Consider the following 1,153,433-nt stretch of genomic DNA (forward strand, 5'->3'; position numbering starts at 1 on the left):
CTTTGCCGGATCAGAGCTAGAGTGCTTATTGCCTTGCAGGACAGAGACCAATGCTAGCCCTGAAGAGAGTAATCTCTGTCCTGTTCTCAAACCACTATATAGCATCTCTATATAACAGCTAGACTTTTCATCACATTCTCCTGTTCATATCCACATTCTCTTCTGTCCCAATCTCTCAAACAGAACCCTGTTCACTTCAGTGGTGCTCCATGTAGATGTAGGGCTTTGTTCACATCAAGCAAGACACTCCACATCCTTCTCCCTCTAGAGAGAAGATAAGGGAACAAACAAGATGTGACAGATGTGCAGTCGCATTTCACTACTGGAAGATATTCAGAGACTATGGTGATAAGCATAGTAAGCCCCCGCACCCCCCCCCCAAATAGAATAGAATAGAAGCAGGTTGCAGGAGTGAAGACTTAGTCTTTAACCTTTAAGTTTTTTAAAGAATAACTTGCATTTTGAGAACAAAAATGACCCATTCTCGTGAGAAAAAACAATCCAGAAACCTTGGAGAGAGAAGCAACAGGGCACCTTTCTGGCTAGGTTCTGGGCTCAGTCCTTGCTCAGTCCCTACAGCCAGCCACGAGTTCCTTCTTAGCTCCCCCAGTCTTTGGCAACCCTCCCTGGGCTCAGTCTTGCTAATAAATAAGAAGAAGAAGAAGAAGAAGAAGAAGAATGCTGCTGCTGCTGCTGCTGCTGCTGCTCTTCCAGGCAGTCAGGAACCTGATCTTCCCTTTTTCAGCTCCAGGAAGCAACTGACTGCTTTGTCCCTGTTGCTACTTTTTATATGGCCGTGCTGGCCCCTGATTGGCCGCCCCAGCAGCCTCTCTGACTGGCTGCCTCCCTTGCAGCCCCTCTAGGCTGCCTGGAGGAATTTTCCTATACTTTTTTCTGGGGTGGGTATGGCAGGGCCGCAAGGCCTCCAGCAGGGGGCATCCAGAACTAGTCCACCCTTTCACAGTAATATTCTGACTCCACTGAAATCAATGGCAAAACTCCCATTGATTCATCCACTGTCTGGTGCTCTGCATAACTATGCCCATCACTGGTCAAAATCTGAATAAATTATTTGACAAATTCATTGAGTAGCTTCACTGCATAACTCATTTCACTAATAGTATTCAACCAGCTACAGTAATATATGAATAACTCAAAAATATTTACTGAGGGCCAGATTCTGACATTTTTACTTACACTCCCCCAATAACCCTGTTGACTTCAGCAGGTCATCTTATGGCATAAGGTGCTACTCAACACAAGTAAACATGGAATAAATAAAGAGATGTGGGTAACATATGGCTTAAGAACATCCTGACTATTTTGAAACATTAAAAAAACCAAAACCTAAATGTTGCAACTTCAGCCGGGTGAATAACAGAGTTTTTAACTCTCTGGCAATTCTAAAAAATTGGAAGAAAAAAAATTCTGATCAAATGAACTATTTTGTTTCAACTTTTACCACTTTTAAATGTTTTTGATTAATAAAATCAAAGGCAGTTTTGTAATGCAAAGTCATTTCAAATGGAAAAATTGAAACAGTCTGAAACTGTCAAAACAAAACTTTTTATTTGTTTGGTTTTAGGGTTTTTCTAACCAAAACAATTTAATGAAATCAGCACAAATTTGCTAAATGTTTTTGTGTTGCCAAATCTGCCCCCTTCCCCAAAATTTCATGTGAAAATTTTCTCCCAACTCTAGTTGCAACCATTTTATCCTGACTGCAAGATGACCCGTATCCCTGACTCTCCACTTGGTTACCTGTAACATGATCTCTAGAGGAGATTTTAAAAAAAACTGGCTCACCTAGACCAACTATTTCAGATTTCAGAATGGAAATAATTTGAACCTACTATCATATTCCAGGGTGCAATCCAGACCAGTGAGGGGTTGTGTCACCCCTTGTCCTGCAAACTTGGGTGCCTCACAATGCTCAGCTCTTGTAGCTCCCAACTTGGGTCACTCACAATCAGTCTCTCAGCATGTGAGTCACACCCCGAGGGTCTGTGGATATCCATAGCCTTGGGCCAGCAATTCTGACCCCAGCAGCCTGTCAACTGCTGTCCAGTTATACCCTGGCTTCCAGCAGCCTTGCTTACTACCTGCAGGGTGACACCAACACACTCTCAGTCCTAAATTTTCCCCAAAAACACTTGCTTTATATACACACACACACACACACACATACACACACACAGGTGTTCTTAAAGAAATACAGCTATACTGGCACATAATTTAACTGCACAAAACCACCAGTTATTTCTGTACCAACTATTCAACCACTCTTTGTTTTAAATCTGTAACACAAATGCGTCCTAGTTGTGTATCAGCTGGTGCGTAACAATTCTGTTCTTTCAAATCTGTAACTATCTGTGAATGCTACTCACTTCTGTTTGTCTTAACATATTTATCTAATTTATCTAAAAGAGCTGTTTATATACCTACCCGTAAATAACCCTTTCAAATACAAATAAACACTTAGTCTTTGTAGAGTAAAATTGTATATAAAATGGAATCATGACATTACTTGTGTGTAATAATATACCACTGTTTGACAAATATCTGATTGCCCAATGTTCATAAGAGAACCAACAAAGAACCATTCCTCTTTCCAGGTGACAACACTGCAACCTAAATAAAAAAATCTTTATGCAGTATATTGATCTGTATCTATCACTACCTGATCAAAGTTTCCTGCCTTCTGTTAAGGTAATACTGATTTCCTAAGCCAAATCAAACAAGGCTACTTCAACTGTCTGAACAAGTTAGATGAAGTCACTTTAATTGCTGTCTTTGATACATCCTTTCCTGCATACCAATTTCATCTCAGTAAGATGGTGAGCAAGTATTAATAGAAGCACTAAATTATGAAGAAAAAAGCTAACAGACCCAGCTATGGATCATCTTTCAAAACCTGAGGTTCTTATTCCTCTTTCAATAAGAAAAGCTTACGCTGCAGGTAGTGGCTGGCTGGAAAACAAGGCTTCTGTGTCATGAAAAGTTTTTACATTTGGTACAATTACAATGTGTAAAGAAACTAAGATAATTCAAAAAAATGTTGTGAAAAAATGAGATTCTATAGCCCAGTGTTGGGAGACCCAGGTTTAAGTCACTAGCCTGAATCAGAGGGGAAGGATGGTCCAGTGTTAGGTCACCAGTTTAGGATTGGAGACCTAGGATCAATGGGAGCTCTGTCATGGACTTCCGGTGTGACCTGGGGCAAGTCACTTAGCCTCTTTATGCCCCAGTCCCCTTCTGTAAAACGGGATAATAATGCTTTCCTACCTCACAATGTTTTTTTGAGAATAATAACAAGATTGTGAAGCACTTTGAGATCTACTGATGAAAAATGCTGCATAAGAAATAGGCATTATTCATTATTAACAATGCAGAGAAAGGACTTGAACCTGGGTGCCCTAACCAGTGGGCTGTTGGGCTCCCTGGTTGTGCTGGAGGAGCCTGGTGTGTAACATCCTTTTATGGGATACAGTACATCTATATCCTGCTTGTCAAGACCTCTTTGTTTGGTGGAATCATAGCCCCAGACGAAAAGCAGGCTGTGTCTTGTTTATGAGGAGGGAAAGAGGTAATCGTTATTCCCCTGCGCAACCATGTTGAACAAGGGGACAATCTAGTTCTTGAACTACACATCCTATCTGACTAGCTGTTCTATTTATTGCTTCCTATAAGCACCCATCACAAGCTGCACAAAGTGTTAATGCACTCATTGAAACAGAACCGAGCCTAATGACTCAGCAAGGAAACACAACCAATATCTTCAAGTAAATCGGCACAAAGTATTGCCAAGTGGGATGGGGTATGCAGACCCCAAACCTGGCAGGGAATTGTTCACCCCCTTTGTCAGGAAGGGTCACAGCTTTCTACCCCTTTTGCAGAGACAGCTATGGAGAAGGGAAGGCTGTCTCATCCTTCCCTTCTACACAAAAGTTTGGGGAGGAGGAGGGACATGTGTGAATGGTAAGAACAGATATAAGCAAATCCTCAGGCTGAAACTAGGAAGCAGCGTAGAGATATGAACCTTCTGTCTTCAGAGTTGGGAGAACCCAGGGACCAAACTGGATTGAAAGAAGCCATTCACACATTTGAACATGCCCAGAGACTGACACCAGCATCAGCCTGAAGTTTTGAATGGTGTCTACTTCTTTTTTCTCCCCTGGGAAACTGGCTGAGGTTAGCCACATTGTGGCCCTGAGTGTTCGCCAGCACTGGAATAAAAGGCCCCCACCATGGATGCAGCTGGCCCGGGTCAGCTGACTTGGGCTCTCTGGGCTCGGGCTGCAGGGCTAAAACTTGTTGTGTAGCCATTTGGACTTGGGCTGGAGCCTTCCCCCCTTGCAGGTCTCCAGCCCCAGCCTGAACATCTACACAGGAATTTGACAGCTCCACAGCCCAAGCCTGCTGACCCAGGCCTGCCAGGAGTGTATAACTACTGTTATACAGAGGGCTGGGCTGACTTTAGACCATGGATAAAAATGTTCAAAAGCACCTAAGTCACTTTTGAAAATGGTGCTTTTAAAATTTCAGCCTTTGTCTATTGTGATGAATCAGCAAGGAAACAGACCCTGGAAGGATGTGGATCACTGAGCCAGTGTATGTATACCTTCCATATGGGCAGTCAGAGCACACCACGGGAAACAGCAGATGGCATGCTGCCTCATGCTCTCCTCATGAGTCCTAATAGTTGCATTACAATCAAAAGAGCTACTCATACGAGTGGGATTTAGTCCCCTCTATAATCTCTTTACTGTGCTAATGTGTCACTGATATTTTGGGCAGACAGATATTTAGACATATCTTATTGAGAGCCACATGTTAATATTAGTATTATTCAGACTGATCTTTACGCCATTACCAAGTCATAACTCTAAATATGTTGTGTTATATCCATGATGGTTTAGTGCTACCAGCATGAGACTACCTGATGGTATTTGACAACTCGCTTGACAAAAGATTTGGATAGGACTGGATAGAAATATTATACTTGAAAGTAAGTTCAGAGCCAGTTGGACTGAAAGAATGCTCACTCCAGTTTTCCTTGTAGTGAGCACAGTTTGCGTTGACTGTGCAATGGGAGTGAATCCAGCCCATTCATTGCCTCTAAGCCTCTATTGGTATAGCTAATAAATAAAAATAGTCTATACAGTAATGAGAGCTGTATCAAGGCATCCAATCAACAATTCTCTACATATCTATAACTAAGCCCTAGTATTACCTGTGATCAGCAAGCAGCACAACTGTAGAATCTACGTATGCACTTCATCTGACACCAGCCTGCATCAAACAACTCGGAGGTAAAACACAGAGATCCACACTGCATTTTCACAGCTATCACAAGTCATCAGCTTCGACAGAGTCAACTTACTCACAGATCTAAAGTGGAATTCTGAGAAAGCACATATAAAACCAAAAGATCTGCATAAAAGAGATGAATTTGGAATATATAAGCCTAATGCATCAGCTCCCAATGGCTCTGGAACACAATCTGTTGAAGATTTTGCAGTTGTCTGGAATTCTCATCAGAAACTTTTCTGACATTGCTCCATCTTTGCCTCTTTAAAATTCCACATAGAGAGGGTCATGTTTTCTATGTCTGTATTTGCTATGTGATGAAAGAAAATAATTAAAGAGAATGGTACTCTTACAGTGGTACAATCACATCACTATTGTAAAAGTTGTGTCGAGGGCTTATAACTTGGCTATAGAAGAACTTCTTCTTAGTGGAAATCTGGAATACAAGTGTTTGGCCCTGAAGGGACTCTTTTAGAATATCAAATTAAGAAATGTCAATTGGGTTCTTAGATGATACAAAGGCAAAGTTAATAAAATTGATCTGCAACTTCCAGTGCCTTTTTTTTGCAATCAGATAACTTGTGTTAAAAACTGAAAATTGGCAAGTGTTTAGTTTTCACTACGATTAATCACTCTCTCTCTCCCTTTCTTCTGGTATCTTATAAAAGAGATTACATTATAATGTATCTGAATGGAAAATTACTTTATAAGGGCACCTTTATGGATTCTATCCCTAAACAGTTGTTTGTTTGTAGAATACACTGTAAGAACTCTGGGAACAAAATTTTCCAATCCCCATAATTTGCACATCAAAAATTGCACGCCTGGGGGAGGTCCAACTTTTGGGGTGCCTAGCATTGTGTAGGCCTGATTCTATGGAAGGTGTCATATTGCTTGTTATCTTCAACTCCCATGAAAGTCATTGGGAGTAAAAGGTTCTCTGTACGGTGGAGTTGTATGTGCAGATTGGGTAGTTGGACACCTAAGTAGTCATTTTGCTCTCTCAAATATAGTTTGTGCACCTACATCCCAGTTATTGCACATGTGAAAAAAATACATTTTTTAGAACTCCCTCAATTTTTCAGAGATGCTGAGCAACTGCAACTCCAATGGAAGTCAATGGGAATTGCAGCTGATCAGCAGCGTAAACAGTCAGAATAATTTTAAGCAAGCCTGGTGACCAGAATACGGCTTCTGAAAACGTGGCCCCAAATGACTATTATATGGTGTCCTCAAATAAACATGTACATACAGTAGTCACATGGCCCAAATTCTGGCTCATTAATAGACTTAACACCTTTTTCAAATCCTCACCACATTGTCCAGATTCAGGATATTTTGTTGCTGGACTATACAGTCTAAAAATACATGCAATTCTTCTCCCTCATTTCACAATGCAAATGACTATGTTTGGAGCAGTAGGTCCCCATCAACCAAGAAGGGGAGCTTTCCAATGATGCACTGGGACTGATGTTTCAATGAAAAATGGTAAAGTATGAAAAACATTAATACATTAAATTATAGCACTAAGTTTTGGTCATTCCACTGTACAATATTTTCAGGGGGAAACGTCACTGAAGTTCCCTGTGTGTTTTAACAGTTATTGCTAATGTTTGACTGTAACACAGCACTTGTTGCTTTCTTCAGTCTGAAATATGCACATTCCAGTGTGGGTATCATTCTGCCTCCCTAAAACCTTCTGTAGCTTTAATTGGATGCATTCTTCTTCCCTTTCTTACCTTAAACGATCATGTAACATTGCTGGCGTTGCATAAAAGCGGCAATGTTCCACCCTGGCAATGGCTACTTCAGCAGTGGGTGAATTTAAGTGAGGTCTCATTACCATATGAAGCTACTTTCTGGCCAGCATGTATAAAGTGGCTTAACCAACCCTAGAAAACGCATGCAAATACACTTCACAAGCAAGATGTATATGCTCGTGTATTCTGGCTCTAAGCAGTCCGTGCAGAGCCATTTCTCTTGCTCTCAGAGTATTCCTACTCCAAGCAGAAATAAGCTGCAATGGTGATTGATGCACAGGCCATTGCCAGGGAAGGTGGCTTTATACAGGTAAATGTCATATGCTCAAGTCCCAGCTCCAGCTTTGGCTCCTGATACGGAGAGTCTAAGAAGCAGCCTGTTTATGGGATGTTTGAGAGAAGGTAGAAAGGCGAATGACAACTTCTGCCCTGCTACCTGTGGTGGGTTTTCTGGGAGGTGACTATGGCTAGCATCTTCCAGAATTTGGCTTCAAGTTTGTAATTCAGTAAACGGAGACTTGCAAATGGTTTCCAGTATGAACGGTTCATAAGCAAGCTCTGATGTGCCCCAGTCTTGCATTCTGATCCCCACAGGCAGATCCTTGTGAGGCTCTGTGTGTGTCTGTGGATACACCTGTGTGGATCAGATTGCAGGATTGGGGGGGGGGGAAATGTATCAAGTTTCCTAGGCTCCTGTCTCTGTAAAAAGCTGGGTTTTCTATAGTCATATTCTACTTCCACACTGAAAACTTCACCTTGGCTGAGTCCTCCCCATTTGTACCTCTCTAGCCATTTTTTGCTATGACTTGCATGTAAAGTTCCTAATATAAACCTCTTTCTACACTATCCCTTAGCAATTAAAGGAACATATCCCTTCCTCAAGTGGGCAGCACAGACAAGACTCCTTTCCAAGAGAACAGTACAAAACACCTTTCACACATAGACTGAATTATTTCACTAAATGATGGGCTCATAAGTCTGTCCAAAGGCAACGAATAGCAACCATTTTTTAATTTTAAAATGATTTGCATTCATATCAAATAATCCAATAGTTTTGAACCTTCATAATCATCTTGAAGATGTCTGCATCTCTCCCCGCTCTTTTTGTGTATACCATAGCCACAATAGTGGCAATATAAAAGATAAACTGTTTTTGATTTGTTTCCCTTTATGCCATAACACTATTCATTTAGCTTTAACAACAAAAGTATTTACAATATCAGGTTTTGGATGAATGCATTAATTGGTCTTTGAATTCATGAGATCAACCACTCTTGAGGTTGAGAAATATTTCTACTGTAAATACCAGATCAGGGATTATATGTTTAGCTTTTGCTTTTCTCCACAGTGATTTTTGCATGCAGCAAAGGTGTTCACAGTCCCCATAGCAAGTGGATATAGTACAGCCTCAACAAAACATTTCAGCTGGAAATAAACTGCAATTTAATTTACCTGTTACTTGTGTCTATAATTCAGCTGTGTATTGAAACAAAAGAGCCAGTGCTCTGTTCATGAGGGGCCATTTCAGTTTCTAAGATCTGCTACTCACAAAGTAAGTTATGCCCCTGCATTGAATTACATTGAAACAGGCTGATCATGAAACATCTGATGCTGAAACATGCTGATAAACTTCTCTAATTGAGGCTGGGAAATAGCATTGCTTCAGTTTCAAAGCCGTGAACTCTTATGTGTGTCTGGAAATGTTTATTTGGGAATGGAACTAGCAACTCCTAGTGAAACTTTGAAAAAAGATCTAGTAAATTTTGCCTGGTTCAGATTTTTTTTTTTTTTTTTTTTTTGTAAAAAAGAGCTTGATTATTGGTTAGGTTAGTTATCTCAATTATATGGTGCTCCATTTAGCCACATGTGTGGCTAGCTCTTAAATCCACATATGTATGTACATTATATTCTCTCTTTCATACATGCTGTATGTATTAAAGCCTTGTATATGGGCAGATGACAAATAAATGGTATAGTTGTTCTCAAAGTCTATTTTCCATTCAGGGAAATAGTTAACTGGTCAGGCTCAGTAGTAAAATTGGAAATGGGAGAAAGTTAAATCAGACACAGAGAAAAGAAAGACTTGGGTCTTTGCATTTTTTAATGAACTTTTAATGCCAGATTATCACTGGGCCTTTTCCTTTACACCCAGAGCATTGGTGCAAGATACAGCTGGTACCTGATCACACTAAACGAGTGGGCTTTATTCTCCTTCCACTTACACAAGTGTAAATCAGAGGTAGCTCTTGAAATCAATGGAGTCACACTAGTGCAAAACAAATTAAGTGAAAGGAGAATCCAGCCCAGTGTGTGCAAATATTGTGCATGTCACTATGCAGTTGTGCATGCAGTTACCAGTTCTATGCACACTAATTGATGTAGCCACAATATTGCTTTGTGTGGTTGAAAGTCACTGACACTGGCCCTAACTTCTCAATTTACTAGTTTAGTGGATGAACTTAATACACTTGATGTTGGGGTAAACTCTTTGAATAAGTGATTGTTGGCTAAAAAAAAAACACAGTATTATTGGAGACTCCACAGTTCATTCTCCTCTAGTGTTAAACTATTAAATTATGCAGGTATAACACGTAAAAAAAGGCTTGCTTTCCCTTTAGATTCAGCTTTAGGTCTTTCTGTATCGCAGTAGGATTTTTACTATTAAAGAGTCTCCCTAGGTACAACACTCTGTCATAAGTCTTAACTCAAAATCATTTATTTATCATCTGTTCCACAATCATTTCTTAAAGATTTACTTCCTTTAAATACAACTGGGACACTTGATCCTCCCTTGTTTTCAATCTGCAATATCCTTAAAAATAATAGTAAAAGATATTATGAATACAAAACCAAAGCTGACACCAATAAATTTCAGTGACTCATTTCTTTTGCGCTATTCCTGTTTGGCTGGTTTCTGGGAGGAGATGAACTATAGAGACACTCAGAGGCAATTTCGTGGTATTACAGAAAGTCCTATTTGGTGTGGATTGAAGAGATCCACTCAACATTTGTTTTGGTATTAGGGACTGAAAAAGTTTTAAGAGACACCTTCCTAAATGAGAAACCCAAAATCGCTGTTTCTGCAGTTAATGTATTCTGTAGCTAAGTACATTAGCCTGTGCTTTGGGAACAACAAAGCACATACATAGTTATGACCTTACTGAGTCATCATTTATTTAAAGTATTCTGATTAGAGCAGTGCTTTTCTCTCTCTATTGAAGTGGGGCAGGTGGTCTTTATGAAATCCATCATGGTACTTGCCTCAGACAACTAAGAATTAATTATCAGCAACAGTGAATGTTTATTGGGTTTTTAATTTTCAAATGAGCTCAGGATTTAGATCACATGTGCACTGTACTTGCTCAACTAAGTTGTATCAAGTTTTGATGCTACAGCAGAGTGTTTCCAACTTTTGTAATTTTATCACAAATCGTGCAATATTTGTTTTTCTTATAGCCCCCAGTTTCTGGAGCCAAGTGATTGTGTGAGAATCCCGGCCTTCCTTTAAAAAACATTCTTAAACCAGATGTCAGATCACTAGCTGAGGATTGGACCCACTAGTCCACACAGCTGTGGAGAAAAGCTAGCAAATGTGACCTCAGTGCACCCCAAAGGCTCAAAAAGCAGCAGGCAAATAAAAAGAACACACAATTTATTATTCTTTTAAAAAACCTCATAATTATTTTAACCAGTCTCATGACTTTTGGGGCTTCATTCGTGATTTTTTGAATGTATGGAGTTGGCAGTGTGTTAGCCTGAAGACTTTATTCTGCATTTGCTGGCTTCTAATTAGATTTTATTATCAACAGCTTGGAAAGTTCATGTTATATTGCTAAATTTGGCAATTTATACATACTAAAATATATTTTGTGAGGGAAAGGGTTTGATGAATGGTGTAGAATTAAAATCGGGCTTATGTGGGGTGAATTATCGCTAATAACCTATATGAAAAAGGTCTTACTAGAGAGAGTCTTCATGGAATGACATTGATCACATATTCTTGTGTGGGACAGATTTGCCCTGGTGTGTGTTTGAGGTCTGCTCCCAAGGGCTGAAGGGTATGTTTCAGTTAGCTGCATGTTCATAGTGGTGACTGGCGAATTTCATTGTGTCTAGTGGGGGTGGGGATGGGGATCGATTGGCATGGTAAGAAGTCACAAGTCCCAATAATCTATGTTAAACATCAAGCAGCAGAGAAAAAAAAAAAGAAATCTCTAGAAACCAAAGTCATAACTAATGTTTTAAAATAAGGAATATTTTCCCCAATTACCTTATATCAGGAAATGATTCTTTAAGCTGCACCCAAATATTTATCATTTAAAAGAGGTGATAACATTTTTATGTGTCCCTTTTTTAGAGGCAATGCTCATGAAAAGTCCTGTTTTATCTTTTAAAAAAGTGTAAGAGCTAGGAATCTGAGAACTTCTTACAATCTTATTTATACAATGAGACATCTGAAAGTTAAACTAAAGTATATCTTTAAAAATGGATACAAATATTTTGCAACACACACTCCAAGCCTGAGTCTACTTTTAGACCAATGGAAATCAGGAGTAACCCGCTGAAGTCAGTGGAGAGAAACTGACATAAAACTAGGGTGAGTGAATGGAGAATCAGACTCTAAATATGTTTTATTCCAAGGAAGGCACAACTGAGTAAGATATAGGGCCTGATTCTCCTCTGTATCACACTGATGTTATATTGGTAAAACTCCAGTGAAGTTAATGGAATTAAAATGAAGAACTGGACTCATTGATTCCAGAAGAACCTCACTGGAATTGCAGACATCACTGAATTATTATTTCATTAATGATGATTAGTGTGGTGCCCGGCTTCTGAGTGTATTTTACATGGCAACACTTAGCACAGCAAGGTAGTTTAGAATAGAGCAGCTTTGCTACCGCATCCCAAAAGGTTGCTTTTCTAACACAAACTGCAATGACATCCATAAAATACTACACTAGCCAACTATACACATGAACTGGTGACTTGCATGCTCCTCATCTATCCAAACTGCCACCACAACTTTCTAAATACACCCTTAAAAATGACCCATGGCTAAGATTTGTAGTTTTGAACAAGATGGGCAGATTCAGCACTCCTATATCTTCCCTTCTGTACCGTATAAATTTCAGGAACAACTCTGTGAGCGTACTGTTTCACACAGGAATGTTTAGAAAAGTACTCAGGCCCGCAATGGGACTTAGGCATTGCGATGCTGAGTGTCGCAACCCCTATCTTTTAGGCACCTAGAAAATAATCCACAAAGCCTGAATTAGGCACCTAGGCTCCTTATACAACGCACGGGGAGGGGTAGGCACCCAAGAGTGGAATCAACAAAAGCCAGCACTGCTAGGTGGGAAGCCATGGAAAAGAGCCTATGAGAGATGCTGGCGAGAGAAATGAGTCATAAACCCCACTCCTCTCATGGAGTTAGGCACCTCCGCCCAAGTTGCAGGGAGGCTTCAGTCTCTGCTTGTGGTCCACAGCCTGGAACCCCTCTCTTGGAGTCAGCTGGCTTAGCTGCCTATGCTGTTTCTTGCATTTCTAACTCCATTCAAAACAGCTAGGTGTGATGGGAGGAGGGGTCTCCCACATCCCAGGTGAGTGCCCCAACCTAGTATGAGGATCATTCTGGGACTTAGGCATGAGCTAAGCCTTCGGGCGCCAGTCTAAGGCAGCAGTGGGCATGCTCAGAGGAAGGAATTTAGGCACCTAGGGAACCCTTATTTTAGGCACCAAGAGCATTTAAGCACCTATAGGCTTAGTTAAAAGAAAAGGAGTACTTGTGGCACCTTAGAGACTAACAAATTTATTAGAGCATAAGCTTTCGTGAGCTACAGCTCACTTCATCGGATGCATTTGGTGGAAAAAAAAAATAGGCTTAGTTGGCACACTTGTGGATCTGGGCCTCTGGGAGCCACAAACTAGCAATGGCCTGATACTGTAATGTTTGTTCACAGCTATAGTGCCATTGAAATGAGTAGGGATTATTTGTGTGAATCGAGTTTACAGGATCCTGTAATTGTACTTGGAATGAACTGTTAATTACTCTTGTTAAAGTGTCTACAAGTTACCTTAAAAATAAGTTACTGCAAGCTAACAGGGCCAGCCAGCACCTTTGAGACTCTACTCCTCATGAACACCTGGGGGCAGAGTGGTGCTAGCACTGAGCCTGATATAGGGACACAATGCACACTTCCAAGGCCAGGGTTTGCAGGGTCCCTTGGGCCCCCAGCACAGGCAATGGCAGCCACGACCCTACCCTAATTTATTCTCCAGCAGTTGGAGCATAGGACTGTCACTACTTACCCTGGAAATGTCATGCCTATGTTGAGGGCAGAGGAAGAGTGTAGAGATGCTTAAACTGGGAGAAATTTCCACTGGGGCAAACCATAAGGCAATGAAGGATTTTGCCCTTGGGGTTGTTTTTAAGTATTAGCGTAACTTGCCCTTCTTTCCTCACCAGTTGTGGATTCTGTACTATGTGACTAGCACCTGATGCAGAAAACCCCCTCCAGTGTACCTCAGCAACAACGTAATGGTGCGCATGCATGAAAAATTCCTTCCTGACCCATGCAGTGTCCTCTGAAGCATGAAATTTGATTCCCATAAATCTAATCTAGCAAAGTCACAACACGATTTTTCAGATCCCTCCTTAAAACTCTCCTTTTCTGTGATGCCCATAAAAAAACCGTAACAGTTAGTCTGCTGTTGGGCTGATTCCATAGCCTCTCATGGTGACCAGTACTGTCCCATTATTTTCTTGTTCTCCCTCATCTCTCCATGTGTTGTTCCTTGCCCTTATACTTTGATTTTAAGCTCTTTGTAGCTGGAACCTTCTTTTTGTTCTGTGTTTGTCATCCAGCCCCTGCTTCTGGAAGTCAGAGGTTTAGGGACACCCAGAGCATGGGATTATGTCCCTTGGGCTCCTACATGCAACAATAATACAAATAAATAATAATAACTTGTGGTGCCCTTTGCCATAATTACTACAGGTAGTTGCAATTTTTGTGGACAGCAAAGCTAACCAATATTATTTTAGCATATTCCTTTGCTACTTATACATATCCTGGCAGATCCAGGTTTAGAATATTATTCTTCAAAACAATGTATATGCCTACATATGTAAACACACCCACTATTCACACTGCAGTTCTGACTTAGTCCAATCAGGTTCTTTTACTGGTAATTCACCGTATTTTAAATATCAGTAAAAGCTGTCAGTGACGTCCCTATTGTAGCGAATTGGGATTGCTAGTATTTATATTTACACTGACCACTCTCAGCAAGCAATCCTCTCTCACTTATAGCTTCCACGGGGTCTACTTCACAAGACTCCTGACATGGTGGCCACTGTCTTTCCATGTGCACAGATTTCTCATGTGCACAGATTCAGGGCATATAATGCCAAGGCCTGTAATAGATAGATACAGATAATACTAAGCATTTACATTTCTGTAACATCTCCCAGGAACTCCCATACTTCAGGGATGAGAGCCACCTTAGCAGAGATAGAGCTGAGGAATGCAAAACATTTTACAAACACTAATGTATTAACCCTCACAATGCCATTTTGCAGATGGGGAAACAAAGGCACAGAGAGATAAAGAAAAATACCTAGGGCCACACAGGCAGGGACACGCCTAAAAAGAGAACCTAGACTGTCCAGACTACCATTACTGGACAGCCTCAGGCTTTCTATTACAACTAAAACTGCTCAGGAAATGTGGTGAATATTTTTGAAAACTGACACTTCCATTGATTTTTTTTTTAAATGAAAAAGCCATTTTCAGTCAAAACTTTCAATGGAATGTTTTTGACATGCTTTAGTTATGCTGCCATAGCAAAGCAAATCATACTTTTGGTGAATATTTTCTTTTTAAAACAATAGTTTAAAAAATTAAAAAACTAGCAACAAAGTTTGGCCTTCAATAGTCAGGAAAGCGCTCAATCTGCCAACACTGAAATACAAAGTAAAACTGACCGTGGAGAGGTCATGCCTGAGTCTAGGACAATCCAATTTAGCCATTCTAAATCATCTAAAGAGATTGTTTTGGTGGGTTTTGTTTGTTTGTTGGCTTGTTTTTGGCTTTTTTCCCTTACGGGGAGGGGTGTCTGGATTTTCAGAAGAGCTATCTTACACTGATATCTTGGAGCTATCACAATTTAAACAGGATAAAATGTATGTATGCTTAGTATGAAAACTCAGTAGAACTAGATTCACACATATAAGCCTGTATTCATGGGAACACACACAAAAAAGACTAGTGTTACCTAGGGGGGTTTTCCAATGGGGAAATTTAATATGAAAAAAAGGACCTTACTCATCTTAGTTATTGAAAAAATCTTCAATGTTGGATCTGCTCCAGATTTCCCACTTATCCACTTTGCTCCTGTATCAGGTAGTTATAGGTGCTTCATTCTTTGATGAGAAAGCCAGAAAATTAAAATCAATAACTTCATTACATTTACAGTGTTCTTCTTTTCATCTGAGTTTTCCAATCTTAATGTTTTACTGTAACTTAAATACAAATCAGTGTTCGATTTTATTAAATTGTTCCAATTTGATTCCTTTCATACAAATATTCAGAATAGGGACTCTATAGTTGTATTCTTTTCAAAGATATACGCTGAAGGGGTAAAAGCAAAGATCTCAGTCTTAATTCTTGACCTGTCCTATTGAGCGCAGCATCAACAAAAATACTTTGACAGTACCTCCAAGTGGAACAGAACAATTTAATCAAAGTCTTTTTAAAAAACAATTATCAGGTATCTCCTAAATTTGTAGTTTCATTTTCTGACAACAAGATTTCCTCCTAAATACTCGCAAAAAGAAAAGGAGTACTTGTGGCACCTCAGAGACTAACAAATTTATTAGAGCATAAGCTTTCGTGAGCTACAGCTCACTTCATCGGATGCATTTCCACCAAATGCATCCAATGAAGTGAGCTGTAGCTCACGATAGCTTATGCTCTAATAAATTTGTTAGTCTCTAAGGTGCCACAAGTACTCCTTTTCTTTTTGCGAATACAGACTAACACGGCTGCTACTCTGAAACCTCTCCTAAATACTGTTCTTGTAGCTTTTTTTGTATATTCAAATTAATAAATAATTGCCACATTTTGTACTATATGAACTTAATGTATGTATTCTTAATTTGATGGAACTGAACAAATGATGGAGCACCTTCTTTATCTTTTGGTTGTTTTCACAGATATGTCACCAACATTGATATTGCATTGTCTAATGTGTCCTAGAGACTGCAACATTTCAGCAAAATAGCTGTTGAAATATATAGCCCCACTCACCATATCTTCTAATACCTTGCCTTTCATTAAAATCATTGACTGCAATTCTGGAATTGAGTCTGAAAAGACTAAAAAGGCTAGCAACAAATGAACCAAACCGAGGGTTAATATACCAGTGCAGTCTCTTGAAATCCTTTTCTTAAAGTCCTAACAAGGTAATTGGAATAGGGCAGAAAACATAGCCAGATCTTATGTCTTCATGGTGGCACAGCATTTCCTCTGCAAGAATTTTTGGGATTGCCATTCAGTCAAAATGCTATCTGCCACTTCTAGCTCATCTGAAATGCTGGCATCTCGTAATGATATATTTCCCCAGTGATATACACACGTGTAACCCCCATTTAAATTAATGGGTTTATGGCTGTTTTCTATCTAGGAAAAATACCCCACCCCCCTCCTTTTTTTTTTAAGTGTGCTTGCTCACTATTCAGCTGGCAACTGAGATGTATTCAGATTTTCCCTAAGCAGGAATTAAGTCCCTACTGTACAGCATGTCATATTTGCCTGAAAGCAAAAAAGCTACCTACTAAGCAAAAGATACCCTCATTAAAGTGGCCTAGAACAATACTGAGCTATTAGTGTAAACTAAAGGCCAAAAAGAATAATGGAAGTAATATTACGGTACCACTAAACAGAACCTGAAATCAAACACACTGATTACTTTGCTTTTGGCAATTTTTTCAATGTATACGTTTTCAGCCAGTTTCTGTCTCTTATGGTAGCTTTCCAAAGCCAAATCTAAACAGAGAAATGCAGGTCAGTTTTAAATCACTGCCAAAACAAAAACAACAAATAAAAACAGCAATAACATAATTGTCAATCAGATGCTGTGGCATGAACATTTCATAATAATGAGGTATGATAAGTATTCAACAACATATAATCCATATAGGCACATAGGAGCATATTTTATGCCTGTGTATAACATATTATACTGGACAGTTACAGCTAATCACTGAATAATAGCAGGGGCTCACAAAGGTTTACTGCACATTACAATTCGTTCACCTCCTAGACAAGCTGGAAAATCTGAACAGGTAAATATTGTGTGTTTTTGTGTGCACACTGTTTTAAAATCAGTCTTTTCTTTTGAAAGTTGTTCTTCAATGAGGGCAGACAAAGCTAAAAAAGTATTAGAAGTATTCAACTCAGAAACCATTTTTTTATGAAACATCTTGTCTAAAGAATAATCAATTACCTTAAATCTGAAATTTTATATAGCTCTATTACTTGAATTGAATGTTTCGGTAGCTTTATATTCACTTAATGTAACAATAAAGGATACATTTATAAAACATATGCTCAAGCTCTTTAGAAATGTATACCTGTTAAAATTAGTATTTGGTAAAAAAAAGATAACTTTGAGTGTGACAAATATTAAACTAAAATTGAAAATTCCACAGTAAAGGTAAATATCTATTAAATAAACACTTTCAGAACATTGTAAAAACCAGAACATGTTTCAAATGAACACCTAATAAAGGAACAGACCTATAAAGAATCTATAAAGGGCATGACAATAAACAGTACGCTAAATTCTTTCTCCCATTTGAGACTGTATTGTACAGTTTTGAGAGCTTTTTCTACTGGCTTGCAGAAAGTAGCTGTGGGTTGCTGCAGAGTGTGTGTAGTCGCAGCCACATGCACACAAATTGTGCTTTAAATTGCATCAGACTTACACCCCATGTAATTGATAGCACAGGTAAGGCTATTTCTCCAAAATGAATACATGGGGCCAAATTCTGCCCATGTGGAGATACATCATGGTCTATCTTGACACCGGAACAAGTGAATACAGAGGTTTCATAGATTCATAGATTCCGAGGCCACAAGGGACCATTGTGATCATCTAGTCTGACCTCCTGTATAACACAAGCCATAGAACCTCCCCAAAATAATTGCTTGGAGTATAAGGCATCCCCTTACTCCCTTAAGTCATACCATCTCTTCCTGTGCAGCAGGGGATGGGGGCAGGGGAAAGATGGGAATGTGTGTGACATGGCAGACTCCAGAGAGCCACTATGTCCAACCTCATCTTGGATTTTGCTGTGAAGGGGCAAAGCCTCTCCAACACAAGCAGCAGGAGCTGCGCCAGGGCATTGGACAGCATAAACTATGTCAGGTACAGACCTATCACACCATACTTCCTCACTAGGAGACCAGGAAGGAACTGGTGACTCTAGCAGCCTGTCCCGCTCCTGGGGCAGCACAAGAATATGCTGTCCTTTGCTATGAGGTAGGTTGTAATGTTACAGTCTAGCCCTTGATTATAAGAACTATAAGAACTATAAGATGAGCAGGAATTGCCATATAATTTAGTCTTGGAGTATGTCTATTAATGTTATGAGAGAGCCAAGGTGGGTGAGGTAATATCTTTTCTTACCAACAGAAGTTGTTCCAATAGAGACAAGCTTTTGAGCTAAACAGAGTTCTTCTTAGGTTATAGTGATCCATTCAAACATATGTAAATTGTGTAGAGAATCATATGTATGGGTTATTAAATGAAATACTCCATTACTATGAATAGTAATGTAGTAGTAATTTTCGTCTCATTGAATAGATCAGCATTTGGTAATTTGGCTGGCACTTTTATAATGAATTCTCTTTAACTAATTTTCTGTTTCAAAAGTATGTGTGTATTCTCCATCTCTTCTGTGGGCTTTTGGCTCTAATAAGATGTATAAAATATGACCCTGAGAGTGTGTAAACTGTTCAGTTTGATCTCTAAGCATATTTTCCTTGTAAAACCCTCTTCAGCTGTGATTTAGTTTCTTTTGATTTGTAAGTTGCAATAAAAATCTGAATATCTTTAGGTACTTGGATATCAACTAAGTATCATATCATATCGATACCAAACATATTTCAATACAAAAGGCCTATCCAATCAGTTCTGATGAAGTACTTCATTTGCTGTTAAGCGTTACTCAAATAAAAAAGCCCTTCTTTTTTCATAAAAAATGAGTAAAGAAAATATCCAGTTTTGTAAAACAAATTAAAATGAGTCAGTTCAATACGCTGAAAACTAGTTGATTGTTTAGGACAGGATTAAAAGCTATGATATCTACTTTTGAGGAGGGCAGACTCTCCCTTCAATCCAGGGCCCAGATGTCAAATATTTTTCTCCCAGGCCAAGAATCTTGAGAATTTTTGTAGCTACAAAATAGTCACAAGCATGTATTTTAATCAACAAACTGTAATATTTCAGGTGGGTGGCTGCTTTATGAAGGGCCAGGGCTGCTCTCATTCAAATCAGTGGCAAAACTCCCATTGGTTTCAGTGGTGTAGGAGCAAGCCTTGTCTATGAGAAAAATAAAAGTAGCTCTGTAGATGAAGAGTTACACAGTTCAGATCCTAGTAACTTGAGAGCTCTCTCCTTAGGCATGTCTGCCACTGTCACAATTAGTAGTGGTGCTCAGGATTCTCTGGGGTTAAGAAGGAGTGGCCAGGCATCTATCAGTGGGGCCTGAACTTGAATGAATTCCTTTGAACTTTGAGGAATATGGATGACTTGATGGGGGCTGCTGGCATTTTATGTTGAGTCCATAGAATGAGTGACTGATCTCTTGCTGTAGTCAAGGACAGGTCTTGGAAAAGATGGCTTAGTCCTCTTGTAACGGACCATGAGCCTTAGTTTTCCATACTCTTAGTCTTGTATATACAAAGACATAGAACTATGGACAGGAGCTGTTAAAATATATTTCAACCCGTTAATAAACAATAAACAATAATACTCCTCGGATTGTTCTCAAAATAGTCATATAAAAATCAAATATGACTAATGATGATGTGTTGAGCAAGCTATGTTGGAAGGGCATTTATTTGGTTAAACTCTGCCCTGACTTGTACCCATTGCATCTTCAGCAGGTTCAGTGGAGCTGCACAGATGAAAATCAGGGCAGAAACTGGTCAGTTGTCTGGAGTTCTAGTGACGATATCAGACACATCGTTCACTGCAAACACCTGTACAGATGAGAAGAGAGATATTTGTATCCCTGATTTCAGAGTAGCAGCCGTGTTAGTCTGTATTCGCAAAAAGAAAAGGAGTACTTGTGGCACCTTAGAGAGTAACAAATTTATTAGAGCATAAGGATGAAGTGAGCTGTAGCTCACGAAAGCTTATGCTCTAATAAATCTGTTAGTCTCTAAGGTGCCACAAGTACTCCTTTTCTTTTTGTATCCCTGAGACTCTGCTCCCCACAAACCCGCATTAGTTTTTACAGGGTTTTGGCAGACCTAGCCTGGCCTGCTTCTGGAGACTCTTCAGTCTGATCATCCCTATGTGTCATCAAGGCAGCCGTGGGCCATAGTCCAGTAATTGCCAAGGCTTTCCAGTGCCAGGATAAAAACAAACTCCCATCAAATCTGAGTGGCTCTGCCAAGTTCAAAAGGTGAAATAAATGAATCTTTACACATTATAAGAACAAAATCAACATTCTTCTGTGGCATAAAGTGCCTGAAAAACTAGCAAGTAAAAGCAGGTGTGATGTGCTCCCTGTCAGCTAACGACACTGATAAGCTTGCTATGCCTGGTTCTGCTTCATTTCAAACAGACTGCTGGAAAAAAGAGGGGAAAAGCCAGAGCAGAAATAATTGCTGGAGCTTCGAGTTAGCTGAGAGAGCCTGCAGGCTAAGATCAACGCGACTGATTTCATCCTCTTCCTTTTATTTCTATAACCTTAAACGTTCTGCTATTATAAAAGTCATCATGTCAGCTTTCCCTCAAGCCTTAGCAGCGGCCTTTTTTAAAATTGTATCAATTGGTAAAGCTCTTGGCTGGAGTATTTTCATCTTGATTTATGGTTTTTGAGCTTTAAAGATGAAGCAAAACTCCGCTGATCTGATTCAAGCATATATCCACATTGTCCCGGGCATATGTTTATAATCAGATCCTACAGAAACAACATATGTTTAGGAAAGGCTTTAAAAATTATATAGAATGAAGCAAAATTGCAAGTGAATGTTATTTATCACAAATTTGTCTCCAGCAAACAAAATCACCCCCTCTTTGATTAGAATATCTTCCTTTGCTGCTTAATACCAGAGATTTAAGACTTCCTGAGGCCATTGATAAGCTAAGTTTTTTTTAGAAGTAAGAAACTCATAAATAAGAGGATCAAAATGTGGACATACAATACTGTGGCCTTGTCCTTGCTTCTAGATAAACTGATAAACAAAATCTGGAGGAATGAGGAATAATTGGCGGAGAAGGGTTTTGTTTGTTTTTAAAAAAAAAACAGAAGCTGATCAAAAGCAAAACCATAACTTAGACCATTTCAGCAAAGCACCAGTCACCCAGTGCTAAAGCACATTGCTTCCCTTTAAACCCTTGCAGCACGGACTCTAGAGAGTACATTATTAAAATGTTCAAGAGGATTGTATTAGGACTTCAGAATAAATACCAACTTCCCACAATAATCTTCACACATTTGTCCATAGGGAACTATGGAATAATGACCCTTTGAATTTGGAATACAAAGGAAAGGGTTTTTTTCCTCCCTCTCCCCTTGCCAGCAGTGGGGTGGCACTACACACTAAAGAGATTGCACAGTTAGTGGAAAGGTTAAACTGTTAGAGGAGGGAGGTGGAGGAAAGATGCTTACGCTAATGACTGAAACCAAAACTGGAACTTACAGACAAAATCTATCAGCATAATGGAGGAGATGCATATTATGTATAAGAGATGTCTATAATGATTCCAAGTTACAGAGAAGATGACTGCCCTGTGCATTGTTTCAGTCTTTAAAGTGAATTGTCTGAACATATCTTCCTTTGTCTTGGAAACGGTCACATTTGTGGAGCTTAGCTTTCTGCCAACCCATACTCTGCATAATACACACAAGTAAGCAGTGATTGGATTGTACTTCTCAGCAAAGGCTTGAGAGCAGAGGTTGTAGTGAGATCTCACATCCAGAAGATTTCATTCTTTTAACACAACCAGGACAGTATGAAATATGATCTTAAGTTACTACAACTAAACTACAGTGGACAAAGGCTGTGATTCAGCACCACTGACATCCGTGGAAGTTTTGCAGAACTGGGCCGCAACAAGAGCCAGATCCAATTCCCAGTAAAGCAAATGGAAAGACTCCCTTTAGTTTCAATACAAGATGGACCAAGCCCTAAGTGAACATCCCTACTGTAATGTTTTTTTTCCTGTTATGTCGGTTTATGTACCCACTAACGTACAGAATTCATTAGTGCTCCTTTTGAGGAAGGAAGAAGGCCCCATGACTCCAGATTTTAAATAACCCATTTTCTTTTTCTCTCTAGTCTCCTTCCTCTTTTCAAGAATATCTTGATAAAGCCACCTTATATATGTAGGTATCTAACAAATAATCTGGGTGGGGGGCGCGGGGGAATCTCATCTATCTCCCTTCCAGATACAAGATTGCTCCCTGTGGTATATTTGCTAGCTATCTTTAAATATATTCAAACATGCAAATAATAGAGAGGGCTATTAAATGATGCAGAAGCTTGGGAAGCATTAAAAGTCACAATTTACTGTAACTAGGACTCTCTAAAAAAATCCTTGAGCTGGGAGGAAGGGGGGCTTGTGCATGCAGTCAAAGCCATAAAGGAAGGCCTTATTCTGAAAGAAGGTAATTGTGCTGAGATTGTTGACAGATTTGACAGAAAGTGTCTTCATTGAGAAACTGCATTTTGAAGTTCCTCCATTCCTTCAGAAATAAATGGACTAAAGCAACCGGGCTGGCTCTGACAGGAAGCGGGGATTCGGGACTTCAAATACAAACATTATGAAAAACAAGCAACATCTGCAAACAGTAAGTACTTATTTATATTTTATGGAGTGTGCTTGAGATTTTGACAGGTTTTTAAACAGAGTCTATATTAGGCCATACAAAGGCGAGAATGTCCCTTTTAAAAATGCATTATGCTGCTGAAAAGAAGTCTAAATCTGCAGTCCAAGCCTCAGGTGAGCTCTGACCCCCTCCTAACCAGGTCTAACAAAACACACATGCAGTGTTTGCAATAGAACAGTTTACAGCTACTTTCTCAAGGTCAGGACAAGACAGACACTTGAGGGTTAGCATTCAGCCTGCTTTTCCCTTGGCTGCCAGAGTGGCTTTGAACTTTTCCTCTTTGAACAAATAGGAAACGAAACTGTGAGGAAACAAGTGCTTGAAATCATAGAGAGGAACACATACCAAAAAGAGAGGGGAAAAATAAACCCTAAACAGACCCATTCCAACCACATGAAAAAGCAGCCTCATGTCTCATGTAAGTGTTTAAAATTATTCAGTGCTTAGTTTTGTAATTTTTAAAAATAACCCTTTTCATGAGCTAGCCCACTACTTTTTTTTTTTAATAACAAATAATAACCAGTTGGCAGGTATGGCGCACAGTGCACTATAAAATATTTAGTAAGGCAATAATGACTCCCTGGGCAGCATAAGAAAACCACACTTATATTCAGAGAGAAAGCCATGAACAAACAGGAGGGGGAAAAATACAAAGGAAGATAAAGGAAAGCCTTTCATCAGGTCTTCCTGTCCAATAATACACTGAGGCTTGATCCATATGTTTTGAGAAAAATCAAAGTGTCACGACTATCAAAAATGTCAATAGCTCCAGTAAGGAATATTGTCTAACATTTTCTATTACACCGTTGAAGAATTTGCCTCCCAGCGCAATTTGGAAGAAAAAAAGTCTTTTATTTCTAAAACACTAAAAAAAAAAATGAACAAGGCACGCTTCTGTGCAATGTGTAATACAATAATGCTGTGGGCTCCCAAACTATCCTGGAAACTGATACTTTGATGAAAGTGAGTCCTTCTCCACACCTCTCATATTTTCTGTCCTTTCCACAGAGACAGAGCTGCAAGGCACATCCTGGTCAGTTTGATCTAATAGAGCAATCACCATTCAACTTGAAATTGAAGACGGCAAACTTTCATCAGCCCTACATTTTTATAATCTTGCATAATAATACCTAGGATTGGTTAGCAAAAAAACAGAACAAAACAACTAATTTTACTTAGCTCTGGGTGTACGTTTGTCTGTTCATTGTTTGCATCTGTGTGCATAGCCTGCACCCCCACTGCTTTCTGTCATCTGTAAACAAGCAATTTATTGCTGTCTTTGGCAAAATGTAAACAAAATTTAGCACCTTGCCCTGGGGAGAGCTGCAGCTAACATACGGTTTGCCTATACCTTGATGCTCAATTTCTATTGTATTTGTCTTCTCCAGCACCCTTCAAGTTCCAGAGGGGAAAGTACATCAGTGCTGCTGTGTCTTTATCGGGTGGAATCTAAACTAGAATTGAACATGTTGCAATCAATATTATCCTGCAAATTAGCCTGACTGTAGCACTGGTTGCTCAGAGGAAATTTTTTTTTAAAAAGCTGGAATGACCACAGTGCTATTTACAATGGGCCTGATTCTGCAGACCTTTTTCACAGAGAATAGCACTTACTCGACCAGTCCCACGGTAGTCAGTGTGCTACTCAATGTGCATGAGGGTTGCAGAATTGTTTTTTAGGCTCATATACTTGGGACTAATCCTCTCCTCCAAGCCGGGGTAGCTGGACCCTGTGCAGAGAGGGAGTGTGGACCGGGGAGAGAGGAATCCTCCATCACAGGCTGCTGGGATGCCGTGGATCTGCTCTGATGCCTGGAGACTGCAGCGCTGTGGAGGGTTCAATGTCTGGTGGATCAGTGAAAAAGCAGATCCAGCTGTCCTTATCCTCCTCACTCTTCCTCTGTCCCACCAATGCCCCCTCAGCTGCCCAGGACAGGGAATCCCTAGAGAGTTGGGCCTTGCGATAAGCAGGATATCTGCTGGTTTGGTGGTTGTGAAATTCGACGCAGGATCTAGGGTGTGATCCAGCTCCTGTTAAAGTAAGTAGGACTCTTTCCATTGATTCCAATGGGTTTTGGATGGGGCCATTAATCCTTAAAGCAATATTATGAGTTCCGTATTCACTGAGCATTGACTCACAGGAGCAATCTCTGATTTCAGTGAGACTATTTGTGCAGAAGGTACTATTCTTCACTGAAACAAGAGTCTGTGAATCTGGCCCTTTAAATTGTTTTACATTTATCTGCCCTGATAAATCTATATTATGGTATTTAAAGATCCCACATAAAACACACATGCCCACATACTGTTGCTATGCAAAAAAGCACACAACTTTGCTCCATAGCACACAGTCCAGCGTAGTCCATCTTCTGCCTGTACACTTTTAAATGGAATGGCTAACCTCAGGATGGACATTAGTAAACCAAAGCACAGACACTCAATGCATTACTAAAGAGACAGCAGGAAGATAAGCCAAATAGAACTTGCTTTCCTAAACAAAGCATACAGTAGGGGAAGAAATGTTATAGGAATCATTTTGTAAAGGACAAACCATGTAAAATCATCAGAGCTGGCTGATCTATTTCAAGTGAACAATTTATTCAACTAATGTAACCCCTTTTACTGTTTGCAAATTAGCTGCCGACATTGATCTTATGAATCTATTTGCTATTTAGAATTACTCAACAAATGGCTTATGTCAGCATATTGCAGTTTGTGGGTTCCTGGCAAATTATTTGCCATAATTATTACTTTGAGTATCCACTGTGTGTGTGGTTAGCTATTTGTGCTGTATAATTGGTCATCTAAGTCACATGGTATTCTCACGCTCTATCTCTAGTCTCTGCCTGGCTGACTCCCAAACCAACAAAAACTGTTAAGATGACCATATATTTTTGGCACACATACATATGGAAAATACACAATCACAAGAGGACTCACAACAAGTTTTCTTGTGCACAGAAAGTTACTCATACTATGGTTTGCAGAAAGTGAATAAAGACATTGTAAATACTATCAAAGTAACCTTGTGACCTTTCCTTTCAACTAATATTCATGGATAATTTTTTCATCTCTAAAAATAACCTATCACTTTCTGCTACAATAGCATGCTATATGCTAAATAATAAAGTTTAAAAGGATAATAAAATCCATGAAACCTTCCTTCCTTTATGCAATGGATTTAAGGTTTTTTTTAGCTATCATACAACCCAGACGTTGCTTCTGAGACTAGCATACCCAGAAAAATAGCCAGAAAGGATAAGATTGGATTGACTGTCACAGCTCAATATTCATTTCTGCCCCCAAATATACAACAGAATGATATTTTGTTCATTCTAAGGCGAGCTGCATTACTCTGGACACGCTAAGGCATGAGACTAATATGTCAACAGCATTTTTATTTGCTGCTATCCACCATATACATTTACTTTCTCATACTTCCATTAGCTGTGTTTGCAATGTACGTCATTCTAGCCTGAATTTATAGATAGAGCAAGATGGCAAGCATTTCAAACTTTTCCCTTCGTAAGTCACTTTTAAGACAGAAATCCAGGAGGAGATTGTTTGGCTAAGATTTCAAGCATAGTATTTAGCAGAGAAATGACACAATTTTCCTTTAGAGAAAAGAATGGTCCCCAGATGACTGAAATTTCCTTCTAGTCTCTAGCAGTAAACAGCAACAGACATCAAAAGTCACAAGGGTACAATTGTCATTAGTATGTAAATTTTAAAAGCTCAGTCAAAAATATCAATACTTTCCACTTAATTTATTACTGTATAAAGATGGATGATAGTAAAGTAAAACATTGATTTTCAATGCCCTTTAAAACATGGTGATGAAGAAAATACTCAAGGACAACTACCTCAAACTGCACAGTCTCAAAATTAATTAGTGGGGGGGGGGTTGTTTGTTTTTTTCTTACAACTGCTTGTTCAGTTCAATCCTATTTGATTGCTTTTTTTAATGAAGAAAAGGAATAGACCATTTATGTAAAGAGCCCTGCAAAATTGATTAGATGTAAAGACAGGTTAGCATTTTTACAGTATTGACAGAAAACCATTAACCAAGCAGCCTATAGACACGATCACTGAAAGTTAATCGAAGTGAATAGTAATTCAGTAGTGCTTTGCGTGACAATCATACAAGCCTACTGCTGCTATTCACAGATTTTGGTTGTAACTGATCTCTGAGATGCATTGAACTGTCTCTTTTGACTGCACTGTATAATTACTTTTTGATTATAATCATTGAGTTTTAACATTTTTAGATAGTGTTTACTATTGTCACATTCTTTGTTTCTAAAATTAACTACAGCACTTGAACACTATATAAAGATTTGAGTTTAATAGCACTGTAAATAGTCTTGGTTAATGATTTCTCCTTGACTATTTACCTTTAAGATTATTTCAGTCTACACTGTAAGGTAAGGCTCCAACTAAGAAATTATTTTAAAGGAAACAATAGTTGTGGGCATTTTAGGTTGATGATTTTGCAACTTGCCCTGTACCTCTTGAGGAATACCACCTGCTGGCAGCAAATATGTTCTTAATAGTGATAAGCTACAACTAGCCAGAGATTTTCAAGAGGTCCCAGCCGATGAAAATGTCAGTAAAGCCAATATATAAAATGGTGAACAGATACTAGACAGAAGTGTCTGGTCTGAAGAGACACTCAATTTAAGCATATTTATTCCTTCCGCATTTATAATTACACCAGGGTTTATTAAATTTTAAAAATCCATTTTTTTCCACTATTTACCTTTGAAACTGATTTCATTGCATACTTATGTTTATAGTACATTTTACTTTTAAGTTCTCAGTGCTGCAATATTTGGAGCATTTTATGGAATGTATGGAAACATTCCTAGCTGTTCTAGGTTCCATACAAGCTTATTTTTTACAAAACTTAAATATTAGGCCAGTTTTAAGATGGCAGTGTCACTGTAAAGTCCCTTGCTTCTGAGAGTAATAATTTGCTAAAGATGTTAGTATTTGGAAAATGTGTTAATTAATTTTTTTAATTCTGTAAGAAAATTAAACTAAAAGTATTACATTTTATTCAACTCCTACAGATTTGACTTTTTTCCTGGAAATGATTAGTTTTAGATCATCAAACTGCAGATAAAGATTATTTACCAGCATCTGGAGTACCATCAACTTAATATTTAAATAGATGGAATTTCAGGATTGCATTGTGTATAGTGTTGCAGTCCTCTTGCTTGTGTGTTCCTCTGGCAGGCTGGGTTGGGGTACCAAGTCTGGGTACAACTTGGCTGTTTCACTGTCCTATGTCAATATGATAACAAATAAAAGGATGAAAATTTTTTAAAGCCACTTCAAGGTCAAGTCCTGCCACTCAGTCCACAGGCACAGAAGGCCATAAACCCATTGGGACTCCAACAGTCTACTGCGCTTGAGGTGAGAAAGGGAACAGACTGCAGAGAGGCCACACAGGAGACTCCTTGCTGCAAAACTTTGCTCCAAGTCAGATTTCGCTGAACCCCGGCAAAGGAGGAGGGTCTCAGAGCCCGGAAACATCTCCACCGCTATTTTTAGCCCTGTGAGCCTGAGTCATTGACCAGGCCTCTGAGACTTTCCACCGCACGGGTTTGTTTTTGTTTTGCAGCGTAGTGGTATGGAGGCAGTTTTAGAAAGTGGCAGGGGCAAAGCCAGTGGGGTCCTCCCCTACATTGGTCTACTAATTCAACACTTCTCCCCGGCCCCTGATAGAGGGGATTATGCAAAGCACATATGCTCTTCGGAGCTGCTGCACATATGCTCTTCGGCCCAGGGCAGAGGTCCCCTACACAAAGCTCTCTTACCCATGGTTTCTGCTGTGGACCAAGATTTGGCCCTTGGGTATTGCAGATACTTGGCAGGAGCATGGCAACATGTACTTTAAAAAAAATCAGATTAACAAATATAGAAGAGCCAATAACAGCAAATATTTAACAACAGACCGAACCACCTACAGTTAGCACAATTGAAACAAAACCGTATCCAGGAGCATTTGGGGCATATAGCTGCATCTGTACACATGGGCCATTAATAGGGAATCTCTCTCATGAAACACGATTAGCTCCATCATGCAAACATTATGAAAAGCAACTGTTATCTGGGTTGATATGCAGTACTCCACTTGCCAAGCTTGACTAAAATCTACCATTGTTTATTATGAGAGAAAATGCTCTGGCTTTTCGATGCAATTCCAGCTGTGAGTACATTTAAATCAAATGAAGAAACTGAGAACCCCAAAGAACATCTCCCTTGTCAAAGTGAGAAGCAGTTATATTTGGAGTTTGAATATGCGGTGCCTGCTAAAAGCCTGGTGTAAAAAGAGTTTAATCATTTTCTTGTTTCGCTTCATAGGAAAACAGGAGCAAAATGCAAAGATGCTAAAAGCGGTAGACATGCAAACTCAGAAACACTCATCAAAGGTCGTCCCGACCTGCAGCTGTTGCACAATATAAATTTAAGGCCTTCCCCTAAGAAAATATCCTCCTTGCCTGCCTTTTATTAGCAAATTCTACGAACCCTGACCCAGCTCCGAAAATTTAATATTTTTCCCCAAATACTTTAAAAAAATGTATTCTAGGACCCTGGTGGAGTCAGGAAGTCTGGCAAGATGTAATTTGACATCTGAATTATTTCAGGGCTAATATGAAAAGCTATTCAAAGGCTTATTTGGGATATGTCAATCAGGAGATCACTTGTACCACAGAGATGATGTCAAGAACCTAGATAGCTTTCAGGAAAGTGTGAGATAGTAAAAGGGAACTGGTGAATGTCATGTCTCAATATAAGATGACTATGATTAAGAAAATTATCTTGGTAATATGCCTATTTCCACACCTGTAAAGGCATTTTAAAGTTTATTAAAAATGATAACCGTAAACAATGAACATGGTGTAAAAGCTCCCCTCTGCTAATTTGGTTGCACTAATTAAGATTTTAAGTGATGCTTTTAAATTAGAATGTCAGGCCCGGACTCCATGATGAGGCATCAAAGTTCTATGCTCATGTTGGCTTGGTTAAACAAGTGACCTTTCAGGATTCTGTTGCACTGAGGGCCAGGCAATAATAAACATTCTTTTATTCATTTTATAGAAGATGTGGATGAATTAATTATCCTTGATTGTCCATGAAATGGGGCTTAAAATAAAATAGCCAAGCTTTTGCTTTTCCTCTCTTAAGGTATTTCCCTGCAGATAAAAGAACAATGCTAATTATCCTTTGTTCTAATCTGAAAAGATGTCAGCATTGTAATTATGGAAATCGGGAGCCATTTGTTAGGATATGCACAAATTGTTTCTAAAAATTAATCAGCAGAAGGAAAACTAAATTAATGCTCGAATCTGCAAATTGTTAGTGGTAACATGTAGTTAACAGCTACTTGTCAGGGGAAAAGGAGCATTCTATTCATCTCCTGGTTTGCTGTTCATGTTTTCCTTTGTAAGTGACACTGGCCAGTTTTTCAGCATTTATATTGATTCAATATGTGACTCACTGGACAAAGCCAGAGGGACGGGGATGCAGACTTGGCTTCACTTCCCAGGTTAGTGGGAGTGACCATAAACAGCTGGATCTGTGCACCACAAATTATTGCTAGGTTGAGGGAAGTGTTAGGCACCCCTACAAGTTGATCTGCTGCCGAAAGCTGCTACTGTGGCTTTTTTTGTATGGGAAGGCAATAGTGAACCAATGGGTAGCTGTGGAAGTGGTTTGGTTTAAGTCAAGCGATCGAAGTGGACTGATTTATAGTGCGGTCCATAGTTTGTGACTGGTGCCCACAGTCATATTATGTATTGTCTCTCATATTCCAGAGGTATAAGAGATGACATCATCTGCTATGCACAAAGCTCATTTACTTAAATACCAGACTGACGGGTACTATAGACACATCTTAAATGACAGCATTAGTCCAGCCTTTAGGTATCTCTTTGGCCCTTATTACCATAATATGTGAATGCTCACATAAGATAGAATTTGATTTTAGGGCCCCAATCACACAGTCTATCCTACAATCAATTAATAGTGTTTGAATAAGGAATCTAGGAGTGGATCTTAAGTCTATTTATAGTTAAAACATTTCATCGTATAAACCAAATGTTTCACTTTATCTGTTTTTCAGAATTCATACATAGACACCCCAATGCTCTTTTAAGGCTAATTACTATTTTGGCTCTAGAAAGCATTCCTCAGATGCCTTTTCCCTTTGCAAATATCTTTACTATTTTTTAGCAGAATTTCCTATTTTCCTGGCCCACTCTGTATATGTACATTCCATATACAGAGCTGTAAATAATAGCTGAAATGTCCATTCAGAATAATACAAAGTTACAGTCCACAGACTCAATTCACTCAAGCTGACACAAGGACCAAGGTAAATGACCTCTTCCTGCACAAATCTGGACTTCTGCATCTTAGCGGGGGAACCATCCCAAGCAAGATCAGCGGATGCCAACACAGCGCTGCCTTCCCCCACAGTTTCCACAAGCAAAGGGCAGTTAGATGCTCCCCAGGAATCTCATCAGGGGAGGCCGTTGAGGAGGATCTGATGAATCACCATGGCCCTGATCACGCTCCATCCTCAGCCAGTGCTGCCGCATTTTGAACTCCTACTTTCCAGTTGTGCACCCTTCCCTCCCACTCCATTGGACTTTTCCAGTCTGCTTCTCTGGATCATGGAATGGTGACCATCATAAACAGGGAAGACACGACTTGATACTGCTAAGGTGGTAAACAAGCAGAAAAACTTTTAAAACACCCCCCAGACCCTTCAGGCTTTCTTTATACAGCTTAAAGGAGGCAAAGAAAAAGGGCACAGCCCCCATTTTCCCTGTCAGGTAACCCTTCAATGTTGAACTGCCAAGCCCAGCAGATGTGTATTGGTGCAGTCTCTGGTTCAGATGAATGGACCGCTATTAACCTAGGAGTACTTGTGGCACCTTAGAGACTAACAAATTTATTTGAGCATAAGCTTTCGTGAGCTACAGCTCACTTCATCAGATGCATAAGTGAGTCTCTAAGGTGCCACAAGTACTCCTTTTCTTTTTGCGAATACATACTAACACGGCTGCTACTCTGAAACCTATTAACCTAGGGATATCTCTGCTGTCTGGACTCAGCCTCATTCTCATGCATCACAAAGATCTTATCCACTAGTGAATCTCTTGAGAAAGGCTTGTTAATGCATTGCTGGCTGGAGAGATCGCTAATGTCTTGTTGCCAGGTGATTTCCATTTTAATTGCATTTTAAGCCTTCTCTAATTGGTCACCTAAAAATTTCCCATAATGTAAATTGAATAAAGTTATATTGTGTGGCTGTCTTATTAGCTACCACCCTTTTGTGAAGCATGCTCTGCAGAAGATTTTGTCTTTGTGTTCTGGTCCTTTGCTTCATTATTTTAAAGAATAAGATTAACCAGCAATTTGGATATTACTGTTTAAATGCTGGCTCTGGAATTACAAACCTCTTCCTTCCGTTAGAATTTTTAAAAAATCTGAAGTATGAAATATGGTGGATTAGACCGTCCTAATTCTTGGTAATCGTTTTTGACCTTTAACTACAGACATGTAGTTTCCTGGGCTTTCAAGGATGAACCCCAGCATCATGCCTGTTTGCAAGCTCTGTTTCATCTCCTGTGTGCTTCTAAGCATAAATCTCCATACACTCTCTTTGGTATTCACAAATCCCTCGTATATTAGGGGCATGGTCCATTGACTTCATTTTTAATATTAAGGAGGCAGTATATGATGCCCTCAGTATTGACTCTAGTAAGTCCATTAATGACCCTTTTGTGGCATCACTTTAATTTACGTTTTGAAGGAAAACTGCTGTATTATGAGTCAGGGGCCAGAGAGAATATTGCTTATATTAAAGATCTGTATAAAAAGAACATCAGCTCTGACCTACAAAGGCAAAGTTGAGCATTCAGAATGATATTTCCTGCTATCAAGCACGTACAAAATTTTAATATGAAAGGCCTGGGCTTTCATCTGATGAGGAAGATTTACAAATTACATAGTTTACATAAGTAAGGAAAACAGGTTGCTAATATTTGTTAAAAGCCAAGATGCAAAAGAGCAGAGTGGTCCAAAATCAGAACACACACACCCACACACACACACACTACTCTCAATCCATAAAATTATAATAGCCCTATAACATCCCTTCAATTTGCCCAATTGTGCTATACTTCTGCAGCACAAAGATCATTAAAACCACCACTGTCTGAGGCCTCTTCAAAATCTAAACATTACAGGGCACACTAAGGGTGGAACTTCAGAACTTCCCAAGTCTTAAATCAGACCCTTAATAACTCTGTATAGCTTGGTGTATGTATCAAACATGGTACCAGAACTAAGCGCCTTGTAATGAGATAGGACCAGATCTGTATTACAGTGAAGGATAATGTGGGCTAATGGCTTTTGCTGCAGTGCAATGTGTGAGATTTAAATTGGTTAAAGTGAAATGTAAGAGCGATATTTGCTAGAATGCGGTCATCTGAGGCATGTTCTCTTGGATAGCCCTGGGGAAGAAACACTGCTGAAAGGATGTTCTGGAAACCGTCAAGGAGACGGTGTGAGAACTGCAGTCTGTTCTAAAAAAACAGCTTCTGTGGGTACAGTGGAAGGAACAAACTTGCTGTGTGCCAGAATTCTGGTAGTCCTAGTTTATATTGCTAATTTACAGAAAAGCACTGAAAGGAAAATGTCTGGAGAATTCTACAATGGGCCTTCTCTATTACCAATGGGTTGGCATATTGAGCCACTGAATTAAAAAGAAAATGTAAAATAAACACAGAATACAGCTGCCTAGAGATATGTTAAAGGAATTTGAAGCAATTCAGCAACTGTGATCGCAACAAACAAATTTGGATTAATAACACATTCACAAATGTTATATGTGTATATATATATATATAGGTTTCAGAGTAGCAGCCGTGTTAGTCTGTATTCTCAAAAAGAAAAGGAGTACTTGTGGCACCTTAGAGACTAACAAATTTATTAGAGCATAAGCTTTCGTGAGCTACAGCTCACTTCATCGGATGCATTTGCAAGTGAGCTGTAGCTCACGAAAGCTTATGCTCTAATAAATTTGTTAGTCTCTAAGGTGCCACAAGTACTCCTTTTCTTTTTTATATATATATACACACACACACACATACACTCACCTCCTTCCTACACATGAACACAAGTGCATACATACTTGGATAGATATAGCATAAATATTTCTAGTGCAGATCTTGTGATAATCTACAGGCCTGTATCTTGGGAGGTCAGAAGAGTATTACAAAAAGCTAGAGATCACTTTAGAAAGAGTTTCATTAAAAATGCATTTGATCTCCTTAATATTCCAGCTACAAATGTAATAAATTCTAACATCTCCTGGTCCAGCTGAACCTGAACTCATTTGGAAAGTTGGTTGGTTGAAGCTTTCCTTGTGGGTCTGAAGAATCTTCGTATCATCCTTACCAGCAACCAACACCACACTTCACCTGTTTGCTACATTTTTGAACTGGAAAAAGGCCAGAAAATTCATCTGAAAATATACATCTCAGTGGAAGAGCAATATTTCTCCATTAAGATCAAGGGTAGAACATGGGCCTAATTTTTTTTCCCCTTAAATTGTCCCTGATGCACCATTTCCTTTCCTTTCTGGTCAAGTCAAGTAATTATATTTTGATGGAAATGTGAAACATATGCCTCATCATTTTAGAGTTATAAAATCTCAAGACTACCAAAAAACCAGTCACCCTTTAATTTCAATTTATTGAGTTTTACTTCTCAGAAAACCAAAATGAAGGCACCCCCCCCTTTTTTTTTTTTAAGGTCAGAAAAATCTGAAATCTCTCAGTCAACCAGTGAGAACCAAGAAGTCTGTTAAAATTATACCAATCCTCTTCTAGCCAGCAGCTTCCTTAGCCAAAAAAAAAGCCTGGCAAAAAGCAGCCGGGCAAATGTTCACGAAAAGCACCAATTTTTTTCATGTTTGTAAATGTCCTGTAAAATCATTAGTTAAAAACCAGATGTTGAAGAAACATCTCCTGGAGGAACAAGCCTACATGTAATTATAAAAGGAACCCAAGTTGTTAAGGTCTTCTCCTTGACTCAGACATCAGCTATACCAATTTTACTTGGTTCAGTGGAGAAATAGATTGAGATCAGTCTGACTATAGAACAACTTACTTTCAATTTGGTTTCAGAGTTAATACTGTGAACCACCACAATGAATCACAGTGGGCAAGCACTGTTCTCTATATATACTTTAACAGAGGGGGTAATTCTGCAAATACTTTACAGATTAAAGTATTAACCAAAGTCCTGCTTAGTCCGTAGACACCTTACAAAGAAGTGGAACTAAAACATTGGGAAGGAGCAAAGTAGCTGTAAGCAGAAACTATACTTAGGGCTTCATATCTTCCAAGTGCATTGGCCACCCTTATTCACACTGAGTGCTTCCACAAGTAGTCCCATAGCTCTTTCTACTTCCTTTGCAGAAGGGAAATTGACAGTTTTCTTTGTAGCAGGGCTCCTTTCTACATACCCTGCAGTGGATTCTCACCTCTGTGCAGAACCCGAACATCACCCACCCTGCAGAGATTCCCAGGGAAAGGTAATATAGCCTGGAACTGGATTCCCTTTACTGCAGTCCCATGAGGGGTCTGGGGCTGCTATTGCTGGAGGTGCCATATTGCCCATGGACTGCTGAGAATCATCACTACTGCAGAGGCGAAGAGCTATGCAGACGTCTCTGGTGTCCTGTGGCCCACTGAATTTCAGGGGCATGTTCAACAACCTGTTCTGCTAGAGGGTTAAACCCACCCCAGTGGAACAATACAAGAGGATCTCCATGAGGGGGCTTCATATCAACTTCCCATCCCCTTCCCATGGGTTTTACCATGGGAGTGGATGATCTGGGCCAACGCAAGTAAAGATGCCAGAATCGAGGCTGTAACATTTTGCAACGTTCTTTGCAGATGATCAGTGCTATGTATACTGTGAGTGCAAAGCATTTGATGCCTGATACTTTCCTAAGAACTGTTTACACAAACTAAAGACAAAGTCACAATTGAGCCATAGGAAAGAATGGGCATTGTCTAGAGGTAAGATTTTGCATGTATTTTCGTGGTTATGGGGAAAAATGTAGTTGCAAACAGTAGATTACGTTAAAGGAAATGAAAGGATAGTGATTAACTTTTAGAATGATAGAAACTCATTTTCTGGTTTATTAGTTTGTCCAGTTTTTTCAATACCGATTTCCGAGTGAGGCGAGGTGGGGAGCAATTAACTCAATGTGAGGTGTGGCAGGGAGTGATAGAGAAAATGTTTCAAAAGCATCTAAGGGTATATCTACACTGCAATTAGACACCTGTGGCTGGTCCATGCCAGCTGACTCAGGCTAATGGGCTATTTAACTGGGGGCTTGGACGGCGAGGCGGGAGGGGCCCAGAATCCCACATCACTGACGTGCTTTTGAAAATGTTACCCATAGGCTATAGGAGGGCAGCATGCAGAATGAATGGCTCCTTACCCACTTTGGGTCAGATTTTTAAAGGTATTTGAGTGCCAGAAGATGCAGACAGGCATCTGGGACTAGATTCATAAGGGAGGCATAGGCTCCTAACTGCAACTTCAGGTGCCTAAGGCCCTCAGTCACCACTGGCAATTACAAAATCACCACTCAGCTACTGCCTAAAGCCTTGTGACATCTACGTTTCCACTGGTAAATTCCCCTGGAACCAGGGCCAGCTCCAGGCACCAGTGAACCAAGCAGGGGCCTAGGGCGGCAAATGTAAAGGGGTGGCAGGATGTCGGGCTCTGGGGCGGCAATCCGCCTCCGGCAACTGCGGGAATTCAGCAGCCACTCTGTCACAATGCATTTCGTGCTCGCTGGCAATTCGGTGGTGGGGACGTGACTCTTCTTCGGTCGCTGGCAGCAATTTGGCAGCTGCACCATCACTCCGCATCCATGTTCAGCGGGCAGGATTCGCCTCCCCATTCAGCGGCAAGTTGTTGGTTTTTTTGCCACTTGGGGCGCCAAAAACGCTGGAGCTGGCCCTGCCTGGAACCTACATTATTTCTGCTGGGGGAACACATCCACAGCCACCTAAGTCCTGACACCACCAAGCAGCTCAGCACCTAACTCAGGCCTAAACCCCAGTGGGATTCACAAACTAGGCATTCCTCTGCTGTAGGGCCTGATCCAGTAGGCATGCTCAGAGGCCAACTAAGAGCCTGCAGAAGTGGAGAAGGTGAGGCCACCACAACACCCCTTGCTCGTGCCCCCTAATCCAGTAGTTTGCGCACTCTTCAGGGAACTGGGAGATCAGGGTTCAAAATCCTGAGGTACATCAGGCCAAGTGAGAATTTGAACCCAGTCTCCCAAGTGCTGGGTGAGTGCTCAAGCTATTGCGTATTAAGGGGGTGGAGGGAGGGTAGTGGCGCCACTGCTGCCGCCACCTCCTCCTTCAGCTGTGTTTTTGTCAGGGGGCCCTGATCGGATAGACACCCTCTTAAGTAGCCTCTGAGCATACCTCCCAGATGGTCAGAACACCATGGGCAGGTTCATATCCCCACTCTGCCCCATATGGAGCAAGGATTTGAATGCAGGTTTCCCTTCTTGCAAGTCAATCCCTGAACCACTGGGGTACAGGGTATTGGTGGTGATGCTCTATCAATATCTCCTATTAAATCTGTTCCACTTATTATAAAATACCTAATAGTCACTGGGCCAAAGAGATGATGAGACTGACTCCAGAATGAACACGGCACGAACGTCAGAGGAAAACATCTTCCTCTGGCTATGCTCTTTTGAATATTAACCTCTAATTATTGCTGAGAGCTGAGGGGATCATCTCCTAATGCAATCCCTTGACACATTCACTGCCTCCAAAGGAAAAATTTTATGATGTCTTCTAGCTGTGGCATCCTGCACACTGGCATGTGTGGGGGACATTTTCCATTTTTGAAAAGAGAAGGAAAAGGGCTTATAGGGGCTTTAATTGCTTGATTTCTCAGGCCAGTGAACCTTTGTAACCAGAAATCACAAAAAGTATTTATGTATTTAATAGCACTCTGCGGAAACTGTGGTCATTGAGTAAGCAAACTCATAGTCTTCAGCGGGAGTTTTGCTCAACAAAGGATTGCAGATTTTAGTCCATTATTTTACAGATTTCTTCTCTTCATATAGGACAGTAATTAGCTTAACTCCTTCAGAATTAAGGATGCTTTGAAACCCTGTGCTGCAGAAATGTCTTGGATTTTTAGGGCATAGCTAATTTAAACTTCACTAGCAGTATGCTCCCTTAGGATACCCTAGGCAATATTGATTTTTCTTTGCAAACCCTCTCCTGTTAACTCTTGCCAAGTTTTGGGGTTATTTCATAATGTATTCACAATGTATATTTATGGAAAATATAACTAAAATCTGCACTGATTAAAATTTAATTATTTAGTGCAGAATAAACCTGTGAATTATAGCCTATATAGTGACAGAGATGCTTTTATATACATAAGGGTTGCTAGAACTCCCTTCTACAGGCCTAGTTTCCAGAGTAGCTGGTATGGAAGGTTAATATGTTGTATTTGTAGAGAGTCCCTTAAATCCTAACTAAGGTACATCACAAAAGAAAACTGAATCAGTAACTTCAGTCTAATCCCCAGTGGCCACATGTATGCATCCCAGAACTATTACACAATTAGCTATGATATTCAAAGTCTCAGTGTTGCATGACTGGGATGTTAAGTCAGTATTAAGGTGCATTGGCAGTTATGTGGGAAGGGCAGCAGTCCTGGTATAATTCTAGTACAACTGATCAGCATTGTGCAGACCTGGTGGGGTTCTCATTCAGCTTGTGGAGTATAATCCTGTACTTAGCCCGTCTCATGCGAATATAGCATTTTCCCTCAAATCCCATGAAGGATTTGGCTTGAGAAATGCTTCAGACAGCACAACAACACATATATGTTCAGGGAACATAAAGAAATGCAGCTTGAGCAGCTGATCAACTTGTGGATGGTACCTACCCAGAACTCGAATAGTCAGTACAAAAAGGTGTTCATTTAATAAAGAGGAAAATGAGATTAACATGAGTATGGCCTATAGACCCCAATATCCAATATTCTATGTGTGAATATTTACTCTGATAGCCCATGCCACAGCCCTCTGAAAATGCATTGATATCTAGGGTCTTCAGCACTTGCATGTCATTAGTGATCCCACAGATTCTAATTCTGTATCTTATTCAAGTTTATCTGGAAAAAATTGTGAAGAGAAAGAAGACTATATTGAACTGAGGCAAAATAAGTCTTGTAGCAGCAGATGCTGGGACCCAACTCAGCCCTCAAACAGCTGTTAAATGGAACATGCAGCATTTAATTGAGGGCAGAATTGGGCCCTAAGTAAACATGTTAACAGGATGTTATGGGACAAGGTCATCCAAGTGAGAGAAGTCTTGATTCTATGCCTCTTTTATTATCCTTTGACCCAGTTAATAGCAGTTGGCTCCGATTCAGCCTCTGGCTAGTCCTGCAATATCACCACCTTCCCCATCACTAGCTGTTTCTCCACTAATCTTGTATACTGCAGAAATCTCCTGGCAGAAAACAGCCTTCTGGGTCAGAGACTAATGCCACTTTTACTCACTGACACATTAGTTCTTTGATTATTTAAATTGAGTTAACCTGCTACATCTAGTCTAAAACTGTGGCTGAAATGTTCAAACCAGGATGCCTAAATTTAGCCATCTACATACATTTGCAGAGATCTGCAGCACCTCTGAAAATCAAGTCACTCTTATTTAGGTGTCTGAATATAGATTTAGATACACAACTTTAGACACTCATGTTTGGTAGGAAAAAAATTGGCCTTTGACCATTGTTTTTAACTAACTTGGATTAGGTCACTTGTCATCAGGGTTCTTGTGCTGTCACCTATGCCAGTCTCATTTGTCTAGCATCCTTAATGCCCTTAAATAGGCATTTACCCCATCTCTTCTCCGGTCATTTTCTTAGGAGCCTCTAACTCCCATGTGATGGAGTGTCTAGATGCATGAAGTCATTAGATGTATATATTTTTTCTTATATACCGTGTGTGTGTGTGTGTGTGTGACCAAACCACCATTCCTGCTTTTCTGATTTTATCTATTACAGAAAAAAGCCCACATGTCTTTTCCCTCCCTGTTTTTCTTTCAACCTCTCAGTATCTATACTTATTCTCTGTCTTGGATACTGTACCTCATTACAGCAATGTACAGGGTTGAATGGCTTTTTATTTTCTAGACCTTCTGTTTTTCCTCCGCTGTATACAACATATCACCATTATTAGAATTATGCTATGGCCCACCACGATTAAGCTCTGGGTACTTCTCATTATGGGAGGTCAAACTAAATGAAAGTAGGAGCCCAACTAGTTCACACAGCTGAATTCCAGCATTGGATATGACATGGCCAAGGGGAAAATATTGGATTTATTTTTATGAGTTAGTCATAACCCTAAAGCCCTTAAGAGATACTGTGAGACGTGAATCCATTCATGAGGCCAACAAGGTCACTTTTAACTTGTAAAAATAAATCCAATATTTTTCACAACATCTTATTAGATTTATACAATGCAGACAATCATGGGTGGTTTGTTTTTTAAAATGTCACTTTGCACAGCTGCCTAGATAACTTCCTAGCATGATCCTCATCACCTTCATTGCATCTCAGCTCCTCAGTTGTTTGTGAGGTGCTATCTGATCTTCTCTTACCTATCTTTGGTTAATGCTTTGAGATCCTCAGATGAAAGATGGTGCATTATTTACAGTTTTATCTTCATCCCTCACTCCAAGTCATCTCTCCCATCATTCTCTCTCTTTTCTTAATCTCTCCTAGTGTATGGTCTTCAATTGTTACACAGGATTACCTTCTTAGAGCTCATCTCAGTGCCCACTGATAGTTAAACAATAATTAAGGGCCAAATTCCAAGCCTAGCACATAACCTAAATAACTAGCCTACACACTGGTAAGCTCTGCACAGTTCAGGGGCTAAATGATAACTCTTCCTGAAGGCTGCAGGAGAGAGAAAGAACTGATCAATGGATTGGAATAGTTGCAGATCAATTGGCCCCACTCCTGCTAGTCTACCGGCCCCATCTATGTGGCATCCTATCATCTCAGGTAGTGGAACTTCATTGGGCTCAGGTATCTACTAGGATCTGGGGGCAGTAACTGCCCCAGAGATAACTAAGGGCCATTATAAGGCTATTTTTAATTTTGCAGTTTATCACAATTTAAAAATAAGCTAGGCTAATGCTCTGGGAGAAGAAGGAGGAAAGGAAAGACACTATTTAGGAGAAAGGTGAGAACATGTCCATGGCAAGTTGTAAAACAAAGGAGGGCAGTTTTAATATGGATTATGATTTAAATGCGGGGGGGGGGGCGGAGGGTGATAGCAGCCTGTGGATGATGTGGTTCCACTTTGGTGTTTATGCAAGAAGGTGGGTAGCAGCATTCTGTATACTTTACAGTTTGAACTGCTGGGATTTGGGAGCTTTGTAAATTTGGGAGCCATAAAGGTTTACAGTGGTGTTGTGAGGATAAATCTTGCAATAGATGAAGCAAGAGGAGAGGAGACAGTGGCAACAATGGCAGATAATGGAGATAGGCTAAAGTATTTAGATGTAGTGGGACAACTTCCTAGCAGTTTCATTCAAACCTGTTGGCCAAATCCTGCTCTCAAGTGCATAAGGAGTTCCCATTTTCTCCAAAATGCACTTTTGAAGGCCAGAATTTGACTCTCAACAAAAATTTTAAAAAGGCACCTTCATTTATCATGGATTATTAGCCCTTTTCATACACCATTGTAGTATGCAGAATAAATTCCCATCCCACGAATAAGAAACCTACCAAATCAACTGAAAAAGAGGGGCTTATGCCAATTACATTCTATTGCTTCCATCACCATAAAAAAAACCCTGAAAAGGAATGTTGATAAACCTGCTAACAATTCCCTCTAGTACATGTTAGCTTCTTCAGTCAAGCAGTGTTTAAAGTTTCTGAAAGCCATGAAAGAAACTTCTTGTTTCTCTTCATATTAACATTCCACAAAAGGTAGCTTGAGAAAATCAAGCTCTGTTGTAGTTAATCTTTAATATATGGCCTGATTCTCTTCTAATTTATCCTAGTTGTCACCCATGTAGCACCATTATCTTTAGTGTAATGACCCCTGATTTACACCAGTGAACATGAGAACAGAATTTGGCCCTCAGCGTTCCATGATTCAAAACCCTGCAAGTCTATTGTTTGTTCTCCCTATGTCCAAATTTTACAGTGCCTTTCTTTCTAGTAATGACTTTCACTCACTCTGCACTAGTGTAATTGACTACACAAGATGCAGGACAATGAAGAATCTGCGCCCATGTATTTTTAATTGAAAACAGGATGGGCAATTCCAAACTATCACTGATGCACATTGATACATATTCCTTTTGAAAATGGCGTAGCCACAGCTTTACATTTTCAAAGCTTCAGCTCACCCGTTTGAGTAGCAGCTTCTGACCATACAGTGCAATTTAAAATCTTGGCATTTGGCTTTCAATAATTCCCTGTTAGATTACTGTCTGTGGAAGAGTATATAACACAACTGCTACAAATGCTGGGAGCAAAATCTTCAATAACAACTTAGCACTTATGATAACTTTCCCAATTTCCTGCATCTACACCACCTATCTCTTTACTCAGGTCTGTAGCAGCTTGTTTCTTTATTGAACATCTGCCTTGGGATCCACTGTCACAAAAAGTAATAAACACATCAATCCAAAAGAAAGAGTATTGCATGGTCCAAAACTACTTACCAATCAAATTGGCAGCTGGCAGCGTGAAACTGAAGAGATAAAACTCAGAGGTGCATTTTATATGGAGTATTTCTAATGATATTACACACCTGCTGCCATTTTGCACACCTAACTGCCTGAGCGCTCCTAATAAGTTAATTATACTTTCTAGCACCAATTAAATATTTTCACCTTTGTTGAAATATCAAGCAATGGGATTAATTTGTAAATCTGCTATCTTGCTGATATTTGACAGCTATTGCTTTGATTTTTCATGCTACAAAATATGGATGGACTGTCTTGGGAGAAAGCGCTCTTTAACTAAATAAAAAAAAACCACAATAAAAAATGCCTTGTAGCTTATTACCCATAGACCCCACAACATGTTACTGTGACTGTAATTATAGTTGTTCTAGTTTCCTCTGCAGGTTTTCACCAAACAAAGAAACAAAAGATACTTGAAAGGAAAAACAGAAGCAATTTGTGCTCTCCAGTTATCATAATATAAATATCCACAGATTACTTGCATAGAGAGTTGATCAAATCTAATCTTTCAACAATATTCCTTGTATATTATAAATTACACTTACTTCAGATAGGTGTAGTTTGTCAGTTCATATCCAGCTATAAATTAGAGCAGTTTTGCCTTTTGGAGGAAAAATCCACTTTTGAAATGTGTCTCATTGACTTTGTGTAAATTAGCAGCAGCAGATCCATGAAGCACATTTCAAGATAGAACTGTCTATTGGCACCTTACACATATATAGATATGGATATAAATAGTACATTGATATTCATTGATAGTCAGCTGATTTTTAAAATAAAATGAAGTAGCAATTTAACTACTAAATCTTTGTACAAATACCAGGAATATTAATTTGCATAATACTATAATTGACAAGCCATTAGTTCTTCTTGGTACAAGATTATACACCTAAGCTAACTTTCTTTAATCATCATATTGTGTGTGTTTAAAAAGACAAATTATTATTTAAACCAATATTTTCCTTTAGAGTGTATTGTGTCAATTTTTTTTTTTTGCTAGCCCTAACCCTTCCTCAGAAGATTAGCCTCTGAAGGGCTCAATGCTGTAAGGAGCAGAACACTCTGGCCCCAGTTCTGCACAGCACTTAAATACATGCATTGAAGTCAATTGGATGGCTCATCCACTTAAAGTGTGTGCCCAGGCGTTTTTCTGGGTCAGATCAAAGTACTCAGCAACTGGCACAATGATGCACAAAATGTTGGACTGACCATTGTAAGCAAAATTACCTTAATATTGTGCGTCTATTGAGGGTAAGTCTCAGAAACTGTAATACTTACATAGGCGTTGTATAACTTGTCATCCATAGATCTCAAAGCACTTTACAGTATCATTACCTCCCTTTTACAGGTGGGGAAAAAGGAACCCCAGGGAAGCAAAGTGACTTTCCTAAGGTAACTCAGCAGGCCAATAGCAGAACCCAGGTCTCCTGACTCCCATTGCAGTGTTCTATCCAGTAGGCAACATGGTCTCCCTTGTTCCTGTAGCAGGTGTCTCTCCTTCCGTCCTCCCCCCATCCAAAAAGGTTTCATTCTTTAACAAAGACTGTGGATCTCCAGGAGCACATATTGCAGTAAATAAGTGTGAGCCAACAAATTCAGCTCCAGCCACAGTAGATGGAGGACACTGTGGCTAACCTTCCCAGCTACGGCAGAGGAGACTCGTGAATGAACAAGAATAATTCACCAGCTTGTCTCCAGCTTCTGTCATGCTTCAGAATTTCCAGTCATGCTGCCTGCATTTGACTCTCTCGTGAACCACTGATTGAGACAGACAGCTAAGTGTTGATTATTTGTATCACACCAAATGTATGTCTGCACCCCACAAAAACAGTTAGAAGGACATGGCCCTGCCTCAAAGAGTTGATCGGTTGGACTTGACACAATAAACAAACAAGGGAAGGAGCAGTTTGTGGCAGTTATCCTGTTTTCAGATGTGTTCAGCACAACAGAGTCCTGATCTTAATTGGAGCCTCTGGGTTCCACTGCAATATAGATATTCAAGTAATAGTAGTAATGGACAAGGGGAGAAAATGGCTAACATAAATCAGGTCACACAGGGAGCTTAAGCACATATTGTTGGATAGGAATGGTTGTTTTTACAGGGCTGATCAGTTCACTTCTTGTAGACACCATGGCAGAAGTGGGTTTGTTTAGGATGGAGACAAGGGCAGGGGTTGACAGATTGGTTCTGGGAAGGCATTGCAGGAGAGGAGAAGGCCTAGAGATGTTTGTGAGGCACTTCTCATTAAGGAAGAAAACAGCACCTTAGTCACAGCATAGTTTAACCATACTTTAAATGGTTCTTGGGCACAGGTGTCTAAGAAGCGACATCATTACATCTTCCGAAAACTTTTACCCCAAAATGTATTACAAATCCAACCACTTGCAATAGCCACTAGTTTAATAAACAACGTATAAGGATATTTACCAGGTACATGTACACTGAAATAATTATTGCTAATTAATGGTGAAAATAATTAGGCCCACACCACTCACAAGTTGGCATAAATTCTTCTGTTATGAGGGGCAGTGAATTTTGGCCCCTGCCGTTCTCTATAATGTTTGAGGGATTCTTCTCCTCTGTTGCTGATCACATTCTTTCTAAAACTGGATGCAGGGCCACTTGTGTGAGCAAAGTGGGACTGCAGTGCAGTACTTAATTTCAGAGAACATTACTCACTGGTAGGCAGGCAAAATGACTTCACTGGGTGGTTATCTGCCCTCCTAATGCAGAAAAGGTCTAAAACCCTTTCCCCGTATGACTTTCCCATGCTTAAGTACATGAGTTTCCTGAGCTATTGAGTTGGGTTGCTTTTTAGCACTGTGCATGGCACAAAGATTTATGTTGCTCCATGTGACCATACCAATCATCCATCACTATTAGTTACAATAAAATCTCTCTCCTTTTTTTAAAAGCCCTTTGCGTTAGATTCCATTATGAAGTTCACACATCACAGATGGTCATGTGCTTATTCAATGCAGGAGTGATTTTCTAATCTTGGAATTGGAATAGACAGAGGGCAACTTTTTCTGAAGCACCTTTGTAATTTAGGCTCCTAAATCTCATTGACAGTCATCAATGAAAGTTAATGGGATTTAAGTTCCTAAGTCACTGAGAAACTTGAATATTTTCCCAAGGTTGGACCCTTGACCCACTAAGAGGCTCCTAAAATGATGACAACCTTGCATGCTGAAGGAAAATGGGGGCAGATATAGGCAGGAGGGAGATACAGATTAGTGAGCAAAAGAACATATCTGAGCACAACTGTTAAAAATCAAATGTATCAGATTCATCCAGTGTAGTTAATGGAGTTGCACTAAGGCTGAACATGATTGAAATAATTATGTCTTCAGGATGTAACTAGTGTGGGTTCTCTCTTTTCTTTCATCCTTAAAATTTACTTTCAATTCATTTCAAATAGATAAAGAGATTATTTAACTTCTATTTACAAGAATACAGAACTATATTTGAACCATGCAAAATACTCCCATGAAGGATTCTGTTGCACTTATGCTATATCTCAACCTCAGCTCCATCCCACCACACATTAATTTGAACTATATTACTTCTGTTTAAAACTAAATATAAAGCCATAGGTATATCCAGGTTCACAAATAAGCCAGGCCTGCAAAAATCATGAGGTTTTTTTATGTGATCTTTTTATTTCCTGCTAGCATTTGAACTTTTTAGATGCACTTTGGTGGCATTTCCAAGCTTTTTATTGCAATCTTGAGCCCTAGATACTTCCTGTCCCTGAAAGCTGAAAGAATCTTCTCACATAATCACTTGTCTCCAGGAGCTGTGGCTTTAAGTGAGACCTGGAACTGAGAGTAGACAACATAAATGATGTGACAAATACCTCCCTATTACTTTATATTAAAACCCTGATTTTGGGCCACATACTAATCCAGAATGAGAGGGAGTTCTCCCCAAGTCAGAATGTTCAGTCAGATCTTCCCCTTCAAGGATCAAAAATTTGGGCCAGTGTGGTGGGAAAAAAGAACAAGGCCAGGAAACTAATACATCCCGTGGAACTACCAGGAAATCTACATAGACCTATTTGGATCTTGGCCCATCCTAGTGCTGCAGGCCCACAGTTTGTACAGCACCTAGGACAATGGTGCCCTCATCTATGATTGGATCTCCTAGGCACTACCGCAGTACAAATAATAACAATAGATCTCTACCCCTCACCTCTAACAGCCTGGCTGCGTCTCTTTGGAATAGTGCTACTTGTCTGTAGCCATGTGAGGGTGGTGGTAGGGCACCTGTACTGAAGCAGAACAGAGGGATGGAGTTGGGCCTGGGAAAGGCTGTTCACATGTGCAGCCGGGCTGGAAGTGGCTTTGCACAAGGAGCTCAGCAGCAAAGGATAAGGAATCCAGCAAAGTCCCTGCCTGTTTGGAATGAGAGGACAATCTGTGCTGGAAGACTGACAGTGGTGGAGAGCCGGAGGATGGCAACGGAATAGGGTTTGTACATACATGGCGGGGGGGCAGAGAGGCAGAAACTGCCACCATACTGTTAAGGAGAGACATAAAGCATATAATACCTGATCAGCAAACAACGAGGAAATTCGGGGACTTCTTAGCGAAAAGGGGAACCTAACCAAAGCAAAGGCGTTTAAAGACATTTCTTCTTTAAAAGAATTTTTTAAAAACTTCAGGAGGATTGTTACTGATGGTGTTTGCTATGAGCTCAGCAATAGCTGATGTCTTTCAGAGCAACATATTCAGGGATATGCTTGCATATAATGTCCTTACAGGATCAGACTATTAATCTAGTTATCATCGATTATTTTATAATTTATAGTGATCTCTTTAATCTAGTATCTTCCAGCTCCTGAAGACGACGCTCCCCTCCACCACCACCAAAACTGCACTTCTGTGGGAAAATCCCTTCTCGACTCCCACAGCTGTGTGCCTTGAAGCATAAGATTTGATTACCCGTATATCATTAGTTTTCATAGCTATACATGTTGTTTATGGTAAGGAAATAAGCCCCAAAACGCACACCTTTTAAAAACAAAATCCAGACATTTTTTGTTTTACTGTATTGCGATCCATTCTTAGAGATCCCTCTATCTTAAGCCCAACTATGTTAATCAATGGGTATTTCAGCAGAGCTGCATTTGAGCTGGGTATTTAGAGTCCTCTGGCTCACTCGAACCACAGTTTGCTTTTTAAGAAATCAAAACCTTAATCTTTTTCTTGCACAGCACTAGAAAAATCACATATTTTAGAACAGTACAGGTCAAATCCTGGGGTTGCACCAATGTTCCTCAGAGGAGTATTTGGCCCTGTTTAAAGGTTCAAACATATATTAGGGAATGCTGTGTTTTATATGATAAAATGATAAATGGCCTGACTTAAATGACCAAGGGGTATCTACTTTCCTTCTATTTAAAAGGTTTCTGTGAACATTTTACAAGCCTTATTGTGTGGATTGTGACTGTCTAAGAGCAAAAGGAAACAATAGCCTCTGATGTCCACAAAGGCAGGGCTCACCACACAGGTGCCGTGTTTTACAACACCACTCTATCTTGTCATTCAGAACTGCTCCCTGAACAAATTGCCTGTCATATTTAAAGATAAAATCTGACAGTGTCACATCTGACAAGTAGTCCTCAACCCTGAGACATACATGGAGCTGAATTTTGCTAGATTCACTGTAGATGGATTTGTCTTTAGAGATTCACAGCGAAGCCAACTGCTGGCAGAGCGGCAAAAATTATCTTACAACATTGCTACTAAGTGTCAGACGTTAGGAAGCGGTTGCTACAAAATAAAAATGTTCCAAGTGTTGGGGTTTTGTGGTTGTTTGTTGACCCCACAGAAACTGTTGTTTTACATATTGTACTTCTCTGTAAAATAATGATGTGCTTCTAAATTTAAAAAAAAGGCAGCATTGCATTTCAGGAGATATATTTTCATTACTTCTTAATACTGAACCATATTTATTTTATAGGCTGCTGGATTTTTTTAATCCCTTGAGGTTTTGAAAGAATGGTCCCTTCTGACCTTAGTATCTATGAATCTATGAAAGGTATATTCAGTAAATAAGAACTAAATAGTAATTACATAGCAGTTTTAGTAATTATAAATATATGGCTCTAGTGCCTGCCTTTAAAAGCTTCTGGATTTTGCTTTAGATAAACAGATAAGGTTACCTCAGGACCTGCAGTATCCCATTTAACTATTGAACGTGACTGGAAAGTTCTTAAGGGGGAGGGGGCCATTGCAAAATAATGTGAAAACCACAATGCATGACTGGCTTTTAAATAAACACCTTGCTTTTTGCAAAAGGGCCATATTTATCCAGTCTCTCACAATACATCTGCAAGATTTGCTAGTGCATCTCTTTGTAGCCACTTACATCTTTAGGCATAAATTAGATCACTGTACTTTCAACTATCCCCTTGTTCATGGACAAAGTTTTAGCTGTACAAATGGAGGCCTCAGGAACTCTGTTCTCCTCTTTATGTTCTTTAGTCATGACTGCTGAGCTGTATGCTTGCTTTGAGGGGGAAATAAGGCCCAAAATATTAAGCGCAGCTCAATACATCATATTTCATCAAATCACCCTGCACAGACTCACTTGACGTTGAAATGTCTTTTCATACATATTCCAGGTCTAGTGATGGATCAGTGTAAATGGAACAGTACCACCACAAGGCAAAAGTGACCATGCATAGATCTGCACTCTTACTGACAGCCCTGTTCCCAATTCTGGAACGTGTTGTGTTGTACATTGTTGGATCCCCAAGTATATTTTGAATGCCTTACTTTTGAGGAAATCTTCGGCGATGGTGGGAAATAGATGAGAACACTTTCATAAAAATCAAGAATTTTTCCAGAGAATATGTTTTGGGACCAGCCAAAATAGAGGATAGGGGCTGGTGCATCAGTGTAGCCCAGCAGCCTTGTGAAACAACTGTCTTTGTAAACACTAAACACTCAGAGTCAAATCATGTCTTTGCTCCTTCAAGGAACAGGGACAGGGGATGCAGCATTATAGTGCCCAAGGAGTGATGCTCAGACACCCATGGCCAAAGCATCATGAAGGAGGCTGTACATGTGTGTGGGGGGGAGGGAGTTGTAAATGGGGCTGAAAGCAGGGCTCTTTAGACCTGCTGCAGAAATAGGTAGCCTGCACTCTCCCAACTCTCTACTCTGGGTGGTAGCAGGCATGTAGGAAGGATGGGATCTTAACCACGTCCTCTGAGGGCCATGTGGTGCCTCTTGGCAAGTTGACCAGCCTCCTTCTTGTGTTCAGGAAGTGCTAGTGGTAGGTGTCTGGCCCATTCATATGTCGGTCTCCTGGGATGATGAGCACCTCCCCTTGCCTGTCTTCTGAACTTGGATATGCAAGATGGATGATGTATTTTAATTAAGCCAATACTGGCAGTTGGACAGGAGTGAAACCTACTGTGGGTAAGTCTTCGAGGGAAACAGGGAACCAATAGAACTGTGGAAATACAAAGTTGAGAATAAAGGATCAGAGGCAGCCACATTCTCACCCATTCACTGGGAGTCATTTGTGCAGGCTCCAACTCATTGAAAGAGAAGTTGGGCTGTGACTTTAAGACTAAATAGACCAAATTCTGGGCTGGCCTAACCTTCATGCAACTCCTATAATTTCAGAGAGAAGGGGAACTCAGGCCAGAATTTGATCTAATGTGTATAAGCTTTAGAATATCTATAATTATCTCTGTAACAAAGCTTTCCAATAGCATGAACAAATCTCCTTGACATTTCCGTGCTAACAAGTTCTCTGAATACAGTATTAGCCTATGTTTCCTATGGAATATGACTGTCGTAGGAATAGTGTTGGTAAAGGGTATAATTGCTGTTCTCTTCCATAGCAACAAACGTTATTTAAGGGTAGATCCTCTCACAATGTCTCTTAGAGGCACTTTTCCCAAGAGAAAACCAATCTATTATGGAGGAAACTGTTTTGACCCCATTAGCTGGGCAGATGCGTATTTGAACTACAGACCTCTAAGCAAAGGCAAACCATTCTCAATTCAAGACAAGCCAGGGCAACCATACGGAAGGGGTGCAATGTCTGACGTTCCCAAGATCTGCATTGTGCGCCATGTGGGCAATTGCTGAATGCTCACTATGTAAGACAACTGGGAGAGTAATATGTGACAAAGGAGTCTGAAAGAAGAGTGAATATTAGGGTACACAGAGGAATAAAAATTTCTGAAAAAATGTCACTTTGGAAATGTACCTCGTTAAAGAAATCAGTATTGGGAAGAGGCTCTGCATGGTTTATGCCCTACACATCACCATGCACTCTAAGATTAGTGTGTAAATATATAGACATACACGATAGTATATGTTTTAGTATATAAACAGCTCTATTCCTATCTTTGTTCATGCATATTTGATTTCATCCCTCTGAGTGTACTGGAAGCTGCATAAGTAACCTTTAAGAGTGGAAATGTCACAACTTTAGTTAGACAGACAAGAGAGAGAGTTCAATCTTTTATTGGACCATCTTCACCCATCTTGTCTCGCTAGTATCCTGGGATTGACATAGCTACAGCTACACTGCATATAACTCTAGTTAGTTAGTTAATTGTGGTCTTCATTCTAACAATAGGGCTATTGCACAACAAACTTTCACAACATTGATTTTTTTTTCTCCTACCAGCTGGGAGCTCTGCTGAAAGAACAATAGATTTAATAATATTAGCAAAGCAAAGAAACCAAGAAAGAATGAGCTCTTGAAAATAAGAAGGTCAAGCCACAATCAATTTCCAGATTTAAAATTATGTTTTTAAAATGTATGTTTAATACCAGTTCCTGTTTATGTTTAGCAAGTCAAAGCATGTAAGGTTTAAAGTTTTTGAATGACTGCTTTATCTGATAGTCCAGAGTTAAGCCCCGGAGGTTAAGCAATAAAAGAGAAACAAAAATAACTTAACAGTTTTTGCAGCTAGTTGAACCCAGCAACAGCTCCTTAAACAGCTTTAACCTTGCTAGGGTTTAAAATGCTTATAAAGCTACAAGATGCATTTAAAAGCTATGAATTTGCTAAGTAGGATTTCATTTCCCCTTCTTATTAGAGGTCATTAAATTTATTAGATGTTACTAAAATCCTTGTAAACAGAAAATATGAAGGCTTATAAAATGTGCTCTCTATTTTCAGCCTAATAATTAAGATGCAGCTAGGAACAGGCTAATAACAGAGCCCTAATTTATGAGATGCCATTAGATCCAAAATCTCAGGAGTATGTATTATACAGTGAATTGAATACAATGCCTACTGAACCACAGTGATTAACCATAGCACTATATAGAAATATAAATACATTATACAAAGGATGTGATAGAGTTCAGAGTGAAGCACTGCATAGATATTACCTCTCACAGGATATATTTTCTATTGGATACAAACTCTTAAATCAAATTCACCACTCGCTGAAAAGGCAACTATTCTGACTGCTATAGTAAGTCCAAATTTTCATATGCTTTTCCTGTTTCTTTGCATCTGTATGACAAGCCCATGTATTTCTTTGGCTTTGTGCTGCTGTTTCTTTAATCCAAATGATCTTTACAGAAAAGCAGCAATCTAATAAAAATAGTTAATAAAAATGTGCTGTCATGCACCTGTGACAGCAAAATGCAGACATTGTGGTGGATAGACATAACCAGTGATGAGCTGCCAAAATCTTAACAATGGGGTCATTGCCCACCCCCGCCCCCTGGGACTCTTGCCCCATCCAACCCCCCCCCCCATGTTCCTTGACGCCCCCACCCAGGACCCCTGCCCCATCCACCCCTCTGCCCTGTCCCCTGACTGCCCCCAGGACCGGGCAGGAGGGTCTCGTGGGCCACCGTAGTGGGTGCCCACCCCGCCCCTAAGAGCCAGAGGCACCTGCCAGGGGGTGAGGTGGGGAGTCCCGGCAGTGCTTACCTGGGGCAGCTCCCAGGAAACATCCGGCAGGTCCCTCTGGCTCCTAGGGGCAGGGGAGCGAAGCTAAGGGGGGAGCAGGGGGAGCGGCTGCTCCCCCACTGATCACATCAAAAGTGGCACCTTAGGCACTGACTCCCTGGGTGCTCCGGGGCTGGAGCCCTCACGGGGAAAATTGGTGGATGCAGAGTCCCCACCGGCAGCTCCCCACCCCGCCCCCGGCCCCAGCTCACCTCACCTCCGCTCCACCTCCGCCCCTGAACACACCATCCCGCTCTGCTTCTCCGGCCCTCCCCTTGGCCTAAAAGATGCCACTTTTGGCCGGTTAAATTTAGAAGCCTTTTAGAACCAGTTGTCCCTTGTGGAACAACCGGTTCTAAAAGGGCTTCTAAATTTAATAATCTGTTCTAGCGAACTGGTGCGAACTAGCTCCAACTCACCACTGGACATAACACACCTACTCAGCAACAGGAATATAGCTTTAGATCCTCTGCTTCAGGAACACAAACCTCGTCACATTAGGTAAAGGAGAACTTCTACTAGCTGTCGTGGAGCTTGTAGCCTTTGTGGGCCTGCTGCCCCAGGGTAACAATTGCTCAGTTGAGCTATAGTGATGGGTGATAATGCTCCTCCTTATTATGAAAGGAGGAGCATTAGTCTCTCCTTCTTGGATGATTTTGGTTATCGCAGGGCAAACTTTCTCTACAGAGGATAGAGACAAATTGAAATCTAAATGCAACAGGAGATACTTAACCAGTCACTAATAACACATACAGTGCACAGTGGCATTCATAGCAGGAGTCTGCAATCTCAGTAAAGAATGAGTGACATGTCTTCTCTGTTTTTCCCATTTTGTTGAATGAACAGAAGCTGGGGAAGTCCTTTACCGGGTGTCACGAGATTCTGGGATTAACACTGCACATCTAAGACCTAGAGAAGTGACTTCTTGGCTGTAAATACCTGGGGCCAAATTATGCCTTTTGGGACTGGTCTGCATGGGGGCTGTGTGGAGCTACTACATGCCAGGAGGTAGCTCAGAGAGCATGCCTCAAAGAAAGCACAATCCTTTCCTGGGCAGATCAGAACACTGTCAAAGAAGGAGATCCACAGGTTGTTCTATCCAGTATACTAGGCCTCCTCCGTAGACTGAGGCAGAAGGGCCCTAGACTTTTCCCAGCCCCACTCAGGGCAATGTACTCCCCTTGAGGCACACAGGGGGAGCAGTCCCTGCATTCTTCTGGGTGCATGGACTGTTTTTGTCCTTGGCACTTGAGCTGGGGGCTGGCAAGGAACAAGCTCCTTGTATCCCAATCCTTTCCCCTTGTTCACAGTTCACATGACCTCCTGTATGAAGAAGTCAGTAATGTGATGTGTTTCACCATTGGTAGGTCAGACCACAGGGCAGAAAAGGTTTGGGGTTCTTGGTTTTGAGAAAGAAAACTTGGAACAGACTGAGGGTATCTAGACCCCAAGCAAATTTGTCTTCATATTCCTGGGGAGATAGTGGTATAAAGTGTGTTACAGTTAGAGGAAAGAAATACATTTCAGGGCAATCCTTATTTCTTAATGGACCTTCATCAAGTTGCTTGTGCACTAAATTTTTTTTTTTTAAAAATGAGGAAGTTGGTTAATCCTCTTCTAAAACCTAGAACTGGAAGAAAATGTTACATGCCAAGCAGTCAGAGTTGTTTGGAGTTTCCCCGAACAACTGCCTAATTCTTTTGTTTCCTAGATTTCAATTTATTTATTTATATTCTATAATAACTCTTTTGGGCAGAAAGTCAGCAATCTCCATGCGCTTCTGAAAAAAGAGGTAAAGATGACCCAAAAAACCATTCAGGATTTCAAACAGCAAGAAAAACACCAGTGCACATACAACCCTTGAAAGACTTCACTCTTTCAAGATGATCCCTAAGCCAGTCTCTGTAAAATTGGTGGACAGGAATTGACCCAATATACAGAGGGTCCAGAAAAACTGTATATGGAGCAACCATTTTTGGAGGCCTAAAAATAGTGCCACAGTACAGAAACAAAAAGAAAAGGAGTACTTGTGGCATCTTAGAGACTAACAAATTTATTTGAGCATAAGCTTTCGTGAGCTCAATCCGATGAAGTGAGCTGTAGCTCACGAAAGCTTATGCTCAAATAAATTTGTTAGTCTCTAAGGTGCCACAAGTACTCTTTTTCTTTTTGCGAATACAGACTAACACAGTTGCTACTCTGAAACATTACCGAAACAGTGTACCTGCTCTTACAATCTAGGGAGGAACTCTGAGATTGTGTGTCCAGGAAAGATAATTATCTCTTTCAAACCTAGAAATGAGAGGTAAGGCCATAACCTTCTCCTGAAGGAAGCACAGTTACCCAGGGAAAGCTAGTGAGAACCATTAACGGTAAGACTACTATAACACTAGAGCAACTTAAGAATTTACCTTGCTATGTTATGTGCAATGTAATGAAAATTCAGTATCTGCAGCAAAGCAAACCTTTAAAATACCTTTAGTGTTAGGTTACCTGCTTTAACTCCTTCCTAACACCATTTGTCAGCACAAACAAACTCACCATATCCACGTTCCAGCGATAAAAGTTAGTACTTTCTAGAGTACAAACAATAGACACACAGTGTTTCTTTGTCAATGTCATTAATATGAACAAAGACACAGTATGTACATTGATATACCACAATACATCTCATGGTGATTTATAAACAGTCCTTAAAAAGAACACTAAAATCTAAAAAGCAAAAGTCTCATTGAACTGGCTAGAAAACAAATGTTATTAGACCAGGCTAAAAAACCCCAAACAATATCTAAATACTGGACCAAAACAAAAAATGGAGATCCATAACGGAGTTGTTCCACAACTGAAGATTTAACATATAAAGGTTTTTCACTTATGCCTGTGGGGGCAGGGGGGGATGACACAGCAAATACAGGGGTTGCCATTAAAATGGGTCATTTTACCTTAGTGATGTCTTAGATAACTACAATGAATTCCTGTCATAAGTACACAAAAACGTTGCAGCATCCAGTATCTAATACAATGCAGTAAATATTGGCAAGTACTGACTTTTTTAAAGACAACCACTGTATGATCTTTTCATTAAGATAATGCTTTTTGATACAAAATTTTAGGTTTTTCATGTTTTGAAATCTTGATTTATGGAGTAATGTTACTAGACTTAATAATGAAACAAGTGTGCAGGAAGGGGCACAGGTGGGGAGGAAAGAACTTTGATAAATGTGTAAGTAATAAGTTATTAAGAAGTAAAAAAGTAGTGCCCTCAATACAAGTGCTGCAGTACAGACTATAAAATAGGAGCCAGACCAAAAGTGCTAACAGGTTCGTAGCAAGCATTCCAACATGGTTCAGGCCAATACGTGTATATTTTGACAAACGACACCCATACTGACCATACCTGGATCTTTTCTGACAAGTTACTGGCAATTGTATCCATATCGTACAGTTGTACAGTAAAATGGAGAAGGGTCAACACAGATAAGAAAGAGAGAGAGAGAGAGCTGGACTAAATTCCTCCTTGTATATTATCTGTGGAACAGCTTACTGGTTCCAATGAGTTGTACAGGCACAACCCACTGAAGGCATTGGGACTGCATGCATGTCACAGAGGGCTTTATCTGAAGACAAAGGTTTAACTCAGGGTTAAAGTGACCTGCAGAATCTCTATCACAGGTGAGGATGCATCAGAAGGAAAGCACCCAGCTTCACTTTCAGATCCCAGTGTGATTTTTGTAGGGATGGCAGTCCAATCAAACATCTTTTAAACTCATTTAACATGGAAATAGTAGAGACAACAGCCACAGAACTATAGACATGCCATTTCTCAGAGTTACATTTGAAATCAAAATGGCACTTTTAACTTGTGTGTCTGAGTTTCTCCATTTAAAGCATTCTGAGTTCTGAAGATGAAAAAAATGCTTAATGTGCTAGTATTATTAGTTATTCACATTTTCACTGAAACTCTTGAGCAGAGGTCCTTGACAAAACTATTTCTTCCCATTCCACATAAGCTTAATGGGTACAATGAAATAAGATAAATTTGAGGAAAAACCTTTGGGAATGTACAAGGGTCTGCATCTCATTAAAAAAATTTACATAGACATTTATTCTCAAAGTGAAACCAAGTTTCTTAGGGCACACTGGAGATAGCAAATGGAGCCTTAGTCATACACATTTAGTTTCAAAGTTATGTTACTACTCACAGAGAGAAATCAATGTATAGTATATTAAAAACAATCATTGCAGCCCTTTAAATGATCAGATAGTTTAGCTTTGAATCCATTCGAGCTAATGGAGGCTTTAATGGCTTCTGACAGATTGTTCCATTGATCAAGGGATGTATGAAAAGCATTGCCTACCGAACTCTGGTTTGATTTTAAGAAAACTGAATGTTAACGATAAACAAACGTAAATTGTTCACATTTTCATTGGAATAACTCTATCTGACTGGTTCACAGAACCAGTGAAATAAAGGATAATTGGAATACTATACACCTGACTTTATTCTTTCAGTCTGTAATTAAGAGGACTAATCAGACCAAGATTGTTGGCATGGAGGCAAGTATTTGGCGATATGAGAAAAAGAGCTAATCTGATGGCAAAATTCTGATTTGTGCTGTGTACAATCATAATGAAATCAATGGGGTCTCAAGAGCCATAAGTCAGGACAAAATTTGGTCTTTTATGTGACATGAAAGATGAGTGGTGTCTCCATGCCAATGAGAGAGAAATCTTAGATGATGCAATTGATATTTGGTAGGTCTTCAGGTCACATGTGAACTGGTCTTCTCCATATCAAACAGCTGGCACTTTAATGTAACAAGCTAATCAGGTATTTCTGTAGCCTTAACAAATGCAGCCTCTGCAAATTTATGCATTATTTTCTCTTATTTAATGAATGGCCTGAAATATGCTGGCTTATTCTGAGAAGAAGAATGAAATTAAATTTTCATCTCAGTTTCAGTGGCACAGTTTCCATTGCATTGCACCAGGTCAATGACATGACACCAGCATATCTGAGAGGAGAATTATACCCATTATTAGTCTCATAGCCTCATCCATTTGCATTGTTTGTGATGGATTTTTTTATTCTTTTCTTGCCTTTTTTTTTTTTATTATGGCTCTTGAAACCCCAAATCTGTCCCACAGCATTACAGAGATCATGCATGATTTGAAAGGACATCTTGCTAAGTAAATCCATTTAATTACCAATTAAAATATCCACTATTTCATTATGATAATAAAGAGAAATGATCTGGATATTTATAATGTGGCATGCTACACATCCTTGAGATTTTCCAGTTGGTAATTATTCATAGCATTCTTATTTACATTTTAGACATTCTCACTCTCTTGTAAAGCTCAGAGCATAAGAATGGTGACCTTAAAATCTACTCTGTTGGTGTTAATGTTTTGCATTTACTTAACCTTTTAACAAGGGGAAGAACCTGCAGGATGAAATAGTTTCATATGCAGTGATGTGAATAAAGCATTATGAAATAATTTCTGATCTACATGGCCAGAAAACTGTAGTTTTCTACTGACCACCTTAAAGTTGGCCGTCACCTTTCATCCCCTAACTAGTGATGCAATGTTGATTAAAATGCATAGCCAATTAATTTTCACTACACTTGTTCCTTATGCAAAATGTTGAAGAGATCAAGTAACCATGCTCATTCAAGTTATGGACTATAGACCAAACATCATGGTGCAGAGAAGAAAGAGTTAGTACATTGCCAATCCTTCTGGGAAGCAGGTTCCACAGCATATTCAGATCACCTGACACTGAAGATGTGCTCCCCAAAATACACCCCCCAAACCACCTGGACTCACAGAATGATTGCTTTCAAGGTAGAAAGCACTTTATACATCACATGAGCTCCAACCCACCAGTTTGTTACCTTGTTGTTCTGTACCTTCCCTAATCTCTGTTTTCGATGTTACGTTCTAAACTACTTGCCCATGAAGGTACCTATACTAAGACACAGAATAAATCTATCTGGCCTTTGACAGCCTGATGCCAAAGCTGACTTCAGCTTTGCAAAGTGTTGTGGGACAATTGACCTGAGTGAACAAAACTGTGGGCAGAGAATAATACATTCAGTTAATATAACTTCGCAACACTTTTATGTCATGTGCACAATGCCTGTTACAGTGGTGTATACTATGCCTAACATGTATGTATTGGCTCTCTATCTTCTGCCAAAATTTTCCTTCTATCAGTATAAAACTAACTGCGTATCAATTTTTTAAAATAAAAAGCCCATGCCTTGAGCATTTCATTTGTATTGGTTCCATGTTTAGTCCGTAGCTTTTGTAAAATTGATGAATATTGTCTAAAGGCAAGTGCAGACAGGCAAACGGATCTGTATCTTCCGTAATCCATTTAGCCTGACATACACACATGCAAGGGAACTATTTTACCTCAATTCTTTCAGGGCTGATGAAAAGTAAATGTAAGCAAAGTCATGAACTTCACCATTTGCAAAGATTCAATGAATCCAATATTAGAAGCTAATTTATGTTTTTCCCCTGAAACAGACTGACCTCGGTCCTCATGTATGTAGAGTATCTAGAGTCAATAAACAATTCTGGTACATAGAACATCCATTAGAGGCCTATGTTAAGAATGTTTCATAGTGCATCCAAAATGGTAATGAGTTACCTAATGCTGCAATGTTAATGGATGAGCTAGAGGATCATTTCAAGAGGACCTCAGTCATAATTATTCAAATGAAATAAAGCAATTTTCTAAACCATTTTCTTATTAATGTCTGTTTCTAGTAGTATCTTGAACAAGGCAACAAGTATACTGAGTGCTCCTTTTTCTTGTATGATTATTTACCTGTAACTGTGTTCTTCTGAGTATCAGAGCGGTAGCCGTATAAGTCTGGATCTGTGAAAGCGGCAAAGAGTCCTGTGGCACCTTATAGACTAACAGACATATTGGAGCATAAGCTTTCGTGGGTGAATACCCACTTCTTCAGATGCATGTATTGGATGAAAGCTTATGCTCCAATACGTCCGTTAGTCTATAAGGTGCCACAGGACTCTTTGCTGTGTTCTTCTGAGTGCTACCATCTGCTCTGGACAGTTCCAATCAGCTTTGCTAATTCATGGCTGCCTATCATGAACACTGGGAAAATGGAGGGCTGTATTCGTATTTTACAATGGTGTAACTCCAATGAGTTCAATGGAATTACTCGAATTTACTGTGGTATAAGTGAAATTGGAAGCAGAAACAGCATTTAATCCTATCTGAGCCACCATTAGGTGTCTGAGTCTTGATATCTTGCTAGTGAACCTTAGGCCTTGTCTATACTGGGTATGTCCCCGAATTACAGGCACCAGTGTAGCTGTACCAGTGCAGACTCCTAGATTTTCACGGATTTATATCTCCACCATTGCAAACTGTGGCACAGAGCAGTAGAGGCTTGGACTGGTGCAGCTAGTACTTTGGCTTCAATCCCCAGCATAAGCAAGGCCTAAGACTTACATATTTTTAAAAATTCTATTAAAAGCTACCACCACTCTTCTAAAAAAGAAAAGACATTAGTGGCCTTTGAATACCACAATAAATTATTGTTTGCCAATATTTTTTAATAGTTATGCTTTCACTTGAGCAGCTGTCTACAACATTGAAGTTTCTTCTCTAATTATGGCAGTCAAATTCATTTCACCACTTCAATTCCCATGGTTTCTACCAGTGGTTAATTAAACAAAAATTAATCAAAGTAGCAACAGCAAAAACAAACAACTCCCCTCCCCCTCCCAAATAAAACTTGTGTTAAATGTATTTTGTTAACTCCTTTCCAAAGGAATATCTGTCTGCATGAGAAACTACCTTTTCTGAAGCAGAATCCCCACAACTTCAACTAGTTCATTTTTAAGTGATTTCCAAAGTAAACAGCATTTAGTGTGGCACTAATCCAAATGTATGCAGTTTGCCCAATGGTACAGCCAAGCCTTAACTAGAGCAGAAAAAAAGCTGTGCTCATGAAATAGCATTCTTTTCAAGTCCTAAGAAAACTGACACAGAGGATATCACTTAAATGGTGTGTACCGGGATCAAGATCCTAAGCCAATTAAATCTAATTTAAGTACAAAAGCTACTTCTTTAAAGGTGTCTTACCTTTTTTTAAAGGTGGCTGATGGCCAGAGCAACAGCCCCAGCAATGCAGTGATACCATATACTCAGGCCAGGTCTACACTACAAACTTTTGCCAGCATAGCTATACTGGTCAGGAATGTGAAGAGGTGTGATCCCTGACTGACATACCTGTGCTGGCAAAAGTTCCTAATGTAGATGCAGTTATACTGCAAAGCTGCACTTCTGTTGGTATAATTATTTTGACTTGGAATAAGCTATACAGGCAAGGACACAACTGCTATGAGCTGTGTCTAAGTAGGAGTGCTTTCCCAATACAGTATAACTGCTATAGCTATCCTGGCAAAGTGCACCTTTGGCTTCAATATGATTTTAAATAGAATAATCCCCATCTTATTAGCAATGTCAAGCAATGAATGTTACACTTTTTAATCGTGGTACGGATGTACTGGATGTCTATATAATTTTGTTTTAGTTTGGTTATATGACTTCAGGAAGTAAACCAGTTTAATTTAGAATACAACTTAAATTAAAGAAAATTAACACTCTTTTATTCAGGATAGTCCTGTATGGTCCAGCATGGAATTGCTGGCTTTTCTGGAATATTATTTCAAAACAGATCACAAACAACCTTACTTTTAAGATCTCATACTGTATTTTTATGCTTAGTCCTCTTTTTTTGCAGCAATCACTAAAACAGTAGCCAAGAACCATAATCCAGTTACAAAGGGCATAAAAAGGGTAAAAAAGCATACATTTGCATTCAGAGAAGACATAAAATAACTCATATGATGTAAGGATAAGAGAATTTAAGAGATTTATTCCATTTTGACTACATTTCTTTCAAAAGGATGAAAAGTAGAGCACTGGTAATTTTAAACTAGAGCACATCTTCTACTGCTCCATCTACTCAAGCAGAGTTTGCAGGTTAGCAATTACTTCTTCAAGATCATATGGCAGAGGCATACTGGGATCATCATCCTTCCAGAGGGGATGGCACTTTGGCTTTTGCTCTTCTGGCAAACTCATTGCAAGTTGGCATTGGCATCTGAAAAAAAAAAGATGAACAAAGAATTACTTTTAAGAGAAGGAATGTCAAGAAACCAAACTCTAAGGAAGGTATATTTGTCCATTAAGATAAACAAATAGTGAGAGAGATAACAAATCTGTGGACAAAATAGGTTGTTCACTTATAGAGAAGCAGCCATGTTTTCTGTTGTAAGCCTTGTGTTATCTAGAGGGATTTCTTAGAAAGCCAATCAGAAAGAAAATTCAGTTTGCATACCTTTTTATGGTGAATTATTTTTTCATTATCTCAGCTGTTATTTAAAGTACATGGTTAAACTATTATCAGATTTAAATGGTTGTGGGTTTTCAGTGTATTACTACTGAGAAAGATTAAACTGAATTTACTGCATTAAGGTCGGGGAATAGATTAAATAATATTACAGAAGCAGGATTGGCTTTGTAGATTCTAGAGATTTACAAGTGTATAAGCTTCCTTTGCTCTGAAAAAGGCAACATAAAAAGGAAAAAGTGTATAAAGATATATGCAAATGAAAGCTAAAAACAATTTCCACTGATGAATAGGTAGGCAAAACTTCAATAAAATTAAATTAAGATGTTAGTGTATGTTAGTCCCCAGAGAAAACTTTTAAATTACAGTGTTTTTTATTAAATGGATTATTCATCAATACTAGTGAAGTCTAATTATAATATGCACCTAAATTGCAGCCCAGCACAGGAAAGTTTTATGAGTAGCAACAGTCACATCTCTTAAGATTAGTTTGTAATACAGGCTGTCACTTATTTGCACTGCATTAGAAAATTTGTAACAATTCAGTGACTTTTTTTATTTACCATTTGCTGATTAATTAGCTAATGTCTGTAAGGCACTATGATAATGAAAAGTGCCAAATACTATTACAATTACTTCATATGTACAGTAGATGAATTCATTTAATTACAAGAAAAATCAGATCACATAGATAGAAATTAACTGTTTTATCCCAGGTAAGAAATAGGCAAAACTATATTTTGTATGCAAAAATAAATAGAAGTCTTTCATTATTTAAAAAATATAAAATGAAATTTATTTTTCAAGTGGCTTTATACTACTCAGGTGTCTTTCAGCTCTGTAAAATGAACTAGATCAACACAAATAACTTCCTGGTCCCCTCTCAAGGCCTTCTGGAAGAGAATGCTCCCAAATGAAAGATGTCTTCTTCTCTTGGGAATTATTAATGGCAGTGTAATACCCATGAGAAAACATACTTCAACTTTAGAACCACGTTGGTGTGTGGTTAATTGTGGCACCAGCATCCTGTGCACTCAATCCATCGTACATTAAACTACAAGGACAGTATTAACACATAACATTCCAATATATCTTCAGCTCTCCACATCAGCCCCTGATAATAGCATCTGTTAACATGCACTAAGTACTATTATGTAGCACATCACTTCATAAATAATAAGATTAGTCGACCTCAGGGCCCCGAGAAGAGTAATGTGTTTAAATGTTCTCATTATTTATTTAAAACAAGAATTAAAGGAACAGAAGCTTCTTGTGACAATCCTCTTAGCATAAATATTAAACTGTTTGCATTGATAAGCTGCACTGTACAGAATAACAAAGGATTTGTTTTGCAGGCTGCTTTATAACAGTTGTTAGAGAAAATGCAGTTTAGTGTTTGAGTTCTGAGAGGTACTTAACTGATTGTGCCATCATGTTTTAAAGACATTTTCGAAATTATATAAAGGAACAGGAGAAAATTAATATGCAAGAGAAGCTGAAACTAATTACAGCATAACTCTGTAAGGTTTTTAAAATCTTGCTTTATTTTTGGTCTCAGCACAAAATAACATGCTCAATTTGCTGGGTAGTATAAAATATTCCAGTGTTAGCATTTCAATCTAAAAAAGTGGATAAATTAAACCGTGTAGAGATTATTACAGTTAACACATCAAGAGGCTCTGTTAGTAAAGACTGCCAGGCATACTATGTGCTTTAGCAAAAGTCAATTTGTTATAAACAATCACTTTAAATTCTTTGGGAGGGAACATGCATCACCTTTCAATGCCAGTTGTAGTGTATATTCCTAACCTTCAGCACCTCCCTATATAATTTATTTCCTACCAACTTTTTCCTCACATTTTAATTTTGGGCATCAGTGTCACTTTAAAAATTAAAAGCCCTCTTTTACCTAGACAAGGCAGATTTACTGAATCTTGGATTCTTTCATATCCTGCTCACAGGAGGCTGACTGACCAACAGCTGCAGTATATTTCCAGCATATCAGCTTAGCGCCAAAGTGGCCCTCCAGCCCCATGGTAATATAAACCCACCAAACAGGAAGAGGGACATATTAAAATATAAATGACTAGTACCTATAAATGCGTGGATGGTGTCCACCTTTCCAAAGCCTCACCTTTCGAGCCCCTCACCAACACAACCAAAACCATCCCAGTTTCAATTACAATGTCCATTTGGAAGTAGCAGTTGATTACAATTCACTGTGCACTGATCTACATTCTCATTATCTCTTTCCCACCATATTCAACTGGTTTTTATCCTGGCTATGGGCATACAATAGGAAATCTCTTTTGCGTATTAATATTACCAACTAATTTTCCTTTCATAACAATTCAATTAAACAATAATATACAATTTTTATAAGAGTTGTTTTTTTCACCGAGATGGTGGCTATTTCACTATAGGCAAATATTAATTCACTAAAACAGATATTTCCCTGGTTATCATCTCTAGGGTTGTACTTACATTTTGATGATCAGGGTGTCAGCTACATTAGAGGACACTGATCATGATGCTAAAATTAACCACTTTAGCTAAAGTGTGTGTTAATTATGGGTATGCAAGCAGTCAATAAAAGGTTAATGCAAAAGTCAAAGGATAAATTTATTTCAGTATTGCATCATTCCACAGACTAAATGACTAACATTATACTTTGTGTTTTTAATCAATAGATTTTACAGTAATGTTCTAGCCATTGATTTTAAAAACAGTATTCTTTCTTTCCCCTAAGTTTTGCAACTAATAAGGAATAAGTATCAATATTCTTACATACTCTTATTTCAGACAAATACTTTTCTGTTCAAGTATGAAGACTAGGACCCCATGCTACACAGGCAGAAAAATGTGGGTGGTGTGGAAGTATGTGATTAATGCAACTGTGAAGTGTTGTCTAGTAATCAGAGTAAGAAATTGTGAGATATGACTCCTGGCTTCTAGTAACATGTTTATCTACCCTACAGAAGATAGGCACTTAGAGTGGTTCACCCTGCACAGGGTAACTAGAATGGGGAGAGGGCACAGGGAGTCCATTCCCTGCCTCCCAGCCCATAGAAGGTAGTTCTAATTTGGTTAGCTTTGCTCAGGAGTGAAAACAGTGGTGGGGACCAGATAGGGGTTGTGAGGCAAAACGGAGGGCATGGTGAACGTACTACATCTTTTTATAGGTGCTGACTCCAGGATCCCTGGAGGCATTATGCTTTATAAAGGAGCTAAAAGCCCCCATCCATCATTGCTGGAGCAGTAGGTATTCACTTAAACACTCCAGAGAAATGTAGAGCTACACCTTGATCCTTAATGTTGAAAAATGCTTTAAGATTCACAGATTGAAAGCCCTATTATTAGTTGTTATCTCTATTGCTCTCTCTAGAAACACTAAAGCCACCCCTTTACCACACATAGAAATGGAAAATATTGGGCACCACAGTGTGCTCTGTCAGTGATGCACTGGGCTAAAGATATTGTCTAATATGTGCTTATAAAACAGCGACAAAGGTAAAAGGTCAATAAGACAGTTTCCAAGCAAAAGGATACCAAACAGCAAGGGTCTGTTTTTGAATTGAATAGGAGCTCCAGGTGCTCAGCACCTTTGAACGTCAGACTCTATGAGCAGGAGTCACTTGCTTAAGTGCTATACTAGTTGAATAAAGCCAGCTGATGTAATCTCTATAGGGCTGATTTTTCAGCTCATGGTATTCACTTGTGCACATGCCAAACTGCATAGACAAGTACATTTGGCCGTAGTCTGCAGGTATCCACAGCTGCAGATGCACTTTCACAAGAGCAGGTTTTAGAATTTTTAAAGTAATTGAATTTGAACACTCAAAGTCCAAGTATTCTATTGAGTTTTCAGGATGCAAATTTTAACACTGTAACACAAAGGTGTTAGAATTTGTAAAGCAGAAGTGAATGTACATCCTTAGGAAATTTTTCACATGCACAAGTGGAGGCTGGGTAGATGCCCAGATAAAAATATGGGCAAACTAGCATTCATATGCAATACTTGTATGTCAGTAGAATCATTAGAGATTTTCAAAGAAATGGGTTGTTATATTGAATAATCCCCCAATAAGACATGTGCATGCATCAACCTTGATTAAAATGATTTAACATTTGTAACATGTACATTGTTCTGAATAATAATGTTCTCTTTAGACAGCACGAAGATTCACAGAGATCTTACCAAGTTGGGTCCTGCCCATGCAAAGAGGTCTGCATGGTTGAACCATTGATCCAGCACAGAGTCCATCTGAGTTCAACAGGGCTCTGCACAAGCATAGGCATCTATATACACAGTTCCCCTTGCAGGATTGTGGCCTAGGTCCTGAGCCTTCAAATCTTTCTTCTCCTGAGTGATTATGACAGATGAATAGTTCCACAGACTTTTACGATTATTCCAGTTCATTCTGAACCCACATTATTAGCTGTCTTAGCATGTCTCTTACCAGAGAATGCATTTCTCTCTTGAGTTATATATATTTATGTGCTCAAACCTATAGAAAAATATGAGACTATTTACGTGAGTACAGATTACACAGGTGAGTAAATCTCAGTAATTACACACACACAAAATGCCTCTCTTGCCAGTATAATGCAGCTACTTCTGGGGTAGTAGGCATCAGGGTTAAAATCCTGGCCCTACTGAAGTCAATGGCAAAACTTCCATTGACTTCAACAGGCTCATGATTTCACCCTAAATGTTTACCAGCAAACAGCAATCCTGACAATGGCCCCACGTAACAATAAAAAATATCATATCCAACAGAAACTGCAGAGAGACTATTATAAACTAGATGCAATTACCCAAGCTGAAATTTGGCCAGGACACTGAAATTTACATGCCTTTTAAAAAAAATCCAGACTTTCTTAATGTCTGACAGCAATCAGTTCTTTGGCCTTGCATCTCATCTGAGTAAATCAGCTGATGTAACTTGCAATCACAACATACAATCTTTTATCATTTTTATTTTAAAATGTCTAGAAAGAAAACTAAATCTGATTTGCTAAACAGACCGATTTGCTTGGTAAAGAACATGAAAAGCACTGCTTTTAAGTAAAGACTTAGTTTGATGGTGGACAATGTCCTTCATCTTTGGTCATGGATGGGGAGTGGGATAAATTCCTTAGAAAGTATCAAAACTGTAACATCTGCCATTAAAATAAATGATCTTGTACTATATTTTCATGGTAAATCGAAAGGTGTGAGGATAAAAGTGCCTGACATGATACAGTGGGGTTAGGGGAAGCTTTGTAAAGAGAAAGCATTTATCCACTTAACCAGGTGGGTGTCCATTATGACATTAACAATTTAACAAATTATGATAGGCCTAATTTTATCCTTCCCTTCGCTCCAGGCACTTGTCTGGTCACAGTAGCTGTTAACATGTGAAAATTTACTGCCACCAATTAAGGTTTAAGGCCATCAGGTAGAATGCTGAGAACAATTTTATACCCAGGTCTATTTGTTAGCATGTCAGTTACATAACAATGGTGATGAATGGGCTACCCTGACAGCTGAACAGTTAGGAGTTGCTGACCTCTGATCTCAGTCACATGATAGGGTCACCTGAAACTTGCATTGCTCCTACCTGACTGCATATAACAATATAGGGGTCAAATGGCTTGGAGATTATATGTATAATGTCTGAGGCAGCCCAATTATAGCTTTAGGGAACGCAGTGTTGAATTCCATAGCTCTGCAGCATAGAGCTGTAGAACTCTGCAGAAATCTGTGAGACAAAAGGTATACCATTTCAGAGGTCTAAAGTAACTTTCCTTGCTGTTCAGTAGAATGGACTTACTGTCCTCTGGGAACAACAATGAAAATAAACACTTTTGAAGAAGCTGTGACTCTACCATCGGAAGAAAAATGTGCTCTAGCCATTGCATTAACTATGCATTTTCTCTCAGAGAGTTTCCATCTGGGACCCCTGTATCAGAGTGCAATTACTATTATGCTCGGTCAGAAAGACCTTTTAGCTGGAGACTAGCCTTAGCAGCAAAGCTTACATTTGGAACTGGAGCTGAACTTCCCTACGGTTCAGGGTTAAGGTTCAGTTCTAGGTGTCTTGTTCAGCATGTTTTAGAGAAAGGAGCAGGCACAATGTCTAGATATAAATCAGAACTTCAGCAAAGTTCAGGGTGCTTGGAATTCGGGTATGAGTTCATCTCCCTTGATGCTGCGTGTGCTTTCAAGGAGGACAGAATTACTTTCTGATCACTATAGTTATCTCTGTAAAATACTGGCAGGCCAACCCTCTACACATTGGTTACAAGATTCTGAGTAAGAGACTCACACTGAGTGCCCTATCAAACTGCTGCTTGCTGAAAAACAGAGAGATAATGGAAATATGTTGAGTTAGAAGGAGTTTACAGAAATGTAATCAGGAAAAAAATCATAACAGTTTACTTCATATGGCTGGATGCTATTTTTCCTTCAGAAATAACAATAGGATGTCCTGGGATGATACAATCAAATTCCATTTTTTTTTAAGAACTGGAATTTTGAGGTTCATTCTGAATCCACATTACCAATTTTCTTAGCATTTTACTAGTGCAGAAATTCTCTCCTCTGTTTTTTCCACCAAATGCATCCGATGAAGTGAGCTGTAGCTCACGAAAGCTTATGCTCTAATAAATTTGTTAGTCTCTAAGGTGCCACAAGTACTCCTTTTCTTTTTGCGAATACAGACTAACACGGCTGCTACTCTGAATCTCACACCATGCTTTCTAGAGAAGAGAAAGGTGAACAATCCGTGGTGGAGACATTTTCTTTTTAATTCTTCCAGGTTGGCTCTTACCTGACAGTGCAAACTAAAACTTTCAAAAAAACAAAAACAAAAAAAACAACAACCCCCAAACAAAATGCAAAATTTAGTCTGATTGACTTTAAGGGTCAGATTTTCAAAAGCACTCAGCTCCCAGTTAGGTCCTAAACTGAAGTGGCCAGATGGAAACTGAAGGGTTCTTACCTCTTCTGAAAATCTGGTCCTAATGTGTTCCATGGTCTAGCCCACTTACATTCAGCCTCTGTGGATGCTCTTTTATATGCTGTAGCTACAGTGTGCCCAACAGTCAATAATAGTTAAGAGCAGGAGCAATTGCTCTTCATTTATAGAGGGAAGAGATAACTGAGGAAATGAATTTGCTCCCAGATGAGGAATTGGGAGAAGGAATGCCAGATTCAGGGTTGGACTGAGGGAGTACCAGTTTAGAGTTTATAATTCAAGAAAAAATGAAAGGCTATATATGATCCTTCCACAAATAAAATCCACCCCAAACTCTGACTCCAAAAAGCTGTAACCAAATGTGTCAGTGGTGAATTTGACTCTTAATACGTTACAGAAGCTTGTTGTCCTGCTCACAGAAAAGCCTGAGGTTCCTGCAGGCATTCTTTCTATTGGTAATGAGGGCTCCGATGCAGCATCCTGGGGAATCACTTGTGACACAAGCATGATGACCTGAAATCAACCAGTATTACCGCTGTATGTGGTTTTGCAAAGTAAATCTGTATCAGAATCTAGCTTTTAACATTGTCCTGCAGAGAATATTGTGCTGTTCTACATAGATGCAGGGGTGAGACAAATGAATTTGACAATAAAGAGGTTTAAGTGACAGCTGCATGAGCTTTAAAATGCCAGTGTTTCTATTATTACCCAAATTGCAAGCTTAATATTCCCCCCCCCGCCCCACCCTCCATCTGCTCACCTGAGAACTGGATGGTAAGCTTGAGTACAACTACTGGGTTTTACAGAATGTCACACTGATGGAAATAGCAAGGCGCACACAAGTCAATACAGTGTACAAAAGCAGTACCTGTCTTTCCTCTTCACATAATGAAAGTCCAAGGCCCTAAAACAATATCCACTTGGTGGAACTAAGTAGAATCAATATTTTCATGTATATATATATATCAATGTATGTTAAAGGGAATTCATATATGTATACACACAGGCACTCACATAGGACGGACATTAATCAAATAAAAGAAATTCAGAGGCTATGGGATATAGGAGCAATAATAGTAATTTTTAATACTGTTAAGATTAGAATTTTTAGATTAGTTTTTATGTAACCTTTTGGAGAAAGCTTATATGGGCTTTAATGTCCGTAAATCTGCTATTGTCATCACCACTCATATTTAATAACCTTACTGTGGAGCAGTACTGTACTAATCAAGGGCCAGGTAATGTAACACATCTTTCAAGGTTTCTTACATTTTAATATAGAAAATTAAATTCAAAATTCATTTCTCCCCCTCTTTGTTCTGAAATATCATGCAGAGAAAAATTAGACAAATAAGAAGTTAATCTCCTCCAAATATATAACAACCAAAGAGATTAAATTATACATTCAAAATCTTATATTGATGAATTCACACAACAAAGATATAGAGTTTAACCATGGGCATCAAGAATTAGGCTCAAACATTTACAAAAAATTATGGAAAATTGTAATTTTTTAAAAATATCACATTTGTAATTATTGCAGTGAAAACAGAACTAACATCCAAGGTTTTTCAATAGCAATGTTAAATAAACCTGTGCAAACATACTTCACTGCTTTTCTCACTTGCTAACATATTTAGCTGGCTGTAACTTCAGAAAAGAGTGAAGAGTGGACTGCAAGCTAACCTCTGAAGTGGAGGGTGTACAATGAGACTGAAAAGCCCCTTTTCCCCATCCCAAATCCTTCTCTCAACCCCAGCCAAGTTGAAAGTCCCTTTCTGGTGTATGGGCTTTGCAGCTTTAGGTGGATGGGCTGGCGGAAGAAAGAAGACAAAGAAACAGTATGGTTGGCTCCACTACATGAACTTCCAAGCAGAAATCCATCAAAGAGGTACTACCTCTGATCAAATTAGATCACGTCTGCAAAGCCCATAGTCCCAAATGGGGGGAGGGTGGAGGTTCCTGGTATAATAACACTGGAGACTTCATGGAGCCATGCTACCCATAGGAGACCAGATAACCAATGGAGCAGTGCTGAGACACTTGGCTTCCACAGAGGCAGTCCAGCCTCCTCTCTCTGTCCTGAGATCTGAATGGATCTTACGAAGTCTGTGTGGTTAGTGGACAAGTCTCCTGCCAGTTCAGTTTGGGAACAAATTAGTCCCCCTGAGAGGACTAGGAACAAGCACTGTGAAACTCCCCATGGTCCCTGTTTCCCATATAGGAATGCCTTCATAGGGGTAGTGTGTTTGTCCAGTTATTTCATCAACAAATATGACCACTATACTACAGGGGATTACAAATCCCCCAGAGCAACACTTAATAAACAGCACAGCATTTGCAGAAACACGAAGTTTAATCCAATCTAACCTACAGTTTTCATATTGTATATGTGCAACAACTACCTGTTTCCCAAAGACTTCTGTTCCCCATTTTTTAAAACAACATGTGCAGATGCACTGTACCCTGAATGCATGAGAATAATGGGTATGCATATTTATGCACACACCCCTCCATATGGACACTTACAAATAATCCCACCACTCTGAAGGGTTCATCATTTAGAGGAGAATTTTCAACACCAACAGCGTGGATTTAGGCTTACTGTTCTCATTACAAATGACGGCTGTGCAGCAATTCTTGACTGCGAATACTGATTTGACTCCAGACAACATAAAAATATCTCAACCTCATTATAATTTATATTCCCTCAACAGGAACCTAAAATGCTCCATTTCTGTCTCATACAATGTACAATCTGCTGTTTTACCTCACACACAATCCGTGCTCTCCTATGATTTCTCAAAGAAACAAAATGTCTGCTATGCACAGAGAGTATAAACACAGCTGACTTGTTTTCCCCAAATTATTGATTTTATGCAGTTTTAAAATAACTATTTTCATCCTGTTTGCATTATCAACTGAGACATTGTTCCTCCATGTTCACCAAAATGCAGACGTAATTGTTGATTTAGAGTCTTTGGAGAGATTGTACTGTATTATCCAGAATCTACGCTTCTATTAACATAAAGTTTCTAGCTCTTCTGGTTGAGAAGATAGCCTGGACAATGTAAACTGATGCATGGTTATCCTGTTGAGTCCATAGACAGACTGACGCAATAGCATCCAGGGAGCTGTGAACTTCCCCCATTTATTTAACTAGGGTGTTTGCTTGGGGCCATATGCTCTCCTCTGTTGTGCAGTGTGGCAATAAATAAAAGAGAGGAAAGAGGAGTGGTAATATAACCAACAGAAAAGGAAATATCAGTAGCATGCTTCCCAGGAGACTACAGATACTCTCCTCTATGAACAGTAGGCTGGTGGGAGATTTGGGGGCTGATCTACGCACTACATGGCATGTTCTTCTCTTCTGGCTGAAACCCACACAAGAGTTAATGATGAAAGTAGCATTTAATCTCCCCATCCATGCCTTTTAGCTATCTTGGTAGGTGGAGAACATATAAGGCTTAAAAAGCAGACAAAATGAACTGGTAGCATAGTTTCTGGGGAAGTATTGCAGCAGGGTGGGCTTTCCATAGGATGCCCCAGGATTTACAAGGAGGGAGCCCGATTTTCCCAAGAATCCTTAGTGTTTGAAGACTGTGCCCTTTGTCTCTTCCAGGAAGCTGCACACATGTTGCACAGATTTTTGATGATGTGTTTTTCCATGGGAAAGGAGCATTTAGCACTTGCAGCTTCGTTATTAGGGGCTACAACCCTACACATTTGCGGGAATGGCAAATAGAAACCCATTGTTGAATGGACAATCCTGATTTGGTGTACATGGGAGTGAGATCAAGGGAAGATTTTTTAGACTGTGAAAGTTTCCCCCAAGGGAACTGATAGAAACCCCACTGTTTCACACATTTAACCTAGACTGCTCAAAACAGTAGAAAAATGTGCTCTGACTCTTCAACCGCCAAGATTCTTTCAGACCCAAACACTCCACTGCTGCCCTCCCAGGTTCCTGAAACAATCCCTGACCTGCCCCACCACCTGTTAGTAGGACCTCCAAATGTCCCATTTCGCTAGCATCAATTCTCGCCTGCAACCCACCTCTCAATCCCTCCCCACCCAAAAGCCAACACTCAAATCACTTTCCCCGCACTACCACCACCATTAACTCCTACCACTGTGCTGCCCCCGCCAACTTTGGTCCATCCAACTTTGGTCCAGCCAACTTTTGGTGAGTGAACTTTATTGACTGATAATTGTCTGATTGGCTGCTAGCCTGCAGGGGGCGGGCATTAGGGTGTCTGTGTGTTTGCGTCAGGGAAGCCTGGCTGTTTAAAAATAGCCGGAGCCTCGCGAACCAGCTGAGCGGCAGCGAACCAGCGGAGCAGCGGGGACAGCAGAGCAGCTCACAGCAGGAGTTTGCCTGGGAGTTCGCCTGGAGTGAGCCCAGTGAGGCTTACATCTTGCCAACGTCTCTGAGGAAGCTCCGTAGTAGGTAGGTGATATGGAAGGGGGGAATTCAGCTGTTGTGACCTGCACTGGATGTGCCATGTTTGTCTTTCTTCCACAGGACAGAAGCGACTTTGTCTGTACAAAGTGCAAGCTGGTCTCCATATTGGAAGAGAAGATTGAAGGTCTGGAGCAACAGGTAACGACCCTGCGTTGTATACGAGAGACTGAGGATTTTCTGGACCAAACTCAGGATAGCCTTCTAGGGGCACAAAGCTCTAAAGATGTAGAGCAGGTTGCACAGAGGAGCCAAGAGGCCAGTGAAGAAGCTTGGCAACATGTGACCTCCAGAAGAGGTAAGCGGAATGTCCGGGTTCCAGTAACACAGACACAGGTAACTAACCGCTTTCATGTTCTCTCCACAGGTACCAATGCGGAGAGTGGACCAGATGATATGTCTGGGGGGAGAAAGCGGAAGGAGACTCCGCTGGTTGGGAGGCATGAGATGCGATGTCCTGAGGTTGGAGGTTCCACGACCACCACTCCCAAGAGGAGAAGGCGGGTGGTGGTGGTCGGGGACTCTCTCCTCCGGGGGACTGAGTCATCTATCTGCCGCCCTGACCGGGAAAACCGAGAAGTCTGCTGCTTGCCAGGGGCTAAGATTCGTGATGTGACGGAGAGACTGCCGAGACTCATCAAGCCCTCGGATCGCTACCCCTTCCTGCTTCTCCACGTGGGCACCAATGATACTGCCAAGAATGACCTTGAGCGGATCACTGCGGACTACGTGGCTCTGGGAAGAAGGATAAAGGAGTTGGAGGCGCAAGTGGTGTTCTCGTCCATCCTCCCCGTGGAAGGAAAAGGCCTGGGTAGGGACCGTCGAATCGTGGAGGTCAACGAATGGCTACGCAGGTGGTGTCGGAGAGAAGGCTTTGGATTCTTTGACCATGGGATGGTGTTCCATGAAGGAGGAGTGCTGGGCAGAGACGGGCTCCATCTTACGAAGAGAGGGAAGAACATCTTTGCCAGCAGGCTGGCTAACCTAGTGAGGAGGGCTTTAAACTAGGTTCACCGGGGGAAGGAGACCAAAGCCCTGAGGTAAGTGGGAAAGCGGGATACCGGGAGGAAGCACAGGCAGGAAGGTCTGTGAGGAGAGGGCTCCTGCCTCATACTGGGAATGAGGGGCGATCAACAGGTTATCTCAAGTGCTTATATACAAATGCACAAAGCCTTGGAAACAAGCAGGGAGAACTGGAGGTCCTGGTGATGTCAAGGAATTATGACGTGATTGGAATAACAGAGACTTGGTGGGATAACTCACATGACTGGAGTACAGTCATGGATGGTTATAAACTGTTCAGGAAGGACAGGCAGGGCAGAAAAGGTGGGGGAATAGCACTGTATGTAAGGGAGCAGTATGACTGCTCAGAGCTCCGGTACGAAACTGTGGAAAAACCTGAGTGTCTCTGGATTAAGTTTAGAAGTGTGTGCAACAAGAGTGATGTCATGGTGGGAGTCTGCTATAGACCACCGGACCAGGGGGATGAGGTGGATGAGGCTTTCTTCCGGCAACTCACGGAAGCTACTAGATCGCATGCCCTGATTCTCATGGGTGACTTTAATTTTCCTGATATCTGCTGGGAGAGCAATACAGCGGTGCATAGACAATCCAGGAAGTTTTTGGAAAGCGTAGGGGACAATTTCCTGGTGCAAGTGCTAGGGGAGCCAACTAGGGGGAGCGCTTTTCTTGACCTGCTGCTCACAAACCGGGTAGAATTAGTGGGGGAAGCAAAAGTGGATGGGAATCTGGGAGGCAGTGACCATGAGTTGGTTGAGTTCAGGATCCTGACGCAGGGAAGAAAGGTAAGCAGCAGGATACGGACCCTGGACTTCAGGAAAGCAGACTTTGACTCCCTCAGGGAACAGATGGCCAGGATCCCCTGGGGGACTAACATGAAAGGGAAGGGAGTCCAGGAGAGCTGGCTGTATTTCAAGGAATCCCTGTTGAGGTTACAGGGACAAACCATCCCGATGAGTCGAAAGAATAGTAAATATGGCAGGCGACCAGCTTGGCTTAATGGTGAAATCCTAGCGGATCTTAAACATAAAAAAGAAGCTTACAAGAAGTGGAAGCTTGGACATATGACCAGGGAAGAGTATAAAAATATTGCTCGGGCATGTAGGAAAGATATCAGGAGGGCCAAATCGCACCTGGAGCTGCAGCTAGCAAGAGATGTCAAGAGTAACAAGAAGGGTTTCTTCAGGTATGTTGGCAACAAGAAGAAAGCCAAGGAAAGTGTGGGCCCCTTACTGAATGAGGGAGGCAAGCTAGTGACAGAGGATGTGGAAAAAGCTAATGTACTCAATGCTTTTTTTGCCTCTGTTTTCACTAACAAGGTCAGCTCCCAGACTGCTGTGCTGGGCAACACAAAATGGGGAAGAGATGGCCAGCCCTCTGTAGAGATAGAGGTGGTTAGGGACTATTTAGAAAAGCTGGACGTGCACAAGTCCATGGGGCCGGACGAATTGCATCCGAGAGTGCTGAAGGAATTGGCGGCTGTGATTGCAGAGCCCTTAGCCATTATCTTTGAAAACTCGTGGCGAACGGGGGAAGTCCCGGATGACTGGAAAAAGGCTAATGTAGTGCCCATCTTTAAAAAAGGGAAGAAGGAGGATCCTGGGAACTACAGGCCGGTCAGCCTCACCTCAGTCCCTGGAAAAATCATGGAGCAGGTCCTCAAAGAATCAATCCTGAAGCACTTAGAGGAGAGGAAAGTGATCAGGAACAGTCAGCATGGATTCACCAAGGGAAGGTCATGCCTGACTAATCTAATCGCCTTTTATGATGAGATTACTGGTTCTGTGGATGAAGGGAAAGCAGTGGATGTATTGTTTCTTGACTTTAGCAAAGCTTTTGACACGGTCTCCCACAGCATTCTTGTCAGCAAGTTAAGGAAGTATGGGCTGGATGAATGCACTATAAGGTGGGTAGAAAGCTGGCTAGATTGTCGGGCTCAACGGGTAGTGATCAATGGCTCCATGTCTAGTTGGCAGCCGGTGTCAAGTGGAGTGCCCCAGGGGTCGGTCCTGGGGCCCGTTTTGTTCAATATCTTCATAAATGATCTGGAGGATGGTGTGGATTGCACTCTCAGCAAATTTGCGGATGATACTAAACTGGGAGGAGTGGTAGATACGCTGGAGGGGAGGGATAGGATACAGAAGGACCTAGACAAATTGGAGGATTGGGCCAAAAGAAATCTAATGAGGTTCAATAAGGATAAATGCAGGGTCCTGCACTTAGGATGGAAGAATCCAATGCACCGCTACAGACTAGGGACCGAATGGCTCGGCAGCAGTTCTGCGGAAAAGGACCTAGGGGTGACAGTGGACGAGAAGCTGGATATGAGTCAGCAGTGTGCCCTTGTTGCCAAGAAGGCCAATGGCATTTTGGGTTGTATAAGTAGGGGCATAGCGAGCAGATCGAGGGACGTGATCGTTCCCCTCTATTCGACACTGGTGAGGCCTCATCTGGAGTACTGTGTCCAGTTTTGGGCCCCACACTACAGGAAGGATGTGGATAAATTGGAAAGAGTACAACGAAGGGCAACGAAAATGATTAGGGGTCTAGAGCACATGACTTATGAGGAGAGGCTGAGGGAGCTGGGATTGTTTAGTCTGCAGAAGAGAAGAATGAGGGGGGATTTGATAGCTGCTTTCAACTACCTGAAAGGGGGTTTCAAAGAGGATGGCTCTAGACTGTTCTCAATGGTAGCAGATGACAGAACGAGGAGTAATGGTCTCAAGTTGCAATGGGGGAGGTTTAGATTGGATATTAGGAAAAACTTTTTCACTAAGAGGGTGGTGAAACACTGGAATGCGTTACCTAGGGAGGTGGTAGAATCTCCTTCCTTAGAGGTTTTTAAGGTCAGGCTTGACAAAGCCCTAGCTGGGATGATTTAACTGGGACTTGGTCCTGCTTTGAGCAGGGGGTTGGACTAGATGACCTTCTGGGGTCCCTTCCAACCCTGATATTCTATGATTCTATGATTCTATGACTGAAACAAAACTAGGTTAGTCAAAGAGTGAGCTCAGTGCAGAAAAGAAATGGTGGCAGGCCGACTAAAGCCCTGTCTGCCGTGTGAAAATCTAATGTATTGAGGCACAACCTATTGCCTGAAATTTGAAAAAATGGTTTAATCTTGCAGTGTAGAAGGAACTAAGTCACATTTTCCAAAATATTTCTGAAGCATGCTTGAGCCTTGGAATCCATACCTTGGGGAGCACAATTAAAACATGGTTCGGTCCTAGCTACACTACAAGACTATGCTGTTTTAAACAATGAATCCCACAGTAAGGGGAAAAATTTATAACAGAGATTGGGCCTGTGTCCCACAAGTGAAACACAATGCTAAGATCGGAAAGCAGTGTTTTTAAAAAATAATCTTTTCCCATTGGTCATAGCAAGGTGAGAGTGAAGCAGGAAGGGGCAGACTCTGGGGAAAGTGGGAAACAAAAGGACAAAGAGCCACAAAAGGAGAGAGAGAGAAGGTTTTTTTTTAGTCAAATACACTCCTACAATATCCAAACAGGTATTTTAATAATCCCTGAACCTTTACATGTCTATTTCTCTATCCATCCATATTTTATGGATAAAGCACTTAGAAATGTACTGTAAGGAACACTCGTGCACTGGCAGGAGGGGGATGGGCTAGACTACCTACGAGGTCTTTTCCTCTAACATCTCAGATTAAATGTTCATGCTGGTACAAATAAAAATTGCATAACACCAATGAAATGCTGGAAAACAATCTACTAGGGATTCTAAATCCTGGAAATATAACTTTACCATTGCAATCACTATCAACAAGTGTTCCTGATTATCAGTGGTCATGCAGGAGATGAAAAGCAATTGCTCATTTGTCATAAAATAATCAATGAGAGAAATGGGAAGCAGAAGAACATCTTTCAATTGCCATCTCCCAGTCACACCCACAACGATGACTTGCTGAGCAGTTCTATTTGTATTGAGAGAAATGTCAAAATGTTCAGCTCTCAGACAAAGGAGGGGGTTATATGTATCTTTTCCTATTCCTAGCTGCAATATATCCTAAGACATTCAAGGAGTGTGTGTGTGAGCATATACATATTCCTGTTTTTGCTGAAGAACTTTATGTCAATATAGCAGAAACAGCTAAGATGATTTGTCCAGGTGAGGTTCCAATGAACTAGTGTTATGAATTGTATATATAATGAATATAGGTTTGGTTTAGTGTTTTATAAATGGTGCAGCCATAACTTAGAATTTCTGCTCCTTACTGTGTTCACCAATTCTAACAATAGGGTTTTCCTCCCCATCAGTAACTGTGGTAGGTATCAAATTGTCTACCCCTGGGTTTTCGGTAATTATCTTTTTGCATTCCAGTATGAAATCTTCCAAAGCAATATCTAATAACCACTTCTACTCCAGTGTAATAAAAGACTATCCCAATCCATATACAGAGTCAAAGGATCACATTCTGAACTCTGTTACACTGGTACAGACCAGGAGTAACTCCAGTGTAAAAGTAGTTTGGGAACAGAATCAGATCCCAAAAGATTACAGTTTAAAACATTCTTAAATATTTTATTTTAATCCCATTAAAACTCCAGCGTGGACTAGAGAATGAATAAGAGATTTTCAGATAAGAACAAATGTTCTTGTCTAGATCCTGATCACATTCATCTTATTGAAAGAATAAAACTGATAAGATGAATTACATGCATCTATCTAATCATGCACTCCTTGCACAGACAGAACTCCTATTGAAGCCAATAAGGAATGCAGAATCCAGCTCTAGAATGCACAAGTCAAAGTCATTAATTTTGTCCACCATCCACGACTTAGCCACCATGGACTGCAGAACTCACCTGCCAAATGCTTCCAAAAGATAAAACGTATAGCGCCTAGTATAGTAAACTTTCCATATTTATTTTCTATAGAGCAAAGGATCTTTCTAACCACAATGTCAGTACTTCTCCCACAGAATGTGACTTTAGATTTTTGGTGTTGCCAAACCATTTGCTTTATACAATATGATATACAGTACTGGCTTTGAACTATCTCACTACTGATGCCTTTGATGCTTTGTTCTCTTTTACTTTAAGATAGAAAAGAACAAATAATTCTGAGATCTTTCCTTACTCTTGAGTCCTTCTGATGTCTATCTTCAGAGCTCTTCGAACATCCAATTTATGTCAGTCTTTCTCTTTCTTATGCTGTGGATTCGAAAAGAATGAAGGTAATATAATATCCTGAGATCTATGGAAGATTGCAATTGCCTTCGGAGTAAACTTCAGTGTTTTTCTTAAAACTACCTTGCCTGAATGGAAACTACTAAATTGCTTTTCAATAGATAATGCGCCTAGTCTCGAAATTCCTTCTGGATAAAGTTATTGCCACAGAGGAATATTTTAATGATAATAAAGGAGGTAGTTACGCTACCTTAAGAAGTAGTTCAAATGGGTATTTTGTGGGCATTTTTCAACGCACAATTCAAATTAACCAGCAAACACTTGTGAATTTTCTGTGGATTAATCATTCACTATGGCTCACTTAAGAAACCAAATTTTTCAATGCTGAAAACACAGGCATTTGCTGAGCATACTCACTTGCAATGCCATTGTGACATTAGTATGTCATATCCTTTTAGACCATCATGTAGGAATTTTAACATCCTACTTCCATTAGCTAATTTAGGATCTGATTCAGTAGTCCATCAGAATTCAGCAAAGCTCTTAGCCACGTGCTTAAGTTCCACTAACTTCAACAATACATCAGAATGTGATTAAAGTTAAGAACGTGCACATGTACTTTGCTGAGTAGGATGGACTTACATAAGTGCTTAAACAATTTGCTGAATTGGGGCTTTATGGCTGATCTAATTATACCAGAGTTTGAACCCTAGCCATACATGTATACCTGGGTTAGCTGAGACTTTTCTTATGATAGCAGTATTTTCAATTCTATTCGATATATAAATTCTTATACTGTGCACATCATTATAGGATCTGAACACCTGCCCGTAGTGCATTAAGTGATGTGACGAACATTTGTCACATGTTGCTCAAAATAATGCCTGGGTGGACTTTTCTAGAATCTACCAATGACACTTTGAGAAGCCGTGCATAGTGACTTTCCCAGTAATCATTGTGTCAGGTATAAACTGTATGGATCTCTGTGTAACATTAGACGCTTAAAAAAAAGCCTTTCCTGTCAGACAGACGAAGCCAGATGAGTATGGCTAACTAAAAGGTATAAATACCAAGACCTGTTTGATCAATAAGTGAGTCCATCCTTCCAGAGGTTCTGTGGATTAATGGGACTAGAGGGAACAGATACAATAAAGTATTTTTGCCATCTCTTTGACAATGGGTCTTCTGATGTGACTCCCTTGCTTCTGTGCCTGCAAAAGAACAGTTGTTGGAGCCCGATGAAAACAGGGTAGTCTTGGCCTTCCAAATATTTTGTTTTGTTTATTTGAATGTTATTTGTCAAACTCCAATTTTCCTGGTTTCTTGTTTGCCACCTGAGCCACATTAGTGACCTCTTTGCATGAATTGCTGATGCATATTTTCTTTTTCCCATTCCACAAGAATCATTATTTCTTTGTGAAGGCCAACAGATCTAATTCTTCCCATTTCTCTTTCTAATGGACATTTCTATAATATTGTCCTGAACAATGACAGTTCATCTCAGTCTTTGTTTAAACAAAATTAATGCTAATCCAGCTGTTCTTAATTCCAGGAAATTCATACAAATTTTGCTTTCTGATAGTGGCTACATACAATAGGTATCAAAATGTGTTTTAATACAGCCAAATACAGAGTTATACATGTATGAGCAAGAAATGCAAGTCAGACCTACAAAATGGGGCACTGTATCCTGGAGCACTGAAAGAATTCTGAAATAATCTTGGGGTCATAGTGGACTGGTAACTGAATATGAGCCACTAGTGTACTATCGTGGCAAAAAGAACTAATGTGATTCTTGGATGTATAAACAGAGGAGAAAGGAAGGAATTTTACCTCTGTACATGGCATTGGCAAGACCAGTACTGGAATTCTGCACACAGTTCTGTTGTCCCCATTTTTAAAAGGATATTGAAAAATTGGAGTGGGTGCAGAAAAGAATTCATTCAAAAATGATTCAAGAGCTGAAGAAGATGCCCTACAATGTGAGACATAAAGAGCTCAATATGGTTAGCTTATCAAAAAGAAGACTGAGAGATGATTTAACTACCATGCATAAATACTAGGGCTGTCGATTAATGGCAGTTAATTCAAGCAATTAACTCAAAAAAAGTATCACTATTAAAAACATTTATAGCAATTAATTGCACTGTAAACAATAGAATACCAATTGAAATTTATTAAATATTTTTGGATGTTTTTCTTCATTTTTAAATATATTGATTTCTATTACAACACAGGATACAAAGTGTACAGTGATCACTTTATATTATTATTTTTGATTAAAAATATTTGCACTGTAAAAATGATAAAAGAAACAGTATTTTTCAATTCACTTCATACAAAAGTACTGTAGTGCAATCTCTTTATTATGAAAGTGTAACTTAGAAATATAGATTTTTTTGGTACATAACTCAAAAACAAAACTATAAAACTTTAGAGCCTACCAGTCCACTCCTACTTCTTGTTCAGCCAATCGCTAAGACAAACAAGTTTGGTTACATTTACGGGAGAGATTGCTGCCTGCTTCTGATTTACAATATCACCTGAAATTGAGAACAGGCGTTCGCATGGCACTTTTGTAGCTGGAGTTGCAAGGTATTTATGTGCCAGATATACTAAACATTCATATGCCCCTTCATGCTTTGGCCACCATTCCAGAGGACATGCTTCCATGCTGATGATGCTCATTAAAAAAAACAACGCATTAATTAAATTTGTGACTGAACTCCTTGGGGGAGAATTGTATGTCTCCTGTTCTGTTTTATCTGTAAAACTTTCTGATAGTGGCTACATACAGGCAAGATTCTTCTTTCTCTTATACATCTTACATACTGGCGTAATTCAACTGACTTCACAGGTCAGGGGAATCAGGCCAGAAGAGTTTAGCTGATAATCAAGCAATAATAAAGTTAAAGAAAAAATATAAAATATATAAAAATTACCCTTGATTTTCTATGTAAGTTTACAAAGATGCTTTCCAGGGGAAAGCTTAGGTATGGAATGTACTTATCTTCTCATTTACACTGTTCATGCCTCCAGCTTTGATCCAGACCACATCACACGATCCATTGTCTACAGCCAAGCTCTAAGATACAACCGCATTTGCTCCAATCCCTCAGACAGAAACAAACATCTAAAAGATCTCTATCAAGAGATCTTAAAACTACAGTACCCACCTGCTGAAGTGAAGAAACAGACTGACAGAGCCAGAAGAGTACACAGAAGTCACCAACTACCAGGACAGGCCCAACAAAGAAAGTAACAAAATGCCACTAGCCATCACCTTCAGCCCCCAACTAAAACCTCTCCAGCGCATCATCAAGGATCTACAACCTATCCTGAGGGACGATCCCTCACTCTCACAGATCTTGGGAGACAGGCCAGTCCTCTCTTACAGACGGCCCCCCAACCTGAAGCAAATACTCACCGGAAACCACGCACCACACACCAAAAACACTAACCCAGGAACCTATCCTTGCAACAAAGCCCAGGGCCAACTCTGTCCACATATCTATTCAGGGGACACCATCATAGGACCTAATCACATCAGCCACAACATCAGGGGCTCGTTCCCCCTCACATCTACCAATGTGATATATGCCATCATGTGCCAGCAATGCCCCTCTTTCATGTACACTGGCCAAACCAGACAGTCTCTACACAAAAGAATAAATGGACACAAATCAGATGTTAAGAATTATAACATTCAAAACCAGTCAGAGAACACTTCAACCTCCCTGGACACTCAATTACAGACCTAAAAATCGCAATTCTTCAACAAAAAAACTTCAAAAACAGATTCCAATGGAGAAACTGCTGAATTGGAATTAATTTGCAAACTGTCCACTATTAAATTAGACTTGAATAAAGACTGGGAGTGGATGGGTCATTACACAAACTAAAAACTATTTCCCCATCCTAATTCTTCACCTACTGTTACTCACACCTTCTTGTCAATTGTTTGAAATGGGCCATCCTGATTATCCCTGCTAAAGTTTTTTTTCTCCTGCTGCTAATAGCCTACCTTAGTTGATTACACTCATTAGATTTGGTATGGCAACCCCCATTTTTTCATGTTCTCTGTATATATATGTATCTTCCTACTGTATTTTCCAGCACATGCATCTGATGAAGCAGGTTTTAGCCCACAAAAGCTTATGACCAAATAAATTTGTTAGTGTCTAAGGTGCCACAAGTACTCCTCGTTCTTTTCACTAAAACAAAGAAGGTCATATTGAATCAAAGGCCATCATCTGCCTGTTCAAAAAGTCAATATGGAGGAGTCAGGAAAAAGGAGCTGTATTACAAGTCACCTTTTCAGCTTTCAGAAACAAAACTATTAATGGAGAGAGTCAGCTCCTTGCAGTGCATTAAAGGACCAAGGTCAACTGGGAACCACTTGGCCTCACTGCTTACCCAACTTGATTAGCTGCAATAACTTCCGTCCTTGCAAAGAGACTGATGGAAAGCCAGGTTTCTGAGCAGATTGCTAAGGTGGCGTTCACACTTTTTAGATGAACAGTTCTGTAGGCAAAAGTGCCTGGGAATTAACTGAAATATTTAAGGTCTATTAATGCTTCTCTGCAATGCTCATTATTAGGTTATCGATAGGATGACCAGACTCATAATTTGTATACTAAAACATGCCTCTCTAAAAAAAATGAATATTTCTATAAATCCAAAGTTCTATAAAGACCCACAACAATTAATGGAGAATGAAACTTTGGAACTGTAAACTTTTGATCATATTGCTCCATTTATTTATACAATCAAGGGACAGGAATATGACATTAGTAGGTAAAGTACAGTTTGGAAATAACTTATAATCATAATGTCAGACATATTTAACCTTTCTCTTTGGAATATACACAAACTAAAAAACAGGCTTTCAGTACATAAAGAGATCATGGTCCCTTAGTGTACTCTGAATTGAATCAATCAATCATGTTATCCACCCTAATGTGCCTCTTGTTTGACCTTCTATAATGTACACGGAACCCACCCCCATACATGCAGATATTTTACTTTTTTAAATCAAACATGGGGAAAGATCTGTGACATTATCTTATACCTTTGTGAATTTTAAATGATCAGTTCCATAAAATTAGACAACCATTTATGCTCTAGTCACACATAATATTGTACTAACCTGCTATTTGGGGAGATTTCATAATAAAATAAATAAATATATAATATAGAGAGATATTATGTAGGGAAGGAAAATTCTCCCCACAAAGTAGCCACACTTTTTTTTAGCATAGAAATATTTGCTATCACATTATATTTGTTATATCTAAATTATTCTGAATATTTGTTGAATATTGGGTTTGTTTTTTTGCATCTGTCATAGTCCCTCTACAGAGATTTTGTCAGTCCTTAAAGAAGCTATGACAATAACCATTTCCTTTTAATAATTATATCCTATGTTGATGATGTTATCAAAATACTACAGTCTTTTCAGTAGAATGGTATAAAGATGTACACATTAAGTACAATGGTGCATTATACTGAGCAATTTATAATTTTAAAACTGGCAGTATAAAAGAAGTGCAGCATTGTGCAGTGGTCCGAGTACAATGGCCAATTCAGGAGTTTTGGTTTCTACTCCTGGCTCCACCACTGACCTGCTGTGTGACCATGAACAGACCCACTGAACCTTCTCATTTCCCCCACCTATAAAGTGGAAACCACAATCCTACATTAGAGAGATGTTGAGAGGGAAAATTAATTAGGCTTAACTTTTCAAAAGTGTCTGCTAATTTTAGTTGCCTCCATTTTTTGTACACCCAACGGGCTACAGGCACGCAGCACCTCTGAGAGATCTCTCATTTGGGTACCCACACCTCAAAACACCCAAAATTAGTGCAGATCTTTGAAGTTTGTAAAACACTTTGAAAGAAGCTATGGTAGTGTACAATATTACAAATAATTTATTATAAAATCATTTTATTAATAATTCTAGAAAAAATATATCAAGAAAATATTGAGGGAAAAATAAAAAAGGCTTTTTTAATTTTAGTAGAATTATAACAATAGTTATCAATCTTATAAGAATACAAAGATCTCTAGTCATCTTGTGGGCAAATACAGCAAATAATGTAAGAAAAGAATTAGTATAATTAAAGTTAAAATTTAACCTAAGAATATTGGGTTTACTTCTCCTTTCTGAGTCTAGTGTAAACCAGGAATAAACTGATTAAATTAAGAGAAGAATTAGGTCCTATTCATTAGTTATAAATATTGCATTTTATGGTATAATCGGGGCAGCCTGTCCATATGGGCGTCCTCGGCGGTTGCCTGGGGTGCCAAATTAAATGGGGTGCCAAGTTAAAAGCCAAATTTGAGGGAAAATCAATTTTAAAATAAATAAAATGAAAAAAAATGAAAAAGATGAAAAAAATACAAATAAAATAATGAAGATGTCATTATTTCAATTCCCATGCACGTACAGAGGGAATATGAATTATAATTCATTTCTCTACATTTCTGTGAATTTATTAATATGTCAAATCTTTTATTTACTGCAAAAATAAATAATATTTTAGCGATTTTTTTTTAATTTGAGACATGGGGTCAAGATGACCCACTCAGCAATTTTGATAAGCAATAACCTAGCCACAATTAAACACATCCGCAAGCAGCAAGAGCTGCAATGCTTGTGACATCTAACTCAAATATACATCAAGGTCGCATAGCTGGAAATTCATGTAGAGCGGAGATATCGCGAGTTGATACATGTCAAATGGTCATTTTAACACACGTCGCAGGTAGATGGTTAAGAATCTAGTGAATACTGTGGAAAATTGTGTTTCTTGGTGCCAAAGAATAAAGAACAACGTCTTTCAGCATTATAAATCCAAAATGTGAGTATCTTTAAGCATTATTAAACCTTAGCATTATTATCGGGCTGTATAATTATGAACTTTTCTTTGTTATAACTGGTTCCCATGTAATAAATAAGTTCCATAAAAGAAAAGAAACAGCGTTAATGCTTAATAGACTATGAAAGTGATGACATCACACTCCAAGCGGGTAACCATGAGGAAGGGGATTACTTTCCAAAGAACGGGTGTCAGGTTATAAAGTCAAAAAAGGTCGTTAAAGCAGGATAGCATAATGGATGATTCTGGATTTGTAATAATAAAAATTATAATTAACATTTTTAATGTTTTTTTATTTGAAATTGGACTGAAATATAATCTAGCTGTTGTGTACAAATCTATTCTGAAAATTTCTTGTGTCTATTTTATCTGACCTCAGAAACGTTAATTGGACAGATGGAGGGACAAACCGAATAATTAAACCTCTGTTTAAAAAAAAAATCCTTAAAACCATTAAAAGGAAAAAAGGGGTAAAATGTTTCCCAGTTTACCAAAAACCTCAGCCTAGATCTGCCCTTGGGGTTTGGGGGTGGGGGCGCCGATTGCATAGTTCGCCTAGGGCGCAAGTTGCTGGAAGCTAGTCTAGGGCCGCCCCTGGGTATAATATAGTTCTAATTACATAGGCTTTTAAGTCAGCATTATCCAAAGTTAGGTAAGGATTTGGATAATGATACATAGTTAGATCCATTTTTCCTTTTGCATATCCAAATTAGTAATTAGACTTTGATCCTTCAAAGACTTATATATATGCTTAACTTCATGCACTATGAGTTGTCCTATTGAATATCTTGAAGTACACATCTATTACTAATCTCGATAGGAAAAAGTGCCTTACTTATTTTCTGGCTATGATGATTCAGTGTTTTGATCTTTATTCTAAATATGTACAATATGGAAGTAAGGTAACATAACCAATTGTCTTTAATGAGAACACCCATGATTACTTTAATAATTTTTTACTATGTTTCTAAGACAACGTGATCGTGCATTTTTTCTATCACCTGTCACTTATTTTCAAATGAGAATGTTTAAAGATTCCTTCAGATGCATCAAACCCAGATTCAAGATTTTAGATGTCAAAAAGATATCTTCCAATGAAACATTGGATGGTGCAGTACAGATTGATTTTTCTGGATTTACATGATTTATATGCAAGTCGATCTGCTTCTAGTGCAACAGTGTTATTTATCTAGGTATTTTAAATGGCCCTCGTCACTGTAGTATCTGAACACTTTACAATAATTAACGGATTTTATCCTCACAACACCCATGTAAGTCAGAGCAGCATCATTCCCCTGATAAATTACATAACTAGCCCAGAGCCACATATGATGATAGTGGCTAAGCCAAGAACTGAACTAGGTCTTCTGACTCCTAGCAGAGTACCATCTTCTGGACCATTCTTCCTCCCCTTTCCACTAACCTTCCTTTCTGTGCTATTGGGGAAATAACAGACCACCTACTGACAAATCATCATCGAACACCACTAGTAATGGCTGCAAGGGAAATGGGAGCAAGAGGAGGCAGTAAAGGCAAACACATAAGAAAAAAGTCCCATTCCAGTGCTTTATCTCCTAGAACAGAGGTGTCCAATAGAAATTCGATGCTAGCCACACTGCTAGCCACACTTGTGATTTTGAATTTTTCTTATTAGCCACATTATAAAAAAGCCACATTAAGCCACATTATAAAAAAGCCACATGCATTAGCCACAATTAAATAGCCTATGTGGCTAGTGGTGAACGTATTGGACACCCCGCCCTAGAACATCTGACCTACTGTCACGGGGATTGAAGTATGAACTTTGAAATGCCAAAGTTTCATTTTAATCTCTACAGATCCCTTGGGTGTAAAAAATCAGCTGTGAGCTTTTATTAATTGACTGATTGGTTATCATTTGGGAGATATTGTTAGGAACAAGATGACGCATATAGTACCTCCCAAAAGCTCAGTGAATGCAATATAGTAGAGATGCTAAACTAACTAGAAGTAATTCATTTAAAATTCCTAACATAGGTTGCACTGTCACTTATACATTTTCAAACATGCAAATTACTTAGAAGTGTGAGAACTCAGTCTACAACTCCCAGGTTGCCGAATCAATGTGCAGGAAATTGGCATACCTGCCCAGGATGGACAGTCAATTTTGCCCACCCTAAATCGCATGATATAAGAGGGAGCAATAGGTTGCGAGGGTCACTAGTTTTCAGATGTTATTTTTAGTGAAAGCATCACACTGCTTGGGAACTTGATGGAATCCTCAGTTCTTTAGAGACCAGATTCTGCAAGGTGCTGAGTACTTCATTCTCATGGATATAAACAGGAGCTGAGGTCTCTCAGCATCTCATTGGATTAAATGAATGAATGACAGCCACAGTTGATATTTTTAAGTGAGGTTCTAACAACTCAGCCCGGAACTACACTTCACATCCTGAGCACCATAGCTATGCCAGCCTATCTCCCCTTAGTGTAGATGCAACAAGGTTGACAGAAGAATGCATCCATTGACCTAGCTCCACTGCTCAGAGTGGTGGATTACCTAGAGCAATGGAAAACCTGCTTCCGTTGCTGTAGGAAGCATCTTTGCTACAGCACTACAGTTACAGTGCTGCTGCGCCACGATAGCACCCATACTATAGACAAGCCCTCAGTCTACAAAGTATTTTACAGGGAAATAGTTTTCATGTTAAAATACTTCTTAAAACTATTAAATGCTGTTTAATATTTGGCGTTATACTTACATTTTTTATGGGAAATGTATCAAATTTCCTTATTTAAAATATATTTTTAAAGCATTGTCAAAGCCATGAGATATATTGGAGAGTGTGGTTACACTTGATAGCCACACTTCTTGAATAGTTAAAGACATAAAGCTTGATTATCCATTCTCTCACATCAGCTTTACACTGGAATAACTTAACTGGCTTCACTGTAGTTACTCCTGATTTACACCCATCTAAAGCAAATGGAGAATCAGGCCCACAGCCTTTCATTTCATTCCTCATATTCACAGAAGATATGCAGGAATCCAGTAAAACTGTACACCTTGCTCTGTTATTGTTTATATATAAACAATTTTATACTAGTGACAAGAATTCATAGCACTTAAATCTAGAGTTCATTTTTTTCCCCTGGAAGGAGGGACCTCTGGTCTGTATAGTGCTGCCACATCAGTATATAGCATGATCTGTACTGGTAAGGAATTTTAATTAGTTATTCTTTGCTTTCAGGTACCTTAGCTGCTAAAGCACTTTAACTTTAATTCCATCTGACTTCAACTGTGTTCAAATTGCAGTAAAAGGGAAGAAGACAACAAGATGTAAATATGAAAAGAGACAGAAAATCATTGAGAATCCCGCCTTTATGAATATTTGATGAAGAAAGGTTAGATCTACTGCTGGTAAATTACAAGAAATTATGTCCATCATGTGACTCTGTCAGCAAAGGTTAATACAAATGGGTTTGGATTTAGTTGAGATGACAACGAGGATTAAAAAAGACTTATCCTGTCCTCACTGCAATTAGTTTTTCTTCTATTATTAGTGTAACAGAGTTTATCATTAGGATTATGGCAACAGAACTACTACTCAATGAAATCATTTTGTTTTCCATAATACTGCAGCAGTTTTGCAATAAATTTTTCATCTCTACTAATCTAGCTCTTAATTGGGCATTTGCTGAGGGATGGATACAGCCATTAACCCACGTGTTGCTGTAATGTCTTTAATATCATTGAATTGATATTTGGACCCTTACAAGCTGTGACTACAGGCCCCATGATTTGCCAGTACTGCAGTTCCATCAGTTATAACAATTGGGAAACTGTTGTCTTGACAGGAAACATATAACTTGAAGGGTTAGACAATACAGCGGTGACATCTGGTCTACAGTACAGTTTCTATCATTACTACTGCTGGTGAAGAAACACCAATGAAATTTGCAAGTTCAGATGCAGCCACAGAGTAAGGTCTACAGGATCAGGCCTTTCATTTCAGCAGTCTCAGAGTGTAAGATGCTTTCCCCTCTCACCAAACAGAAAGGTTCAGTCAAGTGTGAAATGTACGTAACCGTGTCATAAGGGCTGAATTTGCTCTTCAGGCAATTTATGTTACAAATCTTTTTTTTTTAATCTGAAGTGATCTTAAAACTTGGTGCATATGTTGTCAGCCTGGCTAGATATGTTTTTTCAAAAAGGGCTTAACTGGGCCCTATCTTGCAGACCTTATACAAATGCATACACATAAGCCGTACTTATTATGCGAGTTGTCTTGGTGATTCCAGGGTTTCCTCTCTATGCATGAAAAAAACATTTCATTTGAGCCTCTATTTCTACACACTGACCTGTTAGGGATTTATATTTATACATGTATACAGGTTATAACTGACTTAAGTGGGACAAGTCATGTGAGTAGTGCTTCCAGGCATATGCTACTATTTGTGCTAGAGTGCAAAATAAAATGGATTTAAAATTCAATAATACTTTCTGCAGTATGAGTTACGTTATATTACAACCACTGATGAGACACCCTATGCAAAGAAGCAGGGAACTGACACAGAGCCCAGTTCTCTCCCAGGCAATAGTAGCCTGCCTAAAGGATAAGAAACCTCACCAGTTTTAACTCACAGCACTTCCTAGGAATTCATCCATGGGGGAAAGGAGAATGGGGACGGGAACAGGGCAAAGGTCCCATGAAGGGATTTCCTCAGGGTGGGGGTGAATCAAATGCTGAATCAAAATTCCCTACTTCTGTGGATCCAGACTTCTTTATCTATGTAGACATGCAGGTGAACATGGGGACAATTTTGCCATTGCCCTCAAACTCAGTGTAGTTATTATGAGAGCCTTTGAAAAGTAGGCATGGCAACATGTGTTGCAATATGTAGGCGCATATGTGGCATTCTCTGCTGGTTAACAATACTTTCACAGAGGTTATCGTTTTATATAACAATAATAAAGTTTTAGAAGTTTATTATATATTAGCAATATTTGTACAACAAATATGACATTTATATTTTCTGGTTTTTTTTTAAATCTAGAGGAAGTACTTATTTAAAAAAATTTACTATTGCCAGGACTCTGCATTTTGTAACATGCTTTTGAAAATAACTATAAGCTGAACTTAATGTTTTCAGGGATACCATGGATACACAGTGGATGTGGTGAAATTTTATTCCATATACAATTCATTTTAAAAAATACACATGCATGACCCATTCCAAGAAATGCATAAGTGTAAAATCCTAAAAACCTATAGTGGACTGAAAAGGTTTATATGAAATGCAGATGCTGATGAATTACTGGAAAGGGTTAAAAGTGACTGGCAAATAACTAATTGGCATTGGCATGCCTGGCACAATTTGATCACAGGCAGTCATACTTTTGTGGTGTCCATTGAGAGTTGCTTCTGCAGTCACACACACTTCTTCCACACTTATAGCCATGTGAAAGAAGGAAATTTAACACATTAAGGAGTCTGCTGGGTTATCAGATCAACTAATTAATACCATTGACAATACTTCTGTCTAAAAGCACTGGAACTAGCCATAAGTAAGATACAAAACCAGACACTGAGGACCTTTACCAATATATTACCTTTGACCCATTGCTTCTACTGCCACCTGGTTTTCCTTCCTGAGCTCTTCCATCTAACTGATTTCCAACTTCCTTGTTGAATAAAATGCACCCTTTGTAGTAAACTGTAACTCAGGGGGAAAAAAAATTTAAAGCCATGGTCATGGTCTTTGAGGCATAAGAAACTATGATTCAGATCAGACCATTGCTACCCTGCTGCAGCCATCTCATCAGCTGCATAGATCAGCCTTGTGTAAATCTCAGCAGCGCGCTCAATGTTAAGGGACTCAGAGGGATACAAATGGCTTCTTCATGTACTAGGCTTGCTCACAGAGATTTGAGTTACCTGTGGAGAACTTTCCCACGAGCTGACATACACCTTGTAGTCCTCAAAGACATCCTGACAAATTTCAACTCGCCGGATTTAACGCTCTAAAAAGCACCCAGATTTTATTGCTCAAGTTGAAGTTAACTCTAAAAGACAGAAAGACAGGGCTGCATATGTCTCAAAATACCTCAGATAGCATTAGGGAGATGAAGTGCAATGGAAAAAAACCCATTAAATTCATAGTATATGCAACATATCAAATTTGACCATTGTTCCTATGTAGTGGTAATGGGCATCTATCATCAGAAAAATGACTAGATCAATCTATTCTCCAAAGAAACATTCCTCAGCACAACTCTAGTTACTACACCAGAGTCATGGATCAGCAAGTAAACTTTTAAACATGGAGCGTCTCTAAAGAATCACAACGTAACACAACAAGGACAGTCATAACAAATGTAGAAGCTGTTCCCTAAAATAGGCACGCATCCCATACAAAAAAGAATCCAGGCTGAGGCAGAGCAGGTGAAATGTTTTTGTCAAACTTATCAGTGACTTGATTGTGTGTTTAGCAACGAGGCTAGGCAGCCTGCGAGAATAATTCTTCCATGTAGCATTGTGAAGTAATCAATGGGAGACAGGTTATTTTAAGGACATGTTCCACAGTCCATAGCTGAATCAGCCACTGAATTTACTCTCTTCTAAAAAAAGTGTGAGTATTATTTTATAATTGCCCAAACTATCACTCTTTCAAAGACTATCAAATTAACCCCCTGGAGACATAGCTCTTCAAGTTAAAGAATTTGCTTTTTATTTTGCCATTGAAGTAGAATAGAAAAGCTGAAGTGTTCAGCTTTAAGAACAACATAATGAGATCAGAGACTCTACTTGCAAAGAAATTAACTTATAGTTAATTAATGAAAGTAACTTTAAACAGTGGGCATGTTGGCAACAAACAGGACACTGTAATAAATGGGTAGGAAATAATAAGCCACTTTCAAAGAGCTAGAATACAGCAGCCTAAAAGAGAAATATGAGCAGGATACTGCTTATAGATTTGATGTCAAATTCTTACAACCAATAAGTCTTTTCTGCAACAGTCTTTTATGGTCTTTAACCCACTGTAATTTTCTGTTCAATTTAGATAGTAGATTTAATTAACTGTTGATGAAACAACAGTTATTAAATAACACTTATAATAAAAATCTAGTCCATAGCTATAGAAATTACCATGTCACTACAAATTTAAAAGACAAACATTTTGGAATGCTAATATTTGTTAAAAACCCGGTATCCCTCCTCAAAAATGCAGTAAGTATATGACAAAACACAAAACATTTTGATGGACAACTCAACAGATATAATGTTTAAAGTTAAAGTGAGATTAGAAAAGTTAAACTTTATAATACTTGAATATGTTTGTGTCAGCTGCACAATTTACAAGCCATATAGGCTCAATACTGCAAAGTGTTGAGTCCTCTGACCGAGTTCCAGCAAAACACATAAGCAATTTCAAGCGTGTTCTCTTCAGCGGGATTACTCATGCTCTCAAAATTAAACCATGTTCATGTGATTTGCGTGATCGGGCCTAGACTCTCAGTGCTTTGCGGGATTCTGGCCTATAACTGCATATCAAGGATCAAGACTTCGTCTCTATCTGGAAAAGCCTAGTAAATTACCAGAAATACTACGAATCAACAAAAACAGTTCATCATAAGGAAAATGGGAAAGAATATGCATAAGTTATTTCATATCTAATTTTCCTGAAGTAAAATGAAATCATAGTAATATGACCTAGTAATATTCAATTGAAGATAGTCGGTTATCTGCCACTCTGTGTGGATGGATGGCATGTTACAGTGTTATTCTACAAATCAGCTGGATATATTACTGACTATAAGAAGAAATCCACCCGTTCCGTTCCTTTAACCACCACCTCCTTTTTAAGTCCTTCACCAGGCCATTTATCTGGCCACTAGCTGCCTTCCCTATGGAGTATCAGCACTGGACATCTGCCCCACATTTACATAATGAGTTGCAACATATAACCTAATCCCTTGTTTTCCTCACCATAATAAGCCCTCCCTGAAAACCCGAAGGGGGAAAGGCAAAAAAAACAACAACACACAAACCAAGCAAAATAGCAACAACAACAACACAACTCAGTCCACCTAAGCCAATATGAAGAAAAAAATTCCTTCACAGCCCTACTATAAAGGAGCAACTAGCACAATACCCACAGCAAGTCCTAATATTCACCACCTTGAGGTGAGGGAGGGTGGGTGCTGCCTTGCCTGCTGAATAGAGAAAGGACTTCTAATGCCAGGGCTTGACCCTTTTAAAGCCTCCGCACTGACTTTACCATGCTGACCCCCACCCACCTTTTTGCAGCAGCTTCTGACTGCCTTCCTCCGTCTGCCAATAAAACACTGCTACCCCTCCTCCGGCAAGCCAGGACAACGTCCACCCTCTCCTCCCCGCCCCTGCTTCAGATGCGGTGCAGTCATTGACATCAGTGGAATTTCACCCATATAAAAGTGGAGTCACACAGTGAAGAATCAGGCCCGCTGCAATTGTGTGACATACTGTTTGTAAGAAGTGGGAGTTTGCACAGTGCCTATCTTTCTAATAGAGGCCCATAGAATCAAACACTGCAGGAAAAAAAAGATTGTCCTAGAAGTGAATCCTGTTTAGGGTTGGGTCAAATGAAGGCATTGCCTCTGTTGTGCTACATACTGGGGATACCCATAGTGTTCCCTCAGCCACCACTGAGCACCCTTTCTATACCCTTTGTGCAAAGTAAGTCAGACATTTGATGTAATTTCTACACTAAGCTCTTACAGAATATTGTAAAAAGAGAAACAGGCAGGAAAGTTTTTGATTAATGACAATACACCTCAATTTATGTAAAAATAGCATGGTTATGGATATTTTGAAAGCAGCTTGTTAACCTCCAACCACGCTGGGAGCTACTCACAATATAGTACTTACATAATAATGGACAATAGGAACATTCTTATATTGAAAATAAAAATGTTGACTTGCATCCAACTTCCCAAAGCAGGACTGGGGTGGACGAGGAAGAGGAGAAACCAAAACTTTATTGATATAAACCAGGACATAGTGGCTTAACGTTTCCCAACTATTAACACTATAATTAGGAATCATGCGTTTTTGCTTCAGTTATGGGTCTCTTACAACATCCTGCCTTAACGGAATCTCTTGGAACTTGTGACTACTTTAAGCACAAGTTGTTCTTCCAAAGGATGTTGACTTTTGTGGACTATTAAGCAAGCAATACACAAGTCAAAGAATATTCTTCCAGGACCAAAGTGATGATGCAAGTGCTGTGAGCCAAACTGCACATAAATCAGTTCCTTTTCCGCAAAAGCTCTATTAAAGCATATTCACCATAAGACAACATTGACCATAAACTTCATTGTTTAAACAATTACTGACCAGGGAACAATGGCGATTCAGACATCGTTACGTTGCCAGGTAAGATGCCAGCTGCTTTTCTCTAGTGAGATGGAATAACTGCAGGGGAAAAAACACAGCTAGTAGTTTTCTTTGGTTTAAGCCAAGTCCCAAGAGTAAATGTTAACGTACATTCCCATGCTGCTTGCAGCTTTTTTTGGCCCAGTGAGATTCTGTTGTACCATAACATCTCACAGTGAAATTCAGGGGCTAGATTAGAGAAACCAACAGGACAAAGGATGGGGATAGAGGAGTAAGGAAATAATTCACTGTGCTTCAGCAATAGTACAGTGAGTATTCCCTTGTGAAAGGGAGATGAAAATCAGTGGCCTCACTCTTACCCTGGGCCCCAGAAAGGATACACTGTGGCTCCAGGGATCTGTAGTTGGGCAGGGCAGGAGAATTGAGTTCTCCAAAGAAAGTTGTTAAGTACAGAGGCTGTATTAATGTTCCACTGGGCCCTCCAGGGTGCAGATCCTTCTTTAAAGACAGCTGGGATAGTCCTGGCCATAAGGCTCTAAAGAACTCATGCTGCAGGGGTGGGTGATACCAGGGGCACAGAACCTCTGCAGCAGCAGATGGTCTTAACTGATGGTCTTGGCCTCCTACAGCATATAGGGATCCTGCAAGATTTGAAAGTATGCTCTGCTGTGGGGCAACCTCCCTCGACAGAACAAATAAGAAAAAATCTTTATGAGCCAAGCTCCACAGAGAGTCCCTCACCCCACTTTGTAGCCCTTATAAGTAAGTTTGTAGCCCTTATAAGTTATAGATAAATGCTTGAAAATGTGATCATATTGCACCCTAAAGGTGCAGAAACAAGGTGGCGAATAAAAAGAACTTTACATTTATTATTTTTTTAATCTCATGATTTTAAAGTCCATCTGATTATGATATTTTTTGAGGCCCAACTCATACTTTTTTTAACACTTGGGGTTGCTAATGCTGATTAATGATCTTGATTTCCACACTCTACCAATTACCATAATATCTGAACTCCCACTATTGTGCATCATCTTGTGAGCTAAAATACCAAGGAGACTTAAAGGATGGCATATCAGCTTTGCCTCTGAATTACAGCACTTGGAAAACATTAACTGGCTCTAATTTAGAAGCATTAGTGAAGTCTACTCTAACATTATGAACTTGGTTCATTAAGATATTATTACTACAATGCCAAATTTGCAGTGGGATTCATGTAATCACTCAATCAGATGAGTAGAGGCTATTGCACTGAATTTCATAGGACATCTCTAAATACATAAATACACTGCACAGTTAAAAACATCAAGATAGCAAATCGTCTATTAAATACTCAAAATGCTCTATTAAAAATACAAATACTGTCTACCATCAAATGTTCAACAGTGCAATTAATGTTCCTATACATTCTGGCCCAATGCTTTCCTTTGAGCACAAAAAACTGTTTTGGCAACTTACTGTTGATTCAATTTCCATTTCAGAGAAACCATTCTTAATGTTGCTATGAATTTTTATTCTAGTTTATCTGTTTTTATTGGATTTTTAATGGAAATTCTTCAATTAGTTTCATGGGTTTTTTTTTGTTTTCAAATTTAAATTATGGGTCAAATTTAAGTTGTCAGTGTCCCATTTTTACATGCCCTGTTCTAGATAGTCTTCTTAAATATATTATAGCACACTATTCTGCAGTATTTACTCACACAGTTCTCCCATTTACTTTGCTCAAAATTATTCAAGGGTGAGATAATTTATAGGAAGCATTATCAGGGTCAATTATCCCCAAAAGTTCAGAGGTCAGATTTTAGAGAAAACTATTATTAATATGTAAATCAGTATTCCTTTATACTTTCTTCAAATTCTGAATTTTTTTTAATCAGTTCTAGAAATAACAAGGTGAATTATTTCCTTTCTATTCAGATTTCTAAATATTTCAGACACTTTTGTTGAGTTTCAACAATAAATGCATTATTTAATTCCTTCTAAAAATCTATTTGTAACTGAGCCCACATATTTATTATATGAATGCAGTAACTTTACTTGCATAAAAGGAAAAGCTTGTCATCATAATCTTAGTAGGGTGTCATGCATTGTTAAACTGGTAAAATATTTCTGTATATTCCAATTAATGAAACCATTTACTGGCAGAGATGTTACAAAGAGAAATTTCAACTTTAAAAATAAACCCTTCCCATTGGGAACTCATCCTTTGTTTGACAATTCAGGGAATTTTATTTAGAGATTTTAATTGCTCAGTTGATCTGTGGCTGAATCTCAATAATCAAAACAATAACACTGAGTTGGGTTCTTTTTTTGACAATTGTAATAAAATGCTGGTAGTGGTTGGGGAAAGTTAACTCTTTAGGACTGACACTGGCAGGATTTTTTTCATACTTTGTTTTTAATTTTAGACAATTAACAGTTCTTAGTGCTGTGAAACAAGAATAGCAATACTTAGAATGTGCACAGCATTCTTCTACGTTCAAAGCACTTTACCTACACTGTATCAAATGCTATTTGTTTTATGCTTAGAAGCATTCCTTTTGACTATTCACGTCAATAGGGAAAGGAGGATTTGGTCTATTATAAATAATATTCTTCACTAAAGCAGGTTGGGAATTTTTCAACAAAAACTTCTTTTTGTTGGATAATGCTGATTCATCAAAACTGAAACTATTTGTAGGAAAGGGTACATTGTGTAAATTTCTCCCGTTGAAAAAAACCTGAGAATTTTTTTCTTGAAATTTTGAAAGGTCCCATTTTGACATTTTCAAAACAAAAACAAAAAAAGTTTTTTCTATCTGAAACAACTTTTTGTTTAAAAATTTAAGTTAATTGTATTACAACAATAAAATGTAAAAAGGTCAAAATCAAACCAAATTTTCTAAATTATTGAAACAAAATGTTTTGATGGACCTGAACTGAAATTTTGTTTGGATTGTTAGTTTGTGAAAATTTTTGAGATTTTAACTTTTTGGCCTGACTTCGGATGGAATTTTTTTTCAAAATCTCAATTTTTTTCCCAGGACAGGAAAACCATTTCCTGCCCAGCTCTAATCTTCACTCAGTCTTATTTTTATTTCATCATCATGATCATTATCCACATTTTACAGGTGTGGAAACTGATTCCCAGGGAGATTAAATGACTCATTCAAGGCCACAGAGGAAGTCCACATCCAAACCAGGACCTGGAGTTGGGAATTCTTGATTTCCAGCGCCATTCTTTAAATATATCTCTCTTCCCAACTTATATAAGCACTTATTACTCAGTGCAGCCATACCCTATGTGAATGAACAAGTGAGGAGGAGCACAAGGAGCTCTCCTCCCACCATTCCAGCCACTGTTCAGGTGCTGTCCAAAATCTTTTTACAGTGCAGTACCCGCTCTATCTGCTAATCCTGAGAGAAGGATCAGGGTGAGGGTAGACAACCAAGCTAGTCAGATACAGAATGAGGAGCAAAGAAACTCAACTAACAGGAGGAGGCTTGTGAGCGCCGGAGGCAGAACTTTTACAGGAACTGGACCTAGACTATGAGACTGACTTCCTCAAGAGATAAGAATGACTGTGGAACTACTCACTGAAATAACTAACTGCAAAATCCAGCTCTTTGATATAGTGGTCCATCAGCTTTCTTCACTGACACACAACACACCCACTAGCATAAACAAAACACATTCCAACCAATCAAGCTATTTCTCCTGGGAAGGAGAGATTATTTCTATTTCTATACACATGGGAGATGCTCAAATATTATAGACAGTTCGACTCCTATTAGACAGAAAGAATTCACCAGATGGGGATTCCAGCAGCAAAGCAGTCTCTCCACACTCCCTCTTACACAATTCCACAACGTAGCTCAAAATCTTACCTTGTATTGTATGTGCACGTATTAGTAAAATTACACATTTATCAACAAATGATCAAAGCACTTCCTATATTGTAAAAGAAAAATATTAAGTATAGCAGCATAATTTTATCTTGCAGAAAATAAAATTATTCTGTAACATTCTCCAGCAGCTGGATTTAGGAACATATTCTAAGAAGCTCTATACAGGTGTTTTTCTCTTTATGACATAACTTGGGCATTTGTGAAGTTACAAATAACCTGAGGAACTCAAAATTACCATGTTAAAACACCATACAGACTGAATCAGTACTTAAAGCTGTCATCAAAAGCCTGAGAAGTATTCTGAAAGCAGTCATTTATCCTTTGGATATTGTTTTGGTACTAACTCATTTAACAGGATGTAGGGAACCCAACAAAATCAGTTTCTCTGCCAAGGTGAAGATGAGTGTTTGGCTGAAATTAACAATGCATGCCAGCAGAAATACAAACTTAACTAAACACTGAAGTCTAGATTGAGCTATAACTCTACAACAGTTCAACTGGTGAAGTTTTCATTTTAAATACAACTGGGAAGAAGAAAATTGCACTTTTGTCGCATCGGGAGTTTCTAAGGCCTCCCCTTCACAATGGCAACAAAGTACCCACTGGCACTTACTAAGAGACCACCCACAATATGTACAGTGTACTGGAAATCTCAGTGAAGCTCTGCATGTGAAAGTAATGAATATATGCCTTATTTCCTATGAAATACTCCAATAAGGAATGCATATATTGGACTAATCTGGATTGTCACTCAAATATCAGAGCAGAAGGAGAAATTGCAGGGTTATGCTTCTTGCCTACATTTTACCAAACTCTCCTCTTTCTTCCTCCACCCACAACTTTATTGCCTGTCCTCCTGCTTCTTTTTTGTGCCTGCCCCAAAGAATCTGAGAGAATGCATGAGCAGCTTGCTCTAAGACCAGTACTCAAATTCATTATGGGTGGGCCAGCAAATGGGTACAATGTGATTGTGTAGTCTCAATCCTTCTGCAAGGCAGACAGCCTCCATTGGTTCTAGGAGTAAGATTCCTGATTCCACCATTGAACCTAAACAGCAAAGCAAGGCATTGTCAAGCATCATCATGTTGTGAAAAAGGGCTTTCGTCCTATGAAAAACAAAAGCTGACAAGCAGAAGTGAAGTCCATTCAGCCTTGCAAATGTGAACTGGAGAGCCCATCTTCACAGTGGTCCAAATGCTGCTGACTGGATTCATTTCCTGCCAGCTTAAAAGAACTAAATAATGTACAGCTTTTGTCAGGTATACGTCTATATTAATTCTAGTTTATGCAGCAGTCTCATAAAGGTGAGAATGCAAGATACAAACATGCAAAATCAAGTTACAAATATTATGCTCTGCATAATTCTTCACTATGGAAAAATAAAACACAGTAGTATGGAAATTACATATGCAGGTCATCTGCAATAATTTGCTGATCTGACTTGAAACCTCTAGATTTTAACATACAAATGCAAAGCACAACTTTCTAACGTTCCCTAGTAAGCAGCTGCTTTATGAATAACTGGAAGAAAACCTTTATGCTTGGTCACACCACCAGCAGGAGACAACTGGCTTTTCTCATGTAATACAGGGAACTGCAGCCAGTACTTCATTAAAACACGAGACACTTTGGCAGACATGGATGATGAACATTGCTTACTGTTCACATCTGTGGATAATGACAGCTGGCTGAAACTGTTGCCTTCCACTAAAGAGCAAGTACATGATCCAGTGCAGTTAATCAATAAGATAATGGAATGAATCAATAGCAAAGATTTTTAGGAGGTCTTAATTAAACAAACACTTGCAGATACAAATGATGTCTTCAGTCTATTGATGGTACCAAGGTGAGGGGTTAAACACGAACAAAACTATCAACTTTATTTTGCCGGCATGTATTTCACTAAACAGCCAAATAGCTTCTTGGCCTCTGAGTTGGTCCATTAATTGAGTCCCTGTTCAATTTCACCACCACGCTGCACAGGGAAATTAGTCTATAATCAAAAATTTTAATTACTGAACAAGAGGTCAAGATGTGATGATGAAAAATAGATGAAAGTGTCTTCACCCAGTGTTACCTCCTCTCTGAAGAAAGTGACGAATACCTGGATACAAGGAACGGATGAGCTGACAAAACCTGTTTCCAGCTGTGAAGTGAAGAATTAGAATAATTAAAGAACACCTAAATTGATGGATCCCATTAATGCAGAGGAATTCTCCAGTGGACCCTCTGCACAAACATGTTAAGTCAATATTTTTTTATTTCCCCAATGGTTCTGCACTAGACACTGTTTTAAAGAGACATCAATCTGTGATGTCAGCATTTATCTAACAGTCCTTCAAAAATCAATGTCCAAGGCGGTCCGCTTCCCATATGCACCCAATTTGTCCATTCTCCGCTGGATCCTAGATAAAACTAAAACATCATAATAGCAGTAAACACTGACTGTGACCATTTTCCTGACTTTGAGGACGATAACTAAAGAGAAAGAAGGAATGACAGTGATTCCAGATTGTGTGTGTAAATGAGAGAGGCGGATAATGGGGTGGGAGTGAATGGCTTCCAAGGGAACAGAGACAATTCAAGGAGAATGAGGTGGCTCAGTTTAAAGCATTTTTAAAGTGCCTTCTTAAGGCATGCTACACCAAAACAACATAAGTAGATTACTGTTTATTTAAATTGATATAATGAGAAATGGAAGATTAATATCGTTAGGGTATCAAGATGCCCTTATTTAATGTATATTTCTCCTGTCGCCATTGCTAGTCAGTGTTTGTTTTCTGACAGTGCTTCACTCTACACCCACCAGCCAGTTTTTTTTCTATTCCTTTCATAGTGATTCAGCAGAAATAGCCATGTAGTTTCACTGAACTGGTGGATGCTTTCAGTTCTTTTCTTGTTAGCATTTATCCTCAGCTCATCTTCACTCTTCCATCCATGAGATTCCTTGAAGCTAATATTTTGACACAATGTCAGATGGAAAGTGAAGGTCTAAGTTTGCTTCTTTCCTTTCTCATGTTTGTAATAAACTGGCCTGTATGGTTGCTATGTGGTAGGGCTGCCTCTAGTTTATAACTAGAGGTGACAGGTACACTGTTCACAGCTTTAGCAGATGGGCTGTCTTGTAATCTTTTTCTTTATTCACAGCAACTCCATCTCTTCCTTCTCTTTGGAGTATTTACTCTTGTTGGTAGCATGTAGTAGTTAGGCATGCCTTAGACAGTTAAAAGATGTGTTATGCGGTTGAATTAGTTGTTGCAGGATGCTTGTCTGCTTCCACTTGTATGCTACTTTCAAGCATTCCAATTGCTAGACTTCTGTCCAATTAAATTATGAATAAAGGGCCTGATCCTGTGCTCTTTACTCACACAAAATTTCCACTGAAGTCAATGGGAGTTTTGACTGAGCTGGGTGTGCAGAATCAGGTCTGAATATATCTAATTTCACCTTTCTAGAATGTCAGATTTCAGATATTCAGTTGTCTGCAAAATGTACACTTATAAAGCTACTTCTGTTCATTGCCTAAAATCTGTAATTTAACTTTTTTTATGAACGTCTTGTCTCTCAGATCCACAGATGATTGGATGGAGTGAAGATTTTTTATACATAGAAAATATTTATAAATATATATTTGGTATTCCACAGAAACAGGGTGGCATATCTGAATTGATTTTCAGGGCATCCATTTTTTGTACTTCATACATTTTTTTATGTATATATAAATTTAAAAGTGTGACGAGCTTTTAGGATCCTTTGGGATGAAAGGCACTATATAAATGTAGCATCTTTTATCAGTTAGACACGTTTTTCTTACTCATTGGCAGCAGCAATATATATATAGTTAGAGAGAGAGTGTGTGACTGTGTTTATTTACAAATCAGTATAGTTTTTGAGGAACACTAAGATCTCATAACATACATAAGGTCTAATATTCTGTAAGGATTATTTTTGTGTGTGTTCCACTGCGTTAGTGTGAAAGTTACTACTGTTCTGTTTTTTATCCACAGGTAGCACTGTGGGGCTAAGTCCAGTCCCCTGGGTCCAACTTCACTGAACCCAGAACAGTCACACCAGGGCTAAATTTGTCTCATGACATTTAGGCAAATCTAGCTGTTCTCTTTATTTAACTATCCTAATTCTTGACCCATAGAACTAAATGGTCTCTACAGCTGAGTGTACGATCTTTGCATGTTTACAAAACTTTCTGAAGTTTTCCAGTTTTCTTAATATAAGGTGGGATTTTCAAAAGAACCTAAGTGACTTAGGAGAATAAAGTCCCATTGGCTTTCACTGGCACTATGTATTTGGCTTACATATTGTTTTCCCCTTAAGATGACTTTAAACATTGACTTAGACTTTGCATAAAAAGCACAGAGAACAATAAAGAAGAGTTTCTTCATCGTAAGTTTGATAGCTATTATCTGATTCTTCAGAGAGCAGCTTCTGGTGTATCTTCCATGGATATCTAATTCCATAACTGGCCATGGTAATATAGCATTTGCTAGACAAGATTACACCAGTGGTCTGTTAATTCTAGCAGTGGTTAATACAAAGGAAGAAATAAAACCTTAGCAGCCATGCAATATTTTCAAGTCTTTCTTATCCCCTGCAGCAATCAGTTTACACTTGGCAGCCTGAGACTTGATTACTTTTAATTTAGCATATTAAAATTATCCACCCTTTCAAAAACTCTAGCCACAGCGTTTGACTCAGTGACGCTTTATGGTGAGGTGTATTTAATTTGCTTCCTCTTGAATCATTGTATATAGATGGTTGACGAATGGTCTCATTAGTTGCGGGAAATTCTTTTTTCCTAAGCTTAATATGTAAGCTGAGTTCAACGCATAAGCGCTGCTGCCAGTGGGTAAGAAAAATGTGTCTAACTGATAAAAGGTGCTATATTTATATAGTGCCTTTCATCCCAAAGGATCCTAAAATCACTTCGCAAACTTAAATTGATAAACACTCTAGCCAGATCCTAGGCTGCTGTAAATTGGCATAACTAAATTGACATCAGCAGAGCTAGGTTGATTTACACCAGCTGAGGATCTAACCATCTATGAGAACAATCCTGCCTTGTTGGCTCAGTCCTCCTCATACAGGCAAGGTGCTAATTTTTAATTATAGTTTTGACTGTGCTAAGGATGTAAGGTCAGGACCTACACACATATAATATAAAAACACACACATGCACGCGCACACACGCACACACACACAGAAATATAAACCGCTATTTTAAAAACTACTGCTTATCTTAACAGTGCTCAACAGTAGTACACAATAGATTAAAATAAGTGCAGAATAATATATTCAGTTGAAAGTGAACGGGGAGGTTCTCGAATTTGTTCACTATTTGAAATTATTCACCAACTAGAGTCTGTGAATAATTCTTGGTCTGCAGATTGTACACAGAAGATCATTAAGAGTTTTCAATATGTAACATAAGAGCTCTGCTGGTTAATTCTGAAGGATGTTATGGTATGTTTCTGTTCCCTGATTGGATAGTTTCTGGTGCAAATACTTGCATTTATACATTCAAAATGTGCATGCCATGAATATTCACAATGTTCATTTAAAGTAAGCTGCTTCCATGAACACGAGTGCCAATAATCTTGTTCATAGGAATATTTGTGGTAAGAAAACACAAAAGGGGTTTGAAGATAGGCAAAGTGAAATCTTTGAAACATTCAAATAAATAGTTGTAGAAAATGTTTTTCAGTATTTACCCAGCTCTAGCAATCACTTAAGTTGGAATTTACCCAGCATACCTTATTTTTCAAACAGTGTGATGGGACCTTTAATGACCATAATGGCTAATCCCTCAGTTTCACATCTCATACAAAAAAAAGGGGGAGGGGCAGGTGCATCTCTGACAATATAGCGTGTTCTAGAACCATGCCGGCATATTCATTAATTAATGACTCCAAGGGATGAATGCCACCTACAAATATCCAACTCCTTCAGCTGCTTTTAGGAAAGCTCTATGTTATTCCTTGAATGTCCCCCATCCAAGAACTGAATTGGCCCCATCTTTCTTAACTTGAGAGGGCTGGTTGCAAGCAATACTGAAGCAAAACTAGTCCTTGTAAATACTAAAAAGTCCTGATTTTAATATGCATGATTCTTACTACTAGGATCGAAATGACACTGTAGCCAAACGCTGCATATATGCTAAGGTCTTTAGAAGTACGTATGTTACGAAAACAATCTAAAATCAATAGCAAGAAACAATTGCTGCATCTGAATACCATATGCGTGAAATAGGCTGATGGTGGAGATGGTGAACCAGAGATGTACGTCAATAGCTGCAATAAAGTATTCTACAGCTTTTGCACAACAAGATATTGAGTAAATATCAATAAAGCAATTCCTATTATTACCAGTAAAAATGATAGAATCAATATTATAAAATAAAAAATTAGCTCCATGGTTGAACTCTCTGTGAACTAATAGTACTGTGGTTTGAACTGGAAGCTGTTATTCCCAGGCTTTTAAGTCTATGGGCCCTGAGTGCAGAGAGGCTAACACAGAATGGCTGAATTTGCGCAGTGCACTGATTAAAGGAGAATACAGTATGGGACAAATAGCATGAAAATATTGCACCACAGAAATTCATTCCAAAAAAGTATTTATGATCTACAGCAGAAAAGGACCACATTTCTAGTGCACCTGCTAGCCCAGTACATTGTAAAGAAACCTTCTAATAGCCCACACTGGGCAGTATGCTGCCAACACTCCTGGGTTAATGGGTAGACACTGGGTAGACACTGAAGGACTTCATATTTGTCTGTGAAAAAGATAAATTAAGACTATTCCACTCCTGCCAAAAATTCATATGAAAACAGCAAGTCCCAGTAATTTGTTTAAAATGCAAAGTGGGTAAAATTGTGAATGACAGCCCATCTTCAAGATTCTGTTTGTAGCTCTGACCTGCATTTACACACAGGGCTGCTTAGCCTTTTGAACACCTAAAGTTAGCTTCCTTGTTTGCATTTCATAGAAACTACTATTGAAAGTAAACAAGAACCTTTGGTGAATTATTTAGCATACAAATAAACCAGCAAAGAAGGCTAAGTAGGCCAATATGAACTAACTGGATTGAAATATTCATCTGTAAATAACTCTTCAATCTGCTGCTTTCACGTACAAATACTACATGGAACATTAGACACAACTAGCTTCTAGGGATATTTAGGCTCACTGGAGAGCAATTTTTATGTCTACTGGCATCTGTGGGTAGTGATATGGACTGACTGTTAATATAACCAACATAAAATTTATGTGAACACTCACTGCAATAGCAACACACTGTCAGACAGCTGGTGGTTGATGCGTAGCACATGCGGAATTTATATGCGCTGCGTAAACTAACCTTTGCAATAAAGATTTAGCAGGTTTATTAGTTTAGGAAATCGCTATAATTAAGGATAATTCATAATGGCCGCTTATCCACTCTACAGCAATAGCTGGCTTAATTTAGGCTCCATTTCTTTGAGCCATAAATAAGTGTCGCTGCTATCTTCTGCACAGATGTGGCATTCAACCTGTTCACGTTGGGTGGTTTTTGCTTGTGTTTTAATCAAAAGAATTAGTAGATAAGCCTATAAAATGCAGTGTGCTTGAAATAAATTAGCGAGAAATGCACGCTGGAAGTTTTGAAACTCTACTAAAAAGCTGCCTTTTTTTCAGGTAGAACACTAAGAAATAGTCCAGTTATACTGAAGATATTATGCTTTCACAGATTTGGCATGAGATATAATGATGGAGCTACATAATTAATTAAGTGGAAAAGAAATATGACTGTGACCTTTGTGTGATTGAAGGTTTGACCTTTATGAGTATTTCTAGCTATACTATAACTTTGTAACTTTCTTCAACCTCCCCAATTTTCTACGTACTATATGTTGTCACTTTAATGCCTATTAATAGTTCATATAAAAGGATCCTTCCTTTCTAGATTTTCAGCCACTGTGGGTTCTAACTGGACAGAAACTCTCTGGGCCTTCCTAACTATATAGCCACAAAGGCCTTTTACTTTTCTTTTCCTTCCCCTTTGAAAGGGACTGTATAATCTTGGTTTAGGCATTACATGGCTACTTATGATTGTCCCTCCCCAGGAGCAGAGTGGAATTTTGCCGTATCCAGTTGCTAAACAAGCCAACTGTATCTTAGAGAGGATGTCAAGGGGACACAGAACATGGCACCAATTGCCTAATGTGTAAGAGTGAGTTCTTAACTTGGCTGACATTCATCTAAAACAGTGGTTTTCAACCTTTTTTCACATATGGGCCCCTAAAATTTTTTGAATGGAAATCTTAGGCAAAGTCTGTGGACCCCCAGGGGTCCGGACCACAGATTGAAAACCACTGATCTAAAACAGTGTTTCTCAACAACCAGCCCTTGAGATCTCCCCGACACTGTTTAGGAAGGTAGCAAGCTGGTCCCTGGTATTAAAAAGGTTGAGAAACACTGATCTAAAAGGGCCACACAAACCAAAGTTACTCCTTGCTACAACTCAGCTGCGATGAAGAGAGGGACCCTGCCATAGTAGAGGGTCGCTGTTCTTGTTAGGGAGATGAAAGCGTGGACCCTCCATGCCCCTGACAGCAATATCCCCATTTAAAAAAATCAAAGCAATGCCTTCAAGTTGAGTGGCAGGCCTTGCTTCAGTTGGCCAATAAAGCTGTACATGCAATTCATCATGAGAAAAAAAGTTTCCATATGTTTTCATCTGACAAGGTGCTCCATGTCAAGTAATGACCCTAATACATGGTACATCTGCCTGCATATGTGAAAGGAGAAGAGGCATCCAGCAAAAGAGTTATTTGTTCAGTAGCAACTGGTAGAGGTTTGGAAATGGGAACTGGGGGGCAGGGAGAGGAAGACAGGGCTTTGTGCAGTTAAACACTAACCACCAATAAATTGCCACTTACAAGCACTCAAGTTGCTATTCTGTTGCTATTTAGATGCAGAAATGCTGGGATCTAATAACACAGTGCCCATGAAGGGGTGGAAAGACCACTATTTTACAACTACACTTTCTCACCCACCTGGGACATTCTTCTAAGCTAGAGAGCTAAACATTGCTTCAAAGAGTCACCTCATCACCATGTGGTTCTATCAGAAAGGCTTATCATGGCTGACATGTCAAATGAGCTGGTCCTCTAAAATCACCCTCCACATTTACCACTCGTAACCACCACCAGCTATGGACTATCCACTTGTCACATGAAAGACGCATACGCAACTGAGGGAGGATGATGTGAGGTGTCCACACGCATTGTCTAAGGCACGGGGATGAGCTGCCATGGACACAAAACAGCACCCTTCAGAGCCAGAACTGCTTGAAATTTTTCATGAGGCCACACAAGTCTGTGGCAGAGCTGGGAATAAAACCCAGATCTCTTGAGTCCCAGTCTTGCGCATCACCCAAACCATCTTCCTTCACTCCAACCATAATGATGGTGGTACTTCCCCTGTTCTTCCTGGAAGAGCCATATATGGAAATGTTCAGTAAAAAACTGGGAAATCTAGCCCCACAGCAAGTGGCCAAGGGACACAGACCACATAGCAAAAGTGTAGGATAGAGTTCCTCCTTCCCAATGTCTAGAACAACCTGTAATCTATAGACAAACATCTGGAAAGTACTGGAGGAACTGGGTAGCGGGTCTGCTACTGCAGAGTTCTTGATATTTACATTTTTGCTCTTTGGGGGGCCACTACATCTGCTCCACTTCAATTTTTGTAGGAACAATGGGTCACACAGTCAGCTTGTGTGAACTGGCCAGGTGCCATTGAAGTCAATGGAAATACATCAGTTTACACCAGCTAAGGATCTGTTCCAGTGAATGGAGCAGTGGCTCTGGGGGATGGACAATGCCCAGTTTTTCCATCTGCCCTATCTACTTTATGACTGGGGAATTTGCACCAGCCAATGCACTGGAGCTACAGAATTTTATCCAGGGCCCTATTTTAAATGCAGATTTCATGTTATTTGATTTTTTTTTAAAAAAGCATAACAAAACTGGAAGTACTGTGGTTATGATCACCTTTAGGAGATGCACAAGCATCTTATTTAATAAAAACAGCTATCATATTTTTCATATGTACATTGAACTTAGACTATCTAAAGCTGTCACCTATAACTCAGTGATGGCAAATGGTTATACCATGCCACTCATTTGCTGTCCTATCTGATCAGGTGTTTACCTTGAGATTTAAATCTCATTAATAAAAATCTTGGTGAAAAAAAATACTAAAGCTGTAGGCTATAAAACAGAGCTGGACCTCAGAATTTAGGAACAAGTTAGGTCAGACTGTGACCTTAGCTTTGCCTCATCAAACATTAAGGCTGAAAGTATTAGTTTTGAATGAAGACCATATTTATCAGCAAAACATTTTTAAAAATAGTTTCCTTTCAGAGTCAAAGTTCACTGTAACATTTACCATTTGGGTGCACAAACTGACATCTGTACCAAAGCTTCTGAAATTTCAGATTTTAAATCACTGCTAAACAGTAGGGTCAGCTTATGTCAATTCAAGAACACCATTCCCTGAGCATTTAAAGATTTCCATTATACTGCTGTGCCAAAAAAATCCCCCAAAACACCTTCAGAAAAAATAGTCTGAGCAATATTAACAGCTAACGATACTTATATCATGCATGGTACATCAAGGCAGGGAGATAGAAAGGGCTGGACATGGCTTTATAATCTTTCAGCGGAACAGATAATGGATGTTTAAATAGAGAACATTTCCTAGGCAAAGGTTTTCCTAGGCAAAACCATAGCATCTGAAGAAATGTGAACATTGGAAATACAGATATCGCATTATCAGTGCTCTAAACTAAATCCTATAAAATGTTACTTGTCAGATACTGTGTATTTCTTTAGCTAATATAGGAATAGATCATGCTCTGCTGTTTCATGGGCGTATGGAGCTGTGAGGAGGGAAATGTAAGGAGCTCCTCACCCCTTTTGCAACCCTGTGCAGCAGCACGGTCAGTTGCAGCCCTTGCACTCCCCAGAGCACAAGGACTGCTCCTGTCAAGCATCTCCTGGGGGCAAGACCCCTGGAAGGTAGCATGGAGAGCCTCCTGGGTATGCAGGAGAGACCATGTTGCATACCCTGACAGTATGTCGCAGCAAGTGTGCTCCCCTACTTGCTAGGAACTAACAGAGGAATTCCACAAGGAGCTCCCCATCATACAGTGCATCTCTACACTGCCCTTCGGATGTAATTTTTGGGGGAAGAAGAAACAGACATATTCTCCCCAACTTTCACAGGTGCGGAGGGAACAGGAGCGTTTTTGATCTCCAAAACGTTCAATCTCCTTTGGAAGGGATGGGGAAGAGGTGAGCTCTCTAGCCAGGAGTCAGTACAGCAGCTCTATGCACCTTCTTTCCTCCGACTGAGATTTGCCTAACAGCTGTTGAGTGAGATAATAGCTCAGCCCAGCAGCACCCGGCTCAACCAACAAGAGGAGCAGAAGGCAGAGGAGAAATGCTTTCTTTCTGGCATGCTGGGGGGAAATCAGAATTTGTATCCTGTGGACAATTCTGATATTTCAACACCTGCTCATGAAATATCATAATTTTTCATGGAATGAAACATGAGATCTTCCTGAATTGAAATGTTTCAATTTGGTTTGTTGAACTGACCCAAAACACTTCATTTCCAGTCAGTTTAACATTAAACTGCATTTCCTTAGGGTGCCACATTGCCTCATGAGAGTTATTATTTGTGAGCCTGATGCCCTTAATCTCCCCATAGCCCACTTTCTTGGTGTGCTACATCTCCCATGAAGCACCACACAACTTGGCAAAAGGGACGTCCATATTGCATCACAGGAGATGTAGTCCAGTCAAGGACCTCAACCACAGGGAGAGAACGGGGACCCAAACTACAACTCCCATGAGGCAATGAACCTCACTAGAGAAATGCCAATTAACCCAGAAAGTTTTGGGTCGGTCCAACAAACCAAAATATTCCAATTCAAGTGAAACTGACCCTAAACAAAATATTTTGTTTCAATAAAACTGATTTTTTTTGTCAAAACTGAAAATATTCCCATAGAAAATTTCACTTTTGCAAGAATTACAGTTTCCACAGAAAAATTATTTAGACTTGGAATTCTCTAACTCTAATGCTGCCATCCCCACAAGCCTACATAATGATGTGGGAGGAGGAGAAGAATGTTGCCAACTCTTGTGATTTTTATTACAAGTTTCATGGTTTTGGGGGGCCTGACTCATACTTTTGGAACACTTTGGGCTGATAACAGTGCATTCAGAATTCAGGAAAAAGTACTTCTGTAAGTGGGGGAGACAAACCCCCTCCACTGGGGTGACCAGGAGGATGTGTAAAATGAGTACTTGGCTTGGGAGGGAACTATGAGAACAACAAAGAGCCCCAGGTTGGGGAGACCAAGACAGAAACGAAGAAGTCCTTGATGTGAGGGATGCAGGGAATAAGAATGGCAGCCAGTTCTTTGCTGCTCTCTAAATTTTGGGTTAAAATGACTCCACTGACTACCCCAGTAACGTACAGTGCCTTAAAGGCATAATTCAGCTGGAAGTAGCCAGGCTAAGATGAAAGGGGCAAATTATAATCAATAAAGCAATCAATTTATTTATAAATAAATAAATAATTCTCCTGTTCTCACCTAAAACTCACTTCCTCCCTAACAGATAAGCTACCGAATGTTCATATTCACAAATAGAAATAATGAAAAAGACAGACTGAGTAATTAGATTTCACAATGATCTTCAGGGTAAGATTTAGTTTCAGGAATATTTTTTAACAACTGTTCTTGAAAAAAAAAGTGTTTTTTTTAAAGTCAGCAACACAACATTTCATCTTATGATGAGAAATGCACCATTAATGAATTCATCCCCCTAACAGATATGATAAATAGGAAAGGGACAGTTTCATTTTAGTTCCTGTGGTTGACAGCAGCAGCTAAAGTCGTTAGAGAGAGAGAGAGAGAGAGAAAGCAAAAGGAATATTTTTTTTGCTAATAATCATAAGTTGTTTTGATTTGATTTGCAGATGGGGACCTCTATTGGTATAAAAAATTATCAGAAAGAAGACTTACAAGGAAATAGCCTCACTGTCTCCCACTAAAATAACACTGGGCCAAATTCTGATCTTAATTATACCAACGTTAATCCAGAGTGACTCCATTTCAAGTCCAGTGTGTTAAAGGCAGATAGGATTCTTCTTTTTAAACCATAAAGAAATAAAAATAAAGATCACTACAAAGAACAAAATAGTATACTTTGATGTTAACCTTCTCATACTTATGCCTGGGGCTCTTGCATGTGTGTGTATTTTTACCACAGCCTTTGTGTAACCATGCAGTATTCTAGCTTTGGACTGACATATCTCTGTGTTGGGCAGGATTTTCAATCCTTCATGACTATCTATTTGTCACTGCAGGTGAGTGGTAGCACTCAGGCTGATCCCTAGCCACTTTCACAGTTACTTATCTGTCTTTATAGATTCATCCTGTGTGTCAAGTTGGTGCATAACAGCATTACTGTCAGGGTGACAAAATTGTCCCCAGAGTGTCACAAATGATTCCCTATCCTTATGGCTGCAAGCAGGTAGTAACACATCGGCACTGCCTTTCTAAGCACATCTTTCTCCAGTCATATGGCTGGGCCATTATTCCTTTTCACAGGTACAAATATATAGTTAACAGTAAAAAATGAAAACAGTTCTACTTTCAGTCTCTTAAAATTAATATGAGAAATGAGCAGAGCTTGTTTTATGGCTGAGATTTTTTTTAGAAAGTCTGAAGGCCCATTCGCTTTGTCTTATTTTTGAAGTATACAGTGTTTTGATGGGAAATGGGGGAAAACCTAACAGAACTACTGTGTCTGAATATAGAAAACTTGTTATGAAATGTAAAATTGTACCTAACATGTCTGAAAAGCTGTGGCTAGTGAATTCTGCTAAATTGAACTTGCCACTCAAGCTCTTATACTGTTGATGTGGTTTTATTATGTTAAGCTGGCATTTCCCTTCATTCTCATTGCATTTTAAATGTAGTTGTGTTTTGCACTCAGCTACATTTCCCTTAAATAACATGTTTTCTTCAATGTATTGGTGGGGTAGAAATTTGCTGTGATTGAAGATCTTATGAGCTAAGGGAGGGTCTACATATTTTTTGTCTTTTTCACAATGCTACATCATTCAAAGAAAAAAATTAATGTGTCAAATTAAACACCTAATTTATAATGCCACATCCAGTAGACTACAAATCTTGATTTAAAATATGTGCTTGCCAACCAACCTTTATTGGAGGTCTGAAAATGATTACATGATGATGTAGTAAAATCCAAGACTTTCACTGATCCCTGTATCAGCCATGTTTGATGGGGCACAACTTACTGTACTTTTATCTATACTGTACTTCAGTACTTCAAAACTCCTCCAAAATGATGTTTAATTAACTCTTCTAGACAGTGTATTAGAGAAACAAAGTGGGTGACATAGTATCGTTTATTGGACAAACTTCTGTTTCGTGAGAGAGACAAACTTTCAAGCTTACATAGAGCTCTTCTTCAGGCTTGTCTCTCTCACCAACAGAAGTTGGTCCAATAAAAAATATTACCTTACCCAGCTTGTCTCTCTAATATCCTGGGAACAATACGGCTACAACTACACTGCATACAGACAGTGTAGTCTAACTGATAGGACATTGAGTAAGTTGTCAGGAGACTTTGGTTCTCTTCCTGTCTCTGCCAGTGACCATGCGCAAAACACCACTGTGTGCCTCAGTTTCCCCTATCTGTAAAATGGCTAACATAATACATAACCTCCTCAATAAAGCAATCTGAAATGTTCAACAGATGCAAAGTATAAGATGTAAATATTATATTATTACTACTGGAGTCTATAAGCATATATTAAGGTAGCACTCAGAAGATAGGAGGCTTTTTTTCTGTTTGGAAGGCGAGCCATTTAAAGTACAGCCACAGCAACAACAAAAAATAAGGCCAACTTCTACTCCTATTTATATGAGTGAAAAACTTAAGTTGCATAGCTTCAGGGTACCTGATCTGTACTAATACTCATGTAATGGAGAAGAGAACTATATGTATACATGCATCTCTGTTCGTTTCCTGATGAATACTCATTGTCTGGGTTTTTAACTAGGTTCAATAAGATTTCTGACACTAGAAAAACAAACCTAAAACCAATTTGGAAAACACCTGACCATGAAGTAAAAAAGCAAAATATCTAATCTCTGACCTCAGAGGTTGACATGGTTTGATAGGAAATTTAATGTAATATTCTGAGAAAGTCAAAAGGCCTATTGTCAGCAATGAAGTCTCAAGTTAGCAGAATTAATAAAACTGTACAATGGAAGTGCCCTCGAAGGACAAGGCTGCAGAACAAGGGCATAGGGAAAAATGACTTTTGAAGTCATTTTACTATGACATTCTGTCATCACTGCTAAACGGAAATAAAAAATCATCTGACTCACATATGCTTCCCTGTGTGTCCTTTCCTTATCTAATATAAAGTAATAACACTGACGTTCCATGCCCCACCTAAGCTGTAAAGGGGGTCTCCAGGGACCTGGGGAGCTCCATTTTGAATCGCTAAATGCAATAAGAATAAATGCAAGTGGGAGTCTGTTTAGCAGAGAGTGATGTCTGGTCTGTAGCCCATCAAAGCCCAATAAATCTCAATGCTTCAACAAGAGATGAAAATGGTTATCTCATCATTTCAGTGCCAGGGTGAAATTTTCTCTGAGCCAGAGTATTTCTACAGATGATTTATGTCTGGGAAGGGTAGTTGTTTAGCAAAATGGTTGATAATGATAAATAGGTAGTAAATAGAAACAGCAGCAAGGGAGTGGTTCTTAGTTGCAGCAACAAAATAAACAATATACTTACATAGAGTATGTCATATGTAAGTGCCATTATTCTAACCCTAGCAGTTGCATATAACTGGGACTACTATAAAAATGATCTAGTAATGTGATTTGTAGGATAATTGTTTTAAGGAGCTATACATGAGCTCAAGGCAAATAAGGGTCAAATTCTGCTTTCAGTTATACCTGTGTTAATACTACACAGTGAAGTTATAAATAAGAAGAATTTGTCACTATATTAATTCTATTTTAATACATAAGTAGCATATTCATAGGGGAGGAATCTATAAGATGGTATACATTTTTTCATCCTGCATATTTTTCTCCCCTTTTATGCATAGCTCTTATTCTCCATATATTTTAAAAGTCATCCATAATAATAAACTGCTTTTATGGAAGAGGAGAAGATGCACACACATATGTGACCGCTAATTTTTTTTTAAAAATCATCCTACACTATAAAATTTTTAACGTCTAAATTTGGAGAGGGTGAGGTAACTGAAAGAAATTACTGTGGAGTAAGCAATGAGAGGAAAGTCTAGTTAAAAATAAACAGAACTGACTTTTTGAGCCTTTGAATAAAAGATAAGATGATTGCAAATAGAATGTCAAAATGGAGTTGGAAGATTGGGGGCGGGGGTCTGTAGCTGTACATGAAGAAAAAAAATCTAATTATAGTTTTAAATGCCCAAAATGCCATGTCCACCAAAAGCTCGATGCTCATTAGTACTAGTAATTAACTTTACAACTGTCAGCACAAACATCACACAGTCTGACAGATAGATAGCAGCTCTGAGGATGCTAATAAATCCAGAAATAACAACTTGACACGCAGATGCACAAAAGGATGCAGGTGATAAAGAAATGTTGACATCAAATCTAATTATCTTTGAAACGGCCAACCACTGCACAATCCACAGTAATGCACTGTTATTGCTAGTGATGAGCCCCACCGGAATGGCTCTTAACCACAGCATATAACTGAGCTTTTACAGCCCCTTGTCATATCTAGTGAGGACAATATCAAAAAGGAAATTATGAGTGTCATGACCCCTCCAAGTCAAAAATCCTGTGATGAATATAGGCTCAGCAAGGCATAGCAGATTACCCCCTTACGAGTTTTAAAGCCAGGATGATATATGACATTTTTATCAGGCACTTTCTCAGGAATGTCACCAAGAGGGAAAATAAAGGCCCTGAAAAGAGAAGACTAGGTGAATTATGCAACTGTAATTGCCGATCATAACCTGATATGAGCTGAAATTGCTCTGTTTTCATATTGAGATAGCAAAAATTGTCAGGAAATGCAATGGGTCTTAATGTGGCCTAGATGAGTCTAATATTCTGATCATTTTTCACTCAGCTGCTAGGTAAATAGTGCTTCTTTAACACAACCATCATGGCCCAGGGCAATCTGGGGGCCCAATTTTACACTTGAATTGAGAAAATATGTGTAAACTACAATTTTTCATATTTTCTGCATGCATAAGAAGATGAAACATCTTTATCATGTGTATTGTCTGGCTGAGTTTATAGAAAATATTAGTTTCTCTTTCCTACTTTGGTTTATTCCATAAGCAAAACACATAGATCTAAAGCACAGGCAATAATCTATATACAAAATAGGCCCATCTTTTATGCAGTCTCATTTCAAGATATCTTCCAGTATTTTGTTTTAAAAAAGCAAACAAACAAATGAAGATATTTTTGCAAAAATAAACGAATAATTTTTTTTAAAACAATTGCATACATTTTATGGGAAATCAATGTGAAAATTAAATGCACAAATATCCATCTGCATGATCTGAGTTTTTATTTTAAACAATGACCTCTAGCAGGAAAAAGAAAGAGTGCTTTATTATCACATTCTAAGAGAAACAGTTTTTTCCTACCATTTCTGATGCACTAATTGGTTTATAAAATATATTTGCTTAAAACCTGTGATGTAAAAAAAAAAATAATGAAATAGAAAGCTTGATTCTAACTATTCTTAGACAATGTTCAGCAATAATACCTGGGACAAAAAGGTCATAACCAAACTTCCAGGACAGGAATAATTCACTGTACAATTGTATGTTTAAGAATTAGTTTCATAGAGTCATTATCTAGACTGTCTATCAACCTGACTTTCAAAAAGACTACCATTTAAATAAAAAAAAAACCTTTGCTCTCATGAGAAACGCAGTCTTATTTATAATTATTTATGTGTTTTGACAAAGCTCATGATGCAGGTGGCACAAATTGCAAGGAAGTCAAAATAGGAATGTAAAAAACTATATAATTGGGTTGCTCTTTCAAATTTCTAATTGCTTTCTTCCCCTGAAAGAACCCTGGCTGAAATGCAGTGCTCTCTTTCTCTCTCTCTCTTTTTTAAATTCAGATCAAAAGTAAACAAGTGGAAAAAGTCAAAAGGATTAAATCTCTTTGTTAGCATTCACCTTATCTGTTTTTAATTCCTATGCATCCCCACCTCATCCAGGTGCTTCAACACTAATTGCAAAGTAGCAGGGACTAGCAGTAATGAGCCTTTGTACTTTGGAAAAAGCCAGCATGTTGCTGGTTACTGAAGATAAGAGTCCCTTAACAAAGTTGAATATATCTGGTCCGAATCAACTTACTTTCTACTCCATTTTACATGTCCTGCTTTCCAGAGGCTGAGATTTTGCACTAAATCATGTAGTACAGTGTGATACCTTGCTCCAAAGAGAGGATTCTAACCAAGCTGACTCCAAAGGTTTCAGGATTTGGGATATATGGCATTGAAAATAATGCTTTGATGTCTTATTAATCCCATCAACCTTTGTAAATCATTTCACCAAATAAAATGGAATAAGGTTAAGCCATAGTATCTGGAAATTAATATTTTGTGATCCCAGACATAGAGTTGTTCAGATCTGAATGAATTTAAAATTAGAGACACATCCATAATTATTACATAATCACTAACCCTATTATGAACAGTCTTTATGTGAGTAACTCCCCAGCAGGGAATTTAAGAGATACCTGCATTCATTTTCACTACTCATTCTCCACGAATTAGGTACTCTACTGCACTGATAAATAGAAGAAACACTGTTATGAGCTTGCTGCTTCTTTTTTTTTTTTTTTTTTTTTTTTTTTTGCAACTATTAGTTTCAACAGTGGAAAATATCTGATAATTTAACACAGGCTCATGGTTGACAAGAAAATATATTTATCCTTACATTTGCATTCCATTCTTATCATAATTTAGGAAGCCAAGTGCCCAAGTTCCTACTTTGCTCTATCAAAGTATCTGTTTATAGAAGGCTTTTCCTATCGTCATTGGCACTTACAGAAAAATAACTTAAAACTTTAATCATTCACTAACAAAGTCAATCTCACTGAAACTGTATTTATTTTATCTTCCTGTCTCTGTATCCCCCTTCCGGAGACTTAGTGCAGAGGCTGCAGCTCCTGTTGCTAAGCAACTATGCCATAGCAGTACATCACCAATTACTAACTGTTCCCATCATTTTCAGCCTTGCAAATGCGGAAGCTACTGTGACAATAGGAAGTGGCCAGGACACCAAAAGTGATCCAGACATTAAAAAGTTAGTGGAGGGATGGTAAAATAAAACAAAGAAAGACAATCAAATAATAATAATAATAATGAGTAGTCATGACAGTCAGTAAGATTGTTTTAGTATGGTGTCTACAAAATACTTTACCTATAGACTCATCATCTTCGCACTCGCCCCATAAATACTATCCCTTCAGTAGATGTTTTGTGGGGATGGGGAAGCAAATATACAGAGACACAGACTTTTGTCTCACTCTCCTCTCTCTATCTCTGGAAGTAAAAAAGTACCAAAATATTTCTGCTGCTGCAAATTAATGCATGATCTATTAGTAATCAAATTTCAGCCTGGATTTTATGGTTAGTCTAACCGAGTTAATTTCTGTAATGTTAGCAATTCATAGAAGAGGTCTCTTGTGGCGGCACAAACCTGGGATTCACAGCAGCTGTCAGAAGAGACTCTGAGGAATTCCTTATTAGCTGGAATGCAACCAGGCAGAAAACTCATTACACAGTGCTAAATATACTTAATCACATCTATTAGACAAAAATGAACTTGATAATTACAACAAATAACTAAACTGCAAAAAGTGTTCATGGAAAAACCCATACCAGGATGTATAAGATAGGGGGATGTATACTGGTACTCTATGGGCAAGCAAGCCATGTATTTGGCAATTATTTAGTTAGCAATGGTAAAGGACACACCACAAGGTAAGCGATGATTTACGTTCCCTCTGAAAGTGAAACAGTTACATTTTACAGTGTACTGTGCCTATGATACACGTTAAAAGAATTAATAGCAAAACTCTATTGAAAGTCAAGACAACTACTTCATCTCAACATGCTTCTTGAGAAAGAACATACACTATAGACATTTGATACAATAAATAGAGGTTACTTATTTATTCAACAGCCCATATTGTTGTTATAAAACGTAATGAAGGGACCGAAGTCTGCTCTGATTCACACCCTGTGCAGCCCTGATTTTGCTTCATATGGGATTTCATAAGTGTAATTTGGTCCAGGATCTGGCCCACCAAGTTAGTCATATTTATTTCTAGAACAAAATTGCTGACACTTAATAGATCAAAGACTGAGGCTGTAAGAAAATTGCAGGGCACAAATTTGGCGTGGAAGCTGCAACTTTTAACTCATGACAACTTTTTATAGTTGCTGTAAATTTGAATGGTGCTGTGACCCTGTGCACCAGGTTGTAACCCCACTCACTCAAATTTAGCCCAGCCATCCCTACATCATTTGAGTACATGGTGTTGTGACCTGGCACATGCAGTCCTTCTCCAAATTTAGCTTGGGCACCCTTCTGTCATAACCCAGTGGAGACGATAGCAGAAGAAGATGGGGGCAGGGACCCATGTGGGCTAAAGCCAGGCTCCTCAGGGTGCTCACTCTGCTCGCTGTCCTGGTTTTCTGCATAATACGTATGTTGATTTTCCAACAGAAATTTGTTTCAATAACCGTGCAATATACATGCAAGAGACTTTAGGGGTGCCAATGAAACACACCAATACAGCAGGCAGGATTAGCATGACACAGTAGCATTTAGTGCTGTAGGACTGGAAGAAGAATGTCAACTCTGCTATGAAATACGTGGTTGGCACTTATCAAATAATAAATAACAACAGTAATACATCAGGAACTGGGCATATCTCTATGGCATTCTCCACAAGAAAGTAGTAAATCTCAGACTTCCTGTAATATTCATAAATCAAAACCCCCAACCTTGATCATTTTAGCAGATGGTTCCACTCTTCTGTGATAGCAATTAAACAGATAGTTCCTAAGTGGAAAGCAAATTATCCAGGTTACACACCCCAGTTAAAAAATGTGCAATTTTCAGTATCTAGTGTCAATGGGACAGAATCCAAGAATCTCCAACCACAGTCTATGTGGAATTGCTATTATATTCTACGTCAGTCAAACTTCAGAGAGTCCAAGGCCCTTGGCATATGTTCTTAGTTAAGAAAATAGAAACTCAAGCTTTCTAAAAACCCCTTGCCACCCTCAAAACAAAAGAAAAAATTCTATCTACATTGATGAGGAGTGAGTGTTATCTTCACATGCCAGCCAAGAGCTACATAGAGTATTTTGCTGAAGGGATGAGTTTAAAAGGAATTACCTAGGATAATCTCATACATCTGGTATTTAAAATGCTCGAAAAAATTTCAAAATGGGTAAAATTTTCAAAAGTTCCTAACTCACTTGGGAACCTAAGGTCAATTGACTTTCAAGAGGATATAAGAACTTTTGAAAATGTTACCTATTCATAGAACTAAGCTTGCATTTCTCTGATATACTGAAAGTACTATGGACAAAAATGAGTGGGATACGCAAAGGGAGAGAAGACGGTGGGATGCTGCACTGAAAACAGAGGAAGTGCTGTATAAATGTGGTGATATTGTGGGATCTGGAGGACTGGACAGGTGTAAGTGAAATACACTCTTCAATCTCCCATTATTCTATGGTTAATGTCTCAACAACACTGCCAGTCCCTGCTGGTGCTGGGCTACAACGGAACGGTACAGTAAATTTGGGGTACACCAAATTTGGGTTTCCTGTTCATTGGCAGTAGCTTTGCTATATTATGGCTCCAGTGGAAACACCCAAGTGAAGTGGCATTTCAAATTAAAGGTAAATTGGTTGCTATGAAGAGGTGCAGAACAATACCAATGTTTAATAGTAGACAATGAAAAAAGGGAAGACACAGAAGTTCGATTATACAACCAGTGAGCGCATATTAAGCCATCTAAAGTCCAGATGACATGTGTAGGTAAAAAAAAAAGAGGCACATATTTCAGAATTTGTACCATAGTAATAAAAATGTTGATGCAGATGTTTATATATATATATATATATATATATATATATATATATATATATATATAACACACACACACACATATAGAGTGAGAGAGAGAGAGCGGGTAGAGAGATCAGAGAACACTGGAATGTTAGCCAAAACAAGTTATCCAGCTGCATTGTGTTTCATCACATATCAATTTTTACTGAAAAGAAAACCATACAAATTTAATCAGTTCTTCATATGGTAATATTTAACATTTTTTCCCAAGTTGTTTGATATTATTGTTTTAAAAATTCCTTTTTTCTCCCCCCAATCGTGATGTGTGATAGTGGCGAACACAGGAAAAATATCCATCCCTGGCAAGACAGAGAGTCTCATTTACAGTAGACTCAGTAATAAGTGCACTGGCGTCTGTGTCAATTGACTGTCTCAATGAAGAACAGGTTACCATAGGGAACAGTATAAGTAAAGTCCACACTTGAACTCCCACATCCTCATCTGATGCATGTTTGCTGCATCCGTAGAAATTAAGTTGCCCTAATAAATCTTCTGGGGAAGAGGGATTATCTGGCATCACCAACCCATATAGCTTTCCCCCTTTTTTGTAAGGCCACTGTATGACATTACTTTAGCACTTTTAATTATTTGAAAATATATAATAAAGTGGAGACATAGAAACCACTTATATCAATGCCTATTAAAAGGCTACATTTTCTCTCAGCAATCATAAAATATAAAACTCCTCTTAAAAGAATATAATTTCTTTGTTTCTAAGCCAAGCACATATAATAAGACAGCTTGCTCCTTTTAAGTAAATAAAATGATTTGTATTAAATAAAACAAAATATTGTATGTTCTCTGTAATTTAACAATAACACACATACCTCAAATGTGTTGTTAGCCAAAGGCTTTAAATGGTCCAAAAAATGTGTTGTAACGGAGTAGCTAAAACCACAGTGTGTCATAAACTATCGGTCAGAAGAGATGTCAAATCAAGGTCCTGACCATTTGTGGTCATTAAAATTCCATGGCACTTGCTGCACAAGTTAGGGTGTTAACTCTAGTGTGCTGACCATTCCAGATTGGATAATTAATATCCTGCGTATCTAAATTTTCCATGACTTTTCAGTTAGAAAAGGTATTCTTCACTTCCTATCCAATATTATATAGTGTTGTTGTGCTCTGTTGCAATCTTGCCATGTTTCACCTCAGAGGTGGCTGCATTTTAAGTGATGGTGGAAGTGAGTCCTTTGCATATTTCTATATATGTATACACATATCTCTAAATATCAGCAGCTGCAATCCCACTGAAGTGAGCAAAACTAACAGGATTTCTTGGTTGCATTTGGTGGTGGAATTTGGACCATAGTTTGTAACACAATTTGAGATCCTTCAAATGTACTGTAAATGTAATAATAAGATTATACTATGAATAATCTTAAATAAAACAATGAAAAATTGCTTAGTAATGGAAAATATAACTGGATATTTGTAGAAGAAAAAATGCACTGAAATAAAATATACTTGGCAACATTTAGGAAAGTGTATAGAAAAAAACATTGCTAGCTCAGGTAATTTTAGATCATGACATACAGTTTATAAAGTATTTGTGTCATTTTTATATGGATTAGGATTGTCACATGGCATCCCTTCAACACACACCTTCAGATTGATAAACTGCTTCTTAGCCTCCACCACTCTAGGTTAAAAATGTTTAAATGTGACTACCTATACTAAATCAGAAGGCTTATTGTTCTGCTGAGTCAGTGTTTTTCCTAAAAAGTAAACGATTTCTATCTGGGAGTGTTAACAAGGACAGTGTGGTTTTAAGCTCTGGTTGTGCCAACACTTTAATGGGGGGGGGGGAAATTCACTGTAGTTAGTAGTAATAGCAAAATCTTCCTTTCAAGCAGAATACCATGGAGGGAGGAAATGCATTGCAAACCACGAGATTTAGATGCGGAAGGGGGATGGAGAGTGAGTGAGTAGTGGCATAAAGTAAACTCTGAACTGGAAAGCTATGGATTATAGAATAGTTTATAGATACTGGCATTATTCCATAAAAAGCAGCTTTTGTTCCAAGGCATGACAGAATAACCAATCCTATTCTGCATCCTAATTTGTCACTACAACATAATCAGCAAAGATACAAACTGTTATTTAAATACTATATTGTTATTTCTATAACTAAATATTTAACACTCAGTGTTCCTAATCACAAGAAGATTGATGGTTATGAAATTTGCATTGCAGTTGGTATACAGGTATGGTGACAGAGAGAGCAGAGAAAAGCCACATTTATGTAATAGGTTTGTCAAAGATACAGAAAACTTGCTCTTTGCTTGTCAAAACAGGTTTCAGAGTAGCAGCCGTGTTAGTCTGTATCTGCAAAAAGAAAAGGTGCCACACGTACTCCTTTTCTTGTCAAAACAGTTACACATTCCACCAGAAAAAGGCCCCACTGACAATAACAACAATCATAATATGGTTATAATGTTTGTAAACCTCATTTTCAAACATTAAAGAATTATTACTGATAACCAATTAAACATAATGGAGGTTTTCAAAACTACAATTTTCTAAATTTTTTACTCCATTGTTCAGTCTAAATATGCAATCTTAGACTAGTAACAAAACTATACACACTAGTATACTGCTCTACTTCATCTTTATACAGAACAGCAGCAAAGAAATTAATAGATTTGGAGTTTTCAGGTACATATATCCATATTAGATATGTCATTGAGAATATATTTTAATACAATACTGTCCATGAAAAATTATTTTATATAGACGTAAATTTTTATTTTGTATTTTAAATAACTTTATTTATAATGAATATCTTTTGCCCGATCCTGCAATTGAATCTTCATGGGCAGATCCCTGTGGCCATGAAGAACCCCAGTGAAGTAGGAGGGAAATACTTGTGTACAGTCAGTTGCATGACTGGGACTTTACAGTATAAGAATTAAATATATAGCATAAATGTACATACAATGAAAGACACATACAGACTTATCACATATATAAATAAAGACATATATATGAGGAGCGTGAGTCTGTATGTGTCTTTTGTGGTATGTATTATTGTAATATATTTAAATATTACAATTTATATTATAAATACACATATATACACACACAAATATGGTGGATTTCAATGTTAATCAAGAAATATTTAACAAAGATATTTATGAATCTATTAGCAGCATTATTACAGTAAATGTTACAACAACATTCTTATTGCTTTTAATTGCATTCCTGCTTAAAAATAAACATTAATTTGTTTTTGATCAGTTCCAGGTGTTATATCAGCCTGACACCGTTTCTAGCATGATGCCAAACCTCTTCTGAAGTGACCACACACCCATACAGAATCACAAGCGTATGCACATAGAACTAACAGTGACCAAATCCTCACTTATTTATTGGATCTTCAAATACTGCTGTACCATTCACAATGACTAGCATCATTCAACTTTTAATAAAGGATTTGCTGCAGTGAGTGATACTTTTGGAACTAAATTGCTGAGAGATTTGTTAGGTTATGTGAGTAATTACATATGTAGAGCTACAGATGTTGAACAATAGTGGCTTCATCAAGATGTATACTGTAATATCAAAAAATAACCTGGCATCTGGTTTCTTTATCTAAGTACCTTTCTTAGGGTTTGGATCTTAATTTTTTACAGTTGACAGCAGTGTTATTTGAGCCAGTCAGTGGCATCTGGTTGCTGGGGGGGAGGGGGGAACAACTCTGTGCACTTTAATTAATTGTGGAGAGATTACATGGTCTTCCAACCGTGTAGTTTGTCATCAGAGCACATTACAGATTTATATTAGATGTTTCTTCATAGTGTCAAGAATAATTAAAAGGGGGTAGGAAATGATGCCAGCTAGCAATGCCTTCACCACCTTTACATCAGTGGTGAAAGTTCTAAATTTATGAAAGCCATATAATTTTAAAAGAAGATGTCAATTCTGTAGTTTGACTGTGCAAGGAATAAATATTAGGTAGGTAAAGCAGCCAGTATATTTAGTCTGCTTGAATAACGAGAGGTTCATGTTCAATCTATCAGACCTACCAGAATTGGTGTGGCGTGTCAGAGTCATTAATGAAGCAGCGCCCCTTTTTCTCATAAAACCATCCATGGAATACAATAACATATGCTTTTTTCTTTTTCCTAAAAGGATCTCTGTCCAACTGTTCCTTCTGATTCATATAAGAACAGAAGTGTCAACTGTATGCAAATTGATTTTTGCTCAATAAATTTGCAATACACTTGGTCTTGGGCTTCATTAATGGTATTGTTTTGGTGTGTATAGGCATAGAAATTATTCCTGCATTTAATTAACTAATGAGTCAGGACCATATACTGCCCCCATCTGTGAATGGACGTCCTTCCACATGTCAGTGATGGCGCTGACCTGGGGAACAATGTCCACCCGAAAGCTACAGGCCTAATTTCTGTTCTCACATAGTCTCAACCAAAACCCATTGAAATTGATGGGAACCTACATCTCCAAGACAGTTTCAGCATATACATTTAATTGAATTCTCAAACACTCCATTGCAAAGGAATGGTATAAACCTTCATTGTCTTAAATTCAAATAGAGATTTTTTGATAGTCTGTCAATGTTAGAAAAGAATTACTAACTGCAGGTGTAAACTTTCCCCTTTGTGTTCTGTCACGTTTCCAGAATTTTCTGAAGAAAGTAGTTTTAGGAGAATTACTGCACGTATTGGTGATCAAAGTAATTTGGGCATTCATTTTTATTCTTTATGACCATAAAGCCAGTAATGACCAATCCCATATATGCAATGGGTGTTTTGTCTAATTTGTGTTTTTTAATAATTTCTATTCTGTAATAGGAAAGATGCACATAGTGTTATCCATGCATTTGCATCAACACCTAAGCCTTGCAGTTTGTCTTCAGAATTCAGACAGCAGCACTTCTGGAAAATACTTCTTTTGCCTATGCTAGGGAGGCAGTGTGATCTAGCGAACAGATCACTGAACTGGGAGTCAGGAGTCCTGAATTCTATTCCTGGCTCTCCAATGACTTGCTGTGTGACCGTGGGCAAATCACATCACCTCTCTTTGCCTCTTGACTACCTTTCAATCATTGTTTGTTTTGTGAGTTCTTCATAATAGGAACTTTTGACACTATGCCACCGTACGGTCCTGGTACAATGGAACCCCAACTTCGGTTGGGACTATAACATGCAACATGCATGTTAATAAAAAACATCTTTAAAAGCTAGACTTGTGAAATTCCCCATCTTGGAATGTTCATACTTTACTGGATATAAATAATAATAAAATACACTACACTTCTGGCGGTGGTGGGGGTGGTAATAAAGTAGTATTACTGAATGTTCCAGGTGGCTGAAGCTACTTTACCTTTGACCTGCTCTACAACAGTAAGTGGATTGCAATAATCCCCCACTACCCCACCCCAAATAAATCTCCTGGGTTTTTGCTTGGTTTTGTTTTCTGCTGAATGATTACCTCATTTACCAAAAAACCATGACAGTAGCTCTGTAATGTTTCATAACTACGCTAAATCTATTTGGAAACTATAGGTCGTGCACCATCTGCTTGTTAAGTGGCGTTTCTTTCTGTGCTCATATTAAATCTGTGCTCTGCAATCTACACTGGCTGCCTGTTGGTTCCTGGGTAGATTTTAAGATGTAGGTTTTGACCTATAAAGCCCTATCTGTCCCAGAACTTACCTGTCTAAGGGATGTCTGCACTGTAATTGGGAGGCATGATTGCAGTACATGCAAGCATACCCGAGCTAGCTTTGAATGAACTATTGAGCTAAAAATAGCAGTGAAGCCGCAGCAGCAACATGGGTGGCGACATAGGCTAGCTGCTCAAATACAAACCCATCCAAGACCCCGGGTACATACGTGGCGGGTACATACCCTGGGTACATACGTGGCACCCATGCTGTTCCCTGTGCTGCTGTAGCTTTACTGCTATTTTTAGTGAGCTAGTTGGATCAAAGCCAGCTAAGGTATGCCTGTGACAGGGTCCATGGGGTGCAGCCTGGCACTGTGGGACCGCTGTGCCCCCTTAACTCTCTCCAGCTTGGGCTGTCTCTCACGGTGCCATGCTAGTGACCAGCAGCAAAGCCCTCCAGGTGCTGTGATCCCTCAGCACAGCAGCATGGGGAGCTCTGGTTAGATTGCATGAATGCTCCCAGAGCCACTCATGAATCACACAGAGGAAGGCACCAGAGCCAAATCCCCCCAGCTCCCAGCACTGTACCTCAGGAATATGCCGTCTTGCACTGCTTAAGATGAGCAATGCAGATTTATTAATTGGTTCACCACTTCATCAATGGAAAGAGAACATACACCAGTCTTTGCAATCCTTTGCCGCACACTTCAGGAAAACTCACTGGTAAAGATAAACAGTAAAAGAAGTTTATTGACTACAAAAGGTAGATTGTAAGTGATAGGCAAAATGTCAGAGTTAGTTACCAAAAGAAATAAAATATAAGCATACAGTCTAAACTCTCAACCCTATTAGAATTCTCAACCCTATTAGACTGGGCAACATCTAGCTTAAGCAGTTTTTCTCACCCCATTGGATATTGCAGTTCACAGTACACAGATTTCACCCTTGAAATCTGGGCCAGTGCCCTCAGTTAGAGTCTTCAGAGTGTCCTTGTTGCTTGCAGTGTAGGTGGGTGAAGGAAAAAGGCCCAGCATGTGGCCACTGTGTTCTGTTTTATAACCTCAGTCTCATGTGCTTGGGGAGCACAAGTCCAGGCATGTCTGGGGGCACTGCTGAGTCTCCAGGTAAGGTTGAGCAATTCCCCTAGTGTGGCCTCATGCAGGTGAGTGACTGCATTGTAGCTCCCTTGCTGGACAATGGCCATTGATGGGTTGTTTGACACCTTACCCGGGCATTGGTTACTTTCCTTGCTGTTGCCTCTGGGGAGCTAATATCTAGCTGATTCCCCAATTTACAGCATGTTTTAGTGACCACCATACAACATAATTCTTATAACTTCATATGCATTAAATGATACACATATATGGATAGAGAAATGACTTTCAGCAGATCATAACCCTGTCCTTGATACCTTACAAGACATGCTTTATATGCAAGATCACAATTATATATAAATGAGGAATATAGGGATTACAGGGTGCTCCCCCAAGGTACAGAATGTCACAATGCCTACATACCTGCTGATTGCAGTATAGATATACCCCACCACCAATATTATGACAAGCTGTAGTCAGCAGAGGTGCCGGAGCTGAAATTCCATTGGTATAAGAGAATGGGTAGAGGGCAAGGCATTCTCCACTGCGGTCCTGACATTTGGAATGTACTTCATCCCTAAATTTGTAACAGCCTAAGTTTGTTAACTTTATACAAAAAGGAAATCATTCATATGCACATATTTGATTTTATTTCTTCATTTGGATTTTGCAAATTCCAGTAAAAAAGTACATTTCTCTCTCATGTGTATGTATGCACATGAGGCAATTCAAAGGCCTTTTAGACTTTAGAGTATTACTAGCTGGATTCAAGTGAACTGGAGACACACATTTTTTGTTTTTTTTTTTAAAAAAAGCAACATAACTTCTTTTACTTTGGAATTAAAACTAGGTAAGGCAACTAGGTTCAAGTATATTTCTCGCCTACAAAAGATTATTTGGTGCACTTCCCTTCACTGCTAAACTGAAGAGGAAGATCAGCTGTTTATGTTGACTGAGAATTAGACTGAAAAGCTGTTAGCTGTGAACTGATGCACCACTAACAGCAATGCACCAAACACTGTGCCAAGTTGTACCTCGAGGAGAAAGGAGACGAAACCCACTGTGTTTCTCCTACAATACAAAATTTTAGCTCAATAGAATTCATACATCTAAAATTACATCTAAATACTTTAACATATGGTGTCAGGTATGATCCAAAGACTCCAGTATCATGAATGTGTCTGGGAAAATGGCCCCCCCATCTTGTTATTTTGTCCCTTGAACTGCTCTTTTTTTCTACAGTGCAATGACAGGTAGACAGTGAAAGCCATTAGTAGAGATAGGGCTGGTACAGTAGCTACCTTATACTTCGATGATCTGCTTTGATCATGATGCATCATATTCATTAGAGAACTCCTTACCCTTTCCATTCTCTGGAGGGTAGTTATCTCCTTTACAGATTCTCTTCTCTGATTACTATATCAGGCCAGGGGAATTCATAGCTTGCAATGTAGCTTTCGGTCGTGACACACCCAGAAGTGACAATGTTAAAATTTAAAGCTTTGGTTGCATCAATATATGACTGTTTACACTGAACCAATTCACTGATTAACAGTATGTTATCATTGACTTGAAATGTAGCTCACCTACATGCGGAGTACAAGCAAATAAGTTGTTAATATTCATTCAGCTATCTCCAATCCCAATCAAGGGGTAGCTGTCTCAGCTCATTCATTAACTATTATTTATATAATGAAAAAGTAAAGCATTATCTAATTACCTTGTGTTTCAAATGATTTAACAAGCTAAACATTTCATAAAATCCAAGTTTTGGCATTATTAAAAAAAATATACTAAAGCCATTAGTTTGCATGAAATGCCAGGGAGGGATCAGAAAGGTGTCATTAGTGTTACTGGTATTTCTAGGATTACTTCCCACAGTGCTGGATGAGATATTTTTCCCTCCAGCAAATACCAAACAATAACAGTACAGTAATTAAAGATAATATCAAGTTGTTCCTAAAGTTAGTCTTCTGCTGCTTTGGTAAGAGCTAGGATTTAGAAGAAAGAAAATAATTACCATTTTTGCTATTCTGGTACTTTGAGTTCTTAACAATAATTGTATTTATAAAATGTTCTACCTTCACTCCACCCTCCTAAGGCATTCAAGGTTCTGCACAGAAAATTATAACACAGTAATAACCCACAATTACATATCTTTTCATGGGGGTGGGGGGTTTTGCGGGGAGGAGGGAAGAGAGAAAGGTGTTGGGTGGAGCGACTGAAAAATACTCCCAAGCCAAAAGATCTCATGAGAACATAAACAAGATTTTCCAGGCTTAACGTATTTGGATACTCTGTGACTAATTATATTAAATGAAGGGGGATATTAGTGAGATTACCACTGGGAGAAATTAGGGTTATTTTGTTTTTTTATCTTTCAATATGCCTTGATGAGTACCTACCAACAGAAGAGTCCATAAAGAAATAAAAAGAGGGTCTGTGAATTTATTCAAACTTTCATGTGTGACATTTTTAACTAAATAAAAATGAATTAATCAAAGCATCTTAATTATTGCAACTTTATTCATTCATACAGCTGCCTGGAAAAAATTTGATATTTTAAACTAAGGGATTGTACTGGGAATCAAATGGCTCTCAGAGCAGAATCTTTCCCCATTGCTGCAGTTGTGCTTAGATGCCAATTATTGCTTTGCAATCCAGGTCCTCTAAAGTGACTGTTATACAGTGATCTTTCCAAGAGAGTATCTGGTGGGTCACCAGTGGTGATTCACCTCCTTCACCTCAGTGGCTTTATGTCCTGTTCCTGATAAACATTTATCACCACATTCTTCCAGAATTCTTCATACAATGGCCTCAAAATTCTAATGAAATCAAGGCTTGAAGACATCAAAGATTCTGACTCCAAGAGTGAATGATTACACTTTGAAAACCCTTGTTTAAAGATCGTTTTCATAATTTATGACAATCATTGGAGAATTATGGCCAGACAAATGGACTAGTTCATCTGGGTCACATTCTTGGATCAAGGGGACCTGCAATTGCATGGCTGTCCCAAATTTCCAGGCTTCAGGCTCACAGTTTGAAATGCCCAGCATTGTAGTTGGCTCTAGGCCATATTTACTCCTAATCCATTCCTGATGAATGGCTTTCTATAAATGTGGAGATAGTAACAGGAAACGCTGTTTGGAAATTAGAAACTGTGTATTATCAGATTGTTTAAATCATTCAATGACACTAAAAATAAGATTGAGATAAATAGGGTGAAGTCTAAATATTGAGAGGCAAGAAATGGAACATACCTTAAACTGGGACAGTCGTTTGAGAACATCAGTTTTTGGGCGAAATTCTGGCCCCACTGACCTCAATAAGAAAACTCACAGTGACTTCAGTAGAGTCAAGATTTCACTCTTTGATCTTATGCCTTAGTTCATTAGTCTACCAGATATATTATACCATGCACTACAGATACTTCCTTCACTCCTCAGCAGAAGAAGTTACATATTCAAATTAAGAGGCTGTGGGCTACGGAAGTGATAACTGTGTTACTCAAAGAGACAAAGAATTGAAAACAAAATACAAGGAGATTAAAAAGGTTTAAATTTAATAAATAATTAAAGGTCTCCCCCCCGTCCTCCCATAGATTACTATTTTGAAAAATAAAATAAAAAGGAGTTATTCATTAAGAGAACACTGTGTATGAATAGTAGCTACTTTTCATCAAAATCTCCATGTATTCCTAGAAGATGGCGTTAGCGCGTTTTTTCTAATAAATGGTGTATGGCAGCTATATTATCATGATAGAACTTAATGGCTCTGAAGGAACTGTTGTACTCCATTGTGTCAATAATGTGCAAATTAAAGTGTTCTCAGGTAGGCTTAGATACAGTAAATCATAATAGCTCCAAAGACACCATTAAGAATCTATTTTGCCAATAAACCCCCAAAGTATAAAACTTTAGAGTTAAGAATGACAATTTTCTAGCCCTAACCCCCTACATCTGAGTACTACATGGGGCTCAGAACTGTGGGTTATTGTACATATAGTAATAGTGCTTTCTAATTGTATAGAACTAGGATATCAAGGTAGTTTGCAAACATTAATTAATTAAAATGACCAACATCTCCGCGAGGAAGGTATTTACACCTATGTTACAAGAATGTAAAGAAGTCAAGTCAACTGCCCAGGGTGGCACAACCTGACTCAGTCTCCTACACTAAGCACAGAAAACACTTCCAGTATAAAACCAGTGTAAGTGGTTTTATGCCACACTCATCTTCCAATGTATGCTGGGATGAGAAGGCCCTATGGGTCCAGTACTGCCAGGGCAAGTCAGAGCACCCCTAACTTGGTGCAGGGACTGTACTGGCCCCTGGCAGCCTCAAGTACTGGGAGAGTGCAAAGGGTACTACACAGCTCCCACCCCAAGTCTTACAGTGAGTGCAGGTCAGCCAGATCCAAGAATATATGACTATATCAAAATGTACATAAAAACATTAATGGACAGATTTTCAAAAGATCGGAAGTCCAAGGCTTCATAGAAATATTTGTAGTAATTATGCATGCCAGTTTTCACAACCACATTCACAAAGCAGCCACTGTCACAGTGTTCCTGAATACCAGATTCGGACTCAGTATTGCAGTAGTTTCACATACGTTCTAGACATGGTCTTGAGCACCTGTGCCTTTTTGAAAATAGCAACAGAAGGAAGACAATGTTGTTGAACCGCTCCTTGCTGCTGCCAAGGTGCCCCGTGTATGGCTTCATAAGCCACGGCATTAAGGGGTAGGCAGGGTCTCCCAGGATCACAATGGGCATTTTGACTTCCCCTATGGTGATCTTGTGCTCCGGGAAGAAAGTCCCTGCTTGCAGCTTCCTGAACAAGGCAGTGTTCCAAAAGATGCATGCGGCATGCACCTTTCTGGACCACCCTGCATTAATGTCCGTGAAACACCCCTGGTGATCCACAAGCACCTGGAGAACCATTGAGAAATACCCCTTGTGATTAATGTACTTGGTGGCTGGGCAGTCTGGTGCCAGAATTGGAAAATGCGTGCCATCTATCGCCCCTCCACAGTTAGGGAAGCCCATTTGTGCAAAACCATCCACAATGTCACGCATGTTGCCTAGAGTCACGGTCTTTTGGAGCAGGATGCACTTAATGGCCCTGCACACTTCCATCAACACGAGTTCAACAGTTGACTTTCCCACTCCGAACTAGTTAGCAACTGATCAGTAGCAGTCTGGAGTAGCCAGCTTCCACAGCGCAATCGCCACACACTTCTCCAATGGCAGGGTGGTTCTCATTCTTGTGTCCTTGTGCCCCAGGGCTGGGTCAAGCTCATCATACAGTCCCATGAATGTGGCTTTCCTCATTCAAAAGTTCTGCAGTCACTGCTCATCATCCCAGACATGCATGACGATGTGATCTCACCACTCAGTGCTTGTTTCCCGAGCCCAGAAGCAGTGTTCCACTGTGGTCAGCACCTCCATGAATGCCACAAGCAATCTCGTGTTGTAGCCATTTCGCATGGGGAGATCAATGTCGAACTACTATTGCCTTTTAGTTTAAGGAACAACTCCACTGCCACTCGTGGCATGTTAGTGAGAGAGAGCAGCATTTTGGTCAACAGTGCGGGATCCATTCCTGCAGACCGAAGAGACAGAGCAGAGTGCGCAGTACGCAAACTGTTGAAAGATGGCACCAAATGTGGACAGAAGTACAGGGATTGCTGGGATGCGAAGCAATACATCACGGGGCATTGGGACAGGAACCAGGATGCCCCGCGACCTCCTCTGCCTTCCCACAACTCTTAGCAGCCAAAGAGAAAGAGGTGCTCTGTGGGATAGCTGCCCAGAGTGCACCACTCTGAATACTGCTGCAAATACCGCACGTGTGAACACACTATTGCGCAGGCAGCTGACAGTATGAACGCACAACAGCGGTTTCCCTTCAGCGCTCTCTGAGCGATGCTGGAAGTGCCGGCGCTGTAACTCTGCCAGTGTAGACATACCATGAAGCTTCTGTAATACCCTCAGCATAAAAAGGCAAATGAAAAGTTTCTATGGTCATTCATTAATTCATTCCCCCTCCCACTAAAAGTCTTGGATTATCTCTTGTGCATATAATTACAAATAATGTATATATTATACATCACAAACTATTACATAAAAGCAACATTAAGAGTCTACACCAGTGGTGGGCAACCTGTGGCGTGTCAGTGTAATCCACTGGCAAGCCATAAGACAGTTTGTTTACATTGACCATCTGCAGGAACGGCCGCCTACAGCTCCCGGGCCGCAAGTTTCACCCACTGATCTATGCTAAACCCACAAAGGCACAGAAATTCTGAGTTAAGGCTGGAACTCTGTCCTCAGTCTTTAAAAAACTCAGTTCTTGTTTCTTCGTTGTTGTTTTACTGTAGTTTTTGTTGGGTGAAGTCTTTATTTTTTAAAGCAATCAATGGGGTTTTTTTTGCAGTCTGAAGATGAAAATGCAACTGGGGACAGTGGAAACTATATAATCCAAACTACAGCCAGGGCAACTGATTGTAAAAAATATTCACACACAAAATTACATCTACCATCTAAATTCAACAATTGTCATGCAGGCAGAGACTGAAAGCTTGAAAATATCATGACATTTTTGACTGTAGTTTGCCTACTGAGTAATTCTTTTTTAATCAAGATCATCTTTATTTCAGTTAAAAAAAAATCAATCACTATCCACTGAAGTTACTCTTTCAGCCTCTTAAATCCAGACAAATTATTTACCTTTCAAGGCTAGTGGCATGCTGTTTCATTTTGAAACTCTGATGGGCAAATCTGGTCAAAATTACCAATGAAAATAAATTTGTTGTTCCTCATTTGTGCACATCACAGAACGAACATCATGACTGAATAAAGCAAGCAACTGGTTAAATAACTTTGGCCAAAGACATCTCCCCTCATTTCTGATGTCTTTCATATGTACTCTTAACTAGAGCTGAGCACTTAACTGATTTTTTGGTACAGTCACCAAGCCGAAAAAAATCTAAAATATAATTAATGCCGTGGTGACCGAAAACAGACATTTTTTGTTTTTTCTTGCTGAAATGAAAAACTGAAAAAAATTCATTTTAGGTCAAACAAAACATTTCATTTAACCAACGTGAATTTTTTTTTAATTTAATTTTCTGGTGTATTTTATTCTACGTTGTGCTTTAAAATAATGCAAACTAAATTCTGAAATAAAACTTCATTTAAAAACAAAAAGTCAAAATGTTTTGTTTTGGAAGTGTCAAAATGAAACATTTAGACTAACTTCTTTTTTTTTTCTTTATTTTTTTCAGCTGAAGCTATTCTCCAAATTTGACCTGAATTTATACTTAATTTTGTTGACCTGAAACTGTATGTTTTGGCATATAAACCATTTGTCCCAAAAATTTCACCCTGCTCTGCTCTTAACAGTTACTCAGGGCTCAAATCCACTCCTCATTGAAATCAATGGCAAAACTCCCATTCACTTCAATGAAAACGAGATTGGGTCTTTAAAATATACTAATCAGAGTATCAGGCCCTAGTCCTAGCCACATTTCAGCTACTTAACTAACTACACCCGCCTTGCATTTGCAACTGGAATTAGTATTCTCTATTTACTGTCCTAACTAGTTATGGAGTTGAGCCATGTGTTGTTGGAGGGGAACTGAAATGCTTGTAAAAATTGATCTAAAAGCTCTTTTAGAATCTGAAATCATTATCTGAATACATGTAGCTGTAAAATTACAAATAATTACATTTGAAAAGCAAACAAAGTCCCCTTGCTTTTTTTAAAAACCTACCAAGACCCAAGGTCAGGTTTCTCTGTGCCTCCAACAACAACTGAAGCACTTCAAATACCTTAAACAAGGCTGGGAGCTGCAGTCCTTACTGTGTTACGCATGAGGCATGCCTTCAGCTCATGTAGCTGAAAACATACAACCGCAAAGTAAGATCCTAGTAAATACCACAAATGAGGAAAGATGTTTCCATTTTTTTAAAAAATGTACTTACCTATGGTTTTTAAATCAAACTCTATAATCTGTTAACTTAAGATCTAGAGGCCTCCCATTAAAATCAATGGAAATACTTTAGTGGTAGCTGGTTTGGACCTTTAACTTTTTCTTTTGATATTTATTTTAAAAGCATTTTACTTATCTTTTAAAAAGCTGCTGTGTTGTACACCAAAGGTGTCAGTATTTTAGTGGTATGGGAGGTGATCCATACCTATCTAGAGATTTTTCTAAAGTCTTTTGGGATCCTTTGGGATAAAAAGTGATATATAAATGTAAAATGATATTTTTGTAAAAAATACCCAAACCATGACTCCTTTATGGCATGAGTACACCTACACATGTGGGGTGAGAGGCTACACAGGGAGATGCATTTTTGTTGTACAACTTATCGCTTTGCCTCCATGTGGCAAGGGAATTTTTACGTCAGATTCATAAACCTTCTAAACCAAGTATTTAAAATGGAAAAAGTCTGACAGACCACTATTGAGTGCTACCATACTTCCTGGGCATAGGAAGTTATGTATCGAGAAAGGTAAATGTTTATTATAAAATCTGTTTAAAAATTAAAGTGTGTGTTGGATTTTAAATGTATGATATAAAATGTTTAATGTCATTAGGAAATAAATAGCTTTACATTTTATTCTTTTGTTTCTAGCCTTGATGTGCTTTTATGCCAGCAGTCTTTGCAGTACACCTTTTAACTTTTCAGCACTCAAAAGCTAAAATGTGGAAAAGGTAATGAAATATAGAACACATAATAAATTAAAGACTTGGAAAACTCTGGTAATAAGTGCTTTGAGGTAAGTCTCCTCAAAAGTAGTAGCATTGTTTAGTGTACTTGAGAAATAGTTTAAGACTAACGTATACTGTGGAACTTTACCTATTGATTACATATAGGAAAACTCTTTCCAAGAAAAAGTTTTAAAACGTGATGCTATGCTAGAATGAGTAAGTGAAAGCCAGAATTTTCACACAGGCCTAGTCTACACCTAAAATTAGATCAACCTACTTATGTCGCGCACAGCTGTGAAACATTTCAGGCCCTGAGAGTCATGGTTAGTTCGATCTAACCACCAGTATCGACTCAGCTAGGTTGATGGAAGAATTTTTGCCATCTCTCAGAGAGGTGTCTTATTTACATCGACGGAAAAACCCCTGCTGTCGAAGTAGGAAATGTCTACACCGCAGTTGTGCTGCTGTAGTGGCTGTAGCATAGACATATCCTTAACTACATGCACCTTGAGGTAAATGGGAGTTGTACGTATGTAACCAATTGCAGAATATGACCTTATTTTATGTGTCATGTTCATTGATAGGAATATATTCATATTAGCTTCTGACCTTATAAATTGCTGTCTAACTTCCTAATTAGGTGCTGGGTGTTGGTCAGGATGCAGAATATGCTATGGCCCCTCTGTTGGGATCCATTAGTGCAAAAGGATCATAAGCCTAGCAGATCCATCCATCTGAAAATTTCCTCTTCAGAGACCACCATGCAGCAGAACAAGTACAAAGATAGGGGAGCTGTAAATGGCTCCTTTTCATGCCCCCTTTCTCAGCTGCAATGAACACATGATTCACAGCAGAAAATCTGGCCCAAAGTCTGCAATTTTGCTTATAAAAAGAAAAGGAGTACATGTGGCACCTTAGAGACTAACAAATTTATTTGAGCATAAGCATCCGATGAAGTGAACTGTAGCTCACGAAAGCTTATGCTCAAATAAATTTGTTAGTCTCTAAGTGCCACAAGTACTCCTTTTCTTTTTGCGAATACAGACTAACATGGCTGCTACTCTGAAACTTTGCTTATAGTGACCCTGATCCTAATTTAGGTCTTCAGGAGTCTTTTGTTATCCTCACAAAATTACAAACGTGTCCTGATAATCCCATACAAAATATGACCAACTTTCTGGTGCCAGGAGATCTTATTAAAAAGTTTTACACAATGACATTGTTATGGAGGACCAGCTAAGGGGACAGCTACTTTGAAGTAAAGTGACATAAAGAACTTTATGCTGAAATAGGCAGCTGAACACTAATGTCAATAATGTCAATAATAATGAGGGGATAATATCAATAAGAAACTGATCATTTCTTATCAATAAGAAACCAGGGTAGGAAAAACATGAAAGTCATAGAATCATTTGGGTTCAAAAGGCACTGTAGATGATTGTCTAGTCAACCCCCCTTCATGGGGGCAGGACTGATAAAATTATCAATGTACATGGTTTCTGAAACTAGATGTGAAAACATGCTCTAGGTGTCATTTGACAAATGATAGCAAACATAGATCAAAATGAAGCAAGCAAATTGGCAGGCAAAAAGTGAGTGACTGAATTGCCCCAGGGATTGCACAGGTGTTATAGGCATGACCATGTGAACAGAAATGTGCACAAGTTATCACATAGAACACCTTTGTACCAAGAAGTTTTTTTTATCTCCTTACCATTATAAAACTGTCAAATCAAATACATTTTTAGCAGCATGAAGGAAAATGAATTGACTAATTTCTATTTAATAGTTTGATATGTTAACTAGCAAGAGTGATAAAAAACCAAACACAATGAGTTAAGTATGCCAAGGCTGCCTGTTCTTAAAGTCTCAGTAAATCCTTGATCTATGGTAATCTCATGTTATTGTAGTGAGTGTGCAGAACTATCATTCATCTCACATATGAGCAAGGTACTGTTGCATGTCATTCTAGATCTTATCAAGAAGAAAATGACAGAGGTGGCTGTCAAGACAGCAGGATGCAGAATGAGTAGAGAACCTCAAAATAGGATATTTTTTTTAACTTGAGAAATTTGATGGAGGAGGCCAGGAAATTTAATCAGCCACTTTACATACACTGTACTTCCTTGAGATCAGAAAGCTTTCCTCATGTAAATATGTGCACAGGCATTTCATATGGATTTCCCAGTTTACTTCATCAGGATAGTGGAGAACTTGCAAAGAAATCAACAGCACAGCAGTTCAACGAAACAGAGTGGGTGGATATTGAAAAGGATATCCTTTTATTGTTCCTTTAAATGTTCGTGGAGAGATGGGATTGAGAACAGCAGCAGATGTCTAGGACATGGGATTATTGACAGGATATTATTGTGGTGGCAAACTCAATGTAATTCTCATCACCACCAAAGAAATAGGCCTGAGGTATTCTATTGGTAGTGCAAGCATAAATAATATTCACTTTGGCTTTTAACAAAGCAGTGGCGGGAAAAACACAAAAATTCCTAAAAAAGCAGAAGTCAGAATGACGTCAGCTCTTTTAGTGCTGTTTGGAGACCTAGAACGCAGCTAAGAAAGCAGCACCCATAAGGATGCATATTGTTCTCAGCACTTGATAGGCGGACTGTCACTTTACCTGATGCTGCTACATTATTGGGTGAGATGCAGAGGTTCCCCTGACTGGTGCTTGTTACTGGAGGCATTCTGCTGGTGGTGCAGAGAGGCAGGAAATGGCTCTTGGGCCGGGGTGGGGGTATGATGTGGAGAGAGGGGCTATAGCATGCACTGTTCTCAGCATCAGCTGGTGTAGAAAGGAGTGGGACCATCACCATGCTTCTGCCCAGCCCAACTACAGCCACATTGGGGTCGTTACTACTGGTGTTGGAGTTATCACTCCCCAGTACCTCTCAATCAGGAAGCGTTTGCCCCAGGATTTTGGAGGCCCTTTGCGCAGGTAAACCAGGGGGTTGGCAGCCTCCTGAGTCCTCACCCCAACTTGCACACCTGCACAAAAGCAACCAGAGCCTGTCCATAAGGGCTCACCATTATAGCCTCTTCTTTCCCCCCAAATGAACAACAAACATCATTCATCGTAGTCAACTGGTCTTAAACTTAAACAAATAAAGATCAACTCTACTTAAAATTATGGCCACCATCCCATCCTGCTGATGCCCAATTTTTCATGTACAGCTGCTGTCCTTTCAACAATATCTCTAATTGATTTAGGAAAACTCTTCTATCAAACTGGTACTTTATTAAGTTTCTTATGTATCCAATTAATTTCAGGCTTTCAGGATGGCCAGGAGAGAATCCAAAGTGTACAGCTTCTGCATCCTGCTCCTACAGTTTATAGCGGTTCTCAAACTGTGGGTCATGAACCCAAAGTGAGTCATGACCTCATTTTAATGGGGCTACCAGGGTGGGCATTAGACTTGCTGGGACCCGGGGCTGAAGCTGAAGCCCCCCCAGCCTGGGGCTGAAGCCGAGGCTCGGACTTCAGCCCCCCCTGCCTGGGGCTGAAGGCAGGGCTCAGGGTTCCCCCTTCCGGGGTCATGTAGTAATTTTTGTTGTCAGAAGGGGGTCGCGGTGCAATGAAGTTTGAGAACCACTCTAGCATAAAGCCTGTGTTGAGGGACTTAAGTGGTGAATATTCCTTGGGCCGGCCCACAGCACAAGGGTGAATTTCACCCATATCTCAAAGGTTCTCTGAAGAAGGGGGCATTCCAGTGTGGGACTTTTCATCTGGGTGTGATTAACACATGGATGCTACATGACCTGAATATCCAACCTAAGCATTAAACACATTATTTGTCCAATCCATGGCAAAAGGAATATATATTGGGGCAGTATTTGAATATGGGCGCACATATGCATTTCTTCCGCAGCACTGATATATGCTCAAAAGGAAAAGGGCCTGAATTGGGCCATAATGCTTCAAGGTTGTTTTTTTTTCCTTCTACACTGAGACAAGACTCCGCCTACAACACATCAATTCTCCCCTTCATTTTCCCATTCTAATGTATTATTGACTACAATGTACCAAACTTGCATTTGCAGTCTAACCCACTATTACAGCATCTTGTATCAGCACTTTAAACATTGCTTAACAAGAAAAATATGTCAATATACAATGAAAGCTTTCATTTATGCTTTCAAATTGAACAAACTGCTGCAAGCTATGCTGTAAATTACCCCCAAGAATGTATAACTGGGCAAAATAGAGAACAAATTTTAGCGGCATCAGACGTGACTGGATTCATAATTAGTAACACTTAACAATATATTAAGTTTATCTCCTTTCTATCCCAGTGACCCTTTCAGCTCTGAGCAGTGCTTGCATATGTTGCCATAAATCATGTCTCTGATTTGTCAACAAGCCCTGCGTACCTCTGTTATTTGAGAAAATTACAGAGTGAACTCCTTGTTCCAAAATTTGTTGATAATGCACTACAAGATGGGCGGGAATAGTTTGATCTCAGCTACAGTACACTCATTCTGTCCTGAAACTGGAAAAGAACTTTAATTAACATATGTGCAAAGGTCCTTTGCTGTAATATCTGATGCTACTGACTGGTGAGCCCATGCCAAACTGATCAAAAAAAGGTACTAATGCCAAGTTAGCACTCTGCCTAAAGCAACTGTCAACTAATGATAGATTAGACAAATCTGATTTCTCTATCAAAACATTCATCTCAAATCTTGATTAGTAAACCTATTGAATTATGATTAATTCACAAGAGTGCTGCTGACAGATAAGGTACTTTATCTGACAATGTGTAGTAGTTGCTTTGCCTGGAGCAAAAAAGCTCTGAAGTTGGTAAAATAAACAGTATCAACTACAACACACTGAGAAGGATAATGAAGCTACATGCACCTTTTAATTTAATAAAGGGCTGATCTGTGAGAACCTGGCCTCAGACACAAAAACTACAGGAAATGGAGAAGCAGGGCAAGGAAAGCATCAACGTGTGTGCAAGGAGGGAGAGAAATCACTGTATCAACACTAAGGGTAAAACTGAAAGGCTGAGAGTATAGATCTCATTACTGAATAGGAATCCGCTTGTGTGGACTTGAATGGAATTCACTATTGGTATGCCACATGGGCAGGACTGGGAAGAAAGTTAGGATTTTAAAAGTAGATGAAACAAAACTCCAAAAATGAACATCCACAAATATGGAAGAAGTTCAGATCCAAACTGAACTTGGCACCTGGCCTTTATCTCAATGAGAGAACCAAGCACCCTTTGGGGGGGGGGTGGCTAGACCTTATCTCTATTTAAAATGAAGCATCTTGGTTTTATTGTTTATTTTAGTTTTATTATTCAGGAGTAGAACAGCACAGATTGTGACATTTTCTTCATATTAGATGATTTTGTCTAATTTGCACAGTCTCATTAAGATGTGGGGAAACTTTTTAGAGAATTTTCATTCATATGCTGCTACTAGAAGGCAAGTCTCAGTGATTCTGGGTGTTATATATAATTTATAATTATTATAATATATAAATGATAAACTACTATAATTGAAAACAGAGATATTTTTTATTATTTTAGTTTTATATGGTATCTTCATATAGTAGCAAGGGGAACTGGATCTTTTCAATCAGAAAACAACTTGGATTAAGAAAATACATAGACATGAGATTATCATGAACATTTTTAATGCATTTTGTCCAATCCAAAATTCAATACAAGGTACTTCCTTTTAAGGATAAGGCTAAAATGTATTTCTTTCTATTCAGTTTTACCTAACTTCCTTAGCTGATTTCTGGATACTTGTAAAGATACAGATCATTGGACAGCACAAAATTATTTCCACTCACAGCAGTGTCAATAAGAAATAGGTACTGTAATATTTAGCTATGATTTAGTGTAGAACCCACCATCTCAAAGTCATTTGTAAGGCTATAAGAAGACATTTATTAGCTTATCATGACCTAACAACTTTACAAAAGCCTAATACAGTATAATCATGTTTTTGGCCAGCCTGTATTAACCTCTTTCTTTCTTTCTTTCTTTCTTTCTTTCTTTCTTTCTTTCTTTCTCTCTTTTTTATTTATATATTTATTTATTTACCCAGCCTCTGTTAATCAATTGTGAACTGCAGATGGGGGTCAAGGAAACCTACTTTCTTCTTGGATAGCCTCCAATGCTTCCACTCCTGGGGATAAAAATGCTTTAAATGGAGTTATATTCTAGGAAAATCAATATATGATTACTGCAAAGATTTGTATCGATTGTCCTGTTGCATTGCAAAGACACTAAAGAAAAATTGCACAGCACATTTCCCTTCATTTTCTACTTCAAAGAACTTACAGCAAATATTTTGGGCAAGCAAAAAGTGTTGGAACTTTATTTAATAACCCCAACTTTTCTTCCTTCAATCCAGTCACTTAAATGTTTACTCTGAAATGGTTTTATTCCTAAAGGCATCTTTTTTATATGCCTGACATCAGACTGAGGTCTTGAGAAACAACTGTACTGCTGTAACGATATAGTTTCTAATAAATAACAGCATTAGAGTTTTACGTGTATCCAAAAATAAATATTGCACTCTGTGTTTTCAGCCCTTTAACTGAGAGTGTTCATACTCCTTCCTAGAATATAAGCCATTGTTCATTTAAACTCCAATCCTACTGTCACAGCATTCAATGGCAAAAGTTCCACTGGCTCCAGTGATGCAGAAGCAGGGCCTCTGTGCCTGCTCCTATTCCCACGGAAATCAGTGGAAGGTCTCCTATTGACTTCAGCAGCAGCTGGATTAGACCCTTTTTCCCCTGTTGTATACAGGCAGCCTAACTGACGCAGGAAGAAATCTTCAACAGAAATGGAAAAAAACTGTAAAAATAAAAAATAAAACTTTGCACGCAGCTCTTACTTATGCTGGCTCTCAATTTCTTCCAGGGGCTGATCTAGCAGTCACAAATAAGCCAGCCACTTCCCCATACTGGAGTCTGGAAGGTGGGTGGTATTGGAGCTGTACAGTCACTCTGTGATATCTAAGGATGCCCCTTAGCAAGGGCAATGCTCAAATGGATGGATCTGTCGACATTAAAGCAGCTTTGACTGGAGCAGCACAAAGCAGACTAGAATTCATGAGAATCAGGGCCAGAATTTGTTAGTAAATCATTTGTAACTTGTTCCTGGTTTTCTTTGAATGCATTCATGATTTGTAAGAAAGGGCCAAATACTTTGAAGGAAAATATACCTCTTTGCTTCAGTTATTTGGTATTCATTATTCATGTTGTGTGATTGGTCATCTACATATTATGGCATTGCTCCTTGAATGGATTGCTCCTGGAACTTTTTAAGTAGAAGACTAGCTCTGCCACTGGCCTGCTCAGTAATCTTGGACAAGTCACTTTAACCTCTATGTGACTTAGTTTTCCCTTCTGTAAAATGGGATTAATTCTTATCTCCTTTATAAAGTGCATTGAGGTCTACATGTCTCTTGCCCTGACAAGAGGTTTTTCCAGGCTGCACATTTCCCTGCCTATACTGTAATATCCCCAGCAGGTCAGATCACCTAAACAGGTCAGCTATAAACAACATAACTGCCAGCAGTTTTAAGTTTTAAGCATTACAAATCTTTATGAGCAAGCACATTTATTCTTATGGTGAAAGCATTACAGAGATAACATATGAAAACAATAAAAGAATTTACATGCATGATAATAAGTTTATCAGAGATCACCCCCCAACACCAACAAGGGCTCTGGTAGGAGTCAGTCCTTCAAACCCCACCAAGGGTTTTTCCCGTGGTTACAATTAATAGCAGCCTGAGCTCAGGACCAGAACAACCAAGAGTACTTTAGTCTTTCTATTATAGAGTTTGGGCCTTGGATCGTGGCCTCATGTAGTAGGTGATCAGGAAACAAAGACCCACTCCTCAGGGAGTAGCTTCAAAAGGCTGGGATTTTGCATAACCAGCTGTGGGGAATTTGCATTCATCTCCCCCTAAATAGTTCCCAGAAAATCCACTTCATACATATTGTTCCAAAAAAAATCCTTGTCTCACATGTTGTTCAGTATAGTCCTTTGATCATTCCTGCACATAATAATTAAGGCTACAATTTAGTTATAGTTATTTTTAGTAAAAGTCTTGGACAGGTCACTGGCAATAAACAAAAATTCACGGCCCGTGACCTGTCCATGAATTATATCATAAAGACCCCTGACTAAATCTTAGCATGAGGGCACTGCTAAGGGCAGGGGGGCCCACTGTTTGGGGACGTGCCCCAAGGGGCCTGCTGCTCATGGTGGTACCCCAGGGGACCGCTGCTGTGGAGGGGTTGGCAGGCCCCTGGGGGGGGCCTGAGACAAGTGACACCAGCTGCTGAGGGTCATCACCCCACTGCTGCTCCGCCCACCTTGGAACTGCTGCCAGGGGCTGCCAAGCAGTGGCTGCCCTGGTGGCCCCTGGGACCACTGCTCAGGCAGTCCCTGGGGCCAACCACCTCGGCAGCTGTGGCTGGCCCTGGGGTGGCTCCAGCACAGGCTGGTGCGGCTGGCTGTGGGGCCACCTGAGCAGCTGTCCCTGCAGCCAGTTGCTTGAGCGGCCCTGGGGTTAGCCACACTAGCCACTAGATAAGTCATGGAGGTCATGGAAAGTCATGGAATCTGTGACTTCTGCGACCCCCAATGACAGACACAAAGCCCTAACATTAATACATAACTTGTGCGTTTAATACAAAGGACTCCAAAGGTACTTAAACTTAATTTAAGAAGACTGTCCAAGCATATTGCAGGAAATTGCCATATGTCACACCCTTAATTCTTTCTACTGTATGTCTCAGAATGCGGTACAGTGCTGAAAACACCAAGTACACCTCTATCCCGATATAATGCGACCCGATATAACACGAATGTGGATATAATGCGGTAAAGCAGCTCTCCAGGGGCGGGGCTGCGCGCTCTGGTGGATCAAAGCAAGTTCGATATAACGCGGTTTCACCTATAACCCGGTAAGATTTTTTGGCTCCCGAGGACAGCATTATATCGGGGTAGAGGTATATCTGACACAGTGATATTATTTATGAAAATACCTGGGTTCTTACTAACATCATCATTGGTTAGTGTCACATATATGCAAAAATTTGGAAATACAGGGAGGTATCAACCAGAACTTGGATTAGGTTTTTGAGACCACATCTGGGAGTTGCCAAGTGCGGAACCCTTTATACTATCTGGCCACTTCATTTAAGTGATCTGGTGGGAGACGATAAAGAGTGGAAATGAGCTTTTTGCTGCTGGGTTAGGATTTATATTAATTATTGGGTGAAAGAGGGTTTCTGGAGTAGTCTGTTTGTATAACCGCATTTTTAACATATGTCAAGGAGTGCTTAGAGCAAAGCATGGGTGTGTCTGTTTTATGGAATGTGTGTGTAAATTGAAAGTAGATAAATATATAAATAGCTCTTCTGAAAACCTGTCCCCTTATTTTGATGCTTAAATGGCAGGTTCTGGCTACTGAGTTCTTTTGAAACTCTGGAACCTTTATGTCTACATCTGCCCATCTTGCAGTTACACACACCTCCTGCAGGGCTAGATTGGGACACTGCTTTCCAGCCTTAAGCAAGGAGTAGTTCACTGCTGCGCTGTCTCTGGGGCACTTGGAAGGGAGACTGAGAGTCACAGTCTCCCTCCATGTCTCCCCATTGCTCCATGGACACAGTAAACTGCAACAGGTCAATACTTAGTGCAGAGTATAGTGTCTGATGCACCAGCATAGTCACTGAATTGGTTCTGGTGAGGAGGGTGGGGGACAGATTCAAGGCTCCATTCCCTCTCTGCCCCTCACCATTCACCTGTGAGACTGAAAGTAACAGTACAGTGGGCAGTGAGGCCTTATGCCCCCTTTCTCCCTTGCAATGGCACAATCTGGTCAGTTATTAGTATTACATAGTACAAACAGCAAAAGTGTTTTCATAAAGAAATTCAAGCAGCACATTTTAGCTAATTTGTGCCTTCAAATATGAGTGCGAAACTCTACAATGAGAGCTGTATATCTGACAGCAGAACTTGGCCTCTTTCTGAAAATGCATAGTGTACACTCCACCCAATAAAGTTCATAGGAATCGCATGGAAATGAGCCAGATAATTATTTATGCATTGTGTTTAAAATGGAGCTTTACAGGAGATAAAGGAAACTCAATTTAGTGAATATCACTGATCACTGATATTCATATATTCAGAAAAGTTTGTCCTGAATAAAACTAACTTGGATTTATATTTTTTTAAAAATCCCACTTTAATCTATTAAAAAGTGAACACAACAAATATAGTGCTAAATGTCTATTCTACATCCAGAATGACTGGCTGTCAAAGACATTACTGAGATTTATAGAAAGCTTTCGCTAAAACAAATGGAAAAGTATTGCTAAGGTTTCTGCACTGAGATTCTCAAGTTGCGTCTTTTGCCAAGTTATGTCACATAGTATATTGCTATAAAGAAGAAAATTCATCAACAGGAAGGGAAATATTTTTCTCCACTACATCTCTCTCTAAAAATGACATTACAAATATTTTCCTTCAAATTTAAAAGCCTGCCAATAATTACTGCACTTTTACCTCCATATTGTAACACAACATTCACTTTTAATAATATAATTTAAAATTGCACATTTTTTTTAATAAGGATGTTATGAATTTCTGAAGGCCAGCCCACTAGGTTGCCAGCAGTATGTGGTAGTGCTAGATAAGAAATTCGGGGTTTGGAGCAACCATGGAATTCCTGCACCACAGGCAGGTAAAGACCAATGCCATATATTAAAAGAAACCATTTGGTTATGAACTGCACTGCTGTCTTAGCATCTTTTCCTCCCACACTCTCCCATGAAGAGCTATTATTTAAAAAGCAGAATGTCAGGCCCTGTTCTTCTTTTCTGGCAAACCCACAACTCCCATCAAATTCAATCAGCAATTCATATAAACTGCCATACCTCCACTGAGTACATATAGGTAGAGCTATGACAGTTTACACAATCTGAGAATCTGCCTATCGAGCCCTAATATTTCTCCCTGAGTCGAAGATGAGAAACATATGGGAAAACAAATTATGGCATTAAGAGGAAGGGGTACTCTTCTATCCGTAATAGGCCTTGAAATGCGGTCTGTACCAGTGGGACAAAAACCAACCAAACGTAAAAGAACAGGGAGCTCCTCTCAGAAGAGTCACACTGCTCACTTTTAATCCTATCTGTTCAAAGATGTTATTTATTTATTAGGTGATTCCAATCATATTTGGATTCAGAAACTCTTACACTGATACAGAGCAGTATCCAAAATGGCAGGCACATACACTATAGTACGTCAAACTGTATTTTGACAATCACGTACAAGTCGGAAATCAACCAGATGGTCAAACAATAAGATGATTGATCTTGACTGCGTAATCCAGGGAATTCTCTGTCATTTGTGATAAACACCACTGATTGACCAGAATACTGCAAGAAAGGGACAACTTGTTAAAATAAATGTGCTCTAGCCCACAAAACAGAAATTCTGCTGAGTGGTATATGGAATCTTTTATAAACATGAGAACTACCACACAAGGTAAGATTATTGCATCTAGTAGAAAGTGATGCCAAACTTTATTATAAAATGTATGAATGAGAAGAATAAAATGTTACTTTGACTACCCAGTTTAGAGATTTCACTCAAAACCTTCAGTGGTTATCAGACAACCCTGGCATTGGTAAATAATTTCAGAATAGAACCCTAGATTTGAAGAATTCCAATAAAAAAAATCTCCACTTAGCACTGTATCCCATAAAAGACTAGCGTTCTTAAATTAAAATGCAATAAAGAAACAACATGTAGAAGTCCAGATCCCATTTATACCGTTTGCATAACTGCTGTTCCTGTCTGATCTGTGAATAAAAATAGGATATCATTCCATTTTAATTCAGGAACACTAAATTCATCGATGTGCAAACTGTAATATTTTATTAAATAAACACAAAATAGGATATAATGGCATACATTTGTTTTCATTACAAGTAGTAATGCAATCTTTCTCTAAGGCTTACTACATTAGCATTTCATTCCATGTTCTAAATGCCTTTGAACTTTCTGAAAAGCTACATCTGTTAGCTCCATTGTATACACCAGAAAGTTACCAAGTGAATTAAGTTTTAATATAAATTGCTTTGTTCACTAGTAAGATTGATGTTGGACATACTATACTGTAAGTTGCAAACTGCAATTACAATTCACTGCAATTATCTCTGGTTGTTAATAGCACAAGATAGCATGTCACTTTTTACCAAGTGTATAATTTATCTTTTTTTTCCCCATGAACACTTGTGGTATTTCAAATGTATAATCTTGTTGTATTATTTCCCAGTGGTCCAACAAAATGCACAGCAAGTGCTGACTAGAACAAACTAAAAAGCAGTGCTATTGACAAGCCGTCACTTGTGCAGTAATGAACACTCTGCCTCTACTTTCACCTCACCCAAACTAACAGCTTTAATTTATGATAAAGCAAACGAGAGACAACCTCCAGTTTTATTGTACCCTCAGTGCTGTTTCAAATAAAGTAATTAGAAGGTCAAGAGACAGGTCTAGAAGCCAAATATAAATGCAACCCTTCTGCACCGACATTTAAAAAAAATCTTCAGTGTTCAAAGAGCATTTTATCCATCCTTCTTCTGCAGAGCAGCATGAGCCAGCTCTTTACCACCGTAACCAATCTGAAACAGTGGAGGTTCAATTCCTTTGCTCAGTAATTAAGCCCATATGTAATATGAGTGGGGTACCTACCAGACATCATCCTCAGGAGACTTCTCAAAATAGGGTTCTGCCCTCACCAGTGATTTATAATAAAGGTACAGGTGATTTTGAAAACATTTTTTACAACAAACAGAAACTTCATAGACGGGTAATTGATGAAATAGCTGTTTCGGCTGTGAGGACAAGAAACATCAATGGATACCATAAGCTAATGTTAATAACATCTGAAAGATGAGTTGATGGCTAACAAAGAAGAAAAATGTGCACGTCTGAAAGGTTTGCTCAAATCCTCCAATATCCTTATTTACAATATGAGAAGAACTGTGCATAGAATAGTTGAAGAACCAGGTCTTATTGACTGTACTCACTGGAATGAGTAGGCAGAGCTATTTAAACTTATTATGTCTTTGCAGCATTATTATACATACAGATTTATAATCACGATAATGCAGCATGTCTCTACTTTCATTTTACAATAACATCCTAACTGTAAACTTCAACTTTAATCCAAAAGGATCTCATAGCATCTAAGAAGCTAAATAAACTGATATTTAAATTATATGAGGTGAAACCTATACAACAAACCATTCTTATAAGAAAATCTCATGTCCTGAAACTGCCCCAAAGAATGCTCCAATGTATTGATACAATTCTGATACACCTCAATTATAAAATTAAGTAGACAGAATGGAGATAACTACATTGACATTTTAAGGGCCCTGAGGTTAGCTAGCATACTTATAAAACATATCCTGGAACTTCTCATGACCACTAGACGTTGGGACTTTGTTTAAATATATCACCTGCAATACGACAGTTCCAGCAGTGTCCTAGCACAACTGGGCATGTATTGATCAGTGACAGACAGAAGAGCAACACCTACAGAACAATCAACCTTACTTCCTGCAGAACCAAGATGTTCCATTGCAGTTGTCTACCCAATTACTGACTCAGGTTGTCCATGCTTAGATGGTGAGACATCAAGGGAGGATCAATACACAAACAGCTATGGCGGCATTTGAAACTTCCAAAGTCTTTCCTACATAGCGAAGACACCATACACACAAAAACTACACTAAAGACATTGACAATGAAAGAATAAACTTTATGGTTAAACACAACAGCACACAGACAATTAGCATTAAGGTAGTGCTGCTGTGCATATAGCTTCTGCATAAAAGAGTTTTTTCCTTTGAGTATGAATTACCTTATTTCAGTAGGTGTGTCTCCTATACTTAATGGTTTTTTAATTATGGTTTTGTTGTGTAATTTTCTCAAAGTAATTTTTGCACTATCATGGCATGTTCACATAATAAGTGTAATTGCACTTAATGACATAAGTGGTATAAAATATATGTAATCATATAATTAGAATATCTAATCGTGTTGTAAAGGCCATTGTGAAACTGTTAAAAAACCCAAAGATACTGCATGTATACAGTAGCCAATTATCAGAGTTCATCTACTTTTAACTTTGTTTTTCCAAACAATTCAAAGGGATTCACCAACATGACTTTGTGGTAGGAACCATTCAAAGATATGATCCTTTTTTGTGATTCATTATAACTGGCCTGCATTTCCCCCCTTTCATAGTTTCAAATGTATATTTTTTTTTTTTTACCAAGAGGATTATCTGTGAACTGCTAGACCTAGAGCTCTAGCTAGGTTATGTGTGTATTCTGGTGCATTACAAGTTTTTTTTTTTTTACAGGAGTATCTTAATTGTTAGAGCCTCAAAACTAATGAAGTTCAAAGGCTGATCTTAAAGATCTGCTCTGCCAGCCACCAAATCTTATTCTTCCCTATATTTTTTACCAAGTCCTAGTGAATTCATTTTTAAAAAACATCCCTAAAACATTAAAAAAAAACACTTGAAGTAATGATGAAAAAACCTCAATTATGTTGCATCGATTCATATAAGCATCTTAAAGTTTGAATACTTATTCAGACTTTTGTCAGCCCTCCTGCTAATCACTGCAACCCTCACCACCATCCCTCTCACCAACAATTCTGCTTTCTCCTAATTATTCTTCTTGTGGGAAAGAAGGCAGAAGAGATGGCCTACTATCTCCACCAGGGGCAATTGGGGGTAGCTAAGTATCTTTAGTTAAGCTGTGTATTCCCTCTGGTGTCTTCAACAAGGTATACAGCCAATCTGCGTCTTCCCCAGCATCCGTCTGGTACATCAGCTACCTTTCTGTCTCCACCACCTCCAAATATCTCTTCTTTGTCTTCCCCTTATACAGTCTTCTCTTCCCCTAAGCAGACCCTAAGCAGGGTCTCTACCTTTTTTTCACCTCTCTCTCTATTCCCCCCAGGACTGAGAGTTTCCCCCCTCTGGTGCATCCTCTTCCCCAAGAGAGGGCCAAAATTAGTAGCTGTCTCATTGTCCTTGCTCCTCTCCCTCTTTTCTCCACTCGTCCAAACAGGTTTTGCACGTAAACATTCTCTCACCTGTGTGGCCAGCTTTCGGTGCACAGAACTGCACCTTCCCAAGCAAAGATTGGGGTGAGTACATCAGGCCTGTAAATCCTAATCATGCTTGACACAAAAATAAAATAAATGGTAAATTACAAAACTCTGAATTCTCTATATAAGTCCAGTGATATCACAAGCCACTTAGGTTTTCCTCTACTGCACAATATATCTGTAGGCTCAAATCTGGTATCTATTGTAGGTTTAAGAGATTTCTGTTTTGTAGTATCAGCTATTGAAATACTATGCAAATTCATAAGAATTAATTTCTCCCCTTCCTCATGTGCCACTGAAGAATTCAGAGGAAAAAAGTCAGTTCAATAATAGATAATATTCAGTGTCCAGCATCCTCCTTAGATATCATTAGTTGAGTTCTCAGAGTTGATATAATTTGAGAGGTGGGATGAGTCAAAATGAGGCTTCTGGGGAGTATTTCATTGAGGCCTCCATTTTTCTCTCTATGGCTTAGAAATGGGACTTGCAGAGCTTAACAGCACTTCTCTTCAAACTGCTGTTATTCAAAGGGTATAAGCCCCAGAGGAAGTATAAAGGATATAAGGAAATCTTTGAATCAGTGAAAGATGTTGGTATGCAAGATTGAAGATATACCAGCTGGTCTACTGCTTCAGCTGGTTACCAGAGGGCCAGGAAGAAATTAGTCTCACAGCTCAGTTGAAAGAACACCTGGACATTAACCTGAGGCACTGATTCACTTGCGAACAAGGTCATCTTTGTTTCCTCACCACACACACCTAGGAATTAAATAATGACCTGTTAAAAAGACTAACTCCCAATGTACTAAATCACTCAACTTCATTACACCCCCACCCCTTGCTTTCTAAAAAGTTTAGCAGAAAATACAACAAAACACCAAGCTAAATCACCTCCTTATTCACAGATAAGACAGTGGCGGAAAAGTGCAGTAGTAACCTCAGCCTTTCAAAACTGGAAGCACCCAAGCTTGCCAAACTGAGGGCTTCCCTGGCAACCTCCCAGGTCCTGAACAATGCACCCAATTAGCATACCAAAAAAAAAAAAAAAAGACTGCAGCTCTCTTTATTTTTTCAGTTGGAGGCTTGGCAAGTTGGAAAAGATGTAGTATCACTCCAAGAACTAGAACAATGCTGAAGAGGACCCTGAAAGATGCCATCCGCTGCCACTACATGGAAAACCTGAAACGGAAGCTGGACCAGGGCAAGGCCTTCGAGGTGACGTGCAAGTGGGATGCCAGCAACTACTTTCTCCCTGGGGGCAGCTTCACCTAATTTGCCAACTGGAAATTCATCCACAGGGCTAGGCTCAACTGTGTGGAGCGGTCCACCACAGGAATTGGGACAAGCAATTCAGGAAGTGCAGCTATGCCAATGAGACGCTACCCTGCATTTTGTGTAGCTGCAAGCCCCATTCTAGAGCTTCGCAACTGCACCACAATGCCATCCAAGATCGCCTGATCAGAGCCATCCCCCCACTCATGTGGAAGGTTGCCATGAACTCCGTCATCCCTGGAACGGACAGCCAACTGCGACTGAACATCGTAACCATCAATGAGGTTAGGAAGAAGATCATCATGGTGGATGTCAGAGTTCCCTTTGAAAACAGGACCCAGGCCTTCCGCAATGCCCAATCTTGAAAGCTGGAGGAATACGCCCCTCTAGCTGACACCTGGAGAGCTATGGGCTACAAGGTTCAAACTCAGGCACTGATCGTTGGAGCACTGGGCACATGGGACCCCAGTAACGAGCGAGTGTTGAAAGAACGTAGAATCGGTCAACACTACGCTTAGCTGACGTAGCAACTCATGGCGTCAGATGCCATCAGGTGGTCGAGGGACATCTACTTAGAACATGACTGGACGTGGGCAATACCAGGAGGGATGTGCTGGAGTGACGACGAGAAGCACGGTCAGGAAAGTAACTCAAATACGGACAACCTACCCTAAATTCTCAATTATTGAGGGACAATCTTCCCTCATTGATATATTTGCTTTCGACAACCAACTCTCTGTATAACTTTTCATGAGTGATGTACCCAAATATTTGGATGTTAATATCTAAACTGTATTGTTAAATTTATTCATCTACATTTGGGTTATTGCTGATTATGTATTATATGTATCTCATGTCTTTTAAAACAAACTTCGTATTTTTGGGTAACCTAACCATTATACCCAGAATGTACAGACACACTTTTCCTAACCTGTGTATTATATAATTTTTTAACATTAGCTTTAATAAAAAAATTTATATCTGATGTTGGGGCCCATGGCCTTGACAGACAGCACTGATATATTAAGGATGGGTGGCCTCACTACAGAACTAGTGCCACAATTTTCCTTACTCTGCATTATTGCCTTAGGATAACATCATTCTAAAAATGAGCTTTGCACAATTTTTGTGGACAAAATCCGACACAGTTAACTACAAACTATTAGTTGTGGGTAAATAGATTGATATATTTGGCTTCATTGTGATTGAGATTGCCAAATTCAAATATCCGCCAGTTTCAAATACATGACTGAACCTCTCTCTTCTGTTCCTAGCTGACCTCTCTTCTCCACCACTTTTCTGAAGGCAGACCTTTTCCTCCTCTCTCTCCAACACAGAACTGATAAAAAAAAAATCATTTAATTTTTGTTTCTACCATCAATGTATTTTTTGTAGGAAGCAAACATCTTAATGAAAAAAATAATAATTCCCCTCAAAAATGTTCAATTTTTTGAGGAAACAAATGCAAATAAAATTTTTGTTTTGTTTTCAAATAGAAAATTTTAATTTAATTTCAATTGTTTTCTTTCTTTCTTCGTTTTTTCTGGAAAAAGAATGGAAAAGGGTGAACACGTCCTTGTAAAAAAAATCTAATTGACAAGGATATTTTCTATTTAGACTGAAATGAAAGGAAAAGTTTTGATTAGAAATAAAACAAAATGAAAAATTTTGTTTTAATTCCTGACATTGAAAAATTCTGTGAAAGTTTTCAAACAAAACTAAAATTTTCATTTAATTCAATTTTTATATTGAAAATACCTGCCATTTTAGACCAGCCCTACTCCAATACCTGCAGGAGATAAATGACTCTCCAGGTCCCCCCATCCTTCTTCAGGCAGCTAGGAACATAGAGCCATACCCTCTGGGAGCAGTCAGTTTGTCTGTTCAGTTACCATCAAGCAGCTGTAGTAGTTAGATTGTGCTTCTCCTGGTAGCCTTCTATGGAGCTGAGAGGTGCCCTGTTACTACTGAGGCAGGAGGTATCGTAAATAGACATTCAGCAGGACCCACTGGGGAAGGTAGATGATGTTCCCTTTTATAGGCTAAAGAAGCCAGAGAAAAATTTACTCTCTCAAACATATAATCTGTCAGAAATTACTTCCAGAGGCATTAACCAAGTGCTGTTCACTCACTGACGCAAGGTGGGGCTGCTTCCCATGGGCTAGTGGGTTATCCATATGAAAAATGGGTCATTTGATGGTGTGGAGATGTAAAGAGGTTTAGAATAGCACTTCTCAGAGGAGATTCAAAGGCTAGAAGCTGCTTGTATGTAATCACTTACTTTTTTAAATGACAAAGGGTTTTTACATTGCTGATTTTTGCAATAAGAAGTACAGTATGTTTTACTTTCCTACAGTGAGACATTATTTTCTCCCAATTAGTGTCAGCACTGCAGCCAGTCCTAGTCTATCAGTTCTAAAATATACATACAATGTACAGCTATTCCTAAAGGATGACTGGGGGTTGGCAGCTATATTTAGGTGATTATGGAATTTATTAATACCACATAGAAGTAGAGGCCAATTATGGAAGTATATATTATCTGAAGTTTCCCAAGTTAGCAATTGTTTCTTTTCAGTATGCACTTATTGAAGCTTCTGGCTCGGGGCATTTTTCTTTTACATTCTGAATTAGTTCTAACTATCCATATTCAGATGTCATGGAACAGAACAAAAACACTCTTCTATCCCACTATGCTAACCACAATAGGTTTATCTAGTCTGGTAGTACAAGAGTAATAGCTACCCCAGCCAGATATGAGAGATTCAATTTTCCATTTTTGGGTCAACCCTCATTTGCATGTTATACACATGCTGAAATATTTTCTCTCTCAATCAGTTCATATCGGCACATGAAAGACACTTCCTATAAATTCTCTACTACAGCTTTGGATTCAGAAAGTATTTTATGGAAGACATATTTTAGGTTGTCCATCCTTTGATTTCCCACAGAAACTAATAAATAATCAACAAAAATATGATTAAAGACACTGCTTGAAATCTCATTCAAAAAGGAATACCATCTAGTGGAAACATCTTTCTGATCCAAATCTGTTTATCTTAGAAACAGAATTCTAACTTAGGTTTTGAAAAACCTGATAAAGGCTTCAGCTAAGTTTTGACATAAGATTTTCATATTCAGAATATCTATGGAAATAAGGGGAAAGGGATATGGATCTTGAAATTGCAGAAGGATGAAATGGAGCTTAGTAAGCTACAAAGGGAAATTACTTATCTGTAATTGGAATTTTCTTTTTAAAAAATCCCTTTGAAATCATATTCAACCAATTTTGAGTCGTATGTACTTGTGAGCATTGCTTTAACCCTTTGAAAGTCTACTGCCAGCAACAGATTGTGGATAAGGAAATCCTAACTTATATCTGACTTCTAGTGTCAAGAGGTGAAGAAAAGCTAAATGTCTTCAATTCTGTATAGTATATTTCCAATGTAAACAACAATACCCTTTGAACCTACTTATTAATCTGCTACAAACCATCACTCCAAACTTCCTGGATAGGTGCAGCAAGTGAGAAAGTGCATCTAAATATCTAGATATTACATTTAGTTAGAGAACATAGACATGTTTTTCTATGTTTTTCTTCCCTAAATTAAAATGTTGATCTTTAGGCCTAGACACAATACAAAACTTAAGAGATGATGTAGCAGACATCATAAATCATGGTGCTTGGGTTACTGTGCTTGTCTTTTACCCAACTTCAAATTCTGGCAAACTGAGCTCATAGAGGAAAATGAATTTAATGGTTTCAGCTGAGCCTCAATTCCACATGACCAAACTATGGCACAACTAATAAAATAAATAACGATAATTCCAACTTGCACTTATACAGTCTGGAACTTTTCAAACAGCCCTGCCTCCATTTGCACACACATGGTATGTGGGCACAGAACTACAGATATAATTTAGAGGCTATTTACTGGTTGATACCTGCACATATAATTAGATTGCAATTTGACAGAGGCAAAAATGAGGGCCAGGTTTGGCTATGAGTGGGCCTGAAATCTGGTCTAAGATGATTAAGCGTGAGAGAGTAGATAAAAAAAAGGAGAGAGTTCTAGGTGTTTCCATGGCCCTATTACTGTAGTATATGAATACCTAAGAGCTGAGAAATTAACCTTCTATTATACCATAGAAGAGAAGTCTTGGAACAGAGGAGTCATCAGAAGGACAGTGAGAGTCATCACATAAGTAGGAGTAGAATAATGAAAAGAAGAAACCAGAGACAGTTTGTAAGGAGCTGGGTAGCAGTGATTATAGTGTTATAGCACACCGAGATAATATGAATGTTATAGGTCATGATTAAATTCATTGTCAGAGCTATAGAAAATGGCGGCATGACATCAACATCTGACCACACTAAACCTAGTTCATACTACTTTTTTGTCATAATGGGTTGAGACAAAATGAAAGAAACCTAAATTGAACTTTTAATTAAAAGTGTTCATCTCCGATCTGAATTAACCCTTTGGGGTTGCTAGAGAAAGGTGAAAACTACAGACTAAGTCTGAATATAAACTATAATGTATGGAATATGTTTGAACAAAGGGTATTCAGAACATGTAGTCCTAATAAAACTCAACAGAGGGTGGAATCACAGATACAGCAATAGGTCCAGAACAGTAGGATGTACAGTTTGCACCCTTTTATTTGCAAGTTTAATCCTCAGTCAACTGATTTAGAAGATTATTCCACTTTGCAATTTCTCTTCTGTAAGAATTTTTTCCCAAGTGCCTAGCTGAAACTATTTTTTGGTAGCTTCTGACTATTGCCTTTTCTCCCTGACTGGCTATTTCTACTTGCCACCATCAGTGGGTGTTGCTATTATAAATGTGACAGATGGACCTGTACCAAAGTTCTTCATCCCCAAATTTTGGGGAAGATCAGATCCAAACATCGTCACTCAGACTCATCTTCAATAAATATAAAATTATTAGCCAAAACAGAACTCATAACTTTCTCTGTCACCAATTCACACAGATGCAACATGCATATAAACAAATTCATGCATAAGCCTATACAAACCATAAGAAGTTACTTATTGCTCCAGTAAGAAGAACTGCTAGGTCCATGATAACATGGTATTCTAGCAGCCTAGCAATTTCTGTGATTAGGAGCAGATGCACAGAACCAGCCTAATTTGATTTGGAAGAAAGATGCCTCTTTAATACATGACCTAACAAAGGGACTTTGGCTGTTTAAACACTAGCTAACAAAACCTTATTAGAAGTCATTCCTTTATAGTAGCAAACCAGAAACCCTGGCAATTTAGAAAAGTACCCTGTGATACAATATTTACACACATCTTCAGATGGTAACAGCTGAGTGATAAAGCTTGTACATAATCAGGAGGAACTGATCATCTTTCAACTCTTGTTTATTCCAACAGAAAATCAGAACACTGAAAGTTTACACACTAGAATAATGTAGTGCTACCAGGTACTATATATCAGCAACGTAATTTAATTCTTAATTTCCTTTGCTTGAAGCAAATAGGCTCTGTCCTCAGAAAAGAGAAACAGTCTTCAAAACAAGTACAGGCACATAGTGTTCTACGAAAATACATAGATAAATTTACCTCTGGGCAGAAGGCTTTCAAAACAGTCCTCAAGTGAGACTGTAGTATGCATAGGCTTTCTGCTGGTCTTTCTACTGGGCTGAATTTCTCCTATGGAAAGTCATAAACACTTCCCATATATTGTACAGTTGAAATATGCTGCTTTTTCATTCATGAGACCAAGCCAGGTTGTCAGCCACTGTGAAAACGTTATACCTTTTTCACTCTGTAATGGTGATCCTTAAGTGGATTTTCTGAACTTTATGGATGTTCCCTAAACCCTAAACACAAGAAGCAGCCATGTCTGAGCTATGGATTCTGTGCCTTTGAAATAACATTTGATAAAAGAATCATGAGTTCTGAAAAACAACATCCAATTTGTGTGTTAAAATGGACTGGTTTTTAGCTGTTACACATATTTCCCCTGTGCTCATTAGAAAAGGTAGAGAAAGAATTCTACCCACTGAAAGAAGATCTCACATTGTCAAAATCCTTGGAGTCAGGAGTATATGAAGTTCAGGTATATACAGCAGTTTCTTATGCAGAAGGACTATTCAAGAGAGAACAATCTTAAGTCCAACTCATTGTGGTAACACATATTGGACTAAGAGTCTGTACATTATTGTTTGTTTATAACATTCTTTTCAACTACAGTGTAGTTCTTGGCCTACTCTGAACATAATACATGATATGTTGCCCAAATTTAGCCCTTTGCTATGGTTCCGTTGGATTGGTAACTCAAATAACTACTACCAAACATAAATCCCAGCCTAAGCTTTCTTCCCATACTTGGGTCTTCCTGTGGTTTCCCCTGAAGGAATTCTCGGTTCCAGACCTTAGCTCCCTGTGCCCAGAGAGATAACCCAACTCCTCTTATATCCTGCTGGATCTAACAAGGTTCTCTCTGTTCGTATGATTTAGCAGTAATTATATTCAAGCACCTGATATGTTGATGACTCCACAGAGAAGCCCCGCAGCCCTGTGCAAGATTCTAAAGTATTCTTTCCTAATACCAGGAGAATGTTGTCAATTAAGCCACACTGTCATACAAAATAACTTCTAAAATATTAATTAGCAGTTCCATGACCTTATCTTACCACATCCTAATCACTAATACATAGCATGCAATTGTGTTTTGTTACAGAATCTTTGCAGGGTCTGTAAAACAGCAACACCAAATACTGGTTCATGGGTTCAGAATCTGTAATCTTCTAGTTTCCTTTTTAAGATATTGGTCCAAGTTCTGCCTGAAGGTAGCCATTGGCCCATTATGTACTCACTACTTCTACTTCTGCCTCCAGCTGCAATAGATTTACCAGACACTTTTCTTTCAAATATCCATAGACTGAATAAATCTGACATTAAATATGCCATATGCATATATATTAGAGACAAAAGATTGACTAAATAATCCTGTCTATTCTTCTGCCACTGCAGGACGGCTCCTTACAGTATACGTGCTAATAAACTGCCTAGTCACATCTGCCCAAGGAGACAGGGAATCTGATAGAGCCAGGAATTGAACCACATCCCCCAGTTCAGTGCTTTCACCACAAGACCAACTTTCTTCTTTACTATGCAACCAGCTTCCATTCTCTTTTCAAAGGTAAGTCAAAAAGCAACAATTAAAATGTAAATTACAGTTTGCACAAATCTCTGCGGTGAATGATCTCACTGAACACTCTGTTGCGGGCAGTCAGCACAAAAAAATAGTTTAAACTAACCTTTTAAAAACATTCCCCCCCCCACTTTAATTTCTCTGCATACTACTTGGTTCACTGAAGAAATTTCAGCATGAGACATCCTAACTACTAGAAGGCTCAATACTACCTATGAATATGTGAGGTCATAGAATGATGGGTACTAGGGTAACTTCAGTGAACCAGGAAGCAGCAAAAAGATTCCAGAGGGGAAAAAAATCAAGGTCAGTTAAACTACATTTTTTTTTCTTGTGCTGATTGCCCCCCATCTAGTTAGTAGGATTTTAAGCAAATTTAGGTACATTTTCAGTTTTCTGTACCTGTTCATAGGTCACCCTTAAACTACTTTAAGATAAAAAGAACTTTAATGTTTAATAGTTACACAAAATGTTTCATATTTACATAGCTTTAAAATGGGATGTTTCACCATCTCCTATCCAGACTGCTGGTGTAATGTTGGGCAGTTAACAGCTGCAGTGCAGTGGTCTGACAATAAAGCTGCCACAGGTGTGCAGTTTAACAATGTGTTAATTGTGTAGCTGTTGGACATAAATAGGGAGCCCAAAGGGTGTGTAATGGGGGTTATTGTGCATGAAGGACTAGTGTGAATGCAGAATATTGCAAACCAAAATAAAGTCAAACTGAGCTTGGCTTATCCAAGCTCCAGCATCCTGCAGTCTCACAATTTTTTAAAAAGATCATTTTTACTGAGAAACGCTCAGTAGCACAGACGACTTCTTTCATTCTAAACAGAGACAATGGTTTCTTCCCATATGACCTTTATGTTGTTATTTATGCAAAGTAAAATGGGTAAAAGGTTGGTTTTTTTAGGGCAATATAAACCCACCACTGCATTTGTCATTGCTAAGTCAATAATATCTGAAGCTGCCAAAAACAGTACCACCATTTGTTGTCAATTTGTAAGCAACCACCTTGTGAATCATGATATAAATACTTGTCATAGTCTAGCGCTGGCTAGTGATGTGAATGATTACAAAAACAACGAATACCAGAATAGCACCAACATCTATGTGATATTTGTGTCTGTCCACTCTCAAGTGATGGGTCTTTGGCCTTTAGCTCACTTTCTATAAGGTTGTTAATTCACTTCCTCCAAATTCTGACTCAGGCTATGTCTTCACTAGAAATTCTGCAGCAGCAGCACTGTAGTGCTTCAGTATCGGCAATGGGAGGACTTCTCCCGTCACCGTCGTTAATGAACCTCTCCAAGAGGTGGTAGCTAGATTGATGGAAGAATTCTTCTGTCAACCTAGTGCTGTCTACACTGGCAGGGAGGGAGCCTGAACTATGTTGCTCAGTGGGTGTGAATTTTTCATGCTCCTGAGTGACACAACTCGGTTGACCTAACTTTTTAATGTAGATATGGCCTTACATTTCTGACAATCCCATGGTGAGGCATTGCCTCTAGCAGCATGTGCAGCTCTGTATCCATGATGGACCCAATCTCTGTGCATATCTTGGATGAAATCCTGGCCCCACTGAAGTCAATGGCAAAACTCCTATTGATATTAATGAGGCCAGGATTTCACCCCTTATGTGTAATCCAGTCTGCAGTTCTCCACACAGAGAAAATCAAAAGTATGTGGAATTTTAAATAGAAAGGTGCTGGCTCCCAGTGCAGACTAAAATATAGCACCACTGCCAAATCCACACCTGTTGTTTGGAATATGTAAGGAAGGCAACCATATGCTGGGATTCGTAGGAGAGGTCATAAAGAAGGAGTGGGGCAATATGGAAAGTCTTCACACCTAATATAAAGCCCTAAATGTGTGACTTTTGTATACCTTAAACTCTGCATCATTGGCTTCAAATTAATACTTTTAATAAGCTACCTGAAAGCTTCCATCTCCTTTAATCAACACAACCTCTCTTTCCAATGCACAGTATCCTTCAAGAAAGTCTGAATGTGCTTTGCAATCTTAAAAATTAACTAAGTAGTAAACATGTATTTGTTAAACTGATTTAATAACTACAGTAGAGAAAGATCCATAACTAAAGTGAGTTTTCACTATGGAATGATAACCATTTTTTCTTTCCAATATCCCCATCATCATGGCCATTCACTTCTCTGAAATATGAAAAAAATTCTCTCACAGAATTTTTACTTCTTTTTACTTTTTACCTTTTTACTTCTATGAACATATTTACCATTTAAGTTTTTCCACAAGTTGCTTAAACTTGAAATGTCAAAAATGTGTGATAAGTAAATCTCATGCAACATAATCTCCTAACCATACAGAAAGTTTTCACAAAAAAATAGAAATACCATGTTGTGATAAAGAACCCATTGGTAGTTTACTACTCTTTGTCAGCAACTCTTGTCAAGTGTGACTACTCACTACATCTAACAACTGTATCACAATATTTATGTAAAATGTGATGTAATATATCATTTGAAAACTAATAAATTACTGATCAGTAATATTCTTGTGTGATGTATGTTCAGGGTGTGTACAAAGAATTATGAATATGTGCTAGAATTATGTTCTTGAAATGTGTTTGGCAAGCAATGTATAAGCCCAGTCTGCCCTAGACAATGGATTGTGTATTTGCTTGGCTGACCAGCCTGGTCACCAGGCAGAGACAATAAAGATGCAGGTATATAAAAGGTAAACAAAGCCATCAAGTTCCATCAAGGGGAGGAGGTAATGAGTCAACTATTATCAGTGAGAGAGGAACTAGCATGAAGTCTCCACCAGGTCATATGGAGTCTCTTCCCAGGAAGAGAAAAGGAATTTTATCTGAGAGTACATTTCAATGGTTTACGGGACTACAAAAGGGGGCCTGAACCACAAATGATAAATAATTGAACCAACTGACTGTATGTAATATTGTATTTTAAAAGTGGATCAAGAAAGGTCTTTTCTGAAAGCTAATGATACACTCGTGACTAAGATCATTGTGAAATGTATATATTAGTATTATATGAGGCAATATCGATTCAGACTAATATTATGCTTTCAAGCCTGTCACCAGACACAAGGAGAAATAGGTTTTCTCCCAGTCAGGAGGGAAGGTAGCATTGTGGAATCGAAACAATGGAAACCTGATGTATGTACAAATAAGCAGGAGGATGAGAAGTCACAGAAAAGGAAGAACAGCATGTGATCATCCTGAGACAGAGGACAAAACAGTGAGCTTGGGAAGCTATAAGGAGACAGAAGAAGTCCATCACTGGGAAGACACAGGGAGCCAAGCTAAGAAGGATGGATCCCTCAACTAAGGAGGCTGAAGTTTCTGGGAACTGAATATAGGTGAAAAATCTGCTTAGGCAATGATCTTTCACCCAGGAAGACAAGGGAACCCAGCATCTTGTATTTCTGTGGAAGGTCCTGATTTAGGAAAAGTCAGCCAAGTCTTGAAAGAAAAATATTGGTAAGAAATCTACCTTGAGCCAAGGCTGTACCTTAATGAGTTAAGTCTTAGCCACTACACCACTTACTTTCCTCTTATTTGCTTGTCACCATTGTGTCTTTATCCCTTACACTTGAATTTACATAACACCTTTCTCTTTTTGTTAATACACTTGTTTTACTTTTAATCTAAACCAACCCAGTTCTGAGTTTGAACTGAAGTGATTTTAATCCCGGTTAAAGTAAAAAGCAGTGCTTTTGTCTCTTTTAAGGAGCAACAAACCTTATTAATTCTCTAAGTGTTCCAGGAGGGGTGGACACTTCAGGAGAAATTTGGGAGTGGGGTTGTTTTGGGGTCACCCTGCAAATAGTAAGTAGGGATGGTGGAGACCAACATGGGGCTGTTGTGTTTTCAGCAGGTTGCTGGGGTTAGAGTGCTGAACCAGGGCTGCACAGCACACAGACACTGAGGGAACTGAATGCTTGTCTGCTGGCTGTTGGTGTCTGGGCTGTGAGCCACAGCAGCAGAGTATTTAAAGCACCTGCAGCTACAGGGCAAGCAGTGACACAACCTCTCACTGGTCTGAATGGCATGCCAAATGATAACATATTAAAAAAAACCCAAACAATATGAAGATTCTTGAGAACTGGCCAGAGCTGTCTCAGAGGGAGGAGCTGAGCAAAACTGTCTGTCATTGTACAAAATAATTCCCATTCACTATTCTAGAAAAGCAGATTTGTTTGGGTATTTTTAAAGTAACTCTTAAAATGAAAACAGAAAATTGTATCATATGGTCATTATGCCACCTATATGAGCGTCTTCCTCAAAGCATAAAGCAGCAGCTAAAATACCCAACACATAATTTTGGAGATTGCATAGGGCCATCCCTGGGGCAGTGGGGGAAGGGCCCGGGACATAGGCACTGAGTTTTTAATCTGCCAGGGGGTGCTCCCCCAGTCTCCGCCCAGTCTCTGCCCAGGCCCCACCCCCACTCTACCCCTTCCACAAAGGCCCCACCCCCACCCTCTCTTCCTCGCCCAGCACCTCTGGACACTGCGAAACATTTGATCTACAGTAGGAGCTGAAAGGGAGCGGGAGGTGCTGATTGGTGGGGCCTGCCGGTGGGAGGAGGCACTGGAGGGAGAGAGAGGTTCTGGTAGGGGGGCTTCTCCTTGCCTACACCCCCCCTCCACCCGCCTGCCAGTTGCCTGCCTGTTTGCCTTCTCACCCCTCTCGCCTGCCGGCCTCCCCCTCACCTCCCGCAGTTGCCCTGATTCTCTGTACCCAAGGGACGGCTCTGCATAGCACAGTAAATTAATGCTCCCATATAATGCTGCCAGAATGAATATTTGTTTCTTCAGTTTTATATGGTTGTGCTCACTTTGTATGGATTACATGAATTAAATGCATCAAGATTCAGTATGCTGTGGATGGCACTAGCATGGTTCCTTTGGAGGCTTTGTTTCATGTAGTTATTCAAATGTGACACCACTTGCAGGACTCTATGTACATACACCCCCATTTATTATTAAAAATCATCCTTTCCTCCACCACTATTCTGGAGACTGGACAGATGCCTCTGACAGTCTATTGAGTGGTCAGAGGCTGTCAGCCAGCCACTCTGCCCCTCAGGGGTCTCTTCAGGAGGCTGATCTGGTGTAGACTTACTGGTCTAGGAACATTTTGAAAATGGATCTCTTCTATCATTAAACTACATCTATTTCAGCCTTCTGGACACTTGTTATTTCAGGGGTACAATTCAAAGCTGTGCCAGATGAGTTATGAACACAAACACCATTATTTATGAAGTGGATTTATGCACCAGAGTTCTACACATTATTTTACACTTAAAATCTTTTATTGTTTTTTTTTGCTACATTTCTGAAGTGGGCTAAGCTAAAAGAAATAAAATCCCAGAACTCCTTTTCTCTAAAATATGAATCACTGTATAAATCCACATAATGATTTCTGAGTGACATGGGTAGTGATCGTAATATGCTTCTGATTTTAAGTGAAGGCTAGATTCTTATGCCAATAGCTACTGTACAAGTTTCCAGAGAAAGATTTATTTCATAGCTACATAACTTATCTTGAAATGTTACCAGTGCCTTACAAAATGCCAGAGGCAAAATTTACTATACGGTAGGTGTAGATCTTAATGCAGGGCTCTTGGGGAGGGCATGTCCACTGGCAGTGTGCAAGGTGACTGCAACCTTGCGCTTCACATTGTGACTAAGCGCATTCCAAACATGGGGTGTGACACTGGCTAGAGATGGCTATGGTTACACAAATCGAGGATATTGCTGACTCAGTGTTTATCTGCTGCACCAGGGTTATAATTTGTTTCTGTTTACATATATATATATATAGGGTCAGATTTTCAAGAGGACTCAGTCATTTGGGAGCCAGCCAATCTGAGCCCAGAATTCATTGCTGGAACAAAACTGCAGGTACAAAATTAGAGCATGGGCACGATGACCTTTACAAATATGCCTGCAAATCAGGTATTTTGTTGTCAGACATTCTATCATTTGCACCTACATTTGATTGTACGTGCAAAACTAGGCTTTTTAAAAAACCATGGCCCTTAAGGCTGTAGGTGATACTCACCTAGTGGAAATTCCATTTTAAAATGGATGTTACTGGTTTGAGTTTGCAACTAGATTTTGGAACTAGATATTGGAGCACTTTCCCCTGGCTTACTGGTGCTCTACAAGAGAGAAATGCAGACAACCATACAGACCATTTGAAAGATTCTAATGGAATCACTGGAATTTCTGCAAGTCTTTTAGCCCTTTCTAACTTCCTATTTTTGCTTAACAGATTTGCTTTTAATCTGAAATATATTACTTGCTAGTCAACACCATTTGGAAATAAAATGGAGAATTTGGACCAAATTATGGCTGCTCCTGCAAAACTGTGCAGGAGCAGAAACGGAAACAAGACACCTATTTCTACCCCATGCACATGCAAGAGGCAGCCATAATAAGGTTGGTTTTTGCTGTCTGAATGTAAGGATGAGTGCTGCTAGCATTGTCACTATTATTGCATCCTTCAAAAGTGCTAGGATTCCTGCCCTGCGCTACACCATCTAACATCTGGTGAGCTTTACTGCAGGGGAGCACGTCCTTTTGTACAATGTATGGTCCTCCCCAGAGCTCTGGAGTTATTATGTACCAAGAAGGATTGTTAGCATTGTCAGCAGCATCAGCCAGAGTGTGGATGGGCAGGGTAATGCCCCATATCTATTCTAGAAATGTTGGCACCTAGGCCTATCAATGAGGTAATATACACTGCACCCTTCCAACGGGCATATGCAGCTGCTGCTCTCTTGGCTTCCACACTAGGAAAAAGGTTGAGTTAAGTCAGGATTAGGTAACACAAATCAGCTAAACCCACCTTGCGCACTTTTTGTAGTATAGTTACAGGACAACCATTTAAGGTCAATTTTAGCACTTTGAGTTATAGCCTTTCCTAGTCTTGACAAGACCAGCGTTTGCTACCCGTGGGCTCAAGGAGACATTCTGTCTGCCTCTGTCCTGCACACACTGAATGCCTCCAGCCACTAGTGCTGGTTCACTGCTGTGGCCCTCCATGCTCCCTCCTTGTGTCAGTGGTTTCTAAAGCTACAATACAGTCCTTAGTCTAGTGATACCCTTAAAGACAAAGTATATTACATGGTGTCCAGTGATCACTCAGTACTTAATGTGCTTGCAAGAAATATTTATTCTGTGTCCAGTTCCAACTGGGTGTGCGTAACAAGAGCTTCATGGCATCCTGCCCTGTCTGTCTGTAAAGCTCAGGGCTTAAAGACACAGTCCCCAATCCCACATATTACATCATCTTTTCTCAAACATGTCCTCATGTTTACTCGCACACTATAGATCACAGTTTATTTGAGAAATGTAAATATATTAGCTCAAAGCTTAGCTAAAACATTTCTAAATTTGTATAGCCAAGCTTTTGCTGCCCCAAGCTTTTGAGGGTCCCAGCAGTCACATTTTGAGGTACAAATGGCCTGTTTAAGATATCGCCTCTAACTAACTGATTTGTCTCTGTAGAAATTTAGAAGGCAGTTTCAGGCCTCTTAGAAAATTTGAGTCTTGATAAGCAAAGCGAACTCCACACATTACAGTCATGGCAACCTTCACACTCTCAAGCGTGAAAGATGATTTTGGTCATTTACTCCTTTCCCCCATATTAAATGATAACCTCAAGTGTGCGTTTTCCATTTGCAGGTTACAGGAGTATGAGGTAACATGTTCATGCTATGCTTTGTTTAAATCATAATAAAAAGTTAATTTTAAAAGAAGTCTTCCTTAATGCTTCAAACATAAAAATAACTACAGCCTGTCCAAGTTTAACATAGCAGATTCTGTTTCCAGCTTTAATAAATACAAAGCTCAAGCACTCCTCCTAAGTTATTACAAGCTTAATCTAATAATCACAAAGAAGCTATTATTATACTATTAGAGAAACATCTGTCAACTGTGTTTATAGTTTTTAAGGAACTATGAGATAATGAGATGCTATGCTTTGTGCTCAGACAATTGCCCTGTAGATTATGTCTATGTCCTACAAATCCTGCTGTTATTGAAGCACAAAGCACAGCTTTACTTTTTATCACTCTTATAAAACATCAACCAGATTTTCATTCAGAAATAATGCTTTTTGGGAAGAAACACTTTCTTATGTGACATCATAACATTCCACACATAAAACAGAGATGGAAGTTTATGGTAACATGATGCACATTTTAAAAGTAGGAGTTGACTATTTCAGGGGCCTTGAAAGATTTTTTTTTTTTTTGGTACGACAGTGAGGCAGAGTGAGAGACAGAAATGAAAAATGTAAAATAACCTATTTTGTTATAAATTGTTGTGCTGCTTTCCCTAAATCCTTTAATAAAAATAGCAATTGTATTTCATATTAGCAGTTATCTACAAAAAATCACTCTTAATTGCTTTTATGGCTTTGTGTTTTAGTTTAGCCTGGTTCAACATTTTATTACAGAAGACTAATGGGGCATAGGCTCCCAGCAGAGGTTATTTTAAACCTTGGTCCAGCCAGCAATAAAAAGAGTATAAAAATAGTTACAGTGGCAAAATAAAAATTAAAAACTATAGCTATGGTTTCAGATTTACAGGTATAATAAAATGAATCATAAACTTTTGCTTTCATTCCAAAGCTTTTGTGTTAAAAACATACTGAATCTCATGCTATTTTAACGGTATATGTTCACATATAAAACCCTTTTGTTTTCTTTATTTTATTTATAGTCTTGATTAGCTATCTGTAATTTCTTTTACATTTATTACTATTTCATTAAATATCTTAGCTGATCAGAGCGCAGAGGTGATAAGACAAAGAACACATTATACAGTAATAATAACTTAATGGAGTTTCTTGTTAATGAGGTAATAACATGCAGCCTTCAGCCTCCCGCCTCCAAGTTTATTTGGCCAGAGCTACTGTTATTATTACCTTATTTACAGGAAGAACCCTCAAGTTGTCATTAACTATGGAAATCTGAAGATCTACTGGGTTCGTTTATCAAGCTAGTCAAGGACTCCAATCATAAATCAGGACTAAGATCTTGTCCAATATCACAAGCTTAGCCGACTCAAACCCAGTTAGTATATGGACAGATGACATTTGGCTTTGGTTTCTGGAAGAAGTGACTGGTGTTTGGTGACTCAATGAGAGGCATTGATGAAGGGCTTGTCTTCACAACGGGGGTAAGTCGACCTAAGTTACGCTACTCCAGCAATGTGAATAATGTAGCTGGAGTTGACGTAGCCTAGCTTGACTTACTAGGGTGTCTTCACTGCACTGTGTCAATGGGAGACGCTTTCCATCGACTTACCTTAATCTTCTCAGGGAACTGAATACCAGGGTTGACAGGAAAGTGCTCTGCCGTCGATTTAGCGGGTATTCACTATACTCACTAAATCTATCCTTGCTGCATCGATTGCAGCAGTGTCGATCTCCCAGTATTGAAGATCAGCCTTAGTGTGATGGGGGGTTGTTCTGCTGGAGGTAACATATATTGGATGAGATGTAAGACTGACATCCTGATAATTTGTAGCATTTAATAACTTGAAGCACTTTTTGCATTAGTAGGGGTATTGGCCCTGGGATCCTTGCAAAGTTCCAGCTTTTCTATTGCATTCTGCCTATAAACGTCCCCTCTGCAGTTCAAGTTGAACACTATTTTTTTTCACTGCCCGCCTTAACTGTTGTGCAGCGTTAATGCATCAGAGAAGCCAATTTTATTGCAAGTCTCTGATATTTGGTTTTTTTTCTGAAGTCCCCAGCTCCTGAAGTCATGTTATGATATGAAAATCTCAGTCTACATTTTTTTAAAAGTAAAACCACACAGCTGCCGAGAAAAGCTTGGGAAAGTGACCTAAGTGTAAGACTCAAAAACCAGAAGTCAAATAAAAAGAACCACTATTTTTTTTTTAATAAATCTCATGATTTTAAGGGTAAACTCACTCATGATTTTTGAACATCTGGGGCTGACAATACTGTTTGTATGCTGTAAACTTCTGTCAGATTTCCATTCACATTAGCAGTTGGGCCTTATCTCCAACCAGCCAGCACAAGTCTGTAGGTCCAAAAAGTTGCAGAAATGACACATTACTGCTGTAATGCTAGAAGAGTGAGGGAACAGAACTCAGCAATTGCATTTCGTGCCCTCAGATCAGATACACATGGATGCTTACAGAATGGATCTACCAAAGGCCATTAAGTGCCTGATCAGTCAAATGATTCCCATTTACTTCAGTGGGCTTTGGATCAGGCCAGCAACAACAGCTGTGGCCAGTAGAACCAAAACCCTTTGTATGTGGACTATGTCTGCTAGTTCCTCTGTGCCACACTTTAGTGTCCACAGTTCATAGACAGCTTATCCAGATACATCATGCCGAGACTAAAAAATGTTATTCTCCAGTTCTGCGACATCCGCTTGCATTTTCCTACAACCAGAGCCTGCATCCTTGGGCTTTGCACTATTTTTCAGGATGTGGACTCATAGAGCTTTGAGATCCTTCAGGATGAAAGCAGCCACAAAAAATGTGCATCATCTGAATTAGTTTTGTGCGATTATTGTGAGTTATCTAACTAGACTGCTCTATTTGCTATTGCATCAGAATTAAGATGAACCAATATTCTTCACGTCAGAAACATTCTCATCTGGTGGGTGAATGTACAGTGAATGCTATATAAAGGAAGACATTTCATTATGTGTGACAATGGGCAATTTGCCTAACTTTCAAAATGGTGTGCATGCATATATATATTAGAAATCCATACAAATATCAGATATAACAGTATTCTTAGGAGACAAACAGCCAGCATGTCACTTTATTTTTAATTCCCCATCACCCTCTGGTGCTGCAAACTGTTTTAAATAGAAACATCTTGAGCTGGTTTACATTAGTCCCCAGCAGGCACATTTGTAAAGATAAAAAGAACAAGGATGTTTTCCCTTCCTCCATATTGTGGTAGTTATTTGGGGAGGGGAGAAGGGGGAGAGGAAGAGGTTGGAGAGGGGATGGAATGTTTAGCTCAGCATTAAAGCCTGATTTTGTAGAAAAGAGAACAAGAACAGTCAGGCAAAGTAACTATGTTCCTACACTTAGGCTTAAATTTTCATGCCAAGTTGTCTTTTAAACTTCTGCTTCTCAAAGTTTTCCTTTTCCTAATCCTACTTGCTAAAAAAATGGTTTTGTTTTTTCATCCTACAGCTTCTGGCAGCAAGTGGTATGTAAACATTCAGTAGCTCATCTGAACCCTATTTTATAAACTGAAATTGTTTTGTTCTAAGTGTTTGACTTACTTTAACTAAATCTGAGGAGTTACCTACTGAAGCTCGAGCAGTTCCCTTTCAACTCTGAATGAAGGAAGAATTATGAGACTGGAGTTATTCAATGAGAGCTATCTGTCTGGCACTTAATCAAAGGGATTAGAATTTGGAAAGAAAAGCCTACAGGTGATCCTCCAGGAAGCATACCAAGCAGTTATCAAAAACATACAAGTTCAAAGCAGCTCAATTTTCATATGTTACAAGTATTTGGATGAAGCCCCAGGCTTGTTTCTAGGTAAAGAACTGTGTTAAAGCTGTTTGTACTTGCATACTTAATAGACAAGGGAATGAAATAGCATGTGGTGAAGCAGTACTAGGTCCATCTAACCCTGATGTAACACAATAAATCAATCTTGTTCTGTCGGTGAAACATGATCTGATACTGTGTCCAGGTTTCACAGCTCTTTCCTGACTTTGGCAGCTATAACAGATACTCATACTCATTTACCTCATCAACAAAGAGAATTGTCATAACACAAATGCAAAGATGTTACATGCTACATAACCATTTTAATAACTGTGATTAATCGTGTAGCTGGGTTCTGTCCCCCCTTGCCCTACCACACCATCCGAAAACATGTCTAACAGCTTTATTTATACCACAAAAGTTAAAAAAAAGGGGGGGGATGGCAAAAATCTGTTAAAAGGGCAAAAAATGTGTTAAAATGTTAAGGGTGTGGCTTAACTGATCAAAAGCCACAAAAATCCAAGTTAAGACTGAAACCTTAACCCACCTCAATGCACCAGAGTAACTTTATTTACCACAAGTGTTGTAATACCTACACACAAAAAAGGACAAGTTATGGACAATGTGCACTAAGTTCCATTCTGTTGTCAGGAGCAGAGGGGAGCAATTGAGCAGTAACTGGAAAAATTATGTTGAAATGGGAAACAGTTTGGAAGGCAAAGTAGGTAACAATTGTGCTTGCCATCACCATGTAGCTAACAGTAGCTTTATTTACCAACTCTGTGCAAGCCCCTATATACAGCATGGTCCTACCTAAAGCCACTGTAAATCATATGGCCAGTTGCAATGTAACAATACAGAGTTATCCTTAATATAATTTGTCAACCTATTCTGTGACTACCATCAGAGAGGTCACAGAGAACTAACACATACTGATAAGCAGTGGTAGCACAGAAAGTGAGTCATACTCCCAGTGCCAAGCATGTGGCTTTGTGCCACACACAGACAGTTAAGACCCAAATATTTTAAAAATACATAGCCACCAATCTTAGTCTAATACCAGACCTAGAGGCCAATGTGTCTGCCTCTGCCTGTATGAGGGGAGCATGCCATGGATCTCCACAAACGGAAAAGCACTGGATCATGCAAGTGTGTGTGGGTTTTTCCCCTGTCACGCATTTCTACGCAGGAAGGTCAGGCTACAACCCAGTGTCTCAGCTTTCAATCCCTTCCTTACATTATTTTAATAAACTTTTCTGTATTTCATTCTCTGTGCATTATAATGTTGATTATTTAAAAAAAAGATAAAAGAAAAATGTCTCATTGGATTACATGGGAATTGCCTCAATAGGTCTTAACGGCTCTCAAGGAGACACCATATTATAAACTCCTGAAATACAAACTTTGCATAGCAGAGCTACCAGGAACCACTGTAATGAGAAACAATCCCATAAAACTGACCTTTTGTGGCCTCCTCTTGCCCATGCATTAAGTGGAGAGTTTAAACAATCTTCAGGGGCAAACCTTGTAGTCCTCACTCAGGCAAATCTCCCACTGAAGGGCAGCAAGAGTTGGCCCTAAACTATTTAATAATGAAATAATGAGGGGAAACCTAAATTTAGATTCTGTCCCCGCAGCTCCATGAGATGGACACAACCACGTGCCTGTATGCAGCCTCACTTACACATGCAGCTGCATGACTGGCGCCTTACATATACAAAAGAAAGAAATACAAGAAAAAGCTTCCTTTAAAATTATTCTCTGAATAGGCAGAGAGTTGAATACTGACATGTACAGAAACAATAGCAAGTTATTAAAGTATTCACTTGTTCCAAGTAGGAGAAATTATGTGAGTATACATTCAAAATAGATTAAATAAACAAATAAATCAGAGTTGCCTTATCTCACTAATGCAGGTTTCAGAATATTATTTACCAGTATGAAGTGCAGTGTAATATATTATTGAATAAACATTGTAACTGTTAGCATTTTTAGGCCATTGTTAGTTTGTTCCAAACAGATAAACTGGATATTCCAGAGACAGATAAAGGGACCTGTCCTACAAGATACCGAGTGCCTTCAGCGAGCTGCCGAGTGACCATAGCCCCATTGTGCTAGGCATTGTATTCACACATAGTAAGACACAGTCCTAAAGAGCTTAGAATCTAAATAGAAAAGTCAGATGAAGGATGGAAGAAAGGAAGTATTATTATCCTGGTTGTACAGATGGAAGAACTGATTCACACAGAGATTTAGTGATTCCTCAAGGTCACAGAGGAAGTCTGTGGCAGAGTGGGGAACTGAACACAAAGCTTCTGTGTCCTTGTCCATGACATAAAACACAAGAACATCCTTCCTCATCTCCTTTAAAGCTCGTTGAGGGTGGTCTGTAACTTGTAAGATCAGGACAATAGACAGAAAATTTACCATTTTTAGTAATTCATCTCACTAACAGCCAAATATTATTGTCATTTACATTTGTATAAATCCAGAGGGACTCTATAGACTTCAGTGGAATTCCAGAGAATAGTATTTAGCTCATAAAGAGAAGGGTTATTAAGGATGATGAGTTTTGTAATTAATCATAACTAACTTCAATGGAGTGCCTCTGGATTTACACTAGTGTCACTGAATGATATACCAATCCTCTTATTTTAGCTTTTCACTTTGTCTCCCCCCATAAATATAGAATGTTGTTACCATCACAACATACATTTTGTGTATACTAATTTTGTGTTAAAAAAAAAGATGTATCATATGATTGGTACAATTTTGTTTTCATGACTTTTTGCCAGAAAGAAAATATGGCTTTAATAGAAGTATACATCTGCGTGGTATTACATGTATGTAAAACAGATGTAAGCTAATTACATTTTCATTTAAATTGCTAAATAGCTACTTAAGTAAAAAGCTAAAATAACATACAAACAACAGTTACTATAATAACAAGTGTACTTAGAATTAAATGAAAAGGATCAAAGCGACAGCATACAAAATTTGAGATGGTCTTTGAAAAAGATACAGTGACATTACAACGCTGTATAGATTTACTCAGTAATTTAATGTCTCTACTGCTCAGCCAGAAGACACATCTCAGTTTAGCAAAGACACATGGAGGGAAATCCATAAAGTTTATATGAAGACTTTGGGTTTCATGAAGATTATATACACTGTAATAGAGATTATGTAGCAAAATCCCAAATTGGAAATTAGAATAGCAATGCAATACAATCAGCTTGAATATAGTTTTAGGTAGGCCTCTCTGAGCTAGACTCAGGCCTCAAGTCCTAAGAGTGAAATCAGAGCACAGGCGTTTTTTATTTTTTATCAGAGGAGTCTAGTCTTTAAAAGAGTACCATATTAATTTCCATCTTTCACTATGAAAATGCTGTATGTCCAGTAAAACTAAATTTTATGGGCCTAATACAAAACCCACTGAGCTCAATTGAAAGACTCCCTATTGACTTCTTTTGGCTTTGTCCCATTCTCTTAGTTTGGAAGAATAAAACAAAAACAAACAAACAAAAAAACTCTAACAAACATTGAGATTAAATTTAAACACACAGGGCTAAGATATCAAAGGCTGGACATGGTCACAAACACACGCACACATCCATGACATGGCCAAAACCGTGCATTTGGATGCACCGACTGCATAACTACACATGCAGTTGGGAACCTGAGAGCACAATGACAAGTTGGCCCACGCAGATTCAAGGTTTTGCAATCACAAAAATATATGATTCTTTTCCAAGGGAAATGAAGACATTTAGTAAAATTTTGCATTAATTATTTTATATTTCACAAATGTCACTTTAACATTGGTTACAATTAGGGCTGTCGATTAATAGCAGTTAACTCACGCAATTAACTAAAAAAAATTCGCTGTTAAAAAAATTAATCACTGTTTATCACAGTTTTAATTGCACTGTTAAACAACAACATACCAATTGAAATTTATTAAATATTTTGGATGTTTTTTCTACATTTTCATATATATTCTATTCTGTGTTGTAACTGAAATCAAAGTGTGTACTATTTTTGATTTATTTTTGAATGCAGTTTTTTGTATACCTATTTCTACATTTGTAAGTTCAATTTTCATGATAAAGAGATTGCACTATAGTAGTTGTATAAAGTGAATTGAAAAATACTATTTCTTTTGTGGGGGGTTTCTGTGCAAATACGTGTAATCAAAAATAAATATAAAGTGAGCACTATTCACTTTGTATTCTGTGTTGCAACCAAAATCAATATATTTGAAAATGTAGAAAACATCCAAAATATTTAAATAAATGGTATTCTTATTATTGTTTAACAGTTCAATTAATTGTGTGATTAATCGCAATTTTTTTTAATTGCATGATTAATCTTTTTAATCACTTGACAGCCCTAGTTACAATAGTGCTTTAAGAAAAGAGTAACAGATAACTTCAATCTGCTGTGAATCCTCCTGCTTACTATGCCCAAACACTTTTCTAGAAAGAAAAGGAGTACTTGTGTGTGTTTGCTCACTCTTCTCTGGTATTTGTTTGCTTTCCTTTTTAAGTCACCACACACACACACACACACACACACACACACACACACACACACACACACACACACACAGAGCAAAAAGTTATTATATATTTACAAATATTTTTTTAAAGCAGTCCCACCCCAACTTTGTAAAAATCTCACTTTTCAAAGGAATCACTTTGCTGACACTACAGCAATGCAGCAGAATGACAGCTACAAGTCTCCAGGTTTCAGTTTGGGAGAATCCTCCCTGATAAGTTACACCCCTTGTTCTTTTCTTATGTTTCTTGGAATTTTAATCTTGAACAACACCACTGCAAATTCTAAGAAATGGCAGAGTTGAACCTGTATCTATCACCAGTACTGATTGCAACAGGAGGAGCTGAATGAAGAATTGAAGCTACAGAAATTGTTCTAACCTCCTGTTGCCATGCACACATATAATCTTTAAACTGGAAACCTTGTGGCTGCTAATTGATACGGATCAATCCTCTGAGATTCTAAGCAATCTAAGCTCCCACTTAAGTCAACAGCAATGGAGGATGCTCAATACCTCATTGCAATCAGAATAAGGCCCACAATGAACAGCATATTATTTGCAAACAAATGGAGAAAAAATTCCTTTTAGGGACTCCATTGTCTATATTCTTTTTTTGTACATTATTGCAGTTTAGCTCTTTGTTGCTTTTACCTCACATCAGTCTAGAAACCACTCAAAGAGCAAATGTAGCTTGACAATTTTTACTTGGAGGCACGAAGTACAATTAGATTCTTGCCTAAAAAACCCAAATGTGTATCAAAATTAATGGCTGGGCAACCAAAACCAGATTTAACCGTTAGGGCACAGGCCTGCTTTGGGGGCCGTAAGGAATTCCAGGATGCATTATAACACAGTTAGGCACAATGACTCTCTGAGTTTGTGGTGCACAAAGAGAAGCAGCCCATTACACTACTCATTACAAAGGAGCATAATACAACACCTCCACTATCTAATGTGTGTGCGTATATGTGCTAGAGAGCTGCAAGGTAATGGCTCTGAATCTTTCCAGCTCCCTTTTTAGCCTGCCTAGAGCACACAGCGGTTCTAGCTGATGGTAGTCAGAAGAGTGCAGGGTCTGCAAATGTCCCTGGCTCTTGTGAACAGCACTTTGTACCTCTATCCCTTTGCACATCCCTGCTAAGGCCAGACACAATATGGTCCCCCAAGTGTTTTGTTAAATATATTTTGGTGGTAAAGAGACAATGACCAACTGAAGAAAAGGTGCATTTGCCTTAATAAAAGCATTGCTATGGCTTTGCTCATCTTGAGGAAATTATCTTCATTAACAGTAACATGACTTAACTTGTCAGTCAGATGCTATTCTGGTGGTCTCCTCTGTGCGGTCCGGATAGAATAAATCAACTTTTTAAAAACTTCCATCTTCCCCAATATAGCAAAGCCTCATTACACTATTTATAGAAATCTTGTGATCTTTAGAAACAAAAAGGAGCTCTGTATGTTTCTTTTCAACTGGCAAAAGTAACACAGTAGTTATTTTATCATGAAAGGCTCAGTGTTTGTAGTGATATACATTAAAAAACACCAACACTTCTAAAAAATGAACACGTCTCTGACCCTGTTTTGAAGGACCAACATACTCTGGTGTTTGCATTTTAGAATATTTATTTCCTTCATAAAATATCTATGTGTAGATCTCAGTCCCTCTGGAGTAAATATTCTTATTTTCATGTTAGTAGAAACCCTAAAGTAACATGATGCTGCAATGCAAAAGTACATTTTACACTTTCCATACTTGAAACTGTCCTGTCTTCTTACCAGTTTCTAACTTCAGAATCAGATGCATAAAACAGAGTGTACATGTGTATGTGTAAAAAAATGTACTGCCTTTTCTTATATTAATCTCTAGTCATTCCATTCTAATTTTTCTCAACCTGGAATATTACTACAGGAAAAAGACACTTATTTAGTGAAGAAGTCATTTCATTTTTCATCCATATTTGCTCCCTTTTCAGATGAGGGTATCCTTCCTTCACAAAATGGATGCTATCACCACTGAAGGCAGAGGCTCAGGATGTAAGCCTGCTTGTCAAAGATTTGTGCCATCATAGTGAGGTTGCTATTTTTCCTAGATTATCTGCCACATAGCTAGGATCAATCCAACCAGCAGGGCAAATCACTAGCTACCAAGAAAAACACCCCAGCTCCTGACACAAGACATTTATCTTGGTTGTTATCTTCCATAAGACAGATCCTACCTCCAACTTCAAGGACAAGGCTAGTCTTCCTCAAAAAACCTGTTAGTGGTAACTGTTCAGCAGATTCCAGTATCATGCTCTCCCAGCGCTCCTGGTAATCCACCTCCACGAGGGGATTAACTCCCAGCACTCGAAGGCTGTCTACACTAGCGCTTTAAAGCGCTCAGACTTGCTGTACTCAGGGGGTGATTTTTCACACCCCTGAGCTAACAAGTTAGAGTGCTATAAAATATAAGTGTAGACAAGCCCTGCGTTTCCTTCAGACTGGAGAATGTGGAAATGTGTTTTGCTTCTAACAGAAAAGGCAAGGACCTTACTTTCCCGTAACCTGAAGATGCCCTGAGAACAGCAAGGACATCCCCTGGATCTTGGGGCAGCAGACACTGGTGTAGTGTCCAAACACTGTCCTCTAGGACAGGGGTTCTCAACCTTTTTCTTTCTGAGGATCCCCCAACATGCTATAAAAACTCCTTGGGCCACCTGTGTCACAACCACTGTTTTTCTGCATATGAAAGCCAGGACTGGCATTAGGGGGTAACAAGCAGGGCAATTGCCTGGGGCCTCACACCACAGGGATCCCCTGTGAAGCTACAATGCTCAGGCTTCGGCTTCAGCCCCAGGTGACAGGGCTCAGCGCCCTGGGCTTCAGCGCCATGCAGTGGGACTTTCTGCCCTGAGCCTCAGCGAGTCTAATGCTGGCCTTGCTTGGCGGCCCCCCTGAAACCTGCTCATGGCCCCCCAGGAGACCCTGGACCCTTGGTTAAAAACCACTGCTCTAGGATCCCCCACCACAAGCTGATGAAAGACAATGCCACAAAGAGCTGTCATATCCCTGTCTCTATCCATCCCCATCCTGCCACAACCCATTCCAAGGAGCTGTTACTTACCACCCTTTGCAAACTCCCACCTCATTTGCACCCAGTTTATTTCTCCTCCCACTGTGCACATGAAGGAGTCGATAGAGATACCAAACTCAGGATGTATCTGCTGTGGGCTTCTGCAGACTCTGGGAATGGAGCAACGTATCTTGGAATTGTTGCTTTCCCTACTTTGCATGTTTCTATCATATATGCACCCACTTGAGTTCTCCTCCACTTGTGCCAGTGGAGGGGGATGATCAAACACAATGTTTTTTAAAAAGAAAAGGAGTACTTGTGGCACCTTAGAGACTCTGAAACCTGTCATTATGCAATGTTTTTTAAAGCCACTTTACCAATTATGCATGACATATGCACATTTTAAAATTTTATTTGGGTCTTTCATGTAAATCCGTAGAAGCCAACCTTTCCGTGTTACAGGCTAAAAGCAATTTGATTTTAGTAACTGGCAGTTAGAAAGAGCCCAGCACTTTCAAAGAAATAATATGGAGAGAACAGAAGACATAAAATGGAAAGAATGGCATAGAGAACTCCTTCTGGGACCTTTAAAGTTTGATGAGAATAGCCCCAGCAAAAGATCTCTGAACATGTAAATGTCAATTAATTGAATCTACCTGTATAAATTTGTTATGATTAACAATTAAAATCTTTTTAAATGTTAATGATCTAAATTTTAAAGTGTGCCCCTCATTAACTGCAAAGAAACCTTCTACAGTTTAATCAACATTAACAGGGGGGAAACACCAAGGTAACAAGGCCAGTGTTAAACATACAATATGAAAAGCGACTGGAGAGTAGCAATTCTTAGGGAAGTTTTCTATAAACACTTACACATGACTCCACACATACTGTGTATTTTAAGAAGAAAGGAACTGACATTTCTGCATGCAACTTGGGAAGATTATTTCATCACAAAGGATTGGTGAAGTATATTCAGTATTAACCAACAACTGTATATTAGAAGTCTAACTTGCAACTCTAAGAAGCTGTAGAATGACATTTAAAATAATCCACTTATCACTATCTCTTGTACACAAAATGTCAGTGACAACCTCGTAGCATTCAGAATTGCTAGGTAGTGATTGTCTTTGAAAATGAACCTGTAGTGTAATATCAGTTGAGTGTTGCTATATCCTTCAGCTGTGTTTTATATGTGAGTTAATCATATTTTTGCATAATTTTTAATATGGTCATTTAAAACAACAAGCCTCATCTGTCAACATACACCTTTTTATTTGCTGAAAGATGAATTCTCTGCATGTTCACTTGTGTTCTAACCAAGAAATGAATTTGCTGGTTACTCACTCTCATAATTAGGCAAATGGTTGTTACACTGTCTTTTAACTTACATTCTTTGTCTAACTACAGTTTTTATTTTTTATGAGCTGTTTTAACAGCAGGGACCATATCCTGGCTCATGTCCCTCCTGAGCTTGGTGCAGCTTGAAAGAGAAGGGAAATAGTAGCTATGAACCCATCTTTATGTTACTCCGGAACATTAGGCAGACCTCAGAGATGTTCTACTTTTGTGCCCAAGTGGCTCTTACAGCAGCTGGGAGTCACCAAGGGCATAAAGACAGAGTGAGAGGAAGAGTGGCACAGGTGGCATTGTGTCACCTTTGCATCACCAGATCACTCCACCATGCAGAGGAAATCCTCAGTTGGCCAGATTCCTGGATTTATGGCTACTCTGCCCTACCAGAGAATCCCGTAGGATCTGGCCCAGTCTTTAACTTTGACTGAACCAGAGCTACAACAACCCATTTTCTATAATACCCCTGGAGTAATTTCTCAATCTACTTTAATATGTGAAATTTCAGAGAACACTGTTCACTTACTGCAATTAGTTCAGACAGAACAAACAAAAAACACCTAAGAATGTAATAGATTTGCAGATTTTTTCACTTTAAAAAAAGCAAACTAAATCACTCAAAGGAATCTCCATTAATTAAAAAAGATATTTAAAAAGGGATAACCTGCTTACCTGAGGCTGTGGGAGCCGTGAATTGATCTTCTGCACAGGAGACATAGCTTTGTGAACTATCATGAGTCTATCACCTCCAAGGGATTGAAATAAAATGCCTGTCACTATGCTTATATGACTCTTGTATCCTGAATACTGTGAGAGAATTCTGCATACTCTTTCCATGGACCATAAACATGATATTCAGAAGGGATTTGCCAGCCTCCTGCATACTGGAATTAAGATCCCAGTTTATTGTTTCCAAGTGTTTTCCACACCTGACACCATTCTCCAAACATCTGTGGAGTTCCTCTGACGTCAGAATCCGGCCTAGCAATCAGAATATACATGTTAGTTTTCCTTCATGGCACATGGATGAACTCTGATATGGTTCACCTTCCATACTTTGTTTTCATATCACACAAGATTCTGAGAGGAAAGAAGATGTATGAAGATGACAAACATCTAATAACAGATTAAAATAATAATAAATTATTAAATTGTTTATGATGAGACCCACAACTTTCTAGGAACTTTCTGGAGGCACACAGAGAATGCCCACTGCCCGAGTGAACAGCTTATAAGCTACAAGTCAGCCAGGCAAGAGAAGGATGCAATATAAAAAATGAAAATCCTGAGACATCCTGACAGAAAACAGCATAAAAACCAGTGGTATTTAAAGGTGTTTGAGTTACTAAGTGTGACCATGGGCCAGAAGTACCACTACAACCACAAAGGCACACTCCCTCTTCTTCTTAACGCCCCTCTGCTAATGAGAAATCCTCATTTACAAGATTCTACTAAAACCCCTACGGACACATGAACAAGAACAGTAATACAATTTTTTATTGCCTGGCTCGTGTAAATATGCTATTATAGAACATGTGTAGTTTGTGTTTGGAATGGGATCTCTCAAATAAGTATAATCTTGAGATGCTCACTAAATGGAAGGAGTGTTGGGGGTATAATGGACATGAAAGATATAGGGTTAGATGAAAAGGTGCAGCATTGCTCAAGAACAAGTGCATGCTGGGAGGAGGTAGTCAGGAAGGTGGAGCTAGAGAAAATTGTATTACAAAGGGTTGAAACCTGAAGTCCTTTCTTAGGCAACACTCCCAAATGGGGATTTGCCTCAAATAAATTAACTACTGTACATCAAAAACCTATATCCTCTGCTCTACCATCAGTGTCTGAAATGACCACCACCTAGTCTAGACTAATATATATGAATGCTTAGGTTACTAAACCATCCACTAAACCCCCCACGTGTACCAACGATCTTGAATGAATAAGAAATCACATTTAGGTTAGGCAATATTTAAGGGCATGCCCAGAACCCAGAAATTATTAAGGCTGGAGAGAATCTTTATTCTACATAAAGGACAAATGCTGTCCTTTAATTAACAACATTTATCTCTGGGACAAGAACATCAGGTATATAATATAGGAGATTCTTTTAATATTAACGACAGATGGCAACTTCACCCCTGGGACTGACTTAGACTGACCCAGAAAAAAAACCCCACCATAATTTTAAAAAGCTTTGAGAATCCCCCAAGGATTGCTAGTCTGGTTACAAGGAAGTCTGACTACCCCATTTGCAAAGCAAATGATACAGCATTTCAATAATGTTTAGAAGCTCTTCAAGACTAAAATGTACAAAATTAGTTTAAACAATGTGCTCCCTTATCTCCATTGTAAGAATCATGCAAGACTGATTGTCCTTTCCTACACAACATTATTTTATTAACATAATTTCTGACGGTGTAACATTTAAGTGCAACATGGCAGGTACAATAGCATGGTAAGGATATAGTTTACTTGTTATGTTTTGTTTTTAAATGTGGTGCAATAGTTTTACAACTACCAAAGCTCAAGTGAAATTTATAACCTTTAAATGAACATTTCTACCTATTCGAAGGCATATGTACATGTCTCTGTGTTGGATTCCATGTGCATGTTTTATACTTGTCTAACTGGGTGTTAATATCATAAACAGTGGATCAACACTTCTTGTGTGAGTGTTAATATCTGTTAATGTCCCGCTGAGTAAAACAATGATAAAGCCAGGAGCAAATAGTATTCTAGACTCTTTATGTCTATAGTTAGGCCTCCTAGCTTTGTGCCACAATTTAGTAAAAGAAGTTCATTAACAGAATTATCAGGAAAGGCTCATTAGTTCATAGATGTTATTCATTTTAATGTTAATTTTCTTATGAAAAGAGACTTGAAATGTAATGTGAATCCAAAGGATTTTGATACTGCTTTAAAAAAACTGGGACAGTTTCTGTTTTCAGTTTCCTCATAAACCTGGGATAATGCTAAAGTCAATGAATTTAGTCAATAAAGTCTGGATTTATACTTGTGTAAAGATGATCAGAATCTGGTCCACTGACCTATGTGCATCTCTGAAACTAGTGCTTTAGGCCACAAATGACACTTTTTATCTCTTTGAGTTTTCTTTACATTATACTGATGTAACATAAAAGTTGGAAAATAATGTTTTATAATGCTTTCTTAAGCTTGCTTCTGTAGAAAATGAAATATTTTAAGCAGGATTTTTTTTCCTCCTGCAATTCAGTCTAAAGTTTCAGAACAGCAGTATTTTGTATTGCATTAAGTGAACTTTAAATAATTAAGCCACTCAACTCCAACCCTACATAAAAAAATATATAGAACAAGCATAACTATCAATACAGGATTTGCCCCTCTCTAAATTATTCCAATTATTCAAATGTCAGTTAACTGTCAGAGTGGCTCCTTGGGCTTGACCAAATTGTTAAAAATTAAAACTGTTTTACTTCGTTTAGTCTATCTGCCTCTTTAATGTAAAATCCATGGTCTTGACAAAAAGTTGTGGGATTTGACCCCCAATGCAACACAACCCCATTTCTGTCATACATGCATAATTCACTTTGGAAATTTGCACTTGCTTTAAAATATTACTAAAATATACATGTAACATATGCTAATTTAGCCGCATTGGCTTGTACGCTCCAGTCACTAGGTTATATGTAAACTTTGCCAAGTGCATACACTGTACATAAAGGGATTATAAATGAAAGGAAAGATCACTGTCCCTAGGTTTCACTCTCCAGCCTTGGCCAAACTGACAGCCCCAAATCCCAGCAACATCTAACATGCCCTTCCTGTGGAGAAGACAGCCTGTTCTCAGAGTCTTAATTACATCCCAGCTGACTGCCCAGTGTTGCCAAAATCAGGCAACAAACGATGCACCTTCACTCGCAATATGGTCTGCTAAACAGACTCCCAGTCACACAGAAAGAAACTTTCTTATAAGAAATAAAGGGACAAGCAGGAGAGCGAGGGAGAGGGCAAGCAGCAATCACGAAGATGAAAAAATCTCTTGCCAGACTCCTTGGGGAATAGCAAGCAGCAGAATGTAACAAACAAGGCTATCCCTTGCTCACAACGAATTCACAGCCCAAGGTGCCTCACGCCAAGGACTGCTGTTCTCCAAGATGGGCCACAGTAGCTAAGACTCAATAGATTAATGATTGTTAAGGAAGGCTAACCAACCCCACACTGCTCAGGCCATTATAATTACAGAAGAACAGCATGCTGCATTCTGCAATTGCAAATGGTATCATATGTTTTCCTGGCTGGTTTGCAGGAGGAGCTTTAATTGCACAGATATGAGCTACAAGAGCTTTAGATTTAAAATAAAACAAAACAGAACTTAGAATATGAAAACTAGTACCAACCCAGGTGTTTTGTGGATAACAATCACATGACAGGTACATTTAGCTATGATTCAGCCTTGTAGGTCTCGTAAGATCAAAGCCTGCCTTAAAGAGATTCCTCTCCTCTCCTTGCTATTTGATGAAGATGGTTATACTTATTAATATATTTAAAATGTAGAACAAATTATGCTTCTCCAGTTATAACAAACCATATTAATAGAAGTGATATGAAGGACATTAATTTAAGATAATGGGACTTTTTTTTTTAGGATCTGTGAAATAAAATGTCGCTCTTAATAAGATATTGTCCTTGAGTGCTAAAGGGATGCAGAAATTAATTATTACTAATTCAGAGAACGGGCGTTACTGTTGAAATTACGTTCAATCAGCAAACTCTATAAGAGCCAAAAGAATTATGTAAAAAGAAGGACTTGTAATTCTTTTATTGTTATAAACTCATCCTATACATAAATATACTAAAATCCTTCTCAACCATTCTTGTTAGAAATCACATGTAAATAATTGCTTAGGCCACAATGATTCTTATAATAGGGTAACTAATAAACATTTTAGAAAATTACCGAAGTACATATTTACTCAACAGAAATGCATATCATTTTAAACTAGTGCCCATTCTAAAATATGTATTCGCCAGATGGAATATGATGTCAGCTACATGCTATCTGTACATACATGTATATATATATATATATATATATATATATATATATATTCCCACAATTTAAAGAATACTCTTTTAAAAAAAGCATGTTATTCTTTCCACTTAATCTTTAAAAATTTACATAATGGACCAATTCTACTCCCTTGGGAATCAACAATGTTTTAATGGGAGCAGGACCAAACAGTCTCTTCTAAATAGTTCTCTCAACATATAGTGCCACAAAACTCTCCGGTGATTCATTTATTTAGCTTCCTTCTATCTTTTGGTTAAACCTTTGCTTTAAGAGCACTTCTTTGCAAACATTCTTTTATTTGCACCAGGAAATATTGAGGTTGAATTCATTTTCTGATGCTTTTGATAATTATGCTGTTAAACATTCTGAGACAGACTGTGGCTGCCTCTACAAAGCTGGACAAGAGAGGAGCGGGGCACAAGAAGCTTCCCAACTTTGTGTATACCTTTCATTTTCAGGGACTGACCATAATTTCAGTCCCTGAAACCTCTTCAGTGCACTAGACACCCTGAAAAAAAAAACAAGGAGGAAGCAAGATCATAGTTCTTCCTCCTTTCCCCCCAGCCCCACACTGACCAGAAAAGTTGGCTAGCCACACAGGGAGACTGCATGCCATTTCCCTTTAAGGGATCTAGCAGCAGCCATACTCCCCTGAGTGTCTGAGAGCTTCATTGAGCAATGCTTCCTGTTGCCCCCACTGATGTCTACACTGGGACTTCGGTTGGCATAATTATGATGGTTAAGGATACGAGTTTTTCACATGCTGGCAAAGCTTTTGAGTGTCGACCGGACGTAAAGGCACAAAGGGCAAAATACAATGCACAAATCAGCACTTAGTCAGTATAATGTGAATTTAAGGAACTAAAGGCTGATTTGTGAATCCAAATGCAAAGCTGGATGCCCTAACCTTACATATCCAATTTTGAAAATTTAGCCCTATATTTTTTTCAAAATTGTGGAAATTTAAGATACAGGATATAATACTCCCTATGTTCTTTTGCTGAAAGTATTTTGCTTTTTTAAATCAGTATATCTAATATTCTGAAAAGTGTTAAATCTTCTCACTACCTCAGATTGGTTTCAAATTTTCCATGGCAAATAGCAAAGACACCTTCAACTGTTTTAGGACTGGACATGATTTTAGCAGGTCAGAAAAGTCTCCCCGGGAACAAGTTGTTATTGAAGCATGGAACTGTGCATCATCCATCAGTTCACTAATCACATTGTTAACTCCTGCCCATGTCAGGCTTATGGAGCAGTGTGGGGTTCATTTCTTCAGGTGTCATGCAATGTTGGGTTTTCTGCAAGGTCTCATAATGGCAGCTAGAGATGCAGTCAAGGAGTGCATTTTTGACTGGGTTTCTCAGCTTGTAAAACCAGTCTGGGATTGGCATCCAAAATAGGTAGAAATGGTTTGCTCAGACACATGGAATAAGGATCTTGTTCCTGGATCTAAGGGGAAAGATTCAGTCTAATAACTCTTGGGGAGAAACAGTGTGGTAAGAACTTTATAACAACATAGGCACCTATGTGAGGAAATAAATATTCGTTTATGACTGGCAAACAGTTCCTTTTACTTTTCCGTACTGAGACAGTATTAGTGTTTCTTTGTTTCAGTATATTACTTACCTTTGAAAGTCTGATTCATTAGTTTTTGTGACTATTGATATTTAGATGACAATTTTCTTAGACTTGTAAATGAATATATCTCTTTATTCTTCCCATATCTGGTGACTGCTGACGTTAATCTCCAAAGGCTCAAGCCTGCAACCACTTACTCAAGTGAGTAATTTTACTCAAGTAAAGTAGTCCAGTTGAAGCTCTGGCCGCTTTGTCTTCCTTTTGTGGAGTAAAATTCTTAGGGGGGAAATGCTGATTTTGCAAAAAGAAAAGGAGTACTAGTTTCTAAGATGCCACAAGTACTTCTTTTCTTTTTGCGAATACAGACTAACACGGCTGCTACTCTGAATACTGACTTTGTATCAGTTAGATGGAAAAAAGGCAGGTATCACTTTTCTGCATAAATTACACAAGTATGAGGCTACATCCCATAAAATTTACTACACTGTTGATGCCTCATGTATCTAGCATGGTAGCAAAACACATCTCTGATGCAGCCCTATGTACCAGGTACATCACCAACATTCCACTGGAATCTTATTGCTTCAGCAAACACAGCACTACTCCTGTGGGAATTCTGTGCCCCTGTGGAGGTGCAGAATTTATATCTTCTGCAGATTTCTTGGCTCCCCCCGCAGAAAAATGGGGGAGCAAAAAATCTGTGGGGAACAAATGCTGGGAGCAGCCAATAGCAGGGGGCAGATCACCATGGTGGGGAGGAGGAAAGCTAGATGTGCATGCGTTGAGAGATTTTAAGGGAGTGGGGCTGGGCCCGTGCTTGCACGCGAACGAGTCAGAGAAACTCACTCTGTCCCTCTCGCTTGCTTGCTGTTGCTGCATCCCGGACTTGGAGGTGTAGGGATGTGTGAAGCAGGCTCTGTCCCCGAGACAGAGCAGAAATAACAACTAAGTAATTAGTTAGTAACAACTTAGTAACAACTAAGCAGGCAGGCTGCTAATGTTCCCACTGTTAGTCAATTAAGGATCCTTTATCTTGCCAGAGTGGTGTAGAGCAGTGCTTCTCAAGCTATCTAATGTGGGGGACCGGCAATTTTTTTTCCCAATGTGCGCGCAGTCCGGCAGCCCATGGCTCGCAGACCGGCACCGGTCCGCAGACCACCACTTTGAGTAGCACTGGTGTAGAGGAGCCTTATTGTAAATGACAGTAACAGAATCCTCGGCTAGGAAAGTCTATGTGCTTTCTTGCTTTTTTTCCTGTGCCAGAGAGGCACAATCATAGAATCATAGAATATCAGGGTTGGAAGGGACCTCAGGAGATCATCTAGTCCAACCTCCTTCTCAAAGCAGGACCAATCCCCAACTCCCCAGATCCCTAAATGGCCCCCTCAAGGATTGAATTTACAATCCTGGGTTTAGCAGGCCAATGCTCAAACCACTGAGCTATCCCTCTCTGAACAATGGGTTAGATTACAGCTCAGGATCTATTTTATTTAGCCATCTTAAAAAAATGCAGCACAATGATTAGCAAGGCTGTATGACTTTCATGAGTGAAGTCTGAGCAATTTAAAGCGACATTCTACTTTACAGAACACCAAACACCAAAATAAAAGTAATGTAATTTAAATGAAAATCCAGGATTATAACTGGAATGCAGGGTATTGGTTACCAACTATTTGTAGCTTAACTTTCACATATTTAGGAAATGCTGAACAGTTATTTGCAAAAAGAAAAGAAGTACTTGTGGCACCTTAGAGACTAACATATTTATTTGAGCATAAACTTTCGTGAGCATCCTGTGAAGTGAGCTGTAGCTCACGAAAGCTTATGCTCAAATAAATTTATTAGTCTCTAAGCCCTGGTCTACACTAGGCATTGAGGTCAAATTTAGCAGCGTTAAATCGATGTAACCTGCACCCGTCCACATGACGAAGCCCTTTTTTTCGACTTAAAGGGCTCTTAAAATTGATTTCCTTACTCCACCCCTGACAAGGGGATTAGCGCTGAAATCGGTTTTGCTGGGTCGAATTTGGGATACTGTGGACGCAATTAGATGGTATTGGCCTCCGGGAGCTATCGCAGAGTGCTCCATTGTGACCGCTCTGGACAGCACTCTTAACTCAGATGCACTGACCAGGTAGACAGGAAAAGGCCCGCAAACTTCTGAATGTCAATTTCCTGTTTGGCCAGTGTTGCAAGCTGCAGGTGACCATGCAGAGCTCATCAGCAGAGGTGACCATGCAGAGCTCATCAGCAGAGGTGACCATGATGGAGTCCAAGAATTGCAAAAGAGCTCCCCACGGACTGAACGGGAGGTATGGGATCTGATCACTGTATGGGGAGAGGAATCCGTGCTATCAGAAATACGTTCCAGTTTTCGAAATGCCAAAACATTTGTGAAAATCTCCCAGGGCATGAAGGACAGAGGCCATAACAGGGACCCAAAGCAGTGCCGCGTGAAACTTAAGGAGCTGAGGCAAGCCTACCAGAAAACCAGAGAGGCCAACGGCCGCTCCAGGTCAGAGCCCCAAACATGCCACTTCTATGATGAGCTGCATGCCATTTTAGGGGGTTCAGCCACCACTACTCCAGCCGTGTTGTTTGACTCCTTCAATGGAGATGGAGGCAACACGGAAGCAGGTTCTGGGGACGAAGAAGACAATGATGAGGAGGCTGTAGATAGCTCACAGCAAACAAACGGAGAAACCGGTTTGCCCAACAGCCAGGAACTGTTTCTCACCCTGGACCTGAAGCCAGTCCCCCCCGAACCCACCCAAGGCTGCCTCCTGGACCCACCAGGCAGAGAAGGGACCTCTGGTGAGTGTACCTTTTAAAATACTATACAAGGTTTAAAAGCCAGCATGTTTAATGATTAATTTGCCCTTGCATTCGTGGCTCTCCTGGATATACTCCCAAAGCCTTTGCAAAAGGTTTCTGGGGAGGGAAGCCTTATTCCATCCACCATGGTAGGACACTTTACCACTCCAGGCCAGTAGCACGTACTCAGGAATCACTGTAGAATAAGGCATTGCAGTGTATGTTTGCTGGCATTCAAACAACATCCGTTCTTTCTCTCTCTGTATTATCCTCAGGAGAGTGATATCACCTGGTTGAAATAGGGTGCTTTTCTTAAGGGGACATTCAGAGGTGCCCGTTCCTGCTGGGCTGTTTGCCTGTGGCTGAACAGAAATGTTCCCTGCTGTTAGCCACGTGGTGGGGGGAGGCAAAATGCGACCTTGTAACGAAAGCACATGTGCTATGTATGTAATGTTAACAGCAAGGTTTACTGCGAAAGAGTGTACCCATTGTTCTATAAAATGTGTCTTTTCAAATACCACTGTCCCTTTTTTTTCTCCACCAGCTGCATGTGTTTCAAGGATCACAGGATCTTCTCCTTCCCAGAGGCTAGCGAAGATTAGAAGGTGAAAAAAACGCACTTGCGATGAAATGTTCTCTGAGCTCATGCTGTCCTCCCACACTGACAGAGCACAGATGAATGCATGGAGGCAGACAATGTCAGAGTGCAGGAAAGCACAAAATAACCGGGAGGAGAGGTGGCGGGCTGAAGAGAGTAAGTGGCAGGCTGAAGAGAGGGCTGAAGCTGAAAGGTGGCGGCAGCGTGATGAGAGGAGGCAGGATGCAATGCTGAGGCTGCTGGAGGATTAAACTAGTATGCTCCAGCGTATGCTTGAGCTGCAGGAAAGGCAGCAGGAGCACAGACCGCCCCTACAGCCCCTGTGTAACCAACCGCCCTCCTCCCCAGGTTCCATAGCCTCCTCACCCAGATGCCCAAGAACGCGGTGGGGGGGGGGGCCCTGGCCACCCAGCCACTCCACCCCAGAGGATAGGCTGGCATTCAATAATTTTTAAACTTTTAAAGTGGTGTGTGGCTTTGTCCTTCCCTCCTCCACCACCCCTCCTGGGCTACCTTGGTAATTATCCCCCTATTTGTGTGATGAATTAATAAAGAATGCATGAATGTGAAGCAACAATGACTTTACTGCCTCTGCAAGTGGTGATCGAAGGGAGGTGGGGAGCGTGGTTAGCTTACAAGGAAGTAAAGTGAACCAACGGGCGGGGGATTTCATCAAGGAGAAACAAACAGAACTTTCACACCATAGCCTGGCCAGTTATGAAACTGGTTTTCAAAGCTTCTCTGATGCACCCCACACCCTCCTGTGCTCTTCTAACCGCCCTGGTGTTTGGCTGTGCGTAACCAGCAGCCAGGCGATTTGCCTCAATCTCCCACCCCGCCATACATGTCTCCCACTTACTCTCACAGATATTGTGGAGCGCACAGCAAGCAGTAATAACAGTGGGAATATTGGTTTCGCTGAGGTCTAACCAAGTCAGTAAACTGCGCCAGCGCACTTTTAGACGTCCAAATGCACATTCTACCACCATTCTGCACTTGCTCAGTCTGTAGTTGAACAGCTCCTGACTACTCTCCAGGCTGCCTCTGTATGGCTTCATGAGCCATGGCATTAAGGGGTAGGCTGGGTCCCCAAAGATAACTATAGGCATTTCAACATCCCCAACAGTTATTTTCTGGTCTGGGAAGAAAGTCCAATCCTGCAGCTCTTGAAACAGACGAGAATTCCTGAAGATGCGAGCGTCACGTACCTTTCTCGGCCATCCCACGTTGATGTTGGTGAAACGTCCCTTGTGATCCACCAGACCTTGCAGCACTATTGAAAAGCACCCCTTGCGGTTTGTGTGCTCCGGTGCCAAGATAGGGATATGGGTTCCATCTATGGCCCCACCACAGTTAGGGAATCCCACTGCAGCAAAGCCATCCACTATGACCTGCACATTTCCCAGGGTCACTACCCTTGATATCAGCAGATCTTTGATTGCGTTGGCTACTTGCATCACAGCAGCCCCCACAGTAGACTTGCCCATTCCAAATTGATTCCCAACTGACTGGTAGCTGTCTGGCGTTGCAAGCTTCCACAGGGCTATTGCCACTCGCTTCTCAACTGTGAGGGCTGCTCTCATCTTGGTATTCTTGCATCTCAGGGCAGGGGAAAGCAAGTCACAAAGTTCCATGAAAGTGCCCTTACGCATGCGAAAGTTTTGCAGCCACTGGGAATCGTCCCAGACCTGCAACACTATGCGGTCCCACCAGTCTGTGCTTGTTTCCCAAGCCCAGAATCAGCGTTCCACTGCATAAACCTGCCCCATTAACACCATGATGCCCACTTTGGCAGGGCCCGTGCTTTGAGAGAAGTCTGTGTCCATGTACTCATCACTCTCGTCACCGCGCTGATGTCGCCTGCTTGCCCAGTTTCTCTTTGCCAGGTTCTGGTGCTGCATATCCTGCTGGATAATGTGTGTGGTGTTTAATGTGCTCCTCATTGCCAAAGTGATCTGAGCAGGCTCCATGCTTGCGTGGTATGGCGTCTGCACAGAAAAAAGGCGCGGAACGATTGTCTGCTGTTGCCCTGACGGAGGGAGGGGCGACTGATGACATGGCTTACAGGGTTGGCTTACAGGGAATTAAAATCAACAAAGGGGGTGGCTTTGCGAGAAACTGAATGGCCGCCTCAAGGATAGAACTCAAAACTGGGTTTAGCAGGCCATCGATTTCACAGAGGGAGGGAGGAGAAAATGAATACAAAACAAATCTGGACTATTTCTTGTTTTGAGCCACTTCATCTATCTTTATACATCATGCTGGCAGCAGACTGTGCAGTACGACCGCTAGCCATCGTCACTTCCTGGGTGCTCGGCAGAAGACGGTGCAATATGACTACTGGCCATCGTCTTCTGCTAGCTGCAGATTAAAAGACAGTGCACTGCCGGTAGGACTCAATCGTCATGAGACGAAACAAGGGAAATGACCTGGCTGAGTCACTCCCATGTTTGCCCAGGTGCCCGGTTAAAAGAGGACCCAGGACTACGTCGATGAGAGCTACCAGTCATACTGCACTGTCTGTTGCCAAAAGGCAATAAACTGCTGCTGTGTAGCAATGCAGTACCATGTCCGCCAGCACCCAGGAGACATACGGTGATAGTTATCTGAGCGGGCTCCATGCTTGCTGTGGTATAGCGTCTGCACAGGTAACTCAAGAAAAAAGGTGCAAAACCACTGTCTGCCCTTGCTTTTACGGAGGGAGGGAGGGAACGGGGGCCTGACGATATGTACCCAGAACCACCCGCGACAATGTTTTAGCCCCATCAGGCACTGGGATTTCTACCCAGAATTCAAATGGACAGTGGAGATTGCGGGAACTGTGGGATAGCTACCCACAGTGCAAAGCTCTGGAAGTCAACTGTTGCCTCGGTACTGTGGACACAGTCCGCCGACTTCATGCACTTAGAGCATTTGTGTGGGGACACACACACTCGACTGTATAAAAACGCTTTCTACAAAACCGATTTCTGTAAATTCGACCTAATTTCGTAGTGTAGACATTCCCTAAGGTGCCACAAGTACTTCTTTTCTTTTTGCGAATACAGACTAGCATGGCTGCTACTCTGAAACGTGAACAAGTTATTGTGATTTTTTTTTGTATGGTAGTTTAAATAAATTACCAAAATAAGTGAAACTGGTGTGATTATATTGCATTATTTTAACAAATAAAATACGCAGAATTTTGCATTTTTTGGTGCAGAATTCCCCCCGGAGTAACAGCACACAAGCTGCAGCGAAGACCAGCAATTAATAAGACTCATAAGTCATAAATAGGAAATGAAGAGTTAAAGAGACCAATCACTTTGTAACAGGGTGGCAGATTCATGGACCCTCCATGAGGATGCAGGACTCTTTTCTTGAACCTTGCCAAGAGATGCAGAGTTACTGAGTTACTCAGAAGTTAGAACAGATATATTCAATAAGCACCGAAATAAGAGTATCAAAGGAGTTGCAGCCTCTTGCGGAGGCAGAGGGAACTAAAGATGAGGATGAACTACAGGAACAGCTACATTTGGGGAGAAAGCTTAGACTGATACTTTTTTTTGTTGTTTTTAGGACCTAAAATTGAGGACAAATATAAATTTGGACTTCACTCAATGTGTGTAATTTCTTATCAAAGGCATGGTTGAAACTCCACCTACTTATGCACTTCTACTGGTAAATGACAAATTATTTTTAATACATATTTTAAATATAAAGGTCTTGCCTTGAAAATAGATCAGCATTCTAATTGCAATATTTCCTTTAAAAGTTATTTCACGTTCAATTGCTTTTGTGATATTGATTTTTAAAGTTGTACAACAAGCAGTGTTTTGTTTAAGGTAAAGTTGCATTTTTCTGCAATAGAAAAATAAGACTATAAAAATAAAGCTTCTGCTATTTCCAAAAGAAGCTGCATGAGAACTTTGTCAGGTGCAGTGTTTCCAAGGAAAAAACAGCACTTTATCTGCTATTTGTTTGTAGATTGCAGCAATTCACTTTCAGTAGATTTGTGTGCAAAAGGCCTAACACATAAAGAATGTTTTCCCATGTACTGTTGTGCTCACTGGAAATAGCCTGAACTGTGTTGACAAAGATATACAGGTGAGCCAAATGGGACTATCAGCTAAGACTTAGAATGGAGGAAGAGTGACTACATTAGGACCAGAGAAGAGAAGGAAGTAAATGGGTTTCTAATACAAGGCTTGTTTTACTTTACACCTGTACACAGATGTGCTACCAGCCATACACAGAAGATGGGAAAAGAAAAGGAGTACTTGTGGCACCTTAGAGACTAACAAATTTATTTGAGCATAAGCTGTCGTGAGCTACAGCTTACGTCATCGGATGCATTCCTAGAGTAGGGGCATTAGGGGACGAGAGCTGAGGAAGCGTTGTTCTAAGTCAGCCATAAAAATGTTGGCATACTGTGGGGCCATGCGGGTACCCATCGCAGTGCCGCTGATTTGAAGGTATACATTGTCCCCAAATGTGAAATAGTTATGGGTGAGGACAAAGTCACAAAGTTCAGCCACCAGGTTAGCCATGACATTATCGGGGATACTGTTCCTGACGGCTTGTAGTTCAGCTTTGTGTGGAATGTTGGTGTAGAGGGCTTCTACAACCTTAGTGACCAGGATGGTGTTTTCAGGAAGATCACTGATAGATTGTAGTTTCCTCAGGAAGTTAGATAGCTGGGAGTGCTGGTAGGATAAATTTATTAGTCTCTAAGGTGCCACAAGTTCTCCTTTTCTTTTTTGCGAATACAAACTAACACGGCTGCTACTCTGAAACAGAAGATGGAAGTGAACTGCTGGTGATGACCAATTGCCCCTTATGTTCAAATGATTTGAAATGTGGCATCTTTAAGATTGCTATTTGCCATTTTCTATTTTATTCAATGTATACAGAACAGGTCTTGGTATGAATAGTTCCAAATAATAGAGTATCATCAGTGATCTTTTCATACAAAACTATATCTTGCTCAATAGAACACACACACTTGGTCTTGCTCTGGAGGAATGCTTTAACAATAATATCAGCTGATGCATCAGAATATTGCATCTTCAGTGCTTAATGCTTGTTTCCTTTTAAACAGAAAGAATTGGAGAATCTGAGAAGGTCCCCACCCCAACTGTGATAAAAGTTCAACAGCCTAATAGCCCCAACAGGTTGAAGTTATTACCAGTACAGAGGTCTGCCTCAGCACAAAACAGCTTGTCCTCGATAGCACATGACACTGGGGTACAAGCACTGAGCATCACACTCAAATTACAACCTTTCCTTGCTGGGTTGAGGGCCCCATGATATAGGGGCCCCCTGTGGCTGCAGCTTTGGCTATGGTGCAGGGAGAGCATATGGTATATTCTGTTAAGGATGCTGACCTAGGAAATGTTAATGCTCAGCACCTTGAAGCTACTATGCAACTTGCAGGATCAAATCCAAAGCAAAAATGTAAAAATAAGACTAGAGACCCCAAGGGTCAAACAGTCTGAGCTATAATTAATAAAAACCAAGAATACACACAATTGTTATGTCAAGGGAGGACTCACTTTTAATCAAGACAGATGGAAAGATCCCATTAAAGGAAATGTTTATTCCCAAACTACCTCCCAAACTTTATTATGGAGATGTCTCCTGACATACAGTAACTCAGCTTCCTTCATCTGAATCACTTTTGGAACAAGTTATACATAGAGTACTATGTAAAGATTAGTTACTGTATGTTAACAGTCTCAAGTTTTACTTGTAAAGGTCTTCCTTCTTTACTGTCCCAATAAAATCATACCAAGTGAAATGAACCAAGTGGCCTTTCAAATAGACTCTCTGTAGTTACCTAAGGTCACCAAATTCAACACAAATGCCTAGAGGCTCATACCTTTGTGTATCATAAATTACCTTTTTTTAAGTGACTGCTAATGATAATATACCGAGCAAAAGGCCATAAAGCTTATGTTTCCCTCTTGCAGCATAGTATGGACAACTGATAACAGCTAGATATTTCATGGACATCTAATATCAAATGGAGAACATCCTCTGGAATTGTTCAGACTGGGGGTTCCAGCCTGACACATGAAAGAGACAGATCTAAGCTATAACATTCGGATTTGTACCTGAATCTCCCAAAGGTATGAGCTGTGGGAGGAAGCTTTAGGCTTTGTTGCCTGGTTCAGGCCCCTCTCAACAAAGAAATAAACAAAAAAGCCATCTGAGTCTAGGTGTAATACTACTGCACTTTCACTCTTCAAAGAACTACATAAACATTAAGGGACAAACTCTTCAGCCCAAATAACAGCCATGGATGGCCCTGAAACTGCAGTGCTAATGAAATTCCCCTGTGCTGTGGGACACTAGATGCCAGACGCCAATGTATGTATGGGTCCATCATTCTCTGCTTGGTGTCGAGCACAAGTGTGTGGAGATTGCTCCATGTTATCATGGAGGCAAATCTTGTGCTGGAGAGGAACACATTAAATGGACCCATGAGTTCATGGCTCCTCTGGTTAACTCCCTGGGACAATGGAGACAAGTAGCTTCAGGAGCTACTGTAGCTGTGAAGCTTCATTAGAAGCAATGGAGAAGAGGGTTTCCTTCACTCCATGGAGTAATCCTGTGCTTAGCCCATTTATAATTTTACCAAAAGCTATGCACAGAGATAAATTTTATTCCCTAGTTAGTTAAGGTTATGTTACCTAGTTATGTTATCATGCAAACAGGCCAAGCTGGAAGCCTCTAGTTAATCCGTCTTGTCGAAAGAGCTGGAAGAAAAGACTCAGGAGGGACTGCCTGGCTTTTTAGAGAGGGAGGAAGTTAAGGGAAGCATTTGGGAGGTGGAGTGGTAGTAATCTTTTGAGGTTCTAAGAGACCTCCCCACCCAGTAAGAAAAATCACCCTGAATTCTCTGAACAAAAAACACAAACCAAATTAGATGAAAAAATTGCAAGTCATTTTTAATGTTTGCCCCTTCAAACAGAACTGAATTCCACTGTGTAATTCCAACCCTATTTTAATTTTGTCATTGATGGCATGTAATTCTTTTGATGTGCTATTTAAGAACAAGTATGAAATCTGTATTCAAAATATTTGTTTTAAATCAACACTTGATAAAACTACAAAGGCAAAATTTATCTTTATTACCAGAAGCATTGAGATTTAAAATGGCATTCCTCTTAGATGAAGGAAATACATCATCCTATTACAGTATTTAGTTAGTACAATCCTTGATCCTGGATCTGAGCGTATATTGAGTGTGCTTTTCAAGAATGCAAAAGATGAATGCTGTATTCACACAGCACCCATAAATCAACTTGAAGAATTTAATATCTGATGCAATTTTCTCCAATTTATTATATGAAATAACAACATGAGAAGTAATTACAATAAAGAAAAAAGTTCAGGTGCTACAGCATTAGTTCAACATCTAGGATCAAGTGTCAGTGCAGATTAACAAACTTCATTCATTTTATCTCCAGTACTGGAGACACGCTGCTACTAGCTTTAATAGTCAGGAATGTCTGTTAGTTAAATGACGTTGTAAAGGCAGTCAAGTGAGGGAAGACAGCGACAGTTTAATTAGGCAGCTTGCTATAACTTTATCTGGAAGCTGTAAGCACAGGACTAGGAATAAATGTAAAACTGCACTCAATAGTGAGGAGCAACAACAACAAAAAAGAAGACACTTTTGATGGCAGGGTCTCTCATTTACTCTGGCGTCAGGTTGGCTACAGGTGAACGGGAGCAATGTAACCGCTGCAGCAGAAGAAAGGTGAGGTTAAGAGAGCAATCATTTATCTTGTATTGATTTCTGGACACTGTGTCCTAGATACATTCCAAGATAGAATGACAGCTTTCTGCTTTGTGTCTGTAAGAGAAGAAAATGACTAGTACCAGGACCCTTTGTTTTCCTATCATATTTCCTTTTAGAAACATACCACACTTAGATTTTTTCAGACAGAGAAATCCAAACAAGTTTATCACAGAAAAGGAGGATTAGGGGGTGGTTAATCAGCCATTTGTCTTTGCTGCTCTGTAACTATGAGTCAAGGGGTCAAAACCAAGCACAATGAACCATTTGGTTTTATCTCAGGTAACCCCACATCTCTGGTAATTAAATCCATTCCATTCGGTCAGAGTTCCTGTCACTCATATTCAATGTCTGTCATTACTGAGAAATGTTTCATGACATATTACACTGACAGAACCACCACTGCAAGACTGGCAAGATTCCCCCGGCACCAAAGGTAGAAGACAATGGAAGCTTCTTTCAGACCAGTGATATTTAACATTTTATGTGCTGACATTGTGACTGTAACTGCAATCCAATGAAAGCCTAGTAAATGGAAGATTAAAACAAAACCATACTTTATCTACTTCAGAGACTACTAGGCAATATCCAAAATAAAAACCTGGCAGCTCCAAGGCCATTTGTACAAAAACATTACGTCTTTACAAAAAGGTATACACACACACACACACACACACACACGCACGCTCTCGCTTAAAATGCGCCAATATGCGAGATTCATCTTCTTTCTAGCAAGATGGGCCATACCTTTTTCATTCATTTGTTAATCACAGCAATCAAATTCTCTTCTTTCTTTCATAGTTTATAAGCCTATAAACTACAAAGAGCAAGTGGGCAGCAGAATTTGGCTATTTAAAGAGATAATCTTACCATATGTAAAAGACAAAGTCTAATGCCTTAGCTTTTGAAGTAATTGTTGCCTGTGCTGTACTCCCTATACAGGAGAGAGACCATGTTTCTGAGAACATAAGAATGGCCATACTGGGTCAGACCAAAGGTTCATCTAGCCCAGTATTCTGTCTTCCAACACTGCCCAATGCCAGGTGCTTCAGAAGGAATGAACAGAACAGGTAATCATCAAGTGATCCATCCCCTGTCACCCATTCCCAGCTGCTAGCAAACAGAGGCTAGGGACACCATCCCTGCCCATGCTGGCTAATAGCCATTGATGGACCTATCCTCCATGAACTTATCTAGTTCTTTTTTTAACCTTTTATAGTCTTGGCCTTCACAACATCCTCTGGCAAGGAGTTCTACAGGTTGACTGTGTTGTGTAAACAAAATACTTCCTTTTGTTTAAAACCTACTGCCTATTAATTTCATTTGGTGACCCCTAGTTCATGTGTTATGAGAAAGAGTAAATAACACTCTCTTATTTACTTTCTCCACACCAGTCATGATTTTATAGACCTCTATAATACTTCCTTAATCATCTCTTTTCCAAGCTGAAAAAGTCTCAATTTTATTAATCTCTCCTCCTATGGAAGCTGTTCCATACCCCTAATGATTTTTCTTGTTCTTTTCTGAACCTTTTACAATTCTTTTTTGAGGTGGAGCAACCACATCTGCATGCAGTATTCAAGATGTGGGCTTACCATGGATTTATATAAAGGCAATATGATATTTTTTGTCTTATTATCTATCCCTTTCTTAATTATTTCCTACATTCTGTTCACTTTTTTGGTGACTGTACATTGAGTGGATGTTTTCAGAGAACTATCCACAATGACTTCAAGATCTCTTTCTTGAGTGATAACAGCTAATTTAGACCCCATCATTTTATATGTATAGCTGGGGTTATGTTTTCCAATGTGCATTACTTTGCATTTATCAACACTGAATTTCATCTGCCATTTTGTTGCCCAGGAACCCAGTTTTATGAGATCCCTTTGGAGCTCTTTGCAGTCTGCTTTGGACTTAACTGCCTTGAGTAGAACACTGAAATCAGCTCCTAATTTTCAGAGTTGTCCCACTGGGAAACTTTACAAAAGACACTGTATTCCGCTATTCCTCAGAGGTATCACTATACTTTGTCAGGGTCTTCTCACTTTCATTGGAAGGAACTGTGACAAAGTTCCTCCTCTGCCTTGGTAGGTCCTGTGCTTATTGGCGGATTTGCTCGCCTCAGAGGTTCACGGCAACCCTCAGTTTGGCCACTTTCATGGCTCAAATCTGCCGTTCACTCAGTTAGCCTCATCACTGGCCAGCATGGGGAAAAGGAAGAAGAACAATCCCCGCAGTCTCTGCTGATTCACCTAGTGGATCAGGGAACAGGCCAGAGACCTTCCCCTCTGGTGGAACCCACAGTCCAGGTCAACTCCTCCGGTATCAAGTAGGGAGTTGGGGGGATGGAGGGATGGGGGAAACCCAAGCCTGCCCTCTACTCCGGGTTCCAGCCCAGGGCCCTGTGGATTGCAGCTGTCTACAGTGGCTCCTGTAACTGCTGCGTGACAGCTACAACTCCCTGGGCTACTTCCCCATGGCCTCCTCCCACCACCTTCTTTATTCTCACCACAAGACCTTCCTCCTGATGTCTGATAATGCTTGTACTTCTCAGCCTTCCAGTAGAATGCCTTCTCACTCTCAGCTTCTTGTACCTCTTGCTCCCAGCTCCTCGCACGCATACCACAAACTGAAATGAGCTCCTTTATAAAACCCAGGTGCCCTGATTAGCCTGCTTGTCTTAATTGATTCTGGCAGCTTCCTGATTGGCTGCAGGTGTTCTAATCAGCCTGTCTGCCTTAATTGTTTCCAGAAAGTTCCTGATTGTTCTGGAACCTTCCCTGTTACCTTACCCAGGGAAAAGGGACCTACTTAACCTGGGGCTAATATATCTGCCTTCTATCACTCTCCTGTAGCCATCTGGCCTGACCCTGTCACAGAACATAATTTATCATCACAGACAATGCATTTTTCCCCCATTAAAAGTGCTTATTCCTTAATCTAGTACAGGCCAATCGTGATGCAAGTACTTTTATTGAATATTTTATTGTGATTTAGGTAGGCTTAGTACATTTAATCACTTCCTGTAAAGTGTATGGGGGTGAGATCTTTCAACCCATTTGACTAAAGCTTTAAAAGCCATTGGTGAGAAAATGACTACACCATGTTTAAAATTCCATATAAATATATCAACTTTTCTTACCACTAAAATGGTTACTAGACTCTCATTGGTTGTTTTGCTGGGCACCAAAAGCAAAAAGAAAAACCTGTACTCAGCAGAAGTATCTGAGTGAGGGGCATAAAGTCATCTGGACTAGTAAATCATTAAGATTTGATAGTACACTGCTTAAATAGTATAAACGTTTTATAGCATTTACTTCATCATTTATTTCTAAGCTTATGTTGTATTTCTAGTTTGATAATAATTTGTATTGTACTGTGAAGTACAGATCCACACACTCCTTTTAAACAGATTTAGGAACTGCAATATGCAGCAATAAAAACACAGTTTTGATATTCAGTAAGAAATACAATATATGGTAAAGAATAGCACAATAATATAATCATTACCAAATCCAGCACAATAACCCTAAATAAAGCAGGATAACATAGCTCCTATAACTAATGTAATGCATCTATACTTGAAAGAGCTTCCTAGAATGATGTTTCATCTAAAAAGTCCAAAATTCTGTTCATATACCCATTCTTTTCTACTAGCCATTTCCCCTATTTTCCTGCACTGAATGGTTCTATATTTCAGACAGTGAGCGTTATTCAAGATCCCAAAGTCCTATGGCCAAACACTCAAAATTAATGATATTCAGAAGAAGCCTAGCAGGGGAAAATGTGTTGTAACAATTTTTCTAATGCTGAAGTACCACATCACCAAATGTTCCTGTCAAAGCATGGTTTAATTACCTTGGCACCCATGCCACTTATAATCACCTGTCATTAGCAACAATGCTTGCATCTGTTTACACGTCTGTCAGAAACGCCAGCCCAGCTGAAGTCTAAGAAAAAAGACAAGTTTTACTAGGACATGACCCAGATGTGAAAAGGTCATCTTAAGGTTATCCATCCCCAGAGTTAAATGTGCAGATCATCAAAAAGGTAGCAGTGTTCAGTGGACATTTTTAACAGATGTTTTTTAGGAAGCACACAGATCTTTGTTAATATTTCCCTAGATTATAATCCACTCAATTTTTTTAATATAAAAAGGCTTGATGTTATCAAAGCAATAATTTTGTAATTTCAAAACTTTATTCTTTTCAACATTGTTCTGGGCTTTGGGGTTTGTTTTTTGGTGGAATATCTTCCAAATTTAGCTTCCTTTTACCCAGGGTGATGATAATTTGCTGGACTCTACTCCATTAAATTGTTCATTTATTGATTACCTGTTTCCTTGAAGGCAACCAAGAGTCCAGCTTCTAGAGTAAATATCTTTCTAATTGAAACAGGCATATAGCATATAGTTCCTTTAATAACAGAGTGAAGCAATGATGTCAAGTGGCCATTTCTAAATTGTTAAGAATCTATTGGCAATAATATTGTAAAAACTTCAGATGTTGCCATGCTGCAGCTAAAATCCAATTCCATAAAACCAATTCTTCATACTGCTTCTGAAAATTCACATCTCTGGCAGGCTGCCTCTTCAAATGTCAATGGGCTAGTCTAAAAGTGATGTCTTGATAATTCTGGTTTGGATTTCTCCCACAGAGGGAGGACAAAACCCTTCATTTGAGGCTAACTTACTTTGCTCATTATGTCTCTACAGATGGCAAAGTGAATTTTGTAGATTTTTATGGTACTAAAAAACAGTATTACTTTGGTCCTAGAAATCCATCTCAGTAATGAGATTTTGGATCCAGTGAAGTTCTCTATAAGCAGCAGAAATAGGTAAAATAGATAATGTGATATATTTTCTTGCACTAACATATGACTCCTAATCATACCCAAAGATATAATTTTTCAGCGGAGACATTGTAGGCAGTTTTTAGGATCTCTCTCTCTCTCCTTTATGAAGTAATACAATTAGTTTGTATTTTGACATGTATGTTCATTAGGTATTACAGGTTGTTTATCTATTTCAATACATAACTTACCATTATGAAGTTTTTCACATGCTGGCAGGGTCTCCTTCTCACCCCTACACTCCTATGCACAACACCTCCTCTGAACATAGCTTTTCATAGTTAAAATGCATTTGGCTTATTGACTTATGCCACCTTCTAATAGATATATCAGAGTTACTAACCTGCAATACTACTCTTCTTGTTACTACAACTGTTTTTATCAAAATATATTACTGTACTTTATCTCATTTTTCTCATATATAAAAACCATAACATTGTCAATCCCCTTCCCACCACAAAAAGTATGTGTATTTTTAGCTACACAGATTCACCAACCTGGCTTCTATGAAAGTCATTTTACATTATAACATAACACCATTCATTCAAGGATGTCAAAGTACTTTAACAGAGGTAGAATAAGTATTTTAACTACATTTACGTGTGAAAATTTGAGACAGAGAAATTAAATCATAGTTCTACACCCCAAAGTTACTCAGAACTGGCCCCCTGCAGACTCTGAATTATGTTTCGGCAAACTTTGCTTACGAGGAGGAAGTAAGAGGTCATACTTTCCATCAATACAGCATGTATTTAACAGATGTGTGGGAGAGTGTACATGCATGCACAGTGCGTAGGGTAGGGAGTTATTCAAATTGAGTAACCTGACTAAGCCAAGAAAGAATTCATTTCAGTATTGTTCATGAAGTTTTTAAATTAAAGTCTTGAAAACAAAATTTATTTCCTTACTCAATTTTTTTTTTGCTGAGTGAGTGGTGGTGAACAATGAAGCATTTTGGCCAGAATCTAGCTACTGTGTAACCACCTCTGGAACAAGCAGATATGTAGTCCACATACAAACAAATTTAGGACTCAATCCTGCAAACACTTCCTGTCTGCTCTAGTATTTACTACCATTACTACTCACAATAGACAGCACTATAGCCAGTAGTAAATGTTTTGAAGGAATGGTCCTGTAATATATACCTGTATTCTTGCTGGGAATGGCCCACCTAGATACACATTTTTCCTGTTCTCTGCACCTGCATGTGTATAGCACAATGCACAGTTGTCATTGCTGTCTTCGTGGATACACGATTGTGCACAGACCATCCCATGAACCTTATTATGAGACCTCATCTTCGTGTCACAAGTGCCTGCATAGAAGTGCCTCTGACTTTGAAAGGAGTCAGAATGTAATTCAATAGAAGCTGTGGACTTCAGTCTAGGCCACAATTTTCCCCTTAATAAAGTGTCATAAATCACTGTTAATTGCAAAGATTTGAGTGTTGTAATAGGTTGAAGTTATTACCTGGAGGATTGGGAGAACTCAAGGTATGTATTCATTCTGGACTGAAAAAAACCTTGGAAACTGACTTTTTATTTGGCAAAGTTTATTGTATGAAGATTTCTACATCTCTAGATTTTTTTCAAACAGAAGTTTGCAATTATTATAGAAACGTGGCAACATTTAATGGTAAATTTTAATGCATTTTCTACTTCTGTAACACACCTGAAAGGAAGCCAAGAGCTCTCTTTCTTTTACATTATAGTGAAACCCAAACTAGTCTGAATGACTATAAATGGTTACTGTTTGCCTTGGCTCCTACCTATATCAGATTCAGACTAAGGAATTTTAGGGAAGAAATTACATGGGATAAAATGGATATTTCTAAATTACAAGCCTGCAATTCCAGTTGCTCAGTATATTAATTTTCTGTCTCACCAAAGAATTCCATAGAGAAAATTGTGGGATCTGACAACAAAGGAGCAAAAATATTTACTTTCATGAGCCAAATGCTTCTAGTTTAGATTATAATGGAGATAGAAAATACAGATCAAGATCAATTATATTTTATTAATGAATTTAACAATGGTAGGTTACCAATGGTGTGAAACTTCATTTTAGTCTCTGCTTTAAAATTTACATAATTACATTGAAACCAGCCTCACACACTTTTTGTTTTTTTAAGCCTTTAGATTCTGTACGTTTCTTTTTTTTTTAAGTTATAATATTAAAAACTGAGGGGGAAACAGGCATTGTCCCTACCATAATTGTTCAGTGAGAGAGGACTTCAGTCTCCAGGATTGCCAACCCACCTTTCTTCACAAACACTAAAAATTGTTTGCATTGTTACATTGGTAGAGATTATGGGCACAAATATGGACTTTCAGATGCCCGTGCAGATGGCTAAGTGGTCTTAAGGCATCCTCTTACTCCTCTGCATGAACTACCCATGTGTTATAGCAGTGTTGAGGGGAGAGCAACATACACGGGGCTCATACTCCCCACACTTCCAGGCAAATGGATGAAAGAGGGTGGGCATGTGAAGAACCTGGACTTCACTCCTCTAAAGTGTGAATTAGCACAACATAGAAGAGGAAATGACTTGTGCAAGGTATAAAGCAGATTACTTTCCCTCTGGTGCAAAGGGATAACTAGGAACTACATTGTGATTCCTAGGCCTCAAACACCTGCTGCCTCCTTAAATCAGGGCTTATGGCAAAGCCACAACTGAGCTCTAACTAGGCAAATTCATTTTAAGAGATACACCCCAAAGCAGTAACCAGTGAATTAAAGGGAAATTGATTGCACCTGGTTCACAAAGAGCCAGGCCTAATTTTCAAGCATCACAGCTCCCATTGCCTGTAATGCTTAGCACCTCTGAATATCAGGCCATTGGGCCTAACGTTTGAGCTTATAAGTGCATGATGAATCCTTCTGCTTCTGGGGTAGTACCACAGAGAGCCAAATCACTCCCTCTGCATGTTTTTCCTGTGTAGCAGCCAGGAGTTGGAACGTTTTGTTCTCTTGAAGAGGAGTGGTCCATTTGTGCAGAAGCTGGGTCTCTCCACATGCCACACAAGACAGCCCCCAATGTCAAGGAGCCACAGTCTCATGGTATCCATGACTGCTATTGTCCTCTTATTACTCATCAGTAACAGGGTGCAGGATTCACTGTGGAGCAGCAGAACCAATGTAAATTAATGTTAAACAGAGTAGTTGGCAACCCAACTCCATACCATCTCCTACTCTACTACTTCCCATACAGGACTGTTCTCTCCATAAAGAACCCACACAAGATTAGGGGAAAAGAAAAATTGTCTTGCCTAAACTCCTGGGGACAGGCACCATCCTATTTTTCTAAAGCATTACACTCTGCTGCCACTCAGCAAATAATCAATAACAACTTGAAACAAGCCAGCAGACCTTTCACTCCAAATTCCTAGGTTCTATTGTACCTTTCATAACACAGGATGAATTGGAATACAGGATAAGAATACAGTACAGGATAAAGTCCCAGGTCTAACTGGTATAACTCCACTGATTTCCAGTGGGTAGTTCCCAATTTATACCAGTGTCAGCAGACAAGTATGTCTGTGACCCTATAATAGTAGCTGAACTAGCACAGAAGAATCTTCAGCATCAGTTTAACTAAGACCACAAGAGTTTACCAGATATTCACTAAAGATAAAAAGCTCCTAAAATTACTAATAAGAGGAAATGTTTGTAAGATTTTTCCCTAAATAAAAATCATACTTCTATTCCTTATTCTTAACTGATGAAGTCATTCTTCATGTAGCTATGACGCAGACTGCTGCAGCTCTCCCATTGTGCTTGCAGCACTGCCAATGCGAAGCATTCAAAAATCATGAGCCAGGTTCCAAAAAATCATGGCTACATAATATAATAAATCAGGGGTCTCTTTACTTGCCTTCTCAGCAGCCCTCAGGGCTGGAAACTTACTTTTAAAAAAAATTGTAAGCTAAGATTTTCATGTGATCACATGACTCTGAAAATACCAAATAACGTGAGATTCATGATAAACCTGTGAGCGCTAGCATCACCAAGCCCAACAACATCCACATCCTCAACATCCCAGGCAATATGTAAGCACAGACCCAGCACTGTCCTTCTAACAATCTGGCATCTTTAAATGTGATTTAGCTCTTATTAGATAAGGAGTGATATTGACCAATGATCTTCAAAGACCATAAAACTCATCCTACTTTCAGTAGGCCCCAGGCTGAACATGGTTTCGTTTATATAAAATTAGCACTTTATCTTTTCATTCCATTATTCAACACTCATTCAATGTGGTATGTTATAAGAAATGTGAGTTGCCTGATCTGATGATTGTCTATTGATTACTTTCGAATCCCCAAATGACAAATTAGTACTCTGAGGTTTGGCAGGCTTCAGCTCCAAGATCAAGCCCAGAGTTATTAGAATTACAATTCAGTTGGAAACCTCAATATGCATGGCTGCAACACTCACACTTGGGAAAAAGCTTTTGACTTTGCAATAGTCTTATTAATACAATTAATAAATACATAAGTTCCAATCCAAACAAGAATGTAACAGTAATGCATTATTAACTTTATGTCCAGTGTCATACACATACTCTCCCAATTCCTGTGGAGACAGATGGTGGTCCTTTAGGGTTCTAACCTCTCTCTGGCATGCCAAGTGATCCAATGGTCAAGTCTCAATGGCCTAGACCAATGATTCTCAAACCTTTTTTTCGTGGACCACTTGAAAACTTCTGAGGGTCTTGACAGACCACTTAATGATCATTTCAAATGTTGTTTGTACTGTTAGCTAACTATTGTAAAGTGCTTTGGATAAAAGCGTTATATAAAAAAAACACCCTTAATAATAATTAACGTTTTTTGTTCCACAAATAAAAGCACACAACTCATATTTTAATATCAGTAGTCTTACCTTCTAATGCAATGGATGTGCCCTCTCTCCCCTGCCGTGGCAGCCCCTGAGCTGGGGCTGGGAAGAAGGCGGGTCTCTCCCTCTCTCCCCTGCCGTGCCAGCCCCCAAGCTGGGGCTGGGAAGGAGTGGAGTCTCTTCCCCTCTCCCCCACCACAGCAGCCCCCGAGCTCAGGCTGGGAAGGAGGGGGGGGGGGTCTCTCCCTCTCTCCCTCCGCCACAGCAGCCGCAGAGCTGAGGCTGGGAAGGAGGGCCATCTCTCTCTGGCAGCAGGAGCCCTAGAGCTGGGGAAAGTTGCCTCTTTCTCTGGCTGCCGCAGCCCTGCATGTCCCAAATTCCCCCCACTCCCTCTTCTCACCCCTCTTCTCCCTCCCACCTACCCTCTATTCCCCCCAAGGCCACCACCTCACCTTACATGTGTGTCTTCTCCAGGGTCCAGGCACCTAATTAATGGAGCCACACCTGCATGTCTCCACTAATTAGGTGGGTGGCCCTTCATTCTCTTGTGTGCAGCAGCCAAGACGTGCATCTTAGAGGGATCTATCCGCGGACCACCTGAATGGAGCTCATGGACCACTGGTGGTTCGTGGACCACAGTTTGAGAACCTCTGGTCTAGGCTGTAGTTAGCCCTATTACAGGATCTGATGACTGCCATGAATATTATAATAATATAATAATATAATATGAATAAGGGTGTTCTGCCTCTTTTGCCCTTAATTAATTTCCTCTCCCTCATATTGTTGCAGTGTCCCTATTCTATAGGTGAGCATATTAATTATCTCAACCTTATTAGCATATACATCAATTGGTTATTATAGCAATCCTGCTGTTAAGCATCTGCTGATGTTCCTATCCTACAATACTGAAACTGGCATCAACTAACTTTTTGCAGGTACTTGTCAGCACTTTATACAAAATATCAGCAGAACTGTTTATTGCAAAATTATATCTTATGCCAATTTATAATTTAGGGTTACTGCTGGTCAGTTTATTTATGCTAAGACTTATAGTCCTAACTTCCTTATGCTAAGTGATTACACAAATGTCTTACAGGTTTGGGCCTGGAGGCTTCTTGCATTACTGCTTTATACATATATCTTATCTTTTTACTTAAAACCTAACTTTAAACTAATACGTTAACCCATAGGCTAAGTTGTGTAAGGAGTAAAGCATTTTCCAAACCATGATTTAAAGTGATCCATAACTATCTAAATTTAAAGGAACTTCCTCCCATGAGATGCATTCAACCTCATTGAAAAAACAACCTAAGATACTTGTATATGCTCATTATTTTCACTCTTTTCACTGTCCCAGATTTGGAATAATGATTACCAATAACTGTGTCCTTAAGAAGAAAGTTCTCAGATATTATGAAACAGGATTTGGGGACCTGGAAATTTTTAGCCACTCAATCTGGTTAAGTTAGTTCTACTCATTTGTTATGACCCTCAAAAGAAATTTTTTAACATTATTTAAATACACTCATACGTAATAAGCCCCAGAGCCTCAGCATTCTAAATAAGATACATTATATATTAGCAAAGATAAATGACTTATGAAAGCTAAATTAACATATCTATAGCAAATATATTACCACAGTATAATATGGGACATAAAGGTTTGCATGTGCATCATTAGCTTTGTGATAATTAATGATGCACTGAATGTGATGTATAATACAGTAAAGAAAACACAGCTGTTTACTTCTGTAGAGAAGTGCATAGGTGTACTGCACCTGAGAGTGCAAACACTTAATAACCCCTCAACAGTGAGGCTGTGGTGCTTATAACAGCTATTGCTGATAACCATTATCTATGGATAATTAACCATGTCAGGACACTGAGGTCCTTGCATGAGGTCCTCATAATTCCCCACTAAGGGAGAGACAGTATAAAATTATTATAATATATTATTAATATTTAACAATAAGACCATATCTTTTGTGTTTTATTAAGAAGCTGTATGCTATGGCTGGGATTAAATTATTATTGGTTTCTCTCTGTGCATTTTACACAGTGTTTTACAAAACCTAGCTCTTTACTGCTAAACAAAGTGACAAGCCAAAATCAAGCACCGTATGTAAAGAGAACACATTTTCATTTGTTAATACATTATTCATGTTCATGCACATTTTTAATATATTATTAACACATTTGTCTAGCATTTGCTTTTTGAAAAGCAAATTTAGAGAGGGGGGGGAAAGTAATTCCAAAATAAAACGTCTTTTTCACTCCCTCCCCCCAAACAAACAAATTTTGAACTCTGGAAGCCCTCATCTTTCTATTCCAAGCATTTTGTTCATTTTTAAAATCAGCCAATAAAGGAAAATATTTTAATCACTCAATAAAAAGGCTTTTTGACATGTGAAGACAAAAGCCTCAGGACATTTATTAAGAGACTTCCTACTGTGCTGGGCTTTGTTGTATCTCGTAATTAAAATCACACCTGAGCGGGACCATCTGTGAGAGTGTATTAAGTTTCTTATAAAACATGAAAATTCTTTTATTTTTTCATGCAAACGCCAATAAATCTTGTACATACTTTTGTGTGAAACAGAAAATAATGTGCTTAAATAAAGCTAAGACTTTGACTTAAAAAGCGAGCCAATCAAAAATTAAAGGTGAATTCTAGGTGAATTTTAGGATTCATAATTGATGGCACCTAATGACACTTAAGCATATTTAAATCACAATTTGTAATTACAAAAAAATTAAAATAAAAGGAACACTAATCTTTTTCTTCATAATGTTTCTGACAATTTATGGTTTTCTTAAAGTTTCCTTTTATCAGATGAAGAGGAAAAAAAATAAGGTGAGAATTCCTGAACTAATATTTTTAATTTCAATGATAGCTGAGAGCACTCAGCAAGGGTTGATCAGCATCTTTCAGGATCAGCCTCTACATTGGTGGAAATTATGTTAAGATTATAAAAATGTTTAAAACTTTGAGTCATTAATTTAAATTTTGAGAGGAAATCATTATGTATTTCATAAACAAAGACAGGATATTATTAAAAAGTGCAACAGTTACATGAATTCCAAATAGATATAGAGCAGGATTCTATATAGAAATACTCGATGAGAAAGCAGATCTCTAAATGTAACCCCGGTCCATGAAGCATATAGGTGTCTATGCAGCAATGTACTTTAAGGTCATGTTTTAAAGCATGTGCTTAGGTTAGCGGTTCTCAGACTTCATTGCACCGCAACCCCCTTCTGACAAAATTATTACATGACCCCATGGGGGGGGAGGGACAAAAGCCTGAGCCCTGCTGCCCTGGCTGGGGGGTGAACGGGGGGGGGAGCCCAAGGTCTTCAGCTCTGGGCAGGAGGCCTGTAACCTGATACCCACCACCCAGGGCTGAAGCCGAAGCCTGAGCCCTGTTACCCAGGGCTGAAACCCTCAGACTTCAGCCCCAGATGGTGGAGCTCAAAGTTCGGCTTCAACCCCGGGCCCCAGAAAGTCTAACACCCAGTCCTGGTGACCCCATTAAAACAGGGTCGTGACCCAACCCACTGTTTGAGAACCGCTGGCTTAGATCCCATTGACTGAAAGGCCATTGACAATGGGACCTAAGAACATACTTAAGGTTAGGCACATGCTTAAGATGCTTAGCTGAACTGGGGCCCTAAAAACATGCACAACTTAAGTACATAATGACAGGTTTCAGAGTAGCAGCCGTGTTAGTCTGTATTCGCAAAAAGAAAAGGAGTACTTGTGGCACCTTAGAGACTAACAAATTTATTAAATGCATTATCCAAATGCATCCGATGAAGTGAGCTGTAGCTCACGAAAGCTTATACTCTAATAAATTTGTTAGTCTCTAAGGTGCCACAAGTACTCCTTTTCTTTTTAAGTACAGAAGTAGAGCCACTAACTTGATTACAAGGCATGTTCCTTCAATGGGACCATTTCTCTGCTTAAAGGTACTCGTGTGCCTAAGCGCTTTGTTGGACTGTGGCCTAGGTGTGTAATGAAGTTCTTGTTTCTTGACCATATAACATGAATTATGCAAATACAATTACATGGGAATGTATGTGGTTTGAACAATCCTACTGAAGGAAAATTTTAAAATTCTGACTCAAGACCAATTGTAAAATGGCTCTCTTACAAGAGACCCATTTATCAGAAATTGACCATGAAACACTGAAAAGGGGCAAAGTGTGACAAAATTATTTTTCATCTCACTACAGTAAAGAAAAAAAAGGTTTGGCAGTACTGGCAAACAAAAATAATCCCAACATTTCTCCCATAGTAGAGTTTGACAAAGGAAAAAGTACTATGATAAGAGGTTAATGGGAGGGACAAGAAATAACTATGCAATATGATCTGCATGGGCAGACTTCTGTGGTCATTCAGAGCCTTGACAACTTCCAAATTCCACATGTACATATAGGTACTCATATATGGATTAGAGTTTATGATTAATTCACGTCCCAAATAAGAAAACCCAAAGTTAAAGCCACCATGCTAATTTTAGGTGCTGGAAACAAACTAACACCACAGTGATTTTTTTTTTAAAGAAGAATACTCAGGCTTTAATGTTTATTTGTGGCAATAATATAATAAAGTACATTTCTGCATAGGGACTTATGTGCTTCATGGGGTTACATTTAGAGATCTGCTTTCTCACTGAGAATTTCTATAAAGAATCCTGCTCTGTAGCTATTTGGAATTCATGTAACTGTTGCACTTTTTTATAATATTCTGAAATACATTATGTTTTCCTCTCAAAACTTTGATATAAGTGCTTTCAGTATTTGTACATATTTGTTTTACAAAACTTTTTTTAATATTTACATATTTGTGAACCTGGTAGAATTCAATTGCACTGGAAAAATGCATATTTTCATATATATACTATTTCAAAAATGTCTTCCTTTATGCAAAGAAAAATGTCTGATCGAGTTTGTTTTACAAACTGCATATTCATAAATAAGAGTTTCTAACTCTAAATAAATTGCATTTTCCCCAAAGTGTTTTGACCTATTACTGACCCTACCTTAAAAATTCATTTTCTTCCTGAGTTGTTGACTCAACAGAATATAATGACTCCTTTGGTGCAGTTTTGTTCTATTATGTCAATCCAGCTGCATCCAAAAAAAACCCCCAAACCCAACAGCTCAAACTCTAAAATTTCCAATGATTTTTTAAAAACTCTTCAAGTGTGACAGCAGATTTCTGTGGCAGCCACTTTTTAGGCTCCCCTATACCTCCCTTTTTAAAGTAACTTTAATGTATTTTCCCAAATGACCTATGGCTTTATAATATCAGTAGTTCAATCACTTTCCAAGTTATAGTTTTTCTTTTGAAGTTGGCCTCAGGCTATACAGTGCAGGGAAACAAAAGCACTTTATTCTGGTAAGGTTTTCTTTTTCAGTTGCATAAAACAAAATTTTTATATTTAAAAGAAATACTTCTGTGCTGATAGTTTTGCATGCCAAGTTCAGTCAGAAAAGACTGTTTCCAACCAAATCTCTCTCTCTCTCCTGAAACAGTATTAAAATGGAACTCTGACAGACCCTCATACTGACAGTTTGAAAGACATTTACTGAGGCCTTATTCTGGTCTCTGTTACATTAAGTTAAATCAATGGTAACTTTACTGAAGTCAGTGGAGTTACACTGATGTAAAAGCAATGTATGTGAGAAAAGAATCAAGCCTCAAGGATTCATTAACGTTTTTTTCATATAAATCAATATACCTACCTCTTTGAAACGTTCAATAGTCTGACCAGTCCTTCTGAAACCAGTACTGGTCTCCAGAAATCTTAAAAATTACTGCTCTATCCCCAATCTTCTCTTCCTAAGAAAACTCATCCAAAAATTAGAGACAAACATACTTTAACAACTGCTAATCAATGCAGATATCCTTAATCCTTCTCAACCAGAATGCAGACTGAGCCACAACATTGGGACCATTTTGGTGACACTGATGGATGATCTCCATATAGTTATGGTCAGAAGTCAAACTTCAGTTGAGAGACAAGGTGGATGAGGTAATATCTTGTATTGGACCAATTTTTGTTGGTGAGAGAGAGAAGCTTTCAAGCCACAGAAGTTGGTCCAATAAAAGCTATTATCTCACCCACATTGTCTCTCTGATATCCTGGGACTGACATGGCTACAACTACACTGCAAGCTTTAGTTGGTCACACAATGTGTTACATATAAGAGCCGCGCAGGGTGGAGCAATGTACCACTAAATGGTATACACCAAAAATAAATAACTCTTTCTCCCTTCCCTTTTCCTCCTCCCCTGCCCCTGGGAGCAAAGAAGGGAGGAATTATGTCTGTGAGCACAATGGTTCTGGGGCAGGATGATGCAGATTACATATCACAGCTGCTCAAGGCTGTCCCTGAAGGCATAATCTAGCCCTGAATAACAAAGATAAGATAAGATTCACTGTTCCGGTTCCTTAAAAAGGTTGAAATTTAGGAGTTTATTCTCTTCTCAAGAGAAGAACATGCTCTATGCTGATGAGGGGGAGAGAGAGAGAGAGAGAGAGAGAAACTCCCCCATTGGCCTTAAAAAACCACCCAGGCGAGCAGCAGAAGCGATGTTGGCGGCAGAAGCTCTCCCACTGACATAGTGCTGTGTATACGAGCACTTATGTCGGTGTAACTTATATCACTCAGGGGGTTAGACTATTCATAACCCTGAGCAACATAAGTTTTGCCAACATAGGTTGTAGCATAGACATAGCCCAAGTGTCCCATATCTGGGGGGAAAGTGGACCTCTAAATGTATCAAAGACACATTTCCTGGAATTTCCAGGGGAAAAATGGAAGTGACAATGAATCTATGATAACACCTCACTTATGCACTTTTCCGTAATTTCTACATGCAGATGCCTTTATTCCCCACTTTGGAAAGGTTTAAAGGCAGGGTGCTTATAAATTAAGGTCTCACTTACCAAATCTTCATTATTTTGAAAAATTTGCTCTGGGACATTATCAATTATCAAAAATAATTAAAATTGAATTATAGCTGTTAAAACAAATGAACAAACTGCATTTTGTGATGCATTGTCCTTGCTGATTTTTATTATTGTGCATATTCTCCTTGAGTCAGTTAACAACATTTATTCATTCACAACGGCCCTGTGTATTTGCAACTGCAGCACCTCTGACTCTATGGGGAATTGCACAAGCACCACCTTTCAGTGTTCATTCATCTGCCCTCCCAGCTGTAGGCAACGGGGGAAGACACCAGTGACTAAATATGGGATGCTTTTGAATGGTATGAAAGTGCAGAGAAAACTGCGCCGTCAGAAAACCTGACTTGTAGTTAATAAAGACAAATGCTTAGGGGGCACTCCCAAAGCTTGAAAGCTTTCCAAACTAACTCATGATCCAGAATTTCAAAGGAAGATCCACCAGCAATAAAAGGGCATTTACAGTAACTATATAAATATGTTTAATGAAAGTCTCATCTAGTTGTGAGCACTTTGTCTGTTTTTTTTTTTGAAGCCCCAAGGGCTTGAACAGAGTTTGCAATTCTTGTGAGAGAAAAATTAAACAAACACACACTTCATAAAAATAATCCCAATATAAAAACATGCTTATGTAATGCCAAACTTTTATTCAAATTACTTAGCAATTAAATCTCACCTCATCAAATTATGTAAGTGAAATAAAAAGGAACAGATGTGCTCCTCCAAACCAACCCCTTCCTATAAGTAAATTAACAATCATTTTACAACCCAGTGAATTACTGGGTGTGTGCGTCTGGTGCTAATCATTCCCCCACACTCCCCACCAACACAGCCCCAACATAATACTGAGTTATTTATAGAGTTATCTATCTCAGACTTTGCAGATGATGCCTAACATCATGACAACAGTGAAGAGAAAAGGTCTCCGTACCTGCCTAACTAAAACAAGTTTCTGTAAAGTAATGAATAGAGACAGCTTGGGGACCATCCACCTGCACTGCCTGCCTTTTACTGCCTGCAAAGTGAAACCACAAGGGATTGACAGAAGGTACTTGTCTGACAGGGCCAGGACAGCCTTTCTCCTCAGTGACAGTCTGGGCCTAGCATCTTAAACCTGACCCACCATAATTCCTTCACAATGCAGCAGCAAGGCAGCTGACAGTAGCAGCTGCAACTCCTAAGCGAGATGGATGGAATTTTCATAACTAGTTCCCCAAGTTACATTTTACCTTCAAGATAATTTATGAGCTGCTCTGGAGCCTTGAAGAGACAATATGCTTGCCATAACATTAACTGTAACAGTCTTGTAGGTTATAATTAACACTGGGAAGGTAGCACCAACTGGATGAAACATGTGGCATAATTGATGGTGAAACTGGAAATTAAGGAAGCTAACAATATCATTACTGTGCACATCACTTTAGTGAAACCTAGTCTTTCCAGGCATTAATTGCAATCTCCTTCTAATGTACACATTGTGATGGGAAGTGAATGAGTGTCACAGCTAGGAGGAGGTAGATTTGCTGGCAAGGCCACCTTGCACCTGGGCTGATGTATATATTGTTTTCTGCCGGGAAGAGAGATATACATGTCAAAGCAGCCGCAGCACCTGAACATCTGGCAGTATGAAACTATAGTTTTGAGATAGATGATTGCTCAAGCCTCGTAGAATTTTTTATTTTTTCTGTATGCAGTATCCTTTTTCCTGTAGGAAAAAAATCCTCCCTGAGATTTCACTTAATGGCACACATTATTAATTTAAATGACTTGCATGACTAAGAACATTTTAACTTTACTTTTATATTGCCACAAGTTAGCAATGAATTAGGGTTTTCCACTAGTGTATTATCTCCACGTTTATTACATTAGCCTTTAGAAACACTGTAGAGTGATCTTTTTAGCATCTTGTCTGTCAAGGGGATACTGAACAGATGTAGATATGCTAGTGAGCTAATTAATCAGAAATAATTTCATAAACTGCTGCTGTCTTTAAAAAGGATAACATGCCATTCATCCACCCATACCTAATACTCCACTTTCTAATCAAGACAGAAGGAACCATTAATGCAACGTATTTATTTGAATCTCTCTCAAATTATTCTAACCTACCTTTTTTTTTTGTCCCTAGACAAGATATTGGACAATGTTCAGATAAATGGTGAAACAGTGTCACCTACAGGCAAGCAAAGCTGTTAATAACCCAACTCCCATTCTATCACTTCGCAACTGACAGCTAAATTTAGGCTTTATCTATAAGCTGGAAAATACATTGAAGGGGAAATGTCCAAGATACACTTGGGATGCCCTAATATAAAATAAAATTACTGCTCTTCGTGTGTGGCAAATCGTCTGCTAAGATAAACACTGTGCACAGTGAGTGATTAATCCATTATAAACTGGACAAATTGTTAACCTTTCATCTCCAGGGCATCTCCTCAAATCAACCTTGATCATCATGGTGAAAAACCATTCTTATTAAAGGATCTGAAAACTCTAGAAAGACATATTTTGGCCTTCTAAGATACATAATTATATCCCTAGTATCAGACAAACCCCTCCCCACAACCCATAACCTTTATTAAAATGCTGCTGAGGGTGCAATTTGTAGAGAGTAAAACACCTTCCTTATTTACCACAAGTTAAGATTGATCATATTAGTGGAAAACTAAAGATTGGTGAATACAGGAAAAAAACCATGAATATTCTTTTAATTTTTTAAAAAAATTCTTTTTACTGCATTTGCATCACACTTTTCTGTTAACTTGCCAGATATTCTAGCAAATTAATTTACTAACAGGAACGTTTGCAAAAACAGCAAATTTTAAGCAAATGTTGGAGATTTCCAGAAAGTACATTCTGAATTCATAATCACACAGTCATGCGAGAACCCAATTCTAACTAGTCACTCTCCTCCAATCAGGACGCAGATATATATTAAATGAGCTTGTGTGTTCAATCAAAACTAACCAATATCGTTTCAGCTTCAGATACATAATTGCAATGACCTTTTCCCAAAAAATCTGCAGACCAAAATTCTCCATAATTATTTACCAAATAATTTCAGATAGTGAATAAATCTGAGAAGATAGCAATCTGCTCAAAGACAACTTGCAGAGAAAGTGATGAAACTAATATAACAAATTATTTGTTCTGTTTTATTCACAACATATTTTGGGCCAAATTCTAACATCAGTTACACCAACCTTACAAACATAACTGATGAAAAAAAATTGCCAGTCTTTCAATGAGTCTGGTATACCCTCTCAGTATCAGGTCCAAAAGCTCTCAGAACTCTCTCTCTCTGAAAGCAGGCTACTTTCTCTCTTTCCCTCTCTCCTTCCAAGCTCTCACCACCTCTGCTTTTAATTGCCTAACACTTCCCCTAACTTCTTTTTCTATACTCTGCATATTCACAACCTCTGTCTAAGAAATTATTTTCAGTCCATCTCCATCTGTGTTTATGATTTCGCAATTCTTTTTCTAGATGACACCAGAGTCCTTCATTAATATTCTTTAATAAGCTTCTTGCCCATGCATTATTTCTGCTTCATCACCAACCCAGGTTAGGTAATTCCTAATATACTCAATATGGTAATATGAAACATTTCAATGGTATTGCAACTCATGAGCATATTTGTTAGTAATTCAAAGGTATTGCTTTCCTTCTAAAGGTTTCCTTTTGTAGACATAGATCCCAATAAGTTTCAGTGGGTTACAAAGTATTTTTCTTTCTATAAGATTACCATCTTATAATCCCTAAACTGTTTTCTCATTCATGGTCTATAGACATTCCCTACATGTCATTAGGACCATGGATATGAAAACAATATAGTTTACGTAAGAGGTCCCTTAGTCCTTATCTTTTTGAAATAACATCTAACCATAAACTGCGCAAATGTTAGAAAGATGCCATCTTTGCAGCTACAGACTATATTTCTAAAGACTTCTTTCCAGTTTGTCTCATTCCCCTTAGCCTGAGACCCAGCCTCTGGTCTCCAGACAAAAGTTTCCTCCCTTCCTGTCCACTATTGCTGACACGGTCCTGCAATCTGTAACATAGCTATCACCAGTATATGTGTGATAAATTTGTGTATCTGCACATATTTATACCCACACATTTTTAAATACATGTAAAGTTCTTTATGAAGAAGACTACAGATGGGTGTCCTCTCTTCAGACGGAAGGTACAGAGCAGGTAATAATAGTGCAAGTCCTCCACTCATTGGAAAAATAACTTGTCACAACCCTGGTCTGAGAAATCACTTCTCCTGTTGAAGACATATTGTTCTGTTTCTATGTCCATTTGATTTTTGGCTTCTCTTAAAACATCAGCAAGGGTATAAATTAGTGTCTATTGTGATAGTGGCATTATATTAAATACATACTTGCCTACTAGGACTGAAGAACCAGTGCATTTTCCATAGGCCATCAAACAGCAATCCAAAAGGAATAACATTTTGGCACTACCAACCTGACCCACAACTGAGCTAGTAATTGGAGATGAAAGGCTTTGCATTTCATTATTAATTCCCAAAATCATGAAGTCCCATATATGTGATGAAAATTTAGTAACACACAAGATTGACAGTATCCAAGACTTAAGTCCTGTATTTATGCCTGTTCACTTACAACTTTTTGAATGGTGAGAATAGCACAGAATTTGGCTGACTGCATTTAATTTCCCCATGCTATCCCACAATTTTTCCATATTAACACTATATGCTGATTTTATAACCCAGATCCTCAAAGTACAAATAGTTTTATACTACATAAAGCTGAATTTAATACAATAACAACTGTAATAACAATAAAGTCCCCATAGGATAAGGCATCAGTTCTTGGAGAGAAAAGGTAGTTCCATCTCTAGCCTCATTTAATCCCAAACTTATATTTGTAGACAAAGTTTCAGTTTGTACTAAATTTGTGAGCTGGTTTTATGGAGATATCAGGTTCCGAGGCATAAAGGACATTCTGCTAAGAGCAGAGGAAAATAAGAAACCTCAGTGGATAGTTTCAAAATACACCTATGACATTCTTTCATTCACTGGGCCAGTCATTCCGCATTCCTAGCTCAAAACGCCAGTTCTTTAGCTGGAGAGCAACCGAGCAATAGACAACAGTTCCATATACACACGCACACTCCTGCTTTTCCCCTCCTCCTCTGCCTCTGGCAGACACCATTGTCTGTAGCAAGAAGGATGACAGCTGATGCTAATGCCACTTTGTGGTTCAGCTGTCAGATGATGTAGCTAACACTCTGTCTCCACAGATTATAAATTTGTCACTTCTGTGATATACTTGGTCTCCACCATCTTGCAGCCTGAAAACCCTATAATAACTGAATTCAGATCTGCAAGTGGTAGTGAGTAAACTGTTACCAAATCACTGAAAAAACAGCACTATCCATTTTCCTTGCATTGCAATCATGAAATCTTATATAAATAAGGAAAGGTCACTAGTGCTGACTTTAAAGCCTTGTCCAGATGAACTGAATTCAGACCAACGTATAATATTACAATATTTTATTAACAGGGAATTATAGGTATTTTTCCATCATAAAATGATCATCAAACGCACTCCATAAAACTGCAGCAATTTCAACAAATTCTCTATTAGGCAAAAAGTGGGCTGTCTGAATCACCAACACTGCTTTTTTGGCTTGGAAACTTTAATCATACTGTAATGAGGGCTAAATCTGTGTCACTTGCCAGGCAATTGGATCTCTCTTTGAAGACCTGGCAGACATCCATAAAGTGGGTATGAAATCAAATGAAAAGTGTCAGCTAAGATTTCTATATGACTATATGATTTCTGTCTAAATTTGGGGTATTATGTCTGTTAATGCTACTCATGAGCATGGCTCTAAGTTCTAAAATTGAAATAAAGTGATCAAGTAGCTTCAGAGCAAACAATTTGTACAGTTTGCTGTAATGAAAGAGCCTGCAAGACTCATAAAAAACAGAGTAAGTAACTGAGACTCAAGTTTTGTAACAAACTTTTACAATAGACATCTCTAAAATGCCATACAATGTGAGTCCTCTCAATGGATTTTATACTGAATCTGTAAGGTTCTTTGCATCAACTGAAGTTTTTCATGAACTGATTGTATCATGAGGCAGAAAGCAGCGTTATTTGTAAATATCCATAGCTTTTAGACTCAAAGTCTTTTCAAGGTTAGAGTCAAGATAGAAAAAAAAATTATGGCTGTTAAACAGCAGTATTTAAATCAAGCATCATTTCCATTGTTCTTTAGAGTACTGGCATCTACTGATACCAAGCCTGGCTAGTGCAAAGGCTTTTGAATCGAAGAAACACAGGTGAAAGACTAAAGCAGAAAACAGGAAGGGTCACAAGAAGCAAAAGAGCTGGAAATAACCAACCGAAGAGATGGCAAAGGTCACCAGGGACAGATGATCCTCAAACACAACATGAAGAGGACTGACACCTTCACTAAGGTCTCAGAGTTTTGCACAGTCATTTAAAGGCTGTAAGTTTGGACTTTCGATCTTCTTTACAGAGTTTTCATGATGTACATACATATGCACTGCCACAGTGTCCATACCACAAAATACCTTTGCCTTAAAATAAGTGATATTAAGAAAACTATGCTTTCCACAAGTTTGCTTTCTGATACATCGTGAAGACTTGAAAGTTTTGCTTCTTTTTAATAAAAAATAAATCAAGTCTGCTCTTCCTTTACTTTTCTTGGAGATTTGTTAGCCACAGTATCCAAAATGGTGAATATGACTTGTTCTTGTGCACACTTGCAGGTAACACTTCTTCAGCAGCAGTTCAACAGCTCCTGAACTGACATACATTGTCAGCACTGGATTATTTTTGTAGTATAGACAAGTCTATTGGGGGTGTCAGAGGTGTGCAGAATGAGCTCTTAATTTATGAAGTAGGAGTGCTGAATTCCTATAAAGAGAGATTTTCTTCTACCTGTGTTAGTTAAACAGGCATTAATGAAAACAAACAAAAATTAAGAGTTTTAAATAATCTGAATACAAATCTCCCTTCTATTCATTTAGTTTTGTGTCTTTGGTACTTGAGAACTCTTCATCTTGGATACTTAAATAACTCCTATTAGTGTATCTGAGCAACTCACAATATAAATTTAATATATTTATTCTCACATCATACCTGTGCAGTACAGGAATGTTCTTTTAATTTTACAGATGGGAAACTACGGCTGGGAGAAACTAAGGGCCAGATATTTGAGATAGGCGCTTTTGAAATTCCTATGCAGCATCTTTAGGCACATAAATACCTTTCAAAATCTGTTCTGATCCTAAGTGATTTGCCCAAAGTCACACAGGAAGCCTGTGGCAAAAGAGGGACTCCCTGGGACTCCCAAGGCCCAGGCTAATGCCCTAACCAGTGGATCGTATTTCAGGGTTTGAATCTTTAGATCCACAATACAGCCTCTACCACTTGAGCTAACTGAGTATCTACTAGTTCTCTGTCCTTCCAGAGGGTCTTCCTGGGTAGACAAGATCTGAAATGCTAATGTAAAAAAGAAGCAGGAAAAAAAGAAAACCTTTAGGACCTTCTTCATATGTCATGAACCAACAAAATAAGCCAAATCTTCCCACTCATCCCTCAGCCTCCTTGGAAGGTCACTGTCAACATAGACAACACTTACTGAATGTCAGCTTTCCATTATTATTTTTATTACTGTAATGCTTATGAGCCCCAGTCATGGACCAGGAATCCTTTTGTGCTAGATGCTGTACAAACATAGAACAAAAGACAGGCCCTGCCCCAAAGAGTTTACAATCTAAGTATTTCTATTAATCTAAATATTTCTGATGTCATTAACGCAGAATGATCAACAGCCAAGTAACTCCAGTGTAGTGTGAGGTAAATTTTCTTTCAAATTAATGGCATACCTTGAAAGAAAGTAAGTAGAGTTACGATGATTCTGATTTAACATTTGCATGTAGTGCCATAGGCATTGACTAGCCAGTCAAGTGGGACCATTTCTAGAAACCCCAATTCTTCCATTTCCTGTTGCGACAAGCATGGAAAGAGGGGAGGGACCATTTTTCAGACTCAGACCAGCTGTATGACAACTAATATCTGGTTATAGTCTCTTCTGAGAACTCATTTCGGGCAAACATGTCATCAGCTGATAGGGCCCTGACTGTTGGGTCTATTTATTGACCAAGAACATTGCTTAATGCAAGGTCAGTAGCTAATAATGACTATACGATTCATAAATTAATCATGAGTGAGGCCTCCAAATGTGCTTTTAGAACCAAGACCTGGGTGAATAATTTGGCTTGCCCTTTGTTAGCTCAGCTCTGTCTAAATTGGTAGCTGGTATAATACCAGCCAAGAGAGACCAGGAGATAATGTAATCAAAGAACCACATAAATCTGGAAGAGACATCAAGAGGTCAACTGGTCCTTCCCTCGGTGCTGAGGCAGGACTGGTATGTAATATCCTTACTTCAGCTATAGGTAGTACCCAATATCAAAACCACATTCACCCTTGTTTGAGAGTTTAGAATATGTTTAAAATGGCAAAAGTACAGCACTTCAGAATTCCAGTCTGAGCTAACTGAGTTTCTGACCGACCTGGTCTTGGAGACACCCAGACTTATTGTTCTGGATGAATTTAGTGTTCGAGCACACAGTAGCTCTTCTGGGTTGGCCTGGAATTTTATGGATGCCTTGAAAACCAAGGACATACATAAAAAGCCTTCAGGCTCTACACAAAAACTTGGATCACATTTCTGGGTGAGATTTGGTGGTTAACAGCAGGTAAAAATAAAATCTCTGTCACAGTCAGACCATCACATCCCTCATATTGGCATCCGGCTCACTACTGATCCTTTGGGAGTGGAGGACCTATTTCATGGTGCATCCATGGAAATCAGCAGACCCAAATGGGGGTCAGATTTTTCTCTCAGTAACCTCATAGGACATTATGATAATCTTTTGTTTTTGACTATTGATATGATCACCATGAATCTCTACTTTCTTTCTAAGTTTTCGCCTGTCTTACTTATTCAGTTTCAGTTGGAATGTGGGAAAGTCAATGGGATGCCTGTGAGATGAACTCGCATTTCTCAAGGCTTGTAAAAAATTAAGCAGGGAGGTAAAGTAATGAAGAATGGAGGGCTCTGATATGAGGGGAAATATAAAAAATGGAAAAATGAAGATGCTCTTCTAAGTTAAGAGAAACTCTTCCATCTCTAGACTTTTAAGCTGAAAGATGAGATAAAATCACATGTTCACTTGGACAGGTCAAAAAAGGGATGAGTCAAAGGGGGTCAAAAAGATATGAGCAGTTGAGGATAAAAGTGATAGGTCTTAGAAGCATAGAAGGGAGTGGCCCATAGTTTGGAATAAGATAAATGAGAACAACAAGGAAGAAAGAACTTTGCTTAGCAGAAAGAAGTAGATAATGAGCTACATGGAAGAACAGGCCAAAGCAAAACCCAAAGTGAACCCTATGAAGTATAGAATCAGAGATGACTGAAAAAATGAAAGGGGGCAACTTCTCCAAGTACTTTACTAATACACAGAAATTAGAGATAGGATGTGAGTGTCAGGATCAAGAAACAGTTTTTTGTTTGTATTTGCTTTTTGAGGAGCTAGACTGTGAAATTTAGTTGAAATGGAAGGATAGTGGAAGCCAAAAAACTTATTGGCAATAGTTGCATAACAAAAACCTTATACTATCTAAAAGGGGTGTGTGTGTGTGTGTGTGTAAAGTAACAAATGTAAAGATACTCTTATACAGTGACCTATCTACCAAATGTTAGTTGTATTATCGTCCCATAAAACGGATTTTCTCACTGTATCATTTCAATGAGACAAGGAACTTGGATTTAAGCTATTAATTCTTACAAGATTTAATCAGTTAACACTTCTCTGCTATGTTTGTTACATGAACCAAAGGAATTCCTTGTTTACTTTAGTCCTTATTCCTTATAAAACCTTTATTCTGATTTCGCTCAATCAAAACTGTTGTTAAAGTACGGACATCAGGATTTGGCTAAGTATTACTATTTTTAAAAGTAAATAGAAAACGTCATAAACAATTTTACTTTCCCCCACAATCAGACTTGTAACTTCATTATGTTCCTCTCCCCAACCACTGGACATCACAGGTCCAGATTCTAGTCTGAGGTTATTGCAGATTTCACTGCAGTAAACTAATCAGAATCTGACTCTCAATATTACACCTTTAAACAAAAGCAGAATTTCAGTGAAAAAGGATTGATTTCAACAATTAACTTAATAATTAAAAAAACAAACAAAATTTTACCAGAAATTAGTGATATTAAAGTATGAGAGGACACAATTAATCTTTGTTTTGTATATCAAACCTATTGCTGATTTCTTGGTGACAATTTGGTAACAAATGTGTTCATTCACAAAATGTCGCAAAACGAACTCTAAAAACTAACAGAGGCACAAAAAACAAATCTTTAAGAAAACATAGTATAGAAAAGATCTATGATATCAATAAGATTTAGAAGAGGAATGAAAGGCATGGATTTTTATTCAGACTATCATACACTTCTCCTGTGCATTTCTAGGACATGAAAGGTGTTAACACTCACTTCTACAATTTCAAGCAAATATTTTTCAAACTATTATTACATGGCATAATTTTGCGACTTTACTTCTTATTCCATGTTCATCGTAAATGTGTCTTGAACTCTACGTTCATATTTGAAAACAATAATAACATTATTAAAGTATTAAGAGTGTCCTAAAAATGAATCAGGTGCCGTTCTTGGATTGTACTTTCCCCCACTTTGGTCTCACTTTTCAAATGATAATTTCTTCCATGGTCACCATTAAATCTTAATCTATTCCAGCTCTCAGCATGGGTCAATGATTCTATATGTACTGTGGTTATTTTAAAATGTTTCCCTTTTGTAAAAAAAAAAAAAAAAAAAAAAAAAAAAAAAAAAAAAAAAAAAGAGAGAGAGAGAGAGAGAGAGAGAGAGAGAGAGAATGCAAGCACTGTCTAAAGCCAGATGGGTAACTTCACACTTCATTTATCAAACCCAATACATTAGACTCTGCCCTCTCTTGCCCACTATGCAGTTAAACATCCATATAATTTAGTAATAATTTTCATTATCACATGGTGACCCCAAAAACCCTGCACCAATTTGCATGGTCAGTTCAAAATTCACAGCTGTTCTCTTTAGCCTCTGCTCACTACAGTAGAAGCTAAGGTTCTGCCTGCTTTATTAGCTGAAGACTGACCTTTTGTAAGCTGAGGTCAAGAAGGGGTCAGTTCAAAGGGCTTGAGCAGCTCTTTAACAGCTATAACAACCTGTCCATCAGACACTATCAAGCAGTATAAACAAATATGAGCCTTTAGAAACTCTGGGTCATTTCTGTTAACACTTAGAGCACATTCACATAGTTCTACCTGAGATATTTTGGATCATTACCACTCAATATAGATTAATTTGTGTCCCTGAAAGACCTGCTTGGATAGCAGCATTGTCTAGGGGTTACCAGTATGCAAATGGCAGGTCGTAATACTCAGCCTACTACTGTGTGATCTGAACTGTTGTGCTGTTACACAAACTTATTGTGTAATTTCAGCCAGTCATTATGCAGAAATACTGGCATAGCTAGAAGCAAAATCCACAGGGACATGATTTGTCTGCTTAGGACAGAAATTCATGTTAGTGAAATCCTGATACTTCTGTGAGGAAGACTCACTGGCCTGTAAAAGCACAGTCTGCTTAGAGCTGTGTTACTGTTCCAATCATGTATTTCTTTTTATTATTTTTTTTAAATTAAGGTATCAGTGCCACAAGTGATCCTGCTGAAACAGAATGGCTACATTACTCTAAGAGCACAGTAAAGTTTTTGCCAGCTACTCTCTTAGTTGACCTAAATTTCTTCAAGTTGTACTGTTCATAATGTGTTCTCTAATGTGCAATGTAAGGTAATTAGAGTCATCTGTATTTAACTTCCAGAGGAAAAAAAAATCTATTATCTAATCTAGCTGATCCCCTGATAGCCTGCTGAAAGTAAAATACTGTAGCCTATTGCCTGCCCTTTGACAAGTGCTAATTATTTCCTGTCCAAGCACATTTTTCTCATGTAATTCCAAAGTACACAATAGACTGATCTCTAAAACACGGGCAGCACTGCTAACACTGCGGCGGATGTTTTATAACTTTCACCACTGCATGCTTGATGGCTCCCATAGTCACTGCTTCATTCCAGACATCTAGCTGAAGCTTTGATGAGGTAAAGTGAGGTGTATGGTAACAGTCTGTTTATGTAGATCATATGGATGAGACTCTTAGATAGGTCACTAGGATGGGAAACATCAAATGGGAAAAAAGGATTATGGTTATTTAATACTCAAGGGACACTTTCTTTCTGAGCTTTCAAGACACCATGCTCTTGAAATTTTCTTTCAGGTGTTTAGTTTTAAGGAGGCCTGCACTTTGTCTGCTTCTAAGCTTTTTCACCACCATCCCCCAAAGTACTTTAGCATTTTTGTGTCAGAGACTAGACTTTGTCTGCCACATCAGTGCTGGCTCCAGCTTCTGATTAAATTGTAAGTAGTAAGCAAAGGCCAGAAACAATGTAACCAGAGTCCTTTCAAAACAAATCATTTTTGTCATGATCTCTGATGATTTGGTATATTAGAAAATTATTGTTAAACTAAATGGACCCTAAGAAGACATGTCAGTCATCACAACCGTTTATTCTTTCACTGTCTCTAGAAAGCCCTCTATTTTGTTTAACATAGAAGAGTGGAGTGTTCCAGGTGAAGAAAAGCCCTTAGAGATCTCTCCAGCTAATGACATCCCCCTCCTGCAACTCATTTGGTTTAATTTAATAAGACAAATGATGCAGAATCGGAGACTTCAAAAAACATCCAGGAGATTCTTTGGAAAGCAGGAAACTAAATGGAGAAGTGAGTGACAAAACGAGGAAATTGCAAACTACTCTTAGATAGGTATTTTTCATTCTGAGACCTCTTCGGATTAATATTATAATGCCAACTCCCTACCCACTAGAAGAAACCTTACTAGACAAGGTCGCTAATTTGTTCAAATAATTGTTACTCTATTGTAGTGCTTAATCCCTTGAGTTTTTGAAGTGTTTCAAGAGCCCATACAGTACAGCAATACTCAGAACAGCAAATCCAATCAAACGTCAGGTTTAGCAGCCTCTACTGACTTTTTGAAATAACGGAGGTCAAATCTACAGAACTTTCAGTATCCCTATGAAGCACTATATTAAGGGTACAACAGAGTTCTCTTAACTGGCACACACTACTGGAAACAAATTCACACCAATGAAGCAATTACCCTGAATACCACAAGTGTCACAGTAACACATACATTAGGCCAAAGTTTGGTCATTCATGCAAATACAGGACTCCTATTGATTTTAATGGGAGATGTGCGCACATATCCAAGTGAAGAATTTGGCCCACTTTTGAAGTAGATCTTTTTATTTATTTAATCAGTTGTCTTAAAAACAAGAAAAAACAAGAGATTATTAAAGCATGCATACATCTGCAGCTTTTAGAATAGTAAAGTAAAATGGACTTATTTAGCAGCCATTACCAATGCAGGAGAGTGGAATGAAGAAAGCAAGGTGGCACGCAGTGGAAATTTACTCTAGTAAACACCAAATCACATCTGCTATAAACAAGTTTTCCAACAAGAACAGGCACAGCATTTCAAACAGGCTAAGAATATTATTTATCGATAGTCACTGAAATGCATCCCACTGAATATGTTCCTAGGCATTTATCACAGTTAAAGGAACACTGTCAACTAAAAATTTAGGCAATTAAAAAAATGTGTTAAAAGTAGTTTCAGTTACTGAATGCATCATGGAACTCCTTACCCATTTTTGTCATTCGGCTGAGTCAGTAAAACTGCCTATACACAAAGTGTTGCCAAATACAAAAAACAAGCCATCTGAAGGGGAAAAAATGGAGGATTCTCCCTCAGATTTTTTCAGTTATTGACTGTGATTCTGTAAACAGACTTGCTCATGTGGAGTCCCACAGATGTTATCTGAACTCTGTGTGGTTGTAAGCATCAGCACCGACACATCTAAAGGCAGAGTTTGTACCACAGCACTGTTCTGTTCAGGCTCTTATTCTGAGCCTATCACAACCATGAGACATTAGCAGGTATTATTTGTAATAGTAGGGAAAACCTTTTCAGACAAAGTGTGATTAAATTGACAGCATCCTTTAAATGGGCATGCTGTTTATCAGGGTATCAATTGAATAGATTGCTGTATCAAGATAGTAATACAACAACACACTGTTAAATTAACTATGAAATCATATATAGTAACATTTGACTATTTAATTCATACAGAAATGTAACTGGAAAAGCAAACAGTAAAACTCTTTTTTAAAAAGACTTGCCCAGCTGTTCCCCGCCCCCATGTGTGTCTTTATGAGAATAGCTGGGCATGTGTTTTTTTATTATTTTAAGGTCTCACTATGTTTTCCTTTTCCTTAGGGCTCTCACCTTGCGGTCCATTCTTTGCGTAGCTCTTGTCGCTCAATAAGAAGGGGCAAAAAGCAGCTAATGATTTCATTCCTTTGTTCCATGGTTCCATTCCCTTTTCCAACTTCACAGAGCACCAGGCTTGTCTTAAAGGGAAAAAAATATAAAAAATTATAAGCCAAAAAAGCATAAAATTAATAAAAAGCCCATAAGCAAATAAGGACAGTAAATCAATGTTTTTTTTTATTACAGTTGCTCTTGTGACAAATCAATACAGTAAATGATGGTCAAAAATGGCCACCATATATTTGGTATTTAATAAATGTACATGGCACATAAGGTAAACCTTAAAGCTTCATTGCCTTAAGTAACACAACAAGATATTGTGCATTCTAGCTCTCATTTTCTCAAGACATGATTCCTTTTCTTTTGTGCTTTCTTTTATAAATAATTATTAGAAGTTATTTTCCTAATACAAATTTTTTCTTTAATGTTTGCAGAATAACACTGAATTGTTTTTTTCCCCCGACTCCTGGTTCAATCTCTCTGTACTATACCTTTGTACAGAGAATTTCTATTGTTAGTGCTACTCTTACTTTTTCCCCTTTTTCTCTTTTCTGTCGAATATTCATGTTTCAAGGAAGTAAACAATCAAACAATTTTTTTCAGTTTCTGAAATGAATTACATACAGTCAGAAAGTATAAATGCTATGAAATTCAGTCATCCTTGGACCAAGATACACATTCACCCCAGAGATCATATTACACTTCAGTTTGTGGCAGTCTTATTCTATAGCTATGAATACACTGCAGTGTTTTCTTCTTCATTGCCACGTTTATTCAGCATAACCTTAACCAAGACCTGGTCTACTCTGCCATACAACAAATTCAAATTCCACTCTGCAGTTCCACAGCAGAAAACCGTCAAATCCATGGTAAACTTAAATGACTGATTTTTCAAAATACATTACTCAGTCCCAGCACAGGGACTCTTGGGAGTCATGTGATTACATCAGATTGTAATCTTTCATTTAAAAAATAAATTCTAGCTCTCATGGTAATAGAGATAAGTTTGAAAACATAACTCGAGTGTAACCAAAGCAGTGATATCTGGCTGAGAGAACTTGACACAATAGCTCTAAGGAGGTAAACTGACTCATTCAGCTCAAAATCACCTTTGCTTCTCCCTTTCTTCAGTTGTAATGGAAGGACCTCTGGCACTGGTGAGGCTCTGATCAGTGGTATGTGCTCACATTATTAGAAGGGACTTCTACCCTTTCATGGATGGTAACACACTTCACTTGACTTTCAAGACAAATATACCTTTTAACCCTTACACTTTTACACTTATCTGTGCATGCATGTTTAATGCTGTTTTATAGGAGGGGTTGTCAATCTTTTTTGTTCTGAGGCCCACCCCAACATGCTCTAAACACTCCATAACCCACTGTGCCACAACAACTGATTTTCTTCATATAAAAGCCATGGATGGCGTTAGGGGGTAGCAAGTAGGGCAATTTCCTGGGGCCCCATTCCACAGGATCCCCACAAAGCTACATTGCTCAGGCTTTGGCTTCAGCCCTGGGTGGCGGGGCTCAGAGCCCCAGTCTTCGGCCCCATCTGGTGGGGCTTTGGCTTTCTGCCCTGGGCCCCAGTGAGTCTAACACTGGCCCTGCTTGACGGACCCCCGAAACCTGCTCGTGGCCCACCAAGGGGCCCCAGATCCCTTGTTGAGAACCACTATTTTCTAGAATAGTTTTTCTGTATATTTTAGTGCAATCAAATTACAGCCATGTCATTTATATGGCAACACATGTCGGATCTCACAAGAAACTCAGTGATAGTCTAGGTCACTGGTTCAATACTGGGAAGGTTCTGCAGGAAATGATAATGCAAGTGATCCATTAGTAGCACTCTTCTTTCTGAGTCAGTACCAAACCCATGCTATTGCACAGGGTTTAGGGCTCTGCAGTGGTGGAGATGCAGTCTTTTGGATGAGACAGACTCAAAATCCTCTAAACACTCAGGTCAAATGATGCTTTTAGTAAAAGTAGGGGTGTTAACCCTCATGTCCTGGCCAAATTCCAACTTGGGTAATTACATTCTGCTACCTAAACTACTCTACAATTACATTTTCATTTCACTCTAGGATGCAGCTTTATTGTGGCAATTTAGGAGTAATATAATTTTTACTGAGAGGGTAAATATAACATGTCATTCGGAAATATGAAAGTACTACATGCCAAGTTTCATACTAATACCCCAAGTAACTCCACTGACTTCAAGAGGATTGGACTGAGGTTTAAGTCTACTCAGAGATTGGCACTATGAGTGTGTTTTAGTGGTGTTTTTGTCAATGAAGAAAATGTAGTGATCAACATCATCTGCACTTCTGCAGCAGATTTCATTTCAGAGTCTCAAAATGCTTCACATACATTTAAACCTTACAATGCTTGATGAGATACAAATGCTACTAGCTCTGGGGTGAAACAGAACTATTAAGCAACATGCACCAACACTATACAGCAGTTCAGCTTACTTCTTATCTAAGACCACTGAAGTCAATCAAGTCACCTGGGGCCTGAGTGTAGGATATAGTACATAGTGTTTATATGTTTCTGAATGATATGTTCTGTTTGCTCTATAGTAAAAATTTCCAAATTGTAACAACAAAGCAGTAGCCTAGGGTGAAAGGAAAATGTAAAATACCCTCCTTTTTTGCAAGAATGTCATACTTGCAAGATATTTCCTACATATACCTTATTTTAGGATTTATTTTTAAGAGAGATTAGAAAGGATCCAATGCACCCTGACTGATAAAGGTCAAGGGTTCAAGAAACTCGGTCAAAGATGTTATCAGCTGGGAAAGCCATTTCCTCACATCAACACTGATAAAAATCCATCAAAAACCCAGCCGATACCACCCCTGTTTTAAAGGGCAGGGACAGCCTTCTATTGAACATTCCTATAGTTGCACATCCCATCAAAGAAAGGCTGACCTTGTGTCTTCATTCATTTAATCATCTTTAATGACAGATAATTGTCTACTGAGGCCCCTTTTCTCCGATGCTGAGTGAAGCCTTTACATTTCTAAACTGAACTCAACACTGGCTCAGGTTTTTTTTCAAAACACTTGGGACTATAGGGCAGGAGAATAAACAAACAGTGCAAGCAGTCCAATGGCCTGCTTTATCTCATCCTTCTGTTAGCAGAGGGTTTTGAGGGTGCTAATGTTTACGAATTGTTGAAACTTTCTTTCCTCTGTTTCCTGAACTGGCAAAAACATATCCTGGACAACCTCAGCAAAGAGATAACACAAACTGCATCTCACTTGCTTGGGAAGTCACTGGCTCTCTTACTAGGTGGGATGTTTTTTATATAGCATTATTAGTGCTTTGGATTGGTCTCCCCTATTTTTACACTAGGGACCACTTATACGAATAGATAGGGCTTTCTTAGATAATTGCCAAAATGATCCAGCTTTTAAAAAGAAATGGGCGAGATGCTCAGCTGGTGCAAATCAACATACCTCCATCAACTACACTAGAACTATGCCAGTTCATGCCAGCTGACAATCTTGCCATCTGTGTTAAATTAGTGATTGAGTTTAGCAATTACGTCCTTTGCCTATCTCCTGGTAAGAAGGCGGAGTTGGAGGAAAGCTCTGCTGACCTAAAAGGTAGTAGCTACCAAAGCTATTCCCTCAGACATGCATACTAGAGTGAGATTTTGATAGTAAAATCATCCTCCTCCTCCAGTCCCTACTAATAAAATCAAACAACAATATGATATTGGATAAAACTGTGTTATGACCATGCCCTGATCTTTACCTTTGATAAGCATTCATAATTATACATTTCTACCAGTCTTAACACAGATAAACTTCAGCTTCTTACATGGTTATAACAACATATTTAATACCATCCAAATAGGGTTGCCAACTGTCTAATTACACAAACACTCTTGCCCCGCCCCTTCTCTGAGGCCCCGCCCCACTCGCTCCATCACTCTCTCCCCTCCCACTCTCACTCACTTGCACTGGGCTGGAGCAGGGGGTTGGAGTGCAGGAGGGGGTGCGGGCTCCGGACTGTGGCCAAGGGGTTCGGAGTGTGGGAGAGGGCTTTGGGTTGAACCTGGGGAAGGGGGTTGGGTGCAGGCGCTGGGAGGGAGTTTGGGTGAGGGAGGGGGCTCAGGGTGGGGCAGGAGGGGGTGAGAGGTACGGGCTCCAGCCAGGCAGCACTTATCTTGAGCAGCTCCTGGTCGGCAGCACAGTGGGGCTAAGGCAGGCTCCCTGCCACTCCCGGAAGCGGCCGGCATTTCCCTGCAGCCCCTAGGTGTGGGGGGAAGTGGGTCTCTGTGCGCTACCCCTGCCTGCAGACACTACCCCCACAACTCCCATTGGCCTCAGTTCCCACCAATGGGAGTGGCGAAGATAGCACTCAGAGCCCCCTGCCCCCCACCCTCCCCAGGGGCTGCAGGGATGTGTCGGCCACTTCCGGGAGTGACTTATGAAGCCTGCCTTAGCCCTGCTGCGCCTCGGACTTTTAACAGCCTAAAATCTCCCGGTTTGGCTTCAGTAGCCTCCGGGAGATAGAGCTTGATTCCGGGAGGGTTGGCAACCCTACAAAAGAAGAAAGAATATTACAATATGATTGGGCCACTACCATGTTTAATCATGTTACTTGAACGAGTAGATTTCATACTTGCATTTTTTTCTTCTAAAGCTACATATTTTTCTTCCATGACAGATTTAACAGGGAGGTACACATATGTTTAGAAATACTGCATAGCCAGAGACATGATACCTAATATTCTGGCAAACAAATTATTCTATTAATCTGAACCAAAGTGGCACTTGGGACTGTTTGTTTCTTGGTCCCACTTTATTTGGCCAAGAAATGCGCTTTTCACCTCTTTGAGTAAAGATTTAATTTACTCATTAGCTCTTTAAATAGATTAGCAGGATAAACTTCTGAATCCTTACTAATCTCTTCCACTCCAGGGCAGCACTCAACTATCAATAATCCATAACTAACAGAGGAAGAGAAAAATCAGGTGTTATTACATGTGTAAGCACAGCCAGCTATTTCAGTCCCTACTGCATGTCTTTCTTGTTATTTTAATTAGTTACAATGCTATTACTCGCTGCAAGAAGGATCCTGATGGTCTGTGCAGCTGCAACATCACAGCTTTTATGGAAAATGAACCTGAAATCTATATGACATGCTTATTTAACATGACTTCATTGGTATATAGCAGAGAACTTAGTAGTATTTTGTAAGCAATGACTTTTTTTTTTGGTTATTTAAAGCGTGTATTAATGCACCCCATTCTCAATGATAGGATGGTATTAGCCAGTATGTTTTAGGTTATCACCAACAATTTGGACATTTTAAACACAACTGACAGCCTTTTGTTTATTAGTCCACGATGCTAGATAGCAAAGTTTCACTCAGCAACTTTTGGGCTTTGGATGATGTTGAAAAATGGCTCATGTTTGTCAAAGAAAGTGGAAAAAAAAAAGGTGAGGAGGGAAAAAGTGTTGTTTATAGAAGCCAGCTGCTCAGACTTTGGCGCCAGCAGCTCTTCATCCTGCTATTTTACGCCTGCAACCCCCACTGCCCCCATTGGCACAGGTACAACTAAATGTTGACTTCAATGCTTCAGAGAGCACTCAACTGATTCTGTACATGATTAATTGCCAAAGACATGGCTGACCATATGGAACAGAGAAAGCATCAAGTAATTCATACTTCTGTATATGATCATTTGGTCCCTGTTGTTTTAATGTACAGGAAAGAGCTAGTATAGCACAGACCTGGTGTCTTGCCCTTGACAGCCCATTAAGAAATCTCAAAGCACCTAGTTGAAGTTATGCTGTTGGCTTTTCAATAGCAGCCTAATAAAACAGAAGCAAAGCTTTCCAACTAGTCTTAAATCTTTCACATACAGTACATTAACCACTGCTGCTAAAACAACTGGTTTCTTACGATAGGAAATGGGATTTGATTTCTAGCCTCTGCATACTTACTGAAAGCCTTTTTCTGACCTTTGGAGGGTTTACAAAATCATTGTTCGTTTTTCCTGCCATTTTCCAAGCTTCTTGCCATGGTGATCCTAATAGATTTGTTTAAGGTTCACTACATTTTACTCTTACTAGCTGTTATATGCAACCTGTACAATGAAGGCATACTCAGGGGAGCTGAAAAGAAACAAATTATTATTATCTGTTTTCTTTCTAAGAGTTATAGAAATCACTACAATATCTAAAACATCATCTTCCTTCAAAGAGCCTATAAAACAAAACTAAAAATTCCTGAAAGAAAGCAATATACTAACGTATGATTTCTTTTATCAGACTGGAGACAAATCATCAAATTTCATTTGAGAAGAAAGACCAATTTATTTTAAAACTGTACTATTCTTGGGGATGTCTGACATAGATCTCAATGAAAAGAAAAAGGTGCAGAGTTGGAATATATGTCAGTATTGCTAACAGTATATTAGTTTTATCTACCGTTAACATCTTTTCAGACAGTTAAATTCAGTTAAAGAAAAATGTTTAAATAATGTTTTCCTTTCAAGGCTCTTAAATGACAGTGCTAAAAAGTTTAATCCCCATCTGCACAGATCTTTTGGCAGTTTTGACATGTGTTGGCAGGGATGTCTTTGTTGGCACCTTCCATTAGAAAATATTTACATGGTTTTTTGTCTGTGGATTTGCTAGATGTCCAAATTATCATCATACTCTAAGGAACCATATGCGAGAAATCCTATTGACTGGATATTCATCAGTAGTACTTTCCCAGGTTGCTAAATTCAGCTAACAACCCACTTAGTACTCCAGGAGGATACATTAGTAGCTCAGGCCAATATAAAATTCCATAACTATTCTCCTTTTTCTGTTTCCTAGGGAAAACATTGGCACGTTTCAAGCTCAGAAATTCAAGCAGGGGTAGAATACTAAGAAACAGATGCAAAAAGGGTTTTTTGGGGGGGGGGGGGAATTTGATCATTTATAACATTAAAAATTAAATTAAATGGTGTGACTTTGAGTCAAATACTGCATCTGCACTGAAAAAAGTACAACTAGATAATGGTATGACAAATGTACCATTCTGTGTTTTTTACATGTTAAAGTACTGAAATCGCATGCTTCAGAATGTGAGGTGATTGCCTAAAAGATTAAGGATTCACCCCTTCCCTCACATACAGTACTGCACAACTAGCTAATGCCCCGATACAGCAAAGCACTGAAGGACATGCCTAAATTTAAATATCTGAATAGTGTCACTGATTTCAGTGGGAGTATCCTCATGCTTAAAGTGAGGCATGTGATTAAGGGGCAGGGTGTTCTGCATCCCACTGAAATAATCAGTGCTGACCACAACACCAGTGGAATATTTGACTTGATGGATGAGAGATTTGATCTGACAAAACGTATATAGAGTAAACAACATAGGAAGAGATTTTCAAAAGAATCTAAGGGCATGTCTTCACGTACTACAGCAGCGGACCTGTGGCACTGCAGCACAGATATCTGTACAGCACAGATATCACAGCCACTGTAGCACAGATGTTTGCTACACCAACAGAAGGGGGGTTTCTGTCACTGTAGTAAATCCACCCCTTCGAAAGGCAGTAGTTAGATGGACAGAAGAATTCTTCCATCAACCTACTGGTGCCTGTGCCAGTGCTTAGGTCAGCCTATGTCTCTCAAGGGTGTGAATGTTTCAGACCCCTGAGCAACACATCTAGGTCTACTGAAGTTTTAGATATAGACCAGGCTGAAGGCATATCTGAATTAGAAAGTTGTTCCACTTTAACTATATCACTATAGCTAAAGTGGTACAACTCACCTAGTGTGGACACAGTTATCTCGGGTGCTTTATAGCGATAGAGCGAGTCCCATAAGGAAGGGAAACAACTATAACATATAAATTACCTTACCAGTATAAATGCATCCACATGAGGGATTTTGCCAATATAACTATTTAGGTTAAAAAGAAAATTACACTTCTAACAAAAATAGATGAAGCAGTAACATTTTCAAATGTAGACCAGGCCTAACAATTAGGCACCGAATTACCATTTAAATATAATGGGAGTTTGGCACCTAATTCCTATCAGCCCCTTTGAAAATTTAGCTATAATTTGTTGTTGTTGACTGTAAAACAGTTTTAAAGATTACTAATTAGTAAAGACAAAGGAAGCTTTTGTCATAGCAGAAAGTGGATGATATGGTATTTTCAGATACAGAAGGTAAAAGCTAAAAACATTATTCTCAGAAGTCTTCAAAAACACCTACAAAAAAAGTTAATGACTGATTTATTCTTGGTTACTTTGGCATCTAAAACCTGAATGGATTCTTGGTGATAATGGCTCAGTCTTTTTACCTGGGACATTTCAATCTGGTTAACGGCCGAAACCCATTTAAACAAGGTCTAGGAAAGATCATCACTTTTTAGGTGTCCTTACTAAACTGTTCAGCAAGCCTCTAAAAGTGAAGTATAACGCATCACACCAAGAGAGAGAGTGACTGAACCACTCAAGACGTTGGCTTAGCACCCTTAGATCTATGGGTGAGTGAAAGGTTACCCTTTAGCCAGTTTCTCCCTCAGCACAACCCCCTCTGCCTCCCAAACATCAATAATACAAAGCCTGAAGTTGGCCTACCATGCATAGTGGATTATATGAAGTGTAAAACATTGGGGGTAAAAGCTTTTGAAAGGAAGCGGGAAAAAGAAATCACACTTGCAAGAAGATCCAGATGACAAGCTAGTCTCTAACAAGTGAAACAAGTGAATATGTTTGAAAACATTGTGAATGCAAGAAAAGAGCATGCCTTTTGTTTCCAATCCTACCGTGAGTCTTTAACCCAACTGCTGCCTGCATGGCTGAACATATGTTTTCTGCACAAGAACTGAAGCAGAAAGGGGCTCTTTGTTATAATTCACTCCTTTGTATGTATCTCTCTTTTCCCTTTTTGGTCACATCCAAACAGTAGTTACTCTGAGCACTTAAGTTCTGAAGGACTGCCACAGCAGCGCATGCTTCAGTGATAATTTACTATTGCTGAAAACAGTTGAGCTAGGATGCACAGTGAGAGTCACTTCACTAACATGCACTCTGGATAGCTCACACTTTGTGATACCAAATCATGCCTAGCACAAGCCATATAGCTAACTCTGCAGCTGCTGAGAACCTTAGTCACTATCAAGTGGGCTCTCAGTTTTAAACAAAATGTTTGTGAAAACCAGCACAATGGTTTTATCTGTTGGAAAATCTCATTATGGCTCCTGTAACTACACATTTTTACAATATAGAAATTAATAGGTCTGGAATTGAGATGTTATCTACTGGTGTTATCTACTAATGATTTCAAAAGAAGGTGAAAGAGAAGCATAAGTTTCAAATCAAAGTTAGTAACAGGTAATTAAACTCAATTGTCTAGCAATATGAGGCTACACAATTATATGAATATGTACTGGATCAAATCATTGCCAGTATAACTCCATTGAGGTCAGTGGAATAATGCTAGGGATAAATGTGGCTTAGTCTATCTGATAAAGCAGCTGCTGTAAATTACATCCAAGCTTCAACATTGGTCATTTACCCCATTTTGAATATTTCTAGACATGGGCCCACACCAAACCCAGAGAACTAAACATCCAAACTTCATGGCATTCAGAATCCAAACTGGGATCCAGATCCAGATTTTCCTATTGACCAGTTGCTCTTAACGGGCCAAACCAAAACCCTAGATTCAAACACCCCAAACTTTATGGGTGTTCAAAATCCGAACCCAGAACCATACTTAAATTTGCACAGGGGCCTTATATAATCAGTCAAACCAAATTATCAGCTTCAAACATCCCCAAACTTTGAGAAGGATAGAGATGCAAAGGGATGTCAAATTCTGGATCCAAAACTGGATTTTGCAGCTAGAACCCATATTTAAACATTTTACCAGAAATCAAATTACTGATTTCCTTGAACACAATGCTTGATGTCTGCTTAAAATGGGAAAGCCTAGAGCAGCACTGAACTTTCTCTCACTTGAGTGGAAGCCATCATCTGTTGCAGCCCACCAGTTTCTTGTCTCAACCATGTCCCTATCTAACCTGTTATAGATATAGGTGGGCAAGTGTTTGGATGCATTTAAAACGCTTGTTACTTTTATTGAAACAATTTAAAACACAGAGGGCCATATTAATGCTACGAGCATTGTAGAATGTAGAGACTGGTAAGATGCTATTGTCACTACATGGGCAAAATCATCTTAGGAGGTGTCGTCTCCAGGATGTATGCTGCAGTAGAATAGCATACTGCATATGTAAGATAGCCACACCCAGCTGAATCAAGTCTTGGAATGACATGAAGAGGTAGTGGATCAAGGAGTTCACAAACATCACAAGATTACACACTATGTCCATGAGGAATTCATGGTCATAATATGAATGGAACTCAGGCCTTTCTGTTACAAAAGTACTGGCTCTTACTGCATTAGCTAAAAAGAACATCTGTATTAGCTGCAGTATTACTGCACCCTCAAATATATCTGGCATTTCCATCCATTAGAGGACAGGATACATATACACACTCACCAGCAAGTTACAAAGAGCCAAACACACAGAATTCAGTAAAATATCACAGTGCCTGTTAGAGTACAGGAAATGGAAGCAAAACAGCATCACAAGTTGCTTTTATTCATGTTCAGGGAACATGAAATAATTCAGGCTGCTAAAAGGCAAATTAAAACACACAATGCCCATTGTTAGAGGTTGTCATGATGACAGTAGCTGGGGACTGATAACAGCCTCACTGCACATAAAGAAGTGGGGGCCATTGTCTGGGTTGTTGGAAAAAGTGTGGCCTTTTTTAAGGGCTAGAGAGCCAGAGAGTGACTTGCTGCAGCACCTTCAAACCAGGGTCAGCATGGGGAACTATCCTTCCCCAGGTGACTGGAAGAGAGAGGGACTATTTAGGTCCACGTTGGTGCAGGAAAGGCCCTCTTTTACCTGGACCAGATGGAGCAGCATGCAATTAGTTAAATATCAGGTTTTGTCACAAGCCTCTGTGGGCATTACACTAGTAGCCCAGGGGTTCGGCTATGATGTCGCAACTCATTATGTTAGCATGGGGTGGATATCCCGTGCAGGTAGTCTGTAGGGAAGGGGTATGGCGATTAGATAAAATGCATTAGTAAAGGATTTAAAGGAGGGAATCTTTAAAAAAGCAGAAACAGGGAGTTTGGAGCTCCTATGACTGGTATGGCAGGAAGCCAACCCCTCCCTCCTTTATACCCTCCCTTAACCCTCATTTGAGCCAACAGTGAGTTGGCTAGGAACAGGACTGGTAAAGGGGGAGGGCTGACAGTAGCTCCCCTCCCCCCCAACGCCAGTATACGTAAATGTGCAGGAGGTCGGACTAGATGATCAGAATGGTCCCTTCTGACCTTAGTATCTATGAATCTATGAAATGATTATGGAATTACCCGCATTCTTCACTTACCTGCCAGGTACTCCTGGTCTCATTTAGGAATAAAATTGCAGCCTAATTAAACCACATACAGTGTCTCTGTCCTCCTTTTAGCATAGCCGGACAATAAACTTCTCTTTACATTGCAGAGAGCAGTGTTGTTGAACGCTTGAAAGTTAAAGGACCTGAGCGTTACAAGGGTTTTATACAGCTGTTTCAGTGCAGTTTCATCTTTTACAATTTTTCCATATTATTATTTATATAGTGCTTTATAGTACAAATAAATGGCATGGCCCTGACCTATTAATAGCTTGCAGTCTAATTTTAGACATGATGCACAAGTGAGTTTAACAATGGGAATGATGGGGAAGAGGACAAGCATTATATTAATAAAATAATGCAGTCATCAAGTAAGTTATGTGAGCTTATTTGGTTGGCCTCATAGTCATGCTCTTTGCTATGTATGTAATTTAGGAGGTCAGGCTATGGCACATTTTTTACTTTGGGTGGCTCAGTACATTTTTAGGAATAAGCAGCTGCCTTTCTTGTGTACTGATTTATCCAGCCGGGAAGCATATAATTCTTACAGTCCTGATGCCTTGTATGGACCCTGATTCCTCATTAGAAGTGATAAAGGGATATATGTCCAGCCTGTTACTAAATGTTCCATGCAATCAGTAAAAATATTTCTTGTTTTTGAAAACAAAAGACTGATAGTAAAAACAGCTACAATATACTTCAGACTCTAACAAAGGCAATATTTGACTTTGGTTAATATTTCTGACCAAATGTACTTATCTGTCTGCAGCACAAATAGTTAAGTCTAAGACATTTCCGAAACACTGGTGAAAAATTATTTGCAGTTAAAACTGAAAGTGAACACAAGGCCATATTCTCTACTCCATGTACCAAGTTGAATAGTTGTGTGGCCGGCGTTGGATCCCACTCAACTTCATCATCCTGACTGAGAGGTGGAGGTAGTGTATGAGCAGAACAACCAGGCACATGGTCACCCACTTCTTCCAACAACAGGGCCAGTTTCCAGAGATCCTTGCCATCTGTTGTCACACACAGACTTCCACAATGCCATAAGCATGCCACTCTGCCATGCTACACCACCAGTTACTGGCCCTCTGTCTGCTACATATCTATAAACACTCGGTGGTTTATAAAAGCTTCAGATGGGAGTTACTGCTGGCAATAGATTGTGCTACCCAACTGAGGACCTCCTATAAAGTGGCTATTCCCTTGATTTCTGCCCCTCAGTATAGACAAGCTTCCTTCGAACCACAGCTGAGATCTTATGTTGTAGCCATGCAGGCGTGGCAGGTGGCTACATCACTGGTCAGTTCAATGAGATGCCACTTTTCCCTTCATGGATTCAATTTTTCCACATTCTCAGGGGCTTTATGCACTTTTGCTCTCCTCTGCACTCTACTGAGGAAGGGAGCAATGGGTCTGAATTACTAACTAGTCCATCTCCTTGGGGAAACTTGTTCTCAGATATTTTTCACCCTTGAAAAGAAGCTCACGCTCTAACTGACATGACAATTAAAACATATCTGGGAGTAAAGCAGTAGCAGGATAAAGCTAAATTAGGTAAGAAAAATATATCCTTAGGGTTACCTACAGGTAAGTGAAAAAATGTTTCAGGTCTGAAAATGCATTTCAGTTCAGCCTTCTGTGTGATCTTGTTGTATTCTCTTTCCATAAATATTCAAAGGCTCCCAGATGAATTATTGAAAAAAAGTTAATTTTAAGACTGAATAGTAAAGAATTTCAAATTTGTACTTTAATTTTTCAAACTCAGCATTTGCACCAGTTTGTTTAGCTACATAAATCATCCAATCAGGTAACTGAAACATCATCATGTCACCTGTGAAATTAACCAATGCAGCAAAAATACGGGTGTTCACAATGAACCGGTGGTGAATTATCTGTAGAACAAGAGTTAATTGCTGAAGATTTTGACAAGTCATCTGGAATAACAAAGAAGAGATTTGCATGATCTCTCATAAACAAAACAAAAAAGTAAATAAAATTTGTTCAAATGACTACTTGCTGTTATTCACTCTGCTTTAGTGTCACCATTCATCAGTGTGCAGTTGTTTATGAGCAACAAATAAAATATAAGGCCTAATGCTAGTTGCAGATACTCTGCACTCAGCATAGGATCTGAGGGAGACAGGAACAAATGTGGGTGAGCACAACTTTTATGTTTTCCTGATACTGGAAGCTGCTGAAGGCAGGTTTAATCCTTGGCACAGGTTAAAGCAGCTTCAGGGCTGCATTAATGGATGCTGACTAGGGATCCTCTATAACAGAGAGAGCTATAGCCTGCTAGGGTTATTCCATAATGGAGGAGTCCTCAGCAACCCCGTGAGGAAAGCTTCATGGTTCTTTTGCACTGCTAAAGCAATGCAAAGGAGCTTTATCCAGGCTAGGATCTGTCCCTCAATGTTCTTTCAACAGAGACATACCGTCTAAAACTCAATTACAGTATTATATCCCATCCACTCCACACTCAATTTTAACGAAGTATTTACCCACAACAGTCAAAATCTGAGTTCAGGGTATTAAAAAATCTGAGTCTACACAGAGGATATACACTACTATAACAATAACCCATGCTATAAAGATGCTATGTATAAATCTAAAAAACCCATAGCCATTTTGCCATTAACTTGGTCATCTGCATATTTTAAGACTTTTTAAAATTTTGCATATAGTATTTTAATGGCAGATTTTTAATTTATGAACATTCCGATTATTTCAGGGACAAATCTAAAATCACATGGAAAGAAGCAAATTAAAACATTTTCAAAAGGAAAGGTATTATTTTTTTAGAACATACAATTGCTTTTTCACATTTACCAGTGATTCTGCTGTTAGGAGGAAGGCACATTTCTAAACACTTATGTTGTTGGTATTAATTTTTGCAGTTTAAAATGACACGTTTAATTTTTCTGTTATATTTTAAAGGAATGTTTTTTAACTCCACTAATATTGGAATATGTTTCTAAGTGCTTAAAATCTTCTATCAAGGTCAACAGATGCCACCTTATTTACATTTTTATGGCTATTCAATCCAACAACTTTTCTTGTGCCCAGATGTCATTAGATTTACTTGGTTAAACTATTATATAATACTAGTGAAAGAGAAACAACAATTTACATATCAGTTCTAAGAAGCTAAAAAGCCAAAACACTTCATGTAAATTTATCTGCATCTGTATCCTAATAATATAGCAATTACACTCAGAAATAAATGTTTCAAAATCCATTTTGGAAAATAGACTATTGTCATGTATGCAGCTTTTAAAACACAAGAACTGAATGTTATGAATTGAACTTCATGTTGGACAGCTTTCACCTCAGAGAACTCTACCTGTTTTCCTTTCAACAGCAGGTTGGTAAACAAAAAACCGTTTTCTATCCTGATTAATACAATTCGAAACCCATTGCTCTTGGCATGAATTCCTACTAAACTAAAACTTGCAGTATTCAGAATTGTGTTCTGCTTTGATAAGCATGTATTATTGGCTCATCTTCTAGAGATAATGATCTCCCTTTGCCTTGTTCAGTGTTTATAAATTCAGTATACACAGAAAGTGTGTACTTGTGGCACCCTAGAGACTAACAAATTTATCTGAGCATAAGCTATTTCCACATGTTTATTTCCCACCCCCGCCCCCACTGTTCCTCACACGTTCTTGTCAACTGCTGGAAATGGCCCACCTTGATTATCACTACAAAAGGTGGTGGTGTGGGGGGGGGGGTTCTCTCTCTCCTCCTAGTAATAGCTCAACTTACCTGATCACTCTTCTTACAGTGTGTATGGTAAAACCCATTGTTTCATGTTTTCTGTGTATATAAAATCTCCCGACTGTATTTTCCACTGCATGCATCCGATGAAGTGAGCTGTAGCTCATGAAAGCTTATGCTCAAATAAATTTGATAGTCTCTAAGGTGCCACAAGTCCTCCTTTTCTTTTTGTGGATACAGACTAACACGGCTGCTACTCTGAAACCTGTCAGTACACACAGAGAAACTCTAGCATACAGTCTTTTTGTATAAAATATAGTGGGTCTGATACTTACCTGGGAGATGTAATGATATACACCAGCCCAGGATCTGAGTGAGTGTGTCTGATTGAAACAGACCTGAAATAAGTTAAACTCAAGGTCCTAGATTTTCTAAAACAGGAGCCCAGGCTCCGATGTCCATATTTAAGCTCCTAAATTAGTGGTCTGATTTTTAAAAGCATTGAACACTTATTTAGGAGCCTAACTTTAGACTGCTATTTTTAAAATCTTGGTCTGAGTCTATATGCCTAAATGTACATAGGATAAAATTAGAGATGGACATGAGTCATAGTTTGGATCCAGAACTGGATATGAAATTTCCCAGAGTTTTGGGGTATTTGTATCCTAGGTTCATGCCCAATCCTGGATAAACTAAAGCAAAAGAAGCCAACAGTAATGATTTATTTCTCAAACTGAGTCTACCACTGGCTTTTGTATCATTAGTTTCAATAACAAGGTGACTTTTTCATGTTTAAGGAATATATTTACTGTTGGTTGAAAGGTACTTTTTCTCCTACATCACACATGAAAGCACCATAAATACATTCTTGCATTCTCCCAAATACATTTAAAAAATATATATATTTTGTTCATCTTTAACAAAAATCATAGTACAGTAGTGATACATAAAATACCAAATGCTGATGTACTGTATTTCTATTTCTTAGCTGTAGTTTTCAAGTAAAAACTTTTACAATGAATTGTAATTATATGTCACTACAGTAACAGGTGTTATCTTGTAAATTGGCATGTAAAAGTTTTTGGAGGAAAAGCCAACTCTAAGAACATACTAAACAGTGAAAGGGAGAAAGAATTTGTTTAAAAAGTGAATCTGTAAGGTCAGTAAAAAGTATCACAGGTCAAAAGAGCAAAACGGCACAAAAATTTTCTATGCATTGACAAATGAATAAACTGGCTTGCAGTTGGATGCACAAGGCTAATGCTAAACAACTGTGGTATGGAGACAAAAATATGCTGTCTTTGTGATGCTTTTACAATAAGCCTTGTGAACACCCTTGCCTCGCATCCGCCGTGTATACTACTTCAGTACACATTAATGAAAAACAAAGGGGGCCCATTTACATTGTAACTATGCAATGGGGTTAAGCATGTGACCTCAAAGTATGGTGCTTTTGTGTTCAGTGGAAAGGGTCTTGACAATATAAACAAGAGTTACCGCTGTTACAGAAAGGGAAGACAATTAACAACAATCTAGGATGCTTGTTGTACAGCTGTTCAAGTTTCAGCTCCATATGACCTCTGAAAACGGTGCGTGTTGTACTTCAGCAACTTAATACATTTCAGTGTTGTTTATTGAAACACTCCTTTATAAAACTAAGTGTTTATGAAAAAAATTAGGTTTTACTCCAGAAAAGTCATGCAATTAAAACTGAAACCTGCAATTAAAACTGAATATTATTTGCAGAATATGCTAATATACACAGCATAATAGGATATTATGGTCTACGCATCTTTTTGTCAGCCTATGTAATATTTATAAGTACAGATAAGGCTAAGGAAAATGAAACCTTTAAATATATTCTTAAAAAAGATGGAAGAAACAGTGTTTCATAAACAGTGTATTTCAAAGGCAGAAAAAGAAACAAACAATGGCCCAAATCCTGCAATTAAATCAGCATGGGCAGACCTTTGTACTATGCAGAGTCCCATTGACTTCCCGGAAACTCTGTGTTGGCATAAGGGTACCATTGAGTGGATCCAATTGCGGGATTGGGGCCATACTTCTTTGCAAGATGAATTTCAGTAGGCAACAATACCAAATATAATTAAGAAAAACCTTTTCTCTCAGGAAGCTCCAGTTATGGTTAGTTATTTTCTTTATATGCTCCTAAAAATATTCTAATAATTGGGGGGTGTAAACATTAGTAGATAATATAAAATTACTGTATTTATGCAATACTTTTTTCTTTTTTACCAGTTGATAGAATTATTTCTTATAGCAGAAGCCTGAAAAAATAAGGTAAGAGAAACAAAACTTCTAAGAAAAGAACAGAGATGTTGGCTAAGTTTCTCAAAACCACAATTTTCCTGCCTTTTTGATCTTCCTACAGTCCGCATAAGCCACTGAAACTCCTCCACAAATGAAAGGCATTCATGGGAAGCCATCAGAAAGCATTGGTCTTCCTCTGGGACACAGGACAATAAAAGAAAAGTTTGTGTCCGGCACGTGGGCCTACCACTGGGCTTAAATGAACAAACCGTTGCAATATCCTTTGGCTTTGTGAAAGTGATACATCCTACTTTCTTTGCAAGAAAGGAAGTCGTATATAAACAGAACAAAGGGAAGAGGCAACACAAACCGAACCTCTCATAATAAATATTACAGTGAAAGTTTTGCTCATCAAACTAAGATTAAAAACATATTTTAATCTCCCGAGTCACCCAGCTTTGATGTATGCCAAAACAGAAATCTTATATATTTTGTAAGATTTACAGCATTTCTACTGGGAATAGTTTCATATTTCATTTTTCTCCTATCTGAGATTAAGAATATATTAGACTTAGTCTATCCCCTGATGTGTGTGTAAGATTAAGAATTTCTTCAGAGAAGAGGAATTTGGGTATCTTTTTTACTTAAATATAGCATTTCCCCCCCAGTAAATAAGTTAGTTTTCCCGTGAGTAAAGCTCTGAGAAACCATCTGGATCATGGTGTAATTATGACCACTGAAACAATGAAATACTTTGTAAAATGTCAGTTTTCCTAGACCATAGGAATGGAGAGTTCAAATATCTGCACAGACAGAACCACTAAATAGCATGTATTTCTGGTGCTAAAATTAGGAGAAAAATATATAGTTTGGGTAAGAAGAGTGATAAATTATCATATATGAATCACCACTACATGCCCATAACACAGTCTGAAATATCAAAAGAAGCAGTAATATTTTCCAAAAAACTACAACAAAGCAAGCATAAAAATTGTGTTTCAAAGGCTGCCCAAATGACATACGTGATTCCCATTCTGTGTAACTTCCTTGCTCTTACGCCCACTCTTCCAATGGCTTGAACTCTCTTTTCTTGTTTTACCTTTTACAGTGATAATTTCTAAGTCAAACCGGGCCTGATACTCAGAGTGACCAGGTGTCCGGTTTTCACCTGGCGGCTCCGGTCAGTACTGCCGACTGGGCCGTTAAAAGTCTGGTTGGTGTTGCTGAGGTGCTAAGGGAGGCTAGTCCCTACCTGTCCTGGCTGGCACTGTGATGAGCCCTGGAAGCAGCCAGCAGCAGGTCTAGCTCCTAGGTGGGGAGGCCACGGGGCTATGTGAGCTGCCCCTGCCCCGAGCACTGGCTCTGCTGGGGGAGGCCTGCCTGCAGGCGAGAGTGGTGTGTGGAGCCTCCTGCCCCCCCCTCCCCCCCCGGGACCTGGACCTGCTAGTTGTTTCCACGGTGCGTGTAGTGCGGTGCCAGGACAGGCAGGCAGCCTGCCTTAGCCCCCCCGCTGCACCGCTGACCGGGAGCTGCCTGAGGTAAGCCCGCGCCCCAACCCTGAGTCCCTCGCCCGAGCCTCCCACAAGCCCAGAGCCCCCTCCTGCACCCCAAACCCCTCATCCCTGGTCCCAGGCCAGAGTCGTCACCCCCCCTTGTACCCTAACCCCCTGCCCAGGGTGGAGGTGCCCTCTCCTCCACCCCCACCCTGAACCCCTCATCCCCAGCCCCACCCCAGAGCCCTCACCCCCACCAGCACCCAACCACCTGCCTCAACCCGAAGCCCCCTCCCCCACTCTGAATCCTTCGCCCCACCCCCCAGCCTGGAGCCCCCTCCTGTACCCCAAATTCCTCATCCCTGGCCCCACCTCAGAGCCAGCACCCCCAGTTAGAGCCCTCACCCCAACCCCCTGCCTCAACCCGCAGCCCCCTCCTGCATTCTGAATCCCTTGGCCCCACCCTCCAGCCTGGAGCCCCCTCCTGCACCTTGTAACCCTCATCCCCAGCCCCACCCCAAAGCCCACATCCCCAGTAGAACTCTCACCCCCTCCCACACCCCAACCCCCTGCCCTAGCCCAGTGAAAGTGAGTGAAGGTGGGGGAGAGCGAGCCACCGAGGGAGGGGGAATGTAGTGAGCAGGGGGTGGGGCCTTGGGGAAGGGGCAGGGCCTCAGGGGAGGGGGGGTAGGTGTTCAGTTTTGTGTGACTAGAAAGTTGGCAACTCTACTGATACTGCTTTCACTAGTGCTATCTGCTGTGATTCCATAGAATTACTGTTGATTTACAACAGGATAAGTGAGAGCAGAATCAGGTACTGTATATTTAATCGTGTTTCTCATAAGATGAGAGATGAAGCAGCTGAAAGCTAGAAGAGAAGTGGCAGCAAAATAGGCAGGGATTTAGACCTAGGTAATTATGCTCTCTCCCATTTGACAGGTACTGTACAGCACTACATTGCCTGGTGAACATCAAGTCATCACAAGTAATATTAATACCTTGGTGCATCACTGTAAGTGGAGACTTTGTTTTTAAGCAACTACTCTGGAAAAAGTTTAAATCTGAAAAATAAACAAATGCACACCACCTCAAGACACCAGAATTCTGGTTAAAAATGATCCAGTTAGCACAGCACAAAACAAATTCTATTCACTATTACTAAACTATGTTTAACAAATTATTAGCAAGGACATTTTACTTTAATGTCAGGAATGTTTTCAAAGTTAATAAGAACCCTACTCTATAGTTAAGTATAACCCTCAAATCCAAGCATGAGGCTCACTAGGTGGATCTCCATGGGGCCTGGGGGACAGGAATCTTCCTGCCATGGAGTGCAACTGAAGCTGCTTTCATGCTGCTGCACCCTATTCTAGCTGATTTTTTATCTCCTACCCCACCACCAGCCCTCCATAAGAGAATGACCAGTGGATCAAAAGTCATGTTTCCAACTGCTAAGCTCTTCAACCATGTGAGACTTCACCACCCCCCTAAAATCCCATCAGGGATCAGAGCCACTGAACTCCAAAAGAGGTGTGTGGAAAGAGAAGCACAGATCTAAGCAATGGCAGAGTGTACAGAGTAAGGAAGAAGAGCTTGATGTGGAAGGAGAGAACAGAGGAGAGATTCAAGAGGTTGAGGTGATGCACTGTTAGAGCAGAAGACAATCTTAATAGTGAGAGAGGAAGCTCTTAAAAGCTGCCTTTTGAATAGACTTGAGGGAAGAGATGTGAGATGCTATTAAAGGGGAGAAGGAGATTTCAGATCAGAGGGCCAGACCCTGTGTTTTAACTGACGGAACTGACAAGAAAACAATGGCCACACACACTGGGCCACACACACATAGAAACAAGAAGAGCGAATGGCAGTGAACCAATGGTTTCAGAAATATTACAGTAGGAATAACAAGATTACAAGCAGGAAGTAGAAGTGGCAAGTAGAAGATGACACCACAATAGTGAGATTCAATGACCATGACAGGGGGATGGTGATGTTGTCAATAAAGGACCGGGAAAAAGGAGAGAAGCACAGATAAATCTTGAGTCACTTGCCTAAGGCACATACCAAGCAAATGGAAGTGCAAAAGAAATAATATTCAGGAGTCCTGTCTCCCAGACTCCAGTTCAAATCTTCAGAAAATACTTCCCCTAGTGTTGTCATGTAGTACTCATGTCTGTGAGGATAAGGTATTTCAGTTTCCATGATACTTTACAAATCTCATTATTCATTTCATCACCTTACACCAGCTCCTTGATGACACCCAGTAATTGTTTCCTTTTCTTTCCTTTCTTTTCCCATAAAAACAATACACTCAGGAACTAATAAATTATATTTGTCTCTTTCAAGTAATTACGGCTCAGTTTTAACCATTTAATTTGCAAGAGAGATCTATATGGCCTGTGGGTTATGATACAGTGATTTTTTTGTATTTAATTCCAATAATATTTTTACAACTTCATAACCGAGATGCAGAATAAATGATTTATCTGCCTTCAAAACACAGAAGATTCAACAATTTGAGCACTGAACAGTTCAATCAGAGTTTTCAACGTAAAATGCAGAAATATGAACTAGTGATTAGTAGGGTTTGAGAGAGGCATTAATAAAAACAACTCCTATTGGTAAAGAATATTTTAATATATAAAGAATATTAATATTTTAATATATAAGGAATATTTTGATAAATGGAGAAATGTAAGAAAATCAGGATGGAAAATCAAAAGTAGAAAGATTTAGCACAGACAAAAGCAGTGCAGGCTTCCCCATAACAGTATGCCCATTTTGTGTTTCAACTATGAGCAGGAACGATCACCTAAAAAGGGAAACTGAACTACCCAGTCAGCATCAGGAAGACTCCTGGCAGTGAAACGGGAACAGTCCTAAAGCAGGGCAGATTTGGTCACCATTCTGGTAGTTCTAGGGGAAACATCTGATGGAGAAATCGTGCTATCAGAGGGCTAGAGGGACCCGGAGAGTCATAAATCAGGGCTAAAGCACAAGGCTTGTATGTCAATTCCTTGTGATTTGCAGATCTCAAGGATCCACCATGTTTGGTAGGGAATACCTCCCTGCTTCTTCCACAGTCCTTTAATGGAAACTGCCTCAAACTCTATAATGTGAAGTTCTCTGAGCTTCCAATCCCCTACGTGAAAGTAACCCTTGAAACCAAACAGACAGACACACAGGGATGTGTGTCTATGAAGTTTTATATCTGGATAAGACACCATGTTTGAAGAAATTTTAAAGCCGAATGTAGTAAAGCTAAATGGTCTTGAAGCTCTTGAAAACTGGGCTACAGTTAAAAAGTGTAGGGTTAATAATGAGAAAATGGAAAACAAGGAACAAAGAAAAAACTATTTTCCTCCCCCAAAAATTGTTTATAGGCACTCAGAGCATTACCCATTTCAGATCCAATGCAAGTCACGTCTGCAGGAAGACTATTCACATAGAAAGGTGAAATTCCCCCCCATTCTCAGAACAGTGTTGATTGTGTATTATATATAGGAACAAAATCTGAAAATTGCTCATTAAAAGATATGCTTGAATATAAAGAATCTTGGATTGGAATTTTCCTGGACTCCACTATAAGATTCATGAAAACAAAAAATAAAATGTTCACTATTGTTTATAAGAAATTATCTGCACCGGGTTTTTCTGCATCTGTCCTTTACTTGGTGAGACTGAAAATAGAGTATGCTGACCAGATTTACATCTACAGAACATCCAAGGAAATGAAAACATTTATGTCAGCCAAATTACAAGAATCCTCAGACCACTAAGGGACTGCCACGCCAGATCAGACCCATAGTCCATTTAGTCCCATGTCCTGTCCCCAGCCATGGCCAATCTCAGATGCTATGAGAGAAATTGTGATGCACAATCATGCAATAACATGGTTATGGAGGAAGCTTCTTCCTAACCCTAAGAGCTAGTGGTCCTCTGAAACATGAGATTTCTCATGCTTTATACATATTTATTACTCTAGCTAGTGTAACTGGGGATATATAGCACTATAAAAGATGCTGATATGTACTCAATATTGTTTGATATTTGAAGGACTTGTATCTCTATATTTGTTTAAAACGGAATATTTTGATAACCCTACAGGTTTTGTTTATTTTTTGGTTAAATTTTATGTACACTGGTTGTCTAATAATTGTTTACAGGAAGAGTCATCAAGCAAAAATATTATGAGTTATAAATTCATAACTTCAGTGGCTGAGTTAATGTTATTTATACAAATCCATTTTCTAGCCTTTTCAATGGCAGTAATCTATAATGAAATTCATATATCAATACAAAAGGGCATACTACTACTGCTAATAATTACAGATTAACCTGAGCAAGGTAATAGTTGCACTTGATAGGCATGATCCAAAACTCATTAAAGTTAAAAAAAAAAAAAAAAAAAAAAAGGGGGGGGGGGAAGGAGCGACTGATTGATTTCAGCAGGCTTTGAATCAGGCCTAGTAAAATTAAAATCAGAATAGTATGTATATTTTGGTGGTCACACAACAGAATCAAGAGGCAACCTGCTCCTTCTTTACTAAAGCAAGTCTCAGTTGTCTGGGTTGAGCAATACTTGCATGAGTAAGAGTTTGCAATCAGGGCTTTGGTTAAGAAATACTATACATAAAAATCTCACCTTGCCTTTTTTTAGTAGCAAGTAGGTCTGTGCACAACAAGCTTTCAAAAATATCTGCCTTTTTAAAAAATCAGGTAACTTTGCAACTTTGAAGTTTCACTTTTCCACAGAATTTCATAAAATAGCTGTTTGTATATCAGACATATGCAAACCCTCAAATTTTAGACAAATTCCCAATTTGCTTTTCTCGTAGAATAGCCCTAACATGAAAAATAATTCACAATAATGTCAAATATGGGCTCATTTAATAGTTTATAAAGATACAAAAATCAGATTTCGAGTAGTTGTGCCATTTGTTTTGAATAATTTGTATACCTCTTGACCCTAGATGCAAAGGCTTATATTTTTATTTAAACATTTATCTGAATGGAGAAATGTAGATATGTAGAAAAAGAGTATTAGACTAGACTTGGGATTCTTTTGGTCAAATCTTGCAGTGCTTACCTAAGACAAAATGTCCATTGAGGTAAATGAGAGATGAATAAAGTGTGAGGAATAGGCCACCATACAGTGAAAGACTTATGAGCTCAGGAAAGCCAATATCTATCTATCTGTCCATTGAATTTTTCCCTTCCACCACTTAATGTAGATTTTCTACCTTCCTTTATGCATAATGATGATGAAAAACACGCCATAAAATAGATGCAACACCAGCTTTAAAATAAATGGTTAGATTTTTATATTAATTACAGAGTGAAGAATTTTTTTCACATTGTTCACTACAAAGTAAATTTAAAAGGTATTAAAACCACAGTTTCACTCTCTCTGATATAAATCTTTCTCTTCTTCCCTGTTATAATTTTTCACGCCTTCCACCATTCTTTTTATGTTAGTCTTCCCTCCCTAATCTCTGATCCTACTTCTCTTTACACTGTTCTGTCCCTCCCCCTTACTTCAGACCTTCTCTCTCTCAATTCCCTTTGCTCACCCTCCCTTTCCTTTCTGCTTAAATCCTTCCAGGTTCTCCCCCCGCACAACCCACAATATCCCCTCGCCTTAAATACCTCCATGCTTTCCCTCCTCCCCCACTTGATCTTCCACACTCTTCTTCAACCACAGTCTCCCTCCCACAATTCCCCACACTCTCTTCATGCTCTGTGGTATGGGAGTGATACCCATTCACCTTCCTTCTGCAGAGCAGAAAAACAACAGAAGCACGGGTCGTCCATTCATAGCATAAATGAAACTAATGAAGTCTGACTGAAGGCTGGGGGAAAGAGGAAAAGACAGAAAGAAGCCAAACGACTGCTTCATATTTGTACAAGTGAAATAAAACTAACCACAGGCCAGTACTTGAATGGCAGACAGCAGTAAAATAAGCTTAAACAGAAAGTCATGTAGAAAGCCACACTACCATATGCAAGGTTCCCCCTGGAGTATGTATAGGAAAATAGTCCCCCTAAAATTTTAGCATGTCTGCTTTTTATCCCACAAAAAAAGGCTAATTGTCCACAGTGTCTGAACTGGTTTTCTTGCATGGTAGAGTAGAACAAGTAATATCTCTTCATCTCATCACTCATTCAGAGTGTGAAATATTGACACGAAGGCAAAAACAGCACTATCATGGTACTCAAGCAAGCCATGAAACCAGTCCAGAGAGTAATATCAGTGAGTGAGTGAGCGCATGTACAATCACACAAAGGAGTGGGGAAAAGAGGAAAGCTTCATCAGAGGAATAGTTAGACACAAGCATCTCCCCTTTGGGAATGAGCGGGGAAAAGATAAAGCATAGAAAGAGTGGTGATTCCAAGGAATAAATAATGGAACTATCCCTAGTGCTAGAAGACCACTGAATCTACTGGAGAAAACAGACATTTGGTGGCAAATATATTATTGGAGTTCTCCATATCCTGCAATTTGGTGAAATACTTGTGGACTAAGGCCCCAATTCCCCAGGACCCACACTGTAACAGCTGAGCCAGTCTACTTTAATGCTGAGTTTCCTAGCTATCTAGATTGCTTTGAGAAGGGAGGCACTTCAGAATTCATAGATTCATAGATACTGAGGTCAGAAGGGACCATTCTGATCATCTAGTCTGACCTCCTGCATTACGCAGGCCACAATGGTAAAGCCTCTGTGAGGGAGCTAGACTCTTAACTCAACAATCAAGGGAGGACTAAGACACCACTTCAGCATTGCCTGAACTGTGTAGGACTGGATTTACTACCATCTGGAGTGTGAAGTGTAGAAGTGCCAAGTGAGCAGCTCTCTTCATTTTTAGCCTGTCAACAAAAAGGGTTTTTTTGCTCTTTGACCACTTGCTGTGTGCAGACATGCAGCTCATATGGCCTAACCATTAGAGAAGATGACCATATCTCCTTACAGAGCTTCAGCTGTGAGCTGATATTAGAAGCTTCATCAACAGATGTGATCAGCCAAAGAAAGGTTTCAAAGTGAGACGAGGCGAGGCCAAGGTAGGTGCCCTTGTGGGACACCCACAGAAAGTGGACTAGGAAGGAGTGCCCCAGCAAGAGGGAATCTCTGGGTGCTGTAGAGTCTTGTGCTTCACCCCTCCCCAGAAGGCCCTGGGCACAGGGTGTATGTTAGGGTCACATCCTGGGATGGGGGTAAGGCCAGAGTGGTGGTATGCTCTAGTGATCCCGTCTACTGTAATAGGACCTTGGGGGACACTTCAGCCAGGCACAATTTTGAGCACACCGGGGATGCTCTAAATGACCCCGGAGCTGAATCAATGCTCAGCCAGCCCCGGGATCAAGGGATCACAAAGCCAGCAAAAGCCACTATTGCTTCCTCTTCCCTGCTTGGGTCCTGCCCCAAGCATAGCTGAGCTGAACCCAAAGGTTAGGGCCATAATGTTTAGAGAGCAGCTAACCTCTATGGTTAGGTGACAGAGTGATGGGGCTGAGGCAGTAATAGCTGTATCAGTGAAAGTTTTGATATCCCTGAAGGCCTAAACTGAGGTATACAACAAAGCAAAGGAAAAGCAGAGACTGTCAGGCAGCTGAAAATTCAGGGGCAGGGACCTCTGATAGCACCTAGGAGACACGTTATAAGAACAGCCACACTGGGTCAGACCAATGATCCATCTACTCAGTATCCAGTCATCTAACAGTGGCTAGTGCCAGATGCTTCAGGGGAGAGAAAAGAACAGGGCAATTTGTCAAGTGACCCATCCACTGTTGTCCCATGCCAGCTTCTAGCAGTCAGAAGTTTAGGGAACCCAGAGCCAGGGTTTGTGTTTCTGATTGTCTTGGCTAATAGCCATTGATAGAGCTATCCTCCATGAACTTACTTGATTCTTTATTGATACCACTTATACTTTTTGAATTCACAACGTCCCATGGCAACAAGTTCCACAGGTTGGCTGTGTATTGTGTGAAGCAGCACTTCCTAATGTCTGTTTTAAACCTACTGCCTATTAATGTCATTGGGTGACCCCAGCTTCTTGTGCTATGTGAAGGGGTAAATAACGCTTCCTTATTCACTTTCTCTACATCATTCATGATGTTATAGACCTCTATCACAGCCCTCCTCAGTTGTCTCTTTTCCAACCTGAACGTCCCAGTCTTTTTAGTCGCTCTTCATAATGAAGCCATTCCATACCCCTAATCATGTTTGTTGCCCTCCTCTGTACTTTTTCCAGTTCTAATATATCTTTTCTGAGATGGGGCGACCAGAACTGCACAGTATTGAAGGTGTGGGCATATCATGGATTTAGAAAGTGGCTTCACAATAGTGGTGATTCAATAGTTCTTGTCTTATTATCTATCCCTTTCCTGATGGTTCCTAACACAGTTAGCTTTTTTGACTGCCTCTGCACATTGAGCTGATGTGCTCAGAAAAGTATCCATAATGACTCCAAAATCTCATTCTTGAGTGGTAACCACTCATTTAGACCCATCATTTTGTATGTATAGTTGAGATTATGTTTTCCAATGTGTATTATTTTGCATTTATCAACACTGAATTTCATCTGCCATTTTGTTGCCCAGTCACCCACTTTAGTGAGCTCCCTTTGTAACTCTTTGCAGTCTGCTTTGGACTTAAATATCTTGAGTAATTCTGTATTGTCTGAAATCTTTGTCACCTCACTGTTTACTCCTTTTTCCAGATCATTCATGAATATGTTGAACAGCACTGGTCCCTGGACTAATCCTTGGGGGACCCTGCTATTTACCTTTCTCCACTGGGAAAACTGATCATTTATTCCTGCCTTTTTGTTTCCTGTCTTTTAACCAGTTTCTGATCAATGAGAAGACCTTCCCTCTTACCCCACCTCTACTTTGCTTAAGAGCCTTTGGTGTGGGACCTTGCCAAAGGCTTTCTGAAAGTCCAAGTACACTATGTCCAAATGTCCACATACTTGTTGACCCCCTCAAAGAATTCTTATAGATTGGTGAGGCACGATTTCCCTTTACAAAAGCCATGTTGACTCTTCCCCAACCTATCCTATTCATCTATGTATCTGATAATTATTTCCTTTATTATAGTTTCAACCAATTTGCCTGGTACTGAAGTCAGGCTTACTGGTCTGTAATTGCCAGGATCACCTCTGAATCCTTTATTAATAATCGCATCTCGTTAGGTGTCTGCCAGTCATCTGGTACAGAAGCTGACTGAAGTGATAGGCTACATACCACAGTTAGTAGTTCTGCACTTTCATATTTGAGTTCCTTCTGAACTCTTGGGTGAGTTCCATCTGGTTATTACTTTTTAATTTATCAATTTGTTCCAAAACCTCCTCTACGGGCACCTCAATCTGTGACCGTTCCTCAGATTTATCACTGAAAAAGAATGGTGCGGGAATGTCCCTCATATCCTCTGCAGTGAAGACCGATGGAAATAATTCATTTAGCTTCTGTGCTGCAACAGCCTTGTTTTCCTTGCATGCTCCTTTAGCACCTCGATTGTCCAGTGGTCCCACTGATTGTTTGGCAGGCTTCCTGCTTCTGATGTATTTAAAGAAAAAATTTGCCATTAGATTTTATGTCTTTTGCTAGTTCCTCTTCAAATTCCTTTTTGGCCTGCCTAATTATATTTGACTTGCCAGAGTTTATGCTCCTTTCTATTTTGCTCAGTAAGATATGACTTCCAATTTTAAATGGTGTCATTTTGTCTCTAACCTCCTCTTTTAGTCTGTTGTTTAGTCATGGTGGTCTTTTTTTTTTGGTACACTTACTTTTTTATTGTTATTTGAGGTATAAATTTAGTTTGAGCCTCTATTATGATGTTTTTATAAAGTTTTCATGCAGCTTGCAAGCATTGTTCCTTTTCATTTCCAATTAACTAGTCTCCTCATTTTTGTGTAGTTCCTCTTTTTGAAGTCAAATGCTACTGTGGTGGGTTTCTTTGGTATCCTCCTCCCCCACCTGTCATCACCACCATAGGATGTTACATTTAATTATATTATGGTCACCGTTACCAAGTGGTTCAGCTATATTCACCTTTTGGACCAGATCCTGTGCACCACTTAGGACTAAAACTGTCTTTTAGTTCCAGGACTAGCTGCTCCAAGAAGCAGTCATTAATAGTGTCTAAAAATGTTCTCTCTCCATCCCATCCTGAGATGACATGTTCCCAGTCTATATGGAGATAGCTGAAATCCCCCATTATCATGGATATTCTGTTTTTGTTACCTCTTTAATCTCCCTGAGCATTTCACAATCACCATCACCATACTGGTCAGGTGATTAGTAGTACTGTTATACTCTTATTACTCAAGCTTGGAATTTTTATCCAGAAAGATTCTTTCACATATAGTGCCACTCCTGCACCAGTGCAACCTATTCTGCCATTCCTATGTATTTTGTGTCTTGCTATTACCACTTTCCATTGATTATCATCATTCCACCAAGTTTCTGTGATGCTTATTATATCAATATCCTCAATCAATACCAGGCACTCAAGTTCACCCATCTTAGTAGTTAAGACTTCTTCCACTGGTATATAGACACTTATAAAATTTGTCATTATTCAGTTGTCTGCCTTCATGTGATGTAACTAAATGGAACTCTCTTGCATTTGACTGTTTCTCTTCTGTTTCTCTTCTCTGCCTCTAGTTTACCTTTTATCCTCTCCTCTTTACTAATATCACCTTTAATAAATCCTCTTCTAAGGGATTTGTCTGTCCAAACCATGTGCTCCTCTACACCTGTTTGCTTTCCTCAGCCCTTAGCTTAAAAACGGCTGTACGACCTATTTAAATTTTACATGCCAGCAATCTGGTTCCATTTTGGCTTAGGTGTAGCCCATCCCCTGTATAGACTCCTTCATTCCCAAAAGGTTTCCCAGTTCCTAATAAACCTAATCTCTCCTCTCAACACGATCATCTCACCCACACATTAAGAAGTTCTGCCTAACTGGCCCTGCGCATGGAACTGGAAGCACTTCAGAGAAGCCACCATGGAGGTCCTAGACTTTACTGTCTTTAACTCGCAGCCTAAATTTGACCTCCAGGACTCCTCTCCTACCTTTTCCTATATCATTGGTACCTACATGTACCACAACCACTGGCTCCTCCCCCACACTGCACATAAGTCTGTCTAGATGTCTCAAGATGTCTGCAACATTTGTACCCAGCAAGCAATATACCATGCAGTTCTCTTGATCATCAAAAACCTAACTATCAAATCTTCCATTACTACTACCTGTCTCAATTGCAAAAGGGCAAGAAGAAGCGACACACATGATTTTACCTTTCTTCTTTATGTCCCATCAGAAGACAGAAGGTCATACAGCTGGTTTGGAGAAGGGAAGGAGGTACCCTATCACTAGGCTCTGCAGCCTGGATGTTGATGCCTGTAAAACTGCTGTCTCTGTTGGGCAGTTACAGGTTATGAACAGGCTCCTTCACTCAGAACAGCTGGTAAAGACCCTTTTATTTTTGCTGTATTCCAGGCATTTTCTTTAAAATGGCTCCTGAGGAGAGCCTGACATACAGCATCTGCTCCTATAGATGGCGAGCAGGAAGTGTTTCCTGCATACAGTAGCAGGAATAATCCCTTTTGATGGGAAATTTCTGTTGCCATGCCCATCCACTTTTTAACAAAAGAAACAAGCACAGAATTCATGTCCCCTGCAGATTTTGCCAGGGAGATGTTGCAGTTACACCTTTTGCCCACCAGGGACTGCTGTAGTGGCAGAAGAAAGGGCAGCTGGCTCACCATTGGAGAAGGAGGGGGCACTTTGGCCTTGTCCCCCCCGACTTCTATAAAGGTTCTGGCACCCTTCCTTATTAGTATGGAATACTAGAGGTGCTACTTGTTACACACAGAATATAGAGCCTTATGGTGCTCCCACTTCCATTGACAGCACGGACCAGAGTGGGTCCTTAAGGAAGTAGACAACAACAACAATAAAAATAAATTAAAAAATAAAGGTATATAGTCATTTTCAAATAAAACAGAAAACACAAAAACTTCAGTGGAAAAAACCCAGATACATAAAAGAGGAAAAGTCACTAACTGCTCTAATGAAAGAACATACCTTTGATCCCTGGTGACTCAAATAGGGTGTTAATTGCCAAAGGATTAATACCTATTGCATTACAAATAATATAACCAGTCATCAGGAAATTATAACACTGTATATAATCAAGAAACGCTAGAATCTCCCATAGAATTATGCAGAATCAGTGGAAGGTCAATAAAATGAGAAACTAACATTTTATCAGTTCAGAAGGATTCAATAACTCACAAGATTGTGGAGGACAACTTAATACTTAAATGTATGAACACACATATTTTATCTCTCCCTTATACACCCTCATAAAATATTTCACACATTTTTACAAGTATACATATAATTTTAAAACACTAAAAACTATGTTTATATAATGCTAAATGAAAGACTTTTGAACTGTGGAACACATTGGGTTACATCTTTATTATTTTAAAATCCATTACCTTTCAACATACTTTAAATAACTTCCCTTGCCATTTTGGCTAAGTATCAAAAATATTTGTTGTTTAAACAAGGGCTTCCTGTCTCCCTTACAGTCCTCATTTGGTTCTGCCATGAATTTGTAACATCATGGAATATTTCCACAGCAAAAAAAAAATGGTGGCAATTTAAACACAGGATTATAAATTTACAGAAGAATCAAGGATCAGACCTTTATTCAGGTACAAATATCTACAATAATAGCTAGTGAAAAACAACAGAAAATTACTAGCCACCCAACACCTGTCAAGGATTGAAATAATTCTATATTTTCAGCCCTACTTTATACAACTTATAAAGATAAAAAAATCAATGGGATACATGATAGAGTAATTTCATATGATGGAGAGATTTCAGAAATCTAAGAGTGACCAAATTCTTCAGATAGCAAGAGGGTGAAAACAGATCATATCATCTCCATTGTCCTAGCATTTAACATCTGCCTACCAGTTGTGCAACGAAAGTTTCCTCTATCTGTTTATATGTATCTTAGTTCCCTCTGCTGGTTGGATGCTAACATGACAAAACTTATCTTTAACTGGTTTATGACATGGCAGATGTTACAAAGAGCAACTTATCTGTATGTTGGGTACCTCATAATCAAAGGTAAAATGCACATGACCATTTGTTTGCCATGAATTATATTTATAGGTATGTTGGCATTTAATTATTTACTTATATAAATGGGCAAAGAATAAAGGTGGCCTTCTGAGAACAATAGATAGAAAAAAATAGTATATACAAACATATTCAGTACAGAATTCCCATACACATTCATAGTAAGTGGGATTTTTGCTGCTGTTTTTTATATTTTTACTTTTAATAAATATTTCATTACAGCTCAGGGTTCAAGTCAAGCCAGGAATAGCCCAGGGCTAGAAGCCATGAATACTAGGTTGTACTCTCTAATCAAGCAGCTTTCCCCAGCTTTCTAGTAGGGTGGGTTTCATTGGAGTCATAATGCCAACGCTCCCCCAGGATACACTCAGACCAACTTTTAAAACGGGGTTTCCCAGCATGGAGAATGGTGCAACGCAAACTACATTCACCTTTTAATCATATTTAGTAGTGATAACCAAGAAGGACTGGTGGAAAGAAAGGATGCACATCCCCTTGATCATACCACAACAGTGCTTTCTCCCCACCAAGTCCAGAAACAGAGTTGGCTAGTGCCACAGAATCAACTGACTCTTCTAATTGCACATAGGAAGGGTAATAACCACGAATGGCAAGTTGTCTCCATATGAAGATGATGTGATTGGGGGAGAATGGGTAAGAGTTGATCTCAAAAAATAGCTGGCCAAAGTCTTAATAAATGTCTTTAAATATTGACTATTAAAATCTACTGAAAGCCTCAGTAAAATATATCTGCTTTTAAATTATGTCCATTTACTGGCAAATTTAATCTATTTCAACATTTTTCAGACCTACTACAAAAACCATAGGATTCATCTATGTAACAGAATTTATAAATATGTTATACTTCAGGCTGTTCCACAAGAAAAATCACAACTTAATTAAGTTAACTAAGCTGATTAAGCCTTGCTCTTTCACCTATTACAGGAAATATTTAGCCCTGGAGCCATCCTAAAGGCACCTCATGCAGCACATTACATGTTTTGTAGAGATACTGTGTATATTCAGTCACGGGTAGGAAGAAGCCAACACCCCACATTGGTAGCCTGCCTGCAAAAGAGCAGCAGAAGTACCAGCTGTTAAGACTCCTGTCTTGCCTGAAAGGTACTGTGCTATAAAGGAATAGCCTAAACTGAGAGAATAGTACTCAAAAAAGTCCATATCTCTGGGACTACTCTCACTGCAATTATTGTATAGTTAAGCCTCTGATACTACCATTTGAGTCAGTGTATTTGCAAACAGCTCATACAAAGAGGTTTAAACATAACAGATAATAGCATCTTTGTTTTCAGCTAAATTTAGTTCCGTGTCTTGCCTTCGCTGCATCTGATGAGTTCATATTGTTAAAACAATTCTTTAAACCTTTCAAAATGTCTAAAAGCAATTTTCTAGTCAAATAAAAAAGTAGCTAAATAGGAACGCAAAATGCTTATCTTTGCTCCTGCTGGTACAAGGGTGCTGCTGTGTGTCTCAGAAAGATTTCTGGCACAGTGAGAAAACCTGGTCAATTTCAGATTATTTCCTGGGACCTGTCTGAAGTGTTGACAAGCAGCTAAGCTGAATATTAATATGCTCTCCATCATCAAAAGCTGTTGCATACCCAAAGGATGAGAAATATTTTAATCAGCTTTCAGCTTGTCTAGCAAAAGTCAGTTTATTCCTTTGGGATTATACATCTATGTGCTCAATTTTTGTCTCTGTGCTCTCTCTCTATATATTACTTTTGAAACTAGCAGTAAAGAGCCCAAATCTGCTGTTTTGTCAGACAAGCCATTTAATGCTGTGATTTAATTACAATATTTTATATTTAACAAGAACATTTAATAGATGAAAAGCAAAGGAAAAAAGAGTTGAGAAACCAGCCCTTTAGTATCCTGGTTTTACAAAGTAACATTTTTTTTTAGAGAAACCAGGGCCCAGTTGGCTTTTTTTGTTTTGTTTTCTTTAGTTAAACATTTTCATCAGTATGATGAGTTTTCAGCAGTGATTTCTCTGTCTTTCTAGCCTCCATTTTTTTTTTACAAGTGTCATGCAAGCTATAAAAGTTTTTGATTGACACAGTTCCTCAGAGAGATTACAACAACGCTAGGGTTGACAACTATATCTATACAGATAGATATGTACACACACATTACATATAAATAAAACACATGAGAGGTACTTGAAGCTAAACATTTGCCACATTTTTGGTACAACTTCAAAATTGTAGTAAGGTAGCAAACCTAGCTTTACTGTGATTCCTCAGAGAGACTATGCCAATTACTGTGCAGCTGCACTAATGAACATATTGCCTAGGAGTAACTAAAGACCTATGTAAGTGAAAAATATTATTATTTATTATCAGTGAATTTTTAAGCCTTCCAAAAAGAGTATGAAGTCTCAGACTAATTTAGAGTCAGGGTTCCCTGGGCACCTCCCACTGTGTGTCCATGTGAATGCCATACAGAGTTACACGGTCTGTATTTTGCTCCATCCCCGCTGTCCTGAGCGTGCACACACCACAGAGGAGATGCCATGGGTCTGTCCCTCTCTCCATGAAGAGATGACTAGTGCTCAGGGGGTAGAAAGCGGTCTCTGATAAAGGTTTTCAAGTAGGTGCTCTGCCTCTGTTCACCTGGGAACTCCAGAAGGAACAACATAGACCTCTGTGTAGACATGGCTTTGGGGGGAAAGCATTAGCATATGGTGGTTTGTAAAATAGTTGCCATCCAAATTGGTCTAAACTAACATACCTCATTATAGTGAAACAAGATGCTCATTCTTTATTTTTGTGCAAAGGTGTAAATGCTAAAAGCCTTATACTGCAAAGGCCTTGCAGCTTAGAACTGCTATTTCCCTAGACAGAAATGTGAAACAGGACAGAAGACGAGCCCTAATACTTAAAGTGGTGCAATGGGTAATGGGACAATCCTAAGTGCTATTGCTTTCTCTGCCACTGAATTACTGTGTAAACTTGTACAATTCACTTATTCAAACTGTGACCCACAACACCAGCTGCAAAATGGCCAGCCAACTTATCAAGCTCACAGGAATGTTGACAGGCTTTATCAATTAGCATTTGCAAAGCACTTGAGATACAAGGCCAAAATGCTCATATGTAAATCTGAGTAATGTTAGCTATTGCATAACTATATTGATTCTAAACATCTAGGCAACACAAACTGTAACAATTTCCGTTAGCCACCAACAACACATTTTGCTGAATGTCACCTGCTAGGTACTGGGGAAAATGCATCATGGGTGTAACTCCACTGACACCATTCTCATTGACACCACATCTGAACTGACCCCATCACTGGTCTTTAAGCCACTCTATTACTATTATTTTTAAAAGATTCAAAATGAGTCCTATGAAAAGGAATGCCATTTAGTGCAATTGTGATAAACAATCACATTATTACACAGAAAACAACTTAAGAAGATTTGTTACACTTAAACTTTAATATAAAGCCTCTGCTGTGAGAATTATTTAGAGTTCAGATTCACTGGCAGTCCAAGGAGGGCTGCCAAAACCCAATGTTAAGTAGAGACATTTGAGAAAAGCCAATAATTACTTTCCTGCTGCAGCATGGTAAACATTAAATAGATAAGCTGCATCTTATTGTGACTACAGCTTCAGGATTACTAAACGGAAGTGTGTATAGTATGCAAAATAAATGAAAAGTGCAGAAAAGTCTTGCCCAAGAGCTCATAAGAGCCAGGACTGGAAACTGAAATGGATCTTTGGATTTTATATGGGGAATGATCAGCATATGCCATATCGGACTAGTTCCTGCAATTCAATTCACTCAGGCAGAACTTTGCCCATATGCACTGCCCTCGTGAGGCAGCGCTCGTGATCATGGGACCTTACTTTACAATTGGATCCATGTGGATCCATACTCCCCATACTCACCTTAGCCAGATCTGCACTAACTCAAATCTTCTCTCTCACTGGCAAGAAGATAGTGAATAGTTCTTTTACAGCTACCATAATTTCTGTACATTTTCAATTATGGTAAAAATCAGGTGTGGAAATTGAGGCTGAGAACAGTGCTTAAAGTTTGCCACCTAAATACCTATTTTAGGCACAGAAATTTTGATTTAGGCACCAGATTTTGTAAATCAGGCTTAAATTACTTGTTCAGATTACACAAAGTTGGTAATGGAACTAGGGTTAGAAGATCCCAGGTTTCCTGATTCCTGTATCCAGACCTAATCCACCAGCCCACAGTGCCTTACATGGCAAGTCACTGAGTTGTTCTGAGTTTCAGTTTCCTTATCTGTAAAAGCTGGGCTGTGATTTTTACCATAAGAGAAATTCTGAAAAAATTGTAGTAGCTACAAAAAGAGCTATTCACCTATGATTTTACTAATAAGAGAGAGGACTGGGGATCAAACAGAATAGGAGCAGCACAGTTCCTGGAAATAGTGACTGTTAGAAAAGCATCTTCTCTTTTGCCCCCATCCACTTTTATAAATTATGAGTAAAATGCAACTATATCTGTCCATGCTACAGAATTTCCACTTGGCCTTAGCAGCTAGCACAGGAATGGTAACACCCATCACAAAGTGATGGTCAAGTCACTAAAAGGAGCTAAAAAAGGGTTTAACAAGTATTAGCTGTACTGTGAAAAAATTACAGCAGATGACATTTTTATCACACTCATTTGATTTATTTCCCTTAGTTTATAACTTTGTCATAATAAAAACTTCTCTGGTCAGAAACTTTTTTTAACCCAAAACCATACCTTTTAACATATTACACACACACACACACACACACACACACACACACACACGTACGTCTAAGTAATAAGTACAAACAAAATAGAAGTTTTGTGTTTCTGATCATTCCTGTGGCCCTGTAACTCAAAACTAATAGCCATTTACTTGAAGTATATCGGAGAATAAACTGAATAATTGGTCTAATTTAAAAAAAAAAAGAAGTTTCAACCACACAGGTGTTGCTTTTTTCTGTAAACGTTCACACATATTTTCAGAAGAAAATTGTCACACCTTTCATCAGATTTACAAAATTAAACAATGAAATCGCTCTCTACAACTTACGATGGCTTTTGGATCAATAATCAGCCTATTAAAAGTAGCAGTACAATAATACTACAACAGAAAAATAACAAGCCTCTAAAAGTGGGTAAATAATATCTGATCAACCAAAGATAGATCATGCACTGTGGTGCATATGTGTTCATCCAAGATATTAGCATAAATATAGCATAGTAAATATATATAAAAATATATATAAAAACCATGCAAGCCTCATGAAAGGCCTGATTCTGCTCCCATTGAAGTCTATGATATAATTTCCATTGACTCTGATGGGCAGTATAAAGCACTAAAGACATACTGTATGTCTATCTATACCTTTGTATACCTTTAGTTAGGAGACTAGCTTAGTTCATAACAATGGCAATAAACTGATGTATACGCACATACATACGTGGATGTGCATGCATGTACATACGTGGATGTGCATGCATGTACAGATTCTGCAATTTGATCGGTGCAGGAAGATCCTTATTCCTTCAAGGAGTGCCAGTCAAGGCTACAGGGTTCAATATGGGCACAGAGATCAGATTCCATTAATCTGATTGTAGAATTGGGATCTGTATATTATATATATATATATATACACACACATACACACATATATATATATTTATATATGCATATAAAAGTGAGAGAGAGAGGAATTTATTTAAACAACATTAAATTTTGTAGCACAAATCAGCAGAAGTCTAGTATTTTAAAACTGAAGGTAACTCCAGCCCCAATCACACACTTACCTCACACCATTGTCCTAACTCCCTCCCCGACATGTATCCAATGCCCTATTGGCACAGAAATTGGGGTAGCCAGGCCTCGACTTTGAGTCTGCTGAGTTATGGCAACCCTCATGTTTTCAGGAGTTCTTTTTTAAGTATACCATAGGAGTAACAGGGCTTTTCATCTCAACATTCCCAGTTAGTAATAGAAATGTTAGAAGTGCTTCATACTAACAGAGCTCAGATCTCAACTAGCTCATGTAAGGGTTAAAAATAGAAAGTGCTATCCACTGGTTTGCTCTGATGTTCCTGTAGATATTGTCACTGGATGTATCCTCAGTAGAATTCTATTCAACACCTCTGTCTTTAAGTACAAAGCTGTAGGCTGTAGCAGCTTTAGAAAACATAAGTATCCTTTTTTCTACTGCACAGTATCTGTGTGTGAAATTCTCTAAAGGGGTTTAAGTATTTACCCTGAACACTATCAGACAGTTTCTAAAATTTTCCTTATCCTGTTGCAAAAACACTTCAAAGAGAATCATAAACACACTCCTTTGTGCTTTCAGCACACATTTTGTTTTGGAGGCTTATGTCTGAATTCTCTCAGAATTGTAAATATATTTTAGGAAGATGTTGTACACAACTATTTTTTTAAAATTTTTGTTAATGATTCTCCAGTAAACAATGCTGAATATTTTCTCTCTTTTCTGAGGACTGGAAATACTGGAGTCAAAGAAATTAGTGCGATAGAAAAAGGAAAGAAACTAATAAAATACCAGACTTCAGTATTAGTTTTTTAAGTAAGGGTAAATTTCTATGAACATTTCAATCCTGGTATGCATAAAAATTGACCTAACAAAAAAAAATCTTTATTTAAAGGGTCTGGTATAAGCAGATAAGAAAAGCCCAGAAATTCAGGAGTTATGGCTGAAATTCAGTGCTTTAAGTAGCCATGTTTTGCAGCTCAGTAGGCAAATATGATCACCTGGAAGTCTGAGGCCCTCCACTACAGGACTGTGACAACTGCAATATCGAAGCACAATATGAAAGTTAGGGATGAAATTTAAGACTTAAGCCAAAATTTCCTGACTTTTGGCTGTCAAAGTCAGATCCTGATAATATCTGGCACTGACATAACACTTTACATTTTCAAAGCCCTGAAGAGATATGAACTAATCAACCTGCCAATTTCTTGAATCTAATTTTAGCTGTTTAAAACTGTCAAAATAACAGAAAAGTCAGAGGATTTCTTTTTAAAAGATAGATTGTTTGCCTTATAGATCATCATTATTATTTTGGCACTTAAACATTCTCTTATGTAAATACACATTTAAACCTTTTAAAATATTGGGGAAAATATAAACTATATGACAGTCCTGGACTGAGATCCTATATCTCAAGCTTCAACTTAGACTCAAATTTTACAGCCAATCTATAAGCTCCTGACAACAGTGGCTTATAGCAGAAACTCTGAAATATCTTCATATATAGCAACAATAGCAAATAATGAAGTAGAATTCAAAAAGGAAACAAAAAAATAATTTAACAAGTAAATATTTTGTCTCTCCAATTTCAATTTAAGTGAAAGAAAGACTGAAGGGTACTATTGAGGATAACAACAACAAGAAGAGCATGATTAGTTGTTCTGTTACTAAAAAAAAAAATCCCCGAACCTCTAAGATGAAACAGTTGTGCTTCAAGATACCAGACAGCATGGAATGACATTTCATTCATTATAAATCACATAAAATTTATACATTCCTGTATGTACAGTACATTTATATATTAAAATGAACGGTATGCTGCATTTAATCATTATTAACTGTTTAAGCATGCCAAAACAGTAAAACAAATGGTGTGAGATTTCCTGAATTTAGACTACTTTATTAACAATTAAATGCCAAAAGCTTACGCTTAGCTTCTGTATGTTTCATGCCTTCAAGTGAGACCTTTTTACAGTAGGCAAACAGTTATGCTATTAAAACTCCCAGTCACTTCTATATTTCTGTACATTTTAGTGCCATGATTTTCTTCCTCTTGCCAAATCCCTACATAAATGGGTGGGATTAAATGGAGCCTAGCCTACCTAACATAATTATATATGTTGTGATTTTATACTGCAATGAAACTGATACATTTTAATAATCCCAGTCTTGGCTCTTACCCACTAAAGTCAATAAAGGTTATTAAGGCCAACCGCTCTATTAATATGTTGCTCCATTGCTAAATAGTCTGTCAAAGCAGACATACAATTTATGCCATACAACACTACTAGTGTCTTCATTTTTTAAAAGAAACATCAGATGTGTTAAAAATCTTGAAGGTGTGTCACTCATGTGTAAAATCGAAGTCGATTCACTTTTCATTTCACAAACAAAATCATACCAGTGATTTACATTTTACTTCACCAAATTTATATTAGAGTTAAAACAAAGTCTTAGAATTTCCCTATTTCCTTATTTTTAATTCTTTCTTTTCCCACAGCTTTGGTGCAGTATTAAACATTTTTATAGGTAAAATAAATGTCAGTTTGTGTGGTTTGCATGATATCAGACCCTGAGAGACAAATTGTCTCTCCCCTGAATCTCAGAACAGTTACAGCAAGACTTCTTCACATCACATGAGATTTCAGCTTTTCAGACTTCTCTTTACCCAGAAAGCAAAGCTTGTACAGTCCCTTTCAAATGGTAACTCTCTCTTTGAATTCAGTGAGCACTTATCCTGATGTTGCACATGATAATGCAGTAATCTTGAATGACTTTTTTTTTAAATACAAACATTTGAATAGCCTTCATATTTTTAAGGGGGGAGGAAGGGCGGTGAAGACTGGTCAACCTGCTTTGGATTTAAGGGCTCATAAATTCATGAGGTAATATTATGGGCAAAAGTGATGTTTTATCAGAATGTCATTCAAATGAAAGGTTTAACATTTACATCACAAGAGTGAGCCCTGAGTATAACTATCCTCAGGGAAAGAAATTCCAGGACTAAACTTTATGATAAAACTGTATGCTTACTATAATGTATAAAAATATTAAATAGAGCCCTGAGGTTTGAAGACATTGGGTTAAACTTTTTGAATTATTATTTTGTTGTGACACTGGAGCAGTTACAGTTAGCAGAATTAGAAGCAGTTTTGAAAAAAACATTTTTTTAAAAAATTCCTCTGTAAACAGGGAAACATAAAACGAAAACAAAGAGACCAAACCTACTTCTGTAAAATTCTAGATACATAATGTAAAAATGTATGATGAGAGTTGTACAGCTCATACAGAGGTAAAGAAAAATGCACTGCTTATTAAAGTATTTCCTTTTAGAAGAAAACCTCAATAGTGCTTCTGTACAGACAAAATTAACAGTAGCAAGACATTCAGAATTTAGATTTTTTTCTAAATTATACACTAAAATGTTTTTTATAATCATTCAGCTAAAATTATTATAATTTACAGAAATATATTGACTGTAGACTGGCAGGTACCTTCAGAAATGTTGTTTTGATTTACCTTATTTCAATAGAATCCAAATGTGCACGAAAACACTGCACTTTTTATGTTAAATTGCTGTTGAATTTGTTAACCCACAATTGATTTCCTGTGTTATGGAATCTTAGAGATTACAGCTAACTTGAAGCAACAGGGATAATTCTTGACAGTTAATGCTACATTTCTATATATTTTCCTCAAACCCAGTATTGTTGTTAAATTAAAACTGCAGCTCAACAGTGCCCCCTACTGTCAGTTTTTAAAAGAAGGTGGTACATGCTGCAGGTATAAGGAGAAAGAACAGAACTGAAAAAGGCTGCTTCTGGGTCCCAAACACAGTAAGCACCAAATTTGCTTAAAGGCTCATCAAAACAACAGACATTCTCAATTAAAATTCTCTACTGTCTCCCTCAATAGCTGAAATTAATTGTGATTAATGTGTTAGAAATCATAAAACATTAAAGCAATTTTTAAAATTTAAATTAGAAGCAGCTTCTGTCTTGGCCTAAGCCTTCAGTTTGCTGATAAATATCATCCTGAGGCCTGTTGAAAGGAGATACACTGACGCCACCATGTTTCTAATTAGAGACACATGGTATTGTCACACCAATTGCAGAAAACCTAGCCCTTGAGAATTTCTGTGTGTGCTGTTTTTCCATGTTCCCAACACACAATGGTTATAAAATAACAATCAAACAATCTTGTGTCTGCCTCACTAAGTCTTTGTGTTACAAGAAAATAGATTATTATTTCAAGGAAAAATAAACTGAAAAGCTTTTTTTTACAAACGATAAGTCATTTTAGATCCAAAAACATCAGCAGAATGGGAGTGCATGTGGATTTTAAAAAAGAGAGACAAATTCATTAAAAAAAAAATAAAAGTCACAAATCACTTCTTTCTTCACTGGTGAAATTCAGGGCTCTCGGATTTCTTTTTGCAGCCAGTAGGAGCACAAACATCTACATTCTGGTTTTCTGTAATGTTTTGAGTGTTTCTGATACCAGTTGCTGCAGAAAAAGCTCACAATGTAGAACCTGAGCTCCAGTATCATAGAATCATAGAATATCAGGGCTGGAAGGGACCTCAGGAAGTCATCTAGTCCAACCCCCGCTCAAAGCAGGACTAATTCCCATTTTTTTCCCCAGATCCCTAAATGGCCCCCTCAAGGATTGAATTCACAACCCTGGGTTTAGCAGGCCAATGCTCAAACCACTGAGCTATCCCTCCCCCAAAACATTTTTCTGTTAATGGTATAGTGTGAACTGTTATCTGCTATTGTTGGTGAAGGAAGAAACTTTCCTTAAATTGAAAGTTACACTTGGGGCCTGAACTGTGTACCTGTAACTACCATTGATGACAGGTTTCAGAGTAGCAGCCATGTTAGTCTGTACCCGCAAAAAGAAAAGGAGTACTTGTGGCATCTTAGCGACTAATAAATTTATTAGAGCATAAGCTTTCGTGGGTTACAGCCCACTTCATCGGATGCATAGAATGGAACATATAGTAAGATATATATACACACATACAGATAAGTTGGAAATTACTATACAAATTGTGAAAGGCTAATTAGTTAAGATGAGCTATTATCAGCAGGAGAAAAAAAACTTCTGTAGTGATAATCAAGATGGCCCATTTGGGTTTGAATAGAGACTGGGAGTGGCTGGGTCATTATACATATAGAATCTATTTCCTTCAGCGGACACATGGAAAAGAAGCCTTTGAGGAATTCCACCATGATTTCAACAATTTCCATCCCACCATCAACCTCAGTCTAGACCAATCCACACAAGCGGTCCATTTCCTGGACACTACTGGGCTAATAAGCAATGGTCACATAAACCCCACCCTATAACAGAAACCCACTGACCGCTATACTTACCTACATGCCTCCATCTTCCATCCAGGACACACTACACGATCCATTGTCTACAGCCAAGCTCTAAGATACAACCATATTTGCTCCAATCCCTCAGACAGAGACAAACACCTACAATATCTCTATCAAGCATTCTTAAAACTACAATACCCACCTGCTGAAGTGAAAAAACAGATTGACAGAGCCAGAAGAGTACCCAGGCTACTCACCTACTACAGGACAGGCCCAAGAAAGAAAATAACGGAACGCCACTAGCTGTCACCTTCAGCCCCCTTTCTAAAACCTCTCCAGCGCATCAAAGATTTACAACCTATCCTGAAAAATGATCCCTCATTCTCACAGATCTTGGGAGGCAGACCAGTCCTCACTTACAGACAGCCCCCCAACCTGAAACAACCAGCAACCACATACCACACAACAAAAACACTAACCCAGGAACCTATCCTTGCAACAAAGCCCGATGCCAACTCTGTCCACATATTTATTCAAGTGACGCCATCATAGGACCTAATCACATTAGCCATGCCATCAGGGGCTCGTTCACCTGCACGTCTACCAATGTGATATATGCCATCATGTGCCAGCAATGCCCCTCTGCCATGTACATTGGCCAAACCAGACAGTCTCTATGCAAAAGAATAAATGGACACAAATCTGACATCAGGAATTATACCATTCAAAAACTGGTAAGAGAACACTTCAACCTCTCTGGCCACTCAGTAAAAGATTTAGGGGCGGAAATTTTGCAGAAAAGCTTCAAAAATAGACTCCAACGAGAAACTGCTGAGCTTGAATTAATATGCTAACTTGGGTTTGAACAGAGACTAGGAGTGGCTGGGTCATTACACATATTCAATCTATTTCCCTAAGTTAAGTATCCTCACACCTTCTTGTCAATTATCTAAATGGGCCATCTGCTTATCACTACAAAAGTTTTTTTTTCCTGCTAATAATAGCTCATCTTAACTAATTAGCCTCTCACAGTTTGTATGGTAACTTCCAACTTATCTTTATGTGTATATTACTATATGTTCCATTCTATGCATCCGATAAAGTGGGCGGTAGCCCACGAAAGCTTATGCTCTAATAAATTTGTTAGTCTCTAAGGTGCCACAAGTACTCCTGTTCTTTTTACAATTGATGAGTTGTCAGTTCTCTGAAACTCTCAGGATCAGGTCCAAATTCAATGCCACAGAAATCTAACAACTATTCAGGCTCCTCGTCTACAGTGGGGATTTGTCCAAGGTCAGGTCTACACTACAAAGTTTTGCCAACATAGATATGTCAGTCAGGTGTATGATACCTGATCGACATAGCTGTGCTGGCAAAAGTCCCTAGCTCACGAAAGCTTATGCTCAAATAAATTTGTTAGTCTCTAAGGTGCCACAAGTACTCCTTTTCTTTTTGCGAATACAGACTAACACGGCTTCTACTCTGAAAAGTGTAAACACAATTATACCAGTAAAACTGCATTTTTGCTGGTGTAGCTTATTTCACTCAAGGCACTGGAAGAACTATACCAGCAAAAGGACACTTTTGCTGATATAAGCTGTGTCCTCACTTGGAGCTCTTTACCAGTATAATATATTTTACTGGCAAATTGTTCCATGCATAGACCTGGCCCTAGTTACAGCCATCTACAACCAGTCACCAGTTCAAAAACTTCTTGTAGACAGGCAATACTTGAAACTATGGTAAGCTGTGCCAGTACAGAGTCTTCTACCAGTTTTGCAGTAAGACATCATGGATTGCACAGGTGTAGCTACATCAATGGCTGGCCATCAATGCTGCAACTGGGGCAAATCCCCAGTGTAGACAAGAACAGGGATATATTTTCAAAGGACATAGTGATTTTAGTCACTCACTAGCATTGCTCAAGACACTATTTAGCCTTGCATTCACTAGCATTCTTCTCTATTCTTGGTCTAGCACAAGCACTGGTGAAACTGCACAGAGATGTTTTCACCAGCAGATCAGTAAAGCTAGCTACCTTGGTGCTATATGAAAGGTGGGGATAGAGCTGAAAATTTCCAGTGAAGACAAATCATTATTAAGTAATAACCCAATACTTTGATTTCTTACCTTACAGTAGTTAAAATGGACACTAAGCAACATCTCCCATTTTTTGGTTTTGTTCATTTTGTTTTGCTATTTTATTTCTTCTCCTGCTTTGCTGTGCGATTGGAAGGCAGCACTGGCATTACAGAGAGCATACAAATACTGAAAATTTAAAGCCTGATTCTACAACACAGTTACAATGGGTTCTGCATGCAATGCACCTGCAGAATTAGGTTCGTAAGAGCTTTAGGCTATTTGTTAGTACTTACCATAAACTCCATCTTTTTCCAAAATTCTTCCAATTTAGCCATTGGTTCAAACCACCAATCAGTGCACTTCCTATAGCGTTGGCCCTGAAACCAAAACTGCCTAAGCCACTCAAATTCAACCTGCAAAGAGATGAATGACACATAAGGAGGCATAAATAGTCAGTGCTCACTACTTGGAGAAACATATGAATCTATTCACATCTGTGCTGATGCTTATAAGATGGGGTCATTGTCAGTTTCTCCAATAATAAGTAGTTTCCAAAGGCAACTTTACACACAGAAATTCAAGCTATTTTTAATTTTCTTTTTCATGTCATTTTATGGTCTGTGCCAAAGCCCACCATAGTCAATGCAAAACCTCCCACTGATTTCAACTTGCTTTAGATTAGCCCCAACGTGTTTATAAAAGGTGCCTGATTGACAGCTCTGGAATCCCAAATCCCCTCTCCACCCATTGAACAGTACTGTAAAGATGATAATAGTGCAAGTTTCCTCACACCACGCACACAAACATGCCTCAATCCTGGGCTTACTAGATTTCCACTACGGGAGAGAAAATAGTTCAGTCCACATAAATATTCGCCAATCTGATAAAATTTTCAAGAAGTGCATGTATTAGTGCCAATTGTGGAGGTGGTTTTTATGGAGACACCAGTACCGATGCTACAAGATAATTTCAAATAGGTCACCAAACTACTACCACATGATAAATTTTGGCCAAAGAAGATCTGAACGGGAGACCTAGAGATGAAATGATCTATTTCCCAATAAGAAAAGGAGTACTTGTGGCACCTTAGAGACTAACAAATTTATTTGACCATAAGCTTTTCCCAATACCAATTCCTCTGACCCATCAGATCTACCATTCACTGCTTGGGGGCTCCAAAACAATTCTTTATGCTCCCTCTATCAATTCTTCATTCACATAAAACAAACATTTCTTACTCTAGCTATGCAGAGTGATGCACACTGCAAAAGCAAAAAAGGGCGTTCTCTGCTTAATTCCAGGTCACCTGAAGTCACAGATTCTGGGAGTTTTTCAGAGTGATGCAGCAGACATTATGCTAGTAACTCCAACTACCACAGCACTGCACTTAAGCATCAGACAGCCTTGCCAGGCTCACATAAGAGAATATTTTCCTAGATTACAAGGTATGCTTGGCAACAATCTTTTCATATTTTGGGATTATTTTATATTCTTCAGAATATAAACTACTTTTGAAGTCATACAGCACACCCCCATTTACAATAGTAGAAGATATTGTCATGACTTCTTTGCTGCAGCATAGAACTAGCCTTGTAGAGTACTGTGGGAGATGGGATGTCACCAGCAGAGTTTACGCTGAGGCACCTCATGGAGCCAATGATCTGACACTGAAGGATCTGACACACGTCAAGAAGCTAAATGATAAGAAAGCTATGTTTAAAAAATAGTTATTATGTGCTGCACATCCCTTTACGCCCAGGAGCACTAGGCAGGTAACACACAATAGATAACCTGTGTGGGTTGTTTTTAATACCATACTTGCACATCATTCAGTACTGTAGTTATAAAACATCATTAAGATTGTATAACACACTGATTATTGTTCAAGCATAGTCATTCCATTCATCTTAATACCCACCCTCCAGTCTCTGTTGTTCTTTTTGTTGATTTTTTTTATTAGTGATTTACAGTTCTAGTCTTTTAGATTTTTGTATTTATCTTTGTTATGGTAGTTATGTTTCACACAGAGGCTCAAAGCTGCTTTAATCTTCACCTTTACCACAAAGAATTCTTTTGTTTACCCCTTCTGAACTCTGATGAGGCAAACAAAGGCAACCTGTGAAGGTGAAACAATAATGAAAATGGCTTAAAGCCCTCACCTGAGAACACCTTTTAACCAACAGAACAGCTACAAAAGACTGAAAGTTGTTTTAGTCGACACTAACTAAATGTTTGTTTGATATGTGTAACTGATTTCAATAAAAGCAGTTTAAACAAAAAAGCTGCACATACAATATTAAAACAACCCCATTGGTAAAACATATCAACAGGATTAGAAGACATTAGTTGAGGTAAATCTTAAATGTTTTGAAAGGAAGCTATGAGTGTCATTCAGCTTTTCTTAGTATTCAGGTTTAACAACGTACGTCCTTCCTAATAAAGTTCAAGTAAAGTTTATTGCTTTTAAAGCATTATCCAGGTCTGAAGTGTCAAGATACATTTTGCCAGGCTTGTCCGGGATTGATTTTCAGGTGTGTTAAGCACTAGCATCTTCCATTGACTTTAGCTGGAGTTCTGGGTGCTCAGCACTGCTGAAAATAAGGCCCAATGGTAATTTTTTTTGCTGGCCTTCTCCACTAAAAAGGCAATACCCTATGTGGTTGCCAGACTTTAATGTTTCAGGAAATAAACCATACTAGATCATTAATCAATAAAAAACTCTGCTTTAAAAATTAAAAAAAAATCGATGTGACAACATGACCCATTGTGACAGAAATGTGAATTTAGTCAATCTGATTTTTGACTAATTATATCGATTTGTCTCCTTGATCTATGTAAATTAAATCTAATTTAAATCTTTGGCACCCTGGTCACATTTTAAATACATCCTGGGCTTAACTGACAGATAGTAATGGAAACTGTGGCAGCACCATTTACTAGTACAGCATGAGTGCTGCAACTACAGCCACACTGCTTAGTGACTTGTGATCCAGAAGAGCTGTATTATTCGCTAGGTTTTAGAGGTAAAGTTTAGTGGTAAGCTAGTTAATTTTGTGCAGGATTAGTTGGTCCCTCTAGAGGGGAGCATGCAAATCATGCCAAATTATGACATATGTGCTTGTTTAATGATACGGACTACTGTTCACCAAAGATCTCAAACTGAGGTCCAAATTCATTTTCCTCGTGTCTCAACTTAGCTTCAACACTGAGCTAAATAAAGATGAAAGGTCAATCAATGTTTTATCCACTAGGGTAGTCTTCAAGCTGATCTTCCTGAACTAGTGCAGGCAGGCAGTTATTTGGTGGCTAGAGCAAGTACTGAAAGTCAGGTGACTCCTGACTCTGCAAAGGAACCTCTCTGGGGCCATGATGTCACCATCAGTTTACTCCTCTGTAAAAGAGGGATACTGCTACTTATTTTTGTAACAAGCTTTTTGGGATCCTCTGAAAGGTAAGTACACTTTTTTTTTAAATTAATGCATGGTAGCTATCTTCATATCACGTTTAGATATACCCTGAGATGAGCATGTGTTAAATACTTTCCCCAAAGTTCTTAGAAGTTACATTCAGAGTTATAGGTTTCAGAGTAGCAGCCATGTTAGTCTGTATTCGCAAAAAGAAAAGGAGTACTTGTGGCACCTTAGAGACTAACAAATTTATTAGAGCATAAGCTTTCGTGAGCTACAGCTCACTTCATCGGATGCATCCGATGAAGTGAGCTGTAGCTCACGAAAGCTTATGCTCTAATAAATTTGTTAGTCTCTAAGGTGCCACAAGTACTCCTTTTCTTTATTCAGAGTTATACCCTCCCCTTCTTTCCTTCATTAAAACAAAGCAGCTCTTTAACAACACCTTTTCTTAGATCAACTAGGGGTTAATGAGGCATTCACACCTGCCTTCCTACTTCCCACACTTTCTATGAATAGGAGGATGCGAGGAAGAAAAAAAAAATCAAACATTGAAAGGTTTTAAAAAGGTAAGGGGGACAAACTCCGTATAAAAGCAAAAGTTATATAAATCATTAGGTTCAACATTTAAGGCCCTAGAATAAAATAAAATAAGACAGAGATAAATGCAGCAATTCCAACAGATGGAAATCATAGTACAACCACCAAAACAGCTAGACACACTAAGTAGCTGAGGTCAGTGAATATTCACAAACCAGGTTTGAATATCAGATTAACAGTTGTGGCTCATCTTTGGCTACCGTTTCTCTGATGCAATTTTATATTGGAGACTTTCTTATACCAAAACTAAACTGAATGGCAAAAACCCTAAACATATGAACACTTAAAAATAAATAAATAAATAAACTGCTGGCCTGACTTTGATCTCACTCGGTTTTCACTGCTGATTTACACCAGTATAAGTAAGACTGGAATCAGGCTTGTTATGTCTAATATCAACTCATCCTCAATTTGTCCTTTAAACAATAATTAAAGGGTGATTTTTAAATTTATAGTCAATACTGGGCAGTAAAAGGCCAACAGCACCATTTGACATTTTGTGAGTTTATGCTCCTCAGTCAATTATTTAAAGGTATTGGTTATTAATGCCACCTATGCAGGTGATCTATATTTCTCTCTTTTGTACCAACCAGCCACCAACTGTGCTGTCATTTCACACTGATGTGGTAAAACACACATTAACCTTACTGTTGTTGTGCACATCACCACTCTTCTAAGCAGTGACCTAAGAGTTTAACAACACAAACCCTTTTCAATTTAGCTAGACTAGGTTTTTCTACATCAGGCTATCTACTTTTGCCATAAGGAAGGATTTGATGTACATAAGAAAGTGACTGTTGCCAGACTAGAGGTACAGCAGACCATACGTTCAAACCTTCAAGTCACTTCTAGCTTTTCAGCAAACCATTCATGATTCCTCCAATGCCTATTTCAGAGATGCCATCAAGGCAAAGCGACAGTTTCAGTAAAAGTCACAGCATCTAGCAATCACTATCTGGGATAACATTTCTGAAGAACTGCATTTGTGACAATACTTAAAAGTAAAACATGGCAGCCAGCTATTGTGAGTTGGAAGAAGTTCAAGTACCATCGTTTTCAAGGTCGTCTCTGCAGTGTATACAAAAGTTACAACTTTTCTGCCGAGGTATAGATTTAAAAGAGGAAGGAAGTTGCACATTAGAACAGAGACACAGTGGCAGAGTTGTTTGGGATCCTCATGCACGTTCACCCATACGGTGTTTTGCTTTAGCCAGCACTATAAGTTACTCAACTTTTTTTTTTTTTTTTTACACTGAGGAGAGGAAAATTGCAGGGGAGAGGGTGTTAAGAGTTGTAGCCAAATCCTGATCCCACCAGTCAACGGCTAGCATATTCTAGCATATTCTTCACTAGACCCAGGATTTGGCTCTTTGTGTGGAAATTATTGGGCCCTTTTTCTATAAATAATTTACAGAATTTGAACCTACTAGTTGTATTAGACCATGAAACTACACAGAACTTTATCATATAACTTGTATTAAAAAGGCATGTGGCTTTTTTTCCCCAAAAAAGAAAAGAATGAAAGACCTGTATTAGCCTCACAGACATTTATGGTTCCAGTTAATAGTGATACACAGCAAAGGAACGTATATCTACCACAATGTAAACCACAGAAAACTTGCCTACTTGTGTGGTAAAAAAAGAACAATATCTGACATAGCACTTTGACATATGGAATTAATCCCTCAAACGAAGAGATGACCAAACGAAGAGATGAAAAATCAAAAGAGAGTGGATGAGTGATTCTCTTTTCATATGGAATATAGATCCAATGTCTCTATTCAGTCAGAGTGTACAATATATATAGCCTGACCAGTGATTTCTGGGATCGTATATCCCATATGTATAACAGGAAACACCACTGTATGTCACATGGCAAAATTATTCAGGTCACTGCAAACACTTGGGGTCTAACTCCTCCTATGGTGTAAATCACATAGCTCTTTTGAAGTCAATGGGGCTATGCTGATTTACACCAGCTGTGAATGTGGCCCTAGTTGTACAAACTGATATATGCCTAGAGTCTTATGAACTAAGCCTGATTAATATTTTGTAAAGTATTGCAAATACTAGGCTGATTTAATTTATACCGGCAGCCATTTCAACCAAAGTCAAGGGATCAGATCTTTCTCCACCCTACTCTCCTCAGCTGCACCAAGAGTAAACACAGTGCAGCCAAAACACTGACCCTCAAAGTTTTATGAAAGTTGCAAAAGTTTGCCTTGTTCCTTAATAAATATATTGTACCAAATGAATTAAAAAAATATTTAGAGCTATAAATGCATCCCTATACTCGAAGTGAAAATTATACTCTATACAAGTCCCAGTAGGTCAAATACTGCTCAAACTTATAATAGCGGGAATCCAAAATAACTCTTTGGAATTTATGAATATAACTCTGCTGAGGAAAGCACCACTGAAATCAGAGAACAAATTGGTCAAAAAAAAATAGTACTATAGTATACTAATTAGTCATGTTATTCATTTTCCATATAGTACTCACCATTTATGCTTTCTTAACCAATAAAGGTCAACACAAGTTGTATCTAGAGATATAGCTATCAGGATAACAAAAAACAAGTCAAATCTGTTGTTTTTAAATACCCTAGAAAGTTTTGTTGACTCTACTTTTTCTGTGTCTCTCTTTTTTTTTAATTTAAGTTAAAATTTAAAGAAAAGTCAATTGAGCCTCTCTGGAAACACCATTACCACCATCACAAAAAGAATGTAGGCAAATTTACCAAACCCTCTGCAAGATCTTAATGATTATGTATGCTGCAACTCTTTCCTCTGACACTGAGAATTAGCAAAGCAGCATTATCAAGTATACCACGTAATTGTATATCTCAGATAAAGTTACCAGTTTCCCAAATCTTTCTAAACACTACACTACTACTTTCTGTCTAACTTGATGGACACCTTGGTCTGTTAAATATATTAGCTTGCTAAGGACCATTGCTATACTGAAAACAGAGGTGCATTCAGTGGGATTCCTTGAGGGCATATTGGATCACTCAGTACAGGATCAGGGCCTTGATCTTATTTTCAGGAACTTGATTTCTACAGTATTTTCCTAATTACAGGCATTAAAGCAGACTCTGTGTCGTCGTCCTGTCATACATCTGTTTTGAACATGATTAATGCTAAAATAGTAGCCAGAGGAACAACTCAAGAGGTTTGTAAGGGTTTCACTTGCCCCTTTCCTTTAATTTCTCTATCCTCTTACATTTTGCCAGAGTAGAACAGCAGGGGAGAAATTAATCATATTTGTCATACTGTAACCAATGTTCTTGCTATAGCTGCTCCTTCAATTAGAAAAATGGAGTCCTCCCCCTTGTGACTTTGCATTAATCCCATCCAACACACACAAATGCAAGAGTCAATGCCACCCAATTTTGAGATACCTACATAAGGCCAGGTCTTGTGAATTTTTGAACACCCTTAAGCCCACTGACTGTACCACTCTCAAAGAATCAGGCTTAATGTACTGTGAAAACCTTCCCCTCACCTCGTTATGGATTCCTTCCACTTCCTTTACAACTTGGACTTCCAGAGATTTCAAAGACAAAGCCGCTGAATCAGAATCAACCTCTAAATTCTGAAGTGCAACCTCACACTGTCCAAAAATATATTCCAGTGTTCCTGCTGAGCACTGTAAGAGCACAATAAATAAATTAATCAGTTTACAGATTCTTTGGAAATAATATTGTTTAAGGCAAATAGAAAATAAGATTCAGTGCCAGCCATTGAAATAATCAAAATGTTGTAATATGAGAGAAAAAGGGGCTGCATTTCTGTGTTTTAATTTTATTATGTTTTAAAGCAAAATAAGAAAGCTTATAACATTTAATACATGCCAGATTGTTTGTATTGCTATTGTAAACTTTTTTGTATCAATGCAAATAATCTTAATTTAAAAAACTAACCCATTAAAGATATAATAGACTATTAAAAATACACTACAGATTTTGGGGGGGGGGGACCGGAAACACTGTGAAACACATTTGAAATCTTAGAGTTTCAAAAGCATGGCTGAAAATTCTATTTTCTTTCTTTTTTCCTCCCTGCAGATTAGTATTCTAGAGCATTTAACAGTTGGTCATATTTTGCCCTGCCTCGGACTCACAATGACATGGAAGGGGAGTTTCTCATGCAGCATGAAAGTAGAATATGCTCCTAAGTGTAAAGCATATAATACAGTTGCAAAGATTGATTGTTCTGCCTTTACTTTGTTTTTGGGAATATAACTTCCTTCAGTGCTGAAAGAAACATAAATCTCTTTCTGATACAAAATAAAAAGATAGGTCTACGGTATAATTATTTTCAGTTAAATATTTATAACAACATTAGCTAACTTACCAGGAAAAACCTTGAGTAAGGACTCCCAGTATCATAATTCTTTGTATTAGAATTTCCATACTATACAATTTGAGGTCACAAAGGTTTATAAAAACAAAACATAAGCTTTTAAAGTGGAAGCTTTTCAAACTGTGGACACAAGTGTGTATTTTAATTCCAGAATAACAGAGTGTTGGGAGCACAAGGTTAGAAAGTTCATCTTTTCTGCAGAAGAAAAATAAAGAACCATATGCTTCATGCATACAGTACAATGCACATTATATTAGGCTTATTCCAAAGCTCAGCTGTAGTCACCAGAATCTGTGTTTGTTTTTAAAAATATGTTCCTACATGACAGAAGTTAGACAGATGTGTCCTTATACCACCAATCCTTAATCTAATCTGGAAAAATACTATGATATAATTTTAACGTTACAATGCTTTCTTTTCTGATTTATTTATTTTTTTGCTTGTTGCCCTCATTGTTTTCTCTACACAACAGCCAAAGGGAAAAGTTAATAATAGTGAATAATAATTTTAATTAATAGCTAATAATTAAAAGCTAATAATAGTAAACAATAATAATTTTGAAAACAAAATTAAATGCATTATCATTGAAATACAACACACACACACACACACACACACACAGATACTTCAACAGTAATGCATTTTGGCTTGATATGACCAATAGGAAAATGTGATTAGTTACTTTTGAAAGAATTATTTTAAAGTGTAATCTGGGATGATTTTTTTAAAAAAAAACTATTATTTGCTTTGTTCCTTTTGGTTGCTGTATAGAGAAAAATAACTATGAAAACAAGCAAAAAAATAATCACAGTATGAGCGACAAATACCGCTATTTTCTTTATAATTCATGCAATTATGATCAATAGTCAAGAGTATTGAAAGAAGAAACAAATCCAATAAACAGCACACATCAGCAATCTTGGGAGCACTGGGCTGAATCCTCAGAGCAGTGCTCAGACTACCTGAGAGATGCAAGAACTTTGTGCACTTTTCTGCTTCCACCTGCAGTTCTAGAGGAAGCCGTGGAATCCAGCCTATGGCTGTTTCACATTGCCCTGACTTGTAGTGGCAGCTTGGGCTCTTGGGATTTCTGGTGTGCAGTATGTTTAGACCTCATATCCCTTACCATCAACAGTATGTGTCTTATAGTGGAGTACGGCAAAAAATTCTATGAAAACATTTTTTATAAAAATGTGATTACATGTTTTTGCATTTCTTTAATAAGCTGTGGTAATGCAGAAACTCTATGTGAGGTTAGGCATAAGTGGCTCATAGACAAAGAAATTGTCCTTTTCCCATAAAAATCAATGAGAGTTCTTCCATCAGTAAACGAAAACCATAGAACATACACCACCCACAAAAAGTTGGAGTCATCAGTAAAACCACTAATCATAGTTTAAAACAAGACCATGTGATCCTAAATTCATTTTGTAAGCCACTACTAATAGTGCGAATGACCAAAAAACAAATCCCCTTTCTTACTCACCTCTGCCACTCTGTGGGTAGAGCTGAAACGAGGCTGAAAACCAGCCAGAACACAATGCTGATGTGTCATATTGAGATCATCTGAGGACAGATTATAATCACTTTCAATATATGGAGAAAAATATACTAAATGCAAAATTTATTCCTACCAAATATGAACAACAGACATTATCCCGTTTTTAACAAATGGAGAAACAGAGACAGAGAGATTAAGTGAAAATCTGCTGTCTGCCCTATCCACTGGATCCCTCTCTCTCCCCAAATGAACTGATCTAAATAAACAAAATTGAATTCTTTTAAAATGTTTTCTTTAAACTGAGCTCCCTTTTCCTTATTTTCATTGCACTTAATGCACTGACTTCTTGTTTACTTACATCAATAATCATGAAGAAGTTTAGCAAGATTTTGGAATACAATTTGAAGTGTAACTATACTTTGGAAAGTTTACACTGTAAAAATGGCAGAGTGAGGTTCTGTATTTGTAGTCTCTCAGTACCTGAAAATGTCTCAATTATCTCTCACATTTGCTCAGTTTACAAGTAAAAGGAGAATTCCTTCCTTCCTCTCATAAAAGACAGTTCTGTAACATGAATCCAGGGACTGATAAACAAGTTGTGTTCTTTCTGGCTGATGAATTGTCATCAGTAATAACTAGAGCTGTCTGGAACTGGAATTCCCATTCTGTGGGAAATTCCAAAATTTCTCCCCCTCCCCCACTTTGAAAAAACCTATTCGGAAATGTAACCAAAAAGAAAAGAAACTTAAATATTTATCATGGAACAGCAATTCAAAACTTTTGTTTAAAAAAGGTCAAAACACATTTGCATTTTGATCTTTTTTAAGCTTATCCAAGGCTTTATGAGTTGCCTGGAGCCCCAGCAATCCAACAAGTAGGAAGCAGGCAGCTCAGGAACCCAGGAATCCCCAACTTCAAGGCTGTCCACCTTGAATGCTGCTGGGGGCTGGGAATCCCAGAAGCCCAGGCTGGTGAGGAGGCAGAAAGTTGGAAACCTGGAAGCCCAGGCTCCCAAACAGCCAACCTGGTGGGCTGAGCTGGTAGGCAAGCAGGCAGGTATCCCTTGGTAGGTAAAGTTCAATCAGAATTCCACTGAAGTCATCATGATCCCACAGAATGATCCCCAGACTGTTTCGATTTTCACAAATCAGAATTTTCCAGTAGAAAAATATTCAGCTGAAAAATTTCCGAGGAGCCCTAATAACAACATTTTTGCTATTGGACTCAAAAGCAGCAATAATTTAGAACTCTTTTAAAAATGTTCCAAATCAAGATGAATTTGATGTTCAAGTGTCAGAAATTAGAGTCTATGGGCCTTACAAAAATGGAATTTCAGTAGGAACTACAATGGACAAATGAGCATGCCTAATCCACTGAAGTGCACTCATTCCAAGCAAGAGAAAAGGCACAAGGAAGATAGTGCGAGAAAGAGAAGAAGAAAAGTGATGAATCTGGCATCATAAATGGAGCGAGGCAAGCGAGATTGATCCAGTGAGAAAAAAGGTCGGATAGAGCCTGGTAGATAAGAAAAAAAATTTTCAACTTGATTTGGTGAGCAAGAGGAAGGCAGCAGAGGGACTGGAAGAGGGTCTGAGTGGCTGCTGGAGGGGAGCGAAATGTGTTAAAGGAGGTCAAGGATACGTGGGATACAGCAGATAATATTAGTATTAATAATGGAAATAATAATATTAGACAATATGCAGGAGGCAATCGCGGTATCTATGGATGGACATAGGAAGAGTGAAGAAGGAACAGATGTTTGATACGTTATAGGGAAGGCTGGATGTATGGGGAGGAGGAGAGATAGGAGTCATAAATTGTCCTCAGGTAATGAGCCTGAGTAATGGGGTGGGATGATACTGTTTTCAACAGTGATGGAGAAGGAATACAGAGGAGGCAGGTAAGGAAGAAAAATGAAAAGTTCTAGTTTGCCGTACTGGGCTTGAGCTGGCAGCAAGACATCCAGGACGATGCAGTCACAACTAGACTGTTAGTCAGATCAGTTTTCAGAGTAGCAGCCGTGTTAGTCTGTATTCGCAAAAAGAAAAGGAGGACTTGTGGCACCTTAGAGACTAACAAATTTATTTGAGCATAAGCTTTCGTGAGCTACAGCTCACTTCATCGGATACAAAAGCTTATGCTCAAATAAATTTGTTAGTCTCTAAAGTGCCACAAGTCCTCCTTTTCTTTTAGTCAGATCAGTGTGGAGAGGAAGATTTGTGAGTCATCAGTATAGATATTGTAATGAAACTGTGAGGGGAAGTCACCCAGCAAAAAAATGTAAGGGAGAAAAGAATGGATTAGGGATAAAGTCCTACCGGATGCTGACAGAGAGGCAGGCGGCCTCTGCATGCTGTGCTCTGTGTAAGAAGGTGCCATTTTTACTTCAGCTATTTACTAGTGACTATTGAATTTGATCCCAGTAAGGGGGTCTGATTTCGGAAATGCTCAGTTTCACATACACCCTCCCTTTTAAGCCCTTTAAACATGTCACAGTTTGCATACTGAACAAAACTGAGGAACCCAAAATCCCAAGTCACTTTAAAAAATTTAGTTCCATAGTTCCTTTTTTTGAACATAACCACACTTTGTTAAACTGAATACCCTAGTGTAGTTTACTGTATGTGAAGTTTAATATGCTATTCTCTCTATTAATGAAAACAAATATGATATGAAATCTTTACTATATTTTGTAATAAGTCTGAAATTCTCAAATTGGCATGCACACTATGAATAATAATTCACTCGGATAAGATTTATTGGATTTATTCCACTTGCAAGAATGAGTTCTCTTCTTTCAATGGATTTTATAGGCAGCTATAAGAATTCATGCACAACAATGCAGCATCTAGCATTATAGATATTAGGAGAAAAATGCAGGTGGATGGTTTTATCCTTTACCATTTCTGTTGCTATATGATCCCAAGAAGGGATGTTTGTCCAGTGCATTGAACAAACTAGAAAAAGAAAAATGCTCACATATCCCCATCAGGTTTAGGAAAACTGACATCACTTCCTAATATTTGAACATTTCTCCACTGCAGAATAATGTCAAACCATCTAGGTATCACTAATAAATATATTTAAGAAATAATCCATTATGACTACTGCAGAATCATATTATAATTAATCAATCACTTATACATTAAACCTGTGGCCACCTAGGAATTCACAGCTCTCTTTCTACTGTAAACCATGGCCATTCAGGTCCACAAAGAGAAAGCAATACTATAATTCTGTTTCCTTTGCCACCATGTGAATGAAGAGAGACAACCAATTTGGTACAAATGTCAATTTCTAATTGTGAGAGGCTTAGGGCTGGAATAGGAGGAGTTTTACAGATCAGGATTGAGCTGCACTGGCAAGGTTGTGTGTGGAAGCTTGCACAGTATCTGCTTGTGTGATGCCTGCACAAACCTTCATTTCAATACTTTTTAAAACAAAGAGAAATCATTGCTGTACAGACATATAAGAGTTAAAGCGTATCAAGCCAAATCTTGAAACCAAAAACACAACAAATCTGGATTTTGTAACACTAAGTATCACAGTCATCTCTATGAAGAATGATCACAAAAAGCAGATTGCTTAAGTACTCTTGTTCCATTCAGTACCAATTAATTTGGTGCAGGCTGTGTAGTAAACACAGCTTTATAAGTACTACATTTTGATTTGCACCTTCATTCAAACCCTTGGCAACCCTTTCATTGTGGAGCTGTCTCTTCTTGAAATTGCTTCCAACTGTCTCTTATCCTTTATGACTTTTAGAAAGAACCCTGTAATTTTCATTTAAGAGTTTATAATTCATCTAAAACTGTAATTGTATAAAAATGGTTGAAGCTTCATAGATCATATGTCTCAAAGGACATTGAAAAATATGTTCTAGGCCTGAAAAGATTACTCCAAAGATTTTTTTCCCCTACAATTTGAAAGAAAAAAAATTGCTTGTTAAATGAGACATTGCCCATTTGGCAGCATCACTTTTAACTAACAACATTGCATACAAATTATTTTATCAGTATTAGAGGTAGACTAAAACTGGCACCTTTTACCTGGCCAACCCTGCCATGCCCACCTTGGCTTCCTTGCATCCTGATGGTTCAGATAAAATACAATACATATGGATACAACACCAGTTTTTAGTTTTTGCAAAATTAAATTCTATCTCATTAGATTTGCAAACCCAAACCATGGTATCCTGCTCAACTTTAAAAACCACTGTATATTATATGACAGGGGGTGGGGGGGAAGAAAAGAATAGGTTATCAGTCCTGCAGAAAAATCTGCTTGCATAGACTTTTACTACTGCAGGAGTCCCACTGAATTTGTGTTGGATTAAGGGTAAGCACGGAACACAATTTCAGTGGGACTCCCACAACAGTAAGGTCCATGTATGCAGATCCCTTTGCAATTTCAGAGCATTAGTCAATAAAGTATAACTATTATGCAAAGTGAATTTTTTAAAGGGACACTTTCGATTTTCATCTCAATCACTATCAACTGAATCCTAACAATGAGCTAAACACAGGCACTACACACACAAACTTTTACATATATATGGAAGGTTTCAGAGTAGCAGCCGTGTTAGTCTGTATTCGCAAAAAGAAAAGGAGTACTTGTGGCACCTTAGAGACTAACAAATTTGAGCATTATGCTCAAATAAATTTGTTAGTCTCTAAGGTGCCACAAGTACTCCTTTTCTTTTTATATATATGGAAGACAATGGACATGATAAACAATTTTCAGAAACAAGAATGCTCTTTAAGTTGGTAGCATTCTTTTGTCAATTGCCTTTTTCATCACATATTAGCACATAGAACCAATGGCACAGGTACTACTGCATGATATGGCCAGTATATCCACAAGTGCCAATGTGTGCAAAAGCTGGGAAACTTTTCTTCAATGGACTTACTGCCAGTTTCTGTAGTTGTAACCTTATCTCTAAAACTTGATCAGGCATTTCTCAAGTTTGTAGTGTTCTAGAATCTCTAAACTACACTGAAATTAAGATGACAATTCATGAAAGACCTGAAGCACAACTTAATTCAATATATGCTTAAGTACTATCCTGAGTTTCCTTGTATTGGGGCCTAAAAAACTGCTTGGGTATGATAAAAACTGAAATGTCTAAATCAACTGCCCAAGACTGCAAAAGGCATTACACTTGAGAGAACAAACCAAGCAATTTTGTGTTGCTCAGTGTTGGGAGAGAGAACTTCCGATTTTGTATGGAGTACTATGAAAAAAGAAGGGAAGATAATTTCAATACACATAACGCAACTCAGGGGAAGGGAGGGGATGTTGGATCAAGGTTGATTTCCTATTTCCTCAGCTTTCTGCCTGCCCATTTCCAACAAATCATCTGCCACTTTGGAACAAAGTCCCATTATAGGACTTGTCTCTGGTAATTCAATGCATGATTTATGAGAAGAAATTAATCACATGCATAACTGGGTACAGGTGGTCAAATCCACCTTGGAAAACAAATGTTATCAAATTGCAGTCTTTATAATCTTGGGTGGTGTTGGATGGACGTTTTATTTCACAGATGAAGTTTGGAAACAGCAGAAGAGCAAGTTTAAGCAGGTCTTCCTATTGCCAAAAATATTTTTTTAAACAGAAGATGATACAGAATCACCTGATACAGATATCTCAGAGGGAGCACACAACAGCACACCAGTTACAATATGGCTAACGATGTGGAAATGACAATTTTCAGATGTTTATCACTCAGCCAAATTTGAGCAGATTTTCAAGGGGACAGCAAAAGGCACTTCTCTGACCACAGTGCAAGAGCCTGGCCAAATTTCAAGTCCCTGCTCCCAAGCACTGAGAAGCTAGAGCTTATCAAGAAAACAGTTACGATTTTTTTTTTAAACACTGGCAAAGAAACTAATTCCTCTAGCCTCAGTCTCTAAAGTGACTAAATTGTTTCTGCTTATACTTTCAAAAAGAAATTCAGCCTGAAGCAGTTGCTTAACATGGAAAATTTCAACCGAGTAGTTAAAATTTTGTCAACGTTACACACAACGAAAACCAGGTCCTATAACGGAAAGTGTTAGGCAACCTTACCAAAAAGTGTCTCTGCCAGCTCTGCCAATTAAAATGGCTTTGTAAGTTTCCAGACCTAAAAATTATATGCTCAGACTCAAAGGTGAACATGAATTACTATTAAACAATTCTTTCTTTAAAAATAGGTGACACAGCAATCTTCCCCTCTCAAATGAAAGTTATATACCTTAGAAAATTACATCTTTTGAGGGATTTAGAGTCAGCTGAAAGGTTCCTAGAAAAGATAGGTAAAAAGATGGCACAAGATTACACCAAAATGGACTCAAACAGAAAAAAACATTTTTTTCTATTTCTGAAGTCCTTGGCTATTACATGAAAATGAGTTTGAAACAGAGTTCTTGAGGTTAATCATTCACTGTTATTACTATATTTTATATGGTGATCTTTGCTTCCATGGGACATGTCTGGCTTAACTATATATTCCACTTTTTTGGGCTGCCTAAAGATAAATGGTATGTTTATAGGTTTCAGAGTGGTAGCCGTTTTAGTCTGTATCAATAAAAAAAACAAGGAGTACTTGTGGCACCTTAGAGACTAACAAATTTGGGCATAAGCTTTCTGGGGCTAAAACCCACTTCATCGGATGCATGCAGTGGAAAATCCAGTAGGAAGATATATATACACAGAGAACATGAAAAAATGGGTGTTGCCATGCCAACTGTAACGAGACCAATTAATTAAGGTGGGCTATTATCAACAGGAGAAAAAAAACCCACCTTTTGTAGCGATAATCAGGAAGGCCCATTTCAAACAGTTGACAAGAAGGTGTGAGTAGCAGTAGGGGGGAAAAATTAGCATGGGGAAATAATTTTTACTTTGTGTAATGACCCATCCACTCCCAGTCTTTATTCAAGCCTAATTTAATGGTGTCCAGTTTGCAAATTAATTCCAATTCTGCAGTTTCTCATTGGAGTCTGTTTTTGAAGTTTTTTTGTTGGAAAATTGCGATTTTTAGGTCTGAAATTGAGTGATCAGGGAGGTTCAAGTGTTCTCTGACTGGTTTTTGAATGTTATAATTCTTGAGGTCTGATTTGTGTCTATTTATTCTTTAGAGTAGAGATTGTCCGGTTTGGCCAATGTACATGGCAGAGGGGCATTGTTGGCACATGATGGCATATATCACATTGGTAGATGTGCAGGTGAACGAGCCTCTCATGGTATGGCTTATGTGATTAGGTCCTATGATGGTGTCCCTTGAATAAATATGTGGACAGAGTTGGCAATGGGCTTTGTTGCAAGGATAGGTTCCTGGGTTAGTGTTTTTGTTGTGTGGAGTGTGGTTGCTGGTGAGTATTTGCTTCAGGTTGGGGGCTGTCTGTAAGCGAGGTCTGGCCTGTCTCCCAAGATCTGTGAGAGTAAGGGATAGTCCTTCAGGATAGGTTGTAGCTCCCTGATGATGCGCCGGAGAGATTTAAGTTGGGGGCTGAAGGTGATGGCTAGTGGCGTTCTGTTATTTTCTTTGTTGTGCCTGTCCTGTAGTAGGTAACTTCTAGGTACTCTTCTGGCTCTGTCAATCTGCTTCTTCACTTCAGCAGGTGGGTACTGTAGTTGTAAGAATGCTTCATAGAGATCTTGTAGGTGTTTGTCTCTGTCTGAGGGGTTGGAGCAAATGCGGTTGTATCGTACAGCCTGGCTGTAGACAATGGATTGTGTGGTGTGGTCTGGATGAAAGCTGGAGGCATGTAGGTAAGCATAGCTGTCAGTAGGTTTCCGGCATAGGGTGGTGTTTATGTGGCCATCGCTTATTAGCACTGTAGTGTCCAGGAAATGAACCGCGCGTGTCGATAGGTCTAGGCTGAGGTTGATGGTGGGATGGAAATTGTTGAAATCATGGTGGAATTCCTCAAGAGCTTCTTTTCCATGGGTCCAGATGATGAAGATGTCATCAATGTAGCGTAAGTAGAGTAGGGGCGTTAGGGGACAAGAGCTGAGGAAGCTTTGTTCTAAGTCAGCCAAAAAATTTTAGCATACTGTGGGGCCATGCGGGTACCCACAGCAGCGCTGCTGACTTGAAGGTATACATTGTCCCCAAATGTGAAATAGTTGTGGGTGAGGACAAAGTCACAAAGTTCAGCCACCAGGTTTGCCGTGACATTATCGGGGATACTGTTCCTGACAGCTTGTAGTCTATCTTTGTGTGGAATGTTGGTGTAGAGGGCTTCTACATCCATAGCGGCCAGGATGGTGTTTTCTGGAAGATGATCAATGGATTCAACACACACACATCTGAACAGCACACTAATCCATGAGAAACTGCTGAACTGGAATTAATTTGCAAACTAGATACCGTTAACTTGGGCTTGAATAGAGACTGGGAGTGGCTGCATCATTACACAAATTGAATTTATCTCCCCATGTTAAGTATCCTCACACCTTCTTGTCAACTGTCTGAAATGCGCCATCTTGATTACCTCTACAAAAGTTTTTTTTTTACCCTCCTGCTAATAATAGCTCTTCCAGCACCAATGGATTGTAGTTTCCTCAATGGTGTCTCAAAGATAGCTAGGAGTGCTGGTAGCGTAGGGCCTGAGGAGAGAGTCTACATAGCCAGACAATCCTCCTGTCAGGATTCTAATGCCTGAGATGATGGGGCGTCCAGAATTTCCAGGTTTATGGATCTTGGGTAGCAGATAGAATACCCCTGGTCATGGTTCTAGAGGTGTGTCTGTGCAGATTTATTCCTGTGCTTTTTCAAGGAGTTTCTTGAGCAAATGGTGTAGTTTCTTTTGGTAACCCTCAGTGGGATAAGAGGGTAATGGCCTGTAGAATGTAGTGTTAGAAAGCCATATTTATTCAAGGGATACATCATAGGACCTAATCACATCAGCCGTACCATAAGAGACTGTTATTTGTTAGTCTCTAAGATGCCACAAGTACTCCTCGTTTTTTGGGGGTTTTTTTGCTGGTATGTTTATGTTGTTTTTAGTTTTGTTTGCTTGTTTTTTATTACAATCATGATTTGATTATCCCTGTGCTACAGCATTAGATCTGTACATGTACAGCCTTTGTCAGAGAAATGGATGGATGAGTGGGTGAATAACTGAACTGTGGCATCAAGTGGTGACAAACCAATGCAGACACAGGGAACCGATGGTTGGAATTCCACATGCTACTGCTACAGACTATCAAAATAAACCAAGTACAGGAAGAAAAGAAGACATAACTTTTTGCCCAATCCTGTGAGGTGTAGAGTGCTCACAGCTCCTACTGAATTCAGTGCGACTTACTTATACAAATAAGGATTACTCTAATGAGAAGGACTGCAGGGCTGAGCTCTTGATTATTAGTATATACAATGATTCCTGGGAATAGCAATGTAATGCTTGCAGTACTGATGACAACAATCAATTTTTTGCCTTTCCTCTCTGCTTATTGTTTCTGTTGAGCCTCTTTAGATAATTGTCTTTTTGTCATCAATGTTGCCATGTATGATGCCTCTCATTCAAAGCACAGCATAATTTTCAATATTCTAAATGCAAATATATCTAACAATACAAACATGAAATGGAATTGGGCTATTTATCTTCCTAAACAAAAAATATATATATAAAAATAAAGATACATATTTATTCTTGTGATCATTTTAGTGTAAATACGTATACAGACACCATGGAGCTAAAATGCTTAACCACCATTCTGCCATCTCTCCGGTTCCATTTGGATTTAGTCATGTGAGTGAAACCAAGGAGGTTTTTAGATGATTGGTATCCCATTATAACTAGCTATGCAAAAGATAGTTTCTAAAAGTAAGATACACATAAGCCTTTTTCCCCAAAAAACCATCTGATGCATGCATCACTAGGGATGAACGACCCTTTTGCAGTGCCATCTGTTGTGCACATCACAAACTGAACTTGCAAAACTAGTTACAATTCACAAACTTGATTCTATTATCTTACACAATCCACAAGTCTGGATGGATGAGATAATGCTACAGGAAGCAATTCTCCATTGGTCTACACCTTCACACACAGCTTCATCCCTGCATTTCAATAGTAGAGATACAAACATACAGGTAGCATATACTATGGGGCTGTTGGAATGAGCCCACACATGTTCCGTTTCCTCCCCCCAAGAAATTATAGGCCAAAGGACCATCTTCTGCTCCTTTCATCACCTCCATGGGGAAAAGGTGGAATATATAACTGGCCCTAATCAAGGAATATTTGTAGTATTTAAACCCAAAAAGTGTGTGTGTAAAGAAAACACAGAATGGAATAAAAGATTGAACTGAACAATGTGTCAGGGATTTGCCAAACTATATGATCAAAGTTTCATAACAACAAATAAATTTCTGGGGCTAACAGTCTTAATAATCATGGGAAGAAAGAATTTAGATCAAACATGGAGTCAAGAGAGCAAACAATAAAGTTAAAAAAAACATATTCAAGATGCTAAAGAGCAAAAAGGGTTCAAGTTAATATATAGAAGTACAGGCAGATTAACTGGCTAGAAATACTTTAAATGAGCCACTACATACATGTGGAAATGTTTCCATTAAAGGAATATCTCCAACCACAGCCCACCCCCGCAACGTGTGTGCCTAAATTCTGTTAATGAAAATAATTTCTGATGCTCCTTGAACTATAATTTGTTCAGGAAAAAAAAAAGACACCATCAAGTTCATCTTCAAGCTGCTTTAAACCCCTAACCGTCAAGCAACATTTGATCTATGGGAAACAGCTGTGGAAAAGTAAATCTTCCCCCCTTGAAAAAGTCCAGATTGTATTTTTGTTAAGTATGTTTTGAAGTTATGGTAGGAAAATTAGTGAAAATTGTAAATCTATTTGCAAATCTGGTCATGTCTAACTCTAAGTTTAGGGGAAAGATTCCAATTTAATAGTAAGACCATGACAACTCTAGTTAAGCATGCTCTTGACCACAGCAGATGGGGCTCTTCGCTCACCTCCACGTGCTGTGGATTTATTACATGCACCCAACACGTTTCATATTAGACACCCCTTGACTGTGTACTTGAGACAGCAGTGTTCGGTATGTGTTTCCTCTACAGACCAATATATTATTCTAAATTGAGCTAAACTGTTTCCGTTTCATAAGTGCTATAAAGTTCAGATTCCAGTTATCAGGCAGCAGGTTTGCAGTTCCTCTGCAGGGCTATTTTTCATGTGAGGAAAAACAAAGATTATAGAAAAAAAGTAATGCCATATTAAAGCTAATCCCCCCCCCCCCCCTTAAAATCAAAAGCTCTTTTTGATATTGTGATAGCATATCTTAAAATGGACAAATTTGAACACCTGATATTTGGCACATAATATACAGTTCAAGACATGACTTAATACAGCAGCATATTTCAACTGAAGACAAGAGCTGAGAAAGTAGAGTATAAAGCTAACCTTAGATATTGCATTTTTAAACACAATTCTTCTCAAAATAACATATATCATATCATATCTAAACAGGCACTAATCATATCATAGAAGTGCCTGCGAGTAGGACACCCTTACTTTTTTTTTTTTGAAGGGCAAAAAAATTCATCCACTTTTTCCTGTTCTTTGAAACATTATTTAAAAAAATATACAATTTACAATACTATGTCTCTCAAAAATAAATGCAGAGGTTCATGGAAACAGCACATTTGGATTGTATTTATTTTGTGCTAAGATGGCCACAACCAAAGTACATAACTGTCCAACAAAAACCTTATAATTAAGGAGTCTCTACTTCTAGGCTAATGGAGGTTGTATAAATTATAGTATTGACCTAGCCATTTTATGCCGGTTTTTATTAATAATATTAATAATAAAAATTATTTGTATTTCGAGAAGTTATCATTAAAAATGTCAGTATTTATCAAATGTTCACACAATGGTATTGATGAAGAGATTGTGCTACTACCTGTACACACATAAGAAAAGGAAATAGAGTATCTCAGATACCACTATGCAATAATTGTTGATAAATGCTGGCTTTTAAATGATTAACAGCATGCTGAATCTGACATCTTTTCTCGCAACACCCATGTAAAGTAAACATATTATTTTACAAATGGAAAAACTGAGGCACACAAAAGTGAAGCTACTTACCACCATCACATGAGTCAAAGACAGAGTCAGGAAGAGTACATGGAAGTCCTGACTGTCATTCCCCCTATTGTAACCATTAAACATGCTGCCCCCACCCTCCACCAGCATCTACTAGCTGATTCCCAAAGTGACACTGGTACAAGTCCAGATGGTACAAATTCCAGATGGACCAAACAGCATGTTCTCTAACTGTTTCCACTGTTTTCCAACTATGATGGAGGAGGTACCCCAGGTAACTGAAAAGGAGAAGATGAGATTCTAGAATGTGTGAAACGCAGAAATATAGGATAAATTAACTAGTATTTGGTCATTTGCGATCATGCTACCTCTTATATAATGTTCCCATATTTTAAATCTCCCAATATATTGAATCACACCTTATGTGTCATCCCACACTTGTATCTACTCTTAAAATAGTGTGCTTGCAAACCAACAACATGAAGAAGATATAAAACAACCCAATGCTAATATAGGTCCCTTAATTACAGGTTATTACCAGCTATATTAAGTCACTCACTTCAACTAATAAAATAGATATGATTTAGTCAGAAAGTTTAATTTCTAGGATGGACCCTTCTATATTATTACTGCTGTTAAATTCAAAATAGATGTTTTTGTTTATCTTGCTAAAAGGTAACTGTAAATGATTTAGAAACCGAGAAAAGAATATCTAACACCTGCTCTACAGAGTCCCAAACAGTAGTTTTCTATGAAGTATTAATACGAAAGAGTGATTTATACACCATAACTGGAAAAATGTTTAATATGTCCTCTGTTTCCACCTAAACATGATCAGGATGTTGTTAGGTGTTAAATAAAATAAATTTTTTGACCCATCCTTTATATAGCATTTCCAGCAGTGCCTGAGCTACAGTATATAAAGTTAACTCTTATCAGGGGAATAAGGAATGTCCTTACCATTTGAAAGTTTAGCCAGCTATGATTTACAGTACTAGAATAAACAGTACTAAAATCACTGATGATGAACATTCATTCGACAATTTGTCTTCTGAATCAGCTGGCGAACAAGGCTGATTAGGCACAAACTTTACAGTCAATAAGAATTAGATGAATCTGTCCATCTGATGTTAGAATAGCTATTGCACAAAGATGGATTACGAACTCTTACAAAGGGAATTATTAACTGTCACATAACCTTCACTTTGATTTTTAAAAAAAAAAATCTCTCTCTCTCGAGACTGCCAGCCCACATCCTAATGAAAGAAGAAAAGTTAGACACATCTTCTGTAACACAGTATTCAAGGATTTCACACAACTCCGTATCTTAATCTGTGAGATGCTCAAGTCTGATATGGCCACACTCTACTTTTAAAAAAAGAAAAGGAGTACTTGTGGCACCTTAGAGACTAACAAATTTATTAGAGCATAAGCTTTCGTGAGCTACAGCTCACTTCTGTAGCTCACGAAAGCTTATGCTCTAATAAATTTGTTAGTCTCTAAGGTGCCACAAGTACTCCTTTTCTTTTTGCGAATACAGACTAACACGGCTGCTACTCTGAACTCTACTTTTAGTTACCATACGCCACACTGTTGACCTCAGTGGGGTTGTAGAGGTGTAGCTAAGAGCAGAAAGAGGTACAAGATATTAGCAGGCACTCTGAAAAAAATTCACTTGTGGTAACTAAGTTGTTCAGTTTCACCTGATAGACAATGGGGAAGAGCAAAAAGGAAAACTACCCCAGTAAGTAAACAGGTAGGAGGAGCTGCTTTGTGGAAGTACCTTGGGCCTCAACATATCAGAAGTGCATGAACTGGGAGTGTAAACAAGGGTGTTGGTTTCACCAATCTCTGAACAGCCAATACAGACAATCACTGCACTTTCACAATGATTGAGTTTTTGGTCACATGGCTCATGGTGTGATGTAGCTGTGGTTTATTCACAAGGCGATTTAATTAGAGGGAAATGCTAATCCAGAATGAACCAACTCATGTTCCCTAACTTGCTGCCTTGTACTATTAACAGCAATGTTGGACTTCAGCTGCCAGAACCAGTGGGCCCGATTTAATTCTCTTTAGAATTAAAAGAGGTGACCAACACATCATCAGAAAACAGTGAAAAGAAGTACAAAGAAAATCTCATCCTGAGTCGAGGAGTCAGAAATATAAATGACAACAGCAATATCCACAGCTTGTTTTTATAGCTATATATATATGGACATTTTAAAAACAAATGACATACACATATAGTCCATCTTCACCAAAAACCGCACTGTCGGGGAGATTTTGTAACAAGACAATGAAGTAGATGGCTATTGTTCCCCAGGAAACTGTGTCTTGAAAGGAGGAAAAGGAAGCTTCCATTAAAAATAAGGAACAACATCTCAACTTCTCACCCGGGTAGTTTATCCTTAAAGTACCAGCTGAAGGAATTTTCCTATTGTGCTGAAGCTAATCTCAGTTGCAATCTAAGCATCAGATAGGGAAAGGCTTAACAGGTAAACTTCACTGTGCACCACTAACAAGAAAGAAAACAAGAAAAATTGAAGAAAACAGTCTCCAAAGACCAAAAAAACCATAAAGTAATTACACATTCTGGCCAGATCCTCAGCTGTTGTAAATCACCCACATCCCACTGACATCAATGGAGCTATGATAATTACTCCAGTTGATGGTCTGCCCTCTATTTTCAATAGAAACATTTGCATTCCTAAACCTTTGAAAATTACCCAGCATAAAATAGCAGTCTCCTGGGCGAAGGGGTATTGCCAGTCCAGGTGTCTTTATGTCCCATGCTACCTTCAGGCCTACGTGCCAGTCAGCTGGGTCTCTCCCTTCCAGATACTGTTCATTAACTTTGTCACTTGCAGAACCTAAAAAAGAAAAAGAAAAGAGACATAAAAAAAGAAAAAGGCAAAGAAATGAGGGAGGATTAGAACCACACAATATAAAGAAGAATTTAGTAGTGCAAACCCAAATACGTTAGGTATGGTCATAAGCCACTGAGCCTAATTCCCCATTGACCTGCACCTCATGGAGTCACTGATGTCAATGGAAAGTGAGTATAAAGCGGGTATAAAACACTACTAAACCAAAATGTATACACGAAGCAAAGGACAATGGAGAATCATGACGATAAAGTCTGGCATCACATCTAAAATTCCATACAGTTATGGGATGTTTGGATCTGGGGTTTTGGGAGTTTTTTTTAATGCAGATTATTAAAACTATAGTAGTAAGCTTACCAATATTAGACCGGAAAGATGATACCACATATGTAAGAAGAAACAAATTCTAAGATAACTTTGAGCCAAGGATTTCAAAGCACTTTAAAAACAACTAAACTTGTTTACATGTCATTAGTTCTAATTTTACCAAAGCATAAACTAAGGTTCAGTGAAGTTCAAGTGACTTCTATAAAGCCACACAAAAAATCAGCAGTCAAGAGAGATAATCCTTGAATCCTATCTTCCATCCTTTATTAGATTACTCAAACACATTAGAGAGGGCAACAGCCAATGAAGATTCTGTACAATCTAATCTTTATGTGGTTATTTTATTATTAAACAACATGAATGTGATAAACTAGGAGAAAAATAATAATCCAGTGCAATGAAAAAATATTTGGAGTTCAATCTCTCAACTAGAACTGTTTTCAGAGACTGAGTATAATGCAGCATTAAGTGAAAGATACAGTTTACATTTATAATAGGGTACATGGAAGCTATGGTGTAATAGTTTAATGGCTGATGTAACAGAGCATTTTGTCAGGGGGAGGACGTAGCTATTAATGAGCAACTGGTACTCAACTACCATCAATGGCTAGTAATAATCAACAATTGTATGTTGCCTAATTTTTAAAGAATCAATAATTACTGATTGGTTGAATAGATCTATTTCACTGCCATGACACACACATTAATGTCATAATTTTTGTAGACTTTAAGCTTAATTATTTTTAGAACATAAATACTAGAAAAAAGATTTATAACTTTCATTATTCTACACACACTTACAGAGTACCGTTGACCTCATGCCTTCAGAATATTCAAGTCATTCATCACATATGGCTACTACAGTGTTTATTTAGTTGGGGGGAGGCATAATAGTTAATAAAATTCTAATAATTTTCCAGGTGATTTAAATTTTGCTTAAATTCTGGAACCAGGAAGAAAAAAAAGTAAATATCCCAGAACCCAAACCTGATATCCTTGTTTACTCAGGCAAAACTCCTATTATAAGATTAGCCCCACAATACTGCCCCTCACTATTGTTCTTCTCATCCTGCTAAAGCTTTGTCTCAGGATCAGTGCACAGCTCTAGGCTGTTCCATCAAGGAGCACACAAATGAGAAAACAAGAGCTAGCAAATACTCTGAGAAAAATCAATACTAAAGTCTTTCAGGCCCTGTTATTTTCTGCCCTGTTCAGATAAATCGTAACTTAATTTAAGAAAAAATGCTTTCTGAAAACTGCAAATAGGATGGCTTTCAAGGCATTTTTAATGCAATACATCATGGATATTATAAAAAGAGGTAACCTTTGTGGGTTAACTCTGTCTGTTATTCTGCTTTCCCATTCACTTTGGCAGCAGCACTGTTCACAATATGGCACCAATAAAATATAGAACTACAATCAGAGACAGCAATTTCAATCAAAGTTTCCTGGGGTCTCCTCATAAATCCAGCACCTTTGGAATGTGCTCGTTAAAATGACTTAGTTTTTTGCAGTTTGATAAAATTTTTATTGCTTAAGTACAGAGTTCAGATGTAGCTCACAGACTCTCTTTCCCTATGTTCCCAATGAATGCACCTAATAATTATCTGCAGCAGTTGAAACTTATGACTCTTACCATGTTATTTTGGAAACAAATGGAAGCAAGCTGCTACTTGCTTCTGTCAGTTGTGCCAAAGTGATTTTAAAATAAGGCTTCTCATCATCTGTGGCCTATCCGTATGTTAGCTGGCAAAACTTTTATGTAGGGAGAAGTTATAAAAAAATCCTATTGTCACCTCAAGCAGCAATGAGGCCATATATTTGTTTAGAAAACTATGGTTCTAGTTTAAGTTAAAACATTTGGAAACATTAAAACATGTTTCAAGTTCTACAACTAAACAATAGGTATTGTAATCACATGGATCTTGCATACACTTTTCACCTTTAATACAAACAGACCTTAAAGAGATTTGTTTACTTTGGAACAAACTATACAGAAATTGCCAAATTTAGCAGTACTTAATAAAAACAAAGCAAAACGCCCATTAATCTGCTCAATAAAGGACTGCAAAATCTGGCCCTCAGGTATTAGTTTGCTCACATCCAAAATGAAATGCTGCAACTATGTAACAAGCTTATAGCAACACTCCTCAACAGTTTGGACACACTGTAGCTACCCCACTGTAATTAAAGAGGAAGTTGTGATAGAGAGAATATAGTAACTGAAGTAAAATTTGGCCAGAACACCAGGCTTGATGTCCCAATGTGGTATTTCAGAGGTATTCTGAATCCCAGAATCTTGAACCTGCCTGTCACAACTTGCCCAGAGCAAGGCAGTTCATGCAAGGAACGCCTTCCTAGTCCTTCAACAGTTAATTAAAGTTCGACTCAAAAATTGGCCACCTGAATCTTTGAACCTCAGAACAAAATAACCAGTTTGTCACATTGCTTCAGGTGAAGGTACAGAGGGATGGCTAGGCCCAGATCAGGACCTGGGGTTCTGGATTAGGCCCAAGGGAACTCCTCTCCTGTCCAGCTTCACCCAGCACTCCTCCACAGAAGAAGCAAGCTAGCCTTCTTATCTCTCTTGGTGGGTCCTGATTGGCTACTGCCCCTTCCCGGCCCTTCTAGACTTTGGAGGACCATGTCTTATTGCTTCAGTCAATACCACAGACTGAATGTTAGACAGTGTTTGGAGATCTGAACTCATGGTCCCTCTGACACTTTTTTCCAGGTGGGGTATGTCAGGGTGGCAACACCCCAAGCAGGAGACAGAGAAGGCCAGACACATCACATCACACGTCCCTTAGGATTTTGGGTCATATCTGGACCCAAAACAATGAAGGGCTTGTTTTTCTACATCTAGTTTAGTTATTGGCCCACCATGGAGGAAGTCTAGCAAAGGCAGCTGATTTTCAGAGGTTTCTTTGTCATTTTGGGCCAAACAGAATAGTTTGAGAGATTTTAGCACTTTCAAACCCAAATGCTCCCTGTTTTAACCTTGAATTGGAATGCCAAACCTAATCCTAAATCCATGTCCCATTTCTTAATAAGAAGCATCATTGCCAGCCTATGCAGAAAAACAAACTGTAATATTTGGTTTTGCTGTTGACCACACCTGACAGCTCTCATATCAAGGTACAACAAAGGATTATGCTGGACAGAATTATTTATTTCAGTTTTTAAGCTCTGCACTTGTATATTGGCACTTGTATATTGTTTTGTGAAACATACAAAGTGGAATCAATTTTCAAAATATAAAATCCCTCCCTGTTCCACCCAAACTGAGACTCCACTGTCACCCACTATTACCCAATCAGTTCACTTTCTAACAAAAAGCCTAGGAGAAAAGATTCGCTTTGCAATATGAATTAAAGGTCAACAAATCTAGCCCCTGCAGGACCAATGCTAATGGTAATGTCCAGAGTAGAGGACCTCTTTCTTAAAAAAAAAAAAAAAAAAAAAAAAAAAGCACCCCCCCACCCCCTCTCAAAGGTACTCAGGAATCAAACAATATAGCACACCTTAAATTGGACTCAGATATCACCTGGAAGCCGTAACAATCATGCAAAACTCTGAATGAGAAGCACCATTCAACAGGTGGGTAGTTTTATTCTTCACTATCTGAAGTTTCAGTGGTTGTGGTAAAGGATAGCCCCATATCCAGCATATTAAAATAATCCAATCTGGAAGTCACAAAACACATATTTCTGTGGTATGCACCCTGGCCAAAAACTCTTTATAGTTGAAAATTCTTTATAGCTCAACTGATCTAACTTGGACTGTGACTTCCATCACAGGCGCTTTAACCATCTTTTTAAAAAATGATTCTCTAAAAACAATATACTGGTATTAACAAGGGTGTCATTTAAATTTTCAATTCCAACTGGGATTTATATATACAAAAAAGGGATTTCCTGAAACTGCATTCTTATCAATTTGTCCCTTGAACAGAAGTCACAATTTTCTCCCAACAGTTAGTGTCTGAACATATCAGGAACAAAAGCACTACCAAAAAAAAAAGAATTTGGGGAAATGCTTTCCTCTCTAAATTGATGCAGGAGAGAAATCTTATTGATATAAACAGTGATGATGGTGAGAAAAACAGCCTGACATCTTTAATTCAAATAAAGATTTAATATTAACATTATGAAGAGCTGCTATTAACTTCACTTTGCACAAGTATATCGTTGTTATAGACAGTGATTAACTTGTTGAAAAGTACTCAACAATTGCCCTAAACCTGCCTCAGAAAATTACCTCTAGCTGGTTAACGTCTACGAGTAATGACCAACTTCGAGCAATTATTGCGTAATTTATACAATTCACATACAGAAATGAGCATTTTGGCTACATATTCAGTGCCAGGCAGTTAGGAAATATTTTTACATATAGCGTTTCTTCCACAATCAGTATCCAGAACATATTACTCAGGTTAGAAACCATTGAAGATTGCTTTTATGTTATACAAATAAATTATTCAGTGACTTGTGTCCATTAAATAGCAAATAGAGGAGATTACAGGTCAATTATAAATCTTTAGAATCATTCCAAATGTTAATTATTAATTATTATTATTAACCATTGAGGAAATGGTCAATGTTGAATCTCAATTTCTTTCCCCACTGTTGTAGAAATGATGGGGCAGCTATTAAATTTAGCAAAGGGATGTTGCTTTTAAAAGCATGAAAAAAACAAATTGTACGTTATGAAAGTAAAAAATAATGGTTCCTTCAAAATTAGTCTTTACTGCAGTTAATCATTGGTTTTGTTAAACTGTTAAACATTAACCTGTCAGCTAACAGATCCAGCCTTTTTATTACTCTAAGAGATTTACACAGAAAGCAACTCTTATAGGGCAACAAGCCAAACAAAATACAGTAAAGTATACAGAGGAAAACTGTTTCTTCAACCTCTAAATCAGCCTCTGAAAATCCCATGTAAGTGAAAGACAGTGAATCAGGGTCACAGCATGATTTTCCATGAGAAAAGGGTTAGACTCCTTGGCCTAGAGGACCAATGTGGGCCTAAAGGAAAAACGTCCTTGCAAAGCATACTCTTTTCTTGGGTTATTCATTTAACTACTATTATTTCAGGCAGGTCCATAATAAATTACAGATATATGGCCCTTATTGTGCCTCTATTTTGGAAAGCCACACCAACTTTTCTACAGGGCCAAAGGAAATTGAATAAGTCTTGTTCATTATATTAATGCTCCTGTGTGATGGAAGCTCAGGATAGCATCTCTTTCGTAGACTCAACTCTATACTCCTGGTATAGAGTTGGTTGAAACTCAGAATTCCTTTTCACGGGAAATGCTGAAAATTCTAAAAAAAATCCATTCCAATTTATAAATTTCCTGCTGAATAGGAATTCCAGAAAATAATATTGTGAAAAATTGAAAATTGTTTTTTGATTTTGGCAGTTGTTTATTTTTATATTATTTTAATGTAATTTATATTTTTAATGTAAATTTAGTTTTATATTACATTATTTTATTCTTCAATTTGTTAACAATTGCTACTCCAATTAGCAGAGTAAAATATTTTGTTGTTGTTATGAAACTGTTGAACAAGAAAATAAAATAATTGGAGTAGCAGCTATTTTTAATATCCTTGTGTTAGCCTGGAATCATTTTTCTAGAATATTAAAAGCAGCTGCTACTCTCATTAATACTGATCAAAGCATCAAACTATTTCATTATAACATCAAACAAGAGAAACTTTGAACAAGAAAATAAGATAGTACAGTGGAACATTTTAATTAGAGTAGCAGATGTATTTATTTCATTTTATGTTTTAATAATTTTTAAAATGAAATATAAAATTAAATTTAATATATTAAAATATAAAATAAAATAAATACAATTATATTATATACCTTTAAAGCATTACACACAAATTTCAATTTCATTTAAAATAAATAGTCAGGTGAGTCAGGCAGCCCAGGGAGCTGGGCAGCTGACTCCCCGCTTCTCAGGGCAGCCCCCTGGTGAGCAGCCAGGAGCCTGCCAGATAGGCTGCTCAGGAGCTGGGATTGTGGGGTAGCATCAGAAACCTGCCTAGTTTCAGTTAGAATTTCAACAAATTCAATAAATTCCTGTGGAATGTTTCAATTCTGTTGAATCAGCATTTTCTGGTGGAAAACTGTTCCATCAGAAAATTTCCAAACAGCTCTACTCTGTTAGATGTAGCTTTCACTCGTTTAGTAAATACACACCAAACACTAGCAGGGACAATTAGGCTTGTAATTAGTAAAATGGGGATCGGTTTTAAATACCAATAAGGAATACTGACATATAATGGGGCAGCTTCTGTTTAGGAGATTGAGAATGGAAATACAATCAGGAGATGTGGTCTATCAAGAACCTTCCACTGATTTACTGTGTAACCCTCATCAAGTTACTTCATCACCTCTCAGTACTTCAGTTCCCTCATCTGTACAATAGAGATGGTAATACTTGCCAACTACAGCAAATTGCTGAAACCTACAAATCAAAAGTGCTATAGAATTGCAAAGTCTTGTCGTATTAATATTGATAGACTTATCAAAAATTTTCACAGCTCAGAACTGCCAGCAGTTAAAAACTATAACTAGGAAAATTACAGAAACAGTTATTTTAAGTTGTCTGATATTTTTCAGACAACGAGAGCTTCTTGGATGGAAGAATGGAAAAAAGTGTATATATTCAACATTAATTGACAACGTTATTTGCTGCTTAATTAACCTTTTAAGGAATAGTTTTTAAAAGTTTACCCATTTCCTTGGATTTGTGAAATTAAATGCTTGGGCTATTCCTGCATACTATGTAGCTTTACTGCAGGGAAATACAATAAGACTACTGACAAACCGTACTTAGTAAATCTGGACAGGGAGAACCTTTTGTAACAGTGTAATTCTATCACATACCAGTGCACTAAAGGTCATTTTCTGCAAGGTATTAAGTGCCTCCTGGCAGCTGCTAGGTGTCCTCAACTCCCACTGAAGTCACTGGGAGATAGTGGTGTTTGGCACCTTTCAGGAGGTGCTCAGCACCTTGCAGAATCAGGTCCCAGTTTAGCAACATTTACTTCTATATAATAAATAAATAAATAAATAAATAAATAAAATCTTTTTTTGTCCTTCTGCATACTGTCTCCAGTTAAGCTATACGCCTTAGATTTCCAGGTCCTGCCAAGAGACCATTATTAACACATGTGTCAAAGTCAGGCTTTGGGATGAACTGGAGAAGAAAATGAACAAACTTGAAATATGAAGTAATCTTCCCATTAAAAAATAAAATGATAAAATGGTTGTTATGGTCATGAAAATGGCTCATATTTGGAAGTTTTTGCCTCTACTTTTAAATTCTTTAATGATTTTTAATTCTTAGCAGAACCTTTCTTTTATGTAGCTCACATTTTTTAAAAAAGTAATAATAGTCTCATACAATGGTTGGTTAATGTGTGCTAACATTCTATATTACACTAAAAAACAGATTAAAAAAAAAATAAAGGGTCTGTTTTCAACCGAGAAATTCATTTCTATTCTAACCCATACCTTGGTTTGGCCTTTGTGGTGGTTTTAAAACATGGGATGATCTTACTTATCCTATGTGCTGCACTCCGTGTAGGCACCACTGGGTAAAGTAAGAATCCAGAGGCAGCTTTTAATTACGAAGAAATGCAAGACCTTTTTCTCTATGGTTAACTCAAATATGGCAGAATGTAAAGGACCCAGTTTTCTCATCTACTTCCACAAGTAGGTTTACATTAATGTAGAGAGTGTTTCATGTCTTATGAGAGTGCATGAACACTTCCGCTTTGCCTCACGTTTATGGTTCTCTTATTTAAATGGGTGTGTTTGTAACAACCCACTATCATCTCAATAGGTAGTATTAACTTATTGGACATATAAGTATATGGCATGGGCGGCTAAACTTACTGACCCTCTGAGCCGCATATGCTAATCTTCAGAAGTTCGAAAGCCAGGGTATATCTGCTGGGGCTTGGGGCTTCAGCTGAAGCCTTGAGCCCCAGCCAGCGTGCCCCGCCAGCCTGAAGCTGTGGGCCCCTCTCTACCCCACTGGGCAGAAGCCCCTAGCCCGTAGCCCGCCACAGGGCAGAAGCCCCGATCTCCCCCCCTCCCGAATCTGGGTGAAGAATGGGGGGAGATATGGGGGGCTCCTCGAGCCACACAAACTATAAAAGAGCTGTATGTGGCTTGTGAGCTGCAGTTTGGCCACCCGCTATATGATACATGTATACCATCCATATCATATATACAACTGGGGTGACATTTAGAAACATACTTTCATAAATAAATCAGCTTTGTTAGGTAATCCAGAAAAAAGTTCCTTATAAACTTGGGCAAATGAGATACTTTCATTACAGGGTGTACAGTGTGTAGGGGAAAAACAACCCCATTACAATGTAAATGTTATATAATAAGATGAGCTATAGTTTAATATGAAGTGAGAAAATACATGTAAAAATACCAGCAGCTGCCTATGCACTATGGTTCTGATCCAAAGACCACTAAGTCAACGTGAGTCTTCTTACATTTCAAAGAATACAGCAAAGCCCATAGCTTCAGTTTCTAATTATGAACTTGCAGTGGATCATCAGCATCTAAAAATCACGACATTTAGATGTCTATATTCTATCATTTGTGCCTGCAAGACTGGAAGTCATTTTTGAAAAAGGTAGCCCTCAAATTAGATGCTGAAAGTTAGATGCTGAAAGTTACCCAGCCTTAGCCAGAATTACGTACTTTAAACACACACACACACACACACACACACACACACACACACACACACACACACACACACACACACACACACACACACACACACACACACACAGAGTTTTCAACAGAGGACAAAGAGCCAAAAAGTACTTTAAACCATGAAAAACTGATAATTTTATTTTCATTGCTCTAGAACTATACATTTCACATAATTCACATTGTTTGAATAGATTTTTAATAGAAGAGCCTGTATGAAGTGACATAAAACAAGTATTTACAAAGGAAATCCTATCAGACACCCCTCCTCTTAACTACAACAGGGCTGTTGAGTTCCAAGACAATGTAACACTACAGCAGGCCTGGGCAAGAATTTATATAGTGCTCTGTAAACAGAAGAATACCTTTATATAAAGCCAAGCCAGCATGTTCTTTGCAAAGAAAAGACAGTAGTAAAATCAGCATGAAGCAGAGCAAGTCCATATTTGACAAATCACTCCACTAAAGACAGCGGTGTCAACTATAATAAAACATTTTACAGACTAGAAATATGCACCTGTGGGAACCTGGGATAGAAATTTGACAGATTTTGTTTTCTTGGCTCTTTATCAACAAGTTAATTATAGTAACTTTTCAATCCACTTACTAGTACTGTGCATAGGGCCAGCTGCAGTAAACATAGGTATATTTTGCTTCAGTAAAGAAAGTTAGAAGTAACAGTAGTGCTTACACATGAAAAGATAATGTTAATTACTATCATATATTCAGAAACAAGTGGCAAATCTTGACAAGCAGGCAGGTTTGCAGGTTCGTATGCTCATACAGTAAAACATAAAAAAGCTTCAGGGCATTAAAGCATTTAGACCAATTGCCAAATCATATTGTGCTACCTCCCCACTACTCACCTTCAGAGCTGTAACTGTACACAGCTACTGTTGACCTTTCAATGAGATTCTCATCGTGGTGCCAGCTCACTGCCATATTCCCCATTCCAAAATAAGGCTCTTGTTTCAAGTATGGCATTTGTAGAGGATCCATATAATTCAATAAAGTCAAGTTATAAGATGTTCTGTACTTAAGACTAGTGCAGTCATTCCTTGGTGTATAAAGACTGTTTTGAACTTCTGAGAGGGACCCCTTAATAGAAGTATAAAAATCCTGTTCTCTATCTGTGACAGCAGTATTTTCAGTTTCTTTGGTCTCAGATAAATTTTGTTCTTGCAAAGCCTGGACTGCTTCTACATTCAAGTAGTCATTAAGTTTGATTAATGCTTTACAAGCTGCAAATAGTTCAGGATGGCAATATTTTATTTCATAATCCTCCATAGGCCATGGAACAGTAAACAGTCTTGTGTTCAAGTATTTGTAAGTGCATCCTGGATTTCCAATTAATATACGAGATACTGGTGTAAGAAAATCTTTTCCTTTGATCCTTACAAGATCTTGGAAGAAACAATCATGTTTTTGCAAGGTCAAAAAGGCTTCTTGCACTATGTGATGAAGTTCTTGGGGTATCTTATCAGCTTTCCTGAGGAAGAGTTTGGAATATCTGGTCTTCCACTAAAAAACAAAACAAATAACCAATGTGTTATTTTTGTAAGAACCAGAACATATTTTAAATATCCAGATATGTATTTTTAAGGCTATGCTCATATTCTCTAAAAAGTAAATCTAGAATGTGATGCAATAAGGAAGACATAGTACTTTATATTTGTTTAGTACTTTAACATTACAAAACATATACATACAGCATCTCTGAAATACAGCAGTCAAGTGGGATGCTGTACAAGCACATCAGTAAAGGGAGGGAAAATTTTGGACAAAGACCACAAGGTCAAACCCCTCTTTTTAAGCAAAGGGCCACAGAGCAGTCTTCAGTTCTTAAGATTTCATCCAAAACCCACCACTACCATCACGCATCCAGCACACCATATACACACAAAACGCTGAACTGAACACATTAATCTACTTCAGAAGTATGAGGGCACTGAGCTGACCCTGCTAAGATTTAAAGCTATGGCTCTAGGTATTCCAAACTCACGGCTTGGGCTCACGAGCCACCTCCTTTAGACATGACTACTTGCTACATTTGGTAAGGAAGCCACACTGTAGATAGAACACTGGCAAATTGGATCTGTTCCAATATTGACCTCAGGACTCTTACACGCCAGCTTAGTAGGAAGAAGAAACCAACTCTGGAAAGACAGGGGCAGGGAGGAAAAAGGGTGACTACAGCTGTGTTGTCCTTAATGGTGATGTGGGCAAAGCTTTGTAGCATTACTCTCCTGTATAATTCTTGCACAATTTTTATTAAGGTGATAGGAGCTTGTGAAAGGAGTCAAACTGATGGCCCCATTTTCCTGTTCAGTTAGTGCACGTTTCTGCCATTTATTATTTTGACCACCATTGTTTGTTTTAGGGAGGTTAATAAGCACAAATGCAGAGGTTTTCCCCTCCACACCACATTTTTGTGTCAGGCTCTGTGGTTAAGATCTGCTTGTCATGCAGTAGTGCAGGGCTGGCCAACCTGTGGCTCCTGAGTCATATGCGGCTCTTCAGAGGTTAATATGTGGCTCCTTGCATGGGTGCTGACTCCGAGGCTGGAGCTACAGATGCCAACTTTCCAATGTGCTGTGGTGTGCTCACTGCTTAACCCCCTGCTCTGTCCCAGGTCCTACCACCACTCCACCCCTTCCCCCAAGCCTGCCATACCCTCGCTCCTCCCCCAGAGCCTCCTGCGCACCACAAAACAGCTAATTGTGGCGGGTGGGAGGCATGGGGAGGGAAGGGAAGGTGCTGCTTGGAGGCTGGTGGGTGGGAGGTGCTGGGGGGTTAGGGGATGAGGGGCTGCTGACATATTACTGTAGCTCTTTGGCAATGTTCATTGGTAAATTCTGGCTCAGGCTCAGGTTGGCCTTCTCAGGTTCAGGTTGGCCACCCCTGCAGTAGTGAAACTGCTAGGGCAGCTGGTGTTACATACGGCATCAGATGGATGGATCAGATGGATCATTTGAATTGCATTCCTCCCAACACATAGGTGCATAGTCTACCATTAGATAACAGCACTGCCAATAGATTTGGATTGGTCTTAAACCAATTTAGTGCAGTTAGAGTTTGTGTGGCACAACATGTACTGTAATCTGTACTATGTACATTTTCAATGTGTTTTTAGTTCTTTTTCAGTTTTGGCATTTTCTAACTGTATTAGTCCAAAATCTCTTTTAACATGTAAACTAGTACTTAGATACCACTGTGGTGAATATATATAAATGCCTAGGTTGAATGGATAGATAGAACGTATTAGATGTGCGCTGGCAACAGCCAACTGTTTGGAGTACATTACTTGGACACCAACCCACACAGAATAAAGTCTCCTTTACAAACTTTGGTCCAGAAGATACTACAGCCTCTTTTTAGCCTGAGTTCTTGCTCAGCCAAGGAAAAAGCCTCTGTCTCCTGCCTGAACCAACAACAGTCACAACCACTTTTCCATCACCTAACCATCAAAGGTATAACTCAGAATTAACAACTGGCTAACTTTTAATTTTAACTTGTAATTTTAAAAGTGGAATCATTATCAAGCAGCTGTGCTTTTAGTGGGATTTTACAAAGATAGTGTAGGCCAAGAACCAATCTAACATTTTTATCAATGACATGAAAAACAAAATTATTTCTGATAAAGTTTGCAGAGGACACAAAAATTGGGGGAGTGGTAAATAAAGGAGACAGGTCATTGATATTGAATAATCTGGAGCGCCTGGTAAACTGATCACAGGCTAACAATATGCATTTCAATACTGCCAAAGGTAAAGCCATATATCTAGGAACAAAGAATGCAGGCCATACTGGTGGATTCTATCCTGGAAAAGCGAGACTCTGCCAATTAATTTCAATTTTCACCACAAGAAAGGAATACAGTGCAGTTAAATCAAATCTTTAAGGTTATCAATCCAATACACTAATAATTGGGCTGACCATTTGTAGAATAAGGCTTTACCTTCATCTTGTTTTTTTTTCCTTTCCTTTCCTTTTCCTTTTATCAATCTAGGAGGCACAAATCAGCATGTCATTCTTTATTAATAATCTAATCACATTTAAAATACACCCTTACATAACACTTAGAGCTTCAAACAAGAGAAAGTACATGGTTGCTTCTTAAAGGAACACTATTTTATTTAGATTTATAAAATATAAAGAGATATCCATCCCAAGCTATAAGCAGTCTTGTATAATTTAATTTTCACAACACATAATAGGCTGCTTGTCCTACTCCAAGAAAAAAAATATACAAATATGCACAGCTGACATGATAAAATAAAATAATATCCCCTCCATATCATCTCACCCCTTTCCAAATCCCTGGGAGAAAAAAATTGGACCTTGACATTGCTGCAGTTGTTACTGGATGTTAAATGATTGCAAATAGGATGGGAGTTGGACCATAACACAAGCCATATCTAAGAATTTGATCCACACTGTGAAAAAAGTTTGTGAACCCCATTATAGAGCAAGTGTCAGACCATTATCTTTATATTTACTCTGCTAAAAAAAAAACAAAACAAAAGCCCAGTCATTGCAGTCCCTCTGTGAGACATGTCAGCAGCTGAGACCATTGCTGAATCTTAACCTGGAAGGCTGCTAGTTACAACAGGGAATGCACAAAAAATACAGTACTAGTATGGCTGGGTTAAACAACGTTGAAAAATGTTCCTCTCAGAAACTGTAAGGTTATGACACCCATATAAATAAAGTGAAGAAATAATACAGTAAAATTCATTAACAGCAAAGTTTTTTTATTATTTTGTGCAAATATTTCAATGTATTATTTGAAAAACTCTGGGATTCCCATTCTACTTCCCTGCAAACAGATTATAGATCTGAGATGCCTCTTGCCTACCTAAAAGAAGTGACTGTAAAGTATTTAAGGCCTGTAGAATGAACTGTTATCCTGGAACTCTGGGTAAAAGTCTAAAAACACTTAATCACAATGAAAGCACTTAAGCAACATGGGATTTTTGTTTTGAGAACAGGATTTTTGTTGATGATCCTGACCTGTTCCAAAGTTATTCAGTTTACAAACTAGGGCTTTTTGAGGGAACACATCTAGTGGGAAAATCTGGTAGAGACTTTGATCAACATCCTGCATTTTTTGCATGTACAAACTGAAAGTTTTAAATACTAAGGAATGACTTACGGGCTGGTGGTTGTTCATCTTTGCACTTGTGTGTTCAGTGTCCCTCTTTCCCTTTGCATTTACTTTATATTCTGCTCCAAATTATGGTCTTAATTGGATTAGTTACAGACTTCCTACCTCCAGGCCTTGATGTTTCTCCTTCTGATAATTTAATCCTATTCACCCTTGGACAGAGGCTGCCAGTTCACTTAACACTGCCAGTTCACTTAACACTGGTCCCTGCCACTAAGAAAGGGAAGAGTCCATCAAGCAATTGGGTCTAGCTTACTATTACTATCCTCTTTTTAGACTGAGTTCTTGCTCAGCCAAGGAAAAAGCCTCTGTCTCCTGCCTGAACCAACAACAATCACAACCCCTTTTCCATCACCTAACCATCAAAGGTATAACTCAGAATCTGCTCTCTACCTAACTATATTTCCAACTTCTGTCTCTCCAAGTTTAAATGGTTAAACTTGGCTTTGTAACTTGCTATTACACTTAGGTTTTGAAAATCATGTGTGAAAGAGTTGAAATAGAAAGCATCCAAATAATGCTATTTTAGCAGTAACAATGGGGTTGCATTAGATACCATCTAACTGATTAATAAACTATGGCACTATTGGGTGCTAATTGTTAACATTATTTAAATATATTGTATGCTAAAGGTTTCACAATATTATCCACAAAAATTCCCAAGGAAGCATTTTTTTAAATCTGATTTCAGTGGGAACTGCAGGTGGTCAGCAACTCTGACAATGAAGCCACTTAAGTGTCTAACTTTAGATACTAAAGTTTGAAAAGTTGGCCAGAATCTATAAACAGGGCCCCAGGTATTCCACTATCCTGCAGCTGCAGAACTATGCTCTAGGAAACCCATCTTTGATTAAAAATCAAAACAAAAACCTTTAAAATATGATCTGAGAGTAAAATGGAGAAGCACTGTCTTCCTGAGTCTGCAGAGAGCCTGGCACAACACCTTTAAAAGATGTCATCTGCCCCACTGATCTCAATCAGAGCTCCAGAGACACTGTGATTCTGAGGTTGCACAATCTGTCTTTATCAGGTATGGACTCCAGGTATGGAATTTTCCAGTTTGTTGCACCCAGTCATCCAACATTTTGTTTTCAAGCTATCTGTCCTGCTGGGACCTGCCTGCAAGTGCTTCTTGCTCCCCAGCTTTTCCCACAAAGATAAATTAATTGGATTACAAAACATGGTCTTTGCACCATTCAACGAAGCAGGTAACAGGGAGTTGAGGTCCTGGAGCTAAAATCCAGCTTCTAGCCAGAGAGCTGGAGGACCAAAAGTATAGACTGGTGAGATGAAGTAAGCTGAGTTGAGCTCAGCTGCTTGGAGAACAGAGCAGCAGTCAAGACCCAAAGGGCTGAGAAGATGACCATTTCTCGGCTTTCCTAGCACATGTGGGGAAGGAGACTCTGAGCTCGGCCACATGTCTGCTGAGCCCCATGAGCTGCCTGAAGAATACAGTGAAAACATCATTAATAATAATCATTACTGAAAATAATTATTGAGGAATTTTATGTCAATGAGTATTTTCAACTCTGAGCCATATTTGTGTGTGTCTGTGTGTGTTTGAGAGCATGAGGATGGGAATGAAGGCTATTTCATGGAGATAAAATATTTAATGCTACTACAGAATCTAGGGGTGCTTATTGCAATATTTAGTTCTTGCCACAGAATCTGATCTCATTGTGCACAGGTATATAAGGCTCTGCAGAAAGTAATACTTAAGGAATAAATTTAATGCTTTAGTAATTCACTTGTGTAACATCACTGCTGGATTTTTTTGCACAACTTTAACAAAGGAGAGGCCCAAATTAGACTTTTATATTAATCAATAGCCAAATCATATGCATCATCATGACAAATTTAGGAAGGCGCTGTATATTTTAATACAGTTTTAAAAACACCATAAATCTACTGAAGTTGTTACATGAATCGCACAAGTAAAGTTTCAAGCAAAGAAATAAACAAAGAGAGGATGGAATGAAACAAGATGCTACAAAGCAATTAGAAGTCTGAAAATACAAATCTCAGATGAAGATGCAGAGCTTATTCAAATGCAATAATATTTCACTCTCCTTTTAGGACATGGAGGTAATATGTTCCACATTTCAACGTCAGCCAAATCAGAAGCATGTTACCTTTGGCTTGTGCATTAAAATTACACGCTTAAGAACTATTTTATCAATATTTCTTACATGGTGTCTTTAGAGTTCTACCCTAAGAAGCATACAGTGGTATCTCAGAAGAAAACAGGAAGTGGAAACACATTTTAAATATATCATCTCAAAATATTGTTTGGTATTCTTTAAATCTCCAACCAGCTGTCATGCTATGTCCTGCACAAGGAAAGCATTAAAGCATCAGAAAACAGAGTAAACACTGAAGTCATATTGAATGCCACCATGTTGGTTGAAAGGAATCATGTCCTGTATGCTGTAACTCTCGCAGCAGGTGTTAAAGGTCAGTTCGTATTGATGCTGCTAGAAGTAGTTATGTCACTGATAACTCCAGGAATGAACATGAACCGTCTGATAGAGCTGATGGAGGAAAAGATCCGAGGTTTGGAGATGCAGGTGGAAAGTCTGGTTGAGTTTAGGAAGGGGTTTGAGCAGATGATGGAGCAAAGATATGAGGTATCTGAAGGGAAAAGCTCAGACTCACAGATGGAAGCAGGGCTGGGGAATTTTGAGGGGAGACTGGATGAGGAAAGTGGTCAGTGGAAACATGTGACTCAAAGAACCAGGCAGAGAAAAAGACGGGCTAGTGAAGGAGAAATAGAGCTTAGGAACAGGTTTGCAGAGTTGGAAAATGAAGAAGGGGATCAGCAGGTAGTCGCTGAAGGTGGAAGGGTAAGGAAGAAGAGAAGAGAGGCTAGCCTATAGAAAAAGGGGAAGAGTCAAGGGAGACTACACCAAATATGAGCCCCAGGAGGATACAGGATGGGTTGAAGAGGATTGTAAGGGAAAATAGGAATGGAAAGAACTTGCAGCCAGAGAGAACAGGGGAGACACTGGATAATAGCACTGTCACCAGGAAAAGGCAGGTCTATGTGATCGGGGACTCTTTATTGAGAAGAATAGACAGGCCTGTAACTAGAGCTGATCCTGAGAATAGAAGGGTGTGCTGTCTTCCGGGTGCTAAGATACGGGATGTAGACCTGAGGTTGAAAAGGATCCTAAAGGGAGCGGGAAAGAATCCCCTAATTATCCTTCATGTGGGAACAAATGATACGGCTAGATTCTCGCTGGAAAGTATTAAGGGAGACTATGCTAGGCTGGGGAAGACGCTTAAGGAAATTGAGGCTCAGGTGATCTTTAGCGGGATCCTTCCTGTTCCTAGAGAAGGGCAACAAAGGTCTGACAAGATTATGACTGTCAACAGATGGCTTAGGCAGTGGTGCTATAAGGAGGGCTTTGGGATGTATGACCACTGGGAGGCATTCATGGACAGAGGTCAGTTCTCTCGGGATGGACTTCATCTCAGTAGGGAAGGAAATAGACTTCTAGGATCGAGGCTGGCACAACTGATAAAGAGAGCTTTAAACTAGGAATTGGGGGGAGATGGATGGGAGATGTCCAGAAAATCTCCACGCCAGATTTTAGCATTGAGAGGGAAGAAGATGAAGTAAGAATGGATACAGCCGTGGGTAGGAGAATGTATATAAGGAGTGAGGGCGGTGTGGATACTAGTCTAATAGGTTATACTGGATGCAGAATGACTGTGCCTAATAGGGTACAAAATGTGAGCGAGGCCAAACAGCAAAAATTAAGATGTTTGTACACCAATGCGAGGAGTCTAGGTAACAAAATGGAGGAACTAGAGCTACTGGTGCAGGAAGTGAAACCAGATATTATAGGGATAACAGAAACATGGTGGAATAGTAGTCATGACTGGACTACAGGTATTGAAGGGTATGTGCTGTTTAGGAAAGACAGAAACAAAGGTAAAGGGGGTGGAGTAGCATTGTATATCAATGATGAGGTAGAATGTAAAGAAATAAGAAGCGATGCAATGGATAAGACAGAGTCTGTCTGGGCAAAAATTACACTGGGGAAGAAAACTAGTAAAGCCTCTCCTACAATAGTGCTTGGGGTGTGCTATAGACCTCCGGGATCTAATTTGGATATGGATAGAGCCCTTTTTAATGTCTTTAATCAAGTAAATACTAATGGAAACTGCGTGATCATGGGAGACTTTAACTTCCCAGATATAGACTGGAGGACCAGTGCTAGTAATAATAATAGGGCTCAGATTTTCCTAGATGCGACAGCTGATAGATTCCTTCATCAAGTAGTTGCTGAACCGACTAGAGGGGATGCCATTTTAGATTTAATTTTGGTGAGTAGCGAGGACCTCATAGAAGAAATGGTTGTAGGGGACAATCTTGGCTCAAGTGATCATGAGCTAATTCAGTTCAAACTAAATGGAAGGATTAACAAAAATAAATCTGCAACTAGGGTTTTTGATTTCAAAAAGGGCTGACTTTCAAAAATTAAGGAAATTAGTTAGGGAAGTGGATTGGACTGAAGAACTTATGGATCTAAAGGTAGAGGAGGCCTGGGATTACTTTAAATCAAAACCGCAGAAGCTATCGGAAGCCTGTATCCCAAGAAAGGGGAAAAAATTCATAGGAAGGAGTTGTAGACCAAGCTGGATGAGCAAGCATCTTAGAGAGGTGATTAAGAAGAAGCAGAAAGCATACAGGGAGTGGAAGATGGGAGGGATCAGCAAGGAAAGCTACCTAATTGAGGTCAGAACATGTAGGGATCAAGTGAGACAGGCTAAAAGTCGAGTAGAGTTGGACCTTGCAAAGGGAATTAAAACCAATAGTAAAAGGTTCTATAGCCATATAAATAAGAAGAAAACTAAAAAGGAAGAAGTGGGGCCGCTTAACACTGAGGATGGAGTGGAGGTTAAAGATAATCTAGGCATGTCCCAATATCTAAACAAATACTTTGCCTCAGTCTTTAATAAGGCTAAAGAGGATCTTGGGGATAATGGTAGCATGACAAATGGGAAGGAGGATATAGAAGTAGATATTACCATATCAGAGGTAGAAGCGAAACTGAAACAGCTTAATGGGACTAAATCAGGGGGCCCAGATAATCTTCATCCAAGAATATTAAAGGAATTGGCACCTGAAATTGCAAGCCCATTAGCAAGAATTTTTAATGAATCTGTAAACTCAGGAATAGTACCGAATGATTGGAGAATTGCTAATATAGTTCTTATTTTTAAGAAAGGAAAAAAAAGTGATCCGGGTAACTACAGGCCAGTTAGTTTGACATCTGTAGTATGCAAGGTCCTGGAAAAAATTTTGAAGGAGAAATTAGTTAAGGACATTGAAGTCAATGGTAAATGGGACAAAATACAACATGGTTTTACAAAAGGTAGATCGTGCCAAACCAACCTAATCTCCTTTTTTGAAAAAGTAACAGATTTTTTAGATAAAGGAAATGCAGTGGATCTAATTTACCTAGATTTCAGTAAGGCATTTGATACCGTGCCACATGGGGAATTATTAGTTAAATTGGAGAAGATGGGGATCAATATGAACATCAAAAGGTGGATAAGGAATTGGTTAAAGGGGAGACTGCAACGGGTCCTACTGAAAGGCGGACTATCAGGTTGGAGGGAGGTTACCAGTGGAGTTCCTCAGGGATCGGTTTTGGGACCAATCTTATTTAATCTTTTTATTACTGACCTTGGCACAAAAAGTGGGAGTGTGCTAATAAAGTTTGCAGATGATACAAAGCTGGGAGGTATTGCCAATTCGGAGAAGGATCGGGATATTATACAGGAGGATCTGGATGACCTTGTAAACTGGAGTAATAGTAATAGGATGAAATTTAATACTGAGAAGTGTAAGGTTATGCATTTAGGGATTAATAACAAGAATTTTAGCTATAAGTTGGGGACGCATCAATTAGAAGTAACGGAAGAGGAGAAGGACCTTGGAGTATTGGTTGATCATAGGATGACTATGAGCTGCCAATGTGATATGGCTGTGAAAAAAGCTAATGCGGTTTTGGGATGCATCAGGAGAGGCATTTCCAGTAGGGATAAGGAGGTTTTAGTACCGTTATACAAGGCACTGGTGAGACCTCACCTAGAACACTGTGTGCAGTTCTGGTCTCCCATGTTTAAAAAGGATGAATTCAAACTGGAGCAGGTACAGAGAAGGGCTACTAGGATGATCCGAGGAATGGAAAACTTGTCTTATGAAAGGAGACTTAAAGAGCTTGGCTTGTTTAGCCTAACTAAAAGAAGGTTGAGGGGAGATATGATTGCTCTCTATAAATATATCAGAGGGATAAATACAGGAGAGGGAGAGGAATTATTTAACCTCAGCACCAATGTGGACACAAGAACAAATGGGTATAAACTGGCCACCAGGAAGTTTAGACTTGAAATCAGACGAAGGTTTTTAACCATCAGAGGAGTGAAGTTTTGGAATAGCCTTCCAAGGGAAGCAGTGGGGGCAAAAGATCTATCTGGCTTTAAGATTCTACTCGATAAGTTTATGGAGGAGATGGTATGATGGGATAATGGGATTTTGGTAAGTAATTGATCTTTAAATATTCAGGGTAAATAGGCCAAATCCCCTGAGATGGGATATTAGATGGATGGGATCTGAGTTACTATAGAAAATTCTTTCCTGGGTATCTGGCTGGTGAATCTTGCCCATATGCTCAGGGTTTAGCTGATTGCCATATTCGGGGTCGGGAAGGAATTTTCCTCCAGGGCAGATTGGAGAGGCCCTGGAGGTTTTTCGCCTTCCTCTGTAGCATGGGGCATGGTTGACTGGAGGGAGGCTTCTCTGCTCCTTGAAGTTTTGAACCATGATTTAAGGACTTCAATAGCTCAGACATGGGTGAGGTTTTTCATAGGAGTGGGTGGGTGAGATTCTGTGGCCTGCGCTGTGCAGGAGGTCGGACTAGATGATCAGAATGGTCCCTTCTGACCTTAGTATCTATGAATCTATGAACATTCTGTGCTTAATTTTTCATATGTGTATTACATAAACAGTATTTAAAAATCAGCCATGTTGTGGTGTCTAACACATACTTTGTTTTCAAGAGACAGGATAACCCCACCATTCAAGCACCTGACTAAAGCTGCAAACCAGTGAAGAGGTCCCCCGATAAGCAAGTTGGCACTTATATTTCACATCATGAGATGTTATGTTTCTTTGAAGACATTTGGGATTTATTACCATGATTTTTTTCTAATGTTTTTCTCAGATGCTGTTCACTATTTGATTTCTAAAAGGGACATTGCTCTGGGTGCGGTTTGTGGTCCCATTCTAAAATCCCTGATCGGGAAAAATGTCCATTGAAAAGGGAGTGCAATGGAAGTACTTTTTAAGTAGGGACTTCAGGACTGTGCTCAAAGCATATCTTCATGCCTGTAGGCATGCAGCAGCTTTTGAATGATATTCTACCTAACCCTCCCAACATCATTTTGTTCAAACTACACTGCTCACAAGTGGGGGATTCTTAAATAAGACAGGTCTTTCAAAACAAGGAAAGCCATACAGACTAATCTATAGTACATCATTATGCATTTTGTTTTATTTTGTTATTTTGTTTTCTATAGTCTCTCCCTTTTTTCCAACTTTAAGTACATGTAGGTACTACGGAAATAATATTAGTGGTCAGAGTGGAACTTTGTGACATCCACAGTGGCTATTTAAGTAAGTAAGTAAGAATTTAAAATTCCTATCATGGTTATTAAATGAAACACATTTGTGATGTTTATCATTACCACATATATGTGCAAATGCACATGCATGCACACACAAACTAAACAGGAGGCATATTTTATGTACATACCTTGCAAACTTACTCAATATAATCCTTTCAAGGCTATAAAAGTTCAGTTGTTATCTCACCTTCTGGCAATCAGTTCTATCCATTTGGTTCTTGATCCAACGCCCACTGATGTCAATGGGAGACTTTCAGTTGACTTCAATAGGCTTTATGTAAGATCCTTGATCTTTTCAATATCACTAATTACTTTAATTTGGTCTAATTTGATTGCTTATCTTCTTCCCAAAGCCCTTCTACCTGTATGGATGCTGTGAGACTCCACTTCGCAGCCTCAGCTCAACCAGATCTTTCCCTGTCACCTCTGCAGGGAAGGGCTAGGAAGTCTGGAGGACACACAGCTAGGCTCAAGCTATCAGGATCAGACACTGGTATAAAAGGAAATGGAAACAGACAGTAGGAAACGTAATAGGATCAAGGAAGGAGAAAATGATAATTGGGTTGGACAAGAACTAAAAGGGGCAAGAACTTTACTGAACATTGGTGAGACCCTGGAAAGGAAGTCTGTTTGCTGTTTTCCTTTGATTTGGGAGAAAGACGCTGACAAGAAAAGCGCTCCATGATAGTGCTTTTTTGGTTGGTAGCAAATTTGTCCACCTTTTATTATTTGTATTACAGTAGAGGCTCCAATAGGATCTCTGTCCCATTGTGCTAGGCACTGTACAAATATGTAAAAAGACAGCAAAAGCCGCAAAGACCTCAAAACAGATGAGAAAAACAAAGGAGAGCAGAAAGGAAATATTAATCAACTCTTTTTTACAGATGGAGAGTAAGGCACAGAAAGATCAAGTGACTTGCGCAAGATCACACAGGAAGTCTGTGAAACTGAGCCAGGAGTTGAACCCAGATCACCCTTCCTCTCTGCAATGTGGAAAGCTGCCATCTTAAAATTCTTCTTGTCCATGAGCTCCTGCAAAAAAATACCCTTCCTTCCCGCAGCACAAGACCAAGGCTGTTTTTTGCTACTATATGCATCTTTGAGCCACATGTCAATACAAGAAAGTTGACACGGCTGTAATGCAGGAACTCTTGCTATAGTTGTTCAGGCTAAGTAAGAGATTCCTTTTTATGTCTTTCATCTTACTGAATGTGTTCCAACCTCGTTTGACTGAACTTAAAATTGTTTCCATATGTTTTCAATTTGACCTGAGAAAGGTCCAAGATGCATGTAGCAGTATTCTTCTAGTTCTTTAATGCTATGCCACTGTATACTAATTTGATTTAGTTATGGGACTATTGGGCCTGTTTTAGCTTTCCTTAAATTTCATTTGAGGCATGCATTCTGGCTTTTGTAGTTCAGGTTCTATGCCAGGTCTTAACCATTGTGTATTGTTTGTAACTAGAATTATAAGCATAATTAAGCCACATACTCTAAATCTCACTTTTAAAGACTCTTCATCTTTGCCAAATCCAGTCTACAGAACATGTTCTCTAGATGGTTTAAATCATGAAGACCTCTGATAGAACGGTGACTCCCTGTGCTCTTTTTACTCCAGTCAAGCATGAGATATTGCAAATCAATGTCATACAATTCACTTGACCACAAATTGCAAGAAAACACAAAAATAGAAAGTTCTTTATGTGAGCTTTTACTTTAAACAAAGATTAAAAGGAGACTTTTAGAGCTACCATTTACAGGTGTGAACTAAGATCAAAAGGTAAAATCCTGGTCCTGTTGAAATCAATGGCAAAACTCCCATTAGCTTCAGAAGGATTTCACACCAAGATTCCTGATTCTGCTCTGTCCTGAGTGCTGAAGGATTTCAGTCTCCACTGAGTGCAGCTCTGCAAACACTTCATACACCAAGACCTCACCTATGCCAGTCCTCAGAAAGGAATTAGAAGTGACATTTTAGTCTTGTCAGCTCTAATAGTGCACCAATAAATAAAGACTGGTTTGCTATTTGATCAGAATGCTCAATCAAGTTTACTAAAATAAGGTTAAAAATAAGATACAATACCAGTTGGTGGAATTCGGCATCTCTAGGTGTCAGATATGGAAGCCAACTCTCTCCAAGTTCTTCAAGAAGCTTTTGTTTCTGTTTAAAAAAAAAGTATGATATGAAATTAGTCAAAGAAGCGAATAGCAGTTAAATAATAAACTAGCTGCATTAGGAATTTAAAAAATGTAGAAAGTTAGTATTGTTTCATTAGCCAAAATTTAAGAAAACACATCTTAAATAAACAAGGAGAAGTAGATGCAACCTCATCTTAATTGAGGTTTGTCCACTTAATTGAGTTTCCCCAATTTCAGTTTAGTAATTTCAGAGGATTAAGTACAGTACTTTTTGGTATCCTCAGTTCTTCCTTAGGAGAACCTCCCTTACATCCTGAAAAAGTACACTCATCCTTCAAGATTCTGCAGAACTTTGCCTGATTTAAATGCTGGATCTTGTTTATTTCTTTGCTTTTCTTTGTTTTCTCCTTCGAATTCTAGGTTTAGTGGGTGTAAAGCCTAGTGTGCCCCAAGCTGTGATTTAATAACATACTCTAAACAATCCAGAATTTTGTTTTAGACCATGTGTCTCATATAGTGTCTGTTTATTCCAGACAACCAGAAAAGAAAAGGAAACTTCGTCCTCTTTACCTTGTCTCCAATCCAATCTTCCAACCTGACTTCAGTGTGGACCAGGAAATATACCTGCCCAAGGAAATAACAACAACTCCGATCTGAAGCTAACAGTCATCCACAACCTGACTGTAAAAAGAAGAGCCTCCCCTCCTTTTCCAGCTCATGTTTTTTCTTTTATCCTTGTTTTTTTCTGAGTGGCTGGGACAATTAATTTGACAGAACTAACAGCTTTCTAAGTAAAATGAGAATGTTTTGGTTGTAATCCACTTACTAGTCCTATCTTTTAAGAAAACAAAAAAGAAAAGCAGGTCTGTAACCCATGATTTTCCTTCATGTGTGTCTTAATAAAATAGAAAAGGAGTACTTGTGGCACCTTAGAGACTAACAAATTTATTAGAGCATAAGCTCTCCTTACAGTGTGTATGATAAACCCATTGTTTCATGTTCTCTGTGTGTGTGTCTCTCCTCTGTTTTTTCCACCAAATGCATCCGATGAAGTGAGCTGTAGCTCACGAAAGCTTATGCTCTAATAAATTTGTTAGTCTCTAAGGTGCCACAAGTATTCCTTTTCTTTTTGCGAATACAGACTAACACGGCTGCTACTCTGAAACCTTAATAAAATAGATAGCTGACACTGTGTGTGTTTATTATAGAGTTAATACCATAGACCATGAAAGAGAGAGAGTTTGGCACTAGCCATAGAGTTTTTGAAGCAATAATTTTTACACCATGACAGACCCATGCACATTCTGCCACATCAGTCAAATTCCATCTCTGCCTGAACCTGATATAAGAGGAGAATATTGAGAAAGTATAAGATTCTGCTCAACATTCCTGGTCAATATAGCCTTTGCCTCTCCTAGTGCATCTCATCTGTGTCTCTCTTTTACCTTTCAATGACTGTCGCTTGTGCAGTTCTGAGCATATCACTGGGCATTAACAAATAATTAATAAAAATGATAATGATATTCACAGCAGTTAGAGATGCCACAAGAGACTAAAAGTTAGCCGAAGCATTTGAATACTTGAATACAAGGGGCTTCAAATCCCTAATATATTTCTTCTTTAAATATTTTCCACCATAGAAAACACAACTATGAGAAATATTCGAGTTTTTTTGCATATTAAAAATGTTCATGTGGTACAAGAAAAAAGCACGTGTATGAAATCAGAAATGTAATATATTTTATAACAATGTTAAAACTGAAACAAATCAACAAGCTCAAATCAAATTTAAAAAAAATCAAAATTAGTAGTTACACTTTCTAATTCACCTCTGCCACTGCAAGATTATTCCCTACACACCTACAGTTCTTAATCTGGCTTTTACTATTTCATGCTTAGAATATTTCACAGGCTACAAGGTTTCTTTGTCAAGAAGATTTACTTGATAGTCACTAAATTTCCCTTTTTATAATAGCATCCCATTGCTCCTGGTTAATGTGTCCCATGTGCTATCCTAAACTGATCCTCCCCATCCTGGTGTTTGCATCCGAGAAAAATGAAAATATTACATAGACCAATCTCTGATCTTATAACAAAAACAGAGACAAAACAAGATAAACTATTAAGAACACAAATGCAATGCTAGGGTATAAAAGACAAATATAAATTTTCACTATTATTGTCCTCAGGTTATAGCATAAGGCAAATAAAGTTTATGCTTCACTTGTGGAGGGGAACAGTGAAGTATTATGGCTATCAGGTTGGTCAGTCAGTCAGTCTGAACCAAGAGCAGGTAGCACAGACGAACATCATCATCACTCACTGACTGACATTCACTGTCCTAACTAGACTGACAAGAACAGCATTGACATTTACAAACTAGAAATGTACTCTGATCTCTCAGTCTATAGTTTTCTTTGGGGACACTTTATAAACTGACTATGAGTCACTGGTGAAACCAAGCAGAATGTAACTTTAGATTAAGTTGGCAGACATGTTAGTGTACTGCATATTCCCAAACAGTCATTCTTTTATGTTACAAAAAACACTGTATGACTTTTATGTTAACATTATTTATTACACTGAAAACAGTAGGCTACCTTTGCTGATTTTAAAACACACTTAAAACTCTTTTCTTGTTTGTACAATAAAAGTATATTAAACTAAACAAAAATCAAAACTCAAGGCTAGCAGACCGAGGAGGAGAAACACATCTGACAATTTTTTTTGTCAAATACCAAGCTCTTGGCACACAACGTTACAATGCACTCTTGAGTGTGGGTAGTACTAGCTCACACTTGATTGTCAGATCTGGCTAAGTGCTGCTCCTCAGCTTGATGTATAGACAAATACACACAGCTGGGTGGTATAACACACTGCTCTTCTCATATACAAGAAGATGTCTCATAGATGTCAAATGCATCAAGCTACTCATAAATTCCTCCAAAATATAAAAAAAAACAGAAAAATCAAAGACCCAGCTATACCAGCTGGCTGTAGACTAAGTATAAGGACTGTTACGTAAGTAGTGTATTTACAGCAACTTCAGCAGGTGCAGAAAAGGTAGAAAGATCTTTTAAAAATGTAACATTATCCATTACTTAGTAGCTTAAAGAGACCTTTTTTCTACAGCTGATTCCTATATTTTAAAATTCTTTGTGATTAACTAGACCTTAGAAACAGAATATTGATATCTGGTTTCAAATAAAGTCTGTGTGTGTTTCTTCCAATTGGCTTTTATACTGAGACTGTCTGTTGACATGTGGGGATTATGTCTTGTTTAGATGCATCATCATCAGTGCTACTACATTTGCACTGCTCTGGAAATCTACATATGCCTGCTCCTCTGTCTCCTGAAATAGGAGTGGATCTCTGTGTAAATACATTTCACAGATTGCTATGACTGTTGAGACATTTTGTGTAGAGCTGAGTACAGGATTGGAAGCCAGGAACACCTGCATTCTAAACCCAACTCTAACATTTGTAATAAATTGGCATTATGCACACATGAATGTTCTTAGTGACTGGCTCATAGTGAGTATAAGGAATGTGTTACCCTCAGTTAAGTGAGCTCTCTGTTAGCTTCAATGATAGAGGACTGTGTTTTTGTGCAACTTTCTCCATGCAATTTTTGTATGTCTATATCCCTTTACTAACAACGAATTAATGTACCAGTAGCTGTTGCTAAGATACAGTAAATTACATGATGAGATGTGGTATCCATCTCCATAACTACATGTCTTTTTTTGTTGACAGCAGGAACAGTAACTGATGCAAAGAAATGCCCTGTCTGTTATACAGTCAGGGAGTTTAATGAAGGTGCAGCAAAAGTACACTGCCTGAATTTACATTCTGAAATATTATATGCCTGGTTAACTGTTTACCAATTAAGCAGTTCAAGGGGGAACACTTAGTGACATTCTCCAGCCAGGCAGCATGGCTGTACAAAAAGTATCTGCCTGACGCATCATCATGCAGGGCATCAATACCATTTCCAAATAGATTTCCTTTTCTCTTACTTGTAAAACTACACAACACATAAGGACCCTATTCAGTGTATGTGCTATAAAAACTAAGCATGCCTAGTTTTTCAAATGAAAATTCCCCACCTGTGCAAACACCATCATACTGGAAAGCCAGAAGATTTGAAAGTACCTCCAAGTTACAGACCAAGACCTTGGTATGAAAATGTACTATAGATCATATTTAGACATATGATGTTACAAGAATTTCTGAACCATAAAGTATCTTTAGAAATGAAAAAAGCATAAGTTAAATTTTGCAATGTAGCATATGATGTATGTATCATTCATTGAAGAGATGATATTTTTCCTCACACAAATAGTCTCAATGACATCAAGGCAAGCAAGATTTGCCTCTGAATGGAGAATGTAAATTTGGATTAGGTGTTCTAAAATAATTAGGAGAAAAGAACCATGCTGCATCATTAAGGTTCTTTCTTCTGTCACTCTCAAATGTAATTTTAAAGGTGCCTATCATCTTTGCATCTAAGTGCTGAGTACAACAGATATCTCCACTTTTGGAATAAGTTAAATAACAGAAGTGAAATACTTGGCTATTACAAATAATTAACATTAAATTGTTACCATGCCCTTGTAGAAATCACAGCTACCAAATTTGTTGACAGTTACAAGAGGAAGATATACAACCACAGAAATGGGTGGGCACTGCTTGAAACAGGATTAATGTGACCAAACTTGACCCAAACTAACTCCAAAGAGTGATCAGTTTACAAAAAAACTACCAAAATCTGGAGCGTGAGTTAAAGATAGCCCTGGGCATTCTCTTGCCATGCATTTCTCACATATGCAGGATGTTGCTAGAGGAAAAAAGATCAGCTTCACTACACCAAGTAATCTCTCTGGACATGAAGCAAGACCACATACACATGTAATAAATCAGCCAGACACTTCCAAAACATAGTCTACAAATAACTATTTCTTCTAAATGTTAAGAACTATTGATTTATAGCAATGTACCAACCTTTGACCTTAATGAGTCACACAGCCAAAATCCTATGTAATATTTTGAAAATATAGGAGATGAAGTTTAAACAAACTAAAGGCTTGTCTTACTGGAGGATCGACACTGTGATGATCGATGCATCAGCGGTAAATTTAGTGAAGACCCGTTGACATTGCATAGTGTGGACCCCGTGGTAAGTAGATCTAAGCTATGTTGATCTGAGTTACACTATTCACATAACTCGTATTGCATAGCTTAAATCTTTTCCCTTTAGCGTAGGAAGGCCTAAGATGCTGAGGCCTTGTCTACACTATGCATGAAAGTCGATCTAAGCTATGCAATTTGAGTTACGTTAATATCGCAGAGTCTACACTACGCAATGTTGACTGGAGATGTTCTCCTGTCAACTCCCCTTACTTTTCTTGATCCGGTGGAGTACAGTAGTCAACGGGAGAGTGATCGGCGGTCAATTTAGCGGGTTTTCACCGCAGCGTCGATCCTCTAGTAAGTGTAGACAAGCCCTAAAGCCCTGAATGAGAAAGTGGATTGTCCTTCCACCAATACCCTCCTCACTGTTCTCTGAGCAGGCTCTGCAGAGCAATGTACCCCTGGACTGAGAGGTCACTCTTATCATATGAATCATTCAGAAAAGCATTTGGATTTTTCTCTCTTTGATGTGCAGGTGACCTTTGAGAGAAATGGAGGCCTGAGATGAGTAAAGGGCCACTATTGGTATTAAATTGGAGAATATACCAGTGCTACTACATCCAACACTGCAAGTAAAGGAGGAGACAGAAAACGGATTGACTGCAACAAAAAAGTCCCTGTTGATCCTGCTCAGAAAATTGCAAAGGAATAAGGGCAAAGGGAGTAAGAAAAGACATCCACCCATCTGTACATAGGTGAGCAAAGCCAATGATGCCTGTCTGCTTGGCAGTTGTCATCCTCTCTCAGGTGCACTAATTTAAGACTAGATAAAGGAAAGTGATTTACTTACCCCAGGATGGCTGGGAGCACTGACAGTAGCAGAAGGCTCCTGCAAACATTGACTATGCAAACTGAGATATTGCAGGTAAGGAGGGGACAATAGACCCACTGAACAAGTACCAATGAAGCAGGCAGCTAATTCTTGGTCCTCTACTGAGAGCAAACGGCTGTTTGCCTGGGTGAACTGCAGCAGAAGCTGCTGTCTACAGAAAGTTATGCTCATCCTTCAGAAAAAGGAATTTTCATGATTTAAAAAAAAAAAAATCCGCACCCTGAAATCCCCACATCAAACCCTTTCCTTCAGTCTAAGCACACACCTGCCTATTCTCAACATATGATTGGAAGCATGCAAAATAAAGTATCACATCTCAGAAGAAAAAAGCATTTAGGCAGATGTTACAAAAATAATGAAATGACCCAAGTACCATATTAATCCTATTGTCACATATTCTTAACCATTCATCATCCTGTTCTCTGTTATTTTCACATAAAATCTTGCATAAATCTTTGATGGTTTTTTCATATATGCTGTATATTTCTGACACATACAGGGAATAGGAGCCTCCTACACAATTAAACTATGAATAATTATAGAGTAAAACATCGTGGTGTATGGATACCAACCCATGAACATAAGCTATTTATTTTCTGTACAGGTGATTAAAAGGTATTTTGAAATTGCATAAAGGGCCAGACCGTGGCCCATCCTGCATGTCAACACAAGGCAGCAAGAGGGGGCGTAAGACTAGATTGTTGCCACTTCCGCACAGGGAGAATAGATGCTCAATAAAGCCTCTATGTCCCCACCTTTGCACAGGTGGGTGGAAAGTGGCAAGAGAGGATGGAGCCTTGACTCCATACCCCAACATTCCTAGCAGTATAATTATGGCAGTGCTTTGGGGAGCAGACACTGCGACAAGCACAGATCTGTTGCAATGTACCACCTCCTCAGAGCATAGGATGTAAGTGATATTGTGACTCCCCAAGTCACAGTCTCACGCCTGGGTTGCTCCAGAAGCAGCGAAACAAATGCACTGTCTCTTGCCAGGGGCAGAATCACAAACTGACAGCTTAGTCCAACTTTATTTAATAAATATTTTGAAAGAAGCATTCCAGTTAGTTTAATTTATCTAACAACAGAGCCTTAGAAAGTTAACAAAGTCCCATTTTGTTATGAAGGTTTCTTGACATAGATACTGATTATTATAACGAGCTTTGATTGTAATTTCATTAGTTCATGTTTAATGTCATTGAGGCGTGTGTACTTTAAGTCCTTTTAGTTTACTCTTTCAAATCTGTAACTATTGAAAATGTGCTTGTTCTGACTTGTCTGATAGAAAGCACATAATACTAATTGCAAAGTAATAATTCTGCATATTCAGATTCATCCATGCTTGTAAATTATTTATATTTTCTAAATCACAACCTAACTCATGTTATAATGACCTTCAGTACGTAATCTAACTGCTGCCTAAATTTTATTTGAATTATTCATTTTTTTAAATGAAGAGATGAGATACTCCTAAACATATTCCCCCAAGATGTCATGACCTTAAAATAGGGAAAGACAGAGATAAGAGAGATGAGAATTTAATCCAGACAGAGTTTCTCACCTGACGGCCTGAGTCTTCCTTTTCCTTATGCAGATAGGAACAGGCCAGTGTTCTGCAGCAGAAAGCGCAAATGGGAAAACACAGCTGTTGGCATGTTCACCATTTTGAGAACCCACAGAAATCCCTTTGTGTGAATTCCATGCATTCTGAGGTCATAATGAAGCAGTTAGAGGGGCAGTGAGACATGGCTGTATTAACTTCTATCTGTGTGTTTTACTAGAGTTGCCAGTCATCTGGTTTTCTACTAGAATGCCCAGTCAAAAAGAGACCATGGCGGCTCTGGTCAGCACTGCTGACAGGGCTGTTAAAAGTCTGGTTGGCGGTGCAGTAGGGCTAAGGCAGGCTCCCTTCCTGCCCTGGCTCCATGTGGCTCCCGGAAGTGGCCAGCATGTCCTGGCTCCTAAGCGCATCGGCTGCCACGGGGGCTCCATGCGCTGCCCCCGCCCAAGCACTGGCTCCGCAGCTCCCATTGGCTGGAAACTGTGGCCAACGGGAGCTGTGGGAGTAGTGCCTGCAGGCGAGGGCAGCACGTGGAGCCTTCCTGGCTATCCCTGCACCTAGGCGCCAGTTGACATGTCATCGCTTCCAGGAGCCACCTCAGATAAGCGTCACCTGGAGCCCACACCCTGCAACCGCTCCTATGCACCAACTGCCTGCCCCAGCCCTGAGCTCCCTTCTATATTCCAAACCCCTCAGCCCCAGCCCCAGCCCGGAGCCCCCTCCTGCACCCCAAACCACTCATCCCTGGTCCCACCCCACCTCTGCCCCAGCCTGGTGAAAAGGAGCAAGTGAGCGAGGGAGGGGAGAGCAAGCAACGGAGAGAATGGGGAAGAAGTGAGCAGGATGCAAGGCCTTGGGGAAGGGGTGGGGTAGGGGGCATTCGGTTTTCTGCAATCAATCAAAGTTGGCAATCCTAGGTTTTACACTCCTCTGAGAAGAGAAGAGAAGAGAAGAGAAGAGAAGAGAAGAGAAGAGAAGAGAAGAGAAGAGAAGAGAAGAGAAGAGAGAATTAGGCCCCAGTTCAGCAAAACACTTAAGTACATCCTTAAGTTTCATTAACTTTAATGATGCCTTAATGAGGAGGGAGAATGGGGGAAGGAGAACCGACAGAAGCAAAACTCCCATGGGAGACACTACCAGAGAGAGGTGGGGGCCTGTCATCAGCATGAAAGGAAAGTCCATCCCCAGAGATGGCATTGCTTAATCAGCCTTGTGTTTTGTCTTCCCATAGGTCCATGGAAATTGTGAGGTATGTAGGCTGTGTCCCTGTGTCCCCACCCTGAGAATGCAAACGCCTCTCCCCTGGAGAAGAAGACGGCTCCAACTCCATGAAGCGAACTCCTGAGTTTTCAAATGTGTCTCTCCCACACTCACCTTTGGTGCTTCCCACAGGAAGAGCCATTAGTCCCTTTTAAAGCTGCAATTGAATATGAATGTTCCCTCAGATTATTTAAAAAACCAGAATATGTTACCTAAAGAGTCTCACTGCTCAAATGTTATCAGGTTGGATGGATTTATAAAATGAAGATAGGATAGTTATATGGGCAGAACTTAAAACTTTTTAATATACTGCCAAGCCCCTCCCTAGAAAGGCTCCCTCACTTTACAAGGTCTTTCTCAAAATTTGACCCAAAAATGTCTTACATTTTAAAAAAATAACATTTTAAAAACCTGAAACGTAAGGCCTAAAACCCCAAGATGTTTTGTATTGATACGTCATTTGCCCCCATTACCTACAACTGTTCTTATTACTTGCAGTTAATAGTCTAGTTGAGGGGAGAGGAAAGAGGGGAGAAGGGATGACTTAACAGTATTATACACCTGCAAAGCTGGAAATCTTTAAGTTGAAGATGGAGTCCATTACAGCTGTTGCCCATTAATTATATACAAAACATAATATAAGAGGTTATAAAACTACTTCTGGTTTCACAGTTTGATATATCATTTGTAAAATTCAATCCAACTTCAAACTTGGCATAAAAATTCTCACATCTTGACCTTTGAAATTTGTTTTTATATTTTAATTGGATTTAAAGTTATAGTTGTCAATAAAAAGATCTTATTAGTTTAAGAAGTTTGTTTTTACTCATGTAATATAAAATAAAGGTCTGATCTGCATAGAACATAGCCTGCACATTCAAAATCTTTGCAAAGACCATGTTTACGCTAGATGCACTCCAGCTATCCTTTTGTGCTAATACACTCTCTTTACTCACGTGTGATCAACATTGGACCCAGTAATTATGGACCATTGTGTTAGCTGAAAAGCTTTCAGCTTCCGCTGTGATTACTCTCAAAGATGGCTTACAGAAATATGGCAAGTCTTAGCAATGCAAAACAATTAGTTTTAAGAATGATCCATACAGTAGATATATGAGCACATGGATTCCTTTAATCACTTATGCTGAAGACAGGAGCTGGATTCTAAAAAGTCAAAAGTCTTCAAAAACCCCTTTCCTCATTAAGAAATTATGAACTCCTATTCGTTTTGTTCCCCATATACATCACCCATGTGGCTTCATTTTTTAATTGCCTTGACCAACTCTTTTTGCGGGGTCCTCTTTCCTTTCCCATTTTCTAAAGAAATCCCACTTGGCTCTGTGCTTGGCCTTCTCTCCTCCCTTTACAACTTCAGTATGGGTGTCATCTTCTTAAACAGCTTCATCTACCATCTGTATGTTTACCTTCCCACCCCTAAGCCACTTCTCTTCAAATAATCCCAAATCTTGGAATGTACCTCAGACATTTCCTCTTGGATGTGGATGTCTCACGGTCAATTTAGATATAACATGGACAGTCCTGAACTTCTAATCTTTCCTCCAAAGGCCGCCCTCATTCTCTGTATCTGAAGACAAAACAACCCTCCTCTGTCATTCAGGCCTGCAATCTGGAGAGCAGGAGCTGTTTGACTCCTTCCATTCCTCCCACCTTTCATATGCAGGATGCCTCAAAATCTGGCTGCTTCTTCCAAAGTAACATTTCTAAATCCAAACTATTCTTTGTGCCCACACAGCAGGCCCACTAGCCCTTCTCATTAAATGTTTATTGTTACTGTAGGTGTACAAATAAAAATGTTTTGCAATTACTGGACCTTATTTGCTTCTCACTTATATCAGTTTCAAACCATTGTAACTCTACTACAGGGGTGGCCAACCTGAGCCTGAGAAGGAGCCAGAATTTACCAATGTACATAGCCAAAGAGCCACAGTAATACATCAGCAGCCCCCCATCATCTCCTCCCCTCTCACCGCTCCCAGTGCCTCCTGCCCACTGGCAGCCCTGCCGATCAGCGCCAGCGCCTCCCCCTCCCTCCCCGACCTCTCAATCAGCAGTTTCGTGGCGTGAAGGAGACTCTGGGTGGGATGGGGAGGAGTGAGGACACAGCAGGTTATGAGGAGGCGGTGGGAAGGGATGGAGTGGGGCAGGGCCTGTGGCAGAGCCAGGGGTTAAGCAGCGAGCACACCCCGGCCCGTTGGAAAGTTGGAACCTGTAGCTCCAGCCCCGGAGTCGGTGCCTATACAAGGCACCGCATACTAACTTCTGAAGAGCTGCATGTGGCTCCAGAGCCACAGGTTGGCCACCCCTGCTCTACTGCATTCAGCTGAGTCAATTTCTGACTTACACTGTTGTGACAAGAGAAAATCAGGCTCACTGCATATAGCAATTTTCATCCATGGATCTGAAGAAAGTTTAATGAATTTTGTCTCATTATCCTTATAAGGCATAGTAGGTTAAATATAGATTTTCATAGATGAGTACAGAGAAGTCTAGCAACTTACTCAAGTTCACACAATTAGTGATCAGAGTAGCAGCCGTGTTAGTCTGTATTCGCAAAAAGAAAAGGAGTACTTGTGGCACCTTAGAGACTAACAAATTTATTAGTCTCTAAGGTGCCACAAGTACTCCTTTTCTTTTTACAATTAGTGATATAACAGAGAAAAGTGAATCTTCAAAAAGTGCAGGCAAAAATGTTATTTGCCTTTCACTCCTCCTTTGGGGGCCTGATTCAAACCCCACTGAAGTTAATGCAAAGACTACCAATAGATCAGACCTTAGACAAACAGATTCTTGGATCACAGTGTCTCTTGGGTTTGTGGCTTAAAATCTCATATAACCTCATAGACAGTACAATACAGTACAGTCACTGTTCCATTTGGGACAAGTTCAGTGTTAACTTGAAAGAAGCAGGTATCATTTTCTTTTTATATTTACAGGATACTGACAAATTGAATTTTTAAAAAAAAAATCTCAGTTTCTGATAAACAGCATTTTAAAAAATAAATCCTGAAACTAGATTTTAAAATTCCTGAAAAAACAAAACAAAATAGCTTTTTTTGCTCCCCTGAATATGAGTCTTTTAGCACAGAAAAAAACTAACTGTAACTGTGAAACTGACTATACCCAAAATACTATCAAATGCACAAAGTAAGCACACTAAAAATAAGTTTTCTTCTCCTATCTTTGTTTTATAATATTAGATGTAATTTGCAATTATAGTAGTTACAAAGACTTCAGGTAGAAGCGTGATTTTCAAGGTGAAAGTGATTCTTTAACCTGGTTAGTTGGTGTTACTTATTGAAATTTTATAGTAACTGAGATCATTCAAATGGTTCACTGAATCTAGTTCAGTCAGAAATGAATCTTTAACAATAAAAAATGCATTCTAGAAATGTATTGTTGCTGTTTGTACTTTTCTATATAGTGCATTATCACAAAGAAAATTTCAGATAATTTCTTCTCTTTTCTATTTTGATTCAAATGCAGTTATATTTTCAATTTTCTTTCATTATACTCAGATTTACCAGCAGTTACACTATCTGTGCTACCATTCTTCCTATAATCTAATCTGTCAAAAAATACTGGCAGATATAACACCACAAATTGCACTGTACTTAGGGCAGTACAGCACACCTTCCCTCCCACGATCATGTCAAACAGGCTTTATAGGTTCTTAAGGCCAAGAACTACATGACTCCATCTAAACTAGTATGAATCAAAATTCATGATCTAGAGTTATCTAAAAAATACTTAATGGTTCATAACTTGTGTTCCCAAATTGCACTCCATTTCCAAATATTTTTTGGTTTATGTAATCACTGTACATTTTACTGTCCCATTAAACAGACTAGTTAGATTACGGAGTATATAGGACCTAATTAACTGATTGGGTCATGGAGGGAGGGAAAAAAAGTAATGCACAAACTATAGGATTGCAAACAAAAATCTTAGTTCTAATACCAGTATTTATAACTGAGCAGCTGTCTAAAGAAAAAAAAAGGTTTTTTTTCCACCAAATGCATCCGATGAAGTGAGCTGTAGCTCACAAAAGCTTATGCTCTAATAAATTTGTTAGTCTCTAAGGTGCCACAAGTACTCCTTTTCTTTTTGCGAATACAGACTAACACGGCTGCTACTCTGAAACCTGTCTAAAGACTGATATTCCTTCCTGCTAAGGTACTGTTTGGCTTTGCTTACTGAGTCCAAGTTCTCTACTCTTTCTCATAACTCAACAGGCCCACATTCTGGTTTTCTCTCTCTCTCTCTCTCTCTCACACACACACACACACACACACACACACACACACAGCCCAGTCATGCATATGCACAACACACTTGACTGATGTAACTGAACTCAAAGTTAATTTATGCATTGAAGCAGCTTAGCTATGTGTGAAAAATGTCTGCTATCAGTATCCCTTCTCAGTGGCCTGACTTGATATGTTAAGGGTCCTCTAATTGTTGTTTTAACCTAAGGAACATTGTTCTTTTGCCAGTAGCTGTTAATGAAAAGGGACTGGCAATCTTCTTGCCCAGTTGAGTGTTAGATTTGTCACACATGATTTAGCACTTTAAGTAATTATAATAGGAAGTTGAAATGATAAATCATTCAAACATGGCCTCTTTTTGCTGCTGGAATGCCCCTGAGCCCCACCCCAGCAGACCCTATCAATAAACTGTTGGCATCACTGCAAGCACCTTGACAGCATCATCCATTTTTTGGTCCCTTTACCATTCGGCATCCTCCTTCAGCAGGTACAGACTGGTTACTGGATCAGCTCTACACTGGTGGAAAGCAAGCAAACTTCTTGCTTTGGGAAAATTAATTACCTACCTTTATACAGATTCCAACACCTATTAATCGTTCTTCAGACTCGTATGTGTGCGTGTGAGAGAGTGTGCACACGTTCGTTCAGGGTGAGAGGGCTTTTATATTTTTGGACGAACATGGCTTTTGTGAATTGTGAAGGATCTGAAAAGAGCAAAGACTAAGGACTATTTTTGCTTGGCTTTCTTCCCACCGTTTCACTGAAAGACAGTCAAACAGATGCTGAGAAACTAAATGCAATATATACCACTTAACTAGGCAGAGCGTTATCAGGATATCTCCCAGGGAGCTAAATTAGCTTAATGACAGTAAATGGAAATGGTTTCTACTTAATCCAGATAATTGTAGCAAAAATTCCTCCTAACAGCCAATGCCAAAGAGCTAAATAGTGTTTGACCAGGTGTTAAATATAGGTTATAGGTTAAATATAGGAAATGCTAAGCACCAGTCTTAACACAGAACATGCCAAACAATAATTAAAAAAACCAAAACAGAGATCAAATAAAGATAAAATACCGTAATTATAATTCTTCCTTGTATTTTTATTCCACAAAGAGTTCTACTCCATTTTAAGTGGGAAACAGGATGGTGTTGTGATTAAGACGAAAGTTAGATAGTTAGGGGATCAGAGTTCTATTCCTGTCGCTGTCATACACTGGCTTTAGGCAAGTCACTTAACTCCTCTATGCCTCTGTTTTTCCTCATCTGTAAAATGCTGGGAGTGGGTGGGAGAGATTTCCCTAACAAGACACTGTGAAGCCTAACTCATTAGTGTTTGTAAAACACTTTGAAATCATTGGACTGAAAGTGCTAGAAATGGACAAAACATTATTATAATATAATATTATTTAGTCTCTTCAACTGATCAAGCAGTTCACTTTTTCTTTTTAAATGGCTTCTTCTCTTTGAGCAAGATTATTTCTTAAAGTGTATACACATCCCCAGTGGATGTTCTGATTTGCACCCAGACAGGAATAGGTGCAAATTCCATATGCATGTAAGCATGTTGGCACAGGCAAAAGCATACTTGCACTTTTTGAAAAACCTAGTCTTCAGCAGGAGAGCTGCCTAAGCAAAAAGCCAGGGTGTGCACGAGGTGCTCAATTAAGTGAATATATTAAAATTTTAATACAGATTTAGGCTTGCTAAAGGTTTAACACTTAACAACGGTTGCTTTTTGGCATCACAATCTGTGAAAGTCTCACATTCTTATACAACAGCCACCATCTTGGCTGACAGACCAGAACTAAAACCATGTGTTGCTATAGAAAAGAGCCAGAGTCTCTAGATGGTGTTATAACAGACTCCTCTTCTTTGCAGATCAGACACAGAGGGGAATTTGGAACACAGACTCACTGATGGGTTATGCTAATACAAAATTGCTCTGATGGATTCCCATTCCATTGATAAATTTGTGCATAATAATACAGTGAGATTAATGTTAAAGTTTGGAGATGGTTAACTAAAAGTGCACTTGGCCTCAATTCTGAGCTGGTATTTGTACGTTCCCTTCTATGAAAATGAAGAGCAAACCTTTGAGGAAAACCAAGAAGAATCTCAAATAAGCCAAAAATTAGGTTTTCATCATAGAATGCAAATTCTTCAAAGCAGGGACCAACTCTGCCTATGTGTTTTTACATTGCCTTACAAAATGGGGCCTTGATCCTGATAACTGACCTCTGATACTACCACAATACAAATAAATGATAATGGTAATAATGAGTTTATTAAGTGATATACTGTTGCTGTAGCAGCCACTGTGGAAGCTTGTGTGGAGGCTGACAGCAGAAGCAGCCAGGTATCTGGATTGTGGAGGACAGGGGAAAGAAAAATGCCTCTGGGTCCCTGGGGGAGTGTAATCAACTGTGGACTCCTACAAGATGCAGTACTTCCAGCCATTGGGAAGGGGGGGATGGGAAGACCAAATGCCAGTTTGGAGTAACTAGCTCTGCTGACTAAACTAATATCCCTCTGTACTTCGCATTTAAGAAGAGCAAATACCAGGATTCTGCCTGCCCCCTGTGCTGTTTGTTGCTCTGTGTGCCCCCTCACCACTTTTCAGGCTCATACATGAGCCACTACAATTAGCCCAAAGGCTTTACCATATGAAGTAATCAGATAACATCCATTATTGCAGAATTATTAGAACAAGGTCCAGATTTAGGGAGATGCAACCAGTTTCTCTGCAGCCCCCAGAAAATATTGAGTTCAGTTGAGAATCCAGGACTGTTTTTATGACTGATAACAACAACAAAAAGATCTCAAGTCTAATTCGAGTATGTTTAAAAATCAAAAAGAAAAGGAGTACTTGTGGCACCTTAGAGACTAACAAATTTATTTGAGCATAAGCTTTTTGCGAATACAGACTAACACAGCTGCTACTCTGAAACCTTTAAAAATCAAAACACTAAAGATTTTTTTTAATCATCTGAAACTTAATATATTATTTAAAAGACCTCACACTCAAAAATAAATGAAATAGATTCATAGATACTAAGGTCAGAAGGGACCACTCTGATCATCTAGTCCGACCTCCTGCACAGCGCAGGCCACAGAATCTCACCCACCCACTCCTATGAAAAACCTCACCCATGCCTGAGCTATTGAAGTCCTCAAATCATGGTTCAAAACTTCGAGGGAGCAGAGAAGCCTCCCTCCAGTCAACCATGCCCCATGCTACAAAGGAAGGCAAAAAAACCTCCAGGGCCTCTCCAATCTGCCCTGGAGGAAAACTCCCTCCCGACCCCAAACATGGCAATCAGCCAAACCCTGAGCACATGGGCAAGATTCACCAGCCAATACCCAGGAAAGAGTTTTCTATAGTAAATCAGATCCCATCCATATAATATCCCATCTCAGGGGATTTGGCCTATTTACCCTGAATATTTAAAGATCAATTACTTACCAAAATCCCATCATACCATCTCCTCCATAAACTTATCGAGTAGAATCTTAAAACCAGATAGATCTTTTGCCCCCACTGCTTCCCTTGGAAGGTTATTCCAAAACTTCACTCCTCTGATGGTTAAAAACCTTCGTCTGATTTCAAGTCTAAACTTCCTGGTGGCCAGTTTATACCCATTTGTTCTTGTGTCCACATTGGTGCTGAGCTTAAATAATTCCTCTCCCTCTCCTATATTTATCCCTCTGATATATTTATAGAGAGCAATCATATCTCCCCTCAACCTTCTTTTAGTTAGGCTAAACAAGCCCAGCTCCTTAAGTCTCCTTTCATAAGACAAGTTTTCCATTCCTCGGATCATCCTAGTAGCCCTTCTCTGTACCTGCTCCAGTTTGAATTCATCCTTTTTAAACATGGGAGACCAGAACTGCACACAGTATTCTAGGTGAGGTCTCACCAGTGCCTTGTATAACGGTACTAAAACCTCCTTATCCCTACTGGAAATGCCTCTCCTGATGCATCCCAAAACCGCATTAGCTTTTTTCACAGCCATATCACATTGGCAGCTCATAGTCATCCTATGATCAACCAATACTCCAAGGTCCTTCTCCTCTTCCGTTACTTCTAATTGATTCGTCCCCAACTTATAACTAAAATTCTTGTTATTAATCCCTAAATGCATAACCTTACACTTCTCACTATTAAATTTCATCCTATTACTATTACTCCAGTTTACAAGGTCATCCAGATCCTCCTGTATAATATCCTGATCCTTCTCTGAATTGGCAATACCTCCCAGCTTTGTATCATCTGCAAACTTTATTAGCACACTCCCACTTTTTGTGCCAAGGTCAGTAACAAAAAGATTAAATAAGATTGGTCCCAAAACCGATCCCTGAGGAACTCCACTGGTAACCTCCCTCCAACCTGACAGTTCGCCTTTCAGTAGGACCCGTTGCAGTCTCCCCTTTAACCAATTCCTTATCCACCTTCTGATGTTCATATTGATCCCCATCTTCTCCAATTTAACTAATAATTCCCCATGTGGCACGGTATCAAATGCCTTACTGAAATCTAGGTAAATTAGATCCACTGCATTTCCTTTATCTAAAAAATCTGTTACTTTTTCAAAAAAGGAGATTAGATTGGTTTGGCACGATCTACCTTTTGTAAAACCATGTTGTATTTTGTCCCATTTACCATTGACTTCAATGTCCTTAACTAATTTCTCCTTCAAAATTTTTTCCAGGACCTTGCATACTACAGATGTCAAACTAACTGGCCTGTAGTTACCCGGATCACTTTTTTTTCCTTTCTTAAAAATAGGAACTATATTAGCAATTCTCCAATCATTCGGTACTATTCCTGAGTTTACAGGTTTCAGAGTAGCAGCCGTGTTAGTCTGTATTCGCAAAAAGAAAAGGAGTACTTGTGGCACCTTAGAGACTAACAAATTTATTAGAGCATAAGCTTTCATGAGCTACAGCTCACTTCATCGGATGCATCCGATGAAGTGAGCTGTAGCTCACGAAAGCTTATGCTCTAATAAATTTGTTAGTCTCTAAGGTGCCACAAGTACTCCTTTTCTTCCTGAGTTTACAGATTCATTAAAAATTCTTGCTAATGGGCTTGCAATTTCAGGTGCCAATTCCTTTAATATTCTTGGATGAAGATTATCTGGGCCCCCCGATTTAGTCCCATTAAGCTGTTTCAGTTTCGCTTCTACCTCTGATATGGTAATATCTACCTCTATATCCTCCTTCCCATTTGTCATGCTACCATTATCCCCAAGATCCTTTTTAGCCTTATTAAAGACTGAGGCAAAGTATTTGTTTAGATATTGGGACATGCCTAGATTATCTTTAACCTCCGCTCCATCCTCAGTGTTAAGCGGCCCCACTTCTTCCTTCTTAGTTTTCTTCTTATTTATATGGCTATAGAACCTTTTACTATTGGTTTTAATTCCCTTTGCAAGGTCCAACTCTACTCGACTTTTAGCCTGTCTCACTTGATCCCTACATGTTCTGACCTCAATTAGGTAGCTTTCCTTGCTGATCCCTCCCATCTTCCACTCCCTGTATGCTTTCTGCTTCTTCATAATCACCTCTCTAAGATGCTTGCTCATCCAGCTTGGTCTACAACTCCTTCCTATGAATTTTTTCCCCTTTCTTGGGATACAGGCTTCCGATAGCTTCTGCAGTTTTGATTTAAAGTAATCCCAGGCCTTCTCTACCTTTAGATCCATAAGTTCTTCAGTCCAATCCACTTCCCTAACTAATTTCCTTAATTTTTGAAAGTCAGCCCTTTTGAAATCAAAAACCCTAGTTGCAGATTTATTTTTGTTAATCCTTCCATTTAGTTTGAACTGAATTAGCTCATGATCACTTGAGCCAAGATTGTCCCCTACAACCATTTCTTCTATGAGGTCCTCGCTACTCACCAAAATTAAATCTAAAATGGCATCCCCTCTAGTCGGTTCAGCAACTACTTGATGAAGGAATCTATCAGCTGTCGCATCTAGGAAAATCTGAGCCCTATTATTATTACTAGCACTGGTCCTCCAGTCTATATCTGGGAAGTTAAAGTCTCCCATGATCACGCAGTTTCCATTAGTATTTACTTGATTAAAGACATTAAAAAGGGCTCTATCCATATCCAAATTAGATCCCGGAGGTCTATAGCACACCCCAAGCACTATTGTAGGAGAGGCTTTACTAGTTTTCTTCCCCAATGTAATTTTTGCCCAGACAGACTCTGTCTTATCCATTGCATCGCTTCTTATTTCTTTACATTCTACCTCATCATTGATATACAATGCTACTCCACCCCCTTTACCTTTGTTTCTGTCTTTCCTAAACAGCACATACCCTTCAATACCTGTAGTCCAGTCATGACTACTATTCCACCATGTTTCTGTTATCCCTATAATATCTGGTTTCACTTCCTGCACCAGTAGCTCTAGTTCCTCCATTTTGTTACCTAGACTCCTCGCATTGGTGTATAAACATCTTAATTTTTGCTGTTTGGCCTCGCTCACATTTTGTACCCTATTAGGCACAGTCATTCTACAGCCAGTATAACCTATTAGACTAGTATCCACACCGCCCTCGCTCCTTATATACATTCTCCTACCCACGGCTGTATCCATTCTTACTTCGTCTTCTTCCCTCTCAATGCTAAAATCTGGCGTGGAGATTTTCTGGACATCTCCCATCCATCTCCCCCCAATTCCTAGTTTAAAGCTCTCTTTATCAGTTGTGCCAGCCTCGATCCTAGAAGTCTATTTCCTTCCCTACTCAGATGAAGTCCATCCCGAGAGAACTGACCTCTGTCCGTGAATGCCTCCCAGTGGCCATACATCCCAAAGCCCTCCTTATAGCACCACTCCCTAAGCCATCTGTTGACAGTCATAATCTTGTCAGACCTTTGTTGCCCTTCTCTAGGAACAGGAAGGATCCCGCTAAAGATCACCTGAGCCTCAATTTCCTTAAGCGTCTTCCCCAGCCTAGCATAGTCTCCCTTGATACTTTCCAGCGAGAATCTGGCTGTATCATTTGTTCCCACATGAAGGATAATTAGGGGATTCTTTCCCGCTCCCTTGAGGATCCTTTTCAACCTCAGGTCTACATCCCGTATCTTAGCACCCGGAAGACAGCACACCCTTCTATTCTCAGGATCAGCTCTAGTTACAGGCCTGTCTATTCTTCTCAATAAAGAGTCCCCGATCACATAGACCTGCCTTTTCCTGGTGACAGTGGTATTCTCCAGTCTCTCCCCTGTTCCCTCTGGCTGCAAGTTCTTTCCATTCCTATTTTCCCTTACAATCCTCTTCAACCCATCCTGTATCCTCCTGGGGCTCATATTTGGTGTAGTCTCCCTTGACTCTTTCCCTTTTCCTATAGGACTAGCCTCTCTTCTCTTCTTCCTTACCGTTCCACCTTCAACAAGTACCTGCTGATCCCCTTCTTCATTTTCCAACTCTGCAAACCTGTTCCTAAGCTCTATTTCTCCTTCACTAGCCCGTCTTTTTCTCTGCCTGGTTCTTTGAGTCACATGTTTCCACTGACCACTTTCCTCACTCAGTCTCTCCTCAAAATTCCCCAGCCCTGCTTCCATCTGTGAATCTGAGCTTTTCCCTTCAGATACCTCATGTCTTTGCTCCATCATCTGCTCAAACCCCTTCCTAAACTCAACCAGACTTTCCACCTGCATCTCCAAACCTCGGATCTTTTCCTCCATCAGCTCTATCAGACGGCATTTCATGCAGAAAAAACTCTTACCAGTTCTCCCCTCCAGGATCATGTACATACCACAGCTTCCACATCCAGTCATCCTCAATGTGTCTTGCACTACAGGAGTCACTCCCACAGCTGCCTCTGTATCTGTAATCTCCTTCTCACCTAAATCCTGTTAATCTGGGAAACACAAGCCACACCAAAAAGACCACCCCCCCAGCAAAAGCAAACCCCAAACAAGCACCACAATACAAACTCCCACTCAAACTCCCCTGTTTAGAGCTCTGTTTTCTAGCTCCTGTGCCGCTGCAGCTGTCTGTGCCGCTGCCTGACTGGCTGGCTACCTTTATAGGGCCCCTAGTCAGAAGCCCCGCCCCCTAGGCGGGGCTCAGCTGCTCTCTCAGCACAAAGCCCCACCCCCTAATCAGGCTCAGCTCCTCTCCCAGCACAAAACCCCTACACACACACAAATACAAATACTAAAAATACAAAACCAAGTACAACTACCTTCTCCTCCAACAGAACTCCCACTCAAACTCCCCTGTTTAGAGCTCTGTTTGCTAGCTCCTGTGCTGCTGCAGCTGTCTGAATAAAATGAGTCTAGGAAATACCTACACGTTTTAAAGGACCCCAGTTTGACATGAAGTGTGATTTTCAAAGTCCCCTGGATAACAAAGCTAAAGATAGTGTTAATGTAGAAACAGCAGGTGCTAAGTGCACATGCTTGTGCTCATACCATCAGCTAAAGGGGAGATCAATAAGCAGCCAGAGTATTAAATTTCACATACTGTAACTGTCATGCCCATTACATAGTATTTGAACATCTTCATAGCATTACAGAATTGTTGGCTCTCGACTTTTTCTCTATGAGGTAAATTTGAAATTATTTTCCATGGATTTCACTTGCCCAGTAAGGTTATAAAGCCAGGTGTCACAAATTTAGCAAAACATGTAGAACTTCACAGCTTTCCAGAGACAGAACCCCTTGATAATTTATCTCATTTTTTATTTTATTTTTGGGGTTGAAAATTTTTGGGGGTGACGGTTGAAATATTTATGATGTGTTATACTGAACATCTAAAAAACAATGTATTATCAAATTACATTGGGTGTGGAGGAAGAGACCCACTCTTAATACTTTTGGGGCAGGCCTATGGTACAATTTTTGGGGTTCCACCTGCCCATTCATAACTGATTCCCATCTAACACAAATATTCCACAATGCATATAGCTAGCCTATGATTTTGAGGAGCCTTGTGAGATGATACTATGCAAACCCCCCAAAATTAACGGACTCATTTTACTTTAAGAGCGGGGGGAGAGGGGACGAGAAAAGGAGAAGAGATAGTTGGGAAACAGCCAGCATGTTAGGTCTCATTGGGCCTCTGCTGCAGAAGTGGAGCCCAGCTGCTTACTCTCTTCAATACTTGTGATTAAGTTGTCCTTGAAAAAAGGACATTACCTTTTTTTTTTTTTTAATGGAAATAGATTCTAACCGAAATGTCTCTAAAATCAGAGGTGCCTTTGGCCCCAGACTTCACTGGCGGTGTGGTTCGCAAAAAAAGGCTTTGAATGGTAACTTGGCCACAAACTCATGACCATGGTTCCATAAAAACAGGTCTTCTGCAAAGTGTCTGCACCTTCTAAAGAAATAGAACAATCACTGCAGAGATTATGTATTTTCTAAACTACACAGGTGTACAATGTGCATATAACATATTTTCATATGAATGCTTTTCAATGGTATACTAACTGATGGTTTGCAAGGAAAGCAGGCACGTGGGGCCTGATCAAAAACCCTTTCAAGTTGATGGGAGCTTTTCCACTTATTTCAAAGGCCTTTGGATCAGGCTCTTGAGGCATAATTACAAAATTTATTTACAAATAAATCTATATAAAAAATGTGAAAATGACATGACTGTCAATATAGGTAAAGCTAACATGCTCATCACCATTCATGCAAGTGTGTGAAAGTTTTTCATCAGTCATTCACATATAGATTTATGTATATGTTACATGCAGAGAAAAATGCTAAGTTTTATAAGCATCACAATACAAGTATTTTTTCACATATGATATGTATTATACATTAGGTCTCAAATATCACATTGTGCCATATGCCAGGCCATAGAATATGATGCACATCTACAATAAATACTTCCCAATATATTTATAATAGGAGCCACTTTTATATTAGTTAATCTGTTCTTATAAAAAGATATATAAAGCATATGCTATTTAGAATGGATATCAATTATATCTATATTTCTTCCATGTGGGCAGAAACAGTCATATTGACAACATATATCAAATGCTATCACTATGTTAAGGCAAGAGATGTAACCTTCCAGGCCTGTGTTCTGAAGGTAGGTACTGAACTCTGTCTATTCCTCGTGCCCATGGTCTGGTTCTATCTATCTGTAATTGGTAAACAGATAGATAGTATTTACCGGCTCTTTGAGCACTGCATCTGTTTCCCCCCCAATTCAATAAGGACTCTAGATTAGCACATACCCTCTCCTCTGACTGACCTTGTTTGACTGGCACCTGAAGTGGTGGCACATTCCACCACTGCCACTCTGCTGGGCTTTCACAAGTAATCACATACTTGTCTATTTTTTGGTTTTTAAAAAGAGAAGCAGCATGGTCTGGAGGAATGAGTGCAACAAAGAATGTCAGGAAGTCTGGAGATCTGATCTAGGCTCTGCAACTGACTTACTGTGCCACCCTGGGGAACTCATTTTTCCTCTGTTTCCCCATCTGTAAAATGGCGACGATGATGCTTACCTACAATACCTAGCTCAGAAGAGAGTTGTGAGATTCATGTTCATATATTGCTTAGAACATACACTGCACTATTTTAATGCTAAATATAACTTATTGTGATTGGAAATAATTATTTAATTTTCCTTTACATGTCTGGATGGTTTGAGATCCTAAACCACCATCATTTAGTTTATAGTGCACTGAGAGACAAAATACAAAAGAGCATTGAACTATTAGGAAAGAGATATAACTGTTAAGACATTTGCTTTGTGCCAAACCAAGACATTCCATAATACAAAGGAATCACTCTTTAACAACTTGCTTAAGAATACATCTGTTGCACAACAAAGTTAGGCATTATTGCTTCTTAAAAGAATGCTGTTTTATTAATCACAATAAAGCACCCTAGACACCTGGGAAGAAAAATTAAACATTTAGCTCCCAGTTTTCTATTTTATTACTTGAATGTTTAGGGGCCTATAGGCAATAGAGAACAAAGTAATCAAACCCACATTCCCTCCCAGCTAGGATTTCACAGAAATGCTGATTGGCTCCTTCCATCCCCCAGCATAAAAATGCAGTAGGGGTAGGAGGGATGGCCATTGAAGGGTAGAAGACAGAGGGAGGTGTGAAAAGCCATTTTCAGAGAGATCCCTGGCCAGATAAACAGAGAAACTCTTCCATGATCTTACCTACCTCCCTGCACCCCTTGCCCCATTAGTGGTAACATGACAGACAAAGTAGTCCTTTTGCCATTAATACAAAGGTCATATCTGTGCTTTGTGCACACGGGGTCACAACATGAAAGGGAAGTAATGTAGCTCTGACCAGCATTTTGACCATACTTTCAGTACTTATTTAGATATACAGAAATTCCATCCTCAAGATGGGGAAACATGCTTAAGCCAGCTGGTCCCGGACTCTTCCCTCCTCCTTCCCACTCTCAGAAATGCTGTGTGGAGTTTCTGCAGACGACAAACTGACAGGCTCACAGAGAAGGGATAGGTTTCAGAGTAGCAGCCGTGTTAGTCTGTATCCGCAAAAAAAAAAGGAGGACTTGTGGCACCTTAGAGACTAACAAATTTATTAGAGCATAAACTTTCGTGAGCTACAGCTCACTTCTTCGGATGCATCTTTTCCCAACACACTCCTCTGTCCTATTTTACCAGGTTTTGCTCCCTACAGTGGAGCAAACTAAATTTTGTACTACTGTATATTTTAACTGACTGTCAAATTTAACAAACCAACAAACACCAGGAAACAGCACTGGCTCACTTGAGTGTAGTTGAGAGCCATACGCCGAACAAAGTGAAAGCAGGGTTGCCACAATAACCTGCTGCAGATGCAGAAATGTGTCAAAGGATGATAAGAAAACAGTATTTCCCATCCAGCTGCTCAATGCTTCATGACGCATGCTTGGCCAGCAAAAGCACTGTGCCCATCAGCCTGCAGTATACTTCACCTTATTGGATCATTAGGACCATAGCACTTAGCAATCCTACCACAGGCTCACTACTTTCTCCCAGCCCTTAACTGTGTCTCTTTAGGACTGACCCCAGAAAGAGGTTTACATGGCCTCACGTGCAGAAGTAGGACAAGTCACACACTGAATATCTGACTCCTTTACTTTTTCTGGTTTAGTTTTAATATCACAAAGAGATGTGTCAAATAGTGGAGTAAGATTATATAATCAACTTGCAATAGGATAAACTAAAATAACATGTTTAAAGAAAAAAAGGCAACACGTTTTAACAGGATGCCAGACTTTTGTATGCAGCATGGATCTGCCAGGCTCCTTTGTTGTTGAGTTATCCTGATATCTGGTGCTTGAATTCTTCATGAAGATGCAGTGTAATTACTGCTGAGTCCTACTAGCAGGTGGAACTTGTTAGCGCCACCAAGGATATCAGTGGGGTTGGAGCATATGTCTGGACAGAGAAGTCCTGTATGGAAATCTTAGCAACAACCAAGCTTAGGGACAAAATTTAGGCTGAGCTTTATATTTGGTGGTTGTTATTTGAGTTTCTGCTAAAGCCAAACCCCAGGGAGGCAGTAAGTCTAGGGTATATATGGCGTGTTTAAACTTTTCATCGTTTTTCAAAGCTCTACGTAATTCTGGATATCCCTACTTATTTTCAATTGTCAAGCTTTGTGTTGTCATCCCCTCCACTCTGCCAGCGCTCTCACTTTCATCCACCCTTATGTCAGATTCTCTCACAGTCTCTTCCTGCTCATTTTCTATGCAGTCACCTGCATGGCATAACCTCTATGAGCTCATCAACAGGCTCCTGACCTGTTGACGTTTAAGTCTCTTAAAGAGCCACTGCTGCCATCCTGCCTAAAGTGAATTCAGTTGCCTTTTATATAAATTTTCTCTTTTTTCTTCTCTTTAGACTGTGAGTTCCGCGGAGCAGGAACCATCCTTCTTAAATGCTGTGAAAGTGTGTGGTACATACACAGTGAGCACTACCATAAATACATAACAGTGCATTTTGTTTAGGGTATGGTGGACTCTACATCTGCTCACAGGAGTGCAAAATTAACATAAACAGCAAGCAATATTTTACATTGTATAGCAACTTTCATCCTAATGGAGCCCAGAACACTTTGTAAGCAACAGGATATACTGTAGACACCACAGAACCACAACCAGAATTGGGTAAAGGGAAGCAGTCAGACGGTCAACTAGTACTCTACCTAACTGTGTGTTGAGGAGTGATTCTGTCCAAGTATACAAAGGCTAACCTCTCTGTCCTTATGAAAAGGTCCACGGAATCTTTAATGCTCACGAACCTACTCAACTTTTAAAAACACATGTCAGAGACTTGCACTCAGCAAATTGCACTTTACTCAGAACATCTTGAATCAACCTTGCTGTGATCTGATCCAGCGGTTCTGCAAGTCTAGGTGCTCTTAACCTGAAAGTCACAAAACTAGGCCACCATTCCACATATATTATGCACTTATAAGTAATAGCCATCCAGGTGACAGCAGCTTAGATGCATTAATAAAAGAGATGGAGGTCAAGGAGCTGACATTAAGAGACAACTGTCAGGGTCACCTTTGCTCTTGTTTACTGACTATATAATACTACCTACCTTTCGAACTGGAAGGGAGTTGCTTGTTGAAAAACATCATATGATGAAAGGAGGATAAAACAAGGACAATGCAGGATATTAAAAAAAAAAAGTTGGAAGAAGGAATTTTAAAATATAGTGAATCAGACAAATGCAGTAGTTACAGACCAACATTTTTTAAAATCACTACTTTGAATCCTATCTCAGCAGGTAGTGACTGAAAGTAATCATCTGCCAGCTTTTCTATGGACTATGAGAAATGAGCCGGTCATCTTAAACCATTAATAAGTGTCTGTATAACTAATAAAACCAACCATTACAATTGGCACTAATTCAGCAGAGAATCAAGGACTTGATGGAAGTTAAACTACACTTGCACCCTTATCACTGGCATAAAGGTGGAGGGTACCTTGACAGTGTAAGATGGGGAAGCCTGCACGGCTACTGTCTGTAGTAGAGGACTTCAGACTCCAGGGTTGGACAGTCTAGTATTGCCCACTAGCACTGCATCCCCTTTTGGATTTTATTTTTTTAAACTTCCAGCAGAGTAATCTTCAACAAGTTCACTTTTGGCTGATAGCTTGTTTTCCTTACTTTTTACTGTTAAACACAACCCCAGCCTTTCCTATCTATCCTCAGAACATGGAGGACAAATGTGTATTTCTACGTATCACACAAGCATACACATTAACATTAAAATCCCTATGTGACTTTCCTCTTGAATAACTAAAAGTTGAATGATCTGCACAAAAATTCATAAAGGACTGAAATATGCTTCTAATGTGTATAACTGTTAGGAGGAGTCCATAGGATCTAATTATTTTTAAAGCTACTCATTTATTTTTGATTGTTCCAAAAGTTGAAAAGTTAACTGTATTGTGTTTACAAATCTTCACTAGGCTATTAAATAAAAACTGAAATTTGTTTGCATTACACACCACAGGGACTCCGGGGAAGTTAATATATACCCATTCAAAACAATTGTGCAAAAAATAGTGGTGTTTTACAGGGCTTAAGCTTTGACCTGCTTAACTTCATTCATAGAATGCACAATCCGTCACGTACAAAAACACAGAGGAAAATGTGAGGTGTTAGTAAGTACCACTGTTAGTGAGAAACTCTGCTAATTATTACACCAAATAACCATAGTTAACAGGCCAGAGCTGTGAGAGGGGCATGTTTCAGGGCATTAAATGGCTGCCTTGGATGGAGATGAATATATTACACTATGCCCTTTAACAATAAAACAATTTTCCTGACATCTAGAAATCCATGCAGCTGTAGCAGCATAGGGGAAGACTCAAGACTTCACTTTGCGTACAACGATGTTTCAGTGCCATCTAGTGACGAACACTTTAACTTGATTGACTCTAAAGACTTACAGTACAAGTAAAGTTCAAAAGCTGTGTCATCTATATGGAATTGAAAAGCAACCCCATGCCCACCCTTTACAGGGAGAATTCAGGCATTGGTAAGACATGCTGAGACAGTTGTCTCTCCCTCCCGTGTTTCTGAAATATAAAACACCTGTTCAAGTGCATATTTATTAAAATGAAATACATGTGTTTTTACTGAAACTTTCCCTTAAAAGCAACACAAGATAGAAGTCTTGCAGAAATGGACAAAATATAGTCTACGTTAAAAACCAGAGGAAGCTCAAAAATGAATAGATTTTTTTTGAATTTTGTTAATGAAATATTTTATCAAATTAATCTACTTTAAAAATGTCCTTGCTAGGATAAAAGTTTTCTCTTGCTAGGATATGTAGCAAAACTACAGATTCTGACATTGACTGATCTTGCACAAAGTCATTCTGAAGTGAAACCAGAGTGAAGACATAGGAGGAAAAAACAAAAGCAGCTCAAGGCCACGTTACTACGACTCTCGGTGCACTTCAGAAACCAGGAATTTAGCAACTTTCAGTCTCAAAACTAGATCAGTTTGAAGATATCAATATAATGAGTTCAAATACCTAAGTGTTAGCAAATTAGAACAAAATCTACAGAATGCAATTTCAAAACAAAAACCACATTTAAAATATAAATTCCAAACACACAAATGAATTTAAATTTACACAGGGCCAGGCTCACCAAACTAATGCAGAATAGTCCAAATGACAGCACTTGAATCCCAGAAGAGATTAATCTCAGCAGGAGGAAGTCAGTATTTAAATCAATGCCCTCAGTAGGGTTTCTGTTTGGGTGGGCAACTTCAATTCTCTCGATGGAACTTCCTTAGAACTCAACTGCAAGAGCATCTGAGAGTTCATATTCTCTGCACCATTCCTCCTACTCTTCAATGTATTATGATCTCCTGCATCTCTCTTTCCTGTTGCTACAAGTGAGGTTGCAACCATTTTCTGTCACCACAACCCTGTGGTATTTCTGCTGCTGACTACAGCCTATGTATACACTTACTTTGCAGTGGAACTATCCTAACCAACATTGCAAAATGGCTGACGTATATAGAAAGAGTCCTTAGACTGGTAGAGAATTGAATTAACATCAAGGAAACAATCATTTTCCAAGTGTAGTTGCACAATAACTTACAGACTAGCTTTTACAGGGGGAAAAATGATACTGAATATATTGAACTGATAACCAAAAATAAAATTGCACATTCAGAATTGCAAACCTATCCTATTGCCTACAAGCTACTTGAGTATGCAGTCTACATAGAGTCTAGTAAGAAGTCTACAAGTTCCTTCAGTAAGCCCATCACTTTGATATCTTTTCCTCTGCTTATCTCTTGGAACTAGTTTCTGCCCCTTTCACTCCACAGAAAGAACAAGTGGCCTCCTCCTGGCTGAGTGTAAAAGTATTTTCTCTATTCTCATTCTCCTCAGTCAATATTCTGTTTTTGACACAAATGATTTCTTCCTCCTTTTCCACTTCCCTTCCTCCTTGGTTTCTTGTGATTCTGTGATTGCCTGCTTTTCCTCTTTTCTTTCAATCTTTTTCAACATCTCCATTGGTGAGTCCTCTTCCTCCCCTCTCCCACACTTTATTCATAACTTTCTCCAGAGATTTCTTCCCTTTCCCTTCTACACTTTGTCTTTGAGTGGACCTTTTGGGAAGTCCTTTGGATGTAAGACCTCCTACAGCATCAACTACTACCTCTATGCAGATAATGTCCATACCTACACCTTGCTGGTTTAGATTGGTCTTGCCAGTATCTCCTTTTAGATGTGTCATTGTCAGGAGTTGAACCATGGGGTAGGGAGTAGCAGCGTTCCACCAAGTTCCACCTATAAACCAAGAGCTGCCCACTGGAGACAGTAAAAGATGTGAAGATCTTTATATAATTTCCCTTTTTCTTTCTTGAAGGCTTTAAGCAACAGTTAAATAATTAAACAATGCTGATATTGAAATCCTCATTATGCCTCAACAACCGTAGCAGTAGGGATTGTAGGGAGGAGGAGGAGTCTAAAGACTCAATTGGGATTGTGGACCTGGGCATTGTGAAAAATCACACACAAAGAGAGTGAATCCCTGCCCTGAAAGGTTTACAATATCAACGACAGTTCACACCTCTTAGAGGTGTCCATCAGGCTGTCTGAAAAATGTGGCATACATAACTGCATTGGTTCACACTTTGTAGATAAACTAAAAGGCTTTTTCTATTTTTAATATATAAAGGCTAAGTCTCAGGTTGACTCTACACTAGCACTTTCGTTGGTCGGGGTGTGAAAAAAAACCTCCCTGACTGACATAAGTTTCACCAACAGACGCGCCAGCATGGAGATGCTCTTCCGCTGACAGAGCTACCACCAATCGTTGGGGATGGTTTAATTATGCCGGCGGGAGAGCTCTCTCCTGCCGGCATGGAGCAGCTACACAGGAGACCTTACAGCTGCACAGATGCAGCGGTACAGCTGTGCTGCTGTAAGGTCCGTATACCGTACATTTCTTTGCTGTTGTTTTTTTTTCATGGAAGCTTGAATTCCAGAGTACAAGATGACAGCCTCTAGAGGAGTACCATATCACTGTACCAATTTGGAACCTACTGTCTTCCAACGTCAATAAAATTCCATTTTAAAAACTTTGTGCAGTGGAAAACCATGAAGTTTAGAGGGAGTGCATGTATATGTAAAACACCTGCACCTATGTGTGGACTGTACTGGGTGTGCCTAATTTCAACTGTTAGCTCATTGAGATAGGGACCAAAAGTAAAATCCTGACCCCATTGTAGTCAACAGGAGTTTTCCCATTGATTTCAATGGGGATAGAATTTCACTCAGGTTTTGTCCCATATTTGTCAAGCACTAAACACACTGGTAGTGCTCAATTAATAATAGTTCACAACCCTAATTTTTCAAACAGATAGTCTTTGAGGCAGGCTGAGTGAGCTGGTTGGATAACAACAAACACATACACTCAAATAACTATCCATACCCTTACATCTGGGTGTAATACAAGTCGATGATCAACTCCAGAGTGATGTGGAGCTTGCAGGGCTGGATGTGCTTTTTCTTATGTTGTGCTATTATGAGAACATATTAAATGAGTCTTAATAGTGACTGACATTTTAGTACTCAGTTACCCTGTTGATGAGCATTTTATACATAGAAGAATACATTATCAGAAGAAACTTAAATGGGCATTGGTTTCAGAGTAGCAGCCGTGTTAGTCTGTATTCGCAAAAAGAAAAGGAGTACTTGTGGCACCTTAGAGACTAACAAATTTATTAGAGCATAAGCTTTCGTGAGCTACAGCTCACTTCATCGGATGCATTTGGTGGAAAAAACAGAGGAGAGATTTATATACACACACACACACAGAACATGAAACAATGGGTTTATCATACACACTGTAAGGAGAGTGATCACTTAAGATAAGCCATCACCAACAGCAGGGGGGGGGAAGGAGGAAAACCTTTCATGGTGACAAGCAGGTAGGCTAATTCCAGCAGTTAACAAGAATATCAGAGGAACAGTGGGGGGTGGGGTGGGAGGGAGAAATACCATGGGGAAATAGTTTTACTTTGTGTAATGACTCATCCATTCCCAGTCTCTATTCAAGCCTAAGTTAATTGTATCCAGTTTGCAAATTAATTCCAATTCAGCAGTCTCTCGTTGGAGTCTGTTTTTGAAGCTTTTTTGTTGAAGTATAGCCACTCTTAGGTCTGTGATCGAGTGACCAGAGAGATTGAAGTGTTCTCCAACTGGTTTTTGAATGTTATAATTCTTGACGTCTGATTTGTGTCCATTCATTCTTTTAAATGGGCATTGTGGACAGTTTGACCTACTCGTTGGAGCACAAGTTGGGAGCGAGGAGGCAGGCCGGGCTGGACACCAGGAGATGTCCGAGACAGGCCAGAATACCAATAATCAGATGTCAAGAAACCAGCAGGGTCAGGTTACCAGAAGATCAGAGTCAGGTGATAGAGGGAAGGCAGTCCTAAGCAGTTGCATGGACAACTTCCCATTCCTCTGCTTGGTTTAAATGGAATCAGGGAACCAGTCAGAACCCCTGGACTGCCACCAATAAGATTCCAGGACTAGAATCCTCTACCAGTTTTGAGCTTGTAGTTCTGGCTACTGTTAACAGATCACTGGGTGGCAGGTCAGAACTTACTGGCTCCTTAGAGCCCTTTGGACCAGAGTTCCTCACATCACACAGCAACTTGCTAGCTTCTTCGTATATTTTTATTACGATGCTACTTCATATGTCTTAAAATCTCCTCACTCTGCATATTTTCCTGTTAGTTCCTCTAAACAGTCTTCAACTTAGGCAAGGGATACATTTTGGATCTTCACATTATCGGATGAGCAATATCAATCTTCAACCCTAAAATATTCAACCACTATTGCAGGAGAACACTAAATTCTACCATCCTGTCCATGGCACTGGAATCTTCTACAAATCAGAGAGTATTAGGAAGCAATATACTGGTCCAGACTGGCTGCTCTGTAACATCTCCCTCAAGATTTATAAGTGGATGGTTCAGTCAACTGCTGTAGACTTTATAGTTAAAAGCAATTTTAAAATTCTAAAATGAGAAAGAAGTTGTACCTGAAGTCTAACAAAGGAAGGAAAATAGCCTTATAAATAATATATATAAATATAAATATTATGTACACAGTCAGGTAGCTACACTTTGCAAGGGAAATGTCAGGCAAAGTTTATTGCCATCGACTAAGGCTCAATGGAATTAAAATACAAAAAAACAAAAACAAAACCCTAGTGAGGCTCTGCATGAACATTAGTCATGATCACTGCAGGATCAGGGCCTTGAGGATTAATTTTTTCTCTTAGGGCTGGTTGAAATACCTGCTTTAATTGCAGAGATAAATTCTATATCTGCATCAAACACAATTCAAATTATGTGATGGGGCAAAAGATTTTCTATTTGCGGTCAAATTCCCACCCTGAGGGCCAGATTAAAGGAATATGACTTTGTGGATTAAATCTTTCATTGTATTAGACAAATAGTTCTACACAGTGGCTAGGTATTGCATGATTGGAAATCCCTAAGAAATACACTATTTGTAACAGCAAGAACAACTGGAGAAGTATCACCCCGTGGGAGGCACACTGTAACTGTAAGTCTGGAAACCTCCGTTACAAATATACTTCAGATGCTTAATCAATATCATGCCTTAGGACCTAAGATGTTACCATAAAATCAATATTGCCTCTATTTTAAGTAGCACAAGGAACAATGGGATTATTTTCTTCCTTACAAGTCTGCCATGGAGACTCTTCCTCATGGTGTCTCATTTTCTGCTTACAGCTTTAGGAAACCTGCTCCTCTTGGAGCATTCTCAGAGCTATGACACCCTTGAAAAGGGTAAAAGGAGGAGGCTGCAGGAAAGAATGCCTTGGTACAAAAACATGCACAACATAATTCTCTGCTCTTATACAAGAGACCCAATGGACTCCACTATCAATGAGAAATCACCGCATGCTAATCACGGCAAAGAGGGAAGTTTAGGAGTGCCACTGACTCATTATATTGACACCATTGCCACTGTCCTTTTAAGAACAATATTGTTAAAGATTTTTAAAGGAATGCTTTCTCTTGTTCTATTAAATAGATGCTGCTGTAGAGAAATAGAATTTGGGTAAGATAGTGAATGATAACTTCTCTTATCATATATAGCAACTTTCATTCAGAAAGACCCAGAAGTGCTTTAGAAACAGGCCACAAAGTCAGTATGAGAGCCAGGAATGGTCCTTCTACTTTAGTTCCCAGGCATGTGCCAAGGTATATAGACTGTGTTTATGTTTCAACTCCAATATTTTAAAGTCCAAATATTCAATTCAGCACAATGCCCGGCAACTTGGCACTCATATTCTATTTAGGAGTAATGAACATGAAAATCTTATTCCCAATATAGATTATTGCTCTGATGAAAGATGTCCTATGCATGCGTCTTCCCCTCAAAGATGGATAAAAATCTGATTGCCTCATCATTGGGGAAATGGAAAACTTTTAGCACACAACTTCCAGATATATTACACAGAAAGGATACATTTAATAGTTGGATTATGAGAAATTGAGTTAAAATAAAATCTGCAGCGAAGAAAGAGCAGTGTCAGTGTAACTCCACTCTTTCCTTGAGGACAGTAAGTGATGGGATCTAGGCCCACACAAGAACATGAGTTCAAAGAGCTGACCCTAGGTACAAATGTGCCTCCTCACCCATAGAGCCCCCAATCCAGCTAAGAAAAAACACTCCAAAAAGGGAGTGCAGACTTCCTGAGATTTGTGACCTTCTTAAACCTATGCATCTGCCACCTCATTACTTCAAGACCACAACTGCTAGTTGTGACTGTAGCATAGTGTTCAAACCTGACATCAGCAGAAGTTGCCATGGCATATTTTGCAGATTTCAAGCAATGAAGTGATTTCAAGCAATGAACCACCTCTGCATCTGTGCTGTTCAGCCCTCAATTAAGGCACCTTAGCTAATTCCTGCAAGGTGCCATGCTAATATGGTCAGAACTCCACCTCCCTCCCCATACCACACACATACAGAGTCTTACAGCCAGAGAGGGGGAATTACTGCCGGTTGGACAGCAGTAATCTCCTATGATTTTTACACTGGCAGATAAAATTGTTCTAAGGGAACATGCCACATTAAATGGCTGTTCTCCTGACCATATTCCTTTTGTTATATTCAAAGTTCCTTCACAACAGTCACAAAGGGAAGAGAGGACGCTACATCTTTGGGGGAACATAGCATTAAGTGGAAGGGTCACCCAACAATGGTGAGAGTTTCCTTTCAATCCTTGACTTTTCTGTTAAAGTGGCCAGCAAGGATGCCAATTAGCTCCAATTGCTTTGGTGGATTAACAACAACCAGGCACAAAAATAAATCACTAAACATCTGTCAGAAAGTAATACCAACCTGGGCCAGAATTCAGACCAACAAAGTGGCAGTGAAAGATTCTATGTTATACTACCCCATCTGTTCAGCCATTCCATCCCCCACAATTCTAGTCTACTACAACATCAAGTAACCTGAATGATTTTTTTAGTAGCAAATTCTAAAACACTTTGTGGATATCAAATAGCTACATTTTCTCTCTTTTGATGTCACCTGTAAAACGATTACAGAAAAAAGAAAAAAGAAAAGGAGTACTTGTGGCACCTTAGAGACTAACAAATTTATTAGAGCATAAGCTTTCGTGAGCTACAGCTCACAAAATGCATCCGATGAAGTGAGCTGTAGCTCACGAAAGCTTATGCTCTAATAAATTTGTTAGTCTCTAAGGTGCCACAAGTACTCCTTTTCTTTTTGTGAATACAGACTAACACGGCTGCTACTCTGAAACCAGAAAAAAGAAAAGTGCTTTAATGTTATTCTGTTTTACTTCATTTTCAATATTAACAATTTGTTTTAATTGTGTGACATGACAGATCATTAAATCTAAACAGGTTTATAATAAGACAAACTTCATACAATATTTTTTTAAAAAAATCCAATTTACTTGTCACATTTGTTTTATTTCTTTCCTATAACTAATAGGTACCTGAAGTGATTGCACATTAAAGTACATGGGAACTTCCACCACAATATATCTTCTCTTGGTCCCTTATGAAATTAAGTTGTTATACTGTGCTTTTGATATATTAAATTTCTACTGAAAATTATGTAAGAAACTAAGCATGATATATTTTAAAAGAACATTACAAGCAATACAAACTATTGTATAATCATAATTTGCAAGTTCTCAATAAAACAAAAACAGGGCAGCAAACACAATGATCATGTAACTCAAGGATTTTGGATACTATAAAAAAGGATTTATTTCACATATGACTACTAACTTATGCAATCCCAGGAAAAATATGGGCATCTTATCTTGTATTTGTGCATTCTTTTCCTTCTAGTCAAATTATTTACTTTCTTTTGTACTTAAATGGCAGATTTTTATGACCAGCTTTGATCTGTTACCCTGGCATAAGTCTGGAGTAATTCCATGGATCTCTACAATTATTCTATTCTTATAATAGAGATCAGAATTAGATTATAGTACTAAATATTTAGATGTTATATGACTAAGTATTTATTCATATCTCTAGTTCTTCTCTTTCTAAACTCATTAATCCCTTAAACATTGCATAATAGGTATTGAGCGATATACACATATTAAGTGTCCTGGTTACATCCACAACAAAGTCTTAACTAACTAATGAAACGTCATAGATTTTAAATCAGAGGTTTAATATGATTATAACTCAACTTCTGTTTTTAAGTAAACCCCAAGTAAACTTCTGTCTTTAAGTTAAGACTTTCCTTTACAATATGCACCTTATAGCAAAATCCACGCAAAATTCCCTGGTTATTAAAAAAAAGACACCATATAGACTGAACTGTGTTTCATTTGATTCTATTCAACTTAACAATAACCGCAGTCTCTTTTCTATTGTCAAGTTGCTCTCTATACATGTAAATATTTAATGCTATTACCATCATTCACTCAGTGCTCATATTGTCTGATCAAGCCTTTATTTCTGTCTGTTAGATACACTTGAGGATAGCATTTTTCATGTCTGCTGCTCAGTCACATAGAGCCCTTGCTTCTCAAAGGTTCTTCAAAGTTCAATAATTTATTAAACATTGCATGCAAGGGTCTCTACCATTCGCAGAAATGCATAACTGTAGAATGTGTTAAACTATTAAAGCATCTCTGATGAAAAAGGTTATTTTTTAAAAATAATGACACCAGCATGTTGTGCACAAAGTATTTTACACTTGTGCGCGTAGGCACTTAATACAGTGAATAAACTGTGTTTATGCTGTGAGTTCTGGAGACAATTTAAAACTACAAAAGTGAATATCAAGTGCCATATTTACTGGTCACCAGCAAAAAAAAAACCCCAACAAAAACAAACAAAAAAAACCCTCACAAATTTATAACAGGTACTGTTCGAGTACAATTTGTTTCGTAAAATTCTCTGGTTCCAAAACAGATACTGGAGATTAATTTTATCAGTCATATGTATCTATATGCATTAGTTGTTATTTTTCTGTTCGCATTTTCTACCAAATTCCTCTGTTCTTCTGCTACTGTGTGTGGATGTATATGTCTGTGTGTGTATACATATATATGTATATGTACACACATAATCAGAAGAACAGAGGAATTTATAACACACACACACACACACACACACACACACACACAGTAGAACCCTTGATTATTTCAAAGATTCTTTACTGCATTATAACAGCTTCTAAGCATTTAGGGAGCTAAATGTGCCATTTTTTGTTCTATTACGTACGTTTATGGTACTATATTATGTCATATGCTATAATTATGTGTGACAGTATGCAATACATGTGGTACACACATATTACGTGCTACCACATGCCCACAGGACCAAATTTTCAAAAGAGATTACCACCCAACACAATTTCCAGTAAAGCACCAAAGTAATTGGCCAGAGATGCACAAGTGCTCAGCACCTGTAGCTCCCATTGTTCAAATTCTCTCCTGATATACATGAGGGCAAGTTTCCATTGGTTTCAATGGAAAATATGCCTGTGTATGTACCTGAAGAGATTAACTGTATTATAGTGTACTCTGTGGTCCAAATGTTCATGTATCTACATATATATCTTCTGCAGTACAAATTCCACCCACACATAAGCCTTCAAATGAAGCTAAGACAACATGCGTGAGATTTTCAAAAGCACTCAGCATTGGCCTATCTCGGCTCTCATTGATGTCATTAGGAATTTTACCACTGAATTCAATGGGGGCAAAGCAGAGTTAGGCCAAAGTTTAGAGCTTTTGAAAATCTCACTCTACACGTACAACAAGAGGGGCTATGAGGAGTAGACATTTAAAAATATATAATGTTCACATAAATTTTAACAAGTTGAGCTTATTCTTCTTTTACTTTTTAAAAACACAATTTGTAATCATAATGGTTTTTTAATTTTCTTAAGTACAATAAAAATCCACTGTATCAGACCAAAACAACAATTGGGCAAACTTGCTTTTAGATTAAAATTTTTGTCACTTATCTTTTCAAAGTGAACCTCCTTTTTATTGTAGTTGAACAAGCATTGTGACCAGGGCATTTAAACTTTACTGAAATAGTGAGAAAGCACAATTATTCTTTCCATCCCAATGGACTTTTACTCAGTATGAGTATAAGACAAGATCCTAGTCTTCAATGAAGCTACAAGGAATGAAAAAACTGAATTCAAAAATTCTGCATCTCATTTAACATTGTTAATGCAAATTAGGGTTAAATATTAATTAAATTAATATTTAATTGTTTTAAAACTTTTGTTTCTTTCTACTCTTTAAACACTACAAGTTAATTATAAAATAATGTAAAACAAGTGTGGATTTAAAAGAACTTTTTCAAGATTTGCGTTATTAGTTCAAGATCTATTGTCACTGAAGAAGTGGAGTTCTTGACTCTATGCTGCCTTAAAGTACGATTCCTTGCAAAAAGACAGCAGGACCACAAAGGAGAGATATGGTAGGAAAGAACTGGTTTCAGAGTAGCAGCCGTGTTAGTCTGTATTCTCAAAAAGGTATATAAATCTCTCCTCTGTTTTTTCCACCAAATGCATCCGATGAAGTGAGCTGTAGCTCACGAAAGCTTATGCTCTAATAAATTTGTTAGTCTCTAAGGTGCCACAAGTACTCCTTTTCTTTTTGGTAGGAAAGAAGTGAGACAGCAGCATGGAATGGCAATGATGGGAGGATAGCTTGGAAAGGATGATCTATGTTAAAAGCAACCAACTATGACAGGGCAGGAGGGAGAGAGAGAGAAGAAATCAAATGTTCCAGCTATAGAGGAAGGACCACAGTATATAGCCTTACATCTCACTATGAAATAACAGTAAAGCATATAGGAGCACAGTCTGATGTTATGTGATGACAGGGCACCACATATAGCCACAGATGAAAAACTCTATGAGAGAGTGCACTACTGAAATACCTTTTCAAAGCCTTTGAAAAAGTATTTATAGGGCTAGCATCCTTGCTGTGTGAAACTCTCACAATAAAATCCAACGCAAGGTAAAACTTGCCTCCTTTAGGGTTTTATATGCAGTTTGCCATTAAAAAAAAGTCAGCATTTACCATCAATTACCATGTTGTGGTATGGGAGATACATACGTATTTCCTACTCTAAAATACAGGGGAGTATTAGTAATCTCTCAGAAACCAGTGTCGTAACTGTTGGGAAACACTGACTTTTTAATTGCAAACACTGTATACAAAATACTACTTTTGCACCTCCACAAGAGAATAATTTGGCCACAAACAACTAGAGTAGCCTATTTTGCTATTCTTGTTCCCAATAAGTATTAACTTTATTCTACAAGCAAATTGGCCAGTACTATATATCAGTGAAATACACCACTTTGTTAACATGAATGCTTCCCTAATACACAATATTGCTCAATACAATACAGTAGGCATTAATACAATATAGCTTTTTCTGGAAGATGAGTAAATACCAAGAGTTGTAATAATAGTTAAACCTTTTCCAAATATATGCTGAATGCAATCCACTTGAACTCCATTGCTTATTTGTCCCTAGAGCAATCTTCGGTAGTCATTGCCTTTTTGTCCTGAACAAATTGGAAAGGTGAGGCAGGGATGAGAAATCTTGTGTGGGTACAGTGACTTGCCAAGTGTGGTCAATAAGGAGAGAGTGGAATTTTATTATATTTATATAAAATGTATTGTTTAGTACAAAAATGCCACAACTTCTGTGAGCAAATGGACCCATAAAGATTTACTAGACTGGACCATTACATTACCTTTATTTTCTCAAAACTTATTTTCCAACTCATTTGACTTATGCTAACTGGATTTTACAATAACATGTCTAGTAAAGATGGAAGTTTTATTTCTTGTTAAATAATGTTTCCCTGCATTTCTGTGTATATGCCTATTTCAGCTGGGTTTTGTTGACCGTCCTCTACAATATAAGATTCTTAAACTCAATTCCCAATCAGGCCTACCCTCATTAAAAATGGACCTTTCACCTCTGATGCAGCAATACTAACATAAATTACATTTTGTTGTAGCCCAAAGGTGATAGACTTGAAAGCAGGATAAATAAGGAATAATGCAGAAGCCAGTTGGGTCAGCCTTTCATTATATTCCTTTCAGATGCTATTAATCTTGCTTCTAGTCAGCAGGCTGAAAATAATTACATCTTCTAACCTATGTTTTACACACAACTAGCAATAAGGACAGGTCATGAAAGACAAATAATTTTTGGTCCTCATAAAAAGCACTTTAAAATGGTACTATCTGGGCATCATGGCATGTTGCTCATATTCTGACACAAGTAGGAGATAGTTCAACAACTGAATTTATACAGCCACATACATGGCACAAATTTGCTCACAGTATGTCACCAGCAACAGATAAAATATTTAAAAGATCAGCAAATTCAAGGCCATAGTACAATATTTATTTACTTTTTATAGCAAGCTCCTCTCTCAATTCAGCCTAATTCATGATGCAAACGAGGGGACATATCTGAAGAGTTATGACAGGAGAAAATACAGAAGAGACCCTCAGACTTTTTCAATTTATCTCCCAGTGTGTTGTGGTTGCCCTCTGGTTTCCAACAATCAGCACTAACTTAATTACACCTGAAAGTAGATGGTGGTATGGAGGACCTGATGGGAATCCTTAGACTCCAAGAATACGTACATTACTAGAAAGTACCACAACAATGGAAATTAAACTCTAAACAATTGGTATAAGTACAATCTGGACAGCCACCATAAAAATGTAGATTGTGCTATGCAATTTCCAAGTAGCTAAGTGCATGTAACATTTTTATCAATGACCTGGAAGAAAACATAAAACAAAGATTAGAAGACTGATAAATAATGAAGAAGATAGGACACTGATACAGAATGATTTAGATCTGTGGGTAAGCGGGGCATAAGCAAACAATGTGTGTTTTAATACAGTTAAATGTAAATGTATACATCTAAAAAAAAGAATGCAGCATGTACTTACATAATGGGGGACTCTTTCTTGGGAAGCAGTGACTCTGGAAAAGGTTTGGGGGCCCTGATGGCTCATCAGCTGAACATGAGCTCCAAGTGTGATGCTGTGGCCAAAAGGGCTAAAGCAATCCTTGAATGCACAAACAAGAGAATCTTAAGCAGGAGTTGGAAGGTTATTTTATGTCTTTGTTTGGCACTGGTGTGACCGCTGTTGGAATACTGTCCAGTTCTGGTGCCCACAATTCAAGAAAGATGTCCATAAACTGGAGATGGTTCAGAAAAAAGCCATCAGTATGATTTAAGGATTAGAAAATACAGCTTATAGTGATAGATTCAAGGAGTTTGTTCTATTTAGTTTTAAAAAAGAGAAGGTTAAGGGGTTACCAGATCATAGTCTACAAGTACCCAAATGGGGGACAAATATTTGATAATGGATTCTTCAATCTAGCAGACAAGGTAACAAGATTCAATTGCTAGACAAATTTAGAATGGATATAAGACATATTTTTAACAGTAGGGTAATTAATGGAACAATTTACTGAGCATCGTGGCGGATTCTCCATCACTGGCAATTTTAAATCAAGACTGGATTTAATTTATTTAAATATTTATCTATTCAGATGTGTTCTAATTCAAATGGAAGTATTTTGGGGAAGTTCTTTAGCTTGTGTTATACGGGAGGTCAGGAGATCACAATGGTCCCATCTGGTCTTGGAACCTGTAAATTGTGAAGGATGTAGCTGAGCAGACTACCCAATGATGAGAAACTGGAATGCTAAGATATGTGCACCTGAATAGATCCCAAAAGAAAGCTGTTTTTGTTTGGTTTTTGTTGTTGTTTTAAAGTTATTCTAATGAAAGCAGGCTGATTGAGGTTTCAGGGGGAGGGGAGAGGCCAGGGGCTGATTTGAATTTAAACGTTTCCCTGCAGTTTTGGAACCCAAAAATTGCAACCCAATACTTCTATATCAGAACCAAAAAGTTAAAGTGATTATTAAAGAAAAAAAGTAAAACTGACTTGACAATTGTATTTATCCAAGTTGGGTAACACTGAAAAGGCATTAGTTATTTAACAGTCTTAAAAAATTTTAACTTTAAGCTTTTTTGAAAGGCCTCGGTCTGTTTTTACAGTACTAGCACAATGGGACCTCCCATCCTTATTGAGTCCTCACAGCATTACTGTCATACAAATAATAATTTAAAACACAAATTTAATTACTTGTGCTACTAATTATTTTTAACCTAAAAGTGTCCCTTTAAGAAGGTCAATTCTTAGGGCCCTATCCTGCTCCCATTAAAATCAATGGCAAAATTTTGATTGACATCATTCAGAGAAGGACTGAGAACTTAATGCACTGTCATAGTCACAAGATTACCCAATACTTTATTTCATCACCATCATTATTTACATAGCTCTCCAAATGTGCTTGCGGCTGTAAGAAAGGCTATGTAAGCTAGTGGTTGCAGCATGGGCCTGGAAGTAGGAGACCCAGGTTCTGTTCTCAGCTCTGATACTATATTTGCTATTTGAACTTGAGCAAGTCACTCAGCTTTCTGGGATTTAGTTTCCCCATCTGTAACTTGAAACTAAAACTAACCCCTCTTCCAAGGGGGTTGTGAGATTTATCAATTCATGTTTGTGAAGCAGTAAGAGGCGATCTTTAGATGCATGGCTGCATAAGTATTTATTATCACTAGACAAAAATAATACAGTTTTAACACAGACCACTACGATATATATCATTCAGGCACAAGCAGGTGTAGTGATGTTTAGTCAAATTCAGATCTGGTATAAGAAAGTCAATACCACTGACTTTGTTGCAGTGCAGTTGCATCCATATACACCAGATCGGAATTTGGCCTATTGCCAATGAGGAGATTAAGGATCATGGATATCAAGATGAGGCTGTCCAGAGTCTAGCTATATAAGCATTAAATATGCCAGGGAAATTTGCCCAAAGATAAGACGCACATGCCTACAAGTGAAGCTTGAGAACTAAAAGTACAAAGCAGGGCAGACCAGAGCAACAACTAGAAAAGTATAAGAAACAAAAGCAATCATGAGCAAGGACTGGAGCAAGCACTGGCAGCTTAAGATTGAGACCTAGAGTAGTGCAAGAGAACCAAGAGCAAGGTCCAACACTGCAGAAAAGCCAACAAACAGCAATATAGTGGTTCATATCTTTCCAAGAAGCAAGTGCAAACCTGGGTACTAGCCAGGTTTTATGTGATCTTTGTGTTTCAATTACAGATTTTAGTGGTAGGAAACAATAATTTAGTCTACCTGCATCTCCTTCCTTCTTTTGGTACCTCATGGCCAATTAAGATAAAAGTAGCTCAACAAGATGCACATGTAAGAAAATACCTTTCACAGACCAGATGCAAATTTAATTACTTCAAGTTAAGCCTTCCATCTTGTCTAGGGGTCCTTCAAAAATGCAACTGTAAACAAGCACTACATTGCAATCAGGTGTCAAAGGCTTATTTGATCTCTTGCAAAATATGTCACAAATCACTGGCAGAAACTGGGTCGAGAGGAAGAACAAAGGAAAAAACTGTCAATGGACTAGGTAGCTCATGTGAGTGTGCCTATTAGTGCACTGGATCTTTCTGCTCCTGTCTAATGCTGTCCATATAAAGTGTTCCTAGTTTGACAGTGTTCCGTTATCTTGCATTTGATGTAATTTTTCTACAGTAAGCAGAAATCCAAGGAAACTGGTGGTAGAGTAACCAAAGGAAACAATAAAGATGCCAATATCATTTTACTATAACATCAACTGCATGTTATTCTTCATTTCTTACACACTATGTACCTTTTTAAAGATACCTCAAAATATATTTGAAAAATAATAATAAACAACCATATAAGTCTTAGAAGCAAATTAGCTTTACTTTCCAACACGCTTATTGAAGACCCCAAGTAAATCATAGCTAACATGGTCTTTAAAAAAAGGAGTACGACAGCATCGTACACCTCGATAGGAGCACTATACCTCTGAAGCATTTGACTGTGACATTATCCGATTAAAATATGACCATATAGATCATTGTTGCAACCACTGTTATATATTTTCAGAAAATATTGTACGATTATGGAGTAAGATGTCTATGAAAAGGTTATGATTTTCTGGTTATGATTATGCTATCTGTATGCATGTATCATTTTTGTATTTAAAGTTATAAGTATTGGCTCTGTACCTGGATTTCAAATGTTTGCTCCTGGGTAACACTCACGAAGTAATAAGCCAGATATGCCATGTAAGATATCTGCAAATATGTCATAATTTGCTATATATGATAACCTTGTTTATATGTTTGTATTACCTTTGTATTATGAGTTATAGTTATATGTCTGTATTTCAAACTTGTGCTATGTTTCTGGGTGACACCCCCAGACAGTTTGGCATCAGCACTACTTAGCCTGCTTGATGGCCCATTTAAGGACCATCAGCTATACAACTGACCCACTGAGAGAAGGCAGATACACCTTATGATTCAGCAAGGCATGCAGAGAAATGCCTATGGAGAGAACTTTAAGGCTTCCAAGCCATGTGCTGGGCAGCTCGTGTTTGAAAGAAAGGAAGCATAGGCCACATGGCAAAAGACTATAAAAGGCAGCTGCATCGTCTCCATTTTGTCTTCAATCCTGCTTCTTACCTCTGGAGGAACTTTGCTACAAACTGAAGCTCTGAACAGTGGATTGAATGAGGCATCCAAGCTGTGGATGTACTCCAGAGACTTGACTTAAGCCAGCAGTTTATTCCACCATTAAGCCTACAAGCCTGAGCCAAGAACTTTGCCATTATTGTATGTAATTGATTCCTTTAACCAATTTTAACTCTCACCTTTCTGTCTTTTTACAAATAAACCTCTAGATTTTAGTTAATAAGAATTGGCTGTACCGTGTATTTGGGTAAGATCTTAAACATTTGTTAACCTGGGAGGTAACGTGTCCAATCCTTTGGGATTGGTAGAACCTTTTCTATGATTAAATAAGATTTACAAAAATTTTCATCATATTTGACGTGGGTACCTGGATGGAGGCCTGAGGCTGGATCACTTTAAGGGAACTGTGTTGTTTGGACTTCTGAATAACCAGAAAGGTAATAAACAAGCTGTTTTATGCTGACTTGGTGAATCTAAGTATTGGAATATCCACCAGTTTTTGTGGGTTTGGCTGCCCCATTCTTTAGAGTTCACCCTAATTGAATGACCATAGCTGGCCCGCACAGGTCACTGGTCACACAGGACCCTGGTCACAAAGGCACTGGCCAATTCCAGAGGCAAAATATCAGATACCAGACTTCTGTATCTTTCTGACTAGATAAAATTTCTAGTAGGTCACTCTTCATTACGTCATTGAACTAAAATGTGGTTCAGAGCTCCTTACATATTTTACATAATCAAGTATGGGTGTTCTATTTTTACATTTACTTGTAAAGTAAATCTAAAATTAGTGAACGAACAACTGTAAAAAAATGAATGTGGCAGGAAGATACAAAGGTATTTTAATTATTTCTAGGCATATAGTGGATTAATTTATATAAGTATTTAGATGTAGTGAAAGAACCTATGTTAATGAAATGCTATGGCTGTGCAACTGAAATATCATAAAAACCAGATATCAAAAAGTGCAGAGGCCAAATTCCTCTCTTAAATGCCATTCAGACTGATGGAGTTAGACCAAGCATGAATTTGGCCCAAGGTTCCAACAGCAACATTAATTGTAATATACAAACTGTGCAATAAAAACAAACTAAACATTGCTAAACAGAAAGTGATATATTAAGCTACACCTGTACCAAGAAAACCCATAATAAAAGCTACTGGGTATTTTCCCCAGGCCTGGGAAAAGAGTATTGTAGGGAACTGTGAATTTTGCTTTTCCTGATTTTCTGATTTTAAGAATGAAGCCTTAATGTTGCATTAATTGAGCTTTTCTATTTAATTTCCTAGGTGTGTACAAGAAAAACTATTGAGGAAAAAAACCGTAAGACATGTTTTAAGTATGCACCATACCTGTATCTTTATTAACTACATACTCTTAAATGAACCATCAGAGCACATGCACTTCTAGGAATATGTTTTTTTTAACATATACAATGTTTACAAGGACTTCCACTCCATCATCAGGAGCGTATACAGGACACACCTATCTGACAAGGTGAAATGCATTAGGGAACAGACTATGCAAACCCCCCCTCCCCTCCCCAGGTCCCACTGACCCCATGAGGGAAGTGGATTGGGGATACGCTGTCACCAGGATGAGAGCAAGAGTTGAATGCGTTCCTCCCTGGCTGGAGAATGGGTCCTCTAGCATCTTTTTTCCCCCGTCTTCTCCATAGCTGAGACTGAGGGCTTGTTTACACTACCCACCGGATTGGTGGGCAGCAATCGATCCAGCGGGGGTCGATTTATCGCACGTAATATAGATACGATAGATCGACCACTGAGCGCTCTCCCGTCAACTCCAGTACTCCACCAGAACGAGACGCACAAGCGGAGCCATCAGCTGCCAACTTACTGCAGTAAGTAGATCTAAGTAAATCAACTTCAGCTACACTATTCACATAGCTGAAGTTGCGAGTCTTAGATCAACCCCATGCAGTAATGTAGACAAGCCCTCAGACCCGAAGAGGTGCCAGGTGACCTACTCCCCCACTCATTTATTTCCACTAGCTCAGGCTCTAAGTGTTCCATTACATTCAGCTGCACAAGATATGACAATCCAGGAAATTTGAAAAGGATTTGTGCTCCAATTATCTTACATTCAGAACAACAAGTATGGGCAAAAAAACAAGGAAACTGGAGGGCTCAGGATCCAGATTCACAAGAGGCAGTATGGTAAACCCAGCATGTGAGCAAGCGGAATTCTAAACAAGCCTACTCACCATCTTTCTGGGCTAAAACAACAACAAAACACCACTTAAGTTTAAACCAGGTTTTTACGCTCTTCGATTTTTGTTTTTCCACCTCCAGGAAGCTTCACTTCCTGCTTCTAGTTCTCTTTGCGTTTGAGAGATCGAGATCTTCTTGCATTCTGAAATGGACCAGTCTAATCATTAGGAAGAAAACAACAACTCTGAATCTTTAAGAAAGGATAGTCTAGTAACAATATTACACTGATGCAGGAAAAGAGGCTTGTATTTCTATTTAGGGTCATAAAACCAGCTATCCTATTACAATGTAAAATGGAAAATAGCATTATAAGAAAAACTTACCAAACCACACAGTACTGGGGAATGAAGGGGGACATGGGATAGGAACTTATTTTACCTCTTTAGGTAGCTATTTCTGTAATTTTAACATAGTTGGAGGGAACATTTAAAAGACCATTAAAAGTGCTTCTCTCTCATGTAAAATATATTAATTTTATTGAACATATTATATGTATTATTTATTTGCTATTAAGGAGATATATGATTCTTGACAGTGTTTTTTTAAATTTTCCCAGCATGCTATTGTTAGTAGAATATAACCATTTTAATAAGAAATTTGTAATATGCATGTTCAGATTTTGTTTTCAAATGTGTTTGACTATGCAATTTTGGGGCCAATTAATGTATTCATATACTGCACTAACACTATGGACATAGTATATTTCCTTAGCATGGAACAGATTTTTTTTTAATCCTCCAGAGATGCTTCTTTACCCTGCATATTTTACCAAAAAAATGTGCTAGTTCTATTTATCTCATTCCAATAAAATTTAAACAGTACAAAATATTATTCATATCTCTATATTATGAACTGTTATGTACATGAAGTGGATAATAATATTAACATTAATGCTTCTGTAGGCTATTCAGCAAATAAATGGATGAAGTAATTCCATCTACTACTTCTAGAGCTCAATTACAGTTGTAAATGAGAAAATTGCAATAGACAAACTGAGTGAAAATCAGAGCCACACAACAACTGTAACAATATATCTACTGTGTAAAGGTTCTGTTTATATAAAGACAGATTAATCTGTGATTTTTCATCACTGGTAACAGTACTATCCAACTAGATTTCAAATTATATTTTACATTGCTATATAATCTACTCTATTTAGAAAATGTATCACTCACTTAGAAACAGATAAAATTAAAAATGCCATTTCATTATTGTGTAAAAACAGGTGCAGCATAACATCAAACCCCTACATCTGACTCAAACTACCGCCAGCAATATGTACTGTAACTTTCACTGGTAGGTAGCTACAAATGTGACATACACAGTTTTACAGGCATAATGTCATAAAGCCATACCTGCTGTCAGTAGAAATTCCATGAGGTTTCTTGCTAATATTTCAGACACCATGTGATCGCAGAACAGAGGCTGCACCAATAAATGCTCATGTAAAATGTTTAGTTTTTGAGAGCTACAGTCATCTCCCTTAAACACTTTGATAACAAAATGACATTGTCAGCATTTCCACTAACCCCATCAGTAGTGTCGGGCTGAGTAAATGATCTGTTTATCGAAGGCAAATTTGGTAAGACTTTAAGACTAACTACTGGATACATGAAACACCTTCCTTTTTTTTTTTTTTAAAAGCAGCAAATTCCTTGTAAAAGGAGCACAACACCACCCAAAATTAATTAACCCCACCACTGACTCTCACATCTACTTCCCCTTTCTCCACACCCGTGCCCCAAAGACACCACTTCCTTGCAGAAATAAAAGTCTAAAGAGTTGTACAGAGCTAACTGGATCACTGGATTGGGAATGGCCATTTTCTACCCCCTTACTGCCATGGTGTTTTCAGTTTTCTACACCCAAGGCTACCTGGGTAACACTAAGATGGAAGAGGCCTGATACACCAATGCATTATTTAATTAGTATACAGAGAGGTATGAAAACTAAATTGTTGCCTTTATTTAGATTCCTAACAATCAAAGAGATTTAATGAAAGTTCATAGATTCTAAGGCCAAAAGGGACCATTGTGATTATCTAATGTGACCTCCTGTAAAACAAAGCCCTAGAACTTCCCCAAAATAATTCTCATAGCATATCTTTTTGAAGTTAATTCAATTCATCATCCCTCTCCAGAATGACAGGTTTCAGAGTAGCAGCTGTGTTAGTCTGTATTCACAAAAAGAAAAGGAGTACTTGTGGCACCTTAGAGACTAACAAATTTGTTAGAGCATAAGCGAAGTGAGCTGTAGCTCACGAAAGCTTATGCTCTAATAAATTTGTTAGTCTCTAAGGTGCCACAAGTACTCCTTTTCTTCTCTCCAGAATGAACACTTTTTCACTGGAAAGGGGGGCAAATTTTGTTTCAACTGACATTATGATATTAACATTAAATGCCAAGGGGAAGCATGGAGTTGGGGCAAAGTCACCACCAGCATAAATGAGTGCCACTACATTGACTTCAATAGTAGTATGTCTGCATATGCTCCTTTGTCATTTGGTAGTCTGTATTTATTTGGCTTTTTCACACCTAGAGAGCCCCTCCCCGCTACAGCTGTTTTCTATATAGCTAGAGTGAACTGGAAGTAAATGTTTTGTCTTCAGGCTTCAAAGAGAGAAATTTAATGTTTGACACTTGCAGTCATCATTTGAGTTTTCAGCATCCTGATTTACTTATCAACAAGCAAGAGTTATCACCACCATTGGGATCATACCTTATTTTGTTGTAACTGAGCTCAATACAAAGGACTGATAAGACTCCCGACTTTCTAATTGACTGTTGGGACTTCTTAAGATAGATAACTTAATGAGCTTCAATTACAATATTGCAGAAATTGCCTTCATTCTACTGAAACCTCCTTCCATATCTTCTGGGGAGACAGACGTGAAATCTTTTTGATTTTCTGTTACAGATATCATGAGTAATATCCTAGACACTCCAGTCACACTTTAAATAAGCATCTTGCCTTTTAAACACTCAGCAATCTTTAGTGTGCTGAGAAAAATGCACATTTGGCCTCCTCAAGTATGAAAAATGAACCCAGAAGTCAATTACATATCTTACCTAGTTTGTCTTTTGTGAAAGCTTAAAAAAAATAGCACCATCTAAAAGGAATAATTGGCCCATTGTATGTGCTAGGGACTAAATCCTTAATTTATACTAAAGCCTCAATTGGTGTGATAAAATTGTGCCATCGTATGACCTTATATTATTTTCCTTATTTATTTTCCCCCACTTACCACTTACATTTATGGTCAGTTTTGAAAAACTACATTATGTTTCTCTCTGGGAACTATATCCTGATTATTTGGACAAGTGTGTTAAGTATCATTTTTTTTGTTTGTGTCAGTACTTACAATACTACCCTTAAACAAATCAAAAAGATTTTTATGAAATTTCATTAAGGAAAAGCAATAATATTTTAACACTACTGCACCTCTTAAGACACACTCCTACACTGGGGATTGTGCAGAAGTGCACCACTTCAGCAGGAACACTGAGAGGCACTGCTTGATTCAAGCATAATGCTCTCCGGAGATTCAGTGTGCAAGGAGTCTCAGACACTGGACTGCCTTGTGAAATGAGATAGTATGCACTCCCACCATGTGGGGTTAGCTCTGTCTCCCAATATTACTAGCTCTATGCAATCCTTGAGCTTCCTGACCTTGAAGAACAGAAGTTGTGCTAGACCTCTATTTTTGATGTAAGGTGCAGAGCACTCCTTGAGTACATGCCTCCTTTGTACACTAAGACAGGGGCTTAGAACTAATTTTGCCCTTAATCTCGAGCACTCTGGGACTGAGTACATGACCACCGTAAAGGAAAACATGTTATGTCACTGTATTTATTTGTGTGTGTCTGGCATAATATTCATCAATTTATCCTCAAGCATTACTTTGATACACCTTAGGTCTATAGTTTTATTAAACACTTAAGTTATTTACATATTGCCATCTATGAATTTTCTACATTCCAAAGTAATAGGAAATAATGAACCCCCCCACCCCCGAAGTTATCTTTGCTTCAGAAACATGCACCTATTATCCATAGCTTCCATTTACAGGATCTTGGTTGGGGCTCTAGGGGCTGCTTAATAATAATAAGACTTTTACACTAGAATAGTGTCTGCTCAAATCACAAATTGTAATTCGTTTTAATATTTAAACACATACATTAGCCCATGACTCAAGAGATGTCAGAAACTTTGTTCATTCACCAAAAGACCTCAGACAAGTGAAAACCAAGGTTAAATGCAGAACTTGAACCTTGAGAGTTTGAGGTCAATGGAAGGAATCTCTTGGTACGTGCCATATGTCCTATGATATCAAGAGCTCACACAATAAAGAATCTCTGCATTTCTTCACAACCTTATTTAGTAACGTAAACCAGTTCTTTCTTTCCACCCCGAGTATATTTTATCAGTAGCTAGAAATGTCAAATACTTCTGTGGTAAACAGAAATATCCTGGCCTTTTTTATTTTTGTACATGCTGATAGTAAAGAAGGCAACAATATAATCTGCCTAAGGCAACTATCACCATCCACACTAGACAGGTCATTTTCCTTTTATCAAAGAGAAGAGTAGGTCATCGCATTTTAGTACATGTTGACACCACCACTACTAAAAAAATAAAGAAGAAAAAAAAGATAAGAATTCAGTGCCCTTAAGGTACCTTAACCTCTATTTTACCTAATACAGATATTTCACAGCTATTGCATTAAAGCCAGAAGAGAGACAGGTTTGTACCCTCAAAGAATGCACTACAAAGGTCTCAACCTTTGAGACAAGCTGATATTTATACTGCGGAGTATATATGTGACAACGAAGCACTTCCCTTAAGGTATCTCTCATTCTTTTCTTTTGGATAATAGGATTTATTTCTCTTTCAAGAGGCAACATAGGACCATAGATCTTTAACCTTTCAATCATATATGTATATTTTTGAATACTTCTTGAAATTGGAAGAAAGAATCTAGAGAAAACATCTTGCAGTATGCCAACAACTTCAGAAGTTTCTTTCCTTCCAAAAAATCCAGAATTGAAAACATTTTGTTTATACTCTGGTGCACACTGAAAACAGAATTCCACATCACAATGGGCACTTATCTACACTAGTCCTCAGTTGTTTTTCTTCCAACATCTCAGTCAAGGCTGGGGTTGCCAACTTTATAATATATAAAAACGGACACTCTAGTAGGAGTGCAGGAAATTCCCCTGCCTCGCCCCTTTCCCCTGAGGCCCACCTCCTGCCCTGCCCCATCTTCCTGAGGCCCCACCACCAGTTCGCTCCTCTTTCCCCCTCGCCCCCTCACTCACTGCTCTTCCCCTTTCTCCTCCTCCCTGCGTGGGTTGGGAGGGACTCCCCTGAAGAGCTGGGGCTGGGAGCTGCAGCCACTGATGCAGGTAGGAGGCAGCCCCAGCTAAGTAGGGGCTGGCACGGGTCATTACTCGGTGCCTCCAGTAACCAGACTTTGTGGGATGATAGATCTGACTGGACACCATCAGATCCCCTTTTCCACTGGATTTCTGGTTGAAAACCAGACACCTAGCTGGCCATCCTAAAGTCACTGGTGCAAGTTCACTATTATTTTACTATCCTGGCTTTAGCTAGGTAATAGCTTTAAGCCACTGTTCCTTTTAACATGTAAGATGAGGCTGAGATAATATAAATGTACCATCTTCTGCCTATTATATATTTGAAAACTCATGGCGATCGAGGCAGGTCCCGGACGACTTGAAAAAGGCTAATGTAGTGCCCATCTTTAAAAAAGGAAAGAAGGAGGATCCTGGAAACTACAGGACAGTCAGCCTCACCTCAGTCCCTGGAAAAATCATGGAGCAGGTCCTCAAGGAATCAATTCTGAAGCATTTAGAGAGGGAGGAAAGTGATCAGGAAAGGAATCAGCATGGATTCACCAAGGGCAAGTCATGCCTGACTAATCTAATTGCCTTTTATGACAAGATAACTGGCTCTGTGGATAAGGGGAAAGCCGTGGACGTGTTGTTCCTTGACTTTAGCAAAGCTTTTGACACGGTCTCCCACAGTATTCTTGCCAGCAATTTAAAGAAGTATGGGCTGGATGAATGGACTATAAGATGAATAGAAAGCTGGCTAGATTGTCGGGCTCAATGGGTGGTGATCAATGGCTCCATGTCTAGTTGGCAGTCGGTATCAAGTGGAGTGCCCCAAGGGTCGGTCCTCGGGCCGGTTTTGTTCAATATCTTCCTTAAAGATTTGGAAGATGGTGTGGATTGCACCCTCAGCAAGTTTGCAGATGACACTAAACTGGGAGGAGAGGTAGATACGCTGGAGGGTAAGGATAGGATACAGAGGGACCTAGACAAATTAGAGGATTGGGCCAAAAGAAATCTGATGAGGTTCAACAAGGACAAGTGCAGAGTCCTGCACTTAGGACAGAAGAATCCCATGCACCGCTACAGACTAGGGATCGAATGGCTAGGCAGCAGTTCTGAAGAAAAGGACCTACGGGTTACAGTGGATGAGAAGCTGGATATGAGTCAACAGTGTGCCCTTGTTGCCAAGAAGGCCAATGGCATTTTGGGATGTATAAGTAGGGGCATTGCCAACAGATCAAGGGACGTGATCGTTCTCCTCTATTCGACATTGGTGGCCTCATCTGAAGTACTGTGTCCAGTTTTGGGCCCCACACTACAAGACAGATGTGGAAAAATTGGAAAACGTCCAGCGGTGGGCAACAAAAATTATTAGGGGACTGGAACACATGACTTATGAGGAGAGGCTGAGGGAACTGGGATTGTTTAGTCTGTGGAAGAGAAGAATGAGGAGGGATTTGATAGCTGCTTTCAACTACCTGAAAGAAGGTTCCAAAGAGGATGGATCTAGACTGTTCTCAGTGGTAGCGGATGACAGAATGAGGAGTAATGGTCTCAAGTTGCAGTGGGGGAGGTTTAGGTTGGATATTAGGAAAAACTTTTTCACTAGGATGATGGTGAAGCACTGGAATGCGTTACCTAGGGAGGTGGTGGAATCTCCTTTCTTAGAAGTTTTTAAGGTCGGGCATGACAAAGCTCTAGCTTGGATGATTTAGTGGGGGATTGGTCCTGCTTTGAGCAGGGGGGTTGGACTAGATGATCTCCTGAGGTCCCTTCCAACCCTGATATTCTATGATTCTATGACATTCTATACCATAACATCCAGAGCATAGCAATATATATACCTTTTTTAAAATAGCTAAACTGGTTTCTCAATATCTTTTTGTAATAGTTCTAGAAGCCATCAGTGTGGCAACTAATAAATGCAGAACAACATCATGAAAGGCTATATTGGCCAAAACACCAGAACAGAGCTCTTTATGAAAACTATAATGGGATCTTTAATGTTCACAAACAACTTTGTTTTTTCACTTGAATGATATGCATGTGTGTGAGCATGCACATGCACACACATAGTAAACTGCATGATGGTACTCTATTTCTTCCTCACAGAGGAAATGTCTTTTTGTTCTGTTTGTACAGCACCTAACACAAGGAGGCCCTGGTCCAGGACTAGGTCTCCTGTGTGCTACCGTAATGCAAATAATAAAAGTATGAGTCAAATTTCCCTAGTGATTACATTGTAGTTCCAGGGAGACTAGGTATTCCACCGTTAATACAAAACCTTCCCTTCTGAATATCTGGAAGGGCTGGTGTTGACAGACTTCGAACTTTTCTGTTTTCCAGGAACTGAGCGTTTGGCCTCCATAAAACTCCTAGAGCCCACTAGGAATACAAGCCTGATTTTGTTTCAGCTGAAGTCAATTGACTACAACGGGAAGCAGGATTGGGTTCTGGAAGACCATGAATGGGAATCAGTATTACTTTCGTCTGGAAAGAGTCCATCTGATTTTGTTGGGACTCTGCGATGTAATTTTAAAAACTGTATAGGATAAAATCAGGTGCCTGCATGTTCAGATACCTGGTCTGAAAGTACCACTGCTGCACAAATTGGGCACTCAGTTATATGCTGGTTTTTTTGTATGCACACAATTTTCAAAAATTAATCCCTGCACCAAAATGTATTCACTGCACTTATACATCCTTTTAAAAAAGTGGGTCACACTAACAGGCATTTACTAATAGCAAAGTTAGTGGTCATAAGAATGAAATACTGTTTAAGTGTAAATGGTTGTACTGGCTGATAACTATATAGCAAAACCTGACAAGTATGAATCAGCTTGCTTGGTAAATTAATTATGTACATTTGTAGTGTGCACACATTTGAAAATGTACAAAAAATTATAATCCATCTCAGATATTACACAAATGCACAAGCAAATCCTGAAATCAAAAGGATTGGATTGTTTGTTTTCAGAGAGTACCAGCATTTGAGATTAACAGCAAGAAAAAGGGTGAAGACTTCATGTAGCCCTCCATGCCATGATCTAATTTTTGAGACCAATGCTTTTGGACAGAGGTCTCTTGCAAGTGACAATGACTATCAACAAGGGAGAGTGAAAGCTGCCTCTGAAAATACATAAAGGGCACAAAAAAATATAAAGTGAACAAATGTGGGTTGCTATTCTTAGTCAGTTGCCAACGTTCAGCTTTATGTGATTTTATTGTTTTCCTTATGAAACCTGGAGGTTTTGGGGGAGTAGTTTTTCTTAAATGTACAAAAATATTTACAAATCAGCACAGTGAGTATAATTTAACCAATTGGCAAGATAGTGCTATTTCATTTGATTTGGATTAAAGTTTTACATTGTAAAGAACCTATGCTGAATCTAAACCTGTTAATCTGATATTTTTCTTTTAAAATATATACCACTTGAAATGTACAAACAAGGACATTATGGGAGAAAATATAGGGATACCTTTTAAATCCATTATAATAAATTGCAGTAGAGAAGCTTTTTGCATGAACAGTAACAAACAGTGAATATTATGCTAAAAACAGGACATGACCCTCCTAAATATGAACAGTTTTTATGCATAGTATTCTGCACTTGGACAGAAAAATGGCTATTCAATATTGCCTTTGATTTCTTATTTTATTATAATCAATTAAGCTTTCTATATTGGACTCCTTCAAGTATATTGTAGCTGACATAATCAGTACTTCAGCTATTCACAACTGCTTTTCAAATCACACACGCTGACCTCTCCCTCCATAATATTACATTACAGTGAGATTCAAAACGAACATTGCAGTTTGATAGTTAACCTAAGGCACCACTGATCTAGTATCTAGTTGCTTATATTGCTGGCTGAAAAGCTGATAGGATACACAAGACAAGCTGAGAGTTTAACTGGCAGAGCTGCTCAAATCTAAATTGTGTTATATGAAACTTAGACCACAAGAGACAACAGTTCACTTTTTACCCTGGCAACAGATTCAACCTCTTGGCCCTGTGAAAGTCATCTGAATACATGCAGCACACACACACACAAAAAACTCTTCCTATCTTATGACTGAAGATGTATTCAACACACTTATATTTTATGCACATTTGATCATCCTGTTGACAGCCCTGGAAGTCAAGTAATATGGACTATTGCACATAGGTTTCAAACCTTGATGGAGCCCAATAGCAGGCTACTTTTGACAGTCAAATAATGACAAGCACATTGCAGGCTGATGCCCGTCATTCATGAACATCTTGGCCTGCTCCAACCGTTGCACAGCGACTAAGTGGAGGGTCAAAGGTTAAGCTCTAAGAAGACAGCAATGAAGGGCAACTGTCATGCACCACTGCATATTGTGAGGCAGCAAGGAGTGGTTGTCTACTGAAGAACAAGCAAAAATGTTCTCATTCTGTCCAAGCAGACACATATCTGAAGGTCCTAAACGAGACCATTGCCAATTCACGAAGAGCCAAACTGACAACATGCCATTCAAGCTGTCTGCCTCAAATTTGACTTATTTCTATTTCGAATCACGAATGCATGCAAAATATAAGGTTAAGCAGAGCTCTTCAGCAATTGTTTAAAGCAAGCTAGACTTTTTCTTTCTTTTTTAAAAAGGCACCTAAACTTTTTTTTTGTTAAATGTTAAGCAGAAAAATCAACTATCCACAAGCATTTATTTGACTCTCTCAGCAGATTGTAGTCATTTTCAAATTATACATACTGAACTCTGTTTTCTAAATATTGAATTTTCTTTAAAATATGAGAAGACTGGAGCCTGACATCTTATAATCAGAGTTAATAAAAACACCTGGAACGCTGATTTTATATTTGTGTATTAATATTACAATAGAACCATACCTATTACAGCACTGCAAATAAATATGTTGCATTGTTCTATAAAATCATAATTTCCATTATAAATTGTTCAATATAACAATATTTTAATATTTGTTTAAAAGCACTGTTTCTGAAGAGTTATGTTTTCACAGTATGATCAACAATCAAATTGCACTATTTTGCATAATACATATAAACCATATTTTTAACCAATTGCCAGCTAAGATTTATATTTGCTGTTTGCACATTTAAATTGTGTGATCATATTCAGGTTTGCCTGTATTAACATATAAAATACTTATGGAAAAAAAGAAATGCTTTGTTTATGAGATGAACAGTGATGCCTCCCATCTTTCACATAAACCAAATGCCAGACATTAAATTTAATCAGGCTGACAAAGTGTCTTAAGGGTTAGGTTTTTTTATGTCCTTTTCATGAACAGCTCATCTCCCCTATACTTATGGGGGCCAAATACTGCCCTTTAACAAAACAGATCAACATGCAAAGTGCTTGTTTCTCTTTGCTGGGTCATTGGTATCATCCCACTTGTGACACAAGACACTGCTTTGTACCAATTTCTGCCATGCCACCAACACATTAAAGGCCCTATTCACAAATTGTGTGCTTTGTAAACTAAAAAGAGAGTGAATCATCATTATTTATGAGGCATACATTTGGTTCAGAAGGTAGAAAACTACTTGCCTGTCTCATACACAAACACCTTATGCACAAATTCCTCAGTGTATCTTTATTTGGATCTTTTATAGTACCAGTTACATGATCAGCACTTATCTAATTATAAATAATAATGAACCTAAAGATTTTGTGAAAACAGCCTGATCACTGCATTTCAAGGGTCTGCAGGCCAAAAAAAAAAAAAAGCAGAAATCATAAGCATTCCTCTGCAGCTGTGAAAGGCCCTACCTGCAGAGGAAATGGTGAAGTTCCACCGAAAAAAATATACAAACAAACCAAGCCACTTCTCCAGGCTGGGAAGGAAGAAAGTGAGAGAAAGAGTGAGAGAAAGGATGGTCCAGCTTACACTGTTAGCTTGAAGACCCAGGTTGAGTTCTCTGCTGTGCCACAGACTTCCCATGTGATCCCTACGGGCAGGTCTACACTTAATTGTGCTGCTGTAGCACTTCAGTGAAGACACTACTACACCAGTGGGAGAACTTTTCTTGTTGGAGAAGTTAAAACACCGCCACGAGAGGCGGTAGTTATGTTGACAGGAGAAACTCTCCTATCAAAATGGTGCTGTCTACCCTGTGGCTTAGGCTGGTCTAACTGCATCAGTCAGGGGTGTAGATTTTTACACCCAAGTGACATAGTTATACCAATGTAAGTTTATAGTGTAGACCTGGCCTTAGTCTTTCTGTGCCTCAGTTCCTCATCTGTAAAATGGGCATCACAGCCATACCTCACAGAGGTGTTGTGAAGATAAATGCATTAAGGTTCATAATGTCCTCAGTGTGACAGGTATGGTAATTTCCTGCAATATTACCTTATTGTATTAAGTTTGCATATTATTGTGGGCCGGAATTGTCTGTAACCTCTGTAAGAGGGAGCTGTAATAGATATTGCAACACCATGTAGTATCTTTTGCGTCCATTATTTTAAATGAGTTGTTTATGTAACATTGTGTGCTAATCATGGGGGAGGGCTACAACAGCATACATTACTTCAAACTAGATTCTCCAGAGACTAACAGACAAAAATAGGACTTTTGGATACATAGCCCAAGTTTAAACTGACTCAGGAGCTTTATTTTTGATCCAGCAAATGGACAGAACCTTATGTCGAAGTTGGGGGCAATTCTTAGGAAAGGGTTGTAAGGATTTGATCTACTAGGGTCCCATAAAGCTGATAGGTAATCCTTGTTAAGCTTGTTATCATGCATGTATGTTCTTTTATTATTTTAATATGATTTCTCTGTAATGCTTTTACCTCAAGAATAAATGTGCTTGCTTATAAAGAGTTATGTAGTAACTTGTAACTGCTGGAAACTACTCTGTTCTTACTGTCTGGAGAGGAAGCATAGAGTAGACATTGGCCTGTTTAGGCAGTCTGGCTTGGTGGGAATATCACAGGGAGGCAGCAAATGGAGCAGCCTAGAAAAACCCCAGTCAGGAGGGAGGGAGACGTGGGTCTCTGCCACAGTTGAGATGACTACTGAGCAGCTGGAAGCCTAGAATGGGTGCCCTTAATGGCCACAAAGGGGGGACCCGGGTGAAATTGCCCTGTGAACTGTGACACTCAGATATTTCAGTAAAGAAAACTATACAAGTAATAGACAGACAGACAGACAGATTGTTGTTCAAGTGTTATGGTGATGGGGAGCATATAAAGACAGATTAGGGGAACCTGGCAAAGGTGTCGACTCTTTGTGAGACGGTGGAATATAGTTGCACAATTCCCTCTCTCAGAGTCAAACAGAGGAGTGGTAGTGCTGTTAATCCGCTGCTACATTCACCTGCTAGCCACGCCATCACTCAAGACGTAGTGGCCTGGATGCCCTAGAGCATCAGAGCTGTAACAGCCATGGGAGAGTGGCTTGAAAGCTGCTACACAGCCTAGGGATGAGGATAATTTTATATGTAGAAGCTCCCTGCGCCAACTCCAGCTGCCTAGGCTGGGTGAAGTGGAAAGCTAGGGATATTTGCCCTTAATCAGCAGAATTAAAATAAATTTTTAAGAAATGTATATAGTTGAATCACACTACTGGGGCAGAAATACGATTTGTAGTAGCCATTAGACCATTGTTTTACATCACATTTTGCTCCACATTTAGGACTCAACCATACATAATGCTAATACCCCATTGACTATTCCACAGGGCTACTTCAATGGGGTTACTCACTATAGTAAGCACAACACCTGGTAATAAGTGTTTGCACAACTGGACCCTTAGTTTATTTTCAGCTGAACCACCAGCAAAACAGAAAGTGACATAAATACTACAAATACACCACATCTTGCAAGATCAAGTCTTAACAGTACAAGTGCCTAATCCACTATCCAGTTTCATAGGATGGGAGAGGCTTAATTCCAATTAGCATGTGTCCAGTTCCTTTTCCGTGAAAAGTTTATCAACCAACATCTTATTAAAAATTTTAAGAGAAAGCACAACTGATTAAAAGATGCACAAATATGACCAACTATCTATACTTTTTTTAACCACAATAAACTCTAAGACAGTAGTTTTTAGCTTTTTTTATTTGTGGACCTCTAAAAAAAATTTCAGATGGAAGCGCGGACCCCTTTGGAAATCTTAGACAGTCTGCAGACCCCCAGGTGTTGAAAAACACTGCTCTAAAAAACAGAGCAGGGAAGCATCAGGTGACGATGGCCTAATGAACTAAACACCAAATTTTGGGGGTGGTATGGGGAACAAAACCATAAATTCCCTTTTACCACAGATTCAAATCCTAGCATGGTTGATTCAGCCATTTCCCCTTCCAGTGTAGATAAACTGAGTTCGAAAGGTTGGGTGGCAGACGTTTTTTTTTAATTCTGCCTGCTGTGAATGGGCAGTAAATGTCCCATGGCCCATTACATAACACTAGTTATTCCAATGTATTTATCCATTACAACTCATCCCTGTATCAGAACACTGTGTGCCAGTCAGGCTCCTACCTAGAACTGGGCAGAACTGGATTTTCATTTTGTGGGAATTGCAATGATTTTGTAGTTTCTTCCATTCCAAAACAGAACAGAAACAAAAAATGATGAAATGTCCAGCAAACCAAAATTCTGGGGAAAAAAAAACAGCTCATTTCAAGTCAATTTAAAAACACTTAGTTCTAATTTTGATTTTTACACAAGAAGTCATTTTGAAACCAAAAATATTAAATGTTCTGAAAAAGGTTAAAACAGACTTTCAACTGTATTAAAATCTCTCACCCGAATTTTTCTTTCAGAATAAATTTTCATAAGAATTGACACATTTCTGCTAAATGCTTTGCTTTTGATGAACAGACATTTTCTGATGAAAAAAAGTGTTCATTTGGAAAATGTCTGATCTGCTCTACTCCAGTCTTCCCACTTTACAGGTAAGATAATTTCACTGATGTTGTACCTGCGCTGTTTGGGAAGAATTTAGGATTATTAAAATGGAAGATTTTTTTTTTGTTTTAAATCTGTGATGATGCCGGTTAGTACATGGTACAGGGCACATATAGTACATCTCCCCTTCTAAGTTGTCTGCAGTCACATGAATCACAGACACCAGGCAGTGAAAGCATTCTTCCCAACATCAGAGTATGCTGCCCAAGGCAATTTTCATTGGCAGCGGTATTGGTATAGTTTGAACTGCTTGCATGGATCTACCATGTGGTAAGACTGGCTAACACCCAATAAAATTGCCAAGCTAACACCATCGTCCTTTGACTAACTTACATGTATTTATCATTAGTAAGTAGCCCCCCATCAATGCTCTATGAACACCTTTTTTATTGATAAAAAAATGTGCATTTCAATAGGTCCACACGCTTTGAGATATGGGGTGGGATTTTCAGATGTGCCTAAGGCCCCGATTTTTAAAGATGTTTAGGCATTGCTGCACTCAGTGTTATAATGCTTAACTGATTTAAGAGCCTAAATCTCATTCTCAAAAGGGATTTTGGCTCCTATGTAAGCCAAATGAGACTGAGACTCCTAAAGCAGGCTTTTTCATACTGAGCAAAGCAACGCCAAAATACTTTAAAAATCTGGGCGTAAGTGATTTAGGCATCATTGACTTTCAATTAAGCTTGTGCTCCTAAGTCATTTAAGTGCTTGTGAAAATCCTATCCATTTCTGCAAATATCTATTTGGAGTTAATATGAATTTTTTCAAAATTATTTTAAAATTTTAACACTGTTAAATCTGCTAAATCACAGTTTAGCTTCATCTTTAAAGTTAATGTAATAGTCTTACTGGTCAGAGTATGTACACAAGATAACATTCTACAGAGCTGTAATAATATTTGCCTCCTGGACAGAAAAAAATACTTATAAAACCCATTGGTTATGTGAGCTTACTATTCCTTGTTAGGTATTCTATCTTATTCCCACTTCAACCCTCTGCAAAAAGTACATGTTCCTCACATCCTTCTGTTAAGGACTACTGAACTTCTGCAAGCAATAAGTGCACGATATGCAACATAGCATGGAACAGAGAAGAGAATTTTTGCTCTTAAGTAATTTCAATTGTTTCCATTGTAGCCGTAAGACTCATTGGAATCCAATCCTACAGTCCTTTATGGAGGCAAAACTTCAAGTAATGCGAGTTGCCTCTAGTCAGGCCCTTAAGGAATTTAAACACAGATTTACCCAACTTGTAAAATAATCACAAAAATATCAAAGTGCACAGTTACTTAAGACCTAAGCTATGATGTTTCCAGCTCTATAAGAACAAAAATAGCAACACCTGTTTTACCCTACTAGGTATCCTTTCAAGTATTCAATGCATGGAGCACCAGTTGCCTCAGGGTCATGAAATAATACTAAAAACTTTATAATCATTCATTGATTTAGTTTTCAGCATAGTATATCATTTGAATCCAATGGGAACATAAAGAGCTATTTGTGAGGTCAACCACAGTACAGACAGAGGCTGACATGATATCGATGGCAAGGTGGAAAGAAATTGCCAAATACAGCAGATCAATACCTCGTTTCACTGTTACAGCCTTCTGCAGACACAAAATATATATCTTTACAGCTACGAAAATAATAATAATGAAAGTGGGAGATAAATGCTTCCCTCAAGGTAAACTATTTGATTAGCTGAGGGCAAAGGTGACAACAGCAGTTACACTAAAGTAACTTTACACTCTTAAATAAAAGTAGTGGGATGAGCAGCAGATAAAAGGGCAAAATGAAACTGAACATATTCTAGGGGACAGAGATGTAATTCTTCTAGGAAGGGTGCATTATGTGCAGTATAATGGAAGAGAGGTTGCTTAAGTAAAACACAATAGTCCAGAGTTTCCTTCCACAGTAAGACTATCATAACTTTAAAACAAACGATTTGTAAACTACTGCACTATCATTTATAATACAGAGGATTTCAAGAATCCATAATAAAGTATATGCGATAACAATGTTTTAAATGCTAACAGTCAAACATAATTTGTAGTTCAGTATCGAATATAATAGAATACAATATTATACTCCCATTTGGTAACAGAAGGCAAGAGGATCATTTAATATTTTGATGCTCTAGGTCATTAAAGGTAAACTGAGTAACTGAGAATATGGATGAATTATTGTAACCATAATTAGAACCCAATCCTGCTCCCACTGAAATCAATGCAAGTTTTATCACTGTTTCCATAGGAAACAATGTGATTCCATCATGACTTAATTTCAAGAGAGAAGATTCAATTCTGGAGCTGCTAATGTGGAATGCCATTAACATCATGTGCTGTATATGCAGAATCTGAAGACAGATTCCTGTGGGCTGCTTCTGGTATTACACAACAATATACCTCAGTTTTATATGAACAACCATCACAGTGCAAAAATTAATTTTATCAAAATAAAACCAAAAAACTGTGCTATCCCTGCCCAGAAAGGTGACCATTTTTGAGTGAAAATTGGCCTATTTGCACCCAAAGTTCTATTTTCCTTTAAAAAAAAAATCCAAGGTGTGGTTTTATTTTTCTTTATTTTTGTGGTAAATCTGCAGACATATTTGCCTTAACTTCAGATGTAAAGGTTTCTGAATTTCATTTCAAATATTCCACATAGTTCTAGCCACTACTACTTTCACACAGTTCATTAGTGCAAAAAGAAAAGAGGCAGACAGGCTGCACCAACCTTCTGAGGTCAATTCCTTTTCAACCATACCCATAAAATAATACCCTGAATATACCCTGAAAAAGAAGGGAGCAGATAAGTGTAGCTCTATATTGGACAGTGCCTTCCGAGGAGTTCCGAGAGAACTCCAAGGATTTGATAATTTTCTTAATTTCAGTGCTAGCTTTTAAGGATCTCTACTTTGTGTTCTTGAAGATTATGGAAGAGGGGTATTCACTAATGAAGTTAGAACTAAACAAATGGCATGGGGATAGATCATCCCATCTGTGGATATAAAGAACAAAAAATGAAAGGGCTATCTGCTCAGGTGTGGGGCATGAGGGGACACATGAAAGGATATGCTACCATTCTGGCATCATTCCCCTATTTCCCCAGAGGTACGCCCATAGAATCAGATCCAGATCTGAACGCGAGAAGAGGCTTGAGTTCTGTCAGAATGCTGTTCCCCCATCCCCACCCAAAGCAATTACTTTAGACACTTTTCCCCATACACATGTGAACACACGCACAAACACACTTAAGAGGGATTCTGGGGGTAGCAGCAAGGGGGCTATGGTCACCTCAGAGATTCCACTGGTTTAAGTTCAATGGGACTAACTTGGGTGACTAATAGTTTGCTTATGTAAAAAAAAAAAAAATAACTGCACTTTTTGGAGACTGATGGAAAGAAATCTTAAACTTTTAATGTCATGTATCAAAATGTGGAAGAAATTGTTGTGGAGCCGCTGGCCTTCAAACTCTGAAGTATGTGTGTAATTAAATATAGTACCCATAGGCATGGGATACAAGAGTTATCCTACCCTATGAATAGGAATTGTAAATGTCTGTTTAGCCCCATCTTGCAGGCAGACCCGTATAACCAAGCAGAGCCCTTTTGTACAGTTGCAGTATCAAGGCCTAAACCTTTTGCAGAAGGCACACATAATACACTCTTGGTAAGGCTGATTCTTTTAAAAAAAAATGTAAGTTTGATCCATTACAATAAAACCAAAAACAGCAATGAGAGGGGTAATTACAAAGTAAATACTTCTATAAGCATTGCTAGAGTGAAGATCAACTTGACGCTTTAAGCATAAAAATGGAAATCTGATTGAAGATTTTCCCTGTCACATCTCAGGGTGAATCATCTTTGTGCAACATTACAAGACACTTTTCTTAAAAATAATCATCCATCCTCCAGTTCTAGACCCTGATCTTGCAACAAGAACTGTTAGAATTTCTCACGAACAATATCCCAATGACTTTATTAGTACTCCAAAAAGGGCATGGGTCCATTTCAGTGAATCCCAATGCAGGAACATGGCCATTGAAATAATTTAAAATAGTTTTGCTGTTTTTAAAAAGCTCCATTTTGGGAGGTGGTGTGCACCTGCAACACCAGTTATTACTACTAATTATTATTAATAATAATTATCTGTATTACAGTACTGCCTAGAGACCACAACCGAGATCAGTGTCCCACCGTGCTAGGCGCTATACATATAAAAGGGCCAGTCCCTATCCTTTGATCTTACAATCTAAGTAAATAAAATAAACAAAGGGAGAGAGAGAGGCAACGAAGGAACATAAGAATGGTCATACTGAGTCAGACCAATGGTCTATCTAGCCCAGTATCCTGTTTCTGACAGTGGCCAATGCTAGGTGCCCCACAGAGAATGAACAGAACAGGGAATCATCAAGTGATCCCGTCCCATCACCCATTCCCAGCTTCTGGCAAACAGAGGGTAGGGACACCATCCCTGCCCATGCTGGCTAATAGCCATTGATGGACCTATCCTCCATGAACTTATCTATTTCTTTTTTGAACCTTGTTACAGTCTTGGCCTTCATAACATCCTCTGGCAAAGAGTTCCAGAGGTTAACTGTGTGAAAAAATACTTCCTTTTTTTTTTTTAAATCTCCTGCCTATTAATTTCATTTGGTGACCCCTAGTTCTTGTGTTAGGAGGAGTAAATAACACTTCCTTATTTACTTTCTCCACACCAGTCATGATTTTATAGACCTCTATCATAAGTCCCAGTCTTATTAATCTCTCCTCACATAGCAGCCTTTCCATACCCCTAACCATTTTTGTTGTCCTTTTCTGAAGGGGCAGCCACATCTGCATGCAGTATTCAAGATGTGGGCGTATTGTGGATTTATATAGAGGCAATATGATATTTTCTGTCTTATTCACTATCACTTTCTTAATGATTCCCAAGATTCTGTTCGCATTTTTGACTGCTGCTGCACATTTTGTCAATGTTTTCAGAGAACTATCCACCATGACTCCAAGATCTCTTTCTTGAGTAGAGACAGCTAATTTAGACCCCATCGTTTTATATGTATAGTTGGGATTGTTTTACAATGTGCATTGAATTGCATTTATCAACACTGAATTTTATTTGCCATTTCGATGCCCAGTCATCCAGTTTTGAGAGATCCTTTCGTAGCTCTTGGCAGTCTGCCTGGGACTTGACTATCTTGAGTAGTTTTGTATCATTTGCAAATGTTGCCACCTCACGGTTTACCCCTTTTTTCAGATCATTTATGAACATGTTGAATAGGACTGGGCCCAGTACAAACCCCTAGGCGACACCACTATTTACCTCTCTCCATTCTGAGAGCTGACCATTTATTCCTACTCTTTGTTTACTATCTTTTAACCAGTTACCCATCCATGAGATGGTCTTCCCTCTTATCCCATGACAGCTAAAAAGGAACAAAGAGGTGAAGCAACAGCAGGTCAGTGGCAGAGCAGAAAATAGAACCAGGTCTCCGAACTCCCAGTCCAGAACCTGTCACCTCTCACTGAAATCAATGGTAACTGAAGGAACTCAGCAGCCATATGCTGGGCCAGATGCCAAATTTGTAAAGTTACAGATGACAGTGGAAAAATATTCAGAGCTTTTGGAGATAATATTTTCAAGATAGTAAAATACAAACATTCTTTGTGTTAATCTCTGACACATTCTCCTTACAGGACACAATTGACAAAACAAACTAGAGCTTGCAATGAAAATCCAAGTAACTTACATTCTTAGCACTTATTGATATCTTATACCTGCAAACTTCTAATCTGGGCAAGATGGGCTTGTCTTATTTATAACAAAAACGACAGTGTAAAACAGCATGTTTAATAAATCTGGGGACCTAAAGTACCATCATAATTCAGACCAGCAAGACAGACACTCACTCCTTAATTAAGTGGATGATGTTCTATTTAAAACAAAAAGACAACCCTCGGCTATAGAGAAGATTAAGCACTCGCCCTTGCAAAGGAAGCTCCAACTATTATCAATGTAAAGACTTTAAATAATGAAAAATAAACCATCTAATAGACTGTATTCAATAGTAAGTAGAAAGACAGGACACAGACTGATTTGGATTAACACATTTTCAGTTATAACAAGTAATTTTACAGAGGATTAGTATCTTGATGGTCTGATCAATACTAGGCACTGCTGCTATTACAGATGAAGAGAAAATTACCCCTCAGGTAATAAAGTGTGTGTGTCTTGGTTCTCCTTTATTTGCTGAGTCCATTACTGTAATGGTTCCAGCATTAACAGCTGGGGCAATTTAAACAGCAGGGTTGTGATGAATTTAAAAGTAGGGAACATTTGCTACTCATTCCTTCTTTTATTTTATTCTGCATATGCAAGGCCTCTACCTAGTTGTTTCCAATATACAGATCATATTTTATGTGACAATCAACACTATTTCTCAATTACTGTCTCGTTAATAATGTTAGGGGCCAATAATGTGACTAAAACAAAAACTGCTAGTGGCATATTGGGCTGCTGATTCTGCTAAAACTTGCACACTGTTTACCTAAACAAGAAGCATAAAAGGATTATCTGAGTGCATATAAAGTGTTATGTTCACATTATTTCACTTAGATACAGACACTGTAAGAAGACTGATAAAATAAATTTAATCAACAAATTTAACATTTTTATTGTTTTATTAAGAAAAATGCAAACAAGAAAAATGGGAAATTAAAGGATTATATAAACAATAAACTACACCAATGCAATGTTAAAGCTGAGATATTTAATCATATAAAAGAGATTACTGTTTTCCAACATCAATCTTAACTCCTCTCCCTTGTTATGTTATTTTGAGAATAGCTGGTTATATCAGTGGTGTGTGAGAATATGTTAAAACACCAAATAGGCATTAAAATGGGTATGTGCCTGGCAGCAAGTTAAGAACGATATGGGGAACTGAATTTCTGACTTTTGACGGCATGAAATCTCAACCTTAACATTGTGTTACTATAGTTATTTGTAGATGACTTCCTTTTTCTTTTCTGTAAATAAAATAGAATTGTTTATGATATTTTAGCAAAGACTAAAGAATTCTCTATTACTTTCCCTTTCAACCCAGCTCACGCATGGAACAATCACACACCAAGATATACACAGATGCCACTAAAATCCCTTCTGAACATTCAGATGTCTGTATGTTGATACATTTTATTATTAGTATTGCCATAGCCCCAAACGATCCCAGCTGCAGAGCCAATTGTACTGGGTGCTGTACAAATATATATTTAATGATGGTCAGACAGATTCATTGCTACTAGTTCTTGTTTGTTAGCATTATACAGCCACTTTGCACCAGTATAAAAGACTGCACAGGATGCAGGTTAATACTGAATTGGGTCCAGTAGCATCATCCCCCAACATTCTACAAGCTAATCTTATTCGAGTTAAGGAAAATAATATTTTGGGGGGAAGAGTATGCCATTTTTCAAACAGTCCTAATTTAAATTCCTAATCCCGCAAACTCTTACAAGATGCTACCTGCCAACTGAAGTTTGCCAGTGCTTAGCACCTCTCAGGCTTACATTTACTTTTAAACTTTTTTTTAAAAAACCCACACAAACACACAAAGTAATGCACACATTGCTTATTGAGCAATGCATACTTGCCATGGATTAAATTTTAAAAGAAAACTGTGACGATTAATCAGACAAGATGTCTGGAAGGTGAAAAATCCCTGCTTTTTTTTTTTTTTTAAATGTGTGTGGGGTTTTTTTTAATTAAAATCATTTCAAATATTCAAAAAAATATTCAATCAAACTTTTATGGGGAAAAAATAGATTCTGGACTGAAACCAAGCATGGGAAAATTGGTTTTAAAAAGCATATATTTTCTTTGTCCAATTTAATAAAGGAAATGGCCAAAACTATGGCCTACTCTGTAATGAAGTAAGGAACCCAAATAAAAAGCAGATGGGACTAATTACATTTAAATTATGTGTGAAGAGAAAGGAAACTCTCATACGTGTTGAGTGCTCAATTAAAACGTCTGTCCTGTTGGAATCACCAATCAATAATGTCTAGTCTAACAGCTCTATTTTTATGTTGAACACTATAATGCACACAAAGGCAATATTTTGGTGAAGGCAGGACAGCAGAGCTAGGCTTAGGACAAATAATGGGCTGAAATTAATTGGAGCTGATGGCACTCAGCACCTTGAGGAAGCTCAGCCTCATGAAGTTCTGCTAGTTTGCATCACTTTACACCCATATGAATATTCAGCAGAAGAGCACTAATGTTCCACTGGTCACACGGAGACCAAAAACATATAGTACATTGCAACTGAATCATTACATTACAGAAACTGTACTCTAAAGAAATCCCACCACAGTCCTTGGAGCAGGAGAGTTCTTCTAAAATAGCACAAAACAAAAACTTTGATGATGTACGTGAAGGCTTCCTTTGAAGAGAGACAGGTAGCCTGCTGCAGGAGATCAGTGCTTGAGCATCAGTAGGGCCCAACCTCAGCCTCTACTGATATGTGTGTGGTTTCAGATTAGCGGCCGCGTTAGTCTGTATCCACAAAAAGAAAAGGAGTACTTGTGGCACCTTAGAGACTAAAATTTATTTGAGCATAAGCTTTCGTGAGCTACAGCTCACTTCATCGGATGAATTCTGAATGCATCCGATGAAGTGAGCTGTAGCTCACGAAAGCTTATGCTCAAATAAATTTGTTAGTCTCTAAGGTGCCACAAGTACTCCTTGATATATGTGTGCACACACTTCCTCTTGCATTATACCCCTTGCACTATAGTTCTTCTTACCCGTAATTTATACAGGTGTAAGTGAGATCAGAGTTTGGCTTTAAAACAAACATTGCATATACTTTATACAAAATATACAAAAAGAAAAGGAGTACTTGTGGCACCTTAGAGACTAACAAATTTAAATAATAAATAAATAATAATAATTTAAATAATTTAATAGTCTCTAAGGTGCCACAAGTACACCTTTTCTTTTTGCTAATACAGACTAACACGGCTGCTACTCTGAAACCTGACAAAATATACAGAGGCCTTATATTCTCCTTTCACTTACACTGGTGCATAGCAGTAATTCCACAAAATCAATTAATTTACACTGTTGTAACATCACCAATAAAGGAGAATCAGATTCATAATATTAATCAAACACTGTATGAGGGTGCTAGAAAGCCATACAAAAAACTATAGTTAATAGTGCCTTCAAACTATATAAAGTAGTACTCTGAGTTAAATTTTCAAGGTGGGCTCATGATATCATTAAACATACACACACATTCAAGAAAAAAATTCAAATGCCAGGAAGCCATAAAATACCTAATATTCCTATCAGGACTGTGATTAGCACTCAGAAGCAGCAGGCTCCCCGCCCTGTGCTCAGGCCACACCTCTTGCAGCTAGAAGCAAGGCAATTGTGTCCGACTCTTGGTCTACAGTTAAACAAGTAGCATGTCACAGGCCATCAAAACGATTTCATGACCCAGAGGTGGAAGGAAGTAGCCCTGGGAGACGGGCACTGCCCTGCAGACACCGAGACTGGAGAAATCAACCGCAGCCACATGGTTGCTGAACAGAAGGTCCCAAGCACAGGGCGGACAGCGCCAGTTAAGGGCCGTAGATACTGACCCACCAGCGCGCTGCAACGTCATGGGAACAGGGGGAGGATTTGAACCCAGGACACCTGGGTAGGGCTCCCGCCTAACGCCCCGGCAGCGCTAACACTCGGGCCCAACAGGCAGGGGGCAGGCCAGTGCTGGTCTTTCGGTTTAATCAATAGCTGCGCGCTGTCCCTCAGGCGAGCGGGACGCTGCAGGAATTCACAGCCAGGGAAGGGGGCCAGAGGTCCCGGCCCGGAGCAGCGCCCACTACCGTCCCCTCCGGCCGCGGGGGATCCTGCTTGGGCAGGGATGCTCCGGCAACCGCTGGGGCGTGATGAGCTCCCCCGCCGGCAGCCGAGAAATCCCCCCTGGACTGCAGAGCCCAGCCTGGGGGCGGGCAGGCGAGCTCGGGCGGGAGGGCGGCCTGACAAGGCTGGGAGGGGCAGGAAGGAAAGAGAAGGTACCTTGGCTTCTTTTTTCTCGCTCGCCCCTGCTCGCCTCTTCATGCCGCCGCCCGCCGTGCTCGAGCACCGCCCCCAACGCGTGCGGCGCCCCACACCGCCGCGCTCGGCCTCCCCGTAGTCTTTTCAGCCTCTTCCTGCCGGCCCCAGCGCGGGCCTGGCGCTCCTGTCAGGACTACAACTCCCGGGATGCAGCGCGGTTGACACACGGGAAGAAGGGGGAGGGAGCCTGGAACGCTGGCCGCCGAACTACAACTCCCGTCAGACAGTGGGCCACAGCCTCGCCGGGCCCCCCCAGTCGGAGGAAATGACCTTTCTTCGTAGCAACAGAGGCCGTTGCTAACGGAGTCTGAGCGGCTGCGGGGGAGAGAGAGGAGCACGTAGGGCCGTGAGTACCCAGGGAGCTTTACCGCCCTTGGGGCACGGGGTCCGGTGGGACATGACGGGGCAGGGGTCGCTCTGGGGCTGGAACACCCACGGGGAAATCTGAGCGGGTGCTCCGCACCCACCGGCAGCCAAGCTCCCCCGCTTGCCTCTGCCCCCGGCTCAGGAGGAGGGTCGGGGGCGCAAGCTCCGGACAGCGCTTACCTCAAACAGCTCCCGGAAGCAGCGGCATAGCCCCCTTCCGGCTCCTACGCGGAGGCGCGGCCAGGCGGGTCTGCGCGCTCCACCATCTGCAGGAATTGCCTACACAGCTCCCATTGGCCATAGTACCTGGCCAATGGTCAGGGAGCCGTGAAGTCAGCGCTTGGGGAGAGGGAGCAGAGGCAGTGCGCAGACCCGTCTTGCCACGCTTCTGCCACCAACAGCAGGGACAGGGAGGCTCACCTCGGATGGTTTCCCTGTCCTTGCTCTTGGTGGCGAAGGCGCGGCCAGGCAGCTCTGCAGGCACCACTCTCTGCAGCTCCCGTTGGCTGTGGTTCCCAGTCTATGGGCTGGGAGCCGTGAAGTCAGCACTCGGGAAAGGGGGACAGAAATAGTGTGCCGTGGCCTCTGCCGCTTGCAGGGAATTGCCCATGAGCACCCCCCACAGACCTCAAAATTTTTACTGTGGATACCTGTGTTTGTGTATGGACATGTTGCCGACCCCTGTGATGGAGCCATACTTGGTTTTTTGTCTAGCCATGGCCTATCCTGGGCGAGGGGTGTTTTTTTAAGGTCATGGGCTTGCCACCAGTCCTGCTCTATGCAGTCTGGTGCCCCTTTTCCTTGGGGCAGGTCCCGGACCCCAGATCCCGTGTGGGCCCATGAGATGCCATCCTCTGCCAGGGGCCTTGCTCCCAGAGATTTGAGCATAGGAGTGTGGCTGGCTACTCCACGGGCTAGTCTCAGTCCTGCTCCAGGCTAAGGGCCAGATGCTTCCCACAGATACATAGATAACACTGGGCTTAATGGGAATTGCCCTCCTCTGCTTGAGGGAAGAGTGTAGCTTTAAGATACGCACAGGCTCTCACCTTGCATACATACACCAGTATGTTTTCCCCCAAGGTTACACATTTTTCCTAGCACTGGTGCAGCTACACAGGTGGGAGTGCAAGTGCAGGAAAGATGCTGGTGTCTCCCAGAGTTTCCAACACTGGCCCACCCAGACTGGCTTGGTTTAGGCCTCCCAAGGTTACACTGATGGCTGTTAGGCTAAGAAACAAGCCTATATGCTGAGAAGGAATTTTGGGTTTGATTTCTTGATACTTTTATATTTTATACTAATATGTATGAAGAACAATGAACAGAGGCACTGTGCGTTGCATTTCCCACAACTAGATGGGTCTTTTAATACAATGAGAAAAGATTAGGGATCGAGCTAAAGTGTTACAGGGTATGGTAGGAATGTAATATATGAGCATACGCTGGAAGGCTGCCTGTTCTCTCAAGGCAAGGTCAAGCAACCAGTCGAGAGGGGAAGAGGGGAAGATATAAAACACTAAAAGGCCAAAGAAATGCCTGTCCTGACCATAGCACAACCTCACCCCTCCCATGGGATACAAAACAGGTGGGATGAAGACCCTAGACTCAAGATCCACTAAAATGGAACATGACCGTAAGTTGTAAGGGGTGGGACCAAGGGTGTCCATTGCAGGTATATTTGGGCCTGCTAAGAAGGAGGAGGTGGGAAATGGACATGGGGAGGGGGGAAATGAGGAACGGAGACACACGCAAGGCTCTGTCGCATCAGATCTGGGAAGAGGGAACGGGGGAAACGCTCTGCGGCATCAGAGTTGGGAACGGAACACTGGGAAACAGACTCTACCAGCATGTAGAGCTCTGGATATGCTTGCTTGGAACTAACCCCTATAAACATTGCATTGCCTGCACGTTGGACTTCTGGTCTTCTGCTTTCTGTCTGCATGACAAGAACCAGGGGAGGGAGCAAAGGGAAAGCCCTCTAACAGTGGCCAGATAGCTTGGTGCTCTTGCCATTGATATCGCCAGTAGAACTGCAAACGGGGAGAAGGCTAGAAACCGCTTCTGTGTCAGTTCCCAGATTCATAACATCATGACAATGATATTTACCCACTTACCTCATACAGGGTGGCTGCCAAATGTAGTGAATGTTTGCAAAGTATTTGAAGGCAACCCCTATATAAGTATGTGCTTGTTGTTTATTTGTATAGCATCAGCAATTAGAGGACCCAAGTGCATTTCTTACCAGTTACTGCAGAATGTGCCAATGCACTGAGATGGTGAAAAACAAACAAAACACCCCAACATTGTAACATCTAGAAAAGTGTGAAAGAATATTGGACCATGTGTCTATGCTCACTCCTAAAACAGAATGTGAGACTATTTTTAATACCATCTCCCAATAGGCACTGTTTCTTGGGGGGAAAAAGATAAATGGCATCAGTTACCTCTGGTGTATGGCTAGAAGAAGAATGCAGGGTATTTGTAGGGAATTTACAAATTTGTGGCTCAGAGATATATGTTTGTTTGTTTTCACCTAAATTATGCTAAAAATGGCCAATATTTTCAAATGGAAGTACCTAAATTTAAGCATTTAGATCCTTACTTAGCTAAATAAGTATCCTAATTTTCAGAGGTACTGAGCATGTATGGCTCCTATTGACTTCAATAACAACTGCACTTTTAGTATTGCTGAAAATTAGATTACTAATTAGGTACCCAATGACATTTTAGGAGTAACCCCATCTGCCCGTATGAACCGTATCCAAGTTGATGGGCTGATGCGGATCAAGAGTCCATTTGTGGAACTGGGCCATGAACAGGTATTTAAGCGTTCAGCTTTAAATAGTCATTTTTGGCAATTTTTATCCTTGTGTGCAAATTGTAAATCTGTATGTAAATTTTTGTGCAACCCTTCTGCCCATCAGAGTGGGCAGCAACAAGGGCCGGGTTCAGTATCTAGGGGTTCCATTCCAATAACACAATGCAAAACCGGCTCAAGCCCCCACCCAGTGACCTGGGACAAATCTATACTACCCCCACTGTGCGCCTCTAAGAGACAATACTTCCCCTCTCGCAAGCACTTAGTCTGAGTGTAGCAAAAAGCCTTTTAATAACAGAGAAACAGTGTGGCATTATGTTGGGGAAACACCACCAACAGGATTCATAACACAACCCATGAGCAAAAACCCCACCCCAAACAAATTGGGCCGTGTCCTTTCCCTTTGGTTCTTGAGTCCAGCAACCCAAAGTCCCAAAAGTCTCTGTCCCTGGTCAGGGCAGCCCCGCGAGTTTGAAAGTTTATCTGCAGAAGTTTGCCTCCCAACCTGGGTGGAGATGGGGGAGGGGGGTTAAGGGGCACCTTAGGTGGTCCAAACCTGATTGCCCCACCTCTCCATGGGGCTCCGCTGTGCCAGCCGCCCCCATCAGCTGCTCCAGGCATCCGACAAACTGCTCTGCTCCACAAGTTGTTCTGCTCTGCTTGCCATCCCGCAAACTGCTCCGCCATATATCTTCAGGCTCCCCCACTACTTAACAACACTCAGTGATTTCAGCTCTTAGTAAGTTTAGCTCTTTTGTGATTTCAGCTTGTAGTAGGGGAGCCTCAGTGCTGGTGCACCATTAGCCCAAAGTGAATTCAGCTCAGCAGCCTGTAACTAGACTCCTAAAGGAATCAAAATTAGCTCTAAAAAAGAAAAGGAGTACTTGTGGCACCTTGGAGACTAACAAATTTATTTGAGCATAAACTTTCGTGAGCTACAGCTCACTTCATCGGATGCATTCGGTGGAAAATACAGTGGGGAGATTTATATACACACACAGAGAACATGAAACAATGGGTTTTATCATACACTGGTTTTTGAATGTTATAATTCTTGACGTCTGATTTGTGTCCATTTATTCTTTTACGTAGAGACTGTCCAGTTTGACCAATGTACATGGCAGAGGGGCATTGCTGGCACATGATGGCATATATCACATTGGTAGATGCGCAGGTGAACATATGCCATCATGTGCCAGCAATGCCCCTCTGCCATGTACATTGGTCAAACTGGACAGTCTCTACGTAAAAGAATAAATGGACACAAATCAGACGTCAGGAATTATAACATTCAAAAACCAGTCAGAGAACACTTCAGTCTCTCCGGTCACACGATTACAGACCTGAGAGTGGCTATCCTTCAACAAAAAAACTTCAGAAACAGATTCCAACAAGAGACTGCTGAATTGGAATTAATTTGCAAACTGGATACAATTAACTTAGGCTTGAATAGAGACTGGGAGTGAATGGGTCAGTACATAAAGTAAAACTATTTCCCCATGTTATTTCTCCCCCCCCCCCCCCCGACGTTCTTGTTAACTGCTGGAAATGGCCCACCTTGATTATCACCACAAAAGGTTTTCCTCCTTCCTGCTGGTAATAGCTCATCTTAAATGATCACTCTCCTTACAGTGTGTATGATAAAACCCATTGTTTCATGTTCTCTGTGTGTATATATAAATCTGCCCACTGTATTTTCCACCAAATGCATCCGATGAAGCGAGCTGTAGCTCACGAAAGCTTATGCTCAAATAAATTTGCTAGTCTCTAAGGTGCCACAAGTACTCCTTTTCTTTTTGCAAATACAGACTAACACGGCTGCTACTCTGAAACCTGTTAAAATTAGCTCTTATATTCCACAGTGGAGAGGGGAGGAATTGCAATTAGCATGTAAGGCCTTCACCAGGGGGCCCATACTACCAAGTATTAATGCCTTTCTCTAGTTGCTGGGTTTTAGAACCCATGACCCTTGCCTAGCGAGTAATTCTTAGTTGATGGTGAGTCCCTCCATCATAACAAAAGGCCGAGTACAGTTCCACTGTCCTTGATTCACATAATCAGGATAATAACAGAATAATTTATTCCTGCCCCAATAACAGAGAAACTGGGGCTTCTACAGCAGCCAAAGTGACCATCTAGGCAGGGTGGGTGTGCCTATGCAAATGAGATCAGCCCCTGAAGTTCTTTTCCACAACCCACCATGACTCACCACCAGATGTCAGGGTAGAGCTCATCCTGACTCTGCTTACATCTGTAATGTTTGTAAAATACAAATTATGCTAAAACAATTTCGTAAACTCAGTGCTACAGATTACAAAGCTACCATTTTCTGCAGTATAAGTAGCACTCTGGAAACGTGATGATTTTATGCTAAGGCCCCAAAATTATGTTGGTTAATTACAATATTTCTAATTTCCTTCTTCCAATTGTGAAGGTTTGTGCTTCATTTCCAAGAACAAGAACTGAGAAATAATCAAGTAATCATTATCCTTTTCGGGTAACCTATTCTGGAGACAAAAAACAGTCAGAGTTCATGGGGTGCAGGATACAATGGAGGAGGGTGTGTGTATCTTCCTGATGATCAGTCCTAGGGAAGGGAAGGTCTACACTAAAACAAACCACAGGTGTGTTTCTTTTCAGGCCCTGTAGACAAGAAAATCTTAGCAGTCTTTTGGTTAACCATTTTAGCTACTTAGGAGATGTGTGAAATAACAAAAGAAAATAAATTAAAGAAAAGAAAGAGAAAAATGTAATTGCTTACACAAAAAATCAACAGCCTCGCCTTCATCATTCATTCAAACAGACCACTCCTACAAAGGAATTCTCTTTCTGTTTGGAAAACAAACAAATAACTAGACACTGAATGAACTTGAAACACCAGAAATTAGTTATCTAAATGCCAAACCATTTTCTTAAAATATAAAGTGCTTGATGGCACATTACACATGGAATTTGTTTTTCTCCCTTGTTGTTCAGGGAAAACAAAGTCTTCACTCATTCTGTTCTGAGATGTTACAATACCACAGTGGTGCAGCTGTGCCTGTGTAGCACTTCATTGAAGACACTACTATGTTGATGGGAGATATAGTTAAGCCACCTCCATGAGCGGTAGTAGTTATGCCGACTGAAGAAGCTCTCTCTAGAACTACATCTCTAAACTATAAGTACAATTGGTTTTTTGTAACAAGATTGTGATACACTCACATCAGATTTGATCAGTTAAGTGGATGTCTTCCAGTTATGTAATTTGGAGACCTCTGGGAAAAACCTATGCGTTTTTGAAGTGATCTCAGGATGATCTGATTACAGAGGCAAAACTCCCATTGACTTAAATGAGAGTTTTGTTTGAGCAAGCAGTTTATGATTGGGCCCTGAGTTAGTATTCAACAAATAATCCTGACATGTTTCTATGGGGAATTGCTCTTTGGGTGTCGTGTTTCAGAGGAAAGATGATGGATACTAATGGTGATTAAAGACATCAGTGCACTTCTTGCAAGAGTGGTATGTTAAAACAAACATGCACTAGTATTTCAGGGCAGAGGATAACAGCATTGATGTTTTCTTTGGAGGAAGTTGCTTGCTTTTCAGAAGAAAAGCACTGCTTTGGGTAAAATGGACAAATCATTCTCAGAATGCTTCCAGATCATGTAGTTACTCTTTTCAAAGTGGTGTCAGTCTTCAAGCAAAAAGAAAAGGAGTACTTGTGGCACCTTAGAGACTAACAAATTTAAATTTTAAATTTAACAAATTTAAATTTGTTAGTCTCTAACAAGTACTCCTTTTCTTTTTGCGAATACAGACTAACACGGCTGCTACTCTGAAACCAGTCTTCAAGCAGTGATACTTGCTGCTAATTCTAGCTCAGTCTCTAAACTTCCCAAGGCATTTCTGGACTCGCTATTCATTTTCAGAAAACCTACTATGGGGGTATGCAAATGGGAAACACTGACCCCTGCACAAGGCTTCATGTCTTTTTTTCTATGTTAATTCAGCTTTGGTCAAATTTGTGGACAGCACCAGAATTGGAGAGGATGTAAACCCACAGAAAAATAGAACCAAACTGCAAAATAACCTGGAGGAGTTAGAGCAGTGTGGCTCTGCCGACAATGTTATTCAGGGAAATAAACAAACAAATGGGGACTGTAACCATTCAGCTGCACCCATTACTCTAAAACAAATGTATTACTTTCTCTCTTTAATATGTTCTAGTATTATTTCTTCATGTGTCTAAGCATTCCGTTTGCATCATAGAAGATGCAAGATCAGGTTTAGGAGGTGAGGTGTCCATAAGAGCCTCTGTTTTAAGAAGTGATCCTTAATATGCAAATATTTGAGACCACTTGAGGAAGATTGAATGAGAAGTAATGAGGCCTGAAAAGGCAATATGAGCAGGAACACCCTCTATTTCTCTTAGGCCATTCACAGTGGGGAACATAGCAGAATACTCCACCTGATGATGTCTTAAGCTTCCTGCTATAAAAATAGAAATCAATGAGCTTTGGACCAGATATTTAAGGTTGATTAAAGTCTTTCCATTGATTTCATTGTGCTTTGTATCAGACCCTGAAAAAAAAAGTTCAATCTACAGCCCTTTTTAAAATAAATTATAGGAGCTGTACTGTAGAAAGGAGTATGTATGGTATACTATGATTCAAATTGGCATAATATTAAAATTGAAAATTTTTAATGTCCCCTGAACAGAGGTGAAAATAATTTAAAGGATTTACCAGTACGCCGGAATCCTGAGCAGGGGGCGTGGCCTCAACCAGAAGAGGCAGAGCCTCAACCAGAAAAGGCAGGGACTTTAAGTACCCTGGCCCTTTAAATCACCGCCGGAGTCCTGCCGCCGCTACCCCAGGGCTCCAGCAACAGGGCTCGAGCGGCAATTTAAAGGGCCCTGGGCTCCAGCCACTGCAGGGAACCCCGGGCCCTTTAAATCACTGGCCTGGGGAAGCCAGTCCGGTCCAGCACGGTTTATTGGCTCTTGCCAGTATGCCGTGCCGTACCATGCCGGATTATTTTCACCTTTGCCCCGAGTCATACATTTGGGGCAGGAGGTCTTACTATAATGAGTCTGTCATTATAGTGAATTTGTCATTACCTTTTTCTTATTAATTTTATATGATGTAATTATGGTTCATTCTAGTCTCACAATTTAAGTTACAGATGGAAAAGGATTTCATATGAATTTTGTTATCCACAGATAAACCATGTCTGCTCCAGCTGATGAAACTGCAGGAGACCTGCCTGTGAGAGACGTAGGTCTAAATCTAGCTGGAATTGGAGGACTACAAGGTTTGTACCAGCTGTTATTTATTACTGTGACATACTTTGATCAGTGACTTTGTTGGCTTCCTTTTAAAAATGTTTATTATATTCACACTTATGAAAATTAAGTTCAGATAATATTCAGAGTCTGGGTTAAATTCACAAAGATGTAAGGTAATTCAGAGTTCATAGTACTACTTATATTGAGCTCAGACCTACAAGGTGCTGAGAATCTGCAAGTCCATCGAGCCATATCCAGTTTATCAACTGATGTTAGTGCGAGCAGAAGCTGTCCCATTGAACATGGGAGCAGAAGGCACTCAGCATCTCTGAGGAGGTGCTCTGCTCCTCTTAGAATCAGATCCATTTTATGTACTGTCATCTACTGTGTTGAGGCTTATTTCATACATTAGAGTGAATTTCCTGAACTTTATCAGTTAATGTTTTTATAGTTTGGTGTGAATAAATTTACTTTGCTTTTAAAAAGGGACTCTGTCCAATCTATAAAAATTCATAGAATCATAGTATATCAGGGTTGGAAGGGACCTCAGGAGGTCATCTAGTCCAACCCCCTGCTCAAAGCAGGACCAATCCAAATTGACAGCTTACTTCTTAGATTGTGTGTTTACATATAAAGTGCTGTGAATCAGTTAAGCTATTTCCCCTCTATCATCTATTAGCTACCCAGTTTGCCATGTCATTTGTATGGGTATTCTATCCAGAGGATTGGAAAGCATTAAAAAGATTAGAAAATATGAGTTTATGATCATCAATTGGCACACAGACTTGGCCAGGTGTTGAACATGAAACTACATTAAACTCATTTTTTAAAACTGGCTAGGTTTCAAAATGATAATATTCCTTTGGGAATCGTGAAAGTAATTTGCTGTGATTTTGTTTCTGCTTGTTAGAATCATCAGCTGTACAGAATGTGAAAGCTCGGCAAGCTGTCTCACGGATTAGTCGTGAGGAGCTAGAAGACCGTTTCCTGCGTTTGCATGATGAAAACATCTTACTTAAGCAGCATGCACATAAGCAAGAAGATAAAATTAAAAGGTTTGAATCTTCTTATTTTTTTAAACCAAAATCAAATTTGGAGAATATGTTCTTACAAACCTTAATCATCAACAAATCAAAATTGTGTAAACTGGAGTAAGAAAGCCTTTCAGAGTGGTCTGTGAAATCTTTAGTACTCCTAAAACGGCCCACAGAAAATTTTGCAGTGCAATGTTGTGTTATGTGCATTCCCCTCTCTGACCTTACTCCACTGAGCTGATTTCTACTCAGAGACCGATCATGACACCTGAAATAGGAGGAGTCCTAGTGCTACCTTTTCAGTTCCCAGGTGTGAACTGCTCTCCTACTGACATAAGCATGGTAGGCCTGTAGATCCTTCAATTCTGAGGAAATAGAGATGGAGGAAACCAAAAAGGATGAGTGGGGAGGAGTGGAAAGGAGAAAAGAAAAAGGATCAACATTTTCAAGATAAAGGGAGAGAGTGAGGAGGAGACAGTGCATGCTGCCTTTCAAAAACCTTTTCATAGTTAGGACAGTACTAGGTTTGGTTGGGGGGAAGGGTCAAGAGGAATAGAAATGAGTAAAGATTTGGTGCCACAAGTTGTAGTGATGGGGGTTTTATAGATTTCTAGATAAATATTGAGCAATAGGCTATTTACATGCAAAAATGCAAGGGGAGAGAAGAAAATGTAGGAGGAAGAGAGGAAAGATAAAGACTGAAGAAAAGTAAATGAATTAGGCCTCGAAAGGGCTTATATAAAGAGCAAATGGAGATGTATGAGATGGGTGGGAGTGTATATAAAAACTTTATATAACATTGCTAATTTGTGCTCTGAGAAAACAATTGTCTCATACCTTCCATTTTGAACATGTACTTTTAAACAGATATATTCAGTAGAAAAATAAAAATGTATTGCAATATTCCCTTGTTTAAAGTGCTTTGCTCCATGTTACTTTAAAACATGGAATTTTGCTTATGAAAACATCTCTTCCATTTTTCAGTCCCATTTAACAAGTATCTTCTCTATTGGAGCTACTCTGGATTCTGTTTGAAGCGAGAGGACTCAGATTTTTTTTCTGACATCTCATGCTGTCATATAGTTGTATTAGTATATGATGATATAGATGATCTCATCTGTTTAGGTATGTATCCTCTAGCAGAGTTTCTCAAACATTTTTATAGTGTGGACCACATCTTAATAGAGAAATTGGTTTTTTTGGACCATCTGCCTTCTCGCTTGTCATTGCACAGATCACTTCCCCTCTCATTTGTAAACATATATCTTTTGACCACTACAGAAATTGGATACCTGTAAAACTATTAGAAAAGTATTTGTGGATTTTTAGCTTCTTTTAATTCAGTTTAGCAGCTGGGAGCCAGGAGCAGAGCTAGCAGTTTGATAAAATAGCTTGCCATGGACTGCTGGTGTTCCACAGATCACAATTTAGGAATCTCCGATTTATAAAAACCATCTCTTGCATACTGTCAATTATGTCTAGTTTGTATGTACAAAGTACTTTTTTGACATAGAAGATTGTAACCCATCCACACTCCCTCAGTTTGGGGTGAATCCTGCATCCTTCGCTATGGGATGTAGTGCATCTGTGTGGTGGAGGAGGTTTTGTGAGTCTGTGCATTTGTGTACCTATCTGCCATGCACATCTTGGAGCCCATCTCCACGATGGGGCTTTCATTATGTTGTTGTTGTGGGGACAAAAATCCTAAAGGCATCCATGAGGTTGAAAAAAGAGGTTGTAGAGGCACAAGCAGGGACTGGAGACTTCATCCCACATTTTGGACAGTCCAGATGCAGCAGTTAAGTTCTCTATCCTACCCCACCCTCCCCCAGGTTTATCCATCTTTACTTATCCTTTTAAAAGTGGCGCATTCTCAATTGTTTTCCTCATATCTGCAGAGGAGTAGCTGTTCAATATCTTAAAAATCTTTAATTTGATCTAAATATGCAACCTTTTAAGCTCTTTAAGTGTTTTATTGTTTTTGTAGTATGGGACAGAATGAAAAAGGATCTATCTAGCTCAGTCTGTACAGGTCATTATTTTACATATTTGCATTGTAGTTTTCTCCGAAGCATCCAGTATTGACTGCTGCCAGGTACTTGATCAGATGGCTCACTGGTGTCCTTTTGTATGGAATTTTCTATGTTTCAGACCAATGACGGAAGCACTGTGGACTGCCTAAACTCACCCAGTGTGCCCGTAATTGGCCACCTGGGTCATAATGCAGTGGATGCACTAATTGGTATTTTAAATAAAAAATCAAACCCTCGGAGCATTGTCTCTGTTGTGTGTGAGGAAGAAGTCTTAACCAATTCAGCTGTGAATTTCTTCCCAATGCTGGAGTCCTTTAGCTAGAAGTGTGGATTGAATATGCAGTAGAAATATATATATCAGAAGATTGCTCGCAGGCAGTTCTGTGACATCCCAAAGCTATTTTGAATTATTTTTTGTTGTTTCACTTTTGTTCTTTTAAGTAAAAGCTTCTGTCTGTACCCATTCTTAAGTAAAACAAACTCCTTTAAACAAATGAAGTGTGTCTTTGTTTTCCATCTCCTGTCTGGGCCTCTGCAAAAATAGATTCCCTATAAACTAGATACAGCTCTTAAAGATGTGCGACCAATTTTGTAAAGTCTTGAACTTGTCTCCCTCATCAAAGCCACCTTTTCTTTCTTTCTATGCCAAGTTTTTTCTATTCACTGCTGGGCATGTTTTATGTTCTTGCATATTACATCACCCCCATGTGCCCTCTCTGTCTTTTGTTCTGGCTTACCAATGTTTATCAAAACTAAAAGAAATCAAAGGTACAACTCTTGAGATGCCAAAAGCAAAATTTTTATCCTTTTAAAGACAGATGAAAACCACACTTCCTGCATCTAATTATATCCCACAGCTAATCATTACTTCTCTTAGCACATTGGTACTACATGCTGAATATAAAATTTAGAATGGCAACATGAACTATTAAGATTCTTTCTCCTGAGGAGCTTTTTAGACATGCTCACCTATACCTTTTAGCATTTTTAGAACTGAAATGTGGTTTAAAATACTACAGTGAAAGTTGAAACAATACATCACTGAAATGCTGCATATTATTAGCGTGTGTTCAATAGTTTAATGTCTTGTAGAATTGTAGTTTTTATACATTGCCCCACCACATCCCCAATCTGTAACTGTACTTAACAGAATGCAGAGTTCCTCTATAAGGTCATGCGTTAAAAATTATATTTAAGGAGCATATGGAGTAAATATGTGTCCTCTCTTTACTAACCTTAAATGATAAGCCTTAGGAAACTGTTATTTGTCAGTGCTGTAAAGCAGATTGCTGCCCAGTGGTTTCAATTATCTTCAAAGGTTTCTTCACAGGCAGTAATAGTTGTATCAAAACCTGCAATTTATTATTCAGGTTTTACGCTACAGTCTTCACAGTGATTATGTTCTTTTCAACACAATGGTTTTTATGCTGACTTTTCGCATTCTTTTTCATCTTTTTATTATTTCCACAGAATGGCCACCAAGTTAATTCGGCTTGTTAATGACAAGAAAAGATCTGAGCAGATTGGTGGTGGCCCCAAGCGATTGGGCCAGGATGTGGAGCTTGAAGAAATGATTGAGCAGCTGCAAGAAAAAGTTCGTGAGCTTGAGAAACAAAATGAAGGCATCCGCAAGAGACTCATTTCAACCAAACAGCAGCTCCAAGTTCAAGGCCATCGGCACACTCCATACAGCTATGTTCAATCTCGCATTAACACTGGTCTCAGAAAAGTGAACGAGGCTGTCGCCATCCAAGAGCGCACAAGGAAAGGTATAATTAAAATTGAGATTATGTGCTAATAGCTTTTTAATAGACAATATCCTGATTGGGGCTAGGCTCTACTCTCCGATACATGCGTGCACGACATTGCAAATCTTTGAAAAATCTATTATACATATGTAGATTCTGGAAGTTATATGTTGCGATAGAATCATCGTTAATGCAGGTTTTTACATTCAAGACTTTCCATTGACTACAAGAGGAGTAGAATTGGGCACTCATTTTCAATCTTGTATTTGGGGTAATTAAATTATATAAGAGAGTTCAATTATATATGTTACACTTTTATAAGGAGAAAGTTTGTGAAGGGATTTGTATTTGGATAGTTTATTGTATCTATCTAAATAACTTGTAAAAAATAGTCATGGGGCCTGATCCAAAACCCATTGAATCAGCTGGAGACTCCCCATTAACTTCTATGAGTTTTTTGTGTCAGACTCATGGTCAGGTACATTGCGTATTTGTCTTTTTTTTTTTTTTTTTCCAAATTTTCAGTTTCTCCATAAAGAGAATGTCCCATACTCTTGCAAACATTCATTCAGCTGGGAAAGCACATTGAGATTATTAGTTACTATGACACTTCGACCTGCCAAAAAAAATAATTCTGACACTTTTAGACAGGCAATGAAAAGTAATGGGCTTTTGCATTTTACTCTCTTAATGTTTATATAGTGTGAAATTTTTAATACCCAATAACTGTGTTCTTTCAGCCTTTTGTGATATCACAAATTACATTTAGACATTTCAATTAGTCTGCCTCTACAATGCTATAGTTAAAAGTGGTGCAAGGACAGAAAACTAGGAATGCTCTGACACACTATAAATGGTGTTCAGCTTGGAAGAGCAAACTATTGTAGCTTAGACCTATTCTTGCAAAATTCTTTCAGATATATTGTTAAGCAGAGATTCTTTCTATTTGTTTCATGTCTCTCTGTGTTGCAGTTAAAGATTGCCTTTTTGTCTTTAAAAAAAAAAAAAGTGATAACCCTAGTGTCTTGGCTAATATTCTGTTTCTCAATAAAATAGATTCTGTTCTCCAAGGCAGAGGTGAGCATTGCCTGATGTCTTTGCATATCTAATTGTAGCACTATCAGTTTGACTACAGTAACTCCTTTTTCTTTCTGTGTAAAGCATTTTGGGATATGAAAGGAGCCCCTAGTTTTTGCTTTATTTGCATTTGTACGTTTTAGTCTTATGGGGGAGAAAATACAACCATGGAAGCTAAAATTGGCATACATGCACTTTGTGGAAAGATTCAGATATTCTGTTCTCCTGCGTGGCAATCTTACAAAGATTTATTTTATTACAAAAAAGAAAACGTACTCTTATTATTATATTGCCTCTGCAGAGCCCTACTGTAGGAATTGCGTGGCTGGTCATGTGTCTACAGAATCTAATTTGAGTAGCAGTGGTCAACTAGGGGCATGCACGATTTACTTAAGACATACATCCAACAGCTGGGTGTATAAAAACAGCAAGATAGCTCACATATTGTGAGAAGTGTCACCGTTCAGGGTAACTGCATCTGTATTCCCCATCTGTGGTCCAGCAAGGACACCCACTCTAGGCTCCCAGCTCCTCAACTGTGACCTCTCATGGGCAGAGACCCATGTCTCTCCCTCCTGACTGTGGTTTTTCCAGGCAGCATAGTTCCCTAGCAAATCAGACTGCCTAAGCAGGCTTGCTCTGCTTTCTCCTCAGAGGCTACAAACAGCATAATTGCCCACATTACAAGTTACCACAGAGCCCTTTTTAAGCAGGCACATTTATTTTTAAGTTGAAAGCATTACAGAGAAAACATATTAAAAACAAAGACCCTACACCCATGCTATAAAGCTTACCAGAGGTCATTCCAACTCAGCCTTAGGCTCTGACAGGTGTCAGTCCTTCCAACCCATCTCTCAGGATTTCTCACCTCCTGCCTCGTCCCCCCCGAACGGAAGAAACATGGATCAGAAACATGACTCTGAGTCAGTTTAAACTCACGCTAAAAGTGAATTTGCCTAATCACCTCCCACTGTCCTTAGTTCCTGGAATGCTGTAGGCATTCCACATGGAATTATTACAATCCCTGGCCCTCAATGATGCATAAAAATACAGTAAGGTCTCCCAAACATACCGCAGGAAATTGCCTAATATCTCTGTCTGAGAGTAAACAAGGAGAAACCATCTCAATCCCAATTCAGGTTCTGACTTTCAGAGGGGCCATCCTAGATTCCACATAAGATGTAGCTTGCTTGCTTACCTGAGGACAAGTTCCGAGATCTCATCCAGCCAAGTCTCTCTCATCAAAGTCTTGGTAGGTCTAGGCTAGAAAGCACAGTGAGAATTTATTTGTGAATGTTAGGCCTGACAGGAGTCTTCACTTTTATAAATCCTTTCTTTTAGGGAATGTCTACACAGCAGTTGGGAGGGTGCTTTCCAGCCTTGGTAGACAGATGCGCACTAAACATGGCAGAGTGGCCATCGCAACACAGGCAGCAGCTCAGGCTAACCACGTTGAGTACAGTCTTGCGCAAACCCCTGTATATGGGTGGCTAGCCCAAGCAACCACCATGGCCACACAGATATTTTTTAGCACACTAGCTTGAGCAGAACTAGTGCATGTCTGTCTGCTCACACTGGGAAGCACCCTGGCAGCTGCTGTGTAGACATACTCATAGGTTAAGGATGCCCTTTTAAGGATAGTTGGATCTGGTGTACAAAGCAAGTGCTTACAGCTTGCGTATGGTAGTGTTTCCTTCTCAGCAAGTCAAAGACTCTGTACTATGGTGTTCACCATCAAAAAAATGTCTTGAATGTTGTCTCAGCCTGCTCTTTAGATAGCGATAGGCATGGATGCCTTCAGTCTGGGTTGGGGAACACATCTAAGATCTTTGACTATATGTGGACTTTGGAGACTTCAGGAATCAAAGAATCATTAACTTGCTAGAACTGTGGACTATCAAGCTGGATCTCAAAATCTTCCTTATAGATCAAAGGGAAAACAGTGCAGCTTTTCAGAGACAATATGGTTGCTTAAACAGACAAGGGAGAACTTGATTGCCTCTTTTGTGTCAGGATACAAGATATCTAAAGGAATGAGTCACTTTATCTCAAGTGTGCCTATCTGCTGTGCACCTGGCAGGCCCACAAACATCTAAAAGAACTAGATAAATTCATGGAGGATAGGTCCATCAATGGCTATTGGCCAAGATGGGCAGGGATGATGTCCCTAGCCCCCTAGCTAGAAGCTGGGAATGGGCAACAGGAGAAGTATCATTTGAAAATTACCTGTTCTTTTCATTCCCTCTGAAGCACCTGGCATTGGCCACTGTTGGAAGACAGGATACTGGGTTAAATGGAGCTTTGGTCTGATCCAGTATGGCCATTCTTATGACTACTTGAGTCAGAAAGGTGTGGCTCAGTATGAGTAGTCATTCAAATCCTCAGTGGCTTTTCTGATACTTTGTCTCTCTGCGTGGTAATGTGTGTGAGGTAATATCTTTTATTGGAACAATTTCTGTTTGTGAGAGAGACAAACTTTCAAGCTTACACATTAACTTGTGTGCTATTAGAACAATAAAAATCCAACCAGGAATGCTCTGGATATGAAGAATGATTAGCTACTCTTGGAATAACTGAGCTGCTTAGAAAGTCAACCAGATGATTTGTAACCTTTGGAAATACATAAAAGGTCCAATTATCTCAGTTCAAAGGCTACCTAAGTAGGTAAGACTGTGCATTTAGTTCATTTTATGATCTTGTTGGTGTTCCTGTGTATTGAACATCTCACAGCTCACTCATCTAGAGGGACAGCAGCCTCAGTGACATGTATCTTTAGTCTGCTCTTGTCTGAAGTCTGAAAAGCTGATGTATAGAGTTCAGTTCACGCGTTAGCAAATCACTAATCTCTTGATGCTGCAATAAGATTAGATGCTGGATTTGGGAGGTCTGTTCAACTGTTCAGCTATCTTCAGGGAGGTTACATCTAGCTAGCCCCTTTCAGTGGTACAAACTACTAATCATGGTCCTGTGACTGTTAAACTAGGTACATGACTCCTCCAGTATGGCACCATGGAGTTAGTCCAATCGGAGAACAAGAATAGTTGCTAGGCAGTAACCATTTTTTTTAAATTATCATTACTGTTCAGTCTTCCTGCACTGAAGCTAGTATTTATGTTCTTTGCTTATCAAATTACAATAAATACCTTCTTCTAACCCATATCAAAGCCTATTGATAACATCTCCCTGTAACTGTGTATGCTGTTTTGTCCATACTGGAATTTTGATACCTGAACTGTGTGGTGCGTATTCTGAATTTATACATAGCATTCTGTTGTGTATTTGATTTAAAAATACCCTTTATGATATCTATATAATAAGTACAGATATTTATATTGTGTAAGGATTTTTTCCCTTATGTTAAATATCTTTTTCATTAACTTCAGTGTCAGAAATATGCCTCTCTGTTTTCTTTATTTCTAGGAATGAGATTTCAGGATGTAGAACTGAGATCCCCCCAACCCATGCTCCCAAGATACGGACATAGTTTGCTTGAAGAAGCAAGGGCTGAGATAAGAAATTTGTATGATATTTGTATTTCTTAATTTTCTATAATATACAATTATTAGTACATGTGATATTAGTGAGAAAAAACACACTTTGCAACCATCAAAGTGTCTTACAGGGCTTCCATTCCAACAAAACATGGGCCTTAGGATCTGGCATTGATTGTATTGGCATCAGCAATACTGCACGAGAGATTTAGAAATAGAAAGTATAAGGATCCCTTATCGAATTGCATTGGGCAGAGAAATTACTAGAGTAAAATGTATGTACTCTAGTTGGAATTTGGTCAGGTTTTAACACCCTTGCTCATGCAAAATTTGCCTTGGAATCTTTTTATGACTCTTAATGACCAGAGCAGTTAATTTCTAACTTTTATGTTTCGTTCAAAAACCAGCACTTCTTGCAAGCACAGTGCCCCCTATCCCCATGCTAGGCTATTGGGTTGACACTGACAGAAGGAAGAAAGCTACCTATGAAATTATTACCAACACACTTCTTGAAGCACCTGGATTTTAGTCTAGAGATCTCCCATCAAAGTGGTGACCTAACTTAGGTATTGCTTAACTGATGAAGTATGAAGATTGATAGTCCAAGCAAGTGGGCCAGATTCTGTACTCTGCGTCTTGGAAGGTGCAGCCCAGGGAATGGGTGTGGCAAAGCTGGCTTTAAGGGTATGTCTACCCAGCAAAGAAAAACGTGCGACTGGCCCATGCCAGCAGACTTGGGCTTGGGCTGCAGTGCTGTTTCGTTGCTGTGTAGACTTCCGGGCTCAGGGACTCTCCCACCTTGCCAGCCATGGTTGTCTAGTTGCTCTGTAGACATACCATGAGTCATCTTTGCATTTCCTAGGTTCCAGGCTGCTCTTCGATTCAATTGGCATGCATTGTAAGTTAGACTTGGAGCAGAGAACCTCTGGCACATCCCTGCTCTGAGAGCTGTGTTATCCAAGGGTGTGGTGGGGAGGGGAAACATGTAGCAAAAGTAGTTAATTTCTAACTTAAAGTTACAGGACTCTCTTATGTTATTTCTCTGCCCTAAAACTTATCAGTAGCTATTCTAGTTTTCTGAGGTCTGACTTTTCCTAAGTCAATTTTTTGCATATGACAATGGTATTTCAGTAATATTTATCCAAGTCAGATTTATATGAGGTCCCAAAAGGGCTAAATTTTCATTTTTAAATTTTTAGGCATAAACTAAATTGTCCCTTGCGTGTAAATTCCACCCACGTAAAGGAGTTTAGAATACTGTTGATATGACCCCTGAATTTGGTCCTTGGTGAACAGTCAAAAGGGCGATTTCAAAATACAATACATAATAATTTTCACTGAGTAAAATATGCAGTAAATGTACCTTACCTGTTGGAGTGAATGGTAAGCATTGTTTTCTCAAGATGCAACATATATATTTACTAGAGTTAATAGCTAGCAACTGTATCTAATGTACAAAAAATTGTATAGTGGAAGAGACTATTAATAAAGATATACAAGGTAGCTACACTCAATACTACCTCTATAATTGCAATGGAAAAAATGTGAGGTTACTTTGCCAAGAAACATTCTAGATCTGGACGTTTGTCTACTAAGATGATTCTCAAAGTTACCAATATACCATTTTTGGATTAATATGATGTGCTGATCTGCTCATCTTTCAGGGCAAACCCAGATCTGTGTGGAATTCACCAGAAATATCACTTCATCAGAATAAATTCCACTACTTGTAATATTAGTAATTTTGATGCAGATTGCCTAAATTGCAGTGCACACCACCACATAACCCAAAATAAAAGGTTAAAAATGGAGTTCCCTCTTTTAGTCCATTGATGATTTGTTAATCTTCTCATGCCTGGAGGTAAAGTTTTCCTGCCTCCAAACATTCTGGCAACAGAAAATTAAGAATAAGACACACTTAATATGCCATGTAAATAAATCAGATGTGATATGACATAATAGCTTGTTCACGTTAAACAAACGAACTTAATTTAAGCCATCTACAATATGCTGGTTTAAAGATGTTATTAAGGATTTAGCTATTGTAATTGAAAATGTGGCTAATATGTGATCATCTAATTTTTTTTGGACTATTTGCATCCCCCTACATGAACTAAGTGTGCATCTAGTTCTTATAAAAAAAACCTCTAAACGCAAGCTGCTTTGTTAACTCGCAGGGAAAACGTGATTGAGTCACAAAAGGGACAGATTGAAGAATTGGAGCACACTGGAGAAGTACTAAGGAGTCAGCTAAGGAAGAACGAAAAAGAGTTTGAAGAATCCGTTTTGCAACTGAAAGAGCAAAAAGCAACAGGGCAAAGGTATTCTGAAAAATGGAAGCTTCCATATCATAAAGCCTTCTATATGTATTAGGGTGAAGCTAATTATGTCCTAATTCATATATCCTCCATATTTTTCAAAACAGCACAGGACATTTAGATAATGATTCTAGAAACAAATTAAGTTTGTTGTGCTTATTTCTTTGTGTGGTAATGCTGAGTACCAAGGCATTCAAGTAAAGCCTTGTTTTGTCTGACCCTGGCCAGTTACTATCCTGAAGGTAGGCCCTGACCCTAAGTTTACACACTGGGCCGGATGTAGGGGCAGGCAATTGCCCTGAATGCCAGGCTTGGGAGGCGTTAGGCTTGGAATGCTGTTTTTGTTGTTAGCGACAAAAGGGAAAATAGAATGCTTGAAGTAAAATGTTTTACAGATCCTATTTTGTAATTTATCATCTTATATGACCGGGATAAATCATGCATGCAAATCTTGAATCAAAGTTGTGAAATGGGCTGCAAATGCAATAAAAAATTAGGTATTCAAAAGTTTAACAAATGGAGGGAGGGGGCACTGAAGACGCTCCTTACCTGGGGAGCCATTTGTTTTAGGGCCAGCCCTGTTCACACATATGATGATCTCAGTCAAATGAACATGAAGCTGTTAAATGCAATAAAATGATGACATGCACAGATGTTTGAATGCATACAGCAGAATGCCCTGTGTAGGTATGTAGGGGAAGAAACTGAAGAGTGTTGTATTCTTTCCTCCTCTTTGCTACCTCTCATTTTTTTTCCTGACTTCTCTTCTTGTTTTTATTCCTAAATATTTCTCCTTCTACTTTTCCTAATTCCTCACTTTTCTTATCTTTCCGTTTTCTCTTTTATCCTCATCATCTGTCCTTCTTTTTTCTTCTGTTATTCTCCACCCTCAACATTTTCTTTTCTCCTTTGCATTATTTTTTCTCACAACATTTTTGTTTCTAATTTCCCGTATTCTCATCCAGTTCTACTTCTGTACTTATTTTTATCTTCTTCCTACTTTCCTAATGATTTACATCTCTCTTATTTTGTTTAAACTTAATATTTTGACTTTTTAGAACTGAGTTGACACAAGAAATCTCTCTGCCAGCTCTGTATCTTTTTAAGAGTTAGACAGGACAGATCTATTGAGTGACCTGATCTTGTTACAGCTACACTCAACAGCACTTTGCTCTCCTTTTGTCATCTTGTGTCTTCCTCCTCAATCTTAACTCACACCCATTATCTATTGCTACTTTTCATTATAGTTTAATTTAGGGGGGCTCACTATTCTATTTCATGCAGGCGAAAATCCAGTTGACTTCAATGGAAGTTTCTGCAGACTGAATACTGGCAAATTAGGCCCTTAACTGTACCATACATTGTTCTGGGCAGGGACCTTGGCTTATGTGTTTGTACACATTAGTAGCATTACATATTTAATAAATGTTGATGTTGAATTATTTAGCATATCATAATTTATCTCAGTCTAGAACGTCTTTCTTTTAAAACATAACGTGAATAGTTTAAAAGGGTATTAGCAATACTTCCACTTAGAAAAAAATCTGTATGTATTCTGTATATATTTTACCTTAACTTTAGAGATTCTAAATAGATGCAATTTGTAATAGTACTGTAAATCTATAGTTATTTACATTAATAAAATGACTGTACAGGTACCAGTAACAATATTATATCTATGTTTCAATTCCTGTCTGCATAAGCTCAGGTTTGAAATTCTGGAAGTATTTCCTAGATATCTGATTCCTTATTTAAAACCTGGCCCTGAAATGTTAGAAATCTATATACTAGTAGTTCCTGACATTTATGGCACATAATCTTTACAGAAAATATAATTAAAATTCCTTGCAGTTGTTATTTAATTGACCAGTTGGTTTGTCATCAACTTGGCATAAACTTTTAGTCATCCCAAGCCTGTAATTAGCATGAAATAGGAACTAAAACACCCTTTTATTAAAATCATGTTTTTTTCCTGTTGTTGTGGCCCCTAGAACACTCAGATGTGATTTTTGCATATGTTCCACATAATCTTTTGTTAGCAAAACTTTTGTGTCCTTGCAGCCCATGTGTCTGTGGTTTTTAAACCAAATTCAATATAAAAAGTAAACAATATAATGCATGTAATTTCCCTATTTGTAAAGGAGGTGCTACAGTAAATAAAAGAGTTCACTGTGAAATTACATGCACATGGATATAAAAAGTAAAAAATTAAGAGTACGGAGGACCACCCCAACCCTAAAGCAGCCTGAAATCCAAGAATCGCAAAGGTGGCTTAAAGCCACTTTGATCTTCCAGTTCCACCCCATCCTGCACTTAGATTTTCTATGCTGCACTTCAAGACAGGCACAACACAGAACATAAACTAGTGTCTGTCCAAGTGGGCTAGACCAGGGGTTCTCAAACTGGGGTTCAGGACCCCTCAGGGGAGTCACAAGGTTATTACATGGGGGTCGTGAGCTGTCAGTTTCCAGGCCAAATCCCGCTTTGCCTCCAACATTTATAATGGTGTTAAATATGTTTAAAAGTGATTTTAATTTATAAGGGGGGGTCGCACTCAGAGGCTTGCTATATGAAAGGGGTCACCAGTACAAAAGTTTGAGAACCACTGGGTTAGACTATGCATTGCAGCATTCACTAGTACAGTTGCAGATACTGTGTTTCTTATAATTTTCCATTAGAAGTTTTGTTTTTTAAATAGGGGCATATTACTTTGAGAAACTTGGCACATAGGTTATCAGGCTGGTTACATTTTTTAAACATAACATTTAATTTAATTTAGTTTGGTTGTATTTAATTTAGAGATGGACAGAATATAATTACCTCATGGTTGGATGATTTCTACAGAACATAGTGCTCAAGCCAAAATGGTTTAAATCTGAACAATTACATTTTTGCAAGCAGCTAGTCCTTCAAGTAACCTAATTGCTCTTGGTATTTTCCAAAAACATATTTTGAAGCAGCTCAGAAGTGCATTTGTGAAACAGATACTTGGCAATGTCCTTCATCTTTCATCTCTCAATATAGAAAAATAGTGTATTTTGTATATATAATAGCATTTTTTCTGCAACAGAACTTCAGGATCAGGCCTATTGAAAACACAGATTTAGGAGAATAGTACATTAAATTCTCTTGATTACAGTGTTTGCATTGTAGCAGTTCCATTCCCAGATTAGAAGGACCAAACATGGTAGACCTAATACACCATTGGGGATTCAATAGAACTACACATGAGTAAAACTTTGCCAAATAAGACCCAGTGCAAACATAAACTTGTACTCACATTTCCATCTGACTTCTAACGCCTGACTTCTCATGCTCACGCTTGTTTGTGTGTCTGCAGATCAGAGATTTGCTGATTGTTGGATAGGTATTTATTTAACTACGCACACATCCAGATCCCTATTTTCACTTGCAAATACTGAGTTGGACTGAAAGCAGGAATGTAAATGTGCGCACAAAGATGCATGTTGTCCTGATTTCTATGTGTATAGTTCTAAATTGAAATGGTTAATATATAATTTGATATGTGAATTGAAACAGTTCCAGTTTCTCTTGTATCAACATCTGATAATCACACTAATGTGATAGTTAAGAGTAAATGATAGCTTTTTTCCTTTTTTATTTGACCACCATTAAAAAAAATAAGAGGTACAAAACAAAAACCCTATTAAAAGTTTCAGAGCAGCAGCCATGTTAGTCTGTATCTGCAAAAGAAAAGGAGGACTTGTGGCACCTTGGAGACTAACAAATTAATTTGAGCATAAGCTTTCGTGAGCATTAGCTCACTTCATTGGATGCATGCAGTGGTAAATACAGTGGGGAGATTTATATACACAGAGAACATGAAACAATGGGTGTTACCATACACACTGTAACAAGAGTGATCAGGTAAGGTGAGCTATTACCAGCAGGAGACCAGGGGGGAAAAAGCCTTTTGTAGTGATGATCAAGGTGGGCCATTTCCAGCAGTTGACAAGAACGTGTGAGGAAGAGTGTGTGTGTGTGTGGGAGGGGGACGGGGGGGGAATAAACATGGGGAAATAGTTTTATTTTGTGTAATGACACATCCACTCCCAGTCTTTATTCAAGCCTAAGTTAATTGTATCCAGTTTGCTGAATTGGAATTAATTTGCAATCTCTCATTGGAGTCTGTTTTTGAAGGTTTTTGGTGAAGAATTGCCACTTTTAGGTTTGTAATCGAGTGACCAAAGAGATTGAAGTTTTCTCGACTGGTTTTTGAATGTTATAATTCTTGATGTCTGATTTGTATCCATTTATTCTTTTACGTAGAGACTGTCCGGTTTGGCCAATGTACATGGCAGAGGGGCATTGCTGGCACATGATGGCATATATCACATTGGTAGATGTGCAGGTGAACAAGCCTCTGATAGTGTGGCTGATGTGATTAGGTGTGGTGTCCCCTGAATAGATGGTGGAGTCCCCTGAATAGATATGTGGACAGAGTTGGCAACGGGCTTTGTTGCAAGGATAGGTTCTTGGATTAGTGGTTTTGTTGTGTGGTGTGTGGTTGCTGGTGAGTATTTGCTTCAGGTTGGGGGGCTCGTCTGTAAGCAAGGACTGGCCTGTCTCCCAAGATCTGTGAGAGTGATGGGTCGTCCTCCAGGATAGGTTGTAGATCCTTGATGATGCATTGGGGGCTGAAGGTGATGGCTAGTGGCATTCTGTTATTTTCTTTGTTGGGCCTGTCCTCTAGTAGGTAACTTCTGGGTATTCTTCTGGCTCTGTCAAACTGTTTCTTCACTTCAGCAGGTGGGTATTGTAGTTGTCAGAACGTTTGATAGAGATCTTGTAGGTGTTTGTCTCTGTCTGAGGGGTTGGAGCAAATGTGGTTGTATCGCATTTGCTCCAGCTTCTACAGCAAACAGGGAAAGATTAAGAATCAGCTCTCAAAACTTCCACACAAACTTCTTTGTGGCTGGACTTTACAAAAACTAGACAAGCCATTTACAACACACACTTCGCTTTTCTACAAAAGAAAAAGGACACTAAACTCTTGAAACTACTACATGCCACAAGGGGCCACAACAGTGGTTCCCTTAACCCACCCAGCAATATTGTCAATCTGTCCAACTATGCTCTTAGCCCAGCAGAAGAATCTGCCTCTCATTCTGCCCCTCCACCCCCACGAACATGATACAGTTCTGTGGTGACCTAGAATCCTATTTTCGACATCTCCAACTCAAGGAATATTTCCAACATACGTCTGAACAATCCACAGAGACCCTCCTACCAAGACTACAAAAAGAAGGATTCTGGGCGGACTCCTCCTGAAGGTCGAAACAACAGACTGGACTTCTACATAGAGTGCTTCCACCGACATGCATGGGCTGAAATTGTAGAAAAGCAGCATCACTTGCCCCGTAACCTCAGCCGTGCAGAACACAATGCCATCCACAGCCTCAGAAACAACTCTGACATCATAATCAAAAAGGCTGAAAAAGGAGGTGCTGTTGTCATCATGAATAGGTCGGAATATGAACAAGAGGCTGCTAGGGAGCTCTCCAACTCCACTTTCTACAAGCCATTACCCTCTGATCCCACTGAGGGTTGCCAAAAGAAACTACACCAACTGCTCAAGGAACTCCCTGAAAAAACACAAGAACAAATCCGCACAGACACACTCCTAGAACCCTGACGGGTATTCTATCTGCTACCCAAGATCCATAAACCTGGAAATCCTGGATGCCGCATCATCTCCAGCATTGGCGGCCTGACAGCAGGATTGTCTGGCTATGAAGATTATCTCCTCAGGCCCTACGCTACCAGGACTCCCAGCTATCTTAGAGACACTACTGACTTCCTGAGGAAACTACAGTCCATCGGTGATCTTCCTGAAAACACCATCCTGGCCACTATGGATGTAGAAGCCCTCTACACCAACATTCCACACAAGGATGAACTACAGGCCATCAGGAACAGTATCCCCGATAATGTCACGGCTAACCTGGGGGCTGAACTTTGTGACTTTGTCCTCACCCATAACTATTTCACATTTGGGGACAATGTATACCTTCAAATCAGTGGCATTGCTATGGGTACCCGCATGGCCCCACAGAATGCCAACATTTTTATGGCTGACTTAGAACAATGCTTCCTCAGCTCTCATCCCCTAATGCCCCTACTCTACTTGCGCTACATTGATGACATCTTCATCATCTGGACCCATGGAAAAGAAGCCCTTGAGGAATTCCACCATGATTCCAACAATTTGCATCCCACCATCAACCTCAGCCTGGACCAGTCCACACAAGAGATCCACTTCCTGGACACTACGGTGCTAATATGTGATGGTCACATAAACACCACCCTATACCGGAAACCTACTGACCGCTATGCTTACCTACATGCCTCCAGCTTTCATCCAGACCACACCACACGATCCATTTACAACAAAGCTCTACAATACAACCCCTCAGATAGACAAACACCTACAAGATCTCTATGAAACGTTCTGACAACTACAATACCCACCTGCTGAAGTGAAGAAACAGATTGACAGAGCCAGAAGAGTACCCAGAAGTTACCTACTAGAGGACAGGCCCAACAAAGAAAACAACAGAACGCCACTAGCCATCACCTTCAGCCCCCAACTAAAACCTCTCCAACGCATCATCAAGGATCTACAACCTATCCTGGAGGACGACCCATCACTCTCACAGATCTTGGGGGACAGGCCAGTCCTTGCTTACAGACGGGCCCCCTAACCTGAAGCAAATACTCACCAGCAACCACACACCACACAACAGAACCACTAATCCAGGAACCTATCCTTGCAACAAAGCCCGTTGCCAACTCTGTCCACATATCTATTCAGGGGACACCATCATAGGCCCTAATTACATCAGCCACACTATCAGAGGCATTGCTGGCACATGATGGCATATGTTCACCTGCACATCTACCAACGTAATATATGCATCATGTGCCAGCAATGCACTCGGCCATGTACGTTGGCCAAACCGGACAGTCTCTATGCAAAAGAATAAATGGACACAAATCAGACGTCAAGAATTATAACATTCAAAAAACAGTCAGAGAAAACTTCAGTCTCTTTGGTCACTCGATTACAAACCTAAAAGTGGCAATTCTTCAACAAAAAAGCTTCAAAAACAGACTCCAATGAGAGACTGCTGAATTGGAATTAATTTGCAACTGGATACAATTAACTTAGGCTTGAATAAAGACTGGGAGTGGATGTGTCATTACACAAAGTAAAACTATTTCCCCATGTTTATTCCCCACACACACACACACACACACACACACTGTTCCTCACATGTTCTTGTCAACTGCTGGAAATGGCCAACCTTGATTATCACTACAAAAGGTATTCCCCCCCTCCCCCCTCCGTCTCCTGCTGGTAATAGCTCACCTTACCTGATCACTCTTGTTACAGTGTGTATGGTAACACCCATTGTTTCATGTTCTCTGTGTATATAAATCTCCCCACTGTATTTTCCACTGCATGCATCTGATGAAGTGAGCTGTAGCTCACTAAAGCTTATGCTCAAATCAAATTGTTAGTCTCTAAGGTGCCACAAGTACTTCTTTTCTTTTTGTCTATTAAAAGTGTTAATGGACTAATGGACATGACTTAAGTCATTATATATTTTTGTCATTTCAAATGTGTTTGGAGAAATGACAAAAGTATACACTGTGGTGATACTATTTTTTTTTACTTCCATGATTAAAATTAACCTGAATTAATTCCTGGGGCATTGATGGGAGACTGATCCTGTTCCACTGAAAAATATTGGCCAGTTCTCTTATTTTCTCTTTCTTTACCTCTAAATAGAGAGGGAAGAGGTCCTGAAGGTTGTTTTCTGTTTGAATATGGGCTAACAATATGGAAAGGGTTGAGAGCTGCTTTCTTAGCTGATATGGCAATAGGAGCTGTCTTCAAGAAATATCCATTGACTGCTGTCTCAGTGTTGTTACGTTTGATAGTTTCTAGATCTCAGTGACATTAATGTAACTACAGTGGAGCCATTCCTGATTTAATTTCAGTGGTGTAATTGATATGCAAATGAGAAAAAAGTAAGCCCATAATATTAAATGAACTTTCTTTATTCTCACCTGGAACTTTTTGGGGGGATGGGTGGGGGGGGGGAGGAGGGAGAGGGGACAGAGCAAGTTATTTTGGGCCAAATTTTGGCTATAAAGGGAAAATACAGCATTAATATGTGCTCATATTCTGCTTCATATTAGACTTATGACCCCTTTGCATAAACTATTTCTGCTCAGAGACAGAATAATTGGGATGAGGTACTGTGCTTTATCCTTTTGACCACTTAAATATATATCCATACACTATTCGTAGGGACCACTGTCTCTTCAGCTGCTGCTCTGTGATGTCAGTTGTGGAAGACCTGAGGAGATATCTCTCCATGGTTTTATAGGAGAAGCAAAATAGGAAAGGCAGATTCTGCCATGTGTTCCCATCACTGCCAGCAGGATTTCAGGTGTTCACCCATGTACATGATCAGCCAGAACACAGCCATTTAATAGGAGTAATATGAAAATGATGTATGTCTGAGAGGAAAAACTTGATGCCCTTGCCTTGTAAATATTTGAGAAAATATATATTAAAATCCATACATTGTTTAAAAATAAGTGTCATTTACTTTCAGTAGCTAGCAACTATATGTAGTTAGATATTGTCAGAATTGTCACAACTAAACTCAATTCTAATAAATTTTTCCTGATTTTGAAGGGTTGGTGTGTTAATAAGCATTGGAAAAACCATTCAAATCAAATACTGTTTGTCACTGTTGAAGATAATGGTTAATTTTGATTGTCCAGAGCCAATGGAGTTACATCTGCACATCATAAATCTCACACTCATCTGCTCCTTTTATTTACTTTAAAAAAAAAAAAACCCTCCTGTAAAAAGCATTTGAAGGGATCAGTGGTGTTTGGTGAAACAAGATTAATAAAAATGTGCAACTACATTAGCTTTTAAATAGCTAGTAAGAGACAATGCTGCTGTTTATATGCACCACAACTTTAATTTATATAGATAACAACATGTTTTGGACACGTGATTATTTTAGCATTTTGTTAGGTTGTTTCTTGGGGAAGATCCCAGGTCTATGAGCTTGTTTATCATTTGTGTAAGGAGAATTTACTGGACAATACCAAAACGCAATGAACTTCAATATTTTAAAGAATAAGTATTTCAAGTCCTCAGCTGGTTTACAGATGTGTAAGCTTTGTAGGCCATTTTCTGTTTCCATCATGGCATTGTGACAATTTTTCTAATAGTCTGTGATAGACTATTGGACTATTGCTATAGTCTTATTTTTATCTCACTCTATTTTGTATTTGTAAAAAGCTGTTCAGGGGTTTCTTTTTGTTTGGCTTGAAATATATGCAAAAAATAATCATAGAATCATAGAATATCAGGGTTGGAAGGAACCTCGGGAGGTCATCTAGTCCAACCCTCTGCTCAAAGCAGGACCAATCCCCAACTAAATCATCCCAGTCAGGGCTTTGTCAAGCTCTAAGGAAGGAGATTCCACCACATAAGAATGGCCATACTGGGTCAGACCAAAGGTCCATCCAGGCCAGTATCCTGTCTTCCGACAGTGGCCAATGCCAGGTGCCCCAGAGGGAGTGAACCTAACAGGTGATCTAGTGATCTCTCTCCTGCCATCCATCTCCACCCTCTGATTAACAGAGGCTAGGGACACCATTCCTTACCCGTCCTGGCTAATAGCCATCAATGGACTTAACCTTCATGAATTTATCCAGTTCTCTTTTAAACCCTGTTATAGTCCTAGCCTACACAGCCTCCTCAGGCAAGGCGTTCCATAGGTTGACTGTGCGCTGAGTGAAAAAGAACTTCCTTTTATTTTGTTTTAAACCTGCTAACCATTAATTTCATTTGGTGGCCCCTAGTTCTTATATTATGGGAACAAATAAACATCTTTTCCTTATTCACTTTCTCCACACCACTCATGATTTTATATACTTCTATTATATTCCCCCTTAGTCTCCTCTTTTCCAAGCTGAAAAGTCCTAGCCTCTTTAATCTCTCCTCATATGGGACCCGTTCCAAACCCCTAATCATTTTAGTTGCCCTTTTCTGAACCTTTTCTAATGCCAGTATATATTTTTTGAGATGAGGGGACCACAGCTGTACGAAGTATTCAGGATGTGAGCATACCATGGATTTGTATAAGGGCAATAAGATATTCTCCGACTTATTCTCTATCCCCTTTTCAATGATTCCTAACATCCCATTTGCTTTTTTGACTGCCGCTGCGTGCTGCGTGGACGTCTTCAGAGAACTATCCACGATGACTCCTCGTGGATCTTTCTCAAGATCCTCAAGATCTTTCTCTTGATTAGTTGTAGCTAAATTAGCCCACATCATATTGTATGTATAATTGGGGTTGTTTTTTCCAATGTGCATTACTTTACATTTATCCACATTAAAATTCCTTTGCCATTTTGATGCCCAATCACTTAGTTTTGTGAGAGCTTTTTGAAGTTCTTCACAGTCTGCTTTGGTCTTAACTATCTTGAGCAGTTTAGTATCTTGTGCAAACTTCACCACCTCGCTGTTTATTCCTTTCTCCAGATCATTTATGAATAGGTTGAATAGGATTGGTCCTAGGACTGACCCTTGGGGAACATCACTAGTTACTCCTCTCCATTCTGAAAATTTACCATTTATTCCTATCCCTTGTTCCCTGTCTTTTAACCAGTTCTCAATCCATGAAAGGATCTTCCCTCTTATCCCATAACAACTTAATTTACGTAAGAGCCTTTGGTGAAGGACCTTGTCAAAGGTTTTCTGGAAATCTAAGTACACTATGTCCACTGGATCCCCCTTGCTTGTTTGTTGACCCCCCTCAAGAACTCTAATAGATTAGTCAGACATGATCTCCCTTTACAGAAACCGTGTTGAATTTTGCACAACAATTTATGTTTTTCTACGTGTCTGACAATTTTATTCTTTATATTGTTTCAACTAATTTGCCCGACACTGACGTTAGACTTACTGGTCTGTAATTGCCAGAATCACCTCTAGAGCACTTCTTAAATATTGGCGTTACATTAGCTATCTTCCAGTCATTGCGTACAGTAGCTGATTTAAAGGACAGTTTACAATCCATAGTTAATAGTTCCGCAATTTCACATTTGAGTTCTTTCAGAACTCTTGGGTGAATGCCATCTGGTCCCAGTGACTTGTTACTGTTAAGTTTCTCAATTAATTCCAAAACCTCCTCTAGTGTCACTTCAATCTGTGACAATTCCTCAGATTTGTCACCTACAAAAGACGGCTCAGGTTTGGGAATCTCCCTAACATCCTCAGCCGTGAAGACTGAAGCAAAGAATTAATTTAGTTTCTCCGCGATGACTTTATCGTCTTTAAGTATCTCGATTGTCCCAGGGCCCCACTGATTGTTTAGGAGGCTTCCTGCTTCTGATGTACTTAAAAAACATTTTATTACCTTTTGAGTTTTTGGCTAGCTGTTCTTCAAATTCCTTTTTCACTTTCCTTATTACATTTTTACGTTTAATTTGGCAATGTCTATGCTCCTTTCTATTTACCTCACTAGGATGTGACTTCCTTCCTCTTTTTTAAAAGAGGCCTTTTTATCTCTCACTGCTTCTTTTACATGGTTGTTAAGCCACGGTAACTCTTCTTTAGTTCTTTTACTTTATTTTTTAATTTGGGGTATACATTTAGATTCATAGATACTAAGGTCAGAAGGGACCATTCTGATCATCTAGTCCGACCTCCTGCACAGCGCAGGCCACAGAATCTCACCCACCCACTCCTATGAAAAACCTCACCCATGTCTGAGCTATTGAAGTCCTTAAATCATGGTTCAAAGACTTCAAGGAGCAGAGAAGCCTCCCTCAAGTCAACCATGCCCCATGCTACAGAGGAAGGCGAAAAACCTCCAGGGCCTCTCCAATCTGCCCTGGAGGAAAATTCCTTCCCGACCCCAAATATGGCAATCAGCTAAACCCTGAGCATATGGGCAAGATTCACCAGCCAGATACAGATAGAGCCTTTATTATGGTGTCTTTGAAAAGTGTCCTTGCAGCTTGCAGGGATTTCACTCTAGTCCCTATACCTTTTAATTTCTCAAAAAGAAAAGGAGTACTTGTGGCACCTTAGAGACTAACAAATTTATTAGAGCATAAGCTTTCGTGAGCTACAGCTCACTTCATCGGATGCATTTGGTGGAAAAAACAGAGGAGAGATTTATATACACACACACAGAGAACATGAAACAATGGGTTTATCATACACACTGTAAGGAGAGTGATCACTTAAGATAAGCCATCACCAGCAGCAGGGGGGGGAAAGGAGGAAAACCTTTCATGGTGACAAGCAAGGTAGGCTAATTCCAGCAGTTAACAAGAATATCAGAGGAACAGTGGGGGGTGAGGTGGGAGGGAGAAATACCATGGGGAAATAGTTTTACTTTGTGTAATGACTCATCCATTCCCAGTCTCTATTCAAGCCTAAATTAATTGTATCCAGTTTGCAAATTAATTCCAATTCAGCAGTCTCTCGTTGGAGTCTGTTTTTGAAGCTTTTTTGTTGAAGTATAGCCACTCTTAGGTCTGTGATCGAGTGACCAGAGAGATTGAAGTGTTCTCCAACTGGTTTTTGAATGTTATAATTCTTGACGTCTGATTTGTGTCCATTCATTCTTTTACGTAGAGACTGTCCAGTTTGGCCAATGTACATGGCAGAGGGGCATTGCTGGCACATGATGGCATATATCACATTGGTAGATGCGCAGGTGAACGAGCCTCTGATACTGTGGCTGATGTGATTAGGCCCTATGATGGTATCCCCTGAATAGATATGTGGACAGAGTTGGCAACGGGCTTTGTTGCAAGGATAGGTTCCTGGGTTAGTGGTTCTGTTGTGTGGTGTGTGGTTGCTGGTGAGTATTTGCTTCAGATTGGGGGGCTGTCTGTAAGCAAGGACTGGTCTGTCTCCCAAAATCTGTGAGAGTGATGGGTCGTCCTTCAGGATAGGTTGTAGATCCTTGATGATGCGTTGGAGAGGTTTTAGTTGGGGGCTGAAGGTGATGGCTAGTGGCGTTCTGTTGTTTTCTTTGTTGGGCCTGTCCTGTAGTAGGTGACTTCTGGGTACTCTTCTGGCTCTGTCAATCTGTTTCTTCACTTCAGCAGGTGGGTATTGTAGTTGTAAGAATGCATGATAGAGATCTTGTAGGTGTTTGTCTCTGTCTGAGGGGTTGGAGCAAATGCGGTTATATCGTAGCGCTTGGCTGTAGACAATGGATCGAGTGGTATGATCTGGATGAAAGCTAGAGGCATGTAGGTAGGAATAGCGGTCAGTAGGTTTCCGATATAGGGTGGTGTTTATGTGACCATCGCTTATTAGCACCGTAGTGTCCAGGAAGTGGATCTCTTGTGTGGACTGGTCCAGGCTGAGGTTGATGGTGGGATGGAAATGGTTGAAATCATGGTGGAATTCCTCAAGGGCTTCTTTTCCATGGGTCCAGATGATGAAGATGTCATCAATGTAGCGCAAGTAGAGTAGGGGCATTAGGGGATGAGAGCTGAGGAAGCGTTGTTCTAAGTCATCCATAAAAATGTTGGCATACTGTGGGGCCATGCGGGTACCCATAACTATTTCACATTTGGGGACAATGTATACCTTGAATTTGGCGGCACTGCGATGGGTACCCGCATAGCCCCACAGAATGCCAACATTTTTATGGCTGACTTAGAACAACGCTTCCTCAGCTAAATATGTTAGTCTCTAAGGTGCCACAAGTACTCCTTTTCTTTTTGTGAATACAGACTAACACGGCTGCTACTCTGAAAACTATCCATAGAGATTCTATGGAACATGTGGATTCATTTAAGATTTTTATTTCATTTGATTCTACATTTTCTTCACATATAGTGCCCCCCACCCCTGCACGACCTGTTCTGTCCTTCTGATATATTTTGTACCCCGGGAATGATTGTGTCCCATTGATTGTCCTCACTCCACCAGGTTTCTGTGATGGCTATTATAGCAATATCCTCCTTTAACACGAGGCATTCTAGTTTATCCATCTTATTATTTAGATTTCTAGCATTTGGGTACAAGCACTTTAAAAACTTTTCACTGTTTATTTGTCCGCCCTTTTCTGATGTGCCAGATTCTTTGTGAATGTTTCTCATCTGATCTGGCCCATACTTTATCCTCTTTCACCCCCGCCTCCTGACTAAAACCTAGAGAATCTCTATCAATAGACTCTCCTCTTAGAGAAATCCCTGTCCGATCCATGTGCACCTCTGCAGCAATCGGTTTTCCCCATAGGTACCTCCTCCCTAGGTAACCCATTCCAGTGCTTCACCACTCTCCTAGTGAAAAAGTTTTTCCTAATATCTAACCTAAACCTCCCCCCACTGCAACTCGAGACCATTACTCCTTGTTCTGTCATCTGGGACCACCGAGAACAGTCTAGATCCATCCTCTTTGGAACCCCCTTTCAGGTAGTTGAAAGTAGCTATCAAATCCCCCCTTTCTTTTCTCTTCTGCAGACTAAATAATCCCAGTTCCCTCAGCCTGTCCTCGTAAATCATGTTCTGCAACCCCCTAATCAATTCTTTCCAATTTTTCCACATCTTCCTTGTAGTGTGGGGCCCAAAACTGGACACAATACTCTAGATGAGGCCTCACCAATCGTGAATAGAGGGGAATGATCATGTCCCTTGGTCTGCTGGCAATGCCCCTACTTATACAGCCCAAAATGCCGTTAGCCTTCTTGGCAACAGAGGCACACTGTTGACTCATATCCAGCTTCTCGTCTGCTGTAACCCCTAGGTCCTTTTCTGCAGAACTGCTGCCTAGCCACTCGGTCCCTAGTTTGTAGCAGCACATGGGATTCTTTTGTCCTAAGTGCAGGACTCTGCAATTGTCCTTGTTGAACCCCATCAGATTTCTTTTGGCCCAATCCTCTAATTTGTCTAGGTCCCTCTGTATCCTATCCCTACCCTCCAGCGTATCTACCAATGAGATCACATTTATCTGTTTGAGGTAAAAAAAATTTCGAAACATTTTTTTCGTCTGTGATAACCTTTCACAAGATTTTCCTATTAAATAATGCATTCTCAATTAAATCTCAGCAGGGGAAATATATAACCGAATTGTAGGCATATAGAGTTTCTGCGTAGATGTTATGTGTTTTTATATAGTTAAAGACACATCTGCAGCTGATTTGAATGCTGGTCTTAGGGTATTATCTGTGTAAAATGCTAAGTCACTTTTCTTGGAAATATTTAAAAAGTTTAAACTCTGGGAGGAAATTCCAATAAGTAGTAATCCTATGACCACATACTTTTAAAGAAAGTGGATAGATTGCAAAACAAATGATCCTTCTGTTTTAACGTGGGATTACTCCCTGCACTGCAATATATCTGTAGTTTTGAAATTGTCAACAAACATGTCCGAATAATGATTGATATTTACATGTCATCTTCCAGTAAAACATGGAATTACTTAAAATCTATCATTTTAAATTTTAAAAGAAGGAATTAAGTTGGCTATTACATGTTAAACCTTCCCCCAAGTGTGTTGTGGAAGTAAGAAGCCATGAAAAACTGGTTTGCAAGAGGTTTTAAATTTTCAAGGCAAAACTAATAAGACTGTTGTTGTACCTTATATCTCACTGAGTTTATTTGTTATACAATTTTGAAGGTTAAACGTTCGGGACAATGTGGAAATGATAAAGCTCCACAAACAACTGATGGAGAAAGGCAGTGCTCTCGCAGCAATGGAAGGAAAATTTCTTCAGCTTCAAGAGGTAACTAACTCGCAATCAGTAACATTCCATTCTCACATCATATGACAACACTGAACACTTGAGAATTGATTGTATAAAATATTGCACACATGCTACCTGAAATTGACAATTTTTCCAGTGTTAAGGTAGTTTTGCAGAAGGGTCCAGCAGGTCCTACAGATCTTGTTTGTGTGCAGTGAGCTCATCCATGGGGTTTGGTGTGGTCCAGTTTTCGTTATACAGGTAAACTGCAGATTTCCAGCTGTCTCAGGTAATGACTGAAATATTTCTAAAACAGGGTTTCATAAAACAAATGTTGGTTTCAGTGTGAATTTGAAATATGGGGCTGGAGCTGAGTGTTGATAAAACAGAAATGTGGCTGTTCGGAATTCCGAGGATTGGCTTTTACTTGTGTCTATAACAGGAGTAGGCAACCTATGTCACATGTGCCAAAGGCAGCATGTGAGCTGATTTTTCAGTGGCACTCACAGTGCCTGGGTCCTGGCCACCGGTCCAGGGGGTTCTGCATTTTAATTTAATTTTAAATGAAGCTTTTTAAACATTTTAACAGGTTTCAGAGTAGTCTCTAAGGTGCCACAAGTACTCCTTTTCTTTAAACATTTTAAAAACCTTATTTAATTTACATACAACAATAGTTTAGTTATATATTATAGACTTATAGAAAGAGATCTAAAAATGTTAAAATGTATTACTGGCACGCGAAACCTTAAATTAAAGTGAATAAATGAAGACTCAGCACACCACTTCTGAAAAGTTGCCGACCCCTGGCCTATAATATAAGGGAAACCATTTTTAAGGATAAATTTATATCACATGAAGCATAATTTTCTGTAAAATAACCACCAGAAGTAAGGCTGTTTGCTGCGTAGTGGATTACATACATGGTCTGAAGGTCCATATCCTTGCCGCCTTCTCCAACTTCCCCTCTCATATATACCTATGGAGGGCCCTGTGCTGGTCCAGGTAGAAGTGGGGCAGTGGCAGTGAGACAGCTAACCATTTCCCCTCTGTGCTGTTTGGACCCTTCAGGCAATGAACCTGTGTGCCTAGAGGGGGTCCCCCTCCTTAAAGTGCAGCAGTACCCGATATATTTGTTGTTTATAAAGAATATAGTTTGGGGCTATTGTTTCTCACATCTGACGGGTGTCATTTAATTCACAATAAGTGAAATATTATTCCAATCCTTTGGCCTTTTTTGAAGTTAAACCTTTCTTTCAAATTCTTATAAGCAATAGATTTTCTGATTTATGCATGTGCAAACTTCCTTCACAGTTGCAAACTCAAATAGTGATCCAACAAACAATAGGTTTCTAAGCCAGAAAACTTACTGAAATAAGAGTCAGGTTTCAGAGTAGCAGCCGTGTTAGTCTGTATTCGCAAAAAGAAAAGGAGTACTTGTGGCACACAAGTGGATGCATCCGATGAAGTGAGCTGTAGCTCACGAAAGCTTATGCTCTAATAAATTTGTTAGTCTCTAAGGTGCCACAAGTACTCCTTTTCTTTTTGAAATAAGAGTGACACATTTTTAAAACTTCAGGCCAAAAAAACCCTTGATGGACAGTTTCAGCATTAACAGTGCAGAGTAAGGGATCGGTAAATACAGAATAAATAACAAGCAACTGAAATAGAGGGCTATAACTCTATAACTCATCATGAGTTTGTATGGGTGTCTTTAAACTCAAAGAGCAAAGCTCAAGTATTTGCTACAGCCAGAAAACCCTGAGATAAAGTTATCATCCTGAAAAAAATGAATAAGACGCACACAATTTTAGTAATAATTATGAAATGTAACTAATCATAGAAAATTGCACAGAATTTCTAATTTGAATAGCAAACCAGCACACATTGATAGTGTAGCACCATTCAGTAGAGATATGTTTTTTCAGACGTATATTTGTTTTCATAAATATTGAAATTAATTAATATGTACTTTCAGTTTCCACCAGTTGAAATGCAAATACTATCTACCCATTTTCCCTTTTAATCTGAATCAGCACAATTACTGTGCAACCAGGGGATGATAAAAGCTGAAGATCCTACTTTAGCTAATGGCCTGAAATATGTCCATATTATCGTACACGCATAGAGAAAGTGTTTTAATATAGTGACAGTCATCATTGTGTGGGCCGTCTGGATGAAAGAATCATGCAGTCTGTTTAGAAATACTGAGGGCCCCAGAAACACTTTTCTGATTATTTATATACTATCCCTTATACGAATATTAAAAAAATTAAAGAGGTCTTGATTCTGAAACTGATATTCTGGATTTCATGAACCATAGAGCGAAACTTGCTAAATTATTATTTTATGTTGTTTCCAATTTTAGTTTTAAGGGGTTAATTCTGTTCTCACTTACCCCAGGGCAACTGTTGATTGCACAGATGTAATTGAGATCCAATTTGATTTTGTGGCCTGATTCTACACTTTTACCGCAGTGTAGCACCATTAAATTCAATGAAGTTACTCCTGATTTACACCAGTGTAAGTGCAATCAAAATCAAGCCCTTTATCTTTTTATGTGCAGGCATGTTCCCCAAAGGATAAAGTGCCAGATACCAGTGAAATCCAAAAAACTAGAAAACACCAACCCAGTTACCAGCTTGAGACAGGGTGTAAAATGAGAACAGAAAAGGGCCAAGGGCAAAGCCCTAGGGAACTGCCACAGAGAGTAGGGGAGGAGAGGAGGAGAACCCACTGTAAGAGATGCCGAAAGAATGGACAGAATTGTAGGAGAGCCAGAAGAAGACTGTATCTTGAAAGACCAGTGAAGATAAAGAGTGAAATCCTGACCTCGTTGAAGTCAATAGCAAAACTCCCATGGACTTTAATGGAACCAGGTTTTCACCCCAGATATCAAGAGCAGGATTGACAGTATGTATCAAAAGAGATGAGAGATTGTGGAAGATGAGGATCGCCGTAGAGGCCCTAGTTTGTCTGGGAGTTGGTTATTAGAAATTCTGGTGAATGAAAGGTTTCAGAGTAACAGCCGTGTTAGTCTGTATTCGCAAAAAGAAAAGGAGTACTTGTGGCACCTTAGAGACTAACAAATTTATTAGAGCATAAGCTTTCGTGAGCTACAGCTCACTTCATCGGATGCATCCGATGAAGTGAGCTGTAGCTCACGAAAGCTTATGCTCTAATAAATTTGTTAGTCTCTGTAGCTCACGAAAGCTTATGCTCTAATAAATTTGTTAGTCTCTAAGGTGCCACAAGTACTCCTTTTCTTTCTGGTGAATGAAGTTTCAGTAAAGTTTAAAAAAATCGGAAGCCAGATTAGAAGGGATCTGAGAAAGACTAGGACAAGAGAAAATCGATACATTGATCGTAGACTGTATGTTCAGTGATTTGAGAGATGAAGAGAAGGAGAAAGATGGGGTGATATATGGAAATGCAGGTAATATTGAGGGATTTTTATGTATTTATATATTTACTGAGGATAGGAGAGTTGAAGGCATGTATATTTTGAGAGGGGGGAAAACCATAGGATAATGAGAGGTTGAGAAGTAGGGCAAGGGAGGGGTTGAGTAGAAGGGTAATGTAAGTAAGGAAGTTGGAAGGAAAGAGATTAGAAATGGAGGACATAAAGGCTGATGATTGGGGAGAAGTTTGAGAAGAAGGGAAATGAGTGGAAAGAAGGTGGGACAGAGTTCTCAACAGATTTTGTCAGGTTTTTTTCTCTTTAAAGAAAGTGACAAATAGTGTACAGAGATATAAGATGGGGAAGAAGACAAGGGAGTGTGACAGATATGACAATATCCTGCAATAGCCTAGTAACCTTTTGGAATTAATTTTAGGAGTTCATCATATTAAAAATGCAAATACTTATTTGTTACTGTGTTAACTTATTTAATGTAAAGCCAGCGATGTGTTATGCGCTTGAAAGGACTCTTTGAAACAATGTGCTATGCAAAGTGGGGGGATTTCTAGGAAATACTTGGGAGGAGGGGGAATGCAAATGACCCACCCCGGGATCCATTCTTTTGAAACCGCACCTTGGACAGAAACCTATTGTCAGTCCAATTATCTATTCATGGTTACTTCAAAGACCCAAACTGAAGATAGGAGGGTGCTCAGATACATGAGCAGGTTTGTTCTGAGCTGAAGCTGTGATGAACTTGTAATCACAGGGAAAAAAAAAAACTTGTGGGGTTTGATAGACTAATCACCACCCAGAGTCCTTGTTGGTGATCTTCGGTAAGCTTATTGGCATGGGTGTAGATTGTATGATTGTTTTTAGTATGTTTTCTCTGTAATGCTCTTATCTTAAGAATAAATGTACATGCTTAGAAAGTAATCTGGTAATTTCTAAGTGTTGATAATTACACTGTCTGCCATCTCTGAGGAGAAAGCAAAGCAGGCCTGTCTGCCTGTTTCAAGTGAAACCAAAATATGGTTAGGGAGCTGTTCTTCCAGGAAATCCTGGAATGGCTGTGGCGCTGGAAGCCTAAAGTGGGTGCCCTCGCTGGACTATAGAGGAGGAATACAGGTGCAGTGGTATAACTGGCTTAAGAAAGGAGTCAAAGGCTGCAAATAAGTGATGAGGGCTATGGATAATATACTTAATTTGTTCTGCGATTTCTCTGGTATGAGAGCATCTGCCATATTTGCTGTTTTACATAAGGGTTATTTTATGGTTCAATGGGAGGTAAAAGATCAAGTGGATGACTTTTTTTCTTAAGTCATTTTTGAGAGTAGTTATTCTGCACGTAGACTCCTCAGAAAAGACTGAACAAAATTGCACAGAATTCTCTATCAGTTTCTGTCTTAAACTCCTGAAAATATTACATGAATTGTGGAAAACATGAAAACTAACTTTCCTCATCCAAAACCATCCATAAAAGACTCCTATATTTATATAATTACATGTTGGGTTTAGAGAATGTTAAATAGCAGACTGGCCAGAAACAAAACAGCCTAACAGCCATATTTGTCTGAATGTGATTTACAGTGAAATTCTTTATAATGAATCGGTGTTACTAAAACACTGTGAAATATGAGGGGTATAATCATCAGTAATATGCTGGAAATGAGGTTCTACCAGCATCTTACACTAATATTAAGGATGGTTAAAGTATCTACATTTAATCCAACAATGTAGGTTAAATTTTAAAAGAAATTGTAAGCCTTTCATTAAATTATCATTTCCAAGGAAATGTATCTGAGTGAATTGTGGATATAAATCAAATGAATATCTAAAACTATGGGTTAGCAGAGCTGTCAAGTTCTGCGATTAGCATAGCTGTGGTCAGCCTTAACTTTTGCTTGTTATTGCAGTGTTTTTGGTCAGCACATCTAACCACCGTAACCACAGCAAAATGTTTTAGTTGCTTTAACCGATGTAGTTTTGGTCCTTCTCATCACAACTAATTATAAGATGTTAATGCTGAGGAGAGGAAAAAAACACCACCTTTCTGTTGGCCATGTGTGCTGACACTGATCTTTCAGTTTCTACAGGGGTCAAACTTAGTTCAAGAGTGCCTCCTGTTGGCTGTGTTGAAAATGTATATTATGTGCTGGTTTGCAAGTTCAGCTACCGTTTGAATATATACATATTTATAATTCAGGAATTATTTCATAATTGTGTTGTTATTGGAAGCTTAATCTTTCATTTTTTTCTTCTCCATTCCTCTTTATAGAATCAAAGGAACCTTAAGGCCAGCCATGATGCTTTAATGGCAAACGGGAATGAACTCAATCTGCAGCTTAAAGAACAGCGTTTAAAGTGCCTCCATCTTGAGAAAGAATTACAGTCGATGACTTTTTCAAAACAAAGGATAGAAGAGGTGAGATTCCATATGGCTCAGGCATTGATCTACATTCAAATCTAATTCTGGAAATATTTAGTGAGCGAATTGTACTTTCAATTAAAAAGATTATCTAAATGTTGCTCTGCAAATCACTGCTCCTTGACCTTTTTGGTTAAGAGAAAGTATAGTATAGATTTAACTTATGACTCCGTATGTCTAGAAATTATATCTACACTTGCTGCTTGTTTTAATAGGTCGTCTACATATTTGACCTCTGTTTTTCTGCATACATTTGAACTTTCATGTTGACATTGGGCTGACTTCATTTATTGATGAAAATTTGTTTATTTTAGTATAGTGAGTTCTGTTACATGTATCAGAGATATTGTACATTTCAAAATATTTCCTATGCTTCCGAGACATGCTTAAAGTTAGAGGAGTATTCAGGTAAGCATTAGTATTTAGAAATACTTGTTCCAAAAAGCAGCCATAGTACATATTTTCTTGATTAATTTTTACTGAGATTTCTTAGTACCACATTTTTGAATTACAGCAAGTTTGAACATCTACCTAAAATCTTTTTAAATGATTTTTTCACATAACAGATGACTGTCCTTTCCACCTGGAAGTTCAAATCAATCACTTTTTCTGTTCCTGAGCTCCTCTTGCCAGAAGAACAAAAGTGCCACAGTCAGCATTGATCCAGACTTAGGGCCCGATCCTTCAGTCCATTCCTTACTCCCTTAGTAGTTCCATAGACTATGTGCAGGAGAAGGGGTTTGCAGGATCATAGTTCAGGTTCTTTCATTGTATATCTTGCTACATTTAGTCATGCCTAAAGGCTGACTCATTGTGAATTTATTGTTACATTGACAAAGCTTAAGCTTAAAGAAACTCATCCCATATAATGAGTTTAACCTCTAAATTGTTATAATAAACTTGGAAAAATAGTGGCTTTAAAATTCTTATCCCCCTTCAATAGACATTTTGAAAGCAAGCAGTCAATAATATCTGTTTTTGTTTGGCTGGTTCAAAACAAAATTAACTCTACAGAAGCCACTAACTAGCTGACACCATTCCTAGAACAGTACTAAGATCATCACAATTGTTAGTGCCAAAAACAAATCTTTTTGACATAAACCACAATGTAATTAGATGCTGTTATTAAACACAGACCAGACTTGTTAATTTCATCTCCATAAACATGAAAAAAGTAATTGATGTCCAAGTGGAGATATATTGGTGGAAGAAAAATATTATTTTTATGCTTCTAAGAGACTATTATACACAATGCTGAATTAAAAAAATAAAAGCACGTTTGACAGTGTCTACAGACATTTGCTAATCACTTTTATAACTTTGTTTTTATTTTCTCCTGTGCTGTGCATTACATGTAGTTTTTTTCTTCTTCATTTTAGCTGCAGGATAGAATTAATGACCTAGAAAAGGAGAGGGATCTTTTAAAGGAAAATTATGATAAACTATATAACAGGTAAATTATAAATTATTTTTTTAATGTCACTTGACTCCTTTTTTCTGGTTTCCTAGCTCCTCTTTTCATATATATGTTTGTGTGTATGTGTGTGTATACACACGCGCGCGCGCACACACACACACACACTTAACTATTTCTCACTCCAGTTCCTAGGGATTCTCTTATCCATAAGTGTACATAGAAACTTATGCTGCCATGCCTGTGTTGCATCTATTTTGTTGACAAAGAAAGGGCTTGAGCCTCCAGGACTGTCAATCTAGTGCTCTTCAGGTATTAAACTCGTGTAAAAAAAAAAAATCCGTTAAAGGAACAGTCAGTAGTATAGGTTGCATAATTTTGACCATCAAGCCAAGATATTCAGGAGTAGGTGTGAATTTACATTAGAAACAGTGTAAGTGGCTGCTTTTTGAATGATAAGGAATCCATATATCTCTGGACGTAGGATTCTGCAGATTAAATTTATTTTCTTGGATAATATTTTCTTGATTTACTCCTCCCATCCCTACCTCTACCCATGCAGTAGAGGTGAAGTGAGGCTAATGTTTGTGACAGTTTTGGTGACATTTTCTATTTGTGTTTATTTTAATAGCAACTGTTTTCTTTGTGCTGGTTCTACTTGAAGCTTATGTGAAGGCTCTTGGAGATAATAGCCTGTGTAAATCCTGTCAGCAGTGTTTAAAATCACATAAATAAAACATTAAAATGCTAAATCTTCTGAACATGAAAGTTGATAAGGTGCAACTCAGTCTCTAATGCAGAATAGAAAATTGAAATAATTAGTCAATTTGCAAAAGTTTAATGAGAAAAAAGTGATGTAGAAATAAACTTTTCATGAATTGAAGGCAACAGTCTTTCTTTTAATAGAAGGAGAATATGACCTTTTCTGTCCAGGTAGAACAATTAAAATAATAAGGGACATATTGTAAAGTTAATTAGTTTCCTGGGAAAGTAGCCAGCATGTTAGAAGTCTTTTTCTCTTCCCTCCCCCCAAACCCCCCCAAAAAATAAATAAATGATTTTTGAACTTGTATTTTGAGTTTGTCAACTTGGCAACTCTTAGAGGACCTCTGGGAAGTAAATACAATAACATCTGATATTATTTGCTGAGTTGTTATATTTGTTATCTTCATGCTAAGAAACAAACAAAAAATGTAAATTGGTGAAAAATGAGAACCAATTGCTTTTAAGGATTGTCTTAAGACTAAGTGGGTAATGATAGCTCTCTATGTGAAGAAGCTTTATATATAGAAAGAATGGTTTTGTCAGTTGTCTGTTGCTGAAGTTTGATGTTGTGGATTCCTTTGGCTTTTAAATGGTGAATTAATATTTCTTATTATGCCATAATTCCTCCTTTTCAATAATGCACAGAAATAACTTTTTGTAAAGCAACTGCTTGTAATCTTGTTTTGAAGTTATCTCTTGCCTTTCAAGATTAAGTGGGGCAACTAAAAAGAATAGATCTTTAAAATAAACTGATAAATTAAAACATTACTTAACCAGATCCCAGTAAACTGAAACCCCCAGTTAACTGCCACATGGTTATTCCTCCCTCCCTCAGATAACCCCTCTGTTCATCCATAACTTCATTTATCCAATTCATTCCACTGTCCCTTCAAATATAAAAGATTATATTGTAGAGAAAAAGCCAATGAAGACAGGTAAATCTCCAGTGCAAATAAACTGGAAGCAAACTGATTGTGCTATACCTTTGCTTCTGTAGTTCCAATGTTGTTACACATATGGATTGCCCCTATATTTACTGTTGTTGATAGCAGTGGACATACCAGTGACCACAGATGCCAAAGGGTTGATATCATGATGTAGGAGCTAGAAAATAACACGGACAAACTCTGCATTCCTTACCTATGCCTTATTCTCAGAAACATCCTTTGAAGTCAGTGAGAGTTTTGCTGAAGCCAGGAGTGCAGGCTTTGGCCCCAAGACTTTACAGAGAGCAAGTATGAGTTTTAGAGAGGCAACGTAGTAAAGTAATATCTTTTACTGGACCAACTTCTGTTGGTGAGAGAGACAAGCTTTCGAGCTTCTGAAAAAGAGCTCTCCATAAACTTGAAAACGTAGAAGTTGATCCAATAAAAGATATTACCTTGCCCACCTTCTCTCTCTAATATCCTGGGACCAACATGGCTACCACAACACTGCATACACAAGTATGAGTTTGTCAGTGAAGTCTTACTATCTAGCCAACATCCAAGAAAACCAGTTGCATGAATAATAGGGTTGTATGGATTGTTTTCATAGGCTCTTTTAATGCAGATCTGGTCATGTGCACACAATCCATGCAAAGGAAATGGTTTCAGATGTGGCTTACCATTTATAGTTACCCAGATGGCTCCAAGTGTGGTGGAATATAGTAATTTCAAAAGAAATCCCACATAAATTCAAATGGAATGTAACCCTAAATTTAGAGGGGAAGATAGCTATGGACTGAATTCAGACTAATTTATACATATTAACATTAGCGTTATGTGGGCTTGGAAAGGACTGGCTTCTAAATTTGTTCTTAATTTAAATAATCCAAATTCCGATATTACTGGCAGAACAACTATTGGTGATCTTTGTGCCGGTATGAAGGGCACTGGAGCATAGCATTTATGACAACTGAAATAATGTGAACCTGTATTTTGTTATGTAGCAATTAAACAGCCATAGTAATAGTGCATATAGATGGAAACCTACGTAGCAGCATACTCACAAAAACTTGCAATTTCTTCTTCTTCTTCTTCTTTGAATGAGTGAAGATTAAGGACATATGACCTTTTTGTTTAAGATTTAACTAGTTATAATTTATGTCAAAGTAATCCCTTCTTCACATTAGTCAATCAGTCAGTCAAAACATGAATAATGTAAGTCTACATGTTTCCCAAAATTGCTGGTACCATGGATTCAAGAATACCTCTCCAAAACAATAGTAATGGAGGGAGAAGTACACATTATTACTTATTTATATTACCATAGCACTTAGAGGCCCTAACCAAAATTAATACTCCACTGTAAAAGGCACTCTGCAAACACAGAATCAGACAGTCCCTGTCCTGAAGTGTTTCCTATCTAAATAGATACAGACTAGTGGTGGGAGCAGAATCAGAGGCACAGAGAGGTGGAAGTGAGTTATTCAGAATCACAAAGCAGGTTAGTGTCAGAACCAGAAATAGAGCTCAAGTCTTCTGACTGTCCACTAGCCCAGTGTTTCTCAACCTTTTTGATACCAGGGACTGGCTTCCTGTTTTCCTAAACTCGGTCAGGGAAATCTCAGGGACCAGCAGCTGAGAAACACTGAATAACTAGGCCACACTGCCTGTCAAATTCATTTCTTTGTAGAATATGTTAATAGCATTGAAAATTAACAACTAATTATCGGTGAACATTTAACTTTTCACTTAAATCTTAAACTTTTACTTATTGTATTCAGGGAAAACATGAGAAGTTCCCTAATACCTTGGAATTATTTTAGTCAGCTAAAAAGTAGGGTCAAGTTTTCATGTTAGAATAATTCTTACTTCAATTCCTTATACAAATTCTAACCTGATTCATTAGATGTAAATTCACTTTTACTCTGTCACAGCCAATCTATTGAGACATCCAATTTCCATTTCTATTTAGGTGTGGAAAGCAGAGCTGTGTGGGTTTGGGGATTTTTTGGTTGTAGTTTTTGTTACATATAGCCATGGAAAAACATACCTATTCCAATTGAAATTAGTTTCTTCAGATCAGATTCATGAGGAGTTGGCTCATATATTATTGAAGTTAAAGTACAGTTTCAGATTATTCACAAAAATGCAGAACATTTTTTACAATATACACTTTGGTGAATAAGCTGGTTTATGATTGGCTGAAGCCCAGGAGAACATTTGTAAGCCAATGAGTGCATTGTTGCTCACATCATTATTTAACACAAAGTAGCATTCATCTTGTTAACTATACAAAAACGTATTGCATTTATCTTTACATATTCTGTCCTAACTGTGAATCATTTCATATGTTTACTCTTGCTTCAAACTCAATAATTTTTTGTGATAGTTTCAGAAATTCTAATTCTGTGTCCCATCCCTATTGCATACAGGTTTTTGGTTTAGAACCAAATAATGTGTTACGACAAAAATAGTTGTTATCCTCTAGACTTTTTTTTTAATAAGACACAAGACTGCTTTGTGTAAGTGCCTCTTAATCAGTATCAGAATCATTTTACAGTATGACAGTATTTTTACTGTCGTCACTTTATAGTCAATATTTCTTTGAACAGGTAACACCGCTTTAGACTCTATGCTTCGCAGATGTTCAAAGAGATCAGGTGGGTAATCACAGGTCTCTGCATTAAGAGGTTTTGTATGTGGAAAGAATGGTTTTGTCAGTTGTCTGTTGCTGAGGTTTGGAGTTGTGGATTCCCCTGGAATATCCATCTGAATTCCTTTTCTAGTCCCACAAATGCACACTGCCAACTTTTCTGACTTTGGAACTCTAAATTAAGGCCAGTTCCTTTGCTCATCCCACAAACTCTTTCATGTTCTTTAACCGCAGCCTGAGAAAGGCGCCTTGGTTTCAACAGCAGCAGACCAGCATATGTTTACTTAATTCCTAAAACATGATGACAGTAGTCTCTGTGCCACTAAAAGCTTTTTTCTTTATTATTTTTGTTGAAGTTGATTTTTAAAAGTTCTTCACATGCCACATGTTTTATTGCAGTGCCTTCAGTGTGAGCCATGAACAGCAATGGAAGTTAAAGGAACAGCAACTGAAATTACAAATTGTTCAACTTGAGACTGCCTTAAAGTCTGACTTAGCAGACAAAAGTGAAATCCTTGACAGAATGAAACTAGAAAGAGGTATATTTATAAAATAGCAGTCTTTTTCTCAGTGTGCTGCATGTGCAAGATTCTTCTGCCTTTCTAGTTCTAGCCTAGTATGCATGTCATAGAAAAGTTCAGTTCCTATAACTGGTGATTATGGGCCACGCTTCAAGGCCTTGATTGAGCAAGGTGCTAAAACACATGACTAACATTTAATCACATACATAATCCCATTCAAGTTAGGCATGCGCTTAAGGGGAAGCTATATCCACTGGGATTTTAAAATTGCATTAACGCTTTCACTCTAAGCCTGCTTTTACTCAGGCTTCCTATTCACTGTCATCCTTCACTGTCATAACTTCTCTCTGACAAGAGGGCGTGTCTGACATTCCCTCCCAAAATATGAGCCACTGTTATTCAGACTCCACGCACTATATTTTGTTGTGTGTATACCATACAATCCATTTGGAGGTTGTACTGTTGTCTCTATTTCACCTTTCATGTGGCCAGCTATTTTTTAATCTTCTCTATATACATTAATTTTTGTTCATAGCTGGGTACAAATCCAGTTACCACACTATTTTTTTTATTCTGATTTTCTGATCACTTTATCCAGTTAGCCTTTTTCCTGTGAAGCAGGACATCATCTGATCCTTTAAGGTTGTGAATAGATCCAGTGACTTCAAAGTTAAGCAGATGTTTAAGTGCTTCGTTGGATTGGGGCCAAAGAATTTGCAGCTTAGTTGATACCAGAATGGATGAAATACCTTAAGATAAAGGTTGTTATAAACTAAAGACACACATGAATCAATGTTTTATAAACTAACTGTTGGGAATCAGGGCTTTCTGGTCAAACAGTCTAAGGCAAGAGTACAGTGTGAAAGTGTATTGGTTAAGAAAGGTGCGATGGCTCAGTGATGAACTGCATATATGATATCTCTGCTAGTGTCTCCCGTGGGCACTTATTCCAAGTGACAGGTTTCCACCTGCACTTTTCCCAGAATTGAACCCCGTTGTTCACCATCCCACTTTGGACTGGATCATCACTAAGGTCGACAAGAGATCGGTCTTATCTCACAAGATGGTAAGCAGTTTCCTCAAAGGCCTGGGGAGAGTTTTTCCTCAGATGAGAGATTCAGTCCCACCCTGGGACCTGATCCATGTCTTATCAAAGTTGATGGGTCCACCCTTCGAGCCACTAGCAACATGTTCGCTGTTACACCTCTCTTGGAAAGTTGCATTTCTGGTAGCCATCACGTCAGCCAGACGAGTATCAGAGATCCTGGCCTTCACCGCGGAGACCCATATACAGTTTTCTTTAAAGATAAGGTTCAGCTATACCCACATTCAAAATTTCTCCCCAAAATGGTGTCCCAGTTCCACTACAACTGACTGATTTTTCTCCCAGTTTTTTACCCTAAGCTGCATGTGCACAGGGAAGAGCAGTGCCTACACTTCTTGAGTGTTAGGTGCGCCATGGCTTTTTACATTGAAGGGACAAAACCGTTTTGCAAGTCGCCTCAACTCTTTGTAGAAATAGTGGAAAGAATGAAAGGCCTCTCCATGTCTGCACATAGAATCTCGTCTTGGACCACGTCATGCATCCGAGCATGCTATGACCTGGTGGGGGTTCTGTCAGAGCTAGGCAGCTGGAGAGCAGCAGCTGCTGGCTGGGAGCCCAGCTCTGAAGCAGAGCCGCCACCAGCAGCAGCAGCGCAGAAAAAGGATGACGTGGTATGGTATTGCCACCCTTACTTCTGCACTGTAAGGGTGGCAATATCATGACCCCCCTAAAATAACCTTTTGAACCCCCCTGCAACTCTTTTGGGTCAGGACTCCCAATTTGAGAAATGCTGGTCTCCCCCATGAAATCTGTGTAGTATAGTGTAAAAGCACACAAAAGACCAGATTTCATAGGGGGAGACCAGATTTCACGCTCTGTAATGCGTTTTTTATGGCTAATACAAATGAAAAAGCTTCATGATGAACTGCATATATGATATCTCTGCTAGTGTCTCCCGTGGGCATTTATTCCAAGTGACAGGTTTCCACCTGCACTTTTCCCAGAATTGAACCCCGTTGTTCACCATCCCACTTTGGACTGGATCATCCGGGGGGGATGTTTATGTGGTGGTGGGAAGAAAGCAAGAAAATAGAAAACAAAAGAGGCACTCGTTGCTCTTGCGGGACTATAGTTTGGTTTATCCATAGGAGCGGATTGTGCATGATGATATTTGCTGCTTCTCCAAGTGATTTCACATTTCCATTCCATTTAAGGTGTGTGAATGCCCAGTGCACTAGCATCGGAGATTTTTCCCTTAGCAGTACCCATCGGGGTGGCACCTGCACATTCTGCTGCCTCATGCTGTTCTGGTATAAAGGGCAGAGCTGATCCCAATCCCTCTCAGTTTCTTATCACCCGTGACTGTTGTCAGAGTATTCTACCTTGCTACTGGAAATATTTCCCTTTCTTATTACTGTATGTAGTTGGTTCTTGTTTCATAGCTTTAGTCTTAGTTTAGCTTTTACTAGTAGGTTTCCTTTTGCTGGTGTACTTAGTATACTCTTCAGTTCTCGCCATTTGGGTACTGGTGTCTGGTACTGAGGCATGCCTTGGTCCCCAAGCTTCAAGCCTTGCGATGGATGCAAGAAACTGATATCAGTCAGTGACCTGCACTCCAGGTGCCTGAAGTACCTAGGAGAACCTCACATCATGGACAGTGCCAAATCTGGAGGGATTTTAAGCCCAGAACTAAAAAGGACAAAGAGGTTAGGCTAAAGCACTTTTTTATGGAGCAGCCCTGGGCCCACCCTTGGAGCCCCCCTCTTTGGTCCATGTACAGAGCACATCTGCTTTGGTTAGGAGCACTCTCCCTGTCTTGGCTGAGTCTCAACACCAATCTCCTTCTCTGGTACTAAAGAAAAGGCACCAGGAGACCGCATCGAAGGATTTGGCGACGAAGAAATCAAGGTCTCCGGAACCAAAGTCCAGCAAACAAGCCGAGATAAAGGATAGAGTGTGCTCAAATCTGAGGCACTCTCTGTTGCAAATAGCCCCTCAGGCGAGGTCCAGTGCCAATACGGGCCACTGAGACAGACTTCATGGCACCAGCTGGTTCAGTAGTGCTGTTATCTTTGACTCAGTAGCAAGAGACTATACCAGAGTCATCAATGCCTGAGGTGTATGCTGCAGCATGTAATGTACTGAGTCTCTTGGTACTGGCTTCACCAGCAGTTCATGAAACATCTCACCCAGTACCAATGGACACTTGTATAGATTTGCCAACTACCAGCATTCAGCAATCAATACCGAGGGCACCTCTGGGCAATCTAATACACCCTCATATATGATGATGTCAAGAGGCAAATCAGCTATGATTTCTTCAATGCTGTCCTCTCTGGCACCAAAAGGTGCTGCATCTCGTTGGTCAAATGAATCTGGTTCTGAGTCAGAAGTTGGCTTGTATGTGTGTGAGCCACATCACATTAGCCATCACTCTTCTCTGAGGGGTTTTCACCCCTGGTATCCAGTGGAAGCTCCGCATTGGCCTGCCACTAGAGAACTTTAGGCTGTAAGAAATTGGGTTTTGGGACCATACCACTGGCCATATTGGAACCCTGCGGTGTTCCAGCTGCCTCCAGATCGTCTTTGCACCCTCCCTGCTCTATATGTTCCAGTAGTTATCACAATCCTTCCTGTCGAGAGCTACAAGAAGCTACTCCTGGTACTAGGTTCAGTACTGAAGGTGAACAATCTGCTGCAATTTACTGCAAAATCAAAAGATGCAAAGAAGCTTGATCTTTTTGGGAGGAAAGTTTATTTAACAGCGTGACTACAACTCCACGTTGCTAATCCCCAAGAATTACTGGAGGGTTATTTCTCCCTCTGGGACAATGTTTTAAAATTTATGGACAAGTTGCTAGAGAAGGCCAGGCAAGAGTTTCTAGCTGTGGTGGATGAGGGAAAGATGGTGGCCAGGACCTTTCTTCAAGCTTCTTTGGGTGCTGCAAATTTTGCTGCTTGAGCCGTGGCATCGGCCATTAAAATGCATAGATATTCATGGCTATCGATTTTCTTCAGGAGGTCCAACAAACCATTCAGCATCTCCCCTTTGAGGGACCAGTGCTTTTTCACAGCATATTGATGACAGGCTTCATAGCCTTTTAATTATGGTGGAATTGGGATGCACCTTTCAGTTTATTTCTGCCCCTCTTCAGGGACCACTCTCATGAAGAAATTCTCCTTCAGGAGGTACAGTTTCCCCTTCTGTTGGGAGCCATAGAAGAAGTTTCTCCTGTTCACAGAAGAAAGGGGTTTTATTCTTGCTACTTCCTAATCTAAAAAGTAAAGGAGATTTCAGATCAATACTAGAACTGAAGGAGCTCAACAGATATCTAAAGAAAATAAAGTTTTGCATGGTCACTCTGGCTTCCATGATCCCCTCCCTGGGTTCTGGCAACTAGTAGGTTGCTATCAACTTAAAGGAGGCACATTTCCATGTATCAATACATCAAAGCCACAGGAAATACCTCAGTTTTATGGTCAACTGATCCCACTTCTAGTTTGCAGTCTGCCATTTGGCCTCTGCAGCTCAGTGTGGTTTTACACAGCATGTGGCTGTGTTCCTGAGGAAATTAGAACCTCTAGTGTTCTGTACCTGGATGACTGGCTGGTGAGAAGCTGATTCAAGAGCCAGGTACTGTCCAGCATGGCCATGATCCAATCTACCTTTGGCATGCTAAGATTGCTGATCAGTGAAGAAAAGTCAATCCTCTCATGTTCAGAGAATAGAGTTTATAGGGTCAGGTTTTGATTCTATGGAAGCCAGGACATTCCTCCCGCAAACTGGATTCTAGATGATGCTGGCCATTCATTAGACCTGAATACCTATCTGTAGCGAGGCGGAGTGGCCTCCCTCTGATGCAGACAGGGAGGAATCACTCCCCATCTCCTGATGGGTGGAGCCAGGCCAGGCCCGCCCCTTGGACCGGAAGCAGAGGGGTGGAACAGGCCGTATAAAAGGCTGGGCCTTCAGCTTAGTTAAGGGAGAGCCAGCAAAGGAGTCGGATGCTGCTGCTACCTTGCTGCTAGCCCTGAGCCAGGGACTGAGCTGTGTCAACTCCTGTCTCTGGAATAACACCCCGAGGAGCAGCTGTCTTGCAAATATCTGGAGGAGCTACTGCCCAACAAGTATCTGGAGGTGCTGCTGCTCAGCAAGTAATCCAAGGAGCTGCTGGAACTACTGGCTGCCTAGGAGCCCAAGGGCCTGTGAGCAATGAAGCCCTACGACCAGGTAGGGTAGGAAGTAGCCCAGGGAAACCAGACATTAGTTCAGTTGTGTTTGCTGAAGCCATGGTTTCGGCAGGATCCCCACTGACCCAGTGGTGCAATTCCCCGCCACTGTTAAGGCCCTGGGATGGGACCCGGTGGAGTATGATGGGCCTAGGTCCCCATCCTGGGGTGGCAGCCTCCCCAGCTTAGGCTGAATGGCCTGCGTTCATTTGTCTGCCCTAGCCAGGGGACTTAGGCCTGACTGTTTGCTATCTGCGTAGCTAGGGAGCTGGGCCATAGACTGCCTCTGTTCTATCCCACCCAGAGGGCTGAGCTTGGCTGTTTGTTGCCTACACTAACCAGAGGGCTGGCTACAGACTTCTTACTCACTTACATTGCTAATTCTCAGTTGATCAGCCCTCAACCGTTAGGTGGTGTAGCAAGGCGCACTGGCCTCCCTCTGACACAGACAGGGAGGATTTCCAAGCCACTACACTATCCTACTACAACAGTTCAGAATTCCTTTGGCCTCCTGGGACATGTGGGGACATATACTTACATGGATTGACATGCCAGGCTTCATCTTAGGAAGCTGCAGGGCTGGCTGAGCTTTGTGTACTCCCCAAATTATCGTTCACTGCATATGGTGATTTGAGTGCCCATATACGTGTTGTCTTAGCCTCTTTTCACTAATGGATAGACCTATCCAATGTATATTTAGGCATTCCATTTGCTTCCTCTTAACTGACTTTGACTTTATTTATAGTCTCTTCTGCTCATAGATTGGGGGACCCACCTGGAATCTCTGCAGACTCAAGGACTATGATCAGGTGGAAGATTTAGTTCTCCATACAAATATAAGATAGCTGAGAGCCATTCATGTAGTTTGTGACATTTTCTTTCCCCATATCATAGGAAGGGATCTACTAGTATTTACGAACAATACAGCAGCCATGTTCTATGTGAACAGACTGAAAGGGGTCAGATGGACCCTTCTTTGCCAAAAAGCAATGCTGCTCTGGAACTTTTTGTATCAACTCAGTCCATCTCAAAGCCTTATACCTTCCGGCTGTCCAGAACAGTTAGCAGACCCAACTGAGTAGGTCTTTCACAAGTACAAACAAGTGGATTCTGCCCACATACAGTCAGGTTCATTTTCTAACTGTGGGGAATTCCCCGTGTTGACCTGTTTGCAATCTGCATTGACAGGAAGTGTCATCAGTTTTATTCACAAGTAGGTCTCTCAAAGACTCATATACTTTAAAGTCAGAGGGGATCATCATGATCATCTCATCTGACCACCTGCCCATTGCAGGCCACAGAACCTCACCCACCCACTTCTGTAATAGACCCCCTAACCTCTGGCTGAGTTACTGAAGTGCTCAAATCATGTTTTAAAGACTTCAAGTTACAGAGAATTCATCTGCTCATAAGGATGCTTTCTTGTTGCTCTGGAAAGATAATCTCATGAATGCATATCCTTCAATTCCTCTCCTACTCAGAATGTTAAAAATCAAGCAGGACTATGCTTGATTGATGCTTATAATATTGACATGGCCTTACCATCATTGGTTTTGTACTCTGCTGAGCCTCTCAGCCAGGGCTCTATTGACACTACTCCTAGACCCAGAAGAATAAACTATTACAGACAGTTACACTGATCTTACATGACTAGTTTCCTTCTCCATACCATCCTAGAGGCCCTTCACCTTACAGCCTGGATGCTCCATGGTTAACAGCTCAGGAGGAGATCTGTTCAAAACATCATTTTGAATAATAGGAAGCCTTCTACTAGGCACTCTTATCCATCGAAATTGAAGAGATTCTCCATCTGATCTCAGCAAAAAGGGGTTTTCCCAGTCCAGACTTCAATACAATATGAGCTGAACTTTTTGTTAATACCTGAAACAACAAGCTCTTGTCATTAGTTCCATCAGTGTTCACCTAGCAGCTATCTCAGGTTTCCACCCTCCAAGTGATGATTGCTCTCTCTTCTATAATCCCATGTCAATTGGGTTTTTGAAGGGTCTGGACCAGTTAGGATCCTCTACCTGGGGATATATTTCCCCTTTGGTACTTAAAACTAGTGTTAGCAAAATTAATGGATCCTCCCTTTGAACTGCTGGCCACCTGTTCATTGCCCCATTCTCAATGAAAGTAGCCTTTTTGATGGCAATTACCTGGGCTAGGAGAGTAGGTGAATTGAGAGCTATGGTATCTGTCCCACCATATATACATTTCTGTAATAACATGGTGTATTTATGCCTTCATCCAGTTTCTCGCCAAAGTGGTTTCTCATTTCACATCAATCAGGCAATATATTTTCCAACTTTCTTCCCTAAGCTTCATGCTCAGAAAGATGAGGAGAAACTCCACACACTGGATGTTGGGAAAGTGTTAGCATTCTACTTAGACAGGACTACATTGTTTAGATTGTCCTCACACTATTTGTAGCACTTGTGGACAGGATGAAGGGTCTTCCAGTCTCATCTCAGAGACTCTCATAATGGATTGCCTCCAGTATATGTTTGTGCTATATAACATGGTGAATATAACTCCACCAAACAAGTAGCTAGTCCATTCAACCAGGGCACACACAGCCTTTGCAGCCTTTCTAGCTGAAGTGCCTATTCTGGACATTTATAAAGCTTGAATTTGGTCTTCAGTACATACTTTTGATTCTTATTATACCATTTCTCAACAGTCTAGAGCATAGGTGCTGGAACTAGAGGTGCTGGGGGTGCTGCCACAGCCCTGGTTTGGTGTGGTTTCCATTATATACAGGGTTTACAGTCTGGTTCAATGGCTCTCAGCACCTCCACTTTAAAACTTGTTTCAGCACCACTGGTCTAGAGATAATTCAGGATTTGGATGGATGGTCCTTCAGTAATTGTTCAGGCAGACTCTGACCCCATCTTTGGATTTAACTGCTTGTGAGTCACCTGAAGTGGAATGGACATGTGCATCGCTCAAAGAAGAATAAACTGTTACAGACCTGTTCTATAACTCCTGTTTTTTGAAATGTGTTGCACATGTCCATTTCATGACCCACCCTTCTTGGAGTCTATCTGGGAAGAAGGAACTGAGTACAGTCAGTGCAGCTTTGCCTTTTATATCATTGTACAAGCATGAGGCAGCAGAGAGCAGATGCACCAACCTGACGGATATTGATAAGGGGAAAATCTTGGATGCTAGTGCACTGGATGCGCACATACCTGAAGTGGAATGGACATGTGCAACACATCTCAAAGAACAACAGTTACAGAACAGTTATTAATCATTTTTTTTCCATTTTTCCTCTCCACCGTCACTTTCAATTTAACACTGATGGGTTGGCATGAAGAGCTCAGTGTATTCATTTAGAGAACATACAGACTTAATTTTTATTCAAAGTGCAGATGAGTTTCAGATTTTTTGAATATGTGGGAAGGAATATTTAAAAGCTATCTAATGTTTAAATTAACTACAGGTTTAATGGCCAGCTTATTTAAATTCTTTCTATTTTTAAACAGGAATGCATAGATCAGCACAGATGCTAGCTGCCGCTTCCCGCAGCTCCCATGGGCCAGGAACAGGGAACCGCGGCCACTGGGAGCTGTGGGGGGCCGTGCCTGCCAACGGTCAACGTAAACAAAATGTCTCATGGCCTGCCAGCGATTACCCTGGTGGCTGCGTGATGAAGGTTTCCGAACCCTGGATCAGCACAATGTGTATATTGATTACAGTTGAGGATATTTGCACAAAAGGGCTTTGATAATTGTTTGTTTTGCCAAAATATTCTCCTACATGCTGTCAAATAATTCTGTGTTGGAAGGACATAATTTTTAAAAAGTAAAATATTGCTACTTTTGAATACAAGACTGTTGTGATTGGCAGAAGCTGCTGATTATTGCTAATTTAGAAGTAAGGAGTGGGTCTGAGAAATGCCTTAGGTTTGTTCCATGAAATTCTGTTCAGATTTCAGTGAGAGAAACTTTTTTCATAAATTCATAGATTCCAAGACCAGAATGGACCATTCTGATTATCTAGACTTACCTCCTGTATAACACAGGCCATAGAACTTCCCCAAAATAATTCCTAGAGCATATCTTTTGCAAATCACCTCTTCCTTTCTGTCACTTGCATTGTTCAGGAAATTTTGTCAGCCTGACAAAGTAATAACAGAACATTAACATTCTAACGTAAGGGTGGGCTCCTACTGGTACTAAGTAATAATACCACACACACTGCACAAGTAATCCACGGAGTAGAAAGTTTCTCCAGGAGGGTGGGAGAGAGAGCTGGGCTGGGCACTCTCCCAATAACCCTCCCTTCACCCCCAGAACACAGTCTCAGTGGCCCAACCTCCTCCTTTGGAAGCACCATATGGAATATTTCTTAACTCGAGTGCTTGACTTTTCAACCTAAAGGATATCAATTTAACTTCATTTGCTTGTATGTAAATAGTATATAAGGGCTTGAAAAGTCCTCTCACCCACTTTCATGAGATGGATCTTTCCTGACCATGTGCTACCCACAAGTTTAAACTTTTGCATAAGAAAGATAATGTTTCTATAGCACTTAGAGTTGTGAAGATAACCCTCTAAGCAGTAACCCAAGTGTAAATTGATGCAATGATGTCTTCTTGAGTCTAGAGAGACTGCTCGTGTCACAGCTTGTGTTGGGGGAAGGAGGCCTAGGTGCTGCTGCTGTTGCTGCTATTAGTGCAGCCACCACCACAGGATTTGTGTGCCTGGGGAGGAGTATTTGCTGACCCCCACCACACACACACCCCATGTTTTCTCCTTGGTTGTAGAGAATTAAACCATTGCTAGTGGTTCTGTATTGCAATTGAAAGTGAGTGTTTTGTAGCGGGAGAGAGTATGTTTGCCCATTATGATTTTGGGGTTGAGATGGCTCTATACAGGAAAGTTGATTTAGCTGATGAGTTCCCTTAATTTTAGTGATTGTATCATATAAATACAGCAAAAAAAAATTAGTTTAATGCCAGTATTGGAAACCTTCAGAACTTAGATCTCTGGTATCTGCTGAGTTTAGTCCTCAGAACTAAAAAGCAACTCTGTAAATATAGATAAGCTATGGAGCATGTCTTGAGGTCAACAGAAAAGGTCTTGGCACTAAGAGGCTGTCAGAGACTGTTTTCTTGAAAGGAGAAGGATATACTCAACTAAATGTGTAGTGTTTTATCCAATCAACTCCTGTTAGTACAAATGGGAATTGCAAAAGCTAATGCTTGCACATCAAGTTGACTGTGTATCTCTAACCAAGAAAATGAATGTATAATATTACAGTAAATGGTGAGGGAATATAATTTTGAGACCCTCCCGTAGATAGTCACGGGAGAAGGAATACACATTATAGAAACATTTGCAATAAACCAAAGAGAGTGGTAGACATTTTCTACATCTGTATCTTAGGAACCTTGGTAATTTGGAATAGGCTTAAATTTAGGACTGGTCTATATTAGAAAAGTTGCACTGGTAGAACTAAATTGATTTTAAATCATTTGGCTTAATCCTGAAGTTTCTTTACTTCATTCTTACTGATGCAAAATTCCTATTAAAGCTTGCTAGCTATTGATAAAGATTTAATTGCATGTTAGTGAATAATTTGGGGAAATCTTTACACCCATGCCAGATGGGTTAATGGTTGACTAAGAATATTAACAAAAATAATTGAAAATACTTAGTGTAATGATCAAGGTTTCCCTGTATTTCAATATGCTTCTTTTTAAATGTAGATTTTTTAATGCATTGAGTTGAGCTTTAATATCAGTAAGAACAACCCTCCCTATATTAGTTCCAACTATTAGGTCAAGAAAACCAATGTTCAACCTCATTTTTCAACTAGTTAAGACAATATGACTTGCTACATATAAAGAATGGGGGACAAATATTTAAAAATGCATTTATTATATAGAGGTAGATTTGAAAATCAGTATTTTTTGAGTTATAGTGGATTAAATGGAGTATGGTGTTTGTTTTTTGTTTAATAAGACCAAAATGAGAAGCTGACCCAAGAGAACAAAGAACTGCAATTGCGTTATCTGGAACACAAGCAACAGCTAGATGAACTGAAAAATCGCATGAAGTTTTTCACCAAGGTAAACTTTTTTCTGTTTAGAAAATGACCAAAAAAAGCTTTCTATGTTTTATGCATATGGCAAGTACACTTAAAAGCAAAACCAAAAGAATGCAGAAGTATGATGGAGTTTATTTATTCATGATATCAGGCAAAGTGTCATGTTTAGTGAGAATGCACCATGTTATTCTGAATGTATCTCTCCATTATTCATTCACATCTGATAACCTTTTATTGACTATTTCTGTTTCAGGAGAGTGATATTGAAATGGCAGAACTCAGTGAAGCCCTCATGCTTATAAAGGTAACTTATACAGAAATTGATCACATTTTGATCTGTCCCACTGTACTTTTTAACTCTGATGACTTTTGCATGTTCTCTACACAATGCCTCAGTCTTCAAGAGGTGAATCATTTGTGCATCTTTTAGTAGCTAGTGCTTCTTGTTCGTACATGCATATATATCACTCTCCTGTTACAGAAAAGCAGAAGGGAGAGAGGAAAAGACGGCAGGATGAAATTTATTTAGGTTATGTACATATTTCATAACAACACCAAAAGTGAATTAGGCCAGATCGGTAGACAATTGCTTTTAAACTTTTCCTTTTTTTTTTTTTTATTTCAGTGAAAAGAGTTGCTCTTTGTTCGTTTATTTATCACTTTACCATATCACAGTGCTGATCAAAAACAACTTTTCACTCACTAATTTTGAAGGCAATGGAAGTATACTCCAAACTAAAATATTAAGCTCTGAAAGCACAATAAAAAGATGCTCTCCAGTGCCTGAACACCTGTTCCTGCTTATTTATAAAAAAACCAGAAAAATACATTTTTTCTTTTGCACATAGTTTGTAATTTCTGTCGTTTACAAGAAGACAAATGAAGTGAAAGAGAATAAATGAATGGAAAAGATTGTTTCCTATGTTTGAGCGAATCCTTTTTAATGATTTTTTTTTTCTTTTAAAGGATTCACATTTTTACATTATATATGATCCATCTTGGACTCTTAAAGATAAATACCATTTCTAAAATTAAAAGATCCCCAAACAAACAAACAAACCACTATTTTAAACTTTTTTTTTAAAAGACTGGAATAGAAAAAGTATTAATATCCCACTAGTATTGAAAACCCTAGTGTCAGTGGCTGAGGCAATGTAAAGGATTATGATCTTGGGTGAAAAGCCAATGAGGTATTTCATTTCACACACGTGTGTGTGTGTGTGTGTGTGTGTGTGTGTGTGTGTGTGTGTGTGTGTTGAATAAAAGAGGTGATAAATATACCTTTGCATGAGCGTGCCCTCACAATAGAAAAGCAATCTTCTCAGATGTCAATCCTGAAGAATAAAACAGGGAATTAAAAAGAAAGCTAAACAAAGTAAATAATAACTATCTAAAATACCGTATTTTTCAGCGTTTTCCATGAGACATCCATACGATCTGTTTTGCTGAACTTGGACTCTATTTTCATTAGTCTGAATATTTTGGATGAGCCTGTAATAATGCAGAATTGACAAAGAGCACTTAATCTGATCAAATTTACACTATCTTCAAAACTGTAATAATCCAAATGCTATAAAATCAAAGTAACAAATTACATTGGGATTAGCTGATTGATTGATTTGAATTTTTGGGTTTTGTACTGGGCCCCATAACAGTAGTATATGAGCACCTTCTATGTAAAATCAGTAGCACTGGCCAAGTCCCTAAGTAGCTTTAAAGAATCTCTAACACTTGTTGCTTTTTGGGTCCAAAACTCTCGTGGGGTGGGTTTTTAAAAGATTTTTTGTAACTTTCTGTTTTGGTAAGGGTTTATGCGTAGAGGGAGGTATCAGTGCTGGGAGTGACGTTCTTATGATGGATGATACTTATGTCATAATAAGATCATGACATCCAAGAATCAGATTTCTCATACTACAAAAAATCAGAAACGAATTTTGGAGAAGCAGGTTTAGACAAAGATTTTAAAAAATGGATGCCGAACATTGGCATCCTAAATTTGTATTTAGGCACTTATGAAAGTTGTCTTGATTTTCAAAAGTGCCAAGCATCCAGAAGCTTTAATGTGCTTTGGCTGTCTAGTACAGATGAAGGAGCTGCACAAGGCCAGGGAAACTGTCATATGTAGCTGCCCAGGGTCCCCGTTCTGCCAGGAGATCCATATGGATGCACTTCTTTTAAAGTTAATAACAGCTCTGTGCCGATGCAGGATCTAATTTAAGAATTGGATCCTAAATAAGGATTTAGGAGATGAAATTTAGACACTAATATTTTTTAAGATCTTGCCTTAATTTCTAGTCAGTTGCATTAATGGATTGGATCTTTTCAACTTGGCAAAAGTCTTCAGATCCTTTTTTATCAAGTCTTTTCAATTGCTTTGTTAAAACTGTATAGCTTTGGGCCATGTAGGACAATTGTAAAGTTATTTGTGGCTTTTCCATGTGCGTGAGATTCTTCATGTTACCAAAATATTTACAGAATTTTGGAAAGACTATATGTTATCTTTCAATTCTTACTGCTAAGTCATCAAGTCATTGTCATTAATGATACCTAAAGTAAATCTGTAGAAATTTATTACTTTCAATTGATGAATAGAGATTTGATTTCTTCTAGATATCTTGTGTGATGTCATTGGTTCCAGATAGACAATGAAATATAGGATAGTGCAAAGTCCTGAGAGGTGCTGAACTATCTTTTCTCCCAGGCTCTGGCAGGGGGCACTTGGAAACTCACAGAATTAGTCATATAATAGTTTATTTTGTTGCCAGAATAAGACTGAATATCCTGTGTCTTAGTGTCTTGTTCACAGTAAATTAAACCATGTAAGCAAACACCAAATTGTACTGCAGAATTGTTCTCCAATAATAAAACAAACTTTTTCTTGTAGGTTCGCAAACAGCAGAACAATGGGGACCTTACCTTTATAGAGAAAATAGAAGATGACGTCCACAAAGACATGGAATACGCCATGCGGGAGCTTCAAGTAACACATGCAGAAACAGTGCAAGAACTTGAAAAGACACGGAATATGTTAATTGTGCAGCATAAAATTAACAAAGATTATCAGGTACTAAATGTTCAAAGTGGAAAATAACATGTAACTAAATACTAATATTAGCAGCACCTTAACTTTTTTCACTATCAAGAAATTTTAATTAATGGTTAAGACTTGTGAATTCAGGAAGTTTTCAGCATAAAGAACTAAATATTGATATATTTGAGATCATTGGGAGATTTTCCATTGTGATAAATATTGGCTATAAGGGTGAAATTCAGAGGGATGGGAGTGGATGAAATCCATATTCCATAGCCAGGGACAGGATAGCCTGTTTGCATCTGCAATGTTTGGTTTAGTCCACAGGATCCACATGGTTGTAAGCTTCTTCTGCTTGCGCATTCCTTGAATACAAGCCTATTTGTGGCCATATGTGAGTTCTGATTTGAAGTGTACAGGCAAAGCAAAGCTTCTGGCCCAGTCAGCTACTCTGTTCACTCCTCCTCTGGCAAACTCATCTCTGCTATGGAACTGCAGACCTTGTTGACGTAATGGATGTCATTCTAAACCCATAAACATTTGAAATCTAATCACTATTGTTAAAAATGAAGCTTGACTACACAGAGCAGTGTTAAAGCACATTAGGGAACCTGTACAGCACACCATCAGGGTTCACACAAACCATTTAATACGCAACATATTTGTGCTTTAGAAATCAACCCCCATGGGATGCAGGCCTGAGTCTATTTCTGTTGGAATTAGAATAGGTAGTTGTGTTAATTAATTGGAAATGGTTGCTATTTTTGCATAGTCTCAAAATATGGATTCAATCTTGAATTTAAATGATTTTTTTTCTATTTAATCATCATTGTAACTCCATGATGTGTGCCAAAGAAATGGTGACCACTCTAAAACTGACATAATGTATACAAAAGTGGTAACAGCTCTTCCCCTACCAATCTGGGCTGACTAGAGGTGATCCAGAAGCATTAGAACGAGTGCACTTAAAAAGTCAGTGTTTGCCAGTCTGTAGTTACTACAGTACCACAATCTCTGCTCTCCTAAGCAATAGGGAGTTACTATTCTTATTGCAGATACTTGAAACAATAAATGTTGATTTTTTTTTAAATTGATATTAATTGACCTAATCTATATTCCATTATTAGTCCCCTGAGTTGTCCAGTTTTCCCCAAATTAATTCTTCAATTTAACAGTAGAAGTCTGTCCTTGTACATAATTTAGAATATTTCTGTTAATTATATTGTTTAACTCTTCCAAAAAAAGGAAATGACACCTTTCCCCCACATATGTTAACTTATCAGAATATACTATCTTTACTAATATTCTTTCAGACAGAAGTTGAAGCAGTGACGCAGAAGATGGAGAGTTTACAGCAAGATTATGAGTTAAAACTTGAACAGTATGTCCATCTTCTTGACATTAGGGCTGCACGCATCCGAAAATTAGAAGGTACATTTTTAATCCAGTTTTTGATCCTATTTGATATCGCTAATCTGCCAAAAATTATTAGGATTTAAACATTTATTGTTTTTAAATATCTTAGTAATCTGAATATCAAATCCTCATAGAATCTTTCTGTTTCTAAAACTAGAAGGCAACATCTAGCATTGGGATCCACTAGCACGGATCCACCCCTTTGTCTGTATAGTGTCCCATTGACTTCAAAGTTAAAAATAAAACCAGCAGCCAAAGAAGCAAAACCCCGTTAAAAGTAGCTGTCTATGAAGCAGCTATTCCAGAATAAGGGTAGAACCAGTTTGTGATGTGTATTATACCGTATATTGAAAATGTATCAACCTCTTACAATGGTGAGTGCCCCTAAAAACCCAGAAATCACTGCCTAATGTACCTGCAAGATACCACAGTATAGTAATGAATTTAACCCCTTCCTCCATATAGATATCATACTATGCAGTACAGCAGTCCTTCTTAAACACTTGCAATTCTATAAAACAATTAAATAATGCAACTATAGTATTCGCAGTATTCACCACAAAAAATATAGTGTTGTACTGCAAATATTGGTGTCACTTTATGCATAAAGGCAAAATTGGAAAGGTTTTCAGAGCAACCAGTTCACGTTTGCCTCAAAAGAGAGGTCTCAAGTATGAGAAAATGTTGTACAGTAGAAGCTCAGAGTTACAAACACCTTGGGAATGGAGGTTGTTCATAATTCTGAAATGTATATTGATATTTTCCAAAGTTTACAACTGAACATTGACTTAATACAGCTTAGAAATGTTACTATGTTATGTAGAAGAAAAATGCTGCTGACCCTTTATATTTTTTTAGTAGTTTATGTTTAACACAGTACTCTACTTTATTTGCTTTTTTTTTTTTTTTTTTCATCTTGTCTCTGCTGTTGCATGATTGTATACCTCCAGTTTCAAATGAGGTGTGTGATTGACTGGTCAATTCATAACTCTGGTGTATGTAACTTGGAGGTTCTACTGTGCGTAAATAATTAACATCTCTGGTTTGTCTTACATTAGAAACAGTAATACTCCAGCATTTTTATCTTATTGCTAAAATATTAAATTAGACGCAGTTGTTTTTTGTTTTTCTATTTTCAAGTTTACATTTGAAATCACTGTTATTTCCTAATATTTAACCTTCTTTTAATTCTTTAAAACTCATTTTATTTTTTCCATTAATTCACAAATTATTGCTGAGTTGAATGAAGCCAGCTTTGTTTTTCTTTTTCATTTAAAATATGATTTTACATGTAAAAATAAAAAAGCAATAACTAACAAGGACTAATATAATTCATAGATTCATAGATACTAAGGTCAGAAGGGACCATTATGATCATCTAGTCCGACCTCCTGCACAACGCAGGCCACAGAATCTCACCCACCCATTCCTGCAATAAATCTCTCACCTATGTCTGAGCTATTGAAGTCCTCAAATCATGGTTTAAAGACTTCAAGGAGCAGAAAATCCTCCAGCAAGTGACCCGTGCCCCATGCTACAGAGGAAGGCAAAAAACCTCCAGGGCCTCTTCCAATCTGCCCTGGAGGAAAATAAGCATTTTAATAATGGCTCAATTCTTTTTATGTACTATAAAAGTGTATCCTATTTACTGAAGAATATTATGGTGACTTGGGCCCTGGTTTTAGTATTTTCTCTTTCACAAAAAAAAAAAAAACACACCACCACACTTATTTTGTATAGTTACTTAGTATATTTCAACTGCAAAAATGCCTTCAACTGCAAAATTTCATCACACATGAATGCAGTGGGTCTTTGGTCAGTAAGAAAAAGGGGATGGGGCTCTTTTACGGGTCCCAAATGTATTTGATTAGAAGGGAGGATAAAGGGTGATGGACTTACCTGAACATAGCCAAGGTGGGAACAGGAAGATGGCAGACCAGTAGGGTGAAGGTATTGACCCACTATATGCATCAGTGGGAGATATTTATACCCTATGCATTCCTATAAGGAACTTTCTCTGTCATTAATCCTCGATCAGCTCTGCAAAAATATGTAGCTTAAATCTCTGGTGTGTTTTTTAATCTAGTGCTCCCTTTTTTTAAAAAAAAAAGTTTAATTTTAACGCTTCTTTCTCACAACTGCCTTGCAATAGATTATTAATTCCAGTGCGCTGAAACTATGGTGTAAAACCAGTGCATCTACATTGACTTCAGTGGAGTTATTCCTGATTTATACGAGTATGACTTATGTGAGCACCAGGCCCCATATAAAACTTGTGAATCATTTGATATGTAGAAGCAATTGTACAGATTAGGAGCACTGAAATGTTTGAAAAAAAAATAACATTTTTTAACATTATTGAATTACCCTTTATTTTCTCTGTATTCAGTCATTTAATCGAGTTCTGTTGCAGCACTCGTTGATAAGAAAAAGATTTTCATGTTTAGCTCAATTTCATGTTGTTTGTTGTAGCTCAACTAAAGGATATTGCCTATGGTACCAAACCGTACAAATTCAGACCAGAAATCCTGCCAGAGGATCCAGTAGATGAATTTGATGAAACTGTCCACTTAGAAAGAGGAGAAAACCTGTTTGAAATTCATATCAGCAAAGTGATATTTTCTACAGAAGCTGTGCATGCTTTTGGTGACCAGGAACCTGCAACCTTCTGTACCTATGCATTCTATGACTTTGAACTACAGACAACCCCAGTAATTCGTGGTGTTAATCCATCCTATAATTTCACTTCACAGTATCTTGTGCGTGTGGATGATTTCTTTTTGCAATACATACAGAAAAGCACTATCACACTTGAGGTTCATCATGCCTTTGGCACAGATTATGAAACAGCTGCAGCATGTCAGCTGAGGTTCCATGAAATCTTGGAAAATAATGGCAGGATCTATAGTACAGCCATTTTAGTTGGTAAGTAACATTTCAAATTGTATTATGTGTGATATTTTAACTGATAGTTATAACTGTACATATTTGTACAGCACTGAATTCATGTTTTACAACTTTAAAAAAAGAAATGTATATGCAAGACCAAATTCTGCTCTGAGATGTGAATGTACGTTTCACATTTATCAGTTAGCAATTGTGGGCAGGTTCTGAAGAGAACAATTTTGCCCATAATGAAATGAACATTCAGGATGTGTGTAGCAGTAATAACAATGTAGTGGTGTCTGACTATGACATATATTAGAGGAGAAAATGTGGATAAATTAAACTAGCAAAAATGGACTATCAAGTCTGGAAATAATGTGTTGATTCTTTCGATTCTGCTTACCTAGGGTTTTTGATTTTAGGTTTTAACAGACAAAACACCCCAAGTAAAAAAAAGAAAGACGGGGAAAAAACAAAACAATGGAAGTGGTTACTTGTATCTAAAGACGTGGAGCAGTAATTTAGATTATGGGAATGTGACTTCTAAAGAACACTAACATGTTCCACATTAATTTGTCTCTGTAGACCCCGCTTTTGCACACTAAAGGTTCCCTAGTGTGCTTTAACATAGCACTGTTTGAAACATACTATGCTGAAGCACACTAGGGAACATTTCATAAGCAGTAAGATTGCTCATTACAATATATACAAATAGAAAGCCATGAAAACCCCCAATTTTTGGACAGCTACATAAAACTCAAATATTGTTAAAAGTAAATTCTGAAAAGTAAATTAATAAACTCCAAAAAACAGAAGTCCTCACTGTACCTCACTTGTGAAGAGTATTTATGAATTTAATGTGCTTGTACCCATGTGAAAAAAAATCCAGGACTAATACTAACTTTTTATTGTAGAGAAATATGGTCAAAAATAATAGTAAGCAGAACAATAAATTATAGAATTATACTATTAAAGTACTATTTAAATCCTTTTAGGTGCCTAAAGTAGTGTATATAATAGATATCAAAAACTATGCAACCTTGACAGTTTTTCATTGTACCATAAGCATTTTAAATATAACCTTTAATGATTAGACTTTTATACAGTTAGTTATATAAAGATTTTTTCCATACCTAAAGATTACTATTGGTTTTGGGTGAAATATTGGCATCACTGAGGTCAGTTACAAAACTCCCATTATTTCAGTGGCGCCAGGATCTCGCCCATTGTATTTTGTCGTGTTTCTTATATTTTAAAATTTGCTTTAATGTGTGTGTAGTAGAGGTTCCTCAAATTGGAGGCGTTGCCTACCTTGTTTTGCGTCAAAAATTGTTACTTCATTGAGGATAGGCTTTCACCCAGGGTCTTCAGATTGTTTTACCTTTACATACATTATACCTTTACATGTCAGTTTTGCTTTCCCATTTTCCACTGCCCCAGCCTACACTGTACATGTATTAGTACTTAATGCAATTTAAAAGCAAAATAAGCCCTATACTGCTAAACATCAGTGCTTTATAGCTAACCAAATTGTCATTTTATGTAAAGCATTTCCTTTTGAGTAGAGAAAGGAAAAGTGGTTGTAGTTTTGATCACTCATTTGGAGGTCACCATATAATACTAGAGTAGTGAGCCATCAAAGAGATATAGATGTTTGTTCTGGTTATTTATTACATAATGTCGATATTTATGTTTGAACATTTCAGGAATGGGCAGGGTTCTTCTTCAAGTAGTGTCCCTATGGGTGCTCCCCTGTAGGTGTATGTGCGCCCCTGTGCTTCCAGTTGGAGATTTTTGTTAGCAGTGTCTTTTGAGCCTGTGTATGTGCTCTCCCTCCCTCATGGTCTCCCTGGAGGCTATCTAGCACTGCTCCAGTGAACCTCATTCACTTCCTTCTCAACCACTTTTTGGCCTGGAACAGAGCAAGCAGTCCTCCCTTCCATATCTGTGTCATTAGCATAAGTAGTCGTTGTTTTTGTTTCTTTTGTTCTCCTTAATAGTTAGTTTCCTTTTTTACTCCTTTGGGATTTGAGATATGTCCCCCTATTGGTGCTCCACAACCCACCCTCTGCCCCTCTATTTCAGAGTTCTCTATAGGGCTCTGCAGTAGAGAAGGAAGTGAATGGGTTTCGCCCGCACAGTGCTAGATAGACAGCCTCGAGGCAGACCATGAGGGAGGTAGAGCACATGCACAGGCTTAACGCATGCTACCAAAAATCTCCAATTAGCAGCCCAGGGGTGTACATACACCTACAGTGGAGCACCCATAGGGACACACATCTCGAAGAACCATCGTTACTGCACAAGATGAGTAACTTCCTCTTCTCTTTCATTGCATCAGACGGAAATTTCCATGACACACTAGATATTTGTCATTAAATGCTCCCAATGGGATATTTTTCCATCACTTTGGCATTTTAATGCAGTTATTTTAACAATTTCCATTTTAATTAGTTATGTTTTTAAAAAAACCACTCAGTCCTAAGTATAGGTGGAACTAACACTTTCCATTATCTTTTATTGGACCAACTTCTCTTGGTGGAAGAGACATGTTTTTGAGCCACACAGAGCTTTTCTTCAGGTCTCCAAAGTTCTGTGTAGCTCAGACTTGTCTCTTTCAGCTACAGAAGTTGGTCCTATAAAAGACATTACCTCACCCATCTTGTCTTTCTAATATCCTGGGGCCAATACGGCTGCAAAAACACTGAAAACTTTCCATTATGTGTTTTCAGTTGCTTATAATTTTGCTAAACTTTAACTGTTCTATGTTTGTTTTCTGCTTCAGGCAGTATGGGTTTTTGCTGTTGTTTTAATACAGTTTTTAATTATATAAAATCATAGAAATGTACGGCTGGAAGAGTCCCTGAGAGGTCATCCAATCCATCTCTCTGCACTGAGGCAAGACCAAATATACCTAGACCATCCCTGACAGGTGATTGTCTAACCCGGTCTTAAAAAAAGTCAATGACAGGGATTCCACAATCTCTATTGGTAATTTCTTCCAGCACATAACTATTCTTTTAATTAGAAAGTCTTTCCTAATAACTAACCTAAATTTCCCTTTCTACAGATTAAGCCAATTACTATTTGTCCAATTTTTGGCAGACATGGAAAACAATTGATCACCATTCTCTTTAAAACATCTTTAACATTTTAGAAGACTGTTATCAAATCCCTCCTGAGTGTTCATTTTTCAAGACTAAACATGCCCAAACCTTTTCTGATAGATCAGGTTTTCTAAACGTTTTATCAGTTTGTTGCTCTCTTCAGTTTGTCCACATCTTTCTTAAAGTGTGGCACTGAAAACTGGACATGATTCTCTAGCCTCATCAGTGCCGAGTAAAGCAGAACAATTACCTTCTGTGTCTTACATGCAACATTCCTTTTAATACACCCCAGAATATTTTCACAGCTGCGTCACACTGTTTTCTCATATTCAATTTGTGATCCACTATATCCCCCAGCTCCTTTTCTGCAGTAATAGCATCTAGCCAGTTATTCCCCCATTTTGTAGTTGTGCATTTGATTTTTCCTTCTTAATTGTAGTGCTTTGTACTTGTCTCTATTGAATTTCATCTTGTTGATTTCAGACCAATTCTGTAATTTGTCAAGGTCATATTGAATTCTAATCCTGACCTCTAAGGTGCCTGCAACCCATCCCAACTTGGTGTCATCTGTAAATATTATAAGCATTCTCTCCATTCCATTATCCAAGTCATTTAATGAAAATATTGACTCGTACCAGAGCCAGGACAGACCCTTGTATGACTCTGCTAGATACATCCTCCCAGTGTGACTGCGAACCACTGATAACTTCTCTTTGAGTACTGTTAGTCAACCAGTTGTGCACCCACCTTATAACTAAAACTATTACATGCATATGCACATGATCACCTATTGTTTTCTACAAGACCTCTGTCTCATTCAGTGCAGAGGATGGACAAGAAGAAAAAGGATGTTCTTTTGTTTAGGCACTGGAGTTGGCTGCAAGAGAGCTGGCTTTGTTTCTGGGTCTGCCATAGACTTCTGATGCAGTGCTGACAAACCATATGCATATTCACAAGAGAGTAGAATTAAGTTTGCACAGGCAACCTTAATTCTAGCACTTCCTAACTTTTTAGTGTTTGCTTTGCTACTGAAATGTTTATGTAATATTATATATAATAAAATATTTATTCTATAGGAACTGGAGGACATATCCCAAACTATGGCACAGTGGATTACTGGGTCAGGTTACGAGTTCCTATGGATCAGGCTATCAGACTCTACAAAGAGAGATCAAAAGCTCTGGGATACATAACATCCAATTTAAAGGAACATGAAAAAGCCCCACAGGTAAGCTAATTTATTTTTGGTATTCACATAGAGTAAGCTGTTCAAAATTTTATTTCCGTTCAATAGCTTCCTTCCACTGTTAGCTTTTGCTGTGTACATAAACCTTTTCATTATTTTTTTAAGGGATCTTGAACAGAAAAGTTTTTGATTTTACTAGTTGTATGATACAATATATGGTTGTGTGAGGGAGAATAGGTTTTAACCATCAGTCATTAATTGTCACTAAAACTACTAGCTGTTGCTAACTTCTTGGCCTGAAAGTAGTGAAATAATGATGAGTAAACATTGTGTTTAACTCTTCTGATTCTGAGATGCCAAATTTTTCCAACATGTTGCTCTACAGCAATACCCATGATTTCTAGGCTGGCCCATTAGCTCAGCCCTCTAGTACATGGGAAGTGCTTGAGCAGCAGAAATCTTAGGATTTTTGTTGTTTGGATAATCAGGTTGAGACTGTGTTTTATATTTCTCAGTCAAGGGAAAATGAGAGAGAGAAAGAAAAGTGGCCTGTCAAAAAGGTTAGAGTGAGCAAAACCTCTGCTAAAACGAGCTAATTTAAAAAAAGAAAGCCGCTTCCTGTGAAAGGTGTCTAAAAAACAAAATACATCTTTTCTCCAAAAATTTGATTTATTTTTTTAAATCAAAGAAACATTTAAATGAAAAATGTTAAACATTTCAAACTTTCTCAGCCAGCTCGACTTCTCAGCAATACAGGCAGGAAAAGCTGCTGTTGAAGAAAAACACAGGCATCCTGGATCATGGCTTATCTAGGAGGCTGGAGATGAGTATTTGGTTTCATCTCTCAAACTGCCATGGATAAAAATGAATGTTGTAAACTGCTCCATGACTGTATGGAAATTCTCCATTATTTCCTTTTAATTTTCAAAGCAAGGTCAATATTTCTACTGTTGACCATGATCTTACAAGTTGCTTAGCACCTCCTCCAATTTGCTAAAGAAGCCTCATGAATTCCAAGTAAAAATTAGAGCTGATTATCATCTCTTGCAGAGTTCAGTATGTTATCACCTTGCAGGAGTAGATCCATTGTTATTTATTTTATTATATGTGTTATGCATACTGTTGCATGGAATATACAGAAAGGCCTGGTTCCAAAGTGCTTACAAACTGAGACATCCTTTAAACTCAAATGGCTGTTTTCTTGCTCTTGAAATTACAAATGTTAATGAAAAATACATTAGTGCTATTGCAGAATTCTACAGATTTAAGTCCAGATTTAAAGGGGTTAATTTGAAATTAGTGGAAATACACGATTTCGTGTTTGCTTATATCAGTTAGATTGATGTTGCAAAAACAATTTAGCACAGCACAGTAAATAATTTTACCAAATGGCTTTTCTTCGATAGTTTCACAAATTTACAATAAAGTTACTTAAAATATACTACAATAAAATAATATTTTTTACACTGAACTGTTTCTTTTTCCTTTTTGTCTAATTCATCCAGATGAAGTCTATTAACATACTTTAACATATGACTATTACTTATGCATCATAACAATAGTAAGCAACAGTCAGGGAGTAAAAGGAGAGAAGTTCAGATGTGTTTGACATTGACTTAGGAAACAAAAAACTTGAGCTAAACAAAATTAAACACTTTCTTTAATGTGATAGTGAGTCAGTTTTTGCTTTCAGTTTGTTAGTGTAAATCTGGAGTGGCTTCAATGGAGTTACTCCAGATTTACATCAGTGTAACCTGAGAAATTTGATGCAGTAACTTATATTTAGATCAATGCAAGCATTTTTACTTTGTAGTTGTTACAAATAATGTAACTGTTAATAATACCAATAGTATTGCAATTTCTTACTCTGGCTTTGTGTTTACAAGAATTGAAGAGTCTTTTCATTGTCCAGCTATACCAAAAGAAGGACAGAAGACGCTTGATATGGTTTTAATCAGGCCGCAACTTTATTATTAGATGTCTGGGAGTACCCAGCAGATAAAAGTGTACAGTGCAGGTAATCCCATGTTCATTCAGTAACTACCCAGGGGGCTTCTGCCAGCCCCGTCTTTTTCTGTCCAGGTCCCACCCAGACAACCCATTGCATGGACCTTACCATTCACCCCCCTCTCATAGGAGGGTTAAGGTAGGCTAAAAGAAAGGGAGTTGGCTTCCTGCCAGACCATTCATAGGAGCCGCAAATCCACCCCATTCTATTCCTTTAACCAATACCTCCTTTTTAAGCCTTTTACCAAGCCATTTATCCAGTCATTGTATATCTTCTCTATGGATAGGGCCCTACCAAATTCATGGTCCATTTTGATCACTTTCATGACCAGAGGGTTTTTAAATTAGTCAATTTCATGTTTTTAGATGTTTACATCTGAAATTACATGGTATTGTAACTGTGGGGTCCCAACCCGAAAGGTAGCCAGAGGTGGGTCTGATTCCCTCCCCAGCCCAGCGGGGACTTGCAGCTAGGAATCCTAGGCTAGAGTGCTCCCAACAGCAGGGAGAGGTCGGACTCATTTCCACAAACCTCCTTCAGCTGCAGGAACCTCAAGGGTTGTTGCCCAGCCCCAGAGCTTCCTCCAGAAGGGGGAGGCACTTGAAGGTGGGTCTGATTTCCCCCACCCACCCTGAGAGCAGTCATACGGGGAAGGACAAGTCCTGTCCCTCCCCAGCCCGGCCAGCACTTGCAGCAAGGGGGAGATCAGATTTCATGTTTTTCACAGCCGTGAAATTGGTAGGGCCCTACCTATGGAATACCGGCACTGGACATCCACCCCACACTTAGACTATATGTCGCAACTCATTATTTAACTCCCTTCACATTAACAAAGCTCTTCCTAAACGCGCTGTGAGGAGGGCAAAAAACCTCCACTCCACCTAGGCCAAGCAGGTGGCGAGGAAAAAATTCCTTCCTAGCCACCTAAAAAGGGGCAACTAGTGCAAAGCCCACAGCAGGTCCTGACCAAAAATGGTTTTTTTTGCCACCTAAAGGGAGTGAGGATGGGTGCTGCCTCGCCTGCTCTGTGGAAAAGGGCTTATCCTACCTGGGCTTGTCTCTTTTCTACTCTTCTGGTCCCAGGGGGTGAGTCAGTATTGCCACGCTGACCCATTCCCCCCTTTTGCAGCAGCTTCTGACCTCTCTCCCATCCCTCCCTCACTACAACAGTAGAGCACTGTTCCCTTTCCCTCGGCCAGCCAGACAACAATCCCCTCCACACACACTTTGAGGTGCAGTGTGGTCATTTAATTGGTAGCTGCTGACAGTTGTTAAAACAAGCATTAAAATCTGTATTTTGTGGGGAAATAGGGTGGAAAGAAACCTTCCACACACCTGGCTGAATCTCTGCTGCTTTCAGAAATATTTCCTGTTATAATTTGAACACAGGTAATAATATCATGTAACGAGCACAGTATAGTCCTCATCTTCACAACTAGTTGCTGTATTGTGCTCCAGAATCTAAGCTTTCATTTATTTAAAAATATCAAAAAACCCCTAGCCCTGATGGTCATAAAAATACAGTGATCTTGAAAATGTGACCCTAATACAATCTGTTACAAACAGATTGTCTCTCTGAGTCTAGTAGCTTGAAACAATAGCTCTGAGAGGTGTGCACTGCCCCGTTCTCTCAGTTGATAAATCTGAAACTGTATGTTCTGTAGGTTTCAGTGACAACATTAATTGATCGTTTTAGAGAGAGATTCCGCTAATGTGATGTATCCCACAAAATCAAATTGTCCAGATATCAAAAGCCACACCTCAACCAAAAGTTCCACCTTCCTCCAACAACTTCGGCAATGCAATCACGCGCTGGCAGTACAAGTATCTCTGGCATATCAAAAACTAAAAATGTAGAGATGGAATAATGAATTTAATATCAATAAATAAGAGGGGAGATACTGATCTCCATTGGATTACTCATTTTTATATTTAATTTTAAAACATTAATATTAAAATTACAATTGAAGCTGCTGTAGAATTCTTAGTCTACAACGGTGCTATGGAGTATACAAGTCTTGTGCAAAATGTATGTTCACCTTGCCCCAGAATATGCAAGGTGTTGATGATTTATGTATAAATTAAGAAAATTTCATTGGCTTTACAGTACTATTGCACCAATATCGGTTGTAGGGTATTGCTACACTTCAGAACTTTTTTTAAATAAAGATCTTTGGATCACGGGATGGGAAATAACTGGGACAAATAAATCCCTGGTGTAACTCTAGAGACACAATAGGAATTAATTTGGATCATTAATTTTAAATTATTGAAAAATGTATGTACAAATGAGGTTATAATTATAAAAATTATATTGAGACATTGAATAGAGATAAAAGAAAAGGAGTACCCGTGGCACCTTAGAGACTAACAAATTTATTAGAGCATAAGCTTTCGTGAGCTACAGCTCACTTCATAGGAATAAGTCAAGGTTGAGATGCTTGACTTTTTCAAAATCTTATAGAGTTAAAAATACTAATATAATTTATACTATAATTCATTTGATTACCTATAGAACAATGACAATAATAGTTTTTTAGACTGACTGAGTTAGAGCTGGGTGCCTTTTTTTTTTTTTTTGCGCAAATAGTTTATTTGCCAAAAAATGCTGTTTTGGTCAACCAGAAACTCTTCCCAATTTTATGTCAAGTTTGGAGAATAGTTCCCCCAAAATTTAAGTTTTTTGTTTGGTTGAATGGTTTTTGGGTTGGAGTCACAAAAGAGCTTTAGGAAAAGGCAGTCTCCTTATAACTTTTGGCCCAGTGATTAGGGCACTTAGGTTGGATGACTGTGAATTGCCACTATTAATAATTAATGAATAGTCATTGGACCAAAAAAAGAGGGAGAATGACTTAGGGGACTCTCCTAGGATGTGGGAGACCTAAATTGAAGTCCCTGCTAAAATGATTATTAATTATTTATAAAAAGTGGAAGAGCTTCAACAGCAAAATTAAGAAGTATCCGTACTAGAATCTGATTCCCTAATTCATAGGGCACTCTCCTGCACTGTGGGAGACCTATGTTCAAATCCTTGCTCCACATCAGGCAGCTGGGGAACTGAATCCATATCTCCCGCAACATAAGTGAGTTAAAAGTTTTAAGAAGACTGCTGTTGCCACTTTCTCCTGTAGCCATCTTGTGAATCTAGTCCCCTTTTGCTTTTGCTTAAAATGCCCTACATTAAAAAAAAATTTGAGTTGGGTTGAACAAAACATTTCATTCAACCTCACTCAAATTTTGTTCTGACTTTTCGATTCAGTAAAATTTCAAAAGAATTTGTTTTGGTTTAACTCAAAATGAAACTTTTTTCAATTTATTGGAATTGTCAGCGAACTGAAGAATCCACTATTTGCCCAGCTCTGACTGGCACATGATTCATAAAGTTTTACAAGAAGAAAACAAATAAGTAGTAGATAGGAAAGGATTAATCTCTTCTTCCCCTATGCTTATAACCAAAGTTACTGAAATTTATTGTTAAAGTAAAGTTTTGACAGATTAAGTTAGTTAAATAGTAGGTTAGTTGTCATTCAAGCAGGCAGCTGTTTTTGCTTTTTTATATAGCTCTTCTGTACCAGAATAAGAATTCTAATGGGTTTTAATTAACATGTGCTTTTTTCAGTTAAAGCAACCGATACTCAGAACTGACCAAGTCAACACTTCAGCAGATGGCAACTTAAATGAGCTTCATATTACAATAAAATGTTGTAACAATCTTCAGTCCCGAAAAAACCACGTTCAGCCAAATCCTTATGTTGTCTACAAGTTCTTTGATTTTGCAGACCATGATACTCCCATCATTCATAGCAGCAACAGCCCTCAATTTGACGATCACATGTGTTTTCCAGTGCCAATGAATGCAGATTTAGACCAATATTTAAAATTAGAATCCTTGATTTTTTATGTGTTTGATGATGGTGAAACAGAAGAAGGTGTTTATGTAGGGAAAGCCATTGTCCCTCTTATCTCTTTAGCTCAGGACAGATACATCTCAGGTAAGAATTTGATCTTTTCAAAGCTAACTAACTTTACATGTACTGCTTCATGATATATTTTATGTGTTTAATTCACTGTGTTTTCCCAGTTTTACATAAACATAAATTGAAATTCTGATGTTGTTGGGGATCTTTGCTTTGCATCTAATTACCACCAGAAAAGCAGAATGATTCAAACCTGGCAATCTGTAGGGTTGAATGCAAGGTCCAGCTTTTTGCACAAGTCTTCTTGGAATGATGGGGGAAATTGTATTTTAAAAAAAAAAAACTTCCCCATGAGTTAAAAAAAAAAAAAAAAACCCAACAAACTCAGTGGTAAAGTTCTCATTCAGCCTGCTCACACTAATGACAAGTAACATCTTTTGATCCTGTGTTCTTCTGCTATGAATGGGCATTTCGACTGTGGTATGAATACTATATGATAATTTAGCCTGGATGATATAAATCAATCATTCATTAATAGGACTGAGTTAATTGCTAAAACACCATCTATATTTTCTTTATTCTAGTAATATTTTCCCATGCATTTGACTTTTTGATCATAGATTTGACTGTCAGAAATCTATCCTGATTGGTTGACTTGTCAATGTGATGTATTTCTGACACCACATCATTAGCATTTGTATTTAGTGTGGTAATAGAGCAGTGGTAGTGTTAATATCACTTGGAAAGTGCAAAACTGAACATTAGATTTCTGACCTTGCTGCTTTATTAAAATGTAACAGGGCCTCTGTAAAGTACATAGAAAACAAATATAGATTCAATGAGTTTTCTTAAAAGAAATCTTGGAAATCCTCCTGAATGCATCTGTGTGATTAAAAAAGTTATCTGGATCTCTTGAAGATATACTTTCATGGTACTCTTTTTAAATGCTTAGTGACCGGTAATAACCTTATAATAGAAAGAATTTTGTAGTTGTTTTCTCTCTCTTTTTCCAGTGATCTTTCTTCCTTTTTCTAGTAAAAGCATGCTAATTTCCTCCATGGTTACCTTCCATCCTTTGACTTCATTTTTTCAGGATTTTCCTTTAATCATTTTAACTGAAGTGCACTTAAAAAAAAAAATCGGGACATTAACATGAGAAACCCTTTGTCATCTTTCAGCCATAGAGCAAAGAAAACAGGAAGGTCATTTGAACCCATGCTATGCAGCAGACCGATAATAAATGTGAAAAAAGTCCACAAACTAAAACAAATATAAATGCAACTTTTTTTTGTGGGGGAGTCTTAAGATATTTATAATGAGGCTTTATTTTAGAGAGGTAGAGCAATATTTTGCACACATTTATTAAGATGTCACTTCTAAGACATATGTCCAAATAGTGTGTCAGCTGAGCCCACGGTACTGCAATTGGATCCACACGGATGAACACTTGCTCTCCTATATATCTGATTGTGGGATTGGGGCATATAGTGGGAATAATTTGGGAATATGTTGAAATATTAAAACACTGCCTGTGAAGTTTTGAATTATCTAGTAAACTGAAAGCTAAGTGAAAGGTATTTCTAACTTTTCTTTTTTGTTTTTAAACTAATTCTGTCAAAGAAAAACATTTAGCATATAGGTTAATAATCTTATACTTAGCTGCACTTAATTGGTGCTGTAGTTTATGTAGTTTAGGATGCCTGTTTATATGTATTGCTTATATTTTTAGAAAACCTATTTATTTACAGTAGATAATTATTGCTTCTTAATGCACCACTGGAAAATAACTTAATGAAATCATTTGCAGAGATCCATGCTGAGACTCTAAAAATGTAATTCTATTATGTATTGAAGAGGAAAATATGTGGTGGTTTGAATTAGGGAAAGATGTTTCTAATGTGTATTTAAAATAGGAAAACATTTCCCAGGTTTGCTGGGCAGTGGACTCAGAGCTGCTTCATAATCTTATTTTAAAGTTCTTGTCCAACTTGTAACTAATAAAATAGTTAAATTTGTGACTAAAAGTGAATAGAAGCTGCTCTTCTTCGAGTAGTGTCCCTATGGGTGCTCTACTCTACGTGTATTTGCATCCCTGCACCCCAGATCAGAGATTTTAGGTAGCAGTGTCCATTCAGCCCGCATATGTGCTCTCCTCTTCTAGTACTCTGCCTTGTTGCTACCACCCTGAGTTCCTTCTCAAACCCCCTTGGCCTGAGAAGGAGCCTTAACAGAACCCATTGGCAGAGTTCTCTTAGCATTTTCTTATGTTTCCTTCAGTATTAGACATAGTAATAGAGCTTCCATTAGTGTTGTTACCTCTTTTTCTTTCACCCTTTCCTTTTCTCCCCCTCCCACATAAAAAAATTTTTATTTTGCTTGAGGAATAATTATACTAAGGCTATGATTTAGTCATGGGTATTTTAAGTAAAAGTCATGGACAGGTCACAGGCAATAAAGAAAAATTCACGCCCATGACTTGTACTATAAATAGTAGCTTGGGGACCACTGCTCAGGGAGGATGGGGGGTGCGGGGCCAGCCACTGCTCAGGGGGACAGGGTGGTGCCAGGGTCAGCTGCTTGGGGCTGCCGAGCAGCGGCTGCTCCGGCCACTGGCGGGACCACCCACATGCTGCTGCTCCAGCTGCCCCCGGGACTGTTGCTGGGGGCCAGCAGCCCTAGCTGCCAGGGGTCGCTGAGCAGCGGCTGCTCCATCCAACCCCAGGACTGCTGCTCAGGCAGTCCCCGGGGCCAGGTCAGGCAATTCCCAGGGCCAGCTGCCTGGGGCTGCCCAAACAGCAGCTGCTGCGGCTGGTGCAGCTGGCTGCAGGTCCACCCAAGGGGCTTGCTGTGGAGTTGTTCCAGCAGCGGCTGATGTGGCTGTACCCAGGGCTCCCTGAGCAGCTGACGCCCAGGCCAGCTACTTTGGCAGCCCTGGGGTCATCCACACCAGCCATTGCAGAAGTCTCAAAGGTTGCAGAAAGTCACAGAATGTGTGATTTCTATGACCTCCGTGACAGACACGGAGCCCTAGTTATTATCTTAGTGTAAGTTAATTTTCCTTAGTTTTTTCCCTTTTGGGAAGTGAACACTAAAAAGGATCTGGTTCCCCCAGGTTTAAATGTTGCCTTGCCTGTTGAGAAGCCATTCCTGTCAGCTGTGGCCATTCCCACTGCGTTTGCTACCTCAGAGAGTAACAGGTGTCTCAGAAGTGCACATTTTGCCTCAAACTTAAATTGAGAGCTAGAAAAAAATGTGAGCTAAAGCCAAGATGGCTCATGATGGAAAGCTAACTCTGACCAGCCTCCAGACCTGGGACATGACTCTCCTCCCCCACATACATCAATTCCTGGAGAGGCTGATCCCATCAACATCATTGGCTCAGCACTCTCTGGTGACTTCAAAGAGGAAATCTTTGGATTCCTCTCAAAAAAGCAGGACACTAGTCCCCCGAGTAGGGAATCAGCCAAGAGAATGAGTTCTCCTACAAGATTGACTATGTTGGTACCGAGTGACCCATGACTAGGTACCCACAAAGCTGCATGATCCTCAGGTACCGGTACCACCAATAAGCCCAAAGATCCTAAGGGGGCAGGCTTGGCTAGATCGGTACTGTCAAGGGGAAAGGAGCTGCGAAGAACAATGCAGCTCCTCTAAAGTCAAATCAACGGAGTCTTATAAAGAATCGGTACTGAGTATTTCAGCCCCACAAAAGGCTAGGGCAACATTTGCTAGCCATTTGTCGGCCCACAAAATACCTCTGGTACCATTGACTCTTTCCACTTCAACGGCCTCTGCTCAGCCAACGGCTGCTTCGATGCCAAAGGAATTTTGGTTCCCTAAAGACTTGATGGTCTCGGAGATGCCTGAATCACCTTTGCTAGGTATCAATATGACTGCAGTACTGATTACATCCCAGTCCCCTGACTTATACGTGCTACCAAGACAATCTCCTCCACCATCCATGACTGCTCCACCCAGTCAAGCGACGATGAGGTAGATGATGGGTATTACCTATACTCCGTGTCTGTGCAAGGCTCTATATGACAACATCATTGATCTAGCCATGTAGAAACCGATCAGTCTATCACCAGGGTAGACAAGGCCCACCCACTTGGTATGAACATCCTTGGTGCCCCCATCCAGGCCCTTTGCACCACCTCAGTGGCCATACTGGGACCCATGGGCAGCATATAGATACCAATTCTTGAGGATCTTTGAGGAACAGAAGGAGAGACTAAACAAGGAGGCTACACCTGTGATCAACATTTCCTCATCTTTCCTGATGAAGCTGTTGTTCCTCTCCCACCATCTAGAGCAGACAACTTCAAGCAGTTGCAAGACCTCTTTAAGTAGTGGATTCATTACAAATCTCGCTTGAAGAAGTCAGAGTCACAGTACAAAGTGATCAACATCTTGCAGACATGATCATCGGCCCAAATTGCACTCCCCGTCAGCAAGGCCTTGCTCAAAAACTATATGGTAGACATCAGCTACAATACCTCCTTCATGCAAACAGGCAGGCAAAAAATATGTGCCATTTAAAGACATGGACTTCTTATTTTCTTACCCATCCCCAAATTTCAGCACGATCAACCATATATTTACCCTTATCCTCCTCCATCTCCACCCATGTTTCTTCCATCATGATTGGAGAATGGATTTACATGCACTATGGATACCTTAAGTACTTGCCTTTGGCTGTTTCCTCTCCTCACCCCTACCCCCTCACCCCTACACATCAAGGTTCCCAGATATTTACTGATTTCTTCCTCAATATCAAACAAAAGTATATTTGTTGCCCAATTGGTTAGGTATATCCCATCCTCCCTGAATAACTCGGGTGCCCAGTTTGATAAGTCCAGATGAGTAATTACCAATCCTCTTGGTCACATATGAATTTAGCCACTTCCATATTCATGTACTCTCTAGCCCAGTGGTTCTCAACCAGGGGTATGTGTACCCCTCGGGGTACACAGAGGTCTTCCAGGGGGTACATCAACTCATGTAGATATTTGCCTAGTTTTACAACAGGCTATATAAAAAGCACGGGCAAAACCAGTACAAACTGAAATTACATACAGACAATATAAGTAAACAACTTTTCAGTAGTAGTGTGCGATGATACTTGTATTTTTTAGATCTGATTTTTGTAAGCAAGTAATTTTTAAGTGAGGTGAAACTTGGGGGTATGCAAGACAAACCGACTCCTGAAAGGGGTACAGTAGTCTGGAAAGGTTGAGAACCACTGCTCTACCCTTTTCAACCCAGGGAGGCTTTATGGCTTCCTTCTGTACTCTGTTGCATCAATTCAGACCAAATAATCATCCCTCCAAGGAAAAAAATTCTGGATCTGCACCAAAACCCATTTAGTTCTGATCATCAAGTTGATTTCCTCACACATTCCTAAATCATTTTTACTGAGGTGAAAAATAGTCACATCCAGTGCCTGTTACCAGGTTGCCAAAGAGTGTACAAGTGGTATCAGCTGGTCCAAAAGTATTCCCCCTCTTTGATCCATTCCTTTGCTCCCTCTAGATTGCCCTTCCATCCATACTGACTCAGGAATGCTTCATTAGTGAGACCCAGTATGAGAACCTCTGGGCCATATGCACAATATTATGCACACACATCTGTCTCCAATTCCTGAGCCCAATCGTGATCCCAAAAGAAGGAATAAACATGAAGAGTTTAGCACATAAACACTGAATTATGCTTGTTGACAGAGGCCTCCAACCTGTATGCATTTGGATCCTACCATTGATATGCTTGATTTGTTGGGCTCCCATTCTAACATATGCTGTGGATGTAACCAATCAATCCTGAACAAATTCGCTAAGGGAACCTCAACAATAGGCATTCTTTTACATTGTCATGAACTGAAATTTTGTTCTCCAAGGTAACTCCCTCTGAGGAAAGAGTGGTACCTACACTAAGCTTTGACTGCTTTGCACTACTTTTTCCCCTCTTGTAGTTATGGCCTGCCCTCAAATCCTTTGCTTTAAAATACTCTCCATGTGAGACTTGAAATTACAGGACATATCCTTTTGCTTGGAATTAATATTCTAAAACCTGTCTTGGTTGTGGTGCTGCACGGAGCTCAAGAAACGGAATGCCATCCCTCTATAATTCTTGTATTACATGCTGTTGTTTCACTTTGCATGATAACTATATAGCTAGATGGGTTTTGTACTCTTCTTTCAGGTACATTTGAACTAACAGATTCTGGAAGACATTCTTCTGGCACCATCAACGTTGAACTAAAATGGAGGTTCGCCTATCTACCTCCAAGTGGATCAGCAATGGCAGCAGACCTAGTGAGTTGCATCCAAAATGAAAAATCGACAGCAACTAAATTACCAGTGAAGGAAGAAGTGCAGACTCTAACTTTGACCCCTTCTTTTACTTCATCAAAGACAGTAAGTAATATAACAAATTCAAAGAAGTTAGAGATAGAAAAGACCTATTACAGTAGATCATCCCATCAAGTACGATAGCCAAGTACGATTAATCCCTACAATACAGTGCATTTAATAGAGACTAGTAGAAATACTTCATACAACCACCAGTTGGATTTCTGCTGGAAGAAAAGGCCTCTATTTTGTCACTTTTGAAGCTTTTAAGTCTTCTGTACACAGACAATTGTATAGGAGAGACAAAGCAAACACTAACCTTTTTCTAGACATTTCAAATTATTTACCTTTGTTTTTAAAATAAGTAAATTCCAAATCCTCAATCAGATTTTACAGGGAAATATTTCAGTATTGTTCATTAATTTTCCATACAATGCTAGCTTCCACTGTGTTTCTACCTGTCACCTAGAAGTTCCCAGAGAAGGAACTGACAAAAATACAGACACTGGGAGAGCGCGAGAGGAAAAAAAGACACTCAGAAGCAGAATTATGAGGTGGTAGGCTGTGGCAGAACAGGCATGCCTGCCTCTTTGGCTTTCAGCTCTCTCCTGGCTTTTGGCGCTTGTTGTGTGGCTGGAGTGGTCAGTCAGCAAGCCCCTCTTGCTGTTCTCCTGCTTTCAGCCTTCCTCTAGTAACCACCTACAGCTTTCTCCAGGGACCTGCTGGAGTCTCCTGGTGTCTGGAAGCTCTCACTTACAGATCACTTGCTCCTAAGCAACTCTCACCTGCTCTTTTCCTGACTGACTCGTCCATGCTCTGTTTCTTCCCCAATGCATCCGATGAAGTGAGCTGTAGCTCACGAAAGCTTATGCTCTAATAAATTTGTTAGTCTCTAAGGTGCCACCGGTTCCCCATTTGTGTGGTCCAGGTGCTAATTAGGAAGCAGCTTACAAGTCATGGGTGCTTTGGCCTCTTTGTTCTTAAAGGCCCAGTACTACATTGTGGCAAAAACCTTTTTTAATTATATTGATTTATCCTAGGCACCAAAGCCCAAACCAAGGCAGCGTACTCTAGCAGATAAGAAAGTGTCTTTTATGGATGTCAGCATACTACCGATTCCAGTGAGGTTTAAGTATTTTTTAAGAATTTATGTATTGAAAATGTACTCGTGCAATAATTCAAACAAATTATAGTACCAATAATTACTATTTTAATCAGCTGAAGCCAGTTAACTAAAATGGAGTCTCTAACATCAGTTGTAAAATGTCCTGAGATGAGTGTTAAGTGTAGTTTATTATTTGTTAATACGGTGTATTAATTATATTTGGCCTATATACAGTTACGTTCTTCTGTTCATAAATACATTTGATAACCTTAATTAATCATATTAAAAACATATCAGTGTTGATCTACAACTCTTCCTACTGTCAGTTAAATTTTAGTCAGAGTAAGCTTTGTTTTGAACAATAATAAATACCAAAGAGCATAAGTATAAACTAAGTCAGTCTATTGTAAGTTCACCATAGAAGATCAAATTCAGCACAGATGGAATCAAACTTTTTCAAAAGCCTAAATCTGAAAAATGAAAATAGGAAGTGTGTGTGAGTGTTTATATGAAATATGTAAGGCTTCCACTTAAATGTAACTTTAGTCACATTAGACTTCTATATAAGTAATATAAACATATTTTGGGACCAGATTTAGTCACAAGGGCCATTCCCCCACCCCTTCCTAATTTGCCCCACAAATATCTGAAGAAACATTTTTTGCTATTTCGAGTCTGTCTACCTGATTTGCAGGTATAATTTGATGCATAGGGTTGGGATTTTCAAAGGGAGTTAGGTGCCCAAATCCTATTGAAATTCAGTAGGATTTAGGTGCTCAACTCTGTTCTTTGAAAAGCCCAGCTTTGCTGTCCAATGACCTAAATTCCTGGCAAAAGTAATATTAGTAGAAGTTTCCATTAATTTAAAAAAAAAATCAAAACAGCTTTTTGTATGGATTAGCCCAGACATTGCAGCATTGTATTAATGTAAGAGAATCAGAAACACAAAGAGTTAGAAATAAACGTAAACCTTAGTAGTCTATTTACTTTGTCTGGGTATGGTACACTCTGGTTCTTAGATATTCATGTGACCATTTTGACAATACAAATAATTGCAGCTGCAAAAAGGAGGTTCATTTGAAAGCTGGGCTGAAAGTCTGCCTTTTATGTGTTAGTTTTTGTAATATCAGTTAAATATGTCTCCTTATTGTGTGCCAATACCTTAGAGCCCTATTGCTGATGAAGACAATGAAGAAGTTTCACAGAAAATTAAGGCTGATACACCTACTGTTTCAAATGTTCCAGAGGTATGAGGTAGTTCAAGTTTTATGATGTCATATACCAATTTGTGCTTGAATTCTGTTTATATGTTGATAGCTGTAGCAGAAAATTCATTATCAGATTTGTTTAGTCATGCGCTAAGAATAAAACTGTAATACAGTGGTATTCTAATTGTTTGGTAATTAGAATTTTAATTGGTTCTCTTGATGAATAACTATAGTCGAGAAATTGACTAAGTGGTCAGGAATGAAGTTGGTATCAACATTATCATCCAAGTGCTGTGTGTTCATCAACTGCTAAGTAACTAGGAAATCCAAGATAAGAATCTAAGATAAAAAAATTACTTGATTTGTCAGGCAGGTCAAATGAATGTTTTAGTAAATGGTTTTATACAGGCAAACAAGACATGTCATGTTATATATTAAAGAATCAAAAGTACAGTGCCAAGAAGGATTAGAGTTCATGGAAGGACCGTGCATAATGCTGCCATTATGGGCTGCTGTCCAACTTACTGCTTCTTTACATGGTATGTAGCCTTCCAGCTGTACATGCAGAGGAAATAGAAAGAAGAAAAAAATACATTTAGCAGGCTAAGTCTGGATCAGTATTTGGATGGAGGAAATTTCATTAAATGCATTGGAATACAGGTGATTCAGTGACTGACATTATTTCCTCTCAACCACTACTAAGCTAGTAATATTCCTACATAATTCCTTATGCTTTTAACACATGAGTTAAATGCATCTCCTCCCTCCCTTTAAAGATGATCACTAGATAAGAGCAAAAAAAATTCACCAATTTTGGAATATATTTTGAATACGTAAAATACCAAGGGTAAGAAAAGTATTAAATACATAATTTATTTTAAACCTACTGTGACAAAGCTCTGTCCTTGCCTCCGTGGGTCCCATGTTTCCTGGTGGATTTCACTAGCCTCAGAGGCTCACTGTGACCCTCCACGTAACCCTTCTTTCTCTAGGGACAAGGGTCACAGTCTACTGAGCCAATTTCATCATAAGCCAGCAAGGGAAGTGAGGAGAAGTTATCCTTCCTTGCACAGTCTCTGTTGTCTCCCAGTCTCAGTGATTAATCAGGGGCAAAGGTGGGGGGGAGGGAGCCTGGGCCCACCCTTTACTCCAGGCTCCAGCCCCGGGACCCTAACGGTATCAGCTATGGTAGCTGACCTTTTTAGAAACATGACATGTACAATTCCCTGGGCTACTTCCCCTACAGCAGCCCTCACTTCCTCAAGCTCCACTTCACCCTTACCTCGGGGCCTCCTTCCTTGTGCCTGATATGGTGTGTACTACTCAGCCTCTCCAACCATGCAACTTCTTCCCACAGTTCCTGACATGCACACCCACATGACTGACTGGGAGGCTTTTAACTAGTTTCAGCTTCAGGTGTCCCAATCAACCTAGCCTTCTCCCTGCCTTCTGGAAAGTTCTTAATTGGCCCCAGGTGTCTTAATTGACCTGGAGCAGCTGCCATTTCACTGATCCTGGTACCAGGGTTTTGTTTAGGCTGGAGCTAATATATCTATCTCCCACCACTCTTCCATACGCCCGCCCACTTCCCGGATCCCAATAAGACCACTCTTCCATAGCCAGCTGGCCTTGCCCCGTCACACTACCCTTTCTTTTCTTTTATATCTCTTGAAGTGTTGGATAACCACCTTTTGGTTCACCTGTCCAGTGTATCACACTAGTGAAGTCACATTTACCATCACACTGAACTGGAGACTTTACCTTTCTCTGTTCCCCAGAGGAAAATAAGGATAATTAAATAGTTTTGCAAACCTGCAAGGATATTCATTTCTGGCACCTGACCTTCCTTCCAAATCCAAGACATTTAGATTACACCTCTCTTACTGCCAGTGATGGCTGTGGCAGAAATTTGGAAGCAGCTATGTCCTGTCAGTGCTCCTGACAAATTATCAGTCTGGTGAGCTAACAGAACAGTGGTTCAGTGCTCCTGATTTTACATTCATATTCCTCTGTTTAAAGCTTATTTTGAGGGCAAATAAGCAAGCTAATTCCCCCTATTTATCTCTGGGGAACACATTTAAATGATTTGGTTCCCCTGGCTGCGCTCCTTCTGTGTGTTCCTCCTCCCCTTAAGGCAGAGCAGGCCAAATAGAATGACCCAAAGATTACAAGGAGTTCCATCTGTTAGGAGATCATCTCGTGAGCTGCAAAAAGGGAGCTCTGCCACTGCCACTGTTTTTCATAAAGAATGATCCACTGGCCAAGAAGCACATAGTGTCCCAGCTCTGACATGTCTCCTATGCCAATGGAGGGCCTAAAGCCAGCTTCATACCAGCAGAGAACTGTACAATTGATGGAAGAGTCCTCAGTGGCTTCTTAAAGTTCCTGTATATTACTGCAGTGGTCTAGACTAGTGGAGGGACACCTGGCCCAAAAATAGAATGGTTGTGGGAAGCCCTGGAGCCCCATGCCTCCAATATTATAGGGGGACAGGTGCAGCTCAAATGTCTGACTGGAGAGAGAAATCAGACCCAGAAAGAAAATGATCTGGTAACAAGCTTTATTGGGCTCCCTATAGAGCAGATAAAACTTACTCCAGCAGAACTGGTGGGTGTAATATCCCTGATTTGGTACATATTGAAAAAGGTACCATGATCTGTGATTTCCATGGATCTAAAAGAGGAGGGAAAGAGAACTTTAGAGAAAATTATAAACTAAAGCCTTCTCTTACCCTAGATTTTTGAGGCATTAAATATATAATTTTTAAACTGGCTCTTTTTTAGTGCCATTTTCAGTTCATGAAGACACTGCATAAAGGCTAATCAAGGTTATAAAAATACAATCTGAATAATAATTTTTCTAAAAACAAATGGTTTAAAATACAAGTTAAATATTTTGAAACCATCAGAGGCTGCATTTATGTTGACAGATGCCAAAAGATGTTATGAATTACATCTTTAGAAAATGTAAATTGTTATGAATTTATCCTTTTTACTCTATCAGATATTTGTTATTGAAGTTGATAATTGATGAGCTTTTCATTGCTCTCTATCCTGTTTAAGCTATATCATTACTAACAGGTCACATATATAATGCATACGAGCCATAAATCTTCAAGTTTTAAGTCTCAGTAGCTTTTCCTATTCTAGTAGGTGTTATAAATACCACAGAATGTCTATAAATATACCTACTTTTATATTGCTTGCCTTATATGAGGTTATACGGGAAAGAGTGGCAGATGATAAAGTAAAGGAAACTTCTGAAGAAATTCAGCAGAAAAAAGATGACCTCTCTCGGCTATCTGAGGGTCAATTGGCTGACCAGAGCTCCGCTACTTCTGGAGATGAAACAGAAATAACTGAGGAATTGGAACCAGAAGGTAACTTTATTTTTATAAATTATAAATGAATCTATCTAATTAATAAAGCTACTTCTCTTTCCATTTTAAGCATTTTTGTTAACAGTGGGAGCTACCTCATTATAAGAAGGTTCATGACAGAAATTATATTCTGGTGTTCCTCATGGCTGTACCTGGGTGGGTTTGTTGGTGTTATTCTTAACACAGTTGGAAGCTATATAGTAATTGAATGCAAAAATCTTATATCTGACCTAGTTTCATAAAATATTAAAGGAAACCTGGCTTCTGTTTTAAATGTCTTTATATTCTCCCTTCAGAATAGTGATGTTCTAAAGATTGTTTTAAAAAGTGTTCCTCTTTTGTCTGCAGATAATAGCCAACAGTAATATCAGAGATCATCTCAGACAATGAGAGGGCAGTACATCTTATCACCTCTGTGACTTCAAGTTATTAGAGGCAGATTTATATACAGACTACAAAAGTCAGGTCATCCTGTTCTAGCTCGTATTTTAAGCTTAGTATCAGGGAATCAAGCTGAGTCCTTGTCTACTAAATAAGGGCAGGAACAGGATACAAGATTTTTATGTTCAGTTGTTTATAGCTTCTTGTTAGGCCTTCTGTTCCCATTAGGACTGCAAAAATCAAGAGTTAACTTCCTTTGCTTTTTATTTTTTTATTTTTTTTTTTACTCCAGCAAAACTGAGCTGAAGGCTTTGTAGAAGTGTCTGCTTGACTCCAACCCTAACCTGTTTCTGATAAACTATTTTGCAATATAGTCATTTATGTGCAAGCTGCTGAAATCTAAAGAGTGGAAATCAAAGATTAATTCAATATTCCTTTTAGGGGCTGTCAATTAATCACAGTTAACTCAAGCAATTAAATCAAAACAAATTAACTTGATTAAAAAGTTAATCACAGTTTTAATTGCACTGTTAATAATAGAATACCAATATACATTTATTAAAATATCTTTGGATGTTTTTCTACATTTTCAAATATATCAATTTCAATTACAACACAGAATACAAAGTGCTCACTTTTATATTATTTTTATTACAAATATTTGTACTGTAAAAAAGATAAAAGAAATAGTTTTCAATTCACTTCATACAAGTGTAGTCTCTTTATTGTGAAATGCAACTTACAAATGTAGAAAGATTTTTTTTTTTACATAGTGCACTCAAAAACAAAACAATGTAAAACTTAACAGCCTACAAGTCCACTGAGTCCTACTTCTTGTTCTGCCAGTTGCTAAGAGAAGCATGTTTGTTTACATTTACGGGAGATGATGCTGCCTGTTTCTTATTTACAGTGTCCACTGAAAGTGAAAACAGGTGTTTGCATGGCACTATTGTAGCTGGTGTTGCAAGGTATTTACGTGCCAGATACGCTAAGCTTTTGTGTGCCTCTTCATGCTTTGACTTGTAGATTGAACTATCTTTTGTTTATCTTTTTTGCAGTGCAAATATTTGTAATAAAAAAATAATATGAAGTGAACACTCTACATTTTGTATTCTGCATTGTAATTGAAATCAATATATTTTGAAAATGTTGAAAAACATCCAAAATATTTATAATAAATGTAAATTGTTATTCTGTTATTAAGTGTGCAATTAAAACTGTGATTAATCGTGATTAATTTTTTAAATAATTTGACAGCCCTAATTCCTATATTAAACTAATCTTTGTTTACACTGTTGTTATCACAGGAGATTTGATACAATTGTATCTCTGTTTCCACGATCATAGCCATTAGTGTTTTTAGCAGATCAGAAGAAAAATAAGGTGACTTTCTTGACCATTTAGTAGTCATCGATTTGCCTGTTTCATGGTCTGCAAATGAGAAAAGATTTGCATGACTCTTTCAAACTATATTTATTAGAAAAACTAATATTATGCTCCTAGGTTTCTCAACAAATCTCAAATGGACTACAAATACAGTATTTTTTTAACTGTTTTTTTCCCCAACAGATCAAGATAAAAGACAGGCAACTGATGCCATGGAATCAATAATAACTGACAGTGATGACTGTATTGTTCCTAGCCCAGTGTCCAACAATATTAAACAGGTCAGTCAGTATATTTATGGCAATTAAATGCTTCTGTTCAGGAAATTATGATAATCTAAGAAAAACATTTTAAATGCGTCTGCCTCTAATATCAGAATTGAAATATCAAGGACTAAGTTTTCAAAGAGCCTTCAGGTTTTCATGTGTATCTGTTTCAAGCTGAAATAGGAAACTTTGTGCACACACATCAGGTAACTTAGCCTAATGACCTGATTATGCATGCAAATAGAGGTTTTCTATATACATAACTAAGCTGTAAATTTTCAGTCATCTTCAAAACTTGGGCCTCAGGTCAGGCACTTACGGATCTGACTATGTAGTACACGTGCAGGTACATGTTTGCAAGCATAAACAAATAATATGCAAATTATATGCAGATATCATTTGTGTCCAGTACAACTTTCTTGCTTAGGAAGCCTTTACATTGCATTTTAGAATATAAAACAGTAACCCAAGAAAGCTAGGTAAAGCATGGTAAATTATAGTAGATGAGACTTGATTCAAATAAGAAAAACAGATTTGTTAGTCTCATCTCAAATCACACATCCCTTTTTCACATTTCAGCATAATTAAAATTTCTCATGAAGAGCCCAGTCCAATTGCCATTTAAGTCAAAGAAATGACTCCCATTGACTTCAGTTAAAGTTGGGTCAGCCCTAAGGGATGTCTACTCTGCAACCATGGTGTGTGATTGTAGCTCGTGTAGACATACTCTAGCTACATTGAATCTAGTTAGCTCTGCTGTTAAAGCAGTGAAGCTGTGGCATTGCGAGCTTCAGTATAGACTGGACATGCCCACGTAGAAACCTGACTAGTAACTTGTATGGCTAGCCCACACTGAAGTCTGTGCTGCCATGGCTTTTTTGTTGGGATATGTCTTCATGAGCTGCAGCCACACCCCATGATTGCAGTGGAGACATACACTAAGAAGAGTGTAGAACTGAATACCATTGTGTCACGCTATCTGGAGTGGTTCATGACTGACAGTGCCAATCTCAGAGCAGACCGTCAAAAGCAGGGCAGAGCCCCTCCCCCCAACTAGTAGTATATTCTATCGTTAGATTTCATCAACCCAGTAACAAACATGAACTCCTGGATCACTGTAATGTCTTACCATGGAGTCACAGATAATTCCCTTGGGCGCTCCAGTCTATCTTGCCCCAGGTAAACTGGACTTAGTAATAAATGGTCACTTACACCAAAAATCAGAAAATATTCAGGTTGCTCCCAGTACCAAGAGACCAGAAACTTACCCCAGATCAATTTGTATCTCCCATCAAAGACAACGCTGGTAGCCAAGCATATAGTAAACTAATTAAGGATTTATTAACTAGGAAAAAGAAATGAGAGAGTTATTTACAGATTAAAGCAGGCAACATATATACACAAAAGAGTTCAGTCTGTGGTTCCAAAATGTGACAAAGATGTTGTAATCTGTCAGAACTGAATGTCTTTTTAGGGCTAAGCCAGATTGACCTTTTTTTGTTTCTTAACTCCAGCCCTTGTAAGAGTCCAGACAGGAAAGAGATGAAAAATTTTCATGTCAGCTGTCTTTATTTCCCTCTTCCAAATTCAAGCTGATGGGACGAGCTTTCTCTCACATAGCACCTTCATGGGTATAAGAGGGCCATTAAACGAGGCTTTGAGTCATGATGTTCCACAATGGTCCACTGAGTCTTGATAGTTCTTCTGGATGTGCAGGACGGAGCACTTTTCCTACCTAGGTTCACAAGTTCAGAGCAAGCATTTTTACAATTATAAAGCATGACTTACATATTGCCTTATAGTGCAGGATATAAACATTACAAGTAAGATTAATGCATGCAGCAACTTATAACCATTTCATAAAATCTAAACACATTCTTACACGTTCAACTCCTATCTTGAACAATATTAACATATAGGTGAGCTGGTCTGATTTCCAGCTATGAATTTGTCAGTGCTCAGCTGATGCCTACAGACTTGGCAAGAGCTGGCACCTAGTTTACCAGCATCACACATGGAATTTTGCAAATCTGATTGAGGTGCATGGGCAGAGATGTATGTGATATTTGCACAACAGCCACCCACTTTAAATCTGTAGTTTAAAAAAAAACCAAACATACACACTTCACTTTTTAAAGCATGTCTCTTAAGGTTTGTTTTTTATTAAAAATGGTTTTAGAAATATCCAGCCAGACCTAATTATCAGGAGAAAAAAACCTGTAGATCACACCATTATTCATGATGTTTATTAACCTAAACGGGCAAAAAGAATCGAGTTTTCATGGCTGGACTCCACACACAGAAGAATTGCCACTCCAATCACTCCCCTGAATTTAAATATTACACCAGGTGGCCTTAAATCAAGAATTTATCTTCCCTACAAGTGTTCAGCATTGGAAGCTCACACCAGTGCAGGCCTGATCTTTGTAAGGCAATTTGAGTCAACCATAGTAAACCATATGCAATCCCTGAAGCTGGATATGTATTCATCCTTGTGATTTCAATTATCCCTTCTCCCCAGCTGCACTTACATTAGGAAATGTTATTTCACCAAACATTGCTTGAAGCCCAGTTGAGCATAAGTATAAGCTAACACAAATAGGTCTTCCTTTCAAAATTTGTTTTCCAGAAAACCCTCTGAATATTGTGGACACATCCACTATTTCTGAGATATACCATCTAAAAGTATACTGTGGACACCTCCACTATTTTTGCTCAAACTGTCTATGTTAAGAATAAGAATCAGTTCATTATTTATATTTAAATGGACTTTTAGGCTGAGTTTTAAAAGCAGAATGTTCATTCTGGAAAGTTAAAATGTTGGAGTCATTAACTAAGCAACTTTGCATTGCAGCACATTTTGTAAGTTTGTAATTGGTGTGAAAGAAAGTTGCACTCTAAAATAAAAAGCACTGAGGACAGTCTTCAGTCTAAAAAAACCAACCAAAAAAAACCCAAAACGACAAAAACAAAAAACCCACCCCAAACAATGACTGAATTTGGCCAGTTAGACTAAGTATTGGCTCCATTCTAGTGAACATTCTTTCTGATTTCTCAATTTGCCTCATAAATTCACAATGCCACAGGTCCTTTTTCTGTTAGGATTTCCACTGCCCTTACTAAAGGGATTGTTTTGCATGTTTTATTTCTTCTGTCCGCCTAATCGATCAAATGCTCAAAAGCAGATGGTTGCTGTTCATTATCAGCTTTTTGGTCTTCCCTTCTTTGCAAAATACTAGTGGTTTTTTGTTTGTTCTTGTTTTGGTTTTTTTGGGGGGGGGGTTGTAGTTTAATTCTAGGACAATAAAAAACTTTCTCTCTGCATCTCTGAATTTTCAGATAAATTGAACTCAATTGCATTTAGCATCATTTACCTACAGGGTAATTTTTAATACATTTCATCCACTGAAATATTTCCTCCCACATTTGACCTTGAAGTCCCAAATGAAAGAGTTCTGTTTTAAGTTCCAATTCAGCAAGATACTTAAGTATGAGAATATTACTATTAACTTCAATATTATTATTCACATGCTAAAAGTGAGGCATGTGCTTAAGTACCTTGCTCAATTGAGACCTTAGTTTACTTTCTAGGAAGTGGTTTAAACACTTCAATATTCTATCCTTGTATATAAGAAATGTAGGTCCAAATCCTGCACCCACAAAAGGGCCAAATAAAGTTTAAAGAATGCAGTGGAAATATCCTCAACTCTTAAGAGTTAGGTAAGTAGGAGGTAACGGGGGTAGATTGGGACAACGACCTTCTGGGGTGGGCAGGTTGGAACTGGAGGCTGATTTGGGGAGAGGGAAACGGGGAGAGTGAGTTTCGATGGGAGGGGAGACAGGTATTGACTGGGCAAGGAGAGTTGGACTGAGATCTAGTGGGGCAGGGGAAATTAGGGAAGAGGAAAAAGATCTGATGAGGAGCTGGAGCAAAGGGGGAGAACAGGGATTGACAGGACAAAGAGACGAGGATCTGGGGAGGGAAGGCTCTGAGATTGGATCTGGAGCCCAGGGTGGGAGATTGGGACTGAAAGTAAGTGGAGATGGGGAATGTGAATAGTGAGATGTAACTGGAGGCCGGGCGGGGGGGGAAGAGAGATGGACGGGGTGAGGAGCTTGGAACTGGGACTTGCTGAGCAAAGAGCTGGGAACCAGAAGCTGAGAGATTGGGTGGGGAGTGGAACCTGGGAATGGCTGGATGAAAGAGATTGGGACTAGCATGAGAAACCTGAGGAGTGGAGACTGGGACTGGCTACATAAGAGAATGTGACTGGGATGAGGAGCCAGGAGTAGGAAAGAAACAAGACTGGGACACACACAGGTTGAAGGAGAACAGGCAGAAAGGGTCACACTTCGGAGAAATGGGCAGAAGAATCTGTGCCCATTAGAGAATACCTCTCTATTGCCTGAAATGGAATCCAAGATTCCTGAGTCTCACCATTTCTCTGCTGTCAAGAAATATCTGTAAAAGCAACTGATAAAGTGTCCCATCTTGTCTAGTGCTGGCCCACATGCAGGATTACAACCTACTACAGCTATTATTTACGCCATTGGTTGAAGAGGCAGAGGTCTGTGTGGTGGATCTAAATGTTCCAACCACGCTGATGATCCATGTGTGTGTCAGTGTGATGCCACAAAATGGAATTTTTCAGTTTACACACTCACTCACTCTCTCTCTCTCTGTGTTGGGAGGACATTGTTCATGTTGCAAAGTCAAGCACTCAGAAGCTAGAAAATGCCAGAATTAAGGTTGCCTTAATTCAGGCCCCTTGTGTATGCATTATCTTGAAGTCTTTAATTACATGATGACATAGACAAAGATCCCTGCCTCATTCAATGAACAGGATGGACCTGCTCTGGGGATGAATTAGGGTTTTGTGTGTGTGTGTGTGTGTGTATGTGTTTGTGTAGTGCAAGAGGCTGTTTTCTGTAGGAATCCTGCTTCATTCATTGCAGAAGTTGAAAAGTGTGCAGTGAAAGAGGCAGGGTGGTGCAGGATCAGAGAGGTTGGTCTCATGGTTATTGAATGCTGCCTCTGGACAATTGGAGTCTATCCCTCCCTCTGCCACAGAATTCTGTGTGATGTCAAGTCGCATCAACATTTTCATAGTTGATTACTAATTGTATTCCTTATTTTCTGTGTGCCTGACTACATATCCTGCAGTCTGATTTACAGAAGTACTGAGCACATACAGCAGCAACTGCAGTCAATGAGAGCCTTTTTTGACATTGTAAAATGCTGTATAATGCTAAGGACTTTGAAAAATCAAGTCCTGAGTGTCTCAAACTGAACGCCCAAAATTAGTGGATACTTTGGGACTTAATATCTCTGTACTTCCATTCCCCATATGTAAAGTCAGAATAATACACCCTCATATAACAGAGATGTTGTAAAAATAATCCTTCTGGAGCATTAAGATTCTGTAGCAATGAGCACCCCAGAAAAGCCCATCAGGAAATTAATAGTTCTGGTTTCAGAGCAGGGTTTGACTAGTGTGAAATAAAATAAGGCCTTGGGTCAGACATTGAATAATGAGGAAAAAACAAAATATTGAATAGCTGTCTATGAAATGAGCACCATCTTTGTGGGGGGGAAATGGTGTGTGATCTTATAATAAAAGACTCTATCACAATGCATATGTATAAGGGAGCTGAATTCAGTTTGCACAGGCAGCTTTAATTCTGGCATTTCCTAATTTTTGAGGGCTTGATTTTGCTACCTTAATAATAATCTTTTCACATAAATGTTTTGTGTTTGATATATGTATATTACAGCGTACAGGTGTCTTGATACCCCCTATTGGGGACACAGAAGACCTGCCACACTGGTGGTGTCCTTAGAAGGAGGCTCCACTGAATCAGAATAATTCCTGTGATTTCAGGGATTAATTTCCATCCAGAGTTCAGAGGCAGTTTATGGAGGCACTACCATCTGTAAGCTAATTAAGTACATTTGGGGCTATTTAGACTCAACACCTTGAAAGAATGCTGTGTTGGGCTGACCAGAAACCATGAAAGGGATCTCTGTGGAAAATATAGGAGCTACCATTTATGATTTATATTATTGTGGGGTTTTTTTCCATTTATTGTTTGTTAAACTGCACAAAAGGAAAGTGCAGCTAGAGGCTTTCATCAGCCTGGTGCCACTTCAAGTTAAAACAGAACTCATACATTAATTGCTTGCCCACAGAGAGTAATTGTGTTTGAAACCTGAATCTCCAAGAAACTTTCTCTTATTATTCTCTTCCTGATCCTGTACTTCATGCAGAAAACCTGCTAGTGGTTGTCTTATTTACACTGAAAGCACCAGTTCTCTCTCTGAGGTAGACACCATGCCCACCGCTCAAGAGGAGTAATTTCCATTGTCATGACCTCCACAGGACCCACCCTGTCCTTATCAGCATCTTGCCTCACTTCCATTGACTTTAAGATGTTGACACCATATTAAACTGACATTTAGTTTTTAATAAGCTGAAATGTTCACGAGTCATTTTTCTCATCCTTTCCTATCTTTCTTCTAACTGCAGCACTGAGAGCCATTTTTCCAAAGAAGCTTTTTCACAATCTCTGTTTTCGTGGTACAACTTTGCTCATGTACTCTCTTGCATATACTGTTTTGTGCATTTATATAAATGATAGAATGGACACGTGAAAAGAGCATTTCCTTGACTTTAGCATGCAAAGGGGAGTTTCATGAGTAGTTTCTACTCTTTGTATCCACAAGAGATAATCTGCAAAAATGGTTGGCACATAATTCACGCACACAACACAGAATAAGTTTGGAAAACTTGGTTCTGTACATTTTCTTTCAATAAAAATGTTGTAAGGGACTCCAAAAGACCTGAAGTTGAGCAGTCTTTATAAAGTAAAGAAGTTAGTTCCTCAAAAAAAAAATTGACTGTAAGATTTCTAACTGTCTGCATAATGAGTACTTTAGTGATTTTTCCTGTTGTGTCTGAGAAGGTTATTTGAGTGTTATAACCTACTTGGGCTGAGTGACCTTGGCTTTTTAACAATCCGAAATGTGATTATCTACAATGGTCAATAATAGTCTGATTTGTGGTCAGACACTATCTCAATAATAAAGCATGAGCAACATCTTATAATGTAACCAGCTACATTAAGCAATGTTTCGTGCATGATTGGCTGCACATCTATTCGTAACTTTTTACAGAGGTTTAGAAGTGCTACCACCTATCTGAATTAGAGAGAGACACCGAAGTTATTTTAATAGGTGGAACTGCATTATCTTTAATTACATAGTGAATGCCATAAAATTCTTTAATCTGTAACCGTATGAACTAAACTGGAAATTACTCATCACTATTAAGCCAAACAATAATGTAGATGATTTACAAATTTAGAGTTGTACTGCAGTTTATTTTATCAAAATAATTTAAGCACAATCATGAAAGATTTTCTGTTTTAGAAAGATTAGTTTATGGATCATTAGTATTTTCCTTTCCCTATTGATCTGTTCATCAGGAAACAAAGCAAATGTGCAAGAAGGTAGATAAGATTACTGAAGAACCTAGAAGTTTCTAAGTATTACATCAATAGATTTGAACTAAGGTTGCAGTTGGTGGCCTGTATCATATAATTCAAAATTAGGAGACAAATGGGTTCCTGTATCTGAAAACTTGATTAATTCATAGAATAAAATTTATAACAATTAAATTGAAGTAATCTTCTTTTAATTAAAAATCAGTACCTGAGAGAAATATCCTGCAATCATTCAAACACAGTAAATAAAACTTCTAATTGTTACAGATCGTGCTAATTACATTGTGAATCTGAACTGCATGCCACACTGTTTAAGCCATTTAAGATCATACTATTTCTTTTTTGCATATTGCAAATCAGACTGTTAATGGTTTTTTCTTAGATATGTTGATCATAAAAGGAATCTAGCAGATTTTCCAGTACTTAGCTGTACTACTTGCTCCTTTCTCTTTTCTTCATGTCTGTGATGTATAATTAATCATAGATTACTTCATTTTGTTTCATTTCATTTACAACATTTATGAGCTTCACTTTGTCGGTATGAAATGCTTGTCCCCTTCTTGCCTTTCCAAAGTGGCGTAATTAGTGTTAGCATCTTTTTTAACAGGCTACATAAAGTTTAGTGGCTGGATTAAATCAAGTCATTAACATAATGTGCTATACAATTTGCCCCTATCTCTTTTCGTTTCCAGTACATCAAAGTGCCACAGAGTACCAGTATAATTGGGCCTTGCTAGCTTGTCAGGTTCAGTCAGGCTGATGACTGCTGCTTTCGCTAAAAAAGCTTCCAGGCATGATAATTAATAGAGGGAAAAAAAGTCAGGGAAATGTAAAACTTTGGACAGTTCTCTATGAATATTTCATACATTTGAATAATCCTAAGTTAACATTATCAATTTGATGTATAATACATTGATTAAAAGCCTTGTTTCAGGTCCTCAAAGTATACATCAAAACTAGGAATTTGCATTTGCCTTGGCATAGTCTAAAAAAATTAACAATTGCCTTTTCTTTTCCATCCCTCCTCCCTTCACCCCCACCTCTGCACTTTATCATTTTGAGTAATAATATAGTTTTCAATTATCACAATAAAATTTACTGCTGTCAGCTTCCAAGTTATTTTAAAATGTGCCCGCAAGGCAATTACTGGCAAAAGCAATTTATACAATGGTGGTCCCATTTTCCTTTAGGTATGTTTACATATTTTTCCTTCATGGCAGATATTGTATGGGCATTTTGCTTGCACTAACAGTAGTTTAGTGAAAACTGTCATCATCAGTTTCTCCAAATGAAGATCTCATGATGTAATAAATTTGGATGTTACCGTTAAATAACAAGAACCAGCAATGCCGAGTGGTTGTGGTTCTGGTGTTCAGTAAAATGTGTTGTGAAAGGTTGAACATCCATGATGCACACAGTCAAATGAGCATAGTAAGAAGCAATAAACACTTTTCAATTTTTAATATGCTCCTTTTGGACTAGCATTGAATATCATTTATGAATTACGTACATACATCAAAGGGGAGAATATATTTTTATCATTATAGTAGATGTAATGGGCCTGATTTTCATTTGGGCCTTAACCTGGCTTCCATTTGTGCATACAGGTACTCTTGCATGTGCATATACTATACAGTATCACCCACATGTAAATTTGAAATACCTAATGTGATTGGATAGAACTTACCCATGTAAAACCTGGCACCTGCACACACAAATTTGAGTCTCTATGACTTGCAAATGCAGATGTTACAACCCCAAATGGATGCTTACGTGTGCATATGCAGAGCTATTCATGCATAAGTGGAGGCTAGGGCCTGAAAATCAGGTACGTTGGTCCAAATCCTCATCTAGTATAAATTGGTATAGCTCCCTGAGTCAGTTGAGCTGTGCTAATTTACACCAGCTGAGGATCTGGACCATTACATTCAATGTTAAAATCATGGCTTTCCTTCTTATGCCCCCCTCATTCTTCCTTCCTTCAGGACTATAATACATTCAGGTAACTCTGGCTGTATTTGCTTGAGCTCTAACTTCACTGAGGATGGCTGGGTATTCAGCACTTTTGAAAATCTACCTACTTATTTAGGTGCCTAAATATAGATTTAGGAGTTTCAGATAACCAATTTTTAAAATCTCGGCCTGACTCTGTCATGTGAGGCTGGTGCTTGTACTTTGTCCAAAATTTCATAAGCCTTAGTGTTCTTTCATTTTCCACTTGTATTTCATTCATGATTTTTAGCCTCCAGTAATACCTCTGTTTTGCTAGGATTTGACTTCAACCAGCATGCTCTCATCCAAATCCAGTCTTAGTCAGACATTGGGAAAATATGAACACCGTACTGGCATGTATGATGAAGGAAGAAATTGAATCCTTCAACCAGTACCATCTACCTGACTGAGTTTCTTAAAGCAAGCTATTAAAACTTCACGATCAGTGTTTTCAAAGACTGCTGACACATTTAAGAGAATAAGCATTAACCTCTGACAATACTCCATCATTAAGAGATTGTTAGTCAATAAGATCAAAAAAGGACTAAAGCCAAAGTGAAAGGGTGAAAGAAGTGTGAAGACTCCAGGTAATATCAAAGTTATCTTTCAACAGCCTTCTCAACAATCTACACTGATAAAGGATTTGATGGACCCCACTTAAACAGATAAGGTACCAGTGTCCACAAATTTCTTGAATGCGCCATAGCAAGGAAAGGGAGTGAAGTTCAGAGCAGTAAAAGAGTATTAGGTTTCAAGAAGGCAAATGTCCGGAAATTGAAGTGTAATGCATACCAGAATTTAAAAGAATTAGCCAGTGAACTTACTGAACCACACTGACAGCTATTTTTGAAAAATTATGGAGAACTGACCAACTGCCAGAAGATTGAAAAATAATTAAATATGGACTCAACCTTCTGAAAACAAATCAGATTGTAGGAGTTACCAAGTGGTATGTGTTACTTCTGAAACTAGTGAAATAATGGAACAAATATTAAGAGGGAGGAAGCTGGGATAAAAAACACCACCACTAAACATCTAAAACCTAATGGACTGTGAATGGTAGACTGTATTAATTTATGAAGAAACAATCTTGCCAGATGAGCTTAATTCTACTAAATAAATCAATTAGAAAATATTAGTAAAGCATCTGATACTACAGAACATCATTGAAATCTTCCCCTCACAACTAATTCAAATGGCTTGCATAGGAAAACAGGTTAAAGAGCCTTGAACAACAACAAAAGTGATATAAGGAGAAGTTTCAAATAGCGTTAGAAAATGTATTTAATAGCTTAATTGATTAATGAGAAGATGGTGCAAAGAGCTTAAGAAAATTTACAGGTGATATTGGGCAGAAATATTGTAATACAAAGAAAAGGAGTACTTGTGGCACCTTAGAGACTAACAAATGTCTCTAAGGTGCCACAAGTACTCCTTTTCTTTTTGCGAATACATACTAACACGGCTGCTATTCTGAAACCTGTAATACAAAGGTACCAAGTAAGTTTAGAAATATGGGCAGAAAATAGCACATGATTTTCAACATGAAAAAAGACAAGCTTGCACACTTTGAAGAGAAATAAAACTGAAAACACTGATATTCACTTGGAAGAAAAAACCTGGAGAGCAATAATGTTGGAAAAGATCTCTAGATAATACTGAACAGTAATTGTGAATGTGAATTCACATCCCTAGATGTGAATGTGTAATGCGATATAATCACCCCTCCCCCCCAAAAAAAGACGACTTGATTTTTTGTTCTGGGTGTTAGGAACAGACATATAGTTCTTCTGAATACAACTCAGGTTCAGCCATGCCTGGGATATTGTGGCCACTTCTGGGAATCTTGCATGTTGCTATATTTTGGTGAGTAAAGTATGTTACCTCCCCAGGCATATAGATAGGGTGAGCTGAAGTTTGTGAGAGTTGCTGTTTTCCTATAGACTAAAAAAAGATTGGGAAACTGTTTTTTGTTTTTTGTTTTTTTTAATGACATGTTACAGTTACTATTCTGATCGGCAGTGTTTAATTAGTCTGTTCCTGGGCAAAACTGTCTCCACTTTCTGATATAATACAGAGCTATCAAAAAGCTGGTTTGACTGCTGTTTTGATCTATACCTCTCCTTGAAAGTCTACATTTAAAAGTTAGGAAAAGAGAAAAGTGCAAGATGCTACTCTGTACGACTGTAATATACAACACAGAATTCTTGATAATGAAATGGACATTCTTAGAACTGATTAATTTATTTACAGTTTGTTCCTAGACAAAAAAGTAAAAAAAAAAGAAAACTTATCTTAGATCCCTTCCATAAGTGAAAAATTGGTAAGAGTGCTGAAGTGCTGCTAAAGTATTGGCTAACGTGCCTTTGTTTGGTAAAGCGGAGCACTCTTCATTTTCAAATGAAAATGAAGAGAACTTTGCTTATGGTTGAACATTATTTCATAGTTTGAGAGACAGCCACATAAGAAAAATTTAATTATTTTTAACTATAGTGAAGAGGGAAAGACTGAGTATTTAACAGACATAACATCACCATAAAAACAGCCGAAGAAGAAATTAATGAAAATGTTAATGTTCCCAGAACAAACTTTATTTCACCACATAAAAACTGGGAAAATTTAACTAAATGATTAAATGCTTGGCAAGTATGTGGTGAATTTAAATAGATTGGCAGGGATATTTTATTTAAGACAATTCTGCAATGAAACATTAAATGATAGATTTCTTTAGATTTACAAATCTAAAATCTAAAGTTTACAAGAAAGCCTGTGCTACGAGTCCACTTGATTCAAGCTGCATTTTCAAAAGACTTAATAATCGTCTTTGGCCATAGAAAGACACCCAATTTCAGAATTAAAAAAAAAAGGTAAAACATTTGGAAGTAAGCAATTTTGACTAGGTTTTGAAAGAAGAGCATAGTGCCTTGAAAAACCAAACCATGCCCATTATCTTAATTGCACCACTGTGACTTGTGCTCCTTTTTAAAGACTAGACTGTGGAAATCTATGACCAACTAGAAGAGCTTGCCCCAGACAGAGTAAAATGTTTGCACCAAATGCCACTGAGAAAAAATCTTAGAACAAAATATGTTGCAGTAGAATTTGAGGATCTGAAAAGGACAGCACCAAAGACAGGTGAGAGTGAAGGGAAAAAAATATCTCCTTGAGATACAAGTTTAAGGCCATTTATTTTTTGTTTTTGCTGCTTTTTTCTGAAAATTCTGGCTTAAAAAAAAGCATTATTGAGGTTTTACCGATTTGTTTCTTCACACAAATTTTTGAAAGTGTTGGAACTCCCTTAGCCTTGACAACCTTAACCTCCAGAGGGAGGCAGATGGTGACTTGGTAACCATATCTCCTTCCAGAGCAGGGAGTCGGGTCCAGACTCCAACTAGAAGGTTTTTCTCAACTGCTACATCATGATGGCGCAGCACCATTGTATTAAGACCATCACGATGAGTATAGAGACTACTGCATCCTGTGAGTTAAACAAAATAAAAACCAAAAGTAAAGGGCTTGGATAGAAGTACTGGTAAATGGTTGTACAGTCAAAATGGAAATTGACACAAGCTGCAATTTCTCTGTTTTCAGACGGGACATATAAAGATTTGGTAAGGTGCCTCTAGATGAAAAATAGCAGTTATATACACACTATGTCAGAAATTATAATATATTTTTGGTAAATTCCAGGTAAAAGGAAAATACCATAATAACTAGTATAACTTGGATTTAACTTTAACAAGGAAGCCAGTGGTTATAAGTAACCTCTTGACTAGTTGGAATCTACTAGTTGATTAACCATTAAAAACATCTATTAATCATTTATTGACCCTTTATAAACGTACCCTTAATGAAAAGTGTGACCAAAAACAGTATTTTTAATTATATTGGATTCCTTCTGAAATTCTTGAAGACTTTTCCATAAGGGTGAAGAAGCAGTAATAGGGTAAAACACTTATGCTTAAATTGGTACTGAATGAATGTTTTCTGGAAAACTGGAGCCCGTAAGTGGCTGACTTACTTTATGTTCTGTGGCATCAAGTTTTACGCAGAATAAAAATTGAACGTATGATAATGGGTGCACATCAGCACTGCTTAGTCACCCATTCAGAGGGACTAAATCTTTTTTTAGGCATCTGCCAAAATCTACACCTGGAAAGCAAATGCATGATACTCAAGTTCTGCTCTGGAAAAAAGGCTTTGTACAAATAGCTTTGTGAGGTTCTGTATTTATTTTGTTGTAGTTATGTGCAGATAAATTATAATAATTTTACAAGTACAAAAAAAATTTGGATTTTTTCCCTAAATATAGCCCTAAAAACACTATCTAGAATTTGAATTTTCTCCAGCTCACATACCATGTATAATAAATAGTCGTTACATGGAATATTAACAATTTTGTTGGTGATACATAAATTCAGAATAGAATCCAGTTCACTTGCTCAGTGGTATTGGCTCTGCTCCACTGACAGGAAAAGAAAGTAGTATGAACTTACTTTTGTCACTAATTAGGACTTGGAATAAATGAGGAACAGGTGTACTGAGCAATAAGCTGCTATTTACATAATCACTTTTCATAGTACTGAAATGTACTCTTACTAACTGAAAATGTGCTGTTTGATAATTCCTTCTATGTATTTTCTTTATACTCCTTTCTAAAGAAACTAGCATGCAAAATACATAGATTTTAAAATATAAGCCCCATTTTTCTCTTCTCCCCCCACCCTTCAGAGTTAGGCCAAAGGTCTGGTATCTGCATTTGGGAAAAGAACATGGGGCATTCAGGTTTGTTGTCTTAGTTTCTTTTTTATAAGATATAACTACTTCATATTTTGTCCTGAATGTCATTGTAAACAGCTGTCACACTCATTCTGTAACCTCAACATTGCCTAACTTCCTACAGACAAAAAGAAAAGGAGTACTTGTGGCACCTTAGAGACTAACAAATTTATTTGAGCATAAGCTTTCGTGAGCTACAGCTCACTTCATCGGATGCATTCCGATGAACTGAGCTGTAGCTCACGAAAGCTTATGCTCAAATAAATTTGTTAGTCTCTAAGGTGCCACAAGTACTTCTTTTTTTTTTTTTTTTTTTTTGCAAATACAGACTAACACGGCTGCTACTCTGATCCCTACAGACAGAAAGTACACAAGTGAGAGCTCTTTTATTAGGCAATCTTTTGCATTTCATCCATTAATATCTAAGGAGTTCTCTTTGCTTTTGAAATTAAAGGTAACTGAAGCCCACAAAGCATTTGCAATAATTTTCATGCTTGAATAGATGGTACTGAGGTGTCTAATTGATTATTGAGGTTGACACTTAGTACTTTACTGTCATTTCATCCTGTTCTTGAAAAATGAGTGGTCAGTGTTTTACCATTGAAAAATCAAATTACTCTCTTCCTTGTGCTAGGCTGCAGTACAGAAGTGTGGGTTCCAACTGCACTGTTACAATCATCTTTGCTGCATGCATAGCACTACTTGGAGGGGAGGAGGGAGCATAACAAAGCCATTGGAGCTTGTAAACACTGCAAGTCAAATAATTCCAGTTTTTTGTTTACTTTTTTATTTATTCCCCTTTAAAGAGAAAAATTACAAATTTTAAAAGTTAAAACCTGGCAACTAAAGGCAGAATCGAAGGGGAAAGTGGGAAGAAAGCCTAAGCATAGCCAAGCTCAGGAGGAATGCCAAACAGCATTTTATGTTGTTACATTAAGTAAACAGCAAAAGCAAACCACATAAAGGAAGGAAGTTTGGACAATACCCTCTGTGTGTCTGAGAACAGCATTTGGAGCAAAGTGCAAATGCCTCCTACTTATACATAGATTTAATGCCGTCATTAATGGTCATTTAGTAAGTAGAGTTTCAGATCCCCACAGTACGTTTTAGAGTATTTTCTAAGGTATTTGGTGTACAAGATGAAATGTAGAAAAGTTTTGGTTATGTGTAAACCGTTGATGAGTTTCAGAGTAGCAGCCGTGTTAATTTGTATTCGCAAAAAGAAAAGAAGTACTTGTGGCACCTTAGAGACTAACAAATTTATTTGAGCATAAGCTTTCGTGAGCTACAGCTCACTTCATCAGATGCATTCAGTGGATGGCATCCGATGACGTGAGCTGTAGCTCACGAAAGCTTATGCTCAAATAAATTTGTTGGTGAGTGTGTATTAGAGGTCCTCCTCTATGCAATCCACAGAAAATAGGAGTTGTTAGACCCCCCCCCCCCCCCAGCTATAGTTTTGACTCTTTTTAGCTCATGCTATAGCTACTCATGCATTTAGCTTTGGAGGTCCCCAGTTCAGTCAGCAAAGACAGTGTAAGCAAAGACAGTTCACCCTCTCATATGTGCTTAAGGAAATACTGTGACTAGTGGGATCTATTTCTGTGCAGTGTTTTATAAGGAAATAAACTTGACAAAGAATGCTAAATGGGGAGCTAATTCTGGGCTCAATTATTAACTTATAGACACCCCCCGCCCCCGCATAGGGAACAGTGCAGAATCTCACTGCCCCTAAAGAGCCCCTCAGCATGCAAGAAGAGTGAGCCCTCTGTATAATTCATTAGATAGGTACAGTGTATAGTCCCTTCTGCAACAGTCCAGCTCTCCTGGCTAATTTGGATGAGGAGCAGGGCTGTGTCCCTGTTTCCTCCCTGCCTTCAGCCCCTCTTTTTTGGGGAAGGAGGTGGAGCAAGGGAGGGCAATTTACAGGTAGCAGTCCCTGCCATTTAAGAGAGCTCAGGTACTACAGCGTAACTGGCCCACTGTAGGGGAGGCTCCTTACTGCACACATTCAGGGGCCAGGTGCAATTTGATTTTTTTCTTTATAGAATGAAAAACAGTACTCCCTTAACGAAACTCGTATAATGAGGCATGTTTATAGAAATAATTCCTTAGTCCTAGTCTACTTCTTCGCTCATGTGAGAGGTGGATGCCCAAATCTTTCTTTTTCCTTAACCCCAGATTGTAAATATTAAGCCTTTGTGTTTAGGGGAAAAAATAAAGTCAAATAAGCTGGACACCTAAAAATTGCAGTCAAGGAAATTTCATTCTTTGTTGAGATATTGAGGATAGTCTCATCTAAATCTTATTTTATATCTAACTTATGTAGTATCTCACCTCTAGTATTTAAAAAGTCAGAGCTGAGAAATACAACATAAGATGAAGATAATTACTCAGCATCATTTTGACAAAGAATCTAATACTGGGATTCTGACAGATAAGACAGCTGCAAACTCTGCATGATTCACTTTTACGTCAGGAGTCTACACGGATTTCATTTTTTTGGCTAAATATCAAACATCTACGTTAGATACTTTGGTAGAAATTTAAATTTGTACGTGAATTTACAGACATGAAAATCTTAATTAAATAATGCAATTGAAGCAAGAAAATATGATTTTGACAGATTTGTGCTCCTTTAGGTTTCCTGCCTCCATTCCTACAAGCCTACTCTCAAATTATTCCGCTCTGTGAGGAACTTTGCCACCAAGGCACACGAAGAGTGTAGATTTTCCATAGTAATAGTTCGAGTCTCCATCTGGCAGACAGCTAATATAAAGAAAGGGCACATGGATACCACCTTCTCCCACAGGTTGCCATAATTTCCAAATGACTAGTTAAAGCAAAAGGGGAGAAAGCTAGCGCAGTATTCGAAGAAGATTCCTTCTAAGTATAACTTGTATTAATGTCCCATGGCAGTGATTGAAAAAGGATAATTCTCATTTCGTTGACCATTGTTTCTGCAAAATCCCAACCAAGAGATCTTTTTTTAAATTGTGGGTTAAATAAGGGTCTGACAGATGAGAGTGCTATTAAGAAACTGAAATTTTTATCTTTTATCTCAATCACATGACCTCGGTCAGGGTTGTCAAAGGAATTATTGCTGTCATCTGTTTAGTGAGTATCTACTGGATCCAGACTGTTGGTTTGTTAACAGAACCATGGTTCACATTGTCATGCATCTCTCATCAATAAAATCAATCAGACTGGCATTCTTGTGGCAACAGTGTCAGAGGGAGGTGAAAAAAACCCACTGTTTTATTTACTTTTCAATCACTTTAGCTTACTCAGGTATTAACTGTATTTTGAGCTGTGAAAAAAAACAGGTTTTTAAAGAAAATAATAGGGTTTTTTCAGTGTTATTGGGTTTTATCATTGGGTTTTTCATGCATTATTGATCTTGTTTTTGTTTTGTTTTGTTTTCATGTATTTGCATGCATATAACTTATTTGAAAGTGTTTTGTTACTAGAAACATTAATCTCTAATTTATTATTGTAAATACTAATTTCAGCCTGTGTTCTAAAAAGTAAAATCTAAAAAAGGAGTGATGAGAACTTCAAGGTTAGGCCAGTTAGGAAATCATAAGAAAGTTGTAGAACATTCTACCTTTTAAGAAGGTAATTGGTGAAAGAGATGTTGCTAACAGGGGGAATCAACGGGCATTGCATATGGAAAAGAGGGTTGTGGATGGAGCTGTGAACTATTAGGAAGCTTGGTTTGCTAGAATCTAGCAAACCAAGCATGTGCTTGGGGCAGCACTTTTCAAGGGACGACCCTCTGGCCCTTTTTCTTTTGCACTTGGGTCGGCAAAAAACCTAGAGCCGGCCCTGGGGGAAGGCATCTGATATCATGGTTCTGTGTAAAGCTGGCTAGCTTAGCTTGTTTTTCAGGCTTCAGTTTTCAGTATTGAATTTACTAGCTGGTGGTTTTTCATTCAGTCAGTCGTGAATGTGAATAGTAGGAAATGTATTACTGCAAAACAATGGACAAAATGAGTGATTTAAAGGAAAGGTTGAATCAATATTCCCTTTATATACTCCCTAGACATATTTAAATTCACAAGTCTGCTACTAGTTGCTGCAAGTGAAGAAACAGGAAAAAAAGAAAGGAAGAATTAAAATAACCAGCATTAATATAAGTTGGTTGGTAAAAAGAAAAAAAGTGCCTACTGCAACATTTATGTGAGTGGGCCTTTGTCTGAAGAAAAGAGTGTTGCCCCTGTAAGGCCTCAGAGCATGTGGCACAAAGATGGAAAATTTACAGGGATGGACAGGAAGCAGTTGGGGCCACTGCATTGCTCTTCCTGTTGACCAGAATCACGGGAGAAGTATTTATATCCCATGCAGCCTTGTAGAGGCCCTACTTTACCAGGATCGGGGTGGCAGCATCCACCGAGGCATGAACTTGGCAAAAGGACATGTTGTGGCCATTAGGCTAGCTGCCCTTTTCCTTGAGGGGCTCAGAAGGAATTATTCCCCTCACTGCCATATTGGCCAAGGTGGTTAGGTTTTTTTGCCTTCTCCATAGCTAGTCTGGAGTAGAGTAGGGGGGTTAGGTTATAATGTCGCAACTTCATACATAAAGCTTGTGGAAGATGTTCAGTTCAGTATGCAAGGTATATCAGTTGTTGAATAAAATGCATTGGAAAATGATTTGAAGGGAAGCATCCCTTAAGAGAACCAAATAAGTGGGAGGCTCGGGCTTCTTTGTCTCTTCATCAGGGAGCTGACCTGCCCCTCCCCCTCCTTTTTCTGGCCCCCTTTAAGGGAGTTGAGGAAAGAGGCTTGGAGTTCTACATCTGTGTAGTGGAAAACAAACTCCTATCGTTCATGCACTGTACAATTGGTTGCCAGGTTCTCCCAGATAGTATAAGTGAATAAAGTTATGCCCTTATTAAACCATATCCGTGACTTCCTGTCTTTCTTCTGGCATGGACAGACAATGAGAAATGACTCCGTAATGGTCATAAACATCCAAGCAGATTACTGCCTAAAACTGTTGATTCTAAGGGTGAAATCTTGACCCTTTGGAGTTATCCCATTGATTTCACTGGGGTCAGGATTTCATCCTGGGTCTGTAAAGAAACTGTAGAATATAGTGTACTAGTTGCTGTAGATGTCATCCAAGAGTGCATAGAAACATATTCCAGGTTTGTCTTTGTTGTTTGCTCAGACAAAAGAAATTCAATGAAAAAGTCAAGAAATAAATGCAATTACTCTAAACTTCTGATTTTTTAGTATTCAACACATTACTTAAACCTTCTTGAAAAAAGAAGTAGCATCTAACACAATCCTAAAGCACACTGTGGGAGTTTAATGATTCTTCTAAGTTCATCAGCCTCATTGGCCCAGAACTTCAACTGGTGTCAATTGGTGTATTTCTAGCTGAAGTCAGTGAAGCTATGCTTATCTACAAGGGCTGGGGATCTGGCCTGTGTTTGGGTTTGTTTGTTTTTCCCTTGAAGCATAGGAGAACTGAAGCCCCAGTCTCCCAGTAATATTTAGTGGCACTATAATATACATTTCTATAATAGTATCCATACACCATATGTATATTGAAATGAAGTCTGAGGACTTCAGTACATAGCAGTACATAGCACACAGCTTAAATTACAAAGGTCTCTCCAGAGAGGCATTAAACTTGACTTGACAGATCACAGACTGATGACAATATTGTTTCATTCTTAGGTATCTAAATGTAATAAAAATACTCCTATATACAATTAGAAGCAACATGTAACTGAACTACCCTAACACTAATACCATACACTACTGCAAGCCAAAATCCTGAAATATATTATGATGTTTCATTGGTTTAATAAGTCTATCAGTAGCACAGATTGTTCTATCATTACTGCAACAACTCATATAATCCATTGAAACATTTCTTAAATTTGTTTTATTACTACATCAACAACAAAATGTTTAGTTTCCATGAAAGCAAAATTATTTGAAAGGAAATACACTGGACCCTCGCTAGAACGCAGGATTTGGGATCCATGCACGTTAACGCGGGGACCGTGTTAAAATGAATTCCAGTTAAAGTAATTAAATTTGGGATCCATGGCTGTGACCACATTGTATGCGAATTCGCACTATATAGTCGCGCGTTCCAGCAAGGGTCCAGTGTAATTGGTCATGATAAACTAGTTATTTTTCACTGTAATTAAATCTAATAAGTGGGCTGTGGAGAATAAAGAAAAATCTAACACTAGGGAAACAGAAAAATATTAATATATAATTTTCTGCAGCCTACTACCAAAAATTGTAATTTAAAACTTCATTCATAGCTGATATTAGTTGTGCCATTTATTTTTATTTATACTAACTTTGTGGTTTTTATACTAGTAGTGAAATATGACTTCAATACTAGCTGTTAGTCTTCAGCAGTTGCATAGTTTGATTTGCAAATGTAAATTATCTTTTAAAAAAATCAACCTATGTTCTCTTTAATATACACTGTGTTGCATGCTTCATAATAATAAAACCATGACTCTAAATATTCTTTTTTAAAGTCTAGAACAATTCATTTATTTTTCTTCTAATTTTGTAACTGCAACTTACTATTATTTGTCACCTTAAAAATTAGAAAGCAGTATGCCATCAATAGGTGGATTTTCCCCTCTCCTCTGTTTGAAAATGGAAACTAATATAAATGTTTTTTTCCTGTAGCATACTATTACAAATGCTAAGTATGTCAAACAAAATTTTAAGTTCTGTGAAAAGACTTGATAATACAGTATATTTGGTTCTCACTTATAAACTATTGTATATGTACAAACTAGTTTGACATAACTGCTAAATACGTTTGGGGGGGGGGAGAAACCCTTAGAATATCACTTCAAATGCATCTGCTAATATATCTGTACAATGCAAAAAGAAAAGAGTTGTTTCTGTAGTAAAATTAGACAATAGAGCCAATTTCACTTTTTTATGCATGTGAATGTAGAGTGCTTGAGGTTATTAGTTGAAACCGAGTAACCTTTCTTGGCTTTCATCTCTTTCTTTTCAAATTTGAATATGAAAAGCATATTCAAGTCAAAGACCATCACTTTAATGACATTTGGCAGTCATTTGATTTATTAGGCTTTAGAAAAAAAATTCCTTTAAATATTTCATCATACTATGCTAATCCTAGTAATATTGCCAGCTGAAGCCATGTACCTGTATTAGTGGAGACAGAATGGTGTGGAATTTTCTCTGTCATCCTCGTAAAATTTCCATGAATCTACTGAATAATAAAACAACCTTATTGAAATATTCAGATTTGGGTTTTAGTTAAAGTGTCTTAGGATACATAATAAAAGAAAATGTCTTTTGAAGGAGGGGGTAAAATTACTTCATCAAATATTGAAAGGGCTTGACAGCAATGAAAATTTTTCTTTATGAAGGATATTTTTACAATAGGATACTCATTCTTTTCAATGTGATTAATTATATAATATGCTTTGAAATGCATCAGCAACCACCATAAGGTGGGTGAATTTGCTGTTCTTACACTGAAGTCTAGAAAACTGATCTTCTGAACAGTCTTAATTTTGAATTTTATAATTGTTACTTCAGATTATTTGAATTTAGAATCAGAAGTCTTCAAACACCATGTAGGACAAATAGTCATTAATGCAGATAACTTTTTAAAAAAAAAAAAGTTTAGAAAAACTTGACAGTTGTGAACTGTGAAGAGTTCTATTTTCTCTTTGAAGAACAGAATCTCATCCTTTGAATGTTCATCTGTGTAGTCTAATTCTGAAATCACAGTGGTTTTTCTTTCTTTGAAATCACACAGTTATTCAAGGAAATGTTTGTGAGCCCTTCTGTTATGTTTGACACCTAAACTCTCTGTAGTAGCGTACAGTACATTATAAAGTTAACAAACAAAACAAACCTACTCAAAAACCTGCCAAGATTACAAAAATTGCAAAGGGGTACAAAGCAACAGTTTCAAATATAAAATGTCAAAATTAAGACAAAAATATAAGGAAAAAGAAATTATGTTGAAGGCCAATTTAGAGTTTTTAAATGTACTATCAAAATATCCATTTAAACATTAATTTAAACAGACTAGGTGAGTTTAAGATGTGAAATTGAGTGACCCATAAATACTGTATTATTTCATGTGACATCATATGTTTTAGATCAGATCTGATTTAATAGCAATGCAATCTTCAGTAGGCATATAGTGATAGGCATCCAATTGGAAAAGTTTGATCTATAATATTGTTGAGATTTTTTCAAGTGGGTTTCTAAATGATGATAAATGTATATACAACACCTTTGCTACTGTACGACTGCTATGGAAGTATTTTCATTCTCAAATAAAAATGAGGAGTCTGTTGCAAAAACAGTTAACTGAAAACACGAGGACATTAGAACCTCAGAGTATCTCTGTCATAATAAATCATGTTCTACCATACAAAACATCCCAGTGACTTACATGTTTGTTTGTTCAAGTTGACATTACAAGAAATATGGTGCGTTTATGGTTTGTTTGTTTGTTTTTAAAACAGCCAATAGAAAAAATTCGGATTGAGATTATATCCCTAAATCTCACTGATTCCCGAGTTGCAATGGATGACACAATACAGCGACTGTTTATAGAATGCAGATTCTACAGTTTCCTTGCAGAAGAGACACCAGTGTCACTTCCTAAACCAAAAAGTGGACAGTGGGTTCACTACAATTTTAGCAACGGTAAGTATGATATATTTGTGAACACCCTCATGACTTGTATTAAACTCAATCCTATAGAAAATGTTTAATAAATTCTGATTCCTTAACACTCTTGATTACAGTAAAGTTGGTAGATATTCCACTTGTATCTGCCATTTCTAAATATTCTTTTAGAAAATAGCACAGATGCCATACAAGATAGATAGATAGTTATGTATAGGGGTTTATCTCTCCTGGTGCAGATTCTCATAGCTGCTTTGAAATCAATGAAGCTATGACAATTTACATCAGGTGAGAATGTGTCTCTGAAAATGGAAATACCTATAGAATACCAGAGACTAAAGTATCTTTATCATGTGTTAAACAAAGTTTTTAACCATCATAGTGCAAAAGAGGCAAAACCACCCAGAAAGTCATTAATCAATAGAATCACATAGAATTCCAACATCCAAATACAAGTTTAATGAGAAATCATATAATTAGATGTGCCTGTATCTTTGGAACACACAGCGTTGTTTTAAGCATAATCTCTTTGCCAAACAGGAAGTTATTCCTGCTGCTAATATTTTGATTGGTTTCAGAGTAGCAGCCGTGTTAGTCTGATGCATCCAATGAAGTGAGCTGTAGCTCACGAAAGCTTATACTCAAATAAATTTGTTAGTCTCTAAGGTGCCACAAGTACTCCTTTTCTTTTTGCGAATATTTTGATTGTGAGTCTTGAATTCTCAGTGACTTCACATTATCTCGGTCTTGAAACTTGATGTACTTGCTGCATTTTTTTCTGTTTAACTACAAAAGTCTATTAATATATTATTACTCAATCCAAGCTTCAGTAATGTGATGTGGTCTTAAATTTGAGTACTTGAGGTCTTCTCTAACTAAAGTACATAGGAACAGGTCAACAGATGTGATCGTTTTGGCAAACTGGGGAGATACCTTTAAATTGAAATTAGATAACTCTTTTTTGGAAACCAAAATATATAATAAGTATATAACCAATATATAATGGCCTTTATTAACAGGTATAAGAATGAGTGATCTTATGTACTATAATCCCTAAAACACATTAATGGGGCCCTTAATATACAAGGCCTACACTACTTTACTTTTAAAAGTGCTGATTCAATAAAGTTGGACTGTTAGACTAACATCAGCAAATGAAGAAAGAAATAGACATATTGGGTGAAATCCTGGCCACATTGACATCAATGGCAGAGCTTCCTTTGACTTCAGTGGGGCCAGGAGCTGAATCACAATGGTTGTCTAAAGACTGGGAAAAAAAAGATATGGTTTGGTGATGTATGTAAAAAGATTAGAAGCAGGACAGTTCTATACTGTACTGACAATCAGTATTAATGATATTGCAATTTCTAATAATTTTTTGGTGAATGTCAATATTGGGTGTTTTTTCTTAAATCCCCAGGTCTGGAGTCATGTGATTATGTGAGAATCTCAGCTTTCATTTAAAAACTTTTTAAAAGTTTCTAATGCTTATGATTGCTAAACCCTAAAGACTCAAACATCAGAATCCAGAATTTATTATTTTTTAACATCTCATTTGTTTTGAAATCAGTGTCATGACTGTTGGGGATCTGACTTGTGATTTTTGAATGATTGGGATTGGCTATAATGCATTAAATTGTTTTTAACTTTACTAATTGAAACCTGGGATATAACAACCCTGGTTTTCCATTTGCAGTTGTAATGTAAAACTGTTTTTAACTTAGAATATCCTAACAAATAATTCTTTAGAAATACTTTTTGTCTTAATGGCTACAATGTTCTAATTTGCTGCACCTTTCCAATATGGTTGACTTATTCTCGCTAGTGTTTTACTTCGATAACTGGTCCTCTAATTTCTACTTAATTCTAGCTTTGCATATAAGGGAAAAGTCCTAATAAATTTGTTGTTTGATAATGTCAGTGAGGAGGCCAATAATCTAATAGTAATGAAGTGTGTGTGTGCGTGTGTGTGTGTGTGTGTGTGTGTGTGTGTGTGTTTACTATAGCTTTATTCTGTCTCATATTCATACCTAATTAGATTTGAGTATGTAGAATATTTGGGGTTAATTGAATATTTTCTTTAATAAAAATGAGATTTATATGAAGAGAAAGAAATGTACTTTGAGCTTAGAGGAAAGCTAATAGTCTTCTAGATTTTGTATGAAAAAAATCATAGTAAACCCACAAGTAATTTAAGAAATCATTAATTCTGGTAAATAAAACCATATTGAGTTTTTATTATTTTATTTATAAATGAAACAGTGTTACATTTTTGTTTTTTAAATGTCGTTATGTCTTAGCTGACATAGAATGATCTGTTGGAATCTTTGGTTAATAAGAAACCGTTATCTTAATTATTTAATACCACCTTAACATTTGTGATTTCATTATGAGATAGCTGCAGACTAGCTTTAAAATTAGTAAAAACAAATCTTGTAAAAGAATAATATCTTAGATAATCTCAGTTGTTCAGTGCATGGAAGATCCAATCCACAAAATGAATTCCCCATTTCTAGGCAGAAGCAGGGTAGTTCCCCTATAGGTAAATCTCTGAAGCTCCCCATAAATGGTGCTCTGCTGAACTCAGAGGACATAGAGGGAAGCAAATCTCTTGGATTTTGGCATGGAAATCTTGGTTGGAGGTAAATCAGTTTAGAGTTGCATTATGTCACTATAAGTCCCCTACATAGCGGTCCTTTGGCACAGGCTCTGCAAGAAAATTTTCCTAAAAAACCATGAGTGCTTCCAAACTCTACAGACCCCCAAAACCATCCCAGGTAAGGTGATAGTGCAAGGAAAACTTAATCACCTCTTCTTCATTTCAGACGTCTTCCTACAGTTTTTCTTTCACAAGAGGGAGTGACCTGAACCATAATAAGCAGTTTATTCACATAGACTTTTCAATACAGATGAAACATTTAGAATAAAATTAGTGTTTGCTAACTGTATGAATGCCATTTCAGAGTGAACCTAGCTTTTATTTCATTCAGTGTGAGAAATATGGGAAACATTTTGAGGATACAGGTAAAACCCACATTTTGTTCGACCTGGAATAAATAGGTACATTGAGATTTGACTCTTAATTTCACCTAAAATATATTTTCAGGACAATAAAAAAGATCAAGTTTAGTTGACAAACATTGATAACAAGGAAACAGCATTTATATTTCATAGGGATGGAAAATATTGCTATGAGAATGTTGAGAAGGCAAGAAAGTGGTTAGGAAATAAGATAAATGATAGCAGGTCTGAAGAATGTTATCTTTGCTTTATATAAATCTTCCAGGGAATTGACAATAGAATGGAAAAGATTAATGAAATCTTCCAAAGTTTTTATGAGACTTACACAGATCAGAAGCCTTTGTCTCTGAGGAGTGAAGAGTTGATTATATGGACAAAATGGAGTTATGTTAGTAGATGAAGAGGATACAGAACTTCTGATTTCCTGGTTAATGGTGGGATACATTTTGGTTTTAAAATAAATTAATGAAGGGGCTGGACTCTAAGGGAAGATGGTTTCCTTGGTAAAATTCTGTAACAATGTTAAGGCAGTATTAGCCCTAATATTGGAAAGCACTCTTGATTATATAGTTCAAAGAGATGGTTCCTTTCCTCTACCACGCACCAACACTAGATAAGGCACTGATTCCTCATAATTTTGATGGGACCCCTGTTTCAGCCTTTACAGTAAATACCTCTTATTAGAGAGGTCCCAGAAAGTATTAAAGAACTTAAACCCAATCTTCTGTACTGATATTATAGTGGCTGTCTTGGAATGCACCATACCAGTAATCTTTAATGAGGTACAGGAGTTTCAAAATCTTTTTAAAAAAAAGTTTTTAGGGTTACTTTGGAACAAATTGAAAATGATCATTCTGGATACAAACTGTCATTAGTTAGTGTTATGGTCCTCCAACTATTGGACACAAATATGAGATGCTGTATGCATTGGAGCAGTGTTGTAATCCTGAGTAGTTTGAGTATTTGAAAGCAGAGTTATTCACCACTAAATCTAAAAATCAAAGTTTCTCATCACTATGGTTAGTCATCCTCCAACCAAGCTTGCCTGGGTTTCTTAAGATACATATTGTACATGCTAGATTTCCATGGGTGAGAAATGAATTCAGATGTTCAGCTTTGAATATAGATTTTCTTTATTATAGAATAGTTTCAGATTTAGAATTAGAAGATTTAGGAAACTTCAGCCAGGGTCGGGAAGCCGCTGGTGATGTGGTGGCTCCTTTGAAGTTGTTTGGTTGTCTGCCTGCTGCCTCCCCATCAGTTCCTTCAGCCGTCCCTGGTGTTTTCAGTAAATAGCACATGTGGGAAGGCATTCACACACCCAGAGGAATACCAGATGGCAGTGATAACTTATTTTGCTATCTGCTAGTATAAGTATGCAGAGAGGCTGAAGATGGATGACTGAGAGGATTTAGGACTCTGACAAACTGTGGTGACTCCTATAGACTATTGATCCCTTGCTTTCATTTAATCAGAGGATGCAAAAAAGATGTGATTTCAGGAAGATTCCAGATCTCAGTGATGTTGGCTTCTACCTGGAAGTAACTCATATTAATAAGGATGCTTGTTCCTTTGTTCCTGCCGGAGAGGTGGGGATTGGGAAATGGATTTGGAGTAATCCCAGCTCCACTGACCATGTTCATACAATTAACAATTAACTGGGAACACTGGAGAGCACAGGATTCTGTAAAGCATGCTCTTTGTAGCAATTCTTCTCTTCATAAAGATTTGACAGGTTTCAGAGTAGCAGCCGTGTTAGTCTCTATTCGCAAAAAGAAAAGGAGTACTTGTGGCACCTTAGAGACTAACAAATTTATTTGAACATAAGCTAATAAATTTGTTAGTCTCTAAGGTGCCATGAGTACTCCTTTTCTTTTTATAAAGATTTGAGAAGCTCATCTGTAAAGAATTAGATTGAGCCTCCATAGAACTCTTTGAACTTCTGGATCCCAACTCTCTCTATTTCCCAGTAGGATGAATAATTCCCATTGAAGTAAATGTGTGTTACTCATACAATGGGGAGTGGAAGGGGTAGAAATCAGGCACCCCAGAGAATGTGTAAAGTGTAGACTCCTGTCAGCATGAGAGGTTTCAGAGTAGCAGCCGTGTTAGTCTGTATTCGCAAAAAGAAAAGGAGTACTTGTGGCACCTTAGAGACTAACAAATTTATTAGAGCATAAGCTTTCGTGAGCTACAGCTCACTTCATGCATCCAATGAAGTGAGCTGTAGCTCACGAAAGCTTATGCTCTAATAAATTTGTTAGTCTCTAAGGTGCCACAAGTACTCCTTTTCTGTCAGCATGAGGTGAGGGATGAGAAATCCTTAATGTGAGATGGAGAGAGGAAGGGGTATTCCTGTGGGTGTATAATATGGTGTGATGAGTGGGAGGATAAAGGGGGATTTCTTAGTGGTGGAGGGAGAGTAGGGAAGAGATTCCTTAAATAGGAAAAGGAGGAAAGCCATTTCTCTGGTCACATCTCCTTCACATGATCTTCCAAACAACCCCCCACCCCCGCACCCCATGGGAGGTAATAGAGTCCAGCCCTGGAATCATGAATTCAGCAGGGGAACTAGGACTGTTCATGTGAATGGAATGGGGAATAAAAGGAAAAGCATAATAGACACAATATTTGTCATATATATTAGAAATGGAACAGACTTAGGAGTTCCCAGCCAGCCTGACTCCTGGAAGCCAATGGACGGGTGTCCCCTACAATATGATTTCCACTGCTTGAAATTGTTGGGTTTTAATTGTCCCTATCTGATGGGGTTTACACCATTTCCTTTGGAAGCCTGTTCCGCATTAATACATCTTTTCAGGAAGTTTCTCAAGCAGAAATCTTTCTTAATTTAATTTCTTTATTCCTAGTTTCACATCCATGCAGTGAATCATAATAATTCCTCCTCTCCCTTGCTTTTTAAATCCTTCTAATTTTTGTAGACTGTTACCATGTCCTAAGAAAGAGGCCCCTTTCCAATGAAGGAAGTCCATGCCAGAAACCTTTGTATGGAATTTTCTAAAACCCTTTTTCTAATTTTCTCATCATGGTTTTATCTAGTGGGATTTTACTGTCAGTCACTTTAATGGTACAAAAAAATTAAGTTTGGACTGATGGTGGATGTGTTTTTAAACGTAAGCAATGCAGCTTTTTTTTTTAAATAAACATCAAGCTGTGGATTTCCTCAGTCCACTGGTCTAGATGCCTTTCTTATTGCGTGTTGTGTCAGGAGGAGGATTAAATTACTGAGTCTGTCAGAAAGGACAAGCATTCTGCCAAACATTATCATTATTACTAGCTTCTTGGGTGAAAGAAAATGCAGTAAATCCCCTCATATACAAAGCAATAAAGACCACTGGCTTTTACTGTCATGACTGCCAGTGCTATTAACAGAATGACAGCCATGTGGCACACTTAGAGCTGCTTCTATCTTTTCTGACATTGTGCACATAAAGGTGGCAGTGACATGACATTAGATCACATGACTGTTTAGATTTAATTCTAGCTTTCATTGTTGCATTTCTTAGGAAGCACTGAGGAAGGAAACTTGTTTTTTCTCATTTTTTTCTCTAAACGCCAAAAACAAGATTATTCTAATTTTAATTTATAAATAATCATATTGATTTGGGATTTTTGGTTTGCTTTCCAGTGATTCACGTGGATAAGGTGAATAATCTTGCAAGGAGAGAATTCCTAAAGTCTGTACTTCAAGAATCAGAGTTGAATACTGGCAGGTAAATATTGGTGGTGCAACACACCAGACAAAGTCTTTGTAAATACATGCATACAGTTTGTGACATGGCATACCTTGTAACAATTTCTTGTTGACGAAATATCTCTGAGAAGTTGTTAGAACTTAGCACCAACTAAGGATAGCTTAAGATTGATTTAAGTTCCCAGTAGTATGTTATAACTGCATATTATGGTTGACTGCTATATAAAGCAGAGCTGGAGCTCTACTATAGTATTTTCATTTTATGGCATCTGATATGCCTTCCAGTGACATGAATTGCATGTGTCACACTGGCTTGTCAGCCACCTAAACTTGATGTGGTGACATGCATGTCCCTTCCCTGAGTGGTTTTTCATGTGCCTTGAAACCAGGCAACCCTCTCTCACTGTTCATAAAAGTAATTTCCATTGTGTCACATTTTGTTCAGCGCACAATGTTCTGGGAAAGTTAAGTAAATGAATATTATCAATGTTATATCTGTGACAGATTTAAAAGTGTATTTATGAATTAAGATAATCCATTCATTGCATGCTGCTCTCCAAGTATTCTAGGGAGTGTAGGAAATCCACAGGGTGTCCTTGTGTCCTGAATTTAGTCCAGGGGTTCTCAAACTGGGGGTTGGGACCCCTTGGAGGTCACAAGGTTATTACATGGGGGGGTCGTGAGCTGTCAGCCTCCACCCCCATACCCGTTTTTCCTCCAGCATTTGTAATGGTGTTAAATATATAAAAATGTGTTTTTAATTTATAAGATGGGGTCGCACTCAGAGGCTTGCTATGTGAAAGGGTTCACCAGTACGAAAGCTTGAGAACCACTGATTTAGTCTAAAGCTGTGTATAAGTTCATGCAGCAGACTACTGTTAGCTACATAAATTACAAAGTTTGAGTGTAAATTAATTGTACAGAACTAACTGTAATTTACTATGTTTGTTCAGGTCCAAATTTCTTTGGATGGTAGCATACATATTATTTGTTTTTACTAAAAACAAAAAAAAAACCTCAACAATACTTATACTGTTTTCTTTTGGAGGCCAGCCATCACAAATGTAGAGGACCCATTCATGTGAAGATCCATGCCATTTACAGGATAGTGGAATACCTACTAATTGTGTTTGAAGTGTGAGGTCATTTAATTATTTACACATTCACAGATACCCAGTGACATGTAAGGGCAGAGTTGGTAATAAGATAGTTGTGTCTCTTTCTTCAATTTAACTTTAAAATTGAGTTCCATTCCTTGGCCAGAAGACAATTTTTAATTAAATCGGACAGGAAACAGATCCCATAAGAGCATGGAAATATCACATCAAAAGCATGTTGAAGTTCCAAAATACAAATAAATTTTCATTTCAACAAATAAGCAGAGGACATCAGTTTTACCACGTAAATTAGCAAGTTGGAGAACACAGTATACTAGAGAATCCTACAGCACTGAAAACTAAGTCTTATTTTTTTTCTACCAAGGGTACATTCAGTGAGGCAAATAGCTATTCATGTAGGCCAAATACAATAATTATATTCATTTCACACATTTGCCAAGCAGCATCTGAGCCATCTTGCAGAACAGCTCATAGCCACTATGAAATAACTGAAGGAAGTAGAAACAGCAATGGCATCCTCACCATGACAAAAAATCCCTTCTCTTTGTGCTCACTTTCACTTAAATTAATTTTGTGTTGGTGGAACATTTATCATAGCTTGGAGCCCTGGACTATGGAGATACTTGGATTCTGCGCTGACTCAACATCAGGACAAGAGACTTGCTACTAGTCCAGTCTCCAGTTCTGTTCCAACAATGGGACCACTAGGAGAGGAAACCCATGGCATGGCATGATCCTCCCCAAAGCCATTGGTTTTAGACCTTGCTCATTTTAAAACTAGCTTAGCTGCTCCCTCAACATATTTGCTATCACAAGGCCTTATGTAATAATATCAAGGCTTTTTTAGCTGAAACAGGAACTAAACTAATTCTTTAAAGTTCAGGAAACAAAATGATCATGGATATGAATATTAGTCAAAATTGGCTGCACATGGTCAGGGCAAACATTTTGGTTTTGTTATAAATGCAGTTCTATGAGGGGGGTACAGATTCAGGTTTTGGTGGGGAAGAGATCACCTTGGGCAGCTTTTCAAATGAATCCTCATCCTATCACATGCAACACTAATGAAGTGACATTGTAAGGACACTTAAATACTACAGTGATGGGGTGCCATATTAGAATCTGCATAAATATATGGCCAAGATGGCAGACGTATCCAGTTTTGCTCTTCTTGGAGAAAAATCACGGTAATGAAAGCCCTTTGAGAGATGGAAAGAAGTAAAAAAGAGGTGAAATTCAGAAATCCTTAGGTCTTCATGAGAAGATGCACATGCATTCCTGGTAAATATATGCTTACCTGTTAAATTAGTTTGATAAATAGCATATCTCCACTCTCATCCATTATCCTTTTCTTAAAGTACAGTGTGTCTTTCTTTTAAAACTTTCCCTTTATTTTTTTTATTAGTTTATATTTAACACAGTACTGTACTGTTTGCTTTTGTGTGTGTGTGTGTGTGTCTCTGTTGCTGCCTGATTGCGTACTTCTGATTCCAAGTGTGTGGTTGACCAGTCAGTTTGTAACTCTGGTGTTCGTAACTCAGGTTCTACAGTATTGGAAGCCAAATGCTGTTGGCATTGGTGTTTGATCGTCTGGATCACTTTGAAAGTTAAAGTATTCTCTAAAGCCACATCTATGATATAAACACAGGGATTAAATCTCATTGACATTGATATTTTCATAGATTTTTAACATAACATATTTGGTAATAAGCCTCAGAGCCAAACTTTTGTGATGTGACCAAATCTTATAATCATAGCAATGATTAAAGTGCTACTGAAAATAACAAATTTCACATTGTATCTTCATGTTCCTTTGCCGTTCTATATTTACAGGTAAACAAATGCAATTTAACATGGCAGTTCATATATACAAAAGTGGATTTTTCTGTCTGTTCATTAGAAAATAATGTTTTCAAATTAACTCAGTTGTTCTCTATTTTTCCTACTGTTTCACTTCTTCATGTAAAAAACTTCCTTCCTGAGGTTCATTTTGGTTCTATACTTAAATAAATGGCTTTATTGGCAGAAATTGCAGTGATGTTCAGCATTCAGCGTATGCCGCTTTATACTTATCAACCAATAAAAAAATATGCAGATAAATAGAATGCTTTACTATATTTAACATACGAGCAATAGGTAATCTGAGGAAATGGGGGCCATTCCTGGAATCGCATTTAGGTTAGCAAATGTGGAGTACCACACAATTTTCCTTCTTATGAGGCCCCACTAACTCTCTTCAGAAAACTCTTCATTTTTTTTAATCAGGAAAAGGCTTTGTCATTACACCACAAAACTCAGTCAGAAGACTCAAGTCTCCTGCATTTTCCCCACAGACATATTGTATAACCTTGGGAAAGTCACTTAACCTCTCTGAGCCTCTGTTTCTACTTAATTTCCTTATACAAGTGTTGAGTCCCTACTGCATTAATGTTTGTCAAAAGTTTTTGAAAGCATGGATAAAAGTGCTAAATAAGTGAATATCTATTTTGATTTTGTGTGCAGTTTTGTAGCCACGTTGGTTCCAGGATATTAGAGACAAGATAGGAGATGCAGTATCTTTTATTGGACCCACTTCTGTTGGTGAAAGAGTCAAGCTTGAAAGCTTGCCTCTTTCACCAAAAGAAGTGAATCCAATAAAAGATATTACCTCATTCCCCTTGCCTATGCTTTGATTTTATTTATTAAATCCACCAGTTGTTATTTATTAAAATACACTAGGGCTGTTAAGCAATTTAAAAAATTAATTGCGATTAATCATGCTGTTAAACAATAATAGAATACTATTTAAATGTTTTCTACATTTTCAAATATATTAATTTCAGTTACAACACAGAATACAAAGTGTAAAGTGCTCACTTTATATTTATTTTTATTACAAATATTTGCACTATAAAAAATAAAAGAAATAGTATTTTTTAATTCACCTAATACAAGTACTGTAGTGCAGTCTCTTTAGCATGAAAGTAGAACTTACAAATCTAGAATTATGTACCAAAAAAAAAATCTGCATTCAAAAACAAAACAATGTAAAACTTAAGAGCCTACAAGTCCACTCAGTCCTATTTCTTATTCAGCTTATCACTCAGAAAAATAAGTTTGTTTACGTTTGCAGAAGATAATGCTGCCCGCTTCTTGTTTACAATATCACTTGAAAGTGAGAACAGGCGTTTGCATGGCACTGTTGTCGCCAGCGTCACAAGATATTTACATGCCAGATGCTCTAAAGATTCATATGTCCCTGGATGCTTCAACAACCATTCCAGAGAACATGCATCCATACTGATGATGGGTTCTGCTCAATAACGATCCAAAGCAGTGTGGACCGACCCACGTTCATTTTCATCATCTGACTCAGATGCCACCAACAGAAGGTTGATGTTCTTTTTTGGTGGTTTGGGTTCTGTAGTTTCCACAAGTGTTGCTCTTTTAAGACTTCTGAAAGCATGCTCCACACCTCATCCCTCTCAGATTTTGGAAGGCACTTCAAATTCTGAAATCTTGGGTCGAGTGCTAGAGCTATCATTAGAAATTTCACATTGGTACCTTCTTTGCATTTTGTCCAATTTTCAATGGAATTGTTCTTAAAACGAACAACATGTGCTGGGTCATCATCCGAGACTGCTATAATATGAAATATGTGGCAGAATGCGGGTAAAACAGAGTAGGAGACATACAGTTCTCCCCCAAGGAGTTCATAAATTTAATTAATGCATTATTTTTTTTAACAAGCATCATCAGCATGGAAGCATGTCCTCTGGAATGATGGCCGAATCATGAAAAGGCAAATGAATCTTTAGTGTAGCTGGCATGTAAATATCTTGCAATGCCAGCTACAACAGTGCCATGCAAATGCCTGTTCTCACTTTCTGGTAACATTGTATTTAAGAAGTAGGCAGCATTATCTCCCTGAAATGTAAACAAACTTGTTTGTCTTAGCGATTGGCTGAACAAGAAGTAGGACTGAGTGGACTTGTAGGCGCTAAAGTTTTACATTGTTTTGTTTTTGAATGCGGTTATTTTTGTACCTAATTCTACATTTGTAAGTTGCACTTCCATGAGAAAGAGCTTGCACAACAGTACTTGTCTGAGGTGAATTGAAAAATACTATTTCTTTTGTTTATCATTTTTACAGTGCAAATGTTTGTAATCAAAAATAATATAAAGTGAACACTGTACACTTTATTCTGTGTTGTAATTGAAATTGATATATTTGAAATTGTAGAAAAAAATCCAAAAATATTAAATAAATTTCAATTGGTATTCTGTTGTTTAACAGTGCGATTAATTGCGATTATTTTTTTGAGTTAATCGCGTGAGTTAACTCCGATTAATCAACAGCCCTAAAATTCACCTCTCCTATGAAATCTTCAAATCATTCAACAGTGATTAAGTAGCTGGTACCCAATGATCACAGTTCATTATGCTTACAATAATTATCTCATTGTTACCTTTATCTCCTCCCACTACCCCCACTCCCCAAAAACCCTTGTTTGTAAGTTGTTTCTATCTGGTGTCTCTTGTTTTATATGCAGAATGTAAGCTCTTTGGGGGGCAAGAACTATCTTTTTCTTATAGGTGTGTATAGTGCTTAGCATTGTGGGGCTGGGCCTCAGAACAATAATTAATAATAAAATGTATTAATTTCCTCTTGCTGCCAATGGTAGTCCTGTATATGGAGTACTCACTGTTTAAAAAAATTCTATTTAAAATTCCTTTATCCCTCGGACCTCCATTGGCATACAAGGTTTGTTTCGGTATCCACTCTTCTTCCCTTGGAATTTTTATCAAATATTTCTCAATGGTACCTTTGATAAGATGGTAAAGTCTTTGCCCACCGTGTTAGCAGGTAGTGGACCCTGCCTGGAAATGCTTACTGGTTCCTGCTGACTCATTGGTAGCACTGCTGATTAGCCTACTAAACCACAGAAAGGGAATGTAGGGAGTGGTTCTCTGGGCAGAGGGAACTAGAGTCTGTGAGAGAGAACCTAGAGCAGTGGTTCTCCAACTTTTGTACTGGTGACCCCTTTCACATAGCAAGTCTCTGAGTGCGACCCCCCACCCTTAAAAATTAAAATCACTTTTAAAAATATATTTAACCCCATTATAAATGCTGGAGGCAAAGCGGGGTTTGGGTTGGAGGCTGACAGCTCATGACCCCCATGTAATAACTTCACGACTCCCTGTTTGAGAACCCCTGACCTAGAGGGTAACACTAGGATCAGCCTCACAAGGATAACAAATCTTATCCGTGTGTTGTTTTTTTGCTATTTTAACTGCCAATAAGAAAGAACCCTACAAAGATTGAGTTTGATCACTGTGTATTCTGTGCTACAGTGAGGAAAGGACTTTGCTGGTTCACAATTCCTTCCTCTATCTTCACCATCCCAATCACATAACTGATTTCTCCAAGTGTTTGAGTAACCATAGTTGCTGAGTCACCTTGGCTGCATTCTGTACTTTTAAGAATAAGTACCCGGTATTCCAAACATGCCTCTGTCAGTCTCCTTTAGAGAGTTTGAATAGTTTTCTCTGATGTTCATTTGATACTTTTCTTTTGTATCCAAGAATTATTTCCTTTTTTGTTGTGTTTTTTTATTTATTTGCTCCTGTTGTTTAGTGCTATGCCAAAGATTTTAGAGTTGTATCCATCATTATCTGCCAGATCTTCTGCCTTCTTAATGTAGCTTCCGAGGTATTTTTCTTTTTTGTCCCCTTTTTTTTCTTATTTTCAGTATGTTTGTTGTTCGCTAAAAACAGGCGTTTAAGTAAATTAACTAAATATGTATTGTTAATTATAGTAGCTGAATACAAAAATACAACACTATAAAAGTATGTTTTAGTGGTTGCTAATACTGTTAACGGCTTTTAGGAGGATTTGTTTATATTTTGTTTAAGGTATCATCTCTCATGGATCTGGATTTTGTGTAACTTGATTTTCTCATTGTGGATCATGGTTTTTGAACAACATTTTAAGTTGGTAAAGTTTACAAGGATTCATGGTTTAAACAGCATTGCCAAGACATATCAAAAGAATAGCTAGCTCTGAATTCCTGTCATTCGGTCAGTCCCAGTGTTTTTGGCCTCTGCACAAGCCACTAATTGAAGTCAGTTCCAACAGAACACTACAATTATATCTTTAGAAGGAAAGTAATATTTGGATGCAATGTCTGAAATTTAAGTTTTCAGAAGATATGCAAACATTTTGTATAGCTGTTGGGCTTAGACGTTAAGGATCCCTTACTTGGATTGGATAATAATTGTGTTCAGAGGTCTTACAAAATACACTATATTTAGATTTTTTTTAAACATACAGTGGGTACACAGTAATCGGTATAAAATATTAACTATATTTGTCAGGGGAATGAGGGCAGCAGCATGAGAGCAGAGAAAAAACGGGAAATTAAGATTTTTTTCTTTTATGGATGTTGATAATGGGACATGGCAAAAAGACACAGGGATGAGGGATATAGGGCACAGCAAAAGGAAACAGAATAGGCAAAAAGTTTGGCAGGTATGTATGAGGCATTCAGTGCATGCAGCTGCAACAGCAGGAGGGCAGGTAAAGAGAAGATCAGAACTGATTTTTTTCCCATTTAAATTGTAATAAGTGTCTTTGTACCCTTATGAAATTATCATAGCATTATTGACTAAGACAAGAATCACTCTTTACTGATGATGGTAACTATCAAAAGACTCAAATTAATGAATACCGGAAGTCCACATGGAGATGCACTTGCTGTGTATTTATACATGATTGCTGGATTTAATTATTATGCAGCTTTGAACACCAAATACATAACACTCCATTACAAATATGTAATTCTGGGGCAGCAGGCTTTGGATTCTAACTTTTGTTGTTGTTGTTTTGGAACAAGAACTAGTGGTGTTTTTCTTAGCTAGGATATTCTCTTCTAGTAACTATTACAGATGTGTAAATTCCCAAATATCTTACAGCTGAATATTTTGCAGTTGATTTACTGCTTCACTGAATATGGCTAGTATTTCTGCTATCTGGCTGATTTATTATTTGATTTGCCTAGCCCCTATATCTCTACCATCTATTTATCATGATTCAGTATAATGCCAAGAGAGTGAGTGACCTTTGCATTTTGTTGTGTGCCTAGAGTTTATTACGTGGTATAGCACTGAAGTAAAGCAGCAGATCTTCTGCTTGATGACTTTCTGTAGTACAGAAAGATTTAACCAGCAAAATTCTGATATTTAATTAATCATTTTCAGCCTGAAGTATACATATGCCAGCTAAGATTAAAAACATAACATAGAAATTGATTATTCCAGGTTCCCCCTCCACCCAAAGACAAAGTTTATTTGCCATTTCAAACAAATTGCAAATAAAGGTCATCACAGTAAAAAGCACAGTAGTGCTTTACATTTTCAAAGCATTATACATACATGAGTGCTCATAAAAAGCTCTGAGAGTTGTGTGGGAATAATCACTTCTGTACTTCAGTTTCCTAATTTTGAAAACGGTGAAGTGATTGAACAATATGAGCTAAGAATGTAGAAGTTTCTGGCTCTGAGAGGTACGTTCAGTCCTGTAGACAATTCTGCCTCTCTGAATATATTACTGTGTGATCAACAATTAGGTGTCACCTTATGAAAAAATGTATTTAATCTAAAACAGGGGATCTCAACTTGGGGTCACAAATGACCAGTCCTTCCCATATTACTAATTGGAGGAGGAAAAGTAAATCTCAGCCAGCTGGGAAGGCAGTGGAGGTGAACCTGGATGATGTGCTATGAAAAATTGAGTCCTGCTATGAAAAGTGTTGAGAAGCACTAATCAAAAGCAGTGGCTTTCAACCTTTCCAGGCTACTATACCCCTTTCAGGAGTCTGCTTTATCTTGCATATCCCAAGTTTCGTCGCTTAAAAACTACTTGCTTACAAAACCAGACATAAAAATACAAAAGTGTCTCAGCACACTATTCCTGAAAAATCTCATTTTTACCATATAATTATAAAATAAATCAATTGGAATATAAATATTATACTTCCATTTCAGTGTACAATGTATAGAGTTATATGAACAAGTCATTGTATGAAATTTTAGTTTATAGTGACTTCGCTAATGCTTTTTATGTAAGCTGTTGTAAACTAGGCAAATATCTAGATGAGTTTATGTACCCATGGAATACCTCTCCATATCCCCAGGGGTATGTGTACCCCTGGTTGAGAACCACTGATCAAGAGTTGTTTTATATGCTAAATTGGGAGATTCTAGATATGCTCTGCCTTTATATTTGTTTTATTGTCTGAATTTAGTCCCAAAGTGATTGGGTGTTATGGATCATTTCAAGAGTGAGAATTTTTGTTTTATTCTCAGCATACGATTTACAGTGGTTAGTGACCCTCCAGAAGATGAACAAGATCTTGAGTGTGAAGACATTGGCTTTGCTTACGTCAGTCTAAGGGAGATATTTCAGAAAGAAAGAGACATAATTGAGCAAGATATTAATGGTAAGTTTAGCAGAGTTCTTAGGTTTAACTTTTGACATCTGTTCATTTCAAAATTTTACTAGAGTTTTTCTTCTCTACTCTGAGAGGTTTAATACTTAATGATTTAATTATTGTTATAATATTGAACCATACAGTATCACTTTTATAAGTTACCACAATTCATCTGCTCATACAACTTATTCCTGAAAATAAATAGTATTCCCTAAAACTGAAAGAACTTAATAGAATTAATATTATCTTCTAACTAAGAGTTATACAGTCCCTGGTTTGGGAAAAATCTGAACAGTATTACTAGTAAAGTAGTATTAGATTAATCAGTTTACAAAACCTGAGACTGTTAGGCCTAATTACTCACTAGTATATTTTTATCTTTTGTACAAGCAGAGTATTTCTTTAAATGCCAGGAAAGCCTCTGAACTTATTAATTTTATATTCAACATTTTTGTCAATAATTTCCTACTGCAAATATCCATTGTAGGCAATTATAGCATCTCTGTGGTGTGAAAGGGGCCAAATTTTGGTTCTGTTGAAGTCAATTTGAAAACCCCAGTGACTTCAATAAGTAATTGGGTCCCCTAATGTAGACCCTCAGGTTTTAGACCCACAGAATGTTCAAGTATTGTGTATAATACACACATGGTTTATATAGTTCAACTGTCTGAATTCATGCTAAATACACCAATTCTGAATCTTAAACAAAGATACTCTGTCCTCTGTATGAAATGTGTATCTAAGACATGACAAAAGAGTATTGATTTTACATTCGATATTCAGTTAGAGCAAGCTCAATTACAGTTGATTAATTTCCCATCTGGCAAACATAGGTGGTGACTGTCTGGAGCAGGGAGGACCATCTGAAGAAGTATGATGAGATGCTGAATCTTTCATTTTCTTGTGGGGAGGAGAGAGGTCTCCCTGCTGGCTTCTTCTAGCCCTTCCCATCCCTCACTTGGCCTCCAGCCTAAATAGTAACATCTAGACTGCTATCTGTAGCCCTATATCATGAGGCTGAAACAGTTGATGTTGGCTCTAAAACTCACTGCCACTGAGGTGGGGTTTTGGTTTTTTTTTTTTTGCAATGTAGATGTACCCTTAGAGTCTCTCCCATTGCCCTAGGTCACAGGGAACGGGCTACAGCCAATAAAGGTCTCTTTCTCTTCCCCACCTGATGTGGGAGCTGACTTGGTGTTGGACGTGCAGAGGAAACTGAATGATGTAATATTGAGTTCTTGAGTTAGTAATGTGGTGGGGCTGAGTGGGGAATGAATGACTGATGCTTCTTGTCTATTCTCGATATCCATTTTTTGCGTGTGCTTGCAACTGTGCTAGAGCTGAAATTCCAGAGTACACTATGCACTTCTAAGTTCCTAGAGCACATGCCAGAATTCAAGTGAAGTAGGTAAATGATGAGAACAAGCAGACTTCCATACACTGGAAGAGTTTCAATTCTTTGAATCAATGAGTATGTGGGTTTGGGCTGGTTCTTATTTTGCCTGAACCATTTGTTCTCTTCCATCATCCCCTGGTGTCTTCAAATGTCCCAGATGTTAATTTCATTTTAGGATATGAGACTGCCAAATCTTACGAAGTAGTTTAGATGAAAGCTAAGAAATTCTACTTTGCCGTGACTTGTGCTTTTTGCTGCAATGTAATTTTAATTTAAACTGGAATGGAAAGTACCAATGTAAAAAGTTATAAACAGGTATTTGAGTACTGTGACAGTCAACAGTGTTGTATTACTTAAATTCCACTTACTCCTCCTTTAAAACATTTTGAATCTTGGATACCTTTCGTGTTCAGGGTAAGAGAGGGACTAATTATCCTGGCTAATTGGTAGATTTTATGCAAACCATCACTATTTGTTTTGTATTCTGTTCTATTTAGAGTCTTGTATAGCATCAGTGTGTGTTCTGAATGTCTAGAACACGTGAAATTAGAGATACATAAACAGTTCTTCAAGTAGTATCCCTATGAGTGCTCCACTGTACGTGTATGTGCGCCACTGTCCTTTTAATTGGAGATTTTTGGTAGCAGTGTCCATTGAGCCCGCACATGTGCTTCCCCTCCCTCGTGGTCTGCCTCAAGGCTATCTAGCACTGTGCGGGCAACCCCCCTGCCACAGTTCCTTCTCAACCACCTTTGGCCTTGAAATGGAGTGAGCAGTTGTCCCTTCCTTACCAGTGTCATTGGCATAAATCATAGTTGTTTTTTTCTTTTGTTCTCCTTAGCAGTTAGTGTTTCATTTTTTACTCAGGTCTCTATGACAGTGGTACTGAGGCAGGATTCTTGGCTACACCTTTCTGAGTTCCCCAAAGAGCTGGAGAAGACTTCCAGTTTGAAGGGCCCAAATGCTTTGCGGAGAAAACAGATTTTCTCTCCACATCCTGAAGGATTCCCAGACCACATTACACTCCCTAGGAATCTACACTGCAGGACAGAAGAGAAGATATACCTTCAGCCACAGCACAGATCACAATCTCCTCAATACCCTCCATCTCAGCAATGTTTCGAGCTGCAGTGTAAGAGGACCAGGGCTCAAAAGTGGAAGCAGTCCATATCCCAGTACGCAACCTCTCAAACCGCCTCTTCTAAGCACTTTTGATGGGTTGGTCAAGGGCCCGAACAGTTATACCTTGCAACATCAGCTTCCATCTACACACCTGTCATACCCCTTCAGAAATTGCCTGGCCCTACTTCACAGCATTTGGGAGAATATCATCTCTGACAGATGGGTCCTGGAGATTATTTCGAAGAGTTACACCATTCAATTCATATCCCTCCCCCATTCCAACCCTCCTTCTCCATCACCCTTCAGGGACCCTTCTCATGAGAACCTACTTCATCTGGAAATATATCATTTGTTATGCCTAGGGGCATAGAACCAATCCCAGTGCAACTCAGAAGCAAGGGGTTTTACTCCCATTATTTCCTGATCCCGAAGACGAAGGGAAGATGGAGGCCTCTTCTAGATCTAAGAGCATTAAACAAATATGGGAAGGCACTGACATTCAAGATGGTCACACTAGAAACCATTATTCCAGCTCTAAAGCCAGGAGATTGATTTCTGGCCCTCAACTTACAAGATGTCTACTTCCATGTCTCAATACAACCATCATACAGGAGACTTCCTACGGTTTACCTTTGGGCAGGACCATTATCAGTACAGACTGCTCCACCCAGGGTATTCTCCAAGATTCTCTTCATTGTAGCAGCACACTAACCCCAGTAGAGGGACTGGAGTTTATCAGCACCAACCTTGATGCAGTACAAGCGAGAGCATTCCTCCCGCTATGCAAACTCACCACTTTAGGACAGATGCCTCTCTAATAGGCTGGGGAGCTCACCTACACAGCCACAAGGTTTAGGGCAAATGGCCTTCCACAAAAGTGACCTTCCATATCACTCTTTTGGAGCTAAGGGCGTCAGGAATGCCTGGGCACACTTTCTGCCTTTCATCAAGAACACCCACATGAAGATCATGATGGACTTAATATGACCTGTATGTTTTACATAAATCACCCAGGGGGTGCCAGATCTGCCAGGAAGCACTCAAATTTTGGAATTGGTGCATCCATCATAATGTGCTCACCTCAGCTGTCTATCTACCAGGGATACAGAATGTGACAGCCGACAGTCTCAGTCAGAATTTTTGTCACAATCATGAATGGGAACTGAATTCAGAGGTGCTACAAGACTTATTCACCCTTTGAGCAACCCTGACTACGGATCTCTTCATTACTTACTGCTCCAGGGCTGGCCTGGGGAAACATTCACTGGAAGATGCCCTCATCCTCATGGGACTAGAACCTCTTATATGCCTTTTCCCAGTTTCCTCAGTTATCCAAGATCCTGTTAAAAATTCAACGAGACAAAGCAAGAGTTATTCTGATGGCCCCTCCTGGCCAAGACAAGTCTGGTTCCCTTACCTGACACAGATGGTAATATGCCCCATGGTTCCTCTTCGAACCATTTTTCACCTGCTCTCTCAAAACAATAGGCTGATCCTTCACCTCAACCTGCGGGTCCTCCATCTCCAGGCTTGGCTCCTTCTTAGTTCCAAGGCTTAGAGGCAGAGTACTCTGACAAGCTGAAAGATGTGTTGCTACACAGCCAAAAGTTGATCACTCAACATACTTACCTACAAAATGGAAACTATTCCAATTTGTTGTCATTCTAAATACACAGACACAACCTCATCTTCCCTCTCTCTCATTTTACACTACATTTTAGACCTCAAGAGGTCAAAACTCTCACTCAGCTCCCTTAAGGTACATCTAGCAGGGAGAAAACTTCAACCTCCAGGTAGACAGATATTTGGTGTTTGTTCATCCACTGACATGTAGATTTCCTAAGGGCATTAGAAATCTCTTCCTGCATGTGAGAGCACCCACTCCAGCCTGGGATCTTAACATAGTTCTCAGGGCTTTGACTAGGCCTCCCTTTGAGTCCATGGCAACTTGCTCTTTCTTACACCTGTCTATGAAGACAGCATTTCTAATTGCCATCACCTCCACTGTGCACATAGGAGAAATAGCGGCCCTGATGGCACACCCACCATTCACAGTCTTTTTTAAAGACAAAGTAACTCTAAAGCCATATCCCAAGTTTCTCCCTACTTTCTCTTGCACTTTCCATATGAATCAACAGATCCATCTCCCTGTTTTTTTTTTCCCAAAACCACATTGTGACAACAGGGAGACAATTCTGCATATGCTAGATGTTAGAAGAACACTAGCATTCTACTTGGACAGGACTAAAGACTTTAGGAAATCTCCTAAACTCTTCCTTTTGTTCACAGAAAGATCCGAAGGCTCTGTGATATTGTCTCAGACTATCCAAATGGTTTTGATTGCATTAATCACTGTTATCAAGAGCGCAACCTGCTGCCTCCGTCCAGAGTCCATACGCACTCTGCGAGATCAATTTCCACCTCGATCACATTCCTTAAAGATATCGCTATCTCAGTAATCTGTAGAGCAGCGACTTGGGCCTCAGCCCATACTTTGTCAGAACATTATACGATCACTGAAGATTTGGCCCCCGACGCCATCTTCAACTCCACTGTACTCTGTAGTACCAGACTCCACTCTGAAGTCCCAGCCTCCAGTGGTGGGTACTGTTCAGGAGTCACCGACAGTGGAGCACCCACAGGGACAGTACTCAAAGAAGAAGAGGAAGTTACTCACTATGTGCAGTAATGATGGTTCTTTGAGATGTGTCCCTATGCGTGCTCCACAACCCGCCCTCCTCCCTTCTACTTCGGAGTTCTCTATAGGACAGTAGAGAGGGAACTGAGGTGAGGTTCACCCACACAGTGCTAGATAGCCTCAAGGCAGACCATGAGGGAGGGAGAGCTCATACACAGGCTCAACGGACACTGCTACGAAAAATCTCCGATTAGAGGCACAGGGGCGCACATACACCTACAGTGGAGCACCCATAGAGACACATCTCGAAGAACCATTGTTACTGCACAAGGTGAGTAACTTCCTTTTATTACATCACAACAGGAAAAGAACATCTCTCAAGAAATTTCCTCAATGTAAATCATTGTAAAAATATTCTTCTTGAAGATCAGGCCTTTTAGGTCCAGACCTTTACTAAATTTAATAATAATAGGCACTTATTGAATATAGCACCTGTCATTTGGGATTCTCAAGCTCTTTACAAATAATGAAGTTTATCAAAATCCCTCCGAAGTGATAGTCGTTATACTTTTTTCCATTGATGAATAAACTGATGCACAGAGAGGTTAAAGGGGCACTGTGAACTCAAAATCTAGTTAATTAAAAAAATTGTATAAAAGTAGTTTCAAGAACTACATCTACACTTTGCCATTTTTGTGGCTTTAGAATCACATTTTCTTTTTTAAATGTCTTTTTTACTGTCTTGGGTTGTTGTATGAAAGGCATACAAGAAGATCCAGAGAAAGTGATTGACACAAGGGAAACATTGGCACTAAATATACACTAAGTGCTATCAAAAGAACAATGTAAATAAGTGGAAAAAATATAGGAGAAATATTGTTTTTCTCTAATCTCTCCATTTATAGCAATCTTAAATGTTACTTGTGACAATAGTAGGTAAAAAGAAAAACATCCAGAAAATGTACTTTTTAAGCAAACAGTGTACACTTTTAGTGCCTTGTCCAAGCATGCAGAAAATCAATAGCAGTGCTGGAAATAGAATCCAGGAGTCCTATCCTGTCTGTCCTTTAAGTTATCAACTACACAACACTGTCTCTTGTACATATAAACAAACTTAAAGTTACAGAGAGTGCCTTACCCTCTTCTTATTCCAAGCTTGTCCTGAGCTGCCCTAACAGTCTGGAAATTGTGGCATGAAGTAAAGCTGTCTGCAGGTTCCCAGGTGAGGTATCCTGGTCCCTGCAATGAATACAACACATAATCATACCATTTGCTTACTGCTAAATTAGCTCTGAGGGGCTGTTCTGACCCAACCGCCACCCCCAAAACTTTGTGTTTATTCAAAAAAAAAAATTCTATTGAGACTTTCGTTTGAGGAGCCTCATAGCCTTGCATAGAGGCCCAGGAGAGAGGAGTATGTTTGCTAGCAGCACTTTGGCAATCACAGCGGCAGAGCCTCTCATTGGACTTCTTTAGACTGGAAAAATTAATGGTATTTTAAAATGTGTTAGCTAAATGTTAAATGTCAAGTTTTTAAACACCATTTAAGCACCCAATGTAGACAAAGATGTCGATTTTTAAAAAATGTGTTATCTGGTCGCGGTTCACCCTAAGAGGGAATAATGTCTTTGTCTACATTTGTCTATAGCATGCAAGAAGCCTGGAGTCAAAATCATATTGTGTTTCACTAAGACAACATCAACTTGTCATCTGTATATTAATATCTGAACTGCATGATTCAAGCCCCAATCATGCACACAGCCGGCTATAACATAGACAATTCACACCTCATTAGCTTGTGTACTAATGCATAGATAACAAGGGTCTGATTCTGCTGCTACTGAAGTTGATGGCAACACACTCATTGACTTCAGCAAGAGCAGGATCAAACCCTAAATGTATATGTGTCCTTGTGTGATATTTATTTACTATGAAAAATGAACAAACAATTTGGGAAGGTATATAATAAATACTGCTTTCTTAGCTTGAAAATTAAACCTTGCACCAATCATTATTGAGGTGGAATTTAAAGTATTCCTCCATCCTAGTGTTGAAAGGACTCAATCCTGTAAGGTGCCGAGCACCATCTCCTCCCCCTCACTTCAGTTGGGTAGATAGTACTCAGCATCTTGCAGGATTGAGCACTAGAAGTGATAGTTATTTTTTTAACCTTGTATGGTTGCCTTTTAATCTTCCCAAATGCTAAAGTGAAATTATTGTAACACAAAAACTAAATTAAATTGCTAATATTGTTGTCTGATGTTTCCTTTCTAGTTTTCGATTCACAAGATGATAGTGCAATAATTGGAAAGCTCAAAGTAACAGTGGAGGCCCTCCATGCTCTGCGTTCAGTCTATGAGGAACACAAAAATGACTAGGAGGCATGAAAGAAAAGTGTGCCTACAGATGCTGCTTCTCCCAGTGTAAATACATGCTTGATAGCTCTTCGAAGATGAGATTTTTGTAATTACTACAGTATATTTAATGTATAATTTATATGAAAAGCATGCTTGATTTATAGTAGTAAAGTTTTGTATACTTTTCAGTCTGTTTGTTTTTATATTTCCCCCTAAGGCTAAGACTCTCTCCACAATGGACAACGTCTTGTAAATAATTAATACCTACATGATTGAATGATGTGCTTTATTTGCATTTTCAACATTTTTCTTACATAAAACAGTAATAAAAATGCAAGTTGAATTTTTAATTTTTAATAAAAAAGCTTAAGCCTTAGAAAACTGATTAAAAATACTTTTATGTTATCCCTAATCACCCCACTAAATGCAATGCCAGTGATTAGCCTCATTAAGAATTTTATACTGTGAAGATTTTATTAGAAGCAATATATGAAAATCACTTGGATTAATGTGTTAATCTGCCTCTTTAAAATGCTAATATCCATTTTATGCACATTAAATCTCAGTATGCGTTTTCTTTGATGCGTGCAGTTTCTATCAATTAAATATAAAGAATGAGGCTAGTTGCAAGACTTATTAAATTACTGCAAGCTTTTTTAAAAATAACTTTTGCCCTTCTACTAACATTATAAGTAGTTGTTTATGATTATCATTATTTGAAGGAGGGGGAGGGTAAACTCAATTTTCATATACTGTAAAAGAGATTTACAGTTTCAACTAACAGCTCTCAAAGCACAGAAAGAAAATATAAAAGAATCAATCTGATTCAGTTCCGCTTAGTTTGAGCTGTAGGGACAGGCAAGTGTTTTTTTGATCACTTTTAAAACTTACATCAAACACATACAATGATCCTTGTATCTGGATAACCAGTGGCTAGAAAGAAGCTTGGAAAGTTAATTTTCTAGCTTTTAACCAATCTCAATGAAAGATTTAATTGATATTTTTAATGGAGTTGTGAATCAATGCAGCAAAAGAATTGTCTCTGGAGAACTAGGAGATAATGCATTTCATTTTTTAATTTATTTTATTTGTCATTTTCTTCAAAGGATTTTATAGGCTGTGGGTTTTCACTGTTTGCAAACAGGCTATGTTTCTTCATAAGCATATGTAAAGTATTCAGAGAGATAAGTAATTTATTAAAATCTACCTAATTTGCCGTGATATATTAAATCTCTGCTTCAGTGAACACAGACCATTTCATTTAGAGAATTAGGCATTCGCTCTTTGTGTGATTAAACCTCTGGAAAATGAGTTCTTTGCTCCTATTTGTGAACATTCAAAGCCTGCTAATGGCAAGAAGATGGAATAGATTATGAGACAATTCATTACAGTTCAACAGCAAAAAAAAAAAAAAAAACGGCTATAATGCAAAATGCAAGTTTGAATATCTGCATACCGTTTGAACTATCTGTGCTCTAATCACGTTAATAATGCCTCTTCGTCTTTAGGAGGCTTTGAAATGACATCTATACAATATTAATTTGTTGATGTACATTATGAGGCCAATGGACTCTATTCTGACCACAGATATCTCTAAATTCTGCCATGAACTGATGGATGCCTCCATTTTAGGGCCTACCATCTCCAGGAGCAGTGTTGCTCTCATCCAGACTTTGTAAATCCTCACAATTCAATCCTCTGGAACATTCTGGAGACCGCAGGCATCAGCATTCCTAAACGCCTCCATTCCTTGTAAACAGACATATGTATGTTTGTCACTTGGGCTGGCTCTTAGCTCGTTGTTTTGGACACTATTTCAAGCTTTCTTTGGCACTGTGCATCTTTATTGTCATTAAGACTGTTATTATGTATTATGGTAATTTAAAACAGCTAGATTCAACACTGAGATTAACCAAGTGGCTTTTCAGAAATTTAGTTGTGGTATTCTACCAGGAGGTTCATATTATGGTTCTGATACTTTCAACCCAAACTAAATATCTTCCACATAAACAAAGAAGTGAGTTGTATTGATTTTTTTGACTGTTTACTGAGCTACAAAACTATTACTAATGCTTATTTTCTTCTGAAGTAAACCATGTGGTAAAATTAGAAAATCAACCATATTCATCTTACATGTTCATCAACCATGTTCATGTTATATTTACAGTAACACCCTTAACATTTAATCTTCATCTGAAGTTGGAAACTGAGGCTAAGCTATCAAATTCATTACACACCGATCTCTGTGGTAAATTACTGCAGTATATTCTGGTTGATATTTGGTTACATCAGGGGTAGGCAACCTATGGCACGTGTGCCAAAGACTGCATGCGTGCTGATTTCCAGTGACACTCACACTGCCCGGGTCCTGGCCACCAGTCCAGTGGGCTCTTCATTTTCATTTAATTTTAAATGAAGCTTCTTAAACATTTTAAAAACCTTATTTACTTTACATATAGCAATAGTTTAGTTATATATTATAGACTTATAGAAAGAGACCTTCTCAAAATGTTAAAATGTATTACTGGCACGCAAAATCTTAAATTAGAGTGAATAAATGAAGATTCGGCACACCACTTCTGAGAGGTTGCTGACCCCTGGGTTACATCATGTTAACCATTCTCAGTGACTCTGACATTAACATGTATAATATGCTTCAGGTTCTTAACCATATTTCATTGTAAAGCTGACTATTTTCTAGTTTCTGATTTAAAAAAAAAATCCCAATTTCTTTTCATATTGTTGCTAGTAAAACATATTATTTAGTGTGGATTTTCCCAGCAATGAACTGAACCATATTACATCTTCTGCAACCTACACATTCAAAAATTTCTAGTATTTTTTTTTCCAGCAGTAAGTAGTTTGTACTTCCAACCTGCAGTTAATCCTGGGTCCAAATTGTAACTAGTGCAGGAAAAGTAACACAAAGAGGTACATATAGAAACTGCACTGGTATCATTAATATGTGCATAGATTCTAGATGTGAGCAGCTTGAAAAAAATCCCTGTCTGCAAACAGTTCCATCTATTGCAACTACTTTTGTCTAGACTAAAACAAGGTAGGGTTTTTTAATGTATTAGCAAACACATTTAAGTAAGTGCTGCTTAAAAAAAACATGTTAAACTCTCTAATAGGTGCTAACACATTTTTAACCATACTTAGTTTAAACATATGAGCTAATATATTTTAAAAAAACAATAACACTTTTCCTAGTCTAGACAGGGCCTTAGAAAAGGAGTGAATTGTTTAGGGATGTATACAGAGAGGGCATGGAGAAGTTGGTTTAGGCATGTACAGTCAACCCATACTCGCGTACCCCCTTTGCTGTGCCACATTGTACATCTCTGCTTTGCTTGTTGTGGCCTGTGTGGCAAGCTCCTTGTAACTTTACAGTGAAATGTGGATTGCAGAAGGTTTCCTTTGCTGTGCACTACAACTGCACTGCTGTTCCTGCAGGCTTTCTGGTGTTCGTGTCTGTATGCACAGGTAAGCCAAAGTAAGGCGCAAAGTGTTCCAATTTTTGTCTACCATTCCATCTCATATAAACTGTCAGGTAACTCAGGAATAGAATACTTAGGGACAAAATACCCCATGCATCTAGACAGTAATCATGTGAATTCAGTTAGTCAATTATGCTATATGAAGAATCACCATTTATTGTATTGTGCATTTATACTATTATATATGACTCATTAAATTATATCTGTGTTGAGAAGAGTTTGAGGTTTCCTAAGCTTGACTTCAATAGCACTTTTACAACCAAAGATGACAGTATTAGTATAAATATTTTTGTTAGATTATTTTGTTATCTTGTTTATTATTTTGTTTTCTGTATAGCGCATTTGCATAATACCATAAAAACACAAAGGATAACTAGGCCAAATAACAGCTGTTACATTCAGTTTTCTCAGTTTGTATTAGAACTGATCATTGTGTACAAATTCAAATTCTCCTATAATTTTGCCACATATATTAATATGTTTGAAGGCAAGAAAAACTTCATTTTTTGAATACCGTTGGGTATTCAGATTTGTATGCAGGAGAATGATCATATTTCAAACCAATTTTTTGTGTGTTCCACAAAGGAACAGATATTTACAATTATTTACTTTATGAATTGGTCATTCAAACTTTAGGCTTTAATAATTAGACCTAAGCCCCAATCCTACAACTATGCATGGGTAGACTGCATTACCTGAGTAGAATCTCACTGAATTCACTAAAAGAAAAGGAGTACTTGTGGCACCTTAGAGACTAACAAATTTATTAGAGCATAAGCTTTCGTGAGCTACAGCTCACTTCATCGGATGCATTTGGTGGAAAAAACAGAGGGGAGATTGATATATACATACACACAGAGAACATGAAACAATGGGTTTATCATACACATTGTAAGGAGAGTGATCACTTAAGATGAGCCATCACCAGCAGCAGGGGGGGGAGGAGGAAAACCTTTCATGGTGACAAGCAAGGTAGGCTATTTCCAGCAGTTAACAAGAATATCTGAAAAAAGAATACAGACTAACACGGCTGCTACTCTGAAAAGAATATCTGAGGAACAGTGGGGGGGGGGTGAGGGGGGGGAGAAATAACATGGGGAAATAGTTTTACTTTGTGTAATGACTCATCCATTCCCAGTCTCTATTCAAGCCTAAGTTAATTGTATCCAGTTTGCAAATTAATTCCAATTCATCAGTCTCTCGTTGGAGTCTGTTTTTGAAGCTTTTTTGTTGAAGGATAGCCACTCTTGGGTCTGTAATCGAGTGACCAGAGAGATTGAAGTGTTCTCCAACTGGTTTTTGAATGTTATAATTCTTGAGGTCTGATTTGTGTCCATTCATTCTTTTACGTAGAGACTGTCCCCATGTTATTTCTCCCCCCCACCCCACCCCCCACTGTTCCTCAGATATTCTTAAAAAGAAAAGCAGTACTTGTGGCACCTTAGAGACTAACAAATTTATTAGAGCATAAGCTTTCGTGAGCTACAGCTCACTTCATCGGATGCATTTTCCACCAAATGCATCCGATGAAGTGAGCTGTAGCTCACGAAAGCTTATGCTCTAATAAATTTGTTAGTCTCTAAGGTGCCACAAGTACGGCTTTTCTTTTTGCTAATACAGACTATAACACGGCTGCTACTCTGAAACCTGTCAGATATTCTTGTTAACTGCTGGAAATAGCCTACCTTGCTTGTCACCATGAAAGGTTTTCCTCCTTTCCTCCCCCTGCTGCTGGTGATGGCTTATCTTAAGTGATCACTCTCCTTACAGTGTGTATGATAAACCCATTGTTTCATGTTCTCTGTGTGTGTATATCAATCTCCCCTCTGTTTTTTCCACCAAATGCTTCCGATGAAGTGAGCTGTAGCTCACGAAAGCTTATGCTCTAATAAATTTGTTAGTCTCTAAGGTGCCACAAGTACTCCTTTTCTCTTTGCGAATACAGACTAACACGGCTGCTACTCTGAAACTGAATTCACTGGAGTTTTGTGCAGACATCTCTGTATCATTACTGCAGAATAGGAACCACAGTCAGTTCAAAGACTTTTATATTATTTAAAAAAAGTTTACTTTTGACAAGATATGCTGAAGATATTACACTGCTTTTGTTCATTTCTTTTTGATATTGCTGATTAACTCGTGAAATAATTATACATTCATTTTTGAAAGCAGGTAAGATAAATGTTTGACTTCAACAGAGTTATTACTCAAAGGAAGAATTTGGCCTTCTATGTTGTATCCCTAAATACTGAGTAATCTTACCTGTATATAGGTTGAGAAAGAAGTAGTAAACTAAAGATACTCTTAAAAGAGAGAACTGAAAATGACATGTCTTTTTTTAACAAATAAGTGACCTTATTAGTGTAATTCAATGAGGGCTTGATCCTGCAAGAGGCTGAGGACTGTGACCCATATAAGTGGTTCAGATAAAGTCAATGGGACTACTCCCATATTTAGTTAACTATATGCTTAAGGACAAATCTCAGACTCTTTGGAGTCTATAAGAAATTTGCCACTGACTGAAATGGAATAAGAATTTAACCCTAAGGTCTTTCCTAAATCAGCGTCAAAGTGCTTAGGATGAAGTAGTAACTTAATGTTAATGGGTTTTAGTTACAAAACATCTGTTTCTAAATTATTAGCACCCAGTTTGGAACATTTTGTCTGAGGAGGTAAAGAGGTGGCTTAATAACTCTGAAAACTGGGATAATGGAAATGCTTACAGGCTCTTAATTGAAGTAGCTCTATCATGTTATGGCATAATACTATGTTAATATACAGTTAACAGTTAATTTAACGTTGATTCAGCCACTTAACATTTTGTACAGAATATAAATAATTGGAGGCATTTTAGTGTTGATTTACATGTTTTACTGCTCACTGTAGTAATGGTGTCAGATTTCCATCCATGCTCTTGTGAAGCAATTGACAAAAAATAGCTACAGTATTTTATGGTTAGCAATATGGTTTATTCAAGTTTTGGGGAGTTTTTTAGACTTTCAGTAATACATTTTCCAGTTTACTTTTGCTTTACTTACATATTTATTTGGTTTGGGGGGGGGGGTTTAAGAGTAAGAGAGGAACCAGATTAATCAACTAAAAAAAATCCAAGTGAAAATTTATAGTCTTCATGTCCTTCATTCTTTATTGCTAACTCAGGAATATTTGGAATTATGAGCTGTGAGCTTGGAACCTCTGCATGCACCCAGGTCCTCATAACAAAATGCAAATTATTGAGTAATCCGACAGCAATAGCTGAAACAACACAACACAGGCTTGCACGTGTTCTAACAATCTGATTAACATTTTTGTGGATTTGAAAAATATATATTCTATTTAGTCAAACTGGCATCTTTGGTGAATGCAAAATAATTTCCTTATGCATTAATGCAACAAGAAGTGAATTGTGTCTGTGAAAGACTATCTTAAAAAAAATCAACAAAATGAAGTTTTTTTCTATGTTAATACCAGTCAATCAATGATTAGTCTGTTTATTCATTCCTAAATATAATAAGGCATCCATAGCTGAAGGCCTTGGTTTCCATAACAGAGAAGAACTAAAAACAGGATTTATCATACATAAGGCAATTTGCCCAATGCAATCAAAGAACATACATAAACTCCACATAAGACACTACAAACGGAAAAGGAAACAAATAAAAGTAATAAAACACATGGTAGCTAGCAGTCTTTCTACATTTTAAAACATTTTTTTTAGTTTTCCTACTACAGTCAATTATATGAGCATACTAAAAGTAGCCCCATTTGGAACTTATTTCTGGTGGGTTTGGTCATGTCTGTGGCCCAATTTGCCTGTGTTTCTTTTATTTTAAAACACACAAGTTTAGCAAATTATGCTAATGGCGGGGTTTTTTTAAAAGTAAATGTAGCTGGAGCAAGAACATACATTCTTAATATATTGCAACCCACATATATTCATTTAAACCAAAATCAGATAGTGTAAAAAAATGGCAATATTGATTTTACAGTGAAATTCCCACTCGTATCCCAAAGGCTAACTAATAGGGCATTGTGCAGAAAACTTTATAGGAGTAGTGAGGGAATGAAATTTACACATCCTATCACCTGCATGTAGGTTAAGGGTCTGTAACACAGATCCTTTATGGCCATTGTCACCTCGTACAAGTAGGTTCTCTGCTGCTGGTTCTGCATACTTGAGAATCCCATTCCCTTCCCCAATTTCTTCCTTCCCTTAATGCATTGGCCTGTTCAGACCTAGCACAGAGACTCCCTCTGCAGTGTACTGGGATCAGAGATTCCCTGAATGAGCTCTCCACCTTAGATAGTCCCTTCACACAATCCCACCATGGAGGGCTTCCCACTGGGGGGGGGGGGTGGTCAATTTCACCTTTAGAAGTCAACTGATGTGACAGCTTTGTGAAACATTGATAACTGCTTGGATCATGATGCTGTGAACTAAAAAGTCTCGTGTGTACCACTCACTGAAGCTGACTGAAAATCCTCATCCCATCACACCCATAACCCTGATTTTTTTTTCTCCTGGATGTTGGATGGCTGTTTGAATTCTGAGGAAATATGAGCACATTTTACCTGTTTCAGGAGTGAACAAATGGCCTGTTTTTGTACCTTTGCTAAAACATGTCTTGTGAGGCAAATCTTCAAAAATTTTCTTAATACTTTTAAATCCAGCACTTTGTGGTATACCTGGCATGATTTCAAGGGATTTAAAGTGCAGTGAGAAGACCTGTATGCTTAATTTAAAAAAAAAAAAAAAGTTCAGAAATTTGTCCAGTATCTGTTAGGGTTTATAAATGGTACGTGTTCCTGTTTCCCCCATTGCTAAGTAAAGTGCTGATCTGGACCAAGCTGTACATCCTATGGGGTATTCTGAACTATGAGGCTTCTGTGGAAATAAATGAAAGATAACTAGATTGCGCCATTGCATGGAGGCAACACTTATGGCTTCACATTTTATGTTTACGGAACCAAGGTCTTGTTAATGATAGAAGGGGAGAGACGGATATTGTCGCATTACGTGGTGTTAAAAGCCAGTCAAATACAACACTGGGCCAGATGTGGGAGAGATGGAAGGGGATGCTGTCTCCCCAGCGCCTCCTTGCAACTTCCCAAGGTTCAGTTCCCAGCACAGAGCAGGGGCTTTTCCCCTTCTTCGTCCTGGAAAACGCTGCACTTCCCGTCTGCCTCCAGCAGGGGCAGCCTGTATACAGCCAGCCGCAGAATGCTGCTGCTTCCAGGAGTTGCTTGAGGTAAACGTTGCCTGGAGCCTGCACCCCGACCCCCTCCTGTACCCAGAGTCCTCACCCTCCCGCACCCCAACTCTTTGCCCCAGCCCAGAGCCCCCTCCCACCCCCCAGCCCAAACCCTTCCTGCACCCCAAATCCCTCCTCTCTCCCCCCCCCCACTCCAACCCCCTGCCCCAACCTGGTGAAAATGAGCCAGGGAGTGAGGGGGGGAGTGAGCAGGAGCGGGGCCTCGGAGACGGGCTGGGGCCACAGAGTAGGGACGTTTTGTGCGAGTAGAAAGTTGGCAACCCTAGATGTGGTGGAAGAAAGATCCTGGGATGAGGCGAGAGAGAGAGAGAAAGGTAGGAAGAGATTGGGGTAGAGAGATAGGAAAGGTAGAGAGTGGAGGGGGCAGAGAAGAAAAGTTAACGAGAGGGAAAAGAGAGAGGCAATAGTGGAAGGAATGGAAGAGTTGGGTAAAGAGTGAGCAAGGTGGATGGCAAATTAATCTGCACTGCTCCATAGAGAGCTAGATGCCAAAACACACACATCCTGTGCTTGCTGTTAAATAACACTAGGCAGCAGGAAGCATGGTTCTTTAGGCCGAGAGCCTGGCTGACAGACGGGAGAGTCGGCACTACACTCCTGGCTGTGAATGGAAGGGGAGCCCCAGTGTTGCTACAGATGGGGAAAGGAATATGCTGATTTGTTTTGTTTTTCACGCTATTGAGTCTGGCTTTTTCAATATTTTTAACAAAAAAATTTTGTGCCACTGTGGTTTTGAGCCACAATGTTTATTGGTAGTCTAACAGAAACAAGCCTGCCATATGAAGGTTTTGCTAATGTAGAATTCTAGTTAACTATCAGCAAGATTCTTAATGATGAAATTCTTAAAGATGGGAGGGTCTGGACATGCTTTTTATTAGTCTACATAAAATATCAGAGCCCAGTAAAAGTCAAAGGTTTAGAAGTTCAGATAAGCATAAATGAACCTGTTTGGTCTCAAAATTGGATTAGAATTCTCCCACTACTCTCACTTTCCACAGGGTGGAGCAGTTTAATTCAAAGCAATTTAAACAATTATTTAAATCACTTGATTTTTCTACCATTGATTTTAAATCTAGCCAAGACATTGTAAAACTGATTTGAAAGTTTATGCTATTGAAAATTTAGATACTACCGATAAAATATCCTATCAATTTTCTAAACTATTATAGGCAAAAAACCAAAATATTGAAAATTAAGGCCCTGATCCTGCAAACACTTAAGCAGGTACATAACTTTACTCATTTGAATAGTCCTACTGACTTCAGTGGGAGTACCTGTGATTAAAGTTAAGTATGTGCATAAGTGTTTCCAGCAACTATTGTTAATATTTTTTAATAACAACTTTTCTCTCAGCGGTATAAAATCTTTATCCCTTCAAAATTAAGAGGCATAAGTGCTATCAATTAAAATGCATTTATCCTATTATGTTAACATAATTATTGAGAATATTTTAATATACACACAGGCCAACATTTTCAAAACTTGTCATATTTAAGTACCTACATATCTTAGAAGCACAAGCCCCAGTGACTTAGAAACTGGAAGCCCTGATGGAGGGTATAGCTTGGCTGAAGCCTTTTACCTTTCTTCACTTGTTGAAGTAAAAGATGTTGGAAGGTAGTTTGGTTGCACATACAGCATGGGCTATTTGCTTATCAATTTTGTGGTGTTCTCATAACAAGGATGTTAATAGGCACTAGACTTATATTTTTGTTTGTGTTTTTTCAGCGTATATGAGCATTTTAAATGTGAAAGTTCTCAGTAGAAAAACATCCCTGTGTAAAATCTGAAATTCTACTAACAATTAGGAAATTAATTGAAGAAACAAGTACAAATAGCCACATTAGCCATTTAAGACTGTAAAATCGGAAGAAAATTAAAAGCCGCCAGTATGTCAAACTATCTTTTGTTATGCCAGATAGATAGATAAATAAATAAATAAAAATGTGGTTGATTTTTTTAAATAATGATTTTCATCCATCCTGACTCCCAATGACATTTCCATTACTTCCTGGTATCAGCCAAGTTAGACATAGGGGAAGACATCTTGATGCCATTGAAGTCAATGGCAAAACTCCCATTGACTGCAGCAGGGCCAGGATTTTACCTTTAGTGAACAGTCTTGCTTTAGCCAAGCATGTCTGGCCTTCTCTAAAATGCTAAAAGTACAGTAGGTTAAATTCATCACTGGCATAAGTGGGTAGAATTTCACTAAAGTGTGTGGTGTTGCACCCATAATTGTGGTGAATTTGGCTCATTTTTTCACTTAATTAAATCAGTGATTAATTTGATCCTTTATTTAATTTGACAGAAACCTAAGAAACTAAATAATTTGTATTACAAATAAAATAGTTTCTACTTTCGTGCATTGATCATGCTTAATTCATTTAGATAATTAAATGTTATCTCAATGTTTTTAGTATTTTCAAGGTATTACTCATACTAGTTATAGGAAAGGGTAGGGAATATTGCAAACACTGATTAATCAAACTTATCTAGTCACCCAAAGGAAAGCAAACCCATAATTTCCTTCCATATCTCATTGGCAATTTAGGAAAGGGATAAATAATAAAACAAAAAATATCATAATGCCACTATATAAATCCATAGTATGCCCACACCTTGACTACTACATGCAGTTCTGATCGCCCTATCTCAAAAAAGATATGTTAGAATTGGAAAAGGTATAGAGAAGGGCAACAAAAATGGGGGCTGGTACGGCTTCCATATTAGGAGAGATTGAAAAGACTGTGACTTTTCAACTTGGAAAAGAGATGACTAAGGGGAGAGACATGATAGAGGTCTATAAAAGCATGAATGGTGTGGACACAGTTAATAAGTTATGTTTCAGAGTAGCAGTTGTGTTAGTCTGTATTCGCAAAAAGAAAAGGAGTACTTGTGGCACCTTAGAGACTAACAAATTTATTTGAGCATAAGCTTTCGTGAGCTGTAGCTCAGAAGTGTAGCTCAGAAGTGTAGCTCACTTCTGAGCTACAGCTCACGAAATTTTATGCTCAAATAAATTTGTTAGTCTCTAAGGTGCCACAAGTACTCCTTTTCTTTTTGTTAATAAGTTATGTGAAGAGATAAATAACACTAACACAAGAACCAGGGGTCAACCAAAGAAATTAAGAGGGAGCAGGTTTAAAACAAACAAAAGGAAGTACTACTTCACACAACCCACAGTCAACCTGTGGAACTTTTTGCCAGGGGATGTTGTGAAGGTCAAAACTATAACTGGGTTTTAAAAAAAGAACTAGATAAGTTAATGGAGGATAGGTCCATCAATGGCTATTAGCCAAAATGGTCCCTGATGCAACCACATGCTTTGGGTGTCCTAAGCCTCTTACTGCCAGAAGCAGGGATTGGACGACAGGGAATGGATCATTTGATAATTTCCCTGTTCTGTTCATTCCCTCTGAAGCATCTGGCATTGATCAATGTTGGAAGACAGGATATTGGACTAGATCAACCATTGGTCTGACCCAGTATGGCTGTTCTTATGTGCTCTTTATGTTCTCTGTCAATAATTTTTCCTTTGTTTTGCCCAAAGCCTCAAAACACAAAGGAACAGGCGATGCACATTCTAGAAGAGAGAAGAACAGTGAAAATTTACATTCATAGAACTGACCATCTCCAGAAAACATCTTTAATTGTTTCCTTTCATGATAAAATAATGTATCCAAATTCTCCATAGCTAGATGGATCAAAGGCTGTATTACCAGTGTTTAGTCAGCCATAGATAAAGCTCTTTCAGAAGAGATCAGAGCCTACACAGTATGTTCCACACTGGTGTGAAACATTGTCATACACCACACAGGAAATCATCTGTCCCTTTGTCATCCATCCTGATGTTTTCCAGCTTGATAGTCATACCTTTGCAGATCATGCTTCAGTACTGCCCCATAATGGATTGGTGCTACTTTTTAATTTTGGTGATGGGAGAACATTCTCCTTTCAGTCCTACCGTATCTCCGCCTCCCTGTTCATCTCTCATTTGTAAGTATGTGGCCCTCATTACTGTAATATCTGAGCACTGTACAGCCTTTAATGAATTTATCCTCACAATACTCCTGTAAAATAGGGAAGTGCTAACATCTCCGAGACATAAAGAGACTAAGTGACCTGCCCAAGTAAGCCTGTGGCAGAGCAAGGAACTGAATCTAGGTGTCCTGATTCCCAGGCTAGTACCTTAATGACTGGATCATCCTCTCTCCCTTCTGATTTTTCCTTATTGCTTGCTAGGTACCAAAAGTCTTAGATATGAAGAGTAGCCAGGCTGCACAATGGGAAATTTATTCCCTGAATGATTCTGTGTCTAGAACTGATCTTTTCCCCATTCATCCCCACCCTATAGAGTTTCTTTAGGTATTTTCATGGTGGCCTTTGAGTCAATGCATATATTTAATAATGTGTGTTACTGTTAAGAAATTCATATTTAACCAACTAATAGGAATGTAGAGTTTCCATACAACTTTGGAAGTACTTGCCTGGCTCCAGGGCAGAGAAAGGGTAGGGCCAAGCCCCAGAGCCTCTTGGATAAACCTGACTTGCTTCTAAGGTCTGAAGGAAATGATGTTCAGCCCTAATATCTCAGAGTGGGAAAATGGTCAGTCCCTGAAATAAAATAATCAACTAAATTTTTTCACTTACAGGGCTAAATTGGACTTTCGATTTCATGACAAAGCAGCACGACACCTCTCCAGACAAAAAAATCATTGACTACACAAATGACGGTATAAGGTAGTTATATCTTTTTCTAGTTTTGACCCAGTTGTTGTTAGTATTTGCTAAAATTGGATCTGGTAGCATTCAGACACTGAGACAGACATTGCTTAAAAAGTGAATTTATTTTCTTCTCATTGTGATGTTTCTGATGGTTTTGTTTTTAAATTACTCTGTCAATATTCATCACGCTTGTAGTCATTGAATATTTACATGTAAATGTAGGTCAAAATTCAGAAACTGCTACAGGGTATTCCATGTCCACTAATCCTTGTTTTTTATGTTAAATGCTCTAGTTGTGAAGAAAAAATACAGTTGGGACTATGCTAACTGCAACAGGAGTTTTCTGTTTTATGGGTGTAATTTAGAGCGTAATCTGACCCTATATTTTAGGACACAGGGAGAGCCATAGTTCAGTTTTTTTTTAATTGGTTTGGTTTTGGTGATTTTTATTGAATAGTCAAATACAATGCAGCAGAGAAATGATGTAAATTATTTGAGTTAAATATGGCTTTCAAGAAGTTAGGCTTGTACATTCTTCCAGTGGCAAATAGTTATGGTTGAGTTTAAAAGCCAGAGGCAGGGGTGGTCTGCAGGGAGATTCTGTTGAAATGTTCACTGTAGCTTCATTGTAGCTACAGTAGCAGATATACAGATTTGTATTTGTTGCACTTCAAAAGTTTCAGGGATGTTTCAGATAAACATTTTAAAGCTGTTGTGCTAGAAACTGTAAATATAATCAGAACGGTCTCTCTTGGGTCAAGGAGGTGTGGGATTGAGAGTTCATAGTTCATTCATAGATTCTTAAACCAGAAAGGATCATTACAATCTTCTAGTCTGACCTTTTGCAGAATACAGGCCATAGAATTTTACCTACTGGTTCCTGCTTTAAGCCTATAACTTCTGGTTGAGCTAGTGGAAAGGAGAATCTTGTGACACTATTGAGTGCCTCTGTGCAATCCATTTCAATATGAGTTTTGCATTCAAGGGGATCCGAAAATTAAGTTGAAAGTGCCAAGTTTTACTTGGTTTTGGCTCAAAGTCACTGAGATTTACATGGCTTTCACTTGAAACCATGATTTGGCCCAGTTTTGTTAAAACTCATCATAGGAATAATTATCACCCTCCGTGAATGTTTCAGCAAACCTGAGTCTAGTTTGGGGCTCATAATTACCTGGTTTGTGATTTAATTACAAACATTTTCCACGGTTCTAATTGGCAGTCTTTGGAGTGAAAATAGCTGCAAATCGCCCACCCGTCCCCTTCTTTCCCCAAAAAAAGATGTTGCCATTTTACCAGTGAACTGTAAATTTAAAGGTAGTGCTATAAAATCCCATATTCTATAATCTAGAAAATATAAATATACACCAAGGAACAGCACTAAAACTGTTTGGAAAATACATTATTTCATGTCCTGATCCTGTACCCTTGAAGTTAATGGCAAAACTTTCCTTTTCTGCGGTGATGTAGGATCTAGCTCAAAGTGTACAGTATCATACTGATTTTACATCCTATTATTGGTAACTATAGTCATTCTGATTTTTCATGCTAATCTCATATTAATGAAAGAGAAAACATTACCAGGTATATTAACTCGGGGGGGGGGGTTCTTTTCCTGTTCTGTTTTTGTAGAAAAACTTAAACTGCAAATTTTAGAACTCACTCCTCCAAGGGGGAATTGCTTATCAAAATGTAAATGTGGAACCTTTTTCTTTTCTTTTTTTTCAAACAAATCCTGTAACAGTGAACTGCATGGATATACATTTCCTTCTCCTTCATTTCTAAAAGGGTTTTAGATTCCAGTTTGTTTGTTTGTCTTAGGTTACTTTTTTTCTTATATTTAAACCAGTTATTCCTTCAGCACATGCCTGGATAACAAAACATGAGTTTAAAAATGAAACTTTACATTTCCCTTGTCGTCATAGACCACACAATGAGCTTGGTAAATACTGTAAATTACCCCATTTCATTATTTATCGTTATATTCTATATCAGTGCATAAAATATGACTTGTGGGGGAAAGTTGCCCCCTACTGTCCTTGTATGACATGTACATACAGAATATTTTATTTGAAAATTTAAGAGACTTAATCATTTCTATTAACGTTAAATCCAGATTTTAGAAATAATGTACTTTTCAATGTCTCAGATATATGCAGCATATGTTCAGTAGGGATATTTGGGGAAGAAATGCATTCAGTTCAGAACAGGAAAATGGCCTTGAATCATAGAATCATAGAATATCAGGGTTGGAAGGGACCCCAGAAGGTCATCTAGTCCAACCCCCTGCTCAAAGCAGGACCAAGTCCCAGTTAAATCATCCCAGCCAGGGCTTTGTCAAGCCTGACCTTAAAAACCTCTAAGGAAGGAGATTCTACCACCTCCCTAGGTAACGCATTCCAGTGTTTCACCACCCTCTTAGTTAAAAAGTTTTTCCTAATATCCAATCTAAACCTCCCCCATTGCAACTTGAGACCATTACTCCTCGTTCTGTCATCTGCTACCATTGAGAACAGTCTAGAGCCATCCTCTTTGAAACCCCCTTTCAGGTAGTTGAAAGCAGCTATCAAATCCCCCCTCATTCTTCTCTTCTGCAGACTAAACAATCCCAGCTCCCTCAGCCTCTCCTCATAAGTCATGTGCTCTAGACCCCTAATAATTTTCGTTGCCCTTCGTTGTACTCTTTCCAATTTATCCACATCCTTCCTGTAGTGTGGGGCCCAAAACTGGACACAGTACTCCAGATGAGGCCTCACCAATGTTGAATAGAGGGGAACGATCACGTCCCTCGATCTGCTCGCTATGCCCCTACTTATACATCCCAAAATGCCATTGGCCTTCTTGGCAACAAGGGCACACTGCTGACTCATATCCAGCTTCTCGTCCACTGTCACCCCTAGGTCCTTTTCCGCAGAACTGCTGCCGAGCCATTCGGTCCCTAGTCTGTAGCGGTGCATTGGATTCTTCCATCCTAAGTGCAGGACCCTGCACTTATCCTTATTGAACCTCATTAGATTTCTTTTGGCCCAATCCTCCAATTTGTCTAGGTCCTTCTGTATCCTATCCCTCCCCTCCAGCGTATCTACCACTCCTCCCAGTTTAGTATCATCCGCAAATTTGCTGAGAGTGCAATCCACACCATCCTCCAGATCATTTATGAAGATATTGAACAAAACGGGCCCCAGGACCGACCCCTGGGGCACTCCACTTGACACCGGCTGCCAACTAGACATGGAGCCATTGATCACTACCCGTTGAGCCCGACAATCTAGCCAGCTTTCTACCCACCTTATAGTGCATTCATCCAGCCCATACTTCCTTAACTTGCTGACAAGAATGCTGTGGGAGACCGTGTCAAAAGCTTTGCTAAAGTCAAGAAACAATACATCCACTGCTTTCCCTTCATCCACAGAACCAGTAATCTCATCATAAAAGGCGATTAGATTAGTCAGGCATGACCTTCCCTTGGTGAATCCATGCTGACTGTTCCTGATCACTTTCCTCTCCTCTAAGTGCTTCAGGATTGATTCTTTGAGGACCTGCTCCATGATTTTTCCAGGGACTGAGGTGAGGCTGACCGGCCTGTAGTTCCCAGGATCCTCCTTCTTCCCTTTTTTAAAGATGGGCACTACATTAGCCTTTTTCCAGTCATCCGGGACTTCCCCCGTTCGCCACGAGTTTTCAAAGATAATGGCCAAGGGCTCTGCAATCACAGCCGCCAATTCCTTCAGCACTCTCGGATGCAATTCGTCCGGCCCCATGGACTTGTGCACGTCCAGCTTTTCTAAATAGTCCCTAACCACCTCTATCTCTACAGAGGGCTGGCCATCTCTTCCCCATTTTGTGTTGCCCAGCACAGCAGTCTGGGAGCTGACCTTGTTAGTGAAAACAGAAGCAAAAAAAGCATTGAGTACATTAGCTTTTTCCACATCCTCTGTCACTAGCTTGCCTCCCTCATTCAGTAAGGGGCCCACACTTTCCTTGGCTTTCTTCTTGTTGCCAACATACCTGAAGAAACCCTTCTTGTTACTCTTGACATCTCTTGCTAGCTGCAGCTCCAGGTGCGATTTGGCCCTCCTGATATCTTTCCTACATGCCCGAGCAATATTTTTATACTCTTCCCTGGTCATATGTCCAACCTTCCACTTCTTGTAAGCTTCTTTTTTATGTTTAAGATCCGCTAGGATTTCACCATTAAGCCAAGCTGGTCGCCTGCCATATTTACTATTCTTTCGACTCATCGGGATGGTTTGTCCCTGTAACCTCAACAGGGATTCCTTGAAATACAGCCAGCACTCCTGGACTCCCTTCCCTTTCATGTTAGTCCCCCAGGGGATCCTGGCCATCTGTTCCCTGAGGGAGTCAAAGTCTGCTTTCCTGAAGTCCAGGGTCCGTATCCTGCTGCTTACCTTTCTTCCCTGCGTCAGGATCCTGAACTCAACCAACTCATGGTCACTGCCTCCCAGATTCCCATCCACTTTTGCTTCCCCCACTAATTCTACCCGGTTTGTGAGCAGCAGGTAAAGAAAAGCGCTCCCCCTAGTTGGCTCCCCTAGCACTTGCACCAGGAAATTGTCCCCTACGCTTTCCAAAAACTTCCTGGATTGTCTATGCACCGCTGTATTGCTCTCCCAGCAGATATCAGGAAAATTAAAGTCACCCATGAGAATCAGGGCATGCGATCTAGTAGCTTCCGTGAGTTGCCGGAAGAAAGCCTCATCCACCTCATCCCCCTGGTCCGGTGGTCTATAGCAGACTCCCACCATGACATCACTCTTGTTGCACACACTTCTAAACTTAATCCAGAGACACTCAGGTTTTTCCACAGTTTCGTACCGGAGCTCTGAGCAGTCATACTGCTCCCTTACATATAGTGCTACTCCCCCACCTTTTCTGCCCTGCCTGTCCTTCCTGAACAGTTTATAACCATCCATGACTGTACTCCAGTCATGTGAGTTATCCCACCAAGTCTCTGTTATTCCAATCACGTCATAGAAATCTCTTCAGAAATAGAATCTCTTCAGAAATCTTGTCAACAATGGGATTTTTAACCATGGAGTAGCTGCATCAATACAAACCCCCTAACGCAGATGGGCCGAACTGGTGTAAAGCATGACTTATGCTGGTGAAGTTTCCCTAGGCCCAGAGAATATGTTAAGGCCAATGATTAGTTCTCAAGTGATGTAAGAAGGATAATAGCCATCAGTTTGGCTCATCTAGACTTTGCACTTGAGTTTGCAGGGATGACATTGAGTAAAAACATCTTGTGATTAGCAAAGTGAACAAAGTTGAAAAGAAATCTTTGAGGGGCAATACATTCAAACTCACAATGTTATTTTTATAGTCACTTTTCAGCACAGAACTGCACTTTAATATGGTCAGTATTTATTGTTTAATTAAGGCCTTGTCTGCATTGGGTTTTTAGGCACTCCTGTAGCTACACTAGTGCAACCTCCTATAGTAGACATGCTTGTGTATACTGTGATTTACACTTGGGCATGTTAGGCTGTGGGGCTGAGGTAAGCTGCACAAGTGTAAATAATGGTTTAAACCAGTACAGTATGTCTACTCTGGGTGTTTGTACCATGTAGTTCAGCAGTGCCTGAAACATCAATTCTGACAAAGCTTTAATTAATAGTAATTATTTTCCGGCTTATTTATTATGACAGAAATTCCAGGTTTGTCAATCTGAATGACAAACTCTGGCTAAAGAACTAGTGAAATTCTGACATCACATAAGAGAAGAGATGGAAGACTGATTGAAAAGGAAAGTGCATTTTAGATACGCTGTGTAATAAGGATGTGACGCACAGAAACATTTGTGAGAGATTGATCCTTATTTCTTGGCCTACTCTCGTATTAGGATTACCAAAATTTAATACTCTATCACTTGGCAGAGAATCAGTATCCATGAACTATGGTGGTGGTTATTATGGCCCCCAAAGAGCTTTGATTTTTTTAACACTTATTTAATTGCAATGTCTAATGAACGCTTGGGAGAAGGGTATCTTTGTCATAGATTTTGTCACCCCTTCAGTTGAAGTATGAGAGCTCACAATACATGTTTTAGAGATCCCTAAGAAGACTCCAGGAAGGACTAGACTTGAAATTCCTGATTGTATTTAGGATGTTTTAAAGAAAATATTTCTGGCCTTCTTTATTATACCATAAAGAAATAAAAAAAAAGGACACAACTCGATTTAAAAAAATTGTTTTCATATTATCTTAAAGTTGACTTTTTGTTCTATAAATCAGTAAGAGATATTTCAGCTTCATTACCTTTCGATACTTCATGAGAAATGTCATTATCACAAATAAGCTGCACACTTGCAAACCATTAAATGAATACACACCTTAAAGGCTGATGAGACAAACTTCTACGAAGTTTGCAAAGCGTTGTCATGCGTCAGAATGTCAGTACATGTTCTTATTTGTACCACACAAATTGTACTTGAATAGCTACAGTGATAACAAAACAATTGCCAATGTTTATGTTTTCAAGTTATATGTCTACGGGAGCAATTTGCATGTAGGGATCTAGAATTATTCAGTAATCATGCCACGCACAACATTCCCAACAAATGACAATTGATACCAAATTATTGTTTTTACCAACTTTAAAATACTGTTATTTCTGTTGGGTATTTTTAATAAAATAACAATATTCACAAATAATAATAATAATCTAAATAATCTAATCTATAATAGCACCCTAAAGTCTTCAACAAACCATGCAGCAAACAGGGAGATTTTGAAAGGAGCAAATGGGAGGTAGGCCAAAACTCCCATAAAAGGTCAATGGGAGTTGGACACACAATTGCCATTTTGTGTCCATATTCATTGTAATCATGCCACATACAAGGGCCCTGAAGCAACTTCTGAGATGAGATATGGCAATAGGAGGGGGCACTGCAACACTATACAACATGGAATGTTGGACAGAGCGATAAAAAATGCTTGTCCCAATTGAACTGCAGGGGAAATGTGGGTAGATAGACAGTAATAGCTAGAGCTATACAAAAAAATCAGTTCCATCTACAAAAGTGCATAGTCTTGTGTCAGATTCAGTCTATTTATGAGCCTCAGTCCAAGCTCACGAAAGTTCAGCAAACATGGACTCAGGTTGTTCACATACCTGGGAAGGCAGTGCACCTCATTTCTCCACAGCCAGCCATCACTGCAACCTACTTAAACTTGCCCATCCCACTGGAAGCTCTTTTCTTTCCTTAAATATCTTTGTGAGGATTCCAGGGCCTTGGCAGGGTTGGCATAGGGAGAAATCAACTATGAATGGTTTCTCTTGAAGGTTCAAGTTGATTGAAACTGAGCCTAAATTCAAACCTATGGAGTTGTTTTTCTTTCAACCCCATGAGCTAACCTGCAGAGTTCAATTCACAAATCAAACCCTACAGGGTTTACACAACCCTTGTAATTAATCAGTGTGGAATTTGGCCAAGAAAACAAGTGTAACATTTCTACTATGTTAAACAACAACAAAAAAGTGTCATGGAATTCTTAGATAGCAGAAGTGGTAATTAAAATATAACATAGAGCACAGTCAGGATTCCTGGTTTTCTGGCTTAGTTGAGAGACAGCACACTGCTTAAGACAGAAAAGGTAATAATAAATTTTATTAAAAAAGGTGGGGCCCAGTAAGTGTCAGCTGCAAGGAAAGAAAATATTCTATTTGAATCACTAGGTTCTTTTCCATAAAAAGAAAAGGAATACTTGTGGCACCTTAGAGACTAACAAATTTATTTGAGCATAAGCTTTCGTGAGCTACAGCTCACTTTCATCTGATGAAGTGAGCTGTAGTTCATGAAAGCTTATGCTCTAATAAATTTGTTAGTCTCTAAGGTGCCACAAGTACTCCTTTTCTTTTTGCGAATACAGACTAACACGGCTGCTACTATGAAACCTGTTCTTTTCCATAGAGTTCTTAACATGGTAGTGGCTGTGAACTGTAGTCAATGCAAACGAAGTTGGGTCATTACACAAAGTAAAACTAAAGGAGTACTTGTGGCACCTTAGAGACTAACAAATTTATTTGAGCATAAGCTTTCATGAGCTACAGCTCACTTCATCGGATGCATTCAGTGGAAAATACAGTGGGGAGATTTATATACACAGAGAACATGAAACAATGGGTGTGTATAACACCTTTTCTTTTTGCAAATACAGACTAACACGCCTGCTACTCTGAAACCAAGTAAAACTATTTCCCCATGTTATTCCCACTCCCCACTGTTCCTCAGACATTCTTTCAACTGCTGGAAATGGCCAACCTTGATTATCCCTACAAAAGGTTTTCTTCCTCTTCCCCTCCCCTCCTGATGGTAATAGCTCATCTTAAGTGATCTCTCTCCTTACAGTGTGTATGATAACACCCATTGTTTCATGTTCTCTGTGTGTGTATATCAATCTTCCCTCTGTTTTTTTTCCACTGAATGCATCCGATGAAGTGAGCTGTAGCTCACAAAAGCTTATGCTCAAATAAATATGTTAGTCTCTAAGGTGCCACAAGTACTCCTTTTCTTTTTGTGACATCTCCTTGGGAAGGTTATAAACATAGAATATACATATTTGCATTAAATAAAAAAGAGACTCCATGTATGAATTCTAAGACTGGATCAAACCGGGTTCCGTCTGGTCCAGTATCCTATCTCAAACAATGGCTAATACCAGGGGACAAAAATAATACAGAAGGCAGTTATAGGATTATCTGCTCTGAGGGAAAATTTCCTCTGAACCCTCTAATAGTTAGAGGTTGGCTAAAACCCTGAAGCAGGAGGTTTATATCCCTTCCAGAGTTCTCATTTGTTTTATTTTTTAATTATTGTTTAACTGAAGATTCTTGTTATCTATGTAAATGTCTAATTTTTTCTAATCTTGCTGAGCTCTAGGCCTTTACCATACCTTATGTCAATGAGTTTCCCAGTCAAATTGTCCATTGTCTACAAGTATTTCCTTGTATCACTTTTGAATTTACTACCTTTGATTTTCATTGAATGTTCCCTTATTGTATAAGAGAAGCTGTATAGACATTTTTCTAAGCCATTCATTATTTTGTTTACTTTTATCACGTCCTTTCTTATGTATCTTCTTTTTATGGTAAACAATCGCTTTGTTTTCCATTTGTCTTGATGTGCATTGCTCATCTCTTAACCTCATCTATTTCTGGTATGTCCCTTTTGAAATGAGGTGACCAGAAGTGAAGACATACCACTGAGTTTACACACATTTTGTGTCACTGAATATATGTGGTATGTATTTATACCACATATGATTTTTGTGTGTGTGTACATATAAATAAATGATAGCATTATAACGTTTCTATATTATTTTTCAAAATACTTTATAAATCTATTTTCTTTATAAACCCTAAAATTTTGTTTGGATTTTTTTTACCACTGCTGCATCCTGAACAAAGGCCTTCATTAAGTAGTTCCATGCACGGAAGCCTCACATAATCATGCCTTGAATTTGAAGTTTATGAAAGGCAACAAATAGAATGAGAGAATATTAATGAAAGCAAAGATAAATGGAGTTTATTATTATGTGCAATGCTGACATATCCCAGGGTGAAGGCTGCTTTTTAAAATGTATAGCAAGGCAAAAACCCATCTGTCAAATTAATAGAAAGGTCCTGTTTCAAGAAACAAATTTCTGTGTGTGTCAATACATTTCTACTGGAGTTTTCCATTAAAGCTTGTTGCTAATTTTTCCCCCTTCAGTAGATGTAAAGTATTTGACTGAAAAGTAGTTGCAATAATGTGAAGTTTTCAGAAAAGTCATGAATACCGTATGTAAGTGGAAACATTTTCAACTGCCTGTTGCTGCACAGCCATTAATCTGATGAAAAAAGACTTTGCACATGGGTTCACTCAGAGAGTTAACATCTGATTTTACATGGAGATATTTAAAAGAAAAAGTATAACATAGTCTGAAGCCTATTTAATGTAGTTTCTTCCTATGGTTTTTATTGTCTTGCCTCCCCTGAAAAGAAGGAAGTTTTGAAATGTAAAGTGAAGAGGAAAGAATTCAAGGAAACTTTTTATTGGACCAAAATAAAACATAAAACACCCCATCCCTTACCACATCACCTGTATTAGTCCAGTATTTGGCTATCATCTGTGCTGAATAAATGGATTCCTCATTCTCCTCAAGTATGTATATTATATATAAATATTGCTCGATCTGCAATGGTGCCTTGCAGATCTAGTACAGACCAGGAAACTTCCTCATCCATCAGTATGAAATAATCTAGTTGCTCTTATTTAATATTGTATTTATGGTATTAGTTAAATGAAATGTACACTTTAAAATAGATATAAATACAGAAAGAATAATCAAGAAGAATTTGTTTCTGTGGGGAAATATGTCCTATGTAATAGCTATTGATCAGTAGAATATATTGCTGTGAGTTACAGGGCTTAACTGTATCTCAGCTTCATTTTCATATGAAGTTATGATGCCTTCTTATTTTCTAAATGTTTTAGCATCTAGGAGATACAGGGGCTATAGTCACAGGTGTGACCCTCATTGCTGTCAGTGTTTCCCTGACTACTACTTGTGTGAATGGGCTGTGGAAGGGAGGTGTTGTCTTTTTGGACCTTTTCTCTCCTTTCACTACAAAACCAGATCCGTGGAGAAGAACAGAGCATATGGGGGAGAGAGGGAGAGCTGGGCTTTCTGTGTCAACTAGTTTGTTTCTTTAAAGCAGACCAGGTTGAACAACTCATTAGTGTTAAGATCACGGTGGTTGAGTTCCCAGTGTTTGTCTCTTTTGGACTCCTGTGATGTAGCTGTTTGCTGATTGTACTGAATTGGAGGTTGGTGTCTAATTTCTCTAGTCACGGGTTGGCATTTCCTTTGTTTATTTCTTCCAGTTACGGCTTTGATTGAGGAGGAACAGGGGTTGGTGGATGGTCTAAATGGCAATGATGGTATTCTAGTGGTGTGCCAGATACCCACAGAGTCTGCTCCAGTCCCAGGGACAGAGTTAAGGTGAGCTGTAGTTGAATATCTGTATGTGTGCTGACCAGATGCCCCTGGAGTGGCAGGTGTACTCAGTGAACCCTAGCAAAATGCTGCTGGAAGGGGAAAAGTTGGGAAATTTCCACTCTAAAGAACTGGAGAGTGAGGTTGCAAATGGGAGATTTTAAAATGTTAAGTTAAAGGGTTTGTTAAGCTGTTTGGACATGGCCAGGAGTATAGCCGAGTTGGTGTCTAAGAGTTATGTGCCTTCTCTGCTTTGAGCAAATAGGCCCTCTCAGTATCACACAAGAAACTTACACTCTCATTATAGCCATTATCACAGAGATATACAATAAATGGGACTGCTCTAATACCAAGAAGGCAGAATATACATTCTATAAAACTTGCACAGGGGCCATTTTTCCCATTCAATCTGTACGGCAAATTTCGGTTTTAAAATAGTGCCTAAATATGGACTAATAATATAAGGTTGTAAAACCTATTTATGAAGTTTTTACTGTACTCTATTATTTAAATGTAGGAATTAGGAAAGAAGGATATTTTAGGATACACAGAAACCAGGAATCTGCTTTAATCAGCATTTTAAAAATTCATTATCAGTTCTCTGAAACCATGGCAGACTCAATTACCTTACATGTAATCACCTCACATGGTTTAAAATGAGAGATTTCAATAAGTGTGTCTTTCGGGTCGATATATGGCATTTGAAAACACAATAAAGTGCATGTATAAATTGCCTGATGTGCATTTTACATAATATTTCGTTACTGCGTACTTACTGCACACAAGGACAGCATGTTCATTGTGTTAACCAGGGACAGTCTCAGGGCTCTTCTTCTTGAAGGTCTTACTCACTGAAACTTAAATCTCACACTATCACAAGTTTGCCTCCATTTTTCATGCAAACTTTCCTCAGTCTGTGTTCATCTTGTATTTTGCTTTAAAGGCAAGAGGAGACCAGCCACCAACAAATGGGTTTAGCTTCCCAGAATGGCTCCACTCTGAGATGGTCTTCTACCATCAGTCTCTACTCTGATATCTGTAGTACAAAAGCATAATTTTAAAAAATCTATTAAGGCCTCAACTGGCAACAACGGGGGAAGGAGGTTATGCAATCCTGGTTGCTTGTCTACCGATTCCAGGCCTTCTAATTCCCTATCCTAGGATCTTTTTACAAAAAGCTGCATAAAGCCAGCCATCTGTTTCATGTCTTGCGTCTTAGTTTTAGGGACACAATTCACTTTCCCAATACAGCTGAAGATAGTTTGTCAGAGCAACATTTGTTGACTTCAGTGGATTTCCTAACATGCTCGTGGCTGTGAACTATACCCAAATGGTAATTGAGTGTCCTTGAGAAGATTATAAATATCGTGTAACTACTGCGGAAATCTAGATGATATATGGTTACAGGCAGGTCATGAAACTTGTGGCTGCCAAATATTTGGGTCCTGCTTTGATGCACATGCTATGCAGCCTGTAGAATCCAGCTGGCCAACGTATCTGAGATGCAAGCCAAAAATCCTTGGATGGTTCATGGCTGAATGCAAATACAGGCAGCCAAAAGTACAGACAGTGGAAAGGCTTTCTAACATTCTGTTTCAATTTTAGCTGTTCTTTATACACAACTAATAGTGGCTATGCACAAGAGCCCCATTTCCTCCATACATCATTCATCCATTCTGCAGCCTCAGTTCTTGAAGTGCTAGGTAGCAAGGTCAACCAGTCTTTCAGTTCATGCTTCCCTGGGTTGCTTTCAGTGCCTGGACATGATTTGGGGTAGTTCTGCTTTCATTATCTTGCAAGAAGTTCTCAAAAGAAAGCTTCCTTGCCTTGTCCATTCATTGGGAACATAGATTCCAAGGCCGCAAGGGACCATTGTGATAATCTAGTCTGACTTCCTGTATAACACAGGCCATAGAACTTCCTCAAAATAATTCCTAGAGCAGATCTTTTAGAAAAACATCCAATCTTGACTTTAAAATTGTCAATGATGGGAAATCCACCACTAACCTTGGTAACTTATTCCAGTGGTTAAGTTTCAATGGTTAGTCTCGCCATTGAAAATGTATGCCTTATTGAGCAGTGTTGGTGGAATCAATCAATTCCCTGGTAAAAAGAATTACAAAAATCCAGGTGGGTGATGTTAAATGTCCAGAGAACTTTTATTGCAATAAAGGAGCGCATGTTCAAACATAATTCCTTCTGACTATTTATTAAATAAATAAATAACCAAGTTAAAAATATCTTTACAGTGATCAGTAAGACTTCTACCTGCAATATGAACGTGGGAGTTTCAAGGCTTGCGTGTGACACAGGTTGTTCCCTTCAGTCATCAGAAGGTTCCTCACAGAGATTTGTCCTCAGAGTACACATGAGTTCTCCAAGGAAGGCTTTTATATCCAATAACACTCTGAGCATTCTCTTTCCTAAAGAAACTGTATACATTGACTAAAGAGCTCTGTCCTATAATCTCCTGAAAGTCTCTCAAGTTTTGCTTTAGGTATCTAAGGTTTCTTGGTGTGTAACTCAGGCACATTGACTGTTAACGAGATCTCTGACCTGTATGTTTAAAGCTACCAGAATCACTCTTGAAAGCTGATGTGTCCTATCCATGCTGGACTAGAGTTTTATTTCAGAACTGGATATGACCTTTACTTAGCTTGGTAACTTTCCATGGAAGATTACAGAAGAGGTATAGGTATATAAGCCATACAAAAGAGAGGCTTCCTCGGCCTATGGGAAAATGAAAGATGGAGCAACAGATGTAATGAGATAGAGGGTATTAGAGACATATGACACACAAGATGTTGACAAGAAGCTGGTCTTTATTTCCTGGCCCAGTTGCGCAACAGGGTACAGGATTACACCAGATTATAGCTCTAGAAGGTGGATACTCTTATAGATGAACCACCACTAGCTAATCTGGAGATAGAGCTAATTTCCTTCTACCTATGATGTCTGGAAGACATAAGGGCAGTACATATTGACCCAGGATTGTGACAGTGGGGTCTATACAGTGTGTTAATAGCCATCAACTGCATGTAAAAATTTGCTTCCAGACCCTCTTGACTGGTTACAAACAAATCACAACGCACCAGTGTGAGATGGAATAAAGACACAGGTCTGTTGTTTTATTGTGGCTTCTAGCTGAAAGTTTGCTTCTCAGCAGAACAGTGTACACATATGAAGGTATACCAATATTCTATTTTAAAATAATATGGTAGGGATGTAAATACTTTATTCTGTATCTTAGTATTTATTGTCCAAACAGTAATTGCAGTAAATCCCATTGATTTAAGAATGAGTTAAATACATGGCTGTGTGTGGCATAAGCAAAGCATGCATATTCATGTCCAAATCCACATCAAGGCTTGTATCAACTCAGTATGACAGAGAGCCTGCGAATGGCTGTTTGCAGAACTCTGGCCAGCATTAGCAGAAAAGCAGGGTTTGCATTCCACTGTGGTGTTGTAAGTCAGCCTCCTCCATGCGGGTACACATCAGTGTTCTCCAAGCACATCCTCCGTTCAGACTTAACATGTGATCCATGTGAGTCCAGTTAATCTGACATCTAATCTTGCTAAAAGATGGATTAACTACTCTGCACACATGCAGAGGATCTAGTAAAAGAATTCAGTTCATTATTTAAATACTCTATTTTCTTCCATTGGAGACCTTTTTGATTAAGGAGAACATATGCCCTTAAGCAACGGTTCTCTCTTATTAAAGTTTTAAAGAAGAGGGTCCCTTGCTGCCATTTAACCTCAGAAAGCCCCCTTTTTTTTGGATGTGGGAGGACTCCCTGCTCATGCTTATTAGCATTTTCTTATAATCACAAAAAGAAAAGGAGTACTTGTGGCACCTTAGAGACTAACACATTTATTAGAGCATAAGCTTTCGTGAGCTACAGCTCACTTCATCGGATGCTGTAGCTCACGAAAGCTTATGCTCTAATAAATTTGTTAGTCTCTAAGGTGCCACAAGTACTCCTTTTCTTTTTGCGAATACAGACTAACACGGCTGCTACTCTGAAACTTATAATCACAGTTAGCCATCTTCTCCCTATAGCCATTGTGGAGGCAGGTCAATCTGCAGACCACACTCTGTGGTGAAATACCTCCCAAATCAGGATTAGTAGTCATTGATAAGAACCCCAGAAGCTTTTAGGGACAGAATTTGTACTCAGTTGAACCCTTACACATCGGACAGATCTATGATAAGCTAATATGATATAGTTTTATTAATATTATTTGATAGCCTTGTTTTCAAACATTAAAATACAGTTACATGAGTGAATCTGAACAAATAAAATAAACTTGTCCAAAACAGTAATTAAAGCACTTTACAAACATTTAGTTTATTAAACTTCACAATCCTCTGTGATTTAGATAAGGATATAGAGGGATCATTTTACCTATCATCACACTGCTAAACCTCTGAGTTAGTACACAGAAGCTGTCTGATTAGCACAAAACTGTTTAGAACAGAAAATTAAAAACATACTGGATCCAAATGAAAATGGGGGGAGAAATTAAGGAAGGTAGAAAAGACAACATAAATAATCTCTATTTTTAAATATAGTGTGATGGGATATTTAATAGACATAAGTGCTCAGGAATGGGATTTTATATCTCACCCAAAAGAATGATCTCAATCAAAAACATATTTGGCCAGGCCAGTCGACGGAGGATTCATTTTTTATTAATACTATACAAAACAAAAGTAGCCTTTTCTGCACCTACAGTAAAATAAATGTGCACAATTTCCTTATAACAGAAACAAAATAAAAAAAGAAAAATTCTAACTATTGGAGAGATCTGTTGTTTTATTTCTGTTTACCTGTTCAAGTTACAATGATATCTAAAATGGAAAAATTCACAATTGAAATTTCCCATTACCTTTGACTGTTAGATGGAACAACATATTGTTTTATATTTTGACTATCACTTAGTTTATCGCCCAAGGCTGCACACGTCCATGTTTGTAAATTTGCTTATGCATTCACTGCCAAGTAGGCTTTTCTCCTTCAGTAGTGATCAGACATTAGTTTGACTGTGTGAGGAAATGTGCAGTAAATCAATGATGAATTTTTCCATATGTCTTGCATAAAAAACTAAAATGGTCATCTAATGTAAGCCAGAACATCAGAAAACAAAATTTACTGTTATATATTAAAAAAACAAAAACAAAACAAAAGCACAAAAACTTAGCACTGAACAGCCTATCACAGAACAAAATAAAATAAGATAAACTGTTGACCTTTGTAAAATATGAGATTAATTGCTGTTACTATATCAGTTCAGAGTAGCAGCCGTGTTAGTCTGTATTCGCAAAAAGAAAAGGAGTACTTGTGGCACCTTAGAGACTAACAAATTTATTAGAGCATAAGCTTTCGTGAGCTACAGCATCCGATGAAGTGAGCTGTAGCTCACGAAAGCTTATGCTCTAATAAATTTGTTAGTCTCTAAGGTGCCACAAGTACTCCTTTTCTTATATCAGTTCAAAAAGTCTTTTGACTAACAGCAATGAGATTTTGTTAGAGCAGGAGGGGATTTTGTTAACTAATTATTGGATATCTTTGTCCAAGGGTTTAAAAGTGCTTTCACATTTTAAGTGACCAAGCTGTGATATGATCTGTGGTAGGCAAAATATCATGACAAACTGGCTGCCCAGAAACACCAGCCAACCTTAATCCTCAGGTGCAATGTGAGGTGTGAAGTGTAAGGGGAACTTTCTGAAGTGTATTATTACTGCTCTAAGGCTACTGCTTCTGCTGCCATTGAAATCAGACACAAAACTCTTAAGTGACCTCAGCAAGGGAAGCAGGATCAGGCCCTGCATGGGTTTTGTTGTGCTTTTTAAAAACTTTGTTAATTAATACTAGCCCATCTTGTTATTTTTAAAGATGCCCACAAAGTTGGAGTTTCCTTAGCAAATAAAATGATTCTTTTCATAAAATCCATTTTATGAAACTCAGTGAGGAAAATCTAGCCAACCCCTCTTCATGTGGATGGAAGGTCAGATTGGCTACAAAATCAGTGGCTGACTTGAACTTCATATATTTACAATTTTTTAAAAAGTAAATGCATGTGTTATATATGTGATGGTAAGTTCTTCAGGCAGAGAGAATAGTAACTCTGGTACTAGCATGAAGGAGGGGCCTGGGTGCAACAGGCCAAGCAAGGGCAGTGGAGCCACTAACCTAATTTCCTTATGAAACTGTGAGGTAGAGGTGGTAATTGTAGCTATGGGGTTTCAATGCCTGCCAGAGAGTTGAGAGTTGTTCTGTGTTACCCCTCTGTGTTCTGGTGGGGACTATTCCTTTCCACAGACTTTGCAGACTTGCCCAGCTCACATACTTGGTCTGTGCCCTAATTGCACAGCTATGTTCTTTTACATATTCAAAATTACAAGCTATCTATTTATAAATAACAAGACTTTTTCCAGCACTTAGCCTGGGAAATAATTCTCGTTGTACCCTATCTGTATCTGGGGGGAGTGTGTGTGGGGGGATGGGGGGCAGAATGATAATGTACAGGAATGCAATTTAAAACAAGTAAGAGGTGGATCACATAGTCGCACATACTTTAATTTGTTGGCACATCCTTTGGGCAGATTAGCATTTTAAAACTAAGTCATTCAAATTATTAGATTTTGGTAGTTCCTCTGCCAAAAAGTTCTCATTTTAGATTAATTAAAGTACACAGATGTTTGAAAAAATACTTTGTATTAGGATAAACATCTTTTCAAGCACTTTTCAACATTTTAAGAGACAAAATTAATGTCATTCACCTGCAGAAAATGTTTTTTATTTACATATGTTTTTATGAAAAATTGCCTGACAGATTAATTTTAATAGTGTAACATGATGAAAGTAGCAGAAGAGGGATATTAGTAGTGATTTAGGGAAGTTTCACTCATAGTATTGAAAAGGTAACTGTTACTTTAACTGCTCAAGAAAATTAATCTCCCGGGAGATACTTTTATATATAATAAATATAGTAACAAATAATATTGTTACCCACAAGAGGCAAGTAAGCACACTTAGGGCCCGTCTAGTAAAGCACTTAAGCATGTGCTTAATGTCAAGCACCTGTGTAGTCCCGTTGAACAGGTTTAGTCAAGCATTTATAGTTAAGCACATGCTTAAATATTTTGGTGGACTGGAGCCTTAATTGCTATAAAACAAACAAAACTTATTTTGATGTTATGTGATTGCCATAAGCCATATCCTCCTTCACTACAACCATTCCTGTTGTGTTATTTCATCTCACTCATTATGTAATGGCTAAAATTAGATTATAAAGTCTTTGGGCAGGGACTCTGTGTTTGTTTGTACTGTAAAAACCTACCATGCTTTGGATATTGTAAAATAAATACTGTAAAAAATGAATACATTTTATTGTGGATTGTCCTACTTTCTGTGCACACCTCAAAGTTCCATTGCCTTGACTCAGAGTAGCTTTGAGTGCACAAAGAGTGGCAGGAACTGGCCTATATGCAGAATTATAGCTGAGCAAATAGTTCATAGTGAATATTATATTTGAGATCTACTGATGAAAAGTTCTATATTAGAGTTACATATTATTATTATTATTATTTATTATTTATTCAACAGTTTTGCTCTTTGCATCTCCATGTAAATTATCCACCAACAAATCATGATATTTTCAAGTAGATTCATTATATGAAATCATCTGTGAATTTTATGGCTCTTGCAATGATTGTGGATGGGTGATGATTAAGGGGAAGATCAAAGATTTGTTGTATGGACCGGATATCAGCAGACATGAGAGGGTATGTCTACAATGCAACTAGACACCTGCAGCTGGCCCATGCCAGCTGACTTGGGCTCGTGAGGCCGAGGCTAAGGAGCTGTTTAATTGTGGTATAGATGTTCAGGCTTGAGCTGTCAGAGCTCTGGGACCCTCCCACCTTTTAATTAACACAGCAATTACACAACCCCTTAGCCTGAGCCCCACGAACCTTAGTCAGGTTGCATGGGCCAGCCGCAGGTTTTTTAATTGCAGTGTAGACATACCCCGAGAGACCGGTCTGTGTGACAGCCTGGTGTACAATCATGAGTTTTGTAAGAAGGCTATTGCATTGGGATGTGGCAAGAAAGAAGATGATGATTTGTGTATTTCATCAGGAAATCATTTTTGACTGTAATTATTATCTTCAAATATACAATTAATAATTCAGGTTGAAACTCATGTAACTAAACTAACCAATAGTTTATAACTGAATATAGAATATGAAATTCAGTGTATCCAACTCACACAGTATTGGTTATTTACTTAAGTTATCAAGTCCGGAATAACATGTCATTAAGTAACTAGGCAACACAACACGAATTGAGAATTTTACAATTGGCTGTGCAATTAGAAATTCACTTTTGGTGAGTATTTGAACTAAAAATTCATTTCTTGGACTATTCATGCTAATAAAAACTTCAATTCTGATATTTACCAGAAGAGAACATGAGTCATAAACTCAATTTAAAAACAAACAAAAATGTATGCGTTTCAAGTAAGTGAAAAGCAAGTATAAAGGATTACCTGCTGTCAGAGTTCTTTTCATTTCAATCAAAAAGTGTATTTGGAGGTTAGAACTCCCTTGTTTTAATGTCACGTTTCAGATTAGCAGCCATGCTAGTCTGTATCCGCAAAAAGAACAGGAGTACTTGTGGCACCTTAGAGACTAACACATTTATTAGAGTGTAAGCTTTTGTGGGCTACAGCCCACTTCATTGGATGCATAGAATGGAACATACAGTAAGAAGATACATATATACATACAGATAAGTTGGAAGTTGCCATACAAACTGTGAGGCTAATTAGTTAAGATGAGATATTATCAGCAGGAGAAAAAACTTTTGTAGTGATAATCAAGATTGGCCCATTTAGATAGTTGACAAGAAGGTGTGAGGATACTTAACTTAGGGAAATAGATTCAATATGTGTAATAACCCAGCCATTCCCAGTCTCTATTCAAACCCAAGTTAACGATATCTAGTTTGCATATTAATTCCAGCTCAGCAGTTTCTCGTTGGAGTCTGTTTTAGAAGCTTTTCTGTTACAAAATTGCCACCCTTAAATCTTTTACTGAGTGGCCAGAGAGGTTGAAGTGTTCTCCTACCGGTTTTTGAATGTTATGATTCCTGATGTCAGATTTGTGTCCATTTATTCTTTTGCGTAGAGACTGTCCGGTTTGGCCAATGTATATGGCAGAGGGGCATTGCTGGCACATGATGGCATATATCACATTGGTAGATGTGCAAGTGAATGAGCCCTAATGGCATGGCTAATGTGATTAGGTCCTATGATGGTGTCACTTGAATATATATGTGGACAGAGTTGGCATCGGGCTTTGTTGCAAGGTTAGGTTCCTGGATTAGTGTTTTTGTTGTGTGGTAGCTGGTGAGTATTTGCTTCAGGTTGTGGGGGCTGTCTATAAGTGAGGACTGGTCTGTCTCCCAAGATCTGGGAGAGTGAGGGATCATTTTTCAGGATAGGTTGTAAATCTTTGATAATTCGCTGGAGAGGTTTTAGTTAACTAATTAGTCTCTCACAGTTTGTATGGCAACTTCCAACTTATCTGTATGTATATATATATATATCTTCTTACTATATGTTCCATTCTGTGCTGTTGATGAAATGGGCTGTAGCCCACGAAAGCTTACACTCTAATAAATGTGTTCACCTCTAAGGTGCCACAAGTACGCCTCTTCTTTTTGTCTTAATGGGTCCCTTGCTCAGGCCCTGATGCTGAATCTGGCTCCACTACCACTAACTCCTACATACGTGTGGAATCCCAAGTCTCAGTCAGGATCTCGCCATCTGAGAGGGGACAAAAGGGACTGGGGAATATGACATGAAAAATGTTTTTTGGAGGTTTTTGCTTATTTGTTTTTGGTAGTGGGTCAGAGGATTTTTTTTAACAGGTGAGGCCAGGAACGGATCATTACATTTGCAAACCTGTATTATTAGCCACAATGATAATTTCAGAAATATTTTGCTCCTGTAAATAGCTCTTCTTTCATCAAACATCTTTCAGTCATATGGGGCCAATATTTTCCCCTCTAATGGAACAATCCATATAACAGGTGTATATTTTATATATAATACAGTAAAACCCACATAAGATGCCAGTTCCTTACCTTTAGCATAATATTAAGAAAGGAATAATGGGTATAGGAGATAAATAAATGTAGTTAGATTTGGATTACATTTTCTAAATGCATTTGCTTATCCAGTGCTCGATTGACAACCCTGGAGATGCCCTTAAGCAGAGAAACTGTTAGAGAAGAAGGTTAGATTAGTAGTGGTAATTGCTGGACAGAATGAAAATTGAATACCACCAAATGTTTTTCTTTGCTTTTGTAGTTTTGTTGAGGATAACCAAAACAAATGAGCATATTGAGAAAATAAAGAAAACTGGTATTTCAAATAGTTCATAGTGTAATATAAAGCCATGGTAATATACAAATGCAGAATATCTAGTAAACATATTTCTGTTACAATACAAAATTCCAAAATGATATTGACAAGGAAGTATTTACTTGTGTTATGGCTCCATCTACAGCTTAGAAGAAAATAATCTACAATTGATAGCTTTACAGCTGCAATCTTTGTTTCTGGAGCTACACTGACTTATTATACTTAATGTTAATAAAATCACTCCTTTTATGTGTCACCATTTTTCCAGAAGATTTGTAGCCACAGTTGAACTATCTAGTATTTAATTACTTCCAGAAAGGCAGCTATTAAGATTATATTCACTGTTTCTTTTATATGAGCACTCTTTGGTATATGGATGGTTTAAATTTTAAGCTACAGTATGTTGAATATTAAAGGCCTGATCTTGCTCTCATAGCAAAGGAATAAAGGTTAGGGGCCAACATTATTTCTGGTTATTGTTAGTTTTTAATAAAATAAGTTTAAAAAATTGAATCCAAAGAGAGAGAGAGAGAGAGAGAGAAATACAGTGCAAAGTCAGCAGGTTGCTAGTAACCTTCAGGCTGGTCTAACTTACATTGACTGCCAATCATCCCAAAGGTCTGCTATTGTAGCGGATCACTGGGGTACACAAAAGTCATGCCCTTTGTCCTTAGTCTCTGCCCTTACAGTAGCTGTGGGTCCCAAGAGGGGTGTGGAGAGTTCCATACCTACTCTACCCTATACTGGAGTGATTGTCCCCTGGGTGTTAATGCCTATATTAAGGCCAAGTTTGTGCCACCAGCAGAATGAAAACAGGTGCTATGTGGGGACAATCAGGCTTCAGTATGTAAGTTCTTCGATGACTGGATCTTGTCTTCTGCAAAACATCTAGCACGTTCCTGCAATACAAATGATAAAAAATAAGACTAAAGAGTATAGACTGGCTCCTTCACTCCTTGTTCAACTGCTTTCAGGATCTGTTGCCTTAAAGGTGTTATCATGTTAAGTTCAGGTAAAATTGGTTGCAATCTTTTGGCTATTTTCTAGATAAATTATGTCTGCCCTCATTGGCTTCTGTGTCCAACAAAGAAATAAAACATAAAGTAAACACTAGAGAGAATAGATGAGAAGTTGCTTTAAAACAGTACAAGACAGAGAAAAAACACAAAATATGGAAATAAATCAGAATTATTGTGTGCTTGGACATTTTTTTACTTTTATTTTCTTCTAATTTATGTTAAAGCTAGATTGGAAACAAAATTCCATGATATGTTTACTCATTATGTGTTTTCAATTAAAATTTAAGATTTTGTATTCCAGACAAAAGTTTAATTTCCATAGAATCACTCTTTTTAATTAAATATATTTATGGGAGGATCTGACAAGGCAATATCATTTGGGGAAAAGCAGAAGATTCTTACATAGCTAAAATTGTTATCATGAGAAACTGGAGTCCCCAGCAGGCAAAGGCCTCTCTAATGTGAAAACTAACAAGTTCATAGAGCAGCAAACATTTTTTTAATCGCATTTTTAGCTATGCTTGCTGTTTTTTTAGAGAGACAAGGTGAATGAAGTAATATCTTTTATTGGACCAACTTCTGTTGGTAAAAGAGACAATCTTTTGAGCTATACAACTCTCTATGCTTGTCTCTTTCATGTGTTTGGGGAGGGGGGAGCTAGTATTTGAAGGGTGTAAACTCTAAAGGCTGTGTTTTTAAGATGTTATAAAAGGATAGAACTGGGAGAAACTAGATTACATTAATAAAGGGAAATGTTTTACTGAATATCACAAAAACTTCCTAACAATGAGATGAATTAGGCTGTGGAATAATCTCCCAAGTGAAATTATGGAATCGCCTTTGCTTAGGACATTTAAAACTTGACTAGACAAAGCATGTAGTCCTACACTGGCTGGAGGATGGAACCGGTGACTTAAGAGGTAATTTTCCATCTTTAATTTCTTTACTTACCTCAGTGTTGAACATTTTTGAATGAATGTATATTTCAGTGTGAGATTGACTATTCAGGGAGATTAGTCACTTTGGACTATTGCATGTGTCACTTTTCGTATGTTTGTTTCCAAATGTACAATGTAATTAACTAGGGATGCTATCACTTTTGCTATTTTTCTGACCAGAAGAATAAACAGAAATTGAAATTAACAATTTCCTTGCTGCGGCAGCATGAGCAGTGGGATGGTCTAGCTGCCTCGATCATATACCCGTCTGAAATCCTACGTATGTGCTTAGGGGTGGCTAACCCTTCCTGCCACTTGCGTCACCACAGCTACACGCTATTTTTAGCTAGTTCAGGTAGAGCTAGCACTGGTGTACCTTCTCAAGCTGGGAATTGCATCCCTAAGTGGTTGAGTGGACATATCCTTACATAAAAGTTATTTATGCACATATTTTGGGGTTGAGATCAAGCCTGGTACACTTCAGTCCAAAATAATTTTTTTTCATTGTTGTATGCATCTGAAAGCAGTAAGTAAGTGTTATGAAATTCAGATTTATTACCTGATCTATAGATTTCTCTGTCAAAGAAAGCTATCACATAAATATACATTTATCTGAAAGATCTATAATATTGTAGCTTCAGAAATCCTACTGTCAGGTACAAAACAAAACAAGTCTACATGGTAAATTATTTTTACAATACAGAAACTTTATAAAACTGTGTGGTCTAAAAATGACACATTTCCAAATCAAATTGAGCTACACACAAGAATTTGAGGAAAAAGTCGTTAAGGTGACTTCTAAATGAAATGTCTCCTTAGTAGGTTTTAGAAGTACAATATTACAGACTGGTAGAATTGTATCTCATTAATTTCAAACATAGATTTTTATGTGAGGCTATTTGATTATAATTTGATTATCTGACCTTGTAATTAAAGTTTATTGCCAATTTCAAAGCTTATATGTAAAATGACCTGGTTTTCTTCAAAGCAATATATAATCCATTGGACTCATTGACTTCTAGTTTTGCATTTAAATCGAAAAGTCTGTTATAACATGACAAACAGGTTCAGTTTTTGATCATTAATCCTGCTAAGCAATATTCATAAATTCAATTTTGAATCAGTTGGAATACTTTTCTTTTATTAGTTTCTGTGTTATTAAATGAGATTGTTTCTGACTAATATATTTCTGGACTCAAACTGTAGCTCCGAGCTGTTATTCAAATCAAATAACATGCCCCTTACTTGTGCCTAGCACTAATAGATGCCAACTTGTGATACATTTGCTGGAGATTGTCACGAATATTAAAGGAGGCAATAATGCCACTAATGTTGCATAAGTAAGATGATTTTTCTAAAGGGCTGAAATCAGTCATTCTGGATGTTTGAGAGGGAAACCTCTTAGACTTAAAGCCTAAAGCATTCTTTTACTCAGCTAAACATTATTATTGAAGAAATAAATGACCAAGAAATTATAACAAAAAATATAATATGCAACTTCTGGCACCACCCTGAGCAACAGAGTCAGAAAAAATAGATTCACTGGCCAAGTGTACACTGGGATTAGTAGAAATGCATGTTTATTAGCTTAGAGACATGTTCTCTCCTCTTGTGTTTTGATTCCCTCCTCCTTTCTGCTATTATGTCAACCTCTTACTGCAGTCATTCTGAGATTGGCAAATTTAAAGTAATGAGTGTATGGTGTCAACTGCTATTTGCAACTTAAACTAATAGCAGATACTGCAATGATATTCCTGTTGACTCGGAACATCATCAAGATTTTTGGTTGTACGAAAACATTATTCTTCAATAATTTAAGATACAAGGTTATGTGGGCCAAACTGTTTTCTACATACAGTGCATTCTTCTTTCACTCTGCATTCTATTCCATTCTTTTATACATGAATATTTTTTCTTGTTTTACAGATAATGGGACTTGTGCTCCTGTGGTTTTTTGAAAATTCCAACTTGTGTGACAAAATGGTTGAAATTATGCCCTTAAACTTGCAGGCTTCAAAAGGAGGGTTGGGTGGAAAATTAAGCTTTCAGGTTACCAATAAGGTTTATTAGCCATCTTTCCCTTTCTCATGGTTCAGTCTAGGCCTGATTATGTAAGGTGCTGAGTACCCTCAACTCCCTATGAGTTCAATGGAATTTGAAGGTATTCAGTACCTTGTAGGTGTGCTTAGTGTAGGCTCTTTTGATGCATGCACTTCAGTCACTGGTCAGACTCTTCAACCTCTTCTCAGTCTCCTAATTGTGTTAGGGATACACTACCTATTTTAGTTGTTCACTTTGTTATGGCTCCATATGTGTTTCTCTGCTGCTCTTCCTGCCACATTTCCCCCATCTTTCTTTGTTATGCTAAACATTTTCCCTTTCTGATGTCTATTTTGAGGATGCCTTCTTTTATATGCTATGGAGTGTGGTTCCTTAAGTGTCTCTCAGTAATTCCAGCTCCATTTTGTGATCCTCTAGCTTCTCCTCCAGTGTGAAAAACAGATGCATTATCCATATAAAATTTATAAAAAAAACCACTCTCAGAAGATGAAGCAAAGGTAACCCAAATGGTTGGTGGATCCCAGAGAACTATCTCATCTATCTGGTTTTGGTCAAGGTTTCGATAAAGTTCCTTTAAACTTGCCTAGTTTTTTAAAAGATTCTCTTGTGAACTTTCATAGATCTCAATGCTAAAATGAAAGTGCCCAATATCCTCAAAAATGGAGGTCAAAGCATTACTTGTCTCTTTTGTGCTTGTGCTTTGTTTTCATAAACTGCCCAGTGTTGTTCCAGGGTTTATTCGGGCTTGATTGAGTTTCCAGTTATCTGTGACTTCCCATGAGTTAGCCATTTCAGAAAGATTATGCTATGCAGCTCACTCTGAATTTTTACAGCCTAGATGGAATGTTCACAGATTTCATTATGGCCTGCAGCCATACCACCATACCTCGGGCTGTGATCTTGTCAAAATTCATAAGCTAGCAGACTAGTTCAGTTATGAGAGAGGTGTCACCTTCTAAGGAAGTGTCACTCTACTCTCTGAGTTGCCAATAAACCACTGACCTAGCACTTTGCTTTTAGATTCGCTGTCTTTCATATAAGACAGAACTAAGCTGCTGATCAATTGTGGTAATTAAAGAGATAGTGGAACTTTTTGTGAGGTACAGGGTAGCTAAATTCCATACTGAACAGTTGAACTCTGCCTTTCTAAAATTTCATTTGTAATTTTAATTTCTGTTTGATATTTTCTTCTCATTCTTAACTGTTATTTAGTTAAACAGCTGCTGCATGTCCCCCATGTGAATGAATATCAGAGAGTCCTACATGTGTAGTTTGTAATTGGTTTCTAAAGCACTTTAGGAGGCTTTTTAGTTGAAAGATGCTATATAATCAAAAGAAAAAGAAAAGCTGAACAATTATTATTATCCTATAATTTCATTGTTGCAGTTACAGAGAATGCAATGAGCAAGTTTGAATTTATGCACAGCAGGCTACAGCTGATGAGCATACAACACAAGTTGGTGAGGTAGAGTTCAAAGGTGATGTAAATCTCATCTTTGCATTCTCCCAATCCTTGGACCCATGTGTACGACTGGTTTCCAATCCACAAGTATGAGCAGCCTCAGACTGCACAATAATGAGTAAGTCCCACCTAGGACTCCAAAAATCATTTTTTAGTAGGGGGGATTGCCCATGAAAAGTTGCATGCATTTCTTCTGGTAGGAAATTCTTCTCTTTACTGTTTGCTGTATATCACTGAAATCTTTTCATTGTTGTTGATATTGCCATGATAGAGAACCTGAAACAGTCCTATTGAGTAGAATGAGTAGTTTTCCAAGAGACAATGGTGTTGCCTGAAAGAAGTCAAATTCCTTCTCTCTCACTGTATTTCCTTTCAGAAGTTAGAAGTGCAAGTAGTAACTAGGGCATAGGCAGCATGCAACCTGTGCAGATTCACTAACATACGGTGTTTAGAAGTGACACAGAAACAAAAAAACAAACCAACACTTGGTCAGTTGTGATGAAGTAATGAGCTATGTAATATAACAGTTTCTTCAAGCTCAAGGTAAAAAAAAGCAATTATGTAGCTCAGAGGCAGAGTGCTCTTCTAAGATACATTTATATCACCAATATGTTACAGAACTTTTTCATCTCAATATGTTAACGTATGTTCTGTATTAGTGCTGATAAGTTAGTGTTTCTATCTTATTATAATCAGTAAGAGAAAATATTTCTTCTCCAGTAAAATTTTTGGATTCACAACACTTCTTGTCTTCAGTATACAGTGCGTCTTTATCATCACTGTAGCCCTTTGCTTTTGAAGACACAGGCTAGATGAGAGGAGAGGGATAAGAGCATAATTGCCAATTGCCTACAGTGTTGTCCCCTGATTTTATTTTATTATTATTATTTTTAATAAAACCAAATGTGTCGTTTTGGACATGGCTTGATAACACTTTTGGATAAGATTTGTAGGAACTGTGGAATGATGAAGTTCTATACCTTAGTAGGAGATTGAGATTCAAATCTTTGAAACCAGATCTGGCCAAATCGTTTGGTGAGTTATGGTTCCTTTGTGCTGCACCTCCAGTGGTCTATGAGAAAATATATAATGAGACTTCCATCTCTTACTCATTAATTCTTTTACACAAACAAGTATACAGAATTTTTGTTTTAGCCAACAATTGTTTGCTTGTTCCAGATTCTCTAGACAAGTGGCCCTGATATGGCATAACCTGCTTAACCTTAAGTATGTGTTTAAGTATTTTACTGGATAAAAATGGGTTTTCTCACATATAAAAGTTAAACACCTGTTTTAATGTTTTCTTAACTCAGGGCTGTAACTAGCTCATTCAAGGAATTATGCTAAAGTTTTATTTTTTCATTAAATAAACAAATAAATGGAATTGCTTAAAACCCTTGTTTAACATTTAATAAAAAGTTAGTTAATCTTGGCATGATTGTTTACATTGCAACATTGCATAGGTTACAACTGTTGCTTGAAGCGTTTCTTTAAAGAAACCTCAGGGCTCAGAATATCTCTGTCAAAAAAGATCACTGAAAGCAATTAAAAAGTAATATTTTAGAAGATAAATTTCAAATATTTTTCTTATGCATAACTCACCACTGGAAACATTTCTTTTCCAGCTGCCAGACAATCATCTAAACTTTCCTTCCCTATTAATGGAATTAAAACAATAAAATATGAAAATACTATCATTTTAAACAGCTGTCATGTGCAGTGTTAGTCAGCAGGACCTACTTACCAAACTCTTCGTTTCCAAAGGTCTTGAGGCCCCCCTCTCTCAATTAGGGGGTCCAAAAATCTCAATGTCCATCTGTCTTTTAAAAAATGCATTCAGGCAGCCCTAACTGCACTGTGCTCGGATATAAGAAATTCAGGTCCTAGAGCAATCTTGGAGATTTTCCATCTGAGCTTCAGTGAGGTTGGTCATGTCAAAGGAGAACTTGACCCAGCAGAATGAGTCTGTCTCAGACCCAGCAGAATGAGGCTGTGTTGTGTATTACAGCCACACCTTTACTTCTTTGTTCAGGACTGTCACCAGCACAGCACAACACTATAATTTTATATATATGTTAGTAAGAGTAGCATCAATCATTTAAAGTAAAAACAATGAGGAGTCTTTGAGGCACCTTAGAGACTAACAAATTTATTTGGACATAAGCTTTCATGGGCTATAACCCACTTCATCAGATGCAGAGAGTGGAAAATACAGTAGGCAGGTATAAATATACAGCACATGAAAAGATGAGAGTTGCCTTATCAAGTGCGGGGTCAGTGCTAACGAGGCCAATTCAATCAGAGTGGATGTGGCCCATTCCCAACAGTTGACAAGAAGGGGTGAATATCAACAGAAGGAAAATTACTTTTTTTAGTGACCCAGCCCTGCCCAGTCTTTATTCAGGCCTCATTTGATGGTGTCAAGTTTGCAAATTAATTCCAGTTCTGCAGTTTCTCGTTGAAGTCTGTTTTTGAAGATTTTTTGTGGAAGAATGGCCACTTTTAAGTCTGTTATTGAATGTCCAGGGAGATTGAAGTGCTCTCCTACTGGTTTTTGAATGTTACAATTCTTGATGTCTGATTTGTGTCCATTTATTCTTTTGCGTAGAGATTGTCCAGTTTGGCCAATATACATGGCAAAGGGGCATTGCTGGCACATGATGGCATATATCACATTGGTAGATGTGCAGGTGAATGAGCCCCTGATGGTGTGGCTGATGTGGTTACGATGGTGTCCCTCGAATAGATATGCAGACAGAGTTGACTACGGGGTTTGTTGCAGGGATTGATTCCTGGGTTAGTGTTTCCGTTGTGTGGTGTGTAGTTGCTGGTATTTGCTTCAGGTTGGGGGGCTGTCTGTAAGCGAGGACTGGCCAGTCTACCAAGGTCTGTGAGAGTGAGGGATCGTCGTCCAGGATAGGTTGTAGATCCTTGATGATGCGCTGGAGAGGTTTTAGTGGGGGCTGAAGGTGACAGTTAGTGGCGTTCTGTTACTTTCTTTGTTGGACCTGTCCTGTAGTAGGTGACTTCTGGGTACCCTTCTGGCTCTGTCAATCTGTTTCTTCACTTCCCAGGTGGGTATTGTAGTTTTAAGAACACTTGATCAAAATCTTGTAGGTGTTTGTCTCTGTCTGAGGGATTGGAGCAAATGCAGTTGTATCTTAGAGCTTGGCTGTAGACAATGAATCGTGTGATGATGTCTGGATGAAAGCTAGAACCATGTAGGTAAGTATAGTTCTGGCCCAAAATCAAACAGGTCCAACTGTTTCTTTCTACAAAGAAGGTACAATATCAGTCAAGCTGTTTTGGAGTAACAATTCATTAAAAATTACTCAGATATCAAGCTAATCAGTAGTTATAGTTGCAACTAGGATTCAATTATAAGCCCTCTATTTACTTCCCTTACACCTTTGCAAAGGAAATGGGTTCTCATTTCTATTTTCAGGGCACCCAAAGTTTCTTTTTAAAAGCTTGAAGACAGTTCATAAAACTAGTTTTCAAACTGAAAAGACATATTTCTGAAATTTAAAAGCATCTAACGTTTATGCACCCTGTAGCCAAAAACCAGCTTGACTGTAAAACTTTTGACTCTTCATACAGTTAAATATTGATTAAATTGGGCTAAGCTATTCTGGCCCTTAATTTGCCAGTTGCCTTAGATAACTAAGTATTTGTAGTTAGAAAACCTCATTATCGGTATTTCAGGTATTACATATATTAAGACAATTGGCAAATTAAGGGACACCAGCGTATAGCAGGTTTCAGAGTAGCAGCCATGTTAGTCTGTAACCGCAAAAAGAAAAGGAGTACTTGTGGCACCTTAGAGATTAACAAATTTATTTGAGCATAAGCTTTCACGAAAGCTTATGCTCAAATATATTTGCTAGTCTCTAAGGTGCCACAAGTACTCCTTTTCTTTTTGCAGTGTATAACATTGTATGTAATAATTAGATAACTTAAAGGTTAGGTATACTTTGCAGAGTGTTAGATACTTCAATAAATTTTCAGAAAAAGTGTCATTTTTGAGCATCATGACTTTTAATAATTGTCTTCAGACTTTCAAAAAAACAATCTAATATGTGGCAACTTCTTACTCAGAAGATTTGCTCCATGTGTGTACTCATGGTCCTGCCTGCTTACTTACTGACAAAGCAACAAATACATTTTAGCTACTTTTTACCCCTTTTAGCATAGCAGAGACTGTACAGCTATATGAAAATGAACTGGATTTTATTCTGGTTTGTGAATTATCAACATAATTGTTAATTAATTTCCAACTTCAGGACTGGTAGTATAACTGTTATGCGAATGAGTCTATAGTTCCTCTTTTGTGAAAACCATATGTTTATGTTTCTCTCTTTCTCTCTCTGTATATATGTAAGAGAGAGAGAGAGAAATACGGTCACAATAGTTGGCTTTAACAAATGGATTCTCCTACTGAATATTTGTTGTTTGATTTATTTTCCTTTATATGCTCATTCCCTCATGGAATTCAGTAAGAATTTGGTGAGTGAAGGGCTCACAATGCATGAAATGTATTCTTGCTATATTCTTCATATAATTAAATTAGAGCTGGGGAGGGGGAGAGGGGGATTCAGACAAGGTCCAAGTAATCTGGGATTAATCCCATAAAGTGCTGAGCATTTAAGCATATGCTTAACTTCAAGCATGTGAGTAGCGCCACTGAAGTCAAATAGGACTTCTTGCATTTTTAAAGCTTTGCTGGATTGGGGTCAGAGTGCTCAGCACCTTGCAGGATTGAGAGCCCTTTGAATATCCATAGGATGTATTTAAATGATATTTAAAGTAAAGTAGCAAAATGAGTAAAATGTTTCTACAACACTTTGTATTTCAATAATATATTTTTCCCTCAAATTTACTCATTATTCAATCAGTGAAAGTATCCAATTTGCTAATATTTGTCATATATTAAATATGTATTAGCTAAAGTGTGGCTGGACATGGCCCATCTTGATTATCACTACAAAAGGTTTTTTTTCTTTCCTGCTGATAATAGCTCACCTTAGGTGATCACTCTCGTTACAGTGTGTATGCTAACACCCATTGTTTCATGTTCTCTGTGTATATAAATCTCCCCACTGTATTTTCCACTGAATGCATCCGATGAAGTGAGCTGTAACTCACAAAAGCTTATGCTCAAATAAATTTGTTAGTCTCTAACGTGCCACAAGTACTCCTTTTCTTTTTGCGGATACAGACTAACATGGCTGCTACTCTGAAACCTGTCATAGATATATTACTCATTTACATTTTCCAACATTTGTTTTGGGGGAATTTATAACATAACTCACATAACTCCCAAAGTGTACTTAAACTTGCTAGGTCAAATTCATTCATGAAGCCAATGGCATTACACTGGGGTGAGTTTATCCCTTTAAATCTTCTACACGGGCATTGCTTTGAGAACCTCCCAGTCAACTGGTTTAATTCAATCTGGATGCCAAAAGTAACTGTGCAGAGTTTCACACTGACTGAAACAATGTGGAACTTCAGAATCTGTGCCACTGTGATGTCATAAGTGAGTCATTAGTGTAAGTTACATTGGAGGCCTGAAGCCCCATGTCAGTTAATCACCTTCTCCTATACAATTGTGTGAAAAGTATCAAGTTAATCTTTCTGATCAAGTTTAATCCTTCTGACCTGTCAGAAACGTAACTATTCCCTGAAAGTGGGAATGCGTTAATGGACACCCCAACTAAAGGCATCAATCCTTCAGAGTAACGTTTTTACATTATTCAGATCATTCCCACTTGTTTCTTCCCTCCTCCCAAGGAGTCTGTTATTGATATAAAGGTTGAAGCTCAGGCAGCTTAACTGTTATGTGGAATGACCTTTACTTTTAATATTAATATATTATTGTAAAGTCTATGTGAATCATAAATGCAATTTTGGAATTCATATAAAATGCCATGTGCTGAACCTATTGCAACTTTTCCTCTAGTCCTATGGCAGGTTGCAAACTGTGTGAATTAATATGCATCATATTCTTTCCCTTTTATTTACTTAGAGTGGTTTGCTGAGCAACTTTATCAAGAGTAACATTATCAAGAGCTTTCCTGCAAGCTTCTTTATCATATTCACATCCATGCCTGCTCGACACTTGTCACTGTCAATCAAATCGCAATAATACGCAGATGATTTGCTCATTTGGTTTAATAAAATCTCTCTGCTTATTTGCACTGCAGTCATTATGCCACATAATTGCTCTGCCACTGAGGTGAAAGGCAGCCAGTTGCCTGGGGGATAAGAAGAGACTATTGCTATATGAAGGATTTGTTTCTTTGCCTCTGTCTCTCCCTAGTCACTCATATCCCTAAAATTAATATTGTATTTGAATCTAGTCCTGCTATTCTTATGCAGGCTAACATTGTTATTACTTATTATTTGGATGTGAAGTCATTTATTCTTAGTTTTGATGTCCAACCTGTCAAGCTAAATTTAATTGTGAATGGCCACATACAATTTTTAACTGCCATTTAAATTAGATTCAAAATACAAATTATAAAGAGACTATGTTCAAAGGAATGGAGTGAAAGGAAGAATAGCTACAATCATTTTTTCCCAAGAAATCAAAGTATGATCTGCTGCTGTTGTTCTGTGGTGAGGAAGTATGTGCAGTCTTAGTACTTCATAATCTTCTTTGTAGTGGCTGGACACTGTGATTCAGATAGAGAAGAAAATGGGGGCATTTATGCGCGAAAGCAGCCCTTAGGGTGCAAAACTAAGGCATCGATTTCTAAAAATGATCACAGAACTAAGCCCAACTTACTGTTGTAAATCAATGAATGTTTTGTACTCCTTTTTCTAACAAATTCTACTATCATCAGAGATGGAAAAGGAAATAGGAAAGTCATATTACACAAGGCAGAGCTCTCCTAATGCACAGTTAATGTATTAATAATTGCCATGGGGCAGTATTCAGGATTCCATCTTGGAGTAGGGGAGGGGCTGGGTGCCCAAAATTTCCATATTTTGAAATGACTTCAAGGCTGTGAGTACTAATAACTTGTATTAAAGAAGGTAAGAAGACACTCCTTAACTGCCTATGGTGGGCATCCAGGTTGAATACTCTATGCAGAGACGTTTAATTCCTCACAGATTTTTCTTACCTTGGCACTGTACTCAATGGAAACTATGGTGAGATGTCAGACAAACTAATAAGTAACGGTTTAAATAACTTGAAATCACCATGGTCTGGATGTAGATCTTGAAGACCAGGGGAGCATGTTTTCTGATTGGTTTTGTAAACTTTGCCTTTTAGTATTCAGAGCACTGAAGATACATTGGCTTACTGTTGTATGTAGTGTGGAAACAGCTTTATTTGCCTGAATTTTAGGAAATCCAGTTTTAAATAGAAGCTGGGTTCATACAGTCAGAGAGTTTAAGGCCAAAAGTGAGAATTAGATGTAGTCTGACTCCTGTGTATCATAGCCCATTAACTTTCATCCAGTTACCCCTAAACTGAGTCCAAAATCTCATGTGTGACTAAAGCATATCATCCAGTGTGGCTCTGCCTTTCTCCACGAGACTAAAGAGCCCTTTACTACCCAATATTTTCTCCCTGTGAAGGTATTTATATGCTAATCAAGTCACCTCTTAGCGGTTTTTTTTGAGATCCTAATCAGACCGAGCTCTTCACTTCTCTCACTCTTAGGCATTTTCTTCAGTCCTCAAATCATTTTGGAGACTCTTTTCTGCACCTTCTCCAATTTTTCAAACACCAAACCTGCAGGGAATATTATAGAACTTGTCTCACCAATGCTACGTACAGAGGTAAAATCCCCTTCCTACTCCGACTCACTAAACCCTATTTGTACATCTGAGGACTGTATTATTTTTATTTATTTATTTTTGACACAGTATCACACTGGGAGCTTATGCTGAGTTGCATGCACCCTATAACCCTTTTTCAGTATCATTACTTTCCAAAATACAGCCTCTAGTTCTGTAGATGTGGCCTGGTATTACTTGTTCCTAGATGTATAACTTTGCATTTGGCAATCAAGATCACTCTGTATTACTACCTTGTCCTGATTATTTACCAGTTCAGTATGGGTGTTAGCTTCTATTCACCAGGTACTCTATGTGTCAAGGGCATAATGGCTCTGAGCCTGATCACTAGGCAACTCAGCTAGGCCCAGAGAGCCCCCTCCAAATGGTTGCACTTCCTGACTGGGAAGGGGAGCCAGCAATCTGTTAATTGAGCCTTGTAGCAGCACTTACACTGCTCTGTCTCCTGCCTCTGTTATGGTTTCTTACTCCTGGTTCCAACTCTTGGCTTCATCCCTGAATACAACTTTAGTTTACCCTTCAGCTTAGACTGACTTCAGACTCCCAGCTCTGACCTCCTGACGATGTCTCTCTCTGTCTACAATTTTGGCTTAGTCTTTGGCTTCTGACTCTGCGGCTTGGCCCTCCGACTCTGACTCCAGCTTCATCCTTGGACTGGTGCCTGATCCCTGGATCTTTGCCTGCCATTACCCAAACTTCCAGGCAAGCCTTGGAAGCTTAGTAAAACAGTTTTATCAGGTCTGTCATAGGACGGCACCTGCCTGGAGTGCCCTGCTGCGGCAGGCTGCAGCATGAAAGGCACACATGCCTCAGTTTCTTCTTTGAGTCCCCAGTAACTCCATGCAAGCTCTTGATACACGAATGCCCTCCTTGAGGCTGGTTTATTATAAAACAGAGTGCAAATGGTCCTAAACATATGTCCTAGAAACACAGTTTATTTCTCACCCAGTGCAAATAGTCATTAAGATTACCCGATGGCTCATCTCACGACACCCCACATAGGCATCTTTGACTCTGGCAGTCCTCCCCTGTCCATGTACCAGGACATCCCCTCCAGCCCTTACAATTGGAGTGTAACCCCATTCTTCCCAGCAGGAACCACCACAGTCTCTCTGCTGGGAGATTATTTTAACCAGGAGAGCATCCCTCACTCCCCTTGGTATTCTTATTGTTTGTCTGAGTCCTCACAGATGAAGGAATAACTGGGAATTCATTTACATCCCAGATATCATTTCATAAGTTCATTGACTTACTCCTAAACAGGATAACCCCTGCTTTTTTTTGCCTTTCCCTGCCACCTCTGCAATCGATGGATGTACATTTTACTGCAACTAAACGGGCATCCATTGTCAACCGTACTATGTTTGCACATGACCAGTCAGAGTGAGATAAGTGTATTTTCTCACCGTCTGACAGGGACATGAGGATCACCTTTTGGTGATCTGCCCTAACTCACACAGCTAGAAAACATATTTTTTAGTATGTATACATGCTTCACATATTTTCCATACACACATCTCACAATAAATATGATGACCAGTGAGCACAGGCTTTCATTACATTCTTTGGCAGACTAGTATGTAGATATCAGACCTAAGGTATTCCTGTACCCCTGTGCCACCTGGCAGTTGGTGTCAAGAGGTCATTGGGTCACAGTAACATCAGCCAGCCTCTTGCTGTTTTCCTGCTTTCAGCTTTCTCCTGGGTCCCAAACATGTTGTTTCTAACAGCTCTCACCTATCCCGGACTCCCACTCAGGCAGTTCTGATTCACATAGTGTCTCCCAACTCTCTGGGTTTCTCTTTTTTCCCTACTTTAGCTCCAGGTGCCCTCTTTAAAGCTCTCTTCATTGGCCAGATTGGAGTGTGTTGATAAGGCACAGATGCAGGGCCCTGCTCCCTCTTAAAGGGCCAATGGCATCCTTTAACAAGAGAGAAAAAGGTGAGTGAAGTCTAATATCCTGGAACTGATACAGCTACAACCACACTGTATCCTTGGAGAAGGTCTTTTACAGACCTGTAGAGTGCTATGTCAAACTAGGACTATAAAAGTGCCCACTATTCACATAACACTGCATGCCTTTCTCAGGCAAAATTCCTCATCTGTTCATCGCATATGGTAATATCACATTTCAAGAGAGAGTGCTGGATAGGTAAGTGGGTGTGTACAAATTTCCATCGGACAATTTCACCTCTATAGTTAGAGTTTAATGAGTGTGGAAAGGAGTGAGACTGGGCATTTTCTTTCATATTTAGGGTTTTTAGATGAGACTTTAGCAATCCCAGTCCTTCTCTTTCTACACGGATGTGAAAGCTCACCAAATAGTTGTGCTCTCCACTCCAGATGAGGCTCATTTTGGTGGTCTATATACCATATTGTGAAACTCTTTGAGAATCCTTCAGGATGCAAAGTGCCATATAAATAACTAGTTACCTAATGTATTATCATACTGTGATAAGGAACTATTTTATGAATAGACAGAAAAAGATCTATACTACCAATTGTATCCACTCTATTAAGTATTCTTTTATAGAGTAGGGAATTACAGTACTTAGCTCATTTTAGGCCTGATCCTGCACAGTTTTAGTCAGTGGGAGTGGAGTAGGATCACATAATTTCCCCCTGATAAATACCGTGTTTGAACTCAGATTTTAAGCAGTATCAGCCCAGTGCATTATCAGCCCATGCAGCCATTTATGCACTGAGCCCTAAGGTATGTTTTGAAACAAAGCCCATGTCTCGGAAATAACCACAAAGAAAAATACTCGGAGGCGGGGAAAGTTTTGTAAGTTCATTTCCTTCTCCTTGTGGTCGCTGCTGATCCTCTAATCTCCAGAATTAAAATGATATTAATTTTAAATGCACTTATTTTGTAATGGGGGCTGATTTGGCTTTATGAGATGTAATGAGCATTTGAAAGGAAATGTTAACTATTGTATGCTTAAACACAATGAGTCCAGTGGCACCTTAAAAACTAACAGATTTATTTGGGCATAAGCTTTTGTGGGTAAAAAAAACACTTATTCAGATACATGGAGTGAAAATTACAGATGCAGGCATTATATACTGACACATGAAGAGAAGGGAGTTACCTCACAAGTGGAGAACCAGTGTTGACAGGGCCAATTCGATCAGGGTGGATGTAGGCCACTCCCAATAATTGAGGAGGAGGTATCAATTCCAGCAGAGGCAAAACTGCTTTTGTGGTGAGCCAGCCACTCCCAGTCCATGTTCAAGCCCAAATTAATGGTGTTACATTTGTATGCTTAGTGGGTTTCTCAAATAGAACTGCAACAATTATATTTCTATTAATTTTATGTCAGCTCCTGCTCTTCTTTTCATATGGAATATGATCTGATATTTCCATTGTATTCCTATACAATAACCTTGCTGACTGTTGAAAGAGAAACAAAAGAAAGAACTTGCAAAGTAAATGATTATGATTAATTATTTGTACACATAATAAAAAGTATTTACTTCTGTCGTGCAGTAAACTGACACTGTGGTTCACAAACATCTGAAAACGACTTCTGGGGCTTGACAAGACTATGAAATGATTGTGTGTTTTGACACTTGAATTTTGTTAGTGTAATGTATATAAAACATTTTATCTAATTTCTGTGCATATTGACCAGTTGGGGTAAATCGTAACAACAGGGATTAATGGTAAAACTGTCTTCTCACCTGACAATTACTGATGTAGTATTCTGGGCAGAAATGATTAGGTTCACCTGAAGGTACAGCAAATATCCCCTTTTCCATATGATTGATAAGAGTCGCCTGCATTTTGGTGAGAGCCATTGTAGTAAACCAGATTATGCTGCTCTGAAACTGATATCTGTTTTGATACCAGGATAATTAAATTTAGTTTGTTTGCTCCCATAAGTAAAGAACAAGTATGTGAACTTTGAAACATAATAGCACTTTAAATTGTCACTCACATTTCAACTATAAGAATTAAAAAAGAAACAACCCTCTCCCAAAATCTGTTTAAGTTGCCAAATCCATGATAGAATGTATTTTATGCAGAGACTTAGTGTTCAACTTTTCCAAAGCAACTTCTAACTCTGCAGCCCACGATGTTGCACATCAAAAATCTCAAATTCTTGTGTCAGAATTGGGTGGTTTCTAGGCCACATCTGTAACCAGTGTCTATCAGTGAAACACCATTGATTTCAATGGAACTATGCTGATTACACCAGCTAAGGAGGTGGCCCTAGATGTCTAGCATGTAAATTACCACTTGCGATTTTAGTTCACCATACAAGTCTGAGTGTTGATTGAAAAAACAGTTCTGTTTCCAAAATCACAAGTCCAAAAGTTGGTGTACAGATTTGTCCCAGGAAATTTAGAGGCCACTTCACAAATTTTGGCCCTAAAATTAAAACGTAACAACAATATCAGATCATAATATACTACCTACTGTGACAGGGTCGGGCTAGATGGTTATAGGAGAGTAATAGAAGGTAGACGTATTAGCCCCAGGCTAAGTAGGTCCCTTTTCCCTGGGTAAGGTAACAGGGAAGGTTCCAGAACAATCAGGAACCTTCTGGAGACAATTAAGACAGGCTGATTAGAACACCTGCAGCCAATCAAGAAGCTGCTAGAATCAATTAAGGCAGGCTAATCAGGGCACCTGGGTTTTAAAAAGGAGCTCACTTCAGTTTGTGGTGTGCATGTGAGGAGCTGGGAGCAAGAGGCACTAGGAGCTGAGAGTGAGAACGTGGACTGAGGGGTACAAGCATTATCAGACACCAGGAGGAAGGTCCTATGGTGAGGATAAAGAAGGTGTTGGGAGGAGGCCATGGGGAAGTAGCCCAGGGAGTTGTAGCTGTCGCACAGCTGATCCAGGAGGCACTCTAGACAGCTGCATTCCACAGGGCCCTGGGCTGGAACCTGGAGTAGAGGGCGGGCCTGGGTTCCCCCCAAATCCTCCCAACTTCTGGTCAGACACAGGAGGAGTTGACTTGGACTGTGGATTCAGAAAAACGGCCAAGCTAAGGGCTGCTGTGAAGCTCCAAGGCGAGCAAATCTGCCAATAAGCGCAAGACCCACCAAGGTAGAGCAGGAACTCTGTCGCACTAGACAATATCACCTTCAGTTTAACTAACCTGTTGTTCCTACTTAAGTGTTCTCTTTACCTCTGACAATGATAGGGTTCTGTAATATTCTTAAAATGAATAAAGAGGAGTCCTTGTGGCACCTTAAAGATTAACAAATGTATTTGGGCATTACCTTTCATGGGTTAGAACCCACTTCATCAGATGCATGGAGTGAAAATACAGGAGCAGGTATAAATACATGAAACAATGGGGGTTGCTTTATCAAGTGTGAGGTCAGTCTAACAAGATAAATCAAATAGCAGCAGGATACCAAGGGATATCATTTTAAAACCTTAAAATGAATGTGCTTCCTAAATTCTTATATGTACTGCTATCTTGATTTCAGACAAATTATTTTAGAAAGTTGGTAGTATTTACAAACATTTATTCTCTCTCTCTCTCTCGTACATGTCACAAGTCAGTATCTACACAGTTCAGCCATCTGACTGCTATATCAGTTAGAGGAGCAAGGTGTTGCAGTACACCCGCCAGTCTTCTAACTGTGCACTCCTTCACTATGTGTTTGACTGTCTATATCATTTCAGCCCCACAGTCACATTGTGAAAATTGGGCTAGGCCAAATTTCTGCAATGTGACAACCATCTAGCCATTCCAGTCAACAACCTGTTAAATCTAGTCCAGGATCTGTGTCTCAGGTTGCAAAGAAGTGGATGTAAATGAGGGCTTTTAAAGTTTGCCAAGTTGCCTGCCACTATGTAAGGATGTAGCTGTCATTCCTGATATGCCATTGTTCATGCAAAATTGGCACTTGGCTGGCAGCACTGAACAGAGTGCATGAATGGCTGCCACAAAAGAATGTCAGGAAATCAGTTGTGGCAAGTCAGCAGGAACTGCAGGTGTAGATGTTTTCTTGTGGAGGTGGGCAGATCATCTTGTGGGAAGTGTGTATTGCTCATTTGCACCTGTTGGGAATCATTTGTGGCCTTGTGTGCTGCCGGTGGTTTTCATTCGTCATAACCCTCCTTGCAGTTTTAAGGGTGATGGCATCTCATTTGAAGATTTGGAGGAGCTAGATAAGCTAACATGTAAATTAGATGATAATGTGTGGCTAAGGTAGTCACTAATGATTCAGGTGGCTGTATTCAGCTTTAAATCAATGAGATGTGTGTGCTGAGTTCTGTCCCAAACTGCTGTACCATATTCTGCTGGAGCGAATACCAGAACAAGGACTGAGGTTCATAGAACATTTGCGTCTTCTCCCCAAGAGGATCCTACTAGCTTTTGGCTCAAGGAGGTGATCTTTTTTCTTTAAACGTTCTGAATGGAATTGGTATGTTAAACTCTGGTCTAGTTTAACTCCTAAATTTATTGTAAATTAATAAACTACCAAGATTTGGTCTCATAATACTCTAGACTTGATTTTCAGAATCGCATACTTAATTTTGTGTGCAGTTGCCATAATAGATGGACAGTTATGCATCGGTATGGCTACTTGTCCATGCAAACATCAGCTGCAACTTTCAAAAGATGCCTATGGGATTGGGTCTTCCCATTCCATCCAAATCCTTTTAGCACCTTTGAAAATCTCAGCCACAATGTTTTTAACACACAGTTGTGGTAATTGTACATAAAGATTAGGAATGTCGTAGGACAGCATATTTTAAAAAAAACTGAAAAGTCACTCCATGTTGACAACAGCTTTTAAATTTGTTACTGGACATTCCATATATAATTTTTTTTAACAATCTAGTTTACTAATAGTCTAAATCCTCATATCAAATAGCACAGGAAATCTGACAGCAGTATAATTTAAGGAGCATTCTGTTCAGTCTTTTCAGAAGAGCGATATCTAATATTATACACTCTGTAGTAATTAACAGTGGATTTACTATCTGGAAGAAGGTGTTTAAAGTACTGCAAAATGAAACACGAATATCTCCACTCCAGTCTCTTAGCTCTAATCTTCATCTTCCAAAGGAACTAAGGGATCCTTTATTTGCAAAGTGGAAAGAATTAAGGATAATTAAGATGAAAGTTCTGTTTGATGGAGGAAAATCTCATGAGGTTTGAAAGTATTCTGTTAAAATACAGTCTTCTGAGTTCACATTCCCACTTTTCAGAACTAAGATATTGTGTAATGAAATGAACAGGCCACAAATAACCAAACTGGACTTAAATATTGTAGAAATTTTACTTGCATTTTCTAAAAAGGAAAAAAAGTGTGTGGTGGGGGGAAGAGGGGTTGTTTTGTTTTTAATAACTAGGTCAATATAGAGGACAGGCCTAAAACCTAATGAGAACAGGAATTGAAAAGAGGATGTTCATCTGGGAAATGGGAAGGCAATATACAGGGAAACAAAAATCATCAATAAAGTTGGGACACAAAATGCAAACTTTTTAATGTTTGCCTCATGGGGGATCCTCCCCCCAGATGGAATAAAAGCCTATACATTGACACAAGGAAGGTTAGAAAAATGTAATCCAAATGTAAAACAGATACTGGCAGTTTATAGAGATGTAGGTTTTGACAGAAATTTTGGGCCACGATAATTAGTTACTGTAGAGGCAAGACACTTCAGTGGTACCAGCAGGGCTGAAATTCTGTCACCATTAAGTGGATGGAGATGTTGCCATTGACTTCAGTGATTCAAGATTTCCCCCACAATTGTTAATTTTGGATAAACGTAGGCAAACAGCTAAGGTAAGCTGGAGTTTCTACCCGATAAGAAAAGGAGGACTTGTGGCACCTTAGAGACTAACAAATTTATTTGAGCATAAGCTTTCGTGAGCTACAGCTCACTTCATCGGATGCATCCGATGAAGTGAGCTGTAGCTCACGAAAGCTTATGCTCAAATAAATTTTAGTCTCTAAGGTGCCACAAGTCCTCCTTTTCTTTTTGCGAATACAGACTAACACAGCTGCTACTCTGAAACCTGTCATTACACTGATAAGGACACTAATGACTAATTTGAAAGTGCTTGAGAGTGCTGGTAACTGAACACTCGAACAGCTAAACATTTTGGTGTTTTATAAAGATAGTCTTCTTGTGTAATATTTGAACAGTACTGTTACAATGTACTATGGTGAAACATAAAAATTAGACTTGAAAGAATCCTGTTCATCCACCTAATCCATCTCCTTGACATGCCAGTGCAGGACTGTTTGCTACACTACATTTTTCTAGTGTTTTGTCCTGTCTAGTTTTAAATGTCCCAAATGAAAGGGGTTCTGCTATATCCCTTAGTAGTCTATCCCATGTCTGAGTGTATTAGAGGTTACCATTTACACTGTTATTTAACTGTACATAAATTAATTCCTATTGGACACATCTTTATGTGATTATTCTTTTATTAATGTTCACTTTCATACTAAATTTCCCTGGAGAGCTAGTCACACTGTTTAGACATCTTATAGACCATTTGATTATTTGTCCTTGACTACAGAGACTCCTGAGCCAACAGCCACCATCTCTACACCCTTACTCTGAACTTCAAGAATTGTTTTATCCCGATCCAAATGTTGGGCTTGATTGTGTCTTTATGCACCACTTTGAGCCAAGTGATATGTGAGCTACATCACCCCAGGAATAGCCCTGGCAGGCATTGTGCCTCAAGCACCCTCACTCCTCTGAGTCACAATGCCCTCCTTGCATCCCTCTTACTCCATGGGAGTAGTACTTGCTGGCTTACCCTAGCAACACATTTCTACATTGCGTTCAGGTCAACCGTGTGGGTTGGCACACTGGGAACAGAGCCATAGCTTTACTATTTCCTGCCCAGCTGCTCTAGCAGAGCAATAGTAGCTATACAGCATCTGTTCATTCCTGCATGCTAGGACCCAATATCGTCATTGGCTGTGCAGAGGGGTTCATGCTGTCCTTTATATCCCTGCGTGAACATGTAGTCCAAGTCACAATCTAATCCTGTCAAAATTCGAAGGATGGTTATTTTTTTCTTACTGTCCAGCTTTTGGAGTTATCTCCATCATAACTTTAATTAGAGATGTGCCTAGGTTACAACAATTTGGATCTTAATCCAGATTCCAAACAGCTCTCAGTTTGAGTTTATTTCTTATCTTTTTGTTCACCCTTTGTAAAGAGAGGCTCAGATTCAAGCATGGATATCCGTCCTACAAGTACCAGGTAGGGTTTGGTTTGAACACTGCTCTAAGGAGGGAAAGTTGAGCTTTGTTGTGTTATTGGGTCTTCTACAAAATGAGTGTTTAGGCTTGTTTCTTTTCTCTAAAGGACCAGATCCTGCAAAGTCTTACTCATGTGAGCAGTCCTTACTTATGTGATCAGTACCATTAGGTTCAGTTGTACTACTTACTGAAGAGTGCCAAATCATCTTGATTTGGAATTGTGAGTATTAGCTGACCCAGACAGGTACATTCCTTGGTAATGTTTAATATTTTTCTGTTTACTAGGATATTTTCTTCTTCCATGTTTCCAGTGATCATGATTTTGGTCTTCTGCATATTAATCCTGAGTCCAGTCTTTACTCTTCATATTCAGTTCTTTGATCAGCCAAATGCTAGGTTTTTAAAATATGCAGTTTTTTAAAATTATCAACTACTTACAGCTTTGTTTAATATGTCACTTTACTGGGAAAGGAATAAGGAGATGAAAGAAGGTGAGTGACTTTTGTGTAGAAATCTGGCTCCATATGCAAGTTGAAAAAAATATAGTTCTGTTTTATTATGTCTGATCATCTCTAAAATTATATAGGTACTTTTCAGTCAACAAATTAATTTTCACTTGAAAAAACAGTTTTAAATTGGTTTCAATCTGTCTTTCACTCATCATGCTATACAATTACAGCTATAACTAGAGTTAATAATGATATTATGGAAGATGCTGATCAAAGGTTGTTTACATAGGCTGTATTCACTGATTTGATGAAGTTGTTTGACACTTTACTGACTATTCTCTGCAAAATTGATTTCTAAAATACTGGTTCCTCAATCTGATTAATCTGTTATCTTCAGTTACATTCTCAAGAATGTACAGTTATATGAATATCAATCTCAGATACGTTTCTTATATATACATTGTTCAAAGGCTTTCTATGGTATAAAAAGCATTGTGCGGGGGGGGTGGGGCGTTAAAAAGAAAACTACTTACACCAATAATCAATAGCAATTTAAGTAATGAATAGCAAAGGGTTTAATGATTTTTCACAAAATTGTGCATAATCAAAGGGTAGTTTTGAATAAAAAGCCTAAGGTGACCAATTTTAGATCATCAAATAGAAATTAATATGTCTGTGTATGAATATAAATGTAGTCCTCATCCTCCAAACACTTACTCATATATGCAGCTTTGTGCATTTGAATTCTGACTCTACTTACAAGCATAAGTGTTTGTAGGGCTGGGGCTATTGAGGGTACGATTACACTGCAATAAAACACCTGTGGCTAGCCCATGTCAGCTGACTTGGGCTTGTGAGGCTTGGGCTGACTGTCACAGGGTCCCAGAACTGGGCTGAACGTCTACATTGCAATTTTACAGCCTGTGAGCCTGAGTCAGCTGACATGGACCAGCTGCAAGTGTTTTATTGCAGTGTACACATAGCAACTTAAAAGCTCATTTGGAGTTGATGTCCATGTGATAAATGCATTTCGAGCTGGATTTTGCTATTCATTCTCCGTTGGGTAGCATCATACCCAGCGAGTATTCTCACTGAATAAGGAAGGCAGAGTTGGGCCATAATGTATCTCCCATGGGACTTATTCTGACATTACAAACCTGCAGCAGGCTTCAAACATCCAACTTTTTTTTAAATCCACAGGTAAAATGTTTCATTCAGCTCCTCAAAATGTGATCCCCCCTCCCCCTCAAAAAAAACTACACTGGGCAGTGGCAATATGTGTCCTGGCAGTACTAGTGATTTTCAGCTTTCCAGCACCGAAGGTACTCTACCCTAAAAATATGGCATTGTAGGTATACAAAAACTATTTTAACTTATTTTTAGATGTTGTTAATGGCTCTGAATTCTGAGCAGTAGGACTCATAGTAACCAAAGCAACTTGTTTTACAAATGGAAGAATTTGGAAAAAAAAATTAAATAGTTTTTCTGCAACATGTGTGATATGTGGAGAAAGTGTAATGAAGTTCTGTGGGATGACCTGAATCAGTCACATGTGGCTTTGCTACTCATGGACAATGCAGACAACCCAAAGTCATGCCAATAAAACTTGTACATAATAATAGACACATATACAAACATAAGTATCAAAATATTTATATTCCTTGATTACAAATGAATGGCGAGGGAGGTTAGGGGCTGCCTCCGGGAAATAAATGTTTCTGGTCACCCAGCATGTGCCACAATTAAAGTTTATGATGATGCTGTTTGCTGACTGAGCAGAATTCAAGAGCCCACTCCTGCAACCCCACCATCTTCTAAACTCTAATTGAATTCAATAGGAACTCTATGCGCACAAAGTTTGCTGGCTCAAGCTCGATATCACATATTGTATATCTACCCTTTCCAATCTTGGTTTATACAGAAATTCTTTGATATAGCTCTTCATTATATTATTGTCGGAGTCAATACGCTATCTGATGTTCTTTTTTTTTTTTACGGGACTTATTCTATGACACATGTCACTGTTCTTTGATATCAGTCTCTTGACTGGACTGTCTTTGGTGGGAAGTTGGCATCGATATCAACTGATTATTTATCATAGCCATATTTTCCATTAGAATGCTCCTCAGTAACTACTGGATTACTGTTGCACAGAATTCAACAAGCTGCTTTAAAATAAATAAATCCCCTTTCAAAATGTACAGTGTGACTTTTAAATGGGTAACTTCCTTTCCTGTCTTTTACCTAGTTTTCACTAAAGTTGAGCAGAGACTCTAAATAAATGTTAATGAGAATTTATTTATCTCCTTGCCAGAACCAGGCCTGGAGCCAATTTACACAATCCAAGTGAAGCTCTAACAGCACCTTTAGCATCTAGGATGCACACTCATAATCACTTTGGGTATGTCTACACAGCAAAAGCTGAACACAGATTGACCTACTCTAGCTAGCTTGGAGTAAGCTAGTGTGGGTAACAATAGCCATAAAGACAACATGGTGTGGGTTTCAGTATGAGTAGTATCAGCCCGACACGGAGCCTGGGTATGTACCTGGCACATTAGCCTGTTGTGCTTCCCAGAACTCCATGCTGTACAGTGGGCATGCACCTGCTATACCACCCATTGACAAGGTACACCATTCTCTCCTCTGCACATTGGACAGCCAGACTGCCTGGGTGAAGAAGCAGTATAGCCAATCCCAATAGTTAAAAAATCATAAGTCAGCCTCCTCCAAAATCATGAGATTGGCTGAAAACTCCTGAGACTTTTAAAAATAACTTTCTTTTAAATGTTGTCTCTAATGTTTTCAAGCTTTCCTCTGCAAATTTTTCTTTTTTAATGAAAGGTAAAATTTTCATATGACCTGAGGAGCTGGGGCTTTAAGAAAAGCACCAAATATAATATAAAAAAAACCCTCATGATAAAATTGCAGGAGTTAGTTACAGAAGGAGAATGGCTGGAACATGGCCATGCCTTTTTCCTCCTTCCTTTGGACTAGGTTGTGCACCAGAAGGCATTAGCAGGAAGCTCTTCCTATGATCAGGATACCAATTGTACCTGGTATCAGAGAGGGAATTGCGGTATGGAGAAAAGTTTCCTATACCTTTCCCCCACTTCTTCCTTTATCCACCCACACTAGGGGCAGGTACATCCTCGCCCTTAGGATGATGGGGGAAAGGAGAGAGACACCAGATGTGGTTAGCAGTAGACATTGGACAGAGCAATTGGTCATTCTGTTATAATGAAGTGCAGGAACTATTACTCATTTCTAGAAGCAAAATGAATCCTTTTGAAGGATCTGAAATGTTCATTATTTTTTGTCCTCACTTTCCACTTTTCTTTACACATACAAGGTCTAGGCAAGATCACAGTTTGAAATGCAGAATTCTATTGAGAGAGCATGAACACTCGCTATGTCTAGCCCAAGCAGAAGTTTAAAAGACCAGACATCTTGAGTGAAAGCCTGTTGTACTAACATTGCCAGTCAAAGGATTCAGGGCTGCTATAACTTTGTCAGATTGTAAGGGTCTGCAAAGGCCCCTGGTCAGGATAACACATGTACAACTGCATTCCAGCCATACCCTTTCCGTGCCCACTATATATTTTGATGATTTCCATATGTCAGGGGAATCCCTGTGTGGTCCTAAGAAAATATCTGTTAGTTTAATTTGGTTTTAAAAATGAGCTCAGCTAACATTGTTATGTCTTCTCTATATACAGACCAAAACAAGAATGTTCAGTCCGGATGACTTATTTTAGATTAAAGAAAACAAAACAAAAAAATAAGAAAGAACGAACATAAAGTCTCCCTGGCAGTGAGAACACAGTGACTTGCTCTGTTACATAAAATGGTAACTGCTGCACATTTTGTTTTGCCACTCATGAATAATGTGGCCATCCCAAACTCATGCCAATAAAACCTTTATACTATGCCACACTATAATGTGTGTTAGGACTCTGCGTGCCACTCACCCCACCCTTTCTTCTTCTTGGGCCCAATCCTGTGAAGATTTGGGCATCTGCTGCCTGGTGCTCAGCGCCCTCAACATCTATTGGAACTAATATGAGATGAGGGGTGTTCATTACCTCTCAGCTCCATCTCCTCCTCCCCCCCTCCCCAATGCCCAAGGTGATGTGGATCCTATGTCAGGGAAAATCCAAGTCCTCCGAACAAACTGTTCCCATAGTGGCAAATCCTGCAGCTCCCCTCTCTGCAGCCCTCAAGACCTTAACCAGAGCAGTTCTGTTTCATGGAAGGAGAAAGGCAAGATGCCAGAAGCCCCCACAGAGGATCTGTATCCTCTGCCACCTGTGGGTTGTTCTCCATGGGAATCCTGGATTCCCAGCATGCCTGGGTCCTTTAGGAGAGGTCAGACCAAGGGAGGAGATGTTGGATCAATGAGCTTTGCTAGGCATGCTTGGCCCCATCCTACTGGAGTGAAGTGCTGGATGCAGGGGTGCTGCAACCCTAAGGTAGCAATGGTGACAGTGTAGTAAATCCTTGGCAACAGAATGAAGCATCCTGGTCCCACCCTATGAATCAGTTCAGTGCTGTGGGCAGTTATTCAGGCCCCATCCTTGGATTAAGATTTGCACTGTCATAGTACACCATGGGATCATGACATAATTAATTAAAGGTATCTGAACCTTACTCCCCCAGTGGACAATTCCTGCCATTGCCTGCTCTGAATTACCCCTTTACCCACTGACCTCACCACAGATGGATTTAGAATGAATGTAAAAGCTGCTAAATATCCTAGTATTGCTTGGGCTTTGTTGAGTTCTCCATCTTTAGTTTACCTGCTATTGACAATTCCATATTTGCCACCCAATAGATTATCTAATTGAGGATTAATATGAAAAAACAAAGCCAATCTCAGAATCAGAAAAAAATTGAAAGTTCATGGTCCCACAAAGACAAAATCTTGAAATGGCAAAAGGTTACACTATACCTATTATTATTTAGGGTTATTTGTCAAGTAATGGCAGTGTGTGTTGGTGCTGTTCAAATCTCAAAGGAGATGCATTCTAAAGTGTAGAGTGGATGTTCAGAATCTTTTTTTTTTTAACCAGTTTGTAATTTGTAATCATACTTCATTATATTCCAAAATTAGGAATATTTTTAGAGAACCAAAGTGATATTGATATCAATATTTATCAAGAGCATATTTTGCAAAAATCATTTATCATTATTAATTATGCTGGTGCTATTCTGTGTGAACTGCTGTGTATTTCAGTGGGAGATCAGCACACACACTGCAGAATTGGTCCTCATCTGTTTTCCATGTCTCACAGTGTTTATCATATGTTTCAATCAATAAAGTAGTGCTGTCACTTATCTGCCCATGGATTAGAATATGCGAATAAAACAGCTGCAGAACACCATCTAGTGGTGCTGTGTATTACCTTAAACTAATTAAATACATTTTAAACATTTCCACACATCTCTCTGTGGTTATATCTAAGGCACCTGTCATCACAGAGTGAAATTGTGACCTCACTGAAGTCAATGAGAATTAATCCAGAGTATCTAAGGACTGTACAATTAAACATAGCACGAGGTATGCTTTAAATCAGTGGCTCTCAACCTTTCCAGACTATTGTACTCCTTGCAGGAGTCTGATTTGTCTTGCACACCCTCAAGTTGCACCTCATTTAAAAACTACTTACAAAATCAGACATAAATATACAAAAGTATCACTGCACACTATTACTGAAAAATTGCATACTTTCTCATTCTTACCATATAATTATAAAATAAATCAATTGGAATATAAACATTGTATTTACATTTCAGTTTTCAGAGTAGCAGCCGTGTTAGTCTGTATTTGCAAAAACAAAAGGAGTACTTGTGGCACCTTAGAGACCAACAAATTTATTTGAGCATAAGCTTTCGTGAGCTACAGCTCACTTCCTCGGATGCATTCGGTGGAAAATACATTGGGGAGATTTATATACACACGCAGAGAACATGAAACAATGGGTTTTATCATACAGTGTGTAACGCTGTAACGCAGCAGTGTAGACAGTGCTGGAAGCTACTCCCCTCATGGAGGTGTTTTTTTTTATAGCGCTGGGAGACCTCTCTCCCAATGCTGGTGCTATGACTACACAGCCATGTTAAAGCGGTGCCACGGCAGCACTTTAACGTTGCTAGTGAAGACATGCCCTTATTTTCTATGGGTGCTCTGATCCAGGTGAAAGGGAGCAATTTAGAAGGCTAAGGAAATAAATACAGAAAATACAGTTTCCATAATTGTTTAAAGTAAAAGCAGAAAGTATTCTTCTGTGTGAAAATATCCAAAAAACATACCAGGCCAGATTGTGTTCTTATCTATAACAGAACAAATCCAGGCTTACTGCATTTTGTTCAGTAGAATTCATCCAGATTCACACTGGCTAACGAAAACAGAATATAATCCACTGTATTATACTCAAAGGATCATAAATTTTGCCCAACTTGTTGGACAACTTTCTTGTATTCCATTTCTAATGCAGCTTTTTCTTTCACACTCTAGTCTGACAACATATTTCTGTTTCAATGTTCTTTCTACCTGTTGTGCTTCAAGGGTGGACTGGGGATATTGTGGGTGCTGTTATCCGGACCTCAAAAAGAAAAGATGTTAGACTGAAAAAAGATGAAAAGAAATGATGTTATATTGCACTTACACAATCACTATTTCCGAGTAATGAAATAATGAGTATTACAATGTGTACACAGAAAGAGGCAGATTTACTCTAAGATTACATGGGCATCCTTATCTTTGGCGTTTTCTGACTTCTTGGCATTGTTTACCCATTCAACTGTAGCATTGTTTAATATAGGTTTTTTAAAATGAAATATTTGTATAAAATCAAAATTTAAAAAACCAACATACAAATAAATAAAAAATCCCCCTTTGCAGGGTTCAATTTTACCAGAAATGGAATGGCCAGACCACAGGACAGGATTCTATTTTACAAGGCCAGTGCACAAAGCCAGGGCTCCTTCCTACTTCAGCAATCATCCTCTTTGTCTCCCCTCTGAGCAGGCAGTCACCAAACTGCCTTTGATGTGGTTTACTGGATCCATCAAACATTTACAAAAAGAAAAGGAGTACTTGTGGCACCTTAGAGACTAACAAATTTAAACATTTAGACGCTGATGTGCTGTCAGGGATGTCATGTCCTCTGGATTGTCATTTTCCTTTGATTTACCTTCGAATCTGGTGCTTTCATCTACATGAGAAGAAGAACCTATGCAAATACCTTAACAAGATCCAATCACAGATGCTTCTGGTATAGCAGGGTATTTGCTCATGCTTTTTATTATGAAGTATTTATTATTAATTATTATTATTATTATTACTTTGTGAACATCTAAAAACTGACATCAGATCCAAATAATAATTAAAAAAAAGATTTTTCAAGAAGTCAGGAATAAAATCAATAACTACAACACAACTTTATTCTATATAGCATCTTTTCATAAAAATGGTATCCCCAAATTCTAAATATTTCAGAGTGAAATCATAGAGTTATCTTCATGTGTGTAGAATATACAGAATTGCAGTTTAAAGTCTCATCCAACCCCCCAAAACACGTAAGAGTTCTTCAGGTAACACTGTTATTTCTAATCCTGGAGATCAGTAAGTCGGGTGCAGGTGCAGGGAGAGAGATATCAATCTCAGGTTAGTATATAAAGGGGAGAACAAGGCCTCTTAAGGGGAAAACAAATAGGATTAATGTTGGTGAGGTCATGATTTTATTGTACTTGGCAGAACAGCACTGAACATAATTTTAATTTTGAATTCAGGAATATCTTTTTTGAGGACTGCATTATATTTCTAATGAAATGACTGAGAATCCACCTTCCATTCCTAGTGAAGTCTGCTAGTGATTTTACCATGGACTAGATACATTCATGGAGGATAGGTCCATCAATGACTATTAGCCAGGATGGGCAGAAATGGTGTCCCTAGCCTCTGTTTGCCAGAAGCTGGGAATGAGCGACAAGGGGTGGATCACTTGATGATTACCTGTTCTGTTCATTCCCTCTGGGGCACTGGGCACTGGCCACTGTCGAAAAACAGGATACTGGGCTTGATGGACCCAGTAGGGCCATTCTTATGTTCTTATGACATCAAAGGGAGCATAATCCAGTCCTATGTGAATAGTAACAAGTAACTTTACAGAAAAAATTCTGAAAATATATGGTTCGGGGGGAGAAAAGTTTTCTTCTACTAGCGATACTTGCATTGCCTCTTGGTACAAAAGTTAAAATGTGAAAATTCTGCCTAATGTTATCATTGTGATGTATCTGTTCAGCACTGTAGATGTACAGAATGGCATGGATCATGTCTTTAGTGTGAGTTGTGTACAACAGTCTGTACACTCTTGACATTACAAAGGCCAAGTATACTGTAATTTTAAACGTTTTATTTAAGTAGGGTGTGTGGAAATATATATACACTTACACACCCTACTTAAATAAAAATATACACACACGCATATGATAAAATAATTCACCTGTATGCGCCTTCTTACTGGCTTTTGGAATAAGATCTAATGTGTCTAGTTAATATCCGATACATTTATTAAGGCACCATTTTTTTTTATCCTGTACTTTCAGGACAATGGGTTTCATGATCTAATGATGGATTTTCCATCTCTAACTTCTATGATCTTATTATTAAAACTATGATCATAATAAATTGTATCTATTACAGTTAGAGCTATAATCATATTAATTTTATTCAGTTACCTGCCTAAAAAGTATTGCTGGTGCACTGACTGCTGTGTTCCACCTCAGAGGAGGTTGAGTGATTGCTGCCCATCAAGTCTATAAAGCATCTGGAGATGTTTGAGATGAAAGGTCTTAGCAAAAAAAAATTATGATTTATTATTATTTTTACTACAGTACTTACAAAATGAACATAGGTTGCTTGGCATCAGGTCAGACTCCAAGCCTTCAGCCAATAATTAGGTAGATCACTTTGCTCTTGCTTTTAAAGCAAGGTAAATAATTTTTATTAAGGCATTTTATGGTTTATAATTAAATAAAAAGTTTAAAATTACAGTGTACTTGGACTTTGTAATGTCAAGAGTATGGTACTTAAGGGTGGGAGAAAAGTTTTTTTCTACTAGCGATACTTGCCTTGCCACTTGGTACAAAAGTTAAAATGTGAAAATTCTGCCTAACGTATCATTGAGATATATCTATTCAGCACTATAAATGTACACAACGTTGTACACAACTCACACTAAGACATGATCCATGCCCTAGAGAGCTTGCGGTATAAGGTCCTGATCTTGCAGAAGGATCCACTCAGACAGACACACCCTGCAAGATCCCACTGATTTAAATCACCCTTGGATTGGGACCAAATGGAGACAAGACAAAACACAGTGGTGAAAAGGTTTCAGAGTAACAGCCGTGTTAGTCTGTATTCGCAAAAAAGAAAAGGAGTACTTGTGGCACCTTAGAGACTAACAAATTTATTTGAGCATAAGCTTTCGTGAGCTACAGCTCACTTCATCGGATGCATTCGGTGGAAAATACAGTGGGGAGATTTATTTATATATATATATATATATATATATATATATATATTATACACACAGAGAACATGAAACAATGGGTTTTATCATACACCATGTAAGAGAGTGATCACTTAAGATGAGCTATTACCACCAGGAAGGAGGGGGGTAAAGGAGGAAAACCTTTTGTGGTGATAATCAAGGTGGGCCATTTCCAGCAGTTAACAAGAACATCTGAGGAACAGTAGGGGATGGGGTGGGGTGAGAAATAACATGGGGAAATAGTTTTACTTTATGTAATGACCCATCCACTCCCAATCTCTATTCAAGCCTAAGTTAATTGTATCCAGTTTGCAAATTAATTCCAATTTAGCAGTCTCTCGTTGGAGTCTGTTTTTGAAGCTTTTTTGTTGAAGGATAGCCACTTTTAGGTCTGTAATCGAGTGACCAGAGAGATTGAAGTGTTCTCCAACTGGTTTTTGAATGTTATAATTCTTGACGTCTGATTTGTGTCCATTTATTCTTTTACGTAGAGACTGTCCAGTTTGACCAATATACATGGCAGAGGGGCATTGCTGGCACATGATGGCATATATTACATTGGTAGATGCGCAAGTGAACGAGCCTCTGATAGTGTGGCTGATGTGATTAGGCCCTATGATGGTGTTCCCTGAATAGATATGTGGGCTTTGTTGAAAGGATAGGTTCCTGGGTCAGTGGTTCTGTTGTATGGTGTGTGGTTGCTGGTGAGTATTTGCTTCAGGTTGGGGGGCTGTCTGTAAGCAAGGACTGGCCTGTCTCCCAAGATCTGTGAGAGTGTTGAGTTGTCCTTCAGGATAGGTTGTAGATCCTTGATGATGTGTTGGAGAGGTTTTAGTTGGGGGCTGAAGGTGATGGCTAATGGCGTTCTGTTATTTTCTTTGTTGGGCCTGTCCTGTAGTAGGTGACTTCTGGGTACTCTTCTGGCTCTGTCAATCTGTTTCTTCACTTCAGCAGGTGGGTATTGTAGTTATAAGCATGCATGATAGAGATCTTGTAGGTGTTTGTCTCTGTCTGAGGGGTTGGAGCAAATGCGGTTATATCGTAGAGCTTGGCTGTAGACAATGGATCGTGTGGTGTGATCTGGATGAAAGCTAGAGGCATGTAGGTAGGAATAGCGGTCAGTAGGTTTCCGATATAGGGTGGTGTTTATGTGACCATTGCTTAGTAGCACCGTAGTGTCCAGGAAGTGGATCTCTTGTGTGGACTGGTCCAGGCTGAGGTTGATGGTGGGATGGAAATTGTTGAAATCATGGTGGAATTCCTCAAGGGCTTCTTTTCCATGGGTCCAGATGATGAAGATGTCATCAATGTAGCGCAAGTAGAGTAGGGGCATTAGGGGATGAGAGCTGAGGAAGCGTTGTTCTAAGTCAGCCATAAAAATGTTGGCATACTGTGGGGCCATGCGGGTATGCATCGCAGTGCCGCTGATTTGAAGGTATACATTGTCCCCAAATGTGAAATAGTTATGGGTGAGGACAAAGTCACAAAGTTCAGCCACCAGGTTAGCTGTGACATTATCGGGGATACTATTCCTGATGGCTTGTAGTCCATCTTTGTGTGGAATGTTGGTATAGAGGGCTTCTACATCCATAGCGGCTAGGATGGTGTTTTTAGGAAGATCACCGATGGACTGTAGTTTCCTCAGGAAATCAGTGGTGTCTCAGCTGGGAGTGCTGGTAGCGTAGGGCCTGAGGAGGGAGTCTACATAGCCAGACAATCCTGCTGTAAGGGTGCCAATGCCTGAGATGATGGGGCATCCAGGATTTCCAGGTTTATGGATCTTGGGTAGCAGATAGAATACCCCAGGTCGGGGTTCCAGGGGTGTGTCTGTGCGGATTTGTTCTTGTGCTTTTTCAGGGAGTTTCTTGAGCAAATGGTGTAGTTTCTTTTGGTAACCCTCAGTGGGATCAGAGGGTAATGGCTTGTAGAAAGTGGTGTTGGAGAGCTGCCTAGTAGCCTCTTGTTCATATTCCAGCCTATTCATATGATCACAGCACCTCCTTTGTCAGCCTTTTTGATTATGATGTCAGAGTTGTTTCTGAGGCTGTGGATGGCATTGTGTTCTGCACGGCTGAGGTTATGGGGCAAGTGATGCTGCTTTTCCACAATTTCAGCCCGTGCACGTCGGCAGAAGCACTCTATGTAGAAGTCCAGTCTGTTATTTTGACCTTTAGGAGGAGTCCACCCAGAATCCTTCTTTTTGTAGTGTTGGTAGGAAGGTCCCTGTGGGTTAATATGTTGGTTAGAGGTGTGTTGGAAATACTCCTTGAGTTGGAGACGTCGAAAATAGGATTCTAGGTCACCACAGAACTGTATCATGTTCGTGGGGGTGGAAGGGCAAAAGGAGAGGCCCCGAGATAGGACAGATTCTTCTGTTGGGCTAAAAGTATAGTTGGACAGATTAACAATATTGCTGGGTGGGTTAAGGGAACCACTGTTGTGGCCCCTTGTGGCATGTAGTAGTTTCGAGAGTTTAGTGTGCTTTTTCTTTTGTAGAGAAGCAAAGTGTGTGTTGTAAATGGCTTGTCTAGTTTTTGTAAAGTCCAGCCACGAGGAAGTTTGTGTGGAAGGCTGGTTCTTTATGAGAGTATCCAGTTTTGAGATGAGTGGTGAAAAGATAAATGTAGAAAGGATATCTGTAAGAAATGGGCTTTAAAGAGACAGAAGGAGGAGAGATAGGGCTGTTGGCAGAAAAAAGATGGGAGACTGTTCTAAGTCTCGTGAACTCAACATGAGAAAAGGTATCATGCTGAAAACAGGAGAAAGGAGCGAGTGTATGGAGCAGGAGAGTAAGTAGAATGAAGTTATGACAGAAATTTAGGTAGGGGCGAGATTGTATAGGACTCTGAAGGTAAGAATGAGGAGCTTGAATATGATTAAATAAAAGATAGAAAATCAAGAAAGGCAGTAGTGGTATGATTAGAACAAGAGAGGAAAAGGATTTTAATGGCATTTGGAAAGATTTAGAAGCAGCATTTTGAAGATAAGCAGAGGAGGTGGTTATAATAATGAAGACAAGTGATGACCAAGGCATGAGCATGTTGATATGACAGGGACTTTAAAACCTGTATTTATTGATTTGTCATTTTCCGTACAATTTGTATTATATATCCAGGATGACATGGATTTTCTAGTCATTTTCCAAACCTTGACAAACAAATGGCTTTAGCAATGGTTGTATTGGAAACTGGTTTGTGTTAGTCAGTTGGCAGGAAAAGATTTAGAATTTGCTATGTATGCTATCAATCTTTGAAGTGTTCTGAAGAGCCAGAGTGACCATGTAATCTGTCTGAAAGTTGGTCAAAGGTACCAAGAATCTGATGGCTCATTAGGAGGACTCATAAAGGAAGCTGGAAGTATACAGGTTGCACATACATTTTCTTAGATTATATAACACCATTAATTATAACTCCCCAAAGGAGTTCCTGAACTGATGAAAATAAGCATACTTTACAACTTATTGATTCTAATGGAAAGAAGATTGTCCTACCTTTTTCCCTTTTAAAGCTATCTCAGCCATCGCATTCTTGTATATAAGGTCCAGTAAAATTTTACTGAACTGGTATCTCTAATCCTATTCGAAAGTGTTATAATTATATATCTGGACAATGTATCTAGTACTGTGTAGATGAGTGTTGTTTATCTAGCCCCTTGTGGTGATTTTTATATATATCAGAATTAAAAATCCATTTAGGGAACATTTAGATTCCAGACTGATTCTTTAATGGAAATACCACACTTCCTTTCTTGACTAAGTATCTCCCAGAAGCCAGGGCACATTACTGACTGTCACAGCAGCTTTTCACCTCTATTCAAATCTCTGTTTTGGATTACAAGAGAAATAAGTCTGTTGGTTTTAATATAGCCACTAATGGGTCTTTGTCTTCACCACAAAACAACCACAATTTGACCATATTCACAGTTTATTGATAAGCAGAGGTCCAACTGTAGAACAGCAGAGAGATCCCAGGTCAGATATGAATTACTGTCACAGTGTTATTCTCTTACTTTTAGAAGCACTAAAACAGGGGTGGGCAAACTTTTTGGGCCAAGGGCCACATCCGGGTGGAGAAATTGTATGCAGGGCCGGGGCAGGAGGTTGGGGTGCTGGAGGGAGTGCAGGATGTGGGAGCGGGTTCAGTGTGCAGGAACGGGCTCAGGGCAAGGGACCGGGGCAGAGGAGGGGTGTGGAGAGTATGAGGGGGCTCAGGGAAGGGGGTTGGGGTGCAGGAGGGAGCTCAGAGCAGGGATGCTGGAGGGGTGCGGACTGTGGGAGGGAGCTCAGGGCAGGGGGTTGGGGTGTAGGAGGGAGTGCTGGGTGCAGGAGGGGGCGCAGTGTGCAGGAATGGGCTCAGGGCAAGGGATTGGGGCACAGGAGGCATGCACGATGTATGGGGGGCTCAGGGAAGGGGGTTGGGGTGCAGGAGGGGTGCAGACTGCAGAAGGGAGCTCAGGGCAGGCGGTTGGGGTGCAGGGTGCAACAGGGGGCTCAGAGCACGGAGTTGGGGTGCACGGGAGTGAGTGCAGAAGGAGGCTCAGGGCAGGAAGTTGGGGGTGCAGGAGGGGTGTGAGGTGCAGGCAGGGGGCTTAGGGCAGGGAGTTGGGGGGTGGGGTGCAGGAGGGGTTTGGGCTCCAGGGTGGCAGAGGTGCATACCGCGGCCAGGGCAGGCTCCCTGCCTGCCCTGGCCCCACACCCCTGCGTGGCCCCTGGGAGGAGGGGGGGCACAGGACTTCGTGCACTGCCCTTGCCACGCCTCCAGGTACCACCCCTGAAGTTCCCCGTTCCCGGCCAATAGGAGCTGTGGGGGCAGTGCCTGGCAGTGCCTGGAGGTGAGGTCAACGCCGAGAGTCCTCTGCCCCCCCCCCCCGACTCCCTCCCCACGCAGCTCCAGGGATAGGGCCTGTGGCACCATAGGGGGCAATCACGCGGTGCGGGTCCAAAGCCCTCAGGGGCCGGATCCGGCCCGCGGGCCGTAGTTTGCCCACCCCTGCACTAAAACCTCTCCCCCTCTTATCTTCTCCCACAAAAAGGGCCTGATTCCCTGTAACGTGCAGTCACTGAATGTACAGTAGTGCTAAGCAAATGTAGAGTGGGTGTCAAACGGCGCCAGATCAGAATGGCAGTCTCTGACACTGTGCAGTGGTGTCATGTAAATGACTATATGCAATGTAGGGCAATGGTGAATCAGGCCCCAAGAGCCCACCTACCTGAATAGATCTGCGGAGGAAAACATGCCCTCTGCAATAGAAAAGGAGGACTTGTGGCACCTTAGAGACTAACCAATTTATTAGAACATAAGCTTTCGTGAGCTACAGCTCACTTCATCGGATGCATTTGGTGGAATAGCACTCTCTGCCATGCCCTAGCCACGATGCGGTCTCCTTAAATCTCCCTTAGAGCAATACTCTAGTACAAAAGGCAGGGTCTGGCGTCTGGCCCGCGGGCGGAATTACATGAACCCCGGGCAGGCGATAAGAAGTGCAGGAGGCGGTGCACCATGAACAAGGGCGGTACAGGCTACTGAAGAAAGGGTGCAACTGGGGATGTCAGAAATAGGGCCGGATTCTCAGCTACTGCAAATGGGCATCAGACCCGGCGTGACCCAGGAAGCAACCGCAAATCCGCATCTGCTTTGTAGCAGAGCCTGGTCTTCCTAAGCCACGGCGTCCCCGCGCTGAGCGCGCCCCGAGCTGCGGCCGCGGGCTGACACCGACGGAGGCCCACAGCCGTGACAGAGGGCTGCCGTCTCCCAGTTGAAGCCCGCCCCCCGGAGCCCCCCGCCCCCCGCCCGCGGCTCAGCAGGTGACCGGAATCGAGCGGCTGGGAGCAAGGGGCTGGGCCTGGCTGTCCCCCAAAGCGGGAGGGCAGGTGGAACATCCCCAGCCCCGCCCCAGCGCCTGGCTGCTGCTAGGCTCCGGCCAATCACAGGCACGTCTGACCCCACTTGTCCCGCCGCTCAGCAAGCGACGGTTGTGCCAGCCAATCGCTATCATGGCAGAGAGCGGACCTATCAGCCAATCGAAATAATTCATCTGTCCGTTTATCCCCGCCCCCAGGGAGTGACACCTGTATCAGCCAATCGTTGTCACTCACAATCGCAACAATGCCCATTCCTAGTCATCCATGGCCCTACTAAAACCTCCCTCAAGTCTTCTCGCCAATCGTCATCGTCCTCATTGGCGACGGGCAGCGTACCCTGGTAACCGGTTGCGGCCGCGTTTGGAGCGTCACAGGAGGAGCGGAGGTTTTGATTGGTCACTGTGGTAGTCATCGAACTGCAGTCACAACACTAGCCCAGAAAGAGCGGCCTGTGATTGGCTGCCTCTGCGGCCAATGCGTGTCAGAGGCCGGCCGGATATCGCTGTTGGGGGCGGGTGTTAAACAGAGCTGCGGACGAGGGGAGAGGACTGGAAGCGGCGGTTGGTGGGGCCTCGGCCGCGCTTGCAGCGAAGTGTCTGGGGAACTCGTGCGGGTGAGTGGGGCCCCGTCTGGCTCCCCTGGGCAGCGGGAAAGAGCGAAAACGCGGCGTCCCCTCCTTACAACTAGCCCAACAACAACAACAACAACGGCGGCCGGGCGGAGACAGTCTGCGCAGGAAGGCGAACGCGCTGAGAGACCCGGTCGCTGCGGGGGTGGGAGGGGCTGCTGCGGGTAAGTGACGGCGGCACGGGCTGGGGCTGGGCGCGGCCGGGACGGGCGCTAGGGGCAGGCCCTACCGGCTCTGCTCGCCTCGCGGATGAGGCGGCGGCGGGTCGGGCCCGCTCCCCTCACAGGGGCGGTGTCACGAGGCGCGGGGGTGGGGTGGGGTGGGGGTGTCCGACCGGGAGCGTACGGCGGGGCAGGGGGCCGTGGCGGCAGAGCCGGCCGTTGTCGCTCCCCCGGGGCGCTGGCTTGGGTGGGCGAGGCCAAGCACTCGACGCTGTTTCCCGCTGGGCTCGCACGCGCTCGTTTTCCAAGCTATAAACCCGGCCTCTGCGCTGTCTCCGGCCGTCCCCGCTGCGTCCCGGCGGCTCGCCTCGTCTGCCTGCTCTCCCGTGCGCTCCGAGCTCGAGCAACCCAAGCCCTGGCTTCTGTAACCTGCCCACTGAGCGTAGGCTGCTGCGGGCTGCCCGCTTGTGCCTGCGAGCTGGAAGCTTTGCAGGGCAGAAACTCCTCAGCCTGGTGCAGCTTAACTAGTGGTCTAGTGCGGTGTGCAATGACGGAGCAATAAAGGTAAAGCGTGAGAAGGGAATGGGGAAGGGACTGTCACATGAGAATTGTGACTGAGACACTGGGAGGCCTTTGTATAAAGATGTGGCCATGATGCTGCCTCGAGGAAGCAGAGTTTGCGGACCAGTTTGACTGGTCAGAGATGTCTCAATAGTCCTGTTCATTTAGCATTTCTTATGACTGTATTAGAACCCCCAGATATTTGTTGGGAGCAGAAGTGTGTGCTTGAGGAGGCAGGAGGGAGAAAACAGGGATGGGGCTTATTCCCTGCATCTTGTCTCCTGAATGCATCTTGAAAAGGAGGACTTGTGGCACCTTAGAGACTAACAAATTTATTGGAGCATAAGCTTTCGTGAGCTACAGCTCACTTCATCGGATGCATCTTGTAAATCTGCTGGCTGGAGGGATTATGCTGGAGAACCTATTCATAAGGATGTGATTGCGAAGCCATAATCTGGGTGGGTGAATGGCTTGAAAATGAGCAGATGAAGTTTTGAGAAGACTCAAAATCTGAGGGCTTGTCTGAGTTCTGTTAATGTACCAATTTTAACTATTGGTTGTAACCATATATTTAAATCAGTGAAACACTTAGTGTGGCTGAAGTTTTATTGTTATAAAATGCTTTATTTGTATCTAGTTGAATTGATTTTTTTTTTCTTTAAAAGCAGGCAGATATGGCTTTGTAGAAATTTTGCTGAAAGTTCACGTTTTTACAAGTGCTGCTTTAAGTTTAAAGGAGCATTATTTCCTAACTTCCTGCTGAATGGAATCAAATTGTGTAATGAAAAACACAACCATTAGTCCTGACTGAGACTAGCCACTGGTGATTATTTGATCTGGGGAAAAAAGCTATTATAACAGCTATAAAAGAAATGGACAGGCATTAATGGTGAATTGACTCATGAATCTTTATTCTATGGAATCATATAGAAATTATATAAAACTGTTCCAAAATGCTTTAGAGAGACAAGGTAGGTGAAGTAATAGCTTTTATTGGACCAGCTTCTGTTGGTGAGAGAGACAAGCTTTTGAGCCACACACAGAAGTTGTTCCAATAAAAGATATTACTTCACCCATCTTTTGTCCCTAATATCCTGGGACCGACACAATTACATCTACACTGCATACCAAAATACTTAAGTTACTATAACTAGAGATTGGGGGGAGAAATTCAGAGTTGGAGAAATGGGCTGTACTAGAGAGGAGCTGCTTCACACACACGCACGCGCGCTGAAATCTCTTTAAAGTAGATAAACTGATGTTAAATGAGTAGGGGAAAGGGGAGTAGTAGAGGCAGGGATCCAAATGGGAGTTTCATTGAGGCACTTACCAACTCTACTGAAGTAATTTCTGTTGGGACCACTGATCATACTAAGTACATAGTGTGCTTTTTGTAATGGAACACAATTTTAAAAAAAAAAAGGTTACAGAGAAACTTCTGCATTTTGTGACTTTATCTATTCCTGGCTGCATTTCTATGCAAATGAAAACACTATGACACACATCATGAAAGCTCCACAAGCTTAATTCCTTCATTGGGAATGACAGAGTTTTCAAACTAATATTCTAGAAAGGCATTCAGTCTTGCAGAGTCAGCTAATCAAAACCAGGGATGAAAAAACTTGCCCAAGCTACAGAATAGGCTATTAGAGTGCTACCCGCAATTGGACTTAACTGTTTGTTGGGTAGCTTAGTTTTCTTGAATTCAACATTGGGCGGTTGCAGGCCTGTCCAATGGCATCTTTGCAGAGAGGAGAATATGGCTGAAAGGTGCTATATACGTTCAAATATGATTTCTGTTGATTTTTATGAATGTTTAGAAATAGCTTGGAGCGCTTTTGAACTAGTTGAGGTTGATTACTGTTACAGAAACTTCTGTTTCTGAAGTTCAGAATGAATGTTATGTCCTATTAATAGGCTAATTAGGTCTGACCCCAAATGTGTTGAAATCTTTGTTTATGACAAACACTCTTTAACGCTTAATTCTGTATGTTTTTAGGCTAGAAAGTGACATCAAAGTACTGGAGAGGATCTGGAGACATTTGCAGCCCTTTACTTGGGATACACGTTATGAACACTTTCTGGAGCATGTCTACAAGTTCCTCACGCAAGGTGGATATTTTAATAAACAATATCTGCATTGTTAATCACCTCTTATCAAGCTGTACTGCATAATATTACAAAACAGATTTACATTTATCAAAATATAAAGCCTGTAACTATCTAAAGTGACTTAAAATGAAACCTCTTTAAAAAAGAAATCTTGACAAGGTAGTGTTATCAGAATGCTGTGGGTTTCTTGACTGTTATTTAGACAGCGATGAGGTAAACAGAAGGTAGCTCTGGTTAGCAGAGTCTGTAAAACTGAATCCTCTAACTTGCAGTATTATACTGCAATGTCTGCCTAAGTATAAGTCAGTCTCTTCATGGGAAACTGAAATCCATGACTACCTCATCAAGAGGTGGATATTAGTAACTTGAATCCTGTTGAGTCTTATCCAGGTTCTTGCAGCTGTGATACTCTGGGCCAAGCTTTAACTAGACGTTTCCTGGACATAAGGTGTGTACCTGGGACTTCTGTGTCTATTTGACCTAAAAGATGAGCACAAATAGCAGGCTTCTAAAAGGTCGGATTTTTGAAACCTGTCTTCTGTCAGCAACTCTTTGTGGGAAGAGAGCAGGGAGTGCTCTTCAACATGGTTCTCACTCTTTCTCTGGTCCTTCACCTCCCCAATCCCAGACTAGAGCTGGAAAATAGCAAAACTATGGATTGCCTTCTAGGTTTGGCAAGTCATGATTGTCATTATTGTGAATCCAAAAGCTAACCTTGAATGCCTATCTAGTATTCAATTAGGGCCATGTCAATTAAATATTTTAAAGTTGGGCACTTGGGTGGGCATGTTTTGAGTGCAGATCTAAGGGCTCTTTCTCTATGCTATGTCTTTAAAGAACTATAATCTGTAATAGATCTATTTTATATGCAGCTCTGAATGTGAAAAGCCATGAATAAAAATACTGGAAAAGGTTGCTGTTGGGTTGAATACTTACGATTCTGTATGTATCTTGAAAATTTGAATAATCTACAGTGAATGTACCCTCTTTAAAAAAAAAAAAAAAAAAAAAAAAAAAAAAAAAGTGAAGCCGCTCAGATTTACATAACACCTTGTTAAAGTGGTTTGCCGAGGTGGGGAGGCTTTTCCCATCCTCTTTGTTGTGAGGACGCTTCTGTATTGAGTTCTAGTTCTGAGCAAGGTAGACAGAATATCCATATATTATTTAAGTGGATAGTAAACTAAAGAGATGTTGAATACAGGCAGTCCTCGGACTTACAACGTGCAAATTGCATCGTAAATCGAAACATCGTAATTCGGGATTGCAATTCACTCCATTGTGGGTCCGAGTGTTGTGAAGTCTAAAGCAATTATTATAAGTGCTGTTTGTTGAATGTCATAAAGTCGAGGATCGCCTGTACTAGTCTGAAGCAATCCTTTGTCAAAAAATATTTTAAAATTCTGCATATTTTATTTGTCAATAAATAAATGTGAAGGTTTCAGCATGGCAGTGGGGAGCATAGGGCACTGGCTGCAGGGAGGTGGGAGATTACCCTGCAGCCCAGCCTAGCCCCCCAACCATGTTCCTCCTCTTTCACTCCCTTTTCCCCCCACGGACTTGGTGGTGAGGCTGCCCCTGACCCTGACACAGTGCAAAGGCTGGGCCTGCCTGAGGAATACACTCGGGCCCTGTATCTGCAAGCTAAGCACACAAAGATAGCAAGCGAGGGGGACAGAGTCTAGCGTATTTGCCCAGCCTTGGCCATGATCCAGGTGTGGGACAGGCAGGCTCATCCTGTCAGGATCCAAGGTGGAGGGGCTTAGTGTGGGAGGGATCCAAGTGTTGGATAAAAGGGTTCAGTGTGGGGTCCAGGTGATTGGGAGGGGGTGGGGGTTTGGGATGGGAGTGAAACTCTGTAGAGGGGGTCCAGGTGAAGAATGGTTGGGACTCAGTGGAGAGGAGTCTGCATGTTTCGGGTGTCAAGGGGGAGTGGGGCTTGGTGGGGGTATGGGGGGTCTGGATGCATGGGGGTTGGGTGGACCAGGGAGCAGCTCCTGTACAATGACCCATCTCTTCCTTCTACCCAAGCTGGGGAGTGATGGGGGCAGGAAGTGGGATGTGTGTGCATGGCACTTCCTGCAGTTGGGGGACACTTCTGGTGTTGGGTGGGACCTGGCCCTGGCTGCTCCTTGCAGGGGAAGAGAGAGTCCCATCCTCCCCAGCCCAGCCGGGACTAACAGCTAAGCCCCTCACAGGGTACGAGCCACCTGCTGGGACATCCCTAGCCCTATGGTGACTTAGCTCTATCTGCTCCGGGCACCCAAAACGACATGCCTGCGGTACTGGGAAGGGGGGCCTGCCCTCTATTGTGGCTTCCCTGTCAGAAGTCAATTTTCTTGAAAGCAAAGAAATCTGCAGGGGACATGAATTCTGCACATGCTCAGTGGTGCAGAGTTTCCCCAGAAGTGTATGGAACAATCTGTCCCACATGTCCTCATTTATCAGGAGGAAGAACAACTAAAACTTCAGTCTTTTACTTCCAAAATTCTCAGCAATGGTAGAAGTTACAGTGATGGTGATTATGATGTGGATGTTAGATCAGTTCTCAGACCTTTTACAGAAGACACCAAACAGTCACATGGTAACTTTCCATCACTAAACTGTAGTCTAAATTCTAACCAGTAACCCAGAAGTCTGTCTTGGCCTTGAACTATAACTCATTCTCCCACATGTAGAGTGAATACTTTCTCAAGCCTTTTGACTACTTAAGTGCAGTGGTGATTATTTCCTGGGCAAAATAGAAAGCACGATAATCTTTAACTGGTTAATATAGTGAAATACTTACAACGGACGCATGTAAAATCTCTGTCTTCTGGGTTGATGGCTGAAGGACTATAGGCAGCCCAGGCTATCTAACGTGATGGTTACAAACAATGAGGATAGGCTAGTATAATCTACTCAGTTATGTTGTGCCTGCCTCGGCACAAACATTTCCCACAGAAGTGGAAGACGTCATTCCCTTGAACTCATTGCCCCAGAATGTTCCACTCTCTTCTTCCTACTAATCATTCATGCATTTAATTTGCAGAGAGACTTGTTAGTGGAATTGAAGTGGTTCATCTCAATACATAGAGTGTTAGAAATGAAGACTGATTTGGAAGCTAATGTTAGATTACCCGTCAGTTAGTTACCCGACAGCTAATGTTAGATTACCTGTCAACTCCACACAAGTTGCTTTAATCTACAGCTTTTACCACCTACTAAAGCAGTGTCTGCTCAGATTTCAGCCAGTGCCAGTAATAAAGAAAATCTGTAAGGAAGCAACTTGTGTGGAGTCCATGACTATGTAATAACGAGTAAGGTGAAATCTTTCAAACCTAATTCAACTTTGTTGGTATATAATTGAATAGAAGTTTTAGCTTGCAGCCTAAACTATTCAGTGGCTTATAAAATATGAACTTGAAATGCTAATATATATTGTTTATGTATTTAACAGAGACCTGAAACGGAAGAAAAGACTCTGACTGGAGAGTTGAGAACCAGTCCTCCACGCACCTCTACAAAGAAACAGCTGCCTTCTATTCCAAAAAATGCTTTGCTGATGACCAAGCCTGCTTCTCCTGCCCCTTCTTCCCAGTCTACGAATGGAACGCATGCCTCCTATGGGCCTTTCTACTTGGAATACTCTCTCCTTGCAGAATTGTATGTTGCTTTAGTTTTAAAATATTTCACCTTTTTAGCTCACTGGTCTTGTACTTTAGAAAACTTAAACATCATTGCAGAGAGTAGCTTTAGAAACAGTTCTTGTATAGAGCTTTTAAAACCATACCCAGGATGCTAGTTTAGTGTTTAAAACGCTGCAAAACTAATAGTCTTATCTTGGAGAGGAGTTGCTCTTTTGGAGTTTGTTTTTGGCTATAGCTTTGGATGGTCCTCTTGAACATAGCACACTTAAAATCCAAATATACCTATCTTGGGCGCTTTGCATCCTCAATACGATGAAAAATGTACACTAAATTGCTTTTAGGAAGGAAATTTATTTATTTTTTTTAAAAATAAATAAATAAATAAAAGCTAGCATGGTACCTTCCTGCAGGACATAGCTTAGCTAAAAGCCAATGTATCTTCCTAATCTCACCACCGCCTAATATGGCGGGTGTATCAGGGATAGAGTAACCATACATCCCGTTTTGGCTCGGACAGTCTTTTTTTTTTTTTTTTTTTAAGGCCTTCACTGGCTGTCCTTACTTTTTTTTGGCAAAGTGGGCTTTTGTACCATTTGTTCTTGCCAACTTGATCAGATGGCAAGAGTAAACAGGACAAATGCCCACTTCTGTCGAAGGGTGCAGAGGAACATGTGGTGGTGGGGGAGCGGTAATGTTGCCCTGCACAAGGGAGAGGCAGGGCTTGGACAAGCAGCGATACCAGCTCCAGCCTGGCATGGGGGCCAGTCCCATATGGGGAGGGGGGCTCAGGCCTGTGGCTTGTGCCAGCCCCATGTGGGAGGTGGTGGTTGCAGGGTGCTTGGACAAGCTGCAAAGGTGGGGCTTTAAGACTAGCTGTGGACTGTTCCTCAGTCATGTGTGATCAATGTGCAGCAACTAAAGTGGCTACTTATATGGAAAGTCAATATTAGGAAAGCCATCTTCTAATGAATTTTACCATGAAATTTATAATGGGGGGTGGGGGGAGCCAATGAAATGTAACTAGTCAGCTTTCCATGGATCATCAGGAAGTGCTTTGGACCGCTGCTCCATGGATCGGTCTGGGAGCGTGAGTGTAGGAGGGAGCATAAGATGCACATTTGTATTGCACATTTTTCTTGCGTAATTTGTCTAGTCACTTCGTCTGGTGCATTCTCAGCTATGAAACAGATTTCTGAATGCAATTCCCAGAGTCCTGATGCAATGCTAATTTTGAAAAACATTTTTCCATTTAAAAATCTTAAACTGAAGATGAGAACTTTTTTTAAAAAAACTTTAGTTCTATTTAGAAAGTTTACATACACTTTTTCATGCTGTGGTGCTCTGGTTAATCTTCTGACAACCTGAGTTTCTAACGTCTTAATCAATTTAAGATACCAGTGTCATGGAGTGCAGTGGAGAAAAATGGTCTCCTGTTGCTAAGCAGTTGCTGATGGCATGGAAATCAAAGCCTCAGCGGAAGGCACTGATAACAAAGGTTTTTTTTTTAAAAAAAGGTACTATAACAAATGATGTTGTCTGACTTTGATGCTAGTACAGTCAGAGACAGTTCACTAGTTCGTTGTTGGCCTGCTGTGGTCAGCTTAAAACAGATTTGTGAGTGTGCCAGCTAATCAGAGAAGCCTATTTATAAATTGCTTTAGCTGAATACTGTGTTAACCATTCATTTTCAGTGAATGGCTCAGTAAAATTCTATTTAGTGTTTCCAACACCATGTTGGAAACGTACCAATTTTTTTCCCACTCTCGAACAGAAAAAATGTTGTGTTGTTTTTTTTTATCCACTCTCAGCATTGCAGTGCTATTTCCATGATATAATGGTGTCTACTAAAGGGCAAAAGCAATAGAGAGGAAGGTGAGGGGAGAAATCGGTTGTAGTCCATTGGACGTGAACGGCATAAAATCATCAAGTTAGTAATTCCATGATACAAAGTAGAGGGCTCAGCTCAAACTTGTGTGACCAGTCTCAAATGACTGGGGAGTGGGAAGGGAGAAAATAGGGGGTCAAAACTCAGGTCATACATTGTTTTCTTGCCTTGAATTTGGTGATTCAGCCCTCACCTATTGCTCCTGGTACTCTGAGGCCTTACTTGTCTAAAATGATTTCTTGCACTTGCCTGCCCTCATTGGTTGGCATCTTCACTTGCCCTATTCTGTTGCCACGCCACTTCGCCCTTGACCTACAGTAGTTACCATGACTGACTGGAAAGCATTGTTTAAATTTCAAGTTAAAGCTTTGGTTAATATTAAAAAAATAGAACCACAAGCAGTTATCATTCACCACACCTGCCCCAAATCCATCTGTCAAATTGTCTATAAAATGTCTCTTCCATTGCTGTGTAAGAGCCATACAAATGAGAAACTGACTATAGGAGGAGAGTGAAAATGACTTGACCCAGTGCTGACTTTCCCTCCTAATCATTTATTTCCAGTAACCTTGGAACAAGAGGCATAAGAATATCCTACCAATCTCTCTTTAATTGGGGTCGGGGAGGGAAAGTGGATTCTTTAGTCCCTTACCCCTCCTCCCATGAGCACATCCACCCTTGGGATTGGAAGGGAAATTTTTTCTAAGAGTTCCTTGTTGAGATATTGGCAGCACAGCACTGGACTTTCTTGTGTACTGAGAAGTCTTCTGCAGAATGCATATACTAATCCAGTCCTCACAGCTCTTTATCCTAAAAGACTGATTATTATTACAGCACTTTGGTCGTAAAGCAGAAGCTGCCAGGAGTTTATGTGCAGCCATCTTACAGATCAGCATTAAGTAAGTTCAGGAGTAGTTCTTTTATTTTACCATATTTAAGGCATTTTGCACCAACTCATACAACTTTTCTCCCTAACAGTGTGGTTTGGAGTAATATTCATAAGACATGGCCTCTACCAGGATGGTGTGTTCAAATTTACAGTCTACATCCCTGACAATTACCCAGATGGAGACTGCCCAGTAAGTGCTGGAGTAATCCAACAACAATCATGAAACTTAGTTTCCTTTTATGGAGTTGGAGAATGGCATTTGTTCAGTTCCTGGGACTGGCTTTGTTCACTGGTTGGTGAAGATTAGGAACACACTGCTGACTGGCTTGTACACCCTACCTATTGTCCATGGAGGATCATCTTGTTACTCCGTAGCAACTCCACTGTCTGCATTGGGTGTGGGGTTGACTTTCAGGCTCGACCAGTCCTATTAGAGGTTTAGGACTTGCATTGTAGTAACTGTAATTATGATCATAGTAGTCTTTAGAGGAGTGGCTGACTACTTAAAGTATTTTCTTGTCTCTTAAGCTTGGGTGAAGGTGGGAATGGAGCTGTCATCTGCGACTTTGTCTCAGTAACTTCGTTTCCTTTTGGTATGTAAAAGGAAACAATATTCCTGTGCCTTTGTCCAACTGGGGTACTTTTGTTTCTTCCTAGGATCAAACTTTTTAGGACTGGCGGCAGAATATTCTTGCTTATGAAATTGGTCTCCTCTGTCAATATGATTGCTTTCAGAGCACAATGAAGATGTGCTTAGCCAGGCTTCCATAATTTTTTTTATGTTGGCAGAACATTTCAGCCACAAACTCCTGAAGGAAGCAGTTTAATTGACAGCTTTTAAGAAGTAATTTAAATGCTTTTTAAAGGGACAGCATCAGTGGGGAAACTTTTTTTTTTAAAGTTATAAATAGTTAATTCTGCACCTGTTCCTAAGTCCCCCTGCCAGTTTTGGGGTTTTAAATCATTTTTCTATTAAAAACTGCCCTCTTTCTGTAGGAACTTACACAAACAATAGGAGAACTAACTATAAAGAGGAAACAGTGAACTGGCCAGACACAATGCTGTCAGATGTTTTAAAAGTAAAAAATTTTTTTTCCCACTCTCTTCTCAATTCAAGCAATGCAAGGGGTTGCTTCTAACAAAAGTAACAGAAGTCCCCTTAAGGATTTGGGCACCCATTAACAGGGTCCTAAAAACACATCTAAGTGAAAGTTTATTATGAATCAGATTAAACATAGGTTTGAGTAATTTCACTAAAGCAATTTTGAACTTTTATTTTTAACACAGCGCTTGGTGTTCGACCTACCAGTCTTCCACCCACTAGTAGATCCCCTCTCAGGTGAATTAGATGTGAAAAGAGCATTTGCAAAATGGAGGTGAGTACTAATGTACTGTTGTCTAATACAGAAATGCTGAACCTCTGTCCCTCACTAACTACCTACTCTCTTCTTAGGCGAAACCATAATCATATATGGCAAGTACTAATGTACGCTCGCAGAGTCTTCTACAAGATTGATACGACCAGTCCTTTGAATCCAGAAGCTGCAGTGCTGTAGGTGTCCTCCTAAACTGTTTTGGCTATGTATTTAGAACTTCATATTCCCTTTTCGTTAAGCTTTTTGTTTATTTCTTTACTTACAGACGCAATACCTATACCAGATTCTAGATTAAACAGCTAAATTTACCATATCATTTGTTTTTAGCGCCTGTTTATGGTGTATAGCATCAGATAGCTAAACAAACTTAAAATACCTCATTCCCCTAGCCTCCCCCATCTTAAAAAACCAAGACTACTTTACATCTTGCTAATTTCATATGGTGAAGTTTTAAGAAGTGTCTCTCTTATAGATATGAAAAAGATATTCAGCTGTTCAAAAGTAAGGTGGTAGACAGTATCAAACTATGCAGCAGTCACTTATTTGATCAGCCTAAAATAGAAGATCCCTATGCAATTAGGTAAGTAGCCTATGCATTATACTTCCATATGTTCTGCTGTTTTGAATTCAAGCATACACTCAGTATAACTTTTGATGCCAAGTCCTGGTATGCCATCACTTCTGGTCTAATAACCCTGACGGTTCCTTTTTCCTCCTTTACAAAAATCCCTTTATACACGCATCTGAATCAGGGTAGTTGACAGTTAATACTGAGTAAAAGCTTAATGCAGACTGACATAACACTGCTAGAGAGACAAGGTAGGTGAAGTAATTTTATTAGACAAATTTCTGTTGGTGAGAGAAACAAGCTTTTGAACTTGCACAGAATTCTAAAGGTCTGAGAAAGATATTCAGCATGTCACAGCTAAATACAAGATGGAATGAATTGTTTAGAATAAGTAGTTAAAGCATTTCAAGGGACCATTCAAGGTGAAGTGGCCTGTTAACACCTCTCCAGTCACAAGGGACAAAAGGAGGGGAAAAAAGTTTTGTGGGGGCCAGTTTCCTCCAGGACACAACTGACTTCCCCTACAAAGTCCAACATTAACAATCTCCCTCAGAACACCATCCTTGCTGCTATGGATATCACTTCCCTGTACACCAACATCCCTCACAATGATTTCATTGCTGTGTACCTCAAGTATTAACTAGACTGGATAACCCTCAGATATCCATCCCAAACACTCTGTCCAACTAATCCATTTCATCCTGATCAGTTTTGCATTCACTAACAAACACTTGTTCCTAAACCAGGGGAACAGCCATGGGTATTAGAATGGCTACCCAGTAAGCCAACCTCTTTGTGGGCCACCCGGAAGAAGAATTTCTGGACAAATGCACCCCAAAACCAATGTATCTCAGGTATATCATTGATATTTTCATCCTTTGGACAAACGGACTCAACTCACTGATAGATTTCCACCACATCTTTAAACTCTCTAGAGTACTCCCACACTAGCATCAATTTCCTGGACATCGTGATCAGCTTCAGCAATTGAACCCTAAAGGCTACGATGTACAAGAAACCCCCTGATTACTACATCTGTGAAGACAGGTGTGGTGACAATCTCAGACACACCAAGAATTCTCTTACCTACAACCAGGCACTTGGATACCACCGAATAAGCTCTGAGGAAAAAGTTTGGGATATACACCTTAACACAATCACGGAATGTGCCACCCAAATATCCCAAGAGATGCTGTTTTGATACAGTAATAAAACCCCCTCTGCCTGCACCTCTGGTTGTCACTCCCTGTGGGTTCCTGCCTATTGTGGTGAGTATCTTCAAACAATTACAACCCACAGTTAATGGGAACCACATCCTGAAAAATCTTTCCTGCACCCCTTCTCTGGCTGTCAAATAACTTCCAGCCTCTCCAAGCTTATCAGAAGTTCCCCACAGACCAGGACATACCAATTCAGTGATACCATACCCTGGCAGAACAAATGATGCAAAACTTGTAGACACATTTCCACTGCTGTGGTGATCAATACCCCCTTCCTCTACAACACACCTGTTAAAATCATGCATCCTACACATGACTATCACGTGGTGTACCTCATCCACTGCGCTAAATGCCCCAATAACCACTATGTGGGTGAAACCAGTCAATCACTACGCTCTTGAATGAACTCTCACAGAAAAATGGTAAAAAAACACACCATATCACCTATGGGTTAACACTTTTTTTTTTTTTTTTTTTTTTTTTTTTTTTACAGAGCAGTGAGACTCAATCTGACCTCACTTCTCATTCTCTAAGGAAATTTGCCCAACATCTGCAAAAGACAAGCCTGGGACATTAAATTCATAACATTGCTAGATACTAAACATCATGGACTGAATAGATGCACTGGATGTATAGCTTACTACAATCTAGAACTCACTTAAACGCCCCAGCTTTTTTCCTCCTTTACTCCTGTGTCTAGAGAGCTGTTAACAGGCCACTTCACCTTGAATGGCCCCTTGAAATAGTTTAACTACTTATGCTAAACCATCTGTTCCACCTTCTTATTTAGCTGTGGCACTATTTCCCACACCTGAAGAAAAGCTCTATACAAGCTTGGAAGTCCCTCTACCTCTCCCTCCCTCCCCCAACAGACATTGGACTGATGCAAGATATTACCTCATCCACCTTGTGTCTCCAATATTCTGGGACAAGGGTTACCAGATAGAAAATGTGAAAAATTGGGACGGGGCTGGTGGGTAATAGGTGCCTATATAAGAGACAGCCCCAAATATCAGGACTGTTCCTATAAAATCGGGACATCTGGTCACCCTATATGGGACCAACATGACTACAACAACACTGCTAAACTAATATGTAAATTTCCTTACCAGTTATCCATTAAACCCTTGGCTTGCTTAATGGAATAACCTGATAAAATATTCTGGTCACTTTAAGGGCACCCAAGGAACAAATCTGGTGTTCAGATATTTATAAGTTGAACTTGCATGCTTATAGTTTGAACTGTTGCAGTGGCAATATAGCTCTGTGAAACTTAGTTTTGGTAGAACTGTCAACTAATCACTATTAGTGTATTTAGCGTTTGGTGGTGAATGCCTAATTCTTGGTGTTTGGTGAAATGAGTATTTGGGTGCTTGACGCTGAGCAGATATGTTGGATGAGATCTGTGATGAGCCACTTTGTGGATTAGGTATTTTTTCTCTTTATGCTGTTGGTGGGAGAAACAAGGTTTTGCAGCTCACTGAAAGCTTGGAGTAACATTAGACATCTTCCCCCTCACTCATTGCTGTTGTTTGTTTTTTGTTTTTTGTTTTTTTTTCCTCTGAAGTGGGTAGTTGGGTGACGGAACATTAAAGCAAAAAAGTTTGTGACGCTTCTGCTTTCTTCTATAGCTTTTCTCCATGGAATCCAGCTATACATGATGAAGCTAGAGAGAAGATGTTGACTCAGAAAGTATGTAGACAAAGTCCAACTTATTTATATTACAGTAACACTCAAAGTATTGGGCACTGTAGAGCAGAGATGGTCTTCATTTATTTTTGTAAAGAGCTTGTATTCTATATAAAATCCTACATGTACTTATAAGACTTTTATAAGTGGATGTCTTCAGTTGGGCAGTTAAGTAAATGTCTTGAGTCTCAAAAGCACAGAGCATCCAGCAGCTCACTTACAAAATAATCTTGGCTACACAGTTCAATGCTGCCTGAGAGCACTGTTGAAGGTTCATGTGCTTTATTTCTCAGACATGTCAAGTCTGATGGAAGTGACTGACTGTTAATGACTAACACTAGCTACTGTCTGGTAGCCTGTCCGAGGTTGGATATGTTCAGTGTTGTGCTCCTGTTGCTTGAACAGGTGACTACTTAGCATCAACACAGTCACTTTCTTCATTTGAGGAGACTTGTTACCTAATGACAAATGAGTCAAAACTCCAGAACTTTCTAATTGCATTACATGTAAGAACTCTGCTGGGAGGAGGGAAATGATTTACTAAAACTACTTGGATGCTGCTGCTATTCCCCTTGGGAAATGTCAGTTCTAGAATACTAGAAACAACTTCCCTAAACAATTTTGGTCAATGTCAGAGTTGATTCATGTTATACAAAATATTAAGCACAAGCCATGGTGTTTCCTGGTCACTAGGGATGCTGCTGTCACTCCCTAGACCATGTACTAACGAAGGTATGTTACTGTTGTGATATTGATGGACTACAGGAGTTTTGGACTCATACCCTAACATAGTCTGATTACACCCATCTAACTGGACTATTGGGTAAAGTCTCTAGACTATGGAGATCGGGGTAGCTAAGATAATAGCTTTTGGGCAGGAGCACACCTTGCTGTGAAAGGCAGGAAATGGAGGAAGCTTTCTTTTTTTTTTTTTTTTTTTTTTTTTTTTTGGTTTTTATTTACTATGAGGACAAGTCCCTGTTCCAAGGTGGGGATCTCCAGTGGGGCTCTTCCCACTCCCAAAAAACACAAACCGCTGCCCCACTCAATCAGAAATGTCTACTGAAACTGAACCACATCCGTGCATGGGAACCAACTGTGAATAACTGACAGCACTCGGAACTGCAGCATTGCAGAGCTTTATCTACTTGCAGAGCATGGAATTTCTATGGTGGTGGTATCCTTGCCTGACTGAGGCATTGCAGATTTGCAGGACGACTGACTCGGGGAAAACTCTCCACCAGCCACTGACTGCTGTTCTTCTGAGATGCCTCTAATTGCAGGCCCTGCTACTTTCTCAGCGGGCTCAGATTTGCATCTCCATGCATAAAGTCTCAGCTGTTGTGCTCGTCTTCTCTGGCCTAAATATAGGTTCTCTATTAGGCCTCCATTATGTGCTGGTTCTACATGCTCCTTGGCAGTGTTCTCAGCAACATGTACCAGATACTGGAGTCAGATTGCTCTTCTGCATGTTCTGAGGCTGCAGGAGAGGAGGATAACTTGAGGAATGCATTGTAGTTCTCTGGTTTGACAACCCCCCGGCTCACCTACTCTGAGGGTCCTGGTAAAGAGATTAGGAAGTCTTCCTCTATGGAACAACTGAGATTTGCAGGAGAGAAGACTGCTCAGTAGGCTTGGGGTTGTGCTGATGGTAGAGGTGGGACTTACCACAACCACTGAGGTACATCAGGGCCACATCTGAACTTCACAACAAGCCTCAAAAAGAGTGAGAGGCTTCTTTCTTTTTAAATGGAAGCCTAGGTCTCCAGCAGTTATTTGATGCCTCCTACTAATCTTGTCAGAGTAGGCTTTCTATAGAAACATTAATCAACTAAATGCTGTTAGTAAATGCCAGTAGCGCAAAAGCTCTGAGATCTCTGAATCTTTAGTTTTCAGAGTAGCAGCCGTGTTAGTCTGTATTCGCAAAAAGAAAAGGAGTACTTGTGGCACCTTAGAGACTAACAAATTTATTTGAGCATAAGCTTTCGTGAGCTACACCTCACTTCATCGGATGCATTTGGTGGAAAAAACAAAGGAGAGCCTCTCTTTTTTTCCACCAAATGCATCCGATGAAGTGAGCTGTAGCTCACGAAAGCTTATGCTCAAATAAATTTGTTAGTCTCTAAGGTGCCACAAGTACTCTGAATTTTTAGTGTCATTCTGCTACCTCTTGGCCCATTAACTTCAAATATTGTACATACATCTTACTTAAGTCCTACTACTGATTGTTGTGGTTGAGACTTTGTGGATTTTAGAGGTGAGCCAAAATAGCTTATTTCAAAACAGGAGGCATCTGTCTGTGCCCAAAAACTTGGGGAAACAGGGTCAGGCCTGTTGAGTTTTAAAGCACGTAGGAGGGAGGACTTCATCCAGGATCTCTTGCCCTCAAACTGAAACCTACATTGCAGCTAGCATCCCAGCAGCTGATTTCCAGAGTGGGGTGGGTGGGTGTGTGTGTGGGTGTGTGTGTGTGTAAAATTTTTTGGTTGCTTGGTTTTTGGTGGATTCCTGGCACCTCCCCCCTTTTTTTGCTGTTTTGAACTGGCAGCTACTATTACCAGAAACTCTGATCACTGTCTGACAGACTTTCCAGGGCTACCTTCCTCCTGGAGACTCTGGGTTTCTGCCAGCATGCTGACACTTCGAGATTAACTTTGTGATGAATTAAGAAACCACTGGCTTACCTCCAAGGATCAGCTTTACTATTGGGGCACTTCTCATACTTGCGTGGATCAGTTAGCATTGCCAGGCAGAAAGTTTATCAGCATGTGAAACTTCCACTGCTCTCCCATCCAGTGGGGTATGTCATCTTGCAGAACTGATGCATTGTCTAAACATAACGTAGTGGGCGTACACAAAGGCCTCTCGATACTAAAAGCCTAAGTGGAGTCTACTACACAACCCACAGCAATATGCTTGATAGACACATCCTTTCAATACAGAAATCTGCAACCTGATCCCATTTTTTCCTTTGCTAGATGCTGAAGTGAATATGTAATCTTCAGAAGATGCCTTAGCCCCTTGCCTGTTGCCAGCTCCAATTTACTAATCTATCCTCTCCCTCCTTTCAAAGGATTGAAATTTCAATCCTTTCTTCTGCTTGCTCATTCTCATTTCTACATCTAGCTTAGTAGTTGGATAAGGTTTTTGGAGTGGTGCACCTTGTTCTCCACTGTTAAATGGTTTTCTAATACTCATTCATCAGTTTAGAGAATCCCTTCCTACAATATTGGCATTCTTTATCACTGTTAAGGTTATTTATTTAGGACTTCAGAATCCTCTCGGGGTTTGGGAGGGTGCCCTCTGCCTCTTGCACACTAGGATGCTGTGGTGTCCAGAAACCTTCAGCAAAGCTGCTTCCATCTTCAAACCATGGATCCTATACACTAGTGCTACTATACTAGTGGATGAGTATACTATAATAGGATCAACTTGAAGTAAAACACAGAACAAACCACCTTACTGTTAGTGTATTTTTGTTTATCTGTAAATGGGATTGACTACTTTTGACTACAATAACTTTGGTAGGGAAAGTGGCAAATGCTTGCTATGCTAGGGTGTTGGGAATGGGCCTCAATTTTTTTTTTTTTTTTAAATAAACAACCCAGCTTCTGGCTTTAGGTGTAGAGTAGCAAAAATGTATTGCAGCATTGAGATTCTTAATGTCCTACTTCGCATGTCTATGGCATTAGCAATGTGTAGTGTCTTTCAGATTGCCAGGCTATCAACATATCTTAAAATAGTAGCTAGGTTCCAGAGCATGCATTTATAATGTCCCTGTCTGAAAGGCAGGGATGGGTATAAAGATCTGCTAAGTGTAAAAATACCCAACAAAAAACTGTACTTTTTTAAAAAAAACAAAACAAAACACCATTTAGTGGATTCTGACTCTAACTTTGTTCTGCCTAGAAGAAGCCAGAAGATCAGCACTGCAAAAGCATGCAGGTGTCTGGGCTGTCATGGGTAAAGCCTGGATCAGTGCAGCCTTTCAGTAAAGAAGAGAAGACCATGCCTACCTAATTCTTCTGGACCAGGATGCACAAAACACTTTCTGTAGGTGGAGGGAATGTAATGGAGAGAGACACGGCAAACTGGCAGTTTCCTTCTTGACAATGGATTAGTAAAAACTGAATGATAGCAGTGACTCAAGTAAACCTGCTCAATGGATTTTTGTGGACTCTTCTCAGTGTTTTACATATGCATTTAAGTTTTAACAGCGGCCCAGAGGATGGAAGTATCTCTAAACATTGCAGTAATTCTATTAATGAAGACCGCCTAGGATGGTAACTCCCAGGGCTCTAAAATGCCTGGAGGGTTTGTCTAAGCTTTTATTTTCCTTTCAGGAATAGCAATTTCAAATCTTAAGGAACTGGCAGAAGTATTAGCAGGAAAAACTGATGCCAGAGGTAAGCTGTGTTCCTATAAACTAATATAGCAGATTTAAACACTATATTTAATTTTTAAATACATTGGTTTCTATTGTAAATACATTAGGATTTTAAATTGTAAATAGCTGGTTCAGTGACTCCAACTAGCATTTTCAAGAAAGGTGTAGCTGAGATTGGCACTCAGCATATGATATATTACTGACTTGCAAATAGATGTTGTCACTAAAGCACACATTAGTCTGACAAGGTGAGAGCAGAGGGTTAGGTTTACTAGGCTTTTATTACATAAACACTAAAAATCAAAGCTTTTATTGGTGGTTTTGAGCTAATAAAATATTAGAGGATGTTAGACTTCCTATGCGTTAAACCTGCAGGGATTACTAGGCTAGTTTGACTAATGTGTGTTAATAGTGACATCTTAAAAAATAAAAAAAAAAAATCATGTTAACACTGCTGCATTGTTCCTTTAACTTCACGGTAGTCTTGAAACAAATATCAGTAGTTGGTATGAAGACATCAGATTGTATGTTATAGATACTCTCTCTTTATACATAAATTAGTCATACCTATGTGCTTTGTCCAGGGTACTAAAAGGAATCCTTAGTTTTGTGTGCACACAAGTATGAAATGGGAGGGTTTTTTTGTTTACTTTTGAGTCCTTTAATAGCCCTTTAATGTGGGGCAGTCTGACGAGGTCTGTTTTCTGTTTAACCTTTCTCGGACACTGACATACCTGCTATCAGGCTACAACAAGTAGTGGAGCCCCATATCATATAGAATTCTTTAATTGGCTTTTTTTAAAGTTGCGAAATGACAAGTTCTCCATTCTGAAAAACCCAAACACTTGTTTAAAAGCAAGGTAACAAATAGTTTAAAGGCATCACAAATCATACACTACTACTGCTACATTAGATTTTTAGATTAAAGCAAGAAGGGACCACTGTGATCAACGAGAGCATAGCCTTTGTTATGAAGGAGGCTAACGCTTTGCCTGAATTAATTCCTCTTTGAACTAGCTTTTTTTTTTTTTTTTTTTTTTTTAAATCCACTCTTGACTCAAGCTCTAATGAGGGATACTATATACCACAACTTTGGAGTAGTTGCTCCAATAGGAATGTATCTAGTAAGCAAAAGAGCCTGTTCCCTCCCAACACAACTTTAACTCTGACAGATGTATTGAAGCATTTTATCTTGGTAGCTAGGTGGCAAATACATACTGGGGGAGATTGCTTTAAGACGTTTTTAAGGGCCCTTCTAATGCTGGGTTATGGTGGCTTTCTGAAGTAAATTAGACATGCCCTGAGGCTAGTCTGAATTACATCAGTTTCATGGGTCTGCCTGGGGTTTCAGGAGTGCCCAAGCCCTGGCATGCCCCCTACATGAGGGCTTGGAAGGATGGTACCAGGTGTCTGTTTCTGCAGTGTGGGGAAAGCTCCCTTTGCCAATACTGGGGCTTCCAGGGCTTGTGTATGCCATGTAAAGGAGATGGGGCAAGATCTTTCCCTTCTTACTTCCTAAGCAATACTTTGTAAGTGAGATGTTAATTGATTTTTTTGGGAAAGGTAACTTGTTTCTCAAAGGGTGTAGATCTCGTGTAGCAATCTATGGTGAACTGAAGAGCTGGATTTGCTTTTGTTCCATAACAGAATAGATATATCCATAAACCAAGTTCTTTCAAGAAGTGTTTACATTGAGAGTGACTCAAAATACATTACTGAGGGAAATGCAAAGTTTAAGGTGACTGAAATTGTGTTAGAGGAAAACCATGCTTAAAGCAGTGATTCTCTGTCAGTGGATAACCTGACACAAGCAAGAGCAGGGTCCATACAGTAGTGTTGGTGAACAGTCTTCATCTGTTGCCAGTGCACAAGCTTTCCAAGAGATTCTCTTGTATTGTAGTTGAAGGTTACTGCTGGGGGAATTCTGTACCACTACACAATGCAGAATTTGCACAGAAATGAATGCATGTAGAATATATTTCCCCCCCACAAATATGGGCTTCTGGCAGCCACTAGGGGCCTCAGGACCTGGCAGAGCCCAGCTTACTTGCAAATAAACACTTGGGGGACATGGGGGGGAGCTGAAGGGTTCCTGGCAGTTGCAGTTCTCAGCATGCCCTGAAGGAAGGAGGTGGCGTGCAGGAAACTCCATACAAGCCCAGGACCCAGCATCACGCTGTTACTCCCTCTGGATCGCTGGACTCTAGGAAGGAGGCCCTGTGGGGGGCTGGGCTGAGCTCTAGGGAGAGGGGGGTTCAGGTGTCTGGAGTAGGCACCCCATGGCTGGGCTCTGGGGAAGGGGGCAGACACACAGGAACTGGGTTGTCATAGGGTTTCTCTAACTCTATGCTTGGGGGAATTTCTTTGTAGCTGTAGTTACAGAGGTACTTACAGGTATTTTGAAATAAACTATCAAAATAATTGAAACTGTTGTGATTATAGAGAGGTTATTTTGACAAATGTAGAATTTTTAACTTTTTGTTGCAGAATTCCCTCAGGAGTAGAAGGTATAAGCCTGTTTTGAGTTTGAAGCCAACAGATGAGGCTGCTTCAAATCAGAATAGATAGGACCCAAACTTAGAAGTCCGTTTCTGCAACAAGTAAAGTAAATTCAACCTCTTCTGCCTTCAGAATAAATATAGCCCTCTTCCAAAGTCAGCGTGAATCTAAAGAAGTTTGCTGGAACTTTAGGCATCCACTGCTTATTTCCTCTCCATGAGGACAGGGATATTTAAAGTTAGCCTGATAAACCAAGGGCTAAGTAACTGTTAGCTTTTTCTGAAGGCAACTGCCATAGTGCTCCCATTGCACATGCCACAACAAATAATAATGTTGGTCTTGTACCTCACCCTCCCTGCCTATAAAGGGACTGAGTCAAATGGAGTCAAATCTGAGGTTCTGTTAGTACTCCTCAGTTTGTATGGTCTTGGTCTCACTTTCCTATTTTAACCAGTCACTCTTTCACCCTCCTCCTCTGCTGTGGGAATGACCTCCCAAAAAGTAGATGCCTGATCCAGCAGAGACCTATCGGTAACTTGACTCAAGGGAACAGTTGTTGTTTCTTGTGTACACGTTTGCAAGATTGGGCCTTATACCCTTCCTTCTCTATGCTAGGGATTATGAATTTTCCCATCTGTGTAGCCTCTGCTATAGTAGCAGCTGGAAGACGTACTATGGATAAGGCCCTACCACATTCAGGGTCCAATTTTGGTCAATTTCACAGTCATAGGATTAAAAAATACTGTATTTCATGGTTTCAGCTATTTAAATCTGAAATTTCAGAGTGTTGTAATTGTAGGTGTTCTGACCTAAAAAGGAGGTGTGTGTCATAAGTTACTGGGTGGGCTTGCAGTACTGCTACCCTTATTTCTGTGCTGCTGCTGGTGGCAGCACTGCCTTCAGAGCTGGGCAGCTGGGGGGCAGCGGCTGCTGGCCAGGAGTTCAGCTCTGAAGACAGAACTGCTGCCTGCAGCAGCACAGAAGCAAGGATGGCATGGTATGGTATTACCACTCTTACTTCAGTGCTGCTGGGAGGATGCCACCTTCAGAGTTGGGTCCTCGGCTAGCAGCCGCTGCTCTCTGGCACCCAACTCTAAAGGCAGCAGTGCAGAAGTAAGGGTGGCAATACCATGACCCATCCCCCTAAAATAACCTCATGACCCCCCGATCCACATGTGCCTCTTGGGTCAGGACCCCTAATTTGAGAAACACTTGTCTCCCCTGTGAAATCTGTATAATATAGGGTAAAAGCGCACACAAGACTGGATTTCATGGGGGGAGACCAGATTTCACAATCAGTGAAATGTTTTTCATGGCCATGAATTTGTTAGGGCCCTAACTATGGACAAGGCTTGCCTTTTTTACTACATTCCCCCCCCAATATCTCAGCTGCATTAATAAACTGAAACAATAAAACTGCTTTTCCTCTAATCCAGGGATGGGCAAATTATGGCCCGGGGCCCACATCTGGCTCTCCGGACATTTTAATTAGGCCCTTGAGCTCCCAGCGGGAAGTGGTGTCTGGGGCTTTCCCTGCTCTAGTGCTCCAGCTGTGGAGTGGGGTTGGGGTCTTGCCCCACTCTTCATGGCTCCCAGAAGCAGTGGCACGTCCCTCCTCCTTCTCCTACAAGGAGGGTCAGCCAGAGGGCTCTGCATGCTGCCCAAGCACTGGCCCCACAGCTCCCAGTTGCCAGGAACCGCTGCCAATGGGAGCTGCAGAGTTGGCGCCTGCAGACAGGGCCGTGTGCAGAACCGCCTGGCTACACCTCCACGTAGGAGCGAGGGGGGGGGACGTGCCACTGTTTCTGGGAGCTGCTTGAGGTAAGCACTGCTCAGAGCCTACCCCCCCTGACTCCAGCCTGCACCCCTGCCCCAGCCCAGAGACTCCAAACCCCTCCGTCCCAGCCCAGAGACCCTCCTGCACCCCAACCCCACCCCAGAGCCTGCATCCCCAGCGGGAGCCCTCCCCCACCCCAACCCCCAATTTCATGAACATTCATGGCCTGCCAGACAATTTCCAAACCCAGATGTGGCCCTCGGGCCAAAAACTTTGCCCACCCCTGCTCTAGTCTCTTGGACTAAATAATAATCCTTAACCCTTTCTGCTACATTTATACTGTGCTTCTGCTTAGAGGTGAAGAGAGTACAGGATAAATAAGGCTGCAGAAGAGTAAAGTTTTTTTACTCATAGCCTTTATCCAGTAATGTAATCCAAGTGACTCGGCCACTTTTTTGAAAATGGGATTTAAGTCACTTTACATTTTTGGAATCTCTTCCCCCTATGACTATGTGGAGAAATAGGCCTGCAAAAATTCCTCCCCCAACCCCCTTTGAACATGTTCCTGTCTCAGTTTCCATGACCAGTGCTGTTCTGAAAAGGGCAGACGTCTTCCCCTCCCTTCCTGGGCAATGGGGGGGGGGGGAGGGGACTTCCTGACATGCGCAAATTCAGTCAAGTCATTCTAGCACAGCAGCTCAATGCCACAGCTGTTGCTTGGGAAGCTAATGTGTAACTGTATCTCAAGTTGACTGTGTTTGGCTTCCAGCTGTAGGAGTTGGTGGAAAAAGGAATATTTAATGGCTAGGTTACACACTGACAGTGAAACTAGAATAGTCTCCAATTCCCTGCTCTCATACTGACTTAATATGTCCTTGAGTAAGCCAGTGCCTCATACTATAAATTAGGGTAAGAATGGATTTTTAGTTCCTACTCTCCCAAAATTCCTACTTACTGTCCAGGGTCCCCTAAAACATGGATCTGCATCCTTCTCTATGTAGCAGGGATTGGGAGAGAAGTGCAAAGAACCCCCTTGATGGCTTAGAGAGTTGGGGAGTGAAATGAGTTTCCATGAGTTACAGAGCCTACTCCTGTCTGTGTTGCAAGGGCTCGAAGGCAGGTGTTCTCCATCAAAGGCATCAGGCTCAGCCCTGGTGATTGCTTTTCTAAATGGGAAATCTGTCAGCTGGGCTTTTTCCGGTCATCAGAACACAGCAGAAGGTGGCTAAGTTTTAGCCCACAGTCCTGATAAAGGTTACCTGCTTTGTACACTATCAACATAGGCTTAAGGAGCGCCTGCTTTTGTCTTTTCTTTGGAAAAGACAAGATACAGCTACTTCTGATCTCTTGAGGAAAGGGGGTAAGTAATTTTTACTGATGATCAGTTTGTTAAAGAGGGAAGGGCTAGTGTTTTTCAGTTAGAACAGCATTGTAACTCCATATTTTGCTCCATTTCAATTTTGAGTGTTCTCCCTGGCTAAAGACCAGGGGAGGGAGGAAGGAAAAAGTTCCTAGGTAGCACAAAGTAATAGCTTTCCTTCACATCCATCTTCTACTTCAACTTATTTTAAAATTGTAAATGGAAAGAGAGGCTGTGTAGATGCCATGACTGGATTAATGTCTGTAGAATAAAATATGTATCAGGGATGAAACTATTATCCTAACCAGCTTTTCTTGCTTAAAAGAGGCTTAGTCTATGTAGAAAGTGCAAGGTCTTTGGAGTAGACTTACAAGGGGTACATTTTTAGTTTGAACAAATGGCAAAGCTGTCCTTTCCAGCTCAATTTTAAACTGTGAAACTCTGTCATTCCTGTCCAACACCTCATGTGTTTTTCCTTTCTTTGTCTGTTTAATATAGCAGATAGCTATGACTTTAGGAAGGAGATAAGCCTATACTTGTACCTAGCCTAGGATCATAATGAACAGCAAAACTAATGTCTCAGCCCAATTCTAATAGTGGATGAAATGGGTATGCTGAGCCTTACATTTACTAGTTTGGGATAAGCTGTTGAGCAGTGTTGTAAACAATCAGAGTAGAAACGATCTTTGTGTTAAACACTAAATGTGCATTAAAAATATTTCTGGAAACATACCCAATATGTGTGTGGTGTGCATGAGAAACTACCTGTCTTTAAGCTTAAAACCTCTAAGTGTAGTTTCTCTTCTGTTCACTCTACCTCTTCCAGAACTAGGGAAGTTGTGGGGGAGGACCATTGTGATTTCTAGTCTGTTGCCTTAGTCACAAAAATATGGTTCCTAGAGCATAAGAATGGCCCAACTGGGTCAGATCAATGTTCTGTCTACCTCAGCATCCTGTCTTCTGATGCTTCAGAGGGAATGAACAGAACAGGACAATTATCAAGTGATCCAGCCTTGTCCATTCCCAGCTTCTGGCAGTTGGAGGTTTAGGGATACCCAGAGCATGGGGTTGTGTCCTTGACTATCTTAGGAAACAGAGGGTTATTAATAAGGCTGTTTTAGTCGTGGGTATTTTTAGTAAGTCATGGACAGGTCATGGGCAGTAAACAAATTCACGGCCTGTGACCTGTTCATGACTTTTACTATATAACCCTCTAAATCTTGACCTTGACTACATTTTGGGGTGGGGGGGTAGAGACAGTTCCTCAGATAAAGAATTGCTCGGATGTGGAAATCTCCCCCATATCTTCTGCAGTGAAGATTGATGCAAAACATTCGTTTAGCTTCTCTGCTATGGCCTTGTCTTCCTTGAGTGCTCCTTCAGCACCTTGATCATCCAGTGGCTCCACTGATTCTATGGCAGGTTTCCTGCTTCATATGTGTGTGTTTGTGGGTTTTTTGTTTGTTTTGTTTTTTTTTGGCATGCCTAGCCCAGTCTCCATTTTCTTAAATGAGTCTGCCTAACGCATTAAGGAAATATTTCCTTTGCATTTGCTTAGTTTCATTCCGTACTCCTTGGTATCCTGACCCTCAAACACTTTGCCAATGTGATTAATGGAAGGTCTATTGTGTGTATATAAATTTAGTGCTTTTCATCTTTTCTTACGTCTTTCTCTCAAACTGAAAGACACAGCTGATCGATTGCCTGCTGCTAGCGGAATCCCCAGAATTGTGTGCAATGTTCTTGAAGTGTAGCTTCAGCAGTGCAGTGTTGCACTTGTAAAGATAGGCTAGAGTAATTCTGGCTCTCATTTTCTTTTATATTGAATTACACAGTCACCCTTTGTCCCTTAACATGGTTTGGTCTCTCTCTCTCTCTCTTCTATTCCATTTGGCACTACCCTTGAGTATCAGCCTGCGCTCTTAGCCAGCTGGTAAATGCTGGGGATAAATCTCAATATTGATACCAAAAATGGTTAATACAATTATAACTTTGTAATAATGGGTCACTACAAACTTGCTAGTGCCTTTACTAAATTTTAAAAGATAACTACAATTATGTTTAGACCCATGATGCTTGGAGAATTTAACAATACTTATTATTTTGGTGACTTGTTTTATTAATTGAACTATCAGGCTAACAAAGATATTCCAGGAGGTTTGTCAACTAGTGACAAGCCAAGTGTCAGGGAAGATAACCTCTTTAGCCATAAAAACATGTTTTTATTACATCCAAGTGTCTTGCACAGACCTTAAAATTCAGCTTTTAATTGTTAGTTATAAATGACAGGCTCTCAAGGCAAATAGACAGCAAACTCTGTCAAAGAACTGGACATGTCTCTTGTCTAAAGTTGGTGTAGATAAGAGTTCAAAATACAAACTTCCAAGATTTTTGTGTTTTTAGAAATTCCTGACTTTAGAAACATGCAGTGCTGCAAGAAGGGAGTGATGCATGGAAAGTTGTAAAATTGAGCTTTCCTTTATCTCCCCCTCCCCTCCCCCATCCTGCAAGGATAAATCTCTGCAGAATTCTTGCTGAAAGTAACTAACTTGTTTTGTAAGCACTCTATAAGCCTTCAGACTTCTAGAAAACCTTGATTGGCAAATGTTTTACAGAAGACTTTGGTTACTCCTAACAAACTCCTACTTTTCTCAGTAATGCAAACATTAAAATCTTTTTAGACACTTAAAGATGACATTTTAAGCCTCTTAAAATGTAAATTTACCAAACATTTGCAAATATACATGTTTAAATGCAACCATTTGATGTTATAATTTCATAATGTTGTGAATAGATGTATAAATATATGAATGTAATTTTGAGATAAGACTAGTTAATACACATTAATCGAGGAACGAATTCGTAATCTAGTGATACTTTAAGCAATTTCTTCACCCAACTCAGAATTCTCTCCAAAGATTCGAGAAACAAGGACAGTGACTTCCTTAATGACTATTCAAGTTTAAAGACTGAGTTGTCCAAGGACTGTTTTGAGAATGTGGACTTAATTGAAGCAGAATTCCAACTCCTCTTAAACTCTAATGGAACTGAAGAAATATCTCAATGACTAATGAGTTAAAACTCTAATTTCTAAAGGTATTCTCGGAATTTTCAACCACAAGAAACAAAAGCAATAAGGAGCATACTGCATATGTATTAAACAGATGACATAATCATGAGTGATCTTACTAAGTCCAACCCACAAAGGCATTGAGCCAGTGATAGGATGAGAGTAGTTAACTTTAGATACACCCCTGAAAAGAGTTGTTGGCCTCCTTTCATGAAATCTTAGGAAAGAGACAGCTGTAGGGTCTCTGACTTGAGAGAGCCAGCAGCTCCTGCTCATCTGACATCGCTCAACTCCATACAACAGCCTCTCGCCTCTTCTCAGCTGTTCTACAAGCAAGACAGCTAAGGAAAAATAGCCACACAGTAACCTTAAGAAGCATCAACCTTAGACTTCAACAAGAATTGGTAAGATGAAAGTTAGCCAAAGCACTGACAAAGAATTAACATTTCAATATTCCATAAAAATCATTACAAGAAAAGTTTATTGCAGTTTGCGATATTAATCTGTCACCAAATTCTTTAGCTCACTTATTCTTGTTGGGGAAAATGGAGGCTAACCAGGGGTAAGCAGAGAAATTTTTGGGTTTGAATTCTGATTAAAGATTCTTTTTAATTTTTAGTTAGCTTTCCTGTAACAGGCAAAACTACTTGACTATTTTCTAAGTTAACGACTTAATTTAACCCTATGAAATCAATTTAAGTATTTAAGATTACTCACCTTTATTTATAAACTTTCTAGGTTATCCAGGATAAACCAAACAGGATTCCTGTGCCTTAAATGAAATTATTTTCCCCAAAGGAAAATAGACTATAGACTGTTATCTGAGAGACACTAAGATGGTATGCGCTACTAATTTTGGTAGTCTTGTACCAAGAGAAGACCATCCCTGCCCCAGCAAGCCATACAGAAAGGATTGTAAATGAAGTGACTATTGTGTTGTATTTTTAATTTTAAATTAAAATAATTATATTTGATTATTTTGCATACCTTTTTAATTGGTGTGGTAATGAACTCCATGTGACTAAAATGGTGGCTGTCAATCCCTGAATTGGCATGCAGAGAGATTTGGCTCTTACCATATCTTATTTCTCGAGTATACGTTTTCAGTAATTTTGGAATAACATTATTTGGCATTTGACACTTTCAGTCCTACATAGGTTATGAGCCTCTTTTTGCCTGTTGTTCTCATTGGTGTTTGTGACAACTCCCAAATTAAGAGATGCTTTACATTGCAATCATATTAGGGTTTGTCCAATTTTGGGCTTATGAACTTTGACTAGTGGCCAAAGTCTATATCCTCTTCTTTGAAGTAGAAATGAAGTAATTGGTGTGGATTCTAGTGATCCTGTACTAAAAGCTTTAAACTGAACAGGGCCAAATGCAATTTTATTGAGACCTGCCCAGAAAAGAGTTGGTGCTTTTGTTTTTATGGGGAGGGGAAGGGAAGGGTGCGGTGATGTTTCTGGTGTGTTAAGTTACTAGCCCAAGGTATAGCTTATCCAGGTCTTGAGAACAGTGCCTCATTCTTTACTGGTGTTTGCAGATTCGTTCAGGCCTGTAAGTCCACCAATGTCAGAAAAGGAGTTTTTCACAACTTAGAATTGTGTATGGAGGTAAAAATGGATCTGAAACACTCTTGACCAAACACACACTGTGGTGTACAGGTTTCCTGGGGAGATTGGACCATTTCATTAAATTGGAAATGGAACGTACAGACTCCAAAGCTGTGGCTTCTAAACAATTACACGGCGTCAGAGGGCTTATCAGTCATGTAGGCAATATAAATCTCTCCAGCCCAATAGGTAGAGGACTTACACCTATTACGGAAGGTCAAGTGAGAGGTCCACCATTAGTCACCCTGCTGAAAATCCCACTCCGAGCTGCTGACAACATGGGGGTTCTAACCAGGTTGCCCTCCCTGGCCTCTGCTTGGATGCTCTTTCATCACCACCTCCATGAGCAGTTTCAAGCCCCAGCTCCCGTGAGGTTGGAAGGGGTGGTGAGTGCCAAGTAACTTTCTACAGACTATACATTTTTAGTAATATTGGGGATAAATAAGAAATGGTACCAGTGACTCCCCCCACCCACAATTAGTCACATGGGGTTCTTGATATGCCTTAGGGAACACCAGGATTAGAAATGAGCAGAATAATCATGAATATTCTTTTAATAAATGAATTCTTTGCATTGGTCTTCACAGATGAGGGAGATTCCCAAACCTGAGCCATTCTTTTTATGTGATAAATCTGGGGAACTGTCCCAGATTAAGGTGTCAGTAAAGGAAGTTTTAGAACAAATTGGTAAATTAAATAGTAATAAGTCACCAGGACCAGATGGTATTCACCCAAGAGTTTTGAAGGAACTCAAATGTGAAATTGCAGCACTATTAGCTGGTTATGTAACCTATCATTTAACTCAGCTTCTGTATTAGATGTCTGGAGGATAACTTAATGTGATGCCAGCTTTTAAAAAAGGCTCCAGAGGGTGATCCCAGCAATTACAGGCTGGTAAGTCTTTCAGTACTGTGTAAATTGGTTGAAACTACAGTGCAGAATAGAATTATGACAAATTTGTTAGAAAAACCACGTTGACTCTTCCCTAAAGGGAGGATGTTGTGAAGGCCAATGCTTACTTGATTACTTGTTCTGTTCATTCCCTCTGAAGCACCTGGTATTGGCCACTGTTGGAAGACAGGATACTGAGCTGGATGGACCATTGGTCTGACCCAGTATGGCAGTACTTAAGTTTTTAAATTGAAGAGAGAAACTGACTAAAAACACAAGCAATAAACAATGGTTACAATCTCTTCTGCATGTCCCTCTGTGGAGAGTTTTCAATAAACATTATACCTTAAGAGGGATATGTTGTGGTGGAAAACTCTTTGTTAGGTGAACTAAAATCTAATGAGGATATTCCCTAAACCAGCAGTGGGCCCTGTCTTAATGTATCCTACATCGATATCTCACCTGGTGAATATAGATGGGGAAAGGAATTTAATTTGAGTTGGTGAATCCTGTTTGGTTTAGCTTGGATACCTTAGGAAGTTTATAAGTGGGCAAAGGGAGTGATCTTAACTAAGAAGGCCTGAGACTATCTAAATAGATTAAATGAAAGATTCTTACTATTCATTATGTCTGAACTCTTTTAAGTAAACTATCCCAAATTTCTGTTCACCCAGGTTAGCTGATGTACCCCGACTACACTATTTGGTGTTTAATTGGAGAGGCACCTTAAATGATGATAGCATTTCAATATTTTTCTTGAAATGTTTTTAATCCTTTGGCAGTGCTTTCATGAACTCCAGATCACCAGTGGTATTGAAGTTGCAGTGATGTCATGTAGCAGCAGTAGTGCTTAGCTAGAAAGTTTCTGCTTCTTGATGTTGTGGTTGATTGTCTTGCTGCTGCTGTTCACTTGTAAAGGTGTCGAGATGAAATAACTGTCTGAACCAAGACTGTGTGCAAGAGAGTCTAAGTGTAAAGCTGTGTCTTAGGTCAGATGAATTTGATAGTTTTCATAGTCTCACTGAAGGTGGAAGACCCACCTCTTCTAGAGATTTAGCAGCTATTTGAATTAATCCATCAGCTACTGTCACCTCACATGCTAGCATCTTCTGCTCCTGAATATGCAGCAAGGTCATAATTGTATTGCTTTTGTATTTGTGGTAGGGAAATTCTCAGCCTTTTAAAAGGTCATTTAACTTTGTTTGCTCAGTTCATTTTCTGAGATCCCTTTAGTTCCCTCAGGGTTTCATAGGGGTTGGAAGTCTGAGGAATCCAAACTCCTTCCTGTGTCTACTTTTTAAATTAGTCATTTAAACCACAAATGCTCACCAAATAAGGCATGGTCTTGCCATTTCTGAATCCTTAGTTTGTTCTTGTCTTTGGTAAAGAGTTGCTGAAGCACTGCCAGATAACTAATCCTGCTCATCAGTTGTATCCTATGACTTCAGTGTATCTTTACATAAAACATCTTGCCCTTCACCAAACAAACAAGCTATAGTGCAGCTGTTCTAGGAAGGGCTTTTGTTTAGATGCAACGTGTAAATAAACTTCCTTTCAGATGTTTATCTTAAGCATGGGAGGGACACACAGGCTTTCAACCATTGAAGAGGAAACGTGATTTGGAAAACATTTTACAAAAGATATGGGTTACTTCTAACCATTTAATGTTCTCAGTTTGAAGTGCCTGTGAACAAAATCAGTTTAAATAAGGATATTTCTAGAATTCCTTGTGGGGGGCTACAACTGGAGAGTTCTCTTTTAAAAAGAGGCCCACTTTCATAGCTTAGAATGCATTATCAGAGCTATAAACCAATAAAGAATATCCTCCCACCTTTATACAAGCAGGTCTCTTTCTAAAACAAGCTATTATCTTAAGATAAAGATCAGGTCTATACTACTGTCTTGTACAAGGAAGGTGCCCTGTGGTTTGCCTTTTGACCTAATGGCTCCTAGATTTACAATCTATTTGTGGTACATTTACAGTTTGTAATTAAAGGTTCCTGTCAAATATTCTATACAAGGCACACATCATAGCAACACTTACTGACATTTTTAAAAAGTCAGTAAGCTCTGCATTCCAGAGTCAAGTTAAACACCCATTGGAGGTACTAAAGTCTTATTGGTAAAGGTGTCCTCTTGTTGACAGATTTCATTAAATAGTGCATTTCAATAATAGCTTATACATATTTTGGTTGCTCTCTTTCCCAAGCATCTGGTGTATGAAATTACTGAACTTTCAGATTTAAGAGTAGCAACCATATTAGTCTCTAAGGTGCCACAAGTACTCCTTTTTTTTGTGGATACAGATTAACAAATTCATTTGAGCGAAAGCTTATGCTCAAATAAATGTGTTAGTCTCTAAGGTGCCACAAGTACTCTTTCCTTTTTGTGAACTTTCAGAGATACTTGCAAGTGAAGGCAACCTACCATACATTGCAATTTTAAACCATTGTTGCATCAGTAGTGAGGTCTAGCCCTTAAGCTCCTGTGGCTGAAAGGGTGGAGTAGCAGTGGCTTTATTTCCCCTGTTGCATGATGGGGTGCAGGGAAGGACTCTGGCTCTCATTTGAACAGTCTCTGCTGTTACTCAGCATTCTACCATTGAATAGTGAAGTGATCTGATTTTTGATACTATCACCACTGCAGGATTTGAGCAACAGTAGTGACTCTGAACAGAGCTGCTAGGTTTTACTAGATTGCTAAGTAGTAGAGAGACAGCATTGTACAGATTCACATTTTGAAGGTGAATCTGTGTGTTTCTTACTGGCCACAGCTAAGTCGACTTGTTATTGTAGAGGTACAATCAGGATTTCATCTGTAATAGCCACACCATGATGCTGTAGCATTCTGTCTGTCCAGTCAAAATAATGTATTCATAATAGCCCCATAATCTGTACAGCTTGTCTCAGCTCAGCAAAAGCCACCAGTTGGGGCTTGGGTGACAGTTTCTCATTCTTCATGCCAATGGTGTTTAGGACTCTGCATTCATGCAGAGACACAACCCAGTGATCCTTTACATCTTTGCCCACAGGAAATTACATCAGCTAACATTCAGTACTTGCAGATGTTTACAATGGTCTTTATTGAAAAATACACTTCAGACAAAGGTACAGTATTATAATAATCTGACAGTTCATAAATTTTTTTACAGAAACTCAAAACCGCTGTTGAATCTTTATGCATGTTAAAAATCCAAGTTACTAGTTAAGATTTAATTTGAATTAAAATAAAGTTAAGTTTTCCATGCTAATCATTATTGAAAACATGGAATTTAAGTAGCTGTTTAACAAATCTTGAAAGTGATAAATGCTGTATTAGTGGTCAACAATACTCTCCTCTACAAGTCAAACATATTTGATCACTCCCCTGTCCTTGCCACACAAGTACATATTCTACAGCCCATCTGAGGCAGTGTTGTGCCAATGAAATTTGTCTCACTTTTCATAGCTGACTTAGCACTGCCTGCATAGGGTACAATTACCCCCTCCCCAAAAAAAATCCCTGCCTCATGCATGTACATGGCCCCCATCACCTGGGGCAATTAAATAAAAAGCACAGGGAGGAATGCCCTATAGTTTGCTGCTTTAATGCTTCCTCAAACATGTCAGCATGTTTCTAGTACTAAGTACATTTTCCAGATTTATTATATGCACCAGGTTTCTGTTTTGGGGAGAAGAAATGGCACCTTCATTGGACTAGACTTAATCATGAGACATTTAAAAAAAGCCAAATTGAATATAAACCTTAATGCACAAGGAAGATACTACCATCCTTTTTCTCATGAGGCAACAATATGGCTAGCACTAAAAAAAACTGATTTGGGATATTGAGTTTGAAAAATGCAAAACTTCCCCTATCAGTACTTGCATACACACAAAGAATTTAGTTTTAGCTTATTTACTGACAGGATATCTAGGGGGATGTCATATAAATAGAAAGTCATCACTTTAATACAGAAAAACATCTTAAGCCTCAGCCATTTGAAAAATATTTACATTCAGAAAGTGCCATTGCAAATATACAGCAAAACTAACTTGCTTTTTAAAATTTATGCTTCACAGCCCTATCAAAAGTGCCTCCCCTTGAACTTGTTCACTTTAAAACATTGCACAGCTAAAAAATGCATTAACAGAATTGCCTACACAGCAAAGTGCCCAAACATTAAAACAAAACCTGATCCTGAAGAGAATCCATTTAGGTAATTTCATAAGGTATTCTTTCCCTACCTCATAAAAAAATCTTCCCAGTCTGCTCTGAAGTCCAAACTGGACTGTCCGCATTCCTCGCTGTAGCACTAGAGATCATGGGTCTTCCCTTCCACAGCAACAAAGAAGTTTACACATGAGTAATTTGAGTATCTTGGTGCAATACTCCTGAATCTGACCAGTACATTGTTATGACTTGCTAGTTACAGCAAAAAGAATAGTAAAGCACAAAGAAAAACAGTGTATGCAGCTGGGGGCTAAACCCTGTACACACAATTCCTATCACAAGCTAGGAAGCTATATTGAGTACATTGTCTCAGCAATAAATATCAAAATAGTTTAGAAAGCAATTTATAGTATATTAAAATCTTGTATGTGTCCTCATAGTAAAGCACAGCATATAAGCCAAATGCGAAATCTGAATGCCTGGGGTTAGCCTCAGAGGTGGAAGTATGACTTTAGCGATGTGCTTGACCACAATGGGACAAAGTGTGCAGCATCAGTCTCCACTTCCCTTTATGGGAGAGCTCAAAGACTCAATGCAGTCTAAAGGCAGATTTCTGTTTGAAGGTCAAATACTACCATTCTCAGCCACAGGTTAGCTTGGAAGATGCTCACAAAGGCTTCATGAATCCACAGAAAATGTTTAGCATTCACCTCCTCAAAACAGAATGGCCAGGGACAGACGAAGAAAGAGTATCTGCTCTGGAACACAAACAATTGATGAAACTCAGTGAGAACCTCTATCATTTGCTACATCTTGTAATCTTCTTAGTAGAGCAGTGTGATTCTCCTGACAGATCCGTTTGGCTGGTGATTCAGTACCATCTTCCAAGAGAATGCCTCTTTTCTTTGTGGGGGTCTCTCCAGTTCTAATCATGCTGTTAATCTCACTCAGCCTCTGAAACATAATCATGGCAAGAATAGGAAATGTGGATATTCACAGGTTCATAGGATGATTCTAAAACAAAACCCTGTCTCTGTCATTCACTGACAGACTGAGTAGCCTTGACAAGGATTCCATAGTGGTTTGTTACTCTCATGTGCACAAAAGCATGACCATATATAAACTTTGATACCCTCCACTGCTGTAGATTTGAAACTCACAGCTTCCTTCAGTCTATCATGAGCATTAATTTAAGTCTATTTATTCCAGCATTATTTTCTCCCTTCGTTGTAACCCCTATTCCTGCTATGTCCCCTTCCACTACTGTAACTAGCCTGTATCATTATTGGCATGTCAAACACTACATCATTTCTTTTGGGTTTTTTTCCCTTTATCGTTGCTTTTCTATTACTATGGAACTTGCTGGAGTGAAATGTCTAAGGAGAATATTCTCTCTAGTCTGGGTCACTGTCTTGCTTGGATTTTCAGTTACTCTGTGTGAAATCTATGAATAAAAATACACTATCATATTTCATGTGCATCAGCTCCCTATTCTCAGTCATTTTCTCTTTTAGAACATTTGAGGTACTCCCATTTGAAACAGCAGTGTGCAAAGTGCACAGCGGCAGGATCTCATGGATAGTGCACTGTAGAGTTACACCCTAGCTTGCCATATACTAAGTCCCATTTTCAAAAGCAACTTAGGCTCCTAAGTCATTAGTGTTATTTTTTAAAATTGCCTTTTCTGTTGCACCTAAATAACTGCATGTGCAATATTTATTTATAGGTAAAAACAACAGCACTTGAGAGCTAGCTATGTGAATGCACCCACACATCTCTCTACATTTTTTTTTTTAAACTTGCAAAAAGGGATGCTACATTAAGGGCTCTAAAAAAAAAAATACAACTACCCCCCCATCCACACACACAATTTTTGGAATATTAACCATTTACTCTTACCTTAGAGGGGCTACTGCTGAAGTAGTAGAATATTTTCTCTCGCGGAGAAAGTGTAGACTCATTTTTGTGTGGTGAGATGTAGATTGAGTGATTCTGAGACAGCTGTATTCTGCGGGGGGAGCCAATTCTTACAAATGGATAAAGAGATTGTGGAGGAACATCAGTCTGTTAATGTAAAAGAACAAATCAATCACTACCACTTTTTCCAACAGAGAGACTAGTGCAGGCATAAACCCCTTTTGACTTTTTTTTTTTAAATGCAAATGGATGATCCAATTTACTCTATCCCAAAACATGGTAGCAGATACTGTAATCTTTATAAAGCACAACACTACTCTTCTTCATCGGAATTCAGAGATGCATACTTCACTTAAGGGGGAGGGCACTTTAAAAATACAGTTTGGTATGGCACCAAGGATCTCAAAATACTTTTATGAACAATTAAAGCTCCCCCATCCTGGAAGGTAGGGTAAGTACAAATGCTTATTCTCTGCTGCTACCCCTTTTTTTTTTTTTTAAGTGAAAAATACACCCCTCTCATAGTTGCTGATTGCAATGCAGATGAGGTGGCAAGAGCACTTTTACTATGTGTAAGAACACCACACCAACAGCAGTTGGTCCAATAAAAGATGTTACCTCACCCACCTTCTTGTTCTAGCTTTTATTTACTAATGAAAGTAGTTAAGATCACTTACAGCATTTGTGGAAGAGTACTTCAGGGCAAATTCTTTCATGTGTTCAATATAGATGTTGTTATAGAACCGAATAAGGTCCCCTCGCTCCTCCTCCTCAATATCACTGTTTGTGCCTGTCAGTCGTGTGGGAGTCGGGGGTGCACTATTCGGCTGTGGTACTGGCAGGGTGCTGCTAGATCTCATGACAGGACTAGAGTCTCTGCTAGCTGGAAAGGGAAGAGTAACATTACAACCCTCTTATCTGGCCATTTCTATTAAATGCATTTCAGAGTCACTTCAGCACCAGTTGATGCTCTTATTAAAAAACAGAACAAAATACACATTAAAATTGTTTGAGCTCTTCTCAAAAGGTAAAAAACGCCAGCTCTATAGTTGGCTGCACATTCATCCTGTGGGAAAATACTGCACACAAGGGGACAGAATTAAGGTTGGGTGGGCAACTATAAATCTGGCATTTTCTAACAGTGAGTGCTTGTTACTGCAACCTAAATGTTCTTTTAACTTGGAATTTACCTTTTTCAAAAAAAAAAAGGTTTTTTTAAATAAAAGTTTTAAAAAAAATATGTGCAAGCATATCAAGCCCCACCTTCCCACAACTACTTCATAAACAAGGTTTGATCACTGAAGCTCCAGGGCAGACATTAGCTGGAAGCAGCAGAAAAGGAGGCAGGAGGGAAAGAGAAGGAATGGATCATTGAGGCCAGGGGTGGCTGGTGGGCCATATACCCACGCTTGTTCTTACCTCCCCACAGGCCAGGGGGAAAAAGTAGAAGAACTCTGCTCTCTTGTTGATGAAATTTTGAAGCATGAACTACTCAAAAGTCACAAGCCTCCTTTAAGATGGACACGTTAGGCACCCTAAATCTAGGGATCACTACCACCATCCTCTATAGAGATGTTCATAGGGGCAGTGCGATGGTGTTAAGTCCGAGCAGGTAAGCATCAATTTCTTTGTGCTTTAGAAAAAGTGGTACCTGCACTCAGGGAATGGATGTTCAGATTAGGCCAAAGCAGGGGGCCCTGAGAGAGAAGTCCCTGATATGTGGATGGAAAATTCTTCCTCTTGTGATGCTAGTGTAAATGGGATACTCCTAGGTTCAAAGAGAAAGTGAAGGATCATGGGGCGTGTGTGCAGTGAGAACACCTCCCAAGCATGCATTCAAGGGGATAGGGACTTTGAGTGAATGTTTTTTTCAGTTCTCTTAGAGATGGTGCTGGCCTGCCTCAATTCTTGCTAAGGCGATCTCACAATTAAACTCTAGTTCTTCTCTAGACCTAGAAAAGAAAGAAGAGGCTGCTGTGCTTGCATTTAACCCCAACTACTTATAAAGGCAGCCTGAACACGAGTAGCCACTTTTGATACTTTCTGGCATTCATTTTGTTTGGGGACAGTTTACTTTACAGGGGAGTCTTCTGCAGAACAACACTAACTGATGCATCAGACTAGTGGCTTATGTGTCTGCCAGCACACATCGCTTCAGATAAGCGTGGGGGTTGACTGCTATAAAACCCAAGCCAAACCTGAGGGAGACTGACTGGGTTATGGACAGCAAATATCAAAAAAGGCCTCTATTTGTTCGATATAAATTCTCCTGAGTAGCAGCCATGGATGATGGAGGTTTAATTGATGTTATACTCAGCTGTAGAGACAAAATTGTAAAGGGCAGCTCCAGTATAGAGCAAATTTACTTGGAGTTAAATTCTGCAGCTGTCTTGTTACTGAAATATTACCATATTAAATTTAAATTTAAAATATCTGGTTGCCCAAGAATTAAACCATTTGATTTTTACTACTCCATTTTTGAGGTAGTAAAATCCATACATGAGAAGTGGTTGTTCAAATCTTCTTTGAAGCTAGATAAAACCCTTCCTTTCCCCAGGATTAACATTAAGATGACAGCTCTCTTTAGGGGGGAGCACTAGTTCACATACGATCATTTGAAATCACTTACTTCTATCTTTACTTCTCTCGGTTGGGGAATTCTGCTGGATACTGCTATCACTGCTGCCAGAACGACGGCGTGGTCTTCTGCCCTTTATCAAGACGGCCCGATATACCTGCAAAAAGCCAAAGAGATAAACTAATTGAAGGAAGCCATATATGCAAGCAGCAAAGGGTTTGTATGAAAGATCAGTACTTGTTAAGAGATGTTTTTATTACAAGAGAAACTACTGAAACAATATTGACTATCCCAATATACATCCTTATAAAAGGATATTTTTGCAGCCTCATTTTCTAACCCCAATACCACATATTTAAATGCATCTTCCTATTTATTTACAAGATTATCACCAATGAGGGCACTATACCTTAGGTTTTAAATGAAGACATTTAGAATCTAAACCAAATTTTGTCAAACAGCATGTAGTTAGCTAAGAATTTTGGATTTAGCCATCCTCCTCTTCAAAAACTACTAAAAGGTATTGGCAACCTGCACTGTACCGAGCAGGGTTTATGGAGTTTAAATTTTTGGAAATAAATGGAATCCTATTGTAACAAAGGAATTTATACCATTTCAGTGTTAAATTCCACTAGTGAAGATTAAAGGTTATCACTCTAGATTCCCATTCATGGAATATACCTGAAGATGGTAGCTATTATAAGTAATTGAGGGGCTCAGTAAAAATATAAACCCCATTACTTCAATATTAATTGTACTTACATGACTCCTTGCTTGTGGTTGGGTCCTATAACAGCGCATGATGTTCTGAAATGACTTATCTTCCTTTGTAACCTAAAAAAGACAGTTTTTTTTTTATTTGATGGGGAAATGCAGCTGCCTTACATTACTAATAATCCTGATAAATTTTGTTTTATAGTTATGAATAAAAAGCAGATGTGTATTTTATTCATCTTACCTTAGCCATTACATAAACGGCACACATTAACAGCTGGTCTAAATGTCTGTCCATCATGAGCTCAGGGCACTGTACCAAGGAAAACTCAAAACATGTCCAGATTTTCTTTCTCAACTCAGCAGAAATATCCAGTTTGACACAGAGATCCCGCAGCCGAATACTTGCTAAGTGATAAACCTTTTGGAAGGAAGAGCATTGATTAGGACAAAATCAAACTCTTTAAATTTACATGGCTTTCTAAACATAAAACTTTATCCACTACAGTAATTAATGAAAAAGAAAGCTCAGCATGTTTTTTTAAAATATGAGCTGTTTTATTATTTAATATGCTCAGATCAATAGGCAGCATGTATGTGTCCAATAAAATGTCCATTTTAAAGCAAATTTGAAAACTAGTTCCTTTTGCTTGCCTGACAAGACCTGGATTCAAGACTGTTTTTCCCTTGTAACAACCAACACCACAGATTTAAACCAATGAAGGAACATGCTGTGTTTTAAGTACTTATGATACGAACTCTTACAGGAGAAACATGACTCTGAACTCCAAGTCCTGGTAGGCAAGTAAATAGTTTTCAAAAAATTGATGTTAATATATAATGTAAACAGCCTGTTACTAATTAGAAATCTTAACAAGTTTACATTGTTCTGTATGTTTCCAGTAAAGCCCATACTGCAGTGACATGACATTTCACAGTGGAAGGTACCTTTCTAAAGAAGAGACACAGAGAGCCAGTCTTTCGGGGTTTGCTGCTGCTGATAGTAGAGAACTGCTGGTTTTGTCTTTGTTGGTCTCCAGGAGGAGAGATCTGTTGAACTGCAACTTGGCCTGGTAACTGAAGGGCCGCCCCACTCATCTGAGTGTTAAGGGTACCACCAGCCAGGGTCTGGGCACTGAGTGGCTGGATGGAGCCAGAGACAGCTTGAGCCTGGCCACCTACATTTACCTGAACTGGGAAGAAAGTTATTCCTCCATTTTCATTGGCAATGCCTGTAATTAAATGAAAATGAATTCAGTAAAGGGTGTCTTCAAAACTCCAGCCATGCTTCCTGAGCACCAGTAACTTTTCTAGTGATGAACAGTTATTTAATAAGTGTGTAATGGCAGGTAAAAGAAAATGTTCCAGAAAGAACACGGAGGAATCGTGATCATAAATGGACCAAAAGATAACTGGCTAACCTTAGTTACGTTCAATCAATGAAGAGGAGGCTAGTTAAACAGATGACTTCTATACAAGGCAGTTGGGAAACAAACGTACATTTGCTCCAGTATTCAACACCTAAATAGTACCCAAGCCTTTTCCCATTTATTACTTTCCTGTTTTATAGCCCCCAGGCCTTTGTTTTTCATTTCCTTCCACTCCCAAACGTCTACCTACTCTTTCACTCCCTAATGATAAGCAATTCAGTGTTTCTCGTGGTAATCAATGCAATCCATTCTCCCAGAGCTTCCCCCTTACCTTGTACTGGTATTGTAACAGTTTGTCCGTTGTTGGCTGTGACGGTGGCAGTTGCCACAGTAACCAAGGTCTGTCCAGGCACTGGAGTAACTGACATAGTTTCAGGTGTCAGATTCTGCACTGGCACAGTATTTACTACAGGCTGCTGTGAAACTCTTACAGGAGTTCCACTGTCAGGGGGATTATCATTATCCACAAATAGCCTTCTCCTAGTAGGGTTGGTTGTAGGAGAACTGTATCTGTCATATAATGTGGTTGGAGAAGATGAAAGGCCTGAAGATATTTAAAAAAAAAAAACAAGCAAGCATTTAACGTGAGCTTTACGCTTCAGGTTTCAGAGTAGCAGCCGTGTTAGTCTGTATTCGCAAAAAGAAAAGGAGTACTTGTGGCACCTTAGAGACTAACAAATTTATTTGAGCATAAGCTTTCGTGAGCTACAGCTCACTTCATCGGATGCATTTGGTGGAAATCTCCCCACTGTATTTTCCACCAAATGCATCCGATGAAGTGAGCTGTAGCTCATGAAAGCTTATGCTCAAATAAATTTGTTAGTCTCTAAGGTGCCACAAAGTACTCCTTTTCTCTTTACGCTTCAGTAATGCTTAAGCTTCATCATTGCCCCAGTGCTGTAAAAATTCATCTAAATCAAACCAATGTCCTCTAGAACTGTTCCCAGCTAGGTGTCTTTAAATCTCTCTGAAGCCACTCTGGTGAATAGCTTATCTTACAGGATATTTTAAATACTGTGTGTTATCACAGGATGACAGCTTCTAAAACTACCTTTTCATCTGAGAAACAGGCTGGCTATAATGTAACACACTTTAGCAGAAGCAACTTTTAAAAGCCAACTTAATTACTATGTGAACAAGATGTCCATGTCACATGCAATTGTCTAAATAAGGCTGCCATTTCAATGTATTACTAAAAAAGCAAACTGTTTGGGCCAAACTGTTACGGTCATTAAAGAACTTTTAACTTAATCTCATACATGAATAAATGTTAGAGAAATTACTTGTTTTTTTGTAAATGATTGTTTTTTCTATCAGATTCCTAGAAACAATAGCCGAGTTTTTTTTTTTTTTTAAAATGATTATTCTTGAATAGTCAAAAACATACTACACCAGTTTGTGGGGCAGGGAAAAGGGTAGCAGAAAATCTTAGATTGTGCCTTTTTGTTCCTTAATGACTATACCCAATAAGTGAAAGATTTATATGTATGATCCTAGTCTTTGTAGCACTAATTACAATTAGTGAACACTACAACAGACCTTAAGTTTACTTTTCTCTGATTTTTTCTTGCTCTTATCCCCAGGTTATACTATTGGGTGTTACCTTAAGGCTGTTGATAGTCACTCTTATATAGAAAACTCACTAAACTCTTAAAAAGAAAAGGAGGACTTGTGGCACCTTTGAGACTAAAGTTTATTTGAGCATAAGCTTTCATTGCATCCGATGAAGTGAGCTGTAGCTCACGAAAGCTTATGCTCAAATAAATTTTTTAGTCTCTAAGGTGCCACAAGTACTCCTTTTCTTTTTGCGGATACAGACTAACAGCTGCTACTCTAAACTCTTACAGTGTTTTACCAAAATGGAGCAATTTTATCATTGAGCAAGAACTTATGAGAACCATAACCTCTTACTGTATTCAGCTACTGATTTCATTTGTAGGCTAATAAGGTTGAACAAAGATTTCAAATGAAATATTACAGGTTTTTATTGCATCTCATTTGCTCTATTAGAACTGGGCAAATTTTTTTTGTCACAATGTGTTCCCCAGTATTCTGAAACTATTAATGAATTTAGGTCAAATTGGATGAATAGCCTGGACCGAGGAAAAGCAATTTAAAAATAGTCAAATGTTTTATTACTTCATTCTGACAAAGTTTTGAATTCATATTTGGCCACTTTTTTGTTAGTCTACCAGCAACACTAAAATTAGTGATTTTTTCCTGAGTTGACCAAAATGTTTCACTTGATGCAAAATATTTTTTTCTGATTCAATTACAGTTGAACTGGATTATTTCTCCATTTGGCCTCAAACCGGGCAGTTGCTCTTTATGGGGACTTTTAAGGACCACCCTGCCTTATGAAGGCCTCACTTGAGGGTAACTAACTGCCCCAGGTAGCTGCTTAGTTGAGCACCCGGACATACTGAGATGGTTCCCTCTAACTGAACTTGGGTAACTCCAAAGTGAAAAAACGCTCCTGGGGAGGGCAGTTCCCAAGAGAAGCTTGAGCCAGAGAGCTGAGCAGGGAGCCCATCAACATGGAGAACCTCCAGGAGTGCAGTCAGCAGACGTCCAAGTGGGCCTGGTCTCCCAGACAGTGGCCAGAAGCCTAGCCTAGCAAGGATCACCTGCTGTCCCTGGAGAAGAGATACTGTCAACGGACCACCCTGCACCCTTGACTCCCGAGAAGGACATTACTCCAGAAGGGGCAAGAAGTCTTAAACCGGGGGGGAAGAGCCTGGGCAGAGGCAAGCCTTGAACTCAGGTGGGGGACATGCACTAAGAATGACCTAATCACCCTAGTGGGGATGTTCAGGTGAAAGTTTTATATTCTGCATTGGCTTTTCTATTAATAAATGAGATCCTCCACCAGGAGGTGCTCTTTAGCATCTGTCTGGACTTGCTGATATCCTGGCTGAGGGGGAAAAAATCAAGTGAGGGCCCACCTGTAAATGGGGCATATTTGTGTCAGACTGGAATGATGACAGTCCTCTGAACTGAAAAAAAATCTATTATTTGCTTAGTTCTAGTCAATGCATAGTTGCAACTTTCCTTGATGCTATTTGGAACACATATTAGTTTTTTTTAAAATGTAGCAATAATCTATAGCTTGTATGTAACTGCGTGCAAGCTCTCTACCAAACAGCACGTATCGCTTCTAAAATGCAGGCTACACATTTTATTTTTAACATCTCACCTTTTCCAAGCCCTCCAGTTTCAGCACGAACTTCATTGATCCTTCTTGGAGTCAAAGGAGAGCCTACCAGACTGTTCCCATTAGATCTTTCAAAATAGTGAGGTGGCATTACCTAAAATAATATTGATGTAACAGTTAATTTCAGCATGTTTATTTAATTATTAAATGAATTAATTGAATAATCCAACTGATTTCTAGCCTTGTTTAGATACTGATGCACTCTAAAAATCAAGCCAGTTTAAGCAGCACATTTTATCACTGTGTCCAATTTCAAAGAGCAAGTTATTGGAGAGGGGAATGAAACAAACAAGTGAGCGACAGAAACCCTAGCTTCATTGAATTCATTGATAAAACTCTCAGTAAAGTCAACAGGGCCAGGATTTTATCCATCTTATTTACCGGGGGGAGGAAGAAAAAGGCACAAGTCATGCCTTATAATTGCATATATCAATTTTGTAGAGAGAATGCCAAGCACGGCTATGCTCATCACAGTTGCATACCTAAAGGTTGCTATTACCTTGTTTCATTTTAAATATGTATTATTTTAGAAGATTGGACAACTTGCTTTTGTTTTCCATCATTATAATCATGATTCTACTTCATCTCAATAGTTACATGTTGGGAAAAGACTTGCTCAGGTTCATATCCCAAATGCCCAATGGCTGGGCTACTAAGGAGTGCCATCTAAACTGAACAAGGCCTCTTGAAACTTATAACAAGCATTAAAAAAAAATAGCTGTTACTTCTCACACTTACCTCCTCACAGGTAGGAACTTTGTTCTCATTATCTCGGATTCTGTCCCATACTGGAGATTCACGTTTCCATGCCATACTCTCCAAGATTTGCTCTTCAATATGATTAAGGTGTTTTACCACCTCTCTACAAAGGCCATCTTCTGCTCTAATAAAAATCTCTATTACCTGTGAAGTGAGTAAATATGAAACCCACCTATTACAATGTTAAACTAGAACATTGTGCAACCAATACAATAAGTGAGATCATCATACTTTTCGTGTTGTTCTCTTTCAAATGGGTTTATATTAAATTTGTGAAGCATCACATTAATCCCGACAGAAAAAGGTCTGTTCTAACTCAATAATAGTATGTAACTGTCATACTTGTTCCCCAACAACTAGATACAATTAAATCTACATCAATCAATCACTATAAGTACAACTCTGTCAGACCAAAGTTACAAGATTTGAAGATAAATGTTTATTTTCAATAAGTCAAGAAGTGAAATAGAAAGTGCCCATTATCCCACGTAAACATTGTGGTCCATTATTTTTTAACTAGACAATTTGGACTCCACCAATGCATTACACAGTTAACAGTACATGAGTTTTCCAGTTTAAATTTTTCCACTAAAACAAGAAAACCCACCCCACATATGATCGTTTTCATAACTTAGATTTTTAAGCAATTACACATCCAACTGAGGAAAAAGTATCTTGCTTCAAGAAAAAAGTCTGTAGAAGTAACCAGCATGACTGGTGATCATCACTTCACATGATCAAAGCCATTTACCTTATAAAAGTGATAAACAGGTACATCAAAGATTTCCGTAATTAATGGGAAAGTTCCAGGAGGCTTGTATGAAAAAGTAATTATCTCAAGGCAACATGCCAGGAGAGACCTGTGAAGCACATCCTGCTCCAGTATTGCCTGCAATACAAATATTAAAGTAAACTTCAGCCTAGCTTAGAAAAACATGTCTACATTAAAGAAAAAAGGCAAACAGTCTTTGGTTTGAACTTTATTGTATTCAAAAGTTAGATTTTTTTTTAAAACAAATAATGTATAATATTGTTTGAATTTACATACTCACATACATTAACAACTCTAACTACAGATGGGTAAACTGCATTCTATTCTGCCTTTGCATCATAAGCAAAATTATCACCTAAGTTCTGCTGCCAGAACTGAATCCAGAGTGAGTGTGCAATGCCAGTTAGAAATGTCATCTTTGCACTTGCAAACTGAACAATCTAATATGGAAATTGCTAAGACAATAACTTCACTATGGAGTTATCTTCCCTACTAATTTTGAATGGCTTAACAGCATTTGTCATGCTGTGCAACCAATTCTTTTTGAAAAAAAAAAAAAAACAAAAAAAAAAAAACAAGTTTAAAAGTGAATTATCTGATTGATGACTGATTTTACTTACTGATAAGTCAGTGTCTCCTAATCTTTTCCTTTCCTGCTCAATGACAGACTCTAATACCTTGTAGTAAAGAACCTCAGCAAGACGAAAATGCTTGCCAGCATTATCTGCAAGAGGAAAAAGATAATGAAAAATTATATTAAAAAACACTCTGTATATCTGATTTAAGGTCCACCTATTGCCATTAGTTTTTTTTACTATTAGCTTTTTTCATAAAAATGAGGATAAAAATGACTTTATTAAGCTACAGTAACAAATGTTGTGATTACGTTTATATAGCTTTTCAACTTGGGAGATCCCAAAATGCTTTATGATGGGGTGGGGATGGTAAGGAGGTAGAAGAAGATTGGAGGGTAAGTGAAGAATATTTGTATTGAGTACAAACAATAAACAGAAAGTAGCTTTAATAACTGGTAGATACAAAATGTCCCATATTGATAGAGGGAAATTGTCCCCCATGTTTCTCCTTCAGTAGCTGAACTGTTCCACAGGGAAATCTGACTTATAACATTCTGATAAATTTTGCAAATAATTTGCTCTTTTGGTTGTGCTGTTGTGCTTATAAGGTTCCAATATATCTGCCAAAATTTTCAATACAGTGAATAGCTTTTTCTCTTCTCTTGGATTCTTCTTGTATTCATTCTAAACTTAATATCTAGGTTTGGAAGGGGTAGATTTTTATTGGTAAATGTCAAACGTCTATTTCACCATATGCACAATTCATTGAAAAATATTTACACTGACAATAACAAATGTAGGATAGGCAAAGAAAGAAAAATGCTGCTTGAGAATATAGCGTTTGATTTAAGGATATTTACTTTCTATATTTTGACGTGATGTCGACAAGTTGCCTTAATGGTTACAGGTTTTTAATCAACAGCTACTGTCACTAAATAATTTGCCTGACTCCTGCCTACCCTAATTTCCCACATCTATGAAAATTTAAATGGATACAAATAGAAAAAAAATGCTTGAACAAACATTGATAGTAAAAATTATAACAAAAATTAAAACCAAGCCAAACTCTTTCTAATAAGTATGGTTTCCTATTTCCTGGAGAATTTCCACAGGTGGGCTAAAATTGCTATGGGATTTTTAAAGAACATAAAGTGGTCTGGGTCATTTGTTTCATTTCTACTTCAGAAGACTATAGCATCCAAAAGCACTGCACCATAAAGCCATGCTGGGCATTTCTTCAGTGCTGACAGAGAAAAGTGGCACCTGCAGCACCTATTTCCACCCCCCTCCCCTCCTTCCCAGAGGTCTCCCATTGAAGTACTTATGACATCTTATGTGGAGATAAACTTTCAGTGTGGACCCAGGGGAAAACATAAAAGGCATAGCAGAATTCCACAGAAAGGATATGTTGTGCAGAAATCTTATATTTGTTGAACCAAAATGAAAGTCTCAAATTATAAATTACTTTTAAAAGAGCACAGTATTTTAAAGATATTTTTAATTCTTACATTTTATAAATAAAATGTCTCACCCTTGGAGAAATTACTGAATTCTCCTTCAGATTGTGTGCACTGACAATATACTTCATACATTTCTTTCACTCTTTTTGCAATAGATTGAGAAGGATCCCTGGAACATGCCCTGGCAAAATAAATATTTTTTCAAAATGCTTTACCAAGCAGCAAGTCAGACAGAGCCTTATCTACTTTTTATAAATCTTCAGCATAGTAGTTTTAAAGCAGTAAAACTGATGATGATCTAGAACTTCTTCTATCGTGCAAACACCATGTGCCTAACTTTATGCATTGTGATTAGACCCACTCAAGGTGGACTGACTTAGTGATTTAAATCACTGATTTAATTCAGCAAACAGAAATCCTTGATTTGATTTAAATAAATTGTAATCTAGTTTTCCATTTGTACCTTTTAGCTATTTCCTAAACAAAAAGTGATTCTCATCAGTAACTATTAAATCATATTGATTTGCAACTAAATATAGCCACTAAATTTTGGTACTTCTGTTTGCTAACCAGGATGACGCACTAGCTATATACATTTATTTAAGCAATTATATCATAACACATTTATTCACATTTAATTTTTATTATGTTAGAAAATAGTGCGTGATGTATATTTACTACCTTTTTTTAAAATTGATGTGTCAGGCTCTATTTAGATTGAAACTGGAATCCAATTAAAAATGCACAAAACATTTTAAAATTACTAAATTCAGTTACCTTAAATGTGCTGGTTACATAAGTACAGAAAAACATGTCTTGCATTTAAACCCAATTAATTAAAAAAAGAAATATTACCTGTAGCTAGTGAACTGTACTGATTATTTCTGGTCACAATGTCCTTAATCTTTAGAACTAGAAGAACTCATCCTCTCACATTAGTTTTTATTCATAGACTGGAAGAAGAAAATAAGCTTTCCTGCTTTTTCTACTACAAATCGGGTTTCTTAACTTTGAACAAACTAGTTATTGAACTGAAATGAAGTAAATATTCTCTCTGCATCCTTAGAAGAAGCTACTGCCATCAAAGCTGGTTTGACTTCAACACACTCTGGTTCTAGGTGCGCTCTTTAAAATTTTGGCAGCAAACATGTACTGCTTTAATATATACTAATTAAAGTTAAGCACATGCACATCCTTGCAAGCTCAGGGCCTATTATAATTTAACAGCATCTTTCCAGATCTTACTTTATAAAAGGATATTAAAATATATTGATTGAGTAACAAGTTATTAAATATAAAATACCATGTGTTTATATTTTATATTCTGTTAGTGTGTAATGGTTTTAATTTTTTAGCTTTAAATAAAAAGTAGTAGGGGAAAACAGACTTGAAGATGCTTTTCTTACTATTTTCCTGTTGGAAAGGGGTCTGATCCTGTAGCCTGTAGTCATATGAATAGTGCTTTTCCATGAAAAGATTTCTATGAACTTCAAGGACAAATGTGAATAAAATTACTGGATCAGGACCTCAGGAGTTTAAGACTTTTCTGTGGGACTCCTATGCCCTTCCACAGCTACCTGCTGGCAGCTTCCGCTACTCATTTACTTGACAAAAATGACATGATTTTACCTGTGTGTCTTGAAAGCACGTCTCTCTCATCAAAAGAGTTGGTCCACTAGAAGATATTACCTTACCCACCACGTCTCTCAAGCATCCTAGGACAGGGGTGGGCAAACTATGGTCCGCCGGCCAGATCTGGCCCATCAGGGCTTTGGATCCGGTGCACCAGATTGCCTCCTGTAGTGCCACAGGCCCCGCGCTGCTCTCAGAGGCGGCTGGCATCATGTCCCTGGGGCCCCGGGGGCAGAGGGCTCCATGTGTTGCCCTCCCCTCCAGGCACCGTCCCCCGCAGCTCCCATTGGCCAGGAACGGGGAACCACGGCCAATGGGAGCTTTGGGGGAGGTACCTGGAGGCGTGGCAAGGGCAGCATGCAGAGCTCTGTGGCCCCCCCTCCTTCCCCCAGGGGCCATGCAGGGAGGTGGTGCCGGCCACTTACCAGAGTGCAGCAGCATGGTGTGGGGCCAGGGCAGGCAGGGCACCCCAACCCCCAACTCCCTGCCTGCACCTCGCACCCCTCCTGCACCCCAACCCCCTGCTGCACCCCACCTCTGAGCCCCTGCCGCACCCTGCACCTCGAGCCCCTGCTGCACCCCAACCCCTGCCCTGAGCTCCCTCCCACAGTCTGCAACCCTCCTGCACCCCAACCCCCAGCCTGCACCTCGCACCCCTCCTGCACCCCAATCCCCTGCTGCACCCCAGCCCTGAGCCCCTGCTGCACCCTGCACCCCAACCCTGAGCTCCCTCCCGCAGTCCACACCCCTCCTGCACCCCACACCTCCGTGCGCCCCTGCCACACCCTGTACCCCAACCCCTTGCTGCACCCTAATCCCTGCCCCGAGCTCCCTCCTGCAGGCTGCACCCCATACCTCCATGCACCCCTGCCGCACTCTGCACCCCAACACCCTGCTGCACCCCAACCCCTGCCCTGAGCTCCCTCCCGCAGTCCACACCCTTCCTCCACCCCAACCCCCTGGTGCACCACATACCGCCATGCGCCCCTGCCGCACCCTGCACCCCAACCCCCTGCTGCACCCCAACCCCTGCCCTGAGCTCCCTCCCGCAGTCTGCACCCCTCCTGCACCCCAGCCCCCTTCCCTGAGCCCCCTCCTAAACCCCGCACCCCTCCTCTTCCCCAACCCTTTGCCCTGAGCCTGTTCCTGCACACGCACCCCCTCCCGCACCCCAGCCCCCTGCCCTGCATACAATTTCCCCACCCAGATGTGACCCTCGGCCCAAAAAGTTTGCCCACTCCTGTCCTAGGACCAAACACAGCAAATATAATTTACCAATGATAGTTGTAATACAAAACATTTATCTATTTTTAAAACTATTAATTGGCCAAAAAAATCATGTGATCACACTAACCTGAGTATTTGCTCCAGATTTTCACTGGGGGCATTTTTTAGTCCTGTCAGCATTGTATGAAGACGGCTCAAGTTGTATGTTGCTATGGAAACAGGGGTCACATTGGGGTTGCTCTCTTTAATATACTTGCGGCCAGTAAGAGGTGTTGTAATTCTAAGTGACTTAGACTAAAAGACAAAAATTACAAGATTGCATATCAGTTTGTTATAAATTGCACGAGATACCCAAGAAATGCTAGAGAACAGCATGATAGGAGAAGGGAAAACTAACATTCCACATGTAAGAAAAGTTTTTTCTTACACTGCATACTTCATCATGCATTAAATTCACCTCCAAGTAACAATTTCCAAGGTACTTCTCCTAGTTAAGGCCTTTTACTTCAAACAAAAGATCCCAAAGGTTGCTTTCAAAGTGACCAAGGCAGATAAGAAATATGGTTTCTTTTACTGGCCTTGAGTCAGCAAGAAACCAAACACATTTCAGACATCAAATTTATTTCTGAGTGTACCACAATGGCTTGCTGACTGCTAATGTCACATGCTGTCGTATGGGCAGAATTTGTTAAATAAATCTCTCTCCATCCATGTGTACTTTTCCACTTGATGCAGGGTGGTCAGATATATTTTTTCTTATACTTTGAACATGCGCTGTTTAATATACCTAATACATTTTTGCCTACACTCTCACTAGCATTTTAGGTCAGGCTGGCTGGCCATCACAGGAAGTAAAGTGTGAACTGAAACAAAATATACGAACACATTTAGGCTCTAAAGCCCTTTCCATGGATTTTCTATCCAGGAACATCCCAACCATATTTTGTCTTTGGTAAATCATTTCTGAAGGGGATATTTTCATTATTATAGCTCTTAGGAGCCCTAGTCATAGACCATCTCCCCACTGTGCTGGCACTGTACAAATACAGGACAAAAAGACAGTCCCAGCCCCAAAGTGTGACTGAACTTGGTTCTCAGCTTTAATGAAAATAAGCCACCTCTCCATGTCACTGCCTCCCCTGCTATCTCTGCTGCCTCCTTCCTTCTAAGTCTCTGTTCTATATCTCCCAATCTCCCTTGGCAAAATGACAGACAAACATGAACAGTATTGGTTTTTTTTGTGGTCACCAAGAAGCACCAAAAAACAGCTGCCTACCTTTTCGGAACTGTTGTTCTTCAAGATGTGTTGCTCTTGTCCATTCCATTCCAAGTGTGTGCGCACCCATGTGTGGTCATTGGAGATTTTTTCCTTAGCCGTACCCATACGGTTGGCTGCGTCACCCCCTGGAGTCTCGCATTCATGCACTGGCATATTAAGCATCGCCAGCCCCATGCCCTCTCAGCTCCTTCTTTCAGGCAACTCCGACAGAGGGGCAGGTAATGGAATGGACATGAGAAACACATCTTGAAGAACAACAGTTATGAAAAGGTAGGTAACCATTTTTTCTTCTTCAAATGCTTGCTCATGTCAATTTCATTCTAGGCAACTCTCAAGAAGTATCCTGGGAAGTGGACTTGGAGTTCACAGTCTCCTGGCTTGCAGCACTGCTCTACTGAAGACAGCATCGTCATGGGCTTCCTGGGAAGGCACATAATTGGATGTGAACGTGCGGACAGATGACCAGGTGGCCACCCTACAGATGTCCTGGATAGACACTTGGGCTAGGAAAGCTGCCAAAGAGGCCTATGTCCTGGTTGAATGGACTGTTACGATTGCTGGAGGGGGCACCATTGTCTGAATGTAGCAGCCACGAATGTAGGTAGAGATCCAAGAAGAAATTCTTGAGCAGACATTGGATGACCTTTCATCCTATCAGTCACTGCAATGAACAATTGCATTGACTTACGGAATGGTTTGACCCTTTCAATGTAGAAGGCCAGCGCCCTCCTGACATCGAGGGAATGCAACCTAAACTCCCCCTCCAACTTATACGGCTTTGGAAAAAAGATAGGTAAGTAAATGTCCTGGCCCCTATGAAACTGTGAGACCACCTTAGGCAGGAAAGCTGGGTGTGCCGCAGCTGGACCTTGTCTTTGTAAAAGACCGTATAGAGAGGTTCCAAGATAAGCACCCTAATCTCAGAGATCCTGCGGGCAGATGTTATTGCAACCAAGAACACAACCTTCCAGGAAATTAGAAGGAGCACGCAGGAAACCAGAGGCTCAAAGCGGCGTCCCATGCCTGCACAAGTGCCTCTACCCACACTGAGGGACTGAGTCCCTGATGTGAGGGTAGAGGCACTTGAGGAACCTGGCAGTCATGTCCTGGGCGAAAACCAACCCACCCTTGAGCAGCGGATGGATGGCCGAGATAGCGGCCAAGTGGACCTTGGTAGATGAAAGGAGCTGCAGTGGGGCCCACTCCAGCTGAATGCTTTTGTCTGAAGTCCAACAAGCGAACCTCTGCTATTTGGCCAGGTAGATTGCTCTGGTGAAGGGCTTTCTGTTGCCCCACGGGACCTGTTGGACACTGGCTGAGCACTCCTGCTCCTCTGCATTTAACCATGCAGCATCCAAGTCTTCAGGTGCAGTGCTGCCGGGTTTGGATACAGAAGACTGCTGTGGTTTTGGGACAAAAGCAGATCCACCCTGAGCGGTAGCCTTAATGGAGCAACCACCGAGAGGTCCAGCAGTATGCTGTACCAGTCCTGGTGCCAAACCAGCCAAGCCAGAGTTATGAGGATCACCTTCACCCTGTCCTACTTGATCTTGATGAGGACTCTGTGAATTAACGGCACTGGGGGGAAGGCATATAACAGAGCTCACAACCAGGAGAGCAGAAAAGCTTCTGACAGAGAGCCTCTGTCGATCCTCCGAATAGAGCAGAAAACGTTGCATTTCCTGTTCTGCCTAGACATAAACAGGTCCATCCGGGGAGTCCCTCACCTCTTGAAAATGATGCTGATCACTTCTAGATAGAGGAACCATTTGTGGCAAGACGAGATGGTCCTGCCAAAGCATTCCTGGCCTTGGGGAGGTGTGTGGCTACAAGATGGATGTCATGTTGTACACAGAAGTCCCAGAGCCTGAGGGCTTCTTGGCAAAGGGCAGTTCTGCTCTGCCTTGCTTGTTGATATAGAACATAGCTGCCGTATTGTCCATCAGGACCTGGACTATCCTGTTTCTTATGTGAGGTTGGAAGGCTTGGCAGGCCAGGTGAACCGCTCTGAGCTCCCTGACATTGATGTGCAGGGAGTGATCATCATTCAACCAACTACCTTGCATGCTGCGATTACCAGGTGGGCTCCCCACCCCAGATCCGAGGCATTAGAGATGAGGGTCACCAATGGGGACAGAGCCGCAAAGGGAACTTCCTCCAACACTGATGCAGGATTCTGCCACCAGGTGAGTGACAACAGTATGTGTTCTTGAACCCTGACTACACGGTCCATGCTGTGTCTGTTGGGGATATAGACGGACGTCAGCAATGCCTGCAAGGGCCTGCGGCAGAGCAGCGCATGCCGGACCACGTAAGTGCAGGCCACCATGTAGTATAACAATTGCAGGCATGTGTGAGTGGTGGTGAGAGGGTGGGCTTGCATGCACAAAATCAGGCCCGTCATGGCTTGGAAACAGGCTTTGGAGAGGAAAGCTCTAGTCTAAGCAGAGTTGAGAACTGCTCCAGTGAACTCTATGCGTTGCACTGGAATTAAGGTTGACTTTTTCTCATTTATTCGTGACAGGCGGAGCAAACCAGATCGAGATGCCACTGTACCTGATCCCTTTATTAGCCAATTGTTGAGGTACAGGTAAATTTGAACACCCCGGTGCCTCAGGTAAGCAGTCACTGGCGCTATGCACATTGTGAATACTCTTGGGGCTGACAAGAGACCGAAGAGCAGTGCCATGAATTGGAAATAGCACTGGCCCAGCACAAAACAGAGGAAGAGCCTATGCCCTGGGAAAATGGAAATACGTGTCCTTCAAGTCGAGGGTGGCATACCAGTCTCCCAGATCAAGGGAGGGGATGACGTAAGCCAGGGAGATCACGCAAAACTTCAACTTCTTGAGAGAGCTGTTGAGGCAATGCAGGTCCAAAATGGGTCTGAGGCCCCCTTTTGCTTTTGGGATTAGGGAGTAGCAGTAGAAGAACTTTTTTCTTTTCATATCCTGAGGGACCTCCTCCACTGCCCCCAGGTGCAGGAGGTTCTTGACCTCTTGAAAAAGAGGTATGGGGAAGATATTACCTCGAGAACCCAACAGTTTGAGGTCAGCCATGACCAGGCTGACCGGAAGGGGTGCAGGCGGTTGAAGAAAAAATAGGAGGGTGGATCTTGGGATGTGACTGGGGCACCGTCCTTGAGCACACCCTCAACCCGCCTGCTTCTGGCCTCCTTGGTTCCTGAAAACGCTAGGCTGAGCAGACAAATGGGAAGACGGCAAGTGTCGCTGCTTAGACCCCTTGTCTCTATCCTTTCTCCTGTAGGTGCTCAGCTGGGGAGTCCACCAGGACCTAGACTGGGGAGGCGGAGAAGATGGAGGGTGGAACAGCTTTCTGGCCTGCTAAGGGGTATGAAGGCCCAAGGAGCAGAGGGCAGTACGGGAATCTTTAAGGCCATCGAGCCTTGAGTCCATGATCTTGGAGAAGAGCCCTGCCTCCCTCAAATGGGAGGTCCTGAACAATGGCCCGCATCTCCTGGGATTACCCAGAGGACTGTATGACTACATAACCACTGTAGAGGCGACCACCCTGGCCACCAAGCCTGTAGCATCCCAAGGCCTTCTGGAGGACCCCTCTCGCCCACCGCTGTGCCTTCTTCCACTAAAGCGGCAAACTCCTGGCCTTGGTCCTGCGGGAGGGCCTCCTTGAATTTGCTAAGTGAGTCCCACAGATTAAAATGGTACCTGCCTAACAGGGCCTGGTGGTTAGACACCTGAAATTGCAGGCTGGCCACTGAATACATTTTCCTATAAAACAAGTCTAGTCTCCTGTTTTTGGGCGTGTCACTGACTTGGCCTTGCCTGTCTCTTTCATTAACAGCAGACGCTACCAGTGACACCACTGAAAGATGTGTACACAAATATTTGAACCCCTTTGCAGGGATGTAGTACTTCTTTTCCATCTTCATCGAAGTAGGTGGAATGGAAGAAGGGGTCTGCCACAGTGATTTGGCAACCTTAAAGATCCCTGGGTGGACAGGCAGTGTGGCCCCGGGCCAGGATGGAGAAGGATACAACATTAAAGAGGTTGTCAGACTCGGCCGTGAATTCAATTTTCAAGTTCAAATTGGTAGCCACCCTTTTAAGAAGGGCCTGGTGCTCCTTGAAGTCATCAGTGGGACTACCTGTTTGGGAGGGACCCGTCACTGCTTCGTCCAAAGATGACAATGGGTTCACCTTCCCTTTCTGGGGACGGCTCCTCAGGTGTTGGGGCCTGCTGCGCTGACCCACGTTGGATTCGGTACTGTGTTCCAACTCTGGTGCTGGAGACAGTTTTGTTCGAGGTGGCCAGGGAGGAATGCTGGGAATACGGTACCAGCATTACAGGCTCCAGTATTGGCACTGAGTGGGCTCTTCTTCTTTTGCTGCTTCTTCAGCACCTCCAGGAGGAGGGCCCTCAAGTGGATATCCTGCTCCCTTTGGGCTCCAGGGCAAAAGTTTTTACAGATTCTGCACTTGTCCTTTCTATGGGACTCCCCCAAGCACTTCAAACAGCTGTCATGGGGATTGGCTTGTTGCATGACGAGCATGGTTTGAAGCCGGGGGGAACAGGGCATGCCCTGCTCCAGGGCAAAATCCCACCGAACTAATCTAACATTTACCATAATGGCTAACTGACTACCTACAAACTATATGCAAAGAACTGGTGACACTCTTGCAATGCAAGGCGAGGTGGGCGACATGGGCGTCCAACCAAGCGTCATGGGCGGTAAGAAGGAACTGAGAGGGCGCAGGGCCGGCAGAACCTAATATACCAGCGCATTAGCGTGGCACTCAAGGGGCACCACAGCCAACCCTATGGATACCACTCAGGCAAAGATCTCCAATGACTGTGCACGTGGGCACGCACACACATGGAATTGACATGAACAAGAACTCAAAGAAGAAACAAAGTTTAACACAGCACAGCTGTGGTTACATTCTACTAAAAGCAGAAGCAACAAGTTTATAAATTGATATAACATTTAAAAAAGGTATTATTTTATTGGAAGTTGAACATGTTCTAAACTCATGGCAGAACAAGGTATAAAAACAGTGACTGACTGAAGTTTGTTACATGTGGATATAATGTCAGAGCCGCAAAGACTGAGGGTTTTTTTAAACTGACAATTTAACAATAAGTTTGCCTCATTCGTGTGTAATACATGCACATGTTCCAATATCTAAACAACCACCATGAATATACTGTAGTTGAGATTTTCAAAGCTGTCTAAAGGAATTTAGACATCTCCCATTAGTTTCACTTTGAAAAATCTCAGTGTATGTCCTTTTCCACTGCCTACAAGAGAGAAGGGAAATAAATATAACATTAGAAAGTGGGCCAATAACCTACCCATGCACAGTGGAAGTGTCCTTTATTTTTTTGGGCCCCATGCTAACAGTGCCTTTACCTTCTGGAGAGGACAGGGTAGGTTTATATCCCTTTTGAAATAATTATTCTGACAAAACCATGTAAAAGAGGCTTTCCAGTTCCCCCCTCAAAGACTCTCTCAAACCTGTCTGAGGACTGCACATAGTCAAATAGTACTGCATATTCTGTGAAGTCAGCTATGTTGCTCATATATGCCCCATGCAGCAGATGTCAAGTAGAAGACAATATTCATCTATATACAGCTACTGAGATGAGAATTAAAAGGCCTACACCTATCTCTGTTGGGAAGATGCACACCAACATCAATGGTGTGTGGTACAGAATCAGGGCCCAAGCCTTCTGTCTCCATTGCTCATCTCTCTTATTCCACTGGAAATAAGAAAGCTGCGTGACAGGTAGGTGCAGACTGAGGCAGGAATTGACACTGGATGTCCAGTCTAATGATTGGGGGGGTCACTTTGGCAAATACCCGAAGTTTGAAAGGAATCATATACTGTTAGTTCAGTCCTGCTCAGTATACACCCAATTGAAAAAACAAACAAACACAGCTGAGGTCTAAGTGGTAAACAGCTCAACTACAGAGGAGCAGATAGATTATAAAAACAAAAACAAACAAACGAACAAACAAAAAAAACCCGCTAGGCCTAAAATCACAGACATTTTCCTATCAGTGGTCTTCACTACTGAAACAAGGTTTTCTTTCAGCTCTTTAAATCAGACTTGAACTCTAAAACAGTCTCTTCTATAGTCACCAGCCAACTCTCATGAGCATTTCACCTCAACAACATGAGAGCAGTCGCTCATGTAAATTAATTAGTACTGTCATGCTTTTTGGATGAGCATATAATACTTTTTTTGAGTAAAATAAGATATACCTCCTAATTTTCTTTCCAGGACTGAATCAGTTCAGAATGTTATCTCACTGTAAAGCACACACTCATTTTACACTTCTGTCATCAACAAGCCAAGTAAGGTAAATGAAGATTGTTTTACACAAAGATTTATTAGTAACAAGCTTTTGAAAATTCTTAACATCCTTATAGTGTCAGTCAAAGAAGAACTGACAGTGTAAGTAAAAAGAATTTTGTCAGTATAAATGCTGATGTAGTTGGCAGCCCTAAAAACACTGCCTGCTAAATTAAAAAAAAAAAAAAAGGTAAATCTAAAATGCATACTCTGAAGAAAATTAAAATATTAATCTATAATCAGTTATTGTAATAACTGTGCTGTCTGCCATAGGCAAATCAAACAGAGCAGAACAAAAAGTAGTCGTAATTAAGCAGCTGCATCTTTCTTTTACACAGCCTTACTCAAATCATCCACTGAGTAGAAAAATCATAAAAACAGCCAGTATGTAACACAGACCATGTCATACTCACTCTGTCAAAGTGCTGCTGCAGATTATACTTCATTTGCACTCTTTCAGCTGTTTCCATTCCTGAAGTTGTGTTTAGGCACCTTCTCAGAGTTCCAATTTCCTCATCAGCATCCTCTCCCAGAAATATCCGCTCATCCAGATTTCCAACTGACAGAACATACTCTTCATAGGCTTTGTTGATGGCTTTGCTATAGCAGGAAAAAAAAAAAAAGCCTCAGACACTCAAAACAAAAGCTGTATAAACATCTGAAACTGATGGGTTGCTGCTTTATCTATTTATTGTATAAAGACACTCTCCGGGTTACGCAAAACCTGACTTATGCAAATCTGCATTTCTGGAAAAAGTTCCGTAAGCTAGAAATAGGAGGATTTTTTTTTTTTTTTTTGCGTAATGGTTGAGTATACGTTTCTGACTTGTGCAAAATTCAAGTTATGCAAGGTGTTCCGGAACGGAACGATTTTGTAAGTCAGGAAGCATCTGTACATTTATCTGGTACTTTTGCCTGTTGGAAATTTACTGAAGATATTTTTAATCCTAATTTAATATTTGGGATTTATGTCATGGTCCATAATATAACAAGTAAGATAACAGCAAGAATATATATCTTTCCTATGCAATTTGACAAATGGCTATGCCACTTAGTAACAGCCACAGAGCTAACAGAAAGCAGTATTAGATTTGCCTTAGCTCCTCTAGCTTTCCATACCAGTGAGAAATCTGTATTTGTTTGGAAGTTCCTCCTAACTAAGAGCGCCTCCTAGAATCAATCAGGAAGTGATTCTGGGTTTGAAGGCACATGTGTCACCAAAAAATCATTTTCAAAAGTCCTAAAGGATGTTATGCAAGTTTAAGCATGTTTTTCCCCCAATTATAAAAAAGGTTGTTAACTAAAATTTTAGGTACATATTATCCTAAAATTATTTGAGTATGAATTAGCAGAAGCATATAAGGCAAATAAGAATTAAAAATAAATTGGAAGTGGGCAATATAAAACAGTCTGTAAGTGAACAGTTTTTAGGATCAGAGTATATTAAATTAGTAATGAGCTGTCCCTCATGAGAAAACAAAAGGAGTAAAAGCTCTCACTGCCTGTACACCGAGAAGGAAAAACATAATATTGGAGCTACTTACAAATTGTGTGCAGCAGGCTAGCTGAGGTTTCCTCTAGTGTAAGGAAAATCTTTGGGTACTGAAGAGCTCGCATACCTAGACCAATGTCACTCACCTTGTGACCTCTGGTGAATGATACAGAGGCATGGCTAGAGTGCTGCTGCATTCCAATGATCCCCAACTGCCATAGCGGTCCGTAGGGGCTCACTGCAGCTGAGCAAAACACCCTGAATTGCTCTAAATTGCACTGGGACATAATCCATGCCTAAAGGTGGGGAGAAAACACTTTTGTCCTGAACCCTTTTTCTTTCCCTCCACAATTAGGCCAAATGCAGACGATCTGGCTCTGGTTGTACACGTGTTTTCACTTCAGAGAAATGCCTGTGTGTCTAGGTCTCCCACTGTCTGAAAAGGGGATGTTACCTCACACAGGGATGTGTGCTGCAAGACAGGCTCAATTTCCATAAACTCCTGACTTTCTAAAGTGTGTTCAAATACTCACACTCCCTCTTGACCCCTTTGTATTAAAGAAAACCTTTGACTGTTTCATGAAAAAGAGGAAAGGCTTTTACTACACCAAGAGAACAGAACCATAGGTGCATTCTTTCATTGGCTTTGTCTTCCCTACAAAAGTGTGTTCTAAACTCAAGTTAGCTAATGTGAGGTAAAATCTTAGTGAAGACAGGGAAGTTTGTAATTTTCACACAAGTTAGCTGGTTGAGTTAAAGACCATGGGGGAGCCTAGCCTTTAACACCATCTTACAAAATTCCTTGTCTTCACTAGGATTTTACCTCACATTAGCTAACTCAAGTTAAGAACAGACTTTTTTTGTACGGAAGACACAGCCATTAGGACCATAATATTCTGGTGTGAAAACTGCTTTTCTTCTGAGTGAAATTTTCAAAAGCACCTAGGTGATCTGATTACTTAGACCCTTGTGAATGTCTCAAGTTCCACCTTTTAAAAAACTCCTTATATTCCTATAACAAGATATTTAAAAAAAAAAAAAGTTAACTAATTTTTTCTTTGGTAGAGAAATCAAGGGATGGTTTTGCTCTGTAAAGGGGATTTTAAAAGATTTTTACTATATGTCTCGAAGTATGTGGAAAATACACATTTGATAAGTAACAAACATTTATTAGTAATTCATACATGATGTACACATTTTCTTTCCTTAAAGGAAGAGTATAAAATTTCTAACTTAGATATCTCTTTTCTCGCAAACACATACTAAAATTAAATAACTCTGACCCTTGATACTGTTCATGAGACCTCCTTCATATTCCTCTTCTCCCTTACATAATGCTGTGAACCTTTACTCACAAATGATTTTGAAATCATGTGCCTAAATTTTAGAAAACAACTCTTTGTAATTGGAAATAACATGCTCATGCTCACCTGCCATTCTTCAAAATGGCCTATCAGTGTCCTGTGTACCTCTGGACCTAGAACCACTTCCCAATTAACCCAAGAAGGGATTACTGGACAAACATGGGCTCTTCAGATGGCGAGAATGGGGGCAGCACTAAGGCAGAATTTTTGATCTAATACAACCTTCTCATGGGTCTGAGACAACTGCCAGGAGGCATGGCCACATGCCAAACATTGAATGCAAAAGAGAAGTAACACAGATATCTGTAATCATTTCTGAAGATCCGAGGGAACAAAATTCATGCCAAGGCTTTTCAATATACAGTACTTTTACTGTCAAAAGCATTTCACAGTTTGAATACTATCTAGCTCGCAAATCATATGAATAGATTTTATTTTAAAGACTTTCATTCAGCAAGTTCATTAGAACAAATGTTATGTCTGAGACCAGTTTGTTTTAAATAATTTCCTCCATTCCCAAACATTTTCAGACAAATAAGGAAAAAAAGGAATCTTTCTGAAAAAGACTGGAGGGAGGATTTCTTGATGAAAAACCGTATCTCCTAATTCACATTCTCAATATGAAAATAACTGTCTGTGGTTCCACACCTCTCTCTATTAGGCAACACAAATAAAATAAATCTCTCTCTCTTTTTCTGGTACTCTGATCTCTACAAAACCAGAAGGGATACTAAAATAATGGAACACAGCAAATAATTTCTTCCTCAAGAAGTATGAGCCCTGAAATATGTCTCAAACTGAGATACCTCAAAACAAGAACCTGAAAATACATTTAATTCAGGACTCCAAGCAATTACATTAATCAACTAGTTAATATTTTACTACCACTCAAAGGTGCAAAACATAAAACATATAATGTCAATACAACTGCTTTTGTTTTGAAATTTGGAAGGAATTTTTATGCAAAACACTCACAAGCTGTCTCCAAAACTCCCAGGATCTAAAAATCCTGTCAGATTTTCTTCCTTGCCTTTTAAAATCTGTAAGAAAATTTAATACAGATGGTGAATATTTCAATATTGTACCATTTTAAAGCGAGTCATTAAGCAGATTTCTTCCCCCTCTACAAGAAATCTTTTAAGTCCATTAGACAAACCTTCTTGTCAAAAAGTTTCCTAATATATGGCTTCCAAAAATGTTCCTTTATGCCTTTGGCGTCCAAAACCAAACCATCATGTAAGGAGCAGAGTTTTTCAATGATGCAGGGAGGGTCAGAAGATGGTTTATAATCCTTACTGTGAAAGTCTTCAGGAAGGCCTACAAATTAAAGAGAAAAATGTGATATTTAGTTACATAAATTCCTGTCCTGCTAACTACATATATCTATATAAAGAACATACATACTGCAAGACTAAAATCATTAGCCACCTTGAAATCACTGATGAATCTTAGAATGTCAACTTAATTTGACAATATCATCAAACACTACTTATAAACATTTTTAATCTGTGACAGAGAAAAATAATCACAAACATGTAAAATCATTTTGTTTCTAATGGAAAATTGATCAATTACTTATGAATTCTAAGAATTAATAAAATATAGCCAAAAAAAGTGGTCTTAAGACAGACGTGGGCAAACTACAGCTTGCGGACCACATCCGGCCTGCAGGACCGTCCTGCCCGGTCCTTGAGCTCCCGGCTGGGGTGGCTAGCCCCCGCCCCCACTGTCCCCTCCTCCCCCACAGCTACGCTGCTGCGCGCTCCTGCAGGGCAGCATGTCTGGCTCCGGCCGAGCAATGCAGCTGCCAGACATACTGCTCTGAGCGGCATGGTAAGGGGACCGGGGATCCCGGAGGCAGTCAGGGGACAGGGAGTAGGGGACGGTTGGATGGGGCAGAGGGTCTGGGGGGCAGTGGTCAGGAGACGGGGAACGGGGGGGGGTTGGATAAGCGTGGGAGTCCCAGGGGCCTGTCATGGGCAGGGGTTTGGATAGGTGTTGGGGCAGTCAGGGGACAGGGAGCAAGGGGGGCTGGATAGGGGTTGGGGTTCTGGGGGTCTTGGGAGGGGCCAGTCAGGGGACAAGGAGCCGGGGGGAGATTGGATAGGTCGGGGGTTCTGATGGGGGCAGTCAGTGGGTGGGAAGTGGAAGGGGTTGGATACGGGACGGGGACAAGGCTGTTCGGGGAGGCACAGCCTTCGCTACCCGGCCCTCTATACAGTTTTGTAACCCCGATGTAGCCCTCAGACCAAAAAATTTGCCCACCTCTGTCCTAAGAAGAGGCTTACAGACTCTCATCATCACCAATGCTTAAACTAAGCTAAATATAGGAAAATGTTAGAGGCAAATAAGATAAAAGCTCACTGCACTGAAAACAAAAGTTTAGGTCTGAAGAAAAAAATTATATTACTGACTCAATGGAAACATTTCACTATTGAATTATATGTACATGTTTATCATGTCAATTTATATTTTGTCACTATCGTCTTTAACGAGAAAGCACTGGTTAATTTGCTAGCTTCCCACAATGGTGCTTTCTTTGTAAATGATATTCCTGGCTTCTCTATGCACCATTAACGAATTCCAGTTGTCTATTTCAGAGTGTACTGTATAATGCAAACCTGTTAAACAGTACTGCCAGTTAGAGCAAAGAATTAATAGCTTCAAGATGTTTAGTCCTTTTCATGGATCAAGCCAATATTCTATTATTTAGTCTCTGCCCTACACAGTCTCAAAAAAAAAAAGGATTTAGTTTTAGGAGTTTTCATCGTCTTGGATTGAAGAAAACTACACTATTTTTTTCTACATACCTTTAAAGGTAGGATTCAGAAGTTCCCTACGATTAGGACACTGTAGAGCATTTCCATACACTAGATCCAAAGCACATAGCAAGAGATGGTAGGAATTGACTAAGTCATCACTGATCCTGGGAAAATTTCCTATGTGATTAGAAATATACATAGGGTTAATTTATAAGATATAAGCTTCAGAATTCTGAAAACAATTCACTCTTCAGATTTGATCTGTAATCATAATACAGAATCATATCTCAACATCTATTTCTTTGGTGACTGTAATAAATAGCTGATAGAAAAAAGGAACGATAAACAGATAAACATTTGTATGTTTAGGAACAGCATTAACTTTACTGGTTACTACTACATTCTGTTTTGAAAACAAAACTAACAAAACGTTGACATAACAGGTTGAATGTTCCAGTCTGCCAAGTTTACTTTGTGGTAGTGAAGCAGAGCAGAAGGCACTTAAAGTGGTCAGAGAACATCCCTAGTGAATTCGCCCAAGCAGGAGGAATCTCTGCTAGTACAAAGTGACAAATGTGGCTTTACTGCTGTCTATACCAGCTCCACTGCCTGGCTCTGCCACCTCCTGCACCAGAACCCCTCTCTACCCAGCATGAGAATGCAGGGAGTGTGTCAGAAGAGACAAACAAATGCACAGTGGGGAAGAGGCTTTCCCTATTTTATATATTTTTATGTAGTTTTTTATTTATCTCTTCCAAATTGAAGAATCCTAATAATAATAATAACCTCCAATTTCATCAAATGGAAGTCTATCGATGACTCCAATCAGATTCGTTGGCCTTCTCTGAAATATTGTTTTTCTGTAGTATCTTTTTTTGAGGTGTGATGACCAGAATTGAACACAGTATTCCAAATGAGAACATACTACAAAACTTATATAATGCCATAATAATATTTTCAGTATTGTTCTCTATAACTTAAATACAGACTAATTGCATTTACTATTTTGATTGCTGTTATGCTCTGAGATGTTCAGTGTGTGGTGGTATAACATACATAGAATAGAATAGAAAAGAGCTGTGCACTGAGTAGAAGTCTTCACTGAGTTATCCACATTGTGACAAGTTAATTTAGAACACATCTATGTGTACATATAATTCAAAGTCTTCTTTTTAAGACATATTTCCTTGTATTAGCTCACTACTACATTATCAGTCTATTGAAATCCTGCATTAAGTTCTCTCCTCCACACTAGGTTCCATGTTTGTTAAAAGATAATCATTTCATCACCACATTTTCAGTAAGAACAGCACTTTTGATGGTAGAAGCAGTTTAAGACCTCCACCATTTTCAGAAGAGGGGTGGCAGGCAGGGCAGTAGGGAAAAGAGGAGCCCACTATGTTGCTTTCTCGCTTCTCTCTGTAAAACACCCTTCCAACCTCAGGTTTGGAGCACTATGATTCTGGCTGACTCCCCTACATGTTCTTGAGGTTTCCCAGCTCTCTGGGTCTGTCATATTACAGAACCATCATAAACTCTGACAGGTAGTCTGAAATTTGTTGTCTGCCCCACCTATTACACTAACACCACCTCCACGCAACAGGTTCACTGTTCTACAACAGAAACTCCAATCAGGCCTGACAAACTCACTACACCGAACACTTTGCTGTCATAGTCTTTATCTATAAAGAATATTGTGCGATATCTTAAATGAAAATCAGGATCATTAATATTGTGAAATATAGGTACTGACTATATTTTAAAAGTTATGTCTGTATACCTCAAATATGTTCTATAGTATTTATCAAGGTGTTACTCCCCAGCAGAGGTGAAAAACTGGTTTTGCCTTACTAAAGAAAGTGCATTCATGTGTGCCTAGGTTCATGCATACAGTAAGCATTGCAAGTCAAACATAATGGCAGTTACACATTTGTATTTAAAGTGAACAGAATCTGAAGACAACTTGGAGCCAGCGTACCTGAAACAACAGGGGGTTATCCGGACTCTGGGATTTAAAAAAAAAAAGTTTTGGGGGGATACAAGAACAAGAAAAAAGCCATTTTAGTATCCATTTACTGAGGAAACCCCTTGTAGGGTGTAGGATATTCATGAAAATTTGGATCCTGGTTTTGACTGAAAACCAGCAGCTCTATCAAAGAATGAATCCTTGAAAGCAAATCTATAATATAGGAAAGAACCATTAATAAGTGTAGATGTAGGATTGCATTTTATGTTCTGTTTGATAGGTGTAACTAGTTCTGTTTTCACTCATCTCTATTAATAAAAATTAAGATTTAAGAGATACGGAAACTTCTGATTGTTTCTGCTATAAATAAATTTCAGCGCTGTAATGTTAGAATGGTCATGAGTTGCACAAGCAAAGATGCATGTATACTGTTGTTCTGGAGACAGCTAACTTGGTATTTCTCAGAGCATCCAGTGGTTAAACAGTGGACACTAAAGGGAATACTCTGAGGACCAGATTTCAGAGCAATAGCCGTGTTAAGTCTGTATTAGCAGAAAGAACGAGGAGTACTTGTGGCACCTTAGAGACTAACACATTTATTTGAGCATAAACGTACGCATCTGATGAAGTGGGCTTTAGCCCACAAAAGTTTATGCCCAAATAAATGTGTTAGTCTCTGAGGATTAGGGGGTTCATGTTTACCTAACTGTAGCCTGTACAGAGGGAGCGAGGATTGTGGAGACTTGGAAGTCAGTGCAGAGGCTGTTGGTTTCAAGGAGCTGACCCACAGCAGGCACAGATAAGGCTGCTTTATGCTAAGGGCAGGTAGTGGTGAGGTACCGCACAACCCTAGATACTTCTGGGGAGCATCACTCCATCCTTCTACAGTAATTTAGAAAAACTCCCTCACTACATGTGCTCCCCCTGCCCTCTTCTCCCACCCTCACTTGGATGGTCTAGTGCAGGAGTTCTCAAACTTTATTGCACTATGACTCCCTTTTGACAACAAAACTTATGACATGATCCCAGGAGCAGAGACTGAAGCCTGAGCCCACCCAGGTCACACCACCCTGGGCAGGGGGACTCACAGCCCGAGTGCCACGGCTCCTGGCGGGAGGGAGCAAAGCCTAAGCCTAAAGGCTTCAGCCTCAGGGAGGGAGCCTGTAATCTGAGCTCTGGCACCCAGGACTTGATCTTTGGTCCCAGGTGGTGGGGCTTGGGCTTTGGCCCCAGGCACCAGCAAGTCTAAGACAGCCCTGGCGATCCCATTAAAACAGGGTTGCGACTCACTTTGGAATCCCAACCCACAGTTTGAGATCCCCCTGGTCTACTGATTTGGTGTGACTGGGGGAAAGAAAGTGGGCTGACAAAGAAAGGGAAAATAGGATCTGCTACAACTATCTCCACACCCAGGGGAGGAATGGAAAAGAATGTGATGTTACAATATACCATCTGGGAAGATGAAGAATATGATGCATCTAGGATCACTGCTGAAGCTCTACATTCAAGGAAGGATGGGATTGAATGCTAGGGCACAATTAGGAAGAAATGTGAGGTAGGCGAGAATCAAGGTTGCTGCTATGGGGAGAGTGGCTGGTAGTTAGGAGTGTAAGTTCATGCCCTGAAAAGTCAGCTCTGCTTCCAATCAATCTTAGACTTCTGAATTGCCAGACACATAGATGAACATGATTTGTTGGGGTGGGGGAAGGCAAAGGGGAATCATGCCTCCCCTATCTGCTAGAACTCTTGGGAGGAGGGGTGTCAACACACACATGGACATGGGTGATCCAGTGGATATAGTGTACTTGGACTTTCAGAAATCCTTTTGCCAAGGTCCCTCACAAAAGGCTCTTAAGCAAAGTAAGCAGTCATGGGATAAGAAGGAAGGTCCTCTCATAGATCAGTAACTGGTTAAAAGACAAGGCATATAGGGTAGGAATAAATGGTCAGTTTTCACAGTGGAGAGAGGTAAATAGTGGGGTCGCCCAGAGATCTGTACTGGCAGCAGAGCTGTTCAACATATTCACAAATAATCTGGAAAAAAGGGTAAGCAGTGAGGTGGCAAAGTTTGTAGGTGATACAAAACTACTCAAGATAGTTAAGTCCGAAGCAGACTGTGAAGAGTTACAAAGGGATCTTACTAAACTGGATAACTGAGCAACAAAATGGCAGATAAGATTCAATGTTGATAAATAAAAAATTATGCACATTGGAAAACTATACATACAATATGATGAGATCTAAATTAGCGATTACCACTCATGAAAGAGATCTTGACGTCATTATGGATAGTTCTCTGGAAATATTTGCTTAATGTGCCACAGCAGTCAAAAAAATCTAACAATGTTAGGAACCATTAGGAAAGGGATAGATAATAAAGTATCATAATGCCACTGTATAAAGTTCTTGTACGTCCACATCTCAAAAACTGCATGCAGTTCTCGTCGCCACCTCTCAAAAATACATTAGAATTGGAAAAGGTACAGAGAAAAGCAACACACATGACTGGGGGATAGAAAAGCTTACACAGGAGAGATTTTCATCTTGGAAAAGAAGTGACTAAGGGGGGATATGATAGAGGTCTATAAACAGGGCTGGAAAAACTGTGGGTTGTGAGCCACATGCAGCGCTTTTACAGTTTAAGTGTGTCCCTGAGACCCCCCCACCACATTCTCCCCCTACCAGACTGCAGGGAGGAGCTCAGGACCTCTGCCTTGCAGCAGAATGGTAGGTTAGGGGCTTCTGCTCAGCGGGGAGGGAGGTCTTGGAGCTTCAGCCCTGTGGGGCAAGCCTGCCAGGGCTTGTGGCTTCAGCAGGAATGGGGCTGAAGCCCCAACTTCTGGCAGACACGTCCCAGCTCTCGAACTTCTGGAAATTTTTGTATGTGGCTCAGATGGTCAATAAATTTGGCCACCCTTACTTCTGAGCTGCTCCTGGTGGCAGCGCTACCTTCAGAGCTGGGTAGCTGGAGAGCGGTGGCTGCTAGCTGGGAGCCCAGCTCTGAAGGCAGAGCCACAGCCAGCAGCCATTTAGAAGTAAGGGTGGCATGGTATAGTATTGCCACCCTTACTTCTCTGCTGCTGCTGGTGGAGCGCTGCCTTCAGAGATGGGCGCCCAGCCAACAGCCGCTGCTCTCTGGCCGCCCATCTCTGAAGGCAGCTCAGAAGTAAGGATGGCAATACTGTAACCCCCCCCTAAAATAATCTTGCAACCTCCCTGCAACTCTCTTTTGGAGTCAGGACCCCCATTTTGAGAAACGCTGTTCTCCTCTGTGAAATCTGTATAGTATAGGGTAAAAAGCACACAAAAGACCAGATTTCACAGGGGGGAGACAAAATTTCATGGTCTGTGACACAATTTTCATGGCTGTGAATTTGGTAGGGCCCGATCTATAATATTGTAAATGGTGTGGAGAAAGGAAATAAGGAAATGTTATTTATCCTTTCACATAACAAGAAATAAAATTAAGAGGAAGCAGGATTAAAACAAACAAGACAGTACTTCTTCAAACAATGCACAGTAACCTGTGGAACTTGTTGCCAGGGGATATTGTTAAAGCCAAAAATATAACTAGGTTCAAAAAATAAATAGGTAAGTTCATGTAGAATAGGTTCCTCAATGGCTATTAACCAAGATGGTCAGGGATGCAATCCCATGCTGTAGGTGTCCCTAAGCCTCTCCCTGCCAGATGCTTTAATTGAATAACGGGATGGATCACTCAATAATTGCGCTGTTACATTAACTTCCTCTGAATCATCTGGCATTGGCCACTGCAGGAAGACCGCATACAGGGCTAGATGGACAATTGGCCTCATCCAGTATGGCCGTTCTTATGCGAAAGCATGGGACTAGATGTCAAGACTTGTGTTCTGCAGCTTGATCTGTCAGACTGCCAATAGATAAGGCATTTAAGCTCTCCAAGTTTGTTTCCCCTCCTGCAAAACTGAAGTAAGTACTTGCCCACACAGAATTGTTTTGAGATGCGAATAGGAACACAGCCAACTTGAAATCTAATCAATTTAAAACACTGATTTAAAAGTAGTTTCAGCAGTAATGCAACTTTTTCTGATTTTTTTTATTAGATACTAGGAAAATTGATTGTAATGTTTCTCTCCTCTCTTGCTACATGAAAGATGCACACAAACTTAGGAAACTAATTGTAAAAGAAAACCTTGTTGTAGCCATGTCAGTCTCAGGATATTAGACACAAGGTGGTCCAATAAAACATATTACCTCCCCCAACTTGCATCTAAAAATGGAAACAGTCAAACAAATATATAAAGTGCTGTCAAACACAAAGTAAACTAAAAAATAGAAATAATATTTGCTAATCTTCCAGTTACAGCAATATTAGTATCAACAATAGATAATCAGAAGTGTGATTTTTAAATTGATGGTGTCTCTATAACAGTAGTTTAAAAAGTCAAAATCCTTGATTCAAAGGTATTAAGTATTATTTCATGCTCTCGGTTTCCAGAATCATTTTCATTTCTATTTGAATCTCTCTCTAGTGGTATTATTTTATAATGTCATAATGCCCTAGTTCTGCATTTGTCATACAAGGTTTAAAACAAAACTTTGAACTACATAGCACAACTCTAAAACAACATACATTTCCCATATAATACCCAACATTTGCATCACACATTAAGAAACAATCAATTATAGAATTTGCTACTCTACTCCAGTAACACTTGACATTCACAAGTTCTGTACTCTTAAAAATATTAAACAAACTCGAGAACTCCTTTCTTTTCACACCTTCCAGCTTTTCCTTGGAGGAGAGGAGAGACAAAAATGCACAGATGGACAACCTGAACTACAATTATTCAGCCTGGAAGATCTTCACTTTGTTTTGAAAAGAGTAAGTCTAACGCTCTATTTCCACTGAACATGGTACACTGCATAAGCAATTGTTATGGCCCAAATTTAATACAGCAAATGAGTCTCACTGAATATACTGGGTCTTATGCACATGCTTAAGTGCATTGCTGAACAGGAATGGGATTACTCATGTGCTTAAAGTTAAGCATGTGACTAAGTGTTTTGCTGCCTTGGAGCCTATAAGTGGAAGAAGGCTCTGACAGCCAAGCTCTTATTATAGTATGTTTACTTAATAGAAATAACATTTGTAAAGGTTTGTGTGGTTCTGCATTCACTATTTTGCTATTATCGATTCCTAAAATTACAAAAAGAGTTAATACTCCAATTGTCATTCCAATGATTTTTGGAGACAATTTTTTATTAATAATTCTGTATTTTGGGAAACACCAAACTCTATGTTCTAAGTCCAGCACAGCTTGCAGGAGAATGACAGAATCTACATAACAATATTTATTAAAATTCCATCAAGTTGCAGGCAATGGCATTATTCCCGGGGTTCATTCTTCTCTCATTCCTTGCTTCTTCTTCTTTTGAGATCAGGCTGTAAGTGGGAGGAGAAGTTTCTCTCTTGTTAATATTACGTAATTTTTAAAATATATATTCTACCTCTAATCTCTTTTCACTGAGTGTGCAGAAATAAAACTGGCTAAAACAGGAAGGTTTTTAAATATAGTATTTAAGGTGGTATAATAAAACTGTAAATATAACTATAAATTTCAGCCTCTTGGTGTTTCTTATATACTTCAGGTAATAAATTCCCCATTCTCAAGAGGTTACTGTAATATTTTATGCTTTTAATTGCTTTCCAAATTATTTAAGCTCTTGTGGTGGAGATCCTCATCATTCAGATTCCTTCATGTAGTGTAAGAAGGCCAGAGTGACATAAAGGGGCCCTTAAAGCTCACAAACCAGCCAGGGGAGGATTCTCTTGATGCAGATATGGTGGAAACAGCCAGGACCCCTTCTGAAATCCTGTCCTGTAAGGAGTGTGGCCAAGGTTGCATAGTTTCTGGGCAGCACTGAGGCCCATAGGGCAGACTGTGGAGGCAGCTGTAATTTATATACCCAGGGCTGTCTAAGTTATATCAGGGATCTCTCCAACTCCTGGAACAGCCCATGATTGGGAGGGTGCAAAAGTCATGTAAAGCCCCTTTAATTCTTTCCCCCAGCCAGGGTTCAAGTACCATGCTGCACTTCTAAAAATGCACAAAATTTCACTCTGTAAGTTAGTAATCAGAGTGAATGGAGTTACCTTAGTTACATTCTGTCACCACCCTTTTTTTTTTAAAAAAGGGGACTATTTCCATCACATCCTAATTAAGGGAAGTTATTCCCTTACTCTCAGTTTATGGGAAAACACAATATTTAAATTGAATATTCTCCTTGCCTGAATCCAGTGGGAATTCTAGTTTCCTTTCTTCCAACCTGAAATCCTTATGTTACATGCCTGATAATACCGCTTCAAGTTTAGAAGCACAATATCTTCCCCATTTCTTATAGTAACTGTAAAATCTTAAAAAAACTTGAGGGCTTATAAAGACCCTCCAGAATCCAGTAGCATTATGAGAGCATAATTTTATTTTTTTTATATATTATATATATATATATAATTATACACACACACACACACAAAATATATATCATTCAATCGACCTTCTTAGACATTTTTATTTCATTCTGGCTTTGTTCGAGAAGTTTTGCAGAAGACGAGGACAGGTTAGCCTTATAAAGTGAATCTATTGTATCAGTTATATGTGCACACAAGTAGGTACTTACATTCTCTACACTCAGGCACGTCAGAAATGACATGACATTTTTAACTTCTCTATATGTTTCTTGGTTCATCAGTATTGACAATAACTATTAAAAAACGTACTTTATAATCCAAGACCTGACCAAAGTGAGCTAATTCACAGAGCAACAGATACTGAAGAAACGGGTTACGTATGTTACTACAATGTCATCTGCATAGGAAATGACTTTCGTTCTGGAGTTTCAATTTTGGGTTCTGCAATATTTTCTTTAATGATAATTTTTTCAGGTACTGGTTACTTTCTATTGCTAAGGCAAATAAGAAAGGCAATAGATATCCTAGATCTCTAGTTTCCTTTTAAAAGTAGTATTTCTCTAGGGAGGAAGTTATTTACAAATGTGGATGGTTTAAAATGGTTAGCACTTTGTGTACAAGGCATTCAGTTGTTTTATGAATTTTATCAGCTTTATTGGTGCGGGTCAGGCCACCGCTTTCCGCAGCTCCCATTGGCAAACCCTGGCCACTGGGAGCTGCGAGCGCCCATACCTGCAGACGCTAAGGTAAACAAAGTGTCTCGCAGCCCATAGGGGCTCACCCTGAACAAACCACGAACCAAGTTTGGGAACCCCTGCAAGCTATTCATTAACTGTCTTCCCTGCCAGTCATTGATGCTTAAAGTTACACAATCTACAGTTTTTATTATGGAAGATATATAAAGGCAAATACATGTAAATTAGAATACATACTTCCTTTGATATAAAAATCATGAAGCTAATTAAAATAAATTAGATCAAACTCTTCCAATTCTGTGTATCCTGAATGTTCTTTTAAGTTTCATACTTTTTATTTACAGATATATTTGCAAGCAATTAAACAAACGTCAGAACAAGGCAAGCTCTGGAAATGATACTGTGTACTTTTTATTAATTAATTAAGCGCTGTGTCACAGCAGTAAAATGAAAGCCTAAGTTTAGTAAAATAATAATCATTGACAGCATCACAGTCAAGAATAAATCTCATTTTAAGGGCACCAAAAGATTATTCCAAACTATATTTCCCCAGTCCACAGCATTTCAAAGAATGGTCTACTATTTTCCCCTTCCCAAATCAAATAGCAGAAACAAGTTACATTCTGCTCAATGCTCTATTTCCATTTTAATTGAAAAGAAACAAAGAGATAGTTTAAAGAGCGATTCTCTGACAAGCAAGATAAAGAGCAACACAAACAGCAATAATACTAGATTACAGTATTTTAGTACTAATCTTACAAAGCAAATAAAACCAATCACTGACTTACTTTGCTCCAGAGAAAAAAAGCTTTAAACAAGCAAATCTGATGTATTTTCTGCACTGGAAAAGGAAGCTGCACACACTGATCTTCAGCCTGGGAAGCTTGTTGCACAGACAAGCCCCAACTTGTCATCAATGTGTGGTTGCCACGATAAGGATAACGGTCAACCCTCAAAACAAAATAAGCAACTTTCAAAGCAAAAAAGTGCCTTTAATGACCCTGAAGATCAATTTAATCTAATAACCTTTGCTGCCCCACTTTTATATCACTACTAATTCTGTGTTTTAGGTTTACAAATATTATAAAATGTTCCCTTTCTTTGTAAAATACTATAGGTTATATGACACCTATGCCAGGCCAGATTAATTTAAATCAAAGTGATTTAAATCAACAATTTTATCATGATTTCAAAGACTGGGGAGGCAGCTGTAATTTACACGCCCAGGGCTGTCTAAGTTACCTTGAACTAAACCTTGATTTAAAAAGGTACAATCTCATATGTTAGCTTTACCATAAAACATGCTGATTTGAAACGGACTACAGCCTTATACTAAATTTGGTGCTTTTTGCTAACCAGGAGCATAAATAAATGTACAGATACACAGTGTAAGCCATTACGCAGCTCAATATACATAACTACCTTAAATTGTGTTGAATACATAAGAAAAGTTACTCAAGTTTGAATGAATTAGTCCAAATGAATAAAATATTCTCTCTGCACCTACTAGCTAAACTGAAACCAAAAACAATGAAGGCAAAAATCATTTCTGCACAACAGAAATGGAAAGTACTGACATTCAGAAAAATGTAAATAACTTTTTCTTCTATTGTAAAGAATGAAATATACCTATATATTTAATGCAATACATCACTGCAATACGAAGCTTAGGTTGACCCCAAATTCAGAGACATTACCCCTCTGATTCCACATATATTTTAAAAGCAGTTCCCTTTACTCATCTTGCGTGAGTGAGCCCTCCTCAAATGTTAATGTTTTGTATTTAAATATTAACAGATTATAGTAAGTATAGGCATTAACACAGGTTGTCATAATATCAAATTAAATTTTAAAAAGGATTATTTTTAAAAGAAAAATGCATTTTAATTTAAACTAAAACAATCCAATTTTTAATTTTTTTTAAAAAAGTCAATTTTTATACATACTGATCTCTTCTATTCTAGGCAGAAAAATTAAGCTGTGAATCAAAAGTTGCTCACCACTGAAAGCACCACCTCAAAAATCCATAGCTAGTCAAAAATATTAATTATAAATCCAGCAGAAGCAAATGACAAAACACCTACTCCCCTCATTCCTCAGCAGTTTCAAGGGTGGCGAAGCTTTGTCTGGCCAGCAGAAGAAAGAAAGAAAACTTTTGGCCTCTTTAAGGATTGCCCCCCTTTCCCTGTTTCCTCCCATCTTCCTGGAAACTCAGACTTCTGGTGGACTTGAGGAATGAGGGTTGTGACAGACTGGCTGGATACGAGAGTAACCAGCATAAGCCTGTTGTTCTCCAATGCACCCAAGAGAAGGTTTTATAAGCCCTTCACCCTGCCTGGGGCCACTATTCTGCACTGGGAAGAAATTCTAATTCAAATTGGAGGTGTGGGAGCAAAACCAGGTTTTGGGGACTTGTGGGCATTATGCTAGTTACCATTTTGGTGCTAGGAAAGAATTTTTTCCCTCTCACTGCCAGACTGGCCTGGAGAGAGGTGTGTGGGCTATGTGTTTTTTGTTCTCAGCAACCCTGGCACGGCGGGTAAGTTAGATTATAAAATTCATTTTGTTGCAACATGGCAGGTACCCAGTGCAGGTAATTCTTAAATGAGGAGTTCAGTTCCCTGATAAATCAGAATTGGAGCAGATTAGGAAAAGGCAACTGCTAAAGGAGAGAAATAGGTACAGCAAGGAGACAACCCCAAGTTTGGTCTCATCTTAGTCACCAATGGCCATGAAAATCCACATCATGGACATCTGAACATGAATCCATAAAAGTTTCAAGAGGCTTTCCCCTTTTAGAGAGACAAAATGCTGGGAAAGCTGAAAATGCAGCCAACATAAAAGTTACAAGACTAAGTGATCTCATCATTGATCTTAAAAATGCGTGGAAAGGTAGAACTAGAGAAGTAAAGGCAGGGAAAAAGAGGGTCATGGGGTCTGTTGTGGAATGGCGTTTCTGTGGAAATTCAATGGGTTCAATATGCTGAACTTTTTGATGCTTATCTGATGTACGAGGATCACTCCTTTTTATTCATACATAAGCTATACTGGAGACTAAAAGTTTAAAGCAAATGTCAATCTCTTACCTTTTGCATGAACAAACAGCACCCAACAAAACTGGAAAACTTCAGAGACTGTGCAAGGCTGCCGTCTTTTGGAAAAAAAAAAATCATAAGAACATAACATTCAACAAACTCAATGCATTCACACTGAAAAAACAGCATGCCTTGAAGTGGCCCATTACTTGATGGGAAATTAAGCACAAGTACATAGGACAGCAAAATGCCTTCAAACATATGTGAATATTAGTCTATGTGGCATAGTGGGTTAGTGAACTCGACTTTCATCTGTGAAAATATCAGTTGAACCAGTCTCTGTTTGCACACATCAATCACAAAGCTACCACAATATTCAGACATCAGTAAAGTTTACTTGAAAAGGGCCAAGACTTGAACAGCAGACTTCTCCAGATAATCCTAAGGATGGGCACAACTGTACAGGGAAGATTCCACAGTGCTTGCTCTCCTGAACAGCACTTTCATTGGGTATTACTAATCCCACACAGTTTATGCATATTGCTCTGTGACTTCAATATTATGTTACCTGTACTGAACAAACCTAAATAAAGATTTTTAAAATGTAATTTATTTTAGTCTGCATTGGTTTCATACGATGTATTTGTATACAATGAATTTTTATTGTATATGTTTTCTGTTGGATTATTTGCCCACTCCCAATCTACATAGTAAAGAAATCATACCGAAGACTCAAGTTTGAGAACTGTGACATTGTTTTTAATAAATAAAAATAAGTTCTCGTAGTTTAATTTTGGGTTGGCTTGGTGGCTGGGGGTGCTTATCTTGTAAATTGTTTTTGTTATCACCAAATGAAGAAGTGAGAATACCATGTGTGAAGAACTGATATTGCAGACTTCATGGTGTCATAAATCTGATCCTCAGCGAGGTATAAATGTCTTGTGTGTAAATTCACAAGGAATTAAACTATAAAAAGGATACTCCATTAAAAAATGTAAGTGAAAATAATTTAGTCACTAAAAGAAAAACGAGACAGATTTGCTTGTATTGGTATTTGCTTGTTTTAGTCTATAGCACAGAAAGAGGCTTATTCTGTTTCAATAAAAGCAATCCGTAAATTGAGCAGCATCAATAATATTTTTTTACTGTAGATTTAAAAATTCTTATCTTTATACATATAACAAGTGTTGCAAAATTACTGAAGATAGTAATAATTAGCAATGTGTTCTGAGAGTCAGAGTACAAATGGCTTACAAACAAGGTGTTTAAATCAGTGGGGTGTGTAAAGTCCATCAGAACGTTCTTGTAAACAATGAAGTATGCAAGGTGTCTGGTATTTAATCAAGTGTATTAGTGAAAGCCAGATTTTTAGAATTGAGCGCTTACAAAAACTGTGGCATGCATTTGTGCATACACAGTTCTACAAATCAGGCAATGTATTTTCAGTGTTCCTTGTCTCTTACTTCAGTTGGTAACTAGACAAAATCTACCCTAATAAAACATAGCTCTTCAATGTGGCCTTCATGTAAACCAATAATTTATCTACTGCTGCTGCTATTTTGTTTAACACTGGCATAGCAGCATTTTTTGTTTTGCTTTTATACCCAGATGGTATTCTATTATTTGTGAATACCTGTTTCCCAATATTATGTTTTTCATTTTTGTAATCTGAGATAATAAAAAATTCATAATTTAAATTCAGAAACCTCTCAGTTTCTAGCACTGTCATATCCATTTTTTGTCAGCCTCTCTAATAATCATCACCGCTGTTTAAATAAAAACAAATACTATGAGTGTTGTAAATGAGCAGTTCTCAGTCTTAGTGTGGTGAAGGTTTTTTGTATAGGAGGTTGCAACATCTTCTAATGAGCATAAATTTTCCTTTAAAAAAAGTTTCTAGTTTTTCTAGTAATGGAGACAGCCACCAGACTGTGAGATGCTATAGCAATTAGGTTTATTGAATACACCACAAGAAAACTAGATACAAAAACAGAAAAAAAGTGCCATATTCTGCGATGCTCTGGAGCCGATGCGGCCCCTGATGTGAGATAAAGCAGCCTTAAACTTAGACAGGTTTCAGAGTAGCAGCTGTGTAAGTCTGTATCCTCAAAAAGAAAAGGAGTACTTGTGGCACCTTAGAGACTAACAAATTTTAACTTAACTTCTAACAGCTTTATCTGGATGCCAGTGGATCATTCCACAGCCCAGAATTACCAAGCAAAAGTTCCCGTGATGTAAAGGGCACAGATTAGAATGGGCCTTGGTTGCTTAAGGCCATTTTACAACCCCTGCAAACCCTTATAACAAGGAAATGACAAGTTAAGGGAACCTTCTTTACCTTTCCTCAACACCTACACATCACTTGCACCAATACTCCATCTCTGCAAGGAACTCCCTTTCACCTCCACGATACAAAAACACTATACATTCACAAAATCAATTTAATTCATACTTCAACGTGAGTTAACACCTACCAGCCAGGTGACCAAAAGAGAGAGTCTACCCACACTACACAGTGTTCTACCACCCTCCCACTTTCCAGCAAGTACAGACAGGGGCTAGGCTTCTTATCAAGATATTACCCTGACTTTGCCTATAGACCTCCTCTCTAAGACCTCTGCATCAGTCAGGCTAACAGGTTTAATTCTCTAGGTGGCAGATATCTGTTACATTTTTCCAAGACTTTCAATAATACATTTGATGAACTGGGAAATGTTAAACTGCTATTGTTATAGATTAATCTAATGGCTTGTCTACATAGGTAAATGAATGCACAATAAGGTAGAAAATGAATGCATTAATTTCTGGACATTCTTACTGTGCACTAAAAGTGCCTTTGTGCACATCAGTTTAATGCACTTTGGAATTGTACTAAACTAAACTGCTTGCGGGAGAACTCTTAGTACACAGTAAGAGTGTCCACATGGGGAATAACTAATATACTTTCAATTCACACCCTGGCTTACTGTGCATTAATATTCTCCTCTAGACAAGCCCTAAATCAGGATTTTGCAAACATTTGTCACTAGATTCCTTCCCTAATGGAACAAAACACAAGTTCCTCTGCACACAATTTTATTTGGGGGTGTGTGTGGGGGGGGAAATGCAGATGCGAGGAGCCTCACTGAGTGGACCCATGCACCTAGGAGGCTGCAGAGACCTGGCGGCTGCTTCTTGGGAGCCGTGGCCCCACACCCCAACCCAGAGCCCCTCCTGCATCCAAACTCCCTTTCAGAGCCTGAGAGACAGGGGAGTTCGGTTTGTGCCATTAGAAAGTTGGCAACCCTAGTGCACACGTGAGAGAGATTAATTCCACTATGAACCTGCAACTGAAGAATCTTCTGCCGAGAATGAAATTATGCTTTAAATCCTAAGCAAAAAGTGTGAGAGAGAAAAGCATTCCTTTTCTCCATTTTTGCATTAGGCCAAATCATTCTGCCTTCCTAATAGCAGATCTCTAAAAAGAGGGATATTGATAAATTTAATAAATCTTTCCATATTCAAATAATCCTAATTGTAGTCTTTGGAGATTTGAGTTTCCAGACATAATGAAGCTCTCAAGTGTTTGAAAGAATCCAAATATTTTCAAAGGGCCTCTCCTATCATCAGTCATAACAATGCCAAATGTAAGACCAACTCTGCTATTGTGATTTTACTATTTTTGGTACCTCTCCCTCCTTTTCTAGGAAGGGGTCTGAACCCTGCTGAGGGTTACATATTGGTTAATGCCTTGTGCTATTATTATACAGCAATTTTATCCAATCAGCCAACTTATCCCAAATGAAAAATGCTTTGGTATCTAAACAAAATCTCCACTCAGAAAGTTTTTATTCTAGTATCTCCAATTCCCCTGTTCAGGTTTTATATTGAAAAGTCTTCATATGTTCTGTTTGATCTGGCATAAATCTTGACCAATCCAGATGGAATCGGTCTTCTATTATTTTTCCCTTAAACTGGTTACAGCTATGGTACCTAAAATCCTAATATCTGAATTACTGAATGATTTGAAAGGATGCTAGTACTTCCACATTAGGTCAGAACTACTTTTTCTTTATAAAGACTGATATTTTAAACTCCACATCACCAGTCCTTGCTTCTCTCAAAATAAACCACCGCAACTGACATGTCCTGTGCCACACCTCATCCCCAGGATAGAATTTTGCTATGAAATTGAGACAAAAGTAATAAAGTCCATGCTTCCCAAGTTTTCTTGTCCTTCCACTTTAAAAAGTTGCCTAAGTTGATTTGTACAATAGGTCTATTAGCCTCACCTACAAGGGATCTTTGTATGACTTCAAGGGACCTCATTAGTGCCTCTCCATTTCGGACAGTACTTCTATTTTGAAAGACTAAATTAGTTAGATGCTCCCTTAAGTAATTCTATTTATTTACTTTTTAAAGTAAATCAACAAGGAATCCAGTTAACCTCAACATTCTCCTTTTTCCATTTCCTCTATTTCCCTCTCTAATAAGTTCTTTTTTAGATTCTGCTAGTCTGATCAAATGTAATTTGTCAAGAAGTCTTAATCAGCTTTTATTCTGTTGGCACCATATGCCTATCCATGGAATCATCTTAAAAGATTTCCAAACCATTTTTTGTGTGGATGCTGCTAAGTGTGATTTTCCAGTTTAATCTCCAGAATCATATTAGATCTTCTGTTGGTATTATCCATGCTAACAATTTGCAAGATTTACTACTCTTATTACAGAATTATATATGGGATTTACTATAACTTTCTACTTCCATATTATAATCAACTAATTCATTTTAATAACTGGGTCTGTTTCAAGTGTTTTAACTCTATGTTACAGCATATTCAATTTTTTGATCTTCCATAACTCAAAACCAGTATTTGGACAGTCCCAAATGGTATTATGAATAAGGTTTAAATAAGGTCAGTTTTAAATATAGTACTAATGTGCACACAGAAACATGCATTAAATATAAGAACTGAGAAAAAGATTAACTAAGTGTTAGAAAGGGAAAATAAAGGCTGTGCACAATAGACATGAAGAATGCATCAGCTGCACAGATGGAAGCACCAATGAACAGTTATGTTTCCATCTTGGTTAACCAGTCAAAGGAAATCAAGGGAAGCCATGCTCAACATTAACAAATTCAGGCAGATGACATTTTGACAAGTACAGAACCAGAAAAAGGAGTTACACCAAGCACATAAAATCTATTCAGGTACAGCACATAAAATCTATTCAGTCTTTCAACACAGCAATGGAATAGAAATTTACTACCATAAAGAGAAGCCCAAAAGAAAGAAGAATGACCTATTAATGAAGGAATTACTAGGAGATAAACTGAATGAAAAAATATAAAACTAAAGCACCAAGAAATTATCAATGAGCATTGCTCCAAAATCTGTTAGAAAAAGTAACAACACACACACCTCTGTTTTCTTCCTCTTTGTTGACGAGGTTGATCATCTTGAGGATACGTGAAAATGTCCTGAAAAATGGGTGCATACTTCTTAAAAATTACAGCAGAAACAGTGAAGTTTCTCTCCAGTCTCTCAGTACGTTCTCTGAATTGCAAGGGTAGATTTGCCATGTCTTCCCATTTCTTCATCTTGTTAAAAAATTCAATCAAGCTGAAAACATTTAAAAAAGATGGGGACGAGTTTATTTTTATGAAAACTAAACTATAAAAAACATTTTACAACAAAACGTAACCTGGTTTACACTTCATTAACTGTTGACAACCGTGTATACAGTTTGATAACATTGCATGATTACAAGCAGGTAAGACAATTAAAACTCAGATCACTCTTTGTTCATGAACAAGGTTGAGTTCAGACACCTAACAAGAACATTGTACCATTACTTGCTGGTGCTCAGTGTGACTTTACAATGCACTTTAGTGGCTTTTTTCCACATATGTACCATCAGTTGCAGCGGCTCAGACTACTCTGCATATTAAGCTTCCCCCATTTCCCTGAGCCATTTACCTACTTTGGCAGGGAAAAAAAAGCCACCCCTGCACTCTTCACAGTACTAAGGAAAATCTACAGCCACAGAGGGAAAAAACAGAACATGACTGTGTCTCACTTCTGTTATGCTTTTAAATAAGCTACACTAGGGGCTCTCAAACTTCAATACACCTCGACCCCCTTCCGATAACAAAAATTACTACACAACCCCAGGAGGGGGGAACAAAGCCTGAGCCCACCCAAGCCCAAGAGCTTCAGCCCCAGGTGGGGGGCCTGTAACCTGAGCCCTGCCACCCAGGGCTGAAGCCTTTCAGCTTCGGCCCTGGATGGCGGGGCTTGGGCTTTGGTCTCAGGCCCCAAAGCAAGTCTAATGCCAGCCCAGGTGACCCCATTAAAATGGGGCTGCGACTCACTTTGGGACCTGACCCACAGTTTGTGAACCTCTGAGCTACATTATTTTTCATTTGCCTTATGGTTTTATTGCCCTTTCTTCCTTGACTTCTAATTCCACCCCCACCTTGTCTTTTATAGCTAGATTCACCTAAATTTATATCCTGTGTATCTACCTATCTATCCTTTGTATCTACCTTCCTCTATTTCTGTCTTTTTTTAAACCAAACTTTTCTGCATTTTATTTAAAGTGTCCAACAATATACTTTATTATTATTATATTATAATATAGCTACAGTTTCCTGCTATAGCCATTTGTACGTTACGCTGCTTGATCATCACAAAACACAATTGCATTACTGATGAACATTGACTCAGCTGAGTCAATAGCTTTAGGGAATAAAATTTATTTTATTGCTTTAATGGATTTTAAGCATGTGATAAAAAGGGATTTGTCAAACTTTGGTACAGATCTTATCATCTATGGCATGTCACAGGCTGAAGTGTGGAGGTGAAATGGAGGTTACATTCCTCTAACTGAAGGTTCTCTGAGATGCATGGTCCCTATCTGTATCCCACAGTAGATATACCTATGCATCATGCCCCTGAAACTAGCAAGCCCCATCTGTAGGTTCGTGCCTATGCAATTATTCTCCTTGTGTTCTGAACTGATAATATAGGGGGCGAGGAGGACCGATTACTCTTCATTCCCTCTTCTCATCGCAAACCAGATAAGATTGAAGCAGTGGGGAATGAGGGCAAGTAACAGAATACAGATAGGGATTACACATCTTGAAGAACCTCCAGTTACAGGTAAAGAACTTCATTTCTTTTTTGAATGCAGGGCCCTATGTGTATTCTACACATGGGTAATTGTTAAGCAGTCTTTAAACAGGAGAGGGTTCGAGGATACAGCTGGTATAAATGTCTGTAAAAGTACTGTCCCGACAGATGTATCTGCAGAAGAGGAATGGACTAAGGTGTAATATTTTGTGAAGGTCTGGATGGAGCTCCAGACAGCCATCCTACAAATGTCCATGATAAGTACTTCTCTCAGAGATACCATTGAGGTTGTTTGTGCTCTAATGGAATGGATTCCCACTTCATCTGGTAGAAGAATATGTGCCAACTGATAAAAAAAAACGATGCAGCCAGAGAGCCACATAGAGTCTCTCAGAAGATAATGCTTGTCCTAATGATTACTTCGCTATGGCAATAAATAATCTTGGTGATTTCCTGACTGGTTTCTTTCTTTCCAGATAGAAAGACAAAGCCCATCTGACATTGAGAGTAAAGTCTCCTCTCCTCTTTGAAAGTATGAGATTTTGAAAAGGATACTACTGGCAAGTGAATAGGCTGATTCATATGAAACTTGGAAATTACCTTGGGGATGAATTTTGGACAAAGTTGAAGGAAAGCCTTCTCCAGTATGGCATATGGCAAGTCAGCCATGAGAGCGCTTAGTTCACTTACACTTCTGGCTGGTGTGATGGCAACTAGGAAGGGGACCTTGATAAAAAAGTGGGACACTGAACATATCAGTGGTTCAAAGGGTGGTCTGGTAAATACTGATAGTACAAGGTTGAGATCCCATTGAGGTGTTGGTTTTCAACACCAGTGGTAAACGAGACATTTCAGGAATCTGATTGTTGTTGGGTATGTAAAAACGGAGTGGCCTACTACCAAATAGAAGGCACCAACTGCTGCTGGGTGGATCCACAGCAAACTAACAGAAAGCCCTGAATTCTTCAGGGACAGGAGACAGCAGGAATATCTGCTGATTCTAGGGGCAGCGGATTCCATTGCATCCAGGCTGAGAAACGCCTGCATTTAGCTAAACAGCATTTTCTGGTGGAGTCTTTTTCTCCTCTGAGGAAAGACTGCATGGTTGCCCAATATGAACAGTCTACATCTGATATCCATGCAACAACCAGGCCATGAGGTGAAGAGAGTTTGGGTTGGGAAGTTTGATTTTGCTGTTCTCCTCAGGTGGCTTGTTCAGGATAACAGGAAGGCCTCGGCTCTGGATAATCAGCCTAGTGCTGCTCTGAGGCAGTACAGATGGAATTTTCTTGTTTGCCTGGGAGGCAAAACAGATCCCAAGATGGCATTCTCCACTGAGCCAAGATGTCTTTCAGGACATAACTATGCATTGCCTATTTGTGGTTTGTAGAAAAGTTCCTGCTGAGATTGTGTGCCAGAGCATCCTGGACACCTGGAAAAAATGGTTACTCTCCTTCTCGTAACTGTTGTTTTTTTGAGATGTGTTGCTCATATCGATACCAATTAGGTGGCTGTGCGCAGCATGCAGTCATGGGCAAGTTTTTCCCTTCCAGCACCCATCGGCCCTGGAGCCACCTGGAATGGCGCCTACATGGTGCTCAATATATGACCCTCCTGACCCGGTTCAGTTCTCTCCTACCCCCTGCACAAGCCAGAACATTCTTTCTCTGGTAAAAAATGAGCCTACCTTCTCATTGGCCATGTCTGTTGTTCTAGATGAGCCTTTGCTTCCTTACAGGAGGCAAGCACAGATGGAACCTCTAAAAGGTATTGGAGCCTCCCACGCACAACTATCCAGGGGATCGATGATAAACAGTGTCTTGGTGTCTCCCAGCCAGTCGACCCTTCATATTGGCTCTATTGCGATTCATGGGATCCATATATTAGACATCCCAGATCCGTGCATGAATTGCACCTACCCTTTTGTCCTAGCTGATACTATCAAGCTCCGTTGGAGTACACCGAGTAAGAAATTGAACCAGATCCTTCAGTACTGACGGTTCTGATGGGCACATCATCCTCCTCACCTGACAAGGCAATCACTCCATTATTGCCATCCCTGCAGGCAATTCCAGGAATTTTTCCAGATAGTTGTGACAGAACTCCAGATCTGTCTTGAGGAGATCCATGACACACATAATAAACTCCTGTGTATAGGGGCAGTCCAGTTATGAAACTGGTGCATCAGAAACCACATTGTACTCCAGCAACATATCTTCGACTTCGAGTGATTGCTCATATCGATTCCAATTAGGTGTGTACACATGCCGCATGCACAGTCTTCCGAAAGTTCTTCCCCTAGCAGCACCCATTGGGTTGGTTGTGGAGCCCTCAGGAACGGCGCCTCCACAGCACTCAATACATCACCCTGCCGACCTGGCACCTCAGCTCCTTTTTAACCATCAGTGACCGTCGTTGGAACTGCGGCGACTTGCTTAGCAAGCTCTCATTTTCCCTCTGAAACAGCAAGGACTGGCAGCGTCCTCCATAAAGGTACACCTTGCTGCTATATCGGCTTTCCACCTGGGAGCATCTGGATGCCCCGTCTTTGCCAACCCTATGGTTGGTTGGTCCCTCAAGGGTCTGGAACAGCTACATCCCCAGATCAGACAGCCTGTCCCCACGTGGGATCTTAACCTGGTCCTCTCCAGACCGATGGGGTCCCCATTTGAACTGCTGGCGACTTGCTACCTTCTCTATCTGTCATGGAAGGTAGCCTTTCTAGTCGCCATTACATCAGCAAGGAGGGTGTCTGAGTTAAAGGCCCTTACGTCTGACCCACCCTATACAGTTTTCCACAGGGATAAAGTGCAACCTCAGGCAGTTGTTAATAGCAGTGGCAGACTGGATGAAGGGACTCCACTGTCCTCAAAGTGGTTTCTTCTGATAATAAAATGTGTCAGAGGAGGACTGGACCAGACAGGAAAGGACACTGTTGTTAGGGCAAAGTGAAAATATCCTCTGGTGAGGTAAATGTTTCAGTCCATCATGGAGTTTGCAAAGTCCCAGGGGTCAGGACCAACAGATTCAAGGCATGCAGGGGCACTGTCATCAGCAGATCCCTTGTGGAGTGGGCGAGTACCCTCAATGGAGAGTTCTATGTGGAGCTCCCAGTCAGTATCCATTGCGCCTTTCCCTCTTGGGTATAAGATTCAGGAGGACCTAAGTCCTTAAGACCCATGCACGAGGATTCACAAGACCTGGACTGAGTTGGGAATTCTTTCTCTTAGAGGCAGATCACGAAGGGGATCAGTTCTTATGCCCATGAGTATGCGCCTTACGCTTGTAAGAGGCATGAGGCAATGCGCTTGTAAGAGGCATGAGGCAATGATTTCTGAGACTTACAGTTTTGGCCTCTGCTCCAGAACTTGTGCTCAGAAAGGTGCCTGGATCCGACTGGGGAGACTATACTAAATAGTCTATAAAAACTCTAAAACACTAAGAATACTAAAAGCTACATATAAATATATTTACACATTCAGAAGAAACAATGTGAAGATTGCTTCGGACTCAGAGGATTCTGAATCAGGCCTTGTAGCAGTAAGGAACTGAAGAAGTGTCAATCTGCCCCACCCCTTATATCCTCAGCTTGGAGCACAAGGAGAATAACTGCATAGCCGCAAAACAACAGACTACTTGCTAGAAATCTCCAGTCTCAATTACCTAGAGTGTGTGGAATACACACAGGGAACCAGAACTCAAAGATAATATCTTTCTACTGTTTGAAAGAGAAAAAGAGTGTGTGTGCACATGCATGTGTGTAAAAGAAAATGTCTCATGTGACTAGCGCAACTTAATACATTCTCACTTTCATTTGGTTATTAGCACTAAGTACTTGAGAAAAATCAAGACAAGAATATGAATATTATGTATTAAACAGGTAGTTCAGCTTTTACTTGATTTTACCAAATAAACCCCTCCAAAAACACCCCCACCCATACACCACTACTACTTTTTACGGGCCTACTTGTGATTCCTGAGGTTGAAAAGCCAGCCTCAGAGATAGAACATGCTCTGTTACACGCTAATGACTTAGGTGAATTGTCTGACTAGATATAAAATCACAACAAAGTCTGTTAAAATGATTTTAATCTTCTTAGTTAAACATCCTCATTCAGAATGATGGAAAGTCTTTATTAAAGACAGAAACTGTCTTTAACTCATGATAGTATTAAGTTATATTGTAAGACCTTTGTTCTTAGACACTGTGCCCTGGTCTTCACTCTGTAGCGTACACGATCCAGCAGGTAGTGAAGACATACCCTGTGTGTCAAAATGCAGGAAATAAGAGTGGGTTAAAGACAATTTTCAGCCTTCACTCTCAATTTTTAGACCTTTGCAGGTGAAATGCAGTCTTTTACATTTTAACAACATAGTTGCACTTTTAAATGAGAAATTACCTCTGTTCCGAACAGCGTAAGATTCTTGTTAAGGATACATAGTTTCCCTCGACTGTCCCTCTGCTCACAGTTGGGACTGCTTTTCTGCAAGCCACATATAAAGCACATGCTAGCCAGTGTAGATCATTCCCCTGTGAAATTAAACATTACGCCATTTAAAGGATACACTGACAAATATTTCTTTTACTTCAGCTATGCATGCAATATAGAGAAAAAAGCAAAACATAATCCAGGACATTTCAAGGGAAAGTTTGTAAAGCTTAACTCAATTATTCAAAAGCTCTTTCTAGTTATAATGTAATTAAGGAATTTTTTTAAAAAAATGCTAAAATTGGGTAACATCAAAATTACTAAAGCATCAATTAACTTACACTTACCAATTTCATGTTTAAGCCAAATTTAACATGGGGTATTTGCATGCTTTTTTACTTATAACAAGAGAAGATTATTTTAAATCTTCTATCACCTTGTGGATATGAAAGCAACTGCTCCTGGCTACTAGAACATTCTTCTTCCCCAAATGATTTATGGCAACTGTATATTGGAGTCTGTTTCCATCTACTTGTATGTCTACTTTACACAACTGAATGATTACCCATTTATATGACCATCACAAAAATAAACTCTTTGACTATACTAAAAATTGTTCCTAAGGACACGTGTTCATTTTTCCCTCAAGGGCTAAGAATGAACATTTTCAAGTTTGGGCTCCCCAGTTTGGCTGCACCCACAATCAATACAGTTAAAAACTTATACACTTGATCCAGTTTCATGTGTCTATTTCATCAAGGTAACTGAAAGTGTCACACAGATGAGATTCAAGGCATTTTCTAGCAGTGGGCACATATGTCCTTGTGTCCTGTCAGGGAATATCTTATTGGTAAGTCTAGCACGTCACTCTCAATTTTCCATCTGCAGCATATGCTCTCTACTAGAGCCATAATTTTCCTGGGCTGCCTGGCTTGCAGAAAGAAGATGCATTAAGATGAGATAAACCTATTCCTGATAAACAATCAGTACAAAAAAAAAACCCACCCAAAATGTGGTAGCAATTTAAATAAAATCATAACACCTCAATTGACAAAGTGGAAATCAGGGAAATCCTAACTGCATACAGCAGACAATGGATAAAATGTGTTGTGCAGTAAGCTACTTTTTCTGCTGACAGTGAATTGTTTGTAGCTGTGTTAGTCCCAGGTTATTACAGACACAAGGTGCGTGAGGTAATACCTTTTATTGGAACAAATTCTGTTTGGTGAAAGAGACAAGCTTTCAAGCTACACAGATTTCTTCTTCAGGGAGATGTCTGAAAGCTTCTACCTTCCACCAACAGAAGTTGGTTCAATAAAAAATATTACCTCAACCACCTTGTGTCTCTGACACTGAGCTAACCTTCAAAATCTGGAATTGAGGTAACAATTTTCTGAATTACCAAAAAGTTGTTTTTAAATTTGGTGCTTTGACCTCACTGTTCCTTTCCAAATAAATCAGGCTTTTCATGCATGGTAAGAGGTATTGTATTATGTGGAAAATGTCCCCTTAACTCAGCTTTTCTTGGTTTTCTAACCTTTGTAGTTTGGTGATTTTTTTTTTTTTAAAACAACTTTCTTATAAGACGCATGTAATGGAAGCTGGTATTGCATCCTTTGAGTCTGGGAATTAAATCATCATATGCTGGTAAGACACAAGAAGCGCAGGGTGCTGGCTGAGTGCTTGTATCTTAATTCTCCTTTAAATATATTTTTGCATATGAATAAAAAAAGTTACATTTGCATAGTAAATTCTATTTAATTGCCATCCTAGTGTATTCAGATATAAATATTAACACTTTTCTTTACTGCCATATTTATTTTTTAAGAAACTTACCAGGTAGAAATATTTTTCAAATAAATCTGAATCTAAATGTCAGGGGATCAAATTTAAAAGCTGAGTTTCCCAAAATTGACCACACAGATGTACATGCACAATTCTGTGCTAGATCACACATAGAAACTGTGGTTATTATGGTATTGCAGATATTTGTATGTACAATAGATACCTATTTATATAGCAATATTTATGTGTGCATATATCAGATTTTCATTCAATCACAGTAGCTGTGTAAGCAAACTGCATGTGTATATTTTGGAAATCAGGCCCATATTATTTGTTTTCCATTATAGCTAGACAACAGTTTGCCCACCACACTTTTAAAAACTGGCTGGAAGAACAGTCAGTTTTATTACTTAAATTTTGAATTTTCTTTTAGTATCCGTGTCCTTGAGTTGTGAAATTTTTCTTTACTTTATTCTGTTGTTTAATCCAGAAACTAGTGTAATATATGAAATAAAACCTAGTTCAACATGTAGTAAAACACCAACACAAAAAAGTACTTTATCTGAATATAATACACAACAGCTGAAAAACATATTTGCATGGATTAACAGAAAGTACACTGTGGTAGAATCCCATTAGTCCATATGGGAACATACACTGTAAACTACTGAAATCTGAAAAAAGCAAGCCAAAGAATCAACAGGAAGACCGAGGATACTGTGCCATGCAATGTTAATTTATAAAAAACACTTCATACCACCAGCAAATATTCCATGTTATATTTTATAAAAGCAGCAAAGCTTTAGAAATAGTAGACTTCACTTAAACTCCCCACTTTTTAAACAAAGGTTTAATAGATGAGAAGAAATGTGTATTAGACTGAATGCATCCGATGAAGTGAGCTGTAGCTCACGAAAGCTTATGCTCAAATTAATTTGTTAGTCTCTAAGGTGCCACAAGTCCTCCTTTTCTTTTTGCAAATACAGACTAACACGGCTGCTTCTCGGAAACCTGTATTAGACTCTGTTGAACACATTTTTGGGTCTGAGGAAGGTTGGAGAAATAGACACATGGCAATTTTAAAGGAATTGGGAGAGAAATATCCTGATTTGCAAATATCTCAGGCAGGACTGTTTGGTTTGGTCTCGATTAGGGAAAAGTTGGACCCTCAGGTTAACACATCATACGTCAGGGAATCCAACCCTCCTTCCCTCAAGGGGCAACCACTAACATCCTCGCCCCCGCCCCCCACAAGGAGAGGGACCTTAGGACTCCTGGCCAGAGGGCTACTGAGCTATTTCCTGACGCTGGGAAGGAGAGTCTCTGAGGCAACAACACGGATGCGATTCCCAGAGCGTTCCTGGTCTGGACAGTGTCGGTCACAGGGAGCCCACGTCCCCGCAGCTAGTCCTCTGCCCCGCCCCTTACCACCACCCCTCCCCCCTCAGCTTGGTCCCCCCGGGCCACCCCTCACCTCGGACCGGCCTTCCCCGTGCCCGCCCCCCCCTCACCTCCAGGGTGTAGTTACGCTTCATGCCCTGGTAGCTGAGCCAGGCCTCGGCCCGGGCGCGCTCGTCCATGTTGAGGCTGCTGCAGAGTTCCTCATAGCGCTGCCGAGTGCCCCACTCCTCCGCCGGTGGGGAGGAGGCGCTGGCGCTGGCGCTGCCCCCGACCCCCGCTTCGGCCTCCTCCTCCTCCCCGCCCGGCATCCCCTACCCCGTCACTAGAGGGCAACACCGGCCTGCCTCACACTGCGCCTGCGCCGGCCAGGAGCTGCGTTCGAATCCAAACACCCGGGCGCCGAGCTCCGCCCCCCGCCGCACCCTGCACCCTCATTGGTCGGGCGGGGAGCCTCTACCAATCAACGAGCTCCTTGTGGGCAGCCGCAGTACACTTCGCCCTACACAGCCGCCGCCGACGGCGCTTCGGAGACCGATCCCAGCCAGCCGCGTGAAGCCCCGCCCCCTCCAACCCGCGGCAAAAACTACCACTCCCAGCATGCCCTGCGATGGCGCAGGCGCAGAGGTCTGGCCCGTTGCTGCGACGGGGGAGGACGGCGGCTTCACGCGCCGCCTCTAGCAGTGATGCCCGTGCGCGCGGCGGCCACGTGGCAGCGCCGCTGACGTTTAACACGCCTCCGAACGGAGGGCAGCTCTCCCGCCGGACGCCCCCTCCTCGGGGCAAGGCCGCGTGGAATCAAAGCGCGCGGTTTGCTGAACTTCAGCCCCGCTCCTTTGGGAGGGGAGGGCACGCGGTCCTGTTTCGCCAGGAGAACAGGGACTCCGGCCTCAGAACGGCTGGGGGTGACACCGGGCTGCCTCGCTGCCTTGCTCCGTCACCTTGGGCAAGTCACAGACCCCTTAATCTCATTTTTACCAGCCAGGAAAGGAATACTTGCATACCGCACCTTGCAGGCTTACACGAAGCTAATGAGCGCTCACTGAATGCTGTGAGAGTTGCAGCGAGATGGCACAATGAAATTACTAGGGGTCTTCCCTCGGGCACAGCGAGGCATTCAATTAGATTAAAAAAAAATTTTTTTACAGAACATGGACCCCCTCCAAAACCGCACAACTTTTTCTAATGCCAAATGAAATAAGGCAGGGGAATGCGGTGCCCCAAAGAAGTTTTAGACTTTTCTGAAGAATAGGTTTCGCCATTACGGGCGGGCAGTAACTGTTAATGGCGTAGGCAGTGTTTCATTTCTGTGTTCAATCTGGCTGCTTTTTGATCACTATCAACAAAGTCAGGTTTCAGAGTAGCAGCCGTGTTAGTCTGTATTGGCAAAAAGAAAAGGAGGACATGTGGCACCTTAGAGACTAACAAATTTATTAGAGCATAAGCATCCGATGAAGTGAGCTGTAGCTCACGAAAGCTTATGCTCTAATAAATTTGTTTGTTGATAAGAAGGAGTTGTGGCACTTTAGAGACTAAGTCATTACTATCGGTCAGTCAACATGAAATGAACGGGTAGTTCTCCATTTTCAGAGGATAAATAGTCCCATAAAAAAGTAAATGCACTACTATGGGCTCTTTTCACCAAGAATAGACAGGGAAATTGAACAACCCTCTCAATGAAGTTTAAATACTGAAAATCAGGGAAAGACCAGAACATTTGAGACCTTTGCTATGAAAGGTGTTTTAGCTATGTCTATTTGGTCTTGTACTAGTCAAGTTTCATGTCTAAATCACACGTATTAAGAACCACAGGGATGATTTTATACATAAAAGTGAAACTGAAAAGCAGTGAAGGGTGATTTGTGTAGCCCGAAACAATTTATCTTCCAAGAATTAGATTTGACATTTTTAGTCTAGTCTAAAAACGCTAGATGGCACTAGAGAATTAATCTAAAGAACATGAAAGATTACATAGCAACTTTTGCTAACATTTAATGTAACTCAAACCTATAGTCCCTACTGTAGCAACATTTTCATTTAAGTCAATAGTATTTTAGAGTCGAAATCCCCCTGAAGTCAAGGAACAGAGTCCCGTTCATTTCAGTGGAAGTTGGATGAAGCCATGGGAGTGGAAGACTGGGCTCTAATATGCTAATTGTTAATAGACTAGTTGGGAGTACAAACTAAATTTACCTTAAAATATGATTAATGGGAAAAGAATATTGCTTTTTAAAATAGAATGGTAAAATTTTCATATAGCCTTATATTCACATGACTAACGTGAAATTTTCTCCTTTCTAACTGAAATTTTCCATGCTTGATTTTAGTCTGAGGTGATTCTCCTCCCTCCCCCCTGTTTGAGAAAGCTGATGGGGGGGCACTTAAAACCTTCTGTTCTAATCACTCAAAATGGCTAAACCTTTTCCATTTAAGGTCCTGATCCTGCAGATCCTCAGATGATGTTAATTGCCATAGTTCAGTTGATTTCAGCTGAGCTATAGCAGCTTACACAAGTTGAAGATCACAGTTTGTGAGCAGACCCACTGAAGTTAGTGCAATTATTATTCACACAATGCATAATGTGGAAGCATATTAATAATTCTTTCCAGGATTAAGGCCTAGATGTTCAGGATGAATAGATTCTCACTGAAAATTACCCAATAACTATTTACAAAAATAATAAAAACAAACATGAGTTAGAAAGTTAAAAGCATTTTAAAATAGAGTCATATTCTCCCACTGTGGGGGCAACCTTAAGTAAGGTAAAGTCTACATAGCTAGCTCTGTGCCAGCCAGAAAGATGTGTGCCAGGGCAATTGTTTTATGGCTTTCTGGTTAAGCTACATATACAATATTATTCTCAAGAAAAAAGCAATTATAAATATTTTACCACAATGTTTTACTGACTAATGATAAATATACTAACTGATCATTTCCACTGACAAGTCTCCCTTAAGAGGGACATTTAAGAAAATATTTAGACTGAAATCAAGATAACAAAAACAACATAAAAGGGTCAATAAGCCATGGTCAGAAGTAAGGTTGTTGTGTGATGATGAAATATGCATATTTCCCTATCTTTTTGTGAGCCTGGGTTTTTTAAATGAGGTGATAACTACATTGTTCTCACTTAGCAACCATAACTATTTATTTTTAAATAAAGTTTTGTATTTTAAAATATACAGTATCTACCTTCTCTATAGATATTTAAAATTATGTATTTAAATCTTGTTGTTCTTGGAACAGCAAGTTAATTTGCTAATATGCACAAAGCTCAGTTGTGCAAAACCAGAACACCACACAACTTTAAAATATTAGGAAAAACAAACCTCATTTAAAATTTTAAATTGCTTAACTCAACTCATTGTGTCCCTCTAACTTACTTCTCAGTGCCATCTAAGGCCCTGTCTACACTAAATTTTCAGCTACCAACACTACTGTACTGTTGCAACCCCCTAATGTAGACACTGCTTATGTCAATGGAGTTCTGGTCCATGATTAGGGCTCCTAGATGCTACTGCAATATAAATAATCAGACTTTCCACCCCAGAAAGGGTCCTGGGAAAGACTGGGAATGACATTTCTTACAAGACCACCGGGTGGGTACAGGGAGCTTTGGGAGCTGCTGGGGTTTTTACATGTATCACATTGTTCCTCAGTTTCACTTACAGGAACAGCTTAACCTCTTTGAATGCAATAGTTACAAATTGAATTTTTCCTCACATAATGGCATTTTAAAACTCAAAGTCATATGTGTCTAATACTGTAGAGCAACTAGTGCACCTAACCTCATTGGTGATTCTACCAGAAATTGTGTGGCAGAGAAGTAAGTCAGATAGCTCAAAAATCCTTCATACATGGTACTACTTTGTGATTCTTTTTTATGGTAGCTTCTGCCAGGTTGGTGATCTAGTTGAGCGACTGCAGTGACCTAGCTATGTAAACCAAATGGGTTGCAATCTTGAGGGCCAAGGTAACAATGTCAAAATCTTTGCACTGGCAGATCACCAAGCCCAATCTGTTCATCAGGGTAGCAAGAGAATCAATTTAGGGGCAGATTTTGAAGTAATGGCTGCTAGCTTGCCATCTACCTTGGAGACCAAGTACTTTTTCTCAAAGGAGACAGGATACTTATCAGTCATAGCTTGGTCCAGATTAGGCTAGTCCACGTCAACCAATTCTTGGAGAGATTTCTGCATGGGGAAAGTAGTGCATACCTAGGAATGTTTTGTCCCAAATATGATTCTTAGCATTTCCAATGTGGATTTGCATCATCAAGGTAGCCAGTGCTTATAGCAGTGTTGCCAACTCTCACAGTTTTATTATGAGTCTTGCAATAGATGTTTTATTTAAAGCCTCAGCTCCCAGAGGTAAGTGTTATAAGAGTATTTCAGCTTTTTTTTTTTAAGCAGTAAGTTAAACACTAGCCCTTGTGTTTGCTGAGAAAAGCTTGAAAAATGTGATCAGCATGCACCCTAAAGGCTCAAAAAACAGAATGCAAATGAAAAACCTTTTAAAAAAATCATTTTTTTTAAAAGCCAATCATGACTTCTTGGGGCCTGACTCGTAATTTTTGAATATTTGGGGCTGGCAATACTATGACTGTAAGGGTTTGTGTGTGTTTGGGAAGAAGAGGCAATTCCTTACTTGAGTTTAGAAGGTGTGTGTTGGGTAAAGTGAGAGGTAAACCAAAGTTATGTCTATACTTCAGGGCCATGTGTAGAGTACAGATGCTATATGCCCAGCTAGCAGTATAGATTTGAGGCATGACTTATGCGAGTAGATTAGAGCACTGATTTTCAAACTTTTTTTTGCTGGTGACACAGCTGAAGAAAATTTTTGAAGCCTGTGACCCAACGGAGCTAGGGATGAGGAATTTGGGGTGTTGGAGGGGCTCAGGGCTGGGACAGAGAGTTGGTGTGCGGTTGGGAACAGGGCAGAGGGTAGGGGTGCAGGCTGTGGGGTGTGGCCAGGGATGAGGGGTTTGGGGTGCAGGAAGGGGCTCTAGGTTTGGGGTACAGACTTACCTCAGGGGTTCCCGGTCAGCAGTGCAGCAGGGTGCTAAGGCAGGATTCCTGCCTGTCCTGGCACCATGGACTGCGCTGTGCCCTGGAAGTGGCCAGCAGCAGGTCTGGCTCCTAGGTGGAAGCCTGCAAGCAGCTCCAAACAGCTCTCGCCCGCAGGCACCGTTGCCCCCCCCAGCTCCCATTGGCCAGAAACCGGCCAATGGGAGTGCGGAGCCAGTGCTCAGCGTGGGAGCAGTGTACAGAGCCCCATGCCCCCCCACCCAGGAGCTAGACCTGCTGCTGGCCGCTTCCAGGTCGCAGCGCGGTGTCAGAACAGGTAGGGACTAGCCCTGCCTTAGCTGGGCAGCACCGCCAGCGGGACTTTTAATGGCCTGGTCGGCAGTGCTGACCAGAGCCGCTGCGACCCAGTGCCTTAAATTCCATGACCCACAGTTTGAAAACCACTGGATTAGAGTACTTAACATGTCAGAACACAAGGGTATATACCCTACATATCTCTCTACATGTCTAAGCATTGCTTCCCACACCTACACTACTTCTTTTTAGCAGTATAGTGTCCCGCTGCCTCTCCCCTGCCAGAGTCTTTCCTCACTACAGTGAAAGGCTCCCTCCACTGCAAAAGTGCAGAGCTAAGCTATAGCAACTCATTTCGTCAGAATAGACACAATTATGATCAAAGCAGCAGGAAACACCTAAGATGGCATAGCAGCAGTCACAGCTGAACTGCAAGACAGAGTCTGAGGAGAGGCTGCTGCTGGCAGGAAGACATGGTAGAAGACAGCCCCTATTAACAGGACTCCCATCTGTTGGAAACAGAGCAGGTAACAGGATGTCATCTCCCACATCCCAGAGAAGAGTTGCAGAGGTTGCAGGAGGAACTATCCCCCATCATCTTAGACTGAAGTGAGGAAAGAAACAGCCAAAATCTCTCCTATACATAAAGGTGGCAGTAAAAGGGATGCCCAAAGCAGCTCTTACCTGGGGCACTCATATGAGGTTTTGCACCCTTAGCACGTGCTCAGAGATGAGTTGGAGAGCAGGCAGGGAAGCAAGTTTTTCTCCACAGAGGAATCTCAGAATGACCCTTTAACCTGGACTTTCTGACTTATACTCTTTTCTATTTCTCTTGTATTCCTTCCTTCTCTTTTTTATCCACCATCCTTCCATCTGGGGGAACTGGAAGAAGAAAAGCAGAGAGATGAGGCATGGGCTACCTGATTCCAAGACAATGACAAAAAGACACAAGGAGAGATTAGTCTCAATCTGCCTTATTTATTTAAATTAACTTTCTTCTTGATAGGTGTACATTCTATAGTCTCAGATTCATTTTAAGTCATGTAGGAGGAGGCTCTTGTACAGTGGTAAATTTGTTTTCCGTTATCTTCTAAATTGTTTTAAAGTAAAGTAGAGTCCACAATGTTGAATTTTATTCAAAATTAAAAATACAGAAATAACACAGCATTTCCAGGGAAGAGAAATTATTCAGAATGTAGACATCCATCTCCACATCCTCCTTGTTGGTCAGCCCACATCACCTCAACCAAACTCACCTTTGAAGAAAATTCCCTTAATTGTTCACTTTTAACTCTTGATGGAAATACTCTTTTCTTCCCTGCAAGTGTATTTTAATTTTGTACATGCCTTCAAAACCAGCCATTTAAAATTGTTCCACAGCGGATCCTCAGTTGGGGTAAACCGTCATAGCTCACTGACTTCAATCAGAACTATGACAATTTACCTCAGTTGAGGATTTGCCCCGTGCTCTTGTTCATGTCAACATATTCAAGTGCTTAACCAGATATGTTTCATTACCACAAATGGAGTAGGATTGTGTCTTTAGAGAGTACACCACCACCTTTGTTCATGCACTGAAACAGAATCCAGTGAAGGAACATGAAGTTATTAGGCCAGATTCTCTATTTCATTTGGTTCCTTTTACTCCACCTGAGTGGAAACCTCCCACACACATCCAGCAGGGGATACCTCCACATAGGTATCTCCTCAGAAGGAATAGTGTTGACAGAGCCAGTTCCCTACACCTCCCGTCTGAACCAGCAACATGCAGTGAAGGGGGAGTGTGTCTAGAGCACAGTGTGCTCTGGTAATCCCCAACTGATGTACCGTCCTTAGGCAAACAGTTACCTGTCTGTCTTTCCACCTACCCCTGGAATGCAGTGAAAGACGGATGCCATAAACAATCTGGCCCAATGTGTTTACTTGGTCTAATCTGAATTCTTTCCTTCTGACTCGAAAATCTTGTGCTAAACTCCAAGACTTTTCCCTGAAAAAAAAAAACAAATAAAAAATCACCTTTGCAAACCTCTGTGTTTTATCCTTGTAATACTTACATTTCCACTGAAGGCTTTTAGCATTAGAACACCTTTTAGTACGTAAAAGTAAGTGTGAATTACACCTATAGCCATGTTTATTTGAAATATGGTCAGTACTTAATTGCAAAATGCAAGTTCTGCTTCCTCAAGGAAAGTTTAATTGAAACTTACTTGTTTCAGAAGAAACATTTAATCATCAGAAATCATTTTATCTGTGGTGTCTCAATTTTACTAGAATTAGACTATTTGCATTTCAAACCTGTGATTAAAAAAAATTATCAGGACTATTAAATTCTAGAATCAGAATGCAGACAATGCATTTTAATCAGCTACCACTCAATTCAGGAAATCAAAACTTTTTTTATTGTCCTTTCCTCTGAGGTGGCTAAAAAGAATGGCTCTCTGCTTACTAAAAATAACATTGCCATGTTAGTTAGCAAGTCAGAAAGCTATTTGCTGCAGTGCACAGTCATCTACATTAGGAATTATTTCACTGTAGCTACACAGATACCACCTCTCCCCTTTCAAAGTACATGCCTGGCACTGGTATATAAGCTGAAAACAGGGTAAACTGCAGTCGTTCAAATCCCACTTTACACCAATGCAGATTCTCTACACTAATACTGGTATAGCTAAACAGTGCAAAAATTCCTACTGTGGACAAACCTTAATAATCTTTACAATGCAAAGCACGTATTATGCATTACATCCCAAAGTGCTTTATAAAATATCAGATATACAAGCCATACACAGATAATTTAATCTGCCTCTTAAATGCAGCCAATACTAAGGTGAAACATTTTTTTTGACAGTGTAGTGGTGGTGTAATAATTTAGGGGAGGAAGTGAAGAATACCATATCCAGTTGAAATTGCAGAGAGAGTTTAGGTAGAATTAACATCTTGGGCAGGAATTTGCCCAAAACAGCAGATTTAAAATCTCATCTAGTATACTAACACTAGGAGCCTTGAATGACCACTGATATTCGTGACTTGTTAATCAGGTGCACTTAGCTTCCTGAGGTGCTAACTCAATGCTATGATATTGCACCAGTACCAATTTACAAGACTGTCACTTCATCTGTACATATACAGAGTGACCAGATGTTCTGATTTTATAGGGACAGTCCAGATATTTGGGGCTTTTTTTAAATTTGGGCTCCTTTTACCCCCCACCGTCTGTCTTGATTTATCACATTTGCTATCTGGTCACCCTACCTATACACTGCATCTGGGAGCATGCTTCCCAGCTTGAATAGACACATGCTATCTCCGCTCAAGCTAGCAGGCTAAAAATAGCTGTGTAGCAGCACAGGTGGCAGTTCAGGCTAGTCACCTGAGTGCAAAACCACTCAGAACTCCTGGGTACATACTTGGGCAACTAGCTCAAGCCACTGTGTGTGCTAGTGCTACCCCTGACTATGCTGCTATTTTTAGTGAACTAGATCAAGTAGAGCTAGCAGGTGTCTGCCTGCTAAAGCTGGGAAGCAAGGTCCTCTACAGCTGCAGTGTAGAGGTACTCACTGAGTCACCAACACCATTACCTACACCAGTGGTTCTCAAACTTTTGTACTAGTGACCCCTTTCACAAAGCAAGCCTCTGAGTGTGACCCACCCCTTATAAATAAAAAAAACACTTTTTAATATATTTAACACCATTATAAATGCTGGAGGCAAAGCGGGATTTGGGGTGGAGGCTGACAGCTTGCAATCCCCCATGTAATAACCTCGCAATGCCCTGAGGAGTCCCAACCCCCAGTTTGAGAAGCCCTGGCCTACACAATCTGTATATTCTCTTTCAAGTACCGACCCTTCTACAGTTTAACTTGTAAGAGATCTGAAAGGATTACATCCAAAGATGGAACTGCTACAAATCGTATACAATTTTCTTTCTTTATCTGCTGCTTTGAAATGTATGACTATTTCTTCTCAAATGAGCCCTTAGAAATAAAAACAAGGCTATCAGAGCTTCTGCAGGATCTCTAAATTTAAAATAGGACAATGACAGCTTAAGTAAATTAGGTATACATTCATCTGAAAAAGGGCTAACAGAGAGCACACTCAAGACTTAGAGATAGGATTCAGATGAGAATAGATAAGATGGATGCCACTGAACTAACAGTGAGCAGCAGACTGAAACAAGAAGGCACAGACAACTAGGGAGCGTACAGGAAAAAATATATTTATCCTGAGTGGCTTAAACTAAAGGGAGCAATAGCAGCTGCAGCTGCCAACATAATCAAAAGATTTAGACAAGCACTTAAAAGGTAACAGGATACAAAAGCAAAACAAATTGATAGATTTAGATGGACATTATGGCTCTCCCAGTCACGTCCACCTTCTGGCCTAATATTTTACTATAATACTAGAAATAAATGACTTTAAAGCAAATCAAATTTTGGGCCTAAACCTTGACAGTCTCCTCTTTCCTAATAATAGCTATCCGGTGGCATATTTCAAAGACTGTGTGGCTATTAATGGTTTATTTTGTTTATAGGACCAGAGTTTTATTTTCAGTATAATTTGGCTGTTAGTTTCCCTTCAGATTTTCATAAAAATTAGAGATTAAGATTCATAAGGTTATCTAGTGCCTTCCCCTGGCTGTGCAGGATGTGATATATCCTTCATGTTTTAAAAATTACCTTATTTTGTGCAAAATAACCTGATTTTTTTTTTTTAAATTGAACTGTACTTGGTTCAGCAAGTTATCTTGTTATAATGCTGTTTCTGAACAACACTGATAGAATCAGCACAATACCAATATAAGTGCTACAGGAAATAGGCTGAAATGGATTCGCTCAGAAACAAGGGAAGAACACCAGTGAAGTTACTATTAACTAATTCACAGAATTTGTATGTAGTTAAATAACCTTGACTTGAATTCTTAACTTTGAATAACTTCAAGTTTTATATTTTGTAACACATCTTAAAATGTATTTTAACGCCTTGGAATCTTACTAAGAGCTTCACCTACACTGCTCACAGGTATAAATTTAATCTGTATTCATATTAAAAATTATTTTCATGTATCAAGGCTGACATCATGGGTAGTCAAAGAATATGTTTAATAAAAAATAATTAAACTTCCATTTCCTCTATAGAACATCATAGAAAGTAATTCAATAAATTACAAATGACTTTTTAAGACGCTTGTTGAACTACAGAAAGCAAATTCAGACTACACAGAACACAACTGGCAAATATTGCAAATGTCCAAAAGAAAAACTGGACTAAGACTTGTATCATGAAGCCAGAAACAAGGGATAGAAATACAAGGCAGTAACAGCTAAAGTTCTTTTAGTAACTACCAACACACACTTTATCATCACCTTGGATATCCTTTTAACTGCAACTTCAGTATTAGTGTAAATCTACTGAAGTTTCCTTACAACCCTTAACTTTATACAACCATATTTGCATATTGTTTAGCTGATAGTGGGACACATTTTTCCTCTTCCAATTGATAATGATTAAAAATAAATCCAATACATTATATTCAAGTCTATATCAGCCTTAATTATTTTAAACTGCAATTGCCTTATTACATAGAAAGAGAATCACTAGAACGGTAAGCAAACTCACTTGACCATAATTATGAAAATACTTTATTTAATAAATTTGATATAAATTAGGTTTTAGCCACAAGATTTAGTATTTCTTTTGTGGGGGAAGGGTGTTGTTGAAATACTCCATCAATAAACTAAGTTAATAACTGTGTTTGAAAAACTTTGGCTATTTCATAGATGCATCCTAGTTAAACAAAAGTGCTATATTACAAAGGGCAAAAATATTAAATATGCAATACATCCCTTCATGATGAAGAATTGCTACACCCTTCTCTTGGCAGGTTTTAATTCTCACTATTGCTAAGACACTGTATGAAAGGCCAAAAATCAGAATACTATTGTGGGAAAATACAGTAACCAGGACAATCCAAATGGGACTTGTATAATTGTGTAATTACATGTAATACTGCTTCTAATCATGGGGTTAATTATTTTGCACATAGAAACGTATAATGTATTGGAAAAGTTCTTGGTAAAAAACGAAGTCTTGTTTACTATACAAGCGAGCAACAGAACTATATCAAAATATACAGTTTTTTTTTGTTTTTGTTTTTTTTCAAATTTATCCCTTTGAAAAGCTTTTTTCAATTATTTTTACTAGTACCTGTATCTATTCTCTCTGAGCACTTCCCTATTCTTGGGCCACATATGAGATAACTAAAGTCAATCGAAATCTCAGTTCAAACATATAAGTGTGAATCTGGGCCTCTACCATGTCAGAGTAATAGCAGCTTTAGCAGAAAGAGGAATCATATCACACATCAAATATTAGACTGATTTTATACAGTAAAGGGTTCTAAGGATTTGGGTTTGAACAGATGTCTTATGCCCTCTTATTGTTGTTTACAGGAATAACTTATCTGTCTTTACTATTCAAAGTGCTTTTTTAAATTTTAAATTGGGCAACTCAGCATAAACTAAATCCTCAAGAATGATTTTGGGTAACATTTCGTCATAACGTTCAGTCATATTTAAACCTGTAGAGAAGTCTAAACTCAAAGTGAGTTTAAACTATCAATATTCTTCTTTACCATTATTATCCGGTAATCCTAGGAGGCATTGTTACATAAAACACAAATAAAAATCAACACAAACAAAGCAAACAAACATTTTTTTACATGAAGTATGCAGTGTTGAAAGGTCTTTTCAGTGGCACTTCATGACAGTTTGCCTTTTCTGAGTTTTGGGATACTACTCCTCAATCAGGACATCGTATTTCTCTGGAGGGAGCCCAAAACTTTGCAAGGTTTAAACTAAATAGGTCTCTGTGGTGCCAAAGTAGGATGAGATAGGAATATTTTGTGTCAACTTCCCTTTACTGTTATCAAAGAACGCATCTGATGAGCAAAAACAGTCCTATCTCCTGCCAGATTAACATATCATAGAGGGTGTGTTTAAAAACAAAACAAAACCCGAAAACAAGTATAGAAACCAATGTAAACTTCCTAAACTAACTCAGCTGAGGTAACAGATAGCCAGTTTAACTGGCTGATTGGGAAACTTTTTTCCTCCTTTTAAACACACTTGTACCTGAATTGGAAACATCAGCAGTGCATTGCAACACTATAGCATTTTCATGTAATTAAAGCAATGGATGGTGATGTAGATTCTACAGCTTTCATGACATTCATTAGCTGCCCAAATTATTGCTGAGTTTTGATCTGTAAATTATAAGTGTCAAGGAGGCTGTAAAACTATATTCAAATTAAATCAATAATATGCCTAAAATATTCTGTGTTCACTGCAAATATATTAAATATACAGCTCTTACTGAGCATTATTTTCATAAAATAACCTCCCAAAATTATGCCATTTGTTGTAATTTTACACCATTGTGTATTGATAGTACATACAAGTTCAGAAACTTATGAACTTAAGAAATATTACATGCAAAACATCTCTGAAAGCAGTTTGCACTTCTAAACAAATACTGAAAGTTGAGTCAATAAATCATTTGATGCGCTCAACACTGGGCTATTTACAATGAAATAATTAAAGAATAAATTCAAAATCAGTTCATAATTTAAGTACATAGTCTGGGGTCAGTCTTCATCACTAGAATCTGAATCCTCAGATGAAGATGATGTACTGTCAGATCCAGATGAAGCATCTGCTTTCTCTGAACCCTCATCTGTGCTGTTTTCATTATGAGAGCTTGGCTCTGTTCCCCCTTTGTCTTCCTGATCTCTAACCCTAGAATTTTCCTCCTTTTCCTCTGTAGGCTTGGCTGAGCCTGTATCATTGTTTTCAGCATTCTGTACATCAAAAATATTGGATTGGGACAATGCTGGGATATGAAGATTAAGGCCTGGAGTGAGAAGCATCCCTGGATAAAGTATATTGGACAAAAGTAATGGGTTAAGAGCTAAAGGGTTGGCAGCAGCAGAGGACGTAGAGGGAGAACTTGACACAGAGTCTTCACCACCATTATCTGCATGTTGGTTTTCTGTCCTTTCTTTCTTTACAACTGGCTCTTTTGAGTCATTTCCCTTTTTCTCCTCTGAAACAGATTCTGTAGACTTTGTTAGGAGTCCTCCCATACCCAGCAAGTTTGGTAATCCAGCCATTCCTGACAGTAGCATGGGGAACATGGCAGCCATATTCTTAGCTTCTCCTCCAGTAGTTAGTCCAGCAGGCATTCCCATTAATCCTGCTGTTACTTGCAGTGATTGCAAGTTCTGCAGGTTTTGCTGTAAGGCCTGAAGAGTAGACAGATCCACTCCTGGAAGTAATCCATTGGCTAGCAAAGGGTTGACCGAAACATTTGCTGCCGTTGCAGCTGCTGCTGCAGCTGTTGCCTTGGCAATCTCACTTTTAGGCCGTCTCCCTCTCCTGCTTACTTCTTCTCGTACAACAGGCCCGGTGAGAATACGGTCAAACATACCTTCAGGAAGAAATCCCTGAAACAGATACATTCTATATTAATAAATGAAAATGAATGCCACTACAGGAAGATAAGGTTAAAGATATGTAGTTAAAAATTAAATACTCAAGAATAGTTCCAAAAATCATTCTGTTTAACTAAATTTAGCACAGCAGTTTGATTAACCAGACAACTCCCTGAAAGTTTGTGACTGATCTGTACTGCCACTTCCCAAAGGTACTTCATTCAAGCCTCAATCCTGCCATGAGCCCTGTAACCCTGAATGGTCCTCTGTACCCATGTTGATCCCTACTACCTTTAATGGGGCTCTCCACAGGACCACAGGATCATCCTCACAGGGTTTATTGTAGGATTTGGCCTAAGCAATCTGAATTTAAGATTTAAAATCTAGTGTGTATTTAGGATCTTTCAACAGATTTTAGTGTAATTTCCAGATTCCAATAATTTATATGATTTTTTTAAATGCCTAGTTACTGTGATTACAAAGATAACAGAGCTATCTAATTTAATAGGAAAAATAATTGTGCATTTTCATGTGGAGCCATAATCTGTGAACATTTTAATGTTTATTAGTATCTATTTCATCCTATCAAATTTCAACCTTTCTTCACATTTCACACAAGCTACTAAAGACTGAAAGTCCAAATAAATTGAAATTCAAGACACTTAAAATCTTCTCTTGGGACCTAGAATGGTGTTCTGCCATCTATGTAAGTCCTATCTAATGGTAAAGATAGGACTCTAACTGTGCTCTGGTGTTCTTTTTGAAGTGCAGTTTTGCCTTGAAAACTGACTATAAAAATGGCACCACAGGATTCAATGATTATAAAATATAAAATTTGCTCAGTATACAAGATCCCCTAATTTAAAAAAAATTGTCAGCCCTCATTCAACCAAGGATTTGAAAATCAAGCTCTGTTCTTTCTGCTTTCAGGATAACCATTAAAAAAAAAATCTACAGGGCAAATTCTATTCTCTCTTATAAATCTTGGTAATCATTGTCACCAGTTCTGCTCCTTGTTACTGCTGTGATACTTCATTGCCCTACATGGAGGTGTCTGGGTATAAAAGAGGGCAGAACCTAGTCCTGCAATTGGACCTTTACAATTCTGTGGGCATATTAACCAGAATAGAATCTAGCTCACTGTTAGCTGTACTGGCCCTGTTATACCAACAAGGAAAAAAAATAGTAAAAATTACGTTGTCACTAAAGCAAGCGCTCAGAACTTTCAATAAATGCAAGGATGAGGTAAGTAAGAAAATACTATTTTTAAATACCGTAGTACTTATGATTAACTGCAGAAACCTAAAATGTTGTTAAATAAATAAATAAAAACCTGCAATCCTCTGCAAAAAAAGTACTCATCCCAATAAAACAAAGGACAGATGAATCAGATATACAGTTTTCACAATGAAAATATATGCATGCTGTTTTGCTGAGCCTGAAGACAAAAAACAGCACCAAGAATTAAGTGAAATTTTCCCTTTCAACTTATTGGGGTATAAATCTCAAATAAAATGATCTGTGTTATTTTGATCTACAGCACTTATAACAGACCGTCTCTTTTTACAGATAAAGAGAATTTGTTTTTTGGGTTTGTTTTTTCATTACAGAAATAAAAACATCCTTGTAGATTCCTTCTTCTGTACCACATGCCCTATGAGATTTGGATATTTCCTACTAATTCTACAGAGAGGGGAAAATTTGTAAGTGGCCTCAGAAATTGTGGTCACAAATTTTTGTGTACACCTATGTGTGCACAAAGTCTACATCTGGCAAATCAGGTTGGCACATGCACAATTATTTGATCTGCAAATCTGAATGCAAACTGTGTGTCCACGAATAGCTGCAAATGCAATTTTTCCAATTGTATATTAAAATTTGATCTACAATATAGAAGGGGCTGCAATAAATATACATTCTTAGAGCTACATTCATAAGTCTAACCTGGGAAAAACTACACATTAGATGCATCTTGCTATTAGCATTAAGCTGCTCCAGTGCCAGTGGGAGCATGTTCCTTTTGTTACACATTTCTAGTAGCACATACAGAGTGGAGAGCCAAACACAAGAAACTGCACGGATGAGGCCAGGGCAGCACAAACCATGCTCCTGGAAATTAGAGGGCACAAGACACGAGGGTAAAATTTTCTGAAGTGCCAACTGATTCAGGAGCCTACCTCACATTTGAACATGAGACATAAGCAATTCAGAAAATTTTGCTCTAGTTTATGATCTCTACTTTAAAAACCTGCTCACTGTAGAGCTGTAAATATTAAACATTTTTTTATTTTACAAGGACAGATGTAGGACACCCCACACAATTGAACTTTTGCAATATATAAATCTCGCTTCCACTGGAATCTGCCTAACAGTACAGTTCTGAACTAGAAAATAAAATGCAGAATAGCTATTTTAATAAATAGTTGGCTCTTAATTTAGATACGTAGTATAATTAAATCAATCTTCAAAAATTCTACTTGCTCATTTTCCCAGGGCAAGTAATTTTATTTTGATGGCGAATTAAAATTTTAATTTTGAAATTACCTTCATCATTATGGCAAAGGAGAGGTAAGTAGATACCATGGGTAGGCATGTAGATTTTCCTAAGAGCATCCAAAGGTACGTTAAATAATAGCTATCTGACTTTAGTATCTGAATCTAATGCTAGTATCTGTCTGTCTCTTTCTTTCTAAAAAAGAGCAGACTTCATATCATAGATCATGATATTGTTCATCCTGTAAATACTCACAGACTGTTTCACAACATCTCCCCATTCAGGAGCTACTCCATACTCAGGATTTTCTTTCAAGAATCTGCACAAGTCCTTCAGCGGTGGAGCAAAAGCACCTCCCACCTAATAAATAAAAGATAAATTTTGAGAAGTAACATTTCTCAGTTTATTTTGGATTTTCCTGATTTGATACTCTGGGTTTCATTTCGGTCTTTTTCAAAAAAATCAAATGTAACCTGACAGCATTAGAAAGCAAAACAGCACTCCAGGTTTGCCATTAGTTTCTGTCAGAATGGAATAGAATAAGTACTCTTTAATTTGTTCCAGATGTCGGCAGCCACTAAACTCGCATAGAGCAACTTCAATATCTGACAATCTTACTAATGTAAGATTTAGTATAAATGCCAGGGTTCATTTTAGAAGCGTATTGAAATGGGATAGTGTCACACTAATAATGAATATGTGAAAACAGGTGTCAAAGTTTTAGAAGGAGAATTCATACTCCTTTTGTTTACTAAAAATTTCTTACCTTTTGGTGGGTGAATCAGTTCTACCCTATCACCCCTGAATCTGCTTTTCAAGAGGCATCCTTCTTGTCTAATAAGAGCTGCTCTTTCTTGCACGGTAAACTATTTATTTTCTTATAGTTTCCCACACACACAAAAGTCAAACTTTAATTTTGAGTTAAGATCGCTAAACAGCATATCCCATCAATGCAACCCATAAAAAGCAGGGAAATAAGCAGTTAAGTCATCAAAACTCCCTGTAATCAACTCCCCTTTTTTACATCTCATCATGATGTGGAAGGGGAGAAGTAGGGTTTGATCTAGGACAGAGCTGAATGAAAGAAGGAGAGGGAAGAGGAGCGATTCCTCTGTTTTTCTCCACTCAAGCTTCTTTCAGCTGAAGCCTCATTTTTAATTCACACTCCCCGTCCTCCACATCTCTGTTAACTGCCAGACCTTCTCTAACCAGCTCTTCATCCCTCCTTGGCAGTGACGGATTAGCCACTGGGCCAAAGGGGCCTGTGCCTAGTGCTGGGCGGGCGGGGGGCTGGGCAAGCCCCCGTGCTCTGACTCCATTTCTCCAGCAGGGGTGCCGGGGGCACGCACACTTGTTCTGGTCCAGGGCCCCACAAAACAGAAATCCGCCTCTGCTCCTTGGCTGCATGGAGAACTGAGAGAACCAAAAAGGAAAGAGCAGAAATGAGCCAGGGGATCAGGCATGTTGGGGCAGGGTAGTGATTGGGAACATAGAAGGTAATGAGGCAGGCAGTTTACAGTGATTAATCTCATTGCAGCAAAGAAGGAGTATCACTGTGCAGGCAGCTTGTGGTGGGGAGAGCTCAAATGTCTCTGCACTGGACAACCACCTTTGATAGGGTTCCCCAGTGCTGTTGGCTCAGCTCCCTGGGGTACACACTGTTCTCCCATGGCGGTATGTGTGTCAAGGCACTGATACTGGCTCCTCCTGGGGCTGCTACTTCAGTGCATTGGGGAGCTTGGGGGAGTCCTTCCACTGCTGGTACAGTCCTTGGTACACAGACACTAGGTCCCTTTAGACCCCCCTCTGCTCCCCCACCAAACACACATATCCAGGCCTTCCTGAATCCTGCACTCCATTCAGGCAGCTTTATGAATGAGTTGGAGGTATTAGAGGGCCTAAAAATTGGGCATAGGGGAGTGAGTGGCTAGCAAGGGCAAGGAGGTTTGGGGATTTTAGGAGAAGCGTGTTTTGACTGGGGGTCCTCAGGCCACAGAAGAGGCTTCGGAGACCAGTGCTTTTGAGGCAATGGTGCTTAAAAGTCTTCCTGGTGTTGCTCCCTCATTCTCCTACACAAAGGCACAGAGCCACTAGAAGCCCTTGATTGATGCATCAATATTTATGTGCAGCATAGCTCCATTTTCCTGGCATTGCTGTTTGGTTTGCTGGACAGTCAAGGCTGCAGTACCAGAAGAACTGAGTGTCTGTGCATTGATGAAACAGCACTTGAAGGGCTCCCTTCAGTAATGCTGCTTTGAGTACACTGTTCAGACTCAAAACTACACCCACGCCCACAACCACAAACTCACTCCCACATATAGAAGTGTTATCCACTTTATTTCCCTGCACATTACCCTTCCTCAAAGCCCAGCTGAATTCCTTCATGCCCTTCCCAAATCCTGATCCATCTGCCTGCAATTCCACATCCCTACCACAAGCCACATCTCTCCCCCAGAACAGCTCCCTTTACCCTGCTATGAAACCTGCCAACCTGACTCAATGGACATGTCGGTGAATCAGAATGCAGGTTGGCAGAATGAACAAGGAAACAGCTGACAAATCTGAGCAATTCTATTGGCCAGTCTGAGTGCAAGAAAACCTATTCAATTAATTTTAGAAACCTTGAATGTAGATGATGTCTGAAATGTAATAGAAGGTTTGTGTGACGTTTAGAATTTCTGGTGTTTGTGGCTGTTTAGCTAGAGTCATCCAAAGAAGTGTATGTAAAGCAAGGCAAAACTTCAAGGGGGCATTTTTCAAGTGTTTTCTTTGGAAAAGTTAGCAAACTTTTTATTAAGAAAGATTACATAGAACATTAAATTGTCCTCTGAAAAGTTATAGTGAACTTGCTGAAAGTGTAATTCTCAACACAATCATAACTAAGGAATCACTACCAGTACTTGTCTAAAAGAAAAGCAGTACTTGTGGCACCTTAGAGACTAACAAATTTATTAGAGCATAAGCTTTCGTGAGCTACAGCTCCCCCCTTCCATTTGTTCTCTCTTTGTTTAATATCCTGCTAAGACTCCTTTGTCTCCATCACCCATCAGAGGCTATTCACATTTGTCTCTGGAAGTGACAGACTGGACATGACAGAGTTCAACACTCGCCAAGAGATGCTATACCATCAGCATACTTATTTTCTATTCTAAATATTGGTGTGAACTGTAGTATCTTGGATACCACTCCATGCCAAAACAGTAACGTTATAATAGCAAGCACTGTATTTGTGATAGATATTTAACACAAGTAACACTAGCGTTGAGATCTATTCTTGATCAGACAACACAAAATGCTGTCTTTGGAGAATATCATGCATGCAGAGGATTTACACATACACAAAAAAATCAAATGTTGAAGAAACAGGTCTGGAAGCTTTATCATTTTGGCTGTGATCTTTTCAGAGCTCCTATTAAGAAGGATTGTGATGGGTCATTACTTTGACAGAAGACCTCCAAGGTTATGAAGAAGTGGTTGGTGGTCATTTTTCCCTCCAAAGACAGTTTGGAACAAATATAACTGAGGGTCTTGTGATGCTGAGGATTACAATTTTCAGGTGACATTTAACACTAAGGCCTTGACCTCTCATACCACAGCAATTTTTGCAAGAGCAGGGTTGTTAATCCTGATGTTCTGGCCCAATTCAACTTGGGTAATGATGTTCTGCCTACCTACAATTCTCCCTGTTATTTCAACTGGATAGGGTATTCTTCACTTTCTGTCCTAAACTGTTGAGTAATATTCCTGGGGACTTTTAAACGGTTAAAACACTTCTGTGATAGGTGAAGTGATTTTGTAAATAACTTTGAGATCCTTCTGCATGAAAGGTGTTCCATAAATGCAAGCCATCATTACATGTCAAGCATCACAGACTTCTCAGTAAAAGTTACTACACTTTTGTAATAAATGGATATTTTCAAGATTTACAGAGCCCAACACTGAACTACATCAAGATTCAGCCTGTTAGTGAAGCATACTTTCAGTGTTCTACAGTAAAAAGCCACAACATCTGCAGGCTTTGACTGCATTTAAACTTTTGCCTTCAACCACACAATAATACATCAGTAATCTATTAATTCACACATTGGTGAGGCTTATTGCAAACTCCACTTAAGCAACAACTAAACACACGCTAAAGTAGTTTATGACACTCTCCTTCCATTATGTAAAAAATGTTCCTAGTAGACGAATAATAGGAAATACTAGAAAAAAAATTTCTATGCAATTTTAAATATATTTAAATTAATTTTCAGTAACTTTTTTTTCTTTATTGTTAAGGTTCCACTGATTCCTTGGATCTCTTCTTATTCCCTAAGTTTCCTAAAGCCCCTTCAGAAGCACACATTGCATCCCTCTTGTTGAGTTCCAGGTCATTTTCAACAGTAACTAAACTGAGAATATTACATAAATTATTATTTAATTTTTGAAACAGAAATTGAAAATTGAAAGCGTCCAGAGGTTTAAAGGGCTCATGAGATGAGATCATTTAAAAACCGTCTGACCTCTTGGGTCTTTAAGTACATGACCCTCTAGTGTTAACAGCCCATCATTAGCTAAGCGGACATTTCTTCTCCTGTATCATCCTGTAAGGATACAAGAGGATGAGAGGAGAAAGCTATAGATTTTGTGGAGTGGGATATGCTGTGCTGGTACAAGTTGAGCTGCCAGAAGCTGTTGCAAGAGCCATGATGAAAGAGAAGAAAGGACATTTTCACCTGCTAAGTAGAGGTCTGCTTGTGCCTAATTTTTAGGCCCGACCCAGACTCAAGCCCACTTGAGTGAGTCAAGTCATTTTCCAACCCAACCCAGACCCTTTCCCACAAACAGTCAGCATCATCACGGCTACCTCTTGCCCAGGGAGCTGACTCTTCTCCTCCTCCTCCAGCCCAAGGGGTTGCCGTGGAAGCAGCTACATGCTCTGCTGATGCCATCCAGTGTCCCTTGCTGTGTTGCCTGCGATGTGGAGTGAGAGGCACTGTGCTCCTTTCCACGCTCACTCTGCAGCATAACAGTGCAGCAAGGTGGGGATGGCCAGTGAAATGGGGCATGCAGCCACCGCCATGCCAACCCCACAAACAGGAGGAGGACAACTGACCTGAAACAATACCAGGAAGGTCCTTTTGTTTTCCCATCTGACCCAACATTTGTAGTTGTGCCCCACTGGGTGCAGGTCAGGTCTACTCTTGCACTTGCAAACCTGGTGAATTCTTTTTTTGCACTCACATTACGAATCATGCAGAAATTACTAAAAAGAAAAGGAGTACTTGAGGCACCTTACAGACTAACAAATTTATTAGAGCATAAGCTTTGTGAGCTACAGCTTTGTTAGTCTCTAAAGTGCCACAAGTACTCCTTTTCTTTTTGCGAATACAGACTAACACGGCTGCTACTCTGAAACCTGGCAGAAATTACTGGCATTTCAGCCCGTTCAACTCTGTAGATTTACCCAACACACACACACACACACACACACACACACAGTAGCTCTGAAACTGTCTCTACCCTGCCTGGAGGCTGGAGAAGAAATGTCCTTTAATGAGCTGTTAACATTAGAAGGATATGTGTTTGCAGACAGAAGAGTGAGGTGCCAGGAAATCTAGTCATTAGTATGTCTGTTTAAACAAAACTTTTAACCCAAGTAAGACGCAACAGCACTTGGGAAATTTTTAATAAAATTATTTGCTGGAAATATTTATACTAAGTTAACTCTGGCAGGGATGGTCTAGAAATATCCAGAGAGGGGGTGACAACTGTATTTTAGCTTAAAAAAAAAGTTTTCAATCTTCTGTGAAAGAAAAATTACAGTGTTAAAACATCAATTTAAGAATATCCCGCTAATAAGCTTAAACAAATCCAGTGCAGCTCAAACTTATCAATCTGTTTTTCCACACGGTGACTCCAACCTTATAGCTGCATTTTCACAGTACTTGATCATTCAGAATTTACTCGTTATTATGAAGTCTCAGTTTAATAGTGTATTATTCTTAGTAGATGAAATTCAACCCAGAGCTGGGGGCTCATGCATGGCCCTATAAACTTCTTCAAATTTTTTAACATGGGGTTGGAGTAGTGCATAGGACATTGTGCAGGCCCTCTGCATTGGCTGAATTCCACTGAACAGAAATATACAATGCTGTATATTCACTTAGTGCGTGTAATTTTGCACAGAATCTCCAGAATAATTTTGCAGCAACTTATTAAAGTTTCTCCGATTACTAAATCCTGATTTAAACACTATCATTATGCTTCATGTCCCATTTACAAAACAACTTAATAAAACAAACTTTAGACTGTACATAAGGACTTCTTAGCAGAAGATGTGAAAACTTCATTTCACATAAATTTTTTGTTTGGGCAAAGAGCGAGTGGACACAGTAATATGATTACCTTTCTAGCATTTCTTCTATTGATCAGCTGAACCCGTTCTTCACCAGTGAGACTATTAACATCCAGTTTATTAGGGTTTCGACAACGGTGCCTTTTTTGTTTGGGCCTCCCATCATGAAGCTGCATTCTCTGTTTTAGAGGGATTTAAAAAATGAATTATTACTCTTAGTCTTCTAGTAAAACTACTTACAAAAGTCCTGAGAAAGCTGACTTGTTTATTTATTCTTATAAGCCACCCTTTCATTTTAAGGTAAATGCTTTCATATTTCCAACATCACAAGCAGTCTTACCTTGTACAGTAACTCCTCGCTTAACGTTGTAGTTATGTTCCTGAAAAATGCTATGTTAAGCAAAACAATGTGAAGCAAAACCAATTTCCTCATAAGAATTAATGTAAATTGGGGGGGGGGGGGGGAAGAGGGAAGGGGGTTAGGTTCCACGGAATTTTTTTCGCCAGATAAAAGGCTATATGCATATACACACACCCACCCACTATAAGTTTTAAACAAACAATTTAATACTGTACACAGCAATAATGATTGTGAAGCTTGGTTAAGGTGATGAAGTTAGAGGGTGGAAGAGGATGGGATATTTCCCAGGGAATGCCTTACTGCTAAATGATGAACTAGCACTTGGCTGTGCCCTCAAGGGTTAAATCGCTGTTAATGTAGCCTCACAGTCTACAAGGCAGCATGAATGGAGGGAGGGGAGACAGCATGGCAGAGAGAGAGAGAGAGAGAGAGGCACATGCTCCTTTAAGTACAATGACACCACTCTAAGTACATTGCCTTTTTAATGACAAGTTTCAGAGTAGCAGCTGTGTTAGTCTGTATCCGCAAAAAGAACAGGCGTACTTGTGGCACCTTAGAGACTAAAATTTATTTGAACATAAGCTTTTGTTAGTCTCTAAGGTGCCACAAGTACTCCTGTTCTTATTGCCTTTTTAAGAAGATCAGCAAGTTGAGACAGCAGCTGCAGCCAGAAAACTGACAGCGCTCAGGACGGAGGCATGTCCCCCTGCCGCTCTGTGGAAATAGGGTAAAGTAGTGGGGAGAAGGAGCGCGGAAGGAGACACCCTGACATTAGCCACCCACCCCGCCGCCCCCTGCACAGCAAGCAGGAGGCTCCTGGGAGCAGCTCCAAGGCAGTGGGGGGAAGGACAGCTGAACTATGGGTAACAGATAGCCTGTTGAACGGCTGCCACACAGGGAACTTAGGGGAGCGGGGAGCTGCCGGCCCACCCTGGTTCCAAGCCCCCATCAGCTAGCTCCAACAGGTTGCTCTTTCTCCAAGTAGTGGACAAAGCAGGCAGCTGCCAAACAATGTTATAAGGGAGCACTGCGCAACTTTAAACAAGCATGTTCTCTAATTGATCGGCAACGTAACAACAAAACAACGTTAACCAGGAAGACTTTAATCGAGGAGTTACGGTGCAACTGTTGTCTTCCGATTTTAAAAACTGAGTCTCAAAGCAGTGCATGGCCAAATCCCCTGCACTACTCTGAAAATCTCAGTATAAAATTCTGCACTTTCATACTATGTTCTTTTAAAATTTATCAATACACTTAGACATTTTTTTTTCCAATTATACATTTACATATCAGCTGGTCAACATATAGTAGAGTAATGGCATTTACTGGGATGTAATGAGTATGAAACACTAAGTTGTCACTCACAGTTGCTAGTTTGCTGGGGGAGGAGTGGTGGTGGAAAGGACAACAGGAAAAGGAAAACTGAGGTGACAAATGAAATAGGAGGCTCTTTGAGATGTGTGATCTGTGTTCCACACATGGCTACGCATGCACACCACACGCCTGAGTCCAGAATTTTTCGCAAGTACCATCTTTTAACCCACACATGTGCCATGGCTCTCCTTGTGCTACAAACCGACGGTCTGGGCCAATGCCTCTCCAGTTCCTACTCTTACCCAATATCCAAAGAATCCGGAGCAGAGGGAAGGGAGTGGAATACAGATAGGGACTGCACATCTTGAAGAACCTCCAGTTACAGATAAGTAACCTCCATTTCTCCTTCGAGTGATAGTCCCTATGTGTTTTCCACGGGTGGGAGATTAACAAGCAGTACTCAAACAGATGGTGGATGTGAGGATGAAGAAGTGATAGCTGACTATAATACTGCTATCCTCACAGCTGTATCTGCCAGAGAAGATGGACCAAAGCATAATATATTGTGAAGATATGCAAGGAGCTCCCAGTAGCTGCTCTACATCTCTCTACTAGATATCAGCCTCCTGGCAGGGTACAGACAGGTCTGGTGTACACTATGGGGTTAGGTCGAATTTAGCTGCGTTAGGTCGATTTAAAAAATGATTGCGTCCACACAACCAACCCTGTTCTGTCGACCTAAAGGGCTCTTAAAATCGACTTCTGTACTCCTCCCCGACGAGGGAAGTAGCGCTAAAATCGACTTTGCTAAGTTGAATTTGGGGTAGTGCAGACACAGATCAACAGTATTGTCCTCCGGGAGCTATCCCAGAGTGCTCCATTGTGACTGCTCTGGACAGTGCTTTGAACTCTGATGCACTACCAGGTACACAGGGAAAGCCCCAGGAACTTTTGAATTTCATTTCCTGTTTGGTCAGTATGGCAAACTCAGTAGCACAGGTGACCATGCAGTCCCCCCAGAATTGCAAACGAGCTCCAGCCTGGACCAAAAGGGAGACACTGGATCTGATTGCTGTATGGGGAGAAGCATCTGTGCAGGCCAAACTCCAATCAAAAAGAAGAAATGCAAATATATTTGCCAAAATCTCACAGGGCATGTTGGACAGAGGCTACAACAGGGATAGCTCCCGGAAGCCAATACCATCTGTTGGAGGAGCAAACGGAGTTGATGAAGCGTCTGTTGGAGCTGAAGGAAAGCCAACAAGAGCACAGCCCCCCGCTGCATCCACCGTATAACCGCATACCTTCCTCCTCAAGTATCCGCTCCCCCAGATGCCCAAGAACGGGGGGGGGAGGAGGTGCTCCGGGCACCCAGCCATTCCACTCCAGAGGATGGCCCAAGCAAGAGAAGGCTGTCATTCAAACAGTTTGATTTTTAGTGTGGCTATAATAATGTGGCCTTGTCCTTCCCTCCTCCTCTGCCCCACCCAGGCTACCTTGTCCGTTATCTCATTTTTTTTTAAATTAATAAAGAAAGAATGCTTGGTTTCAAAACAATAGTTACTTTATTTTGAAGGGGTTAGGGTGGTTGGCTTACAGGGAATTAAAATCAACAAAGGGGGTGGGTTTGCATCAAGGAGAAAAACACACAACTGTCACACTGAAGCCTGGCCGGTCATGAAACTGGTTTTCAAAGCCTCTCTGATGCGCAGCACGCCTTGCTATGCTCTTCTAATCGCCCTGGTGTCTGGCTGCTCAAAATCAGATGCCAGGTGATTTGCCTCAACTCCCACCCCGCCATAAACGTCTCCCCCTTACTCTCACAGAAATTATGAAGCGCACAGCAAGCAGCAATAACAATGGGAATGTTGGTTGTGCTGAGGTCTGACCTAGTCAGCAAACAGCGCCAGCGAGCTTTTAAACGTCAAAGGCACATTCTACCACCATTCTGCACTTGCTCAGCCTATAGTTGAACTGCTCCTTACTACTGTCCAGGCTGCCTGTTTAAGGTTTCATGAGACAGCGAGCAAGGGGTAAGCTGGTTCCCCAAGGATAACTATTGGCATTTCAACATCCCCAACGGTAATTTTCTGTCCCTTCTTGCAGCTGCTCGAACAGCCCAGAGTTCCTAAATATGCGAGTGTCATGCACTTGTCCCGGACACCCCACATTGATGTTGGTGAAATGTCCTTTGTGATCCACCAGTGCTTGCAGCACCATTGAGAAGTACCCCTTGCGGTTCACATACTGGTTGGCAAGGTGATCCGGTGCCAAGATGGGGATATGTAATATGGGGATATCGCCCCACCACAGTTAGGGAACCCCATTGCAGCAAAGCCATCCAGTATGACCTGCACATTTCCCAGAGTCACTACCTTTGATAACAAAACGTCAATGATTGCATTGGCTACTTAGATCACAGCAGCCCCCACAGTAGACTTGCCCACTCCAAATTGATTCCCGACTGACCCGTAGCAGTCAGGTGTTGCAAGCTTCCACAGGGCTATTGCCACTTGCTTCTCAACTGTCAGGGCAGCTCTCATATTGGTATTCCTGCGCTTCAGGGTGAAGGAAAGCAACTCACAGAGTTCCAGGAAGTGGCCTTACGCATGCAAAAGTTTCACAGCCACTATGAATCATCCCATACCTGCAACATTATGTGGTTCCACCAGTCTGTGCTTGTTTGCCTGGCCCAGAATCGGTGTTCCACTGTATCAACCAGCCCTCCTGCTGCCATGATTTCTCAATTGCCACAATTGTGCTTTCAGGAACGTCTGTGTCCATGTCCTCATCAAAATCCTCCTTGTGATGGCGTCTCTTAGCCCGGTTCTGCATATACTCCAGTATAATGTGCGAGGTGTTTACAATGCTCACAATAGCAGCAGTGATGGTGAGCTGAGCGGGCTCCATGTTTGCCGTGGTATGGTGTCTGCACAGGTAACCCAGGAAAAAAGGTGCGAAACTATTGTCTGCTGTTGCTTTCACAGAGGGAGGGATGACTGATGACATGTAACCGAAACCCCCCGTGACAATGTTTTCGCCCCATCAGGCATTGGGAACTTAACCCAGAATTCCAATGGGCAGCGGAGACTGTGGGAACTGTGGGATAGCTACCCACAGTGCACCACTCTAAGTCGATGCTAGCCATGGTAGCGAGGATGCACTCCGCTGATTTAATGTGCTTAGTGGGGACATATGCAACCAACTGTATAAAATCGATGTCTAAAAATTGACTTCTATAAAATCAACCTAATTTCGTAGTGTAGACATACCCACAGTTTCAGAGATGTAGCAGAGGTTCCTTGAGCTCTGGTAGAATGAGCCTTCACTCCCTCTGGGAAGAGGAGGAAAATGTGAGCTAGCAGATAACACAAAGGATAATACAATCAGACATCCATTTAGAAAAATCTCTAAACACATACAGCTTGACCCAATGATCTCTTTGCTATGAAAACAAATAGTTTAGATGTCTTTCTAATATCTTTTGTTCTTTGTAGGTAAAAGGCCTACTGGACAAAAGGCCCTTGTAAGTAAAAGGCCCTTTGGACATCCAGAGAATGCAGCCTCCTCATTTCATCTGAGGCACATGGTTTAGAGGGGAAAATAGCAGTAAGTGGATGGTATGAGCCATATGAAACTCAGAAACTTCTTTAAGGATGAATTTGGGGTGGGATGTAATGAGACTTTTTCTTTATAGAAGTAAGTATATGGCAGGTCTGCCATAAGTGTCCCCAGGTCGCTGAATCTTCTGGCTGATGTTATAGTGATTAGAAAGGCCAACTTCATAGACAGATGGACCACAGAGCATGTGACCAGAGGCTTGAGGGGATGCTGATGAGAAATGACAGAACAAAACTGAAGTCCCACTGAGGTGCAAACTTTACCAATAGTGGAAAGGATCTAAGAAGCCCTTTCAAAAAGTGAGTTGTGATAGGATGAGTGAAATCATGTGGTTATCTGCCAGAGGATGAAAAGCACTGATTGCTGCTACATGCACCTAGAAGGAACTGAAAGTGAGACCTGGAGACTGATAGGTAAAAAAATATTCCAGGATAGCAGGGATTCCAGCCAGTTCTGGTGCTACTGAGCCCAAGTGGAAAAACGCTTCCATTAGGCTGAACAACGTATCTTAGTAGAGTCTTTTCTGCTTTGTTACGGATAGATTGCACCATTCTGGAACATGAGCACTCTACATTTGATGCCTATTCAAATACTAAGCTATGATCTGCAGTGGTTCTGGAATGGGGGTGCCTGAAAATGCCTTTGTGTTTTGTTAGAAGGTCTTCAAATGGGCAGATGTTTATGGTGGCTGAACTGAGACCTTCAGTAGATCTGTAAACCATAACTGTCTCAGCCAATTTTATACAGCTTCACAGATTCCAAGACCAGAAGGGACCATTGTGATCATCTAGTTGGGCACAATAAGGATGACTCAAGCTCTGCTTGAGAGATTTTCTATAGAACCTGTGGTATTAATGGAATGAGAGGAATGGCATACTTCAGGTGATCCTTTCATAGTAGCAGAATAATAGAATATTGGGGTTGGAAGAGACCTCACGCAGTCATCTAGTCCAATCCCCTGCTCAAAGCAGGACCAACCCCAACTAAATCATCCCAGCTAAGGCTTTGTCAAGCTGGGCCTTAAAAACCTTTAAGGATGGAAGAGCAGAAGAGCATCTCCCAATGAGACCTTGCCCAGGGCTGCTCTGCGGCAGTATGGGGGATGTTTTTGTTCATGTGTGAGGCAAAAAAGGTTTGAGGTTGGCATTTCCCATTGGGTGAAGACCTTGCTGAGAACCAAACTGTGACTTTCCCATTCATGGGTAGCAGAAAAATGTTTGCTGAGATGTCTGCTAGGGAATTCTGCACCCCCTGGTAAGTATACTCCCGAAAGGGGTATGTGATGGCTGATGCATCATTCCAGAGGTTGACTGCCTCTATACAAAGTGGAATGGGGCTCTCGTTTCCCAATACTTGTATATATAGAATATAGTTATCCATATGTCCAACATTACTTGGACATGCCAGGATCAGACAAGTGAGAGGAAGGCGCTGCGGGCTCAATGAACCCCTTGAGTTTAGTAAATTCATGTGCATTCTGGACTCCCTAAGGGTCCAGAGGCCCTGTGCTGTATGATCACCCATATGAGCGTCCCAATCTAAGAGGCATGCATCAGTCAAGATGACTGCCTTGGGAGTCAGTGTGAAGGAAGGGATCCCCACCTGAACTTTGGTTTTGTCAATCAGATGACAGAGTCCAAAACCTTGGATGGAATTGCCACCTCGTTGTTGATGTTATCTCTCTCCGGTGAGTACACAGAGAGAAGCCAGGCTTGACGACAATAAAGATGAAGCCTGGAAAATGACATCATGTGTGTACATGGTGCCATGTGGCCGAGAAGGGAAAGGCAAGTTCTGATTGAGGTCCGGGGTCTGATAGTGACCTGGTGTAGGACGAGAAACTTGAGTCCACTTCCCGTCAGAGAATCATCTCATGAGAATGGTCCCTGAAAAGGAACTGTGAAGGGGGTTTGTGGGTAGGAGTAGCCAGAAACTCAATCAGATAGTTGCCATGAATAACTTCCAGTACGCATTTGTCGGCAGTTAGGGCCCTACAGTTGCGGGCAAAATGGGTAAGGTGGTCTCCAAAAATCAAAAACGATGTGGCAACAATGAAGATATGTGGGGGTCTCTACAGTCTCGTAAAAAGAAACTCTTGGACTAAGGGTTGAAATAAGATGCTGCAGAGACTGTATTCCTGGACCTATAAACCTTCTGTCTTTTAGTGGTGGTTCCTGAGGACAATGATGATAAAAGAGCTGGGTAGGTAGTCCCACCTTATACCTCTGTTGATGATATTTTCTTTTGGGGGCATGGGTATAGAGATGCCAGAGAGTGAAGAGTTGTCTTTGAGTCCTTGAGGAAGCAGAGAGATTCATCTGTCTCCTCATGAAACAGACTGATCGTATCAAAGAGCAGATCCTGGATGGTAGTCTGTATCTATCTCGGGAAACCTGAAGATTGTAACCACAAGTCTCTCCTCGTAACAAGGGCTGTAGCTGTTCCTCTAGACCAGTGATTCTCAATCAGAGGTACGTGTAAGAAAAAGACTGGATCCTGGACTGCTGATAGTACTGATGGCTGCACACCAAGGCTGGCAGGTTGGGATGGGAGAATTACTCTGCATCCTTGGGATAGTCCTTCCTCTGGAATGACAATGTCCTGAAATAAAGATGATCTCGACAGGAGGGGTGGATGATAGGGGAGAGCAAAAATGTCCTCCATGGAGACAAAGATCTCAGACTGTCAGGAGGTGTGGGGAGAGTTCACTGATGGAGCCATTGCAACAGGAGTTTCCCTGGTTACAGTGGAAGTCTGATCTCATCTGGAAAATGTTGCTTTAGGCACAATATCTGCTCTAGATGATGATGTGAGCATCAGAGGCTGTTTGGCTTGAGCCTTCGCCATAGGAACCGATGCTAGAATGGATCTGTACTCTTCCACACCATCTTCTCCTGCTGAGAAGATTTACTCGGGCCTAAGTCCTTGATGCCTGTGCATAAAGGCTCTTCTGACTCTGACAGGATTGGGGAGGGCTCCTTTCTCTTCAAAGCAGTCCTCAGAGAAGACAATTTGTCCCTTTGTCCTTTACTCTTATTGGAAGTGGCTTAGAAGTCTTAGCCTCTAGAAGTCTTAGCCTTCATTCCCAAACTTATGATTGAGGAGACTGATGTATTGTGGGTGGAGGGGTCTCTCCGATCTGGATCTGATTGGTGTCTCATAGCCTTCTCCATCAGGTGTTTCCGAAGTCTCAGTTCCCAACCCTCATGAGTTGTGGGGGGAAAGGAGCAGCAGATGCTGCACTTGGCTAAGAAGTGAGCCTTACCCAGGCAGCAGAGACAATATTGATCTTCACTGCTCACAGAAATGGAGCAATAGCAGGAAATGCAGTTTTTGAACCGCAAAATCCCAGGCATAATCTCAGCCTTCTTGGGAGGGAAAATTCCTTCTTGGGAGGGGTGGAGGGGAACAGAAAATAGCTAACTATACTATATGAGAAAAATACTAAAACTATTTACAATATATTTACAGAAGTGATACAGTAGAAAGGAGCTGAAGATATCAAAGATTTCAACTCAGATCATCCAGTGGTAAGAAGGACCTGGAGAAGCATTGGCCCTCACTGCTTCATTCCCCCAGTTCAGAGTACAAGGAGAACTACAGAGCATATGAGGGCCAACAATGCTTGCAAAAAATTCTGTACTCTGGCGCATGCAAACCCATGTTTGGAATACACATTCAGACGATCACTTCAAGATGAATGGTATGTTCTGTACTAATTTATGGCAGACTCCTCAAGATGGCCTACAGGCTGCACCACAGCCCAAAAATCTCTGCAGTGATCACCACTATGGACTCTCACCGACCTACTTGACATGCCCTCTCCAGCTGGAAGTTGCTCAAGAGATTGCATAGTGACACTTACATTGGACCTCTGGTGCTCCTGTGCTGGGGAAATTGTTCACATACTTCACTAGAGCAGTGTGTAGGGACCGCAATAGGAGGCACACCTGCCTGCTAGAGTTTTTACTATATCTGATGTCTCATACAGTCATTGTTTTTAAGTATTACCATAAAAACTATATAAGATGAGATGTTTAACTTATGAGTGTATTCACTGCTTAATTTTACTATTTGACCAAAAAAACCTGAAAATAGCATTTGGCTGAAGTCAAATTTGGAGCAGACTGGTGGCTACGACAATAACGATAGAAGAACATGTATTACATATTTATTCTAATATAGCAGGATTATTAACAATAACAGAATCCCATAGTTAGTCAAGATCATAACTTTGGAAGATGAAGTATTTGTTAGATATGACTGTCCCTGTTAGCGTGAAGAGTCTGCACCTGAGGGGCATGTAGAACATCAAGGTGCACTTTTGTTATTTATCAACCAATCAGCATTCAGCATTCTGAAGACTTGACCATTGAGATAGATAATAAACACACTATTTAATGGGCACAGGTAAGATACTGGAATAAAAATTAAATATTTACAACAGATTGTATGAATATACGTAGCACCCTCAACCTCCTAATACCCTGACAGGTTTACCAACAGAGCAAGGACAGAATGGACGGGCCTAACACGAATCAATCACGAAGAAGAGGAGAAAAAGTGGCTGAGAGTCTATGATATAGGTAGCTGGAGAATACCGATGCCTCCTTTTAGTTATTCAGCTTCTAATAGTTATTTGAAATTATTCTTAAACTGAAATATTAGAATTTAGTCCAAAATTTAACCAAATTTATATACACCCAGTGCAAGACAAAAGGTACACAAACAATTCCATTTTGAGCTCATCGTTTCCTGCTTCCCCTTTTGTATTGATGAAATTGCAATTTTCAGGAGTACTTTACTTCTGGGTATATCAGTTTATCCCATATTACTTCATATTAAAACACTTTTACAGAACAGAAAATTTTTGGTTTTAATCCCATAAATGTGGTAATATCCCATTAATGTCTGTTATGTGCAGATTTATGGATCAGTAGGTTGCAAGCTCAGAGGTATCAAGGTGGGAATAGCAAATTCATTTCACATTTGACATTACTAAGCATTTAAAACATAGTTCCCTATGATATTTATCCCACTGTAACCAACTTACTCTTCTTGCATAATTGTGAGAATGCACGCATCTATTTTCAGTATCATTTATAACTAATGAAACATCACATGAATACATATTTCCTAATTTTCATTAAAGAAATATTTGAAATTGATCAGTCTCCATAAAAAATGGCAATAGATAATGCATCTTGCTATATATTATTTTTTATTAGTGATTAAATGCTATATTCCTGGGCTGGCCTTAGTGTACAAATTGCATGGAGTGGGAAGATAGATAGATAGATAGAAATTAAGAGACCATCCCATAGACTTCCGCTTCAAATCAAGTGAAAATAAAGAAGGGGGAAAAAAGAAGAGAATAAGGAATCCCATGTGGTATATATTACAAATTTAAATACAATATGCAGAAGCAGAATGAGACTCACTATTTAGTTGAAGCAGAGTTCAAAATAATACTCACAGGAATAAAAGCTCCTAAATCTTCAACATAACCAGGATGTTCCTTAAGCCATTTCTCTAAATCCTTCCTTTTTGGTGCATCATCACCTGCAAGTCTCGTTCCATCTTTCAGGTTAATGACAGGAACTGGGCTTTCTGCGTCAAGTAGACCTTGGGACTGAGCATAAGTAAGTGTTGGGTTTATTACTGGAGCAACTTGCGAGGTGTTAATACCTGGACTAACCTGTAGAAAGACAAAATATTCTGAGAAACATGCAATACATTGGAAAACAAATGTCACAAAGAATTGGTAGGTGGTCTCCAATTTAGTTAAATACACAGCCAATTACATTCTGAAAGAGATCTATATGTAATTTTCCATATTGTAATTAAGCAATATCATAGATGTGGCTTTTTGTTTGTTTTTAATAAAAATCCTTTCCAGTTCACATTTAAAAGATTATAAGTAAGGCAATATTTGAACTGCAGGATGATCATCAAAAAATTGTGAACAGGTCATGGAAAATTGCAGAAAAGTAATAATGGACCTTATTATTTGGAGTAATAAAGTCCATTATTACTTTTGTGCGATTTTCCACTTTCTGCTATCTATGGCTGAGAGTGGTGGCTCCTGCTGTTGGCTGCCTGGGGCTGACAGAAGGAGCCAGGGCTCCCACTGTCAAAATTGCAGTGAAAGCGTAATATTGCAGAATCTGCAATTTTCACAATATTGCAAGTTAAGTAGGACCTTAATTATAAGCTTATGCTGAGTAATTCCAGATGAAATCATCTGAATGCTAAAGTTTAGCAATTATTTGTTCACAGCACAATATGCTCAATTAAGCAATTCACAGTAAAATTGAACTTGTATTTTGGATATAGAATCAGATTTACTTACATGATTAGATGGTTTATTTCTATTTATAAAGAGGATGTCAACTCCTTCTACATTCTTCCTCCTTCCTCTCCTCTTTTTGACTACAGGCTGGCTGTCGACTATCACTCCATTAGCATTAACTGTTAACTGACTGGAAGCGCCTATCAAATTAATAATGCAATATCATTAATGAGTCAAAGGTATGTTCCATTTATAATCAGGAACACATTCAATAAAAAAGTTCCATAATTTGAAATAGAGTAGTTTATAGATAATTCCCACATATAAACAAAAAATCAAACCGCTAAAGAGACCCTGTAACAAGTACAGAGAAACAAAAGAGATCAATAAATCATAGTTGCAGCTGCTAGTACTATTAAAATTAAAACTATCAACTATTTTTTCATCTCCATTGTATAAGGGAAAGATTTTTTTTTTTTAACTCCAAATGATTTAATTTTCTATTACAGAAGAAGCTATCAGTGCTTACTGCATTTTATTTCTTTATTTGCGAACCAGCATCATTTAGTGCTGTTAGTCTGACCATGATTAGCTCAGAACAGTGTTTTTAGCAGACAACCGCTCCAAAGCCAGCAGGGACGACAACTGTTTAAGAAGGATCACCCCAATTGGTGGTGTTGAAAAAAGGAAAGCAAGTGTTCTCGAATCAGTATTCTATACGTAGATATCATTCACCAACATAATGAACCAATTTTAAGGTAATATGTTTTGGACTTAAATTCCTAGAAAGTTGTACCCATTTAAGAATCTCCATCAAGGTACTGACAAGCTCAACATTCAACATATGAGACACTACACCATCTTCCAAAATAATGTCTTAAGATTAACTTAAAAACATGGTGGGTTTGAGGTTTTTTTTTTGTTTGTTTGTTTGTTTTAAATCACAGATTTTCACCTCTTTTGATTTTTCACCTTTAAGGGGGAGCTCCCCATGCATATTGTATGTGTGATCATCTTAGGGTCAAAATGCAACCTTAAATATACACAAAAATGCAGCATCTTTTTTCACTGATTAGAGGGAACTCCACTTACCTTCTATTGTCCTCTTGGGGTGGCATGTGGCAATTCCATTCTATCCAGTCCTTAGCTAAACAGGATAGGCAGGTACCGCACTCACATTCTTTCCACATGTTTCCCCACAATCTACTGTCACCTACATTCACCCCTACTCATATTTCCCTCCCTCACAGTTTCTTATCCATCACATTCTCTTTCTCTTCCATACCACATTTCTCTGCACTCTTTCAGCTTCTCTCACTTTGCCTTCATATCCTCCTGCCACCCCTCAGATGGCCTCCTGATCACAACATTCCCAGTACCCCATCCTATCTGTACTCTGCTTTTCAGATTCCTTTGATTCACAGTGCCTTGTCCAGTTCCCTAACCCACTCCATTCCCTGACAGTCCCTGCAGTCCCATTCCTAATACTTCTATATTTGCCAAGCCCTCACAGAGTGACTAAGGGGACACTATCTTCCCTGAGAGTAGCCTGGCTTCAGAGCCATTGGAAACCAATAGGATGGCATCTATCTTTGCTTGAGGGCAGCCTCACTTCCATCTGAAAAGGTCAAATGGATATACAATGCATCTTGCTAAGGAAAGCATGTGCCTTCAGACCCAGACGGTAATGGGATATGGGAGCCATTTTAGATGATGGCAAAAATTTGCAAGATTGAAGAAAAAAATAAATTAATGAGAACCCCTAAAGTCCCAAAATATTACACAAGTTGACAACACTGTCATACATGTTTAATAGGCTTAAGGATCTGAGATGTATTATCCTGTTTTAAGTTGAAACTTGACATACCAAGTTTCTACTTCTGTATTTTTATGTAGCTTGTATTCAACAAAATGATTTCAATAAGATTCTATTCTACATAAATGAAAAATGTGTACATTTTTCAAAGTTAAAGATATATTTTGGAATTGCTGTAACTCGAGCTTAGATTTTAAAAAAAACTTTGTAAACAATTGGTCAATATTATGAACATCTTAAACATTGTGTCTACTTCATGTTTACACACATTACTTTTCATAAATGTTACTCACATGCATAACTCAGGTATATGTGAGAGATTATAATGTCTCTATACGAGTCATTACGGTCTACTGAGTTACAATTTTATATATACACACACAATTACATTCTTAAGAAGCTATTGTAATGTACAGGGTAAATAATATCCCTTTTAGACATTTTCTGAATACATATTTATATAATAAAGCTATTGAAGATTACTAGGCTAAATATCCATAGAAAAATCTAAATATGAGTTTACCACAATGAGATCATAGTGGCACCAAAGAAGTCATGACACTGTCACAAGAACTAGAAGGCATCCGATGAAATGGAGAGGTAACAAATTTCAAAAGTATAAAGGAATCTCCCCCCCTTCCTCCCCAAAAAATGTGTAATTAACCTCTGGAACTTAATGACTTTCATAGCTATAATGAGAAATGGATCCAAAACAAATACCTAAATCTAAACATCCCTGGTATGAAAAATTGAGGATCCAGATCTTAAATTTGTATCAGAGGCTATTTTCTAGCTATAATACATATTTCCGATTGAAATATAATACAGTTTTGTTATTAAGATTAATAATACAGAATATTATTAAGGATCACAGTAGTAAAGCACAAAACTGTCTCTATCCTACTATACTTGACTGTTTGATTGCCTCAGACAGGAGACAGATTACAAAGAGTGCACAGAAAATTAACACAGATAAAAAATGGCAGACAAAGTATAATGGCTCTTTGTCTATTTCCCTACAATATACAATGTCAAAGAGATTCTTGTGACCTGGGAGCATTATGTAAATTGACACTATAATAAGTCATAATGCTTACCTGATTCTGGTAAGGATTTTGGAAAATTGACAAGGCTGGTCTCTGAAGCATTCTGGAGCTCACGTAGCCGAGCCAGGTATTGCTGCTGTCCTAACGTGCCTTCTTCACTTTCAAACAGCCTTTTTTGAGAAAACCCCTGCTTCTGAAAAGTCAACTTCAAACCACCTTCCTGTTAAACAAATGCCAGGGTTAGAAGACTGTCTTCTGAGATAGAAATGACTACTTCATAGTTCAGGATTCTCGCATAAAACACATCTATTACAGAAGAGTTGAGGGAAAATGAGATCACACAAGACTTCAATCAAGCCTTGCTCTTCTTCAAAGTAACCAGTCTAACCAGAAATTTTACAGGACCACTTTTCTGAATACAAATTGTGAATAAATTAATATCTTAATTGAAAAATTCAGATACTGAACATCTATCTACTTCCTTAATCTCATCCTATGCAAATCCCAAATCCAATGACTAGAACTGAGTTCTCATCCATTTGTACTTACTACCAACAAATTCAAAATTACAAATGTAGGAAATGGGTATTTTAGACACCTCTAGTATGTATGTGAAACTACAGAATTTATTTGTAACCTTTTTAAAAGCACATGAAATTATAAAGTGCTAATTTGAGTAGGGCATGCTAAAATGTTCAAAAGAAGTCAAACTCACTGGAAACACCTATTATTTATGCAACTAACCAGACTATTAGAAACTGCACAAAACAAACCATTTGAGGAAGCATCTTAACAGCAGGATTTCAGAAGTTTAAAGAGGGACATACATTCAATGATGATCCCTCTAGTAGGATATGTAAATTTAAAAATGCCCAATGCCCAAAAGAAACATATCCAAATACCCGTAAACTAATGTGCAAAGGAAATAAGAGTGAGAGCAGGCAGCCACTTGCAGGTAAAGCATGCCGCACACCGCAATCGCAATCAGGTCCTAGGGCAATAAAAATAAACATACGTCATTGATTTTCACTGTAAACTCCTTTTCTCGTACATGCTTCTTCACCTTTGGCATCTGTGGCGACTGATCATGTTCTTCCTTAACACCTGCAGTTGGTGGTGTTGGTGCACTAGGTTCACTGTAGTCTGCAGCTGCACCCGGGCTGTCCAGAAGTTTGGTTGTGTAGAAAGACGCTACTGTATTGCTGTCGTAACTTCTTCTTACCGAAGGCCATTTACCTTTCAACACTGTTTGACAAATACTGTCTAGTCGGTTAATCATAACTCGATCCTAGGGAAAAAAAAAAAAAAAAAAGAGAAATAACTTTTTACAAAGGAACTGCTTACAAAATCTATACATGATGCCATTTAGAATGCAAACCCTACTCTTCTACAAAGAAAAGTAAGGATAATCTTATGGTTAAGTCACTGGACTTGCACTCAGGATTTGGGTTCAATTCCTGGCTCTACAACATTTTCCTGGGTGGCTTTGGATAAATCACAATCTCTCTATACCTCACATAACCATTTGCAAAATGTGGACAATGATACTTCCTTTCTTCTACCCTTTGTGTATCTTGTCTATTTAGGTCCTGCTCCTGCAAATACTTAAGCACATGCTTTGATTTACTCACATGAGTAGTCCCATTAATTTTAATAGGAATACTCTGGATAGTAAAATGAAACAGTGCAGAAGTGTTTGCAGATTTTTGGCCATGACCATTTGGGGCAGGGACTATCACCTAACATATGTAGGTGCTACAATAATATAATACCCAACCACAAATATAAAAATAAATGTGCATGCTCTTATTCACAGTTCCTGTTGTCATGTTTGAATCTGTTCCGTTCCCAATTCAATTACCTTAGGTCACAAGCCGGCAAAGCACATATTTAATTTTAAACACACAAACGGTCTCACTGAAAAGTAAAGCACGTACTTAGACCTTAAGCTGAATTCACCAAATAAAATGTAGGGGACCCTTTTAGAACCTATGTAGTATAAAAATAAAATCCATAAAGTTTGCTGATACTGTTAGAGCACACATATTTGTCCAAGAAATAAACTGCCCAACATATAAAATGCTCTTTACAGTTCTCTACTAATCTTGATTGTGTTCTACACCACCACATTCAGAACAAGGGCCCTACATTTTAAAAAATGATTAGTTGTTTTGTTATGTCTCTATTTGTGGGTGTTCATTTTGACACATTCTAAATGGGTCTTCCACCTTCCCTATGAAAATTAGACCATTTAAGAAGAGCTCAAGTGACGCTCTTAAAAATTGAAAACCATGAACACTGAAACCAAAATTATTTTTAAGAAAAATATTCACGATGTTAATGTAGTGGAGATTAAAAGCTCCTGAATTTCAGATACTAATACTAATCTCTCTCTTCTGAGCTCCCCCACCCTTTTTGTCTCTTCCTTTGTCATGAAGTTCCCTTTCAGGCCCTCCTAAACTGCTTGACTTCTGAAAGCAATGCCTTCATCACAAGCTTCCAATCTGGCTGTGTATTTTCAAGCCTCAGTACAATCCATGCCCGCCTCCGATGAATGAGATGTTTACCACTGCAAATTGAGAAACCAATAGCTATTTTTTTTTATAATATAGTACATGCCTTTAACAAATACAATGAAATTTTACTCTAAGACTGTGTTATCTACATAATTTAAAACAGTTTTGTAGAGGGAAACACAGATTCTTTGGACAGGAGCATGTAGAAGAATTAGACCACCACAAGTGACCCCTGACATTCTACAAAATTATGTTAAGATAACTTTAAAACTACTGAATAAAATATAAATCCCAGAAAATTCAAAAATGAAGTTGAATCTACTTAAAATCCAACTAGCATGTCCAAGAAGAAGGTGATTTTATAAGCCAGATGTTCTGCATACCATAAGCGTAGCAGGGGACTGTGAAAACAAGATTAGCTTTAGACACCCATAAAGTATTCCTCTTGGATCCTCTGATTTTCACGTCAAGTGTCAAAGCTAATCTAATCTTTCATTTTTAAAATAATATCTCTCTTTTTCCATTGTGAAGGCAATTGTCAAAAGTATACTAATCGCTAGGATTAAAGTTTATATTTTAAGTATACATTTTAACAAATCATAAAATCTCCATAATTTTCCACAAGTACAAGCCATTGATGCATGTAAAAGGATAGATTTACTCACCATGCAGTAAAAAACAAACAGTACCTACCTCTTGTAACTGTTGTTCTTTGAGATGTGTTGCTCGTGTCCATTCCATTTGAGGTGCGCATGCACCCACGTGCATCGTCAGAATTTTTTGCCTTAGTGATATCCGAAGGGCTGACTCTGACACCCTGTAGAGTCCCACACTCATGCACCAGTATATGAGGCATCGCCGACCCTATGCCCTGTAAGTTCCTTCTTGCCGGCAACTCCGAAAGATGGGTAGGAGGGCCAGTCACAGAATGGACATGAACAACACATCTTGAAGAACAACAGTTACGAGAGTTAGGTAACCTTTTTTCTTCTTCGAGTGCTTGCTCATGTCGGTTCCATTCTAGGAGACTCACAGACGGTATTCCCGGGGGCGAGTTTGGAATTCATGGCCATGCGGCTTGTTAACACTCCTCTGTCAAAACTGGCATTGCCCTGGACCTGCTGGGTGTAATGGGTATGGAGGTATGGATGGATAACCAGGTAGCGGCCCTGCAGATATCTTGAATTGGCACCTGGGCCAGGAAGGCTGCTAACGAGGCTTGTGTTCTGGTGGAATGGGTGGTAATGATCGCCAGCAGTGGTATCTTTGCCTCTTCATAACAAAACCTGATGCAGGTGGTGTTCCAAGACGAAATTCTCTGACCAGAAATAGGTAGGCCTTTTGTTCTGTCCGCTACTGCAATGAAAAATTGTGTCTATTTACGGAACGACTTAGTTCTTTCTATATAAAAGGCTAGTGCTTTCCTATCGTCCACAGTGTGTAACCTGCACTCTATCAGATTTAGGAGGTTTTGGGAAGAGGACTGGTAAAAATATACCCTGATTAGTGTGAAACTGCGAAACTGCCTTGGGTAAAAAGGCAGAGTGCGGTCGCAGTTCAACGTTGTCCTTATAGAACACCATGTAGGGTGGCTCTGACGTAAGCACTCTGATTTCAGAAACCCTTCGAGCTGACGCAATTGCCACCAGGAAGGAGACATTTCACAAAAACAGCAGGCGGGAACAGTTGGGCAGGAGCCAGGGAGAGGCTACTGCCAGGTTCATGAGCGTGCAAAACCAGTACTGGTGAGGCCAAGCCGGGGAGACCATGATAACTTGTGCCTTGTCTCTTTTGATCTTTGCCAGGACCCTGCCGATGAGAGGAATCGCAGGGAATGTGTACATCAGGTTCCCTGACCACGACAGGAGAAATAAATCTGAGAGGGAGTCCTTGCCCAGCCTTGCTGCGAACAAAACTGGTGGCATTTCCTGTTTAGCCTGGTGGCGAACAGGTCCACTTGGGGAGTTCCCCACCTCTGAAAGATCATGCAGGCTACCTCCGGGTGGAACAACCACGCATGGTGAGAGGAGAAGTCCCTGATGGGGTGATCCGCTGGCATGTTCTTGACACCAGGGAGGTGAGAAGCTTCCAGATGGATTTCGTGGCTGATGCAGAAATCCCAAAGATGGAGTGCCTCTCGGCAGAGAGTCGACGAACGTGCTCTCCCTTGCCTGTTGATGTAGAACATCGAGGCAGTGTTGTCCGTCAGGACTCTCACCACCTTGCCCGACAGGTGAGATAGGAAGACTCTGCATGCCAAGCTGACTGCTCCGAGTTCTTTGACGTTTATGTGCATCATCTCCTCCGGGGACCACATATCCTGGGTCTAGAGGTCACCAAGGTGCGCACCCCAGCCGAAATCCTAGGCGTCCGATACTAATTCGATGGAGTGATGGTGGGTGTCGAACAGAACCCCCTGTAGGAAGGTCATGCGATTGGTCCACCATCACAGTGAGGCAAGTACCATAGGGGGAATGGTAACAACCTTGTCAAGGTGATCTCTGGACTGGGAATAGACTGTTGCCAGCCATTGCTGCAGGGGCCGCATCCAAAGCCTGGCATGGTGGACAATGTATGTGCATGCTGCCATGTGACCCAGCAGGCGCAGGCAAACCCTGGCCATAGTCAGGGGGAATGCAGAGACCTCTGCGATGAGGTCCGTCAACTTCTGGAACCTTTCTAGCAGCAGCAACGCTCTGGCGCAGATTGAGTTGAGCACCGCTCCGATGAATTCTATCCTTTACATTGGAATGAACATAGACTTTTTGTCATTTACCAGTAGGCTCAGTGGGCGGCACATGGCTTGCAGCACCACAACATCCTCTTGGAACTGAGACATGAAGTTGCCCTTGATTAGCCAGTCATCAAGGTATGGGTAGATCTGGATACCCCGACACCTGAGGTCAGCAGTCATCACCAACATGCACTTGGTAAACACTCTGGGTGCTGTTGCCAAGCTGAAAGGTAGGACCGCAAACGGGTACTGGTGGGGGTCCACCGTAAACCAGAGGAAGGGTCTGTGACCTTGAAAGACTGCTATGTGGAAGTCCACATCCTTCAAGTCAAGAGCAGCATACCAGTCTCCTGGATCCAGGGAGGGGAAGATAGAAGCATGCTTCTTTAGATACTTATTGAGGTCCCTCAGGTCCAGGATGGGCCGCAGACTGACCTTGGCCTTTGGGATTAAGTACCAGGAATACAACCTCTTGTTCCTGTAGTCGAGAGGAACTTCTTCCACCGCACCCAATTGCTGCAACCCCTTTACCTTCTCTTGTGAGAAGAGTCCCTGAAGAGGGACAGGGAAAGAGGGGGGGCAGAAGTAAACTGTAGGATAGAACATTCCCCCACGGTATTGAGGACCAGCTGTCTGAAGTTAGCCGAAGCAGCAGAAGTTCCAGCAGAGTGACTGGCAGCAAGAAGGAATTCAGGGTGGGGGGAGCCGGCAGCACCCCTCATACCACACCATGCAGGCGCCATTCCAGAGGGCGCCAGAATTGGTCCCCTACAGACACTGCTAAGGGAAAAAACTTCCAGCACCGGTGCATGTGGCGAGCACACACACCGAATATGGAATGGACATGAGCAAGCACTCCAAAAACTATAGATTTTTACCTAGCACTCTCCATCTGGTCCACCCATGTGCCTCACCTCTCCTTGTGCACCGCACCAAGGGAATAAAGGGGGGATTGCCAGACTGCCACCATCTCAGTTCCTTCTTTACCACCAGTTCCCAGTAGGAGACCAGGGAGCAGGGAAAGAGGGCAGGTAGTGCACTATATATAGGGAAAAGACATCTCGAAGAACTCCTGTTACTACAAGATGAGTAACCCATCTTCCTCCTTCCAGGGATTGTTCCTATGTGTCGTGCACTTCTGGTGATTCACAAGCCATGTATCTAAGGAATCCTAGAATCCTATTACATAGATTGCTTCTCTGCAGGGTAGTTTTGCATCAGATGCAGTTGTTCACACCCAGTACACAGTGTCTAGCGAAGGTGTATACAAAGTGCCAGGTTGCTGCTCTGCTGATTTCAGTAAAAAGGATATCTTTAAGGAAAACTACAGATGCTGCACCTGAGCTTTAACTGAGTGTGTTTTCACATTGCTTGAATGCGTTTCTGGTGTAAATTAAGCAAGTGTGACCAAAGACAAAGAAAAGCACATTTACGTGCATGGTAAACAAAGCCATCAGGAGAGCAAGTGGGGAAAGATGACCACTTAATCTCGATGGGGTATGGAGAGTGCACCGCCAACTCCTGAAGCCTTCCTGCCTCTTGAAGCAGCATCACTGAACTTTGGGAAGATATAAAAAGAGAAAGCCATTTTGCCTTCCTTGGCTTTTGCCTTCCTTCACATGAGAGACTAAAAGGGCCAGAGCTCTTGAAATCACAGAATAGTGGATCCTTTAACCAAGCAGTCTGAAGTCTCTGGGAACTGAATATAGATGAGAAACCTGTTTAAGCAAAGATTGCAACTTGTTGAAAGTAAGTTTTAATCTTAGAAGCGTATTTTTACTTTTGTTTGCTTGTAAGCTTTTCTATCTTTATTCCTTATACTTGGTATCTCTTAAACGTACAACTTTTTTGTTTAACAAACTTGTTTTACTTGTACTATACACCAACTCAGTGTGTTAACCCCAGTTAAGGTAATAAGCTGCCAGGTACTGTCTCTTGAAGGGTGCAGCAAACTTAACTTCTGTAAGTTTTCGGTGAGAGGGCTGAGAGGACAGACGTTTTGGGGGAAATACAGGACAGGGACGGTCTTGGGGTCACCCTGCAAAACGTAACTGGGAGGTGGAAGCCAGAGTGTGCTCTGCATGCTTATATGCTGGCTGTTGATGTAAGGGCTATAATCCACAGCAGCATAGCATTTAAGACATCCAGAGTTCCAGGCCAGGCAGTGACTAAACCCAACTGGTCTGATTTGAAACCCAAAACAACATATCGGCACAGTCACAACAGGATTTACCCCCAGCTTACTATTTTAACCCATCTATTTTAACCCCAAGAAAAATGACCCAGCTATAACATTTGAGCTTGAAAATGGCATTACAAACTTACCTTTGGCCAATAGGATGCAGCCAACATGTATCCACCTTGCAATAGATAGTTGGAATTTGGCGTCCCGTTATTCAACTGGAAACAGTCCTGGGTCTCATCTTGTGTGGTGCTCAGAGAGGCTACGCTCTCTTCGTCATATGCTTTGATGTGAGGGGTTCCTTCTGCTAAATAAAAGTACTACATATAACTTGAAGCTGTATAGAAAAATATACCATAGTTTTTTTTAGGATGCTCATACAAAGTATGTAAAGGTTTGGAAAGAAAAATTTGAACACGAATATAAAAAGAAAAATGAAATTTTTATTTTGGGTATATGCAACGCTGATTTTTAAATTAGGAGTGCTGAAGCTCTTTCATGTAAATTGTGAACTACTACTACTCTGCACATAACTATATTCCTGTTCTCTTTTCTAGAGCTTAACATGTGAAGTATTCAGATATTTCAAAAGATGTTGCTTGCTAAAGTCTCATATGAAATCCCTTGTGACCTTTTTAGAACACACACATTTCAATTTGAAGTGAAACAAAATGTGATTTCAAGACAGTAAATCAATTCCATTTTTAAATAGAAAAGTAAGCATGGAAAGCAAAGTGGTTTTCACCAGTGTCGGGTAAATCTATTGAGAGGATATTACTTGTTATATGTGGTCCATTTCACTTATTGGATGGGATGCAGAAGGCTCCATTTGCCTCCCCCAATTTTTTTTAAAATGGTATGTCTACATCATATTACAATTTTAAAACACACATTTTTAAATTCTGAGTTTCTTTTCAACTAACATTCCACTGTTTCTTCTTCTCCCGACCCTCACATATTTTCCCCACATTCCAACGTCCATTTTTTTTTATTTCTTTCCTCTTCCAGATCATCTCCAACAGAAGAAGAAAATCAGGGATATTATGTCTCTGTGTTTGCACAGTATACATTTCCTGGTAGCAAGGCCAGACATATTTTTAAACTAACAGCCAATGCTGCGTAGGAAAGAGTACAGATGTAAGAGCTATGGGAGATAATTCTGCAAGACTCAAACTTATGCGTAACAAAAAATGCAAGATTACAATTGTGTACATAAGTGAGAGTGAAAGATGGAGATTTTAATTGCTTTTGTTGCTTAAAATAAGTTAATGCCATATATTTTAGTTATGCATTGTGTGGTTAAGTTACGGAGGATGGGTGGGTGAGAGTGTGTGTGGTTTTTTATTTTTGTAGAAAAAGCATTTGTGTCACAACACTCCACTTTCTACAAAAAGCATTTCCATTATCACTCTAATCATAAAGTATTGATTGAAAAATGCTACCCACCACTTATTTGACAAAATATTAAAAGTTTCTATGGTAGAAGACCACAATTTGCCTCTCTGCTGAGCCCTTCCCCGCTACTCCCTGATCCTGGGCCAGATGTGCATCAGGATGGTCCCAAGCATAATTCAGCACAGTCTGAAGGACACTGTAAATAGTATCACCTACCAATAGCACCAACAGACTGATAAGGCAGCTTGGGATCAGCATGGTGTAGTGCAGTCCCAGCAATGTCTCCGTTCTCTAAACACAGTTAACGACTAACCTAGCTCCACACCACCAGATGACCCCCCCGTGCAAGGGAGACTGAAGGGAATATCATCTCATAGTGGCTAAACTGGCTTTGCACTCAGAATCTACTTGTGGCACAGCACCGAGCAGCCTTATTCTCATATAAGGGTGAGAATGCCCTAGATAACAAAAGGTAACTCATAACATGCTTATCAAATCTCAGTTCCCAAATATTAATACTTCAAAAACTGAAATGGATTTTGAATGCTTGGGACCACCAAAAACCTCTCTATTTCAAACTGATATGTAACCCATTTTTCCAGTATTCCCCCCCGCCCCTTCCATGCAGGTCCAATATGTAGGGCCTGCTGAAAACTTTCTTCCTCTAAAGCAGTGTTTCTCAATGACCAGTCTGTGGATCGGAGCCAGTCACTCAGATCTCCTTGACACAGTTTAGGAAGACAGCAGAAAGGTCCCTTGTATCAAAAAGGTTGAGAGGAACACTGCTCTAGAGCAGCGGTTCTCAAAGCCAGTCTGCCGCTTGTTCAGTGAAAGCCCCTGGCAGGCTGGACCAGTTTACCAGCTGCGTCCGCAGGTTCGGCCGATTGCGGCTCCCACTGGCTTCGGTTCATCACTCCAGGCCAATGGGGGATGCAGGAAAGGCAGCCAGCACGTCCCTTGGCCCGCGCCACTTCCCACAGCCCCCATTGGCCTGGAGCGGCGAACCATGGCCAGTGGAAGCCACGATCAGCCGAACCTGCGGATGCGGCAGGTAAACAAACTAGTCTGGCCCGCCAGGGGCTTTCCCTGAACAAGCAGCAGACCGGCTTTGAGAACCACCGCTCTAGAGAGCCCAGTAGGTAGGGTGGAGGTAGAAGTGTTTTGGTTATCCCCTCCATCAACTGAAGTATTGTTTTCATGCAGAATAGGACAGTTGCTAAGCATGCAAATCCTGGGATTATAGAAATAATGGCAGTATTAACAGTGGTTTAGTAACCAAAATTAAAATCACAAAACAGCGAGGTATTTGTTACAAATATCATCCTCTCAAAAAAAGTTTGAACACAACAGATCGGTCTAAAATACTAGTATCTGTCAAGTGTGCAATATATAGAACAGCTGCTCAAAAGTGCTATGAATGGTGTATTACACATTTAAAAAATGTACATATTAAAGAGATGGTGCATAATGAATTGCACTGAAGTTCAGAGAACCTTCCAGCAGTTACCAAATCTTTAAAATGGAAATTTCTAATTAAACAGCAACAGGATTTACATTCCCTAGCTGACATTTTACAACTAGAGGGTCAGACATGTCATTAGTACATAGGCTAAACTGGCAGGTAATGGAAGGACAGGAATACAGTCCCTATTACCTGAACCTGCAGCAATTTTACAGGATACTGCCACTAAACCTAAATTATGTTCCATTGTCTAAGGCACTCCTACTCCTACTCTTCTCCTTTGTTTCATCAGTTTCTTATCAATATCCGTTTGACAATGCCCATTTGGTCCTGCAGGCAGAGGAGCATTGCAACAACAGAGGTTACTCAGCCAGTAATTCTAACCTTAGCCTTAAATCTTAACACTAACCCGTTGTTTACCTTGGTCATCTCCCTCCTTGACAGTCAAGGCAGAGAGATTCTACTAAAACCGTTTTAATTAGGCAAGGCATAGTGCGGAGGGAGCCACAGAGCAATGTCATCTCATTCCTACTCAGCCAATATAGCTCCTGATTTAGAACAGAAGTTCAAACTGGGAGGAGAGCATGGAATGTATTCTAGGGAGCATGAGAAGCTGTAGGGGAAAAAAAAACCTGACTGCATTCATTCAGAGCTGGGTGGCCAGAGAGCTGCGGATGCCTGCCAGACAGCGCTGCCACCAGCAACAGTGGAGAAATAAGAATGACAATATCATATCATGCCACCCTACGTCTCCACTGCTGCTGATGGCGGCGCTGCCTTCAGAACTGGGTACCTGACCACCAGCTGCTGCTCTCTGCTCTGCCTTCAGAGCTGAGTGGCTAGAGAGTGATGGGGTTGGGGGGGGAGTGGCATGCCACCCCAACTCTCCTAGTTCTGACTGCCAGTTTCACTTGCTGATTCATTTTGACCAATGAAATTGAGTATGCAAATGAACTGTAGGAGGACAGTGATGACTAGCTGATTTACTTCTGATGTCACAATGCTTCAGAGACATGCCATCTAGTTGACTGTTAGGCCTCACTTGTTGCTAAGTCAAATACATACTATAGTCAAGATTTTTACCATATGAAATGTATCAATAGATTTGCTATGGATGAGATTTTCAAAGGTACCTAAACAACACAGGAACACAAATCCTATTGAAAAAAAACCCACCATGGAAGTAGTGCTCCCAAGCCACACAGCTGATTTTGAAAATTCTATCTTATGTGTTCCTAGGTCCTACACTAATCCACAATCTCGTTTATATTTTCTGAATAGTTTTGAAGCCTGAATATCTGTGCAAAAATGCTTGAAAATTTGTCAGTGAATGCAAATACGTGTTGCACTGTGTCACACAAGCATAAATGAATGAGCAAACACCCACTTATATAATATGCTAATATCCCATAGTAACAAATTACTCATAACTGACCCTTGATGTTGCAGCCTAAAACCTTACCGTTTGTGGTGGAAAACCAATCCTAACCCACACAACCCAACTCTACTGCCAGAAAGTTAATGATCACCATGATATAACATTTATTGTACTCATAGTGGAAACCAATTTAAAGCAGATCTTGAATATTAGCACTTTTAATGTATTTTTCTCTCCATCACAGAAAACAGAGCAGAGGGTTATATTCTTAACAGTAAAACTGTTGAACTTAGTACAAGACATTGAGAATCATGCTCCCCCATTGTGTAATTCCTGTCATGAAAATCTTTGAGCTAACGCTTTGGCAGAATATGGTCCTTGTTGTCACAATTCTTTCTGCTGTTGGGAAAGCACTAAATGACACGATAGTTTGCTGCTTTAGGAAATACTGTAAGATGAGGAAAGGAACAGACAAATAGTGTGCAGGGGAAACAAAGGGGAGGCACAGAAACAAAAGGGAGATTTTATAAAAGGAGGGCCCGTTGCTCTAGATATCTAAGTTTGGTAACTAAGATTGGTCCCCTCATGTCCATAGATGGATGCTGAGACAGTACCTCAAATTACTCTTAATGATCCTTGGCAGATTGCAGGACTGAAAGTTTTCAAGAGATATTTAAGTGTGGTGCAGTGATGTGGGACAAGAGATGAATGAGGAGGGAAAAACAGAAGCAGCACCAAAAGAACCTAAATATAGGAGGAAAGAAAAGAAATGGGGAAGAAGAGGGGAAAAACATTTTTGCAGAAATTCTGGCAATTCATCCCTTCCTCCCACACTGGAGTTGAATGCTGAACACAGCTCTCAATGGAATCAGTCAACATGACGCTCTGAATCGACAGAGGCATTGATAGGAGGTGATGGGAAATACAGAATATTTGCTTTTGTTTTTACTATGTATTCTCCTAATCCTATGCCTTTTAGATGTCTTTCAATATTCAGTATTTTTAGTTTTAAAATGATGTTGTAATAAGACTTTTGCCACTTACCTCGCTTTTGTGCCTCTTCGTCATCACTGTCACTCTCTTCAGACGACGACGACGATGATGACGATGATGAAGATGACGATGATGAAGAGGAGGAAGATGCTGAAGAACAAGATGAGGATGAAGAAGAGCTGGATCCTGACTGGGAGCGTGAACAGGAAGAGGAAGAGGAAGAAGATGATGAAGATGATCTGGAAGAACAGGATGATCTGTCTGAATCAGAGTCAGAATCAGAGCTAGAGTCTGACCCTCTTTTGTTGACTCTCTGTTTTTTGGAAGCAGGGTTTGGAGTTAGGGGCTCTGTCCTTGCTGCAACCATACGCCTGTCAGTTTCAGTTTTCACGCCAGGTTTGTGGTCTGTAGTCTGTAACGGCGTGCCATTCTTTGGGCTCAAAGGTTCAGATTTCATCATTGTCCGTGTTTCCTCAGTAGACATAGATTCTTCTTCAGACGATTGAGGGTCCTCTTTAAGGTTTTCATTTTTAACTTTTGTATCCTCAAGAGCACTCCCTTTAGTATCTGGCAATCTTGACTGAGGTGCAAGAGGAGAAGCAGACAATGCCATCTGATACTGATGTAAAAGTGGAGTAGAAGTTCTTGATAGTGCCACTTTATTCTGACTGTAGTTCCTCTGGGCAGACATAAATGAGAGTTCAGGATCACGAAGAATGTGATAGTCTGTTCTGCTAACTCCATGTTTAGCAGCTCCAATAAGTAAATCCCTGTCATGAGTCCCACACTCCCACCAAACTGGCAAGTCTGGATTTGGCTGACAAAGTTTCAAGCGTTCAAATAGCTGTGGATGTCGGAGAGCCTGTTCTCGTACCTTCCTCAAGAGTTCAATGCGATATAAGGTCCGAGAAGCACGCTCCTCAGTAATTGGTTGGATAAAAATGGTTGGGTCTACAAGTTCTGTATAAAAATAAAACAAATGGGAGTATCTGGCAAACAAAACCTTGTAATGCAGATTAGAAGCAAGTAACATTAACCAGTTAACAGCCAAGTCCCACAAAACATTAACCTCATGTTCCACATTAGATTTTTCCCCATTTTCTTCTCCCCTAATGAAATTTTGGGAAGCAGACAGAGTTGTAGCTTTTTGGAAAGAGGAAACAATATTTTGTATGATCAGTATCAACTACATGATTCAAATATTTTTAAAACATACTGTACTCTATTTTCCTTTGATACATACCTTCTTTTGAGGGAAGGCGACACACTCTCCTGCACATAGACATAAAAGCATACAAGTACTTCTCTAAACTCTCATCAGTTTTCTTATGTAGCCTAGCCATAGCTCTAAATTTTGTCCAGTCAAATCGACCCCCGTCAGGATCAAACACCACTCCAAATGTGGATACAACCCTGTAAAAATCAGCTTCTTCTCTTCTCGTCCATCTTGATTGGCAATAAAAAGAAAAAAAAAATTAATTAAGTTTGGACATTCAGTAATTTTCTTAATATCACTGTGATCACTAGTGATTACAGCTTTAAAAAAATTTAAAAAGTTTTTCTGAGTTTCTATAGGCTCATGCGTTTAAACTGAATACTTATTTTGCACAAACCTTTGTTGCCTTTCAATCTTGGCAGCAATTTTTGGATTTAGAGCAGCTTCTTCATATGGAGGCTGCATCACAGTGGCCTGAACTGGAAACGTCGGTTGGATTTGCTGGGCCTGCCTGTTCTTACTAGTACGTTGGTAGGCTGTTATTAGGCGGCGCAGACGTGTTGTTAAAGCAGACTGAGTGGGCCAATAAATTTTGTCTCCTTCCATCATCTGACCGTCTATATTAAAAGAAAACAAACAAACTCAAAGAAACAAGTCAATTATTGATCGTGTCTCAGGTTCTGCACCTAAAGCAGGGCTGCACCAAGACATGATGTAGCCCAGCATGATAGCATACTATACATTCACAATAATGATCATATATGAAGTTTAATTTACTTTACCTCCGTCAGCTATTACTAGATCTCCTGGTGATGAAGCATCATCCTAACAAATCCAAGATTTGAAATAAATCAAAAATATGAATCCATCAGAGACGCAGTTAAAAAAAAAACATACAGCTTAGGTAGATAACTGACAAAAGTAAAATAAGAATAATAGTATTTTGTTATATTTTAGACAACTGGCTATTAAGGCACCTTTAATATGAAGGGATGACCCAAAATATTTTTTCAAAGACTTCTACGAGACTTATACTTAAACTGTGCATGTATAGGAAATATTAAAAACGCTAAAATAACTAGCTCCACAAAATTAGAAGTAACATTTTCATTATGATAGAAAGAACTAAAAACAGATGCATACCATACCTCCATATCATCTTTAAACATTGCTGGGGCTGGTTTATATTCTGGATCTTCTACATCCCTGTTAAAATTTCAGCACAGTAAAATAATCCATTTTAATACTCTTTTAAAAGGACCTATTCTGTTTGTATTATGCAAAGCAATTCTAAATCAAGATGGATTTATTCTCTGGTTAACTTTCTACTGGGAAATCTCAGTCACTGTACTTTGGAGGGGAAAAAACATTACAACAAGAACTATGGCTTCAACATTTTCCCTCTTTCCTGCCCCAAGAGGTCTTCTATGTCTGTGGCCACCAACCCTCTGTCTCATGAAAAATGAACCACCACTCCTCTTTGGAGGTTATCAGTGCTACTCAAATTGATTTAAAGGGGTTGCTGTTTAGCAACACTAGGCATTCCTGGCCTCTAGAGGAAAGGTTGACTAATGTGGTAGCAACTCCCAATTCCTGCTGGCTTTTGTACTGAGGAATCAAACCTCACATCTCTCATATAGCAATGCAAAGCACTATCACTGCCACATGGATAACTTAAGTTTTTATGTTACCAGTGAATTCCCATGTCTAAATATTGTGCTATAAACACACTGGGCCTGATTTTCTTTTCACTTACACTGAACACACCAGAAATAATGCCATTTACATCAATCAACTTACACTGGTGTAAAATAGTGTGAGAGGAGAACCAGGCCCAGTGTACAAGTTTAGTTCAGTTTACATCAAACAGCTTGCAACAAAACTGAAACATTCATACCCATCAATGTAATCATTTGCTCTCTGTCAGCAGCAACTGCTTTCTCATCTGGTTGCCCACTCTTTCCAAGAAACAGAGTGCGGGATCTGCTCTAATAGTGTTGTACTTTTCATACCCTGAATGAGAAGAGGCAACAACATAAAAGTGATTTTTAAAAGAAGGCATGAAAGGAATCAAGAGGAAAGGTTTGTGTCAGGGTGGGGGAATATATATATTTAGTCATTCCAGTCATCCTTATTACTTACCATGCTTAAAAACTCCAATTAGGAGGGATTTATCTGCATCTGCATCCCACCACTCTGCAGGGACCTCAGAATGCTCTGGCTCAGGGACCCAAACATCAACTTCACTGAAAAATTCATCAATAAAACAAACATAAATCTACACAGGGAAGGATGAAATTTAATTTGTCTTTGTTATTCCACATTTTATACTTGAATTTTCAATAGAAAGCAGCAATAATTTTACATGTCCAAACACATTAAAAACCAGCCTCTGATCAACAAGCTAAACATCATTTTATTAATAGCTTACAGGTCTGTTAAAAAGAGTATATAGGCCACATTCACTTTTACAAAAATATCTGTCAGCTGGCATTCCAAGGGGGGCGAGGGGGAAAAAAAGCACTGACATGCATAAATCAAACAGTGCAACATGAATGAAAAGGACAATTTTTCCACTGAGGACTGAGCGCTTGGTAATTTGCAGCTAAATTTAAAGCATATAAATGCTTTTGATGGCACTGAAACCAATGAAGGTTTTGCCATTAACTTCAATGAGAGTAAAAAGAGATCCATATCTGAATTCTATACTAAGAAGCATGGGAATCCTGCTAACAGAGTATAAATCAGGTGAATTTGTATTTCTCCTAAATATATTATATTTCCAATAACTTTGAATTGCTAATGATACAAAAAGTAACATACAACAAAAACAGTTTTTTTCATGGGCAAAAATTGTAAATTATTACTTGTTTTTCCCTAAGGTATTCTGAATTTTTTGCTAATAGTTTACATTAAAAACAAGCAAAAAAACTTCAGTATAGTTCACCTGGCATTCAACCTCCATCAAACACTTTTTGGAATTCATTAACAATGACTTCTTGTTTTAAGTAATACAGCATTCTTACTCGAGCAAGACCCTAAAAAAACAAACACCTAGAAGAAACAGACATTAGAATGCTATCACATTTATGTTTGGAAGGCTTTTTTGTGCAATTAACTAGTTATTCGTTTTTTTTTCAATGCTGCTTTTTCCTGAAATACAGGGGGAACTGGTAGTAATCCTATACTTAGGCTGCCTAACATTTAAGATTTGTACACCTTTACCTGAGAACCTCTAAGACAGGGATCGGCAACCTTTGGCACGCAGCCCACCGGGGTAAGGCCCCCTGGTGGGCCGGGGCTGGTTTTGTTTACTTGCCACATCTGCAGGTTTGGCCGATCGTGGCTCCCACTGGCTGTGGTTCGCCATCCCAGGCCAATGGGGCCTGCAGGAAGCGGCGCGGGCTGAGGGATGTGCTGGCCCCTGCTTCCAGCAGCCCCCATTCACCTGGAGCGGCAAACTGCGGCCAGTAGGAGCCGTGATTGGCCAAAACTTGTGGACCGCGGCATGTAAACAAACTGGCCCCGCCACCAGTGGGGATTTACCCTGGCGGCCACATGCCAACGGTTGCCGATTCCTGCTCAAAGCACCTCCATTCTTTGCAACAAGCCTTTGAAATTCAAGAGGGAAAAAGGCCTTTGGCTAGAGACATGCCTTTTCTGGTCCCTTGAAATTCTGTTCAGGTTTGGCTGAGTTATAAACTGTTAAAAATTGCCATTTCTCTTCCTTCACTTGCATCCCTCAGGAAAAATGCTGGCAGCCCACTAACATAACATTCTAGAAAGCCAGGCCAATGGCAAAGCAGCATCGGCATCACTGCCACACACTATAATGCCAGAACAGCAGGGAGAACAAGAGTCAGTCTGGACAAGCCTCCTGCCCCCTGCAAGAATCTTTCAGCAAATGGTCCATCTACCACTTTGAGGGAACTACATGCAACAGGAACTCCTCAAACTCATGAGGGAGCAGGAGGAACACCGTCAAAAGATGAATTGGGAGCTTAATTCATAATTTTGCTACATACTAACAATCATGGACTGAACAGAGACATTGAATTATTGCTTATTACTACAATCTATAAGCCCATGGACTGAGTGTCACATAGGCTGGGGAGGGCTGTGCCGCCACAAACAGCCCAGTATGGCCCCACCCACACTCCTCCCTGAAGCCCCCTCCTGGTTGCCCTTCCCGCTTGGCCCCCGCCCAGGCAAGCTGCTCCTCTTTCAGGGCAGCGTTTTGGGGCTAGGGCAGCCAGGACTTGGTGGGGATGGGAAGGGGGGCCCCCCAGCATTGGGGGGCCCCGGGCACTGGGGTCACACCACCCAGCACTCAGGAGCAGGAGGCACTGGGGCTGCCTGCCCAGTGCTTGGGGGAAGCTGGGGACATTGAGGCTGAGGTGGCTTTATACCGGCCACCCTGCGCTAGGCGGGAGTGCGCCCTGCACTTGGTGGGGCTGCGTGCTGCCCGCCCTGTGCTCAGGGGGGAAGGGGGACAATGCGCCCGCTCTGCACACGGGGTTGGGGTGGCGATTCACCCGCCACACCTGTATAAGCCATTTAACCCCCAAACCTCCCACTCAGCTTTTTTCCCCCCTCTATGACTGGAGAGATGTTAACAGCACTTCACCTTGAGTGGACCCTTGAAATGTGTGTTAAATATTAATGCTAAACAATCCATTCTAACCTTATATTTAGCTCTGTCACTCTGAGCACGTTTCCCAGACCTGAAGAAGAACTCTGTGTAAGCTCAAAAGCTTGTCTCGGTCGCCAACAGAAATTGGTCCAATAAAAGATACTACCTCATCCACATATCTCAGCAGAAACTCACTCACTTGTTCCAAGTCCAAATGTAACTGCCAAGCAAACCTACACTGTATCTCCAGAGTGAAAATCCTGACCCCACTGACGTCAGAGTGATTTTTTTCATTGACTTCATCTGGCCAGGATTTTCACCCTTGACTAAACTAAGCCAAGGCCCCATGGTAGTTGCAGCCAGGCATACGTGAAATAGGGAAAAGCCAAGCTTGCAATGTTTTAGTCACATACCTTGCTAAATGCCGTAGTGACAATATAAAATAAGGAGTGGACTTTTATCAGTGTTAGTGAAGCTGACTCTTGTAAAAGAGAATATATTGGGGAACAGCTCTCACAAACAGATAATAGAGCTGTCAAGCGATTAAAAAAATTAATTGTGATCAATCATGTGATAAAAAATCATCGCGATTAATCACACTGTTAATAGAATACCATTTATGTCAATATTTTTGGATTTTTTCCACATTCTCAAATATATTGATTTCAATTACAACATAGAATACAATGTATAATGTGCTCATTTTATATTTTTTTTATTATAAATATTTGCAGTGTAAAAATAAAAAAATAGTATTTTTCAATTCACTTAATACAAAGTACTGTAGTGCAATCTCTTTATCATGAACATTGAACTTACAAATGTAGAGTTATGTACAAAAAATAACTGCATTCAAAAATAAAACAATGTAAAACTTTAGAGCGTCAAGTCACTCAGTCCTACTTCTTGTTCAGCCAATCACTCAGATTGTTACATTTGCAGGAGATACTGCTGCCCCCGCTTTTTGTTTAAATGTCATCTGAAAGTGAGAACCGGTGTTGGCATGGTACTGTTGCAAGGTATTTAAGTGCCAGATGTGCTAAAGGTTCATATGTCCCTTCACGCTTCAAACACCATTTCAGAGGACGTGTCCATGCTGATGATGGCTTCTGCTCAATAACGATCCAAAGCGGTGCAGACAACGCATGTTCATTTTCATCATCAGAGACATGTCACCAAGCTCCAGAACTTATTGAGATGTGTTGCTCATGTCCATTCGACCTAGGTGTGTGTGGATACTACTGAGGGAAAAACTTCCGGCACTGCTGCATGCGGTGAGCACACACACCTAAGTTGAATGGACTTGAGAAATCACTCGAAGGAGGAGGCTGATTTTCTTTTTTGGTGGTTCAGGTTCAGTAGTTTCCGCATCCGAGAGTTGCTCCACACCTCATCCTGCTCAGATTTGGAAGGCACTTCAGATTCTTTAAATCTTGGGTCGAGTGCTGTAGCTATCTCACATTGGTACCTTCTTTGAGTTTTGTCAAATCTGCAGTGAATGTGTTCCTTAAAACAATACGCTGGGTTTCCGAAACTGCTATAACATGAAATATATGGCAGAATGCAGAGAAAACAAAAAGCAGGAGACATACAATTCCCTCCCAATGAGTTCAGTCACAAATTTAATTAACACATTTTTTAAATGAGCATCATCGCATGGAAGCATGCCCTCTGGAATGGTGGCCAAAGCATGAAGGGGCATACAATGTTAGTGTATCTGGCACGTAATACCTTGCAATGACGGCTACAAAAGTGCCTCCATTCTCACTTCAGGTGACATTGCAAATAAGAAGCGGGCAGCATTATCTCCCATAAATGTAAACAAACTTGTTTCTCTTAGCCATTGGCTGCCCAAGAAGTAAGACTGAGTGGACTTGTAGGTTCTAAACTTTACATTGTGTGTTTTTGAGTGTAGTCATGTAAAAAAATAAAATAAAATAAAAATCTACACTTCTAAGTTGCGCTTTCATGATAAAGAGACTGCACTATGGTTCTTGTAGGAGGTGAATTGAAAAAAATTATTTCTTTTAAAATTTTACAGTGCAAATATTTGTAATAAAAATAAAGTGAGTACTGTACATTTTGTATTCTGTGTGTAATTGAAAAAAACGGTTACCTACCTTTTGTAACTGTTCTTTGAGATGTGTTGCATGTCCATTCCATTCTAGGTGTGCACACATCCACATAAGCACCGTCAGAGATTTTTGCCTTATCAATACCCGTAGAGCAGGCTGTAGTGCCCTCCAGCATCCTGCCCATGCCGTGGTATATTAGGCGCTGCCGGCCCGAGGACTTCTCACTTCCTTCTTGCCGACAACTCCGACAGAAGGGGTAGGAGGGCAGGTAATGGAATGGACATGAGCAACACATCTTGTGAAGAACAACAGTTATGAAAGGTAGGTAATTGTTTTCTCTTCTTCGAGTGCTTGCTCATGTCAATACCATTCTAGGTGACTCGCAAGCCGTATCAACAGAGGTGGGCTTGGAGTTTACCATCGTTCAGCTTGTAGTACGGATCTGCCAAAGTGTCATCTCGTGCCTGCTGAGTCAGTGCGTAGTGGAACACAAACATATGGATGGACGACAAGGTGGGGGCCCGACAGCTCTCTTGAATCGGCACCTGTGCCAGGAAGACGTCTGCACTCTAGTGGAATGAGCTGTCACAAACGCTGGCAGGGCCACTTTCACCAGCTCGTAGCACTGGCAGATGCACACTATAATCCAAGACTAAATTCTCTGGGCTGACATGGGCAGCCCTTTATCCTGTCTGTGACAGCAACAATCACGTTGACTTATGGAACAGTAACGTTCGATCAATGTAGAAGGCCAGTGCCAGTCTGATATCCATCGTATGCAACCTGAACTTCTCATCTGAGGCTATGGACAGAGGACTGGTAAGTAGATGTCCTGGCCCATGTGGAACTGGGACACAAACTTGGGCAGAAAAGCTGGATGCGGGCGCAGCTGGACCTTGTCCTTGTAGAAAACTGTATTGGGTATGTTATTGCCCTGTATGTTAGTGCTCTGATCTCCACCGAGCTGACATTATGGCAACCAGGAAGGACACCTTCCAAAAAAGAAGCAGGAGAAGCAGGAAACTAAGAGTTCAAAGGGAGGGCCCATGAGCTTCCAAAGCACCAATTTGGTCCCCACCGGGGAACCGGATCACGGACGTGCAGGTCAGCGCTCTAGACCTTTCGGAACTGTGCTGTCATGGGATGGGCGAAGACGACCTGCCCTGAAGCAGAGGGTGGAATGCAGAAATGACCGCCAGGTGCAACTTGACCAAACACAGCGACAAGCCTTGAAGCTTTAAGTGCAGCAAATAGTCCAGGATGACCTGCAACAAGGTCTCCTCAGGATGAACGCGCTTGTCTGAGGTCCAAAATGCGAAACGCTTTCAAGTGGTTACATAGATAGCCTTGGTGGAGGGCTTCCTACTGCCCAGCAGGACCTCTTGGACTGCTACGGAGCACTCTCCCTCGTCCATGCTCAGCCATGGAGCAGCCACGCTGTCAGGTGCAGTGACGCCATGTTCGGATGCAGCAGATTGCTGTGGTTCTCGGAGAGCAGATCCAGATGGAGAGCCACCAAAAAATACTCAGCAGCATGCCAAACCAGTGCTGGCGAGGCCATGCTGGTGCAATGAGAATGACCCATGCTCTTTCTTGTTTCACCATGAGCAGGACTCTGTGGAGAAGCAGCACTGGCGGAAAGGCATACATTAGCACTCCTGACCCCGGGATCAGGAAGGCATCCAGCAGGGAACCCTTATCCCCGCCATATAGGGAGCAGAACATGTGGTACTTCCTGTTCTGCTGGGACGCAAACAGGTCTACCTGGGAAGTCCCCCACTGTCAGAAGATCAAGTCGACCACCTCTGGATGGAGGGACCACTTGTGGCGAGAGGAGAAGGTCCTGCTGAGGTGATCTGCCAGGATGTTCCCAGTTCCAGGTAAGTGAGCAGCCACAAGGTGGATGGCATTCTGCACACACAGGTACCAGAGGCTGAGTGCCTGGCGCCGCCCTTCCTCTTGATGCAATACATCGCGGCTGTGTTGTCCATGAGGACCTGCACCACCTTGCCTGTCAGATGGGGCAAAAACACCTGGCAGGCCAGGCACACCGCCTTGAGCTTCCCGACTTTGATATGAAGAGCTAAGTTGTGCTGCATCCAGCGGCCTTGGGTGCTGAGCTCGCCCAGGTGGGATCCCCAACCCAGATATGACATGTCCGAGACCAGGGTGAGCAACAGTCATGGGGACACAAAGGGAACCCCCCACAGCACTGACTTGGGGTGTAACCACCAGTTCAAGGACGCGGTACAGCACCATGACCGCTCTGTCTAGTGGGTGCCTGCTGGGAACACAGACCATTGCCAGCCACATTTGCAGGGATCGCAGATAAAGCCGGGTGTGCTTGACCACATATGTGTACATTGCCATGTGGCCCATCAGCCGCAGGCAAGTGTGGGCCGTGGTGATCAGATGTCTCCTCACGTGGGCAATGAGATCCACCACTGCCTCAAAGCATGCTTCTGGAAGGAAGGTCCTGGCTTGCGCGGAATCGAGAACCGCTCTGATAAACTCTATGCACTGGACTGGTGTCAACGTGGACTTTTGTGTGTTTATTAACAGGTGGTGGTCGCTGCAGGTGGAGCGTACCAGATCGAGGCTTCTCCACACCTGTCCCGGAGACCTGCCCTTGATGAGCCAGTCATCTAGTTACAGGAAGATCTGGAACCCCTGCAACATCTGAGGTAAGCCGCTATGGGTGCCACACATTTCGTGAACACCCTGGGGGCCGAGGACTGGCCAAAGGGTAGCGCTGTGAACTGGAAATGGCACCCCATACCTATAAAATGCAGGAACCATCTGTGTCCTAGGAATATGGAGATATAGAAGTAAGCATCCTTTAAGTCAAGAGAAGCGTACCAGTCCCCTGGATCCAGGAAGGGAATAATGGAGACCAGGGAGCCAGTTCCGAGACCATAGCCTTCGGGATTAGGAAGTAATGGGAGTAGAATCCTCTTCCTTCCATGTCCTGAGGAACCGCCTCCACAGCCCCCAACTGCAGGAGCTTGTGGAGCTCCTGAACCAGGAGTTGCTCATGAGAGGGGTCCCTGAAGAGGGACAGGAAAGAAGGGACTGGAAGGAGGGGTACCCACAAACTGCAGGGTGTAGCCCCGATATACTATGTCCAGGACCTAGCGGTCCAAGGTAACTCACGAACTGGCCGAGCGGTAGGGAGAAAGGGGTTGAGGAAAGGACAGGCAGGATCTGGCTGGCTGACTGGGGCACACCCTCAAAACGATTGCTTTTGGTGCCCCGGGTGCTTAGTGGGTCCAGGTTGGGCTGGAAATTGAGAGGAGAAGGGACGACGACGGCTAAACCCGGTGTCCCTTCTCCTGTAGATCCCTGCCAGCCTTGCCAAGGCCTCAACGGTGGTGGAGGTCGGAATGGCTTTCTGGCAGACTACAGTGAGTGCATGCCCAATGAGCGAAGGGTAGCCCGTGGAGCCTGGCATCCATTTGATCAGAGAAGAGCCCAACTCCGTCAAAGGGAGGTCCTGAATAGAGGCCTGCATCTCCTGGGACAGGACCGCCGTTTGGAGCCAGGAGTTGCGTCGCATAACCACTCTCCCTGCTGAGTCCGCCACATCCCATGTCATTTGCAGGGAGCATCTGAGTGCTGTGGTCCTTTCCTCCACCAGGGTACCAAATTCCTGACCCTGAGGATGGGAGTCTTGGAACTTCTGGAGACTCTCCCAGAAGTTAAAATTGTACCAGCATAGCAGGGCCTGATGGTTCACCACCCATAATTGTAGGCTGGCCACTGAATATTTTTTTCTGCCAAATACCTCTAGTTCTTTGGCTTCTTTATTCTTGGAAGTAGAGGCAGTGGGGACCTGCTTGTGCTTTTCACTGGCCGCAAACATAACCAGCGAGCCCAGAAGTGAGTGAATATAAAGGTACTAAAAACCCTTGGCTGGCACAAAATATTTTTTCTCTGCCCGTTTCAAGGTGGGTGACCTGCCAAGGGATTGCTTATCTGGCGATCCCCCAGCCATGGAGGGGTTTTAATGACTGGCTTGCCTTTTCAGGGAGCCTTAGTCTGGTCTTGTGGCACTGGAGACGTCACAGGAGCAGGTGGAGACCTGTGCTCTCTCTGCTCCCGGGCCTGGGATGAGGAAGGTGCAGGCAGGGTGGTGGATCCCACACTGCTCACCAGAGTCAGTGATGGACCTTTAAGAGGGCCAAGAGCCCCAGCCGCAGAGGCATGCTCACGCTGCTGTAGAGAACGCTGGCGGACAGGCCTGGTTCCTCTACCCGATGACCCTTGGGCCTTCTTGCTCTGCGCTGGCGAGTGCTTCTTCGCCTTCTTCTTCGACACTGGTGAACAGTGTTGAAAGGAGCCATACGCTGGCACGGAGGCCATAGTACTCAGTGTGGCCTGCACTGAGGGCTCGAAAGTCAGGCGGAGAACGGACTCCATCAGGAGGGTTCTGAGGCAAATGTCTCCTTCTGGGTGTGTGAGGCCAAAAGTTCTTTCAGATCCGGCAACGCTCCTTAATGTGTGATTCCCCCAAGCATTTAAAGCAGCTGTCATGGGGGTCACTCACAGGTATAGGCCTGCTACAGACCAAGCAGGGCTTAAACCCGGGAGCTCAGAGCATGCCCAATTTGGGGCGAAGTCCCAGACAGAACTTTAGCTAACAGCTAACTACGCTACTTAACAGCTACTTAACACTAACTACAATTAAACAGGTTTCAGAGTAGCAGCCATGTTATTCTGTATTCGCAAAAAGAAAAGGAGTACTTGTGGCACCTTAGAGACTAACAAATTTATTTGAGCATAAGCTTTCGTGAGCTACAGCTCACTTCATCAGATGCATTTGGTGGAATGCATCCGATGAAGTGAGCTGTAGCTCACGAAAGCTTATGCTCTAATAAATTTGTTAGTCTCTAAGGTGACACAAGTACTCCTTTTCTTTTTACAATTAAACAAAGACCCGAAGGCCCATAGAAGAAAACTGCTAGCTCTTGACAAGCAAGAGAGGCGCTCCGACTGACCACCACGGATGATAAAAAGGAAATGAGAGGGCGTGGGCCGGCGGCGCCTAATATACTGCAGCATGGGTGCAGCATGTTAGAGGGCGCTACAGCCAGCCCTATGGGTACCACTAAGGCAAAAATCTCCAAGGGACACGCACATGGGCCCGCACACATCTAGAATGGAATCGACATGAGCAAGCACTCAAAGAAGAATCACTAAATTTGAAAATGTAGAAAAAAATCCAAAATATTTAATACATTTCAATTGGTATTCTGTTTAACAATGCGATTAAAACTGCAATTAATCGTGATTAATTTTTTTGAGTCAATTGCGTGCGTTAACTGTGATTAATCAACAGCCCTAATAAATAAGTATAGTACCTTATTTTTTACATCGCTTTATATTCATTCATGCTGAGTTCTATAACACTAACATTACTCTAAAGTTACATGCTATAACCTTTGCGGCTTTGCATAGCTGTGTTGCTCTGTAGACAGAAGGAGAATACAACAAGGCTTGAGACACACTCTCAAACCAAAAGCCTTCAGACATTCTGCTATGCTTGGCTACTGCAGACAGGAGCATACATATGGAGCCAAATAAGAAAAAGTCTGTAAGATTTAATGTTTTTGTAGAACTATGAATTTTATTCATGTTCCGCTTTCCCCAAAGTGCTTTTTACTTATATTAAACTGTTTAAACAAGACGAGATGTGAAGAATTGTGATCTCTGTGTTAGCTAGAGAGTCATTCCAGAAAAGAACCAGATGAACAATTTTGTTGATGCTTAGCTAACATGCCTCTGTTCCAAGCCATAACTGGTGAAGGCTGTCTCTAAAGTTTTGCTGATTTCTGGAATACTATGGTCAAAACAAGGTAATAAACTAGTTACAAACTTTGCCCTGTTTTGTGCTGGGCTTTCAAACATGTCAAAATAGTAGATAAGAAGTAATGCAAAGAAATGATGAAAACCTCAACCATAGTATAAAGAGAGCAAGAGTGAAGCTCAGATTTCGAGAGAGCTTACAAACTACATTACTGCATCCCAGATTGCTGGTAACGTATTGGTCTTTCTGTATTACACTGTTTTAATCTTTCACTAGTAATCTTTGATTAATAAAATTGATTGAACCTAGCTATTTACTGAGTTAAATCAAACCCATAACAAACTCTAAAGTCCAGGTGCCTTGCAACTGTTTTAAAACTGAAAAGTATCTGTATCTTCTAATGCTTGTAATCTCAACATATAGTTTAACCCAACACCACGAACCCCCAGATTGACAGAAACACAGGAAACTGATGTTAAGATTTTGGAAGCTGAGATTTTGCAGCAGGGGGATAGACAGAGAGCTGCTTCTACTCCTTCCTGCCTTTTATGGGCAGCTCCAAGCCACCCAAACCCAACGTGCTTGTTAGATGTTTGGCACCGACCAATAGGTGCATTCTTAATAAGAAAGGGCCAACAAAGACCAGCAGGTGCCACACCATCACCCAGAGATGTGTGGCCCACCCTCCACAAGCCTTCCCCACAAGCAGGTGCTACTAATACCTCCTTCTGCACAACACCCACAACTGTGAATTCTGTGGTTCTACAGAAGTAGCAGACTTCCCAAATCTCTGTTCACAGAATGATAAATTAGCAAAGAAGAAAGGAAACAAACAATAGTAGTTAATATTTGTAAGATGCTTTGGAAATGTACAATAAGATGCCATAAAGGCTACTACTACTACTACTAGAGCTATGTTAGTTTCTGCTTCGGAAAATCATCTGTGGGGAAAAATGATTGCCCCTCCACCCTTTTTTGTTCTTTAAGATATACTTTTTAATCTTTCAAGAGTATAACAATGAAGAGCTAAAAGAAAAAATAATCCTTTATACAAACTGAAAAAACACATTTACACATTTATACTAGTACTTACTTATTGCAATGATGCTTTATGTGTTTTTTATATCCTTCATCTTGCAGTAGATGTTCCGGATTATATTTTCGAAGCCATTCTGCTTTATGTATATCAAAAGTGCTAGCCTGAGTCTTCACTTTCTTTCCTTTTCTACCCCGCGGTACAGGTGCTGACAAACCTACACAAAAAGAAAATACAAAGCAATGGACATTAATGTACAATTGGCAGATGCTTTGTAGTGTTTTTTAAATTAATTATTCTAAAAGAGAGGTAAACTGGTGGTGACCTCAAATGCCATATGGGATACCAGGCTCATTATAGGTCCTTGCTCCTTGGTCTGCCAGAAAGGGAATCTCTAAGAGGTGTACTTCACCATTAGGACAGAAAGATAAAGAAGAGATTGCCTATTGTCACTGTTAGCACACAGTGAACTAGGTTTCAGTGAGCAATGAACTGGGAAAGTTTACTTTACATACAGTATACCAACCCATTGTGGAAAGCCAGCAATAGCAAAGAATGGGAAAAAGGAGAATTTGCTTTTCCAATCAACCTTTTGAGATAACCTCAGCAAAATCCATTTATTTTAGTTATTTAATTATTCTTTAAAAAATTTAGCTGTTTTTTTCATATACCTAGAAAATGTTGATTTCTTTATCACAAAATTACATACAAAAAGTTGTCCAATTACAGAAACACTTAGTTCCTTACCTAGGTGATTCTGCAGCTCTCGTGTTTGCCCATCCTCTGTTGGGGTGATGAGATCCCATATAAAACTTTTTATCTTTTCATCTCCTCTGTAGTGAACAAGGCAATATGCTAAGAGTGCACGGCAAATTATCTCCACGTCCTGTTCATTCAGTTGCCTCTTGAAGCGACCGTGTGACAAAATCTCTCTCCAACGACCCCACCTGATCCAAAGTGACACACACAGCAGAATTTTTAAAATACAATACTCAGGCAAGCTATATACGAGTATTATTGCAAAAGGAACAATTTAAGATTTTGTGGTTTTCACTTTTTTGGTGTCTTCGGAAGCTTAAGCTCCCAGAGTCCAAAGGACTGTGAATCACTCAGGCTTCAGATACCATGATGTTGTAAACATCAAAATAACAGTTTCAAATGAAATTCTGAAGAATGTGCATCTCAAATGTGGATTATTGGTTTAGGTTTTTCAAAAATCGTTATTACAATACTGCTAAATGTACACAAACTCTCTCTCTCTCTCTCTTTATGTGAGCTACGGCCAAGGTTTTTGTTCCCAAATGTTAGGCTCATAAATAATAGGCTTGATTTTCAAAAGTGCTGAGAATCTGCAAGTTTCTATTCAAATCAGCTGGAACTGCAGGGTGCTTAGTATATTTAAAAATCAGGTTGCTTATGCACCCAATTATGGATTTATAAGCCTAACTTTAGGCATCTCTTACTGAAAATTGTGTCCCATTTTTCCAGACTGATTTTAAAATGAACACGTACTGTATGTGCATTATATTATGCAATTTCTAACTCTGCATAGTTCTTTCCAGTGAACACTTATAATTTATGTATAATCCATGGCTTAACAAATTTCTCACATTTTGATTAAAAAGAAAAAACTCACTGTTTCTATTAAACTTTTCCGAAGAGAAAAGACTTATATAGGGTACAGAACAAAACTCCCATCCCAAACAGATTTCCCCAACATGTCTCATGCACACAACTCTGATTTAAAAACGGATATATAGTTTGACAGTGTTATTTGTGAGCTGCAGTTCATCTGAGCTCCTGAAAGCACTCCTCTTAAGAGTCGGGGAGGATGAGAATTAAAAATACAGAAGTACATTAAGAGTATATTAGAAGAATGACTTAAAATACTGAAGAAAAAGGAAAGGAGTTATGCTGCCAGTGTATCTCATAGTTTACTAGTTTATAAGTCTCAACACTTGGCAATATTTAAAACGCACATAAGCATTTTACATCCTAAGATCTGTAATTCATTCTTATTAATAAAACAAAAAGTATATTCCATAAGTAAGATTTAGTATATTTAGAAATCAACACTATGTTGTGAGTTTCACTTTAACAAAAGAGTATATTTACCCATAGACTAATAAGTTTTTCTCCACCCGAAAGCACTCTGTTCTCCATATCCACTAGAGCGTGGAAACAAACTACGGGACGAAGGAACAAGCAGTCCAAGGCCTGCGGAGTTTTGGTTTATCATCCCCTTCACTCTCTGCTTCTGATAACTCAGCCAGCTCATCTTTTGTGGCACTAAAGGGTCTTGTTTGCTTCCTAATTCTTGGGGTATCAATAACCAGGCTGTTCTGTAAAATTTTAACAAATATTATCTAAGACATAGTTGGTAACATTTTCTAAAAGTACCTGACATAATTTTGAGAGGGCAATTTCTATTTAAATTCCACATTTATACAAAAATCAAAGAAATTACTAGCTGTAAACCAATTATAGAATTCTTATGCAACAAAACAGACATTCTTCATTCTTTACTCCTTCAACGAGACCAATACATTAGATGTACATTACAAACTAGATGTAACGTTTTATTTTATTTGTACTGAATACTGCCATAGATATTGGGCACCAGTTTCTTCCCTAAGCTCTTGGCATAAAGCCATTTTAAAACTTACAACCTAGTGATTCCTTCAACACAGGGGTAGCATGGACACGAGCAACACATCTTGAAGAAGAACAGTTATGAAAGGTAGGTAACCGTTTTTTCGAGTCCTTGCTCATGTCAATTCCATTTCCTGTCCTCCCACCCCTCTGTTGGAGTTGCCGGCAAGAAGGAACTGAGAGGGGGCAGGGCTGGTGGTGCCTGATATACCGCCGCATGGGAGCGCCACTCCAGGGGGGGCCACAGGTGGCCCTACAGATACCACTTAGGCAAAAATCTCCGACAACCGTGCACACGGGCGCGTCACAACTACAATGGAATCGACATGAGCAAGCACTTGAAGAAGAACTGATATTGTGGCTCTCTCTCACACTCTTTCGAAGCGCCTATGGTAGGTGTTGTGGCCAATGGAAATAAAGCAGTCAGACTGGATCTTGTGTTCCAGCCATTCTTAGGTGCTAAAATGGTCTCCTGGGTCATTTGGGAAACAGATTTACATTAGAAAAGCCCTGAAGCTGCCTACTAATGCACCAATCAAAAAAGTCAATTTAAAATAATAAAGTGTGATGATTAAGGACAGCAGTGTTGGATTTATGAAACTTTTTCAACCAAAACTAAAGGCCAAAGGTTTTAATATTAATTCCCAAAGGTGGTAACTTGATAGTTCAATCTGCAGAATATTCAATTCACATGAGCAACATGATTGTGAGAAAGACAAAAAAGACCATTAAAAAGAATGTACACAATGAAAATATTCACACACAAAAAATACTTACTCTACCACTGATGGCATCTATATCTATTTCTGCTTTTTTGGCCCATTTCTGCCAGAAGTTGGGATCATCTAATGAAATATCAGTCCTATTTCCAGATGCAACAAAACTAGCCTGCAATAAACATCATCATATTCCATTAATGGCATAAAACTGTAATACAGAATGACTATGTTAAACATATACCAAATTATTCTTTTTAAATACTAAGCCCCTCATGTTCAATGTGTGCATCAAAAATGCTTCCAAGTCCCATAAATTTAGAGAAAATTAAGGCAGCAGCTAACTAAGAAAGGAGATACTAAAAAAACCATTCGCAAAAAGAAAAGGAGTACTGGTGGCACCTTAGAGACTAACAAATTTATTAGAGCATAAGCTTTCGTGAGCTACAGCTCACTTCATCGGATGCATTTGGTGGAAAAAACAGAGGAGAGATTTATATACACACACACAGAGAACATGAAACAATGGGTTTATCATCACTCTCCTTACAGTGTGTATGATAAACCCATTGTTTCATGTTCTCTGTGTGTGTATATAAATCTCTCCTCTGTTTTTTCCACCAAATGCATCCGATGAAGTGAGCTGTAGCTCACGAAAGCTTATGCTCTAATAAATTTGTTAGTCTCTAAGGTGCCACCAGTACTCCTTTTCTTTTTGCGAATACAGACTAACACGGCTGCTACTCTGAAACCTAAAAAAACATTGTAGCCTCCATCAATTTGGTACTGACAAAAAGCACTAAGAGAGCACATCCTGACTGCCAAAGGCTGGATAGTGGACAAAATATAAACTGCTGAGATAAATATTTCAGGATTATTATTGATTCATGCTCTAAAAAACTTTGCTAAAACATGTACATGCCAACTCTGAGCTTGCAGAGTTAGAAGGGTTTCTCTATTTAGAAGATGCTTCCAGTTCCTTAAAGGGATCAGAACATTTAACTAAATACATAATACTGGCAGAACAACAGCAGCAAAAATATTCCCATGCACAGAAAAGTGATGGACAGCATCCTCTAAAGACATTACAAAAAGGAAACTATCTAAATAATCAACTCGATCATAAGCCGGTTCGTTTATAAGCCAACACCCCTGATATGGATAAGTAAAAATGGAAAATATTATGACTCATTCAAAGTCAACCCTATAATTCAGGAGTCAGCAAACTTTGGCTCCCAGGCCATCAGGATAAGCTGCTGGCTGGCCAAGATGGTGTGTTTACCTCGAGTATCCGCAGGCACGGAGGTAAACCTAAGTACACGAAGTGTCCCGGCGCGCCAACCGCTTACCCTGATGGGCCAGGACAGCAACTGGTGGGGAAATCTGGGGGGGAGGGGAAAGCTGGGGATCAGAGGAGTAACCCGTCACCACCCCCCACATGACCCCACCCCTAGCCTGGGACCCCCGCACTCTCCCCATCCCATCCCTTCCCACCTTATCTGGGGAGGGCCAGGGGAGGATGTCTCTGGCCTGGCTGGAGCTGCTCTGGCAGGCCGGGCCGCACAGCCACAGCATGTTCCAGGGGGCCGGGGCCGGGCGATCACAGTCTGCTCTGGGGGGCCGGGCCAGGTGGCACGGCCACACCCGTGTAGCCAGGTGGAGGGAAACAGGGAGAGCGATGCAAAAAGGTGCCATCCGCTGCAGCGCTTTTACTCACCCAGCGGTGCTCCGGCGGCCAGCCCTCACTCGCTCTGGGTGTCTTCGGTGGCACTGAAGGTCCCGCCGCCGAAGACCTGGAGCGCTGCCAGGTGCGTAAAAGCGCTGTAGCAGATGGCACCTTTTTTGCATCGTTCCCCCTGTTCCCTCAACATGGGAAAATTTAAAAGGCCCCAAGAAATTGACAAGGTGCCATTTATGCTCAGTGGGGGAGCGGCTGCTCCCCCGCTCGCTAGGCCACTGGGCCACAGCCTGCTCTGGGGGGCCGGGCTGGGCGGTGCAGCTACAGCCTGCCAGCCTCGGAGCTGCAGCTGCTTCTGAGGCTGGGGGGGGGGGGAGAGCAGCGTAGCCAGAAGCGGAGAGGCTCTGGCCCCGCCTCTTCCCTTCTGGCTCTGCTGCCTCTCCTTGCCCCCTCTGTTAGGGGGAGGGGCTATGTCCCACCTCTCCCCTCTCTATACCCATTCATAAGCCAACCCCTTTCTCTGATGCTTCCCTTTTTTACTAAGAAAAATTTGACTTTTGAATGAGTATATACGATATATAGATCTCCATGTGACTGCCAAAGAGATCTCAAGGCAACAACACAGAGAATAGGACACTAACGTATAACTGTAATGTGCCATTACATAATGCACCTTTAAAGCCTTCCGCCCCTTACATTCCCTTTTGCAGCAGTTTCTGACCTGCTCTCCCCCACCCTCCAACCCATAAAACATTGCTACCTTCCTTCGGCAAGCCAAGAAAACTTAAAAGTGAGGTGCGGTCATTTGAAATGTTTCAGATGAGAGGCAGACTAGTGTTTAAAAAAAAAAAAAAAAGTTGAATGAACTTTTTAGAAAGTTTATTTATTCTAGGTATCATGAAACTTAGGATACACAAGACATACAGCAAGGTCTCACTGGTATGCATATTATAGCAAAGGAACAATTATAGGCAGGATACAAGGAATTCTGAACATGTATGCTAAATGCAACTAAGGCCCTGATTTTACATTTAGCTCCACTTGGGCAAAGCGTTTCACCTGAATGGAGCCCACTGCAGAATCAGGACCTAAATCTTTGTATTTTTATGTAAAGTGAATGACTCAGTAGTGTTTGTAACCTATCAATTTTGTAAAAAGACTCCACAATCATCTCTCAATATATCACCTGAATCTTCAGATGAGACCTGGAGTAGATTTTTCATAAGTATATTTCCCTTAAAACTTTTAAAGCAGGAAAGAGAGAGCGCTACAAATTTTAACATAAGGAACTACTCAGCACTGGTAGGGAGAAAGGACTAGATGACCCCAGGAAGTCATCCTTGCTGCTTTTAATTCCTATGAATAATTTAGCATAACGGAGAGAAGAACTCTCTGAAGAGGCCACATCACCACTTAGGGATTTCATCTTACACAGACCTTGTCTACAATACTGGGGTAAGTCAACCTAAGCTACGCTACTCCATCTACATGAATGATGTAGTTGGAGTCGATGTAGCTTAGGTCTATTTAATGCGGTATCTACACCGTGCTGCGTCAACGGGAGACGCTCTCCTGTTGATTTACCTTAATCTTCTCATTCCTGTGGAGTACCGGAGTCGACCAGAGAGCGCTCTGTGGTCGATTTATGGGGTCTTCACTAACCCCACTAAATTGACTGCTGTTGCATGGATTGCAGCAGTGTCGATCTCCGTTAAGTGTAGACATGGCCATTCAGGTTTCATTTAAGTAGAATACATTAAGGGAATGTTCTGATTTCCAGCCCCTGGTAATTTAAATTAGGGATTTGGGGGCAGTTTAATGCAAAGACAGACATGCAAATAACACTGGCATGGGAAGAAAAGGTAAATTAAGTATAAAAATACTTTTTGGTTGTTCTCATAAAGAAGAGATGATAGCATTAAGCTTCCTGATTCTTCTTTCCTAAGACAGGTTTTTCTTATGAAAACTAATCTCCACAATCAATAAGTTTAAATGGATCCTCAATCAATGTAACTGCATGCATATTCTGAGAGCCATAGAAAGCTAAGTTCTTCTGTCTCCCTCAACCTTTTTTGTTTTTATTTCTGCCACTTCTGTTTGCTATAATGAATGTTATATGTCAGTGGCCTAACCAATTTGAGAAAGTTTATAACTCCCCATAATTCACAGTTTGTATTCATTGTTGCAATTAAAAATGCTTTAAAATTATTTTCAAGGGAAGCATTTTAAACAAAGAGATTTAGATGAATACAATTAGAAGTAGCCATAAACTAGCTCAAGCATGGCCCTTGCCAATAACCAGCATAAAGTATATTCTATTTTCTGTCTTAAATGTAAAAGCTCTCTCTAGCACCAGTAAGAAATTAGTATGGAAGTATTTTCCCCAATTCTATCCTTGTCCCACATCTTCATTTTCTTTTCCTCACATTTTATAGATCTTCATTTCCTCTCCTATACAACCATCCTTGCTTTGCTTTTCAAACACCTAACAAGAAAACAATATGGATAAAGAGATGCCTCTGCATTTCTAGTATAAACCTGAGTTATTCTTTAATCCCATTCAACACTTATTTGCTCATATGTGCTTTACACCTGCAATGACTGTCTTAGTTTATGTGCTTAGTGTATGAATAAAGCAAAGCAAAAGTATTCTCAGTAACTGTACGTCCTCTATAACAAAAATATATTAGTAGTCGTTTATGGGGTTTGTTTGTTTTTTAAAAAAGCAACACCAGAAGTACACAGCTATTGTTTTTGCCAGCACGTGGTCTCATACTTTTGAGTATGCAATTTACTCAATGTATGCCATGCCAATCAGAGATTTTTCCATGTGCACATGTCCATATAGGTCTCTCTCTAGTGACATCAACATGCAAAATCTCTCGAGTACATACACAAAAGGTAAAGTAGACAGAAATGGGCGCGTGCAAAAGAACAGATACAATGTGAGCCTCATTTAAAAACAAACAGTCCCATGAAATTCTTCGCTGACACAAAGTTCTACAAATCTCACATTCTGAATCTAAACAACAACAAGAACTTTCTTAAATAAAAGGCAGAGTAGCATGATCAAATGGAAAACAAGTTGCTTCTACTGTACCTTGGCAAATGTTGAACCCCTTCCTTCGGATTCAATTGTGATAGTTTTCGTACGGCGTTGCAAGATTTGGTCTATGTCTTCTTCACAGAATTTAGAGCCCTCATCCTCTTCATCCATAATAGCACCATAGGCACCCCTTCGAAGCAGGTCTTCTATTTCTTTTTTGGAAAGCTGTTGGATCTGTACAAATAATTAAAGGTGTTTTTGTTTTAATTTGTTGTAAAAATGGATGAAAAATTCACATAAGCATATGTGCAGTTTTTTTCTACCTACTTCCATAACCAATATTTTTATAATTAAGTTAACCATCCAGATTTGTAGATTTAGTATCTACCTTTTTATAATTAAACAATAAAAACAATAAAATGATAAATACAATTATATTAAATATATATAAATATCATTATAGCATATTTTGTGTACCCTTGCTTCTATATTTGGGCACCTATTGAGTACCTTGATGAATCAAGGCTTTATTATATGTAATGATTCATGTGGGACTCAGGGAAAAAATAGCTTTGTGCACTAGTTTAATCAATATCTAAAGATGTATATGATCACCAGTATAACTCAATTAACTCTTCCTTTATTAAGGTGACAGCTTATACTCATCTAGAAGGATAAAAAGAAAGTGGAGGAAAGTTTTACATTTCATGGGATTTTTCTTAAAATAATGTAGGTGGAGTAAAAAATACCAAACTATGATATATCAAGGTTTGATTGTGGAGCTAATGTAGTCCTGCCTTCTTCCATACAAACAGAAAGCTGCATAGGAAAATGAGATAGAAATCCTGTCTCACTGTTGTGCAGCATTTGTAACGAATGTTGTGAAATGTGAAGCATAATATTTTAATGATTCTAGGTTCATGGTCTGGCATAGTCTGTACAAATAAAATAAAATAAAGCCTACACTATTTAAAAAAAAATGTGGTAAGCAAAATATTTCACTCTTTCAGATACGTCACCAAGGCAATTATCTACCCTGTGGTTTAACAAGAAAAGACGGAGAAAGTAGTCTGTACAAGAGTTCAAAGCAAATTTATGGCTAAGCTTTTGAAGATATTTCCAAATGTTCATCTTTGCCTTCATCAGAAATCATCACATAGCTACACACACACACACACACACACACACACACACAATATTAAAAAAAAAAAGGCCTAAGAAAAAAGTTAAAATTAATTAAGCTGTTCTCTTGCAATTACAAAAGTAGCTTTAAAAATGGTAGTTACTCTGGCCAAAAACAAAAAGGCTACATACACCACCAACACTATTTTCTCTTCCACTCATGCTCTGTAAGACAGCTTTATCCAGACCCAGTTTCAGACTTGCTCTGTCAAACATCTCTCTCTCATATGAGTTCCGAGTTATCAATCTGTAGACCTTTACTGCTTTGTTCTGACCAATCCTGTGACAACGGGCTTGGGCCTTTGAAAGAGGAAACAAAAATAAAATTAGATTTCTGTCTAGGAGCAAGATATATTCCTTCATCTAAGAAATCTGCTGTGCTATAAAGTAATCTTAAAGGAATACAGTCAACTAGAAAACAAGTCAATGTGTTTAAATGGAAGTTGTACAAATACAGAAGAGGTTTGGAAAGTTAGAAGTAGTCTTGAAAAGATGGATTATTAAGAAGAATGCAGGTGAAGTGGTCTAAGTTGCATGATATGTTATTTATCTCATAAATAAATCCTATACATATATATTTTCACAGTACTGATCTCTTCACATCACTCAAGTCAGATGCTAGACAAAAAGTCATTTGAGCATTTCTGAGATTTTGATTCCACTTCTTATTCCTTAAATTCGGTCCATTTTCTAGGTGATCTTACAACTGAAAAATTTTTGTGCTAATCTAAGATGAAGCTTTCTACTTTTAATTTTAATCAATTATTTCTAGTTTTAATAAGTGATGAAAAAAATCTCTCCTTCTTTGCATTATTCTTTTATTTATTTGTATTAAGAGTCATCTCTTTCTTCCCCTATGTCCTTAATGGATAACTTCAGTTTTCTGAACTTGTACATTTCAAATTTCTCTCGTGTGTACCCCTTACAAACCTTTTTGTATACTAAATATACAAGTCCTCTTGATGCAATCTTCAGTTATTCTATATGATGCACAGTAGAGTGTCCACAACTGTATGCCAAATCCCAGCTGTAATCTAAAAGAGCCTCATGAACGAAGGAGACACTTCTCCCCCCATTCTTACGTGCGATACCTCTAATTAGAATTCCATGATTATATTTACTTCTTCACTTCAACATCACTTCACATATATTATTAACTTTTCCTCTATTATTTACACTAAGCAATTTTTCTGCACTGATAATGAATAGCCAGCCACTGGCTTTCCACTGAAATATTTGTGTGTGGATAGTTTCTGAAAGTCATTCCCACTCCTTCTCTAACACTATGAGCATCACAGAAGTGACTGAACCTTATCTTAGGCCCAAATTCTTCTCTAGTTCTACTATAAATCCAGAGCAGTTCCATTAACGTTTATTCAATTAATTATGTATGAGAGAGTAAAATCTGTCCCCAATGTGTTCTGTGATATCCTCAAAACCTTCAGAGTTTTATAATCTCACTAAAAGTTTGCCTGTATTGCACTTTATATATTGCAGATTTATTATGATTTAAGCAGAGAACTAATTTTATTCAATGAATAAAGAAAAAAAGTCTATTTTGAACATTTTGGGGGAGAAACAGGAAAAGAAAGAAGAAAGCCTTTCAAAATTTACATTTGTATTCGGATTTCAAGACAATTACAGAAAATGGGATGGAAAAATATGTGATTATCAAAGAGACAGCCTAGCCAAATACAGTTGATCTTCTGTTTGTATACTGTAATCCTATTGTAAAAAAAAAAAAAAAAAAAAACACTTCTGTTATACTGTTACTGAAATATACAGCATGGTGGTTTTTATGCTCCAGTTATAACCTCAAATGAATTTACCTGGAGATCATTCTGAGGATTCCAGTCAGAATCAAAAATTATACATGTATCAGCTGCAGTCAAATTAATGCCTAATCCACCAGCTCTGGTACACAGAAGAAACACAAACCGATCAGAATCTGGTTTGCTAAACCGATCAATAGCAGCTTGCCTCAGATTTCCTCTCACTCTCCCATCAATTCTTTCATATAAGTACCTAGAAAGTGCAAAAGAAACCCGTTATTTAGAAAAACAGGTATGACAAAAGCACAGTTACCTATCTATTATCTACAATGGAAAAAAGTGATCTTTGCTTTCTATTTACCTCTCATGAACAGCACTGATTTGGATACACAGGTGAATGCAGATAAACACAGGCATAGATTTATATGGCCAGCTGCAACTTTCTTACTTTAACACTGGGAAAGTGTGCTATCTGTCCCAACTTGCATGTACCAAGCATTTAATTGGATCCAATGAGGGGATTACAGGGCTCCCACAATATAACCCATAACTCAGCCCACACTTCTGAATCCTCTCTCATACACCCAGAGAGGGTATCAAAAGTGAAATCTCGGTCTGCAAAGCCTTCAGATCTTTCCTTCTCCCATAGGCCTGAGGTCCACCAATGAAATCTCACATCTCTTACACTTGTAGGAGCTGGCCATCTAGCCTTTATCCATACTGGATACTGGTTGCAAGTTGCGACAAATTAAACATTCCTACAAATGACTAATATTGATTTCTAAGACCTATGTTTATTTAATTAAACTGTACTTCCATGATGCTGCAAGGAGGGTGAAAAACCCCATCAGGCCTCTGACAATTTGGCCCCAACAGGAAAAACTCCCTACACACCAATATGTGTGATCATCATAAAAACACAGCTCCTATGCTATAATTACAGGGACGGAGGGTAGAGCAGCAAAATGGAACAAGAGGCTCCAAAAGACGCAGGCAGAAGTTTAAATTAATGAAGAGGAGGACAAGGAGTTAGCTTCCATTTTGCTCTGGCTGCCCAATCGTAGGCAGTGGGGCCCCATCCCGAAAGTCCCACTCCCTCTGGAGTGGTCTACCACATTTCAAGTCTTTAACAGGGCCACAAAGTGAGTGCAAATTATAACATACTTTGGTTTCGTATTGTAATATGCTAAATTGTCTCATCACATATGGGATTATTGGGTAATCAGTATAAAGCAATGTTTAGATAACTGTCACTTGACAAACCAGTATTTGGATTGTGAACAAGTATTCCTTCTAAAAATAAATTAGTCTTTCTTTACATTTTAGCCTGGTTTATATTTGATTAGCATTTTTTTTTTGGCAAAGTGTTGAACATTAGTCTAACTGTAATATGTAATAATTTCTATTAAATTCTATTCTATCAAGCTCTCAAGACCAAGCAAACTGGAAGAAGAATAAAGTCCCCTCCCCAAAAAATCTTTAAAGAGGCACCATTGAAACTACGTTTTCCTTAAGAAAAGCTGACAAAATGAAAAACCTAGTTAAATTATTGCTCCTTTATTAACTTTTATAATTACAAAGATTCTTGTACTCTTGCTGTAATATCAAAATATATGTGCTTTGCTCCCACATCTTAAACCGTAGAAACACCACATGCAGAGAAATAAGTGGAGTAAACTGCAAAATTTGTATTTAATTGTCAGTAGAAATCTTCACAAGCATTTTCTGCCCTTGCTGATCAGCCATAAAATGGCACTGCAGATAATCCACAGGCATTTTGTCAGTCAGCATGTTCCTGGCGTAATGCATTTTGTCATGTATTAACTCTGACAATTCTAACCAAAGAGCAAAGCCAAACAAGTTCATACCTCTATGGCATTCAAAAGAAGAGTCAACCTGTTCAGATTCTGCACTAGTCTATATTTGCTTATAGAACATCTTTTTATACACATTTTTAAATAATATCACAAAATCATATGAATTGAAATCAAGATACTGATACAAGCTGAATTCCTCTTTGTGAGTAACTGCTAATTTGTACAGCAAGCATTGAAACAAACCATACAACTATAGTCCTAAATAAAATTGCATCATAAAGGTTATTAAATATATGAAATGCAAAGTCTTTCCAATATATTTTTGCATGCAATGTGAAATATTAGCTATATACAAGAATGGTACCAACTTTGCTTATTATTTTTTTTTAATTTAGTAGGTTGCAATCATTTATCAAAAAGATATCCCTGTTGAGAACAGCACACAGAGCTTATGAAATATGTAGTTTTCTACCTTTTATGTATAAGGTAGTCCTCAAGGATGTCAAGACAGCGCACCATTTGAGAGAAGATAAGCACCTTATGGCCTCCTGTTTTCATTTTTGGAAGAAGTTTATCAATGAGGACCAATTTACCAGCAGACTGGATCATTGCTTGTAGATGAAAGTCAGGAGCAGTTGGGATATATGTTTCCCTAAACTCCCCAAGGATTTTCTCTTCAGCACCTGTCAAATAATAAAAATATATAACTAATCTCAAAAGAAATGGTGGTGGTTGTTTTTTTATCCACACCACAAGTTAATGATGACAGCTTGGTTACCTTCACTCTATTTCACTGTTTAACTGTTCCCTTTGGGGCAAATTCTGTCCCCCAACCACAGCCATTTTTAAAAACAAAAAACAAAAAAAACCACAACACAACCCAAACCACACATTACAGGGTACAGCTGTAAGTAAAAACAGATTTTTTCCCACAGGAGAGTAAACAGAAATCTTGAGAGGGATTCCCCCTCTCCCCACAAGCCAGGCTCCCATATGCTGATGTGACAGTACAAAGGGACAAAAAAAGCCCCCTTACTTGGCTTAGGGAGAATTCCCCTAGCAATGGCCCTCCGTAAGGCTTAGGGTTGCCACCCCTCCCAGATTGGCCAGAATCTCCTGAAATCGGAATCGATCTCCTGGTGGCTACTGAAACCAATCCAGGAGATTTTAACAGGCCAATTGGAGCCGTGGCGGCAGTGCCTACAGGCAGGGGAACTAGCAGCCGGATATGACAGTCACTGAAGCAGCCCAAGGTAAGCGCTGCCTGGCTGGAACCCAAACCCCCTCCCACATTCCAACCCCCTGCTCCGGCTCTGAGCCCCATCCCGCACCCAAACTCCCTCCCAGAGCCAGCACAAGGCACCGCCTCTGTGCCTGGAGCCCCCTCCCACACTGCAAACCCCTCTGCCCCACCCCCCAGCCCAGACCCCACACTCCCTCCCATGCCCAACCCCTTTCTCCAGCCCGGTGAAAGCGAGGGAGAATTGGGGGGGGGGGGAGAGTGAGCAAGCGAAGGGGGAGGACTGAGTGAGTGGGTGTGTGGCCTTGGGAAGGGGCGGGACAAGGATGTTGCCTTGGGGAAGCGGCGGGGTAGGGGTGTTTGGGTTTGTGCAATTAGACAGTTGGCAACTAGTAAGGCTGCCATTAAAACCCTGCTGTAGGAGGCATGCTGGGGGCAGTAAAGGCATATTTGGTGTTGGGAGAAGTGTGCTGCAGAAATTCTAGAAGAGCAGACACCCATACATAGCCAGGGATGAGCTGTCTAAGAGGAGGGGAGGGTCACATTGGCCTTCAGAACAGTCCAAACTAAAGAAGACACAAAGATGGCTAAAAGAGACAGAGCACATAATCACACCTGTCGATTTATCTTTCTGAGTGGCCCTAAATTAGTCAGGCCAAATTCACATTTTATGTACCTCCTCTGATGGCTACAGATTTCAAAATAAGTTACACCTGGACTGATTCATTTTAAAGTTAGTTATGACAAAAAGAGAAACAATATTTGGGTACACTGTTTCAGAGAATGGAATTTAAGGAACAGCAGTTGGCCTTATCCCATAGGAAATTTGAGTATACCCACCGAAATAATTTACAAAGGTTTCAGAAACATTGTATTAACACAAAACTAACCTTTTCACACGATAGGTTCACAGCTACAACATTCATAACCAATACAATTGTAATTACTGATTAAAACAAAGCCACTGGTAGCTAAGAATTTTGTTTTTTAAAAACCAGAAGAGCATAGAAAAGAGGAGATTACTCACCTTGTGGAGGAACTGAAGTTCTTTGAGATGTATCCTCCTATGGGTGCTCCACTTCAGGTGCACATGCACCTCTCAAACCCTTGATTCGAGATTTTCAGTTAGCTGTGTCCATTCAGACCATGCATGGGCCCTGTGCCTCCTCTTGCCAGATATCGAGACTATATAGCGTGTGGGAAAACCACCCTCAATTCTTAGTCCACCCAAACTACCCATAAGAAATGGTCCGAAGCAGAGGGTGAAGGAGGGTGGGTAGTGGAGCACCCATAGGTGGACACATCTTAAAGAAACACAATTAGTACACAAACCGAGTAACTTCTTTTTTGAATAGTGTCTTTATGAGTGCTCCACCTCAGGTGACTTCAAGCAATATTCCCAGATGGAGGAGGCAGCTTCAGAATAGTTCAGAACTGAAGACAGTACTGCAGAATCAAGTGTCAAATCAGATCTGATGGAATGCATCAAGACGTAATGTTTTGAAAACATATGTACTGAAACCCATGTACAGGCTCTATATATTTCAGATACTAGCACATTCTTTTATAATGCTGTAGATCTGGCTGAATGGGCTAACACCCTTTGGGGGGAATGAGCACCCACAATATCATAACAAGCAATAATACCAGATATCCATCTCAATAGTCTCTGAGCAGAGATCAAGGACCCTTTGATCTATCTGCAAAGGAAATGAAGAGCCTATGTGACTTCCTAAATTTTTTCATCCTATTTAACTAGAAGACCAATGCCCTTCAAAGATCCAGGGCATGTAAACAGAATTCCTGTAGAGAACTATGTGGCTTTGGGGAAAACACTGGAAAATGAATGGACTGATTAAGGTGGAACTCTGATAGAACCTTAGGTAAGAATTTAGAGTACGGACATAAGGACACCTTGTCCTCAAAGAACACTATAAAGGGGAGGTTCTGCCATCAAGGCTCCAATCTCCCTGATCCAACAGCCTACATGATGACTACTAAAAAAGCCATCTTCATAGATAAATGCAACAGAGAACAAGTTTCCAGTGGTTCAAATGGAGGTCTTACAAGGTCACTGCATACAAGGTTGAGGTCCCAGGTTAAAGCAGGGTTTCTAGTCTGCGGACAGAAATTCCCCAAACCTTTAATAAACCTATACAATACTGGATTAGCAAATACAGACAATCCTTCTACCAGAGGATTAAAGGCTGATATTGTGGCCAAATGGACCTTAAACTAATTTATAACCCTGGTTTCTTTAGATCCTACAGATAAACCAGGATGACTGAAAGTGGCACCAAATCAGGCAGGAGGCAACGACGATAACACAAATGAAAGAATCTCTTCCATTTCTGCAGGTAAGTAGTGAGGTTTGATCCGTTTCTATTATTCAGTAACACCTGTTGTACAGACTAACACTGCTGCTACTCTGAAACCTGTTGTACTTATGTAGAGCAGGAGGATTATAACCCCATGAACCATTGAGGAGCCACACCTTGAGGCAGAGAATTGCTAGGCTGGGATGAAGCACATGACCCATATCCTATAACATGAGGAATGGACGGAAGCTCAAACGATGGTTGGGTACATAGGTGAAACAGATATGGGTACCAAACTTGTCTCAGCCATGTCGGTACTATAAAGATAACTCTGGCTCTGTCTTATCTGATCATGTTCATCACACTTACTATCAGCAGCATTGGAGGAATTGCATAGAACAAACCCTTCCTCCAAGGAGTGGTGGCACAGATCCCCTCTTGAGCAGAAAAAAAAAACGACTTCCTGTTCCTAGCGGTAGTGAAGAGATACACCTCTGGCAGTCCCCAACTTATGAATATGCGGAGGAGAAACCGGGTGTCTAGATCCCATTCATAATTCTGTGAGAACTGTCTGCTGAGGAATTGTTGTTCTGAATACCTTGGAGGTAGATCTCTGAAATTTGGATCTGATGAGCTATGTACCAATCCCATAGCTTCATGGGTTTGCCATCATGCTGGAAGGAGGATCTTGCTCCTCCAAGCTTGTTGATATAGAACATGCAGGATATGTTGTCTGCCGTGACCCAAATTGATTTGCCCTGATGAGGGGTAGGAAATGAAGGAAAGCATTCCTGACAGCCCTGAGCTCCAACAAATTGAGGTGAGTTCCCCATTTCAACTGTGATGCATCAGTCACTTAAGGGGCTGGGTAACAGAAAGGGATGCCTGCACAGACATTGAGTTAATTCTTCCATCAGTTTAAGGAGTTCCTCACACAGAGAAATTGTCACCTGTCTATCCAGTGGGTCTCTGACTGGAGAACTGGTCATTCTGAGCCAACCCTGGAAGCAGCAGAGACATAGCCCTGCATGATTGGTCCAAAGGTTCAAGCTGCCATGTGTCCCAGGAATTGAATTTCTATTGTGGTTCAGGTTTCAGAGTAGCAGCCGTGTTAGTCTGTATTCGCAAAAAGAAAAGGAGTACTTGTGGCACCTTAGAGACTAACAAATTTATTAGAGCATAAGCTTTCGTGAGCTACAGCATCCGATGAAGTGAGCTGTAGCTCACGAAAGCTTATGCTCTAATAAATTTGTTAGTCTCTAAGGTGCCACAAGTACTCCTTTTCTTATTGTGGTTCAATGGTCCCCTGAATTGCTCATCCCAGACCTGACAAGGTTACGAATCTGTCTAAGGAAAGTAGTCTCTGGCTGTCAACAAATCCATATATGCCCCTATAAACTGTATCTTCTGTAAAGGGGTTAATTTGGACTTTTTTTTTACATTAAGCTGCAGACCCAACTCCTGGTACAGAGCAAGGGCCATCTGGAAGGAAGATAGCACTGCTTCGCAGGAATGGTTGCCAAGGTACAGGAAGACTAGGATCGCTTTTTGTTGGAGGTAAGCAGCCACTACTGCCAGGACTTTTGAGAACACCTTTGAGACCGAGGAAAGGGCAGCACTCAGTATTGGAAATGATCTTGGACTACAGTGAAATGTTGGTATTTCCAGTGCAATGGGTGAATCTTTATATGAAAATAGATATCTTTGTTGGTCGAGGGCCAAAAATCAATCCCCTTTCTCTAGTGAAGGAATTATAGCTGCCAGAGTTACCATCCTAAACTTCTCAGACTTTACAAATTTGTTTGGAAGTCTTAGATCTAAGATCGGTTTCCACCGTGTCCTTCTTTGGCGCAAGGAAATACGTAATTCCTTGCGTTTATAAGCTCCTGAATTCAAAAAAAGTTCACTTCTTGTCTCAATAAAAGCTTGTGAGAGGGGTCCCTGAAGAGGAATGGGGTGGAAGGGAGTGATATAAAATGGATGGTTTAACCAATGTTATGACCCACCTGTCAGCAGTGAATTGCCTCCAAACATACTGAAAATAGGCAAGGCAGTCTCCAAAGTGGGAGAAGTAGGCTAATGGGCACAGCTGTCAATACAGAGATGCAGAAGGACTCAATCCCTGGATAGATGGTCACAGAGGGTGGCTAGGTGTCCCTCTCTCTCTGAAATCTAGGTCTCTTTCTGGGTGGTTTGGTGGATTTATGGAATCTGGAAAACTGAGCAGGATGCGATCTTTGGGTAGTCTATGACCTGTTAAGCTCTTTCTTATTTGTAGATGTATATGTGCCCAGGGATTGTAAAGTAGCCCTAGAGTCCTTTAGATTCTGCAATGACTCATGTTTTCCAAGAACAGTTTACGACCATTAAAGGGAAAGTCCTCCAAGGTTTTCTGTACTTCTCTCAGAAACCCCAAAAGATAGAGCCATCATACCCTGCACACAACCATTGCCATGGAGATGGACCTGGCAGCAGTGTCCACAGCATCTAAGGATGCTTGAAGAGCCATTCTGGCCACCAATCGGTCCTCTGAGATGATCAACTGGAATTGCTCCCTATGTTCTTGTGGCAGATGTTCAATAAAAGCTGTTAATCTGTTATAATTTGTAAAATTATATTTGGCTATGACCGCTTCATATTCATGATCCTGAATTGCATTGTCCAAAAGGTTGCTGACGAACGGGCCTTTCATTCAAAGAGATCCAGCCTTTTCTAGTACTTGTCATATGGGATAGACTTAGAGAAGTGCCGCCTACCCAGCTCACTTACTGCATCCACCACTAGGGAGTTAGGTGGAGGGTAGGCGAACAGAAGGTCCAAATACTTAGGGAAAACATAATACCTTGTCTGCCTGCTAACATGTGGATGTCAGGAGTCTGCCACACCATCTTATGCAAATATAGGAGCCCTCATTGATAGGTATCACCACCATGGAGGATGTTGTTCACTCTAAGATATCAGTTTGTGCTATGAATTCTTGATCTCTTCAAGAGGAATTTGAAGAACGTCAGCTGTTGTCTTTGTGAGGTTTTGAAATTTCCAAAAATCATCGGCCATGGATTGTGGTGGAGGCATAGTCACCTCACCCAGCGATGAGGATGAAATAGGTTCTTGAAGGGTGGCCTCCTTAACTGCTTTAGCTTCCTGCTCCTCAAACATCTGCTCCTGTGGAGGAACAGGTTGAGGAGGAGAGGGCTGAACAACTCTGGCCTTCCTATGAGACAGTACTGGTGATCTGGCAAATTGCTGTTGATAGACAGCCCAGGGGGGTTGGGCCATACGGAGTGGGTGGGCCATACAGAAATGGGAATGGTATACAAGGTTGGTTCCCCACCACCCTTCATAATGAAGCTGATTTTCCAAATAACTTTCAGAGAGTGGTTTCCTGAAGGGATATGTTAGAGAACAGAAACAGAGGAGACCGACTGGAAGCCTCCCTCATCCTCCTCCATCTCATCCGAAGGAGGGGCACCTGCAGAAAAAAGTGGAGAGCCCTGCAATACCGAGGGTGGTAGTCCAGAGATCAGGGTTTGGTAAAGAGGTTCAGTACCAATGAAGAGTGGGGACTCCAGTTCATCTATTTTCAAGAGGTCCTTAGTATATCTGAACTCCTGCAGTACTAAATAGAAGATTGGCACTGAAGCAGTAGCCAAGGCCAAAACTGCCAAAGCCAAGAGTACTGATAACGGTGGGCGTATTGAATTTGATGCCAATGGTATCTGGCACCGCTGCTTGCTTGGTGCCAAGGGTGCCTCATGCATGGGTACCAACATCTGAGATGAACAGTGTCTATGCTTGCCCTCTTTGTTGATAGGAGGTACCAAAGCCCTGTCAGAGCCATCTCTCTTGTCTGAGCTCCTGGACTTTACAACTTGGCTGCTACTGGAGCAGACCTTTGAGTCAATGATATTGAGTGAAGAGATTGAGGCTTCAGAGACAGTAGATCTTGCTGAAGACCTGGATTTTTTCCAGAGTGGACTCCTTAAGGAGAGAGTTTGCACTCTTCTTTTAGGAAGCCTCCAAAGTCTTCCCTGTCTTAGTGGAAGCCTGCAAAGAAGTAGAAAGGGCACCAGATGTGTCTGGAGACAAATGTACAGGGGAGGGTCTCCTGACCTGACTCTCAAACTGTCCAAAAGGAGCATTCCATCATCAGCAGTCTAAGTTTCATCTCCCTACTTTTCCTTGCCCTGGACTTGAGGACCAGACAGAAGTTGCACTTCTGGAAGACATAGGACTCCCACAAGCAAGGGACACAAAGTAGCCAATGGTCCCAGATACAGCTTCTTTACAGGAGAGGTAATCTTTAAAATATGGCAAGCCAAGCATGCCCTGCTAGGAAAAGAATAAGCCTCCCCGAGAGGAAAGAGCAAAGTAAAACAATCCTCTCACTACTTATCTAATTAAATATAACTATATTAACAACTAAAAATTAGCTATAAAAACTTATCTTAACCACTACAGAAATATTAGAAAAGCCAAGGCACACTCAAGGTGAACATGCTAGGGCTCCATCTCAGGCTGAGGCGGTTGAAAAGCAACTGAGGATGGTTCACCTGCACACCCCGAATAGCCTCAGCATCTGGCACAAAGAGGCCCCCCCCATAACTTTGGTATCCAGCATGAGGAGGTATCTGACCCAAGGAGGCATGGAGTCGAAAGGACACTGCTAACTGAAAATCTCTGATCAAGGAATTGAGAGGCTTTATGAGCGCTCCTGAAGTGGAGCAGCCATAGGGATTCTACTTGAAGAAGAAAAAGAGAGATCAGTTCCGGGTCCAGTTCTGTTCAATATTTTCATCAGAGATTTAGATAATGGCACAGAGAGTACACTTACAAAGTTTGTGGACGAGACCAAGCTGGGAGGGGTTGCAAGTACCTTGGAGAATAGGATTTAAAGTTCAAAATAAACTGAACAAACTGAAGAAATGGATTAAAGTAAACAGGATGAAATTCAATAAGGACAAATGCAAAGTCCTCCACTTAGGAAGGAACAATCAGTCAGTTGCACACATACAAAATGGGAAATGACTGCCAAGGAAGACGTACTGTGGAAGGGTCATAATGGATCACAAGCTAACTATGAGTCAACAGTGTAATACTGTTGCAAAAAACCCCAAAACATAATTCTGGGATGTATTAGCAGGAGCGTTTAAGCAGGACACGAGAAGTAATTCTTCCACCCTACTTTGCGCTGATTAGGCCTCAGCTGCAGTATTGTATCCAATTGCAGGCATCACATTTCAGGAATGACATGGACAAATTGGAGAAAGGCCAGAGAAGATCAACAAAAACGATTAAAGAGCTAGAAAACATGACCTATGAGGGAAGATGGAAAAAACTGGGTTTGTTTAGTCTGGAGATAGGAAGAGTGATAATCGTTTTCAAGTACATAAACGGTTGTTTCAAGGAGCGAGAAAAATTGTTCTACTTAACATCTGAGGATAGGAGAAGCAGCAATGCGCTTAAATTGCAGCAAGGGCAGTTTAGGTGGGACATTAGGAAAAACTTCCCGTCAGGGTGGTTAAGCACTGGAATAAATGGGTAGGGAGGCTGGGGAATCTCCATCATTGGGAGACTTTTAAAAGCAGGTTAGACAAAACACCTGTCAGGGATGGTTTGGAAGAGAATCCTTAGTCCTGCCAGAAGTGCAGGGGACTGGACTAGTGATCTTTTGAGGTCCCTTCCAGTCCTAATATTCTATGATTCTCTGAGTTTAAGTATTTTAGGAGCTCACTGTATTAAAAATACAAATGGTGATGTGTTACTGCAGGGTCGTATGTAACTAGTCTAGGAGACATGACTAATGTAAACCTTAGGAAGTGCTATGTGCATCAAAGGACTCTTTTCAACAATGGGCTAAGACAAAAACGAACTGTTAGTTTAAGTAGCTTTCCCAGGAAATCTCTAGGAGGAGGGGCAAGAAAATGCACCTACTCTGCTTATGCAAGAACTCTGCCTTGGAAGCTTTGCCTACAGGAAGAAAACTTTTGTCTGCTGACCACCAGTTACATGAGGACAGATCAAAGACCCAAAAACTATTTAAAGAAGTAACTCTCAGATTAACAAGTGATCTTGTTCTGAGAAAAATAAGTTATGAACTTGTAACCCCAGAAAAACCCCTTAGTGGGGTCTGAAGGACTGTTCACTGGCCAGAGTCCTTGTTGGAGTAGAGGTGATCTCTGATAAGCTTATTAGCATTCTTACATATACTTTTATTGTTTTAAATATATTTTCTCTGTAATGCTTTTACTTTAAGAATAAACATGCTTGCTTAGAAAGAGCCACGTGGTAACCAAACTGTGGCAACTACATTGTTTACTTGCTCTGTGGAAAAAAGAAAAGCAGGCCTGCTTAGGCAGTCTGATTTTGCTGGGGAATTCCCAGTCTAGGCAGGGAGCTCTGCAGACTGGAAACACCATGGTCAGGAGGGAGAGACATGCATGTCTCTGCTAAGAGAGGCAATACTCGGGAGCCAGAAAATTAAGAGTGGGTGCCTTGGCTAGACTATAGAGGGGAACTACAGGTGCAGCTGCCCTGAACCGTGACACCAAGAATGGAAGTATATCAACTGAAAAAGGTCAGTCTTTTAATTTATAATGTTTTACCTTTGATAAGATAAGGGTGGTTGCAGCACTTTCTGAGTTCCATCATAGTGTTAACTAGATTGGGTACATTAGCTTGGCCTGCTCCTTTCGATAAGAATGCAAAGTTCTTCTCCAAAATTGCCCGATAATATTTCTTCTGGATATTAGTTAGTTCTACTTCAATTATAGTTTCTTCCTTGGGAGCTAACTTTTTCTCTACATCTTCCTTCAACCGTCTCAGCATCATTGGTTTCAGGATAGCTTGTAACTTTTGCACCTGAATAAAATAAAATAAATTATATATATAGAAATAAAAATGAAACTGGAATGTATACAAAGGTAACAAAGAAGCTTAATTTAACATTTTACAATCTACATTACCTATTTGCCAGATTTACGTGAAATATTTGCTTGGAAGGGACAGTCTCACTCTCAGAGACAAGTTACCAAAGTAATTTTTCAGATGCTCTGATTATAAAAAGGAAGCTTTTAGCATTTGTCAGAAGAAAACCTGGCCTCAAAGAAGAAGAACTTGAATTTCCATTAATCTCACTCCTTTATTCATCATAGCCAATAATTTGTTATTTTAATAGGAAAAAACGAATTATTTAATACCAAATAAATAGCAAATCTTTACAAGTTATATTTCATTTAGAGATCTTTGTTCTGTGCATCAAATTTGTGATGCCAAGCACACTTCCTTGGCTTGCTTAAAAATTTGAGAGTGTGAACCCTCTCTTTACAGTCTTGTGACATGAAGTGAAATTACATATCTATATGAAGAGTTGATCTATGTGCGGTTGATAGTAAGTTGTCACCCAATTATGTTGGCACTGACTGAAAGGGCAGTGGAGGCAGAAAGTATTAAATATAATCCATTTATAAACCAAGTATTAAAGAGAAAAAACAAAAAACCATCCTCAAATTATTCACATCAAAGTGGTATTTTGCCAAGTAGAAAGTTAAGAAGTTGTTTACATTAGTACCATGCTCCTCCGTTTTAAGGTCCCCAATTCCTGCATGATGTAGATTCCAGCGGAAAACGCAAAGGTTCAAGAAAATGAAGGAGGCTAAACAGTTCTTCTACTGTGTTCGCAGTGGCGTGCCTGTCAACGCACTTGGTGCTCCTATATAAAGACATAGATGTCACATGAAATTCTTATATGCACAGTTAGCAAAATTTTTTTTTAAAGTTTCTGAGCACTAACATCGAACTGCTTTCAGTACACAAGCACTAGAGATCTGATGTTTATAAACAAAAGAAGAGCATCGTAAGCAAACTATTTGAGAATCAGAATTTGTCTTTACATTAATATCATGTGTCCAATGGTCTATGGCGAAGATACTATGTTAATAAACTTCAAACTACATTATTAATCTGTGAACAAAAAACTCGTTACAGCCAAGTAATAAAGAAAGTTACACACTTTATTTCCCTCTTTCTAATATTCACATACACTTCTCTCAATAATTACTCAAGTTTATAGTAGAAATTAGAATACCAAATTAGACAGTTGATACATTTAGTCTAGTACCGTGCTTCTGACAGCAGGCAATATCTAATGCTTCAATGTAAAGTAAAAATTTATAAACTCAAAAAATCCCATAATGCATCTAGTCATTTGTGCATTATAATATATGAATAGTCAATGGCAATGAATTCCTTTTAGAACCTTCCAGGAGACCAGGCAATGCTCTTAAGCAAGTAAGTGCAAACATATAAGCAATATCATCATCTAGTTCCTTTTAAAGGTGTCAATATTTGTGTGTACTAAGAAGTTGAAAAATACTACATAAATAAGAACTATGATTGCAGTTAAAACTCTGATTCAAAATAAATTAAGCTATCAGAAACAGACCTAGTAAAATGGATTCTGCTTATGCAAGTTGCATTTCAATCCCACAAAAATATATTTGAAAAGGTTTCTGAAAATTGCACACCTTAAGCTGTGAACACTATCAGTAGTGGAATAATAAAACTTTCAAAGCTGCCCACATATAAAACACGCTCTTTACGTCTAACAATTAAACAGCCTTATAATTTATTGTAGTATTCTCCCTAACAAGAAAGAAATCTCATTAAACCAAGTAAATGAAATGCAGCCACTTACAAGATTCATGAGTTTGAGTCCCTCCAGGAGTTTGCAATTTTTATTCTTCAGCCTGTGCGCTTCATCAATAATAACACACCGCCATTCAATTGCATTGAGTTCTGGACAGCCACCAAGAATCATTTCAAAAGTGGTGATAATAGCTTGGAACCGGTAAGTACCTCGAATGATACGCCCCTAGAGATTTATTAACAAACGTAACAGTTTGTCACATTACCTTGAATCTTCTCATTTTTCATTCTCAAGTTGCCAGTTTTGCTACTGAAATATTATCCAGTAGTGCTTTAAATCTTGAGATATAAATCCTTTTCATCTTACCAGAGACTCACTACAATTGTGCAATTCTATAATTAAATACTAAATGAATAATTGTCCATTTTCAGTAATGCTGTGTTGTTTCATAGACAATAAAATTTCTAACCAATTTGAATTGCTTTTCAATCATTAAGTTTCCTATCAAATAGAAGCATTTAGATAATAACACACTCTTATAATCTGAACAAAAGTCAAAAGGCTATCTTAAGCGTCTACAAAATCTAGCCAATCAATCATAATACTGGATGGGACACCATTATGCACTAGAAAACTGTGAAAATTGCGTATCAGCCACTCAGAATCAACTTATTCATAAAAATTCAACATTTAAAACCCCTGTAGTTTTAGCAATATATATGTTAGTTCTACGGAAAGGCAGAATACAATAGTTCAAACAGTATAGTGAGCAATTATCACTATCACACCCTACTGCACCAAACCTCAGTCATACACTTCATATCATTCAATATAACAAAACATTTTAAATAGAACTTCATCTAAAATAAAGCTAACATGGTTTTCCTGTTTTGGATCAATATTTTGGTTTTGAAAACAAATGTTTCCCTTATATTTTTGTATTCTGCAAACCTTGATCTTTGTATAGAAGAAAAAAAGAGTAGAGTAACTCCTCGCTTAACGTTGTAGTTATGTTCCTGAAAAATGCTACTTTAAGCACAACAATGTTAAGCAAATCCAATTTCCCTATAAGAATTAATGTACATAGGAGGGGGTTAGGTTCCAGGGAATTTTTTTTCACTAGACAAAACACACACACACACACGGTATAAGTTTTAAACAAACAATTTAATACTGTACACAGCAATGATGATTGTGAAGGTTGGTTGAGGTGGTGAAGTCAGAGGGTGGAAGAGGATGGGATATTTCCCAGGGAATGATCTTACTGCTAAATGATTAATTTGCACTGGCTGAGCACTCAAGGGTTAACACATGGGTTGTTAATGTAGCCTCACACTCTACAAAGCAGCACGAATGGAGGGAGGGGAGACAGCATGGCAGAGAGAGGGGGAGACACACACACACACACACACACACACACACCATGTGTGATAGGTTTCAGAGTAGCAGCCGTGTTAGTCTTTATTCGCAAAAAGAAAAGGAGTAATGGGGCACCTTAGAGACTAACAAATTTATTTGAGCATAAGCTTTTGTGAGCTACAGTTCACTTCATCGGATGTAAGTAATCTAGCTAGATATGCGTTAGATTCTGTTTTTTGTGCTGAATGGAATGTATATTCCTGTTTTTGTGTCTTTTTGTAACTTAATGTTTTGCCTAGAGGGATTCTCTATGTTTTGAATCTGATTACCCAGATTACCCTGAAGGTAGTTACTATCCTGGTTTTACAGAGGTGATTCTTTTACTTTTTCTTCAATTAAAATTCTTCTTTTAAGAACCTGATTTCTTTTTCATGGATCTTAAGATCCAAGGATTTGTGTTTGTGTTCACCTATGCAAATTGGTGAGGATTTTTATCAAGCCTTCCCCAGGAAAGGGGGTGTAGGGCTTGGGAGGATTTTGGGGGGAAAAGATGTTTCCAAGCGGGCTCTTTCAACATCTAAAATAGTTTGTACCTTGGGGAAGTTTTTAACCTAAGCTGGTAAAACTAAGCTTAGGGGGTTTTTCATGCAGGTCCCCACATCTGTACCCTAGAGTTCAGAGTGGGGAAGGAACCTTGACATGGAGATGCGCATTGCCCCTTTAAGTACTCTGACTCCTTTCTAAGTACAGTGCTTTTAAAAGTAGATCAGCAAGTTGAGACAGCAACTGCTGCCAGCAAGTTGCCTCCATCCTGAGCCCTGTCATGTCCCCGCCTTGCTCTGTGGAGATGGGGAAAAGAAGCGGTGGAGAGGGGGACACCCTGATGTTAGCACCCCTTTCCCCATTCTCCCCCCTCCACACAGCAAGCAAGAGGCTCCTGGGAGCAGCTGCAAGGCAGAGGGCAGGAGCAGCACAAGGCAGTGGGGGAGAGGGACAACTGAACTGCCTGGCAATTGATAGCCTGCTGGGCAGCCGTCACACAGGGAACTTAGGGGAGCGGGGAGCTGATAGGGGGCTGCTGGTCCACTCTGGTTTCAACCCCCTTGCTGGCACCTAGCACCAATGGGCTGCTCTTTCTACAAGCAGTGGACAAAGCAGGCTGCTGCCAAACAACATTGTAAGGAAGCATTGCGCAACTTTAAATGAGCATGTTCTCTAATTGATCAGCAAGGTAACAAAGAAACAGCATTAACCAGGACAACATTAAGTGAGGAGTTACTGTATTATCCTGTAACAGTTTCACTGACATTACGTCTTTCCTGCCACAGGCACCAACGCTGCAAGTTGTTCAATGGACTCTGTTCAGGCACAGGGGTCCACATGGGAAGAGCCCAAATTAACTACTTTCACCACTGTGGCCTAGATCAGAGTCCCAGATTACTTATTTGCTAAGACTGCCATATTGTTTATATCTCAGAGCACCTTTAATGAAAATATTATATATTTTCTCTTGGAAGAATTATTAATGTACAAATAAAATGATCATATTATGTAGGCACTGGTCCTGACTCCATAGTTAAGAATGAATTCATATCATACATATCGCAACAAATAAAATACATTAGTGAATTACTGTAAACTTCATAGGCCATTAGATTATTGTTTCTTTGGGGTCTGGGAATCTAGAACTGCTCAGTTTAGTTTCACTTATAATTTTGAAAATGAAGTAAACAAAGATGGGGGGAAAAATCTTCTCAGACCTTCTTTACACAGTATGAAGTAGCAAAATAGGACACAAGTCAATTTAAAAATATCCTTTCCATATTTTGATGTTTAGAATTTAGGTTTTGTATTTTGAAAAAACTAAAACCAAATATAAATGTAAATTTAATTAATATTTTTAAATAAAAAAAATGCCTTTTTCAGGAAGTAAAAAATGGCCTTTGTAATGCTAGAAATAGCACACAAGAATCAAACAGTTTAGTCTAAGACAAGGCATATGCAAAAGGAAAGACCGTAAATGGTGAAAATGAAATCAAATTTTTTTTTAGTTATTTCAATAGAACACAAGTTATTAGTAATATATGTACATTTTTTAATATATACAATTTGGATCTCAGCAGTGTTCATTTAAATCTTGAAAGGAAATTAATAGCATTATACAAGGCAAGTAAATTAATTTTCTTTGAGACTGTGTAAAGCTAGGAGAACTTCACTTTCTTTTCCATCTACCCTGCAAATTCAGGCCCAGATCCTGCAGTTGACTATATCTAGACACACCCTCTCCTCCCCATAGAGCCCTACTGAAGTCAGTGATGGGTTACACCATGCATAGTCAAGTGCAAAATTGGAGGGGCTCAATGATCTAGAGGAACTGGAACAATACCAATTTTACCACATATATTAAACTCACCTATTAGCACACACTAAAGATTGATAAATAGTAATTAAAAAAATATACTCTGATGTAAAATGGCTTTTACTAAGACACATACCACTGATCTTTACAGGTGCTTTTCCTAGTTGTTATCTGAACTGGGTTACAGATGAGCTAGAGTACAAACACATCACTACAATACCTGTGTGTCTCTGAAGTACATCTCATACTGCTGTATCATCTGCCTGCTAACCATGCTCCCATGATATACCACGACATTAAGATCAGTCCATGTGCGAAATTCTCTTTCCCAGTTGGTTATAGTGGAAAGTGGAGCTATGATCAGGAAAGGCCCTCGTATACCAGTCAGGAGGATTTCATAGAGGAATGTAATTGACTGGATGGTTTTGCCAAGACCCATTTCATCCGCTAAAATGCAGTTTCGTCTGAAATTACAAATATATTTGTTATTAGGCAAGAGGGAACCATAAATGTTGCACTTTTATTCAAAAGGACAATATCGGAAAACAATTAAGATTCATAGAAATATAAATCTAAAACAGATACTCAAAACTGAGGCAGTACAGAATAGGTTCAACGGTATTCCTCCCACTGTAATAAAAGCATGAAACTGGGTACCCACCCAGAGGTCGAACTGTACCTCTTGATGTAAAAACCCAAGAGGCAGTCAGGCAGGAGGAGAACTCCACAAGGTTCCTCTTGCAGAGTTATCTTCAATTCTCTCTCTCACGGTAGCGTAAGCTTAACCACCATCCTCCCAGTAGGAGTAGGGAATTGGGCTACAAACCACACAGATTCCCTAGAAGGATCTACTGGAGGTGAGGTCCTGTGACCCTACATCAGCTCCTGGCTCTGTGCATATTCTGTGGAGGACCCAGCACATGTGGGAGGGGTGAGTGCCATGCTTGGAATATCCCATCTGCACCCAGATATAGGACCTATGATGTCTCCATCCCAAATTTTGGCCACTACAGCTAAGAAAACAGGTTTAAGGCCCCCAGTGCTAGCTTAACAACCCTGGTAACATCCCTACGTCTAAGCTCCTGGAATGCTGTAAATATATGCAAAAAGAAAAGGAGTACTTGTGGCACCTTAGAGACTAACAAATTTATTTGAACATAAGCTTTCGTGAGCTACAGCTCACTTCATCGGATTCATGAAGTGAGCTGTAGTTCACGAAAGCTTATGCTCAAATAAAATTGTTAGTCTCCAAGGTGCCACAAGTACTCCTTTTCTTTTTGCGAATACAGACTAACACAGCTGCTGCTACTCTGAAACTTGTAAATATATGCATTTCCTTATGTTCTTTCTTCAACTTGTTTGTCCTTATGTGTGCTTTATTACTTTTTGAGACTCTGAAGCCGGCAGTATAGAGACCCCCACCTGTTCCTTCCACAAGTCCCTTCCATTCCATTCCATGCTATAAATGTTCAAAATCCTGCTGGTGACTTATTTCTGTATCAGTCTTGGTTTGCCCCCAACCTCCTCCACCTTCTAATGTTTTTTTACTTCCCCTTTCTCTTTGTACTCCAATAAGCAAGGGTCTGACCCTTTTGTCTTCCCTGCATAAATGATATACTGGTGACCTGTGCACTTCACTGTCTTCTAGGATCCAACTTCCAGTAAAGTGCAGCGTTTGGGGTTTAGTTAAGTGAAAAAAACATTAATAGAACTTTTTGTTTGTTTGATTTTTAGTTAAAATAAAATCTCAAAGACTTGCAAAAGGATGCACATATCCAGGCTGACAATCTCTATACCAAATTTCAATCGAAAGCCCCTTAAATATTTTCCTAGGTTTAACTTTTCTGCTTAAATACAGAAAAGTCAATGCAAATGAAACTAGAGCACTATTCCTTCACTATAATAAGCAATCCATTCTACCTGTAATATATGCTGAAATTTACATCAAAATGTTCAGTGTCCTTACCTATTGTACCAGTTGAAAAGGAGCCAGTTGAGTCCTTCCAGTTGGTATTCCCTGAGCTGGTTGCCATTTTTATATTCTCTGGACTGTTCTAGCTTCTTCCAGGAGTTAGGAGGAGGTCGGTCCTTAAAGGAAAAACAAAAATATTTTAAACTCAGCATAAATATTTTCCTGTGTCCAAAACATCTCTGTACTCTGTTTTCTCAGAGAGTGACTTGAAGGATTCTGAGTTTGCCTGTTTTTCTGTGGTTGGGAGGTTTCTTGTTATTGTTACTCTCTACTGATTAAATTAATTCATGAATGTGAATTTACATACATTTATTACACATATGCCTAGAGCTCATGAGAAATGGTTTATTAATAAATTGAAAAACATATCAAAATCAATTGTAACTGACTTTTTGCTTTGAATGTTACAGGAAGGAAAAAAAGATACAGTCTCGGCAGACTGAAAAGGCCTACTAAATATTTGTTCAGATGCCACTTATCTCGAGTTTGCTCTGTTTCCCTACCCAACCTCCCAAAAGAATTAGTTCACAGATACACAAAACACTTCTGGAAAATGGTGACATTTTGAACAATGTACCAGAGGAACTGAGCAAGATATTAGCAAAAGAGGCTAATATGGCCTTTAAAAATGAAGAAATAAACTTCAAAGCCTGCACATTAAGCAACAAGGAAAAAAACACTGATTTTGTACAAAAAGTCATGTACCCTCCCCACCCCCTTGATTATTTTGCCATAAAATAAAATCAGAGTTTTACTATATATGCCTTTTATAGTACATCGTGACAATGACATATATGGCTTCTCTTTCAACAAAAGTAATTTATTTGTTGTACATAATTTTCTTCCTATTAAGTTTTTCATTTGTTCAATTATTATCAAGAGGAGAAAAATAAGTCAGGAAATAGCTATGGAGTATATTGTGACAGTTATGTTTGCATATTTGCTCTGGTGTGGAAATGCAGGACCTAATTATCTCTCTCTTCATTTTAGTAGCAGATTTCTCTACAAAAGTGTTTTCTCCACTCACCTTTGTAAGTTCTACAATGGTAATTTACTTTGTATTACTCATCTCTTCTTTTAAAGCTTTGCAGAGTTATCAGAATACTTCTGTAATTTTTTCTGATTAATAAAGTTAAGTATCTTACTAACAGCTATATATACAGGCAGTATATGAGAATAGGAACATGTACAGTAGAACCTCTGAGTTACAAATACCAGAGTTATGAACAGTCAATCACAGACCTCATTTAGAACCAGATGTACGCTATCAGGCAGCAGGAAGATACCCCACCCCAAAAAAAGCAAATACAGAACAGTCCTGTTAAACTCCTTTAAAAAAAAAAGCAGCATTCTTCTGCATAGTAAAGTTTCAAAGTTGTATTAAGTCAATGTTCAGTTGTAAATTTTTGAAAGAACACCCATATTGTTTTGCTCAGAGTTATGGACATTTCAAAGTTATGAACAACCTCCATTCCCGAGGTTTTCATAACTCTGAGGTTCTACTGTATCCGTACTTAACTGAGAATGTCTTGTCTGGGTAATAAAGTTCACAGACCTATTACAGTAGGTCTTCACCCTATCTGCAGCTTTGGAGGCAGAAAAAGAAATGTCTGTTACTTGAGGAAGCGGATGGACGTTAAGATTGGACAGTCCTTGATGACCCAGCCAGTTTTAGTTCTGCCTCCATAAGAGCAGGCAGACAGTTCTAGACTCTCCCTGATGCAGAATATACCACATCGGTGACCTTAACATATAAAAGAGAGAGCTGTGATGCAAAGAGTTTACTGCATAAACTTGTAAGAGTGTTTTCAGTACATCTTACAGATTTTCATTAAAACTTACACTATATTTTAATACAAACAGTCAAAACTTTAAAGCTGGAAAGGAAAAGTCTTATTTGACAAATTAGGTATATTTTTACCAGTCTCCTTGAATCAGGCCTGGAAGCTTGCAGTTGTTCAAATTCTTCTATTTTTGCCTGGTCTACATCTTCTTTTAACTCCCAGGTGCTGTCTTCATATGGCAATGAACACCATTTTACTAGGTAGTAAATAACAGGCTGCAGGAAAAGAAATCCTTAATATTAGCAATTTGTGTACTATGGACTTGAAGCAGAAATTATTGGGCAAGTTTAATGGCTTAAGTTTAGCAGGAGGTCAGACTAGATGGTCATAATGGTCTCCTCTAGCCTTAAAAAAAAAAATAAATCTATGAATATGTGACTCTTACAGCTAGATGATTTTAATGTTCTCCATTCCCTTAACATAATTCTTTGTTTTTATCATCTCATGCTTCTGTTTTGACTAAGTTTTTAGGGCATTCATTTTGTATTTTATTCTTCTCTAAATACCTAGTATCTAGTAATACTACAAAAAATGAAATGGTATTACATTCTATAGAGTTTCTATTTTCCTTAGAGGGCTCAAAATACATATTGAACAAAAGGAGTGACAAACACACACACACACACACACACACACACACACACACTTCAGTCAAAACCATTGATGAAACTCACATCAAGATTTTATTCTGAAGTCCACTAAAATAAAAACAGGTGATACATCCACAAAACACAGAGAATTTGTGTTCTTGGCTTACTTCAAGTTACATTTGGTCAAATATTTACCTCACCAGTGTCCTTATCTTCACAAAAGGAGACTTCTAGCACCCGGTCCACTTCAACATAGTCAGGATTAAAAGGTTCTTCTTCCATCTACAATTCAAGAGTAATATAATTAGTAATCTGGGGTTATGTGGAGAGGAGATCAGTGATGCTGTGATTTAATACACCAATTTTTACCTGTTTAGGTATAAATATAAGTAAGCAGTCTCAATCTAACGCCTGTGAGCTTTTGTCCACATTATCCACCTCAAACCACTGCTCTGCTGTGATATCTACCAAAAACTTGACAATGGTCAGGCTGCTGGTATACAGAGACCACAGCCTATCATACTGACCAGTTTTATCTGTTTCCTTGTTCTCCCTCCGTCTGTCTATATCCATCTGTTGTCTCTTGTCTTATACTTAGATTGTAAGCCCTTTGGGGTAGTAACTGTCTTTTTGTTCTGTGTCTGTACAGAGCCTAGCCAGGACCATGGAGTTCTGGTCCATGACTAGACTCCCAGGCACTACAGCAACAGAAACAACAATAAAAACAACATCACCAAACAATTAGAGACAAATGATGCCACAGAGAGACCTAGCTTAAGAGTAGAAGTAGTGTTGTAATTTAGGATTGAAGTACCCTGACATAACTATGTCAGGAAGTTTGCACTATACCCATACTCTGCGTATCTGTCAGTCATTAATAGAATCAGTCTCTCCTGATCACAAAGTTACCCAATTAATCCTGACTTTAAAAGACACAAGTACTTAAGTAACTACAGATGACATTCTTTTGGATCAAATAAATTTTAAGAAAAAGAGAAAAATCCAAGACCTTCTTTTTATTTAGCATTAAAATTCAACCACGTAATTCAAAATAAATGCAAAAATAAAGAAGGAATTTGTAAAGGTTTTGGCAAGCAAAAGTCTAATTTACTGTGTATTTTTCTTACATCTGCAAAAAAGTGGGCTCTTTGTGCTTGCCTCAGCTTGAACCGTTTAATTTTCTGCTGTATTCTTTTATCCTTCAAAAGCTGCTGTTCTGTGGCCCATTCACAGTGAAGATAAGAGCTAAAATTATAAAACATTTAGTTAAAATATTACAAGAAAAGTTTTTATACTTATTTTATCCTACAGTTTCCACAATATGCAATCATTGAAAGAGGACAGCAATGTGTCTTCACATACATTTTTATGTACACAATATATTCTACCATTTTGTTCAATCAGTTTATTCCCCCTCCTTCGACATACATGCACTTTAGATTGACCCCATGTGGTTAAGGTACCCTTAATGAACAACATATCAACCACCTTTTCCCTCTCCAGAGCTCAAAGACATTTTAGGACTTAATTCTGCAATGTATTGTATATGGACTGATCTCAGCAAGCGCATGGAACCCCAGTGAAGTTGATGGGGCTCCATACAGCGGCAGCATTTCACCCACACACCCTCACAGCAGGGCAAAGCCACACGTAACAGTGTGGGAACTTCTGTAGCAAAAATGCTGAATTCCCCGAATTCCTAAATTCTGTGGGAGCAAAAATATATAGCACAGAAGGGCCTTATTTAACATGATGCAACACTTCACATATCTTAAAAGCTTGTTTCAGGCTTTCTACAAACTCAGGAAGACAACACTCTTGTGATATAATACTTACTAATTCTTGTATTTTACAAAAAATTCCTCTTCTTCCATTGTCATTCCAGCAGATATCTAAGAAAGTAAATTTAAGATTTTTTAGACTCATGAACATGTAAAGCACATCTTAGAATAAATAATTCCCTCATGCACACACCACCCTCATTTTAGTCACAATTACTCACTTCTTTCTTCACTATCCTGGAGGATAAAATTTTATCTACAATTGCTGCATCTTCTTCACTTGGATTCTCCTAATAAATGTGGAAAAATAATTAAATGATTACAGTCAGTACTAGGCAATCTTTTTAGAGATGTATAAGGCTGAAAAAGCCTGGGAAACACAGTGGTACGTTAAAAGGCCAGCACATACTGCAAAAACAGTTTTTTTCTTTCTCTTTATATACATAAACTTTTCATTTCCTTTCAGACAGTGACAAAAATCTTCCAATAAATCTTTCCCTGGACTGGTTATTAACTTGTCACTTTGTTTATTTAAAAAAATCCAGATGAACACAAAATCAGTATTTTTAAAAAATGTATTCTAAAGTAATCATTGTACCTTTTACTTTGGTGAGGTCAATTCAATTCATTTTCTGTACCATATATAACCAGAGAAGCGGTACTTTATTGGTCAAAAACGTAAGGATGTAATGCTGAAGTTCCAACATGTGCTAGCATTTTGCTGATCCATCGCACTATTTTTTCTTTCAGTTAAAATATAAAATAGTTTCCACGTTTTTTAAATCGAATGCTTATTTCTGTGAAGCTCACACACAGTCACCAAAGCCCCCTCTGGGTTCTATATATTAATGAAAATGTTAGATTGAACTGAATACAGAATACAGAACCTTTTAATCAACTTCCTTTCTACACAGTATGCAAGATGTCACAATTTTTAATAGGTACTTATCTTAGCCTACCAGTGCCATCTATCATTATAATAAAATAAAATTAACAGAATTGTGATTTGTATTTCTTATATATACACCAAATACTTCTAAATCTCCATTCTGTATTTTCAGCTAATATGGCTTGGGCTGTCAGACCTGGCAGCAGGGCTTGGATGCTGCCCAGAGCTCAAGCCCAAGCCTGCAGCCCTGGGCTCAGGTTGACAGCCCTGGTTCCGTTAATATGGACAGCCGGATAACAAAGGATCAGATAAAACAGGGTTCTATTTTATATGTAAATGTAAAAACTAAAATTTACTGTACATATGCAAATTCCGTATTTTTCAATGGCAAACAGATTTCTAGGATCCCGATACATCACACAGAAGATGTGTTCTGACAGAATAAGCGGCAGGCACATATTATTTTTCATTAACAAAAATCTTGTCTTAAGGTGTCAAACTCTCTATCCACAATTTGCCAACTGAGGCTCCCCAGAGATCAATCTTTACAAAAAACAAAAAACAAAACAAAAAACCCTCTCTTTATGAGAAGATAAACAGTAATTACAAATATAATACAGAGAATATCCCATAACCAAAAAATACATACATTGGTAATACCTGCTACATATTTGTATCTTAAGTGAACATATATAACCTCTCATTTGACATACTTTTTATTTTTAAATTTCAAAAGACAAAAATCTTTAGAAGTTAAACAGCCCATTAACAGGCAGCGTTCACACCGTCAAGGAACTCTGAATTTACTTTGATAGTTCAATATCACCATACATTAACAAGAATTAAACCTATGTAAATAAACTGCAGGATTATGCTGCAAATTGCTATCATCCTGCATCTCCACAGCCGCACCTGCAGTCACACCCACAAATTCTTTTCTGACAGCACTACTTCGAATACTTCAAACTCCTTCATCTTTTGAACAACTCCCTTTTTTAAAAAAACCCTTTCCTCAAAAATGTCCTCCCTTTCCCTCAAACCATGGAATTTTCCTTCATAGTTATACTGGTCTGAAGTGCTTGACAGGCAAAGTGCTTGGAACAGGTTTAAGGTCCTATGCCTTGTGAATCATCAAAGCCAGAAACACACCTCTTCTCAGCACTCCGCCATATCATAATGCTTATATGTCAGATGCAGCTTTTGTGATGGCCTTTCTCCAGTCTGTACTAGATAGGCTTCCTCAGCACCTACCCCCTTAACATGGACACTATGGAGCTACCTTAAATGGAGCACCCTTAGGGACAATTACTTGAAGAAAAGACTACTTACTTGTACAGTAACTGGAGTTCTTCAAGATGTTTTGTCCCTACAAGAACTCTACTACCTGCCCTCCTCCTCCTCTACTTTGGAGTCCTTGCATTAGGCTGGATTTTGCGGTAAAAAAGAAACAGGAGCAGCAGCAGGTTAGCCTTGCCTAATATGCTCTCAGATGTGGGCCATATGGACGCTGCTATCCAAAATCTCTGATCAGAGGCATACAGACGTGGGTACCCATAGAAACAATTACTCCAAGAGGAGTTGGTTACTCACCCTGCACAGTAACTGACATTCTTCAAGGTGGGTGTCCCTGTGGGTGCTCCATTCTAGGTGTTGGTGCGTCCCTGCGCCTTCGCTCAGAGATTTTTACAGCAGTACTCATACCGGTCGCGCATACACAGAGCTCCCCCCACCCCCCGAGTGTACCTTAATATTACGTGTACACGACCTGTCCCCTCAGTTCTTTCTCTACAACGGAGGCTACCCCAACTCCGAAGAAGAGGGGAGGAGGGTGGGTAGTGGAGCACCCACAGGGACACTCGTATCAAAGAACGTCAGTTATTGCACAGGGTGAGTAACCTCTCCTTCTCGAGCTGTCCCTGTGGGTGCTCCACACTAGGTGGCTTAAAAGCAGTGTATCTCAAGGAGGTAGGGACTTCGTATTGGGTAGAAATGCAGCAGATAAAACAGCTCTGCCTAATTGTGTATCCGAGAGGGGGCCCTGAGTAAAGACATAGTGCTTAACAAAAGTGTGTTCAGAAGACCAAGTAGCTACTTTACAGATGTCAGTCAGGGGAACTTTGCATAGAAAAGCCACGGAGGTAGCCATCGATCTAGTGGAGTGAGTTCTGATGTCTGCTGGAGGTGTAACTTTCCATATCTGATAACAGAATCGGATACAGTCAGAAATCCATTTTGAAAATCTCTGGGTGGAAATAGGTGTCCCTCTGGATCGCTCCGTGATGGAGACAAAGAATCTAGAAGAATTTCTAAAGGGATTGGTTCTATCCAAATAGAAGAACAAAGCCCTGCGTACGTCTAGAGTAAGCACTGTGGATTCAAACGAGTTTGCATGTGGTTTAGGAAAGAAGATAGGCAGCTGTATCGGTTCATTGATGTGGAATGACAAATGGACCTTTGGAAGAAATTTGGGATGTAATCGAAGGGTAACTTTGTCCTTAAAAAATAGGGTATATGGTGTGTCTGCCATGAGAGCTGCTATTTTTCCTGCCGGTCTGGCAGAAGTGATTGCCACTAAGAATGCTGTTTTCATAGAAAGGTGTAAGAGGGAGCAAGTGGCTAGGGGTTCGAATGGTTGTTCAGTTAAGCAAGATAACACTAAGTGAAGGTCCCATGGGGGTAGGAGGTCTAACGTCGGGATATAGGGATTGAAGTCCCTTGAGAAAACGTTTAGTGATCGGATGAGCACACACAGAGGTGTGTCTCGAGGATAGGATGCCCACGGGGCCCAATATTGCCACTGTGGTGGGAAGGGCATAGGTGGTGCCATCCACAGGTTTACACACCTTGGGGCAGGATTCTGAAAGTAGGATGAGGTGATGTTTCTATGACCTCTATTAATTGGGATCTGAGGATGAGAGACTTCATATGGTGAAAAATCCTCCTGGAGACCAGCTTCCTCTTCACTGAAGGAAGGCTGTTTGGACCCTGGCTGAGCATTTGGCGAAAAGCAGGCATTCAGTAAGGGTGACTGCAAAACGGGTGACAAGCAGGTCACTTGACTGTGTAAACTGCAGTGCTGAAGCTCCTCTGTGTGGTGAGGGCTGTGCGAGAAGAATCTGCTGCAACGAAAAGTTCCTCTGCACCGGTGTCTTCAGAGTCGTTTGGCTGCTGGCCAGTTCAGCGGCTGCCGGTGCCTGGAGAGCGGTGATAGCCTGCGGGGCGTCAGGCACGTCCGCATGTGTTGGCACCGCTTCCACCGTGGTGCCGAAAGCTGCCATCTGAGAGGCAGGCAACTGGAAGCCTGAAGCCTCGGCACCACAGCTCCGTGCTACCGCCTCAGCCCCAGCCGGGTTTCGCGCGGCACCAGAGGAGCCTGGTGCATCAAAACTGCTCAGCCAAGGGAGCGCTGGGAGGGAGGTGGTAGACCTGCCGGGAGAAGCCTTCTCCTGCAAAGTTCGCTTTGCGGGTGACAGAAGGTTATTTTTTTTTTTTTGAAGTTTTCTTCATCTTCTTGGGGGGAGGAGGGGACGTTGTGGTGTGGAGCAGAGCCGAAATTAGCACCTGGCTCTGAAGCTGACCCTAAGGATTTTTGCAGCAGGAGCAGCTTTAGCCTCAACTCCCTGTCTTTTCATGCCCTAGACTTAAGTTTGCTGCAGTGGGCCCATTTTTGGGGGATGTGGGACTCTCCCAAACATTTTATGCATTTTGAATGGCCATCAGACAGAGGGATGGTATCCTTACAATTAGAGCAGTGCTTAAAGCCTGGGGAGCCAGGCATGTCAGAAGCAGCTGCGCTGACAGGAACTAAGAGAATATATATATATTTTTTTAAAAGAAACTAACACAGTACTGGTAACAAACGAACCATCTACAAGGGTAAGAGTAACAAGTAAAAAATGACAGGTTTCAGAGTAGCAGCTGTGTTAGTCTGTATCAGCAAAAAAAAAAAAAAAAAAAAAAGAGTACTTGTGGCACCTGCTGAGCTTCGCTCAGGCCGGGGATGGTAGAGAAGAAACTGAGGGGACTGGTCGCGGACGCGTACTGTTAAGGTACACTCAGAGTGGGGCAAGCTCTGCGCGTGTGCGACTGGTACAAGTACTGCTGTAAAAGTCTCCGAGCAAAGGCGCAGGGACGCATTAACACCTAGAATGGAGCACCCACAGGCACAGCTCTCGAAGAAGGACACTGAAGTCCTGATAGAAAGTCAACTGAAGTCAATGGGGATATTTCCATTCGCTTCAATGGGCATCAGATCAAGCCCTCAGTAATCAGGGCTGCCAAACCTGCAAGAAACAGAAGTAGCAGCACTCCATCACTTTGTATATGGAGCAAGCTGTTACCTGTTACCTTTGAAGCTTACTCCACAGCACCTGAAGAGGAAAGGTAACTTAAGCTTCTCAGGTTGCTTCTACAGCAAAATTTTTATATAGTAAGATGGAAAGTTAATCTGTTGTGGTGAACACATACACCATTTTCGTTAGCAGCAGCCTGCTCTTGGTAGTTGAAAAGAGTCTTTACATGGACAGTAAGAAGCCAAAGGGAAAACCGATTAGGATGCTAGTCAGTTTTCCTCTCCAATCAGTCTATGTGTAAAGTGCTGCAGTTCTGCCAACTCTGCCAAGACGGTGAAATAGAAAACCAGGGACAAAAGGAACAAAGCATAAAGAAGCGGAAATGGAGGAAGTTAAAAAAAATAAAAAAGGTATCATAACATGGCAAGGGAAAGAAAAGGGAGAAAGAAGGCAAAAAAGGTAAAAAAAGAGAAAAAAGATAAGAGACAGGCGTAAGTGTATGGGTGTGCAGTTTATAAAAGAAAGAAAAAATTCAAAGGAAAAATGTCTCACAATTTCCACAATTTCTCGAAAAATATTCCATATCTCAAGCCCTAAATTACATACAAAACAAAAATACATCTAAACAAAAAACCTATGTTAAAAGAAAGTTAAGGTTTCAAAGTCCACCATTCAGAATTTCAGTCAGATCAGAACAAAGGTTGCTTGTGCAGCCATAATTCTGCCCCCTTGTGCAAATGCATCATAAAACAATTTTTAATTACATGACCACACCATATTTTTTTTCCACACAACCCCGTGTCAAAGTGTGCGGTTTTTTGTTGTTTTTTTTTAAATAGCAAATACAAAAAACAAAAATTCCATAACATGGTATCAGACTGACCCCATCGTGGGCCATCAGCAGAACTGGAACTGGCAGGAAATGAAGGGTAGGAATAAATGGTTAGTATTCGTAAGGGAGAAAGGTAAATAGCGTGGTCTCCCAAGAATCGATATTGGGATATGTGCTGTTCAACATCTTCATAAATGATCTAGAAAAAGAGGTGAACAGTGAGGTGCAGAGGATATAAAATCACTCAAAGTTAAACACACACTTGGTCAGTGAGTTTCATGGATATCTGCTGACAGCAAAGGCACATTGGGACTCCATTCCCTCCTAAAACCTGGAATAATTTATCTAGTGGTTACAGATCCTCTTAGCCTACCTGTCTGTCTCCTTCTGCCTGTCTCCTGGAATGTCCCTCAACAGCATATCCCCTTCAGTTCTTGTCACTCCCTCTTCTATTACTCTTTGCACATAACAGTCCCACTCTGCTCCTGTCCCTGCCTAGGCCACAGGTTCTCAATCTTTTGGGGCTCAGGATTCATTTGTAAACCTCGATGGCCTGTCACGATGCATTAAATAGCTTTAGTGCAAAACACATGTGGTTTACTAAATATTTCTTATCCACAATATACAATATCCACATCAACAAAACAAGTACTAAATAACTACAACTTACACACCATAGTGGCAGCTCCTGTCCATTGGAGCTAGCTGGGCTCACCTCCTTGTTCCAGACACTTTGACCTCGTGGGTTGCAGCACCCCTCAAGTTTGGACCAGCCCCTCTGACTCAGCACAACTTACTCAAATTTGCCCCCTCACCGTACATCATGCCAGCAGGACAACTGAGCCAAACCAGAGCAGCACTGCAACCCCATGCACAATATTGCAAAATGCCCCAAGTGGGGAGCAGAGCCCAGCCACCCCCACGTCAGGAGCTGCCACTGCAGAATAAATGAGGGGTAGGCTCTGCAACTCCCTCCCCAAAGACAGGACTTGACCCCAGCTATCAATTCCCCAGGCCTCCTAAGCAACCCTCTGACGCACATGCAACCTAATTTGGGGGCATGACTCCACAGGTTCAGAAATCCTGGCCCAGACTGTACCAGTCTTCCCTCTACTCCTGTCCATCCCTCAAATATGTTGCTATTTCCCTTCTCTTATCCCCTGTACCTGTCCACCAACAGACTGCTCTTCCCCCTTGACTCTATTACTGAACCCCCTGAATTCAAGAAAGTTGGCTTCTGTCTCCTCCTTGATGCCTAGGTTCCAACAGGGGGAGTACTGAGAACAAGAGAGAAAGTCTCCTTATTCTCAGCTCTGGTGCCCACAGTCACAGAAGTCATCAACAGCCAGAAGGAGCAACTGCAGGAAAAGTCCAGTTCAGCTCTGGGCAGGAACATGGCAGTTCTGTAGATGTGGAGCATACTCAGTGGAGATGCAATGTCCAGAGAATTTTGCTGCCATTTTCTAATAAACCTCTTTGGAGCATGTGGAAATGATAATTTTTAGAGGCTTATAATGTGGCTAAATTGGGATAGATTTTCAAAAGAATAGGTAAAGGCATTTCTCTGACCCTAGGATATACTACCTACCATATTTCAAGTCCCTGCTCAAAAGCATGAGGTGCCATAACTTCTCAATGAAACAGCTGCAATAATTTTGTAACATTTGGCAAAACAATGTAATTATCTCTAACCCTGTTCTCAATAATGGATTAACTGTTTTTCCTGCAACTTTCCAAAAAAGTAGTATTTATGTCAGACACCAGATGACCTGAAAATTGGAAAGGGGAGGATAACTGTGTGGAACCTGGGCAATTGCTACTGTGCATCATAATTATTGGGTAACTGACCTAAGTCAGGCAAATAAGGCTAACAAAACGGGCTTTACCCATGATATAGTGAAGTTAGTTGGAAGATTCACACTACTCACAGTTCTGGATTTTTACGTACCACAAATAATTGTAAGGGTTGCTCAGCAGGCAAAGGAGCAGAACTCTTTTTGATTTTCACAGAAACTTTAGCCTCTTCCTCTGACTGTTTTCCTTCTCCTTCTTCAGCATACTTTTTTCTTTTAACTTGACGATTTGATCTTCTCTTCTACAATACAGTAATATCAACATGATATTTTTACTGAAAATTCTTTCTAGCAAGAACTGCTTCTACTGATTTTTTAAAAATAGTCATTCAGCTACACTACATATTACTATAGAAAATTTAGTGAGCCGTAATTTTAGTAAGTGCACAAATTTAAAGAAAAAAAAGTAACTGTATAAACATAATAGGGTGGGGAGATGCTAAGCCAAATTTTGGACCTACAAATCTTGTTAATGTTGTTTCTTTAAATTATATATAATAAAATATAAAAAGTAGTTAAGTGGCTTTGTCTGCATTTACAGCTAAGAAACAAAAACGGAGTAATGCTTTCTGGATATTTAGGAACAAAATTCAGGTGAGAGCTATTTTGTTTCATGAATTCACTGTAATTTCTCCCAATAGTAATTTCACAAGGATAAAAACAAAAGACCACTGTGTGCTATTAATCTATCTAAATCAATAACCTATAAAGTGAAGATTTACACAATATGCTAAAACGACTCCTCTATTAAATAAAAAGTCCTTTTTGTATAAACCAGTATTATGAAGACTCTGAGAAATTAAGAAAGAGAAGAGACCTATTAGAGCATGCCAGTAATACTGCTGATAGTGTATGATTTTTATTTATTAATTAATTAATTATTATTATTTGTTTTAAACAGGTGTACTGTCTATTCCATCATCTCCTCTATGGGTCTCGATCAAGGTTATTCTAGTATAACCAACAGCAACTTTGAGATATCATACACATTTCAGCTTAAAGTCTTTTTACTTTTTTTAAAAATCTCATTACTAGACTATCCCACTCTTAACAATTTCTCTCACTTTGATGTTATAACTTTCAAATACTTGCAGATTTTACACATTTAACCATTTTAAGCTTAATGATAAAACCACCTTTACGGTCTCTTTATTATTTTGATGAGCTGATGACTAACAGGAGACTGGATAACAAAGACAACAGCAATCAATATAACTGATTAACAAAAGGTTGACAACTAACTGATTTGAAAACACTGATCTGTCTAAGAAAATCACTTATTTTGGGCAATGAATCAGCAGAAGTATAGAAATAAGACAGCTCTGCAACTCCATACATACTGGACTGAACTTTACAGCAAAGTAACTGAATCACACGGATTTACTCCGAATGAAGCACCCATTTACAGTAAGGTGTTTCTCTAATTGGCTAGCAATCAACAAGGCTCTACACCAAATATGGCAAGTGCCAACAGCTTCTGCGGAACTTACACTACTGCATCAGTGTGAAAACTGACCAGTCTAGTCTGTTATCTGAAACATTAAAGCTATGAGCCACAGTGGAAGCAGGTGTTGGGGCAATTCATTAAGCAGAATAAGGTGTACAATAGTCCCTGACACACTTCTGCAGTAGCCAAGAGGCTCTTATCTATTTTAAGGGTTTTGTATAGAGCCCACCACCATAATAACTAAACATATATAAAGTAAAGTACATTGAGGTCGTCTGTGGAATCCTTGGAGTCTTTCATAACTAGTAAAGTGAGAAGAACAGAATGTTTTACTTGCATTGAATTTATATTGTGGGCAGGGAGGGTAATTTTTGAATGGGATGGGGGGGGAAGAGAATTGGTTTAAATATCTGATTATGGCAGGAATGCTCTCTCAAGAGGAAGATGGTGTGCCCAATGAGGAGGCTGAACTCCAAATTAATAAGAGTTCCCCTGAGAGTCTGTTCCATAGTATGAAGACCTCAAATAAAAATACTTTATCTCTAGCTCTGTCACTTTTGTCCTGGGTTTTGTGAGCTGCCTTGCCCCAAAAAAAACACAAACACCCTGAAAGATAGCAGATGGAGACGTAGTGACACAGCAAGGTCCTAATCTAACAATGGCCTTGAAGATAAGGATCACAACTTTAAACTTTAAACTGAAACCAGAAGTGGCATGTGGGGGGGGGGGAGGGAAGGAAAGAGGGTATGTATACAAAGAGATTGCTCTTTTTCCTTCCATAAGTGAATGCCTACAAAAGACAAATACTACCCAGAGGCTGATACAATTAAGAAAATTCCCCTGAGGAGGAGTTAGAGATAACATCCTGTTGGGACTCCCAGACACCTTCTACTTCTCAACAAGTAGCGGATTTGGGAATTGGCTTTTCACTTTGGTGAGCCCCTAGACAAATGAAGATAGGCAATAATAAAAAAAGCAAGAAAAGACACATCATGGTCTACAACAACACAGAAAAGAAAAAAAAATGAAATAATGCCAAGAAGAGAAAGATATAGTAAACATTACACAAATTGTATTTTCTAAAAATTATCCATTTGATCAACAACGTTGCTATAAGGGCTGTTGATTAATCACAGTTAACTCAAAAAATTAATCACAATTAATAGCAGTTTTAATCACACTGTTAAATAGAATACCAACTGAAATTTATTAAATATTTTGGATGTTTTTCTACATTTTCAAATATACTGATTTCAATTACAACACAGAATACAAGTGTACAGTGCTTACTTTATATTATTTTTATTACAAATAGTTGCACTGTAAAAATGATAAAAAATAGTATTTTTAAATTCACCTCAGACAATCACCTCAGACTGTAGTGCAATCTCCTTATTGTGAAAGCGCAACTTACAAATGTACATTTTTTTTGTTACATAATTGCACTCAAAAACAAAACAATGTAAAACTTTAGTGCCTACAAGTCCATTCAGGCTTACTTCTTGTGCAGTCAACCGCTAAGAGAAACAAGTTTGTTTACATTTACGGGAGATAATGCTGCCTGCTTCTTATTTACAATGTCACCTGAAAGTGAGAACAGGCATTTGCATGGCACTTTTGTAGCCGGCATTGCAAGGTATTTACATTCCAGATATTGTAAAGATTTGCATGCCCCTTCATCCTTTGGCCACCATTCCAGAGGATATACGTCCATGCTGATGACACCCATTAAAAAAAGAACGTGTTAATTAAATTTGTGACTGAACTCGTTGGGGGAGAATTGTATATCTCCTGCTCTGTGTTTTAACTGCATTCTAACATATATTTCATGTTATAGCAATATCGGATTATGACCCAGCATGTTGTTTGTTTTAAGAACACTTTCAATGCAGATTTGACAAAACGCAAAGAAGGTACTGATGTGAGATTTCTAAAGATAGCTACAGCACTCGACCCAAGATTTAAGAATCTGAAGGACCTTCCAAAATCTGAGAGGGACGGGGCGTGGAGCATGCTTTCAGAAGTCTTAAAAGAGCAACATACCGATGCAGAAACTACAGAACCTGAACCAAAAAGAGAATCAACTGTCTGCTGGTGATATGTGACTCAGATGATGAAAATGAACATGCGTCAGTCTGCACTACTTTGGATCGTTATCGAACAGAAACCATCATCAGCATGAACGCATAAAATAAAAATGAAAATCACCACAGACTTTGGTATACAGGGAGAGCATATAAGTGAAAATAATTATGCACAAGCCTATCGGAATGGAGCTGTCTGTCTGTATTAGGTGGTCGTCAAAATGGGTTTTTTTATGCACAAACCATAAATTTACAGATATCCAAATGCTACATCATAATTAATAAAACACAGTAGTCAGCTATCTCTGAAAGGAGGGCATTTCAGGAGAAAATGTAGACAGTTATAGAAAAAATGTCAGCTTATCAGTATGAAAAAGAAACTGAAAGGGATTTAAAGAAGTTAAGAGAGTTAGATAGAAGGTCAACTGTTCAGTCAGACATATTTCAAATCCTAAAACACTTGCAATATAAAAAGAAAAGGAATACTTTTAGCACCTTAGAGACTAACAAATTTATTTGTCTGTAGACAATGGATCGCGTGGTGTGGTCTGGATGAAAGCTGGAGGAATGTAGTTAAGTATAGCGGTGAGTAGGTTTCCAGTAACACAGGTACCTATCCTTGCAATAAAGCCCGTTGCCAACTGTGTCCACATATCTATTCAGGGGACACCATCATAGGGCCTAATCACATCAGCCACACTATCACTACTGCTGCATAAAACAGAACTCCAGGTAGCTAACTACTATTACGACTGCTATTACCTTCTACAATTGACATGATACCACAGTAGCCCTAATACAGTCAGTTTTAAGATCAACTGCTACTTACCTGAGCATGGTCTCAGAGCATACTCGGCTCCATTTTTATTGGTTTTGAGTGGAAATGGCATTCTTTTTACACTGATTCTCACAGGCTACAAAGAACTTAGGTGACTTCCTAAATTCCTTGGGTAGGATTTTCAAAAGTACATGAGCAATTTAGGACTATAAGTCCCATTCAAAGTAATTTATGGGCTTTTAATCCTCTTCTCTTCATCTTAACCAAACAAAATATTATCCAAAGCAAAGTGCCTACAGTTTATAGAGGTTAGCTACTTTTGTGCTCCAACTGGTGCAGGAGTTTTTCCTGACTGATGCATAAAGAGGCATACAATTCAGTCAGCAATGGAGTATCATCCTTCAGAAGACATTCAAAGAAAGTGCCTCTAAGTTCCAGAGTGCCTGGTATTTAACAAGTTCAAAATTACCACACCATTGCACGTACGCCTTGCAGTACAGCTACACTGAGTTTGGGTCTTGCAATTTAATTGTCATACTACATCTTCACGGATACTGCATCAATTATGAGAAGCTAAGGCAGTTCACCACTAGTACTACAAAAATTGAAGTAGAAAGATTCCAGGAAGGTGTGTTCATTCCAAATGGAATTGTACCACTTCATGCTGATGGAAACCTCATCCATGAAGATGCTGATCATATAGAAATAAATTTAGAGACCACTGATTGAAAGAATATCTTCCATTCAATGGCAGAGTCGTATTTCAAGAAGAGTCTACAGCTAGCCAAGCATCACAAGAAATATCACTGAAGTATGGGAGAGAACAGTTACTTCTTCTCCCTTGAAAAATCAGAGTCTCTTACACACTGTGCAGCATTTGAAAAATCTAGAACACTTCCACAAGCAACACGCCTTGAAAACATTTTTGAGATAATCAACTGTGTCTGTAGGCAGAACAATCTTCTAGGCACAGAACTGTGTGTACAAGTCAAGGCAATGAAGACTTTGGTAACCCTTGCACTCTCGACAGAGATCATAATGATGAACAAGATGATGGATAATGAGGTTGACTACAAATGTCATCCACGCTATTACATTTCAATGATACCTGTGCAGCAAATATATTAGAATTTGTTTTACGTTTAGATTGTTGTTGTGATGCTTTGACGTCACAAAGAAATACAATTTTGTGTCTTGAAATAATATACAGAGTGATTAAACTAACAGAAACAAATGCAAATATTTCTAAGTGGTCATTTCAATGTGTTGATGGCGTCGTTGTTTATCCCGGTTTCTATGGTAACGGCACCACTTGATAGCTCCACATCAAAGCTCATCTTAAAGGAGACATAATAGGCTTTCAAATGATGTATGAACTGCATGTGTATAGAGGGTACATTATGCTGATCAAATTGGTGGCCTATCAGGATTCAATCCACGTCAGGATTGCCTTGCAAATCTAGCTGCTGCCACCTCAGGACTGCAAAGGCTGCCTCAAAGTTTCTCCTTTGTAAGGAGTCCTCTTTCCTATCTATGGTGTCTTCTGGGAGGAAATTCTCTTTAGTAGCTACTGCAATGTTTTGAAGGATAAATGGAGGCGAGAACAGCTCCCTGTGTGCTTAAAGGATGGTTTCTTCAATGCACTGAGAACTAGATTGAGCTTCCAAGGCAGAGTAAGCTATCTGACATGAGAAAAAAGATTAAATGAACCTTGAAGTCATAGAGTGTGAAAATACTGAAAACCCCTCAACAGGTATGTGAAAAGCTGTAAAAGCAGCCAGGTGGACTTTGATGGAGCTCAGTGACAAGCCCCTCTTTGAATTCGAGTATATTAGTGAGGTGCTAGGAGGAAGAAAATGCCCACTGGGTGCACCAGAAGTGGAACTGCTTCCACTTTTGCACGTAGGTCTTTCTCATGAAAGGTTTCCTACTATTAAACAGCACATTCTGTTCTTTGAAAGAACAGTCCATTCTACACCCAAGAGTCATTGAGGAGCCAGGACCTGAGATGTAGTATGAAGAGGCGAGTCATTGTGCTCAATTCTTGGGTCAGTTGTTGTCAGAGGAAGGCAAAAATGTAGCTACAGAGATAGGCAAATCAGGTACAAGAACCATATCACTGCCTTGGCCAAGCTGGTGCTATGAAAATGATTACTGTTTGTTCACGGGCCTTGAGAAGTAACAGTGTTTGGGGACAGGCATATAGCAGAATCTGAAGCAAAGGATGAGGAATGCATTTCGTAAGGAGTTGCAGCTGCATCCTGCTCCTGAGTAGAATCATGGACATTTTGTGTTGGATGGTGTTGCAAAGAGGTCTATTTCCAGAAAGTCCCAGGAAAGGAAAATCTTACATAGGAAAGGATTGCTCAACCTCCCATTCATGGTCCTGGAAGAAATGCCTGTTCAGTGTGTCTATGATGGTGTTCTGCAGGCCCAAGGAGTGGAAGAGGACTAGAACTTTGTTCGTTGCTGACAACCTCAGGGAAGGAATGACCATTGAAGAACCAGTCGTCCACATGGAGAAGATAACTATTCCTATTTGCCGCATATGGGCTGTGACAACCAAGAAGACCTTTGTAAAGACGCCAGGTGGTCAGATGGCTGAAAGGAAGTACTCAATACTGATAGTGGCTGTTGCCGATGATGAACTGTAGGAAGTATCTGCGAGTTGGATGCACTACCATATACAAATATGCACCCTGAAGGCCAAGGGCCACAAATCACTCTCCTGGATCTAATGATGGTTTTACTGCTGCTATGGTTACCATCATGAGCCTCTGTATTTGGATAAATGTGTTCAGAGTCCAGGATTCGTCTCCATCCTCCTTTTTTCTTAGGTACCAGAAAGTACTAGAAGTAGAACTCTTTCCAGAAGAAAGAGAGGGAAAGTGGTTCAATAGCCCCCAAGAGCAGGAGGGTTGTACCTCCTGGCTTACGAGATCCTCAAAAGAGAGAGGGAGAAGACATAGTGAGTGAAGGGGATGGAGCTGAAATGAATGGAAGAGCCTGATGTCATGACTTCTGGAATCCATGTGTCTGTTGTGATATGCTTCCAAGAAAGATAGAAATAAAGATGTCTTGTAGGATGTCTAGTGGAATGGTGCAGCATAAAATCCAGGTTGTGAAATGACTCATGACAAAGATTAAAATGGTTGTTCAGAAGAAGTTGCCAACTGAGAGGTGACAACAGATGGTCCTTTCTCATGGCATCTGGGCCTCTTTTTGGGTGGTTCTACAGTTCTCTGGGAAGTTTGGTAGGGAATCGTCTGAGACGATTGGGCTATGACCTGCTAAATTTTTTCTTGGTTGCCCAGCAATCAGAGGGTTGCTCTAGAATTCTTAATGAATGAAGAGATTCATCTGTGTCATCACTGAAGAGCTTGGGGCCTTTGAATGGAAGTTCTTCCACTATTTTCCAGACTTCCCTGGGGAAGGAGGACTGCAGCCATAAAGTATGGTGGATAGCTAAGGCAGCTGCTGTAGAATTAGAGGCTATCTCAGCTGCATCCAACGAAGCTTGCGAAGAGGGTTTGGAAATCCTCTGACCTTCAGTGACAAGAGCCTGGAACTGGGTCCTTCTGGTTGTGTGGCAAAGAGAACTTGCTGAAATTTGTGGTGTCATTTATTTAGTTACCCTGATTTGTAACGCAGCCAAAGAACAGCTTTTTGCAGAAAGTTCCACACACTCAAACTTCTTGTAGTGAAGATCAATCTGTGCTCTGTTTCTCTCATTTACATCATCTTCCACTAGGGAATTCAGGATGGGGTGGAAAAAAGAGATATTCTGAGCCACTGGCAGGTACACAGTATTTCTCGTCCACCCTCATGCAAGTAAGCAGTATACTGTTTGGTGTCTGCAATATTAATTGGGCTGGTAACAGAAGGTCATCATTTCTAGGTAAGGCTATCTTACCTTTGGGAGAAGTGCGTAGGATATCTGCCAGGGCATGCTGTGGTTCCTGGGCCTCTTCCAAGGAGATTTATAAGGATTTGACTATCACCTTCAAGAGCTCTTGGAAGACTTCAACATCATTTGCAAAGGATGAGGGAAGAGGCTACCTGCCTTGTCTGGCGAGGAAGAGGAACTTGTTAGATGGCGCTGCCTTTTCTTCAACTTTTGAGGGTCCTCTTGAGGAAGGTGGTCTTGAGATACTGGTGACTGTACCTCTTGGCAGTTCCTCTTTTGTGATGATACCTACTAAAGACAGTCTCCATACAGGACCCTAGATTCCAGAAGGCCCATTGTGGTGGGTTACAAGGGAAGGAGGAGGAGCTCTGAAGGTACTCCTGCCATGGAGGTTGTCAGGTCAGTTGTCAACTGGTTCCTAGGGTCTCTTCCTTAGGATACACCTCAGAGACAGAAAGTTCAAATGGGGTGCAACTTCTCTCATCTGTCAAGTCGCAGCTTATCTGGGGCTAGATTTTTTTTTTCAGCTAGTCCTTCGTATCTGGGAGGCCAAAAAATTTCTCCCAGTGAAGAGCTTCCAAACTGAAGAATATTCCTGCCTTATACTTGTTAACTGGAAGGCCTGCCACTCTGGGGCATGATTACATAAGTATGTAAAATCTACCACAGAAAACCATCAGCAGATATGGGTATTTTTATTTACTATGATGCAGTTTGTGCCATGAATGTAGGATGGGTTTAGACGTTACAGGGATCACAGACAGGGAATGAAACGAAGTAGGCAGAAATGGCTAAAAGGGACTACTACAGGGAATACAGGATCAAGGTTGGTTGTTGATGGGAGGATACCGCGCACATCTCTATCAGTCTGAGCTCATGTCCCAAAATGTTGCCCCACTGGCTTATAAGGCAGAAACAGATAGTCAGAAAAAGAAAAATATACTTCTTTTGTACAGCACAGCACATATTTAACTGCTGACAACTCCAGACAGTTTAACGCTTTCCTAGTTTGTCTGGCTCCTCCTTCTCCTATTCTTCCACTCGAGGCAAAGTTTTGGAAGCACTTCTAGCTAATCCTTCTACAGCATCACCTGTATAATGAGAGCCCAGTAAGTTCTGTTCTTCCTTGGATGAGAAAAGTTTGGGATTTCCTTGCACGGCCTGTGGCTACCTTGTAGATATACTGTAGGTTGCTGAAGAAATCTCTATCATTGCATTCAATGATGGAGGATTACCAAGATTACTCTGCCTTCTACTTCTTTCTGGGCTTGCCTAACATTCTTGTGCAATTTGTGGTCTTGCAGCAACTCAGTGAAAAGGACTGACTCCTAGCAGGGAAGTTTTCAGGACAAAAATGCATAGCCTAGGCAGAAGATCAATGCTTAGGATCTGAGGACCTCCCAGTGCAGAATATTTTACATATTGCTTAATGTACTCCTGGTGACTAACTGTCCTGTGACAACAATTAATGGCCACAGACCAAGAAAAGAAAATGGCATTTAGTATACAACAAAGAGCTACAAATTAATAGAAACTGATGGCATCACTACTTGGAATATTAAAATATCTGAAAAGCTGGTAGAGAACTCTTTTTATTTACCATAGGTACTATCTAGAATAGCAGTATTTATCTTAATATTAAAACAAAACAGACTATCAGCTCAATATATGCCATCCTGTACAACCATTTTTCTTTTTAAAAGTAACACCAGTGAGAATTTTCATCTAGATAAGGACTCATCATCCTAGGATTGCTACATCTGTGGTTTCACGCAAGCCTATGGTATTTTTAACTTTTTTGTTAGGAGGTGTTTATACCCTTCAAAAATTTTGCTAGGCCTTGCCAGTCATGGTATATAAAAAATAGGGCTGTCAAGTGATTAAAAAAATGAATTGCGATTAATTGCGCGATTAAAAAAAATCAATCGCACGATTAAATCATAACAGAATATCATTTATTTAATTAGTTTTGGATATTTTTAACATTTTCAAATATACTGATTTCAATAACAGAATACAAAGTGTACAGTGCTCACTTGATATTTATTTTTTATTACAAATATTTGCACTGTAAAAATCAAAAGAAATACTCGTAGTATTTTTCAATTCACCAAATAAAAGTACTGTAGTGCAATCTCTTTATCATGAAAGTTGAACTTAGAAATGTAGAATTATGTACAAAAAGAAACTGCATTCAAAAATAAAATAAAAAAGTAAAACTTTAGAACCTAAAAGTTCACTCCATCCTACTTGTTCAGCCAATCACTCAGATAAACAAGTTAGTTTACATTTGCAGGAGACAATGCTACCTGCTTCTTGTTTACAATATCACTTGAAAGTGAGAACAGGCATTTGCATGGCATTGTTGTAGCTGGCACTGCAAGATATTTACATGCCAGATGCGCTAAAGATTCATATGTCCCTTCATGCTTCAACCAACATCCCAGAAGACATGCTGATGACGGGTTCTGCTCAATAAATATCCAAAGCACTGCGGACCAATGCATGTTCATTTTCATCGTTTGAGTCATATGCAGTGCGGACCAAGGCATGTTCATTTTCATCGTCTGAGTCAGATGCCGCCAGCAGAAAGGTTGACTTTCTTTTTTAGTGGTTCGGGTTCTGTAGTTTCTGCATTGGAGTTTTGCTCTTTTAAGACTTCTGAAAGCATGCTCCACATCTTGTTCCTTTCAGATTTTGGAAGGTACCTTAGATTCTTAAATCTGGGGTTGAGTGATGGAGCTATCTTTAGAAATCTCAAATTGGTACCTTCTTTGTGTTTTGTCAAATCTGCAGTGAAAATGTTCTTAAAATGAACAACATCTGCCGGGTCATTGTCCGAGACTGCTAAAACATGAAATATATGGCAGAATGCAGGTAAAACAGAGTAGAAGACGTACAATTCTCCCCCCCAAGGACTTCAGTCACAAATTTAATTAATGTATTAAAAAAAAAAGCATCATCAGCATGGAAGCATGTCTTCTGAAATGGTGGTTGAAGCATGAAGGGGCATATGGAAGTTTAGCATAACTGGCACATAAATACCTTGCAATGCCAGCTACAAAAGTGCCATGTGAACTCCTGTTCTCACTTTCAGGTGACACTGTAAATAAGAAGTGGCCAGCATTATCTCCCATAAATGTAAACAAACTGGTTTGTCTTAGCAGTTGGCTGAACAAGAAGTAGGCTTGAATGGACTTGTAGGCTCTAAAGTTTTACATTGTTTTGTTTTTGAGTGCAGTTATGTAACAAAAAAAGTCTACATTTGTAAGCTGCACTTACATGATAAAGAGACTACACTACAGTACTTGTATGAGGTGAATGAAAAATACTACTTATTTTGTTTGCCATATTTACAGTGCAAATATTTGTATTAAAAATAATATAAAGTGAGCAGTGTACACTTTGTATTCTTGTGTTGTAATTTAAATCAATATATTTGAAAATGTAGAAAAACATTCAAAATATTTAATAAATTTCAATTGGTATTCTATTATTTAACAGTGCGATTAAAACCGCGATTAATTTTTTTTAGTTAATCGCGTGAGTTTATTGTTTTAGTTAATCGCAATTGTCAGCCCTAATAAATAACATCAATAAACTTTTATTGATAATCATTTTTATGTCACCTTGTATCCACAAACCTCAGAGTAACCTTACAACCTTAAGTTTGGTGTTGTGTTTCTGGTAAAAAGCTATCTGGTATCTTTGTATTCCTAAGATAAAGCATGATGCTCGGCATCATCAGAAATTTTATGGTGATGTTTACTTTTTATTTGTTAATGACCTGATAACGCAAGTCTAGAATAACTTAATTATTATATTTATATAAATGTTTCCACACATTTGTGTTGAAATTTAGACATAGTATAACTATAATCACCACCTCAACATAGCTTAGTTATAACACTTTAGCCATAATCAGCAATTTATCTCTTGTACAAGGAAGAGTATTTGAATCATTGGTTTACAGACATTTGGTCTCATGTTCTACTCATTTAAGAGCAGAAACCACAGATTCATAAACATCAATTTGTAAAACTCAATAGCAATAAAAAATCCTCTGCCTTCACCAGTAAGTATCACTAATGTCAGAAAATATATTATATTTTGGAGTTTAAAGCCATAATGGCACAGAAAAATCTTCAAAAGGAAACAAAAAAAAATTATGAATACTGACCTGAGAGTCCTCATCTTTAAATGACCGCTGTGGAGTCTGCTTAGTATCAGACATTTCATCTGAAGACTCATTCTTTCTCTTCTGCTTTTTACCCAATGTGATTATAAGCTTGCTGTTTCAAAACAAAAATAAGACAATGTTAAGACTGTGAATATATGTTTATGCACTATTGTGCATTTTGTATTTAATGTCTGGGACATTGACCAGGACAAAATAACTTTAATTTCCTTACTCTTTTTACTACCAGTACCATAGAGTTCCACCACGTCACAAATGAGAGGAGGCCTAATTCTACTGATTTTGCCACTGACTTCAGTGGGAGTGTAAGACTTGACTTTTTGGTATCACTAAAGAGCAAGGAGGCAACTTTACAATAGTTAGCATTTGATACTATTCCTGATTAAATCCCCAAAGGCCTAGTGGAAACATCTGTATTTCTCTCTACAGGCAAATCTCTCATGCATTCCTCAACAGTATTAGTATTTTAATTGAAATGTTTAAAAGTAAATTTATGATAGGTAAATGTGGAGCTGAGTTGACAGGGTACTTTTAACTGCATAGAGAGCTACAATTTACCATACTTATCTCCTCCGAATTACAGTATCCCCTAGATTCCATAATTTCTCTCTCCGTGAAACATGGAACTTCTGCTATCTTTACTCATATAAGAAACTTTAGTTTGACAACAACAGTTATAAATAACATGATTTAAAAGCAAATCCTATAATATGCAAAATTCATACCATCAAGTAAAGTATTAGATGGTAAAAATATGGAACTGTAAAGTCTGACTTTTTGCAATTTCACAAAAGCAAAAATTTGAGAAGCTTAGGTTTATCAACAATAGTTTCATCAGTCAACACTTCAGAGGACCAGAGCTGTGGGGCAAATTATAATTTTACAGGAAAAATACTAATTATTTCTTAGTTTAAATTCTAAAGTCACACAGAGAGGGGCAATAGCATTATTTGTTTTTAATGATAGGGTGACAAAATACATGGGTTTTTTCCCATCTTTGAAATCTGACAAGTGCTACTCTTCAAGTGTATTCTCAGAGGAATAATCACAGAGTGATTACAACCAAACAATCATGGATAAAATGATGTCCTTAAATATATACTTTACATAATATAGATTTGATAATTGCATACTATGTTAACAGTGAGAAAATTGCTTTAGCATACAAATATCTTCTCCCACTTCATGGCTCGACCTAAAGACAAGACTTTGGCCTTTATTCACAGCCAGTAAAATTATTTTCATCAAAGCAGCCTGGAGAAAGTAAAATGCACTAAGCAAAAGGACTGACTAGTCTTCAGCCTCAAGTTTTCTCCTGGGAAAAGGGCAAAATAAGACAGACTGATTATAATACATTATATCTCCAACAATCCACAGAGAAAATACAAACCCCGAAATGCCAAACTATCAATTTACTACTGATAGCGTCAATACAATAGTTCCCAAAATACATAGCACAGTTGCATTTCAAAAAGAGACCAACATTTTTCACCAATTATTAATATCCAACCAACAAAGCAAGCATGCTTACTGGGAGGGAAAAAACAAGTAGTTTTTAACAAGCTTTTAACAAGAAGTTTTCTTTCTGCTATACAATTTTGATTTCTAGTAGAAACTGAAATGTATGCTTAAATTTAGTGGCAGTAAACATAGGTTGGGCAATTCTAAATTGAAGGGGAAGTGCTTGCACATGTCTGTGGGACAGAAATTGGCTCCTGGCTTCCCTCACACCTCTGCCCGATCATATATTCTTTCTGTTAATTCTTATATTAAAAAAAAAAGTTATTTTTCATTATCTCAAGGAATAAATTTTAAAGAATCAACACATTGATTTTCATATTTTTTCTTCAAAAGTAGCTTGGTTTCTTCTCCCTTTGTGAATACTAATGGTTGTCTATTAGCATTTATTCAAACTTGAGAAGCTGAACAAAGTAGTTTTGTTCTACGATGGACTGACTTTTCCACTGTATTCCAACTTCATTTTCCCTTCAAGCACAATCCTTCAGACCTCCATGGATCACCCAAACTTGTTTATTCAGGTTTCCTAGTTGATTGCCAATTGGTGTCTGTTTATGGAAAAGTGTTTGACTTGGTCACTGCAACATATGGCCTACTCTAAACTAAAACTTAAAAGATATGATATCGGCATGTTAACTAGGATATTTTAGAAGTATAGTGTAGACAAGGAACCCTGCACATAACACATGCTAAACTGGTTAAGTTAAAGCAGTGGTTCTCAACCAGGGGTACATATACATCTGGGGGTAGACAAAGATCTTCCAGGGGCACATCAACTCATGTAGATATTTGCCTATTTTTACAACAAGCTACTTAAAATGCACTAGCGAAGTCAGTGCAAACTAATATTTCATACAATTACTTGTTTCTACTGCTCTATATACTATGCACATCAGGTAAGTACAATATTTATATTCTATTGATTTATAATTCTATAGTAAAAATGAGAAAAAAAATTTTCAGTAATAGTGTGCTGTGATACTTTTGTATTTTTATGTCTGATTTTGTAAGCAAGTAGTTTTTCAGTGAGGTGAAACTTGGGAGTATGCAAGACAAATCAAACTCTGGAAAGGGGTATAGTAGTCTGGAAAGGTTGAGAGCCACTGAGTTAAAGCCTTGACTCCCATCTAGGCTTTTACTAGACCATTTTATCATGTTAAAGGCAGTCTTGTCCACACTATACTTCTAAAATATATTGTAACATGGGCCATCAAGCCTTTAAATCCAAGTCTAGATTATTTAGACTTGTAAAGAATGTAAAAGTACTTGGGGAAATCCATGAGGTCAGAACAGTCTGAACGTCTAATTCTGCCAGCCTCATGTTGAGTAGTACCTTGTGCCACAAACAGTCCCATCAATTACAATAACCCAGATTGTCCCTTTTAGATTTACATGTGGAAGAGACACTCGCACACTGATCTCCCAATCCCATGCTGAAGTGGGATGGATGACAACTGCCACCTGGACACTGTCCCCCCCGTCCCATATAGACTCCAAGAAGACCTCTCCATGGATAGGTGAGGAGACTCGGCGTGCGGATGGGTTTTGTTTTGTTTTTACAGTGGGATGTTGGAGTGGTCTGGGAAGCCACAGCCATGGGTACTCCCAGATAGTGGAGCTGTGATGCCAAACAACCAAGAAGGGAGGAGCCAGGTGGGGGCTGGATCTGATGCAAAAGCACAGAAGTGTCTTTCTTTGTGAATCCCTCAGTATCTGCCAGGGATTTGGGGGCAATTGGGCTAACAGCCCATAGCATAACACACACATCACAGAGCAGTGTCAAAACTGATTTCATATTTTTATACATTTATCTACATAGTCTTAACAACCAATCTTGTTTTGTATCCACATGTTTTTCACCTGTCTTTCAGTAGACTCTTAGAAATAAGAACATTATATTTTTGTACTTACATGGAAACCTAACATTCTGAAACTAATTTTAATCACTTGGTCACCTAATACCGAAGAAACACACTTGTTTCTTTTCTCTTCACAGAAATGACAAATTGAGATGATTTGCTCTTGTTCACTGTTTTCATATAGAAACATCTGGGACAGAAGAAGAGAAGAGTAACAAGCGATGCAGGCTCGAATTCATAAACAATCAGTTTGCTCTGGTGGCAGTCAGAAGACTAGGCATTGGTTGAAAAACAAGAATCCTACAAACTCCAGTAAATTTCCTAAAGAAATGGCTAAACATATAGAACTACCATCTTCTAGCAGGCATTCCTTAACATGCTCATTAACTCTCCTGTAAAATGAGCAGTGTAGCTACTAAGTGGGATAGCTGTCAGAGACCTTGCTTGGAATAAGTCCTATGTCACTTGGATTTTATAACACCATGCTTGGGGTTCATATCCTGCTGCGGTTATTTATTTTGGAAGTTGCTTGTTGTTCCAGGAAGGTATGGTCTCTTTCTCCAACCCATACTTGGCAGAGGTGGTCAAAGGTTCCTCATCCCTTGCCTATCACTGAAGGAACTAGTGGTCTGGGTGGAGGGAGAGCAATATTGCTGAGTTACAACTGAGTAAGTGCGGGCAGGTTCTATTAGAAGGATGGAATTTGTGGGCCATTTCTAACCATGATCCAAAAATGGAATGTCAGGATTTAGCAAACACATGAGCAATTGTGATCTCTTCTGTTGTACATGGACCTTATATGGGGACAATTTGGCTGGATTACTGTAACATACTTTATGTAAAACTGCTATTGAATATCACCCCAAGTGGCAACTACAGCACAATACAGAAGGCATATGTACATGTCCATACTCCAGGAACTCCACAATGGCTGCTAGTTATCCAGCATAACCACTTCAAATTCTTATTAGTATTTAAACGCTTAAACATTGGATCAGAGTATTAGAATGACGATGTGTTTCTTCACATCCCATTTTGATATATCAGATTAAACAAGACCGAAACTAACAACTCATATAGTATTACATCCAGAGGATGAAAGACCTAAGCTTTTCTGTCAAAGGTCTGTGATTCAGGAATGTTCTATCAGTGAAGTCAGAATACATCTATAGCATACCTCCAGGTGACAAAGATATATATATATATATATATATATTTTACTTTTATGGGGTGATAATGTTTTACATTTGGGTTGGACCACTTAGGAATGGCTGTATAATTTAGGATATATTTGAAGGGTTAATAATGAATAAGGCAAAATCCCCATTAGTTCTTTTTAGGGCACACAACAATGCAGTTTCTGATAACAAAGGGAAATTCTGAACATAAGAATTACTGTGCTGGATGTGACATTAGTTAAAAAGAACTTTACAAAATTACATGTCCAATATGATGATGAAGGGAACCTCAACATTTCTTGGAAAATTTAATTTCTTAATGGTCTTGTTCTGTACCCCATCACCGAAGAGCTTTTCATTAGCCTTCCATGCTATCCAGAGTTTAACTATATGTATGAGTGCATGGCTGCAATGGAGTTACAAAATCTAAATGTCAGGTCTTTTTTTTTTATGCAAATAAACAACGCATGGAATTCATTACATCTATGACAGAAAAATGCACTTATTGACATTAATGTTTATTGTCTCCATAGTGGAATTCCACATTTAATCACCAGGGAAGCCCATAATAAATAGATGTGAAGTCAGAGCAAAAGCAAAGGGAAAATTAAATCAAATCCTTAACTTGCTGAAAACCTAGAATAAGGAAATGGTTTTGTCATCAGATTGTTACTGTACAATAAGCATGTCAGGTCACTGCTAATTAATTAGATTCCATAACCAACCCATAAAACAATTTACTTGAAGATCATCAACCAAATTAATTTTGGTAATCGTAAATTAGTAAACTCATGTACTCCTGTGGATACTGTATTACAGTAACAAATGGAACTTACTCATTTATCTCAAGTAACATTTATCCAATTAATTAAACATGGAATGTAATTGATTTAGAACCTGATTCAGTGCCCACTGAATGCAATGGGAGACCTTCCACCTACTTCAGTGAGGGCACTGGATAAGGCCCTTTATTCCCCTATTCAAAGGGGATATAATCTGTCTAGGAGCAGGTGTTCTCAAACTTCATTGCACTGCAATTGCACTTAGGAGGGTCGTATAGAAGCCTGAGCCCACCCAAGCCCTACCACCCCACATGGCAAGGGCCAAAGCCAAAGGGCTTTAGCCACTAATGGGGGGCCTGTAACTTAAGCCCTGACGCCCAGGGCTGAAGCCCTCAGGCTTTGGCTTAAGCGCCGGGGGGTGGGGCTCGGGCTTCAGCCCCAGGAGGTGGGGCTGCAACCTCAGGCCCCAGCAAGTCTAACGCCAGCCCTGGTGACCCCATTAAAATGAGGTCACGACCCCTTTGGGGTTCCAACCCATAGTTTGAGAACCGCTGGTCTAGAGGTAGATCCTTAAAATTTATATCTAACAGTGATAAAAAGGCTTTAAAGGTAGAAAAATTCACACTGTTGAACTTTGAATGGCAGAACTGTAACATCCAGAAGCTGTTAAGAAAGTTTTATAAGGTCTACATTATGACCCAAATGACATCCCAAATTATGTTTAATAATTTAACAAGAAAAACAGACTGTTCCCCGACCCTGGAGAAAGTGTGACCTGGAACTCATTCCTTTTTGCACATCACAGTTAGCAAATTCCAATCAGTTATACCTGGGGAAACTCATTAACCATCATGGGCATTGCACAGGAATCACTCAGGACAGAATATGATCCTCAGAACTTTTTATGAGCCACTCAGTATTAGGAAAAACAGACCCAGTGTGACACACTGAATTTGCATGTCCGGTAATTGGAATAAAACAATTTTTATTTGTAAATTGAGACTATGTGATATAGAAATAAATGAGAAACAAACACAGGACCCTCACAATGTCTTTTTTTTGGGAATGACTTTTCAAAGTGGAACTGCTTTTTAAAAAACACAATTACAACTTCTTAAATACATATGACCCAGTCAGTTCTTGCCACTGCTGTTTACTTTTATTGAAATGTCAATTACATTTTTATTTATTTATTTTTATCTGTTAGGGGAGTAGTCTCCACTGCATCCCATATGAGGTGGCATACCATGTCCCCCCCTCCAGGAGATAAATTGTTTTATTTCTTGGTTTCTTCACATTGTAAGTCTTTATTTAGTGTGCTTGGATTTTAGGAGGGTGAGGGCCTTGTCACAGAAAACATGTATTTTTGTCTCCTAATTGCCCCCCCAAAATAATGAAGTTTGAAATCCCAGTGAGAGAAATTTAATATCAATGTTCTCTCCCAATTTTTGGATGATCTGGACATATCCGAAAAATCTTTATTCCTACGAGAAAACCAAAAGTTTTCAATTATATTTCAGGCTTCCTTTTCCACACTATGCACCTATACCTCCGAACATGTCATGTGAGCGCAGAGTACTTAATACAATGAGTAGTCCTATTAAGCTTGATTATTAATTATATTATGATTAAACTGGAATTTTCAAAAAGGGGCTTACAGGAATTAGATGCCCAGCTCCCACTGTACTTTCCACTAACTACCATGGGCCACTCTGCAAATCCCATCCTTCCATTTATTTTGCAGTAATTGCTCATCACTGTACAAAAACACAGGAAAAAACAAATCCTGCCCTGAAGAGCTCACATGGGACAGTGTATGAGCTTGAGTTGGCTTTAATGGAATGTGATTTTTTTTTTAATTTGTATGTTTTGCTAACAAACTCTCCTGATTCTTAAAAGTCCTTATATTGATTTGGTGAACTTTTCAAGCAAGCTTTTGTTAATTATAGGATTTAATTTTTTAGGAAATTAAAATAAAGTTAAAAATAGATATATCAGCATGAGGCTATCTACACTCCAGCCTCACTTTTCAACTAATGAAAATCTGAATTACATTAAAAACAGGATTTTGGTCCCATAACTAATTGCTTTTAGGAAAATATTTTAAGAATAGTCATTTTATTAGTTCTATTTTAGATACTATTTTTGTTATTATAATGGTAACAATTGTTCCACTGCTGGCAAGAGATCTAGCAGGATTTCCATTATGAACCCCTATAATGTACAGAATTATGATTCACTTAAACATTCCGTGTTTAAAATTGCCATGTCAGATCTTTGCCAAACATTTTTCTCTCTCGTATCACTATTTTTATTTTATATTTTATTTATATATTACATATTATAAAATATGTTAAAAGAACACAATTTTGGTTGAAAAATTAAGCACTTGAAAGTTAGGAAAAGCCATATTTACAGCTGCCCGTGCAAATCTACAAATACTATATATGTAACTAACAATCCCTCATCATCATCACCAGCAGGCTTGAACCTTAAACCTTCATCGTTGCAGCATACAATGCTACCATTTCAGTTATTAGACATTAATTAGCAGCAGGAGACAGTTATCACAGAGGGGGAACTGCCAGTAGGGCAATATGCAGCATCTGGGTGGGAGTGGGGGTGGTGCTACTGAAGGGCAGGCTCTCTCGTTGCAGGAATTGGGGGGCTCCTGCCTCAGGTGGCATGCATATACGAGGGCATACACCAGTGGAGGCAGATGCTAGATGCAGTGGTCGGGAACCTAACCCAGCTCTCTTTTTTGCCCACCACCTCCCCTGCTGTAGCTGCTCCCAGGTTTCCCCAGAACAGAATGTACATCTGCTGCAGCAGCAAAATCCCAGCCTTGAAACTTGTGTTATTTTGGAGAGCTGCCAACATTTTTTCTGAGGAATACAAATGAGAGAAGGGAAAGAAGAATTACTCACCTTGTGCAGTAACGCCGATTCTTTGAGATGTGTCCCCCTTTGGGTGCTCCACTGTAGCTTGTTTCCCTGCAATGCTGCCAGAGAACTTTCGCAGCAGTGTCCACTTGGCCCGCACATGCTGTGTCTCCTCCATGCCTCACCACACGGCTAAATCAGCACGCACGGGATAACCTCCCTCCGTGACTTCTCTACCGCAAAGTAGAGGGGAGGAGGGTGGGTTGTGAAGCTCCCATAGGGACACATGTCTTGAAGAACCATTGTTACTGCTCAAAGTGAGTAACTTCTTCCTCTTCTTCGAGTAGCGTCCCTGTTGGTGCTCCACTGTAGGTGACTCCCAAGCAGTATCCTCACTGGAGGGCTGGGGCTTCGGAGTCAAATCCGTTACGAATGACAATAATGTGAAGCCAAATATGGCATCGGAGGCGGAGTCCCCAGTAATCACATAATGTTCTGCAAAGGTACGGACTGACGCCCAGGTTGCCCCCTACAGATTTCTGAGATAGGAACATTCTTGAGGAAGGTGACAGGGGACCGATCTTGTGCAGAGTGTGTGAATATCAGCTGGAGGTATCATGCTGCAAACCTGATAAAATTGTTTAATACTGTGGGAGAAGCATTTGGAGAGTCTCTGGGCGGATATTGTTTAGCCCCGGGATCTCTCCGCAACAGAAAGGAAAAGTTTATGAAACTTCCTAAAATCCTTCCTCGTATTCAGGAAAAAAGCCAGGACTCTCCTGACATCTACTATATGTATAGTATAGCCTCCCTGTTATCACAGTGAGGCTTGTGGGAAATGCAACAGTTCCATAACTTTAGTGATTCTGCGCAAAGGGAGGACGACCTGGCTCTTCCCGGTGGTCAGGAAGGAACTGAGGTGGGTTAGCCTGCATGCACTACTTAGCCTTGTGGAGGGACACAAGGGGCAACAGTGTCTGTTCATCTAGCACATGCGCTGCTACCAAAATTCTCCGATAGCAGCACAGGGACGCAAGAGCACTTACAGTAGAGTGACCAAAGAAGAATGATTTTTAACGATTTATCTCTCAGCAAAATCAACATGGAATTCATGAGAAAAAGAAATGGCACTTCTGTAGCCTTTGGTCTACCCCACTGCCAAATATCAAAAGCCATTTGGAAACAACAGAGGTATGAGAAACTTCTCAAAGACCAGACCATAATAATAAATAAATAATAATAATAATAAAAAAATGGAAAGAACATGACAAACTAAATATAGGAGTCACTATCAGCTCCCTCTATAATAAAGACAAGATTTAAAACAATTACTACTTAATTTAGTGTTCAACTTTAAAGCAGTCTGATTTTCTGAAATTATTTAGCAACCACAATCGGAACATTAGGCCCCTTGAAGGTGTCCCAGACAACAATTACTAGACACGTTAGAAATTTGTCATTTGTCACATATATATGTATGCACACACGCACACTTATTAACTAAAATGGAAGCTGCAGCAGCAACCATTATTGTTAAGACTGCTCAAGAATGTCCATTCTAGCCTTGTTTTCAGTTGCTCATAGATTTTCAAAACTTCAGTATTTGTGCTAAAAAAATTTCTGGCATGGTCTCTGCCTGACAGTGCATTTTTATGGATATTTTCAGCAGAAAATGTTTAAATACTTTGAGTAGATGGAGAGTGAAAAAAATTAATATTTATGGTCCTGATTGTGCAAACACATATATGCTTAATATTAAGCATGTTCACAGTCTCACTGAAGTGAATAGGACTACCTATATGCTTGAAATTAGACATATATGTGTCAGATTTCACAGGACTGGGGCCTAAATTAATACACAGTAGTTGTAGATGCATTTTATGCTTCTTGTTGACAATTCACTGGCACAGTGTTATGGTTCTTGTGTGTAAAAAGCAGACATGACATTCTGATAGAAAGTTCTGCACATTCTTATTTCCCTGCTCAACACACACTTCACGGAGAAAAGCAAGCTTATAATCATATTAATTCACTAATTCATAATTTCAAAATTAGGATATGCACCATTAAGACTGAAATTTTAACAAGATACACCATGGATACAGTTTCAGTTGTAATTCTGAATGTTCTTACTTTGTTCACATTAAATTAATCTTCTTCATACAACAGCAACTTTCATTTGTATAACTCATTTCACCCAGAAGGATCAGAAAGTGCTCTACAAGCAAATTATACAGAGATCACTCCATCCACCGGTAAAACCCAGCCATCTCTGGAGTACAACACAGGTCTTTAACAGCACACAGTAATGCTACACAACAGAATAATAAAGGAAAGTAACTAGCTCCATAAAATAATTAAACTATTTGTGGTTGCAATTAATAAACATGCTGAGGTTACCAGACCCTTTAATGATAAAGTTTCTAAACTGTAAAGCATAGTTAGACAAATTCCTTTTTCATTTTTAAATGCCAAATTACTAAAAGCTTACTGGAGTAAATGGGAGTCTTTCTAGTGACTTCAATGTACTCTGAATTGGGCCCAAAATAACTAAATTAAATGTATTATATTTTTGAGTACTACACGACTGTATATTTGGATTTACCGGTTATGAAATCTTACTTGAAAATGAATCCATATTGTCATGGATAGAACAATGTCACGTGAACTGAAAACTGACTGATGAACTGTAAACAAAGGGTAATGACAACTTATTTATTTATTTTGATTTATACAGTAAGAAGGGGGAAAGTCTGCTGTGGTATACCACACGGATTAGTTTTAGATAAGGTCTTATTAAATACATTAATTAATGACCCAAAAAGGGGAGTAAACAGCATGCAAATGACATTCACTGATAATATTAAACTGGAAGGAGTTGCTAATACTAGTGAAAAGAGAATTACAAAAAGCTATTAAGAGATTAAAAATAAGGGCAGAACACAACGGAATGTGATTCAACTTGGAAAGCTGTGAGTTCATACTGCCTGAAAAAATGATTCAACCCACAAGTTATTAAACAGATGGGAGAAACCTGGAAACCAATGATGCCGAAAGAGACCGGGGTAATAGTGGGCGTCAAAAAGAAAGGGAATTATTAAGTGTGGTTTACCAAGGAATTCAGGGAAGAAATTAAGCCCAAGAAAATTTAGGTTGAAAAAAAAAAATCAAGAAAAGTTTCATCAGAATGTTATTCATAATGTTGTGGAATAGCCTCCCAAGGTAATTGGAACATTTAAGAACTAGATGACACAAAATTATAGATAACGTACAACAGGGATTAACTTTACATTTTCAAGGAGATTAACTGGATGACCTAAAAAGGACATTTCCATATCTGTCATCTGAGGATATAATGCCAAATTCAAGCACAGATAAAGACACTGATTTAATATCACTATTCTTACCAAAAAAAAGCATATGGGCGGGGGGGGGGAAAGAAACACAAATGGTTATGACTTCTGTTTTAAGCTTTGTTTGAAAGTTAATACCTCAAATTATACACTTTTAAGACCACAATGGAGAACTGGGTCAGTAGTAAATCAGAGGCAGGAGTGCCACCTACCGAAGACCTAGCAACACTTTCTACAACACCTTAAATGTCCTGTGCAGTTTTCCTATCAAGCTATTGACACATCTTGACCCTACTAAACTTGCAAAATTTCAAGGGATGACAGAACAAGTGTGCATGGATGCAGAATACACAGTAATTAAATAAATAAATAAAAACGTGATCACAAGTTCTCTGTTACGTTATGAATTCTTCTTGTCTATACCACAGTTTCTCATGCATCTGCATTAATGTTTGTTTGCAAATATGCTAATTAGATGTCCAGTTTCTCTCTATATAGTATCATGGATCTCATCTCAAAAGAAATACTGAGATTGATAAAAAACCAGCATTGATAATACATCAAATAAAATTTAAAAACTCAAACCAAAAGGCAACTTAATAAACAAAAACAGATGGGTTCAAGATATTTAGAGGAAAAATACCTATGATTAATAAGCAGTTTCTGTTCCAGTCAAATGTTTGCAATTTGAAGGAAGTTAAAAGGAAATTTTAGCCTACTTACCCAATTTTTGTTTTGTCTTTAATTTTGGATGAGGAACCAGTTTTAGTTTTTTTTGCTCTCCTTGTCCTTTGGTTTGGATTTAATTTTTCTACCTTTCTTTTCCTCTCTTTCTTCAGCCGAAACAGTGGGGAAGTTTTCGGGGCTCATTACTCGTGGAATGTTTCTTTCCCCTCTCTCTTTTGCTTTTGCGATTGCCTCCGATATTATGCGATTAGCCTTCTCCTGCTTACTTTCCGATTCTACTTTTTTCTTCTGTTTCTTTTCCGACATTGCCCTCACCTGGGTATTCTGCAATTTAGTATATGTCCCTGAAACATCAGTCTTCTTGGAGGAAGGAGGCTGGAAGAATAAAAACATTTTTTAAAGAAAATAAATATATTTCAAAATAAATTTGCAAATACTGTTCACTGAGTTCTACAGCAAAGTCAAGAATACATATAAACGCAATAAACAAGGAAAATGATTCTGTATCATTCCACTATGGCGTGGGTTCCAGAATAAAGTATACCAATTGTTACATTTAAACTGGTTCTCTGTACATAAAATCAATGAGAAACAGATTTTCTAAAGTTCTCACAGCCTTCTTTACCAACCTCTGTAATTAGATGCTCCAGTTCTTAGTCTCTGAAAGTGTTATATGGATTTAGAAGAGATTTCCCCAAGCTATTTGCTTCACAAAACTTGAAAGAGTAGTGAACTAATAAAGGTATAGCATCAATATACCTCTGAAAGTAGTATCAAAACGGGAATAATTATCCTACTGTTAAACAGAAAAACCAACAGCACTATTTTACGACCAAGACGACCGGATATTTGAACAAATCAAGGCTTTCAAAAAGAACAAACACAGATTATGTAGTTTTCTACATCAGTAAAGTAGTTAGGAAGCCTATGTTTAATTTATTTAAAATTACATAATGTTATACTGCTACTGGAAGGAGTTAACTTTCACTTTTTCCCCCCTTTGTCACTGTTATATCTATAGAGAATTCTTTATGCTAGAACTAGGAATTCTACATTCAAATTAGCAGTCTATTTCAAATCAACTACGAGGAATGTTGTTTAACCTTAAGGAATAGAAAGAATTTCCTATTCAAACAGACAAAAAATAGCAGATAACAGTTCTGTTATGTTCTCACCCGTAAATGTGCCTCTCACTACAGCATGGGGAAAAGACACCAGGAATTTCCAAACACATTTTCAAGCCAAATCCAGTGCACTTCACTGAATAATTTTTCTATATGTGCCTCATCAAAGGCCTAATAGCAATGCTGCAGCACTGAGAAGGAAACAGGGTTTAGGATCGCTCACTAAAATGCCACCTTAAGGCCTACAGGCTATAACAAATAACCAAGACCCGAGAAAACAGCAACAAGCTCAAGATGGCGATGCAGCACGACTCCCGCAGCAGCAGCCAGTAATAAGGAAGGTTATTCAATCCCATTAGCCTTTTAGCCCAAAGAACCCCTCCTCCTCCCACTCATTCAGGCTTTCACTTACCCTTCCTCTTGGCCTCTTCACTGAAGACATTTTTGGCGTCAGACAAAGGCTTGCCCTCTGCTTTTTCACCACCCCAGGCAGGGCTCAAGAAAAAACCATTGAAAGAAGATTGCTAAATGGCCTATTTAGCAAGCTGCAGCCAAAATATGCACAACCCTCCACAAATACACATTGTGATTTATCAACATATTTCCTCCTTGAGATGTATACATCCACTGTTCATCCTACTCAGGAATGACAAAGACTGCCATCTCCCCTAAAGAGCAGAATTTCAACAACAGCTGTTAGCAGATAGCCAGATTCCAACAAAGCACAGAAAGAAATGAATGCACAAAGCATCAAAATGCATCAGCATGAATATTAGAGATGTCGTTAAAAATACTGACTCCTTCTGCGGAAGTAGGCCAGCAGATGGTGCTACCAGTTATTATTCCATTAGACTCTGCAATTTAACCCCCAATGGGCTGCTTTTCCCTACATGTGGTACATTAGTTAACTCTTACTCTTCCACCTCCTACAGCAATGAAAAGACTGTATTTTACATAGGTAGAAGCAATCTTGCAAACTATCAATTCCAAGTAACATAATAGATACTGCTGCAATTTTACATTTCTGTCAACTTTATCTGAAATAAACAAAATCTTAAATAAGCCTGGAGAACAAAATATTTTATAGAGCTCAATATCAAGACACTGTAACAAATTTAGCCGAGAGGATAAAAGATAGGCAAAGTAGACTGTGCACTAAGCCTTATTTTAGTCATTGAGAGTAAGTATTTTACTACAGAGATTTCATACAGAACAGATCACTAGAACACAAAATGGAAGCATTCCTTTTCTTGCTTCTGTTTCTTTTTTTCCCCATGGAGAAATAAACAATACTTTGAGCTGGAGAACATTCAGTTAGATGGAACATATGCTATAATGAGCTCCTATTTATTCAAAGGTTTATAATTTTGTTTAACATAGTTGGAATATTTTACATTTTGATTTTAGCATTCAAAATTAAAATACCACACGAAGGCATCTTGTATCTTTCTAATATTTAGCCTCATTTCCGCCAAAACTAGGTGAGCAGGTACATTGATTTTTTTTAAAGGTTATTTAAAATATAGAACATGATAATTACTCCCTCTCCCCTGGCAATTCTATTCTTTTCACAATCAACTTCCCCCTTCAAAAAACAAAACTAAATCATATCAGGCAGGGAAGTCATTTTTCCAAACACTATTTATCATGAAAACAATAAATGACAATCACATTTCGGGGGGGGGTTCATTTAAATGTTCACTATAATGCTACAATGACTTTGAGCTTTTAAGAGTTTACATTGTTTAGGCTTCACTTTTATTAATAGTATGCTTTAATTCACAAATAGGTTATTTACTTCAGAATTAACTTCCCTGTCAGTTGAGAATACAATCTATACTATATAGAATGATATAGACATAAGTAAGTTACTGCTTTTGTCAACATTATTATTTAAATAAAATGTCTGTGTGTTTGTATCTAATACCGTCCCTTGAGTCTTAAATTATTTGGAGGTTCTAAATAAATAAAATTACAAAGTGCTTATGCATTATAGTTGTAATACATACAGTAATACAAATTACAACAAATTTAACATTAATAAAGGTGTGTTATTTTACAAATTAAGTAGAACACATTGTACCAAATATGTTTTTCAGTCTATTATTAATTATCTAGGCACAACATTCTTGTTACTGTGTTCTTAGTAAAATTTCAGGATCTGATCCAATGAAGTTGGCTACTGAAGTTGATGGCAGTCTTTCTATCGACTTCAATGTGTATTTTATCAGGGAGTGTTTCTTGCATCCCAGGCTTGTAGAGAACACTACACAAGCAGCAAGCTTACTAGCTAGAGAACAGGAGGTACACTTTACTATTCTAGGGCAACATCTCTGGCCAATCTGGAACAGGCATTATGAGAATGAAGGAAAACACCAGTGAGTTCTCCTCCGCTAAATAAAGGTCACAATAAACCAGAATATAAACCTTCACTGAGAGAGTCATCACTCTGATGGACAACAAAAAAGAGGAATTCTGAAATATATTGTCGGGGGGGAGGGCATGAGGGGGGTAGAGACAAATCCACAAACACACCCTCGCTCCCCAAAATAAAAAAGTTTGCATGAACTTTGCAACCAAATTTAAAAATAAAATATAAATAAAACAAACAAAAGCAAAACTAGCTAGTTAAATTTTTATGTACTCATCTTATTAGCCATTTAATTTTCTGTAATATCAATATTGCAGCTTTTAACTACTTTTAATTCAATGAACATAATACACAGAACTTGAAAAAATTATCCAGCACTTACAAGGCGTTGTGACAAACCAAAAAGGTACTTCCCCTTTTTGTGGCTGATGATGGCACTCTAGATGATGATATCCCTTTGTCCAAGGCTTAAAATGCTACTCCTTTACTTTCCAGGAGTCAGAGAGAAAGATTTCTCTAGCAAATATGCAAGGAAGAAGGGATGTATTTAGAACGCATGATTTATTTGAAAAATACCTTTCTAGCTCGTAAGGTTGCAAAAATAATCTTCCAAATTTAACCGACTATAAACTGAAGCAGTGTTGTCTTCTTGAGTCTGCAAAAAGACAGCTCCAGGTTATCTGCTGGTGCTAATAGCTTTGCCAAGCAGCAGCAATGTGAAATTAACAAGGCTCTAGTCAGTTTCCCTGCTGCTATTCAAGATCCTGTGGACAGCAATGAAATTGTCAAGAATCATGACAATTTCATAGTGCTGCAGTTGCTTGGGAAAGCCATTAGCAGCACCAGGCACAAGGAGTGTAACTATTCACAGGGCAGAACAAACAACAGAAGTTGAGGGTGGAGTGAAGACTTCCTTTCCTATGAACCACCTCACAGCCCTCAGGGGAGAGGCAGTGAACATCAGCCCTCTGAAGTGGCCAAGAAGCTCTGGCATTCTGTCCCACAGCTACTAGACTTTACATCAGTTATGACATAAATTACATTTTTGACACCAGACTAACACAAAATCAACCAACTCCCCAAGTATAGTCCAGGGACACAAAACGTCTTCCTTCCCAGTAGCTGGGAGTGCTGCGCGGGCAGGGCGTCTCATCAAGCCACCACCCCAGACCACACTAGTGGAAGGTGTGTGGTAATTTTTTTTTTTTTAAAGTCCTCTATGACACAGCAGTTCCTAGGCAAAGAGCTCTCTCTTGTTGCTTACAAACAGTTCTCAACTCAGACTGGACAAACTCACCACACTAAACATCTTACAAGTTAGCAGACTAACACAAAAGCAATCAACTCCCTGAGTACAGTCCAGGGATAGAACTGTGATACAAACCTCTTCCTTCCCAGTAGCTGACAGCGAGCCTCATCAAGGCACTGCCCCTAGACCAGTGGTTCACAAAGCCAGTCCGCCTCTTGTTCAGGGAAAGCCCCTGGTGGGCCGGGCCGGTTTGTTTACCTGCCGCAGATTTGGCCGATCGCGGCTCCCACTTGCTGCAGTTCGCCACTCCAGGCCAATGGGGGCTGTGGGAAGCGGTGCGGGCCAAGGGATGTGCTGGCTGCTTTTCCCGCAGCCCCCATTGGCCTGGAGTGGCGAACCGCAGCCAGTGGGAGCCGCAATTGGCCAAACCTGCGGATGAGGCAGGTAAACAAACCGGCCCAGCCCACCAGGGGCTTTCCCTGAACAAGTGTCGGACTGGCTTTGAGAACCACTGCCCTAGACCACACTTGTGGTAGGTATCTTTTTATTTTGTTTTGTTTAAGTTCTCTGTGACACAGCAACTCCTAGGTAAAGAGCTCACCCTACATGTTTGCAAACAGCTCTCAACTCAGACCAGACTCACCACACCAAACACATCTTAAAAGATATTTATCCATAAAGAGCAACATGTAAGACATCAACAGAAAGCTTGTAATTTGTTGAGACTCAATCACTGTGAGATGTATGTACAAGTAATATTTAAAGAATCATGTATTTATATTGAACCTATGCGTTATGGCCTGGGGGGTAAAAATTGATCATCGGGGAAAATATACATCAGTGATGGCCCATTCAGGGAGGAGAGAGTTCTCATACTGTCCTGTCTAGCTGGGGATGCAATGCAAAGGTCAATTGTTTAGCTTTGCTCAATCCCAAATCTTTCAATGGAAAACCACCAGACAACTGAAAACAATCAAAACCTCTTGAAGATTTAAAAAAAAAAAAAAAAGGGGGGGGGGGGGACATTACAAGACTGGTTTCCATTCATAGATAGGGCAAACCCCTATGACTATTTCAATATAACAGAGGAAGGAGAAAGACCTTCAAAGAGCAATTTCCACTCAAAAAAATTGAATCTTGGTTGCCATGCAGCCAGCCAGGTCTGGAACAGACTGAACTGGTGGGGGGTGGGGAGGGCTTGAGAGGAAAAACTACTTTATTAGATAGGAAAGATAATTATTAGTAAGTGTAGACTCAGGTAAAGACTTTTATTATTTTGTTTTGTATTAGAATCATTTGCTCCCACTACTTCCTCTTCTTTCTAGTTAAATCTTTCTTCTTTATTAAATAAATCCAATTTTATTATAAATTGTTCAAAAGTGCTGTATGGTTTACAAGAGTGGTGATTTCAAGTATATCTTGTAAACTGGAGTACACTGCTCCTTTTTGAGCATAAGATCTGGGATTTCTGAATAGCCAGTGTCGGGGGTAGATATCACAGGGGAACAATTCAAAGGGACTTGGGGACTGGAGTGCATCTACTGTTAACCTACATGGCAAAGACAGGGTGGATGCAGCCCAGAGAGGAGTGGTTAAAAGGCTGGTAGCGCTATGGAACGGACACAAGCACTGAACAAGCAAGACTCCCTGAAGTGGTAACAAGGTGACACTCAGTCTTGAAAACCCTTGAGAACTGGCACATTTTCCCTTGACAAATTTTGTGACAAAGTGCATATGCCATCATTTCCTCTTAGTAGTAACTCAATACTGTCTGAATCAAGTTTTAGGGCCATTAACCATCCTAAAATTTGAGCTCCCAATACTAAACCTTCAATTCTAAAATCTACTTTAATACAGTTATAATAATTCTGAGGATTGGAGAGACAGACACTGCCAACTTTTTTGTCACTGTATTCCATGATCAGTTCCTATGCAAGGATAATGTAGTTATCATCTTGGTATTTTCTAATTTTGAAAGTAGTAACACTGTTTATGATCTGCAAAGTAATGTCACTATCTTGCATGTACCTAACTTTAAACAGGGGAATAGTGACTCAATGAACTGGAGTACTCCTAGGGGAATTCTGCACCAAAACATTAAAAATTCTGCACGTTTTAAAATTCTGCATATTTATTTGTCAAAACAACACAATATAATCATGCTAGTTTCAATTATTTTGGTAATTTATTTCAAAATATCTGTCAACAAGCATATCAATACAGCCAACAAAAAAGATTTCCCCAGGAGTACAAAGTTAAAGAAACCCCTATGACAACCCAGTTCCAATTGGGTGATACTGGAGGAAGCTGTGTGGGGCTCACCAGAGCCCAGACACCTGCACCCCCCCCAAAGCCAAGCCACAAGGCACCCCCAGAGCCAACTCCCACATTCCCTACCCCAGGGTTCTCAAACAGGGGGTTGGGACCCCTCAGGGGGACCACGAGGTTATTATATGGGGGGTCGTGAGCTGTCAGCCTCCACCCCAAACGCTGCTTTGCCACCAGCATTATAATGGTGTTGAAGTGTTTTTAATTTATAAGAGGGATCACACTTAGAGGCTTGCTATGTGAAAAGGGTCATCAGTACAAAAGTTTGAGACCCACTGCCCTACACCCAGAGCCCAGACTATCACATTCCCTACCCCCAGAGCCCAGTCACAGGGCACCCTCAGCCCAGATACCTGCACCCCTTCCCCCCACCCACTTTACTGTTCTGATGGGGGATGTGATGCACTGCAGTCCCACCCTTCCTCACCCTTTGCCAGAGCCTCTCCCATCCCCAGGCAGATGAGGATCAAGCCAAGCCAAGTGTGAAGAGCCCCTATCCCCACCGGGCTGGGTGCTCCACTCAGTGTGAGCTGGAGAGCTATGCTCTGCGGAGTCCAACAGCCCAGCAACTGTGCAAACCCAATTCTCCAGGGAAACAGGAAATTCTGCACAGAGTATTAATTCTGCACGAATTCTGCATTGTGCAGTGGTGCAGAATTCCCCAGAAGTAACTGGAAGGCATCCTGAAACAAGAACAGTAAAAACTGCTCCAAGGCTCAAATCCTAGCCCTAGTGCACAGTCTGAAGTGGGGAGTCCATCTGGTCTTGGGGATGGAGGAATTTCCCCTACCATGGAAGAGGAAATGTTCAATGGTCACTACTCAAATTCATAGCTTGAATAGTCTCCACAGTGTGCGTGTCCTCACTATGTAGAGAAGAGCAGCTAGTAGAATTATGTAGCAATGAATCACCTATCCAAACCTACACTGCACAGCAATACAGACATAGCCCCATAGTGAGGTGGGTTTAACATAGTGAGTGTGCATTTCCCTGAACATGCTCGCCAAATCCTGCCCTACCTGCTCCAGAAACAGAACCACACTAGTTCTGCTATAAAAGCTCCTTCCATGCCATTTAGGGATGGGCAGGACTTGCACTTGAGACTTTAAGCTGTTGCCATTTATCTAAGGCTATGGCTACACAAGAGAGCTTAAGCAATGCAGTTGCAGTGGTGCAGCTGTGCAGCTCAATCTATCTCCTGTAGTTGCTCAAAGCCAACTAGAAAGCTCTGCCATGGACTTAATTAATCCACCCCCAATTAGTGATGGTAGTTCTCCTGTAGACATAGCACTGTCCACACCACGTCGTTCAGGGGTGTGAATCAGTTATATCAACACAAGTGGTAGACATAGCCTCAGTGCAGTGTAATTCCGAAGCCTGCATGTGTGTAAATTCAAGACTTCATATATCCATCTCCTGACCAACCAACAACCTACATGCACGTCAGGTGCTGGTAATGAGTCTTTTGGCTAATGACCTAGTGAATTTTGTGTCAATGGTTTAATTGTGTAAACCTCCCCATACTAAATACACAAAATGAATCTTCACTTACGTATTAATATGTCCAAATAACCTTATTGTGATCCTATCCACTCTAAAGGAAAGGAGACTATGGGGTTACACATTTGCTTCTCAATGTTTTATATAATTCCTTCCAACAGTAGTGGAAGTATGCACATCTTTGAGAAGTTACTACTAGGGAATTTTATGCATGAGAATGTAACAAAACATTTTTTTACATTACAATCACCAGAATAATCTTCATCTCTTTATAATCTAGTACTGGTGAAGAGACTAAAAATCTGCAGGGTCAACCAAAACATGTAACAAAGTATGGCTTTTTCTTTAAATATTTCCAATTATTAGTATTACACGTGGTATGATTCAGGGTACTTTACAGTTGCAGTTTAAATTTCTCACACCAGGGTAATAGTAGATTTTCTTAAGGGAATATATATTTAGATAATATGAATTGTAAAATTTTATTCAGAAATTAAATGCTGAAGAATTTGTAACCTAAAGTGGCTTTTGAAGTCTGTTAAAATAGGAACAGTTGATGGTTTTAATCAATAAAACATGTTGATTTACAACTAAATATAGCCTTTACATTCAATTTGGTACCTTCTTTTTGTTAACTACGCAGATACACTATAACTACATGTATGTAGACCCTTCCCATAAGGGACATCTGGCCAGGGGTGTTCTGCTTAGTCCTCTTTGCACTGTGTATTACCTCCAAAAGACTACAAAACTTCCAGTTCAATCATAAGGGCTCTGCACTGAAAGGACTATACATCCTATGATGTAGTATTTGACATCCTCTGGGACATTTTCACCTTGGCTCTGTGATCCTGTATCTGGGCCAAAGTTGAAAGTCAGGAGAGCCTACTGGTAGCCTGGAGTGCTGGCTAAAGGAAGTTGGAGGGGCAAGAAAGCTGATAAAGATGAAGTGACTGAAAAAGAGGATCTGGAGGTTCATGCGAAGGGAAGGCTAGGCCTGGAGCCAGCGGTACTACTTCACCAAGTTAGGAGGTCCGGCAGGACAGGACCTAGTAGCAGTTGCCTATGTGTAGATCAAGAGATTTAGGAGACTAGGCTGCCCCAGATGTCCCTGCTGAGATCACACAAGCAGCATTAAGGCCATGCCGCACCTGTATGCCTGCTAGCATTGAGCTCCAGCACATTTATTCCTTCTCAGCAGCTGAGCCAGGAAGTGCTGATCATACTGGCAGATCCTGAACTGTGCTACCCAGGCAATTGTGGAAAGTATGAGTACCCCAGAGATTATCCTTGTTTGGGGAGACCTTGGTCATCTGATGTGAAAGTTCTTGTGCGAGGGAAAGTACTTCTTTCCAGGGCACCGAAGGTAAAGAGAAAGAAGCTTTTAAGAAAAGCAATTGCCTGCACAGAGATGGTGGCTGTTTTATGACTTGATTACCAGCTAACACCGCGTCAATTTTAACCTGTTCTACACAAAAATGTCTCACCCCGGTTATCTGGACTCTCTCTGCTACATTAGAAACTACTAGAGCTTACCTTGAACTCCTGCTGATCAAATACGCCATTGCTAGAAAGTACCTGGGATTTTAAAACTAAAGGGGAGTGCACACTCTGGGAGGCGATGAATTTGTATAATATTAATGGTGAATGTTCTTGTGCAAGGTTAAGTTTTGTTTTTACATAAAGCAATTCAGGCATAAGTTTACTTTAACGTATGGAAGTTGCCACCATTAGCTGAAACTGTTGTAATGCCACCTTATTGGTTTGTTGCAGTCCTTACAGTAGGTACTCTATTTTATTCTATTGTACTGTCATTGTATATTGCTAAATTACTTCTAAGTAAAGTTGTTCCTTGCTCCAACTTGAGTGTTTAGTGCTTCTTTAGAGTAATAGTATAAATTGCCCTTATCTGCTAGGGCTGGGGTATGATTTAGGCCAGAATTGTTCCTGGAAGTTACCCAGATACCCTAACAGAGGTATATAGTGCTTATCAAGGTGGAGGCACCACAAACTGTCATTCTTCTTAAGAGCAGAGAGCTGCTGCGAATGGGTGGATAGAAAATTCTCACCTATCCAAGACCACTGTTAGGATGTTCTCAGGATTTCCATTTTTTTAAAGAATATCAGGCACCCAGGCAAGAGATAAGCACTTGCCTGACTGCAGGCAAACAGAGAGAGAAGACTTGTGTTACACATACATTTATTCAGAATCTTAATGTTTACATTTTAAATTATGTTAGAAAATGGTGAATGACATTTCTTATTTACTAGATGATACTCTTTTACATGTGATTTGTGTCAACCTACAACTAGATAAAAACTGGAATTCAATTAAAATGTACAAAAACAGCAGCATTTTTTTAACAATTTTTTTTAATTAGTTAAATAAAACTACTTAAATGTTCTGGATACTTTTTTTCTTATATAAGTTTATCAAACAGGTCTTGCATTTAAAACTAACTGATTTATTAAAGAAAGCAAGTATTATCTGTAATGAGTGAATTGCAGATTGTTTCTGGTCACCAGGTCCTTCCAGATTTTAGGAGAAGTATATCTCAGTTTTTATTCACTGATTGTAAGAGGAAAATAAGCTTTCCTGTTTTTTCAATTCCCAACTGGTTTTTCAACTTTGAATGAACTAGTCATTGACCTGAACTAGCTGAATAAACTGAAATGAAGGAAAAACCTCTCTGCAGTTGCAAAAGAACCTACTGCTCCCAAAAGCTGGTTTACTAGTTCGATGAAGTGAGCTGTAGCTCACGAAAGCTTATGCTCTAATAAATTTGTTAGTCTCTAAGGTGCCACAAGTACTGCTTTTCTTTTTGCGAATACAGACTAACACGGCTGCTACTCTGAAAACTGAACTGGTAGAAGTTACTGGCTAAACACCTGGAACACAGTTGCTTTGAAATATAGATTATGGTAAATTTAAATGGAATATAGGTTAATGATTTCATATTTAATTTTAAATTGGTTTATTTCTAAAAAGAAAAGTGTATTTAAATTTAAAAATATGAGTCTAATAAAAATCAACTTAAATAATTTTTGTCCTCTCTGATAAGTGTCATGATCCTATTACTTAAAAATGCAAATCATCATCCACTATACGTAACAATTGGGCTTAAGGTGGTTAAAATTATTTCCATTCCTCTATGTTCATCTTTACATTCAATCCACTGAATAATAATAATAAACACAAAAACAAACAAGCAATGGTATCATCCCAGATAGGCAAGGCAAAAAAATGCCATATTTCTAAGCCAACCTTTGATAGCCACAAATTCCTTGGCTCTAAAGTACAATAGGGCTTATATAATGAGAGAACTTGAATTTTCAAGTATGAAATCTAAGTTGCTGTTTCAGCTCTCAAGATATTATTGTGCACTGACATGCAAGTAATCAAACTGTGCTGCCTGATTTTTATCCAATAGTTTGCTTATAGCCTTCTTGACAAAAAGCAATTTAACTGCATCAAAAACAAAGGAGCAATAAAGTATTAAGTGCCAACATTTCTCCAACATTATTTTGACTAAGTGGTTAAAATATCAGCATCACTTAGTATCTCTACATTTTAATATCCTTGTTCTTCAGCTCATCCTCACTAGATTCCAACTTTGCTTTCTGCCCTTTATTTCTCTCCATCTTTCCTGCACACTGGAGACGCATTAATTTTGTGGAAAAGCAGCATCGCTTACCCCATAACCTCAGCCATGCAGAACAGTGCCATCCACAGCCTCAGAAACAACTCTGACATCATAATCAAAAAGGCTGACAAAGGAGGTGCTGTCATCATGAATAGGTCGGAGTATGAACAAGAGGCTACTAGGCAGCTCTCCAACGCCACTTTCTACAAGCCATTACCCTCTGATCCCACTGAGAGTTACCAAAAGAAACTACAGCATTTGCTCAAGAAACTCCCTGAAAAAGCACAAGAACAAATCCGCACAGACACACCCCTAGAACCCCAACCTGGGGAATTCTATCTGCTACCCAAGATCCATAAACCTGGAAATCCTGGACGCCCCATCATCTCAGGCATTGGCACCCTGACAGCAGGATTGTCTGGCTATGTAGACTCCCTCCTCAGGCCCTTCGTTACCAGCACTCCCAGCTATCTTCGAGACACCACTGACTTCCTGAGGAAACTACAGTCCATTGGTGATCTTCCTAAAAACACCATCCTAGCCACTATGGATGTAGAAGCCCTCTACACCAACATTCCACACAAAGATGGACTACAAGCCGTCAGGAACAGTATCCCCGATACTGTCACGGCTAACCTGGTGGTTTAACTTTGTGACTTTGTCCTCACCCATAACTATTTCACATTTGGGGACAATGTATACCTTCAAATCAGCGGCACTGCGATGGGTACCCGCATGGCCCCACAGTATGCCAACATTTTTATGGCTGACTTAGAACAAACGCTTCCTCAGCTCTCGTCCCTAATGCCCCTACTCTACTTGCGCTACATTGATGACATCTTCATCATCTGGACCATCTGACATTTTCATCATGGAAAAGTAGCTCTTGAGGAATTCCACCATGATTTCAACAATTTCCATCCCACCATCAACCTCAGCCTGGACCAGTCCACACAAGAGATCCACTTCCTGGACACTACGGTGCTAATAAGCGATGGTCACATAAACACCTACTCTATATCGGAAACCTACTGACCGCTATTCCTACTTACATGCCTCTAGCTTTCATCCAGATCATACCACTCGATCCATTGTCTACAGCCAAGCTCTACGATATAACCGCATTTGCTCCAACCCCTCAGACAGAGACAAACACCTACAAGATCTCTATCATGCATTCCTACAACTACAATACCCACCTGCTGAAGTGAAGAAACAAATTGACAGAGCCAGAAGAGTACCCAGAAGTCACCTACTACAGGACAGGCCCAACAAAGAAAATAACAGAACGCCACTAGCCATCACCTTCAGCCCCCAACTAAAACCTCTCCAATGCATCATCAAGGATCTACAACCTATCCTGAAGGACAACCCATCACTCTCACAGATCTTGGGAGACAGGCCAGTCCTTGCTTACAGACAGCCCCCCAATCTGAAGCAAATACTCACCAGCAACCACATACCACACAACAGAACCACTAACCCAGGAACCTATCCTTGCAACAAAGCCCCGTTGCCAACTCTGTCCACATATCTATTCAGGGGATACCATCATAGGGCCTAATCACATCAGCCACACTATCAGAGGCTCGTTCACCTGCGCATCTACCAATGTGATATATGCCATCATGTGCCAGCAATGCCCCTCTGCCATGTACATTGGTCAAACTGGACAGTCTCTACGTAAAAGAATGAATGGACACAAATCAGACGTCAAGAATTATAACATTCAAAAACCAGTTGGAGAACACTTCAATCTCTCTGGTCACTCGATTACAGACCTAAGAGTGGCTATCCTTCAACGAAAAAGCTTCAAAAACAGACTCCAATGAGAGACTGCTGAATTGGAATTAATTTGCAAACTGGTTACAATTAACTTAGGCTTGAATAGAGACTGGGAATGGATGAGTCATTACACAAAGTAAAACTATTTCCCCATGGTATTTCTCCCCCCCACCCCACCCCTCACTGTTCCTCTGATATTCTTGTTAACTGCTGGAATTAGCCTACCTTGCTTGTCACCATGAAAGGTTTTCCTCCTTTCCCCCCCCTGCTGCTGGTGATGGCTTATCTTAAGTGATCACTCTCCTTACAGTGTGTATGATAAACCCATTGTTTCATGTTCTCTCTCTCTCTCTCTCTGTGTGTGTGTGTGTGTGTGTGTGTGTGTAAATCTCTCCTCTGTTTTTTCCACCAAATGCATCCGATGAAGTGAGCTGTAGCTCACGAAAGCTTATGCTCTAATAAATTTGTTAGTCTCTAAGGTGCCACAAGTACTCCTTTTCTAATTTGCACCAGTGACTTAGAGACCCATGGCAATTTACTAAGTTTTGTGTATTAGTGTGAACACACAAAAAAGCCATTGGTAATAAATTGCAGTGTCCTTTGCTCACTTATGACAAGTGCAATTTAGTTTTATTGTAATATTTCAATAGCTAATTTTTTAATGAAGCAAAAGATATCACCATATTGTTCCGATATTAAATTCTTGCTGAGAAGTACCAAGACTGCCTTGTCTATGTGCAAATTCAGCCTGCATACTATGATGGCTCTTCTGTAATTAAACTGTGCCCTTCCAGAAACACTTATGTGTTGACCATCTTCTTTTCTATTTCAGAAAGTCTTGTACCCACATGTTCAGACCTGGGACTATACACGACCTTAATTTGTTGCTAATGAGAGTTCCATGTGTGGTTAATATTTTTATTTGCATTTCTCCAGAGCTTGTCTCAAGAATCTGGGCAAATTACAAAAATTTTATTTACAATACTGCAGTGGTAGTACACAGCTTTAAATGTGTCAGTTCCAGCTACTACTGTTTATAGTGTCAACAGTCTAAGGCCCTGATCCTGCAAAAAAATAACTGAGATGCCTAACTTTAATTGTATTAAATCAAGAGGATTACTTACGTGCTTAAAGTTAAGGACATGCCTGTCTGCAATACAAGGGCCTAGGTTAGGACCCTAAGACTTCTGTAAAGTAATATTTCCTACCAACCTCAAACAAAAGAAGTCTATGTAAAGGCAGAGTTGTTGTAGCCATGTTACACCCAGGATATAAGAAACACAAGGTGGGTGAGGCAACAGCTTGTTTTGGACCAACTTCTGTTGGTGAAGAGATAAGTTTCAGGTCTGACCTGAAGAAGAGCTCTGTGCAAGTTCCAAAGCCTGAGGAAGAGCTCTGGATAAGCTTGACAGCTTGTGTCTCACCAACAGAAGTTGGTCCCATAAAAGATTTTACCTCTACCACTTTGTTTCTCTAAAGACAAAGATTAATTCAGAAGGCCAGTCTGGAAAGGAACAAGCTCTGTTACCTTTAAGTGTTTGACTCTAAAGGAAGCCGAGCATTAGCACTTATTTCCAGAACCATAGAGATCAAGAAGAAAAACAAAGGCCCAAACAGAACACAGTGCCTCCGTTTGCCTCCAAGACTGGAACACTAGCAACACCCTAAATGTTAACCAATGTAAGTTATTTGCTGACCAATTATAAATTCTTACAACTATGACCCAAAACAAAGAAGAATTCAGATTTCAAATATAATACAAAGTGAAATGAATAAAGGACACTCTGCTTTACGAATGAATGAATGAATGAATAAATAAAGGAAGACAGTCCCCTAGTCACTGAAAGAGCTGATGAATTTCAAAATCATTTTAAAAGGACAGGCTGCAAGAACAAGTATTGAATGGATACAATCCTACTTGGAAACAGCCCCATATTAAGCAGAAAAGAACCTTTCCCCCCTTCTCCCAGGTCTCCAGCTTCCCTATGCAGCTGGGACAGTTCCCGGTCATTCATGCTTTTGGCTACCACTGCTGTGGCTACCAGAGATGGCCTTTTCTCCCATTCTTCAGTATTCCACCTGCTAGTGTTCTCACTCCCTGTTTTGGGCGCTTAGCTTTAGGGTGATCATGGAATAGGAGAACGCAGCTGGATTCACTCTCATCCAACCCATCCACTCACAAAGAACCACTTGGGCATCCCCATCAGAAGACATTGCAAGAGTAGAATAAGGAACTTGAGAAAGGAAGAGAAAGTATAATAGGAAGAGAGGGAAACAGGCCTGCCACTAGCTTCCACTAATATGGGAAGCAAGTAGCAATCCACCTTTGTCCCCGCAACAGGTTTGGGTAGAGAATTGAGGCCCACATAGATGGGTAAGGAATTACTAGTGTGAGAGGTTTACAGGGCATGTTGTTGGTCCTCCACCAGTCTGGATGATTTCTCACAACCCTTGGTGTTTCATCCATCACTGATTTAATACACAAGGGTGTTTTGGTGCTTTTTTGGGGGGCGGGGGGGAAGGAAGGGAGGAAAGCATGCTATTTTAAACAACATTGACCACAGCTACCAGTATTTTAAAATATTGTCAGGATTACTGGGAAAACTCCAAGAGTCCTAAGGATTTGTAGATTGTCAGCTGCTGGACACGTTACGTATATATTCTGGTGAATCACAGCATAATGGAACTTGAATATCCAAATTTTGGGCACAAAAAGGCTACTCATCCCTGAACAGGCTTTCTTGAATGCATTTGTGTTATTGAGCTTCTTGGTAGTGTGACAGGGTTGGGCCAGATGGCTACACGAGAGTAATTGAAGGCAAATATATTAGCCCCAGGCTAAGTAGGTCCCTTTTCCCTGGGTAAGGTAACAGGGAAAGTTCCAGAACAATCATGAACCTTCTGGAGACAATTAAGACAGGCTGATTAGAACACCTGCAGCCAATCAAGAAGCTGCTAGAATCAATTAAGGCAGGCTAATCAGGGCACCTGGGTTTAAAAAGGAGCTCACTTCAGTTTGTGGTATGCGTGTGAGGAGCTGGGAGCAAGAGGCACTAGGAGCTGAGAGTGAGAACGCGGACTGTTGGAGGACTGAGGTGTACAAGCATTATCAGACACTAGGAGGAAGGTCCTATGGTGAGGCTAAAGAAGCTGTTGGGAGGAGGCCATGGGGAAGTAGCCCAGGGAGTTGTAGCTGTCGCACAGCTGTTCCAGGAGGCTCTCTAGACAGCTGCATTCCTCAGGGCCCTCGGCTGGAACCTGGAGTAGAGGGCGGGCCCAGGTTCCCCCCAAATCCTCCCAACTCCTGGTGAGACACAGGAGTCGTCGACCTGGACTGTGAATTCAGAAAAATGGCCAAGCTGAGGGCTGCCGTGAAGCTCCAAGGTGAGCAAATTCACTAATAAGCACAAGACCCACCAAGGTAGACCAGAAACTTTGTCACAGTAGGAAAACGGACAGTAGCATGGGAGGAGCAGGAGGGAAGAGAAAGGTGATCCTCTGCATTCAGTGGAGGCGAATAAATACAAACTAGCTTATATTTTTCACCTGAAGACCTCAAAGCATTTTAACAAAGGAGGCAAACCTCACTACACCTATTTTAAAAATGGGGAAACTGAGGCATCCAGCAATCAAGTGACTTGCTCAAGATCTCAGAGCAGGCCAGTAGCAAAATTGGGAATATAACCCACCTCTCATGAGTCTCAGTCTAGTGCTCTATCAACTAAGCCAATGTTTTCCAATATTTTCCCCAAGAGCACTGGTGAGGGGAGAACCAGCAGAGTTTCCTCCTCCCTGAGAGAATACCAGGTTTCACCTAATACCTCCCTTCTCTACGTAAGAGAGGCAACAGGACCTTTACTATCTCTCCTCCATTGTAGTTCCCCCCTTTTCTCTTGTTACTAAAATCCTCCTACTCCTTTTTCCTTCATTTCTGTACTCATCTCCTACAAAGGTCATAGATAATGAGTGTAAAGGGGGATTTCTTTATTACGGCCATTGAGGGGAAAAAACCACCAAAAAACACCCCCCCCAAACTAAATAGAACAAACAAACCCCACTACCCCCTTTACTTCACTCTACAACCCAACCAAACATAGCCTGTGCTTCCTAGTGTCAACACATACAGACTCTAAATGATGGCCTGGCCCAAAGCCATGAAAGGGACTAAACTACACTACCTACTCAGTTCTCCCCTTTGTGTTGGCCCCCTACTGACTGTTCTCTCCAACTGCATATGGCTGCATAATGATGGGGGAGCAAATTCTCCTGCTGTAGCAATGCATCCAAGGATAAATACCCCAGAGCAGTGCAGAACCAGCAAGAGCTTGCCTCACTCTGTCTCAGCATCTCCCCTCTGCAACAGGGTGTGGGGGGGGGGGCAGAGGGGGAAGAGCGTGGGTGTGTGAGAGAATGCAACCGTCTCAGCATCTCCCCTTTGCAACTGTGTATGTGCGTGGGCACACAAAAAGCATCTGAGGCAGGCCTGTAGAAGTGATACTACTGACACACGCATGCTACCTTAAACGTACTCAGTCACAGTTGTCGATTTTACTGACAAAAGTAAGTTTTCATTTCTTTTTACTTACAGTACGGCTGCAGGACACCAGAGCTGAGCATGTGAGCTAAATTCTGTTTGATGAACCATTTTATGAACAACATTATTTAACAACTTCCACCTATAAAATTCCACTGAAGGCAACTGGATTGCACAGGAAGCATTACAGCATAATTGGAAAAAAAATTTAGGGCAGGTGATGACACTTGAGAATCAAAGAACTCAGCTTGAAATTCAGATCTCAGGCTGAGTTTGCATGATCTACAGTTATAAAAACAGCCACATCCATCTGACTAGGAAAACACAGACACAAAACAGAACTGATGATGTATGTAAAAGAAAAAAAGTTTTGGAGGATAGAATCATTCTTTAAAGTGAATCAGTTATTTAGGATTGCAAACGTCTAAGAACAGTATGATACAGCTGAGGCAGTCTCACACAAAACTGGAAAGAAAGAATGCCTAAATGTTAATCTCCATTGTTTCTTCTTAATGTGTTTATATAAACTTGTGTCAGAGAATAATATAAGTTAAGAATATAGGGTTTGGTGGATTCCCCCCCACCAACAGAACACAGCTGACATGAAAGCTACCTACGTTGAAGCCTTTATAATTAATAAATGCTTATCAAGAATAACTTTACATTCAACAAAATGCACAAAACATTTGGGTGTCTATGGGCCAGAAGCCTTTTTAGTTGGAGAACTGCCCCAGAAAAGCTATTTTTATGTTAACTACACATATAACAAAGAGACTACTTACCCTGCCTTTGAATTAACAAAGGCAGGTATGGTAGCCTTTTCCTTATATAGTAGAACCTCAGAGTTACAAACGCTTGGGAATGGAGGTTGTTCGTAACCCTGAAATGTTCGCAACTTTGAACAAAACATTACAGTTGTTTCAAAAGTTTACAACTGAACACCGACTTAATACAGCTTTGAAAACTTTACTGTGTAGAAAAAAAATATTGCTTTTAACCATCTTAATTTAAATGAAACACAGAAAGTTTCCTTACCTTGTCAAATCTTTTTTTTTAAATTGTCCCTTAATTTTTTTTTTTTGAGTAGTTTACATTTAACACAGTACTGTATTTGCTTCCCCCCCCCATTTCTGCTGCTGCCTGATTGTGTACTTCCTGTTCCAAATGAGATGTGTGGATGACTGGTCAGTTCCTAACTCTGAGGTTCTACTGTATTCCTTAACACTAATGGTCAAAGCCAGAGTTTCACAAATGATTTGAATTTCAGCAACCTGGGGTAACAAGAGAGCAGATTACTACCTTCATGAACACGTAACAAACTGGTAAGGAAAAGCAAATTAGTTTAAAACAAAACTTATTTATCCCATGTTCCAAACAAATATTAGATATGTACTACATTTAAAAGCAGCTTGCAAAGAACACTGCTTTTTCCATTTAAAATCAACAGGAAAAACTTCTACTTCATTTCATCCAAACTGTGCCTTTTTTCTAAGATGACAACAGTCTGCCAGGAACTGAACTGAAAGCCATCCATAATAATGAAACTTCCACAGGTACTGAATAATTTTAAACATTTTAAAAATATTTCTATCAAACCTACCTTTCTTTAGGACACTAGAGTTTTCTTAATTTTAACAAATATACACTAAGGAACATGAGAAGTTCCCCCACTCCCTGTATCACTGCTTTCCTATCAGAGGGCGTGGTGTGTGGGAGGTGGGCCAGAGGCCTAGGGAAGAGAATTGAGGATCATTAAAATCCATCAAAAAGGGACTGGTCTGGAACTAGAGGTGGCAGCAGTAGGGATGAGGGTCAATAAAAGGAGGGGGTTACACCACGACCTCTTGTAAAGCCTCATGAAGATTTGAGAACTCTGGACTGCAGGAAAAGCCCATGGAAGGAAAAGGGATCCAAGGGCTTCAGGAACAACAGGTATCAAAGGAAGTATGGTGAGGGGCTCAAAGAGGATTCAGGGGAGGGATCAACAGAAATGCGTTCTGGAGGCATGCCTTGGAAGCCAAAGGGAGAAAGGCTTATCATAAATTAATCTCCATGCTGCACTAATAAAGCAATCTGGATTGTGTCAGGATGACAACATAAGAAGCAAGACCAGAGCCAGTGGGAGCAAAGGTGCTTTCATCATATTGGCTGTGGAATCCTATGGGTCAACAGGTAGCAAGATGACAGAATAGCTAACGAGACAGCAGTAGATTGCCACTTAGGTTTTAGGCAGAGCAAAAAGTTCATGGACATATATGCCTCAGCCTGCCATAAGCAAGGTTCAACTATGGTTTCTGAAACTGTTCTAAGTTTAGTTTAAGCTTGTCTGCATTTGTAGTTAACCCATTTTCAGCACGAGCGAGCTGCACGTATTGCCATCACCAATATCTGTAACGTATAAGTTCCCTAGGATAGACAAGATTTCACAGTAGAAAACTAAAAATGATTTACTGAATTTGTAGGGAAATGATTGATTGGTTGGTTGGCTGACTTACTTCCAGAGAGGGAAAGGAAATCTATATTACAACCCGACTCCCATGAAATGGAGGTTATGAAATAGGGTGGTAAAAACAGGCACAAATTATATTTCCTATACTTATTAGAATGTAAAATACATTAAAACCAGTTCTGATTTTATTACTGTAAAAAGCACTTTAGAAACACACATTTTATTTCTCTGGGTATATTTACACAGCAGCTAGACACCCACAGATGGCAGTGCTCAGGCTGTGGGACTGTTTCATTGCTGTGTAAACTTCTGGGCTTGGACTAGAGTCCTGTGGAAGTCTACACAGCAATGAAAGCCTCACAGCCCAAGCCCAAGATAGCTGGCACAGGCCAGTTGCTACATAGACACCCCCCCCCCTCTTCTCCCTTGTTATCACTCAATTTTCCTATTCATTTTTTGAGCAAATGGGGTGACACACAGATTTGCCCCACCACCACATTGGAACTCTATTCTCTACAATCAGCAGCTTGAGTAAAATCTAGAGTAAATGGATAATTTTTACTCTAGCCTGAAATATGGGATTTGCTCCAATTAATCCTGGACTGGAGCCAAGAAAGCATTGCTAGACCATGGGACTACTGAATTTTAGAATCTAATCTCTCTGAACCATTAGAACAGGGGTAGGCAACCTATGGCACGGGTTCCAAAGGCGGCACGCAAGCTGATTTTCTCAAAGAACTCCAGTTTCTAGATCCTCTAACGCAGTGGTTCTCAAAGCCAGTCTGCCGCTTGTTCAGGGAAAGCCACTGGCAGACCGGACTGGTTTGTTTATCTGCCGCATCCGCAGGTTCAGCCTATCGCAGCTCCCACTGGCTGCGATACACCGTTCCAGGCCAATGGGGGCTGCAGGAAGGGCGGCCAACACATCCCTTGGCCCGCACCGCTTCCCACAGCCCCCATTGGCCTGGAACGGATGCCTACCTCTGTTCTAATGGTTCAGAGATTAGACTCTAAAATTCAGTAGTCCCATGGTCTAGCAATGCTTTCTTGGCTCCAGTCCAGGAGCTGCGATCGGCTGAACATGTGGACGCGGCATGTAAACAAACCAGTCTGGCCCGCTAGGGGCTTTCCCTGAACAAGCGGCGGACCAGCTTTGAAAACAACTGCTTTAGAGGATCTAGTAACTGGAGTTCTTTGAGATGTGTGGTTCTTTTGGGTATTCACTGGGGATGCACATGCACTCTGTTTTCAGGGGATCAGAAACTTTTCAATAGCAGTGTCTGTTGGTCCACACCTGTGCCCTTTGCCTCCTTGCGCTTTCAACCGAAGGCATAAGGGGCAGTGCAGACCTATCGCCTCTCCAGTTCCTACTCTACTGCAAATCCAAGAGGATACAAGCGTAAGGCAAGGAGGGTAGGACATGAATACCCATAGAAACCACAGATCTCTAAGAACTTCAGTTACTATAAGGTAAGTAACCTTCCTTTGAGTGCTGGTCCCTAACGGTATTCACTGTGGGTGACTCTCAAGCACTGTTAATTGAGGAGGTGGGTGTGAAGATGTGCTCTGCACAACAGCTTGCAGGACTGCTGAACCAAAGGAAGCATCCCCAGCAATGGCTTGAATCAAGGCACAGTGCCTGGTTGATGTGTGAACAGAACTCCAAGTTGCCTCTCCACAGATCTCAGAGTGGGATTCCTTGCTGGGAAGCCACGAAGGCAGCTTGAGCTCTGACAGATTATGGAAGACCTTCCTCCTCAAACTCCAAGCCAAGGAGGACACAACTGGAAATCCATTTCAAGAGCCTTTGGGAAGATATTTTCTGTGCTTTCATTCTCTCAGCAATTGAGACAAACAACATTGGAAATCATCTAAAGGGCTGTACTCTGTCAAGGTAGAAGGCCAGAGCTCTATATATGTCTAGGTTAAGATGACTGGCTACCTTCTGTGACAATAGTTCTAGAAACGTCCAGATTCCAATAGGTTAACATATAGGTCTAGAAACATGAAGGACGCCATCTGCAAAGCTGAGGCGAACCTGAACTGTTGTGGCCACCGTGCTTCTATTCAGGTAACTGTTGACTTGTTCCACTTGATCTTTCAGAGGACGTGAGGTTGGAGTGTGATGGGAGGGAAGGTGTACATCAATGGTTCTGAACATTGCCCTAAGGTGGCATTCCCTCTTGACTTGTGCCCCTGAATATTTCAAGAGCAACTGGCAGGATACCTCCCATTTCCCTGGCTTTCAAAGGAGGTCCCATGATGGCAACTCCTGCCAACAAAAAAATCCACTGGATCACCACAAAATGCAGCTCCCAATCATGACCCTTGTAAGGCAGTCTGCTAGGGAGTTCATTACACCTGGTAGGTGCACTGCAAAGAGGATGATCTGATGCTAGATGATTCCAGAGCTTGATTTCTTCCCTGCATAATGAGGCATATCTTGCTTCCTACTGTTTGTTTATATAATAAACAGTGGCCATGTTGTCTAACTTGACTTGGATCAAATGAAGGACAAGAACCTCCAGCATGTTTCATGAGTTAACTGAAGTTTGAGAAGATTTATGTGGAGTATGAACTCTCGCCGAGTCCAGGTGGCTATCCAGGTGCGCATCTCAGCCCAGAAGGGAGAGATCTGTAATGAGTGTCTTTGTGGGAGGGACAAGAACAAAGGGAACCCTTACACAAACCTTGTCTCTCTTCTACCACCAGATAAGTGACATGAGGACACTGAGAAAGTCAAATACTTTTGTTCAAGGAGTCTCCGCTCTGAGCATAGACCTTCCTCAGCCAAGCTTACAGATCATAAGGGTGGACTCTTGCAAAGGGAATCACACAGTCATATGTGGCCATGTGACATCCCAAAAACAAGCAGGATCAGACTGTCATTTGACTTTTTTCAACCCTCAGACACGAGATCTCATCACAAGGAATATGCACTAAGTAGGCTCTGGATACAGTCATGTCTAGACTGGCTCCAATAAATTCTATAGATGTTGCAGGTGTAAATATGGACTTTCCTGGATTCACCTGAAGTCCCAAGGAGCGGCACTGGACTAGTAAGGAGGGGATTGCTAACTATACCTCCTGATATGATCATATGATCATCTTATGAGCAGCCAGTCAGGTAGGTAGGGAAATAAGGAAATGCACTGAGGGGGCAGGTGCACTCCCACCACAGCCATGATTTTTGCAAAAACCCTCGAGGCCATCAAAATGCCAAACGGCAGTGCCTTGTATTAGAAATGCTCTAGGCCCACTGTGAAATCTACCAATCTCCTGTGTGTCATGATGGGTATCAATATGAAAAGAAGCATTGTTCAAATTAACAGCTACAAACCAGTTTCCTTCATGGGAGGAGATAATAGCAGCCACGGTAATCATTCTGAAACCTGAGCAGCAGATGAAGATGTTCATTTGCCAGACATCCAGGATAGGTCTCCAACCCCTTCTCTTTTGAGAGATTAGGAAATATTTGGAGTAAGAACCCTCCCCCTGTAATGAAGGGGTACTGGCTCAACACCCACGAACTAAATTAGAAGGTCCACCTCCTGTATGAGGGTGCTGTCATGATTGCAGTGTATGAATAGACATGGGGAAGAGATATTCTATCACCTAGCCAGATCCAATGCCTCCAAAACCCATTTGGTCTGATGTTATATGCTGCCACCTTGGAAGGAAATAGGGCCGGAAGTCTCTCCGCACAGAAAGAGGTGGGGAGAGACTTGTTGTGCAAGGACTAATTGACAACTCTTTAGCATCTCATCACAATGTTTTCTCAGTAGGCTGCTGCATCTGGAGAGTAGCCCTCTGGGTTTTCTCGGTGGCTCATAGATCTTCTGCTGGTAAGACCAGCTGAGGGATTAGCCAGTAGCTAACCAGCAGTGGCTTGGAATATTTCCTGTGAGGAGTCAGGGTATATATTCTCAAGGAACAGACAGCGAGAGAGTCCTTAAGAGAAAAGTGACTCATTGGTTTTTCCTCACTGAAAAGGTTGTTACCCTTAAAAAGGGGAGATCTTCAACCATCACCTGGATCTCTTTGGGAAACCTCAATGACTACTGACAAGAGATCTGCCTTGTGACCACTGAAATCACCATGGCGCAGGAAGCTGTGTCCACTGCATCAAGTGATGCCTGTAGGAATGATCCTGCAAACAGCTTCCCCTCACTAGGATAGCCTAGAATTGAGGCCTATATTCTTGAGGTAGTTTACTGACTAAATCCAACAGCTTGTTGTAATTAGTAAAGTCATATTTTGACATAGGTGCCTTGTAGTTCGCAATTCAGAATAGTAGATTGGATGAAGAATAGTTCTCTCTTACGAAACAATCTAGCCTCTTGGCATCTTTAGCTGAAGAAGTGGACCTGGGCTAGAGGAACCTGTTCCACTCTGTGACCGCTTAGACAACCCAAGTGTTCAAGTCAGGATCAGGAGAATAGATATTCCACCACCTGGGAACACTTCTTTTCAGCCCTCTTAGAGGTTGGGAGACTAGTGTGCACCAAATGTCCTTAGCAGCCTCTAAAATGGCTTCATCACTAGGGAGAGCCACCATGGAAGGAGCCTTAGACTAGAGAGACTCTCCAGAAGTCTGTGTGTAGGATCCTGGCCTTCATCCAGAAGGATCTGTAGGGTTTCTGCAATCCTCCTCCTGGTACTGCCTGTAGTCATCTGGAGAGGAGTGGGAAGGCCAGCGCTACCACCTCATACAGAATTGAAGATGACCCTGTTTGCAGATTCAGTGGTACTGTTTGTTCCAGCTCTCAGGAGGCTGAGGCTCCTCTCTTGGAGGCAATTTCTGACTGAAACGGTGATCCGGGTTTCTTAGTCTGGGGCTCGAGAATATGGATTCCAAGAACTCCAGTATGGCCAGTGGTTGTGATCAATGTATGGAAGTGGGCCCCAAGGGCGGGGGAATATCAATGGTCTCTAGCTCCATAGTATGGACCCAGGAGACTCTGGAAGCCCTGTTCGCACTAATGTTCCTTCTTGAGACCATGGGAACTTCTGTTCATCCCCAGATTAAGAGTTACGTGGCTCTATATGCAGAACCATCAGCATAGTGTGTCTTGAGGTAGCGAGGCCAAAGGCATGCCCTGGCGAATAGTATTCCAATGATCCTGGTGCATTCACACTCTGGCTAGTGCTTAGTATTGGCGAATGATATACAGATGGCATAGTGATGTCTCACTTGAACCAGGCCTGACAGGATCATTTACTCTATAGTCCTCAGGAACCTGATGACCTGCATAAGGGTGTAATGAGGTCTGGCTGAAGGAGAGCTAACAGGAGTCTTCAGCACCAGGTAGTCTACTGGCGCAGGCTTGTACCACCAGTGGGGAAGGTGAATGTGTCTTCCTGTCCCTTTGCACCTTTGTGGACATTTTCAGGGCACTTGAATCTCCCGGTATCATCTTTGTCAGTCCAAGTTCCCCATGAGCTATAGAGGCACCTAGCTCCAGGGCATGGAGTCTCACCTGGTACAAGGAAGTTGGCAAGGCAGTCCTTTTCTTTGAGGACGTAAGAAGTGATTGTTGTCTCTTCTTATGAGGGTGTCTCTCTCCTGAGGGTGTTTCACCAGCTCTTCCTTTTTTCGTTTCGTGGAGTCCTTGGTTCTTAGGGTCTCAAGCTCAAATGTGCCCGTGTTGGAAGAGCACTGCCCAAAGGCTCCAGCTGACAAAAAAGAGCAGGAGGGCTCCAGATCAGAACAGGGCCTCATGGAAGCCTCCATTAGGTGCTTATGAAATCTGACCTTCCATGACTGCCTAGGATGAGGGGGAAAGGAGTGGCTAATCTCACACTTCAATAGAATGTGTAATTTCCTGAGGCAGCGCAGGCAGGTCTTGTGTGGGTCTCTTACCAGGCACCAGGCACGGCTTGAAGCCTGGGACCTTGAGCATACTAAGTGCCCCAAATGATGGGGGAACCCTCTTGATCCCCACTAACTATAAGCTATATACTACCTACTAAAATAATAACTATTTACAATATATTACAGATGGAATAACTAGAGCTATAAAGCTACAGACTCAGAAGGGCATCAACTCAGACCGCAAGCAGCAGTAAACAACTGGAAAGGTGATTGGTCCATGCTACTCTTTGATTGAAAGCATGAGGCAGCGCAGAGTGCAGGCTTGGAACCAACAGACATCGCTATTGAAAAATTTGCTTTTGCCAGACACACAGAGCACAGGAGTATCCACGAAGCGAATACCCACAGGGACCAGCACTCAAAGAAGAATGTAATTTTAACATCCTCTATCTGGATAACCCACCAGAACTAGAAAGTAATGTTCTAAATTGCCTCTGAGTGTGCCAAGCCGTTGGCATGATAAGAGTATAAATCTTTTACTCTAATGGTTTCTTCTAAAAGCATCCCAGAATTGAAATGCAGAACACACACTATAATAAGAATGATAAACCTATGTTCTGATATTCCATGGCCTACCAACACTAGAAACATTGTGTAATGGGGTGGAACGCACCTCTACCGAGTGCTCCCTTCTGGTTGGGCGTGTCTAAAATCTTTAAACAGTCCCAACCTGTGGTACTGGGCCGTACCCCCAGGGCTTCCTCCCTGGAGGCAATAGTTTCATCCTCTCCGGGCCCTTCCAGCCAGGCCATTAAGTAGTCAGATCCCTTTCTGAGGGCTTATTGCTGTCCAACTGTAGGCCAATTCCCCAGTGGCTTATGGGAGGACCTGGGCCCGCCCACAACTCCAGGTCCCAGATCAGGAACCTTAAGAATAGCAGCCATACACCCTTTAACAAAACCGTTTTCAGTTCCCTGGGCCACTTCCCTGTGGCCCCAGTCTGCACCCAGGTAGCCTGCATCCATGCTTCACCCAGCCAGAAGCTCTTTCCTCACTCCCCTGGTCTCTGCCAGCACGGAGCTGTCTGTGGTGCTGCAGTTCCCTTTGGCCAGCCAGGAGCACCACTTTGACTCCTGTGGCTCCAGTAAGGAACTGCTTGTCACTGGCACTGCAGCTCCTTTTTCATATGGCCCTATTGGGCCCTCACTGGCTGCTTCCTGCAGCCTCTCTCATTGGCTAGCCTTTCGCATCCTGTCTAGGCTTCTCAGAGGACTTAGCTCCACTGCTCCTTTCCTAGGATGCATGTGGCAGGATCCTGAGGCCTCCAGGAGGACAGACTGAGCCTAGTACACCCTGTCAGACACTGACAGACCAAAATAAATACTTTCAGGACCAATAACTTTTCTAAGCACTGGACTGAAGCCACTGAATTTTCTTTCCCTCCACAATCCTTCACAGTGCCCTGAAGGTCAGCAGACCTGGACTCTGTCAGACTAACAGGAGGAGCAAAGTGGTAAAGGAACTCTGAGAATTCCTTACCTCCAACCTCAAGGCATTCAGAGCTATAGTTCAGTCAGGAAAAAGTATCTGGGTGACAAACTGATGGCCTAAATACTTAGAAACAAAAACATTCTCACAAGAATGAGTTTCACATACACATACATACTGAAAACTGTGCACAAACATTGTGTAATGGGGGTGGCATGCACCTGCAATGTATTTACATATATTGTTTCATATGATAATCCTGAATAGCAAGCATACATTGGGTCTTTTGCAAGTAGGAAAGTGTGCACAGTTCTTAAAGCATGGGCTTAACTGTGGAGCAACAACCTGAAAAAGGGTTATATGATTCTATTCAGCCAATTGTCTTGGGTTCAGCTCTTTGAAGTCCCCCTTTCCTGGCCGTCTAACTCTTTCTCCTTTACCCTCATCCAGTTTAACATAAATTATAATGATTATTTATGCATTCCTCTACCTTAGTTTACCTGCCTTCTCTTTGACAGCTGGTGTTCTTTAGCTGCAGCAGCTGGCAGCTGCTTTCAAGGCTCTTAAGAACTAAGGTTACTCTTCACCACCTACTTCAGTGATTTAATCGAATTTCTACAGCAAGCTGACAGAGCAATGCTTAACCCACAGTAGCTGTAGCTTCCACAATCCAGTGAAGAAAAAGGAACCCAGCTCCTAAAAATGTGCAAAATCTCTTTTAGAACTATTTTCTTATCTCTTTTAGAGCAGTGACAATCGAAGCCAAAGAGAGTATGGAGTAAGTCATGGAAAACATAATAGCTGTTTTTTCTAGTGAGAATACTTACAGTAACTTGAAGAATCTTTCTTCTGAATATTTGAATTATATTTAAGTATATTATATTGCCTGAAACAAATGGTGCCATTTTCTAAGGCAGTTCCTAAAGTTTTTTGAACATTGTAGATAAGAACAGATATTCCGTTTTACAGCATGATGTTCTAAACATAGAAGCATAAAAACAAAGCTCAAATTCAAAGTTAATGTTCTACTTCTCCAATAAAAGAGTACTTATTTACAAAATCATTTCAGCTTTGTTTCAATAATCATATGCTAGCTATGGTTAGAATTCCCCTTCCTCCACCCACCCCAACAACTAAAGGTAGAGGCTCATCACTACCAATGTAGGTTGTTTGGTGAAAAAAGGTCTTGAATACTGAGATATTTTGAAGACTGGCATTTCAATCTGCAAAATATGAAGGGAAAATACCACAAACAAATGCAAAGTCACAAGTCGACAGCTGCCACTTTTTGTAATAGAAACTGATTATTTGCTTTTAAAGTGGAATGAATGCCAACAACTTTCAAGGATGCAAAGTATGTCAGTTGTTTCTAAAACATCTAAGTTACATTCCTGGATTCATTTTTCAGAGACTTCGCATCAACATTCTCAATCATGGTAATGATCTAATATAACACCATCTTATTCAGGGATATTCTTTAGGACAGGCATTCTCAAACTTCATTACACCTCAACTACCTTCTGACAACAAAAATTACTACACAACCCCAGGAACGGGGAACGAAGCCTGAGCCCGCCCAAGTTCCCTTTGGCCAGCCAGGAGCACCATCTTCACTCTTGTGGCTCCTGGCTTGCAACAAGTACATTTTAGAAGCCTGTAAGTACCCTCTATCATAAATATAAAAGGGAAGGGTAAACACCTTTAATTCCCTCCTGGTCAGAGGAATAACCCTTTTACCTGTAAAGGGTTAAGAAGCTAAGATAACTTCGTTGGCACCTGCCCAAAATGACCAATGAAGAGACAAGATACTTTCAAAGCTGGATGGGGGTGGGGAACAAAGGGTTCTCTGTCTGTGTGTGTTGCTTTTGCCAGGACAAAAGCAGGAATGCAGGTCAGAACTCCTGTAAAGAGTTAATAAGAATCCAGTTAGATGTGCGTTAGATTCTGTTTTGTTTAAATGGCTGATAAAATAAGTTGTGCTAAATGGAATGTATATTCCTGTTTGTGTCTTTTTGTAACTTAAGGTTTTGCCTAGAGGGATTCTCTACGTTTTGAATCCTATTACCCTGTAAGGTAGTTACCATCCTGATTTTACAGAGGTGATTCATTTACTTTTTCTTCAATTAAAATTCTTCTTTTAAGAACCTGATTGCTTTTTCCTTGTTCTTAAGATTCAAGGGTTTGGGTCTGTGTTCACCTATGCAAATTGGTGAAGATTTTTAATCAAGGCTTCCCCAAGAAAGGGGGTGTACGGCTTGTGGGGGAAGACATTTCCAAGTGGGCTCTTTCCCTGTTATTTTTGTTAGACGCTTGGTGGTGGCAGCAATAAGGTACAGGGACAAAGGTAAAATGGTTTGTACCTTGGGGAAGTTTTAACCTAAGCTGGTAAAAATAAGTTTAGGGGGTTCTTCATGCAGGTCCCCACATCTGTACCCTAGAGTTCAGAGTGGGGAAGAAACCTTGATACCCTCAAATAGTTTTTCTGTACTTAATGATCTGATTTTTAAATCATATCACAGAAACATTCAGACCAAGAATCAAATACCGTAAGAGATTCAGAATCTCCTTTTTTCAATTCAATACTCCAGTTTCTAGCCTTCTTGCATGTCTTGACATATCAGACTTTTAAAGTAGTGAAGTAGAGGAATGAATATTTCCCACCTGAGTGTTGGAACAGTTAAATGTTTGAAAGGAAAATTCCACATTTTGAAAAACAGAGGACATACTTCTCTAGCAAGATTTTTTTTGGGGGGGGGGGAGTGATGGTGAGAAAAGAAGGAGTTAAGTGGAAGCTGCTTATAGACTTGAAGTCTCAGAAGTAATATTGCATGAAATACAGTAACTCCTCACTTAAAGTTGTAGTTAAGTTCCTAAAAAATGCTACTTTAAGCAAAACAATGTTAAGCAAATCCAATTTCCCCATAAGAATTAATGTAAATGGGGGGGGATAAGTTCCAGGGAATTTTTTTTCGCTAGACAAAAACTATATCTATACATATACACACACACACACACACACACACAGAGTATAGAAGCTTTGTTGAGGAGGTGGAGGCAGAGGGTGGAAGAGGGTGGGATATTTCCCAGGGAATGCCTTACTACTAAATGATGAACTAGCACTTGGCTGAGCCCTCAAGGGTTAACACATTGTTAATGTAGCCTCACACGCTACAAGGCAGCACGAATGGAGGGTGGGCATGGGAGGGAGACAGCATGGCAGACAGAGACACACACCCTGTGCGAGAGAGAGAGATGCACATTGCCCCTTTAAGTATGCTGACTCCACTCCAAGTACACTGCCCTTTTAAGTAGATCAGCAAGTTGAGACAGCAGCTGCTATCAGCAAGCTCCCTCCATCCTGAGCCCTGTTGTGTGTCTTCCCCCCCCAACCTGCACGCTCTATGGAGATGGGGTAAGGGGGGCAGGAGCGGGAGGGAGGGGGAACCCTGACATTAGCACCCTGTTCTCCCCCCCTCCCCTGCCCAGCAAGCAGGAGGCTTCTAGGAGCAGCTCCAAGGCAGAGGGCAGGAGCAGCTCACGGCAGTGAGGCGGGGACAGCTGAACTGCTGGGCAATTGATAGCCTGCTGGGCAGCTGCAGCACTGGGAACTTAGGGGAGCCGATGGGGGGCTGCAGGTCCACCCTGGCTCCCAGCCCCCACCAGCTAGCTCCAACGGGCAGCTCCTTCTGCAAGCACTGGACAAACGTTATAAGTGAGCATTGCACAAATTTAAACAAGCATGTTCTCTAATTGATCAACAACGTAACAACGTTAACCGGGACGACTTTAAGTGAGGAGTTACTGTACTTCAGTGGGCACCTGATTCAGATTCCTACTCATTCTACTTCTGTCCTTTTTTGCATCTGAGTGAACTGACTCAGAGATGGGTCAAATGGACGCCACATTCAATGGGTTGCTCCATTTAGATAAAAATCCAAGATATGCTTGACTTTGTTTCCTCTCTAGGTAGACTGTTCTTCCAGCTACTAAACTTGCATAATTAGCACATGATTTTATCACTAAGTTAGCACTTTTCAGATAACTGAATTACATGATAGTTTTCTGAATGTTGTCAGCCAGACATCTGTTGCATCTAATAATATTTATAAATTTAGTTGTACCTTTGTGGCTCTCTTCTGCAACAACAATTTAAAGACTATTTTCTAAAAAAAATTTTTGGGGGGGTGCAATTGGTCTAATCTCACTGGCATATGTGATAACTCTGCAAACACGTCTTGACAGAAGACTCCTTCCATGCCTGCCATCTGTTAATTAATTCTTGAATTTGTTTCAATATTATATTTGGCATCGTAGTCATCACTTGAATTCTAAATAATCTAACAGACCTGCAATTATCCCAGAAAAAAAATATTCAAAATAAACCTAAACCAGAAAATATTTTGAGAAAAAAAATACACAAATTTGCAAAATCAAAACAGAATAACCTAATAATGTTTGACAACCAGAACAATCTAAAGGGACTTAGATAATCATTACAAGCAACCATTACTGCTAGTTAAAATTCAACAAAAGTAATAAAGGAATGATTCAACCACCTTCATTCTATTCAAAGATGGATAAGTAGCAACAGTAATACAGTGCCAACTGCATAAATCCAATACTAAAGAATGATCCTCATAGAAAGATATTACAACTCCAACTGTCTTTGCCACTTCCCTAACATTGCACAGTAGCAAACAACATTTTCCATATAAAACACTAGTAGGCAGAAAAGAAAACTACGCAAAAATAATAATAGATGAATTAGACACACATGAAATATACAGTATACCACATAGATTCTATAGTATTTTTTATTTTGTCTTTTTTTTTTCAGGCATTTTATTATTTCAAAATGTTTTTGAATTTTAAGATGCTTTCAGAATTATCAGAACTTCATAAATTGAATAATAGAAGGCTGGCACTATTGTAACTACGTTCCACATAAAAACTATAGAAAGATACTTGTTCACTTAACATGCAAGGATGATTTCAAATTATTGAAATTATAGGGACAGAGCATGGGCTGAATATACGGACTAAGATAAGGACTGAAAGTGTACTATATATAATTTAGTTAAATAGATATTAACTTAGAAAGGATCACATTTCAAGTATTTAAATAAAACCTTTGATTAATATAAAAAAAGCCCCCCCCCCGTGTATTTTGGATATTTGACAGCATTTAGTGTATAGATTCCAAGATCAGATGGGACCACTGTGATCATCTAATCTGGCCTCCTGTATAATGCAGGCATTGAACTTTCCCAAAATAATTCACAGAGCATCTCTTTTTTTAAAAAAATCCAATCTTGATTTAAAAATTGTCAGTGATGGAGAACTGTTAGTGATGGTAAATTGTTCCAACTATTAATTACCCCAACTGTAGTTAACTTACACCTCGCGTCCACTCTGAATTGGTCTACCATCAGCTTCCAGCCATTAGATTGTATTATACATCTCTATACTTAGCCTGAAGAGCCCATTATTAAATAGTTGTTTCCCCATTTAGATAGGTGCTTACAGATTATAATCAAGTCACCCCTCAACCATCTCTGTTACTCTAACTAGGTTGTGACAGTTGAGTCTATCATTATAAGGCACGTTTTCTAATCCTTTAAATGATTCTCATGGCTCTTCTGAGCCCTCTGTAATTTACTAACATCCTTCTTGAATTGTGGGCACCAGAACTGGGCACAGAATTAAAATTACAGTTTGACCAATGTCAAATACAGAGGTAATAGATCCTCCCTACTCCTACTTGATATTCCCCTTCATATTTATATCCCAGGATGCATGAGTTTTCGGCCATATCTACATATTTGTGCTCATTGCACCATTGCCGTATATTAGCTCTTCAGGGTGAATATCACCTGTGGTTAAGGAGAACAAAATGAGTTCTGAGCTCCTCATCCATAGACTGGTACAATGCAGAGGGTCTATGAATGGAATAGCCAAACAGGAATATCTGTGCACCATGGATAAGAGCAGATGGTGGAGCTACATTTACTTGAATCTACTGGCCCCAAGACTCCAAGGAACTAATACTAAGGGGTTGTAAACTGCTATTCCAGTACAAGACTGAAGTTCTGTGCTCTGGATTGCTGTGTGTGTGTTGATTACACTTCGGTAACCCTGCTGTATAAAGCCCAATTTCTTAGGTTTTACGCAGACGAAATGGATGTTGCGCTCTGATATTAACACAGTGTATATATGAAAACAAAATTTATACACATACACACAAACATATATACACATGCACTAATGTACCGCACCAAAAGCGGCATCTACAAATCTTGGAATTTCATTCACTTTTTCCAAGGAGGGCACGACAAATTCATTTTACAAATGCAGTGTCATCTGTTGCTTAGTAACAAGAGAGCAAGCAAGTACAGTTAAGATCTTTTGCTCACCAGCACAAATACAGTTTTAGTTTCCCAGTCAATCTGAAAATTGCACAGATTTTTTAATTCGCTGAATATATTAATTACAACAGTAAAGTTAGAGTATCTGACTTTTAGCCAGAAAAGAAAAATTCGGAAGTTAAAACTACCACCACTTTATCCTATTTCATCCATGTGTATAAATATTGCTGCTTAGATAAAACCTCTCTTTGCTCCTACGGTCTGTATTTCCCTCCATTAATACATGTAATCAGTCCATTAACGATAGTGGTGGCAGCATACTTCCATGAAAATGCACAGAAGAATAAAATTAAGTGCAATGGCCATAAAATGCTCTCTGAAAAAAATATGTATTTTACGGTATCTGTCTACATTTCTTTTTATGTGGAACACAGTTACAATAGTGCAAGCCTACTCTTCTTTAGACTGATAGTACTTAAAAATTAATATGAAATCTAAATAGGTTAAAACCTTTTCTGTTTTGTTAGTTAATAAAATCATCAAGACCACCAAAAATGCTTAATAAATGTTAGGCAATCTGAGAGCCTAAGATTATGAAATGGAAAATTATCTAAGTCAAAACTAAATGTTCTATCATCAAATTCTAGTATGTTTTTGTTTAAAAAAAATCCCATAAAGATAAACATACGATTCCTCATACATTTCCAGCATCTCAGATTACAGTGGATAGGTTTTAAAATCCATAGTACAATTCCATTTGTGTAAATATTTTCAAAAGTTAAGAAAAAGGATATTAGCAAACCAAAGATTTCTAGAGGATTTAATGCTCTTTGTTATTAAGTTACACCGTGGTAAACACAATGTTTAATATTTTGCAACACCTTAGCAGGTATATTTAAAATTATTAAAATGAAGTTTTTAAGATACAAATGTTCTCAAATTCCAAGATGATCTCTTTCATTAATGGACTAAAATGCCATAAATTCATTCTCCAGTTATCAAGCTGAAATTACAATGGATGTTACACAATCTTATGAACTCCTAAAACATTACAGTAGTAATGCAGTGGGAGAATTCAACAAAATTTGCACAAACTCAGTTAAACTACTTCCAACAATGTTTCCACAATCATCAATCAATATCACTGTATTTTCTTCTTATTGCATTGATCTATAATAAAATATGCACAATTGAAGACTATAAAACGTATGGTTAAAGATAATATTGCATTGTACTTGATGCAATCAAATTACAGCATCTACAGAAAATATATCATGACCACAAAACATTCTAGATTATACCAGCTTTTAAACTGCACATGACTAAGTTTTAGTGACCATGGCATGTTTTAAAAACTAATGTATACTGAAATCAGAGATACAGAAGTAACACTGCTATGAATGAATTTCATTTGAAATGAGCATTTTCAAATGATAAACCACATTAAGTTCCTCTTTTTTCCCTAATTTAAAAATCAATTTTAAAAGCTGTATCTAAACTTATACCTACTTAATGAGTTTTTCCCCTAAATTACAGGCTTTATTTAAAAAAAAAAAATCAGTCTGACAAGGTATTTTTTCCACCCACCTTCACAAAACTATTAAAACTGGTGAAAACAATCAAACCAACTGGTAGTTTTCTCAATATTCGAAGTTAGCATACTCATTAGTATGGAAAAAGGTGTCTGAAAAAACACATGGGCATTCCATCATAAATCATTTAAATAGCATATAAGGAGGGCACACAACAGACCCCTTACCCAAATCTATTCCAATTCCAAAGAGAAATGGTCTTCTGAGAGCAGGATATCAAGTGTTTCTGAACATTATTTTGCAAATGAAAACTCATAAAACAAGCTTCTCTGGGACAATACATTCTACAAAGCTATAAAATAAAGAATTTAAACACTGGGAGTTTCAGCTACAATCTTATTAGTGTTAATATAGTATACTGTAATATCTAACAGAAAACCTGAAGTATTTTCATAAATTTCACTCACTATTCAATAAGGGAAGATCTTATTAAATATTTATTTTAAAAACTGTAAATGTTTAGCTTTCTTTCTGTCACAATATGCCTTGTGGTTCTTTTGCAATGCATATTAGATACCAGTTTATTTTTGAAGAAAACAAAAGTCTGTCCTATTAAAGAGAAATTAGAACCATTATTATGCATTTATGTTCAGACTGCACGTACACTGTATTTTGTGTAAAAATATTTTCATAACATTTGGTTTTGCTAGTCTCATTCCAAAGTTGCAGGCAAGGCTGACAAGGAATATGTGAGGTAAAGTGCTTTGTTCTCATAATTAAAATGAGCCAAACATTTGGTAGGCCTCAAAATCTTCACTCTAATTATGTCAGTTTCAAAACACTGTATTGTAACTGATGTCTCATTCAAAGATTGGAGAATTCTTAAGAGAGTCTAAACCATACAACAGTAATAAGTCTTAGCAGCAAGAAGAATTTCGTTAGACCTACTGTTCAGTTTGGCTTGTATCCTACATGCTCCTCACATACTGGACTAATCCATGAATTTCTCGCAACTCCACCCCTACTTTTCCTGGAATCCACTTCCTGTTCACCCTTCACCTTAAGTATGCACACTGGAGGCCAATAGCCTGAAAGCTACTGTTAACAACTCTGGTTTCTGTTGCTCATTTTCCTGGCAGGGAGCTCAGAGCTCTGCTTCCTTTGCAGTACTGTATGCAGAGTAATAACTAGGATCATATTTCACCACTGACTGCCATTCCATGCATCTCCAGGTTATAGAGGCTTTTTGCTAAGACAGAACTGACGGAAGTGACAAAACCAGCCACTATGGGCAGTCTCCCATGATCTTAAAACTAGAATGTTACTAAAAATGATCAAAACTTAAGAACACACCTATCTTAGCTGATCAAACCACTACGAAGCCTAGAAATGTGCACATACAGTATGGACCAGATCTATAACATTTACAAACAGCAAGATTTTTTTTTTAGAATGTTGCAGTAAAAGAAATACAGAACTAAATTTGGGTACAAACATAAGCAGAGGATGAAATAATGAAGTAGCAAACAAAAACAAAGATGAACTGTGCTGCACCAAAAATACTTTCATTTTTTAATGTCATGTCACAAATGGAAATGGTAAGTAAGGTGAAGGACAATTTTGTAAAACATTTTTTCCTCATAGACACTGTTCAGCTTGTTGCCTCAAATTAAAGAGTCTATTAAAAAAAACAGTGCATCAGTAAGAGGGATCTAAAATGGCAAAATAATAGTGTACATTTAGCCATATGTCTAACATTTATAATGTTTATATAGGCATATGTGTGACACTGGTTGCTTCAGTTTGGAAATATAACGTTTGACAATTAGAGAATAGATTTCTTACCTATTTTCCGCCTGCCAAACCCTCTAAATTAAATTTCCACTTAAAATTAGCATGACCATTTATATCACTTGTCTTGTTTATATACCAGGCTTACCAGATGGTATTGCAGCTCTGGAAAGTGTTTCATTTTTATTTTTTAAAAAAGCAGAAGTAAAAAGTTTCATGCTTTTGCAGCACTGGAGACCCAGCCCTGGCAACTGAATTCCTCTATTTACCAACAGAACAGTATGCCGCGATCAGTAGCAATGCCAGTTTCCTCGTGACTGATATGATAGTATCCTGCATAATTCTGGGCAAACCTTATGGAATTAAGTTAAACCTTACTGAATTAAAGTTTAATACCTTAGTGTCCATTGTATTAAAAACACAAATGTTTGCATACTACTGTGGGATTGTATGGAACTTCATTAGTAGGAGCATTGCCCGACGATCAAGGGAAGTGATTATTCCCCTATATTCGGCACTGGTGAGGCCCTGGAGAATCCAAAGAAAGGCTATTTATCTAAAAATCCTGGCTTTAAACAGAATCAGGGCTTTTTGTTCTGATCCCCAGCAAATGGTCAGGACTTTCAGCTGACAGAGGGCTCCAATCCTTAGGGAAAGGTTGGAAGGACTGACACATGCCAGAGCCCATGTTGAAAAAAAATGGGGGTGATCTTTGGTAAAATGTATTAGCAGCCATATAGATTATTTTATTGTTTTTTATGTAATGCTTTTTACATTAAGAATAAATAGGCTTGCATAGGAAGTACTCTGGGGTCACTTATAACTACTGGCAATAGCACTGTGTGCCCTTGTTGAGGGGAGAAAAGTGAAATAGACCTTCTTAGACAGACTGACTTTTCTGGAGAGTTCACAGCATCATCATGGAGCTGTGCAACCTGGAAATACCCTGGTCAGGAGGGAGACAAATATGAGACTTCACCCAAGCGAGGTGACAGGGAGCCAGACGCCTGAGAGGGGTGCCCTTGATAGACTATAAACCGGTGGGGTGGAGGAGGGGGAGGAGATATGTGCAATGCAATGCAAAACTCAATTTGCAGTAACCACCTCTGTGCGCCGAGAGGGTATTTCATCCATTCTCATTTAAATCAACCCTTGGCTCTTCTAAAAAGATCAAAATGTGACAAGGTAAAAATATCCATTAATACATACTGCGTACAGTTTTGCAAACCCCAAACTATTAAATTCATTACTCGGGTCCCAAAAAATCATGGGACTGAATTAAAAACCTATGAGAATGTTAAAAAACAATAAATGTTGGCAGCTTTTTTATTTGCCTTTTAGTTTTTAAGCCTGTAGGGTACATTCACAATGTTTTCAAGATTTTCTAGATTTTCTTCTCAAATGAGAGAACCAGAAACTTGCTTTAAAAACAAAATAAGAGATTCTCACATAAATCACAGAACTGCAGTAGCTAGATTAAGAAAAACACCAAATATTGTAAAACTTGTGATAAAACCATGAGAGTTTGCTGGCACACAGCATGCCAAAGGAGCACTTCATAAGTCCAAAAGAAACAGTTTTTAAAAAGTATTTATTCACTGGAATAAAAGTTCGAAAACAGGCAACTGTTTTTACACAGGTAGCTCAAAGAAAAGGAGTACTTGTGGCACCTTAGAGACTAACAAATTTATTAGAGCATAAGCTTTCGTGAGCTACAGCTCACTTCATCGGATGCATTCTCACAAAAGCTTATGCTCTAATAAATTTGTTAGTCTCTAAGGTGCCACAAGTACTCCTTTTCTTTTTGCGAATACAGACTAACACGGCTGCTACTCTGAAACCTGTCATTATACAGGTAGCTCAGAAACACATAAGCAAATACACACACATACACACACACATGTGTGTATATATAGACAGACAAAGACACACACACATTTTATTAAGCCAGTTCCTTAGGGTTAATTGTTCTGCACATGAACATGTAAGTCTACAATTAAAAACTTACACAAAGACAGGGACTTTCTAACTCAGAGGACTGATAGTAGCATATGGACTTTTTCACGAATAGAGTGGTGACTTGAACCTCTCTAAACAATGATTTAAAGCAGAGGCTCTCAACCTTTTTCTTTCCGAGGACAGGTCAACATGCTATAAAAACTCCACTATGCACCTGTGTCACAACTGTTTTTCTGCATATAAAAGCCAGGGCTAACATTAGTGGGTAGCAAGAAGGGCAACTGCCTGGGGCTCCATGCCAAAGGGGCTCCCGCAAAGCTACATTGCTCAGGCTTTAGCTTCAGCCCCAGGTGGTGGGTCTCAGAGCCCTGGGTTTCAGCCCCACGTAGTGGAGCTTAGGCTTTCTGACCTGGGCCCCAGCAAGTCTAATGCTGGCCCTGCTTGGTGGACCCTTGAAACCTGCTCACGGTCCCCTGGTTGAGAACCACTGATTTAAAACACTTCTCTTTAAAACCTGTTTGGTAGCCTATCTGAAAAGGTTTGGTTGCTTCAGTCCCAGTTCCTGGTGGATAGATGTATACATTAACAAAAGCCATAGTCAACTACTGGCACCCTTGCTGGATTTAGCCCATATGAAGTTAGAACTAGAACTAGAGGTGGTCTCTCTATAGCTTAGTTAAAGGAATATTGCCCTTCGGTAGCTTTTATTTGCATTATTAAAAAGGACTCAAGTCTACAAGATTCTCAATAGGGTATCTATAGACACCATTAAATTAAAAAAAATAAATTTTAAATATAACAAAACGTGATTACTTGTATTATTGTAGTTATTGCAGTTATTGCCACAATAGCAAATTGGTCATCTATTACAATCTGCTGACTTCCTCCAATGAATAGGTAATATAGTCCGGGGTGGCCAATCTGTGGCTCCAGAGCCACATTCAGAAGTTAATATGCGGCTCGTTGTATAGGCATCGACTCCAGGGCTGGAGCTACCGGTGACAACTTTCCAGTGTGATGGGGGTGCTCACTGCCACTGTTCCCTCTAAGCTGTGCACATGTGCATAAAGATCCTAAACCCCATGCACACAAAAATTGGCACAGAAGCACAACAATTTGCACAGATGAAATTTTTTGCACATAACCTGCTGTGCCCTCACTCCTCCCCCCACCACCCCGCAGATCCTCCTGCATGCCACAAAAGGGCAACTGCCTGGGGCTTGGGAGGTGTGGGGAGAGCTGCCAGTTGGTGGGAGGCGCTGGGAGCGGGTAAGTTGATGGGGGGAGGGCGCGCTGCCGACTTATTACTGTGGCTCTTTGGCAATGTACATTGGTAAATTCTGGCTCCTTCTCAGACTCTGGTTGGCCACCCCTGATATAGACAGTCAGATGGATACAGAGTAGTTTGAAAATTAGATATACAGTAAAAGCTCTGTTATCCAGCACTCAGTTAACCAGAAAGCTCAATTAACCAGCATTTCTGATATCTCCCACTACAAATCTTCAATCTAGTAACTGGGACTAGTATACTGCCCAGCATGTTATTCAATTGTACATTCTGGACTCTACTTTTATGCAAAAGAGGCAGAAGACAAGTAAGCAAGCTGATATCAGTGATTTATTAAAAAGAAGCAGCTTCCAGGGAATGTGATAGGGTCATTACAAATTCAGCCCAAACTCCTATACCTTCTACATCTACAATAATTGGTGTAGATAATGATGACCCTGAGGCACTGCAAGATCCTGAAGTGCCTTCTGAATCAAAGATTAAATTATGTTCAGTATAGTTTTAATGTGAAGTTCATTTTTAGTGATCTGGGTATACACCATGCACTGCCCATAGTGATATGTAGTGTCATAAGATAACCTGCTGTACAGAAAACTTTATCTGTATACACCTAAGTGCTTCAAGAAACCAATCACGGTGCAGTGCAGTACTACTACCGGATTGGTAAGTACCTGTATACTATTTTATACTTTATTCATTTTATTGTATTCTAGTTCTTTACCAATGGAATACCAATTTTCAAAGTATAACTCTCAGTTAACCAGAATATTCAATTAACCGACACACCCTAGTCTCCCAACATATCGGATAACAGAGCTTTTACTATAGTTGACCATCTACCTGACTGCTTAATCAGAGCAATGAAACACCTGAAGCTAGACTAAATAAATTTGATTTTCATAAACCGTTTTATTGCACTGGGAGTTTAATATAGCACATTTCTCTACACTAAAGAATAGCCTGACGACTGCTGAACGCCATTTTTTGTTCACCAGCTTATTCACTATGGTCCAAATATTTTTCTTGATGCACAGTAAATAGGCTGTGCATTGAGGAAGGTCACAGCTGTCATTATGGCAAGATCAAATTGATCCTTTGAGACCTCATCTCTCAAAATGGGAAAATATATTGTGCTTGAAACATGTTAAACACCATGGTAAACACAATTTTGAATTTATAGGCAAGGAAAGTCATGTTTAAAAATGCATCAGCTGATTCTGATTAACCATATTTTTTAAATACAACTGTCCGTCCACACTGAAAGCAATTTTTTAACATCATGTTATTGAACATATTTTCTAACACTATTCTTTTTTCCAGTACAGATAATACCCCAAACATCATTCTTATGGACACAGTATCACAGGTGAACGCTTTCTTCTGCAAAGCATGAGAGAGAGTAACTGAAGAATCCAACAACCCTTACCCCTCACTTTTTCTTGGCCTGACCCATTCCCAAAATCCTCTAGTTAGACTCCATGGCAGACAGGGACCTGTAACACCTAGATTAGCCACTCATATCCATCTCAACCCATGCAAGAGAACCTCAGTGATTTTGGTGTGTTCAGGCCCCTACAAAAAAGTGTGAGAGGAGTTTCCTTATTTTTATAAAGTAAATTAGGTTTTGTTTTGTTTTTTGGGGGTTTTTTTTGAAAAAAGGAACCAGAATCTCCTACACATAAAAAGCAATTCCATGATATGACCGTACTTCATGTCTAATTTTTTTATACTTTGAACACGGTCAACAGAAAGGAACACATTAATGCACAAATAGAGGGTATCACTGGGAATGTGGGATCGCAGGATTAAAAGGATATTCAGGACACAAAATTTTGCAGTAGTAGTTTGAGTTGGAAATTCCTAGTGACACAAAGACAGATTACCTGTGCAAGTTCTCTTTCCCTCACCTGCAGGCAATCAGGTAAAGAGTTAGACTTCATGCTCTATCTTTTAATTGATTTGGGTATTTTCAGAGGCCACTGAGAGCATCTTTTCCCCCGCCAAAGAGATTCCCTGTAACTGGAAGGCTTCAGCTCATTGAGTTCCTCTAATATGAGTAACAACAGGTTAGATACCAAAGCAGTAGGTACCTTGTAAATACCTAAGATAGGTAAGTACTACATCAATACTTTCAAAATCCCTCTCAATCCTAGTGGTACAGAGAAGCCCCACTAGTGTCAACCCTTATAGGGTAAAATTCACACATGGTAAAGAGGGCTAGCATATGGCAATCTGAATGACTTAATCTGTACTTTAGGGAGATATCACAGGCCTACTATGCACAGGCATCTGTGCACTTCCTGCATACCATGAAGAGGGTTTCTGTGTTGGTCCCAGATAGGGTGGCAGAGAGACTACAAGGGGGTAGACTAGAGGACAAGCCAAGGAATCTGTAGTTACAGAAAGAAAAGGAGTACTTGTGGCACCTTAGAGACTAACAAATTTATTAGAGCATAAGCTTTCGTGAGCTACAGCTCACTTATAGATTCATAGATACTAAGGTCAGAAGGGACCATTCTGATCATCTAGTCCGACCTCCTGCACAGTGCAGGCCACAGAATCTCACCCACCCACTCCTATGAAAAACCTCACCTATGTCTGAGCTATTGAAGTCCTTAAATCATGGTTTAAAGACTTCAGGGAGCAGAGAAGCCTCCCTCAAGTCAACCATGCCCCATTCTACAGAGGAAGGCGAAAAACCTCCAGGGCCTCTCCAATCTGCCCTGGAGGAAAATTCCTTCCCGACCCCAAATATGGCAATCAGCTAAACCCTGAGCATATGGGCAAGATTCACCAGCCAGATACTACAGAAAATTCTTTCCTGGGTAACTCAGATCCCATACATCTAATATCCCATCTCAGGGGATTAGTCCTATTTACCCTGAATATTTAAAGATCAATTACTTACCAAAATCCCATTATCCCATCATACCATCTCCTCCACAAACTTATCAAGTAGAATCTTAAAACCAGATAGATCTTTTGCCCCCACTGCTTCCCGTGGAAGGCTATTCCAAAACTTCACTCCTCTGATGGTTAAAAACCACTTCATCGGATGCATCAGAATTGCATCCGATGAAGTGAGCTGTAGCTCACGAAAGCTTATGCTCTAATAAATTTGTTAGTCTCTAAGGTGCCACAAGTACTCCTTTTCTTTTTGCGAATACAGACTAACACGGCTGCTACTCTGAAACCTGTAGTTACAGAATTTCAGTGGCCCCAAAACCCACTGCAATTGCACAAAGTGCTGCAGTGGTTATTCTAATTTACAAGTTGTAATAGTGGCTGGGAAGAAGGTCCAGGGTCAGAACCACGTGTCTGGAGAGGGCAGGGGATGGACTTCACTTTCCAACTCTCCTCTATTATATCCACATAAAGCTTGCTTATTTCAAGCTCTATGGACCTGTCAGATACTGTTGTGATTTCAAGGTAAAATGCTGTTGAACTGCTTAGTTAATAGAGTCTACAGTACAGTAACAAAACTCTCTCGGCACCAGTTAAAACACCGCTCCCTCTCATACACCCCCGTAGTGAAGAAGGATCACCATTCAGCCTTATAACTGCTCTTGTGCAGTCCCTCTTTCCAAGCAGTACAGACAGCAGTAACCAAAATTAAAGACATGGAAACCCCACAGTTTAATGTGTAGTTTTATTTTAAGCATCAAGCTAATTATCTTTAAGTAAATTAGTGTTTTATGGTGGGAGATCCCACAAAGAGTAGGTTACAAGAGAGATGTATATGCATTCCTTAAGTAAATATATTTTCCTCCTTCCATGTTAAATAATTAAATGCAAAAAACCTATGTTAAGATAATGCATTTAACACATCAAAGTAAGGAATTGAAAGCGTTATACAACAAACCTCATGCCCGTCAGCCACTAAGCCCAGAGGTTAAAAACATTCCCTTATTGGCATGTCACTGCATAATTGTCTCTTATGGAGACTTGCACCTTCTTCTGAAGTACTGGCCTTCATTGGGAAACCAAATATCTGACTAAACAGATCACAGATCTGTTCAAGTATAGTACTTTCCTATATTCCGAAATCAAGCCATGCTAATTTGCTTGACTCCTTACATTATACACACATAGTATTTTTATGTGCAGACAAATTAAAATTGGCAGAGGATTTTTCACTTCCTTATTTTTCTGATTTAGTTTCATAACAGTGCTGGAATGTAGGGTTTTTTAACATTTAATTTATTTTCTCTCTTTTTAAAGAGGAAAAAATATTGCTTGTGGCTAATAATGTTAACCAAAATTTTCAAAACATAGATGACTAAGGCTGATATGGTCAAAGGTAAATAGTGGCTGGAGAGGGGTAAATAGTGGTGCCCCCTAGGAATCTGTACTGGCACCAGTGTTGTTCCACATATTCATAAATCTGGAAAAAGGGGTAAACAGCAAGATGGCAAAATTGGAAGCCGATACAAAATTACTTGAGAGTTAAGTCCAAAGCAGACTTCAAAGAGTTACCAGGGAATCTCACAAAACTGTGCGATTAGCAACAAAACAGCACATTAAATTTAATGCTGATAAATGCAAAGTAGTGGGGATTAGGTTTTCCAGGCACATTGGAAAACATAATCCCCACTACAGTTACCACTCAAGAAAGATTTTGGAGTCATTGTGGATAGTTCTATGAAAATATCCGCTCAATATGCAACGGCAGTCAAAAAAAAAAGCTAACAGAAGGTTAGGAACAATTAGGAAAGGAATAAAAAGAAAAATATAATGATGACACTTTATCAATCCACAATAAGCCCACAGCTTGAATACCGCATACAGTTCTGGTCACCCCATCTCAAAAAAGGTACACCAGAACTGGAAAAGCTACAGAGAAGGGAAACAAAAATGACCAAGGGAATGGAACAGCTTCCATATGAGGAGAGATTAAAAAGACAGACTTTTCAGCTTGGAAAAGAGAGGGGATGGAATATAGTTCTGTAAAATCATGGACAATGTGGAGAAAGTAGTGTTATTTACTCCTTCACATAACACAAGAACCAGGGGTCATCAAACAAAATTAACAGGCAGCAGGTTTAAAAAGAACATAAGGAAGTACTTCTTTACCCAACGCACAATCAACTTGTGGAACTCGTTGCCAGGGGAACGTTGTTGTGGAAGCCAAAACTACAATAGGGTTCAAAAAAGAATTAGGTAAGCTCGTGGAGGACAGATCAATGATTATAAGCCAAGATGGTCAGGGATGCAACCCCATGTTCTGGGAGCCCCTAGCCTCTGACTGCCAGAAGCTGGAAGTGGACAACAGGGGATGGCTCTCTCAACAATTGCTTGTTCTGTTTATTCCTTATGAAGCACCTGCCACTACTGGATGACAGGACACTGAGCTAGATGGACCCATTGTGTCTGACTCAGTATGGCCATTCTTATGTTGACAATCAGCAAAGAATTAAAGATGGTAGTATTCTGAATGCCAATCAACATGGTTTTATGGAAAGTGAGAAATTTTTTTTTTTTAAAGGAGATCACAAGTTTGGTTGATCACAGTAACTGCGTTAATGCTAACTTCGTCCTACATGACATTCTGATAACATTACGTTATGCACAAAATCAATGTGGCACATATTCAATGGATTAAGAATTTGTTAACTGAAAGATTGCAAAAAAGTAACTGTAAAAGAGGAATCATCATCATCCAAAGTGGGTGTTTCTGCTAGAGCTTTGCAGGGATCTGTTCTTAACCTTATACTAGCCAACATCTTGAATATAAAATATATATATATATTGAATATAAAATATTATGATAAAATCTGCAAAGATACAAAACTTGATGAAGTGGTAAATGATAAGGACAGGTCTGTTACATAGACTGACCTGGACTGCTGGGTAAGGTGAACTCATACCTTTTAAGATAACCAAAAGCAAGGTCATACATTTAAAAACCAAAGAATCTAGGCCACAGTTATAAGATGGAGGACTGTATCCTGGAAAAACAGCGATTCTTAAAAGGACTTGAGGAAAGGGGTAAGGGATTATGGTAGGTAACCAGTTGAACATAAGCTCCCAGTGCAATGCTGTAGCTAAAAGAGCAAATCTGATTCTTGAATGTATAAATAGGTGAATATCAAGTAGGATTAAGGAAGTGTATATATGGCATTAGTGAAACAATTACTGGAATGAAAAAGGATGTTAAATGTTCAAAAAAGATGTTCAATTGGAAAGCTTTCAGAAGAGAGCTACAAAAATGATTTAAGGTCCGAAAAACATGCCTTATTTGGAGAGACTAAGCTCAATCTATAGTATATCCAAGAGAAGGTTCAAAGGTGACTTGATCACAGTCTACAAGCAGCTACAGGAGGAAGAGATTTCTGATAGTACATAGAAAGGCATAAGAAGATTAAATGATTGCAAGCTGAACCTAGTCCTAGACCAACTCAAACTAGAAATAAGAACACACACACACACACGCGCGCGCACGCACACGCACACACAAAAAGTTTCTAAACTTTCTAAAAAGTTGGGTTAACAGGACAGCATTGCACTGATTTACATGAATTCAGGTCTTGCTTATCCTGGTTTTCTGTGTTTGTTTTTCTGGAAGGGATAACTTGAGAACTAGTAAATGTATGAAATCACAAGAATAAAGAAGCTAACTAAAATCAAAGATGGAAGTGATTTTTACTCAGTAATTTTCATCAAAACACCTATTTAACATAAGCATATACCTGACAAACAGGTGAAAATGAAGATCACTTTAAAAAAAGACTCAACACTGCCATTCAATTAAGGGCTAAGAAATCTAATCCACTTCTCGTGTCCTCCACAGAGACTATGAGCAACAAAAGGCAATAACGCAGGATTTAGCATTTCTGGTATTTAAAGGTTAGGTAAAACAATGAGCTTTTCTCCTTAGTTCTTCAGGCTTTTAATGAAACAGCATTTTTTTCCATTTCCCTAAAATTCAACAGGCATTAGAGCTTTCAGGACAAATCCTTGTCTTTCTATCACTCAACATAGTCAAAAAGTTACCTAGTAGGGAATATATACAACTGGTTACATTGCAGGTAGTAAAGTAAAAGCCTGCATTATACTATGAGAAAAATAGTCCCTCAAATTCTAAAAGCTATACTTTAATCTTTTTTATTAAAACTAAACTTCTTAAAATGTATTTGTACCTAGTACACATTAGTGACAAATTCTTACTGCAGCAAAAATAAGATGTAGACCACAGCAGTCACACATAAGGTTCTTAGTTTCAGGCAAATACTGTAGTAGTATTTCTAAAACTAATTCTATAGTAACCATCTTAGTACTTAAAGCTAAATTATAAATATAGATATTATTCATCCATTTAGATAGCAGTATGAATTGTAAGTGTTCAGTGTAACAACCAATGTTTATATTTAGGGTTTAACTTTTTTAAGGATATGGGTTGTAACTTCTTTTTAAGGATAGAAGAGTTACTTATTCTTTACTAACAAATGACCAACAACAGATCAAATATTTTAGAGTTATCTGTGAACAAAGAATGAACATTTACCAATATGATTAAGTTCCCTGGAACAATTAAGCCATTCCCTCCCAAAAAAGGGCTACATACCTGCCCTTGCAAGGCTATACGATTTCTATCTTGTAGATGCTGATTAGAAACTGAAGAATGCCAGGGATGCATCTGACTTTGAGACTGTGTCCGAGCAATATCAGATGACTGTGTTATTTGCTGTGGGGTAATATGGTGTTCTAGGTCATGCTCTAATATGTGGCTTGAAGTGTCCTGAACAAATGCTGAATCATCAAATTGGGGTAGGAGGTCTTCCTGAAGGAGGTCCTCTGGATCAAGTCCTGTAAATGGTTCAGCTTGAGACTCAACTTGATGAAGTAAGTTCTCATCCAAAGATGAAAAACCATTGCTTTCTATAGGATCACTGAAATGGCTTATCTGAGAAGCAGAACCCGCAGAGGCTGGAAAATTAATGTTCACAGGAGAGAGTTTTGAACTACTGAAGCTGCCCTGAGGATGTGCTGAATGCAACATCTGGAAACTATTTGAATTCAAAGGTGTATTAGGATTCAAGAGGTGCTCGGTGGTTTCTTGCTTGGTCCCTGTTTGAGATGTAAATGCATCACTTCCAGTATAATCAGATAAAGGATGAGTTTGTTGGCTAGTAGAAAGAGCAGTAGAAGACTGTAGAAGGCTGGTAGGAGAAATGTGGTTATTAGAGTAAGAATATGGAGAAGGAAACCTCTGTGTATTATTAACAGAGCAAGGAGTCATAGTTGGAGATTGTCCATCGAAGTTTCCTTCTTGATTCCCACAAAAATGTATTGAAGCACTGGCATTTTGAGAAAACTGTTGAACAGAGAGAGGCTGCTGTGAAGTTGATGGATTAGCAATTTGAGGTGGATGAGTAACGCTGACTCTGCGTGGAGCAGATACATTAGCCTCCATAAAGTTTTTTGGCTGATTCAGACCATCTTGCCCTGTATTAATGTTGTTTCTGCTTTGTTGCGACTGTAGTGAGGCACACTGATGCTGCTGTTCGTTGGCCTGAAATAAGGCAAAGTCATGGTGTGCTACAAAACTTTTATTTTGCTGCATAGACTGAGAATGTCCTTGGTGAAAAGGGGATCCATTTTGATTTGGAACAGTTGTGGTAGTTTGATGACCCCACATAGGACTACCATCAGCCACATCAGGAAACATTCCATTGGACTGGTTTTGTGGATGGATAGGTGAGCAATTAAATTGAGTGTGTGGTGATAAAACACTGTCAGCTGGACTGCTGAAAGACTGATTTACTTGAAGTTTCAATGAATCATACTGATTTAACTGCTCAAATTCACTCATCTTTTGTTGAGCCTGAGTATCTTGCACATGGTTCAATGAGTCTATGTGCAAAGGCTCAAATTCTGCACCTAAGTTCAATTCATCAACAAGTGAAACAGGTCCAGGTTGTACAAAGGCATCATCCGACAAATCTTCCAACGTCTCACTAAAAAGGTTGGCATCATCAAAAAAATCCATCATAGGATCAGTCATCTTGATGCGTCCAAACTGCTTCTTCTCTGAACTCCAAATGGAGTCAATTTAGCCTCTCTGCAGTGAGTAGCAACAGATTACTTCCAGTGGTCACCACCTTATCCAATGCAAGTCAACATCCATTAGTGCTTCTGAAGGAACATATGCCTTAAACTGTAAAAATATCCTAGGGAAGAAAGAATAAGAGCAATGACTTTAAACTTGTTTTTCTGGAGTTTTATTTTATTTAGTTTTTATTTCCTCCTCCCCTGCGTATTAGTTTGTCAATTTTACTCTATATTTAGATAAACAAAAGTGAGCAATTAGGCTCATTTTGACTTCTTTTAAAAAAAAAAAAACAACAAAAACCAGAAAACTGTCAAATTCTAATAATGAATGGGCTGCTTTATTTTTGTATCTGTGTCCCACAAATATGTAACTATTCATTTATTTCATTTCCAATTTTATATTTTATACAGTTGAAGTAATATTACATGTAATGATTCTGAATATTCTAGATCAAGTAAAATCTGAGAGGAGAAAGGAAACAGTCCAAACACTGGAGAGAGACAAATCATTGGGAAACAACTTTAGTAAGATGAAACTCAGATAACCTATTTCTTTCCATTAAACTGAATGAGTGCTTGATCATTTCAATGAAAATCTTAATTATTCAACATTTTTATTGTGATTTTCAGTCTAATTAACTTGTCATTTACCATTACACATTAATAAAATGGTTAAGTCACATACTGCTCATGGATTTTGTGCTTTCACAATGGCAACCAGGAATCATCAAGTAATGTATTTTTTCAATATTTTAATGTTTTAAAATGCAACAAACTGAAAATCAACTAAATCAAATTTTTACAAGTGAACACATGCATCATTGTGTGTAAGCAATTGTGAAAACCTGTCCCTTTGCATATAAATAAGAGGTGGGTAAATGGTAATTATTCTTCAGCTGAACAGAACAAGTTACAGAAACATTACGTTAGGTTTAAGATTAATTTCATTTAAACCCACTTAACCAAGACACAGTAGAATCCACAAAGGCATAACTATTGAACAACTTTTACTGTATTTGGAATCAAAACTTTCTGCTTATGAGGTCAAATCCCCACTGAAATCAACAAATACAAAGGGCAATCATCACTGGTAGGATCAAACCCATAAAAAAAAAATCTTGGGGAGAGAGTATGTATATGCCAAAGGAAAAAGAGCAACTCATCAAGCTTTTGAACAGAATTGGCTAGAAATTTATTGGAAAAATTGAGCTATTCACAAGGTCCCTGAAATACAACATTCATATTTCCGTTCAACACAATGCCCAATATGCAAGCTTGAATGAAATATGTTCTATTACTGCTGTGTGTGATAGTTTGACTTCCTAGATAAGCAGAAAACTTAGTCTGCAAAAATACTGAAGAAATTACTTTAAAATACGTATTGGTCTTCTTACAGCATTCCCATCTTGTACATAACAAACACTAACATTCAGATGGAAGAAAAAGTTTTAACTCTTGAAACCCACCATTGCTAAAACTTATCCATGCTCCCCCAAAGCTCTCTACTCCAGTGATTGGTGAGGCCTCATCTGGAGTACTGTGTCCAGTTTTGGGCCCCACACTACAAGAAGGATGTGGAAAAATTGGAAAGCATCCAGCGGAGGGCAACAAAAATAGTTAGGGGACTAGAACACATGACTTATGAGGAGAGGCTGAGGGAACTGGGATTGTTTAGTCTGCAGAAGAGAAGAATGAGGGAGGAACTTGATAGCTGCTTTCAACTGCCTGAAAGGGGGTTCCAAAGAGGATGGATCTAGACTGTTCTAAGTGGTAGCAGATGACAGAACAACGAGTAATGGTCTCAAGTTGCAGTGAGGGAGGTTTAAGTTGGATATTAGGAAAAACTTTTTCACTAGGAGGGTGGTGAAGCACCACAATGCATTACCTAGGGAGGTGGTGGAACCTCCTTCCTTTGAGGTTTTTAAGGTCAGGCTTGACAAAGCCCTGGCTGGGATGATTTAGTTGGGGATTGGTCCTGCTTTGAGCAGGGGGTTGGACTAGATGACCTCCTGAGGTCCCTTCAACCCCGATATTCTATGACCGACTTCCTGGATATGACCTCTGCACAGCAAGTTTTGTGATCTTCCTAGGGACATCCTAGAAGGTTGAAAATATTTTCCTTCTGGATAGAGCCCTATATTGTGTGTAGGTATCAAAGAAATCTGAACAAGAACAGATACCAAATATGCTTTGTGTGCCATATGTTTAAAAAAAATATATAACCAATGGAATGCAAAATGATGTACAATGAGTCACAAAAGGCTTCTCCACCATCCATTCTAAACTGTATGCATATTTTGTTTACTATTTAAAGCAGGGGTGGGCAAAATACAGCCCGCGAGCCTGATCCAACCCATCTAACTTTTCTGTTCAGCTTCCTCCTGGCCCCCTCATGATCTCCGGGCCAGTAAAAGTCCCATGGCACAGCCGGGTGCTCAGACAGGCTGCCTGCCTGCCGTGGCCCCACGCCACTCCCGGAAGCGGCCGGCTGCTGCTGGCATGTCTCTGCACACCCCTGGTGTGTGTGTGTGGGGGGGAGGCCACGGCCGCTCCGCATGCTGCCCCTGCCCCCAGCACCATCTTCACAGCTCCCATTGACCGGAAACTGGCCAATGGGAGCTGCAGAGGCAGTGCTTGCAGAGGCGGGCAGCAGAGACCCACTGCCCTTTCCCCCCCAAGGAGTGCACAGAGACGTGCCAGCAGCAGCCGGTCACAGCCACTTCCAGGCATGGCATGGGGTCATGGCATGCAGGCAGCCTGCCTAAACCCTGCTGTGCTGTCGGCTGGGAGCCATCTGTGGTAAGCCCCTCCCAGCCAGAGACTGCACCTCGCACCCCCTCCCATGCTCCACCCCAGGTCAGAACCCCGTCCTGCACCCAAACTCCCTCCCAGATCCCGCACCCCCACCCCATTAATATAGTTTTTAAGAGGCATCCTCGGTGTCCTAGACCCTTAGTCCTCCTGTCTTTCAGCACTGGAAAAAAAAAAGGGGGGAGGTGGGGGGAAATATAAGCAGCCAAGCTTTTTCCACTACAAAGCTTCTGTAAAAGTCATCAGAATTGCATAAAATTGGAAGGCCAAGCAAGACAAAAAAGGAAGAGGTGGAGAATGCCAGTTTCAGGGATTCCAACACAAGACGAAAAAACACAATTTGAGTTCCCAATTGATAAATTATCTGGCATCTCTGCACTAGAGACGAGATAAGTATTTCCAAGTTAATTCTTGGAGAAAACCAGTAGTTTCTTACAACAAATACAGACAGCAACTAATTTAAGCAGCAAAGAGTCCTGTGGTACCTTATAGACTAACATACATATTGGAGCATAAGCTTAAGTGGGTGAATACACATACATGCGATGAAGTGGGTATTCACCCACGAAAGCTTATGCTCCAATACATTTGTCAGTCTATAAAGTGCCACAGGAGTCTTTGCCGCTTTTACAGATCCAGACTAACATGGCTACCCCTCTGATACTTGACACCAATTAATTTAAGCAATTCTAATTTGTTTAAAGTAGCAGTTAGACATACCAGCAGCTTAAAAGAGACAGTGAAGCAAAACAAATTTCAAAGAAAGATGAAGCTCAGAAAACTGGATATGTAGATTCTTGTTAGTTTAGTAACAATTCCTCTTTATATTACATATTATAGAAAAAGAAAAGGCCACAAACCAACAAGAAAAATTGTTTCATCAGACGTTACCATTGTAAGACAACACGGAAGCAGCATGCATAGCACCATTGCTATGGTCAAGAGAACACTTCTACTCAAAACCATTGTTTTTGAACACTTATGTAAAGTATGTAAAAATGTTATCCTTTTGTCAGAAATGTATCATGTTTGATCTAGAACACACACAAATTTCTTGGGAAAGTTGAATGATATTCCGCTTTGGAGCACTATCCTTCACACGAAGACATTTTCCAAACTTGTTTTTGTGTTTGTATAAACCAAACTGCTTTGCCAACCTTCTCCTGCTCTCTATCATAAACAGGTGGTTAGTGATAGAACTGCAGCACTGTGTTAGCCTTTTTTAGCTGTTCCCTCCCTGCTAACAAGATAGTGTGTTAGGAAACACTGCCAGCCTGTTACAGATCAGTTACAGGGAAATTGTAAAAGGAAGAAGTTTAGAAATCTAATCCTCATCTTTAGGGCTGCATGCCCAGGTTCACAAATAGAGATTCTGCAACATCAAGTGGGACACAAATTTCATAGCCAAGTATCCCTCATGGAAGATGTCCTTCTAGCATACTCCCATTTTAAACAAGAGTAGGGAGTCTAGCCTTCAGCTACATTGAAATGATTGAAACTGCAGTAATAGCTTGAACAGGCAGAATGTGTAAGATACAGTTAAAAGAACAGGTACCAATTCATTCCATCTCTAAATTCCTTTACTTTAACTTTTTCTTCCATTTTGGCAAAACTACATTATTTCAGTGTTTTGAGAGGAAACAAATTCCAGATTCAAGGCAACTGGAATTCAATGAGGCTTCCAGATCAAATCTAATTTGCCACCTTTGTGCATATTCAGATGTAGTATTTTGTGACTAAGTAAAATTTTATCTGGAAGCCTCACTGAATTCCGTGATTTTATAGGTTTTAATTCTTATCCATAATGGGGCATTATTGCACAAGGTTTAATGTTAATTTGAAGGAAAAAACGAATCTGATCACAAGTTTCAGAAGCCAAGGTCTTTTTACAAAGGTTAAGGGTTTTTTGTATTGGACACTTAAACATTAATGAACTGCCTGATGAAGCCACTGGTACAAGTGGTGACTAGCCAAGATGAAGAATACATTCTTGTTAGAGTTTTCAGAGGTCATTACCTCTTATTAGCTAATATAATGTACATTTAATAAATTCATCATTTCAGGTTTCTCTCAAATATGTTTAATTTTTTAACCAAAAAGTGGCATTTTAATTCAAATTAATCTAAAATAGTTCCAGAATTTTTTTCAGTGTAAGCAATAATATACAAATACAATGAGCAACATGAGTCCTGTTCTTATTTGATTTCTCTCATTTCTTGCAATCTCACAAGCTCAGTATTTAGAGCTTAGCTACATGGGGAAACTGAGCAGCACAGCCATTCCAGAATAATTCTGTGTAGATACTCTATTTCAAAACAAATGAAACTTTATTCCAGAATCATTACTCCACTTTGCCTAAAACGAATAACCAGGACACTATCTACAATAACCTTGTCTTTTCTCAACTGAAACATGCTTTGCCATCTGTCATCTTCAGTCATGACATTGCATCTAAAATGTAATATGTAAATTCTTTGTGACGGAAACCACCTCCCACCTTTACTTTGTCGTCTCAATGACTGGTCATTCAACAAAGTACCTAAACTTCAATCTACTCAGTTTTTAGTAATGCATAAGAGATCTACTTCAAATCAGAGATTAAACCCTCAGATTTAAAAAAGGGGGCTCCTTCAAATAGGTCAAAGTGAGCAGAAAAATTTCTCAGGTGGGTGTGGCGATGCCATACCATCAACTTCTGCACAACCTGAGCTTCCATTTAAAATCAAATGAGTGTGTTAACCCTGAGTGGTCAAGGAAATAAAACACTACAACATTTTCCAATTAAAAACAGGGTATAAAGCAATGCAGTACTGTTCCTCTCAGCCTGCCCACAGTCCCTCTCCAGCACTTGGACATATTTTCAGTGCAGTTTAGGTTAGTTTTCACTGTTGATTTTCAGAACCATTTAAGCAGCAATAAAACTGGTAATGAGGAGGACAGTTTCAGTCTGCTGCTCATAAAGAAAGCTGTGAGCAATAAGGGGTGGCAAATATCAAACTAAACAGGAGGATCCAGACTGGACTGAGGCTGAGGTAAAGTAACTGTTTTTTGCACATATGCCTCACAGAGAAGATGAGGAAGGACTAACACACAGAGAGAGAGTGTACACTTTCTCCATTCCATCAGTCAAAGGGGTTAGTGATTTGGATTCAAATCCATCATACCCCAACTAGTCAGAAGCTATGAAAAGCTAGACACCCTAAGCGGGGTATATATATGGCTGGAAACCTGGTAGGAAAATAGTAACTACCATTTTCCCAGCAGTTGTGGAAGCTTGGCTTTTTACCTTGCATTGCCCCTGGTCAGTCTTTGGTTGGTATGTGTAGTCCTCTGATTTCAGTGTCTTGTAAATTCTGTAAGAAAGTGTGTGAGAAAGGATGGGATTAAGGATTAATGGAATGAATCAGTAAAGAAACAGACATAAAAGCTAGAGAGGTTGTTGGGGGAAGGCATGGTGGCAGGAGATAGGAGAATGAAAAGGAAAACATAGTGGTGAAGTTATAGAACAAAATATGGGGAAAGAAAAAAAAAAGAGGAAAGATCATGCGGGGGAAGGGCGTGATGGGGAAAACAAATGAAAAAGGAGCGAAACTAAGAAGGAAAAAAGAGTGTAAAAAGGCAAGAAACAGCAAGTTATGCTTTTAAACTTTTATTAAATGGAAAGCTGATGGACAGCATCACAATTAAATACAGGACACCATAAAGACTATGGAACAGTTAGATTTTTTTAATTGCAGAGGCAGTGAGTTTTAGGGACACAGGAGCTATTATTCTTCCTGACTAGTAGGCTCAGTCCTTCGGCTAAAAGATGTCAAGTAAACATTCAGCTCAAATCTCCAAACACAGTATCACTTTTGCCTATTGTAAAAAAAAAATCACTGCTCCACACAGAGGGCAGATTGTTGAAAAGTATAACCACTCCCTGCAGAAGTGATAAAACCTCAGTCATCAGTGACTGCTTTCTTGTGGAAATTTGAGACATCATCCACTTTAAGGTTAGTGTCCATTCAGAAGGCCGAAGGAGGTTTAAAAAAAGAAAGCTCAGTTACCGACATGAGGCAACAAAATTCTAAATACTTGTAAAAGATGGGAGTTCATTCATTTCTCTAAGACTATAAAAGATCAAATTAAGGAAAAGTTTATATATTGTACACAAAATACATATGCACCTTTAGCGTTCTAGCGGGGAGGGAATTTCTTCACCCTTCTATTCTAATTGCAAAGAAATTTGATCCTGATCCATTCAATTCTTGAAAGCTTTTACAAAAAATGCTTCTAGCTCTAAATTCAGAGAAAGTTTTTCTGCATATAGAAAAAAATTCATTTTATTGTGACAAGCAAATGTGACAGCAGTGGAAACCTGGATGAAAGCATGGTAGTGGTAGTATCTGATGTAAAGCACTGGGAACTATAGCCAGGAAGAAAGAGCTGCAGTTTTGTTTTTTTGTTGGTTTTTTTTGTTTTCTTCTCCCCCTGTCAAAAAGTTTCATTTTCTTAGACTTAAGAACTACCCTCCAAAATAGAAGAAGAGAGTTGCTTCTTACTGGGCAGAGGTTTGCCAAAGAAAGCGTAGAGGTATTCTTGTTATATCTTACTAAGTTAAATGACACATTTTCATGTGCTATGTATGTTCTTGATTATCAAATCTCCTAGTCCAGTGGTTCTGAACCTGTGATCCCCAGACCTTGGGAGTCAGAAGATATATCTAAGATTTCCACACAGGTCCTCCATTTGAAATTTTTTAGGGGATCCGCAAATGAAAAAGAGGTTCAGAATCACTGCCTTAGTCATTCGCTGGACAAAAAGTACACCATACCAGGGATGTAGACAACAACAAAGAGGAACCTAAATTATATGTGAATAAATAAACTGATATTTTAAAAACTTTTGTGGTTTTCTCTTGCATAATAGAACTAAATCCAGACACTCTCTTCTCCAGGATCAGAGACATTCACATTCTTATTTTTTGTGTTATTTTCATCTTAATTAAGGTTCTCTTCATTTGACGAACTATAATAATAATGTAAAAGTTATTGCTCTTTGTTTTCAGAGAAAAATTATGCTAACATGGACTTAAGGTTGAGTGTATATATAGATATTTTACAGTTATAAAAAACAACCGGGGTGGTATAATTGTCCCTGAAACATTCTACACCATGGAAATTCAGAGTTAAAATGAAATCTTATGCTAAGATTTGTTAATATGTTGTTGATGTGTTAAGATACAGAAAAGCATAGTTAGATTAACTTTGCCCTGCTACAACACCATGCAATAATCATACATTATGACTAAAGTATTTTATCTGTAGTCAGACAGATTCAACTGATTTTTCCTCCTTCATGGCATGACTACAGGGCAAAGTTAGGTTACTTGGTTATCCCACCTGTGCATTTCCATACTTTAAGATTAAATTTTAAAAGTCCATATATACAGTAACATGGATTTTTCTGTATTTATCATGCTTATTTTGGAATAATTAATCATCCTTATATCACACATACTAAGATTAAGTTAAGGTTGAAGATACACAATTGGTACTTGGAAATTTACTTTTGAATTAAAAATTTCAGACAAACACTGAATTCAAACCCAAAAAGCAAATGTTTACATGCGATATTTCCTGTAATATGAATAGAAGAATCAACCTTAAAGCTTTAAAATAAAATAAAGAAAATAGATAAATTTAAAAAAAAAAAAAAAAAGTAATTTTAGGAACATGTTCACCAGGATGCCCTGGCTGCTTTATACTTCTGTGAAGCAGTCAGAGCGTGCTGGCTAACTGAGATGGATTTACAACTCCCAGCAGCACAAAGTATACCCCCAGTTTCCCCCTCCCTCCTGCACATCATGCCCAACGTCACTGCTTCATCCTGCACTCCCCGCATCCCCCTGTACTCAGAGGCCCTAGTTTTCCCCCTCTCCTCCCTAACTTCTCTGTTGACATCATCTGGTGCAACAGGTAGGTTTTTGACAGCAAAATTTAGGATTAATGGTAAATGTTTGATATTCTTCATAACTCAGTTTCAGTCCGCAGAGACAGACAGATGATGTTCTACTTCAGATAATTACACAAAAAATGGCCATTTGGAAAGAGGACATCTTTTATTACTCTCAATGTGAGTAAAGCTAAGCTTCCCAAAACAGGGAAGATAGTGGCCCCTAATAGCAGAAAGGGTCACTATCTTCTCTGCCGAGTGCAGCTTGGCCTCAGTCCAACTGAGAACAATCAGAAATGGCAGCAATTTTAAGAGGGCACTTCTTCATGGAATTCTCTGTAGCAGATTATTTGTCAGCCTCTGCTGAACAATAAACTTTCAGTTATGAAGAATATGGCAAAAAAGTACTATTAATCCAAAAACTATTCCTTCAAATGCAGTCTATGTAGCATACACACTTTTTAGTTTTAGCTGGAAGGGAAGTTTGAAGATGTGTTACTGATATCATTAGGGACAAAAGAGCTTTGAGGCCAGTTGCTACTGTTCTTAAAGGACCTATTTTAAAATCAATGTTAACTCAAATTAATGGATTTATTTGCAAGTTCTCAGAAAATTACTGTATATTCAAAAAGTGCTGAAATATTGGGGAGTATACACTGTATTATATATAAATTAAGTGATAGAATCACTGCTACTTAATTCAACCTCAAACATGGAGCTGCAAATGGTGCTTTTATAATATGCTGAAAAGTTGTGTGTGTGGTTTTTTTAAAATCCAGCATAGCATGACCAATTTCTTACATATGAAAGTGGTGGATGTTTAGAGAAGAACAACAAAACTAGAATATGATTGTCCATTTAAAAAGCATCTCAGATTCTCCCTAAAGTCAGATCTTTTACTACTATACGTGGGTTTATTCTGCTCACTAAGTGAATGAAAATACATATGCAGTATGTTTCAGATTATATTTGTTCAAAGCATTAAAAAGCATATCAATATAAAAACCGAAAACAGACTCATGAAGTTCTCAGTCTTTCCCTCTTTGCCTGGAGGAGGAAAGTGTATAAAAGACCTCTGTTGAACAGACTCTCCATCCACATGAAAACTCTAATTTGAAAATGCAGACTATTTTTCCAGAGTAAAAATTGGTTCATTTTACACTCCATAAAAGTAGTTTCATAGACCAACTTTTGAATATGTACATAAACTCAATCATTCGGTTCCTCTCACTCAAAAAATCACCAAGATCAGGTGGCTGAGTTAAGACACTGATACTTATTAAGAGATTATTCGGTTCCTAAAATGTGCTTTTATTAGTCAAAACAGGTTCAAAATTACTACAGGCTAATACAAACTCTTTGATGTAAACTCTCTGATTAACACAGAAGAATCTGAAAAATAAATGGTTGAAAGTGAAATGTTCTTACTGAATTTTCTTCATTCTGTAAGATACTTGATAAAATCACAAAAGTCAAAAATCAAAAGAATCCTTACCCATGAATTAAGAGTGCATATCCTTTGTGAAGAGTGAAGTAACTCAGGGTGATGCCTACCCCAAAATAGGTAGCTCATTATCATTAGGGACCTGAAAGTAAAGCACAGTAACAAAAGACAAATCACAACCACACATCAAGGTCATATCTTAGCATCTGATAATTCAACTACTGAGTACATCTATGGCCTTGATCACTTGGGAAACATGAGAATATACATGTATTCATAAATAAGGGAGATTTTTAAAGCAATTTTGCAAATGTCTATTTGCTCACTTCCCTAAGATAAGTGAAGGTATTTTTTTTAATATGACTGGAAAAGGACAAAATGAAAGGGAGACGGACCATCATTGTAATAGATACGTAGACAGATTTTGTGCTGGAATTTTAAAATTTTTATCACTACTTAAAAGTGCTGAATATAAAGAATATGATAATTTTCAAGACTGAATAAATCGTGTTCTTAAGGGCTGAGGCTGAAACTTGCCAATGCTTATACATTAAACTATTTAGCTGATAGCAGAAGGGAAAGCCAAGGTTGCTGTGATTACACACCAGGGCTTAACAGATGTACTTGCCAATATCAAGTAATATTGCTGAATTGGGGGAAGTGCACTTACTCGAGAGTCATGCTCCAATCCCCCATTGGACATAGCGGGGAGTGGAGCCCACAGAGCCTAGAAGAGGCACCAAATGTGCAAACACACTGCGGGGAAGGGGAAGGGTGAGGGGAGAAGTAAAAGCTTCTGGGATCCCTGGAAAAGAGAAAACACAATGAAGCATACTATCCCCCTTCCCCAATGCTGCGTGGGAAGTAAAAAGGGGGGAAATAAGTGGATTTACATTCTATATCAATATGCTTTTATAGATAGATTTCCCTATACAAAAACATGATCCTTTTCCTAGGCAGATAGAGCAGCCTTAAATTCTGTTAAATACAAGCCTTGTCAGGAGATTTTTCTCAGGAGATCTTTCATTAATGTGCATTCACAAATTTATTAGTCAAGTGTTATTCTTAATTTTACATCATTTTATTTTTTGTAACTTCCCAATACTTGAAGAGGATACAACTCATTTTCCTTGCATCTTCCAAATAATGCACAACAGAGTTATCAAGATAACAAGAACTGTTTGTCATAAGCTGGTAACTTCACATTAAAACTGTACTTAGTACGCACTCTTGACATACATGCTGCACTATCTGCCCTTCTTTTCTCATTTAATAACTTGTAAACTCATTCAAAAGTTGGTAGACTGAAGTATGCCTAGCCTACTTACAGGCTGTTCTACGTTAGGAATTCTTGTACTCTAAAAATTGATTTCTAATTGATGCAAAAACAGAAATTGATTTTGTCTAAAATAATTAGACAATTATTCTGAAACATCCTCTAATCTGTCCTCTACTATCTTAAGTGATATGTAAGAATTTTGTATAAGAATATCCAGAAAAGTTTCCTTTAGATTTTCTTCTTATACTGTGATTTCATATCACAACAGAAAAAAAATCTGAGATCCCTTTTGAGATTCAAAAACCTCTCTTCCCATCTGCCAAACAAGGTGAGACCTGATACTTCTAGAGAGTTTAAAGGTCAAGTATTACTAAATATACAAACAACTTTTCTGAACAACAAAGAGTTAATTGGTTAAGAAATACTACAAACAGGCTAAACTATAGCATAAGGTTTTGCAACACAGAGATTATTGGTATTTTATTTACAACGTTATCTAATTTAATCTGGAAAAAATAAACCATGATCTCGCAATCAAACATTTCCCTCCCCACTAGTTTACAGATTAAGAATATCCCAATTACAGAAAACTGATTTCTGTACTTACCAACTGTGGCAAACATTGGCTTGCTTAAATGTTTTGTTATCTGAAACATAGCTGTCAATCACAAATTCTTCCTCAAATTGATTCTGTCAATAACTCAGAATAGGAAAAAGAGGATTCTCACTCCTGAAGCCAAGAGAGACCACTTGCTTGACCAGCCTCAGATATTAAGACAACCATGGAATGTTTGTGGCTTTGAAGAATCTTGTATTAAAAAGAAAGAAGAAACAAAGGATGAAGTAATGAGAAAAACAAGGGATTATTAAAGCATTACAAAGTGTTACCCATGCAAACAGATAGCTCAATGACAATGATGCATCCGATGAAGTGAGCTGTAGCTCACGAAAGCTTATGCTCTAATAAATTTGTTAGTCTCTAAGGTGCCACAAGTACTCCTTTTCTTTTTGCGAATACAGACTAACACGGCTGCTACTCTGAAACCAGTATTTCTTTACTTTGTGAGGTCAATTAGTTATTTTGCCAAACTTATAATGAGTAGTTACATGATGCATCAACTCAAAAGGAGTTTAGTAAAGCTTCTGTGGTTTAAAAGGGAACCCTATTGTTTGTCCTGAAATGTGTGGATGGGATTAATATGTTGTATATAAATTGTAGGGACCAATTATCAACTTGAACTGGAAAAAAAGATTTTTTCCAAATATGGCTCATTTGAACAAAGCTATCAGAGAGGTAACACCTTTTAAAAAAATGATCTGCCATTACCAAAACAAGGAGACCAGTATTCTTTTGTAAAATACCAATACTTAAAAAATTTAAAAAAAAAAGGATCTTCCTCTGCATACATGTACAAACTGTGCAACTCTGAGAATCCCTAACAGACTCTTGATGGAGCCAAAGCATCACCATTAAAAAGAAATCATCTGGAACCATAAACAAAAACAATCTACCATTCAATTTAGACTCTCCATATACATTAGTAAAAAGTGGAATACAATATTTCAGTTTATTTTGGATAATCACTCTGCTTCAATTTTAACAAATTGTGATATCACATAAAACTCATGATAATAGAAAACTGGTAAGTTAAAGACTATTTACTTGTATACAAGAAGCACATACAACAGAAGGTTTGATTTCAAATAAGACTATTCAAACGTTGTAGAAAAAACTTGCTGGATTAAGAATATTTCTTTGCAAACACTGGTACCAACACAAGTGTGCACTGCACCTTGTCAGTAAAGTTGATTTTAACATGTTGAGATAAGAAGGAATTAAAACAGTCTGAATATTCTGCTCTTAGAAAAAGGAGATATGCTAATCCAAAACTTCTGTATGGGAGAAAAACTGTCGGGGTCCAAAATTTCAATGGTAAAATTACTGGAAAAGGGAACAAAATATTATCTATTCTACTCTTACAAGATTACTTTTATCTGGCTTTTCCAAAAATTATCTGTGAAAGGTTCCGTAGTGATTTTGACAAGTTTCAGGATTCCATACAGTGAATCCTGGTTCACTTTATAACCGAAAGTGAACCAAAGTTCTCCATTTCCTCACCCAAATATAGCTTATCTGAACATGCCAATATGAAGAACATACTTTTCCCTTGGAAGATCAGAATGAAATATATTCTTTAAGTGACCTGTGTGGAAACCAAGGCCTATTATAAGATTAGGAAAACATTTTAATTTGGGGAAGGAGGTAAAATGTTTATTTGCTTTTTTCATTATTTAGGATAAAATAGGAGATGCTTCTAGTAAGTTTTTAGTATTTACAAAAATAAGTGATAACTTAGGAGACAACTACAGAAGCTTTGCTACACCCAAGATAGATTCAAATCATCATTCAAGTTTTGTCACAAGTTCTGCCAATGCACCTCAAACCTGATCTGCAGTACCCCCATTTCTGCAGTCCAAGATTTTTCCTGAGCAATTAAGTGGAAGTTGTGTGATATGGACAAATATTCACTAAGAACAGGTAAAAGCTCGCTCTCATTTTCTCTTGTGGCCTAAAACAATATTTCATTACAGATCTCCAGAGATAAAATAATGAACTACTAACCCATTTCACAATCTAACTTCTTTCATCGTACAACTCTACTAATACACATTAATCTTAACCTTCAGTAACTCTGGTATTCCAGTGTCATGACTGTCCTGGTGAGCTATTGCCAGCCACCAAGTTGTGTGATGGTTTTCTGACCTGTGACAACTTTATTAAGTGAACAAGGGTGTAAACAAAGGTCAAAGCAGAGGCCATATTTATTTTGCTGTTGACTAAGGCTGATTTGAACACAGACTGACAGAACTGAAGACTATTTACACATAAGCATAAGTAATTTTTTGTGCAAATTCAGAAAAACGGAATTTCAAGCCTCAATGAAGCTCAGATTAAGGTGCCACAGATATTCCACTATATATTGTGCAAAAGAAAGTGCAGTTTCAGGCTTCCCTCTCATCATCACATTTATTCACAAGGAAAGCCCCACATCTTTGAGACGAAGAGCACATAAAACTTCTCTAACATTATAATAGTGCTCTAATACAGATTTGACATTATCGGTCGCAAACAATGCATTGCACAAAAGTTTTAGACTTCCTTAATAGATTGAATTTATTTTGTTTTTAAGTTAGAAAAGAGGCAAAGTGACAGTATCTTAAACTGTAAGTATCTTAATGAGAATTTCATTATCTTTCACAATTATGCATCCGATGAAGTGAGCTGTAGCTCACGAAAGCCTATGCTCAAATAAATTTGTTAGTCTCTAAGGTGCCACAAGTACTCCTTTTCTTTTTGCGAATACAGACTAACACGGCTGCTACTCTGAAGCCTTTCACAATTATGATTTCAGCAGAGACCATGGATTCAGAATACCTTCTTGAATTCTAGACATCTGAGCACAGCAGTGGAAAGATAGAAACACCTGAGTTCTTATCCCATTTTAGCATCAACACCTTTTGTCACAACCTGTTTCACTGCCACCCATCAGTAAATCAGTAAACACATACCTATTTCACAAGTGTGTTCTGGGGATTATAATTGTGAATTTCTCAGAAGACAAAAGATCTATATTAGAGACTAAATTTTATTGTGACTTCTGAAAAATGGTGATAAATATTCTGAAAAACTGAACATTGCAGCCATCAAGAAACAAAGACCCAATGCCCAATTCTTTTCACATTTACATGGTTTTACCAACAGTTTAATTCCACTAACTTCAATGGCATTACACCTGAGGTACTATAGTATGAAAAGAGAACCAGGCCTAAATTCATTTCCAATAATATAGTGGATAAAAAAAGTTTAATGATTTTTTTTAAATAAAAAAAAAAGCCAGTTTTAATTTAAATTAAATGAGACTTTTTTTTAAAAGTACCAATTTAAAATGTAATTTTAAATTGACAATTTATATTAATAAGGGCTTAACTCACTATAATCTACAAAAATAATTTAAACTAAATACAAAATATAATGTGTGATATATTTGCTGCTAAATTTTAAAGAATTGGTGTAAGTCAGTGATTTAGCACCTGGAACAAGAGTTTGTTGAAGTGCTAACCAGTTTTTGGACAGCAATAGCCTCTTCTGAAAGTGCAGAGAGAATACTTTCTTATTTCAGTTTATTCAACTAGTTTAGTTCAAAAAATGTCTCCTTCAAAGCTGAGAAACCAACTAGGAGTTGAAAAAGCACAAGAAAATGAGATCTACTAGTTCTAAAATCTTGAAGGACATGGTGACCAACCACAGTCAGTTAAATTTGCCAATTATAGAAAATATTTTCTTTGTTTAATAAATCAGTTTGTTTTCAAGGCAAAACACGTTTTGATAAACTGTTTTTCCCTTATGTATCCAGCACATTTAAAGTAGTACTAAATTTAAAATGCCATTTCTGTACATTTAAAATTTAATTTGAATTTCTATCCAATTAGAGCATAAATCAGAAATGTATCATTCACTATTTTCTAACAATTAAATTTTTTAATAATTAAGAACCTAAATAAATTTAAGTTAAGCTAAGTAATTGCTTAAATTAATGTATATAGATATAGTGTATCCTCCTGGTTAGCAAAAAGCAGCATTCAATTAAGTGTAAAGGCTATATTTAGTTGCAATCAACATGTTTGAATGGTTGCCAGCCAGTGAGAATCAACCTTTCTTCAGGAAAATAATGAAAAAGTGCATGCAAAACAAGATTAAAATTGATTATTTAAATCAAGGTTTCCTGCATGCTCATTTAAATTGATTCAAAGTGGCCATGTAAATCAACCCACCCTATACAGAAATGACAGCAAGTTCATGTTATTCATATTATTAAAGGGATAGAAGATTATGCCATTATATGTAAGAAAAAGTCTTCAGAAGCTATCACAAGTTTTTCTCTTATGACGTTCAGTAACATGTTAAACTTTAAAGTAATTACATGAAGCTATTAAATTTTATTTACTAGTGAAAGCCTATGTAATTTTCTAGAATGAATTTTGGGAGACTATCTAAACTTCTAATTTTTTTAAGCATAGAAAACTGTTTTTATTCCTGTTACATAAAGGAGAGTAGCTAACACCACACTGAAGGAGAAGATCAATTTGGTACTCACTGTTAGTAAATTTTCTATTAGCTAGATAAAGCAGAGTCAAAATTAGTATTTGACCACAAAAAATGAATAGGATTTCCTCATTTTGTGATGGACTCTGCTACTTTTTATCCAAGTACAAGCTTTGAAGTGGTTGATTTCATAAATTAACAAAAACCTCAAGTTGTCAGTGTTTTTGAGGTCAGACTAGATCAGTGGGTCTCAAACTTTTTTTTTTATTGGCGACCCCTTTCACATTGTAAGCCTCAGTGTGCGACCCCTCTAATAAATTAAACACACTGTTTAAATATATTTAATACCACCATAAATGCTGGAGGCAAGCAGGGTTTGGGGTGGAGGTTGACAGCTCGCGACCCCCCATGTAATGATCTCGTGACCCTCTGAGGGGTCCTGACCCCCCTAGTTTGAGAACCCCTGGAGTAGATGATCACAAACATCCCTTTTGGTCTTTAAAACAAACAAAAAAAAGGTAAACCAAAAAAACCCCCAAGGAATATCAAAGTTATGATCCACAAATTTACTCAAAGTTATACATAGTAGCCAAACATGCTAATATCAGACATCTGTTTGGTGTTCAGGCTGAATCAAGTTGGAGGTCTCAGTACAAATGTTGTCTATATCACACTTGCACCTTTGTCCTCAAACAAGCCAAGAACGGAGTGAAACTGAGGACAGAACCACCCACCTCACCCCAAGTATGTTCTCCCCAGTTTTATAAATGAAGCATGGTGGCAGGGTAACATGAAAGAGAGAACTTTGGTCTCAAATGCTGCAACCCAAACACCTTAAATGAGCTCTCACTAAAATGTAGTTGTCTCTCTAGCTGCACATGCATCGTGCTGAAAATATACCCATACAATAAAATAAACTCAGCATTTCTAAATATTTACCTCTCTCAGTGTGTGTTATAGATTAAAATGCCTAATGTGTGCTTTCACTTGCCACATTGTTCTAATACCACAATTTATTTTTATTTGCTTTTTACAGTTCAATATTCTATCAGTTCCTCCAACAGGTGATCTTTTTAGACGGCAACAGCATCTAGCTTTTTTATGACAGGTTTCAGAGTAGCAGCCGTGTTAGTCTGTATTCGCAAAAAGAAAAGGAGTACTTGTGGCACCTTAGAGACTAACAAATTTATTAGAGCAAAAGCTTTCGTGAGCTACAGCTCACTTCATCGGCTGCATCCGATGAAGTGAGCTGTAGCTCACGAAAGCTTTTGCTCTAATAAATTTGTTAGTCTCTAAGGTGCCACAAGTACTCCTTTTCTTTTAGCTTTTTTATGTATTCTTTATGAGAATGTTGCACAAAAAGTGAAATACCCAGAATTTACATTAAAAAGAAGAGGCTCTACATTCAGATGGCCAATGGCCAAACAAGTTCTCTCTTGCCTACATGAGCTGGCCAGGGAAATAAAAAATGATCAGCACACTCTGATCGTATTTGAATTAAGTGCTAGCAACTCATATTGGAGTTATTGCATCCCTGCAAATTCAACATGGTGAAGATAAAGAAAAGTCTTCACTGCTTCCTTTGGCTAAACAGGAGAGATGCCCCTTGGGGAGTCCAAATGACAGTGGGAATCCAGCTGTCATTTCTTAGAAATCTGGACTCACAAAATCCCATGACTGGGCTTTGGGTACATCCGTTAAGGTGACTTCAGATCCTTCATGTTCCTGAAAGCTCTGCCTCTAGTCTGGGAAAGAGGCTGACTGAGAGAAAGGGGAAAACATAATGCAGTCTGAGCCTGACAGAGAATGAGATTTCCTCGAGTGTATTGAGGAGTCTGCTCCTTAGTCTGAAAGGAACAGTGGCTGTAACAGGAATGATCAGAGAAGTAAATGGAATGAAACGATCTATAATAAGTAAGAAGACCAGAGAAAATTTACTCAGGACTCAGTTTGTGGGTAGCATAGGAATCACAACTATTACTGTAACCCAGAACTGTGCAGGACCAAACTAGAACACTGCATTCTCCTCCTTCTGCTCCAACTTCTGTTCATCATTCCTACCAAAATAATGCGATGCTCCAAAGTCTAGACATTTACTTAAAGTAGACACAAGGACTTATACAGCAGGCCTGATATTTGCATGACAAGGCAACACATTAAGGAATCCTTCCTGATAATCTCTACAGAGTTGTGTGGTTGACCTATTCATTTTATAATATTTCAAGTATGAGTTATAGTTTACATTAAATGAAGTTTGTATCAAAACGTTAAATGAATAAATAATACAAAATAAAGAATTGCTAGTGCTCCCCACACTGGGGTGGAGGGCTGGAAGCATGTTTAAATTAAAACATACCTATTACCTAATGTCACAGGAGTAGAGGAGTATAATAAAATTGTGTCAATCTCATTTTTAATCTCTCTCAGTCACTGGCTCTTGTCTATTTTATAGAAAGGAAACACATGAAAAAGGTCTGCTTTTAAGGCCTTCACAGTCCCTGTGTGATGGTCCAAATCAGAGCACTTTACAGATACAATCACTAAAAACATATTTCCCCCCCACTCTGAGCTTTCATCATTTACCTAATCAAAAATGACTAGGAATGCATGGCTTGATTTTCAGAAGCCCTCAGCATCCACTGCTCATGTAGAAGTCAGTGGGAGCTGAAGCTACTCAGCATCTTTTAAAAAAAATCAGATTAGTCATAATAATGAGGGACAGGAGTCCAACAAGTCTTGGGGGGGGGGGGGGAGGGAAGGAGGAGTTGGGCTACTCTTCACTGTAAAGATCTATTAGGAGCTTATATACCGAACCATTTGCTGACACACTGTATATGTGGCTGAATACTAACAGTTTAAGTAACACTGACTAAATTAATGATTTTAGCATGATCTTTGAGTATATCTCTATACTCAAATTAATGAAGACACGTTTGGCATAATATTGCCCTATTTGTTTCCAACGTCATGCAATGCACAATTGGCAAATTGCATATTGTGATGTTCCTAGAATGGCAAAATATTGATTGTTGCTGACAAGCTTTTGTTGAAGATATCCTAGAAGTAACAGTTTCACTACGGAGAATATTTTTCCTGTGGACGGTTAATTGTTATGATATCTATGACTGTTAAAAGCACCGCTCTGTGAATTGCTTATGTGAGAGTAAGAATTTATTTTGTATGTTCTTCATGACTTAAAAAAACAAATTTAAGTCAGTGGTGTTTTGGAGCCCCATCAAGCGAATGTGTCTGAACAGTTAAAGAATTAACAGATGCCTACAAGCAGGAACATAACAGGTTGTCTTTTTGGGTGGAGACCACATGACTGTCAGGAAATAAGCAGAATATTATTTTGCTCTCTCACTTAAGTAATTATCAAAATCTGAAGTAAAACAAATAGGTTGTAAGATTTTGTTTACCACTTGAAGGAAGTCAGTGGTATAATATAGGTTATTTCACCTACAGATTTAAACCAAAATTCACAACCCTTGCTAGATAGAAACTCTGTAACTGCTCAAAGATATGAAAGGAAGTAGAAACTATTTATCTACAAAGTCCAACATAGTCTTTCTACTAAAAAGATACTCGGAAGTTTTCAGCTGTGACTACTGTTAAATTAAATGAAAAAGATGGTATAAAGCTTGCACCTAACAAACTGGTGTTTCTGGATTGGCCCAGAAGTGAAATGGAGTACAGAAACCTCCTATGACAGACAAGTCTACTTTTCTTGTGGTGGAAGCTCAGAGACAACTACTTTTAAAAGCAAAGTCATAAGACTTCAGAGAAAAGGGGCAAAGAAGGTCAAAATCCTTTCTAGCACTATCATGGCTGTTGTAGCATTATATTTATTAAACCTTCCCTTTTCTCTGTCCACAGTCTCCATTTGCTCCACAGCAACCATGCCTGCTGGCCCAAGGCTCTTCAGTCTCTCCTCTATAGGAAACACCAGATCTGTCTGCATCTCCTCATGGTGAGGTGATACGGCTTTCATTAAAGTTTTTAGTTACTGTGGATATGGTCTTTTGCATGCAAACGTGAATAAGGGGGGTGAAAACCTTCCTAAGAGATGAGGGCCTTGATGTCACCTTTGCAAAGAGAGACTTCTTGAATGTTCTTCCTCCACCCCAACCTGTCTGGGAAATAGGTTTTCTTCCACACCATCCTGTTAGCTTTCGGCTGAGGCAAAGGGACCTACTGCTGTCACAAGCCTCCCGCCTTCAGTGGAGACGCACTCGCCTGAGAGATATTGTGCCTATCCACCTCACACATCCAGTAGGGAGACAGCCTCAAAATGACCACCCTGACCGGGCCATCCCAGGGACCCAGTTTAGACCCCACCCCAACCTGGCCTATTAGCAACCCTCACAATCTGCACTCCAAACCTTTTTAATCTGCAGCCTCCCATCCCCCCACCCCCGCCCCGCCTGGTGGAGAAGCCAAGTCCACCGCCCACACCCCAAAGCGCACCCCTCCCCTGCCTCATCGGTAGCCAGATCCAACACGCCCCCTTGCCCAGCGTGCAGCCAGCTCCGTTCCGCTCGGCTCCCCTCCCCCGCCGCCCAGGGGGCGGCCAGCTCCAACCTCAGCCTCCCTCTCCACCTGCACCGCCCTCTCAGCGGGCGGCCAGCTCCAACCTCGCCAGTCTTCCCCCGGCCGCCTCGCCCACTTGCCGGGTGGGCAGCCAGCTGCCATCCCTCTCCCTCCGCCGCCTGCCTGCCCGCCCGGTATGCTGGGGCCACCTACTGCATGCTGGGGCCGGCTCCAACCCTCCCGCCCCGCCACCCTGCCTCGGGCCCAGGCGCTGCCGGGGCGAGGGGCAGGGGCGACCCAGACTGTGCCCGTCGCCCCGCGCCTGCCCGGCGAGGGGGCGGAAGCAGGCTCAGCCTAGGCAGGGCGAGAGCAGGCCCGGCCGCGCCGTCCCCTCGCGTGGGCGGGGGAAGCCAGGGCCAGCCCGTGTCTCTGGCACCTGAAGCGCGGCCTGCTCCGGGGGCGGCGGGGAGCAGCCCGGCCCCTCGCACGCACTCACCGCCGGGTTCGCCATTCCACGGCCGCGGCCGTCTGGCCGGCACGCGTGGGGAGAGGCGATGCCCCGCGCCTGACAGCTCCCTGCCTCGCCCAGAAGCCGGGGGAACCGGGCGGCGGCGGCTCCCTTCCCCCCTCGGGGAATCCCCCGGCCTCTCCGGCCCCGCGGGGTGCGCAGGCAACCGCTGGCTGGGGACACCACTTACCAGGCGGCTGGCACAGGCCCGGGAGGAGGCGGCGCGGCGTGATTTGCTCTTCCCCCGCCCGGGCAGAGAAACAGGAGGGTTATGGGCGAAGTTTCACTAGCTCCGCGCCACGACCCCACCAGCCCCAGCGAACCCGAGGGGACGGGCTGGGGGGGGGGGGAACATTTGCATATTTGTCACCCACTCGCTGATTGGCCACCCGGCCGGGGCCGCCTCCGCAGGCTGACACGGTGCCTCTGCGGGGAGGAGGGGGGAGAGGGTCGGCGAGGGGGTGTGAGGAAGGGAGGAGCGTGCGCAAGAGGCGGCGTGGGGCTGGGAGGCGCGCGCGCGCGCGCGCGTCCCCTTCCTCGGCACAGCTTCTCCTCACGCTTCCACAACCCGCAGGGGCGGGGGAGGGGAGGGAGACGCCCTGGGCGGGGGCGGGGCCTCCAGGCAGATGAAAGCATCCGAGCCGCTGATAAAATGGTGCGTGAGCGGAGCGATGCGCTGATCCAATATGGCCCCCCCCCCCTCCTTCCCTGGCGGAAGCCAATCCCGGGCGCGTTTACTCTGGAGCTTCCCGCAGAGACCTGGAGACTGGGGTAGGCCCCGCTGCCGGGGAAAGCCGAGGGGAGAGCGGAGCGCTCCGGCGGACAGTGGCGCCCTCTTGCCGCGGCTTCCTTTCCCCTCGCCGGTCCCAGCCCCGCGGGCATGGCTCTCGCACCTGCTGCGCCGACGGGCGGGGAGAGGGGACGGGGGCTGACCCCCTGGGGTAAGGACGCTTTCGGCTCAGGGGCAGGCCCGTTCAATACCGACCGCCCCCCGCCTCCTCCCCCACCACTCCCGTGGCTGCCGTCAGCTAGAAGCCCCGGCCCCCCCCCCCCGCTGCCTGAGGAACTGGGCTCCAGGCTGCGTGCGGCGGAGTAAAGCCGTTGTGCCCCTTACGCCGCAGTTCTGTCGCCAGGGCCTGCCGAGTCTCCCCGAGACGTGTTCGCTGTGACCCGCTACTTCCCTGCAGCAGGGGCGCGCTGGGGCCGGGCCTGACTTTTAGGCTCACTAAGGAAACTGCCCTCGTGTTTCCACTTCATTTTTAAACGAAGATACCGACCCCTTCTGGGTTCCCAGGGGGCATACTAGACAGAGTACTGACCCCGGCCTCAGAGTCGTTTAAGGCCACTTTTTCAAAGCACTGTGCTAACAACTGTGACAGTGTGTCTATTTCCGCGTGCAAAAAAAAAATAATAATCTACAGCTATAGCTACAAATTATAGTTCTTTAATTTTTGTCCTTAAATCACATTTTTCAACCGTAAAAAGAAAAGGAGGACTTGTGGCACCGTAGAGATTAACAAATGTATTTAAGCATAAGCTTTCGTGAGCTACAGCTCACTTCAGTGGAAAATACAGTGGGGAGATTGATATACACACACAGAGAACATGAAACAATGGGTTTATCATACCCACTGTAAGGAGAGTGATCACTTAAGATGAGCCATCACCAGCGGGGGGGAGGGGGGGAAAGGAGGAGGAAAACCTTTCAGGGTGATAAGCAAGGTGGGCTATTTCTAGCAGTTAACAAGAATGTCTAAAGAAAAGGAGTACCCGTGGCACCTTAGAGACTAACAAATGTATTAGAGCATCCGATGAAGTGAGCTGTAGCTCACGAAAGCTTATGCTCTAATAAATTTGTTAGTCTCTAAGGTGCCACGGGTACTCCTTTTCTTTTTGCGAATACAGACTAACACAGCTGCTACTCTGAAACAAGAATGTCTAGGAACAGTGGGGGCCGATGAAGTGAGCTGTAGCTCACGAAAGCTTATGCTCAAATAAATTTGTTAGTCTAAGGTGCCACAAGTCCTCCTTTTCTTTTTGCGAATACAGACTAACACAGCTGCTACTCTGAAACTTTTCAACCATAGTTCACAGCTTTACAAAAGTGGGTGAGCATTCTCATCATTTTAAACAGGCTGTACTTGATGTACAAATACTTTATGTGCACTTCCTGAATAGCTCAGTTAAATTTCAATATATGCACATTAAAATATTATGTGGGTCTTAATTTGTTGTACTTGTTTATGTATTTATGACAAATTGAAAATGTGATATTTAGATACCCCTACTTCAATTTTTTTCATTCAGTACCTGGGCCCCAAGGTTTTAATCCTATGTCCAAAAAGAGCACCACTAATAATTAGTAAAGTTTAAGTTTATAAACTCTGCTACTTACTAGTTCTGATGAATTTCCCCCATTTACGTCCTAATCCCACCCCCACAATCTCAACTGCTCCTTACATACAATATTTTGGGAAATATAGCTGAGTTTTTTCCAATGATTTCTTGTCTCCCAAAAGAAATGAACCAGCACTCCCCTCACCCATCCCTCAAAGCAAAATAGATAATGAACAAATTTACATAGAGAGAAGGCATATTTTTATAATAATTTCAAGTTGGCATTAGTCAGCCAGTTGTCCCACTTCTGTAATGTGGCTGTCAGCACCATTATAATTTTGGTAAATGCTCTCAGACCTGTAGTCAGGCAGAATGGTAGAGTCTTAAACTAAAAATATTGGGCCACAATGGCATAACATGTGAGTCACTAGTGCAATTGAAGAATAGGAACATGGAAATAGTCACTTTGTACATCCAGAGAATTTTGCTCACTCATTGCCTGGATGAAGAACTGCAAAGACCCCATTTGGAAGCTTGATGCTCTGAATAGGAAGTTCATCTTCATAAAGTCTAAAACACATGCTTTCTCTTATTTCCTTGATGATTGAGAGGGGGAGGAACCTACAATTCTGGTCCTCTAGGACTTAGACAATGGTTTCAGTCTTCAGATGATGGTTCAGGGAGTTTTGAATCCCTTCCTTTTTGGATGGTTGGAGGTGGACAAATTTGTATAACATCAGTTCAAAGGTTTGATACCACATTTTATGGTAGAACCAATATACTGTGATTTCCAGGAACCACTGGTTCACCATCATTTGAATTCATGTGTTAAAGAGGACCACTGTCTTGGTCTGAAGCCCACTGAAGTCAAGGGAAAGGTTCCCGGTAGCCACTGGGCTTTGGATCAGTCTCTAGAGTCCATTAGTGGCCATGTGGAGTACTCTGGTTAAAAATCACAGAGTGTCTGAAGAGCATGTAATGGTTGGGGAACGGGGTGGGGTTAAGGAGAGAGCTGACCAGCAAACTGTGGCTGAAGGTGCAAAAAGGTGGTAAAAAGATTGCCTGGAGACGATAGGCTTGCAAATGGAAATTAAATGATTGCATTCTGGCTGCTACCCTCTGACCCAGCTGTGCCTTCCATTCTACCTCATGCTAGGGAGCTGCTGCACATATTTGCTTTAAGCAGGAACTAGCAAAGGGACTGAAGTCAGGGATTGCTGAAAAAAGTTTTGCACTGGTGGGAGATGTTACTTGGATCAGTAGCAGTCATAAGGTTTCTTTCTAAGTAAGAGTGAGGGCAATTAAGCAGAGAGGTGGTCTTTTCTGGCTCTCTATTGACTGAATTGTCATTTGAATTCCAGCACATGTAGGGAGCTACTGTAGGCTGGGGAGCCAAGCATTTCTAAAAGGCCAGAAACTGCCAAGAAAAATGCCTGGGGTTGGAGTGGCAAAGGGGGAAGGCAAAGCTTCAAGTAACTGATTCAAGTCTGAAAACTTAAATGCTTTCCTAACTGTAACTATCAGAAGACATACTGAACTGGGAATTTTCCCAGAAGGAGAGTCCAAACCTCTCCATGACTGACAAGTCCATCCTCCTGGAGCTGCAAGCAGAGGAAGCCCCACTGAGGGAGTGACAAAACTGGATATAATGAAGAACACATGCCTCTATAAATAGGGTATTTAAACATCAAGGGCTGGAGCTTGGCTGGGATTAGTCTGTGTAGTTCCACTGACTTCCAGTGGAGGATCTGGCTCCAAAAACTATCACTTGCACCCACGAAACTATAGGTGGAAAAGTCACCTGTGCCTTTTTGAAAATTTGGCACTACAAATAACTTCATAAACTGATCAGCATTGCCATTCTCTACAGCTGCAACTCAGTTACTCCTGAAAATCCAAACTTTTTTGTAATTTTGTAATTTCATATTCAGAACTCATCTATTGTATATTCCTTGGGTTTAGCTGTTTGCTGTCACACTCTACTACATATACCAGTGTATAAGCATTATTTAATTAATGAATAATGGTTAATTCATTGTGCCTAAGAGATGAGCAAATTATAGAGATGGACATAAATATATAATTTCCTTTAATTGTACAAATACAGAAAGGAAACTATGCCACAGAACCAATTTAATAAATTCTTGCTTCCTAAGGCATAAATATATTGGAGCAGATTAGATGGATTTAATTCAATTGCATTTAGTGAAATTAGATCAATACTAGTGTAACTCAAATGTTTGTACATTATGACCTTAATAACTTGACGCTCAAAAAATAAATAGCACTGGAACTATTTTTGGCAACCAGAGCTGTAGGCACCTAGACACAAGCTTTCTCTGACCCCATTGTTGCACACAGGCAAAATGGGTCTGTCATAAATATAAAGGGAAGGGTAACAACCTTCCTGTATACAGTACTATAAAAATCCCTCCTGGCCAGAGGCACAATGTCCTTTTACCTGTAAAGGGTTAAGAAGCTCAGGTAACCTGGCTGGCACCTGACTAAAAGGACCAATAAGGGGACAAGATACTTTCAAATGGCTGGTGGGGAGGGGTGGAAGAGAGAGGTTTTTGTCCCTCTGTTCTGTTTGCTTTGGAGCGAGCTCAAGAAAGCAAGCAATCCAACTCCATTAGAATTACTAAGTATTAGCAAGGAAATGTGTTAGTTTACTTTTACTTTGGTTTGTGATTTTTCTCTGTGCTGAGAGGAAGATGTATTCTTGGTTTTCTTTTTGTAACTGAAGTTTTAGCCCAGAGGGAAATCCTGTGTTTTAAATCTGATTGCCCTGTGAGATTAGCTTTCTTTCTAATTTTACAGAGGTGCTTCGTTTACCTTTTTTCTTTCTAATAAAGTTGTTTCTTTTAAGAGCCTGACTGATTTCTCTGTTGTCCTAAGACCCAGGGGTTTGTGTCTGTGATCACTTTGTAACCAATGGGTTAGGATATTATTCTCAAGCCTCCCCAGGAAAGGGGGTGTATGGTCTTGGGGGGATATTTTGGGGGAATAGGAACTCCAAGTGGTCCTTTCCCTGATTCTTTGTTAAATCACTTGGTCGTGGCAGCGTACCCTCTGAGGACAAAGAGTTTATGCCTAGGGGAAGTTTTACCCTAAGCTGTTAGAAATAAGCTTAGAGGGTCTTCCATGTGGGTCCCTACATCTGGGCCCTAGAGTTCACAGTGGGGAGGGAACCCTGACAAGATCTTTTTACCATCTTTTAGTTAGTAACCATATAAACATATTTTAAATGTTTTGTGGCTTGAGTCAAAAATTGAAACTTTTTAATGGTATTTCAAAGAGATGTTATGACTTATTCTTCAAAATATTACAAAAGCAAACAGATGTCTTATCTATATCTTGCACTACTAAAGTGACTACTCTAAAAGTCTAAACTTCAATATTTATGCGCACTATTTTCACATTTCAGTTTGGAGAATGAAAATAAAGTCAATTTCACTTTTGTTTAGAGTCAGTTTGTGCTACAATATTTGCTTTTCAAACAAGACAGTCAGGGGGATGTAATTTTTGAAGACAACTGTCTTCCACGATACCTTAAAAGTTACATTAACATTTTATTGGCTAAATTTTGAACCACATAAAGCTAGCAAAGTCTCTTTTTTAAGAGAACTTAAAGTAGGCTGAAGTAATCCCATGGGCTTTGCATCAGGCCTTTATAGAAAGTGAGATTCTTAGGACATTACTCCTATATGGGGAAAATCACCCCTTTGCAGAGAATGGGTATGTGGCCAAATCAAAATATTCCTGTTGACTTTAAAGCAATAATGCTAACCTCAAGCAAAAATGATGAGTCAACCCCACCTTCTACAATCATGACTGACTTCAAAAATCAGAAAGTTTAGAAGAAAAAAACCCTATACCTTCTGGCTTATTTACCTTCTGGTTTTTGAACCTTTACAGTACAATGGGTTCATGTTTTCAAACTTCTCAATAACTATAAGGGCCAGCAGCTTTCATTATATTAAAATGAAAATGAATGGTGTGATTTTAATAGTCACATGACTAACACACTGTTGTGAGACTTGCCAACTCTCGCCATTTTATTGCAGTGCTATTGTAGGGCCTAATTCAAAACTCATTTACAGAAAATTGAGGATGAATGACCAGAGAGGTCTATTCTGATAATTGTGGCTAGAGTCCTCCATCATCATCCCATGTGAAATAACTCAATAGTATCAGATTCTTCAGCCCGCTTACTTTCCCACAAAATTAGCGTCTTAAGAATGATCAGAAGCAGGAAAACTAGATATTTGTTTTTAAATAAAACTGCTCAGACAGTAATTGAAACCTACAGTACCCTTCAGACCACTCGCATAGCCACGAGCTCATCTACACTGATACTTGTTTTCTTCTGTAAAATGCTTTGAGATCTGTGGCTGAAAAATCTGGAAGTTCTAAGTTATTTCTCTTTATGGACTTCAGTCTGTGCTCACTTTCAGATTGATCATTTGTTTGTACTCCTCCCAGTCATTGCATAGGGGTGATAATTTGCTGGAAATAGTTAGGGCAAACACAGTTTAGTATGCATAAAAAAAGCTAAGTGGTCACCACTTACTAATAAAATCAGCCCAACTTTTGGTTTGATTCTACGTGACGGGGAGGGCTCACAGAAAGGGTGTAGTCTTGCTGTGGCCTTCATTCAGAAAATGTTTAAGCACATGGTTAAATCTAAGTAGAAGTATAAATTCCATTGACTTGTATTTTAGGACAGAACACTGATTTTTGTTCTAGTTTTTGTAGACTCCAGACCAGTTACTTAGAGAAGGCATTTGCTAGCTGCATTGGCCATGCTTAACTTTAAGCATATGCATAAGTGGCTTGCTGGATCAGGGTCTAGAAGCTTACAGCCAGGTAGGATAAGGTGTTGGTGTGTGACAAGCCTGGAGTGGGAAAGATTCTTGAGATGCAAACATACTTGGCCAATTGTCAGATTCAACAGGTCTGATGGCTCTTCTAGGTGGCTAGACTGGAGTTCACAAAAAAAAAAAAACCACGACAAAATGGACCCTGGGGCTGCAAACCGTGATGTTCCTGTTTATGGAGGGTAGCATCTGTTATAAGTGGCATAACCACAAGTCGGTACAGCCCTCAGTACATGATTCAGTTAAAATGGTTTCAGGCAAGGATTTTTCTGTTTTGCCTTGTCACAGACATAAAGCTTGCTTCAAAATTGTCTATTCATTATACTTAATTTTTCTTCATTCCCATTAATCCTTCTATTAGACTTTAACAGTGAAAACATTCTGAAAATTGTTTTCACTTGATGCAATGTCTTGTATTCTAAAACAAGAAGCTTCAATAAGTGTCCGATCACAGGACGCCTGTCACTCCAAGCATAAGTAGTGTGAGGGTTTGGGATTAATGAAGTGAGCTGTAGCTCACGAAAGCTTATGCTCAAATAAATTTGTTAGTCTAAGGTGCCACAAGTACTCCTTTTCTTTTTCCTCAGAAAGAGCCATTTATCTGATGCTACTTCATAACAATCATGATTCCAGTGCTTAATTTGTAATGAAAGATGCCAAGGCTCAAGCAATTGTTTTACTTTCATAACAGATATGGTGAGCCCAGAAGTGCCGGGGCTATGAACTGCCAAGGCCAGAGATGCCAGGCTTAGCCCTTGCAAGCCCTGGCACAAATTAAGCCCTGCATGACTCAATCCTCAGTTCCTCTTAACTTTTTGCAGCTTCAACTGCTGAATATTTAACGAGCTCTTGCTGCCCCCTTGTGGTATTTAAGTAGATAAAACTATCGCTCTTTCCTGCAAGTTTATGCATCAGTCAACATACTCAATGGATTGAATGAATGAAAATTAAACCTTTTGCTTTTAAAAATACTCTTAAACCCCAAAACAACTTTACTATTAAGAGGTTTCAGAGTAGCAGTTGTGTTAGTCTGTATTCGCAAAGAGAATAGTAGTACTTGTGGTACCTTAGAGACTAAAATTTATTTGAGCATAAGCGTTCGTGAGCTACAGCTCACTTCATCGGATGCTCACGAAAGCTTATGCTCAAATAAATTTTTTAGTCTAAGGTACCACAAGTCCTCCTTTTCTTTTTACTATTAAGGGCTATAATCTCCCAGATATACACCTATTTTAAGTTGCAGTATATCTGTATGGCTAGTTTTTGCTACAATATGGAATTTTGCTCTTTGATGAGGCCCTTGTGATGCATGCACAGAATGAAAGCAAGTTAAAAAGGTAGAATTTTCTTTATTTGGATATTGGTCAAACCTTTCGAACCAAAGCTTCAAAAAAAAAAAAATTCTGCAAAACTAGCTCCCATTGTACTTAAAACTCTGACTTCAAAATTTACATATGCAAATAGTAGCTGTATCCAGTTTGGTGTCTGTAGATCCAAATGTGGTTTCTTTCATTTTTGTCTGGTTCACCCCTAAGAAATCCATTTTAAAATCTGGCCCTTAAATATTTAATTTCATAAACTTGTTTTTTTATATATAGAATCATTTTATTAAGAATTTGGTTCTTATGAGATGCAGTGGATCTGATTGTGCTTTATGTCAGTCTTACACTGATATTTAATTGACTTCATTGAAGCTACTGATTTACATTGATGCAAATATGAGAATTGATCCAAGTGCATTCTCCTGAATTAAACACAGGACTAAGGGAAGGAACTCCTATTGTCTAATCCTGGCTCTGATATTGACTGGCTGAATAGCTTTGGGGCCATCACTTAACATCTTTGGCCTTGTCTAAAGTAGGAAGCTCTCCCCTTACTCATAACTGATGTCAACAATAGTGCTAGATAGTTTCACTGTAAGTGTGTAGGTGGAGACAAACCTTGTTCAGTACCATTAGAAGCGAGTTAAGACCTGTAGTCTACATGTAGTATATACCCAAAAGGTGCCAGGCAGTTTCAGTGCACTAGAGAGACTCTTGCAGCACATTTTCCATGCCCAGCAATTAAGTAAAGAAATTAAGGTTTTGAACACACCATGAATTATGAGAAGTCCTACCATATATTACGTGGAAACTTAATTGCACATTGTCATTGCCTTGAGATGAACCAATAATATACCTTCCATAATAAATACAAGAAACTATTTAAATAAAACATTTAATTTGACTTTAGATTGGGTAAAGAAGTGCTACATTAAGAAACAGTTGCCACAGTATAAATAGATGTGTTGTTAATCCAGCGTGGTCAGAGACAGTTTTTGGCAAAGTTATGGCTGGCAGAATAGGTGATGGTCCTCCTAATCTATCCTTTTAATCTGATGTGTGAGCTCTTCTCCTCACGTATTCACCTCAACAAATTTAACAACCTAATTGGGACTAAGCAGATAGTATTATTTGAATGTTTCCTTTAGATAACTCTGAAGAGTCAGAAACTGAAAGGTTTTGGAATGAGGCACAGACTCACCACAGTGGCGCCTCCTGCTGGCTGGTTTGGGAATTAGCTCTGTCAGCAGTGCACCTTCGCTAGTGGGGTGTCTCGCCCAGCGTTACTCTTTTGGTCTCTGCCGTCAGACCTCTGTCACTCCTGGACCGCAGCATCTGCTTTTGGACACTGACTTCTGGCTGTGCCCGCTCCACTGGCTCTCCCCTATCTTCCAGGGGATTGGCAGCTTGTGGTTCTATCACTTGCCTCAGTGGCTCACTGCAGTCCTCAGTCTAGCCCCTTCCTCCAAGGGCAAACTGCAGTCTGGCTTAACCACTCTCATCACTGGCAAAGGGGTGTAAGGAGGAGCCCAGGTCCACCTACTACTCTGGGCCCCGACCCAGGGACCCTCTAGCGCAACCATTTTGATCCAGCCCTTGTGCTCCCACTGGGGAGTGGGGTCTGGGGCTTGCCCCACTCCCATGTTCCAGCCAGGGAGCAGGGTCTAGAGCTGCTCCATGCAGCTCCCGGAAGCAGTGGCATGGCCCCTCAGGGCTCCCATGTGCAGGGGCAGCCAGGGGGCTCCACTCTGCATGCTGCCCCCACCTCAAGCACCACCCACATAGCTCCCATGGGAGAGCTGCAGGGGCAGTGCCTGTGGACAGGGCAGCATGCAGAACTGCCTGGCCACACCTCCACATAGGAGCAGGAGGGACTGCTTCTGGGAGCTGCTTGAGGTAAGCACCACTCAGAGCCTGCACCCGTATGCCTCCCCATATCCCAACCCCCTGATCCCAGATCAGAGCATGCTCCTGCACCCCAAACCTCATCCCCAGAGTCCACACCCCCAGCCAGAGCCTGCACCCCTATCCCCTGCCTGATTCTCCTCCCACCCTCCAAACCCCTCAGGCCCAGCCCAGAGAGCCACCCTACTCCCCAAATTCCTCACCCCCATCACCCGCTCTCCATACCCTGAACTCCTCATTGATGGTCTCATGCCAGAGCCCACATCCCCAACCAGAACCCTCACCCCTTCCCATACTACAGCCCCAGTTTTGTGAGCATTCATGGCCCACAATACAATTTTTATTCCCAGATGTAGCCCTCAGGCCAAAAAGTTTGCTCACCTCTGCTCTACCAGCAGCCACTTCCTGCTCTCCTCTATTGCCAACTTCCCTGGGCCACTTTCCGGTGGCCCCAGCACCTTCTCTGTCCCTTTTGTATCAGGGCCCCAGTCTGGCAGTCATCAGCCCTGAGCTCTCCCAGCCTCTCCTAACCCTGCCCTGCCCTGCTCTGCTCTGCTCTGTCTTAGGTATTTCTCTAAAAGCCACTTTTCCTCCCTTTGTCTTCTGAGGAGTGACTTAACTCCTCCCCCCCCCCCCCCTGCAGCCTTCTTATAGGGCCCAGCCTGGCCCTGATAGGCTGCTTTCAAGCCTCCACCTGATTGGCTCCCAATAACCCCTTCCATGAGCCTCTCTGGCTTGTTTTAACCCCTTCCACTCCAGAGTGGGGCAGCTGCCACACTACAGGCTTGTCAAAACAAAAGTTATACTGATTTAACTAAATTGAGGAATTTTGGGGAACTCTTAGTGTAGCCCTTAGGCAGTTTTAAGTTATACCAAGACTGAGCTAGCCCCTGCCAGGCCCCAGCATCGGAGGAGCAGAAAAGTTCTCAAAGCCAGTTCCTTTCCTACCTCTCTGCCCCCTTTAGCCAAAGATCTGGTCTCTTGTATAGCTTACAGATCACAGTTAGTAGTAACCACAAATATAATACACTGCGACATACCAAGAAAACTATATACACGGAACTGTGCTTATTCCTCAATAATGATAGGGAGACCCAGTGTGAATTAGAGAGTTGGCAAATAACCATAATTAAAAAAATAAGGTGCATATGTATTTTATTCAGTTATTTTGATTGTAGCTTTTATTATATTTCATATAATAGTAATTATGAATTCCTCAGACTGATTCCTTATGCACTGAATAAATTCTAGTATCTTTTGAATCTTGATTTGCTAATAGTAAATATTTGAAATGTGCTTGCTAGCAGATTGGTGAGAAATATATATGACATATCAATATCATAATATTCTTAATAAAGAATAAATTAGACACTGAAATTCACATTCTCTTTGCAAAATATTCATGAGCAAATTCCCAAATTTATCTGTTAGCTAGCAAACAGCACACTGCAAACCTTCAATATCTGAACTTTGAAATGTGTGCTTGCATAAGTTACATGTAGTTTTATTGTTTACATCTGTCTGTATCCACCTATTGTACCTTGTCTGATAGTTAGAATGTAAGCTTCTTAGGGGGTAATTTTAGTCTGAATCATGAGTAGGGCTCCTAGGCCATATGGTAATACAAATAATGACAGCTTTTACATGCTAATGAAGGGCTCACCAATAGTTCATCACTAAAGTTTCAACTTAGTGGTTTTTATTTATAAAGTTTACTAGGTATAAAATACTCCTGGAAAAAATCGAGCTATCTTCTTGACCAGTTACTCTCACTGGAGGCGAAACAACTACGATACATTATGCAAGAACGTCTTTTTTTTGTAAAAAATTACAGAAACTGAGATTATAGATTGGTCACAAGACTACCTCTATGTTTCCTCCCCTCCCCCCGCCAAGATACACTCCTCTCCTCTTAAGCTCTCACAATGGAGAGCTAAGTGCATTGCCATTATCCAGCCTCATCTAGTTAAAACAACACACTGAGCAATCCAGACAGAACAGAAGAATAATCCGATTCAGAAGAATCTAAAATTGTTCAAACTCATGCAGGAAGTTGATTGCAGAACTCTGTTAGGGAGCAGTGACAGCAAGTCAATGTTATGGGACACAGTGGGTGGTGATAAAGACTGTGACAATAGGACAAGATATATAGAAAAGCTCCTATATCTTATTGAAAATGAGATGGGAAGAAAGTCTGCCTGATTATAACAGATCACTATCTACCAAAGGCTTAAGTGTCACTAGACAGCTCAGTAGACAAGCCATCATAGGAGGGTTGTTGATTTAGTAGAGATTAATTATAGCCTCCAGCACACCAAGTTTATTATGTCCAATAAGCATGACAAACAACTGGAGGAACAGGTTTGTCTTTACACATGATAGCGTGCTTCCTCAAGGCCTGACTTATGAAAGAATAATTAGGTATTTAGGTTGAACTGTTTATATTTCGTGTTTAATGTATGTGTGGGATGTAGATTTTTATTTTCAAAGTATATTCCAAAATCCAAGTAGTTGTTGTTCTGGTAATACTCCTCTAAATGATAACTGGACTTGCAGGCCATTCTGCGTGATGAGATCAGGGGCATTTTCTGTGCTGACTAAAAGGTAACCTATATATTATAAGTTTGAAAAAAATACACTCTCCAACTTCCCTGGTTAACTATAGGTTCGTTTGGGGTAGGGGGGATTGTCAATAGAAATTTTAATGGAAGATGTCAAAATCCCATTGAGATCAATGGGAACATTTGAATCTTAATTTTGACTGTTTTGGGGATGATAATCTCTTAAAGATAAGAATTTTCTGTGGATTGGGAACATTAGTTTGTGTCAGCAGGGGGAAAAATACTGGGTACCATTGTGTCCATAGGCCCAGCCTTGAGTAAGGATAGGGGTAGGTGTAAGCAGCACCACAGAGGGGAAGACCCAGGAGAGACTGTACCTCATGCACTCATTGCATAGCATTTCGTCTCTGCTCCAGGAGTTAGTTATCTGCTTCTTGCTGTTACCAGTAGTATATTAAGAAATAGCTGTACTGGCCAGCATGTCAGCTCGGCCCACTCCTCCCAGTGTATTCAAAGCCGTAGTCTAGCCTAATTAAAATGCAATGGCATTTTATAATGCAATGGTATGCCCTCACCTGAAAAACTGATTGCTGTAAATTCTTCTCTCCGTAAAAACTGACATCTGTCATGAGTAAGTTTTAGCAGAAGTTTTTTATAATTGGCAGTATTTATTTTTAAGCATTTTCTTCTAATAAACTTTCACAGTTGCAGGAAATTATGGAGAGGTCAGATAATCTCTCAGTAGATTTTGAGACCGAAAAAGTTAGCTTCATAACCAGTAAAACATATGTAAACATCACATGTCAAAAAGTACCAAGTAAATATCCTTAAATCCAACTCTAATTCTCAAGCAGCATTTTTCTTCCTTTGCTTATCAGTAACTTTTCAATTATTGAGGGAAATACTTTGTCAGTTGGTGTGTATAATTAGTAAATGCTGATTTTACTGTAAAAATCCATTCCTTCCAACCCAACTCAGAAACTGCCCAGCGTTACTTTTAATTTGCTGATGGAAGAATGTTGAGTGGTTGGTTGTTGCTAGGATATTTTTTCCATTGCTTATTTTATAGGATTTTGTATTTAATGTTCTATAAACTGCTGATATAGTGTCATCTTAGGACCCTGATAAGGACACACCAGTTTCCCTCAAAGGCTTTATGTTCTCAGCTTTTGATATTGGGAGGTGGGGGTCATGAGTCTTTGTGGCCTGCAAAACACTGAATAAATTGGTGGCTCAAACAGGGCTTTATCAAAAATGATCCTAGCTAAGGATGACTTCATTTGAATTTTATTGGACCAAGCTGCATGGCTTCAAGGTTGGCCTTGCACCTGATTTGTCCAAAGACCTTGGAGGGAGGTGCTGTAAGGCCTAGTAAGCAATGATTGCAAACACAAGAATCAAGGGTAAAGTCTGATATTCCAGAATCCGTAACTCTGATCTCTGGGGGAGTAGAGATCATGACTCCAGCCTTTGAACAGTCTCTCCCTGCACTGAAAGGAGGCCCACAAGTGAGAAGGGCTGTGTCAGCAACATCGTCAGATTCCTTGATTGTAGTTCCAGCTGCTGCTCCATGCAAGTCTGGAAGACTGAGATGAAGAGTTTGAGAACCCTCTTGTCCTCGTTAGATGAGATGTCCCACTCTCTTTATTCTACAGTTGTTGGGTGTTGTTGTGTGCAAGCATGTCTGTATAGACACCTATCAAGATCACACATGGGAGGTGTCACTAATCTGTCCATAGCGTGGCACCCCCTTTAGGAGTTGCAGGGAGCATGTTTGTGAGTCAATTATCCCACTGTAGGGGGGTTGCAGGGCATATCTTTCTAGCAGGCCAACACTCAAACCTCTGGCCAAGTATACGAGCTCAAGTAAGATTTGATTGTGGGGCTTTTTTTGTTTGGTTGTATACCCCAACCAAAGAATTTTACCAAAATGGCAGCCAACTCTTTAAATCAGTGGTTCTCAAACTTTTTTTCATGGACCACTTGAAAATTGCTGAGGGTCTTGGCAGACCACTTAACAATCTTTCCAAATGTTGTTGTATCATTAGCTAACTATTGTAAAGCTCTTTGGATAAAAGCGCTATATTAAAAAAATCTTAATATCTGTTTTGTTCTACAAATAAAAGCACACAACTCATATTTTAATATCAGTAGTCTACCTTTCTAATGCGATGGATGTTCTCTCTTCCCCTACCGTGGCAGCCCTTCGGCTAGGAAGGAGGGGGTCTCTCCCCCTGCCACAGACCTGAGGCTAGGAAGGAGGGCCATCTCTCCCTGGCAGCTGGAGCTGGGGAAAGTCACCTCTTTCTCTAACCGCCACAGCCCTGCATGTCCCAAATTCCTCCCACCCCCTCTTCTCACCCCCCCAGAAGGGGCGGGCCTCAGGCAGAAGGGATGGAAGTAAGTTACATTTCTTACCTGCACAGTCCAAACACAAGCAACCCACCTCTCCTACATACTTCATGGATCCCTACTATTGCATGACTTAGCTATAGAAAATAAAGCTACTATTACTACTACCAATACTGTCTGTAATAAAACTTTACTATTGGAATAAGCCTGAAAACTCACTGTCACATTTTTCTCCTTGTCCTCCCTCCTCCTCCTCCTCCAGCCAGGCTGCAGATGCGGCTAGGCTCCCCGTTCCCCCACACTCTGCAGGGGCTCCCCTCTAGCTTGTAGCAGGGAGCAGGAGGACTGGCTGAGGGAGAAGCATCCCCAGGTAGACTGCTGCCTGCATAAGAACAGTTTAAATTTAGCTGTTCACTCCACAGTCTGAACTGTGGATTCGGGGCTATTTCTGGCTTCCTTGTTAATTTCACTCAGGGTTGTTTGCAGGGAACGAGGGAGGGGGTTGTGTGAGACCAAGGCAGGGGCAGAATACAATAGCCATTTGGCCGCACAGCTTAAATCCAGAGCTAGTAAAGCCAGTGGAAGGGGAAAACTCACTGTCATATTGGTTTCTCTCCTCCCTCCTCCTCCAGCCAGACTGCCCGACTTGGCTAGGCTCCCTGTTCCCCCCAGCAGGGGCTGCAGCAGCTCCCCTCTAGCAGGGAGCAGGGGGACTGGCTGAGGGAAAAGCCTCCCCAGGATGCCTCTGCATAAGAACAATTTATATTTAGCTGTTCACTCTGCGTTCTGAATTGCAGAATGAGGGGCTATTTCTGGCTTTCTTGTTAATTTCACTCAAGGTTGTTGGGGTGGGGGGTACCAAAGCCTGGGCAGTTCTTTTCTGCCCCCTGGATGAGGCGATCTTCAATAATATAATACACAAAAAATACAATCAAAATCAGGAACCATTTATAAGTTCAAATCTATCCCATTCCCTCCCCAGCAGAGGATCATGGTTGTGATGTCCAAACTGCTTGCAGATCCTCTTTGAAATGTTACTGTTTAAAAAAAAAAACATGGAGAACATGGTGGGAAGATGTGTTCTGATGATCGGGGTTTATTTTGGGCAAAGCAATTTTGGTAAAACAACTAAAGATTCACAGGCAAAGCAAATAGCTCCATAGACAAAACCACAAAGGGACTGGAGGGGAAAACTGGATATTCAGGGAAATTATTGTGCCTCCTTTGAAAGAAATAGTAGTTTTCATTTCACCCTCTTTATATATTGAATTAAACACCTGAAATGTCCTTAGGACATAGGGGCTCAGATCTCTTTTTGTTTTGTGGGTGTCAGTGTCCTGCAGAGTGCAGAGGCTGAAATTGACAAAACTTTCGCTAAGTATCTTGTATATTTCATGGCAGCTATTCTAGTTGTCCTTCATTCACCCCTGTCTTCCCCTATTAATAGCCACATATTGGTGTTCCCCCTGCATACTTTTATGTGCCTGGGAGGGAGATTAAACAATCCTTGATATCTGACGTGCTAGGAAATAGGGAGCATCTAGGGAAAGCTGGGCACTGGTGGGCATGGCGCAGTGGCTGGCTGGCTGAGGTTTTTGCCTTGGTTACATACTCCTTGACAGACCCAGCCCAGCGGCACCTGCTGACTGGGATTCCACAACCTCTCTTTGATAACCTATTCCAGTACTTAATTAACCTTACAGGAAAAAACACTTGTAGCTAACATCTAACCTAAATCTCCCTTATTGCAGATTAAGCCAATTACTATTTGGCTATTACTATTTTTCTATCTTCAGTGGACATGGAGAACAATTGAGCAGCATCCTCTTTTATAAAATACCTTAATATATTAGAACACTGTATCAGGTCCCCACTCAGTCATCTCTTCTCTAAAGTAAACATGCCCAGTTTTTAACCTTTCCTCATAGACTAGGTTAGAAAACCTGATCTGTTGCTTTTCTCTGGACTCTCCAGTTTGTTCATCTTAAAGTGTGGCTCCCAAAATAGGACACTATTCCAGCTGAGGTGCCAGCAGTGCCAAGTAGAATGAAGCATTACCTCATGTCTTATATACATTCCTGTTAATAGATCCTAGAATGCCTAGTGTTTTTTGTTTTGTTTTGTTTTTTACAATGGCCTTACATTGGCCCATATTCAATTTGTGATCTACTGTAACCCCTCGGATTATTTTCAGCAGTACTACTGCCTACACATTTATTCCCCATTTTGTATTTGTGCATTTGATTTTTTTCCCTTCATCAGTTGAGTACTTTACACTTGTCTCCATTGAATTTCATGATGTTGAATTTTAGATAAATTCTCCAATTTGTCAAGTTTCTTTTGAAGTCTAATCCTGTCCTCCAAAATGCTTACAACCCCTCTACTCCATTATACATGTCACTAATGAAAACACTGAATACTGAGACCAACCTATTAATTTGACCTTGTTTTAATAATAGTATTATGTTGGTTTTAATTTAATATTAATAACCCAGCTTGATATTTTTTAAATAAAGTTGATACTGACTCATTTATCTCAATAAGCACCATGGAATCCGATGGTTTGAGGACATGGGTGGTTATCAGCTGGTCAATGTAAAAGCCTGACCAGCTCTCCACAATTAACGTTTGGTTCTCACCTAGGGATGGGTTACAGAAGATGTGAGGAAAGAGGGGAAGGACTCGGATTTCTTTTTTTTAAAAAAGAGTCATGACAGTTAATTTTTTTCTTCATACACTTGACTGTAATTATGTACCTATAGTTAACCTGTAGTACTCCCTGCACAAGACAACATTGTCACTATCCAAGGCAACTGCACCTGTATTCCTATTCCATGACCTCTGGAGGATACTCATTCTAGCTCCTCAGCCATGATCTCACTTGGCAGAGAGGTCTTCTCTCCGTCCCTGCCCCTGGTGATTTTTCCAGGCTTCACATTTCACTGCCTATACTGTGATATCCCAAGCATGCTAGAGTGCCTAAACTGGCCAGTGTCTGCACTGTGCTTTCTCTTTGAAGGCTATGAACAGCTATAATTGCCATCAGTGATATATTACCACATGAGCAAGCACCTTTATTCTTAAGGTGAAAGCATTGTAGAGAAAACATACAAGAAGTTCCTATACGAATGCTAAAAGCTTTTTAGAAATCATCCATGAGTCTTATGGAGCCTCAGTAGGCCAATAGTCCTTCCAACCCTTCCCAGGAAGCATTGTGCACACCCCCTCCCCCGCCATTGGACAGAACGTCCTGTCAATTTGCTGAGTGAAAAAGGCCTTGAGCCAATTTAAACTCAGGGTCTTTATCCAAAAGTGTTTTCTTTGTCTCTTGATCTCTGGATAATCCAGTTTGAACGAGTATGTGTGAGCCTCTCCACGTGATGCTTCACCACTTCATGGTGGTAGTATTTCTCTGGAGGTGTTGCAACCTGAGTGAATTTGTGTAATCAGACACCATTGTTCTTAGTTCCTGGAGGAGCTGTGAATACCCTCTCCCATGAAGTTACATGGAATCCCTGGGCCACAGTGATACACAAACTTTATACAGAAAGATCTCCCAAAACTCTTAAAGGAAATTGCCATATTTATCACAATCAAAGCCAAAATTAAAGCCAAAATTTTAGTAGAAAATAAAAGTTTACACATCATACCAATAAACAAACACCTTTTTACATAAAACATACAAATTAGAGGTAGTCAAAATTTTTCAAAACAATATTTTTGTTGGGAAATGGCTTTTTTCAAAATTAAGTTTTCCAAATGTTTTTCAAAATTCAGTTAACTTTGACAATCTCACAATTTCATTTTTTTTCTTCCCTTTGTGGTTCAGTGGGGGAAGGAAAGGGTACAAGTTCATCTGCCTCTTCGAACACTCTTCCCCCCCACCCCCAGTAAACAATGTATAAGGGATATAATGGTCACAGTATGAGGCATTACTTATAATTGTCTGGTGTTGAAGACACTTCCTGTAAGGGCAAGTTGTTCCATAATGGATAATTATGAGTGTTATCACTTTTTTTCTGAAGAATTTGGTATTGACCAGTATCATACAGGTTACTGGCCTAGATGGACCATTACTCTGATCTGATATGGAAATTCACATGAACACCAAATCCTGGAAATGCACATATCACTGATTCTGACTGCCTTTTGTCTACTCAATGTGAATAAAGTATTCATAGATTGTATTAAGGAAAAGAAGAAACACCTTGTCATGGTATACTGTACATGTCAAAAGGAGATGAAGAGGATTATGAATCAGACCTAAAAGGGTGTAAAAATGAATCAATAAATCCAAAATGTATTGTGAGAAAAAGGATTACCTAGGAAGTGAATAAAGCCAGTGAGTTTCTTAAATAAATGGACTGCGAAAAGACATCTGACCACTAAGAGATACTGGAAGGAATTTAATAACCCAGGAATAGGATTTAGCTGAAGAATTTAAATCTGTTTTATTCAGTGTTCAGAAGGTAGACCAAAGATTAGATGTTAAAAATGGAAACATTGCTAGCTTTTCTATTATCCTCTCTCAGAAACAGACTAGAACAAGTAACTGGAAGAAGAAAAAAAAAACCCAGAAACGCAGCCCTAGAGCTGAAGAGGTTACACCACAATCCTGAAATGAAATGATGAAATTATTAGCTCAGTAACGGATTTTTGAATAGCTCATTGGATTGGAAAAAATAGCGAAGCGGCATATTGCAATTGTTAAAAAGGGTTATGATGAATGACTCTTCTTAGATGTAGAAGCTATTGTAGCACCTGCTTATAATTCATAAGAAAACAAAAATTCAGGTGAGGTGACATCACGTTGTGTTTTAAAGTCTAGAGAATCTACACGGTATTTTAATGAGATTTATTGGGGTATAAATCTTCACAATTCTTTGGTCTGCAGTCAATGTGCTAACATGCTAGGGATGAGGAGGAGTGGAAGAGGAACCCCAAAATTGTACTCTACATCCTGTCTGTGATTCTAAATCAGTATAAAGGTGAGTGTCTGTTAGGCAAATACCTATAATGAGTTATGTCAAACCTTGTGTAACCCAGGGTAACACAGTGACTTTGTCCCCTTCCAGCAGCCGGACCATACATAGACTGAGTCTGTTACTGCTTCCCAGTTCATGGTTCTGGTCTTGGTCATCTTGATAAAGAAGTAGAGGCTCGTGCTTCTAGATCCAAAGGTCCCAGGTGTAGTCTCCAGATAGCCCAGTGGTTCCCAAACTAGGGGCGCCGCTTGTTCAGGGAAAGCCGCTGGCAGGGCGGGCTGGTTTGTTTACTGCCATGTCCGCAGGTTCGGCCGATCGCAGCTCTCACTGGCCACGGTTCGCCACTCCAGGCCAATGAGGGCTGCAGGAAGGGTGGCCAGCATGTCCCTCGGCCCGTGCCGCTTCCCGCAGCCCCCACTAGCCGAGAGTGGTGAACCGCAGCCACTGGGAGCCGCGATTGGCCGAACCTGTGGACACGGCAGGTAAACACAAACCGGCCGGGCCCACCAGGGGCTTTCACTGAACAAGCGGTGCTCTGAGTTTGGGAACCACTGAGTTAGCCTATCCAGACATATTGTTAAGCTTGGCCTGTCAAACTCTGGTACGTTACTGTTTAGACTGCCTATATCAAAATAAGAAATGAAGTGATTATCTGGAGGGAATACAGTCATGTGCATTGCATTTAATGGGTTGGAGCTGATGCTGAAAAATTACTGTACAATTTAAACAATATATAGTGAAAATGTTTAAGAGCATTTCTCTTCCCCTTCATATTTTCCTGTCTGTTAGTCTCGTTCCAAATAATTTTACTGTGTTTCTAGACTAGTATTTAGCATCTTGTCAAAGGACAGTCCCTGCTAGCAGGAAAGTAATAAAATCCTAGCAATCCATACTTACAGCAGTTTTATATTTCTGGTTTTCTTCTCTCTCACAGTTGAGTTTATGATGGCTCAGGTACCACCCCTTGCTATAATATTATCAAATATAGTATTAAATAAATGCTGAAATATGTCCTAATATAACCATTCTGGATGCTTTGTGTGCATTCAATGCTTTTGTTTAATGGCATTATTAGGAAGACTAATGGATATTATGAAATCACACTTGTCTTAGTGTTGTCCAAATTATTTTCATCTGCAACTGAAAAACATAATTATGTACTGAGTTAGTTTTTGCTTTATCAGATTCCATTTACATATGGGTACTGCAGCAAGCTTTCTAACAATTTTGTCAGTGGAGCCCTTCCCCCTTGATTCAGCTTACGTTTAGGACAGAACTGTCCATTTTACACAAATGTATTTAAAGCGAGTATAATGAAGACCAGTTGAGACAATCATTTGCCAAACTACTTTCATACTAGCAGAAATATGAAGTAATCTCTTGTGTAGTAAAATAATGCTATGAGGCTAGCAAACCAGGTGCCAGTTCATGCCAAGTCCCCAAGGCTTCTTTGAACACTGACAAGTGCATAGCTGGAAACTGATCTGGCTCACCTGTGTTACTATTGTTAACACATTTTTATAAATCTAATAACTATTTTAAGACTTTATGAAATGCTTGTGAGTTGCTGCATACGTTCATTTCACTTACCTTATAACATGAGATACAAATATTATAATTGTGTTGGCTTTAAAACTGTAAACCTCCACAGTCAGGAGAGAAGCATTACTAAGTATGAAAAGCTAGTTTACCTCAAGAGTTGTCATCTCCTCTTCAACAAAAGAAGGCCCATAAACTCCGGACAAGCCATTGTGGAACAACAGGGGATAAGAAACTTTGTTGATTGCTTCCCCAGCCCATGAAGAGGAGACATGCACAGACATTCTTCCTTGCTATGCTTGGTTGGTGAAATCTAAGTATTGAACTCCCAACCAGTTTGGGGTTTGTGCCTTGGTTTGTAACACACTGCCCAGAGGTTGGTACTCATGTTAGTGAGACTTTACAGACAGTTTGACAAATATATCAAGTCCTAATGCCCCAGGGGACACAGAAATAATGATCAAAGATGTCCCTTTCACAGATGGGATGAGTGGTGTGGCTCTCACATAACTCTACATTGCAGTAACACTAAAGTGTGTCTCACTTCTGATTCTAGAATCCAAATTGCAAATAAGACTGAAAGGGACCTCCATAGGTCATTTAGTTCAGTCCCCTACACTCAAGGCAGGACTACATAATGACTAGACCAGCAGTTCTCAAACTCAGCAACCTGAGGACCCACATTTTGATTTAAAATTTTTCACCCAAGCTGGCTTCTAACTTTCCCTGGGAATGCTCCACCCCTGCCTCTTTCCTCCTCCCCTCCCAGCGCCTCCTGCGTGCCACTAAACAGCTGTTCCGCAATGTGCAGGAGGGAGGAAGAGGAGTTGATCAGTGAGGCCAGTGGCCCCAGACATGACTCACAGACCCCCTAGAGTACCCTCGCGGACCCCAGTTTGAGAACCGTTGGACTAGACCATTTCTGACAAGTATTTGTCTAACTTGATCTTAAAAACCTCTAATGACAGCAATTCCGTAACCTCCCTAGGCAACTTGTTCCAATGTTTAGCTACCCTGACAGTTAGGAAGTTGTCCAACCTAAACCTTCCTTGATACAATTTAAGCCCATTGCTTCTTGTTCCATCCTCAGAGATTAAAGAGAATCAATTTTCACTCTCCTTCTTTTAACCTTTTATGTACTTGAAAACTGTTATCCTGTTCCCCTCAGTCTTCTCATCTCCAGACTAAACAAACCCAATGCAAATCTTCTAGACAAAATACAGATTCCTTTTGGAGGCCATGCCAAAAAAGATACTTGAAGAAAAGCAACCTAAAACAAGTCTAGTGCAAATGAGCAAATTGAAACTATATAATTTGGTATTCTTTAGACTAAATATAGGGAATAGTGTGGCAAACTTATTTAAAGAAAAAAATATTTAAGTACAACCAAGTTTATTACTTTAAAAAAAACTTTGCAGATTTTGAATGTTTAATACCAGCCCTAGTTGTTATTCTTGTAACATACACATTAAAATTCAGTGGAAAAAAATGTGAATTGGGAATAACTTCCAAAAACTAATCTGGAAGCAAAGGATTGTCCATAGAAGACACAAATTTGTGTGTGTGTGTGGGGGGGAAGATCTTCAAAATTAAAATCAATCTATCACCACACCTGCCAACATTCACTCCCCCTTCTTCTCTCATGTGCCGGTGGTACTGAACCCACAGATCTAGTTATTCATCTTACCTTAGAAATCCATTGGGGAAAGCCCTGATTGCCTTTCCCTTTTTCATCCTGTCCTCAGAGGGTACCCAGCTGCCCCTCCATCTCCAGTGTTTGGAGGCTTGGAAAGAGGGAGATGGCTGTGATGGGGCTGCGTCCCCTTGCCTTGAACATTTCACTATCCTTTCTGTAGGATTAGAGGGCAGACTGAGCTCAGCCAGCTCCTACCCTGCTGGCCCTGGGGAAATTACATCCTATGGACAGGGTCTCCTGGTGATAGGGCCTTTCCCCAGCAAGTAGGCAGGAGCTACCCTAGGCCAGCAGCATTGGAATAGATCACTGGGCTCACTCTGCCTGTGGGGCTGGGCCTTCCTGGGTGAGGGAGCAGTGCACATTCCCCCGAAGATCCTAGAGCAGTCTCTGTAGAGTTGGGGGATGGTAAGACCCCAACTTTTTGAATATTGGACATTGGTGGGGGGAGAGCAACTGGATATCCCACAAAGCTAGGAAGGAAGAGAGGCTCTTGAGACTGGCCTGTAGAATAGGCTGTCAGGGCCTTTACTAGAAGACTCCCAAGGTAAGATGGAGAGCTCTGCCTTAAGAGCAAAAAGGGGGGGGAGAAGGGGGGCTGGAGACTACAAAGAACTATAGAGCCAGTAGGTAGCAGCAGACTGAGCTATTTACTAGCCCCAGTCTTTTGTTTATGTTGGGGGGTGGCGTGAGGGGATAGACCTCTGTACCATATGCAGCCTGAGGGACCAGAGGGTTTATCACCCTGTAGCAGCTCTGATTGGTTTGCTATCCTCAGGAGTGATAGGAATGAGAGGACAGAATCAGGGGGTTTCTCCCATAGACTAGGGGTCTTCTCTGTAGACCCACAGATGGCTCTGAAAATCTGTAGAGCTGACAGGACAGCATCACTTCAAGGGCTTATCTACATGGAGAAGTTAGTGTACATTCTGACTGCAAGTAGGTAGCCCTTTGTTACTGCTCATATCTTCCAAATCACAGTTACTTCATTTACAGACCAAAATAGTACTTTTCTTTTAATGTATGGAATAAATAGATTCTGCCTTGAGGATCTAAAACAGATTTGTAGCAAGTTAATATATGGATCTTTCTTCTTGTTTGTGAAAGACAAGATGGGTAGAATCCAGTTGGATATCCCTATACCAGCTGAGCTTACAGTGCTGTTTTATAGATTGGTTATAATGAATCCCAGATGTATTAAAATTACACTTTGATTCCAAGATCCCTTCTCTAACGACTTGAGTGCTACATCCCCATAATATAAACAGATGGGTTGATCAGGGAGGCTGCTCAGGGCCTCCTGCTGTCTCTCTCATAAGCAGCAGGAAGGAGGACTGATCAAGCATGTTGTTCCCTAATGAACACTGTTTGAGCTTTGTGCAGTGTCTTCTAGTAGGCATGTTTTAGAGGAGATGTCTCTCTGAGCTACTGGCAGGTGCAGGCTGGCTTTAGAACTCACCTTGCACTGGATCAGTCAGAGAGAGCATTGGCCTTGCAGCCCAGCCCAGACCTGAATACATGATATATAAATGACAACACAAGGGAGTAGACCGCTACAGGAAGAGTTGTCTGGTTGCAGGAATGACTACTAAAAACCTGCTGCCTATTAATTTCATTTGGTGATTCCTTGCTCTTGTATTATGAGAAGGTGTAAATAACACTTCCTTATTTACTTTCTCCACACCAATCATGCTTTTATAGACCTCTATCATATCCCCACTTGGTCATCTCTTTTCCAAGGTGAAAAGTCCCAGTCTTATTAATTCTCCTCACATGGCAGCCATTCCATACCCCTAATCACTTTTGTTGCCTTTTTCTGAACCTTTTCCAATTCCAATATATCTTTTTTGAGATGGGGCGACCACATCTGCAGACAGTATTCTAGATGTAGGCATACCGTGGATTTACATAGAGGCAATATAATATTTTCTGTCTTATTATCCATTCCTTTCTTAATGGTTCCCCACATTCTGTTCACTTTTTTGACTGCCGCTGGACATTGAGTGGATGTTTTCAGAAAACTATCCACAATGACTCCAAGATCTTTTTTGAGTAGTAACAGTTAATTTAGACCCATCATTTTATGTGTAGTTGGGATTGTGTTCCAATGTGCATTTATCAACATTGAATTTCGTCTGCCATTTTGTTGCCCATCGCCCAGTTTTGAGAGATCCTTTTGTAGCTCTTTGCAGTCTTCCTGGGACTTAACTGTCTTGAGTAGTTTTGTATCATCTGCCAATTTTGCCACCTCACTCTTTACCCCTTTTTTCCAGATCATTTATGAATATGTTGAATAAGACTGGTCCCAGAACAGACTCCTGGGGGACACCACTATTTACCTCTCTCCCTTCTGAAAACTGACCATTTATTCTTACCCTTTGTTTCCTATCCTTTAACCAGTTACCAATCCATGAGAGGAGCTTTTCTCTTATCCCAAGACAGCTTACTTTGCTTAAGAGCCTTTGCTCTTGGACCTTGTCAAAGGCTTTCTGAAAATTTAAGTACACTATATCCACTGGATTCCCCTTGTCCACATGCTTATTGACCCAGACAATTCTAGTAGATTGGTGAGGCATGATTTCCCTTTACAAAAACCATGTCGACTCTTCACCAACAAATTATGTGCATCTGTGTCTGATAATTTTGCTCTTTACTATAATTTCAACTAGTTTGCCTGGTACTGAAGTCAGGCTTACCAGCCTGTAATTGTCAGGATCACCTCTGGAGCCCTTTTTAAAAATTGGTGTCACATTAGCTATCCTCCAATCATTTGGTACAGAAGCTGATTTAAATCATAGGTTACAGACTACAGTTAGTAGTTCTGCAATTTCACATTTGAGTTCCTTCAGAACTCCTGGGTGAATACCATCTGGTCCTGGTGACTTATTACTGTTAAGTTTATCAATTTGTTCCAAAACCTCCTCTACTGACACCTCAATCTGGGACAGTTCCTCAGATTTGTCCCCTAAAAAGAATGGCTTAGGTTAGGGAATCTCCCTCACATCCTCAGCTGTGAAGACCAATGCAAAGAATTCATTTAATTTATCTGCAATGGCCTTATCATCCTTGACTGCTCCTTTAGTATCTCAATCATCCAGTGGCCCCACTGGTTGTTTAGAAGGCTTCCTGCTTCTGATGTACTAGCAAAAAATTTGCTCTTACTTTTTGAATCTTTGGCTACCTGTTCTTCAAATTCTTTTTTGGTCTTCCTAATTATATTTTTATACTTCATTTGCCAGAGTTTATTCTCCTTTCTATTTTCCTCACTAGGATTTAACTTCCACTTTTTAAAGGATGCCTTTTTTTCCTCTCACTGCTTCTTTTACTTTGTTGTTTAGCCTTTTTGGTTCTCTTACTATGTTTTTTAATTTGGGGTATACATATAAGTTGAGCCTCTATTATGGTGTCTTTAAAAAGTTTCCATGCAGCTTTCAGGGATTTTCCTTTTAATTTCTGTTTCACTAACCTCATTTTTGTGTAGTCCCCCTTTATGAAATTAAATGCTACAGTGTTGGACCACTGTGGTGTTTTCCCAGCCACAGGGATGTTACATTTAATTATATTATGGTCACTATTACTAACTGGTTCAGTTATATTCACCTCTTGGACCAGATCCTGTGCTCCACTTAGAACTAAATCAAGAATTGCCTCTCCTCTTGTAGGTTCCAAGACTAACTGCTTCAAGAAGCAGTCATTTAAAGTGTCAAGTAACTTTATTCCTGCATCCCATCCTGGGGTGACATGTACCCAGTCAATATGGGGATAGTTGAAATCCCACATTATTATTGAGGTTTTTTTATTTTAATAGCCTCTCTAATCTCACTGAGCATTTCACAGTCACTATCACCATCCTGGTCAGGTAGTTGGTAAGATATCCCTACTGCTATATGCTTCTTATTAGAGCATAGATTATAGAACAGAGAGAGATATCCATGGATGGTACTTATCTCTTTCAGAAAAACAGCTCATCGAGACCTTAAGGGCGGTTTTAAAGAGAAATTTAATATAAACAGAAAACATGTTTTTATCAGTCTCAATTCAAACTATTGAATATCCACACTATATATTTATGCACTAGATATCCGACCATATTCCCTGCGTCTGAGGAATGAGCACAGGGTTGGGTATCAGGAGTTCCTTTAATTCTAATCATGCTCTCACTGACTTGCTCTGTGGCCTGGGGTAAGACACTGCATCCTTCTCAGTTTCCCAATTCATAAAATGGTGTTGATTTAAAAATTCTGTGAGAGAGATATGACTGTTGGCTATTGTCTGTACTGGGCTTTGAACATATAAATACATTAATTTTTTTAAATTAAAATCTAAACCTTTAAAACTAATTGGGGTAAGCACGTTTGTGAAGTACCATATTGTATTTATCAGTTTGATAGATTTATTTTTTTTAGGCAGTAAAACCCAGCTTGTGTTTCTAAAGTCAGAACAGATTGTTGTGGTTCCATTTCCGCAGTATATAGAAACACAGATGTATTTGATAGTGCAGCATTCTGTGCTAAGGTGAGGAGACAAAGACTGGCTTAGATGGTTAAATACTTCCTGTTTGTTGGTTCACCATCTTATTTTGTTAAATTCTTAAATTGCAATCTACTAGTGTCCAAATAAACCCTGAGCATATCCTATCCATAAATTAGAGGAATAGAGGCTTTCATTTTCAGCCTGCTACAAGGAGAGGGAACATTATTAGACTAAACAAGTTTTCACATAAGGACTTGAAACTTAACAACAAAATAAACTGGGGAAAGAACAGCTGCTTCCCTTGTACAGTTATTATGGTTCTTTGAGATGTTTTGTCTATCCTACATAAGAACAGTCATACTGGGTCAGACCAAAGGTCCATCTAGCCCAATATCCTGTCTTCCGACAGCGATTAATGCCAAATGCCCCAGAGGGAATGAATGGAACAGGTAATCAAGTGATCCATCCCCTGTCGCCCATTCCCAGCTTCTGGCAAACAGAGGCTAGAGGTAGCATCCCTGCCCAACCTGGCTAATGGCCATTGATGGAGCTATCCATGAATTTATCTAGTTCTTTTTTGAACCCTGTTATAGTCTTGGCCTTCACAATATCCTCTGGCAAGGAGTTCCACAGGCTGACTGTGCATTGTGTGAAAAAAATACTTTCTTTTGCTTGTTTTAAACCTGCTGCCTATTAATTTCATTTGGTGAGAACACTGTTGGTGTTCACGCACTAACATCAGTGTTCTTTCTGCAGCCAACATCAGCAGTATAGAAGCGCAGGTCATGAAATACCAACTTCGCTGGACTGTCCACTGTGTATGTATGCCTGACATTTGCCTCCCGAGCAAGTACTCTTCTCTCTGTTAAGTCAGGGAAGAAGGGCTCGCAGAGGGCAGCAGAAGCATTTCAAAGACATACTGAAAGTACATCTTTAAAAAAAAAAAAGCATCAACTGAACAAACTGGGAGGACTTGGTGAAGAACAGAAGACTGTGACGCCCCACAAGTCACCAAGCTACAACTCGCTTTGAGGAAAACAGATGTGCTCATGAGACAGAAAATGGACAAAGGAGGAAAGAAAGGGCACAAAACTCCAGCCAACAACTGTCTCCTCCAAGATTACACTTGTCACTTCTGTGGGAAAATCTGCAGGGCAAGAATTGGGTACTCAGCCACTTAAAAACTCACCAATGAACGCCTTTGGCAGATATCATCCTCACATTGAGGGATAGCCAAAGAAGTTGGTGTCCACGTATGCAAATTTGGAGTTCTAGCAAGAACTCTCTGTAGGGGGTAGCCAGGCCTACCTCCTGTATGCCCTCATGCTTCCCAGCCAAGAGCATAAAGGGAGAAATAGCCTGAGCATCACTCTGTTTCCTTACGGATTACTCCAGGGGGAATTCTATGCCACTGCGTGTGCACAGAATTCATGTCCCCCACAGATTTCTTTGCTTTCCCGCAGAAAAACGACTTTCTGACAGGTAAGCTGCAAGAGCAGTCATGTACCACTTCCTAGCCACACAGGTAGGTACATCATTTCAGGCACCTGGAGCAGCCAGCAGAGACATAAATCACTACAGGGCTGGGGACACCCCAGCCAGAGGCTCCAACCTGAGCCAGGATCAGCTGCTAATCCTAGCTGGGCTGGAGGCGGGAAAGAACAGGATTTCCTCTTTCCCTGCAAGGAGTGGCTGGGGCTGTGAGACTCACCCCCAGAAACCTCCCCTCAGCATCTTCCCCTGTTTCCTGTCCCCATTGCTCCTCAGCTGAGGGGGGAGGGGTCCACTGTACAGGCAGCTGCTCCCCATCTTCCCAAGCCCCATGCATCCAGACCTTCCATACCCAGACACCCCCATCAAGCCTCACCCCATATACTCAGATTGCCCTTGACTTCCATACCCAAATCCCACCCCATTGAACCTCAACCCCTGCATGTGGAGCCCCCTGCACCCAGACTCCCTGCCTCTGGACCCCCATCCCTGCACCCAGACCACCCCCCACTAAGCTCCCTGCACTCAAACCCACATCCTGATGAGCCTCACTCCCTTGCACCACCCTGAGCCCCCACATCCAGCCCCCATGCCACTGACCCCCCCAACTAGCTGCACCCAGATCCCCACCCTACCAAGCCCACTCCCCCAGCAGCCAGACCTCCCTGCTGAGATCCTCACACCCAGACCTCTCCGCTGAGCCCCAACCACTTTCACCTGGAAGCCAGAGTCCCACTGCCCTTGCACCTGGAGCCCCCCAATGAGCCTCTGTGCATCCAGATCCTCCCACACCTAGACCCCGCCACTGAGCTGCCTGCACCCAGATTGTCCCCCACAGAATCCTCTCACCCCACACCTGGATTCCCCCCCCGCCACTGAGCCCCTTGGATCCTGCCTGGTTGAACCTGCCTGCCCCACATGTGGAGCACCTGGTGAAAAGGGGCAGAGCCCCAGGATATTTCAGGCCTTCTGGTGTGTCAGGGTTGGGTGCAGCCTTACCACTGAGTCCATGTCCCAGGGAGTGGGGAGGCTGCAGGGTGATCTCTCACCCTTGTGCAGCCAGTGGCCTGTGCTCCCCAGTGCCATGCTGAAGCCTCTGCATTTATTTATTGACAAATAAAACTTGCAGCATTTTAAAATATTGTTTGCCGAATTTTAATTTTTTTGGGTGCAGAATGCCCTCAGGAGTAACTAATTCAGAATTGCAAAGGAGATTACTCTGAAATAATGAGAAAGGAAGGCAGGCTATAGCACCCACACACTCAAAAACATTTTGAACTATAGTTGCTGTACAAGGTAGGCAATAAATCTTTCTTCTTAGAGCAGGGGTGGCCAATCTATGGCTCCAGATCCACTTGCAGCTCTTCAGAAGAGAATATGCAGCTCCTTGTATAGACACCAACTCCGGGGCTGGAGCTACAAGTGCCAACTTTCCAATGTGCCGGAGAGAGTGCTCACAGCTCAACCCCTGGCTCTGCCACAGGCCCTGGCCCTACTCCATCCTTTCCCGCGCCCTCCACTGAGCCTGACATGTCCTCTCTTCTACCTGGAGAGCAAGGGCTGCAACTGTGGTGTTCACCCACTTAATCTTTTATGGGCCTTGCTGACTGGCTTCTCCCTGACCTATACCCCTTCCCAGTGCTTAATTTGTGCCAGAAATGAGCCCCAGCACCTCTAGGCTTGCCATTTCATAGACCCAGCACCTCTGGGTTTACTGCATCAGTTATGAAAGTTAAAAAAAAAAACTCTTAAGCTGTGGCACCTTTCTCACTACAAATTGAGCACTGCCCCTTCTAGTGTTCTAGTGGTGAGTGCTCCTATGGTCAGCTCTCTCACTAGATGTTGCATGCCTTGTTTTTCTTCCGACACTCATGAAAACCAAACTTCTATTTGGATTTTTAATGTCATAGAATCATAGAAGATAGGGTTGAGAGAGACCTCAGGAGGTCATCTAGTCCAACCCCCTATCAAAGCAGGACCAACCCCCAGCTAAATCATCCCAGCAAGGATTTAGCCTTAAAAGTCGGGCCTTAAAAACCTCTAAGGATGGAGATTCCACCTCCTCCCTAGGTAACCCATTCCAGTGCTTCAGCACCCTCCTAGTGAAATAGTGTTTCCCAATATCCAACCTACACCTCCCGCACTACCATTTGAGACCATTGCTTCTTGTTCTGTCATCTGCCACCACTGAGAACAGTTGAGTTCCATCCTCTTTGGAACCCCCCTTCAGGTAGTTGAAGGCTGCTATCAAATCCCCCCTCACTCTTCTCTTCTGCAAACTAAACAAGCCCAGTTCCCTCAGCCTCTTCTCATAAGTTGTGCCCCAGCCCCCTGATCATTTTCGTTGCCCTCTGCTGGACTCTCTCCAATTTGTCCACATCCTTTCTGTAGTGGGGGGCCCAAAACTGGACGCAATACTCCAGAGGTGGCCTCACCAGTGCTAAGTAGTGGGGAATAATCACTTCCCTTGATCTGCTGGCAATGCTCCTATTAATGCAGCCCGATATGCTGTTTGCCTTCTTGGCAACATGGGCACACTGCTGATTCATATCCAGCTTCTCATCCACTGTAATCCTCAGGTCCTTTTCTGCAGAACTCCTGCTTAGCCAGTCAGTTCTAACCTGTAGCAGTGCATGGGATTCTTCTGTCCTAAGTGCAGGACTCTGCACTTGTCCTTGTTGAACCTCAGATTTCTTTTGGCCCAATCCTCCAATTTGTCTAGGTCACTTTGGACCCTATCCCTACCCTCCAGCATATCTATCTCTCCCCACAGCTTAGTGTCATCTGCAAACTTGCTAAGGGTGCAATTCATCCCATCATCCAAATCATTAATAAAGTTGTTGAACAAAACTGGCCCAAGACCAACCCCTGGGGCACTCTGCTTGATACCGGCTGCCAACTAGACATCGAGCCATCCGCTGGTCCCCTCTCTCTGGTTCAGAATGTTGCGTTGATGTAGATACCAAGATCATAGGTGCCCTTGAAAGGCCCTCAATAGTCAGTTTGCTTTTATTCCTGTCTAGTTATCTATTCTTTTGAGGGAGGAGAAAGAAAATTATACTTGTTACATAGGTAACGTTTTAGAATTCTCTTGAAGCAGCACCCCTTTTGTGTAAATTAGAAGAGAATCAGAGCAGCACCATTACCATGTTAATCCAAGACTCAGCAAAAGACCACAAACAAAATAGTAAGTGCTTCTGTCTCACTACCAGGAGTTTTACATGTAATTACCTTGCATTTAGTAGGAACACTTACATGATATCAACATGCATCAGATTTGTTTCCTTTGTGGAGCTTTCACTGTTTCTCTTGTTAAGTAGGAGAAATTTTTGTTTATAGTTAAATGGAAGGTGACAGTGATGTCAAGTTAATACTCAGCCAGTTAACTCATCCAATTGGCTGAGCTTGTATTGGCTGAATTATAAAGCATATATATGTATCACTCATTAAAGTCACTTCTCTCTGCAGTGCATATGCATCTATAATGGGTCTGATTTTTGAAAAATTGCCTCCAATTTTGTTATCACTGTTTTGTATCACCACTTGTAGGTGCAAGCAATAGGATTTAGCTGCCTAGGTACTGACTGCACCTGACAAGCTGGCTAGTCTACAACTTGTGTCCTCAAGCTAGCAGACTGACTTATGTAAGGAATTTTTCCTATGCATGTCTGTTACGAGAGGTCTTGTATTGGGGCAGAAGTAGGGAAATGGAGGCACGCATGTTGCAACTTGCCCAACATCACACAACAAATCAACAGTGGAACCAGAAAAAGAATCTGGGTTTTTGGACTCCCAGACCAGTGTGCTGTCCACTTAGCCCTGCTGCCTCCTTTGCATTTGTTGACAGGTTCATATAAAAAATGACCTTCCCCCTCAAACTATTTAATAAGTGCTGGTATTTGACTTCTATCTACAAGCTGAAAGATTTGACTAGGTTGACTTGTAGATGAATTATTATTTGGGTATATATTTCCAGTCACTTCAGGATTTGTGGAATGCTCTCCCAAGGCTCCCCACTAGGTGGTGACTGAATACTGGTTCTTCCTTTAACAACATTAATACTTCAGTGCTATACGATACTCTTTGCTTAGCCTGCACTATTCTTCTTTTTTTTAAAAAAAGTTGAGAAAACAGTTATTTAGTTGTAATCTCTAAAGATAGAGAATAGAAAATACAGGTTTCCAGGTCCTTCCTTGAGATGACACTGATCTTAGTTCTCACTTGCCACTGTTTACATTTACATTCAGCAGAATTTTGAAGCAAGAGTCCAAAACCTTTAGCCATTATAAAAAAAAAATTGTCCCTATTGTATTTAATGGAACTTCTAGATTAAAATATTCATATAAATGGTTAATGCAGGACTTGTTCTTGCTGAGTATTTTTCAAGTACTTTGTTTTAATAGTTAAAAAATACATCCTTCTTCAAACTGTCCTCAATATAGTCCTACTCTGGGAGTAGTAGTAGGTTGAGGAGGGGAGGAGAGTCCTCTCAGGCTTCTAAATTTCAGGATGACTAGAAAAGCAAGGCCCATTGGGACTGCATGAACACTCCATGGCATTGAACACTCAGAGCAAAGGTTATAAGTCGCTATGTCCCTTCCAACTGCCTCAGTTCTTCTTTTTCCATGCTTAGCAAATAAAACCTTTTTTGCTCCATGTCTATATAAACTTGCTGTAGTTTAGCTAGTGCATGTGCAATTGTATTAAGATTGCTGCTCTGCCTCTGATCCAGCTCTGATCAAGAGATCTGGATAAAGTAGTGTATTTTGTGCAACATCTTCCTGGAGCTGAAGGCACATAACGTTTGTGCCCTAGGGAAAGCTACTTCCCAGATAACTAATTAGCATATTACATATTAGGCCTTAAGAGAGTAGGGTGACCAGATAGCAAGTGTAAAAAATCAGGATGGGAGGGGGGAAGGTGATAGTCCTACATAAGACAAACCCCTAATATTGGGAGGGTAATATTGGGACATCTGGTTACCCAGAAGTGAGGCACACCTGGTTCCAAACCTCTCTAATGATGGAGTTCCTACAAGCTAGACCCTCAGATCCATATTTTAGGCAGAGCTCCATTCCCATTGCAGGGAAAGAATAGGCCTATGTTGCTTTGAAATCTAATTTCAGCATGCATTTCCATTATTCTTCCTTCTCTCCCACCCTTTGGAGACCTTTGGTCTCATTTCTTTGAGGCATGATGTAGAATTGTCTCAGATTACTGTATTTAGGGAAACTGAAGTTACTTCAGAAAATTCAAATTCCACATAATGGTTACTTCCATATTACAATAAGATTGGCTATGAGAGGTGTAGGCACTTCTGCCTAAAATCAATCTCCAAGACTAAGATTTCCCATCTCTACAGTGCCCGCAATTCCCTTTTACTTTAGACATATTTTGGTGCATTTTGAGAGCTCAGCAACTGATGATCACGTCTTGTTGTTTGAAGCTGGGGACCCAGGAAGTGGGGCACCCAAAATCAGAGGCCACTTTAAAAGTTTGAGTCTGAATTCTTATACATACTCTGCAGTACTACTTTCATTTCTTAAATAAAATAAGAGGGTGGGTTGGCTGGAGTGGTCTATTGAAACAGGAGTGGGAAAAAATAGCATATTGAGATAAAAGGCCCCAAGATGTCTGCAGTATTCTGCTTCTTAAGGCAATTTTCTAAAGGAGTATCTTTGTCTGATCACACACTGTTTCTGCAACTCTTATGATCAGCAGATCTTTCTTTGGCAACTTTTTAGCACACAAGTACTCTTGGGAATATCTCCTTTAATTTCTCATTGCTAGCATGTTTTATTCCTTCCTTTCTGTGGATTAGGACTTCACAGATGACCATTCTTATAAGGATTACTCCTTTCTCACCCATGTTCTAAAGTCTTTCACTTGAAAAAAGTTAGCACTTAAGGATTCTTCCCTAGCACCTGAAATTCCTTATTGTCTCTTGTGTGTCCAACATGGGAAAGGGGAAAAGATATTTTACTTGTTGCATTGCAGTCCCTTTTTTGGAGAAGACTTTTTTGTTAAACCTTTCAACTAAAGAAAGCATTATTATCCTGTTTATGTAAGTGACCTAAAATTATATTTGCTGTCTGTCCCATGGATGTTTATTGCCCTTCTGTCAGGAATTTTCTGAAGTATTGTCTGTTGGGGGTTTTTTGTTGTTGTTATCTGAATGGGTTTGTTTCACAAACCTAAAGCTTCTGGCTTCTCTCTCCCTGCTCCTGCTGCATATTATAGAAACAGCCTTTCATCTATTGATGTGTTACCAACAACTCTCTCAACAACAGCCAGGCTCTGGCTGGTTTCAGCCAATTCTTGTTTCCATAGCAACATAACTAATTTTCCATCCTGTAGTTCCAGTTTTGAAAGGAAATATATAATAGTCAAACAAATGAGAATCCACATTTCATGGTCAGTTTAGAACACCACCTCCCCGTTTTTATTTGACTACAGATCTAAGAGAATGTTTATCTCTTTTGTCTACTTAAATGGATAGAGAAATTACTTAGCAACTGTGCTTTACAAACACCAGAAGAAACAAAGAGGAGAATACTCAGTGTTGCAGCATGTTACAGAGCATATTGTACCATAAGAATTATGAGAATGTTTGCACATTTTTTTTTCCTCCTGTGGCACTGCGGGAGGGTCAGTTTGATTAAATAACTAGTACAACATCCCCAAGGACTAGATTCATAGATACTAAGGTCAGAAGGGACCATTCTGATCATCTAGTCCGACCTCCTGCACAGTGCAGGCCACAGAATTTCACCCACCCACTCCTACGAAAAACCTCACCTATGTCTGAGCTATTGAAGTCCTTAAATCATCGTTTAAAGACTTCAAGGAGCAGAGAAGCCTCCCTCAAGTCAACCATGTCCCATGCTACAGAGGAAGGCGAAAAACCTCCAGGGCCTCTCCAATCTGCCCTGGAGAAAAATTCCTTCCCGACCCCAAACATGGCCCAAGCATATGGGCAAGATTCACCAGCCAGATACTACAGAAAATTCTTTCCTGGGTAACTCAGATCCCATACATCTAATATCCCATCTCAGGGATTAGTCCTATTTACCCTGAATATTTAAAGATCAATTACTTACCAAAATCCCATTATCCCATCATACCATCTCCTCCATAAACTTATCGAGTAGAATCTTAAAGCCAGATAGATCTTTTGCCCCCACTGCTTCCCTTGGAAGGCTATTCCAAAACTTCACTCCTCTGATGGTTAGAAACCTTCGTCTAATTTCAAGTCTAAACTTCCTGGTGGCCAGTTTATAGCCATTTGTTCTTGTGTCCACATTGGTGCTGAGCTGAAATAATTCCTCTCCCTCTCCTGTATTTATCCCTCTGATATATTTATAGACAGCAATCATATCTCCCCTCAACCTTCTTTTAGTTAGGCTAAACAAGCCAAGCTCCTTAAGTCTCCTTTCATAAGACAAGTTTTCCATTCCTCGGATCATCCTAGTAGCCCTTCTCTGTACCTGCTCCAGTTTGAAGTCATCCTTTTTAAACATGGGAGACCAGAACTGCACACAGTATTCTAGGTGAGGTCTCACCAGTGCCTTGTATAATGGTACTAAAACCTCCTTATCCCTACTGGAAATGCCTCTCCTGATGCATCCCAAAACCGCATTAGCTTTTTTCACAGCCATATCACATTGGCAGCTCAGTCATCCTATGATCAACCAATACTCCAAGGTCCTTCTCCTCTTCCGTTACTTCTAATTGATGCGTCCCCAACTTATAACTAAAATTCTTGTTATTAATCCCTAAATGCATAACCTTACACTTCTCACTATTAAATTTCATCCTATTACTATTACTCCAGTTTACAAGGTCATCCAGATCCTCCTGTATAATGTCCCGATCCTTCTCTGAATTGGCAATACCTCCCAGCTTTGTATCATCTGCAAACTTTATTAGCACACTCCCACTTTTTGTGCCAAGGTCAGTAATAAAAAGATTAAATAAGATTGGTCCCAAAACCGATCTTTGAGGAACTCCACTGGTAACCTCCTTCCAACCTGACAGTTCGCCTTTCAGTAGGACCTGTTGCAGTCTCCCCTTTAACCAATTCCTTATCCACCTTTTGATGTTCATATTGATCCCCACCTTCTCCAATTTAACTAATAATTCCCCATGTGGCACGGTATCAAATGTCTTCCTGAAATCTAGGTAAATTAGATCCACTGCATTTCCTTTATCTAAAAAATCTGTTACTTTTTCAAAAAAGGAGATTAGGTTGGTTTGGCACGATCTACCTTTTGTAAAACCATGTTGTATTTTGTCCCATTTACCATTGACTTCAATGTCCTTAACTAATTTCTCCTTCAAAATTTTTTCCAGGACCTTGCGTACTACAGATGTAAAATTAACTGGCCTGTAGTTACCCGGATCACTTTTTTTTCCTTTCTTAAAAATAGGAACTATATTAGCAATTCTCCAATCATTCGGTACTACTCCTGAGTTTACAGATTCATTAAAAATTCTTGCTAATGGGCTTGCAATTTCAGGTGCCAATTCCTATAATATTCTTGGATGAAGATTATCTGGGTCTCCCGATTTAGTCCCATTAAGCTGTTTCAGTTTTGCTTCTACCTCAGATATGGTAATATCTACCTCCATATCCTCATTCCCATTTGTCATGCTACCATTATCCCTAAGATCCTCTTTAGCCTTATTAAAGACTGAGGCAAAGTACTTGTTTAGATATTGGGCCATGCCTAGATTATCTTTAACCTCCACTCCATCCTCAGCATTTAGCGGCCCCACTTCTTCTTTCTTAGTTTTCTTCTTATTAATATGGCTATAGAACCTTTTACTATTGGTTTTAATTCCCTTTGCAAGGTCCAACTCTACTCGACTTTTAGCCTGTCTCACTTTATCCCTACATGTTCTGACCTCAATAACGTAGCTTTCCTTGCTGATCCCTCCCATCTTCCACTCCCTGTATGCTTTCTGCTTCTTCTTAATCACCTCTCTAAGATGCTTGCTCATCCAGCTTGGTCTACAACTCCTTCCTATGAAGTTTTTCCCCTTTCTTGGGATACAGACTTCCGATAGCTTCTGCAGCTTTGATTTAAAGTAATCCCAGGCCTCCTCTACCTTTAGATCCATAAGTTCTTCAGTCCAATCCACTTCCCTAACTAATTTCCTTAATTTTTGAAAGTCAGCCCTTTTGAAATCAAAAATCCTAGTTGCAGATTTATTTTTGTTAATCCTTCCATTTAGTTTGAACTGAATTATGATCACATGATCACTTGAGCCAAGATTGTCCCCTACAACCATTTCTTCTATGAGGTCCTCGCTACTCACCAAAATTAAATCTAAAATGGCATCCCCTCTAGTCGGTTCAGCAACTACTTGATGAAGGAATCTATCAGCTGTCGCATCTAGGAAAATCTGAGCCCTATTATTATTACTAGCACTGGTCCTCCAGTCTATATCTGGGAAGTTAAAGTCTCCCATGATCACGCAGTTTCCATTAGTATTTACTTGATTAAAGACATTAAAAAGGGCTCTATCCATATCCAAATTAGATCCCGGAGGTCTATAGCACACCCCAAGCACTATCGTAGGAGAGGCTTTACTAGGTATCTTCCCCAATGTAATTTTTGCCCAGACGGACTCTGTCTTATCCATTGCATCGCTTATTTCTTTACATTCTACCTCACCATTGATATACAATGCTACTCCACCACCTTTACCTTTGTTTCTGTCTTTCCTAAACAGCACATACCCTTCAATACCTGTAGTCCAGTTATGACTACTATTCCACCATCTTTCTGTTATCCCTATAATATCTGGTTTCACTTCCTGCACCAGTAGCTCTAGTTCCTCCATTTTGTTACCTAGGCTCCTCGCATTGGTGTATAAACATCTTAATTTTTGCTGTTTGGCCTCGCTCACATTTTGTACCCTATTAGGCACAGTCATTCTACAGCCAGTATAACCTATTAGACTAGTATCCACACTGCCCTCGCTCCTTATATACATTCTCCTACCCACGGCTGTATCCTTTCTTACTTCGTCTTCTTCCCTCTCAATGCTAAAATCTGGCGTGGAGATTACCTGGACATCTTCCAACCATCTCCCCCAAATTCCTAGTTTAAAGCTCTCTTTATCAGTTGTGCCAGCCTTGATCCTAGAAGTCTATTTCCTTCCCTACTCAGATGAAGACCATCCTGAGAGAACTGTCCTCTGTCTGTGAATGCCTCCCAGTGGCCATACATCCCAAAGCCCTCCTTATAGCACCACTGCCTAAGCCATCTGTTGACAGTCATAATCTTGTCACACCTTTGTTGCTCTTCTCTAGGAACAGGAAGGATCCCACTAAAGATCACCTGAGCCTCAATTTCCTTAAGCGTCTTCCCCAGCCTAGCATAGTCTTCCTTAATACTTTCCAGCGAGAATCTAGCCGTATCATTTGTTCCCACATGAAGGATAATTAGGGGATTCTTTCCTGCTCCCTTTAGGATCCTTTTCAACCTCAGGTCTACATCCTGTATCTTAGCACCCGGAAGACAGCACACCCTTCTATTCTCTGGATCAGCTCTAGTTACAGGCCTGTCTATTCTTCTCAATATAGAGTCCCCAATCACATAGACCTGCCTTTTCCTGGTGACAGTGCTATTCTCCAGTCTCTCCCCTGTTCCCTCTGGCTGCAAGTTCTTTCCATTCCTATTTTCCCTTATAATCCTCTTCAACCCATCCTGTATCCTCCTGGGGCTCATATTTGGTGTAGTCTCCCTTGACTCTTCCGCTTTTCCTATAGGACTAGCCTCTCTTCTCTTCTTCCTTACCCTTCCACCTTCAACAAGTACCTGCTGAGCCACTTCTTCATTTTCCAACTCTGCAAACCTGTTCCTAAGCTCTATTTCTCCTTCACTAGCCTGTCTTTTCCTCTGCCTGGTTCTTTTAGTCACATGCTTCCACTGACCACTTTCCTCACCCAGTCTCCCCTCAAAATTCCCCAGCCCTGCTTCCATCTGTGAGTCTGAGCTTTTCCCTTCAGATACCTCATATCTTTGCTCCATCATCTGCTCAAACCCCTTCCTAAACTCAACCAGACTTTCCACCTGCATCTCCAAACCTCGGATCTTTTCCTCCATCAGCTCTATCAGACGGCATTTCATGCAGAAAAAATTCTTACCAGGTCCCCCCTCCAGGATCATGAACATACCACAGCTTCCACATCCAGTCATCCTCAATGTGTCTTCCACTACAGGAGTCACTCCCACAGCTGCCTCCGTATCTGTCATCTCCTTCCCACCTAAATCCTGTTAATCTGGGAAACACAAGCCACACCAAAAAGACCACCCCCCAGCAAAAGCAAACCCCAAACAAGCACCACAATACAAACTCCCACTCAAACTCCCCTGTTTAGAGCTCTGTTTGCTAGCTCCTGTGCCACTGCAGCTGTCTGTGCCGCTGCTTGACTGGCTGGCTACCTTTATAGGACCTCTAGTCAGAAAAGCCCTGCCCCCTACTCAGGGCTCAGCTTCTCTCCCAGCACAAGGCCCCTACACACACACACAAATACTAAAAATACAAAATGAACTACAACTACCTTCTCCTCCAACAGGACTCCCACTCAAACTCCCCTGTTTACAGCTCTGTTTGCTAGCTCCTGTGCTGCTGCAGCTGTCTGTATCTTTGTTACATCTTTGTTTGTATAGTTGTTTGACTGTACACAGAAGTTTGTGGTTTCATGGGACTCCTGCATTCTAGTTGATATTCAGAAAGCAATGCATATCTTAGCTAAGAAGAGTATTTATCTCATAAGAACAGTTTCTCTTCATCTCTCCCCCCTGCCTCCCCCCCCCAACCCTGGGAAAGAGAAAATTATCAGGAATGAAGACTTCTCTGAGAAGTTGTGTGCAAATGTATTCATGTTTGACAGCTGAGTTCTAATAAGTATAAACAATATAGGTCATAGTAATGCTACACAGCAAATTCTGGCAGAGGAAAACTTGGCAGCTGGCTAAACTGTAAATTGGAGGATTGAACATTCAAAATTCATATTGGAGAGGCCTGGTCTCAAGTAATTTTATTCTTTGTGTATTCATTCCCAAGCCCTTTACAAATATTACATAGACATTTATAGCTATTGACTAGAAAATATTTCAAAATAAAGTATGGCTATTCCAGCTACCCATACATATAGCCCAATAGTGGAGACAGCATTCCAAATCTGACCTATTGCAGCAACAGTTTTTAACATTCCTATCCTGTGACTATTGTAAAGGCCAAGAGACTTCACTTTTCCTCTGCCACTCTGAGAAATCTTCATTAGCTGGATTGTGTTGAGTGGTAGTTGCAGAGTTGGTTCAGACTGCCTCTGCTTGAAGATAACAGCGTATTTTACACTGAGGAAAAAATGTAGCACAGAACCTCCGATCCAGATACCCAGGTTATTGGATCCCAATCTGAACTTTCATAAACTTTGATTCATGCCCACTCTTGTCAAGCTATTTACACATATAGTACAAGTCTTATGAAGACGGGTCTAAAATCCACACAAGTAGACTGGAAAGTAGCAAGGGGCTGGGAAATACTGAACCTGTGATGCTAACCCTGAGTGAGCTACTTTAAAAGGCTCCCCATCTTGACTAATGCCATGGAAAATAAGAAGATAATTATTCTAAAACCTTCCCTTCTGGTCCTCCCAGGACAAAGTGGCAATAAACATGGACTGTATTCATTAGGGAAGAAAAGCTATGGGTGGGGATTTTTAGGCGTGCTGGTGCTGACCCCAGTCCTGCACTCAGCTGTTGCTTCTGGGTGTTGTGGGGCCTTAGATCTGCTTGTGACAGGAAACCAGGGCCTTCAGAGCTAGAGCTTGGCAAAGAAACGTCCTTCCTCCTAAGCTTGTTCCTTTGTTTTTTTTCCTCCTAATCTCCCTAGAATCTGACAAGTGCTGATTAATCAACAAGAGCAAACCCAGTTTAATGCCGAGGGCTGTTTGGTTTTCTCCCCATCCCCCGCCATTCTTACTTTTCTTTAGTTTAAAGGTATGTCTGCACTATGGAGGCTATACCAGCATAGCTCTGTTGTATAGATGCAGCCAATGCTGACAGAAGGGGTTTTTGTCAGTGCAGGAATGCCACCTCCCCAAACGAAATTAGCATTTTTGATGGAACCCATCTTCCATTGTCAAAGCTATGCTGAAAATCCCCCAATGTAGATGCAGATATGTTGGTCAGGGGTGTGGGGTTTTTCACACTCCTGACTGACATAACTATGACAATATAACTTTTCAGTATAGACCAAGCCGAAGACTCCAGGTATGGCCTGAGAGACGTTGTTAAACCGACCTAAGCCCCGGTAGAGACGCCTCTAGGTCGATGGAAGAATTCTTCCGTCAACCTAGCTCCTGCCTCTTGAAGCGGTGGATTTACTACAGCAATGGAAAAACCCCTTCTGTCACTGTAACAAGTGTCTGCACTTCAGCAGCGTAGCTGTAGTGCTTGTAGTGTAGATGTACTTGCTACCTCCAGGAGGTCTATCCATTCAACCCTGGTCCACTGAAATCAATGGCAAAAAGTCCCATTGGTTACAGTAGTGGGAGGATTTCATTCAAGGTGTCCACGCAGGCCCCTGAAGGCCAAATCTCTAGACAAACAAGAGATGAGGGCACTCAATGAATCACAATATTGAACCTTTATTTATAGTTATTTATTTATTTTAAAAGTGCTTTGCAAATGGCCAATTATTTCTACAACACTTCATGAATATAATAAGTATCCTAATTTATTAGTTTTGGGTACACTGCTTCTTGCTAGTTTCTCCAAGGGGACAAAATCTGAATCAAAGATAGGAGTGGAACTCAATAATTCCTGGTTCCAAGTCTTGTGCTCAGACGGTTAAATCACATCTCTAATGTTGAATCAACAAAAAACCTATTCAGACATATACTGTGTATAATATAAACATCTCATAATAATATGAGACCGCAGACCGCAGCTAATATCAGAATATAAAGCTGTAAATATTTTCTAGGTAGGACAAGTTTGTTGCTGTGACAGCATAGATTTCTTTCCTGCAACCTGCCAATATTTCCTGGCAACTAAGCTCCAGGGTATTTTTAAAGTTAAAATTAAACAGAATTCTTTGGGCAAGATAAATGTGAGTTACCGGGCTAGAACAAGTGCTAATGAAAGAGAGCTTCTTAGCTTGCAAATCTGCATTCTGCTGGCTGCAATATGCTATAGGCCTTTATTATACAGTGCTTGATTGGCAGCATTGGTAGGTTGTCACAGAAACCAAACATTCTTGCTCTTAACAATGCAACAGGAAGGGCTATTTAGCTTTGAGTTCTCTTCCTTCTTCAGTCCTACAGCACGGGGATCCTATAAGATCTCGACCTCAGACTTTCATACAGAAACATCACTTTTTTAACTTGCTTTGGGAGCTTAATACCAAGATGGGCTGTAATATCGGTAAGAGTACAACAGTGGTGGAATCTACTCAGAAGCCAGGAGAACAACCTGAGGGGGAAGATAAAAATCAGGACACAGGTGCTGAAACAACTGCAAATGACCTCCATAACTCATCTGTTAAGGATGGTGTTTCTGATATAACAAGCTGAAATTGGAAACTACTGCTCCACACACAGAACATAACTATGAAGTATGCAATTTATTTACTGATGTTTCTGGCTGGAGCACACAGATTCTGTCATCTTATTTCCCTACAAACTGAGGGGTCAATGGAGGGGGATGGGGGAAGAGGATTTCTTCTGGATAAAATCTTTCATAAAGAGTCTCAAGAAATCTTCCTGGAAATACCCACTGTACATCACTAATGGATGTAAAATTCTGTCTTCTAACTAGACTAAATACTGAGAAAATAGAGAGAGAGCTCTTCCCTCGTGAATACTCAAGGAAAACGGCATACTTCTCTGGGATAGGAACTAATCAACAATCAATGCCACTTTCTGGAGACTGGCAGGTCTGAAACGAATTCACTTTGACATCAATAGACTCTAACTGATCAAAACTATTCCATGCTCAAATCCTGTGTTTATGAAATAGCTTCTGATTCACATGACTATTTTCAGTTTAAATAGCAATTTTACTAGTTTATAATATGCCTGTATTGTACATGAAACAATGCATCTGATTTTATTTGGAAAAATTCAGACATGATATCTTGGAAATGTTAACTAATTCATGACATTTCACAAAACTCTAGCATAGTATTTTGTGGATTTTTATGAAATTTTAATCGCATTTCAAAACAATAACAATTTATCAAGCTGAAACATGCAGCTATTTACAATTCATTTTTATAACTATGATAGAATCTGATTCTGCTTTCACTATTTAAAAAAAATTGAGTATAATTTTATAGTCTCCTGCATTTGAACGCTTTTCTATATTTGAAATGCATACCAAATTCTCAAAACTTTATTTGTATTTTTCAACAAGTCTGTGTAACTACAGAAGAAAAGCTATTTCCATCCAGGTTAACTATGTCTGTATTTGCCCGAGGGGGAAGGATGACAGTTAAAATTCATCTACTAGATGATAAAATAGCATATTGTAGTTCCTTCAGTTCTTTAGCCCTTGTACTGTAACTATGTTAACTTGAGTAACATGATTTTTTTTCTTTTATAGTAACCTTTAGACAAATTTTCCTTTTCTGTTTAGGAATTGTCCATAAACCTACAGTTTTCTTCTTCATAATTTGAAATCAAATTCCTGAGAAAAATTATTGGTCTGTGGATAATTTGTGATCTGTTCATGTATTCAGTACCTGAAATGAAATTTGTTTTGGCTGGGCATGTAAAGGTACTTGTAAGATTCCTTTCTATTGCATGGAGGGGTGTAACTCAGGCTCAAATTCAGTTTTTTATTTTAAGGATTCAGGATATATTTTCTGTAATATTTGCATAAAATTCAAGAATGTATATAAGTACAGTACCATCATTCAATAGTTAAACAATGTTTTCAGCAGAAATTCTATCTAAAGCCTTTGTAACCCGACCCAGCAGAATTGGGCTAACAGATTTTTGATTGTACTCTGAAAAATTCATACACCTATGCATCTGGATGACTACTTCTATGATGATAGTAGGTCTTCACTTTGTTCCTTGATTGGTATGTATATCTGTAATGCTAATAACTCAAGAACAAAAATCTATTAAAAGGTGACTTGCTTATATAAACACTTTTTATTTTAAAAGTTGTATGGGGGGACATAATCATTGGTTTCAGAGCTGAATCTAAATTTCATTTCATTTAACGGTAACTCCAAAAATTGGTAAGATAAGCTTTGTCTACTATGTTGTTTAAACATTTCTAAGCAGCCAAAGAAATTAATCCTTCAATTTCTTGAAAGAAATTATTGGGCAGTGAGGAAACCTAGCTTTCTGGTGATCCTGAACAAATTCCAGGTTGGAGTGGGATTTGCACACTAAATTTTAGTCCATTGCAAATGAAGAAATCTTTGAACACTCACAAGAGTGCTTGGCTACCTGCTGTTTTAAACACTCAAAGGCCAGCACTAAGGTTTGAAAAATATTGATATTTCAATTTGGAACATCATTAGAAAAGATTCAACTGCAGTGTCCTTTAGTAATGAAATATCTCAGTTGGGAGATTCAAAGCTCCAATAGAAGTGTATGTGTGTGTTTCTCATTCTGAAGGGGTATTTACTCTCTGTAAGAGTGAATAGCAAGTAGCATAAACCCTGCCATATATGGAGGTAGAAAACAAATGGAGTAAAAAATGCTTAGGGTACTGAATTTAAAATTATCTATTGTTTTACTTTGCAGTAGTAATATTGTCCTAAAGATTAGATTTCTGTCTTGATCTAATAGCCCCATCTGGTCTTAAAATCTATGATTTGTGTTTTGAATCTGATCTCCCCTTTGCTGGTTTACACCAGTCTAACTTCATTTGACTCCTAGTTTTACCTGATATAGACTGGGGGAAGAATCGGACCACATGGGTGACTTACGCAAGTTGGTAACCTGCAGTCATTGAAAGACCATGCTATGTACTATCAAACATTGAGGCCCAAAATGCTCTTGTTTACCACAGTATTAAGTCCAGTCTTACACACACTCGCATGGTTGCACTGTAGTCACTTTCATAAAGTTGATGAAGCAGAGGAAGTCAGGTCCATTGTTTTGTGCTATGTAAAAGTTGATTAGCTCTAGATTTTAAGCAAGTCCTGCCTGAGTTGTTTTTTACATTGGTGCAAACGGCATGATTCTCTGGTGAGAGCATGAGCTGCTTTGCACATGAATTCTATGAGGGAGAAAAATATTATTTTACACTCTATTCTTAAAGGATAGGAAATAAAGCATTCTCAATCAGAAATAGTGCAAGGAAAGAAACTTTTTCCCCCAAAAACATCAAATTATTTTCTGCTGAAAACCTTATTTTTTTTAATTAATGTTATGCAGAGTAATCAAGTCCATTAAAAGATACAAAAGGGAGGGGTGAATTAGTAAAGTTTAAGATCTCTGCCAAGTATTTCATGCTAGCAACAGACAGTTCTTCCCCCTTCTGATCTGATGCTGGTGGCAAACAGTAATGAAATAGAGGCATTCTGGATTCCAAATAACTGTTCAAAGTTTCTAGACAAGCTGCTAACTTTCTGAAATCATGTTGATAAATGTGGACTAATCCTTCAGGCTTCACTTAAGCAAAATCCCCCTTTGCCTTTTAGTTAAAGTTACAGGTACTCAACTGAGTAAAGACTGCAAATTTAGGCATATAGATTTTATGTTGGTATCCTTTTTGGTAGAAATTGAATTTGCCATGAGCGGAGAATACCCAAAATGCATGGAAATGTGCGCGAGCTCTTTCAAGCTTATCAGTAGATTCTTTCTCAACCCCCCACCAGTGCCATGCAAGCTCTAACATGCCTCAAGTTAAAAGCTCATTTAAATCCACCAGGTTTCTTACACAACACTCAGAGGCTACAAAATATTAACCCTTTTAAGTTAAACCACAAACAGGAGCAATTCTGTTCTTAATTTGCTTCAATGCTATAAGATCTCATTTAAATAATACTCATAAATGGCAATATTATTAAAACATCCATGATTTGTTTGATTCCTATTGTATCAAGTTATGTAACTGTCAGATCTAACCCTAAAAATTCAGATTGGAGAGTGCTTGGGTCAAATCTGTTTCACTGGTGATATAAGGGGTACTGTCATAACATATAAAGAAGCACCCAAACTAACTTGGGTTAATTCTCTATCATCTGAAATAGAGAAACTTCTGGGCATTGGCAAAGTGGCCTTAGGGTTATCGGTAGCTGCTATTCATATTGTAATGGTGTGCCTAGTACATGAACGTACAAACCTGGGATGGGAAGCTTGATAAACATAAGCCTGAGTAGTTGATGAAGGGGTAGGTTCACATAGTTAGCATCAGGAGCTAATCTTTTATGTCAGGGTTTGATACAGTGGAGAAAGGTCCATGTATAGCTGCTGATGGGTAAAGTATTCGTCGTAACTGCACTTCTGCCTCCAAGTCTGCCCCAACCCAAAAATGCATTAAACTTTGGTTGTAAAGCAGTTATAGTTGGTACACATGCACTATAGCTGACACAAATCCACACAAAAATGAGATATGCTATTAAGTGGCTTAAACATTTTATATACCCTCTACTCCTTCATTCAGAAGCATGGACCTACCCATGACTACCTAGGAAGGAGTACTGCAGAAAGGGATGTGGGGGTCATAGTGTCATCACAAGCTACATATGAGTCAACTGTGTAACACTGATGCAAAAAAAGCAAACATCATTCTGGGATGTATTAGCAGGAGTGTTGTAAGCAAGATACAAGAGGAACAAAAATGATTAAAGGTCTAGAAAACTTGATCTATAAGGGAAAACTGGGGAAAAATTGGGTTTGTTTAGTCTCGAGAAGACAAGATTCAGGGGATATAAATTTTCAAGTACATAAAACATCGTTACAAGGAGGAAGGAGAAAAATTGTTCTCTTTTAACCACTGAGGATAGGATACAAAGCAAAGGGCTTAAATTGCAGCAAGGACAGATTAGGTTGGACATTAAGAAAAACTTCCTAACTGTCAGGGTAGTTAATTACGGGAATAAATTGCTTAGGGAGCTTGTGGAATCTCTGTCACTGGAGATTTTTAAGAGTGGGTTTGACAAACAACTGTCAGAGTTGGTCTAGGTAATACTTAGTCCTGCCTAGAGTGCAGGGGACTGGACTAGAAGATCTCTCAAGGTCCCTTCCAGTCAGGGGTGAATAACTTAAAGGACTTACTAGTACGCACAGCGGCTGGAGTCCTGGGCAAGGTCGGGGAGGAGGGGCTCAGGCAGAAGGGGTGGGGTTGGGGCCAGACTCTGCCAGTCAGCCCTTCAGCACTGCCCAGCCTGCACCACTTTGGGCTCCAACCACTGCTGGGAGCCCCAGGCCTTTTAAATTGCTGGACCCAGGGCAGCTGCCCCTTTTGCCCCCACCATCAGTGGCCCAGCCGGAAGCGCTTTAACGTCGACTGTGTACCGGCCTGTACCGGCAGCCACTTTCTTACTGGTAAGCTGTACAGGCTTGCTTTCACATCTGCTTCTAGTCCTATGATTCTCTGATTACGACTGTGAGTGCATATTATAGACAACAAGCCTCAATCTTAATGTCTGCTTACCCACTTCTCCTTTTCTCTAAGAATGCCAGCCTTTCACCCCTCTTCTACACACAATCCTTTATCAAAATATCCCTCCCAACACAGCCAACTATTAAATCAAATGTCCATAACTATGAGTGGGGACAGTATAATCTTGGCAGTGGAGGGTCAGAGTTAAGATTAATATGTCGGCTATATAATAGTTTAAGGTGTGTGTGTGCGTGAATGGAGAAGTAGAAGGTATGTTCTGTTATGTGGCTTAACTTCATTACCTTGCTGTTATGGGTCCATGTCAGATGTATGTAGCAACTCAAACTGTTTCAAAATAATTTATTGTGAATCTTAATTGAAATAGATTTTTAATTAGATGGAAAAATAGATATTGTGGATGATCCACTTTGTTTGGTCCTGGTTACAATTAACTTGAAGTATAGGACCACTTTTGAACTGATGCAATAAATCCTGTCCCCTAGGGGCAACATTTTAATATTTTACTGCTAGATTAACTTTTAAACCATTTTAAAATCAGGTGTAGTATAATCATACCCAGCATAATTAGCAGTATGCTGACCGAGGGCTCGATTCAACTTCCCCTTAATAAACTTGATTTACTTTTTTTTTTCCCCTTGGATCAGGCCTTCACTAAGCAGAAAGATAACTTGTAAAATATATCAAGCTTGGAAAATTTAAAGCCACTAGAACTGCAGAGTTGAATTCTTTCACAATAGGAATGTGAATTTTACTCTTCATTTGTTTGGGTACTTTAGGTAACATCATCACAGGGTATCTAAGCACCTCTCCCAGTATTGATAGTGACTCCTCACAACATTCCTGCAAATGAGGAAATACTGTTCCCATTTTACTAATGGGTAACAGAGGCACATAGAGATTAAATGGCTTTCCCAAGCTCCCCTAAGAAGCCTCTGACAGAATTAGAATTTAAATTCTGATTTCCTGAATTCCAATCCAGTGCCTTCAGAATATTATGTTTATATACCTCCTCAAATGTTCCACACTCTTATTCACAGTGAGCACATTACTTGCTGTCCTGAAAAAGGCTGCCTTGATGGTTCATGGCATTAGTAATGCTACATCACAAGTTCAAATTCAATCCAAGTTACCAGTGATCACCTGAAAGCTGTCTGGTGTCGGTCTAATTTCTACTGGAAGGATACCCTCACCTCAGACTTTCCTTTGCTAGTGATACTGATTGGTGCCCTTATTCACAGTCTCCACAGCGTATCTGAGGACTGCATAGGTGTTCCAAGCTCTTACACCCTTTTACTCTTTTGGGTGCTTTCCTGAGGGAATGGATGAAGCGGATGGCAGTGATCTTCTGCAAGATCTTCTAAGATAAAACTTTTCTGTAGATAAATATCACTGCAGTCACCTGTGCTGTCAGCCTAGCATCTTTCTTAAGCACAAAGTCACACAGGCAAAAATAAAATAGTTATTAAATTAACTGCATCGTTATAGTGCACCTTGAGATGAAAATATTCTGTATGTAAACTATTCATTGCATTTACATACCTCTATTTACCTTTTGCTTATACAGCCCATTCCCACCTAATTGACCCCCTTCTCCTAAGTCACACGTTGTATCCTTAAACAAAGCAGTGCTGCACTTTGTACTTTATCTGTAAGGGATGGTATGGCACACTGCTCATTTGGAATAAATGATATGGAAATGCTACTGTACTCCCACATAGTGATGAGAATTTCACATGCTTTTTATGCAATCAAAAACAAAGCCTACAGCTTGGCAGTCATAACAATGGCTCCAGGCCCTGCCAGCTTTCCTGACTGCTGCTACAGTATCGCAGATACAATGGTAATTAACCCACTGCACACATAGAACATCTAGGAGAGAGCTCTTGTTGGACCCTTAGAACAAAATCTAACTGCCCTTTCCAAAATATGCTCTGTGCTCTCCATGCTTAGTTAAAGATGTGTAATACTAAAACTTTTGTTAAGTCTCCTATTAAACTGTGACCCTGCTGTCTAAACTGACTATTAACCCTGAGGCGGAGAAGAAATAGCAGGAGAAGATCTCTCTTGAAAGACCTCCCTTGCTGTACCATGTAGTGACTTGGGCATCTGCCTCTAGTAGTTTAGGATTAGCACTGAACTGTTTTATATCTCAATAGTTAACCACTCTAGGAGCTTAGTAGATGGTAGAATTGTTGCTTTTGAGCAGTCCTGGATCTAGATGATTTCATTACATCAAAACAACAGCAACAACAAAAAACTCCAACAATCCAAAAGATTTGTTGAGCATCTGCTCAATTCAGCCCACCCTCAAATACCAATGCAGTCAATAGGTACTGAAGGTGCTTGGCACTCTTTGGAGGTGCTAGGTGCTGGAAGGATAAAACCCTAATTCAGCAATCTGTTACTGAGCCTTATTTTGGCCATTTATGTAGAGCACCTTGCCAAGTGCTTTATTGCCTGTGAATATGAGAGAGCAGATAAACAATGTTTTCTCTTATCCAAGTATGAACCGCGTATTGATGTCTCTAACAGACAATGTTAGATTAGCTCATGGAAACACCGAAAACCCAGTGATTAGAAAACCTCTAGGGTGGGGGAGTTGTTTGTTTTTTTGTTTTTTTTGCACCTTACTTTATAGCAAATACAAAAATAATGGGACATTACATTGACATTAGAATCTCATAGTAAGCCAATGCGTGTGCGTGTATGTGTGTGCACAAGCTTCTGAACATAGATCTTTAGATTCAAAAGTTCTCATGTACGGTGAAGTCAAGAGACTATTGTGCAATTGCTGGCCAGTAACCTATTCTCCAACATCATGCCCATGCACTCTCCATTTATAATACACTACTTTTACTTTTGAGTTACTTGTTTAGTTCCAGTCCTATTAAAGCTAGCAATTATAACATTAATTTTTAAAATACTTTCAACTATCCTGTCTAACTTACCATTTCTTGATAAAATGGCATAGCAGATTTGTAGCAAAGAACTTGCTTCATTGCCTGGTTACATGCTGTCTGTTAGAATGATGTGTGTGTGTGTGTGGGGGGGCTTTTAAAATCATATTTTCAGACATCACTTGGATGAAGAGATTGTGCAGATTTGAGTTATTTGTACTGTCATTCTTGAGCAAATTGCTTCTCCTGTGTCACTGAATTGTTGTGAGGGCATAGTCGTGGATGTTAAAGAACATAAATATGAAGACCATAAATGATCCTAAAAATGGTAGTATGATTTGCTGGTTTCAGAAACCCAATTTGAGCCTGGGAGATGCTGGCTACCTCCTAGGTTCCTCATCATCTGCAGCAATCACTGAGATTGCTAGCACCTTGCAGCACTGGTCCATTGAGAAAGTGGTTAATGTAGTCCTCCTTCATTTCTGATGAAGTGTCATCACCAGTAGTCGATCTTGGGGGCCCTGACTTGTTTTTTTAAATCTTGCTTCTGAAGCATATGTCTCCATTTGTAAAGTCAGTCTTTGCTTGTGAAACACTCCGAAAATTCAGCATCTCCTTTGATGCGGAGATCTTGATTCATGTCATTGTCCTACTAAATAAGTTTATTGTAATGATACACTTATCTGATATGGGACCTACTTATTGTACTGGGTGCCATCTGAGGTCTCTCGGAAATACAGATATCGTCATTTATGGGGATTGTGGGTCACTTACAGCTACAGTACTATGCGCTTGGAAATTATTGCCTTTTGACTTCAGAAATAGCTTTTGCTTTACTTATTTTCACTGATTCTGACTAATTATTAACTCTACAGGATGGAATAACTTTTAACGAGTACTTGGAGATGCCTCAAGATAAGGAGCTATAAAAATTTTAAGTTGCTGCTATTCTATTAAAGGCACACTATTAAATGGTTAAACCCAAATCCAACTTCCCTTAAATTGTCTCATCTTATAACTCCGAAGCTTCAGAGTCCATTGACACAGACCTTGAACATTATTTTGCAGGCCTACTCAAAAATACTGAGGTTGCCTCTCTTGAAGAGTATGTAAAAATTTTACAGTAATAATGTACTAATGGAACCTGATTGTGTAAGACCTGCTAGTATATTTGTGGATAATAGTTAAAACAAATTTCAATGGGCTCTAAATTTAAAGCTGAAGAGGTTTGGCTTAAATCTTTACATCATTTAGCCACATCCATTCCTTTGGTGCGTACTTTTTTTTTTAAATAAATTAACTAAACTATATGCTATATATATTTTTGTTCCCTGAAGTTGATGATTACACCAGTGTCTATAACATTAATGGCTTGAGTGCTTTCATCTGGTAGATTGGAAACTGTTCAAACAGTTTTGAGTCACACTGAAGGGTTTTATTTTTGTAAAGGATTTTTACAGTAACTTTTGTTCAGTTACAGGTAGAACAGCAGTAACTTTCACATTCACAGCATCGTGGGTTCTTATAAACATGGTGATGACGGATTGTACCATTACGGCACAGCCATGAGTGGCCCTGGAAACTCTGGAACCACCAGTTAGGAGGTTCAGTGTGTCCTGCCCTCAGGAGCCAGCCAGTCTTGTTGGACAGTGTGGAAAAGGGAATGACCCTAACTCTTTCCACCTCTTTAGATGCTAACACGAAGCAACCCTTGTACTCACAGAGTAGCTCAAGGGCTCCAGGTGTGGGTAAATTTTGCCCAAGACTCTTAAGAGAAGAAAGGCTCTTTGTGACTTCAACTCATTGTGTGGCTCCTAGTGGCTAGCCCCATCTGGTCTGTATCACTGTGGACAATCTGCCTTATATATTAATTGTCCTTGATCTGCTCTTTTTCACCTACAGAAATATTCACTGAATGATCTCATGATATTTTTGACATATCTTTAATCTAAGTTTATCAAACGCAGTGTCATGCACTCTTTCATATGAGAGTGTTATTCTTATCGTTCAATACTGGCATACAGTTCATTACAAGCCATTTACCTAGAACCTACATTAATTGATACACTCACACTAAGCAATTTTATATTTTTTTAAAAACGTTTTCATTCCATGGTAGAAGAAATGGTGTATTCCTGCAGATCATGGAAACAAAACTGCCAATTCTGTACACAAATCCCACATTCTGACATATCATATAGATGGTAAGAGTGGAGAATGAATGATGTAAATCAGTGATCTGGATTGGAATTTGTGTGATTTGATGTATCCTAATTTTGAAATTAGGAACAATCCTTCCCATCTACAGTTACAAATATTTTGTAATTAAGTATGATACCAAGTAAACATGGAGTGTATGAAGGAGAAATCTGCATCACCTTCTCCTTTACCCAGGGAATGTTTGATGCATACAAAGCTATTTACAGAGAGCAAATAAATGTTGCAATTCTAGGAATGTGTTTAGCCACTGAAGCAAAACAATGCATGCATTGTATGAGAAAATTTTTCTATATAACTTAAGGTAACACTAGAGGGCAGTGATGTAACAGGAATTAAAAGACCGAAGGTCTACTAGAAGACGTGGAGACACTTTTGTACTAGTACCCAATGGAAAACGTGTTCTTACACGATTATTCCAGCTCTATGTATTGGCAAAGCTCTATCTATCTATACATTTAAAATCAAGTCTATACTCTTATGCAAAGTAAAATAGTGGTTTTTTTTATTAATGTGAATTATGGAGTTAGAAAATGCAGCATTTTTAAATTCATTATTCCAAACATTTAAAATAATTATTCCAGTATCTGTATTACATAATATTTTCTGTTTTTTAATCTTTTTTGACTAATTTGGGCCACATTTTATAGCTCCAAATGTTAGAGGGGTGTATTTAGACCTACAGGATTTTGGGTGAGGGGTGGGAATCCATCTCTAATCCACTGAGCTCTTGGATAGTGATTTAAAACAGCAGTTTTAAATCATAATACCTGAAAGATTGCAAGAGGGCACCACTAACTCTCAGAAATAAGAGAAACAAGTACAATAGATCCTAATCAAAGGTAATATGCTGAACTGGCTTGACAGTGGCACCCTGTTTAGAGCCCTTCAGCAAGATACAGGCTAACTCTAAAATCAGTGGGTTGCTCCCTGTTTCCCCTGTCTAATCTAAAAGTACCACTGCAGTTTGTGAAAACTTTATCAATAATGCTGTAATGTTTTAAGATGGGGATTTGCAATTGTGCTGTCTCTTCAGGAAGTACAGTTTTGCCTTTTGGGGGTTTTAGCACTCCTGGGAGTGCACAGAAGGCCAAAGATTTAGGTTGCCTTTGTCTATATTGCATACCTTAGATTTCTATGCAGTCAAAGCTAGCAGAGAGTGCTCTGTTCTGGCATAAAAAAAATAGTTCCAAATTATATCAAACATCATCCATAATAAGATATTTTTCTGACTTAACAAGTTGGAAAAAAAGGAACTTTATTTCCACCAGTGGAAACATATAGTAGATTTTAAAAAATCAATTTTAAATTAAATGCATCACACCCTCTTGTATTGCAGTCAGAAAACTAATTACTTCTAAACATACAGTAATATGGTATGACTAGACAATATTATTAAGAAGCTAAAAATTCCTCATATGAAATAAATTTATACCACAGAGGAAAAATACTGATGACTTATTCATAAGTGCGTTTAAGTACAGCTAGAGAAATCTAAAAGTCATGAAATCTTAAAGGCAGACTTGCTTTCTGTCTAGCAGAAAGCAGCACTAATCATTTACTGTGTCTTACTCCCCTATTAAATGAAAGTTGTAATGTTGAATTTAAGAACATGTTTGTTTTATCCATATACAGTACATTAAACAAAACTGTCTAAAAATTGCTGGTCTCTATAATAGTCACTTCTTTCTTGTGTCCATCCAATTCTTAACAAACTATCAATCAATGCTATTTTTTAGTCACTTTTTATTCTATCCACTGTCTTCATTAAGAACTTAAAAAAGTCCACAGAAACGCAGTGAAGTTAGACTAAGGAGGTGAACTACTCACAATGTATTTGTATTCATTGGAAACAATTTAGAGAACTGTCTTAAGTAAGAACAGTGTCTTTGTTCAGAGGTTTTTTTTCGTGTTAGGATGTTTGCCACTGCAGCACATAGATCAGTAATTTTCAATCTGGGGACCATATACTATGTCTAAAATTTCCAAAGGGGTCCACATTTCCATTTGCAATCTTTTAAGGGTCCACAAATGAAAAAGGTTGAAAACCACTGACATAAATAATCTAATAATGGAAGGAAACAAAACACTAACTAATTTGGCATCATGTTAGCCTAAAGATTGATTTTGTTTGACATTGTATAAAGATCACTTTTGTTTAAGGAAATTGGGGGCAGGAGAGAATCCAAAGATTTTTCTGACATTTGGACTGTAACTGGGACAAGAACTTTCTCTTTTTGTTATTTGCTTGTACAATGCCTACCAAAATGGGCTCTTGATCTATGGTTTCCTAAGGGCTACCATAACAGGAAAATTATTTCCAAAGTAATTCTAGAGAAGTCATTATAAGACTTTGTGTACCTTCTATCACTCAGTCCTCACTGCTCAGTTGTACACACCTCTCTAATTGCCATAAAAGAGACAGCTCGAGGATTCCAGTCCTTATCTATTCTGGCATTTGGTGAATTGCTTTCAATGTTGTGACTTAAATGTCTAACGACTACTAATGTTTGTGGTAGTTGTGCAACAAATGCTTTGAACATCAGGCTGAATGCTTACTTTCTACTGAGCTACAGTTTGCTTTTATTCTTTCAATACATTATGGAAGCTGGGCCAGATTCAGCACTGGTCTAAACTTAAACCGAGATTGAATTTGGCCCTCTCATATCCCAATACCGAAGGAGGTAGAGCTTTATGAAAAACACCAAATACCATAAGACTTGCGATAAAATTGCAAGAGTTGTCATCTTCTCTTACACCTAAATTGTAAGCTTTGTAGGGCGGGGGCTGTCTTTTTGCTGTTTGTAAAGCGTTTTAGCACAATGGGGTTCCTTTCCATCACTAGTGCTCCCAGGCCCGACAGTAATACAAATAATAATCTCCACTCAGGGACTGCAGAATCGAGAACTAAAATTCAGAACTGTGGTATGAGCACAATCCATTGCTGAACAAAATAAAACAGAGCTAGAATTTAACCTCTGGACAGGAAAACAAGCATATGGTCTGTTTCAAAAAGGTAATTCATACGAAACACCACCATCCAGCTCTGAGACGGAGATTCTTCAATTTCTCATCTTGACAGAAAGCTTGGGGTCTTCTGGCATAGAGATGAGCAACCTCTACCCTGATTTCGCAATACCTATGTGATGTGAAATGTGAACACATTCAGAATATAGCTTCCCTTCCAAGTGATGATAATTAAGTAATCAAGAAAAATAATACTAAAATTAAAGTGAAATCTAATTGTTCAACCTACTCCAATATCTGCCAAGAAGATTTCAGTAGATAACAGTATTTTATGAGCTGCCCCAGCTGGAATTTGTTACTGGTGGCAGCCAAAAAAAACTTGTACACATTAACCTGCAGCTATGTTGACAACTAATGGAAAACTATTTGTACAAATGCAAAAGCTTAAGAAAACAAACTTAAAAAATTTACTCTGACACCATTGTGTTGAAAATAAATCATTTTGCTGACTGGATATTTTAAAGTTTATTAAAAGTAAAAAGAATTTTTCAGTAAGGTTTTTATCCTACAAAGCCATATTAAAGCTAATAAATTTGAGGGGAAAATATATTGGAAAATCATTCTTGTATAAATGGAAACTATTATAATTTAAAAGGGTGCAAATGAAACCATACATTTTTGAAGGAGATCAATGAAAAGCACTTTATTAGAAAATATAAATCACTTTTTAATTTCGGATACAATAAGAAAAAACACTCACTTTTTCAGTTCCGTTGAAATTGATTGGTACACCTGCAGAGAAAAGCAGCTTTATCATCTCATTATCAGTCAATTAATATTCAGGTCTATATGTGAATACTATTTCAGTTAACTATAAACGGATGATTTTACTGAAGTGTTAATAGACCAGGAAAAGCAGACTTCCACTCCGGTAAATGAGGTCAGCTCAGAGGGAGGGGATCAAAAAGAGTAGTTCTGTGCAGGATCTAAAATCTTTTCAATATTTCTGCAACTTGAATGGTCACCTGCTTCAAATAAGAATCCATTTTACATTATATGAAAGTGACATGAGTGAAGTGAATAAATCTGCAAATCGTGTGTGTGTGTATGTGTATAAACTATGCATACTTTTTAAAATTTTTAAAAAGTCAAACTTTTTTTGGAATATATAAAATTCCACAGTCAGTAGTGGAAACCTCAACTATATATTGTGCTAGCTCTGGAAATCTCAGTATTCTGGTGCTAAAATCTGTTTGCCTGGTGAGCAATACGTTCCATCTCCAGTGTATGTGCTCTAAACACTATTTAGGAGTAGGCCCAAGTACCCACAGTTCTACTGACTTCTGGGGACAAGGATTGGAAATGATAAACATTTATCTCTTATAGCAGGGTGGCGACTCCCTGATGATGTAAAATGAGAGAACAGGCAGTCACTGGTTGCTGAAAAACCTATAGAGGACAATTGGAGGGTATAGAAGGGACGCTGGGAGGAGTGGAAAACTTGTTCCATGGAAAAGAAGGAGAGAGAAAGAGGCTGGCTGGGACAAGGATATTCAAATGGTGTTTGTGCATCTCTCTGCTCTGTGAACATTTCCCCTCTTAGAATCTATGATATGTATCAACCCATAAACTTGGGGTAATACCCAACTTGAGTTGGTTCAAGCTGCAATGAGAGCTATAGCTGTAACAGCAAGAAAAGGTGGTGACCAGGTGAAAATGGCAGGCATTGTACGAAGTGATAAGTATGAGTAAAGTAGGATTTGTTCCCTCACTAGAGGGCCCCATTCAGTCCAATAGCTTTTATTTTCTATTTATAGCCCCAATGCATCACAATATTATGGAGGTACTGTCACACTCCATAGCTGAGGCTGCATTCTGAAATGGGCTTAAAATGAGGCCTAAATTGCTATTTCTTTTTTTCGATGTAGGTGGCCTTTCACTGTGAAATGTCCATGATAGTTTGTGTCCCTTTGTGGCCACCAATTAGGAGTGCTGTGATCTAAGCCTCTGTTGCTCTGGATCGAAGATATTTCAAGCTTCTGGAGCTTAAACAGAGCCTAGACACTACCCCAGTCTCAGGATGCCTAGGCACATTCTCAGCACATAGACCTTCTATCTGGCACTCCCCACTTCAAATGTAGGAACCTGCTGTCCCACTGCCTAGCATTGCTTGGTTCAGCGCTGACCCTTCAGACTCCCTGATCCTTAAACACACCCCCTCCCAGAATTCCACCCAGAACTCATAAAGTTTCTGGTTTGCAGTTTTTCAAGGGCGTGCAGTAGCTGTGAAACAGTCAACATACTTATATTTTGAACATTCTAAGACATTATTGCTGTTTTATACTTAATCATGTAAACCACATGAGAGTACGGATCATACAAAACAATAAACATCTGAAACTGCAAATGTCCCTTACTTTCTAGCTCATCCTTCCCTTTAAAAGAAAAGGAGTACTTGTGGCACCTTAGAGATTAACAAATGTATTTGAGCATAAGCTTTCGTGAGCTACAGCTCACTTCATCGGATGCATTCATCGGATGAAGTGAGCTGTAGCTCACGAAAGCTTATGCTCAAATAAATTTGTTAGTCTCTAAGGTGCCGCAAGTACTCCTTTTCTTTTTGCGAATACAGACTAACACAGTTGCTACTCTAAATCCTTCCCTTTTGTGTCCTTGGAGAACCATCTGGGCCCTGGAAGGCAAGTATGCAGGGTGTCCCTTCCCCATACAGGCTGTTGCAATGTTAGCTGGTCTCGCTCCTTCATGGAGCCTCTTATTCAGCTTCTATAACCTTGCTGTCTCCTGCTCCATCTTCATTTTCCTGACAGTCTTCCCTGTTCCTTCCTGTGTCTCGTGTTATTTAAACCTACTTGGCTTCCTTTGTTCTGTCTTTTGGTTAACTTTCCAATGCTCCTGCCTCCCTCACGCCCCTTCTGCTAAACTGGATTTCCGAGGTTTGAGCTGCTTTTTTTAACATAACTTTTGAGAGGTTTAAGTACCAGGTTAACCTTAAGTAATTCCCATTGTATCTTTGTCTGCTACAGAACCTGTCAGCAGTGGTGGATCCACATACACATATGCACTCACGACAAACAATACAAGTTCACAATACAATCAGAATTAATAAATTCTATGGATTATAGCCCCCAAATGATCACAATTTGTATGTCCTTTGAATGCTATGTGTAGTTTTATTTTCATGAATGTTTAATAAGTACTACTTGAAATTGTGCCATGGTTGAAATTTGTCATGGAGGTCAGATTTTTTTAAAAAAATCTATGGGTATCTTTTTATTTAAAAAAAATCTACATATTGTTGAATTTGAGTCTAAAATACATATACACACAAAAATAAAAAAATAGGCTTGAGGGTCACTTTTGCAGTTTTTGTCATAACTAATAATATATGTACAATGGGTAGCCATAGGAGAAAACCTTCTCTGTCAGCTGTTGCACTTGTGGCACACTTCTGGAATCATGTCCTCAGCCAGTCCTTCTCAACTGCATATATATATATGCCTCTGGTTTTTTTTGGTTTGGTTTATATTATATAATAATATAATTATTTATATAATATATATAATATAAACCAAACCAAAAAAAGGGCGTTGAACACATGAATTTCATTGTGAAACACTTAAGGTAGCTACCTTAGAATCATATCGGATACAGAGGTAAAGAGAAATTAAGACACCTAACTGCGCATACCATCTCATCCAGACTCTTTACTACTTCTGTTGCACACTATAGCCTAAACTCTGCTCTCCAGGGATACCAGTCTTCTGTTACACCCTCCCAGCACAACTATCTCAGCAAACATCTTTAACTAATCGCATTGGGAGGAGGCAGTTTGGTAAAGGTGTGTCTTGAAAGGTAGGTTGAGGGGGTAAGTAAGGTGGTTTAAGGTCTAATATCCTTGGTTTTGTGTCTAATGAGTGTAGCAAACTTAACTCTCACAAATTTTATGGTAGATTAGGTCTATGAGTTAAATCTAGCAGACAAAGGTGTAACAAGATCAAATTTTTGGAAGTCGAAGCTAGACAAATTGAGATTGGAAATAAGGTAACTAATCATGGGAACAATTTTTGAAGGATTGTGGTGGAGTCTCTATCACTGGCAATTTTGAAATCAAGATTGAATGCTTTTCTAAAAGGAATGCTCAGCAGTTCTCAGACAGTGGTTGAGGACCACAAAGTGGGTAGAGACCCTGTTTTAATGGGCTTGCCAGGGCTGGTGTTAGACTTGCTATGGTCCAGGGCTGAAGCTGAAGCCTGAGTCCCACCTCCCAGGGTTGAAGCCTAAGGACTTTGGGCCAGAGCGGTAGGTCTCAGGCTTTGGCTTTGGTCTCCCCACCTGGGCCAGCTGGTCTCAGGCTTTGTCGCGCATTCCCTTCCCTCCACCCCCAGGTCATGTCGTAATATTTGTTGTCAGAAGGGCGTTGCAGTGCAATGAAGTCTGAGAACCCCTGGGCCTCAAATAGAAATTATTTCAGGAAAGTTCTATGGTCTGTACTATCCAGGAGGTCAACGACCCCTTCTGCCCTTGAATCTATTAATCAACCTATTCAGGTTCTGACCCCCGAATGCTGATACTGCTAGTGATGAGGCCAGTTACCAAATGGGTATTATGTTTTTAACTTTTATGTTATAAGAATCAAGAGCTGTATTCTGATACCATCGCTCACGCTGAATAGAACCAGAATCTGGCCTCAAATTGTTAAAACTAGTTAATTTGGAAGACTTCCAACAGATCTAGTCCCTGCCCTGTGACTGGTCTAGTTTGGGTGGACCTTCCATAGCTCTTGTAGTCATTGGAACACACAAGCCTTTCTACTACATCAAGGTGTGCAGTTCCTAGGGAAGGACAGGTTATATACACATAGTCAAACTATAGAAAACTTGATGGTGCCAAAATCTTACTACTGGCATTCTTGTCTGACAATTGTACTTGTGCAATTGTACTAGCCTTAGAGCAGGAAAGAATAGACAACTTTTCAATATATACTGCTCACTCCTTTATTTTGCTCTACCTTGCATCATCTTTAAGAACCTGCTCCCTAGATCTCTATGCTATCACTCCTCTTACTGGATTCTAGGCTTCTTTCACCATAATGTGACCTTAATAGAGATTGTCTTTACATACAGTTCCTATTCTCATAGAAGTGCTTAGTCATACAGGTTGGTCTTATTAAGTATCTATCTAAGCTCCTGGGCATGACTTCTCCCCACCCCCTTCCTTTCCCACCCATTTTCACGTTACCAGCAAGCATTTGAGACTGAAATTAAAAAGAGGCTTATCTGATCTTGTCAAAGAGCAAATGTTTACTAAATAAACTTAGTCACCCCAGAGTTCCTCACCTCATTGATGAGTTCTTCCAGTAACAGGCAATGTCCAGCAAGAACCCTCCTGCACCAGCAGTACTTTCCCCAAAATCAAGCAATAGGTCTCAACACCAGCTTTTTCAAAGGTCCTGTCCCTGTGAACGATTTAACTAGAGCTGGGCAGGATATGGTGGTTTTGTCCTATGAACATTTTTAGATTTTTATTTTTTTAATTTTCCCATCCCAAATCATGACAAAGTTAAAATCTCAAATTTTTATGAATTGGAAATCTAGGAAAACCTTTTGATTATTGGGTCAAGCGAAATATTTTGTTGAGATCATGACCATTTTTTGTGCTATAAATTAACTTACATTTCAAAACAAAGTTGCTTCAAAACAAAAAATCGAATTTTTCATTAAGAAAATAGCTTGAATTTTTTTTGAAAACAAAATTTGTCAAATTTCCCAAGAACAGTTTTTGATGAATCAATATTTTTGATCCAAAAAATTATTTACCATCTCTAAGTTTAACAGAGCTCTTGTTCCTCATCTGTCTACTAATCCCTTCCTGCTCTTAAATGCATCTCTTGTGCTGAATTTGTGTCTTCGTGATAAGGTTTGGGGACATATCAGACATTTTCTTGGTCAGTCATGATATATAACATGGGAGATCCTATTTTGAAAAAAGGGGGATTTAACTTCCTAAGTCCTTTATAGTTTACTACCACTCTGTGGCTAACAAGGTGGAATGCTGCACAGATACAGTTATTGTCTCCAAACTTCATATATGCTGCCCACGGAACCAAAAAAAAAAATCCTGGCTATCCACTCAAAAAACTCAGCCCTCTGCCTTGTGACCTAAAGGAGCTGCTCCACTCCTTCGGTCAATAGAAGGAACTCTTGTAGAAGGCAGTAGCCTGCAAGGTATGAAAGAAAGAGACAGATTCTGCACTGACCAAAGAAGAGTTGATTTAGCACAGGATATTCTCTAGCCTTTACAGCTTATAATCTTACGTGTCAATATGCCCCCTTGCCTCTTTCAAGTGCTTTTGTGTTTGGCTAGAAAACATACCCACTTCTGCTTAGAGACACCGTTTTAATGAGTTACAAACTCAACAATCTCTATTTGGCATTGTACCCAGTACCTCCTGAACGTCTAGATTTGGTATTAATCATTCTTCCCAGGCATGAAAACTACAAACAGCACAGTGAAACCAAAATGCCCATTGGCATAAATGATCCACATACACTTAATTTCAGATTTAAAAACAAGGAGGTGAAACTGAGCTGGATGTAAGGGTAATAAATAGCTGCTTCAGTCATTAGCAAGCTTTTCCCATAATCCCTAATTATCTAATTTATCTAAACTTGTGAGGCATAAGACACTAACCACTGCAAAGGGTCCAAACAATCGTTAGTAGACTCCCTCCATGGATAGAGTAGATGGTGTAAAAGTGTAAACTCCATTAAAATCCTTTTTAGGGACCATCCCCCAGGGCAAGATACTCCTATACTTAAAGGGATTGTTATCCTCTCAAATGCAAATTCTCTCTCCGGCTTCTATATTATAAAATACAGCTATTGATCTCAGATTCCCCACATCCCATTCTTCTATTGAACATTCATTAGAGAAAACGAAATCTTTTTACACTCAAAGTCATGGTTTAACTTTATTGGGGTTAGTGACCTTTGGTATCCTGGCTATTTTGTCAACTGGACTAAGAAACGCATCTTTTATCTAACTGTGACTCTCCCACAGAACATTTGTGCTTGTACTTCTAATTTCCCTTATTGTCACTCATACAGACACTTATTATATATTGTCACTCTGTACTACTGAATGTTTTAGTCCCATGCTAGCTGTCTGGCCTGTAGTAAAAAGATTCTCTGCCAAGTATTGAAGTCTACATTAGTCTATAGTATGTTGAATCATTTCTAAATACAGATTAAAATTCCACTTTACCCCGTAATCCCCATAATTTAATCCAAATATGAGAGTGACATGATAGCTCTGCTCAGTCTTGCAGCCCATGGACAGTGCTACTAACTGCTGACCTTAGGTACTATTTTGGACATTTTATGGTGGTCGTTCTATTCCATTCTTTCATTCTGTCAGAAATACCCTTTAAATTGCCTTACTCTACATGTGGCAGGAATAATGAATCCATCATTGATACAAAACCAAGGCAGGAAAAACATTATCATTTTTTGTCTAAAGAAAAGGAGGACTTGTGGCACCTTAGAGGTGCCACAAGTCCTCCTTTTCTTTTTGCTAATACAGACTAACACTGCTGCTACTCTGAAACCTGTCATTGTTTGTCTAGTAAGACATTTTCTCTCTTCAGTAAGACAGCAGTGAGTGAGATTTTTGAGATTCATCTGGAGTTCCTGGGTAGCTTTTGTAATGTGACTCCTCTAAGTTTAGAAATGTGAAGGGAATATCATTGAAAGTACACAAGTAATTTATCTCTAGGGATGTGAAAGTCCAACAATTTTACAAATGTTACCTGCAGAACTAAGTAAATGGACACTCAAGGGAAATCCTTGATGGGAAGAAGTTAGGGACATAATATTACGTTTTGCTTCCCTATACATCCTCACTGAACAACTTTGCCAAAGCCAGTTTTACCCCTTCGAATATTTCCCATATCTTTCAATTGTGAAGCTTTGAAGTGGAGCCTAATCTCACTGAGACTGGAGCAGCGTTCCCTGTTTCACTTTCCTAAGGTACTTTAAAACTATTTCTTGAAAAAAAAATCCAAATACCTGCCTTGAGGCAGTAATTGACTGATCTATTCATTTTTCAAATGTTCAGTACATTTAGGCACCTCTGTTTGCTAAGGTGCAATACGGGCAGCCCTATGGTTCCTAGATCAGAATGATCATTACAACATCTGTCTTGTTTGCCCTATACTTTTCTGTTTTTGTTGTTCAACACCTTCTGAAATGTATTGTAAGCCAGACAGTTATGAGGTGCCTGCTTTTAATCACAATTACCAGCAAATCTTTTGACCTAATGAGCCACGTCCTGATCAGAGCTGTGAATACGTAAAGTTAATTATTGGCCCCTTTTCAGGTATAAACTCTGAAAAAGAATTCCTCCCCTCCCTTCTCCCTGCAGTCTGTGCTATCTTTAATCAAGATTTTGAGATCACTTCTACCAAAAGTGCCTTTTCAGACTTCTTTGTGTTGTGACGCATCACATCAGGTTGCATCAGCCACATCAAGTTATGTTGTGTAATGTAACATGACATGACTGGCAAAACCAACATGACATGAGATAAGAAACTTTAAAAGGTGCACATTCTGAAAATGCAGCCACAGAGATGATTCCCAACCTATAGAACATCCATTCTGACTGTTTGACACCCAATTTTGTAAGTAATTGGAAGAGAAGTGTTGTTTTTCCCCCCTTTAACATTAGATTTAACTGTGAACATACAGTATTTCAGAATCATATCAGGTATACTAAGGAGAATTGCAAAAAGAGGCTCCAGTGAATATTGCTACCAGCTATTGACCCTTTGCAGCTCAACAGAGATTATTTTCTAGCTTTAACAAGTGTGAAGTTTCACAGATTTTGGTGATACCCAAAATCACGTGCAGTTGACATTTAGAAGACCGCTTAATCAGTGCACTCCACATACTGCATGTGTGTCACCACACTTTTTCTTACTTTCATGGTACTTCTAATAATGGTGGTAGGAATAAACTACAGTCTGAACCCTTTGGGGAACCCAAGGGGAAAATGTTTTGGGATGCTTGATTTATTAAAATTATTACATGGGATGCTCACTAGCTGCATAAAATAACTTGCTGGGTTGAAAGGAAGCATTATTTCACTTATGTTTAACACAATTCATTAGAGTGAAGGAGACAAGCAGGGATACAAGAAAGAGTGGAGATAAAACGAAGCCAGAGATGAGATAAACCAAAAAACTGTGCCATGGATAGATCTTTCTCTTTGTTCCACCATCTTAATTAAAGTCCTTGGTATATTTGGAGGGAAGGGTGCTACAGATGGGAAAGAAATGGCAAACACAATTGCATACATCTTTATTGTTTACTCAACTAGCAAGGAGCAAATAGCTATTTGGGGCATGTGGATGATTTCAAAAGCAGAGTCGAAGACATAATTCTCTTTGTATGCAGCTCTCAGGCACTGTGCATATGCCCTAGGCAGGCATTCCTAATGTACTATAGCAAGCAGTTAAGAACATAAGAACGGCCATACTGGGTCAGACCAAAAGGCCATCAAGCCCAGTATCCCTTCCTCTGACAGTGGCCAATGGCAGGTGTCCCAAAGGGAATGAACAGACAGGTTATCATAAAGTGATCCATGCCCTGTCACCCAATCCACAGCTTCTGTCAAACAGAGGCTAGGGACACCATTCCTGCCCATCCTGGCTAATAGCATATGTCCTAGGCAGGCATTTCTAGTGTACTATAGCAAGCAGTTGTTGAACCATAAGGAGACAAAGGCTATGTCTACACTACTGCGGTAAGTGGACCTACGCTATGCAACTCCAGCTATGTGAATAACGTAGCTGGAGTTGACATACCTTAGGTCGAGTTACCACGGAGTCTGTCCTGCTGGGGGTCGATGGGAGAAAATCTCCTGTTGACTTACCTTACTCTTCTTGTCAGGGGTAGAGTACAGGGGTCGACTGGAGAGAGATCAGCAGTTGATTTGGCGGGTCTTTACTAGACCTGCTAAATCAACCACAGGTGGATCGATTTCAGAGCATTGATCCCCACTGTAGTGCAGAACCTGCCCAGAGAGGAGTTAAGAGACTTTGACATGCATGTAACACACTGAAGTTGACAGAAAACTACTTTCAACAGCTCTAGAAAAAATAATTGATGTAAAGTATGAATCAGTGATATTTTGGAATCACTTCAGTTTGTGATAGTCAACTTAAATCTTGGAGTGCTCAACTGCCACTGTCATTTCTGGATATTTTCTAGATTTTTGCTCTCCTTTTTACAACCAAATATGCTCCTTTTCCATTTTGTCTCTCTAGCTCTCTCTCCCCCATCTCCTTCTCCCATTTCCCCCATAAACTTTGTTTTTCTCATTTTCTGGGAACCCTGAGACCCGCCCTTTCTTTTAGCAAAGGAGAGGGAGTTGCACTCCCTTGGACTCTGGTCTACATTAGCCTTTAGACTGAACAGTATGCATTTAATCACCCTCCTGCCCAAAACCAAAACTAAATAGCCGGAAAAATATGTCTTGTTGGAAAACCATGTAGCCGCTTATGGATTTACATCTCATTTTCTTTCCCTCTTTCACATGTAGTATGCCTTTAAAATTTGTCTTTAGGAATCAGAAGAGAGAGAATGAAAAAAGCATAGGAGTTATCTCCCAGCAACAGGAAGCTGGAGGTTTTCTCTCCCCCTGCATTTACTTCTCTTTACAATGAATTGAATATTGTGGATGATGCATCTCTGTCCACTATCCTTCATATAAAGGTGATAGAATTACTAGAGAAATGGACATCATGTACTCATCCTATTAGTTTTTGGACACCTTTAATATAGGGCCTACTTCTAAGGCATGCTGAGAAGCTGCCAACTTCCCACTGTCTTTAATGGTAGTTGCATTAAGGTGCTTGTCCTTTGGGGCCTGATCCTCAGAGGCGACTATAAAATAACATTATTGAAAAACTCAGAATTACTATACCTGAAAAACTTGGAGATGAGACTCCTTTACTTGATAATTCATCATCTGCCTATGCATGGTCCTTTTCCTTCTGCATGCCCTTTATTTGTTGCTCTAAAGAGAATAGTTGAATTGAGCCTCCTTAATTTAGCAGTGCTCCAGATCAGCTAGTTTGAGAAACAGACGTTATTAAGCAACAAACTCTGCATAATGATTTATTAGGCTTCATGTGAGCTACAGTTAGAAAATATCATGGCTGTCAGATTTATTTTTTACACGTTGTTTAGTTGTGTTTTGGTCCAGCAACAGTACTGTACCCTATAAACAAATCTAACAAAGTCAGCCATCCCTCTTTAAGTGTCTATTTGGTGTTAGTGAGAACTAAAATAACACCAACCACCAATCCCTGTCTGAAAAGAATAGCTGGTTTGGCAGTCTTGGCAACTGCCAAAGATTAAAGTGCAACAAAATTGGTAGCAATGGCAATATCTGGATTAACGCAACAAACCAGCACATCAGAGGGGCTGACACCAAGATAAGGCCAGGCCCTTAAACAAGGTTTAGATATGAACAAATCAATGGGTACAAATATTTTTTTTAAAATATTGCCGATCTGTCAGATTAGTAAAATATTTATTAGAGTGTAAGGGACATGTTACTGCCCATATATTTACCACTTCTTCCTCTTCCAATAAAATCCAGTAAGGTTCAGTACCTCTCATGAAACAAAAGGTAGGAGTTATCAGAACAACTAGAAGCACAAAAAGCCCTGGTAAAAATAGAAGCAGCCAAAAGCAGCAGTTAGTTAGGGGCAACAGTTATTAGACTATTTCTTAGATACCACCGCTATTACTGCATATGGGCTAAAAATAAATCATTGGTCAAGTATTCATTTTCCTCTTATCCAATGTTCTTTCTAAACAGAAAGGGTAGAACTGATGATCTGAAAGAGATGTGTGGGGTTTCATGCGAGCCGGACAAAGCACAGCAGCCAATATGGTTGGTAGCTAAGCCGTTTATCTGTTATTTTCTCATTGCTTTTATACGCTCCTTTTACATAATATTTTCAACCCCCTCCAAAGTCCATCACCCGGTCACGGAGACATCTCGTTGGTCGAGCAGCCTCTGTACGGGCTATGCACGTGTGTCCTTCCTCTTGATTGGAGCACAGCTGTCCGCTATCTGTTGTCAACAAAGTCGGGTGTTGCCAGTTTGCCTGGGTCACGTTCCAGCCTGTAACTCTTTCTCAAAGTTCATTAAAGGTTCACCGCGACCTTAACTAGCTCATAAATATTCTTAACTAGCTCACAAATACACCATGTTCCCACATCTCCCCCCTTTTTATTACATGATACATGGACCACCGGTCACTTGCGTAGTTCCATCCAATTCTCGTTCATTAACAGGGGTGACCTAACGGGGGCGGAGCGATGCATTTTACGGAATATATCAAACAAGGAGGGGGGACATTGCAGACAGCAACAAAGGCAAATAAGACCAATACATACAAAAACTATAATTCCAAATAACTGTCGAAGCCACCCCAAAGAAGGCAACCACCCTGTAAGCCAGTCCCAAAATCCTGCAAACCCGGTATCCTGACGGAGTGCTCGGTGAGGGAAGTTAACTCATCCAGACGCTCTTCAATGGATCGGCTATTATCCGTAAGGTTAAAGCAACACATATGTTTAAAAGATTCACATCCCATATGATGCTTAAGCAATAGAAAATCAATCGCAGCTCGATTATCTAAAATGGCATCTCTCAATTCCTGCTGTTCCATATTTAAAAGAGCAATTGCCTGTGATGTAGCATTAAGCGCCTTAACAGCAAAGCAAGCTAATGCATTCAAAGTCTGTACCGTGTAATAAGTTGAAAAACCAGGAATGCCTGCAACGGCATTCATTAAGGCCAAATATTCCGAGTGACTATATAAGGTAACATCGGCTGAACACATATCTTGCAGGGTTGCACTCCGCCGACTTCGCTGCTGATTCTTTCCAGGCAACAAAAGGGTCATTCGGCTAAGGCAGCATAAGGTATTATGACTTAAATTAGCAGGAATATAACTGAAAGTCCGTGCGCCGCAGATAAAAAACCAACCAGACGGCAAAATAATATGTCCATAATTAAAAGAAACATTAACCGCATTAGTACAATTCAAAAAGGGGGCGCTTACTGTCTGGCAGCCCATGGGTACTTTTGCGCGTGTGCAATTAACCACTCACGCACACGTTACATTATTCGCGCCTGCTGGATACGGGGTATGTAAGGATAGGGCCCCAGGGGGCAAGGAATAATTAGCGGGGCCCCAATTTGCTATAGTCGAATACTGTGAAGACAAATTGGCATAAGCTACAAGCATGGTGTGATTGCCAATTTCTTCGGGATGATGACATATGGGCACAAGACAAGTGCCCAATAGTTCCCCGGCTGCCACAGAATCAGACAAACAAAAGTGTGTGACATTGGCTATCAATGCTAGACGTTCCCATAGGTTATACGTCATTCGCACACGTAGGGGTACAAGGAGCCCCCCTTGCAACCCAAGCAATAATACTATAACAATTTTGGCAACCCACATCCTCATTCTGGAAATAAACAGGATATGGCCGCAAGCACAACCTCCTCTAATGCTTCCTCTCCAAGCGCGGGATCTTGTTCTCCAGGCGCCGGGTTCAAGGGCGAGCGAGGTTGCTGTAGCCACGGACGTACCCACTTGGCCAGGATCCACCGGGGACCTGCATCAGTAGAAACACAAGCATATCCCCTTCCCCAGGTTAAAAATTCCACCGGCCCTTTCCACATCTGTTGGCGATAGTCAAACCAGCACATTTGGGGCCGGGCAATTTGTTCGTCCCAGGTCAACCCAAAGAGGTGCCGGAACGCGGGGGGTGTGTCATGTTGGCCAGGCTGTAACCAATTTAAAACATATAATGCCTTTAACAGACGGGCCTGCGGGGTATGCTCAAGTGCATCTGGATGTGGGTCAGGGGTTACTCCCCCTTTTTCTTTAAGTAATAAAGATTTAAGGGAAGCATGAGTACGTTCAATAATAGCATGACCCGTAGAATTACCGGGAACCCCGGTGATATGGGATACACCCCAGCGAGCAAGGAAATGAGCCATACGGCGAGATATGTAACCGGCACCATTATCAGTTTTAATGGTGGCCGGAACGCCCATAGCGGCAAAGCAACTTTGCCAGTGGCGAATAACATCACGAGTGCCGGTTGAAGAAAGGGCAGTAGCCCAGACATAGCTGGAAAAAGTGTCAACAGACACATGAACGGAGCGAAGGCGGCCAAATTCAGGGAAAATGGTAATGTCAGTCTGCCAGAGCTGAAGGGAGGCAAGACCGCGAGGATTAACACCTAAAGAAAGGGGTAGAGAATGCCTCTGACAATCTGAACAAGAGGCAACAATCGCACAGGTATCTGCAAGGGGCAATTGAAACTGACGCGCAAGAGCGCGTGCAGATTGGTGAAAAAAGTCATGGGAAAGGCGAGCCTGAGCAAAGGAGTTAGGAAGCTGAGCATATAGTTGTGGGGGATTAACAAACGCATCGGCTCGCGTGTTACCCTCCGCGAGGAGCCCAGGAAGACCGGAATGGCTACGGATATGCATAATAAAATAGGGGACCAAACGAGCATTAAGGAGGTGCCATAATCGTAAAAAGGCATGCCAGAGGACAGGATTAGGAACGCGGCGAAGAAAGGCACGTTCCATCCGGCATACCACCCCAACAACATACAGTGAATCAGTAACAATATTAAGAGGTGTGGTAGGCCATTTTTCAAAAGCACGAATAATGGCACAAAATTCGAGAACTTGGACAGAACCTTCCGCTACAACGGCCTCATGGCACCAGCGGTCAGCACTATGCCAAAAAAGGCCGGCACGAGCAATGCGGCCACTGGCGTCAGTAAAGACCGTAAGGCCAGAGAGAGACGCCAGAGAAAGAAGCGGCAGACATTCCAACGGAAGGGGAGCAGAGAAAAGATGGTGCTGGGGGTAATGATTGTCTAGACGGCCAGCGTAATTTAAGAGGGCCAACGCAAAGGGCAAAGATTCCACAAGTAAACGAGTAAGGGTGCGGGAATCATAGGGGAGATAAATAATGAACGGGTCACAACCCGTGAGGGACACCAAGCGGTCTCGAGCACTTACAAGAAGCCGGGCAATAGCATCGACGTGAGTGGTGATTGTACAGGAGTAACATGAGGGCGGGAAGATCCATTCTATCACATTAATAATAAGAGGATCAGAGAGACTGGGGTCCCACTGAAATAAAAGGGCCTCCAGGGAGGCATCGTGGGAGAGTAGGGCGATACAAAAGGGGAGATCAGGAGCAATACAGCCAGAATATTGGCGCGCAACCTTATCTGCAATTTTTTGAAGGGCCACAATATGTTCCGGAGAGAGGGAGCGGGGATCGGTGGGAGTTTGTCCGCCTTGAAGCAGACTAAAGAGAGGTTGCAAATCATCATTAGTAATACCGCATATAGAGCGGACCCACTGGAGATCTCCAAGTAAATGCTGTACATCGTAAAGGGAGCGGATATCAGTATGAAAGGTAAGCTTTTGGGGCCGCACAACGGCATCAGTAATTTCCATGCCCAAGTATTGAAAAGGGGAACTTTGCTGAATCTTATCAGGGGCAACTACAAGGTCAGCCGCCTGGAGGGTGGATCGAATTTCTTGAATAGCTGTATCGGGACACAAATCAATACCAGCAAATAGGAGATCATCCATATAATGGTAAATAAGCCAGCAAGGGTGCGCATGGCGAAGGGGAGCAATGGCCCAGGCCACAAAAAGCTGGCAAATGGTAGGAGAATTTTTCATGCCCTGTGGGAGTACGGTCCACTGAAAACGATCAGCGGGCTCAGCTTTATTCAGTGACGGGACCGAAAAGGCGAATTTCTCGCGGTCCATCGGATGCAGGGGAATAGTAAAAAAGCAATCTTTCAAATCGACAATAAGAAGGGGCCAATCGCGGGGGATCATGGTAGGGGTTGGCAGCCCAGGCTGCAAGGCACCCATATCTTTCATAACAGCGTTGACCGCACGAAGGTCCTGTAATAAGCGCCATTGTCCAGATTTTTTGGGAATGGTAAAAATAGGAGTGTTCCAGGGACTAGTGGAAGGCTCTAAATGACCTGCCAATAACTGTTCGTTTACAAGTCTTTTAACATGGGCGAGCTTTTCTGTTGTAAGTGGCCACTGTGCAACCCACACAGGAGAGTCGGTCAACCATTCGAGTCGAGGGGTCGGTCGCCCATCAGTGGCCGCTAAGTAAAAAGGGGTTCATTTTGTAGCGTGACGCCCCATTGGTTCAAACAATCCCGGCCTAGGAGCCAAACAGAAGTAGCAATAACATATGGGCATACCCACGCAACAGTAGAGGGGTTTTGAGTGTCAGTAACAGCAATAAATTCAGTACTAATACGGGTGTTCTGAGTTCCCCCGATGCCACGCACGGGGGTATTAAGTTCTTGCAGGGGCCAATTTGAAGGCCATGATTGGAGTGGGAGAACAGTAACATCGGCCCCGGTGTCTAAAAGGGCATCATGATAAAGCAAGTGTCCGTCAGGGCCCTTATAACATACAGCTCGAAGTGGTTTGCTGGCAGTTATTTTCATTGCAAAAGCGATCTCAGGAATTCCAGTAGACCCAAAACCACCAGAGCCTCGATGAACTGGATTAGTATGGGGAACTGCGCTCTGAAAAGGGATTAATTGTGCGATACGAGTGCCTGCTGAAATGAGGACAGGAGGACAAAAAACACGCACCATGATCTTTATCGGGCCGGTATAATCTGCATCGACAAGGCCCGGAAGAACAAAAATACCTTGTCGGGAGGCGGAGGAGCGACCGATTATCAGGGCACTTAGCCCATACCCCAAGGGTCCCGTGGCTGTGGATGGGAGAACATGCACTTGCTCATCATCTATGGAGGTGTCGACGGCGAGGGCCAGGTCCACTCCGGCACTGCCGGCGGTGGCTCCTGTGAGGTGTTCCAAACAGCCGGACGAGGGGGAGGCATTTGTATCCGCGCGCCCCTCCGTTGAGCACTCATCTGTCCGTTTCCCTGCAGGGGGGTTCCATCCTTCTTATAGTGAGAACGGCACTCCGAAGCATGATGCCCAAACTTATCACAGCGATTGCATGTGCCAGCAAATGGGCGAGAAGAGATGGAAGGCGCAACCCGTTGCCCACCCCTGTCGTTTCTGTTGGGACAATCTCGCTTCATGTGGCCGGAGTGCCCGCAGGCAAAACAGGAACCTGGGGGCTGAACGGGCCCACGGGCCCCAGGGGCACGGCCAATGAGTGGTTTAAGAGCGACGGCTAAGGCTGTCGCTTGGGCTTGCGCATGAATAGTAGCCTTTTCCGCCTCCTCAACCGCCGTGGCACGGTTACATGCCTCAATCATTTCCATTAAGGAGGCTGTTTTTGGCAACGAGGCCAAAATGCGACGGCAGGTAGGGTTAGCATTCTGTGTTGCTAAGTCCATTCCCACCGCCGTTCTGGCTCCTCCGTTAAGTTAGGGGATCTTTCTAAGGCCTGCCGAAGGTGGTCCAAAAAGGCGGAATACGGCTCCGACGCGTCCTGAACAATTTTTGCATAAGGAGGGGAAGGTTTTCCCATCTGGGGTACCTCTTTAAACGCCGCCAACGCCAGACCCTGTGCCTGCTGCAGGATGCCAGGGTCTAGGTGGGCCTGGAGTTGAGGGTTGGTATATTCCCCAGTTCCCATCAAAACATCTAGGGTGACCGCCCGTAAGGGGCTGTCGTCCGGCTGATCCATATTACGAATAATCGCCACCTCAGCCCTGCGACGCCGGCTATCCTTCCATAACAGGCGCTGGGTTGGGGTCAACAGCATATCTGCAAATTTTTGCGCGTCATAAGGACACATAACTTGACTAGTGAACACTTGCTCAATTAGAGATTGGACATAATGATTATCTAAGCCATACGCCATAACGGATTTCTGTGCTTCTCTAATCAATTTCCAATCAAGGGGGGCCCACCTTCGGCGCCCGTTGGCCTCCGTAGTAACAGGGTAAAGCACGGGCGACTCAAGCACTATTGGGTACGCCGAAGGGAAAAACTCCCCCTCGATAATCGCATCCTTTATCACCCCGTGCCAGTGTCGCGCCGGATTTGGGGGGCCCTTTCCCCTCTTCTGCCCCGGGAACTCAGGGGATTCCTTCTCCTCATCAGAGGAGTAGACCGGGGGTGGGGGCGAACCACCCCAAGTCCCTAGTACTTTCGCCACCTGAGAAGGGCCAGGAGGCGGATCGCCTGCCATAAGGGCCAGCTGCCGAAGCATGTCAGTCAGCTGCTGGCCCTGCTGGTGCATCTCCTGCAGAAATGCGTCGGATTTAGTCAATTTAGTAAGATCGGGATAGGCAGGCTGGGAGGCATGTTGGGGAACAACAGCGGGAGAAGTATTTGCAAAGGGTACTGACTGCCCCGGATCCCACTGAAGCGTATCTGAAACGATAGGGTGGGGGTCATATGTAGGCATATCTCTAACCCAAAAACGGTCGACATGCTCGGTGGCATCCATAGGCACATCATCTGGTGGGAGCGGAACAGTACTTGGGTCTGGCGCCAGGACGGGCGCAGAGGGAGCCACAGGAATCACGGTCTCGGGGTACCGAAAAAGTCTCGAGCCCCCACAGGAAGAACCTGTGGGGGATCATCCTTAGGTTTGGGGCGGAACATCTCAGAAACCGTCGCTTGCACCTCCGCCTCAGCTGCAAGGGCCGCTATAGCCTTCTTAACCTTGCGCCAGGTCTGGCTAAGGGACACAGCCTCTTTATTCCCATGGGCAACAGAGTCCCAAAGATCCTGTCCCAATTGCTCCCATACTTGTCCATCAAAAGCATGGTTTGGCCTCTTCAGAAACCCTCTCCTCTGTCCCCATTTCAGCAGATGAGACAAGGATTCTGCAGTTACTTTCTCGCCCTGTCTCTCTATGATACGAAGTAAAAATTCATGCACGGTTTCCTCTTCAGCTGATACAGCGGTACCCATTGCTACTTAAAGCCGCTCACCTGTGCGCACTTGCGTCACTCTCGGACGCCCAGGAGCCGAAAAGCCGGTGCCTCCTGCCGCGGCTAGAACCCTCGCTTTTTCAGAAGGGATCACGTCGGGGTCACCATTTGTGGGGTTTCATGCGAGCCGGACAAAGCACAGCAGCCAATATGGTTGGTAGCTAAGCCGTTTATCTGTTATTTTCTCTGCTTTTATACGCTCCTTTTACATAATATTTTCAACCCCCTCCAAAGTCCATCACCCGGTCACGGAGACATCTCGTTGGTCGAGCAGCCTCTGTACGGGCTATGCACGTGTGTCCTTCCTCTTGATTGGAGCACAGCTGTCCGCTATCTGTTGTCAACAAAGTCGGGTGTTGCCAGTTTGCCTGGGTCACGTTCCAGCCTGTAACTCTTTCTCAAAGTTCATTAAAGGTTCACCGCGACCTTAACTAGCTCATAAATATTCTTAACTAGCTCACAAATACACCATGTTCCCACAAATGCATGTTATAAATGGACTGGTTAAGAGGACCAGGACACATCACTGGGTCATCAGGGAGGCTTCAGGAGAACCAGCAAACACTCAAAGAGGAAGCTACAGAGGATTTTCCCTACAGAGGGAAAGCACAGAACACATTGTCAAGCCAGCATGGTGTGGTAGGAGAGGGTGCAGAACACATCACCGGATCATGAGAGAAAAAAAAATATAGTGTCCAGATGGGTTAACGAATATGGTGCATTTTTTCTTTTGTTATTTGTGGTCTACAAATCCTCATGAAGCACCACAGAAACTTGGCCGCAAAGGCAATGCAGTGCATCATGGGAGAGGTAGTCTGGCATGGGAGTACATCTCATAGCGGAGAGGAAAACACAATAATGAGGGATTTGAAACAAGAGCTCCCATTAGGCACTGTGGTGGCTCAGGCAGATGCAGAGTTTAATGTTCTAACCTGAAATGTTTCATTACAGACATGTTGAGACATTTTGTTTTGATCCAAAATGTCAAAACAAAATATCTTCCAAATCCACAATTTTTCTGAACATTTTGTTCTAAGAAAAGTTATTATACTTCTCCTTTTATGTCCCAGTTCAGGGCAAAAACAAATGTCCTACTATTGGAATTTTTTTGTTTTTCAGTCAGCTCTAATTAGTGTGTGCGACATATGCCAGTCAGTATCTGTCTCGTGCAGATGTGTAAAGGACTTCATTGTTTGGGATGGCTCAAAATTGAACTGTGTAGTGTTCCCGCCCGAGTCAGGATTGGTACTGAAGATATTTGATATTTGGAGTTGGGTCTAGTGACAGTGAAGAAAAGTCATACTAACTGTGACAGGGGTATAAACCCCTCACTAGGTCTGAAAGGGTTAAAGAGCAACTCTGAGCTCAGACAACCCCACCCAGCCGCACACACAAAGCATACTCGTGGTGGTGGTGGAGCTGAAAAGGAAGCCAGACAGCTCAAAGGGGGCTGACAAGGCCTGGACAAGGACCTGCCCTGGAAGCTCCTGAGAAGGGATACAGTGGCAGCTCCTTTGGGAAGAGGAGCATACCTGATAGTCCCAGAAAGACTAATGGTGGAGTTAATACCTTTTCTTCAGTATCTTTGACTACAAACTGCAAAGCTTGGGCTATAGAGTAGGGTGTGGAGAATGCAGCTATAAGGCGCTTTTGGGCATGTGGCCTTCAGTAACCCTTGCAGGGCCCTGAGCTGGAGCCCGGTGGAGTGGGAGGGCCCAGGCTAACAATCAGAAAGTGTTATCCTCTCCCATTGTTTCTGCTCTTCCTCCCAATCTCAGCCTCTTGAACATGTTGCCTTCTTAACATTTCTCAATGAAGACAATATTTCCTTTCCATAAGGTTTGTAGCACCACTGTCCCATACTGTCTTTAGGACTTCTCCTTTGGACAGGATCGCAGGGATAAAGGGCACAACTGCAACAAAGCTGATGGCATGCCCCATTTACTTGCGTGCAGCTGGTATTCTAGAATTCTTCAGTCTCTGGAGCAAATACTGTCCTAGATTATACTTGTGCAGCCCCATAACTTAGAGTGGGGTTACACTGGTGTATCTGAGGATGGAGTTTGGGCTCTTGAGAGGAGAATTTATACTAATGTCAGAATGATGGATAAGGGGTTGTATCTGTAGATAGGGGTAGGATTGGAGGTATTTCATTGTATTGTGAATTTTATTTCTCACCTTCCATCTTCTCCAAAACTTGTGATTCCTACATGCTGTCTCATGGAAGACGTTATTCAAATATCTTAGATACCAAAACCATGCGGTGTAAGAATTTTTCAGTACAATTATTTTCCACTGATCTTATAAACAGTTTTGAAATGATGTTCTTAACACTGTAGGAAAACAAATGGAAAGCTATTACTCTGACAAATACCAACACAGTGGAAACAGGAATTAGCTATTGAACAGCTTGGTACGGTATTAATATCTTACTTCCTTAGCCAGATGCAATGTGCTTCCGGAAAGAAGGGCACCTCAAATTCTTGATTTTTAGGAAGACTTTTTACTCAATCCCACACAACAGTGTTATAAGTAAACTAGGGAAATGTGTTCTAGATGAAATTATTATAAGGTGGGTACAAAACTAACAGAAAGACCATACTCAGAGTAATTATAAATGGTTTGCTGTCAAACTGGGGGATGTATCTAGTGAGGTCCCACAGGGGTCAGTGCTGGGTCCAATACTAGTCAATATTTTCATTAATGACTTGGCTAATGGAGTGGAGAGTATGCTTCTAAAATTTCAGGATGACCCCCCAACTGGGAGGGGTTGCAAGCAATTTGAAGGATAGGATTAGAATTCATAACATTGTTGACATATTAGAGAATTGGTCTGAAACCAACAAGATGAAAATCAATAAAAACAAGTGAAAACTACTGCACTTAAGAAGGAAAAATCAAATGCACAACTACAAAATAGGGAATAACTGGCTAGGTGGTAGTACAGCTGAAAACTAGGGTTGGGGAGAAGTTATAGTGGACCACTAATTGAATATGAGTCAATGTGAGGCAGGTGCTAAAAAGGGTAATATGATTCTGGGGTGTATTAACAGGAGTGTCTTATGTAAGACTTGGGAGGTAATTGTCTATCTCTATCTGGCACTAGTGAAGCATCAGCTGCATTACAGTGTCCATTTTGGGGCATCACATTTTAAGAAAGATCTGGACAAATTAGAGAGAGTACAAGGAAAGCAATGAAAAGGATAAGATTCAGAAAACCTGACATATGGAAAGATTTTAAAAAAAGTGAGAAAAGAAAACTGTGGAGGGAACCAATAGCAGCCTTCAAATAGATTGAGGACTGTTATAAAGAAGGATGGTGATCAATTGTTCTCCATGGCCACTGAAGGTCAGTCAAGAAGTAATTGGCTTAATCTGTAGCAAGGGTGATTTTAGGTTAGATATTAGGACAAAATTTCTAACTATAAGGATAGTTAAACCTTGGAATAAGTTTCCAGTGGACGTTGTGGAATCCCCATGCCTGGAACGTTTTAAGAACAGGTTATACAGACACCTGTCAGGGATGGTTTAGGTTGACTTGGTCTTACCTCAGTGCCGTGGGCTGGACTAGATGACCCCTCAAGGTCTCTTTCAGCCCTACATTTCTGTGAGGCTACGATTCTTTTGGATCAAATTCATAAGTGATATGTAGGGTGGTGGGAGAGTAACTTAGGTCCACTTACACCCACCCTCTTAATAGGTAAGAGACTTTAAGTGGATGAGAGTCACTGTTAGGATAGCTCCATTTAAGATTTCCTATACATCACTTCCGAGTTTGGCCCTCTGAAATCAACCAAATGTGACTTAAATATGAGCTAAAGGGGCTCAGCACCTTGCAGGTTCAGGCCCCAAGAGAGGGGTTAAACAATCCTATCATGTAAAAACTCAATTTTCTGGTGTTCTCACTTATATTATACTGTTGACAACAGGTGGCTACCTATTCAAACAGAAGAAGACAAGGATAATTCACTTTAGTAGATAAGAGATTAAATAAGTGTACAGCTTGGATATGTGTGTAATAGGCAATCTCTATGCAGTAATAACATTTATCTAAAATATGCATATGGGAAGTGTCTGTCAAAGTTTGTATTCTGCTGAAGTGGATTATTTGATTTAGGGAACCTGCCTTGTTTATAGATCTAATCTGTGTTTCATAACAGATTTCAGATTACACCTCTCTAAAATTGTGTAAAATTTAGATGACAAAATTATTCTGTTTCTGTTTTATTTAATTTTGATGGTTTCTGGCAATCTTTTTTTCACATTAGAGACACAAAACAGATAACATGGCAATAGAAACAGTCTGTTCGACCATAGAGTATTATGGTGGATAAAGCTGTTAGATGCTCAGAGTTCATGGCAATAGTCACCTTGCTCACTATCTATAACAAAACTTGCTCCCCTTCCCAAAATGTTGTCTTATTTACATTTTCTTGTTAATTCTTACCTTAGTGTGAATCAGCATATTGGCACCTACTCTGTGACAGGAAGGATTAGTGAGCAGTTGGTAATATTCAGAAATAATATGACAGAGATACACCAGCATAAAGGTGGTCCATTAATTTCTTAGAGAAAACACATTGTCTCTATAAGGCAGCCTCTGTCATCTGCCTGCCAGCCTGTAGAATACCAAACACACTTTTGAAGCTAGGACAGATTAGTGCATTGCTGCCAGACTAGGTTTGCCACATAGTTTGGCTCTTTTAAACAGTGTAGATGGTAATGCTATTACCTAGAACTTGCGATAGTAGTATTGACACAATGAATCAGTATTCATACTGGTGAAAGGATCAATTTCAACACTGTATGGCATTATGCAAAGTCAGGCAGTGTGAATCTTGGCTCTGATCTTTATTTTTACTAGTAATATGAAATTAATCTTAACTGCTGAGTTAATTGGAATGAAAAATGTGACATCAAAACCAGAAATAAGCCTAATGAAGCCCATTAAATAATTTAATGATTACATAATTGTATTCATTTAAAATTCAGGAATCGATCACTTCAAAATTAATTTTGCTGTCTTAATATCTTTTTTAATACATTTATTTAGTCTAAAGGGAAGAATTATTTTCCTTTGACTGGCATTTTGCCATTAATACATTCTCATTATAAAGAGAGAATGTTGTTTGTTGAATATGTTTGTGTGACCATTTATTACATACCAGGGGAAAGCCTGTTCAATGGGGAGATCACTGCAATTTAAACAGACTTAACAATCATGACCTAATAAAACTGTAAATTGAATGAGTGGAAAAGGTATGGATAAAAGGCCTTAAAGTGCTTACACTTGAATAATAGAGGCCAGCCTTTTGGCTGACCTCCAGCCTTTTGTACATGCATATTTTTCTATGTGCACAAAACTGCATTTCAGGTTTTGACCAAATAATAGTGAGAGAAAAGACTTTCTTCCCCCAAGATATGTGAGCTATTCATGTTTCTTTTTTCTCTCTATAACTAAGCTGCAAATTCCATTTCTTATAGTTTAGCTTGTAAGTATAAATCTAGATATGATAACCATTCCATTTATTTTTAATTCCATGGTATCTCTGTTTTTAGTCTTGATCAATATTACTTTTGTGTGCATACTTTTATGCAGGCATCCATTAAAAAATCCTATAACCTCTAAGGAGAAATGTTGAAAGGTAAAGAATTTTGGGACCAACACCCCAACCAACTTCTAGTGGCCATGGACAGTTGTCCACTCCCAATTAGTTGTGCCGCTACCAGACTGCAGCAGATGAATGCAAGAGGAGAAGCTGAAAGACTAAGGAAGAGATAGGTGTTTTCACAGTGAAGATTAGAGAAAAATGAGGAATTTGACTTATTTTTATGCTACCTTTCTTTAGTCTGACATGGTTGGTTTTTTTTTAATTGCACTTGTAAATATTTGTCAGATGTGCCTCTTATTTTAATTTGATGGCTTGGAGCACAAGCAAGTGTGTGAGAGGGATGGGGGTGAGAAGTGGGATCCTTGTCTCACCGCAATCCCCCTGTTGGGGCTGGGCACTTCCACTCATCTTCTCATGCTGAAGTGGCAGATGCCAGTTTCACCTCCTGCAGTCTTGCACAGGCCTGCTGGGGGCTGCTATGAGGTGGGGTTGGCGGCAGTAGCAGCAGAAGTCTGTGATGAAGGTCGTCCAGATGGCCAGTGCCATGTAGTGAGCCTACTCCCTGAGACAGGAACTAGCCTGCCGTCTCCCAACCCACTTTTTGGAATAAAAAGCCCACTGACCCTCCCTTATGAGCACCTGTGGCCTCAACTGCGGGGGGGCGGGGGAGAAGCAGTTTGACAGGGGACTCTGCAGCCGTTCATATACTGCAAAATTCTAAAACTTATCCATGATGCTGCCATGATTTAAAAAAACTCCACAAAACTTGTAATTTACAAAGGGCCTTAATCATAAAATCAGCTAACCCTTATGAGATTCCTACCAGTGTGGGTTGATATCATTCAATACAGATAATATTTTAGAGCAATAAAACCTAAACCTAATCCAAAACCCAAATTTGAGCCTAAATAAAATCTAAATTGAAATGTGTAGACAGTCTTCTAGGCCTGTTAGACACTTGCTGTTTATGTGAAATACATGCCACCGATGTCTAGATTTGCTTACTTCCATTGCCAAATGTATCTATAAATGAGAAGCCTGACAATCCAAACATACCTAGCCAATTAACAGAGCCTATTATTCTGTACTTAAATTTATTATAGGCCAAGAAGTAGAGGCCACAGTCTGTGTGTGGAAAAGTGCAGCTGCTATTGGATGCAATTTTTAACATTCAATTAAACATGCATACAAACATGGCTACGTGCCCTAACTAGCCGCCAGCTTTCACATTTGTGGTAACTGTTCATAAGCATGGGCACACTTTTGTTTATATCTCCTGAGCTGAGAAATAGGCTCTTGTGGTCCACAGCTACTGTTCGCCCTAAGTCTGTGCTACAAAGAACCATGCTAAACTTTTTTCTTGACTTGAAGGAAGTCACTTAGACATATCAGTTTCGGCAGTAATAGGTTCAATCTAGGGTCAAGGCCGCTCTGATGCAAGATGCTGTGAAACCCTGTTATGATGGCATTACAATGTAAAATTATAATTGCAGAAGAATTTCAAAGCAGGCCTATAGAGACTATAATATGATCCCATTACCATGCCATTAGTGTTTGATATTACAATGCCAAAACAGTTTCAGTTGAACTGTATGCAGAGTGAAACCTATTGCAATGTCACTTTGATGCCATTACAATGTGAATTAACAATGCCAAAATGATTTTAATGTAATTTTATGATCTACTAATTATAATGCCATTACCATACCATTATTATGTGAGGTTACAATGACAAATCAATTTTAATTCAGGTCTTTGAATATGCCATTCTAATGCAAGTCCATGGAAAACATGTTGTGGTGATGCCAGAATTATGTGAGATTCTAATGTCTAAGTAATAATTTTTTTATTCCAGGGAGTCCATTTTTAATGGTAATATGAAACAATTACAAGAGCAAATTACAGTACCAAACAAGCTCATTGCAATGGACATCTTGTGATATCAATGTCACCTTATGAGAGTTTGAGAATCTAAGTGAACTTACAAATTCCAGTTTTGTTTTATGAACTCTCTGTATGTTTTTGCCCTTATGGTTTTCTTTCACTATATCCTTGCTTCATAACTCTTATTGTTAAGGGGAGGGAGATTGGCACTGGGTCTCTGCCACTGAATGGAAAAGGACCATCAACAATTAAATAACTTGCTTTGGTGGGACAATGAGCTGCCTAACACCCAAGGGAAACTGTTCTTCCAGGTGGATTGATAACCAAGGAACATCTGACAAAGACTTGAAGTCACTGAGGTGGTCACCTTACAAAGGGGACTGCAGTTTTATAAAAATGACTTGCTTTGGGCTAGTGGGATGGGGGTGGGGAGCAGACCAGTAGCAGACAAAACTGAGCAGGAGGATTCCTGGATCCATTGAAAGGACACAGGCTGAATCTCAAAAGACTCTCGAAGTGCTGAGGAGATTGAGGCAGGGATTTGTATGCCGGTTTTGTTGTTTTTCTGTAGATCCGTATATCTCTTGTGTTGGCTAAAAGTAAAGCGTGCATATGTTACTTACACTCTGATGTAGAACTTGAGAGGACAAATAGTAAACCAGAGTATCCACAGCTCCAGTGGAACTCAGTGCATGCAACAGGTACTGGGGATGGGGAGGCTTGTGGGAGCCGATGCTCGTTTACGACCTAGGTAATTGGACTACATGATCCTCACAGCCAAGAGGGAGGCCTGACACAGTGTGTATCTAGATGCCCAGAGCCAGAGAGATAGTGTCCAAATTGCCCAGCCTCAGCAAACCAAGAGCACATGAGACTCAATGTTTGGGTCTAGGACATCAGTCTGGTGAGCGTCCCACAGGAAGAGCTCATCCAGGATTGTAACAAACCAACATGACAAAATATGTGCATATCTCTTCAGGGACCCAGTTTGTTTGCCAGAAATGCTGCATGAATAAGAGTTTAATGCAAGTTTATATACACTTTATGGTATACTAATTCCAGTGTACTATGAAGACTAAGTGCCATATTTATGAGCATGAGTGATTTTTACCATGGATTGGGAGAATTTGAAAATGTTTGCTTCAGAGCCTGCAAAGGTGGTTTTGAAAAACATTGTCAATAATTTTCCAGTAAAAAGAAACAATACAATAAAACAGTTGCTCTAACTAACTACTATATGTTATTTTTCTTTAATGCACTTGTAAGATACTCTGTGCATTCTACACAAAGATTTAAGATCATCCCTATTTAAAAAATCTTGCTTTTAATACTATATATTTTTGCTTCAATTAAAAACTCTCAATAACCTTCTATGGCGTATTTTAGCCAGGAACAACGCAATAAAACTTAGAAAAAATAAATGTTTTTTCCCCACTAAAGATCCTAGAGCAGGTGAGTTTCATTTGGTCTTGGATATAATTCTTCAGACATCTTTCCCTTTCTGCTTTCAGGTGCAAACTGTCACTTCCTTAACACTTTTTCTTCTGTTTCTATCTCAAGAACTTCCTCTTTAATAATTCCTGTGTTGCCATGCTATTTTTCAGCTACCAAAAAGTGTCTCTTGGTGTCAATGTCCTTTCATTCCTCCCCATGCTCTCCATCTTTTTGATGCCAATTCCATTCTTTTCTTAGGGTTTGTCTACACTGGCAGAGTTACAGCGCTGGCATTTACAGTGCTGCTCAGAGAGCGCTGAAGGAAAACCACTGTTGTGTGTTCATACTGTCAGCTGCCTGCTCAATAGTGTGTTCACACTTGCGGCAATTGCAGCGGTATTCAGAGCGGTGCACTCTGGGCAGCTATCCCACAGAGCACCTCTTTCTTTTCTGCCGCTAAGATTTGTGGGAAGGCGGAGGAGGTCATGAGGCATCCTGGGTCCTGTCCCAATGCCCCATGATACATTGCTTCACATCCCAGCAATCCCTGTGCTTCCGTCCACATTTGGCACCATCTTTCAATGGTTTGTGTACTGTGCGCTCTGCTCTGCCTCTTCGGTCTGCAGGAATGGATCCCAAACTGTTGACCAGTATGCTACTCACTCTTACTAACATGCCACGAGTGGCAGTGGAGTTATTCCTTAAACTACAAAGGCAAGAGGAGTGTGACATTGATCTTGCAATACGTAGTAGCTATGACACAAGATTGCTTGTGGCATTCATGGAGGTGCTGACCACAGTGGAACACTGCTTTTGGGCTCAGGAAACAAGCACTGAGTGGTGGGATCACATCGTCGTGCACACCTGGGATGACAAGCAGTGGCTGCAAAACTTTCGGATGAGGAAAGCTACATTCATGGGATTGTGTGATGAGCTCGTTCCAGCCCTGCGGTTCAAGGACATAAGAATGAGAGTTGCCCTGCTGTTGGAGAAGTGCGTGGCAATTGCACTGTGCAAGCTGGCTACTCCAGACTGCTACCGATCGGTCGCTAACTGATTCAGAGTGGGAAAAGTCGACTGTTGACAGAAATGTGCAGGGCCATTAATCGCATCCTGCTTCGAAAGACCATGACTCTGGGAAACGTGTGTGACATTGTGGATGGCTTTGCACAAATGGGCTTCCCTAACTGGAGGGGCAATAGATGGCACGCATATTCCAAATTCTGTCATCAGACCACCTAGCAACCAAGTACATTAATCAGAAGGGGTATTTCTCAATGGTTCTCCAGGTGCTTGTGAATCACCATGGACATTTCACAGAGATTAACGCAGGCTGGTCCGGAACGGTGCATGATGCACTCATCTTTCAGAACACTGGCCTGTTCAGGAAGCTGCAAGCAGGGACTTTCTTCCTAGACCAGAAGATCATGGTAGGGGAAGTCAAAGTGTCCATCATGATCCTGGGAGACCCCACCTATCCCTTAATGCCACGGCTTATGAAGCCATACACCAGGAACCTTGACAGCAGTAAGGAGGGGTTCAACAACAGGCTGAGCAAGTACAGAATGACTGTTGAGTGTGCTTTTGGCTGTTTAAAGGCCCGCTGGTGCTGCCTATACGGGAGGCTGGACCTGGCCAATGATAATATTCCTGTGCTTATAGTCGCATGCTGTACACTCCATAATATTTGGGAAGGGAAGGGTGAAAGCTTCACTCAGGGCTGGAATGCTGAGGCTCAGCACCTGGAGGTTGAATTTGAACTGCCAGAGACCAGGGCTATTAGAGGGGCGCAGCGCAGGGCCATAAGGATCAGGGATGTCTTGAGGCAGCAATTTGAAGCTGAAAGCCACTAATATTTGTTGCTATGCTCTGGAATGCAGTGCTTGTAATGCTAGGAGGTGATTGTGATTGGTGCAGATGATGCATAATGAAGATTTAAGAAAATTGCCTGTTGCTTTGCAGGGCTCTCTTTGCTTTCAATTAATGGAATAAACATTGTTTTCAAATGAAAACAATTATTTTATTGAAAAACAACAACTGGAGGATGGACACACACCACAACAGCACTGAGGGGGATGGGGGAAAGGAGGGTCCCAGGAGGAGGTGGGGTCCCAGGACAGTTAAAGATTTGTGTATGTCCAGGAATCATATCCAACCTTCTCCTTTGGGGAACAGTGCAGTGGGTATTGTACTACAGAGGGACAGGTGTGGAGTGCAGTGGGCACTGGGAGTCTGCAGTGCTGGACTGTGATGCGGGAGGAGTGGAATGCAGTGGGTACAGACTGGAGCCACGAAGTTTATAAGAGTGTGTTGGCGGTGTCTGGGATAGGGGTGCATGGGAAAGAGTTTTGCCACAGTAGAACTCTCACTTGTTAACATGAAAGCCATACTTAATATCTTATTTAAAATGCCATTTCTGTTTTTTCCTCCTTTTCTGTATCTGTAATAAAAGATTAAAACAATTTTTAGTGGTGTGTTTGCCATAGTACTAAGCAGGCCTCGGGTTTCTGTATACCAAATCTTGGACCTTGTTCAAAGCTGTTTAATGTTGGACAGTGTCAGGGACATAGTAACACCTTTTACTGTTGGGCCCACTGATTCCATCTACACCAATACAACAGACAATAAGATACTTCTTTCCTGCTTGAGGGAGGTCCAGGGTCCAGAGGAATGCTTTAAAATGGTTTGAGTCTTTCTTGGAGGGATGTACCCAAAAGATAGTAATGGGAAACTGCATCTTCCCCAGTAGAACTCTCACTTGTGGAGTCCATTAAGGATCAGTTCTTTATCTTGTCCTATTGAATATCTGCATATAGACACTAGGGGACTAGTAAGATAATGCACTCAAGTATTGGAAATGCATAGTTCTATCTACCCTTCACCACCCTTGCTACCAAAATAACTCAGTGCTTGGAAGAGTTCCGCTCAAGGATGAAGAACAGGTTGTTGAAGATGAACCCAAGCAAGACAGCTTTGTGCTGATGGAGAGAAGAAAGCACTTTGAGGAATTCACAACCATGGCGACTCTCCTTTGTTTGAAGACACAACAGCAATTGATCAATTCAATCTGCAGTTTTACAAGTGCTCTTGGATTCCTCATTGTTATCAAACTCTCACATACTCTTTGATGCAGCTGTGTGAGCTAATGCTTTCCATTGTCTTTGGTTGGCTAGGAAACATCACACGTGGCCTAGGTGCTACATGCCTACATCACCTATCAGCTGGACTATGGTAGTGCAGCGTATCTGGACATGAACTTGTGAGCCCTAAGGAAACTTCTTCTAGTATCTAACATCTCCTCAGCTATATGGGCTACTGTGAGCACATCAAATCTGTCTTCCACCTTCTACACTGGGTTCCCATAGCATATCAAGTCTAGTTCAAGGTCTTTGGTACTTATTTTCAAGGCACTGAATGGCTTGGCCCAGGATACCTAAAGGTCACCTAAAAGTCCAGGATGATGGTGGCTGACAATTCTGCTCTGTGGGCGCAAAGGAGATGCCCATTCAGAGGTGAAGCTTGTCTGTGCAGAAGGTAGAACTTTCTAGGGGTCTGGTCCAAGATTGTAGAACAAACTCCTATAGTAACTAAAGACAATGACAAACCTCACCATTTCTCATTCCAAGTGCAAAGTCCACTTCTTTGGCTTTGCTTTCATTAATATAAACACAAAACATGGTCTATATGTTGCGACAAAGCTCTGTCCTTGCCTCCATGGGTCCCGCGTTTCCTGGCAGATTTTGCTAGCCTTAGATGCTCACTGTGACCCTGCACATAACCCGTCTCTCTCTAGAGACAAGGGTCACAGTCTACTGAGCCATTTTCATCATAAGCCAGCGAGGGAGGTGAGGAGAAGTTATCCTTCCTTGCACAGTCTCTGTTGTCTCCCAGTCTCAGTGATTAATCAGGGGGCAAAGATGGGGGGGAATCCAGGCCCACCCTCTACTCCAGGCTCCAGCCCAGGGACCCTAATAGTATCAGCAATGGCAGCTGACCTTTTAGAAACATGACAGTACAATTCCCTGGGCTACTTCCCCCACTGCAGCCCTCACTTCCTCAAGCTCCACTTCACCCTTATCTCAGGGCCTCCTTCCTTGTGCCTGATATGGTGTGTACTACTCAGCCTCTCCAACAGCACAACTTCCTCCCACAGCTCCTGACATGCACCCCCACCTGACTAACTGGGAGGCTTTTAACTATTTTCAGCCAGCCCCTGACTGGCTTCAGGTGTCCCAATCAACCTAGCCTTCTCCCTGCCTTCTGGAAAGTTCTTAATTGGTCCCAGGTGTCTTAATTGACCTGGAGCAACTGCCATTTCACTTATCTTGGTACCAGGGATTTGTTTAGCCTGGAGCTAATATATCTGTCTCCCACTATTTTTCTATAGCCATCTGGCCTTGCCCCATCACAATATCTTTTATATTAAACAGGATAGACAAACTCACCAAAAGAAAACACAGCCATTATTCACTCACTTGGTACTTTACTGGAAAGGGCTGAGATACTACGGTGATGAGGTCAGCATAAGAATTTCTCTAGAATAGAATAATGCACTGAGAAGTAACTTTGAAGTGCTGGAAAGCCACTATGTCCTTAAATGGATTGTAGAGCCCATAATAATTGGAATGTTACTTCCTTTCTGTCACGTTTGCTTTTTGTCCTTTATTGCATAATCATATCTCTATGATAGAAACATGGCAAACACCATTGCATTATTTAGTGGCTGAGCATTTGCCGTGGAGTATCCTTCACTCTGGACTCCACTTTCCAGCTGATCTTGCACAGTTCAAAGGCTCCGTTATCTTCTCTGCTCTCAGTCTTCCCCATGAAACCTTTTCTTCAGACCTCTTTCTTGTTTATCTGAAAAAGAATGTCCATCCTTCATTATGATCTTACGTTGTCAGGCAAAACTAATTCAGAGCAAATCTATAGACATGTTTATAAAACAAAAGTGGGCCCCAAATGGGAACATCTGGATCAAGATGCAGATTTCCAAGCACCCAAAGTTTGTATATGTATGAGGGTAAATATTTGGGTCAGACTCTGGTTTTGGTTAAATAAATTAATAAAGTAAAATGGACATGAACTACAAAAATAATAATGCTGAAACAGACAAAAATAAGGAAATCTGAAGTCCTAAGACAGTCTCTGTTTAATCTATTCTCCTTGTACAGACAGCACATGATTAGATCCTGTTATAGAATTTTCCACAACACTGAACAATATTATATGCCACCAAGAACTCGTATTTCAGCAACATTGCTTAAGTGCGGAAACTATTTTGTTGCACCTAGAGTGCCCAGATGTCCCGAATTTATCTGGCTGGTGAATCTTGCCCATATGCTCAGGGTTTAGTTGATCGCCATATTTGGGGTCAGGAAGGAATTTTCCTCCAGGGCAGATTGGAAGAGGCCCTGGAGGTTTTTTGCCTTCCTCTGTAGCATGGGGCATGGGTCACTTGAGGGAGGATTCTCTGCTCCTTGAAGTCTTTAAACCACGATTTGAGGACTTCAATAGCTTAGACATAGGTGAGGTTTTTTGTAGGAGTGGGTGGGTGAGATTCTGTGGCCTGCGTTGTGCAGGAGGTCAGACTAGATGATCAGAATGGTCCCTTCTGACCTTAGTATCTATGAATCTATGAATCTATGATTTTTGGGTCTTTTTCTTATATAGGCTCCTATTACCCCTACCCCTGGCCCGATTTTTCACATTTGCTGTCTGGTCACCCTAGTTGCACCACTTCTACACAGAGAGTGCCAGTTTCTTTGTAAAGTATCCAAGGGATGCAACATCATCTAAAATGTTTTGATATACAGTATTTGCTCTGTTGACAATGTTTTAGAAGCAAATGGCTGAACAAACATTCTGAATGTAACTAGAAAATGAATAGTAGTTCAGTGTTTTATGGTGAGAACTAAAAGCTGAACCATTTTATGAAACAGTGGGCAATTGCAGTACAATAAAGACAACTTAGCCTTATGCAAACTATACTATTTAACTAAAAAGAAACAAAATATCAGCTTGTCGTTCCCTTTTGTGTGGTCAGGAACATTGCTGAAGCTGGACTAATCCCAGGGTAAAAAAATACTGGAAGATTCAGAGTGCCTGAGAAATAGAATTGCCCGTGCACTAAAAATTAAAGGAACTCTGTCAACATAAATAATGAACCAAATATTGATTGAAATCCACAATGTCTCACATTTTTTCTTCTAACAGTCTTCTCAGTCAGACTATGGTTTCAAATATTAGATTATACATTTAAATGTTTCCCCCAAACATTCTTTCTATTCAATATAAATTACTATATGTAGCATTCATGCCTTGATCTTCAGCTGCCATGACAACAGGATACAGAGAAATATATTTCCATAACAATCATGGGCAATGTTTAGTATCACTGCTACTTTTTGTGATAGTGCTGCTTGCTCCAAGAAGAAAATAGCATAATTTTCTTTAACTTGAAAGGAGCTTTTGTTGTAATAATTGAAGGAAAAAAGTGCACAAAAATTATCATTTGTGGGGAGGAGGGGGGAAGCCAGTGAAAGGATACAAAGAAAAAGGTGGCTGCTATTTCTATAGTGACTGAAGACTGACTTTTTGCAGTTTTTGACCAACTTTCTTAGTGATTTTGTTTGTTTGTATTTAGAGGAAACTGTAGTTAACTGAGGTCACCTTTTCTTCAGATGGAAGGTTATTTAATATCTGCTAGAATGGGACATAGAAGAATTCCTTAATAGATTGTAACTGGTGTATGTTGTCTTTTAGATTGAGGTCTTTTGAATCCTAGAGGCAGAGTCTGAAGTACTCAGATTAAATTTCATATTAATATATTTTATGTGGACATTGCATGAGTAATACATATAGCATTGGTGGCTTGCTCTTTCTCCAATTTAAGTCAATGGAGAGTATAATGCTGCGGTACTTAGAAATATTTGTATTTTGTCCTTTGATTTTATTTGGCATTACCTCTAATTTACATTGCTGATCTAGTGAGCTAGTACTGTCTTAGCTCTAGTTGCTGGGTTTTTTTTTTTTTTTACTAAACCCAAAGTCAACTCATGACTACCTGCGGTCATTAAAGCTTCCCTCATACTTCTCACAAGAGTATGGGTGTTCTAGTCAAATTCCAGTTAGATTAACTACATTCTTACTAAAACTGCCCCTTCAATTTCATTTAGATATTTCCCGACCTATACTCTTGTGCAATGTTATCTTAAACTCTTGCCAAATTCTGCTTCCTGAGGCAACAGAATTTCAAAACTCGGAAGTGTCTTTTCCAAATATTGTACTGTTACAAAAAGTATATATTCTGAACTGCACAATACTAAATACTAAAGGTGCAAATATGGGATGTTGTTGCTACTGTAGTATTCCAATTACTGGCGACAAATTGGTGCTTACTAACAAAAGAGTAAATCCCACAAAATAGGGAATGCTAGGATTCCAGCAGAACTCATGGAGTATTTTTTTTTTCAGAGTAAAATTATTTACTGGCAGATTCAATTCTGCAGTCTCTCATAGCTGTAGATCAATAGGCTTGGAAGAATTTGATTTTTTTTAAAATCCATAAACATTGATTGCACCATACATATACAAATGGACAGAAATATTTCCTCAGGTGATTGAAATTTACAGATCGGCAAAGTAAGAAAAATGTTGCCTGAGAAAGTATTAGTTTAAGAATATTTATTTTTTATATTTTGACATGTGATAGAGAAAGTTTGTGTTTTAATGGTTATAAATTTAACTTTTTGAATGTCAGTGTCTACTGTCATTAAATAATTCTGTCTCCCGTAATTTCTTGCAACTGTGAAAATCCATAAAAATAAAGCTTAAAAATAAACCAATATAGCCCATTAAAATGATTAAATTAAGTTCTGCAAACCTATATATAAAACTCTGTAAACATTTTAGATGGATCATTAAAATGGGTCTGAAAACTATTATGATTCTTGTGGTTGGTACAGAGTAATATATTTAATATTGTTACAGAATTCAAGTTTCTTTCAGGATTCTTGAAAATCCTCCATTGTCGTGATATCTCCCCCCACCCCGCTCCCAAATTGTAGACTTGAAACAACACCATACTATTAAAAGAAATGCTTCTGCACAGAATGCTGGTACTATGTAGATCATAGGTCTAATTTAATTATGTTATTAAGATGTTTAAACAAGACTCCAGAGTTAGAAGAGAATGTGTTTTTTCATAAAAGCAACTTTAAACTTTTATTTCAGTTCTGCTACTCACTTTAAGGGGCAATGAGGAAATCTCAGAAGAGTTGAATGTTAGGTTCAAGTAAGCACCCAGAAGTTTGGATATGTCTCCATATCTCATATATAAACTATCATTTTTGACAGGTTTCAGAGTAGCAGCTATGTTAGTCTGTATCTGCAAAAAGAAAAGGAGTACTTGTGGCACCTTAGAAACTAACAAATTTATTTGAGCATAAGCTTTCGTGAGCTGCAGCTCACTTCATCGGATGCATGCAGTGGAAAATACAGTGGGGATATTTTATATACACAGAGAACATGAAACAATGGGTGTTACCATACACACTGTAATGAGAGTGATCAGGTAAGGTGAGCTATTACCAGCAGGAGAGAAAAAACCTTTTGTAGTGATAATAAAGGTGCGCCATTTCCAGCAGTTGACAAGAACATGTGAGGAACAGTAGGGGAGAAAAATAAACATGGGGAAATAGTTTTACTTTGTGTAATGACACATCCACTCCCAGTCTTTATTCAAGCCTAAGTTAATTGTATCCAGTTTGCAAATTAATTCCAATTCAGCAGTCTCTCTTTGGATTCTGTTTTTGAAGTTTTTATTGTTGTAATATTGCCACTTTTAGGTCTTTAATAAAGTGACCAGAGAGATTGAAGTATTCTTCGACTGGTTTTTGAATGTTCTAATTCTTGACGTCTGATTTGTGTCCCTTTATTCTTTTATGTAGAGACTGTCTGGTTTGGCCAATGTACATGGCAGAGGGACATTGCTGGCACATGATGGCATATATCTCAAAAGTGAGCTCAAAATCTAACAGGCTTTCATAGTGTGGTGTGTAAAACATTCTCATCAGTATTTGAAATTTGAGATTTTCACATTCCATTTCACAGTTTTGAAAATAGAATAACTTTTAGGAATAATCCTGCATGCTTTTGAAGTGAAAATGAATACAATTTGAATGGGAGATTGTTTTGCTTTTGATTACAAAAATTTCAACATTTTAGCAGTTTTGTTCAGACAGAAAAACATCAATTTTCAGAATAAAACAAAAAAATATGAATATGTGCATGCTTCAATGTCAAACAAGACCTATGGTGAAAAATTAATGAAAATGGATTTCATGATCACAAAATCACGTGTCTGTAAATAAGACAAGAGAGAAAAGTCATTTATTTTTCACTTCTCTAATTTCTCATGAGATTTCTAGTCCTGTCTCCATCCTGTTGGCTCAGAAATTGTAATGAAAACCAACATGGCTTGTGTTACTTTGGTACTTCCAATTCTGGTCTTGTATGTGACTGTGTTTCATGCCAATGAAAATCTCTCCCTCTCCTCTGCCTGCTGTAAAATTCACAGAAGCTATTTAATATTAGACAAAAATACCCTCAAGCTTAGTCTGTATTTTGAATTTGGAGCAGTTTTTGTTTTATCCAAATTGTCTCAAACATTACTAGGTAGTGTGCAGTAGACTAGAGTGACAAATGATAATATCACAGCATTTCAGTATGGCATACGAAATATTGGCCAGCACTTCTTATAGTCAGCCCCCACCACCACCTACTCATTCCTTGTGTTTCATTTCACAACAAAAGAAAAAGCATGTAGCCATTTGTTCATTCTGTTTAAAACTTCATGAGGATATAGAGAGATACTTAAAATAGCAACCATGGAACCAATAAAAAAAGTAAAATGAGAGGATATGTCTGTGAAGTTCATGGATGCTTTATGCAGTGAGTATCATTTGAAAGTCTAAGTAGTAATTCCAGCCATATCTGATGTTAATTTATAGATTGCTGCTTTCCTGACTTTCTCTTTCCAGATCTTCTCAATATGGGTTTGATCCTGTTCTCATCAAAGTCAGTGAGAGGTTTGCTACTGAATTCCAGGGGCATCAAATTGGGTCTTATGCTTCTGTGTAGTTTTATAATATTTGAAAGTGATCATGTCTTTAACCTTTTATTTTCAGATTACTCTTTTATATACTTCCCCTCAATATTTAGAAAATGAATCAGAAATAAGGAATTTAAGGATTTGGAATGGTGTCTGCTTTTTCAGTAAAAAGGAAGTTTTGTCATCTAAGTCCTTTGATGCTCTTTCTCTGCAGACTTGCTCATCTTCAGGCTTTACTCCCTTGTCAGCGATCAGCTGGGATAATTAATATCAGAAGTTAAATAGCAGACAAGTAGTATTGCTAATTATCCAAACACACTGTATTGCAGTGCATGTACTGTCTAGAAAATTCAGAGATTATGAAGCAACAGAGAGGATACAATATGGAGACTGCTTAACTGAGCATTCTGCCTTGTGTCTGGCATTGTATGTTTCTTCCTCCAGTCTTAAATATAATTTGCCCTCAAATGACACATTTCTTCATCTAAGAAACTTTTCAATACCTGCGTTTATAGAGAAAGTAATCATTTTTAGTTGAATTATTTTCACGATATGACCAATGCTTCTCCATGTTGTCCATCCACATAATTTTTAGATGCTCTGTCTAAGGAAAATCCAGAAATTATAAATCACTAACCAACGATGACAGGGAGAAGAGTGCTAGATATTTTAATTTCTATTGCAAGGGAAAATGAAAATGATTACAACTGGTCATTGAGCAAACAGATACATTACCCAGCATAGGGAACTTTTACAGGACCAGAGAGATGACTGCTCATTTTTTTCCCACACATCCTAAGCTAAAAACTGAAATTATTAGTTCTACCTTCCACTCCTCTCCAAACTCACTTAACCCTCACCCCACAAAAAACCTTTGTAGTCTCTTTAATGTTTGAATCGGCTACTTAAATCAGCAGTACTTGTGTAATATTTAGGGCCCTACCAAATTCATGGCCATGAAAAATGCATCATGGACTGTGAAATCTTTCATGTGCTTTTTCCCTATACTATACAGATTTCACAGGGGAGACCAGCATTTCTCAAATTAGGGGTCCTGCCCAAAAGGCAGTTGCAGGAGGTCACAAGGTTATTGTAGGGTGGTTGCAGGATTGCCACTCTTACTTCTGTGCTGCCTTCAGAGCTGGGCAGCCAGAGAGCAGAGGCTGCTGGCCAGGCACCCAGCTCTGAACGCAGCGCCTCGCCAGCACCAGCACAGAAGTAAGGGTGGCAATACCATACCATGCCATCCTTACTTCTGCACTTCTGGTGGTGGTAGCTTTGCCTTCAGAGCTGGGTTCCCGGCCAGCAGCTGCTGCTCTCCAGCTCCCAGCTCTGAAGGCAGCGCCACCACCACCAGCAGTGCAGAAGTAAAGGTAGCAGTACCGCAACCCCCCCCTACAATAACCTTGCAACCCATCCCCACAACTTTTTTGGGTCAGGACCCTACAGTTACAACATGGTGAAATTTCAGATTTAAATTGCTGAAATCATGAAATTTATAATTTTAAATATCCTCTAACTGTGAAATTGACCAAAATGGACCATGAATTTGGTAGGTCCCTAGTAATATTACTTCTGTATTTCTGGGTAATACCTTACACTATTTGTGAGACCACCCTTATTTAGGGAAAGTTCTTTTTTAAGCTGGTGCCTCAGAATACCTTGAATAGGTACTTAAGGCCATGTCTACACTACGAAAGTACTCCGATTTTACAGAAGTTGATTTTTGGGAACAGATTGTATAAAGTCGAGTGCATGCATCCACACTAAGCACATTAATTCGGTGATATGCGTCCACAGTACCGTGGCAAGTGTCGACATTCTGAGCGGTGCACTGTGGGTAGCTATCCTACAGTCCCTGCAGTCCCTGCTGCCCATTGGAATTCTGGGCTGAGTTCCCAATGCCTGATGGGGCTTGAAAATTTGTCGCAGGTGGTTATGGGTAAATGTCGTCAGTCAACCCCTCCCTCCCTCCGTGAAAGCAACAGCAGAAAATCATTTCGTGCCCTTTTTCCTGGATTGCCTGAGCAGATGCCATAGCACGGCAAGCATGGAGCCTGTACAGCTCACCGCAGCTATTATGACCATTGTAAACATCTCGTGCATTATCGTGCAGTTTATGCAGAACCAGCACCTGAAAAACTAGGTGAGGAGGTGACGGCAGCGCGGTGATGAGGACATGAACACAGATTTCTCTAAAACTGTGGTCCCCAGCAATTTGGAGATCATGGTGTTATTGGGGCAGGCTCATGCCATGGAATGCCGATTCTGGGCCCGGGAAACATCCCAGAATGGTGGGACCGCATAGTGTTGCAGGTTTGGAATGATTCCCAGTGGCTCCGAAACTTTTGCATGCATAAGGGCACTTTCATGGAACTTTGTGACTTGCTTTCCCCTGCCCTGAAGCGCAAGAATACCAAGATGAGAGCAGCCCTCACAGTTCACAAGCGAGTGGCAATAGCTCTGTGAAAGCTTGCAATGCCAGACATCTAGCAGTAATAGTAATAGGATGAAATTTAATACTGAGAAGTGTAAGGTTATGCATTTAAGGATTAATAACAAGAATTTTAGTTATAAGTTGGGGACGCAAAAAATTAGAAGTAACGGAAGAGGAGAAGGACCTTGGAGTATTGGTTGATCATATGATGACTGTGAGCTGCCAATGTGATATGTCTGTGAAAAAAGCTAATGCGGTTTTGGGATGCATCAGGAGAGGCATTTCCAGTAGGGATAAGGAGGTTTTAGTATCATTGTACAAGGCACTGGTGAGACCTCACCTAGAATACTGTGTGCAGTTCTGGTCTCCCGTGTTTAAAAAGGATGAATTCAAACTGGAGCAGGTACAGAGAAGGGCTACTAGGATGATCCGAGGAATGGAAAACTTGTCTTATGAAAGGAGACTTAAGGAGCTTGGCTTGTTTAGCCTAACTAAAAGAAGGTTGAGGGGAGATATGATTGCTCTCTATAAATATATCAGAGGGATAAATACAGGAGAGGGAGAGGAATTATTTCAGCTCAGCACCAATGTGGACACAAGAACAAATGGCTATAAACTGGCCACCAGGAAGTTTAGACTTGAAATTAGATGAAGGTTTCTAACCATCAGAGGAGTGAAGTGTTGGCCTTCCAAGGGAAGCAGTGGGGGCAAAAGATCTATCTGGTTTTAAGATTCTACTCGATAAGTTTATGGAGGAGATGGTATGATGGGATAATGGGATTTTGGTAAGTAATTGATCTTTAAATATTCAGGGTAAATAGGACTAATCCCTGAGATGGGATATTAGATGGATGGGATCTGAGTTACCCAGGAAAGAATTTTCTGTAGTATCTGGCTGGTGAATCTTGCCCATATGCTCAGGGTTTAGCTGATCGCCATATTTGGGGTCGGAAAGGAATTTTCCTCCAGGGCAGATTGGAAGAGGCCCTGGAGGTTTTTCGCCTTCCTCTGTAGCATGGGGCATGGGTGACTTGAGGGAGGCTTCTCTGCTCCTTGAATTTTTTAAACTATGATTTAAGGACTTCAATAGCTCAGACATAGGTGAGGTTTTTTTATAGGAGTGGGTGGGTGAGATTCTGTGGCCTGCACTGTGCAGGAGGTCGGACTAGATGATCAGAATGGTCCCTTCTGACCTTAGTATCTATGAATCTATGAATCTACCAGTCAGTCAGTAATCAATTTGGAGTGGGCAAATCTACTGTGGGGGTTGCTGTGATGCAAATAGTCAACGCAATCATTGAGCTGCTGCTATCAAAGGTAGCGACTCTGGGAAATGTGCAGGTCATACTAGATGGCTTTGCTGCAATGGGATTCCATAACTGTGGTGGGGCTATAGACAGAATGCATATCCCTATCTTAGGACCGGACCACCAGGGCAGTCAGTACATAAACTGCAAGGGGTACTTTTCAATGGTGCTGCAAGCACTAGTGGATCACAAGGGATGTTTCACCAACATCAACGTAGGATGGCCGGGAAAGATTCATGACGCTCACGTCTTCAGGAACTCTGGTCTGTTTAAATGGCTGCAGAAAGGGATTTACTTCCCAGACTAGAAAATAACTGTTGGGGATGTTGAAATGCCTATAGTTATTCTTGGGGACCCAGCCTACCCCTTGATGCCATACATGAAGCCATACATAGGCAGCCTGGAGAATAGTCAGGAGCTGTTCAACTACAGGCTGAGCAAGTGCAGAATGGTGGTAGAGTGTGCATTTGGATGTTTAAAGGGTCGCTGGTGCAGTTTACTGACTTGCTCAGACCTCAGTGAAACCAATAATCCCATTGTTATTGCTGCTTGCTGTGTGCTCCACAATCTCTGTGAGAGTAAGGGGGAGACATTTATGGCGGGGTGGGAGGTTGAGGCAAATTGCCTGGCCACTGAATACATGCAGTCAGACACCAGGGCAGTTAGAAGAGCAAAGCAGGAAGTGCTGAGCATCAGAGAAGCTTTGAAAACCAGTTTCATGACTGGTCAGGGTACTGTGTGACACTTCTGTTTGTTTCTCCTTGATGAAAACCTGCCCCCTTGGTTGACTCTAAATTCCCTGTAAGCCACCCGCCCTCCCCCCTTCGATCACAGCTTGCTTGCAAAGGAAATAAAGTCACTATTGTTTAAAAAACATGTATTCTTTATTAATTGATTATAAAAATAGGGAGATACTCACAACATAGCCCGGGTGGGGTAGGGGAGAAGGGAAGGAAAAGGCCACTTTAAAACCTGTTGAATGAGAGCCTTCTGTTGCTAGGGCTGTCCACTGGGGTTGGGTGTCCGGAGCCTCCCCCCCCCTCATTATTGGGCATCTGGGTGAGGAGGCTATGGAACTTGGGGAGGAGGAAGGACGGTTAAACAGGGGCTGCAGCAGCAGTCTGCAATCCTGCTGCTGTTCATGAACCTCCATCAGACACCGGAGCATGTCCGTTTGATCCCGCAGTAGCCCCAGCATTGCCTCATGTCCCTCTGATCTTCCTGCCGCCATCTCTCCTCACGTTCATCGGCCACTTTCCTGTACTCTGCTATTGTGTCCCTCCACACATTCTGCTGAGCTCTGTCAGTGCCGGGACAACTGCATGAGTTCAGAGAACATTTCATTGCACGTGTGTTTTTTTCGCCGCCTTATCTGAGATAGCCTTTGGGACGGAGGAGGGAGGCTTGAAACATTTGCAGCTGCTGGAGGAAAAAAGGGAGTGAAGTATTTAAAAAGATACATTTTACAGAACAATAGCTATACTCTTTCCTGGTGAACAACACTATTCACATTACATAGCACATGTGATTTTGGTACAAGGTCGCATTTTGCATCTTATATTGAGTGCCTGCAGCTTTGGTGTTAGAGATCACATACGCAGTGCCGGGCAACAGAATTCAGCTTCCAGGCGGCCATGGTAAGCCATAGTCTTTCAGCTTCTGCAACCTTCGTAACAGCAGCGCCCTTCTCTCCCATACCAAGCAAAGCACGTTGAGTTGGCCATTTAGTGCTGCAGTTTTCCTGTTAACGTGCAGCAGCAGAAACCAAACTAACCCCCCCATCCAATTCTCTGGGATGATTGCTTTACCCCTCACCCCAACGCGTGGCTGGTATCAGGGAAAATCCCTGCTAGCCAAACGTGAACAGTTCAGCACTAATGCCCCCCCCCCACCGCATGGCTAACTGCGGGGAGGATTTCTTTTCAGCCACAGGCAAACAGCCCAGTAGGAACAGGCACCTCTGAATGTCCCCTTAATTAAATTCCCCTATTTCAACCAGGTTACCATGAACGATATCACTCTCCTGAGGATAACACAGAGAGATAAAGAACAGATGTTGCTTGAATGCCAGCAAACACCAGGACCATACGCTGTCAGGCTTTGTTATGCAATGATACCAGATTACTTGCTACTAGCATGGCATGGTAAAGTGTCGTACCACTGAGGACAGAATAAGGCTGCTCTCCCCAGAAACCTTCTGCAAAGGCTTTTAGAGTACCTCCAGAAGAGCTTCATGGAGATGTCCCTGGAGGATTTCTGCTCCATCTCCAAACACGTTAACAGACTTTTCCAGTAGTTGTACTGGCCACAAATGCATCCCAAGTCCTAGGGCTACTTAATGATTAAAAAATGCGTGCTTTTATAACATGTATTATATTTTAAAAGGTACACTCACCAGAGGTCCCTTCTCCAGCTTTGTTGGGTTGGGAGGATATTTCAGTCAGGGTGATAAAAAGATCCTGGCTGTCGGGGAGAACAGTGTGCTCTCCTCAAACTCGTCCTCTTCCTCCTCATCTTCCCCGTCTGCAAAATCCTCAGGCATGGCGGAGAGTACCTCATCATTGGAGTCCACGGACAGGGGTGGGGTAGTGGTGGCGGCCCCCCGCTAGAATTGCATGCAGCTCAGCGTAGAAGTGGCATGTCTGGGGCTCTGTCCTGGAGCATCCATTTGATTCTTTAGTTTTCTGGTACGCTTGTCTGAGCTCCTTAAGTTTCACGCGGCACTGTGTTATGCCCCTGCTGTAGCCTCGGTCCCTCATGGACTCGGAGATTTTTTGAAATGTTTTGGCATTTCATCTTTTGGAACGTAATTCTGATAGCATGGATTCCTCTCTCCATACAGCGATCAGATCCAGTACCTCCCATTTGGTCCATGCTGAAGCTCTTTTTCGATTCTGGGACTGCATGGTCACCTGTGCTGATGAGCTCGCCTGGCCAAACAGGAAATGAGATTCAAAAGTTCCTGGGGCGTTTCCTGTATACCTGGCCAGTGCATCCAAGTTCAGAGCGCTGTCCAGAGCGGTCACAATGGTGCACTGTGGGATAGCTCCCGGAGGCCAATACCTTCGAATTGCGTCCCTAATTCAAAACGGCGATGTTGATTTCAGCGCTAATCCCCTCGTTGGGGAGGAGTACAGAAATCGGTTTTAAGAGCCCTTTATGTCAAAAAAAATGGCTTAGTTGTGTGGACGGGTGCAGGGTAAATTTGATTTAATGCTGCTAAATCCGACATAAACTCATAAGTGTAGACCAGGCCTGAGTGGACGCTGAAGATGGGTTCACTATATCTGTACAGTGCAAGTAACCTCTGTACCTATAAATGTTATGTGCCTCCTTATACACACTTAAGTAATATTCTCTGTACTTCTGCTTAACCAGGTTTTCTGCTTAACCAGTTAACCTATATACTTTCCTAGGTAAATAATATGTTGCACCTATGTAGTGCTTTTCATGCAAGAATCTCAAGAGCAGCATTTTGCAAATGTTAATGCACTGAGCATTAGTATACCAATGAGTATAATACACACAGATGCACAAACTAAGGTTAAGTAACTTGCCCATCATCACAATGTGATTTTTATGACAGGTAGAGGGGAAAAATGCAGGAGTGCTTTGATTCCCTTCCCTAACCATTAGACAACATTAACCCATGTGAACAATCAGATAAACTAAAACATCTTTCTTTGTATTTCTAAAGAAAAAAGCAGCATCCAAATGAGCTGGAAATCTGTGATATTACTGTGTAAATACTGTAGGTGGCAATACATTTTATGTTAAGGCTGATGAGAATTGCAGAATGTATCTATGATTGATGTTTCTGCCTGTACTTATATGTGGCCCCATTCTCACTGATTTAAAAGTGAATCTGGATTCATTTTAAATCAGTGCGACAGCAATAGGTATTGGACAGTATAATTGAATGACTACTATTGTAAGGCCCCAAACCAAAGGCAACTCCCATGCTTGAATAGTTCTTTAAGATGCATTTGAGGTTGTGAATAAAATCAGTATTTTTAAGGGGAAAGAAACCTTAACAGTAAGTTGAAGATTTAAAACACCAGTGACTGTAATCCAGGTAGTTCAGAGTTCAGGTTCTACTTAAAGGAAGCAAAAACCAAAATAAACACTGGATATTATGTCAATACAGCCATCTCCCATTGATGGAAGGCACTGTAAAAGTACGAAGTATTAATATAATTTGGAATGAGTGCCCTGATCCTGCAGTTGACCATGGAAGTGAACTTTTATGCCAGCACTGTCTGTTTGCAGGATTGGGGCCATACATAGTATCATCAGCTAAAAATTTTCAGTTGAATGTTGCACTCCAGTGTTAAGAGGATTTTTGTGTGTAACCTCTATGCATTGTTATAAAAACTGGCCCGCTGATTAGAAAAATTAGTTTTCAAGGAGTCTGAAAGTTTCCTGATAAACTGGTGAGGCAGAATTTTCCTTACATGAAAGACATAAAGTTTATCGGAAAAAAGTCCGCCCTCCCCCTTACGTCTATTGTAGTCTTTTCAAGCATGACAACTAAAATATTTTTTAGCTACTTGTTCCAGTGGTTCAATGTATATTCTTTTATATCAAATATTTGATTGTTTAAAGTGGATAAGATGGCATTTTAAGGTCACCTATGCACGATCAAATAGGATGCTGACATTTACAATACATTTACATTGCTTCTCACATGTTTTTTGTAAGGTAAAATCAAGTTTCTCAAATTTTAAAAGAATTTCAAATTAGATACTATAATTACATGACTTTTGACTGAACATTCAGTTCAGTTGACTGAATCCTCATTTCCATGTTATATACCATTTAAATATGATTTGAGGATTATTATCCAGATATAATGTTATCACTATAAAATCAACAATTTCTATTTCTTCTGTTTTCACATTAAGATCATGAGAACATGTTTAGTAAAGTATCAGAAATACCCTATATATTGACAGCCTTTTAAAAAATTGAGTATTACGCAAACTGAATAGTTGTCAAGTAGGTAAATGCATCCGATGAAGTGAGCTGTAGCTCACGAAAGCTTATGCTCAGATAAATTTGGTAGTCTCTAAGATGCCACAAGTACTCCTGTTCTTTTTGCAGATACAGACTAACACTGACTGCTACTCTGAAACCTGGTATTATAAGTGACAATTAATTACAATTCTGTATAGTTATCTATTACCAAAAGTGTTGTGCCATAGAGCTGAGCTGGGTTTGGCATTAAAAGTAGACATTTAGCTATGTATGAAACATATAGCATATCTTGCCCAATATTAATGCACTTGTTAAGTATAGAATGAATGTTCTGAGAATTTACAAATAATGATTTCAGTTAGTTTGAGTTAAAATGAATTAAAATGGATCCTTCAAGAAAGTTAGTATCTACTATAATTTTTTTCTCCTAATGATCTTAATAATGCATTGATTTAATTTTCAAACTTCTCATAGGCTCTGTCTACACTGTGAGCAAGGAGTGTGAATTCCCCCCTCCCCCAAAACTCATGGTAGCCTGGGCAGGGGCAGTAGAGGTATGCTGAGTGATCTTGAGTATGCACCCACTTTCAAGAGGGTTTGGGACTGAGGTCACACGCTGTCCTTGGCAAAGATAGATGATCCACACTGTTCCTCTGTTCCAGGAGTATAGGGAGATCACTATCTCCTGTGAAGGCGACTTTACCTTTTTACTTAGGGTAAAATTAAGGATGTGTGCCTGCAGGACAACATGGGAGCCAGGAGAGAGGTATTCAGGTTTGTGTGTGTGCAAGAGGATATAGTTGGGTGCTAGAGAGAGAATTGTGTGCACAGGGCAATGTACAGAACAGGAGAAATCATGGAAACTGGGGTGTACCCTGCAGCAGTTTTGGTGCTCAGGTGATGCAAAGCAGCTGTAAACTTAGTTTAACTGGCCAGTATGGTCTGGCTATTTTGTTCTGTTTCAGAATGGAGTTGGGCAGTCAAAGCATACAAGTGAATCTGAATTTAAAAGTTAAATAAAGTTTGAGTCTTCCCGTGTGCAAATGAGAACTATCACATTGTAACATTCTTTGACACTTTTGGTTAGTATTCCAGTATGAAAGTGTCTAAAAAACCAGGGAAATTCCCAGACCAAAACAGCATTAAGATGGCATTAAGACTGAGTACATATTAATAATTTAGGATCAAATACATTCCATAGATGTTGAAATTGTCTCTGAAAGAGGCATTATAAACCCAGGAAATTCAGTTAAGGATAAACTTAAAAGAAATCCAAACATGTAGATATAGAAATGGACAGTAAGGAACCAAATAATTTTAATCTGGCTTTGTAGATACCATCCAATAAATATTTCAGTGTTCAGGCATTTTAATATTGTGGTTTTACCTTAAATTACTGATACAGATTTTTTTTTAAAGAAACATCAGATTCATCACACATATGCATGCTTACAAACCCCAACAGCGTAACTACAGATAGAAGTTAAGGCTGTTTGGATGCCCTACCTATTGTGACAGGGCAAGGCCAGATGGCTATGGAAGAGTAATCTTATTGGGATCCGGGAAGTGGGCGGGCGAAGCCCATCCACCGCTAAAAGATCCCCCCCCAGCCTAAAAGGGGGATCCACAGGACCTAGATGCCAAAAAATTCCGGGGGACAACTAATGAAATAACAGGGACAGGAGTGTGGTCAAAGGGTCAAACGAAGGGAACCAGACAGGGACACCGAGCAGAGAACCCCGGACAGTGCCCACTGCTCCTCAAAGGTATCAAGGGAGTCAGAGGACACCACCCAGAGGAACTCTGCCTGAATATGTGAACGGACCGAGGATCGGAAATAGGCCCCACAGTCACAGGAGACTCCATCGGCCAACCTCCTCACTCTGGTTTTATAGATGGCCATTTTAGCTAGGGCCAGGAGGAGGTTGAACAGGAGATCCCGTGACTTTGTGGGGCCACGGATAGGGAGTGCACAGATAAGAAGGTGGGGGGAAAAGTGCAACCAAAAGCGTAATAAAATATTGGTGAGGAGCCGGAATAGAGGCTGCACCTGGCACATTCTAGGTATATATGTGCCAGGATTTCCCTCACGCCGCAAAAGGGGCAGGTGTCTAGGATTGAGTACATGCCCATGCTCATGGCTCCGTGAAGGAGCCGCCAGCTGACATCCCCGGTGGGCCTCGGGACTAAGGTGGAAGATGGGCTGGCCCACCAGGGCTCCTCACCCTCCAAAAGTGGCAGGAGGTCCTGCCATTCTGTATCGGGGCAGGACACGAGGGTGAGGGCGTAAAGGGTGTGGAGCACGAGCGTGTATAGATGTTTTCTTGGCGCGGTTTGAAAGCAGATCGGCTGCATCTCATGCAGCCGGCTTACAGTGAAGGGGTGAGGGGGTCAGTTGGGTCCACGGGGCAGGGGTCCAATTAAAAGGTCTGGCGGGCCTGGGATAGCGGGTGGGCGGGGCGTGCCCTCGTGCAGGACCCGGTCGAGATAAATCCGAGCAGTGGGCGGCAAAGCGGCCTTCACTCCTGAAGTATGCGCCAGGGAGTACAAGGTCTGGAGAGCCCCATGCGCTGAGCGAGCATCAGGGGATCCAGCCAGTCTCCCCGGTCATAGTCTAGGAGGTCTCCGACTCTTGTGACTTCTGCCAGGACCAAACTCTGGCGCACCGAGTGGGACTCCGCCACCTGCACACGGAGCTGGGGGTAGTGTAGCAGGGGCTCCGCGAGGAGATCTGCCTCCTCGGTGGCCACTACGGACCTGGTCGTTGAAAAGAGTTTCCAGGTCTGGAAGAGGTCTTGGTAGAAGACCGGCAGTCTGGAGACGTCTCGCGGAAGACCTCTCGGATGGAGATAAAGGAGCTGCCGGTCGTATCGGAGCCCTCGGAAGCGGCGCAGGAAGGCGTGCGCCAGTATGCTCCACGCCGGACTACCTGCACCATAAAGGAGCTTATGCAGGGCCTGGAGGCGGAAGACATGGACCGGAGTAAGCGGACATTTCAGGCCCTGCCCTCCCTCCTCCAGAGGTAGATGGAGAACCCCTGCAGGGACCCAGTGCAGTCCTGACCAAAAGAACTCCAGAATCGATATCCGGAGATTGGCCAGGAAACCTGGGGCTGGGACCAGGGTGTTGAGCCAGTGCCAGAGCATAGACAGGACTAGTTGATTAAGCACCAGCACTCTCCCTCGAATGGAGAGGCACTGGAGTAGTCCTGTCCATTTCTGGAGCCGCTCTGTCACCCCGCCCTCTAAATTCTGCCAGTTCTCCGGCGGAGAGGGATGCATGGCAGAAAGGTAAACGCCGAGATAGAGCAGCAGACCCGTGCTCCACCGGAAGGCCTGAAGTGTGGGTGGGAGGGAGCCACCTGCCGCCAGTCCCCTACCACCAAGCCAGAGCTCTTGACTCAGTTGATCCCTGGAGAGGAGGCTACCGAATAGATGGCCTGGCAAGCCTCCACCCGCGCCAAGTCGCCCAGGTCCTGAACCACGAGGTGCACGGCATCAGCGTACCCCGACAGGACCAGCCGCAGCTCCGGCTCCCACAGCACCAACCCTGTCAACCTCCTTCGGAGGAGACAGAGGAAGGGCTCGATCGCCAGAGCGTACAGCTGGCCCGAGAGGGGGCACCACTGCCATACTCCTCGCCCGAAGCTGACCGGTTCGGTCAGGGTCCAGTTGAGCCTGACCAAACACTCTGTGGAGGCGTACAGTGCCCGGAGAAAACTCACAAACTGGGGTCCGAAGCCAAACGCTTGCACAGTGCTGAGGAGATACCCGTGATCCACCCTGTCGAACGCCTTCTCCTGATCTAAGGACAGACCATCCCTACACCCGAGTTCCAAAAGGTCCCAGACCAGATATAGGTTGTCGAAGATGCTGCGGCTCGGGACGGTGTAGGTCTGGTCTGGGTGGACCACGTCCGCCAGCACGGACCCTAGCCGCAGCGAGATTGCTTTTGCCATGACTTTGTAGTCCATGCTGAGGAGCGAAATGGGATGCCAATTTCGTAAATCGTGGAGATCTCCCTTCTTCGGCAAGAAGGCGAGCACGGCTCGCCTGCACAAAAGAGGGAGGACCCCGCTCTGCAAAGACTCGGCCCAGACGGTGACTAGGTCTGGGCCGAGGACGTCCCAGAACACGCAGTAGAACTCCACGGTCAGCCCGTCCATGCCCGGAGATTTACTGGTGGGCATGCGACGGAGGGCTTCCGAGAACTCGGCCAGAGAGAGAGGCAGCTCTAGCCGGTCTCGGTCGCCCGCGCTGACCATCGGGAGCTCCTCCCAGAGAACTCTGCAAGCGTTAGGATCGGTTGGATCCGGGGAGAAAAGGCTTGCTTAGAAGGCTCTCGCCCTCCCGCACATCTCCACCGGATCCGTGAGGGGGGTGCCATATTCTGCCAGTAGGCAGATGATATGTTTCTTAGCCCCCCTCTTTTTCTCCAGGGCGTAGAAGTAGCGGGAGCCGCGATCCATCTCCGGAATGAGATGGATGCGGGATCGAACAAAGGCACCCCAGGCCCGATGGTCCTCGAGGGTCCGGAGCTCCGCCCGCTTCTCCTGGCACGCTCCGCAGCGGGGTGGATCCTCGGGGTTGGTGGCCAGACGCCTCTCCATCTCTAAGACCTCTCGTTCCAACTGCTCTATCACCGCATCCCTCCGTCGGCTGGTGCCCCGGGTGTAGTCATGGCAGAAGAGCCGGGCGCGCACTTTCCCTATGTCCCACCACCGCCGTGCCGAGGGAAAGGCACGCCGCTGCCCTCGCCAGGCCAGCCAGAACTCCCGGAAGGATGCCACGAAGCCCGCATCCTCCAGCAAGCTGTTGTTAAAATGCCAATAGGCCGGCCCCGGCCTCTCCGTGCAGAGGGAGGCTGTCATGGTGGCTATAGGATGGACAGAAAATGGGACCGGCCGGATGCTGGAGGAGTGGGCTCATGAAAGATGAAAGCGTGATAAATAAATGCGGTCCAACCGGGAGTGGCGCGACCGATGGACCTCCACCCGGACAAAGGTGAACGTGGAAGTGTCATCCGGGTGGTGGTCGCGCCAGACATCCACCAGGGAGTGGTGTTCGACTATCTCCTAGAGGACGGTGGCGGCGCTGGGATCTGCTCGGTCCCCGAGCGGTCCCACTTCTCCAGGGTGATGTTAAAGTCCCCTCCCAGGACCAGGCACTCATGAGGATCCAAGGTGCCGAGGAGGGCGGACGCCTGCTGATAGAATTGCAGCCACTCTGGGCTCGCTGCCGGGGCATAGATGTTGACGAGGTTGACTATGAGCCCATCCATGCGGACCCGGAGGTGCATCAGGCGGCCCAGCACAGCCTTGGCAACCCCCAGCACCTCGGGCCGTAGGTCGGGGGAGAACAGGGTCACCACTCCAGCCGTACGAACTGTGAGATGGCTAAAGTAGACCCTGTCCCCCCAATCCAGCCACCAGCTGTCTTCGGCGGTTGGATCCGTATGGGCCTCCTGCAGGAAAACCACAGAGTACCACCCCTCCCGAAGGAAGGAGAGCATCTGGGACCTGCGGAGACCCATCCTACAGCCACGGGTGTTCAATGTTGCGATGGTAAAGGGTGCCATGAGGAGGGCTGGGGGGGATCCTCGCCGGCAGGGATGCTCGTGGCTCCCAGCGGGCCGCGCAGCAGTCCGTGACCCACCTGTAGGTGAGTAAGGAGTTAAGGAAGAGGCGGACCCGCTGGTAGGCCGCGGCGCCCTGTCTCCAGGTCCTTTTACCCTTCCCGATGAGGTCCCTTGCGGCCTGGAGGATTTGATTAAAGTCTCCCCATCGCTGGAGGGCAAGCTGGACTTTGTTGCGGGAGCCACGGACGTCTTCTAGAAACTCCCGCAACTCCTCTCGCAGCACATGGGGTGCTGGGGTTACGGTCTGGTTAGTCCCCGACAGGGCCCTTGGTACAGCCCCGTGGCCCACCGAGATGGGCAGACAAGGTGCGGACCCCCGTCGGGGCTCCTGATGGGTTGACCTGACTGCTGGGGTGATAGGGGGTGGCGGAGGGAGGATAGCAGCCCCTGGTGGGTCAGGACGGGTGAACACAAACGTCGCTCCCTGGGAGTCATCTGTTGGAAAAGGGAAAGAGACAGCCCCAGGGGCGGCAATAACATCTTGGGAGGTGGACGGGATAGGGGCAGAGGCAGGTTAGAGGTGAGAGTGTGGGCGGGGAGAGGGCTCTCAGTGATGCCGGGCGCAAGCTCTATGGTGGATTTGGCAGCCACGGCATCAGGAGGTGGACTCTCTTCTGTAGGGCCCTCTCCCAGGAAGGAGGTCGAATGCTACTCACCAACGAGGGGTGCCCCTGGTGGCTCAGGTCCCGGCTGCGTGGCACTGGCCATTGCCTCAACAGGCTTGGCAGTTCTCAGCGGGGTGCCCTCTACAGCCGGGTTGATGGAGGAGTCCAGGGGCTCCTCGGAGGTGGGAGCGGAAGCAACGGTTATGGGGAGGGAACATGGGGAAAGGAGGGCTGGAGTGAAGTTGCCCAGATCGAGGCCCGCTGGCATAGGATCGTTCTCCCCCTGGGTGACTGGGTCAGACACAGGACCTCGATCTCCTCATATATAGACGGGAAATCATTTTCCGCCACCCGGGATTCTCCCCGCCGGCACCTGACGCGACGGTTGCTTCGGGGCACACTGGGGTTTCAGATGGCGCCTCCGTGGTCTTGGAGGGGAGGGACTCCCGTGGAAGGGAGATACTGCCTTCCAGTGCTGCCACGTCTTCCTAAGCCGGCACTGGTGGATGGAACACACCCGTGGGTAGAGCGGAAGGCTCGGCATCGGTGCCCCCCTTCCTGGTCTTCCGGGGGGCCTCCGCATCAGATGGAAGAAGCGGAGCTCGAGCCTTCCGCTTGCCCCGCTTCCCCGGACTAGGGCCCAGCCCTCCATGGCATCATCCGGGGGCTGGCTAGCAGGGTTCGTGTCAGGGGGCAGAGGCGATGGCTCAGGGACTCGAGGGGATAACAGTGGGGCAGCACAAGGGAGGGAAGATTCCCCTTGGGGCGGGCCCTCTCCATGCCCGGCGGTGTCCCTGCCTCACCCTCCTCCACAGGCCCCGCCAGATTGCAATCAGCACGGGCGGGGCTCTCCCGCTCATCTGGGCATAGTTGGGGAGGTGCCCATGGGCCCAACGGGAGCAATGGTGGACTGGAAGGAGGAGGGGTGGTTTCGGGTTCCGGGCAGCCAGGGGCGCCGGCGATGATGAGGCCAGTGCCCTGCTGGGGCTCGGGGGTCCCGGATGCCCCTCCTTGCCGGGCCAAGGGGCAGTCTCTCCAGACGTGTCCCATCGTCCGGCAAAGGTAGCACCGGGCCTCCCCCTTGGAATAATGCACCCGGTAACGGGCCCCCTGGTAGGGGACTAGGAAGGACCCCTCCAGTGCCTCTCCGGCACGCGCCGCAGGCGGCAGTTGAAGCTGCACTTGCCGGCGGAATGGGAGGACGTGGTGGAGGGCGGGGTCTTTGCAGCCCAACGGGAGAGGGCTGATGACAGAGATGGGTTTCCCCAAGGTAGAGAGGGTGGGTAACAGGGCGGCATTGGGGAGAAAGGGAAGGACGGAGGTCAGGACCAGGCGGACGCCCAGGTCCTCTAGCTGCTCTAAAGGGACAAACACGCCCCCCCACCGCCAGGCCCTTCTCCACCGCCTCCTGGGTGGCGGCCTCCGATGTTAAGAAGAAGATGACCTTGCCATACATTTTGGAGGCCGCCACAATGGCCGTGGGCCCCACCACCCTCGCCAACATCCGCAGATAGGTCTCCACGTGGGGCGAGGCGGGCACCAGGAGGCAACGGACGCCGTGCTTCCTGGTCATGGTGGGAAAGGGGCCCCGGCCGCTATAGATGGTAGTGGAGGCGGTGGGCAGGAGAGATGACGTAGCGGCAGGCGGGGGGGCTGCCGCCACCTGGGCATATGCCCTGGGGGCCATGGGAGGGACACCCGCAGAGCTGGTGGAGGGAACAGCGGGGAGGGACGCCCCAGCCGGCGGTGGGGCCGGGGCATTGGGGGCAGCCCCTGCCATGGAGGGTCTGGTCTTTTTAGCGGGGCCCTTCCCCTTCTTCTTCCCCTGGCCCTTCCCGCCAGCTGGGTGGGCTCCCCCCGAATCTGAGGGGGTAAGATATGTGGCAGCAGTGGAGGTCACCCTGGTGCCCGTCGCTGCTGGTGCCCCAGCGGGGGCGGTGGCAAATGGTTCGGCAGCGGAGGTAGAAGCTTGGGCGGGTGACGGAGGGGCAGGCGGGGGAGGGGCAGCTCGGGCTGTTGGAGGGGCCCCACCCGTCTCATCCCCCGCCATCATGAGCAGGGAGGGAAGGGGAGACACTAGAAGGAGGAGGGGAGAGGGGAAGCAGGTCGACCACTCCTCCCCACTAGGCTGCAGGCAGGGGAGGAGGGCGCCAAAAGGGGTGGGCTGGACGGGGGGCAATCAGGGGTTAGGGGTCAGTCACTGACACAAGGTGGAATTCCCACTCCTCTTGGTGCACTAGGGGAGGGGGGGATACCACAACATTCGGGGTGCAGTGAAAAGGGTTGAAACTAAAATGGGGAGTTGCACAAGCGCATGGGAGGGGGCATGGGCACACGGAGCAAGGGGCTAAGCGGTCTGGAGGTAGAACAGGGAAACCAAGGGGCTAGCTTCAGAGGCTGGGGCAGGGCAAACAAACAAAGGATGCAGAAGGAAATGGGAAGGGCAGGCAAACAAACTGAAGCTAGTGAGAGGGGCTGGGGCAAAAGGGGGGGCAAAGCTACAAGTAGCAAATGGGGTAGGTAGTAAAGGGCAAAGCTGTGGGGTGGGCAGTCTGGGGTGGGGGCACGTGCACTTGCACAAGTCTTTTTAGGCTAGTGCTGCTTCTGGCCCAAAAGGGTGGAAATAGGGCGTAGCAAGCCAAGCAAGCAGCTGAGTCCAGAGGCAGGAGCTGAGGCAGATGGTATACAGCCAGTGGGGGTGGTGGAGGGGGCAGCGGTGGTGGTAATAGTGGTTGGGGTTGGGGGGGACTCCACTCCCCAGAGTGGGCTAGCAGCCCTCCCCCCGCACGGCTGCAGTTGGAGCAGTATCATCACCTGAGAGTGAGGGGTCCAGCAACCAGGTAGCAGAGAACGGGGAAGTGGGGGGATGGTGTCTGGTCTAGCCAGGGGAGCAGCTGGAGCAGCAGGGAGAGCTTAGGGCCTAGTAGCAGGAGTAGCAGCTTCCCACCTCTCTCCAAGCTAGAAGGCTATGGGAGAGCAGTCTTATTGGGATCCAGGAAGTGGGCGGGCGAAGCCCGTCCACTGCTAAAGGATCCCCCCCAGCCTAAAAGGGGGATCCACAGGACCTAGATACCCAAAAAATTCCGGGGGACAACTAATAAAATAACAGGGACAGGAGTGCGGTCAACGGGTCAAAGGAAGGGAACCGGACGGGGACACCGAGCAGAGAACCCAGGACAGCGCCCACTGCTCCTCAAAGGCGTCAAGGGAGTCAGAGGACGCCGCCCAGAGGAACTCTGCCCGGATACGTGAACGGACCAAGGATCGGAAATAGGCCCTACAGTCACAGGAGACTCCATCGGCCAACCTCCTCACTCTGGTTTTGTAGATGGCCATTTTAGCTAAGGCCAGGAGGAGGTTGACCAGGAGATCCCGTGACTTTGTGGGGCCACGGATAGGGAGTGCATAAATGAGAAGGTGAGGGGAGAAGTGCAACCAAAAACGTAATAAGATATTGGTGAGGAGCCGGAATAGGGGCTGTAGCCTGGCACACTCCAGGTAGACATGTGCCAGGGTATCCCTCACGCCGCAAAAGGGGCAGGTGTCTGGGATTGTGGTGAACTGCGCCAAGTACACGCCCATGCTCACGGCTCCGTGAAGGAGCCGCCAACTGACATCCCCGGCGGGCTTTGGGACTAAGATGGAATATAGGCTGGCCCACCGGGGCTCTTCACCCTCCAAAGGTGGCAGGAGGTCCCGCCATTTTGTATCGGGGCGGGACACAAGGGTGCGGGCGTGAAGGGTGCGGAGCACGAGCGTGTAGAGATGTTTTCTTGGCGCGGTTTGAAAACAGACCGGCTGCATCTCGTGCAGCCGGCTTCTAGTGAAGGGGTGAAGGGATCGGTTGGGTCCACGGGGCAGGGATCCAATTAAAAGGTCCGGCGGGCCTGGGGTAGTGGGTGGGCGGGGCGTGCCCTCGTGCAGGACCCGGTCGAGATAGACCCGAGCAGCGGGCGGCAAAGCGGCCTTCACCTCCTGAAGTAGGCGTTGGGGAGTACAAGGTCTGGAAAGCCCCATGCGATGAGCGAAGGTTAGGGGATCCAGCCAGTCTCCCCAGTCATAGTCCAGGAGGTCTCCGACTCTTGTGACCTCTGCCAGGACCAAATTCTGGCGCACTGAGCGGGACTCCGCCACCTGCAAACGGAGCTGGGGGTTGTGTAGCAGGGGCTCCGCGAGGAGATCTGCCCCCTCGGTGGCCGCCACGGTCCTGGTCGTTGTAAAGAGTTTCCAGGTCCGGAGAAGGTCCTGGTAGAAGACTGGCAGCCCGGAGAGGTCTCGCGGAAGACCTCTCAGATGGAGATAAAGGAGCTGCCGGTCGTATCGGAGCCCTCGGAAGCGGCGCAGGAAGGCGTGCGCCAGTATGCTCCACGCCGGACTACCTGCACCATAAAGGAGCCTCTGCAGGGTCTGGAGGCGGAAGACATGGACCTGAGTAAGCAGACATTTTAGGCCCTGCCCTCCCTCCTCCAGAGGTAGATGGAGAACCCCTGCAGGGACCCAGTGCAGTCCTGACCAAAAGAACTCCAGAATCGATGTCCGCAGATTGGTCAGGAAAGCCGGGGCCGGGACCAGGGTGTTGAGCCGGTACCAAAGCATGGACAGGACTAGTTGATTAAGCACTAACGCTCTCCCTCGAAGGGAGAGGCACCGGAGTAGTCCTGTCCATTTCCGGAGCCGCTCTATCCCCCCGCCCTCTAAATTCTGCCAGTTCTCCGGCGGGGAGGGATGCGTGGCAGAAAGGTAAACGCCCAGATAGAGCAGCGGACCTGTGCTCCACCGGATGGCTTGAAGCGCGGGTGGGAGGGAGCTCGCCTGCCGCCAGTCCCCTACCACCAAGCCAGAGCTCTTGACCCAGTTGACCCGCGCAGAGGAGGCTGCTGAATAGATGGCCTGGCAAGCCTCCACCCGCACCAAGTCGCCCGGGTCCTGGACCATGAGGAGCACGTCATCAGCGTACGCCAACAGGACCAGCCGCAGCTCCGGCTCCCTCAGCACCAACCCTGTCAACCTGCTTCGGAGGAGACAGAGGAAGGGCTCGATCGCCAGAGCGTACAGCTGGCCTGAGAGGGGGCACCCCTGCCGTACTCCTCGCCCGAAGCTGACCGGTTCGGTCAGGGTCCAGTTGAGCCTTACCAGACACTGCGGAAGCGTACAGCACCCGGAGAAAGTTCACAAACCTGGGTCCGAAGCCAAACGCCTGCAGAGTGCTCAGGAGATACCCGTGATCCATCCTGTCGAACGCCTTCTCCTGATCTAAGGACAGGAGGGCGAACGACAGACCATCCCTACACCCAAGTTCCAATAGGTCCCGGACCAGATATAGGTTGTCGAAGATGCTGCGGCCTGGGACGGTGTAGGTCTGGTCTGGGTGGACCACGTCCGCCAGCACGGACCCTAGCCTCAGGGAGATGGCTTTTGCCACGATTTTGTAGTCCGTGCTGAGGAGCGAGACGGGACGCCAATTTCGTAAATCGCGGAGGTCCCCCTTCTTCGGCAATAAGGCGAGCACGGCTCGCCTGCACGAAAGAGGGAGGACCCCGCTCTGCAAAGACTCGGCTCAGACGGTGACTAGCTCTGGGCCCAGGATGTCCCAGAACACGCGGTAGAACTCCACGGTCAGCCCATCCATGCCCGGAGATTTATTGGTGGGCATGCGACGGAGAGCTTCCGAGAACTCAGCCAGAGTGAGGGGCAGCTCTAGCCGGTCTCGGTCGCCCACGCTGACCGTCGGGAGCTCCTCCCACAGCACTCTGCAAGCGTTAGGATCGGTCGGCTCCGGGGAGAATAGGCTTGCGTAGAAGGCTCTCGCCCTCTTGCACATCTCCACCGGCTCCGTGAGGGGGGTGCCATCTTCTGCCAGTAGGCAGATGATATGTTTCTTAGCCCCCCTCTTTTTTTCCAGGGCGTAGAAGAAGCGGGAGCCGCAATCCATCTCCCGAAGGAGACGGATGCGGGATCGAACAAAGGCACCCCGGGCCCGATGGTCCTCGAGGTCCGGAGCTCCTCCCGCTTCTCCCGGCACGCTCCGCAGCGGGGTGGATCCTCGGGGCTGGCGGCCAGACGCCTCTCCAGCTCTAAGACCTCCCGTTCCAACTGCTCTATCGCTGCATCCCTCCGTTGGCTGGCGCCCCGGGTGTAGTCACGGCAGAAGAGCCGGGCGCACACCTTCCCTATGTCCCACCACCGCCGTGCCGAGGGAAAGGCACGCCGCTGCCCTCGCCAGGCCAGCCGGAACTCCCGGAAGGACGCCACGAAGCCCGCATCCTCCAGCAAGCTGTTGTTAAAATGCCAATAGGCCGGCCCCGGCCTCTCCGCGCAGAGGGAGGCTGTCACGGTGGCTATGTGATGGTCAGAAAATGGGGCCGGCCGGATGCTGGAGGAGTGGGCTCGTGAAAGATGAAAGCGTGATAAATAAATGCGGTCCAACCGGGAGTGGCACGACCGATGGGCCTCCACCCGGACAAAAGTGAACGTGGAAGTGTCATCCGGGTGGTGGTCGCGCCAGACGTCCACCAGGGAGTGGTGTTCGACTATCTCCTGGAGGACGGCGACGGCGGCCGGGCTTTGCTCGGTCCCCGAGTGGTCCCGTTCCTCAAGGGTGATGTTAAAGTCCCCTCCCAGGACCAGGCACTCCTGAGGATCCAAGGTGCCGAGGAAGGCGGATGCCTGCTGATAGAATTGCAGCCGCTCCGAGCTCGCTGCTGGGGCATAGATGTTGACAAGGTTGACTACGAGCCCCTCCATGCGGACCCGGAGGTACAGCAGGCGACCTGGCACAGCCTCGGCGACCCCCAGCACCTCGGGCCGTAGGTCGGGGGAGAACAGGGTCGCCACTCCACCCGTATGAACTGTGAGGTGGCTAAAGTAGACCCTGTCCCCCCAATCCAGCCGCCAGCTGTCTTCGGCGGTCGGATCCGTATGGGTCTCCTGCAGGAAAACCACAGAGTACCTCCCCTCTCGAAGGAAGGAGAGCACCTGGGACCTGCGGAGACCCATCCTACAGCCACGGGTGTTCAATGTTGCGATGGTAAAGGGTGCCATGAGGAGGGCTGGGGGGGATCCTCGCCGGCAGGGATGCTCGTGGCTGCCGGTGGGCCGCGCAGCAGTCCGTGACCCACCCCGTAGGTGAGTAAGGAGTCACGGAAGTGGCGGACCCGCTGGTAGGCCACGGCGCCCTGTCTCCCGGTCCTTTTCCCCTCCCCCATGAGGGCCCTTGCGGCCCGGAGGATTTGATTAAAGTCCCCCCATCGCTGGAGGGCAAGCTGGACTTTGTTGCGGGAGCCACGGACGTCTTCTAGGAACTCCCGCAACTCCTCTCGCAGCGCATGGGGGGTTGGGGTTATGGTCTGGTTGCTCCCCGATGGGGCCCTTGGTACAGCCCCCTGGCCCAGCGAGATGGGCAGACAGGGTGCGGACCCCCGACGGGGCTCTTGGTGGGTTGACCTGAATGCTGGGGCGATAGGGGGCGGCGGAGGGAGGATAGCAGCCCCTGGTGGGTCGGGACGGGCAAACACAAAGGCCATTCCCTGGGAGTCATCTGTTGGAAAGGGGAAAGAGACTGTCCCAGGGGTGGCAATAATATCTCGGGAGGTGGGCGGGATAAGGGCAGGGTCAGGGGTAGAGGTGAGAGTCTGGGTCGGGAGAGGGCTCTCACTGATGCCGGGCGCAAGCTCTCTGGTGGATTTGGCAGCCATGGCATCAGGAGGTGGACTTTCTTCTGTAGGGTCCTCTCCCGGAAAGGAGGTTGAATGCTCCTCACCAGCGAGGGATGCCCCTGGTGGCTCAGGTTCCAGCCGCGTGGCACTGGCCGTCGCCTCAACTGGCTCGGCGGCTCTCAGCAGGGTGCCCTCTGCAGCCGGGTTGATGGAGGAGTCCAGGGGCTCCTCGGAGGTTGGAGCAGAAGCAACGGTTACGGGGAGGGAGTATGGGGAAAAGGGGGCTGGAATGAAGTCGCCCAGATCGAGGCCCGCTGGCATAGGATCGTCCTCCCGCTGGGTGACCGGGGTCAGACCCAGGGCCTCGATCTCCTCATATATAGAGGGGAAATTGTTTTCCGCTACCCCGGGATTCTCCCCGCCGGCACCTGACGCGACAGTTACTTCGGGGCACACTGGGGTTTCAGATGGTGCCTCGGGGGTCTTGGAGGGGAGGGACTCCCATGGAGGGGAGATACCGCCTTCCAGTGCTGCCACGTCTTCCCCAGCCGGCTCTGGTGGGTGGAACACACCCGTGGGTAGAGCGGAAGGCTCGGCATCGGTGCCCCCCTTCCTGGTCTTCCGGGGGGCCTCCGCATCAGATGGGAGGAGCGGAGCTCGAGCCTTCCGCTTGCCTCGCTTCCCCTGGACTACGGCCCAGCCCTGCATGGCATCATCCGGGGGCTGGCTAGCAGGGGTTGTGTCTGGGGGCAGAGGCGATGGCTCAGGGACTCGAGGGGGTAACGGTGGGGCAGCACAAGGGAGGGAAGATTCCCCTTGGGGCGGGCCCTCTCCCATGCTTGGCGGTGTCCCTGCCGCACCCTCCTCCACAGGCCCCGCCACATTGCAAGCAGTGGGGGCGGGGTTCTCCCGCTCATCTGGGCATAGTTGGAGAGGTGCCCCTTGGGCCCGAGCGGGAGCAATGGTGGACTGGGAAGGAGGAGGGGCAGTTTCGGGCGCCGGGCAGCCAGGGGCGTTGGTGATGACGGGGCCGGTTCCCTGCCGGGGCTCGGGGATCCTGAATGCCCCTTCTTCCCGGGCCAGGGGGCAGTCCCTCCGGACGTGCCCCATCGCCCGGCAGAGGTAGCACCGGGCCTCCCCCGTGGAATAATGCACCCTGTAACGGGCCCCCTGGTAGGGGACTAGGAAGGAGCCTTCCAGTGCCTCTCCGTCGCGCGCCGCAGGCGGCAGTTGAAGCTGCACTTGCCGGCGGAAGGAGAGGACGTGACGGAGGGCGGGGTCTTTGCAGCCCAACGGGAGAGGGCTGATGACAGAGATGGGCTTCCCCAAGGCAGAAAGAGCGGGTAACAGGGCGGCATTGGGGAGAAAGGGAGGGACGGAGGTAAGGACCAGGCGTGAGCTGTAGCTCACGAAAGCTTATGCTCTAATAAATTTGTTAGTCTCTAAGGTGCCACAAGTACTCCTTTTCTTTTTCCAGATCCTCTAGCGGCTCTAAAGGGACGAACACGCCCCCCACCGCCAGGTCCTTCTCCACCGCCTCCTGGGCGGCGGCCTCCGATGCTAAGAAGAAGACGACCTTGCCATACATTTTGGAGGCCGCCACAATGGCCGTGGGCCCCACTACCCTCGCCAATGCCCGCACATAGGTCTCCACATGGGGTGAGGCGGGCACCAGGAGGCAACGGACGCCGTGCTTCCTGGTCATGGTGGGAAAGGGGCCCCGGCCGCTATAGATGGTAGCGGAGGCGGTGGGCTGGAGAAATGACGTAGCGGCAGGCACGGGGGCTGCCGCCACCTGGGCGTATGCTCTGGGGGCCGGGGGAGGGACACCCGCAGAGCTGGTGGAGGGAACAGCGGGGAGGGGCGCCCCAGCTGGAGATGGGGCCAGGACATTGGGGGCAGCCCCTGCCATGGAGGGCCTGGTCTTTTTAGCAGGGCCCTTCCCCTTCTTCTTCCCCTGGCCCTTCCCGCCGGCTGGGGGGACTCTCCCCAAATCTGAGGGGGTGATAGACGTGGCAGCAGTGGAGGTCACCCTGGTGCCCGTCGCTGCTGGTGCCCCAGCGGGGGCGATGGCAGATGGTTTGGCAGCGGAGGTAGAAGCTTGGGGGGTGACAGAGGGGCAGGCGGGGGAGGGGGAGCTCGGGCTGCTGGAGGGGTCTCACCCGTCTCATCCCCCGCCATCATGAGCAAGGACAGAAGGGGGGACACCAAAAGGAGGAGGGGAGAGGGGAAGCAGGTCGATCACTCCTCCCCGCTAGGCTGCAGGCAGGGGAGGAGGGCGCCAAAAGGGGTGGGCTGGACGGGGGGCAATCAGGGGTTAGGGGTTAGTCACCGACACAAGGTGGAATTCCGGCTCCTCTTGGTGCACTAGGGGAGGGGGGGATATAACAACATTGCGGGTGCAGTGAAGAGGGTTGCAACTAAAAAGGGGAATTGCACAAGCGCATGGGAGGGGGCATGGGCACACGGAGCGAGGGGCTAAGCGGTCTGGGGGTAGAACAGGGAAACCAAGGGGCTAGCTTCAGAGGCTGGGGCGGGGCAAACAAACAAAGGCTGCAGAAGGAAATGGGCGGGGCAGGCAAACAAATTGAAGCTAGTAAGGGGGGCTGGAGCAAAAGAGGAGGCAAAGCAAGTGGCAAATGGCGCAGGTAATAAAGGGCAAAGCTGGGGGTTAGGCAGTCCGGGGGGGGCACATGTGCCCATGTGCACTTGCACAAGTCTTTTTTAGCTGGCTGCTGCTTCTGGCCCAAAGGGTGGAAATGGGCGTGGCAAGCCAAGCAAGCAGCTGAGTCCAGAGGCAGGAGCTGAGGCAGATGGTATACAGCCAGTGGGGGTGGTGGAGGGGGCAGCGGTGGTGGTAATAGTGGTGGGGGTTGGGGGGGGACGCACAGATGGATTGGGGGGCAGCTCCACGCCACACCCCCTGTGTCCCTACAAACACAGTCAAGTCCCCCACCACAAGAGCACAGTTTGAAAATTACTCAGTCTTAGGGCTCTCTCCACGGTGGTCTGCAAAGTCTCTAGGTGCTGCCCCACTGGCAGATGATCCTCCTTGGGCTTCAGCAGCTCCAGGCTTAGGCCTCTGCAGCAGCGGCAGCTCCAGGAACTCCAGGTGGTGGTCCAGGCAGGCAGAATGGACCCCTCTCAGGTGGTGGTGGTGGTGGTGGTGGTGTCCACAACAACAGTGGCTGGGCTCCCTCACTCCTCCTCTCTGGGGAGTGGGCTAGCAGCCCCCCCCCCAGGGCTGCAGTTGCAGCAGTAGTAGCACCCAAGAGTGGGGGGTCCAGCAGCCTTGTAGCAGAGAATGGGGGTTGTCTGGCCCAGCCAGGGGAGCAGCTGGAGCAGCAGGGAGAGCTTAGGGCCTAGCAGGAGTAGCAGCTTCCCACCTCCCTCCAAGCTAGAAGGCTATGGAAGAGCAGTGGGTGGGGGGGGGGGAGAGAGAGAGAGATTCGCTCCACGCTAAACAAATCCCTGGTACCAGGATCAGTGAAATGGCAGCTGCTCCAGGTCAATTAAGACACCTGGAGCCAATTAAGAACTTTCCAGAAGGCAGGGAGAAGGCTAGGTTGATTGGGACACCTGAAGCCAATCAGGGGCTGGCTGAAACTAGTTAAAAGCCTCCCAGGTAGTCAGGTGGGTGTGCATGTCAGGAGCTGTGGGAGGAAGTTGCGCTGTTGGAGAGGCTGAGTAGTACACACCATATCAGGCACAAGGAAGGAGGCCAGGAGGTAAGGGTGAAGTGGAGCTTGAGGAAGTGAGGGCTGCTGTGGGGGAAGTAGCCCAGGGAATTGTACACGTCATGTTTCTAAAAGGTCAGCTACCATAGCTGATACTATTAGGGTCCCTGGGCTGGAGCCTGGAGTAGAGGGTTGGCCCGGGCTCCCCCCACCTTTGCCCTTGATTAATCACTGAGACTGGGAGGCAACAGAGACTGTGCAAGGAAGGATAACTTCTCCTCACCTCCCTCGCTGGCTTATGATGAAAATGGCTCAGTAGACTGTGACCCTTGTCTCTAGAGAAAGAAAGGTTACGTGGAGGGTCACAGTGAGCCTCAGAGGCTAGTGAAATCCGCCAGGAAACGTGGGACCCACGGAGGCAAGGACAGAGATTTGTCACACTATGAATTTCTCTACCTTTAAGATTTTTTTTAAGAGTTAAGGTTGAACTCTAAAGGAGAGATTTTTTGGTTTATAATGTTTATTTCTGGGATAATTTTAGTTTTCCTGTAATGTGTTAGCTTGAATTAGCAATGAGTATTCTCAATCTTAACTCCAGTTTAACATGATCTTTAAAAGATTCAGTTATTATAAGGCTATGAGACACTTGTTTACAGTTATGGCTATTTTAAGTAATTTCAGAAATGTTTTAACATTTAATTTAAAATAAATGAACTTTACTATCACTTTAGACTGCAACTAGAGCTAATGTTGCCCTTTTGTTTGTGAATTATCTGCTAACAGGCTTGTTTTAATGGACATGTTAGGTGCCCAGAATTGTCTTGAGAAATATTTCAGTAAGCATGTTTCAAACTCAAGGTGTTTGTCAATTATTCACTTTGACTATGTAGCATTTGATTTTTAGCCACATCAGCCATATGCAGGTCCCTGATTAGGCAAATTAAGTTTTTATAAACGGGAGTGATGGAAATTTAAAACAATCTAGCAAGATTTCAAGATCAGTGCCTGAACGCTTAGTATAACCCCTTAGGCAACTTTTATTCAGCCATGTATTGCAGAAAATCACTTGTACAAATGTTCATGAATGATGAATATAAAGGTTTGTGAATACAGTCAAAGTAAATTCATAAGTTTTTACTCAAATGAATTGAGAATGTTTTTTGCAGTATTAGTATAGTTCTAATATTGACTTTATTACAGCAAGTGTGCTGCAGGATTATCACCCAGTGAGGCAGGTCTTCTGTCTTTAGTCAACTAACAAAAACAGCATCCGTGTTAAATACTTAGTTTATCCTTTTTTTTGGCCAACTGTTTAATCTGTTTAATCTGATCCTGATTAGCCTCATAAATAAATCTAAGCTTATCAGAAGGCAAAAGAAGATATTTTTTACTTGAACTCAGAATTAGGATGTTCTAAGGACAACAGAAACCTGCTAAAACAGTCTGGGTTTTGTTTTTGAATGTTTTTATTCTAATATAGTGCCATTTTGGAACAAAATGTCAATTGAATATCAATGTCCAGCTGCCACGAACTTCTGAAACAAATTATTTTTCTCTCCAGATTGTTTGTGATATTTTAAACAAATTCATGAAGTCTGCACCCAAGCAATAAGCAAGGGTCTTGTAGACAGTTTGTGTATGGGCATACATGTAGCACTGATGTGAGAAGAGAAATGATTCTGCTTTATTAGCATCCAAATTACAATCACAAAATGAATTGGCCTGTTGAATATTTTCTACTTCATTAACATAGTAATTCAAAGTAAGTCCAGTGACATTGATTCTATTACTCTGAGTACTATACAAGTGTAAATGAGAATAGAATTTTGCTCTTTATGGTTTTCTTTCAAACTGCTTTATCCATTCCAAAAGTCTTAATTAAGTGTGAATAATATAGGTTTAGAAAGTTAGAACTCTTCTCCATGTCTTGGGAGCTAAACTTTTCTGTGGTGGCATAGTTGCAGAATAGTAAGTTGGAGAGGCCTGAATAGAGTATTAACCAGCATGAGTATTGCTGTTAAACTGCAGATGTTTAAAATAGGGAGCAAAGAGTTAACAGAATAATGATACTTATGGTACAGTGGAATCCTGGTTCTTGACTAGGGCTCCGATGGTACGGTAGTACAAATAATAAATACTAATAACCCTCAATTTGTCACTTTTGCCCAGCTGGGACACTGTTTCCATGACTCAGAAGGAAAGAACCTGTGATTGAGTATTGTGTTTCTATGTTTTCTTTATACGTGTATCTTTGTATTACTAGGGCATTCTTATGGTATCTAGGGTCTTGAATTATTGATTAAATGTCTGTGCCATCCATAGGGTGGAAGTTGAACTGGGAGGTAGTGTCGTGTAGAAGCACATGCACTCTAGGGATCTTATGCTCTGTATCTATTGCACTTGGAAAACAAGCTATGGTGGTCACTGTCACTGCTAACCCTGAGTAGACAGTGTTGCAGTGTTCCACAGACGTTGGTTACTATAGCAAGGTCTGCGTCCAAAAGGAGTAGATATCAATTTCTTGCTAGCTGAAGATGGAATAAATGATTTCTGGCTTTGCTTTAACATGGGCATCCAAATGTAGAACTGTGATAACTATAGCTCTAAAACTGTGCATTGCCCTGAGGACTAATGGACACTCTAGACCAGTGAGGTAGTCATGGCATTTGCTAGGTGTTTGAAGTATTTTCCCAGCTACTTCTCACTTATTGTGGTCAAAACCTGAGCTAGCTGTTTATTACCTGTCTGTTGCTTGATGATGTTTGAGCTGCTGCCTTCCACTTTCTGCTCCAAATGGGAAGGATTTTTTTCTGCTGTTCTATATGTAGTCTATGTATAGCCAGCAACTTTTTCTTCAGTCAAAACTGTTTCTCAGTCTCCCATAGCTCCTTGCTGAGCTTGGAGAAAACATTCCTTCAACTGTCTTATCCAGTTAACTTTTTCTATCCCATGTACTGTGGGATCATGAATCATAATATTAAAATTCTGATACATTTCTTGCTGAAGAAATCTTAGTCTTTGTGAAAGATGAATTTTGGTTGTGCTTGAAAACACTCTTCACCCAACTGCTTCCTTGAAATAATCTACTGGCTAGTAGAATCCTACTTGTTCTTTCTGTTTTCCTGACTGGCTTTCTTTTATTTTATGGCCCTGACACCATAATAAGTTTAAAAAGACAAACAGAAAATACACTCTCTTTGTATAAAGCATGTTACCTACGTAATCTAGTGGCACCCAGACCACTTAAAGAGAGCGATAAAATGGATATGCTCTATAGCCTTACCTAAAAGCCATTGGCTTTTAGCTCATGCTGTAGAGCAGGGGTGGGCAAACATCGGGGTGCAAAACTGTATGGAGGGCTGGATAGGGAAGGCTGTTCCCCCCCCAAAAAGCCTGTCCCCTGCCCCCAATTCACCCCCTCCCACTTCCCGCCCCCTGACTTTCCCCCTCAGAATCCCCAACCCATCCAACCCCCCTGCTCTTTGTCCCCTGACTGCCCCCTCCTGGGACCTCCAGCCCCAAACCACCCCCCCGGGATCCCACCCCCATCCAACCCCCCCGTCCCCTGACTGCCCCGATCTATCCACACCCCTGCCCCCTGACAGGCCCCCCTGGGACTCCTACACCCTATCTAACCCCCCCGTTCCCCGACCCCCTGACTGTCCCAGAACCTCTGCCCCATCCAACCGCTCCCTGTCCCCTGACTGCTCCTGGGACCCCCCCGCCCCTTACCGCTCCCTGTCCCCTGACTGCCTCCCCTCCCCAGACCTCCTACGCAAGGTGTTCACTGCCGCGCGTGCAAGCTGCTGCCACCCCCTTACCATGCCGCCCAGAGTGGCAGGAGCTCGCAGCCCCGCTGCCCACACGGAGGAGTGGCTGCGTGGAAGGGGGAACAGCGGGGGAGGGGCCAGGGGCGAGCCTCCCAGGCCAGGAGCTCAGGGGCCAGGCAGGACGGTTCCGCGGGCCAGATGTGGCCTGCGAGCCATATTTTGCTCACCTCTGCTGTAGAGGTTCATGCACTGAGGTCCAAGGTTTGATCCTGCCCACCGACGACCGGGGTGTGTCAACATTACATCTTCACTGGGTGTTTTGGATAGAGAGAATAATAGCTTTTGTTTAAAAATGTATCAGAATACCCTATCTGGTCTTGACAATTATTCACTATGATATTTCTGATAACTTGGAAGTGCCTTCCTTTTTCACAAAAAATAGGTACAGTAGCAATTGTTGTTTTTGAACAACAAAATGTCCCAGAGGTCAGTTAACCTTGTCTTTTCTGCTGCCCAAATTACTTTCAGCTTTGTTGCTACACTTCCATTCATACTTAAGAAAAATGTAAGTGACATTTTTCTGAGAGAAATTTTTTCTGGTGTGACCCTCAATTTAATTTGAACTCAAGTCTTAACATAGTATTTAAATGGAAGAGGTGGAAAACAATAAATATAGGAAGCTATATAAAGTTTTTTGTTCCATGCCTTCATTAGATTCACCATAAAACATTATTCATGCATCTTATCAAGTATTTATATAGACAGCTGGCAGTTATGCAATTTGGTGTATCAAATATATGTATTTTTAAATCATAGAATATTAGGGTTGGAAGAGACCTCAGGAGATCATCTAGTCCAACCACCTCTTCAAAGCAGGACTAACACCAACTAACTCATCGCAGCCAGGGCTTTGTCAAGCCAGGCCTTAAAAACCTCTAAGATTGGAGATTCCAACATCTCCCTAGGTAACCCATTGCAGTGCTTCAGCACCCTCCTAGTGAAATAGTGTTTCCTAATATCCAACCTAGACCTCCCGCACTGCAACTTGAGACCATTGCTGCTTGTTCTGTCATTTGCCACCACTGAGAACAGCCGAGCTCCATCCTCTTTGGAACCCCCATTCAGGTAATTGAAGGCTGCTATCAAATCCCCCCTCACTCTTCTCATCTGCAGATGAAATAACCCCAGTTCCCTCAGCCTCTCCTTTTAAGTCATGTGCCCCGTTGCCCTCCGCTGGACTCTCTCCAATTTGTCCACATCCTTTCTGTAATGGGGGGACCAAAACTGGATACAATACTCTAGGTGTGGCCTCACCAGTGCCGAATAGCGGGGAATAATCACTTCCCTTGATCTGCTGGCAATGCACCTACTAATGCAGCCCAATATGCTGTTGGCCTTCTTGGCAACAAGGGCACACTGCTGACTCATATCCAGCTTCTCATCCAGTGTAATTCCCAGGTCCTTTTCTGCAGAACTGCTGCTTAGCCAGTCAGTCCCCAGCCTGTAGCAGTGCATGGGATTCTTCTGTCCTAAGTGCAGGACTCTGCACTTGTCCTTGTTGAACCTCATCAGATTTCTTTTGGCCCAATCCTCCAATTTGTCTAGGTCACTTTGGACCCTATCCCTACCCTCCAGCATATCTACCTTTCCCCACAGCTTAGTGTCATCTGCAAACTTGTGGAAGGTGTAATTATTCCCATCATCCATATGACTAATGAAGATGTTGAACAAAACCGGCCCCAGACTATCCGCATTCCGCTTGATACCAGCTGACATCGACACTAGACGTCGAGCTGTTGATTATTACCCGTTGAGCCCAACAATCTAGCTAGCTTTCTGTCCACCTTATAGTCCATTCATCCAATCCATACTACTTTAACTTGCTGGCAAGAATACTGTGGGAGACGGTATCAAAAGCTTTGCTAAAGTCAAGATATATCACATCCACTGCTTTCCCCATATCCACAGAGCCAGTTATCTCATTATAGAATGCAATCAAGTTGGTCAGGCATGACTTGCCCTTGGTGAATCCATGTTGACTGTTCCTGATCACCTTCCTCTCCTCCAAGTGCTTCAGAATGGATTCCTTGAGGACCTGCTCCATGATTTTGCCGGGGACTGAAGTGAGTCTGACCGGTCTTTAGTTCCCCAGGTTCTCTTTCTTCCCTTTTTAAAATATGGGCACTATATTTGCTTTTTTCCAATTCTCTGGGACCTCTCCTGATGGCCACAAATTTTAAAAGATAATGGCCAATAGCTCTGCAATCACATCAGCCAATTCCCTCAGCACCATTGGGTGCATTAAATTTGGATCCCTGGACTTGTGCATGTCCAGCTTTTCTAAATATTCCTTAACCTGTTCTTTCACTACTGAGGGCTACTCACCTCCTCCCCATATTGTGTTGCCCAGTGACCTTGTCTGTGAAGTAAATATGAGATTTGAAGACTTTTTTTTATTCTTTCTGTAACCCTGAAAACTGTCTTAAAAGCAGTTTCATGACATCTGTATTTTCATGTAATTGACAGTAGACTGAGCTCACAGGGATACTGAAAAGGGTGGCATAGGCAAAATTAAAAAATCTTTTTTATAATACTAGTCAATAGAAGTAAATAATCTCGTTTTGGCTTTCCAATCCCAGGATGAGTTCCCCACCCCTTCTCTTCTGAAAGCTCTTCATTTTATTTCAATCTAGTTGTGGCTATACTAATAAAAAGGATAATATTTTAACGCTTGCCAGCTTGTCAAGATAAACTGGATGTCTGGGATACTTTTTATATCTTTCATTTCTTCATCTGTAACAAGAGTTAAAAGATATATTGTAGAAAACAAATTTTTAGTTTATTCTCCCCCCACCCCTGTCCCCCCAGCCTTAAGTTTAAATAGTCAACAGTGTTGCACTGACTTCAGCTTGATACTTGGTATTTTAAGCAAGCATCTGGTCCATACTACAGCTCTTCGGAAGTTGACTTTTGTTTAATTCCATGTCCGATTACATTTTATTTAGTAATTATCCTAGCATTAGTTTCTTTCACTGTTGATAGTGTGAAGAAGGCAAAATGTGTTTGAGAATGTATATTTGTATTGAAAACATTCTAACTAGAATTGCACAAAATTCACAATGCTATTTATGATTGTCTGTTTTAGTTTCCATGTGGTCAAATTTAACATTATTTTCAGTGTTAAATAGCTTTGCATCTAAATTGTGCAAACTCAAAAATAGGCCTATTTTCTCCTAGAAATGGGTAATTCAAAGAAATTTTAATGAAAGTGTCACTTTAAAAATAATTCAAAGCAATAGGTACACATCAGAATTTTCTTGTAATCTTCAAATCTTTCATTGCATTATGAATATTTTGCACTGCTCTGGTCACAAGCTATCTTTTCAATTCCATTGCTCAGAGGCATCATAATATAGTAACTTTAGATTTTAGTATGATCATTTAATTTATGAAACTGAATTGATTCATTGACAGATTTCTGCATTTTGTGAAGTAAATAGACAAGAAGGAGATGGATAATTAAATGATCTGCACTATGGGCTTAGCTCCTGCAATCATGTGATTCCATCAGAACCTCAGCTATCATGTTAAAAAGTGTTTTCATGGATGCAAAGAATAGGTTGTGTAGTTAGTCATTGGCTGTGTGTGTGTGTGTGTGTGTGTGTGTGTGTGCTCTCTGCATGCTGCACTGACTCTGGCCAGATAGCTCATATAGCAAGCTCCAATGGAACCACCCAATAAGACCACAAGACTTGGGTTTAGTAGTGAAGGCACCTGGCCAGCTTTATTGTCAACAAAGCATGGTATTAGCACCCTATACATGCTACAGGTACACTTAATATGTGTATGACCATGACAATGGATTCATCTCAGTGAATGGCAGGACTTTCTGTTGTCCCCTTGGCTGGCCAAAGACATTCCTACTGAGATCCCCCTTTATACATTGACACAAACAATTTATGTATTGCTCCTCTGATGTAGTTACCACCCTTTACCTTGTACATGTTGCTTTCATCAAAACATCTCTATTTATCATGCTGTTATCTGATCTGATCTTTACAAGATGGGTCAGTGTGTCCTTGTATCATCTTTGGGGAGTGTGTTTGTACCCTACTTGGTATTAGGCTGTTCTGGTACCACCTTTCTGGACTGTGTTTGTGTGAGTGTCCTTTGCCTAGTACTTCTCAGGAATGTGTGTGGTTTTGCAATAACAGCCCTGTTCTTGTCAGTTTCTGTGAACTTGCAAGCAGGCATGTTTTATAACAGGGCCTGCTGTCTGCTCACAGCCTGACTTTTGCTTAGTTGGTTTTATATCCGCAAGGCTTGACCACTAACTTAGTTCACGCTTCAAGCCTATATTGGGCCTCTTATACCAGGCCTCATGTTTCAGGCTCTCTTTCTACTACAGGTTGTACTGTGACCCAAGTGTAAATGGTGAAGTGATGTCTGCTTGAGTATGCAGATTGCCTGAAGTGATAGCTCTTACAGTAGTGAACAGCTCCATGTTTGCTTCAAGAACCATGGAGACCCGCCCCCATGTACTCCAAGATGCAGAGCTTTGGGGGAACTGCATCAATGCCATCCAACTCCTCTGTGTTTGGCAGGAGGAGAAGAGAGTAGCAGTCCCAACTTGCTCAAGCAAATACAAGGTAGCTTCTGGGTTACATAATGAGGCACCACTGTTGTCTCTGTGGGAGGAGATTCTGCTGCTACTCTTGCTGTTCCCATGTCACCAGGGGGTCTGGCTTCCACAGTACCAGCCACTCTGGGAGGGGAGCTAGAATGGAGGGAATGGAGTCATAGAGCAGAGTCAGGGTCACAGAGGAGCCATGTCACAGCCAACAGTCGAGGTTGAACATCCAGAATGGAAAGTTGTCTCCACAGCTTGAGCCAGACTATCTATCTGGGAACTGTAAATAATTCATATTCTTTTTGGATTGAGTGTAGAGGAGGGGGCACTTGCATGTTAACCAGTGGGTTACACAGAAGCACCAGATTGCCTTAATCTGGCCTTGGAAGTATGACTTCATGGTGCTGATTCTATTGACTGGCTATTGACATTAAAAAGTTAAAATTAATTAAGTGAGAGAGACAAAGTATTCCTGTGGTTCGCTTTGTCTTTGTATCTTTGAATGTAAATTCAAATAATCCACCTTTTTAAATGATAGGATTTTTTGTACACTCAAACCAATATGTTGGCAAGAGAGGTTTTCATCTTGAGATTTGTAGCAAATTTGCATTCTGGAGATCATTGTGTTTGCCCATAGCAAATACACTGACTATGTGTCTGCTGTATTCACTGCAGCAGGAATGACATATTCCTGATTTGGACAAGAAAAATGGGTGACATTCATAATGTTTGTTCAGATTTTTTCCTGTTTATGTCCAATTCACAATCTCTGAATGTATCATGCACATGACTTGCTACTAACAGCTGCAAGAGCAGCTAATGATAACATTCATTCTGTCCAATGAACTGCATTTCACCCATATAATTGCTAGAACACAACCTCCTACCTAGCTCTTAAATGAGTTGCTTAATTTTAAATGGATGGAACACATAGCTCTTCTATGGAGATATAAACTATATAAGGTAACAAATGCTTTATGAAATCTCTTAATTCTGTGGCTTTTCTGCGGACTCTATCAAAAAAACCCAACCCAAACACAGACCATATAAAGGGTATTTTCATCTCCTTCTGTGTAATTTAGCAAAATCCCTGTGGTACCCTTTGATATGTGTCTGAGATAAAAAGGGGTAGTTACCAGAAAAGACTAGCTCAGGGAGAAGGTATATTCAGCATTTCCCCTCCCAATTTTGTGTATTCATTTATCTATGAGAAACTTGTGGTATCCATGACAACTCTGCCATTTTGTTCCTGTGTGTTTCTTGGGGGAGTTCCTTTCTCCATGGGAAAACTGCAAAAGCAAAAAAAGCAAAACAAAAAACAAAAAACCAACCCTATTTAGCAAAGTACTTGACCGCGTACTCAATGAAGCTTAAGGACATACTTATGTTCTTTGCTGCATAGGGTACTTTCCTGCATTCAAACCTATGGGCTTACTCTCAGCAGCTGAGTGCCCTCAGCTCCCACTGTCTTTAAACAGAATTAAGGGTGTCCAGTACATCACAAAAGTGCTCTGCACCTTGCAGGACTGAGTCCTAATGGCATGTTCATCAGTCTTATAATCATCCTGCTGGACTAACTTGTGGCAGGTAAGAGGTAACACAATGTCTACTCTGTGTGTCTCCCAACACCTGCCTCTTTGGAAAGGCACCAAATGTTTTCTGTCAGGGTTGACATCTTTGTAGATAAGAGCTGAGCTTTTCTATTTAAACATTAACTAAAAAAATCAGTCTATGCTGTTCTGTAATATGATGAATGCTTTTTCAGGGCAAATCCATCATTGGTCACTGGAGGGAGGAAATGTCAGGAAAAGTTATGGTTTGTTAGCTTTTACTTCTTGACATTATACAAGAAAGTAATTGAAGTACAACAAATGCCATGTTGTTTTACCTCATATATTTATACAGCAATATGACAAGATGAATATATATGTTACAACACATCTGGAAACAGTGATATAACTGGTATCTTTCTTTCTAGTAACTTGTCAATAGTGACCAAATACTCTTCTCTCCAAAATCTAGATGTAGCAAAATCATGGTACCCTTACTATTTATTATTGCCCTATTATACACTATTGTATCAAGGTTTTTAGTACCCTTACTGTTACTTTAACCATGCTTCCTCTACATTGTAGATTTCTTGGATCCAGCCAAGATCCGGTGTAGTCACAAACTTACAATAAGAGTGTCACATGATGAGTATTTAATGACAATTCTTGTTAGGCAAAAATACAGCACAGTATGAATACTATGGTCAAACTATCTCCATTATTTCTGTATACATTGGCATGAGATTGGTTGGTCAGGAACTAAAATGTAAAGAAAACATTTAGCAGTCTTTCCTTGAAAGCATGGTAAATAATTCAAGGTATAAATACATTTTTCTGTAAGAACCCATATTCAGTATATTTTCTCCTACACATTTGGTGTAAGACTCACCCATTTAATGTAAAGAATTTATATATAAATAGATGAAATACACGAAGTGTGATTGTAGGAACATTAACATTTACAAATATATTGGGGAATTGTTAGCATTCAGAATATTTTCATATTAAGCTCACTGAGCCAAATGCTAAAATCTTTATTCATTTCTATTCAGTCAAGATTCCCACCTGAAGGAGAGTTTTGCCTGATTTAAAGGATTCAGGGTTTGGCTCTACATTAATTGTTTTATTTTTATATATATATAATTTTGCATGTATTCAATGCTCTTAGTATTATGCATGTCTTTGTGTATATGTAATATATATGTGTATGTAACATATAAGTCCTACAATGCCACAAGATCTCAATGATGAAAAAGCACTTCTGGTGCAGTCAAAACAAAGGTTAGCTTTCTAGAAAGCTATTTGAAAGGTTTCAGATCAGAAGCTAATGACTATAACACGCATAAAAAAATGTGGGTAGATTTTGCTAGCTCATATTCTCTACAAGGACTCTAAATACTTGTAACTAAAGAAAGGAAAGTCTTTTTGTAGGAACTTGTATAATGAGTGGAATATACAAATGCTGTCAGTTCAAAACCTTTGCTCACCTCATGCTAATGAATTTTAATAATGTTGGTTGAAGTTCCTCCGCTTAAGGCGAATGATGTTGAACTTTATTTCATTGTATATCTATTGCTGTAATGGGCCTAGCTAAAACTCCAGATCTGAACATGCTCAGTCTTTGGAAAAACTCAGATCCTGATCTGGAATGTAACTTTGCACCTCCGTCTGGGGTTTTCATAGAAGCCTGAGGGAATTTGGAGCCCAAAGCATCTTAGTCTCCTTTGAAAATCCCAGTCCTAGGCAATGTTTCTGCCTAATCAACCGAGGGCAGGTGGAGACTTCTCTTATCCCTAATGTGGCTGAATCCCAAACTGGAGACTAAGAAACTAGGACCAAAAATTTAAACCTCAGTCATCCACCTGGCATCACAGTGCGGATATTCTTTCCTAAGGTTTTCCTGAAGACTGATGAAAAGCAGTACTTGAAGGGAACAGCATCATTTTCTCTGATATCATAAGCAACCACCCCTAAAGAACAATGAATGTTGACCCAAATACTTCATAAACCCCTATTACTGAAGAGGTGGAACACCACTTAACTCAGGCCTATGATATATGGCCTGCATATGCATGGCTGACTTTTTGTGCACTGATTCTATTGAATTGGCATTTTTAGTTTCAATTTGTCCATGTTCTCCTCCTGCAGCTCTCAAAGAATTTAATGAGCCCTTACTGACTGACTAAAATGGCTCAGGTTTTGTGAGCATCTGTCCAGAAGATGATTATGCTGTAATTCTTTAGAAAGTCCTGAGTCTGCAGTTTGATCATGTGCAAAACATGGCACATAGGAACTGGCAAGTCACCATTGCTCCTCCAATACCACCCACAGTGACAGTGGGTAATAAACATAGGAAGAATATCACCCAAGATAGCCTGCACATTTCTGCTTCACAGAAAAACTAAGTTTTGAGACTCTGTGAACAGATAAATATCTGTGAGTGAAATGGCTAATGAGAAAAATATAATCTATATAGCAGCTTTCTTCCATTAGGATCCCAAGTTTGACCAACTGATTTATACTATATAGATGTATAATTTCACTTAGCACTGAAATGCAGCCACTTCTCAACCAAACACAGTTTGATTCTGCAAACTGATGGTCACGTAAGCTGAGGGTTGGAACTCAGGCTCAAGCCTAACTCCCCCGCCTTCCATCTATACACAAATTGCATTAACCCAGAACTTGGGCCCAGGTTCTCAGGACCCCAGGGGAGTGGAGGGTCCATGTTTGAGTTGAGATGGGACCCAGGGTTCAAGCTCTGTTGCTTTGTAGTAGATGCAGCCCCACTGGACTTGTGCTCTGGGCATTCATCAAACTATCCCACCAGCTGACTCTGTCCTCTGGCCAGTCAAATTTGGTGAACAGTCATGGTTTCCCACACTATACAATGAATAAAGGGTAAGAGCGGCCACATTTGGACAGCGCTAGGAAGTTTTGGACATGGGTGATTGGACTCGGGCACACATAATGCTGTGCAGACACTGGAGCCCCAGGTTGGGACCAGGGTTCAACAGTTCCTAACTTGGGGTTACAAATGACAGTTGATGCTCAAGCCATAGATTAACAAACCCAGGATCTACTAACTCAAGTTCTACTAACCCTGGGCGTACATTGCAGTGTAGACATACCCAAAAAGTCCGGGGAACCTGATCATGCATTAATGAATGCTGTTGTCTGGTCACCAGATTGCTTCAGACCTTTAGCCTAAGGGCTAATCTGCACTTGAAAGTTGTAACGATATAACTGTTACTTAGAGGTGAGTTTTTAAATCTATATAGTTCTCTGTTATAAGCCCTAATGAAGACTTCTTTATGTTGGCATAAAGGTCTCTTATACCTGTTTAGCTGCTACTCTTCCCATACAGGAATAGCTATCCTGGCATACAGCTCCTTTATAATGATATAACTGCATCCACATTAATGGCGTTGTACCCCTTCAACTAGACCAGGATACTAAAAGCAATACAAATTTCTTGTGTATACAAGACTTAAGAAAAGGCATGTCAGCTAAGTGCCTTATTGGATGAGATTCTCATCTTCTCAGACTCACCCACTTCTTCCCATGTCACAAAGGGCTCACTCCTATTCAGTAGGCTTATTGCTGAAATTTGAAGTTTGATTTCCATGAGTATCCTAAAAAAAGGAGTATTTGTGGCACCTTAATTTGTTAGTCCCTAAGGTGTCACAACTACTCCTTTTCTTTTTTGCGAATACAGACTAACACGGCTGCTACTCTGAAACCTGTTATTTTGCAAGGCAATGGATGTCCTAGTTTGTGAGCATAATATTCACTTTCTGTAAGTGTTCATGTTAGGTAATCTTGATTTCTTTCCTCAGCGATTTATGCAAAACCCCAAAAGAAGGTGTAAACTTAGCTGAAACAGTCATTTAAATTTAAATTAATTTAAAAAGATTTGTTGCAGTTTTTTTTTCAGTATTCACTCATATCTAATGTTTTGAGAACCAGAAGACCAAGATGACCTGTGATGGTTGTCATTTATCACTGTGATTTGGATGGGAGCTTTCAAATGGTTTTACAAACCATGATAAAATATCTATATCTATATCTATATCTATATCTATATATATCTACACACACACACACATATCTACACACACACACACGGTCCAAAAGAGTTTAGAAAACTCAGTCTGAAGCTCTAGCCTGTTAGGTTCTAGTATTCTCCGACTAGGCAGAAATGCACTACAACTTGCTGTTCTGGCAAAAATGTAAACTTTTAAAAGATGTCTGCAGTTTCACAATTCTAAAGCTTTGGAACCATAATTTCCTATAATGACAGGTTTCAGAGTAGCAGCCGTGTTAGTCTGTATTCGCAAAAAGAAAAGGAGTACTTGTGGCACCTTAGAGACTAACAAATTTATTAGAGCATAAGCTTTCGTGAGCTACAGCTCACTTCATCGGATGCATTTGGTGGAAAAAACAGAGCTTTTTTATAGGAAATGCAGTGGATCTAATTTACCTAGATTTCAGTAAGGCATTTGATACCGTGCCACATGGGGAATTATTAGTTAAATTGGAGAAGATGGGGATCAATATGAACATCAGAAGGTGGATAAGGAATTGGTTAAAGGGGAGACTGCAACGGGTCCTACTGAAAGGCGAACTGTCAGGTTGGAGGGAGGTTACCAGTGGAGTTCCTCAGGGATCGGTTTTGGGACCAATCTTATTTAATCTTTTTATTACTGACCGTGGCACAAAAAGTGGGAGTGTGCTAATAAAGTTTGCAGATGATACAAAGCTGGGAGGTATTGCCAATTCGGAGAAGGATCGGGATATTATACAGGAGGATCTGGATGACCTTGTAAACTGGAGTAATAGTAATAGGATGAAATTTAATAGTGAGAAGTGTAAGGTTATGCATTTAGGGATTAATAACAAGAATTTTAGCTATAAGTTGGGGATGCATCAATTAGAAGTAACGGAAGAGGAGAAGGACCTTGGAGTATTGATTGATCATAGGATGACTATGAGCTGCCAATGTGATATGGCTGTGAAAAAAGCTAATGCGGTTTTGGGATGCATCAGGAGAGGCATTTCCAGTTGGGATAAGGAGGTTTTAGTACCGTTATACAAGGCACTGGTGAGACCTCACCTAGAATACTGTGTGCAGTTCTGGTCTCCCATGTTTAAAAAGGATGAATTCAAACTGGAGCAGGTACAGAGAAGGGCTACTAGGATGATCCGAGGAATGGAAAACTTGTCTTATGAAAGGAGACTTAAGGAGCTTGGCTTGTTTAGCCTAACTAAAAGAAGGTTGAGGGGAGATATGATTGCTCTCTATAAATATATCAGAGGGATAAATATAGGAGAGGGAGAGGAATTATTTCAGCTCAGCACCAATGTGGACACAAGAGCAAATGGGTATAAACTGGCCACCAGGAAGTTTAAACTTGAAATCAGACGAAGGTTTCTAACCATCAGAGGAGTGAAGTTTTGGAATAACCTTCCAAGGGAAGCAGTGGGGGCAAAAGATCTATCTGGTTTTAAGATTCTACTCGATAAGTTTATGGAGGAGATGGTATGATGGGATTTTGGTAAGTAATTGATCTTTAAATATTCAGGGTAAATAGGCCAAATCCCCTGAGATGGGATATTAGATGGATGGGATCTGATTTACTATAAAAAATTCTTTCCTGGGTATCTGGCTGGTGAATCTTGCCCATGTGCTCAGGGTTTGGCTGATTGCCATGTTTGGGGTCGGGAGGGAGTTTTCCTCCAGGGCAGATTGGAGAGGCCCTGGAGGTTTTTTTGCCTTCCTCTGTAGCATGGGGCATGGTTGACTGGAGGGAGGCTTCTCTGCTCCTTGAAGTTTTGAACCATGATTTGAGGACTTCAATAGCTCAGACATGGGTGAGGTTTTTCATAGGAGTGGTGGGTGACATTCTGTGGCCTGCGCTGTGCAGGAGGTCGGACTAGATGATCAGAGTGGTCCCTTCTGACCTTAGTATCTATGAATCTATATGGCAAAGGCTGCATCAGATGCAAAAAGGAAGTTGGATGGGGGTAGGCAAATGAATATGAATTAACTCGCTGGAGAAATTAAAGAGCTGCTGATGCTGCGTAGGAAACTTTGAAACACATTCTTTTAGATATTCTTCTGCCTACGTATCACATAGAGGTTTGTGGTTTTTCTTTGCCTAGTTTCTATTATTGGACTGAATGAAAACGAGAGCTTTGTTTTTGAAAAATATACTTGTTTTTTCTGCATATATCCCAACAGAAGTCATGGTTTCCACAACTGATTGCTGGAAAAAGGATTATGTTGCAAGTAGAGGATAATAAAGAGAGGTGGGCCAATCTGAGTATTTACTGCCTCGAATGAAAAACAATCCAAACTTTTGCCAGTACTTACTTGGAATTCTTCTGTTAGACTAAACAACTTTCCTATTATCATTTATGTTTTTATAGTGCCTAGGAGTCCCAGTCATGGATCAGTACCCTATCCTGCGAGATGCTGTACAAACACAGAACAAAAACACACTCCCTGCCCCCAAAGAGCTTACAACCGGAGTATAAGACAAGAGACAAATGAATTGTCTCCAGAGGGTAATGGGAGTCTCCAGTTATTTAGTATCCTATCTCTACCAGTGACTAGAACCAGGTACTTCAAAGGAGGTGCAAGAAACCTCATAGTGGATAATTGGCTACTAATGGCTCTTAGTGATTGGCTTATACATTTGTACTTTGTACTTTTATGCTGCTTTTTCTCTTTTGTTTAGGGGTATGCATATCTTGTTCTGTGACTGCTCGCTACTCTGCACTTATTTCTTAGGAAGTCTCTATACGGAATATAAAGATTTTAATTTCCTCTCTTTTGACTTTCGTGTCTCTTTTGATTAGCTTCCTCATTTATTTGGCAACTTCCCTTCTACAGTTTTAGTGTGTCAATGTGTATTTTCAGCACTATCCATCCCTGGGGATTTTGAACCTAATGATATTGTAGTTACTATTAGTTACTACTTGAACCAACACCACCATGTTACTTAAGACTAACTAGAGAATAGCTTGGCCTCTTGTGTGCTCTAGAGCTAGCTGGTCTAAGAAGAGTTTATTTTTTAAGGTGCTGAAAAATAACTTCTCTAAACCTTTTCCCTTTCTGATATGGCTAGTTTATATGCAGGTACGTCAAGGAATTCATTAGTTTTAGTTGCCTTCTTAATTTGATGCATCATTGTACACTTGAAATCTTTTTCCTGATATAGCAGTCAATAGTAAATCCTATAATATATTGGCATTCTTATGACTTGGTATTTCTATTGATACAGTACTGTTTGGCCTTCTCTGCTCAAACCAAACTGGAGGTGGGAAATAGTAGTACTATGCCCAACAAGTTGGATGTTTATCTGCTTGGGGTGAGCAGCTAAACAGAGTAATGTCGCTTTGTGTCTGCACAGGTGCCTGCTCTTTCTGATAATATTTTCATTGGGACCCATGCTACTGCTCACTTCAAAACTGGCTGCGCAAAAAAAAAAAAAGCGGGGCAAGAAACTAGTGAAAATTAGAAGACTTTCAGCTCTGGGTATGTCTTCAAACTGATATTTTTTTTTTTCCTTCCTACTATATACTAGGGCTCTCCAGCAGATGGCAGATCAAATCTGTGTTTATATGATTTACATGGTGCTCTAAAAAGCTTTAAATACTTATCCAAATTCAATAAAACTCTGTTCATCAAATCACATGCTTAGAGTTCATTCTGTACATGGATATGATATTAACTAGTTTCCCAGCTTCCCTCACTCTCTGATTATATAAAAACAGATATTATGGGTCTTGACTTAAACCTACAAACCCAAGGGAATTCAAAGCTAAGGCTGAAACTTTATCTTTGAACAGCTCCATGTTCTCCAGGCTTTGCAATAAATGTAGATTAGAAGCTTTTTAGTTGATTTTATATAAAGAGTAAGCAGCACATTTTTCATCCCATCTTCTTGCCTGCACTAACAGTATTTGTGACCATAACTCTACAGAAAACCCCTTGTTTATGTGGGCAGGACAGGAAATAACATGTGCAGATGTATGTAGCTAGATTTGCGCGCACACAAATATGGATGTTTGTGCATGCAAAGAAGTGTAAAAGCCAATACTGCATGTCCATTGAAGGAGCCAAGCTGTAGAATGGCCCTTACTGAAATCTCCCAAATGAAGAACTACCAATAGCATAAACTGCAAGAAAGGCCATTGTCATGCCACATCTAAGGTGAACAGAGAGACGTGTGTGGGTGGATGGTGTGCGCGCACGTTGTGTAATTAAAAAAAAAATCTGTTGGATTGTAAAGTCTGTTTAAAGCACTAGATTGGGACTTGAGAGATTGGTTTAAGTTCCTGGTTCTGCCACTGACTTCATGTGTGATCTTGGGTAAGTAATACTAATTATCTCCCGTGCTTTGTCTTGTCTTTTTTGATTGCAAGTCCCTGAAGTGCAGGGACTTCTCTAACTATGTGCATGTACACCTACCACAATGGGAGATAAATAATCTCAGAGGACATCTAAGTGCTACTGTAACACTGCTGATAATAGTATCCACTTTAATCATGTGACTTGTAGAGAAAACAACTTTCTAAAAACATGACAAAACTGAGGTAGGCTTTGCAGTTACTATGCATTACATTTAAATGAAGATACAGCAAAAAGTCAAGCAAAGTAATCAGTGAAGGAGTCAAACTAAAAAGAACAAATGGAAAAGAAAATGTTCAGAAACCCTATCAAAGACTAAACAAGGTACAGTGTGGTTACAGCAATTCATGTAGTCACTTGAATAATTGGATTTTTTTTCAGTTCAGGTTGTTTCTAGCTCTGTCACCAAACATGGATTCATATTAGACCCTTTCAGATTCCAAGTTTCTGCTTCCTCTGTGTTTTGAAAAGTTAAATGTCTACCTTCCATTGTACAAGTTACCAAGAGCTTTGGGTTGAAAGAACCCTGGGTAACACCATCATTTACTCACTCTTAGAGGGTGCAGTATCAAATCTGGGCTATGCTCAGCATCATGTAAGTATTTGATTCCCATTGCAGTCTTGTGCCTCATTTTCCTCATCTGTAAGGTGGGGATAATGATGATGCTGACTTATTTTGTAAAGCACATTGAGAACCACTGTTGAAAAGTGCTATAAAAGAGTGAGACATTATCATTTGCTTATTACAATTAGGAGCATAGACTGAATCTAAACAATCTAATCTCACAACTATTGTTAATCTGCAACAGAACCTTGGCACCTTTTTGTGATTAATTTGGGCACCAGTTATAGACCTGGAAAACACCCAGAATCCCAGTCCTACAGCTGTCAAGAACTAGTTCTTGGCCGTTAGGGAATCATTATCAGTTTTCACAAAAAGAAAAGGAGTACTTGTGGCACCTTAGAGACTAACAAATTTATTAGAGCATAAGCTTTCGTGAGCTACAGCTCACTTCATCGGATGCATTGAAGTGAGCTGTAGCTGTAGCTCATGAAAGCTTATGCTCTAATAAATTTGTTAGTCTCTAAGGTGCCACAAGTACTCCTTTTCTTTTTGCGAATACAGACTAACACGGCTGCTACTATGAAACCTGTCATTATCAGTTTTGTGCCATCATTTACTGGTAGTTGTATCTGAGCTCACTTGTCACAATGGCCTGGTTTTGCAGTAACTGAAGTGAGCTGTAGCTCACGAAAGCTTATGCTCTAATAAATTTGTTAGTCTCTAAGGTGCCACAAGTACTCCTTTTCTTTTTGACCAGGAAAACTCAGTCACAGCATTCCACTTTGTGGTACACAATTCTATAGTCTATTTCCTACTTCATGCTAAGCCACTATAACTGTACTGTATGTTTTTCTAAGTTACTGAGTTTTGTGTTTCTGATGTAAACAGAGTCTGGATGACCTCTCCCCTGACATCAGATGGTGAGTTGTGGAAAAAGACTTCAGAAGCCGATCTTGTCTGCATGGATACACCCACCTTGCCTAGGTGCTCTTAGAGGTTCCCAGAGGGTGGTGTGTAATTGTCCCAGGTCACTGCGTGGGGGCTCGAGCTGGTTTTATGATGTATTGTTGAAAAAGAACCCCTAGACTCTCAGCATGATGGGACTGCTTGCCCGAATGATCACTTGTGGCTGGTGTTGGATCCCCAGACTCCTTGTTACTGGGGCAGGAGTAATAAAGGGTTGCTATCCTTGTTGTGTGAACCGAGGGCAGCAGAACTGTACCTTGCATACCCCAATGGAGAGACTCTCCCTCAACTGAACAGCACTTGCTAGGCAGGAGACATGGGTTCCAAAGCCCAATGAGTTGAGAGAGGGTGGGGACAGGTACTTGTACCTGGTGGTGTGGGCCCTGTTTAAGGGTCCTAGACACCATTTGACCCTTCCTCTCTCCATGGTATAATAAGAGATAATTTAGACTCAATTGAGAGTCTTGTTACACATTGCAAAGCTGATATCACTGATACCTAGGTCTAAGTATTAGACCTACTTTGGGACAGTGTCTCTATTGCAAGAGACTGCCCAGTGTGCATCAGCAATGAGGCTCCCCCACTTTCAGCTGATATCACTGAGAGCTGAAATCACTGAGAGCTGTGTTAAGTGTGTGTGTGTGTGTGTGTGTGTGTGTGTGTGTGGGGGGGGGGCTCTGAAGACATCTTGGCAAGTGAGCGGCTGGTGGAGAGGCGTGGCAAGTGGGCGGCTGGCGGAGAGGCGTGGCAAGCATCCAGCTATGCGGCTGGCGGAGAGGACCAGAGCAGAGCCCTGCAGAAATGTGGCAATCGGCCACTGAGGCAACGAGCAAGTGCCCGAGCAGTGCAGTGTTTAAGGTGCCTCATTGCCCCCCACTGCCTTCCACACAGGGTGGGAGGTGAACTCTGTGGATGAATGTTTGAACTCTGGGGATGCACTGGCCAAGGATAGCAACTGTGAGTGGGGTGCAGAGAAGGCACGGCCACATTAAAGGGACTTTTGGGTTGCTGGGCTTAGGACCCTGAGGGGAAAAGAACACTGCCCAACTTACTTGGGGGTGGGTCTTCTGCTCATGGTTTGTGTTTATGAGCCCTAGCTGCGCTGTTTCCCCCCAATTAATGCTGAGTTAATTCCCTCCTTTTGTTAAAAGTTTTTGCTACAGTCAGGCTCTGCTTGTGAGAAGGGAGGAGCCCAGGGGGTAGTGTGTAATTGTCCCAGGTCACTGTGTGGGGGCTTGAGCCGGTTCTGTGTTTTGTTGAAAAGGAACCCCTAGATACTGAACCCGGCCCTTGTTGCTGCTGGCTCCACCTGGCAGAAGAGTTACACTAAATTAAAAGTAGGGGAGGCTCAGGAGGAAAGCCAACACTTTTTTCCACTGAACGTAGCCAATATACTTCTCTTACAATGTTTGTTCTTCAGTTTAAGCAGAATTTCAGTCTCTCTCTATGTAAAGAAAAAAGGAAAACCTTGTTTGTTCTAACAAAACTATAGATTGAATCAAATATATTGGATGCTCACTTACAGTTAGGTTGTTGCATTTGGCACAAGATATGTTAATGCCTCTTATGAAAGCTTTATAGCAGGGGTGGCCAAACTTTGGCTCTTTTACCATTTACCATTTTACCATTACCTCTGCAGCTTGCAGAGTCCCCCCACACTCCACCTACCAGATGGAGGGTGTGGGGGGGAGTTTGGGACCTCTGCCTTGCAGCAGGGTAGTGGGGTAAGGGCTTCTGCCCAGTGGGAGGAGGGTCTCAGGGCTTCTGCCCAGTGGGGGTTGGGAGCCTGGGGGCTGCAGCCCCACTGGGTGCACCTACCGGGGCTCTGGGCTTCAACAGGAGCAGGGCTGGAGCCCCGGCTCTCAAACTTCTGAAAATTATGATATGCGGCTTGGAGGATCAGTAAGTTTAGCCACTCCTGCTTTATAGAATCCTACACACCTCACAGCCTCATGTTTTCTGCTAAAGTCCTGCACATTTTTATTTATTTCTCACAAAAATATTTAATACAGAATAATATGATCAGGTACAAACTTGACACACTGAGTAATCCATAATATGCTGACATTTCAGTATAATGTTAGTATTACATTAGACTAATATGACACTAATACAAAATGACAGAAAAAATGACTAATCCAATAAGACTTTTATATACTACTTTAGGGCTGCCATACATGTCCATTTTAATTCACCTGAAACCCTGCTTAGACGCAGATTGGGAGCTGCATCTGAACACAGAGGAGGGGGAAAAGCCTCTTAAAAAGGGGAAGTAAAGACCATTTCAAATATCATCCAGCAGATGTGGTGGAAAGATTTTCCAACAATGCACTTTGTGTGCCAAGAACTATGGTAACCCTTTCCCCACAAAGGCACATCAGAGATTGCCCACAATATTTCTTTGATGAAATCCTAGCCCATTGAAATCAATGGCAAAATCGCTATTAATGTCTGTGGAGCCAGGATTTCACCCTCGGTGTTTGGAAGTCAAGTAGTAGGTAATTCTGTTCTGGTAGTTTAGTTTTTTGCCTATCCATTATATGTAGACTTCCTAAATTCATATTTAGATGAGACAGAGGTAGCATAATACTCTAAACCATGTGAGCATTGCCAAAAGCACGTACAGTACAACATTTTCTTGTGGTGAGTAAGATTCTCATGTTCTTTTCTCCTGGCCAATGTTCATAGCTTCTCCCCTCATGTTGTCTCAATATGTAGTCCATATGTAATCCATGCCAAAGGGAAATTTTATATGTATTTTACATTTATAGTAGATCTTAAAATAGAAACAGTATCTTGAACACATTATTCACTTTACCCCCCATAACTTGTGTTATTTCCCTATTCTAACACATAATGGAAAGATTTTTGTGCAGAAGCTTAAATGACCCTTTTACCTACTTAGGACAGCTAGTAACAACTTCAGCTCAGCCCATTATACATAATTGTTATATAAAAATGAGAAAGTTGAAGACAAAGTTTTGAACAAATTGGCTGTTTTAAGTCAAGGAAATTTGATAAGGGGGTCTTTAAGGCTCTTGGTGAGGTCACATGTTGGCATGACAATAAATTAAAAGGTTCTAGAAATTGGTGGGAACTTGTAATGAAAATCACTGAGAATGTATTTTGATGGAATGAGATTGCTACCCCTTTTCTTGACATGGCTTAACTGGGTGGTGGTGGGGGGGAAGTTTTGAAGGAACTGGGTGTCACCATTATGGCTGTCACTGCTGTTCCTCAGCTTCCTGCTTACTGGGATTCCAGGATCTATTGGGCCATTAGGTCTTGATCATCCTTATCTTAAAAGATGTCCTGACCAGAGGGAGGGAACCAGTTGACAGCAGCCCTCTCCATCCGATTTGGCTAAATCCTTGGTTGTAAACCTTAGGTTCCTGTATCATTTCCTCACACTTTCTATCTATCTTTCCTATCTTCCAGACAAGACAACTTCATCTTTCACAACACTGCTGTGACCCTGTGACTAGGAAGACTAGCTAAAAACAATGCCTTAAACAGTCCATTATTGGTAAAAGTTTGCTACCTCTCGAAATAATGATTAAAACTACACCATGCCTGTAATTTTCGAGTAACTAGCTTACAAGTGAGATAGAAGGTGCATTTTCTACCTTTTCCTTGTCCTTTCTTCAAGTATTTGAATGTCTTATTTCTGTCTTAAGAGGAACAGGATTGGACTTCAGCAGCAATAACGCAAGACCAATTAAAATAACTTTGTTTTCCCCCCAAAGGACGGTTAACACCAGCTTTAATACTACTGTTATAGGACTGTTTAAACAAAGGATTTTTCCATATACAAACTCTGTACAACTAAAATGAAAGAGAATGGCAGAAATTGTTAAAATGAAAACATTACCTAATTCTTTAAATTTAAACATGCTTTAACTGTGTGGTATTCTTCCCCTGCAAGATTAAGAAAAGATTCAGATGTTTCTGGTGCTCGTTATTACTATGAGTAATCCAATAACAACTCAGCTAAAAAAGCAAGTGAAATTCTTGAAGGTAGAGCAGCAGTAGGGAGGTGGTATCTGCATTTGTGAGACCACTACTGAAATACTGTGTCCAGTTCTGGTGTCAACACTTTAAAAAGAAGGATGACAAATTGTTCAGAGTTAAAAAACCAAGAGCTACATGAATGATTCAGAGTCTGGAAAATATGCCTTTATAGCAGTGTTTCTCAAACTTATTTAATCACACCCCTTTTCTTTCTGTCTGTAGTGGTTTACGCCTTCCTCCCCCCACCACACGAGTACATATACTTGATAAAATACATATACTTGATATGTGATAAAAAATCAACATGCAACTCACTATTTATTAAAAACAGTAAGGCATTGATTCAAACAGAGCCAACGATCCCTTGTAATAAGAGCAAAAGCAAAACTGATTGTGGTTGATGCTTACAATTAAATGTGCACGCTGTGTCGTAGCAAATGGATTAACATAGGGATGGCAACAACTTTGTATAATACTAGGCAAGCTTAACAGAAATCCATCAAAAGGCACAGCACCATCTGAGGACCTGATGTCTGGAGGAATCAGCTGTGCTAATTATTCATTGCTGTGGGTAAAATGTGCACAGTAAGTCCCCTCAAAGCTTTGCACACTCCCCTCCCCTGAATACATTTCACACTCCCCTGGAGAGGGACCACCTCCCCAGTTTGAGAATCTCTGCTTTATAGTGAGAGTGCAAAGAAGCTCAATCTATTTAATTTATCCAAGAGAAGGATAAGAGGTAACTTGATCATGGTCTGGTACCTACCTGAACAGAAGATTTTTGATAACAGAAGGTTCTTTAATTTAGCAGATGGGGTAGATCTGAGTAGCTGAAAGCTGAAGGTCGACAAATTTAGACTAGAAATAAGGTGCATATTTTTAACAGTGAGAGAAATTAACCATGGGAACACATCTAGCAAAGGATGTGGTAGGTTCTCTATCAAGTGAAGTCTTTACATCAAGATTTGGATCTCATTTCAATGCAATGGGCTTGATGCAGGAATCCCCAGGCCTGTTTCTTGCTAGAGGGCAGACAAAAAAGGATAAAAGTTTCAAAAATGCCCAGGTGACTTAGGAGCCATTAAGAGACTTTTGAAAACGGGACTTGGTAAAATTTTCAAAATTCTGAAGTCAAGTATTTTTGAAAAATTTGATATGGCCTTATGACTTATGGATCTATGAATTTTATGTGTGATCCTGGACTACACATAACTGTTTACTGCTACAGCACTAAACAGTGGTATTACATCTTATTTCTTCTTAAGCTTGACAGGTACACCCTCCCCTTACACTGACCGCTTCATATACAATATTTTTTTATGGAATGTTAAATATTTCTGTGAGGTTTACCCATTTCTGATGGTACTTAAACTTTAAAAAGTGAGAGGCAGTGGTAGATGGGATAGTGCCACCAACAGGCCTATCCCACCTCTCAAGTGGACTGCAGGAGCAAACACTATCTTATGTAAAAGAAAAGGAGTACTTGTGGCACCTTAGAGACTAACAAATAGTCTCTAAGGTGCCACAAGTACTCCTTTTCTTTTTGCGAATACATACTAACACACTGCTACTCTGAAACCTGTGATTATGTAAAAGAAATCTTTCTAAGGGCTCCACTATCCTGGTTGTGTCTTTCTAAGGAAGAAAGGGAAGGAAGCAAATCTCAGCCATAGAAACACAGCCAGAGGTATCTGAACTGTGGGAGAAGCCAAGGACCAAAGTGCTGGGCAGTGACATGCCTGACATATATAGCAGAGAAGGGTTTGTACTTATGAATTTTTCCTATTGCTGAGGATTTCTATGGATGTGATGCATCTATCTGTGATGGGAAAGGCATAGACTGGCTTCATACATCAGTGACTTTGAGCACCCCTCTGGTGGGGTTATTTCCCCCCACCCTCTGCAAAATGAGGCCCTCAACAATAATCTCTCTTGTCCCTGGCCAGAGATGGACTTGAAGGGACACCCTGATACCATACCTTTGTTGCACAATTGAGGAAGTGGGTTATTCTGTGGGTGGTTAGCTTCCCTCTGGGTCAAGTGAACAGCATTGTGATGGGGTAATGCACTGATGGGCAGTACCATATTTTGGATGAAACACGAAAACCTGAAGTCTTCAGTAAATCTTCTCTGACACTGTTTGTAACATCAAGAATGTTTTTACCCCAGTATCCAAATCAAATTCCCACCCAGGGATTTACTTTTTATTCTCCCAAATTCTCACTGCTGTTTCAGCAGGACTTCCTATATTCTTTCTCATATGCATGTGCTAATAAACAACTGTTCTGTTTTAACAGCCAGGAAGCATTACTCCAATGGACAAAGTAAAAACATAGGTGATAAGAAGCAGTTTTCTGGCTCATCCCAATATAGAGAGATATGTCCAAATCCCCCAACCTTGGAACCCTCCCCCCCACACACACACACAACAGGAAGAAAACCCTCTGGGTTGTTTAGTTGTGGGACGTCCAGATTTACAGGTGTACTTTTGCTCTTGCAATTCACTGCAGACGAAAATAATGGCATTTTTATGACTATCTGACTGCATCCCCAAGTCAGGGAGTTAGACCCATCTTGTGTGCTGTCACTTGTACCCTTTCTTAATTATATGTGCAAATATGGAGTTTGTTTCTTAAAATCAGGCTCTTAACAAAAGGTTCAAATAAAGATTAGCAGGTCTCTTTTTTTGACATTTGTCCCCTTTCCCAATGTGCTTCATTGTTGGAATTTTGTACATAAACGTCAAAATGCAAGATGTGATATTACTGTGGATCTAATTTGTGTCTGAAGATCTAACCCTACATTTCTCTTTGGTTTTATATACAACCTGTACTTGGGTACAGTTTGCAGAATTAAAGAGAGTGGCAGTGGATTTCTTTACTTTACTTGGTTTTAATCAAACCCACAACATTATTTTAATGTATTTAACATTCCTTAGGGACTGAGCGTGAAAGAAAACAGGGATTTTGATATTTTACCTGCCGCTGCTAAGTAGCTCTTACTGTAGCCTGAATAATGTTGCATATGTAAATTGTACAAGAGCTCATAAGCTTGGAGAGCTTATTTGGAGGTTTGCCATGCTTAATGTACTGGACAGTTCAAAGCTCGCCTCACTTAATATATGGGATTAATGTTTATAAGCTCAGCATTAACTCTGTAACCAATTGAATGGTCTGTAAGGTACAGTGTAAATGCAGGAAAGGAGTTTGTGCTGGAATATAGGGGCATTCCCTGCCTCGCATTCTATTGCTAATACTGGGGACACCTTAAAGGCAGGGTTGAGGGAACAGTACACAACCTTTTTTTTTTTTTTGACAATTTTTCAAAGCTCCCTAACTGTCTCATGGGATTATTTCATGTTTGATTTAAAATAAGCAAATGCTCTTAGAACTGAAGCTACGCTATCTACAGCATCCTCAACATACCTCAAGAAAAAAACTGTTTCAGTTTAATAGATTCTCCCTGCAGCTGTAAACAGAACATTGTCATGGGTAGCTTTAAGATATTATTACTTTTTAGCAAATAACGTAAAGAATTGATTCCTCCCAACTAGTCCCCGGCACCAAGTGCACACCATTCATAGAAATATTAAAATTGTGGGGAGACCTAAAGTGCTTCCTCTGAGAAATAGAAGTATGCATCAAAAATGGAAAAGAGTAGGATATTTATGCTAGAGATGGTCCCTAATCATTGTTAAAGGCTTTAACAAAATGGTAGACAAGATGTAACAGCCATTTGAAAGCTAAGCAGGTATTTAAGCTTCCTGTACCCTGAGCCATAAATGAATAAAGTACTCCTCTTTAGCTCTTTCCATTTAATAGAAGTTTGAGTTGTGCTGTGTGTGTGTGTGTGTGTGTGTATATATATATACACATATATAATATATACAGTGTGTGTGTGTGTGTGTGTGTATGTGTATATATATATATACAGGCACACACACATATATATTCTCTGACAGATTTTCATTCTCCATGACAAACAGATTCTGTGGGGTTCAGGGGAAGATTCCCTGCTGGAGTTAGAGGACCTTGAATTAAGAATAATTACAATTAAAGGAGAAAGTGGCATCTGAGGTGCTACAGTTTCCCCTATAGTTATGACAGGAGATAACTTTGGTACTATACAAACTAATGGCTGGCAAATATTGACTTTTTAATGGCTGCTCTAAGGATACATCTAGACTGCAACTGGGGATATGACTGGGAAATACCTGTGCTGCATTAGCAGCCTTGACCTCTGGGGTATCTGGTCATGTTGCTAGCCTGTGCTGAAGACAAGACTGCAAGCACACAGCTACCCTTTCGCTTTCTCACACTCAAAATAAAAAAGGCTGGGATGTTTCTCAGCTAATAAAAAATAATAATTAAAAAAAACAGAAAAAAGAAAGATACTTAAGACTAATGGTGATGTGCAAATCCTTCAGCTCATGTTTTTGGGGCTCTCATAGCATAGGAGCTGGAACTGCAGTCAGGGAGCCAGATGGTGATGAGGAGGGCCTCCTCACTAGGAGGGCCTCCTTCAGGTACAGGGAGAGACTCATCAAAGGCTGGAGTTGATGACAACCAGGCATGACTTCCTCTCCCCAAGGTGATCTACCTTGAGGATTCTAGAACATCAGTCTTCCCTCAGGTGGCTTGTTAATCCCCAAAGTGAAGCTTCTTGGCCTTACCCTTAATCCTTATTGTTTGAGAACTTCACTTACTCAGTTTTTGGCTTTTGTTTCCAAGGTCCTCAGATCAAATCAGCTGTGAGGCTACCTTGGAGCCATGCAATCTGGTCCAGTCAGGTTTGAATTTGGACATCATTTGCAAGCTTTAACTTGGAAAAGTACCACTTAAATAGGCAATTTAAAAATATTTCACTGTTTTGCAAGCCACTGATGCTGTAAATCTGTGACCACGCAAAAATTTCAAAAATACAGCCACATGAGACCACATTTGATTAAGCTGGCATGTCTTGATGACATTGTCATCATTTTAGAGAAAGTTCAATACACAAATCCTATTAAATAAAATGGCTGATTGCTGGGATTCTTTTTCAACAGCCAGTCACTCAGCTTTCATCCATCAGCAAAATTAAAAATTAATTGAAACAATTTATAACTAATCTTGTCGGTCTTCTTGCAAACGAGAGAGTTTGATTTATAACCCAGCTGTAAAATAGATTACTTGTCAGTGGTCTTGTCAGCTTATCTTCTGGAATCTTCATCTTCAGAGGGAAAAGTTTATGTAAAAACCTTTCAAGAAGAAACCCACATTTTTAAATTTTATGCTATTGTCCCCACAGAAATCCTGTTCTATACCCCTACTGCCCCCACCACCCACAATAACTTTGGGTTGGAAATTTTGTTTGGTTTCAGAATGACCAAAGATATTCTAAAAGCAAAGGTGATTGACCATTACTGCTCCCCTGCACTTCCCAAACTTTTTTAGTTGTGTCATTAGGAAAACCTTAATCTGAAAAGTTGGCTTTTGTCAAGCATTTCTTTGTCTCCCTCTACTGTAATTAAAATAAATGGCTGGTTACCCACCCTTTCAAACTTTTTCCAGTTTGTTAAATCTCCTTGAAAACTCATGCCCAGTATGTTTGAATAAAATAGGTCATAATTAAGTTGATAGTTTCTTGCTATGGTTAGTTATGGCCTACTATTAATGTGAATGGATTGCATTTCTTGGCTCTCTGGTTTTGATTTCAGAGGTGTTGAAGGTCAATTTGTATCTGAGATCAGCACCTCTGAACATTGAAAAGAGTGTGTTGGTGTTGGATGCTTTTACCTGACTCTGTAAGAGCAGTTTACACCCACGCTGATATCCGTCAAAATGGAATAAAGTTTTCAAGGGAGACCCTGTACTTAAAGCAGTAGAATCAATACTATCTCTCAAAACTGGCAGAAACTTCAGCATACTCACTTAGTGGGTTCTTTTTACAGCTTCAGAACTCTCCCTTTAGAGTGTGTGTGTGTGTGTGTATAAAAGCCGGTGTCTTCTGCAGCTGTGGAACCAGGTTTCTAGTCCGAGATTTGCAAGTCTGTGTGATTTATTATAGCTAATATTGCCACCAGAATCCCATTATAAAGCTAACTTTAAAAGTTCAAAAAAAAAACTTTCCTGCATTCAGATATGACATCTAGAATGTGTTCTGAAAAATAGTTGAATTAAATACTTTTTGAGACTTAAAAATGGCTCCTTTTTGAAATTTTTGCAAAGGGTCTAATTTTTGTGCATGCCCCTCTGTCTATCCAATAAAATCACATTACACCACAGCAATTGAAATATAGGTGGATTTTATCATTGGCTCCTGCAAGAGGCAGCTTTTGAAGGCAGGAATTGTAAAATGTTTAAGAAATTATTTGAAAATGAAACATGATTCTCCATCATTGAGGCTGCCAGAGAAAAGAAAAAGCCAAAAGAGAATATATTCTATCCTGGCCACTGTCAGCAATAAATCATTTCAATGATCCAAACAAAGGTAATGGAGAGATGTATTGCTTCTATACGGTGTGCTTGCATTGGTGACCATTACAAACCTACGAGTTGCTTGTTGACAGTGTGTTCTCACTGACTGGTTCCTTCTACAACAGCTTAAAACTAGTAGGAAAATCTGAGTGGTGCATTTCACTCCTTCAAATTGAATAATTTGGTTGTCTACTATTCCATTTTCTGAATATGTAACCATTTATTTACATAAAAGAAAAATGAGAGGTTTTTAACCCCTCTCCCAGCCCCACATACTGGTAATGTTGTTCTGTTGTGATGCATTTATTTATATTTAATTATAATAATGTATTTATTATGTTGGCAGTGTAAGATTTATGATGGCTATAACTATTCATTTCCTTGTTTCTAAGTGTGTGGTTTTGTAAATGAGGTGCTAGTTAAGTACATTGTTGTCACTCAGCAACCTTAGCTATTTTTTGAAATGTCTTTTTGCACAGGGAATCTCTATTACACATCGGTAACATGCTGTCAAGGTTTCTTCCCCACTCTGAACTCTATGATACAGATGTGGGAACTTGCATGAAAGACCCCCTAAGCTTATTCTTACCAGCTTAGGTTAAAAACTTCCCCAAGGTACAAACTTTGCATTGTCCTTGAACAGTATGCCACCACCAAGTGTTTTAAACAAAGAACAGGGAAAGAGACCACTTGAAGACATCTTCTGCCAAAATATCCCCCCAAACCCTACACCCCCTTTCCTGGGGTAGGCTTGATGATAATATCCTCACCAATTGGTACAGGTGAACACAGACCCAAATCCTTGGATCTTAAGAACAATAAAAAAGCAATTAGGTTCTTAAAAGAAGAATATTAATTAAAGAAAAGGTAAAAGAATCACCTCTGTAAAATCAGGATGGTAAATACTTCACAGGGTAATCAGATTCAAAACATAGAGAGTCCCTCTAGGCAAAACCTTAAGTCACAAAAAGACACAAAAATAGGAATATACTTTCCCTCCAGCACAGCTTATTTTACAAGCCATTAAACAAAAGAAAATCTAACACATTTTCTAGCTAGATTACTTACTAACTTTACAGGAGTTGTAAGGCTTGCATTCCTGATCTGTTCCCGGCAAAAGCATCACACAGACAGAGCAAACCCTTTGTCCCCGCCCCGCGATCCAGATTAGAAAGAATCTTGTTCCCTCATTGGCCATTTTGGGTCAGGTGCCAGTGGAGTTACCATAGCTTCTTAACCCTTTGCAGGTGAAAGGATTTTGCCTCTGGCCAGGAGGGATTTTATAGCACTGTATACAGAAAGGTGGTTACCCTTCCCTTTATATTTATGACACATGCACACCAACGTTACAATGTATCTCAGTATGCATTATCCTATTCATCTTATAAATGAACAGTTTCCTTTCCCCTAGACCAAATTGTTTTTCATTTAAGGCTGTTGGAATTATATCTCCTGATAGTTCTCACCTATGTCTGTTAAAATGAAAATAGGCCAAATTTATCCCTAGTATAATGACTCTAATGACTCCAATGGATGGATTTGAGTCACACTTGCGCTAATTCCAACACTGAATTCCAATGAAGGTACAGGCTTCTATTTTCTTTCCACCCCTTCCTCCCTTCAGGCTTATTGTCTCAAAGAGTGAGTTACTGCATGTGGTTACAGAGGGGTGTCAGCAATTTCATGTGGTGGATTTGAGAAAGTAAGCAAACAAAAAAAGACTTCAGCTTTTTAGAGCTGACCATCTGCTCTGGCTCCAAGTCCCCCCTTTACTCCCACATTCCCCTGGAAGGGTGCACTTTTCTGTTGGGTGTGTTTAGCTAGTTAGCATCATTGGAATGGATGGAATTAATCTGGTCCACAATCTTTTCGAAAGCTAGTAGTGAGGAAATAAGGGAATCCAATTAGACCTTGGTCCTGCAAATGCATATACACTTACTTAATTTAAGTACACAAATAGTCCCAGGGAAGCTAATAAGGCTACTCACATGCTTAAAATAAAGCATGTGAATAAGTGTTTGCAGGACTGGGGCCTAAGATTTTGTCTTGCAAATGAAAAATGAGGAATTTTGATCTCTAATGCATGGGTGAGTATATTTTGTATATCCTCATACATGACAAGCAGGGACCATCATATTTTGGTATGGCAAAAATAAAAAAAACACCATAAATTAAAAGTGTGTGTTTGCTTTGCTGAGATACTTACTATTTTGCAGCCCTGAAGAATAATGCAGCTGGGTTTGATGGGAAAAAATGAAAAACAAGTGATAAGTGGTTAAATGGTACCATAAATCACATTTTTAGAAGACTGCCAATATGTTTACAAAATGGATTACTCTGGACAACAGGGGAAAAAAATGTAAAATAAAAGAACACACTGTACCAAATGACAGTAATAGAATAGCATCTCTGCAGCAGTACATGCTGTAACTTAAATTTGAGCAAAACTATAAAATGAAGCTATTCTAGTAGCAGCAATGCTCTGTGATGATGCTGCATCTTCAGAATCATATTTTTGAACCAGGCCACAACAGGTGTGCCTGCAGAAATACAAATTTTTGGATGCCAATTGGCACAAAGAAATACTTCTACATGCCATGACCCCTTCTTAGCTTGCAAATATGTATTTGCACATGCAAATGCAGAGCTTTGCTGGTGCAGCTATTTCCCCATTTTGCTTTTGTGTAGGTTCACCTCCACTCTCCTTTGATGTCATGCTCAAAAGCCTGTCATCAAATGGAGTCTAATGGTTACAGCCGAAGACTGGGAGATGGGACTTATCCCTCTATGCCTCCATTTTCTCACGTGCAAGTGTGTCATGATCATAATTCCCAGGCAAACTTGCCTAAGGGAGTCTGATGTTATTGCCAGAAATCTCAGACAGCTATGATTGCGCTGATGCTTTGAAGTTACACTCCTACTCCTGCCTACTAGAGGTGGATTTGACAGGAGAGATGCCAGAAGGATGATGGCCAGTATCCTCTGATCCAGAGCAGCTGCAGGTGAGGCTGTTTGAGGTATGACCGTAAACACTAAAGTTTCTTGGGCATCTGTCTTACTTCCTCTCATATATTTGAGTTACACTTGCTCTAATTCCAACACTGAATTCCAATGAAGGTACAGGCTTCTATTTTCTTTCCACCCCTTCCTACCCTGATATTTAACGTGATATTTAATGGATCCAACCTGACATACTTAAAGAATCTGATTTTAACCATCCTATCAGCTTTATTTTTATAATGAAAGCAAAGGGCTCCCATTAAACCTAAAATGGTTATTTGCTTACAGAAAGTTACAGGAGCTGTTTCTCCCCCCTTGTGACTATTGAATGGAACGTTGGTCTGTACCAAGAAACTGTTATTGGCCGGTTAAGAATAAAGGTGGGCATGAGTCACCAAGTTTGAACTAAATCAAAGTTTTGCCGAAGCTGAACATTGTCTAGATCTGAAGTTTTAGTTTGACCTGTTATAGAGATAAGGCTCAAATCAGGATCAGAACTTCCATGTTCAGGGTATTTGGATCTGGGATTTTGGTTTGGACCTTTCTCTAATTATAGAGGGGGTCCTCAGATAGTGTTCTTGCAGACTCTTTATTGCTGTAGAATATTCCATTAAACACTTTCTTATTTGGTGAGGGGAAATAGATTAAAGACAGGTGAGGATACAAGAAGAGTTAATTCTACACGTACCAAATAACAAAATCCTGGTTGACACAGAAGCAAGAAACATTTTATCTTTAAGATTATGCACAACAATTTTAAAGAAGCACTTAACTATGAATCATATAAACACTATGTATGGTACAGAACTATTTATAAATAATTATTTTTAAATTACAGCTGGCATTTTTGAGCCTTAAGCGCCTATTTGTTTGTCCTGATTTAACATCAGAAGAACTTCAGCAAGTAAACATTTTGTTTCCATATTAAATGGGAGAGCTAATCTATATGTTGATACTACATCAAAGACCATGTTTACAGAGTGATACAAACTTCATAGTCTATGTAGCCATTCCAACTGTAACCATACATGGAACATCATAGGGGGAAAAAGTAATAAAGACTTAATGCTTTCTTTGTTTTATTTTTTATGTTTTCCCCCCTGATCTGTAAGATATTAAAGCAGCTTGGAAACTGGGCTACAATTTTCTTTCAGTATAGTGGGCTTCCAAGCTTTCCAGACAGCTGGAATCTTCAACAAGAAGGGCCATGAAAATAGTTGTGGGCAAGAAAGAGACAGGCTTTTATATGAAGGAAAGTTAACATTCCAGGGATTATTTAATTTGGAAAGTAGAAGTCTAAGAGGATATAGGCTGGTAGCATGGCCTAGTCTTAAGGATGACCAACACTTCCCATTATAAGACTGTTCTCTTGCCACTCTTTGCCAAATTTTAACTGTTCAGGCTGAAATTTTTCATGCCAAGTGTCTGCGTCAGTGAATTTTTTTGAAAAAATTTCAGCCAAAAGAGTTCAGCCATTTCAGAGAACTAGGCTAGGGAAACAATACATGAGTTTGTCCATGTTAAAAAAAAAATTGTGGTGACATTTGCTTTAAACAGCTCTAGCTCCCTCTCCCCCCACTTTGGAGGAGGAACTTGAAATTTAACAGGGCAGTGTTTTCTTTGTGTCAGGGATGGATCTTTTATTGTCCCTCTGAAAATCTGCCTACATTTGACCAAGGTATAAGACCTTGAAAAATCTGTCTGCCTGCGCTCCATGGATTTTAGCAGCTACATTTCCCAAAGATTTAATGCACACTGAGCATGCTCTAGCATGGCACAGAACAGGACTTTCCCCTGCAATTGCAGCTTGTGTCCTACACTCTCCTCCTTACTGGGCCCAGGAAGCATGGAGGAGGAAAGCTACCTGATTTGGATGTAGAGGGGACCAGGACTGGATGAGCAATCTTAATTCTGGCATTTCCTAATTGCTGAATTCCTGATTATGCAACTTTAATGTTCTTTGAACATAGCTTTTGTGTTGGTGTGTGTAATGAGATGGATGTTTTAATGAGTGTCCATTAGCTGCTTCTGCTTACCTGTTCCTGCAATATGAGGACAAGGGGGGGGGGACAAACTAAATGAAAAGCAAAAAATAAGCAACTCAGATTTTAAAGAAAATCAGTGCAACATAAAATTAAATTGGGGGAGATTGTGCCTCAGGACAGCAATGTGGCAAATAGCTCAGCAAGACTTTAGAAAGTATGAGCTATGTGTATGGATAAGAATAGCAGCTGAGGTTGTACCAGCAGGGATAAAAGAGGAACAATTATCATTAAAGGCTGGATGAACCCTGTAGGATCTGGTTTGTATGGTTTACATGAATAAGACCCTGCACTGTTTACTTTGCAGAGATTGGCAATGGAACTACCCTTACTGGCTCAATTGGAGGTTCAGGTTTTGAGAGATGGCCTGGCATGCCCTCACAAACACCCTCTGAATCCCAGATAAGACAGGGGAAGAGACTGGGAGAGATGAGACACTGGGGATGCATGTGAGCTAGCAGTAGGAGCCAGTTCTCAGAACTGGAGGGATGTCCACTGGGTTGAGCAGACTCCAAAATCCAACCTGATTTTATGAAGGTTTGGGTTTATAGCTGAACTATTACATATAGTCCGATCAATCCTCATAGCACAAGGTGAGTGGTAATCATAACAGGACAGTTTCTGCCACTCTTTCTGATGAGTTGTACCTTTCTCCTTTATTTCAGTGTCAGTCAGAATGGCAGAATCTGAGGACGAGAAGAAATTTTCCCTATTGAAGTATTTAAGGTGTATTAAAGTTTCACTCTGAGGGGTCAATGGTGGATGCTTCAGAAGAAGGCAAAAAAAAAAAAATCCAAACCAACCCTATTAGACTTGATGGACTATTGATATCATCCAGTGTTTTCTGAATGGTGAAGTTGGCTTTGCTGTATATACATATTATAGAGAAAAAAGCTACGTGAAAAGAACATTATTGATGTTGCAAAGTCAAACACGCAAAAGTTCGGAAATGCCAGAATTAAGGCTTTTGTGCATTATGAGGCAGTCTTCAATTACATGATCACATGCTATTTTTTGCCACAGGACTTTTGTTTCATTCAGTGCACAGGTTGCACTAGAGTCACTTATTGAGCTACTATTCAATATTTTGTTTTATTCTCATTGTTCAATGTTTGCCCTCCTGGCTTATGTACTGCAGACTATTTCAAACCCTGTTATGAAGTCAGAAATAATTATTTTATTTATTGGCTTTTCTGTAGTGCTATATCTATATGATATGAATGCTTCACCAACATTAATTTATCTTCAGAACTCCTCTGTGAGGTGAGAGGCTGCTATTATCCCCACGGTACTTATGGGGAACTGAGTCCCGGAGAGTGTCGAATGTTTCCACTAATGTGAGGTGCCCGGTTTGAGATTCTACTACCTAACTTTTCAGAGTGCTTAGCATCCTGTATCACTCAAAGCACAGCTCCCATTGAGTTCAGCTTTAGCTGAGAGTGCTTAGCTCTTCTGCAAGCCAGACCTCAAGTCTGTGAGAAACACATGATTAGTGACTACTGTTGAAAAGTTTCGTTTTTAAGTGACTTGACCAGTTTCACACAGGAACGTTGTGGAACAGGCAGGGATAGTTCTCCAGGGCAGCATTCAAATACCTTAACCACGTGACTGTCCTTTCTGTTCCTCCAATCCACTTCCTCATTCTTTACAGACCTTCCAACTTTTGCAACAAATACACCCCCTGAACACGTCGACTGAAGAGGCAAGGGTCCTCTGGAAGAAATAGTATGTGATCAAGTTATTAAAGACTGTATCATAATCCATGTGTGCAAGGAGGATGAATTGCACCATTAGACTTAACTATGGCATGTCCTAATTTATGATCTATGCTTGACTTTGAAGCCTTAACAAAGTACTTGTAACACAGGTGTGTGATTTCTCTGGTTTAAAGAGAAGCAAACTGGAAAAACAGAAATTCCATCATATGGCATCATATTTCCATCTATATGGAGTCATCAGTAGGGTAGAAACTTTTAGTTCCACCATGCAGACCTCTGACATTTGAGCTAATGGAGCAGTTGATGATGATAATAGGTTGTAACCCACTGAATTGACCAGGACTAATGGCGAATGAGACTTACATTTGTACACAGGGTTTCAAACCTAATTGTTGACAGAAGACGAATCGTGAGACTTGGGAATGCTGGGTTCCATTCCAGGCTTTGGAGAGAGTGGGCACAGCCTAGTGGGCACAGCCAATTCTGCACATCGCCCCCCAAGCTTGCCCCCTTCTGCCATGTCCTCGCCAATGTGTTCTGGTGCCAGTCTTTTCTCTCTCCACCCCTGACTCCTTGTTCCAGGCAATTTTCCTTGTATACCTCATTGCAGTCTCCACTCCTGAGGCTTCTTGTCCCAGTCCCTTGCCCAACCAGCTCTAGTTACTCTTCCCTTCTTCCTCAAGTCCCAGTTTTGCCAGACGCCTTTCCCTCTACCCTCCCCTGGTCCAGTTTTTCTCCCGTATCTATCTGAAGTAGGCAGCTTCCTCCTCCACACTGTCTGGATGTCATCGTGGATAATTAAGATCAAGAGAGACAGGCTGCCCACTCTCATTTCCAGTACCTAGCCCCACCTTATTTCAGAGCAGTTGGTCAAAGACATGGGGAAAACTCAGCTTTGACTCCATAGTTCTGGGCTGGATGATGCTCAGTTGCTTTGTAGGGATGGCGCATGCAGAGTCTGGTTGGAACTAGACAATATGAGAGACTTATGCATGGTCAACAAGAACATAATTCAGATTTTAACTGCTAAAATCTAAAGAGTCTCTACTGATCATGTGCAAATTTTAATCCCCCCCAACCCTCCAGAGACTTGGCTAAATTTTGCCAAATTTGGATGGATTTTCACAGGGATAGTAAAGCACATATCCTGACACAAAGTATTAACCCCATCCCCACACACCTAATTTCAAGTCCCTGGCCCAAAGCAGAGGGTCACAAGAGCATTTTTTAACATGAGCAAAACAATTTTTTTCTTAGCTTTGTTCTTTGAAACAACTGAACTGTTTTGGTTGAAATTTTCCAAAAATATAGCCTCAGGCAGATGTTTGGCTTGAAAAATTTTAACCCATACAGTTACAGTATGGGAAATATAAAAGGAACTGAAAAAAGGGCCTTATAATGGGAAGTATCAGGCAACCGTAATAACAGGCAGCTCCACCAGCCCTGTTTATATTAAAGATAGATTTCTTTAACTATAGGGACAAGTTATTCCATAATCCAGTCAGAATTCTCATTGAAATGAAAGTTGAATGGATAAAAGTAGAGAATATACCCCCATTATATTGCACTACATATTGTGAATAAAGAAGGTAGTGTGGCCTATGGAATTGATCAGATAGTTGGGAGCCAGGAACTCCTGACTTCTCTTACTGGCTATGACTATGACTTCCTGTGGTGCATGCTTCACTTCCATCTCAGTTTCCCCATCTGTAAAATGGGAAAAATACATTACTTTCTCAGTATGTTGTGAGGCCTCATTACTTCACATTTGCACAGTACTATAAAAATATGAAGCATTATATAAATACTAAGCCCTGGTCTACACTAGGCATTGAGGTCGAATTTAGCAGCGTTAAATCGATGTAACCCTGCACCTGTCCACATGACGAAGCCCTTTTTTTCAACTTAAAGGGCTCTTAAAATCGATTTCCTTACTCCATCCCCAACAAAGGGATTAGCGCTGAAATCGGTTTTGCTGGGTCGAATTTGGGGTACTGTGGACGGAGTTAGATGGTATTGGCCTCCGGGAGCTATCCCAGAGTGCTCCATTGTGACCGCTCTGGACAGCACTCTCAACTCAGATGCACTGACCAGGTAGACAGGAAAAGGCCTGCGAACTTTTGAATTTCAATTCCCTTTTTGGCCAGTGTGGCAAGCTGCAGGTGACCATGCAGAGCTCATCAGCAGAGGTGACCATGATGGAGTCCCAGAATCGCAGAAGAGCTCCAGCATGGACCGAACGGGAGGTATGGAATCTGATCACTGTATGGGGAGAGGAATCCGTGCTATCAGAACTACGTTCCAGTTTTCGAAATGCCAAAACATTTGTGAAAATCTCCCAGGGCATGAAGGACAGAGGCCATAACAGGGACCCAAAGCAGTGCCGCATGAAACTTAACGCGCTGAGGCAAGCCTACCAGAAAACCAGAGAGGCCAATGACTGCTCCGGGTCAGAGCCCCAAACATGCCACTTCTATGATGAGCTGCATGCCATTTTAGGGGGTTCAGCCACCACTACCCCAGCTGTGTTGTTTGACTCCTTCAATGGAGATGGAGGCAACACGGAAGCAGGTTTTGGGGATGAGGAAGACCGATGATGAGGTGGTAGATAGCTCACAGCAAACAAGCAGAGAAAGTGGTTTTTCCCGACAGCCAGGAACTGTTTCTTACCCTGGACCTGGAGCCAGTACCCCCCAAACCCACCCAAGGCTCTTCCAGACCCACCAGGCAGAGAAGGGACCTCTGGTGAGTGTACCTTTTAAAATACTATACAAGGTTTAAAAGCCAGCATGTTTAATGATTAATTTGCCCTGGCATTCGTGGCTCTCCTGGATATACTCCCAAAGCCTTTGCAAAAGGTTTCTGGGGAGGGAAGCCTTATTCCATCCACCATGGTAGGACACTTTACCACTCCAGGCCAGTAGCACGTACTCGGGAATCATTGCAGAACAAAGCATTGCAGTGTATGTTTGCTGGCATTCAAACAACATCCATTCTTTCTCTCTCTGTATTGTCCTCAGGAGAGTGATATCATTCATGGTCACCTGGTTGAAATAGGGTGCTTTTCTTAAGGGGACATTCAGAGGTGCCCGTTCCTGCTGGGCAGTTTGCCTGTGGCTGAACAGAAATGTTCCCCGCTGTTAGCCACGCGGTGGGGGGAGGCAAAATGCGACCTTGTAACGAAAGCACATGTGCTATGTATGTAATGTTAACAGCAAGGTTTACTGTGAAAGAATGTACCCATTGTTCTATAAAATGTGTCTTTTCAAATACCACTGTCTCTTTTTTTTCCACCACCAGCTGCATGTGTTTCAAGGATCACAGGATCTTCTCCTTCCCAGAGGCTAGCAAAAATTAGAAGGCGAAAAAAATGCACTCGCGATGAAATGTTCTCTGAGCTCATGCTGTCCTTCCACACTGACAGAGCACAGACGAATGCATGGAGGCAGACAATGTCAGAGTGCAGGAAAGCACAAAATGACCGGGAGGAGAGGTGGCAGGCTGAAGAGAGGGCTCAAGCCGAAAGGTGGCAGCAGTGTGATGAGAGGAGGCAGGATGCAATGCTGAGGCTGCTGGAGGATCAAACTAATATGCTCCAGCATATGGTTGAGCTGCAGGAAAGGCAGCAGGAGCACAGACCACCCCTACCGCCCCTGTGTAACCAACCACCCTCCTCCCCAAGTTCCATAGCCTCCTCACCCAGACACCCAAAAATGCGGGGGGGGGGGGGGACTCTGGCCACCCAGCCACTCCACCTCAGAGGATTGCCCAAGTAACAGAAGGCTGGCATTCAATAAGTTTTAAACTTTTAAAGTGCTGTGTGGCCTTGTCCTTCCCTCCTCCACCACCTTTCCTGGGTTACCTTGGTAATTATCCCCCTATTTGTGTGATGAATTAATAAAGAATGCATGAATGTGAAGCAACAATGACTTTATTACCTCTGCAAGCGATGATCGAAGGGAGGTGGGGATGGTGGTTAGCTTACAGGGAAGTAGAGTGAACCAAGGGGCAGGGGGTTTAATCAAGGAGAAACAAACAGAACTTTCACACTGTAGCCTGGCCAGTCATGAAACTGGTTTTCAAAGCTTCTCTGATGCGCACCGCATCCTCCTGCGCTCTTCTAACCGCCCTGGTGTCTGACTGTGTGTAACCAGCAGCCAGGCGATTTGCCTCAACCTCCTAACCTGCCATAAACGTCTCCCCCTTACTCTCACAGATATTGTGGAGCGTACAGCAAACAGTAATAACAGTGGGTTTTGCTGAGGTCTAACCGAGTCAGTAAACTGCGCCAGCACGCTTTTAAACATCCAAATGCACATTCTACCACCATTCTGCACTTGCTCAGCCTGTAGTTGAACAGCTCCTGACTATTCTCCAGGCTGCCTATGTATGGCTTCATGAGCCATGGCATTAAGGGGTAGGCTGGGTCCCCAAGGATAACTATAGGCATTTCAACATCCCCAACAGTTATTTTCTGGTCTGGGAAGAAAGTCCCTTCCTGCAGCTTTTGAAACAGACCAGAGTTCCTGAAGATGCGAGTGTCAGGTACCATTCCTGACCATTCCACGTTGATGTTGGTGAAACGTCCCTTGTGATCCACCAGTGCTTGAAGCACTATGGAAAAGTACCCCTTGCGCTTTATGTACTCGCTGGCTTGGTGCTCCGGTGCCAAGATAGGGAAATGGGTTCTGTCTATGGCCCCACCACAGTTAGGGAATCCCATTGCAGCAAAGCCATCCACTATGACCTGCATATTTCTCAGGGTCACTACCCTTGATATCAGCAGATCTTTGATTGCATTGGCTACTTGCATCACAGCAGCCCCCACAGTAGACTTGCCCACTCCAAATTGATTCCCGACTGACCGGTAGCTGTCTGGTGTTGCAAGCTTCCACAGGGCTATTGCCACTCGCTTGTGAACTGTGAGGGCTGCTCTCATCTTGGTATTCTTGCGCTTCAGGGCAGGGGAAAGCAAGTCACAAAGTTCCATGAAAGTGCCCTTACGCATGCAAAAGTTTTGCAGCCACTGGGAATCATCCCAGACCTGCAACACTATGCAGTCCCATCAGTCTGTGCTTGTTTCCCGGGCCCAGAATTGGCATTCTACCACATGAGCCTGCCCCATTAGCACCATGATGCCCACATTGCCACGTGCTTTGAGAGAAGTCTGTGTCCATGTCTTCATCACTCTCGTAACTGCGCTGACGTTGCCTACTCGCTCGGTTTCACTTTGCCAAGTTCTGGTGCTGTATGTACTGCTGGATAATGCATGTGGTGTTTAATGACAGGTTTCAGAGTAGCAGTCATGTTACTCTAAAAAATTTGTTAGTCTCTAAGGTGCCACAAGTACTCCTTTTCTTTTTGTGGTGTTTAATGTGCTCCTAATTGCCAAAGTGATCTGAATGGGCTCCATGCTTGCCGTGGTATGGCGTCTGTACAGAAAAAAGGCGCGGAATGATTGTCTGCTGTTGTCCTGACGGAGGGAGAGGCAACTGACGACATGGCTTACAGGGTTAGCTTACAAGGAATTAAAATCAACAAAGGGATGGCTTTGCGAGAAACTGAATGGCCGTCTCAAGGATAGAACTCAAAACCTCAAGGATAGAACTCAAAATTGGGTTTAGCAGGCTGTTGATTTCACAGAGGGAGGGAGGGAGGAGAAAATGAATACAAAAAAATCTGGTCTATTTCTTGTTTTGAGCCACTTCATCTATCTTTATACATCTTGCTGGCAGCAGACTGTGCAGGTCAACCACTAGCCATCGTCACTTCCTGGGTGCTCGGCAGAAGATGGTGCAGTATGACTACTGGCCATCGTCTTCTGCTAGCTGCAGATTAAAAGACAGTGCACTGCCAGTAGGACTCAATCACCATGAGATGAAACAAGGGAAATGACCTGGCTGAGTCACTCCCATGTTTGCCCAGGCGCCCAGTTAAAAGAGCACGCAGGACTACGTCGACGACGGCTACCAGTCATACTGCACTGTCTGCTGCCAAAAGGCAATAAACCGCTGCTGTGTAGCAATGCAGTACCACATCCGCCAGCACCCAAGAGACATATGGTGACCGTTAGCTGAGCGGGCTCCATGCTTGCCGTGGTATGGTGTCTGCACAGGTAACTCAAGAAAAAAGGTGCAAAACGATTGTCTGCCCTTGCTTTTACGGAGGGGGCTGACAATATGTACCCAGAACCACCTGCGACAATGTTTTAGCCCCATCAGGCATTGGGATTTCTACCCAGAATTCAAATGGGCAGTGGAGACTGCAAGAACTGTGGGATAGCTACCCACACTACAAAGCTCCGGAAGTCGATGGTTGCCTCGGTACTGTGGACAGAGTCCGCCGAATACATGCACTTAGAGCATTTGTGTGGGGACACACACACTCAACTGTATAACAACGCTTTCTACAAAACTGACTTCTATAAATTCGACCTAATTTCGTAGTGTAAACATACCCTTAATATCATTATATGGAATTCAACATTACTTCAATGTATATATGTTTAGATTGTCAAACATTTTACATCACAAGGAGGAGCGGAGCAGTTTAGAGTTGATGAATTGTTAACTCGGTGTGCTTTTACAAAAAGCCTATTACAGTGAAAACCAATGGACTCCGAATACTGCGGTTGGCTGGTGCATTTTACGAGGTTTGTATGAGTGAAATACTCTAGCAGAATGGTATTAGATACTTCTATATTGTTACATGTAGAGTACTTAAATCAATTTAATCACTTTCATTTTCCACTTTAATGATGCTCAACTAACAAACGTTTACATTTTTCTTGGGTCTCATTCTTAGAGTTTTTGAGACAATTTATGGTTTTAGAGTGTCACAATGTGAACTGCTACCATAAATCATCCTGGAATACTGCTTGTTGCATCTTTACTTTTCTGTGCTGGATTGAAAGTACTATTGTAAGCCTATTACATTCAGAAAAAGGAGGGTGACAACTGTACATATACAGAGTAGCAGAATTAACCCCCCCTCCCCCACAACAATTCCATTTCCTGGTCTAAAAGGGAACAAAATATCAGCAAAAAACATACATAAGGGACCACACCATGATCTAGTGAAATCATTGTGATGACATTTGTCTGTTTCCTTTCAATAAATAGAAGTAAAGTTTTTTTCTTTTTTCTTTTCCCCACTTGTACCTCCAAAATAATAGCCATAGGTCGATCGATATATCATCCTATATAATTATGGAATATATTTGTCAAAAGCAGACACTGACATGTCTGTGTAGTAAGCAATTTTTAATTTTGTCCATTTTAATATTTTTAAAACTATCTTAAAATATTCTAGTCGCTCATTCTTTGTCTCATTTTTCTGTTTCTTACAGTGGTTAGGAAAGGTCCCGGTTTAACATCCCTTGATACTTTAAGTCATATATTTCTCCACTGAAGAGGTACAACATGAGTAGCGGCAGTCAAAACTTTATCATGATGTCTCAATATGCTTCAACCATGAGTTGGGGGGAGTCAGGGTACTTCCATCTTTGATCCATTAACCCTTGCCTACTTAGCTGAGACAGATAATTATTATGTCAACTGTGTTGATAGGTTTTTTTGGGAGGTGGAAACCTGTCCCCTAGAGCTTTTCCCAGTCCTACTGCTGCTACTAGCTGGTCACTTCTGTCATTCTGGAAGCCAAAGCAAAACAAACAGCAAGCCACTCAGTCCATCCATATAGAAAATAGTATTTTAAAATGCCATATTGGAGATAAAGAATCCAAAGTGATGCACATTAAAAAGGTTTCAGAGTAGCAGCCGTGTTAGTCTGTATTCGCAAAAAGAAAAGGAGTACTTGTGGCACCTTAGAGACTAACAAATTTATTAGAGCATAAGCTTTCGTGAGCTACAGCTCACTTCATCGGATGCATCCGATGAAGTGAGCTGTAGCTCACGAAAGCTTATGCTCTAATAAATTTGTTAGTCTCTAAGGTGCCACAAGTACTCTTTTTCACATTAAAAAGGTATCCCAGTTAGAATTTTTGAATAACCACCGATGATTTAAAAATGGTTTTACTGATTTTTTTCCAAACTTACCAGAAAAAATTCCATTCCTTTCAGAGTAAATCTGGTAATTTTCATGACAAAGCAGTTTGCTTTGGTTGGTGTATAGGGAGGCTAAAAATAATTCTTAAACCACAACTTAGTTCTATTTTAGCCATGGAGACATGATCATGATGCCATAATTAGGATTCCAAGCAATTCTATCTGACGTTCATGTAGGGAATTTTCAGAAAAATTTTGGGCCCACTCCAGCAATCATTACTCATGTGAGAAGTTTTATTAAAGTCAATGGAACTACTCAGAGGAGTAGGAGTTGTGAGACCAGTTCATTATTCGGTATTTACAGGTAAAGCAAATGGATAATATGTTTGCTCTGGATAATTGCTATGGGAAAAATCCTTCAGTCCTTATTTGGGCAAAACACAATTATTGTAATTAGTAAGGACTGTAGGATATAGCCCTACAAGCATTGCATTGTAGCGCACACATTCTTAAACATGAGTTACTTTTGTGACATGAGAACTCTCTTTGCCTCAAGGCACAGTCAGCGTTACTGCTGATTTGAATTATGTTTGAAATTTTCCATAGAATCTATCTAAAATAGAATCAGTGAAGTAATTCTAATAATTTCCAATCATTATCAAACCAGAACAGTTCCTGGTTCTCAACCTATCGTTACGTTAGGAGAACTACTCATGATGGATAAGAAAGTAATTACTGACTGGCATCCTTTGTTATAAAAACAAATGTAGCAAAAATGTATCTGTAGATTTCTGAATCACATCTGCAAGTGGAATCTTTCCTTTAAAAACTTTTTGATTCAGTCTACCCATGAATAAAGAAGGAAAAATTCATCTTATTGCTTATTTCTTGGCATTTAAATGCACTCACTGCAAAATACCCAACAAAGTTGCTTGTGGCTTATTTAAATGTGAAAGAACACATGTGGGTAGCTAAGAAACACATTTTTGAAGGCTATTATCATTCTCTTCCCAATTCAGTAATCCTAAATATAAAAGTACTTGCCTGCCCCTAGGTAGCATTGATGTGTAATTGTCTTTTGATGGTTGGATATATTTGGCATTGATATGAAAAACAAATCCATGAATTGTATATACTAATTATAATCTTAGAATCATTGTTAAAGATCAACATATAAAAGTTTAGCTATTGTGTCTTTGCATGAATATAATCATCTATACTAGAATCCTTGAGGAATTACAATAACAGTGATTCATTTATAATTCACGATTTCCATTATCTTCCTTCTACATATAGTATGCGGTAAAATTTATAGCTTCATTTACATTGTTTTCTATGAATAATAGAAGAAATACAGTGAAGACCATGGGAAATGATCTTGTTGTTGCAGATGTCCTCTGAAGCAAATCTACATCACAATATAGTATATTGCCTCCTGGACTACGGTATCTGCAGAGGCTGCAGCTGCAAGGGGGACTCTTCAAATGGTCTTCATTAAGTATAATCTTTCTTCTTTCAGAGTAGCAGCCGTGTTAGTCTGTATCCGCAAAAAGAAAAGGAGGACTTGTGGCACCTTAGAGACTAAGGTGCCACTAGTACTCCTCTTTCTTCTTGAACTTCAAAACAGCATTATGATGGAACCTTGAATAAATTGCTGTAGGTAAATGAAATAGTTGGAGGCTTAGTTATTCAGCTACAGCATAATATCTTCAATTAATCTTCTCATAGACAACAAGGGGAACAGGAGTACTTAAATGAGCAACAGCAGCTTATTCGTATGTTCTCACTACAAATGATCCTGTATTAAAAAACAAAACATAAAAATTACCTGTAACAGGCTTTATATAAATAAACAGGAATATATAAAAGCATGTTTTAAAATCCAAACAAACTGGACATAAAGGAGAATTGCTTTCAACAAAGAATTTAACTGCCATGAAGCAAACTGTCTTAGAACTGTCTTAGAAATTGATTGATGGCATTTTTGAAAGGAATCCTTAATATATATATAATATATATATAAATCTTTGGGAAATATTTTAAGTTTTAAGCAAAATGGTAGTCTTGAAAATAAAATAAAATCTTGTTTATGATAAATTAGATTTAAATATTTTCTGATACTGTTACTTCACTGGGCTTTTCTCAGCATGAAGATAGCCTTGTGATGTGTGTGTGTGTGTGTGTATATATACATTTGTACATACATTTTTATAGATAAAGAATGTGTGCACATCATACTGTTATGTTTTATGTCTCAGTAGTTCAACTGTGGTGGTACCTCTATGATATGTTGTTTACAGTTTGATATGACCAATATAGGGAAGACATTATAGCTAGTCCAATCCAAATGTAGTCTTTCTGGAAAATATATATTGTGACAAAGTTCCTCCTCTGCCTTGGAGGGTCCTGCACTTATTGGCGAATTTGCTCGCCTCAGAGATTCACGGCAACCCTCAGTTTGGCCACTTTCGTGGCTCAAATCTGCTGTTCACTCAGTTAGCCTCATCACTGGCCAGCATGGGGAAAAGAAAGAAGAACAATCCCCGCAGTCTCTGCTGATCCACCTAGTGGATCGGAGAAGAGGCCAGAGATCTTCCCCTCTGGTGGAAGCCACAGTCCAGGTCAACTCCTTCAATATCAAGTAGGGAGTGGGGGGATGGAGGGAATTCGGGCCTGCCCTCTACTCTGGGTTTCAGCCCAGGGCCCTGTGGATTGCAGCTGTCTACAGTGGCTCCTGTAACAGCTGTGTGACAGCTACAACTCCCTGGGCTACTTCCCCATGGCTTCTTCCTATCACCTTCTTTATTCTCACCACAGGACCTTCCTCCTGATGTCTGATAATGCTTGTACTTATCAGTCTTCCAGTAGTACGCCTTCTCACTCAGCTTCTTGCACCTCTTGCTCCCAGCTCCTCGCACGCACACCACAGTGAAGTGAGCGCCTTTTTAAACCCAGGTGCCCTGATTATCCTGCCTGTCTTAATTGATTCTGGCAGCTTCTTGATTGGCTGCAGGTGTTCTAATCAGCCTGTCTGCCATAACTGTTTCCAGAAAGTTCCTGATTGTTCTGGAACCTTCCCTGTTACCTTACTCAGAGAAAAGGGATCTATTTAACCTGGGGCTAATATATCTGCCTTCTATCACTCTCCTGTAGCCATCTGGCCTGACCCTGTCACAATATATGTAATATGTGTGTGTGTGTGTGTGTATATATCTATAGTATAAAAAACTTCTAGCCCATTCATTTTTTTAAAAAAAGCTACTGAAACCACAAGAGAGCTATTAAGTCACTGCCAGTGTCTTTTGCTTCTTACACATCAAATGTGTGGTATATTATGATCCTAATTTTAAGTACTGCAGAGATCATAATGGTATTTTTAGTAAAGATTTAGTGCTTAGTACATAAAAATATTACAAAATGTACCCAGAATGTGATTTTGAAAGTTCCAGGTGTAGGAGGGCTGAGCAAGTTGGGAAGTAGATTGTTTTGAACAAATTATATGCTTTCATTCAGTTGATTTTATTCTATCACTTTTCAAGTGATTGATTCCCAGCTGCTACTCATCTAAGCATACTTAAATTAGAAGCACCCCATATAAAAGAGTATACAATTTACTAAAAATAACTGACAAATTAGCATTAAAATATAAATAATGTTCATTAAAAGGACTGGTGTAAATTTTACTTTCACAGAGCTCCATATTTTCTAGGATAAACAGAGAATTTTTTATCTAAACAATGTAATCTGACTGAGTTCTATAAATTATTACCCCAGGCCAGTAGTTGGACACCTACCCAACAAGATCTCAGTTCATTTCTTCACTAGTTTCTTTCTAGCTGTCTAATGTAATCTTTTCCTGTATTGGGATAAAATAATTTGTCCAATTCTTACAGGAACAAAGTAAGTATTTGCAGGGCTCATTCCTGGGTCCCTTAATATTTTCTTTATTCTTTCCCCTTACTAAGTTCATAAGATCTCAGCATTTGAGCAGCATCTCTGCACTAGCAATATTGAGTTCTATTTTTTTGTTTCCTAGCTTCTATGCTGATATTAGGTTCTTGTATAACTAAATATTTGTAGATGTGTAAGGTACATCAACAAGGTACATCAATACATGTCTGCACCTGGCCAGAATCACCCTCCTTTTGTTGACTTTTGAGAATAAAGCACCCAGTTCTTCCACCTTACTCACTTTGAATAGGACCTTACTCCACTAGCAGGCTTGTTGCATGAAATCCTTGCTTAACTGAAGTCTCTGCTCCTTCTGGTCCTATACTGGTTGCAAGGGACCTAGGCATTTTATTGTGTGTTTTACTTCTTGTATCGTTTAGATCAGGGATCTCAAACTCAAATCACCACCAGGACTAGTACATTGGCCCAAGGGCCACATTCCTGAAACCTTTTCATGCAACGATACAAAAGTATAGTCAAAAATGAAGAGTAATATAGTATGCTATTAAAAGTCAATGTGTTAAGTTTTTAAAAACTGTAATGCAAAGAGGGGTTTTAATAAAATATAAACACTCAGTAATGCACCTCACTCAAATGACAAAACACACATTTACTTTTAGAATTACTTTTGGTTAAAGCCCCCACTCTGCCTCTGGCCCCGCCCCCACTCCATCTCTGCCATTAGGCCCTGCCCCGCCCTGCCTCTTCCCACCCCATCCCCAAAGTCACCGCCCCAACTCTGCCCCCTCCCTGCCTCATTCCAACCCTTCCCCAAATTCCTGCCCCATCCCTGACTCCTCTCCACCTCCTCCCCTGAGTGTGCCGCATCCCCGCTCCTCCCCTCCCTCCTGGAAAGTCCTAAGAGACACCAAACAGCTGTTTGGTGGCGGGAAGCATTGGGAGATAGATGGAGGAGCGGGGATGCAGTGCATTCGTTGGGGGAGTGGGACTGGGGAGGAAAGTTTGGCTGCTGGTGGAGTCAGTGCCTATGGCGGGCTGCAGGAAATAACTCTGCAGGCCGCATGCAGCCCACGGGCCGTGTGTTTGAGACCCCTGGTTTAGATTGTTACTTAATCTGGTCAACAATTCTAAACACTGCAACTACTAACTCTTTTTCAAATTAAATTTTGATCCATTCCTTTAAAATTTCATACTTAAGTTATTTTGGTCTCCAACTATTGATTCTCTCTAGACTCCTGTTTCTTTTGTTCACTCTTCACAGATTATTCGGAATCATGTCACTTGCTTAATTTTTAAGTATTTTTTCAATCACATGATGCTTTGCTTATTCAGTAAAAGTGGATAATGTAATCCCTGGTGGTTGAGATGGGCGGGTTGGGGCAGTACAGAGCCTTAATAGAGTATGCACAGGTAGCTGGGAGGTCGATCAGTGTCAGGTGCAATGGTTGGAGTTCTCACATGGATCAGTAGTTAGAAGATCCAATCCAAGTGGCTAGGTCAGTGGGTTGGGGGAGGCAAGGTCAGGCGAGATGGCAAGGCAGGATCAGGCAAGGCAACAAGGTAGGGCCAGGTGAGGCAGTAGGTGTAGGCAGGAACCAACAGGCAATGTTGCTCAGACAGCTTTCTCTTCCTCGTTCTGTTGTAGCCTTTATATAGTCCAGATACTCAATGAGACTACTGCCAGTACATCCAATCAGGGGTTTGGGGCGTGTCTGCTGTGGGTCTGTAGGCCTTTAGACTAAGGCTATTGGTCAGGGGAAACAGTTCAGTGCATTGTAATGACAAAGCAGCTAAGGAAGTTACATAAGGACCAGATGGGCTTTGGTTCAATAGTGGGGTCCTGACAGCTAGCTATTGAACTGAGAATTAATATTTTTAGCAGTCTCAGTATGGACTGTTATGGAAATGTCTCTTAGAATGAAAATACACAGAACACTGTACTGTGCAGATCACTGAACAGATCAACAATGCAGTAAGATCAATAATATACATCTGTGGCAGAGTAAACTGTCACTGGGGGAAAAGAAAGGAAAATGCTTTGAGAAGCTAGGCTTACCAAGAAGCATCTGCAAAAAGTTTTGTAGGTTTCAGAGTAGCAGCCGTGTTAGTCTGTATTCGCAAAAAAGAAAAGGAGTACTTGTGGCACCTTAGAGACTAACAAATTTATTTGAGCATAAGCTTTCGTGAGCTACAACTCACTTCATCCGATGAAGTGAGCTGTAGCTCACGAAAGCTTATGCTCAAATAAATTTGTTAGTCTCTAAGGTGCCACAAGTACTCCTTTTCTTTTTTGCAAAAAGTGTTGTGACTCCCTAAGGAATTAGAACTAGAGTGTAGTCCAGGTAACTCAATTTGCCTAATTATCCTTGGTAAATCCTCTGGGAATGACAGAGGTTCTGGGGCCCTATACCATATAGGCTCAGCTCATGACAGAGGAAGGAGGAGGGGCAATACCAGAGAAAGCTAGGTTGTGCAGAGAACAATTACAAGAACAGCACCAGGGTAGGAAGGATACTAGAAGAATAAAGCTGGGGGAGGCATGCAGGTAAAGGCTGGAAGAAGTTCTCTTGCTTGAAACAGCCTCCTCACTGCATGTTGAAGAAAGTGCAGAATTTGGGCACACAGGTTGGGACCCGGAAGGCTATTCTGATCACACTTGGCGCATGCTGAACATGGGCGGACGGGGGGGACACATGCATACATGGGGGCTGAAGGCAACTGAATGTAAATGCTGGTACAATAAATACTGATACATCTTCAAGAACTGCCGCATCTCTGGATTCCTTTCTCCTATCACTTTTATGGTGGACAGGTCATTCTGGTCATTGTGAGTACTTGGTGACAACCATACTTACTATTCTTAGTATGTATCCAGACCATACAGTTCCTCTGAAGTGTATGCTTATGAGTACTCAGAATTGTCTCTCAAAACAACATATTGACATATTCTGATGGGTTGTGTCAATGGTCTACCCCATAGGGCTTAGAGGATACAATAAGATAAATCAATGCTAGATAAGTCTTGCACCTCCAAATCATCCTTCAGGCACCATTGCATGTATTGAAATTGAAATTGGAATGCCTGGAAGCAAACCAGAAAATACAATAGTGCAGGGTTGACTTCTTATACTATGATTTAGCAATGTATTAACTCTCGGTGCAAGAGAGTGAGTTGTAGAGTAAAAGCTTTGGGTTAGTTTATTTTACTTTCCGTAAGTTTGAATCACACACCTGTGTTTTTCTCAGGTGTATAATTAGCTGAACCTCATATCTTCAGCTAATTATATACCCAAATGAAAAAAACCCAAACCAATCAATTTATATATAGAACTTTAAAGAGTAGCCTATTTTCCTATGAATGAATTTGTAGAGATATAGGGCTATAATTTCAGGTAGTGTAAATCAGTGTGGTTCCACTGAATTCTTTTTTACACAAGCTGATGCTGTGACACATAGCCCATAAAAACTCCCAGGTGGCTTCCTCTGTAATATCAATACGCTGCATACTTTATTCTGCTATTGAATTTCGTACATTAAATGTTGTCAGTTAAGTTGGATATAAACCCAGCTCAAAAATAGGAACCACACTAATCCGAAGGAGATGTACTAACACTCCAATAGTTATATGCCACAAGGGGCCACAACAGTGGTTCCTTTAACCCACCCAGCAATATTGTTAATCTATCCAACTATACTCTTAACCCGGCAGAAGAATCTGTCCTATCTCGGGGCCTCTCCTTTTGCCCCTCCACCCCCACGAACATGATACAGTTCTGTGGTGACCTAGAATCCTATTTTCGACGTCTCCGACTCAAGGAATATTTCCAACACACCTCTGACCAACTTATTAACCCACAGAGACCTTCCTACCAACACTACAAAAAGAAGGATTCTGGGTGGACTCCTCCTGAAGGTCGAAACAGCAGACAGGACTTATACATAGAGTGCTTCCACCGATGTGCACGGGCTGAAATTGTGGAAAAGCAGCATCACTTGCCCCATAACCTCAGCCGTGCAGAACACAATGCCATCCACAGCCTCAGAAACAACTCTGACATCATAATCAAAAAGGCTGACAAAGGAGGTGCTGTCATCATCATGAATAGGTCGGAATATGAACAAGAGGCTTCTAGGCAGCTCTCCAACACCACTTTCTACAAGCCATTACCCTCTGATCCCACTGAGAGTTACCAAAAGAAACTACAGCATTTGCTCAAGAAACTCCCTGAAAAAGCACAAGAACAAATCCGCACAGACACACCCCTGGAACTCCGACCTGGGGTATTCTATCTGCTACCCAAGATCAATAAACCTGGAAATCCTGGACGCCCCATCATCTCAGGCATTGGCACCCTGACAGCAGGATTGTCTGGCTATGTAGACTCTCTCTTCAGGCCCTACGTTACCAGCACTCCCAGCTATCTTCGAGACACCATTGACTTCCTGAGGAAACTACAATCCATTGGTGATCTTCCTAAAAACACCATCCTAGCCACTATGGATGTAGAAGCCCTCTACACCAACATTCCACACAAAGATGGACTACAAGCCGTCGGGAACAGTATCCCCGATACTGTCACGGCTAACCTGGTGGCTGAAATTTGTGACTTTGTCCTCACCCATAACTATTTCACATTTGGGGACAATGTAGACCTTCAAATCAGCGGCACTGCGATGGGTACCCACATGGCCCCACAGTATGCCAACATTTTTATGGCTGACTTAGAACAACGCTTCCTCAGCTCTTGTCCCCTAATGCCCCTACTCTACTTGCGCTACATTGATGACATCTTCATCATCTGGACGCATGGAAAAGAAGCCCTTGAGGAATTCCACCATGATTACAACAATTTCCATCCCACCATCAACCTCAGCCTGGACCAGTCCACACAAGAGATCCACTTCCTGGACACTATGGTGCTAATACGCGTTGGTCACATAAACACCACCCTATATCGGAAACCTACTGACCGCTATTCCTACCTACATGCCTCTAGCTTTCATCCAGATCATACCACACAATCCATTGTCTACAGCCAAGCTCTATGATATAACCGCATTTGCTCCAACCCCTCAGATAGAGACAAACACCTACAAGATCTCTATCAAGCATTCTTACAATTACAATACCCACCTGCTGAAGTGAAGAAACAGATTGACAGAGCCAGAAGAGTTCCCAGAAGTTACCTACAGTTACTACAGTACAGGCCCAACAAAGAAAATAACAGAACGCCACTAGCCATCACCTTCAGCCCCCAACTAAAACCTCTCCAACGCATCATCAAGGATCTACAACCTATCCTGAATGACGACCCATCACTCTCACAGATCTTGGGAGACAGGCCAGCCCCCCAACCTGAAGCAAATACTCACCAGCAACCACACACCACACAACAGAACCACTAACCCAGGAACCTATCCTTGCAACAAAGCCTGTTGCCAACTCTGTCCACATATCTATTCAGGGGACACCATTATAGGGCCTAATCACATCAGCCACACTATCAGAGGCTCGTTCACCTGCGCATCTACCAATGTGATATATGCCATCATGTGCCAGCAATGCCCCTCTGCCATGTACATTGGTCAAACTGGACAGAGTCTATGTAAAAGAATAAATGGCCACAAATCAGACGTCAAGAATTATAACATTCAAAAACCAGTTGGAGAACACTTCAATCTCTCCGGTCACTCGATTACAGACCTGAGGGTGGCTATCCTTCAACAAAAAAACTTCAAAAACAGACTCCAATGAGAGACTGCTGAATTGGAATTAATTTGCAAACTGGATATAATTAATTTAGGCTTGAATAGAGACTGGGAGTGGATGGGTCACACAAAGTAAAACTATTTTCCCCTCCCTCCCCCCACTGTTCCTTGGACGTTCTTGTCATCTGCTGGAAATGGCCCACCTTTATTATCACTACAAAAGGTTTTCCTCCTTCCCCCTCCCCCTCCCGCTGCTGGTGATGGCTCATCTTAAGTGATCACTCTCCTTACAGTGTGTATGATAAACCCATTATTTCATGTTCTCTGTGTGTGTATATAAATCTCCCCACTGTATTTTCCACCAAATGCATCCGATGAAGTGAGCTGTAGCTCACGAAAGCTTATGCTCAAATAAATTTGTTAGTCTCTAAGGTGCCACAAGTACTCCTTTTCTTTCTGGAAAGAGTAGGGCAAGCTGAATATCCACTACTTTTTCATCTTTCTGATGCAAAATAGTGCAGTACAGTCTGAGTAAATAAATGAATAGCTATGATAGGTCTTCCCTTTTGTAATTCTGTGGTTTTGTGGTATTTCTCTTGGGGAGCCTGTGTACCGCTCCAACTTTAGAGTAGTACTATTTACTTTTATTTACTTATTTTACCCACTGTCCTAAATAGAATTGAGAGTTTCAGGGAGGATCTTAAGATGTTACCACAAACAGATTTCAAAAGGGAAAACAATCCCCATGTCATGAATACATGGAAGCTGATTGTAAAAGTTTATTTTGGGTTAACAAGAAGTTACACACAAAGGCTGTTTTGTATGGTATGTCAGTAGCACTTAGTGGCTCTGTAGTAATGCAAGGTATAAAGTGCTGACTAAGCCATGCATCAGGTAAATAAAACTGCATTTTTACAGTATAAAACAATGTCTCAATGGATGTGGAACCCATCTTGCACTCTTAGACCTACTATAGAAATGATCTGATTGATAAAATATGAAAATCTTTTTTAGGAACAAAATTTTATTAATATTTTGAAATACAATTATTGATCTATTGTCATAGCCAGATGCTGGAAAAATTACTCTTCTGGCTAGCTTCTTTTTGCCCTGTCAGACATGTTTCCCTATTTCATCGCTGAAAATTAAAGGAACTAGGATCCCCACATTTATCTTCTATCTATACCTGATATCCTGAATAAGTCAGTTCTTCATTACATGGTGAGAGGGAGAGAAAGATCATTCTTGTTCCAGTCACTCCCTATTAAACAAAATCATAAAAGCAACAAAGACATATGTAGGGTATTGTGGACTTACTGCCTGTGTCAGAACTCTAGAGAAATATTGGCTGAGTCACTTGTCAGATAATTGTTAGATAATGGATGGAAGAAGTAGTTTATTATGGAATAATGTGACTGTGTTGATACCATTATCATAAGCTGTATGAGTTTTGCCTTTGTTGCTTATTGTATATTTTGTTAATTATGACTTCAAATATGTCCATTCATTATTTCCATTATCCTCATTAGACTATAAAAAGCCAAAGTCTGCCTCTAGATGCACAGATGTCATTCTCATTTACTGCAATTGGAGTTCTGCACATATATATCTGATGGCAAGATTTTGGCTGTATATCTTTTTTTCTATTAAAAGTTGCTATGATTCATGATCTGATTTAAGATCAGTTTCATTAGCAAAAGTGCATATGATCAGAGCCCTAGATTTGTCAATGTTATGACATGAATTTGCCAACTTTGCATGTGCCCTGATTTTATTCATTATTTTAATTTGGTCTTTGTAAGCACTTAATCATGGGTACATTGAACCTTCCAATTGTAATAGCAGTGAATGTGGGAAGTTTGGATCTGGTTCTGAAATTCAGATGTGGGGTAGATTTGAATCCAGAATAATAGTTCAGGCCAGTCTCGACTCAGTTGTGATGAATAATCCTCTTTGTTCATGGATTACCATTGCTGAAAGTGGTTTGAGTTTAAATAACTATTTATTTTCTCAGTGATTTCAAAAAGTAATTCACCAGCCTTTAAAAAGTTATTTATTTCCTAATGATATGGAATTTACAGGCTTTGAAGGAGTGATGAAGGGGCTATAAAGTCTCTAATTCCGTTTACTTAAGTCTCCATTTGCTGTAACAAAGCTCCTCCTATTTTTAAGGTTGCCTGACACTTCCTACTATAAGACTCCATTTTCAGTTGATTATAACTCTGGTAAACTTAATCATTTGGGCTGAAATTTTCCAGGCTGAATTTTTCTGGAAAATATCAGAATTGGTTCGACTGTCTCTGAGAATGAGGCTAGGTGAAACTATGACCTGAAAATCAAAATGGAATCCTATGAAAATTGGAAATGTGGACAAATTGCTCAGGATGAATATAAAAGAATAACACAAGCATGTAGAGACAAAATCAGAAAGGTGTAACTCACTTTGTGCCTTAGCCTAACATGGAACATAAAAGGCAATAAGAAGAGGTTATTTAAATACATTAGGAGCAAGAAAAAGGCTATAGAAAGTATAGCTCCTCTACTTGGCCAGGAAGGAGAGCTAATAATAGATAACATTAAGAAGACAAGGTATTTAATGTCTATGTTGCTTCAGTCTTCACTAAAAAGGTATGTTGTGACCAGATACTTAACATGATTAATATTAACAACAGGAGGGAAGGAATGCAAGCCAAAATAGGGAAAGAACAACTAAAGAATTTTAGATAAGTTAGATGTATTTAAGTCAGGCCTGATGAAATGCACCATCAGGTACTTAAAGAAATAGCTGGAGCAATCTTGGAAATATTAGTGATTATCTTTGAAAACTCATGGAGGACAGGGGAGGTCCCAGAGGACTGGAGGAAAGGCAAACATAATACCTATCTTTAACAAGGGGAATAAAGAGGACTCGGGAAAGTATGGATGGGTCTGCCTAATTTTGATATTGGGAAAGAAACTGACAAGTGCAAAATTATTCATACAGGAACGAAAAATAACTGGCTAGGCAGTAATATTGCTGAAAAGGCTCACAGTTCTAGTGGACCACAAACTGAATATGAATCAACCATGTGATGCAGTTGTGAAAAAGGCTAATTTCATTCTGGGGTGTATTAATATTGTATGTAACACATGGGAGGTAATTGCCCTGCTCTGCTCTGGTGAGTCCTCAGCTGGAGTACTGAGTTCAGTTTTGGCTGCCACATTTTAAGGAAGATATGGACAAATTGGAGACGGTCTAGAGAAGAGCAACAAAAATGATAAAAGGTTTAGAAAACCTGACCTATTAGGAAAGGTTAAAAAAACTGGGCATGTTTAATCTTGACTTTGCAACCTTAATGTTCTTTTAATATAGGGTTTTTGTGCATAGTATTGTACACAGTTAGCCATTTTGAAAATATGAATGTTTAGCTTTGAACTCCTTCTGTAGTACTCAGATTTGAATATCATGCTATATATTATTCAGAGGGTACATTTCCTTAATTTGCCTACAGGTTGAATATCTGAGGAGGCCTACTCAGAAAACTCATTGGGAGGCTAGTCATTCATTAGTGCAAACCTTATTTTTTCTCCTTCATGAAAAGTTATTTTCAATACGCCAAATCCCTGAAATATAAAAATATAGTTCTCCCATTGTTGGGTCCCTTGATGCTTGTTTTAGATCAGAGCCATATCTCTAAGTAACACATCATCAGAATGACAGCTCTGTAGTGATTCAGCACCCTGACAGATCATTAGAGCATTTCCCATGTAAGGATGTGTTAGTGTAACACATCATCAGCATATTATCACTTGGATGATGTATTGTGCAAAGTCATGGCACTGGTCTAAAGGAAGCACCAGGGAACCATGTCTCCTTTTATACTTATAGGGGGTTTTTAAGAATCAGTAAATATGAATGGCTTTCTTTCATGATTCTGGAAGCAAACACTGTTTAAATTACATATTTTTAAAGTGTGGGTTGAGTAGCTTTGCAAGGCTGGGGATTCACCCAACTGGAACTTCAAGAACAAAGGGTTTAAATTTGAGTTTGGATTGGTACGTTCGAATGTGTCTCATACATAATAGGGTAGGTTTCTGTTCAAACAAAGAATTTTCTCCAGAGTCTTGGTTCATCATTGTGAAAACTAACATGCCTGGAATAATAGCTTTCAAATATAGGTCAGTCACAGAATTTTCGATTCAGAGCAGTGTGTGGATTTGGGGATAGGAGGTTGCACCACACCTTTACTTCTCATAGCTATATGAGGACAAAGGGGAATAAGGCCTTGTCTGTACGAACACTTAGTTTGTGGCAAGCTGGTGTGTAAATTTACACTAAGTAGCCAGCCACACACTAAGTGTCTATGTGGGCCCTGCTGCTGTGCACTAAAAGTTCCCTAATGGGCTTTGATATACTCCACTTTGAAATAGGAGTACATCCAAGTGTGCTAGGGGAACTTTTAGTGTATGGCAGGCTAGTATGAGGTGGATTTACACCTGATCTTGTCTCAAACTATGTGTTCTTATAGACAAACCCTAGGTTAAGAGCATACACTTTCCTTAGGGGAATTGGGATGTGTATGCCATTACTCTATTCCAAAATTAAGTACTGATCCAGAAGAATCCAAGCAATACTCAAGGCAGTTTGTTACCCAAATAAAGTTATCTAAAAATATAACTGAGTTGGACATATATCGCTTAGTCTTATCGGTAATCCTGTAATTATGTTATGAAGATGAAATTGGGACACTAAAATAATGAGAGCTGGAAAAAGAAAATTGCTTCTGGAGCACTTTGTTTTTGAGGTTTCTGTCTGCATTGGGTGGAATTTTGGTGCCACTCTAAATATATTTTCATTGTTATATTTATAAAACAGGAGATCTTTGACAGATGATGAGTAATTATGAGCAATGAGAAAAGCATGCTCTGTCTATGTATGGTCAGTGTCACTATCAGTTTAGTGCTGCAATTCTTGTATTGTGTCTCATACAACCAGTAGTTACTTCTGAATTATGCTGTGAATTCTATGGGCTGAATTCAGCTCAAGCATAGGTAGGTACAGTACCATGAAGTTAAAGGAGTTTTGTCCGCTCATTCTAAGGTTTTACATGACCACGTCTCTAAGAGAACTACATTCCAACCCAGCCATTTCACCCTGTGCTGTTTTACCCATTATGAAACACAAGCTAATTGGCACTGAGTAAGTATTTGGATGGAAGACTGTTAAGAAAAACCTAGATTCTACAAAAAGAAAAGGAGTACTTGTGGCACCTTAGAGACTAACAAATTTATTAGAGCATAAGCTTTCGTGAGCTACAGCTCACTTCATCGGATGCTGTAGCTCACGAAAGCTTATGCTCTAACAAATTTGTTAGTCTCTAAGGTGCCACAAGTACTCCTTTTCTTTTTGCGAATACAGACTAACACGGCTGCTACTCTGAAACCTAGATTCTACAGATGTTGGCATTGGCATATGAGGTGGTTCTCTTCTCTCTCAACGAATAATAAATCTGTGCTTTAGTGCAGTGTTAGATGTCGCAGTGCTGGTGGGTCAGACTTGGGATTATGGAGCATGTGGCATTTTTTTGTAAGATGAAAGGTGTTAACATTGGTTATCTGGAATGTTTCCAACTCTGGTAATTAAGTCCTGTAATTACCTGCTGCAATTTGAAAAGGATAACAGTATCTTCTTATGTTGTGTCCTAAAAACTGATGTGCTATTAAACAGTTGCCATATTCAACACCAGAAGTGGCTCCATTTCATTGATGGTAAAATTATCACACAATTATTATCTGCCTCACACAAGAGTTCTGAAATCAATTAATTTTTGTAAAGTGTGCAGAAATTATTCAGTGAAAAGAAGTCAGAAATGTATCAAGTGGCGTTACTTGATTTTTTTTTTTCTGTGATGTGAAGTCAGCATTTGGGTGTGCTTGTGGGCCACATATGAGTGTGGTATAACATTGATAAGCAATGTTTTGTAAAACTTTTCTCTTGTTTCTGCATTCCCCTCTTTTCCTCCACTTCCCCCTAAAGAAATCTCAAACTAGCAGCTCTGTCCGGATCAAGCACTAAAATATCAGATATAGTTTTGAAAAAACTTTGTCTTTTCAGTTTGCTGTATAAGGTTGTACTAATGTATTAATTCGAGATATTGAAGGCACAAAAAAACATTTAACAAAAAAAATGGTGAGTATATAGTTAGTAAAATGTACATCTCAGAGCCCCATGGACTGCAGCTGAATTTTTATTTTTTGAGAATATTGGCAGATTTTGAAACTGATTAGATATTGAGAAATGCTCAGCTGGATTCTGTCTGGATTGAGCTTTTATTTTTTTTTTGGAATAGCTGTGGAATGAGGGTCCTTACTCCCATCGGAACTTTTCTGCTGCAGCTTTCCAGATCCATTTTCTCTAACTGTAGCTAGTTCCTTTATTGCTTGAAGAAATATATTAGTTTATTCATCTGTTACAACTATTATAATATAATATAATATATTATATTGCCATTAGAGTCCACCTTGGTAATAAATCTGGCAATTCTTTTCCCCTGAATAAAAAAATAATTAAAATAAAAATAAAATGTGCCAGTGTATTTGTACTACAAGCAGAATACAACTGTGTGCTATAATTCTAAACATTTTAGTCGACACAGTGTGCTATATCTCAGGAACTAGAACACGGAGGGTTTCATAATAAAGCCCTATTTCATGATGTGCTCTAAACACAATTCTCAAAAGTTTTCCAAAGATAAAATTGCACTTAGTCTTTAAGTTAAAAGGCCAACACTCTGATTCCAATGTGATTTAGGATACATTACTTTTTTAAAGTAAAGCATGCCCATGTGCCCATGGGAGATGAGTGCATATACTTGAGTGAGACAAAATTTGGGAAAGTTTCTTCCATGCCACAATTTTGCCCCCATATGTTCATCCTCTGTCCCTAGTGTTACAGTCCTGTGCTTTCTTGAGCAAAGATACTGCACCTAAATCTCACACTCCTCGCAGTCCATCATTAGCTCTTTAATAAGCTTTAGGGTAAAATCCTGGTCCCATCTGAAGCCAGCAGGACCAGGATTTTGTCCTTAATTTTATTTGTTTGTTTATTTAGGTGACAGGCCATGGTAATATCTAGCATCAGAAAGTCTTAGTTATATCATGTTTGCTATTTCAAGAGAGTGGTGAATAGTGACTGCTCCAACTCACCCATGATGGGTCATTGATGCTGTGTACTTCTAGGGCTGTCTTTGGAAAACATTCATTAACTGTTTGTGGAAATGCAATACAGTGAAGTCTGTTGAGCCTGCAACCTCATTTGGATCACAGCCATGTGTGGTGGTGGTAGTGGTTGATTTTTTAGAAAATTGTCCCATGTTGGTGTGCTTTAAGCTAGTCCAAGGAATTTAACTGATTCAGTTTAATCGGTATTCTTTATAATGTAACTTTCAGTTGAATGACATCTAAAGCTCCTCTTTGTTTTGAATTTATGAACTAGAATGGCACTAGGATTGGGCTTACTAGTGAAATTCACCCTTCTGCTGTGGGCCAGCCCAAGGCCTCTCCACACAATTTCAGTCCTATGTTAAGCCTGTGCTGTTGGCTCATGTAGTGCATAGGCCTTGTGTTGTCCCTCTGTGCTGGGGTGAATTTCACCCTCTGTGAGCATGAGTAGACGCAAATGTAGAGGCATTATTTGTACAGATATACTGATGATTATTTTCATTTGGTCATCTATCTTGACGTGTAATAAAAATGCCAATACCGGGAAAATAAAGTTCAGTCCTTGGAGAAGTTTGTGGGATGCATGAGATTTTGTATAGAACTCATTGAGATATTGGTGATTTCCTGCTTCCCACTTCCTTGGTTGACTTTGTTTAGAGCAGTGGTTCTCAACCTGCCGCCCATGGGCCCACAATGGTACATAGGTCGAGAACCACTGGTTTAAAGCATAACTTACTAGTTTGTTTCTTGGTGAGGAACTTGCAGCACATTTCCCTTTGGCAGATGCGCCCTCCTCTTTATTTTTTGTTTGTAGACTTATTGTTCTGCATTCCCCCATCCCCTCAGCTATAGTTTATTTTCAGGTAATATATGAATTACAGTCATAAATGAAGGTACGTCTTATAAAGACAATTCAATTCATCAGTTTTTTCAGGAGTACAGCACACTAATTTTATGTTAAAATGCATCCTTCACACGGGACGGACTATACAGCCTTATGATTCAAGGCAATAAGAGAGACCTGTGAAATATAGAGAAATAAGAACAAAGACAGAGGTCATAAAGAAGACCTATTAACTATGTATAGTAGCTATGTGGGATATGGAGTTTTACGTGAAACGGTCTAGCTTCTGACTGGTGCAGAAAGGTGTTTCCTGCCATGGAGAGCTTGCCCAGCAGTATTTTCATAAACAGCTGTTTGTGCTATAAGAATTTGTGCTGCTCTTAGAACAAAGAGCCTCATAAATCTTTCCAGTACCTCTGTCAGGATCATTCTTTGAGCTGTAAGAGTAGCTAAATCCAACCTAGTTTTCGTGTAAATTCTCCACCTTTCTCTTTGCTTCTCAAAAGAACAAACATTTTCTTTAAAGCTATACCTGCTTCCCATAACTTCGTAACAACCTCATCCCCAAAAGACTGATTTTATGGGCATAACACAGACTATCCAAGTAACTTTGGTAGGATCTGACATGCCTTTCATACACCATTGGAAGAAAATGTCATAGGGCCTAATCAAGATCATACTATCATGTGATTAGTATTAGAACATATGAAGAACAGCATATCTATCAGCAAATAAATGCCAGAACTTTGAGAACTTTGCAGGTTGTCTAATAAATACATCACTACTTTTTTTTCTAGCTCTTTCTATTGTTCTTTATGGAAAGGGGGTAAAATCTTCAAACATTACAGTACAGCATTTTGTTAAGATCTACATTTGTAATAAAAAATGAAGCTTCTGTAAAGAAACAATATTTAAATTTACAAACAGTTCCCAAGTTTAAGTAGAAAACAATAAGGTGGCTTAATACAAACTGTGGCTAGAATATTAATATAAAACAAATCCTCAAGGGATTTTTTAAAGATGTGTATCTTGTAGCACTAAATATGCATTTAAAATCTAACTCTTGGGGATTTTTTTCCCTTCCAACTATGTCTTTAGTAGCCAGCTGTATGAGCACAGAAATACTGCTTCAAAGCTCCGTTTAAAATTGGAATGTCTTGAATTTATTAAAATATGTCAAATACCTGAATTTGTGCAGTGTGCAAATACATGCTCAAAATTCTTTACAAACAATGCTACACACTGATACATAATATCACCATTATATAAATGGTCATAATGGGGAGATAAGTGACTTTCCCATGGTCACACAGCAGATCAGTGGCAGAGATTAGACTACAATTTGGGAATTTCTGAATGTAAGTCTCATGCTCCACTCTTAGAACAGAAGATATGTCTACACAGGAATGTAAGCCCAGGCTCTGATGCCCTAACCCCTCTTCCACCTACCCACAAAACTCTGAGACTAAAACCCAGGTTGTCGTACCCTATGGAAGGTTCGAGCCCAAATCCAGTTGGGATGCAGGGTTCAAGCCCTATTGTTTTGCAGTCTGGATGCATCAACACCAGATTCAGCCCCTGGAAGTCTGCCAATGCCTAGAAGTCCCATGGGCCAGTGTTCTTTGTCCTCTCTATCCCATGAGTCACTGATTGACTCCCAGGAAACGGAAGTAACCCCTTTGTTCAAGTACAGCTGGGCATTTAACTCTTCCATTTTACTCTGACCACTGAGCTGCAAACACAGTGAACCTTTTCCTGCATTTGCAGTGACCACTGACCAGAAGTCTGCTTGTTGGTCCAGAATCTGTGGTGTATGAGCAAACAAATGTTTGATTTCAGTGAGAGTACCAGGAAAGACTATGCCTCCCAGCAAATAGCAATGGAGCTGGTAGTGTTGGAAATTTACCAGACTGGTGACCAATGCAGGGAGCGGATTAAGTGGCTCAAGACTGACTGCTACAAAGCCAGGAACCAGAACCACATTTCGGGGAACTCACTGTCATCATGCCCATTTTACAAGATCTTTAACTGGGTGCTGGATACTGCGCCTATCATGGAGCAAACAGTGGTGCGTGATGACCTGGTCAGCCAGGATGGGTCCCCACTGACCCCAGAATCTAGCATGTGAATGGATGGGAGCCATCAGCAGGTGCAGGATGAGTGCATTGAAGTGACTCTAGTGATGAAACCCAACCCTAAGAAGGCTTTGCTACAGAACCAGCTGCAGCATAGCATGGGGCCATACTGGGAGGAGCTTTTCGATCCCCTCCCCTGCCCCCCAAGAAGCGGCGCACCATGGAACCAACAGCAGAAGTGGAAAAGACAGAAGAAGTTTCTGGTTCCATTTTTGTGTTTATTAAGATAGCTGTGGGAGTGATTTCCATTTTATGAACCAATGCAAAAGTTATGAGCCCTGGGTACCAGCATGTATCTGCTAATGATGGATTGCATGACAGTATCTTGGTGTCCTCCCTCCCCCTCTGTGGAATTCAAAATGGAGACCGCGACGTACAAGCAATAAAACAAGCCTCTAAAAGTGAATTTTTGTTCAGATAGGCTGTATGTTAAAAATAAAAACCTTATATTGCCTTCCCTATAAGCATAACACTCTGTACCAGCCCTACGGTGTAACGAGCTGCCTGCAAACAGTGAACTGTAAGGGAGAGGGGGTTTGAAATGCAGTCCAGAAGTGTGCCAAGGGTGAGGGGAGGAAGGTGGATGCAGATGGAGTTCTGTGTGTTTGCATGCAGACATAACAGGCTTTATCGGAAGCTGCAGGGAGGCACCAACCCATGTGGATGCTAATGCAGCATCCTGTTGATTTCTTCATGAATGTTAATCCAATCCTAAAAAGAAAAGGAGGACTTGTGGCACCTTAGAGACTAACAAATTTATTTGAGCATAAGCTTTCGGGAGCTACAGCTCACTTCATCGGATGTTAGTCTCTAACACAAGTCCTCCTTTTCTTTTTTGCGAATACAGACTAACACGGCTGCTACTCTGAATCCAATCCTAGGTGCTGATGGCTGCAAACTTTTCCTGGAGAAAGAACTCCAGAGATGCAGTCACATTTTCGGCAAGGGTGTATTTTTCAGCACCACATCAATGGCTGACTAGCCTACTCCACTTGTAGATGTGCTGTTCACTCACCCTATGTTTGAATACTTCGGTGGCATACACAGCTGGCTTCCGCCCCGACAGCTTGGAATAAAACCTCTCTTTGCCACTCATGAGACCATGAGAACTGTTATGTCCTCCAAAATGTGGAATGTGAAATGATAGGGGAGGCTTACGTAGAACACCACACCAGTACCCAATTCCAAAGCCCAAACTGGTCTGCAATTTTTAGAAAAAAGCAGATGTGATTTTTGACTTACAAGTCTCTGTGCACATCCATCACTGTAATTAATCTGGCTGTGTCCAGGGAGCTTCTGTGGCCTGAAGCGTCCCTCTAACAATATACTGAAGTATAGTTTTACAACGTGACATTTTATGTCCTTGAAATTCCAAAAGGAATTTTTCTGTGCTCATATACTGAGACACTTGAGATGACAACCTTCCGTGTCTTGTCCGCATCCATACCCATTGACCTCTACAGCCTGCGTACCTCGACAGCTCACCCACATACCTTGATGGACTGGTTCAAGAGGAAGCTTTTCTGTGATGAATTTATAGTTGACATTCTGGATAGGGCCAACAAGCAGGTCCAATACCAAAGAGAGAGGGACTTGCAGCAAGGGAAAGGCAGATGGGAGGCAAGCAGAAAGGCTCAGGCTGGCTTCATAGCTTGATGAGGGGATTTCACTGCAGCAGCAGACCCATGCTTTGCAGTTTCTGGAAGAGGAATGGCAGTTAACGGAGGAAGTAGAACTGTTGGAGCAGCAGCTTTTGCTTATGGCCACAAGATGGCAGGCTCCTGCTGTGCCATTGCCTGAATCCCCTCCATAGTATAATGGTGCTGCAGACCAGGAACTGTTGGGCACAATTCCGTGGGTGGATGTGCATGCAGTTGGGCCCTATCAACACATGGACAGGCCAAATGCATCCCATGCATTTCCACATAGAGAACCCTTATGCCATGGATGCCTCAACCCACCTGCCTCGGCATCCAGTGTGTGGCAATATGAAAAGAAGGGAAAGGAGAATGGGGGCCCAATGGCCATGCCATAGTATGGATTTTCCATCTTGGAAATTGTTTCACTGTTTGTACTTTTTCATGTGCTTTGTTGATGGTTTCATTTAAGATTTTGCTGTTACTGGTGTTTTGGTGTGCTAATGGCAGGGGGGCTGAGTGGCAATAATTTATTATTGTGCTTTTCTAATAAAAGCTCAAAAAAGATAGTTTTTACTTTATTAAAAATTGTATTACCATCACATCATATAATGTGTATTTCAAATAATAAACCCATGAAAACACTTGAAAGTTGTATGCAAACACTATTTCTTTGTCAATTCATAGCTCTAAAGCCATAGTTCTGCCACTCCCCTTCACCATTTCACATCAGTCATGAGTACACTGTATGGCAATCAAGCCCCCCTCTCTTACCTAATGCACTGAAAGCATTGCATTGCCAAGCACATTCACAATGGTACTATTCTCCCTCTTCCATTGGCACATGCAAGTCCATGATGTGGGAGCACAGATCATCCCTGACTTCTGTTGCCCAGCTGCATCCAGCTCCAGCCGTGGTAACTGCCCTTCCTGGCTGAGTGTACCACTTCAGCAGTCCATCACTGTCAGAGGCCATTCAGGGGGAAATGGCTCACCTCTGGGTTCACAAAGATTGTGAAGAGCACAGCAAGCCACAGTGATATGGACAGCATTGATGACCCAGGAATCCAAGTGGGTCGGTAGACAGTGCTGGTGGGACTTCAATCTGTCACCATTCAACACCTACCCGAGAATGTCATTAACCCTTCTTTTGCCAGGACATCTGAGATGAGGACATGTTTCACAAGCCAAGGCAAAAGGCGGTACGCAGGGTCCCCAAGAATCACAGTGGGAACAGTAACTCCATTTATGACAATGCTATTTGGTGGGAATAGTGTCCCAGCCTGTCCTTGAATGTAGACTCCCATGCAGCAGAAAACCTGGTATCATGGACTTTTCCAGTGCAGCCCACACTGATGTACATAAATTGGCCTCTGGTCCACAGGAGACTGCATAACAATGGAGTGAGTTAGTACCCTTTTCAGTTTGTGTACTCAAGTTCTCCTTGAGGAGGGCAAACTATGGGCACATGAGTCCTATCTATGGCCCCAGAGCAGTTTGGAAAACCCCATTCTCTCACAGCCAGCAATTACTTAAGGAATATCTTTTGTGCCTGCCATCTACGGGTAAACCACATGCCTGATTGCCTCAGAACTCTTCTCCACCGCTTTACCCACAGTTGACTTTCCAACACCAAAGTGGTTGGCGGTGGACCTGTAGCAGTCTGGAGTAGTAATCTTCTACACTGTTATAACAACCCACTCCTGGACCAGCCTGGTTGCCTGTGCATATGCCTTGATGCTGAAGTGTCGGGAAGCTGCTCACAAAGAAATGGAGCTTTCTTCATAAGAAAGTTCTGGACCCCCTGCTAGTCATCTGGTGTCTGCATAATGACATGGTTCCACCAGGCTGCTTGTGGCCCTTGACCAGAAGGACCTATCTACATAGGAGGCATCAGATTCCATACTGAGTGTCCTGAGCACCATCAGCCAGTTTCAGTCTGCCATGTATGTGTCCTCCGCCTCCATCCTTAGCTCTGTCAGGTGCCTTTGGTGGTCAGTGTCTCATGTGAGTTCTACCTATTTCCTTAAACAAGAGTGAAAGCGCAAGTGAGAGAAGTTCTTCAAATGGTGACTCTTCCATGCTGCTGGCTCCAGTTTCTGGGAGCGCAGGGACTGAAATGACTGCTTGTTAGGATGTGTTGACAGGCTGCTCAGGCTTCCCATGATATGCTGGGTGGACACTCAAGGTTTTCCACACTACACCACAAACAAAGAGCTAGAGCAGCCACATTTTGGGATGAAGCTAGGAAGTTTGGGGTATGGTTGGTTGGTCTCAGACTTGCATACTGCAGTGTGGATGATGAAGTCTCAGGCTAAGGCCCGAGTTCAGAAATTCAGTAACCAGTATAGATGCTAAAATCCTGGGTTCTCAAACCCAGATTTTGCTGACTTTCATTCCACTAACCCTGGGCTTACGTTGCAGTGTAGACATACCCAGAATATCTCATCTTTAGTTCCTGTATAATAGACTTGCCTCATCTACATCCAAACATATTAGACGTACTCCTCTATCCATTGCAGGTGGTATATTTCAGAGTTTTGCTTCTGTCCATTTGTCTCCACCATTTCATTACAAAAGCTAGGCAAAGTTTTCAAGCTCTTCAGTTTTAGGAACATTCCTATTTCTCTGGATTACCAGTGTCTTAATTTCCAGCACTACATTCTAGCTACTTTTTTCCGGAGTCAGCAGTATTAACTGTCCATTAGAGACATCATGAGTTCTATGAGGCAAAGAATCCTGTTTATTCAAACGCGTGTATGAATGTGCATTCGAGCCTGTGAGTGGAGCATTGTGCCACTTGTGCGGCACAAATGTTGAAGGATGACCTTGATACTCTGTCCCTTGAATGTCATGTCATTCTGTATGTACAACATTCAGAAGGTAGGGCAATAGTTCTATTTATAACATTAAAGCACCAGAAAGAATTATCTTTCCAGGAAGAACTGCTTTCCAGAGGTGATACTCCCGGGAACAGCTTACGTGAAAGCTTGCCTACATAGTGAGGTAGTGCACCTTGTGGCGGTGTGATTTCTAAAGAACGCTAATGTGCTATCCATAAATTGATCTATATAGAGGACCCTGCTGGTGTGCTTTCACATAGTGCTGTTTGAAACAGTACAACATTAAAGAGCACTAGAGAACCTTCACTGTGCACCAGAAGGGCCTATTCATGTAAGACATTGAATAGCTGCAAGTAGCTGTGTAGTGAATTACATCTTTTTTTTTTAACTTTCACTTGTCTACTTTCAGTGTAGCTTTGTCAGTGAGTGAGTCTTATGTCTTTCAAGGTCTAATAACTGATCAAACCTACCTAGAGATTAATTGAATTAAACAGTTCATGTAGACAGTGAAAAAGTGGGAACTGCTAGCTTAGAGAAATCTGCAAAAACAATCACGGAGCAGTAAATGCAGATTGAGCATCACAGCCACAGTACATGCACCTTGCAGTGGCTTAATGTGTTTTGTTAAGTTACTTTGGGTTACCTTTCTTTGTTGTACTATGTTGGAAACCAAAATAATGTCTCATTTAAATACTGACAAATGTAGACTGTTTAAAGAGCACAGGTAGAAAATCAATCAATTTTCAACAGGATAAAAACATGAGAATGTTTACTATTGATTTATTTTCTCATCTGCTTTTAAATAATGTTGGGCTGGCTTCTTTTGCTAAAAAGGCAACATGCAAAGAATTATTCCTCAAAAAGAGTGGTTTATGCATTCATTTTTAGGTTTATGCATTCATTTTTAGACCTCCGAGGAGCAAATGGTCTAGAGATATTGATTTGGCAAAGAAACCACATTAGATTTCTGTGTGACAAGTTAAAGTGGATTTGAAATGCCAGAAGCAGAGGAGCCATTGCTCTCTGTAGTTGTCAATGTCACATCTGCCTCAGGTTTTCTGGCAATAGGGTGACAAGAGAGGGTTGGAATATGACTGCAACCAGCCAATCCACCACATGTAATGTGCACAGATCAATGTATAGGAGAAAAATCAATATCACGGGCTTATTTTCTGAAATGTTACTGGTGTAATTTCTTAGGCCGACAGTGTTTTGGCAGTAGGGCTGATTTGCAAGATAAGGGAAGAACTTTTATACATGGATTGTCAAGTTTGACAATGTTCCTTTAACCTAGTTTAAATCTCTTTAGTTGTATTTATGCTCATTAATATTTCATATTCTTTAAGACTTAAATGGTAGCAGGAAACAAACTGGTTATTGGCATTTGTAGCATAAATTCCTAATGGGATTTTTAACCTTGAATCCCCAAGGTTATATTAATGCCACCAGAGCTATGCAAAGGTCTATAGTAGAAATTTTCAGAAGGGCTCAATACGCACAATTGAGGCAAGATTTTCAAAAGAGCTTAGCACTATGGGTAAGTGACCATATGTGTCACAATGGGAGCTGTTGGATGAAGAGCATTTGAAAATCTGCTCCTACATGGGTAGGTTTATTATTCTTAGCTTAAAATCCTGCTGCATCACTGCTTAAATTCTTATTTACTGAAATATTGAAAAGGTTTTTTTTTTACCATGTTAGAAACTGTCATAAATATTACAGTGAAATGTGATACTGAGTTTTGGTTTTCTCCTGATGACGATTTCATTAGGGAGTTGATATGATCTTGGGTCTTTCTTGAAGAGCTTCTCCCTTCTGTGAGCTCTTCTATATTTATTGGATGTCTGTTTTATGTAATGGAGTCAATGTGCTTCTCTTCTGGAAGAAACAATGTGCCAAGAGGGATAATTTGGTGGAAAACGTACAAAAAAGTGCATATAAAATAGCACTGTCGCCTACGCTCCACTCAGACACATTTTTCAGATAAAACAATGAGTGTGGCTTTAAAACTCCACTGTTCAGAGCTACAAACCAGGTAGATCATATTGGGAAAGCAGAATAGCATTAAGCTGCAAGACACATACCTGCTCCAGGCTAAGGTGGAGTGAGAGGAGAAGAAAGGTGTGTGCAAATGTACATCTATCAACATAAAAGCTTTCACTCTCTTGGGCCTCCTCATCTAAACTACAAATAGGGAAAACCTTTGCTACATGAGGTTTCACACATCGTTCAGATGTTGCTGGGATCCAAATGGAAAATCCAGCATTCAGGGATATCATGAGGGTTTTGTGACACTTCCCGGATGATTTTGGAGCCAGAACCCTATTAGTGGATTATTCTGATCTATAGTATTTTAATTTTGAGGTTGATGTTTGAATTATTTCTTGTTAATATTTCATAGTTTACTTATGGGGTTCAGAACATATTGTACGTGTAAACACAACAAAATGGAAACTGCTTATAAACAAATGTGAGGGCTGTTGCAACTTAATGACATGAAATCTGCCTTTTAGTCTGATGACTGTTGTGTTCTAGGTTTCAGTGGTGACATCATATATTGGCTGGCCTGATACAGAGTTCTAAGCAGTATGTCATAGACTAAACAAAGGCTTGTGACATGGTTTTTGGGGAACTGAAAGGCTGTCATTGTAACATGTAGTGAATAGCTGCAACTTCTAGTGCAAAAAAGGCAATGAATACTGGGTCACTTCTGTTTGTGTTGCTTGACTGTGGATCTGATTCTATTCCCACTAAAATCAGGGGAATCTTGGCTAGAGTCCAAGGAGCATTACATATTTCTGGAGATTGTGTGATTCACATATTATAAGATAGGGACAGTAAAACAAAATTCAGAGCTGGTCAAAAATCGGAATTTCTGTACTATTGGAAAATCTACTTTCATCCTTAAACAGGACAAGAAAAATTTGAAATATTTCCATTTTTCTTGGTATAGAAAGTTTAAAAAGATTTCAGTTCAGACATGAAAGATTTTGACATTTCCAAAAAAATATTTTGACATTCCTGGGTCAAAATAGAATATTTTGGTTTGTTGAACTAAATTGAAATAGATTCATAGATTCATAGATACTAAAGTCAGAAGGGACCATTCTGATCATCTAGTCCGACTTCCTGCACAGCGCAGGCCACAGAATGTCACCCACCCACTCCTATGAAAAACCACACCCATGTCTGAGCTATTGAAGTCCTTAAATCATGGTTCAAAACTTCAAGGAGCAGAGAAGCCTCCCTCAAGTCAACCATGCCCCATGCTACAGAGGAAGGCAAAAAACCTCCAGGGCCTCTCCAATCTGCCCTGGAGGAAAATTCCTTCCCGACCCCAAATATGGCGATCAGCTAAACCCTGAGCACATGGGCAAGATTCACCAGCCAGATACCCAGGAAAGAATTTTTTATAGTAAATCAGATCCCATCCATCTAATATCCCATCTCAGGGGATTTGGCCTATTTACCCTGAATATTTAAAGATCAATTACTTACCAAAATCCCATTATCCCATCATACCATCTCCTCCATAAACTTATCGAGTAGAATCTTAAAACCAGATAGATCTTTTGCCCCCACTGCTTCCCTTGGAAGGTTATTCCAAAACTTCACTCCTCTGATGGTTAAAAACCTTCGTCTGATTTCAAGTCTAAACTTCCTGGTGGCCAGTTTATACCCATTTGTTCTTGTGTCCACATTGGTGCTGAGCTTAAATAATTCCTCTCCCTCTCCTATATTTATCCCTCTGATATATTTATAGAGAGCAATCATATCTCCCCTCAACCTTCTTTTAGTTAGGCTAAACAAGCCAAGCTCCTTAAGTCTCCTTTCATAAGACAAGTTTTCCATTCCTCGGATCATCCTAGTAGCCCTTCTCTGTACCTGCTCCAGTTTGAATTCATCCTTTTTAAACATGGGAGACCAGAACTGCACACAGTATTCTAGGTGAGGTCTCACCAGTGCCTTGTATAACGGTACTAAAACCTCCTTATCCCTACTGGAAATGCCTCTCCTGATGCATCCCAAAACCGCATTAGCTTTCACAGCCATATCACATTGGCAGCTCATAGTCATCCTATGATCAACCAATACTCCAAGGTCCTTCTCCTCTTCCGTTACTTCTAATTGATGCGTCCCCAACTTATAACTAAAATTCTTGTTATTAATTCCTAAATGCATAACCTTACACTTCTCACTATTAAATTTCATCCTATTACTATTACTCCAGTTTACAAGGTCATCCAGATCCTCCTGTATAATATCCCGATCCTTCTCCGAATTGGCAATACCTCCCAGCTTTGTATCATCTGCAAACTTTATTAGCACACTCCCACTTTTTGTGCCAAGGTCAGTAATAAAAAGATTAAATAAGATTGGTCCCAAAACCGATCCCTGAGGAACTCCACTGGTAACCTCCCTCCAACCTGACAGTTCGCCTTTCAGTAGGACCCGTTGCAGTCTCCCCTTTAACCAATTCCTTATCCACCTTTTGATGTTCATATTGATCCCCATCTTCTCCAATTTAACTAATAATTCCCCATGTGGCACGGTATCAAATGCCTTACTGAAATCTAGGTAAATTAGATCCACTGCATTTCCTTTATCTAAAAAATCTGTTACTTTTTCAAAAAAGGAGATCAGGTTGGTTTGGCACGATCTACCTTTTGTAAAACCATGTTGTATTTTGTCCCATTTACCATTGACTTCAATGTCCTTAACTAATTTCTCCTTCAAAATTTTTTCCAGGACCTTGCATACTACAGATGTCAAACTAACTGGCCTGTAGTTAACCAGATCACTTTTTTTTCCTTTCTTAAAAATAGGAACTATATTAGCAATTCTCCAATCATTCGGTACTATTCCTGAGTTTACAGATTCATTAAAAATTCTTGCTAATGGGCTTGCAATTTCAGGTGCCAATTCCTTGAATGTTCTTGGAAGAAGATTATCTGGGCCCCCCGATTTAGTCCCATTAAGCTGTTTCAGTTTCGCTTCTACCTCTGATATGGTAATATCTACCTCTATATCCTCCTTCCCATTTGTCATGCTACCATTATCCCCAAGATCCTCTTTAGCCTTATTAAAGACTGAGGCAAAGTATTTGTTTAGATATTGGGCCATGCCTAGATTATCTTTAACCTCCGCTCCATCCTCAGTGTTAAGCGGCCCCACTTCTTCCTTCTTAGTTTTCTTCTTATTTATATAGCTATAGAACCTTTTACTATTGGTTTTAATTCCCTTTGCAAGGTCCAACTCTACTCGACTTTTAGCCTCTCTCACTTTATCCCTACATCTTCTGACCTCAATTAGGTAGCTTTCCTTGCTGATCCCTCCCATCTTCCACTCTCTGTATGCTTTCTGCTTCTTCATAATCACCTCTCTAAGATGCTTGTTCATCCAGCTTGGTCTACAACTCCTTCCTATGAATTTTTTCCCCTTTCTTGGGATACAGGCTTCCGATAGCTTCTGCAGCTTTGATTTAAAGTAATCCCAGGCCTCCTCTACCTTTAGATCCATAAGTTCTTCAGTCCAATCCACTTCCCTAACTAATTTCCTTAATTTTTGAAAGTCAGCCCTTTTGAAATCAAAAACCCTAGTTGCAGATTTATTTTTGTTAATCCTTCCATTTAGTTTGAACTGAATTAGCTCATGATCACTTGAGCCAAGATTGTCCCCTACAACCATTTCTTCTATGAGGTCCTCGCTACTCACCAAAATTAAATCTAAAATGGCATCCCCTCTAGTCAGTTCAGCAACTACTTGATGAAGGAATCTATCAGCTGTCGCATCTAGGAAAATCTGAGCCCTATTATTATTACTAGCACTGGTCCTCCAGTCTATATCTGGGAAGTTAAAGTCTCCCATGATCATGCAGTTTCCATTAGTATTTACTTGATTAAAGACATTAAAAAGGGCTCTATCCATATCCAAATTAGATCCCGGAGGTCTATAGCACATCCCAAGCACTATCGTAGGAGAGGCTTTACTAGTTTTCTTCCCCAATGTAATTTTTGCCCAGACGGACTCTGTCTTATCCATTGCATCGCTTCTTATTTCTTTACATTCTACCTCATCATTGATATACAATGCTACTCCACCCCCTTTACCTTTGTTTCTGTCTTTCCTAAACAGCACATACCCTTCAATACCTGTAGTCCAGTCATGACTACTATTCCACCATGTTTCTGTTATCCCTATAATATCTGGTTTCACTTCCTGCACCAGTAGCTCTAGTTCCTCCATTTTGTTACCTAGACTCCTCGCATTGGTGTACAAACATCTTAATTTTTGCTGTTTGGACTCACTCACATTTTGTACCCTATTAAGCACAGTCATTCTACAGCCAGTATAACCTATTAGACTAGTATCCACACCGCCCTCGCTCCTTATATACATTCTCCTACCCATGGCTGTGTCCTTTCTTACTTCATCTTCTTCCCTCTCAATGCTAAAATCTGGCATGGAGATTTTCTGGACATCTCCCATCCACCTCCCCCCAATTCCTAGTTTAAAGCTCTCTTTATCAGTTGTGCCAGCCTTGATCCTAGAAGTCTATTTCCTTCCCTACTCAGATGAAGTCCATCCCGAGAGAATTGACCTCTGTCCGTGAATGCCTCCCAGTGGCCATACATCCCAAAGCCCTCCTTATAGCACCACTGCCTAAGCCATCTGTTGACAGTCATAATCTTGTCAGACCTTTGTTGCCCTTCTCTAGGAAGAGGAAGGATCCCGCTAAAGATCACCTGAGCCTCAATTTCCTTAAGTGTCTTCCCCAGCCTAGCATAGTCTCCCTTGATACTTTCCAGCGAGAATCTGGCTGTATCATTTGTTCCCACATGAAGGATAATTAGGGGATTCTTTCCCGCTCCCTTTAGGATCCTTTTCAACCTCAGGTCTACATCCCTTATCTTAGCACCCGGAAGACAGCACACCCTTCTATTCTCAGGATCAGCTCTAGTTACAGGCCTGTCTATTCTTCTCAATAAAGAGTCCCCGATCACATAGACCTGCCTTTTCCTGGTGACAGTGCTGTTCTCCAGTCTCTCCCCTGTTCCCTCTGGCTGCAAGTTCTTTCCATTCCTATTTTCCCTTACAATCCTCTTCAACCCATCCTGTATCCTCCTGGGGCTCATATTTGGTGTAGTCTCCCTTGACTCTTCCCCTTTTTCTATAGGACTAGCCTCTCTTCTCTTCTTCCTTACCCTTCCACCTTCAACAAGTACCTGCTGAGCCCCATCTTCATTTTCCATCTCTGCAAACCTGTTCCTAAGCTCTATTTCTCCTTCACTAGCCCGTCTTTTTCTCTGCCTGGTTCTTTGAGTCACATGTTTCCACTGACCACTTTCCTCATCCAGTCTCTCCTCAAAATTCCCCAGCCCTGCTTCCATCTGTGAGTCTGAGCTTTCCCCTTCAGATACCTCATATCTTTGCTCCATCATCTGCTCAAACCCCTTCCTAAACTCAACCAGACTTTCCACCTGCATCTCCAAACCTCGGATCTTTTCCTCCATCAGCTCTATCAGACGGCATTTCATGCAGAAAAAACTCTTACCGGTTCCCGCCTCCAGGATCATGTACATACCACAGCTTCCACATCCAGTCATCCTCAATGTGTCTTTCACTACAGGAGTCACTCCCACAGCTGCCTCTGTATCTGTCATCTCCTTCCCACCTAAATCCTGTTAATCTGGGAAACACAAGCCACACCAAAAAGACCACACCCCCCCCAGCAAAAGCAAACCCCAAACAAGCACCACAAGCCAAACTCCGCTGTTTAGAGCTCTGTTTGCTAGCTCTTGTGCCGCTGCAGCTGTCTGTACCGCTGCCTGACTGGCTGGCTACCTTTATAGGGCCCCTAGTCAGAAGCCCCACCCCCTAAGCAGGGCTCAGCTGCTCTCTCAGCACAAAGCCCCACCCCCTAATCAGGCTCAGCTGCTCTCCCAGCACAAAACCCCTACACACACACACACACACACACAAATACTAAAAATACAAAACCAAGTACAACTACCTTCTCCTCCAACAGAACTCCCACTCAAACTCCCCTGTTTAGAGCTCTGTTTGCTAGCTCCTGTGCTGCTGCAGCTGTCTGAAATGTTTCTTTTCATCTTGAATCAATATTGAACTGCCTTCTCCTGAGCTGACATGGTGTCTCAATGGAGTTGTAGTCTGGGTGCCTCATGGCCGCATTCTTCCCTACAGGGTGGGCTCCTTGAATGGACTATATCTCATGATGCACCATGGTCTCTTCTTTGGTTGAACCACTACAGTGCATCATGGGAGATATAGACTAGCCAAGGAGCTCAGCCCATCACTCCTATGAATCATTGCAGCAGCTTAAGCAGACGTAGATTAATGCTGAACTGAAACAAAACAGATACTACAGTTATCTCAAATTATAGTGAAATCATGCAGTACCTCACGTACAGTAGCAAAGGGCAAAGCTAATCTTTTTAATGGTGACCGCTAAATAAATTTTGAAGGCAAATTTACAATAGATAGTATTTCTGGGTCATACATGTACATATACATATTTTGGTTAAACTGCAGTTTTAGCTTAAGAACATTATTTTATTTGCTCAGAAATTTTATGTACAATAGAGACAAAAATTACTGTCATTTCAAAAGTTAAATTACATGTGAAAGCCTGTTTTGAACCTTTGTGACACAGTTGAGTTAAATGCTTTTTCCATAAAGCCTCTCAAGTGTGCCTGATTTTTCAAGCAGTCCCCTGATTGTTCATTCAAAACGATTTCTGTCCCTTTTTTCATCTGTGGTGTGTCTCATTAAAAACTGGGACTTAAGCAATGATATAAAAGTTTAAAACACATTCAGAGGTACTTTAACATACCACTTTCAGAGTTTTTATTCCTTCATTTCAAAAGGTGCTTCTAATTGTGGCCCTTTTGTCCCTGATTTTTTGTTAGATTTATGCCTTCTATATACTAAACCCCTGAGCAATGCCCTCGTATTGCTATTATAGGTTCTCTCATGCTGGCATTATGTATGATCTCATACTGGAATATGATATGTATAATGATCAACCATGAAGCATTTTTTATGTTATTAAAATGTACCTTTGTAAGGTACCTTTGCTCTTTCTGCACACACAAGATTAAAATTAAAGACAAGTTGGACCTAAAATAATTGCTACCAGTTTCCATATAGCCTTTTCTGTCCTTATTAATGGTTACTGTCCTTATTAATGGTTCAAATAATAATGTACAAAATACTTGTAAATATGTTAGGTTCATTTTTAATGTATTTATATAGTTTTGCTTTATAATGTCTACTATTTTTGTCTAAAATTCTTAATAGCGATTGTATAAACGTTGCAAGAGCAAGGCAGCTCCTTCATTGACCTGCAATGAGGGAGGGGCTGACTGGTCATGGAGTAGCAGGTCACAGTGTATTTTCCTACATGCTTTTGAGCTCTCTGAAGCACAGTGCCTTCAGGAGGTCCTGCTGGGGAAGGGAGATTGCACTGCCCTCAACACAGGGGAGTACCTTTTTAAAAATGCAGGTCAGCCCAACTTTATTATGATGCTCAACTGCCTCTTTCTCCCCCTTCCCCTTCCCCCCACCATGCCAGCAATTCTCTTATCAGGTACATGTTTTTTGTAGTGTGCTTTTCCTAATAATCTATAATTACTTAAATTTACATTACAACTTAGTGAATATGGCACATGATTCTCAGCAAATACTTGAAGCATACTGTTCCTGAGTTAGTGTCCATAATCATCTCTTTGGCTTAATTTGTAGCTCATGAACAATAACACATCAGCTTCATCTAAAACCTTATCTGTAGGGTTCCCCAACAGGAACTCGTCTACCCTAGAGCTCTCAAGCTGGACAGCCATTTCCACCTCCATTATATCTAGGCTGGGGTTAATGCACTTACCACTGTGCAGCCACTTAGTGAAAGGCTATTTAAAAAGCTGGGGCAGTAGAAGAGGGGAGTCCCGGGCCCTTTAAACAGCCCCCGGAGCCCCGGGCTGATGCTGCTACCCTGGGTGCAGGGCACTTACCTTACAGGGTGGGGATGTCAAGGAGTGAATGTAAGTTAAGTGACTTACCGGTACGCTGGGGCTGGCTCTGACCCCCTCAACCCTGCCCCTTCCGCCTTAGGCCCACCCCTTCTGGGGGCCAGAGCTGGCCTCCGCGTACCGGTAAGTCACTCGATTTACTGTCATCCCTGCTCAGGGCTCTGAAAAACTTGACAGGCAGGCCTGTCCAAGAGCAAGACCTTGTATGAGTCACCTCAGCATCCTGGACTAATTTCCTGCTATTCAACTGCACAGAACTTTCCCTTTCATCCTCCTGTCAATCTAGGAGCCACCCCTGAAGGGTTCCAAAGGCCTCCCTGCTCTGGTTGTGTCCAATTGATATTCATAAGCCCGCAGAATCAGCAAAATCTGAAATTTTTATTATATGCAGATAACGACAGCAGTATATATTCCCCCTCTCCCAAAATGATTTTATTTATTAAGGCTGCTCAAGATCATATTCCCCAACACAATCAATTAAAAAAAATCAAGGAAATCACCAAGTAAGCCAACCTTAATTCAAATGCCTTAACAACCAGACATCACTCCATACAAATATACTCCCCTAGACTCCTTGCCCAGCCAACATGTAACCAGTTGCTATGCTCACTCTAAAATATGCAGCCTTAACTCCAGTCACAGATGGATTATATAAATTATAGCTACATATGTTCTGGTAAAGTCTAAAATATTTTCTTTTTACATGGAAAAGTATGGGGTTGGCATTCCGGTTGTGTTTGGGTGTGATGTAGAAGACTTAGGTGTGTGAGCTGTGGTTGGTGATATATTCAAAGTGGAAGGATTTTATTTGGGGATATATAAAACACACATCTCCACACTATCCCTTTACACACAATAATGGCTATTTTCTTATAATAATACCACTGGGCAATAATGAAATGGTAGCATTTCAAAAACAATTAAGTGTTCCAAAAGATCTCCATTGTAGCCCTATAGAAACACTGCAAGCATTCTGATTTATCTTTTATTTAGCAAACAGTTTTACCCATTGCTTATTTTTTGCCCATTTATTAAGTTCTAGTGTTTAAGAATGATTTCTGTATAATAATAATAATTTCCTTTTTGCTGTCACTTGCTAAGCAAGTTTAATCACAGATATTCATTTTCACCAGTTAACTTGGGGAACATGCCCATTTGTTATATTCTCTAACAATTACATTGGATGGCACAGCCAGAAACTGTAGTAAATATTTTTCTGTCTGGTTTCTTCATTGATTGTCTTTACTCTTTGATATTTTAAGATCTATTTGAGAATACATGCTGCATTACTGTGATACTACTCTGCTTTGTATTCTTTGTGTGGACAGCATTTTACCCACCATAAATTAATTCTAACAGGTTCAAAGCCACACACAGTTGCTTTACAACACTTTTGCTCTTGACATGTCTTATTGAGTATCTGTGTTGATGAGTATTAGCTAGATGGTGCTAGAGCCTCCTAATATCAAAGCCATGGTGGGCAACCAGCAGCCTGTTAGGGTAACCCACTGGTGGGCCGTGAGACAGTTGGTTTACATTGACTGTCCTCAGGCATGGCCTCTCGCAGCTCCCAGTGGCTGAGGTTTGCCGTTCCTGGCCAATGGGAGCTGCGGGAAGCGGCATCCAGCATGTTCCTGTGGCCCATGCCGCTTCCCATAGCTCCCTTTGGACGGGAACAGTGAACTGCGGCCACTGGGAGCTGCAGGTGGCTGTGCCTGCAGATGGTCAATGTAAATAAATTGTCTCGCAGCCCGCCAGTGGATTACCCTGACGGGCCACAGGTTGCCCACTACTACCGTAACTTCAGTTTTGTTAAGCTAAATTGATTGAGCTCCATGAGTCTATAATGCATGTTTCCTAATTGTTCAGTCATTCTTGTGGCTCTTCTCTGAATCCTGTTCAATTTTTCAACATCCTTCTCCAATTGTGGACATCACAACTGGACACAGAATTACAGTACTGGTTGCACTGTGCCATATACAGAGTTAATATAACCCCTTCTCCTGCTATTTAGCTTAATAAAGATAATATTAAGGGATGACTTGACTACAGTCTATAAGTACCTATGTGGGGAACAAATATTTATAATGGGTTCTTCAGTCTAGCAGAGAAAGGTATAACATCATCGAATGGCTGGAAATTGAAGCTAGATAAATTCAGACTGGAAATAAAATCTTTTTATCTAACTTCTTGTGTGCCATAAACATAAGTCTCACAAGAAATAGTTCAATTAGAATCCAAATTCCAACGGTTGTCTCCAAATTAACTGTCCCTTCTTGAATCCTATGTATACTAAGGTTCCATTGTTTTAATGCTTTCAATGTAAAGGAAGGCCTTTTTGGGCAGAAAGTTTGGGTTTTTTTAACACTATTGTGCTCAGTTCTTATACAGTCAACCTGGGCCCTCATGTAAAGTCTTGAACAATATCAGATTTTGATATACTTCCAAAAGTGTGAGCAAGTAGTGTGACTGAATTATTAGTAATTATTACTAATGTGACTTATGCTTGTGCACAGTGAGTACAAAGGCTGGGACTGTGGTCTTTCCCCAGGGTTAAAATGTAAACACACCTCTAAGAACAAAGTCATATTTTATTGTTTTTTAAAATAGTTAATCAAAAACAGTCTTGTGTTCCTCTTTCTGTTCACCTTTGGGCTTTGGTCACATTGTACAAAGACTAAATTGAAGCTGTGATGAATAAAAGGCACAAGGCAATCAAGGACTGACAGGAGACAGTCCACTAAGCAGCCAGCCATTGTGCTTTTCAGAAAGTACTAGCTCTCTAAATTAAAGACGTAATTGAAGACAAGGAGATTAATATAAAACAAAAGCCAGTGACAGCACAATGAAAATCTTACCATTGTACTTATAAAAGAATACCCATTGCACAGGCTAAATGAAAGAAGTCAGTGCTGGACATATTGGCCAGGACACAATTGTGCAAAACATTCTGTCTCTGTGAGAGGACTTCAGAGGTTAACTAAGGGGGAAAAACACATCATAAGTAGAACACTGTGCATTATGAGAGACGTGATCACCTTTACTGGATAACTAGCTATTGTGCACAAAAGAATAGTCTCCAGGCGCACATTGATAAAGGAACTGAACCAGCAAAGGAACCAAGATATTTGTGAGAGGAATATCTTCATCTTCCTAATGCAATGAAAGCATTTTTAACAGTACTTTTACTATAAAATCCCTCCTATTATTATATGTAATCTAAATGGTGGGGCTATGGCCTACTAATAAATCTAATGGTTTGTGGTCTTGGGGCAATATTCTGTCTTCTCTTACCACCATGAAACCTGGTGAAGTCAAGAGGCGAACAGAGAGGTAACTGAGGGCCAAATTTGGTTTTAAACTTGCCCGTAACGTTATTTGCTGGTGGGCAGTGCCCTTACATGTAAAGTATTCTGAGACCAATGTGATGCCTGCTTTCTTTCTTTTCCCATTCCATCTCATGTTTTGGTATCTGCCCTGACCCACATGCTTGGAGGAAGTTTTGTCAGGCAAGCCAGAACAAGCTGCTGTGCTTGAATTGTTTTGAATTGTAATAGAATAGGTAAATTTGCAGCTTCCCTCACCAAGAAACCCAGTGCATCACTTTTGTCACCTTCCTGTACACATCCAACCCTCAGTTCAGTTCATTGCTTGAAGAACAAGGACTGCTTGCCTTGGTCACATGATCAGTACATTTATAATGCAGTAGCTCCCAAAAACTTCAATCAGATCCCGGTCCCCCTGGTCCTAGGCACAATAGAAGCACCGAGTAAGATAAATTTCTTGGCCTGAAGATTTTACGAGGGCATGAGTTTTCAAAGGAGTCACATGACAAATTTCAAAGTACCATAGAGAAGAAGAACAAATTAATTAGAATAATCTAGAAAAAACAACTGGCTAATGAAACACCATTTAGACTTTGTTTTGTTAATGCAGGCATTAAGATTGATGTTACTGGTCTCATGCTGTGAGATCAACATTAGATGAGAAGGGCAAGACAAGCAAAAACTAATTCATGGTGTTGCTCACAGTGATTTGAGAAAATTGCACTTTAAAAGGCTTTTCAATGATGTCACTACTGTATTTGTAATAAGATTATGTAAAGTGACATTAACCTGATCAAAATTCAGAGAATTTTAAATAATATATCCTCATGTAAAATATTTTAAAAAACTTTGTGTACTTTTGACATTTTTAGACTGTTTTGTGATCCTCAGAAGTCTCACTTTATTCTGAAAATATGGTCACCATGCACATGTGCCAAGTTCCAAAAATGGGAGGAATAATGCTTGCTTTATGACTAATCTATTCTAAAAGCTGGCATATCAGAGTTCTCAGCCTTTTCAGAACAGTGACCCCATGTTACAACAGAAAAAAGTTCCTGGGCTCTAATTTCATCTAACTATTAAGAAAGGGAGGGTGATATTCACACTCCCCTTCCATGGCCTACTTGGGGCTCCCTGGGCTTGTTTGTAGTCCCTAGTTTGATAACCCATGAAACTGGACAAGGCAGTTAATAGCATAACTATGGTACCTGTATCCGTTCGCCAACTGAACTCATTAAGGATGAGGAAAACACTAATGTTGGCAGGAGACTTATACTACTGGACACAGTAAAGAACAAGGACCTTCTGCTGCTCTACAGAAAAGACAGGGATAATTGGTCTGCTGCCAAGCCTTTAGCCTCAGAAGTCCCAAGTCCCATATGAGAATGAAAACAGATCTGCCTCTTCCTTTCTGACAGTGGATCCACAGTAAGCCTGAATGAGGCCCACATTATTTTGCCCAAATATTAGTTGAAAAATGTGTTACATTGGAAGCTCCTTGGTGAGGGATTGTTTCTTGCTATTTGTTTACAGAGAGCTCAGTATGCGGGGCTCCAGTCCTGATTAAAGTTTCTGGGCTCTACTGCAAAATAAGTTTGATTATGATAATACAGCATATATCCATTTGAGGTGAACATTAGGTCATTTTCACCATTCTGCACTGGGATGAAACCATGACCTCTTAAAAATTTTTAGCAAAAAATGATAGAGAACAACCCCAGAATATAGCTCTATATTTGATAAAGCAGGGACTTGAACCAACTACTGCCCAGGGGAGTGCCCTATCCGCTACGCTGTTAGCTGCAGTGATTGTGTTTTCTCTCTGGTTTTGACCTGAAAACACTTCCCAACAAAAGTTTTGTTAAAACCGACCCTTTCTCACACACACAATTTTGGTTTCAATAAATATGCATTTCTGACCACAATATCATTTTGTTGAAAAATTCCTGGGCAGATCTAGTTGTGAGGCCAATTCAGCATTGAACCATAAAGATGAGCATTTTTCATATTAAGTATATAGGTTCCTGTCTATCACAAGGCCAATCTGGGTAGAAAGGGAAAGGTGATACAAAAGAGGTTACCTTAGAGGAAGGGAACATCCCCTCCGCTCCCAGCTGGCTGGATCTGGAAAGGTCTTGAATGGTTGTTGCCAAGTAGTTTGAGTTGATTTGCTCTAGTTTTGAGTGTTCGGGAATAAAGCAAACCTTGAAAAAAAGGATGTGAAGAAACTTGGAGTTGTAACTCTGTTTTTCCATCCTGGCTTGTGAGTCTGTACATTAGCTTATGTATATCATCATTTTGGTACAGGTTGCTTGGGAGCATCCTTTTAATAACTTGTAAAGATGAGCTGTCCTGTTCTGTGTCTTATGAATGTGTCTTATTGTGCCTGGCCTTTGATATGTGCTGCATGAAATTAATATTCCTTATGAGTTTTTACATCTTAAACTGAAAATAAAAAAACTGTAGAGAACAATAAGAGCTATTAGGCTGACTTGTATTTTAGTTGAATTGATTGGTGTTCTAAGTGTTCACAGTTTGCATTGTCATATTTCAAATGACTGTTAAAAAAACATTCTTTACCTCCTTTGTATACTTGCTTTCCACTGTCTTGGTCAGTAGGTGAACGTTCAGCCCCTGTTTCCGGGTTGATGGGTTAGGCAAGCTTAGGGTGACCATATGTCCTGTTTTGGCCAGGACAGTCCCATTTTTAAGCCCTGTCCCACCTGTCCCGAATTTTTTGGCAAAAGTGGGCATTTGTCCCATTTGCTCTTGCCAACTGATCAATGGGAGCTGTGGGGGGGCAGTGCCTGCAGGCAAGGGCAGTGCATGGAGCCTCCCTCAGGGGTCACAGGGACGTGGTGCCGCCCGCTTCTGGGAGTGGTGCAGGGCCAGGGCAGGCAAGGAGCCTGACTTCGCCCCGTGGCACCATGGGGGGGGGGCAATCCCGCAGGTTGGATCCAAAGCCCTGACAGGCCAGATCCAGCCTGCGGGCCGTAGTTTGCCCACCCCTGCTCTATACTCAGAATGGGAAATAGCCAGGGTATCTCAGATACTTTAACATCGTACGGTAACTTTTGCTATATGCTGTCTTTTCAATGGTGCTGACTTTCTTTGTTGCCCTTAACTTTATTTCCATGCACTTTTTTTCTGAGGTGGTTAATTTACCACTTTCTCTAATGCACATTGTACATTCTGTTCAGCTTTACAGAGGCATGGTTGCTACAAAGTGGACCTGATTCTGCTCCCATTCTCCCACTAGAATTAGTGGCAAAACTTTCATTGATCTTTGTGAGAGCAAGATTGAATCTACTGTGTAAGCTTTCTGACTGATTTATTACTATCTGAATATATCATGTATAGCAATTTAAATCACCCTTTTAAAAAAACGTAAAGTATGATGGACCTGATTCTCCTCTTTCTCTGAGTATAATTCACCCCTATGCAGAGGACCACCAAAAACCTTTTGCACCACTTGAATCCTATGTTGGGCATGAGAATTTGGCTCCAATTGAACTATTTGCATGAATAAAGAGTACATGTCTGAGCATTTGTCTCGCAGTTGCACCTGTAATCAGTAAGTCTAAATTAGTAGTCGTTCTGAACTATTAAATAATAATTCACAGAATATTAAATAATAAGTAAAACATGCATTAAATGATATACTAAACATACTAGACTTTAAATTACAAGTTTAAAAAAGAGAAGATTATAATTCATTATATATATAATATTTGGGAAAGGAGATTTGGTAGCATACTATGTAAAATTTTTGAAATTAAGATACTCGGAATATACCAATGATATGAGTGAAAGGTTCTAATACTGTACGGGCCCAGTGTTTCATTAGTCATAAGTTGTAGAAAAGTTCTTTACTGAGCATGCAAGAGGTGAGTGTTACTTGCAGAGAAGCTTGTATTTGTCTAGTAGTGGCCTGTCCCCAGTTTACATCCCTCAGTGCCCCCACCCCCACCCCATGTCAACTAACCTAGGTCCCTGACCCTGTTTCTCGAGTTTCACTCATCACACTGCACAGAGCAGTATTGGCATAAGTTTCCCAGAATAAAATAGTAGATGAGTGATGCAAGTTTTATTTTGTTCAGTTTCATTTTATTTAGTCTGATCATGGGAGGTCCTAAATGAACTCTGACAAAGCACTGAAGGCCTGTAGCTGCCTCATCAACAAGGTTCATCCTGTAGGAATCGTTGAAGAGGTGTCTGATGCTGAGAGTGGATGAGCATCATTATCCTCAACGTGGGAAGTTATTGTAGTTTGATTTTTACTGCCAAAGTTCCCCTGGGCCCCTGTTGTGGATCAAGGCTCCCTTGTGCTAGGTGCTATACACCTGTAACAAAAATATGGTCCCTGTTCAGAAGAATTTACAAGTGTTCAGCATCTCTCAAGACTGGGCCCAACATTAACTTTTTTGGAGAGCAGTTAGATTGTCAGTCTTGACTTCGATTGGAGTAAGTCCAGGTACTAAATATGGGCCTGATCCTTAGTCCATTGAAATTAATGGAATTCCCTTATATTAGAATCTGATTGGTGTGTATTATTATACTGCTGATTTTTCTCCATATTATGATTTATTAATAGATTTTTGTTCAAAATACTCCTATGAGACACTTTATGGTGGTAGGTATTTATTTATTCCCCACTCTTCAACTCCACTTGTCAATCTTCCATGGCATTAGTCTGGTGCAAATAGGAATATATGAATGAAGGAACAATTTTATTACCTTATTTACTTTCTTGAGAAATGCGTAGTACAAGAATGATAAAAACACACAGGAATTAATAGGATTAAGAAAATTAAATGCCTCTGTCTTGCCACAAAGTGTCACCTTTGCACCATTCACTTATGAACTGGATAACAGTTCTCTGGGGCAGGAAAAAGTATTTATATTATGGAGAAGCCTGAAAAAACTGGATGTGGCTTGTTATTGCTGTTTGGAATTTCTCTCTATACCATCCGAAGTAAGTCTGCTGATTTTTTTATTAGAAACAAAAATGTCTAAAAAACAAGTAATAAACAGAAACAATAGCATGTCTTCAAAATTCCCTAGAGAATAGATCATGGTCATGAAATTACTGACACCTGAAGAGATCAACTAGAAACCTTTTTCTGCCATTTACAGTGCTTGTTTGTTAGAAGTCTATGATGTGCTAAACCAGTGAGTTAATGAGTACATTAACTCACTGGATCCTTAACCTGAATCATAAAGACAAACTTGTGCCCAAAACAGCAAAAAGCAGATGAGTCATGAAGACAATATCAGCACTTGCTCTAATAAGCAAAAAGAAAATAACTATTTTTAGAAAGATCCATGTTACCGTTAGGCATGCCATGATTGTAACTGTAGAAGTAAAATATCATATAGTACATTAGTGTACTGCAGTTTATATATCTGACTAGTTAGTACCATTATTGATTTGTGTAGCATCAAATGTTGTCCAGCTCCTCCATTTTTGTGGAGTATGATAATTAATAATAAATTTGCATTTTGCTTCATTATCTGTTTTGGACACTCCTCAAATTTATTCGTTTATTCAAAATTATTTGCCAAATTATTTGAGGGTGAAACCCATCCCTGTGCATAAGGCCACTACAAGGTCCTTGATACCCACTTGAAGCCTGATTTTGATATCCTTACACATATTTAGTATCTTACTCCATAAGTAGTTCTGCTGTCTTCAGTGGGAGTACTATACACTGTAGCTAAAGGTTTGCTATCTAACCCTTAAGCCAGTATGAAGTGGTGCATATGACTTGTGCTGGCCTCTGAATGGGGTAGGTTTGACTTTCAGTGAATAATTTTTGGTCTGTTTGTTTGTTTGTGTGCTGTTAACTATGAGTACTGGATATTCGGAATATTAAATGTTTTGTCTGGACACGAAGTCACATGATTAGCTTGTTTCCTGATTGTTTAAGCACACTCTTTGAATCAGTTTCTTGCTAAGAATTCTCACTACTACACATTTGAAATTTTGTTTTCTGAGTAAATTGCAAGATTCACTTAAAACTGGTTATTTAACTAGCACTCATGCAAGTAAACATGCATACTAGCCTATAAAGGGAGGGTAAACCCTAAGGGAATGTGAACACAGTCTAAGTGAATTTGGTTAGTAATTTAAACTAATAGTAGTGATTTTTGCACTATTCATCCATCTCATTTCTTCACAGAATCCATGTTTTGTTGACACCTCTCCCCCACCGCCAAAACAAACTGGAGGAATCTGAGTATCACAGTCTTTGTAGGAGTTTTTATTCTGACCTGCAGAGATATTGTTGGTGTTCCATGTAGAATCCAAACTCCAAAGGTATGTCGTCTTTTCGCACTGACTTGGAAAAAAATCTTATCTAAAATGTGAACTGAGACAGTTCCTCAGCTGGAGTACACTGCCTTGAAAGATATTGTTCTCAGACTAAAAACTAGCTGAAGGACACACTGAACCAAGACAGTCATCTGCATGGTTTAGAATGACATGCAGATTCTGAACAGGAGTTCTTCAGTTGATGAATTGTTGATATGAATAGTGCATATGTAGGACAGATCTCAGCTGGTGTAAACGGGTGTAGCTCCACTGAAGTGAATGGGGCTGCGTTGGTTTACTCTAACTGAGGACCTGGACCTATCATTATAAACAAAATCAAATATCTTGATGTAATTCACAATATGCTGATGGATTTTTAAAGCCTATCAGTGAACTCTGTGAGATCTGAGAAAAAAACCTCTACCAGACAAAGCAGTGGTGGGAGGTAATATAAAGCTGAGGATCAACTTGGTAATAAATGTGGTTAATCTTTTTATTCAGTGGCATTCCAGAGTCAGAAGTGAATCTGAATTTCTCAATATAAGCTCAAAGACCATAAAGCAGTTTGTTTGCCATCTGCACCATCCTTTCATTCCCCAGAGGCCTCTGAAAAGACAGGCTCTAACAATGGAGCACAAGCTTGCTGGAAGCAGCAACAGCAAAGCTCTGAAGGCAAAGCAGCATCTCTCTGAACAGCAGTTGAAGTGGGAGAAACAGCTTGTTTTTCTCCCACAGGTCTGAACAAGTGACACATGTTTACATGACTGAAAATGGGTAGAAACAATTCTCATGAGGCCATATTCATGGCTATATTATAGCAGCAAAGACTGCGTTGTCTGCAGATCTTGAGGAGGGTTTTTTTTGTTTTTGTTTTTAATCCTTTGAAAGCTTTTATATCCCAGCTCAAGGACTAGGTGGGCTTAAATTCTGTGATCTCTACAGAATTCAAGAAGGAAAGTTGGTGACTCCTCCTGGTGTGCATTGAAACTGTGCATTTTAATCTAGAACAGCAATCTTTGAGTCAGCAGAAACCACTTTTAAATAGATTTATTAAATCTTGCAGAGTGAATGCTTCATTTTCCAGTGTTTTCTTTTGTATTCACTGTGGCTGTGTGCTCATTATAGTCACACATTTAAACAGAATACTTAAAAATGCAAATTTCTTTTCTGTGTGGCACTTGAAATTCTAATGCAGAGCCAGCATGCAAGCACAACCTGCTATCAAGACTGGTGATTAGACTGATGTACTGTAAGCACCATCTCTTGTTTCATCAGATCCTTATGAACTGTGGTATATTAACTAAAGTCTCAAATCCTGTTCTTAGGGGAAAAAATTCTGAAGTACAAATTAGCATTAATAGGTGCAATAATTGTCTGAAAATGTATGTAATTTGCCTCCAACATATGATTCCTTCTCTGTGAAACAATAACCACATGTATGTGTAAGAGATGCAGTGTACCAGAAGGTGTGCAGGAGAATGTGGTGATAAGAGGGGAAAAGACTGTCTTTGTAATTTAGATGCTAGACTGGGGATAAAATGGGCATAGAACTTCCCTAATTTACAGAGGTACCGTTAGGATTAATCATTAATCTTTGTATGAAGGCTAGGGAATAATAATAATATTGCACAGTACTCAGACCCTACAATGATTTTGTGTGTGTATGGGAGAGAGTGGGGAGTTGTCCGTATAGGTAACTAGATACAGAGCTAACTTTCAAAGTAAACTTGGATGTAATATTGTCCTGTTATAGTTTCACAAATGATGGAAGTATGGCATTTTCCATGAATATTCCAAGAGTACACTCAGTTGATAGTAGTTTTAATATTTGTCAGTTATCTACTTAATTACCTAAAGCCAGAAGACTAATCAGATTGTTTCTAAACTACGAATGCTTATTTAGAAACACATGGCAACCCTGCAGAATTTTCTCAATGAAATATCCCATTGACTTGAGTGGATTGACTTTACTTCCTGAGCAAAATTAAGTGAGGTCTGCAGGGTCCATTTCATAACGATTAAAGGGAAAGATGAATCAAAAGAGTATCGTTGAAATAATACTGATGTACATGGTATACCCGTCATTAGTTAAATGAAGGAAGGTATCTGCAGTATGTCAGCCATTCTGTTGCTTCAGAAATACAACTAAGAGTAACCCACAATCTAGTATATTACTTTTAATAAAAAGCATTGCATAACAACCACAAAAATCAATTCCTAGATGTCACTGCACTCTGTGAAAAGTCTTACTCAATTTGGGTGAGAGGCAACATATGCCCCTTGTGTCTCTGGTCCTGCACCTCTCTTTGGATTGAGTAAAGCAATTTTAGTAGCAGTGTTGTTAATTCTCATTTGAAAAAGAACAGTGGGTTAAAATATATATTTTAAACTATTTTTTGCATAGATTTACATGGATTGTCTCTGGTTTTGAATGCGTAATGTTGCATATGCAGTTGTGTGTGCTCACTATTTTCTGCCACTGTCATTTACAGGAAGAAGTGGTTTAATCTGCATATGCAGATAGAGTCTGTGTAAGCAAGATCTAGTACTCAGAAAAATGCACATGATTTGTATACAGAAACTAAATGTACACACAGAGGCCACTGTTGTCATCACCAACATTTGTGAATGTGTGCCCAGGCCATTATCGCAGAACAATATGCAGGAGCTTCATTTAAACATATAAGTACAATTTAAGAAAACATAATGCTGTACTTAGGAAGACCTCAAGGTACAATATGGACGTGGTGTATCTCTTATGGGTATTTTAAGATCTCCAGAAAGGTACCATATGTGTGAGTAAACATATCATTCTAAATGAACACAAGATCAGTTTTAGGTATTCCAGTAAAAAGATGGTGAGTAAAGTTTTCTGAGTGGAAGACCTTTGGGTTTAATTTGAGCTTCTAACTTTGGTGTGTATTAAGGCTGTTAAGGCTTCTGAATGTCATCAGTGTTGGTATACTGTGGCTATCAAGTTAAAGAAATTTTGTGGTGGCCCCACTAGATTCAAAAAATATTGTGGGTTTTTGAAATAACCTAGTGTATATAAATTATGGGCTGAGATATGTTCTCGAATACATGAATGCAATTCTCATTGATGTTGAAGGGATGTCTGAGAGAAGTTGAATATGAGGTACAAATAAAAAAATGTAGGGAATGGAAAGGAAGCTCAAGGAATCAAAGACATCTCAATAGCCAATGAAGTTACAGACAACCAAGGCATTTTTAAATCTATTAGGAACATAATAAACCCTAGGTCAGATATAGGTCTGTTGCTAAAAGCAGATGATAAAACTGTAAATAGCGATGCAGAAAAGGCAGAAATGTTCCTTAGATATTTCTGTTCTGTATTTATAGCAAAGCATGAGTCTATATCCATCCCATATAATGTTTTGGATGGAATAGAAAGTTTACCATCTGTAACAAAGGAGCATCTGAGTCCATATCTACTGAACTTAAATGTTTTCAACAGCCCCAGAGTGTCCACTAGTGTTAAAGGAACTAGCTGAGGTGCTATCTGAACCAGTAGTATTACTTTTTAATAAATCTTGAAAAACAAAGGATCGGAGGTCTGCCAGTGTAGTTCCAATATTTACAAAGAGTAAAAGGGATGACACCTAGAGCTGTGGACTAGTTAGTCTGACACTGATCCCAGGAAAAATAATGGAATGATTAATTCAGGACTCTATCACCTAAGAATTAGAGACTAAAAATATAATTAATTCCAGTTAACATAGTTTCATGGAAAGCAGATCTTGTCAAACAAGCCATTTTTTGTTTTTTTTTTCCACAGGATTACAGATCTGGTTGATATAGGCAACTGTGTTGATAAAGTATGTTTGGATTTCTTTAAGGCATTTGACTGGTACCACATGACATTTTGATTAAAAAACTTGCATTATATGAAACTAACAGGGCACACATGAGAGATTAAAAAACAGACTCACTGATAGATCTCAAAATATAGCTACTACTGGGGTGAAATCAATAAGCAGGATTGTTTATAGTGGAGAGTCGCAGGGCCTGGTTCTTGGTCTAATACTATTTCAATATTTTTTATCAATGATCTAGACAATGATGTGAAGTCTTTGCTGGTAAAATTTCCAGAAGACACAAAGATTGGTAGGGTAGTAAATAATGAGGAGGACAGGTTACTGCTGCAGAGTGATCCCAATCTCCTAGTTAAATGGTCACAACCCAGCAAAGTGTGTTTCAATACAGCTAAATGCAAGATAATACTTCTGAGAACAAAGAACTCAGGATGGGAGACTCTGTCCTGGACTCAGAGAAGGACCCAAGCATCATCATAGATAGCTGCCTCACCATGAGCTTTCAGTCCAAGGCTGTGGCAAAAAGAGGAAATGCAATACCTGGATGTATAAAAAAGGGGATATCAGTCAGAAGTAGAGAAGCTATCTTGCCTCTGTAGCATTGGTAAGACTGCTACTAGAAATGTGTCTCAAGTTCTGGTGTCCACACTTTGGCAGGGATATGGTGATGTTGGCAAGAGTACATAGGAGGGCCACGAATGACCCAGGGGCTGGAAAAGCCTTATGATGTGAGGCTTAAAGAGCTCAGCCTATTAAGTCATAAAAAGATGGTTGAGAGTTGATCTAATCACTGTGTATAGGTACTTACATGTAAAAAAGGTATAATAGTGGGGGGCCTTGTCACTCTCTTTAACAAAGGCATAAAAAGATCCAGTGACTGGAAGCTGATGTTAGACAAATTCAACCTTGAAATAAAATGCAATTTCCTATCTGTCAGAGTAATTAAACATTGGAACAGCTTAGATGAAGCTAGACATACTGTCACTTGGAGTCTTTAAAATGAGATTAGTTGTTTCTAAAGTGTATGCTTTAATCCCACTCCTGGGAGAAATTCTACAACCCGTGTATGCAGGGGTTTGGACTGGATGGTTGTGGCCTTTCTGGCCTTGAAGTCTATAGATATGTGAATCTCTGAATCACTATCAGAGGCTTGTTCACCTGCACATCTACCAATGTGATATATGCCATCATGTGTCAGCAATGCTCCTCTGCCATGTACGTTGGTCAAACTGGACAGTCTCTATGTAGAAGAATAAATGGACACAAATCAGTCCTCAAGAATTATAACATTCAAAAACCAGTCGGAGAACACTTCAATCTCTTTGGTCACTCGATTACAGACCTAAAAGTGGCAATTCTTCAACAAAAAGCTTCAAAAACAGACTCCAATGAGAGACTGCTGAATTGGAATTAATTTGCAAACTGGATACAATTAATTTAGGCTTGAATAGAGACTGGGAGTGGATGGGTCACACAAAGTAAAACTATTTTTCCCTCCCTCTCCCCCTCCCCCACTGTTCCTCAGACGTTCTTGTCATCTGCTGTAAATGGCCCACCTTGATTATCACTACAAAAGGTTTTTTTCCCCCTGCTCTCCTGCTCGTAATAGCTCACCTTAAGTGATCACTCTCGTTACAGTGTGTATGGTAACACTCATTGTTTCATGTTCTCTATGGATATAAATCTTCCCACTGTATTTTCCACCGAATGCATCTGATGAAATGAGCTGTAGCTCATGAAAGCTTATTCTCAAATAAATTTGTTAGTCTCTAAGATGCCACAAGTACTCCTTTTCTTTTACTTTAACTATGTGGATTTTAGATTATTCATTTGAGGCATCCATATTTGAAAAATCTCTGCCTATGTCTGTGTGATGGAGAGAAAGTATTGCTTAGGAAACAGTCTTCAGATTCAAGCTTTCAAGGGGTTATTATAAAGAATGAGTTATTTACAGCTAAAACAAAGTTAGAAAATTGTGGGACATTCTTTGAAAGTGTCTCTCTTGCTCACTTGTTTTTATTCCAAGCCAGTTATAACTGCCTTTGTACAGGATATTCTCTGACAAAAATTTCATTGCATTTTAAAATCAGTTTTAACCAATCTTAAACTGAATTTAATAAATTGTACATGTCCCAGCCTCACAAATGCTTTCACAGAGATCAAACACTCTTTTCCCGACAAATTTCTCTGCACGAGATCACAGATGAAGTGAAATGAATGTGATGGTCTTGGTCCCTCGTGGCACTTCTCTATAATAAATCAACCACTCCTGTCATTCACCATTGTTCCTTATCTCGTCTAATGCAATACTGAAAAAGGAATGAGGTTTGTATATTGCATATATATTACCTTAAGCCCTCAAGGAAAATCTGGATTTGTAAAGCCACAAAATATGTTTACAAAAAAGACCTGCTGAGCAAGATGTCACTCAAGTTAAAATATCCTCTGTACCATTTTAACCACTAATGATTAAGGATATGGGGCTAAGTGATATTGTTTATACCTTTGCTTCTCTGGCCTCTGAACCTTTAAATGACCACAAATAGCTTTTCTTTAAAATTAAGTTTAAGAACTTTTTTTAATTTCAGAACCCCTATCCCATTGCAGATTGATCTGCTTTATTTGCTTATATGTTATAAATTACCTGGAACATAAACCAAACTTACTATGTAAAATTATCATTGGGCCAATTCCAGCACTCCTTGCTCAGTCCATACTTAAGCAAAGCTCCCAAAGACATGATTATTCTCAAGAAGCTAACTGTATTTGGGCATGTAAAGAACCCTCCGACCTGCACATAGTATTATGGATGTGTAGGTGTGTTCAATAATTTCATTCTGGGAAGTATTTATCTTTTGAAGGTACTATTTTCTATGTATTAAATTATAGCTGGGCAGGTAGACAATGCGTAGCTTTGTACCTGAGCATCTTTAATCTAAATGTGTAAAGGGGGATGGGCTCCCAAAATGATAAATGTAATTTTATGAGGACTAATAAACCAGCTTCAAACCATTAACTAGCATGAATGAGCAAGTTGAGGATGGATTCATTAATTTGTAAACAGAGCTCTCTTTATCACTCTCTTCGTATCTTTTTCTATCCTAATTTAAGGTCCATAGACACTTAAACAGGTACTGATTGGTTAGAAACCATTATCACAGAATCACAAAAAGGAATATCATGCTTCATCATCTTGATTAATATCTTTGAAGAGGTATCAATTAGACCAGGAAGCAGGAGACATAACTGATTTGGACTTCAAGAAACTTTTGATACAGGGCCTTTGGATTTACAAATACAAGGAAAATTTTCATAGATTGTTAGGATTAGAAGAGACTTCCTGGATCTTCCAGTTCAGTCCTTCACATAATTACAGTCAAGGTTAGGAATATTAGTTTTAGCTTCTTTGACTATCTGCTCTTCAGGGTAGGCACTGTGTTTTCATGTGTTTCTACAGGGCCTAACACAACATTGGTCCGATCTGGACTTGGGCCTACTAGCATTTCTGTAATATATATGTTAAATAATGATAGATTTCTATTCAACAGACAAGTTTAAGCGGATAGCGGATCGTAGTAGTGGTTTATACTCAGTTCTGACCGAAGCAAAATTCCCATTGAAATCAATTATTGTTTTACTGAATAAGGACTGAGTAGAATCTGAGTAAAGATTTCAGTTCTTTGCAAAGGCTATTGAATGTGATAAGTGCAGGACAGATTCTACTGGTGACACCAGTTGAAGCTGCTACAGGGAACATGTCAGGATAATTAGACAAGCAACTTAACAGAAAAAGAACAAAACATTGCTAGGCAAAAAGCCTACATGAAAGGTATGGCCTTGTCCCATCATAACACACACAACATTGTGTTGCATTTTTTCTTCTCTGAAGCAGTGTTTGAGGTAGCTGTCTCTCATGATTTCTTTTAGTCATGTTAAGATAAAACCCTGGAATGGGATACAAAACTCCATCTCTCTCTTCCCTGGATTTATCCATGATTCTTTTGCCTGCCATCCCCTGAAAAGATTGTGAATATTTGCTTTCTCCAATCCCATTAAAATTGTTAGACAATTTAGTGCCATCAGTGCCCTCGCACCTCTGAGCCACTCTTGGCTAGCTTTCAATGGGTCTGACTGGTTGGGCAAGCCACCACAGAGGTAAATGTTTCCTTTACCTTAGCAAAGCCTATAGACTGAAATGGCCAATGATTAATTTGTTCAGATTCCCATCAAAATTCATGACCCACAGATGTGCATTGCAAACCATATGTGACGTTATTGACATGAACTGGGACCATATAGATCATTGTTGCAACCAAGGTCCTGTAGTGGCACCAAATCTTGTATAAAGAGGGTCAAATAAGGTGTCTAAGAGAAGATTATGGTTTACTGGTTATGATTATACCAACTGTATGCATGTATCATTTATGTATTTAAAGTTATAAGTATTGGCTCTATACTGTCTGCATTTCAAACTTGTGCTATGCTTCTGGGTGACACCCCAGACAGTTTGGCATCAGCTGTGCCTAGCCTGCTTGATGGCCCATTAAGTACCATCAGCTCTACAATTGGCCCATTGAGAGAAGGCAGATACGCCTTGTGACTCAGCAAAGTATGCAGGGACTTTCCTATGTGACTCCAAACTCCATTTTGCTGTAATTTTCCAGAGCAAATGGAAACAAAGAGGTGTTCTTACATGTGGAAAAGACTATAAAAGGCTGATGCCTCATGTCCATATTGTCTTCAATCCTGCTTCATACCTCTGGAGGGACTTTGCTACAAACGGAATCTCTACGCAAAGGACTGATGACTCACCCCAGCTCTGGATGTACTCCAGAGGCTTGATTTGAACCTGCAGTTTATTCTATCACTGCTACAAGCCTGAACCAAGAACTTTGCCATTACTGTATGTAATTGATTCTATTTAACCAATTCTAGCTCTCATTTATATCTTTTTCCTTTTATGAATAAACCTTTAGATTTTAGATTCTAAAGGATTGGCAACAGTGTGATTTGTGGGAAAGATCTGATTTGTATATTGACCTGGTTCTGGGGCTTGGTCCTTTGGGATCGAAAGAAACTTTTTTTTCTCTGGGGTATTGGTTTTCATAACCATTCGTCCCTATAACGAGTGGCACTGGTAGTGGTACTGGGAAACTGGAGTGTTTAAGGGAATTGCTTGTGTGACTTGTGGTTAGCCAGTGGGATAAAACCAAAGTCTTCTCTGGTTGGTTGGTTTGGTTTGCCTTGGTGTGCATAGAAACCCCACCCTTGGGCTGTAACTGCCCTGCTTTAAGCAATTTTCCTGAATTGATACTCTCAGTTGGATCCCACCAGAACCAGCATCATTACTCCGTATAAGACACCATTGGGCATGTCTTGTCTAATATTTTTTTCCACAAAAAACTGTATGAATGACACAACCAGAAGCAGCTTTCCACTGCTGAACTAACACATATGCAATGTCTTCTGGCTGTCAGGCCTTATTTGCAATTAAGTATAGATCTCTTCTGGGTTCTTTCACATGCTCGTACAATCCATTTCCTTTTGGCCTTTATTGTTTATGTGACCTAAGTAGTCTCTAAGGTTAATTATCCCCATTACTTACAAGATGAGGTTTACAGAAACCATAGCCCATTAATGTCCGGAGGCATAGGCAAGTTGGATGAACCCAGAACTGAAAACAGTGATCCAAATTCATCCCTAATATAACACCATCGAAACAATGGAAGGATTAATTTTGCCTAATTTGTTTTTTGTGATTATTGCTTTGCAGCTTAAAATAGGTGGTCTTCAAATAAACACTTTTTTGGTGGTAGTTGCGATTGTCATCTAATGTACAGAATGTAAAGGTACAACCAATGCTTAATTTGTAATCAATTTTTTTTACTTTTGTGATTGACGCGTCAAGCCCAGAGGTGCTGGGCCTATGAACTGCCAAGCCTAGAGGTGCTGGGGCTCAGCCTGGCAAGCCCTGGCCCAAATTAAGCACTGGATACACCTCTAAAATGACTGGAGATTTCCACTTTTAGGGTTCTCCCTATCAGAATGTGGGTTACCACCTTTTATACTGTCCACTCAAGTAAAGTCATTGCAGTATGATGTCAATGTCATGATGTTACATTGCCATTTTGTGTCAGAATGAGATTTCTGCCCCAGCTTAGGGTTGGACTCTATAGAAGTGCAAGGCCCAAATAAAGAGACTTTGCCTGCCAAAGCTCTACAAAAAGGTCTGAAGAACTGAATATTCATTCTTAACCTCTGAGTTAATAACAGGGAACCCATGTAGCTGGCCTAAAGCCACCTAAAGCAGATAGGAGGAGGAGCATTAAATGTGGCCTAATTTTTCCCCAATCTCCTCTACAGCCAAGGTCCTATACATGGGTTAATGCTGTAAATGAAACCATTAATTACACACACATTTATGGACACACCTCCCCAGCACTTTATGTTCCCCTGTTGAGACCCATTATAGAAGGTAATTCTGCAGCTTGCAAGAGTGTTCTGCATACCCTCTGCAAGGTCACAGCTAATTTTCTCCCTGTGTGGAGTAAATACATTGTTTCTGCTGCGCTCGGCCCTTATGCTCTTGAGTAATCATCCTTGATATTGGATCCATGGTGTTTTCTATCTGAGGATTTCAAAGTGTTTTGCAAAAATTAATTAATAAGCATGTGAGGTAGGAAGGTATTTTTAATCCCATTTTACTGATGGAGAAATTGAAAGCACTAAGAAGTTAAGTGAATTGGCCAAAGTGGTATAGTGAGTCATGGGCAGAACCAGGAAAAGGGCCCCCAACTGCTAATTCTCTGTTCTAACTGCTAGACTAAGGACTTGGTAAGAAATTTTCAACTGTTGGGTTCTTTAAATCTTTCCTTCCATGGACCAGTGGCACTACTTCTGTGGCTCTGTAGACCACTGGTGAAAAGAAAAGGAGTACGTGTGGCACCTTAGAGACTAACAAATTTATTAGAGCATAAGCTTTCGTGAGCTACAGCTCACTTCGTCGGATGCATTTGGTGGAAAAAACAGAGGAGAGATTTATATACACACACAGAGAACATGAAACAATGGGTTTATCATACACACTGTAAGGAGAGTGATCACTTAAGATAAGCCATCACCAGCAGCAGGGGGGGGAAAGGAGGAAAACCTTTTATGGTGACAAGCAAGGTAGGCTAATTCCAGCAGTTAACAAGAATATCTGAGGAACAGTGGGGGATGGGTGGGGGGGAGAAATACCATGGGGAAATAGTTTTACTTTGTGTAATGACTCATCCATTCCCAGTCTCTATTCAAGCCTAAATTAATTGTATCCAGTTTGCAAATTAATTCCAATTCAGCAGTCTCTCGTTGGAGTCTGTTTTTGAAGCTTTTTTGTTGAAGTATAGCCACTCTTAGGTCTGTGATCGAGTGACCAGAGAGATTGAAGTGTTCTCCAACTGGTTTTTGAATGTTATAATTCTTGACGTCTGATTTGTGTCCATTCATTCTTTTACGTAGAGACTGTCCAGTTTGGCCAATGTACATGGCAGAGGGGCATTGCTGGCACATGATGGCATATATCACATTGGTAGATGCGCAGGTGAACGAGCCTCTGATAGTGTGGCTGATGTGATTAGGCCCTATGATGGTATCCCCTGAATAGATATGTGGACAGAGTTGGCAACGGGCTTTGTTGCCTACTACAGGACAGGCCCAACAAAGAAAATAACAGAACGCCACTAGCCATCACCTTCAGCCCCCAACTAAAACCTCTCCAGCGCATCATCAAGGATCTACAACCTATCCTGAAGGATGACCCATCACTCTCACAGATCTTGGGAGACAGGCCAGTCCTTGCTTACAGACAGCCCCCCAATCTGAAGCAAATACTCACCAGCAACCACACACCACACAACAGAACCACTAACCCAGGAACCTATCTTTGCAACAAAGCCCGTTGCCAACTCTGTCCACGTATTTATTCAGGGGATACCATCATAGGGCCTAATCACATCAGCCACACTATCAGAGGCTTGTTCACCTGCGCATCTACCAATGTGATATATGCCATCATGTGCCAGCAATGCCCCTCTGCCATGTACATTGGCCAAACTGGACAGTCTCTACGTAAAAGAATGAATGGACACAAATCAGACGTCAAGAATTATAACATTCAAAAACCAGTTGGAGAACACTTCAATCTCTCTGGTCACTCGATTACAGACCTAAGAATGGCTATCCTTCAACAAAAAAGCTTCAAAAACAGACTCCAACGAGAGACTGCTGAATTGGAATTAATTTGCAAACTGGATACAATTAACTTAGGCTTGAATAGAGACTGGGAATGGATGAGTCATTACACAAAGTAAAACTATTTCCCCATGGTATTTCTCCCCCCCACCCCACCCCCACTGTTCCTCTGATATTCTTGTTAACTGCTGGAATTAGCCTACCTTGCTTGTCACCATGAAAGGTTTTCCTCCTCCCCCCCCTGCTGCTGGTGATGGCTTATCTTAAGTGATCACTCTCCTTACAGTGTGTATGATAAACCCATTGTTTCATGTTCTCTGTGTGTGTATATAAATCTCTCCTCTGTTTTTTCCACCAAATGCATCCGATGAAGTGAGCTGTAGCTCACGAAAGCTTATGCTCTAATAAATTTGTTAGTCTCTAAGGTGCCACAAGTACTCCTTTTCTTTTTGCGAATACAGACTAACACGGCTGCTACTCTTAGACCACTGGTGATACACTACAGAACTATTGCACTGGATCACGCTATTTCAATGACCTGTAAAGCACCAAGACAGCTCTATCAAAACTGAGAGAATGCCTTGAGTAAAAGGAAAGATGGTGAGTCCTAAATAGCTTTTGCCAGAGTATTAGACTCTCCCATTCTTTCCCATTTCTTCCCTGATTCATTAATTGTTACTTCCCCGGTGAGAAGGAAATAACTATGTAGCCTCCTTTGCATCTGCTGAAGAGAACATGAGATTGATTTTATAAAAACACTCCTAATTGCAGAGGTGGTAATAAGGGGTCATGTTTTGTATTTAGTCCTGACACACTGGGACTACAAAGCTAATCATTGCCATCCCAAAGCATTGCCATCCCAAAGCATGGAAGGAAGAAGAAAAACTGGAGTGATGAACACTATTTTTCCTACCATTTTTCCCAGTATAGGGGCAGAGATATAAACTGTCAGTTACATCCTACAATGAAAATCATGCTGAATTCCAAGAGGCTATATTCAGAGAGAATGTTGAACAGTGGTTCAATTCACATTTTCCATTAGTGCCACTATAGTTGATGTTGTGTGTGCTAACATTTTTACTATAATCCCCTTATTTTAAGGAACTTTGTAATTTAACCACAAACATCTGTGTCTGGCTGAAATTTGTGGGTTTTTTAAAAAGGTATGGCTAGCAGTTATATATTTTTTGTCCAATTTCCTTTTTAATGAACTATAAAAATAGCCAGTATGAGAATTCCTGAGTACATCAAAGCCAGCAAAGTTCTAACATTGTTTACATCATGACAGAAGTTTCGCTTTCTTCATTTGTTTATACATTAAAATAGTTATAATTAACCACATAGTCTGTCAGTCTAACACAGACCAAACTGTCTCTTTTAGAGTAGTTCATATCAATCACCTATAGCGCTCTTAGTAGAATGAAAACCAAATCCCTATGTCTATGTGATGGCCTCCAACTTGGCTGATAGTGTGGATTTGAACCAGGGGCTTCCATAGCTGAAAATATGAAAGTCTACAAATTGAGCTAAAAAGGCCAGAGAGACTCAAGGTAGGAGTTGTAACAGACTCATCTCCTCTGATGTGACGTGTAATGTAACACTCGCTGACCAGTGAGCTATATATAGGGGCTCTAACAAGTGAAATGGAAGCTATATTAGTACTGACTGTGGTGTGATTCTACTTTGGGGTAGGAGATCCTATCCCATGAGAAGACTCTCAGACTTGGAATAGGTGCTGAGGTGCTACAGTGTTAGTGATGCAGCCCTTCTGCATTGGTGTGAATATCTACGACTACTCCAATTGTTTAAATGAAGTATGGAAATACCGTCTCTAATTCTCTCACTTCCCTGGGAGCAGCCCACAGGCTGCTGTCCCTTCTGATCTCCACTTAGCTCCAAAAATCAACATTTGCTTGCTCGTGGGTCTCTGAAATGAAGGTAGGGTTTCAAGAGGCTGGCACGCCACAATGAACAGTTAAAGTTAACAGCACACTGCCTATAATCTTAACACAACTCTAACAGATGGTATACATTAGTGATGTAAATAGGTTCACAAGAATTGTTTTAATGAGTTAATTAACTGTTTATAAAACTTTGACAGTATTTGTTAATGTGTTAAATACTTACTAGCTATGTATAGGTGGCCCCTAAAGTAAGCAATGAGCATGTAGCTGATATATATGTTATAGGAAATTTCTTCAGGAAAAGGCCAAACCAAAATGTGTAACAAAAACTACTTAAATTTCATCAATAAGCCAGGGGAGGATTTGACCCTTAAGCATGACCTTGCAGTTGAGCACATATAGCTTCTACTGTTTTTTGCACATCCAAGATCAATGTGCATTAATAAGTAAGCATGAGAATTCTCCAAAGTCAAGAATCACCTTCATATGCCATACAAATGCCACATTATGTCCAGAAGCTGAGGTTTAAACTCTTTATCTGTGTATGCCTAGGCTTTTGGGGCTTTATGGTGGGGTTTTATTCTTTACAGCTTAAACAATTTTATTATAATTTAGGTAGTGTCATTTCTAAACATCAAAGTTATTTGTTTTTTGTTTGGTCATATATGGTTTGTAGGTGCATTTGAAAACAAATAGTATGTGATATTATGCTGTTCAGATTAACGTAATATGAATACAGATACCATATTTATTCACAGTATATACAATGTTCAGTATTGATAGAAGATATCACCTAATGATACTGTTGGGAGAGTTCCTGTAAAAAAGACTTTTTGGACTTGTAAAGGAATGTACAAAAAGAAAAATATTTGAAATCTAATAATGCTTACAGTGAAACTGGGAGGGAAAAAATGTATAGCCTGTTTTTATCAGATGATACAATAATTTGGTAAACCAATAAATATCACATTTGGCAAAGGTTGGTCCCATTTAAAGGTACATAGTGTTGAGCTGCTTTTCAAAGCGAAAATAATATTTTGCAGCAAAACCACTATGGAAGCACATCATAGTTATATAAACTAGCAGTAGATTAACTATGCAATAAGACATGACAAGCCTAGCGTATCCGAGCAGTTATTGCATAGGTCATGTAGCGGTGTTGAGGCAAGGAGCCAAAGACTGAGTAGCTTTAACCAGCCGAGTGTCTTTCATGTTCCAAGCTGTGTAATGATTCCTTAGAAACACAATGTGCTGCGTTCCATTTCTACTGTTGTAGAGAAAAAGATCCATCCAGTAGCTAGCTGTTATTGGTCATAAGACAACATCATTGACAAGCATTTCATTATTATGATTAATTATCCTGAATGTAATCATGGCAGGTTATTCTTAATAAACAGTTGCCTTACAGAATTATGCTAGAAAGTTACTTATAAGTTATCTTCTAACATTCAAAGCATCAAGGTCTGTTGAAGCACTGCTCACACATGATGGAGAAGTGAAACATGCTCTAGCACCATTGAGTGACAGGCTCCAGGTTAACTCTATGCTCCCCTTTCCACTGCTTCACAGACAGAACTATCCCAAATTCTCAAACTACTTTCCTCAAAAGACACCCCTCCCTTAGGACCTCTCAATATGTCCTCCATGGCTCTACCCCTCTTTCTGTGAAATCCCTTCCCAACTAATCCAAAGCATCCACCCCTCTTACATGGAATCATCTTCTAGGGCTTTTGCCTTTATCATGACTGCCACAATAGCTGCCACAATAGCTTTGGGGCTGGTTGGCTGGCCATCCTTTTCCCTTTCCCAGAGAGTAGACCTGCCACTCCAGGACTGCTCCAAATCCCCAGTGGGATTGGAATCTTGCTACTCATGCTAAATTTTGGATCTGCAGGGTGTAGATGTTACTATGCTTCCCTTTCCTTTGGTACATGAATACACATGCACAGGTTCACACACAGATTAAGGAGCATTGAAAACAGAACTTCTTTCCATCCATCTCTTTCGAAGCACAGCTCATTGGGGTCCTGGAAGAATGACTGAGAGGTCCATTGCAGATATCCTGCAATCAGATATCTTTAACTATTAGAAAATAATTATATACAAAGCCAGACTCACTGAATATTTTTAGAAAAAGAGCCTATGCAGCAGGAAAAGCCGTGCACCCAATAAAACTACTTTCCCAATGTGTCACCCACAAGTTCTGGAAGCAAAATGTCTCTCCTGGTCTTTAAAGAACTTTCAAGATCCGCATGAGGACTTGTGGTGCAAAAAGATTATAGAAATGAGTATTTGAGGCTCTCAAATACATTCTTAATCACATATTGTCACTCCCATGAATGTTAATACAAATGAGTAAAAAGAATTGTGAATGTCATTGAGCTGAACATATGGGTTTTGACTCTGATCCAACAAAGCACTTATTATCATGTTTTATTTCAAGCATATAAGCCATCCAGTTACCATATCAGGTGATAACATTCCATTGGAGTTGGTGGAACTACTCGTGCTTTGATAGATCAGGGCCTTGATTATTAAAAATATTTGCTAATATTTTTGAGCTGTATTCACCCAGCTGTAATTGCAATGTTCTTTTCAGGAAACAAATAAAATGATCAGTAGCTCCTGCAGCTCCCAATGAATAATCAAGTTATCAAGCTAATTAAAGGGAACACTGTCTACCCATGACATCAGGTGCAAAATTGTCACTATTTATGAATTTGCTCCGTACAACAGTGATTATACATTAATTATAATGTTTCATTCATTAAAAGGAACATCAGGATCCAATCAAAACTGTACAAGAGCAAAGAAACAGGCAACGATCGATCCAGCGGGGATGGATTTATTGCGTCTAGTCTAGATGCGATAAATCAACCCCCAAGTGCTCTCCAGTCGACTCCTGTACTCCAGTGCCGCAAGAGGCGCAGGCGGAGTTGACAGGGGAGCAGCAGCAGTCAACCCACTGCGGTGAGTCGATCTAAGCACGTTGACTTGAGCTACGTTATTCACGTAGCTGAAGTTGCATAACTTAAATCGATCCCCTCCCCCCCAGTGTAGACCAGGGCTTAGACTCTGACTACTTATCCACATTCAACTCACCCTGGTGAGATCTGCAAGTGGAAAGCACTAGAAAAGGATTAAGTATTATACTTACCTGCCTTCCAACATCTGGTGATCGAAAGAAATAAATAATTTAGAAAGTGTACATAAATTCAGGCACAAACTATCAGAAGGGTGTGCTTTCCCTATTTAAGGTTATGCTACAACAAATCCCATTATGTGATGATAATTGCATGTATTTTTATGGCACCTAAGATGTTTGAGAAGTGCCTTGTACTGCTTACACTTCCAAATAAATAATTTAAAAAATCCCATGCCAAATTTCTAATATTGTTCCTACTTTCTTTCATGATGACCTTTGTAAGGAAAGGGGAGGAACGAGTGTTAGGACTTCATGGAGCCTAATTATCAGTTAATTAAAGCCGTAAATAGAGCTGGGCAAAATTTTTCGGGGGTGAAAAATGCACATTCAGCAAACCAAAACATTTAGCAAATTCATGTCTATTTTGTGTAATTATACAAATCGGAAATAATTTAAAGTCGGACGACTTCTCTATATTGAACTCACTCCGGTGAGATCTACAGCTGGCTAGCACTATAGAAGGGCTAAATGATGCATTCAAAATGGAACATTTTGATTGTTTTGAAATCATTTGTTTTCAAAATTTTATTTCATTTTATTTTTTTAAATTAAAAAATTCTAAATTGATGAAATTATTATTTTTGATTAAACTAAATGTTAGTTCAACCTGATTTCTCTGCTGGTGTCAATTGATGTAAGTGGAGATGTCAATTTGTAAGAGCTCAACATTTCACATATATTATAACCATCGTTAACTGTTGTCTGCCCTCATGGGCATTGTTGGGGAAGTTTTGTGTGTGTATACTTCTGATATTTGTATTTAGTTAGTTTTGCAAATATTAGAGTTTAAATCACCCAAGCTATATATGTTAGATGCTGTTAGACCTGTTGAAATAAGTTTACTCTCTTTCAATAAGGCTCACCTGAAAATGAAACATGAAGGTGGACCTATTTTATCTCCTGCTGGTCTATTCCCTCTTGTTCTGTAAATGTCTTGAATCAATTTATGTTTTGAACTAATTGCTTGCTTTCTCTTCGGATAAGAGACAGTGAAATAGCTGCATGTAATTATGATATCCTCTAAATAAGGCTTCTGTTTGTTTAAACTTTCAACAAAAAAAGAAGGCTGAATATATACTGTATATCATCATATGAAAGAACTCCAGAAAGTGCCTCCCTCTTCAAAATGCAAAGTGGACTTGTCTCAAAGTGATTTCAAGTGAAGTGGAGGTTATAAAGGGAGGCTATTTGACCATGAGCACATTCAAAGCCCATATTTATTAATATAAACACATTTAATCATCTGTACTAGAAAACATTTTAAAATTACCTTGCAACCACAGCCAATGGATTTATTAGTTTTGTATTCAGTTTCATTTAAATAGTGCTTACAACAGCATGGCTTCACTTAATTCATTTTTGGTTGGTTTGCTTGTTTTTTTACCTGGTGGCACTTGGAATATTTTTTTGCAGGAAGCATGAGGATACTTAGTGCAGTTCTAATTCAGTATTTCTACTTTCCAAACCCTGCATCTGTCTGTAATTATACATCACGGATATAAATCAGCCTTCCTTGTACTTCAAAATTAAATAATGAAAGATGACAATGTTAACTGGAGGGAATGATAAGAAATGCTGTCAAAACTGAGTTTGTGTACCTCATTCTCATATATGAAAAATGACCTGCTTCAAAAACAAAAGGCTTGGACAAAAGACCATACATTCTGTTCATCTTACATGAAAAATAAATGACCAGACATTTTTCTAAGATATGGAAAATGCAGGCGTGCTTACAAAGTGCACTGTAGGTTGGTTGGAGAAAATATCAGTGAATTCTAATTGAAAATATAAGAATGAAGTGCTACTAAATACAATAGCATTAGAGGGCAAGCTATTTGTTACAGAACATTTTAACTAGGATGCTGTAACAACTCTAATCCTGTCGTCTCATTATTTCCCATAGATAAACATTTTTGCCAATGTTATGTAAAACCCTAAGATAATATATTGTAGACTGGATGTTAAACGACATTAGGCTTGATCCTGGCACCTTTGGGAGTCGATAAGAGTGTTACCACTGAAAGTAAGGAAATCAGATTAGTGCTTATATTCTTCCCTCCAATGGCCCCAGTGCAGCTCCCACTAAAGACAATGGAAATGTGCTTGTTGATTTCACCTGGAGTTAATTGGACTCTGTATGTGCTGATTTTCAATTTAAATACAAAATATACTTAGTTGCAGCTCTAGAACATATGTGCATGTAATTCCTATCAACAATTTGGAACTACTTGCACACATTGAGGAAAATATATGCCATTTTTTATGATGAGCTACAAAACTGGAGTATTGGTCATAAGCATATCTGAACATTTAATCTACTTCACTGTTATGGCACATGCCTGATCCCATTGGAAATATGAATGCACCGAAAGCTAAATATGAACGTCAGTGAAGTATTATTTTTACTGATATCAGTGGTTTGGATCAGGCTCCAGGTGTGTGTACTTACATGTCTGATATAAATCAACTTAATCAAGGATATTCAGAATTAAAATTTAAAGTCTGTGATGAAAGATCTGCTTTAAATTTCACAGTGTCCCCAAGGTGTTGCATCATGAATAGGGGTGTGCATTACAATATGGCTTGATCTGAGAGTTAGTCAGATTTTCAAAGGTATTTAGGCACTTGGGTTGCAGGCACCTACTGATAAGAGGTATGTGCTTTTGAAAATCCCACTAGGCATCTATTTGCTTTCTTAGCCACCTAAATATTTTAAAAATCTGGCTCCAAGTGGCTTAGGAGCACAACTCCCATTGAAAGTTTTTAATAAGGGGAGTTGTGCTCCTAGACCATATAGGTACTCTTAAAAATCCCATCCATTCAGCTCAGGTGGGTGAGTTAAGGAGGTAGAGTCACATCTGAGTGCTCAGTTTTATTCTGAATTTCCTGTTGTGGGTTTACTGCACAGTGATATCCCTTAAATAACACTTTTAAAAATGAATACATTGCATCTCTGATTAGCTTTTTCCCCCCCTCTAACACATTTGCATTCAGACACCCACACACAATGATTTTGAGTTTTAAGGTGTGTGTATAAAAGGCCATATTTCATATTACTGGCAGTCAGTTTAAATTTGTATAAATCTGATAACTCTGAAAGCAATAATCACAAAGTGAAACTAATAAAATTATTTGCATTAAAACATATATTACATGCTGGGGAAATACACAAACAGAAGCTATTAAACAGATACTTTATGTTTCAAAATTCTGCAAAATAATTCTTTAAAATAGGCAGTGGAATTTTATTCTGAAGGGCAGAGATGCAGATTTACATTACGTACGGTGGCCAATCCATATTCCTAATTCTTTTCATTACTAAAGTCTCAAGAGTCCATAATGCTGTAGAATATACACAGGTATCTATAATAAAGAACATGTATCTTGGAGAAATTGATTTAGTTTTTGCAACAACTTGATAGGGAGATCAAAGAGCTAGCTGGCATTAAAATGATTTAGATACATTTGTCATAGGCAGCTGTTATGCTAATCTCATTTATGCAGTTGTCAGCTGATAGGTTCTGATGAGCGAGCTTAGTGGGAAAATCATTATTAGATCCCCATTGTGATAAATGTTATTTATTACTGTCAAATGGTATTAATGTTTGATTCAAAGATGGGAAATGGGCATCATCTACATGAAGTTCATCCATTCATGGTCAACAATGACAAAGGGAGCTGTTGAATTCCAGCCAAACGAACTTCATTTCTCTGAGAAAAAAGAATAATGGATTTAATTTGCATATGTTTTAAAAGGGTAATGAAGTAATATGATGTTTATCTTGGTTGAAGAGTGGTAATTTTTGCTGGCATGACTCCAGCAACATTTGAGGCATTGTGCAGCACTTGCTGTTCAGTTGGTGTGCAAGGGGCTTTTCAAAGCAGCAGGTGCATAAAGGGGGACAGAGATGATTTATTCATTAGGCCAAAAAACAAACAAACCATCTTCCCCCCCACGACCCCAGAAATGTATTTGCAACTATCTTCTGTCTTTTCCTCTATCATGTTGATATCTTCTGATATATATTTTGCATTCCTTTTGTCACATGTATGCAATTAAATTGTCAAACACCTAATCTATCACTCAAGACACTTTTTTACTCCCTCTTTGTTATGATTTGATTTTCTGTTTCCACTTCATCTAAACAGATAAATATGCAGTGTGGATAGTTTGGAATAGGATCCTACTGTCAGGCAGAGAGAAAGTGGAAGGTGGTCACATAAGGCTGCTAACTGCTGGATATTTATTTATTAATATTTTGGCAAACTGGCTGTGCAGCTGGGCTCTAAGCTGTTGAAAAGTGTTTCCTTTGCTTGTGAATTTGCATGGAGACTATGCTCCTTTGCCTCCCCACTCCAATATAACTGCAGTGATGTAACTGCATAGAAATTTTAAAGACTTTAAAGACACCATAATAGAGGCTCAATTTAAATATATATTAAATATAAATATAAATTAAAAAAACATAGTAATAGGACTAAAAAATTGCCACCGTGGCTAAACAAAGTAAAAGCAGCAGTTAGAGGCAAAAAGGCATCATTTAAAAAGTGGAAGTTAAATCCTAGTGAAGAAAGTTGAAAAGAGCAAGGCCTGGTCTACACTGGGGGTGGGGGAAATAGATCTAAGTTGCGCAACTTCAGCTATGTAATTAAATATACTCTTCGCTGCGGTGAGTCGATTACTGACGTTCCTCCGTCAACTCCGCCTACGCCTCTCACATCTGTGGAGTACCGGAGTAGACGGGAGAGCGCTTGGCGGTCAATCCTGTGGGTAGACAAGCCCCAAGTGTAGTGTGAAAATATAACTCAGAAGGCCAAAAAAGAATTTGAACAACAGCTAGGCAAAGACTCAAAAAGTAACAGCAAAATTTTTTTTAATGTACATCAGAAGCAGGAAGCCTGCTAAACAACCAGTGGGGCCACTGGATGATTGAGATGCTAAAGGAGCAGATCGAGGTGTCATTAGAGGAGGTTTTGCAACAAATAAATAAGATAGTAATAAGTCACCAGGACCAGCTAGTATTGACCCAAGAGTTCTGAAGGAACTCAAATGTGAAATTGCAGAACTATTAGCTGTGGAATGTAACCTATTGCTTCAATCAGCTTCTGTACCAGATGACTGGAGGATAACTAATGTGATGCCAATTAAAAAAAGGCTCCAGAGGCAATCCTGGTGATTACAGGCCAGTAAGCCTAATCTCAGTACCAGGCAAATTGGTTGAATATATAGTAAAGAACAGAATTATGAGACACACAGATGAATATGATTTGTTGGGCAAGAATCAGCAGAGCTTTTGTAAAGGAAAATCATTCCTCATTAATCTATTAGAATTCTTTGAGGGACTCAATGACCATGTGGACAAAGGGGATCCAATGGATATTTAGATTTTCAGAAAGCCTTTGACAAGGTCCTTTAAGGCTCTTAAGCAAAGTAAACTGTCATGTGATAAGAGGGAAGATCCTCTCATGGATCAATAACTGGTTAAAAGACAGGAAACAAAGGGTAGGATAAATGGTCAATTTTCAGAAGGGAGAAAGGTAAATAGTGGTGTCCCCCAGGGGTCTGTACTGGGACCAGTACTGTTCAACATATTAATAAATTATCTGGAAAAAGGGGTAAAACAGTGAGGTGGCAAAATTTGCAGATGATACAAACTACTCAAGATAGGTAAGTCCAAAGAAGACTGGGAAGAGTTACAAAGGGATCTCACAAAACTGGGTGACTGGGCAACAAAGTGTCAGATGAAATTCAATATTGATAAATACAGAATAATGCACATTGGAAAACAATCCCATTAGCTGTTACCACTCAAGAGTGTGATCTTGGAGTCATTGTGGATAGTTTTCTGAAAACATCCATTCAATGTGTAGCGGTAATCAAAAAAGCTAACAGAATGTTGGGAATCACTAGGAAAGATAGAAAATATCTTATTGCCTCTCTATAAATCCATGGTATGTCCACATTTTGAGTACTGTGTATGGATATGGTTCCCCATCTCAAAAAAAGATATTGGAATTGGAAAAGGTACATAAAAGTGCAAAAAAAATTAGGGGTATGGAATGGCTTCCATATTAGGAGAGATTAACAAGACTGCAACTTTTCAGCTTGGAAAAGGGATGACTAAGGGGGTGGGGGTATGATAGAGGTCTATAAAATCATGACTGGTGTGGAGAAACAAAATAAGGAAGTGTTATTTACTCCTCCTCATAACACAAGAACTAGGGGTCACCAAATGAAATTAATAAGCAGCAGGTTTAAAACAAAAGGATGTATTTTTTCATACAACACAATCAACCTGTGGAACTCCTTGCCAGAGGATGTTATGAAAGCCAAGACTATAACAGGGTTCAAAAAAGAACTAAATAAATTCATCAAGGATAGGTCCATCAATGGCTATTAGCCAGGATTGGCAGCGATGGTGCCCCTAGTCTCTGTTTTCCAGAAGCTGAGACGGGGTCACAGGGGATGGATCACTTGATGATTACCTGTTCTGTTCATTCCCTCTGAAGTACCTGTCATTGGTCACTGTTAGAAGACAGAATACTGGACTAGATGGACCATTGGTCTGACCCATTATGGCCATTATGTACTTTTGTCTAATCTATTGCTAAATTTTTGTGAGTTAAAACCTGATTTTCTAATTCATAGATTCCAAGGGCAGAAGGGACAATTGCGATAATCTAGTCTGACCATCTATAGAACACAGACCTTAGAACATCACAAAAATAATTCCTAGAGCAGTGGTTTTCAACCTGTGGTATGTGGACCCTTAAGGGGTCTAAGGTTTCCAAAGGGGTCTGCACTTCTATTTGAAATTTTTTTGGGGTCTGCAAATTAAAAAAATTTGAAGCCAGTGTCCCAGAGCATATCTTTTAGAAAAATATCTAATCTTGATTTAAAAATTGTCAGTGATGGAGAATCTACCATGACCCTTCCAATGATTAATTAGTCTCACTGTTAAAAATTTACACTTTATTTCCAGTCTGTATTCATCTAGCTTTAATTTCCAGCCATTGGATCATATTATACCTTTATTAGATTGAAGAGCCCATTATAAATATTTGTTCCCCATATTTGTTCTTTTAGACTGTAATCAACAACTTTTAGACTGTAATCAATTAACTCATCCCTTAATATTTTCTTTGTTAAGCTAAATAGCCTCAAAGAGCTCAATCACAATAAGGCAGATTTTCTAATTCTTTACTCATTCTTGTGGAGCTTCTTTCAACCCTTTCTAATTTTTCCAACATCCTTTTTAAATTGCAGACACTAGAACTGGAAGAGAGAATTACACTACAGCCTGCGCCAGTGCCAAATACCAAGGTAAAATAATGTCTCTACAAATACTCATGATTCCCCTGTTTATGCATCCCAGGATTGCATTAGCCTTTTGGCCATAGCATCTTGCTGGGAGCGCCTGTGCAGCTCATTATCCATCATGGCCTCTAAGCTTTTGTCAGTCACTGGTTCCCATCCTGTAAGTATGGCCTGTATATTGTATTCCTTGATGTTTACATTTACATGTAATCAAACTAAAATGCGTATCGTTAGCTTGCATCCAGTTTACCAAGCAATCCAGATAGCTCTGTAGTAGTGACCTATCCCCTTCATTATTTTCCACTCTCCTAATTTTTGTGTCATCTGTAAACTTTCAGTGATGACATTTTCTTTCAGGTCATTGATAAAAGTGTTAAATAGCATAGGGCCAAGAACAGATACCTATAGGACTGCACTATAAACATACCTGCTCAATGATGTAATTGTAAATGTGGAATCATTTTGATACCTAACAGTTAGCCAGTTTTTAATCCATTTAATGTGTGCCATGTTAATTTCATCTCTTTCTAGTTTTTTTAATCAAAGTGTCATGCAGTACCAAGTCAAATGCTTTACAGAAATCTAGCTATATTACATTGCTATTACCTTTATCAACGAAACTTGTAATCTCATCATAAAAAGATGTTAAGTTAGTTTGACACAATCTATTTTCTATAGACTCATGTTGATTGGCATTAATTATATTTCCCTTTGATTGTTTATTAATTGAGTCCCACATCAGCTGTTCCATTATCTTGCCTGGGATTTATGTCAGACTGATAGATCTATAATTACCTTGGTCATCCAATTTTCCCTTTTTAAATATTGGCACAATGTTAGCTTTCTTTCAGTCTTCTGGAACTTCCTCAGTGTCAACATTAACAGTCCAGAGAGCTCCTCAGCCAACTCTTTAAAAACATTTGGATACAAATGATCTGGACCTGCTGACTTAATGTCTCAATTTAGTAGCTGCTGTTTAACTTCCTCCTGAGATACTAGTGGAATAGAAAGATTCTTATATGATGAGACTACATCATTGTCTTCTTCCCAAATAAAGAGGAGAAATGTTTATTGAACACTTCTGCATTTTCTGAATAGTAGTTAATTTTACCACTTTCATCTAGTAATGGGCCAATAGTATCAGGTTTTTTTTTGTTTAAAGAACATCTTATTGTCCTTAATTTTGCTGGCCATAGATTTCTCCTTTTGTCCCTTTGCTTCCCTTGTCTATTTTCGACAGTTCCTAGGTTCTGATATATATTCATTACTTTCAACTTTCCCTTTACATATTTAAATTTATAATTCCTCTCTAAACCAGATTTTTTTTAAACCAATATGGCCTTCCTCAATTGTCATCTAGTTTTTGGTAATCTAAGAATGTGTTCTTAACAATTTTCAATTTTTATTTACATTTTTCCAATTAAATTTTTAGTCTGTTTGTCTCAATTGTTTTCAGCTTTGTGAAACTGGCCCTTTTAAAGCATTGTGTGTATGTGTAATTTCTGCTTTGGACTTTATTCTCTTTGTACATTGTAAAAATGATCAAGTCATAATCACTTGTGCCTAAGCTAACATTTTTTAGTTCTGTGATCAGGTCCTCTATCTGTCAAGACTAGGTATAATATAGAATTCCCCCATGTTGGCTGCAATACGTTTTGAGTTAGGAAGAAATTGTCATCTATACTTCTTAAAAATTCCAAGGATGTTTTAGTACTGGCAGCATGAGACCTCCAGCATATGACATTCAAATTCAAGTTCCCCAGATCACACAGTTTTTCCTCTCTACATGTTAGAGATACTAATACCACATCTTGAGCTTAATCTGTTAGGACATTGATCCATAAGCATTCAAGTTAATTTTCTTCCTAGTTGTCAGTGAGTCGGAAACAGGTAACACCATTTTTTTGAAGAGTGCAACTCCCTCTCCCTTTTAGCTCCTCGATCCTCCCTAAATAGGTTTAACCATTGATTTTAACATTCCAGTTGTGTGAATCATCCCACTAGGTTTCAGTAATATCAATAGATCAAATTTATGCTCATAAAATGAGCAATTCCAGTTCCGCTTGTTTGTCAAACTCCTGGCATTGGTTTATACGAAATTTAAGTAATTTCTTATCTTCATGTTTTTTAGTTCCTTGATAAATTGTCGTCAACATCTTGATTCTGTGCTAAATGAGTGTTCATATCGTCCTTTTTATGCCTCCACTTTTGTTATTAGTTTAACCCTCTAACTATTCTAGCCAGCCTGTTCCAAAGGGATCGGTTCCCCATCCAATGCAATGAAGGGCATCCAAACTATATAGCCCCTCTCCCCCAATAGAGGGCAATCCAATGTTCTACAAAATCAAAACCCTGCACTACTTTCCAGGCCAGTGGTTCACTTCCAAAATCTTCTGCTTTCCTTCTCTTGTGGAATAGGAAGGTGTTCAGAGAAATTCGTTTGGACACTTTTTTAGTACGCTTCCAAGTTTGCTGAAATCTTCTATTATCTGCAGGATATCTTGTGACAGTGTCATGCACCATCACAGTGACATGCCCCCTAATGGATCTTTGCCTTTTGACTTCAGCAGCCTATCCAATCGTTTCGTGCCATGGCTCTGGGAACAGAGCACACCATCTTGTTGTCTTTTTTCCCCCCTTACAGAATGTTCTTTCGATTCTTCTGAGTACTGAATCTTCAGCAAGGATTGTCCATCTTCCTTGGACAGTCAGAGAACTCTTTGTGGACTAGCTTGCTTGTCTTATAGTTTGGGCCAACCTGCCGTCAACTGGAGTGTCCAATGCCTCTCTCCATTCTCTTGGACCAGCTGGATCTTGAGAAGTATCTTCCAGAGTTTCCATGCTGAGGACATGATATGGAATGGAAACTTCTAGCTTTGTGGAATTCCTCCTGATCCTCTTCTTTCCAGTGGGTGCAGCCTGCTCATTTCCATCTGTCTCCAGTCATGAAGAATGCCAATTATGGTGCGATCAAAGAACTGCACATTTTAATTGTTCATTACTATACACCAGGTATCAGCATTTAAACAGCATTATAGGAAATACAATCATTTGTATATTTTTTATTGATAAACAATATGCACTACTTAATCATCTCTGGGAACATCTGCAATAATTTTAGACAAACTGTAAAATGCTGACAAGAGTCAATTTTCCCCCACATCATAAAAATACACTTACACTAGTTACTTAAAAAGATCTTGAGAGAACAGGCTTTGCATCTCTTTCTGAAGGTCAGATTTCTTTGAACTGTCAGTGAGGTAAATAGAAAACTCTGCTTTCAGGTCTCCCCTCATCTGCCTAATCACTGAAATATGGTGAAAGCATCCCAACTAATCTTAACTAGGAAGCTATGTGGTGCTGTCTATGGGCCGATTCAGATTCCCACTGAAGAGAGTGGAAGGACTCTGTTGCCTTAAGTGGGGTTGGGTTATGATTAAGGATACACACCATGTGGAGCCTTATACATTTTTAAACAATAGTTTTCAATGCATTTGCAAGCAAACTGCTGCCAAGCACTCACTCCAGAACAGTTATATAGAGCACCACAAAGGGTTGTACTCCCATTGACTTCAATGGGCTTTGGATCAGGCCCTATGTAACTGTACAATCTGCACCAACTGAAGTTTGAGCAATCTCTAAGGGTAGCTTTAAGAAGGCATATTAGGGTAATTCATTCAGGATGTAACTGAAACATGGATCACTATATGGGCATCTGCATCTGGAAGGAAAGTTTGTAATGTATTCGAATGCTGATAGGGAAAAAAAAGCCCTCCCATAAGTTGCTGCTACTACTGAAGGGCATCATTCTGTAACTTCTGTTCATTTAGGGACCCTCTCTCAGGTGAGTAGCCCCACTGATTTTATAGTGATTATTCACCTGAATAAGGATTACTCAGTGTGAGCAAGGGTTGCAGAGCTGGGCCCCATAAGACACAAGTGGCCAAAGATCTAGAAGGGCCAGCAGATTGTGAACCTTGGGGTCCTAATGGACTCTGAACTTGTCACAAGACAATCATAATGCACATCCGTCCAGAAATGCCTTCTTTTGGCTTGCTGGAGGATTGAGCACCTTCCTCTGGATGGACGCCTAGCCAGTGATTCATGCTTTTGACACTTTGAGGCTAGACGACTATTGGGTTATAACTTGATCTGATAAAGCAGACCAACCAAAAGACCAAAGATAGTAAATACTGTCTGCTAAGTGTGGGTGACCGGCTGAAAGCACACAACGCTGATACATCTCACTGTTCTTTTACTGCTACTCCAATCCCAGTACTATTTAAGAACTTGTTCCATTCTTTCAGTCTGATTTCTAGACCAAAGAGATTTCAATAAGTATGTATAAGCTCCTGAAAAACAGCTGAATTTTTGCAGGCTTATTGCAACTAGCTCTCTGGGCTTTTTGATTTTTTTCCTTATGTGCAGAATCAGTCTTACCTCTAGTTGTTGCCTTGGTTACTTCTGGAAAGAATTAGAAATGATGACCATTTCTCAGTATTAAGACTATTTAGTACAATATACAGTACATAAGATTTTGGAGCTGATCTCTCTTCTAATCAGTTCCTGGCATCTCCATTGCTTTTTTCTGTCTAGCGGGTATTATACTGGTTTGAGTTAAGATAGGTTTTAAAAAACCTTCACAAAAGAAAAAGCATATATATCTTTAGGCCTGTTGTCTTACTCCCAGGAGGTTGGCCCATCGTTGTTCCTTTATATAGATAGATTTGTCTCAGTGTGTCTTCACATTGAGTTGTTTCGGGCTTGCTCCATTTGTTGTGATAGGAGTCACTTTGTAGGTCACATGAGATAAAAGTGGATCTTGTTGAGAGATTTGCTTGTCAAACTGTGTGATATATTCCATGACTACTAACTTCTGGAGAGTGTGGAATTGTTATGACATGTATAATATACTGCAAGATTCATTCTGAAACCTCTGAAATTCATCACTCACAGACTGTGGCATATTGAGTCACTAGCTTATCAGCGATACTGAAGAGAGCTAAAATTGCCTTCAGCTTCGTAATAGCTAGTGGACTAGTCAACTCTGACAAAGATTATCTCTGGAAATGGTACAAAATAGTCAATTATGATTATACGTTTCTGTTCTTCCTCCTCATGGAGGCTGGCTACTTCTCTCATGTATTTCAGATATTTGTGTCAATACTTGCTGTTTTTCCTTTTGGGTAAATAAATTTGTAGGACTAATAATCAAAATTCTACTTTTACTTCACAGCCAGTTAAGGTAGAGGCCACCATGCAAGAGAGCAAAGCTAGTTGTAATGTTAAGTGAATTCTAGATGACCTTCATGTTTCCAGAGGATGGGATGTCTTATGGATAGAGAAGTAACTACTGTATGCAATAGATGTTACTTAGTTTGCTAGTCTATACTATACTGCATTGCATCATACTATAATTTATATTCTCCAAAAGTTGTCCTAGGCTGGTGAATAGACTTGTTGCCCATAAACAATGTTTCACTTCCCTTACACCGGTCATTCTCAAGTGTGTGATGCAGTCTGCAAGATGTGCTACAAGGAAAACAGCTGCCAGTAGAAGCAGCTGTTGGGAGTGGGGTAAGGGCGTGAGGGCCTCCCTCTCCTGGCCTCAGTCTGATTCTGCGTGTCAGTGGAGTCAGGAAGAGGAGAATAGATCTCTTGCCAGCCTGATGCTGTGCATGGAGAAAGTGGTTTCCTTAGCAGTAAGCTGCATGTGGTGGGGAGCAGGGCAGAAGTGAATGAGATACCGAGAGGATGAATGTTACTAATAGCATATAGTGGTAGGTAGAAAAGAGAAAGCAGAAGCAGAAGAGCACAAGGGATGAAAATAAAGATGAGAGAATGGGGTTAATTTGTTTTATAAACATGAGAAATCATATTTGAATTTAATTGTATAAGTGTCTGTGTTTAGAAATGAATCAGACACTGAAGAAAACCTACTTTCAGTTTGACAGGCTAAATGATAAATAGGACATTAAAATGCATGGTAAAATATTGTAAAGTGTTTGGCAGTCTGGGAAGGGGATAGTCCACTTAAGGATCTGTATTGTATTAACTGGATTGCACTATGACAGGGGTTCTCAAACTTCATTGCAACACGACCCCTTTCTGACAACAAAAATTACACGACCCCAGGAGACAGATTTCAGAGTAGCAGCCGTGTTAGTCTGTATTCGCAAAAAGAAAAGGAGTACTTGTGGCACCTTAGAGGCTAACAAATTTATTAGAGCATAAGCTTTCGTGAGCTACAGCTCACTTCATCGGATGCATTTGGTGGAAAAAACAGAGGAGAGATTTATACACACACACACACACACACAGAGAGAACATGAAACAATGGGTTTATCATACACACTGTAAGGAGAGTGATCACTTAAGATAAGCCATCACCAGCAGCAGGGGGGGAAAGGAGGAAAACCTTTCATGGTGACAAGCAAGGTAGGCTAATTCCAGCAGTTAACAAGAATATCAGAGGAACAGTGGGGGGTGGGGTGGGAGGGAGAAATACCATGGGGAAATAGTTTTACTTTGTGTAATGACTCATCCATTCTCAGTCTCTATTCAAGCCTAAGTTAATTGTATCCAGTTTGCAAATTAATTCCAATTCAGCAGTCTCTCGTTGGAGTCTGTTTTTGAAGCTTTTATGTTGAAGGATAGCCACTCTTGGGTCTGTAATCGAGTGACCAGAGAGATTGAAGTGTTCTCCAACTGGTTTTTGAATGTTATAATTCTTGACGTCTGATTTGTGTCCATTCATTCTTTTGCGTAGAGACTGTCCAGTTTGGCCAATGTACATGGCAGAGGGGCATTGCTGTCACATGATGGCATATATCACATTGGTAGATGCGCAGGTGAACGAGCCTCTGATTGTGTGGCTGATGTGAATCAATCAATCTGAAGCAAATACTCACCAGCAACCACACACCACACAACAGAACCACTAACCCAGGAACCTATCCTTGCAACAAAGCCCGTTGCCAACTCTGTCCACATATCTATTCAGGGGATACCATCATAGGGCCTAATCACAAGCTTGAGCCCATCCAAGCCCCGCCGCCCTGGGCAAGAGGATCCAAAGCCTGAGCCCTATTGCCCCTGGCAGGGAGGGAAGAGACCAAAGCTGAAGCCAAAAGGCTTCAGACCTAAGCGGAGGGGCTTGTAACCTGAGCTCCACCACCCAGGGCTTAGGCTTTGGTCCCAGGCAGTGGGGCTTGGGCTTTGGCTTGAGCCCCAGGCCCCAGCAAGTCTAAGCCAGCTCTAGTGATCCCATTAAAATGGGGTCCCGGCCCACAGTTTGAGAACCCTGGCACTATGAAAAGATTTGGGAACCCTTGCCTTAGAAAATTAAATCATGTTAGTTCTATTTTTATCGGAAGAATAACCCTTCTGCCAGGTGGAGCCAGCAGCAACAAGGCCCGGGTTCAGTATCTAGGGGTTCCTTTTAACAACACAACACAAAACCAGCTGAAACCCCCACACAGTGACCCGAGACAATTACACACCACCCCCTGGGCACTCCTCACAAGCACAGAGTCTGAGAGTAGCAAAACTTAATAAAAAGGAGGGAAGTAACTCAGCCTTAATTTGGGAAAACACTGCAAACAGGGTTCATAAACACAAACCATGAGTAAAGGACCCACCCCAAGTAAGTTGGGCAGTGTCCTTTTCCCCTTAGGGTCTTAAGTCCAGCAACCCAAAAGTCCCTTTAACGTGCCCGTCCCTTCTCTCTACCCCACTCACAGTTGCTATCCTTGGCCAGTGCAGTCCCGGAGTTCAGAGGTTCATCCGCAGAGTTCACCTCCCATCCTGTATGGAAGGCAGGAGGAGGGGTAAGGAGGCACTTGAGCAAGTGCCCGAGCAGTGCAGCTTGTAATCGCCCCAACGGCCGATTGCCACGCCTCTCCACCAGAGATTCATCTGCAGAGGAAGGCGGGGGGAGGAGGCACCTTAGATGCTCCGCTGCTCGGGCACTCATTGCCCCAACGGCTGATTGCCGTGCCTCTCTGTGGGGCTTTGCTCTAGACCTCTCTGCCAGCCTCCCTGCTGGCCGCGCCTCTCCTCCAGCTGTCCTGCTGGCCCCTTTCCGTGCCTCTCCACCAGCCTTTGGGCTGGCCACTCGCCAAGATGTTTTTAGGGCTCCCCACTTAACACAGCTCTCAGTGCGGGAGCCTCACTGCCGGTGCACACTGGGCAGTCTCTTGCAATAGAGATACTGTCCCAAAGGTTTTAAGGGCAAGCACTATATATTTAGAAACATCTTTTCTGTATTTTAATAATCATTTCATGGTGCCTTTTAGAACAGTTTGCATAAAGTCATCCATTGTTGTCATCTCTAACATCTGATCAAAAGCTGGTAAATTAGCTTTTGACAAGTTTGATGTTTATCCCTATGTCCCACTTAGTCTCTTAGGCTCACTTGCCTTATCCAGATGTTGCTGATAGGTATCTGCTATCAAGAATGATTTTTTCCCCAGCCAGAAACAGAAGGCTGCATTTAAAAAAAAGTGTCTGTGGACAAATTCCCATGTACTTAAACCCTGAATTTCTGGTGTCTTGCTCCTTCTGAAGTCATTCACAGTTATGTAAAGTGAGTACAATGTGGATGTAAAATGCTACTATATCAGACTGGACAGTAATTGACCCTTCTCTTTAATTATTGTATTTAGTGCCTGGGTGTCATGGTGATGTTTATGCTAGAAAACAGATGGATAAGAAATATATACAAGATAGATATCTTCCATCCCCACTAACTGCAATCCTGGTGCTATCTTCTGCCTATTTAAATTGCTCTCAGGAAGTCAGCAGTAATGATTGGAGGTTTAACAATATACTTCCACTCATCAGGTACAATATTTCTCTCCCCTGCTTGGAAAAACATGAAAAACAAACTTGATAGAAAAGACAATGCTGTAATAACTTCTTAAACAAGGTATGATTATGCAAGTTAGTAAATATCACTGTCAAATATAAAGGGAAGAGTAAACACCTTTAAAATCCCTTCTGGCCAGGGGAAAAACCCTTTCACCCGTAAAGGGTTAAGAAGCTAGGATAACCTCGCTGGCACCTGACCAAAATGACCAATAGGGAGAAAAGATACTTCCAAAGCTGGAGGGGGGAGAAACAAAGGTTCTCTCTGTCTGTGTGATGCTTTTGCCGGGAATAGAAAAGAAATGGAGTCTTAGAACTTGGTAAGTAATCTAGCTAGATAAACAAAACAGAATCTCTAGCATAACAGGTTTCAGAGTAGCAGCCATGTTAGTCTGTATTTGCAAAAAAGAAAAGGAGTACTTGTGGCACCTTAGAGACTAACAAATTTATTTGAGCATAAGCTTTCGTGAGCTACAGCTCACTTCATCGGATGCATTCGGTGGAAAATACAGTGGGGAGATTTATATACACACAGAGAGAACATGAAACAATAGGTTTTATCATTCATGTTCTCTGTGTGTGTATATAAATTTTCCATCAAATGCATCCGATGAAGTGAGCTGTAGCTCACAAAAGCTTATGCTCAAATAAATTTGTTAGTCTCTAAGGTGCCACAAGTACTCCTTTTGTTTTATTTAAATGGCTGATAAAATAAGCTATGCTGAATGGAATGTATACTCCTGTTTGTGTCTTTTTGTAAATTAAGGTTTTGCCTAGAGGGATTCTCTATAATTTGAATCTGATTACCCTGTAAGGTATTTTCCATCCTGATTTTACAGAGGTGATTTTTATTTTTTTTCTTCAATTAAAATTCTTCTAAGAACCTGATTGCTTTTTCATTATTCTTAAGATCCAAGGGTTTGGGTCTGCGTTCACCTATGCAAATTGGTGAGGATTTTTATCAAGCCTTCCCCAGGAAAGGGGGTGTAGGGTTTGGGGAGGAAGATGTTTCCAAGCGGGCTCTTTCCCTATTATACATTTGTTAGACGCTTGGTGGTGGCAGCAATAAAGTCCAAGGGCAAAAGTAAAATAGTTTGTACCTTGGGGAAGTTTTAACCTAAAGCTGGTAAAAATAAGCTCAGGGGGTTTTTCATGCAGGTCCCCACATCTATACTCTGGAGTTCAGAGTGGGGAAGGAATCTTGACAATCACTGCAACATAAACACGCATAATCGGGATCAAAACATTTTAGTGTCCCAGTTTCTAAATACAATTTCACAGGTGACCATTGGAATTTATCATTATCTCCAGGGTTGAGCAGCACCCTCCAAGCAATCTCCACTTGTCTGTCTGTGCAATAGTATTTTCGTGAAGTGAAGTTTCTAAGTCTTAAATGAGACCATTGATTGTTTTGGTAATTGTGAAATTGGGAGTGTCCAACTTTGGTAAAACTTGTTCTCTTTCTGAGTTGGCCACTGTTAAGTGCTCAGAGAACATCTTCAGGGCTCCTGACAGCAATTGTGATTGACTGAAGGATTTTGCTTCATACAGTGTTGATATCAGTTTCTAATAAGTTAACCTTAAAAATTTCTGTAGCAAGGCAATGACTCATCAGTGTGGCACCTCCTGCTGGTCATCCTGGAAATTAGCTCTTCCAGCCCAGAGCACCCTCTGCAGGCCAGTATCTTGCCTGCCGCTGGCCCTGTGTCCTTCCCAAACCCCAGTGCCCAGTTTCCCTCAGGGTTCTTTCCCAGCAGTACCCCCACTCTGGGTCTCCCCTCCTAGGGGAACCCCCAACCCTCTAAACCCACCTTGCCTCAGTGGCTACAGCCAGTCATCATCTAGTCCTCTTTCCCTGGGGCAGCCTGTAATGGCCACTCATCATTGGCAAAGGGGTTGGACCAGCTGCCTCTGCCTATTCCCAGGCTAACGCTCTGTAGCCCCAGTACCTTTTCTGGCCTTTAGCAAGGCCTGCAGCCTGGGGGTTTTCCAGGCTGGAGCACCCCAGCTCCTCTGGCCTTCTCCCAGCCCTGCCTCCACTCCAGGTACCCTTTTTTCCCAGGCAGCCACTCCTTCTCTCTCAACAGCTAGAGAGACAGTTTTTACTAGAGCTTGGCTCACTGGCCTTTTATAGGGCCAGCTATGGCCTGATTGGGGCATGGCCCCAGCTGTGACTGCCTTTCCAATCAGCCTTCCCTATTGGCTCCCCTGGGGCAGCCCTTTCCCAGGGCTGTTTTAATCCCTTCAGGGCCGGAGTGGGGTGACTGCCCCGCTACACTTCATAAATTAATGTCTTGTAAATTTACATCGTGCTACATGGAAAAGAAAACAAGTCCCTGTCCCAAACTTTTTTCACTGTTTAATTCAAAGACGTACAACAAACACTTTTCCACTGAATGAATCTGATGAAGTGAGCTGTAGCTCATGAAAGCTTATGCTCAAATAAATTTGTTAGTCTCTAAGGTGCCACAAGTATTCCTTTTCTTTTTGCAACTACAGACGAACACGGCTGCTACTCTGAAACCTGTCAACATACAGGACAGCAGTCCAGGTATGACAAAGTGCAGGGACACTGTTGATAAGATCAGCACAGGCAGGCTTTGCAAAAGAAGGGCATTTTATGACAGGACTTGAAAGGGCAGAGAGAGTGGTGGCAGGAAAACTGAGCAGATGATTGGGAACTTATTTTTCTTCCTTGATATGCAACAACTTGGAGAGGTAACCCTCTCACCCAAATGTAGCTTTTGCAGGTACTAGCTAGCGATTTTCAACTCAAACCATTATTTGCCAGATTATACACGGGCTAATAGCACTGCCCTTTGTTAAGGTTACCCAACACTTCCTATTATAAAACCCTGTTTTCAGTTGCTTATAACTGTTTGTTTGAGTAGTTCTCATGCTGGGTGTCTGCCACAGGTTGATTTTTTTTTGGAAAATGTCACATGAATACAGTCTGCTGTTTGTGGTTCAGAAAATACATGAGATTCAGGAGCGTATTTTTTATGGGGCACCGTGAGCAGTAAATTCACCTCTAGCACCATACTGGGCTGTTGGTTTAACAGAGTATAAGGAAAGACTGTTACCTGTTGACTCCACAAACCCTTCTTCTTGTGGCACTTGCAGGTTCCTAGGAAGAGGTTCCAAAAGAGAGAAAATCAACAGTACAATTAGGCAGCACCTTTTCCCTTCTGATTTCTCCCCCCTTCAAAGTATGGTACGACTGCTGAATTCTTGTGAGACAATATCAAAACTAAAAGCCTGTCATGTTTCGTTAATTAATGCAGATGGCAGGAACACAACCTGAATATTTGCAGGTGGTTATTAAATCAAATTAATCTGCCCCACTTTGTCTGGTTGGGCGTTAGTTCAGTATTTCACCACATTCCTGGTTTTATGCTGAGAGACCCATCTGTAGCAGTTAATAAAGAGTCACTTTAGGAAGATTGAAATTACATTACATTACAACTGACACTTCTAGGATTAATTTTACAACTTGTGATTTTAATTTGGGTGGAAATGTATTTAAAATCATCTCTTGCCAGATTCTCATATTAAACATAATGAAACTTGATGATTTTCTAATAACATTACACTGTTTTTAGTAGTTAGTAGTTAGTTAGTAGTTAGGTTGTATGAAAAGACCATTCAGGATAAGAAAATTGTGGATCATTTAAAAAAAATGTTTGTAGCACTGCTAAGGAAGCCACATAATGTTTTATGCATCTAGTTAGAGTATATAATCAGGCCTTTGAGTAATGCTAAAGGTATTACATATATTGAAAAAATCAGTGAGTAATTTGGGCCTCAGCTATCTCCTCTTGAAGTCAATGGGAATCTTCTCATTGATTTAAAGGGGGGTTGGATCAGACCTGTAATATACATAGGCACCAAGGACGCTCTGGGATAGAAGGAAAGCCAGCAAGCTGAGGGGACCAACTGTGACCCAAGCGAACTGCATAGTCCTTGTGAGATATGTCTGATTTTTGCTGACTTGTTGTGCAGAGTGTGTTATCTGAAGTCAGAAACAATGTTGTGCAATTCCAAAAATTGTTAATGGGGTTATGTTCTTGTGATATCTTTGCTATTAATATCTGGCAGTACTGTTGTTTGTCTTCACCTATGAGTTAGTAACTCTGTCCCACAATATTGTTTCCTCTGTGTAAACATAGTGACAAACATTATGTACCAGGTGACCCATGTGATGTAACATGAAAGTACTTTGAGAATGATGGTACTACAGCATGACATCCTATAGTATTGTACACCACTTGGGAGAGCAACTAATCAGATAACACTGGCAAACATCTCGCTAATCCTTCCTACCATTCTCCTTGGTTATGTATTTTCCTAAATTCCCCTTACTTCACCATCCTTCTTAGCTTAGGGGAATATACTCTGTTTCCTTTGTATTTCTCTCAGTATCCTGTATACTTCAAAGAAATATTCCCTCCGAGTTATCTTTTTTTCAAAGAATACTAGCTGCTCTTATCTTTGTGGAGTGAAAGACATTACTAGAGTTTTTGTTAGGTTTCAGAGTAGCAACCGTGTTAGTCTGTATTTGCAAAAAGAAAAGGACTACTTGTGGCACCTTAGAGACTAACAAATTTATTAGAGCATAAGCATGCATCCGATGAAGTGAGCTGTAGCTCACGAAAGCTTATGCTCTAATATATTTGTTAGTCTCTAAGGTGCCACAAGTACTCCTTTTCTTTTAGAGTTTTTGTATCACTCTGATTGCCCTTTTCATATCTTCTCTATTTTTATAAAATTCTTCTTCTGCTAGAAGCACAAGAACTGTTACTGAATACCAAATGTGGCCTAGAATCCCTTATGTAGTATTAGGATGATTTATTCTGAGTTCTACTTTGCTTATTGTAGCCTAGAATCTCTCTCTCTTAAAATTTAAATACTATTAATCCTAGTGCAGATGGTATTAGGATTTTAGCCAGTACCAAGACAATATTCAACTCCTGTTAAACGTTTTGTGGCATATGGCTCCTGGGAGAGCATTGCTTTTTCTTATTTATTTTGTAACTTTGTAACCTTATCTTTCTTTGCAATGAATTGCGGATGCCAGTGAAACCACTAACAGTATCAGCCCATGATTCCAGTCTATTTGTCATTTACAATTTTATTGCCATACTACTTTTGTCTTTACTGGCCCCATTCTCCAGTTTTGTTTCATCAGCTAATTTCTTTCTCTTATACATATTTCATGTACTAGGTTGCTGATGTAAAAAGAGAGGAAAAAAATGGGCCGAATACTAATTCTTATGGGATTCTACTAATCCCGTCTCTCCCCAAAAACAGCTTCTGTCTGTGACATTTAAGTCAGTTTCCTATCAACACATGTGGCTCACCGCAATACCATACTTAATGACTTTGGACTGCTCTTTTCAATTGTGTGGTGCAGAGGGAAAGAAGGATAGAAAGACAATGGAAGAGGAAGCAGAGCCTAAGTGATCTTTCTAAAATCCAAAAAACTTGGATCCATTTAGTTAACTATCCTCAATTAAAATATAGCTTTCCAGGTAATCCTCGCTTCTGTATTCCACTTCCTTTCCAGCTCCTGCACTAAAGTATGCTAGTCTGCAGATTCAAAGCTACCACCTATATCTGTTTAAACATCCTTGTACCTTTCATGGTATTTTTTTATTCCTATTTATGTGCATTTCAAAGACACCTATCCCCAATGTATCGAGAGTAGGTAAAAAAATTTAGGAAATGTGAAATTTTTTATTGAAAAAAGGGAACAAAATTCATGAAACATGTTTCCCATTTTTCAACCAGCTCTAATCTAGGCACAGGAGAGTTTGTAAATATGTTACATTGCTAATGCTCTTCCCTCCCTTTCTCTCTCCATGACGCTGAGCAAGTTTCTTTGAGTATTCTGGGCTTGATCCTGTCTGGCTGTGGAGTCAGTCTTCGGAGTTCTTGATCACGTTTTCCTACTATCTTAACTTCTTTTTTCATCATTTAGGAATTTATGCCTATTTCTGGCATCTGTCTTCCATACTCCTATGTGGACATTGATTTAAACAATTTATTTCAATATTTCTTTTGTCAAATTATCCTTATATCCCTCAGAGGCCCTTCTGTCTCTTTCATTGACCTCTTACTTTTCAGGTATGGGAATCAGCTTTTTATTTTTTACCTCAGCTTTCCATATATATATATCTTACATTCTCTTCACTCATTCTATATTCCTTCAAATTTTTCTATGATCCTGTTATTTTTATATCTCATATTATGCATCCTTCTTTTCCTTTATTAGTTTTTGTGTTCTTGTTTACCCACACTGGCTGTTTTGATTCCTTGGGTATTTATTGCTAGAAGGCATACATATTTTTGGCATACACTTATCTGTCTCTGAGCATTTTCTATTCTCCTTAGTGTCCGTTTCTTTCAATACTTCCTTTGATTAGATTTCACCCAAGATCACTTGCTTTCTTTCAAACTTGGCTGTGCGGAAATTCAATGGTTTTATTCTTCTCATCTCACTTTAGTTCAGCTAACTTTGTAGTCTAGCTAGATTGTTTTAAGTACTTCTTTACTATATACAGTACCTCTTTATTATATACAGGTCTCACACGGGGGGGAAATGTGATGGTATTCTTCCACATTATATGCTCCTCACAGTTGGTTGTGCAGATGTTCAAAATCAAATCATGCATGCTGTCTGTGGTTGAGTCTCCCTCACTGGGGTTCAAATAGACCCATGGGCTCTGTTGACTCCTCATGCT

At 40.0% G+C, this 1,153,433-nt stretch overlaps 5 protein-coding genes and 6 long non-coding RNA genes across 43 annotated transcripts; 5 read left to right on the forward strand and 6 right to left on the reverse strand.

Annotated features, from left to right (window-relative positions):
• Nucleotides 1–61,914: 61,914 nt before the first annotated feature.
• On the reverse strand, nucleotides 61,915–396,838 carry FTO (FTO alpha-ketoglutarate dependent dioxygenase). Of its 17 annotated transcripts, XM_043495128.1 has the most exons (13): nucleotides 396,714–396,838; nucleotides 375,065–375,220; nucleotides 373,702–373,771; nucleotides 366,459–366,711; nucleotides 325,263–325,340; nucleotides 312,357–312,467; nucleotides 311,178–311,832; nucleotides 301,060–301,203; nucleotides 286,245–286,324; nucleotides 283,899–284,042; nucleotides 276,677–276,796; nucleotides 276,432–276,522; nucleotides 231,055–231,180 (listed from the first exon to the last, which is right to left on the reverse strand). In XM_043495128.1, the coding sequence occupies exons 4-12, from the start codon at nucleotides 366,522–366,524 to the stop codon at nucleotides 276,454–276,456; spliced, it is 1,467 nt and encodes a 488-aa protein (XP_043351063.1). In that variant the 5' UTR covers nucleotides 366,525–366,711; nucleotides 373,702–373,771; nucleotides 375,065–375,220; nucleotides 396,714–396,838; the 3' UTR covers nucleotides 231,055–231,180; nucleotides 276,432–276,453. The 17 variants fall into 17 exon arrangements, with proteins under 17 accessions (XP_043351054.1, XP_043351061.1, XP_043351066.1 ...); XM_043495119.1 differs by lacking the exons at nucleotides 276,432–276,522; nucleotides 373,702–373,771 and adding an exon at nucleotides 61,915–62,168 and having other exon boundaries at nucleotides 231,056–231,180; XM_043495126.1 differs by lacking the exons at nucleotides 276,432–276,522; nucleotides 276,677–276,796 and adding an exon at nucleotides 61,915–62,168 and having other exon boundaries at nucleotides 231,056–231,180.
• Nucleotides 68,925–71,566, reverse strand: LOC122456319. Its single transcript, XR_006275177.1, has 2 exons — nucleotides 69,140–71,566; nucleotides 68,925–68,996 (listed from the first exon to the last, which is right to left on the reverse strand). It is a non-coding gene; the product is annotated as an uncharacterized LOC122456319 (long non-coding RNA).
• On the forward strand, nucleotides 279,648–358,978 carry LOC122456317. Of its 2 annotated transcripts, none has more exons than XR_006275174.1 (3): nucleotides 279,648–279,834; nucleotides 330,987–331,206; nucleotides 358,726–358,978. It is a non-coding gene; the product is annotated as an uncharacterized LOC122456317 (long non-coding RNA). The 2 variants fall into 2 exon arrangements; XR_006275175.1 differs by lacking the exon at nucleotides 358,726–358,978 and adding an exon at nucleotides 334,136–334,685.
• Nucleotides 325,889–329,051, reverse strand: LOC122456318. Its single transcript, XR_006275176.1, has 2 exons — nucleotides 326,485–329,051; nucleotides 325,889–326,213 (listed from the first exon to the last, which is right to left on the reverse strand). It is a non-coding gene; the product is annotated as an uncharacterized LOC122456318 (long non-coding RNA).
• Nucleotides 396,085–536,549, forward strand: RPGRIP1L (RPGRIP1 like). 12 transcript variants are annotated; one of them, XM_038367901.2, is made up of 27 exons: nucleotides 396,967–397,098; nucleotides 399,846–399,934; nucleotides 405,137–405,228; nucleotides 406,113–406,257; nucleotides 409,740–410,038; nucleotides 414,515–414,614; nucleotides 416,763–416,906; nucleotides 432,619–432,724; nucleotides 438,361–438,507; nucleotides 439,890–439,963; nucleotides 444,668–444,807; nucleotides 456,040–456,146; nucleotides 456,378–456,428; nucleotides 459,009–459,188; nucleotides 460,469–460,586; nucleotides 463,044–463,496; nucleotides 467,641–467,792; nucleotides 473,378–473,750; nucleotides 479,877–480,091; nucleotides 481,066–481,146; nucleotides 482,297–482,377; nucleotides 485,555–485,717; nucleotides 487,668–487,765; nucleotides 510,532–510,715; nucleotides 517,368–517,452; nucleotides 526,898–527,031; nucleotides 534,453–536,549. In XM_038367901.2, exons 3-27 carry the CDS (start codon nucleotides 405,144–405,146, stop codon nucleotides 534,554–534,556), a joined length of 3,819 nt encoding a protein of 1,272 aa, XP_038223829.1. In that variant the 5' UTR covers nucleotides 396,967–397,098; nucleotides 399,846–399,934; nucleotides 405,137–405,143; the 3' UTR covers nucleotides 534,557–536,549. The 12 variants fall into 12 exon arrangements, 8 of the variants coding, with proteins under 8 accessions (XP_043351048.1, XP_043351050.1, XP_043351051.1 ...); XM_043495113.1 differs by lacking the exons at nucleotides 396,967–397,098; nucleotides 399,846–399,934 and adding an exon at nucleotides 396,085–396,336; XM_043495111.1 differs by lacking the exon at nucleotides 399,846–399,934 and having other exon boundaries at nucleotides 396,960–397,098.
• A 71,685-nt stretch (nucleotides 536,550–608,234) lies between these two features.
• Nucleotides 608,235–627,389, forward strand: LOC119841277 (AKT interacting protein). Of its 4 annotated transcripts, none has more exons than XM_038368591.2 (10): nucleotides 608,235–608,451; nucleotides 611,188–611,300; nucleotides 614,737–614,942; nucleotides 617,646–617,710; nucleotides 617,790–617,890; nucleotides 618,988–619,076; nucleotides 619,154–619,252; nucleotides 619,549–619,656; nucleotides 622,496–622,556; nucleotides 626,463–627,389. In XM_038368591.2, exons 2-10 carry the CDS (start codon nucleotides 611,259–611,261, stop codon nucleotides 626,571–626,573), a joined length of 882 nt encoding a protein of 293 aa, XP_038224519.1. In that variant the 5' UTR covers nucleotides 608,235–608,451; nucleotides 611,188–611,258; the 3' UTR covers nucleotides 626,574–627,389. The 4 variants fall into 4 exon arrangements, with proteins under 4 accessions (XP_038224519.1, XP_038224523.1, XP_038224520.1 ...); XM_038368595.1 differs by having other exon boundaries at nucleotides 608,303–608,451; nucleotides 626,466–627,389; XM_038368592.1 differs by having other exon boundaries at nucleotides 608,342–608,630.
• Nucleotides 627,390–641,165: 13,776 nt separating this feature from the next.
• LOC119841278 lies at nucleotides 641,166–674,832 on the forward strand. The gene is made up of 5 exons (XR_005288485.2): nucleotides 641,166–641,257; nucleotides 645,649–647,013; nucleotides 651,220–654,673; nucleotides 672,778–672,781; nucleotides 674,820–674,832. It is a non-coding gene; the product is annotated as an uncharacterized LOC119841278 (long non-coding RNA).
• Nucleotides 641,214–704,845, reverse strand: RBL2 (RB transcriptional corepressor like 2). Of its 2 annotated transcripts, none has more exons than XM_043494959.1 (23): nucleotides 704,697–704,845; nucleotides 695,479–695,609; nucleotides 689,366–689,566; nucleotides 684,015–684,079; nucleotides 671,865–671,993; nucleotides 670,211–670,371; nucleotides 670,030–670,094; nucleotides 666,612–666,798; nucleotides 658,708–658,874; nucleotides 655,793–655,902; nucleotides 654,307–654,410; nucleotides 653,666–653,803; nucleotides 652,894–653,058; nucleotides 652,138–652,249; nucleotides 649,213–649,485; nucleotides 648,460–648,743; nucleotides 647,756–647,932; nucleotides 647,560–647,631; nucleotides 646,849–646,954; nucleotides 644,897–645,102; nucleotides 644,202–644,366; nucleotides 643,005–643,256; nucleotides 641,214–642,972 (listed from the first exon to the last, which is right to left on the reverse strand). In XM_043494959.1, the coding sequence occupies exons 3-22, from the start codon at nucleotides 689,542–689,544 to the stop codon at nucleotides 643,086–643,088; spliced, it is 3,036 nt and encodes a 1,011-aa protein (XP_043350894.1). In that variant the 5' UTR covers nucleotides 689,545–689,566; nucleotides 695,479–695,609; nucleotides 704,697–704,845; the 3' UTR covers nucleotides 641,214–642,972; nucleotides 643,005–643,085. The 2 variants fall into 2 exon arrangements, with proteins under 2 accessions (XP_043350894.1, XP_043350893.1); XM_043494958.1 differs by lacking the exon at nucleotides 704,697–704,845 and adding an exon at nucleotides 698,805–699,251.
• Nucleotides 704,846–709,092: 4,247 nt separating this feature from the next.
• On the reverse strand, nucleotides 709,093–902,956 carry CHD9 (chromodomain helicase DNA binding protein 9). The gene is given in 48 exon segments (XM_043495245.1): nucleotides 709,093–712,512; nucleotides 715,250–715,354; nucleotides 721,382–721,510; nucleotides 732,104–732,325; nucleotides 732,980–733,119; nucleotides 735,833–736,001; nucleotides 736,797–737,069; nucleotides 743,357–743,520; nucleotides 748,493–749,401; nucleotides 749,685–749,887; nucleotides 750,055–750,274; nucleotides 750,440–750,482; nucleotides 750,806–750,863; nucleotides 751,555–751,582; nucleotides 751,585–751,608; nucleotides 751,611–751,670; nucleotides 751,800–751,903; nucleotides 752,089–752,092; nucleotides 752,617–752,695; nucleotides 763,261–763,424; nucleotides 763,955–764,154; nucleotides 765,323–765,549; nucleotides 766,637–766,747; nucleotides 771,354–771,533; nucleotides 772,614–772,781; nucleotides 774,311–774,506; nucleotides 776,543–776,753; nucleotides 786,234–786,489; nucleotides 787,199–787,236; nucleotides 787,239–787,307; nucleotides 787,310–787,336; nucleotides 788,320–788,500; nucleotides 792,214–792,457; nucleotides 793,960–794,081; nucleotides 795,887–796,024; nucleotides 796,595–796,681; nucleotides 797,527–797,644; nucleotides 798,236–798,291; nucleotides 798,402–798,470; nucleotides 806,142–806,288; nucleotides 818,443–818,554; nucleotides 830,756–830,808; nucleotides 830,810–831,094; nucleotides 879,506–881,111; nucleotides 887,090–887,156; nucleotides 891,236–891,326; nucleotides 893,071–893,271; nucleotides 902,796–902,956. Coding segments are annotated over 44 exon segments (8,691 nt in total). The 5' UTR covers nucleotides 880,946–881,111; nucleotides 887,090–887,156; nucleotides 891,236–891,326; nucleotides 893,071–893,271; nucleotides 902,796–902,956; the 3' UTR covers nucleotides 709,093–711,654.
• Nucleotides 873,598–876,552, reverse strand: LOC122456282. The gene is made up of 2 exons (XR_006275090.1): nucleotides 875,136–876,552; nucleotides 873,598–874,331 (listed from the first exon to the last, which is right to left on the reverse strand). It is a non-coding gene; the product is annotated as an uncharacterized LOC122456282 (long non-coding RNA).
• A 145,648-nt stretch (nucleotides 902,957–1,048,604) lies between the features above and the next one.
• Nucleotides 1,048,605–1,062,215, forward strand: LOC122456283. Its single transcript, XR_006275091.1, has 3 exons — nucleotides 1,048,605–1,048,730; nucleotides 1,059,212–1,059,221; nucleotides 1,062,205–1,062,215. It is a non-coding gene; the product is annotated as an uncharacterized LOC122456283 (long non-coding RNA).
• Nucleotides 1,062,216–1,153,433: the final 91,218 nt, after the last annotated feature.

The sequence above is a fragment of the Dermochelys coriacea genome, chromosome 12 (genome assembly GCF_009764565.3).
Source record: "Dermochelys coriacea isolate rDerCor1 chromosome 12, rDerCor1.pri.v4, whole genome shotgun sequence".
Lineage (NCBI taxonomy): Eukaryota > Metazoa > Chordata > Testudines > Dermochelyidae > Dermochelys > Dermochelys coriacea.

Excerpts from the sequence above, each read along its gene's own strand:
- LOC119841277 (XM_038368591.2), top strand. The coding sequence starts at position 611,259 with ATGAACACTTTCTGGAGCATGTCTACAAGTTCCTCACGCAAG. Across the intron at positions 611,301-614,736 it reads CTACAAGTTCCTCACGCAAG|AGACCTGAAACGGAAGAAAA; the intron begins GTGGATATTTTA and ends TGTATTTAACAG. Across the intron at positions 617,711-617,789 it reads ATCTTACAGATCAGCATTAA|TGTGGTTTGGAGTAATATTC; the intron begins GTAAGTTCAGGA and ends TCTCCCTAACAG.
- RPGRIP1L (XM_043495113.1), top strand. The coding sequence starts at position 405,144 with ATGTCTGCTCCAGCTGATGAAACTGCAGGAGACCTGCCTGTGAGAGAC. Across the intron at positions 405,229-406,112 it reads TGGAATTGGAGGACTACAAG|AATCATCAGCTGTACAGAAT; the intron begins GTTTGTACCAGC and ends TCTGCTTGTTAG. Across the intron at positions 485,718-487,667 it reads TGAGGAATTGGAACCAGAAG|ATCAAGATAAAAGACAGGCA; the intron begins GTAACTTTATTT and ends TTTCCCCAACAG.
- FTO (XM_043495119.1), bottom strand. The coding sequence starts at position 366,524 with ATGAGCCATCAGGGCCCCCAAACCTTTTCCAGAGTCACTGCTTCCCAA. Across the intron at positions 312,468-325,262 it reads ATGCCGAATTCCACCAACTG|AGTTGGTTTCTTCTTCCTAC; the intron begins GTATTGTATCTT and ends CTGTCTTTCCAG. Across the intron at positions 301,204-311,177 it reads GTACAGTTACAGCTCTGAAG|GTTCTGCAAGTGACAAAGTT; the intron begins GTGAGTAGTGGG and ends TTTCTTTTTTAG.
- RBL2 (XM_043494958.1), bottom strand. The coding sequence starts at position 699,002 with ATGCCGGGCGGGGAGGAGGAGGAGGCCGAAGCGGGGGTCGGGGGCAGC. Across the intron at positions 648,744-649,212 it reads TGTTACAATACCAGTACAAG|GCATTGCCAATGAAAATGGA; the intron begins GTAAGGGGGAAG and ends ATTTAATTACAG. Across the intron at positions 644,367-644,896 it reads AGTACTCTTCCACAAATGCT|ACTGATGTTCCTCCACAATC; the intron begins GTAAGTGATCTT and ends TTACATTAACAG.